Source organism: Lissotriton helveticus, chromosome 7, assembly GCF_964261635.1.
Source record: "Lissotriton helveticus chromosome 7, aLisHel1.1, whole genome shotgun sequence".
NCBI classification, from domain to species: Eukaryota; Metazoa; Chordata; class Amphibia; order Caudata; family Salamandridae; genus Lissotriton; species Lissotriton helveticus.
In genome coordinates, this window is record NC_136068.1 from 1,025,787,150 (window position 1) to 1,026,940,582 (window position 1,153,433).

At 46.2% G+C, this 1,153,433-nt stretch overlaps 2 protein-coding genes across 9 annotated transcripts; one reads left to right on the plus strand and one right to left on the minus strand.

Annotated features, from left to right (window-relative positions):
• Window positions 1–57,961: 57,961 nt before the first annotated feature.
• On the plus strand, window positions 57,962–720,733 carry CSNK1D (casein kinase 1 delta). 8 transcript variants are annotated; one of them, XR_013598728.1, is made up of 12 exons: window positions 57,975–58,528; window positions 135,795–135,905; window positions 136,839–136,987; window positions 142,158–142,386; window positions 143,018–143,188; window positions 212,383–212,531; window positions 253,042–253,213; window positions 284,726–284,865; window positions 666,736–666,807; window positions 676,116–676,194; window positions 688,918–689,006; window positions 689,789–689,861. XR_013598728.1 is itself a non-coding variant. In XM_078653753.1 (11 exons), the coding sequence occupies exons 1-10, from the start codon at window positions 58,453–58,455 to the stop codon at window positions 676,167–676,169; spliced, it is 1,323 nt and encodes a 440-aa protein (XP_078509879.1). In that variant the 5' UTR covers window positions 57,975–58,452; the 3' UTR covers window positions 676,170–676,194; window positions 717,419–720,733. The 8 variants fall into 8 exon arrangements, 6 of the variants coding, with proteins under 6 accessions (XP_078509880.1, XP_078509879.1, XP_078509881.1 ...); XR_013598729.1 differs by having other exon boundaries at window positions 284,726–284,772; XM_078653753.1 differs by lacking the exons at window positions 688,918–689,006; window positions 689,789–689,861 and adding an exon at window positions 717,419–720,733.
• An 81,352-nt stretch (window positions 720,734–802,085) lies between these two features.
• SLC16A3 (solute carrier family 16 member 3) lies at window positions 802,086–920,646 on the minus strand. The gene is made up of 5 exons (XM_078653760.1): window positions 920,021–920,646; window positions 859,064–859,307; window positions 847,192–847,335; window positions 844,796–845,569; window positions 802,086–808,552 (listed from the first exon to the last, which is right to left on the minus strand). The coding sequence occupies exons 2-5, from the start codon at window positions 859,284–859,286 to the stop codon at window positions 808,266–808,268; spliced, it is 1,428 nt and encodes a 475-aa protein (XP_078509886.1). The 5' UTR covers window positions 859,287–859,307; window positions 920,021–920,646; the 3' UTR covers window positions 802,086–808,265.
• Window positions 920,647–1,153,433: the final 232,787 nt, after the last annotated feature.

Consider the following 1,153,433-nt stretch of genomic DNA (forward strand, 5'->3'; position numbering starts at 1 on the left):
CATAAGGATGTGAGGGGTCAGGATGTTTCCGGATGGGTGCTTGAGTAAAGGCTTTCTTCATCTTGTGAAAGGCCTCTTCGGCCGCTGAAGTCCACAGAAACGTATCTCCCTTTTTCAGCAGTATTGTTGTGGCGGAGGATAAGTCAGAAACATTTTCAATGAAGCGCCTGTAAAAGTTTGTAAACCCAAGGAAATCTGTATTTCTTTCACATTTTTTGGGGATTGCCAATGTGTAATGGCCTCCACCTTTTGCAAATCCATACTAATACCATAGGGGGTTAACACAAACCCGAGAAACCCACTTGCTTGGTATGAAATTGACATTTGTCTAATTTACAGTACAGATGGTTGTCTCTCAGTCGCTCAGGGACACTCCACACATGTCTTTCATGTTCTTTTATGGGGGAGGAGTAAACAAGGATATTGTCATGTATGCAATGGCATAAAGATCTAACATGTCCTTGAGCACCTCATTGATAAAAAACTGAAAGGCAGCAGGGGACTGCATAAACCGAATGGCATTACTAGATATTCGTATAAGCCAAACTTGGTACAAAAGGCTGTCTTCCACTCGTCCCCCTCCTTAACTCTCACTAAATGGTAAGCTCCACGTAAATCCAATTTAGTAAAGATGGTAGCATTCTTTATTTGGGCTATGAGGGATGAAATCCATGGCAAAGTGTAGCTGTGATTTGTATATAAAACTTTATAAATAAATAAATGGTTATATTATTGAGAGCCCGGTAATCTATACAACACGTAAGGCCTCCCTCACATTTTGGTATAGAAAAAAGCAATGAGGAGGCGGGTGACTGAGAAGGCCATATGAATCCAGTTCATAGCATCTCATCCAGATACTCACGTAAATATTGGTTCTCTTTGTGCATAGATCCTGCTACATGGTATGCGGGCTCCAGCTATCAAATCGATTCTACAATCATAAAATCTATGAGGTGGAAGAGTTGTAGCTTTTTCTTTATCAAAGACTACCTTCAGGTCATGATAGCAAGAGGGCAATTCTGGGACCTCTGGGTTAGTAATCAGAGCTACGTCCCCCGAGAGGATCTGTTTATTGCAGTGTTGTATACAGGACTTTAAATTAAAGGTTATAGTCCTTCCAACTAATAAGAGGGTCATGTTGGCGTAGCCACGGATGTCTAAGTATGGCAGGGAACTTGCGAGACTGAATGAGGTCAAAAGAGAAGGTTTCTTGATGTTTTCCTTGAATCACAAGTGTCAGGTCAGTGGTAGCGTTGTGTTACAGGGCCTGACTTAATGTTATTGCCATTTATGGTTTTAACTTTCTCCCACGATGTCCTAGTAACTAGCGGTATGTTTTGGCTTTTAGCTCAGAAGAGGTCCATAGATTGCCAGTGGCCCCTGAATCTACCATTAGCTGTACTTCCAAAACCTATTGACCCCATTCCAACTCAGAAGGAAGGTAAAAGTGCTGAGGTGGAGGAGAGACAACGTCTCTTTGAACAAATTGTTGTGAGACTATCAATCCAGACTCACCTGAAGCCTTTGTCTCCTCAAACTTCGGGCTTATTGGTTTTCTGGATTTCCTCTTTTCTTTGGTTTCACTGGACATTCCCTAAGAAAATGTCCCTGTTTTCCATAGTACAAACATAGTTTCTTATCACGCCTTCTCTGTCTTTCTTCTTCACTAATAGGGCAGAGAATGCTCCCTATCTGCATGGGTTCTTATTAGTCTATGATTTTCTCCGGATCATGTTTCCTCTCTCTGTAAATGATAGGACGCGCCTCTGAGCACCCCTTCTCTCTTTTTTTTTCAGTCATTCAGTGATCTAATTTCACCACTAAATCTATAAGGGCATTGCAAGGCTCGGGAGGATCTACCACTTGTGCTAATAGATCTTTTAGTTCGTTCTTTAAGCCTCGGTAAAACAATGCACTATGTTTTTCTTCTGGCCATCTTGCTTCTGCTACCAATCTGTTAAAAGTGGATATGTACGTCATTAGGTCTTTTGTGCCCTGTTTCAGATTCAGTAGTTCTGTATCTACAGAATGCATGAAGGAGTGCCTGTCAAACAGTTTTCTTAACTATTCCTTAAAAGCTGTGTAATTCTGTAATAACGAATCATTCCTTTCTATGAGGGGAATGGACCAATTTGCAACTGTTCCCCATAAATAGGAAAGCGCAAATGCCACTGTGGCTTGTTCAGTGGGGAAACAAGATGCCTTACACATAAAATGGAGCTGACATTGATTAATGAAAGCAGCAAATTTGGTAGGACCACCCAAAAATCTTTGAGGGGGGCCAGAGGGATAGATGGAGGAGTAGATACTTGTATTACAGGGACACTCAGATTGGGAGACTGCGACTGAAGTGGGAAGGGGACGCCTGCCCCTCCCGGTATGTTCCCTAGACTTGACTCAGATCTCGTACCCCGTTGGAGTGTATCAACTCGAACCGATAAGGCCTGGGTTTAAGTCTGAAGACTACCAAGCATATGGGCCAAATCTGCTAACATCACCTGACTAACTTCCATGACGTTCGGGTGAAAAGTAAAGCTTGGGCTTCACGTTCTGTCAAGTTACTCACGTTTCCACAGGAACATCATACAAGGATGAGACGTCCCGACTTCCCTAGGTCACTGCTATACCCAATCTAGTCAAAGCAATGACAGTAAACCAGGGGAAGAAGGGAAAGTAGGGATGAAAAGAAAATATGTCCCACGTCGTCCCACACTCAAGGATAGGACCAGGCAACCAGGAAAAAAATCGCTACCTGGAAAAAGAAAGAAAGCGGATGTAAAAATGTTACAAGTGAAATGCTAACGATTATATAAACAATGCACCATCATTAAGTACATAGTGGTTCCCTTCTTCCGCTAAATGAATAGTAGAGTGGTTTTGCAGACTGCAATAGTCTTGGTCTAGAACAAAAGGAATGGAAGGATTAAAATAAGGTTCCCCTTCTGTTAGAGAATAGCTATCACAATAGAGAAGCCATCTGACACCCACCTAAGACTATGTGATGGGGTGGGGTCCCTCGACCGAAAGATAGAACAAAAGGAGGACTGGTGGTCCGCCATACCTTTATCCCCAACTCTTGTTCCCCTCCAGTAGGAAGAATGGATTCCGGAACATTAAGCTTTATTATACCATGGGTACGGTGAACAGGAGGACGGCGCCTTTAACTAGGGATTCAAGACGAGACTCCTCCCCATGATGACATCACCACGCACACAGCGTTAAGTTCCGAGACTTCCTGTATTCCCTTATGCACAGCCACCGGAGCAGAGACGGAGACGGAGAGAGAGGTGAGAGTTCCAGTGTTTCCCGTGACCGAAGGAGGAGCCGACGAAGGGCAGAGGACTGGTCCCGCTGAAGGGCGAGTAAGCCAGGAGGCCAACAACACCGTGAGCCACCGGGCCACACTCCCGGAGGAGTGTGGCTTCAACAGGTTCGGGACAAGTTCTCGGGGTGGTTGGGATGGAAGGAGCGCACACCTGACGTTAAAGGAACTCCAAACCCCACCAGCCTTTAAAGCCTTTAAAGCCTTTCTTTTGTTTTCTTTTTAAAGTATTCACCCGCACGAGCACCAGTTCGAACACCTTCTTTTGTACGAACAGAGTGCACTGTGTGTGTGTGGTGAATTCCCTCACTCCCGGTCCCTTACAAAAACAGGCATCAAGGACAAGTGTCCTGATTCTTCTTTCATTTCTTCCTTTGATATATGCCATCCCTCACGACCGGACGGGATCTTCCAGAACCGGGGCCCGCGCATCTGAAGCACCGACAAATCCCGAGCTCCACCTTCTACAGGGTGATCCAGATCCACAGCCACGACGGATCCTGCCACTTTTGCCAAGCAAAGACTGACTAGCAGACAAAAAAAGTCTTTGGGAAAATAAAACCCTTTATATCTCGACCTGACCTACGTCCCATCGTCTCAACCCCGCCACAGACTACTAATGATTTATAAGACAAGAATCTTGAATTGAGATCTTCTATGTGCCTTAATAACTGGCTAACACAAAGTATATACAAGCTCTCTATCCTGGAGCAGTCCTTAACTCAGCTAAGTAATATAGGTGGTCATGACATGGTATCCCTTTTACTCGCAGGAATACAAGGGGGCCAAAAGAGAACAGAAAAAACGGATCTCAAGGGACCTGGTTCCCAATGGTTAAGTATAGTTCAAATATTAACATGAACACTAAGTTGCTGACTTTGAGAAAATGCATGAGGGGCTCACCTGTGCACTGCCATGGGAGGACCTTTCCCTTAGAGCCTGTACTCCTTTCGACGCTCGGAACACAAAAGACCACGAAGGACTACAAGATCCATTTCCTTATCCTGTCTCTCCACAGCGAGACGTCGACGTGAACCTGGAAGTAGGCGGGTACAACCCCAGAAGTTCTTGCCGCAGCCCAATGAAAGGAGGGGAAAACGAACAGGAGGCGTCTCGGACCGGTGGCAAAAAAGCAGCAGGAACGGAGTCGGGAGAAGGAGAGCAGAAGAGAGAAGACGGAAACTGTGAGCGAACAACCAAAGAAAATCCAAGGAACGAGGACGCCCTGGGAGAAGGAGACACGGAACCGGACGAGCGGTGGTGTGAGGAGTGGCGGTGCCCGCCAGAGGATGCTGAAGAGCGGCCGCAACTCAGAAGAGTTGAGTCGGAGCCAGTGAGTGGTAGCGGCAACGGCAGCATCTTGGCCAGCCGATAAATGGGGCCACTACTTGGGTAATCTTCTATAGGGGGACTTGCAGGCAGCCTACCAGGCTGCTACGGTTCAAGGGGTGGTTCCCTATGTAGAAATAAAGCGATGCATTATGGAGAGGTTGGGCGTATATGATGAGACATACCGGCTAACACTACGGCAAATGAAGGAAGGACCCCAAGAGACACCCAGAGCTTTGTACTTTAGGATAAAAGGTATGGGTGATTGCTGGTTAAAACAGGCTACTACAGATAAGGACAGGATTATGGCCAAAATATATTTGGAACAATACTTGTCCTCTCTCCACCCACCTATTCAGAGGTGGGTGCGCCAACAGGCTAATTTAACCCTTGAAACCGCAGTGGAAATCGCCAGTGCCTATAACAGAGCCCAAGAGATTCAAAAGGGGTGAGAGGAACCGACTGGGAAAACAGGGGGCCCCGGAACACATCGTACTCCTCGTCCATCGCTAGCTAAGAAGCCTGAACCCCTAACTATTGTACCCAGAACCCCAATCATCCGACCCCCTTCTATGGGTCCCCAATGTTTCCAGTGTGGAGGGATGGGACATATCGCCCGGTTTTGTCCCCAGAAAGAAGAACCTATGGAAATAGGGATGGCCCGCAACTACTATTGCTCTCCTTCAGAGAAAAAACCACCCCCTTATTGTTGCACAGTATCAGTGAATGGGCATCCAGTGACCGCTCTGTCTGATACAGGGTGTCTGCACAGCGTAGTCCGACCTCAAGACCTGTGATCCCGTATTGGCCCAATCGATGAAACTGTAGCTATACGTTGTGTTCATGGTGATACGAAAGCATACCCCAGAGCAAAAGTACAAATACAATATCCCCATGACCCAGGAACCACCCTAACGGTTGGTCTGATAACCTGTTTGCCTGAACAAGCTATACTCTGAAATGATTACCCGAAGTTGTCTCAGTTATTACATGGCACCAGTCCCAAGGATGAAGAGTTGTGGTCCACAACACTGTTTTCCGAAGACATGGCTAAGGATTTGCCACCGGTGAAAGGAGAGCCGAAAAAGGGAGGAACACGTTGGTTTTACCCATCCTACAAGACGAGAATCCCTGGGAAACTGACAGAAGTTTCCATGCTTTGCAAAGAGAAGACCCAGTGTTGTAAGAAGCTTGGAACCGGGCTCTAGAGTACGAAGACCCACACCATGTAGGTCCTTACTTCTTTAAGAGAAATGGGTTGTTATATAGGAAAGGGAACCCCACTCAAAAAGCTCAACTATTGATTCCCGTCCCATTTAGGGAAAAAGTGTTGTACCTAGCCCACAGCCACTTATTGGGAGGACATTTCAGTGCAGACAAAACAGAGAAACAGATTATGGAACGGTTCTATTGGCCAAGGATATACCAACAGAAATACTGTAGGGAATGCCCGGTATGCCAAAGAAACAATAGATACCATCCTCCCAGAGCACCTCTTCAGCCGCTCCCCATTATAGGTGAGCCTTTCCGTCGTATAGGTATGGATATAATAAGTCCTTTATTGCCTTCCCGCAGTGGGTGTCGGTATGTCCTTGTTATGGTAGACTACGCCCCTTGTTTTCTGGAAGCCATACCCCTACGATGACCAGATGCCTCTAACATAGCCAAGGCCATGATAACTGTTTTTCTCAAGGGTGGGATTCCCAAAGGAGATCTTGACCGATCAGGGGACTCCATTTGTGTTGGATTGATGAAACAGGTCTGTGTGCAGTTAGGAGTCAAACAGATAAGGACAGCTGACTATCATCCTCAGACAGACGGGTTAGTAGAAAGGTACAATGCCACCATTAAAACCACCCTCAAGAAACTCTTAGCACTAGAGTCGAGGCAATGGGAAGATATGCTGCCCCTGGCATTATTTGCCATCAGGTGTAAAGAACAAAAAAGCACCGGATGTTCGCCTTTTCAATTGTTATATGGTCATAAACCACGTACCTTGTTAGAGATGGCCCAAGAAAGATGGGAAACGGAACCAAATGATTCCAAACCCCTGACGGAATATGTGTCCAATTTGCGTATCCACCTGGGCCAGATCAGGGCTATCGTTCGGAACAACTTAGAGGAAGCCCAGATAGCACAGAAAGGGCAATATGATAAAAGGACCAAGGAGAGGACTTTCCAAGTGGGGGATTCAGTGCTACTACTGATGGCTTCATTGGACCATAAGTTATTGGGGCAGTGGCAGGGTCCATACACTATCGTTGAACTGGTAACTCCTGTGACTTACCACATCAAAATAGATCCGGCTAGACATACCTTCCAAATATATCACATTAATTTGCTGAAGAATTGGGAGGGACCCTTGCCGACATCCGTAAGCATGGCGGAAGTGCTGACTCCCTTGTTCAACCAATGTATTGATCCCGATCTTCCTCCAATACTACGAAGCAGTCTGTCAAATGTACTGCAACCCCTTCAGGAAACCTTCTCTAACTCTCCTGGCAGGACCACATTCATTGAGCATGCTATGAAAACACCTCCTGGGAAACAGGTTCGGCTGAGACCCTACCGTTTCCCTGAGACTCGTCGTCAGACCATAAGAGAGGAAATTCAAAAGATGTTACAGATGGATATAATTGAACCCTCTGTGAGTGAATGGAACTCACCCATTGTTCTTGTGCCAAATCCAAACGGCTCGGTGCGATTTTGTATCAACTTCAGAGAAGTTAATAAAATCTCCGAATTTGACACCTATCCCCTTCCCAGGGTGGATGAAATGGTTGAGAGAATAGGCCGGGCTAAGTATATCAGTACCCTGGATTTATGTAAAGGATATTGGCAGGATAGAGAATAAACTGTGTTTTGTACCCTGGATGGGTTATATCAGTTTAAGGTGCTGCCATTTGGGTTACACGGCGCTCCTGCCATGTTTCAGAGAGCTATGAATGTGCTATTACAACCCCATGAGAAATATGCGGGCGCATATATTGATGATATAATCATTTATAGCGATACCTGGGAACAGCACCTGTTGCATCTCTCCCGAGTAGTACAGACCATAGGACAACACGGTCTCAAAATAAATCCAGCTAAAGACCACCTAGCAGCCCAGACTGTTCGATGTCTTGGGTATCTATTAGGGGAGGGGGTTATAAGACCACAAGTTTCTAAACTGTCTGCAATCTCCCAGATATCATTACCCCGATCCAAGAAGGAACTACGGGCTTTCCTACTGTTGCTCGGATATTACCACCAGTTTATCCCTAGGTTTTCACAAATGGCAGCCCCTTTGACTAATCTGCTCCAAAAAAATGTAAAAACAGAAGAGATATTAAAACATCCACCCTCTGATATAATACAGGCCTTTGAGTCCCTGAAAACATCTCTGACATCTGATACTGTTTTAGCTAGTCCGGACTATTCTCTCCCCTTTGTCCTTCAAACAGACGCCTCAGATCAGGGACTAGGGGCTGTCTTGTCACAAGAGACATCCCAAGGAGAAAACCCAATCCTATATATCAACCGTAAGCTTTTCCAGAGATAAAAGAATTATGCCACTATAGAAAAAGAAGCACTAGCCATTAAATGGGCCATAGACATCTTGTGTTATTATCTTGAAGGTCGGGACTTCACCTTATATACCGATCATGCTCCCCTAGAATGGCTAGCCAGGAACAAAGGCCAAAATGAGAGAGTCCTCAGATGGTTTTTATCCATGCAACCATACCGGTTCCAAACAAAACACCGAAAAGGGAGCAAACAAGGAAATGTGGACTACTTGTATAGGTTTTCCCAAGGACAGAATCCTAGTAGAAAGACAGCTAGGGAAAGGGAATGTGAGAAAATGCATGAGGGGCTCATCTGTGTACCGCCATGGGAGGACCTTTCCGTTACAGCCCGTACTCCTTTCGACACTCGGAACACGAAGGACCACGAAGGACTACAAGATCCATTTCCTTTTCCTGTCTCTCCACAGCGAGATGTCAACATGAACCCGGAAGTAGGCGGGTACAACCCCGGAAGTTCTTGCCGCAGCCCAATGAAAGGAGCGGAAAACGAACAGGAGGCGTCTCAGACCAGTGGCGAAGGAGCAGCAGCAACGGAGTCGGGAGAAGGAGAGTGGAAGAGAGAAGACGGAAACTGCGAGCGAACAACTGAAGAAAATCCAAGGAACGAGGACACCCTGGGAGAAGGAGACACGGAACCGGACGAGCGGTGTTGCGAGGAGTGGTGGTGCCTGCCGTAGGATGCTGAAGAGTGGCCGCAACTCAGGAGAATTGCGGCGGAGCTGGTGAGTGGTACGGTCTCGAGGTACCAGGGGGAAGGTACGAGGGAGGCGGGTGGCGAGCACGAGAAGGGATACGGGTAGTGAAGTGAGGAACCCACCGCAGAAGTACCCGTGTGTTGCATGCCCGCGTATTTGGTTTCCCTGAACAGATGGCAATTTATTTAAATAGCGAGACAGATAACAAGCCTAATTTCCTATTTCATTTCCTTATATGGCACTACGTTAGACTGAACTTATCACTAATAGGCTTCCTATAAACACTATCTAAAGAGTACACATCCCCAAAAACAGCACGTTGAGAGAAGACCTGGAGAACTAGTCTGTAAAGCACTTCAACGTGTGGTGATGGGTATATTGTACAAATTAACAGTGACTGACGGCTCTCTTTCTCCTCTCTTATGAGCCTCTGGGGAGACAACTTTGATACCGAGGAGGAGGAGCCGGGAACACCTACCTCTGAATCCCCATCAAGCTCAGCCAAGACCAAATCCGGAGCAGAGCAGGAAGAAAAACATCCTGAACAGACTACCACTTCTATTATTGATAATAAAAACGGTACTTTTAGAAAATACATTCAGCCTCCTCACCTGTCTATCAAACCCGCCCTCGCACACTGACAGATTATTTTCTTTGTTTCAGGATGGCCAAACCGTGAGAGACGGCGAGGAGTTAGAAAACTGCCGCGGGGCTCGACAAACGCCTGAGGGAGTCTTGGATCTGGCGTGGGACTCGTGAACACCTGGAGGAACACAGGAGAGATGCGACGCAAACAGGAAGCTCCGGACCCCCAACAGTGAACCGGACGAGCTTCAGGTAGGACCCGAAAGTGAGGACAGCATGGACCTAAGCACTAGAACGTGAAGCGTCCTAGTGCAAGATTGGAGGAGCTTTATTCTTCTCTGCCGGTACCTGCGATTACGCGCAGTGGGACCGGCATGCATGACATATAGAGAATGAAAGGACGAGACCCTTTTTTTAAGTCCCCTCAGGATCAAATAGAGCCATTTCCACTCACTACAGGTCCTACCTGCACATCATTCCAATCTCCCTTTTAAATGAGACCGTTCATTATCATACCCATGATGAAATAAACTCTGGGGCCCGCTAAACATTCATGCGCACTTTACGTGTTCTATGCCCAAGCACCCACGCTGCAATACAGCCTGGGTGGAGAACATGCCCAGGGTCCCATTCCCTGTCTGAGCACCGAATCATGGCGCTCAGACCAATCACAACGCTGCATTGCAGCGTTGTGATTGGCCCTGGGGAGCCTGGACGCTCACCAATCACAATGCTGTATTGCTGGTGTGTGATTGGCTTTGGGGAGCCTGGGCGCTTCCTGATTCCACAGAAGCCAGGAAGAGGACAAGGGGCGGAGGAAAGGCAGCAGCTGCCACATACAGAGGTAAGTGTTTCTTGTATGTATTTTTAATTCCCTCTCTCCCCCTCGCTCCTCTCCCCCCTCATGCCCGTTTGGTAGCAGACACTACTGCTGAAGCGTTATTCAGCTGCAAGACGCGCAGCCTGAGCTACTGCTACTCGGACCTGTGCAGAATGCATACTTCGAAATGATGAAGCACTCAGGTGTCCTGTCATCTTGCCGGGACTCGAGGTCATCTTAGTGGCCAGAAATGTTAAAGGTGGGGAAGGACTGGGCGCTGACTTTTGTTTTGTCTTTCTTGATAAATGACAGGGTACGCTGGCTACATTTTCTCATTCAGCTTACTGGAAGGGGCGTGAGTCCTGGTTAGGTCGAGACCTGCGTAGGATGCGCTTGCGCAGTCGCAGGGAGAGATCTTATGTTGACAGTGTGGGCGCTTGAACCCGCCCCTCTTCTCCATTGGCTGGCTTCCTAAACGGAGGCCAGCCATTGGAGGAGAGTGGCATCACTCCGTTCAAGCCCCGTCTTTTTGGGATTCGGGGGGGTGTTTTTAACTTTCTTTCTCTTTTCTTTCTCTCCTCTTCCCATTGGCTGGAATTTTACCTTCCAGCCAATGGGAAGAGGAGAGAATGAAAAACACGCCCCCAAATCCCAAAATGAGACGGCGTTTCTCCGAGGCATTTCCGCTCGCCTCGGAGAAACGTGGTGGCTCTTGTTCATGGTTGCTGCGGGAAGGCGAGGGTTCTTGCTGTTCTTCCAAGTTAGAGGTGGGGGCTCTTTTTGCAGTAGTTAACACTTAATCCGTTTCATTGGTTCTTTCTTGTGTTTGTGGCATGTGGCTTGTGTTTAGACATCTGTGGAAGCCCCTTACCGCGCCCGTGGTGCCACCTTACAGCGCTTGCAGGAACTGTCGGGCGAGTTCAGGGCTGGAGGGCGCCCCTCACTCTTTGTGTTTCCCGAGGCCGCAGCCTTTGCACTGCAGTCCAGACTAGTGCATCCGTAGAGACAGTACTGCAATAAAATGTGCGATTTTACATATGTTTCTCTGTGTGTTTTTGGGCAGCATTTTAAACACATTTCATATATTGGTGTTCGGTGTGTACATTCGCGCACTGCTGCTGGGGCTGCCTGGAACCTTCTACAGGGTGGTGGCAGGCCAGAATATTGTAATAAACTGCTCACTACTACCCGCTATTGCCTGCAGCACCCCGTCATAAGCAACACATGCATCAGTAGACGGACGACTACCACATGTACCACTCAGTTTATGAGCCACGTTTCGTCCCCACCACCCAGCTAAACAGCACTCAAGTCGTCTAATTCAGGAATGATGAAAGGCAGAGTTGTCCCTGCAGTATTCAAAACAAGTGACGTGCAACTCGCACAGTGACCACAGCAGCGGGCGTTTAGCACAACAAGCTGTCTTTAAGAACGTAGTCTGGCCTATTGGTAAAATGCGTCATGTATTTATGGGTGGAACCGTGTTTACATGTACGTATTATATACAAATATGTCTTGTGGCCTATTGGATCAGATGCTTCCTATATTTAAGGTGTGAACCCAACACACAAACAAATATGTATACGCCGAGCGCCATACACAGTCACGTATGCACACACACACATACAGATTAATTGTTTGGATTGTTTGGATTTATCCAGCTCCTGTGAAGCCAGATGTTGCTATTTCCTAGCACATTGAATAGCACTTCAAACAGTTAGTTGATGGAACTCGTACAGATTCCCAAAAGGAAAAAAGGCTGTGTGTGTGGACATGTGTGTGGGTGCATATATATATATATATATGTATATATATAAATATTGTATACATACATACATAGTACTAGAAGGCAGCGCAGCACCACATTTACATTTCAGACCCTCAGTGGAGCACGCGGCACACACCTTGAAGACATTGCACTGCTGAGCCAAAGTGTTGAAAGTTCCGAATGAGCAGTGGCATGCATGTGATATTACTCTGTCTGCTGCCTCCTACGTTTTCTATGGTTGTTCGAGGCAAGCTATAACTTTATTTTTATTGTATCCGGAGGGGGCTGGAGCGTTACAAAATGTTTCACACCCCAGATCCCAGCCTCAGAGTGATTGTTTAGAGTCGAGATGTGTATATTTATTCCTAGAGTAACCACAATACATCATTGATTGGGATCATCGATTCTCAGCGGTGTGGGATATATATCCGTATCGGCATACCATGTAATATTATGAAGGCTGTCATTATGTGGCTACAGCCGCATAGGCACGCACGGCTCCTTGGCTCTATCACTTTAGCTGCTGCACTTTGTTATTTGAAGAAGCTCTGTAGCGTTCCAACTATAAGGCGCCACGAGTTAAGCCTGGGGAGTGTGGCAGTGTGTGTTGTTGACTAGTTTAGATATTGCATTGTATATTGTAGCACTTGTATAGCGCTTCCTAAATTTATCTGAGGCACTGAAGCGCTTAAACACAAGGCATCATTGAGTTACACCGCTCGGCGGACCCGGGTGAGAAGGAAGGCACAGAGATTATATTTGATACTATTGTGTATTACGGCTACATCGTATAGCGCCTCATACCTCTTACGAGGCGCCGAAGAGGATCTTGGTGGATGTCTCGCTTAGGCTGTGCTGTGTTGGAAGAGTGACGTATGATCGTTGTGTTGTGGTATCGCGCATGAACACTTTGGTGATAGGGCGTCGAGGCGCTAGCTTGCTGGGCGAAGAGAAGTGAGAGATAGCTCCGCCGTGACGGCGCCTTTGCCTGCCCAGAAGAGTCTGGTGTAGGCAGTTGGGTGACCGCCAGTTTGTCACACAGCGCACAGAGGACCCCATTCCTTAATGCAGGGCTCTTTGCGTTCATGGGTCGTGAATATGTTTGTGGGGACAACAGCAGTTTGGCACAGGAAAGGGGGCGTGGGTACCGCACCAAAATGCGAGTTTATACCCAGATGATGCGAAATTCAAATTCTACACAAATATTATGGTGCACATGAATGGAGTAGCACGTGCTCTGTGTGTGTGGGTGCGTGTGGCTCTGTGTGTGGCTCTGTGTGTGTGGCTCTGTGTGTGGGTGCGTGTGGCTCTGTGTGTGGCTCTGTGTGTGGGTGCGTGTGGTTCTGTGTGTGGGTGCATGTGGCTGTGTCTCTGTGTGTGGGTGTGTGTGGCTCTGTGTCTGGGTGCGTGTGGCTCTGTGTGTGGGTGCGTGTGGCTCTGTGTGTGGGTGCGTTTGGCTCTGTGTGTGAGGGTGCGTGTGGCTTTGTGTGTGACTCTGTGTGTGTGGGTGGGTGCAAATGCAATAGGTCTCGCATTTGCGAGAGATTAAGCTATTGGCATTGGAAATGACAATGCCATTTATTTCTATGTTTTAAAAACTAAAATAATGTCAGGAGCAATGCCAAAAGCTCCAACTTTAACAAGGACGAGACCATTGCATTGTAAATGCTTGTTTTTAGTGGTGGTGCTAACTTAGCCCAATTCGAAAAATGTGAGGAGCGTTTGCTGTTATGCACTCTAGGGGCACGCGGAACTCTCTGCTACAACAAAGGTTTGTTATTGTGTGTGCATGTATATATAAACTACGTGTTATGTACTTGAGGTACTTTATGTTAAGAGGGGTTCTCTGAACAAACGCTTGCACTCTAACTTTGTTACTGCCGATTTTGTACATAACTTCAGGTGCTCTGAATTTTAACTTTGCACTGTGTTATTTATGTGATGCCGCTTTTAAGAAATAGGCTTTTTAAATTACCGTTGTTCCGATAATGTGGGGAATTTGAATCTTTCACGTGGGGGTTTTCTTCACTTCCTGCTCTGCCGGTCAGCCATTGAGAGTCGCCATTTTTAGGCAGTGCGCTCTCTAGTTTTTCTGGCTGCTGGCCCATAAATATGCACGCTGGCGCGTCCAGCGTCCCGGAAGTGGCCAGGGCCAGTTACTCTGCCCGTTGGTCTACTGGCAACCTGGAGAGGGTGTGCTATTCTAGGAAGGCATTATGGGCACTTCGCTTACCAGCATGTCACTCTTATTCTCAGTTTGACTTGCGGTGTACCCAGGACAGTATCTGTGCTGTATGTGGCTTCAGTTTACGTTTAGACTCTCTTCTATCCTCTCAATCCCCTGCTTCTTTGTTTAGGCCCTCCAGACCGCGGTCTATCTCAGCGGCTCTGATTAATGTGCGCTCCTTAAAAAAGCACCATTCTGATGTGTTCGAGCTCCTCTCTGACAGACCAGTTGACTTACTGTTTATAACAGAAACATGGTTGGATAACACATGTGACCCGTTTGTTGCTCTGGCCACCCCTGCGGGCTTTAAAATCGCCAGGGCAGATCACCTGGTGGGGAGGGGGGTGGAGTGGCGATCATGTATAGTGACAAATGGGACGTTATTAGGGGCGACATTCATGCTTGGGGTGACTGCGAAACTCTGGACTTCAGTATCAGGTTCTCCCCCTATTCTTCGCTGGGAGGTTCTCTGATCTATTGTCCCTCGGGCCCTGCTAGGTCCTTTCTGCAATCATGGGGCGATGCAGTGACCTCCAGGACTATCCGATTTCCACAATATTTGGTACTGGGGGATTTGAATATTCACCTTGACCAGGTTAATTTGAATGACTCACTTGCTTTTGGTGAGAACCTCCAGCTTGCCCAGCTGTCTCAATGGGCCACCTGCCCTACACATCAAGCAGGTCATATTCTCGACCCTATTTGTTCCAATTTCGCTATCTCGGCTGAAGAATCTCTGCCAGACCACTCTCTCACCTACTTTTCCTGGGAGCTAGTCTCGGCCTGCCCTTGGGCCCCTGCTACCGGAAACCAGTTTTTAAAAAAATGGAACCTTCCAAACTTGCCACAGTTCTGGTGGTTCCTAGACCCACAATTACCCCGGATATTGATGGGAGTCTTGCGGGCTTCTCTAATTGGTTATCCAATTCTATGAACATGCTTGCCACACCGACTTCGTCCAGGTTCTCCAGGGAATCACCTTCTAAACCCTGGTTTACCCCAGACCTGTTCATGCTTAGGCAGGAGTGTAAAAAACTTGAACGTGCCTGGCGCCTCAGTGAGTACTGTCCCCTAGCTTAGGCCACTCTCAGGGGCAGGCAAAAAATCGACTACACTGCAATAACACAGGCGAAGAAGCAGTACTTTACAGCCCGCATTGAGCAGGCACATAACAACTCCAAGGAGGTTTTCTCCGTAGTTCCGAGTGTTATGTCCCCTGCAGCACAAGCGTGCTCTCTTCCAGCCACAGAGGGGTGGTGCAACACTCTATCCAATTTCTTTATGGATAAAATCTGCACGATTCAGGCAGCCTTCACGTCCTGCCCGGGTCCTCCTTCTGTCCCTGTGCCTACTGTCATCCTGCCTGTTGTCCCCAGGCACGCTCTGCAAGCCTTTTCACCTATGGATCTGTCTAGCTCTCTTAAAATCCTGAAGGGCTTTGTAGTCCCGCGCTCTTCGCGAGCGGGACTCCCAAGATGGCGACCGCGACAAGACCGCCGGAAAAAGCAATAGGCGGTCTAGTCTTTTCTGGAAACAGCGCGCCAAGCCAGGAAGCCGAACAACAAGTAGCGGGGCCGGAGAGCAGTTCGGCGTTCTACAGTGTCCCGGAGACCCACGGACCCGGAGCAGCAGACAGAACCTCGGCGCAGAAGGAAGAATCCAAGAAGACGAAGGACCTGAAGACCGAACCGCCCAGTGGCAACGCGCACTAATCCAGCCGACCCCAAGGAGAGGAGGAGGAGGGCGGCAAGACTCCAACAGCCACGACCCCGAAGGGCCGTGGCTGGAGGCAAGTACCTTTATTTACTTACCTCACGTTGGGCTGGTGGAGGGCAGGATTTTAAATAGCCCCTTGGTCCACTGTATCTCACCTTTCTTTTTATGCCCTTCCACCCTCACTGCACAACACCCCTCCCCCTGACCTATACACGCTTTGAGGGTGTAGGTGGCGGTATATTTACTAGCCTGTGCCTTTGATTGCTGACCCTGTTGTACCTTTTTATTCTCCTGAGCGTACTGGCCACCTATAAATACCCCTGACAATGAGGAGGAGCCAACTGACAGCTACCACAACTTCCTGCCTGCCCAGAGGACCATCAAAGTGTCCCTCCCTGAGACACAGAGACTGAACCAGCACTTAAAGAACTCCTTTTCTCCTGTTTTCTGTTCCTTATCAACCACTTGTTTCTTCCATTCCTGGACCTTTCTTCCCCCCTCCCCCAGCCTATGGACCAACCCTAACCAACAAACTAAAAGAATAAATAAAAGAATCACCTATCCTACTAGTGTCTCTGCATACTATACACCTGGAGGGGAACCACAGGCTTGAAATCGGATATGCCAACGGACCCCTGTGCGGCGAGATTGCTTGCCGCAGTCACGGAGATTATCAACCCCTAAATTAATTCAATCATAAACGCCTCCCTTCGTGAGGCTCGGGTACCGGAGGCCTGGAATCAGGCAAAAATCCTTGCCCTGTTGAAGAAGCCCACTCTTGATCCCCTGACCCCAGGGAACTATCGCCCTATTTCCCTCCTGACCAGTTTAGCTAAAGTCTGTGAGACTTGACAGATACATAGAGACTCTGGAAAACAGACACATGTGATGTATTCCCTTTGATTGTGACTCTGCATATGGCTGAGCCTGCATAAAAACATGACACTAACTCAATGTTTATTTGCGTGGACCGTGCATAAAACAAGCTTGCTGAGGGCTCCCAAAGAAGATTGTCGCACTAGGTACCACCAATGAAAAAGGCGTCCCTGGTTACTCTGACTATTTGCCTAGTACTCCTTCCCCACCCTCTAACCTTTCACAATGCCTTGTGGCACCTTACATTTCCGTTTTTATCTGGCTCCTGATGACTCCGACAAAGACTCTGACGAAGCACGAAAATGTGCACATGACCGGGTATATTTAAGTATGATATTTTACCACAACCTATAATAGTTCACTTGTGCATGTTCTTGCTCCTCTTTCTTTCTTATATCTCATCTCCTTCCTCTCACTCCTTTCTTTATCTCAACTCCTTTCCTTATTTATTTATTTCCATTTTTCTCATGTTCCATTTTCATTTTGCTTTCCTTCTTTCTCACATTCTATTGTTTGCTTCTTCCTTATTTAATGTTGCATTTTTTCCTTCTTCATCACTTTGTATCTCTTTATTTCTTCCTGTTCCTTTTCTTTTTCATCCATCCTCTGTCTTTCTTTATCCTTCCTCCACTTTTCTTTTCTTTCTTTGTCTTTCTTTCTTTCTCTCGCACTATTTTTCTGTCTTCATCCCTGGTTGTCTGTCTTTCTTTCTACCCTGTCTCTTTTTCCAATGCCATGCCCTTCTCCCTTTTTTTCTCTCTCTCCCTATCATTCTCTTACTCCCATTTCTCTCTATTTTTTCTCCCTTTCTTTCTTACTCCCACCCCTCTTTTCATACCTCCCCGACTTTGTTTTTATCCTTTCTACTGCCCCCTTCTCTTCTCCATAACTCCCATCATCCCTCACTTTCTTGTTTCTTCCCAACCTCCTTCCCTTTCTCTCTTCGACCTTCTGTCCTATTCCTTGACTTCTTCTTTTCTTTGAGTGTTTAGCCTCTTAAAACAACGCTTTATAGCTCCTGAGACATATTTCTTTTAGAAATGTATGATGCCTTTGTTTAAGTTGCAAAACATATATTGGTAATGATCCTAGTTATGGGTGCAATTAATACTTCATTTTTCATCCACCTTTTACCTAGTCTCCCTGTAGTTGCACCAATTTCAAGCCTACATAGCGGGTATGTTTATTTTGTATCATAGTACTAGCCCATTTACCTAATCTCCCCTCTTTATAATACAACCAGTAACAACACAATATATTGCTTTTCTTAAAAAAACAAGTTGTATTACTTCAACAAACTTTCCTTAACTTATATTGCACAACTATTGACCAAACTTCAACTTACAACAAAAAACAAATTATTAATCACATAGCCGAAACCAAAAGCATTTACCTGTGCTTGTTTAACTAAATGCCGCTCTTACTTGCTGCTAAATGTTGGCAAATGAGCCACTCTAAAACAGTACAAAAGCAATATAAATTGTCTGGAAGAGTGAGATAATAGTGCACATCTTCCATTGATTCACAGAAATACCTTCGGCCTCTTGAAAGACTAGTTGTTTGGAGAAAATAATGGGTAAGGGGATGTGTAGGAAGTGTCCGGTATTTTTAGTGGGAAGATTGAGAAACTCAGTAGGTTTGTCCAGGGCATAAATCTCAAAACCAATAAGATTTAAAAATCCATAAAGCCAGGAGTGTACCTATCAGTGTAGGAGTGAAGTGGAATAGGCATTGGAGAAGCTGAAGTCTGCAGGTATATATGTATGCTGCAATACAGTACAATAATGCCTACTGAGCTAGGAAGGTTGGTACCTTTGGTTATAGTGAGATGATCAAATGGTAAGGTGAGAAATTCTGTTGACCTTTGTGAATTGAACAACAATATTAGTATGTTCTACTTCCTAACATCAGTGAGATGTTATCAACAATAAATGCTACTGCATGGTTTCTGTAGCCTATCATCAAATTCCATTACTTACTGTTGACTGCCTTGGAAATGCAATTTGGATGATTCCAATTTAGGTGCACTACTCTTGGGCTTGTGTCTGCTGTGGCAGTGTTTCAAAGATGAATGCTTGAACTGTTAATAAGGGCCTAGCAAGTGTGATACCTCCATTCTACCACTTCTAAAAAAAAATAACTTGGATGAAACAGACCCCACAACTATTGTCCTATAATAGCAAACCTTTAAACAAAATATATGAACCAAGTACTGGCCACATTCCTCAATAGCAATGATATTCTGGATCCATCACAGTATGGTTTCCGAAGTGAACATAGCACCGAGCTTGCATTGATCACTGCGTCAAAAGAAATCAGGCGCGCTGTAGATAAGGGAGGCATGGCAGCACTGATGTTACTGGATCTTTCGGCAGCGTTTGATATGGTTGATCATAACATCCTAATACATCGCCTCCAAGAAATAGGCATAGCTGGCGCCGCCTTATCTCTGTTCAAATCCTTCCTTTTGGATCGGTAACAATTCTGGAAGTGGACGGCCTTAGGTCACAGAGTTTCAAACGCCCATGTGGGGTCCCACAGGGCTCGTCCCTGAGCCCGACCCTTTTTAATCTATATGTGGTCCCTCTGGCTAGACTGATTAAATCTTATGGATTTGTCATGGTGTTGTATGCAGACGATACCCAGATTATACTTTCTATTTCAAATAATACCAGGAACACAGCTCACAACTTTCACGCCTGTATGTGACAAGTGAGTAGATGGATGTCAGAGAACTGCCTTAAGCTGAACTCTAATAAGACAGAGGTTCGTCTTTTTGGCAGAGATTCGTCCATCTGGTCCTCTGACTGGCGGCCCCCGGAATTAGGCCCCCACCCCCATTCCAGCCAGCAAGGCGAAAAACCTGGCAGTCATTTTTGACACCATCTTGTCCTTCTCCCATCATGTGAAAGCGATCACTTCATCTACCTGTTACACATTGAAGATTCTGAGCAAAATGCTTCCTTTGATACCTCTAGACCTTCAGAAAACAGTGGTTTCTGCACTAGTCTTGTCGAGGCTGGACTACTGCAATAGCCTTCTGATTGGCATAAACAAAGCTTTCCTTGTTAAACTACAAGTTATACAGAACTATGCCGCTCTTTGGTATCCCAAAATATTCTTTCACCAAGCTGGCTCTCAATGCTCTACACTGGCTTCCAGTGGAAAAACGGATTATTTTTAAGTCCCTCTGCATCTCCTTTAAAGCACTGCATAATCAGAGAGAGAGATTGGCCGCGTCCCATCAGCGTGACTTCCGAGGCCGGTCAGGTAGGCGTGGCGACGTAGGGAGTGAAGAGGCTGTCGGCAGTGGGTGCGCGGTGTGCAGGGGGCTGCTGCGCTGAGAGCCAGAGACGAGCGGGCTGTGAGCCAGGCGAGGCCACGGTGAGACGGACGGACGCCCGTGTAGCCGTGGCTGTGAACGACTGAGACCGGGAGATTCGCGGTAAGACAGCATTAAGCACACGCGAGGGGGGCATAGGGACCAACTGGGGTTGACTGAGAGGCAATTTGAGAGGCAATCTCTTGTACCACCACCGCCGTTCACTCTGGTGAGCGGGCGGCTTCCTCCCCTGTCCCCCCCGTCTCCCCCCCTGATGCGCTGATTGCTTGGCGTTTGCGCTGCAGCCCTACGCGTCCAGTGCTCCTGAGTTCTTGAGCTCCTTCCCGAGTTCTCCTTATCGGCCAAGCTCCTGTAGCCCTCGCGGCTCGCTGTGCTCCTGCTGCTCAAGTTGGGGTTCTTGGCAGGCGCCTTAGCCTCCTAGCACCTACGGCCCTTAGTCACCCCTCACTCGCTGCTCGTCGCTCGGCTGGTCACGGGAACTCACCAGCTCTGGGGCTGCTCCCCTTGCTCTCCATCCCAGACCCTGCCTGGGTCCTGACCAGCCCACCCAGATCCTACTGGCTCCATTTCACCCCTCAGGTCAGAGTTTGCGTAGCACGCAGCTCCAGTTGCTCTCGGACTTCGGTCCGACCTGGAGAGGTGAGGTGGTGAGGTGGTGCCAGCGGGAGGGGTTAGGGTTGGGGGGCCCAGTGCGGGAGGGACGGGCGAGTAGGGGGGTGCCATTTGCTATATAACAATATAGCCATACAACACGCAGCCTGCACATAGTCCCAGAAGCCATAATCTCAACAACTCGCTGCTGTAATAAAGCTGCAACAAAGCACCACCGGTGTTGGACTCGAGAGCAACCAGAGGAGCCCAAGCCCAAGCCCTCTGGAAAAATGAGATCTGGAAAATAAAGGAAGTACACAGCGCCCCAAAAAAGGAAAGCTAAACTACTTGACGCCCCTGAGGTCTCAGCCAACGCCAACGCCAACGCCAACCACAGTTCAACACTCCAGAAACCCTTAACCATACGGGATTTCTTTAGAAAAACGTCATCAAAGTCCGTGGAATCGCCACAACCACGAGCGCAATCTTCGGAGGCAACCACCATTACTACCCTGGCGCAATCTGGGTCGATTAACCTGGCCCTGGCGCAATATTGGGCACCTGAAACCACGAGGGCAATTGAGCCATCAGAGGTATACATTTTGGGTCTTTCGGCACCAACCATAACAGTAAAAATTCTCAATTTGTCCACCTCCAATCGGACACGTTTCTTGTGTCTCAAGCAGAGGACCACGGGTCTTGTCAAGCACCGCATACCCAGTTGGAGAACACTACATGCTCAACAGAGGTCCCTTCAATGCCGTCACAACCTATTGTTACTTGTGTAGCGACCCCGATCAAGCCTCCTGTGGCCTCTTTCCATCAAACAACGATGGCGAAAATTCACGGGCAAGCCAACCCCGAGCACTTCAATAGCAGTCAACAATCTTCAACCCCACAACCAGTAATCTCCTCAACAGCACCATCGGCTTTGAGTCCCCCGTATATGTTATTTTCGCCATCTGGACACACAAAGGACATATCGCAAAACCAGCCAATACCGCCTGCCCAGAATGATCAGCTTATGACGGACCTGTCCCTTTTTTTCAAGATGACTCAAAGTTCTCCCAGGTCCAGCCCTACTCCAAACGAAAAACTAAATATTGAAGAAAACACTGGGACCAGTGCTTGGCCACAACTTCTACAGACCCTTCAGCAAACAGTTAATGCACTTAATTATCATTCGATAAAACTGGAGGTGCAGGTTGACCTATTAAACACCCTGGCACTATTTACGTCTGGGATCGACAGCAAACTAGACAAACTCAATTCCTTAATTTTAAGGGCGCAAGCCTCCACGAAGCTTGCCCAATCAACTTGCTGTTGTTCCCCAATTATAGATTCTCTTTCTCTGCTCCCAGAATGCCTAATCACTGTCATAAGGGAAGTTAAGTTGCTGAGGGGAGGAAACGTTTTTACTAAACTGCCACCCCCCACACAGCAAGAACATCCAAAACCCACTGAGGTTCCAGTCAATCAGAACACAAACACAAACGAAGGTGAGGTGCCAAACACAGGAACAATCACTGGCTTAACGAAGCTGAACGGTCATTCCCAGAGCGCTCGACCACATCCAAATCTGATGGCTGAAAACGGTCCCCCATTGTCACCAACCGGACTTACAACCAGGCATGATCAACTTGAGCCTGTACGAATAAATAGCCCTGTCCCTCAGAACGAACCAACAGTGGCGGCCCTCCCAGGGCCTCTCTTGCCACGCAGTAAGAGAGAGCGCAAACGTCAGCGCAAAGCCAGAAATAAACTTAGGGCAAACTCTAACATGGTCCATCAGGAACTTTTTCCTATTTTCAAAAAAGCTGAAAATAAAAAAGCCCCCGTCAAAAACAGTGCTGCAGAGCAAAGGACAAACCTCAATGGAGTTATCCTGGAAAAACTCACCCAAGAACCAGTGAGGAGCCCACAGGACAAAAGCAAACAAACTATGGCCCCAGAAACAGCTGAGGGCAGTGCCCACACAGAAAATATTAGGGTGAGGTCAGAGACGGCAAGCGAATCTGGGCCTAAGACGACACCAGAAAAACCCAGGCCACCGATGGCTCTTATCTCTCCTGGAAAAGAAAACGCAATGTTAAGACTCAATTACTCTAAAACTATCTGTAACGCTCCTACAGATCCGACCAGTCACAGTCTATATTCAAAGAGGGCTCCGCAGCGACTGTCACAACAGTTATACGAAATCAAACCAGATAGGATAGTCGAAAATTCCAACATTAAGCCCACAAATGTACCGGAGGCAATTAACAATGACCCATCGTGTCATCAGATTTTACTGGCCCCCGAATATAAATCTAAAGGGCGGCACGACATTCTCAACAGATCCAATCTGTTAAAACTAGAAGAAGGAATTCCGGGACTAGCTGGACTGGCCTCGAACAATATAGAGTCCATCGAATTCCTCTCTCCTCGAGGAAACCAACCCTCTGAGGTCACTGTGGCGACTTTTTCATCGGCCAGCTGGGTAGGAGCTTTTCTTGAACAGAAGTCTACTCTGCGGAATTGGGGAATTAGAGTGTACCCTTATTCCACCCCCGGGTACCCTACTTCCCTGTTAACAAGATCGACTTCACCCAGTTATCTGGCAACAATCAAAACAACTGGACGCGTGAGACCCTACTCGGTCTTAAAAAATGCCTCAGGGTCTGATGTCAAATCAAAAGGCCCCGAAAAAGCCGGAGACAATCCAGAACTCAACCATAGCTGGGGGTGGCTGCCATCTATCCTCATTTCAAAACACTCAAATTGACCGCCTGTGGGTGAAACACTTGCAGAAAAACATAATCCCACCAGAAAACCTCTCCCAGCGGCGGACACACAGCTCAAAAGAGATAACAAGCAAGGGCGGTTGCCCTTTTCATTGTGTTCATGGAATATCAGTGGACTTTATCAAAAAACTTCAAACGACGAAACTATGGCTTTCCTGTGCAAAAATGCAGTAATCGCCCTACAGGAAACATGGGCGACAGAGGGCCGCCCCATAGAAGGATACATTGAATTTTGGAAACCAGCACTCAGGGACAGCCGATTTGGCCACCCCAAAGGTGGTCTGTCCACATACATCTCAAATAATCTAAAAGGTGCATTTAACCAAATTCATTTCAAAGAAGATTGGTTACTAGGGGTCAAAATCAACCCCTGGAGGAGGCAGCGTTTGCTCCTCCTCGTAAACGTGTATATCAATCCCAGCACCCGTACAAAAAAAGACCACCTGGTCCGACTCAGTGAAATCATGAATGACATCGCCACTGAATATCCCGATTCGGACCGTATCATCACGGGTGATTTCAACACAAATCTATTTCAGGGGAACGCAGCAGACATGGAAGGGCCCGACCTGACTAACATCATCGAGGCTATGACTCAATCTAAACTCCTGAGACATGCCCCAAATATATTAGACGAGCTCTCAGTGATGAGATTTTACAACGCAGGCTACCTGGTAGTGAACGGAAGGTCAACCAGCGATTCACCTCCAAACTGGACCTGGTCGAACGGAAGAAAAAAGTCTTACTTAGATTTTACTATCTGCAATTCAGATCTACTGTTTAATTTGAACAGTTTTTGCATCCACCCACGGACTGAAAGCGATCACAGGCCCCAGGTCATTACCTTCACTACAAACCCCGAATTCCATAAAATGGCTCCTAAAACCTATAAGGGAATTCACACTGAAAACCTAAAGCGCCTCAAATGGAATGAACCCAACAGTCAGAGTGTTTTAAAAGCAAGCAAGGACTTTACAACAGGCAGTCTTGATAAAGATGTCAACCCAATATGGAAATGGTCGCAGTTGTGCCTTCACCTGATCAGCTCATATCCAGCGACTGCTCAGAGATTAAACAGCTTACCACCAGCGGGGGCCGCAACTTCTACCGTTATAAAACTATTAAAGAGAGCGAGGAACAATGCATTGAGGTTGCTTTCAAAATTTCCGGGGAATAGTGCCTTTTTTGCTACATATCACCATGCCCAAAAAGCATTCAGGAGGGCAGTCTCCCAAGAGAAACAGGTTCAGGAAAACCAATACTGGGTAAAATTGGTGTGGGAAAGTAAGCAAAAAAACTCAAGGAAATTCTGGTCCCTTGTCAACCGCACCAACCTGAACCTAACAAACCCTGGCTCGGCAAATATCCAGGAAGCAGAATGGGTATCATACCTAACAGATCATTTTCAGGCACAAGATCACCATGACTGCACCAGATCATCCAGGGCACACGGGGTTGGCGCTGATGTATCATTGAATACTCCCCTCGACATAACCCGGGACCTCACCCCAGCATATGTATTAACCAAAGAACGAGTTGTCAAAGCAGTGACAAAAGGAAGACAAGATGGAGCTCCAGGCCCGAATGGCCTGCCACAGAGGTTATTTAAATCGGACATCCCTTTCTGGTCCACGGTGTTACTAAATCTCTTTAACTACACCTTGAGGACACTGACAATCCCAGACTCATGGCGGGGTGCAATAATTCACCCCATTTACAAAGCTGGATCACGAGCCATGCCGAACAACTACAGATTAATCGCCCTACTGGATATAGAGGCGAAACATTATGCAGGACTCATTCTGGAAGACCTCAGGCAATGGACAAAGGACCATGATCTGATTCCTCTGAATCAAACAGGGTTTGTTGCCAATTCAGGAACGACGACAAACTTATTAGCAGTCTCCACCATCATCGACAAAGCTTTATCAGCACGCAGGATGGCTTTTTGCTGCTTTGTCGATTTCAAAGCAGCGTTTGATAGAGTGCCTAGGGCGGCTCTCTGGAAAAAACTGACACAGTGGGGAATCCCAAATAAAATTCTGAACCCAATCATTCAACTCTATTCTGACACATGGGTTCGAGTGAAGTTAGGGTCCGGCTCGCATCTCTCGCGAAAAATCATGACCTCACGTGGTGTCAAGCAGGGATGTGTGCTGGCCCCCCTTCTCTTTAACCTATTTATAGCCGACCTGTCAAGCACTCTAGACAAGGTAAATAGTCATCCACCCAAAATAGGAGGTATGGCATTATGTAATATTTTATATGCCGATGACCTGGTCCTGTTTAGCCTTACTAGAGTAGGGTTACAGAGGCTCCTGGATGCACTATCGCAATATACGACTGGCAATCAACTAGAAATTAATATGGAAAAAACCCTGATAGTTCCATTCGGTAAGAAACGTTACAGTGGCGGTGGCTGGTCAATTAATAAAACAAGTCTTTCGATTGGCCAATCGTACAAATATTTAGGTGTCCACTTGGACTCAAGGGGCAGCTTCTCAAAGCAAAGTAATGTGATCGCAGCTAAAACCACGGCCCCAGTGGTATCCTTGGCCAAGCTATCGAAGAAACTTTCAGGTCCAACCTTTTTTCCTCTATTAGAAGTCCTTAGAGCAAAGATCGGGCCTACACTCTCATATGGCATAGAGATCTTAAAGGCAAAATGAATACTGTCCTAAATAAACACACAACTAAAATCTATAGAAAGGCACTTCATTTGCCGAGCACCGCTTCCCCTGCCCAGATTAGATTAGAGCTGGGATTAACCAACTATGAAGCCTCTAATGTTGGTACCTATCTCAAGCTCTGTCTGTCACGATGACGTGGTCCCTGTCATGGGCGGCCGCGAGGTTTCTGTTAACCTTTGTCACTTTCCACCCCGTTCGCAGGACCCCTTGGACGTTTCCTGGATGTCCTCGGCTCTGCCATTCCCGACCCCGTCACTGGACCTGCCTTCCTTGACGTCAGGGGGAAGTTCCCTGATGGTTAGCCAATCGGGAAGGAGATCGTCATTGGACCTCAACCAATCGTGGACTCTAGGGGCGTTTAAGGAAGCCCCGTTCACAAACACCGGCGCGCAATCTCCAGGGGAGCAGCCTAGCCGCGAGGAGGAGAACGCCAAGGAGGAAGAAGACGGAAGGGACCTCACGCCACTACAGGGGTTGCCGGAGCTGAGACTCGACAAGCCAGGAGGCCAACGGTCCCACGAGCCGCCCTGCCACACTTCCAAGGGAGAAGTGTGGCTGCACAAGGTACGGGGGCGTTTTCAAGGGCTATTCAGTTCTCGGGGTGGGACGGGGTAGGACGAGGGGGCTCACGGGCAGGATCACGTTCCCTATGTCACTTTAGGTAACGACTAGGTGTACGAAAGGTGGTGGAACCCTGGTGACCCCTCACTCCCTTACCCCCTCCCACGTCTTAACCCCAGACCATCCAGTAACCCGGCTGTCTTGTCTCTGTCTTTTCCGAGTCGCACCAGACCTCCGACCCGAGAAGAGCCCGAGGGGGAGCCGAGACGAGTATCGAGGGAGAGGAGCCCACGCCAGGAAGGAAACCGCACCTAGCGGGTTGTGTCGAACTTTGTGCATCTCTGCTCTATCGTTATTGAATGGGACTTACCTGTTAAATAAAAGACGGATAATCAAGTACCCCCAAGTCGTGGTGTCCGTCCTTCCCCAGTCAGACTCTGACAAGTGGCGAGCCAGCCAGGAGCTACGGGAACCACGCCATCCGATAAAGAATGGAAAACATACTGACCCAAATGGAGGCAGACCGGGCTGCATTTTCCCAAGCCATCCAAAGTCAGTCGGACAATATACTGAAACTCGCTGAAGGACAAACCCAACTAATGACTGTTCTGGGTCAAGGAAGGGCTACAGCCCCGCCCCCAGGCACGGTAGTACCGCTGCAGAAATTCACTCCCGGAGAGGACCCCCTTGCTTTCTTTCTCAATTTCGAGAGGGCTGCGAGAGCTAGTTCGTGGCCTGGGGATAGGTGGCCCTTTTACCTAGCACCGCTGTTGATTGGGGAAGCTCAGGCTGCTTACCAAACGGTAAATCGAGATGGCACCACAGCATACGCAGTGGTAAAACAATATATCCTCGACAGGCTAGGGGTAGATGAAGAAACTCATCGCCTGCGTTTCCGCCAAGAAAGAGGGACTCCCGGGGATCTACCTAAAACTCTGTTTTTTAAGTTGAAGGAAGCTGCTGATCTATGGCTAAAACCCCAGGAAGGTAACATCGATGCCATCATGAACAAAGTGTATCTCGAACAGTTTATCGAAGCCCTTCCGTACAGCACTCAAAGATGGCTCAAACAACATGCGGGGTTGACGCTAGAGCACGCCATAGAAATGGCCACTTGCTATGCCCGGGCTCAAGGCAAGCCGTTCATGAGGGAACCTGACAAACCAAACAAAGTTACAGTACCCCTTAAACCTGAAAAGAAATTCCAAAAACCCGTACCAGAACCACCACCAAAGATACGGTTCCAAAGACCTGAATTGCCCAATACCGGCCCTCAATGTTTCAAATGCGGGGAATGGGGTCATATAGCCCGGTACTGTCGGAAAAAAAAGGAAAAAGAAGACGAACCCATGGATGTGAGCTATGCACCCAGGTCCATATTATACGCCCAAGAAACAGGAACCACTTTCTATGTAAGGGTCTCTCTTAACGGTGTCTCTATAAGAGCGTTGTTGGATTCCGGCTGTAAACACTCCGTGATAAGAGAAGAGCTTGTGGATCCCTCTTCTCTCGTCCCGGGGAAACAGGTCCACATTAGATGTGTCCATGGGGACGTTAAGGGATACCCTGTAGCCAGAGTCACGCTATACACCCTGTGGAAAAGTAAATTTTGCCATGTTCTGTGTCCCTACGTGTCATCCATCATATGTTATGTGTGCATGATTAAATATGCATATGTATTCCCCATGTCCGATTAATGACGCAATTACAGTTGTATCCACCTCTAAATATGCCAGTTTCCAGTCCTCGTGAATACTACGAATATCAGGCCTATGTAAAGCTACGTTGCCACGTTTCTCAGTGTGCACGTTATTCCATTATAAAGTCCCCGTTTCTAGGCCTCAAAAGGGCCTGGACACCAGATTCAGCTCCTGTCTCCTGAAGCCTCGCTGAGGAGCGATACAGCCCCCACCTGTATCCTCGACCCTTCACTTACTTCCTGCCTCGCAGTGCCCGGTTCAGCTGGCTCTGCCTCTGAGTCTGCCAAAAGTATGTTATAGTTCCAGTTATCAGTTCAGTCCTCCTTCTCTGCATTCCTAAGTTACTGAACCGCATCAATAGTTTCCGTCATTGTCTAGCCTTCACGTCTCCACGTTAGAGAAATACTGCATTTAATGGTCATTTAATATTCTTCAACACGCACTACATGTAGAATAATGCATGGTCCAGTCTTAGAATCAAGTCAGCCTTTCCCCTCCTGACTTATAGTTTATATCAACATGTTCTCTAAACACCAGATACTAGATACTGCTTAGGTACATGTCGCCCTGACTCTCCAGACTTCAGTCTCTGCTCCTAGCACAGAGTTCATAGCCCCCAGCTTCTCCTAGTGATACGTCATTGCTAGTTTGCGCGCACCATCAGGTTAGAGGTCCCGGCTCCTTAGGTAGCCCCCTCCATGGTTTCCGCCCCATTCATGACATATTCTGTTACGTTTGCATCACATGTCTATGTATACGCCCCGTTACACCTCTTTTCCCCCTTATCTTTCGCAACTGTTACGCGTCACGCCTTCTGCTCCACCCACTGCTACGCCTACTGTAATGTAATGCTATGTGTTTGCGTTATGTATATATGCTCATGTATTGTTATTAAAAGTCAGCGCGCTCATCCCAGATCCAGCCCCAGCAGCTGCTGGGCCCTGCCATCCTATTCCCATGCAGGTTGTCCTGTTCCTGTCCTTATGCTGTATTAAACCTGCAAAACTCCTACTACCTCGAATCTTGACTCTTATTTATTGAGCTATCTGTTATGATATATGTCTAGTCAAAAAGAGAGGTATTATTTATTTATTTACCACATAATGGCGCCCGAACAGGGACTTGCCCTTTCCCCACGCGTCGGTGAAGCCACGCCGACCCCCTGACCCTCTGCAGTCGTGACGGAACTCTTCTGTGCACCGGCAGATATTTCTGCTTCAAGTATCCCTCAGGCCCACGGAGGAGACGGAGGAGGCGGTCCAGCATCCAAACGAGACGGTGGAGGAACGCGGCGAGTCCCGACCAGAGCCCAAGCCGAGAGTCCAAGGTCCGAGGTATCCGGAGGTCCACCCGTAACTGAAGTCCGAAGTTCGTCGTCCGTCGTCGTAGCAGTCCAGTCCGATCCGAGGCCTTCCGTTCTTGCTGCCCGGTGAGTACCATTACTGGGGTAGTATCTAGACAGGGTCAATCTAAATTGACTCTGGTCCGTGGGTTGGTGGTACACAGACTCACAAATGAAGTGTTCACCTAGGTGGATACGGGTCTTGATGCGTCCCTTTATGGGACCGGTATGTTCCGTACTGTTTCAGCAGTGCATCCAGTAACTCTAGTCTGTTCCGTTCTCGGGAAATTCTTGTGTTTCTGTTCTCAGTATTCCAGGTAATATTCTGTCCGAACTGTTATGTTATGATGTTGTTCAATGTATTTCCAATGTCGTGGTATGCCTGAATTGTTCTCCAAATTGTTATTGTTTCTCGTGTATTGTATTGTGTTCCGATTCAAGTTTACAATGTCTCTCTTTTCGAGATTACGTCAGCTAAAAACTAGAAAAGGTTTGTTAGAAGAAGCAGTTCCTGTCCCGCCGAGGGACAGTCCAGGTCATTTTATGTATCAGAAGCATGGCATAAGCGCCATATTGTATCTAGATTTATGGGTAGAGTATACCAAACAGTTAGAAGAAAAGTATAGATGGCCCGTATCGGGTACATGGGATGCCGAGTGCATCATGCGAGTAGAAGAAGCATTATGGAAAAAGAAAGCCAGACAGTCACAGAAAGATGCCATCGAGTTATGGCGTAAAGAAGCTCATAAAAGAACCGAAAAAGAAATCAGAAAGTCAGAATTAAGTAGAGAATCCTTAGAACGAGCACAAGAAAAAGAACTAATCGAGATTGGTGAACAAGTCAAAGCCGAACAGTCAGACAGACAGAGGCATGCCCTTAATAGGGGTATGTATCCTCTCCTTGCCGAGGGCTTGCCAAAAGCGACCCCAGAGGCATCCAGTAATTTCCCGCCACCATTAGTTCCGACCAAGCTACGTCACAAACAGACCGCAGCTGATATTTTTATTTCATCCTATTTGGACGACACAGTCCCAGAATATGCAAATCCTGTTCGCGCTCCGCCAGTCCCTGTAAATCAGGCACTTCCCGCTCCTCCAGACACCGGAGTACCTGTTACGGTACCCCCGGTCCAGCCCGCCATACAAGTCCAGCCTGCATTTCCATTTCCCACTCTGCCAGGACGAAGAGCCTCAGTAGACCTAGACTCCAGTTTAGGGGCCGCAGGGGGAGGTACTCCTCAAACCCCGCCGCCACACAAGCGTTTAACGACAGCCGAATTACATGCACAAGCGTCACAGCGTATGCCTAGACATCAGACTATAGCAGAAATAAGAAAATCCCTTGCCGAATGCGGCTATGATCCAGTCCCAGGCGAGGATAATATGGTTTTATATTCATTCCGCGTAAGAAAGGTGGCCGAGTATCTAGTCACCTTACCGAATATGAAAGAAGATCTAGACAGAATATATCGTTTCATCCGTACAGGGGATGATCCAGAAAGTATTAGCGAGGCCATGTCTCAAAGGAAAGCCGAGATCCAGCTCATGATATTAAAGTTTCTGATCAATTGTCTAATAAGAGAACAAGATTACCCGTCTAAAGATCCGGCCGAAATGAAAACCCTGACAAGGTGGAGTGATAATATAGCCGAGGGTAAGCACAAGACCGTCGGTGCTATGGAGAGTATGTACAAGAAAATCCGTAGAGAAATAATAAAGATACACGAACAACGTAAAGCAGCACAAGTAAGCGAGAAAGAAAGTAACTCTGATACTGAAGAGGTAGAGGACGAGAATCCCGCCAGAATAGCGTATGTAGGAAAATCTAGATTTCCAGATCGCCATTTACGCCTAGAACACAAGTCTATTTTCCATCATCCAGCACCAGAACAAGGTTCACTAGAACAAGTGTTTCAAGCTACCGATCACATTCTGAAATCACGAATCGGTTACAGTGAGTTAAGTACCATGCATGAACAAGAACTAGCCCGATCAGCAGTCCGATGGATTACTGATTCTACCACTTTTCCAGACGAAATAGTGGCACAAATGTTTCTGAAAATGCCCCCAGCCGAACAACGACTGGTGGGTATGTATATGATTCAGCACCTCATTACTTTGTATGAGGGTCAACACTCTGATCCAGGCCCGTTACATGATATCCTGAACGAGTTACTCCAGTATAGATGGAGAGGTCTAGGTACCGACTTAATTAGTGTCATTCTAGAACAGCGTCACAAATATAGAACGTTTTTGAATCCGCATTTTGTTCATGTCTCACCCCCAGAAAGTAAACCATTTTACATGGAGAGACAGAATCCGTTACGAGAAGTCCACCCAGTTAAAGGAACGGGTGGCGAAATGCAGCGAGTGTTTGTATACACTCCAATAACAAAGATGGAACTCCTCGAGATGAAGAAATTAATTCCCTGTCATGACAAAGATCCAGCAGGGTTCCATAGAGAATTAAAAGACATGCTCCGTATGGGAGAATACACATATCCAGATATAATTAAAATGTTAAAGGTTCTGCTGCCCGCAGGGGTGTATGAAAAGCTCAAGGAAAAAGAATGGGAGGTGGGAGAGAAAAAGATCGATTGGGCAGTTCTAGAAGCTGAAGATAAGGCACGAGTACCAGGTACCGGTCTTGGAGATAAATGTAAAGAATTACCAGAATTATTAATACAAGTTTTACCCAGATTATTGACAACGAGAAAAGAAGACTGGGATGCAATCTCAGCCTGTAAACAGAAGCAAGATGAGGATATTAGTGATTTTTATTCTAGATTTGAAAAATGTTTCAGCATCAACAGTGGCCTCAAGACAAGTAGTGAGTCATACCCTCACCTTTTTGTTACTAAATTAGTCGAGAATTCAAGCCCACAAATCAAAAATCGAGTTTTGAAAGTCGAAAGTACCTGGCAAGCTAATACCCCGTCCCAGATGTTGCAGATGCTCCAATACCACCAGAATAGAATCAGAGAAGAACAAGAACACGAGAGAAAACGTATGAAAGACACGAAAATGAAAGTACTAGTTGCACAATCTGTTCTTCAAGACAGTCAGAAGAGGGGTCCGAATCAAGCCAGTCATCCTGCAGCTCCCGTTAAAGGGAATTGCAATTATTGTAAACAGCCAGGTCATTTTATAAATGAGTGTGCAGTTCTGAAACACAACATAGCTACCGGTAAGACTAAAGAAAGACCACGTCCGCCTAGACAAGAACAAGTTTCACAGACTCCTCAGCCACAGAATGCACCACAGACAGTTACCGCACCGCAGCCTATTGCTGCAACACAGCATGTTACATCGCAGATGTACCAGTATGCACAGTCTGAGTATCCAGAGTACCAGCAGTATTCATGAAACAGCCTAGAGAGGGAGGTAGGCTTGCCTCTCATCGAGATACCTGTAGATCAAGAAGGTCCCTATGTTCACAGTCAAGTATTAGGGAAAGACAGAAAGTTTTTGATTGATACAGGGGCAAGTAGGACCACAATTAGTCACGCCGAAGTTCCAGGGGCTCCGCTCTCAGGCTCAAGAAATGTTTCCCTTGGATTTTCAGGAAAACCTATCGTAAATGAGATTTCAAAGCCAGTTACTCTAGAAGTAGGTCCATTGTCCCGCACTACTGATCTGTTACTTACTAAATCATGTCCAGAAAATCTATTAGGCATTAAAACACTGAAAGAGTTAGGTGCAGTTATATGCTGTTCCCCAGAGGGAATACGACTGTTCCTACGTGACTTTAAGGGTCACTATGTATTACGAGATTTTGATTCAAGACTGTCTAATGTTCCACAGCATCTATGGGCGCAAGGTCCAACTGATGTAGGTTACATGCAAATCACACCCTATCGTGTGACTCTCAAGCCAGGTGTAGTGTTACCACGAATCAGACAGTACAGATTGCCACCTGAGGCTGTAGCAGCCTTATCCAAAATTATTGACGAGCTTATTGCTCAAGGAGTGGTTGTAGAAACTGACTCCAATGTATGTAATTCTCCGATCATTCCAGTCATGAAACGTACTGATCCAAATGCACCCCCAGTATATCGATTAGTGATTGACCTACGAGAGCTTAATAAATGTATTATTCCTCAGTACCCAGTTGTCCCAGACATCTCTTCCCTATTAACGGCCATTGATTCCGAAGCCACGTTCTTTACTGTCATAGACCTCAAGAATGCATTTTTCAGTGTTCCTATTCATCCAGACAGCCAGTTCCTTTTCGGATTTTGTTTAAATGGAAGGAGCTATATGTTTACACGAGCTCCTCAAGGTTTCACAGAAAGTCCTAGTATTTACAGTCAAGCACTCAAGAGACAACTAGACAACATTCACATGCCAACTGACACTGCCCTGCTCCAGTATGTCGATGATCTACTGATCACAGCCCGTTCTGAACGTGCTTGCGAGCGAGCATCACTTACAGTCTTGTATTTCCTGGCCGAGATGGGGCACAAGGTGTCCCCTTCTAAGCTTCAATTCTGTGTCCAGCAAGTGATCTACTTAGGACACTTACTGTCCAAGAGGGGTAGGCAGTTGACACCAGACCGTATCCAGTTAATAGCGAGTCTTCCTCAGCCCAAGACCCAGAAGGAGGTACGTGCTTTTATCGGCCTCACTTCTTACTGCAGACAATGGATTCCCCAGTATGCATTTCTAGCAAAGCCACTGATACAGTTAACAACACAGGAGGCAGCCGTATCGACTGTACTCCCTTGGACATCTGAACATACACTTAGTTTCAATGAGTTAAAGAAAGCCCTATGCCAAGCTCCAGTTCTAGCAACACCGAACTACAGTAAGCCTTTTACACTTTTCGTTACTGAACGTGAAGGTACAGCATTATCTGTTCTCACACAAGATCAAGCAGGACAATACAAGCCCTGTGCTTATTTTTCGAGCACATTAGATCCTGTAGCCCAGGCCCTGCCTGCGTGCCTCAAGTCAGTTGCAGCCACAGCACTAGCTATCAGACAAAGTGATTCCATAGTCTTAGGACATTCCTTGACAGTACAAGTTCCACATTCTGTGGAAGTTCTTTTAAACCGAACACAAACTCAGCACTTGACAATTGCACGTTTAACAGGTTATGAATTGACACTGTTCCAGCCACACATAGAAATCAGACGCTGCAACATTTTAAATCCTGCTACATTGTTACCATCAGTTACTTCAAATCCAGCCACACATGATTGCGTGGAAGTAGTTAACATTACGACAAAGCCAAGACAAGATCTGACAGATACTCCGTTACCAGACCCCGACCTGACACTTTATGTGGATGGTTCATGCCTGAGAACAAGTACAGGAGAACTAGTCGCCGCGTATGCAGTGACTACTGACACCGAAGTTATTGAAACACACCGTATTGATACCCTGTCCGCTCAAGCAGCAGAGCTAGTTGCTCTGACACAAGCCTGCATACACGCCAAGAACTTGAAAGTTAATGTTTACACAGATTCACGTTACGCATTTGGAGTTGTACACGACTTCGGAGTGCTCTGGCAGGAGAGAGGTTTCATGACTTCTCATGGAACCAAGATTCAGCATGGTCTCCTTATTCAAGCTCTGTTAGATGCCATACACTTGCCGACATCTATTGCTATCATGAAGTGCAAAGCACATACGAAAGTTACTGACATTATTTCCCAAGGTAATGATCTAGCAGATCGCACAGCCAAGCTTACAGCACAGACTCCAGACATTCAAGTTAATCCGACACAGACACATACTCCAGATCCGATTACATGTATGACAGTTAAGGACCCTACACAAGATGTCATAGATATCCAGTTACATGCTACTCCCGAAGAAATCAAGAAATGGTCCGAACAAGGAGGGGTCCAGACAGATCAAGGATGGTTAACGAAGGGTAGAGCCACATGGTTTCTCCCCGACTCCATGGTTCAAGTCATTATTAATACCGCACATAGTCCAGCACATTTAGGAGAAAAAGCTATGTTAGACAGTATCCAGAACATTTGGTTCAACAAGCATTTACGAGCTGCAGCCAAGCAGAAAGTCCGTACCTGTATGATATGTTGTCAGTTTAATCCAGGTAAAAGTGTCCCGGTGGAACAAGGTGGATTCCAGCCTCCTGACCACCCTTTTGAAGTCCTCCAGATGGATTATATTCAGATGGAGCGATGTCGAGGTTTCAAGTATGTCCTTGTAGTTGTATGCGCTTTGTCCAGGTGGACAGAAGCATATCCAGTCCCAGATTACACAGCCGCGACCACTGCCAAGCAGTTGGTTCGTGAGTTCTTCCCTCGTTATGGACTCCCTAGAGTCGTATATTCTGACAACGGCCAGCCATTCTCATCTGAACTCATGAAGCACGTTTCCCTGTTGTTAGGGTACCAGTGGAAGTTTCATTGTGTACGCCATCCTGAAGCAGCCGGTCTCGTAGAGAGACATAACCAGACTCTGAAAATCCGTATTGCAAAAGTGTGTAAAGAAAAAGGTGTGGACTGGCTGGTAGCTCTGCCAGTCGCTTTATTTTATATGCGCATGGTCGCACATTCCAGATCAGGTCTGTCCCCGTATGAGGTCGTTTTCGGCCGCCCCCCTAACATGTGGGGTACTCCTAGACCCCGAAGTATTACCGATGTTTCAAGTAATATGCTGACAGATTACCTAGCTTCCTTGATGTCTGCCCTCAACTCATGTCGTTCACAGGTTGCCGCCGCATTTCCAGACAATACCGAGGTGGCACCGCATGAAATCGTTCCAGGATCCATGGTGATGGTCCGCAACTTTGACAGATCAAGTCCGCTGGAGCCTCGTTGGAAAGAGCCCCGACAGGTCCTCCTCACCACCCGTACAGCCGTGAAGTTGGAAGGACGCAAAGGCTGGGTACACCTTTCTCATGTCAAACTTTTTAATGGACTGAAACCCGTCTTAAAGAACATTTTCCAGGATTTGAAGGATTGCCAAAGCATTGTTCTCAAGGACTGTCCCGCAAAAGACATTGCTACAACCCCTCCCCTGTTAGAGAAAACTCCGCAACAGGAGTACAAGCTAAAACTCCGGTCTAGTAAAATAAGTCAGTCAGTTTGATTGTCTAAGTCCTCCCCTAGGTGAAACGGTTAGACTGTTTCTGACATGTATAAAATAGACCCCCATAGTGAGAGAGTTAGTCAAAACTCAATTCGATGTATCGTTTTTCTATGTTTCATATTGTTTCTCAGCATTATGATTTCCTGCACCAGTTATGCATTTTTCTTGTATTTCCTAGTCCTTCATGTAAATAAGTCTGCTAATGCTACAGTAGAGCACACGTTTAGTGATCTACCTCCTCATGAACTCTCTTACCGCCTCGCCATGCGAAATAACTCATTCATCCGCATTTTACATTACTCACACCAGACCAGCAATACCACAAATTGTTGGGTGTGTGGTCGACTCCCTCCTTTCCAGACACCGAAGGGAGTTCTGCCACTTTTTCCTTATCCGTTTTCACATAATGGTTCGTGTGGAGCATGGTTCACGTTAACGTCATCCTCAACAGATATGTCTTTTCTTAACAGTACATGTTTTCCAGACAAGCAAGGTCTCCCCCACAGAACCGGGTTAGATCTAGAAAATGAAGTGTATAATTTAGGAAATTATTCTTCGAATTTTATGGTCCTGAATGTTCAGTCTGATACTACTCCAGACTTACCTGCTATTTCAGTACTACCAGTCAAAGGCGAATTATGTGTCCGAAATTATGGTTCTGTACATGTAGGACACAGTGATTGTACTACTATTGTCAAGTATAGTGACAGTGGGAAATCTATTTTCAAAGCTTCACGTCATTCTTATTTTATTTGTGGTCAAACCGCATATGTTCGTCTGCCCCTCGGTTGGGAGGGAACCTGCTACATTGCCTTCCTACTGCCACCAGTTTTCCTAGCCCCACCTGATTATCATAGAAACACACATCTAGTACACATTAGACATAGAAGGGAGTCCCCAATTGTCGATTATACTGAAACTGCTCTAGAACAGTATACAGATTTCAACAGAGGTTTCTTCTTCTTTATAGGACCTATCCAGAATAGTAAGCTAATCCGTAGGTTAACAAGAACCCTCGAAGCTGTAGTAAATGAGACTGCCTCTGCTCTAGGTAACTTAACCGAAGAGCAATCTGCTATGAGATTTGTCGTTTTACAGAATCGTCTCGTCCTTGACGTCATACTGGCCGATAGGGGCGGGGCCTGTAGAGTCATCGGATCTAGTTGCTGCATTTTCATTCCAAATAACGCGCCGTCTGTTTATTCAGCTATAACCAGACTCCATAAAATTGCCCATCTGATACACCAAGATCCAGGCACCTGGACATGGTCCGGTTGGTTCTGGAATATAATTTCCGCATGGGGATGGAAAATATTGTCTTTTCTAGGTATTGCAGTAGCGATCATATTTAGCTGCTGTCTCTGTATACAATGTGGCCCTGCGATTTGCGGCATTTGTGCTACCTCTTGTATTCCTAGTCCCAAGCCCCGTTCTAAATCCCGTTCCAGGATAATTCGAGACGAGCAAATGATACTGTATGAAATGATAGACGGTATCATGAAAATTGATGTTTCCTGATGGAAACGTAGTGACAAGGAGGGAATGTGGAAAAGTAAATGTTGCCATGTTCTGTGTCCCTACGTGTCATCCATCATATGTTATGTGTGCATGATTAAATATGCATATGTATTCCCCATGTCCGATTAATGACGCAATTACAGTTGTATCCACCTCTAAATATGCCAGTTTCCAGTCCTCGTGAATACTACGAATATCAGGCCTATGTAAAGCTACGTTGCCACGTTTCTCAGTGTGCACGTTATTCCATTATAAAGTCCCCGTTTCTAGGCCTCAAAAGGGCCTGGACACCAGATTCAGCTCCTGTCTCCTGAAGCCTCGCTGAGGAGCGATACAGCCCCCACCTGTATCCTCGACCCTTCACTTACTTCCTGCCTCGCAGTGCCCGGTTCAGCTGGCTCTGCCTCTGAGTCTGCCAAAAGTATGTTATAGTTCCAGTTATCAGTTCAGTCCTCCTTCTCTGCATTCCTAAGTTACTGAACCGCATCAATAGTTTCCGTCATTGTCTAGCCTTCACGTCTCCACGTTAGAGAAATACTGCATTTAATGGTCATTTAATATTCTTCAACACGCACTACATGTAGAATAATGCATGGTCCAGTCTTAGAATCAAGTCAGCCTTTCCCCTCCTGACTTATAGTTTATATCAACATGTTCTCTAAACACCAGATACTAGATACTGCTTAGGTACATGTCGCCCTGACTCTCCAGACTTCAGTCTCTGCTCCTAGCACAGAGTTCATAGCCCCCAGCTTCTCCTAGTGATACGTCATTGCTAGTTTGCGCGCACCATCAGGTTAGAGGTCCCGGCTCCTTAGGTAGCCCCCTCCATGGTTTCCGCCCCATTCATGACATATTCTGTTACGTTTGCATCACATGTCTATGTATACGCCCCGTTACACCTCTTTTCCCCCTTATCTTTCGCGACTGTTACGCGTCACGCCTTCTGCTCCACCCACTGCTACGCCTACTGTAATGTAATGCTATGTGTTTGCGTTATGTATATATGCTCATGTATTGTTATTAAAAGTCAGCGCGCTCATCCCAGATCCAGCCCCAGCAGCTGCTGGGCCCTGCCATCCTATTCCCATGCAGGTTGTCCTGTTCCTGTCCTTATGCTGTATTAAACCTGCAAAACTCCTACTACCTCGAATCTTGACTCTTATTTATTGAGCTATCTGTTATGATATATGTCTAGTCAAAAAGAGAGGTATTATTTATTTATTTACCACAGGGTAAATACCTGCCACCCCTCAGGGAAAGGCATGGATGTCACTGTAGGGGTTATGTCGAAATTACCAGAACCCATTATCATAGGAACCGATAACCCCTCCTTTAATGCATTGTTGTTGGATACCCTCAAAAACCTACCCCTCCCCCATGACTCCATGTTGGCTTCAGAACCGTGGGCCAGGGATACACACTTTAGAACCGCTCAGTTAAATGACGCAAGTCTCACGAATGCATGGCAGGTCACACGAGACGGACAAGACCCATCCACCAAAAGTTACCCTACTTTTATAGAAAAAAATGGCCTCTTGTATAGACTCGCGAAAGCTGACGCAGAGCCCCAACTGTTGGTCCCGAACGACTTTCGTGACCAGATATTGTTTTTCGGGCATGCCCATCTTTTGGCAGGTCACTCAGGGGCAGAAAAAACAGGACAATCCATACTGCGACATTTTTTTTGGCTGGGAATTTACGCTCAAGTCCAGAAGTACTGTCAGGAGTGTAGAATATGTCAAAAACGGAATCCCTACACTCCTCCCCCGGTCCCTTTGATTCCTATGCCCATTATAGGAGTTCCCTTTGACCGCGTTGGGATGGACCTGATCGGCCCGTTGCCTAAGTCGTCCAGAGGTCATCAATACGCCCTTGTATTGGTTGACTATGCTACACGATATCCAGAGGCTTTTCCTCTTAAGGCCGCTACTTCGGCAGCCATAGCCCAGAGGCTAGTTGAGGTGTTCTCCCGTATGGGTTTTCCAAGGGAAATTGTTACCGACCAGGGTACCCCTTTTGTTTCCCGTTTGATGCAACAGGTATGTGTGCAGTTAAACATTAACCACATCAAAACATCTGTGTATCACCCCCAGACAGATGGTTTGGTAGAGCGCTACAACGGCTCCCTGAAGCTAACACTAAAGAAACTCCTGTCTGGAGACGGGAAGAACTGGGACCAGTTACTCCCCCTTGCCCTCTTTGTGCTACGTAGTCAAAAGCAGTCCAGCTTAGGGACATCTCCCTTTGAACTACTGTTCGGGAGACCTCCAAGGACATTGTTAGAAATAACAAGAGACAGTTGGGAGGCCGAGGGAGCACAGGAAGCAGAGGCCTTATTGGATTATACACGTCAGCTACAGTCCAGATTACACAAACTCAGAACACTTGCCCACGATCATTTGGCCATAGCCCAAGCCAAACAGAAAACCTTCTATGATCGTGGTAAGAAGTGGAGAGAACTGGATGTCGGGGATTGGGTTCTGATTTTATTACCTACCTCGACACATAAAATGAAAAAGGAATGGCAGGGCCCCTTTAAAATCATTAGGAAAATAGGGCGCACTACCTATCTGGTACAGCTGGGAAGAGGGAAATCTCAAATGTATCACATTAATCTTCTCAAAAAGTGGCTAGGTAAACCTCCCCAAACGATCAATGTGGTTTCACCAGTAACAGAGACAAACCATACTGTCGGGGATACTCCTATAAACCAGGTTCTATCTCCCAAACAACAAGAAGAAATTAGGTCTCTTCTTTTGTCACATTCGGAAGTGTTCTCTGACCAGCCTGGGCGCACACATTTGGCAGAACACTTCATCCCCACCCTACCTGACGTAGTGGTGAAACAGAAGCCTTATCGGATCCCAGAGGCAAGACGTCAGGCCTTTCAGACAGAGGTACAAAATATGTTAAAGGCCGGGATCATAGTACCTTCCCACAGCAACTGGTGCTCACCGGTGGTTTTGGTGCCAAAACCTGATGGCAGCATTCGGTTTTGCATCGACTTTAGGGCCGTTAACAGGGTGTCCAAACAGGATGCCTATCCCTTACCTAGAGTTGATGAACTCCTGGAACGCCTTGGTGAGGCCAGTTACATTACCACCATCGACCTCACTAAGGGATATTGGCAGATACCCCTTGCAATGAAGGACAGGGAAAAAACAGCCTTCTCGACCCCCTCTGGGCATTTCCACTTCACGGTACTACCCTTTGGGTTGCACGGGGCACCTGCAACGTTTCAGAGAGTCATGGATACCCTACTGGCACCTCACTTACCATATGCATCGGCTTATCTAGATGATATAGTCGTGTTCAGTAAGACCTGGGACGACCACCTGGTACATCTGGGACACATATTGTCAAGTCTGAAAGAAGCCAATTTGCACATCAATGCAAAAAAATCTCGAATGGCTTTTCAACAAGTCAGATATCTGGGTTATCTTCTAGGGGATGGTAAGATCAAACCTCAGATAGAGAAACTCGAGGCTATCAAGGCCTTGCCATATCCGTCCACAAAAAAAGAGCTCCGGGCTTTCTTGGGGTTGGTGGGGTATTACCGCCGGTTTATCCCTCAGTTTGCTAATCTAGCGGGTCCTCCCACTGACCTCCTTGGTAAAGCTGTTAAGTCCTCCTCTTTACCGACCCCTTCTGTCACGCACGCCTCGGCTTTCCGGGCTTTGAAAGACGCCCTGACCTCTTCCACTGTCCTCGTTTCCCCTGATTTCCTTAAGCCTTTCATTTTGCAGACGGATGCATCTGGGGTTGGCATTGGGGCTGTCCTTTCTCAGGTAGACGAACATGGTGATGAGAGGCCTGTGCTCTTTATCAGCCGAAAACTGTTTCCTAGGGAGCAGGCTTATTCGACGATTGAAAAGGAGTGCCTGGCTGTTCGGTGGGGGGTGGAAAAGCTGAGGTACTACCTCGAGGGGCGCCCCTTTGTGTTGTATACCGATCATGCCCCCTTGACCTGGCTTCAACGTAACCGGGGGAACAATGACCGAATCCTGCGATGGTTCCTGGCGTTGCAGCCTTTTCAAATTGACGTCAGGCATCGGAAGGGTTCTCTGCAGGGGAATGTTGACTTTCTCTCCCGCTTTCCTCTTTCCCCCGATCGGGTCAATCCTGGGGGTGGGATGTGTCACGATGACGTGGTCCCTGTCATGGGCGGCCGCTAGGTTTCTGTTAACCTTTGTCACTTTCCACCCCGTTCGCAGGACCCCTTGGACGTTTCCTGGATGTCCTCGGCTCTGCCATTCCCGACCCCGTCACTGGACCTGCCTTCCTTGACGTCAGGGGGAAGTTCCCTGATGGTCAGCCAATCGGGAAGGAGATCGTCATTGGACCTCAACCAATCGTGGACTCTAGGGGCGTTTAAGGAAGCCCCGTTCACAAACACCGGCGCGCAATCTCCAGGGGAGCAGCCTAGCCGCGAGGAGGAGAACGCCAAGGAGGAAGAAGGCGGAAGGGACCTCACGCCACTACAGGGGTTGCCGGAGCCGAGACTCGACAAGCCAGGAGGCCAACGGTCCCACGAGCCGCCCTGCCACACTTCCAAGGGAGAAGTGTGGCTGCACAAGGTACGGGGGCGTTTTCAAGGGCTATTCAGTTCTCGGGGTGGGACGGGGTAGGACGAGGGGGCTCACGGGCAGGATCACGTTCCCTATGTCACTTTAGGTAACGACTAGGTGTACGAAAGGTGGTGGAACCCTGGTGACCCCTCACTCCCTTACCCCCTCCCACGTCTTAACCCCAGACCATCCAGTAACCCGGCTGTCTTGTCTCTGTCTTTTCCGAGTCGCACCAGACCTCCGACCCGAGAAGAGCCCGAGGGGGAGCCGAGACGAGTATCGAGGGAGAGGAGCCCACGCCAGGAAGGAAACCGCACCTAGCGGGTTGTGTCGAACTTTGTGCATCTCTGCTCTATCGTTATTGAATGGGACTTACCTGTTAAATAAAAGACGGATAATCAAGTACCCCCAAGTCGTGGTGTCCGTCCTTCCCCAGTCAGACTCTGACACTGTCATAAATTAAGACAGGCCGAGCCAAGTACACTAGAATCTCTAGTCTGGAAAGAAATCAATGAGATTAATCCAGGGGGAACATTCGGCCGCCTTTTGAATGACTATATCCATCAAATGTCAGCTGCCGACCTTTGGGCTCTTAACCCTAGTCAGACTGTTTTTAAAAATACAATCAAAAAATGTGTAAGACTTAAATCTCTAGCTTCAGATAAAGCTCTTGTCATGAAACGTAGTCATTCCTGGGTAGTTGTTAACTCCTACAAACGTTTAACCCCTGCCGCCTACCTGTCCACGACATTTTCACTTTATCTAAAGCGCTGCCTGATTGCCCTAAGAATGGGAGATTGGCGCTTTCTGCAAAACCTACCCACCTGGCTTGGCGCTTTCTGCAAAACCTACCCACCTGGCGTCGCAAGAAGGAGGACACAACATGTAGAGGATGCGGGTCAGCAACAGAAACAATCTTGCATGTGCTCTGTATCTGTCCTTCATTTAATTCTCAACGCAGGTGTTTGCTTAAGCCAGAATGGAACAGGTTGGGAGTTCGGACTTGTAGGCATGCCATTATTGCTGCTTTGTCTCCAGATAACATTGTCCTAAATATAAATTTGGCCAAATTCATTCAGCAAGCATACCGCAATCGAGATAAAATGGACACTGCTAAGGCCTCACTGCTTACTGTCTAGATTGAACATGTATATTAATAGAATTTGTAACGACCGGGAGGGCCAATCTACAAATTGAAATGTTTTAACAAGCATGCTCACGGTCATTTTTTTATCTTTCTACTCTTTTACATTTTTTATTCACAAAACTGTATATAATGTGGTTTGGGTAATCTTTTAAAGATATGTTTTATATCTAAATAAAGGAATTATTACTACTACTTACTACACTGCATAATCAGGGCCCTGCACATCTGATTGACCGTTTCCGCTGGTATACCCTGACCAATGCGGTCCTCTTCACACATGTTGGTGGAGGTCCCAAAATCACGACTTTCAAACTGGGGTGGCAAAAGCTTTATAAATATCACAGCCAGACTGTGGAATCGTCTGCCTTACAAACTCAAATATTCGCCTGACCTGTTTTCTTTTAGGAAAGGTTTGAAGACTTGGGTATTTACTGCATACATTCGGTTATACTTAGACTTTAGCCTTTCTTCTATCTCATTGCTGGCAGGATGTTGGATGACAAGCGCCTAGACGTCCTAGGGTATTAGCTGCGCTATTAAAATACAAAAATAAATACATCAAGATGATATTATGTGGTGGGAAAGACTAAGGATCAGCATAACAGTCTAGTGGAGAAGTGTTAACCATTGTGGATACTATACTCACAAAAAAGTAACAGGACGTTTGAAAAATATATAGGCAAAAACTATTACCGTGTAGGTGTAGGAAAAAGGGCATTAGTCTTATTAAGACGAGAACCCTCACTCACCCAAAGGTGACATGATTCATCATTGGGTTCCCTCTTACACACTGGGAACTCAAGGTACACAGTGTGGGCTACAACTCTCCCTCAGGAGAGGAGCGTGAGGTGTCTTCAATCATCCAATGGAAGTCGGAGGGAGGGGCAGAGTGCAAATTAAATATAAAGTGATTTAAAACGAACTCATGGGAGACAAAATTAACTTTAATAGGTGTCACCGATGGTTAGAGCTAAAATGCTAAGTGAGAAATAGGGGTATAGATATTCCCTATTAAGTTAGGGGCATCATGTTTCTGCCTGTGTGGCCTACTGGTTCATGGCATTCTTCAGGACCCACTTGTAGTCACTCTGTTATTTTCGTGCAAAAAATAGTATTAAAAAATGTGAAATATACCATACTCTAATAATGTAATGGCATTAGTCAATGTGGTACCAGCTGCAGTCCGGTCCACAATCTGAAAGAAGTATAAATCTTCATTAGAAATGTTACATAGTATATGGACAAAATACATTTCCCACAATATTTGTGTACATACACACTGGTGTGAACCCCACCTCACAGCGACAAAAAATTCATATTGGCCTGCGATAGTGGTTAAACATCTCACCACTTAGGTTCTACTAATGTACCTCCACATTCCAGGGGTCCTTTACTGACAGATCTCAGGAGTCTGCAGGTGTAGACATGAAAATAAAGTAATAACATAGTGTAACGGGGTGGAAGGGGAGGGAGTGACGGAGTCAGAGACTTTGAATAGTGCTTTAAGAGATGGCTTTATTTTAGTATAAGATTTCCTTCTCCGACTTGTTATCCTCTCTCGGGCAAAGGCTGAAGGGTCCGTGGATGGTTTCTTGAGAGGATCCAGGGTGGGCCAGGGGTGGTAAGTCGGTTCTCCATCCGGTTCGGCAGCCGTAGGAGAAAGGAAAGAGAGAGGGAGGGGGGTTAGAGAATCGTATGGGCTCTGGGGATTCAGGGACCGAGAGTGAGGGAAACCAAGTGATTATGAGCTGTTTACAAATGGCAGTAGTGCTTCCAAAGTGCTCGTGAGGAGGGGAGGGTTCTGGAGACTTTACAAGGGCTATACAAGTATTATAGACGCAGGTTATTTAGTCGGCAGGTTGGACACGCCGTCCCACCCAACCCGCTACTTTGCCCCGTACCTGTTGGAGCCACGCTCCTCCCGCGGGAGCGTGGCGGGGCGACTCGTGAAGACGGTGGCCTCCTTGCTTCTCAGGGTCTCCTCTGGTCTTCGGAGTCGGCTCGGTCTCGTCCTCCTCGCTCTCCGGTCTCGTCCACTTCTTTCGATCACCTTCTCGCTCTCCGTACTCCTGGGAAACGTTGTCCGTCTCTTCCTGGGTTCCTCCCCCTTTTGACGGGGCCGGCATGGTGACGTTCCACAGGGGAGGGGTTTCTTCGGTGTGATGCTCCCAGTTAAAGGGACCGTACTTCTCCAGCTCCTTGTAACCCCAAAGGGGATCACCGTCCCTTTCGTGCCATTCCTCCTGGGAGTAGGGTGTCTGGTGCTGTAAAGAGGGGACAGAAGCAGGTGAAAGGGGGGCAACGGACCACCAGTCTTGTATATGATTCGGTCCCTCGGACAGGCGACAGTCACACACCTCCCCTCCTGGAGTCTCCCGATCGGGGAGAGGAAAGACCCTGGAGAGAAAGTCAGCGTTCCCGTTCTCAGAGCCTTTTTTATGGGATACCGTAAAGATGTAGGGCTGGAGGGACAGGAACCACCGGAGCACCCTGGGATTGGGGCTCCGGTTTTTGTACATCCACCGCAATGGGGCATGGTCAGTATGGAGGATGAATCGCCTGCCTTCGAGATTATACTGCAGCTTGTCAATGGCCCATTTAATTGCTAAGCATTCCCGTTCTACCGTGGAATATCTACACTCCCTAGGGTAGAGCTTTCTACTAGCATACAGTATTGGGTGTTCTAGCCCATCCTCCCCACTTGCGACAAAACAGCCCCAATTCCTACGTTAGAAGCGTCAGTGGCGAGTATGAAGGGTTTGGCGAAATCTGGGGATACCAAGAGAGGACCAGTAGTCATTGTTCGCTTTAGGTCCTCAAAAGCTCTCAATGCCTCTTGGGAGGGTTGGTTTATCTCTCTGGGTTTTATGTCTATTCGCAGGAGGTCTGTCAGGGGTGCGGCTGCTTCAGCAAATCTAGGAATGAATCTCCGATAGTAGCCAATCAGCCCTAGGAAAGTTCTTAGATCTCTCTTGTTTGATGGAAAAGTAGTCTTTTCTATGGCCTTCACTTTTCCACTTTGGGGTGCTATTGTACCGTCTCCCAGGACATATCCCAAGTAATTGCCACTGGTAAACGCTGCTTTTGATTTTCTCGCGTTCACATGCAGCCCTGCTAGTTTTAAGGCGGTCAGGATGATCTGTAGATGACAGAGGTGCTCCTCCCAGGTGCTGCTATATATCACGATGTTGTCCAAGTAGGCTGAACTAAAGGAAGGATACAGTTGTAAGATAGTGTTCATAAGGCGCTGGAAGGTGGCAGGTGCCCCGTGCAGACCGAATGGAAGGACCGTGAATTCATACATCCCTTCATCCGTGATAAAGGTGGTCTTCTTTCGGTCTTCCTCACGGAGGGGCACCTGCCAATACCCCTTGGTGAGATCCAGGGTGGTGATGTACACAGCGTCTCCTATTTTTTCGATCAGTTCATCAACCCTTGGTATTGGGTACGCATCGAAAGTGGATATATCATTCAGAGCCGATATGGTCGTTGTTTTATGATTTTTCCAGGTTGAGTCTCGATATGGTGTTCGACCAGGTTTGTCTTCCCCGGCAGATCCGAAAAAAGTCTGCAAAGGGGCCCAAGACGGCGCTTAAGTCGTCTCTCATGTGGTGAGACAGGTCGTCATTCACTACCAGATGTTCCAACGTAGATGTCTCTGTTTGGTCGGTAGGTACAGCCAGGTGTGTTCCCCGGGGAGCCGGACCTAGCCACTCCTTCAGAAGGTTGATGTGATAGCACTGTGTCTTGGAGGATGAAAGCTGTAATCTGTAGGTAGTATCCCCAATTGCCTCGATTATCTGATATGGCCCCTGCCATTCATTCCTGCTCTTACTGTTGATGGAAGGAAGGAGGATTAAGGCCCAGTTGCCGACCTTAAGACCCAGTTGCCGACCTTAAGACGTCGTAGTTTTTATTCCCTTATCGTATGACTTTTTTGTTGAACACGTTTTTGCTCCAGATTGGAATAGGCGAGCTGTCTTAGTTTACCGAGCTTGGATTTCAGTTGAAGGGTGTATTCTAAAAAGGATTTTTGTTCTTGTTCTTCTTCGGACTCCCATGCATCTTTCGTCATCTCCAACAGTGACCTAGGAAGACGACCGTACAGGATCTCAAAAGCCGAACATCCTAGACAGCTCTGTTTCTGTGCCCGCAGCACGTATAGGGCCAGTGATAGCAGCCGATCCCAGTCAGGTCCCTCTGAGGTCAACATCTTTTTCAGTGTGGTCTTGAGGGTCTGGTTATACCGTTCAACCAGCCCGTCCGTTTGGGGATGGTACACTGAAGTTTTTATATGACGGATATCCAGTGTTTTGCAGACCTCTTTCATAAGTCGAGACGTAAAAGGTGTGCCCTGGTCGGATAGGACATCTTTCGGGACTCCGACCCTCGCGAACAGTTCTACGAATTTATCCGCAATATTCGAAGTGTTGGGAGTCCTTAAAGGGAACGCTTCTATGAACCTCGTTGCATAGTCCACAATAACGAGGGCAAATAGGTGCCCTTTTGAGGATTTTGGAAGGGGACCTATCAAGTCCATGCACACCCGCTCAAAAGGGACCCCAATGATGGGCAAGGGTTGTAAGGGGGCTGCTTGGGGTCTGTGAGTATTCCGTCTCTGACAAATTACACACTTAGCACAATAGTCTTGTACATCTTTGTATATGCCAGGCCCAAAAAAATGACGAAGTATGCTTTCTGTGGTCTTTTCTTTCCCGGCATGACCAGCAGTAAGGTGTGCATGGGCGAAGAACAATACCTGTTCCCGGAAGGACAGGGGTACCAATAATTGGAGGATGCTTCCTTCCTTGGATTGCCTATATAGTAAGTCATTTTTGATGACAAACCTGGGATAAACCTGCTGTTGTGCATCTTGAGATGTGTGAGCGCTTTCCCAGGCCTTATACAGGGTTCGGTCGTCTACTGTCATGCCTGTGCCTGTGCTCACCGTCGATCCAATGCCCAGTTGACCGGCATCCCCAATTACCTTTCATAATCATGTCTTGTTTACGTACACTGCCGATTATGTTTCCCAACCTCATCCGTCGCTCTTCAACTCAGGGTTGGCAATGGTTGGCAAATTGTGGATGGTAGACTGTGAACGCATGCGCAAGGAGTAGCGCATGCGCAATAGCCTGTTTGTGTTATTTAATCCCGCCCAAGACGCACAGGAAACGCTTCGCGTTTAGCCAGCTTGTTGGATCTCGTTCCGGGTCACGGTGACAGGCGTCCGAGGAGTTAGTGTTTGGAGCCCGTGTTTCTTAGAATCCTGCGTTTCCTGCTTTTCCGTCATGTGAGTACAAGAAGCGGTTTTGCTTCTTGTGTGCTATCTTTTGTTCCCGTTTCTTGTTTTCTTATTCTTATAACAAAGTAAGCAAGTCTCTCCCCGCTTGCATGGTATGCTTACCGCCTTATTCCTTCTTTACCGTTGTGGGGTTTCCACAATATTTATGTGTACCTTGTGAATAGAACAAGGCATACTCACCTACTTCCCTCTGGTGTTACTTCTTTACGGTGTAAAGCTGGTTACAGAACATCCTAGGTGAGCACTTTGCAGAAGCTGCAATTTATGTCCCAGGAAGTCTTGTTATTACTTAAAGTGTTTTCCTGTCCACAGAAAATAGGCGTTCTGGGTTTTTACTCCGCCCTCAAGCACCGTTATTTCCTGTCATTCCAGTCACTTATTACCTGCATCTCCTCCGCATTCTGAAAGTACATAAATTATCACAGACCATTCATTGGGGAATAGTGTGGGGAGGGATTGTCTTCACTAACCTTTGTTTGTCTTACTGCAGTACCAGACTAGAGAAGATTGAACTGACTCTATCTTTGGTGAAGATTGAGGTGAGCTGTTTTCATCCCCCTCTATCCTTGTTTTGTTACCCTGTTTTCCCCCTGGTCACCTCTTGGGTGTTAGTGTTGTATCCTGACTCCCGAGGGTGATAGGGGTGAAGCAGGGAGCTTAGCATCGGGATTCCACGACACTCCTGAGACAATAAGGTGCGTGCATGACATCTACTTGAGCGAAACGGAAACTGCGGTCTATGACCCAGGGTTCTGGCGTTAGGAGTGCAAGGAGAGGCCTATCTACCCGGGGTACTGACTGTTTAAGGGAGTTCCTAAAAAGGGAGAGGAACTCAGGGTTGTCTACCGCTAGGATGACATCTTCCGGGAGAGAGTCTACCACCCTCACTTTAACGGTACAAGGACTCTTGTCTACAGGAGTTAGGGTTATCAATGCCAGGGGGTAAGGCTAGACATCCCCATGGATGCAGCGGATGTGTACCACTGTTTCTGGGACATGCTGGTTGGGGAGGACAAAGCGTTCTTGCACGACCGATTGTCTACACCCCAAATCTAGATGGGCTCTTACTGTATAGCCATTCATCCTCATACTCACATAAAACGAAGTACCCAATTCGGCAGAGTAGAGAACAGCTTTGGGAAGGTAACCCACTTCCATGGGTTCCTCGGTAGGCCGCTTTCTGGGACACAACCTCGCAATGTGGCCCCATTCGCCACACTCGAAGCACTGGGGCCCTTTTAAAAGGGGAGACACCATTCCATGCTGTCTAGGTCGTATTGGATCCACCATAGGCTTTGGTTTGTTTTCGGTTTTAGGAGGTGGGGCGTTTTTACTGGCCTTCTCGTTTTCCCAGCCCTGAGCCCTCGCATAATTGGCGGCCATTTCAATGGCTTGGTCTATGGTGAGTCCCGAATGCTGTCTGAGCCACCTCTGGAAGGCATATGGGAGGGCTTCCATAAACTGTTCCAGGTAGATTTGATTCATCACTTCTTCCTTGCTACTAGACTCGGGTTTCACCATTTGTCGGCGGCCATTTTTAGGCGAAAAAAGAGGGTTTGGGGTTTTCGCCTGGGACCCCTCTTTCCTTTCTAAACCACACGCGGTAGGCTTCCTGGTCAAGTCCGAGGTGGTTTAGTATCACCTCTTTGACTAACTGATAGGGAGTGTTGCCTAGGGGGTTAGCCACCTGATAGGCGAACTGTGCCTCACCAGTCAGTAACGGGGCCAGGAAGAAGGGCCATTTGTCTTCCGGCCACCCCAAAGCCCTGGCCGCCCGTTCAAAGTTTGTCATAAAGGCGTCGGGATCTTCGCCCGACACGTACTTTTGTAGAGCAAAGCCGGTTGGATTGGGCACATGAATCCTGCCTTCTCAGGGAGGAGATATTGTTGGAGGCGGCACATTCTTCTGTAGGCTTTCGATGTGGGCAGTAATGGTAGTTTTGAAAAGTTCTCGGTCTGCCTGGGCGGAGGACAGTTGCCGCTCCACTGCCCACTCAAGTTTTTCTTGACCTTTTATCATGTGCTGAATCAGGGCGTCCATCTCAATATCGCAGATGGGCTGTGGTGGTAATCCCACATCTGACACCACTTGTAACGGGGTGGAAGGGGAGGGAGTGACGGAGTCAGAGACTTTGAATAGTGCTTTAAGAGATGGCTTTATTTTAGTATAAGATTTCCTTCTCCGACTTGTTATCCTCTCTCGGGCAAAGGCTGCAGGGTCCGTGGCTGGTTTCTTGAGAGGATCCAGGGTGGGCCAGGGGTGGTAAGTCGGTCCTCCGTCTGGTTCGGCAGCCGTAGGAGAAAGGAACGAGAGAGGGAGGGGGGTTAGAGAATCGTATGGGCTCTGGGGATTCAGGGACCGGGAGTGAGGGAAACCAAGTGATTATGAGCTGTTTACAAACGGCAGTAGTGCTTCCAAAGTGCTTGTGAGGAGGGGAGGGCTCTGGAGACTTTACAAGGGCTATACAAGTATTATACACGCAGGTTATTTAGTCGGCAGGTTGGACACGCCGTCCCACCCAACCCGCTACTTTGCCCCGTACCTGTTGGAGCCACGCTCCTCCCGCGGGAGCGTGACGGGGCGACTCGTGAAGACGGTGGCCTCCTGTCTTCTCAGGGTCCCCTCTGGTCTTCGGAGTCGGCTCGGACTCGTCCTTGTCCTCCTCGCTCTCCGGTCTCGTCCACTTCTTTCGATCACCTTCTCGCTCTCCGTACTCCTGGGAAACGTTGTCTGTCTCTTCCTGGGTTCCTTCCCCTTTTGACTGGGCCGGCGTGGTGACGTTCCACAGGGGAGGGGTTTCTTCGGTGAGATGCTCCCAGTTAAAGGGACCGTACTTCTCCAGCTCCTTGTAACCCCAAAGGGGATCAGCGTCCCTTTCGTGCCATTCCTCCTGGGAGTAGGGTGCTTGGTGCTGTAAAGAGGGGACAGAAGCAGGTGTAAGGGGGGCAACGGACCACCAGTCTTGTATATGATTCGGTCCCTCGGACAGGCGACCCGCCCCGTCACACATAGAAACACAGAAGTTTTTCTGTATCTGGTTGATTGGAGAGATGCTGATAGCCCTGTTAGAGGAATTGGGCATTTACAAAGCCGGACTGAGGCATATAATGTACAGGATTAGCCTTAAAATAGAATAAGAATTGTCACCACAAATTGTATACTCGCATCACGCACGATGTTCTACAAATAACATACATAAATAACAGGAAACCACTTGGGCAGGAGAAATGATTTTAACCCTATATAAATATATCCTGAACATGCACTAAGCATAATAGAGGCAGGTGCATACACTCAGTAAGAGCTCTGAGACAATAATACGAGAGGATATTTTATTATATATTTGTTTCATTTGTTGGGATTGATACTAAGGAAAGTAATGATCCTAGATTAAGCTAGTAATTGTATGGCTCTGTAAAATAGTAGTGAGTGCACAACATGTTCAAAGCAATATAAGGAACATGCTACCATATGACAAGCTGAATACCAGTGTTAGAAATAGAGAGGGTCTGTGTTTCAAAATTTTCATTTTAATGTTATTACTTTATTTTCATGTCTACACCTTCAGACTCCTTAGGTCTGTCAGTAAAGGAGCCCTGGAAGGCGGAGGTACATTAGTACTACCTAATTGGTGATATGTTTAACCACTATAGCATGCCAATATGATTTTTTGTCGTGTGTCCTGTGAGGTGGGGTTCACACCGGTGTGTGTACACAAAAATTGTGGGAAATGTATTTGGTCCATGAACTATGTAACATTTCTAATGAAGGTTTATACTTCTTACAGATTGTGGACCGGACTGCAGCTGGTACCACATTGACTGATGCCATTACATTAGAGTATGGTAGTTTTCACTTTTTAGTACTATTTTTTGCACGATAATAGCAGAGTGCCTACAAGTGGGTCCTGAAGAATGCCATGAACCAGTAGGTCACACAGGCAGAAACATGTTGACCTTAACTTAATAGGGAATATCTATACCCCTATTTCTCACTTAGCTTTTTAGCTCTAACCATCGGGGACACCTATTAAAGTTAATTTTGTATCCCATGAGTTCATTTTGAATCACTTTATATTTAATTTGCACTCTGCCCCTCACGCCGACTTCCATTGGATGATTGAAAACACCTCACGCTCCTCTCCTGAGGGAGAGTTGTAGCCCACACTGTTTACCTTGCGGTCACAGTGTGTAAGAGGGAACCCAATGATGAATCATGTCACCTTTGGGTGAGTGAGGGTTCTCGTCTTAATAAAACTAATGCCCTTTTTGCTACACCTACACCTACACCGTAGTAGTTGTTGCCTATATATTTTTCAAATGTACCGTTACTTTTTTGTGAGTATAGTGTATAGTGGAGTGGTACCGAGGATGATAAGTACTCCCAACAACCCCTTTAGTGTGATAAAACCATTGTGGATAAACACCCATACTGGAATTTTCAAAGTATTTGGGTCAAGAGATTTGTGATAGATGTGGGCGAACCACTGAAGGCAAGAGCAGTCATGATTGGTGTCGGGGCAAAGTGGGGGGGGGGGTGGACAAAACAAAACAAAAAACGTACCTGAATGCCAACTGCATCACCTCATCGCCGCGCTTCTGGCCCCACTGCAGGTACCGACTCCCAGACTGCCCTGCGGCCAATCCTAACAACACTGCTCTCATGCGTGAGAGCAGCATCACGATTGGCCTGAGCTTTATTATCGTTTTATTTTTTCAAGTTCTGCAGCTTCTGTGGGGGCGGGGCTGGGTGGAGAGGCGCTCTTTTGCCATAGTGCATAGTGGAGGAGCCGCCGCTGTGCAGGAGCCAAGCATGACCCAGATGCAAGGCTCTGGCTCAGCTCGAGCTTCTCTGGAATCCTTAAGCACAAAACATGCCACACCTTCATGCAGCTGCAGCCCATGCAGATAAGAGCGGTGGGACAGTGGGGCCTGGTTGGGGGAATTTGACAGACTACCACAAGGGATAATCACATAAATAATTAATTTCTCCTCCTCGTTGTCTGTCGAAATACCCCCTCCCACCTGATCCCAACGCTCTTAACTGCACAGGCAGTGGCTGCCTTAATGTGGCTTGTGTCTGCCATCCACGCTCTAACGCCATGCAGCACAAATTAAAGACAAGCCAATAGCTTCTTTTCATGTAAAACTAGAGAGGGAAAGGGGAGTCCTGCTAAGTTCCACACATCAGGCATTAAACTAAAGCATTTGAGTGTGGTAATCTGCATTACCGCACTGAAATGCATTGTTACGCATATGCATAGTGTCTTTCTAGCAGGTTTCTGACTGTAAGGCGCTGCCACTGTATTAGAAGCTGTGCTCCATTTGGTGAAGCAGCATGACCCAGTTGCACTTCTGGCAGCATGCAGTCCACAGTGACCACAGCCTACTGCACACATACTGAAGCATTGCAAACTAATTCATCATTTGAGAGCCTGAGTTGGTACCCACTGTGCCGCGCCCTGGAGACCTTGCTGCATTCATCAGCTGAGTCTCGCTCTCAACCCGGCTGCGGCGCAGCCTCACACGATGTGGCACCCTGTAACAGCAAACCGGCCCCCAGACAGGCAGGGTCCAGGTAAGTGTAAATTCCAAGCAGAGCTGGTTGCTGATAAATAAAAGATATGAGCAGCTTTTATAGTATGAGGCTGTTAATCAGCTGCTCATGTGATTCTGACAACTCTTTTCTACAGGACACATCTGAGTTTATTGGGCCTGGGGCGGCAGCTCTCTGTTTCCTGTGCTGTGCACTCCAAGTCCAGACTAAGTGACACAGCATTATAACCCTCTCTGTTACTCTGGTCTTGGAGCGGGCAGCATCTCTCCTGCTTTATGCCACGTAGCCAGTGTGATCATGGATCTTGGTGTTGTGCATGAGGTGAGGTGAGCAGCTGTATTTATTTGTTTGTTAATCTATCTAGCTTAATCAGTCTCCACACGACCCACTAGCAGGCGTGGCGTGGCAGCCTGAAACTCGGACGGCCAGGTGAGTGAGGCAACAAAATAACAGGGAGAGCTGAGCCAGATCCGAGCCGGGGCTGGCTCTGGCTCTAAGAGCCTGTGCACAAGAAGAGTATTTCAAATATTTGCTACGTAAATCGTGCAGCAGTGTGCTATTCAGAAGCCATGGGACTGGCCGCACAGGACTGGTTTTCAATAAGTGCAAGTATGAATAACTGTGAAACTAATAAACAATTGCATATCATTGTAAAAAAAATGTGTAAATAATGAATATGAGGAAGAAACTAATAAAGGGAAGTGAAAGAAAAGCATAAAAGGACCTAAGAGAGAAGTGGAGTTATGAAAGGAAGAAAAAGATTAACACAAAAAGGAAGAAAGAATTAAGGATGAAAGATATACGGAAGGAGCATAAAAGAAATGAATAGCTTGAACACAGACGGAAAAAAAGTTTAATGTTGTTAAAGCAACGCAATGCTTTTGAAAGTTTCTAAGTGTAATGTGCGACTTTTAAGTATGGAACTAGAGGTCAACAAAATTCTATTCTGGACGCTCATGGCACCATCATGGGACAATATAATTCAGAGTCTAGTGAAGAGACCCTGGAGTTGTTGTGCACCATCGAAGAGTTTACAGTTCTTAATAAAGGCACCAGCTGCAGCAGATCACACACATAAATGGGTGAAAACGTTCGGCTCACCACACATAGATTCACAATGTAAGCTTCCCTCATGATTTAAGTGTGTGTGTGTGTGTGCATGTGCAATGTGTTATTTATTTGGTGGTGTACAGTTGTGTTTGTTAGGGCAATTATGTGTGTCAAGACAAGTGTTTGGTGGAGTGAGATGGTGAGTGTTTGTTGTAGTTGTCAATTGTGGTGTTGATAAATCTCTGACCTTCTTGGCTAATCCTCTCTTTAAACTCAGGAGCTAAACAAATGATGCTACAGCCTCCCCTTGGATGGGTGACACATTTCTCAGTGGTACATACTTTCCTTTCTTCCATAGGTTTATGCCAGCTGACATAGTACTTAAGAACTGGAGTGAGAAACATTAGAACTTACCATCAGTTCCAGTACACTATGTCAGCATTATATCTCCTCAGACACCCACAGCCAATGCTTAATTTGAGCCCATGGTTGCAAATGGGGCCCACTAACACTAATTTTTGGGGGCCAGTACTTATTTTTCTACATCATGACTTTGACCCAGAGCAAGAGAGGGAAAAACACACAAGGGGAAAGAAGGAGGATAATATTTTATAGGTTTCCCTCATCTTGATCGCTTGATTTTGCTTGCAAGAAAGTGTCACTCATAGTTGTTGAATGTCATTCATAATTACAGTGAAATTATGAAAATGTCACACATAAGCAATCTGAAACCTTGGCAGCTATGAAAGGGACATCAATCTAGTTGCTGAATTGCACAAGGTGAAACCAGAAAACGTCATCATTATACGCAAGCTTCCCCGCTTGAACAAATTGTGCAATCCTAGCCAATTTTTTTTCTCACTTTGCCTCCTTTTTTCCTTATCACATATCAGAGCACCTTGAAATACATGAGTTTAGGGTGCGTGCTATACAAAACCCTCTCTTTCGTTTAATGGACTGAAATGCTGCTGCAGGTATAACAATAATCTCTAGGCCATCCAGAGGGTGCGCATGACAACTAACTTGCTTCTTGGTTCACAAATGGCTTAATCGTCAGGGCAAGGAGAGCCATGAATGTTTCTGAGTTCATGTTTGAAAACAAGCACTTTTAATATATACCTCTCACAGCAGTGAAGTGATTCACTAAAGCGAAACGGTTCTGCAGGTAAAATAAATACCCTTTTATTTTAATTTACAAGAGGCCTTGTCATATTTTTATGTTTGTTGCATGATGCCTTTAAACATTAAGGTGTTCCTAAAAATACATGGTGCAGCACACCATCTGTGAATGTTTTCCTTACTGCATATAATGTGCAAAGAAATCCTTTTCGTTTTAACCCAACTCCCACAATATTTAGTGCTCTCTAAAGTCAAGTATGATGTTCCGCGGAGGGCGGCAAGTAACACTGGTCCCTACTGAGTATCAGTAGACTGAGGTGTCGTCTGGAAATATGAAGAGTACCATTTACACAGTTCCTCCTTTGCAAAATGTTGATCTGTTAACGCCTATCATTTTTACTGTGCTTTATTCCCTATCGTTTCTGCTGGACAGGTACACTTTAGCCTGTCGGAAATAAACACTGGGTTTAAAGATGAGTAATAAGGGCACAAACTATCATACTTATATCTTGCGTCATATCAATAAAACATCATATTGGCAATATGATATTGCTTTGCTCTAACGGAAACTCCAGATTTTTAACCAATATTCCGAATAAGCTCCGGATCTTAAGGCCTAAAGCCGGGGCCTTGCGTAAATGGCCTTCCCGGAGAGCCGTCTCGGGTCCCGGCCTTAACTGTTCCCGCCCACCTCTACTTGTTTTGGCCCCGCCTGGCCGCCGTTGTCAAGGGAAGTGACGTCACAGAGTATGGCTGACCGTAGTCCGGGTAGAAAGAACTGATCGGGCGCAGGGGCAGCCGGCATCCGACGGAATCCGGGGCTGTCTGAGGGCTCCTCAGTGCAAGCGGTGGCTGAGCAAGAGCCCCGGAGCCCGGGCAAGCCATACATCGGGCCATTGAGAGTCCACCGCCACCGGGGGCCGAGTGAGCTATGGGGACAGTGACGCCCGGGGTCTGACCGGGGGGAGCCGGAGGAGGCGAGACTTGAAACTCGGGAACAGGAGCCAGGCCATCCGGGAGAAGACAATTAGCTGTTGCTGGGTCCAAAAGGCGGAACCGGGGACTAAAACCCGCATATTCTGGAAGGTGTCAGAATAATTAAAGCTGTATTCGCGGTGACAAGGAGTCTCTGGACCAGGGAAGATCCAACAGGCCGGGGAGCCGCCCCAGGATCCCCGGGAGCCGAACAGAACGATAGTCATGGAGCTTCGGGTTGGGAACAGATACCGACTGGGTCGGAAGATCGGCAGCGGCTCTTTCGGGGACATTTATTTGGGTGAGGAAGTTAGGGCGAATGTGGAAATACAACAGTGGTGATATCGTATTGAGAGGGTACACATTGGAGGGGCGGGGGGAGTTGGGATTTATAGGCTTGTGGGTTCTGGGCGGTGGAAGAAGTGTGAGAAATACAGAGCTTAGGAGTGTCAATGACTAAAGCATAGAGCCCTTGTTTTGGGGGACTTTTAGTGGTTGGTGCCTGCCACGGGGAGCAGAACAGATTGTGCAAGCTGAGGGGGGGTGGGGGAGTACGTTTCTATGTAAGCTTAAGGGGAGTACATTACGTGTACTGAAGGGTGTGGTTGGCATTATAGATCCTGTTAGTTACTTTGAGGGTCACCAACCCTTGTATGTTGGGGTAGTGCAAATGTGAAGAGTACGGAGTTTGTATTCCAGGGAGCGTATTGTGGTGTGGTGAGCAGTGCATATTTTTGGGGAGTTGAGGGGGGCCAGTCACTGGTTTAGAGGTTACAATGGATCGTGTTCTTTTGGCGAGAGTCTGAGATTATGGTGAGGCAGAGGAGTCTTATAGGTTGGGGGCGGAAAGGTTGAGGCACCACTCTGAGTTTTAAGGGCCTTGAGCTAAGGAAACGTCAGGTTTTAGTTAAAAAGGTAAATGGTTTCAATGATTGTGTCCCATCTGCACCCATAGGGCACCGAACCTTACACAGAAGGCCGAGTACAGTCGCTGCACGTCTTCACTTATGTAAACATCCCCCTAGGGGGAGGGAGTGGTAGGGTACGAACGTAGGGACACAAGCCTTAGCTTGCGGAAAGAGTTGTGGGCTTTCCTTTCAACATTTAGCATTTCTCCAATTTAAAGTTGTAAATAGAACACCAGAATGGAGCGGCCATCTAGCACGGTGTAAACTACAGGCGGGGAAGGCAGTGACTTAAGGACTATTAGAACTTCCGAGAACGTCATAGAACTAATGTAATGTAATCAGCAGTGTCTCACAAGTCTGTTTTCGGAGAAGTGGAACTACGAGTAAACGTACATTTTCTTGAGATAAACTGTAGTCCCAGGGCTGGTCTAATCCAACACTTCATTATACTTAGAGCGTCTCAATGCCTCTGTTTGTACCACTTTATCTATCCCACAGATCTATACTTTGCCTAACAGATGTGCATATCCTGTGCTTGAGATTATAGTCACCTCGGGATCAACGGTGGTCTTTCAAGTCTTACCAGTGCTTCCCTTCCAATTGTCTCCTCAGAAGTCACCTCGTACTGTCAGGAAAATTATCTTTTTGTGTCCCTTGGTTATCACTGTAATGAACAGGGCCTTGGCAGTAGATGCAAGTATTACACTTGTCTCTTCAGTGCCACTTACACCTCATTCGTCTGCGCTGCCAAAATAAAATACGCTGCCTGCAAACTTTCGCAATCCTGTGAAAAGCGGTGCCATTGGTAGCTGGGGTAATGAGGGAACCACGTTAAATATTGTTTTACCTTTAGCTTATCGGATAACGCAATCTTTCGCTGCACTCAGCCTCCAAATAGTACACGTTCCAAAAAGTAACCCGTTTTGCAGTTTTATTCCAAGAAAATTCATTAATTGGGGTCAAAAGTTCAGAAAATTAAATCCCAACTGTACTAAGGTGACAGTTCAGTTTTTAAATACATGAAGTAACTGGTGGTAATGTACCAAGCACGTTGCCCAAATAAAGTATATGCCAATAATCCATCATAGTACGTGATCCTTGTCTTTAAGAAAGGGGAAACACACCAGTCAATCCATCAAAAATATCTCCGGACGTAGCGAAAAAGGAGTGAGAGTTCATTGCGGAACTTAGTGTTTCACAAAGTCCAAACGTTCAGAGTCCAGCAAAATGACACAGATCAGAGTTTCATTCTTCGATCCAGTTTGTTACGTGTAATATGCATCTCAGATTCTGGCTCCGAGACGAAGGATTTTAAGTGCTCAAAATACACAAATGGCTTCACGGCTTAAAACCAATTTGCCATATTTTGGGGGAACAACAACCCCCTGTCCCTCCCTTAGTCTTGCTGGAGCATCCGTTTTGCATACCATTTGTGGAGTTTGAACACTTAAAAATCTTTGTCTCAGAGCCTGAATTGAATGATGGATGTTATATGTAACAAACTCGATCGAGGTATGCAACCTTGAACTGTCTTTTTTTCTTGACTCCGAGCGTTTGGACTCTGAAACACGAAATTCTACAATTAACTCATTTAACTTGGCTTTAACTACCTCCTGAAATAATTTTTATCGCGTGACTGATGTTTTTTACTTTCCCAAAGAGGCTGATCACGCACTATTATGTATTAGTGGCACGAATGTTAGTTGAACAATATGCTTGCCACATATTACTCGTTACTTGTTGTATTTAAAAACTCAGAACTACCACTTTTAGACAGTACGGATTACATTTTCTGAATTATCTGTACAGCCCAATTAATTTTCTAGAATTAATGAAACTGAAAAACTGGAGACTTTTCTTGATGTGTATACTTGGGGGACAGAGTGCAATGGAAGCCTAAGCTATTTGAGAGGCTAATAAAGTAAAAGAATGTCACTTTTGTGCGGCCTCTTTTAGGCTTTCCACACTTCTTTGTTACTACTCTTGCCGTCGTTCATGTGAGAACATCTCCTGCTTCTTAATCCTTTCAGAATCTAGCAACAAATATACTGTGGGGCTCTCGTGCTCAGTTTAAACGAAAAGATGCTCAATGTATTGTCTATTCTTTTCTTATACTGGCAAAACATTTTAAGAGAGCCACGTTCGCCGCCTTACTGGTTTCTTAAAAAGTGAGAGGACGGTACCCTTTTCTCACACTAGGTTACATGCTTTCTCACAGGAGACCTGCTTTCTAAGCAATCTGGTAGTGCAAGGTGGGCTGATCTGGAGCCCTTTTGAATGATGTAGTTAAGTGAGGGATGAGCCCTAATTGTTACTTTTGTTACCGCCCCCCCCATCTTTTTTGTTAACCTTGTGTAGAACATGTACCATTAAATATTGTTAGTTACAATCTCATACTCCTAGTACAGTTTTGAAACATACCACCATCATTACATAAGATCATCCAAGGAGTCTAATCTTCAGTGTGTTAGAGGTACTGTGTTCACTCTTACATGTTTAAAAAAAATAAAAAAAATAAAGGATCCAAAAAGGGAGCGAATAAGAACCATTAAAATCTATTTCCAATGTAGGACACGAAAGGTCAATAAATTAGGAATAATCTCCCCCTCCTAATTGTGCAAGATAGCCCTAGTCTTTTTTAGGTCTCTCGTGCGTTGCAGCGCAACAAAGTGCTGCTCGCTCGGCGAGAGATTTTTGTGGATGAGGGGTTTTCAGAAAGGAACTCTAAGCCCCGCCCCTCATTTCCATTGGCTGGAGTCACTGTTTATGCTAAACGGTGGCCTGCCATTGAAAATGAGGGTCTTGGTAGACACCCTTTGACCCGGACTGGGTCGCCTGCTTTGCTGCTGTCGCAAAGCACTTTATTATTTTTATGGGGCCATGTGTTTCTAATTAGAAACACATGCCCCCATAAAGACCCATGCTCCGGTTGCAGCGCGGTCCTCTTTCACTTTCTTGACCGCGCTTGTTATCTTACTGCAATTGTAGTTGGCAAACGCACACACCAACAATGTTTTTGTCACTGACTCTTTCTTTACAAACAACGCTTAAGTTTAAATCTGGAGGAGGAGGGACGCCAAGATAGCACCAGAGTGAGGCAGACTCCCAGTGCTTTGCTCTCCCCTTGCTGTTCGGGGCAGAAGCCGACCTCTCCCGGGACACTCAACACTGGAAAATGTTCCTGCGCCACACACTACCCATCCCATTTCTGTGCCACCGGGGGCCCAGAGAGACATGGGTCACCGCTCTGGAGTAGCTGGCGGGTGCTATGTTTCCAACATGGCTGAAGCTGTAGGGCTTGGACTTTTAAGGCCTGGGAGTGCGCCCTGCTGACCATTGCTCCTTGTCCCTTCCTGGTCTGTTAATAACGCCCCCACACACTTGCAGCCTGGGCCCCAGTTACTACTCGCCTGATCGCCCGCAGCAGTGCTTACATGCTGTTGCAGCCGGGTGACTGCGTGGTGAGTGGCGGTGTGGTGCGGGACAAGGGCCTGTCCTTAGTGGACCTTCTGCAGCCCGATCGTTCGCTCGGGAGCCCCATCCTACTACCACATGCCTCTTCCTTTGATTAGGGCCTGGGGGCTGAATTGCCATGTACTGAGGGCCGTCCTGAACAGGGAAAGAGTGGGGAATAACAGTCCTGAAATAAGTTGGTAGACCTCTACGCACTGCGGCGCAGCAACACAGGAGCCCTCTGGGACGCAGCCCGCCCACCCCGCCCCCTTTAAGGCAAGTGATGCCTCCCGAGTGGGGGAGCAGGGCCATCCGGATTTACCCACCCTCCATTCGCAGCGTGGGTTATACCCCAGGGGCACTCCTCACTGCCGCTGGGCGGTAAACAACCTTTACCACGAAGTTTTTACCACGCGGTACCTTTACCACGCGGCCGTTACAACGCAAGTCGTTACCACGACTTGCGCTGGAGGGCGCTGTGGGATAAGGAATTTTATAAATTTATATTCCAACAGCTTCCCTACTGTTACGGGGACTGGTGTTGGAATATAAAATTATAAAAATCCTAAATCCGCGCCCTCCAACGCAAGTCGTGGTAACGACTTGCGTTGTAGCGGCCGCGTGGTAAAGGTATGCGTTGTTACAACCTGCATTGTAACAACGTACATCCCCGCTGGGTGCCTTGTAATCCTGCTTCCCTTTGGGCCTGCAGTAGTTTTCGAGCCACGTTGTTGCTTTCTCACCCTACTTGCTGCCCCAACTCCAAGAAGTGGGTGCATAGGTGCGGACCTGCCAGGATTAAGTGGGGACTGTGAGCAGCTCATCTGACATTCCAGCGCTGGTGCACAGGTATCTGCCGACGCAGCACGAGGCATGGACCCTCTTTCATTCCAGGTGTTGCTCTCGGCTCCCACTACTGGCACGCTCTCCTGCTGGACACGACCCTCTTGGTCCCTGAGTGCGTACATCACAGTCTAATATAGGGGTTGGGGCCCTGCATCACGTGTCTCTGCTGGTGCCAGGGCCTGCCAGCTGCACCACCATGACTACCCTATGCAACGTGAAAGATTTCTTAACAAAACACCAGTGAAAAAGTCCGAGCAGGTCCAGGCGTGATCTGAGGACTCTGCGATGAGCGGTACGCAGTGTAACGAAGCCTCCATCACAAGGGTATTTCTGGAGCAACTGTTCAGAATCTTTCAGGATGACTTCCCCGCCCTTAAACAGGTCATAGAGACAGAGCTGAAGGATATAGAGACAGGTGAAGGACCTCAGACGAAACCTAGGCGTCTGTGCACAGATGGGCAAAACAAGCAGGCGAAAGTTTTAATGCTGCGTAACTCACCCCGTTATCTTTGCGGGGTCGACAGAAAGGGTACTGCATACTTAATACTGTTTAGAGTGTTGTTATGTATAACCCCCCCCCCCTCTCGCAGAGGTGCGGTTCCCATATCTGTACCATCAGACAGGGTGCGCCCCTCATCTCTCCCCCCCCCCCCCCCCCCCCCCAGCCTGTGCCCCCGCCCCTCGGAGCCCTATTTGAACAGTCCGCTGTTGTCTCTGCACCAGACTCTGGGGTGAGCAGTGTTCCGCTTCCTAGCGCTGTGTAGCAGCTGGTGCTGAGGCACACCCAGAGGTCATTGGACTGAGCGTAAAGTATATTATTATTACTCACGTGATGGGCTTTGCAGCCACCGATTTGTACTGTGTGATCTATTGATTTATTTGTTTGACAATGTTCCCTAATGTACCCCTCTATGTAAAGCGCTCTGATATCTGCGAAGATCTTGTTCGCGCTATATAAAACTTTGAAAATAAATAAATAAATATTGCTGTCCGCTTGCTTTCGGAGACCGCCCCAGGCCTGTTGCACCGTATCCACCTTGCCGCGAGGGGGCTTAGGTGCTAAGAAAAGCGTTGTCTGAGGCCATGGAGAAGTGGTCAGCCTCTACAGCAGCAACATGCGGTTAGAAGAGGGGGTGGGGTGCAGTCAAAAGAAGAGGAAACTGGCTTGGGCACAGAGCGCATTAAATCTGAAGTGCCCATGCCACCGAGGGACAGGGGAAGCGTGAGAATATTATAAGCGAATCTGGGTTGACGGCCAGCCCAAAACAGAGCGATGATGTGTGACTGTAATTTGTGGAAAGAGAGCGAGGTAAGAGGGAGAGGGACATAAAAAAATATATATAGAAATTTCGGAAGAACTACCGTTTTTGCAATGGCAAATCGTCCCGCAAGCGGCAGGGGAAGTTTTTGCCACGCCGGTAATTTGGACTCCAGACAGTCAAGAGCACGGCAGAAATTCGATTGCCACAATTCGTGCACGTCCCGACTCAGCCAGATACCAAGGTACCTGATGGGCCCAGACAAATGGGAAATCGGGGGTAAAAGACTTAGTAGCATCAGTAAGGGGGGAAAATGAACGGACTTATTCCAGTTAACTTGGACCCCAGACGGGCTGCTGTACCGCAGGACCTTCCTCGTCAAAGTGGCCGAGGTTGTCCTGTGGATTGCGAATATAGAGTGACCTCATCTGTATACATGGATACAACCAGAGCACGGGCCAATCTTCTACCCATGTTTAAACAAAGATTCTTTCTCTGGCAGTCTTAAATTATAATGCAGAGTCCTGAGGAACTGTGTCATGTTGTATCTGTGATACTCACCACTGTGGCAGTCACCTTTCGGATCCTTCTTAAAATTCGATATACCATCATGGGATACGCAAACCATCCTTTCTAAGAGCTGTGGTTTCAAGTTTATTGTTTTTATTTGATGTGACCCAATACTGGCCATACAAACATTGAAAACCACTAAACGTTTCTGGTTTAATCACTCCATAAAATACATTAATGAAATTCTCTAGTTCATAACACAATTGGATGTCCCCACAGGTCACTACATATGATGTAGGATCATGTACCATACTTATCTGCAACTTTTTAAGGGTTGGCAATAGTTTTCATGGAGTAATTTACAGAATATCATCACCAGTTGGGATTTTGTTGTAGTTTTGGCATAATGTGTAGTTTTGGTAAGAATTCATGCTTTTCTTCTAGGCTTCCGTAAGTTCTAACAGGGGGAATTGTGAAATCCTTTGACTCATCATCACCCATGCCTTTGTAGCTCTAAACTGTATTTTGATGGGGCATTTTTGAAGAAATTCGGACTGTCGGGTGTTGACTATATGCATATATTTAGTCTCTAGCGAGCCTTTATGTCCCTTTGAAAGGTTAGAGGCTTTATTGCATTCATAATGGTTTTCCTCCCAAGTTTAAATTACTCAGTTTGGTTAGAGTTCTACGTTCGATCCTGAGAGGCTAACCCATAAGTCTTTTAATGAAGTATGTCCTATTAAAAAAAAATTGTATAACACGTTAGCGATGCACCCACTGTGTTTTTGACATTTATTTTTAAGTCTTCCCTAAGACAGCATATGCACTGTCCCTTCCACACCTTTGTTTTTTAATAGTGGGCTTAGAGACCGCCTTTCACACTCATTTACATTGCCACTCTCATTTGTCTACTTCTTATAGGTCAGCTGCCATATGCTTCATCCCTCTGTGTGTTTGACCTTCCCACTTGGAGAATAGGCGCATTACTTGTGCCCTTCAATTGCTCATTTTTTAGGTGCTACTTTTTTCTTTGTGCTAAGTGTGTGTTTTCCAGCTGTCTCTTGTAGTCTGCTCCCATGTTCCTCCCGCCGGCCCTTCGCTACCAATGTGCTTGCCCCCAGTACCTCTCTCCCACCCTCTGCCCGTATACTTGGCCCCGGCTCTTCTCTCCAAACCTTTGTTGTCTGTGTCCTTGAAACCAGCCCCTTCCTCTAACCCTCTTGCCCCGTTGCTTGCGCGTCTCTTTGACTGCATCATACAGCTTTTTTCTCCGCATCCGGTGTTGTCTGTGCCCGTCGCACACATGGTAGCACTCCTTCTGTGTGGCCTCCCACACAGGGGCCCTCCCTCCGTGTTGCCTCCCATTACCCTCACGCGAGCAATTAAAAAATATATATCCGTGTCGCAACCAGTGCTGGCTGCAGCGTGTGTGTATGTATGGGGGGAGGGGGTGTGTATGTATGTATGTATGTATGTGTGTATATATACTTTTTTTTAAAATAGAATTTATATAGTGAACTTGACCCGAATCGGGTTTCGGAGCGCTTTACATAGCACCAGTTGTGTTACATGAGGCCACTTTCATTTTTGTTAGGCACAAAATGTATGTATGTTTGTTCATTTTAAGACCGTTCACATAAAATGCCAGACAATTGAAGTGCACTGTAAAAACTTACAAAAGAGTAAAATGTTTAAAACACATCATAAAAGCAGCAACATGACCTCTTAACTACAGTTAAATATAAAATATTTGGGTGGGAAGATTCAGTTAATTCCAAACCAAGGCTCTTTTCTTAAATGTTTGTAGGAGCAGGTCTACTCGTAACAACTATATGTGGAAAGTTCATGTTTGGTTACTTTGCAACTTCTGCTTTACATCCAGATAAATATCGGTGGTCTGGGTATATAGCTCTTTTAACAGTTGTTCAAATGTGTGAGAGTCCAAAGTTGTTCACTGTTTGGAAGGGCTGAAGATTGACTGAAAACATGTTTTTTGACTTGACATCAGTGTTGTAGGTGCTTTACTCGAACTGCCACTGGGTTTCGTTCTCTGGGGCTCACTAGCAGGTTGAGGTGAAGAGATGTACCTGTAGATCATTCACATGCCATGTAACCCATCGTTGGTAGTGTATAACTGTAAAAGTGGGTTCACTTGAAAGGGAGTGCATTGAGGCATGGCACAGTTAATGTTGCAGGTTTTGGAAAGACACTTGATCCAATGTGATTGTTGTCAGTGGGATGTTGCAGGCAAGAGGAGAACCAACCAGGTCAAAGCTGTTCTTCAGTTTCTGTGTGTTGTGCTAGCTGAGTAGTGTTGAAGGTTACACTCGGATACTCACAGTAGCAAGTAGTTCCCCAAGTATAACCTCTAAGGTAGTACGGATGGATTTTCCGTAGCTATTTAAGATGGTGGTTTCAATACCTGCTCTTACAGACCCTCATTGAAAGTTCTTTTGTAGCCTCTAAAGGTGGTCTTCTCTGGCTTATTTCTCACCTGCATTGTATAATTTATGTGCTTTAGAACACCATCTGGGTTCCTGAAATGTTGCCCTGGGTAGTTTGGTAAGAGTCTACACAGCTCGTGTTCAGGTTTCAGTATGTCTATAGTGTGAAGTGTTGTCATGCTCCGAAGTTTGGGGGTGCTCTATCTGAAGCTGAACTCGGACAAGACTGAGGTCCTCATCCTGGGCTCCTCACCCTCCGCCTGGGACGACTCCTGGTGGCCTCCCGCCCTGGGCACCGCACCCAAACCGACAGACCATGCACGCAACCTGGGCTTCATCCTGGACTCCTCCCTCTCCATGACCAGGCAAGTCAACGCCGTCTCCTCGGCATGCTTCAACACCCTACGCATGCTACGGAAGATCTTCTGGTGGATCCCCACCGAGACCAGGAGGACCGTCACCCAGGCCCTCGTCACCAGCCGCCTGGACTACGGCAACGCCCTCTACGCCGGTACCACCGCCAAGCTCCAGAAGAGACTCCAGCGGATCCAGAACGCCTCAGCCAGACTCATCCTCGACATCCCACGAACCAGTCACATCTCCGGACATCTCAGAGACATGCACTGGCTCCCCGTCAGCAAAAGAATCACCTTCCGCCTCCTCACCCACGCACACAAAGCCCTACACGACCAAGGCCCGAGCTACCTCAACAGCCGAGTCAACTTCTACGCTCCCAGACGCCACCTTCGATCAGCCAACCACGCCCTCGCCGCCGTCCCCCGCATCCGAAGAGCAACTACAGGAGGAAGGTCCTTCTCCTACCTGGCCGCCAAGACCTGGAACTCCCTCCCGACCGACCTGCGCCTGACCCAAGACCACCTCTCCTTCAGGAGGAAGCTGAAGACCTGGCTGTTCGAGCAGTAGCGGCACCCCCCCCCCCAGCGCCTTGAGACCCTACGGGTAGGTAGCGCGCTTTACAAGTGTCATTGATTGATTGATTGATTCTTTGTGACTTAGTCATTCAAATGAAGCAGAATGCTGAGAGTTGCTTTGAGCCAAGCTTGCCCATGCATACCTTCCATTTTTGTTGAGCAGTTAGGTATTCACTTTTAGCTTCTTTGGCCAGCTTCTGGTTTGATTATTACTGTTTGTGGATTTGTAAGCATGACTGTTGCTTTCAAAAACAGGCATCCTGTCATTGCGATAAGACTTTGCAGTTAAGGTTCGGATAAAAAACAGGTTTTTACTGTTTTCATAAAGTGCTGATTCGAAGCATGGGGATGGTTCCTCTGGGGTAAAAAGTGTCATCTCAATTGGTCCAAGTTTCACTTTTTCCCTTCCAATGGCTGCCACGTTTTACTGTTTCGTTCTTGGACTAATGCAATAGTATAGCTGTTAGACTGGGAACTCGTTCACTTTGTGATAGATATCTGAAAGTTTGTACAGACAATCGTCTTTGTAATAGTAATCATATAAGAGCAAGACCCCTAGTGGATCTTGCCTATGATGATTTTCAGTCAAATTGAAATCCAAGATGGCTGTCAATCTAATTCTGCCACCGCACCTTCTGTCCTTGCCTGAGTTTTCCATTCACAGATCTAGAGGGGAGGGAAAGACTGAATATTGTACCTGGAACGTTCTTCCAAATGACCCTTTCCTGCCTAATATCTAATCTAGGAATCCGATTGCAATACCTTTTTTTTTTACCAAGGATAGTTTGTCTTTGGACTCGGAAGGCAGGCTGCTACTGAGTAATTGAAGTTTGTTCCTTGATATTGTATCTGTTATGGGCTTTGAACACGTTTGCAACATTTCATGAAGATAGGAGTTATTTTGCGATCTACCTGTTTAATTAACTGTTTTTCACCGACGTGATCATTGTAGCAGGCATCATTTTGTTGCTATTCAGATTGAGTACATCAATGCTCTTTCCCCAAAACAGATTACCAACTTCCTCTGTTTTGTACAGTAGAGCTTTGACATCTTTTGCGAAAGATTTCTGTACACTAGGTGTTTGTTCACGGTGGCAAAGGTTGTGGGTTTTATTGGCATTGACTGGTGTTTGTTCAAATTCATTTTACAACTGGAAATCTCTGGCTCAGATTTAATCCATTTTCTGAGAACTCCTGGATTTTCTATCAGACCTATAGCACCTCCGTTTCCCTTGATGATATCATTTTCCTGCTCATGATTTTGATCTAGAGCAGTTGATGAGAATGCACGGTTGCTTTTGACAACAAACTTTCTTTTAGCAATATATGTGGGGTCAGAATCTCTGTCACAGGCAAATACTAATGCAAATCCGACATCATCTTCGAAAGCTAACAGGGCAGCTTTTCTTCATTGTATGCCTTCAAACCTCTTATCTCTGAGAATTCTTTTAGTCTTGTCGAGTTAACCTTACCTGCTGTAAAGTCGAGCTGCTTTACTCTGCTTGTGTCAAGGTTTACTAAGTCACAGAGTTTGAAAATGGTTTTAACATCTCTCACTGGCGAATCAAGAGATATTCCTTCTACTAGGGTCTCACTAGGTGATTCGTTTTTAGGTTTCGCCCTGGCGTTGCAACTGCGTAGCAGTTGCTCCGCCCAGGGCGAAATCTCATGATCCTACATATGGGGCTTTGGTCCCGCCTCTGTCTCCCATTGGCTAGCTCCATAAATGGAGGCTAGCCATTGGGAGACAGAGGCTGTCGATCACGCTTTCCCGTGAAAACGCGATTCGGGGGCGTTTCTCTGTCTTTTTTAAGTCCCACCCCTTTGTCCTGGGCCGCGCTGTCATTGGCTGCCGGCCCGGGACCTCACTTGTTTTTAAATGTTTCCGATGCGTGGTTTCTTGTTTATTTAAGGAATGTGCTTGGGCGCCGCGATGCCTACCACAGTGCCCAGTTTTATTATTTTTATGTTAACGTAACCTCATACTCTCCCCGCACCTTTACATCTCCCCGGAAACCACATGACGGACTCTGCTCTTTTGCAAGCCCCCTCTCCGGACTGCGATATTGCCCTCCCTCGCAAAACATGCATCTGAAACCACATCCTCCTTCGTGTACACATGTGCCCCTCCTCCCGCTGCTTGTGCTAAACATGTCTTGGTAGACTCTTTCACAACATGGCTGCTAAACTCTGCAATGTACAGCCTGCTTCTCCAATCCATGAATCCCTCCCCAATCCATGAATCCCTCCCCTTTCACAGGCTCCAGTTTCCAAACACACTCGCCATTCATTGTTTTACTTTTTTATCTTTACCCCACATATAGCTGCATTTTCTTTTTGGAAGGCACACAGATCCAACACCAACACTCAGTAGAGTTGGTGGCTTGAGGTGAATGAAGCTATGCAAGTGCTGCACACGCACCTCTGTTGCTGTTCGCACACACTTCCATTGCTTGGTTAAAATGCTTCGGAAAGCGTGTGCGCTTTGGCAAGTGTTCACTGTGAGCATGTCTGGATCTCCGTTAAACATTTTAATGCTCTGTGCCTTCGGGCGACCTCGCTGCGCTACTGAAGCTGGTGAAACAGAGTCAGGATGAGGAGGCGCTGCCGCCAATGCTTGAGTGTCCAGGTTCGTCACTCTGTGGCCGCTCGCTGCCAAAGTCCATGCACCATTTCCAGTGTACTACCTCCCGCCCAGTGCCTTTTAAATTGAGCATGTGCCACAGTCTTCAGCCGGACGCTTGTGTATCATGCTTCAGAACACCTCCCAAAGGTACGTAGTGAGTGACTAGCAGTGTGACAGTGTCTGCAGAGCTATGCTTGCAGAACAAAAAACCCACACAGGAGGTGTACTTGCTCACACAGTCTACATACTTTAAACTTTCTTTGTGGGAAAGTAAACGATTGAAGACAGCAGTAATCAGCAGCGCGGCGCCCAAAGCTGGTACGTTTTCATTTAACAGTTAGCGCTCTAGTGTGTTATTGAAACGTAATGATTCTTAGTCCTTTGTCTATGTCTAGCGCTGTCAGGCAGGCTCTCCTCTTCCGTCTAGAGTTTGCGGCTAGCTGCCCTTTCTCTATGTCTACTGCTGCCGGTGGTTTGGTTTAGCTGTCTACTGCATCATTGTCGGTATCTCTTCCTTACTCCCGGTCAGCATTTCCCCTCCCCATCCCCTTTTCGGTGGCCATGATCCTCTCGATGTTTTGGGAGCTCCCAGCAGAGCGGCAGATTTTCCTGTCCGTTCTGCTCTTCTCGTGGACTGTCTATCTATGGGAGGCCTATCTCAGCCATCGCCAGGTGAGAGGGCTGAGTGATAACGTTGACACAATACAAGTAGTATTGGATTCAATGGAGGCATTATTATTATTATAATTACATTTATTGAGCGCGCAGCTACCCGGAGGTTTCCCGGCGCTAGAGCAAACGGAAGATGAGCCAGTGTAAAAACCAAGGGCATGGCAGTTACATGTTAAAAAGCCAGGTCTTGATGCCTTTACGGAATGTCATATAGCAGACTTCCGAGCGCAAAAATTGGGGTATAGAGTTCCATAAGGAAGGAGCCTGTAAGGCGAACGAGCGTCCACCCATTTTGGCTCGCTTGATCCGTGGAATTTGAAACTTGTTTTGAGTAGAAGATCTTAAGGTGCGAGAGGGAACATACTGCTGGACCAAGGAAGATAGATATTTAGGGGCTTTATCCATTTTAATACGGTGCATCATGCAAAGGGCTTTGAATTTGATACGGCTCTCAATTCGTAGCCAATGCAGTTTGCGCAGATGGGTAGAGGCCGAAGACCTAGCAGGTAAGTTACATATCAGGCGCACAGCCATGTTCTGGACCACCTGAAATTTCTTTAATACCTCCTTATAGGTGCCCAGAAGTAGTAGGTTCCCGTAGTCCATCCGTGAGATGACAAGGGCTTGGACCACGGTTCTCAGGGTATCCACTGGAAGCATCCATGTGATTTTTCTAAGCCACCTGATGATGGTGGTACAGGTGGCAGAGACCTTTACAACATGTTGCTTCAGTGACAACTGGTTGTCAAGCAGAACCCCTAGATTACGGGCTGAATCTGAAGGGGTAGGTAACGGGCCCATCTGTGGTGGCCAATGTTGTGGGCCCCACAAAGATGTATTGGGACCGAATAGGAGCAGCTCCGTTTTGTCCCCATTGAGTTTGAGTTTGTCTCTGCATCCAGTTGGAGATCTGTTCCATGCCAGACTGCAAGGAAGATGTAGGCGATTGATTTTTGGTAGAAAGTGAGTAGACGATTTGAGTGTCGTCAGCATAGGAATATATTGTGAGACCCGCTTGCTCTGCCAAGAAAGCAAGCGGTCTCACATAAAGATTGAAGAAGAGGGGACTAAGAATCGACCCTTGGGGAACACCGTGAGGGGAAGAATAGATAGAAGAAACAGAAGTAGAGGAAAAGACTTGAAAAGTGCGATTAGAGAGAAAACTAGCAATCCAGGCCAGAGCTGTGCCATCAATCCCCCACGGATTGCAAGGTAGACAATAGGATGGAGTGGGAGACAGTGTCAAATGCGGCACTCAAATCAAGTAAGATGAGTGCCACAGTCTCCCCATTGTCCACCTGTTTCCTGATGGTCTCAGACACACCAAGAAGCGTAGTCTCCGTGGAGAAGCCAGCCCTGAACCCAGACTGAGAGCAGTGAAGGAGGTGAGAAGATTCTACATAAGAGGTGATAAGAGAGTTCACATGTTTTTCAAGAATTTTAGAATAACAGGGAAGGAGAGAAATAGGACGAAAATTAGAAGGGTTATTAGAATCTGTATTGGCCTTCTTTAGCAATGGAACCACCATCGCGTGTTTCCATTCATTGGGGACTGTAGCCTCCTCCAGTGAGGCATTCAGCATGTCTAAAATGATCTGAAGCAGGTCTGGGTCCAAGGTGCCCATTATTTGAGGGGGCAGAGGGTCAAGAGGTGAGCCCGATTTTTATTTCATGTAAATATTTACGGAGGAGCGGGAGAGATATCGACTCCCAAGAATGAATTGGGGAGGTAGTATGAATACCATCATCAGCAACAGTGCAGCAGGGGGTAGGAAGTACGGGCTCAGGGATAGTAGGGACATTGGGAGTGGCGTCCAGGATAGCATAGATTTTGCCGATTTTATCCAAAAAGAATTCAGCCAGAACATTGCATTGGGAAGTATCCAAAGAAGGGTCTTTTGGAGCAGAGGACATGCCAGAAAGATCTTTTACTAATTTAAACAGAGCCTTAGGTCTATTTTGGGCCTTAAGTATGGTGCTGTTAGCATGATTAGCTCTGGCAATGTCACAGGCCGAGTGGTAAGCCTGGAGGGCAGCCTTATAGTTTGATTTCTTAAGTGTGCAATAGTCAGAACGCCATATGCGCTCCAATTTCTTGCAACAGGATTTTTCCTGACGCAAAGAGTCATTAAACCAAGGGGCTGGTGGATGATGGAGCTGTGACTTATTCCTCTGGGTGGAAAGACACGAATCTAAGGCTGTATTTAGCCAGGAATTGACCACAGATAACTCCTTGGTAGAGATAGTAGGAAACGTTGGTTTGGAGTTGTCGAGGCAAAGATTTAGTTTGTTTATATCCAAACGTTTCCAGTTCCTACTAGCTTTATGAGGGTGAGAGCTAGAGGAATTATTGTGAGCTGGTAACCTAATAGAAAAGTTGACAATAAAGTGGTCAGACCAAATGACAGGAGAAGAGGATTGGTGAGTGATGCAGTCAAGGTTTGAGATTATGGGATCCAATAAATTACCGGCTTTATGGGTGGGGCCGGAGTTGTGTAGGTGAAGGTCCAGGGCAGCTAAGTCCTGGAGTAAACGCATACTAATGGGACAGGATGTGAGATTAAAATGAATATTTAGGTCACCTACTACTAAAAGGTTAGTGGCTTGTAGAATAAGAGGGGCAATGAGCTCGGGAAAGGACGAAGCCCATGTATTGGCCGAACCCGGGGGGCGGTAAATCAGGGTTCCAGTCAAAGTATAATGCGGGGTGAGAGAAAGTTTAAAAAGGCCAGCCTCGCAATTTGGGAAATCTAAGTCCTCCCATTTACAAGAAAACTCTCTTTTAAAAATTATTGCTATACCTCCACCCTCCTTGAGCACACGATTTCTCCCCAGATAGGTGTAGTTATGGTGGAGGGGGAGGCAATGAACTGCTTGTGTCACACAGGTTGGTGTCAAATTTTCTCCCATGGTGGAGGGTAGGATCTGTCATAGTTTCCATTTAAAGTTTGCTTTGGGGGGCAAAGGTTTGTATCTATAGGTTAGGCAAATAGAAGCTGTTCTTGTTTCCTATTACAGACCGGGTCTGATGGGATATTTTTGTCTCTCGACGCACAAGGCTGCCAAGGTTCCAGTCTGCTTATGTGTGACATTTCTGTTTGTAAAGTGCTTATTTGTGACGTTTTCCTGTTTCACGTGTGACACCTGGAGTGACTGTATTGTAAATGTAGTCAATGACCCAAACAATAGTGAAATTCCATCTACTAATAGCACCCCACCTTCTTAGCAGCCCCTTAGCTGGGGACTTGTCTTAACAGAAGGATGAATTATACTGGAAACAAAAATGAACTTCAGTGCAGGCTCATCAGGAGTTCCCCAATCGGTGGTCGAAGTGGTGGTGATTTTAGGGGCACGACATGCCCCTACTTTTTAAATTTAAGAAAAACACTTCTACTTTCAACTTAAGTAAAAGGCAGGGAGTCTTCAGTGCTGTGAAACCGAGGGAGGGGCAGACATATAAAAAAGAAACTAGCCTTATTACCAGGATGACTGCTTGCCTGAAATAAATGTAAATGTGCACAACTGGTCAATCTGAAAATGTAACAGATGCTTAGAAGCCAGTATTGGCTTTAATTCATGGAATCTCTTGAAGCTTTGTGATTGTTGCTTGAACATGAGAAAAAAAACCGAGACAGGCGCTTGGCAAAACAGGAAGTGTTCCTTTAATTAAACAATGCAGCCAGGGGCACAGTCACTGGTATAGGGTTTGAGGACTGTCTCGCCTTCTAATCATTCTGGAGTAGGATTTATGCAACTCATTGAATGTCATAAACAGTTCTGTTGATCTTTTTTGATCCCGCTCTTGCCCCCTGTGTTGCTCCCGCTCTTGCCCCCTGTGTTGCCCCCTGTGTTGTGTTGCTCTCGCCCCTCTTGCCCCCTGTGTTGTGTTGCCCGCCGCTCTTGCCCCCTGTGTTGTGTTGCCCGCCGCTCTTGCCCCCTGTGTTGCTATTCATATTCCCACACCCTCCATGCTGCTTCTGCCCTCCCCGCCTTCGGTGTTCCTTCCGCGAACCCGGAATTCTATGTTGCTTTCCGTGCCATAGTTTTTGCTTCCCACTGCCTTTCCGTATTGCTGTCCCCCCATCTTTGTGTTGCTTCCCCTGGCCCAGTCTAGAAAAAAAAAAAAAACAATAATGCAATAGGTCTCGCCGTTCATTAAGTTAAAGCCATTTGCTTTGCTATACAATACCATTAGCAAAGCAAATGGCTTTAACTTAATCAAAGGCGAGACCTATTGCATTTTCAATGCAATGGTTTCGCCTTTGGAAAATTTAGAGCTATTGGCATTGTAAATGTCAAAATTTGTGTTTGTTTTGAGAATAGCAAAATAGATGGCATTGTCATTTACATTGCCATTAGCTCTAACTTTTCCAAAGGCGAAACCATTGCATTGAAAATGCTTGTTATTCTTTCATACACTGTGTGCTCTGTTTTGAGCCCAACTAAATATTTATGATGGTATTTAGCATCCTGTGTGTGCACATCATGCGTAGCCAATTTTTCAATGAGTGCTGTATCTTGAACTAACTCCGCACACTGACTAACGTTAGCATTTACATCACCTGTTTTCACTTTTTGCATTACAAGTGTATCTGATTCATGGCAAAAGAAACATGCTTTTCTTCCAGGAATTTTATTTGCAACTGGAATTGTAGAACGTGTTTTAACCGGACTACCATATAGATCTGCATTACTATTAATTTTTTAGGTCTCGTGACCTACAATGCGCGCAAGCGCATTGAGGGATCGAGAATTCAAGTGCTCGAAATCCTCATGGAGAAGTGTGGCTCACTGGTTAGAGGTGGCAGACCTGGAAGCAGAGGTCATCCCGGGACCAGGGTTCAATTCCCGGCTCGGCAGGGTCTTGAGTCCTAAAATGTCCATGGACTCGACAATTCTCGCTCCGGTGCCTACTCGATTCACGGGTTCACACTCTGCGACTCTGGGCAATATTTGCTTAATCTCCACAACGGCCCCTCGCGGCGGGATGCCTGGCTTTCACCTTGCGGATACCCTGCCGGGGTTATCTCACAGGGGAATACCAGGACGGGTTCCCTAAGCAAGCGCTTAGAAACCGCTCGGTGATTTGCGCTATATAAATTCCTGTACATTTACATTTACATTTCATGAAACCACCAGCTTTTTGCTGCGGTTTTCATGAAGTTCACGTGGCCACAGGCACGCGCTCTTGGGCCATAAACTTGCATTTCTCCTCCCCCTCCCCAGCCAGCTTCCCCCAGGCCGTAGCAGCACTCCTCCCACACCAGCACCTCCCCTCTCTCTCCCCGCAAAGACAGCCTTTACTTCTCCTCCCCTAACTTTGCCGTCAGAACTTAGTTTCTTGTTAATTTATGTTTTCGTTGCAGTGACTTTTTAATTTATGTTTTCGTTGCAGTGACTTTTACTTGCTCATGGAATGACACCCACGCTCCTCCCATTGCTGTTTCGGTGCACATTTCATTGCCGCTTTTCTGTGCCTCGTATTTCTGTTCCCGAGCTCCGCCAGCAGCTCTTCCCACTCCGCCCTCTGCTCTCCGCCCCCTGCCTCCCCAGCCGCCAGCACCTCCCCTCTCTTCAAATCTCGGCAGCTTCTCCTCACCTTTCACTGCCCAGCCAGGCAGCCCCCCACCTCTCTGCCTCTAGCTGAATCGAAAATTAAGAGCGGTGAACTTTTTGGATGTAAATCAGTTTACCTTCTACATTTTTCACTTGTTTCCATGTAGCAGCATCTGTTCCCCAGCCTGCCAAGAGCAGCTCTTCCCGCTCCGCCCCCTGCATTCTTCCAGTCCTCTCACCTACTCTCATTTCTCCTCCCCCTCCCCAGCCGCCAGCACCTCCCCTCTCTCTCCCCGCACACAGCCTTACTCGGCAGCTTCTCCTTCCTCCTCCCTTTTCACTGGCCAGTCCTCTAGCTGAATCGAAAATTAAGAGCAGTGAACTTTTTGGATGTAAATCGGTTTACCTTCTACATTTCTCACTTGTTTTCATGAAATGCGACACATCTCGTTTCTCCTCTCTCCCCACTCTCCCCACTCTCCCCCCTCTCCCCCCTCTCCCCCCTCTCCCCCCTCTCCCCCCTCTCCCCCCTCTCCCCCCTCTCCTCACTCTCCTCACTCTCCTCACTCTCCTCACTCTCCTCACTCTCCTCACTCTCCTCACTCTCCTCACTAACACACCAGCATTAGTCTACAACACCACAGCATCACTCAACACAACAATACCACCAATAAGCACAACAGCATCAATTTACTCAAACACAGCATCAATCATCACCACCACAGCACCAATCAGCACCACCACAGCAACTCTCAGCACCACCACAGCAACACATCATCACTCTGCACCACCACAGCACCACATCATCACTCTGCACCACCACAGCAGCATAACACCAACATCACACAGCAACACTCATCATCAACACGGCATCACTCGGCGCCACAACAACATCACTCGGCGCCACAACAACATCACTCGGCCCAACCACTGCATCAATCTGTCAAACAATTCAACAACAAATAGTTCAAATATTTATCTAGCAAAAATTAAAAATTTAATACAAATTGAAGAATCAAATTTAAATATATTTCAGTTGTGTTATTGGTAAAACTTTGTGATTTCTCAGAACAATAGTTTTAAAACGGGGAAATAAACAAAACATGTACCTTTAATAATGCTACACATGTTACATTACTTTTTTTACTAAAATAATCCCAAATCTAAATACACGATTAATACTTTTTATTTAGAAGGGAAAAAAACGTTAAAAAAAAATCCACACCAAAAACTCAAAACTTTCCTATTGCGAGACCTATTGCATTTCCAATGCTTGTCTTTTCTAACCCTGTTGCAGGTTTAATTTCACACTTATTAAAACACGATTTATGCCACACTGCATTTTTAATTCTTAATGTCTGCTCAATACCAGAACCATTATTAAGCTCTTCTAGTTTGATATTCATAGGTATGCATTCCAATTTAAAAAATTTCTTCAGGTTATGGTCTAAAACACTATTCCACACTCACAATGTTTTTGTGTAGCATTTGCTGAGCTAATAAGTTGCTCTGAAGTACTTTCCTGACAAAGAACACAGATGAACCGATTTGTTGCAAAGTCGTGTTGGACAGCTTGACCACTGGTTGTGGGGGGTTACAATGGTACAGTTTCGACATGCTATTCATTTTCGGGCATTACAGAAGACGTGTTGAAGCTGAAAAAGAAAGATACATATTAATATGTAATGCATATTTAAAAAATGTTGATACATGTCAAGTATGAATATGTCAATCAAATTAATACCAGATTTGAATTTCAAAAAGTTTTCTGTGATTTTAGCAGCTTTTTGGTTTTATATGTATGACGCATTTGATCTGTATCTCTTGATGACAGCGTCTTTATCTATGGTGTCTTAACGTGTTCTTCATTATTGCTCCAGTTACTTACTTTGGCGTTTCCTTAGCCTGAGTTGCCCTGTGTACCAGCTGGCCTGTGGTTGCGCTCCAGCTGTTGCGTGGAAGTGCAGACTTCTCTGAAGCTTTTCCTAGTTCGGTTGGCAGGTCCGGCAATGGTAGATCTATGGAGGTGCTGGATGGTTGACATGAGGGCATGGTATGTCCAGGTCATAGTTTCTGGCTTGTCAAGTGTATGTAGCTGATTGAGGAGCTAATCAGAACTAATAAGTATCTGATAGTGTAAGTATCTGATAGTGTAAGTATCTGATAGTGTAAGTATCTGATAGTGTAAGTATCTGATAGTGTAAGTATCTGATAGTGTAAGTGATAATATCAGGCAGGAGACATATTTTCTGTCCATAGTCATCCAACATCCCTGAACCTTCAGGCACATTTCTCCAATTCGTCCTCGGTAACTTGTTTCTGCATTTCGGCTATTCCTTCAGAGCTAAAGTATTGTGACCCCTTTGCCATATCAGGGTCAGAGTGGACTTGCATACGTGAGGGTGGTGAGAAAAGAGGCAGTCCTCTTGGCTGTTTACCTGCAAAATCACCCAAAAGTCTTTATCATAGACTAGCAAACCCAAAGCCAGTGCACTACAAAATCTGTCCTTTACAGTCCGGAAACTAGCAACATGCTCCTCATTCCAAGGTAGACGCTCCTGAATGTCTGTTCTCGTCAATCTCAACAAAGGTCTTGCAGTCAGTGAGAAATTTGGAATCTAGTGTTGACAATAGCCGTCCATGGTCAAAAAGGCACACACCTGCTGCTGGGTGGTGGGTGGTGGGATGAGGTATTGCAAGGATGGCCAGAACCCTATTAAGGTCCAGGCACTGCTGGCCTTGCGACAAGAAATGGCTCTGGGAGACCACCACAGTTTCATCAAACTGTATTTTGTCTGGGGAGGCCTTTTGGAGTAGCTCAGAAATTCAGCAGTCTGACCGTATCAGTTGCTCATCTGTCTTTAGCTTATCCGGCCAACAGTAAGTAGTTTATATACTGTGTCAAAAACACACCAGGGCTGCACTGGAATCCATCCAATTCATTTAAATGCCTGCTTATATATTGAGGCACTTTCAATGTAGCCATGAAGAATCCTTTTAAAACAGAAGTATCTGCCCCCCGCTTGAAGGTGAAAAGATGCATGCTGTCTTCATGAAGAGGGATTGAGAAGAATGTGTTCTGTAAATCTGTCGCAGTAAAATAGGACTTTTCAGGGGAAACTTAGATAGTATATTACCAATATTAGGCACAACAGGGAACTGAGACACCACTATCTTGTTAATCACTCTCGGGTCAATTACAAATCTCCAAGAATCTTTCTTTTTACCATCCCCCTTTTTCAAGACTTAGAGAATGGGGCTGTTACAAGGGCTCTCTGATATTTCTTTCACTATGTCCTCTTGTACTACATCCCAGACTATCTTCTGCAATACCATCAGACCCTTGTGATATTCTGTATTGGGGTAGCCATGGTAAGCATTCTTACTCTGACTGTAAGGTGTATGGGGTCTATATTCTTTTTGTATCATTGGTGTGTGTAGCCCATATTCTATAGGCTATCTCCTTCAGATGCTCAGGAGGAATGTGCAATATTCCTCATAACGGAGATCTAGCCATCATGGTCACATTGTCTGAATCTCATTCAGAATAAATCCCATCTTCTGTACACCCGATGGCTGCATTCGGTTTCATCCACAAATCTAGCCCTAAAAGATAAAAGGCACATGTGACTGAGATTACACATCCATGTTTGTCTGTTAAAGGACCAATTATATAGCGCAAGTACTGGGAGATTGAATTGATGTCTGGCACGTTGGTAACCCCCACAGGCGTATTTACTTTCTCAGAGAGTGGGACCTAGCGCAGGGTCAGTTTAGTTGGTGGGGAGTTGGTGGCCCCTGTGTTTAGTAGAAATTTAACCTGGGTGTTCTCTACTGTTAAACACAAAAGAAGGGTCCTAGTAATTTTATATACTCATACTGGATTACTTCCCTTACAAAATATCCATGAAACAACAAACCAACCCGGTGGTCTGTACAATGGGAAGGGGACCACAAACACCTATAACAAGAAGAGTACTACAAAAGGCCAATAAACAGAGGAAAAAGACCCTTGTGAGATCTGATTCCCATCACTCACCACAGGTATCGGTCTCATAATTTGGGTACCCTTCCTACCATCCACTGTATCTCTTGAGCATAGAGGATAATCTAGTGGATTGTATCTCGACCAGGTCATAGAGGAACACAAGAGTACCGTTTAGATGTAAAAGGACCAACACCAAACTGACGAGACACTTCTTAGAACGCAACAATCAAGCTGAAGATTTCTCTTGGACAGTCTTGGAGAAGCCATATATACCCACACATGTGACCGATGTAGCCAAATACCTCTTTATTAAATAACAAAAATGGGTATTCAGGCTTCAGTGTGTTAAACAAGGTCTGAATGATGCTATACCATGGACAGCTCTGTGAATGACTCCATGAAGTAAATGATCGCTAAGGAGAACGTCTTGAATACAAGATGGTGGGGACACAACACAACTGATTAGACCAAGAAGACCTGGAAGAAGTGGAGAAGTGTGGCTCACTGGTTAGAGGAGGCAGACCTGGAAGCAGAGGTCAGCCCGGGACCAGGGTTCAATTCCCGGCTCGGCGGGGTCTTGAGTCCTAAAATGTCCATGGACTTGACAATTCTCGCTCCGGTGCCTACTCGATTCACGGGTTCACACTCTGCGACTCTGGGCAATAGCTTGCTTAATCTCCACAACGGCCCCTCGCGGCGGGATGCCTGGCTTTCACCTTGCGGATACCCTGCTGGGGTTATCTCACAGGGGAATACCAGGACGGGTTCCCTAAGCAAGCGCTTAGAAACCGCTTGGTGATTTGCGCTATATAAATTCCTGTACATTTACATTTACATTTACCAATACACACGCAAGTGTACTTTCTGTTATGTAAGTGGCAGACATCCTCAAAACAACAGAACTAGGAATGTATGATGAGGTTTGCCTGGATGGATGCGCACCTCTGCGCGAACACTGCTGCGCAGTGTACGCTAGGCCGAGACCTAAAAATGATGTACAATATATAAATTGGGTGAACAGTTGTTCACAAAATAGATCTACTTCCACATAGGTAAGTTTGGCAATGTGCTCGGTGATGCTGAGGTTTTCTAGAAGGACTGTACAGACCCTCCAGCAGTTCGCGATTTAGCAATTCGCAAAATAATTGTGAAATCTGCTAAAGAGCGCAATGACCGCGATATTTACCCTTTTGGCTGCGAAAAAGGTCTCCGGCAGGTAGCAAAAAAGATAACATCTTATTGCTGGTGTTGATGATGGGTGCGTCATAGATAGTACATGGTCCTGGTTGTGGGTACATGAGTGTTCTTTTCAGGGAGAAGTTGGCTGTGATATATATATATCATGAATTTGAGGTTTTCATGTAGCTGGGGGGAGTGTTTGTGCATGTGGTGTAGCTAAAGGTGTTTTTGAATATGACCATCTTGTTGTACCTGTGTGGGATGGCTTTACCGATGTCCAGTTTTGGTTTTGCCACATTTCCGTGTGAAAGAGCAGATCCAGAGTCAGGTTGTGCTGTAGATCCCATATCTCACTTTCTTGTTTGGTAAGCGATTGGGTTTTGCGAATGTGCAATGTTGTGTGGGCTGGTGGAGTGCAGTTAGTACAGGAGTGGTGTAGGGTGTTCGAGTGCTTGAACTTGCAATAAGTGCATGCCAATGCTTCCTCTGTCTTGTGCAGCTTGGTGGCGGCTGGGGTTGAGGGCTCGGTGGAGCAGAGTTGCGCTGGGTAGGAGAGTATCAGGGTTTCTGGCGCTGGACATGGTCTAAGCACTGACGGGCCCAGGTGGGCTTGTCTTTGGCACGTCTTCGATGAGCCAGTAGAGTGCCAACTGCGCGTCATCGATTTGGCTTACATTAAGTAGGTACTGAGATGGGGGATGAGTGCAGGGGGTGGTGTGCAGATGGGATAATGGGAAATTAAGTAGTCTTGTTTGGCTTCTTCTTTTATAGACCATTTGGCAGGAAAACAGTGATGTCACATTTTCTGCAGATAAGTGATTGCTAAATGCAGTGTTCTCACTTCATGGGAAAGTGTTGGTATGACGTGTTATTTGGTACTATGGTATGACTTGCTATTGTATAATATGGTATGGGCTGTTATTGTATAGTATGGACTGTCATTGTGTGGCATGCTGTGGTATGCTATGATCAGACATCGTACAGCATAGTATGATATGGTGTGTATGTATATATGTATAGAGATATAGATATATATTATAGAATTTTTTTGTTTGGTACAGCCTGTAGTTTGGTATTGCTTGTTATTGTATAGTATGTTATGATATGAGATTGTAGGGTATAGCATGTTATTGTACATCATTGTGTAGAATAGTATGCCATAGTATAACCTTTTATTGTATGGTATGACCTGTCATTGTATGGTACGGCCTGGAATTTTTAGGTCAAGCCTAGAGCAGCGCATGCACTGCTTGCTCGACTTTTAGTAAGGGTTTTTTCAAAGTGCTACTAGGGGATTTTGCTGGCCTCAAGCTGGTGGTAACGCACGCAGCTGCCATCTGTCTTTAATCCGTCACGGGCAATTAAGTGCATCGCGATCACTTTCACTTTCGGTGCCCACGCGGCCAATGCTTTTCGCGTGCGCTTGTTTCGAATATCTGAAAAAAATACTCTCTGGTCCCCAAACGCATCCAGACTCCCTGGTATTCGTCAGAACTCAGAGTTGAAAAAATTCAATGCAAAAAGCTTGAGCGCCAATGGCGCCGCACTAAGGACCCCTCTGACAAAGGAAAATACAAGGTAGCCTTGGTTACCTATCATAGGAACCTAAAAACTGCTAGGAAAAAGCACATAACCATCCAACTGGAGCAAACGGATAATGCATCCAAAACCCTTTACCAAGTTCTGAACAGTCTCATTAACCCCAAAGCCTGCAGCCCTGAAGAAGAGCTATCTCAATCTTTGTGCGATGAAATTGCCAATCACTTTGCTCAAAAAATTGATGACATTTACAACAAAATCTCCTTCTCCAACGCAAACACAGCAGGCCACAATACAGTCACCAAACCTGCCCAAGCCTTGGCACTCTAAAAAAAAGTCCCATTCTCACTACCCTCGACACAGAATCCCTGTTAAACTCAGCCAAATCGGGCTCCCCTAAAGACTTGCTACCAGCCAAAAAACTTGCTGCCGAACCGGCCGCGCCGTTGTGCACAGTTCTAAATAGCTCAATCAACGAAGGTAAGGTCCCCGAAGAATGGAAAGCCGCCCAGATAATGCCCATCAGATAAAACAACAAACTGTCGCCCGATATAATGGCGAACTATCGTCCAATCTCACTTCTCCCCCTGTACAGCAAGTTGCTGGAAAAACATATCAATACACACTTATCCACTTTTATTGAATCCTCCAACTGTCTCGATCCCTCACAGTCAGCATTTCGCCCCAGATACAGTAACGAATCGGCCCTGGCCAATGTGATTGATGACATTCGCATGCAGGCGGATGCCGGTCGAGCAGAAATTCTCATACTGCTCGACCTGTCCGCCGTATTCGACACCATCTCACATCAGATTCTGTTAGAAAGACTAGAATCGATAGGAATCCAGGACACTGCTTTAGCCTGGATGAGGGACTTTCTAAAAGGAAGAACCCAAACAGTGCACCTCGGACCCTTCAGATAAAAAACCACCAGAGTGACTAAAGGAGTACCGCAGGGCTCTTGTCTTAGCCCTTCACTATTCAATATTTATGTGGCCCCACTAGCAGCTCTCCTCAGGAAGATTGGGTTTACTCCCATTTCCTACGCAGATGACACGCAGCTCCTCCTCACCTTTGATAGACACCCCCAACATCAAAATCATTTTTTCAGAAGGCATGAGAACCATAACATCAAGGATGAGCAGCAATTTCTTGCAGCTCAATGCAGGGAAAACTGAAAAAATGCTTTTCAAGGATGCAGTCTCCAGCTGGTCCCCCAGCTGGTGGCTGGAAGAAATGGGCCCGACACCATCTCCTAAGCCAGTTGTCAAAAACCTAGGAGTCCTAATAGATAGCAAACTCAATCTTGATCAGCACATAGCCACAAACAAACTAGCTTGCTTCCACGCACTCAGCCTGCTTCGCAGATTCTTTCATTTCCTTCCCACCTCCACCCGCAAAACCTTGGTCCATGCCCTAGTGCGCAGTCGTCTAGATTTCAGTAATGTCCTACTGATCTCTGCCAAATCTGCCCATAACAGCTTACAGGTGGTGCAGAACACAGCAGCGCGTCTGGTAACCAGTGCACCTCATTGCGCCCCGTCACTGGCCTTGCTTCACAAGCTGCACTGGTTACCCATCCGCAAAACAATCCAGTTCAAAATCTGCTGCCTAGTGTTCAAGGGCCTCAACCAGTTGGGTCCCATTTATCTCGCCAACAAACTGTCCAGACACTCATCATCGCGCACTCTCCGCTCCAATGGGAAAGGTCTTCTGGATACCCCTCGCATCATGCGAGCCAGATTCAGAGGTAAATCATTCTCCTATCTAGCACCTCAATTCTGGAACCAGCTTCCACTGGACATACGCCTTTGCACCAACTATCTAAGCTTTCGAAAAAAATTAAAAACCTCACTCTTCTAAACTCCCACTGCCTCAACTGTATGCGCGCTCAGCGCGGAGATACCCCATGTGGGGTGATTCGGGTGCTTTACAAATGACATAAATAACATATTTACAATCTCTTAGACTGCTTTTAATTGTGTTATGACATATTTTCACTTTCCCATCAGCACTTGGACAGTATAAGCATTGAGCTCTGCTAAGGGGGCAAACTGTGAGTCAGTGTTAACTGTTGAGGATTTTGCTTCATCTCTATTTGTAAATAGCTGATCTTCCACACTGGCAAGCTGCGGAGCTCAGAGAAGAGTGGGTAGATAGCGTAGTAAACCTTTACTTTACTGGTACGTCTTCCCTGCCGTGTTCTGTTGATAAGCCATTTGTTTCTGGGCTTGGCATACACTCCACTATCTGATGGTAATTTTCTTACAATATGTAACTGGCCACTTATACTTGCATTCTACTTCTTCCTTTGTGGTTTCCAGTATGTTGTGAACTCTATAAACTGTACTGCCCCTTTAGGTTACGTCTATTTGCTAATTCAATTCAGTGTTCAGGTCTGCAGTCCTCACCTTTTGGATGCTGTACCTTGTCTTTTTTCTATTCATTCCTAAACTTCACACACATGTTTATACCAGGATGAATATAACTGTTGGTTTTATATGACGGTCTTATCTCGTCAATGTTGTAAGGATTGTGTTTCCTTGAGGGTCGTTGCCATTCTCGTTTCATATTTGTTCCAAATTGGTCCTTCTTACTCTGATAATCAGCTTCTCCTTTCCACACCAATGAGCTTCTCTGTTGTGATTGGTGTCACCATTGCTTCCGTAGTAACCATTACAAAGTGTGTCAATTACTATGCATAAGTTAGGTTGTCAAAACCTCCAATCAGCATCTTAGCAGTAGCTGCAGTAGTCTGAAAATGCATTTATTCTACTTTTTTTAAATGTCCCATCTTCTTGTATTATATCCTTGCCAATCAAATAAGTATTGTCAGTGTAAGCTTTTCTGTTTAATGTATCTGTTATGTTATGTAATGGAATCTGTATGTGTATGGTGCATCACTATAGTAATCTCCTCGCAGCACATTATCTGTGTGCTCTTCCGTATGTTAGCAATCCTTGTTTCATTTCTATGCAGCTGCCTAATTGCCCTTTTCTTATTTGCTACCATCTGAATGGCATCTTCAAAAAAATACAATTACTGTGGTGAGGTTGTATAGGAACTCATCTAAATTGCAGCAAAATGGTCTCTAGTTTTTGTTTGTTCTTACTTCGGTTTGCCTGATGTGCCCTTTTGACTTCAGCTGTATTTTGTGTCTAGAAAATGTTTCCTTTTTACCCTATAGACAATCTGCTGGCAGAAGAAGCCTTTATCTGACCGCTTTTTAGTCTTTTTTTGCCCATAAAATCAGTGATAATGATGGACGGGGCATACAGCTTTCATAAGTTTTATGTGCATTTTATTGCATGCTCTAGCAGTACCCTATTTAAATCGACATGGACCGTAAACTAAACCAAACCTAGCTGTATTGTATTCCTGGTTTGTCTAGCAATTCATGTCTCTGAGGATGTGCAGCACTCCTCTTTGCATCTGACTTCAAGGCGCCCTTTCAGTGTATGCAGTGGGACAAATGTTGACCCTACTATGTTCTATATGGGAGCTGTTGGGGGAGGTGTTTGAGGTTCAAAGACCTATTTAAACAAGCATTGGCATAGCCAATAGGTCTCGCCTTTGGGACTTTATAAGTGTTTAGCCATGCAGCAGTTGATGTTGTTGCACCAAGGATATTGTGCTGGATAACTAAATACTTATAAGGTCCCAAAGGCCAGACCAATTGGCTATGCCAATCCTTGTTTTGTATGATATAGCTTGCCTTTGTATAGTATGGTTTGACCTTTTATTGTATAGTATGGTATAATAAATACGTTATAGACTGTGATTATATTGTATGGTATGGGACTTAACTTGGACAGTAAGATTGAGATGGGGGGGTGTAAGCGTCGGATTTCCCAACAATCACACTGGCATAGCTTGTTTAAATACATTATGAGAAGCCGGACACGAGGGGGGCTTAAGAGGCAATGTAAAGATGAGTGCGGATTGTTAGGAGCACTCAAAACAATAGTTTTCAAACTAAGTTTTAAGGCAGAGTGTGGGCATGTAAAAATTCAGGGTGAAATACGACAGGCACCTCACCCTGCAGCACTGAAAGCACCCGAACCCAACTATTTACTACAGATTATATTGTATGTGTGCGGTGTGTTATGGCTCATCATTGTATGGTCATGGTATGTAGTTGTATGGTATGGCCTGTCATTATATAGTATATGTGATTAAGTGACTGACTTAATAAAAAAGGAAAATTATATGTCGAAACGAGACCATGTTTTGAACATTAAATAAATGTAGCTACAGTGTCTCCCTGAAGGATAATAAAGCAACATTGTTATAAAGATTGCATTTGGAAAATTAAAGTGTATTTAAACATTAAATACGTCGGCTACTGCAGTATCTCCCTGGAGCTTTTAAACATTAAAGTCTAAAGCTATAATGTTAGCGTGGAGAAAAGGCACAGCAGATAAGAACCTGCAGTGGCACAAACTGTTTTCTGTCGCTACTTTGTTACCAAAGAGGAGAGGCACAGCAGAGAAATATGTGCAGTTGCATCGAATGTTTTTATACGGTATAGCTGTATGTTGAAACATAAATGTTTTTAAACATCTTAATAAGTCAGTGGCTACTGTCAATGTGCCTAAATCAGAGTACATTACTCAGTACTTGGCTCATGCTCTTTTGAAGAGACAAACGCCGAGAGAAATTGAAACCGCCAAACATTGAGCATTGAGAAGCAAGCAAATGAATGACGAAGCCAACCAATGGCGATCTATCGGCTGGCTCTAAGCCCCCTTTAAGTTTACAAAAGCTTTTGCGAGCTATAGTCTCGTGCGAGATCTGAAAATGCTTCATCCTGATGGTAGTATTTCTAGGTTCGCAAAATACTTTGACACGTGTCACATTTTCTTCTAAACAATGCATCTTGTAACTGATCATTGAAAAGGTGCATGTTTTTTCACCACAAATCATGGGGGTCGGTCTCTCTAGACACTAGTGCCAGAGTCATGGCAAGTGTTAAAAGATTTCATGTAAAAGTCATCCTGTTGAACTAATTTACTGTTTTTGGTTATCTGCCATGGATCCGGGCAACTAATTTACATTGTTCTATATTTCTTTAAAACCTCTCTTCACATCCAGCAGGAAGAATAGTCGAGTGCCACCTTGTCGCACGTTGCTGTTGATGCGATTGATCTAGCCATTACTAAGATGATGCAGATCAATCCTTTGGCAGTTCCACACGTCTGTTCTGTTTTTTAGGTTTCGCCCTGGCGTTGCAACTGCGTAGCAGTTGCTCCGCCCAGGGCGAAATCTCATGATCCTACATATGGGCTTCGGTCACGCCTCTGTCTCCCATTGGCTAGCTCCATAAATGGAGGCTAGCCATTGGGAGACAGAGGCTGTCAATCACGCTTTCCCCTGAAAACGCGATTCGGGGGCGTTTCTCGGTCTTTTTTTTAAAGTCCCGCCCCTTTGTCCTGGGCCGCGCTGTGATTGGCTGCCGGCCGGGACACCCCAGTGACGTCATTCCCCGGGCCGCGCTGTGATTGGCTGGCCGGCCCGGGACCTGACTTGTTTGTATTTGTATTTCCACTGTACACAGTTTTGAAATGCCATCATGCATTCAAATGAAAAGCTGAATTAACCCGGAAAGCCCTTTGGTCCTTCTTCGGACATACAGACCTCTCGCTGATTGAGGCACGCACATCCCAACCAGGCTGGGTTCTACAACTTGATGCACTGTGTGATCCGGTGCAGATTCTACGTGTTTTCAATTCACTCCCCTTTAATCTTGGAAATGCCGAGAAGCACTGGAGCCGAAGGGGAAAGACCCATTGAAACAATATGATACTGGCAGAAGCAAGTTCGTGTAACCTTGTGTGTCTTGGTACTCTCCTTCCTGTCTTTGTATTGCAATCCTCTCCGCCTCGGTCATTCACGAACAATGCTGTTCTGCAAAAAATGCGCTATATTGTGCTACCACTGAACGCATGGTTGTCTTCCTGCTTTGCGTTTTCTTATATTTTTTGCACAGCGCCCTGAAACCAAGTTAGACGGAGCGTGCGCTTTATAAACAAACAAAATAGCCAGACGTGTTTTTTTCGTCCTGAATGGCTTCAGGCCTGCTACATAAAGATATTCTGGCGCTGGAACTCTGTTGGCACATCACAACATAATATCACTTGAGAAAAAAAACGCTCTCCAGCGTCAGCCAAGCACTATACGGACCACTCAAACCAGTGCGCAAGAACACCTCTCTCTTTCCACAAGAGGCACACTGTCTGCATATTTTCATTAATTGTGTTTCGAATACGAAAATAGATTTCTGTTCCGCAATGTACAGCTGACAGCCTCTTGAGTGTTCTGGACACAAGTGAATACTTTCTATAAAATCACAGGTCGGAATCTGCTCTTTCTGCGGGTTGAATCGGGATTTAAATGGCCAGGATGCGCTTCCAGGCTCGCCAGCAGGGAGATAAGGGCGCGCGCCTCACCTGCCCGCATCCTGCATCCCCGGCCGAGCATCGCTTCTTGCTCTCTCTCTTCTTCATTCGATTTGCAATTGGACTTGTGCTTGTAAAGAATGCTGTGCGAAGCCTTGTCATCCATATCTAATAAACCAAAGAGAATGAAAGGTCTAAGGTGAGTGGTCTATACAAGTGACTGAGAGGGTAGGCTATAGCAAGTATATAGAGTCGCAGATGGCTGAGATATTCCCATCAAACCACCCATTTATTTGACGGAGTCTCATCATGTGGGAAAGTTGTTACAACATCCAATACTGCCGCCCAAACCATTCGATGATGGTGCGGAGTGGATGAAACAATAGACACTCTAGCCAATTGCTGCTCATGTGGTGGTGTTTGAAGTGAATGTGCAGTGCTTATGGTGAAAAAAAGTTAAAATTAGCGACTCAGGCAAAACAAAATTTATTAGACATGTCTGAGTGTTAATGTTAAAAACACGCCTGGTAGTTGAAACTTATAACTACACTATGGCGCTGTGCAGGTGGTCGACATGTTTCAGCCTCTTGGACGTTATATGTCAAGGCTTTCTTCAGGACCTAGATTGTAAGCTACTGCAGCGAATTTGTGTGAATATCAAAAACCAAAAAGTGAAAAAGTGAAAGAATTAATAATTTCAAGGAAAGCGTATATCTAACATGAACTTGGAGCCCCAATGTCCATGTGGAGGGTAAATATTCTATTTCAACTTCAATCCTGTGAAAAAATAATAAAACAACCATCTACGTACAAGCATATAGTCACATTCTCACAAGAAACTGTACAAACCATACACAAAAACAAGGTGAATTACACCTTGTTTACTCAGGAGTAATTGTTAACTCATTCACAAAACATATTTTCTGATTGTGAATACTCACCACGCATTTGCGAGGAGAAAACCTCACCTCGCCCGGCATCCGCTCGGGAATATGAGGCCCCGCTCTAAGGTGCACAAGAAAGCAGATATTTGTATTAAATTAAATGCCTCCTACTCATAATTATGTAGCATCCTATATATCAAACCAATTTGCAATGAACAAAGTTAAAAATGCACCATGACCAGAACTCCCCAGAACTGGGTATTCTAATGGACTGATTCTTAGCCTATACTGCGAGAACGCTAGTAGGGGCGCCAAAAATTATTAGCCTTACCTGTCCGTCGGTACCTCTCTCAGGCGTCCGAGAGGAAGTGGAGGTACCGAACGGAACAGGACGCACCTTTTAAGTAGTGTCACCAATTAGAATAATTGGTTCGTAGAGGTGGAACTGGCTCATCGAATCAGAGGCGCTAAACCCGGAATTGTTAGTCCGTCTGGTTTACCGCTATACAGATGGAACATGCGCTGTTGTGGTTAGTGTAACCACGGCACTATTCAGACGCGCATGCGTGTTTGTGAAAGAGAACGCGCATGCCAAGTCAGTCAGTCGGCGAGACACTAGTCACTCGCGCAACCGTCTGGCTCTTGTTGCGTCTTGAACTTGTAATCTTCTCTCGTTTATTTGTGTTACGATGATTACAAACCTGACGTTAGAACGCGATGTTTAGCAAGATTAATGGCAAAAGTACAAATGGTACTGAAAGTGGTTTAATTAGAAAAACCAAATCAATAAAATAAAAGCGAAGGAACCTTGTATCAAAAGACAGGGTTGATGTAATGTAACAACCTCTTGGCAATTTATGACAATCATGATCCTGTCAAGTCAACATAGGCTAAGCTTTTATAAACAAGTGATCCTTGTTGTAAGGAGTGGCAGTCATGACCCATAGTTCCCTCTCATGATAGAAACCAGGGAATATAACTCGAGGCTCACTAATTAAACTGAAATCCAGGGAATGGAGTCGTTCAACCCAAGGCTGTCGCTTCGAAGCTTAAAAATCCATTTTTGCTCTTTAATGAATAAAAACTTTGTTTTATCACTGATGTGAGATGGAATATGTGGGTGTTCCAAAATCACCCATCTAAGGTCTTCAGGTCGATGTTTTTTCTCCAAAAAATGATTAGTGAGGCAGGTGGATTGCTTGTGGCACCGAATGGTACTCTTGTGTTCGCTAATGCGAACCTTCATTTTTCTTGTAGTATGCCCAATGTACTGAAGTGAACAAGGACAGGTGATCAAGTATATCACCCCTTCTGTGTTGCAGTTCGTGTGATTGCGTAATAGGCAGGGTTTTCCAGTGCCTATGTCAACCTGGTCTGCTTTGTAAGTTTGGGGGCAAGCACTGCAAGAGCCACATGGGAAATTACCACGTACTGGCTGAGTGTTCCAAAGTGTATTTTGTACATCAGGTATTTTGAATCTGGGTCTAGTATGGACCAGACTGTCTTTGATACTACGGGCTCTTTTGAAAGAGAATAAAGGTAATGGTATATTCGTTTGAGCTGTATTAAGAATACACCAGTGTTTACGCACCATCTTCTGGATTTTATTAGACAAAACGCTAAAGGTGCTAACAAACGTCAGTCTTTCAAGATGTTCTTTTTCTGGTCTTCTCTCTAATAGTGCATCTCTATTATTATTAGAGGCACGTTTCCAAGCCTTTCGTACCAGACGTCGCGGGTATTGTCGATCTTCCAGTTGTCTTGACAGAATCCGAGCGTGCTTGTCAAACAGAGTACTTGATGAACAATTTCTCCTGACTCTTAAAAACTGACCTACAGGGAGATTATCCAACAGGGCTCGAGGATGATGACTGGTGTAGGCCAAGAGAGAGTTTCTGGACATTGGTTTTTTGTAGAGATCAGAAGCCAAACTTCCATCTTTGGGAAAGATCAATACATCCAAAAATGGTAGTTGTGATTTGCTGAATTCAATAGTGAATTTCAAATATTGATCCTGCTGGTTCAACCAGTCGTGAAAGGATTGTACCTCTGATGTGGTGCCTCGCCAAACCACGAAAATATCATCTATATACCGCTTCCACAGCAACACCTGATGGAAGTATGGGTTGCTGTGGGTGAGCACGTGATTCTTTTCGAATAGATGAACATAAAGGTTGGCGAGGCTGGGGGCAAAGACACTCCCCATAGATGTCCCAGAGGTTTGAAGAAAAATCTGGTCTTCAAATTTGAAATGATTCTCCATCATTGCCATCTTAGCGCACTCCATAATAAAACTCACAGGAGTGATGCTTTTTAGATCACGTGTGGCAAGGAGGGATCTAATGGCTTCCAAAGTTTCTACTTGTGGAATACAGGTGTAAAGGGACTCGACATCGAAACTGACCAACAAGTCAGTCTCAATGTCGAACCTCACCTCTGGCAAAAGTCTCAAAACATCAGCTGTGTCCTGCAAGTACGTGGGCATCTCCTTTACAATGGGTCGTAAGAAAAAGTCCACAAATGTGGACAAGGGCTCCAAAAGGGAACCAATACCAGAAATAATCGGGCGTCCTGGAGGAGGCCGTGTAGGTTTGTGGATTTTCGGCAGGCAGTAGAAGCCAGGCATCACTGGTTTGTTGGTAATCAAGAATTTCGCCTCATGGGGCGTAATCCATCCTTCCGAGCTCGCTTCCTCCACTAGAGTTTTGATTTCTGTGAGTAAACGAGGGGTAGGGTCATCATTACTTTCATAACCTGTCCAATGTTGAAAAAACTGCTTTGGCCCGCCTATCCACTGACCAGTCGATTATCATAAAGCCGGCGGATAAGGGTGGGGCCATTGTTATTCTAGACATGACAACCTATCGACAGGAGGGTCTCAGGCAACTAAACAACATTGATTCATACAAACGGTTATCCACTGACCCTACCCCTCGTTTACTCACAGAAATCAAAACTCTAGTGGAGGAAGCGAGCTCGGAAGGATGGATTACGCCCCATGAGGCGAATTTCTTGATTACCAACAAACCAGTGATGCCTGGCTTCTACTGCCTGCCGAAAATCCACAAACCTACACGGCCTCCTCCAGGACGCCAGATTTATTTCTGGTATTGGTTCCCTTTTGGAGCCCTTGTCCACATTTGTGGACTTTTTCTTACGACCCATTGTAAAGGAGATGCCCACGTACTTGCAGGACACGGCTGATGTTTTGAGACTTTTGCCAGAGGTGAGGTTCGACATTGAGACTGACTTGTTGGTCAGTTTCGATGTCGAGTCCCTTTACACCTGTATTCCACAAGTAGAAACTTTGGAAGCCATTAGATCCCTCCTTGCCACACGTGATCTAAAAAGCATCACTCCTGTGAGTTTTATTATGGAGTGCGCTAAGATGGCAATGATGGAGAATCATTTCAAATTTGAAGACCAGATTTTTCTTCAAACCTCTGGGACATCTATGGGGAGTGTCTTTGCCCCCAGCCTCGCCAACCTTTATGTTCATCTATTCGAAAAGAATCACGTGCTCACCCACAGCAACCCATACTTCCATCAGGTGTTGCTGTGGAAGCGGTATATAGATGATATTTTCGTGGTTTGGCGAGGCACCACATCAGAGGTACAATCCTTTCACGACTGGTTGAACCAGCAGGATCAATATTTGAAATTCACTATTGAATTCAGCAAATCACAACTACCATTTTTGGATGTATTGATCTTTCCCAAAGATGGAAGTTTGGCTTCTGATCTCTACAAAAAACCAATGTCCAGAAACTCTCTCTTGGCCTACACCAGTCATCATCCTCGAGCCCTGTTGGATAATCTCCCTGTAGGTCAGTTTTTAAGAGTCAGGAGAAATTGTTCATCAAGTACTCTGTTTGACAAGCACGCTCGGATTCTGTCAAGACAACTGGAAGATCGACAATACCCGCGACGTCTGGTACGAAAGGCTTGGAAACGTGCCTCTAATAATAATAGAGATGCACTATTAGAGAGAAGACCAGAAAAAGAACATCTTGAAAGACTGACGTTTGTTAGCACCTTTAGCGTTTTGTCTAATAAAATCCAGAAGATGGTGCGTAAACACTGGTGTATTCTTAATACAGCTCAAACGAATATACCATTACCTTTATTCTCTTTCAAAAGAGCCCGTAGTATCAAAGACAGTCTGGTCCATACTAGACCCAGATTCAAAATACCTGATGTACAAAATACACTTTGGAACACTCAGCCAGTACGTGGTAATTTCCCATGTGGCTCTTGCAGTGCTTGCCCCCAAACTTACAAAGCAGACCAGGTTGACATAGGCACTGGAAAACCCTGCCTATTACGCAATCACACGAACTGCAACACAGAAGGGGTGATATACTTGATCACCTGTCCTTGTTCACTTCAGTACATTGGGCATACTACAAGAAAAATGAAGGTTCGCATTAGCGAACACAAGAGTACCATTCGGTGCCACAAGCAATCCACCTGCCTCACTAATCATTTTTTGGAGAAAAAACATCGACCTGAAGACCTTAGATGGGTGATTTTGGAACACCCACATATTCCATCTCACATCAGTGATAAAACAAAGTTTTTATTCATTAAAGAGCAAAAATGGATTTTTAAGCTTCGAAGCGACAGCCTTGGGTTGAACGACTCCATTCCCTGGATTTCAGTTTAATTAGTGAGCCTCGAGTTATATTCCCTGGTTTCTATCATGAGAGGGAACTATGGGTCATGACTGCCACTCCTTACAACAAGGATCACTTGTTTATAAAAGCTTAGCCTATGTTGACTTGACAGGATCATGATTGTCATAAATTGCCAAGAGGTTGTTACATTACATCAACCCTGTCTTTTGATACAAGGTTCCTTAGCTTTTATTTTATTGATTTGGTTTTTCTAATTAAACCACTTTCAGTACCATTTGTACTTTTGCCATTAATCTTGCTAAAATCGCGTTCTAACGTCAGGTTTGTAATCATCGTAACACAAATAAACGAGAGAAGATTACAAGTTCAAGACGCAACAAGAGCCAGACGGTTGCGCGAGTGACTAGTGTCTCGCCGACCGACTGACTTGGCATGCGCGTTCTCTTTCACAAACACGCATGCGCGTCTGAATAGTGCCGTGGTTACACTAACCACAACAGCGCATGTTCCATCTGTATAGCGGTAAACCAGACGGACTAACAATTCCGGGTTTAGCGCCTCTGATTCGATGAGCCAGTTCCACCTCTACGAACCAATTATTCTAATTGGTGACACTACTTAAAGGGTACGTCCTGTTCCGTTCGGTACCTCCACTTCCTCTCGGACGCCTGAGAGAGGTACCGACTGACAGGTAAGGCTAATAATTTTTGGCGCCCCTACTAGCGTTCTCGCAGTATAGCCTAAGAATCAGTCCATTAGAATACCCAGTTCTGGTCATGGTGCATTTTTAACTTTGTTCATTGCAAATTGGTTTGATATATAGGATGCTACATAATTATGAGTAGGAGGCATTTAATTTAATACAAATATCTGCTTTCTTGTGCACCTTAGAGCGGGGCCTCATATTCCCGAGCGGATGCCGGGCGAGGTGAGGTTTTCTCCTCGCAAATGCGTGGTGAGTATTCACAACCAGAAAATATGTTTTGTGAATGAGTTAACAATTACTCCTGAGTAAACAAGGTGTAATTGACCTTGTTTTTGTGTATGGTTTGTACAGTTTCTTGTGAGAATGTGACTATATGCTTGTACGTAGATGGTTGTTTTATTATTATTTTTTCACAGGATTGAAGTTGAAATAGAATATTTACCCTCCACATGGACATTGGGGCTCCAAGTTCATGGTAGATATACGCTTTCCTTGAAATTATTAATTCTTTCACTTTTTCACTTTTTGGTTTTTGATATTCACACAAATTCGCTGCAGTAGCTTACAATCTAGGTCCTGAAGAAAGCCTTGACATATAACGTCCAAGAGGCTGAAACATGTCGACCACCTGCACAGCGCCATAGTGTAGTTATAAGTTTCAACTACCAGGCGTGTTTTTAACATTAACACTCAGACATGTCTAATAAATTTTGTTTTGCCTGAGTCGCTAATTTTAACTTTTTTTCACCATAAGCACTGCACATTCACTTCAAACACCACCTCATGAGCAGCAATTGGCTAGAGTGTCTATTGTTTCATCCACTCCGCACCATCATCGAATGGTTTGGGCGGCAGTATTGGATGTTGTAACAACTTTCCCACATGATGAGACTCCGCCAAATAAATGGGTGGTTTGATGGGAATATCTCAGCCATCTGCGACTCTATATACTTGCTATAGCCTACCCTCTCAGTCACTTGTATAGACCACTCACCTTAGACCTTTCATTCTCTTTGGTTTATTAGATATTGTCTCAGGAGATGAGATGACAGGTCTTTAAATATATCTCCACTGACCCTCTTTACAGTTTTTGTTTATAGGCCTTGTCATCCATCCCACTTCTGGCATCGGATGCAATCCGTGCTCCCTCAAAAAACATGCATTATACAACCGGCTCATGTTATTTTCGGCTACTCCGGGAAAATGTAGCAAGAACTGAAGTGATTCAATCATCAAAAGAAATAAACTCCATCTAGTGCCTCGACATACTCGGTGCTTTGTCTGCCCCTGCGGGTGTCTTTAAAAACACAGGCTGTAGTGCTGATGTATCTTGCATTGTTTGATGCTTTTCAGCTGACAAGTTTTACAATATTTTTTTTAGCCAAAAATTAAAATGTCTCTGTTCGAGGTCACTTGTCAGTTACCCGTTTAATGTGCCCCTATGCTGCATCAGAGGCGTTCTGAAGAAACAAACCAAGAGACAGAAGGGCAAGTGATTTATATACGTCAGAGGAACCCCGATATGGAAGTATCGGACAACATTACGAACAAAGAAGGTGTTTCAATTCCAACAGGGATCTTATTGAAAGCACTAACTCAAATACTGGGAAATGATGTTTTGGTTTAGTATACTAGAACAGTCAAAATAATAGGATACTATTTAAAGATTGTATTTAAGAAATTAGTGACACTAGCTCTAACTTTTCTAAAGGCGAAACCATTGCATTGTAAATGCTTGTTGTTACTTTGAAAGGGGTTGTTTGATTTGCTGGGTAGAAACAGTCTAGTCGTATGGGGCCAGTCATGTTGGGGCCTGATCTGTATAGCTCATGTTAAATTCCATATTTGCCTTCAGGGGCTTTCTGTGGGCCTCCTTCAGCTTGTGAATTATTTTGCTGTGGAGACATTGGCTTAAGACATTGCCAGTCACATCATAGATCAGCCGACAGGAGTATTTGTATTAGCATTTTTTTCTGTGGCTTATGGGGGCGTGTCCTTCACACTTTTGTTTTAATGCATCAGGAATTACTTTACTTTTTGAAATGAGTCGGCAAGTGCCACAGTAGAATGGGAGCAATCATTTCAAAGACGGATGCTACAGAAAATAAAGCGACCCCACCCCCTGCTCTACTTGACATACATGCATTACCGAATCAGTCATGTTGATACAACATTTACACTACCATACCTACATTAGACCTTTTGACTTTGAGAGTACTCAGTCAGAAACACTTTTGCATGTAATTATGTTTCACGAACCTAACCAAAAGGCAGTGGAGCGCTGTAGTAGGTCCAAGGCGAATGATAGAGAGGTAACTGGTTTTAGCTAGTTAATACATTGAGATGTAGTGTTTTCAAGATATGCTTCTTAAGCTCTTTCTTAAATTGGAACAGTATTGGGGGCACTTCTCGGATACAGGGATGTTGGGCCAGATCCTGGATGGGAAAGGGCTATTGCTTTTTCTTTTACCTTTGTTAGTCTAATAGTGTCCCTGCTGGGCAGGTGTTTGAAGACCCACTAGAAATGATGAGCTGGTTTGCAAGATAAGCCAGGATGCTTGTCATGATGTGGCTGTATAACCGAACAAAAAAATGTGTCTGCCGTGCACATATTAAAAGTTCAAAGAATACTGTGTTATGTTAACATGCCAATGCTTTTACCTCTAGTTGTCCATTGTAAGATCAAATGATCTTGTTGTTAAGTGTCTTCTGTAAGACTGCTTTACCTTTTTCTGGTGTACAAGAGGTGGTGGTTTGGGAGTATCAGTAAAGTGGTTGCGCCACCGTGAAAGCAGTTTGCTACATGGGGGTTCCTGAAAGACTGACATTGCCTCACTTTTAGCAGTGTGAGATTGATAGATATCTGGCAACTTACTGAATGCTTTTTTCAGCTTTTGAATGATTGCTTGTTCTATCAAAAACGGTTAGTGAAGCAATATAATTGGTTACTCTGTCCTAAATCTGATCGGATTTGCCTCTGAATGCACGACTCGTGGTCACAAAGGCAATTACTTTGAAAGTAGTGTTGAGCTCAGTACTCTGAATTTACTCAAAGGCAACGCACAACGCTCTGCATAACCAGAAAAATAAGTGGAGTCAATATCTTGGGTAGAATGTTTCCTTTAGTGAAGGAAATCTTCATGAAAAATTAAATTAAAACCTCATACAAAGATGGGGTGACGATCCTGGCAAACTCAGCAATGACATACTGTGAATAGTCCAACGTAATGATTTTTTTTCGATGCATGTCTTTTTACTATAATGTTTATTGCCATTTTTCATGATCTTACTTACATCCGCGTCGAATGTACAATCAACATGACCTATCAGTAGTGATCACGGTCGAAAGACTTAAGTAGCAGATACTTGACAATTAAACTTCACTTATTTTAAAAAATCTAGGTCATATGCCATTCCTGTGACTAACCTAGAACATCAAAGATATGTATCACTAAAAGATGATTTCCACTGGTCTTTTAAAAAATATATATAAATACAATTTCATGGAAGCCCCCTTGGTGAAACCGGAGCTTTCATAATCGTGCACCTACCCATGCTGTGTGCCCACTTGTCAATCATGATTGTCTCCCTCTTCAACCATGTCTCGCTTAGGTGCAAAGTTGATGAATGTCTGAATACCTCATTAAACCTTTCCATCTTCAAGAAGATAAAAATGTTCAATTATAGGGAGTTAGTTAACTTCCTTTCAACCACTTACTACTCTCAAACCCCCGCAAGGATTTGATCAAACGTTCCCACACCATGTGCTACAAACTTGCCTGGTGCCTGGTTCAACAAAGCTGGTGCACATAATGTATCCCAGGATTTGTAATTCATCGGGAATTACTTTACCTTTTGAAATGAGTTGGCAAGTGCCACAGTAGAATGGGAGCAATCATTTCAAAGATGGATACTACAGAAAATAAAGCAACCCCACCCCCAGCTCTACTTGACATACATGCATTACCGAATCAGCCATGTTGATAAAACATGTACACTACCATACCTACATTAGACCTTTTGACTTTGAGAGTACTCAGTCAGAAACACTTATGCATGTAATTATGTTGCACGAACCTAACCAAAAGGCAGTGGAGCGCTGTAGTAGGTCCAAGGCGAATGATAGAGAGGTAACTGGTTTTAGCTAGTTAATACATTGAGATGTAGTGTTTTTTCAAGATATGCTTCTTAAGCTCTTTCTTAAATTGGAACAGTATTGGGGGCACTTCTCAGATACAGGGATGTTGGGCCAGATCCTGGATGGGAAAAGGGCTATTGCTTTTTCTTTTACCTTTGTTAGTCTAATAGTGTGCCTGCTGGGCAGGTGTTTGAAGACCCACTAGAAATGGTGAGCTGGTTTGCAAGATAAGCCATGATGCTTGTCATGATGTGGCTGTATAACAGAACAAAAAAATGTCTCATTTGATCAAACGTTCCCACACCATGTGCTACAAACTTGCCTGGTTCAAGAAAGCTGGTGCACATAATGTATCCCAGGATTTGTAATTTTCCCCTCCCCCCCCCCCCAGGTTTTGGGTTTGGAATCTTGTATAGGCTCATTTTATCTCCTCACTACAAAGCTTTGTGGAGGCTGATCATGGATCTGCAACGTATATTTGACGTTTCCTCCCTCTTCTGGGAGACTAAACCACTTTAAAACAGAATAAACGAAATCATCTGGATATCTGCAAATTGCAGTTATCAAGAAACCTTTCTTGGGCTTTATAGATCTAAACAAACTCTGATTTTCTTGTGCAGCCTTTTCGACTACGAATTTCATGAGCTATCAAATATCAAACCTAGCTCTGGTGCCATTGGCTTGACACAAAATGATCTCCAGTACGTAGTTGTGCATTTCAGTGCTACTGATGTAGGTAGGTCATATGTGAACATGTCGTAGACTAAGCTTATTCTCTAAACTGATTGGCCTATTGCAATAGCAGTGGGAATAGTTAACGACATTGACAGAATTTCCTTTCTGGTGGCCACAACACCCATCCAAAATTACTCCACGCTTTTGCATTGAAAAAGAACACGAGCCTTTGTACAGTGTGCAGAACAGTACAGCAAGGTTGTGGCAAGCTATTTTATCAGTTTTGTGTAGTTTACATTTTGCGAATTTGTGTCCTTGTACTTGGAGTCCCGAGGGCTATCTTTAGAAAACAAAATAGGACACTTGTAACAGAGGAAGGCCCAATGATTTGAAGGCTGTATTCTGCATGGGAGCCCATTGTGTTGATGTATTTTGTTCCTATATCAGCCTTCAAATCGGTAATTGCTGGGTTTGTTAAATGCACTTGGTGGGGTTTGTAAGCGTTTAAGAATAGGTGACACTTGTCTGGCCAGTTTAAGCCTGCAGATTATATCTAGTAGACTTGTTGGGCTATAATTTCTAACATCGGGCTGTTGTATGTTTGCTAAATCTTGCTCAGGTGCTAGCTTCACCATTTTGGGAATCCGTTTACAGTTTGTTGTCACCATTAGTATTGAGTGCAACTACTTTGTTGACATTACGCAGCCTTGGCTTTGCATGGGACATGTAATGTGCTTAATCTAGACTTGCATAGCATATTTTGTAAGCAAGACTTTTTAGCCCTCCTCGGGTATCGATTGTTGACATTGTAATGCTGCAGTTTTAGCTTGTTTTGTTCTGGTATGAGATCTCAAGCATTACACTTTAGCAGCTTCTGGGAAGACTGTATCAACACAAGACCTTCATCTAAGGGCTTGCATGTAGGCAGCTTGGTATGGGACCTTGCATCTGTGGAGAAGGACATTTTTGAGGGTCGTATGTTAGTTGTCGTTATCCAACCCTTCATGGGAGCAGCTTCTATGCCATAAATCTGAGACCTTTATGCTAATAATGCATGACACTCACTATTACCTCGGGGAACCCACTTATTACAGTCTGAAGTGCTACCACAACATTTTGTTGTGATTTAAATCTTTATGGATTGCCATACATGCATTGGCATATCTGTAATGAAACAAAGCGCAGTAGCAATGAAACACTGTTCTTGGCACCAACAGAACATAGAAACTAGAAAAGAAGAAAAATGTTTAGTATATAGGAGGGCACAGAAATTTCTCTTGCTGGAGCAGCTTATTTGATACTGTGGATGGTTGATCAACTGCTCATTGACGAGAGTTGTCTAACCTTTTTGTAATACTACAAATTTGAAGTGCATGTGCGTGCGTGTTCCAGGTCCGTGGGAAAGTGAAGTTTTGAATCTTGTTAATTGTTTTTGTGCTGCATGCCATGTCCATTTGTTAGCTTCATGTTTGATATGTGGATACAGGCAAACATCCTCCTTGATGTGATAGACATGGGTTTGAATGACCACTATGGAGACCACTTCATGGGTAAAAATACAGCAACTGTGAAAGTTTCCAATATACTTTCTGGCATTTGTTGGCTGCCTCTTTTGAAGGAGGCTTAAGTGTCATGGGTGAACATCTGATTTTGCACCATGGTGAGCTGACTTATAAATCGATCCTGTTTCATGCTGTATGGGCTCCCTTGGACCTGTCCATGTCTTGAAGAGGAAGAATTAAATTTGTGTTGCCTTTTGGGTCTGTAACAAAGCAGACTAGACCGTGGATTGCTCCTTATTCGAGAAGACCTTTCCAATGGTTTTTGGGATCAAAGCCCAATCTGTGCCAGCGACCCCTTCCTATTTTTGTGAGCATGACGCTCACCTGAGCTGCCTTCAGGTAATTCATGTTAGCTCTGGACTTACTGTGCAGCTGCACCATACGAGCTTTCAGGAGTACTCCGAGGGACTGTGGCACCTTCCAGATGTTTCATCTGAGTACAGTTTCAGATTTTTCAAGGCTATGTGCTTTCACAGAGTGCTTATCCTTCAACCAGCTGTGATAGTCCAGCTGTTTGAGGTAGGCTCGTAGCCATGCAAAGCTGTTTTTTGACATTTTGGTTGTACACATGCCAATGTGATGGATGGAGCTTGTCCTCTATGGCCACACATGCTCTGCTTTTAAACAATTTGTGCTAAATTAGATAATTATGGTGTTTGTTCTTTTTTTGGTTGCCATTTGGGAAAGCTTATGCTTAATACAGCAGGGCTTCGTTGGTTATCGTGGCGAGCCAATAACCACAGCTATAAGCTTGTTCGGATTATAATGCCTTATTTATCATGAAAGTGTTGAATTAAAAACTGTAGACATTTAAGGGTGGAATGTTATTACACTATTAAAATCTGCAGATAGGAATGTCGCAGTTTACCATAGTAGGCAAGGGTTCTATTGTTGATTACTACCTCCGACGAAACGTTTGAATAGAAGATTTTTACTGTGACAATCCTTGTTGGGCCCTCTTCAGAAACCAAGTATCTTGGTCTGCCAACTGTAATTTTGTTTACATTTCTAATTTCGTGGTTATGTGCCTGATGGTTTCCTTGTTGGAAAGTTTATGCTCAATATAGTAGGCCTGAGTTGGTTATGGTGACAAGCAAATGACAAAGGGTATAGCCTGATTGGTTCACTGGTAAAGTCTGAAACCATAGGTCTGATCTCTTAATAATAAAAATGTTACGACAACCATTAGGTTTGGCCTATTTATTTTGAAATGTATTTGTTATAGCCAATAGCGTTTACAGGGATTTTGTTAAATGAAATCTCCTTGATTACCATGGTAGGCAGGGTTTTTTATTTTCGTCATCCCTGTGACATACCCTAGGGTTAGAAGGTTTTCATTGCATAGGCCCTTAGGATTGTTATATTATTTTGCCAGTAGTCATTTTGTACAGATTTGTGATTTTTATAGCAGTGTACAACATGGTTGCTAGCACATACAAACTTTAGTAGTTTTTGTGTGGTGGCAGCTAGTGGTATAAGCAGCTATAAGCCTTATTAGTTCATTGCTGAAAGGGAAGTCAGATTTCATAGGTTTGATCTGTTAATTTCAAGATGCTACGAGAAAGCCAGTAGGCTTGATTTATTGTGAAAAGCATGAATGAAAGGCAGTAGGCTTTTAACAGTGGATTGTTACTGCACTGTGGTGAAAGCCAAGTAGGTATTTTTAAAATTTATTCATTTATTTATTTCAAAAGTTTTATATAGCGCTACTGGACCCAGGAGTATCAGAGCGCTTTACAGACAGATAAACATCATGATGTAAATTAAACCAATTACAAAGTGAGTAACAACTCGCAATGGGAAAAACTGTCATTAGTTAGACCAAGGAGTTTATGGAAAGAAAGTAATTGGGTATGAGTGAGGGGGAAGGGGAACGGATGAAAGATAGGAGAGAGAGAGAGGGAGGAGAAGTGGAAAGTGAGAGAGAAGGGGTGGGTTGATGAGAATAGAAAAACAGGGGACTGCATCATTATAGAGATGTTAGGTACACCAATATTTGTTGAGAAGAAGTACTTTGAGTCTTTTTTTTAAGAGAGGGAAGGATGGGTTGCAGCGAAGGTCTTTGGGGAGAGAGTTCCAAATCGTAGGGGCATTACCAGAGAAGGCACGTGATTGTGTCTTTTTACATTTGAGTCTCGGGGGGGGGGGGGGGGGGAATGAGGACAAGGGCATTGGTGCTTCTCAAGGACCTGGAGCAACCAGCTTTTTGTAGTTTGCCCGAGAGGTAAGAGGGGGTGTTTTGGTGAAGGGCTTTGTGAGTAATACAAGCCATCTTGAAGGTAGATCTACCTTCGATTGGGAGCCAGTGGTTTTTGAAGATAGGAGAAATGTGATCAAATCGTTTACAATCAGAGATAAGTCTGACGGCCAGGTTGAGGACAGATTTAATTGGGGCAAGGTGGACTTTTGGGGTGCCTACAAGGGTGGCATTGCCGTAGTCAGTTCTGGAAAGTAGAAGAGACTGGACAACAATTTTGAAGTCATCAGCTGGAATGAAAGGTTTGATTTTTTTTTTAAGGTGGAGAAGGGAGAAGAGAGCGCCTTTTGCAGCATTTTTAGGTTTCGACCTGGCGAGGGGCGAAGCCCCTCCCAGATCGAAATCTTTTGTTTTCAGTAGTGAGGTTCGGACCGCCTCTGTTTCCAATTGGCTAGCTCCATAAATGGAGACTAGCCATTGGGAGACAGAGGCTGTCAATCGCGCTTTCTCTCGAAAACGCGATTCGGGGGCGTTTCTGGTGCTTTTTTAAGCCCCGCCCCTTTGTCCCGGGCCGCGCTGCGATTGGCTGCCGGCCCGGGACACCCCCGTGACGTCATTCCCGGGCCGCGCTGTGATTGGCTGCCGCCCGGGACACCCCCGTGACGTCAGCCAATCACAGCGCGGCCCGGGACCTGACTTCTTTTGTTGTGGCGCTTGTTATATATTGTTCATAATGTGCTTTTATTTTTGGAAAGATGATTTACATTGTACTGTGCTGAACGTACGAACTGAGCTATTTTCAGTTTATCGCAGCAGCAGTTTTGCTGCACAAACATGAAATAATTTCATTTAGTTTAACTTGGACTGAATTGTACTAATGCGCACAGAAGAGATGTGGTATTTCAGCAGCTGGATCGATAACATCGAAAGACGAACGAGAACTCCTATCTACCCCCTTCCCACTCCACCTTTCTCGTCAAGCCCAACACTCCAATCCTCTCCCTTCTCACATCTCATTGCACCACACTTCCTTCCCATTTCCTCCTCCCCCACCCCCTCTCTCCTCGTGTGTCCCCAGCCCTCCGCTTCCTGTGCACTCCGTGGCACACTGTCGCCTCCCTGGCACAGCTACCACCGGTCACCGAAGTGGAAATTGTTGCGAGCACTTCCCCTCTCGCTGTGGCCGGGCGCGAAGGGGTTAAAGCTGGGGGCAGTGAGGAAGTGCGGATGGCAGCGCTGTGATTGGCTGCCGAGGGGCAGGTAGTCCCGGGGCCCTGGACGCCCATAGACCGCCGCGGCTGCTCGTCAGGGCTCAGAGGTTGGAGGGGGCGTGCATGGAGGATCTGTAGGAGCGTCGAGGCGAGCCTCAGAGGAGCGGCGGCAGTGCCGAGGAGCGGTGCCGGGGGATGGTGAGTCCAAGGGGTCTGAGTGCTTCATGAGGCCCGGGGCTGCGTGTGTGGGTGCCAGCTCGGGGGATGAAGTGGGGAACCCCTTCAAGATTAATAAGGCGGACAGGGGCAGGTAGAGCAGCTCCTCAACCCCCTCCCCACTGTTCATGTAGCGCCGGCCGTGGCTGCTCGAGGGGATGGGGGCCTGCCGATGTGCTGTATCGTACAGGGGAGCTGTATCATGTAACTTAACGTTTGCTTTTGTCATTTGTTCACTTGTAATTTTTTCCTCAGGTATCAGTACTGTTCCTATTGTGAAGCGCTCTGACACCCTCGGGTAAAGTCCGCGCTATATAAGAACGCAATAAATAAATAAGTACATAAATAAAATGGGGCATGGGAGTCCGGGCTGTTGGTTCCTTCTGCTGTGGACTGGAGGGGTTGAGGCGCCCAGGTCCTCGATGTAAGGCGCTTGAGTGCAGGGGTGCTTTTCGCGAGGCGCTTGCTTGCTGAGTAGAGGCGCCAGACGTGCGGATGCCCTGGAGTACCTGTGTGTCATCTGTTGCTCAGTGCGGTGCTCTCTCTGGTGGCAGGGCAGGTCGTGCCGCTCTTTATCTCAGACGTCTGTTTGGAATCCCTTCTGGAGGATTGAACACAGCTGTCCCATCACAACCGATCCCGGGATGTGGGGGTCATAAAGCTCTCGTCCCAGGGGTCTCTTATGGGGATACAACTTACCTGGTGGAGGGAGATTTATATTCCTTCTGATTCATTAAGTTTGTGTCACGAGGTACAAACAGAACAGAAAACATGAAACCCCGCTCGTATCCCCAGACTCTGCCCCCAAACCATCAACATCCCGGCTCCAGGGGCGAAGTTTGGTCAGTAGGATGGGGGAGGGGCTGGTTATGAGACTCGGGGATTGAGGTGAACGTAAGGAGCAGTAGGAAGGTAGAGGAGTGCAGATGAGGAATACTTGAACTCAATATTTTGTAAAATAACTTGTTAATATCTTTAAAACAGATACGAAAGAGTGTGTTTTCGTCGGCGTGTGTATGTAAATATCCGAAGTGAAAGCCACAGGCTACTCACTATACCCGTTTGGAAGCACTTATACCGAACTATTCAATACAGAATTCGTTTATTAGGTGGGTGTACCCCCTTCCTCTACCCCCCCAGCTATGCCCCTGCTCAGCTCTCCCATCTTCTGCACACTCCCTTCACTCTCTCCTGGATGCATTTCTCCACCTCTCCTTCACCACCCCCTAAACACTCGCATGTAAGCACTGCATTTTATTTTACTTTCGCCTTGTCCATATTCTGACAACTGTGTACCTCCATCCAACACATTTGCACTTAATCACAATTGCAACAGAAATACGTGACCATTGCGCTCTGCAGAGAGGCCAAGGACTGGATGATCATGTAATGTGAAGATCTTTATGACTCACTGAGCAGCACTGGGACAGACTTGCGATGCCTTCAGCCTCCATTCCAGTACCGGGGCTCATATACACCTGGAGTCGACTCAGTTCAAAGTATGCCCTGTACTCTTAAGAGCATTATGCTATAGGATAAACACAGCATCCTGGAATTAACTCACTTAACTGTGCATACCCTAAGAGTGTTAAACATAGGAAATATAAACGGGCACTAAATCGAGGACGGTGATTACCTTCCCGTTTTTTTATATTCAATGTTCAGAAACAGGTCCGCGTTTTCTCCAGTAAAGTTAAGGACGTGAATATAGGGACCGGTTCAATGCCTATTTTTAACTACAACCGGGCCTGAGACCTGGAGGGACCCGGGCTACTTACTGTGCACAATGCATTGTTTACTCACAATACCAGATTGAAAATTACAAAACAAGAACGACACATGCTAAAGCACAGTCAGGCATTTTTTAAGTCACCTGGTCACCTATCCATTGCTGTATTCATATTTGAATCTGTTTAAATAGTGGTGAAATCTATTGCCCCCAAGTGATATACAGAAGGCCCTTTCCAACAAGAACAAAGTCATGGCCTTTATTTAAATAATTCAAGAAGTTGGAAGAATGATTTTTTTTTCTCACAGAAATGCTTTATTGCGCTATCTGTGCAAATTCATGTAACGCATCACACTGTTTCCAGTCTAGCATTTATTTCAGGAAGGCACCCAGAGTACAAAACAGATCAAACATTCCGCCCCCCTCCACCGCTCCTTTGTTTTGTAAGTTGATATCTTAGTGTCTCCATCCTACATGCCTTATTTATGGTACTTTCTCCTGATGGTAAATGTGCTTCTAGAGGCTGTGACGATGCACGGAATCCTTAAACTGCAGGCACGTTCTAAAATCTAACTGGAAAAAACAGAATAGAAACGCTTACCTTTTTTTTGCCTTGTAAGCTTGTTTCCTGCTTATCGTATCTTTTCCACAGATTCTTTCAGTCTGTGAATCACCATTTGTTGGTGAGTAGCTCTTTCAGTGAGATCTGGTCAATGAGTATATATACTTCCTTTCAGGAATCGTATGTCTTTTACACAGTGTTGGGGTCCCTTTTGTATCAATGTATGTTAAAATGACAAAATAGTAAGATAATACTGCTACGGAACGCGCTGCATAGTTTAGCCAACTTTGCCACATAATTTGGTCCTCCATTGCAGTATAACCAGGGTTATGGACAGGGCCACTAGAATTATGCGGGTTTAACTGCCTAATTATAGATTTACACACAATCCTCTATCTGCTGCATAATCTGCACATAAAAAAAAAGTTTTTAACTCAAACAGACAACGTTACTAACAAGCATTTACAATGCAACGGTTTCGCCTTTGGAAAAGTTAGAGCTATTGGCAATGTAAAGGACAATGCCATTTATTTATCTGTTTTCAAAACCAACACATAAATACAAATGTTGTCATTTACAATGCCAATAGCTCAAACTTTTCCAAAGGCGAAACCGTTGCATTGTAAATGCTTGTTAATGTGAGGGATGAGAGTAAGATTTTTGTCAATGCTGATGCCCAAGGATTTGACAGTTAGAGGAGGAGAGGGTGCAGTTTAGTGCTTTTATATCATTGATCTAGAGTTGAACAGGCAGGGAACTATTTTTGGGAGAGAAAAGGATGATTTCAGTTTTTTGGGGACTCAGTTTGAGATGATTAAGATGGAACCAGGCTTGGACTTTGTTCAAGGTATCATTGAGGAGAAGAATGTCATGGTGGGATTTGATCTTGTAATAAAGTTGAGTGTCGTCAGCATAGAGGTGGTAATTTATATTAACTTGTTTGAGAATAAGGGTGAGTGGTTCCATGAATAGATTAAAGTGGGCAGGGGAAAGGATAGAGCCTTGTGGGACCCCAAGTGAGACAGGTTGTGGTTTGGAAAGGCAGTGACTGAGTTTGATTTGTTGGGATCTATGTTGGAGATAAGAGGTGAACCATTGTTGAACAATGCCCTCCAGCCCAAAACTGTCTTTCAGAGTATTAAGAAGGGTAGAATGGTGGACAGTATCAAATGCAGCAGAGAGGTCAAGGAGGATAAAGAGGGAGGATTCGCCTTTGTCAAGAGAGCGATGGATATCATCTGTGATATTGAGCATGGCGGTTTCCGTGCTGCATCCTTTTCTGAAACCAGATTGGAAAACGTCGAGGAGATTGAATGAAGTGATATGTTTGTCTAACTGGGAGAGAACACATTTTTCAAGGGCTTTGGAGAGGAAGGGAAGATTAGAGATAGGGCGTAGATTGTTCAAGTCGTTGGGGTCAGCGGTGGGGTTTTTGAGGATGGGGGAGATTTGACCAAGTTGAAGGGATGCAGGGACACAGCCGGTGGTAAGAGAGGAATTGATTATCTTGGTCCAGATGGGTGCAATGATGTGTTTGAGTTCCTGAACCAACTGGGCAGGAAGAGGATCATTGGTGTGAGATGAAGGTTTAAGTTTTGAGATAATGTTGAGGACAGTGGATTCAGATACTGGAACAAATTTGTTCCAGGAGGGATTATTTTTGGTAAGGGTGTCAGTAAGGATAGGGTCAGGATGGGATGGAGTAGGGAGGGGTAGAGAGGGGTCGTGGCATGAAGGGGCAGAGGAGCGAGGTGAAGTAGGAATGTTAGGAAGGAGGTGTTGGCTAAGGGTAGATTGGTATGGGAGAGGAGGAGAAGAGAAGGATAGTTCGATCAAGTTGACTTTGTTCGAAAAGAAGCTGGCGATTTCTTCACATCTTTCAACAGTGTCAAGTATTTTAGGGGGGCCAGAGGAAGTTTTAACTATGCTAAAGAGTTCTCTGGGACGGTTTTTGGCCTGGTCAAGTTGTGAACGGAGGAAGGAGGCTTTTTCAGTGAAGATGTGCTTCTTGTATTTGGCTCTGGCATTTATGTGGAGAATCAGGTTATCAGGGGAGGGATGATTCCTCCATGTGCATTCAGATTGTCTGAGGGCCTGTCTTTCATTATTGAGGTTAGAGTTAAACCAGGATTTAGGAGGTATATATTTTTGATGTTTAAGTTTGATAGGGGCAATTTGGTCAAGCACTTGAAGGATAGTTATTGTAGTGTTTAGTAAAGTCAGTGGTGCTGTGAGAGGGGGGAGGAGTAAGCAGGTTTTGATAAAAGATTCCAACTCGCATGGGGGGATAAGGTGAAGATTGCGGGTATGTTTCAAGGGTAGAGAGCCGATAGGGGTGGGGATAGTAATGGAGCAGTTCAAAGCGAAGAGGATAAGGTGATGATCCGACCAGTCAACTGGAAGAATCATTGAGAGAGAGGCAAGATCCTTGCTAGTTATAATAGCATCCAGGGTGGTGCCTTTCGAGTGAGTCGGGGCTTGGCAGAGTTGTGTCAGGTCAGTAATGTCCATGATATCTTTAAGGAGGATGACAGACGGTTCGTCGTTATTATTCCAATGGATGTTATAGTCGCCGAGAAAGATTCTTGGGGTGAGTGAGCAAAGATTGAGTGTTGAGATCCGAAAGCTCTTCGGTAAAGGGGATGGGATTGCCGGGGGGGTGGTAGATAGTATGAAGACGAATGGTGGGGGAGTCAGGAGCGGTAAGATCAACGCAGAGGTATTCAAAGGTAGAAGGGTCCTGGGGATGAACAAGTGTGAGATTGAGTTCATTTTTAAAACTTAGGGCAAGGCCACCTCCAATTTGCTTTATTCTGTCTTTCCTAATGATGATATATCCAGGAGGAATGAGCAGGTCAAGGATAGGAGTAGAGTAGAGTGGAGGTTGAGCCAAGTTTCCGTAAGGAAAGCAATATCTATGTTTTCACTCAGAATGGTTTCCGCAATATCCGTTGCGTGGCAGGATGCGGATCGGCAGTTAATCAACATGCAGTGAAGTGGAGAGAGGTCAGGGTATTGAGTGGGGGGGATCAAGGAGTATGGAGGTTAGTTGTTGTGGGGGTCTAGGCGATGTCGGGTAAAAGGGGAGTCGAATCATTCCAAGGAGAACGGGGATAGTAGACTACGGAAAAGGGGTATTTGGGGACGAGGAGGGAAGGGGGAGACGGTGGGGTTCGTGGAAAAGTTAACCTGCATGGGAATTGGGTATGCAACATGAGAGCTAGAAGTGGCGGGTGCCGTGTGGAGTTGGGGTGAAATGGAAGGATCAATGGGTTTGGGGGAGGATCAGGCAGTTTGTAGGGAGGAGGGATCTGAGAAGAATAATCGACGATACCAGTGCCAGGGGGGCTGTTATTGGAGGAGGAGGGAGGCGGGGGGTGGTGTGTGGAGATGTGCGTGCATGGTCAGAGGAGTGGGCTTTAGTAAGGAGTAAAACGTCTGATCTTAGGGAGGAGAATTCTAGAACAAGGGACGAAAGAAGCTCAACATTAAGGAGTGATAGAGTAAGAAGTGAGGAATGGAGTGGGTCAGAAGTTATTGGGAGGAGAGAAAAATAGGGGTTGGGATTAGGGAGAGGGAGGCGGGGGGGGTAACCCGGGGTGGAAGGAGAAGGGGGTTATGACGGGTGGGAGGTTTCGTATTGGGGAGGGGAGGTCACAAGGAGATGGGAGTAGTTGGGGCAAGGGTTTTGGTGTTGGGAACTGACACCAGTGATTATATTCAGCACGTGGCAATGGATCAAATACACACCCACCTGAAAATTAGTGCGTTTCAGTGCCAGGACTGACAGGCCAGTTCTACATTTTTTTCCCCCTCATTTCTTAACTACTTACATTTTATTTTCATTATTTTAGAGCATACTTCAGCTCCTTCTTAACGGGCCTCTTTCTTGCCATTGATTTAATCTGATTTGCACCACATCTCACAAAGCGACAGCCTGTTGTCCAAGTCAGCACCATGGCATAATATTTATTGTCCATAATTTAACTGTTTTACTATTTCAAGGTGGCCTACACATGAGTTTAAGCTAGGTGGCCAAGCTGGAACTGCCGCTACATTTAATTTTATTTGTTTTGCAAGCATATGCCTGCCTTGTTTAGTAGGAAGCATGTTTTCCTTCTACTTTTATTCTTTTAATTTATCTTATGTTTATTTAGCTTGTGTGTGCTTATGGTTATATAAGTTGATGAATGCAAGAATGTGTCACTGGGTAGATGAATGGACGCATGAGTGCTAATGGGAGTAACAGTGCGCATGTGTGGTGACTTATTAAATAACTAACCCCATCACCGATTGAGCAGGCGTTTGCATTTAGAAATACACCTTTTGGCATTGCCAATGCTTTATTTTTGGTTGATGTCATCAGCTTTTCTCCGATATCGGAAGACACTCCTAGCATTCCCATTTATTGAGTTGATCCAGCTCTTTTAACCCAGACTTTGCAGTGAATCGCAATTGTGGCAACATGAAGATAGTCTAAGAATTGGTCTTTTTGCCAGCAGCTTTTTGTGGTGGGGGTCTACATATCTTTCCGCTCATGAAAATCTATGCAGTTCCTTTCCCTGAGGTCCTTTACCTCCATCATGTTGGGACATGTAATGTAGTCGTTGAGTTTATCTCTTGTGACTACTTATTTCTGATCCCATGTAATTAGCGAGTTTCTGCCTGGAGTGGTGATTTTCAATTTCCTGAAATGGTTTATCTTCACCCCCGAAGACCGATAAGGCTCATTAGAAAGCCCAGAGTTGGTCAGTGCCCGATTTCTCTGTATTCGCCTGCCCTCTGTTAGGCCCTGGGCAGCAGGGCCTAACTGTGACCATGCCCCCCTCCTGCTTAGCCAGGTTGTGGGAAAAGAATACTATGGTGAGTTGCGCCAGGTTGCAGGCACTTTTTGGATGCACCGCACTGGACTGTTCAACAGTGTCAGTGCAGTCCACCTAAGCAGTGCATGACCTGCCCATGGCAGAAGATTGCGAAAGTATGGTAAGCTAGGTTGTGACTACAACCTCCAGCTTTACACCGCTCCCCATCATCTGCCTGCCACCTGAAGATACTGTACTTACCCCCCCCCCCCTTTTTAGGTGTTGTTTGACAGCACAGAGTATTGTTACCAATTCTTTAAGATAGGAACAAAATGGACTTTGATGGATTAATCTCTCAATTAATGTTCTCAGATATTTGATCTGCCTACCAGGAATGCTTCAATTGCAATGCACAAATAACTGTTTTGCTTCTGAAAAGTAACCAGTCGTTTTTTATAAATTCTGTTTTATTGGTTTTTAATACAAACACAACACTCATCATCACATTAGATTACCAGCAGGGTCATTTTACTTGGTACAATTTCCCGGATTCCTTCCTTCCTACTAGGCTTGTTTACATATCAAAATTACTATGTTACTATTCTGTAGTTTTATAATTTGTTAATTACAGCCTCCGTTTACATTTGCTCCATTCTATCCTATGTTTCTTTGCCGTCCAAGATCTGAATTCCCTGGATTATTTGCCATCACCCTCCCTGTCCCAACCCTGACCCCTTCCACCGGTGTGTTCCAGTTAACGAGAACAAAAAGCTATCAAGTGTCATTGCGCTTCCTGGTCGTGACTATCACTTTCCCAATGTGTTTACCTGGTTCAGGTCTCCTCTTTCCACTCCATGACGCCCTAGTAGTATAGCAGCCCCTTATAAACTGCCAATTCAGGGAGTACCCAGTGGCACATCCAGCGACTCACTGTCCGACTCTGGTTCCGGTATTGTCAACAACGCGACCATCCCTTCCCAAGCCTTTGCGGATCCCAGTGCTTTCTCATTATTAGCTCTCCTAGCTTGCCGGAACCGAACCACACTCTCGCTAGCCGCCCAGATAGTGAACTCCTCCCTCCAACGCTCAATACTGGGTCCTTGCCTGGCTTTCCATTGTTTTGTTAATTCCCTCTTTAGCTAACAATAACCCCAAATCAAGGAACTTACTCGTGATTTTAGTCCGCGCTGTGTGTGGAAACCAGTTCAATAAACATGCTCCCATATCAGGTTCTATTTGCCTATCCGTCACTCCGCACAGTACTTCACCACCTCCTCCCAGTAAGTTCCCAACTGCGGGCAACTACACATCATATGGAGGAAGTTCGCTGCCCCCTACTGGCATCGGGCTGTATCCACATTGAAATATTTATTTATCCGCTCTGGGGTTAAGTACACCCTTTGTAATACGTAACTATGAATAAGCTGACATCTGGCATTACTTGTGCTTTTCCACGCTCTTTCCGCTATTTTGGCCCATGTCGTTTACGGAATGTCTTTGCCCAGATCCGCGTCCCAATACCCCTTCAACTGGTTAATCGGTTGCAGTCCCTCTTCCACCACCAGTCGCCTATATAAGCACGTTATGGCTTTGACTGTACCTGCTGACATCGCGACATATTGACACGTCGATGTCTGTGGCTCAGACAACCCTCCTCCCCAATGTCGGTGAGTTGCTGACACTAGGGCTGCATGCAGCAAGAAGTCGCCCCTGGGCGGGTCATACCTCTCTTGCAATGCTTGATACGGCACCAGAACTCCCTCTTCATAAAAGTCCCCAATCATTTCCAGCCCTCGCTCCTCCCACATGCCCTGCGCGGTCCAGTCCCCCCCCATGCGGGAGAGCCGTGCACATGCCCAGTCCTGTCCATGGTAGACATTGACCCAAAATAAGGCAAACAGTGAGGTTCCCATCTTATACCACCCAGTTGCCCCAGTTCCTCCATCCCCCGGCGGACCGGGAACAGGCAATTCTTCGCCCAGTTCACCCTTAACCCTGAAACCTCACCAAACCACAGCAGGAGATATGTTGCTCAATTTAAAGTCTCTCCTGGGTCTGCCAAGAACATGAGTAGGTCATAAGCGTAAAGCGAAATGTACTGCATTGCTCCACGCAACTCCAGGCCCGCATAATGCTTCCCTCACCTAGCTCGCTCGGCTAGTTGCTCAATCGCCAGTGCGAACAGCAGTGGAGATAGTGAACAACCATGTCGCGTCCCGCGCTCCACCACACAGGGCGTTGATACTACCATCCCTGTTCGCACCCTGGCCGTCGCTGACCTATACAGTATCTGGGTCCACCCCACGAATGCCTCTCCCAGGCCCATCTGTCGCATGACTTGCAAAAGAAATGGCCATTTCAGGCTATCAAATGCCTTCTCAATGTCGACCGATAGAACCATCCCGGCAAAGGGCAGCCCACCGTCCTCCCCCAGAATACGAAGCAGTCGCCGTATGTTACTAGAGGTGTTCCGTTTCGGAATAAAGCCCGCCTAGTCCCGGTGAACCAGCTGCAACATGTATGGGAGGAGCCGTGACGCAAGAATCCTACTCAAGATTTTGTAATCCGTCGTCGGCATTGAAAGCGGACGATATGCCGCTCTGTCGGATGGTTCCCTCCCCGGTTTCAAGAGGGGAACGATAATAGCCTCTCGAGTAGTCCCTGGTAACTGCCCCACCTTCCGTACCTCCTGATACATCACTTGTAAGCGTGGCGCTAAACCAGCCATATACTTGGAGTAGAATTCTATTGGCATACCATCCACCCCAGGCGTTTTACTGCGTGCCATATGCTTCATTGAACTCCTGATTTCTCCAACTGTGATCTCTCGACCAAGTGACTCTTCCTGCTCTTTCCCCAGGCACGGCATGTCCAAATCGATGAGGTACTCCCTTACGTCGTCTGCACCCTGAGCCAGTTTGCTGCAGTAAAGCTCGGTATAATATTCCAAAAATAAACTATTTATCCCTTGCTGTGTGTACACCATTGCTCCTGTCATTGCTATTAGTCCCCCGTTCCCCTGGGATTCGGATTAGCTAACCATGCCAACAAGGCTCTAGATTTATTCTCTTCGGCGTGCATCCTCGCCCTGTAGGACCTGTAATCAAAGGTGCGCAGTCTCTCCACCTGTACCACCACTGCCTCTCTAGCTTCCAAGACCTCAGTCTGCACTCCTGGATCCCCAGGGCGGGCTCTCTCAGCTCCTCATAGCCTGCACTCTGCCATCTCTAAATCGGTCAGCAGGGTTTTGCGGACCTTGGACATTTTGCTAATACTGAAGCCCCGAACCACCACCTTGAATGCATCCCATTCTAATGCCAACGAGGAAGCAGTTCCCCCGTTCTCATCAAAATACTGGGTCACCCCTACCTCGTCACAGAAGACTGGGTCCTCCAGTGCCTCTGTCCGGAGCCACCAGGTTGGGATCACAGCTCTCTCCCGGGTCCATTTCACCCGTACCAATAACTGATTATGATCCGAAATGTTCCTGGCCAAGTATTCGCGATCTACAACCTTGGAGTCAACTTCAGGGGTGCATAATATCGAGTCAAGCTGCACATGCAGGTCGTGAAGGCCAGAATAACAGTAGTCCCTCTCCTCCATATGAGGTGCTCGCCACGTATCAACTAGCCCCTAATTTTCCTGCGTTCCTTGCTTTCGAGAGTCTGTATACCGGTGCGTCAGAAAGGGGGACCTATCTTTCTCCATATCTGCAATTGAGTCCCCTCCCATTATTATTGAACTAGTCTGGTATGGCGCTAGGCTCTCTGATAGACGATCAAAGAGAAAGATCTGATCTACATTAGGTGCATATACACTACATAAAGTCACCTCCATCACATTGAAACGCCCCAATACCACTACAAACCGCCCCTCCGGGTCCACCAGTTGTTGAGTCGGCTGGAAAGGGACCCCTGCTCTGACCCATATTAAGGCACCCCTAGCAAACGGCGAGTAGGTTGTGTAAAATAATTGTCCCCTGCATCTGCAGGGGGATCAGCAATCTTTCTTGTGGCATTCAAGGAGTGGCCCTGAAATGGTTACAGGACTTTTTGTCCGATAGAACCCACACAGTCATCCTGGGTCCATTACAATCAGGAAAAATGCCTCTGGACAAGGGTGTACCTCAGGGCTCTTGCCTGAGCCCAACCCTTTTTAACATGTATATGGCTCCTCTGGCAAAAGTAGTAGAACATCTGGGCTTTGAAACGATTTCCTACGCTGAGGACACCCAGCTTTTGTTCACCATTGGTCCTAACCCTGAAGCAGACAAGTACGTTTCTCCACGGGCATATTGTCAATTTCCAACTGGATGACCGATAACTGTCTCCAGTTGAACCCTGGAAAAACGGGAGTCCTGCCACTGGGCAAAGCCTCGGCGGCTTGGTCAAACGAATGGTGGCCTTCCCAGTTGGGTCTAGCCCCCGTGCTCACACAGTGTCAAAAATCTTGGATTAAAACTGGATCAATCACGAACAATGAAGGATCATGTAGCAGGCACGACGAGTTCCTGTTACTATAGTTTATGATTACTTCGTAAAAGCCTTCCATTCATGCCGACTGATCACCGCAAAACCTTGGTTCAAACAATGGCGCTTAGACTATGGCAATGCCTTGCTGACGGAAGTGGGTGAGACCCAGCTAAAGAAATTACAGGTCATTTAGAATACAGCGGCCAGAATGATCTTGTACATGCCTGATGACTCCCCCTCTGAACCCTTGCTAAAAGAACTGCATTGGTTGCCAGTAAGGAAGAGAGCCTTTTTTTAAAATTTGGTGTCTTACGTACAACACTCTAAAGGGTCGCGGCCCTTACTATCTACGAAAGAAACCGATTAAATACCTTCCAGCCAGAAATCTGAGATCAGGCTCTCTAGGACTTCTTCAGATCCCGCGCATAAGCTTGAGCCGCACTGGGGGTAAAGCCTTTTCACATTTGGCTCCAAAGTATTGGAACAGTCTACCTAAGGCTCTGCGGGAAACTCCCACTTACTGTATTTTTAGCAAACACCTAAAGCCTTCCCGTTTTAAAAAGACCGCCTCCCGCCTCCCTGCTATTGGACTGTTCTCTAGGCAGCGCCGAGATGCCCCAGGGTGATTTGTGCGCTATAAAAGAACCGCTAACATAACATCTATGTTTCAGTGCTGGCCCCTCAGTACGGTTAATATGCGTTTCTTGGCGAAAGGCTATATGACCCCCCACGCCGCACCAGGTAAGCATGCACCTTATGACGCCGCTGCATTGTATGGAGTCCCCGTACATTCCAGGTAATACATTTCAAATCATTTAACAATCTCATTTGGCAACCTAGTACTCCCGGATCCACATTAGTCACCTTGAAACACACCAGTGGTTCTATCTACCCCAATCATCCCCCAACTCCCGGCTCAACAGCCCACCCCCAGAACAGGCGCTACAAAGCTAGTGCCCATCTAAACTTGTATTCAAACTGCTCCCTCAAGAAAAAAAAACCCAAGGAGCTATACCCATACAAAATTAGGGGGGTGCGCCCTAAGCGTCAGAGGGTCGACTTCCCAGCCTGCCACCATCATATGCACAACCCCCTGATGGCCAGCCAGCCCTACTCTGGGCCATCATAGAATTGGAATGGTTAGTAAATTGCTCAGCCATCCTTGCCTGCCTCACCCTGACAGCCATCCATTAATCAGCAATGTCCAGGGAAATATCCAGGTTCAGTGCCATCTCACTGTCCTCTCTGCTCTTTCTTGAGAAGCCTCGGCATTACCCATCCACGATCTCGTCCGCTGTCCCGACTGTCACATGGGGCAAGTGCCCACTTCCTGCTTCCGAATGCTCGTCGTCTGTGCCCTGAGATCCCTTTTCCGATCCGGTCTCCTCCGGTGTTGCGGCCCCGTCCTCTCGTGAGATAGCCGTCACCGCTTGTAGGGCTGCCGTGCGCTCTCTCTCTGTCTGGGTCACCGTGGGCTCCTTAGTTACAGGATGACTGTCGATAGCGTCGCGTTCTGCGCGGCTTTGGTTTCTCCGTTAAAGTGCTTGTGCCACCTCCTGCCTTCCCGGAGCCCGCTTTATACATCTCCAGCCATTCCCAAACTTCCTCAGGGCTACAGTGGAAAAACGTCTTACCTTCCACTGTTATCTTTAATGCGCGCCGAAAACATCAAGGAGTATTGTAGGCCCTCTTCCTGTAGTGCTCTTTTGACTGTCATCAACTATGCTCGGCGGCGCTGCACCTCTAGTGTGTAATCCGGGAATAGTGTCACCTTACTGTTGCCCACCGTATACGGACCTGCCTATCGGGCCCTGGACAGCAAGAGGTTCCTGTCCTTCTAATGAAGCAACCTGGCCACCACCAGTCCAGGTGGCCTCTGTCATCTGAGCCGCCATTGCCTTCTGGGCTGGTTCCAGAACTTCCAAGGTGGTCTCCGTCTGATTCACCCTGTCAGTTAATTTGGCGTGGTCGGCTCTAAGCAGCCCTAGGCCTTGTGTTACATGCGCTATGTCCAGTTGCAGGGCCTCTCTGGTGTCTGTGATGGCTTTAAGGATTTGATCCACCTGCCGCTGTAGCATCCCCTCGGATCCTTGCGACGGGCCCTCCTGCATGTCCAGGTGGCCTTCCGGCCAGCACCATCTTCCTGCTCAGGTGGCGTCCCTGCTTGCTTCCCTCTGGGCTTCCCCATATTCACTCAGCGTGTAATATCTTTCCGCCAGACTGGGTCTTCTCCAGTTTTCCACCTCTCCTGTGCTGAACTCTGACAGCGCACCCGCACCTCTGGCCTTCCTCTTGGTCCCCGCTTTCGCTCCTCTCCGCGTGGCCGCTGTTGCATGAAGACAGTCCCTCAGGGGGTCTTGCTCCGCTCTGGGGAACCGTCCTGCTGCCCCTGGATTCCCACGCCGATGCTGGCCACGCCCAGGCTTGCGCCCCAGGGAGAGCCACCCCAATCTGTCTGTCAGGCCCTCTCCTGCTGGGCCCTGGCCTTTCTCAGCCACACTGTTTGCTTGCTCCCCCACTTCAAGATCTCACCGCCCCAGTGGCATCTATGTTGCCAGTCACTTTATTGCTGAACTGCCTCGTCTTTTCCCTTCCCCGCTACTGCAGTTCCACGGGGTAATCAGTAAAGCCAATCCTCATATCAGTTCTGCAGGTCAGCTCTCTCCGCAGCGGCGTGTGATTGCCCCCCTCTCGGCCACACCACTCTCCGGCTCCCCTGCTCTTCACAGTGCACCGCACATCGAGCATCCTTTCCCCTCCGTGATCCGGGGCCAGTGTCTCGCACCAGCCTAGCAATCAGGACCATTTAGGCTACTCATGCCCTTGAGAGACTGCTGGCACTCATGTCCTATTCAGCTCTCCCGCTATTATCCTCTGTATGCTCACTGGTCTCAGTACCCTGCAGCCCCAGCCGCACAGTGCCGACCGCACCATAGGCACTTCAGCGGAGTGAGCGGTCCGCCCTTTTCCCAGCCAGCACCTCTTCGCAGCCGTCCCGCTGCCGGCTCCTGACCTCCGCCGCCCCCAGGAGCTCAGCGCCCGGGCGCGGTAGTCCCCGCTGGTCCGCAGTGTCAGCGGGGCTGTTCCAGAGCTCCCAGAGTCTTCCGCTCGTGCCGCTATAACCTCACCTGCTCAGACGCTCACAGCCGGGCTCCAATAACAGCAGGGGCTCCTTCACACAGGCCGCTGCGTTGCGTCTCATCGCGGGCCGCAATATCGCTACGGCTGCCATTTTAATGGATCTGCTGCCTCCAGGGCAGCGCCTCTCTCCTCTGGCGATCGCCGATCCCAGGGGTCAATGCCCCCCCAACTCTCCGCCCAGCCGCCGCGGTTCAGGGCCCAGCAGACAGCTGGCACTCGACTGCCCAGCGTACGGCCAGGACGCCCTGAGGTCTCCTCTCTGCGCCGCTGCCCAGTTCGTTGTTTTAGCAAGCCGCCATTTTAGTGGTCCGTCCTATGTCCGAACTACTTAAGGGATTCCCGGGCAGCGACGCACCACGGATCCCTCAAGTTTGCCGCGTGTGCATCCAGCCCACCCCCTGAAAAGGAAGCACAACTCAAAATGTCAGTTAATCCATCCATCCGTTGAACGCCACTTTCAACTAGCAGATATTAAAAACATCAAAGTTTAACATGTTCAACTTATTAAGCGATCATTAAACATAAAGTATGTTTTTTATATATCATGTCCTGACCCAATTAGACTGAATTTTTTGGATGTTCAGCCAGGTGGGCCAATTAATCATGTCCGAGACGAGTGGGCTAATCCTCGCCTTCGTGTCCTTAATAGAATTGAAACTTTCCGTTCTGAAAGCTAGTTAACATTTCATTCTATGTCATGACCCGAAGTCGAGGCTTAGGCTAGTTTAAAGCTTTTCCACCACTAGTTGTCAGATTTGAGACCGGTTTGAAGTAAAACCTTCAAAAAGTAGTCTGATGACCAGTCTGCTGCATTGAGGATGCTCTTCAGTCTAGCTCTTTAAAAAAAAAAAAACCTTTAGATGCCGTAGGTCCTCTCACTGAGTGAGCCTCCAATTGGGAGATATCAATACCTGCCTCTTGCATTACCCATGTGACCAATTCGGCAGTCGTAGGTGAAGAAACCGCCTTGGGAGGTTTAGTGAGCGCAATCAGCAGTTGTTCTCGATGAGGACATAGGTTCTCTGTTACAGCTTCGTGCGCCATTGTTTTAACACCTAATTTAGGCACATCTGGAAATCCTCCAATCCCTCTGGTGCCGCGAGTGCTTTGGAAGATACGGAGAGAACCCTGCCACATCCTTCTCATTGCTCACAGGTGGCCACGACAGGCATGGTTCTTGGAGTTGCTCCTTCTGTTCCAATGCGAGCCCATCCTTCTTCATCCTCGGATGGATCTTCTTTCCATGGACAGGGGTCTCATCTACCATCCGGACCGCTCTTCTCTGAGCTTATCAGCCTGGAACCTGAACACTGTGAATTTGCACATCTAACCATTCCTCAAGAATGTCGAGACATCCTTGCTCCGGCCAGAGCTCCTTCAACTATAAAGACTTACAAGTTGAAATGGAAACGTTTCTGCCATTGGTGTGCTGCTGCCGGTGTGCATCCCTTGCGTGCCACGCCCGCTCAGCTCCTCCCTTTCTTCTTTCAATGAGCTCAGTCAGGATTGTCTCATGCTACTTTAAGAGTTTTTCTGGCGGCAATTTCACGCTTCCGCCACGATGGCTCCACCTCCCTCTGTTCCTCTAGGATTATACGCCAATTTTTCAAGGGACTATTTCGTAAATTTACACCAATTCGGCGCCCTCCTCCTGCGTGGCGCCTCAACATTGTTTTAACACAATTGATGAATGCACCATTTGAACCAATACATAGAGCTGACCTCCAGTACATCACCTGGAAGGTTGCTCTTCTTGCATTGACGTCTTCGCGTCGAGTGAGTGACATTCATGCATTCACGATCAAACCACCATTTCTTCAGTTTCAGTCTGATTGTGTGCTGCTACGCACTAACCCTACTTTTCGTCCAAAAGTACCTTCAGATTTCCACATCAATGAGCCAGTTATTCTGAAGACTTTCTTTGCTAACCTGCAGTCTCCTGCGGAACAACGCTTGCATTCCTTAGACATTAAGCGGTGCTTGAAGTTCTACATCAGCAGAACGGCCCATTTCCGCAAATCTGACCAACTTTTCGTTGCCTATGGCCGTTTTTCACAAGGGACGTCCAGTCACCAAACCTACGATAGCCCGCTGGGTGTCTTCGGCTATTGCGTTCTGCCATCAAAAAGCAGGCAAACCTTTGCAATCTTCAGTGAGGGCCCATTCCACCGGATCCATGGCATCCTCTACTGCACTTTTTGCCGGTGTCCCACTGCATCAGATTTGCAGAGCAGCCACGTGGTCCAGCAGGCACAGGTTCACGAAACACTACTGTCTGGGTGCCATGAATGAGGGGTATACCGCAGTAGGACAAGCTGTGCTTCGTAATCTTTTTCAATAAGGTGAGCCTCTGTTCTACCCTCCTCCTATTAGTTTCCAAATGCTTATTGACTGTTTGATTGATATATATATATATATATATATATCATCAATCTATCTATCAATCAATGTGCTCCATACATATAATTTTCAGTCTTTTGTTATGCATTGTGACTATGGAAACTTTCCTTGGTACTGACTGCTATCTATTCTATATTCAAGCATGTGAATCTATGAAAGACACCCCAATACTGGAGAAGAACAATTGTTACTTACCTGTAAACAGGTGGTTCTCCAGTATTGGTGTCTTTCATAGATTCACATGCGACCCTCCCTCCTCCCCTCAGAGGCACTCTTCTCCTCACAGACTCTTTGGTCTCTCTTGTGCTCGAAAATCTGAGGTGCTGAGCTCTGAGGAGAAGGTTCTAGAGGGCTGCTGTCGCCTGATTGGCTGCAGTTTGGACCAACATAATGACAAGGATAGGCTGCATATGGTTTTTTCCTTCCCCATGCATTCCTATGTAGAATTTTGGGTAGGCAGGTTATGCCTATTTTCTAATACATATTTCAGGTTTTTTCTTCTGATTATATTTATATATATATATATATATATATATATATATATATATATATATATATATATATATATATATATATATATATATATATAATCATATTATTGCTATTTTATTTACCGTGGGACTCACACTCCAACGACGGGGAATATTCAAGCATGTGAATCTATGAAAGACACCAATACTGGAGAACCACCTGTTTACAGGTAAGTAACAATTGTTCTTCTCCCTCAATTTCATCGATGCTAAGCACGATGGAGTCCAATATGTCTTGTGCAGTGGCCAGAATGTTGGATGTGCGAACGTCGGGGATATCATGTTTTTCGGCGGTGAGGCCCAGAGGGTACGCATCCCCTGCTCGGTGAGTGTGGTGTCAAGTTGTGATTCCCAGTACTTGCTAGTTTTGTTGTTAAGCTTTGACTTGGGTCGTAAGAGTTTGTATAGTTGCATACCAGGTGGCCCACTTTGTTTAAGTTCTCCATGTATTGAATAAACAAGGGTTTGTGTCTTGTTATCTTTGATTTTGCTAGGGCTGTTTTGATTTTGAGGAAGTTACAAAGTTCTATGTCCGGTAGGTTATGTTTTGTTTTTAGAAAAATCAAAAAAATAGTGCTAGTCCTGCAGGACTAGTACCTTAAAAAATGTCCTCGACCTAACTGCAATCTACTTGACCTCCTTCTCTGAAAGCGGAGCAAATGTGATGAGATAACAGGATTTAAAGGCATCTTCATTGCTCATTAACTTTGTATGCAATAAAAATGCCTTTAAATCTTATCTTGTCACATTTGCTCCGTTTTCAAAGATGGAGGACAAAAGTTGGTTTGTTTTCCTACTCGCCAGAAAGGGCGAGTAGGACATAACAAACAGCTCGACCTTGTTAAATTTAGCTCGACTATGCGAGCAGTCGAGTGGAATTTTCGAGCCCTGTTTAGGGTGTGAAAAATGTAGGGTTTGCCCCAGTCTTCTAGATGGGCCGGGATCGAGATTCCTAGCCTTTTCCAGGAGTCTGTCTAGGGGTTTCCCTCTATATTTTATCTTGGCGTTACCCTGTTTGAGTTTTTAATACTGTGTTTGAGTTTCTGGTCTACCTTGAGTAGCGCGTTTTTTGTGTTTTTAAGTATGGGACTGTTCAATTGTGCTTGTTTGTTCGCGGTGAGAGGAGATATTGGGTCCGTATTGTTTAGTATGGCCTTCTTGTTGAGCCAGGTTGGCGTGTATATCTTGTTAGGGAGGATCCAGTACATCCCCTGTCTAGCTATAAAAGCTGTCTGGAATGTCCTGAAATACGCCATGTTTAGACCTCCTAGTCCCTTCTCTAGTTTTAGTTTTTGTAGGCTTATTCTAAGTTTCTTGTCCCGCCAAGGGAACTTGTTTATCATTTGTTCTATCTTGCGGTGAAACTCGTGTGAGGGGGAACATACCGGCCAGGTAGTTGACCACTGGAGTGACCATCAATTTTACTGTGTCTACTCTTCCCCACCACGTGATAAATTTGAGTGACCAGGTTTCTGCTTTTTGATCTTCGCTAGGCTTAGTTTCTCGTTGTGATCGCGAATGGATTTCAGGCTCTACCCGAATTGGATCCCCATGGATCTGACGGACCCGGGTTGCCAGGCTAATCCCGAGTCTCCTATTACCTCTCTGGGTGTGTGTGTGTGTATGTTGAGTGGCATGCATTCAGACTTGTCCCTGTTTAGCTTGTATCGGGAGTGGGCAGAGTATTGCGCTAAAGTGTCCATAAGGGCAGTGATCAAGGTTTCTGGGACTTCTGTTATCATGAGTATGTTGTCTGCGTACGCTACAATTTTGGCTGTGGTATCATTGATGGCAATTCTCATTATCCTCCTTTTGGTTATGACATTTTTAATCAGGGGCTCAAGTGCCAGGAGGAATAGGGCGGGGGATAGGGGGCCGCCTTGCCTTGTTCCCCGTTGGAGATTGAATTGATGTGAGATTGTACCATTAATAGCTATCTGCGCTTTGGATGATTTATACATTGCCATTACTTTCCTAATGTCACTTTCTCCCAGGTTGTATGTTCGCATAGACTGTTCTAGGAAGTACCAGGACACCCTGTCAAAGGCTTTCTCTGCATCTAGCATGATTGCTACCGATGGGTTGTTAGATATGGGAGATTGATCTAGGACAGGGGTCTCCAACCTTGTCTGTATCGAGAGCTACTTATGTTCAATAAAACACATTAACAGCTACTAATATTATTAGTGCAGTATAATTTCAATTTCTTTATATGTATATTAATTCAACCAAGCAAAATCTAATTTAATAAGCTGGGCTGCACACAGGTGAGCTACTCAGTTAGCTCAAGAGCTACAGTAGCACACAAGACTCCTATGCCACGTCCTAGATCGTGGCATAGGAGTCTTGTTATCATGGGACATGCATGATTTCAGGAAGCCTACTTGTGTGTGGTTAATCAGCTGAGGTAGAACGTTGTTTAGTCTTGTGGCTAGGATTTTGGCATAAATCTTGCTGTCTGTATTGATGGGTGAGATGGGTCTGTAGTTTTGGGGGCTCTGTGCGTCCTTGCCTTCCTCGTGTATGATGATTATATTTGCTTCCATCATGGATTGCGTTCTCGCCCCCTCTTTCTCGTTTTGGTTAAAGACTTTATCTATTGTTGGGAGTAGGTGGGTTTGGAAGGTTTTATAGAAGGATGCCGTGTATCTGTCTGGCCCTGGGGCTTTGTCCTTAAGGGATTTGACCACCATTTCTATCTCCTTGACTTTTATTTCTTGTCCTAGTGATCGTGCCTCCTCGCTTGAAATCTTGGGTAGGTTTAGTTTTTCTAGGTAAGCCTCTCATCCCTCCTGGTCTAGGGTCTCATCTCTTTTGTAAAGGCCTTGACAGAAGTCCTTGAACGTGCGCAGTATGTCTTTGTGGTGGGTGTGTTTGGTGTTGCTTGAGTCTGTGATGGAGGAGATGGTGTTGTCTCTGTGTCGGAGGTATGATGCTCGGATTTTCCCCGCCTTGTTTTCCTCGCATCGATTGATTTGCTTGTATTTTTGTATCCACAGACCTGATCTTTCACTCAGGATTTTGTTGTATTCATACTTTTTACTTCTGAGTTCATTGTTAGCGTTCTTGGTGTCGCTGATGTGTGTTGCTTCTAGGCGCTTAATGTCTCCTCCTTGTTGCTCTAGGTGGGCCTTTGCTTCCATGTCTCGCCTGGATTTGATATCTAGAAGTGTCCCCCTAATTGTCACTTAGAGCACGTCCCATAAGGTTCTGGGGTCGGTCTGGTGTATCGTTAAAATGTAGTCCTTGATGGCTTGCTCTATCTTATTTTTATCTTCTTTTCTTGTCGTGACTACATTGTAGAACCGTCATCTGCGGGTTGGGTTTTCGTTGTGGCGCCCTGCTAGCTGTAGACTGATGCATGAGTGGTCTGATATTGTTCTTGTCGCTATATCAGTGTGCTCTATTAAGTGTGTGTGTGAGCCTGTGATGATAATGTAGTATATTCTACTGTATGAGTAATGTGGTGTTGAGTAGAAAGTGTAATCTCTGGTGACGGAGTGTTAAAGTCTTCATGGGTCTTTCAGATTGAATTTATTGCAAATGTTCTTTAGGGGTTGTGTGAGGCTGGTGGCAGGGCGTGGGCCAGCGACTGTCTTGTCCAGGATGTAGTCTAATGCTAGGTTGAAGTCTCCTGCCAGAATTGTCATATCATTTGGGGAGTTTGCTTCCAGCCTCCGTGGAATCCCCTCCCAGTATGCTGTCGTCTGTGTTTGGGGCATATATGTTCGCTACCATTATCGCCTCATTCCCCCTCCTCAAGTGTGTTATTAGCCGTCTCCCTTCTTTGTCATGCTGTTGGTTTTCAAAGGTTACCAGTGGTTGGTCAATGGTTACCTCTGTGATAACTCCTCGCTTCTTCCCTATTGCTGGGAGCATGCTACTTCTCCTATCCATCTTGCCCGAAGTTTGGTTGAGTCTTCAGTGGAGAGTTTGGTTTCCTGTGGTAATAGAACATCTCTTTTGGTCTTCGCTAGGTAATCTAGTACTTTCCTTCTCTTGATGGGATGATTTAGGCCCTTTACTTTTAGGGAAACTATCTTCAGGTCTGCTGATAAGGGTGTGTTGTTCTGCTGAGTGGCTGTATTGTTAAACTGTGTCATGGTTTGCAGTGTGTGGGCCTTGCCTTCCTTCTCACCCCCCAACTTTTGTATTTCCCTTGTTTCAGATTTGGAGTTAGGCTAGTAGTACAGCTTCAAGGACTCTTTGGGACTAGTGGAGCGTGTCAGAGTAGTTGACCTATCTAACTCAATTGCACCGACGGACTACACAAATACATCAAATGGACGTGGACTAAACCATACAGACATACATTACTAACAAGACAGACTCCCCCCTCCCTTCCCTACCCCTCTGCACTAAACCCGCCTACTGTAGGCTTGCGACGGCAAGATCCTCCCGCCCCCCTCTGTGGGATATACTATTTCGCTATAGTAGTGTAGCTTTAACATTAGACTTTGCATATATACTTAAGTACTTAATTGTCTACTCAGTGGCTTATTCCCCTGTCCTCTTTGGCGTATCTAAAAAGGATATAAGGAAGTCTTTTAGTCTCTCTTGGTTCTGCTTCCCATCATTGTCCGCCGTGTTAAGTTGGATCTCCATTTGACTCCGCTGCACTGTTTTCCGTGCCCTTCTGTTAGTCTTTGGCCTGTCTGTCTCATGAGGTTGGTCTTGTTGCCCGAGGGTATGCGTTCTGTTCATGAAGTCTTACTGTGCTCGTTCTATTAGTTCTCTGGGTGGACCCCCCTGCGTTAGAATGCACAGGGTGCATCAAGTGGATTTGGTCTGTCTTACTGTGCTCGTTCTATTAGTTCTCTGGGTGGACCCCCCCTGTATTAGGGTGCAAGGGGCTGCATTAAGTAGATTTGGTCTGTCTGAGGTAGAGTAGGATCTGGCATAGCATAATACATTGATTCTGGTTGTTTCGATGGTGATGGAGCCTCTATTCCACTCATGGCTGCAGCGAAGCGCTCATTTTACTTGACTGTGAGTACATTGTTTCCATTTCCTGCTGTGTTGGGCCGCTTAAGTTTCTGGATAGATCTCCAGGATTTTCGAAGAAGTATGTTCTCCCTTTGTCTGTGATTTTGAAAAGAATGCCCTCCTTCCTTAGCTTATCTCGTTGTCAGGAAGCCTTTTCTTGTGTCCACAGTAGGTTTTGAGTAGTCCTGTGTGAGTACTATCTTGTCGCTGTTCCATTGCAGATTATGGCTTTTTCTTGGTTCTCCGAAGATTGCTTCCGTATGATGTGACCTTAGAGGCTTGCATATTATTGGTCTCGGGCCTGATCTGTTTGTTGTTTTGAAGGCCGGTACCCTGTAAGCCTTGTCCAGTTCAAAGGGGTTATCAAACTTGAGATTCGCGAGCTTCGGGATTAGATCCTGGATTAAAGTCAGGCATGAGACTACTTTGTCTTCATCTCCCTCTGGTACTCCTAGAATCCTTAAATTACCTTTCCTATTGCGGTCGTCTAACTCTGCTGTGTGCTTTAGGAGTTTTTCTGTAGTCCTTGTTAGTGCTATATCACTGACCCTTTACTCCACTAAGGTCAATCTGTTGTTTGCTGCGTGTATGACAGTTCTGACGGCGGCCAATTCAAGTTGAATTGAATCCGTGGTTTGCTTAGTCGATCTGGCCAGGTCGTGGACTTCTGCTAGCTTTTTGAGTATCATGTCCAGTGTGCTATTGATGTCTGGTTTGTGTTTGATTGACGATTCAGCGAGTATCTACGGTTTGGTTTTCTTTGGGTGCTGCACAATCTTTCCCTCATTGCACGCCATTGTTGCGAGCCCGCGATTCTGTTGGAGGAGCTCGAATCTTGTACTACTGTTTTGGGCTCTGAGTGGTTGTGATTGCTCTGAGTTTGAGGAATCGGGCTTGGTCTTGGGTGTTTGCTGCACAGGGCTTTCTTTTTGCTTCGGTAACTTCCGTTTGGGTACTGCTGTGGTCCCCGTTGCAGTTTTGGGTATCTTGTTAGTAGCTCTTACATCTGCCACCTTTCCTCCTTTTTTTTCCCTTTTTATTTAGATAACAAGTAGCGTTGGCCTGTCTGAGTTTCTCTCTCCGTTGACTGAGTTATGGGCCCGAATTTTTGCGGAGTGCGCCTCTGCTGCTGTGAGGGACCGGGTGTTATCCTCGCGTTCCGTATCTTCACTTTAACCTGGCCCATCTCTGCTCTTTACTTGTTCCCACTGCTCTTCAGCTCTCCTTAGTGTTCAGCTTATCGACCTCCGTTCGGGGTCGGTGTTTAATATGGGTTATTTTGCAGACTTATCCTTATAGTCCTCTAGGTTTCCTTCCTCTTCCTCTTGTGACCCAGCTTCTCAGGCTGCTTCTGCCCAGGCTCACTCACGTGAGCCCTGCCTCTGTTCTCGGTTTGGATGGGTTACTGTTTCGGTTCTTGCCGCTACGTTGGTTAAGATGGCCGTTTGCTCTCCCCGTTTCGTTCCCCTGTCCTCGTTCAGCCGGATGCTCGGTGCGTCAGCAGCACCCTCGCTGGGTCTGCAGGGTCTGCGAGTTAATCTTCGCGGTTCTGTGCTGCCTAGTTTGCCGCCTTCCGCCCCCGATCGGCAACTTTCCTTGCAGAGTGCGATGGTCCACACAGTTTTCCCCGTCTTGTTTTCGCCTGCTCGCACTCTATCGCTAGACCAGTCTGTGGCTATTGTCTCTGCAGCTAAGATGGTGGTGCCCTTGTGGTTTCGGTTGCTCCCTTCCCAGGGCAGTTGATTTGGGCGTGGTTGGTATCGGGGATATTGTGCCGGGGGGCGGGGTACACCGGGGGTCGCTGAGGTGGTGGCGCTTGCGGTGCTCAGCTCAGATCAGCCATCTTGGCTTTGCAGCTTTCTTTCATCCGGCTGTCCCTTTTCTTCGGGGTTTTTGGCGAACGCCGTCTCTGCGTTCCCCACGCCTTGATCAGTACCCGCCGGACGTCTTCCGACGCCCTTGGTTGGTTTTCTCTCCGTTCGTGTCTTCCTTAATTCACTGTTAGACTCGCTAGTATCTCAGGGATGCCGCGGAGACATTAAAGTACAAAGCAATCTCTTGTATAAAACGGTCTAGGTCTAGGGAATTGAAGGGTTGGACATATAACTTAGGATATCATCTGCATTAGCAGATGGCTTAATTTCATGAGAGTTAAGTTTAAAACCAGTTATACCAGGATTATATCGGATACGTTCAAAAAAGTGTTCTAAACAAAGGAGAAAAAGTAATGGAGAAAGGAGACCACCCTGTCTAGTGCCCCTGTGCACCTTGTAATGGGGAGAAAAATGACCATTTATAAACGCACAATCACGTGGTTCACTATATAACAATTTTATATACAAAATAAACTTATGACCAAACCTTTGAAGAGTAGAAAATATAAATTGCCAATTCATATGATCAAAAGCTTTTTGAGCCTCAAGCGTGAGGGCAGCTTGAGGAGAGGGGGTACTTCTTCCCAAGGGCAAGGATGCTGGAAAACATTGGGCGCTGTCTGATGCAAGTCTACCTTTAATAAACCAACCTGGTTAGGCTTAATAAAGAGTGGAATGACGTTCTCCAAACGAGATGCTAAGATTTTTGCAATAACCGTACAATCGTAATTGATTAGTAAGATGGGTTGACATTTTTTACAAAGGGTAGTGTCTTTATCTAGTTTGGGAATAATGACAATGAGGACTTCTAAAAAGGAACGACTTACTTTAGAGCTAGATAAAAATGAGTTAAAAAGCTTTAGGAATTTAGGGTCAAAAATGGAGGGAAAGGATGCGGGGATTTGAATGGAGAAACCATCTGGGCCAGGGGCTTTAGCCTTTTTTTAAAGATTAAAGAGCATCAGTAATCTCTTGGAGAGATGTATCCCTCTAGAGGGGTATGAAAATGTCCAATATGGAAGGAAGTTTTGGGTATTCCCTGAAATAAAATGTCAAGATCATTTTGTGAAGGAGTTGTGTCTTCTGTATATAATAGTTCCTAATAAGAATGGAAGGTATTCACAATTTCAGATTCTGAGGATAATAATTTGTTATTCTGTTCAGAGCGAATAGGGCCAATAGTTTTCCGTTCTGGTTTTTAAATAATTTTCTGACATTTTACCCACCTTATTTTGGCCTCCATGATATTTAGACTTAAATTAAAAAGGATATTACAAGCATCGACTTTAGCAATCTTATTCAGGGTAGACCTCGCTTTAATCAGCTCTTGTAAACTTGAGGAGGATTTGGAAGAAAAATAATTGTTCTAAAATCTTTATCTTTTGAAGAGCTGTTGGATATTCAGTATTTAATGCAGTGATTCTAGTGCCGACTTCCATTTCTGCTCAAAGACCTATGCCGGTCTCCTAATTTACTCTGGTCCTGACTTTGCCGGTACTAGAGGTCGATCCGGGGTTCCAACCTTGAATTGACTGTCTTGACCCAGACCAAGGTTGTGTGTTGAATCCACTCAAACATACCCGGTTCCGGGTACAATCTGATCCAGGAAAACCATCCCTCTACCATGTCTTCAGTTGCACCAGCTTTTTAATTCCAACTGACTAGAATTTGCCAACAGCTGGAAATCGCTGAGTTGATGAAATTGATTTACTTCCACATGATGACCGTTTCTGTATGGATTTGCCAGTGGTTTTGATACTTCCTCTGATAAAGCGTTTATTTCCCCCCCCCCTTGGGCCACCGATGTAAGAGTACTTCCTTTGCTGTAGTCATCAGATGTGCTGCTGAGGTTCTGGATTTACAACTTCCTACTGTTGAGTTTAAGGCAAGTATGCTTACTGAAGCTCTACACCGTAGGCAGTCTTTTGAGCCCTTTGTACTGCTCAGTGAAGACTTGAGTGACATCCTTCTCCTAAACCTTCCTATTGACCAACCGTGAACAGGCGGTTATTTTAAATATGTTTATATGGTCTTTTCATTTTATGATGAAGTGTGATCTTTATGGTTGATGCCATGTAATTATATGGTTATTCTGGCCGAAATAAAGTAGTAATTGAATTCCAATTCAGTCCTCATGACTCCGCCTCTAGGGAGTCAAAAAGGATATGAGCCATTTGGGAAACATTTGTTGTCTTCAGCCGGCCAAGCATTGAGGCCGGTCAGTTGCCAACTAGGCCATGATAGGATTGGGCATTACCAGCGAGATCTTGTTGGTGGTCCCGCAAGATTTCTGGCCCTCCTTGGCTTAACCCCTTGCATGCTGTGCCAATTTTCACGCTGTGCGGGCGATTTTTGTAGTGGGCATGATTGGAAGGCCCCCGGCCGTTGTCCGTACACGCCCCCATGACGTATGACAGCCGGGGGCAGTCCGCAACATGCAAGGGGTTAAACAATTCAGGATGGTCATGATATAGGCAAATATGTCATTTAGGCTTGCCTGGATAAAGCCAATTATTTTGGCTGAGTAGTCTGCACTAGTGTGATTGTACGTCGCCCTGCTTGGATGAGATCCATAGGTTTTCCTGGAAATGTGTAGGAATCCCTCATGGTAGTGCCTTATGATGGATCTCCTCTTTATGGCGATAAAGCGGATTCTGCCCTAGCGCTCTTCATGGAAAGTCAGGCCATGGGATCTCTTTGGGCCTTTCAACGACTGTTCCCTCCTATGTTTCGATCCTTTTGAGGCTATCTAGCGGTATGGCGTGTAGACCACGCTTGGTCTTCCCCGCCCCACTGGATTCACCTCAGCACTTTCGTCGTCCGGAAACGGGAAGACAACTTACAGGTTACCAGAGTCACTGATCTTTCCAGTACCTCTCTCCTGCGAAAAAGGCCTCCAAGCTGCTTTAATTTTCCCTTCGCTGCACACCACCACACCATTTTAGGATTAATCATTTTTTTTCCACAGTGGCACTCCATCAATATCCCACAGGTGTTTTCTCCAAATTGTCTAGCAGGGCTTTGCCTTTGTTTCTTTCCAACCTACCACTGCTTTCAGCGCCACATCCGAGGCATTCAAGCTCTATTGTCCAAAGGTGTAATTGAGAAGGTGCCGGCCTCTGAAATGTAGCAGGATCGACACATGATTTTTTGTACCGCAGGAGGGTAGAGGTCTTTCATTCTATTTTATATCTTCACCATTTGAATGACTCCTACGGAAAAACGCATTAAAATGCTCAGTGGCCTATCGGAACACCTTCAGAGGTTGAGCAACCGGATTTCCCCTACTTCGATGAAGCCAGGCTCGCCATTCAGTTGTAGACCACCTCCACACTTCCGTGAAACTGATAAGATTGCTTGGTTTGTCAATTGACAAGCCTAAGCCATGTTTGAATCATTCGAAACAGGATTTCCTTTGTAGAAGATGCTCCAGGCCTTCTATCCATCACAACGAGGACATGACATTCACGCTATAATCTGGAAGTTGCGCCCTGCTTGCACCCTTCCTATACGTGATGTGGCTACACCTATTGGTTCAGTTTGACTTTGCTTTTCAACGGTGCAGGTGATTGAGTTGCTTTATAAATTAAGACACACCAATTGAGGAACCTGCAGCAGGCGGTTCTGATTTTTTGAAAGGAATAGATCAAGAGTAACCATCTTAAAATGAACTTGTGTACAACCAGAATGATTGTAGGTGCCTTGATTACCTGTTGATCCAAAGTAAATCTGACTACCATGGCTGAATAAAGCTCTAGCCATATTAAAGAACCCAGGCCCCTGATGAATAACCATTCTTTTATGCTCCCCACCCACAAAGTAACAAGAGTTGGACAAACTGGCTCCATCAATTGGAGACCAATCAGAAAAAAATCTTTCTTTCCCTCCCAAGTATAAGCATTTGTTATGTTTATGTCAAGACAGAGCACGGCAAATGGTTTAATATAAACCTCACCAAATACGCCCAGCACAATTCAGAGACTGCTCTTCAGTCAAAGTAATGAGCTACTGAATTTATCAGTGTTAGGTCTCGGAGGATTCTACCCTAGCCTGTTAGAGAATATTGTTCTTATGCTTGTTAAGATCAGCTTTCATCTTAAATCATCAGGAATATTCAACAATAACTGCCAGTTTGAGACCTCTGATCTGCTTTGTAACAGTTGGTAGTATTTCAGGAGTATGAATTAAAAGAACCAACTGGACGGAATTCTCTGTTCAGACAGCTAGTGCATGAACTATGCGTCCAAGTTTCCTAAATATTGCAATTTCACTGATTTAATTATTCACCAATAGTGCGGTAAGCTTTGACAACCCTCGTCATTAAACGCATGATGGCTTCAGAGATTGAAGTGCTCTGTAGCTGTTATGTGCATACATATCTGCCTCAATATAAATTATTAATCTTAGTTTATAACTAGTTTCTGGGATCACTCCCTGAGCAGCTGACAGATTTTAAGATCCAACTGACTGTCAAAATGTTGATGGCTGCAATTGTAAAATTGTGTACATTTAAAAGAATCCATTTTTCTTTTCAGGGACTGACATTGCAGCAGGCGAGGAGGTGGCCATTAAACTTGAATGTGTGAAAACCAAACACCCACAGCTCCACATAGAAAGCAAGATCTACAAAATGATGCAAGGAGGAGGTAATGTGAAAAGTGTTTGGATTGATTGCAGTGCAATTTGAATAGTTTCATTTAATTGGAATAAAGTTTAAAAAAATGAATTCGGACTTTGAGAAGGGAGATCGTGTGTGTGTGTGTGTGTGTATATGTATATGTGTGTGTGTGTGTGTATGTGTATGTGTATGTGTGTATATGTGTGTGTGTATATATATATATATATATATATATATATATATATATATATATATATATATATATCGGACCTAAGTTTAATCCTCATATAAACAAATACTGTACATGATGAAGACATAAATGAAAATCATATGAAATAATTGGTTTAATAATTGGGTTAACCATCATGTTCAATAATAATGTTGGCGTCTACTATGGCGACATGAGAAACATATGGCTTATTCTCAAATGGAATGCAATGTGTGTAAATATGTAGATATATGTATGTCTATATGGAAACCCAGACTTTTTGTTACTATGTGTACTCCGAGGAATGCTGAGCAATAATGGCGCTTAAATGAAACCATGTAAAACGAGCGAGGTTGCTGGTCTAGATTTTTAATAGACATGGAAGAGGGTACTTTCACATTGCACTATAAGTTAAGGTCTAGATCCCTGGGACTCTATGGTCCAGTGGAAGGCTAGAGTAGCCGAAACGCGTAGGCTGTCTGTTTTTTGATGGACTGCACCCTGCACATGGTGTGTGAATAATAAAATAGTTTTGAAAAACTTATCTGCTGCTGTGCTGTAACTTCTGCCGACAAGTGGGTGACGAGGAGAATCCAGGAAAAAAAAAAAATATATATATATATATATATATATATATATATATATATATATACACACACACTTTCTCCTTAATGGTGTTTCTTTATAAACTAACCTACTCTTTGCACTTAGAATGATCTCTCATGTTTTGTGAACTGTATCTCTTTGTTTTAGTGGGCATCCCGACCATTAAGTGGTGTGGTGCTGAAGGAGACTATAATGTGATGGTCATGGAGCTTTTGGGCCCAAGTCTGGAAGATCTCTTCAACTTTTGCTCAAGGAAATTCAGCCTCAAAACTGTGCTTCTCCTCGCCGACCAAATGGTACGAGTTCTATGATGTGATTTTAGTTGCATGTTCCACACTTTCTTGATTCTGAATTTAAAGTTTAAAAAGGTATAAGATGAATAGACACGTGATGGGTAACAATAAAGTTAAAACCTGGGACTCCATTGGATAATATTAGAGATCACCAGTTATGAAAAATTACATCAAGAACGCAGAAATGGGTCTGAACCCTGTATGGCCTTGTCTCGAGAACTATTGGAGTCCTTATATGAAATGCAGTTTTGATGTGTTAGTTTACCTAGAAGATCATTAAGTTCCTGTCTCTCCTGCTTCTTTTCCAAGAGCTGTACCTGGCTGCCCTAGGTTTCAGGAATATTAGTTTGAAACAGAAGTATTATCTCGCATTGCCAATCGATACAGAGAAGGTTTAATAATAGCTTTGCTACTGGAAATACTATAGAATCCTTTTAAGTCTTGAATTTAAAATGACAGTGTTTCCCCTTGCTTCAGTAAGGCTGTACTAACCAGCTTAATTTTTCCCCTTCTCATTGTCAATTGTAATTTTTTTCAATTAAAATGTGTTTCCTTTAGTAGTTTAATTACACTTTTTTGGGTCAAGCCTGTCCCATTCCGCAGGAATGGATAGGATCGAATTCATGTCGGCAAAATCCTCTTCAAACTAAGGGGTTTCAGCCCGGCGTTTTCTTGCAGTTCACGTGAACATGCACGAGCATTCACGGCCAGGGCTTCTCCTCCCCTAGCAGCACTCCTCCCACACCAGCAACTCCCCCCTCCCACACCAGCACCTCCCCCTCTCTCTCCCCGCAAACACAGCCTTCCTTTCATTTCTCCTCCCCCTCCCCAGCCAGCTTCCCCCAGGCATGCTATTGCATATCGTTTGCTACCTCTTGTATTTTGTTGCTCTTGATACTTGCACAACTGTCACTATTGTCTCATGTAACGTAACGTTTGCTTTTGTAACATGCTCACTTGTAATTTTGGCTTCATGTATCTAAAAACGCCTCCCTCGCGCTCCTTTCTCCCTCTGCCTAGTCCTCCCACCCCCTCCCTCTCCAGCGCGCGCTCCACTCGCATCTGCCTGCTGCTCCCCCGCCCACCCCCCCCCACTCCCCCAACCAGCAATGCCGAGAAGCTTGTTATTCACGGTCAGCCTGCAATTTCGTTTTCAACGACCCATGTCCATCTCGTGTAGCACAGAAATTACTTAGGTTGAAGTGGGCATAAGATGCCAACCAGCACAACAGATGTACTGAGCCGCAGCCACGTACAAACACACACACAAACTGTCAGAGCAGCACATTCCAGACTCCTGTCTACAACGGCGATGAGAACAGGTTGGAGCAGCTTGAGCGTCGAAACCAGTTACCAAAGGTGCACTCTGCAAGGAGGCGGAGAAAGTAAGAGCAAGCATCTGCACAAAAGACAGTCTTTTACAAACGTGTGAAAAGCTGCACACCCTGCTTAGCGCAGATTACTGACCAATATATCTTTATGCACAAGACAAGAATAGACATCAAGTCTCCAACTGGGCGATGCCACCTACATAGACAAACCGACGAAATGCAGGAGCAGGGAAGAAGCTAAAAAGCTGACGTCATTTATATTTTTCTCCATTGTTAGGAGTCAATCACGCAACGGTCCCTTCTCTATAGTGCGAGCGGTAGTGCCTCTTAAGGGTTAAGATGGTCGCATGTCTTCAGTGGCACCAGTCTGGCTTCCATAGAAATCTGGAGGATTCAAGACCATCACATCAACTCCCACATAGTTTAAAACAGAAGACACAAGAAATCATTTGGCAAATCCGATCTAAATTTTAGTTGAACTAACTCCTTACAAAAGTAGGCATTACATTATGGTAAAAGCAGACCACACCATAACGATCTGTATTCGCATCAGACCCGCCACAGCAATGCCGAGAGCTTCACGCTTCAGAGGAATGCTCTGCCCCGCCCCCATGCCTCTTCTCTCACCCTTTCGCTATCTCTCCCGCCCTCCCACCGTCAGCCTCTTCCTCTGCAGTCTCAGCTGGACCTGCCCTCCTTCACCATTTGTATGCACAGCGCACTCTCTCCCCCCTCCCTCCTCCTCACAGCGCTACACGAAGGTTGGCACCCCGGCTTGTTGGAGAAGGGTGCTTTACACTGACATCTCCAAAATTAAGTTAAGCGCCCCTAGACTATACTTCCCATGCTGCGGATGTTTATATTGATTTGTTTGTACTTTGTAAAGTAAGCACGTGTATTTCTATATGTAAGAAAATCTCTTGAATACCAGGGACTTCTTCAATCTGCACCCGACCAATAGTTTCGTAAGTTAATATTAAAAAAAAATAGACTCCAGAGTGTTGTAAGAGAAAGGAATTGCAGGCACAGCTAAACATTTTAAAATATTTAGCAGCACTTTATCAAACGAAGTTGGCTGCCGTGAAACATTTTGTAGTTGAACGCATAGTAAATGTGCTTCAGGACAAAAAATTAAGGTGTTTTCATTATTAATTTTACATCTGAACGCCATCAAGGATTTATAGGGGTGGGGGCTGCAGCACCTCCCTCTCCCCTACTTCCAGTGCATCTGCTTTCAGACACACAACCCCTTCATGGGATCTAGACACACACACAATTTTTTTTTTTTTAAGTCTCTGACTCTTGGACAGCTGATAGCGACCTTTGATACAGCGCATTACAGACTCCCACTCATCTCCAGGCGCGCCAAACAGGTGTCTGTGTTACCCGACTCAATGGTTCTCGATTCTTTGACGTCAGAAAGATCTGACGCTAGTTTTAGTCTACAAGTCCCAGGCAAATGTCTCGGTAATCGCTTTAGTCCACTCAGCTATCCTAGAATATATTTCTCTCTCTCTCTCACGCTCTTGGTCACTCCCATATCATTCTCCTCTTGCACCCCCCCCCATTACTTAGTTTCACTTCCTTTCTAAGAATACTATAAAATCCCCTCTCCTCTATTTCCTGACTCTCCCCTCCCCTCAGTCTCTCCACTCTCCTCTCTCCCCTCCTCTCCTCTCTTCTCTACTTCCTTTCTAAGAATACTATAAAATCGCCTCTCCTCTATCTCCTGACTCTCCCCTCCCCTCAGTCTCTCCACTCCCCTCAGTCTCTCCACTCTCCTCTCTCCCGTCCTCTCTCCTCTCTTCTCCTCTCTCCTCTCTCCTCTCTCCTCTCCTCTCTTCTCCTCTCTCCTTTCTCCCCTCTCTCCTCTCTCACCACTCTCCCCTCTCACCACTCTCCCCTCCTCTCTCCTTTCTCCCCTCTCACCACTCTCCCGTCTCTCACCACTCTCCCCTCCCTCTCTCACCTCCCTCTCACTTCAATCTCCCCTCTCCTCGCTATCCTCACTCTCCCCACTCTCTCCTCTCACACCACTCCCTCCTCTCTCTCTCCACTCTTCCTCTATTTCTGTCTCACTCTCTCCTGCCCCTTCACTGTCTTGGCCTCTCCACTCTTCCTCTATTTCTGTCTCACTCTCTCCTGCCCCTTCACAGTCTTGGCCTCTCCACTCTTCCTCTATTTCTGTCTCACTCTCTCCGGCCCCTTCACTGTCTTGGCCTCTCCACTCTTCCTCTATTTCTGTATCACTGTCTCCTACCCCTTCACTGTCTTGGCCTCTCCACTCTTCCTCTGTTTCCGTTTCACTCTCTCCTGCCCCTTCACTGTCTTGGCCTCTCCACTCTTCCTCTGTTTCCGTTTCACTCTCTCCTGCCCCTTCACTGTCTTGGCCTCTCCACTCTTCCTCAGTATCCGTTTCACTCTCTCCTGCCCCTTCACTGTCTTGGCCTCTCCACTCTTCCTCAGTTTCCGTTTCACTCTCTCTTGCCCCTTCACTGTCTTAGCCTCTCCACTCTTCCTCTATTTGTGTCTCACTCTTCCTGCCCCTTCACTGTCTTGGGCTCTCCACTCTTCCTCAGTTTCCGTTTCACTCTCTCCTGCCCCTTCACTGTCCTGGCCTCTCCACTCTTCCTCTATTTCTGTCTCACTCTCTCCTTCCCACAAAGCACGGCCCAAGACAGTAAGGCAAAAGAGATGAATGGGAAAATGAAGACAAAGCGAAAATGGAGGATGGAATGATGTAGCTGATGGGAAAGTAAGTGTGGAAAGAAAGCAACACTGAAAACACGAAATTGAAGGAAAGCAAAAAATGAAAAAAATTAGTCACAGCAGAAACAAGCATTGGCATTGCCAATAGGTCTCGCTTGTGGGACCTTAGAAGTATTTAGTTTTGCAGCACAATATCCTTGTTGCATAATCGGATATTGTGCTGCAAAACTAAATACTTATATGGTCCCACAAGCGAGACCTATTGGCAATGCCAATGCTTGTTTTGTATTGCGAATGTCAGTCTTAGGAATTGACTTATTTCTTTTTTTTACAGATGAGTGCTTATTTCATTTTCAGGAAGCTGAATTCTACCATGCTTTTTCTAGCTGGATATCTGGAGGTCTGTCTGACTTACATTTGTGTCCATAATCATTCTGGGACTGGCAAAAGGACAGCTAAAATGTCTCCTGTAAGAAAGTATTCTACTTTGTCATTGCCCGCTGTGGTACATCGCAATCTAGAAGCTCCCTTATTGATCTAGGCAACTGTACTAGAGTGCACACTACAAGAGGAGTTTTGATGGAATTAAGTATTTCTTTGTTAGTCTTCTGCTTCAACGTGGTATTACTTTGAGAGAGCTGTTTTTTTGGTGCGTCCATGAACTTGGCTTTCAGTTTCTCTGCCGGCTTTAGTTCAAACTGTCAGTTATCCATTAACAGTCCTGTGTTTTTCTTCTTCTTCATGAAACATTCCTGGCTAGACATGTTTAGAGTGGCAAATCTAATCTATACTTCTGAGTGTGTGGATAAGTTGATCACAATTGTTGCCAGAGAGCAAAAATAAGGGTATGAATTGCAGTCTCTTTAAAATGTTTTAAATATTTTAAATTGCAGCTATGCGGTTTATTGTTTAAAGTCCCTATGTTGTTCCAGTTTTTCTCTTCGGGGAAAGAGATGGCCATTCATTTACTTTACAGAATCCGATATGACTAAGTGCATGTGGACATTAAAGTGTGTGTAAACTTGATACGCCCATAACACAAACTGTTCTCTTCATCCAGTTCAAAGTTAGAGCAATGTTGTTAAACTGATTTCCCTAATAATAATTTAATTCAATCTCTCATTTGCTTTTAGATTAGCCGAATTGAATACATTCACTCCAAGAATTTTATCCACCGGGATGTGAAGCCTGATAACTTCCTGATGGGCCTGGGGAAAAAAGGGAACCTGGTTTACATCATAGACTTTGGCTTGGCAAAGAAGTACCGAGATGCTCGAACACACCAGCATATTCCTTATCGTGAAAACAAAAACCTGACTGGAACTGCCCGCTATGCTTCCATCAACACTCACTTAGGCATTGGTGAGCCAAGAATATAGGAAAGATTGTACTCCTTGTACTGAGTTGTTGGTAGCCTCTGATGCAGATATTGTATGGATTGTGCCATGCGCATCTCAGAAATTGTAGTGCATATGGTTGAGGGCATGATCTTTTTCTTGCCCACTTGTAATTTGTTTTCATGTCAAAAAAATGAGTACCTCTGGCCTATTACTCAACGTATTAAATGTGTTTTGTTGTTCCTAGTATTTAGATTCTAGTTTTCTTTATTTCTTTTATAAACCGTTCAAGTATTTGGTATTTCACTCCTACTTTATCCTAATCGTCCAAAGCAACTGCCTGTATTTACACACTTCTAGTTCTCCTTTGTCACTTCACAGCTGCCAGGTGCAGATCCGTGATGTTTGCATAGTGTAAGATGCAATTCCCTTTTTGAAGATTCCAAATTGTGCATGTGCTACGTTCCAATCCAGTCTCCAAAATAAATCCTCCGTATAATGGCTGACAAAATGTGAGGGTGTTCTGGATAGAACCAGCTTTAATACTTGTTTAATTGTACATTATTTTCTGTAACAGTGCACATGAAGATTGTATCGCAAGTGTAAAGCTAATAAGTCTGTATACGTTCTTATATTTGTCAATTTTATTTTTCCAGAACAATCACGTCGAGATGATTTGGAGTCGTTGGGCTATGTGCTAATGTACTTTAATCTGGGCTCCCTCCCATGGCAGGGTTTAAAAGCTGCGACAAAGAGGCAGAAATATGAACGCATAAGCGAAAAGAAAATGTCTACGCCGATAGAGGTGCTGTGCAAAGGATACCCGTGTAAGTGAACCGCTGCATTTGTACTGTACATGGTTTTCTAGCTATTTGGACATACATATGACACACAAAGGGATACACCTTAGTTTTACTAGATTATATTTGTTTGCTGGGAAGGTGCGTGTCTGTGTCAAAAATGAAGTATTTTAAATGTACATGCTTGTATTGGAATAGGAGAACTGAATTGTTTTAAATCTAAAATGCAGCATTTTTCATGGCAGAACTCTATGCCCTTTGTGTGAAGTGAACACAGTTAATCTTGGCCTTTAACAAGCTAAATGTATCTTCCAACATCAAGTGATTTGTTACTTGTTGTTCCAAATGGGCTTTTATCTGATGTTTTGTGTTGACACTTGATCACCTGCTGCTGAGAATACATAGCTAACATCAATGCGTCTAGATAGGTTCATGTTTAGTTCTGTAAGTAGAGTGCTTGCACATAAACCTGCATGACCTTTAATATCATGCCTATTAAGAATATTGGAGCAGGCACGCACAGTGCCTGTGCACTCAGCTGTATCTGATGCCATCTTACGGCCTCTTAGCCTATCCTGTACTTTCTTGTGTACTTCACAATAAAATATTGGTCTGCTACATCGGAAGTGAATGAGGAAGAGCAAAAAGCCCAAGACAATGCTTGGGAAACTAAGGATGCACAGAACAAAAGTAATTGTATTGCCATTTGTTTAGCACCTAGTCATGTATTTGTGTGGAAAGCTGTGAGCCTACTAGGATTTTAGGTGCTTTTCAAAACAATTTAGAGGTTGTAATTGAAAGACTTAAGTCATCCTATATGGTTTCGGCTTTTCTGTATTGTACAGTAACCCTGACATGGCACTGAAAACTATGCATATAGCTAGCATACTCCATGGGATGCTTATGACATGAAATTCCATCATGCCTAAGGATCTACAGTTTGTCATGCAGATTACGATCCACCTATCATGTGATTTAATACTGTCATGCCAAACGTGAAGTGCATCTTCCGTTCTGGTATTGTGAATTGATCCATCTCCAAGACCATAAAGATGCTTGTGTTTTGGGAAGCTAGGCATTCGATTCAAATACAAAGGGTTAATATGTGGACATAGGTGATTTATCTCATGGAAATCGCTTGGCTGGCAGGCTTTTCTTTATAGAATGGGTGAAGGTTTTTCCCTCTGTCACAGACCGCCTGAAAGCGGTGTTGCTGACTTGGTTCCTTCTCTGTGCTAAACATATATGATGATTGTTCTTTCCCCAAAGTTGCATCTTTCATAGATTCACATGCTTGAATTTTTCCTGCCATCCCGTTGGGAATTTCTGAAATGTTAGTGTACATACAAATAACATTTAAACAGCCATAGACCAAATGTATTCCACTCACCTCATTATGTGACCGACTTAGCCAATTCTGTGGAAGAGCTAAGAGAACAAATGTCTCATAGAGGCTGAGCAGCTCCAACCTTCTTTTAAAACTGCAGTTAAGATGACTGCGAGGGAATCCTCCGAGCTCTGCTCCAGTCTTAGGATCTGTGCTTTTCTCTTCTCTTCAGCTCTGTTCCTTGGGTTCCCTAGCACTGCCATGTGCCAGCGATAACCTGTACGTTCGAGGCATATGGGCTGCAGATGGTACATTTATGAATAGATCGCCATCTGGTGTTGGGCTCGGATGATTGCACTTTGTTTTTCTTCTGGAGAAGTCTTTGTCGTCATAGGTGACTCCTCCTCTCGGTGTTAGTGCGCATGGGCATCGGCTCCATCCTTAGATTGTTTTTTTCCGCCATCGGGTTCGGATGAGGATCGAAGCGCTCCGGACCGACTTCAACAAAGAAGGTTATAACCGGCGCGTATTCCTTTCCAAATCGACGGTATCGTTATCGAACGCGACTTCACTCCATACCGACGCGATTCGAAGGACGACGACTACGAGAAACTCGACGTAGTCCAGCCCGGGGTCCATGGAAAGGACTCCATTCAAAAAATGTCCAACGTGTGGTGCTAAGTTCCCACACAAGGACCTACACGAAGTGTGCAACCTCTGCTTGTCCCCTGAACACGAATCCAGGGACTGTGAGGCCTGTGCAGCGTTCTCGTCAAAGTCGACGATTAGAAACCGTCGAGCCCGAAGACACGAGGTATCGAGAATGCAGTCACAAGCAATCCCGGAGCTGTTCGAGGACCAGCACCCAGAAGAGGAGGAAGAAGAGGCCGACGAGGCGGGGTCAGAAGCGGACGAGTCCGACGTCGAGGAAATCGACGTCCAACAAACCGTGAGTGACGACGTCCCTTTACCGAAAAACAGACCCCGCACGGTGTCGACCCCGCCCTCGAGCCCGGTCAGACAACCGAAAAAAGTTTCCAACGCCCCGCCTTCGAGCCCGGCAACGAAACCAGAAACCGAAACACTCGGTCCCCCATCATAGTGGTTCCGGTTCCGATAAACCAACCACATCGACACCGAAGCACCAGGTCAAGGAAAGCTCGAAGTCGAAGCAGTCCATGTCGACACCGAAGCACGCTTCGGCGCCGAAAACACCCTCGACACCGGGGACATCTTCGATACCGAAGAAGTCGGATCCGAACAAAACTTCGGCACCGAAAATACAAATGGACATTTCAAAGAAAAGACACCTTTCGGAACCGAAAACTGCGGTACCGACACAGGAACACGGAACGGATCCTAAACAAAAGACTTTGTTTATTGACCCAAAGACTGGCAAGGTAGTCACAGAACTACCTAAAAAGAGGAAACATGAACATTTGGACGACAAGGCTCATCCAAAGAAGAGAACAATGGGGACGAATACAACTCCTCCCCCTTCTCCCAAACCTCACACACCATCTTCGCCTATTCCTCACAATAGGCCAGATATTCCTCCCACACGTCCATCTACACCTACAACAGATGGAGAGAGTGACACAGGGGAGGGGGGACACCCTGGGGATGATGAGGACACAATCCCAGAGGAGGCAGACCCATGGGAGGAGTATAATGTGGGATCAGGTAATGATACCGACCTTGAGTCATATCCCTCAAAACCTTCACCTCCTGATGACAATACTGGGTTTGCACAACTCATTACTAGAGCAGCAACATTTCATAAGGTAGACCTACATACAGAACCTCTAGTACAGGACTTCTTATTAGAGACACTACCTACTGCACAAAAAACATCAGGAACACTACCAATGCTAAAAGGCCTTCTCAGTCATACATCAGAGATATTCAAAGACCCAGTGAGGGCTAGGGTATTGAACCCAAGAATTGATAAAAAATATAGGGCAGCTCCAAAAGACCCAATATACATTAAGGGACAAATTCCTCTAGACTCACTAGTGGTCACAAACGCTCGCAAGAGAGCAAACTCTTTATCTACAGGAGAAGCGCCACCTCCTGACAAAGAGTCTAAACTAATAGATGCCTCTGGCAAGAGAGTAGCATCTCAAGCGGCAAACAGTTGGCGCATAGCTAATACGCAAGCACTACTTGCAAGGTATGACAGAGCGCATTATGATGAGTTAGAAACACTCATCAAACATCTCCCTAAAGAACATCAAAAGAGAGCTGATCAACTTATACAAGAAGGGAAGTTAATTACTAACACTTCAATAAAGTGCGCCCTAGACGCGGCAGAAACTGCGGCAAGGTCGACAAATACAAGCATCATGCTAAGGAGACATGCATGGCTCAGAGTGTCAGGATTCAAACAAGAGGTACAAACCTCGTTACTTAATCAACCTTTTGATGGGAAAACACTTTTTGGCACAGGGACAGATGAGGCCCTAGAAAAAATGAAAAAGGATACAGAAACGGCTAAATCAATGGGAGCATTGCAGCAGCCGACACAAAGAGGTTCCTTTCGTAGATCCACCTATAGAGGAGGATCCAAAAGTACAGGTACAAACCAACAGCAAACCTCTTTTACACCTACATCACCCAGAGGTAATTCTAGAGGTGGATACAGGGGTAACAACAACAAGGTTAGAGGTCGCGGAAACAACAACAACCGCAACTCTCCAACCCCAAAACAGTGACTTCATAGAGCTTCCCCCAGACCATATAACACCGGTAGGGGGACGCCTATCACAGTTCCTACCTGTCTGGGAAAACATCACATCAGACAAGTGGGTAAGACAAATTATCCAACATGGTTATTGCCTAGAACTCACAGCTACCCCACCAAACATCCCCCCCAAACAGCGTCCAATGAAACAAGATCACCTGACACTGTTAAAACAGGAAGTAATATCACTGCTAGAAAAGCATGCCATAGAGAAGGTTCCACAGCACCAACAGGGAACAGGAGTATACTCCCTATACTTCCTAATCCCCAAAAAGGACGGGTCTCTAAGGCCAATACTGGACCTAAGACCTCTCAACGCATACATAAATTCGGAACATTTCCACATGGTCACGCTCCAACAAGTACTTCCTTTACTGAAGAAAGGGGACTTTCTTTCTACACTGGATCTAAAAGACGCTTACTTTCATATCCCTATTCACAAAGCCCACAGGAAATACCTCAGGTTTGTGGTAGAAGGACAACATTATCAGTTCAAAGTCCTCCCATTTGGTGTCACGACGGCACCAAGGGTGTTCACAAAATGCCTGGCAGTGGTAGCAGCTCACCTAAGAAGACAACAAATTCATGTCTTCCCATACTTGGACGACTGGCTAATAAAAGCCAGGTCGCAAGAGGAGTGTCTGCAACACACACAAAAGACAATTCAGCTACTACACCAGCTAGGGTTCACGGTGAACTACACAAAGTCACACCTACAACCAAACAAAGTTCAACAATATCTGGGGGCTACCATAGACACAGAAAAAGCCAAAGTGTACCCCAACCCAATCAGAGTCCAAGCAATGCTTACAATCATTCAGAGATTTCAGCCACAACACTCACTAACAGCAAGAGTGTTCATGCAGCTATTAGGCATGATGTCATCCTGCATACTGCTAATACCATATGCAAAACTACAAATGCGTCCGCTACAAGAATGCTTAGCGACACAGTGGAATCAGGCTCAAGGACAGATTACGGATCTGGTGTTGGTAGACGACCGCACACACCGCTCTCTGAAGTGGTGGAACAGAACAAACATTACCAAGGGGCGGTCGTTCCTAGAGCCAATTCCACAGGTGACAATAACAGCAGACGCATCGCTCACCGGATGGGGAGCACATATGGACAAATACACAGTACAAGGAAGGTGGAGTGTGCAGGAAAAAACACTGCACATAAACTATCTAGAACTACTGGCAGTGTTTCTAGCATTGAAAGCCTTTCAGATACATGTTATCCACAAAGCAGTCCTGATCAGAACAGACAACATGACAGCAATGTATTATATTCAAAAACAGGTGGGGACGCACTCTCTCCAATTATCCAGACTAGCACAGGAAATTTGGAGATGGGCCATTCCTCAAAACATCTATCTGTTAGCCGAACACCTACCAGGAGTTCAAAACCAGATAGCAGACATCTTAAGCAGACAGTCGGAACAAATACACGAATGGGAACTGCACCAACAAATACTGCAGCCATTCTTCCAAAGATGGGGACAACCAGAGATAGACCTATTTGCCACTCATCAGAACGCAAAATGCCAAAGCTTCGCGTCCAGGTACCCACATCACCTGTCGCAGGGCAATGCGTTATGGATAAATTGGTCCAACAAATTTGCATACGCTTTTCCCCCTCTCCCACTAATCCCATTAGTGGTCAGGAAACTGCAACAACATTCAATGACCATGATACTAGTAGCACCCACGTGGGCAAGACAGCCGTGGTTCACCACGCTCCTGCAACTCTCACAAGTGCCACATCAAAAGCTACGAATTCTACCCATGCACCTTACACAGAACCATGGAGAAATAATGCACCCAGATCCAACTCAATTGAACTTAGCGATCTGGCTCCTGAAATCCTAGAATTTGGGTACTTAGATCTCCCCCCAAATTGCATGGAAATAATTAAACAAGCGAGACGTCCAACCACCAGAGCATGCTATGCAGCTAAGTGGAAGAGGTTTGCTATACACTGTACTAATAACAATATCAACCCTCTAGACGTATCAACAAGGGAGATTATTTGCTACTTGTTACACTTACAGCAATGTAATCTAGCGTACACATCTATCAGAGTACATCTAGCAGCTATAGCAGCATACCTACAAAACAGGCAGCGCATATCACTGTTCAGAGTACCAGCGATAAAAGCATTCATGGAAGGTCTTAAAAGAGTCATTCCACCAAGATTACCACCTTCCCCAGTCTGGAACCTCAACGTAGTACTCACCAGACTAATGGGGCCACCCTTCGAACCTATGCATAGGTGCGAAATACAATTCCTTACATGGAAGGTGGCATTCCTTATAGCCATTACCTCACTCAGAAGAGTAAGCGAGTTACAGGCATTAACAATACAAGAACCATTCCTACAGATACACCAGAATAAAGTGGTTCTTAGAACAAACCCAAAGTTCTTGCCTAAAGTAATTTCAGCATTCCACATCAATCAGCCAGTGGAATTACCAGTCTTCTTTCCAAAGCTACAGACGGTGGCAGAAAGGGCTCTACATACACTAGATGTTAAAAGAGCCATTTCGTACTACATAGAAAGAACACAAGACTTCAGGAAAACTAAACAACTATTTGTAGCATTTTCCCCAACACATAAGGGCAATCCTATCTCTAAAGCAGGCATCGCAAGATGGATTGTAAGATGTATACAAATATGTTACATTAAAGCAAAGAGAACATTAACTGTTCCTCCTAGAGCTCATTCCACAAGAAAACTAGGAGCATCTATGGCATTCTTAGGGAACATTCCCCTAGATGACATATGTAGAGCAGCAACTTGGTCTACACCACATACATTCACAAAGCACTACTGTGTTGATGTACAGGCTGCACAACAAGCCAGAGTGGGCCAAGCTGTATTAAAAACTCTATTTCAGACAGTTGCGACAGACACTGGTGACCACCGCTAGGGAGGTAACTGCTGTACAATCTATTCATAAATGTACCATCTGCAGCCCATATGCCTCGAACGGAATATGCTACTTACCAGTATGCATCTGTTCTTGGCATAGAGGGCTGCAGAGTGGTACATGCCCTCCCTGCCTCCCCGGAAACCTGTGTCTGTCCCAACATTATCTTATTTAGATACATTTACATGGGCATATCTTTATGTACTACACTACACCATCTAACCCTACTATGGCAAAACAATCTAAGGATGGAGCCGATGCCCATGCGCACTAACACCGAGAGGAGGAGTCACCTATGACGACAAAGACTTCTCCAGAAGAAAAACAAAGTGCAATCATCCGAGCCCAACACCAGATGGCGATCTATTCATAAATGTACCACTCTGCAGCCCTCTATGCCAAGAACAGATGCATACTGGTAAGTAGCATATTCCTTATTGTCCATTTTTTCTGTGGCTTCTCAGTTGGGAGCCGAAATTTAAAACCTGCAAATCCAGTTGGACTTGCAAGATCTATCCTCTCTCATGATCCCTGAACACGGTTTCTGACTCTTCGATTCTGGCCATGTGGCAAGGAGATATGAAATGTCAAAAGTTTAGTCATAACATTCTGACAGAAGCAGAAACTTTGTACTTAGTGGGTGAGTTATTGCTAGTCACTAGAAACTGTAACTGCTAAACGTGGGCCTCCTGCAAAAGCCAAGAAATGCAAGTTGGAGTTGATCAGTACTTCCTACTTTAACACCCTCTTGACTGCTACACTGAAACCCTTTGAACCTGTTCCTAAGGCACAGACTTCTGGTGTGTATACTAAGTTTCCAGATAAGATCAACAAAGCCAAGACCGTAGATGCTTTGCGACTTTATCCTCAGCCATCCCTATTGTCTGTTGATGAATTTCTGGTTTACAACCACAGGCAAGGCTTTGTCTTCGAGGAAGCACGCCACGATTTATTTATTTGTGTCTTTTGTAAAGCGCTCAGCTACCCCAACGGGGTGTCCCGGCGCTGATTGATTGGGGATCTCAGGGAGGAACCAGAGATGGGCGGTTACCGACAGAAAAGGAAAGTTTTCAGAGCGCGACGGAATTCTGGTTCAGTCTTACTCATGCGTAAATTGAGAGGCAGCTTGTTCCATCGCTGGGCGGCGCCTAGTTCAAAGGTTCTTTCTCCAGAACGAGATTTTTTAAATCTTGGCATGACCAGCAGACCTTTAGAGTTGGAGCGAAGTGAGCGAAAATTGCAGTAAGGGCGGAGAATTGATCTGAGATGAGCAGATCCGTTACCCTGGGTAGAGCAGTAGGCTAGTGTCATAGCTTTAAACTCAATGCGTTTGCTTATGGGTAGCCAATGCAGTTCGCGGAGGTATGGAGATATATGCTGTCTGCGTGAAAGGCCACCTATCCAGCGAGCTGCAGCATTTTGAACCGTTTGGAGTTTGTGACAGAGGCCAGTGGGTAATCCTAAATAGAGTCCATTCGCGTAGTCCAAGTGGGAGATGATCAGCGCGTGGACTATTGTCTTTCGATTGTCACACGGTAGGTAATTGAGTTTTTTTAGGATTTTGATCTTGGAGAAACAAGCGGCTGAGACTGATTGGACTTGACAGTTCAGTGACAGCTGTTGGTCCCAGCGTACTCCAAGATTCCTAACTGAATCTTTAGGGGAGGGAGCTTGGCTCAGGTCTTCTGGCCACCAAATGTTAGGGTCGAGAGGGGAGGGCTGATTGAAGAAAAGCACTTCTGTTTACGTTGCGTTTAATCTCAAGAAGTTAAGATCCATCCAGTGAGCGATGTCTCTGATACAAGATTTGAGGGGATCAAAGGTGAAAGTGGAAGGGTTGTCGAAAGTAAAAAGCAGTTGAATATCATCGGCGTAAGAAGTGGTTTTAATGCCAGTGTTGGAAATCATGTCAGCAAGCGGGGAAAAATAAATATTGAAAAGTAGGGGGCTCAGAGAGGAGCCTTGGGGGTCACCCCATTTCAGTGGCTTGGGAGTGGAAGTGAAAGGGGGAGTGTGGACCAATTGTGTGTGGTTCGACAAAAAAGAGCTAATCCATGTAAGGATATTGCCCTGGATTCCCACGGCTTTCAGTCGATCCAGTAAAATTAGATGGGAGACGGTGTTGAATGCCGCTGACAAATCCAGCAGCACCAACACCGCCCGGGATCCTCAGTCCAGAGCCCATCGGACAGAGTCCGCCATCTCTATAAGGGCCGACTCAGTACTATATCCTTTGCGGAAGCCATGTTGGGAGTCATGGAAAAGGCCGTGAGTCTCGAAACTTGCAATTTGCTGATGGGCGAGCCGTTCGAGTATCTTGGCTGGGGACGGGAGGAGGGATATCGGTCTATAGTTAGCTGGATTTCCTGGGTTGGAGTTGGCCTTTTTTAAGATGGGAAAAAGGAAAGCCTGTTTCCATACTTCCGGATAGTAACCCATACTTGGAGATGCATTCCATACTAGGTTGAGATAAGGGTTAAGGAAAGGAGCCAAGGCATTATATTGTTTTACTGGCCAGGGATCCCCTGGGGATCCTGACCTGCATCTGAGTAGTTCCTGTAAGGAGGCCTCTTCAGATATCGCTGCAAAATCAGCGAGGATGGGACCAGGCAGAGTAATATCAGTTAAATTCACCGTTGGATTAGTATTCACGTTGGTAGGGAATGAGGCCTGGATCTGGGTGATCCTCAAAGTATTCAGACAGCTGAGAACAGAGTTCTTGGGAGGCGGGCTGTTGCCGAATCAAGGCCTGAGGATCGGTGAAAGATCTGACAATAGAGAAGATTTCTCCGGAGCATTACTAGCTTTGTTGATCTTCTCTGCTAGAAAACCTCTTTTATGCTTGATGATCTGTTTTCGATACTCTTTAAGGGCATTACGGTACACTAGTTTGCCTTCTGCAGTGTATCCAGCTCTCCAACGTCTTTCCAGATTTTTTACAAAGGGATTTTTGTTGACATAATTCGCCAGAGTACCAGGGGGCTGCAGGTGAGGCTCTGAAAGTCTTTATTGGCCTTAGAGAGGCTAATGTATCAATAGCCTTGACGATCCAGGTGTTCAGATTAGTGATACGAGAATCTAGATTGGCAGCGGGGAGCGGGCTACTGTCTTTGAGATACTACTCAATAGAGGCCTGGGAGATTTTACTCCAGTTTCTTCCTAGTACTCGTGGAGTAGAAATGGGTCTGTCTAGGCGGGTCAGAAGGATAGAAAATGGGATGAGAAAATGGTCCGACCAAATAACTGGAAGGGGAGCTTCGATTGTTATATCTGGGAGATTAGAGCAGATTAGGTCCAGTATGTGGCCCGCCCTATGGGTGGGATGAACAACTAGCTGCCGTAGATTACAGGCAGCCAGAGTGGATAGAAAATTAGAGCTGACCGGACACGAGGGGTCGTCGGTATGTAAATTACAGTCTCCTAGAACTGAAAAATTGGCGTAACGAGCACAGGACTGAGTAATATAGTCCAAGAGGGCTGGAAGGTGAGAGGGACTAGAGTTGGGGGGTCGATATAGTAAAAGACCTGTGAAGGATACAGCTGCCGAGCATTTAACACAAAATGGAAGCCCTTCAATACTGTCAATAGGGTCAAATGGGGTAGATGAGATGGACCATTTATTTTTGTAAATAATGGCCAACACGCCCCCCTTCTTACCGCCTTGTCGGGTGGCGCAAATAATGCCAAAACCTTCTGGAACAGCCAAGGAGATGGCGGGGTTGGTGTCTTCATGGAGCTATGTCTCGGTCAAAAACAGCAAGTCCCAGTCGTTGTCCGATAGTGTTTAACCAACGACCAGCAGTTAATCAGGGCGATTTTAATGGGAATAGACATTTTAGGTGCTCGGGAGAACATCCGAGAGGGAGATTTAATGGGGGCAACCAAAGTGTAGAACGAAGAGCCACAATGCAAACATAATGTGTTCCCTCTGTGCAGGTCTAAGGGATTAAGTCGATGCTGGACACAGCCCGTTAGACGTAAGGAGAGTAATGTACTGCGATTTATAGACAATCCTCACCGGGCTGAAATATCCGGCAGAGTGGCTTGCCCCGGCCGCGATCGGGTCGCGGACGGGCTTGCCTTAGGCGCGCTGTCGGTGCGCCCGCTGCGCGCGTCCGCTGTGCGGCCGGTAGGGAGGGGACATTTTATGCAATGGGGGCGTGGGAGGGAAAAACAACTAGAACTCCACCCACAGCCTCGCTCCAATATGGCGGCTCAAATTACGTTATGTTGCTTCCCACCTCAGCGCCTTAATCGGCTGGGGGGGGAAGAGTGACATCCAGTAACACAGAAGGTCAGAGTAATGGGCAAATATGCGGGCAAGTAAAATCAGGAATTACAAAGTAAAGCAAATATTTTTTTTAAAATGCGAGCGCCTATGTCCCCGGCTTCCGCCTCAGACCTGTAGCAATCAATTTCAGCAGCGGTGTCAGGACGCGCCTTTTATGCAATGGGGGGCATGGGAGGGAAAAAACAACTAGAACTCCACCCCCAGCCTCGCTCCAATATGGCGGCTCAGATTACGTTATGTTGCTTCTCACCTCAGCGCCTTAATCGGCTGGGGGGAAGAGTGTCATCCAGTAACACAGAGGGTTGATGACTTTACCTATTACAGTGTGCGCCTGTGGGAAACATGCCTCCTTGACAACAAAAGTTCCATTATAGTCTGCTCAGATTCTGACATGTTCTTACGCTATGCAGTGCTAACATCTTACTTTACGCAAGCTGATGTTGGTATCCTGATGTTCGTGGGGGGGGGGGAGAAACTTAATTCCGGGTGGAATGTCTTACGATTTGTAGAATCCCTATAGTTTAAACCCTATAGTCCACCCCAACCAAAGAAGGTCTAGTGAACAAAAGTGCAAACCATAAGAATACAGTAAGGTCAAATCAAAGGACCAAGAACTGCGCCCCCTCCCTGACCAGGAAAAAAGAGCAGATCACACCAAGCAGAAATCCCCTCAAATATACACATTACTTACTCGTACGAGATCCAAGAACCAGGCAGGTTTTCACTTACGTGTAGGTGGGTCAATCCTCGCCTCCGAGTCCCGAATAGAATTGAAACTTTCCATTACGATAGCTAGGAAAGTTTTCAGTCTATGGCACGACCCGAAGGCGAGGATTATGCTAGTTCAAAGCTTGTCCACCACCAGAGCCACAATGGAGGAGGCTAGTCTGAAATAAAACCTCTTAAAGGTCGAATCCGAAGACCAGTCTGCTGCATTCAAGATATCCTCCAGACTGACTTCCAGAACAACACCTTTAGAAGCCATTGCTCCTCGAGCAGAGTGTCCACCAAACCTTTTGGTGTCAATTCCCGCTTACTGCATGATCCATCGCACCCACCTTGCTGTGGTTGAAGAGGCGACTGCTCGGAAAGTTTTCTTAAGCAATATTAACAGTTGCTTCTCCCTGTGGGACCGAAGCGCCGCTGTCATACTCTCAATGCCTTGATACATCTTACCATGGACATATTTGGTACATCCGAAAAAGCCGGATAAGAAATTACTCTTATTACATTTGGTGCTTCTGGGCACGTGGAAGGTAACTCCTTCTGGTGTAAAAAGTCTCCCATTGATATCGAAGGCTCTGATATCCGACACTTTCCGGCAGGAGTTAAGGCACAGCAGAATGGCTAACTTAGCAGACAACTGCTTCTGGAAGAGGTTTCTGTTACTCAGCCATGAGGATAGGATATTTAAGACCTTATTCCTGTCCCAGAGGACAGTGTACCTGGGTTCAGGCAGTGAAAAGGGCCTAATGCCATGGATCAGCTTACGCTCCAAGGGATTCTCCCCTACTGGCGTGCCTGCTATAGTTGCATTGCCCTCTGAAATCATGGCTCTAAACCTATTCACAGATTTGTAGGCCGTATCTCTTGCCATCAAGGAGGCCAGAAAATTCAGGTGTGAACTCCCGTCCACGCTGGATCCAGACTCCAACCCACCCAATGGGATGAGGCAAAACTGTACCGCTTAACTGTGCCATCTGCCCAAGCCCGCGAGGAGTTCCGCTGCGCCTCCTGATAAGCCAGGGACTTCCTACACTCCATGAGCTGAAGGTTGCTGTTCGTGATGAGGGTGAGGATTCCCTGACTGGTTTGTGAGAAGGTTGGGTTAGACCGATTGGAGATGCCCAAGAAAGTTCCATCAGAACTGGAAACCACACTTGCAACTTCCACAGAGGGGTGATCAACACCAAATTCGCCTTCTGCCTGGGCACTTGGGCGAGCAAGTGCATGATTGCGGAGAACGATGGAAACGCATAACTGCTCCCGAGACCAATCCTGGAGAAATAAATCTGCTTTTGCCCCCGTGTCTGGCCTCCAGCTGACGTACCGGGGAAGCTGGTGGTGGAGACAGGAAGCAACCAAGTCTACCTTGGACAGGCCCCAACTTGACCACAGGGTCTGGAACATCATTGGAAGAAGTTGCCACATGATGAAATCCCTGATATGGCGATAGTGCAAATCCAGCAAACAAAGAAAACCAGCTCGAAGCTAAACTTTTAACAGCCCAGTTATCCAATCCAGACCATCAGAAAACTTGGTTGGCTGAGACTGGGAGATGTTCCACCATCACTGAGACATGGTGTTCAAGGCAATACTCCCAAAAGTAATTGCGGTACAAAAGGGGGTGGTGATGGATGGAGCATCTGAACCAATCAAACACTCACACCCAGTCAACAGATCTGGGTTTAATCCATCACCATTCTTTAGCCCATTCTGCCACCCCAGTTCAGACATGGCCATATGCAAATCCGTCTGACCCTGTGCCTCATGGCAACAGTCCAGCCCGAACTGCCAAGCCATGCCTTCCCTGGACCGGAAACAAGCTTCCTAGGACCGTGTCTGGCATTTCAGCCGTCTTCAGCCAGGCTTGCTTGAATCCAGTGGCAAAGTGAGCAAGGGACTCACGTCTGAACATACCCAGTAATGCCAGAAACCAGGTGTCTGGTCCAACATTTGACCACAAAGAAACCTGCTATTAATTTCAGGCAGTTGATGTGAAGAGAGTTTGTCGGTGAACCACACTTGGCCTGTAGTAAATTGACCACAGCGAGGCCCCATCCAGAACCACTGGCGTCGGACCCAATGTCCAGGTCTGAGTGGGAACCAAATATGGGGCGCCCATTCCACACCTCCATTTGGGAAATCCACCACCGGAGCTCCTCTTTGGCCTCCTCTGAAAGGGGAACAAATTGGGATTATGTGAGGCTCTGACAGAGGTGGGACTCCTTCAGTCGTTGAAAGGTGGAGTTTAGGCAGCGGCCAGCCAAGCGCCCCCTATTACGGTTGACCCTATGGAAAACACGTGCCTTAAAGATACGTTTGACTGTGGACTTGGCCTTGCCCAGCTAATTAAAGGCGGGGACGAACTGGCCGAGCTCCTTGACGAATGGTACCAAAGAGCCCCCCTTGTTCCACCAGTAGCTAACTCCCAGTAGCTAACTCCCAGAGGTTGGTATTAATCTTGATCAATAAAGACCTGCACGCCTCGGAGATTTCACAGTTCGCATTACATGAAAATATGATGGCCTGTTGGGCCCAACTGGAAAGTACATCCAGGGAATAAGGGCTTCCTAGGACTTTGCGTCGTCCTCCCTGTCAAAGATCCTCACTAGGGGGCCAGTGACATCTAGGAGTTTATCCTGGCATGACCGTAGAGAGCGGTCCATTCCCTTTTTAGGGTACTTCATGTACTTGGCCAGAAAGGTGGCCGTACGCACATCAATGTATTGTGTGAGGGCCACTTTACTGTCAAAAGACGTTTAGAAGTAGGTCTCCATGCTCTAACCTGCTCAGTCTCCTTCAGAACCAGTATGGAAATAATCAGAGGGAGGCAGAGTGAAACTAGCCGCAGTGTTATTAGGGGTAGGGAGGGGGGAAAATCAGGAACATTGAGAAGAGGGGGTGGGGTGGCAGAATTAGCACCTAGAAACGCCACATTTAGTTTGTCAAAACTGTCCAGTTTAACCCCTGCAACATTCTGAAACTTACGCAGATTCCCAGCATGGGATGTAGAAGCCTGCTCTGGAGGTTCTTGTGCCGAAGGCCCTTGAAGCTCTTCCCTCGGAGCGAGGGGTTGTGGGCGCCATCTCCATTATTCTCTTCTCCAGAGGGGCTATCACGTCTGATGCCACTTGAATGAAGGAGGCGTCCGTGTCGCAGAAGTCATTTGGGACCGGGAAGTATTCCACGCTCTCCTCCTCGTAATACTCTTGCAGGTAAGTAGATGGAGGTAACGCCTGCAGTTACAGGGAAGTACATGCAAGTAAAGGAGGTAAGTAGAGAAGTATCTCAGTTGCCACCCACCTGGTAAGAGGAATTAATGTACATTAGTGGGAGCCCCTAGAGAAGGAGCTGCAGGAGCCTTCAGATATCTATCCGGGTTGATAATGCTGGTAGAGCCTGTCCAATTTTATAGCCGAATGGAGGGAGTATTGCAGCGTGAATATTTCTGGATTCACTATGCTGTTCATTATTCCTCGGTCTAGTGGTTGGGTCCCGAATCGTAGTCTTTCCTTGCTTTCTTTTTTTTCGTAGCCCAGGTGGGCGTCTACGTCCCACCTTTTGGTGTATTTCCTGTGACGTTAGCACGCTTCCTGTGGAAGCTCCCACCTTTGGGCACCATCTTCAGATTCTTTTTTCCGCCGTTGGGTCTGGATCATCACCGAAAGGCTCCAGAGTTTTTGGAGGAAAGAAGAAAAAGGCGAAATTTTCACAGAAAAGATTGGAGAAGATACTGAGGAACAAGATCACCAAGCCAGGACGACTAAGAAGGAGGAGAACTTCGAGATCTTCGACGTCCAACGGAGAATGCGCACACAGGGGGCCCCCTGAACGCAGGAATGGACAAAACACAGTTTAAATTCGACCGTAACTGCCACCACAAATACGCGCAGAAGGACCAGCACCCGGTCTTCAACCTCTCCTTACCGGTCGACCACGAGAGCAAGGTTTGCATCGCCTGCTCCGCCTTCACCCCGAAGACACTCTGGGTTAGAGAGAGAGAGAGAGAGAGAGAGAGAGAGAGAGAGAGGTGAGCCAACTACATCATGCAAGGCAAAGGCCAACCTCCGTCGCTTCGGGACCTGGGCCTCTCCAGCGACTAAGAGGACAACATCGCCGAGGGACCAGATGACTACACGGTCGTAGAGACAGATAAGAAAACTTCTAAAGAGGTAGGAGAGTCGTCGACCCCAAGAGCCCCGACAGACCATCGAATGTCTGAATCAGACTCTCGAAAAACGGAGTCAAAGTCCTCGAAGGGAGCACTGGCGCCGAAAACCTCGACAGCCACAGCTGCATCCAAGGACAAACAGCCCAGCAGATCCTTCAAGAAGGTCTCCCAGGCGACGAAGACCGGTGAAAATCCAAGGTCTTCGAAGCTTGTCCCCGAAAAGGACCGCTAGACTTCGAAGGAGAAGCACCCAAAGGTCGCTTCGTTGATGACTAAGTTGAAGAGATCGGCCAAAACCCTCGATGGCGATCATGCCGCCAAGATGGAGAGGAAAAAGAGAAGACTCAAGGCCGAAATGGAGAACAGCCTGCAAAGGAAGAAAGAGTTTGAAAAAATGAAGATTCCCTCGAAGGCGCTGACGACGATAGTCTAAATAGAAGAGGAAGAGGAGTTAGACGCCGAAGAGCCGCCGAAAACTCCCGAGCCTCAGGAACACCTCGATGAAGAGGGCCTATACTACGAAGAAGGCGACGATGATCAGTGAACGACTTTCGGCTCTGTATCCTCGATGACACAAGACCTGGAATGGCAGGACATAGACTCCGAAAATTCGGAAGAGCCCGTGGAGATTTATCCACCGAGGCCTTCGCCACCAGATGACATTGGGGCCTATTACATGGTCATCAAGAACGCGGCAGCGGCCCATGGAGTCAAATTGGAAGAGGAAAAGCCTAAGGCATGTTTCCTTTTGGAGACCCTGCTCCCTACTCAGTCAGTTCCTCCCCATGCTTCCGAGTGTCATAGACCAAGGGAGGGAGGCGTTCAAGGACCCAGCAACCTGCAGGTTTGTGACACCGAGAACTGAGAAAAATACAAACACTCTTCTCAGGATCCTCCCTACATCCAGGGATCCGTCACAGCGGACTCCATTATTGCGGCAACTGCCAGAAAGAGGGCTAACGTCCCAACAACAACAAGGCCCACCACCAGACAAAGAAAGCAGGAGAATGGACCTGACTGGGCGAAAAATAGACAGAAATGCAGCTGTACACTGGCGCATGGCAAACTCAAATGCCCTACTGAACAGACACCAGTACCAGCATTGGGACAAATGGGGCAACTACTCAAGCACCTCCCAGAGGAATACCAGCAAAGGGCATCACATCTGGTGAAAGAGGGGAAAAATATAGCAAATGCTTGCCTGAAAACAGCCTTGGTTGGGGCTAGCTCATCCAGCAGACTTATGATGATAGGAATCACAGAAAGAAGGCAGGCCTGGCTTAGGATCTCAGGTTTCAAGCCAGAAGTGCAAAACAAAATTCTAAGCACTCCCTTCAATGGAGAGACACTGTTTGGGGCACCGGTGGATTAGAAACTCACCCAGCTCAAGAAAGAAAATGAAACAGCAAGGTCCAAGGGGGCCTTACAATTCAAAGGGATGAGAAGGGGTACCCTGACACGGAGACCAAACCGAAGGGGAGGAAACCAGCCGGGAACGTCTCACCAGACATTCCAGCAAGCGCACCAGGGCGACAACCAATCCTAGCAGGTGCAGCAAAAGCAAACCTGGCAGTACCAGCCTCGGGGCCAGTCCTTTCGAGGGAGGGCAAATGGACGAGGGCATGCAAAAAGAGAGGGCCAGCAGCCCACCTCTAAGTGACTCCGTCATGCATAACGTGCCCACTGACACGACCCCTCCGAGGGTGGAGCACAACAAGACCAACAAGGGGGAGTTACACGGACCAAACATCGACGAACATGTAACACCAGTGGGAGGCAGACTAAGACACTTCTTCCAGGCGTGGAAGAAGATAAACACAGACCAATGGATACTCAACATCATACAGTTCGTTTACTGCCTAGAGCTGGAAAAGAAACCGCCAAGCAGAAAACCAAAAAGGAAGGCGCATTCAGGAAAAGAACTAGCGCTGCTCCTAGAGGAATCACAAGAACTCCTCCGGAAGGAAGCCATCGAACCAGTTCCATTCAGAGAAAGGAACAAGGGAGTGTACTCAAACTATTTCCTAGTTCCAAAAGCGGACGAAACGCTACGACCCATCCTGAACCTAAGGTTCCTAAACAAATACATAAGGACACAAAGGTTCAAAATGACATCCCTACAAGAGGTCATTCTTCAGATAAGAGATGGAGACTTAATGTTCTCCATAGACCTCAAAGATGCCTACCTGCACATCCCCATGAACAGGCAGCTCAAACATCTACTAAGATTTACTATCAACAAAGAACACTACCAGTTCACAGCCCTAGCCTTCGGACTAAAATCCGCACCAAGGGTGTTCACAAAATCCCTCGCAGCCGTGGCGGCGTACCTGCGCAGAGAAGGGATTCACGTATACCCTTACCTCGACGACTGGCTAATAAAAGCAAGTTCACACAGGGCAAGCAAGGAACACACACACCGGGTCACAGAGACCATGACAGACCTAGGATGCTCCATACACTGGGGAAAATTCACAATGGATCCAGAGCAAGTGAAGATCTTCCTATGAGCACAGATCAACACCATTCAGAGCAAGGTGTTCCCCAGCGACAAGAGAACACTGGCCCTGCTGAAGGAGACATGCCGCTACCGGAAGGGGCGAGCTCTGACAGTGAGGACAGCGAGCAAAATCGCCGATTTAGATGGAAACTGAACGACCTGTTGGGCTGGGTGGAGGGAAAGGCGGGGGGAAGGGGGCAGTGCCGGGACACGGAAACGCAAGGCAGCGTTTAAGGCAGCAGGCCATTCCAGACGAGGGCAGATCTGAAAGATACACATTAGTGATAGATTCCTTACCTTAGAATATGCCCAGGCGTTAGACTGGATCTGGAAATTTTTGCGTAGCAGTACGGTTGCGCGTCGGTAGGCGTCATCTGCGGCTCCGCGTCCGTCGGAGTACTTAGACGCCGCCTCCGCGTGCTGACGTCAGTTCTTTTTACCGCGCCAGCAGCGCAGATCTGGAAAAAGTGGTACCTTGATCATTTTTTGACTAAACTTTTTGCGATCCTTTTTGATCATTTTTCGAGTCTTCAACTCCGAACGGTGCCGGTAGGGATTCCAGGTTTAAAGCCTTGAGGACTGCGACCGACTGATGACAAGACCTGCTCCGACTGCCGGGCCCTGACTTCGAAAGCTAGGCGGGAGCGGTCCCGCAAGCGACTCGAGCTCAGGCAGTCGGCCCCGCGCCGCGAAAGGTCCCGGTCTGGACAGAGGTAGAGGGACAGGTCGCGGGAGCGGAGTCGTCATAGCTCCGGGAGTCGACATCACTCCTCAGGTTCGAAGTCGTCAGGTAAGCACAAGAAGTCGAAGAGACGTCATCGCTCTTCCGACTACCCCCACGCGACGCGGCCAGGGGTTTGGGTGACACCGCCCACGCGGGCGTCGCGTCCGGCCCCACACCCTCCGGTCACAGGGCCGCACGCGACGTCGGAGGAGATCGAGCATTTCCTCATGGCCATGAGGTCCCTCACTCCTTTGGCGGGCCCCGCGGCGCCTTCGGGCCCAGCGGACCCGTCTGGGGGCCCTAGCGGGTCGGGGGCTTCGACGCCGGCGGGTGCTTCGGCCTCGGCGCCGCAGGGCCCCGCTGGATCTGCTTCTGGATCCGGGTCGTCGCCGGTTGACCTGATGACCTCACCAGCACCGGTCCCTCAAGTGTCACCTCCGGCGCAGTCTTCGGGCGGCGCCGTCCCCGATGCCTCCCTCGATCTGGTTCCGGTGCCGGAGCGGCGCCGCTCTCGACGCCGCTTGGAGAGTTTTACTTCAATGAACCGGCCCCATCAGTTGACAACCCTGAGTATCAGGAGATGGGTGATGAGAAGTGTTGGGAGGGGTCTGAGGACCCTCTGACACGGGAGTGTCAGTCCCAGGAGGACTGGACAGGTGGACTTTGGGATGCCAGTGGTCTGGACACCTCACCAGACACTGGTTTTGTCTCACCTCCTACCGTGGCTACGGAGGAGGGGGCAACCTGCAGTGTGGTGTTGACGCGGGCGGCCAAGGCCTTGGGGCCTTGGGCTCCCCGTCGCGGCCGTGAGGACTAACCTCCTCACTGAGGTCCTTAAACCGCAGTCAAGCTCGGCTAAGCCTCTGCTGCCGTTTAATGAGGCCTTAACCTGCGTTCTTTTGGGCACTTGGTCAAGGCCCGCTACAGGTTCGCCTGTAGATAGGAACGTGGCCAGACGCCACCGCCCGGCCCCTGGCGACCCTTGTTTCCTGTCCACCCACCCCACCCCTGAGAGCCTGGTTATCCAGGCTTTAAATTCCCAAACCGCATTCCTGTCGGCTCCACCTGAAAGGGAATCCAAGAGGTATGAGCAGTACGGCAAAAAGGGATTCTCCTCCTTAAGTCTAGGACTGCTGTCTTCCAACACCGCATGCCTCTTGGACCACTACACCCACTCTCTGTGGGATACGGTCGCGGACGTGCTGCTAGAATGCCCGTTGGAGGTACGGGCTAAACTCGGCCAGGCCCTTGTGGAGGGCCGAGATGCAGCGCGGTATTCTATCCGGTGTGGGCTGGATACCACCGACTCACTGAGAAGAGCGATGGCAACGACGGTGGCGATTTGTCGCCACGCCTGGTTGAGGTCCGCCAACTTCTCGGCCGATGTCCTGAATACACTCATGGACATGCCGTTTGATGGCCGTCACCTTTTTGGCGTCAAGGCAGACAATGCGCTTGAGCGCTTTAAGGACTCCAGGGCTACGGCCAGGTCCTTGGGCCTCTCGGCCCCGCGCCAGCAAAGGGGTGCCTTTCGCTCCTTTCGTGGCCAAGGAAGGAGCGCCCCCACACGTGCTGCCAGCCACGCACCGCAGACTAACATGCAACGCGGTGACGGCCGTGGAAACCGCCGTGGAGGCAGTCGGGCACAACGGTGAGGTCAGTCCACACCCTCCCCCGCAGCATCCGGCTCAAAACCCTCCTAGTCCGTGCTTTCAGGCCCATGTGACGCCAGTGGGGGGCAGGGTTCGCCATCACCTCCTCCACTGGCGCACTGTCACATCTGACAGGTGGGTGCTGCAAATCGTCCGAAGGGGCTACTCCCTCCCCTTCGAGGCGACCCCTCCAGCCATGCCACCGCGTATCGGGGGATCATTTGCGACTTCTGCAGGAGGAAGTTACGGCCCTCTTGGCCAAGGGGGCCATCGAGCTCGTTCCTGGGCCAGAAGTAGGGTGTGGTTGCTACTCCCACTACTTTCTGGTACCCAAGAAGGGCAAAGGGGGCCTACGCCCTATCTTGCACCTATGGAACGTCAACGGCTTCCTCCGGAAGGAGAAGTTCAAAATGCTGACACTGGCTCAGGTTTTAGCTGCCCTTAACCCAGGAGACTGGATGGTAGCGTTGGACTTAAAGGACGCTTATTTCCACATCCCCGTCCTGCCGGCCCACCGGCGCTACCTGCGGTTCACGGTTGGCCACGAGCACTTTCAGTTTACCGTGCTCCCCTTCGGCCTTACCAGCGCCCCACGGGTGTTCACAAAGGTGATGGCGGTGGTCGCAGCTCATCTGCGCAGGTTAGGGGTTTCAGTCTTCCCCTACCTCGACGACTGGTTGTTGAAGGCGGGCTCGCCCCAGACAGTCGTCAGCCACCTCCAGATGACGGCAGACCTCCTGCACCAGCTGGGGTTCTCCATCAATGTGCCGAAGTCACACCTGTGCCCCTCTCAGAAGCTCCTCTTCATCGGAGCGGTTCTCGACTCGGCGCAGTTTCGGGTTTATCCACCCGAACAGCGGGTTCGGGATATTCAGTCTCTGATTAGACTCTTTCGGCCTTTATCCCGGGTCTCGGTCAGGGTGACGCTGCGGCTTCTGGGGCTGATGGCCTCCTGCATCCTTGTAGTGCATCACGCCCGGTGGCGGGCTCTGCAGTGGGACCTGAAGTTTCAGTGGGCCCAGCATCAGGGCAACCTATCCGACCATGTCCTGATCTCGGAGGGCACTGCGGGACAGCTGCAGTGGTGGCTCACGGACCGTGATTGGGTCAGCGGCAGATCCCTCTCCCTTCCCCAACCGGAGCACATAGTTGTGACGGATGCGTCCCTCAAGGGCTGGGGAGGCCACATGGGAGAGGCGGAGATCAGAGGCCTCTGGTCTCCGGCGGAGTCCCTGCTCCATATCAACCTTTTGGAGCTGCGGGCGATTCGTCTAGCACTGAAGGCATTCCTCCCCTCTGTCCGAGGGGAGTGTAGTTAAGGTGTTCACGGACAACACCACCGCCATGTGGTACTGCATCAAGCGGGGTGGGGTCGTGGACCCTTTGCCAGGAGGCTCTGGCAGTAGCTGGAACATCAGGGCGTGACCCTGGTGGTTTAACACCTGGCAGGTTCTCTGAACGCCAGGGCGGACGAACTCAGCCGTCGGTGCATGATGGATCACGAATGGCGTCTGAACTCTGACATGGCGCAAGGCCGCTTTCAGCAGTGGGGAGAGCCTTGGTTAGATCTATTCGCCACAGAAGAGAACGCGCAATGTCATCAGTTCTGCACGTTGGAATTTCCAAGGCGGCACTCGCTCGGAGACGCTTTTCGTCGCGAGTGGAGTTGCGGTCTGTTGTACACCTTTCCGCCTATACCACTTCTGCCCAGAGTGCTGAAGAAGATCAAGCGCGACCGGGCCCAAGTCATCCTTGCGGCTCCGGACTGGGCACGAAGGTACTGGTATCCCGAGCTACTCAGTATGTCAGTCGATCCCCCGGTTCGTCTGCCTCTTCAGGACGACCTTCTGTCGCAGCAGCAGGGGACGGTCCTCCACCTGAACCTGTCCAGTCTCCACCTCCATGCTTGGAGATTGAGCGGCGACAGTTGAGGCCATTTGACTTGCCTCCTGAAGTCTGTAATGTCATTCTGGGAGCCAGGCGTTCCTCCACAAAATCGGTATACGCCTGCAGGTGGAATACGTTTGTGGCATGGTGCACAGCAAAGGCTGTGGATCCACTTTCTGCCTCTCTTTCTGAGGTTCTTCTCTTCCTTCTTTCTCTTGCCCAGCAGGGTTCTGCTCTGGGCACTATCAAGGGCTACCTTTCTGCCCTTTCAGCCTTTCTAAGGCTGCCTGATCAACCTTCTTTGTTCAAGTCCCCTATTGTAACTCGTTTTCTGAAGGGCATCACACACATGTTTCCTCCTGTACCTTTCGTGATGCCCCAGTGGGACTTGAACCTTGTACTTTGAGCCGCTCCAATACTGTCCTCTCCGTCTTCTTACTTTGAAGACTGCTTTCCTGGTTGCCATTACCTCTGCCAGGAGAGTGAGTGAGCTCCAGGCTCTTTCTTCCACACCTCCTTTCCTCTCTGTCCATCCGGACATGGTTGTGTTGCGGTCAAGACCCTCTTTCCTACCCAAGGTTGTCACGGACTTCCACATCGGGCAGTCCATTACCTTGCCCACCGTCTGGACCCAAAACGTGCGCGCTCTTACTATCTGGATCGCACACGCCAGTTCCGGGTGGATGACCAACTCGTTGTTGGTTACGTGGGCGCTAAGAAGGGAAAGGCGGTGCACAAGTGGACCATCTCTTGGTGGATCATCTTGTGTATCCAGGCATGTTACTCCTTGGCTAAGGAGCCCCCTGTTGGATTGAGGGCTCATTCCACTCGGGCCACGGCGACTACCACTGCCCTGGGTCGGGGAGTGCCCTTGCAGGACATTTGCCAGGCAGCTACGTGGGCCTCGCTGCACACGTTTGCAAGACACTATTGCCTGGACAGTCAAGTCCGGAGGGATGGCTTCTTTGGCCGTTCCGTCTCCAGGACTTTCTGGTGTGATTATTGGTTTGCAGACCCACCACCGGGGTTGGTATTGCTGGGGTATCTATTCTAAGGTAAGGAATCTATCACTAACTTGTCTCTTTCAGATGCTCACGTTACTACTTGTGTATCGATATATCTGTAAGAGACATTAGTTAGTGATAGATTCCTTACCGACCCACCCATCCTCCCCGTTCTGCGAACCGATATCAAGGGTTAAGGTCATCCCCTTCAGGGCCCTAGTTTCAATGGCACCAGTGTTGGTTTTTAACATGGCTCTGCGCTTCAGGCGCGGAAAAGCTTTGTATAAGAATTGACGTCAGCACGCGGAGGCGGCGTCTAAGTACTCCGTCATCACATCGCCGACGACTGACGCGGAGCCGCAGACGACTCCTACCGACACACAAGGGTACTGCTACGCAAAAATTTCCGGATCCAGTCTGACACCTGGGGATATTCTAAGGTAAGGAATCTATCACTAACTAATGTCTCTTACAGATATATCGTTACACAAGTAGTAACTTGTGCTTTATGGATAGACAGGGCAATGACACCGGTTGTGACTGGACAGAGTTAAGTTTGTCCAGAGTACAAGGGAAGTAGGGAGGTTTTGTCCAGTCCGGGCAGTGTGAAGACTATGCCTTGCTAGTCACCACCATCATGGCGCTGCCTCATTGAGCGATTGATGCCGCGTCAAGCCGCTATATGCAATGGTGTCGGTATATTTCAGTCCACACCGATATCTGCACGATTCCGTATCTATTTATAAATGGCTTGGGCGTGTCCGTGCATTCGCTGTAGGCGCCGGAGTGTGCCCGTGCCGGCTTGCACACTTGGGTCGAATTCAGTTTGTGGCGCATGCATACACCCGCCACGGAGCCCAGGTGTCTGTGTTATGGCTATAACATAAAATTGGCTTCTCCGTGTATGTCTGTTGGAACCTGGTGGGTGTATAAGGGTGACTGGTGATGACAGTGCTGGAATATGGTTCTTATGTGAAGCGCTCCGAAAGCTTCGGGTCAATTTTGCGCTATATAAATGTTAAGATGTTAAGATGTTAAGAAAAACACAGTAAGAAAAAGCAGCTACGCAAGCCATGCACACCTTGGAAGGACACCCAATGATGCGGAAATCCTCCTAAAACCAGCCAGTTACCATATGAAGAGCGTTCTCGCAGCGCCCAATCAGAGCCGGACTGGTGCGTGCAAGGCAGCGTGATGAAGCTTCTGATAAGAAACTTAATCACGACAGCCGTAATGCAGGCGAGCCAGTCCGGGTGGGCCGGCCCAAAAAGTGAAAAGGAGGTACCCTAGAAACCTTATTTCCAATGGCAGCCCACCGTTTAACATAAACGGTACGCAAGCCAATGGGAATAGGGGCCAGGCTTCAAGTCCTTTTCTCAAAGTCCTAATCTGCAATAAATCTTGCCGAACGAGCTGTGCATGTGCGCAGCAGCGCTAGGCGAGACCTAAAAAGGAACCACAAATCAGCGAGCAATCAGGAAATATACCACCTGAAAGGATGCTCGTGAAAGAAAGTGAATGTATGCCAGGACTCAACCTTAGACTATCTAATGGTTTCTGTACCATTTATAAATTCTATCTGTGACTATTAGTACAATATTGCCGAACAGAATATTATGATTTGTACATTCTGGCTAGGTGTTGGTATCTGGCTACTAAACTACTATTAAAGTGTTACTTTTGCTTCTAAGACTTTGGCAACCTGCCAGATTAACCGATTACTGAAATGATTGTATAGGGGCATCTGGTTGCCCCAGAATAATGTAACCTCCATAGGAAACCATTATCTCGATCGCCTCCCTTATTTACCAAGTTGATCTTCGTCAGTATTTGTACCATTGTGGATGCCAGCATAAGTGGCCCGCGAGCAGGTAGATTGTAAAAGATTGCCTGATTTTAGGGAACTTAGATTGGAATCTTGTGGTATTGTGATTAATGTCAGATTCAGTCAAAATCGCAACTTGGAGAACAGCCAAAACCTAAATGAAGCAAGGTGCTTGGTTATCAAAACTAGGCTCTGGGTATTCTGACCAGTCGGAGATGAAATCTTGTGCAGTAGCATTTTCAAACTTTGAAGGCGAAACGTGTCATGGCCACGTGGCACGTAGAAAACATACTTCTCCAGTATTAGGGGTGTCTTTCATAGATTCACATGCTTTAATATTCCCCGTTGTCGAAGTGTGAGTCCCACGGTACATAAAATAGTAGATATATATATATATATATATATATATTTGTGGTTCCTTTTTAGGTCTCGCCTAGCGCTGCTGCGCACATGCACAGCTCGTTCGGCAAGATTTACTGCAGATTAGGACTTTGAGAAAAGGACTTGAAGCCTGGCCCCTATTCCCATTGGCTTGCGTACCGTTTATGTTAAACGGTGGGCTGCCATTGGAAATAAGGTTTCTAGGGTGCCTCCTTTTCGCTTTTTGGGCTGGCCCACCCGGACTGGCTCGCCTGCATTACGGCTGTCGTGATTAAGTTTCTTATCAGAAGCTTCATCACGCTGCCTTGCACGCACCAGTCCGGCTCTGATTGGGCGCTGCGAGAACGCTCTTCATATGGTAACTGGCTGGTTTTAGGAGGATTTCCGCATCATTGGGTGTCCTTCCAAGGTGTGCATGGCTTGCGTAGCTGCTTTTTCTTACTGTGTTTTTCTTAACATCTTAACATTTATATAGCGCAAAATTGACCCGAAGCTTTCGGAGCGCTTCACATAAGAACCATATTCCAGCACTGTCATCACCAGTCACCCTTATACACCCACCAGGTTCCAACAGACATACACGGAGAAGCCAATTTTATGTTATAGCCATAACACAGACACCTGGGCTCCGTGGCGGGTGTATGCATGCGCCACAAACTGAATTCGACCCAAGTGTGCAAGCCGGCACGGGCACACTCCGGCGCCTACAGCGAATGCACGGACACGCCCAAGCCACCCGGGACACCAGGAGGAACAATCTGACTGAAGCACAATACCACTGGTCAATCAATTCAGCCCATCCTTTCCAGCTCATTACACGTAAACTCTACCTAGCGTCCAGTGCCACCCTTGCCTGCTGAGCTACAGTAGGAATCCACTTATATACACCATGGGATGGAAACTCAGTCAGAAAGCGTGCATGATCTTTTATAAAGTGATCCATTTATAAATAGATACGGAATCGTGCAGATATCGGTGTGGACTGAAATATACCGACACCATTGCATATAGCGGCTTGACGCGGCATCAATCGCTCAATGAGGCAGCGCCATGATGGTGGTGACTAGCAAGGCATAGTCTTCACACTGCCCGGACTGGACAAAACCTCCCTACTTCCCTTGTACTCTGGACAAACTTAACTCTGTCCAGTCACAACCGGTCATTGCCCTGTCTATCCATAAAGCACAAGTTACTACTTGTGTAACGATATATCTGTAAGAGACATTAGTTAGTGATAGATTCCTTACCTTAGAATATCCCCTGGTGTCAGACTGGATCCGGAAATTTTTGCGTAGCAGTACCCTTGTGTGTCGGTAGGAGTCGTCTGCGGCTCCGCGTCAGTCGTCGGCGCTGTGATGACGTCGGAGTACTTAGACGCCGCCTCCGCGTGCTGACGTCAGTTCTTATACAAAGCTTTTCCGCGCCAGAAACGCAGAGCCATGTTAAAAACCAACACTGGTGCCATTGAAACTAGGGCCCTGAAGGGGATGACCTTAACCCTTGATATCGGTTCGCAGAACGGGGAGGATGGGTGGGTCGGTAAGGAATCTATCACTAACTAATGTCTCTTACAGATATATCGATACACAAGTAGTAACGTGTGCATCTGAAAGAGACACGTTAGTGATAGATTCCTTAACTTAGAATAGATACCCCAGCAATACCAACCCCGGTGGTGGGTCTGCAAACCAATAATCACACCAGAAAGTCCTGGAGGACGGAACGGCCAAAGAAGCCATCCCTCCGGACTTGACTGTCCAGGCAATAGTGTCTTGCAAACGTGTGCAGCGAGGCCCACGTAGCTGCCTGGCAAATGCCCTGCAAGGGCACTCCCCGACCCAGGGCAGTGGTAGTCGCCGTGGCCTGAGTGGAATGAGCCCTCAATCCAACAGGGGGCTCCTTCTTAGCCAAGGAGTAACATGCCTGGATACACAAGATGATCCACCAAGAGATGGTCCACTTGTGCACCCCCTTTCCCTTCTTAGCGCCCACGTAACCAACAACGAGTTGGTCATCCACCCGGAACTGGCGTGTGCGATCCAGATAGTAAGAGCGCGCACGTTTTGGGTCCAGACGGTGGGCAAGGTAATGCACTGCCCGATGTGGAAGTCCGTGACAACCTTGGGTAGGAAAGAGGGTCTTGTCCGCAACACAACCATGTCCGGATGGACAGAGAGGAAAGGAGGTGTGGAAGAAAGAGCCTGGAGCTCACTCACTCTCCTGGCAGAGGTAATGGCAACCAGGAAAGCAGTCTTCAAAGTAAGAAGACGGAGAGGACAGTATTGGAGCGGCTCAAAGTACAAGGTTCAAGTCCCACTGGGGCATCACGAAAGGTACAGGAGGAAACATGTGTGTGATGCCCTTCAGAAAACGAGTTACAATAGGGGACTTGAACAAAGAAGGTTGATCAGGCAGCCTTAGAAAGGCTGAAAGGGCAGAAAGGTAGCCCTTGATAGTGCCCAGAGCAGAGCCCTGCTGGGCAAGAGAAAGAAGGAAGAGAAGAACCTCAGAAAGAGAGGCAGAAAGTGGATCCACAGCCTTTGCTGTGCACCATGCCACAAACGTATTCCACCTGCAGGCGTATACCGATTTTGTGGAGGAACGCCTGGCTCCCAGAATGACATTACAGACTTCAGGAGGCAAGTCAAATGGCCTCAACTGTCGCCGCTCAATCTCCAAGCATGGAGGTGGAGACTGGACAGGTTCAGGTGGAGGACCGTCCCCTGCTGCTGCGACAGAAGGTCGTCCTGAAGAGGCAGACGAACCGGGGGATCGACTGACATACTGAGTAGCTCGGGATACCAGTACCTTCGTGCCCAGTCCGGAGCCACAAGGATGACTTGGGCCCGGTCGCGCTTGATCTTCTTCAGCACTCTGGGCAGAAGTGGTATAGGCGGAAAGGTGTACAACAGACCGCAACTCCACTCGCGACGAAAAGCGTCTCCGAGCGAGTGCCGCCTTGGAAATTCCAACGTGCAGAACTGATGACATTGCGCGTTCTCTTCTGTGGCGAATAGATCTAACCAAGGCTCTCCCCACTGCTGAAAGCGGCCTTGCGCCACGTCAGAGTTCAGACGCCATTCGTGATCCATCATGCACCGACGGCTGAGTTCGTCCGCCCTGGCGTTCAGAGAACCTGCCAGGTGTTGAACCACCAGGGTCACGCCCTGATGTTCCAGCTACTGCCAGAGCCTCCTGGCAAAGGGTCCACGACCCCACCCCGCTTGTTGCAGTACCACATGGCGGTGGTGTTGTCCGTGAACACCTTAACTACACTCCCCTCGGACAGAGGGGAGGAATGCCTTCAGTGCTAGACGAATCGCCCGCAGCTCCAAAAGGTTGATATGGAGCAGGGACTCCGCCGGAGACCAGAGGCCTCTGATCTCCGCCTCTCCCATGTGGCCTCCCCAGCCCTTGAGGGACGCGTCCGTCACAACTACGTGCTCCGGTTGGGGAAGGGAGAGGGATCTGCCGCTGACCCAATCACGGTCCGTGAGCCACCACTGCAGCTGTCCCGCAGTGCCCTCCGAGATCAGGACATGGTCGGATAGGTTGCCCTGATGCTGTGCCCACTGAAACTTCAGGTCCCACTGCAGAGCCCGCATCCGCCACCGGGCGTGATGCACTACAAGGATGCAGGAGGCCATCAGCCCCAGAAGCCGCAGCGTCACCCTGACCGAGACCCGGGATAAAGGCCGAAAGAGTCGAATCAGAGACTGAATATCCCGAACCCGCTGTTCGGGTTGATAAACCCGAAACTGCGCCGAGTCGAGAACCGCTCCGATGAAGAGGAGCTTCTGAGAGGGGCACAGGTGTGACTTCGGCACATTGATGGAGAACCCCAGCTGGTGCAGGAGGTCTGCCGTCATCTGGAGGTGGCTGACGACTGTCTGGGGCGAGCCTGCCTTCAACAACCAGTCGTCGAGGTAGGGGAAGACTGAAACCCCTAACCTGCGCAGATGAGCTGCGACCACCGCCATCACCTTTGTGAACACCCGTGGGGCGCTGGTAAGGCTGAAGGGGAGCACGGTAAACTGAAAGTGCTCGTGGCCAACCGTGAACCGCAGGTAGCGCCGGTGGGCCGGCAGGACGGGGATGTGGAAATAAGCGTCCTTTAAGTCCAACGCTACCATCCAGTCTCCTGGGTTAAGGGCAGCTAAAACCTGAGCCAGTGTCAGCATTTTGAACTTCTCCTTCCGGAGGAAGCCGTTGACGTTCCATAGGTGCAAGATAGGGCGTAGGCCCCCTTTGCCCTTCTTGGGTACCAGAAAGTAGTGGGAGTAGCAACCACACCCTACTTCTGGCCCAGGAACGAGCTCGATGGCCCCCTTGGCCAAGAGGGCCGTAACTTCCTCCTGCAGAAGTCGCAAATGATCCCCCGATACGCGGTGGCATGGCTGGAGGGGTCGCCTCGAAGGGGAGGGAGTAGCCCCTTCGGACGATTTGCAGCACCCACCTGTCAGATGTGACAGTGCGCCAGTGGAGGAGGTGATGGCGAACCCTGCCCCCCACTGGCGTCACATGGGCCTGAAAGCACGGACTAGGAGGGTTTTGAGCCGGATGCTGCGGGGGAGGGTGTGGACTGACCTCACCGTTGTGCCCGACCGCCTCCACGGCGGTTTCCACGGCCGTCACCGCGTTGCATGTTAGTCTGCGGTGCGTGGCTGGCAGCACGTGTGGGGGCGCTCCTTCCTTGGCCACGAAAGGAGCGAAAGGCACCCCTTTGCTGGCGCGGGGCCGAGAGGCCCAAGGACCTGGCCGTAGCCCTGGAGTCCTTAAAGCGCTCAAGCGCATTGTCTGCCTTGACGCCAAAAAGGCGACGGCCATCAAACGGCATGTCCATGAGTGTATTCAGGACATCGGCCGAGAAGTTGGCGGACCTCAACCAGGCGTGGCGACAAATCGCCACCGTCGTTGCCATCGCTCTTCTCAGTGAGTCGGTGGTATCCAGCCCACACCGGATAGAATACCGTGCTGCATCTCGGCCCTCCACAAGGGCCTGGCTGAGTTTAGCCCGTATCTCCAACGGGCATTCTAGCAACACGTCCGCATCCCACAGAGAGTGGGTGTAGTGGTCCAAGAGGCATGCGGTGTTGGAAGACAGCAGTCCTAGACTTAAGGAGGAGAATCCCTTTTTGCCGTACTGCTCATACCTCTTGGATTCCCTTTCAGGTGGAGCCGACAGGAATGCGGTTTGGGAATTTAAAGCCTGGATAACCAGGCTCTCAGGGGTGGGGTGGGTGGACAGGAAACAAGGGTCGCCAGGGGCCGGGCGGTGGCGTCTGGCCACGTTCCTATCTACAGGCGAACCTGTAGCGGGCCTTGACCAAGTGCCCAAAAGAACGCCGGTTAAGGCCTCATTAAACGGCAGCAGAGGCTTAGCCGAGCTTGACTGCGGTTTAAGGACCTCAGTGAGGAGGTTAGTCCTCACGGCCGCGACGGGGAGCCCAAGGCCTTGGCGTCAACACCACACTGCAGGTTGCCCCCTCCTCCGTAGCCACGGTAGGAGGTGAGACAAAACCAGTGTCTGGTGAGGTGTCCAGACCACTGGCATCCCCAAGTCCACCTGTCCAGTCCTCCTGGGACTGACACTCCCGTGTCAGAGGGTCCTCAGATCCCTCCCAACACTTCTCATCACCCATCTCCTGATACTCAGGGTTGTCAACTGATGGGGCCGGTTCATTGAAGTAAAACTCTCCAAGCGGTGTCGAGAGCGGCGCCGCTCCGGCACCGGAACCAGATCGAGGGAGGCATCGGGGACGGCGCCGCCCGAAGACGGCGCCGGAGGGGACACCTGAGGGACCGGCGCTGGTGAGGTCATCAGGTCAACCGGCGACGACCTGGATCCAGAAGCAGATCCAGCGGGGCCCTGCGGTGCCGAGGCCGAAGCACCCGCCGGCGTCGAAGCCCCCGACCCGCTAGGGCCCCCAGACCGGTCCGCTGGGCCCGAAGGCGCCGCGGGGCCCGCCGGAGGAGTGAGGGACCTCATGGCCATGAGGAAATGCTCGATCTCCTCCGACGTCGCGTGCGGCCCTGGGACTGGAGGGTGTGGGGCCGGACGCGACACCCGCGTGGGCGGTGTCACCCAACCCCCTGGCCGCGTCGCGTGGGGGGTGGGGGTAGTCGGAAGAGTGATGACGTCTCTTCGACTTCTTGTGCTTACCTGACGACTTCGAACCTGAGGAGTGATGTCGACTCAGAGAGAGAGAGAGAGAGAATATACACATACATATATATATAACACTAGACCTGCAGGTCTAGTGAGTAGAATTATCTACTCGACCTAACAGCAATACACTCGACCCACAAACTGGTTTTATGTATACATAATATAGCATTACTAAGAAAACAAAGTAAATAACAGAGCAGGAGTTACATATACTTTGGCCAATCAAGTAGCCTATGAGTAGATATGTTGCAGCATTGTCAATGAAGTAGCATCATCTGTGGCTATTGAAGTCCATATGAGACTAGTGTGTCTCAACACCATGGCGTGAGCAAAACCCTGGTGCACAGTCAAAGAACACCAATGCCCTAGGCATGCCATGCCAAGGAGTCTGTAGGATAATATTTTACTGGACATGTTAGTTAATTATTTGGCTTCAGAAGGATAGTAGCATACTACTAGCAGCAGCAACCCTGAAGGCCTGAACACCACCCTCATGCGATTTTATTCACATTAGAGGTTATGAACCTCATCCAGCTATAGAATCTATCCTGGCATATGATTCATCACCCTAACATATAAGAGTGCCAGTTCTGGTGTTCTTGCATTTTCTAGCGAATAGTTGTGTTTTTATCTGACACAGGTACAGTGATTGGCAGTATGTTGCAGCACAGGATCTACAGGTTTCTTCTCCAACAATAGGAATTTTAATGACCACTTTTAAAATGGAGTTTGTTCTATAAGAATGGTGTAGTGTTTCTTGCGGCAAAAATATTTGCCCACTGTGCCTGGAGTATTTTATATAACGCATAAACATTTAATATAAACACATGTAAAAATTACTGCTGTGAAAAAATGTAGCTCGTAGTTAGTGGGCCCAGACGTTCAATTATTGAATTAACTCCCATTAAGAACTGTTTGAAAAAGCCATGTTTCTCGGCCAGAATATTTAGGAAAATCCTGTAAAATGCAATTTTAAGTAGCAATTTGTTTTCAGAAATGTTCTTGGAAGTCAACTCCCACTCCCACATCATCTTAGTGTGGGTCCGTTTGCCAATGGCTCTGTGAAGAGTGAGCTCACCCGGGACGGTATCCTGGGTTTTTTGATGAACAGTCCAGAGCTAGTCTTAAGGAACTGGCGAGAATTATAAAAGAGAATGTAAAATAAACAGAAGAGTGCAGCATGCTGATGCAAAGCAGGGAAAGGAGCGCCAATGATGACATCGTAATTACAGAAATGTTCAGCAGAAAGCCCTGTGTTTCTCCATCAGCATATGCCCTATTTGCCCTTTAACATTTATCGTCAAATCAAATTTGCATCTTCAAACAAATAAATGAAAATAGACAGCCTCAAAATTCGTGTGATAAATTACCATACACAGGCAGTGTTACTTGGTCATAACTACTGTAAGTATATGACATATGTAACTAATGTTTTTTTAAACAATAGCGATTTCTGGAATGTATTTTATGGCATTACATCATTAAGAAATGTATGCAAGCAGTACCTAGCATGGATGCTGTGACCTTGGTTCAAGCAAGGAAAAAGCATCCTCAAACAGGTGTTGAGGGTGGCGTAAAACACAGTATTGGGTGGTTCAATCGGCCCTCAGAGTTCTGGGTCCCCACCTGCTGCTCCAGTAGTAGCTACGCCCCACTGCAGACACAATTGTGCCTGCACTGCGGTGAAAATACCCATGACATGCCCTAGGAGATTTGCTGAAGTAAAGAGAGGCGACGCTGAAAACTGCCTCTTGAAAGTTAGTGGGTAAAATATATACCATACTCATTGGCAGTCCTGTCCACTTGTCTCTTGACACCCTCCCTCTCTGGCAGCACACCTCACCCTCCAACACACGCAGCCCAGGTACGTCAAGGGTGACGGGAGGACATTTTTGTTCCTTAATGTTATGTGAAGGTTTGCACATACCTGCAGCTGAACAGTGTCTGAGGACGACAGTAGCTGCGCACGTTGTTTTGGTGATGTGAGCCAGGAAATCCATCGGCGTGGGCTAGAAGTCAAGCATGCCACCAGCTTCCCTGAGATATTGAATGTTATTTACCAGGCTGCTGTACACCACGCTAGTATTCTCATTTCTACTGTGCCCAGCCAGTTCGCTGCCAACATAAATATTTTTCTGCGATGAAAACACCCAGACAGGGGCTGGCAAAGGCAGTTTATGAGTTTCTCAAACTGTATATCCCGCCGTGGCTTGTCAATCAGCCAATTAGAAGCCTGTAAACATGCCTATACTTTTATATCGATGAAGGAGAGCATAACTTAGCTGCCATCTGATAGGTTGATTGCATCTAAGCCTCAGTATTTCGAGCCGCGTTGCAATCAGCCAATGAACACCTTTGCTTTCACACAGTTTTAGACACATTCTCAATTATTTCCCCTTGCTGCCCCACAGAGCCTCGTACTGGCACTGCACTAAACTCGGATTAGAACAGCAGCAGAGCTCACTCGCCAGGCCGGTTAAGTAGGCCTGAAAACTGGCTCGTCCTGGAGGAAATCAACTCGAAAATGCGAGTGGGCGAGTACATTTTTCGAGCCCTGTATATATAGCATATATATATATATATATATATATAGCATATATCTAAAAAGGCCCATAGAAGCCTTAAAGGGAGAATTTACTTTAGTAACATATCCGAGTCATTATAATAGTCCACATTCCAGCCAATCAGGCAGCAGCACCCTCTAGAACCTTCTCCTCAGAAGCTCAGGCCCTCAGATTTTCTACCGCACGTCGTGTGAAGGGAGTCTCCCTGAGCTCTGCTCAGTTTTTCTATTTCTATTGCTTACTTCAACTTTTAAGATGTCTTCAACTAAAAAAATCTTTATTCAGGCCATGTTCTTCTTGTGGAAAGCTTCGCCTTTTTCATGAAGATCCTCGTGCATTTACTGCCTTTACCCGGATCATGAGGTAAGGAACTGCAAGTTTTGCAGGACTTTCTCTTCAAAGACTTTGAAAGATAGAGAGGCCCGTCTCCTTCTGTGGCTACAGAAGTTGGAGACTTCAGAAAATCCTGCTTCTGATATGGAGAGCGTGTCTTCTTTCCATTCTAAGGCTTCTCTTAAGCGTGGGTCCGAGACAGAGATGCCTTCTCTTTTCCTGAAGAGAAAGAAGCTTGTCGATGTCTCAAACTGTCTCCCCACGGAATCTGCCAGCCTCTACGCCTACGAGACCTGGTTCTCTGGCGTCGCAGTCCCAAGCTGTGCCCTCGTCATCAAACGGGCGCCGGCTCGTTGACGGGCTTGTCGACGCGTCCGGCGACTACTACGAGATCCGTCGACGCTGTACCAACCATGTCGAAGACATGTTCAATGCCAATGAAGACAACAACAATGTCTACCTCGTCGACGACGCTTCAAGAGGTGAGACCAATCTCCTCCATTGTTAAAATCTCGTCGACGACCGTCAAACCTGTCTCGTCGACGTCTCTGGCTATAAAGCATTCGTCGATGCGTTCCTAGTCGACGACGGTCCCATCTTCATCGATGACCACATCCTCGTCGACGGTGACCAGCCCGTCGACAGCGACGTCCTCGTCGACGGTGCCGTCTACGCCGACGATACCATCTTTGTCGACGACTGCCTCGTCGACTGCGGAACCAATGACGACTGCATTCTCTTCGTCGACGACGCAGTCTACGGCGCGAAAATCTACGTCGATGAAAGCTAAGGGGAAAACATTGTCACAGTCGACGGCTCCAAAACCTTCGTCAGCATGTCCCACTTTGACAATACCATCTAGGATCGTCGACGACACACCATTCACTTGCTACTGCAACTGCTTTCACAGTGGCAACAGCTTCAGTGGTCAAACTCCCGGTTCCACTACACTTGAGGCCTATTAACAGTGGTGCTAGTCTTCCAGCACAGTTATTTGAGTCCGCAGAGGAGAACTCCAATGATGGTTCTTATGTGGATGACGTTTTTTGTCCGGCGTCCAGTCCCTCTGAACGCAATATAAAGTTCCAAGAAGATGAGGATGAGGGGAGTGCTTTCTTTCCCGTCCATGACGATCAGTTTGATGCACCTCAGGAGGAACCAATGACTCAAATACCGTTCTCTTTGGTGTCCAACCTGCAACATATGCTGGACGATTACAATCGCAGATTCCCTCCATCTGTGCCCACTTCACCTGCTCCTCAGCCTTCAGCGCCAGTACCTGCTGTAACGCAGAGGTCACCGGTTCGTCCACAGCCGGATACAGATAATGATGAGGATGTGCACCAGGACACAGATCAGGATGACTATGACGTCCTCACGGATTGGGATAACTTTAGGGCCCAAACGCCGTCTACACCACCGACATCGCCCTTGGCTTCCCCGCCAGTGGACATCGGAAGTTTCCACAATCTAATGGTACGTGCTGCCAAGGGTTTCCATTTAACCCTGGAGGTGCAGCAACAAGATTGCTTCCTCTATGATTTCAAGCAGACCCATACCATACCAATTATTGATTTTATTTGGCAAGAGGGTCTTAAACTTATGGAGCGGCCAAATTCCAACCCAGCTGTACTACCACGTCTTGACAAATACAAGGCGCCTGCAGACTCGCCAGCATGCCTTGTTTCACATCCTAAGGCGGACTCGGTCATCACGCAGGCGGCCCAGAAGCGGTCGCGTAATCCTGCCACTCCGCTAACTTCTCCTCCGGACCAGGAAGGGCACCGATTAGACTCTATCAAAAATTCACCACCATGACTGCCACAACGGTCAGAGCGGCCAACTCCCTGACCATCCTCTGAAGATATGACCGTCAAATGTGGTCAAAAATTGCAGCTTTGGTTACCCAGCTTCCAGATTCCATCCGAGCGAGGCCCAGACTATTGTCCAAGAAGGAGAGAAGATCTCTTCGGAGATTGATTGTGCTGTTGACATTTCTTCAACAGGATTCAGGCAACTTGCTGGAGCTGCTGTTTTAAGACTCCAAGACTGGCTCAAATCTACAGCTTTTTGCCGTAAAGTAGAGGCGAGAGTTCTTGACTTGCCATACGATGGTGATTCCTGTTTTGGCAAGCATGTCGACGATGCCATGGAATCCATCAAAAAAGACACGGATACTGCTCGTGCCTTAGGAACCCTCCAGTACAGGAAGCGGCCTTTTCGGGGAGCACATGGCAGACGCAACTCTCTTTAAATTTTCGTGGCTCCTCCCAGTATCTTTCTTGTGGCGACAAGCAGAGATACAATTACCACTCTCACAATCGCCAATCCGATTCAAGACCTTATCGGAGGAAAACTGGTACCATCTCTAAAAAGCAGGATAAAGTGTTCTCCGACTCTGAAAATTGGAGGTCGAATCTCCCAAAACTTCTACAATTGGTCACATATCACTTCGGATCGTTGGGTCCTAGATGTCATCTTAAAGGGACACGTTCTCGAATTTACAAAATTTACCCCCACCCGCCAACCCTATGGCCCGCCCCCAGCTCATCTAAAAGAACTGTTGGCTCAAGTCAAGGTCATGATACAAAAAGGGGCTGTCTAAGTGGTTCCTCGAGTACAACAGGGCAAGGGCTTTTATTCCCCCTTCTTTTTAATCAAGAAAAAGTCGGGAGAGTGGCGCCCCATTCTGGACTTACGAGCCCTCAACAAGTTCATCAAATCACAAACATTTCGGATGTTAACCTTACTGGAAATTTTACAGTACCTCAATCCCGGGAAGTTCCTCTTCCCTATCGACCTCCAAGATGCATATTTTCATGTGCCAATACATCACAAACACAGAAAATATCTTCGCTTCACTGTCTGATCGAAGCACTTCCAGTTCAAGGTGTTGCCATTCGGCCTTCGCTCAGAACGGAGAGTTTTTACAAAGATCATGGCTCCGGTTGCAGCTTTCCTTCGCCTGCAGGGCATTCAATTTTACCCATATTTAGACGATTGTCTGATAAAGGCTCCGACATGTCAAGCAGCAAGGCAACACACTCAGACTTGCCTGTCACTTTTTCGCACCTTGGGCCTTTCTATCAATGAGGAAAAGTCTCATCTTCGCCCATCAAAACAGAGAACCTTTCTAGGAGGCTTGATCGATTCTCGTCTGGCACAGGTGTTTGTCTCACAGGAGCGACAAGTTTGCATACTCAAGATGGTCGCTTTTCTAAGATCAAAAAGGTCAGTTTCTGTCCGGATATTGAAATCCTTTCTGGGCATGGCCTCCTCTTGCATCAATCTGATTCCGCACTGCAGACTTCATATGAGAGTCATACAAGAGGAGTTGGACAAACAATGGAAACAAATCTCGGGGTCGTTCAACGACAAACTCTACCTGACCCCCCGCATTCAAACTGCATTGGAATGGTGGGCTCACCTTCCAAATATCGCCGCCGGACGGCCCTTCCAGGATACAGCTCCTACGCTTACCCTGCCGCCGGACGGCCCTTCCAGGATACAGCTCCTACGCTTACCCTCACAACGGACGCATCCTTGGATGTTGGTCAAGGGCATATGGACTGCAGTTCAACGCACATGGCATATAAATCGCCTAAAACTCTTGGCCATCTTCCTCGCCCTAAAATCTTTCCGGAGGCTGTTAAAAGGCCAATCGCTGCTGGTGTGGACAGACAACACCACCAGCATGCACTAACTCAACAAACAGGGAGGTACGAGGTCTCTTCTGCTTTCCAAGCAGGCGCAAGAAATCTGTGAATGGGCGATTCACCATCAGGTCCACCTGACAGCAGTTCACGTGCCGGGTGTCTCCAACGCCCTTGCCGACTCTCTCAGCAGACCACTTGCAGACAATCACGAGTGGGAACTCCACCAACCAACTCTGGAGTACATCTTTAGTCAGTGGGGCCAACCACAGATGGATCTGTTTGTGACTCCGACCAACCGCAAATGCCTACGCTTTGCAAGTCTGCATCCCCACAGAGAGTGGAGCGCGAATGCGTTTTCGATCAATTGGTCGAACAAATTCGTTACGCTTTTCCTCCGCTCCCTCTCGTTCCGCGCCTGTTGCACAGGATGAGGCTTCAACCCTGTCACATCATACTGATTGCGCCCAGGTGGCCACATGGCCCATGGTTCAAGGATCTCCTCCTATTTTCCCAGTGCGATCCGATTCTTCGCCCTCTGCCTCACCTGCTCACCATGAACCAGTTTGGGAATACTGACGGTGACTAGTGCCCGCAAATACTGAACCGAGAAAACTACGCAGGTAACCCCAGTACCTGACTTCCTATGGCAATTCCATTTCTATGCCAAGTGGTTGTAATTATTTACACAAACGGTGGCCAAATAATTCCCCGTATTACCGGAGTGCCCAGGAGGCGCCGGTAGGATACTTCTGCTCCACAGGATATCGGTCCAATCTTTCACACTACAAGCCAAATTCAATATATGACCGTCTGAACCAGAACTAGGTGAATCCTAGCCAGCTTGGAGGGAGTCACACCTAACCAGTTGTGTTGGTGGCAGATCCAGATAACAAGTGTGATCACGGCCAGGTCTCTCCCCTCCCCCTACGTCCTGAAGAAGACCCGCAGCCGAGGAAGCAAAACTTCCTAGAGCACCAGGGTCGAAACGTCGACACTTTTTAGTTTATGTGCCTGTACCCCTTTTTTGTCCCCCTTTCCTCCCCTGAATAATTTGGACAGGCCTATTTAATCAGCGGAAATAATACCGCTTGACTGTTGTTTTTTGTAAATATCTGAAACATATGCCTTAACTGTCTCTGTATTTCCTCCTTTCACTTGAGCACCCCCTTTTTTCACCTGGACTATAGCTCTCTTAGTCCTTGCGCCGTATATTAGTATAATTCTATTGACAATGTAAATAACTGTGTCATTTTGTTTTTGATAAATACAAATTTGGAAATGTGGGTTTGGTGTTCATTACCTATTCAATAACTTTTTCTCCCATGTAGCTTGATTCCTTAAATGCAGATTGAATCGCATTTCTAATCTATAAATTATCTTGTGGATTAAGTCAATTTAATTAATAGTGTAGGGCCATTGTTTTGCTTATATCATTGATACCCAGGTCCTTTGATTTTGTGGGTGTTACCCCATTGATTTAATGGCACCATGAACCAGGGACGGATTTGCCATCCAGATCCGGCATATCTCCAACTGCATACTTGGAACCTGAGCACAATGAGTTCGCACGTTTGAATATTGCTCCGGAGTGCAGGGAAGTGCTTGCTCATGCACGCGCTCCTTCCACCATTAAGATATATCAATTGAAATGGAAGCGGTTTTGTGTATGGTGTCACAAGGAAGCCCTTGATCCGATGCACGCCAAGCCAGAGCAAATCCTGCCTTTTTTCCTATCTCTAGCGAAGTCAGGACTTTCTCATTCCACACTTAAATTCTTTCTAGCAGCGATTTCTCACTTTCGTCATGATGGTTCCACATCACTGTATCTTCTTCAGGGGCCTCTTTCGAATGTATCCGCCCATATGTCGTCCGCCGCCTGCTTGGTGCCTGAATCTGGTTTTATCTCCGCTCCTCCTACCTCCTTTTGAGCCCATCCATTCAGCGGACTTAAAATTCCTCACGTAGAAGGTTGCTTTCATACTCGCGCTTGCATCCTCCAGGCGAGTAAGTGACATTCAAGCATTCACAATTCAACCTCCATTTCTTCAATTTTCCAAGGACACTGTTACTTTGCGTACAAATCCAAAATTTATCCCCAAGGTTCCTACGGATTTCCATCATAATGAGCCTGTCATTCTCAAGACTTTCTTCCCAAATCCTCAGTCTCCCGCTGAGCGTTCTCTACATTCCTTGGATTTAAACCGTTGCCTGAAATTCTACTTTCAGCGCACTGTGGCCTATGGCCGAATGTGCAAAGGACAACCAGTCACTAAACCATCCATTACTAGATGGTTTTCTTCTGCCATCAACAGGCTGGAAAGCCTCTTTCTGATAGATACATCTGGCGTGTGGATTCCTCACTTTGTGAATATCCCCCTTGCGACCGCAACATTCGGAATTTTTCTTCGTAGCACGCCGGCGTGGACGACTTCACAGGAGCACGGCATCGCGCGCGACTCCGTCTGACGTCACCGACTCCTTATTAGACCCACGTCGGCGTGATGACGTCAGTTCCCTTTTTTCCGCGTCGTCGACGCTAACGGTTTCTGGGATCTTCTGCGATACTTTGTATCTTCTACTGTTATAGTGTTAATATTTCATCTTTGATTATTCCTTCTTCGTCGAGGATGTCGTCGAGGAAGACAGGATTCAAGCAATGTGGGTCTTGCGCTCGTATGATGTCGATCACCGATCCTCATAACGATTGCTTATGGTGTCTTGGATCGGACCACGATGTTAAGAACTGTCGATCCTGCTTCAAGATGAATCCTAAGGCGTTACGAGAACGTGAAGCAAAACTTCTTCTTGCGAAGGTAAAGGGAAGAGAGACTGGGAGATCTTCGAGGTCGACGTCGAGACGCTCGAAGTCGCGTTCGAAGTCGAGATCGAGGTCGGCGTCGAGGTCCAGAGCGAGGTCGAGATCCAGAGAGAGGTCGAGGTCTGGATCCAAGTCGGCTTCGGGTCATGCTTCGAGCTCCTCGAAGAGGAAGCATAAGAGGAGAAAACACAGCTCAAGACATCATTCTGGGAAGGAGTCTTCGGATTCGAAGAAGTCTCGTAAGCATCATAAGGACTTCATATCTCCTTCTCCCTTACAGTCTCTCGGAGGTTCCCCGGCTCCGGAACAAGAACCGGATCCGGTGTCACACCATTCTTCGGAGCATGAAGAAGAGGAGGAGGTTCCTCTAGCTCCGACTCCGGTAGAAGCCCCTGTAGATCAAGAGGGTCGGAATGAACCGATGTCGGAGCAACCTCCTTCAGAACATCCAGTAGGTTCGTATCCTTCCTTCCCTGGTCCAGGGCAGGACCCCTCGCATTTCCTTAATGCGATGTTTGGAGTTTATCCGAGAGCAATGTACCCCACTGGTGCACCGGCTGGTCCCATGGGTCCATTGTCTTACTACTTGGGCATTCCTCAAAGTTATGCCCCAGCTCCGTTTATGCCGGCGTCTTTTACACCTTGGCTCGGTACGGCTCCACCGAGGTCATCGACTCCGCATACGGCTTTGCCGGATCCAGATCGACCTCGTAATTTGGATCGAGAGGTACCACACCGGTCCGTGAGTCTCGTCCTCCAGCTGCCCCGGCTCCTCGTTCGACGTCGTAACCGGATCCATCGACTTCGGTTCGTATGGAATGGTCGAGACGCAGGGCTCAGCGTCTCTTGGAGGAGAAGAGGTATAAAGATTCTGATGTAAAAGAAGGTGAACTTCTAGATCAAGGGGACTGTTTTGAAGACCTACATAGTGCTAGTGGTCTGGAACTCTCTCCTGAGTGGGGTTTACCATCAGTTTCTGATGCACCATCTAAGGACGTGGCACCCTACCATGTAGTTAATAGAAAGGCTGCAGATCTACTCAATCTGACCTTACCTACTGTTGAGTACAAACCTAACATCCTCACAGAGGTTTTACACTCTCCTTCTATTATAGAGCCTACACTTCCATTTACTGAGGCTTTAACTGAACCGATAATGGAGGTCTGGAAGAGACCGTTGACTGCTCCTGCTGTTTCAAGGTCTGTAGCAAGACGCTACAGAGTGGCACCTGGTGACCCCGAGTTTCTCTCTTCACATCCTTCACCAGAGAGTCTAGTGGTACAAGCCGCTTGTTCCAACAGGTCTGCAGGTTCTTTTCCTCAGGTGCCAGCAGATAAGGACTCTAAAAAGTTGGATCAGTCTGCAAAGAAGATTTTCTCCTCAGGTAGCATGGCTCTAAAATCTACTAATGCTACTTGCCTTTTGGGGAGATATGTTCATGCATTGATGGACTCTGTGAAGCAGGTATCATCTAAGCTTCCAGAGGATGATAGGAAGAACTTTAATGAAGTGGTCTCCGATACTCAAGCTGCAGCTCGCTTGGTAATTCAGAGTGGCATGGACACAGCAGACTCTGTTGCCAGAATTATGGGCTCTACTGTTGCCACCAGAATGGCAGCATGGCTGAAATCCTCCGATTTCTCTACAGATGTACAATCCACATTGTTGGACTTGCCTCTTGATGGGACAGGCCTTTTTGGGAAGAAGGCAGATGTGGCCTTGGAAAGATTCAAAGATAGTCGTGCTACTGCAAGATCTTTGGGTCTCCAGACAAGAGGTTCTACCACTAAGAAGTTTAGAGGGTTTGGTAGATCCTCCTTTCGTCCCTTCAGACAAGGCCAGCAACAACAGCAGCAGCAGCAAAACCCTCTGTACAAATCTTATAGAGGTAGGCAGAAGGGTCGTGGACGTGGTCGTCAAGTCTCCTCTTCCTCTACTTCCTCCAATAATACCCAACCCCCACCTACATCCGCAAAGCAGCCCTAGATCCACCATTCTGGATCATGTGGGTCCGGTAGGGGGTCGGCTTACCCATTTTCTACGGGATTGGGAATCGGTTGCATCAGATCTTTGGGTTCTCAATCTCGTAGAGAATGGGTATTCACTTCGTTTTCAGGAGTTCCCTCCCAATTACCCTCCTTGCCAAGGTTATTGTTCGTAGGACCATCTTCTTCTCCTGCAGGAAGAAGTCCTGGCACTGTTCAGAAAGGGTGCGATAGAGGTGGTTCCAGAGCAGGAAAGGGGTCAGGGGTGCTACTCTCAGTATTTCCTGATACCCAAGAAGGATGGCAGACTTCGGCCTATCCTGGACCTCAGGATTTTGAACCTCTATCTCAAACAGGAGAAGTTCAAAATGCTCACACTTGCACAGGTTCTTCAAGCGCTGATGGAAGAAGACTGGATGGTGTCGTTCGACTTGCAGGATGCGTATTTTCACATCCCCATTCTGAAGTCGCACAGGAAGTATCTCTGTTTTACGGTGGGATCGCAGCACTACCAGTTTGCGGTCCTTCCTTTTGGACTTACTACTGCGCCTCGAGTTTTTACCAAGGTGATGGCAGTGGTGGCTGCGCATCTCAGAAGATCGGGGATTCCTGTGTTCCCCTATCTAGACGACTGGCTGATCAAGGCGGAGTCGCCGGAGAATGTGCTTCATCATCTGCAAGAGACCACTCAGTTGTTGCACAGGTTGGGTTTTTCGATAAATGTACCCAAGTCTCACCTGGTGCCCTCCCAGCGCAACCTGTTCATACGTGCGGTACTGGACACTACTGTATGTCGTGCATTCCCTCCACCTCAAAGGATTCACGACATACAGGAAATGATTCCTTTATTATACAATGGAGCGGTTTTTCCAGTCCTGAAGGTCCTTCGTCTGCTCGGTCTGATGGCTTCTTGCATTCTGTTGGTCAACCATGCACGCTGGCACATGAGGGCACTCCAGTGGTGCCTCCGCAGGCAGGCATATCAGCACAACGGAGATCTCAGGGAGTCAGTGAGGATCTCCAGAGAAGCTGCAGCGGATCTGTCTTGGTGGAGCGTGGAAGGCAATCTGTCACAAGGAAAGTCTTTTCAACTTCCTCCATCAGTGGCCACAGTGATAACGGATGCATCCACTCTCGGGTGGGGTGCTCATCTGGGGGACCTGGAGGCCAAAGGGCTTTGGTCTCCAGAGGAAAGGTTGCTTCATATCAACCTTCTAGAATTGCGGGCGATACGTTTGGCGCTCAAGGCTTTCTTCCTTTCCCTTCGCGGTCAGTCGGTTCAGGTCCTGACGGACAACACGACCACGATGTGGTACATCAACAAACAGGGAGGAGTGGGGTCGCAGTGTCTCTGCAGAGAGGCTCTGCGTCTCTGGTCCTGGGTTCAGGACCATCAGATTTGTCTGATGGCAAATCATCTGGCCGGAGTTCTGAACGTTTGTGCAGACAGTCTGTCGGCAGTTTTCTGCCGACCACGAGTGGAGGCTTCACCCGGAGGTGGTTCTCGACATCTTTCAGATGTGGGGGACTCCTCGGGTGGACTTGTTCGCCACTCGCGAGAATGCTCACTGCCTGTCATTCTGCAGTCTCCAGTTTCCGATGCAAGGAGCTTTGGGGGACGCGTTCCAGTTGTGTTGGAAAGATCATCTCCTTTACGCGTTTCCTCCCATACCCTGGATTCCTCTGGTTCTGAGGAAGATTCGCCAGGACCGGGCCCAAGTCATATTGGTCGCCCCGGATTGGCCAAGAAGGGTGTGGTACACAGACCTTCTCCACCTCTCCTCTCACCCGCCGCTCCGTCTCCCTCACAGGTCAGACCTCTCTCAGATGGAGGGGCAGGTTCTACACCCCCACCTCCAGACATTACACCTTCATGCCTGGAGATTGAACGGGGCAACTTGAATTCCTTTTCTCTCCCTCACGATGTGGTGGATGTCATTCTTTCTGCCAGGCGTGACTCCACTAAGTCCATTTATTCGTATAGGTGGTCTAAATTTGTCTCTTGGTGTAGGGAGAGAGATGTTGACCCTTTGAAGTCTCATTTGTCTGACATTTTGCAGTTTGCTCTTTCTTTGGCGCAGCAAGGATTTGCTGTTGCCACGGTCAAGGGGTATCTTTCGGCTTTGTCGGCTTTTCTCTGTTTGCCGGATCAGCCTTCTCTTTTTAAGTCTCCAGTGGTTTTAAGATTTTTGAAGGGTCTCACTAATAGATTCCCTCCTACTCCTTTTGTTGTTCCTCATTGGGATTTGAATCTTGTGTTAACCTATTTGATGGGTTCTCCCTTCGAACCCTTACACAAGTGTCCCATGAGGCTTTTGTCTTTCAAGACGGTCTTCTTAGTAGCAATCACCTCGGCAAGGAGGGTGAGTGAGCTTTAGGCTCTTAGTTCCAAACCCCCATTCCTGACCATTCATGCTGAAAGACTGGTTCTTAGGACCAGGGCTGCTTTTCTGCCTAAGGTGGTAACTCCCTTCCATCTAGGACAATCCATTACCCTTCCTACCTTCTATCCTCCCCCTCACCCGTCTAAGGAGGAAGAGAGACTACACCGTCTGGACCCTAAGAGGGCGGTGTTTTTTTATTTGGACAGAACTAAAGACTTCCGGATGGATGACCAGCTGTTTATTGGTTTTGCTGGCTGCAAGAAGGGCAGAGCGGTGCACAAGCGCACACTTTGAAGGTGGATAATTCTGTGCATCAAGATTTGCTACTCACTGGCTGGTAAGGACCCTCCTAAGGGTATTAGAGCACATTCAACTAGAGCAAAGTCTGCAACATCTGCTTTGTCTAGAGGTGTTCCTGTTGAGGACATTTGCAGGGCTGCGACTTGGGCCTCCTTCCACACTTTCGCGAAGCATTACTGCTTGGATTCCGAGGTGAGGAGGGACGGCCACTTCGCGCGTTCTGTTCTCCAAGATTTCCTGGTATAGCAGAGTGGTCACCCTCCTCCGGGAGTGGGGACTGCTGTTGGACTCTATTCACAAGGTGAGGAATCCACACGGCAGATGTATCTATCAGAAGAACAAGTTACTTACCTTCGGTAACGCTTTTTCTGGTAGATACAATATCCGCGATGCCGTGCTCCTGTGACGTCGTTCACGCCGGCGTGCTACGAAGAAAAATTCCAAATGTTGCTGACGCAAGGGGGATATTCACAAGGTGAGGAATCCACAGGCAGATATTGTATCTACCAGAAAAAGCGTTACCGAAGGTAAGCAACTTGTTCTTCTGCTCCGGTGCGAGCACACTCGACAAGGGCTGTGGCATCATCTACCGCCCTCTTTGCTGGAGTGCCTCTGCGCCAGATCTGCAGAGCTGCAACGTGGTCGAGCAGACACACGTTTACGAGGCACTACTGTCTGGAGTCAGCGGACGCTGGAGACGCTGCTGTGGGCCAGGCAGTGCTACGAAATCTTTTCAACTAAGGTGAGCCTCTGTTGCTTCCCGCCTCCTGTCATTAAAGGTTTTGCCATAGGTCTAAATGTATGCTATGTTCATATGTGCACTGACTTTACTTACTTTGGTTTTCGCTGCATTTTATGACTCATGTATTGGTTTACTGCTTTCTATTTTTATTCAAGCATGTGAATCTATGAAAGACACCCCTAATACTGGAGAAGAACATTAGTTACCTATAAACTGTGGTTCTCCAGTATTGGTGTCTTTCATAGATTCACATGCGACCCACCCTTCCTCCCCTCAGAGGCTCCCTTCTCCTCATGCATTATGGCTCACTTTGGTGCTACGAAAATCTGAGGGCCTGAGCTTCTGAGAAGAAGGTTCTAAAGGGTGCTGCTGCCTGATTGGCTGGAATGTGGACTATTATAATGACTCTGATATGTTACTAAAGTGAATTCTCCCTTTAAGCCTTCTATGGGCCTTTTTAGTTCTATGGTACTTTTAACTTTATTTCTATATTTTATATGTATTACATTTTATATGTATATATATATATATCTACTATTTTATGTACCGTGGGACTCCCGCTTCGGGGAATATTCAAGCATGTGAATCTATGAAAGACACCAATACTGGAGAACCACAGTTTACAGGTAAGTAACTAATGTTCATATTGCACTTTACACACAATGCTCCATGTGCAACCAAAATAAACATAAGCCGAAAAAGCTTGATAGGACCACCTACAGTTATCTATTTCATATAGAACTGAAATGATCCTGATCCTCGCAAGAGTATTGCATGTACAACCTACAATCTTTTTGCTCTGTTCGGAGTTATTGTACACATGAATTTTACAGTACTAAATGCACCATTAGCAAAACTTTAAAAATACTAAATTCAAGCCGTTGGCTAAATGAGTGCTGAAGTGTGAGTTAAACGTGACCACTATTATATTCCTATCTGAAATGTGGAAATAGACAAAAGTTCCAGCACTGTGTTGACAGATTACCCATCAGATGGCACTAGAGGCTTGTTTGTGAATGACAAATGTACAGTACGCCAGTAAAAAAATTCAAATTTTCCATTGCAATTCAAATTCGTGTGATCTATAAATTTCCACAAAACCAGCTGTAAAAACAGGCTGCAACACCTGTAAAGTGATTACATGTGTGCTCAGTCATACATTGTTTTTACAAATTAACATTCATTTTTGCAGTGAACAATCATTCATTAATATGCTGCTTCCTCTATGTCTTTGTGTAGTTTAATTTTTCCATTTATGTTATGTTAGGTAAACTTGTATAGCGCGCAGCTGCCTCAGCAAAGGGGCGTCCCGGCGCTGGTAGCAGGGGCTAGACAGTAGGAAACAAATGAGTTTTGATGGCCTCACGGAAGGGTAACAGGCAATCTAAACAAAGAATCTGAACAGGATGAGAATTCCACAATTTAGCGGCAAGACTGCAAAAAGACCGCCCCCCTCCCCACTCTGAGGCGTTTCGCCTGGGGGACCGTAGCCAGATTGCTCAGCGTAGCTGGCGTGTGGGAACATAAGGGACCAACAAATTAGATAAAATTTCAGGGGACAAGAGTATCAGTATTTTGAAGGTCAGACAAAGTGCCTTGAATTCGATCCTCTTAGGAACAGGTAGCCAGTGAGGGCGCCTCAAAGCACCAGACGGATAGCAGGTTCTTGGGAGCCTGAGCAGGACTCGAGCGGCTGCATTCTGGACTCTCTGAAGGTGATTCACTTCCGCCTTGTTGGCGCCTAACATCAGTGAGTTAGCATAGTCCAGTCTAGACCAAATAGTCGCCTGAACTATCAACTGGCGTGTGGCTTGGTCAAAGAACCCCGATATGGGCCTCAAACCCTGTAGGAGTCCAAAGCAGGTACCAGCGATCTTTTTGGTATGCTCCTGGAACCCAGGAGTGGAGTCGAAGCAGATCCCTAGGTTCTCATCCAGGGGATATTCATCAATAGTCATAATCTATGAATAATCCCCGCCCATGTGCGGGATCCCGGAGCATATAGAAAATACATATATATACATATATATGCATATGTGAAAACCTATACATGCAGCCTAAAATATTTCCAAAATGGCAAAGATGCTGCAATTACATAGGTGTGCATAGTAGCACCTATACTCTCCCAACTCCCAAAGAGAGCAGTCAACATTTGTCATACAACAATGCTTTATTGCCATAGAAAAGCCTGTAATTGCAGGCATTTGCCCGTAGGCTGCAGCAGAGTATAAAGAAACAAAGAAGGTGCACACCTTGCCTTTAAGGCATTAGAATAGGGGTACCGTGCCTTTAAGACCTGTAGGCGATCCCCTGCTCCCAAGATGCACCACAGGTGGCAGTTTGGTCAGTTCTTTTTTCCGGCTCCTTCTGAGAGGATCCTGGAGCTTGAGCTCTTCAGTTTTTTCACTAAAACTGATTTTGAAGAGAATTTATCAGAAAATCCAACGTTTTCTGGTTTCTAAAGCCTTCTACTGCTGGTTTTGTGGTCTTCCATCAATTTTATCAAGTCAGAATGCAGCCTTATTCAGGTAGTGTCCTTCCTGTGATGAGAAAATGGCACTGGCAGATCCACACTCTGTGTGTATTGTCTACCACCTCACACAATCCTGACAAGTGCCATCATTGCCAGAAGTTCTCCAGGCGGACCCTGCGCGACAGGGAACGCATTAAACTGCATGCTCTGCTGGAAAAAGACCAGAGTCATCAGGTGGGTGGCCATCGAGGCCCCAGGACATCATCTTCCAGCAAGCAACGTCAAAAGCGGCGACGTTCCACCTCTCCTGACCCTAGGAAGAAAAAGGGAACAAGAGATTCACCGTCTACGTCTAAGTCGCCGTCGAAGAGGCCCAGACACTTCAGGAACACCATCTTGACGCCGAGAGTCGCCGCTGCATGCATGCATGCATGTATGTCTGCGTCGAGGCACCACACTTCAGGCTCGAAGGCTGTGGTTGCTGAGAGACTTAAGTCGACATTGAGGCTTGCATCGACGTCGAGACACACTCCGCCACCCTCGAGGGGGTCAGCGTCGAGAGTAACGACGGCTAACATCTCGCCGCCGGAGGGCGTGCCGTCTAGGTCCCATCACATGACGTCAAGAAGAACGTTGACACGATGGCAAGGAGGTTCGCCGTCCACACGACGTCGTGAAAGATCGTTGTCGACTCAACGTCATGGCAGATCACCGTCGAGACTACGCCGTAGCAGATCGACGTCTAGGTCTCCTCATCTCTGCAGGCAATCGACGTCCAGGACATCGACACCTCATTCGAACGCCGCTGGTGACCCAGATCTCATCTCCGTCGAAGCACTCGACGTCGAGAGAAGAGGTCATCGGGATTGCGGAGTCCCCACGACAGTCAGATCCCGGGTCCAGATCATGATTGGGAGACCGGTCATCGTCTTCAGGATTGCACATTGTGGGGATCTCTCCAGAAGCATCCCCCAAACCTGCGGAGGGGAGGGCCCGTAGTCTGTCACCTCGCCGTCCGCAAGGTGCTGTCAGGTAGCCGCAGTAGTCCGGACTCTGATTACTCCTGCTCGTACTCTCGTCCGGGCCCAATCCTCGGACAAGCACTCCGGCTGGACCCTCGAAGTCTCCCCCTAGGAGACCAAGGGTGCCTTCCAGGCCAAGATCGCCCTCTTCGCGTCGGTCTAGGTCCAGGGGTTGTCACAGCCGTCATCATGACAGGCCCCATAAGAGGAGGCGCACAAGATCACCTACATGGTCTTCCTCTACGAGATCTACGGTCCGGGACTACTCTCCGACCTTCTCCTCAACTCCTCCATCATGGGTGTCACCCATTGATGACATCTCGACCTTCACAGATGTTCTGGGTAGGGGTGCAAAGAAACTCAACATCACTTTGCATACCCCGGTGGTTCCCACATCTGTCAATGTTGACACTTTGCATCACCGAACAGCTCCTAGACCGCTGCTACCACTGGTGCCTGGATTCTTGGAACCGGCGATGTCCACCTTCCTCACTCCTGTGACGGTGGGTTCCGTGCCATTCAGAATCGCCAAAAAGTACAAGGCTCCAGCAGAGGATCCCTTGTTTCTCAGGGCTGACCCACCAGCGGACTCTGTCTCTGTGGCCGCAGCCATGAAGTTCCACTCCGCTTCCACCTCATCTGTGCCTCCTGACAAGGATAGCCAGCAGATGGACTCATATGGGAGGAAGATGTGCAACACTTCAGCGTCATCAATGAAGGTTGCGAGTGCCTCTCCCCTTCTCGGGAGATACGACAGATCTCTTTGGGACTCCCTTACACGTATTACCGAGAAGCTTCCCAAAGAAGACAGGCAGGATTTCACTGAAATTCAACAGGAAGGAGGGCTCGTAGCCAATCCGGTAATAAGTGCTGCAGCGGACGCTTCAGATCTCGCCGCTCATGGCTACTCCCATGGAGCCTCACAGGCCTCAAGCCTGATACCCAGAAGATAATTCTGAACCTCCCATTTAATGGATCATCTCTGTTTGGGGCTCACGCTGATGACGAGATGACCAAAATGAAGGCTGAGATGGACACTGTCAAGGCGGTTGGGCTGGAGAAGCGCAAGGATTTCAAGAAACGTTTCCGTCAGGGCGACAAATGTTAGTTTCATCAGAGGGTTCAAACCCCTCAATGGTCCTCCCAGAACCAAGTAAGATCCCAATTCCAACAAAGACTTCCTGGGAGAGGTAGAGGCAACAACAACAGACAGCAGTCTACCTCCAAGCAGCCTCCCAAGCCTTAAGTCGTTGCTTCCTCTGCAACTTTTCGCCACTTCGGTGTGAGGGAGTGTAACTTGTCACCTGGAAGAGTGGAAAGCCATAACAAGAGACAAATGGGTGCTGAATATTGTGCATCATGGTTACTTGCTGAGGTTCAAGTCTCCTCCTCCGCAAATTCCCCACAAGTCAAGCGCCTTCCTCGAATCCAAAGTCAACTTTTTGAAAGACAAAGTATCTACCCTTCTCGCAAAGAAGGCCATAGAGGAGGTTCCTCCCATACGAAGAAATCGAGGAATATACTCCCGCTACTTTCTAGTCCAAAAGCGGGGAGTAGCCAAAGAGTACAGACCTATCCTGGACCTGCGCCTGCTGAACAGGTTTATCAGAAAGGAGAAATTTTGTATGCTAGCCCTGCACCCGATCTTTCCGCACCTTCACCAGGGAGACTGGATGTGTGCCAACAACCTGCAGGACGCTTGCTTTCATATACCTGTCTCAGTAAAGCTTCGCAAATTCCTCCGATTTCAGATAGCCCGTCACCACTACCAGTATCTAGTGCTTCCGTTCGGCTTCAAATCCGCCCCACGGACATTCTCCAAGTGCATGGCGGTGGTGGCTGCCTTCCGCAGGCGGAAGATCTTAGTCTATCCCCACCTAGGCTCCTAAAAAGCTCCACACCCGTTCTGCTTCAGATCCATCTCTCCTACTGTCTCAACCTGATGCATTCTTTGGGGTTGCAAGTCAACTACAAGATGTCGGTCCTCAACCCCACCTAACGAATACATTATCTGGGCGTTTCCTTGGACTCCGCAGAGGCAAGCGTGTGTCCTTCGGAGGAGAGGTTGTCAATAATGCTTCTGAAGTGCTGCACCCTGCTCGACACCCAAAGTCCTATAGCCAGACAAGTGTCGTCACTACTGGGATCGATGGCCTCGTGATTCTACATTGTGCCCAATGCACGCCTTCACATGAGGCCTCTGCAGCAGGCACTCGAGGACCAGTGGTCTCAGAGGTCAGGCCACTGGGAAGATCGTGTCTCTTCAGCTATCATATCAACTTCTTGGAGCTACGGGCTGTCTATCTGGTGCTCAAGTCCCTGTACCCCTCTCTGCACTCCAGCCGCATTCAAGTTCAGACAGACAACACAACAACGATGTTCTATCTGAACAAACAAGGAGGCAACAGGTCACGAGTTCTGTCTCTGGAAGCTCAATCCATTTGGCAGTGGCTTCTGGCGAGAGGTCTCCATCGTTGCAGTTCACCTTCCAGGAATCCTGAATGCTCGGGCGGATGGCCTAAGCAGAGATTTCGTAGAAGCGCACAACTGGGTGCTCAACGAAAAGGTCGTGCAGGAGGTGTTTCGACAATGGAGCGTACCAGGCATAGATCTGTTTGCAGACGCAGCAAACGCGAAATGCCCCGTCTTCGCGTCCAGATTCTCCCAGCAGGGATCACAGGGGAATGCACTTTTGATCAGCTGTTCTCCGGCATTGCTGTACGCTTTTCATCCACTGCCTCTGATCCCTGCAGTGATACAGAAATTTTACAGGACCAACACCAGGATGATCTTGATAGCGCCGGAGTTGCCATGCCAGTGGTGGTACCCAGATCTCCTCTAGCTGTCAGAGGTTCCTCACCGGAGGCTGCCCTGCCGCCCAGACTTGCTGACCAAGGACAAGGGGAGGGGATGTTTCTCTCCAATCTCCCTTCCCTTCGATTGACGGCATGGCTCCTGAGGTCATACAGTATGGCCACCTAGACCTCTCGGCTGACTGTATGGACATCCTGAGAGAAGCGAAGAGGCCCCCCACCAGAAAGTCCTATGCTTTCAAGTGGAAGAGATTTTACATTTGGTGTATGGACAAAGCTCTTGATCAGATTCAAGGTTAGGAGCAGGTGATTCTCCCATACTTATTGCATTTGGCAAGGTCAGGCCTCAAGTACCCCTCCATCAGGGTTCACTTAGCGGCAATAACAGACTATAGGAAGCAATGTTCCCTGTAATTATTTTCCTCTGTGTGCGGCAGAGTAAGGTCTCTGTGCGCTTTAGCCAAGGCTATGTGCGCCAAGAACCTGACCGCGCTTGTAGACCAGGGCTTTGAGTGGGATGAAAATACTCGGGGATATTTCAAAGGGGGGTAACCAGTGCAATTAATTGTGTGGCTTCAAAGCAGTTAAGCTAAAAATGAGTGCATCATATAGTGTGCCACCCTACTGATATTTTGCTGCTTCTGTCATTGCCTCCCCTCACTCATCCCTTGGATGCGATTGCATCAGAGAAGCCAGCGCGTGAACAGCGTTCTGAATGGGCTCCGATCTCACCCCAGAGAGGCCAAAGAGTGAATGTGTGGCTCCATTTGCTCCAGTTATCGAGCTCCCGGTAAAATAAGTGGGGGGATGCCATCCACCCGTATGGTACCCCAACTCGAGCCCTGGCCAAGACAATTGGCTTTATCAATAGTTATTTTTTTAATCAAGTTGTATATAATAATGAAAATGCTTCCGCTCTTGTGGTTGGGGTTGTGGCTTAATGCTTGAGCTGTCGATTTTGGAGATGGGTTTTTAGTCTCAGGTCAGCCTAAAATCCTGTGATTCTGGGCAAATCAATTAATTTCCCCATGCATACAAAAAAATATATAATAATAAATCATGTAAAGAGCTGCAATACTTTTTCGGTTGAGTTCGCACTATATAAAAACTTGCTGCATTTCTTTTCTCCATGTTGTGTGGTGCAAACAAGACCCAAAACCCCTTCATAAATGTACTCCTAAGTATCTCAATACTTTTTCACTTGAGGGCTTACTAGCATAAAAAATTATGTGCGAGACCAGGAGCACAGCGCAAGTGATTTCTCCCTGCATGCATAATTTACCTAAACTTGAATAATATAACATTTTGAAAACTTTTGTGAATTTTGCACAATGTTGGATGAAAAAACTTCAGACATTTTGGCTGGTCTCAATAAAGTTTCACCCTGGACTACTTTTGTTACATTGTTACATTTTTGATAACTGCTGCATCGTCTTTCAAAATAATTACTAGAATTACTTACTGTAGCGTTACTGCTCCATGCATCTCCTCAAAACAGCTGCGGTACCGGGGCCCCTCAGCCCCTCTCTCCCCGATGATAACAGGAATACTTTACAAATGCCCTCAATCAGCCCACAGCCTCTCTCTGTTCAGAAAAGACACGCATTAAGTCCAAAAGCATGACGTGTGCTTTACACGTCATGCTTTTGGACTTTCTGCATTTCATTTCTAAATAGACCCCGGCTGGGTGCTGATTGCGGGCCGTTGTGAAAGTTTGCTGTTAATTGCAGCACTGTCATGTGCTGCAATTAACAGGAATATTTTCACAATGGACCACAATCGGCACCCAGCTGCGCTCTATTTAGAAAAGAAATGCAGCAAACCAGTAAATTGCCGTTTTTCGCCGCTCGCGTTGTGAAAGCGGGCGGCGGCCAGAACGTGTGCGCGCTTCACAAGAGGCACTGCGCGCTCAGTGTCTTAAAGGTGGGCGGGCGCCCAGCCGCGCGGGTTAGAGGGAACACTGATAGGAAGTCTCCTTCTCAGACCTCATTCTTCCTCATGCCTGTGGTCAAAGATTTCTTGGAGGGGCTTAAAGTGTTTCCACCAGTGAGGTCCCCCTCCTCCCTGGGAGCTTAACATCGTACTTACAAAGTTGATGGGTGCTACTTTCGAGCCTATTCATAAGGCATCTTTGCAGCACTTGACCTGGAAAGCTGCCTTTTTGGTAGCCATCACCTCCGCCCGCAGGGTGAGCGAGATCCAGGCCCTGTGGTGCAAGGAACCTTACACAGTGTTTCATGCCAATAGTGGTGCTGAGAACACCTCCAGGCTTCCTGCCCAAGGTGGTCTCGGATTTCCATATCAATCAGATCATCACTCTGCCTACTTTCTTCCCTCAACCAACCACTCACCCGGAGAGGTCTTTACACTCTCTAGATCTCTGGAGGGTTTTGAAATTTTACCTTGCTAAAACTCTTCCACTTAGGAAGTCTGACTGGCTCTTTGTTAATTATGTTACAACTAATACTGGTCTGTCAGCTTCAAAAAGGTCTATCTCGAGATGGATCGTCTCCTGTATAGCTGTCTTACCAATTAGCTAACACCGCTTTACAGGGCAAACCTCGTGCACATTCTACTAGAGGGAAAGCTTCTAAAACAGCTCTCCTTCGCAACATTCCAATATCTGAGATTTGTAAGGCGGCTACATGGCGTTCAGTACATACCTTTACCCGACATTACTGCCTAGATTCAGATACACAGGCCGATGCCAAAGTGGGACAGGCCTCTTTAAGGAATTTGTTTGCATAACTGCATTGTGTTGTTGATTCATGTTTTTGCTGTATACTTGATTGCTTGTCCCGAGACTTTGGGTATGGGGTTTGCTAATCTATTCATAGATTATGACTATTGAGGAGTATCCCCTGGATGAGAAGTATTAGTTACTTATCTGTAATCCTAGTTCTCATCAAGGGGTATATTCATCAAGGTCATAAGTGAACCACCTACCTCCCCGGACGAGCATTACTGCAAAGTTGTGGTATGTTACTTACGGATTTACTCAGGTGTTTATGCACCTCCAAAAAGAACTGACCTAACTGCCACCTGTGGTGCATCATGGGAGCAGGGGGTCGCCTACAGGTCTTAAAGGCACAGTACCCCTACTCTAATGCCTTAAAGGCAAGGTGTCAGCTTTCTTTGTTTCTTTATACTCTGCTGCAGCCTACCGGCAAATGCCTGCAATTACAGGTTTTTCTATGGTAAAGCATTGTTGTATGACAAATGTTTACTGCTCTCTTTCTTCCTTAGGGGTTGCGAGAGTATAGGTGCTACTATGCAAACCTATGTAATTTCAGCATCTTTGCCATTTTGGAAATATTTGAGGCTGCATGTATGTTTTTACATATGCATATGTGTATATATATGTATTTTCTATCTGATCCGGGATCCCGCATATGGGCGGGGATTATTCATAGATTATGACTGAGTATACCCCTGGATGAGAACTAGGATTACAGGTAAGTAACTAATCCTTCTTTACCACCGGCTTAGGGGTGGGGTCGCTGCCTAAGGACGCCGGCCACCACTGTGTACTTCAGAGCCCCTTGTCGTTCCCCATCAACAGCACTTCTGACTTGCTGGCATTAAGTTGAAGGCAGTTGGTGGTCATCCTGCGTACTTCCGCCTCTAGCCCGTTCTGGAACTGCGTGGCGCCCTGAGAATGGTCATCAGAGAGGCTCACCACCAGCTGCGTGTCATCTGCATAGGAAACCATGGTCAGGCCAAGGGTTGGGCGTAGAGGTTAAACAGAACAGGGCTCAATGCCGAGCCCTGGGGAACCCCCTCCCCTGCTTGATGGAATGGGCGAGAGAGAGGAAGGGGGGGGGGGGCAGAGACCTGGAAAGCTCTGTTGGACAGAAAGGAATGGAACCAATCCAGTGCCAGACCGACCACCCCCGCCTCATCTAGGCAAGGCAGGAGGATCTGATGGGAGACCATGTCAAACGTAGCACTGAGGTCGAGCAGTATCAGAACCGCAGTTTGTCCCTCATCCAGAATGTTCCACAAATGTTCCCTCACCGCTAAAAGCGCGGTCTAGGTACTGTTACCGGGACGGAAACCATTCTGGGAGCGGTCTAAGGTACCGCTGTTCAAAAAGCCCGAAAGGATGCTATTGGTGTGGGTCTCAGCAATTTTGGCGACCCAAGGCAAAAGAGATATCAGTCGAAAATTTTACGGCTTAGTAGGGTCCAGTGAGGGGTTTTTCAGCAAGGAGACCACCCTTGCTTGCTTCCATGACGAAGTCACCACCGCCGTGGTGGAAGAAGAATTGATCTGACATAAGGGCACGAGAAGTATCGGTAAGCAGTCTCTGAATTGGGCAGGCCTCATAGGATTCAGAGGGGTAACCTGATTTGACCTTCATGCTCAATGTAAGAAGAGCGTCCTGGGAGATGGGAGGTATTGCTGCCAAGGTAGCAGTAGGTGGAGATGCTGATGGAGCCTCGAGGTCCATGGGGCTAATGGGAAAAATTTATAGATGTCTTCCACCTTCTGAATGAAGAAGGTGGCTAGATCCTCACATTGCTGCTAGGACGTGATCGTCGAAGTGGGGGGGGGGGGGATCTTTCCTGTTTTTAAAGTCAGTGAGTATTTTAAAAATTCTTTTCACAGGGTTTTTGCTGGACTTAATCTCATTAGTGAGGTAGGCTGCTCGTGCCAGATGTATGGCCTTGTGGGATTGTTTAATTTAGTCTTGGTACAATTTTTTCGCCCCAAGGTCGTATTTCTTTCTCCAGACCCGTTCTAGCTTTTTGCATGTGCTACGCAAGGTGGCTATAAAGTCATTGTACCAGGGGTTGGAGCTCGAACAGCGACCTTTGGACCATTTAGCAGGGATGAGAATATCTAAGGTCTGTAATATCCAATCGCAGAGTGCTTAATACGATTGCTCTGGGTCAGTGTCTAGGATAGGGGGACGGGTTGCCAGGGAGGCAAGTAAGCCCTCTAGCTTGACTTTATGCTAGCAACGTCTGAAGGTGGCCTTAAGGTCAGCTCTGGGCACTGGCTCGGAAAGCGGGAGGCAGATGGAGACTAGGAGGTGATATGACCAGCAAACTGGGCTTGGTGAGTTGACCGTAAGAGAGGAAATGTTAGAAAAAACAGTGTCCAGTAAATCCCCGGCAGTGTGGGTAGGGCCCACCACCAGCTGTCTTAGTTGACAAGCAGCAAAGTCGGCAAGCAAGCTGCTGATTTCCAGGTCGCAGGAACAGTCGAAGTGTAGGTTTAGGTCCCCAATGAGACTACAATTTGCGGCTGTCAACGCCAGGGAACTTACGGCCTCAATAATGGCTAATTTAAATTCCGAGATCGGTCCTGGGGGCGGTAGACTAATAGACCGGTGATAGAAGAGTGTGCACTAAAGGAGATTACAAAGCGGGTGCATTCGCACCTGGCTACATCCTCCTTAACAAATGTACAGTGGAACTGGGACTTACAGATGACCGCAATGCCCCCGCCTCTAATCTCCCTGTTAAGAGTCAGGATACTGAATCCCGGGGGGAGTGCAAGGCCTGGTTCAGCCACTGTGGAATCAGTTAGCCAAGATTTGGTTATAAAAAACACGTCGGGAGATTCATCTTATATAAGGTCATGAATCTCCATGTAGTGTTTTACCAAGGAGCGAACATTAAGGTGTAAGATTTTCAAAGTGGGTCTGGGTTGGACAGGGGGCAGTAAGGGGCAGGAGTGTAAGCCACACTTGCAACAACAAAGATCTTTCTACTGCATCTCCCAGGCGCGAGCCGCATGGGCTTATCCGCTGGCCGATGGACAACAGAAGCTCCCTGGGATAGATTGACACCCCTGATTTGAAACCGCCAGCATGTCTGGCGATGTCCAGGGCAGACGGGCTTGCCTTTAGAGTGCCTTCGGTGCGCTGTTGCTGCACACGTCCACTCCGCTCCCGTGCCCTGGCGAGCCTAAATAGTGTGTACTGGAGCAGGGGGGTGTAAATACTAGACCACCTCCCCTGGCAAAATGGCGGCGTTTAGACGGCGACCTGAAGTGGATGAGAGAACCACACCGACTGGGTCTGAGCAGTACTCCCTCCACAACAATCAGCCCTAATGGCTGTGGTGGACCGGGGAGGTGCAGAGTCCACACAGCACGCCGTCACAACAGGTAGGCACAATGGTTAAGAACGATAGAGTAAAAAACAGTGTTGGTGCAGTGATTTCTAATACCATTAAAAAGTGCACATCAGAACACGTACATTTTTTAAAGTAATTTGTACATTAAGGAAGCCTTAAAGTAGTTTTAGCATATAAGCAGTGCACGAAGCATACAGGGCGGTCCGCTTCTACCGACCACTGCAGGCAATACATTTACAGTTTATTTGTGCAAAATGACTAACCTTTGGCTGTGGCTTTTGTGCAAACTATTGGTAAGGACATCAGGTTACTGGGGCTGAGACGGTGCTAAGTTTAAAAAAACGCATGTATGGATTGTGGAAGTGATAGAGGGGCGGCGAAAAGGAGCTGAGAGAAGTCGCCATAGGAAGAAACGAAGTGCACAAAGGAGGGGTGGGCAAAGCTGAAGCAAGTCCCAATTGGGAGGGGGTGGGGAGCCTGCGAACGAAAATATACTGAAGAGCACAGATGCATGTAATCCGGCCGGTCGCAGCTGCAGAGTGGGATGTTGGAAATGTCAGTGAAAGCCTTTGCTTTTCATGCCAACTTGAATACACAATAAATGTGACTAAAGTAGAACAAGATTTACAGACCTATTCATTTATTTGTAAAGCGCCCGAATCACCCCAACCGGGGTATCTCCGCGCTGTGACTGCCAGTGCCAACCAAAGGGAATGAATCAGAACAGCTTTCTGAAAACCAGGACATTTGTGCATTGACGCAAGTGGATAGGAAGTTGGTTCCAATAAAGTGGGGCATGGTGGGAGAAAGCTTTACCACCCATGCGGGCTAGTTTGAAGCGTGGGATAAGGAGAGCTTTAGAACCGGACCTAAGGGTCTAGATGGTATATATCTGACCAACTTATCTGTCAGATAACTGGGGCTCATGTTGTTCACTATACAACAGATCTTAAATGTAATTCTCTTTCGCATCAGAAGCCAGTGTAGTTTTTTTGAGCAAAGGGAGAGAGGCAGTCTGGAAGAGGCATTAGTCCCCAAGCGGGCCGCCGTGTTCTGGACTACTTGCAATTTGTTTAGGGTGGTTTCCTTTGCTGAAATCAGCAAAGCATTGCAGTAGTCCAGGCATCTTAGAATCAAGATTTTCCATGTGGAGAGTGGCAGAAGGGGAAAGACCCTTCGAAGGAGGCAAAGTGTATGATAGCAGGCCCTGGCAGTAATGGTAGAGTGCTCCTCCAGAGTTCTTTTATGATCTATCCACACTCCTAGGTTCTTCACCACCAGTCTAGGGGATTGGGCAGATCCTAGTTCCTCTGGCCACCAACTGGGGGACCATCTCACTGCAGCTACTCCGAACAGCATTATTTCAGATTTTTCTGCGTTAAGCTGCAGGAAGTTTTCCCTCATTGAAAGCGCAATGACTTTCATACTCTCCGAAAAGGTGGTCTGAATATTGGGGTTGGATTTATCAAAGGAGAGAAGAAGTTGGCTGTCATCGGCATAGGAGATTGGAATAACGCCTAATTTCCTCAGTAGCCCAGCCAAGGGGGTAACATAGATGTTAACTAACATAGGGCTCAAACAGGAGCCCTGAGGTACCCCCTTGGTGACTCTTGTGGTCTGTGAGCGAAAAGTGCCCAGATTGATGGTCTGGGCTTTATCAGTCAGGAAATTGGCCATCCATTTTAAGGCATTCCCTTGGATGACTATGTCCCTAAGTAGGATCTGGTGGGAGATGGTATTGAATGCTGCAGACAGGTCAAGCAAAAAGAACAATTGATGGACAGAATGCAGAACAATGTCATACATTCACCCCAGTACAGAGATCTGGGCCTAAATCCATAGTTTTTTTTGCTCACCATGCCATTCCAGTTTGGACCCAGCCATATGCAAATCAGTCATGACCCTGCGCCCAATGGGAACAGTCGAGCCCGAACTGCCAGGCCAGGTCCTCCCTGGACGAGAAACAAGCATCCTAGGACCGGTTTCAGGCTTTCAGCCTTCATTAGCCAAGATAGCTTGACTCCAGCGGCACCGAAAGCACCGGACCTACGTCTGGGCATACCCGTCCCACTCGGGGTGACAATGCAAAAAGAACAATTGATGGGACAGAATGCAGAACAATGTCATACATTCACCCCAGTGCCAAGAGTGTTGCCTGGTCATTGTCCACTAGCATTCGGATGTTATCAGTAACTGCCACCAATGCTGACTCAGTACTATATCTGGGTTGAAATCCCTATTGTGAATGATTTAGACGATTCGAGGATTCGACAAACTCAGACAAGTGGTTTTTTTGCTTCACCAGAAGTTTGCTATGTAGAGGGAGCATGGAGATAGGGCGATAGTTAGAAACATCTTCCAGGGGAGCTTTCGGGTTTTTCCTGATAGGGATGATCTGTGTTGCTTTCCACTCAAGAGGAAGACTGCCTTCTTTCAAGGAACTATTAAGAATGAAACAGATGGGAGCAGCAAGTGTCTTAGATAGCAGAGTGGTGGTCTTAGCAGGGATAAGGTCAAGTGGAGACCCTGATTTAACTACTTTTAGTAGATTCAACCTCCTTCGGTTTGAGAGCCAGGAAGTTCTCCAGTGTTAATGCATCAGGAGTGATCGGGGAGAATCTATTTTGGTGCCTGTCTGAGAGCTGTTAGCCGAAGTAATATTATTGTAGATTATTTCTATTCTCTGAGTGAGACGATTTGCAATGTTGTCGCACAGGATTTGGGAAGGGGCCTCTTTGGTGTTGCACGCCCTAGGGTTAGTGAACAACTTTAAAACCTAATATATTGTGTTCGTGGGGAGTTCTCTGATAGTTCAAGTTGCAGTGTGTTATGCGTTTTCCAAGCGCATTTCAGGTTTTTGTGGTATTGTGCCAGTGCCTACTTGAATCTTACTTCATCTTGCAAGTTTACAGAAAGGGAACACTCAGAAGGATACTGTAACTAAGGTCTGGGCAAGAGAATGTATTAGCTCAAGCTAGACAGCCTAAAAGGAAATAAAGCCAGCAAATGGAAAGCAAGAAAACGTGAGTTACAAAGCCAATGCCAAGCAACGAGCGCAATACATTCCTAAGTCAACTTTCTGAATGCCCCTAAGATGTCTTTAGCAACTAAAAACTGTAACTGACTCAGATCAGTGAATACTTTAGAATTCTGCATCACTTCTCATGTTAATTATGAAGCTCCCTTTGTTGGTATTTCACCTAGGGTCGTCATTACTAAATATTTTGCGGAATAAATATTCTTTGTTCTCCAGGATGTGTATTTTTTTTAATTGAAAATACATGAGTAACTAACAAAAAAGAAAGACCAAGCGCATACAAGAATATGAAATAAAACAAGTTGACTATCACATCTGACCAAAAGCCACAGCCGAAAATGAAATTAATACTTGGGAACACATCTATACAGGGGAAAATTAAAAAGGAAAGATAACCATTTTAATATAAAGAAAAAATGGAATGAACTTAATCAGGATAAAAGGCAGAAGGCGCATCATATTAATACCAAAGAGAGCAGAAAGGTTTACATCTCCATATCCAAATAAGACATAACTGCGCCCCAAATTTGCTGCCCCAATTTCCTTTTCCGCCTGCCTAACAGAGCATATAGGCTATACTCCATATTGAACATAGCAAGGAACCTTGCCCTCCAGGCATCAAATGAAGGAGCATCCTTTTGTAACCAACAAGAGGCTATACACAGCCTAACCACAGCTGTGGCTACAAAAATCAAATAAACAATACTGGGTACTGTATCCACAGCTGCGCCCATCTCTACCCCCAACAGAATCTGCATAGGTGATAAGTGTATAGCTACTCCCAAAATTGCAGTTAAAAACTTGTCCACCTGCTCGAATAACCTACTTACTTGCCCACATGTATAAAAAACATGTACCACATCAGCAGCTGGAGTCCCACATCGAAAGCATTTTCCCTCCTGATCCCAACCCCATTTAGCGATTTTTATCTGGTGTCAGATAGAAAATAGTCTTGTAATGTTGGGCAGATAAATTCGCCGACATAAATAGTCATCTAGCTAGCTCGATGGAAGTCTCCAGCTGTATACTGTGACAGCCCAATCTATTCTTCCATTTATGAGACTGTGCTTTCAGGTCATTAGACATTGTATCAAGCATGAGAGTATAGAGTGTGCCAATTCGTGCCGCCTTTGTTTGCTTCAATAAGGGGGTTAGGTTGAATATTCCAGCAGGCTTTCAACAAATAATCCCTGATTTGTAAGTATTTAAAGAAATCCGCCCGGGAGAGCTGATATTGCACCCTGAGCTGATCAAATGATTTTAGCCCACCTTCCGTAAATAAGTCACCAACCAGGGTGACTCCTTTAGCATGCCAGTTATATACAACCCGATCCCAGAATACACTAGGAAAGAAAATTGAAGCTGTTAGTGGGGTATACCAGGAAACTTTTTCTACCAAATATATCTTCTTAATGGCTTTCCACACTTTATATGCTGCTATAAAAATCTTAAATCTTGTGCGCTTATAATAGCTCCACTCCATATTCAGAAACAGACTTTTCTTTACTTCAGTACCTAGCAGCATATAGTATATGGAAGGAGATTCAGCTATATCTATTGGCCCCACCCCAGTGAGCAATATATTCAAATGCTGAAGCATACATGAATAGTAGTACAAGTAAAGTCAGGGACAGCCCACCCACCTACGGCCCTAGGTAGGACCATATACCGCATTGCTCTGCGCGCTTTTCCATGTGCCCATATAAATCTCATACACGGGGACTAATTGTGCAGGATTAGCTCGCGGTATTTCCAAAGGTACACATCTAAAAAAAATACAGTATTTTTGGTAGGATCATCATTTTTAAGACATTACATCTACCTACCAGCGATAAATGTAAACATTCGCATTGGTCCAATTGACTGCAGACCCTCGTCATCCGCTTCCCCCAGTTAGACTCGACCAGTTCAGATGCAGAGGCCCTTATCCGCACCCCCAGATAAGTTACCTCTTGTGAAACCCTTTGGTCCATGTATGTGCCAACATTGACACATAAAATTTGTGTTTTGGCTGTATTTAACTTATAGCCCGATACTGCCCCGTACTCTACTGAAAGTTGTTCTATCTCCTGCATTGCTACTGCTAATTTGGGTGATACCACGGCAACGTCATCCGCATATGCGAAGACGCGATATTGTTGCTGCTGTAGAGTTACAGATTGGATCAGAGGGCTATTTTCAATCATCTTTAAAAACGGATCAGTATATAATGAAAATAATAATGGGGAACAGGGACACCCCTGTCTAGTTCCCCGCCAGATAGCCACTGCTTTTGATTCGCGCCCCATAGTGCATATCCTGGCAACTGGTTGATGATATAACGTCTGCAAAGCTGTAATAAACTGCGGCCCAAACCCCCGACGTCTCATCACAGCCCATGGAAAAAAAAACATGAAACTCGATCAAAAGCCTTCTCGGCATCTAATAACATAAGGCTGAGTGCTTCGCCAGTACCATTAGCATAGTCAAATAAACCTATTACCCTATTAACATGATTCGTTGTTCCCCGATTAGGAATAAATCCATGCTGTCGCGTTGACACCAGTGGAGGAATCACTGCCGCCAGCCTGGCGGACGACATTTTTTAATACATTTTGCCAGCCGTGTTCAACAAGGATATAGGACGGTATGATGCTGGGAGATCGGCAGGTTTATCTTTTTTTTTTTTTTAACACCACAATGCTAGCCTCATCCCATGACTTAGGAGAGGTGCCTCTCTGAGCTCGTCTAAATGTGGCTAACATATCCTCCTGTAAAACGCCGAAGAAGCTTTTATAAATCTCCAACGGAAGTTTATCAGGCCCTGCCGCCTTTCCAGCTGCTAGCCCATTTATAGCCTGCTCCAACTCACAAATCGTAATAGGGGCCTCCAATCTCGCTGCTTTCTCCTCCCCCAAATCCTTCTTACAGTATCGCTGTAAAAGTCTTTCACCTTTTTGACTGTCGTACTGTTCTCCGGCATATGTTTCGTAAAAATCCTTAAATACATCTAATATGGCAGTCTCATTCTCAACACAGCGCCCACTGGAGTTCACAATAGTATTAATTCTTTGGGCGGCTTCCTTGGATCTAAGTTTTTGGGCCAGGCACCTGCCACTTGCCTCCCCATACTCATAATTCAACTGCCGCTTGGTGAAGTTTTTTTTTGGCAGCCTCTTGGCTCCAATGGAGATTTATTTTTGCCTTGCACCCGGCCACTTCTGTTGTAAGATCGCCAATATCTATGCCAGCATGTATACCCTGCACGAACATTTCTTCGGCCGATATAAGGCCCTGATATAATTCCTGTAGTTTCAGCCCCTGCTGTTTTTAAGTACACAGCTCAAAACTGAGGGCCTCCCCCCTAAAAGCAGCTTTAAACGCGTCCCACACATAACCAGTCTCAGTGCTCCCCTATTAATACAAAAAAACGCAATGATCCAATCCTTCATATATGCAAGGAATTTTTTATCCAAAAGCAAAGTCCGATCAAAAGAAAACCCCCTAGGTTTAGTTGCTACACCAATGCCGGATATAGTTAGAACAACCGGACCGTGATCAGATGTAACCCTTGGATAGACCTGAATACACGCACCATGCAACAGATGCTGCGGGACAAAAAAATAATCAAGCCTCCCCAGCTTTTGGTGAGGACCGGAAAAAAGTGTATCCAGGGTCAGTACCCCTAAGTGAGGCTCATGAGTCAACCAAACCAGGTGCGGAAATCAGTGCCTTAAACATTTTTGGTTTCCTACCAGTGTACCTATAACTGTTATTGCCCAATGAATTCGGCAGCAAATTTATGTTTAAATCGCCACATACGATTACAGGAGTTGGCCAAGCCGCCAACTCTACATTGAGAGATTCTAAAATTGCTGCCTCATCTAAATTTGAACCGTATATAGAACACAAAGTAAATGTGAACGTCCCTACAACACACTCTGCTATTACCCATCTCCCGAGTCCATCCGTCAATATCCTGCCGGTATTAACAATGTTTTTTTGCCAGAATTGCAACACCCCTAGATGTACAAGCTTGCTTTGTACAAGCATTATATACATTAATACATTATACCCCAGCTCTGTTAACAGTTTCCGCTTAGCCCATACTATATGCGTCTCCTGAAGACACATGACATTACAGCGAAGCATCTGAAGCTCACTTGCAAACCCGCAGCCTTTTATTAAGAAGATTCAGTCCCCTGACATTCAGTGTGCCCAATCCTTAACCGCCATCAATCGCTACAATACCGCCATGGCGAAAAAACCTGCGCCTAACATACCAAACTTTCATACAATAAACAAAAATGTACTCCTGTATTTTATTTTTTTCCCCTGCCCCCAACCCCCCCCACCCTCAACACCCCAGCCCCCCATCCCCTCCCCCCCCCCCCCCCCCCCCACACAACACCCAAACCGGGGTGTAAGGACCATATCCTCAGTGATGTGAGTACACTTCTTCCCCCCCCCCCCCGGCCCTCAACCAGACCACCACCCATCAACAGACACCACAAAATCTCTTCAAGTACGGCACGATCCTCTTCCGGTGTTACCTTTTGACAGAAACATAATGTATACAATCAAGTATGAGGTCAAAGCATTACATTTACAGTTATAGACCTTCCTGACTAATGACCAAATATTACCTTCATATTATGCTCATGTTTAAACTGGTACTATACCAGAAGAGGAAGAAGAAAGAGAAAAAAGAAATGAACAGCAAAAAAAAAACCTGAAAACTGAGTGTTTACAGAGTAAGAAAGCGGGTACAATATATTATTGACTGCCCAATGTCTTCAGAAAGTCTTGTGTAAGAATCTCTGATCTAAAATACCGTATTTGTTCTTTATAAATCACTTTTAACTTAGCAGGGTTAAGGAGAAATGCCTGACCACCTTTGGCTTGGAAAGATGAAATTAACTGCCTCAATTGCCACCTTTGTTGCACAGTGGATGGACAAAAATCGGGCGTACAAAGAATTCGCACCCCTAATGTGTAATGAATTTGGTGAGAGATAGTGTGGCCTGGCAATCGGTGGCAACCTCCAAGCCCCTGAAAAATGGAACAAAAGAGGCATCTGTCAGGTGTAAGGAAGCAAAGGAGGAGTGGGTGTTGGAGCAACGGACAATCTTCAGGTGTGCAGAGGTGGGGCACGAATGAAATGCAAAAACAGCAGGTGGGGAAACTATGGATGAGCGGAGTGTGAGGAGGAGAGAGCAAGAGTGTGTGGGATTTGAGGGTGGAGGGCGAATATTTTAAGTGGAAGAGGCACACGAGGGAGAGAGCTAGGAAACACACTGTGGAGGGGATAAGAAAAGGGTAGTGCCCTAGATTTGACCCGTGGAAAGATGTAAGACATACATCCAAACGGATGGTAAAATAAAAACTAATGGTAAGCAATGGCCAACTGTAATTTGTTGGTATGATTCCTCAAACCAGACACCAAAAGCGGTCTGTAGGTGAGACCCAAAACAAAAGTTTTCTATGGGTGCAAGTATGGCTTTTTTTCTTTTACATGTTAAAAGGTTATACTGACATTACATAAAAGCAGTCCCCTGTTGTATAACGGGAGTCCTAAAAATGTACAAATAGGAAGGCTAATCTGTTCCTAATTTGTGTAATAAATTCGCTCAGATTTTGGTTGGAAATAATTAGCCATTGTGGTTTTGGATATTGCTAAAGCCTTTGGTAGACTTTGAAGGGAGTATTTATATGCTTCCCTGAAGTCTGCGGGATTTGGAGAGTTTTACATTAAAATGATCAGCGGTTGTGTAGGAACCCATCCCCAGCTAATAACTAATCAAAAAATTGATTTGGTGGTCATGAGAATATTATAGGAATATGGTGGACTATGAGCGAAGACCATATTGAACTTTACACTTGACTATATGTTTATAGTCCGTTAAAAAAAAAGGAAATTGCTAAAGAAATCTGAATGAGACAGTGATTTGTACATTTTTTAATTTATTGGTGAGTAGGGCTGAAACTACCATGATGCCAATTTTCTTTTGGGAAGTCCATAATGCTGACATTGAAGCTTTTCTTATCAATGAGTCGATGGATTTGAGTTTCACCCAGACACCCTGTCTAGAAGCTAAAGTATTTCAAACAAATAACCAATACAGATCCGTAATTTTCATCCTTTTACAATTGATAAAATGAGCACAAACTTTATTGGGTAATCTGTATAAAAATGTTTTATGTATGTTACTTTGACGAAAGTGCTGTATAAACATGACATGCAGCACAGATTTGACAAATGTTTCAAATGAGAATGTTTAAATAAGTGGTATGTGTACATTGTACGTTGAGAATTTAATTCAATGTGTAAAGTGGGTGAAGGGGGCAATAGAGCCAGACTACACCTCTAATGTGCTATATAAAAAAATGGCAGTTTCTAGCAAATGCACATTTCTTTAACGAGAGTTGCAGAAAATCATGCTGTCTAAGACCATTAGCTACCTCTTTGTGGATGCTTCTTAATGTACAATCACACGATTAAATCATTAAGCCTAGTATTTTAATGTCTGACAAATTTTTCAAGTTTTTGAATGGATAAAATTCAGTTAAATATTCTTAATTTTGTTCAATATTCTTTTTGATTAAAGAATGCCAAATGAGTGCTATGCATTATTTTACTTGAGACCTTTTTTGTTAGCTAATTGGTAGTATTAAAATGTCTGGTTTTGTTTTGCAGCGGAGTTTGCCACATACCTGAATTTTTGTCGCTCGTTAAGATTTGATGATAAACCAGACTATTCGTACCTCAGACAGCTGTTCCGGAATCTGTTTCATCGACAAGGTTTCTCTTACGACTATGTGTTTGATTGGAACATGCTGAAGTTTGTAAGTACCTTAAATATTATGCTCACATAAGTAAATGGGCCCATGGTATGTGTAGTGAATTTAGCTAAATACTACTCATTGAAATATCATGCATTTGTAGGACATGCTTGAATGTAAAAGTTGCTTGAGTGAGTGGTCGTGATCAGATTTCAGCGACTTGTCTTTATATTATATATATCACTGCTCAAATTCCTCCGTTTTGCAAAACAAAGAATTCTCCGCACTCCCGGGGTATATTTCAAAGGTTGCTTTATTCAGACATGACAGACGCCCTCGCGTTTCGGCATTCAGCCTTTCTCGATGTCAGTGACCCTCAGACAACATCATGTTTTTAAACATTCCTCAAGGTAGAGGAAGGACTACTGGCTAGCTGACTATAACCAGCGCCATCTTTGAGTGGTAGATATTCACAATGATGGAATCACCTTACATGCACGATTTATATTTTAAAACATGCCTTCCCCCCTCTTAGCAGAAGTATTATCGAAAAGGTGATTGCACAAAAATTGTGACTACATCACACGTACATTTTTTGTTCTTAATATCGATTAACTTATTTTGCTATTTAACAAAAAATAAGGCCGTGTATCGGCAATTCTCCTTCCCTGCCTATATTCAAGTCTGTTTATCTCAAAAAACAAATCAACCATTTGCTATTTACAACTTCTATACATTTTATCCAATAATTAAGTTCATATTTTATGACTATACTTATCATAAACCTTCAAATCGAATGAATACGTTTCATAATATTATTACAGTTTGAGGGCCATCAAGGTTACTCATGATTTCATTACTTTTTTACATTTGTTTCATGAATTAATCCAAAAGTGAAAAACATATATATACAAAGGTGCAAATTTAGTTTTGAAAGTTTGACTTGTGATAGTTTCCATGTACATATATACATTCCTTCCCACAGATCTACAACACAGTCTAATTACCAAATCTTACAGTCACAGTTTACAGAATGCAGTTTATTCATGTACCAATGTGTACCATCATATCCTCGCCACTGTTCAGACCCCAGGGTGTTTTTGTGTGGAGGTCAATAATATATCTCGACTCTAACCTGCGCAATTTCTTGAGTCTGTCCCCCCCTCTGATGTTATCGGGGACTATATCTAGGCCATAACACAGTAGCTGGTTGCGGTCACTCTTATGCTTTTCTGCAAAATGTCTTGCAACGGGGTATGTTTGATCTACCTTATCAATTGCCCTCATATGCTCAAGTACCCTGATTTTAAGAGGATGTACCGTGCTGCCAATATATTGGAGTCCGCACGGACATACTAAACAGTACACAACGTACGGTGTACTACAAGTAATAAACTTGCTGATTTTTTTCACCCTACCGGTATCTTGAATGGTGTATGAGAGGGCCGGTTTGCTATTACTGCAAGCTTTGCATTTGTGACATGGGAAGAAACCTCTCATGTTCTTTAAGGTGTTAGTTTTGGGAGGTATTTTCTCTAGGTGGCTGCGTACCAGTTGGTCACGAATAGACCTTGATTTTCTAAATGTGACCAAGGGGAAATTCGGGACATCCTCACCAATGACATTATCGGCTTTTAAAATGTGCCAATTTTTTCCCAGCATATATTTCAGATGGTTAGCTTCCGCTGAGTATGGGGTGATTAGTCTGAATTTGCCCGTTTCGGATTTTTTGTCTCTCCTCTCACCTAGCAAGCTCTCCCTAGTCATAGCTTTCACTTTGCACAGTGTTTTATTCAATGAAATGGGATTGTACCCACGAATGGCAAATCTGGCCATACAATCAGTGGCTGCCTCCTCAAAATCACAATCGCGCGTGCAGTTCCTTCTTAATCGTAATAGGTTCCCATAGGGGATACTTTGCACTAGTTTGGGTGGGTGGCTGCTGGTTGCGTGAAGTATCGAATTTCCAGCAGTAGTTTTACGATACAAAGATGTTTCAATCCGACCCCCAATAATCTGTACTCTAAGGTCCAGATAGTCCACGGTACATGGGCTAACGGTTCCTGTAAAATGCAGATTTAGATTGTTGTTATTCAAGCTTGCGATGTAATTGTGGGCAGTTACTTCAGTCCCCTGCCAAATGATAAATAAATCATCGATATATCGATGCCATTTTATCACTCTACCACTTGACATGTCGTCCCTATAGGTTCTGGACACCTGCTCCTCCCACCAGCCAACGAATAAATTCGCATAGCTGGGAGCGAAGCAGGTGCCCATCGCCGTACCAGACACTTGTTTGTAGTATGTAGTTTCAAAAAGGAAAATGTTATTGTTCAAACAAAATTGCAAGAACTCTATTAACATGCAGTTATGTTGAGCATATCTTGTCGAAGCTCAGTAATTAACTGCAAAAGTAAAAAGATCAATGACAGCAGTAAAATAAACAATTCGCTCTCAGCATGTTTAGGTTGGCAAGATTTATTGGGAACCCAATTAGAAACAATCACAATGCAATATACGTGCACACGGAGACCTCAGCAAAGCTCACTGAGTGCCCAATTGGTATAACAGTGCAGAGACATTTTATAGGTATAAGCCCCCACAGGATGGGCATCATAGCATACGTAATCTGGATCAGGCTATGACCTTCTGGACCAATCAGTGAAGTGCACATGTGGTGTGATACCCTTATAAGGCTCGAAGTGTGCCTATACCCTAATGTTACTGCCCACGTGTCATCTACAAGAGCAGATTTATTGGGAACCCAATTAGAAACAATCACAATGCAATATACGTGCACACGGAGACCTCAGCAAATGTAGTTGAGCTTATATAGCGCACAGCTACCCGCAGTGGGTTTCCCGGCGCTTGCTTAGGGAACCCTTCCTGGTATTCCCCTGTGAGATAGCAGGGTATCCACAAGGTGAAAGTCAGGCATCCCGCCGCGAGGGGCCGTTGTGGAGATTAAGCAAGCTATTGCCCAGAGTCGCAGAGTGTGAACCCGTGAGTCGAGGAGGCACCGGGGCGAGAATTATCGAGTCCGTGGAATTTTTAGCCCAAGACCCCGCCGAGGCGGGGAATTGAACCCTGGTCCACGGCCGATCTCAGTTTCCGGGTCTGCTGCCTCTAACCCCTGAGCCACACTTCTCCACAAAGCTCACTGAGTGCCCAATTGGTATAACAGTGCAGAGACATTTTATAGGTATAAGCCCCCACAGGATGGGCATCATAGCATACGTAATCTGGATCAGGCTATGACCTGCTGGACCAATCAGTGAAGTGCACATGTGGTGTGATACCCTTTTAAGGCTCGAAGTGTGCCTATACCCTAATGTTACTGCCCACGTGTCATATACAAGAGCAGATTTGGGTTTTTCCCTAAAGGTGAAATCTGTGTCTCTGGTGTACGTGGACTTGGCACGTAGGCCTGCAGGTCATGTCGACATGATTTACTGAAAATGTGGCGTGTTGCAATAGCGAGCTGGAAGCTGGCAGGTTTGTTTTCGGAAGCCTTGCGTTGCTTGCACGTTGCAGCTGACTGATATACAGAATGGAGCGTGCGACCATTTTGTGGATTTCAGCTTGTCTTTCATTAGTAGTTCAAAGAAGACTATAGGCCTGAAATCATATATATTTGGTATCATGGAAATGTCCGCTTCGTCATCCCCAAATCTGATACCAAATCATATGTTTAATTAGAAGTCATCCATCCTCATCATCATAATCTCCTTTCCCTCATCCTCATCCTCATTCTTATGGGTGTGGTGTGGTGGACCACCTTTCCTGAATATGCAGTTAGCGCAGGAGCTGGAAATTGCTGCACAACAAGATGGGCATATTTTTATCAGGATGCACAGTGTCAAAAGGGCTGCTACCACTATTATAACTGCCTCAAATATCCAAGAGCCCCAGCTGGTGAACCAGTTCATAATATTTTCCCATAATTCTCCTGTGTGTATTCCATGGGCCTCATCCTTGATATCTTTTATCTTTTTTATTGCTTTATTTATATTCCCACTGTTGTCAGGGATGAATACACAGCATTGGCTCTGGGCAAGGGAAGATGCTGGGGAAGATGCCTCGTGAAGGAGGGAACAGACTCCTCCTTCTTTGGCTAGAATGATATCGAGCGCAATCCTGTTTTGAATTACGACAGCCCTCATAGAGGTAAGTTCCTCTGTTATATTTCCCAAGGCATCAGTGGTAGAGTCCGCTAAATCCTCAATCATCCTGGATAACTGATGTATCCTTTCTGAGGTATAGATATTGCCTACCACTGGGATCATTGACCCAATACCTGTTAACATGTGGTCTACCCATGCTGCTGTTCTCTTGGCCCTAACTAGTGTCAACTGTTCCTTTTCCGCTGGCACTAGTTTTGTGAAGTGGGTCATTTGAGGGATAATGGATGCAAGGTAACAACTACCATACCATCCTGGAGGTAGGTAGAAGTATGCCCATGGACCACAGACAAAGAAAAGGCCCCTGTAACCTACCAGACCTGGTGACGGCTCATCACGACTCCTAACTCGAGTTAGTCTGGTTGCGTGGTTACAGTTGCTCGTTCCCATGTAAATCTGGGGAACTGCCTTGGTGGGTAGTATGCCTTTTATCCTGTTTATCCTGTCCTCACAGTCAAATAATCCCTGCTTTCCTTTTGTGAGTTCATCAAAGGTGCACTCAAATGAAACACACTCCTTCCAGTTTTCTCTAGACAGCAGTTCTGAAAGAGTGCATGTTCTTGTTGCTCCCTTTGGCAAGGCTGGTATTCTTTCTGGTGTTACCATTTCATCCTTGAGAATGCAGGAGGGGGCTGACACTTCCCCTACCCTGAACCTTGGTATTCTCAGGTTGCCTGCCTCAATGTCATCCCAGCCCGTTCTGCCCCTCCATTCTTTATTTCGAGAGGTCTTGTCAAATTCTTTTAGCATCTCTAAGTCTCCCTTATTTGGCCGCATATTCATACAAGGGGTCCTCTTAGGTCTGACAGGGGGGCCTGTTGTTCTTCGGCTACCACTATAGCCATTACTACCGCTGGGATCAGTTGTCACTGTTTCGGATGAGGTAATTCCTATCGATACTGACGCAGACATGTTGTGTTGACTTTGTAACATGCCACGCAATAGGACACAGCCTACATATTTGGATACCGGCAGCACATGGTACTTCAAACTATGTGTGGCATCTGTGGGCAGGTGGGTGCAAACATAGCAATCTGATATATTTAAAATTGTCACATACAGTTTCAGCATTTCAATGTACTGATTTCCTTCATATGTATCCCACAATCTTTCTTGATCCCCTTTATTCACATCCACCCCCATATCAGTAATGTTCATTGTTATATTCTGTTCATAGTCTTTAGGGGATTTTGTTGGCTCTGGTCCATCGCTACCTTCCCCCACTCTTCCATTAAGATGTGGTATTTCAAGCTCAGCAGAATACGTTATTATAATGGCTGTTACTATAATTGCAGGCGTTGGTACTAATATTGCAAGAATTACTGCCCTCCAGGTACATGTGGGTCTGTCAGTGGACTGCATGATTCTGTACAAAACTTTCCCTTTCCTGTACTATACAGTCTTCTTGTGAATAGACCCTAAATGTAGTCTTCTTTCTCTTGGCGCTATGCTAGCTGGCCCTTAGAGTCAAGCATTTAACCACTGTTCTTCTCTTGTATTTAATGTCACGAATGAGTCTAGGACCAGTGACCTCTGTTGCAAAAACGGCACAATGGAGAATGTTCAAAATTTTGGAAAATGCTGGAACCCGTACTTTCTATTGCACAAATGGCACCATTCAGAATGTCAAAACGTAGATCTGTTAATTCTTGTTCAGGGACTTGCTCTGGGCCCGTGGGAAAGGCAATCTCATTAAAAACTAATTTTATCAGTTCACTGAGAAATATGGGTTGTGGGACAAATAGTGTTAGGGTTGCAGTTATGTCTCTTCCTGGACACAAAATAGTTAATTCTATCCTGGACCTTTGTCCGCAGGCTTGTATTGACACAGATCGAAGCCTGTTTGTTCTGAGCACCTGCATTCAGGCAGCCGTTCTTTAATGATTAATCCACTTCTTCAGCTTGCTGTCAGCTGGAGCGAAGGTCATATTCTCTACGAGGCCCTGCTGCTGCTGTCTGAGTCGGTGTGACCCGTTCTCTGTCCGTTACTTTCTTTGTGTGTGACGCGTGGATCCACGAAGCTATGCCATCACAGTTTACAGCTGTGGCCGTCGTGAGGATGACCTGCCTTGGTCCCTTCCATCTCGGCTGCAAGCAATTTCTTCGTGTGTGGGCCTTCACCCAGATCCAGTCACCAGCTTTTAGATCATGGGCTGGTGGCGTCGTGGCATCTGGAAGGGACGTCAGCACCTGGCAGTGAAGGTAACGTAAGACATGGGTTAGCTCTTTACAGTAACACAACAATAAGTCGTCCATTACTGACAGGGGGGCTGTTGACATGTGGCCTGGTATTTGCATGGGTCGGCCAAATACTATTTCATGGGGACTTAACTTTGTCACTCTGTCAGGTGTACATCTCATTGCCAGAAGCGCTAGAGGCAGCGCATCTACCCATGAGAGGTCAGTTGACGCACAGATCTTTGCAATTTTATTTTTCAGAACTCCATTCGACAGCCCCTGCCGCCGGCGGGTGATATGCGCAATGGAGCCTTTGTTTTATGGCTAATCCTTTGCACAGTCCCTTGATAACGTTGGAAATGAACGCAGGCCCATTATCGGAGGCGAGGAGGGAAGGTACCCCAAATCTAGGCAATAGCTCCTTAAGTAGACACTTGGCCATACTCTGTGCATCACAATGCTTGGTGGGGTAGGCCTCTATCCATTTGCTAAACATACAAACTATGACCAAGACGAATCTATATGACTGAGTGGGGGGCATGTCTATAAAATCTAGCTGAAGGCTTTCAAATGGTCCATGGGGGGGTGGGAAGTGGCCAGGCGCAGTTGGGGTACCCTTTCCAGTGTTGTACTGCGCACAGACCGAACACTGCTTGCACAGCCTTTCTGCTGTCTGGCGGAATTTTGTGTTGTACCAACACTGGGAGAATAACCTGACCATACCATCACGCCCCACGTGTGATGGTCCATGGAACAATCTACTCATTGAAGGGAGCATGATGGAAGGCAGGCACATCCTGCCATTAGGTCCTACCCATAGCCCCTCTTTTGTTAGTGTGCATCCCTGTTGCCTCCACTCCTCTTTCTCATTGTCTGCTGCATCCTTCTGAATACGTATTGGATCAAAATGCAGAGAACCCTTATCCTCTTGTGTGTCTGTCCTGTGGTCTACTAGTTGTACCATAGCTTGCTCGCAGCCTGTAAGCGCTATTCTCTTGGCTTCTTGGTCAATGAAAGCATTGCCTCTGGAGATGGGGTCTTTTGATGAAGTGTGGGCAGCACATTTTATTATAGCTACTTTGAAAGGTAATAGCAGCGCTTTGAGGAGGTCACAAATCAATTGTGCATGCTGTATCTGCTGGCCTGCTGATGTAAGGAACCCCCTCATTGACCATAACTGGCCGAAGTCGTGGACCACCCCAAAGGCGTATTGGCTGTCGGTGTATATATTTACTTTCTTTCCTTCAGCCCATGCGCATGCTCTGGTAAGTGCCACGACTTCAGCGGCCTGCGCACTTTTTGCTGCTGTCAGTCTTCCCCCTTCCAATAATCTAGTAGCTGTGCCCACCGCATAGGATGCTTGTAGTGTTCCTGTGTCATCCCTTAAGCATGATCAATCTACAAACAAATCTCCCTGTGCATCTGGGAGCGGTGTATCTTTCAGGTCTGGGCGTATTTTAGTATGCCTATCTATTGCCAGAGCACAATCATGAAAGGAATCATCTGAATCAAAATCCTCCAGCTCATGCTCTGTGGGAAGCAAGCATGCGGGGTTCAAAGTGGTACATCTCTTGATAATAATGTGTGGTGTCAAGAGTACTAACTCATACCTGGTGAGGCGTGCATTCGTTAGGTGTTGCGTCTTGGTAGATGTCAGAAGGGTATCCACGGCATGTGGAACGTGTAGTACTAAGGCGTGTCCTAATACTAAGTTGTCTGATTGTTCCACAGCAAGGGCCGCAGCTGCCACTGCTTTAAGACACGGTGGGAGCCCTGAAGCCACTGGGTCTAGCGTGGCAGAGTAATATGCCACGGGCGGTAGAAAGTTCCGTGTTTCTGAGCCAAGACCCCCAAAGAACATGAATTCTTTTCGTGGCAGAACATGTGAAATTCTTTGCTATAATCTGGTATTCCTAATGCTGGTGCATCCTTTAATCCTCTTTTTAGCTCATTGAAGGCTGTCTCACATTCTTGTGACCATGGTACAATATCAGGTATGTCTTTGTGTGTTAGGGCCTGCAGTGGTTTTGCAATGAGAGAGAAGTTTGGTATCCAGTGACGACCGTATCCTGCAACCCCCAGGAACGCCCTAACTTCCTTCTGAGTGCGGGGTCTGGGAAAATGTGTTATTGTCGATATTCTGTCTGGCAAAAGTTTTCTTGTTCCTTCTGTTAACTCATGGCCTAAGTACTTCACAGAGGTGAGGCAAAACTGTAACTTCTTTGGGGATACTTTGTATCCCTTTAGTGCTAAGTGGCATAGGACAGCGATGGTGTCCTTCACACAGGCCTCCTTTGAAGGCGAGGCCAATAGCAAATCGTCAATATACTGGATAAGTGTGGACCCCTCCTTCAGTACCAGGGAGTCTAAATCTGTTTTTAAGGCATGTGTGAAGATGGATGGTGACTCTGTATAGCCCTGCACCAGCCTTGACCAATAATACCTCTTTTGTCTGAAAGTAAAGGAGAAGAAGTGTTGGCTGTCAGGGTGCAAGGGGATGGTAAAGAAGGCGGAGCTAAGGTCCATGACGGTGAAGGTGTTTGCGGTCACTGGTACATTAGATAATATTGTTGCTGGGTTTGGAACCACTGGAAAAGATGGCAACACTATTTTGTTCAATTCTCTCAGGTCCTGAGTGAATCGATAGACAGGGGCCCCAGGGGGCCCCCCTTTCGGGCCCTTGGAGGCCTTATTATTTTTTTTTATGGGAAGAATAGGTGAATTACATTGGCTGTATTGAATCTCCCTTAAGATTCCTTGCTTCAGTAGGTCTTTTATTACTGGTGCGATGCCCTCCTCCCCCTCCTTTGAGTTCTTGTATTGTGGCACTCTTGGGAGAACTGCCCCTGGCTTCAATTTTATTTGCACCGGTGGGTAGTTCAATACCCGCCCTACGTCATTGGCGCTTGTTGCCCAGACCTCCGACGGCACACAATTGCGTAATTCTAGTGGTATTTGGAGGTCGGTGCTGGCAGGAGTGCATTTCATAAAGGCTTGTATCATTAAACCGTTTGCCTTGCTCTCTAAGAAGACCCCCGTTGGTGAGCAGTGTATGGTGCATTGTAATTTGCATAACAGATCTCTCCCCAGCAAATTCACGGGGCAGAACCTGCTAAGAATAAATTGGTGGTGCACTGTTATCGTGCCTACTACAAAATGTAGTAGCTCCGTAAGGTATACTGTAATCTGTTGGCCAGTCATGCCTACTGCGGTTATCGTAGTCCTAGAAAGTGGAGCCTCGGGCGTTGTTAGTGCCTTCAGCATTGATCTTTGAGCCCCTGTGTCAATTAGAAATGGAACAACCCTGCCCAATACCTCTCCCTCTACATATGGTCCGGATTGATCTACTGCTATTGCTGGTGCTATTATCACGCAGTTTCCCACTTTCAGGCATCCCATGAATGATGCTTGGGGTGGGGGTGGGGGCCAGTCATTCATAACTGGAGTCCATCCCTCCCCCCCTGCCCATTGTTGCTGGCACTCATTTTCGTGTGGCGTGTTGTCTCGGTACTCTGTGTGCCGAGTGTAGTTGGCGTGCTGGTGTCTGCCCTCTTGCCCGCTGTTCTGTTGGTACCTACTGTCCTCATTTCTTTTCTTTAATATTGGACAATCCGCTTTCCAATGATTAGGGTCTTTGCAATAGAAACATGCTGTTCCTTGGGGTGGCAGGGAGGTTGACCTGCGGGGTAAGGAAGGTGTCCTACTGGTCTGCTGTCTTCCTACGCCTCGCCCCCCTCCTCTGCCCTTTTCCCTACCTCTGTTATTGCTATAAAACCGTTCTTGTGCTACCATTAACCTCACTTTGTCTTTCTTTAATTTTTCTGTCTCCACCGCCTGTGCACTAGACTGGAAATCTGAGCAGTATTTAGCAGCTGAAAGCACTTTTTCTATAGGTTCCTGCTGCCAGCAGACAAAAGTTTGCAAGTGTGTTCTGATAGGTGGTGCAAGGCCTTGTACAAATGTAGTTACCGAAGCCGGCATTGCATCTCCCATGGGATTTTTCAATCCACTGTTCTGCCTATATACTTTCAGGAGACGGTCAAAGTATGCATTCACACTTTCATCTTTCTCCTGTTTAGTATTCGTGATTTTGCTCCAATCAACCCTATCTTCAGGTACCTTTTCCTTCAAATGTTCCACCACCTTTCTGTATAACTCATCTACTTCCGGTCCTGGCATCCCACCCTTTGCCCTTTTTGGCTCAACATCTGGCCAGCCCACCTTCCCTTTAAACTCTTCCCAAAGGTCCTTTGGGGTGATGATGTTGAAGAGGGTGTCAAGGTCTCTCCACAGTAACCCTCCTAAGGCTGACATTCTGCTAAGCTCTTCATACCATCTACCTGGTTCTTCTCTTAGCCAGGGAAACTCTCTACTGAAACTGCTGATGTCCTGCCTTGACCATGGCACATAAACATATGCTAAATCGTTTGGCGCACTGCCGGGTGGTGGCGGTATCTCCCGTAGAGGCATGATGAGTGATGGGACTTCTGTTGTGGAGGAGTCTGTCGTGTTAGCTGTGGTGATGGAGTGGGCAAGGGAGTGGGCCACGTCAAGTACTGCACATGTGTGTATTAGCTGTTTCCACTGTTGTTATTTGTCTATGGCATATTTAAGCGTTTCCTGCAGCTTGGACTCCTCCCATGTTATTAAGTCTGTGAATCCGAACTTCCCAACTTCCCAGTCATATTTTTCTGGTAGTTGGGCACGACTACCTGCAGTTGTCTGGGTGTCGGCTTGCTTAGCATATACTAAGTGGGCCTGGGGTGCTTTGTTCATTAACTCTGCTCGTGCTAAGGACAGTGTTTTCTCTAAGTACCTCCTATGCTGTGTTTGTATAAAGGAGTCCACAGTTAGTGAGCCCTCCACCAGCCGCTGTAGTAGCGCTTGGCAATTTAAAGAATCACTTTTTAACATCAGTTTTGGTGAATTTGGGTTTGATGCTGAAGCTCCTCCAACCGTTCCTCCCAAACTGCCTCTTTTGTTCTCTGGAGCGGGCTCTGTTTCTGTCAAACACTGCTCTAGTGTGGAAATATCGTGTTCTGTGTGATGGACATATGTAAATGCATCCCATATTAGCGAGTGCCACTGTTGTTTGCTGAATGAGTCATCTTGTGATTCATCCTCAAATAACTGCTGCCATGGTCTGTCTATTAGTTTAGGTATTTTAACCGCTTTTTTTACACATCTATTTAGAACACTGTGTTTCTTCTCGTTGTAATCTGAAGCGGCTCTGACTGCTATCTCTCTCATTAATCTCAGCGTAGCCAGGTCCTGGATAGACTCCAATTCTAGTTTTGCAACCTTATCTTTCAACGCTCTGTGTACAAAGGTTATTGCTGCGTCTCGTTCCCCGGGAGTTAGCTCAGTGTGTTCTGGCTCAGGTACCTGCAGCGGTGAATCACCACCCAGGCATCCCAAGAGAATATCTTCTAAGACTTGGTCTTCTTCTCCTGCCCCACCTTCCACCTTCTCTTCTTCTTTAATTTGTACACATGGGAATGCGCCTATTGTATCTAATTGCTCTTTTCTCCATCTGCCCTCCAATTTTGCCTGTAATATTTGTTTTTTAATTTCCATAAGTTCGCTGTGGACCTTAGATTTGACTGCGCTTGTTGACCGCATATCGCTTAACACAGAGTCCCAATTATGGTACGCCTCCCATTCTAAACTTCTAATCTTCTTTCCCTTTATATTTAACATCTGGCGCAGGTATGATAGTTTCGCCATGTCATATGTGCCATTACATGGGAATTGGAGATCCGGGTTTTTAGATGTGAGATCGTGCCACTTGTGTGTGTACGTAATTGAGCTTAAGCCTCTTTTTATGGCCACATTATATGCAGGTGAGTTCTTGGGTGGGGCTGGCTGAGCCGTATCTAAATTCTTTTTACTGTTTCTGTTACCCATTGTTGAGTTGTGGTGTGTTCTGTGTAGCAGCTAGTCCTAAACGCTGTACAGATAACTGTTCACGTATACCAGACAGGTGGGTTGCAGGGTGGACTTTAACTTAACACGGTAACATGTGATACAATAGGTTGACAGAAATGCTTCATATATGTTTCAGCCACACAGTATTTGCAATAGTGCAACAAAGCCATACATCAATCACCCCAACAGTTCATGTAGTGCCAATTCACCAAAGCTATTTCACAAGGAGGAAAGAAGCCAGATCCTGGTTGTATATTGGGCCTTGATGGCCTGTGAAATAAGTAAGATAGGAAAACAGACCCTGTCTGTGCCACAGGGTGCTGGCATTCAACAATAGAGCAATAGTGGTGAATTGCTTCGTGCAGTTCAGACAATCACATAAAACATCTAAGACAAATTCTGGGGATCCTACGCGGCAGCGCTGTAGAAAAAAAAAACCTTCTGTGCAGAGAATGTGTGGGAGTCTGCTGTACTTAGTCCCAAAAGGAGTAAGGGGAATACTAGAAACCCTTTTTAGTTTTGGAATTCTAGAGAGGTACCCTTCAATCGGTCTTTACAGCCAGTCCCCTATTGGAGGCCAGAGAGTATTATGGACGGGGTGCCTATTTGGCAAAGTTGGTTAATGGTGTGTGACGTAAAGGTCTTTTATCAGATCTCTGTCAGGTAGCGTTCTAATACCCAGAATAGACGACTAGGCTGGCCAAGGAAATCTAGAACCTGGTACCAAGTGAAAAACACCCCACGTACCTAACAGTGTTTGGCCACTAAATAAGCCAAACACATCACAAGGACACAATAAAAGAATGCAATGAACCCTAAAATTATTGAAAACAGAAATACTGGTGTACCAAGCGTCACACCCCCCTCTTCGTGCCGAGAAATATCCCGAGGCACGAACCTAGAACCACTCTGGTGCCTAGCAGGACGTCTCCAGGGGGAGGGTGGAGGCGGAATCCAGGCAGGGCGACGGGCGTTAGCCAAAGAACCAGGAGCGCCTGGAGCGCTCCTCAAAAATGCCCAAATATTAGGCCAGCGGCGCGCGGGCGATGGTGCAGGACCCAAGTCAGAGCTCATCAGAACAAATAAAATCACAATCAACAAATACACAGTAGAAACAAAATCTAGCAGCCAACCTGGCCACCCGTATCGCGATACCTAACAGGCACAAACCCTATGCACCATTCTGGGGAGCAAAACTGCCACGCCCTAAAACGGCGAGCTACCTGCTACCACCCACAGGGGAGCAAAAACTGCCACAGCTCACAATGAGGGGCCAACTGCTACGACCCAATACCGGAGGGTTAAAGTCCCCTCCCAAGTGTACTCACCGGGCTTCGTCCAGTCCGTTAGAGCATACCGACGTCCGCTGCACCCAATGGGAATGGTCTGGCGAGGGTATCCCGCATCCCAGCGGCCGGTGACTCTCTGCGGCGGGGGGGGGGTGGGGGAGTTGCAGACCTTCGCCCTCAATGGCTGGCCCAGGGCCCACGGACGTGAAACCACCAAAGAGTTACTGCCGGCCAGGAATCCTGCAGAAGCTTGCCGTCACCAGCCAGCTAGGGAACGCAGGGGACCAAGGCCAGACCCTACAGGAGAGAAAAAAAATGTATGTGAGAAAAGGCAGCGGACTTCAGGTAGCACCGACAGAGGCGAACACACACCCGTGACACAAAAACCCAGAAAGAACAACAGCACCGAGAGCCAGAGAGAGAGAGAGAGAGCTAGACGGGAGCTACTTCCTGGGTCGTGTGGTGGCAAAAACAAGCGTAAACCACCAGAGCCAAGACTAGCAGAACGGAGAAAGTTATCAGAGAAGGGACCACGAAAGACAGGGAATCTGAACAAGTCCTGTAAATATCCCCAGGACACAGGCACACCTCGCCAGACATGGGGAGTCAAGAAGAAAGAAAAAAAATGTCAGGAGAGGTAAGAACCCAACACAAGCGTGCCGAGAGCGAACAGGGCAGGACACCACCAAAGACAACGGAGAGGCCACAAACAGGTCATCCACCGGATCCGGCCCCCTCCAGCTACCAACCAGGTCGGGGAGAGATAAACAAACAGAACGTTATCACCTCAAAACCCCTTCCTCAGAAGGGTGCCAAAAGGGTCCGATCACCGGTGTCCGCTCCGTCGGCGTAGCCAGTCAGTTGTAATGGGCCCGCAGCATTCTCCACCAAATGTCGAAGCTCAGTAATTAACTGCAAAAGTAAAAAGATCAATGACAACAGTAAAATAAACAATTCGCTCTCAGCATGTTTAGGTTGGCAAGATTTATTGGGAACCCAATTAGAAACAATCACAATGCAATATACGTGCACACGGAGACCTCAGCAAAGCTCACTGAGTGCCCAATTGGTATAACAATGCAGAGACATTTTATAGGTATAAGCCCCCACAGGATGGGCATCATAGCATACGTAATCTGGATCAGGCTATGACCTGCTGGACCAATCAGTGAAGTGCACATGTGGTGTGATACCCTTTTAAGGCTCGAAGTGTGCCTATACCCTAATGTTACTGCCCACGTGTCATCTACAAGAGCAGATTTGGGTTTTTCCCTAAAGGTGAAATCTGTGTCTCTGGTGTACGTGGACTTGGCACGTAGGCCTGCAGGTCATGTCGACATGATTTACTGAAAATGTGGCGTGTTGCAATAGCGAGCTGGAAGCTGGCAGGTTTGTTTTCGGAAGCCTTGCGTTGCTTGCACGTTGCAGCTGACTGATATACAGAATGGAGCGTGCGACCATTTTGTGGATTTCAGCTTGTGTCTTTCATTAGTAGTTCAAAGAAGACTATAGGCCTGAAATCATATATATTTGGTATCATGGAAATGTCCGCTTCGTCAATCTCAGTTGTCTTTTTTGCAGATATACATTAACCGCCTCAATTCCCTTTGAATGTTCAATACAAGTGTACAGACTTGTTATGTCAAGGACGACAAATAGATAGTCAGGTTGCCATTGCACATTTTGGATTTTTGTCAAAAAGTCCTTGGTGTCTTTCACGTAGGAGGTTAGCTTTTTTACCAAGCTTGCCAGGTAAAAGTCAAGAAACTTAGAAACATGTCCCGTCAGCCCCTGGACTGAAGAAACAATAGGCCTTCCGGGGGGTGCAAGTTGTCTTTATGTAACTTGGGAATATGATAGGTCGGGCAGATTGGATTAGAGCTGCGCAGATATAAATGTTCTTCATCTCCAAGCATTCCTTTTTTATACCACTTGCTTATCAGTTCATCATACGCTTGGATACTTAGTTGGTATATTTTAAAGTGGTTTCTTCATAGCAGCTTGCATCCGATAACTGCCTTATTGCCTCTTGGTGATATTTCTCCCTTGTTTGCACTACAACGTTTCCCTCTTTGTCGGAGGGCTTTATGATGACAGTATGATCATTAGCCAGTTTTGTTAGACAATTTCTCTTCCTGGAAAAGATTTAACCCACATTTCTCCGTCTTTTGTTTTTTACGAAACTGTTGCAGATCTTTGATCATTGCATCAGAGAATGTGTCCAGGGCATCAAATGGCATTTGCGGGTTGAAGGTGGAGGATGGTTTATATGGACTTTCTTCCCTGTCCTGCTCATTCCCAACTTCAATCGCTCGTTGGACTATTTCTTGGCTGTTTGATACATTTGTCATCACTTCATCTCTAAGATCTTCGAGTGTTTCAATACCTGTAAGGTCATTAACAGTGAGACTATCTGTTGCTGTTAGTCTTGCTGTATGTATTTTGCTTGTTTTCAAATGAGTCCTAGTTTTGAAATACTTATGTAGTTTCAACTTTCTCATGAAACTAAACAGGTCAATCCTGGTCTGGGTGTACTCCAGGTGTGAATCAGGGCAGAAGGTGAGGCCCAAACTTAGTACTTTATTTTCCGCATCAGTTAGTGGTTTGTGTGTTAGATTTACCACTGTGAGGTTAGTTGGTCCCATTATCTCCTGTTGTTCCTTCTGGGGTTGGTCCAAGTCGTGCCTTTGGGCTGTCCTGCCACCACCTGATCTCCTTGTCCTTCTGCGCTTGCATTTGCTTCCGGGGGCTTGTTTTTTCCTCCCCTTAGCCATGACTGCCGGATGACTTGAAATTCGGACTGAAAAGGGGTTTGTTTGCTTAAGCCACTCGCCACCAATGTGGCTTGATCATCGCTTGATTCGTTACCCGTCAAATCAGACTCTGATGTTTCTACTGTCCTCGTTGGTGTTATTTTTGAACTTAGTTATTTTCTTGGGACATCGAATTTCCTAGCGTAGGTTAACACTCTGCCCTGAGTATAATCCCTTTCGTCTCGTTGAAATTTTTCTTGCTTTCGCATCTTGATTTTCTGCTCGTATTTCAATAATCTGGGTTTCATTTGATCCATTGCTTCAGTAATTTTCTTTTCATCTTCCTCCTTACGTAAGTCCTCCTCCATCTGTTTAATTTCTGCCAAGGTTTTGTCGCGGTCGCTCCATGCATATTTAACAAGAAGTCCCAAAGTACCTTTGCAATAGTGGGCAGTATGCTCCGCCCAGTCAGTCAATAATTGGGGGTCAGGGTTTTCATACGAAGGGACAGTATAGACACGCAGCCCTCTAGGGACTCGGTCCACCTCGATATAGCCCTGAAGACTGGTAGCCTCCCACCATTTTCTGACTTCGCGCTCATACAAGCGCTCCAATTTAATCATAGATTCATTAAATTTGCTTTTTGGTTGTTTGAGATCTGGTTTGTTAGATAGAGCTCCGCCTCCATTCGATTTTTTAAACATATCTTTGGCATCCTCATGCCTGGTTGATTCACAAAACATGTTCGTGTCTGAGGGCTGATGTCTGGGACGCACAGGTTCTTAATGTTCTTATAATAATGCGCAACTATATATATATATATATATATATATATATATATATATATATATATATATTACTATTATGTGTGTTTTTTTTATATTTCTTGAGGCACACATGCCTCGGTTTTCATGTTGTAGTACATAAACTGTTGTCAGTAATTAGAGACTGACCTCTGTGTTTGATTGCAACAGTCTGTGCTTGTGTTGTGCCCTATGTGGCATGAGTTGGATGTGATGTTGTGGCCCTCGCACATGGTGTGCTCATGTTGCAGTGAACCTGTTCTTTTATTGGAAGTATGTCACAAATAAGAAAGCCCACTACATTTTGTTGTATGCATCTGATTATTGAATGCAGGGTGGGTGTGCAACTTCTCTTTCGATTAGTTATCATAGCATACAGCATCGGCATAGATTGGTTATCTTTGAGAGACATATACTTATAATGGTTTATTGTGCAATAAGTTACTTTGTTTGAACAGTTATTGAAGTTAACTTGTAACTTGTAGAATTGTAGTCTAAAGTTTGAGCAAGGTCTTCAAGGCATTTTGAAAATCGTTGTGGTTTTGCATTCTACTAATGTGAAAGGGGCAGGCGGTGCCAAGGTTTGCTGTCTTGTACTGAGAGACAACCACTGCTGAACTGTGATTTACAGTTCAATTTTTACCCGAAGAGTTCCAGCCAGTCCTTTGTCTAAGTAGGGGAGTGCGTTATATTTGTTAATGGGGTTTTGGTTCAGTTCCTTAGGGTGCTTGGTACATTGTACAAAAATGCCTTTAAGGCGACCTGACTTGAAACCAGAGCAACATCATTAGAACATAGGAAATTTGATGCTCAAGAGTCATGGTAACACTGAGATTTGAACCCATGACTATTTGTTTAACTGGTATTTTCGTGCATGGTTTAGGCAGAGTGTACAGGGGCAGCTGTGTCTTAAACTCTGTGGGAAGCCAAGGTATAGATAAATCTGCTTCAAGATTCTGAGCATATTGATAGATTGTTTTACTACATTCTTTATCCAGGGCTTCAAAGTCCAGGGCTTCAAAGTTGGGTAACCTATCATCGAAAAAGTTTCTTAATATTTATTATTTTAGTGTTTTTTTTCTTCAGCTACAACATTGGGGGAGGGTACTCACCCTAAGGTATTCATGCTTGGGTGGAATGTCTTGTGCTGGTTGCCCATTTCCACATCTGAAAACCTATATTTTGTTCCTGTTATGTAGCCATGGAAGACAAACGGTCTCTTGTCTGTATAATTGAAGCTACTCTCAAGGATGTATTATCAGTATGTCAGATGGCTCAGATCGAAGTTGATAAGGAGACCGGAAACAATTCAGCCTTGAGCAACACTACTATTTAGTTGATGTGAATTGAAGTGTATGGATTCAGAAAGATTGTGGTCATGGTTTGCCAGAAATGAGACAGGCAGTGCTTAATTTCGGGGGAAAATCCTAATTGCCTGGCCCAAAGTTATTGCTAATGATGCCGCTGCATCTTCCACCAACTGCCTCTGCCATACTGCAAAATACCAGTACTAATGACAAAAAAGTGCCCGTGTTAAGAATGTATTGCCGGTGCTGAGCCCCGGTAAACACTGGCACAAATTTAGCACTGGAGACAGGCAAGTAATATTGAGTGATGAACCATATTGGATGTAGCAAATATCTACTGGAGTTAGTGCAGCTGCCCATTAGATAAGGCATGGATTCTGACTCTTCATGTCTGTGATTAGGGTTGATTCTGTTTCTCTTTAGGGTTACTACTGGCATCAGTATGAATGTTTGCCTGAAACCATTGCCATGGGGCTCTAATTTGTCAGGTTTTTTACTTCAAGATGGCAGCTTCTTCATAAGGGATTTAAAGTGCATTGAAGTATGTTTATTATGGTACCATTAATAAGTAAGAATCTGTTATTGTTTGCTGCTTCAGTGATATGTTTGAGCGTGTTTTTAATGTGATATTAGTTATGAAATTATTGTGGAGACGAGAGCGATTAGTCTCAAATCATTGAAGTTGCTGGAGTTTGCAAGGGTTGATAATTAGGCTGTACCTTTTGAGCTCAGTCTAGTGTGTTATTCTGTGGCATCCCTTGGAAAGGGAGAAGTAGAGATATCCCAAAAGCTTTGTGAAATGGTTATTAAATGTGAGCAAGCTGTCTGGATTTTGAATTCAAAAACAGTCGCACAAACCTCCTTGACAGGGCCTGTTTCAATGGAGAAGAAGAGTAGTTCCGTTTTTTTTGTGGTTTCCTCATGGTTCCTCTCTAAATACCTAGTTTTATAGCTTTGGATCATTCACAGAGCAGCATGATTTAATCATTCCCTATTCTTTCAAACAAAATATGCAGAAAGCAGTTTTATTTTTGCATGTTGTAAATCTGAATGGGAAAAAATGTGATTTTTTCGATTGGGTGCTAGGGAGATTGTATGTGAATAAATGAAAGATGTCCGTGCTGCAGTTTTGCAGCATGAATCTTTCTGGATTCACTATGCTGTGCATTATTCTGCGGTCTTGTGGTTGGGTCCGGATTCGTAGTCTTTTCCTTTTTTTTTTTTTTTTCTTTTTTTGTAGCCCAGGTGGGCGTCGGCGTCACACCTCCTTGGGTGCATTTCCGGTGACGTCGGCATGCTTCCTGCGGAAGCTCCCACTCTTGGGCGCCATCTTCAGATTCTTTTTTTCTGCGGTCGGGTCTGGATCGTTCCCGTTTGGGCTCCAGACATTTTTGGAGAAAGAAGAAGGAAAATACAGATATTGGAAAGAAAAATCATCTGAAGACTCCAGGAGACTTCATCGACCAAGAACCAGCAAAGGAGAAGGCGAATTCACCGATATCTTCGACGAACGTCGACGAACACGCGACCAGGGAGGCCCTGAGCGCTCGATGATGGACAACACGCCGTTCAAGTTCTGCCGTAACTGCCTCCACAAGTACGCGCGGAAGGACCAGCACCCGGTTTGCAACCTTTGCCTACCGGTAAATCACGGAAGCGAGGACTGCAATGACAGCTACATGGTCGTAGAGACCGATTACACCAAGCCTTCTGATAAGGTAGGAGACTCTCCGGCCCCCAAGAACCCGAGAGACTCTGAGTCTCTCAAAAACGAGGGCAAGGCCCCGAAAGCGCCGGCGCCAAAACACCTGGCGCCCGCGACTACTCACAGGCCCAGCGGACCCTCTGAGAAGGAGTCCTCGGCGCCGAGAGCTGTTGAACAGCAAAAGTCGTCGAAAATCGTCCCCGAAAAGGATCGATCGACGCCGAGGGAGAAGGACCCTAAAGCACCGACGCCGACCAGAGACCCGAAACCCGGTTCGGCGTCGAAGCCTCCGGCACCGAAAAGCACGGCGCCGAGCCAACCGCCGAAAAGAGCGGCCGAACCATCCGACGCGGAACACGCAGCCGAGATGGAGAAAAAGAGAAGGCGCCTCGAGGCCGAAATGGAAAACACCTTGCAGCGGAAGACAGAATTTGACGCAAAGATAAAAAACCTTCACGATTCCACACCGGACCAAGCCACCAGTGGTGGAGGTGGTCGAGGAGGAAGACGAGGTCGCCGAGGAACAAGACCCGGACGTCGAGGTGGTCGACGACCAGGAAGATGACGAGAGTCCTTACTATAGTTACAACTATGGGGAGGAAGAGGACAGCAGGACTGACGCCGAGTCGGCCCCCTCTGACTTACAGGAGGTGGATTACCTAGATGTCGACACCGACAGCCCAGAGGAGGCGGTCAACACATATCCCTCGAGACCCTCGCCGCCGGACGACATCGGGGCCTACAACTCGGTGATAAAGTCTACCGCAGCAGCTTTCAAACTCAAACTCAAGCTCGACGAAGAGAAGCAGAAAGCAGACTTCCTTCTAGAGACATTGCTCCCCACACAAACAAGGAGCCAGTACCTACCAATGCTCGACAGCGTCTTGGCTCAGGGGAAGGAAGCATTCAGGGAACCCGCAACATGCAAGGCTGGAACTCCCAGAACAGAGAAGAAATAAAAGCATTCCTCAAAGGACCCACCCTACATTCAGGGCACGGTCTCCGCAGACTCCATTATCACGCCCACAGCAAGAAAGAGGGCTAACGTGCCCACTACTTCTGGACCACCGCCGGATAAGGAGAGCAAGAGGATGGATCTGGTGGGCAGAAGGATCGAACGGAATGCCGCGACCCACTGGCGCATGGCTAATTCCAACGCCCCGATAAACAGGCACATGTACCAGATCATGGAGGAGCTGGGGCAGTTGGTGAAGGACCTGCCCCAGGATGCCAGGCAGAAGGCCGAAAAACTGGTTGAAAAAGGGAAGAACGCGGCAAATTCTTGCCTCAAGACTGCCCTGGATGGAGCAGACACCTCCAGCAGGCTCATGATAATGGGTGTCACTGAAAGAAGACACGCCTGGCTCAGGATTTCAGGTTTCAAACCAGAGGTGCAACACAGCATCCTGAACACACCGTTCAACGGCGATATGCTTTTCGGAACAGTTGATGAGAAGCTGAGTCAACTAAAAAAGGATAACTAAACAGCAAGGTCCATGGGATCATTGCAGTTCAGAGGCAACAAAAGGGGCACCCCGTCACGGAGGCCTGGCGGGAGAGGTGGAAACCAGCCAGGTACATCACACCAGGCTTTCCAACAAACGCACCAGGCAGACTCGCAGGGTCAGCAGAAGCAGTCCTGGCAGTACCAACAAAGAGGCCAGTCCTTTCGAGGGAGAGGAAATGGACGTGGACAGAATAGAAGAGGGGGGACAGCAGCCCGCCTCTAAGTGACTTAAAAAAACTTTGTGTGCCCGCCCACAGAAAAGATCCCAGGGGGCAGCACGTACAGAGGGGTCAAGACAAGCTTGACATCTACGACCACATAACACCAGTGGGAGGAAGATTAAGATTTTGCCTCCAAGAATGGAGAGAAATCACATCAGACAAATGGATCCTCAACATCATCCAATTCGGATACTGCATAGAGTTGGAGGGGAGGCCAACAAGCAGAAAACCAAAAAGAAAACCACTAGCAAGCAAACAGCTAGAGCGTCTTCAGGAAGAAGCAAAAGAACTCCTGCAGAAGCAGGCCATAGAACGGGTACCCTTCAAGGAAAGAAACAAAGGAATATACTCAACGTACTTCCTGGTACCAAAAGTAGACAAGACAATGAGACCCATTCTGGACCTAAGGTTCCTGAACAAATTCATAAGAACGCAAAAATTCAAAATGACCTCCCTGCAAGAGGTGCTCCCGCAACTGCAGATCGGGGACTTCATGGTCACGATAGACCTCAAGGACGCCTACCTGCACATCCCAATGAACAGAAAGCACAAACACATGCTCAGGTTCACCATTGGAGAAAGCCACTACCAGTTCATGACACTGGCCTTCGGACTAAAATCAGCACCAAGAGTTTTCACAAAGTGCCTCGCAGCAGTTGCAGCACACCTACGAAGGCAGGGAATACACGTATACCCCTACCTGGACGACTGGCTGGTGAAAGCAAACTCATACCAGAAATGCAAGCAGCACGCACATACAGTGACGAGCACGCTCATAAGCCTGGGGTTCTCCATCCATTGGAAGAAATAATCAATGGAGCAAGTGAATATCTTCCTGGGGGCACAGATCAACACCTTACAGGGCAAGGTGTTCCCCAGCGAGAAGAGGGCGCTGGTGAAGGAAACTCGCCTCTACCGGAAGGGACAAGCTCGGACAGTGAGGACTGCAAGCAAGATCATGGGGATGATGGCATCATGCATCCACCTGGTACCAAATGTACGACTCCACATGAGACCCATTCAAGAATGGCTACAGGAGCAATGGTCACAAGCTACAGGCATTTGGGAGGATCTAGTGGTTGTAACGCACGCAGTGCAGAAGGAGATGACATGGTGGACCATGGAGAACATAGCATGGGGAAAGCCTCTAACTCCCCCAACGCCAACACTGACCGTCACCACAGACGCATCCCTGAAGGGATGGGGCGCTCACATGGAGGAGCTCAAGGTGAGGGGACTGTGGACGCCAGCAGATGCGACAAAGCACATCAATTACCTAGAATTGAAGACCATCTTCCTTGCACTGAAAGCTTTCCAAACAAGACTGTACAAGCACAAGGTGTTGCTACAAACAGACAACACCACCGCGATGTTCTACATCAACAAGCAGGGTGGCACACAGTCAGCCCCGCTTTCAACGCTGGCGCAAGAGATATGGAGATGGGCCATCCCTCTCAAGATAGACCTGCTAGCCATACACCTACCAGGGAAGGACAACATACAGGCAGATTGGCTCAGCAGACAGACATCGGCATCCCACGAGTCGGAGCTCAATGCTCAAGAGACAAGGTGGCTGTTCGACAGATGGGGAACACCGTCAGTGGACCTGTTTGCCACACGCCGGAATGCAAAATGCCAAAACTTCGCATCCAGACAGCCCGAGGAGGGGTCCCTGGGGAATGCCCTATGGATAGATTGGTCAAGGACATTTGCTTACGCTTTTCCCCCAATACCACTGATGCACAGAGTGCTGAGCAAGTGCAGAGCGAGCAACATGACCCTGATACTGGTCGCGTCACAGTGGGCCAGACAGACATGGTACTCTCAGATCATGGAGATGACAGTGTGCACCCCACAGATTCGGCAAGAGGAAAGACCTACACTCCATGCAGAACGGAGAGGTGCTACACCCAGAGCCAGAGAGCCTGAACCTAGTAGCGTGGCTCCTGAGGCCATAGAGTTCGCACATTTGAGACTGCCAGAAAGCACCCTGAGGGTCTTTCGGGAGGCACGAAGGCCCAGCACTCGGAAGTGCTATGTTGCGAAATGGAAAAGATTCACAATGTGGTGCAGAAAAGAAGGACTTCACAATAAAATGAAGGACTCCCCAGTGCTAAAGTACCTGACGCACTTGCTGGAGAAGAACCTTAGTTCATCCTCGCTGAGAGTTCACTTGGCAGCGATAGTCGCTTACACAAGAGGAGAAACGTGCAGGAGTTTCTTCACATCACAGGTGGTGAAAAGATTCCTGGAAGGAGCGAAGAGGATCGCACCACCAAAGCGGGTGCCGCCACCTGCATGGAACTTGTACATAGTCCTAACGGAACTCATGAAAGAGCCCTTTGAACCACTTCACAAGGCCTCCCTAAAGATGCTAACTATGAAAACAGCTTTCCTGGTTGCAATAACGTCCTTACGCAGAGTAAGCGAGCTTCAGGCGCTGACGCTACAAGAACCCTACATACAAATACACAATGATAGGGTTGTGATGAGGACTGACCCACACTTCATGCCGAAGGTGGTGTCCAAATTCCACATGAACCAGTCTATACAGATACCGAGTTTTTTCCAAAATCCAACCACTAACGCAGAGCGAGCTCTGCACACCCTGGACGCCAGAAGGGCAGTCATGCACTACATTGAGAGGACGAAGGGACACAGGAAAACAAAACAGTTCTTTGTGTCATTCGCCAACAGGTTCATGGGCAAGGCAGTAACCAAAGAGACTATTGCACGATGGATCGCACAAACAATTCAACTCTGCCACAAACGTGCAGGACAAGAGCTAGCAGAGGGGACACGTGCCCACTCCACTAGGAAAAAGGGTGCTACAATAGCCTTCCTGGCTAACACACCCATACAAGACATATGCCTGGCGGCAACATGGGCTTCGGTGCGCACGTTCACGAAGCACTACTGTGTGGATATACAGATGAACAAGGAAGCACAAGTCGGACAAAAGGTGCTCCAGCACATATTCAATAACCAACGCTCCTCTTCCACCCAGCCGCCACAGAAATGAGAAACCGCTACAAAATCTATGCACAGCATAGTGAATCCAGAAAGATTGACACTGCAAAACGAATAGTTTTCTTACCTGTCAGTGTAGTTTTGCAGCTTGAAGATCTTTCTGGATTCACTAGCGAACCCACCCACCTCCGCCAGAAAGATGAGGCTGGAGAGAGAAGAGGTGGTTAATTAAAAAAAAAAAGAAAAAAAAAAGGATTTTTAAAAGTAGAAAGCGGTAAAATATCACCTAAATAGAACATTGCCGTTACTTCGGAAACGAAAGAAACACGGAAAAAAGAACCCGAAGATGGCGCCCAAGAGTGGGAGCTTCCGCAGGAAGCATGCCGACGTCACCGGAAATGCACCCAAGGAGGTGTGACGCCAACGCCCACCTGGGCTACAAAAAACAAAAAACAAAGAAAAGACTACGAATCCGGACCCAACCACAAGACCGCGGAATAATGCACAGCATAGTGAATCCAGAAAGATCTTCAAGCTGCAAAACTACACCGACAGGTAAGAAAACTATTCGTTACAGGTAACTTTTCTTTTCCCGCTTTGGTTCTTCAGCAAGAGGGTTGACTGAACTATGCCAGGGCAGTGGGTTGTAGGCATTGCCGACTCTCCGATTTGTTCTGCACCAAGACACGCAGCCTGCATAGGCAGTATGTGAGTGAAAGGGTACAGGACTTCTAATGTTGGCACAATAAGTGCTGCAGCCCTTAGAGGCCTTCCCTGGTCACGGTGTCCTGGGTACCTGTGGTACCATTTACTAGAGGCTAATCTGTGGCCATAGATGGCAATTAGGTTTTGTTTGCAATGCAGTTTTAGGTAAAGAACATAGGCCCTGGGTACCTGATTGGCAGGAGCCCAGGGCACACTCAGTCAAGGCACATCAACAGTCCAGCAAAAAGTGGGGGCTGCCATGCAGAAAGAGGGCACTTTCAAACACAAGGACATGGGGTACACTGACTGAAGAACCAGAGACAGACCAGATGCTACATTTAATTGAGGCAGGAAGACCATCGCCATGCAGTGACAGCATTCCATAGAGCAGTCAATCTGTAGCAGAAAGACCTGCCACTATTGAGGGCGAAATGGGAATGTGATCTTGGCATAGAACTTACAGATGCTGAATGAGGGATGGTGCCTCAGCACACAGCTAGGGTCTCTAGTTTAACTAGGCCCACTGTACATGTCTAACACCGAGGCAATTAAATTAAACCTTCCACCAGGTAAAATTCACATGCACTAGGTGTATCAAGCTTAATCGCTTTGTTTTTTTGTTTTTTTTGCCCCCTTGCCATGGCTTTGCCGAGCACTGTTTAGGTCTCGCTGCGAAAAGCGCGCGAAAGCGCGCTCTCGCTGAGAGACTATAGCTGTCGGTTCAGCCGACAACGACTGGAGACAGGAGATGGCCACACGCACATTAAGAAGCATGGTAGAGTCTGATTCCGACGCGCGCCTTGGGATTGGGTCGCCGCGTCAGAATCCGACTCTGCCATGCGCCTTGGGATTGGGTCGCGCTCGTGAGCTTCTACCGTAGACCGCTCACGTCGCGCGTCCCCACCCGCAGGAGAGCAGCGGCTTTCACCAAGTGAGCTGACCCGTTCCCAGCCCGAACGTGAACCCTTAGATAACGCGTCCACGTGACGGGAGGCAGCCCCACTCCGGCCCCACCGACATGCCGCCCCTCCCGGCACCCATGGTGTGTGCGGGTCCTGGCAGCGCCCTCTCCCAGGGGAACCAACCGCCTGGACTGGACTGGGCTGCCCGGGATTGTAGGAGGCAGAGCCCACGTCATATATTGTTAACAATGCTATACTTCTTTCAGGCAACAGTAAAAGGTTTTTTGAGCAACTCACAAGTATATTTGTTGCGCTAATGCTCCCTGGTTAAAAAATATTGTTCTTTTGGAGTTGATTATGTAGCAGGAGGCGGCGGGCGCAGGGTGCCCTCTGGTTTGGTTGCTTGCACTCTGCTCAGCGCTGGGAACTCTGCAGGCTGGAGGGGGTGAGGGTGTGTGAGGGGGGAGGGAGGGTTGTAATGATAAACGCTGACGTCAGCCACGCTCCCCCAGGCCCATCCTGCCGGCCCACTTCCTGCCTTCTTTTGACACACAGACTGGCTCTACCGATGCTTTGAGGATTGGAGCCTCGGAGAGCGCGGTGGGTGCAGATACTCTATGAACAGCTCCTGTAGTGCGAGCAGGGAACAACGGCAGAGCAGTGAATGTAGCGCGCGTGAGTACTCGCCGCCGGGTCTCTTAGAGTACTCCCTGATGAGTACTCTAGCACTCCTTCATTGCTGGTCCTCCCAAAATTGCTCAACCCGAGATGTGGAAATTTAGGTTCCAATCTCAGCGTCCACACATAAACAAAAGTGTGACTTGCAGCAAATCGCTCTCTTTCTCCACCTCTGACGTGTAGTAAAGGAAAAGGTAGCTGTATTGCCCCAATTAAGTGTTTACAACCCACGACTTCCTGCTTTATATAACCCGAACGGCCTTCACGCCCCTTAACAAAACGCACATACTGCAATAAAAAATATTTGAAAAGGTTCAGCTGCGCGTTTGGGGTTGGGCATGTGTTGCTACAAAACCAGCAGTATAAAAGGTACTTGTTTAGGCACTAAACATAGCTGTGTGGTGAGGGGCACTGATTTCCGCGTGTTTTAAGTGTACTGATTGTTTTAGGATCGAATCGTGGACTCCTCAGGATTGCTCGGTGTGGCTTACATTTGTCTAAGGGTCCACATTGATACTGAAAAGTACTGCTTGATTACTGCTAATTAGTACAAAAGGATACAAACTGCAAGCATAGGCCAAGACTGTTTTTCACAGGGCACAAGTCCTAAACAAGCATTTGCAATGCAATAGGTCGCGCATTTATGCAAGTTTGAGGTGTTCACATTACAAATAACAATGCTTTTTATTTTTGTTTTTGTTTTTAAAACTTAAATAAAAAGCATTGTCATTTACAATGCCAATAGCTTAAACTTGTTTGTTATTTTATTTTTTATTTTTTTTGCAGAGTTTTATATAGCGCGAACTAGACCCGAACCGAATCAGGTATCAGAGCGCTTTACATAGCACCAGTTACGTTACATGAGGACATACTTTCATTTTTTAGGCATGGAGAGATTAAGTGATTTGCCCAGAATCACAGGAGGTTTTTGGCGTCGTTACCGAGACTCGAACCCAGATCCCCAGGTCCGAGGTCGAGCGCCTTAGCCGTTAGGCCAACCCCTCTCCCCAATGTATTTTTTTTTTTGCAAGAAGAGTTAAATGAATCTCTTCATTTCTGATGCTGCGATCAGATATCTGGTTTCTGTTTTTCTTTCCCTTCCTCCTGGATTCCTCACTGTTTATCTTTAGGATTTCTCAGAATTCCAGGGTCATTGAGATTCCATTGCGGGTCAAGAGGACGCAGACCGGTTTCTTGTGTAAGCCCCGTTCTCAGCCTGAGTCTATTCATCCTCACCATTGGATATTTATTTGTGTTTAGCCATCGCTATGGGCAACCTGATCGCCGTGGATTTATTACCATTGCTGGGTGTGGGGAGGGAGTTCTGTCTAACGAGAGGCAAAACTTAGAGTTGGCCCTTGAGCCCCCTGCCTCAACAAAGGTAGTAGTATATTACTCTGTGCGAATGGTTTGTCATGGTGTTTTCTTGTGTACTGCTATTAAAAGGTATTTAAACCGAACAAGGATACAAGGGGTTACATTTGTGCATTGATATAAAATCACATTGAAAAGGCCTCTGGAATATTAGTTTTTGTGATGCACAGCCATTGTGGCATGTCGTCTGAGACAGTTTAGTGTTGTCTCTTGTCTTTTTTCGCTGTACTACAGCAATAATATTGATTTTGTCGGATACTTCTAAACGTAGATTCCTGTCTTTACCATATCCCTCTGGTAAAACACTGGATGTGGAGGTTTTTCGTAGCCGTACTCCCATGCGTTGTAGGCTGACGTCCACGAGCTCCACGTTGGCGCCGTAGCGCCGCGGAAGTGATGGAGAGGAGCTGCATTTAAGCACCACCCCTCGCACTAATGTCAGTTACTTTCTTTCCACACCTACCAATGGAGATATGGCGCAACGCTCTTGAATCTTAAGTTTTCCGAGCACCTGCAAATTTTTCAGTGCCCTCTGGTACAATGACATTACCAACAAGCATTTGCAATGCAACAGGTCACGCATTTACGCGAGTTTCAGCTATAGGCATTGTAAATGACAATGCCTTTTATTTGTTTTAAAAACAAAAATAAAAGGCACTGTCATTTGCAATGTCAATAGCTCAAACTTGTGTAAATGCGAGACCTATTGCATTGCAAATGCTTGTTTTCTACTGGGTGTCATCGACCAGATTAGTGAATGGACCTAGAAAATGAATTTGCTTAATTCTGAACATAACTCTTGAGGTTAATATCCAGATCACAAACCATCAAGTGTGTGGACTTGGCCCTGCTGTTTGCTAAAAGGGCAATATAAATTTACCTGAGATGCAAAGCTGGGAATGTAAGGATGTAGTTCACTGGGATGGTATATTGTTAACTTGACCCAAAGTTTGACAACAAACCACTGTAGCTCATGGGAATACAGACCTCACTGAGGGGCGTAATTTGTATGTAACAGATTAAAACATTTCTGTTTTAAATGTGGTGGTAGTTTATTCTTGGATAGACTTGCCATACTTTGCCACCCTTAATTTTACTTGTAACTCTGCTGTGGGCCACTGGACTAGCTGAATCATATTATCATGTTTGTCTCCTAGTTAAATTGATGATTTGCTCCTGCGGTCTTGGCACTCTTTTGTGCCAGGTGTAAATAGTGATATATGATAAATATTTCATGTAATTATTACTATTGGGGAATTACATTTTAACTCAATAAACATAAAAGGAACCTCCCTTTATTGTGTGCTGGGACTCAGCACCTTTATCATTCCTCTTTTTTATTGTTTTATTCCCTGATGGTAGTCTAGCAATGTTTCACTTATGAATAGCCATTCTAGTTGCATGGCTGTGATGAGGTCATGTGTAGGACTGTTCTCCTAAAAGTATTTGCATTCATGAGGGTGCATTTTTGCAGTAGAGCATTTAGAGAAGATACTTTTGGTGTAGTTGAAACGTGGTTGCTTGACAAGTGGGGTTGTTGGGTGGTAGGGAAAGGGATAGCGCTAGTGCCGATGCAACTACCCGGAGAGCTCAATACAGAAGCAGACAGGCAAACACCGCACACAAGTAGGAGTTCAAAGTAGTAGAAAGACTATATCCGCCGGTGGAGCGTGCCACAAGTTGACATGTTCGCACATCACAAAAACGCAAAATGTCGAAGCTTCATGTTCAGCTTTTACCACCAGAGATCCTGAGCGATTACCCTATTGACAAAAGGGTCATAGAGATTTGCCTACAATCGTGATACAAAAATGCACACAGCAGGAGTTGATGGACATTAATTCTCATAGCATCGCAGTGTCAGGCAAATATGGTTCTCAGATGTATGGAAGATGTCACAGGGACAAATCATAAAGCTTCCGGAACATCTTGACCTCTGAACAATACAAAGTTAGGGCAAGTGCACCACCCAGAACCAGCCATCCTGAATCCAGCAACGTCGCTCCTGTGCACTTAGTACCTAAACCTACCAGCAGTTTTCTGTGTAAATAGAGAAGCAAGGCAGACTACTATAAGATGTTAAACTAACAAGTGGAATAGGTTTATACACTGCTGCTATGAGAAAAGAGATACAAGAGGCTGCTTACAGGATCTCCTTGTGATTAGATACCTCACACACCCATTGGGCAAGCTTCTTTCCTGCACATTGCCAAAGGTCCACCTCACAGCCATTGTAGCACACAAGAGGAGTGATGGTAGGCGGGGGAGAGAAACATCTTTACACCAATGGTTAAAAGATTTTAGTGGTAGCCAAGATTTCTCCACCAAGAAGCATACCCATGCCTACATGGAATCTGTGTGGTACTAAAATAACTGATTAAATTACCAATTTACCGATTAACAATGCACAGCGCAAACTCCTTACTCTAAAATAAAAAAATAAATAAAAAACGGGAGCCAGTGAAGAGTTTTCAGGGCCGCTGAGGCCGACATCCTACGGAAAATTTTAAGACCAATCCGGCTGCTGCGTGTTGCACTACCTGTAGGCTCTTCAGGGTTGATTTATTAACCCCTGCCAGGAAGCTATTACAATAGTCCAGAAGTGAAAGTATTAGTGCCACTGCCACTGTTTTTCTCGCAGCAAGCAGAATCAAATATAATTTTTTCATGGTTTTAATTAAGCCGAAGGAAGCATGCACCCACCACCTTGAGGGCATGGGGTTTGAAAGAAAGAGAGGAGTTGAACCACACCCCCACGTTTTTAGCTACCTCCACAGTGGATGGATGGGCTGCTGCCTCTTCCGGCCACCAATCCTTGGGTTCAAAGGGGTGATCTTTCCCTATCAGCAAGGTTTTGGTCTTATCAGTGTTACCGGGTTTCTACTCCCAGTTCTTCCTGGTCCGGAAGACTATAGAAAAGTGGCGCCCTATTCTAGATCTGAGGGAGCTCAACACCTCTCTCCAAACAATCATTTTGCATGGTTTTTTTCATTCTTAGTCTTCTCAATTCAGGAGATTACATGGCCACAATGGATCTAGAGGACGCATACTTTCACGTACCCATTCATCTTGCACACAGGAGGTTCCTTTGCTTCATAGTAGCCACGAGCCACTTTCAGTTCAAGGTCCTACCTTTTTGGACTCCGGTCTGCTCCGCGGATCTTTACAAAGGTATTCGCTCCAGTGGCAGCTTTTCTGCGGAAACACCATCAGGTCTTTCCTTACCTGAGCGACTGGTTGCTGAAGGCTTCTACAAAACAGGCAGCAGAACAATCAGTCGTGGCATACACATGCCTTTTTGTCAATCTCGGGCTGACTCAACTTGGGAAAGTCGACCCTCTGTCGGTCCAGAACAGACAGATTTCTGGGTGCCATTCTGGACAAGTCCATAGACAAAGCTTTTCCCACCCGAGAGAGGCAGGAGAAGCTGATGGCTATGCCCCTTCTACTGTTAAAAAAGCAGTCCCTTTCAGTTAGACTCTACAAGTCTCTCCTAGGGTCCATTTCCCCCTGCATGCCTCTGATTCCTCATTGCAGGTTGCGGATGTGTCCTCTCCAGGAGGAGTTGGATTTACAGTGGTGCCAAGTCCACGGATCTTTCGAAGACAGCGTTTGTTACCGTGCCCATAAGAAACGCCTCATCGTGGTGGACCAACGAGAGAAACATTTCTCAGGGTCTCTCCTTCAGGATCACTCCTGCTCCGCAGATAATTACTGGAGACGCCTCGCTAGAGAGCTGGGGAGCAGTCTTGCGAGACCTTCATGTAAGCAGCCGTTGGCTGCCCCAACATAGTCTTCTACAGATCAATCTGCTGGAGCTGAGAGCGATTTGCTTAGCCTTAGAGGCTTTTCTTTCGCGAATACAGCAGTCTGCAGTTCTAATACGAACAGACAACACGACTGCTATGCATTATATAAACAAGGAAGGCGGCACCAGTTCTCGTCTGTTGTCCCAAGAGGCTCAGACAATTTGGGAATGGGATATCCAGCAGGGGATATCCCTCAAAGAGGAGCACCTTCCAGGCGTTCTCAACAAGACTGACACTCTGAGCAGACTAAAATTGGTCAGCCACGAATGGGAACTGGACTAGTCCCCACGAAGAGGTTTTTCGCCAACAGGGCAGGCCTTCCATAGACCTCTTTGCAACGCTAGAAAACAAGAAATGCCGATATTACGCAACCAGGCTTCACCATCGGGGATCATTGGGGAATGCGCTTTCGATGGCCTGGTCAGGCGCATTTGTTAACGCTTTTCCCTCCAGTCCTCTGATCCCCAGGCTTCTCAGGAAGCTCAAAGCTGAACCGTGCTGGATGAATTTGATAGCTCCTGCGTGGCCCGACCGTTTTGGTTCACAGAGCTGCATCTCCTCTCCTTGGACCTTCCACTTTCTTTGCAACCGATTCCTTCGCTACTGACCATGTCCCAGGGCCAAGTCTGGCATCCGGATACGCAATAACTGCAGTTGTAGGCATGGCTCCTGAGCAGCAAGAATTTCTTGGCTTGAACCTTTCCACAGAATGTAGAGGTGCTTTCTCAGGCACGAACCCCAAGTACTAATAACTTGCAAGCTGAAGTGGAAGCATTTCTGCATCTGGTGCCAGCAAAAGGGTGTCCATCATTTTTCTTCTGAACCGCGTGTAGTTCTTCCATATATTCTTTCATTAGCAAAATCTGGGCTGGCTCACTCTTCCATCAAGGTGCATCTTGCCACCATCTCTTGGTTCAGACACACATCCTCAGGCCAACGACTGTTATGCTTGTGCCTCCTTCCGCTACAAGAAGACGATTCGGGACCGACTAGCTTGAAGAACCATGGCTAGCTCGTCAGCTTCGGTCCCGGATGACGTCTTTGAAGAGGGCGTCAACGTGCCAGAACAGCAGCGGGCCGAAGAATGTGCCAGCTCCTCTGATGCCGAAGACTCGGACGTCGAGGACATCACTCCAGCTCAACGGGTCGTAAGTACACACGTAGGCCCGACCCTTCCTCGACACCCTCCAAAATGTCTTCGGTCACACCCTCACCTTCGGGCCCGGGTGCACACAGAGACTGCTTCCCATGCCCTGCTTTCGGGCCCGGCAAAGAAGCCTACTAAGCCTTAAGGTGGCTCGGGCTAGAGTCAGCCTATTCCCGGTGTCGATCCCATACCAACACCGAAAAAGAAGCAATCTTCATCATCTACGCCGACTGCTTCAGCACTCAAGCGCTCGGCGCCAAAGACTGGCACCAGCCCATCAACGTCAAAACTGCACTCTGAGCAGAGTAAAAAACTGCCTAAGGGTCCCGACTCCCATGCTTTGGAGCCGAAAAAACCTCAGGAACCGAAAAAACACGTTCTGGTTAAGGACATTGCAAAAGGTCACAGTTCTAAGCCAAAAGACCCTACACCAGCTACCGAGTCAGTGCCGAAAAAAAACTCTGGAACCGAGAACTTCAACACCGAAGGATATACCCTCCACAGAAGAGCTTTTTACACCAGATCCTACTCAAAAAACTATTGTAAAGGAGCCTAAGACTGGCCAACTGACTCTTAGCTCCAAGAAGAGACCACTAGAGGCGCCTGCACCTCCACCACCACCACCTCCTCCAAAGAGAGACATTGTAACCTCTCCATTAAGGGTCCCTTCTTCACCACCTCCCCATACTCTTCCTCCACCTCCTCATTCTCCTACACCATCCCCTAATCCAGATGATTATGTAGATCTAGACACTGATGACTGGTGGGGGTGCACATGACTCAGTAGGGACCAATAGTCCCCCTCAATCACCTAATCCATGGGATGATTATACCACCCCAGATGTGCCTTACGTCCCTCAAGATGATGGATATCCCTCCAGGCCTCCCCCTGCCCGTAATATCTCTACTGGAAAAAAGTGCAATAGAACCTGATCCTCTTCACCAACAAAACAAGGGAGTCAACTCCCTATACTTTCTTATCCCAAAGAAGGACGGCTCTCTAAGGCCTATTCTAGACCTCAGACCTTTAAACATATACATACATTCAGACCATTTTCACATGGTCACACTCCGACAAGACTCCAACAAGTCCTTCGTCTTCTGTTACAAAACAACGTCCTTGCTCCTCTAGACCTCAAGGACGCATACTTCCACATTCCTATTCTCAAAGCTCACAGGAAGTATCTCAGATTTGTAATAGACGGGCAGCACTATCAATTCAAAGTGCTCCCATTCGGAGTCACAACAGCACCAAGTGCCTTGCAGTAGTGGCAGCACATTTACAAAGACAGCACATCCATCTCCTACAACCAGTGTGTAGAACACACTCATGCCACTATCCAACTGTGTCACAACTTGAGGTTCACAATAAACCACACCAAGTCCCATCTGCAACCATCCAAAGGACAACCATGCCACAATAAACACCTCGACAGCGCTAGCTTATCCCACTCCAGTAAGGATAGCCAGCATGCAAGCTCTTCTCACAAAGTTTCAGCCACAACACTCCCTTCCAGCACGAGTGTTCATGCAGCTCATAGGGATGATGGCCTCTTGCATTTTCATAGTGCCCCATGCAAGACTTCAAATGCGTCCTCTCCAAGAGTGCTAAGCACGCCAATGGAATCAAGGTCAATTAACAGACCTAGTGTTGGTGGACGGTCGTACTCCTCGCTCTCTGCAGTGGTGGAACACCAAAAACCTTTCCAAAGGACGACACTTCCTAAAGCCAGTCTCAGATAGTCTTGACAGCGGACGCATCGCTCTCCGGCTAGGGAGCCCACCTATTGCAACACACCATGCAAGGCAGGTGGACACCACAACAAAAGTTACTACATATCATCTGGAGTTACTAGCCATATTGCTAGCATTGAATGCTTTCCAAAAGCAAGTATCAAACAAAGCTGTGTTAGTCCGCACAGACAACATGACAGCCATGTATTACCTACAGAAACAGGGTGGAATACACTCCCTGCAACTCCCTAGCTAGCGCAGAACATATGACGGTGGGCTAAACCTCCAAACATATTCCTCTTAGCCAAGCATGTTCCAGGAGTACAAAACGCCATAGCAGATCTGTTAAGTCGTCAGACACAACAAATCCACGAGTAGGAACTTCATTCGCAAGTACTTCAACCATTCTTTCAGATGTGGGGACAACCTCAGAAAGACCTCTTTGCCACCCACGAAAACGCCAAATGCCCAAGCTTCGCCACCAGATATCCACACCCACTGTCCAAAGGCAATGCAATATGGATGAACTGGTCAGGCAAATTTGCGTACGCTTTTCCGCCTCTACCACTCATGCCACTGGTAGTACACAAACTACAGCAGCAGTCTCTAACCCTCATCCTAGTTGCTCCACTGTGGGCCAGACAGCCGTGGTACACCACACTGCTACAACGGTCTGTAGTGCCGCACCAAAAGCTATACCTTTCTCCATGCCTTTTAACCCAGAACCGTGGAGAGATCAGACACCCGGACCCAGCTCAACTCAACCTTGCAATCAGGCTCCTGAAATCCTAGAATTCGGATATCTTAACCTTCCTCCTGACTGTATGAACGTCATAAAAGAAGCTAGATGTCCAACCACTAGAGCATGCTATGCAGCCAAGTGGAAACTCTCTGTAATGTATTGTCACAACAACAATATTAATCCTCTAGACGTGTTTATTCAACACATCATAGCATACTTATTACATCTTCAAAAATATAACTTAGCCTACACATCTATTAGACTGTATCTTGCTGCCATAGCAGCATATCTACAGAACAGACATCATCTATCTCTGTTCAGAGTGCCTGCTATTAAAGGTTTCATGAAAGGCCTCAAGCGAATAATTCCTCCCAGGGTACCACCTTCACCAGTGTGGAATTTAAACATCGTTCTCACACTGCTAATGGGACCTCTCTTCTTACCTTTACATAAATGTGAACTACAATTTTTAACATGGAAGGTTGCGTTCCTAGTAGCTATTACTTCACTACGGAGAGTTCGTGAACTACAAGCACTAACCATTCAAGAACCTTTCTTGCAAATGCATCACAAGGTCGTTCTCCGTACCAATACAAAATTCCTTCCCGAAGTCATTTCTCCCTTCCACCTCAATCCATCTGTGGAACTGCCCGTTTTCTTCTCGCAGCCACAAAAAGTAGCAGAAAGAGCTCTTCATACCCTAGATGTCAAAAGAGCATTGTTATACTACATTAAGAGAACACAACCCTTTCGTAAGACCAAACCACTTTTTGTGTCTTTCCACCAAACCAGGGCAACCCTATATAAAAATCTGGGTTATCTAGGTGGATTGTTAAATGCATACACATTTGCTATCACAAAGCTAAACGTACGTTATCTGTTCCTCCTAAAGCCCACTCTACAAGGAAAATGGAGGCTTCAATGGCATTTTTAGGGAACATTGCCTTAGATGACATCTGCAAAGCAGCTACATGGTCTACACTGCACACATTCACAAAACACTTATGTAGATGTTCAAACTAAGCAAGCTAATGTTGGCCAGGCTCTTCTTAAAACATTATTTCAAACTACTGCAACGGATACGGGGGGTTGCCGCTAAGATTAGGTACTGCTATACAATCTATGCACAGTGTGTAATCTGCAGCTCATATGCCTCTCACGAAAAATGCTACTTACCAGTATGCATCTGTTCTTGGCATGTAGAGCTTCAGAGTTACACAAGCCCACCCGCCTCCCCGGCTACCCTTATCTGTTCCAGTGTTATCTTAATTAGATACAGCTTACGTGGGCATCCTTCCTTTTCTTGCAAAGCTCCTTTTCCCTAATGGCGAAAAACAATCTGAGGATGGAGCCGATGCCCATGCGCAATGTGGTCTAAGGGAGGAGTCACCCATCTTGTGACTTCCAAAGAACTTTACAGGGCACACACAAACTGCAAACATCCGGGCTCAACACTAGGTGGCGATCTATGCACAGTGTGTAACTCTGCAGCTCTACATGCCAATAACAGATCCATACTGGTAAGTAGCATTTACCTTTTTATGGTTTCTTAGAACGTTGATTGTTCTGGATTTTATAATTATCATGGTTCCAAAAATGTGCTGATAACTGCTAGCTACTCTGGTACAAGCATGGGAATCTATGAAAGTTTGGATACTGGAGTAAGAAAACAAGTTACTTACCTGTAACTTTTGTTCTCCAGTATTGGAAACTTTCATAGATTCCTATGCGACCCACCTCCCCTGGGAAATCTGAGCCTCTAGCATCTTTAATAGTGTGGTTGCACAACGGCAACGAAAATCTGAGGTTCTGAGCTTCTCTCAGGAGGGTTCTAAGGGGTGAGCCTGATCTGATTAGTTCATTTCTTTTGGTCTCTTTTACATATTGTAGGTGGATAGGCTGCAAAACAAGAATGGGCCTAGGTTCTCTATTGGTAATGGTTTCAATTGCTATTTTATGTATACCGGGGACTCCCATTCTATGAAAGTTTCCAATACTGGAGAACCAAAGTTACAGGTAAGTAACTTGTTTTCTTGTGTAAAGTTGAATACGATTCCAGTAATCAATTTATATTTTCAGTCGTAGTTGTGATACCGTTTGTTCACACCATGTTCCAGTTACTTGTTTTCTCTACCCGTAGCTCAGGTTTGAGTGTGAATACAGTGAACCCCTATATCTTTGTACACAGTTGCTAAGAAGCAGCCCACAAGAAAGCTTGCAGGGTCATTTCTGCGTTGGCAAGCTGTGTGGCTGTCCTGGACATTTGTCAGGCTGCTACATGGGCGTCTCTTCACACGTTCCCGAAGCACTACAGTCTAGACAGCCAGATTGGACAAGAAGGGCACTTTGCCCGCTCAGTCCTGCACAACTTTCTGGCTTGAGCTAGCACACACACCTGGGTGGTACTGCTTTGGTATTAGTTCAAAGATGAAGAATCTGCAATTAAAAGAATCCGTTAGAAGAAAAAGTTACTTACCTTCAGTATCCCTCTTTTTGGGGGGATATTCTTCACCAACCCTACCACCTCCCCATTCTGTGATCTGTACTCTTTTCTAATTTAAAAGATCCCAAGTCTAGAGTTTTATTGACTGGTCATGACCAATCTGCTGTTGGGCTCTCTATATGAGGGCTCAAACAGCCTAGAAAAGAAACTGGGAGTGCTCATGTTTGAGGCTTATATGCATCTCCGCTTGTAACTTCCAATGCAGAAACGACATCTGCACGGAGCTGCGTGATGCTTACCTACAGGTGCGCAGGGTCTGTCTGCCTGGGTAATATTTAAAAAGTGAGGAATCTGGTTAGATAGAGCATTCACCTGAAAAAGCTTTAGAGAAGATAGGAGACTTGTACTTCATGAATCATTACTATGTGAATTTACAAGCCAAAAAGGAGACCCAAGTGGGACAAAGTATTAAAACTCTTGCTTCCAACAAACACTCAGGAGGACCCAACCTCCGGACCGAAGAAAATACCACTACATAATCAATGTACAGTATGTGAATCCTGAAGAGAATCGCGCTGCAAAATTAAAAATGTGCTTACTGGAAGGAGTTTTGTAGCTTGAAGAATTTTTTGTAGTCACATGCGACTCACCCACCTCCACTAGGCAAGGTGTATTTGCAAAGAAGTTTCTCAGAATAGAAGCAAAGAAGGAAACAAACATGTTAAAGTTGCAAAAGGGGAGATAAAATAATCTGAAGATGGTGACTGCGTCAAAGAATTTCCCTGGTGTGCATCTGACTTGGTGCAAGGTAGAACATAGCACCAAATGATGTTCAACTGAATGGCGCCAACTCATTAAAACAAAAGAGAAAAAGGCTACAATCCCAGACCCAACTACTACATGGCAAAATAATGCACAGTATGTGAATCCAGAAACTTCAAGCTACAGAACTCCTAACAGTAAGTAATCTTTTTGTTATGTTTCATCGGTCTAACCAACAAGACCACAGGTCCTCCAATGGAATTAAACCGTGTGTCTTAACCATATTTCTGCTTGAAAAGGTGGATTTTATCACTCATTTTAAAGATAGTTCGATTCCATTCTGTCCGGACAGCCTTGAAGAGAAGTGAGGAGTGAGAGGCGTTTGTCCAACTCTCATCTGAGGAACTCCTTGTCCTACTGCTAACAAGTCAAAATTCCCATTGATTCCCTTGGATGCTCGAAGGATTAAAGGGCAGAAATTAAAACCGGACTTAACCAAGAAAATTGGAGGGTTGTTTATTAGGCTGGCTTTTTGTGATTTGTCTGTTATACAGGTATCTCCGGTGTTCTTGGTATGTTTTCCTTCCTTGTTGTTCCATTTGTCATGTATTTAATAATGGTGCTGTTTATGATGAAGGAACGGTTTCATTATCTGTAACCAGTTCTCTGTAAAGCATATCTTCATTAAAAAAAAACTCCATTTCCCCCACCTTTCTGTCCTCCTCCATTTCCCCCCCAAACCCAGTACTCAAGCCTGGGGACAATACCTTTACCTGGGCTAAAGTTTTCTTAAAGAAAAGACTACCAAGGCGCTTTTGTTTGCTCCTATCAAAAGAAATAGCCATGACTAAGAGAAGGGGCTGGTCCAAAGACTGTTAGATTAACTGTATGATTGGCTATTCTTGGCTTCACTACAACCATTTCCATACCAAACCAGCTTTGTTTTAATGTGAGGCTATGAGAAACAAGAAATTATCTAGTTCTACATGCTTGTAGGGCTGCTGATAACTTTTGAGCTGTATGTTCGCCTACCCATTTTATTAAGCCTTATTTGTTTCCTCTTACATTTTCTTATCTTGAACTAAAATAGATTCCACGGTAATAACTTTATTGGGTCTCCCTCTTCTAGTTACTACAAGTTTCCGCTCTCTTGTATTACCAAATCCTATGCTCCATTATCTTTTGGAATGGTTATTTAACTTTGAAATGATACCATGCCTATCTAGTATTGGACATTTCTAATCTGCTTTTCTCTCAGAGGAACGAGTAACGTTAAACATTTTGTCTTTTAAGCGTATATAGACCTGCTTTTCGGATGTGATAATTAGACCCCTTCAAATAATGCGGAGGCCTTCCATAATAACTGTGTTCTTTAGCACTCTGCTTCTTCCACTGTGTAACATAATTAACTTTGTGCTCTTTTATCCTTAAGGGTGCCAGCAGAGCAGCTGAGGATGCTGAGCGTGAGCGAAGAGAGCGAGAGGAAAGATTAAGGCAAACTCGAAATCCTGGAGCTCGAGGCTTACCCTCCACTGCATCTGGCAGGCTGAGAGGTTCCCAAGATGTAGCTCCTCCAACTCCCCTCACTCCAACTTCACACACTGGTGAGTGAGCAGTGTTGTGAATTGAGCATCATTCTAACTAGGGAATTTAACCATATTCTGTAAATGAATCGGGGAGGTAGCAGGAGGGGATCCTCAGTGCTTGTTTTCAGAAATACTCAAAAATATGGTTCAGTAAAAACCTGTAGAGTATATTTCCCATTACAGATATTGATGTTAAAGCAATCATTTTTGTGCAAGCCCTTTGTAGCTAAATCTAATGAAGAAAGCAGAAGAGGTGACTGAACTGATTTGACTTATCTCCTCAAGGTTCTGCTGATCATTACTCTGCAATTCTCTACCCATTTTACTTTAAGACTCTAAAGTGTAAATTGGCCTCACCCCCACTCCAGAGGCCCTTGGGGAGTTTATGGACTTTCTCTCTGGGCTTTCTCTCCGTTGGCTGATTACTGGTGTCTGTGGACCTGACCTAATGTTCTAACCCCCCCCCCCCCCTTTTCCCAAGAGACACCTTCATCACTGATTCTCCTCTTCCCTAACAAACTCCACACCTGCGGGTGGACAACACACTGGGGGTAGCGGCTGCTGGTGCAAACATGCAGGATCTAGATACCAGAGATGCTGGTGGATAAAGAGGTCTCTGCACCAGCGACTCCAAAATTGACCTGATACCCAGTTGCATCGACTGTATCAAGGAAAGGGTAGACCAGTAGGAAGATCTCCTTGCCCACTTGGAGACCCACAACTCTGATGTGGTGGACACAGACCACTTCAGTGGAGCATCTCTTCTGCATGGATAACATTTTGGAAGTTATCAAACAGAAAAATGAAAACCTATAAACGCATTTCAGGCGCAATAATCTCTGCATCCTTGGAGTGCCAGAATCCACCACAATTGACTAGATGGAAGACTGGAACGCATGCTGCGGTCGCTGTTCTCCAGCGGCATTCGTGGAGAAAGCCCACCGTTCAGTCGGTCCATCTCCTCTAGAAGCACTTGCGCGACCAATCATAGCAAGATGTCTCAATTAGAGACTGTGATACAGTCTTGAGGCTTGCATGAGAAGGCCGCACTGTCGATATCAGGGGAACTGTCTTTCTACCCGACTTCATGCTCCCAGTGCAGATGGCACGGCACTAATATTTTTTCCTGCTAAACTCCTGCCCTAGAAAGCTGAAATACCCTACGCATTATTGTATCCGGTCAAACTAAGGATTCAGCACAAAGGTGAACCTCATCATATCACTGACCCTAAGGCAGCGCTTAATTTCTCATGTTGCCTAACCAGCTCTAAGGCAGGCCCACAGTCTGATATCTGAGCGACAGTGACTGAGATACTCCATTGCACCGGCACTCATCGACACTGCTCCCTTGTTGTTGCTTTCCTCCCGGCTACAGCTTTAAGATTCGCCAATACATTTTATGATGGCAATCCTCACTCTTCTGATTCCAAAGTGTTGTAGTTCCCCTGACTGATCTATAGCCCCATGGTCTGCCCCGAGCAGGCCCTGTCGCACATGATGCTGGCCTGCTTCAGAGCTAAAGAGACTGGCCCGTTGGGTTGGTACGCCGATACCAATGTCACTTCCGGCCCATTTCCTTTTGGCTTGCATATTTGGACCCAGTTGTTGTGGAGCAGATGTTTTGCAGCGTGAATCTTTCTGGATTCACTATGCTGTGCATTATTCCGCGGTCTTGTGGTTGGGTCCGGATTCGTAGTCTTTTCTTTGTTTTTTTTTTTTTTCTTAGCCCAGGTGGGCGTCGGCGTCACACCCCCTTGGGTGTATTTCCGGTGACGTCGGCATGCTTCCTGCGGAAGCTCCCACTCTTGGGCGCCATCTTCAGATTCTTTTTTTCCGCGGTCGGGTCTGGATCGTTCCCGTTTGGGCTCCAGACATTTTTGGAGAAAGAAGAAAGAAAATGCAGAAAAGACGAGGAGAAGTCATCTGAAGACTGCAGGGGACTTCATCGACGAAAATTCAGCAAGGAGAAGGCGTTTTTCATCGAGATCACCGACGGCCGTCGACGAACACGCGACCACAGAGGCCCTGGACGCTCGATGATGGACAACACGCCGTTCAAGTTCTGCCGTAACTGCCCCACAAGTACGCGCAGAAGGACCAGCACCCGGTATGCAACCTTTGCCTACCGGTGGACCACGAAAGCGGAGACTGCAACGCCTGTTCCGCCTTCGCCCCGAAGACCCTTCGTGTGAGAGAGAGGCAGAGGGTAGCACACGCCACCCTGCAGGGGAAGGCCCCGACTCCGTCCCTCTACGAGCTGGGGATGTCCTCCGAGGAAGAAGACAACGCTGCCGCAGAAGACGACAGCTACACGGTCGTAGAGACCGATTACACGAAGACTTCTGACAAGGTAGGAGACTCTTCGGCCCCCAAGAACCCGAGAGACTCTGAGTCTAGAAAAATCGAGGGCAAGACCCCGAAAGCGCCGACGCCAAAAAAGGCGGCGTCCGCGACTACTCCCAGGCCCAGCGGATCCTCCGAGAAGGAGTCCTCGGCGCCGAGAGCTGCTGATCAGCAGAAAACGTCGAAAATCATCCCCGAGAAGGATCGATCTACGCCGAGGGAGAAAGACCCTAAACTGACGACGACCAGAGACCCAAAATCCGGTTCGACGTCGAAAACTTCAACGCCGAAAGGCACGGCGACGAACCATCCGCCGAAAAGAACGGCCGTGTGATCCGACGCGGATCACGCGGCCGAGATGAAGAAGAAGAGAAGGCGCTTCGAGGCCGAAATGGAGAACATCATGCAGCGGAAGAAAGACTTCGATGCAAAGATGAAAGCCTTCACGATCCCTCAAGACCAAGCCACCGGTGGTGGAGGCGGTCGAGGAGGAGGAGGAGATCGCTGAAGTCGCCGAGGAACAAGACCAGGACGTCTAGGTGATCGACGACCAGGAGGAATACGAGAATCCCTACGATAGTTACAACTATGGGGAGGAAGAGGAAAGCAGGACGGACACAGAGTCGGCACCCTCTGACCTACAGGAGGTAGATTACATAGATGTCGACACCGACAGCCCGGAGGAGGTGGTCGACACTTACCCCTCGAGGCCCTCGCCGCCGGACGACATCCGGGCCTACAACTCGGTGATACAAGCTGCCGCAGCAGCTTTCAAGCTCAAGCTCGACGAAGAGAAGCAGAAAGCAGACTTCCTTCTGGAAACATTACTCCCAGCACAAACGAGGAGCCAGTTCCTTCCAATGCTCGAAAGCGTCTTGGCTCAGGGGAAGGAAGCATTCAGGGAGCCCGCAACATGCAAGGCAGTAACTCCCAGAACTGAGAAGAAATACAAGCATTCCACAAAGGACCCGGCCTACATTCAGGGCACGGTCTCCGCAGACTCCATTATCACGGCCACAGCAAGGAGGAGAGCTAGCGTACCCACTACCTCGGGCCTGCCACCGGATAAGGAGAGCAAAAGGATGGATCTGGTGGACAGAAGGATCGAACGGAATGGCGCGACCCACTGGCGCATGGCTAATTCCAACGCCCTGATAAACAGGCACATGTACCAAATCATGGAGGGACTGGGGCAGTTGGTAAAGGACCTGCCCTAGGATGCCAGGCAGAAGGCCGAAAAGCTGGTTGAAGAGGGGAAAAACGCGGCAAATTCTTGCCTTAAGACGGCCCTGGATGGGGCAGACACCGCCAGCAGGCTCATGATGATGGGCGTCACGGAGAGGAGGCATGCCTGGCTCAGGATCTCAGGTTTCAAACCGGAGGTGCAACACGGCAACACGCTTTTCGGAACAACAGTTGATGAAACGCTCAGTCAACTGAAAAAAGATAACAAAACAGCACGATCCATGGGAGCATTGCAGTTCAGAGGGAACAAGAGGGGCACCCCGTCACGGAGGCCCGGCGGGAGAGGCGGAAACCAGCCAGGTGCATCACACCAGGTTTTCCAGCAAACGCACCAGGCAGACTCGCAGACTCAGCATGGTCAGCAGAAGCAGTCCTGGCAGTACCAACAAAGAGGCCAGTACTTTCGAGGGAGAAATGGACGGGGACAAAATAGAAGAGGGGGGCAGCAGCCCACCTCTAAGTGACTTAAAAAATCTCAGTGTGCCCGCCCACAAAAAAGATCCCAGGGGGCAGCACGTACAGATACGTCAAGACAAACTAGACACCTACGACCACATGACACCAGTGGGAGGAAGATTAAGATTTTACCTCCGAGAATGGAGAGAAATCACATCAGACAAATGGATCCTCAACATTATCCAATTCGGATACTGCATAGAGTTGGAGGGGAGGCCAACAAGCAGAAAACCAAAAAGAAAAACACTAACAAGCAAGCAGCTGCAGTGTCTTCAGGAGGAGGCAAAGGAACTCCTGCGGAAGCAGGCCATAGAACGGGTACCCCTCAAGGAAAGAAACACAGGAATATACTCAACGTACTTCCTGGTACCAAAGGTAGACGAGACAATGAGACCCATTCTGGACTTACGGTTCCTGAACAAATTCATAAGAACGCAAAAATTCAAAATGACCTCCCTGCAAGAGGTGCTCCCACAATTGCAGACCGGGGACTTCATGGTCACAATAGACCTCAAAGACGCCTACCTGCACATCCCGATGAACAGAAAGCACAAACACATGCTCAGGTTCACCATTGGAGAAAGCCACTACCAGTTCATGACACTGGCCTTCGGACTAAAATCAGCACCAAGAGTTTTCACAAAGTGCCTCGCAGCAGTTGCAGCACACCTACGAAGGCAGGGAATACACGTATACCCCTACCTGGACGACTGGCTGGTGAAAGCAAACTCATACCAGAAATGCAAGCAGCACGCACATACAGTGACGAGCACGCTCATAAACCTGGGGTTCTCCATCCATTGGAAGAAATCATCAATGGAGCCGGAACAGGTCAAGATCTTCCTGGGAGCACAGATCAACACCTTACAGGGCAAGGTGTTCCCCAGCGAGAAGAGGGCGAGGGCGCTGGTGAAGGAAACTCTCCTCTACCGGAAGGGACAAGCTCGGACAGTGAGGACTGCGAGCAAGATCATGGGCATGATGGCATCATGCATCCACCTGGTACCAAATGTACGACTCCACATGAGACCCATTCAAGAATGGCTACAGGAGCAATGGTCACAAGCTACAGGCGGTTGGGTGGATCTAGTGGTTGTAACGCACGCAGTGCAGAAGGAGATGGCATGGTGGACCATGGAGAACATAGCAAGGGGAAAGCCTCTAACGCCCCCAACGCCAACAGTGACCATCACCACAGACGCATCCCTGAAGGGATGGGGCGCTCACATGGAGGAGCTCAAGGTGAGGGGACTGTGGACGACAGCAGATCAATTACCTAGAACTGAAGACAATCTTCCTTGCACTGAAAGCCTTTCAAACGAGACTGTACAAACACAAGGTATTGATACAAACAGACAACACCACTGCGATGTTCTACATCAACAAGCAGGGGGGCACACAGTCAGCACCGCTTTCAACGTTTGCGCAGGAGATATGGAGATGGGCCATCCCTCTCAAGATAGACGTGCTAGCCATACACCTACCAGGGAAGGACAACATACAAGCCGATTGGCTCAGCAGGCAGACATCGGCATCCCACGAGTGGGAGCTCAATGCTCAGGAGACAAGGTACCTGTTGGACAGGTGGGGGACACCATCGGTGGACCTGTTTGCCACACGCCAGAATGCAAAATGCCAAAACTTCGCATCCAGGCAGCCCGAGAAGGGGTCACTGGGGAATGCCCTATGGATAGATTGGTCAAGGACATTTGCTTACGCCTTTCCCCCCGATACCACTGATGCACCGAGTGCTGAGCAAGTGCAGAGCGAGCAACATGACCCTGATACTGGTCGCACCACAGTGGGCGAGGCAGACATGGTACTCGCAGATCATGGAGATGACACAGTGTGCACCCCACAGATTCAGCAGGAGGAAAGACCTACTCTCCATGCAGAACGGAGAGGTACTACACCCAGAGCCAGAGAGCATGAGCCTAGTAGCGTGGCTCCTGAGGACATACAGTTCGCACATTTGAGACTACCAGAAAGCACCATGAGGGTACTTCAGGAGGCACGAAGGCCCAGCACTCGAAAGTGCTACGTTGCGAAATGGAAAAGATTCACAATATGGTGCAGACAGGAAAGACTCCACAATAAAATGAAGAGGGACTCCACAGTGCTAAGGTACCTGACGCACTTGCTGGAGAAGAACGTTAGCTCATCCTCTTTAAGAGTTTACTTGGCAGCGATAATCGCCTACACAAGGGGAGAAACGTGCAGGAGCTTCTTCACATCACAGGTGGTGAAGAGATTCCTAGAAGGAGCAAAAAGGATCGCACCACCCAAGCGGGTGCCGCCACCTGCATGGAACTTGAACACAGTCCTAACGGAACTCAAGAAAGAGCCCTTTGAACCACTTCACAAGGCCTCCCTAAAGATGCTAACTATGAAAACAGCTTTCCTGGTTGCAATAACGTCCTTACGCAGAGTAAGCGAGCTTCAGGCGCTGACGCTACAAGAACCCCACATACAAATACACAATGATAGGGTTGTGATGAGGACTGACCCACACTTCATGCCGAAGGTGGTGTCCAAATTCCACATGAACCAGTCTATACAGATACCGAGTTTTTTCCAAAATCCAACCACTAACGCAGAGCGAGCTCTGCACACCCTGGACGCCAGAAGGGCAGTCATGCACTACATTGAGAGGACTAAGGGACACAGGAAAACAAAACAGTTCTTTGTGTCATTCGCCAACAGTTTCATGGGGAAAGCAGTAACCAAAAAGACCATTGCACGATGGATCGCACAGACAATTCAACTCTGCCACAAGCGTGCAGGACAAGAACTGGCAGAGGGGACACGTGCCCACTCCACCAGGAAGAAGGGCGCTACAATAGCCTTCCTGGCTAACACACCCATAGAGGACATATGCCTGGCGGCAACATAGGCTTCGGTGCACACGTTCACGAAGCACTACTGTGTAGACATACAAATGAACAAGGAAGCTCAAGTTGGACAGAAGGTGCTACAGCACATATTCAACACCCAACGCTCATCTTCCACCCAGCCGCCACAGAAATGAGAAACCGCTACAAAATCTATGCACAGCATAGTGAATCCAGAAAGATTCACGCTGCAAAACGAATAGTTTTCTTACCTGTCGGTGTAGTTTTGCAGCTTGAAGATCTTTCTGGATTCACTAGCGAACCCACCCACCTCCGCCAGAAAGATGAGGCTGGAGAGAGAAGAGGTGGTTAACTAAAGAAAGCACTTTAAAAGTACAAAGCGGTAAATACCAACTAAATAGAACATTGCCATTACTTCGGAAACGAAAGAAACACGGGAAAAAAAAGAACCCGAAGATGGCGCCCAAGAGTGGGAGCTTCCGCAGGAAGCATGCCGACGTCACCGGAAATACACCCAAGGGGGTGTGACGCCGACGCCCACCTGGGCTAAGAAAAAAAAAAAAAAAAAGAAAAGACTACGAATCCGGACCCAACCACAAGACCGCGGAATAATGCACAGCATAGTGAATCCAGAAAGGTCTTCAAGCTGCAAAACTACACCGACAGGTAAGAAAACTATTCGTTATTACTCAATACGAATCGGCCTCAAAAATATGCAGTGGTGCGCCCCACTGTTGCCCACACGGACTTCCATCGGAGGTCCTTCTGCTATTAGTTGGCAACTCAGTTTGGTTCCAACTGGCTCACCAATGCCTCTCGGGATGATTCCCAGTGCATTTCGTTCTTGTTTGCGGTTGCTTTTTGGGGTCTGGGAGGGGGATTAAGGTCCTTCAACCAGGTTCGTGGGTTGAGGTGGATAGATGCATTTGGTTTTTGCTCTCCCCTCTTTACTCTCATCCCTCCCATACTCTGGAAGACACTCCACTGTCACTGTCCCCACGGGCATGCACGCAGCACTCCGGACACCCTTATCCTCGTGGATACCCCCTGTTAGACATGAGGTGACATCTGTATGATCCCTCACTTGGAACACCTGCTGCCTAAATGAAACCCATGCATCCCTATATTCCAGCTATGCCCAGGAAACGGCCATACTAGTTTTCAAAGGATTACCCTGGCGCATGTGTCTGACAATAAGCAGCAAGGATGGCCGCTACGTGATTGTGGCTGGTGTGACTTACTTCTGCACCCTTTTTTAAAAAAATTTTTTATTTAAAGGAGGGGTTTGGCCCTAAGGGTTAGAGGGTAGGTAGGGCCTTAATATTGAAAAATAGAAAAATGACCTAAGCCTCAAATTGCTTCAATCACATTACTGATATGAAGTAAGATAAACAAAAATTAATACGTTCATCTTGGTGGTAAGTGGACAGTGCAGTCCCTACCGCTTTTTGCTCTGGCGCTCCTGCTTGTTACTCGCATGCCTTCCAGCGCGTGAGCGCTTTTTATACTTTTAAACCTACAAACCTTCTTTTCCCTCACCTGGCTGTGTAAGCTGCTTGGCGCAGCGAGATTTCTCCGACCTCCGCATTTTGCTCGCTAGAGCCTCCGTAGGCGGACAATCAGGTGCTGCTGCCTGGCAACGGAGTGCTGGACTCGCCCCTCCCTCCCGCCTCGGTCTGACACCGGTGACTAGCACCGTTTGAGCAGAGGGCGTGGAGGGTCCGAGCCAGACACTTCCGGCAGGAAACAGCAGCGCTCTAGTTGTTGGGACGCTGGGGGGGATTTAAGGCGGATGTGCTGTCGGCAGCGCAGCGGACGAGCGCAGCGGGCGCGACGAAGGCGCGCCGGAGTTGCGCCTGAGTTAAGCCCGTCTGCGCCCGTCCGCGGCTGACAGCGGTCCAGGGCCAGTCCCCATGCCCCTTTTTCATGCCGCACCACTTGGAGTCGAGAGGAACTTCTTCTCCTCCGTGGAGAGCTAGGTGGACTATGTCCACATAGCATCGAGGCTGGAAACTACGTGGGCTGCAGCCATTGTACTTATACCTTTGACATCGGTAAGGTTCAAATCGCAGTTAAGCATACTCTGATATGCGGCCTGTTGAATGTACGCTCCCTACGTAAACACTCTCTGGACATCCACGACCTCCTCAGTGGACAACAATGGGATCTGTTTTTCCTGACGGAAACCTGGCTTGACCAAGACTCCATGCCGGAGATCATTGAAGCCATTCCAGAGGGCTACTCTCTGCTGAGATTAGACAGATTACGGGGGAGAGGGGGTGGCATAGCCATAGTGGCTAGACAAGACTATCAATGTCAGCTTGAAAGCACCATGATTGATGACAGCGAGGCTGGTGCCTTTTCCATCGCTATCAACGGCTATTTCACCCTGAAAGGCCTTCTCATCTACCGCCCTCCGGGCTCCACTGTAGCCTTCATTGAGAAGCTGGTGGAAGCCGTCACAGAAGCCGCGCTACGCACGGATAAATTCCTGGTCTTAGGGGACCTGAATCTACATTTAGATACCCCCACGGATAGGGTGGCAAGTGACTTTTGCAATACGATGGCAGGCTTACAGTTCGAGCAGAAGGTGTCGCACCCCACTCACAAGCTGGGCCACCTTTTGGATCCAGTCTTTGCAAACTGGAATCAAGTGAACGCCCAAACCCCGATTTCCATCCCTTGGTCTGATCATTTCCTCGTCCCTTTTACCATCGAAATGCAGGGACCTCGCCCCAGTGACCCCCCCGCCGACAAACACCCGAGGCGGAGATGGGCAGCGTTCTCCCAAGCCAAATTCGATCGGGCATTAACTGAGAAGGGCCCTCCTGGGGGCGATGGGGTAGAGGAAATTAATACTAACTTTGACCAACGCATACTGGATGCCCTGAATTCAGTGGCACCATTGGGCGTGGCGAAATTGGGGGGCCGAGTGCAAAGATCGGCACCTTGGTACAACGCCGACCTGCGTAAGGCTAAAGCAGCATGTAAACGTGCGGAAAGGCAATGGAGGATTGCCTATTCAACTCGGGCCAAAACAGAATACATTGACTGCAGGCGCGTTTACCACACTCTGATCAGGAGGCCAAGTCACTGTACTATTGCAATAAGATAGAGGAAGCAGAGCAGTCCACCAAGGAGCTTTTCTCTATTTATAAGTCTATTGCAATAGGGAAACCAGCCGTGGTGCCTAAGAAATTATGCACTACGGAGGGCTGTAACCGGATTGCTGAGTCCTTTGCAAATAAGGTTACCAATATCTAGAACTCCTTCTCCCAGAGGACAGATAGTGGCCCTACTTACTCAGAACCCACTAGAATAAATGGAGAACGGTTATCCACGTTTGTTACCCCCCCACCGCGGAACTCCTCTGTGTTTGTGGATCAATAAAATCCGGTTCCCCTAGAGACCCGACCACTCCTAGTCGGTTAAAGGGTAGCTTGCCAGTACTCGAGCCTTATGTGCGTCATCTACTGGACACCTCCTTTGAGTCCCAGGTGGTCCCGACCGCCTGGAAGCAGGCAGTGGTACTTCCTCTGCAGAAGAAGACCAACGTCAGTTTTGAAAAACTAGACAACCTCCGTCCCATTTCCCTCCTGCCCTATATGGCTAAGGTGGCGGAAAAAATTGCCAATATCCAGCTTATGCAGCACGTGGAGACGGCTTCGCTACTCCACGACTCGCAATTTGGCTTCCGCCCCCGTCATTCGACGGAGTCTGCTCTTCTCGTGGTGGTGGAAGCACTAAGACAGGGTGTGGACGAGGGCCAAACTATGGCATTGATCCTTTTAGACCTAAGCGCAGCATTCGACACTGTAGCTCATTCCAACCTGCTACAGTGTCTGATCGGAGGAGGGGTGACAGGAGCTGCGCTTGGCTGGATCACGTCCTTCCTGTATGACAGGCGTTTTCAAGTCAGGCTAGGGGAATGCTACTCCAGGGAGATTGAGTTTGGCCAGGGCGTGCCTCAGGGCTCGTCACTGAGCCCAACCCTATTTAATATCTACGTCTCCCCCCCTGGCGGCCATCGTGGAAGGATATGGTCTCCGTCTGGTGTCATACGCCGATGACACGCAGCTGGTCATCTCCCTATCGCGCGCGCCCGGTCTTGCGGCGGACATCTTCAGGAACTGCATGCAAGATCTCGCGGCCTGGATGTCCGCAAACTGCTTAAAACTGAACGGCAGTAAGACTGAGGTGCTCGTGGTGGGGAGTGGGCCGTCTGCGTGGTCATCGGCGTGGTGGCCGCTCTGCCTGGGTGAAGTCTCAGTTCCCTGCCATGAAGCCAGGAACCTTGGGGTGTGGCTAGACCGGGACCTTACCTTCGGCCCACAGGTCGGTCGGGTGGCGGGGGTATGCTTCAGTGTTCTGAGAGCCCTTAGGAAGGTGCTAGACCTTCTTCCCATCTCTGCTCGAAAGACGCTGGTGCATGCCCTCGTCACCTCCCGACTTGATTATGGGAACCTGCTTTTCCTAGGGGCCACAGGTAAGGTCATGGGTCGTTTACAGGTCCTTCAAAATGCGGCAGCGCGACTGGTACTTAGGCTCCCTAGGAGGTCTTCCGCTAAACCAGCTCTGCGGGCCCTCCATTGGCTTCCAATTGAGAGGAGAGTGGAGTTTAAGGCCCTAGCCACCTGTCATCGCATCTTGAGCGGCAAAGCGCCCAGACCGCTCCAGAGCCTAATAACCCACTACGAGCCCACTCGCAGTTTACGGTCTTCTCAGACTGGGCTGTTAAAAGTCCCCAGAGTATTAAGAGCACGCATGGGGGGCAGGTCTTTCAGATATCTTGCTCCCAAACGTTGGAATGCTCTCCCGCTGGAACTGCGACTTGAACCTTCTAAAGTCTTATTCAGGAAAAAACTGAAGACGCATCTTTTTAGCAGATAGCCTTTTGCGGGAGGAGGGGGGACAGCTACTTCACCTATCACAGCGCGGGGACACGCCAGTGGCGTAACCAGGCGCTTAACAAATGCCCAAATAAAATTGGCAGTGAATTGTGCCTTTTATTTCATGTCTTTTTTGGGGGATTATGATTTTAATCACAAAAAGAGCGCATCATCTATTAAACAGAATGTCACAATAATACAAAAACAGTACAAAAGCAAATTGTCTTGTCGTACATATAACTACAAATACATATTCAATACATTTACACACCACAAATAATCTGTCACCAAACAGTTGATATATACATGATTAATCTCATATAGTTGTCATAAAGTGAAAAAAATTCAACAACTTAACAACCCTACACTTGGAGAAAAAATAATTCTAATACTCTAAGTATTCGTGGACTTGAATCAGTTCACTAGGTATTCAAGAACTTAATGCCATTGCCACTTAATGTCATTGCCGACGCGTTTCGAGTTCTGGTTTGTAGATTACCGGACTCTCATCAGGGCTGGATTCATCTTTTCCTTAAAAGACTGTTTATGACAAAAAACACAAAGTATTTTTAGAAGGCTTCCCCAATGCCTTAAGTTCGCATTGTGTTGTTTACATAATTCATGGCCACATACCTGTATAGTGCCAATGTAGGTTGTGAGCCTTAGAAATGTTTCACCGCAGCGGGTGCCACTCTGCAACAAAATATCGAATTCTTAATAATACTGTATCTAAAAGCCTTTTGAATTGCATCTTCTGTAGTAGGGGATCTCTGTGTATAGTCCTAATCTAGTGAATAGTCCCACCCATGTGCGAGGACCCCGGCAATCAAAAATAATCTCTTAAGTTGTCAGAAAATTGCAGAACTGCAAAGACACTTAAGAGAAAATTTAAAGACAAATAATGCAGCCTATATCCACAGGCTACACTGTCCAGTACTTCAACTAGAAATTCCACCAAAAAAACCACAAACAGCAAAGCCTGTCCAGATTTCCCTTGCTTTAACAGCAAAAACCCTCTGGAATGATAGAGAGGAAGGAATAGACAGACAAGCCCCATAGGCTGCCATTATGTGGCTTAAATAGGATACTGTGCCTTTAAGAGAACTTTCCAGAACTTCTCCCAGTATCCCAGAATGCACCGCGGGTCCCTCTTACGTTCAGTTCTTTTTTCCGGCTCCTGCTAACAGGACCCTGGTGCATTGAGCTCTCCCTTTTTCAAGGGTTTATTGGATTTTTGTGCACTTTTTGCTTTAAAAGTGTTTTCTATTGTGTACTTGGTGTTTCCCTTCATTGCTGTGTAAATGTTCAGGCTTTTTAGGGCTCTAAAATGCCTGCTCTCTTCGACAAGTGCCCAGCATGTGGAAGGAAGAAGGCCAAGTCTGATCCACACAACGTCTGCATACTCTGCCTCCCTGAAGATCATGTCCCTGAAGATTGTGACATCTGCCAGACCTTTACTACAAGGACCCTGAGGGACAGGCTGAAGATTAGGCTTCAAGGCCTGGAAGAGAGGCGACTGCAGGCTGCAGGTGGGTCTGGGCAGGCTGGGAAGGCTCCCTCTGCCCCTGCTGAGGCCTCTGGGGGGCTCCCCAGAGGCAGGAAGCCCAGCAAGAGATCCCGGTCTCCGTCGACGTCTATCGCATCGACGACGTAGAGAGGGATGACGACGATGTGTTCCCCTTCTCCCCGGGGTTCCGGGTCGAGACAGCGTGGACGGTCGACGTCGAAGCGACACCACCGGTCGCCGACGAGGGGATCCTCGACGTCGAGGACAGCGAGAAAACGGTCGACTCGAAGGAAAAATCTACGGTCGTCGCCGAGGACTGACCGTTTGTCGTCGAGGACTGACCGTTCGTCGTCAAGGTGGCGACGGTCGACGTCGAGGAAGAAGCACTCAACGTCGAGGGGTCGACGTTCGACGCCGGAAAAACGACGCTCGACGTCGAGCAGAAAGAGATCGGCGTCCCCGAGGAGTTCCACCTCCCATAAACGGCGCAGAAGGGATTCTGGCGCGAAAAGTCACGCCGGATCTGGCGAAGGACGCCGGAGGCGTCGCTCACGTTCTGGGGGGTCTGGTTCGCAGTCTCCTCCCCACAAGAAGTCACCGGGCTCGGTGTACTCGGTGGTCTACACACCACCTCGGCCTAACACTCCTCCTCCTCTACCTAAGGAGGCTCCTCCCTCCAATCCGCCACTACCTCCACTTCCTCCTGCGGGGCAACCTCCTCCACCGGTCCCACCTCATGGTTCCTCTCCTCATCCGGAGGTACCTCCTGTCCTTCCACCGAGATCGGTGTCACTGCCTCCGCCACCGCCTAAGGGGACTCCAAAACCTAAACCCCAGGATAGGCCACGGAAGACGCCCCCACGGAAACCGGTGGAGCGGCCACGTGCCGGGAGATCGCGCTCTCGTTCCAGGAGGAGGGAACGATCACGCAATAGGTCTTCCACACGGTCGAGACGACGCCACAGGAGGCACAGATCTCGTTCCCGGACAAGGTCCTCAGGGACCAGGGACTATTCTCCGACCTTGTCGGATTCGCCTGAAACAAGGGTGTCACCGATTGATGATCTGGTGTCGTTCCAGTACGTGCTTTTACGAGGTGCAGCGAAGTTGGGCATTGCTTTGACGGTGCCCACGCCCAAGACATCGGTGATCTTCGAGACGCTGCACCAGAAGCATTTGTCTCGGCCGTTACTGCCACTGGTACCGGGCCTGGAAGAACCGGCCATGGACCTTTTTCTCACCCCGGCGGTGACTAAGGCGCACCCTCGAGACTGCAGAAAAAATAGCGGGCCCCGGAATCGGATCCGGCCTTTCTAAGGGTGGAGCCCCCTCCAGATTCGGTGATTGTGACGGCAGCTCGTAAGCAGCATGCCACCACTCCATCCTCCATGGTTCCACCAGATAAGGAATCTAGGTGGTTGGATTCGTCTGGGAGAAAGGTTTGTGGGGCTTAGGCAACTTCCATGAAGGCCGCTAGTGCCACGGCCTTGTTGGGACGGTATGACCGAGCCCTCTGGGAATCCCTGCAACAGTTTGTGGAACATCTGCCGCGTGACAAGCGAGAAGACTTCCAGGAGGTGTTGAATGAGGGGATGTTGGTGGCAAATCAGGTCATCAGTGCTGCGGCCGACTCTTCCCTGCTGGCGGCGCATGGTTTCTGCCACGGGATTAACCAGCGAAGACATGCCTGGCTCCGCCTCACGTCCCTGAAACCGGACGCACAACAAAGGGTTGCCAATCTGCCATTCTCTGGCGAAACCCTATTCGGAAAACACGCCGATGATGAAATGGCCCGCATGAAGGCAGAGGCCAAAACCCTCACGGCGGTGGGTTTGGAGAAACCCAAGGAGACCAAGAAGTCGTACCGCCCGTTCCAACGGCGGTTCGGTGGCCAAGGCAGAGGGCGTGGCCAGTCTTCGGGACAACAGCAGCAGTTCAGAAGACCATTCCAGAAGCGCCAGAGAGGTAGAGGTGGCCACCAGTCGGCAACAGCGACTAAAGGCCAGGCCGGGTCTAGGCCCTGAGCGCTTACTTCCCCTGCAACTGTTACCCACTCCGGTGGGGGGAAGCATTCAATCTTTTCTGGCAGAGTGGAGAAAAATTACTCAGGACAAGTGGGTGCTGAATATTGTTTGCAATGGATACAGTCTTCGGTTCACCAGCCCTCCTCCATCAATCCCACCGGTCAGCTCGCGGTTTCAGCTGCACGAGCTCCAGGCGGAGGCAGATATCCTGCTAAGGAAGAGGGCGATAGAAGACGTACCTTGGTCTCAAAGAGGAAGAGATCTGTACTCCCGGTTCTTTCTGGTTCGAAAAAGGGACAAGAACGAGTTCAGGCCCATTCTGGATTTGCGACAGGCAAACAAGTGGATTCGCAGAGAAGTTTCGCATGCTGTCGTTGCATCAGATTTATCCTCAGCTGCAACGGGGAGACTGGCTGTGTGCCATAGACCTCCAGGATGCATACTTCCATGTGCCCATTGCATGCAAACACAGGAAGTTCCTGCGATTCCAAGTCAGCGCCAATCATTGTCAATACACAGTACTGCCATTCGGACTGAAGTCTGCGCCGAGAACGTTCTCCAAGTGCATGGCAGTGGTAGCGGCGCACCTGAGAAAGAACAAGGTGTTTGTCTACCCGTACCTGGACGATTGGTTGATCAAGGCCTCCTCCTTCTCGGAAGCGCAAGCTCACTTCCAGAAGACGTGCGTTCTACTGAACACGCTGGGATTGCACATCAACATGTCCAAGTCGGTCCCGACTCCGGTCCAGTGCATACAGTACTTGGGAGCCTCCATCGATACGCTGTCAGCAAGCGTGTCTCCTTCGGAGGAGCGACGATTATCACTGCTTCGGAAGGCTCAGGCTCTTATGACCAGTCCTTCTACGACAGTGAGGACGGTGTCTTCTCTACTGGGATCGATGGCCTCGTGTATCTTCCTGACGCCTCATGCACGACTGCACATGAGACCGTTGCAAGAGTGCTTGGAAGACCAGTGGGATCAGAGGAAAGGATCTTGGGACGACAGGATAAGACTGTCTCTGCAGGCTCTTCAGTCTCTGAAGTGGTGGTGTTCGGCGGAGAATCTCCTGAGAGGGGTTCCGTTCCACAAGGACATTCCCACTCAGACTATTGTGAGGGACGCGTCTCTCCACGGTTGGGGGGCGCACTCTGGAAACGTACAGATTTAGGGGACGTGGTCACAGACGGAGTCCACGTACCACATCAATTTCCTGGAACTCAGAGCTGTTCACTTGGCACTGAAGGCCTTTCTTCCGTCCTTCCAGACCAACTCCCTACTTGTACAGACGGACAATACGACCATGATGTATTACTTCAACAAGCAGGGGGGCTAGAGCACCCTGTCGCAGGAAGCACAGGCGATCTGGCACTGGCTTCTGGCTTCTGGCCAGAGGACTGACGATAACGGCTACCCATCTACCAGGTGTGCAGAATGTTCAGGCAGACGCACTGAGCAGACTATCTATCGCCCTTACTATCTATCTGTCGCCTTCGCTCGGTCTCTCGCTCGATCCGTCGCTCGATCCGTCGCCCTCGCTCGGTCCCTCGCTCGATCCGTCGCCCTCGCTCGGTCCCTCGCTCGATCCGTCGCCCTCGCTCGGTCCCTCGCTCGATCCGTCGCCCTCGCTCGGTCCGTCGCCCTCGCTCGGTCCGTCGCCCTCGCTCGGTCCGTCGCCCTCGCTCGGTCCCTCGCTCGATCCGTCGCCCTCGCTCGGTCCCTCGCTCGATCCGTCGCCCTCGCTCGGTCCCTCGCTCGATCCGTCGCCCTCGCTCGGTCCCTCGCTCGATCCGTCGCCCTCGCTCGGTCCCTCGCTCGATCCGTCGCCCTCGCTCGGTCCCTCGCTCGATCCGTCGCCCTCGCTCGGTCCCTCGCTCGATCCGTCGCCCTCGCTCGGTCCCTCGCTCGATCCGTCGCCCTCGCTCGGTCCCTCGCTCGATCCGTCGCCCTCGCTCGGTCCCTCGCTCGATCCGTCGCCCTCGCTCGGTCCCTCGCTCGATCCGTCGCCCTCGCTCGGTCCCTCGCTCGATCCGTCGCCCTCGCTCGGTCCCTCGCTCGATCCGTCGCCCTCGCTCGGTCCCTCGCTCGATCAGTCGCCCTCGCTCGGTCCCTCGCTCGATCAGTCGCCCTCGCTCGGTCCCTCGCTCGATCCGTCGCCCTCGCTCGGTCCCTCGCTCGATCCGTCGCCCTCGCTCGGTCCCTCGCTCGATCCGTCGCCCTCGCTCGGTCCCTCGCTCGATCTGTCGCCCTCGCTCGGTCCATCTGTCGCCCTCGCTCGGTCCATCTGTCGCCCTCGCTCGGTCCATCTGTCGCCCTCGCTCGGTCCACCCTCGCTCGGTCCATCTGTCGCCCTCGCTCGGTCCATCTGTCGCCCTCGCTCGGTCCATCTGTCGCCCTCGCTCGGTCCATCTGTCGCCCTCGCTCGGTCCATCTGTCGCCCTCGCTCGGTCCATCTGTCGCCCTCGCTCGGTCCATCTGTCGCCCTCGCTCGGTCCATCTGTCGCCCTCGCTCGGTCCATCTGTCGCCCTCACTCGATCGCACCACCACAGCATCAATCTGTGCAACCATTCAACAACAACTGGTTCAAATATGTTCTCTCAATGTTTCAAGCTTTATTACAAATGTCACAAAAATTGTTAATATTTCACTTCTGTTCTTGGATTTTCGTCACAATAAAATACACTGAACATAATCTTCACAAAAGTTATTTACAAAAGTGTAAGCTATTGCCATTATAAATTACAATAGCTTTTATTGAAGTATTAATTATAAAAAAAGGCCATTGTTATTTGTAATATCAATACATCTAAGTCACATAAATAAAACACATATTGCATTATGGCGGAAGCGCTGGCGTCCGAAGGAGCAGCACTGAGATCGGGGCTCGCATCCAGCTCTATTTTACTTTATGAAGTTACCACTTATGCGGTGAACTGCGTTACTTCAAGCAAGAGGGACTGAAGATTAAAACTTTGCTCTTGTTCAAAATTTACGGAGGGAGACTGGAGCGTGACTGGTATGCGGCTTGATCTCTGGAAGAGCTGTCGGCGGTCGCTTCGTTCAGCGTGGCTACAGCCGATTCTGCCTTCGCTTTCACTGAACGCACCTGACGCGCATCAGCCGGCTCTGCAGTCGGATCGCCGAGGGCAACGAGAGCACTCTGAGCAATCGGAACAGCAAATTCGTTGCTGGTTAGAACGGCAGGACTCGCTCCAGCTCGACCCCACGGCTTGGAACCCACGTCTTCCACACCAGTTACATCGAAGACGAAAGGGGGATTCCTCGGTTGCAATGGCTCCAAAAAATCCGACTACTGGTGCGGCATCTAAACCACAAAAAACGAAGACAAGGGCGGTTACCGCTGCAGTACAAGACTCAGGCCAGACAAAGGGGGTTTCGGCTGAAAATGTGAGTACTATGAAAACGGTGAACTCTGTGAACTCTGTGAATACACATATAGATGAGGTTGAAAATATTCCTCCAGCCCCCCCTGTATCTTCTGTTACAGCTCCTGCTATATCTAACGCTCCAGCTCCTGAAAGCACAATCATGTTGAACTCTGGGGGATGTAGGCTTGGTGCTATTCCTAAGATTCCGGGGATGTTTACTAAAAAAAACTCCTGTACTTGACAAAATACTTCCAGCAGGCTCAGAAGATGTAAATAATCAATGTAAAATGCAGGATAAACACCTACAGATGGCTACACGCTCTAACAATGGGCCAACTGCTGTGTTAATAGACTCAATTGCTGAAATAAACCCCGTCTCTGATAGCATACCTGGGGTGCCAGAACTCTGTCTCGCTGGTTCCAGTGGAGGATACAGAGTCTATTGACTCTGCTGGTAACTTCTATTCAATGACAGATCTGTCTCAAGCTGTAGACTCTGATGGTGCAGATGGAGACAGAGACTTGAACGATTCTGAAAAGTCTCTATCTGACCCTGGGCAAGACTATGTTAGCGATGCAGAGGATTCAGAGGCCGAAGAATCTCCAATTAGACCAGAGTGGGGAGACGAGAAAAATTCAAATATTACTATTCAAGGTGGTAACGGGTGCCCCTCTCCTTTTATATCAGCATTACCTGAAATGTCAAAAACAGTTTTAGAGGGGTCAGAGACACCTGTAATAACCTTAGATGTTCTATATCAGGTGATGCTCCATCATAGAGCAGAAACAAGAGCAGAAAATCTTCGTACACAAGTCGCAGTACGAAAACTACAAAACAATTTAAGAAAAGTTGTGAATGCTACTAATGAAACTATTGTCAGAGTAACAGAGACAGAAAGCAGGATCTCAGTAATTGAAGACTCTATGGCTCAGCAAAAGACTCAAATATTGGCAATGGAAGGATTAAAGGAAGAGATTAATTGGAAGCTCGTGGATTTGGAGAATAGGTCACGCCGGAACAATCTCCGAGTTTTAGGTGTACCAGAAGGAAATGAGGGGACAAATGTCCGACAATTCGTGACGGAATTATTTACAGAGGCCTTCCCAGAGCTAAGCCACTGGAGATGGGAAACTGAAATACAGAGGGCCCATAGATTCCCATTCCAAAAAAATGCTAGACAAGACTCAACTCTTAAACCACGAGCGATTCTGATTTCCATAAACAATTTCTTGGCTAGGGAGGCCCTCTATGATCTAGCTAGGCCTAATAGGAAGCGCAAGGGAAAAGGCTTGGAATTTTTTGTACGTCCAGATTGCCACGCCACTGTTAAGTTGCGTTGGCAGCTTCGCCAGTTTATACCTTTATTCCAAGCTAAGGGCGCTCAAGCTTTCTTTTTGAATCCTGCTAAGCTCAAAATAGTTCATAAAGAGCGCACTTATTTCTTAACCACTGAGAGGGCAACTAAAGAGTTACTAGTCTCGTTATGATTGACTACTCTCTAGGTGATTATTGTAGCGGTTTGATGGGGTCTAATCGTTCCATGGTTCCTATCTTTAGAGCAGGGATGTCTTAGTATTATTAGAAAAGTCTTTTTGTTTCTTTACCCTGCTCATTATTTACTAGTTATACCAGTATCATTACTTGATGAGGTACTATCATCTTCTTTAACTGTGTACTGGATTTAGACAAATAACAAGAAACGGTAGAAGAGAGCTATGTGATGTCAGCCACTCGGCGATTATCATGTCATCATCCTTAGGGACTGGAAAGTCCCTTTGCCCCGTTTGGGTCTGGGGGGTGGGGGGGGGATGGCTCGGGTCGAGCTTGGGGTGGGTTGGGTTGGGTTGGGAAGGGGGTGCAAACAAAATCAGAAAATGTACAATATGACTATTTTGATTCTCTTTTTTCTCTTTTGTCTTTTTAGTAAACAGTATAATCTGATGCATAGCAATCACTGTTTTGAGTTTAGAGATTTATATGACTTTAGGATGGAGCTCCTGTATACTGATAAATGTATTGAAAGACATGCATATTATACAGATAATAATTGATTAGAAGGAGAAATTACGAATATGCACCTGGAATATTTGTGGGTTAAATAATTAAAAAAAAGGGGGATTGCTGCACAAATTATCCAGACTATGAAGATCGATATCCTTTGTATCCAAGAATCACACATCACGTGGAATGATAGACAGATGTACAAAGATCGGGGGATGAATTTATTGGCATGCACACGTCAAGGGACAACTACAAAAGGAGTGGCAATTCTAATAAGGCGAGGCTTAGGAAATTCTATTCGGAGTAAGGCAGACCAATATGGCAGATGGGTAATTACTGAGATTAGAATTAATAACAAATTATGGACTATTTGTTCAGTATATGCTCCAAATGTAGATGATCCAGGTATCTTGAACTTTTTAAACCTAGAATTAGCCGATTGGTCACCCTCTTTAATACTATGCGGAGACTTAAATCTTCATATAGAACCTAATATGAATATACGTGATAATGTATTCTACCAAGGTGGCAAAAAAAATCGTATAAAGCACTCCGCTCTATGATAATGGATTATGGCCTATCCGAAGTAGCTTATGAAAAAGATCCCTTGGCACCAGGGTTTACATTTTTCTCCTTCCCTCATAGAAAATCGGTGCGCTTAGATTACTTTTTTTATTAAAACGGCACTACTTGATACTAGATTTGAGATATACCCACGTATAATTTCGGATCATAATCCAATCATGATCGAAGTTAAAACCGACATGACGTCTACAACCCAATTTAGAACCTGGACATTCGATCGTAAACTGTTAGTCGATTCTGATTATTTAGAGCTAATGGCGAAATGGATAAAATAATTTTTTGAAATTAATAGGGGAACGGCCTCCATTCAGAATGTCTGGGACGCATTTAAAGCAGGGATATGTGGAGAGTCATTATCTTATGTTATCAAGAAACAAAAAATCATTCGCAAAAAACAGATCTAGGTTATAAAAATGTTTTGGACTGGGAGAAGAAATTAGCAACAGCAATTGCTTTAACACAGGCAACAACTGATATTGAAACTAATCTAGCTATTTATAAAGCGGGGTTATATGAAACATTTGCGTCTAAATTAGCGGAACAGATGGCAACTTTTTGCTCCCAGATTTATGAAATGGGTGAAAACTCAGGAAATATTCTTGCCTAGAGAACTAGACAGAAAGAGGTTTTTAACACGATAAACTCAATACAGGATGGAACAGGACAGATACATAATAAACCTGAGTCAATTTTGGAAATTTTTCGCCAGTTCTATCTTAAACTATATCAATATAACAATGTATCCTATTCTTCAGACCGTTTTATGAATTTTGGTAGATCAAATCTTTTACCATTTCTCTCTAGTGCTCAAAAGCTATTTCTAGAATCAGAAATTACATGGGAGGAAAACGAAAATGCTTTACTTTCACTACCAATAGGGAAGGCTATGGGACCCGATGGCATCCCGTTGGAATTTTATAAGATATTTAGGAATATTATAAAACAAGATATGTTGACTACCTTTCGCGAGGCACAGAGAGGCGTACCACCATCCTCTTGGGGTCAATCTGTAATCATGACTTTTCTTGATAAGGATCCTTTAAACCCTGCATCATATAGACCAATATCATTAATAAATACCGATAGTAAGGTATACTCAAAAATACTAGCCTCTCGATTATCAAAAATCATATCTACAATTGTGTCCCGATGGCAGCATGGGTTTATTCCAAATAGAGACACAGCTGATCATATTCGGAGAATCATTGCCTTAATGGATTGGGCTGAAGGCACTAATGCACCAATTGGGATCACCCTATTGGATGCCGAAAAGGCATTCGATAGGGTGGCCTGGCCTTATATTTGGGATTTACTTTATATGAAGGGATTTGGTCCAGGTATAAAACAGCGTTGAAAGCACTTTATAAAATTGTAGAATTGGCAGCAATCTTTGGGTCCTTTTCAGGATACAAACTAAACTTATCCAAAACACAAATACTTTTTGTTGGCTAAAATCCCCCGTCCCGAATTAATGTAGTGCCTGAAGCAACCTATTTGGGAATCAATTAACTACCCCGATCTCTAATATTCGCAAACTTAATTATATTCCAATCTTGAAAAAAGCTAACTCCACTCTTGAACGAATCGATCACCTACATTTATCATTACACAGGAGGAATAATGTCTTAAAAATGTTAATCCTACCAAAATTCGTATACTTATTTAGAACAGTGCCACTCGAATTCCCGTTAGACTTTTTTAAACAACTAGAAAAAATGTCAGGGAGATTCTTATGGGGGATACAAGGGTAATCGGAGAGCTTACAAAAAAATGATTTTATCAAAGTCTAGAGGAGGATGGGCCATTCCACACTTTTTATTTTATTTTCTAGCAGCCGTATTACAATTTATATCCCCTTTAATTGTAGGTAATAAAGCCCTGACTTCACCAGCACATACTCTATCGATATACGAATTTGCATTAGGCATTGAAGCCCGAGGATATTTTTTTAAAATAATAGTACCAAGTTACTACAAAAAAACTAAATTTAAGATTATAACTGCTGCATATAAAACGTGGAAAATTATCAGGAGACTGGTTGGGATTCCAAAACTGTTGAGCTATACTCCCTTAAACTCACCACATTGTTTCCCCCTTATATTTAGAGATCCTGTGATGTATAGATGGAAGAATAATGGTATAAACTATCTGGGTGATTTATGGATAGACAATCGTATAATCACTTTCTCGGAACTTCAATCTAAATTCAAACTCACAAACCGTGATTATTTTAAATACTTACAACTTTACAGCTTTTTAAATTCATTATCATTTAATGACCGACAAGGCCTCCAAAAGATTGTATTGATGGACAGCCTTTACTCTAAAAGAAAAATAGGTTACTTCTATAATTTACTCATGACTTACCTCCCAGATGATTTATCTGTGATTCAACAGAAATGGTTTAACTTAGGAGTAAATGATGTCCTGCTTAAAGAATCAATTGAGTTAGCCAACTCCATCTTATTTTCTGGGCGATCACGAACTCAACATTATATGGTTATGTTCGATCTTTATTATACACCAGCTAAAGTTATGAAATGGGGGGGCTACTGTTGGTATATGTTGCAATTGCCGTACTCTGATAGGAGCAGATGCAAGACATAATTTTTTTCCTGCACTATGCTAACTGTTATACTATCAGAAATTCAGAAATGTATTCAGATTATATTAGGCAGAACAGTAATTCTCACCCCTGAGCTGATTTTATTTGGACTATCGTTGGACTCCTTAGAAAAAGAACAACGGTCTTTGATTTTTATTATGATGTCTGAATTTCGTGCATGTATCACCCAGGAATGGATTACCCCTGATCCACCTTCTTTTCATATGTGGAGGGCTCGGCTACTAGCCAAATTTAATTTCGAACTCGCTATCTATGCAACAAAAGGACGGAAAAGGAAACAATTGGGGAAGAAAATCTGGGAACCGATCCAACAATGGATCCAAGGGGAAACGAATCGATAAAGTATGTGATGTAATATTGCTAAAACATATATTTTCTTCTGCTTTCTTTTTTTATTTTCATTTTTTTTAAACTTCTCTATTGGAGAAATTTTTCTTTTTTTTTTTTTTTTCTCTGCTTCTAGGTCTTGAAGGCTATGCCATATAATGGAATAATCTGATTTGTTTGCAAAAAAATAAATGACGGGGGGAAAAAAATGCTATAGGTGTCACATTTACGAAAGTTAAAACTATTGGCATTGTAAATGACAAAGCTATTAATCTCGCTATTTTCATAACCCACACATAAATACATGTGTAGTTTACAATACCAGTAGCTCAAACTTTTCTAATGCGAGACCTATTGCATTGCAAATGCTTGTTTTGTGATTAAAATTATAATCCCAAAAAAAGACGTGAAAGAAAAGGCAAAATTCATTGCCAAGATGAACGTATTAATTTTTGTTGATCTTACTTCATATCAGTAATGTGATTGAAGCAATTTGATGCTTAGGTAATTTTTAGGGCTCGGCTGAACGCGCGGAAGCGCGTCTCCGCCGAAGCTCTTTTGTCGGCATGTGTGCTTCCCAGGAGACAATCCTGGCCGCGCGCATCGCCTTTGAGGCGATTTGAAACTGGCACGCGCCGACTGGCACGCGCCGCGCTCGGCCAGGCTGTCTCCTGGGAAGCGCAAACATACCCAGGCACACCTCCCCCTGCACGCATGCGGCCACACATACACGAGCGCACATACACGCACGCAGACAGACACTCTCCCCTCCCCCCGCCATCGCACACAGAGACACACACACAGGAGCGCACATACACGCACACATACAGAGACACATGTACACACATCCACACCGTGATGCCTTTGAAATGTGACGCGCATGGCCCTTGCGGTGCAGTTTACCCTATTTCCAGACGTGCACCCATCCATGCCCGGTCGCCCGGCGCCCTCTGCCGGTCCCTCCTCCGGGTCTTGCTCTGCTTCCCGCGGGTCTCCGGCTGCAGCGCACCCGGGTCTCCCCTTTGCGGGTCCCCGTCGTCCGTAGCTCTCCAGAGCGACCCCTGGCGCAGAGTGTGTGTCCGTGGCTTCTACCTCCGGCTTCGCTGGGCAGCCCCGCACTCCTCGTTGCTGCTTGATCTGGGAGTCCTTGGGGCCGCCCCGACCCCCTGTTGGTCCTGAGTTCTCTGCCTCGCTCCGGGCTCCTCTCTGCTGCTGCAGCCCTCTGCTCTCTGACCCTGACCTCTGCCTCCCTCGGCTCGCACACTCCCCGATCCCTCTCTCAGACCCCGGAGGTCTCCGCTCCTCCTCCTTCTCCCGGCCCGCACTTCCCTCCTCCACAACTCATCCCCCTCCCCTGATTTGGACTTCCTTTTCCAGGACACCCCTCCCCTGCACCTCCTCCTCCTTCTCTCGGTCTAACCACCCCACTGGCGTAGCTAGGGGGGGGGAGGGGGAGGGGGGCGGTCCGCCCCAGGCGGCACTATATTGAGGGCGGCGGCATCACTGCAGTGGTGGCCCGTGGTGGCGGTGTTTATTATTTAATTGGGACAGTAGTGTCAGTGTCCCAGTGTCCTGCAACGTCACAGACTCGACCCCCGTGGCCTTTTGCTTCCCTGCAGTGGCACACACTTGGCAAAGAGCTGCTGGCACGCAGTATTCATAACTGGACCTGACCCTCCACTGCCCTCACCCGAGACTGTGTGTTTGTTATGGGGTGAGTGAGAAAGAATCATGCAGCTGCAGCGTGGGCAATATTAATGAATGGTTCCCTCTGCAGTCGTGCAAGTGTACCTCATGCACAAAGAACATGTACAGTATGCACAGTATCAGTGCCCGCTTCCGTCAGCATTAGTGCAAAATAATGCCGAGACCATTGCATTGTAAATGCTTGTTCTATTTTACTTCTGCACCCTGTCATACTGGTATTGGTCTACGGGCCTAACACAGACAACCCGGAGGTTTTTGCCCAGGTCTGGCATTCGATGACCATCATGGGCCCTGGAGCCATTATCTGGGGTGGAGACATAAACGTTCTCCTTGGCTGCATTGCAGATTGCTCTATTGCCTCCAGATGGCCTCACCCCTAATGCTGCGGTGCAGCTCCTCCTGCTTATGCATGAGAACTGCCTGACTGATGTCTGGCGCATGAAATACTCGGACAGTGCTGAGGGCACCTGCACCACAACTGCTCAGGATACATGGTCCAGTAAAGGCTATTAGCTGCTCACCCAAGACACCCTTAACCAGGCCATGAGCGTGGGACATTTGCCTCACACCTCTGTCAGACCATTCCTCTGTCCTGATAGAGATTTTTCTTCTCCTGGCTGGACCCGTAAGCCTTCACATGGAGCTTAGCACCCAATGCTCTCCACGATCCGGTCTTCCGCAGTGAGTTACAAGCGACGATTATGTACTACTATGCCACTAACTAAAGCTCAGTTGCCTTCCTGGCAACGTGTGGGGAGACTTTCAAAGTCGTGATCCATGGAGTCTGCATCGCGAAGCGATTCTGCATACTCAAACTGCTGCCAGCGCAATCAACTGCCGTAACTATATTGAGACCCGATCAACCCCCCAACCTCTGTGACTTGTATCACCCGCTGTCAATGATTAGTGTTGACAATAACACTTTTGCTGAACTTTAGGCCAATAGGCTGTTTCCTTTGCTGCTGGATATCATTCTCCCAGAGGAGTCCCGATTTGTGGCGGGCCTTCACATGATGGTCTCCCTCATGCCGCCATCGTCCCTCTGCTGGCTGCTGTAGCTGCCCTCCTTGATGCCACTAATGCATTCGATTCCTGGAATGGCTATGTGTATTTTATCTCCTTCTGCGACTGAGTCAGCTCCCGGTTCCTGCACCTGATGTGCCTCCTCTTCACCCGACCCCCGAAACGCAAATCTTTGCCTCCATGTTTGGCCCCACAAAAGCTGCCATTGAGCCAGCCAGTAACTGTAGACTAATGTGGAAAATGGGTATGCCTCCTCATCCCCAAAAGAGCTCCATCCTGGTGACACTCTGGCCGCTGAATAGGTTCATCTTTTCCAAACACTATACCATAGTCTCCCTGCAGGATGTCACCCTGCTGCTCCGCAAAGGTGACTAGATATCCATGTTGGATCTGACAGATCCATACTGTCACATCTTGAAGGTCAAACTTGTTCTCCAGTGTAACTACCCTTCATGTACTCATTTAAAAAGGGGGAAGAAACTCCATATAATGTATGCAAAACATCTGAATCTAGAATATAATCATGCTGCATAAGAAACTATTGTTACAGGAAACAAATGCTTGAGGGAATGCTGACAATGCAAACATTTTCTCCCAGTCAAAAGATCTGGGTTAAATCCATTGTTTTTTTGCCCACTACACCACCCCAGTTTAGACCCAGCCAAATGTAAATCAGTCTTGACCCTGTGCGCCATGGGAACAATCCAGACCAAACTGCCAGGCCAGGTCCTCCCTGGACCGTAAACGAGCATCCTGGGACCGGTTTCATGGTATGTCGCCCTTCTATATGCTTATTTCCAGTCCAGGGAGGACCTGGTTTGCCATTTCTGGCTGAACTGTTCCCATTGGGGTACAGGGTCAAGACTGATTTGCATATGGCTGGGTCCAAACTGGAATGGCATGGTGAGCAAAAAAAAATGATTTAGGCACAGATCTCTGTACTTGGGTTAATGTATGACATTGTTATGCATTCTGTCCCTCAATCGTTTATTTTTCATAAGAAACTAGGCATCTGTGACGATAGTTTTGCAGTTTGGAACACTTCTAGATTCTCAACTGACCCCGGGTGGGTTAAAGGAAAAAAAAATGTTTAAACCATACTTGAGAAAAAGAAAATCAAGATGGAGGCGACATGCAAGGCCAGTTTGAGTTTACGCAGAGGATTACCGACCCCACCTATGGTCGTTTTTTAGGTCTCGCCTAGACGAAAGCAAAGCGAAGCTTTGCTGTCTAGGGCGAGACGACTTATGTTGTTACTTTCAGGGGAATGAGGACAGCAATGTTGGACGCGCTTTCTCTTTCCGAGATTGTACCTCGTGAGCGCGCACGTCGTCACTCACGCATGCGCACAAAGAAAGCCATACACACTGCATATACACACACGCACCCCCCCTTAATCAGACACACAGCGCACACAGACGCACGCACAAACACACTCAAACAGACACACGCGCATACACCCCACCCCCACTCACCCCTCCTCTCACTCGACACACTTACCTGTTCTGGCGGTGCTCGGCGGCGGATCTGCATTTCGGGCGGCGGTAGCGCTTTGCGGGGCTCTCTCACCACATGAGAGCCCCGCCTTCCCCATGCGCCCGGCCGCTCTTCACCCGGTCCCCCATCTCGGGACCGGGACTCAATGCGGAGCCTTCGTGGCTCCTCGGGCAGCTCTCTCTCTCTCGCCGCGATGGGGCGGGACTTCCGGTTGGGGCCGCGCTGGGATTGGCCGGCTTCCCAACCACTTCCGGGTCGTCGCGGGCAGCGCGGCGGCCCGGCACAGCCATGATGCGTATGTTCCCTTTCAACTTCAGACACCGTTTCTTGTCTGATTCCAATCAAGAGACCTGTAGAGTTTAGTTTTTCTGTTTGCTGCTGAGTTTGGTTGGGGCCGCGCTGGGATTGGCCGGCTTCCCAACCACTTCCGGGTCGTCGCGGGCAGCGCGGCGGCCCGGCACAGCCATGATGCGTATGTTCCCTTTCAACTTCAGACACCGTTTCTTGTCTGATTCCAATCAAGAGACCTGTAGAGTTTAGTTTTTCTGTTTGCTGCTGAGTTTTGCCAATTTCTTGGTTTACACTCGAACTATGCACAAATATATCCACTCCCCTCCCTCAATCAGTACCTCATTCAGTACCTCATTCAGTTGATTACAGTATTCAAATACTGCTTTGCCTCCAATAAATACTATTTAGCTGATCATACATCACATGTACCGGTTTTGAAATTTGTAGTTGTGAACGCGGTTTCATTTTCATAATATAATAATTCAAAAAAAGTCCAGTTTTATTTGTGTGGATGAAAGCGATTTAGCACATCCCATAATGTAAGAATTACCCTTTTAAACTTTACTGTCCCTTCCCAATGCTGTTATCCCAATTTGTTTCCTTCAACATTTGTGACCTAATTTAACCACTTCGCAGTCAGCACTGCTCCTGTTTTAAAGCATGTTTGCTGCAGTAATAGATCTACCTTTTAAGTTATCTAAACCTTCCCTACGTGAGTATTTTCATACTTATCTTCCACTATCCCACATGACTTCCATGATAACGGAGTACACCATACAAAAGGCTGAGTGTCCACAAGAGTGTGAATACCATCTCCGTCCGAATCCCAGACCCTAGCCCATTCTGAATTACACAAGCTCCAGACTATTCTGATCCTGTTAAAGATTTGCCTATAATTATTACAAGCTCAGTTCAGTACCTAGTTTTACCTCTACTTTGAGTCCCTACAAGAGTCTTCCAAACATCGTATTACCTGTAGCTACACATCTCCATAGTGAGGTTGCTAAATATCAAACAATCAATGTCTGCAGGGTGAAGAGTCAAAAGAATAAGATCCAACAGGTGGAGTGTTTTACAGAGAAGATAAAAAGAATCTTAATCACTTTTCTAAAGAATAACGATATATAAAAAAGAGATAAGAGATATAAAGAGATAAAGAAATAAAAGAGATAAAATATATAAAAGAGATAAAGATATATAAAGAGAGGAAAAGATATATAAAGAGATCAAGATATAAAAAGAGAGATAAAGAATAACACACAACTATATCAGCTCACACACTCTCTACCCCCACACACCCTCTCTCCCTCACACACACCCTCTCTTCCACACACCTCTCTAAGATAATATAAAAGATAAAAAAACAAACTCACCCCCCCTCACCCCCCCTCACCCACCCTCACCCCCTCACCCCCCCTCACCCCCCTCACCCCCCCTCACCCCCCCTCACCCCCCCTCACCCCCCTCTCTCCCCCCTCTCTCCCCTCTCTCCCCCCTTTCTCTCCCCCCTTTCTCTCCCCCCTTTCTCTCCCCCCTTTCTCTCCCCCCTTTCTCACCCCCCTTTCTCACCCCCCTTTCTCACCCCCCTTTCTCACCCCCCTTTCTCACCCCCCTTTCTCACCCCCCTTTCTCACCCCCCTCTCTCACCCCCCTCTCTCACCCCCCTCTCTCACCCCCCTCTCTCACACCCCTCTCTCGGCGCTCTGTGTGTGTGTGTGTGTGTGTGTGTGTGGCTCTGTGTGTGTTTGTGGGTGCAAATGCAATAGGTCTCGCATTTGCGAGAGATTAAGCTATTGGCATTGTAAATGACAATGCCATTTATTTATGTTTTAAAAACCAACACATAAGTAACAATTTTGTCATTTACAATGCCAATAGCTCTAACTTTTGCAAAGGCGAGACCGGTGCATTGTAAATGCTTGTTATATAAAGAAACACTTTAGGATTTTCCAGGCCCTGCCACTAGGTGGTGGACGAATGCAAAAAATGTGGCTCTGAGAGTTACTGGTATGCAGCTCGTTTTACAAAAAAACATTTTTTTTAATCTAAAGTCCACACGATCCATGTTGATGAACTAAAACTGCCCTCAGATTCCATTAATTGCCTGTGAGAAAAAGCCTTATATGATCACTCGGAGTATACTTTTGACCTCACTAGATGGAGAAAACGTGTTTCCAGATTACTTGAATTTTTTTTTACTCTATGGTGGATTTCTGGGTGTTCAAGCGTTGTTGAAACGTCTCTGCAGGCTGCTGCTAACTAATACAGAACCACCTTAAAACATGTCTCTGCTGGGGCCTTTATCAATGCAGCACTGCCACTATTACAATCTGTCCAGATCTCTGAATATTTGGGTCTGACTTGACAGATTATTTTGCCACAAAGCTACGGCTTTCTTCTGGATCTTTTCAGGGAAGCGAACTGCTCCTCTAAGTTTTCATGACCTACTGTGCCTGTGCTTTTTTCTCTGTCCCTAATCAAAGAACCTGTATTTCTGTTAATCAGTTTTAAGCATTGCTTGCTGATCTTTATTTTTTTCAATTAGTTGACCAAATGAACAGCGGACAGATGTGAAAACCATGGACATGTATATTTGGAAGGCTGTTCAGTATGTCTGCTGCTGAACACCTAAACTTAATAGGTGCTGGATTTTGGGACTCTTGTAATTTGTTTTTTATATTGCTTAACAATCAGCTAAGTTACAAGGTAGTATTGGAATTCCATCAGCACTCGAGAGGTGTAAAGTGTTGCTTCTCTCTCATTTTCAGCTAATACATCTCCTCGCCCAGTGACTGGAGCGGAACGTGAACGGAAAGTGAGTATGAGATTGCATCGTGGTGCCCCTGTCAATATCTCTTCGTCTGATTTAACTGGCCGACAAGATACCTCTCGCATGTCAACCTCACAGGTACCGGAAGGGAACTTGTGGGTGGGTACTAGGGGTGAAGGGGGAGTGAAGGGGGGTCTGTGTTTTAGTTTTATGTGAATAGTGATTTAATATATTATTGCAATTACTATTTCAGTGGTTCAAATGTCTTTAATTTGAAACAATTTCCTATTTCCAGTCCTTGTAAGTAATCATCACCACATGTGGTAACCCAAGTTGTGGCAAGGTTTTGGTTTTAATTGTTTAGAAATTATATGAAAACGCAAGGGACACTCAATTTTTTGTGTGTTAACGGTTTGCCCTTAAAATAGCTTTACTTTTTGCTAGCAACTTTTTTTAGGGGCTTTGTCCTTTCTCCCTGTGGCACCTATCTGTTCAGGGAGCTGGCTCTTCAGTGCCTTGCCTTAAGGAGGTTGGGGGGGGGGGAATACGCCTTGTAGGAAATACCCAGTTTAAGTGAACTTTGTGTGTGGGTTTTATAGTAAGTTAGATCTCGTTGACCACAAGCTCTCCTGTTAGAAGATGCTGTTTTGTCTGTGAACTGGATGGTGGTCCATTACAACTGAAGAATAACCCTTCTGTTGAGAACATTTTAATTGGTTTCATTTGAATGGCTTCAGTTTCCCCAGTCTTGGCTAGAGGTGTCCAATTAAGTGATGTATTTTACATTATTGGAGTTCTCATCATAGTGTTTTTTAGCTCCATATCTTACTTTTGCTACTTCACTTATGCTCATCTTGTGGCGCATTCTGGGTGTTTTTAGAGATGGCTGGAGATCATCATGAGACGCACGGCATTCCTCTTATGTCCGACTGTGATCAGGTCTTGTATGGAGCTATATACATCCCTCACAAAGCACCCAGTGTAAGCATGTGTGTATTTTGTGTAGCATCTTAGCCTTCACAGAGGGTACATCTACATTGAGAGATTGTGGAGCATTAGGTAATAGATTAATTTTGTTTTCTAGTATTTCATGTGATGCATCTGCCAGAACTCTAGAACATCATGTACTACATTATATGTAGGTTTTTAAGAGATAACAGATTGAGATTTGGTGGTCATTGTGGTGCAGTCTCTCAAAGCCTGCACTGATTCTGTGTTGTTGAAAGATCTGATAATTTGGACCTTACTTGTTTTAAGTCAATTGGAGCAATGTATGATTAATTTTGATGTGGGAGCTGCTTGGCATCTTAGATACTAGTACAGATAAAAGGCAACTGTTTAGTTTTTTGAAAATTGAAAACTTTTTGCAGCTGTACTCTGCATTTGTAGGGAAAAAGCCTTTACGATATTACAAGTGTTCTTAGGGGCATGGGTGGTTGGTATAAGCAGCTGCGGGCTAATTGCCGTGTTCCTGTTCTCACTAATCATTTTGGGAGTATGGAGAAAGAAACATTGCTTTGTGTAGCACCGAAGGACTATTGCGGAGGGGGGGCTTTAAGTCAGTATAGCTATCTCGCAACGCTGGAAAACATCAGAGATACCACTTTTTCCTCATTTGCAGCTACGAAAATGAACTGTCAGAATTGTTCAATGTAAAATAACTAATCCAGTAACAAAACATTATAGATTTAGGCAGACACTTCGGCCTGGTGTGTATTTTGAATGTGAAATCTTGGGTTTATTCTAGAAACTTATTTTAGTTTATCTGGACCCTGTCACTGGAATCGTAGAATTATTTATTCTCTTCCTTGTATGGTTTGATATCTGTAATATTTAAATTATACCTGTACTTGGTAAGGAAATAGTCATTCATGTTTTGTGGTGGTCTTTTTTGCTACTACCAAATAAAAATATTTTTTTTCACCAAGGGGAAAAATGGGGGGGGGGACATTTTCCTGAAAACAGTTTTTCGCAGTTTCTCCCAGTGAATATTTTTTCATGGAGTGCCTAATTTTCAACCCTGTCTCCGGCAAAGCCCTGCATCCGACATGCTGTTAGCAGGCAACACCAGCAGCTCACAGACTTTGGTCATGTAAAGCAGGACCTTGCCTGTGGCCACGCCTTTGACCTACCTACCACCGCCTGCCAACTCCAGGAGCTCCTGGCCTTTGGCGGGAGTAGCACAGTGGGCCTACACAACCCTGCATTCTACCCATCCATGTTGCACATGGCTGGGTGTTTGTCTTGGTGCTTAACCTGCAGCCAGGCACAGTGCCCAAACCCCTGCCTTCAGCCAACCCCGTCTGCCTTGTGTGTAGTGAGGCGTGGCTTCAGACCAGAACAACCTCTATGCCCACCGCCAGTCTTCTGCCATTAGCCTATCTTGTGTGATTTAGGGAACAGTTCCTTGGGCTTAGGCCCATTACACTACCCACATGTGAACAAGGGTTGGATCCCCTCAAGCTCCTCTGTCTCCATGCAGGCTGTCGTAATTGCGGTTTTAAGACACACACCCGCAAGGAGATACATTCACGGCTTAATAATTTCAGAACTGCTAGCTGGCGATTCGGGCTGATCAATGCCCGGTCATTACCTAGACATGCCATTGATTATAGAAACTTGCTGGAAGAGGATACCTTAGACGTCTTATTTATGACTGAAACCTGGCTCAAGGATGGCTCTGCTCCTGATATCATTCTTGCACTCCCTCTGGGATTTGACATACTTAGACCATATCGGGAAAAAAAACCTGGAGGTGGAATTGCTATTCTAAAAACTAATTTTGGCTGCATTTCCGCTCCCATTGCGCTGCCTGACTGAAAGTATGCAGTTTCACATTAGTCTCTTCCCCCCCTTGCACCTTTCCCGGTATCTTGGCCTACAGGCCACCTGGCCCTTGTGCCTCGTTCTTAGAGGCCCTACCTGATACCCTAGCATCCCTGTCCTTAGGAAAAAAGTCTATCACCCTGCTTGGCGATTTCAACCTTCGTAGAAAGGGATTGGAGAAAAGACGTTGACCCTGACAAAAAAATTAATTAAAAAGCTTCAATTAGACGTTACCAAACTAACTGGCTCAAGCTAAATTCTACGAAGAAAAAAATCTGCCAGGCCCTTAACTCTCCTAAAGAACTATTTAGAGTGGTAAAAACCCTGACCCCTCTGCAAGAAACCTACGGCCCGGCAAGCCTCGATAGCAAGGTGCAATCAAATAGCCTCTTTCTTTCAGAAAAAAGTGGCTGATATCTATGATCTTTCAAAATACTACTCAGCTGGTTCTAGTTGAGTCCCGCATGGTTAGTGTCCCAGCCTCCTCCCCTAGTCTTACACACTTCCCGGCCTCGAAGAGGAAGCCACTCTCAAGCTGCTCAAATCCATCAAATCAGGCTCTCCTCTGGATTCTGCAACCCCCACATGCTATTCTCAAGGTGACGGAGATGGTCCTCCCTTCCCTAATGAAAACCCTGAATAAATCACTTAAATCTGCGGTGGTTCGCTAGGCCTGGAAACACACTATATTCAAACCCATCTTTTAAAAAAAAAACCTGTCTGGACCCTGACACACTGAGCAATCTTCGTTCCATCTCCCTTCCTCTCCTGGGTAAACTTTTGGAAGAACATGTCAACCAATCTTTGGTCAAATTCCTGGAAGATAATGAACTTCTCATCCCATGCAGATGGGCTTCCGTTCCTCCATTGTATCGAAGCATCACTTCTGGCTGTCACAGAGGAACTTCAACTTTTACTTGACGGCAGAGGGTCGGTTTGCTATTGTATTACTTGAGCTTAGCACGGCATTTAACACCTTCAATCACGCCCTGCTAAAAAAACAGACTAAGGGAAATTGGTATCCTGGGCAGAGCCTAGGAGTGGCTATGCTCTTTTCTGGATGACCGGTCGATCAATGTCTTGGATCAGGACTGCCTCTCTGGTAGCCTGCCCCTTAAGTCCGAAGTGCCACAGGGCTCTTCCTTAAGCCCTACCCTATTTGATATTTGTCAGGCAGCTTGCCAACATAATACAGGAATTTGACATCCTAGGCATTTCCCAAGCAGAGTGCACCCAGTTGATCATTGCGCTGCCCCAGGATTACCATCAGGGAGACTCTTTATTGGGCCCCTGCCTGGAAAAACTGGCCAACTGGATGTCCGTTTTTTAAAATTGAACGGTGATCAGACTGAACTTATGATCCTGGGCAACAGGGCCATCCCAAGACCCCTAAATAATTGGTCTCCTTGTATGGGTGAGCCTCCAGTTCCCAAACTGGTCGTAAAAAATGTAGGTATGTGGCTCGACAGCACACTTTCAATGTGAGAACAGGCAAATAAATTGTCGGACATCTGCTTTGGACTCCTGAGGACGCTCAAAGATGTTGGAACTGATTCTGGAGCAACTCTGGAAAACCGTTGTGCAGTCTTTGATAGTCGCCCGTCTGGAAGATGGGGACTCCCTATATCCCAAGTATGTGATCAAGAGCTCCAGACGGTGCAGAATTCGGCGGCAGGGCTCCTGCTTAAACTCCATAGACAAGCGGCAGTTGGAGAATCCTTGAAACTACTCCGCTGGCTTCCTATAGCGTCAAGAATAAAATGTAAAGCCATCTGTAGCGCTCACAAAGCAATATATAACAAAGGCTCACTGAAACTTAGATCCCTGATCTCGTGGTATACCCCCTTGAGATCTTTAAGATCCTCCCACGCTCCTCTTCACCACCACAAGAATTAAAAAATCCAGATGGGGAGGGATCTTTCTCCCACTTGGTCCCAAAACTGTGGAATGCTCTTCCGTTGGACCTCGGAGGGCAGAAAAATGAACTAATATTCAGGAAAAAGCTGAAGACTTGGCTATTTCCATCTAGCCACTATTCGTAATTTCTCTTACTACAGTTCATTGTCCGCGCTGGAAGCCTCCGGGTAGCCAGGCACTAAATAAATCACATAAATAAATAAATAAAATGGTCTGAAACGGAGTCTTCGCCCCTGCTATCCGTCTGCCCATGCAGCACATAGCATTTGAACATACGCAGTGGGGCTTGAATGGAGAGCCTTTCTTTCAGTTAGAATCTTGTCCAGCCCACTGATGTCAACCAACCCCTACCAACCATGCGTAGTGGAGATTTGCCAAAGGCACTGGCCTGTGGCCAGGCCTCTTTCCTACCTGCTGTCGTCAGTCAACTGTGCTCTTTGAGTGGTTGGTTGTAAGGCCTCATCTATGACCCCGTTTTCCACTCACTGTGCACTTCCCACTTCCCACTGCTTACTGCCTTCCTCCACAGCCACAGGACTAATTTGAAACTGTGGGGGCAAGCAGGGTTTTGCAGCATGAATCGTTTCTGGATTCACATGTTGTGCATTATTCTGAAATCTTCTTGTTGGGTCCAGAATAGCTGTTCTTTTGTCTATATTCTTATTTTTATGTTTGTGAGCATTTGGGTTATGACCCTCCCTCTGTGACGTCAGATGTGTGCCCCAGAAACTCTTATATGTAGTAGCAGTCTTCAGATTCTGGCTTTCCGGCATTGCGTCTGAAAGCTAGGGAGACACCCACGGAGTCGAAGGGAAAGAGGCTGCATAGCAGAGATTTACAGTCGCAGAGATAAACTAGGAAAGCAATTGAAAAGTGGAACCGTGAAAAAACTGTCGGATAGTAGAAAGAACACCGAAAAATATTGGACAGAGGTGAGCAGCCAGATGCACAATGTAGGCTACGTGGGTCACAGAATGAGAAAGGAGTATTAAGCACACCCAATTTATATTTGGCCTACTATAAATACGCACAAAAGGACAACCATTAGGTATGTAATCTCTGGCTTATTAAAAACCACAACTCAAAGCATTGTGCAGCCTTCTTGGAGTTATTGCTATGGGCAATTCGAGCAAGACCGGCGCAGAGGTGGGCCTGCAACGCCCTGGTGTCATTATAAGGAAAAGAGGGGTTCTTATGGGACCAGGACCTGTTGAGTGAGGAGGAGGACCCAATTGAGAACACAGAGGCCCAGGGAGAAGTGCAGGAGCTTGAGGAGGTAGCCAGAGAAGAGTCATAAGAAGTGACTAAGCACGGTAACATCATAAGTGCACCCAGTGAGCGAGCCAAGGAGTTTTGAACTCTAAACATACAGATGGTGAAAATCTTGATGCCAGGCCAAAAGAGCCCCATGATATAAGGACCATGCTGAAAGCATGGGTTTTAAAAGCACATGCTGCAGAGATCCTTGCCCAACAGTTTATGGGCAGTAATAAAAATGTGAAGAAAACTCTGGTGATCTCTCTTCAGCAGGTACATTGGTGATGGAGCAAATGCCTTTCTGCTTCTGTTATTTTTGCGACAAGTTTCCATGCACCGATCTGCACACACTGATCTAATCCAGGTGTGTAACTTACCCTCTCCCCTGAACACAAGGTGGCTTCTTGCGAGGCCTGCCAGTCTTTTTGGTTGTTAAAGATGCTCTGTGACATTTGAGCTTGACGCCTAAAGATATCCCACCGTACTGTTGAGGATGCACAAGACCTCTTCGGACCAAAGGATCTTCAAGATGTTGTGCAAGCCCAGATGTCTGCTGCGGATGAAGGAGTTTTCTCCATCAAGCAAACGCGAGGCGATGATGGACGGAGTGCTGAAACTTTTCAGACACTGGATACCAGTCACAGATCTGGGTTGAATCCATCGTTCTTTAGCTGACTTCGCCACCTCAGTTCAGACCCAGCTATATGCTAATTAGTCTTGACCATGTGCCTCTTGGGAACAGTCCAGCCCTTACTGCCAAGCCAGGTCTTCCCTGAACCGGAAACAAGCATCCTGGGACCGCTTTCTGGGTAACACCCTTCATCAGCCAGGCTAGCTTGAATCCAGTGGTAAAGTGAGCAAGGGACCCACGTCTGGGCATATCCTGTCAACTTAGGGCGAACGTCAGTTCTTTCTTTAATAGCACCAGCCTTGCGCTGATCTGGAGAGAGCTTGCCCCTTAGTAATTTTTTGACTAAACTTTTCTCTACTTTTGTCAGCTTCTTTTTGAGTCTTCTGAATCCTAGGGCATGAGGGATGTCACATCGACAGACCAGATTCAAGCCATGCGAGTCCTGTAATGGCCTGATGTCGGTTAAGGACCCCACCTCGTGTGCCTCTTGCCTGGAGCGCGACCACTCCTGAAGTCCTGCTCTGACTGCCGGCCATGAACCCAAAGTCTTTGTGGGAGCGATCCTGAAAGTTCTTGGCAGCCCGGCAGTAGGCTACGCGTCGCTCAAAGTCCTGGTCGAGAGGAAGGCCTCGGGACCGGTGGTGGAGCCACCATCACCATTAGTCATCCAAGTCTTCGAGATCGGCGGGTAAGTCAAAGCACCAGAAGGCAAAAAAGTGTCGTCCTTCGCCCTGTCCGTCTGACAATGCGCCACAGGACCCAGAGCGTAGTCGCTCTCCAGCTCCTGGGACGGCTCCGTGCTTCCCTCCTTTTCCTGGAGTCGGACTGTCCCCTGCCCAGAGGGCCCCTGAGGATCCAGGCCTGGATCCGGATCGATGCTGGTTGACCTCATGGTACCTTCCCCGGCACAGATTCCAGTGACTATGCCCCAGCCTCACCCCTGACTTGAACACAGCGCCACACCGATGTAGATCGATGTTGGTACTGGCACCGAAAGGTACGTTTGTGCTTCTGTTCTTTCCTGGTGTTCCTGTCCAGCCTGACTGGCAACCAGAGTAGGGTGAGGAGGACTAGAAGGGGTCTGTGGACCCTGTGGCTGACCAGCTTGAAGAGCCAGACTGGCAAGAGGACCTGGGTGATGAATTCCCCCCTGCCCCCGGGAGCCAGCAGGCGGCCAGTCATCCACTGACCCTAACCCCCCCACCCGCAGCAGCCATCGAAGCCCTCGTAGTCTGACCTTTCAGTGCCACCAGTGGGCGGCAGGATTCTTCATCACCGTCCCCACTGGCAAAACATTACGTCAGACAGGTGGGTTTTGCAGGTAGTCCAAAGAGGCTACTCCCTCCCCTTCAAGACTAACCCACCTTCCATGCCACCATCCTTCCATTGCATGTCGGAAGATCACTTGGCCCTTCTCCGCCAGTAAGTTGCAGCTCTCTTGGCCAAGGAAGATATCGAAAGAGTCCAAGTGCCAGAAGTAGGTCGTGGTTGTTACTCCCACAACTTCCTGGTACCCAAGAAGGACAAAGGCCTGCATCTATCTTAGACCTCGAGGCCCTCAACCGCTTCCTCCAGAAGAAGTTCAAGATGCTCACATTGGCTCGGATCCTGTCTGCCCTTGACCTTGGAGTTTGGATGGTAGCTTGGACTTGCAGGGCGCATAGTTCCACATTCCCGTCCTGTCAGCTAACAGGCTTTCCCTACAGTTCACGGTGGGCCACGAGCATTTTCAGTTTACTGTGCTGCACTTTGGCCTTACCAGTGCCCCTTGGGTGTTCACGAAGGTGATGGAGGTGGTCGCAGCTAATCTGTGCCCATCAGGTGTTCCACTCTTCCCCCATCTCGACGACTGGCTGATGAAGGCAGGGTCGCCCCAGGCAGTCGTCTCCCACCTCCAGACTACGGGGGATCTCCTGCTTTCGCTGGAGTTTGCTATCAATGTGCCAAAGTCACACCTGACTCACTCTCAAAAACTCCTTTTATTCAGAGCAGTTCTATACAGCGCAGTTTTTGGCTAATCCTCAGCAGCGAGTCCGGGATATTCGGGCTATGATACCGATCTTTCACCCTCTATCCCGGATTTCGGAGACAGTGACTCTGAGGCTGCTGGGCCTCATGGCCTCCTGCATCCTGCTAGTGGATCATGCCAGGTGGCATATGCAGGCTCTGCAGTGGGACCTGAAGTTCCAGTAGGCGCAGCATTAGGGAAATCATTCTGACGTCATCCAGACCTCAGAGGGGACTGCATGTCAATGGCAGTGGTGGCTCACAAACCAAAATTTGGTCAGTGGCAGATCCCTCTCCCTTCCTCAACCGGAGTTCACAGTTGTGACGGATGCATCACTCCTGGGATGGGGCGGCCACCTGGGAGGAGCGGAGATCAGGGGTCTCTGGTCTCAGGCAGAGGCTGGTCTCCACATCAACCTTTAGGAGCTCCGGGTGATCCGCCTTGCACTGAAGGCAGAGGAAGAGTAGTGCAGGTGTTCAGACAACACCATCGCCATGTGGTACTGCAACAAACAGGGTTGGGGTGAGGTTGTGGACCCTATGTCAAGAGACTCTTAGCCTTTTTACAAGGCTGAAACATCTGACCATATCCCTTGTGATTCAACACCTGGCAGGTTCTTTAAACGCCAGGGTGGACGAGCTCAGTCGTCGGTGCATGATGGATTACGAATGGCATCTTCACTCTGAGATGATGCAAGGTCAATCAGCAGTGGGGAGAGCCTTAGTTACATCTGTTCGCCACCGAAGAGAACGCGCAATGTCAGGAGTTCTGGGTGTTGGGGTTTCAAAGGCGGCACTAGCTCTGTGACCCTTTTTGTCGCAAGTGGAATTGTAGCCAGTTCGCTGAAGATAAAGTGTGACCGGGCCCAAGTCATTCTTTTGGCTCCAGGCTGGGCACAAAGAGCCTGGTACCCTGAGCTCTAGCGCATGGCCATTGATCCTCCGATCAGACTGCTTTTTCAGGAGGATCTTCTGTCGCAGCAGCAGGGGGTCCTCCACCCAAACCTGTCCAGCCTCCACCTCCTTGTGTGGCGATCGAGTGGCGGCAGTTGACAGCTTTTGTCCTTCCTCCCGAAGTCTGTACTGTCAACTTCGCAGCCAGGCGTCCCCTCACTAAGACGGTATACACCGGTAGATGGAACAAATTTATGGTATGGTGCACAGTAAAGGTTGCGGATCCCCTTTCTGCCCCTCTTTCGGTTGTCCTCTTCATTCTATCTTTAACCCCGCAGCGCTCTACTCTGGGCACTCTCAAAAACTATCTTTCGGCCATATCTGCCTTTCTCCGCCTTCCTGATCACCCCACTCTATTCAAGTCTCCTATTGTAAATAGATTTCTAAAGGGCATTACTCATCGCTTTCCTTCTCCTATCGTAATGGCCCAATGGGACTTGAATCTTGTCCTTATTTGCCTTATGTGTGCTCCCTTCGAGCCACTACATAACTGTCCTCTTCGATTTCTTACTTTGAAGACTGCCTTCGTGCTTGCCATTCCTTCTGCTCGCAGGGTGAGTGAGCTCCAGGCTCTATCCTCACAGCCTCCTTTTCTAGCAGTCCATCCGGACATGGTGGTCCTTCGTACTAGGCCCTCTTTTCTGCCCAAAGTGGTTACCACTTTCCACATAGGTCAGACCATCACTTTGCCCACCTTCTTCACACCTCCACACCCTTCCAAAGATGGAGACTCCATCGTCTGGACCCAAAACGTGTGCTGTCCCTACCTTTACTGATCTAACGATTTCCAGGTGGACAATTAACTCTTTGTTGGTTATGTGGGTGCCAAGAAAGGTCGGCCGTACACAAATGCACCATCTCTCAATAAGTTGTCCTATGCATTAAAATCTGCTGTTCCTTGGTGAAAAAGGAACCTCCAGTGGGACTGTGCGCCCACTCTACCAGGGCGACGGCAGCCTCTACTGCTTTGGGACGTGGAGTTCCGCTTATTGGCATTTGGCAGGCTGCCACAAGGGCATCCTTGCACACGTTCACCAAGTATTGTTGCCTGGATAGCCAAGTCCGGAGAGACTGCTTTTTTGGCAGTACTGTTCTACAGGACTTTTCTGGTGTGAACTTAGTTTGCAGACCCACCTCCGGGGTTGGCATTGTTGGGGTATCTAAGGTAAGGAATCTATAACTAATGGTCTCTTTCAGATGAATAAGTTACTTAACTTCGGTTACAATGTATCTGTAAGAGACCTACATTAGTTGTAGATTCCTTACCACCCCACGCATCCTCCCCGTTCTGCGAACTGACTTCTAGTGTAAGGGACTCACTTTCAGGGCCCTAGGTTTGCGCACCAGTGGTCAGTGTCTTGCAAGACTCTGCGCTACAGGCGTTGAAATTCATGTCAGAACTGACGTCTGCGCGCCATGGCAGCGTGTAAGTAGACATCGCTACGTCAACGCGGGGTGGTCAGACGCAACCGACCGATGCGCAAGGGTACTGCTAAGAGAAAATTTCTCCAGATCCAGTGTGACGCATGGGGGTAATTCTGAAGTAAGGAATCTATAACTAATACATGTCTCTTTAGATAAATCGTTACCGAAGGTAAGTAACTTGTTCGTTTTGCAGCATGAAACATTTTCTTGATTCACATGCTGGGTATTGATTTTGTAGCAGATTCTCTGGTTCCTCTTGGAGATGGTATTAAAATGAGTTTGCGAACAGGTGCTTCAGCATTCTGTCTTACTTGCGGCTTTTTTTCATCTGAATGTCCATCTAGCAGTGCTCTGTGAAGGTGTGGACTGATGACCAGGTGTTGGTGATGCATGTGACCTTTTGGTTAATTTGCTAGGAATTCTAGGGTGACTATTCCCCTTGTGGAATGCAGTCTAGGCCTTCGTTCCAAATGTGTGCCAGGTTCTTGGTAGCAGCGCTGGAACGTTTGCAGTACCCATCTTGCGATGCACCTTCTGAGGTGGATCTCAGGGTGCTGTCTTTTCCTCAATGATTCCTTCCAGGGCTTCCCTACTAAGTAGTTACATTTGCCCACAGCTGAATTCTTTCTTATATTCAAGACGGAGACTAATTTAGCCTCATGAACTTGAGCTACATGCTTTAAAGTGCCAGAAATCACTGTAGGAGTATCTGTGTGCATGGCCAAAGGTATACTGTAGATCCCGTACCCAAATGCAAGCAATAATTTGGAAATATATGGCTTGCATCTTTGGTGAGGCACCTCTGCAGTTTTCTCTTCAAACGTTTTCTATGTATACAGTTTCATTATTGGACAAAGCAGCCTAGAAACACAAATGTTTGTTCTTTTTGTTTCAGAAAATGCCCTTTAGTATGGAATGATTTTAACTCACTGATGTGATAATTGTACTTTCCTTTCTATTTTTTTTTTATATTTCTTTTTATTAATTAAGAACACAGGAAAAAACAACAGGCGTCTTCACGGAACGAACTACAGATATACATACATTTGGCGAGAAATAGATGGGTAATTCCCAAGGCATAGGCTAAAGCGTAAAACAATATTGGAGTGCGGTCGTATAAAATGCAATAAGTTCAAATCCGGTCAATCAACATTATTCTAAAGTCCACCACCCATAGATACCAGGATTATCATGTTTGAGGCACTTTCGAATGACAGGGAAAGTTAGCAAGAAGAGCAGTGGACCAAGCAACGACCGCATCCATCTCGTAGCAATTAAGAGGCCATGCATTGTAAGAAAAACACTACGACCCCCAGGGCCCGACCGTCCACCGAGCAGGATAACCATTTAGGAAGGCACCCATTGTCAGGATTTTGAACAGGATTCAAAGACATAAAGCAAAAACAAAACAATACAATAAACCCCTCCCCCCCACCCTGCGACCCTGCATATGGCTATCGCCTAACCCCAACTAGCAGTGTGCCTGTCGACCCAACTATCTAACACTAAAGGTAATAAAATGGAGGAGGAAATTGTCATACAGGCTCCCGGACTTCCCTCTCCCCGTCATAAGGAAACAACCCCTACAGTACAGTCTAAAATATTTTAAGGAGACACAGGCAAAACGAATAGGGGAAGCTACAGGCACCGCCCAACCTCCCACAAGCAGTATGGTAGCAATTCCCGTGTCCATTGAAGTCATAATGTCAGGTCGGAACAGTCAATCTCATCCATGGCCCTGATCTTGCTTGCGAACTCCGTCTGGTAGAACCACCGCATTCTCAGGAGAACCAAGTTTTGAAAAGAGTTAAAAAAAAGTTCAGTCTGGAATAAATCAAAAATAGTAGGTCCCCGAGAACCCCAACCACACTCATATTCTCCCTCACCGACTCCAATTCACGATGATATGTTCGAGGCATATGAGCTGCAGATTGTACACTTAGCAATAGATCGCCACCTGGTGTTGGGCTAAGATGATTGCAGGTTGTTGTCTTCTTGGAAGAAATCTTTGTAGTCACGAGATAGGTGACTCCTCCCTTGGACAATACTGCGCATGGTCATCGACTCCATCCTCAGATTGTTTTTTTCCGCCACTGGGTTTGGATGAAAGTTTTCCGCTCCAGCTAGAGAACACTTTTTCTGCTTTTTCGAAGCGTGAAACTTTATCTAAACTTTTTCGACATCGAATAGACTTTTCGACATCACCAGCTACATCCCGGTGCGTCGACGCGGGCCGTTGGGCCTATCGGCGCCTTACGGCCTACGCCTCATGGACAGAACGCCATTCAAAAGATGCCCGGTATGTCGAGCAAAATTCCCTCATAGCGACCATCACGGGGTTTGCAACCTCGGTCTCTCGCCAGAACACGACGAGTCGACCTGCACAGCCTGTGCCTCCTTCCGATCGAAGAAGACCATTCGGTATCGGAGGGCCTGTCGACACGAGATGAGGAGATCAGCGCCAGCACCGGAGGCCATCTTTGAGGAGGAGATCGTCAAAGAAGACGTCTCCGAGGACGAGAACCCACTCGAAGATATCTCCGAGGACGAGGCTCCACTCGTCGCCGAGGAAGACTCGCCTGATCTCCAGATCATATCGGGAGCAGAGGACTCGGACGATTCGATTCCATCTCGACAACCCGTGAGTACCTCTGCCCCTGCACAACAGACACTAGCCAAACAAAAGGCAACGGTCAGCACTCTGCCCATGGGGCCCAGTCGAGACTGAAATTTACCCTCCGACGTCCCACCTTCGGTCTCGGCTCTGAGGAAAAAGACTACGCCTACCGGTGCCTCGGCGCCGAAAAAAACACATGTGCCAATTCCACCTCCTCCCTTGGCACCGAAACATCCTTCGACACCGAAGGACTCTTCGACACCAAAGCCAAAACGCCCTTCGGTGCCCAAATACCCTTCGGCACCCGAACCAAAAGACACATCGGTGCCGAAGCCAGGAACCGTACCGGACCAGAAAGCTTTGACTCCGAAACCCTCCGGTTCCAAAAATAAGGAAGGGAAGCTAGATTCCGGCGCTGCAGGCCCAACAAAACCTGTCTCCACGCCAAAATCTTCAATATTGGTACCAAAGACTCCAGACAAGCCTAAACCACCTTCGGCACTGGAAAAAATTGCCACAGGACTCAATCACTCCTAAGGCAAAGGACACTAAGCAACCCCTATCGGCACCGAAAAAATTGACGCCGAAGAAGATTATAGAAGAGGAAGATCTGTTTAGACCAGATCCTAGACAGAAAAAGTCCATATTAATCCTAAAACTGGACATGTGGAAGCAATTCCTTATAAAAAAAAAAAGACCAGCAGACACACCACTTCCACCTGTGGTTGCTGCCAAAAAGGATTGTGCAACTTCTCCAATGCACCCTTCCTCTCCTTCATCTTCTTCCTCTCCTATTACTCCATATATTGAACCTATAACTTCTCCTGCTCAATCTCCTGCATCATCACACCACACTGACGAGGAGTATGATTTAGGTGGGGGGGATGACGTACCAGAGCCACATACATTCCCTTTAGATGAGGATGTCAATCCAGAATATCCCAAAGATGACGATGCATATAATTTTCCACCAAACAATACACCAGACATTCCTGATCCTCAGTACTACCCAACAAAACCTTCCCCTCCAGAGGATAGTATTGGGTTTAATCATCTATTAAACAGAGCTGCCCTTTACCATGGAGTTTCAATGCACTCTGATGCCATTGAGGAGGATTTCTTATTAGACACTTTTGAGCAGTCACAAAGGTCTACTCAAATATTACCCATGATCAAAGGAGTCATTAAACATGCTCCAGACATTTTTAAAGATCCAGTACGGTGTAGGGGGCTAAATCCCAGAATAGAGAAAAAGTATAGACCAGCACCAGCTGATCCAGTCTACATTTAGGGACATCTGCCACTAGACTCTTTGGTAGTGTCAAATGCACGTAAAAGAGCTAATTCCCAATCTTCTGGTGACACCCCCCGCCTGACAAAGAATCTAAAATTATTGATGCGTCAGGGAAACGGATTGCTGCGCAAGCAACAGACATATGGCGCATAGCAAACACACAAGCCTTACTCTCATGCTACAACAGGGCTCACTACGACCAACTAGAAAAATTAATGGAACCCCTTCCAGATCAATACAAAGATCAGGCAGCAGAGCTCTTACAAGAAGGCAAATTAATATCTAATGCTTCAAATAAATGCGCACTAGATGTAGCTGACACAGCATCCAGAGCAGTTAATACTAGTGTTATTCTCAGACGTCATGCATGGTTACGCATTTCAGGTTTCAAACCAGAAGTACAAACTACCATCCTGAACCAGTCCTTCAATCAGAACCAGTTGTTCGGGCCGGAAGTAGACAACACACTAGAAAAGATGAAGAAAGACACGGACACTGCTAAGTCTATGGGTGCATTACAATCCACCCAGACTAGAAGTTCTTTTCGCCGCTCCTCTTATAGAGGAGGCTCCAAGCAGACCGGCACATATACCACATCATCTTTTAAGACACACACACAAACCTCCTCTAATAAAGGTTACTTTAGAGGAGGATACAGAGGCAACAACAATAAGGGAAGAGGTAGAGGTAATAACCACAACCGCTCCTCTTCCACTCCCAAACAGTGACTTCCCTCTGCCTCCCCTACAGCATTCCACTCCTGTGGGGGGCATACTATCACAGTTCCTACCTGTCTGGAATTCCATCACAACAGACAAGTGGGTAAGACAGATTATCCAACATGGCTACTGCCTAGAACTCACAGCAACCCCCCCAAACATACCACCCAGGCAGCGTCCAATGTCCGCCGAACACATAATTCTGCTTCAACAGGCAGTTCTAGCACTTCTAGAAAAAGATGCTATTCAAGTGGTCCCTTTACAGGAACAAGGAACAGGAGTCTACTGCCTGTACTTCCTAATCCCCAAGAAGGACGGGACATTAAGACTAATTTTCGACCTCCGGCCCCTCAACCACTACATGCAATCAGATCATTTTCACATGATCACTTTATAACAAGTACTCCCATTACTAGAACAGGGAGACTTTCTTACAACACTAGACCTAAAGGACGCCTATTTTCATGTTCCTATACATCCTGTGCACAGGAAGCATCTAAGATTTGTCATACAAGGACAACACTATCAGTTCAAAGTCCTTCCATTCGGGGTCACAACAGCACCACGAGTGTTTGCAAAGTGCTTAGCAGTAGTAGCAGCACATCTCCGAAGACAGCAGATACATGTCTTCCCTTACCTCGACGACTGGCTCATAAAAGCAAGATCGTTCAACCAGTGTGTACAACACACAAAACAAACGATTCAAACATTACACGACTTAGGGTTTACAATAAACTACACCAAGTCGCACCTAGAGCATTCGCACGTTCATCAAGATCTAGGAGCTACCATACACATCCGCAGCTCTAGCGTATCCCAGTCAAGCCAGGATTCAAAGCATTCAGAACTTAGTCTCCCTTTTTCAATGCCAACACACTCTTCAAGCCAGAGTGTTCATGAAACTAATAGGCATGATGGTGTCTTGCATCGTCTTAGTTCTTCACGCAAGACTGCAAATGCGCCCACTACAAGAATGTCTAGCCCAACAGTGGAATCAGGCTCAAGGTCAGCTCACAGACCTGGTGTTGGTGGACAGCCATACATATCGCTCTATGCAATGGTGGAACACCAAATATTTTGACAAAGGGACTGCTGTTCCTAGACCCTGTTCCACAAATAGTGATCACGACAGATGCATCCCTCTTGCATTATACTACACAAGGCCAATGGAACAACCAACAAACAGTTCCACATCAACCATTTAGAGTTGCTAGCAATTTTCCTAGCACTCAAAACTTTTCAAGTACAAAACAAAGCTGTTCTAATCCGGACGGACAATATGACAGCCATGTATTATGTACAAAAACACGGGGGGACACACTCTCTGCAACTGTCCCAGCTTGCACAGAACATTTGGAGATGGGCCATCCCTCAAAACATACACCTGACAGTAGAACACCTTCCAGGAATTCACAATCAGATAGCAGATCTGTTGAGTCGTCAGTCACAACAGATTCACGAATGGGAGCTGCACCCACAAGTTCTTCCACCATTCTTCCAAAAGTGGGGGCATCCACAGATAGGTCTGTTTGCCACCCACGAAAATGCGAAATGCCCAACCTTCGCCGCCAGGTTTCCACACCCACGATCGGAGGGAAATGCGATATGGATGAACTGGTCAGGCAGATTTGCGTACGCTTTTCCACCTCTCCCACTCATTCCACTAGTAGTACGCAAGCTCAGACAACAGTCTCTCAAACTAATACTAGTGGCCCCCACATGGGCACGTCAGCCGTGGTTCACCACGCTACTAGATCTCTCACTGGTTCCACATCAGAAATTACGGCTCACGCCATCCCTGTTAACACAGAACCATGGAGAAATAAGGCACCCAGACCCAAAACAACTGAATTTGGCGATCTGGCTCCTGAGGTCTTAGTTTGGCTACTTAAACTTACCACCAGACTGTATGAACATAATTAGCCAGAAGACCCACTACCAGAGCATGTTATGCTGCTAAGTGGAAAAGATTTGCAATATACTGTAACAATCACATTGATCCACTGGATGTTTCCATCCAAAATATTATTTGCTACCTTCTACACCTAAAAAAGTCCAATTTGGCTTATTCTTCCATACGCCTGCATCTAGCAGCAATTGCAGCCTATTTACAAAATAGACAGCATCTATCTCTCTTTAGAGTACCTGCAATAAAAGCATTTATGGAAGGATTAAAATAAATAATCCCACCTAGGTTACCATCTGCACCAGTATTGAACCTAAACGTGGTCCTTACAAGACTTATTGGTCCCCCTTTTGAGCCTTTACACAAGTGTGAACTGCATTTCCTAAAATGGAAAACTGCCTTCCTTGTTGCCATCACCTCTCTAAGAAGAGTTTGTGAAATACAAGCATTCACAATAGAAGAACCATTTTTTCAAATACACCCTAACAAAGTGGTTCTTAGACCCAATCCAAAATTCCTGCCAAAAGTTATTACTCCTTTTCACCTTAACCAATCAGTAGAGTTACCAGTGTTTTTTCAAAAACCGGACTCTGTTGCAGAAAGGGCTTTACGCACCTTAGATGTTAGAAGAGCTCTACTATACTACACAGACAGGACTAAATCCTTCAGAAAGACAAAACAACTATGTGTATCTTTCTCTCCCCCACACAAAGGCAATCCCATCTCTAAAGGAGGAATTGCTAGATGGATTGTTAAGTGTATTCAAATATGCTATCAAAAAGCTAAACGTACACGAACGGTTCCTCCTAGAGCGCACTCCACTCGCAAACTAGGAGCCTCTATGGCTTTCTTAGGAAACATACCATTAGAGGACATATGCAAGGCAGCAACATGGTCTATAATACACACCTTCACTAAACACTATTGTGTTGATGTGCAAGCCAAGCAGCAAGCTGCATTAGGCCAAGCTGTCCTTAAAACACTATTTCAGTATGCGGATACAAGCGACCACCGCTAGGGGACACTGCTGCACAATCGTTGCTAAGTGTACAATCTGCAGCTCGTATGCCTCGAACAAAATATGCTACTTACCAGTATGCATCTGTTCTTGGCATGTAGAGCTGCAGAGTTGTACACGCCCTCCCGCCTCCCCGGGACTTGTATCCGTTCCAGTACTCATCTTACTTAGATGCACACGCATGGACATCCTTTTCTCTTTACTTCTACTAACTCCATTTCCCATCATGGCGAAAAACAATCTGAGGATGGAGTCGATGACCATGCGCAGTATTGTCCAAGGGAGGAGTCGCCTATCTCGTGACTACAAAGACTTCTTCCAAGAAGACAACAACCTGCAATCATCCGAGCCCAACACCAGGTGGGGATCTATTGCTAAGTGTACAACTCTGCAGCTCTACATGCCAAGAACAGATGCATACTGGTAAGTAGCATATTCCTTCCTCCGCGGACTTAGTACGAATGTTCGGGGGAAAAAGACAAAGGTGCAAACCGCAGATCGCCTCTCACGGTCCCCGGGTATGGGGAAACAGGCGGTTCCACTTCAGACAACAGCAGCATCGGTTGTAGCAATCGATTCCAAGTTCGCAAGTGTGTGGTCGCGCACTGACCACGAGCGTCAATACGTCCTTCTGCTCGGTGCCTCCATCCTCTGTCTCAATGTACACCATGGAAAACGTAGCTCGTGCTGGGCCATGCAATGAATCTGAGTCCGGTCCCACTCGCCCCATTTCAGATGCGCCAGCGGTCATTTTGCAGACAATGGCGTCTACATGCTAGTGTAGTGTGCAGATGGCGGCCAGTACGGTCTTTAGCGACGGTTCATACTCCGTTTGGCCCGTCTCCGCACCTTCAGCTACAAACATGGTCTCTAACAAGTGAAAGCAGGAGCGGACAGTTGCGGAGGGCGACTTAACGATGAAATTGTAGCAACCGCGAGCGAGGACCCCAATTCACCGAACCCCAGGGGACGGCAAACCGAGACTCCGGGACTGGGACCCCCGCCCACAGCCTCCAACGTGTCCAGTCGCCACTTGTACGATGTTAATCAGACCAACCGACTGCCATCATTATCGGACAAGGATAACCTTCACTTCGGGGGACCAGACCCAAGTCGATTCTCACGGCCGATGTTGTTCAACTGAAACCCGGCAGGACCAGTACTGGAATGCCCCGGCTCCCAAGCTGGACTACGCCGGGTATTAGACCACGGTATAACTCCGTCAATCAGGCCGATAAAATTCTCGGGATTTCACCTTCAAGCTCTGCAACTATTCATCCACACGGAGGTCGGGATATGTGCCAGGATAATCCGACTAAAGACGGAGGTCGGCGGAGCCAGGAGCTCACGCGGCCATCTTGGTTGCAAGCGTAGCTCCTCCTCTTGTACTTTCCTTTCTTTACTGATTTTTAAATGTACAACATGTAAAAACTTGAATGGCTGTCTCATTTGTTAACAAAACTACAAATTCCATGTAACGGGAGTAATCGATCAGAGTCCATCCAAATACTCTCCTGCCTCCCAGGTGACATCTTGGTCTTCATCTTAATCTGAACAGCAAATGAGTAGCAAATAGAGCTTGTGAAGTTAATATAAGGGTAAGGAGTAAAATAACAATTCAAGATCAGATATACACTTATTTGCAATAGAAATAACCAAACTCTTTATGGGTAGGTAATCCCCCGACCTTGTATCTTTGCCAGAATGTAATCTTTCGTATGTGAACGCTAGGACATGTTCTGTTCGAGGCATATGAGCTGCAGATTGTACACTATGCATAGATCGCCACCTAGTGTTGGGCCCAGATGTTTGCAGTTTGTTGTTGTCCTGAAAAGTCCTTAGGAAGTCATGAGATAGGTGACTCCTCCTTAGGACCACATTGCGCATGGGCATCGACTCCATCCCCAGATTGTTTTTTCCGCCATCTGGCTCGGATGCATCTCCTGCACTCCGGTTTGGAACCAAGTTTCCTTCGGTGCGCAATCCTCACCCAGTTCGACGGTATTGTCTCGATCGCGATCTACACTGCGATTCTCAACTAACTTCGATGTCTTAGATTCCGGTCATCGACGAAGGCCTTCGGGCCTACCTAGGCTTCACTTTCTGGCTCATGGAAACAACGCCATTCAAGAAGTGTCCTCAATGTGGGTCGAAGTTTCCTAACACCGACCTACATGAGGTGTGCAACCTGTGCCTTTCACCGGAGCACAAGGCCAAAGAATGTTCGGCGTGTGCCTCATTCCGCTCCAAGAAGACTATCCGGGACCGGCGAGCTCGAAGAACTATGGCTCACTCGTCGGCTCAGATTCCCTACGACATCTTAGTGGAGGGCGTCAACGTGCCAGAACACCAGCATGCCGAAGAGTGTATCGGATCATCAGATGCCGAAGACTCCGACGTCAAGGAGGTCACGCCAGCTCAACGGGTCGTAAGACCGTCGACCCCCACCCCTTCCTCGACACCATCTAGAAAGGCCTTCGGGCTCGGGTGCACATCCAGAGACTGCTTCTAATGCCCCGCCTTCGGGCCCGGCAAAGAAGACCATAAAGCCTTCAGGCGGCTTGGACTCGAGCCAGCCTACTTCTGGTGCCGACCCAGTACCGACACCGAAGAAAAAGCCATCTTTCTCTTCCACCTCGACCGTTGCTTCGACACCCAAGCATGCGGTGCCGAAGACTGGCAGCGGTTCGTTGACACAGAAACCGCACTCAGAGCCGAGTAAAAAATCAACCAAAGCTCCAGACTCGCGCATCGGAGCTGAAAAAACCCTCGGAACCGAAAAAACAGGTTCCCATAAAAGACACTTAGAAAGGGCACACTCCTAAGCCAACTGCCGACTCTATGCCTAAAAAAACCTACAGAGCCAAAAAATTTAGACGCCAAAGGATTTATCAGGCTCACAAGAGCTTTTTACACTGGATCCACCTTTGTAAAAGATCCCAAAACTGGACAATTGACTCTCCGCTCCAAGAAGAGACCACTTGAGGCGCCAGCACCTCCTCCCCCTGCAAAGAGAGACATTGCAACCTCTCCATTAAGGGTCCCTTCTCCTCCACCTCCCCATGCTGTTCCTACTCATACACCTCCTCCACCACAGCATTCACCTACACCATCTCCTAACCCAGACGATGATGTACGCACACTCTGATTATGAAGGTGGGGGTGCACATTACCCACCACACACTAATAGTCCCCCTCAGCCACCTAATCCATGGGATGATTACAACACCCCTGATGTGCCCTATGTCCCACAGGATGATGTCTATCCTTCCAGACCTTCCCCACCAGAGGACACCATAGGTTTTAACCTGCTAGTCCAGAGAGCCGCACAATATCATGGGGTGGACTTACACACTGATGCAGTGGAGGAAGACTTCCTATTAGACACTTTTGGCACAACACAAAGGTCTACGGCCATTTTGCCAATGCTTAAGGGCGTCATCAAGCATGCAACAGAGGTCTTTAAAGACCCCGTTAGAGCTAGGGTCCTCAATCCCCGCATTGAGAAAAAAATATAAAGCTGCCCTTGCAGACCCAGCTTATATTAAAGGCCCGGCCCAATTAGATTCTTTGGTGGTATTCAATGCACGTAAACGTGCTAATTCTCAAACAGGTGAGCCTCACCACCAGACAAAGAATCTAAACTCCTTGACGCTTCTGCCAAGAGAACTGCGGCACAAGCAGCTAACATCTGGCACATTGCCAACACTCAAGCCTTGCTAGCAAGATATGACATGGCACATTACGACGAACTAGAATCCCTAATGCAGCACCTACCAGACAAATACAAAATCAGGGCTAATTAACTTATACAGGAAGGTAAAAATATCACTAACATTTCCATACGTTGTTCCCTAGATGCTGCAGATATTGCCTCAAGGGCAATCAATACCAGCACCTTACTACGCAGACATGCCTGGCTAAGCATTTCAGGTTTTAAACCTGAGGTGCAAAACTCTATACTTAATCAGCCATTTGATGAAACACATTTATTTGGCCCAAATGTTGACGTGTCTTTGGAAAAAACGAAGAAAGGCACCGACACTGCAAAATCGATGGGAGCCTTGCAGCAGCAAGCTCCCAAATGTTCTTTTCGTTGCTCATCGTACAGAGGCAACACAAGAGGCTACTCCTCAAAGTCCCTCCTCTTCCTACAAGACCCCTAGCCAATCCACATTCACCAAGGGCTACCAGAGAGGGGGTTACAGGGGTAACCACAACAAAGGCAGAGGCAAAAACATCTCCCGCTCTGCATCCACCCCTACCCAATGACTTTCCTCCCTCCCCCCTCTCCTCCCCCCCCCCCCCACAAACATTCCACCCCTTTGGGGGAAAGAGTCCAACAGTTCCTGCATGGATCAACATCACATCAGACAAGTGGGTGCAACAAATTATTCACTCCGGTTACTGTCTAGAATTAACATCTACCCCCCCAAACATACCACCCAAACAGCGTCCAATGTCACAAGAACATCTGTCACTGTTGAAGCAAGAAGTGGTATCCCTGCTAGAAAAAAAGTGCAATAGAACTAGTTCCTCTGCACCAGCAAAACAAGGGGGTTTACTCTCTATATTTCCTAATCCCAAAGAAGGACGGCTCTCGAAGGCCTATTCTAGACCTCAGACCGCTAAACATATATATACAGTCAGACCATTTTCACATGGTCATACTCCAGCAAGTCCTTCCTCTCGTCACAAAACCACTTCCTGGCTACTATAAACCTCAAGGACGCATACTTCCACATTCCCATTCACAAAGCTCACAGGAAGTATCTCAGGTTTGTAATAGATGGGCAGCACTACCAGTTCAAAGTACTCCCATTCGGAGTCACAACAGCACCAAGGGTCTTCACCAAGTGCTTGGCAGTGGTGGCAGCGCATCTAAGAAGACGGCACATCCATGTCTTCCCGTACCTCGACGACTGGCTCATAAAAGCCAGCTCACACAATTAATGTGTAAAACACATTCATACCACCATCCACCTGCTCCACGACTTTCGGTTCACAATAAACTACACCAAGTCTCATCTACAGCCATCCAAAGTACAACAGTACCTAGGTGCCACAATAAACACCTCAACAGTGCTGGCTTATCCCACCCCAGCAAGGATAGCCAGCATGCAAACTCTCCTAGCAAAGTTTCAGCTACAACACTCCCTCTCAGCACAAGTGTTCATGCAACTAATAGGGATGATGGCCTCTTGCATCTTCATAGTGCCCCATGCAAGACTTCAAATGCTTCCGCTACAAGAGTGCTTATCACGTCATGGAACCAGGCTCAAGGTCAATTAACAGACCTAGTGTTGGTAGACGGTCGAACTCATCGCTCTCTGCAGTGGTGGAACACCAAGAACCTTTCCAAGGGACGACCGTTCCTAAAGCCAGTTCCCCAAATAATTTTGACTGCGGACGCATCGCTCTCCGGCTGGGGAGCCCACCTACTGCAACACACCATGCAAGGCATGTGGACACCGCAACAAGCGTGAATCTTTCTGGATTCACTATGCTGTGCATTATTCCACGGTCTAGTGGTTGGGTCCGGAATCGTAGTAGTTTTTTTTTTTTTTTCGTAGCCCAGGTGGGCGTCGACGTCCCACCTTTTGGTGTCCTTCCTGTGACGTCGGCATGCTTCCTGCAGAAGCTCCCACCCTTGGGCGCCATCTTCAGATTCTTCTTTCCGCTGTTGGGTCTGGATCGTTCCCGAGAGGGCTCCAGAGATTAGGAGAGAAGAGAAGCAAAACTCGAGATTTTTGGAGAAAACATTTGAGAAGACGAAGGAAGACTACACCATCGAAAGGACGACGAAGAAAGAAAACATTTCAATAAAATTCGACGTCCAGAGGAGAATGCGTCAGGGGGCCCCCTGAACGCAAGACATGGACAACACACCATTCAAATTCTGCCGCAACTGCCACCACAAGTACGCGCAGAAGGACCAACACCCAGTCTGCAACCTCTGCCTGCCGGTCGACCACGAAAGCAAGGACTGCAACGCCTGCTCCGCATTCACGCTGAAGACCCTTCGAGTGAGAGAGAGGCAAAGAATAGCAAACTACACCATGCAAGGCAAGGGCCAACCGCTGTCCCTTAGAGACCTGGGGCTCTCAACCGATTAGGAGGATTACGCCGCTGAAGAAGACATCGGCTACACAGTCGTAGAGACCGATAATAAGAAGACTACAGAAGAGGTAGGAGACTCGACGCCCCAAAAAGGCCCGAAAGACTCTCGACAGTCTACCCAAGACTCTCGAAAAAACTAGGGCAAGACCCCGAAAGCGCTGACGCCGAAAACTTCGGCGTCCGCAGCAACATCCAGGCCCAGCGGATCCTCACAGGACACCCTGGCGCCGAAGGGTGGCGACCAGCAAAAGTCGTCGAAAAGCGTCCAAGAAAAGGAGCGCTCGACTCCGAAAACAACTTCGAAGTTGACGACGAAAGACACCGAAACCCGTCTTGACGCCGAAACCCATCTCGACGCCATCTTGTACGGCAAAGAGCGGCACAACCACTCGACGCCGAGCAGGTGGCGGAGATGGTAAGAAAGAAGAGGAGACTCGAGGCAGAGATGGAGAACATCCTGCAGCGAAAGAAAGATTTTGACGAAAAAATTAAATCTTACACAATCCCGTCGAAGCCCAAGTCACCGGTAGTACAGTTGGTCGAGGAAGAATTCGAGGTCGAAGCAGCATCGGAGAACCTGGAAGATCTGGCATATCAGGAAGATGATAACCAATATTACGAAGAGGAGGCAGATGACGACCAGAGGGCGTACCAAGAATCAATATACTCGGATACACAAGAAGCAGAATAGCAGGACATTGAAACTGAGAGTCCAGAAGAGGGAGTGGACACCTATCCAGCGAGGCCCTCGCCGCCTGACGACATCGGACTTTACAATGAATGCATCAAAAACGCAGCAACAGCGTTCAGTCAAGCTCGAGGAGGAAGTGCCGAAAGGGGATTTCCTAGTGGAAACACTACTCCCAATGCACACTAGGAGCCAATACCTGCCAATGCTTGAAAGCATCAAGGGACAAGGAAGAGAGGCATTCAAAGAGCCTGCTACTTGTAAACCTGTCACGCCAAGGACGGAGAAAAAGTACAAGCACTCCTCCAAGGACCCACCCTACATACAGGGAACGGTCACTGCTGACTCCCTCATCGCTGCAACAGCAAGAAAAAGGGCCAATGTCCCAACTACTTCAGGTCCACCCCCAGACAAAGAGAGCAGAAGGATGGACCTAACAGGAAGGAAAATCGAAAGGAATGCCGCTATGCACTGGCGCATGGCTAATTCCAACGCACTGCTCAACACACCATTACCAAATCATGGACGAACTGGGGCAGTTGATCAAAAACCTCCCTCAGGAATACCAACAAAGGGCTTCGCACCTGGTAGAGGAGGGGAAGAACTTGGCAAACTCTTGCCTAAAAACAGCACTGGACGGTGCAGACACAGCCAGCAGACTTATGATGCTGGGCATCACAGAAAGGAGACAAGCCTGGCTCAGAATATCAGGTTTTAAACCAGAGGTGCAACACAACATCCTGAACACTCCGTTCAACGGTGAGACACTGTTCAGAGCACCGGTGGACGACAAGCTCTCACAGCTCAAAAAGGATAACGACACCGCAAGATCCATGGGGCCTTGCAATTCAGGGGAACAAAGAGAGGGAACCCGTCACGGAGACCACACGGGAGAGGGGGGAACCAGCCGGGAACGTCGCATCAGTCCTTCCAACATTCCCACCAAGGCGACACCCATACGCAACAAGGCCAGCAATAACAGCACTGGCAATATCAACATAGGGCCAGTCCTTTCGTGGGAGGGCGAGTGGGCGTGGAAACAGGAGGGGTGTACAACAAACCACCTCCAAGTGACTCGGCCACACTGATAGTGCACACCCGTCCAAAACCTCCAAGGGTGGAGCACAAAAAGAAAAAAACAGGAGTGTCCCGTAACGAAAAACCGCGAGCACGTAACACCTGTGGGAGGAAGATTAAACCTTTTCCTCCAGGAGTGAAAGAAAATCACAGCAGACAAATGGATCATCAACACAATACAGTACGGGTACTGCATAGAGTTGGAAAAGACACCACCATGCAGAAAACCAAAGAAAAGAGCACTAGCAAACAAGGAACTAGAGCATCTTCAGAGGGAGGCAGAGGAACTCCTACAAAAGGAGGCTATCTAGCCTGTACCTCCCATGGAAAGGAACAAGGGGGTGTACTGTACGTACTTCCTAGTACCAGAAGTAGACGAAACAATGAGACCCATCCTGGACCTAAGGTTCCTCAACAAATTCATAAAGACACAAAATTTCAAAATGACATCCCTGCAAGAAGTACTTCCACAGATTCAAAACGGGGACTTCATGGTCACCATAGACCTCAAAGATGCCTACCTGCACATCCCAATGAACAGGCGGCACAAACATCTGCTAAGATTTGTCATCGACTCAAATCACTATCAATTCACAGCGCTGGCCTTCGGACTAAAATCAGCACCGAGGGTATTCACAAAATGTCTGGCAGCCGTCGCAGCCCACTTACGGAGGAAAGGGATACACTTATACCCTTACCTAGATGACTGGCTAATAAAGGCAAAGTTATACAACATGTGCAAACGGCACGCTCAAATAGTGACAGACACACTGATGGCCCTGGGTTTCTCCATCCACTGGAAAAAATCCTCGACAAACCCAGAACAAGTCAAGATATTTCTGGGGGCAAAAATAAACACCGTGCAGGGGAAGGTGTTCCCCAGTGAGAAGAGGACGATGGCGCTGTTGAAGGAGACGCGCCTCTACAAGAAGGGGCAAGCTCTGGCAGTGAGGACGGTGAGCAAAATGATGGGCATGATGGCCTCATGCATCCACATAGTACCAAATGTAAGAATACACATGAGACCACTCCAGGAGTGGCTGCAGGACCAATGGTCACAAGCTACAGGGTGTTGGGAGGACCTAGTGGTTGTAACGCACGCAGTGCACGAGGAGATATCATGGTGGAACACAGGAAACCGAACAAAGGGGAAGCTTCTAACACCACCAACAGTGACCATCACCACAGACGCATCCCAGAAGGGATGGGGAGCTCACATGGAAAAACTCCGAGTGAGGGGCCTGTGGACACAAGTGGATGCGGTCAAACACATCAATTACCTGGAACTAAAGACCGTTTTCCTAGCTATGAAAGCTTTCCAGACTGAGTTGTACAACCAAACAGTGTTGATCCAGACGGACAACACAACAGCGATGTTCTACATAAACAAACAGGGAGGAACACAATCAGCCCCGCTGTCAGAACTAGCGCAGGAAATATGGAACTGGGCAATACCACTGAAAATAGATATACTGGCGATACATCTGCCAGGAAAGGACAACGTGGAAGCGGACTGGCTCAGCAGACAGACATCGGCCTCACACGAATGGGAGCTAAATGCACAAGAAACAAAGACTGTTCGACAGGTGGGGAACCCCATCAATAGACCTGTTTGCAACACACCAGAATGCAAAATGCCAACACTTCGCATCGAGGCAACTAGGGGAAGGGTCCCTGGGGAATGCCCTATGGATAAGCTGGTCAAAGACATTTGCCTACGCTTTTCCACCGATTCCCCTGATACACAAGGTACTCAGCAAGTGCAGGACAAGCAACATGACCCTGATACTGGTCGCACCCCAGTGGGCCAGGCAGACATGGTATTCGCAGATTATGGAAATGACACAGAGTGCACCACACAAATTTGGGAGAAGGAAAGACCTACTCTCCATGCAAAACGGAGAGGTGCTGCATCCAGAACCAGAAAGCCTCAGCCTAGCAGCCTGGCTCCTGAGGACATAGAATTTGCACACCTAAAGCTACCTGAGAGCACCCTGAGGGTACTTCGAGAGGCAAGAAGACCAAGTATGCGTAAGTGCTACGTGGCAAAATGGAAGAGGTTCACACTATGGTGCAGAAAGGAAGGACTGCACAACAAAACGACAAGAGACCCAACAGTGCTTAAGTACCTCACACACCTGCTCGAGACTAACCTGAGCTCATCATCGCTAAGGGTACACCTGGCAGCCATTGTCGCTTACACTAGAGGGGAGACAGGCAAAAGCTTCTTTACTTCTATGATTGTAAAGAGATTCTTTGAAGGTGCAAAGAGGATTACACCGCCTAAAAGGTTACCAGCACCTGCATGGAACCTCAATATAGTACTGACAGAACTCATGAAGGCACCCTTTGAACCAATGCATAAAGCCTCACTACAGATGCGAACGTTAAAAACAGCATTCCTAGTGGCAATCCCCTCGCTGCGCAGAGTAAGCGAGCTACAGGAGTTAACGCTACAGGAACCCTACATACAAATTCACAACGATAGGGTGGTGATGAGAACGGACCCACACTTTATGCCAAAAGTGGTGTCCAAGTTCCACATCAACCAGACAATTCAAATACCAAGTTTCTTCCAGAAACCAACAACAAAAGCTAAGGGCACTGCACACTCTGAACGCGAGACGTGCAGTCATGCATTACATTGAGAAAACTAAAGATCACAGGAAAACAAAACAGTTTTTTGTCATTTGCTGAAAGTTTCATGGGCAAAGCTGTTACTAAAGGAACAATTGCACGATGGATTGCGCAAGCAATCCAATTCTGCCACAAACAAAGAACTAACAGAGGGGCCACGAGCCCATTCAACCAGGAAAAAGGGAGCTACAATAGCCTTCTTGGCAAACACTCCCATTCAGGACATATGCCTGGCGGCAACATGGGCTTCTGTGCACACATTTACAAAACACTACTGTGTGGACATACAAATGAACAAGGAAGCACAGGTGGGACAGAAGGTGCTTCAGCACATATTCAAAAACTCAAGCTCATCTTCCACCCAGCCTCCACAATGACCACAAACCGCGACAAAGTCTATGCACAGCATAGTGAATCCAGAAAGATTCAAGCTGCAAAACGAATAGTTTTTTACCTGTCGGTGTAGTTTTGCAGCTTGAAGATCTTTCTGGATTCACTAGCGAACCCACCCACCTCCGCCAGAAAGATGAGGCTGGAGAAAGAGGGGTAAACAAAAAAAGACTTTAATGGAACTTCAAGGAAAGGAGCGGTAAAAGAAAAGATCGAAACATTGCAATACAATTCGGAAAGAGAACACAAACTGGAAAAAAAGAATCCGAAGATGGCGCCCAAGGGTGGGAGCTTCCGCAGGAAGCATGCCGACGTCACAGGAAGGACACCAAAAGGTGGGACGTCGACGCCCACCTGGGCTACGAAAAAAAAAAAAAAAAAAAAACTACGATTCCGGACCCAACCACTAGACTGCGGAATAATACACAGCATAGTGAATCCAGAAAGATCTTCAAGCTGCAAAACTACACCGACAGGTAAGAAACTATTCGTTACTCCACATCAATCACTTGGAGTTAATAGCAGTATTCCTAGCACTAAAAGCTTTCCAGAAGCAAGTAGCAAACAAAGCTGTGTTAGTCCGCACGGACAACATAACAGCAATGTATTACATACAGAAGCAAGGAGGCACGCACTCCCTGCAACTACCTCAACTAGCACAAGAAATATTGAGGTGGGCCATACCTCCGAGCATATTCCTTCTAGCCCAACATGTCCCAGGAGTACAAAATACTATAGCGGATCTGTTAAGTCGTCAAACACAACAGGCCCACAAGTGGGAACTTCATACGCAAGTTCTTCAGCTATTCTTTCAGAGGTGAGGACAACCTCAGATAGACCTCTTTGCCACCCACGAAAACGCAAAATGCACAAGCTTCGCCACCAGATATCCAAACCCACTGTCCAAAGTCAATGCGATATGGATGAATTGGTCAAACAGATTTTCGTACGCTTTTCCACCTCTACCACTCGTGCCACTAGTAGTACGCAAACTACAGCAACATTCTCTGACCCTCATCCTAGTTGCTCCAACGTGGGCCAGACAACCGTGGTCCACCACACTGCTACAACTGTCTGGTACCACACCAAAAACTGCACTTGTCTCCTCACCTCTTAACACAGAACCGTGGAGAGATCAGACACCCGGACCCAGCTCAGCTCAACCTTGCGATCTGGCTCCTGAAGTCCTAGAATTTGGATATCTGAACCTTCCTCCAGACTGCATGAATGTCATTAAAGAAGCTACACGTCCTACCACTATTATTATTATTATTATTATTATTAAAGGCTTTTATATCGCGCTCTATTACTAAAAAAATAGTATCCTGGCGCGTTGAAGGCGGAGCAGACTAGTGGGGCGTAACTAACTAGGAATACAGAAGGTAGAAAGGTTTAAACTATAATATTAAAAAGATGGGTTTTAAGACCCTTCTTAAAAGAACCAAGGGTCGGGGCGGTTTTTAAATGAAGAGGTAAAGTATTCCAGGATTTCGCTGCTCTCACTGAGATTGATTGCCCGCCAAGTCTACAATATTTAAATTTGGGGACAGTCATTTGGCACAAATTGGCCGAGCGCAGAGGGCGATTGGGAATGTACAGGCCGAACCTTTTTCTCAGGTAGACAGGACCAGTGTGGTGGATGGCTCGATACGCCAGCACTAGGATTTTAAACAGAATCCTGTGGGCAACAGGGAGCCAGTGCAAAGCACGAAGAAGAGGTCGAGCACTGGAACGCTTTGGGACATTAAACAGAAGTCTGGCAGCGGCGTTCTGAATAACCTGAAGGCGGTGAATCAAGAAAGCCGGTAGGCCAGAAAACAGTCCATTAGCATAGTCTAATCGGGAAAGTACTAATGCCCGAATGACAGTCTCTTTAGCTTCTTTCGGTAATAGAGGGAAAAACCTGCGCAAAGTTTTTAAAGTAAAAAAACAGACTCCAGTGACTTTATTTATATGGTCCTCAAACTTAAGGTTCTTACCGAACCAAACCCCCAAATTTTTCACTGGGCCCGAAGCAACTTTTGGAGGGGGTAGGTCGGTAGGCCAAAGACAATCACTAAAATCCTCAGGAAAAGAGCCATATAGTAGGATCTCAGATTTGCTTTCATTACATTTTAATTGGGCATTAGCTAACCATTGGAAGACAGAAGATAGGCATAATTGGGCCGCCGACGTATCTAAATTATCTTTGGGCCAAGTAAACAAAAGTTGCGTATCGTCGGCGTACGCCATAATTTTTGCCCCTAACTGTTCAGCCAGGTAGATCAGAGGGGTAAGATAAATATTGAAAAGCAATGGGCTTAACATGGACCCCTGAGGAACACCAGTAGAAAGCAATTTAGGAGTAGAAGCAAAAGGAGGCAACCAAACTTGTTGCGTGCGGTTTTTTAAAAATGAGGTCAGCCAGTCAAATGCGGAGCCAGTAATACCTATATCGGCTAGTCTGGAGAGTAGAAGGGAGTGAGGCACCGTATCGAAGGCGGCAGAGAGGTCCAATAAAATCAGAGCCGCTCTGCCACCCCCGTCAAGGCACTCCCGAATAGCCTCCGATATTTCGACTAGAGCCGTCTCAGTACTGTAGGCGGCCCTGAAGCCCGACTGAGCTGGGTGTAGGGCCTCCGTGGATTCCACGAATTTCTCCAATTGACCAAAAACAATCTTTTCGCATACTTTTGCAAGCGCTGGCAGCAAAGATATTGGTCGGAAATTGGACGGGGTGGCCGGATCAAGTCCATTTTTTTTTAATAGTGGGAGTAGTTTTGCTTGTTTCCAACAGTCAGGGACGGTAGCTGAGTGGAGCGAGAGGTTAACAATCTGGGTTACCTCATTTCCCACCGATTCCGCTACACCCGCAAGTACTCTGGCCGGGCATGGGTCAGAGGGAGATCCGGATTTTAAGGCAGCAACAATGGCAGTAATATCCGAATCTAGTTGAGGGGTAAAGTCGGCCAGTTGGGCGATGCGACTGGGCATTAAAGGAAGCGGAGTTGTTAAGAGAGAAGAAGGGCCATTACAAACGTTTTGCAGGTCCACCTGAATTTTGGCAATTTTTTCAACGAAGAACTCAGATAGTTCTTCGCACCATTCTTCTGAAGCGGACAGCAAAGGTTTTGATGCACAGGGGGAAACAAAGCTATTGACAATTGCAAATATTTCCTTGCTATTGTTGTTAGCTTTGCTGATGCGCCCTGCATAGTAGCTACTTTTGGCAGATCTGATGGCTGCATAATACTTTTTTTGTGCAGTCCGCAGATTCTTTTTTGCCTCAGGCAGGTAATCTAGTCTCCATAACCTTTCCAGCTTTTTGCAGCCTGATTTGAGGTCTCGGAGAGCAGGACAAAACCAAGGTTTAGAGGGGGTAGAACGAAGTCTACAGACCCGACTGCTCTTGATTGTTGCGGCAGTCGCACCCTCCACCCAAAGGTTAAATGCGCTGGCTGCAGCATCAATGTCAGGAGGAAGCAGTGGGCGAGAGGCCTTAAGACCAGCTGAAAGAATATTTAAATTAATCTTCTGTGTGTGGGCAATTTGGGGCTGGATCGCAGTAGAGAGCAATAGAGGCCAAGAGAATCTGATGAGCTTATGGTCAGACCAAGGTACTGGCTCAGGACAAACCATGTTGATGTCAAAGTTTGTGCATACCAGATCCAAAATATGGCCGCCTAGGTGGGTTGGAGCGTCCACCCATTGTTTTAGTTGGGCCATGGAGAGAGCTTCTGCAAGGCGAGCCACCTCTGGTAGCTCCGGGCTATCAACATGGATATTAAAATCCCCCAGAAGGAGGTACCGGGAATGACGCAAGATCCTAGGAACTATAACTTCTTCCAGGACCTGTACGAAATTGCCGGTATAGCCAGGAGGACGGTAAACCAGCGTGCCACCAATGGATGAGTGGGCATTGAATATCAGAGAAAAGTGTAGCATCTCCGCCTCAGCCAGTTGGTCTTGGGGGTCAAAAGAGAAAATCCACTGTTCTCTGAAAACAACCGCGGTTCCGCCACCTCTACCCAGAAGGCGGTCAGACCTAAAAATTTTAAATCCACGTGGAATAGCAAGTTCAACAGAAGGGGCACATGTGTCATTGAGCCAGGTTTCCGTAATAAATAATAAATCCAACTGATTGTCACTCAGCAGCTCAAAAATATCTGCTGCATGTTTGACCAATGACCTAGCATTGATTAAACCGGCTTTCACCAGTGAGGTATCAGTGGGACGAAGAAGCGGGAGGGTAAGGCTGGGCCGAAAACGGAAATTGCACATCTGGCAGACCCGGGACGCACTGGTAGTCACGTCCCATGCAGCATCACACATACAGGAGTCGCCTTTCAGCGCCATTAGATGCCCGCGTGCATACCGTATTATGTTGTTAGGTGGCCGTCGAGATGTATTGGCAGAATGGCTGGCCCTAGGCCCGTCCGAGGCACGGACGGGCACAGACGGGCCCTCCTTTGGCGCTCCTTCGGCGCGCAGTCGGCGCGCCCGCAGCGCGTGACCGCTGCGCGTCTTAGAGTGCATTTTTATTTGTACCCACAGCCCCTCCCTCCGCTGGACCGCTAACTCGGGTCCAGCCGGGTCCGAGCCTGACTCAAGATGGCGCCCGTCTAGCCCTCCACATCAATCGGCACCTGGGAGCCGCGGTGGACCGGGGCACAGGGGACCAAGTCTTAAGCACAGTAAGGTAACAGTATTAAAAAAGATTTTTAAAAGGCACAAAAGTTAATTACAAACAATTCTTAAAATCGAAGTGCAAGTAATCTAAAAGACTCGGTAATTCAGTGGGGACCGAAGGAGAGCAGAGGAGAACCCTCGCAATCTGCTCGCCTTCACTAAGCGCTATTTCGAGGTGCTGCCACCGCCTCCAGCAAACGCCCAGCCCCACCTACTCCAAATCTATTTGTACCCACAGCCCCTCCCTCCGCTGGACCGCTAACTCGGGTCCAGCCGGGTCCGAGCCTGACTCAAGATGGCGCCCGTCTAGCCCTCCACATCAATCGGCACCTGGGAGCCGCGGTGGACCGGGGCACAGGGGACCAAGTCTTAAGCACAGTAAGGTAACAGTATTAAAAAAGATTTTTAAAAGGCACAAAAGTTAATTACAAACAATTCTTAAAATCGAAGTGCAAGTAATCTAAAAGACTCGGTAATTCAGTGGGGACCGAAGGAGAGCAGAGGAGAACCCTCGCAATCTGCTCGCCTTCACTAAGCGCTATTTCGAGGTGCTGCCACCGCCTCCAGCAAACGCCCAGCCCCACCTACTCCAAATCTATTTGTACCCACAGCCCCTCCCTCCGCTGGACCGCTAACTCGGGTCCAGCCGGGTCCGAGCCTGACTCAAGATGGCGCCCGTCTAGCCCTCCACATCAATCGGCACCTGGGAGCCGCGGTGGACCGGGGCACAGGGGACCAAGTCTTAAGCACAGTAAGGTAACAGTATTAAAAAAGATTTTTAAAAGGCACAAAAGTTAATTACAAACAATTCTTAAAATCGAAGTGCAAGTAATCTAAAAGACTCGGTAATTCAGTGGGGACCGAAGGAGAGCAGAGGAGAACCCTCGCAATCTGCTCGCCTTCACTAAGCGCTATTTCGAGGTGCTGCCACCGCCTCCAGCAAACGCCGTTTGCATGTTATGCAGCCAAGTGGAAACTATTTGTAATTTATTGTCATAACGACATTAATCCTTTAGATGTGGCTATTCAACACATCATAGGTTACTTATTGTATCTTCAAAGATGTAACTTAGCCTATACGTCTATTAGACTACATCTTGCTGCAATAGCAGCATATCTGCAAAACAGACATCTATCTCTGTTCAGAGTGCCTGCCATTAAAGCCTTTATGGAAGGCCTTAAAAGAATAATTCCTCCCAGAGTACCACCTTCACCTGTATGGAATTTAAACGTAGTTCTCACACGGCTAATGGGGCCTCCCTTCGAACCCCTGCACAAATGTGAATTACAATTTTTAACCTCGAAGGTTGCGTTCCTAGTAGCTATTACCTCCCTGCGCAGAGTTAGTGAACTACAAGCACTAACCATTCAAGAACCCTTTTTGCAAATGCATCAAAATAAGGTTGTTCTGCCTACCAATCCAAAATTCCTGCCTAAAGTCATTTCTCCATTCCATCTCAATCAATCTGTGGAACATCCTGTTTTCTTCTCGCAACCACAGTCAGTAGCAGAAAGAGCTCTTCACACTTTAGATGTCAAAAGAGCGTTGCTATACTACATACAAAGAACACAACCCTTTTGTAAGACAAAACAACTTTTTGTGTCTTTCTCACCACCACACAAGGGCAATCCCATTTCAAAATTTGGAATAGCTAGATGGATTGTCAAATGCATATAGATTTGCTACTACAAATCTAAATGTACGCTATCTGTTCCTCCTAAAGCCCACTCTACCAGAAAGATAGGGGCTTCAATGGCATTTTTAGGGAACATTCCCCTAGACGAGATCTGCAGAGCAGCCACATGGGCTACACCGCACACATTCACAAAACACTATTGTGTAGATGTGCAAACAACATCAACTGTTCTGCATTCTGTCCATCAACTGTGTTTGCATTTGTCAACCCGAGTGGGATGGGTATGCTCAGACGTGAGTCCCATGCTCTCCACACCACTGGAGTCAAGCTATCCTGGCTGATGACGGCTGATAGCCAGAAACCGGTCCTAGGATGTTTGATTCCGGTCCAGGAAAGACATGGCTTGGCAGTTCGGGTTGGACTGTTCCCATGAGGCACAGGGTCAAGGCTGATTTGCATATGGCCATGTCTTAACTGGGGTGGTGTGGAGTGCAAAAAAACGATGGATTTAGGCCCAGATCTCTGTACTGGGGTGAATGTATGACATTGTTCTGCATTCTGTCCATCAACTGTTTTTGCAGATTTGCAAACAAAACAACAAGCTAATGTGGGCCAGGCTGTTCTCAAATCATTATTCCAAACTACTACAACAGATGGGGGTGGTCGCCGCTAAGAGTGGGTACTGCTATATAATCTATGCATAGTGTACAATCTGCAGCTCATATGCCTCGAACTGAAAATGCTACTTACCAGTATGCATCTGTTCATGGCATGTAGAGCTGCAGAGTTGTACATGCCCACCCGCCTCCCCGGCTACCCTTGTCTGTTCCAGTATTATCTTAATTAGATACAAATTACACGGGCATCCTTCCTGTACTGGCAAAGCTCCATCATTTCCCTAATGGCGAAATAAAATCTGGGGATGGAGCCGATGCCCATGCGCAATGTGGTTCTAAGGAGGAGTCCCCGATCTCGTGACTTCCAAAGAACTTTTCAGGACAACAACAAACTGCAAACATCCTGGCCCAACACTAGGTGGCGATCTATGCATAGTGTACAACTCTGCAGGTATACATGCCCAGTCCTGTCAAGTGTCACGCAACTAGTGTGACGCTCACGCATTTCAGTGCGGTGTTCCGCATCACCGCACTGAAATGCATTGTCACGCATTTGTCACCTGCCAGGTGCGCCACCAGCGCCGCCTGTGCCCCGGCTCTCTGCTGCTCCCGAGAGACGTGCTGAGTTGCTGGGCTGAGTTACTAAACAGTTAAACCATCTGCTCTCAGCTCTGGAGTGGCTGAGAGCGCTACAATGTATTAAATTTCACTCTGCCGTGCCCAGCTGCCTCCTTGTAGCCTGGCAACAATGCGGCAATATTCTGGCGCCGGCGCGGCTCGTGACTCATACTCGCACCACTGTTCCATGAATTAGGGGGTGGGGACTGCCGTCTCAGCAGTCGACACTGCTGTCAGTCACTGTGGCACACCATGGGGGCCGGAATTAATAATCCGGATGTGCCGTGACATTTGGAGGAAAAGGAAGTAGGCAGAAGCGGCAGGAGACTCAATCTGAGTCAGTCCACGTCGAGACTCGAGTCTCTTTCTCATGGTCCCAGCCCCGGCATGATCGGTCGCATAGCGGTGGGCGGGCGGCGCATAATACTAGTGCAGCCGGCTCAGCAATTGCTCTTCTCGCTCACAGGGTGCTAAAAAGTAAGTCGTGCCTCTCGTGTGAGAATCAATGACTTTATTTAATACCAGTAAGTTGCTGCTTGTGCTATAAATGAATTATAAATTAATTTGCTCCCGTTAATTAAGTAAATTATGCAGAGATGCCCCAGCAGCTCTGTGAGCTAGTGGCTTCTGGCGGCACCGTGTGCGCGTGACTTGTGTGATCTGGTGCAGTTGCGGCCGGGCCTCTGTGACAGGCTGCTGCCTGCGCAGTGCAGCCGTGAGCTGTAAACGAGTGGATCAGCCTGTCTTAGCCTCGTCTGAGTGTTTGCGAGAAGACTTAGTGGAGTGCTGCAGAGTGCACCATCATGCCGTGTTCTCTTGCAACTGTGCGGCTGCTGGCTCCAGCTCAGTGCTGTTCATCTCATGCCGTGGCCGCTGGACGGCCACGGACGGAGAAAATACAGCAGACTGAACTCCTCCAGTGTGAGTTTAAGTTACTACATCCAATCGGAAACGTGCTGCGCATCAGGCAAAGCCATGACGGACTTCCTTGTACAGTCATGTCAGACAGTTAAGGTGAAGAGGTCATCGGGGGCACGTTATATTTACCCAATAGTGTTTATATAATCTTCCCAAAGCAGTGTTCTTATTACGACTTGCTCCGACACAATTAAATTGGCCGATCAGATCGCATTACCACAAGCAACACACAAGCTTGTTTTTTCTACTTACCCCCCCTTACGGTGATTATCATAGTTGGCAACTTTTGGAAACAAAGAATTACCAGTTTCTTAATTTACAAGTGCTTTTAAGAAGTAGTGTTTGTATTACTATAACATGCTGGGTTGTGGGTAAGTTGGCAATACCGCATTATTCACAGCAAGGAAAATAGCGTAAAGTTACTGGATGTTCGAGGCATGTGGGCTGCTAAATTCATCTTTTGAATTAGATCGCCGCCTAGTGTTGGGTCCGGATGATCGCGCATTGTTGTCCTGGAAGAGTCTTCGAAGTATCCTGAGATAGGTGGCTCCTCCCCTGGACTACAGTGCGCATGGGCATCGGCTCCATCCCCAGATTGTTTTTTTCCGCCATTGGGTTCGGATGCGGTCTCGACGTCTCTCTGTCGGAACCGAGAAAAACTAGCTTTTTTACGGCCAAAAGGCCTTATATTCTTTGCGTCGGTATTGTTTGCGCACGGTCTCGAGTTCTTCCGTCTCTTTGAGTCGGAATCAGCGGAGTCGTTTCACTCTTCGAACATCGAGGCCTTCTCATCGCAACACGACCGCAACTTTTCAGTATGGAGCGGAGCCCGTTTAAAAACTGTCCACTCTGTGGGTCCAAATACCCACATATCGACGTACACCCGGTCTGTAACAAATGCCTTTCACCAGACCATAACGAGGACAACTGCATGGCCTGCGCCAGATTCAGGTCAAAGAAGACACTCAAGCTTCGGCGCGCGGTGCGCCTTGAGGCCAGACAAGCGGCCCCAGATCCAGAAAACATCTTCGGCGACCAAGAAGAGGAGGAACAGAGCCATCATCTTCAAATATCCCCGCCCGAGACGGAGGTCGAGGCGGATCCAGAAGACGACAATGGAGTCGTGGGTCAAGCCCTTGAATACGTCGACGAGGTAGGGGACGTCGAAGAGGTTTATGGGGCCGCGGAAGATAGCTCAGGGGATGAGCTATGCCCCGAAGGTTACGAAGATCAGGATCGGGTCACGGGATCGCCTGTCTGCCTTACCCAAGACCCCGTACCGCAAGCCACGGCCCCGCCTTCAGGCCCGGCCACGGACATACTTGCTACGCAGCCCGTACCGAAACTGAAACCATCGGTATCGACTACACCTAAAATGGCCGACCCGAAATCGAAACCGAAACTTACGGGTTCGAGCGACTCTAAGATGGCGGCCGTTACTCCAAAAACACCTAAACCGGCTGCCTCATCGACTCCGTCGGCCACCGGTCCACAGAAGTCGAAGAAACCTGTCGATTCCACAGTGTCGAAATCGTCGCCAGAGGAGGTTTCCTCTAAGAAGGGAGTTCGGCACGGGTCAAGCGCTGCGACGCCGTCAAAGCCCGCCAAGGCCGGCGACAAGGCTCCAGTTCCGACTGGGACTTCGTTAGTCGGACACGTGGTGGAGACGGACCCGGCTAAATCGCACGGATCGAAAGCTGGAACGTCCACGCATCGGTCCAAGGACTCCGGGTCGGCGGCTGCGGCATCATCGTCCAAGACTCAGAAGGGCCACCAGGACGTCGGATCCGAGGGCAAGGTCAAGACCTCGTCGGCGCCAAAAGCCGCTGTGAGTGAAGCGTCCCTCATCGCCTCTTCACTACAGAGAATCAGGGAGAAAGCCTCTGCTACGTCGGCTCCGATGCTGTCGCCGCAGAAGCCGATGGACATTCCGGCAAAGCCTGCTGGTAAACTTCTCTTCCTTCTGCCGCCGAAGGAAGCGCCGAAGGCCTTCTCAACCAAATAGACGCCAAAGAAGTCGGATTCTTCAACGTCTGGAGCACTTTCAGGTCAACTACTCGACTCAGAAGAGGAATCTGAGCGTTTTATCGACGCTGACACGGGCAAGTTGACCCTCTACAAGAGGAGAATCACTTCACAGCCAGTGGACTCCTATGTTATCCCCCTAAAGAAGAAAAGGCTTGCTCAGGACGCTTCAGCCCTGATGGAACCTATCCAGCCTCCACCTAGAAAGAGCCCAACACCTTCCCCAGAACACTCTGAGGGTGAGGGATATGGTGAAGATGACCAATACACTTTCCCCATCAATGAACCCGATGCACAGCAAGATTCATATGATGACATAGGTGACCAAGGCACACAAGATGTGGGGCAGGACCCACAGCCTTTCAGTGTACGTGCATCCCCAACAGAAGACTCTGCAGGTTTCCATGCACTTATTGAAAGGGCAGCAGCTAATCATGATGTGGACATGCATGCTGACCCAGTAGAAGAGGACTTTCTATTTGACACTTTTTCAGTCTCTGAGAGGACTGTAAAGACACTGCCTATGCTCAAGGGGGTCATTAAACATGCTGCAGACATCTTTAAAGAACCTACCAGGGCAAGAGTGGTCAATCCACGTATCGAAAAGAAGTACAGACCAGCACCTGCAGACCCTGCATACATTCGGGGACAGTTGCCGCTTGACTCCCTTGTGGTCGCAAATGCCCACAAAAGGGCGAACTCCCAAACAACGGGTGAAGCTCCTCCCCCGGATAAGGAGTCAAAAGTCCTAGAGGCAGGGGGCAAAAGGGTAGCTGCACAGGCGGCCAATTTTTGGCGTATTGCGAATACACAGGCACTCTTGGCACGTTATGATAGGGCGCATTACGACACCCTAGAGCAAGTTTTACAACACCTGCCTCCGCAGTTTCAAGAGGGCACCAAACTGCTTATTGAAGAGGGAAAACTGATCTCCAACGCAGCCATAAAGTGTGCACTTGATGCCGCAGACACAGCAGCTAGGGCTATTAACACTAGCGTCATGCTGAGACGACAGGCGTGGCTCCGCATATCGGGGTTTAAACCAGACATTCAAACAACCATACTTAATCAGCCCGTTAATCCTGATAAACTGTTTGGTCCAGATGTTGACACCACCCTAGAAAAGATTAAGAAAGACAACGAAACTGCTAAGTCTATGGGGGCCCTACAATCACAGCAATTCCGTGGCAACAATTTTCGTCGCTCAGGTGCACATGGAGTCACCAGAGGACAGATGGGTCAACAGTCACAATTCTCTAGAGGTGGAGCACAATCCTCGTACCCCAAGCAGAACAAAGGGGGTTACCGAGGAAACAGCACCAGAGGACGTGGCAGAGGAAACAACAACTCCCGCTCCTCTGCCCCAAGCAAACAGTGACTCTCTGTCGGGGGGAGACTACAGCAGTTCCTGCCCGTCTGGAGAAACATCACCACAGACAGGTGGGTGCGACAACTTGTCCAGTACGGTTGAGTTAAAGTCCACTCCACCCAACATTCCACCAAGGCAACGGCCTATGTCCGCAGAGCATTTGCACTTATTGCAGCAGGAAGTAGTGGTAATGCTGCAAAAAGGCGCAATCGAGCTCGTGCCGGTGGAGGAGGAGGGCACAGAGGTATATTCCCTGTACTTCCTTATTCCAAAAAAGGACGGATCTCTCAGACCCATTCTGGATCTGCGTCCCCTCAACCTGTATATACTTTCAGAACATTTCCATATGCTTACACTGCAACAGATTCTTCCCTTGTTAAACCAGGGGGACTTCTTAGCAACCCTAGACCTCAAGGATGCTTATTTCCACATTCCACTACACCCGTCCCACAGAAAATACCTCAGATTCACTATCCAAGGCAAACATTATCAGTTCAAGGTCCTACCCTTCGGAGTGACCACAGCCCCGAGAGTATTTACCAAGTGTCTGGCGACAGTAGCGGCGCACCTCAGGAGGCGGAACATCCATGTCTACCCCTACCTGGACGACTGGCTCGTTCAAGCCAAGTCGGAACAACAGTGCGCCGCGGACATGTCAACTACCATTCACCTCCTTCACAATCTGGGCTTCTCGTTGAACTACCCAAAGTCGCATCTTCAGCCGGCGCATGTCCGGCAGTTCCTAGGTGCGACAATCAATACCCTGACGGCCATGGCCCAGCCAACCCAAGTCAGGATAGACAGCATGCAGTCGCTAATTCAAAAGTTCAGACCGCAACACTCGCTTCCAGCGAGAGTGTTCATGCAGTTGATTGGCATGATGGCCTCCTGCATCTTCATAGTCCCTCACGCACTTCTACATATGCGTCCGCTCCAGGAGTACTTAGCAAATCAGTGGACACAGGCTCAGGGACAATTGACAGACCTAGTGTTGGTTACCAGTCGGGCATACGACTCTCTGCATTGGTGGACTCCACACAACCTTTGCAAGGGCCGACTGTTCCAGGAGCCAGTGCCACAGATTATCCTGACAACGGACGCATCTCTCCAGGGATGGGGAGCTCATCTGCTCACTTACACGATGCAGGGACTATGGACGACGCAGCAACAGAAGATGCACATCAACTATCTGGAACTGATGGCAATCTTCATGGCGCTCAAGTCCTTCCTTGTACACCTGTGCAACAAGGTAGTGTTAGTCCGGACGGACAACATGACCGCGATGTACTACATTCAAAAGCAGGGGGGCACCCACTCGCCACAGCTGTCTCATCTGGCTCAGGGCATGTGGAAGTGGGCCATTCAGAGGAACATTTTCCTCATGGCAGAACACCTCCCGGGCAAGGACAATCAGATGGCGGATCTGCTCAGCAGATACAGCCATCAAATGCACGAGTGGGAGTTACACCCATCTGTACTCCACCCGTACTTCCAGCAGTGGGGTCATCCGGAGATAGACCTGTTTGCCACAAGCGAAAACGCAAAATGCCAACACTTTGCCGCCAGGTTCCCTCACCCACAGTCGCAGGGGAATGCGATATGGATGAACTGGTCAGGCAGATTTGCGTACGCTTTTCCGCCAGCCCCTCTGATACCGCTGGTGGCAAGAAAGCTAAGGCAGCACTCCATGACTCTCATCCTGGTTGCTCCAACGTGGGCGCGCCAAGCATGGTACACCACGTTCCTCGAACTCTCAGTGGTGCCGCATCAAAGGCTGCGCCTCACGCCCAGACTTTTGACGCAGAACCATGGAGACATTCAGCATCCAGATCCGCAACAGCTCAACCTGGCGATCTGGCTCCTGAAGTCCTAGAGTTTGGATACCTTCACCTACCTCCAGAATGCATGGACATCATCAAGGAGGCGAGAAAGCCAACTACCAGAGCATGCTATGCTGCAAAATGGAAGCGTTTTGTCATTTACTGTACGGCCAATGACATCAACCCGCTAGATGCATCTATCCCTAACATCATTTGCTATCTGTTACATCTTTACAAGTGCAATCTAGCGTACACTTCTATTCGGATACATCTATCCGCCATAGCAGCTTATCTTCAGAACAGGCAACATCTCTCTGTCTTCAGAGTGCCTGCCATTAAGGCCTTCCTGGAGGGTCTGAAGCGAGTCATTCCCCCAAGAACACCGCCAGCTCCGGTGTGGAACCTCAATGTGGTCCTCACCAGGCTGATGGGACCACCTTTTGTGCCACTACACTCGTGTGAACTCCAGTTCCTAACGTGGAAAGTAGCTTTCCTTATTGCTATTACGTCACTGAGACGCGTCAGTGAGCTGCAAGCGCTCACAATCCAAGAGCCATTCATACAGATTCATCCAAATAGGGTGGTACTACGTACTAACCCCAAATTCCTTCCGAAGGTGGTGTCACAGTTTCATCTCAACCAAACTATTGACTTGCCGGCATTCTTCCAAAACCCACAAACGGTGGCGGAAAGAATGCTTCACACTTTAGATGTCAGGAGGGCGTTGATGTACTACATTGACAGGACACAACCCTTTAGGAAGACAAAATAGCTTTTTGTTGCCTTCTCGCCACAGCACAAGGGCAACCCTATTTCCAAAGCAGGAATAGCCAGGTGGATTGTTAAGTGCATCCAAATATGTTATCAAAAGGCAAAACGTACCTTGACAATACCCCCAAGGGCGCATTCCACCCGCATATTGGGGGCATCTATGGCTTTCCTAGGGAACATTCCTTTAGAAGACATCTGCAGAGCAGCCACGTGGGTTACTCCACATACCTTTACAAAACACTACTGTGTTGATGTACATTCCAAGCAGCAAGCGGCTGTAGGACAGGCTGTTCTCAAAACACTTTTTCAGGTTTCTGCAGCTGGCACGGGCAACCGCCGATAATGGAGGGACTGCTATATATTCTATGCAAAAGATATGAATTTAGCAGCCCACATGCCTCGAACTGAATATGCTACTTACCAGTATGCATCTGTTCTTGGCATGTAGGGCTGCTAACATTCATATCGCCCACCCTCCTCCCCGGTGCCTGTCGCAGCTGCAGACATACTCTTGTATTCACTCATTAGCATGGACATCCTTTACACTTTACACTCCATCTCTGCCACAATGGCTAAAAACAATCTGGGGATGGAGCCGATGCCCATGCGCACTGTAGTCCAGGGGAGGAGCCACCTATCTCAGGATACTTCGAAGACTCTTCCAGGACAACAATGTGCGATCATCCGGACCCAACACTAGGCGGCGATCTAATGCAAAAGATATGAATGTTAGCAGCCCTACATGCCAAGAACAGATGCATACTGGTAAGTAGCATATTCAACGCTTCACACAGCTATTTTTCTCTGAAAACATATTTTACGCTTGCCATCTATCCCCAAATAAGATACATCTAGCACGTGTGAACGAATTGCCAGAGTGAAGGGCAGACAGCAGACACTCCTAAACGTCTTGGGGTTGTATCAGAAGGGGTAGTGTATCCATGGGGGGAAGATATTCCACAGGAGGGGGAAAAATCGTACAGTTTAAAAGTGGGGCTACCTTATCCCAGTGTGGAAACATAGTGCAGAAACATACTGTGAAGGGACTAGGAACATGTTAGAAGGTCACATGACAGTGCCAGCAGTACGCATGTGACTAGCAGTTTTCCAGTTGCACTCCTGGCAATGTTTGAAAATTGCAAATTATTTGTCGTAGTGCTTCTAGTAATACAGATGTACTCCATTTTTGTGAATCAGGGCCACTTTCTTTTAAGTAGCATAACAGCATACTAATATTCAATACGTGTATTGAGCTACCAAGTAGTATTGTTCTGTGCTTTCGTTGAGAGAGCTAATTTTAGTATTCCTGGCAGTCTGGGCTGGCAGGGAGATTAGTGTTCACATGTGGTATTACCACTTTTTGCACGAGGGTCTCACCATTTTAAGTTACAACACTATTCAGGGACATACCCCACACCTACAACTGTGCAGTGGATGGAAAGGTGTATTGTACTCGTGTGACTGTCAGTGACACCACAGAGCGGCACAAGTCTGATGATAAGATCATCATCTGAAAAATTAATTTCACACTATAGCATCTGCAGCAGGCAGGGCTGCTCGGTCTCATCATCCTGAGTGAGTCTGGTTTATCTGCAGTCTGATCTAATACACAGTAAATCTGCAGGCCACAGGGCTGCTCTGTCTGTCTCCTTAAAATTGGGCACCAATAGTAAGGTTTGTCTTCACAGTCACTACGGGTCAGTGCATGACAGTTTTACCAGGCAGGGCTCTCTCTGCACTGGGGCCGGGTGGGAGGGGTTAGCGAGGGGGTACTGTCATTCCTCAGAGGCCCCCTGTCTGCTCTCATGATTACAGAGTTGTTACTTCAGTCACAGTGCGGCGCACACCACGCATTGCAGATGATATGAGATCTGATAATTGAGACACACAGTAAAATCGGAAGGCGCAGGGCTGCTCTGTCTCGTCATCCTTGAGGTTTACATCTAGATCTGAGATTTCATTTCAAATTCAGTCACAGACTAATAATGTCAGCCCTGGCCACAGGGTTGCTCTGTCTTGTCATCCTTCTTGGGTACCAGGAGGGAGCACTAGGGTAAGTGCCCTTCCATTTCTGATGCTCTGCAGCAGTTTAAAGAAGTTCTTGGAGTTTCCCGTTGCTCAAATGGCTGTCATTTCTGATATTTAGAAGTTTCCCTCGTCTTCACTGCATGATTTTTGCTGGCGAGAAAGTGTCACTCATAGTCGTTGAAATGTCACTCATAATTTCACTGAAATTATAAAAATGTCACACATAGCAATCTGAAACCTTGGCAGCTATGCATGCCAAGAACAGATGCATACTGGTAAGTAGCATTTTCCTTCTTTTGTGAGAAATTAGTTTGAAATCTTTTGAACATGATCGATACAAACCAGTCGTTTGTCCTCATAATATCCTCCAGTCTACCTCCCATAATTAGTTTTTCTTTGCTCTTGCTCCTCGAACTGGAGAACACTAAATGTGGTCTGTCTACACAAGCCTTTTTCGTAAGCCATGTAGCCTTCACGCCAAAGTTTAAAAAAGCAAACTGGCAAAAGATCTTCTAAAAGAGATGCTTTGTTGTCTAGCCCCTCTACTTAAATTAATTCATAGCCTTAGAAGCTTTCAAGAATCTGGCCACACCCACCGATGATCCCCTGAAAACCCTAGCATAATATAGTTTGTCTAGCAATAATGAAGGTAACACTCTGTGTTGCAAATGTTCTATCTTCAAGGTCCAAAGCTGGGACATTGAAAACGTGTGTGCTTAAGATGAGGTATAAATACTTAGTTAACTTCACATACAGTTTCTTTCTGTATAAAACCTCCTTAGCTTGCCAATTTTGTGTGGAAAAAATTCGAGCTCCATATTGATATACTGTAGTATAGAATAATGTGGTTCAGGAGAGACCAACAGCCCTTTTTGTATAAACTATTTTCAAACATGGGGATGTTCTCCAACCAGTGGCTTCACTACTGTTCAATTTCCGGCTGTAATGGCAGACCTGTAAAATAACTATTCTAATATGCCGGACACTGCTAGTTTGAAAAGTAAATTAAGCATCAAGATTAAATCAGTTCAGTGTATTGTAACTCAATTGATGGATCACAGAAACTAGTCTTTCATCTCCAGTTTGATCTCTATATCTGTGCTTACGAGCTGCCCAGTATTCCGAGCCAGATTGTCATTAGAGGTGTCATGGCTTCTTGATTGTAATCGGAGTTGGAAGTGTCCTCCTCCTCTTTATTGATTAGGGATGATTAATCGAAGTTTGTTCAATAGGTCTGCATTCATCTTTATGTAGGTTGAGAGTTGTGAGCCTTGCCTAGAAAAGCAGTCTTGGTTTTTTCCAAAGGCATTTGTGTGAAGACTGGTTGGACTTAACGTTTGCCATTCCCATGGATGAGACTGATTTACCTTTTACAAATCCACAATAACCCTGTTTTTTTCCCTTCCCTATCATTAGCTGGTACTATGTTGGGCAAAGCTACATATTTTAACTTTAAAACATTTTGCCCAAATTTCTCAACGCTGCAGTGTTATTTCCAGACTCCTAGACAGTAATTTTTGTGGCCTCTGACAAGCCCTCACCAAGAATTTGAGTAGTGGGCGCTTCCTCAACACATTACTCATGTCTAAACCTGCCTGACATTGATGTCTCCTCTGTACCACCTTTTGTATGATCCAGAATATAAACAGATTTTTTAAAAACAATTTCATGTGTTTGTGACATGTCAATATTCCCCCTTTGGATAGTAGTTCTTATTGACTCGGTAGAACTTCTTAGGTACATACCTAGTGAACATCATTTTATATATATAATTTCGTTATCCTAGTCCCCAGTTGGGGGAGAGTGAGGGGGCCCAGGCTCAGACATGCTTCTATTAGAAGAGTGTTGGCTGATCGCTCTTAAGAAGACTTCAGTAATTTCATTTTTGCAACCCCATAACCACACTTGAAGCAATACATCAGCCTGGATGTAAACCATGCTCTTTCAAATTGTACAGTGATGTGGATGAGGGAAATACACAGGGGTGCACCTTGCACACACTATAGCAGTCCGATGTCTCCAATCCCTATGCAATTTGAAGTGAACGTGAAATGGCGTTGCAATACAGAAATGAGACTAAGGGCGAACGGCAAGGGCAGCTGAGACTGGAAGAGAAAAGAGTCTTTTTAGCACAAAAGAATTTAGTTTCTCCCGAACAAGTGCTTGAGCTGGAATTGAAACTCAATACTTGAAATTGTCAACCAATCATGGTCACAGCTGGGTAACTGGCTGACTGAGAAATCGCAGCTATAAGAACAAAGACGAAAATGCAGTGAAATAATTATTTGAGTCAACGATCTACTCCTGCATTATGATTCTAATAACCGAAACTGCTGTCTATTGAAATGTATTTTATTAACTGTACAATTAATTAAAATCATTAGTTACTTCAGAGCATTGATTAAGAACATACTTAAAAATGATTTCATCAATGTAATTTCGCACAACTAAAGTACCCAACCTCAAGCATCAAAGTTTTCTCAAAAACCCCATGTATTAAAATTATTTGTACAAGTTTTGATTTGATTGACATAGTTTCAATTACACTTATTAATTTTCTTTTACAATTAAAATAATATTATGAATTAGTACTCAAGTCCAAGACATCTTATGTTGCCAACAGACAGTAGACCATTAATGATCATGCATGGTTCCAGCTGGGTATGCTCAGCAGTAAATTCAGTCAATGAGCTGACATACCGGCGGACTGGGTTACGGCAGACATTTGTTCTTCGATGGGTTGACCCTCACTTAGAGATTTAAGCTTCAGAGCCTGTTCGTGTTTATAAAAAAAAGTAACCTGTTTGCAGTTCATCCGAGGGTCTGACGGATCAAGTCCTGTAAAAATCGCAGACCTACAAGATCTTATTCCTCTCATCTGGAAGGCTTCCTTTAACAACGTGACTCGTGCTAGATGGAGTTTTGGACATATACATATCAGTTGTATAAGACCTTCCTTGTGGTTACCACAAAGACGCAACTCTTTTGAGATAATATTTTTATTCCACCTTGGGGCGTGTGAAAGAAGGATAAGATCCAAGGCGTAACGCCATTAGCTTTTTTTTCTCAACTGGACCTAAAATGTCAGACCTAAGTAGGCCGCTGGTTTGAAAACTGTGTAGTTTATTACTGACCATGAGTGAGATATTTTACTTAAGGTATTTTTGTCCAATAATAAAGAATGGAGTTTAGCAGCTTTAAGTGCTGACTTAAATGTTGGAAAGGACAGATTTTTATTCCACAAATCCAGTGTACACATGGCTCCAAGTGCATAGTAATGCCTGAATGCAGAGATGTACAGAGGAGCATACAAAGAGGTTGTAATGGCACCAGAGGGATTAATTGGATGGATTGATTATACTTGCTGAATGGGATTATCTGAAAGAGACTATTGGTTTTAGATTCCTTTCCTTATAATTACCCACAGGTGTCAGACTGATTCCTGAGATTTTTTTTCCTCCGCAGTACCCCTGCTTGTCTGTAGGTGGAGTCTGTCAACTCTGCGTCAGTCGTCCGCATCAGGGTTGCCGGGATGACATTGCTAGGCCTACTTGGATGCCGCCCCTGTGCGCTATCAGTTTTATTTTTCCACGCCAGCCTAGCGCAGATCTGGAGAGAGCTGGAACTTTTGTCGACTTTTTTTCGAGTCTTCGACTCCTGCTACGCGAGGGATGTCCTATCGTCTGACAGGCTTCAAGCCCTGCAAGGTCTATCACAAACTGATGTTTGTGGCGAGCCCGCATCTTGTGTGCCTCTGGTGCCTGGAACACGACTACAACTCGAAGTCGTATCCGACTGTCAGGCCATGAGTCTGAAGTCTTTGTGGGAGCGGTCCCGAAATCTTTTGGAGGCCTGGCAGTCTGCTCCACGTTCCTCTGACTTGCTTGAGGGGGAGGTCTCGATACCAGCCACGGAGCCACTACACCTCGTCCAAGTCTTCGCTCTCCTGCGGTAAGTGGAAGCACAAGAAGGCAAAAAAGTAGTCTCTTTTCGCCTTCTCCCCGTCTGGTGGCGTGACCCGGAGCGTCGTCACTCTAAGACTCAGTCTCCAGTGCCTGACTTGGGGACGACTCCACGCCTCCCCAGTTTCCGGGAGCCCAAGCGTCCCCTACCCAGTTTCGTACGTTCTATGAAGCCCTCCACCGAATCTTTGGGCAGCCAGACTGCGCTGGTGCACCTTTGGGCCCTGTGGAGCCGGTCAGGGACCCTGGGCCTTCGATGCCGGCGGGCCCCTGTGGATCCAGGTCTGGATCCGGATCGATGCCGGTCGACCTTACTCTGTCGATCCCGGCAATGCCTTTCCTGGTATCGGCTGTGCAACCGGCCAACTCCGTCCTCATCCCCCTAGATGGGGCCGGACTGATATCTAATCTGATGCCAGAGAGTACTTTTGTATCCAGGTGTGCCCTATCACCCTGAAGGTGGTGATGAGGACTGGAAGGGGTCGCTAGACCCTTTGGCATACCAGCTGGAAGAACAGGATAGAGAGTAAATGGGTGATGCCAGTGGCCTGGGCACTTCTCTAGACCGTGGCATGCTTTCTCCCCCTACTGTGGTTATGCAGGAGGGAGCGTCCTATGCTGTGGGGGTGCATAGGGCAGCCGAGGCCTTGGGTCTGGAGCTCTCTACAGTGGCTGTCCGGACTAAGCTCCTGACTTAGGTGCTTCAACCTGCTGCAACTTCCTCCAAACCCCTCTTGCCCTTCATTGAAGCCCCCATGGACATCCTTCTGGGCACTTGGTCCAAGCCCAGCACAGGAGATCCTGTGAATCGGACAATTGCCCACGGCCTCGCCCCAGGTGATCCCATATTCCTCACCAAACACCTTTCACCTGAGCTTGGTGGTCCAAGCTTCTTCTTCCAAGGGCACATTCCATTCTGCTCCTCCAGACAGGAAATCCAAAAAGCTGGATCATCTTGGTAAGCGAATGTTCTCTTCCTCCAGCTTGGCGCTGCGATCTGTGAATACCTTGTGCCTCTTGTGCCGATACTACCGTACAATTTGGGATACGGTTGCGCAAGTGCTGCCTCAGTGCCTGGAGGAGGCCTGGGCTGTTCTTTCCCAAGCTGTGACAGATGGGAGAGATGCAGCAAAATTCACGATTTGCTGTGGATTGGATACCACCGACTCACCGGGCAGAACGATTGCCACATGAGTAGTCCTTCTGCACTACGCCTGGTTGAGGACGTTTAGTTTTTCAGGGGATGTTCAAGCAACTTTGCTGGACATGCCCTTCGATGGCTGGCTGTCGCCATTTTGGTAACAAGGCAGACTCTGTGCTGGAGCGCTTCAAGAGCTTTTCGAGCTATGGACAGATCCTTAGACCTTGTGGCATCCTCCCATCCCATACAGTCTGTCTTTCGCCCCTTTTATATCTACGGAAGAGCCACCCTACCACATCTGGCCCACGCAAGCTGCCCAGCCTCTGCATGGCTGTGGACGTGGGACCGAGTGACGCAGGTCTGGGAGCCAGCGGGGTGTCAGTCTACCCTTTCCCACCCTTCCACAGTCTCCAAACCCTCCTAGTCTGACCTTTCAGGCCCATCAGTGGCCAGTGGATGGCTGGATTCGCCATCACCTTCCCCACTAGCAATCCATCGCGTCCGACCGGTGGGTTTGGCAGATAGTCCGAAGGGGCTACTCTCTCCCCTTCAAGACTACTCCTCCTCATGCACCATGTCTCGACCGCATGTTGGAGGATCATTTCACGCTTTTCAGCCAGGAAGTTTCAGCTCTCTTGGCCAAGGGAGCTATCACAAGGGTTCATGCGCCAAAAGTAGGTTGTGGTAGCTATCCCCTCTACTTTCTGGTGCCCAAGTGGACAAGGGCCTGCGTCCTATTATAGACCTCAGAGCCTTCAACCGCTTTCTCCGGAAGGAGAAGTTAAAATGCTCACGTTGGCTCAGGTCCTGTCTGTTCTCAACCCTGGAGACTGGATGGTAGTGTTGGACTTGCTGGACCCCTATTTCCATATCCCTGTCCTGCCAGCACACAGATGCTACCTGAGGTTGACGGTAGGCCACAAGCATTTGCTCCCCTTTGGCCTTACCAGCGCCCCTTCGGTGTCCAACAAGGTGATGGCGGTGGTTGCCGTGGTTCCAGCTCACCTGCACAGATCAGGGGTTCCAGTCTTCCCCTATCTCGACGATTGACTGGTGAGTGGCATCGCCCCAGGCTGTCTCCCATTTCCAGACTACGGCTGACTTCCTGCATTTGCTGAGGTTTACTATCAACGTGCTGAAGTCACAACTGATTCCCCTCTGTCACTCCATTTCATCAGGGCTGTTCTGGACACAGTGCTGTTTCGCGCCCATCCTCCCGAACAGCGAGTCCAGGATAATCAGGCTATGATACCGATGTTTCACCTCTATTCAGGATTTCAGTGAGAATGACCCTGAGGCTGCTTGGCCTCATGACCTCCTGCATCCTGCTGGTGGATCATGTCAGATGGCATATGCGGGCTCTGCAGTGGGGCCTGAAATTCATCTGGGGAATCTTTCCGACTACGTCCAGATTTCGAAGGGAACTTCGTAAAGACTGCAGTGGTGGTTAACGAGCCAGGATTGGGTCAGAGGCAGATCCCGCCCCCTCTCCCAACCAGATCTCACGGTGGTGACCGATGCATCACTTCTGGGATGGGGCAGCAACCTGGGAGAGGCGGAGACCAGTTTAGTCTGGTCTCCAGCGGAGTCCGGGCTCCATATCAACCTGTTGGAGCTTTGGGATATTCGACTGGCACTGAAGTCCTTCCTTCACTCCCTCAAGGGTTTTCACGTACAACACCACTGCCATGTGGTCCTGCAACAAACAGGGCAGGTTGGGGTTGTAGACCCTATTTCAAGAGGCTCTTCACCTTTGGACATGGCTGGAACATGAAGGCATAACCCTGGCGGTTTAACACCTGACAGGTTCCCTGAACACCATGGTGGACAAACTCAGCCGTTCGTGCCTGGTGGATCACGAATGCCGTCTTCACTCTGAAGTGGTCCAAGGACTCTTTCAGCAGTGGGGAGAGCCTTGGTTAGATCTGTACGCCACAGAAGAGAACGCGCAATGTCCGCAGTTCTGCTTGTTGGAATTTCCGAGACTGCCCTCGCTAGGCGATGCTTTCTGTCGCAAGTGGAACTGTGGTCTTTTGTACGCCTTTCTGCCTGTACCACTTCTGCCCCGAGTCCTGGAGCTCAAGCGCGATCGGCCCCAAGTCCTTCTTGTGGCACCGGACTGGGCACAAAGAGTGGTACCCCGAGTTACTGAGCATGGCTATCGATCCTCTGGGAGGATATTATGTTGCAGCATCAAGGGACTGTTCTGCACCCGAACCTGTCCAACCTTCACCTACTTGCATAGAGATTGAGCGGCGACAGTTGACAGCTTTTGACCTTTCACCCAAAGTTTGTCATGTCATCTAGGCAGCCAGGCGTCCCTCCACTTGTTTTGACTTACCTTATGTGCGCTTCCTTTGAGTCTCTTTACAACTGTCCTATTAGGCTTATCACTCTGAAGACTGCTTTTCTTGTTGCCATCACCTCTGCTCGCAGAATGAGTGAGCTTCAGGCTTTCTTCTAAGCCCCATTTCTTCTCGGTGCATCCTGACAGTGGTTCTTCGAGCGGGACCCTCGTTCCTACCTAAAGTTGTCACTCCTTTTCACATCAGACAGACCATCACTGTGCCCACCTTTTTCCCGCCTCCTTCCAAGGAGGAGGAGAGACTCCACCGCCTGGACCCAAAACATGCGCCGTCCTTCTACCTTGACCGCGCAAAGGATTTCCGGGTGGACGATCAACTCTTTGTTGGCTATGTAGAAGACCAGAAATGTCAGGCTGTTGCAAAAAATCTCTGGGTCGCCCTTTGTATAAAGATTAGTTACACTTTAGCTAAAAAGGAACCTCCAGTGGGGCTGCGAGCTCATTCTACTAGAGCTACGGCAGCAACTACTGCTTTGTCACATGGAGTCCCACTCATTGACATCTGGCAGGCGGCTTCTATGCACATGTTCACCAGACATTACTGCCTGGATAGTCAATCAAATCAAAAATAGCTTTATTTCGATTGTGGAATAGCAATCATAAAAGCATACAGTTAAAATGATCACAATAAATTTCATTATAAAATCACAAAAGAACACAGTTTAAAAACGTATTTAGCAATATCTTATTAACTAATTCAAGATAAAAATAGAACCATTACTACTGTGCAAAAGTGCATTTAATGGTGCATACATTTTCTCCTGTAGACCACTTTTTTCAAGAAGGCTGCGGTTATTAGAACACCTTTTTCATTATCTAAAAATTGTAATAACAATAGGGCTGGGCGACATTGTCGTAGGCCCAACTGTTTAAAAAAAAAAAAGGCACCAACAACAGTCGTCTAACAGTAGCATAAAATTTACAAAATAGAATAACATGCATCGTGGATTGGGGAGACATATTATCACAGGGACAAGGCTGGAGGTCTCGCGACCAATCATTAGTAGCGGGAAAACTGACTAGTCTATGAAAGATCCCCAGCCTGAAACTAGTTAATAAAAATCTATCATAATTGCCGGGTACAAAAATTAAGTAAGGTTGAATATTAAAAGTGTTTAATAGCATTTGATTATACAGGACAGTGGGCTTTACGATCTCAGTCGTCATTCTTAGAGTATCCAACAGTATCGAGCCCTCTCTCTTAAAGTCCTTTCTTGTTACTGCCGTGATAGTAGGAGGATTTAAGAAATACTCTGGAGTACCAAGATCCTTACAGAATTTATACACATAACTCAGCCAGGGGATCCTCATTTCAAAATATCTGAGAGGATATCTCTATTCAGTCTGGTTTCCTTTTTTGACCATAGCCTGTGCCATAATAGCACAGGCTCAAGTCTGATTAAATCAGATATAAATGGAAGGCCTAATTCTGCATGGCAGATGTAACCAGAGGTATTACTTGGGAGAGCTAAAATATATTTTAAATTTTTTTTCGACTGACTGGATAGGTGTAGAATCACCAAACCCCCATATCCCACTCCCATATAGGGCAGCGGATACACATTTTACCTTGTATATTTTAATTAGTTCAACGGGAGGTCTTTTACCCAGTTTTTGGCAAAAATAGTGAGTGCAGATGTGGTGCATAAAAGCGCCAATTTCTTTGCTGCTACAGCTTGTACCCAGGAGTCGTTCTGTGCAAACAATATGCCCAAGTAAGAACATTTTTAGTGGCCTCTAGCTTCTGTCCTGCAATAAAAAATTCTCTCTTAACCTTAAAACCCCTGCCACAGCGCATAATACAAGTTTAGTGGAGTTAACCCTTAATCCAAGATCTTTCATGAAAAGGGTAAAACTATCCACAACTCGCTGTAGGCCCACTTGAGTACGTGACATCTACACGGCATAGTCTGCATATAAAAGAGCTGGAATTGGGCGGCCAGATACATAAGGGGAATCTAAATTATCTCTGCACAGGGCATCCTCCAACCCATTTATATACAGGTTAAAAAGAAATGGAGCCAGGACACATCCCTGCCTGACTCCACTCCTAATCGGGATTGCAGCCGTGCGTTCACCCTTCAAACCATATCGAAACCGAGGCGTCATTATAAAAACGCTTAAGAAAATAAATAATATTTTCATCAACCCCTAAATTTCCCAGCAATCTCCATAATTTAGAGTGGACCACGCAGTCAAAAGTGGCCGAGAGGTCCACAAAAGCTATAAACATGTTTCCTTTCTTGGCCCTTGTGTATTTCCACACCAACAGTAAAAGGTTTAAGCCTTGTTCTACTGTCCCTAGACCAGCTCGGAATCCCTACTGCAAATCAGATAAAATGGAATTTTCGTCAGCCCAGTCCAAAAGGCGTCCCAACAAAATCCGACCAGCTAACTTCGTAAAAGAGTCCAACAAAGAAATGGGTCTATAGCATCCCGGGTCATGCCTGTCCCCTTTTTTGAAAATAAGGACAATAATGGACTCTACCCAGGTAGATAAAAAAAACAGAGTTGCAGCTTGCATTAAGCACATGCACCAGAAGGGGCCCCCACAGAGGTACATTCGCCTTGAATATATCTATGGGGACACCATCCTGGCCAGGGGCCTTACCACCCAGGCTGGCATATAAGGCCCCCTCAACTTCCTCCAAAGTAAACACAAGATCTCTTGAATTAAGGGGATAATTAGTAGGACAAGCAACAACTAAAGATTCGTCCCCTTCATATACCTTGGCAAAATGCTCGATCCATTCTGTTTCTGGTATAGCTATCTCAATTTTAGGACCGTTTTCCTCAGATAAAAAAGGAGATCTAATAACCTTCCAGAAGCCTGCACAATTGTTAATTACTGAAGCTAAGTGCAGTGCCTCCCAAGCCTCTTGCTTTATCGTGTTCTTCCTATCTCTGACCGCTAATTTATAAGCATTCCTAGCTCTCCTCACCTCGGGAATACTTCTTGGTTTTTTATGTAGTTCTTTCTTTAAAAGTGCATAAGCTTGAGTGCATCTGGAATCAAACCACCCACTCTGAGCTCTATTACGTTTATGTTGCCTAATAAGGGAATCCCTTATTGTATTTGTTCTTGTTAAAAAAGAGGCTAAAAGGGTAACAGGGGCGGTATCTTCACTCAGGCAAATCGCAAACTCTGTCCTACATTTACTGGTTATTAATTACAGCATTTCCGATTGATCTACCATGGCCCATCGTAAGGAATAACCGTTGGTACTACCAATTCATAAGTTCTCTAGAACTCGATCTCTTTTGCTTGTCCCTGTGGTTTTCTTAATTGGCAGTGTAACAACTAGGCAGAGAGGAAAATGATCACTAAGGGAGTTATCAGAGACGTAAAAAGAACGGAGTCTATGAGCATTGTTACTAGTAACAAAAACGTAATCAACCGTAGAGCAACAACCCCTACCATTGAATGTGGGGGGAAGGGGGGCTGGCTGTGCACATAATTCATTAACAAAACCAAGGTCAAAACTGTTAATAAATTCATTTAACTGTTCCCCTAAAGGAGTATGACTAAAGTGTGAGGGGCATGTACCCTCTTCCCACAATGCTCCACATAGATAGTCTTCTGCGTTTCCACATAGCGTACAGTTAAAATCCCCTGCCAAAAGTATCATCATGTCTTTCCTTTTACTTTTAGCTAGGCGTGTCAATGTTTGAGACATATTCTTAATAACATTACATACTGCACCTTAAGGGATATTATTATAAAAATTGACCAGGGCAATAGAAAAAACTGTCTAAATCCATCAAAAGAAGTTGGATAATAAGTATTCTTAACGGGCTCTGTGATTTGTTTTAAGTTCAAATTGTTAGAAAGGTATACACACAGCCCCCCCCTTAGCTCTCCCACTCAAGCCCTCAACTGCCGGGGTATGATAAGTCATATACCCATTTAAATGGACCGCTTCCTTGGTCCAAGTCTCTTGGAAACAAAGCACCTCTTGATGAATGAAATCCCACCTGGATAGTAGAGTGCGGAGGGATGGCTACTTTGCCCGTTCTGTCCTCCAGGACTTTATGGTGTCAACATTGTTCGCAGTCCCTCCTCCAGGGTTCGCATTGTTGGGGTATTTATTCTAAGGTAAGGAATCTATAACTAATTATCTTTAAGATGAACAAGTTAGTCACCTTCAGTAATGATAATGTCTTTCCTGTAGGCAATTAGGGCACAACAACCAAGTGCACTGGTGAGCAATTCAAAGTCTTATTTTGCAAATCACGAAGTCCTATATGAATGACGCTTCACTCTCCCAGGTCCCGCCGCCATAGACCCAGTCCTCAAAAATGAATTCTACAAATGGAAAGAAGAGTTAATGTATCAGCTATGGTATCCAGCTGAGTTGAGCTCATGAAGAGTTGAAGAACTGTAAGGATAAACTCTTAGGAGATGCATTGGAGCCCTGATGACGCCCAAGTGAGGACGATATGCGTAGGCTGACGATTGGATATTGTTATATTTGGCTGACGATTGGATACAGTTACAGTTGGAGCTTTTCCTTTGAATTAATAAATGGAAAACACATATGAAACAAGTTTGCCTATGGATTTGAGTCTCGAAAAAAAAGAATTGATTGGATACCATAGAGGATACATTGACGCTCCTCTTCATTTGTAGAATTCACCTTCAGTAATGATGTATCTGTAAGAGACATACATTAGTTATAGATTCCTTACCGCTCCACCCATTCTCCCCTCTCGGCGAACTGAATTCTAGGGATAGGGACTTCTGGCATGGAAAGTAGTGTCAGAACTGACGTCCGCGCCAAGGGGTGGTGTCTAAGTAGACACCGCGACGTCATTCCGACGACGACTGTCACGGAGTCAACCGACGCGCGGGGGTACAGCTGAGAAAAAAATTCTCTGGATCCAGTCTGACGCCTAGGGGTAATTCTAAAGTAAGGAATCTATAACAAATGTCACTTAGATACATTGTTACCAAAGGTAAGTAACTTGTTCTTAAGTCTTCATGATAACCCCACTGGATATTGGAGTGCGGCATGTTTTTAAAGACTATTGTTAAGCTTTAGTGAAGAAAGGAAAGTGTAATCCTCTCATACAGCCCAGTCTTATAATTCCATTGACTTATGACTGAAGAACTACTGGGTGTCTCCTATGGTTCGAACACTGACACGGTCATGAGAACTTACTCTTTTTAAAAAAAAATTTTTTTAACAATGCCGATAAACTGAAGTGTGTGGTAAATTCTTTCTTAAAAAGGAAAATTTGGCTTCATCTGGATGCCTTTAGGTCCGCTGAACCTGGACTAGAAATCGAATAATGTTTTTAGTAGCTGTAGGTACATGTGAACTATCATGCAGTGCTTTAGTATTTTGTACGAGAGTTTGAATTCATGTTATGCACACTCGGCAAGGGCTTCTCTTTAGTCCTAGAACCTAAATTGCAGTATTATGTACTGTTCAGTTCATAGGTGTTGCTTCTGGAGCACATGAAATACTTAGCTAAGTCAAAGTGATTGTATGTTGTGATTAATAAGCACTTCGGTAACAGGCAAAAAGTACATTTAGACGTTATTTAATGTAGTATTGTCTTGTCAGTTCTTCAGAGTACAGTAGTCTACTGTAGGATTAATCTGCTCTGAATGCATATTACTTGTGTTGATTTGATAGATTTTGTGCTGCCTTACCATTAGCAAATTTAAACACAGCTAGTCTCCAAATGGAAAACCTATTTATTACATTAAAGCCAGTTATGGTTTTATTTCAAGCTGAGTATTTTGTATAGCTGTTATCAGCATGGATGTGATCATTTATTGACTGGCAACAGGATATATTAATATATTGCTCAAAATGCAAGTGCTACATCCTGCCAGCTTCTTACCATTTGTTCAGAAAACTTTTGCCGCCAAGGGGCTAGAATGGAAACCGCTTTGATTATACTAAAGTAGGCTCTGAAATCATAGCATGTTCCTCTCGTTATTATGCCATACCCATACATGTCCCTCACCATATGTCCTCAACCCATTCATGGCCGTCTTGGCATATAGTCAGTAGCCCCAAACATATAATTCCGCAGCATGCCCTGGCTCTGCACAGATGTGCTCCCACTTCACCTTTTATATTAAACTTTCATTCTACTAACACCACTTAGGTTTACAAATCTATACTCGCACTACAAAACTTTAAAAATAGGGTCCTAGGGAAATCTTTAGAGACCAAACAGTATTCAATCCCCAATCTATCACTAAACAACAAAACAAACTACCGGTCTAACCAACAAAAGAAAATAACAGAAACTCTCAGATGTCTAGGCCAAAGAAAGAAAACAACATACATTGAAAAAGAATACCATCAGCCCACACAAGTGGCTACTCTTCGTCATCTGGGATTTATCGGTGTCGCCATATTCATGCAACCCACCAAGTTGAGTATCAAAACTCAGCTAGTTTTGTACCCCAAAGATCAGTACAGCCACTTGCAAGTCTTGATATGAGGTGCTGAGGGTTTGCAGTGCAAAAAGTGAAAATTATACAGTGAATATAATAAAATTGGCTACTCGGATAACAAGCATTATCCCAGTGCCAAACTTAAAAACAGTACGCTGGCAGTTTTAAAGAATAACTGTCAATTGCGATGGAAAAAGAGGTCTACATGTTTGAGCCGCTAAGCTTTCATCCGGACCAAAATAACGCTACTGAAAAAGTATTTTGTGCAAAGAAACCAAACGGAATGAATTGGTACAATACAGCCTACCAGTATCCTGTAGCTTCACTCAGGTAGGCTAGTCATACAGGAACCTTTAAATTAATTCCTACAAAAATGAAAAAGGGTGTGTTACAAACAGGATTAAATCTCATCCCATCTTTCTTGACCAAGACTATGTAGGAATGAATTTAAAGGTTCCGGTATGACAAGCTTACCTGAGGGAAGCTACAGTATACTGGTAGGCTGTATTGTACCAATTCATTCTGTTTGGTTTCTCTGCACAAAATACTTTTGCAGTAGCGTTATTTTGGTCCTGACGAAAGCCTAGCGGCTGAAACATGTAGACCTCTTTTTCCATCGCAATTGACAGTTATTCTTTAAAACTGCCAGCGTACTGTTTTTCAGTTTGGCATTGGGATAATGCCAATTTTAGCATCTTCATTGTATAATTTTCACTTTTTGCACTGCAAACCCTCAGCACCTCATATCAAGACTTGCAAGTGTCTGTACCGATCTTTGGGGTACAAAACTAGCTGAGTTTCGATACTCATTTTGGTGGGTTGCATGAATATGGCGACCCCCATGAATCCCAGATGACGAAGAGTAGCCACTTGTGTGGGCTGATGGGGGTAGTTTCTTGTTTTGTTGTTTTCAAATCTATACTTCCATGTTCGACTGAATGCCCTGGGGTCTCATGTGCACATGGGACGCCCTACAGGTCCCTGGCCTCAGCCATATGCCACCTCCACTCTCCTTGGCTACCTATTTGCTTTTCTTGGACATGCTACTTGGCGCAGTCCCACCTATAACAGTTCATGTTTTCCCACAACTCTCCGGCAGACCCCACTGATGCTAGATGCATGTTACTAATCTCACCAATCACCCACACCCCATAACAGATAACCCTAGCATCAGTATTTCCAACTGGCATGTTCTTGCAACACCAGTACATGTACCCATGCTCCAAGGGCCCACTTCCGTAATACTTGTCTCTATTGGTCTTCTATTAGCCTTTGACTTGCCACAGATTTACAGGTAAACACATCTTGCTCACTCTTCGACCCAGTCAAACATGTTCCAATGATTCACTGACTATTTTATTCATGACACTGTAGTATTCTTCATCCACAGACTACCTCTTTAGCCACTGGGCCTGTGCATTTTCTTAAGACTCACACAAGATTCAGCTTGCTCTGTCCATTCATACACATACACCCCCTGACTTGGCTCCTATCACTTGTACACCTAATCTACTCAGCTTCCAATTTGTTTTGTTTAATTTGGATGCTCTTATTAATTTATTTGCTGATACTAGAGAAATGTTAAGTATCTTAAACAAATATGAAGTTCTTAATGGTTGCATTTTCTGTGAAATCCTGATATTGTGGGCAATTACATGGTTACAAATGGCTATCTCCCGTCCCCTTCCCTCCCTCCCCACCTCAGAATAGCGCTCCCTCCGAGCACGATGGCAAGTAGCCGCTCGTCGCATTTCAAGGCCTCCTTGGGTGAGTATGATGTCCATCCTGTCTTCAGACACCATGCGTTTTAGTGGCTTGGTGAGCTTACCTCAACGCATATAGTTCATGGCTTGGGCTGTCAGAATCAACTGAATTCCCATTGCTTTCCAGTTCCTGCCCATTCACTCTTAAAAATGGTGCTTTGAGGATTAGTTGTTTTACATACGCGCGTAATTGGAATGAACTGTCATTTATACAGTAGCACTGCCGTCAAATCACTGTGCCTTGCCCTTTGATAGCCTCAGGAATCCAGTCAGAAGTGGGTGTTAAAGGGTTGATAATCAGTATGTTGGTTATCAAGGTTATCTTCGTGGATACTTCCTTATGTCTTGTCAAAGCCTTAAATAACTGCTTAAATGCTAGCCTTAAGTTCACAATACCTTAAACAATTTTGAAGATGCTGAAAATTGAATTGTTGGCTTAAATCTGTTCAGAGAACAGTGTTTGTGTGAAAACATAAGTAGGCGATATCTGTCTTCTGTCTCTGGGTCGCCATCACCTTGGTTCTTTTTTTTTTTTTACGTTATGGAACTAATATTGCAGTACTTTGAGTAATTTACATGCAAGGTTTACTAACCTGTTTCCCTTCGTTGCCAGAGTTGTTGATATATGTAAGGCTTCTAGAGGTGTCAGTAATGCCTCTAGAATATTCGTAACAAATCTGCATCCACTACCTCGGCCAGTAGTCTATTTTCTGAGTGATACCTTGCCTTTCTGCTGATTAGGACTGATACAGAACTACTTGGCTCAATCCATGCGCTGCCTCCGATCAGTTCCATGGTATTTGTCACAGATCCATGCCAACTGCCTGTGGTACCTCACACCCATCATGCGCCAACCATCTATTCCAATGCAGATTTCTACTGCTTGAGAACTGTCTTAAGTACCTCAGTCATAAAAGCTCTTGTTATCACTTGTGCGGTTTTAGATCGGAGTTCCAATGTATACGAGAGGCTGTGTTGGGCTTTTAAAGACTGGAACGGCGAAACACTATTCCACGGTCCATTGTACTGCAAGATACACTGCCATAAACTTCATACAACATCAAGCTAAGTTGAGCAATTCCAGTTCCTTATGATGATCACCACAACTGGAGGTTTTGCGTCTGCTGCTGTTGAGCTAGATGCAGGCAGTTCTAGATGTTCTTCTGCTATTGGCATTTGGCCTCAAGTCCCGCAGTTTCTAGCTTTGCTAGGGCCTTGTATCGTTACTACCCACCTTCATTCCTAAAAGTATTTTGATGCCTTCAGTAATTGAGCCTAGACAAGATTTAAGGCATTGCACTTCTATGGCATGCCATACTGTCTGTCTTCTCCAGTTTAAGCTTTGGCTGACTTGTAGCAAATATTCTTTGTCAGACGTTTATACTCCGTTTTCCTTTTAAACTGTAAAAACATTTTGGGGGCTCATTCAAAATCTTGGGAACTTGAAAATGTTAAGATACCTCTGCATGTTTACGTAAAAACATCCACCTAGCTAAACAAAGTGTTTTTCATATATTTGTCTGAAACAGCATGGGCAAATCGTCCCCCTCCGTGAATGGACAAAGTGGAACCGCCCTGGCAAAGTGGACCACACTATTTAGCTTTTTAGCTCTGCCACTTTTGTTTAAACAGTGAAATGGACTTGTGATGCATCACGCTGTTCTTGAGGGTTCAAATGTTTGACTTTTGTCATAGGATTAGAACATTTGAGCAACAATACTTTTGCCATATTTATTTCATGTACTGCTGTTTTTGTCTGTTATATCTACTTTTTTCGTATTCTTTTTTCAGTTCCCTAATGTTTTTGGTGGATTTTTTTAATCCTTGGACGGCATGTAGATCTGCACTTAAAACCTTGGTTCATCCGTTTGGTGTGACATTGAATTTTATTAGGCTTGTTAATGTTCTTATGGGCACTACTCTAAAATGGTAATACTAGTAAACCTTTGTGTAAAGCCCACCATTCATTTACCACCCGTGTCAGGGTCCCTATTAATAAATCCAACTGAACTGTTTTTGCCGACTTCTGTGCTTCCATGTCCACCATGTGAGACTGTCCTGGAATGTAATATGGAATTGTAGACACTTGGCCACAAGCCTGTGGGGCCCAATATATGAAATGATTGTAGTTCATGTTCATAATCTCTGGAGTTAATCTTTTCTCTGAATATGGGTGAGACGTGGTAACCGCTAAGGTTCTGGTAAAGATCCACACATTTGCAGTGTTTTAGTTAATTGGTGCATCTTTCAAAACTTTTAAGACTAGGGTGAGTTGTTTCTTGATCCAGGAGCTGGTGGTTTTACCCAGAAATGAAATGCAGCCTTTGGGGACAATCCATTTGAACTGCCTTTAACAAGAATGGGATTGCCCTGAAAGACATGGTTAGGCAGAAACTATGCTCCTGTAGTCAATCTAAAAAGGAAAGGAGCATAGTGACGCACATTACACAAATATTTGTTTGGCTGTGGATCTACATAGCTTTGTAGGTGTACTAAGAGCACACATGAAGTAAATTAGCCGAACTCTGAAATGGATCTGTAACTTGCAGTGGAAGTAGAACTTTATAGGAAGGGACTGCACTACCCTGATTGCCCTATCCTAAATCTAGCAAGTCCCAAATATAGTGAAATGTTGCAGTCAGCCAGTACTGGTCCATCTGTGACTAAATGTCACTTGGAGTCAGATATTTAGCATCTTTTTTCCATGAACACCATTTCAGACCCTCAGTTTACTTCTTATGGTCTATTTCGTTCTGAACCAATCACAAGGAAACAATTTGTGCTAAAATGTAAAGATTGTTTTGAGCTAGAGGTAGGGATGAAAAATGAAGAACTCGAGTTGTGTCCAATTTGGCAACTATGTGAAATGATTTCCACAGACACCCATTGCTACTCCAGGAATGCGCCGCATCCAGCACTCTTGCGTTTGGCTTTCAGTATCCTACTACTTGCTCCTCTGGGTATTTTTTTCTTTTTGTGATTGTCATGTAATCTGCATTAACCTTGTGGAGCAGTGCGTATTGGAGTACATTCTCTGCCCTTGTGAGACTGACACATGTCTGGCTTTGAGGCTAACAAAGAGTGTTTTTAGAAAATCTAATCCTAACCTCTGTGATTGCTTTTTTGGTATTATGAAAGCGGACAAGTCCGTGCAATCTGTTTTGAGTTTTGCTAATATGAAGAATGTTGATCTAATTTGCAATAAAAGTTTAATTGGAGTTGCGATTATCCATTTGTATTGATTCCATAAACTCACTGCTTCTGCTATTATTTTCAAGCAATTATCACAATATTGCATGTTTTAATGCAGCACTTACAGCTTATCTTTTCCTGTAATTTATTTTGCCATGTGTAATGCTTTTTGCTCTGCATTATGTCCAGTTGCTATCTGTGTAGATGGGTTGGAGGCTTAAAGTGAATTTGACATTTTTGGATATGTTGTAAAACTTATGATTTTTTTTTTCGTCGTGAGCCTTTGGCAAGTACAGGAAGTCAGGGTGCCCTATACTATCCTTCATCGCAATCCTCCTCTTTGCTGCCCGTGGGTACCGGAAATGTGATTGTCCACTGAAATGCCACCAGTTTTAAGCACTTATGATTTTGGCTAATAAGGGAGCCACGGGACAAAGGAGGTTTACCCGGAATTGCACAATTTTAACCAGTGTGACATCGGGTTTTAGAGCTCTTATCTTCTGGTTCCAGAAAAAGAACGTTTGGCATAAGACCCTTCTCTTGCCTAAACAGTTGTTGTTTTGCTAGGCGTAATAAAATTTTACCAATATATTGAATTGTGCATCTTTTTCGTGAACGTGCAATTTCCATTTCTATTCTTTTTCTTGTTCCCAAATTGTCTGTTTACAAGACATTTCTGTCCAAAGATCATGATTACTGGTCATTCCAAGTTGAATGCTTCTCATGAAATGCTAAAAAGTGTTTTTCCTACTGGTAAATTCTTAGCTACATATCTGATCTTGATCAGCCATTTTAATAGCTTTTCCATTTGGTACATGAAAGATTTGTGGAGTACGTTGAGCATGACCTTAGTAGCCATTTCTTCAGCGTGCTTCTGCGTGTGACCATATTTTGCAGATTCATAGCTTTACTCCTGCAGAATCCCCTGTACCCGCAACACACAACCATCACATTCAAACTTTGTGATCCGAACTGAAATGCATGCAAGATGAAAGGAAGTATTTATTGTTTGGGCAGAGTGTGAACCCTCCTTTGAGGATCCCTCTGCTGAGAATCCTACTAGGATTTTTACTGATTCTAACATGTTCTTTGACTCGCAGATCCCCGGCCGAGTAGCGCCTAGTGGACTTCAGTCTGCTGTTCACCGATGAGAGCAGCTCTGCCGCGGAGGGCAGATCGTGCATGGCTGATCTAGTATCTTACCAATGGCTTTACTAGCAAAAACAGGACTGAACAATTCACCTGGAGCTCGCCATGCCTTTTACAAAGATGCTCAAGGGACAATGGACAAACTCGCAGCTGCCATCGCGGGAAGCTTTGAACACAAACTTTGATGCCCTAAAATGAAACTCTGTAGCAAGAGGGCTGCTAAGAGGCATCTTAATGGTTTTCCGCTGAATACAGAATAGCCATTTTAGTTTTCCTCCACGGGCGGTAGACAGTAGCCCTTTTTATTGTTCTACTGTAACTATAAATCTTTTACGTTGTTTAAGAGTTTTATATCATTTTGCTAAACTATTGGGCTTGTGTCAGTCTTTTACTATTCACTGTAAAAATTTAGAATTTGAAAAACCTGAAGTAAAGCTAAAATGACTTGAAATTTCTGCTAAATTCATTACACAGGAGGGTTGGAGCTTGTTTGTGAACTGAAGCAATCAGATTTTATTTAAACTGTACTTTTTGTATGATCTTATTTTTTCAAATGTTTTTTTATTTTAAAATGTCTACGTATTCATTTGCATTTGTTTCATAGCTTTGCAATCCAGTACCATGGATTGCTAAATTCTGTGTCTAAATCTGCGGTCCTGAAAGAGACATTGTTCCTAGTACAGTAAATAGTGGGCGGATGGTTATTTAAATCCGCGACATGTCTGCTATCTCAAGAAGCATGTGAAGAATATAGATCAGTGATTTCACATATGACCTTATCTTTTTAGTTCTAATTAAATATTTTCTACAGGGTGAGTTGCACAGAACCACATTATCTCCATTACAGCCAAAGTCTGCATTTCACATTGTGGTAGGGTTGCAGGCACTGCTGTTTATTCATTGGATGCTGGCGTTGAATCCTGCTGGTACTTGTTACTAATTCAGGTCAACCTTTAAAGCAGGACTAAGGACCAATGCTTGTAAACAAAATCCCTCGTGTGGAAAGGTGGAATTGGAGCAGACAGTGTGCGGGCCCATCGGGATGCCTCGCTTTACATCCAAGATCTGCATCAGGGGAATTCAGTTCTTTTCTTTGTTTTTTATTCTCTGTTTAGTTAATGGGTGTTGGAAAGTAGCATTGCCGAATTCTTGATTGAGTTGGCGATAAGTGAAAGTGGCCCACGGAGTAGTACCAATTCACATAATAGTGGAATCCAGATTAAAAATTGTAGTTCTAAAACATTCATATGAAGAGAGAAACTAAACATTTTGTCTTACTGATACATCCTCAAATGTACCCCTCCTCTTCTCTTCTTCGCCCCATAGAACCCTCTTTCAGTATTGAAGGGAGTGCACTGTAACCATTACTTTGTTACTGGACCGAAGACTTTTCTTCCAAAGTTAAAATATGGCAGATTAAACTGGTTTCCTAAAATGTTCTTACAGTTAGTATAATCAAGTGTTTTACGAATGTGTATTGTTTTCTGTTGCTGTTCAAGTGTTTGTTTCTTGTCCTTTAACTGACTCCGCACATTCAAAGGCACAAATTATTCCTGTCTGCCATTTTCAGTCAGTCTGACTATTTCAGAGCAACGCCTGGGTCCTTGGGAGTGCTCAGAAGTCTGGGAACCTGTATGCTGTCTGAAGTGCATCCAAAAAAATGGAACGTTTGGTCAGTTGGGAATTGTGCATAGATCTTTTCATACAGAGATGTTATCACTTTAGGCATGTGCACTAGCGTCAGGCGTGCTTTCTATGTAAATATCTGTGAAGTATGATGTTATACTCGCAAGAGATAAAAGGCAATCTTTACCTTCCTCCATGTAGTCTGATCCTTAGCTGTGTACTGTTTGAGTGGGCTCAAATGCAAGTGTAGAACTGTTTTTGGTTGTGGACAGATTTTGCCCTTTTCACAATAGTTAAAACTCCCTCATTGCCACTTCAAGAAATGTATCTAGAATGTCTGTATAAACCTGTGTACTGTATTGGTAACCGATATCTCGAACTCATTTGTATTGCCACTGTATTTGTGTACCTTAACAATTGTGTAAATAAATTCCTAATGACTTCTACCAGTTTTAGTTTTAAGTACTTAAATTGCTTTAAATTCTGGGGTACATTGTAATGTAATCATTTGTCATGTAGTTTCAAAGCAGTGTTCAAATCGATTCAGTGCTTTCTTGTTTTAGTGATTGAATGGTTGAATGGTTGGTATATTAATATATGAAGTATGTTTTTGTAGCATACTGTCACAGAATTGACTGAGCAGAACCACATCCACATGTAAGCGTTACTGCTGCACGCTGTCATTGGGTCCTTTCCATGCTCAGCTTCTGAAATGAATATGAAGTTATTTTCTCAAAATTGTCGGGTCTTCTGCTGATTTCAATATTTTAATGAACAATGTCCCCACTCAAAATGAAAAGTTTTAAAGTTGTGCTGTAACTGCTGGAAGCAGATCTTGGTTACTGATCTGCACACGGTGTCTTTGGTGCTTTGGCTCCAGACACAACTGTCATGTGATAAGTGTGCCCTCATGCACCTGAAGCCCTTTCAACATGAACACTCAAAGCTGAATGCAAGTTGCAGTGTTAGTGTAGGTCCCTTACCTCTTTCAGATTCTTGGCCTGAGCTCTGTCCTTGGGATGTTCCCTTAATCTTTCCACTTTCCTCTTTAAGCCTAAGGTAAGTCCAAGTCCACCTGCAAGCATACAAAGCAAGATTTGACCCCATCCCGTCACTCTGACTCCAGTTAGAAGGCACCAAGGTGTAAAGATTAGACTCCCTCTGTCTGTTGCCGGTCACTGAGCAGATTTATTAGCTGATCCTGACGTGCTCAAAGTTTCCCTGCCTGTCATGAACATATAAGCAGAAGAGGCCTTCAAGGAGGCCATGTTACAAATATTCAGTACGTTTCTGGCTGCTTCTAATACACCTTAGGGCTGCAAGCACCTACAGAGGCCTCCAATTGGGTGATTGCCGTCAGGTCTCTGCCCAGTTTGGGGCCCCTTACTGAGCCTGTACTGACTTCCAACCAGGCCCCAAGATCCACACAGATTGTTGCCACCTGGACACCACCGAAGGAATGATCATGTGCTGATGCCCATATCAGACTTTGAGTTGACATCAGCCCGAGCTCAGCTAATTTTGTTAATGTGTGCTAAGAAATTACAAAAGCGCAACGTATCTAACCCCCTCTGGCTGTACTGTGTCACAGCTATCGACAGAAGCTCTGTTATTCTGACTCTGAACCTCTGCCAGAGCAAAGTGCACTCCTGATGATGGTAAAGTCGATGACTTGCAAACCCCTCCGCTCCCCCTCCCAAGTTACACTGATGATGCCTTATACCATGATTTATAAATCGCCAGTGGGCTTGACAATTCCCCTGAGACCAAACTGGACTATCCACAAAGGCAACCAACAGAGGAGATTGCTTAATTTGCAGTGGTGATTTGGAATACCACCTTAATTGAAACTAAAATAAATGTTTTAAGAGGCGTCCTATGGCCCAGGCTTGTAACATCTGAGCCCTTACTTTTATTTAATGATCCATTTAATGATCTCCTCACAGATACTGTAACAGCTCCTTAACTAAAGCCATGCTCGTGCCTACCTGTGAACAGGCACATAGCCAGGTGTCCTAGACTGGTAATCCAAGTTTTCTCAGTAGGCGCACCATACTCTAGAGAGCCTTATTGTGCAGTCATTGACCAGCAAAGTGGATGCCAATTAATTTCCCACCACCCCTCTGGATATGTAACTTTAAAGGATTGATACCTTTCAGCAAACATGTTTTGCAACTTGAATCTTTTCTAGACTCACATGCTGTGCATTAGTTCGAGGCATGTGGGCTGCTGAATTCATATCTACTGCATAGATCGCCGCCTAGTGTTGGGTCCGGATGATTGCACATTGTTGTCCTGGAAGAGTCTTCGAAGTATCACGAGATGGGTGGCTCCTCCCCTGGACTACAGTGCGCATGGGCATCGACTCCATCCCCAGATTGTTTTTTTCCGCCATTGGGTTTGGATGCATATTTGTTCCCTTAAGTTCGGAATATATATAAAACTTTCTTTTTGGCCAAAAGGCCTTTAGTATATCGTAGGTATTGTCTTACGATCGGTGCCTGAGTCTGTTTCAACTCAGTTCCCGAGTCAAACATCCTGAGGAGTCGCGTGACTTCTCGGCGCTGAAGGCCCAGTCACCGCCAGAGGCTTATCGACGACACCTGATGGAACGGAGCCCGTTCAAGAGGTGCCCCGTATGTAACTCGAAATATCCTCATATCGACGTCCACCCGGTGTGCAACAAGTGCCTGTTGACGGATCACGATGAAGCAAGCTGTATGGCTTGTTCTCGTTTCCGATCCAAGAAGACTATTCGACTTTGGCGCGCAGCGCGCCAGGAGGCCCAGCAGTCGGCACCTGACCCGGTTAACATTTTTGATACCGAAGAGGATGAGGGAGTCGAGCAGGAAGTTTGAGAGTCTGATCCTGCATCGGAGAACAACTTCAACTACGACGCAGATGTCGAGATGGTCGATATTACTAACGTCGTCGACTAGGTAGGAGACGACGATGTGGTCTTTGGGGCCGGAGAAGATAGCTCAGGCGAGGAGCTAGGCCCAACCGTCGATACGGGGGCCGAAAGACTTACTAAGGCTCAGGTCGAGGGATCGCCACATGGCCTTACCCAAGATCTTATAATGGGTTCCACAGCCTCGCCTCAAGGCCCGGCTTCGGACACTTCTAAGGAGCCACAAGTTGGGAAATCGAAACCGAAAGAGAAAGCATCGGTGTCTACGCAATCGAAAGCACTGGAGGCAGCATTGAAACCAAAAGTGCGTATTGCGTTGATCGGCTCGAAGTCCTTGGAACTATCGGCGCCGAAAAAGCTTCAAGGTGTCATCGACCCGGTGAGGTCGCTAACGGGTGTCGACCCAAAGACTGTAACAAACAAAAAACAGGTCAAGGACGTCGACCCGAAAAAATCGGCGCCGAGGAGCGTCGACACAGATAAAGGACTCGGACCGCAGAAGGTTCTCGATCCTACACGTCGGACGGACAAGGCCAAAAGCGCTACAACCCTCGAGTCCACGCCTGGCGTTGGATCGAAGGAACCTGTCAAGTCAACGCAGCCGTCCGCCTCCTTCTCGAAGCTGGTGTCTGAGTCGTTGAAGCGAATTAAAGAGAAAACTTCCACTGTCGGTCCGAAGGATACTTCCCCATCGACGCCGGCTGCTAAATCTCACAGTTCACGCTGCCGCCGAAAGTGGTGCCTAAGGCCTTCGCCCCTAAGACGACCGTCGAAGGGTCTAAGCAGCCGTCAGCGGGACAAAAGACTGGGCCCGGGTTAGTGGTCGCAAAGCATCGACAACCCCCGCTTCAAGAGCAGCCGGAACAGTTCATTGACGCCGACACTGGTAGACTTTCAATTTACAAGCGAAAGATCACCCTGGAACAGCCTATGGAGTCCTATAAAATCCCATTAAAAAAGGATTCCACTACTTCACCCGTTCTTGTCGAACCAATATCTCCACGTGGCCAAGACACTGCTCCTATCTCGCCCACTTATTCAGATGGGGAGACAGGGGGAGGTGACGATGAGAAGTACAACTACCCTATAGACACTGATCCTGAAGATCATAATGAACCCTGGGCAGACGCTGCTGACCCAGGAGATCCACACACTGCCCCAGACAGTCAGGTGTATGCTGTAAAAACCTCGCCTACTGAAGACTCGGCGGCATTTAATGCGCTTATTGAACGGGCAGCCAAAAATCATGATGTCCAGCTCCATGCTGACCCGATTGAAGTGGATTTTCTGTATGACACCTTTTCCACCTCTGAAAAAAACAGTCAAGACTCTTCCAATGCTAAAGGGTGTCTTAAAACATGCTGGTGACATCTTCAAGGAGGCCACGAGGGCCAGGGTGTTAAACCCCAGAATTGATAAGAAGTACAAACCGGCGCCTGGGGACCCTACATACATCAAGGGCCAGTTGCCGTTGGACTCTCTAGTTGTTTCCAATGCCCGGAAGAGGGCAAATTTACAAACAACGGTTGATGCTCCTCCCCCTGACAAAGAATCGAAAGTGCTAGAAGCATCAGGGAAAAGGGTAGCAGCTCAAGCGGCCAATATCTGGCGCATTTCAAACACTCAGGCGCTCTTAGCCAGATATGACAGGGCCCATTACGACACACTTGAGACCATGTTACAACACTTGCCAGATGAATATAAGGAAGCAGCAGAGATGCTCATACAGGAAGGGAAGCTTATTTCCAATGCTTCTATCAAGTGTGCATTGGACGCAGCGGACACCGCTGCCAGAGCCATTAATACAAGTGTGATGTTACGGCGACATGCCTGGCTGAGAATCTCCCGGTTCAAGCCAGAGATACAAACCACCATACTAAATCAGCCTGTAAACCCTGATCACTTATTTGGACCTGAGGTGGACACCACCTTAGAAAAAATCAAAAAAGACACTGAAACTGCGAAATCTATGGGAGCTCTCCAGTCGCAGCAGTTCAGGGGTGGTTCTTTTCGTCGCTCACACAATAGAGGAGTTTCCAGAGGCCAGCTGTCCCAGCAAACACAGTGCAATAAAGGTGGCGGCAAAGCACATACACCAAACAAAGTAGAAGTGGATATCGTGGGAACAGCGCCAAGGGCAGAGGTCGTGGAAACAGCTCCCGATCCTCCGCCGCTACCAAACAGTGACGCTTTGTCACTGCCCCCCGACCATACAACACCGGTCGGGGGGAGACTCCAACAGTTCCTGCCGGTCTGGAAGTCCATCACCACAGACAGGTGGGTCACAAAGCTTATCCAGTACGGTTATTGTCTAGAGTTAATATCCACTCCACCCAACATACCCCCAAGACACCGTCCTATGTCCACCGAGCATTTGCACTTATTGCAGCAGGAGGTACTCGTCATGCTGCAAAAAGGGGCAATCGAGCTCGTGCCTATGGAGGAAAGGGGCACAGGAGTGTACTCACTGTACTTCTTGATACCAAAAAAGGACGGGTCCCTCAGACCCATACTGGACCTAAGACCCCTAAACCAGTACATTCTATCGGAACACTTTCACATGCTAACATTGCAGCAGGTTCTGCCGTTGCTCAGTCAGGGAGATTTCCTCGCAACATTAGATCTGAAGGATGCATACTTTCATATTCTGCTACACCCGTCACACAAAAAATACCTCGGGTTCACCATTCAGGATCAACATTACCAATTCAAAGTCCTCCCTTTCGGAGTGACAACAGCACCCAGGGTGTTTACAAAATGCCTGGCGACAGTGGCTGCACACCTACGGAGACCAAACATTCACGTATACCCTTATCTGGACGACTGGCTTATCCAAGCAAAGTCGGCCCAGCAGTGTGCCGCACACATGTCCCACACCATTCACCTTCTTTACGATCTGGGATTCTCACTGAATTACCCAAAGTCCCACCTTCAGCCCGCCCACATTCGGCAGTATCTGGGCGCGACAATAGACACTCTGGCAGCCACAGCACAGCCAAATTCGGTGAGGATCAACAGCATTCAATTGCTACTACAAAAATTCAGACCGCAACACTCGCTTCCGGCAAGAGTGTTCATGCAGTTGATAGGCGTGATGGCCTCCTGCATCTTCATAGTCCCACACGCGAGACTACATATGCGTCCGCTTCAGGAGTGCTTAGCACGTCAGTGGAATCAGGCTCACGGACAGTTAAAAGACCTAGTGTTGGTGACCAGTCGTGCATACAACTCTCTGCATTGGTGGAATCCACAAAACCTTTGAAGGGCCGACCGGTCCAGGAGCCTGTGCCACAGATTATTCTGACAACGGACGCATCTCTCCAGGGATGGGGAGCTCATGTACTCCACTACACAGTGCAGGGACTATGGACGACGCAGCAAAAAAAGATGCACATCAACCTCCTAGAACTGATGGTTATCTTAATGGCGATGAAAGCATTCGAAGTACATCTGTGCAACAAGGTCGTGTTGATCCGGACGGACAACATGACGGCCATGTACTACATTCAGAAGCAGGGAGGAACACACTCTCCACAGTTGTCTCATCTGGCTCAGAGCATGTGGAAGTGGGCCATTCAAAGGAACATCTTCCTCATGGCGGAACACCTCCCGGGCAAGGACAATCAGATGGCGGACCTGCTCAGCAGGTACAGCCACCAGATGCACGAGTGGGAGATACATCCATCAGTACTCCACCCGTACTTTCCGCAGTGGGGTCATCCAGAGATAGACCTCTTCGCCACAAAGGAAAACGCCAAATGCCAAAGTTTTTCCGCCAAATTTCCACACCCACATTCGCAGGGCAATGCGATATGGATGAACTGGTCAGGCATATTTGCATACGCTTTTCCCCCAGCACCTCTAATACCGCTGGTGGCACGCAAGCTGAAGCAACACTCGATGACACTCATCCTGGTTGCTCCAACGTGGGCACGCCAACTATGGTACACCACGTTTCTAGAACTGTCCGTGGTACCGCATCAAAGGCTGCACCTCACACCCAGGCTTTTGACGCAGAGCCATGGCGACATTCAGCATCCAGATCCGCAACAGCTCAACCTGTCGATCTGGCTCCTGAGGTCTTAGAATTTGGCTACCTCAACTTGCCTCCCGAATGTATAAATATCCTAAAAGAGGCAAGGAAGCCCACCACCAGAGCATGCTATGCAGCAAAATGGAAGCGGTTTGTCATTTATTGCGCAGACCACATCAACCCGCTAGACGCATCTACTCACGACATCATTTGTTATGTTACATCTATACAAATGCAATCTAGCCTATGCTTCCATTCGTATACACTTGTCCGCAATAGCAGCTTATCTACAAAACAGGCAGCATCTCTCACTCTTCAGGGTGCCTGCCGTTAAGGCTTTTCTGGAGGGACTCAAACGAGTTATTCCTCCCCGGACCCCACCAGCTCCTGAATGGAACCTTAATGTGGTCCTCACCAGGCTGATGGGTCCACCTTTTGAGCCTCTGCACTCATGCGAGATTCAGTTCCTAACGTGGAAGGTGGCTTTTCTAATAGCGATAACATTGCTGCAACGCGTTAGTGAACTCCAGGCACTAACTATCCAAGAGCCATTCATACAGATTCACCCCAACAGGGTGGTGCTTCGCACCAACCCTAAGTTTCTGCCTAAAGTGGTTTCACAGTTCCATATCAATCAAACTATAGAACTGACTGTGTTCTTCCAAAATCCTGAGTCAGTGGCGGAGAGAATGCTCCACATACTAGACGTCAAGAGAGCTCTAATGTACTACATAGATAGGACCAAAGATTTTCGGAAAACGAAACAACTGTTTGTTGCCTTTTCGCCACAGCACAAGAGCAACCCCATTTCCAAAGCAGGTATAGCCAGGTGGATCGTTAAGTGCATTCAGATTTGCTATCAAAAAGCCAAGCGCACATTAACGGTTCCTCCAAGGGCCCACTCCACGCGAAAGTTGGGGGCCTCCATGGCTTTCCTTGGAAATATTCCTTTAGAAGACATATGTAGAGCAGCCACATGGTCTACCACACACACATTTACTAAACACTACTGTGTAGATGTGCACTCCAAACAGCAGGCAGCTGTAGGGCAGGCTGTTCTAAAAACACTTTTTCAAACTGCTGCAGCTGGCACAGGCGGGCGCCGATAATGGAGGGACTGCTATGTATTCTATGCAATAGATATGAATTCAGCAGCCCACATGCCTCGAACCAAATATGCTACTTACCAGTATGCATCTGTTCTTGGCATGTAGGGCTACTGACATTCATATCGCCCACCCTCCTCCCCGGCGCCTGTAGCGGCTGCATCGCTTGCATTTACTCTTAGCATGGTCATCACTCACAGCGTTACACTCCATCTTTGCCACAATGGCTAAAAACAATCTGGGGATGGAGTCGATGCCCATGCGCACTGTAGTCCAGGGGAGGAGCCACCTATCTCGTGATACTTCGAAGACTCTTCCAGGACAACAATGTGCAATCATCCGGACCCAATACTAGGCGGCGATCTATGCAATAGATATGAATGTCAGCAGCCCTACATGCCAAGAACAGATGCATACTGGTAAGTAGCATATTTGTTCCAGCATGTATTGGTTAGAATAGCCTCTTGTTCTTTCTCTTTAAAAAAAAAAGAAAATGTTATGTAGGTTTTTTTTTTGCATCTAGTATTTTTATTACGCTTTGATGTCAGAGGTATGCCTCTGAAGTCCCTATGCATGATCGCTATATTTGAATTCTTTTATTGCTCCCTGTTTGGTCTAGAAGTGCTGGTAAAAGTTCCAAATTGAGATGCAGATAAGATGTTTTTTTCAAGGAAAACCACCAAAAAAAGACTAAAAGTGAAGAACCTTCAACAGATGCCATGGGAAAACACTCCATACCAAGTTTTCCGGTGGGCTCTGAAGGACAGCGTACAAAGGATGTAAAGGGGTTATGGCGCGCACCCCTTTGAGATTCTGCCGCAAGTGCCCTCACGGGTTCTTCCAGAAGGACAACCATGCCATCTGCAACCTGTTTGCCAAAGGACCATCAATCTGAGTTTTAACACGACTGAAATTGAGGGAGAAACACATTTTGACTCTCCACAAGATGGTACAAATGCATAAACACAACTCTCCACTTCCTGGAAAAACCCGGAGAGAGCAAAACTAGTGCAGGGAGAATCCTCGAATATCAAAAAAAATAGTTAGCGCAACTAAGATAATCCCGAAAAGACCAACCCATGATGGACACAGGCAGCAGGTTACACCACCATGCTCCAGCGCAGAGCCGAGATAATCTGATTTGAAATACGACTGCTCCATTACTGAAGGTTTCAGCACTTACTGGAAAGCAAAAGTAAAAAGCCTTACAGATCCAAGGTTCAGGATGGTGCGGACAGCAAACCCTCCGAACCGGCCTTTACTCCAAAAGAAGGGGATCGAGAGCTTCAGAGAGCGAATGAGCTCAGGCAAACCTAATGACGACGAAGACGCCCTTCAATGATAGATGTTGAAGGAAACATCTCAGTCAAGAGAAAGAAGAAAAGGCTCAAAGCCGAAATGGAGGTTTTGCTTCAGCCAAAGAGGGAGTTTGACGGTTCCCTAAATGGATTAAAAATCACTACCCTATATCCTCGAAAGACCATCCATAAAAAGAACCTGTGGTAGAACAACCACAATTGGAACCTCCAGCCACCCCAAACTCCCGAAAATTAAAAAGAGGAGCTCAACACATAAGTGGATCAATCGGATGACTGTCAGTATGAGCATTAGTTTTTAGCCACCCGAAAACTCAATGGAAGAAGGCTGTTGGTATGTAAAAACAGACTTCCCTTATGTGGGAGTAGACCATATACCTCAAGACCATCTCCACCAGATGACATTGCCACATTCAATGCTATTGTCAAGAGGGCGGCAGGATGGTTATGAAGTCAAACAAGAAGAGGATCTGATGGACTCCTGCTTCTTACTGGAAATACTCATGCCCTCGGAAAGGAAAAACCAGTCTCTTCCAGTGCTAGTCCGCATCCTTGATACGGGGTGGAAAGCTATCGGAGCCAGACCCGCTAACATAGTGACTCCCATAGTCTAAAAAAGTTGAATTATTTATTTATTTTAGAAGTTTTTTATAGCGCTGTCAAGACCCAAAGGTATCAGAGCGCTTTACAGTTGGAGCATAGTATAAAATAAACAAACATGACAGGTGAGCGATGTACAGTTAAAGAATTACATAGTATAGAGCGACATAATTGACATGTAGAGCTTCTTTGATTTCAAGGTTCTTATGGATCATATAGCTCTATGCTTGCTGTCTGTCCCGTATTGTCCACACCCAAGGGAACGGGTAAGGAATAAGGATTTGAGTTGACTTTTAAATTCCAAAAAGCAGGGTATGGTTTTGATGTGCGGAGGGATGGAATTCCAAATTTTTGGGGCGTTTCCAGTGAAAGAGCAGTCCGCTGTTCTTTTCTTTCTAGTTTTAGGTGGGATGAGTAAGAGGGAGTTAGAGCTTCTCAGATTTCTGACTTGACCTGCCTTTTTGAGTTTTTTTGCCAGGTATTCGGGTTAACCTCTATGTAGGGCTTTGTGGGTTAGGCAGGCCGTTCTGAAGTTACTTCGCATTTCTACTGGAAGCCATTTGAGTTCTTTAAGTGCGGGGGAGATGTGATACGATTTTTTGATGTCGGTGATCATTCTGGCTGCCGCATGTAATGTTGTTTTGATCGGTGCCAGATGCGCTTTAGGAATTCCTGTTAGGACTGGGTTCCCATAGTCCAGTCTTGACAGTACCAGAGTGTGTGGCCAGTTTGAGATCCTTTGTTGGAATATAGGGTTTGATTTTGTTCAGAAGTCTCAGGTTAAGGAATACACTTTTGGCCGAGTTCTTAATGTGTTTCATCATGTTCAGTTTGGGGTCTAGGGTGATGCCTAGAGATTTGAAAGAGTCTGCTAGAGTAAGATTCCCTTTGAGCGCATCGATAGCCTTTAACCATTCAGCGATTTGTGGGTTTTCCTCCTTGTTCGAGATGAGGAGCGTCTCGGTCTTGTCTGGATTTAGCTTCAAGTGATTGATTGTCAGCCATTCTTGCACATCTTTCAAGACGTCGTTTAATCTTTGGATGTCATTGAGAGAGGTAGTTTCAGGTAGATCTGCGTATCATCCGCGTAGAGGTGTAAGCGGATGTTGGCTTTTCTGAGTAATTTGGATAGCGGTTCCATGTAAATGTTAGAGTTGTGGAGAGAGCACCGAACCTTGGGGGAACGCCCTTGTTGATTTGATGTGTTTCAGAGGTGAAGTTCTTGATTTTTGATTTTTTTTTTGTGCGATTGTGTATAAAGGAGGAAAACCACTTGAGAACTACCTCGCCGAGACCAGCTCTTTCTTGAAGAGCCCTGATGAGGAGTTTATGGTCCACTGTATCGAATGCTGCCGACAGGTCAAGGAGAATGAGAAGGCAGCATTTGTCAAGTTCAGGAATTTGTATAGCGCACTACTCACCCAGAGGGTCTCAAGGCGCTTGGGGGAGGGGTGCATTATTTATCGAAAAGCCAAGTTTTAGGTTCCTTTCTGAAAGAAATGTGGTTCTGTGTGAGGCGGAGGTGAGAGGGGAGAGAATTCCAGGTCTTGGCCGCCAGGTAGGTGAAGGATCTTCCTCCCATGGTGGATCTGTGGATGCGCGGAACTGCGGTGAGGGCTTGATCGGAGGATCTTAGTTGGCGGGTGGGTGTGTAGAAGGACAGTCGTGTGTTGAGGCATTCTGGTCCTAGTTTGTAGAGGGCCTTGTGTGCGTGGGTGAGGAGACGGAACGTTATTCTCTTGTTAACGGGAAGCCAGTGGAGGTCTTTCAGGTGACCGGTAATGTGAGCTTGGCGAGGGATGTCCAATATGAGTCTGGCTGATGCGTTTTGGATGCGTTGGAGTTTTTTCTGTAATTTGGCTGTGGTTCCGGCGTAGAGGGTGTTTCCATAGTCCAGTCGGCTGGTGATCAGTGCGTGGGTGACAGTCTTTCTTGTTTCGGTGGGGATCCAACGGAAGATTTCTTTTGAGCATACGAAGTACGTTGAAGCAAGAGGATGAGACGGGGTTAACTTGTCTGGTCATCGAGAGGGAGGAGTCTAGGATGAAGCCTAGGTTACGTGCGTGGTCTGTGGGTATGGGTGCTGTGCCCAGGGCCGATGGCCACCATGAGTCGTCCCACGCAGAGGGGGATGATCCTAGGATGAGGACTTCCGTTTTGTCTGAGTTAAGTTTTAGTCGGCTGTTTTTCATCCATTCGGCAACTTCTTGCATGCCTTCGTGAAGATTGGTTTTGGCGGTGTTAGGGTCTTTGGTGAGGGAAAGGATCAGCTGGGTGTCGTCAGCGTAAGAGATGATGTTAAGGTTGTGTTGTCGCGCGATGGATGCGAGGGGACTCATGTAGACGTTGAAGAGGGTGGGACTGAGATGATCCTTGTGGTACTCCGTAGATGACTTCGGTGGCCTCGGATTTGAATGGGGGGAGTCGGACTCTCTGGGTTCTCCCGGCGAGGAACGAGATGATCCAGTCCAAGGCTTTTCCTTGTATGCCGATGTTGCTGAGGCGTTGTATGAGGGTGCTGTGACAGACTGTGTCGAAGGCGGCGGATAGATCCAGTAGGATGAGGGCGACTGTTTCTCCGTTGTCCAGTAGCGTTCGGATGTCGTCTGTTGCTGCAATGAGGGCGGTTTCGGTGCTGTGTTTGGCTCGAAAGCCGGACTGTGAGGTGTCGAGGGAGTTGTTGGATTCAAGGAAGGCGGCGAGCTGGCTATTGGCGGCTTTTTCAATGACTTTGGCAGGGAATGGGCAGAGGGAGATGGGGCGGTAGTTCTTAAGTTCGGAGGGGTCTGCTGTGGGTTTCTTCAGGAGGGCGCTGAGTTCGGCGTGTTTCCAGCTTTCTGGGAAGGTAGCGGAGTTGAAGGAGCAGTTGATGACATCACGGAGATGGGGTGCGATGATGCAGTCTGCTTTGTTGAAAATGTGGTGGGGACAGGGGTCGGTTGGCGAGCCTGAATGGATGGAGTTCATTAGGCGGGTGGTGTCTTCAGTGGTGATTGGGTTCCAGGCGTTGTCAGAGTCTAGTGATCCATGGATATCGTCCATGATCTTCAGAATCGCAGTTTCTGTGCTGCAACCTTTTCTAAAACGAGACTGGTGGGGGTCCAATAGGTTGATGTTATCCAGGTGCTGTGTTAGTTGGTGAAGTACGCAACGTTCGAGTGTTTTTGAGAGTAGGGGGAGGTTTGATACAGGTCTGAAATTGTTCAGATCAGTTGCATCTAGACCGGGTTGTTTCAGCAGGGGGGTGACTTGCCCCATTTTAAGACAGTCGGGAACCACTCCATTTTTTAGGGAGCTGTTAATGATTTTGCCCCAAAGCAGTGCAAAAGCGTGTTTCATTTTTTTGATTAGCAGGGGAGGAATGGGATCTGAGATATGCGCTGATGGTTTGGAGGTCGAGATCAAGGAGATTATCTCCGTTTCTTGAATGGGGTGAAAGCTCAACCAGGGGGTGGGCAAAGAGCCAGGAGAGAGATCATGAGGTACAGCCGTGATATTCTTTATGGGGTGTGAACTGTTGATGGCTAATAGTTCGATTTTTGTGTTCTTGTTGTTAAAGAAGTGGGCGAAGTTGTCGCAGAGTTTTTTGGACACCTGTACGGATGAGGCCACTGGCTTGGAGTTTTTTTTTTTTTCTGATGCTATAGAGCTCCTTTGGTCTATTTTTGGCACTGTCCAGTGCCTCTCGAAAGAACCCTGGTGGCAAGGCAGATCATGCGCTGGAACGCTTTAAGTACTCCAGGGCTACGGTCAAGTCCTTGGGCCTGTCGGCCCACGCCAGCAATCTTCTGCCCAGCGCTCCTTTCGTGGCCACGGAAGGGGTGCTCCCACACGTCCTGCAGACTAACATTCAGCGCGGTGGCGGACGTGGTTACTGTCGCGGCGGTAACAGGGGACAACGGCGTGGCCAGTCCCCATCCACCCCCGCAGCACCCGCCTCAAAGTCTTCCTAGTCCGAGCTTTCAGGCCCATTTGACGCCAGTGGGGGGCAGGGTTCGCAATCACCACCTCCACTGGTGTTCATTGGTTCTTAGACCCACCACCGTGTTATTGCTGGGGTATCTATTCTAAGGTAAGGAATCTAATACTAACCTGTTTCTTTCAGATGCACAATTTACTTACCTTTGGTAACGATATATCTGTAAGAAACAGTAGTTCGTATTAGATTCCTTACCGCCCCAATCATCCTCCCCGTTCTGCAAACCGATATCTAGGGTTAAGGTCATCCCCTTTTAGGACCCTTGTTTTTATGCCACCAGTGTTGGTTTTTATCATGGCTCTGCGTTTCTGGCGCGGAAAAGCTGTGTATGAGAACTGACGTCAGCGCGCGATCGCGGCGTCGAAGTACTCTGACGTCATCCCGACGCGGAGCCGCAGACGACGCCTACCGACGCGCAGGGGTACTGCTACGCAAAATTTTCCGGATCCAGTCTGACGCCTGGGGATATTCTAAGGTAAGGAATCTAATACTAACTACTGTTTCTTACAGATATATAGTTACTGAAGGTAAGTAACTTGTGCTACAAGGCCCAAAACACTACAAGGCATGGTCGTTGACAATGGGAAGAAATGTATAATTTGATGCAACACCTACCAGATACGTGCAAAAAATATTGTTTGAGGAAAGACTATTGGAAACACCTGTGTAAAATCCACTCATTGAAGCATACACTGCCAGTAGACAACTGTGCACATGCACCAACCTTGAAAGAGTCATGCATGGTTGCAGGAGTCTGGTTTCAAGCTGGAGGTACAGGCAGAAGCGCTTCACTGGAGACATCGTGTTCAAGAACAAAGTTGACGATGCACTGCAGAGCATGGAAAAAAGACAATGAGACCACAAGATCAGTGGCAGCATTTCAGTTCAGGGGATTATTCCGGAAAACGTCAACCCAGGGAAAAGGTCATCCACTAACGGAGGGGCTCAACTAGCAGTCAGGCACTCATCGTCCCTGCTGCAGACCTTATCACAATGTGCACTACTATAATGATATGCTAACGTGCCAAGCTTCTTTTTTGGGAAACGGCCAGAAGCTAAGGATCCACATCTAGATAGGCAGGCCCCTCTAACACTTGACTTCACACTGGGGACCTCCCCTCCCCTGCCCCCAATCTAAAATCAGAAGATTCCTCCAATAATGGAGTACCATCACCTCAGATGAATTCTAAACATTATCTGACAGGAGTACTTTATCTAATTATTAAAACTAGCATTAGTAAATGCAGTTGGTCTCGCCAGTGTGAGTACTATTTGCTTTGCCAATGTCTCTTAGCCATATTGTAAAGCAGCGTGAAAGGAGAAGCAACATGGACAATGGCGTGTAGAAGTGGAAGCGGCACAGACATTGAAACAGCACAACAGGAATTTAAATAAATAAAAAAAAAAACCTTGACCGGAAGATGAAGAAAAACCACAGCATGAGCAGCAGAAGAATGCTAATCAAGATGAAGCAATCTGAACTTGGTCCATGCTGCATATGAAAGAGGAAATGAAGCAGACCTGTCATGACCAATTAAAATTGTAATTCAACAAGTGAGTGACAATGAAGCCAACCAATGGTAAGCACTAGGTGGGCATCAAGCCCCTTGTTGAAAACCATTTCTCTTGCAAACGAGAGTGGATGTACTGTCACAGGTGAGACCTAGTAACCATCAAACATCAACTCAAAAACAGTCAATGTCAAAAAGCAAAGTCTCCTCAAAAGGTAGATCTATTCTGCAAACTGGTTATAGAAATAGTTCCTGCAAGGGGAAAAAGGCCAAGGATTTACTCAGTATACCAAAACCAGACACCACTGTGAGATCTTTTAGTCCTCAAGGTTTTAAACAGATGTCAAGACCAAAAGATTCAAACTGGCAACTCTGCAAGAAATTAGGGAAGATTATATTGCATTCATTGATCTCAAGGATGCCTGTCTGAATGGGCCAGTGAGAAGACATAAATGATTCCGGAAGTTCATAGTGCACAAAGGCACATTACCAATACAGAGTCCTGCTCATTGAATAAAATCTTTCCCAATGGTGTTTGCAAAGTTCCTATCCTCTGCGGCGGCTCATCTAAGGAGAACAGGAAAATATACCCCTATGTGGATGACGGATTCTTAAAAGAATTGTTCAAAAGATGGCAGGAGAGCATAAATAAAGCTATGCAAACCCTATACCATCTGAGTTTCTCAATAAACTTCGAAAAATCCTCACTCCACAAAGGCAGAAGATATTCTTGGAAGCAGGGCTACATGAGAAAATTGATTGGCATAATGGCTACCTGCATACCACTGTTCCCAAATACTATACCATACCTGAGACCACAACATGGCTACAGACTATCATCACAGGTGGATTCCATCTTTAGATCCATTCAGCTATAAAAGGGTCCACTAAGAGCTATAGTGGTGGAACATATCTAATATTGCTCAGAACCACACACACTCAGCTTAGCAGCATGACTCCCGAAGACCTAGTTTGAGCACCTACTCATATTAAAGACCCATGGAAGTGTGAAGAGAAGTTAGATCATCCCCAAAGTAGTGTTATACTAAAAAATTGAACACATTCAGACACTAGCTCGCCACAGTAAATGTAAATGTAGTTGAGCTTATATAGCGCACAGCTACCCGCAGTGGGTTTCCCGGTGCTTGCTTAGGGAACCCTTCCTGGTATTCCCCTGTGAGATAGCAGGGTATCCACAAGGTGAAAGTCAGGCATCCCGCCGCGAGGGGCCGTTGTGGAGATTAAGCAAGCTATTGCCCAGAGTCGCAGAGTGTGATCCCGTGAGTCGAGGAGGCACCGGGGCGAGAATTATCGAGTCCGTAGAATTTTTAGCCCAAGACCCCGCCGAGGCGGGGAATTGAACCCTGGTCCAGGACCGATCTCAGCTTCCGGGTCTGCTGCCTCTAACCCCTGAGCCACACTTCTCCACATTCTAACCCCTGAGCCACAAAGCAACTGGGCACATGGCACAACTATACTAAAATATCCTACTTGTTAACTGTATGAGAGGTTTTGCAGTGTGAATCTTTTCTGGATTCATATGCTGTGCATTATTCCGCCATCTAGTGCTTGGGTCTGGAATTGTTGTATTTTTTTGGGGGCGTTGACATCTCACGATTTGGTGTCCTATGACGATGACGTGCTTCCTCCGGAAGCTCCCACCCTTGGTCTCCATCTTAAGATTTATTTTTTTCCACCGTTGGGTCTGGATCGAGACTGAAGGAGCTCCAGAGATTTAGAGAAGAATTGATGAAAATAGGGGAAAACCTTTACAGAACAGCAATACAAGGCTTTTCGATGCACCGGACTTCAATCCTAGGAGCCGGAGTGCGCCGAAAAGGTGAAAATTAAAGAACTTCGACAACCCGGAGAATGCGCATGCAGGGGGGTCCCAGTGTGCGGTAATGGATAAGACACCGTTCAAGTTCTGCAAGAAATGTAATCACAAGTATGCACAAAAAGATCAGCATCTGGTCTGCAACATTTGCCTGCCGCTGTATCACCGAAGTGAAGATTGCAACGCGTGCTCGGCCATCACCCCTAAGAACTTTGTGGGTAAGAGAGAGAGACGGGCCAACTACAACATGCAGCGCCAGGGGCCACCACTGTCGCTGCGAGACATCGGACTTTCAAGCGAAGATGAGGACGTTACCGAAGGCCCTGAAGTAGAAGTGGACACAGAGGTCCCTGTCGTCTAGGTCTAGGTCGAAAATACTTCAAAGGAGGTTAGAGAAGTGTCAACTTCGAAAAAACAAGATGAGACATGAAAAAATGTCTCCATGTCCTTAAAGTCTCCAGAGATGAACAATCCGTCTGATCCTTCGACAAGGACTCTGTGACGGCAAAGACCCTTGAAAAATTAAAGACGTCGAAAGACGGACATGAAAAAGATGCTTCGTAGAAGCGGGAGAGGTCAAAACAGCCTTCAATGACCAAATTGGCAGCATTAAGGACAAAAAGGTCTGAGGGTCTCGACGCCAAAACTCTTGCGTCGAGATAGAAAAGAAGAAAGACTAGAAGCGGAAATGGCAAATATTTTGCAATGCAAAAAAGAATTTGACAGCTTGAAGCAATTCAAGATAATGCCGAAAACGTCGACAGAAGCGTAAAAGGTGGTCGAAGATTTACAGCCGCCAACAACTTGACGAACAAGAAGATTAATATTTTGAGGACGAAGGAAAAGATGAGGCGCTGATGTATATGGGTTCGGCGACCTCTAAGGCTCAAGACGTACAATGGCATGATCTCTATGCCAATTCACCAGGAGAGGCGGTCGACAGGTATCCTTCGAGGCCTTCGCCACTAGATGACATTGGTATGTACAACCAAGTCATTAAAAAGGCAGACGACACATACAGGGTACAACTGTAAGAAGAAAAACCACAATCATGTTTTCTACTAGAGACTTTGCTGCCTACTCAATCAAGGAACCAATTTCTTCCCATGCTACTAAGTGTATTTGATCAAGGGAAAGACGCATTTAAAGAGCCTGCCACTTGCAAAGCAGTCACTCGAAGAGATGAAAAGAAATACAAATCGTCCTCAAGGGACCCTATGTACATCAAAGGGCCGGTGCCAGCTGACTTAGTCATAACATCCACAGCTAGGAAAAGGGCAACTGTACCAGCCAACGTTGGACCACCATCAGACAAAGAGAGCAAGAGTATAGAAAGGTAAAGAGGAGTGCAGCAATTCAATAGTGTATAACAAACTCAAATGCTTTGATAAACAGGCATGCATATCAGCATTGGGAAGTGGTAGAACTACTAAAGCACCTGCCAGAACACTTCCAAAAAAGGGCAAGCCACTTATTTGAAGAAGGAAAGAACATGGCAACACACATGTTTAAAATTAGCCCTAGATGCTGCAGACACATCTAGCAGGTAGATGATGATCGACATCCATGGCTGAGCATCTCCGGTTTCAAACCGGAGGTACAAAATAATATACTAACTCACCGTTCAATGGGGTACAACTGTTTGGTAGTGTTGTAGATAAAAAAGTGAATCAGCTGAAATAAGACCATGAAACAGCAAGGTCTATGGGTGCACTACAATTCAGAGGCATGCATAGAGGCACACCCTCAAGGAGACCAGCAGGCAGAGGTAACCATCAACCTACAGCTTCACATCAAACTTATCAGCAGACTTACCAATGAGTAAGCCAGGTACAACAACAAGGGCACCAGCAGAATTGGCAATTCAGACAGGGAAGACCATGCTTTTGAGGGCATCCTCGGGGAAGAGGGCTACCACAACGAGGAGGACTGCAGACCACAACAAAGTGATTGCATTTCACAAGTGAGCCAAGGCATCATGGAGTGAGCTCACACAGACATCTTCACACTTTAAACAAACGTTCCTCCAGCATACTACACCAGTAGGAGGCAGGCTAAAATATTTCCTCCAGAAATGGAGAGGTCACTTCAGACAAATGCATATTAAATATAATACAGTACGGTTACTGCATAGAGCTAACCAAGCATCCCCCAAACAAAAAAACGATCAAAAAGGGATTATCCCAATTACTCCAGGAGATGCAAGAACTTGAAGCCAAAGATGCCATAGAACTGGTACCACAAAAGGAAAAGAACTACAGCATTTACTAAACGTACTTCCTAATTCCAAAGGTAGATGGAACATTGCGTCCGATACTAGACCTATGGTTTCTCAACAAATTCATAAAGACACTAAGATTCAAAATGACAACTTTGCAGAAGGAGACTACATGGCAATACTTGCACATCCCAATGAATAGAAGATATACAAATCTATCAAGTTTTATGGTCAACAAAACACACTACCCGTTCAAAGTGCTAGCATTTGGACTAAAATCAGAAAAAAGAGTCTTCACAAAGTGCCTAGCGGCTGTGGCCACTCCTTTAAGAAGACCAGGAATTAATGTATACCTGTAACTAGACAACTGGTTAATAAGAGCAAGCTCATACAGTCTCTTCAAACAGCATATATATTAAGTGATAGACACTAGTTCAACTCAGGTTTTCAATGCACTGGGACAAGTCATCACCAGAGCCAGAACAATAGAAGGTGTTCTTAGGAAAAGAAATCAACACCATATTAGGGAAGGTCTTCCCAAGCGGGAAGAGAATATTGGCACTGCCGCAGAAGACACATCTATACCACAAGGAGCAAGCTCTGACAGTGAGGAAACTACTAGGAATGATGGCTTCATGCATTCATTTAATCCCTAACATTCGCTTACACATGACTGTTCCAGGAATGGCTTCAGGAGCAATGGTCACAAGCAACGGGGAGTTGGGAGGATCTAGTGGTTGTCACACAGACAGTTCATCAGGAGATTGCATTTTGGAACAAAACAAACCTAGCACAAAAAAGATTTTTCACACAACCAACTCCAACAGTGACCATAACATCTGATTCCCAAATGAGATGGGGAGCGCACATGAACAAACAAAGTGAGAGGATTGTGGCCACAGGAGGATGCAGTAAAACACATCAATTTCCTGGAGCTAAAAACAGATTTCCTCGCCTTAAAAGCCTTTCAGAAGGAGCTTTACGGAAAGAAAGTGTTAATACAAATAGACAACACAACCACCATGTTTTGCATAAACAAGGAGGGACAAAGTCTTTAGTACTCAACACTAGCTCAACGACTGTGGAAATGGGCAATCCCGAAAAGCATAGACTTAATTGCAATACACTTGCCAGGGAAAGACAACGTGGAAGCAGACCGACTGAGCAGACCAACATCATCAGAACTCCACAATATATATGCAAAAAATGGGGAACTCCGCAAATTGACCTATTTGCATCTCAGCACAATGCAAAATGCCAACACTTCGCATCCAGGCAACCTTTCAATCAGTCTCTAGGGAATGTGCTATGGATAAACTGGTCAGGGATATTTGCTTACTCCTGAGCTGGGCCTGGTGACTTAGTGGACGAATGCGTCCATTGCAGAGATCTGCGTTTGACCTCATGGTCACAGGTTCAAATCCCAGCGGATCCACTCAGTCTTTCATCCATCTGAGGTCGATATGAGTACCATTGAGTTGGGTAACAATGAACATCTGTTATTCAGCGCCAAGAGACCTCTGGGTGAACGTGCGCTCTACAAATACACATGTTATGTCGTCGCCCCCCCCAATACCACTTCTCCACAAAGTGATCCAAAATGCAAAATCAGCCACATGACTATGATTCTCATTGCACCATAGTGGGTCAGACAGACTTGGTTCTCGCATTATAGAAATAGCTCAGGGAACAGTGCACAAACTTCCAAAATGGTAAAACCTGTTAACAATGCAAAACGGAAGGGTTCTCCACCCCGAATCTTAGAGCTTAAGCCTAGTGGCATGGCTCCTGAGGACTTGGAATTTGCACGCCTCAAACTGCCAGAAAGCACAATGGCAGTACTAGGAGACGCAAGAAAACCAAAAACAAGAAAATGTTGCAAGAGATACTCCAACGGTGCCTTAAAGAACCTCTTTCAAAGAAGAACACAAGGGAAAAAACAGTTCTGTAGTACCTGACACATTTACTACAAAGTAAACTAAGCTACACATCGTTAAAAGTGCACTTAGCAGCAATTGTAACATGTACAAGAGGTGAAACAGGAAAATGTTTCTTCACTTCTAAAAGTAGAAGTTCCTAGAAGGAGCAAAAAGAAGAGCACCTCCAAAAAGGGTGCCCGCATTCACATGGAACTTGAATATAGTACTGGCACAGCTGATGAAAGCACCATTCAAACCACTACACAAGGAGACGCCACAAATGCTCATGCTAAAAACTGCGTTTTTAGTGGCAATTACATCTCTACGTTGAGTTAGTGAATTGCATGCGCCAACACTACAGGAACCCTACTTCCAAATTCATTATGACAGGATTGTTTTGAGAACTGATCCACACTTTATGCTAAAGGTAGTATCATAATTCCACATAAACCAACCTATACAGATTCCAAGTTTCTTTCAAATTCCAAGAACAAGCAGAGAAAGCATTGCACATTTGACGCTAGAAGAGTAGGCATGTAATACATTGAAAAAACTAAAGAATACAGAAAAACAAAGCAATTCTTTGTATCTTTTGCTAACAGCTTCCTAGGGCGACCAATTACCAAAAACACCATTACAAGATGGAATGCCTAAGCCATACAATTATGCCACAAACAAGCAGGGCAGACTTTACAAAGAGCAGCACGGGCTCGGTCAACAAGGAAGAAAAAAGTAACAGTCATTCATAGCAAATACTCCAATTCAAGACATTTGCTTTGCCACAACATGATCTTCAGTGCACACGTTCACAAAACATTTCTGTATGGACTTTCAAATGAAGAAAGAAGCACAAGTAGGGCAAAAGATCTTACAATGTATATTCACAAACCAACGCTCATCTTCCATCCAAGACTAGCAAACCGCTACAAAATCTATGCACAGCTTTTGAATCCGAAAAAGATTTGTGCTGCAAAACGTAGTTTCTTACCTGTCGGTGTAGTTTTGCAGCTTGAAGAATTTTCGGGGTTCACGAGCTAACCCACCCTCCTCCACCAGAAGCATGAGAAGAAAAAGAAAAAAAAGAATCTGAAGATGGCGACCAAAGGTGGGAGCTTCCGGAAGAAACACGTTGACGTCACAGGAAGACACCAAATGGTGGGATGTCGATGCCCACAAACAAAAAATAGAGATACAAAAATTCCGGACCCAACCACTAGATAGCGGACTAATGCACAGCATGCGAATCCAGAAAATTCTACAAGCTGCAAAACTACACCGACAAGTAAACTATATGTTCTCATACACCACTCAAAGTAGTCATTGAGGCTTACTTAGAGGGTGTCACAGGTAGAAGTGTCATTCAAACACCAGTTGGTAAAAGATTTCTGAAAGGTGAAAAAAGATTGGCACCGCCAAGGTCAGCACCCACAACAATGTAGAACCTTAATATAGTAGCCACCCAACTTGTGCAACCGCCCATTGAGTTGAGGCAGTCCTTGGGACTAAAATCCCTAACCCTAAAGACTTCTTTCTTGGTAGCCATCACGTTCTTGAGACGAGTTAGTGAGCTACAATCACTCACTGTGCAAGAACCTTGCCTAAAGTTCAGAAGGACAGAGTGATGCAAACAAATCCAGAGTTCCAAAGGTTGTGTCATCCTTCCACATTAATTAAAACAATTGGGGACCAGATTTATTCCACAGCTGAAATCCCTAATTGAGCGGTCTCTGCACACGCTAGATGTCAGAAGACCTGCCATGTAATACATTCAGGAAAGAAATCAGGAAACCAAGGCCGTCTGTAAAGGAAATTAGTTTGTTTCCTTCACATGGACTTTAAAAGGGTCATGGTAAGCAATGGGACCAGAGCAAGATGGTTAGTGCACACAATACAGTGATGCCATACGACAGCAGTACTTGCCTTGGAAGATAAATCTAAAATCACTGGCACACTCCAGAAGAAAGAAGGTAGCAACAAACTTCATCTCCAATGTTTCCATCCATGACATGCAAGTAGGCGGCCTCATGGACTTTCACATAAACCTTTATCATACACTATTGTGAGGGCAATCAAGTAAACAAAGTAGCACGGGTAGGATAAAATGTTCTAAAAGCATGTTCACTAATCCAAACTTATTGTAACCCAACCTCTCGAACAGAATACAGCTACAAACAATACACAGCATGTGAATCCAGAAAAAAAATCACACTCCATAACATAATAGCTATATGTAAGAGTAGTTTTGCAATTATAAGAATTTCTTGATTCACACGCAACCCTCCCTCAATGAGAGGTTAGCAAGAGGGGGAGAGAAACTTTAGCCAAAGAAGGAAGCCACATCAAATCCAAAAGAATCTACCCCTCATAGCGGCTTCAAGGGCGTATGTCTAACGTCCTCAAGGTGGACATGCAGCCAAATGGTCAATGCTGATAACTGATGTAAAAAGAGAAAAATCTAAAAAGAGTCTATTCAGGACCCAACCACTAGATAGTGAAATAATGCTAAGCAAGTGAATCCAGAAAATTCATCAAGACCCCCCCCCCCCCTCCAAAAAAAAAAAGAGGACGTGGCATCACCGCCAGTGCTGTCGACTTTGGAATTGGGGTACCAAGTTTGTCTCTCGGGTGGCACAACATCCAGTGATTCTGGGCCAATCACTTCATCTCTGCATGTCTATAAACAATGCATGTGACCTTGTATAATTTAGCTGCTGCTCATGTAAAGCACTGCAATGCTTTTGTGTCGAGTTCATACTATTGAAAACTGCAGAGAAATGCATAAAGAGGTAAAAACAAAGCCATAGACTAAGGAAAGACAATACACATTTCCTGGCTGATTTGTAGGAAGTGTAACAAGTACCTGGATAAATCGTAGCTTCCCCGCTTAAATTGCATCATCGTAGGCAATTATTTTATTTCACCTAAACTCATTTTGCATATGAAAGCACTTTCAAATGTGAGTTTAGAATATTAGTTATACAAACACCTACTTTGCTTGATTTAATAGACTATAATGTAGCTGTATAATCTGGGCAGTGAACAGGATTTGCATGACATTATCTTGCCTGATAGGTACAACTTCTGAGCGCTGACATCAGCACCTTTCTTTCTGCGCCTCCAGATATGGATCTGGAGCTACTTGTTGTCTCCAAGACTCTTACCTCTTCAAAAGCTTTCAAATTCTAATGAGAAATATCACCACCCTAAATAACCGGTTTTAAGCCCTGTAAGAACTGTTGCAAACAAATGTCTGAGTGATGCTCATCAGATTTGCGAGATGAAACCGGTCAAAGTTGAAAGTTCGGTCCAGTTCGAAGATCCAGAGGTCAGCTTTGTCTCTTTCAAACTTGTCGGATAAGTCAAAGAAATAGCACAAGAAATAGAAGTGTGACTTGACTTTCCCGCGAATTGGACTCTTCTGAGAGGACACAGTGGTAGCAACATACATCTCAGTATCTCCCCCAAAGTGAATCTGCTTCGGAACCTGTCTAGCAACTTGCCCCCGGCATAACCAGAAGTTGAGAGGTCTGCCACGCCGAAACGTATCGAAGAGTTCCCCAAGGCCTGACTCTGTGGATCCCTGCCATCTCTCTTATCTGCTGTCAGGTTGTATAGGTCCAGGAGCTCTCCATAAGGAACCCCGATGGTGGGTTCGCCTTTGGCACCAGTTGGACACTTCAAGATCATGCCAGGGTCTCCTGCGGCTTCAGTCCTGATTCTGGCACCACGATTCACACTGCATCCTGCACTTTGTGCCAATACAGACTCCATTGACGCTGGAAGACAAGGTACCTTTTGTCCTCTCTGATTCAGATGGTACTGGTTTGACCTTCACCAAGTGTCGGCATCTTCAGTTCTCTGGATCAGTGCGAGGCTTGAATAGTCCACCTCCTGCCACCACCAATTCTGCTTACTGTATTGGCACTAGAGTGTTGTGGCCAGCAGAGGAAAAGGGCTGTTGGTAAAGGAAATGCTGTGTGGGAGATCTGGAAAAAATACAAATTAAAACCCTAAATCTAGTGTGAACTTTCTGTAAGGTAGATGACTGTCTTTCTTTAGATCCTCTTTCCAGTTAGGATTTGAGTCCAGCTGTGAGCAGAAAACACAATGGTATAAATTAAATCTGTTCTCCCTCCAAAATATATATATATATATATATATATATATATATATATATATATGTCACATTCTGAACAGTTTGTACATTGAGAACTCCACGACATATCACAACTCTTGTCCTTTGTGAAACCGCTGCTTAGTCCAATTAGTTCTTGTTCTTTGGAACTGGTACTGTTGACCTATAATCAAGAATCTTTCATATTTTATGTCAAGTCTTATATCAAGTACCAGCAGCTTGCACTCACGTGAATAATTGTGCCCTTGAATTGCCTGGACAAGAAGCAGTGAGCTGTCAACAAGAGACTTTTTAGTTCTTGATCACCCAATGAACAAAAGCATGAAACTGTAAAGCTGTTACAAGCTTAGTCTTTCACCGTGCAGCAGTAACTCTCTCTGCCTTTGTTTTATTATTTAAAGGATTAGCTAAGAACTTTTACTATAATCAATAATGAATCAAGAAAAAACGAAGTGCAGCCATGCTCTTTACCTTGGAACCAGGCTGGACCCTCTGTACGGCCTCTGCAACTGCTGTTTTTTTCCAACAAGTTGCAAAGAGCAGAAGCTCTTTAAAGAAGGAGTTGCATCCCCAGAAATCCCTGAATATCGCATACCATTGTTAGATAGCACTGTATCTATACTAATGCCCTACCCACGATAGCTGCAGCATTACTAGAGCATTAGGGATTCTCTGATTTGTAGCCTCTAGGAACATACGAAGCTTAGTGCAAGCATAGGATGTGGGTACAGTAACCTGCACTCAACACTACCACCAAAGCTCCAAGAGATGAGGGCCGCAGCAACGGTCCAGTGAAAAGCTCAGATGTGCATCACAGGGTAATCGCAGGCCATAGTTGGTAAACAAAGATATGCATTACAAGTTGAGCATAGGGCACCTTATTTCTCAGTTTTGACCAAGGATGCAGACACCAGCACCAGAGTCCAAATGGTGTTGCGCAAGTCTGCAGGGTCACAGCACTGGAAGCCGCAGAGTGCCAGGACCTTGAAACAGAGTCCATGTTCGGCCACTTTAGAGGTCCCGCTCTGCCACTGTAGAGGCCCCACTTCTTCTAGTCGATCTGCTGCCTCCAATCCTCGCAATGGAGAACACACACTGCATTCCATCATCGGCCCGGATTTGAACAATGACTATTATACGGGTGATGAGATTGGACCCCCATGCCATGAAGCCCATTTTACCTCTCTTAGTAGAAATGCTTCATAATATATATGGTCAACGTTCCAAAACAGTGGGTCAAGGGTTGAGAGGATGTTGAATCTCTGACTAATAAGGTTGATTGAATTAGGTTCTAAAGGGAGTTCTCTTATCCATCCTGACTTTTTTTGACCAACAGATTTCCAGAACTTCTAATATTTTAGACTGTATTAAATTGGAACTCTAAGACCAAATTGTAGTCGAGGTGTTATTGAACTTGGATGTCAGATCTTTTCCTCCTAATGTTTCCACCATTTTAATATTGTCAAATCTGTCTCCCCTGACTTGCCACCGTTCTTTAGAACGTCCCCTGCTATGAATCATTCAGATATCATAAGATCTTTTCTCCCTCATGCTCAACTTAGTAGTCCACTAAGAAAAGTTAATTGACTACATTTTCCAGGGAATACTAGCAGCTCAAACCTGTATTCTTCAGTCCATATCACTAAATCCACCTTTCCTTCACTTGACTTACCATTTACTACTCAACTTTCCACAGTTTTTTTAATTGAAAAAAACTTTTAATGATTTTTGCCTGAGTAAAATACATACATAGTCAAATTAAACCATAAAGTCAAATCATACCATAATGATAAACCTAATCAGAGGCTACATAAAATCATATATCTTATTGTATACAGAAATCAAAGGCTTCTACAAAAAGTGAAGGGGTAAGAGCAGTTAAGAAGAGAGTTGAATATACAGATTCATTTCTTAGTAATGCCCTGACATAGTTAACTTACTGGCCTGGTACATTATCAACAGCAGTAGAGACAACAGTGGGTCCATGAAGAATACCTGGTGATAGGTAGTACAAGGCTATTGATGTGTAAATCAGAGAGGCACATTGGTTCTGAGGTCAGTACCATTAAAATCATTAGGCTGATGTATAGTCAAGCAGTACAAGTCAAGGCCAGAAACTGGTGTACAAAAAATCTGTATATTCTGGGAAACCTTGGGCCAGGTTTTAGCCAAGGCTTAAGGGGTTGTGATCCTCAGTGCTATTTGTTGAGAGAGAGAGGTGAGCTGTAACCATGGTGGTGGGTGGGTTGTGGGTGATCGTTGGTAGAATTTAGAAACGAGAGGACTATACAGGAGTTTCTAAGGTGTTTTTTTGGTGGCAAGATAGTTGTCATTGATATTCAAGATGGAGTTAGATGGGGTCTTCCATGGTCAGTGTTGGAGGGAGATATTGTCTGCGCCTCTAATGTGTGAGACGCAGTTGTTTCAGCAGTTAAAGGAAGAGTGTGTTTTCCAGTTGGTAATGAATTTTGGTGGCCGATGTTAGTAGAACGTCTAATAAAGCGCTGTCTGACGGGTTGTCAAGGAAGCCTTTTATGAGGATTGCAAGTTTTCTTTGGGTGGCGTTTGAATAGTTCTGATAAGAATGAAAAGACCTTATTCCAGTACAGGGATAGCGAGATACAATGAAGGATCAGGTGAGCAAAATCCATAACTTCTTTACAATTCCTGCAAGTGGGATCATCTAAAGCTTTCAGTGAGTGTAAACAAGATGGGGTCCAGAATGTTTTGTGTATGAGACAGAATTTAGTTTGTGAGAGTACAGGGGAGATTTTCTGAGAAGAGATTGATTTCCAGATTTGAGACCAGTCTGAGTCTGTTATGGGTTTAGAAGAGTAATTTTCCCAAAAAGAAGTTATATCTTTGATTAGTTGTGACGTCTTTGGGCGTAAAGGTTTGTATAGATAAAATACCTGATAGCCAGATTTGTTCGGTTTAAATGTAAGGTTTGTTAGGGCTCGTATGTTACTATGGCTTTTAGATATCGAAATGGAAGTTTTGATTTTAAGGAAGTTTTAGTTCTCCAGTATTGGGGTGTCTTTCATAGATTTACATGCCTGAATCATTCCCCGTCGTCTGAGTGGGAGTCCCACGGTACATAAAAAAGCAATAATATGCCATTATAACATAGAAAAACCTGGTAATAACCAACCAGGAAGTAAAGTAGCCCAAGCTAAAGGAGAAACGTCCACACATGACTATCCTAGTCATTTTGTATAGCCCAAACTGCAGCCAATCAGGCGACAGCACCCACCAGAAAGTTCTCCCCAGAGGCTCAGGCTCTCAGATTTTCTACCGCACGTCGTGTGTAGGGAGTCTCCCTGAGCTCTGCTCAGTACTTCTCTTTTTCCTTCAAGATTCTAGGAAGTGCCTGAATAGATTTTGCGACCCTACCTGCAGCGGACTGCTTTCTTCGCCGTTGTTGTGTTCGTGTGTGTCCCCCTCTCGCCGCCGCACCAACCACCTTGCGGCCACTGAGAGGAGGGGAGCGTCTGACTCCGGAGGATAGCGGGGGCTGAAAACTCCATTTCCCATCAGCCCCTGCGGTGAGAAGAACGCGAGGAGAGCGCGCCAGGCGGCGCTTTAAAGAGGCGTCAGACCGGCAGAGCGGGTGAAGTGCCTGAATAGATTTTGCGACCCTACCTGCAGCGGACTGCTTTCTTCGCCGTTGTTGTGTTCGTGTGTGTCCCCCTCCCGCCGCCGCACCAACCACCTTGCGGCCACTGAGAGGAGGGGAGCGTCTGACTCCGGAGGATAGCGGGGGCTGAAAACTCCATTTCCCATCAGCCCCTGCGGTGAGAAGAACGCGAGGAGAGTGCGCCAGGCGGCGCTTAAAGAGGCGTCAGACCGGCAGAGCGGGTGAAGTGCCTGAATAGATTTTGCGACCCTACCTGCAGCGGACTGCTTTCTTCGCCGTTGTTGTGTTCGTGTGTGTCCCCCTCCCGCCGCCGCACCAACCACCTTGCGGCCACTGAGAGGAGGGGAGCGTCTGACTCCGGAGGATAGCGGGGGCTGAAAACTCCATTTCCCATCAGCCCCTGCGGTGAGAAGAACGCGAGGAGAGCGCGCCAGGCGGCGCTTTAAAGAGGCGTCAGACCCGCGACGCGGGAGCGCCCGGGGCTAAGCCCGGGCAAAGGGCGGGCCCTCTGTGGCCGAGGTAGGCTGGGCTGGGCCCGGTTATCTTTCAGTAACATTGTTTTGTATTTAGCTAACACTTATACGCCTGACAGTTGGAGGAAGAATGATCTACTGATTCGTACTGGTTGCTTCCTCATACTCTATTATCGGTCAGTCATTTCTGTTTATCCAGGACTATATTTATTATTTTAACAATATTATAGCATTTTCATTTTTGTTTTTTGTATATTTTTTATTTTTTTTTAGTTATCACTCTTCTGGATGTAAATTCCTTCTATAAATACTGTTGAATCACCTTACAGAAGATGTCAAAAAAATTACGTTCTGGAAGGGAAGTGGGAGGCACCCCTGGTGCTAAAATGGATATAATCCGTACAAGAAATAAATCTGTAAATAATCCCCCGTTGAAGGGTCAATGCCAACTTTTTGAGCTTTGGGACATGTCTTCTACTAAGAAAGCTAATATTGCTGCTAAAAAATCACCTGGTGCCAAGGGTCAGGAGCATCATACTCAAGCTATCACAGACCCTCTGCCTCTCCCTGTGCAGTCTATATTTTCGCAACCTGCGGCAGCGGTGTCCCCTTCCCGTGTCTTCTCTAAAGGGAAGGAAGACAGTAATCCTGACCCGTTGGTAGTCGAAAGGGAATGCCTGAATCAACCATCTTTGCCTCAAGCTGTGTTGACTGATAGGTTGGGGGGTGATCAGTCATTTGTATCTATTGATCTTGAACTCTGTGGCCGATATGTTAATACAGTTAAATTAGAGACTCATGACCCTATTAAGCCTTCGGGGGGTGCTACCCCATCTGGGCTATTGTTGTATAGTAGTACCCCTTCATTAAACGGACAGGATATGTCCGATCTGTTAGATGTTTCTGGGAGTCCGGGTCTCATTCTATCTGGGATATGCCGTCCTGTGGAAGCGTGTGAAAAGCCAATCTCCGAATCCATGATTGCTTTGGAACAACTATTAGCTTCCATTTTAGCTCTTCTAGGGAAATTTGTAGGCAACTCGGACTGTATCTTGGATTCAGTTACCCAAATATTAAAGGCATTGCTACAAAAGTCGCCCGGCACAAGGAGTGTTCCCCCCCCCCATGATGGAACCCAGCTTGCCTAAGGGGAAAACAAATGAGCAATTAATGGATTCCACCATGAAGGCTGCAACGACAGTACTGAAAACACATATTACAACTATCCCCTTAACCACAGTGCCTAACTGTATTAAGAATTCAATCCTAGAGATCGAGGAGGATAACAAATCCACTCCCGGCCCAAAAGTGGTTCAAGAACTATTCCCTATCTTCATGTCTGAAAATAAAAAAGAACCTATGGACTATAAACATGAGGAAAAGGTAAAAAATGGTAAACATAGAAACAACAAAGGGAATAAAAGGAAAACAATTCGAAAATACAGGAAGAAAAGGCAGCGCCGGATAATTTTTCAAAATTCTCTGGCTGCTCTGGAGAATGAAGAAATCGACTTGGATCCTAATTCTACATCTTTAAAGGCGGAAATTGAACTGAATTCGTCTATCTCCACATCTTTAAAGGTCGAAAATGATCTATGTCCGCTAACGTCCTTGGAAGTTGTCACAAATGGGGGGTCCTCTTCCAGGACTTTCACCACCGACTATGGCTGGAGCTTCTATTCAATATCCAATTGGGGCCCTTAACCCCCTGGCCTCCCCGTTCCACGCAGCCTTAGAGATTGGTGACCGCCCCTTCTTGGATCGTCGCTTAACATCTCTAAAAACTCCTGTGGACACTCTTGTGCTAGAATTCTTACCTCTATTTGATGTTGACCTACCCTTAAATAGAGCCTGGCTTCTTAAGTGTTTTAGCGAGATTGAAAGTCTTCGCCATATCCAAACTAGGGACATTGAGTTAGTGTCCCTGATGGGTGAAGTTAGGGTCTCAAGTATAAGGGTGAAATTTTATTCTCCAATTATTGTAAATTTGATACTGCAGCAAGCGGAGAATTTCCAACGTACAGGTATTGATATTCTCCCGATGTATAATCTTGGTAACACAAACCCTTCTCCTGGGGAGGTATGTAGTAGGGATGAGCAAAATGGGATTTCCTTTCCCCTTAGAGACCTGAAGATTTGGGTCTCTAAGGGAAAACGCTCGGTCTCGCAAGTGAGGCCTCTCCCGCTAATTCAGAATTCGTCCCCAGAGGATAACAATCGGTGGAATTGGCTCCACAGCGCCTTAGTTACTAAAACTAAGGATAATCCCAGATTGTTTCATCATCTTTAACACCTCATTAAAAATTGTTTCTTGGAACGCGGCAGGGATTCACAGTAGCCCGGAGAAATTTGAGCTCCTATTTTCATTAGGAGCGAATGTGATTTGTTTACAGGAAACTTGGTGTATTAGTATGTTGGATGTTTCTAAGGATTTTTATGCCCTGGAAGTGCCTGCTGCCTCTTCCAAGAAAGGTCATGCTAGGGGGGGAATCGCTTGTTTATTATCTAACAAATTGCAATGGAGATTCTCCCATTATATTGATCCTAGTAAACTTTTCCATGCGATAACCATTGAAAACGTGTTTAACAATGGTATCAAATCTCCTATCGTAATTTTAAATGTGTATATTCCTCCAGAAGAGCGTTTTAATGTGATATTGAAGCAGTTATTTGGTTATATTGATCAAATCAAAAATGTCCCATCGCCTCCGGAAATTATGCTTGTGGGAGATTTGAACTGCAAAATCTCCAACGCTAGCTTGAAACTCTTTAGGAATAAATCTAAAGAAGAGGCGCATTTTGTTCCTCAGTCACTCTTCCCTGACAAGTTAGTGACAAACAAAAGAGGGAAGATTTTGTTAAAAGAATTAGCGGCGGTCGATGGTCTTATATTAAATGGGAGATTCCCTTCCGACGTGCCTGCAAAATTCACTCACAAATCTCCTTTTGGGTCTTCCATCTTGGACTATGCAATCGCTGACTATGGTCTGTTTCCTTTTATTCAGGATCTCAAGATCATATCTACTTCTATGAGTGACCACAGCATATTGTTTATAACTATTTCTTTAAATCCCATGTCCACTGCACCCTGGTCTCTTAATGGCAGTGATGTTGCCTTCCATATTTCTTCGGGAAGGTGTGTCTGGAATCCTTCCGCCATTAATGGGATACAGGATTTTTTATCTGATACTTTATCGGTATTAAATAAGTGGCATGGGAATGAAATAGTATACTTTGAAGAATTTATGCGAAATATTATCTTATATGCTAAAAAAACTCCTCGACCAAGTAAAAGGGTAGTGGTCCCTAGTACATTGCGGATCCTGAATAAAGAAATAAATAAACTAGTCCGTGAACAATATGTAGATAGAGTCATGGAACGTGAAAATGAAATTTCCAGGCTAAAAAGAAAGAGATGCAGACTCAAGCTAAAAATAAAAAAGGCAAGGGAGGACGATGTTTGGATAAATTTGAGGGAATCTGTAGTTCAGGGTAGGATCAGAGAATTTTGGGCAATAATCGGTAAGGGGTGCGGCTCTAGACTAAGTCCCTCCCCTATCCCTATAGCAGAAGAGGTATGGATTCCTTATATTCGGGATCTGTATGCAGGGAACGGGATTTCAGGTGATGATATTGTCTTTGATGCCACTCTAGAAGGACTCATTCATTACCCCACAGAAGTAGAAATTGAGATGGCTATAAAAAACATGCGTGTCTCTGGGGCAATGGGCCCTGATGAACTCCCCATGACGGTCCTGAAACAGGATCCTTCAAGGTGGAGTAAAATTCTGTTCCCCCTGTATAGAGCCTGTTTTCTGTCTAAAATGGTACCCGCCTCTTGGAGGGGAAGTATCTTGGTCCCTATTTTTAAGAAGGGAACTAGGGATAGCCCCAGCAATTATCGTTTGATTGCTCTCCTCGACTCTATCGGAAACGTCTTTGCGAAATGTCTTCTACATTCCCTTTCCGCTTGGGTAGAGGAGTATAATATCCTGCCGCTTGAACAAACGGGCTTCCGTAGGGATCACGGTACGTTAGATAACCTCACCTCTCTGCATGTAGTGACAGATAAATATGTTCAGGTGAGAGGAGGGGTAGTGTATGCCGCTTTTATTGATTTCTCCACAGCGTTCGACAAAGTTGACCGCAGAACGCTGTGGAGTAAATTGGCAGCGCTTGGTCTCCCATCCTATCTGTTGGAGCTGGTGCGGGCCCTGCATACAGAGACCTGGTGTAGGGTCCTGATGGGGGGCGAGAGGGGAATCTCTTCTTTAATCCCATCTATGAATGGCCTTAAACAAGGCTGTCTACTGGCTCCCCTTTTGTTCTCCTTGTACACGGCAGACTTACCTGCCCTTGTGTCCGCCAGCGAGGGCATCGCCCCGGTGGTGGGGGGGACCCCTATATCCTGTTTGATGTATGCCGATGATGTCCTTATTCTTGATCTGACCCCTAAAGGACTTGCAAATCGGTTACATGCTCTTCATGCTTTTGCTGTAGCCCATTGCATGAAGATTAATATTTCCAAAAGTAAGGTGATGTGTATAGCTGGTAAAAAGAAGTGCCGATCCGTAGATTATGGTTGGCTTATTGGGGGCCAAAAACTGGAGGTTGTGAAGTCCTATACCTTCCTGGGAAAAATCATCATGGCTAATTTAAGTGAGAGGCTCCATATTGAGCATTGTACACGCAAAGCTCTAGCCCATGGTAAAGGTTTAAAGTCCCTATACCTGGCAACGGGGAAGCGACACTTCCTGAGTCTATTGGAAGTGTATAGATCGAAAATCCCCGCAACAATACTGTATGGCATCGAATTTATAGAAGTGAAAAACTGGGACTTTTGCCATAAGATCGAGGGGAAACTTCTTAGAGCTCTTTCTTCTCTTAACAATGCATGCTCTTTGGCCGCTTGCAGGCTTGATTTTGGTATCAGGAGTAGCTGGGTACAGGGATTATGTGCCCTTGTAAGATGGGTGGCCTGCCTTGCTAGAGCAAAAGTAGGGACAATAAGAGCTCTTCTCCGAAGTGAACTATTGGGTAATTTCAACGAGTTTTCCCAACTTGTTTGTAATTTTAGAAAAGCTGTAGCCCTTCTAAAATTAGATGAAAACGTTTTGTTCTCGTACTCTCCCCTACAGTTAAAACTCGTTTTAAAAGCGGCCTCGTGGGATTTAAGTTTTCAGTCTGATAAAAAGTTTATCTCTGGTAAAAGGAATGTTGATTTTCTCCTTGATTCATATGTGATGAAGCAACCTCAAACCTACGCTACATGGAACCTACCGCATGGTATTCGTAGATTCTGGTTTCTTTTACGTTATGACTTAATACCTTTAAATCTACTGTTATCCAAATGGTATGGTTCCTCTGCCCTGTGCAATTTATGTAAATTGAATATTCAGGACTGCACGCATGTCCTACTGATTTGCCCTGTGCTCCGCAAATTGCGCGCCAGATGGTTAAAAGTTATTTGTCTCCGCCTTGGCATCGTCACTTTAAATGGCTTTTTTCATGCACTTTACTGTCCTCCTAATGAAATGTTCTGCTTCCATATTTTTAACTTTTTTAAAGGTTTTTTAGCTATTTATTAATATGTCCTTGGTGATGTTTTGACTTTCCGATCTTCTGTAGTAGTGTTTTGTATGTTAGTTTTGCATTTAATCTTTATTTTTGTAAGTGGTACATTTTTTCTTATGCAATGTATTTGTCTTGATTTTGTTATCATTCTGTATACTTTGTGGCCCTCTTTTGAGAGCCAAAACATAATAAATAAATAATAATAATAATAATTCAAGATTCTGGATTTTAGGATATCTTCCTCTAGGAAATCTTTATTCAGGCCTTGTGACTCTTGTGGTAAGCTCCGGCTTTTCAAAGAAGATCCCCACAAGAAGTGCATTTACTGCCTGTACCCGGACCATCAGGTGAAGGACTACAAGATATGTAGGACCTTCCCTCAGAAGACCCTCAGGGACAGGGAGGGCAGCTTGCTTTTGTGGCTACAAAAGCTCAAGGATCAAGATAATCCTGTTTCTGAGGTAGGCAGTATTGCCTCAGGGTCTACTACAGCTTCTAGGAAGAGAGCTGCTGAAGAGGTGTTATCTTCTCCTGGGGCCAAGATTGTGAAGAAGCAACAATCTTCTAAGGGGTCTGAGAGGCCTTCTACTTCTAAGGCTACTCCCCCTGCTAAGAGCAAACTTTTGCCATCCACACCCCCGAGAAGAGCGACCAAAAATGTACCTTAAAAATCAACTTCTGAGAAGACTTTGCCTCAGAAGAAGACCCTGTCGTCAACGGCGCCATCGACTAAGGAGTCGTCAACGAAGATTCCCGTTGACACAACGTCTACGGTAACTTTCTCATCGCCTAAATCAGAGATGATAATGTTGACAGTGTCTCCTCCGTCGGCGATGGTCTTTGTCTCTGTCAAGCCTATCTCGTCGACGAGAGAGTCTTCAACTGCCATCGCCAGTGTCCCCTCGACGGCCAAGTTTAAAAAGATCCCGTCGACGGCAGCTTCATCGTCGACGCCCCCGTTGACGGTTGCTCCATCGACGTCAACGACCATCCCATCGTCGACTAGCTCGTCGACGACACCTACACCGCCGACGAAGCCTCATCGTCGATGAAGGCTCATAGTCGACGAGGGCTCCATCGTCGACGAGGGCTCCATCGTCGACGAAGGCTCCTTAGTCGACGAAAGCTTCATCGTCGACGAAGGCTCCATCGTCAACGAAGGCTCCATCGACGAAGCCTTCCTAGATGACGAAGACAACTTAATTGTCGACTACCTTATCGTCAGGATCCAAGCCTCCGTCAACGAGCCCGTCGATGATGCTTCCGTCGACGCCGCAACTGTCTACATGTACCACCTTGCAGGTTTGGTCACCTTCTACGGCTTTTATATCAACACCAAAGCCTCGTCAGAGACTGGGTTCTGGACTAGAACCTTTATCTCCATTACACCTGTCACCTCAAACAGTGCCCTTACAGGTACCTGACAAGTTGTTGTACTCTGGGCATAGTGAGGAAGATTCTGACTTGGGTGAAAGGTTTGGAACAGCAACAAGTCCTTCGCAATTGCTCAAGTACCAAGAAGAAGACGACCAAGATGGCCAACCTTCGCCTGAGCATGTGACATCACCCATTACTAGTGTTCCCCCAGCTCAGATGCCGGTAGCATTGCTAACGAATCTACTGCACATGCTGAATGACTATTACAGGCGTTTTCCACCTTCTGAGTCAGTGGACTCTGTGCCTCCTACGCCTGTGGTGCAAACATCCATATCTGATCTCAGGTCTCCAAGGCCTCTTTCGGCTGTAGCTTCCCATCATCCTGAAGACCACCAATCTTCTGACGAATAAGAGAGAAGAAGGTGAAGTTGATGACAGATCCTTGTTGTCGGAGTGGGACGATTATCAGGTCCAAACACCTTCACCTACGGTTACCGCAGATTCACCTCCTGTGGATGTCGGAGGATTCCATCTTCTTATGGAAAGAGCTACACAACGTTTCCATATTCAGATGGAGACAACACAACAGGAATGCTTCCTCTATGATTTCAAGGAAGCAGACTAAGTCAATACCAATTATTCATTTCATCTGGAAAGAGGGACTTAAGGTGATGTCTACTCCTGCATCTATTCCTCCAGTACTGCCGAGAATAGATAAAAAATATAAGGCTCCTGAAAAGTCCCCAGCTTGCCTTATAGGGTACCCGAAGTTAAATTCGGTGATCGTACAAGCTGCACAGAAGTGATCCAGAAATCCTTCCTCCCCAATCGCAGCCCCACCGGATAGAGACGGCAGGTGTCTGGATGCTATTGGGAAGCGTGTGTCTACAATGGCAGCAACTACAGTCTGGGCTGCCAACTCTTTAGCCATTCTGGGCAGATACGACCGGCAAATGTGGTCTGACATCTCGCCATATATCAACATGCTTCCAGAACCTTCCAAAGCAGAAGCTCTGAAAATACTGCAGGAGGGTGAGAGAATCTCGGCTGCTGTCCTGCGCAGGCAAGGCTGGCTAAAAGCAACTTCGTTCCGCCAGGAGGTGCAAGCTAAGGTATTGGACATGCCTTTGGATGGGGAATTTTTTGTTTGGCCCGCAGGTAGAGGAAGCCTTGCATATAATCAAAAAAGTCACGGAAACAGCCAAGTCCCTTGGCACCTTACAATTTCGGAAGCCGCCCTTTCGGGGTGCGAAAGGACGTGGATCGTCCACTACTCGAGGAGGTTATAATCAGCAATCTTCCTACAGGCAAGGGAATCAATGTTACCAATCCCAACGTTTCCAGTCTTACGGCCAGCGCAACACACATTATTCCCAAAACAAAAGAAAGCCTGCCTACCGCGGAAAGGATTCAAATAAAAGACAATGAGTTTCATCACCTGCCACTGCTACTGCCGCATTCCCACATAAAAATTGGAGGAAGAATCTCAAAATTCTACTCAAAATGGTCCTCAATAACGTTGGACAGGTGGGTCTTGGACATTGTGGCCAACGGCCATGCCCTCGAATTCGAAACGTTTCCCCCAAATATTCCCCCAAAGGGCCCACCTCCAGCTCATCTCAAAGAGTTGTTTTCCCAGATCAATCTGATGTTTTGATGTTAAAAAAAGGAGCGATCGAAAAAGTCCCTCAGGTTCAGAGAGGAACAGGATTCTATTCCAGATTCTTTCTAATAAAGAAGAAATCTGGGGAATGGCGTCCAATTCTAGATCTTCGTGCCCTCAACAAGTACTTAAAAAAGCTAACGTTTCGGATGCTATCACTCCAAGAAATACTGCATCTTCTTTCGGCGGGAGAGTACATGGCCACCTTGGACCTTCCAGATGCGTATTTCCACGTTCCCATTTTACCCCGTCACAGGAAGTTCCTGCGTTTGAGTGGCTGGCAGGGATTTTCAATTCAAGGTCCTCCCCTTTGGGCTGCGTTCAGCGCCCAGAGTGTTTACGAAGGTCCTGGCTCCAGTAGCAGCACACCTCCGGCTGGAGGGAATACAAATATTTCCCTACTTGGATGATTACCTTATCAAGGCAAGTTCTTACGCAAACAGACAACCATGTCCAACGGTGTCTGTCTCTTTCAGTCTCTGGGTCTCCATCAATCGCACCAAATCACAGCTAGAACTGTCACAAAGACAAGCTTTCTTGGGAGCAACCTTGGACACACAACTCGTCCGAGCTTTCGTATCGGACGAGAGACAAAAGAGGATACAAGACATGGTGCGGATTTTACTATCAAGAAGGTCAGTTTCAGTCCGACAGTTCGTCTTTTCTGGGGATGATTTCTTCTTGCATTCCTTTGATACCAAATTGCCGCCTCAGGATGAGGCCTCTTCAGGAAGAACTCAACCTGCAATGGCTGCAGGTCTCCGGCTCATTCGAAGAGCTCATCCGAATCACCCCTCGCATCCGAAGAGCTCTTTGGTGGATTCAGGAGAGAAATTTACAACAGGGTTGCGTGCTACTTCAAGACGCACCAAACTTCACAATCACCACAGACTCATCCCTCGAGGGTTGGGGAGCACATCTTCAAAGGCTGACTGTCAGCGGGAAATGGAGCCCTCAACAGAAGGTCTGGCACATCAATCTATTGGAACTAAGACCATCTTCCTATCCCTCAAGTCCTTTCGCGCAATCATTCTAGGGGCCACGGTATTGGTTTGCACAGACCATACTACAAGCATGCATTATTTGAACAAACAGGGAGGAACCTGGTCGGTTCGTCTGTCTCAAAAAGGCCAGGAAATATGGGAATGGGCAATACGACACAGAATCAATCTTTTGGCTGTCTATGTACCGGGAACTGCAAACGTTCTGGCAGACACCCCCAGCAGGTCAACGGTGTCCACCCACTAATGGTAACTTCATCAACCAACGGTGGATCGGATTTTTCAACAGTGGGGTCATCTAGATCTAGACCTCTTTGCGACCAAGAAGAACAGAAAATGCCTGTTCTTTGCAAGCTGGCATCCCCACAAAGTCTCTCAGGGGAATGCGTTTTCGATCAACTGGTCTCAAATATATGCTTACATCTTTCCTCCGATACTGTTGGTTCCCAGAGTTCTCCGGAAGATGAAGAAAGAACCGTGTCGCCTGATTCTCATCGCCCCCAGGTGGCCTCGCCAATACTGGTTCACCGAGCTCCTTCTCCTATCTGAGTGCGAACCAATTCAGTTTCGACCAATAACGAATCTCCTCTCCATTCAGGATGGTCAGATTTACCATCCAGATCCGGATTCTCTGAAATTAGCGCTTGGCGTCTGAGTACCTTGAATTCGCTCAATCTGAATATCTCTACAGATTGTAAGGAGGTACTAGCCAAAGCAAGAGCACCTGCTACGATAAAGACATACAGACTTAAATGGAAAAGATTCTGTATCTGGTGTCACTCAGCTGGGATTCATCCTTTTCAAGCAAGGCCGGATCAGATATTGCCTTTTTTCTTACACCTGGCAAGATCAGGTTTATCTCACGCAACACTAAACGGTTTCCATTTCAAGGTATCGTCAGGATGGATTCACTTCTCTTTACTCTTCAAGAATAATACAGCAGTTCTTTAAATGACTTTTCAGAATGTTTCCTCCGGTACGTCATCCACCTCCATCATGGCATTTCAATATAGTGTTAGCGCAGCTCATGCCGCCACCCTTTTGAACTAATTCAGAGTGGATTTAAAATTTCTAATATGGAAAGTCTCTTTTGTTAGCTTTGACTTCATCTAGAAGAGTCAGTGATGTCCAGGCTTTCACTGTCCATCCACCTTTCTTACAGATCACGTCTAATTCATTAGTGCTCCGCACAAACCCAAAATGTATGCCTAAGGTGCTGTCGGACTTTCACCTGAACGACCCAGGCATCTTAAGAAAACTTTTTCCTAACCCGAAATCCCCTGTGGAAAGGGCATTGCATACACTTGACATCAAGAGGCGTTTAAAGTTCTATTTGCAAAGGACCTCTGCAATACGCAAATCCGATCAATTGTTTGTCGCTTATGAAAAAATTCGACATGGACATGCAGTGTCTAAACAAACAATAGCTAGATGGATCTCTGCAGCTTTTGACTTTTGCCATACACAAGCAGGAAGACCTTTACAGGCAACTCCAAGGGCTCACTCTACAAGAGCCGTGTCTTCCTCGACTGCTTTTTTCGCTGGGGATCCTATTCAGCAGATCTGCAGAGCAGCAACCTAGTCCAGCAGGCATACTTTCACCAAGCACTATTGTTTGGATGCAGCCAGCGAGACTGATGTTTCAGTGGGTCAAGCAGTTCTGTGGAATCTTTTCAGATAAGGTGAGCCTCTGTTTCCCTCCTCTTACTGCTTTTCAGACGCCTATTCACTTTTATTATTATGTACATTCTCAAGTAACTGCAAAGTTCATGCGAAATGAGACATTTTATTATAGGATTGTGTTTTTCATATGTACAAACGTATGCTACAAATAGCGTCTTCCAAGCATGGATATATACTTCTATCTACTCTGATTCAGGCATGTGAATCTAGGAAAGACACCCCAATACTGGAGAAGAAAAATAGTTACCTGTAATCTGTGGTTCTCCAGTATTGGTGTCTTTCATAGATTCACATGCAACCCGCCCACCTCCCCTCAGAGGCTCATAGGCTAGATTGATTTACCATCACTCCTGTGCGAGGAAAATCTGAGAGCCTGAGCCTCTGGGGTGAACTTTCTGGAGGGTGCTGTCGCCTGATTGGCTGCAGTTTGGGCTATACAAAATGACTAGGATAGTCATGAGTGAGAGTTTTTTCTCCTGTAGCTTGGGCTACTTTACTTCCTGGTTGGTTATTACCAGTTTTTTTCTATTCATTATGGCATATTATTGCTTTTTTATGTACCGTGTGACTCCCACTCCGACGACGGGGAATGATTCAGGCATGTGAATCTATGAAAGACACCAATACTGGAGAACCACAGATTACAGGTAAGTAACTATTGTTCAACTCAATCTTGTCTAGGTGGTATGCTTTTTGTAGGTCAGAGAAGGTCATGGGATGAGATGTGGAGCCAAGGTCATGTGGGAAGATGCCTTTGTCTATTCAAGGTGGTACAAAAGGGGGTGGTGATGGACGGAGCATCTGAACCAATCAAACACTCACACCCAGTCAAAAGATCTGGGTTTGATCCATCACCGTTCTTTAGCCCACTCTGCCACCCCAGTTCAGACATGGCTATATGCAAATCAGTCTCATGGGAACAGTCCAGCCCGAACTGCCAAGCCATGCCTTCCCTGGACCGGAAACAAGCTTCCGAGGACCGGTTTCTGGCATTACAGCCATCTTCAGCCCGGCTTGCTTGAATCCAGTGGCAAAGTGAGCAAGGGACTCACGTCTGAGCATACCCTGCCACACTTATGGTGGCCAAAGCGGTACAAAAGGGGGTGGTGATGGACGGAGCATCTGAACCAGGGGTCTCTAACGAGTAGCTCGGGAGCTACTGGTAGCTCGCCAGTACCTTCAAAGTAGCTCTCCGAGATGAAGTCAAGCCCAGTATCAAATTCGGAGAGAAGTCTCCTATTAAAGAAGGCAGCACTGCTGATCTCAAGATCCTAAGAGTGACAGCCAGCCATATCTATGGCAGTAACTTATACTAAACACTCAAACACACAAAGTATCAGCCTATAGGGCCTGCCACTTGACAGTCTGTATCTAATCTCAATCTAACTAAGCCACAAGGAGATTGACCATCTTGTATCCCTGCTTTATCAGTCACAACATCTGTGTGTGACCAGTGGACCATAAAATAAGTATGATAGAAGTAACCTGAGCAGTAATGAGTGCTGACCCACCAAAGTGTGGGACTGCAGGAGTCAGAGTGAAAATGTGTCAGTTGGATGTATAACCAGCTCAAGACCTGAGGAGAACAGGGCATTATTCAGACCAGAGGCTTTTATTACTCATCAGCATTTATGTGCATCCCTAATAAACACTATTGCTTCTTGAAAGCTACACCTGGTGTTAAGGACCACCAAATGTCTATGCTAGCCCCCATCATAAGGGTGTTATCTCTGACATAATTGTGCCCATTCCTGGCATAATAGTGCCAATGGCATAATAATGGTCATCCTTGACTATTTGGGGTATTTTTGGTCTGGTTGTGGTACACTGGCAGCCATCATTTACATACTGGGAGAATGACTGGCCTACATTTACGTATTCCTGGCATAATAATGGTCATGACTGATATATGGTCTCTGCCTTGACCCTTATGGTTTCAAGCCTTGGCCCAACTGTGACCCTGGTATAGTGGTGGGCATTATTGACATAATACAGACATCTGTGTTTCTGGTCCAGGGAGGACCTGGCTTGGAGTTCGGTCTGGACTGTTCCCATGAGGCACAGGGTCAAGATTGATTTGCATATGGCTGGGTCTAAACTGGGCTGGCATGGTGAGCAAGAGAACAATGGATTTGCCCGAGATCTCTTGACTGGGGGTGAATGTATGACTCATTCAGCATTCCGTCCATCATTTGTTTGCGTAGCACTTTTCACCCTAAGTGGGATGGGTATGCCCAGACGTGGGTCCCTTGCTCACTGTGCCACTGGATTCAAGCTAGCCTGGCTCATGAAGGGCGACATACCCTGAAACCGGTCCCAGGATGCTTGTTTCTGGTCCAGGGAGGACCTGCCTTGGCAGTTCGGTCTGGACTGTTCCCATGAGGCACAGGGTCAAGACTGATTTGCATATGGCTGGTTCTAAATTGGGCTTGGATCGTGAGCAAAAGAACAATGGATTTAACCCACATCTCTTGACTGGGGGTGAATGTATGATTCATTCAGCATTCCGTCCATCATTTGTTTGTGTGAGCATCTGTGGCACAAGACTGTAATACCTGGGTATTCAATGTAGTCTGTCCATATGAGGCATTTGTACATGGGAGTACTTGATGAAAAGCCCGAACTGCCAAGCCATGCCTTCCCTGGACCGGAAACAAGCTTCCGAGGACCGGTTTCTGGCATTACATGCTGGGCTGGACTGTTCCCATGAGGCACAGGGTCAGACTGATTTGCATATGGCCATGTCTGAACTGGGGTGGCAGAGTGGGCTAAAGAACGGTGATGGATTAAAACCAGATCTGTTGACTGGGTGTGAGTGTTTGATTGGTTCGGATGCTCCGTCCATCACCACCCCCTTTTGTACCGCTTTGTCTATTCAAGCTTGGTAGAACATAGTTTTGCCTTTCTATTTATTGTGTGGGTCGTTCCAGAGTGAAGCATCATTGGAGAGACTTATTTCTGCTGGCAGATTTAGCTATTTTTTGGAGGGAGCTTTTTGTGTTCCGAAATATGTATTTGGAACAGTCAAGGTGTCTTGTGTTGTAAGTTACTAAGATTAAAGGGTTTCAGTTGTTTAGAATGGGCTTTTGTATTTCTAACCATATTGGTGTGTAGTCACTTGGTGGGTGGCTCCTATATGAACCCAGCTTTGCAAGAAGATTGATAGTCACTGACGTTGGCTATGTTAAAACCCCCTAATGAATTAGTCTGTTTTTTCAAAGCTGTTCTAGCTTTTTTGTTTTGCCATATGAATTTGGAGATCTGCTTGTCTAGTTTTTGATGGAAATCCTCTAAGAGTAGAAGTCTGAGCATACTTATGAGATCATTGATTGTAGTGGTGATCATCGTTTTTATAGTTTCTATTCTTCCCTAAAAAGTGATACATTTAGACCATTTGTCTAAAAGCTTTTTTCTTTTCAAAGGTAATATTTTAATTCTGTTTAATGGTATCTATTAGATCCGACCCGAACTCGATGCCCAGATATTTGATATATCCGGTCTGCCAGGATAAACCAGATGTACCTAAGCTTCTTTTGTGCAATGAAGATTTAAAGGTTTCACCTCAGATTTATCCCTGTTTAGTTTATAACCTGAGTGTTCGAAATAAAGATCTATGGTGGACATGAGCTTGTATGGAGGGTCATGGGTCTTCTGTGACTATCAAGATGTTGTCCGCATTTGCAGCCAGTTTAATACAATTGTCTTTAAAGCTGATTCCAGGGTTTTGTTTTTATGTCTAGCAATAGAAGTTCCAGTAGGCTAAGTGGTTATGACAGAGAACCTGTAATCGAGATATGTGCTGTGGGTTATTATAAAGAGACAGGACAATTTTTATGAAATCATCACCAAGATCAAAGGATTCCATGCAATGTTTTTAAAAAGCCCAAAATACTCTGTCAAAGTCTTTTTCTACGACTAGCGTTATGACCGAGGGTACTGGGGATTTTTTTGCGTTATCTAGGATGTGGCATTAGAGACGTGTTATCAGTTGACATTCGGTTTTTGATAAAGCCTACTTGGGGTTTGCTGATTAGCCTGGGGGGGGTGGGGGGAGATAAGATCTTCACATATATTTTGCAATCTAATTTTATCAAAGAGATTGGCCTGTAGTGTTTTGGTAGTGTTGGGTCTTTGTAACCACAAACGAACTCCATATAGCAAGGAGTAGGGGACTAGAGGCGCGGGGTTCTAGGAGCTAGCAGCTTCAACTACTAACTATTTCCCACAAAAGAGCTGCTCCTAGTTTAGTGACCCTGTTAGGATTACATCTGTGTTGTGAGCAAAGGCATCTCACAAAATGTGACGGACTGGTCTCACACACCACCTGGTGTCATGCTTCATCATTGACCAGTCCTCGCCTCTAAAACCTTCGTTTGATAGAGGCCTGGCATACACCTGTCGACAGGGATGCACTTCTAAACTAATTGGGAGCCCGTGAGGATGTGAGTGAAAGTAAAAATCATAATTATTTTAAATAATTTTAATGTGACTAATAACTATGATATTAGAAACAGTGAACGGTGTATGGGGAAATTTATTGTCCCCTAACCGTCGCGTAAATGTTCAACCTGTTTCTGCCTTGTTGGCCCAGGTGGGTCCAGGCCATCCATCAGGACCTAAGTATAAAGACGGGGGCTCCGTTCTTACCAACAGGTGGCAAGAAACTACCACTGCGCGGGTGTGGCCTATGCCACTCTCCAATTCTGAAACCGCTCGCAAAGGTCTGAAGAACCGGGTTATTTAAAAACCAGGGGAAACGCCCTAGTCTCCGGGTCCACCTGTCTTGGAGTACAGAGACACGGGTGATTCTTGGTGACGTCAAAGATCAATTTTATTAGCTGCAGCCTGTAACAGAGATCCTAGAAGTACAACACGGTGTATGTTCTCAGGAGACTGCTCGCTCACAAAAACCAGTCATTCCTTTTTATACCAAATATTATGCTTCAGGCAAATATCCCTAATTTACAGTTGACCACTCACATGTTTTCACAGAAAGAAAAAGGCAGGATCATGATGACAAGCCCATTTTTCAGTTTGTCCAGCCCATAATCAATTATTGGTCAAACCCAACATTCTTGATCAGACAGGTCGATCGAACCCACCATAAAACCGGGTACATCCCCATCGTAAACGGATCATAAAGAAAAGAGTAGAGACAGGTGTGAGCAAGATAAGACATAGTTATGCGCAATAAAAGGTTTGATGGTGTTTTGTGTCTCGATCCGTAATCTCGATCAGCTACCGGGGAAGGGACTGGTTAAACCAGTTTGGCTTCAGACAAGAGGGTCGCTCGTTCAGGTCATTCAGAAGACAGCTAAAGTGTACGTGTGTTTGGAGACTCGTTCGGCCACTGTCACCGGCCTATGTGAGGGCAACCACAAAATGGCTGCCGTACGCAAGATGGAACCCGAGGGTTCAGAACGGACTCCCTGATTTCATGGTGATCTCGTCACTCGAATAGGACGAAAATACTCGCACATCTAGCACTCGCCATATTCGGTCTGCTGATACCAAAATCGTCATGATACGACGACTTTTATAACAAGGTTCAGAATTTCAGTACCTCAGACCCTCCTTTTGCCCTTACATAGGCAATAACCTAAACCCATGTCAGTCTGAGTCCAGGTCTATACTCATCAGATCATCAAGATGTTGCTGTAGCATCATCCTATTACTTAGCACGTCTCTTGAGACCACATATAGCGGGAGTACACTGTACACAAAGACAGAGCAGAAAAAGGATGGCTAAGATCACCCCAATTACCATCAGTCTTCCATCCCCACGTGGATAACAGTTCCCAGAACCATCCCATCAACGACCAATCTCCTTTATCCACGTGTATAGATTCTGAGATTTTATGCAGTTTGGAAATGGCCTGGTACACTGTCGGAGCATTGCCTGGAATGAAAACACAGCAACTTGATTGGATCACTTTACATACCCCACCACGATCTGCAAGTATGACATCTAACGCAACTCTGTTCAGGAGAGTCATGAGACGATCCGACGAGTTTAGCAGTCAAGTTACTAAGGGCACCGGCAGTTTCAACTACGGTGGACTCAACCACTCTCGTCAGTCGTCTATGTTCCTGCTGTTCACCATAGGTCCCCAAAACGGCAGAAAACCCTTCAAGAAATCTCCCAATTCTTGTCCTGCAGTATCTTCCTTACTGAAGACACCTCTGACTACTCTTGTCTTGTGGTAAACTGCGGCGGCTGTGTAGGTGGGAGGCAACAGGAACGAGACAAAACATGTGCCCGAGAAATCAGGGGGCAGCCATGTGTATGCTCTATCATAACAGATGAAATAGGTACCCTTAGCTGCTAGGAATGATGGGGAAGTCTGGGACGAAAAAACATACGTCTCAGTGCAGATACTACTCCCTAACTGAGCTCTCGGATTCTTGCCATTACCTTGCAGACAAAGATGACCCTGATGGGGTACAATCCAAATCGGAGAGGATCTTTTCGTTTGCTGGTTCTTACTCAGACTAGCTCCATATCCGGTCACGTTCCATCCAATGTACGCTAGTGTCTCATCTCTCGGGATAGTCTCATAGGAACTAGCTCCTTTAATCATATCGACTATTCCCTTAACTAGAGCACTGTTCTTTGGATTATCCTTCACAGAACGTAGGGGGTGGACTTCGCGAGCGTAGATGAACATCGTTCGGTACGCCCATACAGAACCATTGTAGCTAAATGGCAGGACTAGATAAGGAATACCTTTATCAGTAGTATGAGGCATAAGACCACACACCCAACAGTTAGTCGTGTTCACTACTAATTGGTGTTGGTGCAGAAGCTGAACGAAAGAGTTATTAACAAACTCCAATCTTCTAACGGTCTCATGTTCAGGCAGAGGATGAAAAGAATGCGAAGAAACAGTAGAAGAAGGTATGGGTTGTGTAGTGGATGCAAACGTCACTTGAAAAGAGAATATAACGTATCCCATTAAAAACATCATTAAGCTAAGCAACATGAAAACGCACAATATTAAAAAAACATTTTCTACTCATTATTTCACATATTTTGGCTCTGAAGTTTGTTTCTTCAACAGGTCTCTGCTCGCGGAGGTAGGGTGTACCGTGCTAAGGAATGCGTCTGTCAGTCCAGGGAACGCCCTAGGACCAACCAGAACCGCCGACCTTGTGTCTTCGGCTTGCACTCCAAAGACTTGGCGCCGTGACCCTACAGCTGAACCCGGATGGCGGTTCGAAAAACAAAAATCGGCCAAAACAGTTTCTCAGATGGGACAGCTGATCTTTCAAAAATAGTAAAGAAAAGGATTTTTATTTTATTAGTCCCATGACTCTTGGTCGCAAATTATAACGGTTTTTGCCGGGCGTTGTGTGGTCGCAGAAAAAGAGTTCAGGTTCGGTGGTGTCCAGCCGCACTGGTGGTGGCACGGCTTCTTGCAAAAGATCGTCACTTTCACGCTCTGAACTTGTCCCAATTAAAAGTGCATCGCTAAAAGGCTGAAAACGAGGCACAGTTTCAGTCTCAGAATCAGGAATGCCCTCCTGGACCCACCGGTCGTACAATAGAGGCAGTGGAACCCTCTTACAATGTACGCCGTGGATCCAGTTTTTCTTCCCTTGCACTCGTACTGCAGTTCTCGTAGATAAAAGCACCAAGTATGGACCGGTCCAGCGGGGCTGATCGTTCTTTGTCCGTTGAAAGTTCTTGATCAGCACCCACGATCCGGGATCGATTGTGTGCCCTGGATCTGCAGAAGCCTGAGGCAGTGTATTATGAACCTGTTGGTGTAAGACACGCAATTTAGCCTACAAATCATGCAGATAGTCAAGCAATACAGGGTGTTCAATCTCGCTAAATTTCGTCGGCCTCGGTACTCCCCATATGTTTGCCGGGTGACCAAAAATTATTTCATAAGGACTAAGTCCCACTCGTGAATGCACAGTCATCCTAGTCGACAAGAGTGCTAATGGCAAAGCATCAGGCCATCTAAGACCAGAGCTCGCTTGTATCTTGGCCAGCTTCAATTTGAGGGTGCCATTATAGCACTCCACTAGACCAGCTGATTGGGGGTGATTTGCAGCGTGGAATTTTTGGCGGATTCCTAACCCTTCACACACTCTCTTCATCACTTGACCCACAAATTCACTCCCATTATCACTCCAGACCATTCTCTGCAAACCATTCCTAGGGAAAAACTCCTTGACAAGTGCTTTAGCTGTGGACAAGGCAGTATTATCTTTTAGGGGGTATGCTTCTACCCATCTTGAGAAGGCACAAACAACCACAAGTACGTATTTTAGGTTGTTGCATCTCTCCATGTGGATGAAATCTAGCTGCAAAACCTCGAACGGATACGTCGGAGGCGCAAAATGACCAGCTGGAGTTGGAGTTCCCTTACCAGGATTGTATTTCAGGCAAACCATACAATTCTTGACCACATTCTCTGCACACTTAGGAATTCCAGTATTTTGCCATACTGGAGCCAACAACTTACAGATCCCTTTCACACTGATATGAGCCATTCCATGCGCCATTGTAACCACTGCAAGCACGTACGCATCGGGTAACAACCATCGCTGATGCTCTGACAACTCAACCCAGCAACCATTCGTATCCAATTTACCCGTACTCTCTCTCCATACGCTCAACTCTTTCTCTGTAGCTTCAGCTTGGATAGACTTCACACTTTCTATCGTATCCTCATACATTCCAACATCACCAATCCATCTTGCAGGGCCCGCAACATACATTCGACTCATCACATCCCTCGCTGTTTCTTTCGCAACTTCGTCAGCAAACGCATTACCGCGACCAACGTCGTCAGTAACCTTCTTATGTGCACTGCATTTCACAATCGCAACTTGCAACGGCAAGGTAAGTGATTCAAGAAGCTCATTCACCAACTGACCATTCTGAATCTTCGTTCCATGAGACGTGAGGAACCCACGTTCCTTCCACAAGCGTCCAAAGCTGAGCCACACCAAACGCATACTGGCTGTCGGTATATATGGTCACTCTCTTTCCTTTCGATAACACACACGCTCTCGTAAGTGCAATCAACTCGGCTGCTTGAGCTGAATTATGTGGGATACGTGCAGCTTCAACAATCGTCTGTAAAGTCGCGACAGCATATGCCGCAGTCGCATCACCATTTGGAAGCTTGAAGCATGAACCATCCACCCATAAGGTACCATCACACTTCTCAAGAGGAGTGTCCCTAAGATCCACTCTCCCCTTTGTTTCCTCCTCTGTCCTGAGAAAGCAATCATGCTGTTCAGAAACATCTGTCTCTGCTACAATTGGCAACAACGTAGCTGGATTCAACGTATTGCATCTCTTTATGTGCACATGACTCGCTAAGAGTGTCAACTCATAACCTAACAATCGAGCACTAGTTAAGTGCTGTGTCTTAGTCTTATTTAACAAGGTATCCACTGCATGTGAAACCATTACAATCAACATATTATTCATCACTAACCCAGCAGACTGTCGAATAGAAACAGCTGCTGCCGCTGTGGCTCTCAAACAACTCGGCAACGCTCTAGCTACCGGATCCAAGGTCGACGAGAAATACGCGCATGGACGTTGCTTGTCCCCAAAAGACTGTGTCAACACTGACAACGCGCATCCCTCTCTCTCGTGGACATAAAGCGTAAAAGACTTACTGTAGTCGGGGGTACCCAACACAGGAGCCGAACACAATGCATCGCGTAATTCAGAAAAACTTTTCTGACAGTCGTCAGACCACGGGAGGGGATTCGGTGTATCTTTACAAGTCAATGCCACCAGAGGTTTGGCCAGCAAAGAAAAATTCGGTATCCATTGTCTGCAATATGACGTAATACCCAAGAAAGCACACACTTCTCTTTGTGTAGTAGGCACACTCATTTTCGCAATTGCTTGAATTCGTTCTGGAGTCAGTCTTCTTCCCTCCTTCGATAAGAGATGACCTAAGTAGGTCACTTCTTGTCGACAATACTGCAACTTCGAAAGAGACACTTTGTGATGGAAATCAGACAAATAACGCAACAACAACAAGGTAGCTTCCTTACAAATCTCCGTATCGGCAGCGACTAATAAATCGTCAACGTACTGGAGAAGAGCAGCACCATTAGGTAAAGCAATCGTATCAAGCTGTGTTTTTAAAGCCTGACTATAGATAGGACTCTCGCAATAGCCTTGAGGAGCTCTCTTAAACCGGAAGCTTCGGCCTCCTAAAGAGAAGCCAAAGATATCCCTACTCTCCTCGGCAATCGGGATGCTGAAGAAAGCATTCTTCAAATCAATCACCGAAAACCAAGTGGCTGAAGCTGGAATCATGGTCAGTAAGGCAGTAATGTCTGGAACAACAGGAAATTGCGGAACTACAATCTTATTCACCTCGCGAAGATCGGTCACGAACCTATATACAGGTGGTTGTGATGAATCAGTCCTTTTTAGAACAGGCAAAACCGGACTTTTGCACACATTACCTCTCGTTTCTTCAATTACATCTTTCTCAATCAGGTCATGAATGATCGCTAGCAACGCTCTTTCACCTTCACTAGAGATCTTGTATTGGGGAATACGTGGCATTTTAACATTTGCTTTCAACATCACAACATATGGCGGTATCTCCAACAGACCCACATCATTAGGACCAGTAGCCCAAAGAATATCAGGAAGAGAAGACAATTCTGTCGGAAGTTTATCCTTTGACAAATACATCGGAGAGACCACTTTCTTACCTAATGTAAGTTGTACTCCTGAAGGAGAGCAATACAATGTTGCGTACAATCTTTTCAACAGATCCAGTCCCAACAAGTTCTCACCACAACCTGTCGTCAGAATAAGGGGTGCTTCGAATTCACAAGGTCCAACAGAAAGAGATATAGGACTAGAAATCGGGTTCCTAACCGGGGCGCCAGAAAATCCTACTGAAACATTCATCTCGCCAGACAAAGGTGCGCCAGGGAGTTTAGAGTGCATAATAGAACTCTTTGTAGCACCAGTATCCAACAGAAAAGGCTCTGACACACCTGATGTAATCACCTCAACATAAGGTCCACTCTGATCTACTGGAACTGAAACGACTCCCTCTCTTTGTCTATGGCTGTCCTAGCAATCATTACCTTCCATAGTCCCACCTTCGACATAGTAGTCGTCAGCATAGTAGTGAGTCGTCCTACCAGATGTGTGATTCTGCTGATCAAAACTATTCATTGAATTTTGTGGAGGAAAGGGACGTGCGTTCTGGGGGAACCCTCCACGTCCTCTACCTCTAGGAGCTTGTGGAACATTCCGACCTCTTACGCTAGTAACACCATTCATACGCTGCGACAAAACAGGGCAACTACTCTTAAAATGGCCCTCTTCTTTGCAATATGCACACTGATTAGGGCCTACAGGAAAACGCGGCTGAGAAGGCTCGAACCTTTGCGAGTTTCTCTGAAACTGCGGATGCTGCTGATAATCACGCTGGTTACTACGGGGCGGATACGCTTGCTGTAAAAGAACCTTCGTCTTTAGCTCTTTAGTCTTTTTGTCTGCCCTATCCTTCTCATCCTTATCCCTATTTTCATAGTATTGTGCAGTAGCCAATATCTGTGCCGATGAGGAAACAGCCCACGAACTCTCGGAATCCTTCAACTTGGTACATAACTCGGGAAGCAAATTATGCACGAACTTATCAACAAACAACCGTTGACCACCTTCAGTACTCATGTCTTGACCACTGTGGTCAATAAATGTTTCTTCAAACCTAGTGAAGAAATCGGACACAGTTTCATCTTTCTTTTGTTTACATGCAGACAATTTGTCCCAGTTTACTCGCATAGCAGGCATTAAAGTTTTCATGTAAGTAATGATCCTACCAGGAAGTTCTGCAACTACAGGCTCCGGTTTAGCACCACCAACTTGTCGCGCATCCGCAGCACTAATATTGACCCAGGTATCACCTAACTCCTGCGCATGGTCCGTGTGCCGAATCAAACCCCATAAAGGTTGTGGAACCACATTTCCAAACATGTCTATATCAGCTAGATTCATGACACATGAGTCTGCAGTCTGTGATAATTCTTTATAGTACCCTGCGGGATTTTTACGGGGGTCAGGCAAAAGTCTGCTTAAGAGCCAAAACTTCAGCTCGCTTCCATGGAACATGGACCCAAACACGTTGAAAATGTGCTGGCACAGCTGGGGGGTTATTATTTGCAGCAGCAGGTACTTCTTCCTTCCATAACGGAGGAACCTCTCTCATTGGATATTGTCGCACTTTTCTCCTAACAGAAGGATCAGGCTCAAACAAGGACTGAGAAGGAAACTCGTTCCTAAACGAGAGTAGCGTCGCTACCGCTCCTTCAACGTCTGGACCCACAATCGTGCCTTTTGCAAACTCGAACCGTACACGGCACAACTCAGGCGGAGTTTGTCCTCGATCACCATCTTCCAATTCTTCATAAAGAAAATCACACATTCTGTCAAAAACGTACCTCTGCTTCGGTGCTTCCCATTGGCGGAAGACATCCATAACAGACTGTAGGGTCAGTAACCCATTTATGCGCCAAATGATCCAATACTCCCTTCTCTCTAGAATCAGGCAGTTGGCTACGCAACTGTTTACGCTCTGAATTGGGGGTCGTGCTCAATGACCCAAAGAAAGGAGAAAAGAGACTAGTAACAGTATCCGTCATTCTCTGTCGGACAGAAGGAGAAGTTGACAGAACAGGAGATAGAGCGGACCGAGTAAGAGCCAATGTAGGAGCAGTAGCAGAAGGGGCAGCGAGAACAGGCGAAAAAGTCGTAGGAATTAGAGACGGAGCAGGTAGCAAAGTCGGCGGCCCTTGAGAAGGCTGCACCAGAGGAGTAGGAGCCAACTGAAGAGGAGCTGGCGGCTGTGCAATAGCAAGAGGCAAAGCAGCCAGAGGTTGCTGCGCAACTTAAGGTTGCGGAGGTGCTGTAGCACTCTGCCATAAGGGGGTGGCGTGCTCAACAAATGTGACATTAAAGGATCTTTCTCAAGCTCCTTCGCTGCATCTTGCTGAAGAAGCGGCAAAACTGGATAGCATTTATCGATCGCTTGTTCTTCTTCGTTATCTTTATACTGCATTGCAGCTTGCATTATCGAGATACCCCTTTCTCTTTTATTTTTCTTTGCTAATTTAATTTCTTTCTGTTTGGCTTCCTTTCGCCATAGGCGGAAAGAGTCAAACATCGCCGGCTGGGCTTTCTTCTTAAAAAGTCTAACCTCTAGATTGTCTAAAATTTCCGTGTCAAAACTACCATATTGGGGCCATTGTAGGACACCGTCCTTTTTCGTGTAACGAATCCATACTTCGTTATATGTGATGGGGCCCACGCCATGTTTCACATAGACAGTGAACAAAACAGTTTGCCAGTACTGTGCAATGATTCAATACATTACCAAATGAGCTAACAATCGCTCATTCTAAAAGACCACTCTTTCAGTCCAATATCAAATAGAAAAATAGATTTTAATTTTTATTTTTCAGTACATAGAACAGGATATTTTTCTTTTGTATTTGTTTTTCCAACATTCAAGATAAACCAATATCTATATAAATTATGATTTTTATGTCAAGGAGGGGTGGGGGTACTCGGGTATGGGGAATTGGCTGCGGGAGTTGTGTGCTTCAAAAAGAAAACAAACTTAGAAACATTAGACGTTGTGTTTGACAACATGAAATGACAAACACTGTAGAAACATAGAATGATGGTGGGGGTGGGGTAGTGGCAATTTCTGAGTGAAAGAACAAATTAATTAGTTCTATATGATAGGCTCTGCACTAGTCCTAGTTGTGATCGCAGATACAACCTACTACATTAAATGAAAGAGATCACCAATACAGTAACATTAACCAATTAGACCATCAATAATTCGTTAATTTCTACTCGTGTTTAACTGAATACAGATTGGTCTAAACACTCAAAAAATAAACCACGGTCAAATGACACCACGGTCGACGCGTTTCGAATCCCTTACAAATCAAAGGATTCTCCTCAGGACCATACACATTAAATCTGAAAGACATAAATACAATAACAGTCTGTCAGTCATCGCCATGAGGAACTCTCAACTTTCACTCGGTTCTGCACACACTCACAGGTCTTACCTGTCTCTTTCTGTAGGCTTAAATTTCTGTCAGCTGAAATTCAAGTTGATAAAAACCTGGGTCACAAAATAGTTCAACTCGAATCTTCAATTTAACTAAAAAGACCTTTCTGGTGTCTATACTTACTTAGATGATTGTTGTGGCAAGCCCGAACACTGCCTTAGAAATCCGATAAATTCACGTCCATTTTTGTCAAAATCTTGCCTCGTCTCGTAATTATTCCTGAAAATAGATTTTGGTGAAATTACCCTCTAAATGTGAATACTGACTCCATTGTGTAAAAATTGTCATTCGTATATTAGTGTCCAAACGCAATTTTGTCCCAGTCACTATGTCATGTTATGTGGATGTTAAAGCTGCCTGTCAAGGGTCGTTCATTTGAGACGCTCGTCCACCATTTGTAAATCCGGGGTCCTAACTCTAGAGTTGGTTTGGCGACTTGCGCCATAGTAAAACATTAACCGAGTTTGTCTGTTTACACGCTTGTTAAGAATCTCACTACAAAATTGGTTTGGTGGTCATTTTACCTTCAACGAGTGTGATTCCCTCCTCTGGTCTGCGTCGTCTCCAACAAGTGAGTACGCTGGTGCTAGTTCCGGATCCTCCGGTGTGTGTAAGAACACACATCCGGGTCTGAGTGCTGGGATTCCTGGGATTTGTAGTGTATGCTTGAAAAATCTTAAGTTCACTGTAGTAATTCAAGAAATGGACACTATTAATAAACTAATGGTTATGGGACTTAAAACCCAAACATTCAGTCGCTAAAAATGAATTCGAGGAGACACTTCGTCCTTGTTGTATGAATTCGAGTCCCTTGGGATTGCGGTTACTACTGACAAGGCCTGATTAGGATTTATAGATGTGAATTTTTTGCCACAACTTCACTCTGATGAATAGAGGAATATATAAACAAGTGAGTTAGGGGTCGCATTAGATGGTGTCCTTTCGAGTTGACGTCGTGATACGTCGTCATGGGAATGTGATTAAGGGTCTTTTTAGGAACTATAGTTAAAACAGATGGATAGAAGGCAAAAATCAATTCATAGGTTGTATAGTTCAGACATCTCATTTAAGCCTCGGATGGTAGTGTTAAATTTCAAAATCAGCATTGCTGTTTCACATAGAGCTCATAGGTTGGAGTTCCAATTGGAGGAACCGGACACGAGTCCTCCAATCGGGAATCCCTATTTCGACCACAACAAAATATTCTTCCAAGTCTGCTAAGACCAGGCATCTTCGCTCACTAGTCTAGCTTCAAACTTCAAGGGAATATCGAATACGATAGTCTCGTGAATACACAAGTCCCTCGGCTTTGGTACTTGCAAGTCCCAAATCAAAGATCACGAGTTCCAAATCAAAGATCCCAAGGGATACCCAAAAACTAAACTAAGGACTGGGAGACGCTCCACTCATACTTAACTGAGGTATCGATGTCGGCACCAGGAGACCCGTCTATCGTCTCGCTTTACAAATCATCGAAGGCTCCAAGACAGGGCGACAGTCGGAAAGCGGGGAACCTCGCAGCAAAGACTTTCGGACCACGACGACATACAGGGGTCGATGAAGTGGCTGGCCTTCCTCCAGAATTTTCACGCGAAGCTCCTCACAAACCTCAGGCTTGGACCGGTACCGCTGAAGTCGCCCCGCGTTGGGCGCCAAATGAAGAACCGGGTTATTTAAGACCCAGCGGCACCATGGGAAACGCCCTAGTCTCCGGGTCCACCTGTCTTAGAGTACAGAGACACGGGTGATTCTTGGTGCCGTCAAAGATCAATTTTATTAGATGCAGCCTGTAACAGAGATCCTAGAAGTACAACACAGGGTATGTTCTCAGGAGACTGCTCGCTCACAAAAACCAGTCATTCCTTTTTATACCAAATATTATGCTTCAGGCAAATATCCCTAATTTGCAGTTGACCACTCACATGTTTTCACAGAAAGAAAAAGGCAGGATCATGATGACAAGCCCATTTTTCAGTTTGTCCAGCCCATAATCAATTATTGGTCAAATCCAATATTCTTGATCAGACAGGTCGATCGAACCCACCATAACACCGGGCACATCCCCATCGTAAACCGATCATAAAGAAAAGAGTAGAGACAGGTGTGAGCAAGATAAGACATAGTTATGCGCAATAAAAGGTTTGATGGTGTTTTGTGTCTCGATCCGTAATCTTGATTAGCTACCGGGGAAGGGACTGGTTAAACAAGTTTGGCTTCAGGCAAGAGGGTCGCTCGTTCAGGTCATTCAGAAGACAGCCAAAGTGTACCTGTGTTTGGAGACTCGTTCGGCCACTGTCACCGGCCTATGTGAGGGCAACCACAAAATGGCTGCCGTACGCAAGATGGAACCCGAGGGTTCAGAACGGACTCCCTGATTTCATGGTGATCTCGTCACTCGAATAGGACGAAAATACTCACACATCTAGCACTCGCCATATTCGGTCTGCTGATACCAAAATCGTCATGATACGACGACTTTTATAACAAGGTTCAGAATTTCAGTACCTCAGGTCAAGCCTAAATGGAAAATAAAATCATATTTGAATACAGGTGAAAACAGCACAATTGGGTCACTCCCGTCTTTGGGAATCGCGATTGTTAGTTTTAGCCATCGTGCCAGTGACTGTACTTGAATTGCCGAAGTGGTAGAGTAGTGATGGCATGGTTGGTTGTAGTTGATCGGAGAAGGATTCATAAAATTTAGCAGTTAAACCATCTGGTCAGGGGGGATTTGTAATTTCTTTGATTTTTAATGGCCTTTGATACTTCGGTGGAGGATATTGTTTACCTAGAGCCAGTTTGTCCATTTCTGAAAGTTGTGGGACTTTGATTTTTCCTTAATAACCTTTACATACATTTCAGTCCAAAGTTTGGTCATAACGATATAAGGCTTCATAAAAGTTCTTGAAGGTATCTAGGATCTTCACAGGGTTAGCATGGGTTAAATTCTTGGAATCCTTAATTGTGATTCTCTTTTGGTATTGTTTGTTAGAGGTCGGAGGCTAACATTTTTCTAGCTTTTTTAGCTTTGCATAATTTTAGTCCTTCAAATTTATTAATCAACACACCTGCTTTTTCACCCAGGATCTTGTTATATTCATATTTCTTCTGTGAAAGTTGGGGAAGTGTTATTTAATAGACAGTTGGAATGTAATAATTCCATGTGTTTTACTACTTGTTCTAACGCTAATAGTTTTGCATTATTTGCTACGTTGATTTTAGTTTTGATTTCCATAACACCCCTAAGGTTGCTTTGAGGGTGTTGCATAGGGTGTATAAGTTAGTATTTGGAAGGTTTTCATTAAGATAGTTTGTGATTGTTTCCTCTTTTTTTTCCTTCTGTTTACAGGGTTTGACAGTACATCATTGTTGAAACACCAAAGTCTAGTGGTTGGCTTTGATTGGCTACCTGCTAAGAGATTATTGATGCAGGAGTGATCAGAGACAAATTTCGGGGATATGTTTGTTTGGTCAGTCAGATGGGTGTAAGCCCCAGAGATTAGAATGTAGTCTATTCTCCTATATTAGTTGTGCGGGGCAGTGTAGAAAGTGTAATCCCTGGTATCAGGGTGTTGTAGGTGCCAAGTATCTTTAAGGTTATATTTTGTTCATATATTTTGTAGTAATCCATGAGATTTCGACAGGTGGTATTTGCAGGTGGATTGACGATCTAGGATAGTGTCAAGGGGGAGGTTGACGTCTCCGCCAATTATAATAAGATAGTCTTGGGACAGGTTACAGATATTCTTTGATACAATTTCCCAAAAGGAAGTGTCGTCCATATTTGGGCTGTATATATGTAGGACGTGAAATTAGTTTTCACCCCTATGTATGTTTGTGATGACTCTACCTTCCTTGTCATGGATGACTGACTCGATAGTGATATTGGAATTTTTTTAGATCAAGGTTAGTACTCCATTTTTCTTATAATTTGCTGGGGAGCATGTCACATGTGAGATCCAATAATTTTAAAGGAGCACAGCGTCTTTGTCACTTAATTAGGATTCTTAAAGGAGAATAATGTCTCCTTTAGTTTTTGCCAAGTAGTCCATGATTTTACGTCGTTTGAGTGGTTTAGTCCTTTCACATTTAGGGAGATTGTTGAGATTATTAGAAATGTTATGTTCAGTCATCTTGAGTGTACAAGTGGTGGATAGTGTATGGTAATTGTCTTAAATAGTTTTCTCTGTCTAGCTTAGAGGCATACACAATGGAGGATAAATATATAAATTTCGGCGTTTTCTCGCATATAGTTGTTATACCAAATTGGCTCTGCCTAATCGGTGGTGTGGTGTTAGTTTGCGATAGTACGAAGACAGGAACAGGAAACGGAGTAGAACCTATTAAGTACTAACAGGAAAAGTTGCGAGCCTAGGCGAGAGGAATCGTCAATCCAGTGACTGATGACAAAACAAATCCAAGGATAGGAGCAAGAGCAAAAAACAGTTAACCCTTTGGGTGCTCATGATGGAACGGTTCTGTTATGAGCACCAGTTCTCCTGTGCTCATGATGGAACCATTCCGTCATGAGTACTGGTAAGGAAAATCCCTCTGCTGTCTGCAGCAGAGCGATTTCCCTTGTTTAGGTCAAGCCTTAGCGCACATGTGCTGCTCTAAGGATACGGCCTCTTGCAGCTGAACTCCACTTTTCAGAAGCTCGTGCTTGTGTGGATTTTTCAGCATTATTTTCATTGGCCTTTGCGTGCGTCTAAAAAAAAAAAAGACAGCACGCAATTGAGTAAAGGCGGGCGCATGTCACACCTTTCCCAGCCAATGCAACCGCCCACGGCCTAAGGCTTGCGGTTACACGCACGGGCCACATCTGTTTTCAATTATGTAGCCAAAACGTGGGTGCGATAATTGAAAACTGATGGGCTGCTCGCTCTACCAAGTGCGCTCGCACCAAGTCAAGTCAAGAAATTTATACAGCGCGCTACATACCCAGAGGGTCTCAAGGCGCTTGAGGAGGGGTGGGGAATTACTTCTCGAATATCCAGGTTTTAAGTTGCTTTCTGAATGCTAGGTGGTTTTGAGTGAGGCGAAGGTGCAAGGGAAGTGAGTTCCAGGTTTTGGCCGCTAGGTAGGAGAATGATCTTCCTCCCATGGTGGTTTTGTTGACGCGGGGAACAGCAGCGAGGGCTTGGTTGGAAGAGCGCAGCTGGCGGGAGGGGGTGTAGAAGGAAAGACGTGTATTGAGGTAATCGGGTCCAAGTTCGTAGAGAGCTTTGTGTGTGTGGGTGAGGAGGCGGAAAGTTATCCTCTTATTGACGGGGAGCCAGTGGAGGTTTTTCAGGTGAGCAGAAATGTGTTCTTTGCGCGGGATGTCTAGTATGAGTCTGGCTGATGCGTTCTGGATGTGTTGGAGTTTTTTCTGAAGTTTTGCGGTGGTACCGGCGTAAAGGGTGTTTCCGTAGTCCAGGCGGCTTGTGACCAGTGCGTGGGTGACCGTTTTTCTAGTTTCGGTGGGGATCCAGCGAAATGTTTTTTTGAGCATGCGAAGAATGTTGAAGCAAGATGAAGAGACGGCGTTGACTTGTCTGGTCATCGAGAGTGAGGAGTCCAGGATGACGCCTAGGTTCCGTGCGTGATCCGTCGGGATGGGTGCTTTTCCAAGGGCTTCTGGCCACCAAGAGTCGTCCCAGGCGGAGGGGGAGGTGCCTAGGATAAGGACTTCTGTTTTGTCTAAATTCAGTTTCAGACGGCTATGCTTCATCCATTCGGCTACCTCTTTCATTCCTTCATGAAGGTTGGTTTTGGCGGTGTTTGGGTCTTTGGTGAGTGAGAGGATCAGTTGAGTGTCATCGGCATAGGAGATGTTGAGGTTGTGTTGGCGTGCGATGGTTGCGAGGGGGCTCATGTATACGTTGAAGAGGGTGGGGCTGAGTGAAGATCCTTGTGCCACGCCGCAGATGACTTCAGTGGCCTCTGACTTGAATGGTGGGAGGCGTACTCTCTGAGTTCTTCCGGCAAGGAATGAGGTGATCCATTCCAGTGCTATTCCTTGGATTCCGATTTTTCTGAGTCGTTGTAACAGGGTGTTATGACAGACGGTGTTGAAGGCTGCGGAGAGGTCGAGGAGGATGAGGGCGACTGTGTCTCCATTGTCCAGTAGAGTTCGGATGTCGTCTGTTGCTGCGATGAGTGCGGTCTCAGTACTGTGTTTGGCTCGGAAGCCGGACTGTGAGGAGTCGAGGGATTTGTTGGCTTCGAGGAAGGCGGCGAGTTGGTTGTTGACAGCTTTCTTGATGACTTTGGCCGGGAATGGAAGGAGCGAGATGGGGCGGTAGTTTTTGAGTTCGGAGGGGTCAGCTGTGGGTTTTTTCAGAAGGGCGCTGAGTTCGGCGTGTTTCCAGCTTTCTGGGAAGGTGCCGGAGTTGAGGGAGCAGTTGATGACGTCTCGGAGGTGTGGTGCTATGATGGAGTCTGCTTTGTTGAAGATGTGGTGAGGGCATGGGTCTGTGGGGGATCCTGAGTGGATGGAGTTCATCAGGCGGATGGTGTCTTCCACTCGCGGGCTTTCCTCATCCGTTGCTGCCATCGCCAACCCGACCCCTTTGCTTGTTTCTCCAGCATCCCTTCCTTGGCTCTTTCTCCCCTGCTCCGGATTCTTCAGCTAGAAGTGAAATGTTATTACCATCTCTGACAATTTGACTACGTTTGAAGGAATAAAAAGAAAATAAATTTTTACTGGATACAAAACAGTGCACGCTGTTTGCACGTGGCTGCGTGTTGATTTCAGGAGGTGGTGCTGGTGCACATAAATAAAACTACATGACCGGGCACATGTCGAAGCGCTCAGAGCACGTCCTGTTCACGTTCTGAACTCGTATTCGTGGGCTCTCAAGGTTATTTCGACCTCCATTAGATAACAACATTTTCACCTGAGGAAAACAAGTAAATCCCAAAGAAAAATATACTCGAGGCTACTCCTATAAAAAATTACAAGGTGACGCAACTGACAAGCATTAAAAGAGTTATTATATTTAACAGGAAAGGGAGGCAGTGGTTCCTTATTCAGAAAATGCAACCGGGCGCCAGAAACACAAGAAGGGTTGTGAAGATGCCACCTTTAATGTGCTCCCAAAATGATTGAAAATGCATGTATAAGTTACAATGCATTTGAAACAAAGTCCTGTGCACACGTTTTGGGTGTGGTGAGGTTCTGGTGTCAGAACCAAATGTTTACAACAGTGTCCATTGATAAATAACGGAGGTCAACATCAAGTTTCCATGTGGAAAATGTTTATATTTCAACTTGATCAGTACAAGAAGACAAACCAGCCGACACGGTTTGTCTTCTTGTACTGATCAAGTTGAAGTATAAACATTTTCCACATTGAAACTTGATGTTGACCTCCGTTATTTATCAATGGACACTGTTGTAAACATTTGGTTCCGACACCAGAACCTCACCACACCCAATACGTGTGCACAGGACGTTGTTTCATTTGTGTCTTGATCCACACACTTGCAGGGGTTGTTTCTCTTCTGGGTTTGTTCCCCCTGACCTTTTAGCACCGTGGACTTAGGACACATGATATTGAACCTTGAAAACGTACACGCTTAAGCGCCATCACTTCCTGTAACCAATGCAAACCCATCACAGTTACTCATAAGTTACAATGCATTGTACAAAATGTTTTATAGGAAGATTCTAACAGAGCCTCATATTTGCAGTAGAATCACGCAAGGATATTGAATGCCAGACTCCCTTCTCCTCATCTTCCTCAGTAGACGTCTGTTACTGGGGTACCTAAATCACTGCCCAATCTGCAACTAGGCGTGAGTACCACGTTTGGGGAATTCCCTTAGTCTTTGGCCATTTTCAATGAACTAACCCACTCATGTTAAATCTCATAGCAGTGAATAGTTTTCTGGTAATTGACTAACTTTTTTCATGCACGCCAACTCCACATTTTAACCCCAAAGTGTTTTTAAAAATCAATTCTTACTCTCTACCGCCACATTAAAAAAAACAGAGCAGTGTCCCCCAAACCTCAAATGTCTTTCTCTCTGTGTCTCCTAACATGTTGCCCCCCATAACATTGCATCTCGCGCCTGTGGACCGTGAGATCTCCGCCACTGGAATATGTGTTTGCTTTGACCTTGTGAACACGACCCTCCCCCAAGCTCATGTGTTTAGGGGCTGAATCAGAAGTTAGCACAAGTCCATGTTTTGCACAGGGTTGCTTGCGAGCGTTGCTCAGTGACGCTTTGCCTGCCCTGCGGTCTCGTTGGCTTCTAGCTATAGCATCCCTGCAGACCATGTAAAACAACCATGGAGCTGCTCCTGCCGGGCCCGCCTTCTCCCTGTAAACAACCACCATCTCAGAGCACAAGTCCGAAAAAAAGAAGTGGGGGGATGCTCCAAGTTAGGTGGTGTCACAGGAAGTGACATCACGACAGGAAGTGGCATCACGAAAGGTCTTATTACAGGGAGTGCTGTTCCGGCTTGGACTCGGCTACGCTGTTTCGGCTGCAATCTCTGACATAATTCCATGCATTAGTTGCTGGATTGTGCAAATACAATTTACCTGTCATCTTACGAGTACCTTGGGTCCTGACTCCTCTGGCTACTGATACCTCTTGTTATCGTATTATCTGTTACCATTCACACAATGATGTGCTGGTTTTCATCTTGAAAGTACTACAACGCGTGTGCCCCCAGAACATCGGTCATTTTAATTGGAATTGCACCATGGCGTACAGTAATGACGCCATTCCTCTATATCATTGATTGACCACCCACTGCAATCAGTTGAGAAACTAGTGGCTGGTTTAATTGTCCAATCCCTACGCCTTGTATGAGTGGCAGTTCCTTTTCCGCCTTTTGAAAATGAGCATCTTTGGTCTGTGTCCCTGTCTTCTGACCTGATGAAGACCCCACTGCAAGGGATCAATTCAAGCCTGCTTCTTTAAAGGGGTCTAAACGTCGACTATTTTCCTTTGTGTCCAGCTTCATTCCAATATTTATGTTATTCATTAAACCCATGAAGCCTGTTGTTGTTTTTTAGGTTATATTTGAACCCATGGTCATCTATATCTAAGTTGGAGTATTTGGTTATCTAATATAATATTGTGTGGCCACTTGGCCCCCTTTTTTCTATGTCACTTACCCTTCCCTATACTCACTGCACATTCCCCTTCCCAGGGCCCGGTAACCAAGAAGTTTTTATCTTTGCATTATCAAATGTTATCCAATTTTGTGGTTTTGCTTCATTGGAATTAAAACAATGCTAGCTGATTGATTCCTCTGTTTATTTATTTGAACCACCTGTTGCAGTTTGTAAATAAGATTGTGTGTGTGTACTGGGACCCCTCTCACTTAGTCACTTGGGGGCCATGTTAACCCACTGTGGAATGTAATGTCATTCTGTGTTTTTGGAGCGATTCTGTGTTTCTCACCCCTACTGAAGTTGGCGCTGTACTGCACTGAGTCACACAACTTACAATAGTGGGCATTAAACCCTGTTTCTAAGCATTTCCGCCTATTTTATGTTCCTCCATTTACTGACCTCCGGCATTTGAGGGTATGCACATAATGTTCACAACTGCGCATTTGTCAACAGTGAACGTTCAGCTCACTGAGCTGAGTAATGGAAAATGTAGGACATTATAGGACACCCTTGATGAATGTGCTAACACGCAAACAGCCGCCAGTCCCAAACTGTATTTTTACAAGTCAATAATTGGAACAAAAAGATTCTTCACCTGGAGCAGGTTTTCATATTAAGAAGGTTTACTCAGTTTAGAAAAGAAGGGAGTGCGCTCTTTGCCGAAAGATAGGACCTGCCTCAGCCCAGTTCACACTACTTTTATCTTTGAGTAGGTGTTTCTTAATTACAACTTGGGTGTAACTTAAACCTGAATTTCCAGCAGTCAGTGGCACTTCTGTAAAAAGCTCTGTGAATCGACCCACTCTGGGCGCAGCGCTCGATTCCCCTCTGTGCCTCCTTTACTCGTACAGAAAGTGGTTTCTGGCACTTAACCAGGTAGGCGCCCGGCAAGGTTACAAGGCGATGGGGCAGGTTCAAAGGGCAAAGCAGAATTTTGATAGGTAGTGCATTCGCGCGCTACACAAGATTGACAGCCAGCCCAGTCCTTGGAGATCGCCGGGGCGGCCTTGCGGGCAAGTAACGCCATCATTGAAAGTCCAGCTTTAGGGCACGGGGGACGGCGCCCACCCGGTAAAATAAGTGGAGGGACGCCGTCCACCCGCGTGGTACCCAGACTCGTGCCCTGCACCATCCGGGAGGTGTGGGCAGGGCGGGTAGCGCCGCAGCGCTCTGCTCAGAGAGCGAGCAATAAACTAAAAGTGACTGAAACTGCTACACACGGCGCATTTTTGGAATACATGCATGCGCTCACGACTAACACATTTGTTCCTTATCAGGTTATCTCATGCATTAGGCTGCCCATGGCTCATCCTTGTTGATAGTCCTCATACACGGCTGAACTAGTTTCCGCTGACACCTCTTTTGTGTCTATGTGAGATTGCAGGCTGTAAACACTACAGATACAGGCCACAGATAAACCCCATGCACGTGTACACACGGGAGGCTCCACCCTACAAGGAGCTACCACAGAAAAAAATTATTCTAATTTCTTGCAGCGCTATCCCTCCCACAGACCAGTGTTTGACATGGGAGACACACGGGCCACCCCGTGCTTCAGGTGCCCTCTGCCTGTCCGGCTGTATGCCACAGCACCCTGCTCCCTGTCTCTACTCTCTGCCCCCCCTTCCCCTCTCCCACCCTGTGTTTCCAGTACCTTCTGCCTGCTTAGCTCTATGCCGCTAGTAAGCAGAAAGAAGTGATTGGACGTATCAATAACTTTAATTAATTTTGAATAAACCTTCTTTTTGATAAATAAGCATGGTTGGTGTTTTTTTTATTTCACCTATTTAATCTCACTGTTAGTTTTTGACGTAGAAAAAAACATTGAAATCATGTCAAGAGGAACGGACACATATATTAAACAAAAACGTCAAAAATTACATACAAAATATTTCACATTTGATTATTACATAACAATAAGACAATTTTGACAACAACTAAAATAAATGACCAGTCCACAGGTTGGAACAGTGCAGAATTGTTTACAATTTTACTACTGCCACCTGCTACAAACAACTAGACGATAGACAAAAAAACACAACAGGCATACTGCCTTGTTTGTCCACTGTATCAATCAGTGCAATACTAATTATTTTGTCTAGTTGTGTACGGTTGACGCTTTTCTGAACCCTATTCTCATTGGAGGGTTCTCATCAGGAACAGGACTCGGTCAGGTTCTTTCATATGTTGGGTAATTACGAAGGCTGTTGGTGTTCTGGTTCGAGGTATGTCCGGGTGTTCGGTGTATATCTGTGATCTTTCAGAGATGGTGCCAAGTCATTAATGCCCACGTTCCAGCAGAGTACGGCGTGGTTCGGGGACTGATCAAGTTAGCAGGCGCCCTGGAGATTTCCTCTGTCGTATGTATTTTTCTACAGACGAGGTGGTGGAAACATCTTAGTAGTAGGTTAGTCACTGCTCCTGGGCAGTTGCTCTTTCCTCCGGGTCTCTCCTCTGGATGTCCAATGAAAAGCGGATAGCTCTATGCCACAGCACCCTGCCTCTACACTCTGCGCCCCCGCTCACTTTTTAGTTATGTTTTATATTATTGTATGTGAAAGTTTAACACATTTATTAGAACTTTCACATGCAATAATATAAAACATGACTTAAAAGATCCCAAAGGCGAGGCCTATTGGCTATGCCAATGCTTGATTTTTTTGCCTTGGGAGGTGGAGAAGAGCTTCCCCAACCTCCCGAGTCCTGTTAGGAGTTTTCATTGTAATGACCCCGCGCATGGCGCGCTGTCGTCATTACAATGAAAACAAAACTGAAACTTAGTTACAGTTTCGGTGCATGTGGGGATATCTCAGCCCGAGCACCGAAACACATGGAAGAGGTATTGTTGGAAAGGGGAGAATCTCCCCTTTCCAATGGTACCCTTACCTAGTGGATCCCTGCTTGCGCATCACCCCAGGATGGCGAGCCCTAAGCAGGGATCCACCCACTAGCACCAGGGAGGAGGGAGCGGCCCCTTGGGCAAGGGCCTTTGCTCCCCCCATAGATTTTTGCCAGACATTCTTTCTGCCCCCCCTGGAGAGCAGAAGGGGGCAGTAGCCCCCAATCTGCCCTCCCCCCGGGGGAGCAGAAAGCACCCTAGACACAAAGGGGCTTTTATAGGTGAGGGGTGGGGGATCCAATGTCCCCACCCTACCACCGTAAAGAAGGCAAAAGACTTCCTCCCTCCCCAGGAGACAGATGGGGGCAATATGCCCAGATCTCCCCTCTGGGGCGGGGCAGAAAGCCCACTAGGCACCAGGGATTTTTAGGTTTTTTTTATACGTAGGGGTTGCCCAGAATGGACATGCCAATGCCCCCACCCCCAAACAAATAGCCACAGTCTTTCTTCCCCCCTTGGGGCCATATCGGGGCAATATCTCCACCCTCAGGGCGGCAGAAGGCCCACTAGCCACAGACTTGTTTTTAGCAATGTGCTTACCTGTGGATTTTGGGCACTAGCCCAGCTGGCACAAAGGGAAACCTAGCATACCTGTAGGAAAATTTTATTTTTTTGGACAAAGTTTGAGGTTTGCAAGGGATTCTGGGTATCAGAACCTAGTGAGAGCCAGACAAGGCACCCCATCCTATATTCCCCTTGGTGTCTAGTTTTTGAAAATGTATAGGTTTGCTAGGTTTCCTTAGGTGCCGGCAGAGCTAGGGTTCACAATCTACAGCTATGCTCATTGAAAAAAAAGTCAGTATTCACTATGAAAATGTGATGTGTCCATGTTGCGTTTTGGGCCGTTTCCTGTCGCGGTCACCAGGCCTACCCACACAAGTGAGGTACCATTTTTATTGGGAGACTTAGGGTAACACGCAATTGTAGAACAACTGTTATTACCTATTGACTTTGATACATTTCTGCCTTTCAAATGAAAGACAATGTGTAAAAAAGAAGTCACTTTGAGAAATGTCCTATAATTCTCGTGCTAGCATGGGTACTCACAATTTTGGAAATGTGCAATTAGCTACTGTTTCTAAACTCTATTTTGTTCCAATTTCAGAAATACATAGGTGTCTTTCATCCTGAATTTTCACTATATATATTTTCCCAAATTAATTGCTATATACCTGGTACATAATAAAAAACCATTGCAAGACGCTGCTCAGTTATTGGCTCTGGTTTCGTCGGGTTCTTGGTAAACCAAGTTCTATATATCCCCACAACCAGAAAGGTCCAGCTGATGTATCTGTATATTGCTACAAAACATCTGTCATAATTAGAAGAAGTTACCGGTGAAACGTTGGCACAAGTGGCTGTGTTTTTTCAACTCATTTAAAATTTTTACTATTCACAACTGTTGGTTGGCATTTGCGAGAGTTTGAGCTATCGGTATTGTAAATCACAATGCCTCTTATTTATGTGTTTTGAAAATCTACAAGAGTTGCCTAAACACAAACTTTGTGCTTCTAGTCCTTGCTTACGAGAAACAAGGCTGGTAGTAAAAGAGGCGCAGTTACTGCTAGCCTTGCCAGTCGTAAGCAAGGACTGCAAGTACAAAGTGTGTGTTTACGCAGCGCTTGCAGGTTTTCTAAACACATAAATAAAAGGCATTGTAATTTACAATGTCAATAGCTCAAACTCTTGCAAATGGAAGATCTATAGCATTGCAAATACTTGTTGAGTTATGAGACAGAGGGCGGCAGCTGCCATTGGAAGGCAGGGACCATGATGCCACGCATCTAACACTAAAACTTGGGAGTCTAATTTAGGCCCAGTAGGGTCAGATCCATGACACATAATCAGGCTCAGCAGATAAAATAAGGTGAATAAAAAGAACTCAAATACAGAGTAGGTGGTTAGCCTAAATATCTGGCCATCATGAAATTACTCAGAACTTTCCTTCAGTTTTTACCTGTACTACAGACGAGTAACTGGATTAAAGTAGATAATGTTTTAAACTATCTGCCTCTCCCTTCAACCAATAAATCTGTTCTGGAATTGCAGAGTCACTCTTTCTAGGGTTCTGGCACTATCTTGCTAACATGATGATCGTCTGAGTAGTTATGGACTAGTTTTATTGGTTATATAACTAAAATATAAGCAAAAGTGGAGTGTTTACAACATTCACACCAAATGGATTTTTAGGAGTTCGTAATGTAATGCATTTCCGTGTTCATATAGAATCCAAAGTCTCTTCTCTAAGAACATATGTTTTAAGATAGCGAGAGAAGCAGATACGTGCTCTATCCCACACAATGTGCGACACGGAAGAGCTCTGAATCGAAGTATTGACTTTGAGCATGAATTTACTAGAATACATGCGCTAGTGTACTAGTAGCATAACCAGCGAGTGAAACAGAGGAATGGGAACTAAGGCTTCTGGACCCCGGTGCCACTGCACCAGCTGCATCAATTGAAGCTACGCCCCTGAAGTGCACGTGCTGCTCCATAGCTGGACAGCAACATTATCTAACACTGCATCAAGATGCAATAACAAATTGCTCATAAGCGACCGTGATGAACAGCATATACCTTCGCAGGCGTCTGCCATAGCAAGTATGATGCAACTGCACGCGGATGTTAAACATTCATCAATTGTGTTTGCCATTATGATCAGATGTTTCTCACTCGGCGCATCTGTCATTTCGGCAATGGCTTCAAAACCACAAGTACAGTTATTCCTTAGCAGTGCAGATTATGCTGTGATGGATGAAAGTTTCTGCAGGCAGATATGCAGCAGAAAAGGTATCATAGAAAAATTACAATGTACGTCAGACAGAGCAGTATGGACATAACCACTTCTACTCTGAGGTTCACAGCCTGGAAAAGCACTCTCCCTGCCATGCCCCACCAACCCATTCCAGACCACTGACAACATACTGTACAGAGTCTCCCACCCTGTCAATAACAGTTTCGGGGAACCCACTGGAAATATGCCAGCACAAGCCCAGAAAACCATTACCCTAAAGTCAAATCTACAATTGGAAGCAATCTGCGCAGAGGGCTTTGAGAGGTACACCTATTGGCAGTGTCAGAAATCCGGCTTATATTTACAGAAAACTAATGAATAGGAAAACTTAGTGTTGGAAAGGCGGTGCTCGCATCGAAGGTGCGATTGCAAGCTACCGTTATAACGAAGATGTTTACGGAGGCAGCGTTTCCTTTTACTGTAAGTTAAGGTACACTACACTACAGTACACCTTCCTGCCCTTTAATTTACATGATATATCATGATGGCTCTTTGGTGTCGGCCACACCTCGCATATCTTTACTACAAACTTGCCAACTCTATCATGTTGATTTAAGGATTCTCAAACAGTGCAATGCACTAGTGTCCACTCACTAACATATCTCGATGACAACCACTGAAATGTCCACACTTTCATGTTCTGACAAAGGGCTTCCAGAAGCTGCTGCTGTTGCGTGCACACAACTATTTATTATAGCTTCGGCATTCTAATTCGGTAAGAAAGAGGTGAAACAAAGTAAACCTATTTTTAAGTAAGTTTCCAGGAAAAAAAAGTGTAAAACAATTATGCTGCTGGTATGCTGGATTCACTTTTGGTCCTAGTGGCTCAACATTCGCTAGCAAGCATTGTGCTAAGTGTCTCACCAAAGGCTTACATGTCAAAGGTTTAAATCCAGCAGGGCCGACTGACCCTTTAATCCCTTCAAGGAGAATACATTAAGAGCACCATTGTGAATAATAAAAATGACAGATCTCAATAGTGTCTAGAGATAATGCCCTTTTAGTAATTATAACTTGTTATTGTTAAGGCTATGCCAATACAACTTTATAAATGACGTGAAGCGGTGTTCTATTTATTTATTATCCCCTTATGCAAGTTTTACCAGTGTGAGCCAGATGCTGGTAAGTACAAAGCTACGTCTTCTGCACTGGGAAAGACATTCTCCCCACCTCTCTGAAATGTGGTTCGGAGTAAAGGATGCCAGCTCAATGAGGCTAGATGGTGTACATTCCATGCTCAGCTTTCTCACTGGACCATAGTGTGAAATCCTGAGCAAATCACATAATATGCTTAGCAGCCTCCTACATTATTACATTATAACTGTTGATCGGTACTAAGGGATAGAGAACACGTGCTCGGGAGGAAAATCATAGAGGTACACAGCCTGCAACAGCGCCACCAGGTGATTGCCTTCAGGATGTTCGTGCCCCACCAGGTTCTATGTTCAGCATCTCCAGTCTCCTAACAGCCCCTGCCTCCTACACACCCCGGATGCCTTTTGCAAAATATTGCTGCTGGGAATCCTGGTCTGACCTGCTGGCACTTTATAACTTTCTTGGTGGTCGGATGCGGATGAACTAATGACGGGTTAGGTCGACTGGTTGTGTGGAGGAAAGGATCCGGAGGGGGTATAAAAAACTAAAATGCTGCAGCTGACCGTGAAATGGATCCAAAAAAGAAAAAAAAGCTCGCAAGTGGTGCGCTCGCGGCACTGCGAGCATATGTCTTCAATTATCGCGCCCGTGTCTGGGTGGATAATTGAAGACATATGGGCTTTGGTGCGCGTAACAGACACCAATAGGCCATAGGCGGAGCCAACCGACCGCCTATGGCCTATTGCGTGTTCTGTTAAAAAACAGCACGCACGCAAAGCCCAATAAAAATGGACCTAGGAAATGCACACCCACCAACTGTGTGGAATTTCAAGGTCCATTTTTAAACCCCTACAAAAGGGCTCTTTGCTTCGCAAGCCCTAAAAACAGATGCTTTCATTTACAGCACTTTGTTCCCATTTTCCCCCCCAAAACTAAATGTAGCTGTATTTTGGCAAATTTCTAGATCCCGTCCAGGGAAATTAACTAACCCTGGGTACCTTTAGAATCCCCGTGATGTTGGAAGTAACGGACGCAAATTTGGCGTGGGTACCTTATGTGGTCAAAAAGTTACAGGGTCCTAAGCACAAACTACCCCAAATAGCCAAAAAAAGGCTTAGCACAGGGGGGTGGGGAGGAAAGGCCTAGCAGCGAAGGGGTTAAAAAACAAACCAATACAGAAATTAAAATAAATGCAAAAACAGTAAAACCCCCACCCCCCTTTCCCACCCACTCTAACCCATTAAAACACCCAGGGAATTAGAAAACAGGAGATGCTACGACAAAAGCGCCCATTCTCCAGCACAGAGTGAAATATGGCTGGATAATAGTATTGTATTATAACATGTTGATCATAATACATTGATTGCTATGAGTTTGCAAATAATATTGAGTAGGAAGTAATGAGTAGTTATAATGAACAGATCATATTGGTTAGGGATAATGTGGTTGTAGGTCAAAACAGGATGACTAGAAACTTTACCTTTTAGTAGACAAAACAGATTAGATGTGCATATACCTCATTGTTACTTATCTGCTATCTCACTAGTACTGTTTCAGTCCACGCCAATAGTCTCTTTAGCTACTATTGTACAACCCTTTATTAGACCTGCTTTTCTTACCCCTAATTATTTTAACTGTAATTCTAGTATTCGCATCCTCTCATGGAATGTCGCACGCTTATGATAAAAACTGTTTGATCCTGCTTGGTACATTTTTATGGATACCTATTGTATTTGAATTATTCAGGAATTGGGGGGCCACGACTCCAGTCCATAAAGCAGGCTATGTTTCTTATTACATAGGTTTGGAATTAATTGTGATAGGTGAGGCACACTGTCTGGTGTAACTTCTTTTGGTGGAGATTTCTATCAGATTTGTGTTCTGCTTGGGTGCAAGTAAGTATTCCCTCTGACCCGAGGGTATAGGGCTAGACAAGAATGAAAATGTACTGGGTAGATGACACCCAGTGTCCTCGCGTTGCACTCCTTGAGGGTCGAAGACCCTAGTTGAAATTAAATTAATTCAAGGTAGTTCTTTTAAAATTCGACGTGAATTTTTCCTTTATTTTCTCGTAATGTTGAGTCACAATATTGTTAGTCACATGTGAATTTCGTTGCTTAGCATTAAAACAAAGTTCATTTTGTAAATCTAATACATGGCATTTTAATCATCCCAATACATTTCGGGTGAATACCCTTCTTCAGGGTAATGTTTCTCTGTAAAAGATGTAACACAGATTCAAGGGCTTGAAGCCTCCAAAACAATGTTAAAGTAACGTGACTTAAGTGTTGTGCACCACATTGGTATAATACCCTATTTGTGTGTAGTAGTTCATCTATTCTATCATGTTATGTTCCATATCAGTACGCTCGAGTGCTCTCCTTTCAACTCATACAGACCTGGTTCTCGACCGATTCTAGTTCACGTTTGAGCACCTCTGACTTAACCAGCTTTTCACTCACGGTCTCCATGTTTTACCGTACCACCTAACCTTGCACACAAATCAGCTATTATACCAATGCGGTACACAACACTTAAGTCACGTTACTTTAATATTGTGTTGGAGGCTTCAAGCCCTGTTACATCTTTTACAGAGAAAGAATTTGAAAAGAACTACCTTGAATTTATTTTATTTTAACCAGGATCTTTGACCCTCAAGGAGTGCAACGAGGGGACACTGGATATCATCTACCCATTGCATTTTCTTATTGCACAGATGCCATACCTTCTTCCATTGACAGGCCTTCAGGTGGGTTGATTGTGTAAAAAGTCCCTGCATTGCTCTGTTAAAAAAAAAAAATATTCTATCTCCCTATATATTGGGTATTAATACAAGGTCTCCTAAAGGGTTCTAGGTCATAATTTTTAGTGTGTATTATTGCTCAGTTCCAACACTTAACATTCTTGATGATTATCTCTCTTCCCTCAAGAATCATCCCTTTATAATTGTTGCTGGAGATTTTAATACCACTTACGAACCCTTGAATGCATGTCCAACTTAACTCATTGGGAGGATGAGATTGTAGGAGTTCCCGCCTTGCAGACCAAACCTATCAAAACTTGACACACAGCTGCTTTTCAATTAGTATTGCTATCATTGTCCTACGGCCCACAGGCTTGCAATGGAAGGTCCAAATCTGACGGGGGTAGAGTGTTCACATTTGAAAGGGAGTAACTAGAACAGCAGAATTGATTATCGTATTTTGGACATTAGGATTTGGGGTAAAACGTTGTGACTTTGGTCATCTCTAGGTGGGATAGAGATCACAATGTTCTTGAATTATCACAACCTACCAATATTTTTCCAGGATTGCCCCACTTTAAACCTGCATCTCCCAAATAGAACCTACCATTACTAATAATAGAAGAGGTGTAAAATGGCCAAGCATCTTAGAAAATCCTATTCTGTTGGCCAATATTTGATATCTTCTTGGCTACTTTGGCCCCTCGTGATCATCCATCCACCCAGAACCTACCACTGATTGATCTACACCAGAAATTCTTCTCTTCCCTAAAAGATCTCTTCTCCAGTCCCAAAGCTCACATTCCTAAAGCTCAAATTCCTAACCAATGTCACAAAACCACTCCATGTTTCTGCTAAGTATTTCTAGGCTGAATCCAAACTTACCTTGGGTATTAAATCCCACAATCTAACAGCTATTAGAGAAGCTAGATCTTCTTCGAAGCATATTTAGACTAATAAAAAAGGAGCTGGGATGAAGCTAATTGGCAGGAACTCTTAAAAGCACTACCTTTACATAGCAGTCATTTCATCGCATGTCACAACGCAGCCATTACATTACATGCCACTACAACGCATGTCATTACAATTCATGTCACTACAATGCAGGCATTACATCGCAAGTCATTACAACGCATACCATTACAACGCATAGTACCCTTACACTATCCGACACCTACCCTACGGTTGCACTCACTGGAGTTAGAATAGTAATTTTTACCTCTACCCTATCCAACACTTATCTTACTGTTGCACTCACTGGAGTTAGAATAGTCATTTTAACCCCTACACTATCCAACACTTTAAATGCAATGCAATGGTATGTATTGTAATGGTATGCGTTGTAAAAGTATCAATCAATCCACTTGTAGAGCTCGCTACTCACCCGTGAGGGTCTCAAGGCGCTTTGGGGGAGTGCCGCTAATGCTCGAAGAGCCAGGTCTTTAGGTGTTTCCTGAATGTGAGGTGGTCCTGGGTCAGTCGTAGGTGGGCGGGGAAAGAGTTCCCAGTCTTGGCCGCCAGGTATGAGAATTACCTTTTTAAGGCGGTGGTTCTGCGGATCCGTGGGACGGTGGCGAGGGCGAGGCTGGCGGAGCGTAGTTTGCGTTTTGGAGTGTAGAACATGAGGCGGTTGTTGAGGTATTCGGGACCTATGTCGTGGAGCATTTTGTGTGCGTGGGCGAGGAGCCTTAACGTTATCCTTTTGTTGACGGGGAGCCAGATGGGCAGATATGTGGCTGTGGCGGGGGATGTCGATGATGAGTTGTGCGGATGCGTTCAGTATGCGTTGGAGTCTTTTCTGAAGTTTGACTGTGGTTCCTGCGTATAGGGCGTTCCCGTAGTCTAGTCGGCTGGTGACGAGGGCCTGAGTGACCGTCTTTCTAGTTCCGGTAGGGATCCACCGGAAGATCTTACGGAGCATTCACAGGGCGTTGAAGCATGAAGATGAAACAGCGTTGATTTGCTTGGTCATCGAGAGAGAGGAGTCCAGGATGAATCCCAGGTTGTGTGCGTGGTCAGTGGGTGTTGGTGCGGTGCCCAGTTCTGTGGGCCACCAGGAGTCGTCCCAGGTGGATGGGGATGGTCCGAGGATGAGGACCTCCGACTTGTCTGACTTCAGTTTCAGACGGCTGAGTTTCATCCATTCAGCGACGTTTTTCATTCCTTCCTGGAGGTTGAGCTTGGCGGCGACTGGGTCTTTGGTGAGGGAGAGTATTAGCTGGGTGTCGGCGTATGAGATGATGTTGAGGTTGTGTTTGCGTGCAATGGTGGCGAGGGGGCTCATAAAGGTATAAGGCGATGTAATGGAATATTTTGTAAATGTCGTTTCTGAAAAAATGATGTAATGGCATACTATGTAAAACAATGCATTGTAAAGGATGTTGCGATGTAAAAACTGCGTTGTAAAGGCATGCATTGTAAATGTATGCGTTGTAACCTCATACATTCATTTTACGGAGTTATAGTGTGATAATCCCCTTGATGTATTTCATCCGATAGTTTATAATATAAAATAATACCCACGCTGTATTTCATCCGATAGTTTAATATAAGGCTCCCTGCAAAGAAATCCCTGAGACTGATCGTATATTTTTCTCTTTGCTTGACACAAGCCAGGCCATAGTCTGTGCATCCTGGGAAGGCCCCAGACCCTGCCATGATTCTAGGGTGTATATATACACAAATCTTAGATCAAGATTAACCTTATCTAATGAGATATTAAATGGAGTGGATTTACTTGCTTCCTGGGCTGGGACACATACACCAATCTATACAAATTGTGATGGAGCGACTCCAGGAATTATAGACTGCTGAGTCTAAAAATATTAAGAAATCTTCTGTAAGCATTTATTGGAAAAGCTCCAGGATTGGGTGGATGATCTCAATACTTTCCTCATTTGAAGCAGGATTTTGTTGGAAGGTCAGCACTATTGACCAAAGATTCAGAATCTCACTTATTACTTATATATATACATTATCTTGTTAAAAGAACATCTGTTTGTGGCTTTTGTAGATATAAGGGCAGCTTTCGATTTGTCCCCTAGGAACATTGTATGGGAAGCCGCCGTTAGAGATCAATGGGTGTTCCCTGCCAATCTTAAACACCATCATTAGGCTTCATCAGTCCAGCTATGTTCAAGTAAGATGGGATAGGTCTGATAAATCACTAACCCAATATCAATTCGCTGGGGAGTTTGCCAAGAATGTGTTCTGGCTTCCACCTTATTTTCCTAGTATAGAAATGGTGTTATTGACTGGCTTAATTGTTGTACCAGCGACCACCAAAATTGAGGGGTTAAAAAGTTTCCAGCACTTCTATGCGCAGGCATCACCTTGTTGTTAGCTAGGACACCCCTTGGCCTTCAAAATTTTTTAAATGAGTTCACAGACTTCTGTCATGTTAGAGGGCTAGAAATGAACATACAAAACACCAAGTATGTGGTCCTTTACCCTAATAAAAACAGAAAGGGCACAATATTACCACCAGCTCTACACGGCGACATCCCCCTCCCTGTCTCTTTCAGACATGCTGCAGGCTGGTGACGGCCAGCTCCCACAGCTGGACTTGGTGGTGCAGGCGGATCTGGACCTCCCCATCACCCGTGATGAGATTGGGGGGGGGGGCGATTGCCCTCGTCTGGAAAAACGCCGGGTCCGGACGGTCTCCCCAAGAGTACTGGGCCCTGTTCCGCGAGACGTTGATTTTACACCTTGCCCAGCTTTTCCACGAAGCAGTAGAGAAGGGTTCCTTCCCGCCGGACACTGACATGGCCACCATTGTGGTCCTGCCTAAATCCCAGCCACCCTCGCCTCGGTGCATGGATTATCGTCCCATCTCGCTTATTAACACAGAGCTAAAATTGTACGCCACGATACTCGCCCAGCGCCTCAAACCCCATTTGCACACGCTGGTCCATCCAGACCAATGCGGGTTCATGCCTTCCCGTGGTGCCCGTCATTGTTTGCGGAGGCTCCACTCTGCCCTGGCTTATCGCAATTTGCTCACCCCTTACCTCGCACTCCTTCTGGTAGATTTTGAGAAAGCCTTTGATTCGGTGGATTGGGAGTTTCTGGGCGACGTCCTGGCGGAGATGGGCTTCGGACCCCACTTTTGTGGTCTCGTCTGCGTACTGTATGCTCGCCCTCAGGCTCCTGTTCTGGTAAACGGGGTTCTAGCCGAACCCTTCCGGATCTGCAGGCAAGGTTGACCCCTCTCTCCCCTGCTCTTTGCGCTGGCGAGCCCCTAGCAGCCCTGATACGCTCCAGCAGGCATGTGCGGGGCTGGGAATGGCCCAATACGGAAGCGGACAAAATCGCCCTCTACGCGACCGACGTCTTGATTTACCTGGCGAACCCCACAAGTTCGGGCCCCCACTGCCTCCGGATCCTCCGGTCGTTTGAGCAAGCCTCCGGCATCCGGCTCAATCCCGGTAAGTCAGTCTTGGTCCCCCTCCACGTCTCCAGGGAGTGCTTTGAGTGACAGTCCCCCATACCACTCCGCCGCCAGTCGTTTAAGTATTTAGGGATCTGGGTGTCTTTACTCCCCAAGCTCACCTGGGCTCTCAATGCCACTCCCCATGTGAAGCGGGTCAGATCTGATTTGTCAAAATGGCAGCCACTGCCTCTGAATCCCATGGGATGAGTCGTGTTTTTTAAAATGATGATTCTTCCCAGGTTCCTTTATATGCTTCAAAACACTCCCCTTAATTTCTCGCGAGCATGGTTCTGGGAGCTTGACGGCATGGCCTCCAGATTCCTTTTCAGGGGAGAGGGGTGGGGCAGGTCCCGATTGACCCAGGGCATCTGTCAGATACCGTCCTTTGATGGGGGTCTAGGGATGACCCACTTTTACTTGTATTACCTGGCAACGCGCTTTCTTGTGCTGCATGACTGGTTTAACGGGGGTTGGTCTTATCCGGCTTATAGGCTGGAACTTAGTGAGTTGGGCTTGTCCAATCCCCAATCAATGATGTACGGGGCACCAGTCCTGTCTCGTCTGCCCGACATGACTCACTCAGCATTTCTGGCATGGTGGGTTGCGCTCCGCCACACCAGATGGACTAGCCTTCTGACCCAATGCACACCCTTGTGGCAAGGGAACTGGCTCAGGGAAGTCAGCGGGCTGCAGGGCTTTCGGTCATGGGACCTGATGGGTTTCTCGCAGCTGGGTGACATCTGGGTGGGTGATCATATGCGCTCCTTTCGGGACCTCCAGGGAAGATACTCCTTGCATCATTCACAGTTCTACTGATATTTGCAGCTGCGTCAAGCGCTTCAGGTGCACCTCACAACTGGCACTAGTCTCCCAGACCACAGCCCGTCTGAGGCACAAATCATTGTTGGGGGGATCTGGGTAGGGGGGCATCTCCCACATCTATCAAACACTCATTAACAATACCCCCACCTCATTTGAGCGGCTGAGGACCCAATTGGAGGAATGAGTGGGCCCCCTGGAAGAAGACTGGCGCGACGCCCTTATGGCACCCAGGAGAGTCACGGCCTCAGCCAGGCTGCGCATGATACAGCTCTACTTCTTGCATGCTGCCTATTTGACACAGGTACAAAAGGGGGTGGTGATGTACGGAGCATCAGAACCAATCAAACACTCACACCCAGTCAAAAGATCTGGGTTTGATCCATCACCGTTCTTTAGCCCACTCTGCCACCCCAGTTCAGACATGGCTGTTTGCAAATCAGTCTGACCCTGTGCCTCATGGGAACAGTCCAGCCCGAACTGCCAAGCCATGCCTTCCCTGGACCGGAAACAAGCTTCCGAGGACTGGTTTCTGGCATTCGAGCCGCCTTCAGCCCGGCTTGCTTGAATCCAGTGGCAAAGTGAGCAAGGGACTCACGTCTGAGCATACCCTGCCACACTTATGGCGGCCAAAGCGGTACAAAAAGGGGTGGTGATGGACGGAGCATCAGAACCAATCAAACACTCACACCCAGTCAAAAGATCTGGGTTTGATCCATCACCGTTCTTTCGCCCACTATATGACACCGGCTCGTTTGCACCGCACGGAGTTCCAGTCGTTCCCCACTTGCGTGATATGCGGTCACGAGCCGGACAATTTTTTTCTATGTGGTGTCGTTATGTCTGCGCTTGGGGAACTTCTGGGGAGACATAGAGGAGGAGCTCACTGAGGCGTTGGGGTGGGAGATTCCTCACGACCCGAAGCATGCGATCCTGGCATCACAGATGGGTTGGGCGGGTCCAGACATGAAAAGTTGTTTTATACGACGGCGATGGCAGTGGTGAAGAGGGATATTGCCTCGATTTGGAAGAGTCCTGACCCTCCCACTGCAGGGAAGTGGCGGGCGGGGTCGACTGGTGTATGAATGCAGCACGTGGTTTCCCCAAGAAGTATCGTAGGGTTTGGGGGAAGTGGTTGGGGGGCTTTCTTTAGTTTAGTAGGGGATTTTCCAAATGCGGTCCTTTTGATTTGTATGCACTTGTCCCTTGGCTTGTCCATCTCATTGTATGCATTCCTTTGCCGTCCTGGAACCTTGATGATTGGCTGTTTTTTCTTTGTAAAAAAGGGCAAACCTCGTTTGCCCAACTCCCTCCTTGAATCTGTACAGACCTTTGATTGCTTAGGTTTAAGAGTGTCCAATTCCCTATCATGGTCCTCCCAGATACTGAAAAGCAGTCTTATTACACCATAGAGCTGCCTCTATTTTGAAAATGCACATATTCATGCACTCTAAAGTAGTTTCCCCAGCTTTATACGTTTATTAAGCTAAGGCTTAGTCTTTTGCAGAATGATTGGGCAGTTCCAACCTAGCAACACAGACTAACTTTCTCAAATCTTTACTTAATCTCCCTGAACTTACCTCTGATTCTTGATACTGGTCTCAAAAGCATTGACCACTTAGCTGCTCTGAAACCTCTCCTCTAATGGGTGAGAATTTGGACCCATCAAAAATTGGCCCCTTATAGAGCTGAATTTCTCAAGGTTTTGGACTTTGATACCAATTTAAAAATAAAGTGGTTCTGCCATTTATTTTATTTATTGATTATTTTCTATAGCGCGACCCAGACCCAGAGTTTGGGTGTCGGATCGCTTTACATTTCAACCACCTTCGATATCAGCAGATATCCAATTCTTTCAATTCCAAGAACATGCGGTATTCCACTAACATGCGGTATTCCACTAACATTGGCATATATTTATCCATACACAAAACAAATATAATGAGGAATAATAGAAATCATTAGATTACATTCAAGATTGTTGTCGTACTTAAATTTAAGATAAGTCCACTCCTGAGTTCTTTTATATCCAAGCTGGTTATAGTATTGTTAAGTTAATCACATATGTATCTGTCCATAGATGGCATCATTGTTGGTAGACGATGAGATTAACTGTATCCACTCTAGTTGAAGCTAGCCATTCGAGCTCAATCAATGACAGTAGCTTGATTCGAGAGATGATCAGTTTCTTTGTTCTGTGACTAGCAGGGAAGTAATTCTGCTCACAATAGCTTACTTGAACATCTGAGTTAGGATCACAACGTTGACGGGACATTTTCATAAAGACTTAGTTGTCCCTGTTAATTATGGGAGAAATGTACCCATCAGAAAGGACTTTGTCTCCTTTTTGAATCATGGAGCATAGGTGATTCTTCTGATCTTCGGTGGGAGCAAATTCCAAATCATTGGTGCAGCTCCCATGAATGCTTTATCGTACGTTTTTTTCTTACGGAAGAAGGCTGGTTTCAGCAGAAAATCCTTGGATCCCCTCGAGGGTCTAGTTTTGTGGTGTATTGCCTTGTGTGTAATACATGCAATTTTTAGCTCTATTCTTGCGTTGTATGGTAGCCAGTTGAACGCTTTCAGATGTGGAGTGATGTGGTAGTATTTGTTTTTAAAGGGTTGGGTTATCAAATTGGGTTTGCAGACAATATGATATAATCCATTAGGAAAGCCACGAAAAGCACTTTAATCCACACCTATTGGGGCTATGTTATGGAACAGTGGCATAGCTAGACTGTCACCAGAAATTACTGATCTGTTTCTGAGCTATAAGCCCACTCCTAAATTCGAGGTGTTTTTAGATGTCCTTTTCCCGCCCACTGCAAACACCCTTTACATTAAATGTAGATTTTAGCTTTGAATGCATTCACATTTAATTGGGGCGCAATCAATGGTGGGTACCCCCTTTTGCAAAAGCTGTCTCAACATAAAAAAGAATGAGCACTTTTTATTTTTCCACCCCTGCTATACTAAATCAAGACTCCAATTAATTTGTCCTCTGTGCTTGAGTCTTGGAATAAGGAACTACCCAATCGCCATCAAGGGTTTTAAATCTGATACTAGCCAAGCCACTTGGATTTGTTTTGAGTATTGGCACTCTGCTTGGATCTTTAGGAAAAGAGCAATACTATAATTGTCAGATGTTTTTAGGAGTAGCCAAATTCTTCGATAATGTGCTCTCTATCTGTTTTATATTCTTTTAGTAGCCTTATTCTTCCACTTTTTTCTTGCTGCTTATGTGGTGTCTCAAGATTTATGTATAGTATTGTTCTTGGTGTCATTTCATTATCATGTTTTACCATTCTATGCGCAGATTCTATCTTTTTCTTTTTGAAACATGTGAATTTGATGTTGAATTGGTCATAAATGGCAAAGGCATACACCCAGAAATGATTTATACTTTTATGTGAAAGGCTATTTTAATATTAACTACTATCAATGTGATAGTCCCTGAGGAGGCTTAAAATATACCTGTGATTAAAGAAGACCCATTTTGAGGGTTTTTTTACACCCGGAAAGGATTTGCCCTTGTTCTTGTGTGAACTTTCCCCTGTACTACAACTTTAAATTTGCACATTTGCTCTTTACAACTTTTTTCTATTCTTGTAAAAAAATATTTACCGTTTTTATTTGTACTTTTATGATTCAATCGACCCGAAATAAAGATTTGATTGCCGTGCCCTGTTCACAGCTGTTGTATTGATACTTCCCGTAAGAGCAAGCTTCTCTCACCCCCTGGTTCTGCCATTGAGGAGAGTGCTTCTTAAACCATGGTGAAGCATAGGCCAGCCAAAGTCCTTGAGCTCTAGTTCCCCACCTTGGATGTCAAGACCAATATCCTGACAGAATTCCTCCAGCCAGAACAAACCTCCACTGAGTCCCTTTTGTCTTTCAGCAAGGAACTTATGGATATCTTGGTGGGGGTGTGGGATAAATGTTTCTGCTCCCTACATCCCCAAGCCCTGCCACCCAACCTTATCAACCAGCAGATCACTCAACGCTACCGCCCTGCCCAGGGCAACCCTGTGTTTTTATCTCCACACCTCTCCCCTGAAGACTTGGTGGGGCAGATGTCTACAAGCAAGGCAAACCCAAACACAGTTTTACTGCTGCTCTTCACCCATTTTGACTCCCTATTGTGGAGGTTGGGGGGGGGGGGGGGGTGAAGATGTTTGGAAAGTGAGACGTCCTGTCCACCAGCTTGGTTGATCAGGTCCTCGCAGGTGTTCCTGAAGATCTTACCTGTCCTCGCCCAAGCTATAGAGCTTTGATGCAGCCAAATTCACCATTCATTGTGGGTTGGACATCACTGATTGCAACGAGCTGACCTTTGGTTGTTGTGTCGCCATTCACTGCCACTCTTGGCTGTGGTCAGCAAGTTTTGCAAGCAGTGCCCAAGTGTCCCTCATAGACATGCCTTTGGACAGGACTCACCTGTTTGAGTACTAGGCAGATTCCACTCTTGAGCTGTTCGAGTAAGGCCATGGCACTCTCCCTAGGTTTAATCTCCCCTCCCCCCAACACCTCGCCTGCCAAACCAGCCTTATGGCTTCTTTTGTGGCTTCAGATACCGCATACTGTCAACCATTACAAACTAAAGTTGCCTAGCAGTTTCGTGGTCGAAGCTGTGGTGCCCACGACTCCGCAGTCAAGGACAATGAGCCGATTAGTCCTCTGACTCCAAACGCCCCCACCCCTTTCCTGCCAAACCTCTATAACAAGCCCTTAGTGGAGCACAGCCACCCAGTGGGTGGCAGGAACCAGCTATTATTGCCGATTTGTCTGGACATTACATCGAACAGGTGGGTCCTGCTGATTATTCGGAAGGGAAAACCCATACCGTTCCTTTTCACACTTTTGCACCTTCCATCGACCACCCTCCCTCCTTCCAATAAGTGATGGAGGAACATCTGTTTGGCGGTACAAAGTGCAAGCCCTTTTGGGAAAATGAGCCTTTGAGACTGCACAAACCAGAAGTCATTATTCCTGCCCAGAAAGAACAGACGCCATTGTCCCATTTTAGAACTGTGCTCTCTCTACACCTTCCTCTGGAAGGAGAAATTGAAGATGCTCACACTGGTCCAGGTTGTGGCTGCCCTCGACCCTGGAGACTGGATGGTGGCATTAGACCTGTAGAACACCTACATCCATATATTCGTCCTGGAGGCCTATTGGTGCAACTTGCGGTGGTGGGACAGGAGCATTTTTAGTTCACTGTTCTCCCATTTGGTCTCACAGGTGCCCATTTGAAAGTCTGGTGTTCCAGTCTTCCCCCCTATCTTGGCAGCTGGCTGTTGAAAGTGGACTCACCCCAGGCGAACCTCCTGTGATTTCTGTTCCAGCCCCACTCACCTGAATCACAGGCACTACAGGAGCGAAGATAGTCCAATTCACCTATTTTCCCAATGCCTTGACCCATCGTGCCAAGTAGCAGAAAAACACGAGTGGGCAACGCACCGGGGGGAGGAAAACCGGAAAGAAAAAATAACAAAGAGGGATGTGGAAGGTCAAACAGCTACCCTCAGGATTGCAAGCACATCACAACACGCCAAGAGGAACATACTGCAGAAAAGAACATACCAGATGAGTACAGGATACCCCAAGGAAAAACAGTGTAAAGCTACACTGGAAAACATAAGAACACCCCTGCTCATTCTGCTCACCCCATGATCAATAGATGCCTCTTATGGGTAGGCAGGAACCTACACGCAGTCCAGGAAGGAGTGAGGGAGTCCCATACTGCTGTTCACTAGTTACACGTAATGTCCTAAAGAACAAGGTACTCCGGTATATGCGGGAAAAAACACCTAGCGTAAAAAAACGCTCTGCGTAGACAGGTAAGGGGGGAGGAAAAAGGGATTGCCCAAGGGAACACAAAAGAGTCCATAGACTGCTAAACAGTCTCCAGTGCACTGGGACAAATGGCCACAATCCAACTTGAGGAGTAACAGACTCCTCAGTGACCTAATGCTTGACTGGCGTCCTCAGGGGAAACAGCAGGATGGAGATCGATGCGCGTCTGCTCCAGCCGGAACAGACGGAATTCTTGAAACAAAGAGGCAAAGCGATCTCCACAAGGCAGAAAACACAGTCCCAACGCCGAGACACTAACAGCTAGAGTGCTTACGGGTGCCAAAATCGGAAATGAACCCAAGCGAGGAGGACTGAGTAGGCGGCCCTTACATACGCCTCAGCAAACTACCCGCAGCTGCGCAGAGAAGCACACAGGAAGGTAACCCAGGAATAAAGCTACCGCCCGCAACCCCACCCACGGGAACAGGAGCAAGAAAACAGGAAAGAAAGCCACCACCAATCGCAAAACACACGCAAAAGCTGGTAATGACAGAAAACGGCGGTCAGACTGCAATAATTTCTAAGTTTCACTATATCAACTTGCTAAAGTCACACCTGGCTCCTTCTCAGATGATCCCCTTTACCTGGACAATTCTGGGCATGATTCATCTTCGTGCCTTTCTCCTAGCAGAGTGTCCAGGGCATTCAAGCTATAATCTCAAACTTTCAGCCTCTGTCCTGCATTTCAAGTCCACTCTGAGGCTGCTCAGATTGATAGTCTCCTGCGTCCTCCTAGCCAATCATGCCAGGTGGCATATCCAGGCTAAGCAGTGGGATTTTAAGCCTCACTGGGCCCAACATCAAAGGGACCTCTCAACCATGTTCAGGTTTCGGAGGGGACTGCAAAAGATCTGCAGTGGTGATTGCTGGACTGTGACTGGGTCATTTTGTTGCTTTTGTCCCTAACCCGATAAGGTTCCTTGCACAATACCTCTTGGTTCTTTCAGCCTTTTTGTGGTCCTGGATCAGCCATCATTGTTTAAGTCTCCGGTTGTTCTGTGCTCTTTGAAAAGTTTACAACATTTGTTTCCTCACTCCTCCTTTGTAATGCCACAGTAGGACCGTAACTTGGGCCTCACAACTGATGTGTACTCCCTTTGAGATGCTTCACTGCTGTCCCTTGCATCTTCTCACCCTCAAGACAGTGTTCATTGTCGCCCTAACATCTGTTTGTGTGAGTTTCAAGCTCTGTGTTAACCGCTGTTTTGATCTGCTTTATCCCGCTAAGGAGGAGCAGACACTCCAATGGTTGGGTCCCAAAAGGGCTTTAAACTTTTCTATATAATATTATACCATGAAAGACAGAGTAGTTGATAAGCTTTTATGGGATTCTCCGAGTCAAAAAATGGCAAGACTGTGCAGAAGAGGACCATCTTTTGCTTGATTGTGCTTCCATTAACAACTAACTGGGCCAAGGCTGCTAACACTCTGTTGAAATGTGGAATCACTGTCCTAGACATTGCTAGGTGGCTACGTTGGTGTCTGTCCATACCTTCACAAAGCACTGTTGGGGCTGTCAATTTCACATTGATGGGCACTTTGCCCTCGGCCCTGCCAGACTGTCTGGGTTAAGTCCATTCACATACCTACCTCTAAATAGGTACTGCTTTGGGATCTATTCAAAAGGTAATGAATCTGCGACCAAAGGTTTCTATCAGAAGAACAAGTCATTTACCCTTGGTAAGGCTATTTCTAGCTGCAGATTACTCACCCACCCTCCCATTCTTCCCGTTCTGTGATTGGGCTCTATCCTTTAATAAGATCCTAAGCTTAGGGAACTGCACACTGGTAAACCAATTTGCTATTGAGGCTCTGCATCTTGGGACGAAAACAGTCACGTGAGGGAGTGACACGTATATAGATGCCGCACATCCTTTTTTTAAACTGCCGCAACAAGGAGCAGCACAGCGCCATCTACTGGTGTGCAGAGGTACTGCTGAAAAGTTTCCAGCCTGATACCTGGGAAATATTTAAAAGGTGAGAAAGCTGTGACTTGAAGTCTCTACCAGAAAGTACGTTACTGAAAGTGAGTAACTTGTTTGTCTGGCGTATAGACAAACGGTGATGCAATTAATGGCTCAGTCCTTTCAGGGCCTCAATGTGGATCCGGTAGACCACGTGGGGGCCAACAGGGTCACCAGTCTTACAACTCCTCCTTCCATTCAATAAAGCCCATCCAACCGCTTTAGTTTGCCCTTAACCGAGTAGGAGGCGGGATATGGCACTTCCTCCTGGGTTTAGTGATCCATCACATCAGTCAGGTGGGTCTTGAAAATTGTTCAGAGATTATACCCTACCCTTTCTTCCCTGGCCCATGTCCCTCCTGCACTAGAATGGATTTCACAAGAGCTTCTGTCCATCCTGGTACAGGAGGTGTCTCTTGCTTTCAAAGAGTGCCATAGAGATGGGAACTGGACTCTAAGAAAGGTGGCGAAACTTGCTCTTGTGATTTACACATCCCTAAAAAAGGATGGGTTCCTCACATTTATCTTGGACCTTCATCCCTTCAATGCCTCCCTATGGAAGGACAGATTAAAAATGCTCAAACTGGCCCTGATTCTTTCTGCTCTGGACCGGGGCTTCAGGACCGTGTCCTTGAACTTTCAGTACAACTATTTTTAGGTCTCTGGTCTCCCTTAGAGGGTTGGCTCCACATAAATCTTGTGCAGTTATGGACCTGAAGGCCTTCCTGGGAGGCTGGTGCAGATTCTCACAGACAACCTCACAGAATTGCAACAAGTAAGGGGGCGTGGGGTATTGGATGCTGTGCCAGGTGGCCTTGCACCTCTGTAGATGACAGGAGTTTCAGAGCATCTTTCTGGTAGCCAAACACGTCATGGGGTCCCTAAACGCCAGAGCGGACAAACTGAGCAGACCTCATTAGGCGGATAAAGAGTGACACATACCAAGGTTGTGCATGGTGTCTTCCACTAGTGGTGGGAGTCTTGATTAGATCTTTTCGCCACAGACAAACATGGTGCCAGCAATTTTACGTATTTGGAGTTTCTGATAGAATACGTGTTATAAGACGCATTCTAGTTGGAATGGAACAAGATACTGCTCTATCACTTCCCGCCACTTCTTCTCCTGGCTGGAGTTTTGAAGATCAAGAATGAACGAACCTCCCATATGGCCAAGACGTGTGGTAGCCTCCACCCAAATCTACTCAACTTAACCTTTCTTGTATGGAGATTGAGCAACGGCAATTGACTGTGTTCCAATTGACGACTTAGTTGGTGGATGTCATCCTTGCTGCTAGCTGCCCTTACACGAATTCCGTAGAAGGTGTGCGCAGGGACAGTTTTGTAACTTGGTACAGTGCCTGGAATACAATGTGAGCATTTGGCCTGGCATATGATGTCCACTATTCTAGTGGGCACCTTGTACCAGTCTAAACGACCCTTATTGATGGTAGCTTTAGACAACCTTTATAGAAAGCTATCCTAGTGGCAGCTGTGGAGAGCAGCCTTCAGGCTAAGTCTTGAAGGAATGTGAAGCAGCTTGTTTTACCAGTCTATAATCTCATGAATGATCAAATGAAAGAGCACCACACCGGGTATATATATATATATATAAAATATATGTATTTATTCTAAACACAACCCCTCTAGTCTCTTCATGAGGCTAGAGGCAAAAGTACAATACAAGAACTTAAATAGCACACAGTAAATTAGCACAGTATACGTTTTGCCCTAGGGGCCTCACAAACCATATACTAAGAAAGTGGTATAAGAACCACATGAGGGATAGAAGTTAGGCCTAGGGCCTGTAGAACTGCTGGGGCAACCAGGAACCACCCAAGGTAGGGACACAGGAGACCCATGGGGGACGCGTGCAGTGTCTAAACACAGCCGCGAATCACCATTGACTTCTATGGCGAAAGTTAGTTACAAAGTTAAAGTTTATGGACACTTAGGAGTTGACTACGGTAAAACCCTTTCAGTACTGGACACTTCGAGAGTCAAGACCCACGGGAGCACTGAAGTACTTGTGTTACCTCACCCAGGGAAGCCGGGTGCATAGGTGTCTTTTCGTGTCGGGTTTCGTCGACGATTCCAATGGAGAGCTGCAAAGAAGTGCTGCAGGCGTCCAGGAGAAGAGTGTCCGGATGGATCCAAGGGTGGATCGGAGATCTAAAGAACCTGAAAGCAGAGGGGACTGAGTCTGGGTCACTAGCCAGTGACCAGGATGGCGACAAGAAGATGCCAGCCGATGTCGGGTGCTTTCAAGTGATGCAGTCAAGCTTGACTCTTCAGCCACGAGGTCCAGGAGGCGTTAACGACAACCAAGAGCTGGATTCGAGCTGTCCCATGTCGGATGTTGAGTGCTGCAGCGTCGGTATCCGGATTGGACCCAACAAGCCTTGGCAACAGCAACCCACGCAAGATTACAAGATTGGCTTCGGTGCAGACCAGCAAGGTCTGAGGGACTCACCCTTTGGAGGGGAGTCAGGGCACGTCTGGAGCAACCAGGGAAACCCTAGAAACAAAGTAGATTCCTTTTGTGGGGACCGACTAGCCAACAGACTAGGGATCGCGAAGGGCCTTGAGCTGAAATGCTGAAAGCGGGCCCACGGAACACTTGTGGAGTGTAGGCTCACAATCTTCGATGCAAAAGGTGCTCAGGGCTTGGACTTCAAGTAGCCCAATGCACAACTTTGGGAAAGCTCGGCAAGTCGATGCACAAGCAAATGTGCAGGATGTCCAGGAGTTCCGGTCCTACATCTCTCGTGATAGCTACAGGTCTCAGCTTCACTGGGGACTCGTGTCAGCCTCGGAGATGTCTGGAAGTCCGTGTCCTGTGTCGCAGATTCTTCGGGCTTTGCATCATCAGCTAGCCTGATCTGCCAGTAGCCAGCTGTTAGCTCAAATGTGCTCAGAAATTTGGCAGATGCCAACATATCTATGAGCTCATCTGCTCTAGGAATTGGATGGGCATCAGTTCTGGTGACTGCATTGAGACCTCTGTAGTCTACACAAAACCTCATCTCTCTCTTACCACCCTGGGTGTGCGGTTTGGGTACTAGGACTACCGGACAAGCCCAAGGGCTATCTGAAGTTTCAATCACTCCCAGATCAAACATTTTCTGGACTTCTGTCCTGATACAGTCCCTGACATGATCAGGTTGCCTGTAAATCTTATTATTAACAGGCAGACTGTCCCCAGTGTCCACTTCATGAGTGCACCAGGTAGTCTGACTTGGAGTCAGTGAAAACATATGTCTGTACTGTTGTAGAACTTGTCTGCAATCAGTTTGCTGCTGATCAGTGAGGCTGCCTGCCAAGGCTACTCCCATCAACTGATCCATCATCAGGGTTCTGAGAGAGCAGGTATGGGAGAGGGTCACTTACTTCCTCCTGTCCTTAATCAGTAGCCATGAGCAAGCCCATGTCTGCCCTGTCAACATATGGGATTAATCTGTTGACATAAAGCACCCTATGGGGATTCCTGGGAGTTCCAAGATCTACCAAATAGGTGATCTCTCCCTTCTGTTCAACAATAGTGTGAGGTCCACTCCACTTGTTTTGGAGAGCTGCTGGGGCTCCAACATCCACACTTTCTGTCCTGGCTGGTAAACAGTCAGTACAGCCTTTTGGTCATGCCAGGCTTTCTGTATTTCCTGGCTAGCCTGAAGGTTTTTAGTTGCCTTTTTCATGTACTCAGCCATCCTGGAGCGGAGACCAAATACATAGTCCACAGTATCCTGCTTAGGGGGTTTGAGAGGTAACTCCCATCCCTCCTTCACCAGACAAAGCGGTCCTCTGACAGGTTGTCCAAACAGAAGTTCAAATGGGCAGTAGCCAACCCCCTTCTGAGGAACCTCCCTGTATGCAAACAAAAGGCAGGGTAGCAGGATATCCCATCTTCGCCTGAGCTTTCCTGGGAGACCCTTAATCATACCCTTTAAGGTTGTGTTGAATCTTTCAGCTAAACCATTGCATTGTGGATGATAGGGTGTGGTGAACTTGAAGTTCGCTCCACACTCCGTCCACATTGCAGTCAAGTAGCTAGACCTAAAGTTTGCACCTCTGTCAGATACTACCTCCTTAGGAAAACCTCACTCTTGAGAAAACTCACAAGAGGGATCTTGCCACCACCGGTGCTGTAGTGGTCCTAGTGGCATGATCCACTACCACTAGGATACACCTGTGCCCAGATGCAGTTTGGGGATCCATTGGTCCAACAATGTCAATCCCTACTCTGTCAAAGGGAACCCCCACCACTGGTAGTGGTATTAGGGGCCTTTGTAGTGCCACCTGCCTTACCACTGGCTTGACAGGTTACACAGGAGTGACAAAACTCCTTGGTGTCTTCAGACATGTAGGGCCAGTGAAAGTGAGGGACAATTCTGTCTCAAGTCTTGTTCTAGCCTAGGTGTCCTGCTAGGGGAATATCATGGGCTAGTGTCAATAGGAAGCCCCTGAATGCCAAAGGTATGACCAACCTCCTGGCTGCACTAGGCTTGGGGACTCTACTCTCTTAAAACAGGAGTCCATCATCCCAGTAAATCTTATGGGTGCCACTAGCCTTCCCAGCAGCCTCACCAGCAGCTTGCTTTCCGAGGGGTTCAAGAGAAGGGCAGCTCCACTGCGCCTGACTTAGATCTGCCCCGGAAGGGCCCCCTGTCCCTAAGAACTCGACCTGATCAGGCTCAAGCTCCTCTGGGACAGTTCCTTCTTCAGGCTCACAATCCGCTTCCTCAGAAGGCTGATTCTCACTCTGAGTCAGGGGGGAAGGCACTGCCTTAACCCTACTGCTCCTTTTCGTGGTAGGCAACTGATCCATTATTCCAGAACCCAGTGCAAAAAAAATGCCAAGCAAGCATTCTACAGGGAGGTCTTCACTGATCACAACCTTCTTAAGGCCAGTTACCCCTCCCCAGGAGAAATCAACAACTGCCATGGCATGGGTAGTCCTGACATTGCTGATCACTTGGGAAGTCTTACCAAGTATGACTTGCCCAGGGTTCACAAAGACTGGTGTCACCATTGTGACAGTTGTCCCTGTAGGCCTCAGCCTTTTTCTCAATAATCAAAGGTGTTTGTCTGTACTTGCCCAGATTACTGGGACTCACATAGGAGTTCATATCCATGTGTCCATCGCAGACTAAAACAGCTTGAGTTGGCACTCTGACTAGGCCAGAGTCCATCTCAGATCCCAGGGTTAACCCTGCTACACCATTCTGCTGGGAACCACCACTTGGAGCTGAACTGGGGTGAACGGTTGCCTTAGGGGCAATGGTGGCTGGAGCTGTCTCCTTTTGGTGCAATCACTCGTCCAGTGACTATTATTCTTACAAACTTTGCACCATGGCTTCTTTGGGCCTTCTTTCTTTTTGTATCGGGGACCCCCACCATTAGAAGCTTTTTGGGGACCTTGTGAAGACTTCTGGTCTTTACCTTTCTCCTCACCCTTTTGATCTTGCTTCTTTTGGTCACCACCTTCGTTATGTACCTTCTGCTTCACCCTGGTTCTGACCCATTTGTCTGCCTTCTTTCCCAATTCTTGGGGAGAGGTCAGATCAGAGTCTACCAGGTGCTGGTGCAAAAGCTGGTTTTGACAGTTATTAAGAATTTGTTCTCTCATGATCAGATTATACAATCCTATATAGTTACACACTTTACTGCCCAGTAACCAGGCCTTTAGAGCCTTAGTAGCACAGTCTACAAAGTCAACCCAGTCCTAAGCATGTGCCTTCTGGGTGTCTCTGAACTGTATCCTGTACTGTTCAGTGGTTAAGCCAAAACCCATCTATCAGAGCACTCTTCAGGACCTTGTAATCATCAGCATCCTCTTCTTTTACAGTGAGGTGCTTGTATCTACCTTTGTCTGCAAAGGAGAGCCACAAGAGTGCTGCCCACTGCTCCTGGTGTACCTTCTGTACTTTGCAGGCCCTCTCCAGTGCAGTAATCCATTTGTGGATGTCATCCCCATTCTGATAGGGAGGGACAATCTTGTTTACGTTTCTATGGCTATAAGACCTATCTCTACCACTAGGGAAGTTGCTGCCACCATGGGGCTCTAGCCCTATTTTCTTGACCTTCAAGCTCTAAGGCCTCCTTCTCTAAGACTACTTCTTGTCTTCTTATTCTAAGCTGGGCTTCTTTCATCCTAGCATTATGCTCCCTCTTCTCAAGTGAGGTACCCCTCCTATGAGCAGAGGCAGAAGACCCTACAGATGTACCAGAGTGATTAGACTCCTGGGAAGGAGACCTTTCTCTTCTAGGCACGCCACCACCTCTACCTGGTGGGACAAAGAGAGGGCCAGATATGGATTCCCCAGGTTTAGGTCAGTATCACCTACCTTGTCTTCATAATCTTCAGAGTCCTGGTGGGGCAACCCACCAGGGTTCTCTTCTTCTGTTGTATGCACCCATTGCCTACCCTGTCAGGATCTAATGCTTTCTTAAAGTCATCTAGCAATAACACCTCTATAAGGCTTTGGGTATTAGGATTCTGTCCTTGCTTCAATTTTCTCATTTTATATAGAAAACAACGGTTCCAGTGGAATAATACATATACTTTCTTTAGTAAATGCAAAGCATAATAGCAATATCAGCTGAGGGTTATAAGGGATGTTAGAGAGAGAGAGAGAGAGAGAGAGAAACTCATGACACCAAGGTTTAAATAGCAAATAGATTTGTATTGTTTTCATCAGAAAAAAAGTTATAGCATATAAATTGTACACAATAATTTTCTAACAGTGCAAAGTGTCCCAAGTGTATTTACAGAACCAAAGAACAACAGTTGAGTGACATTGGGTGAAAATATTTACAGGGTTTTAAAAAAAGTATATGCTCTTCAAGGAAAGCGACCGTTCTATAATAAGGACCACAGAATATTACAGTCACTATATACAATCATAAGCGCTGTTTGAGTGGTTCGCTTCCATAAATCGTCAACGGCGTTTCGACCCGACTAAGAATAAGGGGTCTCTGCAGGACCAAGGGATAGGGGACATCTGAGTTTCACAAAGCTCATTCACATAAGGAGTGTCAACCGTGTGTGTAAAAAACAGAGAGTAAATAATTATTCACAGTGAACCCAGCCGGGTTCACTGGTGGAACAGCTAGGCTGTGGTCCTGATTAGCAGGGCCACAGCCAGACTAAAGTCGATAAACCAGTGAAACACAGCAAAAAGTGGGGGTAACCATAGGAAGCAGATCCTAATCTCCTAAAGATGTCAACTTTGCTGCTAGCTGCCCTTACACGAATTCCATAGAAGGTGTGTGCAGGGACAGTTTTGTAACTTGGTACAGTGCCTGGAATACAGAACCCTTACAGTTTAAGGTGTCTGGTGTCCTTAGCTCAGCATGGTCTTGTAGTGGGCACTGTCAAAGTTTATTTGTTGGCCCTTTATGGCCTTTCTGCATTTTCTGGACCAACAGTCAGATCACTTGTGTTGAGATGTAATCAAGTTTGAGACACATTGCATTCTAAGCCACAGTGCTCACAGTGAGAGAGTAATTTGGTCTTGACATTTCTTATGTGCAGGCCCTTCAAATTGATAAATAGTTGCTTGTTGAGTCTCCTAACCTTGAAGACTGCTTTTCTCAATATGATTACGTCAGCTTATGTGAAGCAACTGCAGATAATCTAAATGCACCCTCCCTACACCTCCTTTTGTTCTTTGTAAATTGGTTCTGAGGATTCAGGCGGCCTTTTTGCCTTAATTAATGACTCCCTTCCATGTGGGCGATCAAACAATTTAGCAGTTTTATTTGCTCCCCGCCACCCATCGAAAGAGAAGAGGTTCCATCTGTTGAACCGCAAAAGGGATTAAAGTTTTTACATAAATTGTCCAAAGATCGAGAAGGTTGATATATTTCTTGTGGGGTTCTCTGGAGAAAAGAAAGGGAAGACTGTGCAGAAGTGGACCATGTCAAGGTGGATAGTTATGTGCTTTAAGAGCTGCTTAGTACTGGTCGTCAAGAAGCAGCCCCTGAATGTTATGAGAGCCCAGTCCACCATGCTAAAGCCTGCTATTACTGTATTGGCACGAGAACTGACGGTCCTGTATATTTGCTTAGCTGCAAAGTGGAAGTCTGGGCACACACTCACAAGGCACCAAATCCAGTGAGAAGGGCATTTTAGTCTGAGTCTACTACACAGACCCTCCATCCTTAGGGAGTGTACTGGTTTATCTATTCTGAGGTGAGGAACCTGCTCTTAGAAGTATTTCTCAGATGAACAAGTTACTTACCATTGGTAATACTGTTTCTGGTAGATACTCTTAACTGCACATTCCTCACTGAATTCCTATCTCCCAATCCTGTATAGTGGTCTTTTGAACATCTAAAGTTGTTTTCGCTCTGTAGAAATTGAGAAGACAAACTGCTATCAATGTGCAAGGGTGGAGCTTATATGCGGCTCCACTTGGTCAGTTACTATACGATTTTGTGAGCAGGAGCACAGTTAACACAGATAAGAAAAATCACTGGATCCAGTCTGGTGCCTGGGTGATGTTCTAAGATCTGCTATCAAAATATCCACTAGAAGAAGCGTTACTGAAGATAAGGAACTTGTTCGATTCTGCCCTTATCACACTGGAACTGGGAAACCTGTGGTAACCCTCCTGCGCTGGCAAGCTGTCTCCAGTTTGACACCTGTACCTCGGTGAATGTGATATCACAAAGTCATACATAATGCCTCATTACCACTTACTTTGCCATTGTTCAAGAGCTAGCGTATTCTGACAGGGCCACACTCAAACCCGCTCCCTCACAGCCTCTCTGCGACTCCCTTAACTCTTTCTTTCTCGATAAAATCAGTGCGATTAAAGCCAATATCCCCTTCCCCTCTCCCTCCTTCATTAGCCCTCAATGTCCTCCAGTCGCCGCGCGTCTGGATTCTATTCCTCCTCTCACACCAGACTCCTTCCTCTTTCTCCTCCCCTTGGTTAAGTCTGGCTCTCCTCTGGATCCCTGCCCGGCACATATTCTGAAACCGATTTACTCTGCCTGCGTCTCACCTCCCCTCACTTTTCTTAACAGTTCACTTTCCCAGGGCATTGTCACTCCATCACTCAAATCGGCGGTTATCCTACCCATCTTAAAAAAGCCCGGCGCCGACCCGTCGGTGTCAGCTAACTACCGCCCCATTTCACTCCTGCCGTTCCTGGCCAAGGTACTGGAACGCCATGTAGCAGGAATTCTGAGCACGTTTGTGGATAAAAACAGCGTCTTGGCCCCCAGGCAGGCTGGCTTCCGCCCCGGACACTCCACTGAGACCGTGGTTATATCGGTCCTGGACAACCTCAGGGAGGGCATGGACACTAGTCATCCCCAGGCCTTGGTCCTTCTCGATCTCTCCGCCGCTTTTGACACGGTGGACCATGCCATCTTACTTTCCCGTGTCAGAGCGGCGGGAATCGAGGGTTCGGCCTTAGTCTGGCTGTCCTCCTTCCTGAGTGGCCGTTCCCAAACAGTCCGCCTGGGTGACTATTCGGCGGACTTCCGGCCAGTACAGTGCGGGGTTCCCCAAGGTTCCTCTCTCTCCCCTTTGTTATTCAATCTGTACATTGCCCCTCTTATTTTTGCTCTTCAACACCTGGAGGTCTCCGTTTACCACTATGCGGATGACCTCCAGCTCATTTTTTCTCTATCCTCCTCCCCCGCATCAATATCCAATTTTCACTCTGTTATGACCTTCATTCAGGACTGGATGAATCACAACCACCTGAAACTCAACCCCGACAAAACGGAGTTGGTGTTGACGGGTGGTTGCTCCAGTCCTTGGTCCTCTCTTATTTGGCCCCCTTCCTTCGGTCCCTCTCCTACTCCCTCCTCCTCTGTAAAAACTCTTGGTTTCAAACTCAATGACCAACTCTCCCTGCACTCCCAAGTCAGTGCGGTTGTGTCTTCAGCTTTTCTCTCCCTCCGCACAATCGCAAAGTCTCCAGGTTCTTCTCCCCTTCAGCCCTCAAACTTATACTCCTGGCGATGGTTTCATCCCGCTTGGACTATGGCAATGCCCTTTATTGTGGCATGCCGGCGTACCTCGTGAGGCGTCTCCAGCTGGTCCAAAACCAGGCGGCCCGCCTGGTTTTTAACTTATCTAAATCGCATCACGTCACGCCCCTCCTCAAATCCCTACACTGGCTCCCCATTCAGCAACGTGCCCTGTTCAAGCTTGGCTGCATCATTTTCAATGCCCGGTCTGGCTCTGCCCCTGCCTTCATCACTTCTGCGATTCACTTTTACGCTCAGTCTAGGGAATTGCGCTCATCCACCCAACAATTCCTCGTAGTCCCCCGCTTCAAACGGAAAAAATGGGGAGGTTCCAAATTTTCTACTCTTGCCCCCACCTTCTGGAACTCTCTCCCGACCCACTTGAGATCCTGCCCTCAGTATCCCCTCTTCCGTAATGCACTCAAAACGTTTCTTTTTGCCCAAGCCTTTCCGTCCTAAAACGCCCCCCTGGTTCTTAGTCTTTTCTGTCTTTGGGATCTGTAGTACTGCTTAGCGCCATGAAACCGCATTGGTGTACTTGCGCTCTAGAAATATTTTTAAACTCAAACTCAAACTTTGACTCCGATCTAGAGTAGCTCTTCGTTTCAAATTGTTCCAAAAACACTCTTTTGCCGTGCTTTTAGGGATGTTTTTGTTAATGCAGCTCATTTTGCTTTTGAGATTAATTTTCAGGCTTATAAATTGCCTGCCTTTGGGGTTCAGATCTTGCACGCCCTAATCATGTCTGCCCCTGGCATGAACAGAAATTGAAGGAAAGAAGCTATGGCGGGGAGAAGAACTTCTCTCATCTGAAGGCTGTGACGAGCAACTGAGTTGGGTCCTCATCTGGTCCTGTTCCTAGGAGAGACAGGAACCTGTGTTCTCGAGGTAGACTTTTTGCTCCAAGTTTAGAACATATCGAATAGTGTATTGGTCTTTCTCTACAGGTTGCTGACCCTGTTCTCCAACTCAGCATCTTCTGAACCATGTCATACCTTGGTTGACATCAGTGCCTGGCTCTGTTCTCGCGCTACTTATGGCACCCACTTTTCCAGCTCTTAGCACTGAAACTGCTCAAGTTGCAGCTCTAATCCAGGCTTTGCTGACTATTGCATCTTCCTCTGGTGGTTGCCAACCTTTTGACTGTGCGTCTGAAAAGCAGCCCCTAATCCAATGTTAGTTAACCCCCACTGCTATGTTTGACTCCCTTCCGACATCTACAGTCTCTATTTTTACACCAAAGGCCTTGCCACTAGTTTCGGTTTCCATGCGGATACACATGTCGCCAATGTTCATAGATTTACTGTCATAGTTGCAGAGATTACAGCATACATTTTGACTGAGATCAACCTCCATGTTGCTTATTGTTCTAGTTCCATGTTATTTGGAGGATGGCACTGATGCAGGACCCATTATGTCAGACCAAGTGAGAAAAGAACACTTTACTGGATTGGTTCATGATGGGATTGGGGCAGATAGCTTCTTGGATACAGTCTTGATACTGTAAACACTATAGACAGATTTATGGATTCTGTGGTCCTGCAAAGGATTGCCTGATTACACTGCTTGGATCTTCATGGAGATGCTCAGGGAAACGTGCTGCATATACCTCTTTTGGGGACTACCACCTCTTTGGCAGAAGGCTTTCTCGGTCTTAAATTGCTTTATACAGAGACGTGCCAATGCCAAACCTTGCAGTTTGGAGTCTACTAAGAGTATCTGCCATGGGCTTCACTGGAGGTTGAGAAATGTTACAGAAATGGTACCTTACAGGCATCGCCAACTTTCCTGGAGCTGATAGTCTGCTCTATCTACCTATGGAGCGTGTGGTGCCTTCAAAAGCTACTGAGACCAAAAGCAGGAGTTTTTCTCTTCAACTTACACAGTGTCTTCTAGCAGTCTGTTTTAAGGCTTCCTCTTGCCGAATAAAATGTCTAAGGAGATTTCATTTTCTGGCAGTATGTATATGGGCCAGTGAGGCATTTGGCCTGTGGTTGAGAATATCTTCCCTCTTTCGGTGTTTATTTGTTGAACTCCATTCCTTCAAGTCCGTCTGCCCATACTTAAAAGTTACCAGGCAAGGAACTGAATGTATGATTAGTTACTTAGGAGTTGAGCTCTTTAACATTGGGTAGAGTACACATAGTGCTGGACAGATCTTGCTCTGTCATTGGGGGTGTTTAATCGTGCTGTTAAATATATTTATCTGCCCTCCTGCTGAAAGATCACTGTTGTGTTTAGTTCAAAGTTTGATTTATGCTTCTGCCACGCGGCGCAGCTTTTACTCTGACCCTTTTTCTGGCTCATAATTTGCACATAGCCATAGCTTTGTTTGCCTTGGTGCTCTTTCTGGGACTGCGTTGTTGCAGGCTTCATCTTGCTGGTATATCCCTCAGCCTGCTGTCTAGAATGGGTTGATGATAGGACCGCGTTCATTTGCTTTGTGGCTGCTCTTTTTTGTTGTTAGTTCTTCCTGATTTCTGGGTTTGGTCTGTGATCCAGCTTACTGTCTTAGGCCTGGAGTAGAGAGAAATATAAATTAATTTGAGCGGTGGACATGCAAGTCTGTTAGTTGGATTGAAAAGGAGAATGGAGGGATAGAAGAGGGAAGGGTCAGTGTTTATTTGAAGATCATAGTAGTAGGAGGAGGTTTGGTGTAAGTATAGGAGAGATGGAGGGGGGGAGAGTCTCTAGTACTGGATTAGGGAGAAAACTGAGCTCTTGTATTAGTCTGAGGAGGGATACAGTATGGAAAGGTTTAGAAAGCGTTTGGGAGATCTGAATAGTAAAATGAGGTTTGTGGTGATGCAAGGAGGGATGTAGGAGGGAAGAGTTTAGAAAGGGTTATTTTGGCATCATAGTAGTGGAATGAGGTTTGATATGAGTCAGAGTGGAGGTAGATTATATATTGAGAGTGATATAGAATGAGATACAGGGTAGTGCATTACAGAGGCTCATTTCTTTGTACTAGTATTAGTAAAGTTATAAATATATAGATACATAATATATGCATAAGGGAGGAATATATCAAGATTTAAGTTGTTTTTGATAAACTCAGGCTTTGAAGTGTTGCTGTTCTTTATGCTAACTTATTTATTTTTTCTTTTCTTTCAAGGATTCAATAGTGAAGCAATTGTAGATAAATAGTTATAACATTTACATATTGTGATAGATAAATGGAGATCCATAAGCATCTAATCAAATAACTGTCATGAAGACTATGCAGTGACCTATTTACATTTTCAGCATAGAATAAGAGAACACTAAGTAATATGTACATGTGTTAAACAGGCCTAAAGAGTATATATTTATGAACATAATTATACCCATTTATGCAAAGGAAAACACATATACATATATTCAAATTAAATGCTTATATACACAGGAATACGCTGTACATTTGTTTGAGTATGGTGGGTATGTATGGATTAGCCAACTCTTAAGTAGCCTTCTGAAGATAAGATAGCTATCCCTTGATATTATGTTTGGGGTAATGAGTTCCATAGTTTGCCTGCTTGAATCGAGAAGGATGTGCCAACTGTCGCGGCCGGCATTAATCGCGGGTCGCGCTGGGAGGGTAAATTTAACATTTTCTAAAAACGTACCTGTCCGCTGGCCGGGTCCCACGTTTTCTTGGCTCTTGCTTTCTTGCCTCCGGCAGGAATAAGGATCTGACGGCCTCCCCTCCCTCCCATAAGCCAATCACAAAAACGCAATGGCAGCGTTGTCATTGGTGGGGACGCCGCCCAGCCAGGGGCTTACGGGAAGGCTATTTTCTCCATGTAGGTTGCATTGCAGCCTACATGAAGAAAGGGCAGAGTGCGCATGACTGGTTTGGGTGACCCAAGAGGGCTAACCAAACAGTAATTGCGCCCTCAGGAGTGGGCACACCACTCCTCCCCTGCTCACAGGGCAGCCCCGACCGCAATCAAACCCTTCTGTTTTCTCGCAGTGCGAGAAGCAGAAATATAAAATGGTAATAATTAAAATGTTATGTTTCTGCTTTTCGCACTGCGAGAAAGCTGTGGGGCAGCGATCCTCCGCCCTAGTGGAGGAACCGCCCTTGTGTATGCCACCTATGTTTTGTTTCTTGTATGGTATGGTATGATTTTGATGCGAGGGTGCCGTTCTGAGGCAGAGGTTCCATTGTTGAATGACTTTTTGTGATTTTACTTTCTGAAGAATAGCAGTCCTATTATGTATTGCTTTGTGGGTGATACAAAGCAGCTTGAAAGTGGATCTTCTGGCAACCGGGAACCAATGTAGGGCCATCAAGGCAGGGGTGATGTGGGCTTGTGGCTTTACACGTAAGAGTAGCCTTGCAGCAGAGTTCTGAATCCGTTGTAGTCTTTTCATAGTTGATAAGGCTGATCCGTGGTTGAGGCCATTGGCACAAGCAAGTTTAGACAGTACAAGAGAGATAAATGGGAGTCCAATGTGTTTGCTTTGGTTGTGTAATGATTTGACTGTCAGTGGATTCTTGAGTAATGGGATGAGTTCAGTCTAGGCATTTTGGTTTACGAAATTAGGTGAGAATTTGATAAAATTCTTTATTTGCTCATTTAGCATTTTGAATTCTTGCTGAATAGTACCTTTTTTGATTGCGGACTTGTATAATTTTCTACGTTTCTGTAGGTAAAGTTTGTCTTGATTGATGTTTGTCTTGAGCTAAGTGTGTTGTAGCTTTCTTATTTTGTTAGTTATTTCTTCAAGGTGCCTAGTTTTGTCATGTGCTATTAGGATATTAACAGCTTCCTGTAACCAATCATATATTTTTTTAACTGAGTTTAAAACCTCTGTAAAACATTTAAATGGATCCCTCCCCCCAACTGCAGAAGGACCGTCACCCACGCACTCATAACCAGCAGACTGGACTTCGGAAACACCCTTTACGCCGGAATAAACAGAACTCTTCTACACAAACTCCAAACCATCAAGCACACCGCAGCCAGTCTTGTTCTCTGGACACCACGTCACGAACACATGACCCAACACCTATGAGCCCTCCACTGGCTCCCCATCGAGAATAGGGTCACCTTCAAACTCCTCACCAACGCCTGCAAATCCCTCAACAACATCAGACCCAAATACCTCAACGAGAGATTATCCTTCCACGTACCCAAGAGGAACCTCTGCTCCGCCGACCTTGCAATGGCAGAGGTTCCCTGCATCTGCCGAAACAGAACTGGCAGAAGAGCTTACTCCTACATTGTAGCCAAGACCTGGAACGAGCTCCCTGTGAACATCAGATGCTCCCCGACCCTGCACACGTTTGGGAAGGACCTCGACCTAGATTTTTTTACTCATCTGGAGCCGCTCCCCAGATGTAATGCTTGTTTTTAGAGAGGGATCGGACATTTATTAATAGGCAGTTTAGATATTGTGTTTTAGGTGATGATGTTACTTTTTGTTGAAGAGTGAGCAGTGTTTGTTGAACTTGTAGCAGGTGTCAGTGGTGGTATCAGCTGTATGAGGATAGCAATAGTGTATCTTTTCTATACCTTAATTCTCATCCAACAGGCTAAGAAGGCTTCTTGATGGGTCTGTGTGAGTAGGTAGTGGAGATGGTGGTTGAGAGTGAGTTGGTGAGCTGTGTTTTTGAGGAGTCCCCGTGTGCAATAGACCTGGAGATGCGAAGTTATGAAGAGTGGCATGTTTATTTAGTTGGTGTCTGTTTAGGGTGGAAGGTGTATGAGTTAGGAGTGGTGGTGGAGCGTTTGGGTCATGTTGTAAGGCTCCTAATTGTCTAATGGATGAGAGGTGGTTGAATGAGTTGTGTTGATGTATTTGTGTTGGGTGTGGTGGTAGAGAGAACGCTTGGCAGTAAAGACAGTTTAGGATCTGTATTTGTGTAGTCAGGAGGTGGGAGTGGGTGCATGGTACTATTTTGCTTTGGAACACATGAAATACTGTGCGTGTGAACTTGTTTTGTGTATGTGTTATGTTTTGTGGAGTAGTGAGAGGAGATGATGTAGTGATTTTTTTAAGGATTTGTATGTAAAGTATTGTGGGTGAGTGGAAATTAAATGGTAAAGGGGTGGTGATTTTTGGGGGGAAATAGTGCATGTGGTGTAAGATAGAGGAAGGACATTAGTTATCAGTGTTTCTATTGGATTTGATAACTGGAATAATGTGTGCTGGAGTGAAGTGTAATGGTTGTGAGTTCTTTTTATAAAAAGAGGAGAATGGTGTTGGTGGATGAAATGGAGGGCGGAGTATAGGTTTGGTGGTGACAGACAAGGGTCTGTTATAAGAGTAAGTAGAGGGTAGAGCTGGTGCGTTGTATGAAGGAGTGTGTCTTGATGGAATATAGTTCTGTAAAGTGTGGCTTGGTGTTGTGTTGGCAATGTGTGGATTTGTTAGTGGTATAGGACATAGTGGTGCTTTGTGTGAATGATGTTGCCTTTGTGTTGTATTTGGGAGTAGAAGGATTTATAGGTGTTTTTTGGGTTTTGTAGTGGTTGTTGAGATACTGAAATGTAGTTGGAGATTGTTTGTAGTAATGCAGTGGAGAGCCTTTGCTGCGAGTGTCTTAATATGTTTCTGGATGGGTTAAGGTGGGTGCTGCTGAATGTGGGGAAAAAAAGACCGCATTTCTGGCCCTAGGCGCGAACAGGCCAAACAGGCACCTGCCCTTGTCCTCTCCGCCCTTAGCCTTGACTACCGAGCTGAGACGCCCAGAGCCCCAAGCTTAAGTAGCCCTAGTGATCAGGTGACACCTTTGGCCAATGTTGAAAAGTGGTGAGCGTAATCCAATTTGACCGTGTTGAAACCAATTCAGTACTTTTTGGGCGTGCAAACTTCTCCGCGATCTGCCCCATTGCGCTGCAATATCAACAAAACACGAGGGGAACCTGTCTGATTCCACCAAGTTGCACAAGCTCATGACTGAATGAATTAAATGAATTAAATTCAAATAGTTTAATCCTTTATTTATCCATGTTTTTTCTTCTTTTTACTTTTAATCCTTTTTCCATATTTGTTCAATTTGTTTCATTCATTCCAAGGTTTTACGATGGTATTCACAGAAACACAGGAGCACCAAGGAGTTCCACATGTCACATTTTTATTAAAAAGTACCCAATGCATTTCGGGATTGAAAATCCCTTCGTCAGGGGCATCTACAATAAAAAAAGATAAACAATAATAATAATTTTACTGTCTGCGTTATCATTATAATTCCAATGCTACAAGCAGCCAAATTACTTCCATTTTTCTCAACACTAGTTGCTAAAATCAACGTTGGAAGCAAAATTACAAGTCAGAGCACTACATAAAGATAACACTCTCCAGTCCGTTTTTTTAAAAACACTTTTCTAACTGAAACCTCTATACTAATTAAGTAGAATTTTAACTGTTGACAAAAGTTATATGTACTCAATAGCCCTTTGTGGGGTCAACTAACACTATTTTTCTATCATATGTTAACATACATTTGCTTGCCCTTTAAGTTGTTTGACTAATAATTTTGCTTACCGTGAGATATGAAAAAGTGCGTTCCTTGTTATGAAGCCAACACTTGCAAGATATCCATTTTGTTTTAAATGGTCTGCCGAATTCCAACATAATACATTCATATTACTTTGTGTGCCGAGGCACGCCTAAATCTTTCAATGAAAAACTGCATCCATTATTCAAGGCCCGTTCGCAATTTAACTCCCCTCCGATCTTCCCCCAGGTGATTAATCACGTGTGTCTATACTAAACACAAGGAACAACCCAAAACTCCGGAATGATTACGTGACGCTCTCATTATTGTTCCCCCTTGGCTGGCTCAAATAAACCACGCATCCCAGAATGCGTTGTGACCTATCTCATGAACTGGTACTAATGCCTACCTGAACTAGTCATATAGTAAACTAATATGCACAGTGTTTCAAAGACTGAATGAAATAAACAACATAGCACAATACCCAGCATCTTATTATGGGTTATCCTCATGGTTTCTTCAAACTCTAGTTTTCAAAATAGTAGTCAATATAACATGTTCAAAGAATTGTCAATTCAATAATCACACTGATAGCTTGTTTTTTTTTTAATGACAGGAAACTCCGACTCCTGTGAATAGTCATAATTTGCGTGTGATTTGTCCCGTTTTTTTTCTTTATTAGGTCTCGGCAGCGAGACCTATTGTTGTTAAAATGGCTCCCAAGGGAGACAGACAGGTGCACGAGCCGCTTAGGGTATGTGGACGAGCTTTGCGCGCGTGCGCACACACACAGCGTTACTGAAGGCCAAAGGCACGCACATACACACAGCATACACACACAGACGCGCACACACCTCCGCAGGCCCCCCCGCGTGCGCACACACACACACACACACGCCGCCGCCTCCCCCCCACAATAAAGCCCCACTTACTGCATCAGCGGCCTCAGCCGCCACTCCTGACGTCTGCTGCCACCGCGGGGGCTTCTCGCATAAGAATGCAGAACTGGATGAGATCCCTCGACTCTGGGAGCACCCTGCAGATCCGAAGGGTCCGGCATCCATGAGGTCGCTGTAACTGCGGCCTGCATCGGGCCTCTGGTCGGTCCACACCGCGGGGGCTCCTCGTCCTATCAGGCAGGGGCTGCGCACTGCTGTGCATGTGTGCACGCCCCTGGCAACGTGCGCACCCCTGGCGACCCTCACGCCCGACCCCAGGTCTGCCCAGTAGAACGGTGCTCACTTCATCCCTCTGTGAGGCAGAAGGTTGAGCTGGTATTTTAGGGTTTGAAGCGTGTCCTGCAAGTTACACAGGGCCTGTGCTGTTACGCCCAGTGCCTTATGCACGCTAGTGGATCACTTCTTCTCTTTCTGGAGTAACCTTCACATAACCACGAACTATGGCAAGTCACAAATCATGGCCTGTGGGTCTGACAAAAAAGCCCTGAGTAAAGTTATCATCAAAGGCCAGTAAATGGTTACTGTCAGAGAATTCAGTTACCTGAGAATTAACTCCTTAGGCACTTGGAACCCCAGGTGACTTCCTGCCACTTTAAACTTCGTAGATTGACTGGAGCAATTTTTTATATTTCTAGCCCCACACTGAAAGGTAATCTTTCATCCCTGTTAAAAGTATATAATGCTGAGTGCATCCCGACGGCAATATATGGGGCAGGGGTTTGGGGGTTTCAAAATGTTTGGTCACTCCAGTCCGAGGAAATCACATTTGCCGAAGGTTGTTATAGCACCCTCCTATTGCCTTGAGTTATATTATCTACATGGAGCTAAGCCAGCAATTCATTGAGGATAGGGCATACCTGTCTCTCTTATTGCTTTAGATTAGGGTTTGGGCTAATCCTCATGCTAAGCTCTGCAGAGACATCATCCCGGACTGCATTAGATTGGATCAGGGCATGCAATACTGTGGTTGAGCTACATAACAAGGTTGCTAAAGGCATTGCTGTCTTCTCTTTTCCCACAAATATAAAAAAGGATGATAAATTGCGGGTTAAGTAATTATTTTGGCAGTCTTGTGGAGATAGTAGGCTTGCAGTTGAAACCGAGAAAAGCACAGTACTATTTTATTATAGATCACTTCCCTCTTCCGAGCCAGCGCTCTATCTTTAACTTAAATTAACGCACTGGGAGAGATCATTGTTATTTTGTTTTAGATCCTGTACTGTTTAGCGGCTTTTGTGTTTCATTACATTGTATGCCACAACGGGGAGTTCTGCTTCACCTATTGAATTGGGTGTACAATGGCACACAGGTACACGATAAGATGCTCTTGATTTGTTTTAGGCTCTGTAAAGAACGTCCGCCAGGATTTGTACAGGATCAACAAATCTTTGTAGTTTCAATGCCCCCTCCCTTCTCAGCTGGGACAAGCCCCTGCCCTCGGAGCACACTGTGTTCACTTTGTTGTGCGGCGTCCAAAGGGGCACTGAACCGCTGGTAACTGGCAGTGCTGGAGTGTATTAAACACACAGACCCTTGGTTACAGGACATAAGGATTATTATAGTGTGAGTGCAGAGTGAGCACAGTTCAGAGTGCGCAGAGTGCAGAGTGAGTATGCAGAGTGAGTGTGCAGAGTAGTGAGTGCACAGTGGGTGTGCAGAGTGCAGAGTAGTGAGTGCAGAGTAGGGAGTGCAGAGTGCAGAGTAGTGAGTGTGCAGACTAGTGAGTGCAGAGTGTGAATGCAGAGTGTGAGTGCAGTGTGCAAAGTGAGTGTGCAGAGTAGTGAGTGCAGAGTGAGTGTGCAGAGTAGTGAGTGGTGAGTGCAGAGTGGTGAGTGCAGAGTGGTGAGTGCGCAGAGTAGTGAGTGCAGAGTAGTGAGTAGTGAGTAGTGATTGCAGAGTAGTGAGTAGTGAGTGCAGAGTAGTGAGTAGTGAGTGCAGAGTAGTGAGTAGTGAGTGCAGAGTAGTGAGTGCAGAGTAGTGAGTAGTGAGTGCAGAGTAGTGAGTAGTGAGTGCAGAGTAGTGAGTAGTGAGCGCAGAGTAGTGAGCGCAGAGTAGTGAGCGCAGAGTAGTGAGCGCAGAGTAGTGAGCGCAGAGTAGTGAGCGCAGAGTAGTGAGCGCAGAGTAGTGAGCGCAGAGTAGTGAGCGCAGAGTAGTGAGCGCAGAGTAGTGAGCGCAGAGTAGTGAGCGCAGAGTAGTGAGCGCAGAGTAGTGAGCGCAGAGTAGTGAGCGCAGAGTAGTGAGCGCAGAGTAGTGAGCGCAGAGTAGTGAGCGCAGAGTAGTGAGCGCAGAGCAGTGTGCGCAGAGCAGTGTGCGCAGAGCAGTGTGCGCAGAGCAGTGTGCGCAGAGCAGTGTGCGCAGAGCAGTGGGTGCAGAGCAGTGGGTGCAGAGCAGTGGGTGCAGAGCAGTGGGTGCAGAGCAGTGGGTGCAGAGCAGTGGGTGCAGAGCAGTGGGTGCAGAGTTGTGGGTGCAGAGTAGTGGGTGCAGAGTTGTGGGTGCAGAGTTGTGGGTGCAGAGTAGTGAGTAGTGAGTGCAGAGTAGTGAGTGCAGAGTAGTGAGTGCAGAGTGGTGAGTGCAGAGTGGTGAGTGCAGAGTGCAGAGTAGTGAGTGCAGAGTAGTGAGTGCAGAGTAGTGAGTGCAGAGTAGTGAGTAGTGAGCGCAGAGTAGTGAGTAGTGAGCGCAGAGTAGTGAGTGCAGAGTAGTGAGTAGTGAGTGCAGAGTAGTGAGTAGTGAGCGCAGAGTAGTGAGCGCAGAGTAGTGAGCAGTGAGTAGTGAGTGCAGAGTAGTGAGTAGTGAGCGCAGAGTAGTGAGCGCAGAGTAGTGAGTAGTGAGCGCAGAGTAGTGAGCGCAGAGTAGTGAGTGCAGAGTAGTGAGTAGTGAGTGCAGAGTAGTGAGTAGTGAGTGCAGAGTAGTGAGTGCAGAGTAGTGAGTGCAGAGTAGTGAGTGCAGAGTGGTGAGTGCAGAGTGCAGAGTAGTGAGTGCAGAGTAGTGAGTGCAGAGTGGTGAGTGCAGAGTGGTGAGTGCAGAGTGCAGAGTAGTGAGTGCAGAGTAGTGAGTGCAGAGTAGTGAGTGCAGAGTAGTGAGTAGTGAGCGCAGAGTAGTGAGTAGTGAGCGCAGAGTAGTGAGTAGTGAGTGCAGAGTAGTGAGTGCAGAGTAGTGAGTAGTGAGTGCAGAGTAGTGAGTAGTGAGCGCAGAGTAGTGAGCGCAGAGTAGTGAGCAGTGAGTAGTGAGTGCAGAGTAGTGAGTAGTGAGCGCAGAGTAGTGAGCGCAGAGTAGTGAGTAGTGAGCGCAGAGTAGTGAGCGCAGAGTAGTGAGTGCAGAGTAGTGAGTAGTGAGTGCAGAGTAGTGAGTAGTGAGTGCAGAGTAGTGAGTGCAGAGTAGTGAGTGCAGAGTAGTGAGTGCAGAGTAGTGAGTGCAGAGTAGTGAGTGCAGAGTAGTGAGTGCAGAGTAGTGAGTCGTGAGTAGTGAGTCGTGAGTAGTGAGTCGTGAGTAGTGAGTCGTGAGTAGTGAGTCGTGAGTAGTGAGTGCAGAGTGGTGAGTGCAGAGTAGTGAGTAGTGAGTGCAGAGTACACTGCCTATCAGAGGTGGTAGTATGTCAAACCTCTTGAATAGAGCTGAATGCAAAACGAGTAGAACAATACTATTACCGTTTAACACAATTACCCTTACCCTCAAACAATTCTAACCCTCCCCCCCTTTATGTACCTCCGTGCCTCCATCCAGCTATGACTTGCACACATACTGACCCTTTAGTTAATGTCCTAGTCTGCCTCCCCTTGTTAATGCAATTTGATCTTATACTCACTAACCTTACGTCTTAGAATTATCAGTTAATATATGTATATTTCCTTCCTATTTAGGAAGGGTTAATTGTTTTCTCTCCGCTTCATCCTGTGTCCTTTGTATTCCTGTGATATACTTAAACCACGCTGATTCAGTCCCTTTTACAACGATCATGTAAATTAACTTACTGGTTTCATACCGTTTGTCCCTTGGGTCAAAACCCCTGTGTAACTGAGCCGTATATCATGTTCTTTCATCAACTGTTTGTGCCACAACTGCATTATTGTGCCTCTGTTCATGTCCGATTTGTTTTTTTCTATTTGAGCTCTTCTTGCTTTACCTCGTTACCCCGGCAACACCGTGACACGTCCCCAGCCCCGCCTCTTCCGTCTCTAGCCACGCCCCCCTCCTCGCTCGCCGCCCTACCAACGTTCAATTACCACGCCTGACCCCTTCCGGGCCCACGGAGCCCTGCATTCATCGCGAGCTGCCCGTACTTTGAGAGTCCTCATCGCCCCTGGCCGCCCTGCTTTACTCAGGTACGATACCCATGCAGCCTCGTATGTCATTGGCGATAGCTACGGATTACTCCGGGCTCTCTCTCGCGCCACCCGGCAATCTGTGGTTCATCAACCCTGACTGGTGTTTCTCGCTTCCACAGGCGCGGTTCTGCTGGTCCTGCCCATAGCGACGCATATTCATTATCAGGCAATCAATCTCCATACCGGAGCATTCCTACCGAACACGCCGTGTACCGGTCATAATGTCCTCTCTCTCCCCCTAAACGCCGCAGCCTGAGCTACCGCCTGGTCTTCAGCCTTTCACGTGACTGTGATCGCGTGCACAAGTATGTCTTGCCCCCTCCAATTTTCACTCACTAGGCTTTGTTCTCCTTGAGCACAGCAATCGCTCCTTTTTACCCCCTCACACCCTGGCTAATCGCCCACATACGTGCCTTTCACGACCCCATTTCATGCAATGGTCACTCTTCTGCACTCCGCCGCCGATCCGCTGTAACTAACTATTTGTTATTCCACCCCTACACGCGCTAGTATTCACCAATTATCACACGCTGACCTAGACCACACACCTTCTATAGGCACTGCATAACTTTCCTCTCTCCCTCCCCCTCCCCCACTTGCCTTACCCACTCCCCTGACACCCTCCCCGTGCCAACTTCACACCCGCCCCACTGTGCGCTATGGGTGATCTCCCTGTCTCCTCTCACCTGACCAGCCGCCCCCTACCCTGCCCTTCTCTTTTGTCCCTACCTGACTCGCCCTTTTTCCCCACACCACTGTCCAACTTCGACAACCCTGTCCTGATGACGATCTCGACTCACGGGGATCGAAACGCCGTCGACATCACAGCGCAATTCTATGGCGCATTTTACGTTTTGTGCTCCTGTAAAATTGTTTGTTCCATGATTTAAGTGATTGTAACTTGATCCTGCGGAGCCATCATTGTATTATTTCTTTGTCACCCTGCGCCGTTCACGCTGTTCACCTTCAGCACTTGCATCCTCACCTTCACTAATTGTATATATCACCACTCACCAAGTGCCTCCGGGTTGTCACATGATTATCTCTGTACAGTGCTGCCTAACTGTATTTCCATGTGAAAACACCCTCCTTTGAATTGGTGAATAACAAGCTTTTAAACCTTCCGAGCCTCCTTGTTTCTTGTTCATGTAATGCTGTTTGCATACATCATTTAACTGCCTTAAACTGACACCTGTTGGGAATTGTTACTGTTTATACTACACACCCATCCCGACGTGGTTTATGGGTTTACTCCTGTTGGTCTTACACATTGCAGCTGTGCAGCATAGTACTATTCATAGATGAGGACACAAAGACCGCCTGCATTCAGTGGGTGGTGGGAGTATAGAAAGTGCCACCTACCTTCTGCCCGAACCCCATATCAACTAGATAATGAAGGTCCTGAAAAAATCGCTTAGGGAGCAGAAGCAGTAGTGCGGCAAAGAAATACAGGCGCTGAGGTAGGATAAGCATCTTGGAAATCGCCACTCGGCTCAGGGGTGATAGTGGCAAAGGTACCCAAAATGGGAGGAACTTGCAGATCAAGCCCAAGGCCCTGCACACATAACCCTCCAAGAGGTCACTGTCTGAGTGATATATCTGGACACCCAGGTATTTAAAGGTGGGATGGCACCATTTAAGCTGGAACCTCTGCAAGGCCCCTTGAGGGGGTCCGGGGTGATGATGGGGTTCATGGACCGAGGAGAGGGAAAATAGGCATGTCTTAGCCCAATTCACCCTTAAGCCTGACACGGTTCTGAATTCCTCCAGGGCTGGAAGTGAGGACAAGGCATGGCACAAATAATTGAAGCATCATCCGCATAGAGTGAGACAATGTGATATTCATCGTCCACCAATAGCCCCCACTACCGCACACATTGACGTAGGCTACAGACCAGGGGCTCCCTGGCCTGCGCAAAAATCATCAGACACAGGGTACAGCCCTGCTGGGTGCCCCTTCAAATGTCAAAGCTGTCAGAGATAAGGTTACTCATCCTGACTCTCGCTGTCGGATTCTTGTACAAGGCGCGGATCCAACAGAGGAAGAACGGCATGACACCTATGGTATCCAGTGTTGCCAGTAGGAAATCCCACTCTAGGGTATCGAACACCTTCTCTATATCAAGCAACTCGCCACCTGCCCTTGAAACTAGCTCAGAAAGCTCCTATCAGGCAGAGCAATCGGTAGATGTTAAGGAAGGTATATGAGCACCCTCATTGGCAAGGAGGGTGCTGACAGCGAGCTACAGCCTGTTGGCCAGGACCTTCCCAGTATTTTGTAATCTGAGTTTAAAAGGGAAAGCGGGCAGTAGGAGCAGACATTAAGAGGGTCACGGCACGGTTTGGGCAAGACCACAATCAGTGCCTCGTAAAGTGAATCCGGGTATTTATCCTTTTCCTTGCCTCATTAAACTTCTCCAGTAACGTCTGAGAAAGGTGTGTGCTGAAGGTGGCATAGTAGTCAATTGGTAGGCTGTCTGTCTTAAGACCATTTGTGCGATCGCGGCATGTACCTGTCTAGTTGAAGGGGCTTATCCATTTCTGTGCTTTGGAGCGGAGTAAGTCTGGGCAATTGGAGTTCCAGTAGAAATGCTCGAATTAAAGCAGCTGGGGGCTATCCACAGCCACATAAAGGGAGCGATTGTACTCTGAAAAAGCATCATTAATGGCCGCCTGCACTGTTACCATGTGCCATTCACCAGTATGACAGGAGGACGAGTCTGATTGACCCTAACTAGCCCCATCAGTAGCCGGCACGTGCAATCTCATTCCACATGAAGAAGGGCAAGGCGACAGATGAAATCATGTCCCCCCCCCCCCAGTGCGTCTCCAGTTCCCTGTGAAACCTGCACAGCTGCAGGACTCGCTCCAGCTCAGTCGACCGCCCGGACATCTCCATTTCTAGGAGTCTCAGTTTGCGCTCTAGGTCTAGTATTTTCCTATTCAGGGTTCTATGGACCCACCTATGTAGTGGCTGTTAGAAAGGCGACCCCGGGGGAGGCAGAAGATGTCTGACTGACCACCCCTAGGTCCACCTCTCCGTCAAGAAGTAGCCGAGCGTTACTGAGAGACCTCCTGGGTGAGGGCCCTCTCCTAGGATCGCACAGCAGAGTAACCACACACTACAAATGGACACCACACCAGAGGTCGAGTTCGTAAGCTTTATCAGGAAATAAAGGCCGCTGGTTCCCAGCGATATGTACAAGTAGACCGATGGGTCTGTAAAGTCTCGAACAAGGGGGGTCAGGGAAGCGGGACAGTCTCGGTTGGGGTGTATGAAGGGATACCCTGCGCACAGCTCTCAATCCTCGAGCCGGGGGTTCCGAGAGGTCGAGCCGCGGCAACGCCAGCAGGCTCTCAAGATGGTTCAGCAAAGGGGGGGGCCGCGGCAGCGCCAGCAGGCTCTCAAGACGGTTCGGCAGAGGTGGGCCACGGCAGCGCCAGCAGGCTCCCAAGATGGTTCGGCAAAGGTGGGCCGCGGCAGCGCCAGCAGGCTCTCAAGTTCTCTTCAGGTTCCAGGAAATGAGTTCTTCTGGGGTCGGCCGTGACAGCGTCAGCAGGGCTTTCCAGTCCAGGATACAACTCCCGTCCTACTCCGGGGCTGGCCCAGATATAGGACTGGAGTCCTTTGATGTCAGGACCCTCGCACCTGGGGGTCAGAGGGGCCGGGAAGATGGTGTCCAGACACCCAGCAGGGGGGTGGGGCCAGCACCCAGGGATGCCAGGGGCGATCGATACCAGGCGTCCGGGGACGGTTGGAGGGCCATCGAAACTCCCCTCCTCTGGGATCTGTCGAGTGGCCACTCGACCACCTGGGTAGATCTTGGCGCCTCGGTGTCTGGGCTTGCCTGGGCCGGGGCCGGAGCCACGTGGCCGTGACGTGGTGGGCCCAAGATGGAGTCGGGCGCGGCCTCGTGCTTAGGTCGTGAGGGGCCCACGATGGGGCCAGGCCGGCAGGGGGGGGTCCGGATGGTGACCGGACCAGCAATGTTGGGGCGTGCAGTATCGGGCAAAAGGGCTGCCCGATGCTGGGTGGAGGGCCGATGTCGTCCTGGGCCCGCCATGCGGGAGGGGTAGGACCACGCCATGAGGCCGGGTCCAACACGCGTCCCCCCCAGCTGAAGGCAGGGGAGAGTCACCCATCTTCTTGGGGATTCTCCTCGCCGAGGCGGAAGAATCTGGAGAGGCCGTCAGCATTGGCGTGGTCGTTGCCAGGGCGATGCTCCACAGTGAAGTCCATCCCTTGCAGGGAGATGGACCATCGCAACAGTTTCGGGTTTTCTCCCCGCATCTGCATCAACCACCGCAGGGGCCGGTGGTCGGTCTGGACCCGGAAGTGGGTGCCGAAGAGGTAGGGCCGGAGCTTCTTTAGGGCCCACACGACGGCGAAGGCCTCTCTCTCGATGGTGCTCCAGCGCTGTTCTCTGGCTAGCAGCCGCCGGCTGATGAAGGCAACGGGAAGGTCGATTCCCTCAGAGTTCACTTGGGAGAGGACCGCCCCAATGCCGTGCTCCGAGGCATCGGTTTGGACCACAAACTCTCGGCTGTAGTCGGGGGCCTGGAACACAGGGGCGGTGCACATGGCAGTCTTTAGAGTCTCGAAGGCGGCTTGGCACTCTGGGGTCCAGCACACCTTCTGGGGTAGCTTCTTGGAGGTCAGTTCTGTGAGGGGCCCCACAATGCTTCCATAGTCTTTGATGAAGCGCCGATAGTATCCTGTGAGCCCCAGGAAGACTCGGACGGCTGTTTGGGTGATTGGGGGCTCCCAGGCCCGGATGGCGTCAATCTTTGGCTGGAGGGGAGCCACCCGGCCGCTTCCCACCTGGTGTCCCAGATACGTCACGGACCCTTGGCCGATCTGGCACTTGCTGGCCTTTATTGCTAGTCCGGCCCGTCGGAGGGCCGACAGGACCTCCCGGAGGTGGTTCAGGTGCGCATCCCAGTGGAGGCTGTACACCGCAATGTCGTCTAGGTAGGCGGCGCTGAACTCTTCTAGCCCGGCCAGCACTCTATTCACGAGTCTCTGGAAGGTGGCCGGGGCGTTTCTCATGCCGAAGGGCATCACCTTGAAATGGTAGTGGCCATCAGGGGTCGAGAAGGCTGATCGCTCTTGCGCTCCAGGGGTGAGGCCGATCTGCCAATACCCGGCCGTGAGATCGAAGGTGCTGAGATACTTCGCAGCCCCCAGGCGATCGATCAGTTCATCCGCCCGGGGGATGGGATGGGCGTCGGTCCTGGTGACGGCATTCAGCCCCCGGTAGTCAACACAGAACCGGAGCTCCGGGGGCGTGCCGGGGGCGGCGGCTTTAGGGACCAGGACAACTGGGCTGGCCCACGGACTGTCGGAGGGTTCGACTACCCCCAGCGCTAGCATCTTGGCCACCTCGGACTGGATGCAGGCCCGAACTCGGTCGGGCACTCGGAAAGCTCGGTGTCTTACAGGCGGGCTGTCTCCGGTGTCTACATCGTGGACACACCACCGGGTGACTCCGGGGGTGAGGGAAAACAGATCTGAAAACTGCCCCAGCAGCTGCCGGCAGTCATGGTGCTGCTCCGGGGTCAGGGTGGAGGAGAGCATGACCCCTTCGATGGAGCCGTCCTTCTCAGTGGTGCTCATGAGATCTGGCAACGGTTCGGAGTCGTCTTCAGCTCCTTCATCGGTCGCTAACAGCAGACTTAGTTCAGTGCGGGCAATGTGCGGCTTGAGCCGGTTAGCGTGTAGAACCCGGAGGGGGTTCCTGGGGGACTCCATGTCCACCAGATAGGTGACGGGGCTCTTGCGCTCCACCACTCTGAAGGGCCCCGTCCACTTGTCTTGGAGGGCACAAGGTTCAACCGGGGACATGACCCAGACCTGCTGGCCCGGTTCGAATTCGATGGACGAGGCGTTCTGGTCATACCAGCGTTTCATCTCCTCCTGACTGGCTTCAAGGTTGGCTTCGGCAAGTTCCCGGAACTTCCGAGTCTGGTTGCGGAGGGTCAGGAGGTACTGGTAGACATCTGGTGGAGCCCCTCGGACAGCCGTCTCCCAGCCTTCTTTGACCTGGCTGAGGGGGCCTCGGACCGGGTGCCCATACAATAGTTCGAAGGGGCGGAACCCCAGGGACTTCTGGGGTACTTCGCGGTATGCAAACAGGAGGCAAGGCAGCAGAACATCCCGTTTGCGTCGTAGTGGCTCCTCGAGGCCCTTGATCATTCCCTTCAGTGTTCGGTTAAACCGCTCCACAAGTCCATTTCCTTGGGGGTGATACGGGGTGGTGAACTTATATGTGACCCCGCACTGTTGCCACAGGGATCGCATATACTTGGAAATAAAGTTTGTGCCCGATCACTCACGACTTCTCGGGGGAAGCCGACTCTGGAGAAGATCCCCATTAGGGCTCGGCCTACTACTGGGGCCGTGATGGTTCGGAGGGGGATGGCTTCCGGATAGCGGGTGGCATGGTCCACCAGCACGAGGATGAAGCGGTGCCCTTGAAGGGTGCGTGGGTCCAGGGGCCCCACGATGTCTATCCCCACTCGCTCGAAGGGGGTGGTGACCACGGGAAACGGCTGGAGCGGGGCTTTGACTTTCCCCCCGCTCTTCCCGCTGGCTTGACAGGCCGGGCAGGATCTGGAGTGATTGTGCACATCGTTGCGCATTTTCGGCCAGTAGAAATGAGTCACCAGGCGGCTGTAAGTTTTGTCCTGCCCCAGGTGCCCGGCGAGGGGCACATCATGTGCTAAGTTCAAGAGGAAGTCTCTAAATCGGAGGGGAACGACCAGCACCCGGCTGGCCCCTAGTTCGGCAATCTTTTGTTCACTGTAGAGAAGGTCGTTGTCCCAATAGATCCAGTGGGACCCCGCGGGGTCTCCAGCGGCTTGAGTGGCAGCTTGCCGTCGAATTCCCTCGAGGGAGGGACAGGTGCTCTGTTCTTGTCGGAATTGTTCGCGGGTGGGGCCACCTTCTTGGCGCCACTGAGCTAGTTCTGGCAGGTGGCCGAGCTCGGTGATTTCCTCATGGCTGGGCCCCTGGGGGCCGGGTTCAGGGTCGTTGTCCTCGGGGACGGCGGGTGGTGGAGGTGTGGTCCACTCCGGCTCCTCGATCAGGGCTTCCTCCGTTGGGGGGGAGGCCCGGGCGGACATGGAGCGGGTGGTCGCACAAACCCACTCAGGAAGGCCTAGCATCCCCAGATGCTCTCTCCGCTCTACGCCGGCCCAGAGGGAACTTTCCAGGTCGTTCCCGAGGAGGCAGTCCACGGGGGCATCGTCTCGGACAGTCACTTTCAGCATGCCCGACACCCCTCCCCACTCGAAGGGGATGCGGGCCATCTGGCACAAACTTTCAGAGTTGTCCGCCGACCGCACTGGGCACAAGACGTTGGGGAGAATTTGTTCGGGGGTCACCAAGTGGCAGCGGACCGCCGTCACGCTGGCTCCAGTATCCCGGAGGGCTTCGGCCCGGCGTCCATTGATGGTGACCCATTGGCGGTATTTCTGGGTGTTACCTGGGATCGGGTCTCGGGGGATCATGTCTCGATCACCCAGGCATGCTAAGATCATGGCTGCGGGCTCCCACTCGGCCTGCTCGGTGTCGTCGCCCTCTTCTTCGCCTCCCTCCGCACTCAGGGCGGCGGCCGCGATCTGGCGGCTCGGGGGACCGGTGGTGCCGGGTCGCTGGTTCATCGGGCAGAGAGGGTCGTTCGCATAATGGCCCTGTCGCTGGCATCTGTGGCACGTAACGTTCGGGCGGGGCCCGGGCCTGGCTGGGGGGCCTCCCCTCCAACCCAGGGATGGCGACGGGGAGGTAGGGGATGACCCCGCGGGGGTGTCTAGGCCCCTGCTCTGGCCTCCTCCGCCGCCTCGGGGTCGGTGGTTCCCCGGGGATCCCCGGCCGTAGTCTCCCATCGGACTCCGGGGAACTCGGTTGCTCACCCATCTATCCGCCTCGACAGCGAGTTTTCGTGGCTCTGTCAATTTGCTGTCGAGGAGGTGCTGCCGGAGTTCGACGAAGCAATTATTGGAAAGATGCTCCCATAGGATGAGGTCGACCAACTGCTGGTAGGTGGTGACCTGGCAGCCTCTGATCCACCCTTCGAAGGCTCTGCTGTAGAAGTTCACGTACTCCACCCAAGTGGTACCGGGGATTTTTCTACAGTCTCGAAATCGCTGCCGGTACATTTCGGGGGTGAGTCCGTAGCGAGTAAGGAGGGCGGTCTTCATGTGTTCGTACGAGGTCATCTCGGCGTCGGGGAGCTCTAGCAGGGCGTCTCTCCCCTCGTTGATGAACTTCCCCCATAAGCCGGCGCCCCAGTCTTTGAGGGGTACTCGATGGGCGGTCATGGCGACCTCGTAGGCTTTGAACCACTGTTGGATGTCGTTGTTCTTATAGTATTCTTTGACGACCTCCTTGGGTATGTGCACCTTTGTGTCCACCGGCGGGGGTGAGGCATTACCCCCGGCGGTGCCGGTTTCTGTTGTCTTGGCCTTGATTTCCAGTTCTTTGAGGCCGCGCTCATGCTCGAGCACGAGTTTCTTTTCTTCAAGGTCTCGTTGTCTTCGCCTTTCCTCTAGGTCTCCTTCCAGCCGTAGTTGATCGAGGGCTAATTTCCTTTCTGCCAGCTGTATCTCTCCTTCTTGTCGGAGTCTGGCGAGCTCCAACTCGTGGAGCCGGTTCCTCTCTCGTTCTCGGGCTTCTCCGTGGGGGAGGCCCGTGTCTAGGTTTGCGGGTCTTTCCCCCGCTGGGTTCGCGTCGGTCTCCGGGCATCCATTCGGGCCCGGGTTATCTTCATTCTGGGGCGGCGCGTTATTGGCGTCCGCCCAGGCTTGCAGGGCTGATTTAAAGTCCTCTTTGGTGTTGAGGCCCGTGGTAGCGATGCCTAGGTCCTTGCAGAATTGTTTTAATTCCTTGTGGCTGTACTCTTCCATCTTTTCTTTCTGGAATTCCGCTGTCGGTCTGGTTTCCTGAGTAGTCATGGTCGCGGTGTGTTTTTCTCGGTAGTGAGCGAATTACTCTCTTGTACGATCTGCGTCGGCTCGGATCCCGTCGCCTGCCACCAATGTTAGAAAGGCGACCCCGGTGGAGGCAGAAGATGTCTGACTGACCACCCCTAGGTCCACCTCTCCGTCAAGAAGTAGCCAAGGGTTACTGAGAGGCCTCCTGGGTGAGGGCCCTCTCCTAGGATCGCACAGCAGAGTAACCACACACTACAAATGGACACCACACCAGAGGTCGAGTTCGTAAGCTTTATCAGGAAATAAAGGCCGCTGGTTCCCAGCGATATGTACAAGTAGACCGAGGGGTCTGTAAAGTCTCGAACAAGGGGGGTCAGGGAAGCGGGACAGTCTCGGTTGGGGTGTATGAAGGGATACCCTGCGCACAGCTCTCAATCCTCGAGCTTGGGGTTCCGAGAGGTCGAGCCGCGGCAACGCCAGCAGGCTCTCAAGATGGTTCAGCAAAGGGGGGGGGCCGCGGCAGCGCCAGCAGGCTCTCAAGACGGTTCGGCAGAGGTTGGCCGCGGCAGCGCCAGCAGGCTCTCAAGATGGTTCGGCAAAGGTGGGCCGCGGCAGCGCCAGCAGGCTCGCAAGATGGTTCGGCAGAGGTGGGCCGCGGCAGCGCCAGCAGGCTCTCTAGTTCTCTTCAGGTTCCAGGAAATGAGTTCTTCTGGGGTCGGCCGTGACAGCGTCAGCAGGGCTTTCCAGTCCAGGATACAACTCCCGTCCTACTCCGGGGCTGGCCCAGATATAGGACTGGAGTCCTTCGATGTCCGGACCCTCGCGCCTGGGGGTCAGAGGGGCCGGGAAGATGGTGTCCAGACACCCAGCAGGGGGGTGGGGCCAGCACCCAGGGATGCCGGGGGCGATCGATACCAGGCGTCCGGGGACGGTTGGAGGGCCATCGAAACTCCCCTCCTCCGGGATCTGTCGAGTGGCCACTCGACCACCTGGGTAGATCTTGGCGCCTCGGTGTCTGGGCTTCGCTGGGCCTGGGCCGGGGCCGGAGCCACGTCGCCGTGACGTGGTGGGCCCAAGATGGAGTCTGGCGCGGCCTCGTGCTTAGGTCGTGAGGGGCCCACGATGGGGCCAGGCCGGCAGGGGGGGGGGTCCGGATGGTGACCGGACCAGCAATGTTGGGGCGTGCAGTATCGGGCAAAAGGGCTGCCCGATGCTGGGTGGAGGGCCGATGTCGTCCTGGGCCCGCCATGCGGGAGGGGTAGGACCGCGCCATGAGGCCGGGTCCAACAGTGGCGATAGAATGGCATAACATTACCACATTGTGGGTATCCCATTGCAGTGCTCTGATGGGGGTGATATCCTTGTTGAGCTCAAAGTACTGAACTATATACGTGGGTATGGTCTTCCCAAGGAGGGGCGGGTGGGGGGGTCCAAAAGTTCTTCAGTATGCAACAGCCAGGTCAGTATGTTAGGTCGTGTCTACCCCTGCGTAGTGTCAACAGCAGCAGGCAATGGTCAGAGAGGGGGCACGCCATATTTACCTGCATGTCCAGCGATTCACTGCAAAGAAAAAGATCAAGCTTGTTGTGGAGGTCCTGAACTGGGGAATAAAATGAGAACTCATTGGCACCCAGATTGCACAACTGCCACATATCATACACACACCTACGAGCCATCCAATCACGGAAGCATTGAGACTTCCAAATACAGAGAGGAGGAGTAGGAAGATCCCATGTCACATCCCGTACACAATTAAAGTTGGCGCTCCACACACTGGGAGTGTGTGAATTTCGAAGGAGCGCCAGAGTCAGTAGGTCTAAAATAGCAGAGTGATAAGTGTTGAGGTATAAATACTCTCAGTATCTCTTTATGTAAGTGGCCATGCCCTGCATGTTCCACGTTAGCTTGTTGTTGTGTGGGGTGGAGACACACATTGGTATGCCCCTAAAGTGGAGTTATAAAGAGCGAGAAATTGCAGCCCTCAAGCCAACTCCCCCATTACCAATGTGTGGGTACTCTTGCACACCCACCCTACATGTGAGCGACTGGTGCAGGATCGAGTCATACCACAGCAACATGAATGTGTGGCTTCAACTGTGCAACAAAGAAAAATAAAACTCAAAACAACATATAGACACCCCCCTCACTCTGTCCTGGGCTTCACCGAGCACCCAGCCACAACCAGTCAACAAATGACCAATAACATAAGAGAAATAGAAAAGAAAAAACATGTCCTGTTTGAGAAGCAGTAGGGACATGGCGAGAAAAGAACAAGGCTCACAAGCCCATTCCACTAGTCCGATTTTCGGACCCACGCCCAGGGAACCCCCAGACATTTGCAGTAGCCATCAGTGAGCAGGCCATACTAGGAGACCTTGAGCAAGAAACAGCCTCTGCACTTTAAAGCAGATCATCCACTAGTCACGGTGTCAACACAGGGCCCAGGGTGGCCGCCCGACAGAGGACATAGAGCCTCCGGTGTTTGAGGCGTGTTCTGACCACAGAGCTGCAAAAGAGTCCTGTCCATGGTGCAACATCTCCTCCACTGCCAGTGCATCCTCCCTAGCCACTTGCTCACTGTAGGTGCAGCTCCCAGTCCTCCTGTACCTTCGGCGGCACGGCATCTACCAATCATCAACGCTCTGGTCTGTTTGGGGACTCACCATCCACTTAGCATGGAGCCATGTCCAGGCATGCTCAGGGGTCGAGAGAAATGAGAGGACTCACCATCCATTACCTTGAGCTTCACAGGATTAATTGGAGCATAGTTCAGGCCCAGCTGTCGGAAGCGTTGTTTGACCACAGTATAGAAAGTGCGCAGGTCCTGCACCTCCATTGTGAAGCGGGGGTATGCAGTGATATTAGTCCCCTCAAAGCGCCATAGGACCTTTGTCCGAAACAGCTGCGAGATCAGTTTCCTCTCCCTATAATTGAGGAGTATTATGATTACAGGTCTCGGGCGGGCACCCGGCAGAGGCGGCCTACCTGGTAGTCGAAGTGCCCATTCCACAGAGAAGAATTTAGACACCTTGTCCTCAAATACAGTAAACATCAATCAGTGTTCAAGAAAGAGTTCCATGCTCGGCCTGTCAGAGCGCTCAGGGAAGCCCAAGAAATGGACATTGTTGTGCCTTGAGCAACCCTCTACATCCTCCGCCAGGCAGTGGAGGGAGGTCACCTCGGTATTTATGTTGTTCAACTGGGCCTGAAGTTCCTGAAGCTGGGGTTCTCTCATGCAGCACGCCCCAGCAGTAGCTCTGCGATCAAGGGCTTCATGGCCGCAGGGTCAGAACAGGCCGCACCGGGTGGAGGCCAGAGGATGCGAAGCGTTAAACGTAGCCACAGTCCCTCACCACTCTCACTGCTGGCCCCACTCAATAACCAGCAGCACCAGGCCTTTGTAGAGCATACCCTGCGCCAGTTCTCGGTGTCATGCCGACTCCTAGCACAGAGCAAGCATCCCGGAGCCTCATGGCCGATGGCTCCTCCCGGCCCCAGCTTGGTCAACAGCCAGCACTGTCCGTGATCGGCCAGAGCTCGCTAGAACACGTCCGTAGCAGCTGTCATCATGGCCATGCCCGGATTCCTGCATCTCTGTTAATCCTTCCTATAGTTCGTAGTAATCAATTTAATACAAATGTATTGCCTGTGATTGTCAATAGTGTAGAGTTACACTACAGAGGAAAGAGACAAATACAGCCAAAAACCAAATAATATTTGTTGGATCTTGGATTGCTCCATAAGTAGCAGTACTGGAAGCTTCACTGTGCTATACCTCAAGCTGCAATTTACATAATTAATGGTACATTGGGCTGGAAAACACAGATGAGGCTCTTTAGAGATAAATGTCAAGTACTTCACAATATAGCAATAAAGTAGTTATCTTCATGTTGCAGGGAACAGTGTACCTTAACTGTAATTTATTTTTTTGGGTAGCATAAAGTAATAGAAGTGCCACTTCCCTGGCTTAGGAGTAGGTGTAAAAAACAGGCACAGCCCTGCCCTGCGCCTGTTTCTAACTTCTAAGACTGAGAGGAACAGGCATCCATGAGATTCTATGAAAGCACCGGAGGCTTTACTTTCCCCTCTGTCTTTTACTGCTCGGCAGATTAGGTAAGTACTTGTACTCTTTGTTATGATTCTTTGAGAGTTTATGGTATGTATTTTACATGGTGCTTGAATCTATCTGGTTATGCCATTTATTCCACTGCACAGGTAACCCAGAGGGCTGACAGCCAAGTCTAGCGCACTGGAGCATGGATTCCGTAGACATGTACCCAAACCCGAGATAATGGCTTCCTGCCTGCACAAATGATTGTGGACTGCTCACGCTCACCATAAGCGGAAAGGAGGCTCCACCTGCTCTCTCTTTACAACAGGAAGTGAACGCACTCATCTCTGCTCTGACAGTTTTCAGCATGTGTTATAATGCGCTAAGGCGGAGGAGCTTTGCCCTACTGCGCAGAAAGGAAAAATAAAATAAGAATAACATATATTTAATGTCATTTTATTTTTCCGATTGCCTGCAGGGAGGAGTGGCTAGCACTCCCAAAGTGTGCATGAACTGTTTGGGCCGGCCCTCTTGGGCCAACCAAACAGTTCTTTTGCGCACTTTGCATGTTCCCCACCAGGCTGCATTATGCAGCCTGGTGAGGAACATGCACAGGCTCCCCGTTCTAGTCTGAGCGCCGATCCACAGCGCTCAGACCAATCACAACGCTGCATTCTAATTGGCTATGGGGAGCCTGTGAGCCGGGTGCTCCCTGTCGCTGCCTGGACTGCATAAAGGAAGAGGACGCAGGGGAGGCGGCGGCCATTCGCAGGTATGATTTTTTTTGTTAATTAAATCCCCCTCCTTTCAACCCACCTCCCCGTCCCACTTCCACCCTCTGGTAGCAGCCGTTACTGTGTGTTACACTCACAGATGTTGTAAAATTGATTGAGGCATATTTGCAAGGAAATCTCAGCCAACATTACTCTTCGCCCGGGCACCATATGTATTAGTTAATTGCTTACAACTGGAGCCACAGGGATACAGTCTAAGTAGAATTACAACCAAAGGTGTGATAAACACTCTTACTTGAAGGACATGATACAGATTTACCTCCGGTGTCCACATGTTCTGAATCTGGTTACCAGAAAGTACAGGACCTCTAAAGAGGAAGAGTTAGCAATTTTTATGATTGGTGATAATCTGGAGACTATCATTAATGCAGGTGAGGGTTGATCAAGTGTTTAAGCCCTAAAGGCTTTCCAGATGCAGCTTAAGAACCTATCTGCTTATACTTCTCAAAAGCTTGTTAATACCGCAAACAGCCTCTGCACCACAACCATGACTATCAGAGGAGAATTCCTGGCAAACAAACCTGGTAAATTAGTACTTGAGAACCTTTTTAAAAAGTTAAAGGAGGTTTTCCTCTCACAAACCGCTGAGATTCGTATCAAAGCACATGGTCTCCTTTTCTCCGTGGAAGTAATCCCACAATTGAGGGAGCTAATCACACACACATGCGAAGATGGCTAAACATCTTGCTGTTCTCTGACAGAGAAAAGAAGAACACCTGACACAGATGATGGGGACAAGCCATCCACTGCGGATGTAAATGTGGTAAAATGAGGGCTGGAGGGAATTTTTTCCCAGATGACCTAGACTAGAGCACCCACGTTCATATGACTGGACCCTCAGTTAATACACCTGTGTATGCCCAGACTAGGGTGAGATGCCACATCGACAAAAAAGGTCTGTAACTGCCTGCGTGTGGAGTTCACCATCCATTTATTGATGGTAAAGTTGAGATGGCACTTGAAATTGACCCCAGTATGGCCATGTTCCTTAATATGTTTTTCTGAGATCTGGAGAAATCCCTGAAACATGCCTATAAATGGTGTCAAGACAAACCTCTTGACTGATCAAGACCACTTACAAAAGTATGGATATGGCTATTATGGGCAAAGAAAATTAGTCTAGTGTTAACCCTGACAATGTAGCTGGATGGGCCCGGCAGACGATTTATCTATTAGGGAGCACAGATTGTACTGTCTTGATGCAGTGCTGTTTGCTTATCAGACTTGACCCCAAACAAGGAGACTTATCCTTCTCCGAAGCAGGACAGGTTGTGGAGGACTATCTATTTGGTACCCCATCAGTTACAGAACTGAGCAAGTTGGTGACACATTCGCCACTTTGAACTAAGCACAACTGTTCCTGAAGACGTTTCTCTATTATGGCCTGACCGGTTGTTGAAGAGGGCTGTTTGTAGGCTTCACCTTGTGCTAAGATCTCTAGAATCTGTTCCGGTCCAGTAAAGACATGGCTTGGCAATTCGGGCTGGACTGCTCCCATGAGGGGCAGGGTTAGACTGATTTGCATACGGCCATGTCGGAACTGGGGTGGCAGAGTGAGCTAAAGAATAATGATGGATTAAACCCAGATCAGTTGACTGGGGGTGAGTGCTTACAATGTTCAACACTCCGTCCATTATCCCCTTTGGTTTTGCTAAGCTCTCTAGAGAGGCAACAGAAAGTGTGGCATTCAGGACCAGGGCTTTGCTACCCTTTAAATCACACATCACAAAGGCTGTAGTCACTTATCACCTCACAGGAGAGGTAACAGAAACTCCCAACCAGGAGCTGCAGGTTAGCCTTATTCCGCAGTTTTGGTCAAGTTTGGAAGCAGAATGAGAGAATTCTGCTAGAGTTGGTTCCAACTGATGTTGTATGCGTGGGTCTTACAAATCATCGAAGGTTTAAACTTGGAGTTTTACAAAATGCCAGTGCAATCTCATTCTGTGTCCTCTAGTTTTTCCTGCACAAAACAGAACTACATTTAGAAGCTCAGTTTTAAACTCTTATCCAAGAAGTATGAATAACTTGAGCCTTCAACTGGTCCAGTGGGTTTATCAGTCGTGTGTTCTTAGTACAGAAAAAGGCATGAAATTCTGCCTAGTGATGAAACTGAAAGAACTCATCATAATATTCTTTTTGTACCAAAATGTTCAAGATGGAAGACATTCTCATTATGAAAAAGGTTCTGAAACAGGGGGACTGGATTGCTTGCCTGAACCTAAAAAATTATTACTTGGCCATTCCGATTTTTCCATTATTCTGCAGATTTGAGCAGCTCCAATGGAGTGGTCAGATTTACCTTTACTCTGGGTTATCAACTCCTTGGTTTTGCACCAAGGTCATGAAACTGGTCGTTGAGTCCCTACTAACACAGGGGATATGTCTCATCATTTACTTCGATGAAATTATAGTTTTGTGACAGGATCCAAGGAGTCTCATGTGTCATCTAGCTTTCACAGTTCATTTGCTATATGATCTAGGGTTTATTGTAAATGGACCCAAATCAGAAATGTCACCCTCTTAACAGCTGGAATATCAAGGTGTTCAGATCAATGCCATGCATGGATTCTTTTTCTCCCTAACAAGAAGATAAAATGGATAAAGAACTGAGAACAGTACTCAACGGGACAAGTTTTAGCTCAAGCAACTTACAAGACCTATGAGCCTGTTGTGGTCTTCGATCCTGGCGACATTTTCAAACCCGCGGTGTTATGGGGCCATTCAGAAACTACAGTTTCTCCACTTCAGGTGGGGCTTGTCATATCTGGGCATGGAGAAGGACAAGAAAGAAATGAGGTGGCATTTATTGCTCACACAAGCTTGGAACTGGCAAACAATTATTGGGGCATCTGTGTATATCATGCTAGACCAATGCCAAAAGGTAAGGTCGGAGAGCCATGAACATGGATCTGACCATAGGATGACCTTAAAGTGGAAATACACATTTCACATAAATTATATGGAGCTGTTAGCTGGATCCTTCGCAATCAAAGCCATGCCAAGAACAGAACAAGCTGTTGTATGCCCCCGAAGATAGACAGTCATTCTGTAGTGCTTTCTATCAACAAGCTAAGGGAGACAAAATTTCAAACCTCAGAAGAACTAGTGAAGTATTTTTGGCACTATTACCTTGAGCACAGAATCTCAGTTTAGAGAAGATGACAATATTATCGTGGCCTGGGGCTTTAGGTTCCTGAATAACTCCGGTGAGTGGAAAATTGAGACTTCAGTTTTTCCACCTCTTTTGAAACTCCTTGCTTGACAGACTTTCTTGCATCGCTTGTGACTTGTTAGTTTCTCATTTCTTCGGTTGGCTACCATATGCAGAAGTTCATGTCATGGGTGCATTCCTTCAGGATTGCCCCAAAGGTCTCGAATATGCATTTTGTCCATTTGTTATGATCTCAAGGGTGACAACGCAGGTCAAACTTCAAAGAGCAACCTTAGTACTGATCACTCTCTGGTGGAAATCCCAAATGTGGTTTCCAGTGTTACAGGAAATATTGACACCATCTACTAGTGTCAAGTCAATTACGTTTAATGGTATGGAAAATTTCTGGAGATTATAGGAGCTTGCTAGCCTTTTGCAGTAATATTATCAATTCATTTTGCAAATCTGGGCCATCTTTACCAAGAGAATATATGTTTGCTTTGGTTAAATGCACCAGTTTTTACCATGAACCGAATTTCCATTCCTTGAAGACAGATATAGCCTAAAGTCGTAATGTTTTGTCATAATGGTGAATTCATGTCATTAAGCAATTTCAGCATGGCATGTAACCATTTCAAATCTTAGTAGGTAAAAACCCTTTGATAAGGAAACTTTTGAAAGGTATGTGTATGGCCCTGCGTCCAGAAGAGAGATGATCTGCCTCATGGAGTCTTAAAAAAGTTCTAAGATATCTAGAAATTTGGCCAGTTAATACTGAGTATTTCCACCCATAAATAAGTGTCTGCAAAGCTTGCCATGCTATTATGTCTGCTGCCTTGCTACAGATATATATTTAAAAAGCCACAGTTGTGGCTCTACTTGACCACACAGGTTTGTCCCTAAATTCAAAAGTGGGTGCACACTCCTAGAAGTCCTACTGCCCAGAGACCCTCAACAAAACAATATTATTTAATCAAATGAAAGGATGGCTCCTGAAATACCCAATAATTTCATCTATTTGGTACGAATATAGTCCATCCATGATTATCCTTTGGTAATGGTCAGGTGTATTTCCACCTAGTTCATCAATGGAAAAGGAACATATAAGTCAATCAGCTTTTTTCAAGCACCCTATTTCGGATTCTTCCTTTAGTTATCTAAAACATACAATTTTATTCCATCTTGCTTTACTAAGGTTAACATATACAACGGTGGCCTAGCCAATGCGTTTCGTCCCCACCATGGGACTTCATGAGGGCAATCATCAACGCTTGGCAGTGATCAGTTCTCAATGTGTTTCTCTATAGTTCATTTCTGTGTGTGGTAGATATGCTCATTGTATCACATGCAGAGCCTGCACGTGCCATACTCTCATTTTCCTAGCGCGTGACCCAGGAATGGCAAATCGTTTTCTATTGATGGGCTGTGTAATTGCATTTATCTAGTGCTTACTGTCCCTGATGAGGCATCGAAGTGCTTTTTCGGCGAGTAGTACGCTACTCCGGAACCCATAAAGTATTAGTGGTGAATTATTATAGTGAAATTTGAAAGTAGTTTGAACGGTGGATATGTTAGTCTGTTATTTGGATTGAGGAGGATAGTGGAGGGATAGAAGAGGGAAAAGGTTTGCATTTATATAGTACTTGCTACCCCTGATGAGGTGTTGAAGCGCTTATCCGCGAGTAGCACGCTACCCTGAAACCCAAACAGGAATACACTTAACCAGACCTGACGAAAGGATCTTCACTGATGGACTGTATTAATTTTAAATATATGAAATTATTGGTTATTTGGGGTGTAATCCATTAATTTGAGTAACTACTATTGTGTTTGATGTAAAGGCTTTATATTTAGACAGGAGGTTTTTTCCAGAGTCCTCCTCTCCTGAAGCTTTTTTCCAGAGTCCTCCTGACCAGGCTGAAGAGTTGGATGGATGACAACAACATTCTGTCCTCTCTGCAGGCTGGATTCAGGGCGGGGGTGTCAACGATAGACCAGCTTTTTAGACTCCAGCTGATCTACTGGAAGACTGTCACTCTGGGGGGGCGGCAGTTTGTATTTGATATTCGTGGACTTGCGGTCGGCTTTTGACCTGGTCCAGAGGGACAAGTTTTGGGTCATCTTAACTGAGATGGGGGCACCGGCTTACCTATGTGAACTTTTCCAGCGGCTGCACACGGGCACGTACGCAAGGGTGAGGTATGGGAAGGGGGGGGCACTGACTTCCCCTTTCCCAGTGGAAAGGGGAGTCAGACAAGGATGCGTACTAGCGCCCACGCTCTTTTCCCTATTCCTCAATGGCCTTATTGCCCTCTTACTGGGAGCGAACAATCTGGACTCCCCTTCACTAGCTGGTAGGAAAATCCCGGCACTAATGTTCGCTGACGATACCCTCCTATTGTCAAAAACACTGGGGGGTATACAGCGAGCATTAGAAGCTTTATCTAGCTTTTGTAAAATGAGGAACCTGGAAATTAATTTCGCCAAAACGAAATATATGGCGTTTAACTCGACTCACTCGAACTGCCCCACCCGCATCTGGATGGAACTGCCCTAGACCGAGTGTCAACCTTCGAGTATCAGGGGGTTACCGTTAATGATAAAATGGACTGGGGTTCACAGTTCGCCAAAGCCAATATGAAACTTGCCCAGTCATCGGGGGTATCCTAAAAGTTCACAGTAAATCTTCCCTCAAATTTATGGGACCGGCTGTAGAAATTTACAAGGCGCAGGCAAGAGGTGGCGCACTTTATGGTGCAGAACTTTGGGGGCATGCAAGTGTGGCCCCCCTTTTCCTCACTGAGAACAGCTTTATAAGACGCCTCCTGCGCCTTCCCCGGAGCACGCCCCTTGTTCCATTGAGGTTGGACTTAGGTTTGGTGCCAATCCATGAGGTCGTTTCAAACTGCCCTCTCTTATACTGGAGACGACTTTGGGCTACCCCTGAACTCGAGAGCTATAGGGAAGACTTGCGGGATCTGCTAGCCAGAGGGGGTGTGGGCAAGATCCCGTGGTTGAAGTACATCCAATGCCTCGCACACAAATTGGGTAGGGGGGACCTGTCATTCTTCCCAGAGGAGGCTTGTGCCTCGCTCCCTAGGAAGGTATTGGGCATAGCATTGAAAGAGTACGGGAGGGCTCTCCTATTAACAAATTCGACCCTGGGTAGGCTCACTAATGCCTTCCTAGAGATTAAGGCCCACCCTTCTTTTGAGAGATTCTTAGACCAAATCCAACCACCTTTGGCTAAGAAACTCTATCTCCAGTTTAGGCATGGCACACTTCCCTTGAGGGAAACCACCGACAAGTGGTCAAAAACACCACTCCACACAAGTACTTGCCCAGGATGTGAGGCTAGCAGAGAGACAGATCTTCACGTTCTGCTCTTCTGCCCCTCCTATTCTAGGGCAAGAACTAAGTGGTTAATTCAGTGTTGCCGGCTTAGAGGCATAAGAGACTACAGAGAGGCTTTTAGACTTTTTAAATCAGATACGTCTTTCATGTTTGTTCTTGTGACCTCTAAATTTCTTTTGTCAATGTGGTACACAAGGTGCGCGATTTTAAAGGGTTCCAAATAGTTACAACATGGGTGGCCCTCTTTCTTTCTACTTATCTTGCGTGGTGGGCCAGCTTCCAAATTGTGTACAATAGAGAGATACCAACGCTCGTTTTAACTTAAGTACTCTGCGTTCTAATGTCTTTTTATGAATTTTTTATATCTATTCTGTAATTTATTTGTACATAGTATTGTTGTATATGATGTGATTTCTATGTCTTTTATATGGTTTTTAACCGATAATAAAAGCTTTTTGACTGACTTTGTAAAGGCTTTATATTTAGACAGGAGGGAGTTAAGTTTGTTGTGGCCAGGAGGACTAAATTAGTTGCTAGATCCATCTCCAATTCAGCCATAACCGACAAACATTGACTTTGTATTGCCCAGTGTTTGAATGTATATGGTGAAATAATACAGGAATGTAAACCTAATGAAGTGACTCAGCTTCAGATTTGGCCTACTAGGTGAAATGGGTTATGTATCAGGCTGAAATAAAGTGAACTGTTTTTCAGCACATTTGGTTGAAGGCACTAGGGCAAGCAAAATCAGTCTGGCAGACCTGGAAGGGTTGGGAGCACACTGCTTCACCTCCCAGCACAGTTCACCCCTTAGCATTATGGTAAATGCAGTTCTTAATACATGCGTACTTGAGATTTTACTGGAGTGTTCCACCAAAGTTGGTGCAGGTTAGTGCTGTACATCTCTAGACACATGTTTCTGGATTTCATCTGTCATCAGGAGAGATAAAAACGAATTTGATATGGGGTTGCTGAGCAGGCTGCCACAATCCTTACAGGTCTCAGTACCTCTCACAGGCGCATCTCCACAAGCTCGTCAGCTCAATTGCTTAACCCCTTGGCAGCGGCGGTAATTCCGCGCGGCCCCCCTAGCGCCGCGTGGCGCCGCCATGCTCGTGACGGAACCCTCCGTCACGAGCCACGGGCGCGCTGTGCTTGTGACGGAGTGGTTCTGTCACAGCCCGCTCAATAGATCGCGCCGTGCAGGCGCGGAATTCCATCAGCGTGGGCGGGGCGGCCGCTCCGTCACCAGCACAGCGCGTTCGTGATGGTGTGGTTCCGTCACAAGCACGGAAAGGGTTAAGGGAGCCTATTCAAAACAGGAAGGGGTGGGAGCACGCTGCTTCACCTCCCAGCACAGTTCGCCCCTTAGCATTATGGTAAATACAGTTCGTAATACATGATTACTTGAGATTTTACTGGAGTGTTCCAATCAATCAATCAATCAATCATGCCATTTGTATAGCGCACTACTCACCCGGGAGGGTCTCAAGGCGCTTGGGGGGGAGGGGTATGCTACTGCTCGAACAGCCAGGTCTTGAGTTGTTTCCTGAAGGCGAGATGGTCCTGGGTCAGCCGAAGGTGGATGGGGAGGGAGTTCCAAGTCTTGGCAGCCAGGTAAGAGAAGGATCTTCCTCCGGCGGTGGCTCTTCGGATGCGTGGTACGGCTGCGAGGGCGAGGCTGGTGGACCGTAGCTGGCGGGTGGGCGTGTAGAAGGTCAGGCGGTCGTTGAGGTACTTGGGGCCCAGGTCGTGGAGAGACTTGTGTGCGTGGGTGAGGAGCCGGAACGTGATCCTCTTGTCGACGGGGAGCCAGTGCAGGTTCCTCAGGTGGCTGGAGATGTGGCTGCGTCGGGGGACATCCAGGATGAGTCGGGCGGAGGCGTTCTGGATGCGCTGGAGTCTTTTCTGTAGCTTGGCTGTGGTTCCGGCGTTGAGGGCGTTTCCGTAGTCCAGTCGGCTGGTGACGTGTGCCTGGGTGACAGTCTTCCTGGTCTCGGTCGGGATCCAGCGGAAGATCTTGCGAAGCATACGCAGGGTGTTGAAGCACGATGAGGAGACGGCGTTGACTTGTCTGGTCATCGAGAGGGAGGGGTCCAGGATGAAGCCCAGGTTGCGTGCGTGGTCGGTTGGCTTGGGTGTGGTGCCCAGGGCTGGGGGCCACCAGGAGTCGTCCCAGGCGGAGGGCGAAGATCCCAGGATGAGGACTTCCGTCTTGTCCGAGTTCAGTTTCAGGCGGCTGTCCTTCATCCACTCGGCGACGTCTTTCATCCCTTCGTGTAGGCAGGTTCTGGCGGTGTCGGGGTCTCTGGTGAGGGAGAGGATCAGCTGGGTGTCGTCGGCGTAAGAGATGATGTTGAGGTTGTGCTGGCGTGCGATGGCTGCGAGAGGTTTCATGTAGATGTTGAAGAGGGTGGGGCTGAGTGAAGATCCTTGCGGGACGCCGCAGATGACTTCGGTGGCCTCGGAGCGAAACGGGGGGAGGCGGACTCTTTGTGTTCTTCCGGCGAGGAACGAGATGATCCACTCCAGTGCCTTCTCTTGGATACCGATGTTGCTTAGGCGCTGGACTAGGGTGCGGTGGCAGACCGTGTCGAACGCAGCGGAGAGGTCAAGGAGGATGAGGGCCACTGTTTCCCCCTTGTCGAGCAGGGTCCGGATGTCGTCGGTGGCTGCAATGAGGGCGGTCTCGGTGCTGTGGTTGGCTCTGAAGCCGGACTGCGAGGGGTCGAGGGATCCGTTCGTCTCGAGGAAGGCGGTCAGCTGTCTGTTGACGATCTTCTCGATGACTTTAGCAGGAAAAGGGAGGAGCGAGATGGGGCGGAAGTTTTTGAGATCGGTGGGGTCTGCTGTAGGTTTCTTCAGGAGGGCGCTGATCTCGGCGTGCTTCCAGCTCTCCGGGAAGGTGGCGGTGTTGAAGGAGGCAATGATGATGTTCCGGAGTTGGGGTGCGATGGTGGAGTCGTCCTTGTTGAAGACGTGGTGTGGGCAGGGGTCGGTCGGTGATCCGGAGTGGTTGGTGTTCATCGTGCGGGCTGTGTCTTCGGTGGTCACCGTGGTCCAGGTGCGAAGGGTGGCGGTGGGGGGCGTTGGTTTGACGGTTGGGTGCGTGGGTGGGGCGCCGAAGCTGTTGTGGATGGCGGCGATCTTGCGGTGGAAGAACGAGGCGAGGGAGTCGCAGAGGTCTTGTGACGGAGTGATGTCGTTGGTGCTGGGGTTGGAGAACTCCTTGACGATAGTGAAGAGCTCTTTGCTGTCGTGGGCGTTGTTGTCCAGTCGTTCCTTCAGGGATTTCTTCTTGGTGGTGCGGATGAGCTGGTGGTGCTTGCGGGTAGCGTGTTTGAGGGCGGTCATGTTGACGGTGGTCCGGTCGAGGAGCCAGGCTTTCTCGAGGGTGCGGCAGGTCTTCTTGGAGTCCTTGAGGTCGTCGGTGAACCAGGATGCCTTCTTGCTTCTGGGTCTGCTGGGAGGGTTCTTTAGTGGCGCGAGGTCGTCGGCGCAGGCGGTCAGCCACTGTGTGAAGTTGCGGGCTGCTTCGTTGGGGTCCGTTGTGTTGGCGGGTGGGCTCCGGCTGAGGGAGGTGGTGAGCTGGTCTGCAGTGATCTTGCTCCAATTCCTGTGAGGTACCTGTTGCGGGTGGTGGTGAGTCGTGGATCTTTTGAAGCTGAAGTGGATGCAGCTGTGGTCGGTCCAGTGGAGTCCGGTGGCGTGGCTGAAGGTGATGTACTTTCTGGAAGAGAAGACGGGATCAAGTGTGTGGCCGGCGTAGTGGGTGGGGGTGTTGACCAGTTGCTTGAGTCCGAGGTTGGCGAGGTTTTCCAGCAGGGCGGTGGTGTTGCGGTCCTTGTTGTTCTCCAGGTTGAAGTTGAGGTCCCCGAGGAGGATGTAGTCGGTGGAGGGGAGGGCGTGCGGGCTGATGAAGTCTGTGATGTCTTCGCTGAATTGTGTGCGTGGTCCCGGGGGTCTGTAGACGAGGGTGCCTCTGAGGGTCGTCTTAGGGTCGGTGTGAATCTGGAAGTGGAGATATTCGGCTGCGGCGAAGGAGTCGTTGGCGTCGGTCGTGATGCGGATGGTGTTCCTGTGGACGATGGCGATGCCACCTCTGGTCTGGTTGATGCGGTCCCTCCTGATGATCTTGTACCCGTCCGGGATGGCGATGGCGATGTCGGGTGCAGAGGAGGCGTTCATCCAGGTTTCCGTGAGGAAGGCGACGTCTGGTGATGTAGCGTCGAGGAGGTTCCAGAGTTCCACGGCGTGTCTGTGGACGGAGCGGGTGTTGATCAGGATGCACTTGAGGTGGTTGCTGCTGGTGTTTGTCTTGGCGGGTGCGGGGCAGGTTCGGAGGCAGGTGAACTTGCAGGTGCAGCAGGTGAAGGGTCCGTGGGTGCGTCTCGGGGTGGCTCGGCAGCAGGCGTGGGTCCGGCCGGCATTGAGTGCGTTGAGAGTGGCGGCGTCGTAGGTCAGTCGGGTCGTCTTGCCTTGGCGGGGAGGGCCAGGGGTCCTGGCGCTGGGCGCGGGCCAGGCGCAGACGGGCTTACCTTTGGCGCACCTTCGACGCTCAATCGGTGCTCCTGCTGCGCGCGTCCGCTGCGCGGTCGCTCTGGGGGCGTCATAAGTAAGGAGCCGGGAGGGAGGAGCAGCTGGGTGGCGGCAGCTGGGCGGCGAATGGAATCACAGGGGGGCGGGGCCGCAGGGAGGCAGCGGCGGGAAATTCCAAAAAGCAGCGGGCAGCGGGAAATTCCCAGGAGCAGCAGGAAATTCCCAGGAGCAGCGGGAAATTCCCAGGAGCAGCGGGCAGCGAGCGAAGGAATCTGCAGGCAGGATGCGGCAAAGGCAGGCAGGAGGGGCAGCAGTGAGTGGGGCGACCAAGCCCTTTGGAGGGCTGAGCGGTCACACTCTGTGGTCCCCTACGGTCCCCTTAAGTTAGGAGCCGGGAGGGAGGAGCAGCTGGGTGGCTGGAGCGGGGCGGCGAATGGAATCACAGGGGGGCGAGGCCGCAGGGAGGCAGCGGCGGGAAATTCCAAGAAACAGCGGGCAGCTGGGAATTCTCAGGAGCAGCGGGAAATTCCCAGGAGCAGCGGGAAATTCCCAGGAGCAGCGGGCAGCGAGCGAAGGAATCTGCAGGCAGGAGGCGGCAAAGGCAGGTAGGAGTGGCAGCAGTGAGTGGGGCGACCAAGCCCTGTGGAGTTGGTGCAAGTTAGTGCTGTACATCTCTAGACACGTGCTTCTGGATTTTATCCGTCATCAGTAGAGATAAAAACACATTTTATATGGGGTTGCTGAGCAGGCTGCCACAATACCTACAAGTCTCAGTACCTTTCACAGGCGCACAGGTGCATCTCCACAAGCTCGTCAGCTCAATGGCTCAAGGAAGCCTTTTCAAAACAAGAAGGGGTGGGAGCACACTGCTTCACCTCCCAGCACAGTTCGCCCCTTAGCATTATGGTAAATGCAGATCCTAACACAGCACTGGCTGCACCAACAAGGGTGAAAACCTAAAGCCTGACACCAAAGAAAGTGTTATCATGCACTGCATTTATTATGATGCATCGGGGCAAACTGAGTGCTGGAGTGTGAGGCAGTGTGCACCCACCCACCTCCTATTTGAATCAGTTCTGGCAGACGTTCAGCTGGAAGACAGCAAGGCGACTGACTGGTCTAAATAATCAATATTAAAAAAAAACATATATTTCGAATTTGTTCCTTCAATGACATTACAGGTAGTGTCTAAGCTTCAAACTGGCATAATCCTTGCCTCCAGTCCTGTCCTATAATCATGGCCACTGGAGCTGTGCGTCTGTGATTTGCCACAAAATCCATCATCTGACGCATAATCTGCAGATGTTAACAAAAAATGTTTTTCAGCTCGAACTGTTCAAATGTTACTAAAAAAAATGCAGCAAAACACTTTGTTGGGCTTTACAGACTTAGCCCTACTTTTAGCAAAAAGATGAATTACTCGGAGATGGAAATCCAAAAACGCCTCCTGGTCCACAAGGATGGAAGGAGGATGTAGAGAAGTGGAGGTTAGCAGAAAGCAGCGCTCTCAGACGTGAAGAACGTAGGGGGCTCCGGAAATGACCTATAGCCATGCAGTGGGATCTAATACTAGCTTCTTTTAGAGCTTTAGACGAAGCTGATCAGCAGACTGCACAATCCCAGATCTGACATGGCAACACAGTACGTTACGCTTAGATAACGCACTAGGCATAGTTATAACCAGTTGTAGAAATTCATATCCCACTCTTCGACCACCATTGCTAGCAAAGGAACCAACGGTATGAGCCGCCCAAATGCACTCCTCGGTCTCCTACTGGCATATTCAATGAGCCACAAGCTACATACTTGAGACACTAGTCAAAACAGACAAGGCTGTCCACTACGGAGGAACATATATGACTATACCCGTCACTGCGGAGGGTGAAGGGGGTAAGTTAGTTACGGAATTGTCAGAAACTATTATAACATATTCACTCTGAAGTTAATCGTAGGAGCAATGGCTGTATGATACCAGGTGTAGAGCGCCACCCGGACTCTCCCCTACTTTGTTGCACCTTACATGCATCCACAGACCCCTCGGGGCGGGCTCGACCCGAGGGGATAAATAAACAGCTCGTGGTCTTCTAGCCAACATACAACCACGAGTGTGAAGTACCTTATTTCAGAGCACTGCTGCGGCCCTCCTCCACTGACCCTTCTGCGCTACATTGGCGATGAAGCCGGTTGCGATCCAGGCGTGGCCGCCTCCAGGTCACCGTTCGGCAGAGCCCACCAGCAACGCTCTGCTGCCGCCAACGACATCGTCTGCCCAAATCACCTCGCACCGCTGGGGACGGCCTGGGCTTACATCAATGCACTGCCGCGGAGGAAAGGGAGTGTGTTCAGCCGGCGGAGTGCGAGGCGGCTGACGCCCTGATGGTGATTGCGACGCCCAAGATCAAAAGCCCCCAGCTGTGGCGCCTTGCAGTATTGCGGCCCCTCTGCCGCGGTCAAGCATTAGCTTGAGTCGGCCCGGGACGTCTCCCTCGAGGTTTCTGCCCCTCCAGCGAGCCCCCCCCTCTCAAGGCCCTGGATCCTCTGCATAGGCCTGAACACATGGCTGGCCTCAGAACCCCTCAAGGCACGGCTGCCCTGCGTGCTGCTTGAAAAGAAAATAAGGGAAACAAAGGAATTTAGACATGGCGATAAGGATGAGGGGGAGGAAGTAAAGCAAAAGTGGACACACACACAGAAGTGCAGCAGAGGCAGCGGGCTTCACCTTCCTCCTTCAGAGCCCCACCAGCAGCACACAAAAGGAGCATCAGTGCCCAGAGCACCACCAGGAGTCAGAGCCATTGTGCCCACACAGACGAGCCCACAAGTCAACATCAGCTAACCACACGTAGCCACACACCAGCGCGCACGCTCCTCACAGCCCCCCCCTGCACCAGTACTGTGCCATCACTCCTGAAAACAGACGCCATGAGCGTCTAGGCCGCAAACGACACAGCAGCTCAGCAGGCCAGAGGAAATGATCCAACCAGGGGTGCTAACACACCACCCCCAGGACACAGCCATACGGCTGTCGCCCCACTGCAACCGTTCAGTGAGACGGTGGACCCCGCCACAGCGGCCCCAAGATGGAAGGCATGGGTTGGTCGCCTCAATCATTATTTTAAGGGCACCAAGGAGACCGAAGGAACGGTGAAGAGATCGCTTCTCATCTACTATGGGGGATCGGAGATCTACGACCTCTTTGAGACACTCCCCAACACGGGTGTGGACGACGACTACGAGGCCGCGGTCGCCGCCCTCAATAAATAGGCAGTTCGACCCTCAACTCAACCACCACTTTGCAAAATTCAAGTTTAAACATGCGTCGTAGTCAGACACGGAGTCAGTCGACATGTTCTACGCACGGCTGCGCCAGCTGGCCAGTATGTGCCCCTTCTGGGATCAGAGAGAAGAGATAAGGGACCAGATAATCCTGGGATGTCGCTCCAAACTCCTGCGGAAGCTGATCCTTCGTCAACCTGGAATCTCGCTGGACGAGATCCTTGTGTTGGCTCGGTCACACGAACTGTCAGACATTTGGGCAGCGGAATTGGAGACTGCCCTACAGACACCCGTCGTTGCACCGCATGCGCCCAGGCACATGTCCATCAAGGAGGAGAAGGTCAAAGCGATCCCACGGCACCCCAACAAGACGCACCAAGAATGCAGCCAGGAGGGCAATGTGGCTGCTGTGGTGAGGAACACCTAGCGACGTCCGCCTGTGGGGCGAAAGGGAAAGCGTGCTCCTGTTGCGGCAAGATCAATCACTTTGCTAAAGTGTGCCGCAGCAGTCGATCAAGGCAAGCCCCGTCGAGGCTGTGCGGCATTTCACAACGCCTTCGCCCGGTCTCCATCGATGACTCGCCACCGACAAGCGAGGCCAAACAGCAGGAACACTGCCTGGCACTCGAGGACGATGATGACTATGAAGTGTTTGTAGTGTCTTACGTTAGCAGGACCGGAAATCGCCGAAGGCTGCCACCCATGTGCTCCATTTCAGTTGAAGATACGGCAGTCCATGCCCTCATCGATACAGGTGCCTCTGTCAATGTGATGGATTCGGAGCAATATGACCGTCTATCGCCACAGCCCCTGTTCGCACCATCGAAGGATTGGATCTACACGTACGGAGGGACGGATCCGCTTCCCATCCGAGGAGTCATTCACGCCAGAGTTGTCAGTGGATAGCACACTACGGAGACCAGGTTCCACATCACAGAAGGGAGGAAAGGCACGCTGCTCAGCTGCCACACAGCCGAAGACCTAGGGCTAGTCTTCTTCGCCCACCAAATCCATGACTCCCATGCCGAAGCGATTCTGAAGGAGTTCCCAGCGCTGTTCACGGGACTGGGTAAACTAAAAGGGAAAAGGTTTAAACTCCACATTGTCCCCACAGTGAGACCGGTCGCCCTAAGGCATAGAAGAGTGCCATTCAATCTCCGCCCGCAGGTAGAGGAGGAGCTGAAAAAGCTTGAGGACCTTGACGTGATCGAGAAAGTCTCCAGCCCCACCCTGTGGGTGTCCCCATTGGTCGTCACTCCTAAACCCAAGCAGCCCGAAGCCATCTGGCTCTGTGTGGATATGTGGTTACCCAATGTGGCGGTCAAGAGGGAGCGCCACATTATGCCCACCATGGACGACATCGTAGCCGACCTGAACGGGCCAAGTGGGTCGCGAAACAAGATCTAAATGCGGGATACCATCAGCCAGAACTTGAATCCATCGATGACTTGCCACCGACAAGCGAGGCCAAACAGCAGGAACACTGCCTGGCACTTGAGGACAATGATGACTATGAAGTGTTTGTAGTGTCTTACGTTAGCAGGACCGGAAATCGCCGAAGGCTGCCACCCATGTGCTCCATTTCAGTTGAAGATACGGCAGTCCACGCCCTCATCGATACAGGTGCCTCTGTCAATGTGATGGATTCGGAGCAATATGACCGTCTATCGCCACAGCCCCTGTTCGCACCATCGAAGGATTGGATCTACACGTACGGAGGGACGGATCCGCTTCCCATCCGAGGAGTCATTCACGCCAGAGTTGTCAGCGGATAGCACACTACGGAGACCAGGTTCCACATCACAGAAGGGAGGAAAGGCACGCTGCTCAGCTGCCACACAGCCGAAGACCTAGGGCTAGTCTTCTTCGCCCACCAAATCCATGACTCCCATGCCGAAGCGATTCTGAAGGAGTTCCCAGCGCTGTTCACGGGACTGGGTAAACTAAAAGGAAAAAGGTTTAAACTCCACATTGTCCCCACAGTGAGACCGGTCGCCCTAAGGCATAGAAGAGTGCCATTCAATCTCCTCCCGCAGGTAGAGGAGGAGCTGAAAAAGCTTGAGGACCTTGACGTGATCGAGAAAGTCTCCGGCCCCACCCTGTGGGTGTCCCCGTTGGTCGTCACTCCTAAACCCTAGCAGCCCGAAGCCATCTGGCTCTGTGTGGATATGTGGTTACCCAATGTGGCGGTCAAGAGGGAGTGCCACATTATGCCCACCATGGACGACATCGTAGCCGACCTGAACAGGCCAAGTGGGTCGCGAAACAAGATCTAAATGCGGGATACCATCAGCTGGATCTTGAACCGGAGAGTAGATACATCACTACCTTCACAACGCATGTTGGCCTCCGGAGGTATAAGAGGCTCAGCTTTGGGGTGTTATCGGCCACCGAAGTCTTCCGAAACGCCATCAGGGAAGCACTGTCAGGGCTGCAGGGCGTGATTAACCTCAGTGATGACATCCGAGGGGAAAAATAAATGGCTAAAGACCGCTCGTGGTCTTCCAGCCAACATACAACCACGAGTGTGACGTACCTTATTTCAGAGCGGTGCTGTGGCCCTCCACCACGTGGCCCGCCGTGCTACACCAGGGACACGCTGGACTCAATTGTGGAATGCGGATCAATGTTGTTTGTAGAGCATGATGTATTACCAGATTGACTACTGGGTGATAGAAGTATTATGTTTGCAGTCATACCCGGGAGGTGCTCTCAGGACATTTAGGCCATGTAAGAAATGCCGATAAAAATATGTGTTTTAAAAAAAACACATTGTTGGGCAGTGAGCGGCCCTTTGCAAAGGTTGATTAGTTCCATTTTTGTTGCTTATTGCTATATTTGGGTGTTACACTGGTACTAATAAGGTGCAACCAATGCCCAGACAATGTTAGCAAGTTTGAAAATGACAAACTAATGAAGTTATACTATTGCATAATTTACGCAATCCTGCCACATAATTTGGTTCTCCCCTGCCACATAGTTCCACTGGCCCTGCATATCATACAAAAATTCCTAGCTTTCAGATCTGGAAGTTTTAATTCTACTGAGGACATGGGGGAAAGAACATTACTACCAACTGTTATTATCAGTCCTTTGTTGTTTGCATGCATGCTGGTTCTTCATACATGAATTTCAAGTCATTAATGTGTTACATCTCAGTTGCAGATTATTGAATTTATCCCTGCCCTTTGTAAATAGGGAATGGAGCAGCGAGCCTAAGCAATTTCTATGTTATGAACCCCATAACAGTACACAAAAATACAGACAGAAATGCACATTAAACACATAAAAACAATATAAAATATTGATATAATTCACAATCAAAAATATATATATAAACGCGAAATATTCATTGTTTTGGAAGATTGAAGCTTTTCAAAATTAAGTTTTATTCCTTAAAAGGGATATCCTTGACTCTAACATATTACTTTGTCTTTTTTGCTCCTACTGCTTGCTCTCTTTTTGTTGGTACATACCGTTGTTGGTACATACCGGAGCTTCAATTGAATCTGACAATTGTCTATGCTGGATTCTGCCGGCTATACCTGCACTGCTTTCACAACTCAGCCTAACAATGCCAACTTAATTTATATTTTGCTTTTTTATGTGTATACACTTTATCAATCTAGTAATATTATATACATTTCTAAATAATTGAGACCTCAGGTTAATATTTGCCGAAATAGAGCACTATGTAAGTGATAGATACAACGTTTTTTTCCAGGAAACAACGTGAAACAGGAATTTTCGGCAACCGGCTGAGAATTTGGACCTTGCCTCTAAAGAAAGAGGGGAAGATGGCCATTAAATAGTCTTTTATGGATATGGAAAGGATGGAGTGCTTATGGACTCATTATTGTTTATTCACCATTGTATGGCGCTTATTTCTAAAGAAGGTAAAACATAATTCTCGCCTCCGTACCCTTGACAAATTAAAACTTTCAGGTATGAAAGCTGGGATTTTTTTTATTTGACAGCGCCTCCTCCTCCCTGATTGTTACTCCATATCCTACACCTTAGAAAATCTTTTTTTTAAAAACATAGATGAACCCTAGTGTCCAACAATTTCATAATATTCCACGACTCCAGAAAGACACCCACCTGGGAGGAAATTTGAAAATGCACCACAAAAGTATCCAGCAGGATATTTTAAATAAAATGAAGTTTTCCTGGATCCTGAAGATTATGCACCTAGAATGTTCCATGTTCGAATCACCCTCTGATTCATACAAGGGTCCTTATTACATTGTAGATAAGAAAAAAAACATGCCAAAGTGAATTCAGAACGAGACAGGGTGAGATAATCTGTGTCTCTTTGTCTTTATTTAATATGATCTAAACCTCCTGTGACGTTAGTGGTGGAGATTTCACATTCTATTACAAGACCAGAGGCTCGATTATGCCATCTGTAAAGCCCATCTACAATACAGTGTGAAACATGGGCAACTGGCTTAAAATAACATGTTCTGAAAGTTGATTCATGAACTCAATCTGCCATTTTCAAATTGTCTTCCTGGTGTTCAGATGAGATGTAAACTTTTTTTTAAAAATGTTACACTTTATTTTGCATTTCAAAGATAAAAGGCATAAAAGTACATTTGACAAAATTCATTTAGTACATATGATATTTTTAAAATTATTGCAACACAATCCAAAGCAGCAGTTAAATCAGTTAAAATTATTTATTTTTTAAATTAAAACAAGAGCCATAGTTTAAAATGGGTCATATAAAACGTGATGTATCACAGTTCCATTTAATAGCATAGCGGCAAAACCATTTCCAATTAATATCACAAACATTTTTGATATTTTATGTTCTATGTTCAGCACATATTCTAACCATGGACAGCCCTTTTAAAGTAATCATCGCACTCATCCCCTTATTCGGTTGTTACATTATTTGTGACACCTCACGTTCTTAATGCTGCCAACAAATAAGAGGCAATTGTATAACATACAAATGGGGTTTCTAGGTGTTGAATAACCAATAATGCCTGATTAAAATTACACAAGGAAAATTTTCGCACCAATGGTGCAATAAACTTCTTCCGTTCTGTGACATAAAAAAAACGAAAGAATATGTGCAGAGTAGTTTGTTTTGACTTTCCGTCACAGGGCCAGAGGGAGAAATGGGGTGGTGTGGCCTAAGGCCTGCTTTGCACGCATGTTATGTTAGCATGGCTTATTAGATGTTTAAAAGCAATTTTGCCTTTTGCGCACAACACTGCTTATAGTTGTTTTTTTAAGTTAGGCTTCGTGAAGGTCTACACATGGGAAATGGTTTGTTTTCGACATCTCTAGACTTACATCGTGCCCCTAGTCTGCACAGTGATCCTGCCACATAATTTGGTTCTCCCCTGCCACATAGTTCCACTGGCCCTGCATATCATACAAAAATTCCTAGCTTTCAGATCTGGAAGTTTTAATTCTACTGAGAACATGGGGGAAAGAACATTACTACCAACTGTTATTATCAGTCCTTTGTTGTTTGCATGCATGCTGGTTCTTCATACATGAATTTCAAGTCATTAATGTGTTACATCTCAGTTGTAGATTATTGAATTTATCCCTGCCCTTTGTAAATAGGGAATGGGGCAGCGAGCCTAAGCAATTTCTACGTTATGAATCCCATAACAGTACACAAAAATACAGACAGAAGTGCACATTAAACAAATAAAAACAATATAAAATATTGATATAATTCACAATCAAAAAAATATATATAAACGCGAAATATTCATTGTTTTGGAAGATTGAAGCTTTTCAAAATTAAGTTTTATTCCTCAAAAGGGATATCCTTGACTCTAACATATTACTTTGTCTTTTTTGCTCCTACTGCTTGCTCTCTTTTTGTTGGTACATACCGTTGTTGGTACATACCGGTGCTTCAATTGAATCTGACAATTGTCTATGCTGGATTCTGCCGGCTATACCTGCACTGCTTTCACAACTCAGCCTAACAATGCCAACTTAATTTATATTTTGCTTTTTTATGTGTATACACTTTATCAATCTAGTAATATTATATACATTTCTAAATAATTGAGACCTCAGGTTAATATTTGCCGAAATAGAGCACTATGTAAGTGATAGATACGTTTTTTTCCAGGAAACAACGTGAAACAGGAATTTTCGGCAACCGGCTGAGAATTTGGACCTTGCCTCTAAAGAAAGAGGGGATGATGGCCATTAAATAGTCTTTTATGGATATGGAAAGGATGGAGTGCTTATGGACTCATTATTGTTTATTGACCATCGTATGGCGCTTATTTCTAAAGAAAGTAAAACATAATTCTCGCCTCCGTACCCTTGACAAATTAAAACTTTCAGGTATGAAAGCTGGGATTTTTTTTATTTGACAGCGCCTCCTCCTCCCTGATTGTTACTCCATATCCTACACCTTAGAAAATCTTTTTTTTTTAAAACATAGATGAACCCTAGTGTCCAACAATTTCATAATATTCCACGACTCCAGAAAGACACCCACCTGGGAGGAAATTTGAAAATGCACCACAAAAGTATCCAGCAGGATATTTTAAATAAAATGAAGTTTTCCTGGATCCTGAAGATTATGCACCTAGAATGTTCCATGTTCGAATCACCCTCTGATTCATACAAGGGTCCTTATTACATTGTAGATAAGAAAAAAAACATGCCAAAGTGAATTCAGAAAGAGGCAGGGTGAGATAATCTGTGTCTCTTTGTCTTTATTTAATATGATCTAAACCTCCTGTGACGTTAGTGGTGGAGATTTCACATTCTATTACAAGACCAGAGGCTCGATTATGCCATCTGTAAAGCCCATCTACAATACAGTGTGAAACATGGGCAACTGGCTTAAAATAACATGTTCTGAAAGTTGATTCATGAACTCAATCTGCCATTTTCAAATTGTCTTCCTGGTGTTCAGATGAGATGTAAACTTTTTTTTAAAAATGTTGCACTTTATTTTGCATTTCAAAGATAAAAGGCATAAAAGTACATTTGACAAAATTCATTTAGTACATATGATATTTTTAAAATTATTGCAACACAATCCAAAGCAGCAGTTAACTCAGTTAAAATTATTTATTTTTTAAATTAAAACAAGAGCCATAGTTTAAAATGGGTCATATAAAACGTGATGTATCACAGTTCTATTTAATAGCATAGCGGCAAAACCATTTCCAATTAAAATCACAAAAATGTTTGATATTTTATGTTCTATGTTCAGCCCATATTCTAACCATGGACAGCCCTTTTAAAGTAATCATCGCACTCATCCCCTTATTCGGTTGTTACATTATTTGTGACACCTCACGTTCTTAATGCTGCCAACAAATAAGAGGCAATTGTATAACATACAAATGGGGTTTCTAGGTGTTGAATAACCAATAATGCCTGATTAAAATTACACAAGGAAAATTTTCGCACCAATGGTGCAATAAACTTCTTCCGTTCTGTGACATTAAAAAAACGAAAGAATATATGCAGAGTAGTTTGTTTCGACTTTCCGTCACAGGGCCAGAGGGAGAGATGGGGTGGTGTGGCCTAAGGCCTGCTTTGCACGCATGTTATGTTAGCATGGCTTATTAGATGTTTAAAAGCAATTTTGCTTTTTGCGCACAACACTGCATATAGTTGTTTTTTTAAGTTAGGCTTCGTGTCGGTCTACACATGGGAAATGGTTTGTTTTCGACATCTCTAGACTTACATCGTGCCCCTAGTCTGCACAGTGAGTGCTGATGCTGTCAAGGTTATCATAACATGGTAGCTGTTGTTCGACATGATCGAGTAACGCTTTTTAGACACAACAATTTGGTAGCTGTGAGCCAACTGAGATTCTGGCGCCCTTATTATTGCACAGTTGCCATGATTTCACACACTTGGAAGACTTTCTGTTTCCCGGGATGCAGAGAGCTTTTGCTGATCCTGATGTGATTTACTCTTGCTGAGCTGAGAGGTAATGGGGTCCCCCAAACAAGCCTAAGAGACCTTCTTTAGTTTATAAACATAGTTCCTATATAGGTAGGGTGTTAAAACTAGGTGCTATACGATCTGTTTTCACCATCATTTTAATATGATTTCTCCTTTTGTATTTTATGGAATTGTAAAAATGCTGACTATATTATTTCTAATCATATGTCTGCTTATGTTGGCTAAGCTACTGCACCTGAGATCACATCGTTAAAATAAATATTTTACCTTACACGTGTCTCTTATTTACTCCTGTTGTGGACTGGTATGGGAATATAACGATAGAGTGTTCTCACTTCCCACCATTCCTGAGTTTGTACTAAGTCGCATGTTCTACGTTGTCTATTTATTGGTTACTTTGCTATAGGATGAAGAGCTAATGTGACACTGATGCTAGCTGGTTGGGGTTTTTCTAGGTACTGAGGTAAGTTTCTGGTACACCACAGTTCTGTGTATGAGCAGGATCCTTGCAACAATAGCTTAATGAATATACATTTAGAGGATAACCGAGCATAAGCAGTATATAGTTCAGGCAAAATCTCGTCAGAATAAAACAATGTTGGGTATTCTCTACAAAAGAGAGGTATGATGAAGAGCCATATTGTGCTTCCGGTAAGGCATGGTATGTCAGTACTGTACTTTTCCCTTTATGGCTCTCCCATCTGTCCCTTTTATATTTTTCCATGAAAATGTCTTTCAACTTAATTTTAGGAAAGATTTTGCACAATATTGGAGTAACATATAAATCCACCAGACCCAGCGAGATGAAGGATTCTCTAACATATGATATCCATGGAATTTTAAGAGCATAATCTAAATTCATCAAATTTTATAAAATCAGTTTAACGGGACCGTTTTATGTTTCCACATTGATAACCATAATAAAAGCGGAGCCATTTTAATAGTATCACAAATGAAAGGGAAATCTAATTCTTTGTGTGATATAAAAGTTGAGCATGCTTCAGGGACAGACAGTAATCGTTTCACAAATTTGTCTTCCTTCTTATGTAATTCGCCCACATCTGCTGTCCCCCAGATTGCTGCCCCATATGTACCTATCGATTTAGCTTTCGCAAGATACACTTTAGCCATTTCTTGATTGGGTTTGGCTCCCAATTATTTTGAAAATCTAAAAATTCCTGCTATGCTCCTGCTTAGATGATTTGTTCTATTTTGAATCATCTCTTTCCATCTTAATTTAGAGTAAAAAAGGACACCAAGATAGCTAAAATAATTTACCTGTTCAATCTTATTCCCATCTAAATAAAAACTGGGCAGCTTCTTTGGGGTTCCACCTACGGTAATTATAAAAGATTTATTTTTATTAATCTTCAGGTCTAAATCGGCCATAAAGGGTGTATATTGTTCTATGAGTATTTGAATGGCCAATGGGGAGCATCGTCCACATATAATAAGGTAAGACGGGTAGTTTCCTGTGTTGTTGGGACATCTTTGATCTTTCCCATCAGGGCCTTGTTCAGATTATTCGTATAAAGAGCAAATAAAAAAGGCACCAATACACAGCCCTGTCTAACTCCTTTATCTTTCCTGACAGATCTGGTACACTCCCCTTTAATCCCATATTGAACTGTAGCTGTTGCATCTGTATAAAGTCGTCCTATTAAATCAATTATCAATTTCTCTACTCCCATAGCCTCCATGATGAACCACAGTTTGCTGTGTGCAACACAATCAAAAGTGGCAGACAGGTCCATAAATGCCATGTAAAGTTGGCCTGTCTTTGCAATTGTGTATTTTGCCACTATTTGGCTCAAGTTTAGACACTGGTCGGGGGTTCCCCTCCTCTTCATGAAACCATACTGAACTTCAGCCAAATGTTTAGTTTTGTCTACCCAGTTCTCAAGCCTATGCCCTGCTGTCTATCAGTGATATAGGGCAATAATTGGCCGGATTGGAGGTTTCGCCTGTTTTATAAAAGGGGAATATTAGTGAATGTTTCCAGGAAGGTAGCTGCCCTTTTTTGGTTATTGAATTAAAATCAGTTGTCAGTAGGGGGACCATAATTTTCTAGTTGCAAGAAAAAATCCACTGCATCCTGTCTGGCCCTGCAGCTTTCATAGATGGGGGACTGAGAAAGAGCAAGTTCAATTTCTTCTAAATTAAAGGACATAAAAAGTATCTCCTTAAAAGGGCAGACTGGCTCAATTTGAGAGAGATATTTATCCTTTCGGAATATAACTTTGAAATGGGTTACCCAGTTATCTTCACTTTTGTGCATATCAAGGGTTGGTCCCTCCTTTTCCAGCCATAAGGGGGAACTAATCACAGACCAAAAGGCTTTTCTCTAATTTTGGAGTGAAGCTTGCTTTAAATTATCCCATGCCTCCGCCTTCAATTGCTTCTGCCTATTTGCTCTAACCATTTTATAATTTACCCTTAAGGTTCAGATTAGATATTTTTCTCTTGGTTGAGTTTGTAGAGCTTAGCGTAGATTTGCTGAAGCTTCAGAGCAGGTTTTAACAAACCAATGATATTCGCCAACCATATGGGTAGGCCTTGGGCGGGTTAATTGTAGTTTTAATTCTACTAGGATCTTTTTAAATGGTTCAACAACCTCTATGCCATTTGTCATGGGATCTAAGCAAAGCAGGACATCATTGTAATTGGTATTATTGTTCTTAGTAATTAGAGAGACCTCATCCACTTTATCCCATCTTAATGTACACCCATTTTTTCTTGCAAGAATGGGTTTGTGTGCAGATTTCAATTTTTACTATCATCCCTCCAAACCATATTCCATGCAAGCATCCCATGGTCACTAAATTCTGTCATTTTAACTTTGACTTTCATGATACTGTTTTTAAACTTATCACAGGTAATCACATAATCGATCGTAGACCAGTGATCTGATCTTTGAAAGGTAGGAGCAAATCTTAGCGTAGGAACCGTGTGGATGGTATCTAAGATTTGCTCATTCCTAGGTTCTAGTCATCAAGATGGAATTTGGGTATTTGGTCACCATTTTGGTCCACTATCCCGGAGAGCCTTGGTTCATCTCTTGGACACTTTCTTATATTAAAATCGCCCACCCAGCTAATTTGTAAAAGAATCGGGTGACGAAGAATTAGATTTTCAATAACCCTATTTAGGGCCATGACTGATGCCAGATTCTCAAAATTATTGTTGTAATAATTTATTAACTATAAATCCCAGTTGTTATACCCTTTTATTATTAATATATGGAAGTAAGGAAAATTATTCCTGAATATCAAAACTTTAAAAGTGGTTGTATCTGCTAACATAGTAAGACTCCCCCCCTCTTCGCTCTCCCTCCTATCGATGGAAGGGCGGAGGTATTGAAGTTTTGAGAGCCATTTAAATAGATCGGTTCCACTTCCCAAATTTCCTGGACACATATAGTCTGAAAATTTATTATTTTACTTAGCCACTCCTTATTATCCTTTTTATTTTTATATATTAATATTCCATGATAAAAAAGAGTAATTTAACTCAGATCTCTAGTACAGCTAACTCAGTCCTCTAATGCCCCAGTAGAACCCACTGCCTCTGAGGCCTTGGTAATTACATTTCCGATTGTTCCAATATCATCGCGTTCTGTATTTTTTACATTTAGGCCCTGTTAAGCTAGTTAGAATAGCTGGGGAATAGGGGTTCCCAAGTCAATCACAGGAGTCCAGATTTTCTAGTGGGAGAAATCTATTTGTGTGGGGATTGTCGAGTTTTCTCTTAAAATATAACAATTTCTATTAATCTTGGGACCAATATCTGTCCTGTAAGGCTGTTGTTTCAAGTTGTAAGCTGGTCTATAAAAATAACCAAAAGGCACAGGATATATCTGAGACCCTGGTGGTAGCCCTACTGGAATTTGTGCTAATATTTCTCCCACAACCTTAGCGTTATCAAAATTAAGAACAATACAATCCCCAAATAAAATTCTCAGGTGATTGGCCAACCCATGGTGTTCTCGTGGCCATAATCAGATGGTCTTGAATACAAGGCCTCAAACTGGCATACTTTGAAATCCAATGCATTGCTTTATTCATAATTTGAGCTGTGGATTCTTCCTGTGCCAGAGTTAGGACTGGTGCATTAACCAATACTAGGACAAGAGGGCAGGCAGCCAAGGCCGGACTGAGAACCAAAACTGGCCCTGGCAAAGTACTCAGCCCCCTCCCCCCCGGGGGGCTTGGAGGTGCAACCGCGCTCTTTTCCAGGGCCCGTTTTCGGCCTTTTTTTTTTTTTTACAGGGACGTTTTTTGCAGCAAAGCTGCAAAAACGGCCCTGTAACAAAAACGGCCCCCAGGGGCCCAAAACCGGCTCCCACCCTTGCGGCGCACCGGGGGATCGCCCGGTGCTCGCAACGGCCAGTCCGGGCCTGCAGGCAGCTGGTGGAAGATGTAACGCCGGACTATTACCTCCCCTCATACGCTCAAAATTAGGGCAATTTGTCCCTGATGGGAGTGTTTCTTTATTTCTGGGGTGGTCTAGCATCTGTCCCTTCTGCTGACTTTTTGGGTAATGCAGTAACTAGCCTCCAATGTGGCATGTGTCCCTAAACAGTTATTACTTCCATTTGGGACCGCAGCCGCGACATATGTGCCCTGTACTCTAGGCAATGTCTCAAGAATAGACTGACTCTTGGTAGTATTTGGCCCATGTTTCTTCTGATTGATTATACTAGATTCAGATACAGTAGCTAGTGCATTTAGACATGAGTTCTGTTGTGAGAGGGTTTGTTTTGCATTTACATCTACATTTCTCAGAACAAGTAAGCCAGTTTCCATTATATTGTGGATTTTTAACTCAATAGAGTCTAGCCATTGCCTTATAGGTTGCAAAATTTAAATAAGCTTGACCAGTAAAATATCTAAATTTGTCGGAGCCTGTGTAGTTTCCTGTATTTCTAAGATGAGGTCTGGGTCTCTTCAATTTCTTGAGTAAGGGTTCTTTAAGAGGGCCTCTTTTCTTTTTACTAAGAATATCTACTTTGGGGGTGTTAAAACGCTGCCTGAGGGAATACGATAGGGAACTAAATCACCATGGGATACACTATCACCTCCCCTGACTCCTTTGCTGACTAGATTCCCTTGAGATTAACTAACAATAGTGTCACTAGTTTTGTTTACATTACCTAAAGTTCCTTCACCGCCGAGTGAAAGCCTCTGCTCGGTTAGTGGAAATGGCGAGGGGGCACTGGCCGTGAAGGATGGTGGGTGCTATGGTCCTGCTCCTGCCAACTGTAACAACAAAGTGGGGTCCCGCGCTGCGGGAGCCCTGACCGGTTTTTAAAGCCCCGCCGGGTGCAGAAATGGCTAGGCAGCACTGGCTGCAAAGAAAGGTGGATGTAGTGGTCCTGCTCCTGTCCCAACTAGCTGCTGATGATCTGTGTGGAACAAAAGGGGGTGGTGATGGACGGAGCATCTGAATCAATCAAACACTCGCACCCAGTCAAAAGATCTGGGTTTAATCCATCACCGTTCTTTAGCCCACTCTGCCACCCCAGTTCAGACATGGCTGTATGCAAATCAGTCTGACCCTGTGCCTCATGGGAACAGTCCAGCCCGAACTGCCAAGCCATGTCTTCCCTGGACCGGAAACAAGCTTCCGAGGACTGGTTTCTGGCATTCCAGCCGTCTTCAGCCCGGCTTGCTTGAATTCAGTGGCAAAGTGAGCAAGGGACTCACGTCTGAGCATACCCTGCCACATTTATGGCGGCCAAAAGCGGTACAAAAGGGGGTGGTGATGGACGGAGCATCTGAATCAATCAAACACTCACACCCAGTCAAAAGATCTGGGTTTAATCCATCACCGTTCTTTAGCCCACTCTGCCACCCCAGTTCAGACATGGCTATATGCAAATCAGTCTGACCCTGTGCCTCATGGGAACAGTCCAGCCCGAACTGCCAAGCCATATCTTCCCTGGACCGGAAACAAGCTTCCTAGGACCGGTTTCTGGCATTCCAGCCGTCTTCAGCCCGGCTTGCTTAAACCCAGTGGCAAAGTGAGCAAGGGACTCACGTCTGAGCATACCCTGCCACACTTATGGCGGCAAAAGCGGTACAAAAGGGGGTGGTGATGGACGGAGCATCTGAATCAATCAAACACTCACTCATCGCCCTAAGTGTGGCAGGGTATGCTCAGACGTGAGTCCCGTGCTCACTTGGCCACTGGATTCAAGATAGCCTGGCTGATGAGGATTATGAATCCGAAACCGGTCCCAGGATGCTTGTTTCCGGTCCATGGAAGACATGGCTTGGCAGTTCGGGCTGGACTGTTCCCATGAGGCACAGGGTCAGACTGATTTGCATATGGCCATGTCTGAAATGGGGTGGCTGAGTGGGCTAAAGAATGGTGATGGATTAAACCCAGATCAGTTGACTGGGGATGAGTGTTTGATTTACTCAAACGCTCCGTCCATCATCCCCTTTTGTATCGCTTTGTTCGCCCTAAGTGTGGCAGGGTATGCTCAGACGTGAGTCCCTTGCTCACTTGGCCACTGGATTCAAGATAGCCTGGCTGATGAGGATTATGAATCCGAAACCGGTCTCAGGATGCTAGTTTCCGGTCCATGGAAGACATGGCTTGGCAGTTCGGGCTGGACTGTTCCCATGAGGCACAGGGTCAGACTGATTTGCATATGGCCATGTCTGAAATGGGGTGGCTGAGTGGGCTAAAGAATGGTGATGGATTAAACCCAGATCAGTTGACTGGGGGTGAGTGTTTGATTTACTCAAACGCTCCGTCCATCACCCCTTTTTGTATCGCTTTGTTCGCCCTAAGTGTGGCAGGGTATGCTCAGACGTGAGTCCCTTGCTGTCTTGGCCACTGGATTCAAGATAGCCTGGCTGATGAGGATTATGAATCCGAAACCGGTCCCAGGATGCTTGTTTCCGGTCCATGGAAGACATGGCTTGGCAGTTCGGGCTGGACTGTTCCCATGAGGCACAGGGTCAGACTGATTTGCATATGGCCATGTCTGAAATGGGGTGGCTGAGTGGGCTAAAGAATGGTGATGGATTAAACCCAGATCAGTTGACTGGGGGTGAGTGTTTGATTTACTCAAACGCTCCGTCCATCATCCCCTTTTGTATCGCTTTGTTCGCCCTAAGTGTGGCAGGGTATGCTCAGACGTGAGTCCCTTGCTCACTTGGCCACTGGATTCAAGATAGCCTGGCTGATGAGGATTATGAATCCGAAACCCGTCCCAGGATGCTTGTTTCCGGTCCATGGAAGACATGGCTTGGCAGTTCGAGCTGGACTGTTCCCATGAGGCACAGGGTCAGACTGATTTGCATATAGCCATGTCTGAAATGGGGTGCCTGAGTGGGCTAAAGAATGGTGATGGATTAAACCCAGATCAGTTGACTGGGGGTGAGTGTTTGATTTACTCAAACGCTCCGTCCATCATCCCCTTTTGTATCGCTTTGTTTGCCCTAAGTGTGGCAGGGTATGCTCAGACGTGAGTCCCTTGCTCACTTGGCCACTGGATTCAAGATAGCCTGGCTGATGAGGATTATGAATCCGAAACCGGTCCCAGGATGCTTGTTTCCGGTCCATGGAAGACATGGCTTGGCAGTTCGGGCTGGACTGTTCCCATGAGGCACAGGGTCAGACTGATTTGCATATGGCCATGTCTGAAATGGGGTGGCTGAGTGGGCTAAAGAATGGTGATGGATTAAACCCAGATCAGTTGACTGGGGGTGAGTGTTTGATTTACTCAAACGCTCCGTCCATCATCCCCTTTTGTATTGCTTTGTTCGCCCTAAGTGTGGCAGGGTATGCTCAGACGTGAGTCCCTTGCTCACTTGACCACTCACGTCTGAGCATACCCTGCCACACATAGGGCAAACAAAGCGATACAAAAGGGGATGATGGACGGAGCGTTTGAGCAAATCAAACACTCGCCCCCAGTCAACTGATCTGGGTTTAATCCATCAACATTCTTTAGCTCACTCAGCCACCCCAGTTGAGACATGGCCATATGCAAATCAGTCTGACCCTGTGCCTTATGGCAACAGTCCAGCCCGAACTGCCAAGCCATGTCTTCCCTCGACCGGAAACAAGCATCCTGGGACCAGTTTCGGATTCATAATCCTCATCAGCCAGGCTATCTTGAATCCAGTGGCCAAGTGAGCAAGGGACTCATGTCTGAGCATACCCTTGCCACACTTAGGGCGAACAAAGCGATACAAAAGGGGATTGAATGGCCCCCCGCACTGCGGGGGATACGTGGACCTGTGTTACGCCCCTGCCTATACTGGAATAAGCTACAAAGATAGAGGTATCATACTTTACCTTCCCCATATTTTATTTTACCCATCTGGCCAAGGCAGACAGGGAGAAAGGGCTTTTTTTCTAAAAGCAATAACTGTGAAACTAAAGGAGGTCGGAAAACCGTGGTTTTGGTTACCATAACATCCCAAACATTGTATAACGCATAACTTTTCACAGTTAGGAAAAAAAGGATAAAAAACGTAGTCTTAGTTCTTTTAGTGATAAAAAAAAAGTTACTCCTGTGGTGAAAAAGATTTGTTAGACACATCAATCAATCAATAGGAAGGACATTTATTCAGCGCTCCACCTTCAACGGAGGTGTCCCGGCACTGGCAGCGAATTCGACAATAAGAGAAAGTAGCAGGGAGGAGCTACGGGAGGCCGAAGAGCCAGATTTTCAATGCTTTCCTAAATTCTTGGTCTGTCCCTAATGTACGAAGGTGGTCAGGCATATATTTCCAGAGTGATGCAGTTCTTACTGAGAAAGCTCGACTGCCAATCCTGGCTTGAGAGAAAGAAGGAATCTTGAGAAGTTCCTGGGGATTAGATCTCAAAGCCCCAGTCTGGCAATATTTCTGGAGTCTTTGCTTCAGGTAATCCGGGCCCCTGTCTCTGGTGGCTCTATAGGCAGTGGGGACAGCACCTTGAACTCAATCCTCCTTTGGACAGGCAGCCTATGGATGCTCTCTAGGTAGGGGGAAATGTGGTGGTGGAACGGTACATTTCTAATTAGTCTGACTGCTGCGTTTTGAATAATTTGCAGTCTTCGAATCAGGTAAGCTGGAAGACCCAGATAAAGGCTAATGGCATAGTCTAGCTGCGACGTGACCAGAGCATGGACCACAGTCTTCCTACTGTCCATGGGCAGGAAATGAAGAAATCTCTGCAGGGCTTTTAGTTTCCAGAAGCAAGATGAAGAGACTTGGCAAATCTGGGCCCTGCAGGAGAGATTTGTGTCAAATTTAAACCCGAGGTTCCTAGCTGAATCTACAGGGATTGGTGGGGGTTTTAGCTCCGACAGCCACCAAAGATGGGATAGCAGAGGAGAGGATTGTTTGAAAAAAATACCTCTGTTTTATCTGTATTTAATTTCAAGCAACTATCCGTCATCCAAGTCGAGATGTTGATCAGATAATGCTTAAAGTTGTCAAAGGCTGCCTTGGAGTGTTCTCTAAAAGAGAACACCAGCTGAGTCTCATCAGCATAAGAAACAACTTTCATTCCCCATTGCTCGACTAGCGAAGCAAGGGGGGTAAGATAGACATTAATTAGAGTAGAGCTCAGAGCCGAACCCTGGGAACCCCACACACGAGGGGTTTAGGTGCGGAGACATGGGGGCGGAGAAATACTCGCTGAGACCGGCCCTCTAAAAACTAGCGGAACCAGGCCAGCGTAGTTCCCATTACTCCCAGATGCTCAAGTCTCTCCAACAGAATCCGATGAGACACCGTGGCGAATGCGGCAGATAAATCCAGCCGCACAAGCATTGCGGAGCGGCCATGGTCTAAGGCGTCACGTACAGTTTCCGACACTTCCTAAAGAGCTGTCTCTGTACTATAACCCGATCTCAAACCAGATTGGGAGTCGTGGAGGCAGTTGTTAGACTCCAGGAAGTTGGATAATTGCTTTTGGCCTTTCTTCCCAAGAATTTTGGCTGGTGCAGGTAAAAGGGAAATAGTCCTAAAGTTCTTGAGCTCTGCTGGATCAGCGTCCGCTTTCTTCAAAATCTGCAGGACATAGGCCATTTACCAGGTGGTTGGGTAAGTGCTCGTTATCAGAGAGGAGTTCCTAATAGGGTACGGTTGCAGATTGAGCTGAGAGGGCAGCAATTTAAAAAACTTAGCCAGGCATGGATCGCTGGGCGAGCCCGATTTACATTTGCTCAATTCTAACAGGGATGCTTCTGGGCCAAACGGGTGAAACTCAGAACAGATGCCAGGCGGGTCTAAAATTGGTTTTAGTGTAGTTGATGACCTAGCTGACGAGAAAGAGGAATAGATAGATTGTACTTTCTCCTGAAAAAAGACAGATACATCCTCACAAAGGGTAGCTGAAGGAGCAATGGTACTGTCCCGAGCCTTTGGATTGGTAAAGCCTTGAACAATCTTAAAGACCTCTTTAACTGAATTATCAGAGGACTTAATTTGTTTGGCAACGTAGTCCCTGATGGTGTTACGTTTTAGCCCATGAGTTTTTTTTAGAGCTGTGCTGAGCTCTTGGCCTCTGGATTGTAGGTTTTACGCCAAGCACGCCCCAGCTTCTTACATAAGCTTTTCTCCAAGCAAAGTTCCATAGGGAACCAGGGGCTCTAGGTTTTTATCCTGGCCAATTTCATTGTTTTAAGCGGGGCTCCTCTATCCAGGGCAGGAGTGACCCAACAGTTGAAAGTAGGTACATCCCTGCTAGGGTCTCGCGTCAGCTCAAGTGGGGCAGTTTGTAGCACGAGACCCAGAGTCTCAGGGGAGACCTTCCTCCAGTTTCTTCTTTCCTCGTACGTACGTCTGGCTCTGTTCATGAGAATGCCAGTCAAACTGAAAGGAACTAACCGGTGGTCCGACCAAGTTAGAGGTATTGGGACCTCTATGTTCAGGGTGGGATCATTAGTGAAAATGAGATCCAATGTATGGCCAGATTCAAACCCTTGAGTGTGTCTGCCAACTGAGAGGCCAAGGAGCATGTGCCATTGCCCATGTGGACATTAAAATCTCTGAGGACTATGAAATTGGCATGCCTCAACGACAAGTCTGCAATAGTGTCACATAACTCGAGCAGATGACAACTCGGTTAACAGTGAAGATCCGAAAACGCTCAGGCATCGCCAGCAGTATGCCAGGGTTGGTGCTTTCTTTGAACCAAGTTTCGGTTAAGAACGTAAGGTCCCAGGTATTAGACTCTATCGCGAGCCAAACATCATCCGCATGTTTGGGGAACGATTTGCAATTTATCAAACAGGCCTTAATGTTGGAGCAGATGGCCCTAAGGTGTGCTGTAGGTGTCTTTACAGTGATAGCATCAACGCTTTTCCTCCCATCTTTCTTCCCCAAAGAAAAGGTGCATGCGTTGCAATGCAACACCTTACCGTGCCACTTCTGAACAGTCGTGCAGAGATCAAAGTTGGCTGGCCCTAGGCAAACCGCTTTGTTGAAACCTAATAACTGCTCCCTGAGCCAGGCAGTTCTGGCTAAGGGTGCAAAAAGTGCAGCATGGCTGGCGCTGGCCACAGTCCAGTTTCAGACGGGCGCAGATGGGCTTACCTGTGGCTGCGCGCGTCCGCTGCACGTCTCCCATTAAGTAGGGAATCTTGAGGTCGGGCGGTAACAACTAGACCGCCGACCCAAGATGATGCCTGACAGTGTCCCACTCTGGAGACTGAAAATGGTTACTTTGACGGAGGCACAATGCTGCAGGAGATCGCAGAGCCGGGGGCCGGAGAGAACCCACCACCCAGCAATGATCCAGGTATGAGGGGGCAGGAGGAGAGGACAGGGAATGGCCGACTGCACCCTGCAACACGCAGCAGTGCAGAACAAATAGAAATAGTCTAAAGTAATTAAACAACAGCAAACAATAAAAACAATTTCAACACTGGTCATGCAATAATGGCCTACTGCACCCTGCAACACGCAGCAGTGCAGAAGAGATTAATATAGTGTAAAAACATTTTAGCAGCAAACAGTAAGCAGTTTAAACACTCGTAGTGTGATATTAGCCCAGCGATCTCTACTGGAGTCCGCTCAGCTAGTGCTTTTTCTTCAGAAAAAAGTTTCTAGAAAATTGAATGCTTGAAGCAGAGGGGCTGAAACTGGATCCATTTGCCCTTCCAGAGACAAGACAAACCAGACTGACCATGCATATTGATAACTCGTTCTAGTGGTAGGAGTGCAGGAGTTTCTAATAACTGACACAGTTTCTAGCAAAAAGCCGGGGACATTCCTAGATCCTTTAAAAACTTCCATGGTATGTGGGGTAGATGGTCCTGTAAAATTACTTTGTGTGGCCTTCCCACTCGATCAGAGAGAATGTGGAGAAAAGACAGAGGAAGTCTGGGAAAAGTCTATAGAGAGTGTGCCATTTTGAGGGTCTGGTCTACAACTGTAAAATCAAGGGAGTTTCGAGCTCAAACAAGATGCAAAAATATATACATGAAAGGGTCCCCATTAGCAGTTGAAATGAAGAAACATCACTCCTGTTTTGCAGCTATTTAGAACCCAAATGCACAATTTAGTTTGCGAAACCCCTCAAAGGTATCCAGTCAAATCATTGCTTCTGTCTAGGTACAAATTCCAGAAGTCTCTGGCCAATTCCGCCTGTCCTTTTGAGTGGGCACCTCCTACTAGGTTTATTTAGCGTACCACTGACATCTTGTCCATTTGTAAACAAGCACAACAATCTGCTATGCCATGGGCTAAACTTTTTTACAGCAAAGGAGCCTACAAAAAGCTCTAGTAGTTTATTCTCTAGAGCATTTCCCTCCCATTATAACCTGTCCCTATCACACTACCCGATCTGACTTTCTAGCATCTGACTGTAACGTGATATCTGGAACTGGGTCAAAAATAGATCTGACATTCTAGGCCTCCATTTACGAAAGCCACTAGCTAACCTCCTCTCTTGTGTCGCCTAATAGGAAATTAAAGCTAGGTACAGGAGGCCCTTTTTCAAATGTAGAGTCTTTTTTTTTTTTTTAAGTTTGATTTATTGAAGAAAATAAAGAGGGAGGAGAGGAGGGAGGAAATGGGGAGTAAGAGTTACAGTAAGCAGATATATATAATAAGCAATACAACAACAATTCTCATGTAAAGTAAGCATAACAAGCATGAGGAATTTATGAACAATAGTATGTGGATATAAATGAAAGGTAAAAACAATATATCGAAAATTAATAGGTACAGCAATCAGGTAATAAGAAAATCATGGGGGTTTACGTACTTCAACCGTGGTGAGATCAGGAGAAGGATATGCAGGAGCAGTGGAAGAAAGGTATGTTACCAAGGGAAGCCAAATCAGGTCCCGTTTAATAGCCAGGGATATAGGGCAAACATAGTTGGTATCCAGACGGTGATGAAAACAGACCGCATTCCACCAAGATTGGTAGGAAATATTTGCAGCTTGTTTCCAGTTGGATGTGATGGTATGGAAAGCTACAGCTATAAAGAGGTCAAGTAAAAGATAATGACTGGGAGAGAGAGGAAGTTCCGGTGAGAGGGAACCTAGAAAAACTAGTGTAGGGGAAAAGGGAACCTGGAAGTGAAAAATGTTTTGTATTTGCTTCCAAACTAATTGCCAGAACTGGGCAGTAGGAGGACAGTCAAAAAGCATATGTTTGAGATCTGCAGGTGAATGAGGACAAGACCAACAAGTAGAGGGAGTGTCTGATGAAAAACGGGAGAGAGCCAATGGAGAGAATAAAGTTCTGTTATAAATGAAATATAGAGTTTGGGTGGTATTAGCAGCTCTAGAGGTTTTATGAAGTTTAGTCCATATCCTGTCCCAAAGAGGTACAGGCCAAGTCTGAGAAAAATCGGATTCCCAGGCAGTCTCAATACGAGACTTCAGTCTATCATTAATAAAGCGGAAAGAGTTATACAGAGCAGACGCAGAAGGAGAAGCTTCCAACAAGAGGGAAGTGGGTCTACATTCTAAAGGAACATCGCCGGAGGGTGAAAGGGAATCAAGATAAGAGATCAAGACTGGAAGAAGGGCAGCGTGCTGTGCTCGGGTAGAAGTGGGCAATGAAAAAAGGGATTGAAGTTCCTGAAAGGAGAGAGGAGTACCCTGAGAAAGCAATTGAGAAATCCAACAAATGTAGAGTCTTAAGGCACTGAAGAGCCCTATGGTGAAGGGCAGCTACCAAACGGCTTAAATTAACAGTAGTAAACCTACAATCCCGGTTAATATTCACACAGAGAATTTGTTCTTTCGGAGAACTGTTCGGATTTCTTTTTTTATAGTATTGACTTTTTGTCTTGGAAGAAAAATTGAGCCCTAAACTGACTGAATCTATTACAATCCCAGGATAATTGAATCTCCTGAGTTGAAATCAACAGAGATGCTTTCTGGTTTATCACAAAGCCCCAATTCGGCAAAACTGCTACTATCCAAACAACCTGATTCTGCAACTGATCCCTGTTCTGAAACATAATCAACATATAGTCCAGATACACTACCACTTGAATCCCGAAGGTCTGAACAAAACAGCCACTGGCTTCAGGAGATTTCTAAAGTACCAAGGGGTAGATGATAGACTGAAGGGAGGTGCAGTGAACTGTGATCTTTCCGGATGTTACAGCAAAACTGAAGAAAGCAGCTGTGATTGCTGCAGACTGGGATTGATAGATACGCTTTTTTCAAATCTAATTTTGCCATCCAGTCTTACACCTAAAGGGAATCCCTCATAGAATGAATCCCCTCCATTTTTTTTTTTAATATGTTTTATTGGTTTCACAAAAACATGAATATAACATCATTGGTTTACTCAAGCCATAACAAAGCATGTTATCTCCACAAGGTTACACATCAATCACGTTACATCTTTGTATTTAGGATGGTATCGGTGTCATATCTTGTGGAAAAGGGGTAAATTGGCACGAGGTTGGTCACTGTAGTCTAGTGGTATATCAAATGCCATGGCCTCAACTCCCAATTTCGGTGTCATCCATTAGCTATTGGGAGGGTCCATCCCGTGATATGCGACACTACCCCGGTGTCCCGGCCTTGTGTGACTGCGCAGCGTTAGCTGCGGACTCCGGCGGCGGGACTAATGGTCTGTCCCCTTGACTCGGGACTGACATGAGGTCTGTTGCTTATTTATCTTGTGGCCAAAATCCGAGTACCCAGTGTGTCTATGATTGTGCCTGAGGCACTAGTGTGCATCCCTTCCACTCAGGTCCTCCAATGTACACATATTTCATTGTAGTTGTGTTCGAGCGTGAAAGTGTTACCGTAGATATGTGTGCTTATCTTCGACTACCTGAACAGTATACCTGTCAGCGCAGCCGTCTCAGCTCTTAGAACCTAAAACTTGCTAAGTGGTCAATGAAACAAGGAAGAAAGAAAAGGGGAAATTAAAAGAGGAAAAGGAAAAGAGAAAGAGTGGGGGAGAGTCAACTTGGAAGTGTGTGTTGTGTGGTATGGTGTGAGCGCACTATCTTAGTAGGAGCTGGGTGCGGTTATTGCGTGCGATCAATTCCTGCTTGCCTGTCAATGGGCAGTCAACTTGGTGGCTGGCGGGTGGGCCGCGGCAGGGTGGGGGGTACATTCGCACAGTTTTATCTTGTGTATGGCCGCTCGTGTCATAGTGTTCGCTTAAGCGGGCTGCTGGCCTTCCAAGGCCGGCGTGCCGTGTCCGCTCAGGCGTTAGGGCTCCTTCATCCGGGCATCAGGACCTCAGTACTGCACGCCACGCTGTGTCCGTGTCAGGGGGGGGGAGTGATCGGGGGAATTCCCTGAATCTGGCATTCTCGATGGAAGGAGCTGAGTGTCCCATCCCAAATGTTCGCTATGGGAAATGCCCTAAGCCCCGCTGTCTCTTCTCTGTGGAGAGTAGTGCTCTCTGCCTTAGCCCAGTTGTCGAATGAGGTGCGCCAATGCTCAGCGAGCGGTGACTCTGTGTGTTTCCAACGTCTAGTGAGGAGTCTTTTGGCCGTGATGAGGCCTAGGTCCCAGAAGCGGGAGGGGACTTTGTTATGTTTTGTTCTCTTATATAAGCCTAATATACACGCCTCCCACGTATGTGGCACTTTCATGGCAGTGCTGTTCTCCAATAGTGACAGGACCGCCTGCCAGTATGCCTGTATCCTTGGGCAAAGCCATAGCATGTGAAGGAGATCTGCTCCTGTCAGGGTGCACCTCGGGCACTTCGCGGCGGCGTCTGGGAAGTACTGATTTATCTTATCAGGCGAAAGGTACGCCTTGTGCAATATGTAAAACTGTATAAGCTTAAAGCGAGCGTTATGGGGAATGTATTTGGGGCCTTCTAATATCATTGTCCACTCTTTATCCGTCCACTCCCTCCCCCTGTCCAACGCCCACTTATCACGCAGCGGCTGCAGAGTGAGCTGTGTGTGCGACAGCAGAGCCTGTGCCAACCAATGGATCACGTGTGAGCCATTCCCCATAACGTATAGGTATTGCACAAGTTGATGTGTGGGTGGCTCCTCCGCAATGCTTCCCCATGCCTGTGTGAATGCCCGTACTATGGATGCATGTTGTAGGAACTGCCCGGCGGGTAGTCCTGTGTCTTCTGCGAGTGTCGCGAAAGGGATCAAGGCGCCATCCGTGTACAGATCCGCCATGGTGTATGAATCCCCTCCATCGTGAAGTATCTGTTAATTTTGAAACAATTCAAAGACCTTAAGTATATCACTGGGTAAAAACCATTGTCTCCCTTTCTCACCAAAAACAGATTGCTTAGAAAAACCTGTGGTGAATCTTGGGCATTCTCTACAGCCCCCTTTTCTCAGTAAATTTGTGACCTCTTCTGAAATTAAAGCCATCGCTGCTTTGGAAAATTCCATTGGAAGAGGTGGAGCCAGTTGGATTATCTGAGAGTATAGTTATGCTTGGTAACCCTGTACTGTCTCCAAAATACAGGGATCTGAAGTTATTCTTTACCATTGAGCGAGGAAGAGGGCGAGTGCGCCTTCCAGATTTCTTGGGTAAAACGATGTTAGATTTTCCAACTTGCCATTGATCTGACGGAACCATCCTTGTGCTCGCTGAGCTTCTCCTCACCAATCACTCCCCCTATCGGGATAGAAACGGTGCAAATCCTTTATTTGTTGCCACTTGAGGGTCTGTAGCCTTCTCTGGGAGCACAAATGCTGGCCTGGAGGTAGAGCTCAACTTTACTTGAAAGCCAGTAAAACAAGCTGTACCTCTGCCGTCCCTAGCAAAAACCCAATTTGGTGAAAAAAGTTTCCTAAGTTTTATTGGACTTTCTCCAGAAATGTGGAAGTCTGTACATAGCCAGTGATCTCTTTAACAATTTGTTTCTCCAAAAAGATGCCCATTAGCTGCTGCTTTCACTTCTTTGTCTGCCAGTTTCAGGTCAATGCACATTAATAAAGGTTTACTGTGTCCTGCAGAGAGAGCAGAATTCACATTTCTTAAGATGCAAATTGTACTCTGGATCCAACCCCTCAAGACAGTAAGGTCCAAAGGCCTGCTGAATGCCTCTCCATGGTTTGAGTCAATGGGCCCATCAAATCTAAATGTTTCTCCTGAATACCCTCAATGCCGTTCTTTGGGTCCTCACATGTTTTAGACAAGAAAGCCACCATTGTGGGATCACCATCAGGTGTTGAAGACCGATTATTAGAAAGAATGGGTCTAAGGCACCCTCATTTAGGTTTGTTTCGGTTTGTCTTTTTCAGTGGCTATTGTATCCATCTTGTCATGAAATCAGAAATATTTGCAGCCAGATTCATGAAACAAGAATCGGCTCGCAAAGGGCCAGATTCTGCGAATCTGGTCCTTTGCAAGCGCTTTTTTAGGTCTCGCCTAGACGTAAGCAAAGCGAAGCTTTGCTGTCTGGCGAGACAACTTATGTAGTTACTTTTCGGGGAATGTGGACAGCAGAGTTCCACGCGCTTTCCCTTGCCGAGATTGAACCTCGGGAGCGCGCACGTCGCCGTGCCTCATAAAGCCTCACTCACGCATGCGCACATACACAGCCATACACACACACACGCACCCCCCCCTTAAACAGACACACGCACGCACACACACACACTCAGACACACACCTCTCCTCTCCCTCAACACACTCACCTGTTCTGGCGGTGCTCGGCGGCGGTTCTGGCTCTCGGGCGGCGGTAGCGCTTTGCGGGGCTCTCTCACCACATGAGAGCCCTGCCTTCCCCATGCGCTCGGCCGCTCTTCACCCGGTCCCCCATCTCGGGACCGGGACTCGATCAGGAGCCCTCGGGGCTCCTCGGACAGTGGCTTCCCTCTCGCGCCGCGATGGGGGCGGGACTTTCGGTTGGGGCCGCGCTGCGATTGGCCGGCTGCCCAACCACTTCCGGGTCGTCGCAGGCAGCGCGGCGGCCCGGCGGGGACTCTACAAACTCCTGGGCTGCGGCGGTGAGTTGAAGGCACACGAGGGGTGGGCCCCTCTCTGATTTAAGTATACCGTGAGGAAGGCACTCGCACACACACACTCACACAAACAAACACACCCAGCGACACATATCAAGGCTCTAATAACGGGTATCTAAATATCTCCGCCATTATGATGTGAAGGCGACATTTCTCAAAAGAAGCGTGCTCGGTTTTTTCTTCTCTTATTTGGGCACTGCGCCTAATTAAAATGAGGCCACACGCTGCACAAACAGTGTTTCTGAACTGTGCCTCACTAAATACTGAACAGCATAATCACTGCTTAGCATCCACAAATTAATGACTAGCGATTTTTAAACAGCTGACAAATGTGAAAAAATGTAGACTTCTGAATACAAAATAGGTTGACATTTTGTTACGAACAAATGTTGGTATTGCGGCCGCAGTTTGTCAGAGGGATATCTTGCGATTACAGAACTGTTCGGCACGCAGTTTTTATGAGCTATTGCAAATGTTTAAAACAGTGTACAGCTATGTAAACGTTGCTTGATCTATGTGTGGCTAGATTAGCGTAATATTTACATGCGAGCTGCAATGAAGGATGATATGTGGGGATGAGCTGAAGTTACGTATTTGTCAATGGTTTATTTATTCCAGAGTCTCAGAAAGTCAAATGCACTTTCATGAAATAATGTCTCCTCTTTTGTTGTTTCAAAGCGCCTAGGCCTCAAATGTGGACTGAAAAGCTGTAGTTAAATACCAATACAGTACAATACAATGTTTGGTGTGTCTGAATGAGATTTAACCCCTTATGTTATCGCATTAAGGTACGACTAAGTGCATTAACGTGTCAAAAGTAATTGTGCGAGCTTTCTATTTGTTTAGTTTTGGACATGCTCAAGATTTGTTACTCAGGCTTACCTAACATAAGAATAAAAGGAGCCACTTGTGAGTCTGTTGTGGCCAGCGAACTCTCCTCAGCTGTTGTTCCAAGCTGTTGACTAAACCTATCGTGGCTTCAATTAAAAGTGCATTTCAAGGGCTTATTCAGGCTCTCTATATCCAATGAGCAAATATGTGCACAAAGTGCCACGCATAAACAAGGCCTATGCCCCCCACACGGTTCAAAATACCCCATTTTCTGACTCAGTTTCTGCACACCTACACTGCCCTCTACCTAAAGAAAAAAACATCCAGGCAGCTTACCGTGTGACCCCAACGCCCAGCCCAAAAGACGCAGTGAACAACATGGGTGAAAGGAGCCCCGGCTTATCTTGGCCCACACCAATGCTTGACAGAGGCTTGTGGTCGCAAAGTGTGTGTGAGTTTTTTAAATGCTGTACTCAGTGATTTGTAGTCCTTAACAATTGCACTGCTGAATGTGGACTCTCCTATTGGCTATCGTGATTGGAACTGAACGTTTTCTGTCCAACCCATACAGCCCAGTTTTCAGTTCCTTGTACTTTGCCTGTTATAACGCTCGTAAAAGTGCTCTCGGGTCATTTGTTGTGCTACCAATCTCACTGCTGCATGCTGTTGTCTCTCCCGCTTGTGCCTATTAATGTGCATCTTCCATCCAGTCCATGCAGATGCCATGCCGGTCTATTGTCCATAGCCTTTTGTTTGGTCTTAGCTTCTTTAAAGTAATGCACTCGGGTCACGGGTGGTGTACTATGCTTACTAGTCTTATCTGCATGTTGTAGTCTTCCACGTAGGTATAGAGTGCTACGGGTGCTATCCCCTCTCCTTCTCAAAATACCAATTAGAAGCTCTTCCAGCACTGGATCCCGTGATTCACTTAAATACCTTTTCGTATGCCTAGATGCGCTACCTGATCGCCTAATCATGGCCGTTTTAGTCTCACGCATTGCAGCGGACATTCTAAATGGTCGCTACAAATTTGAGCACGGCGATCGCTTCTGAGCCCCTCTCTTTGACATGCTCACCCATTAGGCCACAAGCATGCCAGTTTGATTAGCGAAGGCACGTCGCCATGTTCACTGCGGCAACTGGATAATCGGTGCAGAATGAATCCATGAACAACTCACACCACTAGCATGCTCACAAAAGTTGCGAGCATTCAGTTGTTAATTGTTCATTTTACTGCTCAACACTGTGGTTTGATGCATGTTTTGACCACAAGCTCCAACAAATCGGCATAAGCACTGATCCCTTACCAATATTGACCGACCTATAGTTAAAAATAGCCACTTGTGGTAACTTGGCATAATGGGTTTTATCGACAGGTGGCATTTCCCCTCTCCGTAAAGGGTTGAACTTACACCTGTAGTGCTGCTCACTATTATGGTCAGCAGCGCTGATACTGCCCACTCCTTAATACGGGCACTGATGTTTGGAAAATAGGGGATGTACACTCAGATGAACATGCCCATTGCTCTTGGGTACCAGGCTGGACTACCTTCTCAGGCATGACCCCTGCTACTAGTTCTCTCCATAGGGTGTTGTGTGGTTCTGCAGTGTGGCATACTTGTGTGGCTGGAGAAGGCTCCAATACCTTCGGGTCATGTTCGGCCTATATAAAACTACAGAAAACATTGGTTGAATTGGTATGTAGATCAGTTAGTTATGGGAAATCATGGGCTCTTGTGCTCCTTGAAAGGGATGCACGGTGGGCGTTAGTGCACTCCTGTAGTGGCTGCTCCGGTTTCACTCCGTTCCCCCCTCCCCTTTGGCTGCAGACGGTCACACCTCATGTATTCCTCAGCAGCAGCGTTTCGGTGATAGAAGCTAACGCATCACTTGCTGTGCCCACACTGTTCTTTGCCCTGTAATGAGTGCTAAACACGATCTCTTCGGGCACTCGGCGAACTATACTGCAGTTTAAATTGAGTAACATTTATTTGCATTCCAGGCATAGATTGTCATTTAAGAGATGGTAACACCGGTTTACAGGTTCTCATTATTAACTTACGAATCACTAATTCTTGACTTGTGTGTGTGGGTCTCTCTGTGTGTGCGTTTCGGACTCTGTGTGTGTGTCTCTGTGTGTGTGTGTGTGGGGGGGGGGGGGCTCTCTGTGGGTGCAAATGCAATAGGTCTCGCGTTTGAGCGAGATTAAGGTATTGACATTATAAATGACAAAGCCATTTATTTATCTGTTTTCAAAACCAACACATAAATAAACATTTTGTCATTTACAATGCCAATAGCTCTAACTTTGGCAAAGGCGAGACCGTTGCATTGTAAATGCTTGTTTACATTTGGGATTCATCATCCCAAATGCAAAAATCGCTAATTTTAAAATCGCTAAATTGCGAGGAATTTCATTTAAGGAATCTCTATTTGAGATTCCTTAAATGCAATTCATGAACCAATTTTGATTTGCGAATTGGCAATTTTTGGACGCTATTTACCGCGAAGTCTGACTTCGTGGTAAATAGCGAAAACTTAGAAAAATGCACTTTAGTGCATTTTTCTAAGTTGTATGTTACACACACACATGTCCCTTGGACATGTGTGTGCGCAACATCAGTCTACATTTACATTTCAGGGGTGCTACAGGGTGTCCTTTGGACACCCCTGGCACCCTTGAAATCGCATCCTTATTTGCGATTAGCAAATTGCTAATAAATAAGGAAGCTGTAGAAATCGCAATTTTATTTGCGATTTCTACATGACTCCCGTTTTGCGAGTCTTTAATAGCGATTCCTTAATAACCGCTATTAAGTACTCGCAAAACGGGACATTGATGAATCTGGCTGTAGGATACTTAACCCATTCACCTGACCTTAGATGGATAATTACACTGGGGACAAAATAGTGTTGACCCATTAAATACACGATCTCCCCTTCAATTCCACTCATAGTAGCCAAATTGTCTAGCCCGTCCACACAGTTGTCATTGTCAATGGACAAATCCCTCAATCCATCTGTCTGATAATCTGACAAAGCAGCAGCAGAAGCTAGTCTGTGCAAAAAAGAATTGCCCAGTAAAGTTACAACTGGGGTTGCCACCTTTTCCAAAGAAAAATACCAGCTATTTGTTTCATTTTGACGATTCTGCAAATGCCCGGGCATGATACATAAATAGAACTTTAAAGAAAATAGTCTGTATTCACTTTTTTCTTTTTAAACAGTTCTCTATTGAGGTTTTACAGTTTGATCCGCCCCCCCCACCCCCAACATACAGGCAACTTTAAATAATATATAAATACACTCGATGTGGTACACAAAAAATATACGGTTTCTTAGAAGGAGAAAAAAAAAACAATAACATTTCTGTTGGAGTGATTGAAGACATTACTAATCTGGACTTTCTATCCAATGTATAAGAGGGTACGATATTTCTAATCCTTTCTTTTTCTTGTTCATACCCTTCCTACTATAAATAGCTATTTACAGGCTATATGTTGCTAGAAATCGTGCCCGCCATTGCAGAAATGTTGGTGGATGTGGGTCTAGTCAGGCCGATGCCAGACATATTCTAAGTACTGCCATTGAGATAAACAGAAGTCCCTTCATTTTATCAGGTCGGATATCACTGTCTACCCCCAATATTATTTCAGCTATTGAGATCTCTATTCTTGTCTCAAAGATTCCTGAAAGAAAAGAAGATATTTCTCGTCTGATGGTGCTTAGTGTCTGACATGTGGCGAACATATGTATTAGATCTGCTTCAGGCATCGCACATCTAGGGCATAATGTCCCTTTACATGTGCTCCATTTGGATATTCTATAGGGGGTATAATACAATTGAAAGAAAGTTTTATAAAATTGGGCTTGCAATTTAGTGGACATTAATAGCGAATTGGAAAGTTCAAATGCTTTCTGTGTTGAGGTCTCTGAGATTCCCAATTTGTTCTGCCAATTATGGGTATGTTTATCTAGGTCGTCGGGAAAACCAGTAACTACGTTTTTATATATTTCTCCAATTTTAGCTCTGTCGCTTTGAGCCACTGTTTCGATTACTAGAATTTTCTGGAATGCCACACTGCCACCCCCCTTTTTCATGATAAAATCCCTAATTTGTAGATATTTAAAAAAGTCTCGATGTTCTAGACCAAATTTATTTTTTAAAGATTCAAATGAGCGAAAGCCAGTTGAGTCATAAAGTGAGCCAATTTCAGATATGCCCGATCTGACCCATCGCGTCATACAGGTATCCATGAAAATCTCTGGGAGATTTTTATTTCTATGGAGGGTAGTGTAATAGGAGAACCTAACGATCCCCAAAAGTTTCCGAACATGATTCCAAGCGATATAGATACCTTTAAGGGTTTTAAAGCGGACTTTTTTAAAATGACAATCATAAGTTAGTCGCCTCAAATGTTCGCCCGCTTCTTTACCGAGGATAAGTTCCTGTGGTGTTGGGACCGACCTCTCTGGATTAGGGTCCTGCTTTGAGGTTAAAAGCAATCTGCTATATTTCGGAATTGTAGTCCACCAATAAGTTTTAAAGTTAGGTAGAGAAAGACCTCCTCTTTCTTTTGGTAGGGTGATGAATCTGTGAGCTCTGCGTGTTCTACCGTACCCCCAAATAAAACGAGAAAAAATACCGTCTATTTCTTTAAAGATCAGTGGGTCAAAGTTTAAACAGATTGTTCGAAAAAATGTAGGAAAAAATAACATTTTAATTAGATTGCATCTTCCGATAATTGTTAGATGTAGATTATGCAATCTACTTAAGCTTTTTTCTGTTTGTTTCAGAAGTGGATTCAGGTTAAGTTTCACTAGATTGTTTAAGTTTGAGGTGATATTAACACCGAGATACAGTGCGTTATCAACCACCCTTTCATCAATATAGTTACTTTTGCTATTAAATATAATCTGGGTTTTGTTTTGATTCAGTTTATACCCGGAAATCTCTCCGAAAATGTTTGCTTCTTCCTCCATTATATTAACTGCTTCGTTTGGATTAGCTGTGACAATTGCGATGTCGTCCGCGTATGCCAGGGTCTTGGTTTCACCATTGATAGTCTTCATTGGTGTTATAGATGGATTGGTTTCTAACCTAAAGATGAATGGGTCTATAAATATAGCGAATAGCAGAGGGGAGCAAGGGCAACCCTGCCTTGTCCCTCTGGTCACTTTGATAGTATCTGATATTTCCCCCTTGATCATGACCACTGCTTCTGGATTGACATACATCACGCGAACAGCATTGATGAATTGGTCCCCGATCCCACTTTTTGACTTAGCAGTCCATAAATATTGCCAGGAGACCCTATCGAATGCTTTTTCTGCGTCTAGCAGTATTAGTGCCATAGGGTCTCCTGTTACTTCTGCTATGTCAAAGAGTGTGATCACCCTCTGATATGATCTGTGGTTGATCTGCCTGGGACGAATCCATGTTGCCTGATTGATATAATTTTGTGAATTATTGGGGCGAGTCTGCTAGCTAGCAGTTTGGAATATATTTTAGAATCGTTATTTATTAATGTAATTGGACAATATGCTCCTAATTCTGTTGGGTCCTTGTTTTTTTCCGGGAATACAATGATTTTTGCCCGGCCCCAGGATTCCGGTTGCTGTCCACCCTGGAAAACATGATTCATCAAGTTGGTTAAAATTTATTTCAGTTGCTTGCTGAATCTAGTGTAAAATTCCACAGGAATTCCATCTAGGCCGGTTGCCTTAACGGAGGGAAGGCTGTTTATTGAAAGGAGAATTTCTACCCATTGCGGGGCTTCAGCGAGACTATCTTTATCAGTTTGAAGTAGCTGGGTCCCTGTAGCTAGATCTAAATATTCGTCAATTTTAGACTGACTATTACATGTCTCGGTATATAGGTCCACATAGTACCTCTGGAAAGCATCCCTGATCTCTTTAGGGTCTTGTGTAAGACCGTTGATAGGGTCTCTAATTTCTTTAATTGTGTTTTCGATGTTCTGCTTTCTTGTACGGACTGCAAGTTGATGTCCTACCTGCTCACTTAATTCATAAATGTTCTCCTTATTCATTGTGGCTTTACAGATTGCTTTTGTGGTAAGTGTTTCAGATATAAAGTTTCTTGCTATAGCGACATCTCTTACAGCCCCTTCTATATTATTTCCGCCCTGGACTGCCCTGACCAGATCTTCTTCCTTTCTTGCCAGATTATCTTGTAGGTTTTTTACATTTTGTTTTGCTTCTTTATTACTTTTTATTGAAAATCTAAGAGTTTCACCCCTAATTCGTGCTTTAAGTGTGTCCCAGACCACTTCCAACGGGGCACTACCCACATTGTACTCTAAAAATTCCGGAATCCAGTTTTCCATAAGCTTGCAGTATTTTTCGTTGATTAATAAGGCCCTTTCGAATGTCCAAATACTGCGGTCTGATTGTATATTCCCGGTATCGATACTTATAATTAGAGGATTGTGATCGGGTAAAACCCATGGTAATCGGTCTATAGAGCAATTGGAAATGATAGTATGAGATGCAAATATATAATCCAATCTTGCAAATTTAAGGTGAAGGTGAGAAAAAAAGGTGTTGGTTGGGATTGGTTGGGAGTTTCATCTCCCAACAATCAGATATCCCATGAGTATAGCAAAGCTCTTCGAGGGCTCTAAAGGTTTTTGGTTTCCTGCTCTGATAAATAAAGTTGTGCCCAGACGACCAATTTGATGGAAGGTTTAGGTTAAAGTCGCCACAAACAATCATTGGTACAGGCCAGTGTGCTAATTCATTAGATAAGAATACCCAGAGATCGGGATCGTCTGTGACGCACCCATACACTGAGCAAATCGTGAGTTTTTTCCCCATACCATATTGGCACTCTGTGATGGTCCATCTACCCAATTTATCAGCAGCTGATCTCGTAAATCGAAGCCTCCCACCCCGTGCCAGGATAGCCACCCCACGTGTTTTATTTGCCTGGGTAGTGGCAATAACTAGTCTATATCCCAGGGTTTTCAGCAAATGTCTTTGGGACCCCTCAACATGAGTTTCTTGGAGACAAACAATTTCTGCCCCGATTGATTTAAGACCTATCGCTATTCTTTGTCTTTTTTTAAGGTTGTTAAGCCTACAGATATTGATGGTCAATATTTTTACTTTAGCCATTCGTACTTCTAGATTTTACTTTGTATAGCTTTGAACCCTCGCTTATTCCTTGTTTGTAGTCCGGGATTTTTATCTTGATTATATGCCAAGTCATAGATTCTGACCTGATTCTTTGCCTGTATGACCACCCCCTCCCCCCTTTCCCTAAAACCCCTCCACTAGGCCCCACCCCTTGGCCCCACCCACCCCCCCTCCACCATCCAGTGAGGCTACCTGATTCCGGAGGATCCAGGTTGTGGGCATCTGGGTGATCAGTAAGCCTCTACCTTCTCCATGCCCCAACCCCTGTTTTAGCTGGGAGTGAAGGAATAATAATTATTCTCTGCCTTACATTTCCAAATATGTCCTGCTTGTATACATATTATTATTAGTACTGCAGTTGTTTATCAGTCTTTAATGCCCTCCTCCCTTCCCATCTCGCCCTGCTAATCGTGCCGCTGGTGGTTTGGGTAAATTACTGTTTGACTGTAGTGTATTTGCATTGCTTTTTTTTTTAAGTTAGAGTTTGTCTTTGTCTTTGCTTGATTCTGTGATCTCCTCTAAATATACTTGTGCCTGGATTTCGCTAGTGAAACTTCTAGTGACGCCATTAAAGATAATCTTTAATCTGGCAGGGTTCTGTAGATATACTGGAGCTCCCATCTGTTCAAAGGGGGTAAAAAGTTGCCGCATCCTCCATCTCCCTTCCACCGTCGCATGAGCAAGGTCAGGTCTGCTAAAGAACATAAAGCCTTTATGGGTGGGTCGTGCCAGATCGAAGATAGCTTCCCGTAAGAGAAAATTGCCAAAATAGACCAGTATTGCTCTTGGGTATTGTGCTGGTGAGTGCGACCGTTTAGTGAGGGTTAGCGGAAAACGATGAGCGCGCTGGACCTCTTTGTCCCAATCCCAGGTAGTTAGTTCGGGGAATCATTCTTTAAGAAGAGATGTCATATAGCCCCTTGGGTCGTTCCCCTCTACTCCCTCAGGGATTCCAAGAAGGCATAGATTATTGCACCAGGCTCTGTTTTCCTGGTCTTCAACCTTCAGCATCAGGCCTTTCACAATTCCCTCTTCTTCTTTTCCCTGTGTTTGCAGGGCGGAAACATCTGTCTCAAGGTTCTCGGTGCGTAACTCTACCGAAGCCATTCTATCCGAAATTTCAAGACAAGTTTGGCCCACTTTGTTAATTGCTCCTTGGAGTTTCTTGTTATCATGTTTAACGTCTTCTTGGAATTTTATGATCGAGTTAAATACATCACCCAGGGAGGGTTCTGCTTGACTTCCACCGATGCCAGATTGATTATGGTCGGTCTTTTTTGGATCACTTAACAGACAAGGATTCGGATCAGACAGTGCAGTGGCTTGTGGAGATGAATCCCTCATTCTGTGATCAATCCGATCAGTATTGCTCCCTTGATCGGTGGTGTCCTCATAAATTAGTTTGTTTTGTCTTCTTTTCTTTTTTCCTGTTTTTTTCTTGCGGTGTTATCCTTAAAGGACTCATTTGTTTTTTTTAAGTTAGGGTCTGAAAAATCTGAGGATTCACCACTTGTCCGCTCAAGTCTCAGTCTCTGTGCCTCGCTAGAAGTAAACACCCCAGTCTCATAGATTTCAGACTCTGACTCTGACTCTGATCCTGACGCTTCGGGTTGTGCTTGTGCTCCTTGTGCTTGTGCTTGTATTGGTGCTTGTGCTTGTAGTTGGGTTTGAGATCTCTGGCTTAAAGATAGGGCGTTTAGGAGGGCAGTTTGAGCAATATCCTCCCCTCCGCCTCCTTTAGAAGCATCGCTGTCTGATAAAGGATCTATACTGCCTGGGTCTTGATCCGGGTCTCGTTCCTTGTCTGGGGCATCAAACTCTGCGCCAGTCGAGCTTAGAAGTTGAGAAGTGGTTAAAACAGCTTGTCCAGTTGTCTGCTGGGGTTCTTCTGTTGATGCTGCTGGTGCAGAACTGACCAATCCGGTCACCTGTTTCCCACTTTTGGCCGCAGAATGCACACCCCGAGTATCTGGTATTTTTGTCTTGTTGCTTGATTTTCTATCAGGCCCATCTTCCCCTTCTAGATCAAATATTTCTTTGACTACTGGGCTGAAGATGTTTGAAATCCGTGGTTGAGCGTCATTTGACTGTCCGCTGGTTTTGGCTGCCGACTTTAGATTTTTTATAGTCTGCAGTCGCCTTGCTTTTTTAACTAATAGTTCCATTTTTGCAGATGACTGCAAACTGTCAGAACCCACTTCTATGGGGTCGATTCCGATTCGGGGAAAAAAACCGTCCGTACGATTTGTATCCGGAGCCCTCTCCGTACGAATCGTACCCGTCTGTCTGAGTCGCGAAGTACGATCCGTATTCCGTGAATCCGTCCGAATCGTCGCGATTGCGATCCGTATGTATTGCAAGGCTAAAACCTTGAACCGTACGACTCGTACACATACCGTAAAACTCGTACACATGCAGTATGACCCGACGAGTACGATCCGGACCGCGGTATGAGGACGCGATTCGTATGGTCCACGTCAGGTAAGGGCGAGTCGTACGGAAAAGCACACAAACACATACACACCGTACGGTCCGTACCCCCCATAATGGCAGGGTACGCACCGTACCCCTGCGATCATGGGGTGTATGAGCCGTACCCCCATGTACGATCGGTGTATGAGCCATACCCCCATTGTACGATCGGTGTACGAGCCGTACCCCCATTGTACGATCGGTGTATGAGCCGTACCCCCATTGTACGATCGGTGTACGAGCCATACCCCCATTGTACGATCAGTGTACGAGCCGTACCCCCATTGTACGATCGGTGTACGAGCCGTACCCCCATTGTACGATCGGGGTACGAGCCGTACTCCCATTGTACGATCGGTGTACGAGCCGTACCCCATGTACGATCGGTGTACGAGCTGTACCCCCATTGTACGATCGGTGTACGAGCCGTACCCCATGTACGATCGGTGTACGAGCCGTACCCCATGTACGATCGGTGTACGAGCCGTACACCCATCGTACAATGGGGGTATGGCTAGTACACCGATCGTACAATGGGGGTACGGCTCGTACACCCCATGATCGCAGAGGTACGGTGCCCGGGGGGGCCGTTCCGTACCTGTTTCGGCGCGAACTCTGCTTCTACGGCTGTTTTCAGCTCCCGTAGAAAAAGGGTCGTACGGTGCGTACCCGACACGTATCGTACTTGCTGGGTCGTAAAAACCAGCCGCGAACCGTACAGATGTCGCGTACAGCGAGTTCCGAGGGAGAATCGTACGGAGATTAGAGTTGTACGGTGTCTTGTACGACAAGTACGGAGTACGGCTCCTGGTACGAATCGTACTTCGTCGTACGTACGGGACGTTTACAGGTACGATTCATACGGGGAAAAAAACGCTCCGTACGACGATTCGGAGCGCTTTTTACCGGATCGGAATCGACCCCCTGGTCTCTGTCTCTATCCTTATCTTTATTTTTGTCTTTAACTTTGTGCTCTCTCTTTTTCCTTTTCCTTCTCTTTCTCTTTCTCTCTGTCTTTGTCTTTGTTGTGTTTATTTTTGGACCCCCTTGTTTCAGGCTGCCTCATTGCATTTACAGGGCCTTGTATATTTTGGGAGCCTTGATTATCCTGTGGTTTTCCTGCCCCATGTGAATCCAATAATACTGTCTCACTCGGCTCACTTGGCTCACACCCAGCCCCCCTCTCTCCAGCCATGCTTACTTGTACGGATTGATCTTTAGCCGGCGCTGACCTCTGTCTCTGCCGTAATCTTTCTTGGTTGACAGCGTGCTCGCATAGGCGCCCAGAACAAACAGCTTTCACCTCTACTCCGGGTGCCGGCCGGCGTTTCTTTGTCCACAACCAAGACCGAGGCCACAGCCCTCTGCAGATCAATCGGGTCACAATCCTGAAGAGCGCTATGCTTGAGCAACCGGAGCAGCCGGTAGCATAGCAGGTAACAGCTCTGGCAAAGTGAGCGGAATCGATCCGCATTGGAGGCTGGCTGGCGTCTCCCTGACAACGGAGTAACGCGGGCCAGCGGAGGTAGGCTGGAAGAACAGTGGAGCATCGAGCGGACTCGTCTGTTGATCTCCCTCGAGGAGGCGAACGGGGCTACCCGGTCCGTGGTCTTTTTTGCTGATCTCCTCAATCTCCAGACTGGCGTGGGCTTGCCGCGACCCGCTGCCCACCCGCTGCACACGGAGGAAAGGGGGAGATGAAATTTCACCGAGCAGCGGCGGTTTTTCCTTGTTTTGCCTCCTGCGGCTTTTCAGGGCAGTGTTAAAGTATCATGCAGCAACATGTGCAGCAACATGACACCCCCCGCAAACGACCAAACATGAAGCGTAGCGGGGATGAATGAATTGTATGCAGGATATATCCGTTGCACAGCGTGATGCACAGGTACGGGTACAGGTAGAACTCCTTAATCGGCAACCTGCACTCTGCGGCTGCGGCGAGATTGCTTAGCCTGTCTTGTCTGTCTGTCTCAGAATATCACAAATGTCACAGATATCGCACTGTTATCGCGCAATCAATCGCCATGTAGAAGATCTTTTGGCAAAGCAGAGCAGACTACTTCAGATGTCACCAGCGTAGGTTTTTATCGCAAATCCATAGCCCAGCGAAGGTCCGGGGACACAGGGGTCAGAGCTTCACGGAGCTTCAGCTTTCTGCTCCCGGTAACACCAACGCCATCTTGCCTCTCACTGTATTCACTTTTATCATGGCCTTTCTGTCTTTGTGTACTTTAATTATCAATCAAGTATCATTAAGGCTGCTGTGGAACTTATTTTTGCTTATATCTACTGTGCTAATATTTAATGTTCAAAGTATGTACTGATAAGACGGATGTTCTGGCTTTAATCGATTATCCTGATTTTTAAACTGGCCAGGACATTAAAATATAGGTCATCCTGATAAACAACTGGCAAATGGCAACCATACTAACAACACTTACATCTAACACTAACATCGTTTTAGGTACTCTATCTATAAAGGACCATAAGTTCACCCCCAAGGCACCAAGTCATTATTATTCTGAGACGCCTTAGGAATATGCTTTTGCTTAAGCAAACAATGTCCATTTTCATAAGATGTATTTTGACCATCCCAAGGGCATCGTAGCAGGTGGGAAATGGAGCAGTGAAAGGGAGCTGAAATGGAACGAGTTCATAGTGGCACTCCCTGCAGATTGAACTACATCATAGTTGTTTATTTTGATGTCTTTCTTCACAGACTTCTGCTTCTTGTCCTGGAAGACTTCTTCTTCATCTGAAGAGGAGTCAGACTTCTCTGACTCATGCACTCAGGAAGCTTAAGCTTACATAAGCCACTTTTATCTGTGCTCTCCCTAGGTTGATTGGATAGATATTAATCATAACGTATTAAGAAAAATCCTTTTAGAAGGTAAATAACTCTACATAACATTTTCACAAACTGAAAACTAAAATCTTTGCTCTTATAATTAAATTTATATTGTTCTTTTTTTAATACCAACTAAAAAAGTATGCCTAGAACTGTTTTCCAATGGATAAACGCAAAAACTATCCCTAACTGAAGAAAACAGACTGATCTGAAAAATAGGCCTAATGAGTCATAAAATGAAGAAATTCCCAAGCACATCAAAGTTGTAAAGGTATTTAGAACAAGCGCCTCATCATAAACTGCTGCCTGGGTGAATACGCTCACAGTGAACAGGATTTCAGGGTAAAAATAAACAGCTGATCACACGATCTGATGGGAACCTTGAAAACTGCAAAAGTCAAAATCTGAAAAAAGTGTCTATCAAAAGAAATAAAATATCAAAATATAATATACATCTGCTAATTAGCAATTACATTAAAGTATAACCACCACATACCTAAAACAAGCATTGGCATAGCCAATAGGTCGCACCTTCGCCTTGGCTTTGCCAGTATGTTTTAGCTATGGTGTTTCAACAATTTTGAAGGTATGATATCAGTGCACAGAGAAAGAAAGGGAGAAGTGCTCATGCTTATTTTGTCCATCCCCGAGTTTCATGGCTTGCTAAGGCTGCACCTGCCTCCTGTTCTTTCTGTTGCTCATCCCCACCCCCGAAAACATCCCACGTGCAGAGGCCGAGCACCAATAGCATCTCTGTTTAAACACTATGGCCTGTATGGTCCACGTTAAAGCTATATGATTGCCAAGACCATCCTCCAACATTAGAAGAGAGTGCTGAATCCCTAGGGGAGGCATCAACATTATGTAGGCGCAGTACATGGTGTAGCAACATGAAATTGTCATCTTATAGACGTTGATTGTCACCTTATAGACGGGGATTGAAAGCTTACAAGAAACAGAACTCTAGACAGAAAATGAGAGGATCGTACCAGAGCTGCATCGCACATGCACTATTTAAGTAATATTTACTGACAGGCATATTACAATAAACCGTGCCCTTGCCACTGCTAGGTTGTAGGGCAACCAAACACTGTAGAAATTGTGCAATGGGGGCACAGAGCACTGGGGAAGGGAACAACGTGGAGGTAAGTCTTATACTGTCCTCTCCCTGGTACGAGGAGTCCCCTCCGGGGTTTCAAGAACAGGCCGCCAGGAGATTAAAGAAAGTATACAAATAAAATATGCATCTACGCGTCCCTTATTAATCAAGACATTAAACTGATAAGCGCGAGCTCCTGGAGACAATGGCACTTGGTAACAGAGGGGGCTGGGGGAAAGACTGTGAAGTCACGTATGGGGAGAAACGGCTGGAGGGGCTGTGCACTGGAAAAAACAGAGCAGAACATAGGTGAGTAGGCACTGAACTGCAAGTGTGAACAGTGGGAGCCATGATGAATGTGGGGTAAATCCTCGCTAAAGAGTGATTGCTTGCCTAACATGACAAACTTTCAAGCCTAGCCTATCCATTTTCTAGACGTTGAGGCACTGCGATTGATTCAGTAAGATTGAGAAAGAGTGTGTTATTTATTCATTTATTTTGTAAAAGACTTGCAGAAGGCGGACTAGAGGCATTTGAACATAATCATAAGCATTAAAGAAGGACATATGTATTTGCTACTCACAAGAGGTAAATGTGGCCATCATCTTGAAAATGTAACAAGCGGGTGCGTGCCAAAAAAAAAAGAAAGGCGCGTGGCCTCCCGAAGCGACTGCTATGCTTACAAATTTAAGAACATTGGGTGTGAAGCAGCCGCCGTGCTGATCAAGGGAAATGCACAAACGCTTGTGGGAACTGCTCTTTTGGAAAGAAATCTTTTTTCCTCTGGAGTAATTGGGGCCTGCTCCATGGGAGGTTACAAATAACAAAAGAGAGGGACAAATATGAACAAATAACCACTTGAAAGCAATGATTTTTAAAGGACACAGTAATAAACAAATGAAAAGCAATGGGCCGGTTGTAGGCACACAAAGTATATACAACATGTCTTGAAGAGACAACACAAGAGCTGTCTAGGCTCAACTTAAAAATAACTGAGAGCGCTTATCTGCTACTAAAGCAGCAAAGAAGAGAGAGCACTCTCTGTCAGGGGTATTTATCATTTAGCAAACACAAGGAGATGATGGACGCTCAACCCCAGACACAGATCTGGGTTTAATCCATCATCATTCTTTAGCTCACTTCGCCACCTCAGTTCAGACCCAGCTTTATGCAAATCAGTCTTGACCCTGTGCCTCTTGGGAACAGTCAAGCCCGAACTGCCAAGCCAGGTCTTCCCTGAACCAGAAACAAGCATCCTGGGACTGGTTTCTGGGTAACACCCTTCATCAGCCAAGCTGCTTGAATCAAGTGGCAAAGTGAGCAAGGGACCCTCGGCTGGGCACACCCTGCCAACTTAGGGTGAACAAAGCCAACACAAGGAGTTGATGGACTGGAGTGCTCAATCTTTTCAGACACTCACCCCCCAGTCACAGACCTGGGTTTAATCCATCATCATTCTTTAGTTCGCTGCCCCACCTCAGGTCAGACCCAGCTATATGCAAATCAGTCTTGATCCTGTGTTCATGGGAACAGTCCAGCCCCAACTGCCAAGCCAGGTCTTCCCTGAACCGGAAACAAGCATCCTGGTACCGGTTTCTGGATAACACCCTTCGTCAGCCAGGCTAGCTTGAATCCAGTGGCAAAGTGAGCAAGGGACCCATGTCTGGGCATACCCTGCCAACTTAGGGCGAACAAAGCAAACACAAAGAGATGATGGACGGAGTGCTGACATTTTTCAGACACTCACCCCCATTCACAGATCTGGGTTTAATCCATCATCATTATTTAGCTCACTTCGCCATTTCAGTTCAGACCCAGCTATATACAAATCAGTCTTGACCCTGTGCCTCATAGGAACAGTCCAGCCCAAACCATGCCACTGGAGTCAAGCTATCCTGGCTGATGAGGGGTGAAACCCCAAAACCAGTCCTAGGATGCCTGTTTCCAGTCCAGGGAGGACCTGGCCTGGCAGTTCGGGCAGGACTGTTCCCATTGGGCGCAGGGTCAAGACTGATTTGCATATGGCTTGGTTAAAACTGGAATCGCATGGTGAGCAAAAAAACGATGGATTTAGGCCAAGATCTCTGTACTGGGGTGAATGTGTGACATTGTTCTGCATTCTGCCCATCAATTGTTCTTTTTGTATGTATAATTTATACTGGAGCTGTGATCAGGCACACTACGCCCATTGGGCTAGAAATGATTTAGCCCCCCCCCCCTTTTTGTGTGTCTTAGCCCGAGTTGGTGCACCTTCGAAGACATACACAGTTCTTCAGCTGGTGTGTGCTGGGCTGCGCTGTAAATGGGACCCCAATGACAGCCCCATAGAAAGTATTTTGCAGTTCATCCACAGGTTGAAGTGCTCAAAAAAATGTGGGAACTTGTTGAAGTAATCAATGGAAAATGCATTCTTTTATGTAATGAAAGTTCAGTTGATTAGTGTGATCATTGTGATCATTAGTCTGTTTGTGTAATCAGTCGCAGAACTGAATTCTGGTTGGTGCACTGGTAAATAGTGACATGATTTGTACTACGAGACACCATCTTGCACCTGAAAATACTATATATATATATATATGTCATAATTTCAAAATGGTATTATGGTATAAGATAGGTTGGCACAAAATATGCGAAGTGATTTTGGCCCACACTTACTAACACTGCGCCGGACTTGCATCTGAAAAGTGATGCAAAACTAGCGCAAAGTGTTGTGGTGGAATGTATGTTTTTACACAGATAATGATTTACGTTGTAAAGTTGCCTAAAGTAACACAAAGGAGCATTGTGGACTATTTTATGTCAAGGGGACATACTGTAGGCCGGCGTTTCCCAAACTGTGATCCGCGGACCCCCAGGGGTCCGTGACACATTCCTAGGGGGTCCGCAGGACTCGAGTGCCTTCCGTCATAACTGTCATCGAAAAACAAAACACCCACGCGCCACAAGAGCTGTGAATAACAGCGCAGATGCAGCAAGACCACAATAAAATCTGAGCAATCACCCTTCGACTTTAGGTGCAAGCTGATGGGTGACTGGCATTAATTTATTATTTGATTCTGCCTGCCTGCCTTTGAGTCGCGCTCACACAGCAGTGCGTGTCCCCTTGTGTTTATACCAGTCCCATAGCGTTTTGCGGCGCAATGCCCCCTCTCCACTTTCTGCCCATATGCAGAGTACAGATGTGCCTCTTGTTTCAAGGCTAAGCAGCATTCGGCACCTCGGGCCGGCATGAGGGCACTTCACCCTGGAAATCAAAGAGAAACACGAGTGTTTTACGGCTACACAAGGGGAATTCGCTGCAGCCTTTATATATGTCTGATTCTAAATATGTGATGAGCGATCAGCTTGTTATATGCTAGTGGCAGTGAGGTTCATTTCTGCCGTCAGGGTTGGTTTCATGGAAAGGGTAGCTGCACTCGAGAAGTATAGTCCAAATTATTGAATTTTGACACGGTTTCATGGCACATTACATAATCTATGCATGTAAGCTTCATTCTGAAAACCATATTTACCGAAAGTGATTGCAGAGTGATTGTCATCCCTTCATAAACTTTCCCCCACAGGATACACAACCCTGCCTTGATGACATACGCATGAGTGTAAAGCGAACGCACACATTAGAAAAGTGTTTCATTTTTATGTTATCAGCCTCATCAAAGTGAAAGTGAACAACGATATAAAAATCCAAGATGCCTTTTCTAGAAGTGCATCTTAATAAACACTCTTAAGAGGGTCTTGTTCATCTACCGCCTGCTCCGCCCGCCCTATCACTGAATAAATGGAACCCATGACTTCAAGGGGCTGCGCACATATTTTTATTGTGCTCGCTATGGGTGACTCAGTCACTGAGGTAGATTTACCATTCCTGAATAATTGTCATTCATAGCTCATGAAATAAAAACATGAATGCTGCTCTTTGAATAGGCAGAAAACAAAAGCCTGCTACTAATGCCAAGTGCTTTGTCAGCCATGAATGAATTAAGTACCTCATGTTAGGACTGGAGAACTGTCACCCAGTTTACTAATCTGTATTGCTTGTATTTTGCTAATTTACAGGTACACAAATGCACTTAAAATAACTTAATACACTACACAAAATCAATGTCTCATCTCAAGAAGATGAAAGTGCGTCATTGCTGATATCTCACCTACAGCAAGAAATGAGCAAGAAAATGGTGCATCATGAATTATGTTTTTTTTGGCGTCTATGGCTGCTGTGGGGAAAAGGTACATGTTCACAGTGTCAGTTACCATTAATTGGCAGGCGGGTAAAAATAGATGCAGCCAGGATCAGCATTATTGTATTGTATTGAAGTTAAGGATTTACTTACTTCCCCCACCACATATTTATGTGAAAAAGCTTTCTAAGATCTTATGTATCTAAAAAATAAATAGAGAAATCATTTGGAAAACGTAGAATCAGACCTGAGGATTCAATTTTCCGACATAAAACCAAACATTGAAAAGTTAGTTGCCGAGATGCAGCACCATCCGTCCCATTAAAATGTTTTGATTTTTGCATATTTTTTCAGTAGAAAATAATAAATGCTTTAGTAATTTGAGTATTTGCTTGGTGTTTACTGTTTTGTGTACTTTTCGCGAATTACTGTTTTGATTTTTTTAATTTATATCGTACAAATTGCATGGGGGTCCCTGGCTTCCAATAGGGATTCAGTGGGGGTCCTCAGGAGTCAAAAGTTTGGGAACCACTGCTGTAGGCAGTATATGGGGATTCCCATGCACCCACCCATGTGTTTTGTTGCAAATTTCTATCTCCTTACATTTGTAGACCAGGATGTGCACCAAAACATGTGCCTCCTTGAGACAGGTGTAACAGTGAAGAAACTTTTAAAAGTTGCCTCCTTGAGACAGGTGTAACAGTGAAGAAACTTTTAAAAGTTGCCTCAGTTACACCTTTGCTTGTGCGCAGCACTGTATAGCATACTTGCAAAGAGTTAAAAGTATTAAAGCAGAGTTTTTGTACTAGATAGTACCATTTCCAGTACAAAATCTAATATGCATACACCCACGCACTATGGTGCAAGGGTGTGTGTGTGGCGCAAGGCAGCCGGCAGCCTTAAGTGCACCATTGAAGGGAGATACAGTAACAGTGCCAAATCTCAGTAGCTACCACTGGTCTATCTCTTTTACACAGTACTGCAACTATGATTGGGGCATTGCATGAAAAGTTAATACATCTGTCCATTAGTGTGTAACATAAAACAAATGTGTTAAAATATATTCTCAGTAATATGCAATCAGACCAAACATAATGCAAAAGTTTTCTTGGAAGTTTGTTTTAGAAGGGTACGCTCCAGACCTCAGCTGAAACACTCTTGCATTACCTGTCAAAAAAATATCTCTTCGTCACCAAGAAGCTGCCAATGACTGTATCGAGTAAAGCCTTACACTGTCTCTCAAGCAGCCTCTAGATCTGCTGATTAACCAATTGCACACATGTATATTTCTTTCAAGTTCAATAGTCTTTATTTCGTTGCATTGCAACGTAAAAGATATGCAAAATACATGATTAATAAAATTCATTACGTCATACCAAAAACAGTAATCAATGCTATGTAATATCATTTTAAGACAATCTATCATGGTTTAGAATTTATCACAGTAATAAATAATTTAAAACACGTTATACAATTGTTAAAACAGCATTAAATCAAATCAAGTTTTATAACATCCAAGGCATAGATTTTTTTTTAAATTAAACCTTTAGACTAAAACATAATCCGTGGTGTGTACGGTCCAAGTGGGGTACAAATTAAAAAGGAAGAGACATTTTTACTCTAATAAAGTTTACAGCCAGAAGAAATCTACTAATTCCAAACACAATTGCTTGGCTGGTGTCAGTTTTTAAGATTCTACCAGCATCCTTGTAGGAACTAGAGCCAATGTTATAACATAAAGGCTTTATCCATTTCTTCCTAGGTCTACCATAACTAGGACAAAAGAACAATATATGTAAATCGTCTTCCCTTATATTAGTAGAACATAAAGTGCAGTAATCACTGTTTGTCTTCCCCCAGTTTTTCTCTGTTACTTTGGTTCTCAATGTCCCATATCTGAATTTTAGGTATAAGGTTTTAGCCAACGGCGGCTGAATTTCATCAAGAAATATTTCAAAATGTTCCACATTTTTGACCATTAGGAATGTTTCGGTTAGAGGGCCGTGTGTCCTAACGTACACAGAATCATGGCTCACATGAGACCAGAAGGATAACTTAACAATTTTCTTAGAGGCCGTAGTTAAGGTCTCTGGCTCAGTCCAAAAGTGTGTTAGTCCTATTTTTACGAACCACACTCTTACATGCTTGAACCAATAGATTCGGTTACCACTATCTAGGTCCAGGACTTCTTTCAACCCGCTTTTATAGTCAATCAATTCGGGTGTTGTCCATAATCTAACCCATAATAATAGTGGTCTCAACATTGCATGATGGTCAGTATGTTTGATATTAAGATCTAGAAATAATGGAACCAATGGGGTGTTGGTGGGAACTTTTAATAGTCCCCTAATAAAATTATTTTCCAATGTTTCAAAGTTCTTCTTACAAACTGGACCCCAAAGTTCCGCCCCGTACAAAACAGCAGATGGGACCTTGTACCTAAAAATCTCAATTGCTGGGGTTACTGCCTTGTTTACACACTTATTGTGTCTCTTTAGTATTGGGAGACAATTTTGCTTAAACACTATTTTGGATTTTTCTAGCTGAGGTCTCCATCCCATAGTTAAGTCTAATAGTACCCCTAAGTATGTAAAACTCTGCTCATAGTCAAGTTTATGACCATTTAACATTAGGTTCTTTTTAAAACTTTTATGAGGGTTTAGTTTTTTTTTGTATTAATCTCTAGCCCTTTTACGGTGCAGTATTGCTGGAACCTGTCTAATAAAATTGGGAGTCCCCTTGGGGTCTGTGATATAAGGATCGTGTCGTCTACAAAGAGTAGGGACGGTACACGTTCCCCTCCCAATCGAGGCGAATCATTATCACAGTCCTCCATGTAGCCCGCAATATCATTAACAAAAAGGGAAAAGAGTGTCGGGGCAAGTACGCATCCCTGACGTACTCCCCTTTTGATTGGGATTGGATCTGTAAGTTCCCCGTTAGGGCCCCATCTAACCTTCTCATAATTTTCCTGGTGGAGACCCATCACTAATTTTAAAAGTTCCCCGGAAAGTCCCTGCTCTACCAGGGATTTCCAGAGCAAGTCACGGGGGGATTTCCAGAGCAAGTCACGGGGAATTAGGTCAAATGCTGCTCGTAAATCTACAAAGGTCACATACAAGTGGCCCTTGCGGATGATGACATATTTCCAGTACAAACAGCATAACCTTAGAACCTGATCTATAGTCCCTGTTTTTGCCCTAAACCCTGCCTGATATTTAGATAAAATTAATTTCTCATCTAGCCACGTATTTATGCGATTTAAAATATGCCTGCCATATATTTTTTGAGTTATGTCTAAAAGACTAATGGGACGATAGTTGGCTGGATCCCCTCTATCTCCCTTTTTAAAAATGGTGATAATTTCTGCGCCATCCCAAGATTCTGGCATTTGATCTCCAGCCGCAATAGCATTGAATAAGTGATTCAAATATGGTGCCCAGATATCGATATTATGTAGATAAAGATCACCTGGGATTTTGTCAAGTCCAGGTGCCTTCCCTTGTTTGATTGAAGCAATTGCTAACTCAGTTTCATATAAATCAAAGACTACCGGTAAATACAAATTCGCTGGCTGAGGAGAAGAAATTTCTTCCGACTGGGCAACCTCACTCGTCTTAGCTGCATACAGATTGGTAAAATGTTTTACCCACGTTGCCTCGTCTAAAAATACCTCTCTTGAGCCTTTCTCTCGTTTATTCCCCTTGGCCACTAACTCCCAGAAGTACCTTTGGTCATTAGTTTTTGCCGCTTGTAGCATATAGGACCAAATTCCATCATCCCAAGAGGATTTTGATTTTACCAGTATTTTGTTATATAATTTCCTTTTGTCTCTAATTTCTACAGGAGTTTTTCTTTTGATTGCCTCAATCAAAGCAGCTTTGGCAACTCGGCATTCTTTGTTATACCATGGTTTCCCAACTGGTTTGGCATTTGTAATACCGGTCCCTTTTTTAAATTTTATTGTTAAGAGGTCTAATAATTTGCTGAAAAAAAGTTTGTGTAGGGTAATAAATTCCCCGTATTCACTCCCATGAGGACAATAGGATTCAAATGTATTTGCCAAGGTGCAATATATATTGGATAAGAGATCCTCCCTTTCCAATATGTATGCCCATTTAACCGCCCTTCTATTGTTACTGACGATAATATTATCTAATGATGGTAACTGTGCATTTGTATCACCACCCACTATGTTTCCCTGCCCATTTAATAATTTTTTCAGAAAGCTGGTTTCTAGTGGGTAGTGGTCGCTCTCAGTTCTCTCGATAACTTTTAAATCAATGGTATATTGCCACAAGTCAAACGTAACAATAACATAATCTAGGTTACTTTTATAATTACGTCTGTTAAAAGTAGGTGCTTTCATGCTATCAGAAGGCATACGCCCATTGCAGGCCCTCAGACCATGACTTGTGAGCAACCTAGTGATCTGAAGAGCTAATGTGGTCCCAGTAACAGTTCCTTTATCAATCAGAAGGGGTATCCCATTAGCCACATCCTCGTCTTCGTACAGGTTAGCCATGCCCGAAATCGGTTCAAAGTTACAGTTCATGTCCCCACACAAGATTACGCTTGCGTCAGGCTCTAGGGTACTCATGAAACTTTCCAATTTTTCAATACATGGTGATACCTTGTAGGTGGGATGAGGACTATTATACACATTTATGAGATTAATCACTCTTTTGTCCTCTGTAGTTATTTCCAGGCCTAGTATTTCAAGGGAATCAGTATTTAAGATCTTAATATCAATAGAAATAGAAACGCTGATCCATATTATTAGGCCTCCAGCAGCTCGACCTCTTGATGAGGGGATAGCCTCTATTTGGTATGTTTTGTATCCCACTCTATGGACCTGGTCCGTGGCCCATGTCTCCTGGAGCATGCAAATATCAAAAGTGTTCATGTAGCTATTCCAGTCTGGGTCACACATTTTTGCACGCACCCCCGCCACATTCCAAGTAACCAATTTAATCGAAGAATGGCCTTCCTTAATCCCACTGTTGCCGACTGGTGTAAGTGTAGGCAAACTACAATTAATCCCACTACTAGTTATAGCAACAGAATTTTCTGGACTCAAGGATATACCGCCTTCCTCCTCCTTAGCTCCATCAGTGTTGTTGTTATTAGCACCACCACTTAAAACCTCCCTGTTCCTTAAACTTCAATCACATTCGTCCAGACCACCGAAAACGTCGAATCTATTCGAAGTTTCCAGTGGTGTGAAGGGGATGATGTATGGTATTCTTTTGTGTTCAGTTGTATTTGATCTTGGGGGTATGATATTCCACCCCGGTAGTACAGGGGCTATTACTGGTTGATACATATTAACAAGATTTCTAGCAGGCTCCAAGTGGAAGAGGGAATGGTTATTCAAAAGAGCATTATTGGTTGTCTGTTTATGTGGGAATACTATGGATCTAGGATAAAAATAAGTTAATGGGCGAGGTATGATACAACTATCCTCATTGCTATATGGCCAGGATAGTATGTATTGGACCGCATTTTTATCTCTAAAATTCACCACAACCACATCTCCCCCTATGTCCTTCGGTCTTCCTCCTAGCCAGGGCAACCGTCGGACATGAATTATTTCACCATTAATGTTACTGGGCTTTGGTCTATGTGAAATTAGCCAGTGCATTATTTTGTTTTTGAGTTGAAAAAAACCCTCCCGCTTGTTCCCGGGCAGTTCTGGTACCCCTGTGAGGACCACCACATAAGGCACAGCTTCTGGTGGAAGTTCTGTAGGTGGTCTCCTTCCTTGAACCCCTCTTGTGTATCTAGCTTCTTCCCCAACCATTCCAGGTAGCCCATTCAATGAGTTACCCACTTCCCTTGCTTGCTGGTTGTTGGCAGGGATATCAGGAGTATAATTAGAAGCTACAAGTAATGTTGATTTAGCCATTTGGGTCCGTTGTGGGTTAGGTAATATACTTGTGGGCTGGTTTTTGGTAGTGGCAACTAATGTGACTATTTTCGGGTTATGACTGGGAGTAGTAATGGAAGATGTTGCCACTGCTACATCCGGTGTTGTAGTATGGGCCAAGGTAGGGGCTCTGTTCGAGACCAGCGCTGTTAATGGACCCTTGTTACCTAAAGCCCTAGCGGAATTATCATGTATAACCAAGTCCGCTTCTATTTTCTCTAATCTTATCTTCACTCTTTTTAATCTTTCGATTATGGCTAGCGTATAACTCCTTACAATTTGTTCTATACTATCTAGTAAATTACTAGTAGGAGTTAATATGGATCCTTCAACATCAATGGCATGTTCCGAATCATTACTTGTAGCCAAATGAGGTGTCGTTAATAAAGGAGCGGAGGGGTCTAACACTGCCTCTGCATCTCTCTTCGCAGCCAGGGTTTCTACTAGTTCAATGGTGGTGGAGTTAGATTTTTCCCCAAATTCTGTGCGACTTAGTTTGGGCTTGGATGGGTCTAGTCTTTTGCGTCTCTTTTTGGTCGGCGGTGACCCATGAGTTTTGTAAGGCACTGGTCTAGGTATTTTTCCTCTAACTATCTTCCCAGGCCTAGGTATTGGTGAAATTATTACTTTTGTTATAAAGGGGGTACTATTTGGGTCGGGGGTAATAGAAATTGGGACAGTGTGTATTGATTCAATAGACGGAGCTAGACATTCCCTTAACAAGATAGGCACACTATCCTCAATTAATGTGGCTTCCATAGTATCAGTACAAAAGTCATTGGCTGGTGTAGCAACAGGCGTTGGTTCAGATAGTGCTCTATTCTTAATCCGTTCTGTGGAACGGCGACGATCATCCCGGCGTTCTGCTAAAGATAATACTCTGGTACCTTCTGAGACAGTTTTGGTGAAATAGTTATCGAGCGTACCATTCAGTATACCCCCTGTTTTGTCCAATAACATAGCAGAAGGTGGAAGATTCACGAAAACTGACATATTCAACAGTAGGCCCAGGAATGTGGGGGATTTATACTCTTACTTGAATGATGACTCTACCAGGGGGACTGGCCCAGTCCTGTCTCTTCAGGCCTCTGAGGGCCACAGAGGGCCCGCCCTTTGCCCGGGCTTAGCCCGGCGTCCCGCTTGCGTCCCGCAAGACGAACCCTCGCCGGATTATATAGGTGTAGGGCGGTTGTGGGCGGGGCACGCAGGGGGGCGCTGACCGGATGTTGCTTGGTCGAGCAGGGACTCCTGGGATAGTGAGTCCCTGCAGCGCTACTCCCCTGCAGCCTCTCTGCCACACAGTTGGTCAGCACTCACGGAAGCGCGGCAAACGGGCAGCAAACAGCGTTGGTGGGTCCTCCCACGAAGCGGCTCCCGCGAAGCGGCTCCAGCGAAGCGGGAGCGGCGAGAAGTTACAGGTAGGGCAGGGGGCAAAGCAGCAAAGTGTTCCCACGGCGTCCAGTTGTTCCACAAGGGGTCACGGAGTTCGAGTGCACCAGGCTCCTTTTTGTTCGTTTGCCGGTTGTGGGCGGGGCACGCAGGGGGGCGCTGACCGGATGTTGCTTGGTCGAGCAGGGACTCTTGGGATAGTGAGTCCCTGCCGCGCTACTCCCCTGCAGCCTCTCTGCCACACAGTTGGTCAGCACTCACGGAAGTGCGGCAAACGGGCAGCAAACAGCATTGGTGGGTCCTCCCACGAAGCGGCTCCCGCGAAGCGGCTCCCGCGAAGCGGGAGCGGTGAGAAGTTACAGGTAGGGCAGGGGGCAAAGCAGCAAAGTGTTCCCACGGCGTCCAGTTGTTCCACAAGGGGTCTTTCAGTTAGCAGGCACCTTGGAAAGAAGGCTTTTTACTTCTGTGTCTGTTCTTCCTTGGGTTCACAGAGCAGGAGAACCCGAGAGGCACTTCAAAGTCTGCATTATCTGTTCTGGAACAGTTACATTTTACAGTTACATTTTTTGACAATAAGTCGGAGAGCTGTAGTTGCAAATGAAAAAAGATTAAGAACATCGTTCCCAATACATCCCATCCACTTCAACCACAGAAGTCATCCAAAAGCCATTGAGAGGTGGAAGAGGATTTGTTATTTCAAGCTTCTCATACCTCATGGTGGTGTGCTGATTCTGCCTAATCAGCGCACTTGCAGGGTACCCATAAACGTCATGGGCCCCAACTTATAACTGTGTGCATCAGAATTCCAATGAGGAATTGAATTCCGCTCTATTAAAATAGCTCCAGTGTCACAGTCGGATGCTGAGTGCTTGAACAACAAAAATACATTTAGCAGCTGAAATATCCAGCAGGCAAAATCCAGCAGGCCGTATACCTGTGGGAACGGCAGCATTTGTAGCCCGGACCCCCTTCAATAGCCCCAGCCAAACCTCAAACAAGGCACGGGGAGCATTACGTGCTCCCCATTGCCAGCCAGCTTGCTCCCCTCTTTCTTTCACCCTCCTCACCCCTTTCCCCTACGCCCACCTTACACCCGCCCCTTGAACACTGTCAGGCAGACACTATTTGTAAAGCACCCCGTCGGCAAACCTCTTTGGATCAAGAAAATATACTCTCAAAGCTGGAGTTAGATTTTTTATTACAAAACACAGGTGGCCTGATGCGCAGACTACTTTCTCCCTGCGTGTGGGGGCCATTCTGGATGTTTCCGGTCTGTATTCACCATGCCTCGGAGAGGGAAATTGAGTGATGGTACCCCTGCCCTCAATAGGGTGGGACAACCATCATTGTGAGTTGGCAGCCCCTTGGCAGATGGACGGCTAGGTCAGATGTTTACTCCAGGAGAGATGGCATTTCTGCCAACTCTAAATAGAGTGGGGTAACAGCACATATTTATCTGAGGATGGTGGAAGAAAGAAATCGCAGCAATCCCTCCACCTTTGTATGTAAAATGTTTTACAAGTTTGCAGTTAACAAAACACGAACTTTCATGTACACACACACATACGCCAGACTTTGAAAGCACCATGGAATGTCAATAACTCAGGCCCTACAAACTGGCTCTTACTGCTATTAAGACATATTTTAATTAAAATTCTGTTTCTCATGCCTCCAACTTCTCAGGGGCTCTGTTGCACACAGTCTCCATTCTTTGTTCCAAGTTGTCTGTGACAAATGGCCTCTTTTTTCCTATGAGACGTGTGAGACCAAGGCTGTCCATGATTGTATTGCCCAGCTTCCAGTTTCTTCCTGTCTCATGCAGTATAATTGCACTCCTTCGCCATTTTGGTCATTCCTATAGCTAGCAGATTTCCCCAATGATTAAAAAATCAAGCGTTTACTCTTTGCTAACCTTTCTAAAATCAGACATCCCAGATCATGTATGTCCAGTCAGGACTGTAAAACTGTTACACCTCCTTTTACCTTTATCCTTAAAATCTGTTTTCATCTGTCACTATTGCTAGTGAATTGGAAGTACGGGGTCGTCAAACCCCTTTTTATGGCCGAAACTGTCTATAGGCTCTATCTTTTGCCGTCAGTCATTGAGAAGTTTTGCTCACCAGCTTTCTAAACATCTTGAAAAGCACTAGATACCAGATGAGTTTAAAAGCAGTTTATGTACTGAGATTGCATATTTGGCTGAATTGATTTATGTTAGACAAGATTACACTGATGGCATTTCCACCTGCTGCATCCTGCTGTTGCAGTTGTGTCGTTCTGTTACCTCCATACTAGGATCTTGAAGAGAAACCTTCTTTTTATTCTGTGCCACATGAAATCTTATGTTGTTAGTGCTGCCATTATTGCTAGCTTGAAATATGCCAGCGCTACAATGGCCTTCCCGAGTCAGCTATTTACAAGCTTCAAGGCATTCAGAATATGACAGCATGGCTACCCAGGCCAGGCTAATTGCTACATTTAGTATAGACATTTAGGAACAACCATTATAGAGGAAATGGCCCTTCTTCTCTAAGGAAAACAGGAGAAATGTGTAGCAAATCTTGCAGTTTATTAGGCACATGGCCTCTCAATGACTTAATAAAAACATTGATATACTAGTGGTTTTGAAACTTTGGGCCTGATTTAGATCTTGGTGAATGGGTTACTCTGTCACAACGGATATCAAGTCTGCCGAAATATAAATCCCATAGGATATAATAGGTTTTATATTTCGGTGGATGGAATATCTGTCACCGTGGTGACGAAGTAGCCAGTCCGCCCAGATCTAAATCCGGCCTTTTATGTTTGGGGCTTTAGAACCGAATTGAAAGCATGGTTTTTGTATTGTACCCTATGCTATTAGGAGGCTTAATTCTGTTTTTTGTTTTTTTAATTTCAATAAGTTTTTTTATTGTTTTTACATACACATAAAACATACATTCATCATGGACATCTCGTTACAGGGTTTCAGCCAAGGTTCGCTGAATTGTGTGGCGCTACTTTACAGATTTTTCATGCTAGGTTGTCCCCCTTATCCAATTGTCCCCTTATATGGTAGGGGGGAGGTGTGAAAAAGGAAAGAAGGGAGCAAAAAGAAGGGAAGAAGAAAAATACAAGGAGTTTGCTATTCTTGCAATTGGCACGGCCCCCTAGAGTGGGGATATGCTGTACTCAGGCTGGTAGCTTTGTGTTGGTATTGTTTATGGTGGGTCATGTGTGTCCAGGTATTTGTCTAGGGCCTCCCACATGCCCCTGCATGGTTGCTTCCATGGCGATTGTTGGAGGGCGATTGTGTCAGCCTCCCTCTGGTATGTCACCCAGTTGAGTGTGTTGGAGTGACTTCTTTGCAGGACATTGCTCATCAGCCACACATTCTATGTGTTCTGGATCTTGAAGGAATAATTGAATTGTTTGTATACTAGAACACCTTTCATTGCTCAGTTATTTCAAGCAACTACCCTTTTGCCAAGCCTGTATGCATCATGGCTTCCTGCATAAATGTAGCTGAATTGCTCAAGGCAAGGTGCTATTTTATTTTGATTTACGCTAGGGCAGATTCATGGCAGAGTAATTAGAAGGTGGTAACATTGACAAATGAATGGCACCCACTCATGAAAGATGCATTCGGAATCAAGCCTGTGACTTGCAAGACAGATAACCTGAAATCAGGTGCATTAACTGACAAGCTCAATACTCTGAGACTTGTTCATGTGTGCAGCTTCAAGCTGGAAGAGGATGTGGCACTATGGCCAGAGCTGCTCACTTTGGAACTGGGATAACAGATTTAAATCTTGGTTTAACATCCTATGATTCTGGGCAAATCGCTTAATCTGCCTAAAAAAATGCCTAAAAAAGTAATAAATGTGTCCTTGTGTAATGTAACTGGTCCTCATGTAAAACGCTTGAATACCTTTGGGTTGCGTTTGTGCTATAAAAAAACTGCAACAACTAAAAAAGTGTTACTGATGAGCAGACTGAAAACTTTCCTTTGACCAACAGTCAGACACAAGTGTTTTTCAGAAGATAGAATTAAAAATATTTCATGGGTTCAGTGTCATTTCTCGTAAGGAATTTTTTTTCGAGCTTTCACAAAGATTTCTTTTGTCTTGAAAACACTTTGCAAAAGCTGACTCTAACGTTTTTTGTATTCAAATGTGTAAAAGTTGTGTCAAATCGCTCATTTACCTTTTTTAAAGATCTCTGTCAGTAGCCTAATAAACATTGTCAAATCCACTAAAACGTGTTTGTTGTAATCATATCGGGTTTGGCTAATATGCTTAAAGTGCATCATTTATTGCTATTTTCTTGTAGTGTCTCTAAGAAGACCTGTGCCTATTGTTTGAAGTGCTAGCCCCGTCTCCATTGGTTAACAACTTGTTATTCTCCTCCCTCCCCCACCTCCACCAAGTTCAGGTCTAGTCACACCCCTTGCTGTGATGTAATTAGAACATTTATGATGTAATATGCTGCGCAAGGCATGCAATGTTAACCTTTATATTCATTGTACTTTTCAAGCTACCATGTTGTTTCTCTTTAATATGTTTCATATATTTTATGATTTAAGTTTGTTGCTAGAGAATTCAGTAAAGACGTTTTGTCATAATTGAGACTTCGGTCTGGTAATAGATTTGATTCTGTTATCGGTAAAGGCAAACTACACATAAGAAAGGTATAGAAACGTTTGGGGGGATTAAGGTGATGGGGCATATGAAAGCGCATTCAGCAGACTGTCATGGAAACGAGAAGGTGACAAAACTGAGCTGTAGTGGGCAGGAAAATGGAACAAAGTGAAGATAAGCAAGCGGGGACTGGAAAAGTGGCGGCTCATACAGGTAATACTATGGGGAGGCCAGGCGAGGCAAACGCAAAGTAAGTGCTTTTATTTATTTATTACTTTAGTCTCCTCTTTCCCGTCGTATGTCACACTCCACTACCCCCCACCCAGCCCTGCCCCGCCTCACCGCCACCCAAGAGTTACCTGTGCGAGCCGCCACTGGACAGGAAAGAATGCAGAGATCAAAGTGGGCGGGATCTGAGGGGTACGACCTGGCTATACTTTTAAGAATTGACAAAAACAGTTCCCCTACTTTAGCTTAAAAAGGCAGCCCTCGTGTGATGCTTAATTACGACATAGGAGATGCCTCAGCTGAAGTGGAAGGTGATAGAGAGTCTCTTGTGTTGTGAAGCCGAAGGAGAGATGGACAGCTGAACAAGAAACTGGGCTTTCTTGCCAAGGTGTCTCTTGCCTGAAAGAAATGTAATGTGCCCATTTGGTTAATCTGAAAATGTAAGGGCTGCTTGGAAGCCTGTAGCAGCTTTAATTGGTGGAGTCAATTGAAGAGGTATTTTATGGTGCCCTGATGAGCTGTGGAGTGTGTCCTTAAATGGACAGTTATAAAAATGTTTGTGCTAGGTACAGTATGCTTATTACTTAGATTGTTGTGCAGTTTGTAGCAGCCTATCTTATACTGTGGGTAATGCAAGTGTAGAATAATGATGCATATATTCACAGGGCTTTCTTTTACAGGCTGGGACCTTGTAACACTGAAAACACACAAACACACAAGTCACTGTTCTCCACTGCAGCAACCAGAATTCAGTTATGTTGCTCTCTGGTTACACACAAAGATATCAGCAGTGACCGCATTAACCAATAAAGGTTTCACAACGTAAAATAGTACATCTCTAACTGATTAGTTCAACTTAACTTTTTATTTTTGAGTTAAGGTGTGTGTTATTATATATGCAGAAACTTGAAGGTGAAAGACCAACAAAATAGTTGCAGAATATTTTATTCTTTTTAGCCATGCCTTTGACCCCACACCCACTGACCCGCCCTAAATGGACTCCGGGTCACAGTTCCCATACTCTTTTTTTAATGCACTTCGACTGTTGTCCACAAGAGGGGACACAAGTACGAGAGAAATGATGCTCTGGAGCGCAACAAGGGACAGAGTGCACTGATGCAGAGCAGAACTCGCGGGCTACGGCTAGTGACCATAAAGTGAACAGGCATGAAACATAAGGGGTGTGGGCTGGTGACGAAGCAGTGCTGGAAGGAAGGTGAGGAGGAGGAAGATGACATGAGTTAATTAGATATCAGTGGATGATAGGCGATGAAAGAACAGAGTAGGTACACGAGGACCGGAAGTGATTGCATACTAAAATGGAAGTTACACATATACTGGAAGCGCGCCACAAGTGAAAGCTCCTTAATCGGAGGGGGCCCACTTGTGAAGAGGGCATAGAGGTGATTCAGTGTTAACCCAGCCGCGAGTCCAGGTCCAACGGATGGGGAGAGCAAAATAGCAGGTTTCCACCCCACACTCTCCCTACCTGCACCGCCTCCCCACCAAGTGAATTTCAAGGTTTAAATCAAGGGTGCAAACTTTCAGCCAATGCCTTGCAGGGCAGGGGGCTATCTCTCTCCCAGTTACCACGAGGGAGGCCCCCCAGACAGTTCGGATGACTGCCAGGAGATACCGACGGACAGAGCGGTGCTCCCCTTAGACCTGAGCTGCAGCCAGGTGGGGTGAGGCGCAATAACCACAACTAATGGTGTGTGGTTGAACGGACAACCTGACATTTGCAGGTGATATCTTTTAATTCTCACATTGAAAAGCAGTAGTCAAATAACATCGGGTCCTGAAGAATGCATTGAAAAAAATTTCGCCGATATGCTGAAACATGTTGACCACTACTAACCACAGATATTATGTTAAATCTGTGCCTTTCACTTTGTTTTTAGACTTGGGAAACTGGGAGATAATAATAAATCACTGATATCTACTCAGTTTATTCAATTTTAGTTTCCACTTTTCATATACTTTTACACTGCTTTTTCAGTAGTCACACTCATTTTTCGACAACTTACTGCACCTCTAGCACATTTACATTTGGCCACAGTGACACTACTGAGACCACTTTTCCTGCCTCGTGAGCAAAGGGGCACCCAAATGATGCTAAACAGGGCGGTACAGTGTGGCCTCTGATGGGAATTTCTCCCCCTGCTCTAGGGCTTCTCTTTCACCTAGCTTTATCACTTTGTTTGTGCCCACTATACTATCACTTGTAGGGTGTTGGTGTCGGACTAACAGTGGAGTGACAGATATATATATATGTATTTTTTGACTTTCAGGTACTCTTGGTGTTATAATTTTTAAATTGACCCATTGCGTGGGACTGCCTGGCCGCCAGACCTCCACCATACCTCAATGCCTTCTTGTTTCTTGATTGCCTTCCTTAGCTTTTGCTCTTTCTTTTCCTTTTTAGGTTTCGCCTGTCGAAAGCTGTGCACCGCGCAGCTTTTCGGCGCAGGCGAAATCTAATGTTTACAGTATGTGTGTGTTGTCCCACCCTCTCTTTCCATTGGCTAGCTCCATAAATGGAGGCTAGCCATTGGAAGAGAGATCTGCTCGTCATTCTGCGAGCAGATTCGTGGGCGTTCCTGCGATTTTTACTCATCCCACTCCCTTGTGCTCGTCATGCGGCGGTGGGCGGTTGTTTCTTATTTTTTTTTCAAGCTTTGTTTTCGCCATTTTTAAAGTGTCGTTTTCAGGGGTGGGTTGCGCGATGTCCCGCTCTCCGGTTCCGCCCCCCCCTCCCGCTGTCCGTGAGCCCGTTCCTGCCCCCCTCCCGCTGTCCGTTTGCCTCATCACGTTGCGGTGTGAGGCCTGCACCCCGTTCGGTTTGTAATCTACAGGCTCTCATACAGGCTCTCCCTACAGGCCTCAGACAGGCAGTGTATCTGTGCCTCGGCAGGGATCGCCCGCACCCTGTTCGGTTTGCAATCTACAGGCTCACCCTAGAGGCCTCAGACAGGCAGTGTGTATCTGTTCCTCAGACAGGCAGTGTATCTGTGCCTCGGCAGGGCTCGCCTGCACCCAGTTCGGTTTGCAATCTACAGGCTCTCCCTACAGGCCTCAGACAGGCAGTGTATCTGTGTCTCGGCAGGGCTCGCCCGCACCCCGTTCGGTTTGTAATCTATAGGCTCTCATACAAGCTCACCGCACACAAGCAGTGTATCTGTGCCTCGGCAGGGCTCGCCCGCACCCCGTTCGGTTTGTAATCTACAGGCTCACCCTACAGGCCTCAGACAGGCAGTGTGTATCTGTTCCTCAGACAGGCAGTGTATCTGTGCCTCGGCAGGGCTCGCCGCACCCCGTTCAGTTTGTAATCAACAGGCTCTCCTTACAGGCCTCAGACAGGCAGTGTATCTGTGCCTCGGCAGAGCTGGCCTGCACCCCATTCGGTTTGTAATCTACAGGCTCTCATACAAGCTCACCGCACACAAGCAGTGTATCTGTGCCTCGGCAGGGCTCGCCCGCACCCCGTTCAGTTTGTAATCAACAGGCTCTCCTTACAGGCCTCAGACAGGCAGTGTATCTGTGCCTCGGCAGGGCTCGCCCGCACCCCGTTCAGTTTGTAATCTACAGGTTCGGCGCAGACGAACAGTGTATCTGTTACTCATCTGTGGCCAGCATTCCTCGTGCATTAGTAAGAGCCACAGCATGTGCATTATTGATGCGAAAGGCTGCAGCGGGGCGCGCTGGGACGGGTCACGGATCACAGGGCTCAATGCCGTCCGCCGCCCTGGGATTCAAACATCTGCCTGCGCCCCCACAAGAAGCCTGCTTTCACTTAGCTGCAGCTGCCTGGCATCCGCTGCATGCAGCTGTCCGGCCACACCCCTCCCCTGGCAGGCACGTCAGGCATGTGGGCCCCCAAGCCACTGAGAACTGCAGCCTCCCTTCAATGGGGGCCCCCACCTGCCTGATCCAAAGAGTGGGGACGCCCTCTGTCTGCAGACCTGGACGATAACACCCAGGAGCGCCTCCAAAAAATAAACCACAATCACAGACAGGGGCGATCTGGTCTCCTCCCAAGCACATACTTACTCACACCGCAACGGGATGAGACACAACCATCACCCAGCGGCCAGCTCAGAGAAGTGCAGGTCGGGCACCTTCAGCGGACAGGAGCTCATGGGTGAGGGACACAACCATCACCCAGGGCAGAGAAGAGCAGGTCGGGCACCTTCAGCAGACAGGAGCACACGGGTCTCGTTGCTGTCGTCTCTGTTTTCCGTCTTCGTCTTTGCCTCCGCGTTCTGGTGTTCTGTTGTCTCCTTTTATTGTTGTGTTCCCTTTGCACTTTGCACCCACAGTAATGTCATGTATTCATACTGGCAGTCGGGCGATGAATGCGCCTCACAAAGGGACGGCTGGAAAACCAATAGAGCTAGGTAGGTGCACAAAGAGACCTATTAAAACTTGACTGTGACACCTACTCAAACGGAAGACACAAGGACTTAAACAATGGATGACGGCTATTTATGCTAAGTGGCATTACCCGGTGAAGGCATTGCATTTGCTACATTTGCCAGACTAGAGCTTTTGAACTCTTTTGTGTTTTTATAGAGGCGAGGAAGACAGACTGGTATATTCAGCTGGGACTCGTTTTGCCTTATTGGAAACCCTCTCCTGAAACGCTGGAAACTGCAGCGAAAACATACCAAATAATGTTCACGTTAGAACATTTTATGTTATACATTGCACATTTTTACATTTCTTACGAACGGCATCCGAAATGTGTATATTAATGAGCAAAAACGGCTCCTGGAGCGAGAGAGTGTGACTTGTTTAACAGAAGAAACATTTTAGCATGCTTTCCTCCATTTGTGTAACCCCCGACATATGTATGCTAGTACGCTAGAGAGAGAGCGCGCAGTCTTTATTTTATTTATTATGTTGCACGTTTTTCACATTTTGCTTTTCTTGATGTCCACGCTTTTATTCCATTCATTGAGAGTCGCCAGCAGAGGAGTATGCCGTAGAGGAATGTGCGTGTCGGGAACATTTGTTATGAGCAATGACAAAAGCTCTAACTTTTACAAAAGCGAAACCGTTGCATTGTAAATGCTTGTTTTATTTTGGGCAGGTTTCCGCTCACCTAGTTGCTCCATATCCTTGTCACTTACGGGCGCTGTTTATATTTAGGCCATCTCCAGCCCATTGGCCAATTTAAAAATTGTCCCACCGCCCTCCCTTTTCTGGCCATTTATCGAGAGGTTTCCTCCATGGCATTCTACTGGTACCTGGGCACTCAGCCGACTCCCTAAAGGCACCACCTTGAAACAATTACTGCACTGTTTGACACTACTGAATTGTAAAGCCCTCAGTTAAATTATGTAACATTACGCTCACAGGCAGTCATAAATCAAGCAAAGTCAACCAATTGTATTGTATTGTATTGTATTGTAAGGGGAACTTGTAAAGCGCGCTGACACCGTGGGTTTCCTGGCGCTGGCAGAATACTGAGGGACTGGAAGGGTTTAGCGGGATTGGGGGAAGAGCCAAGTTTTTAGGGATTTACGGAAAAGGGTGAGGGAGTTAGAGGTTTTGAGAGAAAGGGGGAAGGAATTCCAGAGTTTGGGGGCCAGGAATGCGAATCTCCGGCCTCCGGATCTGCAAAGTTTGACAGGGGGAATAAGTAAGAGGTGAAGATGAGAGGATCTCAGGTTCCGTGAGGGACTGTAGGTCCTAATGAGGGATTTCAGAAAGACGGGACAAGAACCGGATAAAGATTTAAAGGTGAGGCAGCCGATCTTAAAGGCTGCCCTCAAGATGACGGGGAGCCAGTGCAGTTTTAAAAGAAGGGGTTTGGCGGATTGCCATTTCGGAATCCCAAAGGCCAATCTCGCCGCTTGATTTTGAACAGATTGTAGTCTGGAAAGAGATGTTTTAGGCAGACCGTGATAGATAGCTTTCGAAAAATCTAAGCGGGAGAGGACGAGGGCCATGATTACTTGCAGGAGAGCTTCAGGAGTGAGGAGATAAGCCACCTTCCTGATCCTGCGCAGCTGGAACATGCAGGAGGAGACAACTGTCCCCACCTGGGGCCCAAGGGAGAGACCGGCGTCAATAGTGACCCCTAGGCTTTTTACCGAGGCCACAGGGGTGGGGGGGGGGCCAAGTTCTACCGGCCAGAAATGCGGACCCCAGTAGGTAGAGCTCTTACCGGGGAGAAGAAGCTCCGTCTTTCCGGGGTTCAGTTTGAGCTGGTTTTGGCACATCCACAATAGGATGGGGGACATAACTGCCTGAAAATTGGGAATAGCAGAGGGGGAATCAAGAGGGAAGATGAGTTGCAGGTCGCCTTAAGGACATGTATCATGCAATCACTTAGTTAACACCCATAAATCAACTCAGTGTCATAATACATCCAGACATTATAATTGTAAGTGTAAATCATCCATTGACAACCTTGGCTTGACTAGTGATCTCATGCAGTCTTTAGGGGCTGTAGTTTTAGCCTTCAACGCAGAGTGTAACCCTTTCTCGTGTTAGGCTTAGCTCGCTACCTAGATTGTCCTCTGAGACCAGCCATCTGGTGTGCCTGGACTGTGAGTGTCTCGTATGATGTACCCCCGATAGCTGGTCTGCCCTGCCATAAAGCCATTCCAAGGCAAGTTGATTAAGTCGGCCCCCCTTCAGACTGGGTGTGGCTTTACTCTAATCTTGAGGGGAGTGTCACACCCCCTGTGGGGCTTTCGGCCCATAGCAGCTCCCCTCTGTCTCCTGCTTCCTGTTTTTTTATTTTTTTGTTCATGAGCAGCCCGCCAATTTTATTGCTCCCCAGAGGTTCACCCAAAAATAGCTCCATATTTGCCTTGGATAGATGCACCCCATTATCGTCATACAACACCGGGGGCCTCAGGTTGATCAGTCCATGCTTTATGCTTTCCCATCCATTAGTCCAGCAAAACTTGTATGCTGTCACATAGAGCTTTCTTCTTGATTTTTCACTTGGATAAGGTTCCCCTTCAGTGGTGCTGGGGGACAATTTCCGACAACATCAGTGTTGCCCTGTCAAAGAGTTTCGCTGTGTCATTGAGCCCCACCCTTACCTGCGTCAGTAGCTCATTTCTGCTCAGCCATGTTAAGTCATTGCCCACCAGGTGGATAATCAGTAAGTCTGAAGGAGGCTTCCCCTCCTTTCGTCTCCTCAGCATGGATCTCAAACACTCCCGTGTCATGTCAGGCAAGTCTATCCAGTTTATGTTGGCGCCACGGGACCATCTGCCTTTCCTCCTTATGCTTGTGTCCACCATGACCGGAGTCTTCGTACATACTAGTGCCCAATCACCCAGACTGACCGCCATCTAAACTAGCACTGGTGGGCCAAGTAGCAGAGGCATTCACCAACCATCCATCGTAACTAGGGCCACGGGGCTCGCCACTAAGATCCGACTTACAGTTAAAGAGAGGATATGGCACAGGGAGTTTATATATATATCTTCTTGCTGAAGATACATATGGAGGGGTTGGATCTAGCTGCTATGGATAAGAAGGAAACCGGCAGGAAAGAGAGGAGAAGGATGAGAAAGGAGAAACATTTTGATAACTGTATTGACGCTTATAGGATAATATCTTTTGTCATTGTCGAGAAATTTCCTCACTACACCCCAGATATGTGGCTGTACGAAGCCAAAATCCACGAGATGCGCAGGCAACTCATGGGTGATGCCTTTCTTGAATATGACTGAGGTTCATGATAAAAATGCAGACATACCCCAAACTAACGTGGGATGAGGAGGACGTAGCAGGCTACATGCATACTATGATGCTAGCAGGGAAGGGAAGAATGGTCTGGAGGAGGAAAGCAGTCCTTTTGATGCTCAGTGTTAAAAGGGAAGCAGGATAAAAGCAGAAGCTTCTCCAGGGCCAGACCATACATAGGTTGAAAGAAGACAGAACAGAGAAAGGGGAACATAGCAATGCTGAAAATATGAGGAGAATGAATGCAACTGTGGCCCAGCATGCAAATTCAGGCATGAATGTGCAAACTGTGGAGGGGAGGGGAGGGGGGTTGGGGAGGGACACCCGGCTGCTGAGTGCAGAAGGAGAAAAGCCCATGGCACCAAAAAGGAAGTACGCAAGAAGAGACATCAAGGTCCCCATTAGACAAGGGGACCCTGGAGAATGGGCAAAATTCCAGTTAGCTAAGTCCCCTATAAATAGATACAAGTTGAGGGAGCTACTTAATGAATACCAGAAAACGGAGAATGCACAACTGTTGATGGATGCGTTGGAACTTAATTGTAAGATCCCTTTCGGGGTGAAACCAGCGCTCAAGTAGTAATGAACCTAAAGTCAGCCAGCAACCATCCAGCAGTAGTACCTCATAAGATCATGAAAGAGATAAGACTGGGCAAGTGGAAGGCCCCCTCCAGGACCCTTTGTCGTGAGCCTTAGCTATATCCCCCCTAGGTGTGCTACCTAAGAAAGAGCCAGGCCCATCCACCATTTGTGCTTTCCAGCAGGACAGTCAGTAAATGATGGGATAGACCCGGAACAATGCACGGTGGGCTGCTCAACCATAGATGTAGCCATAGGCTTGATGAAAGTGGCTGACAAAGGGGCAAGGATGGTAAAGGTTGACAAAGAATCAGTGTTTAGGCTCCACCCCGTGCACCTGGACATCTACCACCTGCTGGCCTTTCAGTTTGAAGGTCAGACATACTTTTATAAAGATATGCCCATGGGTTGTTCTATATCTTGGTCCTATTTTAAGTATTTTAGCACATTCTTGGAGTGGGAGTTACACATGCAACACCCTGGTGGGTATAAACTACAGTACCTGGCTGACTTCTTTGTGAGAAGGCTAGGATCATGTGAGTGCAACAGCACAGTGGCACCCTTCAAACATGTTGCCAGTGATTTGGGTGTCCTGTTGGCAGCAGACAAAATGGTTGGCCCTGCCACGAAGCTAGCATTACTGGGCATCGAACTGGGCTCAGTCACACTTCCAGAATACCAGAGGACAAGCTAGGGGCATTTAAGAGGGACATAGGGGCCATGATAAAGAATGAAAAAGCAACTTTGTAGGAAATTCAAGAGATAGTTGTGAAGCTGAACTTTGCGGCAAATGTGATACTGGTGTGATGAGTATACACCATGAGTCTCAGCCAGCTCACCACAGTCCTATAAAAGAAGCACCGCCATGTCCAGTTGGGGGCTCGGGTGAAGCAGGACTTGACTATGTAGATATATTTTCTCAAAAGCTTTAACAGTACGCTTATTTGGAGGGAAGGCTGGGTGTCTACTAAACTATTAGCGCTGTTCACATTTGCTGCTGGCAGTAGGGGGTTTGGAGCGATCCTAGGGAGATCATTGTGTTCCAAGGAATGGACATAGGCTGGGCTAACCAAAACATAACTTTCTTAGAACTGTTTTCCATAATGGTGGCCCTAGTACTTTGTCAGGACCGGCTGTGGGTATGAAGATAACGTTATGGTCAAAGGATAATACATGCAGTCAACAGTGGAGCAGCGAGGTGCCTCCAGGTGTTACAGTTGTTGCAAGCCGTGGTCAAACTACATCTACAGCACAACCTAGAGATCAGGGCAAGGCACTTGCAAGAGGTACACACCTCTCATGCAGATGCTCTCTCTGGCTTACAGATGGACAGGTTCTGGGCGCTAGCCCCAGAAGCTGACCGGTTGATGACACCTTTCCCAGAAGAGCTGTGGAAGCTGGCCGGCCAGACCTATCATACTTGATTGAACGTGCATTGGCACCGGAGTCCAAGAAGTGTTAAAAGAAGGTACGATTAAATGGTACAGCAAGTGACAGGGCTACAATCCTTCAAAGACATCGGTTCAGCCAGCAGGGCAGTTGAGAAATTTGTGAAATGGGCTTTTGAGGCCAAGAGGAAGAAGTCATGGGCACAACCCCATCTATCCACAGTAGCGCACTTCACAAAGTTGGTAAAGAGTAGGGACCCCACAGAGACACACTACATAAGGGAGGCAATGAAAGGGTGGAAGCACTGGGACACAGGGCTCCCTATAGATTTTCCACGACTGAGTAAGCTGCTACTAACAGTCGAAACAGTCATGAACAGCCACTTTGAGATAGCATTATTCCAGTCTGTATATGCATTGGTGTTCTTTGGGGCATTCAAGGTGAGAACATTTGTGGCCCTATCCAAGACACAGGCAGGCAATTCATGCATAAACATAGGGGACATTAGGCTGGGAGACACACCAATTTTGCTGAGGCGATCCACAGCGGACCATGCTGGGAAAGTGCAATGGGTGAACCTGCCATGCGTTATGGAGTCGAACTGCTTCACGGGGTGCCTAACAAGGAGTTATTTGGCCTGGCACCTGGCAGTGTAAGCCCCCCTGTTTGTGCATGCGGATGGACCTCTCCTGAGCAAACACCTTCGCAAATAACTACTTGTTCGACGCACACTCCTTCAGGAAAGGTGTGGTAACTTCAGCTGCACAACATGGTTTGAGTAAGAGGTAGATCGTGGTGATAATGAGATGGCGGTTGGGGGCTTTTAGGGCCTACGTAATACAAACCTCTGTGAACCACCATGGACTAGCAGTCAGACGAGACAAGACCAGATGCTGTACCACCACCTCACCACCCCCAGGCCGCAAGTGGCCTGACACAGAACTTTTTCGTTGCCTCAGCAGGTGATGGCTGGCAGTTAGTCAGGATGATTGAGCACTTGTATGTGTGAAGACTCCAGTCCTGGTTAACACAAGCATGGGGAGGAAAGGCTGGATGACTCTGTGGCAACAACATAAGCTAGATAGGCTTGTCTGGCATAAGATGGGAGCATTTGCTATCTATGCTGAGGAGAAGAAAGGAGGGTAAGCCTCTTCCAGACATACTGATTATCCAACTGGGGAACAATGACTTAACGCGGCTAGGCAGAAAAGAGCTGCTGACGCAGATGTGGGCGGGGCTCAATGATACAGTGAAACTGTTTGGCGGGGCACCTTGATGGGGTCGAAATGTATCTCCTGGCACCACTGTAGGGGAACCTTATCCAAGGGGGTTGTCACAAAATCAAGAAACTCAATGTGGCAGCATGCAAGATTTGAAAGGCTAATGTATGGGAAATCATAAGTCATGGGCTGATCAATCTGAGGTGCTCTTAGTTGTATAATCATGATGGGGTGCACCAGGTGGGTATGAAGCTATTTTGGGCGAGCCTCTAGGAATCCATGAAATTGGTGTGCTGCTCGTAGACAAAAAAAAAGACAGAAGCGGGAGACCACAAGGGAGTCGCCCGGCGATGTAAGTCCCAGAGGTGGCATGGTGATCTCCCCAAGATTAGTGTAACGCCACACCTGGTCACAAAGGGTGGCAGACTTAATGGCCTTGCCTTGGGATGCCTTATGGCAGGGCAAGCCAGATATCAAGGGCCCATCGTACTCCGCAGTCGCAGCACAGAGCTGATTTATGGATGTTAAGTGATTTGCATGATACACAACCTTGCTGTAATTGATTTATGTGATACGTGTCCAAAGGCATCCTCATTGATTGACTTGCTATATGACCACCTGCATGCCGTCAATGTTAAATATACTGCAACCTTTACATCCAACGGTGTTGAACAGTGCAGTAAGTGTTTCAAGGTTGTGCCATGTGGGGAGTGGGCTGAGTGCCTGGGTTTAAAGAAAGACATGGTAGCAGGAATGGAGCAGTGGGGAAGCAAGTAAAACCAGAGGTTTTCCCCAAAAAGTATTTGAAATTCAGGCACTCATAGGCTTCCTGTAAAGTACCCGACTTCTAAAAACAAAGTACAGTGTATTGTAGTCATTGACTGCAGGGTCATGCATGTCTAAATAACTGCAAATTTGTTTTTAACAAAGATCTATTAATAATGATACTACGAGTTTGTAATCTCATCACGAAAGAGCAATGAGACCGGGCGTGTCACACTTGGGGCCATTCTAACAACCTTGCTTCACTTGTGGGAAATTCCTGAGGGCTATATCATGTGCTGTTGTAGTATTTTTCTGGTATGAATACAGAAAAGTGGGAGAGTCTTCACCACATGTTTGCCCCAGATCATGGGGGTCCAATGAGAGAGGAAATTAAAGCTATGCCACGCTCTCAAAGAGGCATATCTAATCTAAATATACAAATGTCCCACATAGCCTCAATATTCACCAAACATACATCCTTCTCAAGTTAACAATAAAGCTGACACCAGCTGGTGACTAACCCACCATTTCAGACAGTAGCATGTCACTGTAGTTGTAAATTCAGTCATTCAGTATTCACACCTGTTGCAGTGGAAGCGTGGTAAACATTTTGTATTTTCACTTACTCTCATTTACTACTCTAACCGTACTGGGCCCTTTATTATTTGGCAGTCTGCAGCGCTTCCATTCAACACAGAGGCAATGATCCTCTGATCAATCTTTCTCCACCGATAGGAGGGGTGGAATTTAGGGTAACCAAATACCAAGTTGGCTGTTCAATGAAGACCATTAATTGACAGCCAACTTACAAATTGGAGATCAAATTTAGTTACAACACTCCCAAAACCATGCTGTAGAAATAAAGTATAGCAACAGTAAAACCGAACCTCCTAAAGAAGTTATGGCGAGTTAGGATTATACAGACCAAAAGCTCTGCAGCAGCAATGCAGAACAAAAGCACCTGATGTTCTGTCAGAGCTCAATGATTCTCCCTACAACACATAATCTCATAATTAGGGCTCCGGGTGTTATGGTATTAATTTTTTTGTAATCACGTCTGATTTATCCATATTAAAAGTTTGCTAATTTTATCTGTATTTTCCCATATTTAATTTGGGTCTTGTCAAGAAACTAAGCTTAAACGAGTATATTTCCACATGTAGCTATCCAATAAATGTACACTCTTACTTGAATTCCTGACAGGTTTCAATGGTTTAAACACCGATCGATGATAAATAAATGCACTTGCATGAAAACATGCACATTTTATTATCAACCTTATGCATATCTACTGCTTTTTAAGCCTCATAACTAAAATGTCTTTCTATTTTAAACTCCACACCTGTCATCCACTCAGCTATTGGGCTAGCAGTCATGACTGACAGCATTTATAATTACTCAAAAAACAATCTAATGTATGTTATTATCCAAATTTACAGGAAACAAAATGTTTTTCTGTCTGTGTTTATCTGTAAAAATCTGTAAAAACGGAAAAGAGGAAGGCTTTGTCTTAATTAAACAGCACAGTTAGAATGGAAAAACCATAGGACTCAATAATATTATTTTGGTTATTGTATTAAAGATTCAAAGTTCATTGCCACAAGTAATTTCTTGAGATGTTCAGTTAAGAATATCACAGTTTGTATAACAATGCTAAACATTTAAGTAGGCTTTCTCGGATGGTTGTAATCAGAATCAATTACAGAACTGCAGAGACCTACCACCATTAAGGCAGAAGGATAGTTTGTAGTCCAACAGCTCAAGTCCTACAAAGATGGGAAAAGAGTTAAAAATGAAAGTCCATTAATGGGGAAGTCCATTAGCGTTAACAAAAAATAAAAGGAATGGAAATGATTCAGCAAAGAAGGTTTCAGTCTATCAGCTACAGATTGTAGTATCAGCAAGGCAGTCCAAAAGCAAAAGAAAGTGCTCAGAAGTCTATCAGCATAGCATCCTCTCGCACGGGGAAGAGAAAAAGTATGGTGTGCCCCCTCCTTTGAGGTTTCTTCTTTTATGCGGTTTTCAATATTGTCCCAGTGAGGTGGTATCACACCACCATCGAAAGGCAGTTGGATGTTCTGAATCACGTAATGTCACCTGAGATACTTTAAACATTGAGATGCTTTCCTATGGTATTCATGAGAAACGAGAAGTTGGAAGGTCCACATTGCCCTGGCATTGGTGGAGGAGACATATAAAGTTGCTATCCAAAGTAACAGCTGCAATCCTGTTACCACAGGAACATTTCACTGTGAAAGTTGAAAAACACATTCAGGAAACTTAGGGTGTACACATGTACAGGACAAGTAAAGCAACGTTTCACTAGTAGAACATTAACCATTGTATTAAGTCAGGGGAAAGGTCAGCTTTATGAAGAAAAAAGGCATTTCATAAAAGACCATCAGTTATCATCAACCATTTAAAATGAATATAAATTCTAACCTAAAATCACATATAGTGAAATGAAATCAATCCACAAAAAGATAATGTAGAATGTTCACCATTAATTATTACACAAAAAATAGCTAACGTTAGAAATACCCTACTATCACATATTTTCCCAATATTAATACAAGTGCATATTTTTTTAAATTCACATCACAAAAAATGTTTTTCATTTTTCATAAACTTTAGAAGCTCTAGTATTATTAAACAAAGTTTCAAGCTTGTACTTCATTTCTACATGTTTTTGCACTGACTTTTCTAACTGGTACATTCTCAACAGAACGCATTAAAACACTAGGCCACTTCACTAAACATCAAAATGTTATCAATATACATTAATAAGCAACATGTGCATTAGAAATTCATTAGTACAACTCCTTTATATGTAGTATTGTCTCATATGCATGTTTTCTTCATCTCACGTTTTAAAGCACACGTTTACTGTGATTGTACTACACTTGTCTCATCTTCATGTGTCACTGTGTCTAACATGTGCATTGTGCACTTTCAACCTTATGTGTCCTTAATTCGTGAATGTTTCTTCTCTCATGATTTTTATATTCGTTTTACAGCACACCCAATATCCGTGACCTTCAATGGAGAAAGTAGAATACGAGCACACTGTGTTCCTTGATTATCCATCCTGGAGCATAGTACAGTTTCCAGACTAAGGTGGTATCATACGTGTTGATGGGCTCCCCCCCCCCCCCCCCCCCCACCCCCCTCCCCTTTCATACTCCTGTGTCTGTATTACACTAAAGGTACATTTTCATAGCTTGCACAGGGAGTGCCTTTTAAAAGGTGCATCCTGCGCAATGAAAATGCGCTGTATTACCATGAATACACAGCCCCCAGGGCATCCGCAAACTCGCCTGACCTTTGGAGGGGGATTCAGCCCTGCCAGGTATCACGCTTCAGACGTTACGCTAACGCATTTCAGTATGGTGGTCTGCATCACCGCACTGAAATGCGTTGTGACGCATTATGGCGCCTCTCAGCTGTGAAGCCGGAGCACTTATAATCCACCAATATCGAAATCTGCAATGGTAGCGCGATTTGCGCTTCCTCGGCAGGCTTGGGGGCTTCATTGATAAATCGGGTAGCGTCTCCCGATAATCCTGGGACCTGCCATCGTCCCCCGAAATCCTCCACGCCACCAGCAGGAGCTGACCGGACAGCACCAGGGGGTGAGGCTCACGAAGAGGATCCAAAAGCAGGTTCCACATGTGTGGAAGAAGGAGCGGCTTCGAGCAGCTCATCTCCAGAAGCACTGGAAACCACGCCTGAGCCCTCCAGAGAGGGATGATCAGAACAAGTTCCGAAGAGAACTGACGTGCCAGAACCCGGGGAATCATGGAATCATTAGGAACGGGGGAAATGCATAGCACAGGAGAGGAGGCCAAGGCTGGAGAAATGCGTCCGTGGCCAGGGCCTCCGGATCCGGGCGCCAGCTGTAGAATCGGGGAAGCTGGGCGTTGAGACGGGAGGCAAACAGGTCGAGATGACAAGTCCCCCAAACGCGGGATAACCTCCGAAAGACCTGGGGATGAAGCCTCTAATCGCTGAAGTCGCGAAGATGACGAGAATTCCAGTCCGCAATTTGATTGCATGAGCCCGGCAGGTATTCTGCAATAACTGTGATCCTGCGTTGCAGACACAGGTGCCAAAAGTCCTTTGCAATCTCCGACAGAAGCTTGGACTTGGTACCCCCCAGTTTGTTCACACGAACTGCAGAGATATTGTCCATCCTGAGAAGAATGCAACAATTCGTCTGTTGAGGAGACAGACACCGGATTGCGAAGGAACCCGCAAGAAGTTCCAGGCAATTGATATGCGAGGACAGTCCCTCCGGTGACCAACGACCCCCCATCGCCACCGACCCACAGCGGGCCCCCTAACCCCAAAGGCTGGCATCGGACTCGATCACAACATCGGGAGTCTTCCCGAACAACGCCCGGATGTTCCACGACTCCATGTGATCCAGCCACCATAACATTTCCGAGCGAGCATCCTCCGAAAGGGGAACAAGATCGAAATACCGCAGGCCCTTCTGAAGGTGTCTGATCTTTAGACGCTGAAGCGCTCGATAATGCAGTGGACCCGGGAAGATCGCTTGGATCGAAGATGACAGAAGGCCTACAATCCGAGCCACCGAGCGCAAGGAAACAGTCTGTTTGGCAAGAAGCAGACGCAAGTCCCTCTTGATGGACCTGATCTTCTGACTGGGCAGGAGGAGTTGGCAGGAGACAGAATCTATCCGAAAGCCCAGGAAATCCATCGATTGAGATGGAGTAAAGTCAGATTTCAGAGGGTTCACCAGGAAACCCAAAGACTGTAAAAGATCTATGGACCATAGTAAATGAGTACGAAGAAGAAGAGGACACTGCGCCAAGAGGAGGACATCGTCTAGATAGACAGTCAGTCAATCTCCGCGCGACCTCAAAGACTCCATCACAGTACGAAGAAGCTTTGTGAAACACCACGGAGCTGAAGAAAGGCCGAAAGGAAGGACCTTGTACTCGTACCAACTCCCGAGCCATTGAAACTGAAGATACCGTCGATGAGGGGCATAAATTGGCACCGAGAGATAGGCATCTTTCAGGTCCAAACGAACCATCCAGTCGCCCTCCTAAAGCAGATCTCGTAGAAGGTGGATGCCCTCCATCTTGAAATGGCGGTAAACCACTCCGCCGCTGAAGTCCCTTAAATTGAGGACCAAACGAGACCCTCCCCCTTTTTTCTCGACGAGAAAAACGTTGCTGACGAAGCCACGGGGATGAGGACTCGTGGGCTCGATGGCTCCTTTGGTCAGAAGGGAAGCGATCTCCGCGGAGATAACCCCTTGATCGTGTTGGGAAAAAACAAGAGGCTGAGGCCGAAGATGCTGGTGAGGGCGAGTGTAGAACTCTATCCGGTACCCTTGCACCGTCTCCAGCACCCAGGCATCGTTTGAGATCAAACGCCAATTGTGGAGAAAAAACTGCACTCTTCCCCCCAACATCACATTGGGAGCGAGAATAAGGCTCACCTGAGGCGGAATCTTGTCGTCCTCCTTGGTTACCGTTGTAACCACCCTTGCCGAACTGTCCTCTGCCCTTTTTGGAGGGATAGAAACTGGACTTGTTTGTGGAGAAATTCTGATTTCCTCTCTGGGACTTGTTGCCTCTCTGTGAGGCCTGATCCGAACCACGGCCGGACGAACGTCCCCTGCCAAAAAGTGGGCGAAAAGCTCTACGTAAGTTGGCTTGGGCTTTATCCAACCCACTGAAGGTGGACACAAACCTGGTCAATTCTTTAAGAAAAGGAGCCCCAAAGAGCAAACCCTGCGCCTGGGATCCCGACTCCGAAGAAGCCAAATCAGTCAGCCTGGGGTCTAGCTTCATCATAATGGAGCGACGACGCTCCGAAGATAAAGCGCAGTTTGCATTCCCCAGGATGCAAACTGCCCGTTGGGACCACCCCACCAGTTCGTCGGGGTCAATCAGAGTCCCAGACTCTTTAGCTCGGTAACCGATGTCAAGAATTTTAGTGAGAGGTCCCAACATATCCAAGAGTTTATCTTGACAAGAACGCCAAGAGCGATCCAAACCGTTAGTGGGATCCTTTGAATATTTCTTCATATAGGTGATCATGGTAGGATCCACCTCAGGAGTGACTGCAAGCTTGTCTGCGAGGTCCGGGCGAGGACACTCAGAGCGCAAACGCGCCCGCAAATCTTTTTCCAAGGGGGCGCGAATATGGGCCAGGACGTAGTCAGCTACTTCAGGCGAGGGCAACCACGAGGAAGAGTTCGGATGTATAATATCCGACGGGTCAAAAGTAAGAACCTGTGGCGTGGAAGGAGCATCCACATAATGTCCTTTCTTGCCTTCTTCGAAGGAGGCGGCTGAGCAGGCTCCGAGGAAGTAGTGGATGAAGATCCGCCGTCTGACTCAGAAGAAGGAGTAGTACGAGCCGGAGGAGGACGTTTCTTAGCTGCAGGAGTAGAAGATAAGTTCTTCGCCAACTTGGCAAAATCGGAGTGATGGGGGTTTTTGGGCGACTTCTTACTGCGCCCAGAGGAAGGAGGCAACCAACCTTGCTGCGCAGCATACTCAGATAAATGCCGCTTCAAAGGCGCAATCGCCATGAATAACGCTTGACCCATGAAGTCATCCATGGTTGCAGAGGACTCCTCACCATAATAATCATACATCTCCTCATCATAAAAATCAGCCATGGCGACGAAGTCAGCCCAGAAGTGCCCACAGGTAAGTATAACAATTAACAGGCCAAGGCCGAATTTGGGGGAGTGGTACCCCTAATGCAAGCCGAGAACGCAGGCACAAAGCCTGACAAGTATGAAAAATTAAATGTGGAGGGAGGGCTTGCACCTGAAATAATAAAGTTTTGCCACTCTAGGCAGAGCCTATGCAAAAATGTTACAACCCTTGTAATTTGCTCAATAAAAGGGCGTAGAGAAGCTCAAGCGACAGGTAAGGGCACGTTGAGGTCGAAGAAACCAGTTCTCTTCTCCTGAGGCGAGCGCAAATGGAAGTGCGCTGACAGGAGAAAGTAAACAAACGAAGCCGCGCATGCGCGAGCCACAACCTGCCGATAGGGGAGACGCGCGAGCCACACGCGCGTCTCTCCAGCTCCAAAACCTCCCACTCCACAAGACCAGAGACGCCGACACAGCGTGTCCCCCAAAGGAGGTGAAGCACACGCTCCCACTCGCAGCGGCAAGAAAGCCGAAAAGGAAAGAAAACTCACGCGGGAGAGCCGAACAGCTGAGCAGGCGCGGAAATGAACAAAGCGCCGAGAGCCACGCCGAACAAGCGGCAAAGTCTAAATAGCAAGCGCACACAGCTTACAACAAGACAAGAACAACAGCGCAAGACAAATGCAAGTAATAAGAACAAAAGCACTTAACTGGCTGCGAAGCAGCAAAGAAAGAGGAAGTTGTGACCTCTGTGACCTTATTTATACTGTTATGCCTCATGGGTATTGTAGTCTTTTCTTTCTTTACTGTGTACTGATTGGCTGCTGTGTTCAGTGAAGAAATAGAGAAAGCATAATCGGAGCCTCCATCCTGCCCTAGAATTCACTCGCCATTGTGAGCCTGCTGCTCACCTGTGAGAAAACTGTAATGCTGAGTAAATACAAATATTAAATTTTTTAGATAACTAATTAATGTAGAAGCTGAATGATCGGAGCTGAAACTGAGCGTTTACGATAATTGAAATATACACGGTGAGGTCAGGGTTTTTCAGATCAGCAATGCCCCACCCGGCCTATCTCCGTCAGAGTCTACTCTGGGCATGGGTGATACATCGCGCGGCACCTTGCCTGCAATTTTTCTGCGACGTGTGCTGGCCATTAAAGGGGTGCCCCTTTGATGGCTTGGCCAGCAACGTCACGCACTTCGCAGATTGCCCCTAGGTAAACAGAAAGGCAGGCGGCAGCTTTGTTTATCTTTTCAGCGCTCGCCATCAGCAGACGTGGTGCTTAACCGCATGCGTGCGGCGGCTATGTTTGCGCTACGCGGCTTTTTTACATGACGTGCGAGTGGCACAACTCATGACGAGCTCAGCTCGTCATGAGCGCTGAAGGGGTTAATGTGCTGTCTGTGGTGGGGGAACTTGTAAAGTGTCGCGTGGCCTAGCGCGGGGCTGGAACCCGCAAGGGCAGACACTCAGGCCACACAGGTTACTGATGGGAAGTGACGTCCCAGAGAGGCCGCCCTTCATTTATTAGATCCCCGCAGGCCACGCCTGGCCTGCGGATGTGAGGATGCGTGGATAAGAAAAGACTAGACCACCCACCTGTCGCGCTTTAGCCCGCCCAAATCAGACACAGGACACAGAGCTCAGCTAGGGTAACCTTCTTTATTCCCTGCCAGGAAGCTACTGGCTTACAACCTACTTGCTCCTCCTTTTCCTGTCTTCCTCCTTCCGCTTCCTCCCTGCCTGACCTGTCCCTGTCTGTGGTCAGGCATGACGACACGACATCTCCCCCTTTTGTACAAAGAAGTGATGCTACATTTCTTCGACGAGTCGCCGTGGTTTCCTCACCTGGCGTCTGGGGCGAACCTCTCGGTCTGGCGTTCGACTGCGTCGATCAGGACCACTGGTCGTTCTTGGAGATTGATGGTAGTGGACATCGTTGCTGTCACTTTGACTGGCGGGGTCACTTGAGGTTTGACCTGAGGACGATTCTTGCCTGTTCACAGGATTGTGTCTTTTGAAGTGGGATATGTTTCTCGTTATTTGCTTATGATCAGCTTTGGCTGTGATCATGGTTCCTTTCCTCTTGTGGACCTGTAGGGGAAGATTCAGATATCGGCTGTCCGCTTTCGTTCGCCGGTCTCCTCTTACTATGACCCAGTCTCCTTCACGGATGTCGACCTCTTTGGCGTGTCGACGACAGTCTGCATATGTCTTCATCTTCTGTTTCTTCTGTCTGTCAATGTCGACCAATGTTTCGTGGTCAACGGTGGTAGTCCATGGTTGAGGTGTCGTGCTTATCATGGGTACTCTTGTCCTGGGTGTTCTCCCCAGCATGATTGTGGCCGGGCACTGATTCGTGGTGTTGTGGGGTGTGGTTCGGTATGCCCTCAGTACCTCGTTTAAGGTTTGCTGGACATCTCGGCGTGTCACCTCTGCTTGTTGGATAGCTCTCTTTAGTGTTCCCATGAATCGCTCCACCATGCCATTGGCTTGTGGCCACAGTGGGGTGATTTTGTGATGTTTAAAGTCAAGGTGTTTCGCGAACTCTGCGAACTCATGGCCGTTGAACGGGGGTCCGTTGTCGGACTTGACTCTTGAAGGAACACCCCACGCTGCGAAGATGTCATCCAATACCGGAATGACGGCTGTTGCTCTGGTAGATGATATAAGGTGTGCGAAGGGGAATCTCGAATACTCGTCCATGACAACCATGATGTACTGTCCAGATTGTAGTGGTCCAAAGAAATCAACCGCGACTTGTTTCCACACCCCATCTGGCAATTCGGACATTTGAAGTGGTGCTGGGGGTTCTTCGCGACTCACTAGTTGACACGTCATGCAGTCCTTTAGGGTTGTCTCTACCATGAGGTCAAGAGACGGGAACCAGACTCGTTCTCTCAGGGTCTTCTTTGTGGCGTTCATGCCTCTGTGGCCTTCGTGGGCTAGGTTGACAATGCCTTGGCGTAGCTTGTGTGGGATCACAATCCTCCCCCCTCTCAAGAGAAGGCCGTTGTCACTGATGGACAGTTCCTCATGAACGCGTTGAAACGCCGTGAGGTCGTGCAGGAGTGGATCCGAACCAGGAGTGGTGTTCATGGCATGCCGCCAGGAGTTGTTGCGCACGTGCGTCATGACAGTTTGAATCAGTGGGTCTGAGGCAGATGCGTTCTGGATAGTTTCCAGGGGAACTGCAGGAGGGCACGCAGCATCAATGACGAAGTGAATGTAGTCGTCTGCTAGCGATTCGGCCTTCGTGACACTCGGCAAAGGGTGACGAGACATATAGTCTGCTGGGTTCTCAGCCTTGCCTGGTTTGTGGATAATCATGTACACGTAGTCTTGGAGCCTTAGACCCCACCGTTCGATGCAAGGTGGCATCTTGGCGTTGGGATTGCCAAATATGGTGAGTAGGGCCTGATGGTCGGTGACGATGGTGAAGTGTTTTCCGTACACGAATAAGTGAAAGTGTTCACATGCCCATACTACGGCTAGGCTTTCCTTCTCCGGCTGGGAGTACGCTTTTTCCGTATCCGTGAGGCTGCGACTAGCGTATGCAATGATGTGTCGCTGGTCAGAATGTTCACGATATTGGGCTAGAATGGCACCCAGGCCCACCGGACTGGCGTCGACGGTGATCTCTGTCCTCTTATTCGTGTCAAAGTATGCTAGGTTGATGGCAGAGCCAACAGCTTGTTTGATTTCCGTGAAGGCTTTGGCACATGCTCGTGACCACTCAAAAGGTTGTCCTTGACGTGTTAGTTCTCGGAGCGGGTAACTGATGGTGGCGTAGTCCCGAATGTACCGCGCGCAGTAGCTCGCCATTCCCAGGAAGGAGCGGAGATCACTCACGTCTCTTGGTGTCGGAGTGTCAGCAAGCGCGGCTACCTTGTCGGGGTCTGGCGTCATTCCTTCACTTGAGAAAGTGTGTCCATAGAATTTGAAGGTGTTTTTGTGGAACTCGCACTTATCGGCATTCAGCGTCAGATTTGCCTTCAGTAGTGCATGGCACACTCTGTCCAAAGCAGTGTCGTGCTCAACCTGATCCTTGCCGAAGACCAGCAGGTCGTCGCTGTAGTTGAACGAGTTCGGGATTCCTTGGATGATCTTGCGGATTGTTTCCTGGAAGATTTCGGCGGCTGATGAAATGCCAAAATTTAAACGCTTGTAGCGGAACAGGCCTTGATGCGTGGTGAATGTTGTAATATATCGTGATTGTTCATGGAGTTTCATATCACTAATGTGTGGCCCTGGGTGGCGTTCACGCTCAATGGCGGTGTTAGGCGCTCTCATGTCCACGCATAGCCTGACTTTGTTATCTTGCCCCTTCTTCGGGACTACCACGACCGGGGATACCCATGGGGTGGGTCCGGACGTGCGTTCTATGATGTCCGTTTGCAAAAGGTCTTGTAGCTCATCATCAACAGCTTGTTGTAGGTGAAACGGTACTTTCCTGTGGTGCTGGGCAACAGGTGTAATGTTTTCGTTGATATGAAGCTTCACTTTGAAGTGATTCAGCTTGCCCAAGCCTTTGAAGAGTTTTGGAAACTTTGCCACGATGTCGGGGGCATCTTCAGTCATGTACAACAGCTCTACCAATTTCAGTCGTTCCGCTGTTGGCAGACTGAGCAGGCAGTCGGCAAAGTCGGGTCCTTCCACGACATGTACATACGCTGGAATTTTCCTATTTTTGAAAGTCAGTGTGGTATGAAATCGACCGAGGCATGGCAGTGGTTTCCGGCACATCCACGTGAAGATGTGAACTGCCGCTGGCTCCAGTTTGGGCCGGGTCTTCATCTTTTGGTACTCTAACGCACAGATATAGTTCAACGAGGCACCCGAGTCTAGGACGAACTTTGCTGGGTGGTCCCCTATCATAATGTCTAGTTTTGGATATCGTTTTAGTCGGTCTGGGTCAGCCACCATGCAAATGTATTCATCACTGTCCTGTAACATTGTTGCTGAGTCAAACACCCTACAGACGTACTCATCACTGTCTTGTGACACTGTGGTGAGTGACGACGAGCTGTTGGACGAGGAACGGTGAGCCTGGCGTGATCTCGTGGAGTAATGACGAGGGCGAGGCATGCTCGTGGATCGGCTTCGCCGTTGTCGAGAGCGTGTCGAGTGGATACTGGAGCCTGATGAGTCGGATGAGTGGCTCTCTCTTCTCGTCACGGCTCGTGCATGATGCCGGGTGTCAGATCGTGGAGTGGGAGACCTTCGGGTAGATTGTCTGGCTTGGCATGCAATCTCAAAGTGATTGTCCTTCCCGCACCGGTGACATCTCTGGCCGATGGCTGGACACTGTCCCGAGTGAGGATAGTCTTGACCACATCGGTAGCAGGCAGGTGCAGGCTTGGTGTGCTTTGCGCGTCGTGATTCACGTCTGGGTGACATTTTCCGGGAGCTGTGGTGGTGCTTGCTTGTCCTATGCGTGCTCATCCCTGGGCGTATGCTTTTGCGTGTCTGCACCCGAAGAGCATGTTCTTTGTGTTCTTTGTGGTCGGGCTTGTGTGTTTCTATTCTCTTGGCGTGGTCTTCTGCTTGGTCGTTGATCCTTGTGAGCTCTTCAATTTGTTCTAGGGTGTATGGTTTCTTTAGGAGGCGTCTGCGTAGCGATTCTGAGCGGCAGCCGTCGATGATGCGGAGCCGCAATGCGTCTTCCGTTTTGAAATTTTCGAAATCGCAGTGACGCGTCATTCTCTTGATGCGTGTAATGAAGTCACCCATGCACTCTCCTTTCTCTTGAGAAGCTAGGTTGAACACGTAGCGTTCATAATCTACGTTGCGTTTATGCAGAAATCGCCGATCAAGGGCAGCTTTCACTTCGTCATAAGTGGCGGTGGCAGCGTCGGGCATTTCTTTGATTATTTGTGCTATTTCCTGGCCTGCTAGATTTCGCAGTGCAACCAGCTTGCGTTTTGAGTCTTGTACCAGGGACCCTTCCATATAATCTTCGAAGTCCTCGCTCCAGGTCTTCCAGGCAGGCCCCATGGTGTTGCCAGGCGTCAGCACCAGCGGCTGTGGTTGTCGCATGAAGGGTGCTCCTACGGACGCTGCTTGAGGCATTATCGTTGTGTTGGGTTGCATGGGTGCGCCTCCATTTGTAGAAGTGCTTTGAGCGTCGGTATCAGACATGCTGTCTTTGTATTCTTTGGTAGTAATTTGTAATCGTTCACTTGCTTGTCTTTCTTTTGCTTGCTGTTGGCAGTCTTTTACTTGTATCTGTCTCTCTCTTGCTTATGGGTGAGGTTAATGGTACTGTTCCCGCTTTTTCTGCTTGTTTGCGGTCATTGCCTGACGTTAAGATGGCCGCCGTAGGTGAAGCGTGGGTTTCGTAGGGGCTGGCCCTGACTTAAAGATGGCCGCCGTGTTCTATGGCCCTGACAGTCTCTGCCATGCGTTCAGGCCACGCTTTACTCGTCCGGCGGTCGCATACACTGCGGGACTCACCCTCGTGGTTCTCGGGCTTCGGAGGGGTTGGGGCACTCGCGCTCACCTCGATGCCGCTCTGCAGGCTCTTCGCGTCTTCCGTCACGCGATCCTGCGGCAACGCCGCTCGGCAGGGCTCTTCGCGTCTTCTGCGACCAGGCGCTGTCACGCGAGCACTTTTCTTGTGTGCTCTTCTTCACTCCGCTCCTTCGAGCGGCAGCACGGCGTCTGTGAGCCAGGGTAGTGATGCGGGCGTCGGTCCGTTTCGCGCTCTTTCTTGTGGAGCGGCGCTTCTGGAGCTGCTGGCTTGTCGTTGGGGCCGTTTCTCAGCTGGGCTGCGCAACGTTGTGTGTGGGGTACTCATCCCATCCTCGTCGCCATTGTCGCGCTTTAGCCCGCCCAAATCAGACACAGGACACAGAGCTCAGCTAGGGTAACCTTCTTTATTCCCTGCCAGGAAGCTACTGGCTTTGTGGTATATAAATAAATAATACCGGATCTAGGTTTGACTGGACATAGCAATAACAGATAGCTCAATAAATAAGAGTCAAGATTCGAGGTAGTAGGAGTTTGCAGGTTTAATACAGCATAAAGGACAGGAACAGGACAACCTGCACGGGAACAGGATGGCAGCGCTGCCTGGGACAGGATTGGACTGGCGTAACATTTAATAACAGTACACAAGTATATATACTAAAACAATTGCATTACAGTGAATACAGTAGGCGGAGCAGTGGGTGTGGTCAATAGCAGTCGCGAAAGATAAGGGTGAAAGTGGGTGTAACAAGAGGCGTATACATAGACATGTGATGTAAACGTAACAGAATATGTCATAAATGGGGCGGAAACATGGAGGGGGCTACCTAAGGAGCCGGGACCTCTGACCTAATGGTGCGCGCAAACTGACAATGACGTGTTACTAGGAGAAGCTGGGGGCTATGAACTCTGTGCTAGGAGTAGAGACGGAAGTCTGGAGAGTCAGGGCGACATGTACCTAAACCCTATCTAGTATCTAATGTTTAGAGGACATGTTGATATAAACTAAGAGTCAGGAGGGGAGAGGCTAACAGACTCTAAGACTGGAGCATGCATTATTCTACATGTAGTGCGTGTTGAGGAATATTAAATGACCATTAATACAGTATTTCTCCTACATGGAGACATAAAGGCTAGACAATGACGGAAACTATTGATGCGATTCAGTAGCTTAGGAATGCAGAGAAGGAGGGCTGGACTGATAACTAGAATCATAACATACTCTTGGCAGACTTGTAGGCAGAGCCAGGCCGAGCCGGGCACTGCGAGGCAGGAAGTAAGTGAAGGGTCGAGGATACAGGTGGGGGCTGTATCGCTCCTCAGCGAGGGCTCAGGAGACAGGAGCTGAATCTGGTGTCCGGGCCCTTTTGAGGCCTAGAAACGGGGACTTTTCAATGAAATAACGTGCACACTGAGAAACGTGGCAACGTAACTTTACATAGGCCTGATATTCGTAGTATTCACGAGAACTGGGAACTGGCATACTAGGGATGGACACAACTGTAATTGCGTCTTTAATCAAACATGGGGGATACATATGCATATTAATCATGCACACATAACATAAGATGGGGGACACGTAGGGACACAGAACATGGCAAAATTTACTTTTCCACATTCCCTCCTTGTCACTACGTTTCCATCAGGAAACATCAATATTCATGATACCATCTATCATTTCATACAGTATCATTTGCTCGTCTCGAATTTTCTTGGAACGGGATTTAGAACGGGACTTGGGACTAGGAATACAAGAGGTAGCACAAATGCCACAAATCGCAGGGCCACATTGTAAACAGAGGCAGCAACTGAATATGATCGCTACTGCAATACCCAGAAATGACAATACTTTCCATCCCCAGGCGGAAATTATATTCCAGAACCAACCGGACCATGTCCAGGTGCCTGGATCTTGGTGTAACATATGGGCAATATTATGGAGTCTGGTAATAGCTGAATAAACAGACGGTGCGTTATTAGGAATGAAAATGCAGCAACTAGATCCGATGACTCTACATGCCCCGCCCCTATCGGCCAGTATGACGTCAAGGACGAGACGATTCTGGAGCACGACAATTCTCATAAAGGATTGCTCTTCGGTTAAGTTACCTAGAGCAGAAGTAGTCTCAATCACTACTGCTTCAAGGGTTCTCGTTAATCTACGTATCAGTTTACTATTCACGACAGTACCTAAATAGGGGAAGACACCTTTATTGATATCTATGTATTGTTCTAGAGCAGTTTCAGTATAATCGACAATCGGGAGGTCTCTTTTGTGTCTAGTATGTACTAGGTGGGAATTCCTATGATAGTCAGGTGGGGCTAGGAAAACTGGTGGCAGTAGGAAGGCAATGTAACAGGTTCCCTCCCAATCGAGGGGCAGACGAACATATGCGGTCTGACCACAAACAAAATAAGAATGACGTGAAGCTTTGAAAATAGATTTCCTACTGTCACTATACTTGACAATAGTAGTACAATCACTATGTCCTACATGTACGGAACCATTCTTTCGGACACATAATTCACCTTTGACTGGTAATACTGACATAGAGGGTAAGTCTGAAGTAGTATCAGACTGAACATTCAGGACCATGAAATTCGAAGAATAATTACCCAAATTATAAACTTCATTTTCTAGATCTAGCCCTGTTCTGTGGGGAAGACCTTGCTTGTCTGGGAAACATGTACTGTTAAGAAAAGACATATCTGTTGAGGATGACGTTAACGTGGACCATGCTCCACACGAACCATTATGTGAAAATGGATAAGGAAAGAGTGGCAGAACTCCCTTCGGTGTCTGGAAAGGGGGGAGTCGACCACACACCCAACAATTAGTGGCATTGCTGGTCTGGTGTGAATAATGTAACATGCGGATAAAGGAATTATTACGCATAGCAAGACGATAAGATAGTTCATGAGGAGGCAGATCACTAAACGTGTGCTCTACTGTAGTATTAGAAGACTTATTTACATGAGAAACTGGAAAATATAAATAAAATGCATAACTTATGCAGGTAATCATAAGGCTGAGATATAGCAGAAAACATAAAATAATAGTGCAACTTTTAGAGTTCTCACTAACTCTCTCTCTGTGGGGGTCTATTATATACATGTCAGAAACCGGTCTAACCGTTTCACCTAGGGGAGGACTTAGACAATCAAACTGGCTGACTTATTTTACTAGACCTTAATTTTAGCTTATACTCCTGCTGCGGAGTTTTCTCTAACAGGGAGGAATCTGTATCATTGTCTTTTGCGGGACAGTCCTTAAGAATAGTACTTTGGCAATCCTTAAAATCCTCGGAAATGTTCTTTGAAACAGTCTTTAGTCCATAAAATTTTTTCACATGAGACAGGTGGACCCAGCCCTTCCTGCCTTCCAGCTTGACGGCAGTACGGGTGGCCAGGAGGACCTGCTTGGGCTCCTTCCAGCGGGGCTCCAGCGGACTTGAACGATCAAAGTTCCTCACAAGGACCAAACATCCAGGAACGATTTCATGCGGTGCCACCTCGGTATTGTCTGGAAATGCGGCGGAAACCTGTGAACGACAAGAGTGTAGGGCAGACATCAAGGAAGCTAGGTAATCTGTCAGCATATTACTTGAAACATCGGTAATACTTCGGGGTCTAGGTGTACCCCACATATTAGGGGGGCGGCCGAATACGACCTCGTACGGGGACAGACCTGATCTGGAATGTGCGACCATGCGCATATAAAACAAAGCGACTGGCAGAGCTACTAACCAGTCCACACCTTTCTCTTTACATATTTTGGCGATGCGGATTTTCAGGGTCTGATTATGTCTCTCTACGAGACCGGCTGCTTCAGGATGGCGTACACAATGGAACTTCCACTGGTACCCTAACAAAAGGGAAATATGTTTCATGAGCTCAGATGAGAATGGCTGGCCGTTGTCAGAATATACGACCCTAGGAAGTCCGTAGCGGGGGAAGAATTCACGAACCAACTGCTTGGCAGTGGTCGTGGCTGTGTAATCTGGAACTGGATATGCTTCTGTCCATCTGGACAAAGCGCATACAACTACAAGGACATACTTGAAACCTCGACATCGCTCCATCTGAATATAATCCATTTGGAGGACTTCAAAAGGGTGGTCAGGGGGCTGGAATCCACCTTGTTCCACCGGGACACTTTTACCTGGATTAAACTGGCAACATATCATACAGGTACGGACTTTCTGCTTGGCTGCAGCTCGTAAATGCTTGTTGAACCAAATGTTCTGGATACTATCTAACATAGCTTTTTCTCCTAAATGTGCTGGACTATGTGCGGTATTGATAATGACTTGAACCATAGAGTCGGGGAGAAACCATGTGGCTTTTCCCTTCGTTACCCATCCCTGATCTGTCTGGACCCCTCCTTGTTCGGACCATTTCTTGATTTCATCGGGAGTAGCATGTAACTGGATATCTATGACATCCTGAGTGGGGTCCTTAACTGTCATACAGGTAGTCAGATCTGGAGTATGTGTCTGTGTCGGATTAACTGAAATATCTGGAGTCTGTGCTGTAAGCTTGGCTGTGCGATCTGCTAGATCATTACCTTGAGAAATAGTGTCAGTAACTTTCGTGTGTGCCTTGCATTTCATGATAGCAATAGATGTCGGTAAATGTATGGCATCTAACAGAGCTTGAATAAGGAGACCATGCTGAATCTTGGTTCCATGAGAAGTCATGAAACCTCTCTCCTGCCAGAGCACTCCAAAGTCGTGTACAACTCCAAATGCGTAACGTGAATCTGTGTAAACATTAACTTTCAGGTTCTTAGCATATATGCAGGCTTGGGTCAGAGCAACTAGCTCTGCTGCTTGAGCGGACAGGGTGTCAATACGGTGTGTTTCTATAACTTCAGTGTCAGTAGTCACTGCATACGCGGCTACTAGTTCTCCTGTACTTGTTCTCATACATGAACCATCCACATAAAGTGTCAGGTCGGGATCTGGTAATGGAATATCTGTCAGATCTTGTCTTGGCTTAGTCATAGTGTTAACTACTTCCACACAGTCGTGTGTGGCAGGATTCGAAATAACTGACGGTAACAGTGTAGCAGGATTTAGAACGTTGCAGCGTCTGATTTCTATGTGTGGCTGGAACAGTGTCAATTCATAACCTGTTAAACGTGCAATTGTCAAGTGCTGAGTCTGTGTTCGGTTTAAAAGAACTTCCACGGAGTGTGGAACTTGTACTGTCAAGGAATGTCCTAATACTATGGAATCACTTTGTCTGATAGCTAGTGCTGTGGCTGCAACTGACTTGAGGCACGCAGGCAGAGCCTGGGCTACAGGATCTAGTGTGCTCGAAAAATAAGCACAGGGCTTGTATTGTCCTGCTTGATCTTGTGTGAGAACAGATAATGCTGTACCTTCACGTTCAGTGACGAAAAGTGTAAAAGGCTTACTGTAGTTCGGTGTGGCTAGAACAGGAGCTTGGCATAAGGCTTTCTTTAACTCATTAAAACTAAGTGTATGTTCAGATGTCCAAGGGAGGACAGTCGATACGGCTGCCTCCTGTGTCGTTAACTGTATCAGTGGTTTGGCTAGGAATGCATACTGAGGAATCCATTGTCTGCAATAAGAAGTAAGGCCGATAAAAGCACGTACCTCCTTCTGGGTCTTGGGCTGAGGAAGACTCGCTATTAACTGGATGCGGTCAGGTGTCAACTGCCTACCCCTCTTGGACAGTAAGTGGCCTAAATAGATCACTTGCTGGACACAGAATTGAAGCTTCGAAGGGGACACCTTGTGCCCCATCTCTGCTAAGAAATACAGGACTGTAAGGGATGCTCGCTCGCAAGCACGTTCAGAACGGGCTGTGATCAGTAGATCATCGACATACTGGAGCAGGGCAGTGTCAGTTGGCATGTGAATATTGTCTAGTTGTCTCTTAAGTGCTTGACTGTAAATACTAGGACTTTCTGTGAAACCTTGAGGAGCTCGTGTAAATTGGTAGCTCCTTCCATTTAAACAAAATCCGAAAAGAAACTGGCTGTCTGGATGAATGGGGACACTGAAAAACGCGTTCTTGAGGTCTATGACTGTAAAAAATGAGGCTTCGGAATCAATGGCTGTCAGTAGGGAAGAGATATCTGGGACAACTGGGTACTGGGGAATAACACATTTATTGAGTTCTCGAAGGTCAATCACTAATCGATATACTGGGGGTGCATTTGGATCAGTACGTTTCATGACTGGAATGATCGGAGAATTACATACATTGGAGTCAGTTTCTACAACTACTCCTTGAGCGATGAGCTCGTCAACAATTTTGGATAAGGCTGTTACAGCCTCAGGTGGCAATCTGTACTGTCTGATTCGTGGTAACACTACACCTGGTTTGAGAGTCACACGATGGGGTGTGATTTGCATGAAGCCAACATCAGTTGGACCTTGCGCCCCTAGATGCTGCGGAACATTGGACAATCTCGGATCAAAATCTCGTAATACATAGTGACCCTTGAAGTCACGTAAAAACAGTCGTATTCCCTCTGGGGAGCAGCAAATAACTGCACCTAATTCTTTCAGTGTCTTAATACCTAACAAATTTTCTGGACATGACTTTGTAAGTAACAGATCAGTAGTGCGGGACAATGGACCTACTTCTAGAGTAACTGGCTTAGATATCTCGTTTACAATAGGCTTTCCTGAAAATCCAAGGGAAACATTTCTAGAGCCTGAGAGCGGAGCCCCTGGAACTTCGTCGTGACTAATGGTGGTCCTACTTGCCCCTGTATCAATCAGAAACTTTCTGTCTTTCCCTAGTACTTGACTATGAACATAGGGACCTTCTTGATCTACAGGAATCTCGATGAGAGGCAAGCCTACCTCCCTCTCTAGGCTGTTTCATGAATATGGCTGATACTCTGGATACTCGGACTGAGCATACTGGTACATCTGCTGTGTAACATGCTGTGTTGCAGCAATAGGCTGCGGTGCTGGAACTGTCTGTTGTGCGTTCTGTGGCTGAGAAGTCTGTGAAACTTGTTCTTGTCTAGGCGGACGTGGTCTTTCTTTAGTCTTACCGGTAGCTATGTTGTGTTTCAGAACTGCACACTCGTTTATATAGTGACCTGGCTGTTTACAATAATTGCAGGTCCCTTTAACGGGAACGGCAGGATGACTGGCTTGATTCGTACCCCTCTTCTGACTGTCTTGAGGAACAGATTGTGCAACTAATACTTTCATTTTCGTGTCTTTCATACGTTTCCTTTCGTGATCTTGCTCTTCTCTGATTCTATTCTGGTGATACTGAAGCATCTGTAACATTTGGGACGGGGTATTAGCTTGCCAGGTACTTTCGACTTTCAAAACTCGATTCTTAACTTGTGGACTTGAATTCTCGACTAATTTAGTAACAAAAAGATGAGGGTATGACTCGCTACTTGTCTTCAAGCCACTGTTTATAATAAAACATTTTTCAAATCTAGAATAAAAATCACTAGTGTCTTCGTCTTGTTTCTGTTTACAGGCTGAGATTGCATCCCAGTCTTCCTTTTTAGTGGCTAATAATCTTGGCAAAACTTGTATTAACAGTTCTGGTAATTCTTTACATTTCTCTCCAAGACCGGTACCTGGTACTCGTATCTTATCTTCAGCTTCTAGAACTGCCCAATCGATCTTTTTCTCTCCCACCTCCCATTCCTTTTCCTTGAGTTTTTCATATACCCCTGCGGGCAACAGGACCTTTAGCATTTTAATAATATCTGGATACGTGTATTCTCCCATACGGAGCATGTCTTTTAATTCTCGGTGGAACCCTGCTGGATCTTTGTCATGGCAGGGAATGAATTTCTTCATTTCTAAGAGTTCCATCTTTGTAATCGGGGTGTAAACAAATACTCTTTGCATTTCACCATCCGCTGTCCTAACTGGGTGTACTTCTCGTAACGGATTCTGTCTGTCTATGTAAAAGGGTTTACTTTCTGGGGGTGAGACATGGACAAAATGCGGGTTCAGGAACATACTATATTTATGGCGCTGTTCTAGAATGACACTAATTAAATCGGTACCTAGACCTTTCCATCTATACTGGAGTAACTCGTTCAGGACATTGTGTAACGGACCTGGATCAGAATGTTGACCCTCATACAGAGTAATGAGGTGCTGGATCATATACATACCCACCAGTCGTTGCTCGGCTGGGGGCAGTTTCAGAAACATTTGTGCCACTATTTCGTCTGGAAAAGTGGTAGAATCAGTAATCCATCGGACTGCTGATCGGGCTAGTTCTTGTTCATGCATAGTACTTAACTCACTGTAACCGATTCGTGATTTCAGAATATGATTGGTAGCTTGAAATACTTGTTCTAGAGAACCTTGCTCTGGTGCTGGATGAGGAACAGTTTTCTTGTAGTCTAGACGTGAATGTCGGTCGGAAAGTCTAGTTCTACCTACATACGCTATTCTGGCGGGATTCTCGTCCTCTACCTCTTCTGTAGAAGAGTCATTTTCTTTCTCGTTTACTAGTGCTTCTTTGCGTTTCTCGTGTAACCTTATTATTTCTTTACGAATTTTCTTGTACATACTCTCTATACTACTGATGGTTCTGTGCTTACCCTCGGCTATATTATCACTCCACCTTGTCAGGATTCTCATTTCGGCCGGATCTTTAGTCGGAGAATCTTGTTCTCTTATTAAACAATTAATCAGAAACTTTAATAACATGAGCTGGATCTCAGCTTTCCTTTGAGACATGGCTTCGCCAATACTTTCTGGATCATCCCCTGTACGGATGAAACGATAAATTCTGTCTAGATCTTCTTTTATATTCGGTAGGGTGTCCAAATACCCGGTCACCCGTCTTACACGGATGGAATATATAACTGTACTATCATCACCTGCAACTGGATCATAGCGGCATTCAGTAAGGGCTCGTCGGATTTCTGCAACGGACTTATATTTGGGCGTACGCTGTAACGCACGTTCATGTAACTCGACTAACGTTACACGTTGGTGTGGCGGCGGGGTACCAGGAGGACCTCCCCCTGCGCCCCTAAACTAGAATCGTCGACTGATACTCTTCGTGCTGGCGCGGCGGGAAATTGTAATGTAGGCTGGACCGGGGGTACCGTGGCAGGTACTCCGGTGTCTGGAGGAGCAGGAATTGCATTATTTACAGGAGCTGGCGGAACAGGATTTGCATATTCTGGGACTGTGTCGTCCAAGTAGGACGAAATGAAAATATCAGCTGCGGTCGGTTTGTGACGTAGCTTGATCGGAACTAAGGGTGGCGGAAAATTACTGGATGCCTCCGGGGTTGCTTTTGGCAAGCCCTCGGCAAGAAGAGGATACATACCCTTAATAAGGGCATGCCTCTGTCTGTCTGACTGTTCGGTTTTAACTCGTTCACCTATCTCGATTAATTCCCTTTCTTGCGCTCTTTCTAAGGATTCTCTACTTAATTCTGACTTTCTGATTTCTTTTTCGGTTCTTTTATGAGATTCTTTGCGCCATAACTCGATGGCATCTTTCTGTGACTGTCTGGCTTTCTTTTTCCATAATGCTTCTTCTACTCGCATGATGCACTCGGCATCCCACGTACCTGATACGGGCCATCTATACTTTTCTTCTAACTGTTTGGTATACTCTACCCATAAATCTAGATATAATATGGCACTTATGCCATGCTTCTGATACATAAAATGACCTGGACTGTCCCTAGGCGGGACAGGAACTGCTGCTTCTAACAGACCTTTTCTGGTTTTTAACTGACGTAGTTTAGAAAATAAGGGCATGACTGAACTGTAATCTAGACACAATACAATACACAATGAACACGATAATTACACCACTTTCATACCACGACATTAAAATACATGAAGAACAATTAAAATAACAGTTCGAACAGAATACTACCTGGAATACGGAAAACAGAATACATGAATTTCTCGAGAACAGAACTGACTAGAACAGAAACTAGATGCACTGCTAAAACAGTACGAAACTTACCGGTCTCATAAAGAGACACGTCAGGACCCGCATCCACCGAAGTGGACACTTCGTTTTGGGTCTGTGTACCACCAAAACCCACGGACCAGAGTCAGTTAGATTGACCCTGTCTAGATACTACCCCAGCAACGGTACTCACCGGGCAGCAAGAACGGAAGGCCTCGGACTGGACTGGACTGCTTCGACGCCGGACGGACGAACTTCGGACTTCAGTTACGGGTGGGCCTCCGGATACCTCGGACCTTGGACTCTCGGCTTGGGCTCTGGTCGGGACTCGCCGCGTTCCTCCACCGCCTCGTCTGGATGCTGGACCGCCACCTCCGTCTTCTCCGTGGGCCTGAGGGATACTTGAAGCAGAAATATCTGCACGTGCACGGTATAGTTCCGTCACGGCTGCAGAGGGTCAGGGGGCCGGCGTGGCTTCACCGGCGCGTGGGGAAAGGGCAAGTCCCTGTTCGGGCGCCATTATGTGGTATATAAATAAATAATACCGGATCTAGGTTTGACTGGACATAGCAATAACAGATAGCTCAATAAATAAGAGTCAAGATTCGAGGTAGTAGGAGTTTGCAGGTTTAACCACTTGGCTGCTAAGGGGTGTGCATGTAGGTCCATTGACTTTCCATTGAAATCAATGGGCCCTACATGACGAGTTACCCTTGTCATTAGCACTGAAGGGGTTAATACAGCATAAAGGACAGGAACAGGACAACCTGCACGGGAACAGGATGGCAGCGCTGCCTGGGACAGGATTGGACTGGCGTAACATTTAATAACAGTACACAAGTATATATACTAAAACAATTGCATTACAGTGAATACAGTAGGCGGAGCAGTGGGTGTGGTCAATAGCAGTCGCGAAAGATAAGGGTGAAAGTGGGTGTAACAAGAGGCGTATACATAGACATGTGATGTAAACGTAACAGAATATGTCATAAATGGGGCGGAAACATGGAGGGGGCTACCTAAGGAGCCGGGACCTCTGACCTAATGGTGCGCGCAAACTGACAATGACGTGTTACTAGGAGAAGCTGGGGGCTATGAACTCTGTGCTAGGAGTAGAGACGGAAGTCTGGAGAGTCAGGGCGACATGTACCTAAACCCTATCTAGTATCTAATGTTTAGAGGACATGTTGATATAAACTAAGAGTCAGGAGGGGAGAGGCTAACAGACTCTAAGACTGGAGCATGCATTATTCTACATGTAGTGCGTGTTGAGGAATATTAAATGACCATTAATACAGTATTTCTCCTACATGGAGACGTAAAGGCTAGACAATGACGGAAACTATTGATGCGATTCAGTAGCTTAGGAATGCAGAGAAGGAGGGCTGGACTGATAACTAGAATCATAACATACTCTTGGCAGACTTGTAGGCAGAGCCAGGCCGAGCCGGGCACTGCGAGGCAGGAAGTAAGTGAAGGGTCGAGGATACAGGTGGGGGCTGTATCGCTCCTCAGCGAGGGCTCAGGAGACAGGAGCTGAATCTGGTGTCCGGGCCCTTTTGAGGCCTAGAAACGGGGACTTTTCAATGAAATAACGTGCACACTGAGAAACGTGGCAACGTAACTTTACATAGGCCTGATATTCGTAGTATTCACGAGAACTGGGAACTGGCATACTAGGGATGGACACAACTGTAATTGCGTCTTTAATCAAACATGGGGGATACATATGCATATTAATCATGCACACATAACATAAGATGGGGGACACGTAGGGACACAGAACATGGCAAAATTTACTTTTCCACAGCTTACAACCTACTTGCTCCTCCTTTTCCTGTCTTCCTCCTTCCGCTTCCTCCCTGCCTGACCTGTCCCTGTCTGTGGTCAGGCATGACGACACGACACCACCATTATACTGTCCAAGCCCTTACATTAGTTTGGGGAGGGTCTTGGTGCAGGGTATTGGTTTGCACCCTGCTGGGCCAATGCCCTCCTAAGCCCCCACGCAAAGCTGGCCACCGATGTCAAATACGTCACCTTCGCTGCCCCAATTACCGTGGATTTGGGAGCGAATGCACAGTGTTTGTCCTTGTCATGATCCCGGACCTTTTTCGGTCGGCAGACGGCTCAAGTCTTTAAGTGCGACCGTGATAAGCCCAGAATGTCAACAACTCCAGTCGGAGCTCCTGCCATCCCCTATCCCAGAAAGAAGAAGCTTGGTTGCACTGTACCTGGAAGACAGCCCAGGCCAGTGTGAGATTGCGGCTAGACACCAGCAACAATTTGGTAGGGAACGGTGATAAATGTACAGGGCAATGGCTGGTGACAGCTAAGTAAGTACTTCAGAGATCGGAAAACTGAGGTGATTAATTTGGGTAATTCGAATCAAATTGCAACACTAAAATAACAAACAAGTGTAACATTTCTTTACAACAAAATGAATTTCTTACTTGAATCAAAGGGTATATGGCTATATGCAGGCCGACACTGAGATAAAACAGCTGTAATTTGGTATAGATTACCAGCTGCATTTTAATAAATATTACAGGAAGGTATGGTACGGTAGAAAAGGGCACAGGGCAACTTCAAAAATCACATAGTACCCCAGGTCAGGTGTGAGCTGTGTATTTAATCCAGGACACTGCATTACTAAAATGAGATTTTCGTTTTGTACCATACATTTTCTTAATCCACTGCTTCTTATCAAGTGTCCCTGAAGGTGTCACTAACGAGATTTGGATATCATTCGTAGGTGACTTGAAAACATAGAAATGTTATTCGCGCATACTGAAAACTTGGCAGCTATGTTTGGGCCGCGCCGGTGAAGGTCGGTTGTCGACTCTGGTCAGTGGTGACGGAGATAGTGTCACTCATAATTACACTGAAATTGTGAAAACGTCACACATAACAATCTGAAACCTATGGATTAGAGAACCCTTTGGAGGTGGGTGCAAAGCGGGCCCACAGGGCGTGCAAAGTGGGACCCCGGGGGACTTTCATAATACAGCCTCTGGTGTTTATACATGCACACGGTCTCTCTCATAATTTGCATTCTATTAGAATAACAAGATTTTGACAGAAATATCAAATATTACAAAATATATTATTTATGTATCACAATTCTGATAATGTCGCTTCTAAATCCTTGTTCAGAGTAATCCAGTTCATATGTGCCCCATCCACAAGCTTAGAGCCCCACCTAATGGCCAAATACTTAAAGACAACTCCCTTCATAAAAGAATTCTTGTGTCACTTATTTGTGAACTAATCCCTTTCCATCCACTTTCAATACCTGGACACTCCCTCTGTCCAGCTCAGCGCCCAGCACATGACGATCTCTCTTGACTCAGAACCAGGGTCTCCCTACACTGTGTCACTGGTGCCTCTGATCTGTGGCTTCTTTGCACTTGATAATTCCCCCTTGCCTTTGAGCTCGGGATACCCTGCACTATGTCTCTGCTGTACTTCTGAACTGGGGATTCTTTGCTCATGTCGATATCTCCTACATCTGATCCGGGGACTTCCTGGATTATATCTCTTTAGTTCCTGATCTGGGAGTTTCCTTGCCTTGTCAAACCCCTCACACGACAAAAAAATACTGCCTACGATAACATGATCGCCTACTACGCCCACATGGAAGCGTTAATGTATCTATGTCAGTAGTTAGCATTGTACGCCCATATTGCCATCTTGCACGTATATCGTGTCTTTATGTCTATACTGTTAGCCTACTCTGTTATTTTATGCTTATATGGTGATGTTGTGCCCATCTTTAAGTCAATACTGTTATTTTATGCAAATACTGTTATTTTAAACTGATGCTGCAATCTTATGCTACCTATCTTACCCCCCATGTGTTAGTAAGGACCCTGCTTTCAGTGTTTACTAATCCATGCTGACTTTGACATCCTACCTACGCTGTGGTATATATGCCCTCCAATACAAAGGACTCTCCTTCCGAATTGGTCTATAAGCGCTTTCACAACCCCAGCTCACAGATACCGTGACCACCAAGAAACCGGAAAGACCAATAGGCCCAACTGAGCTTTTCTGCATTCAAGGCCCCCGTTTTCTCACAGGTATCCCACCAGATCTTCTTGGCGGCAACCCTTCATCATGCCACTGCTGGAACAGGCAGCCATCTTGGCTGTTGCTGCCTTACACCTATGCACACCTTTGAATGCTTCTCTTAAAACCTAACTTTGGCTATCTTCAGTAACAACTTCCGTGTACTATATCAAGTTCGGGAGCCCTCTGCTGGGTCAATGTCCAGCTGAAGCACATCCATGGAAAGATACAGCCCCATCTCATACTGCAATACATTTCTACTGAATTTCTCCAAACATGCAGCTAAAAACTTCAAACACAAAATCCTCAAAGAGCACCCAGAGATACTAATAACAGAAAACTTCTACAGGCGAACACAAGGAGGCCATAAAACAAACTTCATCTTCTACACTAAGAAACCCGCTAAATGGAGATAAAACTTCCTACAACATCTTCATGTTACTAATACCACCAGCGTCCCTTAAGGATCTGACCGCTCATCCCTCCACAGGGCTTGGTCGCCCCACTCACTGATGCCGCTCCTGCCTGCCTTTGCCGCCTCCTGCCTGCAGATTCCTTCGCTCGCTGCCCGCTGCTCCTGGGAATTTCCCGCTGCTCCTGGGAATTTCACGCTGCCCGCTGCTTCTTGGAATTTCCCGCCGCTGCCTCCCTGCGGCCCCGCCCCCCTGTGATTCCATTCGCCGCCCCGCTCCCGCCACCCAGCTGCTCCTCCCTCCCGGCTCCTTACTTATGACGCCCTCAGAGCGACCGCGCAGCGGACGCGCGCAGCGGGAGCACCGATTGAGCGCCGAAGGTGCGCCAAAGGTAAGCCCGTCTGCCCCGTCCGCGCCCAGCGCCAGGACCCCTGGCCCTCCCCGCCGAGGCAAGACTACCCGACTGACCTACGACGCCGCCACTCTCAATGCACTCAATGCCGGCCGGACCCACGCCTGCTGCCGAGCCACCCCGAGACGCACCCACGGTGTTAGACGGGGACCCAGAGGGTCGGCCGAATACTGGGGGAGAGGCCTCCGATGAGGGCCGTCTCCGGCGATCGTACAGACAAGTCACTTCCCTCCCCCAGAGATAGACACCACACAAGGATGAGATCAACACTCTTTATATAGGGTTCTTGCGGCAAGGTTATCAGCGGTACAGGAGATTCAGGACTCGAGGGTCCTCTCAATTCTAGTCTCTGTAGGGAGAGGGGTAGCGGGACAGTCTTGGTACCGGGTCGGTACAGAGGGTGGTAAGAGAGAAGCTCACAATCTTCGAGCTTAGGAGTCTGCACGGTTGGGCCGCGGCAGCGCCAGCCGGCTAAGATGAAGGTCGACAACGAAGGGGCCGCGGCAGCGCCAGCAGGCCAAGGTGATGGTTCAAGTACAGAGGGCCGCGGCAGCGCCAGCAGGCTAAGGCGATGGTTCAATGGGCAGAGGGCCGCGGCAGCGCCAGCAGGCCAAGGTGGTAGTCCACGTTGCAGAGGGCCGCGGCAGCGCCAGCAGGCCAAGGTGGTAGTTCACGTTGCAGAGGGCCGCGGCAGCGCCAGCAGGCCAAGATGATGGTTTCACGAGGGTGGGCCGCGGCCACGCCAGCAGGCCAAGACGAAGTGTTCACAGGGCAGGGCTGCGGCAGCGCCAGCAGTCCGTCAAGGATGAGTTCTTCTCGGTGTCTCTCGACTCCAGGATACAACTGCCCTCCTGGTCTGGGGCTTCCCCAGTTATAGGTCTGGATCCCTTTGATGCTCGGACCCTCGCGCCTTGAGGTCGGGAGGTCCGGAATGAGGGGGTCCCGACACCCAGCAGGGGGTTGGAGCCAGCGCCCAGGGAGGCCGGGGGTGATCGACACCCGGCGGAGGAGAGCCGTTGACGCCTTCTTCTTTCATTAACCTGCCAAGTGGTCTCTTTACCTCCTGTGTGGAGGTTGGTGCCGCGATGTCGGGGCCGGGCCAGGCCCAGGGTTGGGGTCGAGGCCATGCGGCCTCGTGCTGTAGTGTCCAAAGATGGCGGCTGGGCCGGGGCCATGGTGCTGACGGGGACCAGGGCCAGCCGGTACGGGAGGGTTCAGGAGCTGGCGTCCCGTTGTGGACGGGTTGTGGGTTGCCTCGGGGGGATGCTGGGGTGGCTCTTGCTGGGGATTCAGGGAGAGCCGGGGTCCGGGCCCCGTTGTGCGGAGGGGGGACGGCCCAGCCACGTGGCCTGTCCAACATGCGTCCCCCCCAGCTGAAGGCAGGGAGAGTCAGCCATCCTCTTGGGGGCTCTCCTCGCCGAGGCGGAAAAAGCGTGACAGGCCGTCTGCGTTGGCGTGGTCCTGGCCTGGACGATGCTCCACAGTGAAGTCCATCCCCTGTAGGGAGATGGACCAGCGCAACAGTTTCGGGTTCTCCCCCGCATCTGCATCAGCCATTGCAGGGGTCGGTGGTCTGTCTGCACCCGAAAGGGGGTGCCGAAGAGGTAGGGCCGGAGCTTCTTGAGGGCCCATACTACGGCGAAGGCCTCCCTCTCGATGGTGCTCCTGCGCTGTTCCCGGGCCAGTAGGCGTCGGCTGATGAATGCCACTGGCTGATCGACTCCCTCGGTGTTGAGTTGGGAGAGGACGGCCCCCACGCCATGATCGGAGGCGTCCGTCTGCACGATGAATTCCCGGCCGTAGTCGGGAGCCTGGAGCACGGGGGCAGTGCACATGGCGGCCTTCAGCTTCTCAAAGGCCGATTGGCAGTCCGGAGTCCAGTTGATCGTTTTGGGGCTCTTCTTGGATGTGAGCTCCGTGAGGGGCCCCACGATGCTGCCATAGTCCTTCACAAACCGCCGGTAGTACCCGGTGAGCCCCAGGAAGGCCCGGACCTCGGTTTGGGTCGTAGGGGGTTGCCAGGCCTGGATGGCAGCGATCTTGAGCTGGAGGGGGGCCACCAGACCGCTTCCCACCTGGTGTCCTAGGTAGGTCACGGACCCTTGGCCCACCTGACATTTGCTGGCCTTGAGGGTGAGCCCGGCCTGCTGGAGGGCGTGTAGAACTTTCCGCAGGTGGCGGAGGTGGTCGGTCCAGTGGTGACTGTACACAGCGATGTCGTCCAGGTAGGCGGCGCTGAATCCTTCGAGGCCCGCCAGTACCTGGTTCACGAGTCGTTGAAATGTTGCCGGAGCGTTTTTCATGCCGAATGGCATCACCCTGAAGTGGTAGTGACCATCCGGGGTAGAGAAGGCGGATCGTTCTTGGGCCCTGGGGGTGAGGCCGATTTGCCAGTAGCCCGCTGTTAAATCGAAGATGCTCAGGTAGCGGGCGGCCCCCATACGGTCAATTAGCTCATCTGCCCGGGGGAGAGGGTGAGCATCGGTCCTGGTAACGGCATTCAGTCCCCAGTAGTCCACACAGAACCGGAGCTCAGGGGCAACGCCCGGGACGGCAGCCTTGGGGACCAGGACGACGGGGCTGGCCCAGGGGCTGTCCGAGGGTTCGATCACTCCCAGTGTTAGCATCTTGGACACCTCAGTCTGGATGCAGGCGCGCACCCGATCTGGTACGCGGTACGCCCTGTGGCGAATAGGGGGGCTGTCCCCGGTGTCCACATCGTGAAGGCACCAGGGGGTGACCCCAGGGGTGAGAGAGAACAAGGATGCGAATCGTGTCAGGAGAGCTTGACAGTCTTGACGTTGCTCCGGGGCCAAGGCCTCGGAGAGTCTGACCCCTTCCACGGAGCCATCCTGCTCGAGGGTCCCCAGCAGGTCCGGAAGGGGCTCGGAGTCTTCTTCCGTCCCATTATCGGTAGCCATCAGGAAACTGAGTTCTGAACGTACAAAATGGGGCTTGGGTCTGTTGGCGTGGAGGACCCGTAGGGGGTTCCGGGAAGTTTCCATGTCGATTAAGTAGGTGATGGGCCCCTTGCGTTCGATCACCTTGAAGGGCCCGGACCATTTGTCCTGCAGAGCACAGGGTTCAACCGGGGACATCACCCAGACCTGCTGTCCCGGCTCGAACTCGAGGGAGGAGGCGTGCTGGTCATACCATTTCTTCATGTCTTCCTGACTGGCTTCAAGGTTGACTTTGGCGATCTCCCTGAATCGCCGGGTCTGGTTGCGAAGGGCCAAGAGGTATTTGTACACATCCGGGGGAGTTTTCTGGGGGGGCCCCTCCCAACCTTCTTTGACTAGGCTGAGGGGACCCCGGACGGGGTGCCCGTACAGGAGTTCAAATGGGCTGAAGCCTAGGGATTTTTGAGGGACCTCTCGGTAGGCGAACAGGAGGCACGGGAGTAGCACGTCCCACTGGCGACGGAGGGGCTCTTCTAGGCCCATGATCATTCCTTTGAGAGTGCGGTTAAACCGCTCGACCAATCCATTTCCTTGTGGGTGATAGGGGGTCGTGAATTTGTAGGTGACCCCGCACTGTTGCCAGAGAGACTTCATGTATTTCGAGATGAAGTTCGTGCCCCTGTCGCTGACGACCTCCCGGGGAAAGCCCACCCGGGAGAAGATCCCCATCAGGGCTCGGCCTACCACAGGCGCCGTCACGGTTCGAAGAGGGATAGCCTCGGGATAGCGGGTGGCGTGGTCCACCAGGACCAGGATGAACCGGTGTCCTTGGGCGGTTCGGGGTCCAGGGGCCCCACAATGTCTATTCCCACCCGTTCGAACGGGTTGGTGACGACGGGAAAAGGCTGCAAGGGTGCTTTGGTTTTTCGGCCACTTTTTCCGCTGGCCTGGCAGGTGGGGCAGGCCCTGCAGTGGTTGGTGACATCTTTTCGCATTCGGGGCCAGTAAAAGTGGGTCACCAGGCGGTCGTACGTTTTGTCCTGTCCCAGGTGTCCGGCAAGGGGTATATCGTGGGCTAAGTTCAAGAGGAAATCTCTGAAGCGGAGGGGCACCACCAGCACCCGACTGGCCCCCAGTTCTGCAATCCTTTGCTCACTGTAGAGCAGGTCATTGTCCCAGTAGATCCAGTGGGCCCCCGAGGTGTCCCCTGCGCTCTGGGCAAGGGCTTGCTGCCGGAGTCCCTCGAGGGAGGGACAGGTTCTTTGTTCTTGTTGGAATTGTTCCTGGGTGGGGCCCCCCTCTTGACGCCACTGGGCCAGGTCGGGGAGGTCCGGGAGCTGACCGGGTCCTTCTTCGGTTTGGGCCGGGAGACTTGCTTCTGGGGTGGCCTCCTCCGGGACAATCGCGGGAGGAGGCTCCGGCCACTCGGGTTCTTCTGGACTGGGGACGGCACGGGCGGTCATGGACCGGGTCGTAGCACAGACCCATTCGGGGAGGCCCAGCATCCCCAGGTGCTCTCTCCGTTCGACTGCTGCCCAGGGAGAACTTTCGAGATCGTTCCCCAGGAGGCAATCCACGGGGGCATCATCGCGGACAGTTACTTTCAGCATCCCTGATACCCCTCCCCATTCGAAGGGGACGTAGGCCATTTGACATAGACTTTCTGAGTTGTCGGCCGACCGGACAGGGCAAAGAATGTTCGGCAAGATCTGGTCCGGGGCCACCAGATGACAGCGGACCGCGGTCACACTGGCCCCGGTGTCGCGGAGGGCTTCCGCCCGGCGGCCATTAATGTTGACCCACTGGCTGTACTTCTGCGTGTTGGCGGGAAGGGGGGCCCGAGGGATCAGGTCTCGTTCCCCTAAGCAAACCAGGGACATGGCGGCCGGTTCCCACTCAGGCTGGTCGTTTTCGTACTCTTCTTGGTCTTCTGGGTGCTGCTCTTCCCCCAGGGCTGCAGCAGCGACCTGGCGGGGTAAAGGGTTCGGGTTCTTTGGGCAATTGGGATCATTTGCGTAGTGGCCGGGTCGCTGGCATAGGTGGCAAGTGATGTTGGCTCGGAAGCCGGGTCGCATCGGGGGGTTTCCCCTGCCGGCCGGGGGCGGGGTGTTGCTGGCGGGAGTCACCGGGCCGGTGTCCCTACCCCGGCCCTGGCCTCCTCCTCCACGGGGGCGATGGGGCCCTTGGGCAGTTCTGTGCGCTTCGCTGGGTCCGTTTTGGCCAACTCGGGTGCTTTCCCATCGGTCAGCTTCGGCGGCGAGTTGCCGAGGTTCCGTTAGTTTACTGTCCAGGAGGTGCTGCCTGAGTTCGATGAAGCAGTTGTTAGAAAGGTGCTCCCACACAACAAGGTCAAAGAGCTGTTCGTAGGTGGTCACGTTGCTGCCCTTGATCCACCCCTCGAAGGCCCGGCTAAAGAAGTTCACGTATTCCACCCAAGTTGTACCCGGGATCCGTTTGCAGTCGCGGAACCGCTGGCGGTACATCTCGGGTGTGAGTCCGTATCGAGTGAGGAGGGCGGCCTTCATGTGGTCGTAGGATGTCATCAGATGGTCCGGGAGTTGCAGCAGGGCGTCTCGCCCTTCGTTGACAAACCTCCCCCATAACCCGGCTCCCCAGTCGCTTCGGGGAATCCGGTGGGAGGTCATGGCTACTTCGTACGCTTTGAACCATTGCTGGATGTCATCGTTCTTGTAGTACTCTCTGACGACATCTTTGGGTATGTGGACCTTGGGGTCTGTAGGGGCAGGAGTGTTTGTGCGCTCGGGGACCCCGAGTTCCTTGTTCTGCTTCCGAATCTCAAGTTCTTTGAGGTTGCGCTCATGTTCGTAGGTTAGCTTCTTCTCTTCTAGCTCTCTCTGCCTTTGTTTCTCTTCTCGCTCCTCTCGGAGCCGTAAGTGTTCCAACGTTATTTTTTGTTCCGCCAATTTGAGCTCTCCATCTAAGCGAAGTCGTGCCAGTTCTAATTCATGGAGCCTGCTTTTTCCCCGTTCCCGGACCTCTTCTGGGGAGAGACCCGATCTTCTTTCTTCCGTCGGCGTGGGGCTTGTTTCGGGTGTCTCGTGGCTTTGTGTTTGGGGTACGGTCGTACCCATCTCCGCCCAAGATTTCAGGGCTCGTTTGAAGTCCTCTTTCGTGCTCAGTCCTGTGGTTGAAATGCCTAATTCCATGCAAAATTGTTTCAGTTCTCTGTGGTTGTATTCTTCCAGCTTTTCCATCAGGAATTTTTCTGTTGCTCCGCTCTCTTTTGTTGTCATGGTGGTTGTGTGTCGTGGGGCGAGTGACCCTCTGTACGGTTATGCGTAGGTTCGGATCGCGCCGCTGCCACCAATGTTAGACGGGGACCCAGAGGGTTGGCCGAATACTGGGGGAGAGGCCTCCGATGAGGGCCGTCTCCGGCGATCGTACAGACAAGTCACTTCCCTCCCCCAGAGATAGACACCACACAAGGATGAGATCAACACTCTTTATATAGGGTTCTTGCGGCAAGGTTATCAGCGGTACAGGAGATTCAGGACTCGAGGGTCCTCTCAATTCTAGTCTCTGTAGGGAAAGGGGTAGCGGGACAGTCTTGGTACCGGGTCGGTACAGAGGGTGGTAAGAGAGAAGCTCACAATCCTCGAGCTTAGGAGTCTGCAAGGTTGGGCCGCGGCAGCGCCAGCCGGCTAAGATAAAGGTCGACAACGAAGGGGCCGCGGCAGCGCCAGCAGGCCAAGGTGATGGTTCAAGTACAGAGGGCCGCGGCAGCGCCAGCAGGCTAAGGCGATGGTTCAATGGGCAGAGGGCCGCGGTAGCGCCAGCAGGCCAAGGTGGTAGTCCACGTTGCAGAGGGCCGCGGCAGCGCCAGCAGGCCAAGGTGGTAGTTCACGTTGCAGAGGGCCGCGGCAGCGCCAGCAGGCCAAGATGATGGTTTCACGAGGGTGGGCCGCGGCAGCGCCAGCAGGCCAAGATGAAGTGTTCACAGGGCAGGGCTGCGGCAGCACCAGCAGTCCGTCAAGGATGAGTTCTTCTCGGTGTCTCTCGACTCCAGGATACAACTGCCCTCCTGGTCTGGGGCTTCCCCAGTTATAGGTCTGGATCCCTTTGATGCCCGGCCCCTCGCGCCTTGAGGTCGGGAGGTCCGGAATGAGGGGGTCCCGACACCCAGCAGGGGGTTGGAGCCAGCGCCCAGGGAGGCCGGGGGTGATCGACACCCGGCGGAGGAGAGCCGTTGACGCCTTCTTCTTTCATTGACCTGCCAAGTGGTCTCTTTACCTCCTGTGTGGAGGTTGGTGCCGCGATGTCGGGGCCGGGCGAGGCCCAGGGTTGGGGTCGAGTCGAGGCCATGCGGCCTCGTGCTGTAGTGTCCAAAGATGGCGGCTGGGCCGGGGCCATGGTGCTGACGGGGACCAGGGCCAGCCGGTACGGGAGGGTTCAGGAGCTGGCGTCCCGTTGTGGACGGGTTGTGGGTTGCCTCGGGGGGATGCTGGGGTGGCTCTTGCTGGGGATTCAGGGAGAGCCGGGGTCCGGGCCCCGTTGTGCGGAGGGGGGACGGCCCAGCCACGTGGCCTGTCCAACATGCGTCCCCCCCAGCTGAAGGCAGGGAGAGTCAGCCATCCTCTTGGGGGCTCTCCTCGCCGAGGCGGAAAAAGCGTGACAGGCCGTCTGCGTTGGCGTGGTCCTGGCCTGGACGATGCTCCACAGTGAAGTCCATCCCCTGTAGGGAGATGGACCAGCGCAACAGTTTCGGGTTCTCCCCCGCATCTGCATCAGCCATTGCAGGGGTCGGTGGTCTGTCTGCACCCGAAAGGGGGTGCCGAAGAGGTAGGGCCGGAGCTTCTTGAGGGCCCATACTACGGCGAAGGCCTCCCTCTCGATGGTGCTCCTGCGCTGTTCCCGGGCCAGTGTCAATATTCACCGCTTTTGCCCACTACAATAAGACTACTGACCGATTTGTCTTTGTTGGTTTTTGTGATATGTCTTTATATATCTTTCAAAAGCTTCCTGTGTAATTGTATATATCTTTATCAAATGAATTATTAATCTTTATAAGTATAATTTTCTACCCAAAGAGCCTACATAGGACACCAAAAATAATCAGACAACTACTGTGATAAAATAAAAATAAAAGATTCATAAAAAATATATATCTCTTTGTGATCTTATAAATATAACACTGTGTCAATGTCGTAGCTATACACACGAGGGTGTGCATGAGAGGTTTGTGGCGTTCTTTTATGAAATGTTTGCTATAATTTCTTTTCAAAACTGCTGACGGGGACCAGGGCCAGCCGGTACGGGAGGGTTCAGGAGCTGGCGTCCCGTTGTGGACGGGTTGTGGGTTGCCTCGGGGGGATGCCGGGGTGGCTCTTGCTGGGGATTCAGGGAGAGCCGGGATCCGGGCCCCGTTGTGCGGAGGGGGGACGGCCCAGCCACGCGGCCTGTCCAACACACGGACCCTTCACCTGCTGCACCTGCAAGTTCACCTGCCTCCGAACCTGCCCCGCACCCGCCAAGACAAACACCAGCAGCAACCACCTCAAGTGCATCCTGATCAACACCCGCTCCGTCCACAGACACGCCGTGGAACTCTGGAACCTCCTCGACGCTACATCACCGGACGTCGCCTTCCTCGCGGAAACCTGGATGAACGCCTCCTCTGCACCCGACATCGCCATCGCCATCCCGGACGGGTACAAGATCATCAGGAGGCACCGCATCAACCAGACCAGAGGTGGCATCGCCATCGGCCACAGGAACACCATCCGCATCACGACCGACGCCAACGACTCCTTCGCCGCAGCCGAACATCTCCACTTCCAGATTCACACCGACTCTAGGACGACCCTCAGAGGCACCCTCGTCTACAGACCCCCGGGACCACGCACACAATTCAGCGAAGACATCACAGACTTCATCAGCCCGCATGCCCTCCCCTCCACCGACTACATCCTCCTCGGGGACCTCAACTTCCACCTGGAGAACAACAAGGACCGCAACACCACCGCCCTGCTGGAAAACCTCGCCAACCTCGGACTCAAGCAACTGGTCAACACCCCCACCCACTACGCCGGCCACACGCTTGATCCCGTCTTCTCTTCCAGCAAGTACATCACCTTCAGCCACGCCACCGGACTCCACTGGACCGACCACAGCTGCGTCCACTTCAGCTTCAAAAGATCCACGACCCACCACCACCCGCAACAGGTACCTCACAGGAATTGGAGCAAGATCACCTCAGACCAGCTCACCTCCTCCCTCAGCCAGAGCCCACCCGCCAACACAACTGACCCCAATGAAGCAGCCCGCAACTTCACACAGTGGCTGACCGCCTGCGCCGACGACCTCGCGCCACTAAAGAACCCTCCCAGCAGACCCAGAAGCAAGAAGGCATCCTGGTTCACCGACGACCTCAAGGACTCCAAGAAGACCTGCCGCACCCTCGAGAAAGCCTGGCTCCTCGACCGGACCACCGACAACATGACCGCCCTCAAACACGCTACCCGCAAGCACCACCAGCTCATCCGCACCACCAAGAAGAAATCCCTGAAGGAACGACTGGACAACAATGCCCACGACAGCAAAGAGCTCTTCACTATCGTCAAGGAGTTCTCCAACCCCAGCACCGGCACCAACGACACCACTCCATCACAAGACCTCTGCGACTCCCTCGCCTCGTTCTTCCACCGCAAGATCGCCGACATCCACAACAGCTTCGGCGCCCCACGCACCCAACCATCGAACCAACGCCCCCCACTGCCACCCTTCGCACCTGGACCATGGTGACCACCGAAGACACAGCCCGCATGATGAACACCATCCACTCCGGATCACCGACCGACCCCTGCCCACACCACGTCTTCAACAAGGCCGACTCCACCATCGCACCCCAACTCCGGAACATCATCAACGCCTCCTTCAACACCGCCACCTTCCCGGAGAGCTGGAAGCACGCCGAGATCAGCGCCCTCCTGAAGAAACCTACAGTGGACCCCACCGATCTCAAAAACTTCCGCCCCATCTCGCTCCTCCCTTTTCCTGCTAAAGTCATCGAGAAGATCGTCAACAGACAGCTGACCGCCTTCCTCGAGACGAACGGATCCCTCGACCCCTCGCAGTCCGGCTTCAGAGCCAACCACAGCACCGAGACCGCCCTCATCGCAGCCACCGACGACATCCGGACCCTGCTCGACAAGGGGGAAACAGTGGCCCTCATCCTCCTGGACCTCTCCGCTGCGTTCGACACGGTCTGCCACCGCACCCTAGTCCAGCGCCTCAGCAACATCGGTATCCAAGAGCAGGCACTGGAGTGGATCATCTCGTTCCTCGCCGGAAGAACACAAAGAGTCCGCCTCCCCCCGTTTTGCTCCGAGGCCACCGAAGTCATCTGCGGCGTCCCGCAAGGATCTTCACTCAGCCCCACCCTCTTCAACATCTACATGAAACCTCTCGCAGCCATCGCACGCCAGCACAACCTCAACATCATCTCTTACGCCGACGACACCCAGCTGATCCTCTCCCTCCCCAGAGACCCCGACACCGCCAGAACCTGCCTACACGAAGGGATGAAAGACGTCGCCGAGTGGATGAAGGACAGCCGCCTGAAACTGAACTCGGACAAGACGGAAGTCCTCATCCTGGGATCTTCGCCCTCCGCCTGGGACGACTCCTGGTGGCCCCCAGCCCTGGGCACCGCACCCAAGCCAACCGACCACGCACGCAACCTGGGCTTCATCCTGGACCCCTCCCTCTCGATGACCAGACAAGTCAACGCCGTCTCCTCATCGTGCTTCAACACCCTGCGTATGCTTCGCAAGATCTTCCGCTGGATCCCGACCGAGACCAGGAAGACTGTCACCCAGGCACTCGTCACCAGCCGACTGGACTACGGAAACGCCCTCTACGCCGGAACCACAGCCAAGCTACAGAAAAGACTCCAGCGCATCCAGAACGCCTCCGCCCGACTCATCCTGGATGTGCCCCGACGCAGCCACATCTCCAGCCACCTGAGGAACTTGCACTGGCTCCCCGTCGACAAGAGGATCACGTTCCGGCTCCTCACCCACGCACACAAGTCTCTCCACGACCTGGGCCCCAAGTACCTCAACGACCGCCTGACCTTCTACACACCCACCCGCCAGCTACGGTCCACCAGCCTCGCCCTCGCAGCCGTACCATGCATCCGAAGAGCCACCGCCGGAGGAAGATCCTTCTCTTACCTGGCTGCCAAGACTTGGAACTCCCTCCCCATCCACCTTCGGCTGACCCAGGACCATCTCGCCTTCAGGAAACAACTCAAGACCTGGCTGTTCGAGCAGTAGCATACCCCTCCCCCCAAGCGCCTTGAGACCCTCCCGGGTGAGTAGTGCGCTATACAAATGGCATGATTGATTGATTGATTGACTCTCTATATCCCCATCCCAGCTTTAGCAGAGAACTGTCCATAAATATTTACAGAAATGGGAACATCCTAATACAAGGCTGTGAACAATACCCATCCATTTTTGATCGCCACTTCCCTGTTCTCTGTGCTTCCATGCCATCCTCTCCCACCACCACCCCCCACCCTCTCCCAGAGAACCCACCCCTGCACCACCACCTCTACTAGCTGAACCTTCTACTCCCAGTCCCTCGCGCATTGTCCCCACCTCCACCTTCCCACAGCCACGTCCATTTCCAGGCACCCTGAAACTTCTGTTTTACCTCCAGAATTACTTTCCCCCTCTCCAGGGCACACCTCCACTGCCCAGCTTGAGTTATCTATCGCACCTGAACCCTCTCAGTCCTCCAACCACAGCAGGCTGGGTACCACCTTTTCCTTCACCCCTGACTCCAATGAGCTCCATCATGCTCCGATCCCCACCACAGACCCAACTACCTCCCAGATAATCCCTATAATAGCCCATCTAGAGCTCAAAATCAACACTATTCTGGATAAAATGTTGTCTCTATGTAATGACGCAAAGATTAGCCGCATCCTGCAACAACGTCACACATCCATAGTGAGCTCCAATCCCACCAGAATTATACACTCTGACCCCAATCCTTCACCCCTAGAAAAACTATCCCTTCCACTCATCACCACCTCAAACCTAGACACACCACGACTGGAATGTCGCAGCGCGAAGCCAAACTGATGAGCAACACATTCACCTCTGCCAACGCAAGATTCCGGTCATCCTGGGCATGAGTAGGACCCTGAACACCACTCGCCCTCCAAGGTGGCCTGCCCAACTAACTTCCATCCAACCTAGTCAGCCTTGACCGAGATCATCACCTATGCTTTGCTGCATGCTACCAAACTGTTGATTAGCAGTCACGCATGCCACTGACATAGCTGAAACTATCCTACAACACAAAATGAACATCTGCTTTCTAACTGAAACCTGGTTGTCGTGTAGTTCCTAGGACCCACCAAGACCTGCAAGTTTTGCATGATCTGAACTGAGGGCTTGATGTGCAGACAGACTCTGGACACCCCCGCAGGATGAGTCAGCCGTTAGACCTGCTAGCTCTACAGTGCCACTACCACCCCCTATATACAATGTGGTAAGTAGTTTCTGGCAACCACTGAACATGACAACTCTGATTCCTCAGGTATTGTGGAAAAAATATGGCATCTTTCGCTCAGTCAGTCATGCTTGGTTTTCTCAGAATACATAGAATGATGATTGGAATGGCTTCAATAATTATTTATTAGTCAAGCGTCAGTCTAGTATGAAACATGTTAGCTGCACCAATCAAAAGACAGGAGCCAACAAATGAAATCGCTAGTACCAATATCGTAAAAAGTAGATACATTTCTACCATAGTGTTAATAAGATGAATAAAAGCATATTACATAAAACAATAGCAGCGGCATACTCCTAAGATGTGTATCCTATCTAACCCTGACTAGCCTATAGGTGTAGGTGAAGCATGTATGTGTAAGTGAACCTAACGAAGCCAAGAATTCCCTGGGAAAGTGATAACCCTTCACCTGGTGGTTATGAATAAAGGACCCCATCTCTGCGTCGAGGATGGCACCCCACAAGGGATGTCAGATGTCTGCTTGTCGAAGGATCAGCTGAAGAGACTCCTCTCAGCTTGGAAGGAAAATCTCCTCTGTCTAGTAAGGGGGAGTGAGAGTCTTTTATACTAAAGTGGTCACTCCGGGGTTTTTCTAGAATCAATATGTTTTGAAAACATTTGCTAATCCTCAGCTAATCCTTTTCAAAACAAACATTATAACGCACAGCTGGCTGTTGGCCATGAATGAAAAAATGGTGACCCTTGTACAGAATAAATCTACCGTGCCTGGGGACATGTTTGTGTATGTCAGGTACAGGAATTAAAGATATGGTACCAAGAGCCTGATGTCAGAGAGACAGAAGCTAGCTACTGGGTAAAAGGTCACCTGTGTAAGACCGTTATGTTGTGTGGATTGGACACAGTGTATTTAATCGGCATGTACATGATGGGACTAACCTAAAGGACATGACACTGGCTGAATAACCACTCATCCCCTTTCATCGATCTCCTCAACCCACTGGGCTTCTCAATCATGCGTTGTGACCACAAGGATAACATTGGCGGTGGATTGGTTATCATTCACAAAAAAGTTATGTGCTTAACTCCCTCCCACAATAACAAAATGCCCTACCTTTGAATATTTAGGAGGTCCGCTCTCCTCTAAAGGCTCAAAACCCCATCAAATGTAATTTCATCTGTCACCCTCTAGGCGAAAAACAACAATTTCTTAAAGACTTAGCAGACCTAATAATGCAAAACTCCCTAAAAGACAACACAGACATTATATTGGGAGACCTAAATCTGCACCTGAATAAGGCTGAAGATCCTCTAGTACAAGTCCTCTCCATCCTCCTGGGAGCAAACAATCTCACTCAACACCGCAATAAACAAACTCACAATAAGGGCTCTACCCTTGACGCAATCCTCTCTAAACATAACACCTTATCCCGCCACTCTCTCCTGCCCACTGACTGGACTGACATCCTAATTCTTTTCGATCCCAGTGCCATCCAACCAAAGGCTCACCCCCAAAATCTCATTCCCAAGCACTGGACGAGGAACATACATTGAATCCTCCAGGCAGAGTTAGAAGGATTAGTCAGTTCCCAAATTCCACCTCCACCCAACCTCACCTCTGCTGTTGACCTCATCACCCACTACAATATAAAAATTGCAGAACTCCTTGACACAATTCTTCCTCTGACACTCAAGAAAACAAGACATATCACTTCTAAATCCTGGCTTAATAAAGACCTTAACAAAGAGAGGCGGCAACTTCGATTGGCTGAAAGAAACTGGAGAAAACAGCCCTTGTTAACCAATCTCTCGATCCTCTGAGTGGAATGCCTACGATACAAAAAAGACATCTTCAGTGAAAAATCCTCCTTTGTTCTGATCTCAACTTGACCAGTCTAGGAACAGGCCTAAAGACCATTTGTCATCAAACATCAAATCTCCTCTTTCCTTCAACACACAATTATTGACTGCACTAAGCGCTGCAAAGAATTCCCAACTTTCTTCTTTGAAAAAATATCTAACATGGAACCATCTCTTATGTCACCCACCTCCCCACCCTACACAGGGTACCCCCGAGCAACGAGGATCCTCCTAAGGCCCTACACTACAACTAATGATTGTCTCCATAATCTCCCCCTCTCAGCAACCCAGAGCAACAACCTCAACCCCTTGCATTTGAAAAATGATGCAACTTGGATTGAATTCGACTATATCCCTGAAGAAGTCCTCAAATTACTCGCCAGCATGGGGCATACTCCTACGATGTGTATCCTATCTAACCGTGCCTAGCCTATAGGTGTAGGTGAAGCATGTATGTCTAAGTGAACCTAATGAAGCCAAGAATTCCTTGGTAAAGTGATAACCCCTCACCTGATGGTTCTGAATAAAGGACCCCATCTCTGCGTCGAGGATGGCACTCCACAAGGGATGTCAGATGTCTGCTTGTCGAAGGATCAGCTGGAAGAGACTCCTCTCAGCTTGGAAGGAAAATCTCCTCTGTCTAGTAAGGGGGAGTGAGAGTCTTTTATACTAAAGTGGTCACTCCGGGGTTTTTCTAGAATCAATATGTTTTGAAAACATTTGCTAATCCTCTGCTAATCCTTTTCAAAACAAATATTATAACGCCCAGCTGGCTGTTGGCCATGAATGAAAAAAGTGGTGACCCTTGTACAGAATAAATCTACTGTGCCTGGGGACATGTTTGTGTATGTCAGGTACAGGAATTAAGATATGGTACCAAGAGCCTGATGTTGGAGAGACAGAAGTAAGCTACTGGGTAAAAGGTCACCTGTGTAAGACCGTTATGTTGTGTGGATTGGACACAATGTATTTAATCAGTATGTACATGATAGGACTACCCTAAAGGACATGACACTGGCTGAATAACCACTCATCCCCTTTCATCAAACAGCAAATCTCCTCTTTCCTTCAACACACAATTATTGACTGCACTAAGCGCTGAAAAGAATTCCCAACTTTCTTCTTTGAAAAAATATCTAACATCGAACCATCTCTTATGTCACCCACCTCCCCACCCTACACAGGGTACCCCCGAGCAACGAGGATCCTCCTAAGGCCCTACACTACCACTAATGATTGTCTCCATAATCTCCCCCCCTCAGCAAACCAGAGCAACAAGCTCAACCCCTTGCATTTGAAAAATGATGCAACTTGGACTGAATTCGACTATATCCCGAAGAAGTCCTCAAATTACTCGCCAGCATGAAGCCGACATTGCACGTCTCCGACCCCCTCCCTGCTGCTCTTGTAAAAATTCTCAATCACATCATCTCTCCCATACGGACTTAAATCATTAACTCCTCCTTATCAAGAGGCCCCTTGCCGGCCTCCCTCAAACTCAGACAAATCACCCCTTCATCAAAAAACACCGACGCTGACCAGAACAAATTTAACAATTACAGACCTATAACTAACCTCCCTCTCCTTGTCAAAGCTATTAAAAAATGTGTGCTTGCACAACTCAACAACCACATTGAAAAATTCTACCTGCATTTGGTCGATCACAGGAGCAACTCCTGCAATCACTTCTGACTCATTTTGTACTGAGGTGTGTTTGGATATAAAGCACCCTCTTTTACTGTTACCTGAATCGGATCTACATTTGTCATTAGGCCAATTTATTTTCCTATAAAATCCCACACATCCGATCTTACTGCACTTTTCAATTCATCCTGCAAATTCTCTTCTGTGAGAAGAGAAAGCAACTCATCCACTTCTGTCCCTTGCTTTGCTAGCATCATTTTAAATTCGACATCCTCATCAGGTGTCTTGAGACACAATAGCATCTGGTGTACAATAGATGGTGCAGTTCATCCTGCATAACAAATCCCTACCTAAGAGATTCACCGGGCTTGAGTCACATACCACAAACCGATGCATGTCTCTGAAGTTTCCAATATGAACTTCTATTGGATTTGTGACTAGCAGTCTGATATGCTTATTCGAGACTCCTACAACTAGGTTAGTTTCTCCCGAGAGGGGTAGGTTCGGAATTTCTGCTGCTCTCACAGTAAAACGGGAAGCAGCAGTATCCACTAGGAATGTAATATATTACCTTCCACTTTTCCATCAACAAATGGACCTTACTGATCTACCGCCAAAGGTGCGCCAAGTACGCACTCTTCCACCCCCCTCAGGCACCGTCATTGAGATGAGTCTGAATCATTCCCATTGCATTGCACCCAATACTGCGGAACCACACCTTGATTCTTAAAAATCAGGTCACCTCCGTGATATCCAGTGTTTGCACTGTACCTCTGCACTTGAGAATTCACATTATTTGGAATGGGAGCTTGTGGCACCTGTAACTGTGGGGTAACTACCTGCTGCTGCTGATTTATACCCACCTCATTCTGCATCTGTGGAATTGAATTTTGATTTGCCCCGTTACTCTTTTTAGCAGATCTACACTCGTTCTTCCAATGTCCATGCTTTCCACAAACATGACAAGGAAATATCTTTACAGCTTCTTCTCTGTTCATTTTACCTCTACCTCCACTGGATATCTGACCACTCTGATTCTGTCCATTTACCTGGTAACCTCCTTGATTATTACTGTTTTCTTGCTGCTCTGCTACCTTCACTTGCGCCCACATAATTTTCTCTTTCAACTTTTTATGCTTGGTATCAATTTCGTCACTACAATACTTTGCATAATTAGGATTTCGTCTACTGTTTTGTCCTGCCTGCAGATGAAATGCTGCTGTATCATATTACTAATCTCTGGTCTCAATCCAAACACAAATCGGTACACAAAATGTCCCACATCTTTTTCTCAAATATTCTCAAACCCACTGTACTGCTTGAAAAACTGCAACAACCTTTCGTAATAGGCGTGCCCTGATTCCTTTGGTTCTTGGGTCATCCTGTCAATTTTAACCCAATCTGTTTCTTTCGGAGTAATCTTCCCTTTCAAATAAGTGATTACCTGATTATACTTTTTCATTACCTCCTCTGATGGTGCACCTGTTTTAGGGTCTCTAGGATATTCATCTTTTGGCCAATCAACAGTGATCTTACACTCTGACTATAAATCAGCTAGAAGACAATCTCAAACAATCCATCTAAATCTTTTAACAAAACCTTCAAAACCATCACAAAACCTTTCTACCTGTTTGTACCACTCAACAGGTTTTTCTCTTAACCTTGGAAAATCATTTGTGAAAGACAATATCCTGTCGGGTCCAAGTGACATGAACATATCCACCACCTGGAACTTCTGTCATCAGACACGCCCTTTCAACTTGCTCTGTTTCTTTCATGGGAAACATAGACACACCTTTACCAGATGCTTCTTCCTTCTTTCTCGTCCATCTATTTTTCCAATGATCTACATCTCCCCATTTCTTTAAAATATTCATTATTTCTTTTATTTGCAATCTTTTTCCCCTGACACATTCAAACTCTCTAGATCCTTGTCAGTAAAGGCCAATCTGTATGATTTCTGCAATACTTTGACTTCTCTATGTCTACCCCATACTCACTAGCAGCTTCTGATATTTTATCATGAAGATATTTCGCACTCCAAGTAATACTTTTACACAAAAGCTACAACTCTTCATCTCGGTAAGTCCCTAATCTGTCTGGATTTATGGTACCAATTATCATTTCGTCCAAATCCACTTTCAACTGACTCACATTTATACTCTGTGGTTGAGGTTTTGGCTTTGTCATTTCTTTTATCCAATTATTTATTTCTTCCGGTGAAGGACCTGCTGAACCCAGCTACTGGAGTGACATTCAGCCCTATTTCACTTGGATCTATTTGTATGCTTTCCCTAGGGGTCTCAGTTATCAACTCACAAACCAGAAGATCTAACAAAGTATTTTTCACATTTGCCTGTCCATCCTTATTCGCACCACTCCTTATACTACTTCCTGGAAAAGCTAATGTATGTACTTTTGATACAGTCTGTCTTTCTCCATACAATGGAACTACAGGACCGATTGTTACCGGTACCGTTAGTGCTTCTGCATTCAAACTCAACTGATTCAATTTCTAGATCTGCTCTAACTTTGCTTTATTCAACAGATTCAACTAATTTTCCCGCACTACTTTCGCTATATCTGAGACTTGCGGAGTCAATGGGGTTCCCATTTGTGGTGCACTTGGAGTCACCACCCCTAAATTCTCTTCACACGGCAGAGATCTTTTGTTCATCTTTTGCTCATCGTCTTCAGAATCGTTCATATCACCCTCTACACTCTGAGTCTCTATATTTTTCTTTTTCTCTTTACATTTGCCTCCAGTCTGCTCATCAACAGTTAAAACTGAGTATAACTCTTCCATTAACACAGCTCTCCTCCATCTTTCCAGCTTTTCCTCCCTGCTCTCAAATGGGTATCTAAACATTATACTCTTGTAACCCCTGTTACCAATTCTGTACCTTTCTCTCTCAAATGCCTCAACTTCCCATTCTTCCAATCCTTCGTACTGCGTCAATCTAGGATGCAGTTCTAACGCATTCCTTCGATTTCTCAAATTCTGCAATATTCTTACATTAAATGTACCGTGTTACGGAAAAGCTATAACACCATCATCCTTTGTATACTCCATCCAATTCTCTAACCACATACACTTATGATATCCTCTCTCCAACATCATATAGGAAGCAGGCGTTTTCGGAGATGGAATCGGAATTACCTCTCTAGTCACAATTGGTTTGTCCTTTTTAAAGAAATTCTTTATTTTCTGCATCAACTTCATTTTCTGACTCTTTCTGCTAATGGGTCTCAGAATAAATAAACAAACAACCTTTCAGTAATTCTGCTTATTCTATTGGTCAACTCTTGTCCTATACTAGTGCGACTGACACCAACCAACCAATCACGGCTCTTTACGTGTCTGTTATCTCGACCAATACCAGCGCGGCTCACACCAACCAACCAATCACGGCTCAGTTCACGCCAACTGTCTGGCCAATGCCTTTTTCTGACGTCAGTATTACTCCTTCTACTGACCCTCCCTTCACAAAATATTACGGCAATATTTTTCTGGGTTTTCCTAAATCAAAATTCGGTTAGTAACAACACAAAGCAATGCTACTTGTCTGCTCCACTAAAAGAGATAGTCTTCACTTTTCAAAGATATCTTCTTACACTGCAAGCAATAATAACAACCAGCGTTATCTCACTTCTCTATCAAGCTCCGGAAGGACCTGTTACTCCTCTTGGGATAAGGCCAACATTTCACAAGAGGACTTTTTGGTGTGAAAAGAGGTCTTGTTACTCTCCTGGGGATAAGGTTAGAGTTTCGAAAGTGGACCCTTCACTATTCAGGCACTCTACTTATATACGAATTTCCCTTATATAACACCTACAGCCCTCCATAGATTTTAGGTATTATTACAAGAGACTTTATTTATTTTTTTATAAATATTTTTATTAGAACAGGAAAAATTGGTAAAGTAAATAGTTTACATGTCAGTTTACATATCAAATAGCAAGACCAATAAGTTAATCAAGCATGGTCAACAGTTATAAAAACATTCCATATTGCAATTTCCAATGGCAACCTACAAGGAATCAGACTTCCACCGCCTCGAACTAGAATATCCTAACTACATTTTTTAAATTAATAAGTTACATTAAATAGGATTAATAAATAAAGTGCCAAGTGCAAGTCATTTTGTTTCCTGTCTGACAAATATAGGAATACGATAACTTCTACAAAGTGCTGCATGCATATATAACTTATTTTTAACTAGTTCATGATCCTCCGTTTTCATCTATGAACCCATAAGGAAAAAAGGTCGCCACATACCCCTAAATCTTACCACAGCTCCTATACGTTTGGCATAGGCCTCTTCAAGTCTACAAGTCCTAGTCATTTTATTAAACCACTGTTCAATGCTAGGTTGTAGACTGGTTCTCCAGTATTGCAGAACAAGTGATCTGGCAACTGCAATAGCAATTAAAATAAAATATTGCGGATTTTTTTGTAAAACATTTCACTTCTCCTGAAGAACCAAATAGCACCAGCATGGCTGACGGACTAATTTGCATGGATAGAATCAAAGAAATCTCCGCAAAAACCCTCTTCCAGAAATATTGTAAATCATTACATTCTAAAAATATATGTACCCAGCCCCCTTCACCCTCTCTGTTACAGCGAAAGCATTTATTCGGGTAAGGTTAGAAACATTTTAGACAATTTCAGGGGTGTCAAATATAGTAACCATCTGAATAAAAAATTCATTCTTTTAAAATTGGCGCCTCTGCAAGCTTTATTTGCTAGATCACTAAGCTGATTCCACTCTCTGGCATTGAACTTGCATCCTGTCTCTGAATTAATTATTCGGAGCTCTTTTGACCGGATCTCTTCCGAATTGGCTTTTTGATGAAGTAGCTGATACCAACAGCCAACCCCTACCATTTTATGTACTATCTGCTTGACAATTGGCTTTACTGTCTCATCTAGCCTTGCATAGTTAATTTTAAGGAAGTTGGATGTTTGTACAAAGCTCAGGGCCAGCGCAGTATTCGGTGTAGTGGCCTGGAGACAAACCGTTTACCAGTTAATTAAGGGATGAAGGTTATAGAAATCCCAGAGCTGAAGATAAGCCAGTTCTTGCCAGTCCTGAAAAAGCCCTCTGGAGAGTTTAAGACCTCCTACTGCCCCATCCTGTATAGGGGTGTAACCGTGAAATAAAGGGACATCTCGTGATTTAAAAATAACTGCATTCTATCAGCCAGTGTGAAGATTACCTTATATTGTGTTTTTTTTGGAAGTTTCGCCAAACGTAGGAACATGGGGAGTCCAATGGCGCTTTCATTCAACATATGCATAATTTTTTTTATCAAAAACAGAATTTTCCTTATCCAATTGGGAAAATAGATTAAGTAAAGAAGCCTGATAATATGTTAAAAAATGTGGGAGTGCCAGTCCTCCTGAAGTTACATCAAGTTGCAATATAGAGAACTTAACCCTTGGTTGTTTATTATTCCAAACAAACTTCCTTATTAATCGATCCAACTCCTTAAAATAAAAATTCGGGATTTTCAAGGGCAGATTAATAAATAGGAACAAAAACAGTGGAAGGACCGTCATTTTAACCATTGAGACTCTCCCAACTAAGGAAAGTTGAAGCAGAGACCAGTTATCGAATAACTTTTTTACTTTCGTGATCAATCTAGTATAATTCAAAGAAAATAATTGCCCAAAATCATTGGTGACATGTATCCCCAGATATCTAATTGGGTGCGGAGGTTTTAGATGGATGGCAGGTGGGAGATCCAAAGGAGTCATATTAAATGCTAACATTTCGGTTTTAGCATGGTTAACTTTGTATCCTCTGATTTGCGTAAAGTTTGGAATTTCATCCAACACATTCTGTAGGTTATGTGCCCCTGCCTTCAGATATAAAATGATATTGTCTGCATAAAGCTTAATTTTTGCCATACCATCAATGGGAGGGACGATACTTATGCTCTTCCGGATCTTCTCAGCTAGGGGTTCGATAAACAATGAAAATAGGAGAGGAGACAACGGGCACCCCTGGCGGGTGCCTCATTTTATAGTATCCTTACCATTTACTAAACCATTAATCATGATTGTAGCTTCTGCACCTCTATACATTTTTGTTAACATCTGTATAAGTTGTTGTGGAAAGCCAAACTTCCGTAAAATAAAAATAACGCACTCCAGTCTACCAAATCAAAAGTTTTTTCAGCATCCATCATCATAATCACCGCATCAGTCTGATTAATAGAAAAGTAATCGATGGCTTGCATAAAAAATATGTATCCAATGCCATTAAACGTCCAGGAATAAAACCATTTTGATCATTATGAACCACCTGTTGTGCACAGGGAGCTATCCATTTTGCCCAGATTTTCATGAGAAATTTATAATCTGTATTTAACAGACTGATAGGACGATAAAAGCTTGGATCGGAAGGATCCTTATCCTTTTTAAGAAAAACTATTACTACCGATTCCTTAAAACGTTTGGCAGTATCTATACCATCCCTGATTTCATTAAACAATCTTACCAAAAAGGGAAGCAGTTCATCCTGAAATATCTTATGCATTTCTACAGGGATCCCGTCTGCTCCACTAGCTTTAGCATTAGCCATACTCTTTAATACTACTTGTGCTTCAGAGATTCCTATTTGAGAGCTCAATGCCTTTGAGAGCTGCTGCGATAACAAAGGTAGCTCCAATGACTGAAAATATCTCTCAAGAGCTGCCTCATCCACCCCCTGCGTTTCTCCATAGATATGATTAAAATGTGAGCTAAACACCTCACCGATACCCTGCTTATCATCTACTAGGAGGCCTGTTGCTGGATTTTTTATTTGAGAGATTAATTGTGCAGCTTTTTGTGATTTCGTGGACCAGGCCAGGAATCTGCCAATCTGCTGACTCTCCTCGTAAAGTTTTTGTTGGTAAGCCCTACTTCCTGCAATTTCCTCTGTTAAGAAAAAAATCTTTCAGATTCTCCATTGCCCTAGCTAGCTCTTGCTGCTGTGCCTTTATTATGGGCGCTGGGGAATCTGCAAGAGTTATCTTTCATCTAGCCTCCTCCACCGTAATTTGAAGTGTGGCAATCTTATGTCTCGGTAGGTTATTAATTCTTGCCTATAAGAAATAACCTAGGCTTTAAATGTGGCTTTAAAGGCCTCCCATACCGTAAATAAAGGGGCCACATTTACATTGTGTAGAAAAAAACTCCTTGATAAACCGCCTGGTTTCTGTTAACCAGATAGTATCTTGTAGAAGGGATTTATTAAATTGACATCTGGGTCTATTTTCCACGCTCTTATTTAATAATAGTGTAAAAGAAAGTAGCGAGTGGTCTATAAACGAGTTGGTGACAATTTCTGCTGGACCCTTAGCAACTAATTTATCCACTAAAAAATAATCCAAACCTGAGGCCGATCTAAATCTACCAGAGTAGCAGATATATTGGGAGAGAGTAGGATAAGCTAATCTCCAGGGATCTGCTAGTGAGAAATCTTTTGCTAGGCTAATAATTAATTTTGCGGTTTTAGGTTTTAGTTGACGCTTCATTTTATTTTATGAATCCAGGGCTAGATTCTGAATAAAATTAAAATCACCGCCCAGAACTAAAACACCTTCCATACTTATTACGCAGTATCGTCCTCGATAGGGCCATAATATTTTACCAAATTCAGCATTGTTTCCTGCAGCTTGACTTTAAGCCCCAACCATCTGCCTTTCCCATCTCGCTGGACATCCTTAGCCTGCCAGTCAAGTGTTTTTGTAAGTAGAATCCCTACCCCTCCAAAGGCTAAATGGGCGGAAGAAAAAAATGCCTGTGAATACCTTTTGGGAAGTACTATCTTAGGGTTATCAGATCTAAAATTGGTTTCCTGTAAGAACAAAATCTCAGGGGAAAGAGAAGTAACCCAATTTAAAAAAGCAACACTTTTCCACGGGTTAAGTAATCCATTAACATTGCAGGAAACAATTTTCACATTCTGCATTTAAACATATTCATCTGTGAATCTGAATATTCCAAAGTAACATGTCCTGCACTGAGTAAAAGTAAATCTGTAAATCAATTACATTTTTCCTGTTAATTTTTCCCTGCATCTATGCACCCCCCACAAAAAAAGAAAAACCCAACAACCCTGAACCAACCCCCCTCCCCCAGAAATGTGGTCAACCCTTCCAGTCCTGCATCCCACATCTCTCCCTCCCTTAACCAATGGGGTGCCCTGTAACTGCACCCTAGGTGATCTGCCCCCCACCCATACAACAAAGGAGACCTAAATACCCTGGTGGACGTGACTCAAAAGATAGAGCAAATTGACAAAGTTAAACACAAACAACACAAATTCATCTTGACGTAGTAATCTCACTCAGAAGCTCCTGAGCTTCTTCTACCCGCAAAAGCATTGGATCTTTCCGTTAGCCAGCACCCTTAGTTTAGATTGTTGTGCAATGGATGCCTGTGCTCCTTGGGCCTTAAATAAATAGAAAAGTTTAACGAATTCTTTACGCCTACGTGCTGCTCCTGTAGACATGTCTAGAAAAATTCGACAATTAATGCCCTCGCTGATAATAAACTGTCTCTGCTGAATAGCTTTAGTCAGGACGTTCTGTTTAATTCTATAGTCAGTGAAGTTAATTAGGATTGTGCGGGGATATTTAGAGCCAGGGATAGGGTAGGCTGGGACCCGATGAGCCCTGGTTAATGTCAAATCCCCAGTAAAATCCGGTAGCACTTTTTGTTTAAGGAGGGCTTGAACTCAGAGGAGGGTATTGGTCCCCTTGCTCCCCTCCGGCACTCCCACGATTCTAAGGTTAGAATGGCGTGATTGATTTTCCAAGTCCTCCAGCTTATTCTCCAATGCAATCTTCTCCGCCATCACAGTATTTATTTTCTGAATTGTAGAACTCATCTGATCCTCTAATGAGCTATCCTCGTTTCTGCCTCATCAAGTCTGATGGGAATGCCAGAGATAGTTTCCTATATTTATTTCAGCCATAAGATGAGATGCAGCAGTCTCGAGCACCTGGGACTTTTTCATATCTCTGATCTCCTCCAAAATTAGATTAAGCAAAGCCTTAATTTCCAACTGTTGCTTATTACCCCCGGTGGACGAAAGTTGCAATTCTTCTTGTGGATTTTGAATCCCTGCATTAACAGCTTGACCCAACGATTCCGGGCCCATCTCCATTATTGCACAAGAAATTTCCGGTATTTGCTGCAGACTCTCCTGAAGCTGCTCCGAGATGGTATCTGTGATGGAGACCTGCTGGGGATTGAGTGCTGAACAAATGAAATGAGGCCGATGGACTTTCCTGGAGGGTCAGCAATGTTTCCCCCTCAGGATAGGAGGATATTAAAGGTACCAGAGACATTAATGGGACCTGGAAAGGTTGAGAAATATTTAACCTCTCAGAAGGAGTTCCTGCTGTGCTGACTCTTCCCCTGAGGTTTCTGGCAAGGCTGTACTTAGATGTGCTAAGTCGTGGGTGGCTAACGACTGGATGCTCTTCTTAGCAAATAAGGGAAAATCTTTGGAAATTTTAAACTGTGCCTTAATGGTTCCAGGCGTGGGCTCACTCACCTAACTGGACTTGGCTTTTTCCCCTTCATTAGGACCATTGCCCCTTCCCCCTTGCTGCGACTGTAGCTCATGCGGTGGCTCAAACTAATCTTCTGTAGAGCTCTCAGAGCTTGAATTCAGTCCTGAGCATTTAATCTGACCTGCCTCTTTGGTCAAAGTCTGTGCACCTTTTGCTTGTACCAGGCGTTTTTTGGCTTTCAACCCGGTCGCCCCACCCACTTTTGCAACGGCATTGGCTTGTTTCAGATGTCTGCACATCTTATATATTTTGTATTTATTTATTCCTTCTCAGGAGCCTCAAGCCAGCAAGTAATGGTGTCAGGGCTAAACAAAAGCCACTCTCTCACCTATCTGAGAGCTTACGAGCAGACCTAATAAGCTTAATTCGCAGTAATTTAAATGTAAAAAAAAAAAAACTGCCAAGCTGTGGAACCTTTTGTGCTCAAAGTACCTCAGCCAGGAATATAAATCGGGCTGTGGACACTTTTTTTTTAATGCTCTTACCGAGCACAGACACAGCTCCTGCCAGTGCCAGCATCCTCCAGCCTCCAGCAGTTTAGCAGCTCACATACCTCCTTAACACTCGAGGATTAAGTCTCAGTGTCCTCTTGCTGTCCTTTCATCATAGTTCCGAGATCAAATTAGGCTTCGTTTTGGCTCCAGGGCTTCTAACACAAATGCTCGATTCACATTAGCTCTGCCACTCTGGGACCGAGAAAAAGTCCTGGCAGTGTCTCGGCGTTCTCCGTCTCTCAGAGCAAACCACTACTACAGCCTTCACTGCTGTCTCCTTTGCAGTGGGCAGGGCAAGAATCATCTGCGCTATGGAGCATCGGGAGTCTCCATAGAGTGTCCGATGTTTATTACAACAGACAAAGTACTTCTGCAGTGTGATTTCGTTACCACACTCTTCTTCTGCCTACTTCAGGCTGAATTCCATTCCGGGGATTCCTCAGGTATCTCCGTACCTGTAATTCTAGACAACATAGAAAAGGACACAAAGCTGTCATGTTAAAAACATTTAATCAATAATCATTACCACACTAATAAATAATTAAACCGTCCTCTGCTACCAAGAAACTGATCCAATCGTGACACCAATAATTGATCAACAATCAATACTCAATAACATCATACGTCAATGGCCCACCATACACATTCACCTAGAATCCGTGATGCGCTGGGGTCAATTTATATATACGTTTCAATTCTTTCCTTTCATAGGTTCAAGTGAGACATCTTTGACATAATTAACCTGTACATAAACTTTCCTTCCACTTGGTCAATGGACCAATTAGTTTAATAGTTGATGGCAATGATAATACAAACTAACCAACTATCTTAGTCAGCTAAATAATCACAGACTCTCTGTAAAGTTAATAATTATGTTTATCTCAAATATATGGTTAATGCTCAACTGCATATGGTCACAAATATAAACAATGAATCTCACAAAGGGAGAAAAAACCATAAGCAACTACAAATGAATACAAACTCATCAAAATAAGCAATGATGTTATGCAATGAAGGAGTGGATGATTAAGAGTCAAAAGTTTCAGCAAAATCATATGCAAAACAAAAATACACCTAACGGAGGGGATAGATGAAGAGGCAATAGTTTCATCTAAAATAATACATATGCCATATCTATGACGGAGTGGATAGGTAAAGAGACAAATGTTTTAGAGACAAAAATACATTTGTAAGTACATTTTCAAGAACGAGTCAAACTAAATACAAACCGTCTGTAGAAAACCACCCCCTCGGCCTAGGTGATGGTGGGGGTTCCTTGAAATGTAACCAGGGAACAACGATTTTTAAAAAAAAACAGGAACAGGACAGGTCGGTAGGAACAGTTAGGCCTCTCTGCAAACCAACAGACAGTGACCCATCTCCCCTCTTTCTCTCCTGCCAGCCTAAGCAAAAACCACACCACTAAAGACACCCCAATTATACCCTAAAACCTACATGTCCGCCCCACATTTGTTGCAAACTTTCATGTAACTCACAAGTGGATTGGTGGCCTTGGGAGGTGGCGTTGTCACACCACTGTGACTTCACCTATGATTCAGTTAATTTATTGCTCTACATCCATTCCTAGGGTTTGATTCTTAGCTCGTTCTCACGATTTCTACACATGTTATATTTAAACAGTCTTTATTCATAAAATTTAGCATCATCCACAGAATGAGTCTCCGGTCCCACGACTGGAAATATCCCTTGGCAGTCAGTCGTCACATTGGCCTTCAACTCGTACATCTATTCTGCGGTGCACAGCGTGTCTGTCTTGCCTCTGACAGATTGGATTCACTCCTCAGTTCACCCTTCCCGCTTTAGCCAACTTAAGAAAGATGGCACTTCAGCCAGCTCACTATAGTAAATGAAATATGAACATTTATTATTCATATGATAAGGAAATCTTCACTGTTTACCACCCGACATTGTATTATTCCCCATTAGTGTTTCCTAGCATAAGCTTTGAGCAAAAGCTGCATTTTTTATTATTTCAAAGCAGAATACAACATGCAAACTATTGATGTACATGTGGCTTAGTCATGCAATATTTCTCGTTTCTTTCAAAGCATGAATGTTATTACAATTTTAACTCTTTCATATATTATTTTGGGTTATTTGATGCATGCGCAAAAGCAATTTTCCCTGTGTTTATGTTGGGTGTACGTTAGCCTTCTGTTACTACTTACTGTTAGTACTTATTATGGGGGTGTTAATTCGAGCAGGTTTGTTTTTGCGAACCCCTGCTCCATCACGTATATCAACTAAATTCAAATTTCAAGGAGGACTTGCACTGTAAAATGAACTGACTTTACTTGAAAGTTGTATACTTTTCTTCCAGTTCTCATTTCTGAAGTGTTTTCCCTCGTGCAATTATATTTGATATCATAAATATAGAATCAAATCAAATGAAATCCAGCTTTATTCGATTTCTTTTTAGATAATCATAAAAGAAAAGCATACAGTGTAACACATCATTATAATCACAGGGCAACGTATATTAGTTAAAAAACATAAAGAAAAAGATCTGTACAGATAAATTAATACTAACTTGTATTCGAATTACGCGTTCGCATTGAAATAGTTTTTCTGCACTTTAGTACACTTTTTAAAAACTGAGATAAGTTCCTTATGCAATATTCATTTTCTAAAAATTGTAGGGTTATAAGTGCAGGGCGCATTGCCTAAAACCAAGTAACTTTAAAATCAGTAGGACCTGTCTCTTTCTTTGCACAAGTAAAATTTACAGAATAAAACAACATGTAATGTTGACTGTTCAGACACATCGTATCAAAGGCATTTATTCATAACTCTCGACCAATCATTCATTATTGGGAAACTTATCAATCTATGTAAGATTCCTAATCTAAATCTGGTCAGCAAAAATCTATCATAGCTATCATGAACAGTTTTAAACTAAGACTGGATACTATATGATGCTAAAATAATCTGATTTGCCTTTACTGTTGGCTTCATAATTTCTGTAGATAGTCTGAGCTCTGCCAGTAATGACAAGCACATTTCCTTAAGAGCTTTTCTTGATACAGCAATCATTGTACTAGGCACATTATAGAATTAAGGGTGACAGAGGTTGTTCATAAAGTTTTTAACATACTTTAACCACGGTATGGTAGTTAACCGTTCTAGTTTAAAACTATCGATTAAAATGTCCCGATTAAAAATAGTTTTTGATGACATCCAGATCTTATGCCATAGTCAAATGGGCTCTATTTTTATAAGGTCTGAAATGTAAGTGACACCTAATTCAGAGTGGCATGCATAAAAAGATATACTACTAGGGCCTGCCAGTAAGAATCTTAAAAACGCATTCTCAGCTAATTGTAATGGATGCGTATTAGCATAACCCTAGACACCTGAGCCATACATAGCTGTTGAAACACATTTGGCCCGATAGATACAAAGTAACTCTACTGGCGGACGTCTGCCCAGTTTCCTTGTAAATTTAACCAAGGCGGTGGTGGGTTTCATAAACATTAGTTTCCTTGATTGTACTGCCTGGGCCCGAGTTCCGTTTTGCTCAAACAAAATACCTAGGTAGGAAAATGTATTTGTAAATTCAATCTTTTTTCCATCTATATAAATGTCTCTGCATTTAGAGCTACCGGCACCACATTTCATAATAAAAGTCTTTGATGTATTTACTCTAAGACCAAGTTCATGCATGAATGAAGAAAAACAAGTCACTACTTTTTGTAGTACCACCTGAGTGCGTGACATCAAAACGGCTCCATCCTCATACAGTAGGGCGGGTATAGGTCGTCTATCAATATGAGGGAGGTCCCAACACTGGTTCATTAGTGCTTTGCCTAGACCATTAATATATAGGGTAAATAAAAATGGGGCCAGCACCCAACCTTGCCTTACTGCTCTCTGAATCTTAAGCAAAGCCGTGCATTCTCCCCCGACGCCGTACCGCACCCTTGCCTTTGCATCGCTGTATAGTTATCTTAGGAAGTATATCATTGGAGGTTCCACATCTAGGTCCTCCAAGATCCTCCATAATGTATCGTGAATTATGCTATTGAAAGCAGCTGTGAGTTCTACGTATGCTAAAAACAGCCTACCCTGCTTTGCTTTTGCATATTTCCCTATAATGATATTCAAATTTAGACTCTGCTCAACAGTTCCTAAACCCTCACGGAAACCAAATTGCAGGTCTGAAATTATCTTATTATCTTCGGCCCAATCCTGCAATCTTACAAGTAGTTTTCGCCCTACTACTTTGACCAAAGAATCCAATAATGATATAGGACGGTGGTAACCCGGGTCATGGCAATCACCTTTTTAAAAAATTGGGACCAGGGTTGATTCTAACCAGTTTTCAATAAAATGTGAGGAGCAGCTTGCTGTTATTACCTGTGTTAAAAGTTGGCCCCATAGCACCAAATTTGTTTTATATAGATCTACGGGGACCCCATCAGGCCCAGGCACTTTCCCACCTATACTTGCCATTATGGCACATTTAATCTCTTCCAGTGTAAACTGGAGGTCAGTGGGAATAGTATGTAACAACAATGTCTTCTCATCTGATGATAGAGTTCCCACAGATTTTTCAGACATGGGGCATTTGTATATATTGGAATAATGTTCCACCCACTGTTTTTCTGTTATTGCCATCTCTATTAAAGGGGAATCCTGGGTGGTTAAAAAGGGGACCTTCACTGTTTTCCAGAATGCTGAGCTGTCTCTGATATGGAAGCTTCATGTAGCGCTGCCCATGCTTCTTTTCTCAATGTTACTTTACGCTCTTTAAGTGCACATGTATATGCCCCCTACCCGTTCTAATGCCGTTGGCATTTAAGTCCAAGACGACACAAAGATCATGCACTACAAGTCCTGCCCCCGCCTGAAAAACCTTTACCGCGCCTATGGACAATAACAATGAAATATAAATATTCAAAGACAAATACGTTGTACTCTTATTTATAGCTTATTTATTCAAGAAGCCTTGATTATATTACGGTAAGCGTGAGCTTTGCTATGGTAATTTCAGTTAGTTGATAGTTCCCATGCCCAGTCAGGCTTTAGTTTATTTTATGTTTTTAAATATAACACCACTGTGTGCTTTTGCCTGATGAGTTTGGTTGATCATCAGTTGGCCATCATAAAAGTGCAAAATCATCACAGCAGTTGAAGAAAAATATGCGCAGGAAAAGCAAACAAGCTCTCACCGTCACAAGTCTATTGGCTGTGATTCACACTGTTATATCACAACCTAATTTAGGTTATTAGGCCATCATCTTCTCATAGTGCCCCCTTCAAAACATGCTTTCTGCCACGACTCTTTACCCAGCTGCTGTTGCAGGAATGACCTTTGTTTTTGATTTCTGGAATACAGGGTGTCAAACATATTTAACGGTGTAATGTAAAAAACGCATTCACCTACCGTTCAACAACCAAAGAGCACAAGGGCAACAATAATAGCACACCACAACTCACATACTCTATAATGAATGTGTTATTTAGCATGACCATTATATTGCCATCACTCGATGGACCCAACCACTACAAGGCAGGGTAAGTCTGGTTGAGTAGGTATATAGTTTAAAGTAGTAAATGTGTACTTACTGTGCACTCCTCATAGGTTGTAGTGGATGCAACTTTGCTCTTTGTCAATATTACAGACCTTGATACATTCACAACGTCATACTTGTGAAGAGGTAGACACGTGTAGCCTTATATATGGCCCTTTCTAAGATGGTGGCTTTTCCACAGGTTGTTTGTTGCCTGAAGTCACCAAACTAAATGCAGCTAATCTTTCCTGTGATGTCATTTCCTTTTAAGATCATATATCAGGAACCAATGATATGAGATGGTTACATTGCAACACATTCATTCCTTTATATTGTATGTTCAGTTCATCACCCATTTGCTCACAATTTTATCCCTGATTTGTGCTGTAGATTTCAAACAGCTGGATTGCAATTGGATTCTGTGGTTCTGGAAAATCCTTACTGAGTTCTGTGTTTTACCCATATTCAGGGAAGGTTGCTGTTTCCAGGCAGGTCGCTCCCCACGCCGCGCAGCTCCACCTGACTGCGCCCGTACTCCTGTGACCAGCCGCTGCTTCTGAGGGTGTTCGAGGCCCGCCTCAACCCGCAGGCTACCACCTGCGCCTCATCCCTGGTGGCCAGTGGTAGGCCTTAGGTTTGCTCTGTGCCCGCTCGCTTTTTTCCTGTGTCCGCTGTTCTTGTATTGCTTTTTTGCTTTGGGACTGTATTTGCCTTGTGCCACTTGCACCCTGCCTTTGCCTGTGCTTGTTTCCTCCCTCTGTGCCTGTTCCATCGCTGATCCCGCTCCCCGCCGCTGCGTCCCCTGCGGCCCCGCCCCCATTGCTCTGTGCCCGCTCGCTTCTTTCCTGTGACCGCTATTTTGGTATTGCTTTTTTGCTTTGTGACTGTATTTGCCTGTGCCACTTGTTCCTTTTGTCTGTGCCCGTTTCCTCCCCTGTGCCGGTTTCCTCGCCGACCCCGCTCCCCGCCGCTGCGGCCCCGCAGCCCCGCCCCCATTGGTCCACTCCCCCCACCCAGCTGCTCCTCCCTCCCACCTCCCCTTCTTATGGCGGCCGCTGCACGGCGGTGAGAGCGACCCTTGACCCTGTTTCCAGGCAGGTTGCTCCCCGCGCCGCGCAGCTCCACCTGACTGCGCGCATGCTCCTGTGACCAGCCGCTGCTTCTGAGGGTGTTCGAGGCCCGCCTTCACCCGCAGGCTACTACCTGCGCCTCATCCCTGGTGGCCAGTGGTAGGCCTTAGGTTTGCTCTGTGCCCGCTCGCTTTTTTCCTATGTCCGCTGTTCTTGTTTGCTTCGTGACTGTATTTGCCTTGTGCCACTTGCTCCCTGCCTTTGCCTGTGCTTGTTTCCTCCCTCTGTGCCCGTTCCCTCGTCGATCATGCTCCCCGCCGCTGCGGCCCACCACCCCCATTGCTCTGTGCCTGCTCGCCTCTTTCCTGTGACCGCTGTTTTGGTATTTCTTTTTTGCTTTGTGACTGTATTTGCCTTGTGCCACTTGTTCCCTTTGCCTGTGCTTGTTTCCTCCCCTGTGCCCGTTCCCTCGCCGACCCCGCCTCCCGCCGCTGCGTCCCCTGCGGCCCCGCCCCATTCCTCTGTGCCCACTCGCTTCTTTCCTGTGACCGCTGTTTTGGTTTTGCTTTTTTGCTTTGTGACTGTATTTGCCTGTGCCACTTGTTCCCTTTGCCTGTGCTTGTTTCCTCCCCGGTGCCCGTTTCCTCGCCGACCCTGCTCCCCACCGCTGCGTTCCCTGCGTCCCCGCCCCCATTGGTCCACTCCCCCCACCCAGCTGCTCCTCCCTCCCACCTCCCCTTCTTATGGCGGCGCTGGCATGCCGAAGGCGCGCCAAAGGTAAGCCCATCTGCGCCTGTCCGCGCCTGGACCTTGCCCAGTGCCAGAACCCCTGGACCCTGAAGACACCCCTGCACCCAACTGCACTACGACGCCAGCACCCTCCAAGCACTCAACCCCGGACGAGATCACGCCTGCTACCGGGCCACACCGAAGCGCACCCATGGGCCCTTCTCCTGCCGGAACTGCAGCCTCACAAGCATCCAGCCCGCCAAACCGTCAAGCAAAGATCCCAACCACCTCCAATGCATCCTCCTCAACACCCGCCCCGCTCGCAAACACGCCATCGAACTCTGGGACCTCCTCGACTCAACCGCCCCCGACGTCGCCTTCCTGACGGAGACCTGGTTGAACACCACCTCAGCACCAGACATCGCCATCGCCATCCCAGAAGGCTACAAGATCTCACGCAGAGACTGCACCAAAGGAGTGGGAGGGGGAATCGCCATCGTCCACAAGAATACCATCAGAGTCTCGACCAACTCTGACGACACCCTCAACACCGCCGAGCACCTGCACTTCCAGATACACACCGACCCCAACACCACCCTCAGAGGAACCCTCGTCTACAGACCACCCGGACCCCGACCACAATTCAGCGACTCCATCGCCGACCTCATCAGCTCCCACGCCCTCGCCTCTACGGACTACATCCTCCTCGGGGACCTGAACTTCCACCTCGAGGACAACAACAATGCCAACACCACCACCCTAATCGACAACCTGAAGAACCGGGCCTTATGGGCCTGGCAGCGCAGGGCACGCCTTAATCTCCGAGTTCACCTGCCTTGTCGGACAGAGACACTCGACACTCTGTTGGTCGTGGAAAATCAGGTTTATTAGCTGCAGCTAAGCACAGTTGTCCCAGAAGTACAGAGTAGGTTCTCAGGAGACTGCCACTTCAATTCCGTGTGCACAATCTTTTATAACACACATATTTACGACATGGACTCCCAATACATACTAGCCAATAGGAGAAGTTGGAAAACAAGCTATCGAATATCCCAAATACGCCCTTCTTTCAGACCCTGTGTGTTACCCCTCTCCACAAGTTAATCAATGCTAGTGCCATAATCTAATTCGCAGGAGGCAGGACGTATTTGTCTGCCTCAAAGGATAGTTGTGTAACAAGAGAATACAAGGAGAGAATAGCGAAGGCCAGTCGGATAAGATAAAGTAAAGAAAGAATAGGAGAGCCAAGTAGACATTCGAGACAGGGATCAATCAGCCCAGACATGGATTAGTACACTCGGCCAGACCCTGACATCGGTTTCGTAAACAAGGGCAGGGGGTTACTTTTTAAAAGAAAAGACACGCAGCAGCTGGAAAAGGCAAAAACACTCCGTTCGCTGTGTCGCCTGAGTGAAGGCAACACAAAATGGCGGCAGGACACAAAATGGCGGCTAAATACGGGACGAAGTCAAAAATCGCAGAACCTCAGACCGTCCTTTTGCCATTACTCAGGCAAAACACAAAAGACTCAAGTTAATCTGAATCGATGTCAATGGCCATGAGGTCATCGAGCTGTTGCTGCACCATCATCTTAATGTGCTCCGTTCTCTGTGACAAAGGTCTTGGGACGTACATGGTGGTACAAAGACCACAGATGGCGGGTCCGCATTGTACACACAGACAACAAGAGAAAATGATGGCCAAAACCATTCTAAGGAAGGTTAACACTTTCCATCCCCATGTGGACAGTAGTCCCCAAAACTATCCCATCACCGACCAATCTCCTGCATCTTGATGAATTGACTCGGAAATTACGTGCAATTTAGAGATGGCTTGGTATACTGTAGGGGAATTATCAGGAATATAAATGCAGCAATCAGACCCGATCAATTTACAGACTCCTCCGCGGTCTGCTAAAATAATGTCTAGAACCATCCGGTTCTGCAGAGTCATAAGGCGGTCTGCCTGAAGTTCAGCTGTTAAATTACTCAAGGCTCCAGAAGTCACATTTATGGTAGCCTCAACAACACGAACTAGTTGTCTAATATTTCTGCTATTGACCATTGGGCCCCTGAAAGGAAGGAGTCCTTTGAAAAAGTCCCCTCCCTCTTGTCCTGCGGTGTCTTTAGTATCAATAACGCCTCTGCCATATCTATTTCTATGATAACCTGAGGGAGCAGTGTATGTTGGAGGGAGAAGAAAAGCCACATAACATGTTCCTGAAAATTTGGTGTGGAGCCACGTGTAGGCTCTGTCATGGCAGACAAAATATGTGTCTTGAGATGGTACTAATGGTGAAGAAATCTGTGATGAATAGATGTATGCACGGGAACAGACACTCTTTTCCTGTTGGTTTTTAATATTTCTACCATTTATCTGCAAACACAAATTTCCTCGATGAGGTACGGTCCAGATTGGTGGTGATATTCCTTGCTTAGCCTTATCTGTGAGGCTAGTAACATAACGGGTCACATTCCAACCATCATATGCTCGTTTCTCATCAACGGGAATCTTACCACTTTCGGAGACTCTAGCCATAGCCACTATTCCCTTTATCACAGAACTATGACTAAAATCTGCTCCACCAATATATGGACCAGCAAGAGGATGTCGAAGTTGATTCTGGTAGGCATTGGAAAACATAGCCAGATAGGGCCAGGCAGAACCTTCATAATAGAATGGAAGGACTAGGTATGACATCCTTTTCTCTGTGTTATGGGGCATGAGTCCACAAACCCAACAGTCTAGTATTGACTGCTAGTTGATGCTGATGCAACAGCTGAATAAATGAATTGTTAAAATATTCTGTTCTCCTAATTTGTTCGTGTTCTGGCAGTGTATGAAACTGATGCGGAAAGACAGTAGTGGAAGAAGACAAAGTAACAGAAGTAGGAACAGGTGCTTGCTGCATAGTATGAACAACCCAACCCACACAAGCCAATATAATACATGTACATATTAAAATGCACAAAATTATGCCACATGGGCTAAACAACAATTTCTTAAATTTACTGTTAATTTTTTGATTTTTATCATTCTTTCCAAATTCAATATCAATTCTCTAAAGCGTTGCTCACGGTAATCTTCCTAGATAACTTAGTTGTGGTTATTTTCCGTCCTATGACACTGCAAGTCCTGCAGACCTATGTCACTACTCAGGTCACAGCCTAAGACTCCTACCGTGACCCTGCAACTTGATGGATAGTAAAAAAAAAAGAATGTCTCTTAAAAATACAACCAAAAAAAAGTTCAAGTGTTTTTTGTCAATCTCGGTCTCAGATTGTACCGAGCCTTATCAGGTACTGTTTGTTCTCAAACCAAAGTCTCTGGATTTGTCGTGTTCAACCGCAGATGTGATGGTACAGCTTCTTGCAACACGACGTCGTCTTCTTTCTCAGATTTTGTCCAATCCAGGCGTGCACTACTGAAAGGTACAAATCGAGGGACCCTTTCGCCTTCACTATCACCTATACCCTCGCGAACCCACTGATCAAAAGGCAAAGGCAAAGGTGCCCTTTTGCAGTGCACGCCGTGGATCCAATTCTTCTTCCCGACGACTTTCACTGCTGTACGTGTCACCAAAATGACCTGTCGAGGCAGCCCCCAGCGAGGTTCCAGATTCTTCTTCCGCTGAAAAGTCTTCAGACAGACCCAGTCTCCGGGTTGGATGGAGTGCCCTGGGTCTGTGGAAGCCTCTGGTAAAGCGTTTTGTACCTGCTGATGAAGAACACGCAATTTAGTGGTGAGGTCATGCAAGTAATCAATTAACATAGGATACGGAATATCAGAGTACTTTTTAGGTCGTGAGACTCCCCAGACGTTAGCTGGGCGTCCAAAAACAACCTCGTATGGGCTGAGTCCCAAACGAGAATGTACAGTTGTTCTCGTAGATAGAAGTGCCAAAGGTAAAGCATCGGGCCAAGCAAGACCCGTGCTGGCCTGAATCTTTGCCAGTTTGAGCTTGAGAGTGCCATTATAGCATTCTACCAAACCCGCTGACTGAGGGTGGTTTGCCGCATGGAATTTCTGCCTAATACCAAGGCCTGCACACACCTTCTGCATAATTTGGCCTACAAATTCACTTCCGTTGTCACTCCAGACAACTCGCGGCAAACCAAACCTCGGAAAGAATTCCTTCAAAAGGACTTTGGCAGTGGACAAGGCAGTATTATCCTTTAGGGGGTAGGCCTCTATCCATCTGGAAAAGGCACACACCACCACCAGAACATACTTTAAATTATTGCAACGTTCCATATGAATGTAATCAATTTGCAATACCTCGAAAGGATACGTAGGGGGAGCAAAATGACCTGCCGGAGTTGGGGTTCCCTTTCCTGGATTATGCATCAAGCAAACGATACAATGTTTCACCACATTCTCCGCACATTTAGAGATTCCTTCACTCTGCCATACTGGGGCTAGAAGTTTGCATATCCCTTTCGCACTGATGTGAGCTGGACCATGCGCCATAGTAACCACAGGCAATACATAAGCGTCTGGTAACAGCCAACGTTGATGTTCTGACAATTCCGTCCAACACCCTGTCGCGTCCAACATTCCCGTACTTTCTCTCCACTTACTCAATTCCTTCTCTGTAGCCTCTCCTTGAATCATTCTCACACTTTCTATTGTGTCCTCACACATTCCTGCTTCTCCGACCCATCTTGCAGGGCCTGCAACATACATGCGACTTGTAGCATCTCTCGCTGTTTCTTTCGCTACCTCGTCTGCAAAAGCATTCCCGCGACCCACATCATCAGTGATCCTTTCATGTGCACTACACTTCACAATTGCTATCTGGGTAGGCAAGGTAAGTGATTCTAAAAGATCATTCACTAACTGACCATGCTGTATTTTAGTCCTGTGTGAAGTAAAGAATCCTCTTTCTTTCCAAAGGCGGACAAAACTGTGGGCCACCCCGAATGCATATTGGCTGTCGGTGAACACATTCACTCTTTTTCCTTCAGCCAATACACAAGCTCTGGTCAAAGCTATCAATTCAGCTGCTTGGGCTGAATTCTGCCTAATACATGCTGTCTCAACAACTGTATGCAAAGTAGTAACAGCATAGGCTGCAGTCGTATCACCATTGGGGAGCTTAAAACAAGACCCATCCACCCATAAGATCCCATCCGGGTCCACGAGTGGTGTATCTTTTAAATCTATTTTGCCTTTCGTTTCCTCCTCTGTACGGAGAAAACAATCATGCTGTACTTGGGTATCTTTCTCTTCTGTAATGGGTAACAGTGTTGCTGGATTCAAAGTATTACATCGCTTGATGTGTATATGACTAGCCAAAAGTGTCAGCTCATACCCAGACAAACGAGCACTCGTGAGATGTTGTATTTTCGTTCTGTTCAAAAAGAGTATCCACTGCATGTGGTACCATAACCACAAGGGTGTTATCAAGTACCAATCCAGCGGATTGACGAATGGAGATCGCTGCTGCTGCTGTAGCTCTAAGACAACTAGGTAATGCCTTGGCTACTGGATCCAATGTAGCCGAAAAATAGGCACATGGCTGCTGTTTGTCTCCAAATTGTTGTGTTAAAACTGACAACGCACAACCTTCTCTTTCATGAACATAGAGTGTGAAAGGCTTACTGTAATCCGGAGTACCTAACACAGGAGCAGAACACACGGCAGTACGTAAGTCAGAGAAGCTCTTCTGACATTCATCAGTCCAGGGAAGAGGTTGGGGCGTGTCTTTCAATGTAAGTGCCAGCAGAGGTTTAGCCAACAAAGAGAAATTTGGAATCCACTGCCTACAATAGGAGGTAATGCCCAAAAAGGCACGCACCTCCCTTTGTGTAGATGGTACAGACATTTGTGCAATTGCTTTAATACGTTCTGGGGTTCCCTCCTTCGACAAGAGATGACCTAAATAGGTAACCTCTTGGCGACAATATTGCAGTTTAGAGGGGGACACTTTGTGATGCATGTCAGACAAATAACGCAACAACGCAACAGTCACATTCTTACAAACAGCCTCCGAATCAGCAGCAATCAATAAATCGTCCACATACTGAATAAGAGTGGCACCTGAGGGCAAAGTGAAAGCATCAAGCTGAGATTTCAAAGCCTGACTATAAATGGAGGGACTCTCGCAATAGCCTTGGGGTGCACGCTTAAATCGAAAACTTCGGCCTCCGAGAGAGAAGCCAAAAATATCTCTACTTTCCTCAGCAATAGGAATGCTGAAGAAAGCATTCTTTAGATCAATGACCGAAAACCAGGCAGCTGAAGCAGGTATCATTGTGAGCAAAGCAGTGATATCTGGGACAACAGGGAACTGGGGGATAACAATCTTGTTAACCACCTGAAGATCGATCACAAATCGATATACAGGACGCTGAGAAGCATCAGTACATTTAAGAACAGGGAGAACAGGACTATTGCAAACATTTCCTCTTGTTTCTTCCACCACACCCTTCTGAACCAAATCATGGATGATAGCCAACAGAGCTCTTTCACCATCACTGGAGATTTTATACTGATGAATGAAAGGTAACTTAACATTAGGCTTGACAGTAACCACGTACGGTGGAATTAGGAGCAACCAACATCATTCGGACCTGTGGCCCAAAGTGTAGCAGGAAGGGAATGCAATTCAGGTGGGAATTGGTCCTTGGACAAATACATAGGAGATACCAAGTTCTTACCTAAAGTAAGATGTACACCAGAGGGAGAACAGTACAATGTTGCATGAAGCCGCTTCAATAAGTCCAAACCCAGCAAATTCTCACTGCAACCAGTCGTTAAAATGAGTGGGGCCTCTAAATCATAAAGACCAATGGAAAGAGGCAAAGGGCAAGAAACCGGGTTATGAACTGTGGTGCCAGAGAAACGTTTGTTAAGCCAGACAAAGGTGCCCTAGGGAGTTTAGAGTGAATAATAGAACTTCTCATTGCACTAGTATCCAAAAGAAATGGCTCTGAAACACCCAATGCAACAACTTCAACATAAGGCCCATTCTGATCCACTGGAACTGATACAACTCCCTTACTATGTCCATGGCTGTCCTAGCTAGTATGAAAATCCTGATTCTCACCTTCAGCACAATAGTCGTCATTGTAATATTGTGCAGACTGAGCATTCTGTTGATCAAAATAATTTGTGGAAAACTGAGGGGGAGAGGGACGCTGTGTCTGTGACAACGCACCTCGCCCTCTACCCCTGGGTGCTGACTGAAAACTACCACGGCCTCGTGGCCCTGGCAGTCCACCATTACGCTGCAATAAAACCGGACAGCTATTCTTAAAATGACCTTCCTCTTTACAATAGGCACATTGATTAGGACCGAGTAAAGGTCGCGGGACAAAAGGTTCAAGTTTCTGTAATAACCTCTGAAACTGGGGAGGCTGTTGAAATTGGCACTGAGCAGAACGAGGGGAATAAGCCTGTTGTAAAAGAACCTTCGTTTTTAATTCTTTAGTCTTTTTCTCGAGTTTATCCTTTTCCTCTTTATCCCTATTCTCATAATACTGAGCAGTGGCTAATATCTGGGCAGACAAAGAAACAGCCCACGAACTCTGAGTCTTTCAATTTATGCAACAGTTCTGGAAGTAAATTAAATACGAATTTGTCCACAAATAACCGCTGTCCACCCTCAGTACTCATGTCTTGACCACTATGGTCGATGAACGTTTCTTCGAAACGGGTAAAGAAATCAGAGACATTCTCATCTTTCTTCTGTTTACACGCAGCTAATTTATCCCAGTTAACACGTAAGGCAGGCATCATCGTTTTCATTAAAGTAATCATCCTACCGGGTAATTCCGCAATCAAAGCATCGGGTTTAGCACCACCTACTTGTGCTGCATCTGTGGCAGTTATAGCAGCCACGCACCACCTAAAGCTTGATCATGGTCCTCCTTACGAATCCGAGCCCATAATGCTTGTGGGACTACATTTCCCATCAACATATCAATGTCGGCCAAATTCATGACGCACGCATCAACAGTCTGGGACAGCTCTTTATAATACCGAGCAGGATTTTTACGAGGATCCGGTAAAGTCTGTTTAAGCGCCAGAACTTCAGATCGTTTCCAGGGGACATGTACCCATATACGCTGGAAATGACCAGGGACACCTGCAACAGCGCCTGCCTGTGGAACCGCATCTCTCCATATTGGAGGAACTTCTCTCATAGGATAATGTTTCACTTCTTGTCTTACTGCAGGATCATGTTCAAAAAAAGCCTGAGAAGACAATAAAGACCTAAAGGTGACAAGAGTCCGTACGGCGTTCTCAACCTCAGAACCCACAATAAGTCCCTTATCAAACGTAGCCTGTACATCTAACAGACCCTGGGGAGCGAGACCCAATTCCATGTCCTCCCAACCTTTAACAAGAGTGTCACACATGACATTAAAAGCATATCTCTGTCTGGGCTCATCCCACTGGGAAAAGGTGCTCATGATATCGGGCACACTATACTGTGGACCACTCGTGATCCATTTGCGGGCAAGATTGTCTAACACAGTTCGCTCGTCAGTACCTGGAAGTTGACTATGGGATTGTCTTCGAGAAAGAGCAGGAGTCAAGTTAAAAGATCCAAAGAGGGGGGAGAAAAGGCCAGAGACAGTATCGACCAATCGTCTTCGAGCTGTAGGGGAATCTGACAGTAAAACGGGAGACAAAGCATTAGGCAGAGCAGGAGGAGGGCTGATAGTTATAAGAGGAACCAAAGATAAACGAGACTGAGGGATAGGAAACTGAGGTATAAGAGTCCCAGGAACCGGAGTCGGTGGCAAAGGAGGCGGGGGTGGCAATACTGGAAGAGGTCATTGTGGAAGAGCCGGGACCTGTGGCAAACCAACAGGTGGCTGAACAAGTGGCAACAATGGGGGTGTATTAGCACCTTGTACATAAGGCGGAGGCAATCTCAACAAATGGGACATTAAGGGATCTTCGTCAAGATCCTTACTCTGTGGGGAAGTAGGCAACACAGGGTACCATTTATCTATTGCCATACAATGCTGTCTGTCAGAGACTTCAATCGCCTGATCAATCTCATTATTTTTAAACTGCTGGGCAGCTTGTATAATCGTCATATCTTTCTTTTTCATATCTCTTTTTGCCTGCTTAATTTCTCTCTGTTTGGCTTCCTTACGCCAGAGGCGGAAAGAGTCAAACATTGCCGGCCGGGCTTTTCTTTTGAACAAAATTGCTTCTAGATTATCTAGTATGTCAGACTCAAAACTGCCATTTCGTGGCCATTGCAAAACACCATCTTTTTTTGTGTATCGGATCCATGCGTCGTTAAAGACAATAGGACCAACACCATGTTTAGAATAGAGCTCATAAGTGGGAGTTCCGACCGGAGGAATTGGACAAGAATCCTCCAACCGGGAATCCCTATTACAACCGAAACAACAGAACTTCCTAAACTTACTAAAACCAGGCATTTTTAAATTCACTGGTCTATTTACAAACTTCAAGGGGTTTTTGGAGCAAATTACACAGCACAAACGTACTTACCCCTTGGCTTCGGCTATTGCAATAGTCGAATAGCAAATCAAAAGAAAAACAAAGTAGTGGGCGCTACCCACGAATACTTAACTAGATGTTTTCTCACGCCAACAGAGGTCCGTCTAACGTCTCGCAATACCAATCGTCACCAAAGGGGCCAAGGCAGGGCGGAAGTCAGGGCAGCAGTCGTCAGCAGCCGTCGAGAAGGAGTAGCCGCGCTGCAAAAGACCTTCGGTCCACTTCGACATGCAGGGGTCGCTTGACGTGGTTCGCGAATCCTCCAGAATTTTCCTGCGGGGCTCCTCACGACCCTCGGGCTGAACCGCTACCACTGATCCCGCCACACGTTGGGACGCCATTTGAAGAACCGGGCCTTATGGGCCTGGCGGCAAAGGGCACGCCTTAATCTCTGAGTTCACCTGCCTTGTCGGACAGAGACACGAGACACTCTGTTGGTCGTGGAAATTCAGGTTTATTAGCTGCAGCTAAGCACAGTTGTCCCAGAAGTACAGAGTAGGTTCTCAGGAGACTGCCACTTCAATTCCGTGGCGCACAATCTTTTATAACACACATATTTACGACATGGACTCCCAATACATACAAAGCTAGCCAATAGGAGAAGTTAGAAAACAAGCTATCGAATATCCCAAATACGCCCTTCTTTCAGACCCTGTGTGTTACCCCTCCCCACAAGTTAATCAATGCTAGTGCCATAATCTAATTCGCAGGTGGCAGGACGTATTTGTGTGCCTCAAAGGATAGTTGTGTAACAAGAGAATACAAGGAGAGAATAGCGAAGGCCAGTCGGATAAGATAAAGTGAAGAAAGAATAGGTGAGCCAAATAGTCAGTCCAGACAGGGATCAATCAGCCCAGACATGGATTAGTAAACTCGGCCAGACCCTGACATCGGTTTCGTAAACAAGGGCAGGGGGTTACTTTTTAACAGAAAAGACACGCAGCAGCTGGAAAAGGCAAAAACACTCCGTTCGCCGTGTCACCTGAGTGAAGGCAACACAAAATGGCGGCAGGACACAAAATGGCGGCCAAATACGGGACAAAGTCAAAAATCGCAGAACCTCAAATCTCCCCAACCTCGGACTCAGACAGCTCGTAACAACACCCACCCACGCCGCTGCACACACGCTTGACCCCATCTTCTCCGCAAGTCCCCACGTCTCCTTCAACCACACTACTGAACCCCACTGGACGGACCACAGATGCGTCCACTTCACCTTCAGGAAACCCACCACGCACCACCGCACCCAACAGATGCCACGCCGATGCTGGGGCAAGGTCACCGAAGACCAACTGACCACCACCCTTGCCCTGAAACCACCCCCTAACCCCACCGACCCCGACACCACTGCCCTTAACCTCAAACAGTGGATCAACGACTGCACCAACACCCTTGCTCCACTCAGGACCCCCGCCGCCAACCACCCCAGCAAGAAAGCTACATGGTTCACCGAAGACCTCCAAGCCTCCAAGCACACCTGTCGAAAACTGGAAAAGAACTGGCTCCGCGAACAAACACAAAACAGCTACACGGCCCACAAGAACGCCACCCGCAGGCACCACCAACTCATCAGGACCGCCAAGAGGACTGCATTCAAGGACCGCCTAGACTACAACGCACACAACAGCAAAGAGCTCTTCAACATCGTGAAAGAACTCTCCAACCCCAGCTCCAACACTAACGACATTCCCCCATCTCAAGACCTGTGTGACTCGCTGGCCAACTTCTTCCACCGCAAGATCGCTGACATCCACAACAGCTTCAACGCCACGATCCCCACATCCACCGCCGAGCCCACCACCCCTGCTACCACCATGCGCACCAGCCGCCTGATTGCCTGGTCCAACGTCTGCTACGAAGACACCATCAAGACCATGAACTCTATCCACTCCGGATCCCCGTCTCACCCATGCCCACACCACATTTTCAACAAAGCCAGCACAGCCATCGCCCCCCATCTCCAGAAAACGATCAACATCTCCTTCGAGACAGCAACCTTCCCGGAAACCTGGAAGCATGCCGAGATCAACGCCTTACTGAAGAAACCCAAGGCGGACCCCAAGGACCTCAAGAATTTCCGGCCCATCTCCCTGCTCCCGTTCCCGGCGAAAGTCATAAAGAAAATTGTCAACAGATAACTGACCCGATACCTCGAAGACAACAACATCCTGGACCGATTCCAGTCCGGGTTCCGCAGCAACCACAGCACCGAAACCGCCCTCATCGCCGCCACCGACGACATCAGGACCCTAATGGACAAAGGAGAAACAGCCGCCCTCATCCTTCTGGACCTTTCAGCCGCCTTCGACACGGTCTGCCACCGCACCCTAACAGCGCGCCTCCACGACGCCGGAATCCAAGAGGAGGTCCTGGCCTGGACCACATCCTTCCTCTCCGGCAGAACCCAGAGCGTCCGCCTCCCACCCTTCCGCTCCAAGACCACCGAGATCATATGCGGCGTACCGCAAGGATCCTCTCTCAGCCCAACGCTGTTTAATATCTACATGGCTCCACTCGCCCACGTCGCCCGCCAGTACAGCCTCAACATCATCTCCTATGCCGACGACACCCAGCTGATCATCTCCCTCACCGAAGACCCTCTCACCGCCAAAGCCAACTTCCACAGGGGAATGAAGGCCGTCGCCGAATGGATGAAGGACAGCAGGCTGAAGCTGAATTCTGACAAGACGGAGGTCCTCATCCTCGGCTCCACCCCCTCAGCCTGGGACAACTCCTGGTGGCCTACCTCGCTGGGACCACCCCCAGCACCCACCAACCATGCACGCAAGCTGGGGGTCATCCTCGACTCCACCCTCTCCATGACCAAGCAGTTCAACGCCATCTCTGCATCCTGCTTCAATACCCTCCGAATGCTCCGCAGGATCTTCAAGTGGATCCCCTCCGAAATGCGAAAAACCGTCACTCGGGCCCTCGACACCAGCAGGCTGGACTACGGAAACGCCCTCTACGCAGGAACAACAACCAAGCTCCTGAGACGGCTGCAACGCATCCAGAACGCCTCGGCACGACTGGTCCTCGACATCCCCCGACGCAGCCACATCACCCCCCACCTGAGAGACCTACACTGGCTCCCCATCAACAAGAGGATAACTTTCAAACTCCACACAAAGCCCTTCACAACGCCGGACCAGCATACCTCAACGGACGACTCAGCTTCTACACCCCCACCCGCAGCCTCCGCTCAGCCAGCCTCGCCCTCGCCACGGTCCCAGGCATCCGGAAAACAAGTGCCGGTGGCAGATTCTTCTCCCACCTCGCCGCCAAGACCTGGACCACCCTCCCCACCAACCTTCGCCAGACCCAAGACCTGCTGACCTTCAGAAGAATTCTCAAGACCTGGCTCTTTGATCAGTAGCGGCTTGCCCCCCCCTTCCCCCCCTCCCAAGCGCCTTGAGACCCTCATGGGTATGTAGTGCGCTTTACAAATTTCTTGATTGATTGATTAATTGCTTATCCACACCTGTATTATTCATCATTTTCAATCAAAATGTATAAAAATTGTAGAGGAGTTTTTTTGTGTCTTCGTGGCTTTTCCTCCTTTTGGGACTATCTTAAGGAGGCACTTAAACCTATCATTTGTATTTAGGTGCGGGTTGGCACTGTGGCTACTGGGAGGAGTTGCCCTTTCCTGAGGCAGTCACCTTATCTATCTACTTTACTGAAGATTTTCGGTGGCTAGAGAAACCTCAGTTGCCAAGACAACATTTTTCTCGAAATTCATACCTTCAGAATCTATATTGCATTGCATCAATCATTCTATGGAGCTGACTCCCTCCTCTGGAACCTCCTCCCTGTGGAAACAAGACCAAATCTATCACAAAGTCAGTTCAATGTTTTCTAAACCTTCATTTTCTAACACTGTATCTGTCCCATTAACTCAGATGCAAAGTGACAGTTGGGGCTTACATGCTCCTACCCTCTTTTATACCCTACTCTGAATCCTACATACTTACCTTCCCTCCCCTTGACTTCCGAGCTTGTCTTCCTCCCCTCTCCTCATTCACGTCACCGCCTTCCTGCACCCATAATAATTTGCAGTGTATATATTTCTGCTGTAGTATATTGTAAGATTGTCGTCTTTGCTATTATTACTATGTAAAGCACATTTATACCTCTTGGTGCAGGTGCCCATGCACTATATAAAATGTTTAAATAAAACTTGAAAGACTTTCACATTATCCACTTCTTGGCAGTTACATTTTGAGAGGTTCTAGCTTGACCCTGAAATCATAAGGGATGTGGATGGCATAGTTACAAAATCTCTAATTCCAGAATGGGTAGAAAGTAAATATAGGGTGGCATTAATCAGTAGTTGATTAGCAAATACTTACTTTGAAACAGTAGGTAGGTGAAGTAGTAGCCACATGCAGTAATACAATTTCACTTGTGCGTCAAGGTCTGTATTCATCTCGATCATAAAAACTACATGTGTAATATGAATGTGGAGACTTGCAATATCCCACCTGTTAGAAATGGGGTTTCTGGTTGTCTAGTGTATGCACCTAATCCAGGCAGAACCCACTACTGTAGTCAAGATAAGTCAGTTAAACACCAAATATAACATGTGCTCACACTCTGGTAGCTTGGCGCAGGGCAGGCAGGCTTACCATCAGAGGCAATGTGTAAAGCATTTGCGCAAAACGCTCACACAGTAACACAATGAACACACCACAAAAAGAGACTCCACACAGAGTTATATAAAAATAGGCTTACTACATTGTATATATCACAAGGCAACCAAAACAATAAAAATCATACATGTACTTTTCAAGTAACACGTTTGTAAAGTGTCACGGGTAGTGCATAAACACAACAACCAACATGTTAACAATGTTAAAGGTACATGCTTGTTAAATATTACATCAAATGCTTGAAAACCATAACTACTGTGACAAAACTGCACTGGTTTCTCTGTAAATCGCTATCGTACGATCAGAGAAGGTAAATGAGTTGTTAACGTGAGTATGCAGTGTAAATTAATCCAGATATCTTTAGACACGGGTAGCTCTTGTCATTGTGAACAAAACAAGATCCAAAGGACAGGAATCCAATTAATATTTGTTGAGATGTATGTGTTAAAGACAGGTTGCAGACCAGTAAACGTTGGAAGCGCCTGTGCAGCCCGCCCTACCTGGATCAGGAGGCTGCAAACTTTACCCATGGCAGGCCGCCCGTGAGCACAGGTATGCGGCGGAGATCCTGTAGGTCTCAGGAGTCACAATGCTGTCCAGGGCTGGACTGGGTGTAGCGAGCACTGGGCATTTTCCCGGTGAGCTGGAAGGGTGGGGGCCGTTTTGTTACTGGGGGCGGGTTTTGCAGCAGTGCTGCAATATCGCCCCTCTGTAACAAAAGCAGGAGCGGTGCTTCTCATTAGCACTCCCCCGCTCCCCGGGCCGGTCGAGAACAGATTGCCAGGGCTGGTTGGTGCTCCCAGTGCAGCTGTGAGGCTGTCCGTTGATGCCCCTGATTGGTTTTAATGGAGCCGCCCATGAAGGAGCGCTGGACAGCTTTGGGATTTAATAAAGCACACACTGGGCCCCCACAGAACCCCGACGTAGTGGAAATCACTTGGAGAGTCCTCTCCCCACAGCAGATCCTTAGGTATCCCAGAAATGTTGGGAGACTTCCAAGTGGGGCCTGCATGTTAAACTCTGGGGTACTCTTGTGGGCGGGGCAAGTCTAGGTGATGATGAGCCGGGCTCAGTGTCTTGTAAAAACTACATAGATATTGATGTGGGCAGTGATAGCTGCTCTCTTTGCTTCCTTGAGGCTAAGTTGGTAGTTTCTGAGGGCCTCTCTCCTTGCCACTGGAGTCAAGCTATCCTGGCTGATGAGGGATGAAAGCCCAAAACCGGACCTAGGATGCCTGTTTCCAGTCCAGGGAAACCCTGGCCTGGCAGTTCGGGCTGGACTGATTTGCATATGGCTGGGTCTAAACTGGAATAGCATGGCGAGCAAAAAAAAACAATGGATTTAGGCCCAGATCTCTGTACTGGGGTGAATGTATGACATTGCTCTGCATTCTGTCCATCAATTGTTCTTTTTGCATTTGTCACCCCGAGTGGGACGGGCATGCCCAGACTTGGGTCCCGTGCTCTCCATGCCACTGGAGTCAACTTATTCTGGCTGATGAGGGCTGAAAGCCTGAAACCGGTCCTAGGATGCTTGTTTCCAGTCCAGAGAAGACCTGGTCTGGCAGTTCGGGCTGGACTTTTCCCATTGGGCTCAGGGTCAAGACTGATTTGCATACGGCTGGGTCCAAACTGGAATGGCATGGTGAGCAAATAAATGATGGATTTAGGCCCGCATCTCTGTACTGGGGTGAATGTATGACATAGTTCTGCATTCTGTCCATCAATTGTTCTTTTTGCATCTGTCACCCGAGTGGGACGGGTATGCCCAGAGGTGGGTCTCATGTTCTCCATGCCACTGGAGTCAAGTTATCCTGGCCGATGAGGGCTGAAAGCCTGAAACCGGTCCTAGGATGCTTGTTTCCAGTCCAGAGAAGACCTGGTCTGGCAGTTCGGGCTGGACGTTTCCCATTGGGCTCAGGGTCAAGACTGATTTGCATACGGCTGGGTCCAAACTGGAATGGCATGGTGAGCAAACAAAATGATGGATTTAGGCCCGGATCTCTGTACTGGGGTGAATGTATGACATAGTTTTGCATTCTGTCCATCAATTGTTCTTTTTGCATCTGTCACCCCGAGTGGGACAGGTATGCCCAGAGGTGGGTCTCATGTTCTCCATGCCACTGGAGTCAAGTTATCCTGGCCGATGAGGGCTGAAAGCCTGAAACCGGTCCTAGAATGCTTGTTTCCAGTCCAGTGAAGACCTGGCCTAGCAGTTCGTGCTGGACTGTTCCCACTGGGTGCAGGGTCAAGACTGATTTGCATATGGCTGGGTCCAAACTGGAATGGCATGGCGAGAAAAAAACAATGGATTAAGGCTCAGATCTGTACTGGGGTGAATATATGACATTGTTCTGCATTCTGTCCATCAATTGTTCTTTTTGCAGAGGGCTGCTTTTTGGGCGGCTGTGTATGAGTGGTTCTTAGGGACGCACCAATGCTTTTCTATTCTGTAGCAGTTGCGCTTGGTGATTCTGAGCTCTGGGAGACCGCAACTGGTATATTTATTTTTTTCACAATATAATTTTATTGGTTTTTTTTAATTAAACTTTATTCGTGAATGTATATTTCTCACAGTTGCGTACAGTATTTACAGCAGGCATGCAATACATCACGTTTTTCAATTTTCTCCCAGTCTACATATAAAGGGCAGAGCTCCATCTTCTAAATCTTTCCATCCAAGTTTGCATACAATAGTAACTGTCTTTGTTATCGTCAGGGCCTGTCCAATTACCCACCCGCACGCTCCCCAACTATCCCTCCCCACCCAACCAACTCTGGTGCTCAATTTCTCCTGTCTGGTCGATCTTCGCTTCCCAGCGCTATTCACTCTCTACCAGGATTATGCAATGGGAACTCCTCCAACCAACCCCAGCTCATCTCAGTGCTTAACACATTCTACCATAGTTCCTCAGGGCCTCAGTGCGCTCAGGTGTCCTGGGACAAGGGCTGGTCAATACCGTCCAATGTTAATAGCATAACCTCCCAGTCCATTGCCATCGGAATTTTTCGCCTCCCCCCTTCTTCCTCTTTTCTAAGGGCAACACTTTCTGCTCTACCCCATTTCACTACGTCCATTCGCCATGCCTCCACCCTAGGCGCTCTCGGGGACTTCCACTGCATTGTAATTTTCCTGATCGCTAGGAGGAGGGCTAAGTCTACAAATCTCAGCTTGGGTTTTAACGTCTTGGGGCGAGGCCGGGCTCCTGCTAGGCAATACAGTGCACTTTCCTTCACCTGTATCTGAGATACCTCTCGTAGTGTCTGACACACCTCACTCCAGTACCCCCTCAACCGTGGGCACGACCAAAGCATATGGAGGAAGTCCGCCTCGTCCGTCCCACAGCGCGGGCACTGATGGGAGGCATTGGGGAACATCTTGTGGATCCTCACCGATGTGAGGTATGCCCTATGGAGGATCATGGCCTGAATGTATTTAAATTTCAGGTTTCTGGAGACCCTTCTTGAATGCTCCAGGACCACCCGCCAAGTTGTATCTGTAAATTCCTCCTCTGTATCCCGTGACCAGAGCTCTCGTAGTGTGTCGAGGGAGGGTGCGGCATGAGCCCTATTTCCGGTGTACAGCCATCGTACCAAGTGACCGCCGGCCCTCATGTAGTGTACCAGGTGCACTAGTTCGTGCTGCTGTGGGTGGATGCGTTGTGGCGCTCAAGTCGTCCTGATGTAATGAGAGACCATGGCATGTAATAAGTAATGTCTGTCCGAGGTCCCGGTTGCCTGCACGAAGGTGCGGTGGTCTAACAATAAGTCGTCTCCGAAGAAACTGCCCACCCCCTCGATCCCGTTCGCCGTCCAATCCCTGAGGGCGTGTTTAGTAAGTCTTCCCTGTGGTGTCGGGATACCGAGCAATGGTATATTATCTGCGTATGGCAGGGCTGTGGACGTGTAAGCCAAAGCCTTCTTTAAGCATAGAAGGGCGGTTCGGAGCAGTGGGTGACACTCGCACGGAATTCTACTTTTGGGTAGCAGTAAAGCGTGTAACTCACCGCGGCCCAGCCGGCCCTCCGTCCATCCGATCTCGTGGAGATTTCTCCCCGCCAGCCAGTAAGACAACCATTGAAGTTGGCTTGCGTAAAAATAGCCTTGGAGATCAGGGGCACCCAGTCCCCCCTGAGAGGTGCTGAGTTGTAATTTCCGCAAGCTAATCCGCCGCCTGCCCGACCCCCATATAAGGGTAATCAGTAAGGATTTAAGGGACTCGAAGGTGCGGTGCGGGACGCTTATAGGCAGGTTCACGAAATAGTAAAGCAGGCGTGGTAACATTACCATCTTTGCTATTGCGATGTGGCCCATAACTGACAAGGGGAGTGAGGTCCAAAAGCCGATACTACCCCGGAGACCAGTAATGGCTCTAGAAATATTGCCATCTAGCTGGTCCTCCGACTTCCGATACACGTGGATTCCCAGATATTCAAAGCTGGATTGGGCTACCGCGATCGTGTAGGTGCCAAATGGCAGAGAGGGCGGACGAGGCCCCTCGTGGAAGTAAAATCCCACAGATTTGTCCGGGTTGATAGCCAGTTCCGATGCTTTTTCAAAGCGGCGGACGGTGTCATATAATAGTGTTTGGTCAGCTTCCAGGTCCCGGAGGTACAATAGCATATCATCCGCGTATACGGATAGAAGATGGGACGTCCCCGCCACTGGTACTCCCATCTCCTCTGCGTGTTGGCGAAGAGCAATGGCTAGTGGTTCCAATGCCAACACGAACAACAGTGGGGTCAAGGGGCATCTTTGCCTGGTGCCCCGGTAAACTGGGTATTCAGCCGACACATAGCGTCCCGTGCTTGCCCTAGCCGTGTGATCGGTGTACAGCAGCCTGATCCACCGTATCAGCGGGGCCGGAAACCCGAATCGACGCAGGGCCTCGGACATAAAGGGCCAAGAGAGCGAGTCAAACGCTTGTTTGAGGTCTAACGCGTCACAGCCCGCCTGCGCCAGCGCGGTCGGTGTCGCTGTCATGACAGCGTGCAGGCGTCTCGGGTTGAGGGAGGTACTGCGCCCCGGGAGGAATCCACACTTGTCGCAGTGTATAAGTGTAGTCAGATGGGGCTGGACACGTAGGGCAATAGCTTTGCTCAGGATTTTATATTCCGTGGCCAACATGGATGAAGGCCTATAATTCGTAATCTCCAGAGCGTCCCTATCCGGCTTAGGGATAGATATCACTACGGCCTGCATGGTTGAGTGCGGCAGATGGCCCCTCTCGAAGGCCTCCCTATAAATTCGTTCCAGGATCGGCACTAATATGTCGGCATAAGTTGAATAGAATTCCACCGGGACTCCATCCATGCCCGGAGTCTTGTTTTTGTTTAGTTGTTTGATCGCGGTGCGTATTTCGTGTTGGGTGATGGGGCCTTCTATTGTTTTTTGTACCTCTGCTGTCAGTTGAGGGAAGGGGAGGTCCCGCATGAAATCAGTTATGTGTGTAGAGTCTTCCGGTCCAGATCGGGCATACAGAGCCTGTAAGTGGTCGTGGAATGCCCGGTTTATGCCATATTGCGTGTCCACTAGGTCGCCCTCTTGGTTACGGATTTGGGTAATGACTGGGGTGTCCGGCTTGTCACGTATTATGCGGGCTAGCAGCGCCCCAGAACGGTCCGCCTCCATGTGTTGTCGTTGTAAATAGGCCTTGTAATCAATAGTGCGCAGTGTTTCTAACGTCTCAGCATGTAAAATGTGTTGTGCCTGTAGAGCCTGTTTCCTCCCCGGGTCCTCCACTGCCCCCCGTTCAGGTTCCGCTAGTCGATCCTCCACCACACACAATTTCTGTTGGATCTCCTGTCTAGCGCCCACCAGTTTCCCAATCGCCACTCCCCGCACAACCACCTTCATCGCATCCCAGACTACCAAGTTGGAAGAGGCTGTATCCCAGTTAACCTCCCAGTACTGTGACAGGGCCTCTGAAAGAGTTGCCTTGAACGGACCGTCTTCCAAGTGCTGGGGGTTGAGTCGCCATGTAGGGACTGGAGTCGGGACTCTGCCCCAGGAGATAGTACATTTGAGGGGCCTTTGGTCTGAGAAGGTCTTTGCTAGGTATTCTGGGGCGCACATCAGTGGGACCAGCGCTTGGGAGCATAGGAGGCGGTCGATACGTGTGTGCAAATCGTGTACGGGGGAGTAGAAGGAGTATTCTTTATGTGTGGGGTGTACCTCCCGCCATACATCTCTGAGTCTCCAGCCTTCCACCCATGCCCTGAATGTGTCAGTAAGCTTAGTTGCGCTGGCCGCCTGTAGGGGTGGGTGTGATCTGTCCAGGGCCAGATCCAACACAGCATTCCAGTCCCCCCCGAGCACCCAGGGAATATGCGCCCACGGGGAGAGTGCCCTCCCGACCCTCTGTAAGAATAGTTCCTGATCGTAATTCGGGGCGTAAATGCATCCCAGGACAATCAACTTGCCATCTAGGGCACCTTTCACCAGGATATATCTGCCCTGCTCATCCACTTTCTTTTCTATTGCAGTAAATGGTGTTCCGTGTCGCACCCAGATAGTGGCCCCCCTAGAGAATGCTGAGTAGGATGTAGAATATTTAGTCCCTCTCCATTTCTTCCGTAGCTTCTGAGCTTCGGAGACCGTGAGGTGTGTTTCTTGTTAGAAGGCGATTTGTGTCTGCTGTCTAAGGAGTTAGGAGTGGACCCGGTGTCTTTTCTGCACTGCCCCCAGCCCTCGCACATTGCAGGTGGTAACCTTATACATTCCAGTTCGTTCAGCCATGGTCAGTGTGTGGTAGAACCATTCCCGGGGGTGGTCGTGGGTCGAGAACACCGGGGAGCTGAACCCAGGAGAGTGCACCTATAAAGATTAATAACATTTCTAAAACAAACTTGGCGCAGCCATAAAACATAGCCGAGCCCAACTTTAACAATAGTAACATAGAGAACCAAGTGTGTGTGCATTTGCCATGGGGGGGTTGGTCCAGCACACATGCAGTCATTTCGTTATCAGTTCCGGCCTCCACCGGCTCAACGATGGCCCGGCCGGGCACTCAATGCTTAAAGGAAAGTACAGTGTGATTAAAGACAGAGTTTGTATGATTGGCAGTAAGCGACCTCGAGCCGCACCCCGGGGCCCTCAGTACAATGTCAAATCCAGAGGACGTGGTGTGCATTGGGGAGTGAGTCCTTGTCCACTCATCGTTCATCTCACCCACCTCCCGCCTCCACCAATACCCATTCGGGGTCCGGCACCCGGGGCCTAGGTATAACAGAAAAGGATACCTTGCATTAACTGCTGCAGAGGAGTCGATTCGGGATGTCACCCGACAGGTCAGCTGTCTATGAGTTCGTCTGCGTCTCTAGGTGTAATTATAGGAAAGAGCAGCACGCTGTTGTCAGAGTCTGAGTGACCCGTGGTGTCATCAGAGTCTGTGGTTATTATCGCCGGGTCCTCCCTGAAGGTGCCAGCGAGCGAGATGGCCTCACGTTGTCCGTCCCTCTGATGGTTCCGCGATGGGCCGCGCTCAGCATTTCCCTTTCTGGATCCAGATGGGGAGCGATGGCTACCTCCCGAGTTCCTCTCCAACGTCCTCGCCTCCGCCTCCTGGGACGCCTCCTGACGGCCGTCCAGGCCCATCACCACTAGCCATTCTTCGACGTCCGCAGGGCTCTCGAAGAAGTGTGATTTCTTCACGTGTATAACTTTCAGGCGGGCGGGGAAGAGCAAAGCGTATTTCAGGTGCGCGCTTCTCAGTTTCTTCTTCACCTCCATGTAGGAGGCCCTCTTTTTTTGCACCATGTTTGTGTAATCCGGATCTGATTTTCAAAATGGATGGTGGATCTTTCTCGAGCTTTCCTCAGGAGGGCATCCCTATCACGGTAATTAAGGATGCTGACGATGAGAGGGCGAGGCGGGCGCCCCGGCCGAGGCTGTCCCGTCGGGATCCTGTATGCCCGTTCCACACAGAAATATGGAGAGAGTCCATCTGTCGCTACGTGTTCTCTGAACCACTGCTCCATGAACTCTTCAGCCCGCGGTTCCTCACATTTTTCCGGCAATCCGATTACCCTTATATTATTCCTCCGGTTGCGTCCTTCCGCGTCCTCAACCCGTTCCATCAGTGCGGCTACCTGACCCTGGATGTCCTGGATAGATTTGCTGTGATCAGCCACCATGGGCGTAAGGTCCGTCAGTGCAAGCCCGTGGTCCTTGACCTTGTCCGCCAGCTTGCCATGGTCCGCTTTTAAGGGGGATAAGTTATTAGTGAGGGTCCCCAATTGGTGCTCCAGCGCTTGTCGGGAATCACGGATCTCCTGGAGTGTAAGGTCCAGCTTGTCTGTTTGTTGGGTACTCGACTCTGTCTGGCCGGCCATGCCAGGTCCACCTCCGCTCGCTCCAGCTCCAGTCTGCGGGCCGGATCCCGTCGGCTCCCCCGGGCCCTCCGCATTCCTCTGTCCTTTTCAAACCATGGCGTACAAGACTAAATTGTTCTTTGCTGAGCACTCCAATTCTTCAGTGTATATGTAGTATGCAGTAGCAATCCGAGTCCCAAGTAATTATACAGGTAATCCAAAGTCAAGCCAATTGTATCCAAGTAGTGCCCCTATTGACAAAAAGAAACTTCATCCAAGACACCAAGGATCGTCGTTGGTCGCTGTGTAGGTCCAATTTAGCATACACTTCTCCCAGTCAGTATAGTGTAGGTACAGCAGCCTCGTTGCGCCAGGCCTGAAATGTTTATCGGTCCCGTGGTTGTGCCGGCCTCCCGAGCTCCGCAGCCCACAGAGTGTGTCCCTGTCTCCCGGTGTGTCGGCTCCGGCGATCCCGCTCCGAGCCCTCAGGTGGAGGATGGGCCGACAAGCAGGAAGGCCCGGCGCCAAGCAGAGACGACCCCCGGGGGGTCCGGGCCCTTATCGGGGCCACACTGGGAAGGAGCTCATGCCGCAGTGGTTTTTCCCCCCAGCGTAGGGTCTGCACAGGGCAAGGATATCAAGCGGGGGCAGCCCCCGGCCACAGCCGCCGCCTCGAGCCCGGGCCCACCGTCCGCAGCCCGCCCTTTAGCGCCTCTCCGATGGCGGGCCCCCCGCGGGGCCGGTCCGCCAGCTTCAGGGTCACCGAGGGGGGTAACAGGGCCGCGGGAGAGTCACAGGGCACCCAGTGCCTCGGGGGGCTCACCTCGATCTCCGGCCCCCTCTCCAGTCGGTCGTCTCAAAATGGCGGCTCTACTCTGCCCAGCGTTTCACGGCCGGAGCACGGGTCTCGGCGTGTCTCTCCTGGTCCCTCTCGTCGTGACTCGCCTACTCCCTCTCTATCCAGTGGCATCCGCAGAGGGTCCGGCGGCCGTCTCCGCCGTCCACGAGGCGCCGGCTCCGCCTCCGTAAGCCCGGCGCCTTCTCCGATCGGGTCCCAGAACGCTCAGGGCCGCTGCCGGATCACCACCTCACTCCACCTCCTGGTCTCACAGGCCCGCGCCGCGGGTCTCGGCGCGGCTCAGGAGTCACCCTTTCCGGCGTCCTCTCTCGCCGCCACACAGGTTCCCGGACTCCGAACAGAGTCCCGCTGCAGTTGCGGGTGGTTCAGCAGGGCAATGTCCCCTGTAGGTCCGTAGAGTCTGGATAAAGCCCGGCCGGGCACGGAGCTCTAATGGAAGCCGCCCGCCATCGTGGCTGTTCGGCCACGCCCCCCTATAATTTTATTGTTGACAGCCGATACAGTCCTGGTATAACCAGGAACACCAGTAGTGTACAGTAATTGACGATAATGCTGATATAAAAATTTTCAATATTAAAATAACACTTTTTGGAGAGTAGGAGTATCTGAATAAAGCATTTAACCCCTTCGATGCTGATGACGAGTTCAGCTCGTCATCAGCTACGGCGCTCGTGTGCTGATGACGAGTTGAGCTCGTCATGTAACGCGGTAATTTGAAAATTGCCGCACACAGCGGGAGAAGCCGCCGCATCGAAGCGGTTAAGAACAACAGTAGTGCCATATTAAATATAAAAAGAAAATAAAAAGATCTGAACTACATAGTTCCGAGCCATCCAGTTTGAAAGCAGATATGCTCAAAATCCCGGCTACCGCACAAACCAGTCATCATGGCAGCCCCTCAAAGCGGAAATGGGAGGAATAGGTTCCAGATAAAGCCCCCTATATTCTGCCCACCTCTTCCATATTTGAGGATGTTTCTGGGACACCCCCCTCACCTTGAAAATGGGTATTTCCAGACCCATTGAGAAATCTAGGCCCTTCTTCCAAGCTGTAACAGATGGTGGGGACACATCTTTTCATGCCCTGGTAATATCATGCTTTGCTAACATGAGACCAAGAAACAACAAATGGCGCTTGTACCTGTTGCCAACTATTCCCTCCGTGATATGGAGCATAGCTAAACGTGGCGAGAGTAGAATATCCCATCCCAGGACCTCTGAGAGGCATGTGGTCACCCCCTCCACGACCTCAGCACTGCCATACAGTATTTAAGAAGGTGCCCTCAGCAGCCCCACAACGCAAGCAGTGGGGGGAGGCGATCAGTCCGGCGCGCCAAAGCCTAAATCAAGTGAAGTAGATCCAATGGAGGTATTTAAATTGAATAAGTCTCAGGCATGCCACAATAGCTGCACTGCGCGGGGACTCCATCGCCTCCACCCAGTCATCTTCATCCATGGGGCCCAGGTCCAGCTGCCACGCGTCCTGAGTTTTATTCAGTGTAATGGGGCATTTAGTCACAATTGTGCAATAGATCTTAGCTATCTTATGGTCCCCAGTTCCCACCATAAAGACTTTAGCTTCAACAGGGTTGAAGTCAGGTATATCTTCTTGATGTGCTAAGTAGGGGGAGAAGGCATGTCGCAATTGGAGGTACCTATAGAATTGCGAACGGGGCATGGCATATTCTGTCTGGAGTTCCTGAAAGGACTTTAAATGCTGACCATATAAAACTGCCTCCACCGTGTCGATCCTGATGATCTCTCAGCCCCGGAACCTGTACAGCAGTGACAGCTGTGGCAGCAGGCCGTTATGCCATAAAGGGGTTTCCTTTGTCAATTCACCCCACCATCCCATGCTGCGCAACACCCGCTTCCAGGTCAGAAAGACCATCCTGGTCACAGGCGGAAGTCCTCTAAGTGTCGGGCCGAAATATAGAATCATATGCAGTGGCATGGTATCCATCAGCCAACGTTCGACTGCATATGCTGGATCTTGTCTACCACCAGTCATTGAGGATAAGAAGATGCAAAGCAGCATGGTATGCCTATATATCCGGAGTGGCCCTGCAATATGTAGACTAAAAGCAAGTCCTTAAGGCCATTCGCGCTGTACCCTCCCCCCGCCCCCAAGGAACTGAGCAAGTATTCCATTCAGTTGTCGGAACCATGAGGGCCATATCGTGTATGGGTGATTCTGAAGCTGATATTGTAGATGGGACAAAGAGACCATTTTAAATATGGCAGATCTGCTAAACAGAGACTGTGTTAGGTGTGACAACGAGCGTACCTGATCCCCTGTCTGTGTCCATAGTGGGTCCAGATTCCTGTTCCATGAGGTGGACTGAGAAGCTGAGAGAAACACCCCCAGATATTTGAATCAGTTTGGGACCACCGTCGCCTCACACAACCATCCACCCAGCTGGTCACCCACATGCAAGGGCCACCGAAAGGATTTACCCATATTTATGTATAGGCCAATGCTTTTGCCAAATGATTGCATAATTGAGCAAGTGTGGGCCAGTTCTATTGGGCTGCGTGAAAAAGAATAGCATGTTGTCTGCATAGAGCGCTATGCGGTCCGAGGCCTCTCGTGACCACTCAAAGCCATATACCTGAGCATCCATCCTCACCCAAGCCACCAGCAGCTCCATGGCCAGCGTAAAGAGTTAAGGGCACAGTGGGCAACCCTGTCGAGTTCCCTGACCAATAGTAAAGCTTCCCAAAATGGAATCGGCCAGCCGTACTGAAGCAGTGATGTCAGTATATAGAAGATGTATTTAAGTAAGGAGGCAAGGGCCGATGTGGCTGAGCAATGCGAAGAGATAAGTCCAACTAAGCGAATTGAAAGCCTTGTTGATATTTGAAAGGGGAATTGCTGCCAGTTCATCAAGTCGGTCAACAGCCGCAATGGCATTATGCACATGGCGAATATTATGCTGTGTGGCACGACTGGGCATAAAGCCGTCCTGGTCCGGGTGGATCAATTCCATAATATGCGGCGTTAAACAATTAGCAATTGCCTTTTTCAGGAGTTTGGCTTCGACATTGAGGAGAGAAATTGGGCGGTAAGAGGAGTGGAGTTCAGGCGGCCGGCCTGGCTTTAATAAAACAACTATATCTGCATGCCTCCAGTCTGGTGGGAAGTAGCCTCAGTCCACAGTGGCATTAAGGACCACCAGATATGGCGCCATCAGTTGAGATTGGTAGTTGTTGTGGAACTCATACTACAGTGGAGCGTCAAGGGCCTCGAGTACAGAGTCAGATAGAGTCCGCAGGGGTAGGTCCGCAAGAAACCTATGGATAGTATTCGCGAGTAGGGTCTCCGGGGGTATAAAGGTCTGTGAAGTATTTGGCAAAGCTTGCCGCGATTTGTGATGGGTCTGTGAGTATCTTCCTGTCTGGGCCGCGTATACCTGGGACGGTCTGTGGGTGTAGTGTCTGTTGACAGAGGCGATGGAGTAAGGCGCTGGACTTGTCGCCCCATTGGTAGATGCAGCTATGGGTAGCAAGCCAATAGAGTCTAGCTTCAACTAGCAATTCACTGGCATGTGTCTGCTGCATGCTAAGCAACTGTCGGCGTGCCGCGCCCCGTCCTCTTCTCTGCGCCTCTGTCTGTAATAGCTTCTCACGGCGTTGTCGACACTGCACAGTGCAAAAAGCAATATCTACCCCCCTGAGTGTAGGCTTCATAGCTTCCCACAGGATTGTGGGGATTGGACCAAGCCCATGTTATAGGAAAAGTAGTCGGTGATAGCCGGTAGCCTATACTGCTCATACTGCAGCAGCCATGTCGAGAGCCTCCAGCGAAACGAGGAGCGCCATAGGGTCAAGGCACAGTTGTAGCGATACAGGCGAATGGTCAGATAGGCCCCGGGGCAGAATTTCAGCAGACAATAATCTGTGAGTGTGGGGTGCAGATATGAATATGTAGTCTAAGCCGGAGAAGGACTCATATACTACAGAAAAGTATGTGTATTTGTGTTCTGTAGGATGTAGCATCCTCCATGAGTCAACCCATCCCATCCCCTGAGTCAAGGACAATAGTTTCGACTCTCACGCAGCTGTCAATCACCCCGTGCTGCACCGTCTATCTCCCACTGGACATAATACATCATTCCAGTCTCCTCCCGCTATCGTCAGGCCAGGTGAGATCTTAGTCCAGAGCGTTGTCAAGCGCTCTACGAGGTTCCAGGCTTGGGGGGAGGGACGTACACACTGCCGAGAATGAGGGGCTCACTAAATAGATCTCAGAAATTACAATGAATCTGCCCTGTGGGTCAGACCACATCTTGTTGTAAAAATATGGAACGCTGCAGTGGATGAGGATCGCTACGCTGCAAGAACCCCTAGTGAACTCAGAGTAAAAGGTTTGGGCAAATCCGAATCGTGCCAAGCATGGTGTCTTAGTAACCAGTAGATGGGTCTCTTGTAGAAGCAGGACTTCGGCCTTATAGCGTTTAGCCTGTCGGAGTACGGCTCCCCGTTTGATCTTGTCAAGAAGACCGTTGACATTCCAGGTAAGGATCCAAAGTTCACACCTTCTGGAGCCCATTATGGTGGATGACATGTTTGGTAGTGGGATACATGGACGTATGCAGATACCTGAGTGACCTGGGCAACCCGGGAGCTATGTATATAATGACTGGTTGTGCACTAGAAACAAACAAGAACTTCCAATTAACCCCCAGCCCTCTCCCCCTCCCCAACACCTCATAAACATTGAAGTACGTATCGCAGCATGAAATGCCTCCCACCCCAAACGGGAGGTAGAATCAGCGTTCAGCCAATGGATCCCCAGTGGAAGTCCCCTGCACATGAAAGTGTCTAACAGCAAGGGAACATATGTACAATAGAAGCCCAAGTGTTCCTGTCATCTGAATTGTTAGATGTCTATGTAGATCTCTGCCGAGTAGCGATTAGGATGCGGCGGGCTCCGGCTGGTCATCCGCCAAGCGTCTACGGGATTTGCTGCAGGTTTTGAATGTTTTCTTAGAGCGCGATCGGCAGTGCTGCTTATCTGTGACCCTGGGGAATCTGCGTCCGGGCACCCCTGATGAGGAGTCTGAATCAAATCTGGGTGGAGTATGGGGCTTAGGTTTCACAACTTCATCCGTCCAGTGAAATACTTCCTCTGGCGTCTCAAAAAAGTGTGTTGTGATTGGTAGGACACGCTAAGACGGGCCGAAACAGCAGGGAGTACTAGATCTTAAGGCCACGGAGATGGGCCTTGGCCTCAACAAAGGACTTTCGGCGCTGCTTTACCAGCTTAGTATAGTCTGGGAAAATCATAATGTGTTGGGAGGCGTACATGAGGATTACTTTCAGCCTGGCTTGCTGTAGGATCACGTCTCTGTCTTTATAATTAAGAAGCCTCGCTATTATTGGCCAGGGGCGAGCACCAGGAGGTGGCTTCTGCTACAGGGCCCAATGTGCACACTCAATTATAAAGCATGGGGAAACTGCGTTGGGTGGGAGCCACCCTTGTAACCCTCAGGGAATCCCATGAAACGGAGATTGTTCCTACAGGTGTGCCCCTCTGCATCTTCTACGCATGTTGCTAAGCCCTTTGTAAGTGTCTCCAAGGTAGATACTTTTTTCAGGAGGGTGTTCACTGTGTCCCCCACCATTGAGATCCGGGATTCTGACTCAGCAATGCACTGCCGGAGCAACATGATGATGCAGCACGGAATTATCCGGCATGGCCATCGCCTGGTCTCCCTGAATCAACATTGGGCTGCCGCGCCAGTGTATTTATCCATCGTGCTGTGCTTAGAGGATGTAGAGGCGGTATATCCTTAGCCATTCTTTATCAATGTAGAGGAGACGGTCTTTTGGGTGTTGATGCAGATACACTCCAGCACCCCACGATCACTGCAGGTCAATACCTCTGGCTTGGTCAGTTCAGCAGGGCGGCAGGGGAGGGCAGCCAGGGGAGGGTACCGCATCCACAAGCCGCACCGAACCTAGTTGGACCATTTTTTGAGCTGGACACCCCCCACACCCCCTAGTGAGTGCCAACACACAGCACCAGGCAGTACTGTCCCAGCAAGCGCATTGTGCAAAACAGTCACAGGTTATCTCTGGGTATCTTTGAGACGGTGCAGCCAGCCAGGGGTCTAAACTTCATCCCCCATGAGGGATCTTCAATGCCAGGCAAAGCACTCAGCCATAGTCTTGCAGCCACCCTCACCCCGCTGTGGTATTGCAGAGAAGAAGCCAGGAGGGTAGAAAAAGGCAGCCTACTTCTGCCCTCGATCAGAGGCCAGCCAGGTATCACCGCGATCCTCGTGGGGCCTGCCAGGTCCCACCAGTCGAGACCACAGCCAGCACCAAATGTTAAATAGGTGCTTCTCTTGAACCCTGCAGAGATCATGAAAGGCACAAGGCTGGGGCGCCGTGGCCCGAAACGGCTGCCGGGGCTCCATGGGGCCGCACTGTAAAGGGCCTCCGGATCCACAGGGCCCCTCACTGCTATGCAGCAGCCAGGAGGAAGCACCTCTGCCACCCGCTGCAATGTAGGCCCCAGGGCACCCAACTCCACTAGCGTCGTGGGCCTAAACCCCAGCTGAAACCGCCACCAAGGCACCGCGGGAGGCCATGGCCCTGCAGCACCACACAGCAGCAAATCACCTCGCCCGGCGGGGCGCAGAGTGCCGCTCCAACTGCTGCACTATCCCCAGGGCTGCCCGTGTCTCAGCTGCCCAGAGCGCCGGCCGGGGGAGGCCTGAACCGCTGCCCACCTCACAGCAGCGCCCAGGATGGCTGAAGGGGCCCATGCCTACACCTACACCACGGCCTGACCCGGCAAGGTATGAATGGAGGCTACTGGTCCCGTGGCCCCAGACACCACCACAGACATCCTCACCTCTCGGGGCACAAGCGCCCCCGCAGTCTTCCGTTGGGCGAGTGTCCAGATCTGCCAGCAGCGAGTCTCTCCCAGCGACATGTCCTCTCTGCTACACCGTAGCCGCACAGAACACAGCCACACTACGGCCGCCGACTGTATGTCTCACACCTGCAGGAGCCATCGAATGTCAGCAGTGGAGTATCCCAGGGTCCCGCCGAGTCTTTTGTGCATGAAGGACGGGCAGATTGAACAAGATTATTGAAGGATTTTGAACGGGTTATGGGAGCCTCGCTAAGCCGCATCCGCCATGTTGGACCGCCAAGACACGCCCCAACTGGTATATTTTGAGGTTTTGTTGGCTTTTTCTGGTTTCAACGGGGCAACTCAGTCGGTGTGCATTTGCTGATCCAGGTGAAGAGGTTCTGAATGGCCTGGTCCAAGGTCGTTTCGGGTTGTGTGGTGCTGAGGGCCTGTGTCCACTGGGTCTTGGTAACTGTTGGAAATGGGATCACCGGCTGGCCAGGGCTTTCGCCAAAGTCAGTCAGAGACCACCACTCCCAAGTCAGGGCAAGGGAGTTACACGCCAAGATAACCCCTGCTCACCCTCTAGGTAACGTGGCGCGAGCAGCAAGGCTAAACTTGGAGGCGATGTAAGTTAAGTATTTGCGCACGCACCCCAGCAACAACACCCAGGACCCACCACAAAGGAAACTCCACACAAGGTTATATAAAAAATAGCCTTTGTATTACACCAGAAACACATTAGATAAAACACACACTTTACAATGTGCCAGAGGCACGGGCAGAATTTACAGGGGATATTTACAAGACAGGGCCACCTGGACCACTGTCAGGAATCAGAAGTAACACTTTCAGAAATAGCACTTAGAATGTAAAATTACTTTAGCACAAAATCACACAACCAGTAATTACTGGTAACCAGGATCTCACAAGCACCACCTGCACTAGGAGAAAAACAACCACCTAAGTATTACAATACCTGTAGGGGTGTAAGAACATGACACATGATGCAATGCATAACATTCATTCAGAGGTGTAAGGGAGGAAAACACATGATGCATCAACAATACATTCAGAGGTGTAAAAACAAGGGACATGACGCATAAAAATACATTCAGAGGTGCAGGAAAAGTACAATTGCGCCAAACTCACGTAAGTCACCACCTGTGACTGTCCCTAGGCCAACTGGCCTCTCTGGGGCTAGGACGCCCTGTGTCCAGTGTCCAGGGTCCTAAACGTGGCAGCTGCCCACAAAGTGCTGGGCAGCTGGGTGAAGATGGGGCAACACGATGGAGCCTTGTGGGCTCAAGCACACTGGTGGGGCAAAAGGAAATGCCCCCTGGAGCCTCCTCTGGGCTCTAAACACACATGGCCCCCAAAGAGCCTCTCTAGGCTCTAAAACAAAAGGGGGCACCTTGAGCCTTCTCTGGGCTCGTAAACCAAATGGGTCGGGGGGTCCCTCTCAGGGGACCCGGCGGAACAGGGAGGCACTAGAGCCCTCGTGGCTCTATGCACAAAGGTGCCGCCTGAAGGTTGGAGCCTCGACCGGCTCAACAGAAATGCAGCCCAACAGTGGAGTCCTTCTCTGGGGCTCGACAAGGAAATGCCCCCGGGGCCCCACTCACCGGCTTCCTCCGGACGGGCGGGGCTCTCCTCCTCACACGGGAGCCTCGCTCCCTGCAGCACTTCTCCCCTCTCTCTCCTGGGCTCTCCCTCGCTTTGGGAGCCCGGGGGGGGGGGACAAGGGAAGACGCCGGCTTCTCTCTCCTCGCTTACCAGATCCCGGGGTCGGCTCCCGGCAGCTTCTGGCTTCCTCCTTCCTGTCCTGAAGCCCCGCCTACAACCAGGCGAGCCGCGGGCACTTCCGGGTCGCGCTGCTGAGGGCAGCCAGTAGTAGCGCGGCCCTGGAGACGTGGAGGCGGCACTTCCGGGTCGCACAAGGCAGCGGCCCGGCAACGATCCCAATGCCCCTGGGCTGCGGCGGTGATCTTCGAGGGGCAATGCCGGGTGGGCACCGGCTCTTCAAACACAGCGCAAGGTCCCTGGCAGGATGGGCACCTGCCAGGGGACTTTAAAAATCGTCAATAAGCGGGGTGAGCTCCCGCGCCGCAAAATGGGCAAAAAGGGGGATCCCCACGCCGGGGAATCCCTCGAGGGCGGCACTTAAGCAGCCAAATGCCGGGTGGGCACCGGCAGTGAAGATACAGCGCTCCCAAGCGCTGTAAGCCAAATAAAAGCGCTTTCAGGCGCTAGGGGAGGAAATGAAGCACTTCCAAGCGCTAAGAGGCAATTCCAGCGCTCCCAGCGCTAGAGGACAGCCCAAAGTCCAGCAAAAGTCCTCCAGGTAGGCAGGGGGCAAGGCTGGGCCAGGGGCCAGCTCACTGGCCCTCCAGGCAGGGAGGCAGTCCAAGTGGCGGTTCCTCCTGGCCCCAGCAGCAGCAGCCCCCTCAAGTAGGATCCGGAAAGAACAACCTCTGTGGGGACACAGCCCCAGTTTTATACAGTACATTCCTTTGTCTGAAGGTGCAGGGTGGGGGCGGAACCAGTCGCAGCTGGTTCTTGAGTACTCTGTTTACCTCAACCACCCTCTCTATTCACTGGCAGGGCTAGGGTCATTAGACACACCACAGGGGGGCGGAGCCAGCATTGTGTGGGGAAAACCCAGCCCATCCAGGACACAGGTACACTCCTCCCAAACATCACTCATGCTAATCTCCCACTCACCACTGGGCAGACCCATCCAGACTTCCTGGAGCCTGGCATGCCAGCCAGCTCCAGCCAATCACACTCCAGCACCCTCACTGCACACGTACAGCCATGTCTAGGAATGACACTTCCCCACTAGACACATACAAGTCGCACATACCGTTGCGCAGCATTCACTCCCACGAGTTCACACATACCAGACTCAAGCCTGTACACCCCACGCATCAGGAACTACCAGGGACACATACATTCCCCATGCATTCCTATGGGTGGGCAGGCCTAGCTCAGCACATGCACTCAGAGTGCGCACGCCCTTTCCACTGGTACACAGTGAAAGTGCGCAGAATCCCAAAAATCACCATTGCCAGGTCACCATTTAAAAGCAAAAAGTCTAGGGGTGAACCTGCCCTAAGGGCCAAAGTCCAACAGTAACCTTGCCCCAGCTGCAGTCAGAGGGACATTAGTGCTTGGCAGTGGTGTGTTGGGGGACGGAGATGATGAAGTGAACTATAGCATGGTCGGTCCAGGTGAGTTTTATGATGTGGGTGAATTGGACTCTGTCGCTGGAGGTAAAGTTGGAGTCGAGTGTGTTTTTGACTCTGTGCTTGGGTTCGGTGACCAGTTGGGTTTGGTTAATGTTATTCAGGTCTCTAGGAGGGTGGTGGAGTTGAATCGTTGGGGTGATCGACGTGTAAATTGAAGTCACTTAGTATGATGTAGTGATGGGACTAGATGGCTACGGGGCCAATGAGGTTGGAGATGCCATCACAGAAAGCAGTTCAGGGTCCTGGGGATCTGTAGGTTGAGGGTGCCTCTTATCGCGGTCTTAGTGTCAGTCTGTAGGTGGAAGTTGCGGTGCTCCATGAGAGGCGTCGAGTTGTCTTTGGTGATGGTGCATAGGATGGTTTCCCTGAGGATGATACTGCTGCCACTTCTGTGTTTGTTGGTGTGTTGTCGTAGTATCATCGTATAGCCGTCTGGAGTGGTGGTGGTGATGTCTGGGTTCGGAGAGGGGTTGAGCCACATTTCGGTTATGAAGGCAACGTCCAGGGACATGGTGGTGTTGGTATCCCAGATTTGCATGGGGTGCTTGCAGAAGATGCAGGCATTGAGAAGGATAAATTGGTGCAGTTCCAGGTTGTTGTAGTCTTCGGAGCAGGAGTGGTGCAGGGTCCAGTGCGGGAAGGTGGTCCTATGTGGCAGGCGAAGCGGCAGGTGAAGGGTCCTTTGGCTGATCGCGTGATGGATGAGAAGCAGATTTTGTTGAAGTGCCCGGGGTCCAGGCAAGGAGCTCCTTGAAGGTGTAGCAGTAGATAGTAGGAGAACCTACGGTCCTGGTGCGGTCCAGGCGCGGACGGGCACAGACGGGATTGCCTTTGGCATGGAGGTGGCAGGGACGCGCAACCGCCTCCATTTGTAGTCCTGGGAGGTGGGAGGGGCTAGAGAGGAGGTGGGTGGACTGGGATCGTGAAAAAGCAGCAGCAGGAAAACACCTGGAGTGGGATGGTGAGTATAAAAAAGTCACCCAGGCGTCCAAGTCACAACCAATACACCAAACCCTACTAAATTAAGTTAAACCCTCAATCCAAGTAAGCTCAAAGTAAATAAAAACAAGCATTTGCAATGCAATAGGTCTCGCATTAGGAAAGTTTGAACTATTGGTATTGTAAATGACAAATTTTTTATGTATGTGTTGGTTTTGAAAATAGCGAAATTAATAGCTTTGTCATTTACACTGCCAATAGTTTTAACGTTCGCAGACGTGACACCTATAGCATTTGTAATGCAATATGTGTTGTATTTACATGACTTAGATGTATTAATATTACAAATAACAATGGCTTTTATTTTTTTTTAATAATTAATACTTAAATAAAAGTCATTGTAATTTATAATGGCAATAGCTTAAACTTTTGTAAATAACTTTTGGGAAGATTATGTTCAGTGTTTTTATTGTGATGAAAATCCAAGAACAGAAGTTAAATATTAACATCTTTTTGTGACATTTGTAATAAAGCTTGAAACATTGAGAGAACATATTAGAACCAGTTGTTGTTGAATGGTTGCACAGAGTGATGCTGTGGCATTCAGTGGTGCTGAGTGATGCTGTGGCCTTCAGTGGTGCTGAGTGATGATGTGGCCTTCAGTGGTGCTGAGTGATGCTGTGGCTTTCAGTGCTGCTGAGTGATGCTGTGTCATTCAGTGGTGCTGAGTGATGCTGTGGCGTTCAGTGGTGCTGTGGCGTTGAGTGGTGCTGAGTGATGCTGTGGCATTGAGTGATGCTGTCGCATTGAGTGATGCTGTGGCATTGAGTGATGCTGTGAATGGAGTGGTGCTGTGATGTTGAGTGGTTCTGTGGCGTTGAGTGGTGCTGTGGCGTTGAGTGGTGCTGAGTGATGCTGTGGCATTGAGTGATGCTGTGGCGTTGAGTGGTGCTGTGGTGTTGAGTAACGCTGTGGCGTTGAGTGATTCTGTGGCGTTGAGTGATTCTGTGGCGTTGAGGGATGCTGTGGCGTTGAGTGGTGCTGTGGCGTTGAGTGTTGTTGTGGCATTGAGTGGTGCTGTGGCATTGAGGGGTGCTGTGGCATTCAGTGGTGCTGAGTGATTCTGTGGCGTTGAGTGGTGCTGTGGTGTTGAGTGGTGCTGTGGTGTTGAGTGATGCTGTGGCGTTGAGTGATGCTGTGGCGTTGAGTGATGCTGTGGCGTTGAGTAATGCTGTGCCGTCGAGTGATGCTGTCACGTTGAGAGATGCTGTGCGCTGAGTGGTGCTGTGGCGTTGAGTGATGTTGTGGCATTGAGTGGTGCTGTGGCGTTGAGGGGTGCTGTGCCATTCAGTGGCGCTGAGTAATTCTGTGGCGATGAGTGATGCTGTGGCATTGAGTGATGTTGTGGCATTGAGTGGTGCTGTGGCGTTGAGTGGTGCTGTGGTGTTGAGTGGTTCTGTGGCATTGAGTGGTTCTGTGGCGTAGAGTGGTGCTGTGGAGTTGAGTGATGCTGTGGCGTTGTGATGCTGTTGCATTGAGTGATGCTGTGGCGTTGAGTGGTGCTGTGGCATTCAGTGGTGCTGAGTGATTCTGTGGCGCTGAGTGATGCTGTTGCGTGGTAATCTATAAGAGTAAGAGTTGTCCGACAAATGGACTAAAATATAGGGGAAATGGAATGCATATCGGGGAGAGTTATGTGCACCTATGGCTGATACTGACAGTTTACTAATTTGTGAATGGTTGGGGAGGGGGATGGGTGAGGGGGGCTTCAGGGATCAGATGGAAATTTGCCAATGTATGCTTGTGTTTTAACATTGCACAGCAAGCTGCTGTCTCAACGTTTTTCTTTGTTTTCTGTGCAATAAAAAGATCTTTTAACAAATAAAACGGAGTACATTAGTATTTAAATCAATAAATAAATGTTGCCCAACAAAACGAGTAAAAGACTGCAGTCTGTTTCCATCCACATTACCTGCAGCATTGCATGCCTATTCACAAGAAGTTGCTATATACGCCATGCAATCTTCACTGAAGTGCAAGTAAAAACATAGGTTTTTATTTAGGTCAGTTACCAGCTATAAGTACTAGCTTCTGCCAAGGGGTCTTATTTTGTGTGAGACTCAATAATCCAGCCTCAACTTTACAGTCAACAAAACGCAGAATGTTGGCATTTGAAGTTCTATTTTCCCGTTATAAACTGTGGACCTACATATCCTAGCATGCAAAATGCCACTGTAAAACAAGCCAAGAACAGATGCATACTGGTAAGTAGCATATTCATTCAAGAGGCTCTTCACCTTTGGACATGGCTGGAACATCAGGGCATAACCCTGGCGGTTTAACACCTGACAGGTTCCCTGAACACCATGGTGGACAAACTCAGCCGTTCATGCCTGGTGGATCACGAATGCCGTCTTCACTCTGAAGTGGTCTAAGGACTCTTTCAGCAGTGGGGAGCGCCTTGGTTAGATCTGTACGCCACAGAAGAGAACGCGCAATGTCAGCAGTTCTGCGTGTTGGAATTTCCAAGACTGCCCTCGCTCTGCGATGCTTTCTGTCGTAAGTGGAACTGTGGTCTTCTGTACGCCTTCCTGCCTGTACCACTTCTGCCCCGAGTCCTGGAGCTCAAGCGCGATCATCCCCCAAGTCCTTCTTGTGGCACCGGACTGGGCACAAAGAGTGGTACCACGAGTTACTGAGCATGGCTATCGATCCTCTGGGAGGATAATGTTGCAGCAGCAAGGGACTGTACTCCACCCGAATCTGTCCAACCTTCACCTACTTGCATAGAGATTGAGCGGTGACAGTTGACCGCTTTTGACCTTTCACCCGAAGTTTGTCATGTCATCTTGGCAGCCAGGCGTCCCTCCACTTGTTTTGACTTACCTTATGTGCGCTTCCTTTGAGCCTCTTTACAACTGTCCTCTTGGGCTTATCACTCTGAAGACTGCTTTTCTTGTTGCCATCACCTCTGCTCGCAGAATGAGTGAGCTTCAGGCTTTCTTCTGAGGCCCCTTTCTTCTAGGTGCATCCTGACAGTGGTTCTTCGAGTGAGACCCTCGTTCCTACCTAAAGTTGTCACTCCTTTTCACATCAGACAGACCATCACTGTGCCCACCTTTTTTTCCGCCTCCTTCCAAGGAGGAGGAGAGACCCCACCGCCTGGACCCAAAACGTGCGCCATCCTTCTACCTTGACCACGCAAAGGAATTCCGGGTGGACGATCAACTCTTTGTTGGCTATGTAGGTGACAGGGGGTTGGCCTAACGGCTAAGGCGCTCGACCTCGGACCTGGGGAACTTGGTTCGAGTCTCGGTAACGACGCCAAAAACCCCCTGTGATTCTGGGCAAATCACTTAATCTCCCCGTGCCTAAAAAAAAAATAAAAAAATACAAAATTAAAGTGTGTCCTCATGTAACGTAACTGGTGCTATGTAAAGCGCTCTGATAACTGATTCGATTCGGTTCAAGTTCGCGCTATATAAAACTCCCTTAAAAAAAAAAAAAAAAAAAGCCGGCAGAGGAAAGGCAGCGCTTGGAGGGGGGCTGGGCAACCATGCCAGCATCCCGATTCATGAGCAGATGGTCCTGTTTATGACCTGCAGAGCGCGTGAAGTGGATGGTGGCAAATGGACTCAAAGCGGCCGGTCGCTTTGATGTTCTTGGCTTGCTTTGTGGGATGGCGGGGGACAGGAGGAATGCAGTCACTAACCTAAATGCATTTTTAGGTCTGGCTGGAGAGTGCACCTGTCACCTGAACTTTAACCCTACGCCAATATTATTCCATAGTTCTTTGGCCACGCACAAATACCTATCCATTCTCACACTATTTCCTTGTAATGCTTCACATTACCATAAACCTTCCTTGAAAGCCAGAGCCATTGACAATGTTAATGCCTGTGTTTTCTTTTCACTGCAAGCAGGCAGTCCAGTATCTAACAGATTTCAAAAGACATCATCCCGTTTGAAAAAAAACTTTCCAAAACAAACCTGTGTTGTTTGAGTGAATAAACTCATCTTAAGGCCCAAGCAAAAATCCAACCAACTCGGCGTCGCTATCATGGTTTATTTTTTACATCAGAGCCACTTCATGGCATGGTCAAGAATGCAGTGCAGATTATGAGATGGGGAACAGCGTTCTGAGTTTGCACACGCTCAATCGTGAGCGGGCTGCTGTTTCTGGGCCCATACTACTTTTAAGATAACCCCAAATAGGGTTGTCATTTCTTGACCGATCTGCACGGAACCTGAAAAGAAGATTCTAGGGGCTTTGGACTTCTAAAGAATATGGCAATTTTTTTGTGTAGATATTTGACTTGATGCCAAATATATTATCACATCTAAAAAGTAATGTTCCTTGGAGCTCTCAACAGTCACTGCAGCTGACATTGTAGCGTGTCTTGTATTTCTTAACATTCATCTGGATGGGGCGGCTCCGAGGAGAGGGAATGCCTGGAGAGAGCCTGCTACGGCGTCTCAGCAGGGTTAACGCAGGCCTGAAGTGACAGAGAGTGGTGTGTGGGCGGGCGCGAGACAGACGAGAGAAACACACACACCCAATGTGTGGAAACGAGCCTGCTGGTGTGGGTGATGAAAATGACAATAATGGAAACTGTGAGGAGAAAGAAAAGCTGTCTGTGGGATAGGAAAGGAGAGAAGGAGTTATAATGTCTGTTCTGGTAAGGGAGGAAAAGGATGGGGTGAAAGTAAGACATGGGGTTTGTGAGAGTGAGACAGGGGAGGACACGTGTGCACTGGAGAAAGGTGATGTGTCTGCAACAGCACAGGAACGAAAGACACGGAGGGAAAGGCAGAGCTGATGTCTATGTGAAAATACACAATAGGTGGAGATTGGAGTGAAAAAAGAAGCTGGTGTCTGTGATGTCAAACTAGAGAGCAGATGTGGCGCAATGGCAAGAGCTGCCGACCTTAGGACTGGGAGTCGGGTCTCAACAGTCACTGCAGCTGACATTGTAGCGTGTCTTGTATTTCTTAACATTCATCTGGATGGGGCGGCTCCGAGGAGAGGGAATGCCTGGAGAGAGCCTGCTACGGCGTCTCAGCAGGGTTAACGCAGGCCTGAAGTGACAGAGAGTGGTGTGTGGGCGTGTGCAAGACACAGACATAAGAAACACACACCTAATGTGTAGGAACGATCCTGCTGGTGTGGGTGATGAAAATGACAATAATGGAAACTGTGAGGAGAAAGAAAAGCTGTCTGTGGGATAGGAAAGGAGAGAAGGAGTTATAATGTCTGTTCTGGTAAGGGAGGAAAAGGATGGGGTGAAAGTAAGACATGGGGTTTGTGAGAGTGAGACAGGGGAGGACACGTGTGCACTGGAGAAAGGTGATGTGTCTGCAACAGCACAGGAACGAAAGACACGGAGGGAAAGGCAGAGCTGATGTCTATGGGAAAATACACAATAGGTGGAGATTGGAGTGAAACCCAATGATTTTGTATGTACATGGTTCCGAGCACACAACAACCATTGTGTGAAGCTATTCTTGTTCTGTTCATTTTACAGCGAAAAAACAAGTCGGATGGGGGCGGGCGCTTAGATAAGGGGCTTGACTGCAAAGAATGGGGCCTGATGCGATGATGCGAGGCACAGACTGGGGGGAGTGGGAGGCGGGGGCGGGGGTGCGAGCGAGTGGGAGGGAAGGAGCATGGTGGTGTGCGAGGCGGATGGGGTGGGGGGGCAGGGGAGCGAGCGAGTGGGAGGGAACGAACATATGGGGTGTGAGTGAGGCCAAGCGCGCGCTGCCGAAGCGTCGCGCTTCAAGAGCATGGTGGTGTGCGAGTCTTACTTTCAAGTCGGATGGGGGTGGGGGGGGGGGCGTGGGAGCAGGGGAGCGAGCGAGTGGGAGGGAACGAGCATATGGGGTGTGAGTGAGGCCAAGTGCGCGCTGGCGAAGCGTCACGCTTCAATACATCACATGCATTGGAAGGAATCCATGCTTGTTTAAGAGTTTGTTTCACTACTATATCCTCGAGCTATTAATCCCTGCGGGATATAATAGCTCGACCTAATAAAAATGAGGTTCAGAAAGAGATAGTAAGGCCAGGGGACGTCAAAGGCCGCCAAGCAGACAGCGTTCGCCTGGGACCAAACCAATGTGCTAGGGGCAATGTGCAGACCCATGAGGCAGAGCAGCAGGAGTGGCTGGAGAGTGGCGCACTGAACCAGGCGGTCTACGGCTGCTCACTGAGGCCGCGCAGTGGCCTCTATTTGTAGCCCTGGGAGGTGCTAGCAGGGAGGCAAGAGGGCAGGAATCGGGACAGCGGCGGGACTGCGGCTACGAGCAAGTCACCCAGGCGACCAAATACCAACCAGCAAACCAAACCTTACTAAATTAAGTTAAACCTTCAACCCAAGTAAGCTCAAAACAAAATAAAAATAAAGATTTGTTGAGGCCAAGGGATGTCAAAGGACATCAAGCAGGCAGCGGTCACCTGAGACTGAACTGATGTCCTTAGGCTGGGGGTGAGATGCAGACTTATGAGGCTGGCCATCAGGAGTGGCTGGAGAGCAGCGCACTGGACCAAAGGTAAATAACACGAATTGCAGCTGCAGCTAGTCGCCGTCAAATTACCTGTAGCTTCTAGAAGCTAGCCCTCTAGCTGCTCATTCCACCTCATCTTACCAAACCATAATGTACTCCACAGATCTACATCACGAGTAAGCTCTAAATCTAACAGATAGTGAGTCCCACACTGGCTGTATTCCATTCGCACCAATCCTCTTCTCCACCCAGAGCAGCTTCCTGAGTCAAGATCAGGACACTGAGTCTGTGGAACCATAGCCATTAACTGTGACTGGATAAGCTAGCTTGAGCCAGTGATAGGAAGTCAAGATGTCAAGATCAGGACACCGAGTCTGTGGAACCATAGCCATTAACTGTGACTGGATAAGCTAGCTTGAGCCAGTGATAGGAAGTCAAGATGTCAAGATCAGGACACCGTGTCTGTGGAACCATAGCCATTAACTGTGACTGGATAAGCTAGCTTGAGCCAGTGATAGGAAGTCAAGATGTCAGGCATTATGCTCAACATCTCCCACACTCCGCCCTGCAGGCTGTTGGCAATGGTAGATGGGACACTGGATCTGGTATAGAAGGCAGGTTCTGGATTTTATACATGAGAAAGCACCTGCAGTTGTGTTTGGTTTACAGGAAGCATATTACATGTGAAGTGCAAGCACAAGCATGGTGGCATCCTTACAGCTACACCACAGCAAGCCTGTGTTGATTTCTCGCCAGCTCATATCTGCAGTGCAAGCACCCCGCTTGTGGCTGTTCCAAGCTTGTGTTTGGACTGCTGCGGCATCTTCGCACTCGGCCATCTTTTCTCCTTTTGTTTCGGCAGCCACACAAGAAATTCTGAGCGATTTCCTCTCAGCAATGCTGGTGTCTCTGTAACGCCGCATGCAGGGAGAGTCGCTAGGATTTATAATGGTGAACTCCCGGTTCGCTATAGGTTTTAAGAGTGGAGTTCTATTCTGATGAAGCCATACATATATATTTGGAATATTTGTGTGTATTATTTTGTGACCACTATTTTCTTTCCCAATCCAAGATGGCAAAACTATTTTTTTGTTGTCACATCCTGTTTGGCACTATAAAAAAGGATTCTATTTTGAGTCCAGTTACGTTTCATTTACGTTTACTTGATTGTTCCCTCACTAGATTTGTGGATTCTCCCCCTTCTCCAGTTCCTGCTTTGTTTTTTCCTTGCTCCTCGCCTTGCTGTTTAGACTGACAGTTGGAAGGTTTTCAGGTTCCAGTTTTTTCCTTCCTGCTGGAAATTATTTCTGGAGCAATTATAGACTCCTGGTTTTCATTCTGGTGTCTGGATTTGTTTACTGGAGATAGTAGGCCCTTCGTAAGCACTAAGAAGATCCTGCACCCATTGCCAAGACAGACAGGGAAGATATGAATAGGGCAGAGAACATGTGAAGTGAGGATTTGATGTGTGGTATTACTTGCTTTACATGTTAGAGGAATGCTTGTGATGCCATAAAGCATACTTACCTGCCTAGCTGTATAGGAGAGATGGGATAGCTGACCAGTCCAGTTCACGACATTACCGCACCCTGGATGTTGGTGTTGTGGTGAAAAGCTCTGTTACAATTGGGCAAGCAGGATCCAGAGTCACTGTCGAGGAGCTTGTTACGTTTAGCATCTGTGACAAAATATTTGTCTTGAGACCCGCTGAAATATATTTTCATGCCAGATTCTTTTGAAAAGTGTGTTAGTGTGAGAGTGATAATTGGCCATGTTGTTCTGAATAGAGGAGGCGTATTTAGGATGCAGGCACAGTTGCAGTAACATGCCTGGTTTTAAATTGACATTTTACCTAACCTGATACCACAGTCTCCAAACTCGGCAGACCAAGCAACATTTGGGGGACGGGTGCACGATGCTAAAGTTGCACTGCTCTGTGGGAGTGGATCAGAGACGTGATCCAAGGCACAGCAGCTTACACTTGCCTCCTGGCGTGCATCTCAAACACATGGCTCTTCTCATCCTGCCACCTTTTCTTCATGTCCTCAGTCGTGCACCTATCGACCACCCATGGCATTCACCATACTGCTGAGATCCTGCTGCGCTGAGGTTTTGAGGATGGCCACACCTGGCTGCTTGATCAGATACGCCTCATGGAAATATATTTCTTAATGTTTATTTATTAAGACTATTTTAACTTCCGATGACAACTATCACATGAACTAAATGGAAAAGCAATCGCTGTTTGCCACTTATGCGAGCCAGTACTACATAATTAGCTGAGTACAACACTTACCATATCTTGGATCGTTAAATACTTTTCAAAACTGAACATTGCACCTAACAAATCCTAAAAAAACAAGAGCGATACATTTTTAGCCCCACACTAACCAACCCAAACTGGGAGTGGGACAGTTCCCTCCGAGGCAACAGTCCCAAACATATATTAGAGTAACATATTGGTGTTTCACACACAGTGGGCCCACAGGGTGAACCAACAATCAAACAATACTTTGTATGGAATTACTATGCAGAAATAACCTTTGGTATATTAAAACTGGTATAATACCTAGAGACAGCATTCTCTTTCAGCAGCCGAGAAGGCATAATTTAGAGGGTGAGGATTTAGATGCATGAGCACCAAATGACATAACCTTCTCAGGATACTGAAGAAGGCCGTCACCTAATGTACTACTTTTAGTTTTGCCAGGTATAACAATGCATACCGCAGGCCTCTCTCCCTAATGGACTGTTTAACAACTAAAAAAGCTTCTCCTGGCCTTCTGTACCTACAATAAGGATACATGGGCAGCTTGGAATCCTCAAGTTGTATTTCACCTTTCTCCCTCGCTGCACTCAGAGCGGGTTCCTTGCCCTTTAATTCATTGCCCATGCCCAATGGGCTGCAGAGGGTTTATTTTTATTTTTTCGAGTTATATAGAGCACGAACTTGATCCGTTTGGGTATCAGAGCGCTTTACAGGAATCAGCAGTAGTATAAAAAATACTTTTTGGGGGAAGGGGGGGGGCGCTGGATACATAGGGGATCAAAAGGACAAGAAGTACATTTTACATTTACATTTTACGAGAAACGAAGGTCCCAGGGTCCATAGTGGGATGCCTGGAGGTGCCGGGTGGATAGTGTCTAGGTACTCCAGGAGGATGCATTAGAGGGAAGTAGAGCAAGGTCTCTGAGTGATTAGAAGGCAAAATTTAGGCGAGGAATTTGTCCATTAGGAAGGTTTTGGCATCCTTTTTGAAGCGAGCCAGAAAAGGGCTTCTTCTAATGCAGGAGTGAGTTCCATATTCTTGGTGCGGCTCCAGAGAAGGCCCGATTGTAAAAAAAATGTTTTCCAAAAACATGCAGGTTGGAGCAATAGGTCTCTGGTGGACCGGAAGTTTCTGGTTCCTTCGGATATCACGAGTTTCTGGGCAAGATATGCAGGGGAGTTTGAGTATAATGCCTTGTTTGTGATACATGCCAATTTCAGTTGGATTCTGGCCTGTAGAGGAAGCCAGTTCAGAGCTTTCAGATGTGGTGAAATGTGGTCAAATTTCCTTGAGCCTGTTAGTTGTCTGGCGGCCATGTTGAGGCAGGCTTTTAAAGGTGCCAGGGAGATCTTGGGTAAACCCAAGAGGGTAGAACAGCTAGGAAATGACATAGGCTCAGGTGCATGGATTTCACATTCAACAATGACAACAGTTGAAAAGGAAGGATTGTCGAGTAGAAATTTCAGGACATTTTCTGCAAAACTTTCCGTTGGTGTGGATTCTGGAACTTCATTGATATAGACCATTTCTCTGTGACCATTCCTCAATATCATCTTTTCCTGTGCTTCTTCTGTTCGCTACCCATGTATGCAACTCTCCTCAGCGTTCAGTTGGCCCCACCTTTCAAATCTGTTTTTCAGCCTCAGCCATTTGGCAACAGAGCTCTTCACTTTTGTCCTAAGAGCCTTACATTTTTTGCCTAATGAAACCCATTTTTGGGAAACTCTTTGATACCTGATTTAAGATTGTTTGGCATGAATAGCGCATACAAGTCAACTCCTCATTTAAAATTGCCACTGGGAAATACTGAGGAGTCACCTGTACCTTACATTCACTCCTGACCATTTGGTTGCGTTTCACTGCTCTTGGCAAATGTAGCCATCTTAGATTGGCACCTATCTTGTGTGCCCCTTCCTCCATATGTAGCTCGGTCCAGAATTTCAACCTAGCAGCAGTGGCAAAGGAATCCATAATCCCGGAGGAGTCTGAAGGTATGCATATAGTCAGTCTAGCGTAGTGGGGCAATCAGCATCAATATATATACTTGGCCTAACAAAACAGCAATCTTTATCAAGAATGAAAATGCCACTACAAATGCATCAGCACCTCTCTGACAAAACACTTGAAGCTCCCAGTAGTAACATGATGCCAAACTGCCCCTTTTATAACAAAATAAATAAAAGGCAGTGCTGCCTATGAATTCCCCCAGATTGCAAATAAGGGGTTATGGGTGAAATGACTGAGTTAATGCCAGCCACTATTAGATGCTCTGGGCCATTAATACGTATGCGGAATGAAAAGACTTTGTCAACAATACAAGAAATGGCTAGCATGTTGCCTGCACTGATTTCGCGCTGCTCAGTGTATGCCTCATACTGGTCTCAAAATGGCAGCAGCCTTCTGAAGCCCTGATGAAAGTTTGAGCCACCAGACCCGTTCCACTCTACCCCAGGGAGCAGACGAGCACTGGGGCCTCAAAGCAGTGTCCCCAATGATCAGCCGATGCCTGCTCTGGCCACTGATTATTAGAGATGTTGGGATCAACCTCCCGTCACGGCCACAGATAGAGCTTACCCAAAGAGGGAGAGGGGCTGAGATGTCAAGACCCATACTCAACGCCTGGCATCAGCCTCAGATCTGGCCCACGCATCATGTGGCCCCAATGGGTGTAGCAGGATTGCTCGGGGCCATCCATCCAGCAAATATGGGTCATGATTTGCCAGAGGTTTGAATCGGGCAGAGCCAAATAAGCCATCCACATTTGAAAGCCATCCAAATTTGAGAGGTTAGTTGGTTGGGTTCCATTTTATTGAATGGTATATTCACTCTTGTTATTTGGCTGCTTTGTGGCGTACAATGCTATCTAACAGGCACACTGTCGTACTCACCAAATCCTTTGGGTACTCTGGATTGTTTGGAGGACAGTGGCCTTGGATTTGCTCCTATCTCGTGTTGGGGCCCTGTGATTGCCCAGCTGTGCTCCGGGTACACCTCCCTGTGTGTAGTAACCTGTCCTTGCGGGTTTATGAGTAAAATGGAGGAGGAGCCAAAGACAGTAAAAAGGAAAAGAAGAATATGCCCAGGACTTTGAGGAGAATAATTCTAGAATGAACATGGTGTAGATTGTGAATGAAAGCATGGGCTCTCTTGTGGGGGAGGACTGATCCTCAAACGGTAATGTCTGACGAGCAAGATCTAAACTAACGAGTAAGTAATGGGGACATTACTTAAGATTGAGTGTAAGTCTTAAGAAAAATATGATGTAATACCACCAGAACAGCTTACAAGATCACGGTCCTGCTTATGTCGCGAGCAGGCTGTAGTGCCAGTTACTGTATCATATCAGCGAGGCAGGCCGTGTATACAGACCTGTTGGCACGAAAGGTTCTGAAAAATCACTTTTGGAGAAATTCAGTTCCTCTGTGACATTTTAACATTATTCTCTCTCAACTAATAAGAGTATGTGGGGGTGCAGAAGAAGAGGTGAGATAGTATTCAGGCACATGTATGGTTTATAAAGATACCAATATTCAGGCACATGTATGGTTTATAAAGATACCCAACAGTAATCGTTTAGACATGCTATCTCTTTGTTAATAAAGAAAACACATTACTGATCTTTACTTTTTTTGTGTACATTTTCTATGCTTTGTGAAACAGAATAAAGTTTGTATGATGTGTTCTTTCAGTCTGCCCTCAACCCAAATTATAGTCGTTCTCTCTTTTCCTGGTAGGAGTCGAGTAGCGGTGTAGATAAGTTTGGGTCTTCATCTCAAGTAAGCCAGCATCCCACCTACAGGTATAAGGTAAGTGCCCACTAGGACACAACACCACCCCTCCTACTGACTACAATTCCCCGCTGCTTGTGTTTTACAAATGAATAATCCTGCAGCCTATTGCCTCCTTAACAGACAAGTTATTTCTGGGATTGTGATTGGGACTCAGGTAAGTCAGACATTCTAATCACTTCTATGGAGCAAGGCGGAAAGGGGCCTGACTGTGCAAATGTGATTTCTGTCACCTACCTTGTGTATATAAATAGGTTGTCACTAGGTGGCGAGTGCATGGATTCACTCTTTGTCACCACAGGTTTAGCTGCACTCTTCTGGAAGCCTGAGAAAGACGTTGCCAGCAACACACACACAGTGTCAAGTCAATGGAAGAATTTATAATGAGTATGTAGGAAGAATAGAAGGATTGTCCGACAGCTACCCTAACATCAGTGATCCTAAAGTCTTCTTGATATGTCCCAACCACCTAGCTCTGCTCTCCATAGGTTCTTAACTCCAGCACAGATCCGAGGTAGACTACTGCATTGGATTTTCTATGCAATCTTGTCCAATAAAGCACTAGTCTTACAACTGTCGAGTCCATGACCGGGGTAATGCCTGGCACCAGACAGAGTGGCACTAGTGGTGCTCCTGGGCCAAGCTTCAACAGAGACTTCAGGAAGTTGTTTTCAATAACTTGCATCTCACTAAAGTTGCCATAAACCCAGAGTTCTGCTCCATACAGTGCACAGCCACTGCTTGTCGTTTGTAAAGGTGCAGTATTATAGTTATTGTTGGCAGCCTTCTTTTTTCGTATGAAAATAATCACTAGTAAAGTGATACTTACTCTGGTTATCTGATCTTTCCATTTAAGCAAATTCTCGAAGGTACACCCAGATAATCATAGCAAGTAACACTCTATTTCTTCATTGTTAACCTTCAGTTTCCTCTTCAAAGGAGGCGAGGGCTTCATTGGCATAACCTATTTTTCCTTGATACTGATGGTCAAATCCTTCAGTATGCAGGAACCTTTGCATCTCTCTAGCAGTTTGTGCATGGCATTCTCTGCCTTCGATAACAGTACCACATCCAACAAACAGAAGGATCTGAACACCTTTGCCTGCGATTATTTGGTCATTTAGAGTAGCTTCCAACAAGTGCTCAACCGCAAAAAAAAAAAGAAGTGGGGCTAAAACCCAGACCTATTTTGCGCCTTTTTTGAGTGGGAATAATTCACTACATACACCTGGTGGTCCTTATCACACTCTGGCCATGTTACTGTTATGTAAACTCACTATAGCCTGGAGGGCTGCATTATCAATTCCCAATGTCTGAAGGGACAGCCAGTTTCTCGCGGGCGACAAAGTCAAAGGCTGACATCCCAGGTCAATGATTGTAAGGTACAGAGAAAGCTTCCTAACTGTTGGCCTCTTGCGATTACTTAAGAAGGTCTTTCAATGGAACCCCTTCACATGCCAGGAAAACTTTGGAACGGACACTGATAATGAGTCGCCTGGACCATGGCAATGCCCTTCTGGTGGGAATCAACGAAAGCCTCCTAGCCAGGTTTCAGATGGTGCAGAACTCTGCTGCTCGCCTGGTCCTGAATCTTTCCCACCGCTGTCTATCAGAGCCCTCTCTCCACTCCCTTCACTGGCTCCCGATCAAAAAGTGTGCCCATTTTAGGTCTCGCCTAGTGAACGCAGCGCATGCGCTGCTTAGCCTTGGCGAGACTATTGTTGTCGGTTTGGTGCGGGAAGGGGACAAAACATGTGCGCGCATGGACAGGCTATGTGCATACATGGCGTCTCCTCTTTACCTCACAAGCTCCCACTGCACGCTTGAGTTAGCTTTTAGTTTAACTGGTCGCTGCAACATAACAAGGCAGACACGCGCTTGTTTCTGGCTGGTAGGAATCTTCATGGAGAGTTGGAGATTGTACAGCTGTGTCAGTATAAATGCGTCGGGTCTACCTTATCCACACATCAGCGTCAAACATGCCTTTTATTTACTGAACATGGAATATGCTTGTTTTATTCCCTCTACATCGAAAAAACCTTGCGCGCTTCCTGCACATATGTTTCTAGGCATTTACTTGGATTCTTAGGTCTCCGAGGATCCTTTTGCCACCTCAGCGTAATTACATGCTCGCTGCGGACTTTGGCGCACCCTGTCTGATTTTTCAGGCATTTACCAGGTGCCTCTCATTATGGGATTTTTGGCAGCTCTTTGTCTTCAGTGAACTTTTAAGAGCCCGACCTCAGATGTGACTTTGGTGCCTTTTTTTCCCTCCCTTTACCACATATGTCTTCATGGTAATAAACGCACAATCGGGTACAAAACAAGCTTTTATGTCATTTGATAGTAATATTTCACATTTTTCTTAACAGGGCAGATTTGTTTTCATGTTGTGCTGGTGTATTAGAACAATTCAGAAAAGGGGGTGGTGATGAACAGAGTGTCTGAATTAAGCAGACCACTCTTACCCAGCCCAAAGATCAGGGCTTGATCCATCACCGTTATTTAGCTCACTGCCCCATCTCAGCTCAGAACCTGGCTATATGCAAATTAGTCTGTCCCTGGCCCAGTGCATCATGGGAACAGGGCAGACCAAACTACCAAGCCAATTCTTCACCAGAAAGGAGACAAGCTTCCGGGGACCGGTTTCTGCCATTTCAGGCGTCGTCGGCCCAGCTTGCTTGAATCCTGATGGAGCAGTGAGCAAGGGACTCATGTCTGAGTATACCCTGCCACACCTATAGTGGCCAAAAACGATTCAGAAAAGGGGGTGGTGATGAACAGAGTGTCTGAATTAAGCAGACCACTCTTACCCAGTCCAAAGATCAGGGCTTGATCCATCACCGTTATTTAGCTCACTGCCCCATCCCAGCTCAGAACCTGGCTATATGCAAATTAGTCTGTCCCTGGCCCAGTGCATCATGGGAACAGGGCAGACCAAACTACCAAGCCAATTCTTCACCAGAAAGGAGACAAGCTTCCGGGGGACCGGTTTCTGCCATTTCAGGCGTCGTCGGCCCGGCTTGCTTGAATCCTGATGGAGCAGTGAGCAAGGGACTCATGTCTGAGTATACCCTGCCACACCTATAGTGGCCAAAAACGATTCAGAAAAGGGGGTGGTGATGAACAGAGTGTCTGAATTAAGCAGACCACTCTTACCCAGTCCAAAGATCAGGGCTTGATCCATCACCGTTATTTAGCTCACTGCCTCATCCCAGCTCAGAACCTGGCTATATGCAAATTAGTCTGTCCCTGGCCCAGTGCATCATGGGAACAGGGCAGACCAAACTACCAAGCCAATTCTTCACCAGAAAGGAGACAAGCTTCCGGGGACCGGTTTCTGCCATTTCAGGCGTCGTCGGCCCAGCTTGCTTGAATCCTGATGGAGCAGTGAGCAAGGGACTCATGTCTGAGTATACCCTGCCACACCTATAGTGGCCAAAAACTATTCAGAAAAGGGGGTGGTGATGAACAGAGTGTCTGAATTAAGCAGACCACTCTTACCCAGCCCAAAGATCAGGGCTTGATCCATCACCGTTATTTAGCTCACTGCCCCATCCCAGCTCAGAACCTGGCTATATGCAAATTAGTCTGTCCCTGGCCCAGTGCATCATGGGAACAGGGCAGACCAAACTACCAAGCCAATTCTTCACCAGAAAGGAGACAAGCTTCCGGGGACCGGTTTCTGCCATTTCAGGCGTCGTCGGCCCAGCTTGCTTGAATCCTGATGGAGCAGTGAGCAAGGGACTCATGTCTGAGTATACCCTGCCACACCTATAGTGGCCAAAAACGATTCAGAAAAGGGGGTGGTGATGAACAGAGTGTCTGAATTAAGCAGACCACTCTTACCCAGTCCAAAGATCAGGGCTTGATCCATCACCGTTATTTAGCTCACTGCCCCATCCCAGCTCAGAACCTGGCTATATGCAAATTAGTCTGTCCCTGGCCCAGTGCATCATGGGAACAGGGCAGACCAAACTACCAAGCCAATTCTTCACCAGAAAGGAGACAAGCTTCCGGGGACCGGTTTCTGCCATTTCAGGCGTCGTCGGCCCGGCTTGCTTGAATCCTGATGGAGCAGTGAGCAAGGGACTCATGTCTGAGTATACCCTGCCACACCTATAGTGGCCAAAAACGATTCAGAAAAGGGGGTGGTGATGAACAGAGTGTCTGAATTAAGCAGACCACTCTTACCCAGTCCAAAGATCAGGGCTTGATCCATCACCGTTATTTAGCTCACTGCCTCATCCCAGCTCAGAACCTGGCTATATGCAAATTAGTCTGTCCCTGGCCCAGTGCATCATGGGAACAGGGCAGACCAAACTACCAAGCCAATTCTTCACCAGAAAGGAGACAAGCTTCCGGGGACCGGTTTCTGCCATTTCAGGCGTCGTCGGCCCAGCTTGCTTGAATCCTGATGGAGCAGTGAGCAAGGGACTCATGTCTGAGTATACCCTGCCACACCTATAGTGGCCAAAAACTATTCAGAAAAGGGGGTGGTGATGAACAGAGTGTCTGAATTAAGCAGACCACTCTTACCCAGCCCAAAGATCAGGGCTTGATCCATCACCGTTATTTAGCTCACTGCCCCATCCCAGCTCAGAACCTGGCTATATGCAAATTAGTCTGTCCCTGGCCCAGTGCATCATGGGAACAGGGCAGACCAAACTACCAAGCCAATTCTTCACCAGAAAGGAGACAAGCTTCCGGGGACCGGTTTCTGCCATTTCAGGCGTCGTCGGCCCGGCTTGCTTGAATCCTGATGGAGCAGTGAGCAAGGGACTCATGTCTGAGTATACCCTGCCACACCTATAGTGGCCAAAAACGATTCAGAAAAGGGGGTGGTGATGAACAGAGTGTCTGAATTAAGCAGACCACTCTTACCCAGTCCAAAGATCAGGGCTTGATCCATCACCGTTATTTAGCTCACTGCCTCATCCCAGCTCAGAACCTGGCTATATGCAAATTAGTCTGTCCCTGGCCCAGTGCATCATGGGAACAGGGCAGACCAAACTACCAAGCCAATTCTTCACCAGAAAGGAGACAAGCTTCCGGGGACCGGTTTCTGCCATTTCAGGCGTCGTCGGCCCGGCTTGCTTGAATCCTGATGGAGCAGTGAGCAAGGGACTCATGTCTGAGTATACCCTGCCACACCTATAGTGGCCAAAAACGATTCAGAAAAGGGGGTGGTGATGAACAGAGTGTCTGAATTAAGCAGACCACTCTTACCCAGTCCAAAGACGATGGCTGAATTGCCAGAAACCGGTCCCTGGTAGCTTGTTTCCTTCCCAGTGTAAGAATTGGCTTGGTAGTTTGGTTTGCCCTGTTCCCATCATGCACTGGGACATGAACAGACTAATTTGCATATAGCCAGGTTCTGAGCTGGGATGGTGCAGTGAGCTAAAAAACGGTGTTGGATCTAGCCCTGATCTCTTGACTGGGTGAGAGTATTCTGCTTAATTCAGAAACTCTGTCCATCACCACCCCTTGTTGTTAAATATTTTGTCCACCCTAAGCGTGGAAGGGTATACTCCGATGTGAGTCCCTTGCTCATTGCACCATCAGGATTCAAGCAAGCCGGGCCGACGACGGCTGAAATGCCAGAAACCGGTCCCCGGTAGCTTGTTTCCTTCCCAGTGTAAGAATTGGCTTGGTAGTTTGGTTTGCCCTGTTCCCATCATGCACTGGGACAGGAAAAGACTAATTTGCATATAGCCAGGTTCTGAGCTGGGATGGTGCAGTGAGCTAAAAAACGGTGTTGGATCTAGCCCTGATCTCTTGACTGGGTGAGAGTATTCTGCTTAATTCAGAAACTCTGTCCATCTCCACCCCTTGTTGTTAAATATTTTGTCCACCCTAAGCGTGGAAGGGTATACTCAGATGTGAGTCCCTTGCTCATTGCACCATCAGGATTCAAGCAAGTCGGGCCGACGACGGCTGAAATGCCAGAAACTGGTCCCCGGTAGCTTGTTTCCTTCCCAGTGTAAGAATTGGCTTGGTAGTTTGGTTTGCCCTGTTCCCATCATGCACTGGGACAGGAACAGACTAATTTGCATATAGCCAGGTTCTGAGCTGGGATGGTGCAGTGAGCTAAAAAACGGTGTTGGATCTAGCCCTGATCTCTTGACTGGGTGAGAGTATTCTGCTTAATTCAGAAACTCTGTCCATCACCACCCCTTGTTGTTAAATATGGTGTATTAGAACAAACCTCGGCTTAATACATTCACTGCACTTGTTTTAGCTGTTTGTGTCTCCTGCTAGCTCGTGGGGAAGGGGGTGATACGCGTGTGTGTGTGTGTTGTACAAGCCAAGTTCTAGAGCATTCCAGCACTGTACAATAAGAGTGATGCGTGAGACACACTGAGGTGCAAGTGCAACTCCCGTACAGATTGCAAGAATGTGCTTCAAGTATTGTCCTGGAGGGGGCTTGGGGGACCTAGAAACAGATGAGGCTTCCCTTGAACAGAATTGACTGCAAATCTTTCAAGCACAGGGCATATGTCGCTTAGTTCTGGGAAGTTATGGAGTTTCAGTCTGTGTATGTGTAGCAGAAAGCCTGTCTTTCATTCTCCTTTGTAGGTCAAACCTAGGCAGCGCATGCGCTGTCTGCAAGACCTGTAGTATTAAGTAAAATTAGGTATCTCCCGCCTGCTGCTCACCATTTGTTAAGTGCAGTGTTAGTCTTCTTTGCTTCCCCGCAAGTGGTTGAGACAGCGAACGTCATTTCCGATTTTTTCTTAGTGCAGCACCGACCAACTACAGTTACGTTACGCTTGTACTACGTAATTGTAATTTGGGGAACTCTTTTTTTGCTTCATGCTTGTGTCAGTGCTCACTGCTCCATGCATGACTGTGTCGTCGCCTCCACCGCCACCCACCCTCGGTGTCATCTCCCCCACCACCACCCGCCCCTCGCTCCTTGTTTTTCATGGGATTATACTTTTACTGGACATGACCGATAAATCGACGAAATGCACCTGCATCTGTCATCGGTTTTTTAACTCCGAGAGCACAGGTTTGAATCCTGGTGTGTCCTTTCACCGTTCAGTAAAATGGGTACCATTGAATTGGATAATCAATCAATCAATCAATAAATCATATCATTTGTAAAGCGCACTACTCACCCGTGAGGGTCTCAAGGCACTGGGTTGGGGAATGCTGCTACTGCTAGAAAAGCCAGGTCTTGAGTTTTCTGAAGGGATAACAACGAGCAGCTGATATATTGTGCCAAGAGGCTCCTTTGGGGTGAACATGTTTTTTTTCTTCTTTTTTACAACTGCACATGCTCAGTTAAATGCACTTTCTTTTAGATGCAGTCAGCCCCGTTGAGAATGTATCATATGCCGTCTCTCGTGGGTGCTTGAACCGCCAAGCTACTGCGCTTCTAGAAACGTATTGTACCCGGTCAGCTGGACTTCCCAGCAGGCACCAGTGAGTGTGCACAGCAGCAGCACCGTCCTCCCTGACGGCCATCACTGCCACTTCAGACTGTGGCACCTCAGACAAGCAGCCCAGCTGCTGCTTTGCCCTCCATCACACCCAGGGCTGCCCCTTCAGTTTTTGGCACACCAGATGAGCAGCACCACTGTTACAGTGCCTTAGGCTAAAACAACTCCAGGCTGCGTGAGACCCCAGCCCGGCTGCACGGAAGCCAATGCAGAAGTAGGGCCCCGTGGATACCGAAGCAAGCATGGGAAACAGAACCCAGCTTGATAGAAAAACAGAGCCACCAACAGGAAGTGGAGGGCCCTTTGCTGACCTGTGCCCTGGTGCCACTACACCTGCGCACCCCTGACAGCAGCAGCACTACCCCTCTCGCTTCGAGCATGCCACTTCCTGCCATTGTGAGCCAGTTGGGCTGCGGTGCTGGCAGCTCCGGCCCAGTCAAGCAGCGCCTTCACAGCGCTGCACAGAAAGAGGAGCGTGAAGAGCCGAGCACAGAAGCCTAGGTGCTGCCTTTTGAGTTGCTTGCAGCTCGAGAGGATTTGGGACGGGTTGGTGGGGTGCGGGCGACAACACACCACCCCAGGCTCCAAAACTGCCCTTCTTCAAATGACTGTGGCTAACATTGATTACACCAATAATGCCTTTCTCTCCTTACACGTTTTAATTTTATTTTTTTTCCAGAAAAGATTTCTTCTCTCAGATTAAACCGTTCAGGCAGGAATTAAGGTTGAACAAGCCTTTGCAATGCAATAGGTCTTGCATTTGCAATTTGGCATTGTAAATGACAATGCATTTTATTTATCTGTTTAAAAACAACACATAAATAAACTGCATTGTCTTTTTCAATGCCAATAGCTAAAACTCTTGTAAATGCGAGACCTATTGCATTGCAAATGCTTGTTAAACTTCTCTGTCTGGTTTGAAGACCCTGCCCGGAAACGGTCCACTCTACCTTAGACACAAGTTGCTACCCCTATCTATTCAAGCATGCTCTGTCTTTACCACTTTTTTAAAACTTCTGAAAACATGGTTATTCACTCAGTAAGCTCTCCATTTACAGCGTGTCTCCCCCACTGCAAAAGTGTATAGACCCCCCCCCCCCCCCGGGATGATCCGTGCGCCTAACAAATGGAACAAATAAATAAATAAATACATTTGAATTAACTTGTGGCAGATAATTCCTGCGCTATTATCTCTCTTTTTTTACTTGACTAAACCAACACAGAATAAGATTGTGTGACAAAATGAAATTGTTTCTAAAATAAGTTCCATATGAGCACTTGTTGTAAGCTGTAGCCATGGAACGTACAGCTGGCTTGTGAAACAGTACATTCTGAGCCATAACCTCATCTTCTAACGATTTGACGAAGACGGTTTAGACCTGGAGTAAGTCTCCATCTCACATGAATTTAGATCAAAGTAGGAAAACTGTCTTACTTCGGAATGCAATGGTCTCCCTAGTGTTCTGTTTTAAGGTGATCACTGTAGATAGCTTGGTTTCTCATATTTGATTACCACATTGTTCAATAATAACCCTGATTTATCAGTCTTGTGGGTCTGTTGCCTGCTTTGTCAACAGTGGGAGCTATTAACATTATTAGAATTGATGCTTATGGCCCCACCAGGAGTCCCCATCACAGTCTTCGGTCAAAATCACTGGTGTAAAAATTACATTTCAAGGCAAGTAATTTCTCAAATTTATGATAAAAAAAAGCATGGCTAAGAAAAATAGAAAGCCTCTAATCTTTATTTAGTGACGCTGTGATTATTTATGACGCTTATTGGCCAAGTGTAGACATTCTGCATGTTCACTATGGTGCCATATCCTTCTGCAATGAATTATTTGTCCCAAAGTATTTCTGCTTTGTTTTTATTTCCAGCAAATGCCATTTGAAACGAATCTTGTTGAGATGGTGGAAGAATTAATCCTTTAGGAACTGGATTTTTCAATCGATGGAGGTAAGTGGTATAGAAAAAAAGAGATGTTGCTACTACAAACCTAATTTTTCTCATCGTTTAGTAAATGTAACTTAAATTGAAAACGCTATGAATTTGTTTAGACGGTCATAGAGGCTCTGAACGATCCATGTTACATTTTGCCAAGCACAGGCTGGGGAAGTAATGATTTGTGTTGGAAAATTTTTTTCCAAAGATGCTCCAATGCTAACAATTGACAAGTTTAGCTTCAGTAAAATAAAGGAATTAACATAGCAGAAACCAACCTCCCCTCATCCCCACCGCCTCCCTCCCCCATGGCGCCATGCTATAGTCCATAGCTAGAGTTCTTTCCAGGAAGCAGCCCCAAACAGAATGTGGGTGTAAAATGTACATGGCTGATCTCCCTAAAGTTTCCTTCCCCCCTTCAGCCCTTGGTGCGTCGGACTCTCGCGGGTCTCAACGTAATGGGACATTTCAGGTCCTGGAATTCCCCATTAGATGAGAATTCAGGGAGTGCATTGTCTCAGATGGTGAATGTCAGTCTCTTCATTGTCAGAAGGTTCCAGAGCTGGCAGGCCCACAACGCCATATCAGGGGCGTGCTTTTCTTTCCAGTGTACTGCAGTTTCCTGTTTTGCGGCAAGGAGCAAGGGAAAATATCAACATTCAATTTGTTTCCCTCAGGCACTTCCAGTATTTTTGGATGCCGCTCTAGGATGGTCACAGCTGGATACATTGGTATAGGCAGGCTCACCACTTTTTGTATATGGCTAAGGACTTCCTTCCAGAACATGATCAAAACTAGACATACCTGTAAATGTGTAACATGGTACCCTCACTGTGACAACCCCTCCAACAATTACAATCTGTATAGGAGTAGATCGCTTCAGTGTGTATGTGATCATGTACGAATCATACATGATTGAAGAACACGTCTCTCTCCCCTGGACAAAGTGACTCATTTTCCCGATATCTCTCCATAGCCTAGTCCATTCAGATTCCTTAATCACTGTATCTGATATGTCCTCCCACAGCTGCATATAGGACCATTTGTGCGCGGGTGGCCTATATGTCAAAGTGTTATAGATGGGCGAAATGAGACCCTTGGTTGACTGGCAGGTGGGGAAGAGTTTTTGTACAAAGTAAGCTCTGCAGTGGCCACATCTCGTGACACGGCTGCGTGGCCCAGAGCCTAAGCTGGAAATAACTGAGTCTGTCCGTTTCCTTCAAAGTATGGCCTGGTTGCACTGGTTGAACGTTTTGATTGTCCCTTTATAAAAACAGGTCCTGTAATATGTTACAATCTCCTGCCTTCCATGATTTAAAAGGTGGCTTGTCAAACCAGGTGTAAAATCAGGATTACTAAAGAGCAGAGTGAAAGGAGACGGAATGATGTCAGCTGTGTAATTCATGTGTGAGTCCCACATTCCATCAGCGGGCGTATGATATCAGAGACATATGTTACTCTGGGCTCAGCATGTCTGGGGAGCCACAGAATGTCCATCAAGACCCTCCCAGAAGGCTCCTTTCCATGAGGGGCCAATGCTTCCCAGTCTCTCAGACAGACCACTCAAGAACGATGCTCAACTGGGCTGCTGCACTGAAAGCCTTTAGGTTTCGAACTCTCAATACTCCAGCCTCCCTGGTACTTGTAAGATCTTTCTGTTTATTCTGGGTTTACTCTGCTGCCATGTTAAATTTGCGCAAGCTGACTGTGGTTGCGAAAGCTCTTGGGGAGGAAGGGCTATCAGCAATGTCTGAAAGAGGCATAATAGGCTTGGGGGGTTAGTTAGCTTTACATACTCCCAAGAAAGAGAGGACTCCAGCGCATCACGTCAGTGTTTACTTCCTAATCAGAGATGGTAATTGACACGACCATGGGTGGGCACAATTTCCTTGCCCAAGGCAGGAGTCACTCTGCACTTCCATTTGCCAAAGATAAATGAAGCTTAAATAAATTTCAAGGCACAGGACCAAGTGGGAACGTCCGGCATAGCCACCTTCAGGCGCAGGAGAAAGGAAGATATTTTGGCCACTGTGCCGCTTGTGCTGCTGTGACTGAGCTGTCAAAAAATGGTGGCCCTCTATAGCACGTGGGTGGTCAGAAAACCATTTAACTGTCTTTGAGTTGTCGTCACAGAATGGAATAATTCAATATAATGAATGTCAGCACTGATCAGTTTATTTTATTTTAATTACGCCCACATATTTGGTGCGTTTTTCGTAATTTTGCATCCCGAACTTTTTGCAGATTTAAAGAGATGAAGCGATTTCCTCCTTCGGGTAAGAGACTTCTGTTCAGGAAGAAATCGTAGCACGAGATGTGTGTCACGTGGACTATTTGTAAGCGCGAGCGACAGTCCTCTGAACGAGGCCATTCAACAAACATATCGTAACTACCCTACAGTAAATCATGCGAGCCTTGCACACCCATAGATTTAAAGCGACAACAGTTTTACAGTGTTGCACCTGTTTGATGTGTCTTTATTATATTCTGGAAGAAACGACACACTCTTGAAATGGACAGCCTTGTGGGAATCTGTGACTGTTATATAACAAGAGAGAGTTAAAATTATATAATTAATTCTTGCAGCAGTTACATTTCCCACAGTTTTGCACGGGACGCTGTTGTGAAACTAAGCCCTGTAAAATATGTCACAGGGATTCTAGTTAAGACTGTGCCTGGCCTTATCTTCTAATGCTAGGCATTATTTTCGTGTGTGAAGTTATCATTTGTGACTAAGAAACAGACCCTATTGTGCAGCAGGAGACATTGTCAAGGATCTTTCATGGAGTCATCTGTTTGACTCATCATGTCAGCAGCTGTTGGTGTTTTGCCCGGATTAGTATTAATGAGAATATTTTCCTCTAACATCTCTTGGGCGGGAGGGGGGTGCTTGCTCACTTAACTATGAGTGTTTACCCCAGTGTCAAATATAATGTAATGTATTCAACTGTTCCTGGTAATGGCTTGTACTGATCGCAACCATTGCACCAATTAATGGTTTCTGTCCAAGTTCATCGATTTCTTTGGCCTCTTGATGGTCATGGACAGCGAGGCAACATTACCAGAAGTTGGTTCCTTTTCAATTCCTGAGAAATATCTCAGATATAACTGGGGACAGAGATGGACCTGTTCTTGGTAAATGCAATGTCTTCATTCCAATTTGGGAGGCCAAGGTGCCAAAAAGGATCCCTAAATAACTTGATTTAATAGGTTCAGACATTACTGAGTTCAATGGGAATGAGAATAAGCCAGTCCCTTTCTTAAACCTTTATGGTACCACTGCCTCCTGAGAAGGGGCTAATTTTAATTGGAAAGCCCTATTCGATAAAGAAACACGATCTTTAAATTTGGCAAAAAAGGAAAGGAGCATGTCATAGGGAGTGTTCAATTTCTCATTTGTTTGCTCAGAGCCACCACGGACTACATCTAGAGCTTTATAAGAGTGGTCAATGAACAATGTAATATTTTGATTATTTGAATGCAGATACGAGGCAGGATTTGTAGGAACTCAATCTGACTCCACCACTGCCATGATAAGGTTCAGACAGCAGCAGCTAGTGCCTTATTAAAAGTGAGAATTAATTCATGTGCTTAATCATAGTTGTTCAGCATAAGAGAATAATTCTAATTTCCATTCTTTTCAAGGAGCAATTGCTAGTCGGTAACAGCAGCTCTGAACTACGACCAGTGACATAATGAGGTTTGGTTGCATCCATTGAAGGAGCTGCAACTATTGTGGTCAGTCCAACATTAAAGTCCAAGATGCTACCAGCTTGGTGGAGGTCGCCTCTAATAATTATGGGTTTACCAGACACAAGATCTGTGCTGGCTAACAAGAACCATTTAAAATCACTTGCCATTTTTATGATCTTCATATCCTGGGGCCATTTTTCATTCAAACGAATGTAATAGACGTCTGCTTTTTCAATCGTGAAATACCGTTTTTGGTTCGCAAGCAAGAGGACAGAGTGCATACCCTTTTACCTGGTTCATCACTGGAAGTGTAAATGCTTCCGTGTGAGTTCCAGTCCCATTTAATCATTTGTTCGTGGCTTTGGTTAGCGTGATTGCCAGTTTTGCTTTAAGAGAGTCAGTAATTTAAAGTTCAGTATTTGAAATATGAAAAAATGGCACAAATTAGTTACTTATGCTGCCTCCCTGACAGCCTGATACTCCACTAGAGCCTGGGATTTTTGAGAAGGGGGAGCGGCTCTGTGGGCAAAGGTCATTGCTTCCTCCCACCCAAGTGCAAAGTAGTCTTTCAGCTCCCCCTTGTGAGCAGTTTGGAGGGTTTGCCTTAATCAGGGGATGGAAAATCCACCAGACACCACGGTTATAAATAAGAGGAGGGTGGGCGGCTGATCCTGCCATCGGGCCATAGTCCCACCCCAGAAGAATCAAACAGCCTTTCTGACACCTGTTTGTCCCCAATCTCCCCCTCAGGGGGTAAAAAGTCAACTAAGTACAAGGGATTTCCTTTTTTTGGGGGGTGGAGGCATGTACCTTGGGCTTTCCACCTCCATTTGAGGCAAATCTCGTAATCTGTGCCCCTAGGGGAGGCAGAAAGACCAAGGGGTGGGGTGGGGGTGCTTCCCCTATGGGCTCAGATTAGGAGATTTGCCTCAAATGAGGGTGTGGGGGTGGAAGCCCAGAATACACTAGGGAATATAAATAAATGGGGTTAGGGTGGCTCACACTGGCATAGGTACAAGTACCGTGGATCCAGTTTCGGATCCACAAAGCTGCACAGCCAGATACTGGATTAAATCCAATGAATCAAATTTATTTCATTCTTCTTTTCTTTTGAATCTTTCTACTTACATTTTCACCATACTTTTTCCTTTAGTTCGATTAATTTTATTCAATATGTTATTTCCGCATTCTAAAAAGCACTCAGAAGCATGGGGTTCATTCCATGTCACGATTTATTGCCAATGGTCCAATGCATTTTGGGAGGAAACCTCCCTTCGTCAGGAACATCTACAAGTGTAAACAAATACATAGCTTTAAGCACTGTATGCCAATGTAATTTACTGTCATCATATTACAATCGGAGAATTGCTTAAAAATACATCCATAAGAGCATCTAATTCATTAACATTTGTTGTACTTTCGTGTTAGACGCATTAAACAACGTGCTGGGTTCACCATTTATGAAATACCTATTCCGGTACACCTTAAGAAATTCCACTAAATACCTTAAGAGAAATCCCAATTTTAACTCAATTGTAATTTATTACAATATGCGGACACGTATTTCAAACCTAAGCTTAAAGTAACATGTAGACAAATCGTATTATTTAAAAGGGCATCCCCGTGCAACCATCTCCGCGTGAAACAGTAACCATTTCTTTTCGTTTTCCTAGCGTGCCATCGCACGCATCTCCCTTAATCTAACGAGCTGGTTCAAAGACTCTCTCGCCCTATATTTATATATGTTTCTGCCCTCCTTTATGATCAACAGGTGATGTTCTGTGAAAACATTAATCTCTTTAACCCTCACAATTGGGAAATCCTCACTCTACCAGAAGGCAATGCTCTTTGTACTTGTCCCCCCAGATTGTTTTTCATAATACCGTGTCTTTTAACAACCTTTAGCCTTAGCTAAAAACATGCGATTACAACTCATTAACTCGCACAAAATCTCCTCCTCATGTCTGGCATAACTACTTCTGAATAAAACTTCAATCACAACTGTAATGCCTACAACATTTAAATAGATGGATGATTTTTCAACGTGGCACACAATTCTTCCCATACTTCCAGTGTCCCTTCTGTTAACTGAATGTCTTCTAACATTGCTGCTGTTTCTTTTTTTTTTTTTTTTTATAAACCTTTTTATTGGATTTCACATTTCAGAGATGGCATACAACAAGCATTGGCAGCTGTTATACGTTACATGTAGTGAGTTCTGGTATCATAAGTAGCGGCAGTGGAGGATCTCATCCAGGAAGGGACTCCGGAAATGATGGAGGGGGAGCCTCCTTACCGCTTCCGCCAGAGATGTCGGGAGGCGTTGAAGATACTGTCGGTGGGATGAGGACCGCAGTTCTCTGGTCCATACAACAGTCTCTAGTCCCATGTCCCTCGTAACAGGTGTCAAGAAATGGTAATCCAGGTTCTTAACTGGAACTATGGGCCTCAAAGCCAGGGAAATACATGGTAGGGGGGGCGTGGGGTCGTACAGAAAGAGGAGCCAGAGTGGTGATGGTCCCCGTCAACCCACTTATTGCAGACTTAGTGTTTCCCGCTAAGCAATGTCACATACCCAAACAGGTGGCCTAATGGGGGGTTGATGGGGGAGCGCGTACAGTCTGGTGTGGAAAACATGGGAACACGGCGTCGCTCTCGGGTCCTGTGCTAGGTCCGTACCTGCCGTGTGTGTATGCTTGCTGAAAAGTGTGAAGGAGTGTCACCCATTCTAAGGAAATAGGGCGCCGATGGATGCCGCGGGCCTCCTCTAGGCGGATAAGGTCTTCCTCGGCTGCGGCCCATTTCTTCACCGCCCCCCACCAAGCCGCCAGAGGAGGACCCTCCGTCTCGCGCCAGTGCATAGCGATGCGGCGCTTTACTAACAATATGGCCAGGAGTGCAAATTTGGTCTCTACCTTCTTGCGCTTGTTACGCTTAAAAATGCCTAGGGCGCAGGCCTCCCATGTGTGGAGATCCGTGAGGCCGGTAACTGTTCGCAGAGTAGCGTGGACCGTCGCCCAGAGGGTTTGTAGTCCAGGGCATGTCCAAAACATGTGAATGGATGGGGCATCTGGTGTGTTATAGCGGAGGCATTCAAAATGGGAGGTCGGGTAAAAGCGTTTGAGCCGTGCCGGTGTGAGGTAGGCGCGGTGCAATATGTTGAATTGAACATTTTTGAATCTTTGGTTGCGGGACACCTTTTTGTGATGTGCTAGGGCCTTCAGCCATTCCCCGTCATGAAGGTTGCGTCCTATATCCTCTTCCCAGCGGAGCCGCAAATTCGATAGCGATGCCTGGGTGAGTTCTGTGATAGATTTGTAAATCCACGTGATATGGTGTCTGCCCGCTCCCATGTGGAGTAGTGTGTGCAACACCGGGTGAGTCCCAGGTTCCCCACCCCTGAGATCCCAGGTGCGTCTACAGTCCGCCACCAGTTGCCGATGTAGCAGGAATTGGCCGGCCGGCAGCCCTCTGTCCTCGGCTAGTTCCGCGAACGAGGTCAGTTGACCATCGGTGAATAAGGCCTCCATTTCAGTGAGCTGGAGGTCAGTCAAGACCTGAAGTTCACTCGCGGTGTAGAACTCGTGCCCCTGTGGGAGGCCCGCCAGAGGCAGCAATGGAGAATAAACCGGCGTCCCCTTGGACATGCAGTGAATACGCATGATACAGGATCTAGCTACTTGAACCAGCAGCGGATTAGTCGGGTTGGGCCTTGTGCCCGGGAGTAGTAGTCGTGTCAGCTCCGGGACCGTCAGCTGCCCGCCCCGGGTCTCCGTTTCTCTCTCTGCGCGGTCCAGCGAGACAGCCACTGCAGCTGCGCTGCCAAAAAATAGGCTTCAAATGACAGGGCGCCCAGCCCACCCTTGTCGCGGGGCAGCTGTAGGGTCGACAGGCCCACTCTGCTGCGGCCCCGCCCCCAGACCAGGGAGATTAGTAATGAATTCAACTCTTGAAAGAAGGGCCGTGGCGGAATTACTGGGATATTAGCAAAGTAGTAAAGGAGCCTGGGCACCATGATCATTTTTGACAGGGCTACCCTCCCGATGGGAACCAGGGGCAGTCTCCTCCAGAAGCCGATTTGGCCTTTAAGGCCCCGAAGGGCTCGGTAATGATTTCCCTCCAGGAGGTCCCAGGGCTCATGGTAGAGTCTGATTACCAAATAGCGGGGGGGTCCCCCGTCCACGCTAGAGAGGCTTCCCCCAGACGAATTTCTCTGGGTTGGGAGTTCGGGTGCACAGGGTAGATAGAGGATTTCTCCCAGTTCACTCGTAATCCCGCAGCCCTCTCGAAGTCTGAGAGCGTGGTCCAGATAGTTGGAAGGTCCGCAGCAAAGTCTCTGATATAAATGAGAAGGTCCTCCGCATAGAGGGAGACGCAGTGTAAGCGGTCCCCCAATGGGTTTCCCCAATGTTGGCCCACTTCCCGCAGCCGGGCCGCCAACGGCTCCATAGCGATGGCAAAAATGACGGGGGACAGGGGGCATCCCTGGCGTGTCCCACGCATAATCGGTATGGGAGAGCAGACCGAGCGGCCTATCTGTACTCTAGTGGAGATATCAGTATATAATAGCCGTGTATATGCAATGAAGTGTGGTCCCACTCCCACCCTCTGTAGTACCCCGAAAAGATATTGCCATGCCAGGGTGTCAAGCGCCTTCTCGAGGTCCAGAACGAGGCAGGCTGCTCGTGGGAACCTACCCCGGACCCCATGCTGGACTTGGAACAGTCGACGTACATTCTGGAAAGTATTTCTCCCAGGGACGAATCCACTTTGATCCGGATGGATCAGCCGAGGAAGAATTTCCGCAATTCTATCTGCTAGTATTCTCCCTAGGATTTTGCAGTCCGTGGTCAGCAGGGTGATTGGCCGGTAGGAAGTGCAGAGCAACGGGTCCCGATCTGGTTTGGGGAACGTCACTAGTAGGGATTCTCGCATCGATTGGGGAAGTAGGCCCATCTCTAATGCCTCTCGGAAGACCATGTCAAGGTGGGGGGCTAGCTGCTGAACGTGGCGTAGAGCTCCACTGGGAAACCGTCATGACCCGGTGCTTTGTTTTTAGCCAGACAGCGAATGGCGAGTTTGATCTCCACCACTGTAACCGGGACATCGAGCGATATGCGTTCCTCGACCGTGAGTTAGACTATAGTGTCCGTGCGCAGTATTTTTTGGATGTGGACCTCCCTATCTGGGGTTGGTTCCCGGTATAGCAGAGTATAGTAGTCATAGAAGGCTGACACAATATCCCCCAGTGCGTAGACAATCTCCCCCGTGGCGCTACGGATGCCCGTGACCGGTTGCGATTGTGTGTCCTGGCGTAGGAGCCACGCTAGCAGAGCGCCGGCACGGTCCCCCTCATTGTGGGCTCTAGTAGTGTACGTGAGAAAATTTTAGTGCCGCAGATCGGCATAGCCCTCGTCATATTTGGTTTTGGCCTCCGCTAGTTGCGTGGGGGGGACCTCCCGCTGATCAGCCGCTTTAGACATCTGCGCTACTAGTTGTTCCGCAGTGTGCACCGCCCTCTCTAAGGTCTGTTTCACACCTGTAATTTGTTGGAGGCAAGCCCCCCTCAAGACTACATTAAAAGCATCCCATTCTAGGGACCTAGTCGCTACGGTACCCCTGTTTTCTGCAAAGTAATGTTGAATGGTGTCGGTTTGCTCAGTTTTGAACACCGGGTCCAGAAGGCAGTCTTTGGGGAGGTTACATGTAGGAATCGGCGGTATGGGTGGGCGCCATGCGAGGGATACTGTGTGCACGTCATGGTCCGAAACCACCCGGCCCAAGTATGAGTGTCTAATGCGCAGCAGGAGAGATCGTGCACATAAAAAGCGGTCCAATCGGATACGTAAGTTGTGAGGTATGGAATGGAAAGAATATATTTTGGTGGCTGGGTGGACATGTCGCCATGCGTCCGTGAGGGAACAGTGGGCCACCCAGGCTCGGAATTCGGCTGTGTGCGCGAAGGCCGGGGAGTGTTTGGGGGGGGGGGGGGAACCTGTCTAAGGCTAGGTCTAAGGAGCAGTTGTAATCCCCTCCCAGTACCCATGGGGTCTGTGTGTATCTTGCTAATGTGTTGGTCAGGGTTCCCCAGAATGTTGTTTGATCTACATTCGGGGCGTAGATGCTGCCTATTAGGATGGGCTGTCCTTCTAATAATCTCTCCTGCAGGACATAGCGGCCCTCGGGGTCTACCCGCCTGCCAAGCTCACGGAATGGTACTCCAGGCCGAATCCAGATTAGTGCGCCTCTTGTGAAGGCGGAGTACGTGGTACCGCAGAACATGCCGCGCCATTTCTTCTGGAGTCTGCCCAGTTCCCCTCCCGTGAGTTGCGTCTCTTGAAGGGATATGATCTGCACCTGTTGCCGCTTAATGTACGCATATATCGCATAGCGTTTTCTGGCTGTGTGCATCCCCGCACATTTAGGGTTAAAAACTTTACGTCTGTATGTGCCATAACAGGTGCAATGTTGTGACAAAATAGCTCACGGTGGCAGTTGGAACGGGGTCTCCCATCCCCGTCTGTTGGTTGTGTCGCGCAAAGCTACACAAGGTTGTGGGTGTACGCCCCAGCCCTACAAATAGGAGGTAACGAGATGTCATGGGTGTCGGGGTAGGTGAACTAAGAACTGGGATCGGGAAACTATCCCAATACAGGGGAACTATCGCCAAGAGTGATACGACCAAACCAGCCCTCCGTGGGGAAGAGAGCGTTAACGAACAATTAGCAACCATGGGGAGGTGGTGTGTGCATGCGAGGATGGTCCTCGGACGGGCTATGTAGGATTAATGTGCGTCATGTGGTCCCTGGGAGGTGTAGAGCGATGCTGTGGATATATCCTGGGTGAGCTACTGTTATGCAGGAGGGGTCCCCGGCCTACCTGTAAAGAGTGGGCCCCCCCTGTGTGTATGTACTGCCAGTGATCCGAAGCACTGCGGTTCTGGGATACACCCTCTTGTGAGTCTGCGTGTACCTTAACTGATGAGATCTGCAGTCTGGGGCGTCACCCGTGGAAGGGTGACCGAGTCACCTTTAGACGATGCGCCGTCGCTGTCTTTCTCCCCCGCAGAGGACAATAGTCGTGGAGTCCCATCCATGTCGTCCGACCGTGGCGAGGCCTGCTGCGACGAGACTGTTCGGAGGACTTCCCTGCGTTCTTGCATTATTTGTTCCAAGTCTGGAGAGTCGAATGTGAGGCTGCGCGCTCTGGGTGGTCTGTCAGTGCGCCTTCTGACTTGGCTGCGCTTCTTGGGTCGTGGTGCCCTGCATCTCTGTCCAGGTCCAGGTCTTGGTAGTCGTGGGCAGTGCAGATCTGCCCAGTCCCTTGCCTCTTCCGCACATGTGAAAAAAATTGTAGAGTCTTTGTAAATGATTCGAAGCCTGGCGGGGAATAGAGTATTGGATGTCATTTACCCTGAGGCGTCGCTTTACCTCCAGGAAGAGCGACCTCTGCTGCTGTACCGCCCGGGGATAGTCGGGGAAGACCATCACTTGTTTCTCTTCGACCCGAAGGGGACCAGATCGTCTCGCGGCCCTGAGCACTGCATCCCGGTCCTTAAAATGCAGGAATTTAGCCAACATCGGGCGAGGTGGTGCTCCGGGCGGGGCCCGACGTGCCGGAACCTGGTGGGCGCGCTCTATGGAAAAGAACGCTGACCGGTCAGCTTCTGGGGTGAAGGATTTCACCCATGCTTCCATGTGGCCCACCGAGTCTTGTCCCTCCACACCTTCCGGCAGGCCCAGAACCCGGATATTACAGCACCTAGAACGCCCCTCCAGGTCAACCATGCGCTCCTCTATTGTGGACAGGCGGGTCAGGACATCACGATCGTCTGTTGGTGGTCTTTCACCATCGGTTGTAGGTCGCTATGATCTTCCTCCCGTCGGCGACTTTGTCCGCCAATTTCCGGTGGTCATCTTTGACGAGGCTGAGGTCTGTCGCTAGAGCGCTCAGCCTTTCCTCCGTAGAGACTCGGGATTGTTCGATGGCGGCGAGGACACGGTCCAGCTTGTCCGATATAGACTGGTCCGGGGGGGACGCGGTCGACGTGGTGCCCATCGTGTGGTGCGGCATATTTTCTGGTGCAGTCTCTGGGACCATAGTAGTCTGTGTATGTCTAGGTTTCCCCATCGTGCTGTTGAGATATGTTGGAGCCGTGTTCTGGTGAGGCCGGACGGTTACTGTACAGGGTGTCCTTCTCCGCTGACCTGCGTTCTGGATAGTCACTGCCCACTGTCTGAGCCGTCGGGGGAGGTGCCCGCTCCAATGCACCAACTGCTAGATCCTGGGGTGGCTACCTCTCCTCGCCCGCGCTCTGCGTTGAACACCAAGTAGGTCACACTGTGGGGGACAGCCGACTTGGGGGTCAGATCACTCCTTCATCCCTGCGTAGTGGCTCCACTGGTGGATGGGTTACATAACTTTAAGCACTTTATGCCAATGTAATTTACCCTCATCATATTACAATCGGAGAATTGCTTAAAAACACATCCATGTGAGCATCTAATTCATTAACATTTGTTGTACTTTCGTGTTAGACGCATTAAAACAACACAAAAGTATAACAAATAGCATACAGTTCTTAAAGTTATGTATTTGTTTACACTTGTAGATGTCCCTGACGAAGGGAGGTTTCCTCCCGAAATGCATTGGACCATTGGCAATAAATCGTGACATGGAATGAACCCCATGCTTCTGAGTGCTTTTTAGAATGCGGAAATAACATATTGAATACAATTAATCGAACTAAAGGAAACAGTATGGTGAAAATGTAAGGAGAACATTTTTAAAGAAAAGAAGAATGAAATAAATTTGATTCATTGGATGTAATCCAGTATCTGGCTGTGCAGCTTTGTGGATCCGAAACTGGGTCCACCGTACTTGTAGATATTGTTGCAGCGCAATGAGACGAGCTCAGAGAAAGTTTTGCACGCCAAAAACGTCAAAAGTGTTTGAAAAAATGAAATAATGAAAAATGGAATACATTGGTGTGCATCTCATACTCAGTGAACTCATAGCATGAACTTTTTGTCTCTCCTGAGATAGCACCCACAGTGTGAAACATTGAAGAAACAAAGTCTAAAGAAACAGCAGCAATGTTAGAAGACATTCAGTTAACGGAAGGGCCACTGGAGGTATGGGAAGAATTGCGTGCCACGTTGAAAAATCATCAGTCTATTTAAATGTTGTAGGCATTACAGTTGTGATTGAAGTTTTATTCAGAAGTAGTTATGCCAGACATGAGGAGGAGATTTTGTGCGAGTTAATGAGTTGTATTCGCATGTTTTTAGCTAAGGCTAAAGGTTGTTTAAAAGACACGGTATTATGAAAAACAATATGGGGGGGACAAGTACAAAGAGCATTGCATTCTGGTAGAGTGAGGATTTCCCAATTGTGAGGGTTAAAGAGATTAATGTTTTCACAGAACATCACCTGTTGATCATAAAGGAGGGCAGAAACATATATAAATATAGGGCGAGAGAGTCTTTGAACCAGCTCGTTAGATTAAGGGAGATGCGTGCGATGGCACGCTAGGAAAACGAAAAGAAATGGTTACTGTTTCACGCGGAGATGGTTGCACGGGGATGCCCTTTTAAATAATACGATTTGTCTACATGTTACTTTAAGCTTAGGTTTGAAATACGTGTCCGCATATTGTAATAAATTACAATTGAGTTAAAATTGGGATTTCTCTTAAGGTATTTAGTGGAATTTCTTAAGGTGTACCGGAATAGGTATTTCATAAATGGTGAACCCAGCACGTTGTTTAATGCGTCTAACACGAAAGTCCAACAAATGTTAATGAATTAGATGCTCACATGGATGTGTTTTTAAGCAATTCTCCGATTGTAATATGATGACGGTAAATTACATTGGCATACAGCGCTTAAAGTTATGTATTTGTTTACACTTGTAGATGTCCCTGACGAAGGGAGGTTTCCCCCCGAAATGCATTGGACCATTGGCAATAAATCGTGACATGGAATGAACCCCATGCTTCTGAGTGCTTTTTAGAATGCGGAAATAACATATTGAATAAAATGAATTGAACTAAAGGAAAAAGTATGGTGAAAATGTAAGGAGAAAAATTTTAAAGAAAAGAAGAATGAAATAAATTTGATTCCTTGGATTTAATCCAGTATCTGGCTGTGCAGCTTTGTGGATCCCAAAGTGGGTCCACCGTACTTGTAGATATTGTTGCAGCGCAATGAGATGAGCACGGAGAAAGTTTTGCTCGCCAAAAACGTCTAAAGTGCTTGAAAAAAATGAAATAATGAAAAATGGAATACATTGGTGTGCATCTCATACTCGGTGAACTCATCACACTGGCATAGCGCCATGCCCACACCATAAAGGCGCCAATACAGTATTTATAAACCCATAAGGCAATTTGGGATGTTTACCTCCAATCTAAACCGGGGGACAGGTGTAGGCAGCCCACCAGAGACCAGAGTTCTATGGGTAGGAAGAGACTCTCACCCTGAAATCACGCCATTACCCTCACCAAAAGGGCAACAGAGTTGTTCTTCCCGTCTCTGGTGCCATATGGCGGTTTGCCCAAATTTACCTCAGGGGGCAGAAAACCCACTATACACCAGGGATTTTGAAATGGAGTAAAAAAAATGAAACACTATGGCAGCTTACGGAGCTTTCTCTCTCACAAATATGAGGATTTTAGCCAAAGTTTGAAGTTTGCAAAGCCTTATGGGTAAGAAAACTTCAGGGGATCCATGTATATTACACTGGCCGGGACACCCCTAGTTGTCTAGCTTTCAGAAATGTCTGGGTTTGGGAGGTTTACCTGAGTGGCAGCTGAGCCTAGGCCCGAAATCACAGGTAACCTCATTCCAAAAAAGAGCAATTTTGAGAGGAAAAAATTGATCTGCCTTATAGCGATTTTTTTCCGGATGCTTTTCTTTATTTTGTTTATTGCAACAATTAGTATTTTGATGAATCTACACCAATGACCTCTTGCTGTATTCAGACTTTTGCCTACTGTTCTGACATGTACAACTTTGTAGAAACACTCATGGTTTTCACACTTGTTTCTATCACAAACTGCAAGTAGATTGAAACCACTGAAGTTATTTAAAATTGACTACATGTTAGAAAGTTTAAAAGCTGTGGTAAAAGAAATGCTTTTGATACAACTCTACTTATTACTGAAAGCTGGGGAGATGGTGATCCAAGCACAGCAAACCTTTTGTTTGATGCCATTTTTAGAAACAAGACCCACATGCTGTTCTGCAGAGCACTTTTTCAAAACAACATTTTGCTTTATTTTGCCTATTTTCTCAGTTCCCTTCAGAGGAATCTACAAACCTTGGGTACTTTTAGAATTCTCAGGATGTTTGAAAAAAAGCAGGTAAATGTGGTGTGGATACCTTTTGTGGAACAAAAGTTATGAAGGTTTACACACAAGCTACCTCACCGATCCCAAAAAAGTGTGGTTAGGAAATACGGGAAGTGACTTCCTAAAAAGGCAAGAGCAAGGTGGCACAGGTAAATTGTGCTCTAGGTAAAAAACTCAGTAAAGTGCATTGCTAATGTCCCTAGGTGTTATGCTAGTACTCAAGACTGCCGAGCAGTATTTGCGCTGCTCCAGCGTTAGCTCAAAGCAATGTAGTGGGGCAGCATTAAAAGAGAGCACTCATAAAGTGCAGTGTTAAAGTCCCCAGTAGGGGTGGTTCTAGGATTTTAAAGGGGCACAGAGCAGAAAGGGATTGTCTGAAGCCCCTCTAGTTTGCATAGAATGTGACATCACAGAAAGTGGCATCACAAGCATTGCGATCAATGGACTGTGTTAGCCCGCTGACATAATTTGAAGCAACTTTGTAAGAAACAACTTTCCTGATGTGGATTTCAGTTAAACAATATATCAATAATAACCCTCATAAAATAAGTATATATGTGTTAAAACTCTGTTAAGTGCAATACTTTACATTAGTCCCTCTGCGTGGCCTAGACCTCTCCAAAATGCATATCTTTAGTCAAATGTTTACAAATTGTTTCCAGATTCTTGCATTGATATTTATGTATGAATGTGGTATTTATTTAGTGCAAAGCTAGCTGTAAGGCAGTGGAGAGCCGAACAGGTTCAAGGCCAAAGACAGTCAACATAAGATAAGAGGGGTAGCTGGTTTGTGGACTGTTACTGCATCATACTGCAGCGTTCTTTAAAATGTGATTATTCAGTTGTTCCTAAATTTGAGCTAGGTTGGGGCATTCCAGATGGACATGCAGATACAGTTCCAGATGTTGGTGCATAAATGGGAAAGTATTTTGTCTTGTTTTATTACTTTGTTTTGCACTTTTTTTATCTCCTATCTGAAAGGAATCCTTGCTGTGGGTAAGGGCTCCAGAAAGTTTTCAAAGACAGTCTTTTGGATACCTTCTAACCTGGATTCTAGATAAGACACAGTACAGAACTAGTGATCCTATTGGTTTTGGATGATATTTGGTGCCTGGTTGACAATGGGTGGTGTTGAGGCACTGGTACCTTTAGACCTGTCAACAACATTCAATATCATATATCATTCCATTCTGAAATAACCCTAGAAAAATCGGTGCTGTGCTGCTGAGTCATCAAGCACATTACATAATTTCTAGTTGACCATTAGTGATTACTATATTAACACCTTTACATTCAACACCTAAACACTTGAATTGTGGTTTTCAGCAGGGCAATCATGTCCGCTAGTTAACTCACTCTTCTTCAACACCTATGAGGGCAACACTCAAGTCATATTAAACCTGACTCATCTGAGTGCAAATTTGAACTTTTCTCGAGATGGAAAGACTTTGACCAATTGCCCTACTTTAACACAAATGTGGATGTTTTTTAACTTGTTGAAAATATATTCTACCGAAACTGCAGTGCTACTAATGAACAAAGCATCTCCTTCCTGGTTTAAGATCTCCTGGCCTGAATGTATACAACTTCCTTCATCCCAGAGACACAGAGACTTCAGAAGTTGTTTGTTGGAGAGCAGGGGGACTATGAGTTGCAAAGCACATTTTTGGGCTTTCCTTTTAAATCCCACTATTCTCAATCAGGCCATATTAAAATATTACCCAGCTGGATATTGAGATCATTTAATGCGATTACTATTCATACTGCATTTGAGCTCTATTCCATTTCCACCTCTTGGAGTAAGACTTGACTGCTTGCTATTGCACATTTAGAGAGATAGTATAGAAAATGAACACGTCTGGTATCCAAATGGAATTAAATAGTCTTATGATTTGAAACACCAGTGGTAAATATCAGCATCTACCATGCATACTGCCCAGTAACAGCCCACAGCCCTGGGACCTTGTACAGTGTGTCTATTTCATCCATGGTTCTAGGATACTTAAAAATATAATCTCAGCTCAGCCCCGTGTGGTTCTAGTGAACTAGTCAAATCAAGAGGCACATTTTTAATCCCAAACTCCTATTTGTGTGATATTGGGCAAGCACTTTTTTAAACACATTCCTATGCTGCCTTATGGCAAGATTTAGAGCATTTTGATTGAATGTAAAAGCTTCAATAAACATGTGGTGGACTGGATATTACCAGTGGGAGCATAAGTGCCCAGTCACATGGTAGATTCACCAAAATGCAATGCAGTGCTAACTGTATTGCCTTTGCAGCAAGCAACTCATTTAACAAACTGTTTGACCCGTGGCAAGTAAAACTCTCTGTGCAGCCTTCTACTGATATTACAATTTATCAACACTTTGAAAATGGGATTCATGAAAGAAACAGGCACAAATGGCATGCTCCCTGGACAGCTCCTCAGTATGATTTTATTTCACAAATGCAATGATGTTTATAGGCTGGTGGTTGGATTTGCATCTCATTAGCCAAATGTGTTTTTGAAGTTGTTTTGTGCAGGATCTCGCCTGTGCTACAGCTCCTCCTTCCCAGTAACCTACAAACATCTCTCTGTTACAGCTCATTAAGGATTGAGAGCTACTTGTCGGTTTGAAAGGGTTAAAAGTGGCAGGCCCCACAATGTGGGACAATGGGTGTCCTGCAGTACCTTTTTTCAGACAGTGGGACAGGCACAATAATAGTGCTGAAGAAGACTTCAGAATCCATGTGAATTAAGGGGAGTATCTTGGAAACGGGGGTCCATATAAGAAGAAAAATACCTGCTTTGTCCATTAAGTTGTAAATGATGCTTTCATAGGATGCAATCTTATACATCAATGCAAGCCATTCCTCATGAAACGGCCATTGTGAAGAAAGCTAATGACATAAAATACAGATTTTGGCAACTGTAGGCTCAATGACAAGCAAGTGAGAAGCATGATGGGTCAGCTTAGGAATGTCTGATAAGTCATGATGGAGAATTAGCGGTTGGGAAAGTGGTGTGGGTAAATCCGTAGATTCCCGGAGTGTAGACCCAACTGCCATCCTAAAGGGATGTATGGTGAGACAGTCCATTAAGATATGAACAATATCATATGGTGCAAGTTCACATCGCCAGTAGGCAGAGTGAGGGTGCAGCCCTGTGGCCGTAAGCCATGCCGGGGTCCAGTGCCAGCCCTGAAGGATCTTGAAAAGATGAGCTTCATCTATGCCTCACAGACTCCTCATTCTAGGGCCTTCAAAAGTTCTGCCAATTCTTCCTCATCATATTCCACCTGTAGGCGAGCCTGCCTGGTCATCCTGATGCTTGCCAATTGTGGTTGGGAGTAAAGATGGCAAATCAGGAGGATGCAGGATCCAGACATCACACTTTTAAACTGACTCCAAGTATCTAGGTAAGAGATCACTATGGCCAGGGGATAGTCCTGGGTATCCGACAATGCAAATTTGTCCTGTAGCATCTCAAAGAACTTGAGTTCACCGCCAGAGATCAGGTGCATGAGATTCAGATTCCCAGCTCTATTCCAAGGACCCCAATCAAGCATGTCCCCCCATGTGGATGCTAGTATCATTCCAGATGAGAGCTTTGTAATGAAGATGCACGTCCACTGATAAGAGCCTGTGAGCCCACATCCAGACAGCATACATGGCTTTCAGCATGGGATTAGGTGTGTTGGCGGTGGCGAGACCAGGTAGATAGAGGGCCTGTAATCCTAAAGGGGCCTCGTGGAGTCTGCATTCAATCACAACCCATGATGGAGGATCTTGTATCCTTGTACGGCATTTGTCCTAAATGTAGGGCTAAGCAGTAATGTTCCACAGAAGGCTGGCCCAATCCCTCTGCTGATCCGTGGGTGATAAGCTTCCTAATTGCCTGGCAAGGTCTCACTGAGCCCCAGATGAAGGCCTTAATGGTCGAAAGGGGTATTACTTGGGGAAGCATGCCTAATACATACGTGATTCGGGGAAGGGTAACCATTTTTATCAACTGGGTCTGACCCCAGGGAGAGAGACTGAGGTGAGACCACTTTGCGAAGTCCAATCCCATTTGCTCCATTAATGGGTCCAGGTTATCTGCCACCATGTGCTCCAAGCCCCTGTTTAGTAGAATGCCTTGATACCTATGCCGGCACATGTGATGATCTGCGACTGGAGTAAGGCTTCATTCTTTCCTCAGTTCACCCTGTAGTCTGATATTGCCACAAAAGCATCAATGGCCTCCAACACCACGGAAATGGAGGTGGATAAGGCCAATAAAGTTGGAAAAATTTAATCTGAATATATATACAACCTTGAAGGACTTTCAGATGTAGGAATGCCTGTAATCTGAGCCTCTAACCACTCCATTGCAAGAAGAAATAGTAAGGGGGAGAGTGGGCAGCCTTGCAGTGTTCCCTCTGTGGACCCGGAATGGATCAGAAAGAAAGGCCCCACAGTTGGCCTGCACCAAGCGGGACTTGTAGAGCCCTCTCACTTTGGAGATGAAGTTTCCACAAAGGCCAAATTTCCAGAGTGTGGCGAATAGATATTCCCGTTCTATCCTGTAGAAGGCTTTCTTAGTGTCCAACAACAATGCCAAGGCCTAATCCGGAAGGTTCGCTGCTAACCAGTCTGCTTGAGCTAACATACGAAGATGATTGCGTGATGATCAGCCTGGGACAAACCCCATTTGTGAATGGTGGATAAGAGAGGGGAGGACTCGCTTAAGACGGGCTTCTAGACTGTATGCCAGTATCTTGACAACGCCATTAAGAAAGGATATGGGATGATAACTGCCACAAAGGAGAGGATCTTTTCCTGGTTTGGAGAGGACCGAAATCAGCGCCCTGTTGGACAGTAAACCCAAGGAGACAGACCAGTCAGCCTAAGCCTTCTTCACCTGGGGCTTTGTGATAGGGTAGGTCTGAGATGGCTTGCTCTATCTCCTTCTTGGCGATCTAACCCTGAATCAGCTGTCTGCCAACTTCTGAGAGGCACGGTAAGTGAAGACCATACAAAAAGGTGTTTATCTGCTCTGTTCCCTGGACAGTTTCTGGGGAGTAGAGGTCCCTATAGTAGGAGGCAAATGTATCTGCAATTTTCTGTAGCTTGGTGACCAACGTCCCCAAATTAGTGATGATTGCAGGAATGGCCATTACCACCTCCCTCAGCTTGAGCTGCTCTGCCAGTAGTCGTCCTGCCTTCTCTCCCTCATAGTGCCTATATTTCAACCTCTGTAGCATATACTCGACTTTGAAGGTATAGAAGGTATTGAGGTCAATGGGCGCTGTCTCAAGACTGTGCCTGTTAATGGCGGCAGGGCCAGCTGTGTAAGCCCACGTGAAGTGGACTATATTCACCTCTAAAGCCTTCTGACCCTCCTCCCTTGTTGAACAGGGCTGCATCCCTCATCACCTGCCCCCTCATGGTTGCCTTCGCTGCCGCACACAATGTAAGGGAAGAGTTAATCGAACCATCATTATTCTCCCGATAAGGTTGCACATGTGCTTTGAGATGGGTCTTGCCCCCCAGATGGTTTTATCAGAGTAAATTGAGATGCCAGGGATTGTGTATTAGCTGTGACAGACCCAGATCAACTTCCAGGGCAATGGTGGAGTGGTCTGAAAATGCGCTCTCCAAAATTGAGGTCTCATAAAGAACGGGAAGTAAAGGATGGGCCATCAGGAAAAAATCTAACCGTTATTGCGTGCCATGAACTGGGTTGAGATGTGTGTTCCCGGTCTGATGGATGCAGTAGACGTCATATGTCATGAAGACCATAATCAGCCACAAGATAGCCTAGAAGTGCTATATCCACAGTACTGGATACGTTAATTGGACCAGTGCGATCTAAGAGGGCATCTTTGGCCCAGTTTCAATTCCCGCCTATAAGGATGTTGGCAGTATGTATATCTGTCAATACTCAAGTGAATTGAAGAAGGAAGGCATGCTTCAAACCCATGAGCATGGACACTGAACCTACGCATATTATCTTTCTGTTAATCCTAAATTTGACAAACACATAATGATCCTCCGGATCAACCCAGGTTTTAGGCAGTACATGGGGCAATGTTTTCTGAATCAGGATGAATAGGCCACATTTCCGGGGTGTTGGTAAGCCACTTGCCACTCGCAAAGGACAGCAACTGTGTACCTCTTTTCCCACCCAATCCTGTCGAACTTTCACTGCTCCTGTTTCAGTGAGATGTGTCTCTTGGAGTGGATGTGAAAACCGTTATATTTTCATAATACAGCCAAAGCATGTTTTAACCATGGCAAGGGTAATCACTGAATAAAGGGAAATCCTGTTTTTACCCTAAGTAATTTTTAACTGTAACATTGCACTTGTCCAGAGTGCAATGTATCTCGAGCTCCCAGTGTTAACTTTCTTTTGGTTAGGTGGTAGTATATACCTACCCTGGTGAAAAGAGGCACCTATGATGAAGCATGCTTCTATATGACGGGTGAGTTATCCCCTGTAATATCTAAAAGATATTCCTGTAGGAAGTTTTGTTGGGCGTAAAACAGAGGACTGGCTTATGTAGGAACTTCACACTGATATTTGTGGGACAGACATAAATTCACTGGGATATTTGTGATAGCTTGAGTTACTGAGCTGATGAGCTTGTGTTGATGCACCTCTGCCCATTGAGTGGTACAGAGACCTGGAAAGACTTTGGCAGCATTTCGAGCCCGCCCAGAATGACTTGTTGCTCTCTACTGATGAAGGAATGAATTCAGAAACACGTGTCTAGCGTTACAAAGCACATGCTGCAACAACAAGGGTGAAACATTAAAGACTACTACTGAAGTGTAATCATGCACGGCATTTACCATGATGCATTGGGGCAAATTGAGGGCTGAGATGTGAGACAGTGTACTCCCACCCTCCTTCTGGGTTGTGAAGTGTTCTAGTAAGGTGAGTTTGAAATTATGTTATGGGTATTCCTTTAGTGTTCTGTATCCTCGTCTTTAAGGGTCAAATGGTATTGCATAAGCACCTCAAATTGCAAGAATAAGTAATCATGTAGATCTCACATATTATATTACAGGTTACTCGATGATTAATTTTATAGGTTTGATTTGCCTGTAGATAATCTTTGTTTTATTGTGCTCATTGAATTTGCAAATTGAGCAATTGTGGCATTTAAACACCCATTGGACAGGGACCATTCTTTATTGATGGTTTTTTGCCTGTTGTCTTTAAATTTGAAGATGCATATTTGGCCTTGAGTGTAGCTTCTTTTCTAAAAGATATTTGAGGTATCATAGTTATGTTATTTGAGAGGGTAGGGTTGTTGGTTAGGCGATGCTAGTGTTTGCTCACACTGTCCCTCATGGAATTTCATGGTGAAACAAATAATTTGACTATAATGGTTGACCTTCTGGTCAGTAGAGATTGTCTGTTCTATTGTCTGTTATTCATATCGGCTTTCGTTATGCAATCTTTAGTATAACATCCTTCCATTAACTGGTATTTTGCTTCCAGTCATTAAGATTAAAAGGCCTCTTCCTTACTGCAGTTCATCGAATAAATAGTAGTTCTCCTTTGGGAAAGGTATTCATTAGTTATTCATGCTGTCTCCATGGAGTATGGTAATGGTGTCTGTCTCCTTTCTGTGTAGCATGCTGTAGAGTTTGGATTTAAATCCCTGAATACAAATATTTGACCAGCTGTGTGTCAACCAGATGCTGACGTCATTGGTGTTTATTCTGTGAATAATTTTTTTTAGTTTATGAATGTGTCCATGCTGAATTAGTAAACGTTTGTTGGTATATCTTTCCCAATGGCTAATGTGGTGTACATATTCAGTAAAGTCTTCCCGCCAGAGCTAGTGTCTTTCAAGGAGACTCATGAGACAGGCGTAAATTGGGGCTTTATAAACACATTTAGGCCCAGTCACACGCAGTTGCTGCACCTAATATGCTTCTAGGTGAGTTGTCAATAAGGTGAAGTATCTTTTTCCACCAGCCTAGAGATTGAGTTTCTCATGTTCATAGTGCCTGGATGTAACAAGATGAATGTGTCTCCCTGCACTGTTCTTATTAATTCAAAAACAATTGCTTCATCCCTTGCTGACGGAGATATCTCACAGGAGTTAATGCACAATAGAAAGAGAGGCAAAGGGTATGAACAGTCAAATGACAGAAGGAACGTTCGTGAAGCTTCAGTGATGTACAAAATTCTTCTTTAATAATTTCAGTCCATTACACGTGCAGCAAAACAGGGCTTCATCAGGGCTGCAAATACAACATTCTCACATCAAGGTACTGTTCATACAACGTAATATAAATTACAATTACTGATGTGAGTAAACGTGTTTTAAAACAGCCAAAGTGACAAGCAACATTAATTCATATGCAAGCGAAGTTAACAAAGATCCCTTAGCACTTGTGTAAAAACAACCAGGCATCAAGAATTTAAAGCCTTATGTAGACTACCCAGAAGAACTCAAGAAAAATATCAAACAGAAAAGTAAACGCACAAAAGGAAAAACAAGAGAAGAGCAATGTGTTTAACCCATTGACCGCGGCGCGAATTCCACTGCGGTGCGGAGGACGGCCCCAGGCCGTCCTCTGCACACGCCTACCGTGACGTCGGACGGCCGGGGGCTGTCTGACGCACCGAAAGGGTTAAATAAAGTAAAAAAGAGGACTCACCCAAAAGGTTGTGGAAGCACTTGAGCAGGGTTCTCTAGTGCATTTAACCAGTAACATCACAAACAGCACCAACTATACAATCATCCCTGGTTAACCGTTGAGGTTATAGGGACCCCAACCAAAAAAGTAGTGACTGTCATGCAGTGCTCAGATGAGTGAGTTATAAGCTGAATAATGTCGGTCTGTCTCCCTTACCACTATTAATATCACCCGACTATTCCTAGGATTGTATAAGGTATTATCCAGAATAGAGGACACACATCTGAGACTGTAGTCTTCCTACAAAAAGGACAAAGAATATTCAAAAAGGATGTCCCTTAAACATCATATAATGTTCTTTTTACATATCTGGTCCCCCCAAGAGGTCCTGAAGTAACTTTAATCAATCGGTCATGCACTTCCTCCATAAGGATCAGATTCATATAGTAGTAGGGGTAACATATCCCAAAGTGTGGGCCATCAGAAAAATCCAGTGGATACTTAATTAGGTGTCATGAAACCCCTTGAGTCTGAGAGACGTTCTTGGTACACTGATGTAAAAGACAACTGTATTCCACCAAGCACACATTTGCTAAACGAGTTTTGGAAATTGGTATTCTTTAAAACTAAAAGAACAAAGTACACAAGTACCACAATTTGCTACTCCATCTCATAAAGCAGAGAAACAGCAAAATATCCAACTCCATAATGGTGTATGCAAACTATGAAAACAAGTGAATCCTATAACAACACAAAATGTGAGCACACAAGAGGCCCTTAAACACAGTTGGTGGGCAAGTAACCCATTCCATTTAACAAGTTAGAAGGCCCGTGTAGTATCCTCATGTTATGTTATTATGTTCCCTTTCACCTTGTCCCTAGCTGCTCAGCCAGTGTGAGGGTTCTGTGTGGAATGTTGGTGTGATTGACATGAGTGGAATGCTTGGGTGCCTGGTGTGAGTGTTGTCAGTTGAAAGGTGGACTGAAAAGTTAGCAGGCTGCTTCTGGTGGGGCTGTCACCATACATTTTATGGACTTAATAAATAATCTTAAAAGACTCTACCTGGCTGCGTCTACTATGTCACTTCTATGCATGGGACTAGATTACTACATTTTGGTGACAATCTGTAGCCTATCTCACGCACAAATGGTGGATTCATGGCAATTTAAGATGAAGATTATGCAATCTGATCTTACCTCACTCTCTAAAGGTGGTTTAATGGTAGCTAAGGATGAGGATACAGCATGAACACATGTTGGAAAGGACCTACTACAGTTACAAGGGGAGACAGCGAAAGAGAAATCTGCAGCAGTACGTGGTCAGAAAGGACGCACAGATGGAACAAGCTTTGAAACTAAGGAACTCAGCAAAGAAACAAAGGAAACTGGTAACTGGAGCAGCACGCCTTGCAGCCCCACCAGAGTCCACCTCACAGGACAGCCCCAGCCCAGGCGTGCTACACTCCACTACTTCATGTTTAATAGATCTTAAGGTTACAACTATCTTGTGCTACTTCAAGCTCAAGAATAATGCTGACGGCTCTACAATCTGCTCTATGGGAGTTCATGTTTTATTCCTGTGTACTATGACATTGTCATGGACTTTGGAAATTTCATCTGACAGCGTCTCTATGTCAACGTTGGATCTGATGAAAGCCTATTTGTGCCTGCATCACGTTGTTGGGTGAATGTTTCTTCAATCATTACACATGTCTATCGGTATCTGCCCATTTACGTAGGCAATAATGAGATTTTTTGTGAGTATACATATGTTTATTAAATCATTTTGGGGCCCATTGACTTTCGGCAGTTCAACCGCAGTCTTGCGGTTTAAAAAAGAGGCACGTGGCTTTATCTATTCACGCGTTCTTACCTTTTGCACCTCTCGAGATCTTCATATGTGATAGGCCCGCTATTGTTATCTTCGCGGGAAGAATCCTCTCTGCGCTGCATGGTGGGGGGCCCTCACACGCCGTGATCCACCCTGTGCTGGCGTGCTGCCATCTTTGGATTGGTGGCTCCAGTCAGTTTACACTAGAGGTTATGGACTGCAGTATGCTCTTCCAGTATTCTCTGCCAACTATGGTATGTTTGTGAAATAAAGCTAAGCGAATGCAACGCTTTTTGTGTGAACACAACCCTTGTCCGGACCGGAATTGACTTCTTGGGCTGTGTTTCTAGTTTTGGTGGTCCTGAACACTCTGAGGACACTGAACTTTTCCCGCAGCTCATGTGGTGAGTTACATTTCCTGTACAGATTCAGGAGCACTTTTATCTTCAGTGGGCTTCGTTTCTGCTGCAATGTACTATCTTGTTGCAAGTCTCCTTGAGCTGATTCATCCCTACGTAATACTGTTTGGACTAGGAACGCCTGTCAATCATTTTTCCCGGTGACAGGCACATGACACACTGGAGACTAACTCACGCTCCACAGGTGGGTTTATAGAAGCTAAAGATGCAGATTACAGGAGGTCTTCATGTTGGAAAGAAACACCAGCAGTTACAAGCAAAGACAGAAAAAGGAAAAAATATCTGAAGTTTTGGGTCACAAGTGACCACACAATCTGCTTCAGTAGACTTCATGGTGCCACCTCTTAACGGATTGAGCCCGGACCCGACTCTAACATCCTATTTACAATCTAAAATAAGTCGAAGATAAAGATACAGGCACATCATAATTGCGTCAAGTTTGTTGGCAGTAATAAGTGTACACTCAAGTGTCAAACCCTGAGACTCACCCGTGTGTGGCTCTCCGCTCCTCACACCATTAACCGAACTGGAACGTCGTCAATAGACTTCCGTTCCAGTCAGTTTCAAGGTCTGTTTCAAAAGAAAGACTGGCCTTTGCTCTGCTGACACGTCACAATTAGGCGTGGCCTACCACTTGGTAGTTCCGTCTAGTCTACCATGCTACCATCATGCTCAGAGAGTCTCCAAATCACGAGTTTGAACAAACTCTTTTGTTCACTCATGTATGTAATATCACAATGGACATGAAATGAAACGAGTTCACTAATAAATTATGTGATCGCATGAAACACTTGATAGTTCCATCTTATCTACTGTGCTGCCGTCATGAAAGAAATTCACCGAACCACGAGGTTGAACAAACTTTATCGTTCACTTGTGCGTGTAATATCGCAATGGACAAAATTTGAAACTGGTTCATTAGTACATTGTGTGATAGCATAAAACAATTTTTGTACAGCTGTATATTCAGTCGTTTCATAACCTAACAGTCACATTAATCTAGTACAAAAGGAATTCCTAATTAAATCCTAAGTCTGAGTAATTCTAGACACAGAGGAGGGCAAATATAACCTCTTTGGAGTAAAATGTATATGAAGCTAAAGTACAGCTTCATTTACATAGCAAACAGCCAAAGAGAGTGCCAAGATACCAAGTTGTCCCGATCATAATATTCAAAAGAGGAAGACATAGAGTTGACCACCCACCATAGAAGAAAAGAAAGTAACACTAGCACATATAGGGAGTACCTTTCACAACAAATTAACAGCAAAATGTTATATGTTTTATTTCCATATTCAGATATCACAAAACTAAACAAGTTAAGGATACATCCAGACACCAAGGACAAATATGTTAGTAGATGCTGTAAAGTAGGAGTGGCTGCTAAAGTAGGCAGGACAGTTTCATATACCAAATAACAGATATGGATAGCTCACTTTTTGCAGAGTTTTTGGTACACTCTACTTTTACAGCAATTGTTTACAAAAGAAGGAATACAATTGCAAAATTATATTTTGGAATCAAATTGGTTAGAGACTGCAACCATATAACACGGAACACACAGCAATGGTCATAGATTACGACCATTTACATTGATTAAGTCACAATATAGTGACAGGATCTAAGTTCCAAGGTCAATGTTAAAGTATCCAAACGCAATTGTTGACCTGTAAGATGTTAAAAACACTTGTGTTTTTACAAACATCGCATACCTTTTAATCAACCAAAAAAAACAGAGAGTCATAATAAGTTATAGGAAGAAATGCATTTCATTATCAGTATTCAGGCCTTGGGCTACAGCCCTCAGTTTACAGACCCATTGAGCCTCCAGTTGCCGTAGGTGTGATTCCCTATTGCCGCCTCTTAAGTCTTGGGTTACAGTATCAATACCATGGAATTTATTCCTTAGACAGGCTTGACGATGCTCATGACTATGAAGCTTTAACTGTCTGGTAGTACTGATCCTAGAACAGTTACGAATAATAACATAAATCACATAGGTAGACTGGCAATTAAGAAATTGTTGAACATGGTATGTGTGTCTGGTATTGTAAGAGAATTCCTGTGGTCTGTTTAGACCTAAGTGACAAATGTTGTATTCCCCACAGGTAAAATAAAAACATTTGGATGTTTCAACCAGGTTCCCATATGAGGTAGCCTTGTGGGAGTATAACTGGGACAAAGTAAATCCCTAAAGGTTTTAGACCTTTTATAAGTGATTGAGGGTTTATCTTTCAATAAAGATCCTACTCCTGGGACACCCTTCAAAATCTTCCATTGTTTGGGAAGGATCTTAAACAAATCTTGATTCAGTCTAGAGTGTGTTGTGATGAAAGCCAAGCAATCGTTGGTCTCTTTTTTGGTCCTTACTCCTGAAGTGTCTGTTCTTGTAACCTTCTGTACTCATCTAACTGCCTGAAGAAGGGTTTGATGTTTGTATCCTCTTCTTTCTAGTCTGTCCAAAGACCCCTGTGCATTAGGTGCTTCAAACTGATGGTTCTCACTACAGTTCCTACGGATTCCAATAAGCTTCCCATAGGGAATAGCATGTTTAGTGCTTGTAGGGTGTGCACTCTCTTAGTGCAGGATGCTATTCACAGCTGTGTCTTTCCTGAAAAGGGTACTATGCAGCTTATTGCCAGATGTATACAGTTCAACATCCAAAATTTGGATTCTTGCTTTAGACGTATTTAGAGTGAATTTCACATTATATGGGTTGTTGTTTAGGTATTCGAAATAACACTTCATGAGCCTTGGCGAAGCGGTCGCTCCCCTCGCTGCTCCCTGCACATCAGCTGGTATCGTTAAGATCACGCTCTGCACGCATTGCTCGCACTGGTAGAAGCTGCTAGGCATTGTAGCGCCTATTACCTGACTTGCTTCGCACTGCAGATTGATTTAAGATTGTAGCGCCGTACCCCATCTCGTCCTGTAGCGCTTTTTGGCTCGCTGCCATTTTGTCTGTTTGCTTGTTGTTGTTTTGCCTCGGCTATCCGCCCCGCACCCGCCTCCCAGCTGCTCCTCCCTCCCACAGAGAGTAAAGCCCTACACATCCGGAAATAGTGCTGTGACCGTCCTGAGCCTCGGCGAAGCGGTCGCTCCCCTCGCTGCTCCCTGCACATCAGCTGGTATCGTTAAGATCACGCTCTGCACGCATTGCTCGCACTGGTAGAAGCTGCTAGGCATTGTAGCGCCTATTACCTGACTTGCTTCGCACTGCAGATTGATTTAAGATTGTAGCGCCGTACCCCATCTCGTCCTGTAGCGCTTTTTGGCTCGCTGCCATTTTGTCTGTTTGCTTGTTGTTGTTTTGCCTCGGCTATCCGCCCCGCACCCGCCTCCCAGCTGCTCCTCCCTCCCACAGAGATTAAAGCCCTACACATCCGGAAATAGCGCTGTGACCGTCCTGAGCCTCGGCGAAGCGGTCGCTCCCCTCGTTGCTCCCTGCACATCAGCTGGTATCGTTAAGATCACGCTCTGCACGCATTGCTCGCACTGGTAGAAGCTGCTAGGCATTGTAGCGCCTATTACCTGACTTGCTTCGCACTGCAGATTGATTTAAGATTGTAGCGCCGTACCCCATCTCGTCCTGTAGCGCTTTTTGGCTCGCTGCCATTTTGTCTGTTTGCTTGTTGTTGTTTTGCCTTGGCTATCTGCCCCGCACCCGCCTCCCAGCTGCTCCTCCCTCGCCCCTCCCCCCTCCACTATCTATATATGACAGATGCTTTTACGCGCAGCGTTCACGCCCCATGCGCGCCGAAGGTGCGCCAAAGGTAAGCCCATCTACGCCCGTCCGCGCCCGGACCGCGCCCAGCGCCAGACCCCCTGGTCCCCGCCACTTCCAACCCACTAGAACGACTTATGATGCGGCTACTCTCCTCGCCCTCAACCCCGGACGCACACCACTATGCTGCAAAGCTACCCCAGGACGTACCCACGGCCCATTCGCCTGCCTCTCCTGCAAGTTCAACTGCTTCAAGACCCTCACCAAACCCACTTCCTCCACACACATCTCCGAACCCAACCGCCTGAAATGCATCCTACTGAACACCCGCTCTGTCCACAGACATGCAACAGAACTCTGGGACCTAATCGACACTGCGTCACCTGACATAGCCTTCCTTACTGAAACATGGATGAACGCATCTTCTGCTCCCGACATCGCCATAGCCATGCCGGACACTTACAAGATTATTCGAAAAGACCGCACCAATCAAACTGGAGGAGGCATCGCCATCGTCCACAGAAACACCATCAAAATTACAACCAGCTCCGACGACAATCTTGCAACCGCCGAACACCTCCACTTCCAGATCCACACCGACCCCAGGACCACCCTTAGAGGCACCCTCATTTACAGGCCTCCAGGCACCCGAACGCAATTCAGCGACGACATCACAGACTTCGTCAGCCCGCACGCCCTCGCCTCCGAGAACTACATTCTTCTAGGAGACCTCAACTACCACCTTGAAAACATACTCGACAGCAACACCACCACCCTTCTGGACAACCTGGCCAATCTCGGACTCAAACAACTTGTTGACACCCCCACCCACACAGCCGGACACACGCTCGACCCGATCTTCACCTCCAGCAAGCACATCTCCTACGATCGCACCACAGCTCTCCACTGGACGGATCACAGCTGTGTTCACTTCAGCTACATAACCACCCTGACCCACAACCGTCCACAACCCATTCCCCGGAGAAACTGGAACAAAATCACCACCGACCAACTCCTCACATCACTCAACCATAACCCCCCCACCCTCTCAATGGACCCAGACCAAGCGGCCACCAACCTCAGGCAATGGATTACCCACAGTGCGGACGAATTAGCACCCCTGAAAAAGCAACAGTTGAAATCAGCCAGCAAAAAGGCTCCCTGGTTCAATGATGAACTTAAAAAATCCAAGAAGCTATGCCGCACCATGGAGAAGAATTGGAGAAAAAACCCAACCCCAGACAACATGGCCTCCCTAAAGACAGCCACCCGCAAACACCACCAACTGATCCGATCCGCCAAGAAATCAGCTTTCAAGGACCGTCTCGACAACAATTCTCATAACAGCAAGGAACTCTTCAATATCGTCAAAGAATTCACTAACCCCACCACAGCATCCAACGACATCACTCCCTCCCAAGACCTCTGCGACACGCTATCCTCCTTCTTTTACAACAAAATTGCCGACATCCACAACAGCTTCAAGAATACTCCCAGTGATCAACCCGCCCCCCCCCCTTCAAATCCCACTCCTCCAACTAACAACCTCAGTGCCTGGAACCCAATCACCACCGAAGACACCATTCGCCTCATGAACTCAATCTACTCTGGCTCGCCTTCTGACCCCTGTCCCCAACACATCTTCAACAAAGCTGACTCCATCATCGCACCCCAACTCCGCGATGTCATCAACTGCTCTCTCAACTCTGCCACCTTCCCAGAAATCTGGAAACACGCCGAACTCAACGCCCTTCTGAAAAAACCCACAGCAGACCCCTCAGAACTGAAAAACTATCGACCCATATCCCTCCTCCCTTTCCCGGCCAAAGTCATTGAGAAAGCTGTCAACAGCCAGCTCGCCGCCTTCCTTGAATCCAACAACTCCCTTGACCCATCTCAATCCGGATTTCGAGCCAAACACAGCACCGAAACCGCCCTCATTGCAGCGACCGATAACATCCGAGCACTCCTGGACAACGGAGAAACAGTGGCCCTCATCCTACTCGACCTATCCGCCGCTTTCGACACAGTCTGCCACAGCACCCTTATACAACGCCTCAGCAACATAGGCATACAAGGAAAAGCCTTGGACTGGATTATCTCGTTCCTAGCTGGGAGAACTCAGAGAGTCCGACTTCCCCCATACTACTCTAGGGCCACCGAAGTCATCTGCGGCGTACCTCAAGGATCCTCACTCAGTCCCACCCTCTTCAACGTCTACATGAGTCCTCTCGCCTCTATCGCGCGTCAACACAACCTCAACATCATCTCTTACGCCGACGACACCCAGCTAATCCTTTCCCTCACCAAAGACCCCAACACCGCCAAAACCAATCTTCACGAAGGCATGAAAGAAGTAGCCGAATGGATGAAACAGAGCCGCCTAAAACTCAACTCAGACAAAACGGAGGTGCTCATCCTAGGATCCTCCCCCTCAGCTTGGGACGACTCTTGGTGGCCTTCCGCTCTGGGCACAGCACCCACACCCACAGACCATGCACATAACCTTGGCTTCATTCTAGACTCCTCTCTCTCAATGTCCAGACAAGTCAACGCCGTCTCGTCCTCATGCTTCAACGTCCTCCGCATTCTCAAAAAGATCTTCCACTGGATCCCCCTCGAGACAAGAAAGACTGTCACCCATGCACTGGTCACGAGTCGTCTGGATTATGGCAACACACTGTACGCCGGAATTACAACAAAATTACAGAAAAAACTCCAGCGCATCCAAAACGCGCCAGCAAGACTCATATTAGACATCCCGCGCCAAGATCACATCACCGGACACCTAAAAGACCTCCACTGGCTTCCCTTCAACAAAAGAATTACTTTCCGCCTTCTCACCCACGCACACAAGGCCCTTCATAATCTAGGACCCGAATGCCTCAACACTCGACTGTCCTTCTACAAACCCACCCGCCATCTAAGATCATCCAATCAAGCCCTCGCCGCAGTCCCGCGCATCCGAAAATCCACCATGGGTGGCAGATCCTTCTCCTTCCTGGCTGCCAAGACCTGGAACTCACTCCCCACCCACCTCCGCCTTACTCAGAACCACATCTCCTTCAGAAAAGAACTGAAAACCTGGCTATTCGACAAATAATGAACCCCTCCCTCTAGCGCCTTGAGACCCTCTGGGTGAGTAGCGCGCTATATAAATGCCCGAACTTGAACTTGAACTTCAGTGCCTGTCCAGATCAGGATAATACAGTCAATATAATGACCCTAGTAATGGATATCCATAGTCCAGGCTGCTGCCCCGGGGGCCCATGAGTAAGTGTGTTCCATCCATCCCATAAATAAATTTGCATAGGATGGGGCACATTTGGACCACATGGCTGCCCCTTGGAGTTGTTCTCAGGTTCAAATTGCCTGGATGTAACAAGACAAATGTGTCTACCTGCACTGTTCTGATTAATTCAAAGGCAATAGCTTCATCCCTTGTTGGCGGAGACACTTCATAGGATTGCCCAGTGCGTACATGGATTGTGTATTGCCGTATCCTGGGCGTCTCATCATCCGTGTGAGCCCTCTTAACTGTGGCCCTGCCTGTTGCTAAAGTGGATTTTTAAAAAGAATGATTTAACTATTCATGCCTCTGTTGGATGGAGGATAGGGAGGGCCTCCTCTGCTATCCTTATTTCTAAGGGAAACTTTACCTGTACATGAGTAGTGCACTAAAAATACAAAAAACATTAGACACTAGGGTGTACTCGCTGTAATGGAATATCCATACATTTGTTGAGGAGAGCAAAGAAAGTATCCTATGAGGAAACATACTCCTGGTCAAAAGAGAAGGATGAGGAGGCAAGTTATTCAGGCTCAAAAGACCATGGAAAAGAATTCCTGCAACGATAATGCAGCCAAGCTATTGTGATGGTGCAGGGTGGAGGTTGTGACCTGACAGGTGCTTAATCCAGCTTTACTCTGTTGTCTGCTAGTCTCCTGAGTTTCAGAGTTTTCATGATAAATTCTCTAGGCTCCAGTATCAGTGTTGATACTGTTTTTTTTTATCTTAAAGAGATTTAACCCCTCACTTTTCATAGACTGTAGGGATTGCTGCCCATTCTGATTCCAGCACCTTTAGAATCATGTCAATATGATCTTCTGCTCTAAAGATATAGCCGGCCAAAGATTTGGTGCTACCCAAACCTAAACTATGGACCCCATCAGTTCAGGGTGCACCTTTGGCATGAAATAATCTAGAATGGATCGTGATATTAAGGAACCAGGATAAGACTTTTAAGATCACCACCACCCTTGTGGCTACCCATAAGGGAACAGTTCTACTAGGATCCCCTAGGATATATAGAACATTAATTTTCAAACAGGCATTACCAAGCCACTAGTATCTGTTTCACTTCTGGTGCCCATTACCAGAAAAAGGAACACAGCTCTCCGTGGCACAGACCAGATATTAAACAGAATTTACCAAGGGAAGTCCATTATTAACCTCGAAGCTTAATCCCCATATATTTTTGACTGAGATATAAGTTTGTGTAGGTTTTGTCCCAATTTTAGAGTTTTGTCAAAACTTGATTAGCACCATTGGCCAACCCCTACTTAATCCAGGATTCGTATGATGCAGCCAAACACAAGAGATACATTGTAGTCATTCACTGACAGGGGCATAGCACCAAAATCCACAGTATTCCTTGTAGGCAAAGCCATGTCTTCAGGGATCCATCATGACATGGAAAAAAACAGTCACTGCACAGAGAAAGACTAGAGCCAAACGCAAAATAGATGATGTGGTGGCTACTGTGTGTATGTGCTATATTTATGTTTGCACTCATATTTTGGCCACCAAAGACACTAGGAGGTTTGTCTGGTTTATTCTTTATTATTTTTACTGCTTCGCCTTTTTCCTAGTGTAAATAAATTTGTGTTTAATTTTGCATTAATACTTCCGACTAGACCTTGATGCTATAGTGTGTGATTGCTTTTTTGTGCCACATTTGTTTATTGGTTTAGTGTAACGACGTGGGAGGGAGGGTCACTATACAGTAAGGTCACCAATAAAGTAAATGGCAAATCACATCAACAGAATCAAAACTGAAATTGTCAGTCCAGAGTCAAACAGCGCAGCCTGGCCAAGAAAAGAGATAACAGAAGGATAAAGTAACAGCACCAGAGGATTCATATTCTACGTAGGTATCTGGGCCGGGTGCAAGAGGAAACAAAGATCTAGGGGGTTTGGAGAGGGAAAGGGGAAAAGGGAGGAACATAGAGGATGAAGAGGGGAGGGGCATGGGTTGCAGGCCTCATGATGGTGATATTGGATAAACAGGGAAGTAAATATATGAATAGCTGTGGAGATAGGGGGACTATATCTATGCTATGAGGAAAATTGGAGGGGGAGTAGGTAAGTTTCTGATAGCTTCAGTGTTGTACACAGATTTTGGGCTATCTACAGCACATAACACCTAGGGATCTCACAGTGTCTACCCTCTTGGGAAGTTCCACTGGGGTGAGTGTCGGTGCACAGACATAATATCTGATGCCCGGAAGTGTTTAAAAGGAGGTAGGGTGTAGGATCCTCCTGTTTGGCGAGCGCTCACTGCGTTATGCTCGTGTGCTGACTACTTTTAAAAACTCCAGTTTTTTATTTGATGTAAATTTATTTTAGTAGCGTTTTCACCTGGCTTTTAATTCCCCCTGTGCGCATACTTGCAATTTAAATTGTGTCCCTCACTGCTACTCTGGCGGCCCGGTCCCTCGCGCTTTCGAATTTCGGAGCGCCATTTTGGGTAGGTGCAGGAAACGCTAGACACTTCCGCGCTCTAGCAGTCAGGAGGACTGGCTAGAGCTCCTCTTAAATTGAGGGCGATGACGCGCAGCGTGTGCGCGCAGCGTGTTCGCCGCAGCCACGCCGGAGTCACGCCAGAGTCCAGCCCGTCTGCGCCCGTCCGCGCTGAGGCCGGGCTGGACGGCTGGACTTCTGGCCAAAATAAGGTAGGCGCCCCTGTCCTGAAATATTCTTTACAGGATGTATTGCGGCTTAAACCCTCTCCTGCCCCATGCTCTCACCGGTACAGACCTGAGGAATTTTCTACACGTCCCGGCTGTGCTTGCTTTCAGAGAGATGCGGATGAGCCTAAGCTCTCTCTCCCTCCTGCTCCTCCGGAGCCTTGCCCGTTTTCAACACCAAAAAGTCCTAGCGAAACTTGTCTTCTCCTCAATGCTCGCTCGCTTATTAAAAATAATATCGTTTTTAAGGAGCTTGTTTTAGATAAAACACCATCCTGGGTTTTTATCACGGAGACTTGGGCCAAAGATTCTTCAGGCCCTGATCTGGTCGAAGCGGTCCCTGAGGGTTATTGCCTAACCCGATATGACAGATTAGGCCGTGTTGGTGGTGGCCTGGCTATTTTGTATCAGGACAAATTCCACTGCCATACTATACCCCTTTCTGACCCCAAGGATGTATTTCAGGTCTTATACTTTTCCCTATCTGATTCTGTTAACCCTGCATTTAACGGAATCTTGGTTTATCGCCCCCCTGGCCCAAGAGCAGGATTTGGGCTGAAACTGATGCAGGTTCTGGAACCCTACTTTGGCCGACAAAATCTTACCATTCTAGGCGATTTTAATTTCCACCTAGAGCTATTGGAGGCGCACGACACTATCTCCTTGGTGGAAATAATGTCAGCCTGTGGACTCACCCAACTGGTGAATGGTCCCACCCACCGAGCGGGGCATACGCTCGATGGCATCTTTTCTAACGATCTAAGGCTGACAGTTACCAACCCTTTCCATCTTTCTTGGTCGGACCATCTGGCCGTCCCTTTCAATATGACCTATCTGACACGGGACTCTGTCAGAAGGGTCTCGAGCAATATGGAAGTGAGAAGGAACCTTAAAAAGATTAGGGAAGACTCTTTCCATCCATGGACATCTAGTCTGTCCATCCCTCGGGAGGTGGACACCTCCACAGCGGTTTCTATATACGAAAACATCATTTCGGAGGCTCTAGAGGAGTTGGCTCCAGCTAGGTCTTGTTATTCTGCTAGGAAAAGACCTTCAGCTCCCTGGTTCTCTGAACAACTACGGCTTCGTAGACAGGAAGTAAGGAGGCAGGAACGCCTATGGCACTCTAGCTGGGCCCCTAAGGATAGAGAAGCTCATAGGGTCCTGCTTAAAAACTACAAATTGGAAGTAATTAAGACCAAGCAGGAATATTTCACGGCACTCACTTCCTCACTTTCATCTCCTAGAGAACTTTTTAGGATTGTTGATTCCCTTACTTCCCTCCAGACCCCGGATCCTGTGGTTGCCTCTCAGGACCTGTGCAACAAGATAGCTGCCTTCTTTCAGTCAAAGATCGCCGACATCTATACTGCTCTGGAGGCCCAAAAATCCTTGACCGCCGTACCCTTGCTGTCTGCTCTTTCTGAGCCTGGTGATGCTGAACCATCTCAACATCAGGATCTGGTATCCTTTCCTCCTCTCTCCTGTCAGGATCTTGAAATCCTGCTTGATAAAACCAAATCTGGCTCTCCGCTGGATGTTTGCCCGCTAAAGATCCTCAAGCAGTGCAGAGAATCTCTCCTTCCCCCTCTGGTTGACATCATGAACAGGGCGATGAAGGAAGGCATTTTTCCCCAGCAGTGGAAAAATGCTGTAGTAAAGCCTTTGCTTAAAAAGCCTTCTCCGGATCCTGGGGTGTTAAAAAACTTTCGCCCCATTTCACTGCGCCCGGCTCCCGCAAAGATGCTAGAAGCCCATCTGAACAAACATCTGGCTGCATTCGTAGAGAGCTCGGGCTGTTTGGATCTTTCCCAGCATGGTTTCAGGAGGGAGCATAGCACCGAGTCTGCCCTCACCATAGTGCTGGATAATATCCGCACCAGGGTTGATGAGGGTCAGACCTCCCTCCTGATCCTTCTAGATCTCACAGCGGCCTTCGATACCCTATCTCCCGCGGTGTTAACATCTCGCCTGAGGGAGATTGGGGTCCGCGGGTCTGCTCTGGGACTCCTCTCCTCTTTTCTCGACCACAGAGAACAAAGGGTTATGCTGGGATTGTTTCTATCTCCATCCTTGTCTGTGCAATGTGGGGTCCCTCAAGGGTCAGCGCTTAGTCCTACCCTTTTCAATATCTATGTGACCCCCCTTGCCAGACTTATTAGATCTTTTGGGATGGAGGTAGTCTCCTACGCGGACGACACCCAGATCTTAGTCTCTCTCTCCCAGTCAGTTACGTCAACTGCCGCCAATTTTAGATCTTGTATGGAGGCAGTTGGCCAGTGGATGATTCACAACTCACTAAAACTGAATGGAGAGAAGACGGAGGTGATGGTTTTTGGAGGAAAGGAAACGATCTGGTCGGCTGAATGGTGGCCGAACTTGCTGGGCTTATGTCCTGTGCCCACCCCGTCAGCAAAAAATCTGGGAGTCATGATCGACCCCACCCTTAGTATGTGCCAACAGGTCAACAGGACTGTATCGACCTGCTGGGGGATCATCCACATTCTAAGGAAAATCAGGCACTATTTGTCACTCCAGGCAAGAAAGCAACTTGCTGTCGCACTTCTGGGCTCGCGACTGGATTATTGCAATGCGCTGTATGCAGGACTGAATAAGAGTCAGCTACAGCGCTTGCAGGTGGTCCAGAACGCGGCAGCGAGATTTGTTCTTGACCTACCTAAACGTGCCTCTGCCACCGAAGCCCGAAAGCAGCTTCACTGGCTCCCCGTTGAGGACCGTATCCTTTTTAAATCCATGTGTATGGTGTACAAAGCCCTAGCTAGATCCAGCCCTACAGGCATAGGATCTATTTTATCTCAGCACAACCCCGGCAGGAATCTTCGCTCTAGTCACAAACTTCTTCTCTCTGTACCTCGTGTTAGAAAAGCAAGATGGGGAGGTAAGGCCTTCTCTAACTTGGCACCTAAATGGTGGAATGCCCTCCCTTTGGAAGTAAGGTCCCGCCCCACTCTACAAGCCTTTAGATCTGCTCTAAAGACCCACCTTTTTACACGTGCATACCCTTAGTGGTGCTCTGCAAACTTTTTGATTGGTTTTATAGGCGCCTTGACACCTTCGGGTTTAGTTTGCGCGATACAAGTTGCTTAATAAATAAATAATATCGTCTCCAAAATATCGTTTGGACATAATATCGACTCCAAAATATCGTTTGGAGAAAATATCGACAGGACAGAATATAGACAGCCAAAATATCGTTTTTAAGGTAAGTGAAGTAATATCGTTTTTAAGGTAAGTGAAGTAATATTCAGGGTCAGTTTTGGGTTTTTGGGTATAGGGGTATTTTTAGGGTTCAGGGTCAGTTTTGGGTTTTTGGTTAAAGGGGTATTTTTAGGGTTCAGGGTCAGTTTTCAGTTTTTGGGCAAAGGGGTATTTTTAGGGTTCAGGGTCAGTTTTCAGTTTTTGGGCAAAGGGGTATTTTTAGGGTTCAGGGTCAGTTTTCAGTTTTTGGGTAAAGGGGTATTTTTAGGGTTCAGGGTCAGTTTTCATTTTTTGGGTAAAGGGGTATTTTTAGGGTTCAGGGTCAGTTTTCAGTTTTTGGGTATTATTTTATTATATTTTATTACTATATATATATATGTTTAATAAATATGAAATAAAAAAATATTTATTTAACTTTCATTAATTATTTAATTATTATAAGTTAATTTAAGTAATTTTAAGTATATTTTAGTCATTAATTATTAATATTAATTTAATTTAACACTGTTTTTAGTAAATACGATATTTTTTACAACTATATTTTTGTAAACGATATTTTTAACTCGATATTTTTGTACTTACCTGTTTGTAGATAGAAACTCGATATTTTGACTGTCGATATTTTCTCAACGATATTTTTGATGGTCGATATTCTGTCCGTCGATATTCTTTCAGTGATCCGTGAGTGTCATGTTGTTGGCCCGTTGGCAAGTGCGAAGAAGGGTCCCCAAATACAGTTGATGGTTTTGAGCTTATCATTAAGCTTTTATGTGAGCTGTTCATGACATGCCACTCTATAAAGCTATAGTAGCTATTTGCCACAGGTCAGGAGAGAGGGTTGGCGCCAGTGGCAGAGGATGCACACTTTGGCCATGATAAGGTGTTCACTAACCGGCGGTGTGTGGGGGTTATTAGAGCTGGGAAATCAGTGAAGTCACGAAGAAAAGCTAACCAGTGTGAGGGAGAGATCTGGAGTGAACTGTAGTGATGTAGGTGTGTCCATTCCTGTGCCCAGTACCCGGTTAGGGCTGTGCAGGGTCAGAAGACATGGTGCAGAGTACAGGTGGCCTCGTTACAACTCTAGTAAAGGTCGTGGGACAGAAGCTTGGCCCATTTTAGCTTTCTGTGTGATCAGTACCAGTCGTTCAATATCATGAAGTAGAGGAATTTCATCCTGGACTCCCTCCCTGAGGTCCCTGTCATGGTCTTACAGCAGTTCTGCACAGTCCTCTGGGAAATGATCCTTACTAAGAAGTATCTGCCATCTACGCCATACTGTGTTGTGTGTGGGGCCGAGTGGATTACTTTGATAAGTGTGCCATAAAACCAGAGACCACTCCTCAGAACCCACCCAGGATTTGAATGTAATGAAGAATGGGGAAGAGGGCATAACCAAGGGAGAGGGCCCCAGTGATGCCACAGGCAATGAGCCAGTAGGTGGAACGGCCAATGATCTGAGTTCTGAAGCCCAAATTCGTGTTGAAGTGTCAGGAGTGTTTTGAGATGAGCCTTACTGTATACTTGATCTACCCATTCCAACCCCTGACATCCCAGGCACTCCAATAGATCAGAGTACACCCTACTCACAGAGCTGCATTATGCCAAAGGGGTGCATTATGATGAAGGAAGGTAGGCCCTTGAGTTTATAAGCTGCTCATGATTATGGTTTCATACTAAGCCTCTACCAAAATGTACTTTCACTTTTGAGAGGGACTTGATACTGTTGCTCTATCTGTCTCGAAAGAGTCAAGCTAAGGACTTCTTAGCTAACCATTTGCAGACACTAGTGCGCTAAACCTGGGACTCAAGTGAAAAATGATGTTTCCCTCCATGAATGTCTTATGTACACCCTAAATGCTCCTGTACCTGGAGAACATTCCTGACTGTTGGAAACAGGAGCGAGCCAGACATGGAAGTAGGTTAAAGATACATTAATGTACACTCTGTAAGACCTAGCCCAGAACTCTCTGCTATTGCCAGGTGGTATACCCATCTGCAATCAGTCAGCGTTATTACATCGATACACTTATTTTTTGGAGGGAATCAGAGAGGATGCACCCCCACATCAGGGACGCAGCTCTTGATGTGAACCCAAGTTGTACAAGCCATACACCACTCCAAGCTGAACAACTTTGAGAAGCAGTATCTCCATTAGGTGGGAAGCGGCCCATAAACTGCATGTAGGATTGAGACTTGGTCTAACAGTGGTAGAGGCACCCTGCTACAGTTTTATCCTTCATTAGCATGAACTGAATGATGACTGTAATGAAAATGGCTGCTGCTCATCCCTCACCAGCGGTGTGTAGTATCGTGCGTGTCTTAAGAGGCTTCTTTAAATGTAAATTGAGCTTGAATATTCCTAAATCCCTGATCCTTGAGAATCTTATTTTTTCCTTTTCTTTAGACTCCTGTCTACTCCTGAACAGTTCTTGATGGTGAAAGGTGAGGCTTCTCCAGAGGTTTCTGATAGCAGAATAGTGGTTCCGCCAGCTACCTGTGACAGGATATGGAAACCCCACCTCTTCAGTCTTGTAGTGACAACAATAAATACTCTAGTGCGGTATTCCTTCTCACAAAGAATTGATCGAATTCCCTCCTCAGCATGACCTTGCGTGTCCTAGATTCAGGCGACATTTTGGATTATATGGCATATTGTAGAGGAATCCGAGAGATTGATTGCAGGGAATAAACGTTTTTCAATAAATAGTGGACCTATAACACTGCACCTTATTCTCAAACAAACCAAACTGAGTGCACAAATGCCATTACAGAGACATGGATTAACAATGTGTCCAGAATCCTTAGTGATCTCTTTCATGGAAGCCATATTCAGCGCTCTGATGTATTTGGAACACATGGAAGCCTATTCAGTATTTACAGCTTCTGGTGCAAGAAAGGCTACACACTCAACTACCCTTTTCTGCCCTCTACTGCCGTGTTGAGAGTCACCGCCATCTTGAATGGTTCCTCGCCTTCAGTACCTCAGCAACAACATTCCATACAATGTTTAGATCCAGAACTTCCTTAGTGTTCACAAATGGTTCTTTTACAGCCACTTTGTAATGTATCCGCATTTTCTACACATTATGCGTTTTATTCTTTGTTATGCTGTGATCTTGTCCCCATAGCGCCTTGTTTCCTTTTTCTGGAAGGTCACTGACAGTACTCATCTGTCCAGGCCCTGTCACCGATGGATCCAGCAGGGTGGCACGCGGGCCCCGTTTCAAGCTGCTTGCTTAACATCTTATGGCGAGGATCTTGTATTTACTTTTTGGTTATGAGAAGCTTATGAAAAACGAGCTGAAACCGGAGCCACCATCACACTTGACCTCATGGAGGAGCACTGTCCTACACTGGGCCCAACGCACTGTGCCCTGCTGCAGAAATCCTACAATTACTAGAACAACCAGCTAGACCTACAGGTTTGGAGGAAGGGTCCATAGAGTGGTGTGAGCTTTTTGGATTACTACTGAAGGCAAATGACCCTGTGATTTGGATTATTGTCCAGAGTGTGCGCATCCGTTTAGGCCATGCTTCCACTTAACATCAGCCAAGGCTAAACCAGAATGCATGCTTAAGCATTCAGCACACTAACAGTTTGTCTGCGCTTACTGGCTGCACTACAATAACGAGTAAGGTGGTGTAATGTGTTAGATGTGTTACTTGTCTCTGTGATGAATCTTGACTAATTTCTACCATTTTTGGTACTCTACTGCAAATGACTTTTACACGAAAGCTGTGTTTGGTTTACCCTCGACTGATTTGTGTTTTCAGCTAGTTGATGACATAATGTATTAGAAAACAACAATTTCATTCATTCATGTAACATAAATATTGTAGTGCCACCGTTGCTCTTACCACCAAGTCCAGGAGAACCAGCCCTGAAATGGAAGCAATGGTAGTATCTAACTTTTCTCATAATGAGTGCACCTTTTGATCACTGAACACCCTCCTGAGCTCCTGCGTAATATAGGAAAGGAATAAGGGTACAACAGGGACAAGAAACTTAAACACCGCCACTGAGGTATCCTAGTCGTTCCCCTGTGAGCAAGTAGAAATAAAGTCATACGATCTGCATCAGAAAAGGTTTACCTCTGGAGAAAGAGTACCTTAGGACTAGTTTTGTCCCTTTGCTCTTCAGAGAATGAGAAGTAAGGAAAGGAGGCAACTAGGAAGAAAGAAACAATGAACGTAATGAATAAAGGACGAGTAAAAAAGAATAAGAAAAAAGAGCAAGGTAAAAACAAAGAAAGCAAGGTAAAGAAAAGAGAAAGGAAGATGAGAGAATGGAGAAGAAGAATGAGAAAGAAAGATGGGAAGAAAAACATATGAAGGAACAAGAGAGAAAAGAAGGAAGGAAGCAGAGGAAAGAAAGGAGACAAAGAAAGAAAAAGTGGAAAGAAAAAATAGAAATAAAGAAGTGAAAACTGAAAGAAATGAGATGAAGGAAAGAAGAGAAAAGCAGGTAACAAAAGAAATCGCCAAATAAAACGAGGCAGGAGAGAAAGCAAGAAAGAAGAGAGGGGAAAACGAAATGGAGAAAGAAGAATAGACAAAGAAACATGAGGGAAAACATAGAAACAAAAGAACTGGCAAAAGAGAAAAATGAAAAGAATAAAAGAGAAGAAAGACAGAAGACAAATGGAAGGAATCAGAACTGAAAAACAGAAATAGAATCATAGCTAGAGCGAAAGGCAAAAATACAGAGAGAAAACTCTAGAACGAATTAGAGAATGAAAGCAGCAGGGAGAAAGAAAAAAGAGGCGAGAAAGTGCAAAGAGGAAAATAAGAAAAGAGAGAAAGAAAGAAACAAAGAAAATTATTTTTTCAGAAGAAGGTAGCATGAATCATCCTGTACTGTCAGCTCCCCGGGATTCACAGAAACAGATGCATAGTTTCAGAGCGCTGATTTAGCTGGTGGGCAGCTGCATAGTCTTAAACCAGATGACAGGGAATTATCATGTGCGAGCTACTGAGAAGCAACCTGCAGGGTACAGGTAGCTCACAATCGACCCCTTCAAGATATCTGGGGCAAGATGTACGACTGTATTTTCACAGTCACAAATTGAAAATCAGGCCGTTTACGACCGCTAAAATGGGTTTTAGCATGTACCAACCCTATTTTGTGAGTCGGTAACCTATTACAGACTCGCAAATTTTTATTTTTTTTATTTTTAACGACTTGTAGAGCGCCTGGTGACCCGAAGGCATCCCCGCGCTGTAATGATTTTGATATCCAGATGAGATGGAGGAGAAAAGGAAGAAAAAAGGGGGGGGACGTTATTTCGGAAATAGAAGAGTTTTCAATTTTTTTCTAAAAATAAGATAGCTGGGTTCCAGTCTGAGGGAACGGGGGAGTGAGTTCCATCTGGTGGAAGCTTTCACAGAGAAGCGTCGGCCACCAGTGCGTGTCTTTTTAAATTTGGGGATGATGGCTAGATGTTCATTCTCGGACCGCAGGGATCTGGGAGCTATATAAGGCGTTACCAGGTCGCTGAGAATCGGGGGGCCAGCTCCATTAATCAGTTTGTAAGCCGTGCACATGGCTTTGAATTCCACTCTTTGACGCACCGGGAGCCAGTGCAGGGCTTTGAGGGCAGGTTTAGCTGACACTCTGGAGGGAAGGTTCATGAGTAGTCGGGCTGCAGCGTTCTGTGTTCGTTGTATTTTAGCCAAGGTGACCTCAGGGGCACCCAGGTAAACCATGTTACTGTAGTCCAGCCGTGACAATATTAGCCCTTGGACTAGGAGTTTTCTGGAGGTGGGCGGGAGTAGGGGAAGAATCTTGCGGGTGGTGCGCATAAGCCCAAAACAGGTTCCTGCAGTTTTGGCCGCTTGTGTTTTCATTGATAGCTCGGGTTCTAGCCAGACTCCTAGGGTCTTAATTTCTTTTTTCGGGGTGGGAATTTCCCCGAACACGTCTGGCCAGGCTGATGGGGGGATGGTCACCCATTGCTTTCCCATGAGCATCACTTCGGTCTTCGACCCGTTTAATTTGAGTGAAGATTCACACATCCAGCTATAGATTTTCGTAAGGCAATTTGCCAAATTGTCTGGGTGATCGTCTAGTTGGGATAGGGAGACGACCAGCTGTGTGTCATCCGCGTAACTCACAATTTTGATGCCGAAGGGTGTCACCACGTCTTCAAGGGGGGCCATATAAGCATTAAAAAGCGTAGGGCTTAGAGATGATCCCTGGGGGACTCCGCTCGTGAGGGGGAGGGTGGACGAGTGGTGATTGCTGTCCCATACCTGGAACGTGCGCCCGTCAAGGAAGGACTCTATCCACCTGAGCGCCATCCCGGTGAGCCCTGCTGCCGCCAGCCGTTGGATGAGGACACGATGGTTGACTGTGTCGAAGGCTGCACTAAGATCCAGGAGGATCAGTGCCACTGACCCTCCTGAATCCAAAATGCGCCTTGCCTCCTCGATAACGGTCAGAAGGGCGGTGTCCGTGCCATGACCCGGGCGAAACCCAGTTTGGGATTGCCGTAAGATGTTATTTGCCTCGAGAAACTGAGACAATTGTCCGTTGACCAATTTCTCAGCTACCTTGCTGATGCCAGGGAGGAGTGAGATTGGCCGGTAGTTTGCCATGTCTGCTGGGTCTAGCTGGGGTTTTTTAAGGAGTGCTTTCACGACTGCGCTCTTCCAGCTATCGGGGACAGATCCTTGGGCAAGCGAGCTGTTAATAAGCTCTGTGATCGTGGGAATTATGACAGGGGCTACGGTTTTGAGGAATCTAATTGGTGCTGGATCCAGAGGTGATCCGCTTTTCATTTTGGCCAAGGTTGCATCTACCTCGTTGCAGGTTACTGCCCTAAATGTAGCTAGTTGGGGGCGCATGCTGCTTCCTGGTTGGCTGGAGGGTGATTCATTGTCCGTGTGACTAGAGGGACAGGGGGGGGGAAGGGATGTTAAGATTCGGGCAATTTTGTCATTAAAATAGGTGGCTAATTCGTTGCTTCGGTCAACAGGGGGGGCGTTGGAGGAAGGAGTGGTTGGTACTTTCAGTAGCTCTTTTACGATTAGGAAGGATTCCCTAGCTAAGTTGGTAGATTCTCTTATCCGAGTGTCGTAGTGGGAGGCTTTAGAGTGCTTAATGGAGGTTTTGTAAAATCTAACAGAGTTCTGGTAGGCTTCCTTGCTGGCGTGCTGCCAGTCTTTCCTCCATAGCCGTTCGGCTGTCTTGCATTTTTTACGTAGTAATCGAAGTTCCGGGGTATACCACGGGGCGGAACCTGGTTTCCCGTTTTTATTAGTGTTTGTGAGTCAGTATTAGGAAGAGGCATGCCAAGGGTGTCCCTTCCTAATAGCGAGCCGCTGGCCTTGAATTAATATTTTACGACCGGAGTGGGGTCGCAAAATATTCATATTTTAGCGACTTCATGAAGGAGGTGGTAACCCTTTCGCAAACGGGAAGGGGTCCCCAAGGGACCCCTTCCACTTTGTGAATGTGGGTGCCAACATTTTTTAAGAGCAGGCAGTGGACCCACGGACCACTGCCTACTCTTAAAAAACACTAAAAGGTAGCTTTTCATTTTTAATTTTGAAATGCATCTCGTTTTCCTTTAAGGAAAGTGGGCAACATTACAAAAAAAGAATCACTTTATTTAAAAAGCAATCACAGACATGGTGGTCTGCTGACCCCAGCAAGCCACTACCTGTGTGAGTACAGGCTATTCCCACTGGGTTGCAAATTGCAACCTGCCTCATGAATATTAATGAGGCAGATCCCTTGTGACCCATTTGGGAGTCGCAGTGTTAAACACACATTAGTACATCACATTTTACGATTTCCTAATAGCAAATCGCAAACCTGCGATTTCGTACATCTGGCCCTTGGTATATAACATTTTGCAAATCCCTATTTATTGGAAAAAGGTGATATTGAACATAAGACAGCTTTGCTGTTTCATTCCTGGCAGCTCTAGGTCTCAGAAAACATTTAGCCACCTTTCTGAAATTTAGATAGAAGCAGTGTTCTCCTCCATGCTTGGATGAATACGGAATGGTGAAACGACTGGAGACATGTTTTACCAGAATAACTTAGTGTTCTGGTGGAAAGGCATAGGTTTTTCACTCATCATTAGCAAATGCAGGAAGCAACCAATGATTATGGAGCATGCTTAGGTATCTTAGGGCCTGATGTATCAATATTAGAAATACGATTACCTAATTGCTATTTTCTAGGAATCGCCATTAGGAAATTGCTATTCCTAATGTATCAATCTCATAGAGTTTCATTTAGCGATTCCTAGTGGGTCACTAATCAACTAAATATTAATGAGGTAGGTTGAAGTTTGCACCCCATAGGAGTCAACACCATCACAGGGATGGTGGCCTGCTGAGGTCAACAGACCATCATGTCTGTGATTGCTTTTAAATAAAGCAGAATTCTTTTCTTAAATGCAACATGTTTTCCCTAAAGCAAAATGTGTTTAAAAAGAAACGTTTATAAAAAAAAAAAAAAAATTGTTTAAGAAGATGCATTTACAATGGAAATGGGGCCCCGAACAGACCCCTCCCCAATTGCAAATGCATTGCCACTCCGCTTCGGTAGACAGAAACTTATTAAGGTTTTGCTACCTGAATTCGGTCTTAAAACATAGATACAAACCATTCCGATTTAGAATTTGGAAAGTACCCACCTTTCAAATACCAAATTGGTATTTGGTCGGAAACCAAAATTGCGATTCGATAACATGGTACCGCATTGCAGTTTGTGTTTGATACATGCCAAAATGATTTTGTGCGGTCGCAAACGGGATGATTCTGTGGATTGGCCCATTTGCGCCTGGAAAAAAAACGTTATACATTTGACTCTCATTAGCTACATGTGACTTTTTAGGGTTAACCCCTGAATACATTAGAGACAAGCTGATTTTTAATTGTTACAGCAGAAAGATTCCAGAAAGGGTTAGTGTAAAAACCTGAATTAAATAAAGTAATAACACATGATAAATAAGCAGAATATTTGATGTCAAAGAGGCTAATATGGGTGATGCTGGTGTGTATATATATATATATATATATATATATATATATATATTTTTTTTTTTTTTTTACAGAGTTTTATATAGCACGAACATGACCCGAAGGAATCGGGTATCAGAGCGCTTTACATAGCACCAATTGTGTTAAAAAAATAAAACAAATAAGCCCTGTAATTTGAGTAAACAGACTGGTCACTATCAAAAAATGTGCTAAGGTTTGGATGTAAGAATATAATCAATTTCATTCAAGATCCCAAGAGAGAACTTTAAGGTGAGATGAGTAAGTAGATGTTTATTCAAAAGGGAAGGTATCCGTCGCACAGTTGGGTCAGATTGTAATTAATAAAATGGAAGTTCAGCTCATGGTGGACTCAGGTTTTCCATACACGATAATATCTGAGAATGATTAATATGAAAAATTATAGAGCATTAGTTTGCATCCTGGGGCAATGAAACATTTACCATATTGTGAAAGTATTAAATATATTCTGGGGTATTCTGTGAGTGATATTTGTTCCAGAAAACTGTACATGTTGCAATGTATGTGACACAAACAGGTCAGAATCTTTTAGGTTTTCACCACCAAGGAACACTGGAAATAGTTCTTGAACCACACACTACTGATCCAATGTTTGGGTAGGCGATAAGACCATTTTGAATGTTATTTGGCAGACTTGCAAGGAGTTGTTTGCTGATAATCTTGAGTGTGACAAAGGCTTTGAGCATTACATTGTTATGTAAAAAATACTATACCTTTATGCCGCAAATAAAGGTGGTGCCATGTGAGACCGGATTTATCAAATCTTGTGCAGCTGTTGCGTTATGTTTGTGTGATTTAGACAGTCAGTGCATCTAAATGGGTTTCCCTAGTGGTTATCACTTAAAAATACAAACAATTATTTTTTGTGCAGATTTGTAGTCATTGAACAAAAATATTGAGGTGGATTGTCAACCATTACCCAAAATCCAGTCGATATGCTCACAATTGGGGTCAGTGAAGTATTTTGCTACAATTGATTTAAAAGCAGCTTACCATATGATAGCTTTACCACCAGACACATGCTTATCAAAGTACATTTGTGACCCTGGGTTTGGCTTTGACATATTTAGGAGCGCCGTTTGGATTAACATCTGCTGCTTCTGCATTTGAAAAAACTGTGCATCAGATGTTCTTGGAGATAACATGTCTGTGATAAACATCTGTTATTTCAGCGCCAAGAGACCCAATACTTGTCTGAACATGCACTTTACAACTACACATGTTATAGTTGATATCTCCACTTTTCAAGACAATAATGAAAGAACATAGGCACTTTTTGTGTGATGTTTTGCGCATGGTAAAAAACCTTGGTATTACAGCAAAGAAAGAAACAGGTGATTTTTTTCCCTTTGGGAACTGAGGAGATTATTTACAAACCCATTGTGCCTCCGCTGCATCACTTTTTCTGACGCGCCAGCGACGCAGTGTGCCTGCCCATATTTACAAGCCCCTGTAAAGTCTCCCGGCCTGAGAATTCATAGCCTTGTACATATGGGCCCCTTTTACACATTACTCTTAGTTCCATGGGTGTTGCTGTGGATGTTCCCATGCAACACCCATTGAACCTGACACATTCCCATATTTACAAATTGTCGTAAACTTGGGGATATGTTAGAATCCTACACTTCCCCAGGGGAGCTGTAAGAGTGGCGCAACGAGGTGCAATACTTTTATTTCTTCTCAGACCTCATTTACAAGCCCCTTTGCGCCGCTGATGTGTCACTTTTTTTGACGCAGTGGCGGCGCAATCAGTGTGCAACACTGCACCATATCTATAAACTGACGCATTGGGTCCAATGCATCAGTTTGTAGAGCCCTGCGTCACATTATACCTGGACAAGGTAGAATGTATGCAGGGTAGGCATTCCCATGCAGAAAAGCCATGTAGAACTGCTGCAGGGAAATGTAAAACATTTCTCTGCATCAGTCTACGACATCACTGTGTCAAAATCTTTACGCCTCCTCAGACCAGGTTTAAGGAATGAATCAGGGCTTTTACAATGGGCCATTCCTATGTATACTGGCGAAATGCTGGAGTTGCGTCAGTTTTACGACCAACTTCAGCAATTCGTCACTTTTGCGCCTACAGATGTTTCAGAATTTCTGACGCATCTGTTAATCCTTGTGCCATGGAGCCCTGTATTATAAATACAGCGCATCCATGGTGTCGCAAGGACATTTGTGGAAGGCTCAAGGAAACTGATGCATTGATGCCGATGCATCAGTTTCTTGTAAATGAGGCCCCTTGTTCTTTGCTCTTTGTGTGTGTTCTGCATTTTGCAGCACACATAGGAGTCTTAATAATTGTTTTTGTGCAGAAAGATGCCCCTTCCTGCACAACAACAATCATCCCTGCAATGCAGGCACCCCTGCACCATGGCGTACGGGTGTCTGCGTTGACGCATGGTGCTGTTTGTGCGCCGGCGCAAGAGAGGACAGGAATGCGCTGTATCTTGTAGATATGGTGCATTCCTGCCCTTTTATTTTGACACAGGGCATCTCAGCAGGAAGGCTTTATGCGCTGTCATGCGTCAAAATATAGTAAATGAGGCCTTGAATATTTAGGATGCAATTTAACATCTGAAATGATCAAACCTGAGATAAATGTATTGTGCTATTTCTGAGGCTCCACTGCAAAAGGACAAAGATCACTACTGCTCTTTTTAGGTCTCGTGGCGTTAACCGCGCAAAAGCGCGGTCTCGCCAGAGACCTATTGTCACTGACTCCGCTTTCCAGGAGATAGGACCTGGTCACGCGCATCTCCCAAAAGGCGATCGGAGCGGGCCGCGCGCGCGAAAACGCGCACGCTGTGGCCATCTCCTGTCTCCTGGGAAGCTCCAACACACACGCAGCCACACCTCCTCCTGCACGCATGTGCAAACACAGAGACACACACACGAGCGCACATACACGCACGCACACATACAGACACCCCCCCGCCGCCGCACACATACACACACGAGCGCACATACACGCACGCACACATACAGACACCCCCCGCCGCCGCACACATACACACACGAGCGCACACACACACACGAGCGCACCGAGCCCCCCCCTGCCGTCGCACACATACACATACTCGCACACACAAACAAGCGCACCGAGACCCGCCATCCCCCCCACCCCCCCCCGTAAGGCCCACTTACCTTACCGTCACTCCGGACATCTACAGCCTCCGCGGGGCTCTCCCTCGGGCATGGGAGCCCCTGCGTCACCGCTGCTCCTCTGGCCAGGCACTCCATGGGCGCGGGCTTCACAAGACGGAAGTCCCGCCCCACGATAGGTTTCGTTATTCTCAGTGCGCACGCACGTCTTGTATTTCTAGGCAGGGGAGAGTGGCAGGCCTCAGAGTGCATGTGAGCTTGTCTGTACACTTTTTACTATTTTGACTAAACCACACAATAGAGGGTTATTAGTTGAGCCGAACTGCACATCTTTCATCATTCTTGTAAATGTTATGTTTATTTATTTAGTTTTAAAAAATGTCGATGCTGAAATCAGCACATGCCAACATGTTAGTGTGCCTACTTGTTGCCGCGATCACAGGGCAGTGTGCGGCGGACCCTTTAGGCCTCAGCATGTTCTCCTATGATGTGATGTCTCCAGATGCCCAAGTTCCAACTGCCCCAGCAGTTACGTGCCCGAACCGCTGCAACTGCTGTCTCGTCTGCGCCGTAAAGAGGACCCGCTGTGTGGGGACAGTCTTCAGTGCAAGCACCCAGCAGGGAAGCGCACGGCCAAGGGCGTGTGCCACTGCCAGTGCAAGCTGACTTCCAAGGTGTGTGGCAGCGATGGAAGGGCCTATGACAATGTGTAGCAAATGAAGGTGGAGACCCACCCTCTAGACGCAGAAGGGAGCCTGTGAATCGGGTAAGGTGTGCAAGCATCACCAGCTTATTTCACCACTGGGCCTTAACTGAAATCTGCTGTTACTATTTTTGCCAAATGCAAATACTTATAACTGGTTTTAAATGAGCTTTCACTTTTTTTGTTTGTGAGCTTCACGTGCCCAGGCTTGTTTTGCCCCATGCAGGGCAGCCGCCAACCCTTAGGGTCCATCACGTCTTGGCGAGCACTCTATTATTGTTTATTTGCTTCCCAGGCTCAATGTGAGAGGGAGCTCGACTTTTTCTGCAGCCTCTCTGTGCTGTCTCGTCAGCCCACAAGGCCCTGCAATGATAAACCTGTTGGAATTAGAAGCGGCGCAGCTGGTGTCTTGTCTTTGTAACTAGCGATAATTCAAGTCTTGCAGATTGTGAAAAAGCTGGTGTCACCGTTATGGTACCGAGCAGCCGTGGGGAATGAAGGTAAACGCAACGCTAGCCTTCAGCTGAGCAAGAAGTGCCATTCGATGCAGTTCGGTGAGGCATTATCACTGATAGTAAATAAACGTTACCCAGTGCCTCGAGGTTCCAAGCAGCGCATATAGGCAATTCATTTTCCGTGTCCGCTTTGACTTTTGTTAGAATGTGTGTTACATCTGCATGGAGGTGGTGCCAGTGACTGGCAGTCTTTAGAAGACTAATGACCGACCAGTGAATAATGGTCCTTTTATATAACTCCACTGCCAGTGTTCAGCACTGCGTGGTGCCCGGGGCTTAATTTCTGCGGTGGTTAATTGGATGGGCACTAACACTTTGCTTTGGAGCCCGGGTCTTTTTTTTTCATGATCGGACTTTGACCCCCAGCCAGAGTGAGAAAGGTAAGACAGGATGAGTAAAAAACATAAAGGAAAACCATGAAGAAGGAAGAAAACAGGGATGAAAACCATGGCACAAGAGAGAGTTGAATGGCAAGTGAAGGTGGGCACAATGTGGCATCAAGATCAGACAGCCTTGGTGTTCGGCGGTCCCTGCTTATGGGCTCATGAGAAAAGCCCCGCATTCCTGCGCCACTTCTTTATTTATGGATTGATCGATTACTAATTAGGATGAACCTGCCACTGTTAGTCTTTTGCCATAACTTCACTGTCAGTGTGCAGCACTGCAAGGACCGGCACTATTTAACGCTGCCTGAGCTCCGTGTTCTCCTGCCAGCCATGATGGACATACACACTGGCGCAACAACAGCGAAAACAGAATCCTTCTTAACTTTTGAAAAATGCAGTTCTTAAAGTCTTGGGACTGATGAGTCTTGCTAGTGTCATAAAGTGACTCCCTGGCTATTCCTTATTGTTGTGCTTAAATTCCAATGGGCCACTCAGCCTTTTATCCTTCTGAGGTTGATAACATGAGAACCAATGTGTTAGGAAAAGCGAAACATCTGTTATATGCAAACAGTGCAAAGAGACCCCTCGGGTGAGTGTGCGTCCTACACATATGCCTGTTAGGTTATGTGATATAAAGAGGTGTGTGACTTGAGGAAAAGACTGGGCAGTATACACCGATATCAACCATTTTCATGACGCGCCACCAAATACTGCAAAACCAGCCCGAAGAACTGACTGACAAATTATATATGCCTTAAAAACCTTAGTTTACGCTCCTGATGCCAACCCCCAAGGAAACATTTTATTTTTTTGCCAGCAAGATGATGTACATTACAACCCTTAGCTGGGTGAGGGGTGTGAAGGTGGAAACACATAATAATCATAAGGAGAGGCTGTTACAGCCTCCTGCTGCCAGGAGGACACGAATCTCAAATGTTTACCTTTTTTATTTATCCTTATGCACACGCAGCTAATAGTCTTCCAAATCCTGATGGAGGCTGTGAGAGCAGGTGTTTGGGGACTGACCTGAAGTAAACAAGCCGGAGAGAGGGTAGGGTAGAGTGCCAAGGGAGGAGGGTAGGGTAGAGTGCCAAGGGAGGCAGACAGAAAGTTCTCCTGCCCAGCAGAAGCCTATGCTACCTTCCTTGCAGCATCCCGGCCTTAGTGACACTGTTAATTATTGTAAAATTCTACTTGAAACGACCATATTGCTTTGCACGCCCCACCAGCCACTCTAATATCTGTATTGAACACCTTCGTGTGGTGGGATTAGTGATGAAATAGCTTTCTTGCCAAATTTCAGCAATAAGAAATTACTGAACAAGCATTGATAAAGCCAATAGGACTTGCCTGACCGACTAGGGTTGTCAATTTGTTTTAATTTGGATTGCTGCTGCACGCTTTTTAATTAACTACTCTTTATGAAGTTGTGACGTAATAAATTATCCCAGCAGTATGCGCTATTGCTTAGAATATTATCAAGTCAGGACAATTTTAGAGCAGATGTTTCTAAACTGCTTTGAAAAAACCTCTAAAGTTGTGTACTTTACGTAAGTTTTTGGAGACTCGATTGGCTGGAAGAAGGGTTGTGCAGTTTGTGAGTAACACAGATATAATGTTCAGTAACCATTGCACACTAGCCACCCACCCTTTTTCTCTCCAGTGAGGCATTTTAATTTCTCTCCTCCAACTTGTGTATCTGATGCTTACAGTGGTTTAATCATTTTGCTATTCCATGGCCATTTCCCTTTTGTGGCATGATTTCAGAACCTGTTTAGACTTATACATTTGTCAGCATGATTTGTATGAAGGGGGCCTAGGGATGGCTAACTTCTATCTGTACTATTTAGCATCCACGATTAGTTCAGTGGGGGGTGGGTGGAACCCATCCTCCTGGTGGGAACGAGGTGCATCATCAGAGCTGTTAATAATAACTGAGTCAGCCCCGTGCGTGAGGTGCATCATCAGAGCTGTGTGAATAATAACTGCGTAAGCCCCGTGCGTGAGGTGCATCATCAGAGCTGTGTGAACAATAACAGCTGTGAGCCCGTGCGTGAGGTGCATCATCAGAGCTGTGTGAATAATAACAGCTGTGAGCCCGTGCGGGAGGTGCATCATCAGAGCTGTGTGAATAATAACTGCGTCAGCCCGTGCCTGAGGTGCATCATCAGAGCTGTATGATAATAACAGCTGTCAGCCTGTGCCTGAGGTGCATCATCAGAGCTGTGTGAATAATAACAGCGTCAGCCCCGTGCGTGAGGTGCATCATCACAGATGTGTGAATAATAACTCCGTCAGCCCCGTACGTGAGTTGCATCATCAAAGCTGTGTCAATAATAACAGCTGTGAGCCCGTGCCTGAGGTGCATCATCAGAGCTGTGTGAATAATAACAGCTGTGAGCCCCGTGCTGAGGTGCATCATCAGAGCTGTGTGAATAATAACAGCTGTGAGCCCGTGCATGAGCATCATCAGAGCTGTGTGAATAATAACAGCTGTGAACCCGTGCCTGAGGTGCATTATCAGAGCTGTGTAAATAAAAACTGCGTCATCCCCGTGCGTGAGGTGCATCATCAGAGCTGTGTGAATAACAATTGTGAGCCCGTGCGTGAGGTGCATCATCAGAGCAGTGTGAATAATAACAGCTGTGAGCCCGTGCCTGAGGTGCATCATCAGAGCTGTGTGAATAACTGTGTCAGCCCCGTGCGTGAGGTGCATCATCAGAGCTGTGTGAATAATAACAGCTGTGAGCCCGTGCCTGAGGTGCATCATCAGAGCTGTGTAAATAATAACAGCTGTGAGCCCATGCCTGAGGTGCATCATCAGAGCTGTGTGAATAATAACTGCGTCAGCCCCGTGCGTGAGGTGCATCATCCACATTGCTCAGGTCATCCAAATTCCTGCACTCTCTACCACACTGCTTTCAAGAACAGCATACTCTTGCACACACTCTCACTGCTCACCAATTCAAAGTTTTCTAAAATATTTATGCAACCCATTGTCCTACACAATGCCAATAACTCAAACTTTAATGCTGCGAGACCTATTGCATTGTAAATGCTTGTTTTCCAATTATGTCAGTGCTTTCAGGATTTGTTTATGGTTTGCTGTACTTAGAGTACCACTGAAAAAGTAAGTACATGTACCACATTTAGGGGCTTATGTACAAGCCCCTGGTCCCGCAAATGCGTCATTTTTTCCCATATAAAAAAAGTCGCACTGGTGGCGCAAGGGGCTTGTAAATAAGCACCATAGTTTTAATGAAGAGCGTGCATTTGGTTTAGGAAAGGGGTTGTTGTACGCAGGCACTTTAACCTTAGACACTTAGTCAACAGTCCGTTTTGCCAGGAGATGCAAGTTCAGTTGGTCTGAGAGCTGTTCAGGCACAATTTGCGAAAGGTAAGGAAAATACTGCAATGTTTGCATCACACAGTTTGAAGGGTTAAAAAGGCTATTATTCCACAATTTAAGATAGATAATTTCAAGCTATTTGGTGTGTTCCAAAATTTAGAGTGTGCTCTGATACAATCACCAATCTGGTCTAGAATGTGGTCGTTCGAGTACCAGGGTAGGTGTGCAGACCACTGCGCTTCCTAGTTTGGATGTTAGGAACTATTTTCATTTGCTGCATTACTCTCTACACTAAAGCATCCCTTTTCTATCGCCGAGGTCTAGGACTCCCGAACTAGAGTGTGCCCACTGCCCAGGACGATTGCGGAGCTAGTGTGGAAGATGGTGGTTTGGAAAGTAGTTAGGAAAAATGTAAAAGGGATTTAGAGGAGATCAGAGACAATTATAATGATGAGTGTATGCTGTAAGAGACACAATCATTATGGAAAGGGGTGTGGTGAAAGTGAAACATCTGGTTGAGGTAAGAAGGGATGTTCATAGTTTTCCAGAGTCAGGAAACTCTTAAGAATTGTGTTCATTTATTCAACAGCTGTGGGTGGATCCAGACATGCCATGCTCTTTTTTGGCAGAACGGGTAAGGTCAATGAGAACACTAGTGGCGGCTGGCCATAGTATCAGGGTGTGAGGTCAGACCTTCCTCCACTTCCTAACCACCACTCAGGGTACTCATTAGCAGAGGTGAGGGCCTGAACTCAGGTCATCAGCTTATTAACTCTCTTGCACATGAATGCAGAAGCAGGGTGTCTGACCCGCACCCCACCTTCTATAGGCAATTTGCATGTCCATAAAAAGCTGCAGGTTCACCTGTTAGAGAGGCCCTTCCTTAGCCCGTGCGAGGAGCCCTTACTTAGACTAAGGCAACTGCTCATCCCTCCCTCAGGCAGGGATTTGGCTGGACAATCAGAAGCTGTCAATCATGATAACTGTTGCCTATCCTTTCTTCTGCACAGTTAACCTTGTGCAGGAAGACCACAGACCACCAGGCCAGGAGGAGGGTATGGAATCGCCGCTATATGTATATATTTGTCTGACGTGCGTGTGTGTGTGTTTTGCCGACTGGAGTGTAACAGGTCACAGGTTGGCGGTATTAGTGGGTCTCATCTTTTGCTAATGGGTCCCTGTAACACAGTGGGCTGCCAGTGGCGTATTTGTGGGCATTCTTTGCGATATGCAGAGTTTCTCTGAATAGTGGCTTCTTCTGGGCATTCTTGGTACAATTCTGACTTTCTCACATAACACCAGCAGCCCTTCCATGCCGTATTGTGGCAATGCATACGTAATGTTGGCTATCTCGGGCATGAAGGAGGTGCAATGCTATATTTATGATGGACATTTCAGGTACGTAAAAGGACATGAAGTGGAGAATCTAGCTAGGTAGGACAGTAGTATTTGTGGGTGCCTGTTAAAAGATTTGTATCATTTTTGATTTCACCTTCTATGTAAATAGAGTCTGGCTAGGGAGAAAAAGCTGGAAATCTGCTTGGAAGGTGCAGGAGGAATATAATGAGGAGAAGAAAGATGCTAAAAACACTGTGACAAATTACAGACCATGTCTATTGAAGGTCTACCGAGCAACACAACGAGCTGTACGTGGCAGTGCTGGCTCAATGTGACAATCATCATTCACCCACAGTAAGTGTATCAATTTATAGTGTACATTGGTTTTGAATAATAAGGCTACAAAATTATCATTTCAAAAAAGTGGTTTGTGACAATTATTATAAATACACACACATTTGGATATAGAAGAGTGTGTTTGGGCTATTGGTGCATCAGTCACCTTTGAGCAGAGGGTAAAATAAGAGGGGTGTTGCTACTTTTTGTAAAAGACTAAAAACTTTCTTTTTGACCTACATCTAAATTATGCACACTGAAACGCTCCTACTTTTAGTGTCTAGTCATTCCAACTTTTCCCACCCAGTCACTCTGTGAGTTTTTCTTGTGATTTATTTTATTTATTTATTTCAACAGTTTTATATTGCGCTGGCTAGAACCGTAGGTATCAGAGCGCTTTACATAAGGTCAGCAAAGTTAGAACAATAATAACAATTTCACGTTACATCAAATAAATGAGACAATAACAGGGGAGAAGGAGAGACAAGTAGAGAGGGAAGGGAGAGAGGGGTTGTGAGAAGGGAGAGGACGGGGGAAGACGGGATAAGAGACGAGGGAAAGTCAGCCCAAAGACCGAATGGGTATGTGGCGGCCAGGGAGATAGTCCAAAGCCAGTTTCCCCTATAGCTCTCAAAGGAAGCTCCAACGGGCATCAGTCAGAAGGGTGGATAGAAAGGAGACAGGGCAAAGGCAAAGCGTCAGAAATACAAAGAGGGGGGTGGGCGAGACAGGGAGAAGGGGAGAAACTGTGCCCAAGGTCCAGCTGGGCAGGTGACGGTCAGTGGGTGAACCAAGGCACACACTGCACTTTCACTTTCACAGGAGGGGAGTGTATTGTAATTGCATTTATATAGCGCTTACTACCCCTGACGAGGCGTCGAAGCGCTTTTTCGGCAGGTAGTACGCTACTCCGGGACCCATAGAGGATTAGTGTTGAATTAGTATAGTGAAACATGCAAGTACATTGTAAGTGGTGGATAGGTTAGTCAGTTATTTGGATTTGGAATGATAGCAGAAGGATAGAGGAGGACAAAGGTTTGTATTTATTTATCGCTCGCTTGTTGACGCATGCTATTCAGGAAGCCTATAAAGGATTAGTGGTGAATTAATATGGTGAAATATGAGGTAATTTCAGTGGTGGATATTAGTCTGTTACTTGGAGTGAGAAGGATAGCTGATGGATAAAAGGGGAAGAAAGATTTGCATTCATATAGCACCCGTTACCCCTGATGGGTGTTGAAGCGCTTTTCTGGCGAGTACCCATAAAGGATTAGTGTTGAAAATTAGTATAGTATAAATATGAAGTAATTTGAGTAGTAGATATGTTATTCAGTTATTTGGGCAGTATATTAGTATAGTTGAATATGGAATATGGAATTTGAGAAGTGAACATGTTAGTCTGTTAATTTTGATTGAAAAGGATAGTGGAGGGATAAAAGAGGGAAGGATTTTTTTTATGGTCTTAGCAGTAGGAAGAGGCTTTTGGATGAGTAAAAAGGAGTTTTGGAGGGAAGGAGTCAGAGGGGAGAGTTTACAAAGGTTTGTTTTAGGGGATCGGTGTAGTAAAAAGAGGTGTCAGATGATGCAAGGAGGGTTAGAGCAGGAGAGAGTCTAGAAAGGGTTATTTTGGCGATCATAGTAGTGGTATGAGGTTTGGGATAAATGAGAGAGTGGATGTAGAGGATATATTGATAGATGTATAGGATGAGAGATAGGGTAGTGCATTAGAAGGAGTAGTAGAAAGAAGTTTTAGATGAGTCAGAAGGTTGGGCTAGAAGATATATAGAGCGAAGTATAGGCTGAGAAATAGGCTAGTGCATTGGAAATGCTAAATTGAAGAAAGTGGTAAATATATAGATCCATAAGTACATTGAAAGTATATAGATACATAAAGAAAGTAGGTATATTTAGATTAAATATATTGATAGAAGCACAGGATGAGAAATAAGGTAGTGCATTGGATATGCTTTTTCAGGAGAAAAGTAACAGACACACAGATCCAAGTACATGGAAGGTACATAGATGTGGATGGTGTGGGTTGGGTATTGTTAAATGAGACAAAGGGCAGCATTTCTGGCCCTAGTCCCGACCAGTCTTGAACAGGCTCAAACAGGCAACTACCCTTGTCCTCTCCGCCCTTAACAGGCTCAAACAGGCAACTACCCTTGTCCTCTCCGCCCTTAACAGGCTCAAACAGGCAACTACCCTTGTCCTCTCTGCCCTTAGCCTCGATGCCCGGGCTGAGACGCCCTAAGCCTGGCCTTTTTTGTAGCCCTAGTAATCAGGTGACCCCTTCAGCCAATGGGAACCCTAGCCCTAACACTATCCAACCACAACACTAGCCCTAACATCTAGAACCAATAGGAGACCAGGACCTCGTAGCCAATCTTAGCCCTAGTCCAAGCACCCAATCAGTTCAAAAACCCTGATCTCTACGTCCAATAAAGGCCTTAGCCCTACCACTAGTCCCAACCCAAGTCCAAGCAGCCAATGGTACAGGTAGCCCTAGTCCCTACTTCCAATAGAAAGCCTAACCCTACTCTTAGTCCCACAACTGGTCCAACAGCCAATCACACCAGAAGCCCTAAATAGCTACTTCCAATTAAAGGTCTAACCCTAGCCCTAGTCCCACCCTACTCCCAACAACCAATAACATAGGTACCCCTAGTCCCTACTTCCAATAGAAATCCTAACCCTAGCCCTAGCCCCAACCCTACAATGATTGAATCACAGACCGAGAAACCAATCAGAACCCTCAAATACCCAACCAATGAGGACATTAATCCTAACCCAATAGAAACACCAGATACAACCACCAATCAGTGTACACATGTGCCAACCACTAGCAGACCATATAAGGTCCCAGCGACCTCAGACAAGGTTTGCTGGCCAGGGAGTTGGAAGCTGCTTCTCTTGTTCAGAATCTCCTAGGAGACGGACAGGCTCAATCCACAACTTTGGACTTCTGCAGGTAAAGGCTTCACTAACTCGAAATCTAACAATACTGTTTGAAGAAAGCTTTACTCCCCCTGCTGGCCGAAAAACGAAGTGCACAGGCCCCAGTAAATACAGGGGGGCTGGCCTCACTGGCTTGTGAACACAAAATGGTGGCTGGGGGACTCACAAGACACCCCCTCTCCCGCCCCCAAAACTCAGCAGGGGAGGCCAGAGCAGCTGTGCCATCCGTTCTCAAACACCATCCTGCATAAAGAAGAGCGGTCGGCAACAACTGTTTATGCTGTGGCAGTAGGAGGTCCGCATTAAGACCGCCCGTTTGTAACTCCCGTTGCAGAGTGAAAACCAACATGGCTGTTACCACCGACTTTGGGGACGAGTGCACAGATGTCAGGTTCCTTTTCTCCATGGGGAAACGGCGCCCATTGAGACGGAACACTACACGGGGCTCATATATTATGAATTTTGTCCAGTGCTTTCGTCTAGTACGTGAAAGTGAGTTTAGTCAATTTTATACTAAAAATTTTGTCAACCACGTATTTGAACCAATGCTCCTAGTTTAATTTTAATAACAAAGCCACTAGAAAATTATCCTAAAACAGATTATTCTGAAAGCTTTGAAGCTTGTTGACTCCATCTTTGGTGCCCACCGGCTCTCCCCATCTCTGAGTTCCTTGCTCTTTTCCTTCTAAATATCTAGGGTTGCCACTTTTCTCTATGCATCCCTTTGTAGCATTACCGTTTTCCGGGGTAATAACATCATATGTAAGGAAAATGGAGGAGGCTGTTTCCAAGAAAGAATGGCTGGATGTGTATGTTGAGGATGCATGTTTGAGGAAAATTAGTGTACACATCACCAAAGGGTGGCCACCGAAGAAGGACAGTTGAGAGTCAAACTTCTTTTTTTGGAGCTAACGGTAAACTATTTATTCCGTTTATGCTTAGAAAAAAATCCGATTGTGCACCAATTAGCAAATTGGCTGTTGCTGCACCAATAGAAGAATCCATAATAGGTCTTGATGGCCTGGCATTGACCTGCACTCAGAGTTCTGTGAGAAACTATATGCTTCCTGAGTGGACTGATAAAGGGCTCTATGCTGTTTGACACCTTTGACACCAGTTGGTTTTGCAGATATGCCCTTGGATAGCGAATTCCTAGTACAGATGGAAGATGATTATTCTTAATATAATAGTTCTATGCTTTTTATAACATATGTAATTTGTAACCTTGTAACTCACAGCTCCTCATGTAAAGCGCTCTGATACCTCCGGGTCTATCCAGCGCTATATAAAACTCGTCAAATAAAATAAAATAAAATAAAATAGTTCTTAAAATAATTTTTTCTCGAAGTGGCCTAATTTGTGGCAGGTATTTCTCTGGGAGGGTGCACCGTTGTTTTGGTTAGGGATAATGTGGTACAGTTCCTGTTTGAGAAAATAAGAAAACTCTTATATAGTTTTGGGAGTGGAACTCAAGATGACGTTGTTGCATCAACCCAGGAGGGAAGTGCAGCATAAAAGCAATGAAATAGCAGTACTAACACATCACTTTTTTTGATTTCTTGCCATGTGCTCATTTATTTATTTTATTTGACGAGTTTTATATACCGCTGGCTAGACCCGGAGGTATCAGAGCACTTTAGATGAGGATCTGTGGGTTACAAGGTTACAAATTACATATGTTACAAAAATCATGGTAAAGCATAAGAAAACAAGCATTACAAATGCAATAGGTCTCGTCTTTAATTAAATTAAAGCCATTTGCTTTGCTATACAATACCATTAGCAAACCTAGGGCCAGATGTAGGAAGGCAAATACCGGTCGGTAACGGCCGATTTCGGCCGTTACCGACCGGTATTTGCAGGTGGAGATGTAGGGGCCTGAAAATGTGACAAATCGGTATATTTACCGATTCTGTAAATTTACTGATTCGGTAAAATACCGAATCGGTATATTTACCGAATCAGTAAATCTACATGTAGGTGGCACTGTAATCAGTGCCACAGGCCCTTACCGATTAGTTATTTACCACCAAATATTATTTGGTGGTAAAAAACGAATTCCTGTGTACATGCACATCTGTTCATGTACACCTGTGCCATGTGACACACATACATGCCCTTAGGGCATGTATGTGTGTCATGTGGCCATGTGGCACACATACATGCCCTAAGAGCATGTATGTGTGTTACATGGCACACAACCCAGAATCAGGGGTGCAACAGGGTATCAAAGTGACACCCTGTCCCCCTTGCAAATTCGGTATTTTTACCGAATCGGTATTTACCGATTCGGTAATTGACATTGATTCCTATGGGCCTCAAGGCCCATAGGAATCAATGACAATTACCGAATTGGTAAATACCGATTCGGTAATTACCGAATCCTACAAATTCGGTAAAAAATACCGAATTTTTAACTACATCTCATTTACCGAATCTAGAATACCGAATCGGTAAAATTCGGTATTCTAGAGTCGGTAAATGAGAATTACCTACATCTAGCACGAAATGGCTTTAACTTAATTAAAGGCGAGACCTATTGCATTTTCAATGTTTGTTATTGAAACTCGAGAGGTGGACGAATGGAAAACCCTTTGATCTAAATTTGCGTTGTGTGTTTTAATAGATATTTACGAATATATATGGCAGTCACTCTGTATATGTGCTTTTCTGGCGGTGCTGTGGACAAAGATTAGGTGGGTTTCAGAATGCAGCAACAAATAATGTATATAAAAAACAGTCGCGTCCGTAACATGTTTGCAGAAGAGGCATGGCGCTGCAAGAAAGCCCCCGAGTAAACAGCACGGGCTTGTGATATTGTTGTCAAGAGATGTTGTGCTTGTGGGCTGATGTCTGGTGTTCTGCCAGGGCTGCTGATCTACACTCAAACGCCCTTAGATAAATAATTACACTTTAAGCTGCGTCGAGTGCTGATACACTTGACCTTGTAAATAGTAGTGTTTGCAGTGGGAATAAACTCGGCCATTCAAAAATCTTTAAAGCATTATCACAAAAGAGGGGAAGAAGGGAGAGCAAGAGAGAGCTTGGGTCCTCGAGGGATTTCGGTTGAAACCGTGCCAAGCTTGCTTGGCACTTAGAAAAACGTTTATTTATCTTCCATTTCTGGTGTTTATTTAAAGTTTTTACTCTCCCTTTTTCAAAAGGTTGATTGGAAAGTTAGTCAAAAGAAGGCTGGAAAAAAGTTTAAGTGTCATGCCAAATAAGCTTTATCGGCAGTCTTTGACAGTGTGCCAAATAAAAGGCTGCATAAGCCTACCCCTAGTGCTTTGAGCGTAACCACCCCTGTTTAAATGAAGCCCTTATTTTATTCTGAAGATCACACCTTTTCCATTGCCCCGTCAGCCTTTTCTCTTTGAGCCCCCCCTTTTAACTCGCTCATCACAAACAGAAGGCCCGCTCTTGCACCTTGAAAACAAGACTCTTCAAAACCAAGCCATCTGCATGACTATGGTGTGCGCCTACTTAAGTGTTTATTAAGTCACCTCAATGATTGAGTAAACGCTTTGTGTAAACAAAGCCTGGGGGCCTTGTCTTTCAGAGAAAAGGCCCAAAGGCAGAACGGTGAATAGATTTCTTGCAGAGAGAATGAGTTTGCATTTTATGAGAACATATGAAGTAGGGGATGTTCTTTTGAAGTTGTTGGACATAAACTTTCACCTTTTTTATTTTTATTTTTTATCGCACTGATAGAAAATGCACCGTGCTAAAGTAAATGTATGCATATGCTATTGCAAACCCATGTTTCCCGAGGCAACAGAGCAACGTGGCCTGGGACGGCTAGTGACCACGTGCACACAGTTGTGCGATAGACTCTTCTGAAGCAAACAAAAATCTATCGGCTTTCGAAACTGTTTGCATTTTACAACAGCAGCAATATGTTGTGTTGATTCATTAAAGAGTTCTAAGACCTCTGTACTCTACGTCGTTTTGCACAGATGCAAAATGGGAGCACATGGATTTTGCATCATTGTTGCTGCTTGCATAATAGCAAATGGAGAATTTTTTTCCACCAAACTAACTTTTAAACAAGCATTTACAATGCAATGGTGTCGGCATTATTAAAGGTAGAGCTATTGGCATTGCTCATGACATTTTTTTTTGTTTAAATCATAAATAAATGGCATTGTCATTTACATTGCCAATAGCTTAATCGTTAAATAAATGGCATTGTCATTTACAATGCCAATAGCTTAATCACTCGCAAATGCATGACCTGCTGAAAGAAGAGTCATCTCTAACTAGAGTTATCATTAATGACTGTCTCACTGTTGATTACCATTTAAAGATTCCTTGGATTAAATATATCATCAACAGCTTTCAGGAGTTTTATGGCCTTAATATAATTACTGATCGATATGGGGCTGCAGACTTTTCTAAGCCTGAAATGAAGAATATCTTTTTGAACTGTAAATCAGAGAGGCGGACCTGTAATGAAGGCAAGTTATCTACCTGTGTGTTTTACAGCAGTATGAATGAAATAGCGGGCTATCAACCATACTTGACCCAAGCGACCAGAGTTTCCCATCAGTTTTTTTTAACAAGGTTAAGGATGGGGATTGTGCATAACCTGGTTGCTTTCCCTTCCCTGAATAAGCACCCTGTTGGCCCCTGCCCGTGTGACAATATCTCTGCACAAAGCACTATGCAATTTCTTCTGCTGTGTCAATTGTATGGGAATTTTCGTAAAACCTTTTTAAAACCTATTTCCGTCAAGTTTGGTGTTAGGACAGTTCATGACTCTATGAAATTGCTTTTTAACTTGCACCATCCTGATGTTTGTTTTTTTACTGCTACTTTCCTGCTTAAAGCAATTAGTGTCAGGAAAAGCATGAGTTTTTAAATATTTATTCTGTCCCCGCCTGTATATTATGTTTTCCTTTTGACATTGATTGTCTAATCACTTATGTAATTGTACTGTAACTGTGATCTGTTTTAATCATTATGTGTGCTTTTATGGACATATTTTCTTGTTCCGAATAAAGCCTTATGAAATGAAATGCATGACCTATTGCATTTACACCCACACAGAGCCACACACACAAAGCCACCCACACATACATACAGAGCCACCTACACAGAGCCACACACATACAAACACACAGAGCCACACACACAGACACAGACACACACACGCACAGACACACACACTTCTTGTGGAGAAGCGTGGCTCAGTGGTTAGAGGCGGCAGACCCGGAAGCTGAGATCGACCGTGGACCAGGGTTCGATTCCCCGCCTCGGCGGGTCTCGGGCTCAAAATTCCACGGACTCGACAATTCTCGCTCTGGTGCCTACTCAACTCACGGGGTCACACTCTGCGACTCTGGGCAATAGCTTGCTTAATCTCCACTACGGCCCCTTGCGGCGGGATGCCTGGCTTTCACCTTGTGAACACCCTGCCGGGGTTTCTCACAGGGGAATACCAGGACGGGTTCCCTAAGCAAGCGCCGGGACGCTTACGGGCAGCCGTGCGCTTTACAAATCCAGCACATTTACATTTACATTTACACACACAGAGACACACACACACAGACACAGAGACCCACACACAGAGCCCCCCACACACACAGAGCCCCCCACACACACAGAGCCCCACACACACACAGCCCCACACACAGAGACCCCCACACAGCCCCACACACACACAGCCCCACACACACAGAGCCCCCCACACACACAGAGCCCCCCCACACACAGAGAGCCCCCCACACACACAGTGCCCCACCCACACACACAGAGCCCCCCCCACACACACAGAGCCCCCCCCCACACACACAGAGCCCCCACACACACAGAGCCCCCCCCACACACACAGAGCCCCCACACACATAGCCCCCCCCACACACAGAGCCCCCCCCACACACAGAGCCCCCCCCACACACAGAGCCCCACACACACAGAGAGCACTCCACACACACACAGAGCCACACACACAGAGCCACACACATACACAGAGCCACACACACAGAGCCCCACACACACAGAGACCCCCCACACACACACAGAGCCCCACACACACAGAGCCCCACACACACACAGAGCCCCACACACACAGAGCCCCACACTCAGAGCCCCCCCCACACACAGAGCCCCCCACTCATACACAGAGCCCCCCCACACACAGAGCCCCCCACACACACACACAGAGCCCCCCACACACACACCCAGAGCCCCCCCGACACACACACAGAGCCCCCCACACACAGAGCCCCCCCACACACACACACAGAGTCCCACACACACACAGAGCCCCCCACACACACAGAGTCCCCCACACACACATACCCCCCCCCACACACACACAGAGCCCCCACACACAGAGCCCCCCACACACACAGTAGTACAGAAAAGAGGGTCCCGGTGAAACGTGGTATAATTTAGTTACTTTGATTCACAATATAAAGCCATCGGAGCACATTGCTATTTGATCACAATGGGCTAAACCAAATTCACATTAGAAACACAGTTATAACATTTTTCCATAGTGCCCCAAGGAGAATGAGAGGGTGGAGTGAAATAGTGATTAGAAAAAGTGGTGCAAGAATAAACAGTTAAAGTGACAAAGAAATTGGCAAATTAGGCATACAAAATGGGTTGGCTTCAGATCCCTGAGCCAAGCTTGGGACAACTAATTTCCCAGAATATTATTAGTCAATAAACATGTGTAAGACGCTGATACTTGATATCCTAATTAGTGGTGGCGTCCACTGATATGAAAGAAAAAGTAGCCGTCGACGTTTCGACCCCCAAGCTACAACCGTAGGCGTAGTTAACACCTTACACCGGGGTCTTCATCAGGACAGAACCGTGAAACCCAGGGGCACACTAGGTATTCATGGTAAGTGGAATGTATTTTATCCACAGAATTGGACTGGGGGATCCAACAGCTCCGTTTAACAAGTCAATGCTTCAATCGTCGATGAATTTCTTAATCTCGGTATTTCTTGAGTTCTAAACATTCATGATTCTAACGCACATATGCACCACCTCAGGACCCTGTCACGGATGAGAATTTCTCAGTGGAAAATGCAGAATCGTCACTAATTCTCGCACAAATCCGAACAAACCAGTCCTATCTTCGACGAATAAATCCACCTAGACGTCCACACAGAGCCCCCCACACACACTGAGCCCCCCCACACACAGAGCCCCCCACACAGAGCCCCCCCACACACAGAGCCCCCCCACACATGCACACAGAGCCCCCCCCACACACAGAGCCCCCCAACACATACACACAGACCCCCCACACTACAAGATCCATGACAATCGCTACCACCACTCAGAGCCTGCTGGTATGACCCACATCTCCAGGATTCCCAATCTGCATACAGCTCCTTGGTGCAACAGTAATCCCTGCTCCGCCACACTGCAACGCGCCTTCAGGCCTCGACAAGAGGTAGGAACGCGCTGTAGAAATGCCGGAGCCAGTGCCCTCCCGCATGCCACAGCTTCAAGGCCAGAATCCCCGGCTTCGCCTGAGCCCCCGCCCCGTGCGCTCTTTCCCACGCACACATCTCCCGCTCTCCCGCCCATCTTTTACCCCAGCGTCAGCCGCGAACCTAAATACGGACCTCACAGCCGCTTCCTGGTTCGATCCTTGGCGAGGGGCTGCAGCCAGTGGCTGTCATATTCCAGAGGCCCGTCTCTCACAGCAATGGTGGGACTGTCTCACTACAAAGAAGGACAATCACCGTGCAGGGGTCCGGGCTGTCACATTGCAGCAGTGGTTCTGTCACGCAGCCGGGAGGGGATGTCACACTCCAAGGATGCGGATGCCCTGTCACGCTACAAGGATGCTGAGTGTCACGCTACAAGGATGCAAAGTGTCACACTACTGCAGGGGCTTTCACTCAAGAGTGAGAGTCTGTCGCTTCTCCGTTTCGAGGAATAAGCGGGTCCATTATTTAATTATTAGGGTCTCTCTGTAGCCCTTTCTTGAATTTGGAGATGGGGGGCTTTAATTTAGAAGAAATGTTGTGGCTGTATCTCTTCCTGGGGAGGCCGACATAATTTCCCTTTATATGCTAAATTGGGAGTTAAACATGCAGTGCAGTTTCCAGTTTCGACATCCTTTGCGTCTAATTTAGCGCCACGCCCAGATACAGACAATCAGAGTGTTTGCACCCTGTATAGCGCCAGCTGAGCGCCGGGTTTACTACCAAGGAGTCCTAGACCTAAAAAACTGAGGAGAAAAGAGAGAAAGGAGAGAAGGGGGGGGGGGACAGGAGAAAGAGAAATAAAGAACAAAGATAAAAGAAGACCGAGAAAGTGAAGGGGGTGAGAGACAGCGGGATGCAATAGAGAGTGTGAAGGAGAAACAGAAAGGATGGAGCAAGAATCAGTGTTGGGAGGAGACAAGAGGAAGTAAGAAAAGGGAGAACACACGACGAAGGAAGGGCATGGAAGAGGAAGAGAGAGAGAGACACAGGAAAGCACAGATCGTGCAGAGGGAGAGACAGGGAGAGGCGAAGCGTGTCAGAGTATGAGACACCGGGGGGAGGGGGGCAGCAGGTGAGAGGGCAAAGGGAGAGAAACAAAATCAGAAACAGAGAGTTAGTGAGGGTCGGGAAGGGGCAGACAGGGAAGCTGGGGAGACCCCCCCGCCCCACCATGAGTACTCACTGTAGGGGTTGGTGCTGCCTTGGCCCGGCTCCGGGGAGTAGCGCTTCCACCGGGACCCCCCGCAGGACATGACCACGGTGCGGATGAACCCCCGCCCACACAGCTTCACCCCGCTCTCACTCGAGCACGTCAGAAGCTGAGGCGACGCCGAAAAACAACAGGGCGAAGGCAGATGGGAGTAGAAGGGCAAAGCGGGCCATGGTGAACGGCTCAGCAGGCTAGGGGGGCGCGGGTCCTGTCACTGCAGCTCCGCCGCTTCCTCAGCTCTGGACTCTGCAGAAGAGGGAAAGCAGCGGCCCGAGATCACCGGAAGTATCAACACTCACACCCGGATCCAGAGTGTGGCAAGGGCGGATTGGCTGCCAGCTAGCCACGTCACGTTAACCTTAAAGAGAGAAAGGAGAGAAGGGGGGGAACAGGAGAAAGAGAAATAAAGAACAAAGAGAAAAGAAGAAAGAGAAAGTAAAGGGGGTGAGAGACAGCGGGATGCAACAGAGAGTGTGAAGGAGAAACAAAGGATGGAGCAAGAATAAGTGTTGGGAGGAGACAAGAGGAAGTAAGAAGAGGGAGAACACACGACGAAGGAAGGGCATGGAAGAGAGAGAGAGAGACACAGGAAAGCACAGATCGTGTAGAGGGAGAGACATGGAGAGGCAAAGCGTGTCAGAGTATGAGACACCGGGGGGCAGCAGGTGAGAGAGCAAAGGGAGAGAAACAAAAGCAGAAACAGAGAGTTAGTGAGGGTCGTAAAGGGGCAGACAGGGTAGCTGGGGAGACCCCCCCACCATGAGTACTCACTGTAGGGGTTGGTGCTGCCTTGGCCCGGCTCCGGGGAGGAGCGCTTCCACCGGGACCCCCCACAGGACATGACCACGGGGCGGATGAACTCCCGCTCGCACAGCTTCACCCCGCTCTCACTCGAGCACGTCAGAAGCTGAGGCAACACCGAAAAACAACAGGGCGAAGGCAGATGGGAGTAGAAGGGCGAAGCGGCCCATGGTGAACGACTCAGCAGGCTAGGGGGGCACCGGTCCTGTCACTGCAGCTCCGCCGCTTCCTCAGCTCTGGACTCTGCAGAAGAGGGAAAGCAGTGGTCCGAGATCACCGGAAGTATCAACACTCACACCCGGACCCAAAGTGTGGCAAGAGCGGATTGGCTGCCCACTAGCCGCGTCACGTTAACCTTAACCAATAGAAATACTCAACGATTTCAAGGCTGGCTAGAGTGGATCTGGTGGCACGGAAGGAGTGAAGAACATCCCTTTCAGCCAATACGTGAAAAGCAGAGCATGCGTTGCACAAAACCATTCGACGACGGAGCTGGCCCATTCTAATCGATTGGATGAAGGCATAGCACGGGACATCGATGTGTTGCAGAAATTAAAAAACAAAAAATATCCCAAAAAAAACACCAGTATGTGAAATAAAGTGTGCACATGACGTTGCTATTTATTTTATTTATTAGATGCGTTTTTATAGAGATAAACTGCGTGTGCATTCACAAAAAGCAGGAGAGGTGCCTCCACACGTCCACGTTTCTCTGAGGCGAGGCAGAAATGCCTCTGAGAAAGCATCGTCTTTTTCAGATTCGAGAGCGTGGTTTTCGTTCTCTCCTCTTCCCATTGGCTGGAAGGTAAAATTCCAGCCAATGGGAAGAGGAGAGAAAGAAAACAAGAAAGAAGCTTAAAAAAACGCCCCCGAATCCGAAAAAGACGGGGCTTGAACCGAGTGACGCCCCTCTCCTCCAATGATATATAACACAATGAGCAACCCAATATACCCTTGAGGGTTTGGGCAAAGGAATGAAAGGGTAAAGATACCTTCAAGGGATTTTGATTGTTGAATATAAATAATTTAGTGATTTAATCTGAGACCCACATAGATGATAGTCAGAAAATAAATTCAAATCAGTTTTTCGTTAGTGAATCAATTTTGATTTAGCCACACTAAGTGATCCAAATGTAGAAAACAGAAGAAATACAGGTGTATGTCAAATATATATTTTATATGTATTCTTAGTCATATATAGGGTACTGAAAGTATATCAACAGAAATACATTTCGGTTATACCAGATGTGCTAAAACAAATTCAAGACGAATATGAAATTACTAAAAGACTTCAAGCAGGTCTCAGCTATATTATTAGCCAACATAAAGGGAGAAGCAGCAAACGTGGCGATCCGCCAGAGGTTAAAGGAGACAGATATAGCAGACCAACCAGCTGAAAGTGCCAGAATCATAGAAAAATCCTATGAGGAACTAGGTAGAGATAGTTTAGGTGGAATACCAGTAAAACCACAACTGATTGAAAGTCCTGAAAAAATATTTTTTAATAATAATTCAACATCACAGAAAAAGAGCTGGGATGGAAACAAACAATCCAATCCTAAAGAAAAGAAATTCCAGTCCAGAGGCAGGTCTCCAAGGCGAAGAGAAAAATCTCCGAACCAAAGACACAGGTCACCCCAGAGTGACCCCTCTGGGAAAAGATATAACCTTAGAAATAGGGATAATATAAAAAAGCCTGATAGATATCAAGACATTGATACACGTCCCTCTCAATCTTTTCAGACTTCCTCGCAGAAATCGGAAAGAAGAGGACGATCAGAACACAGAGAAGAGCACGCCAAGTCCAAAGACAAGGAACCTGCTCAGCTAAAAAAGAAATTACAATTTCCAAAAAAGAAGGTAGCCAGTATCAAGGTAGTTAACAATGCCGAGAATACTGAGGACACAACTGAAAAACGGAGAATGGGCTCAGACAATGCTAGACAGCGCAGCAGAAGTGAGCATAGCTCGCAAAGTCCTTATGAATCATCTGGAGACAGTGGACACGAATGAATATCTTCAAGTGGAAACTGCAGACACCAGAGTTAGCAAACCTCACAAAATATACGAAATAACATTACGTATAGAGGGAGATAAGACTAGAAAAATAAGGGGACTATTTTGGGATAATCTCTCCAAGGGCTATGACATCCTTCTAGCTGAAAAAGACTGGCCACCAGAATTTGTCAGGGAGTGCCCTCATGGCGAAGAAGTAATTATGCCTGCCTTCTCAAATCACATCCCAATTCATAAAAAATACACACTTGCTAGAAAGTGGGCAGTAGCTCTAGCTCCTGCTTTATATAAAAATCACGTAGGATGGGATGAGGACTCTCCTCCTCACAAAATCCAGTTAAAATCACAACCTACTGCACAAAGGCAGTACCCAATTAAGCAAGAAGCTAAAAAACAGGTAAAAGAAATTCTAGATCAGCTAGAATACCAGGGGGTGATTGAAACTTGCACCTCACAAATGAACAACCCTTTGTTTCCGGTCTCCAAACCAGACAATTCATACCGTCTAGTTTTGGATTACCGACACCTTAACTCATGTTGCAAAACTTTTGCAGTGCAAAACTCACATAGTGCTGCACTAATGAATAACATAGTGCGCAAAAAATACAAAACAACCTTAGACATCTCTAATGGATTCTTTTGTCAAAACATAGCACCAGAGAGCAGATATTTGTCTGCGTTCTCAATAAATGGCACTCAAAAACAATTCTGTCGGTTAGCCCAGGGGTACAAGAACAGCCCGGGAGTATTCTCAGCGAGAGTAACAGAATTACTACAAATATATGACGACGAAGCATTATCGTATGTCGACGACATATACTTAACAGATGATGACTTGGAGACTCACTTGAAGAGAGTGAACACCATAATACTTGGGTTCGCAGCAGAGGGTTACAAATTCAACTTTAAAAAATCCAGAATTGCCCATCTGACAGTCCTGTTCTTAGGATATGAATTATCAAGTGAAGGCAAAAGCCTGGCTGACAATTTTCTAGAAAAATGTGCCGTACTCCAAGCACCTAGAACACTAAAAAACCTACAGTCAATTCTAGGCTTCCTAAATTTCGGAAGAACATATATTGCAAATTACGCAGAAAGGGTCAAACCCCTTTATGATCTAATAAAACCAGATTTTAAAAGATCTAATTGGACTCAAATACACACAGAAATATTGAGATCCTTACAAACGGACATGCTAATTAAAACAAAATTAGAAACACGTGATAACACACGCAATCTTGTGATCCGAGTCATCCCAGGGAGATGCGGATTCACATACCTGACCTCTAATGAGGGAGAAAAGGTACCAATTGCATTCAAATCACACTTGTACACAGAAGCTGAACAGAAATTCAGCATTAAAGAAAAAATTGTTCATGCAGTTCAAACCGCAATAGCTAGAGAAAAAGATCAAGCGGACGGTAGACACATCACAGTCAGAACAGCTGAATCAGCCTTTGAGGCATTAACAACACCGTGTAATTTACCAACAACAACATTGAATCCGGAATGGATACAATGGGTGAATTCAATCACAACGGACAAAGTATACTACTACTTTGATCCAGAACTAGAGGAATTAATAAATCTAGAATATGAAAGAACATTCCCTCTGCCAATCGATATTCTGCCTTTACGACATTACGCCTGTGTAATTTATACAGACGGACATGCTCAACCCCCCGTTTGGGGAGAACAAGCATACAACCCCACATGTGGGATTACAAAAGAAGTGTGGCGCGGAGGTAAACTAAGACCTCTATTAACAAAAACACACTCAGTAGAAACTAATTCAGAACAACAAACTGAAATATTAGCATTGAAAATGGCGCTAGATAATGCGGATCGCGAATTCCCGACACTTATAGTGTCAGATTCATATTACTGCGTCAAATCATATAACAACAATTTGCAGACATGGATTCAAAACGGTTACAAAGATGACACCGATGCAACAATAAAGCAGAAACTGCTCTGGGAACAAATAGCTATTTTACAAAAAGAACTACCAAAGACTCACGTGACACACTCACTGAGTCATCAGCGTGATGGCGTTCACGTTGCAGGGAATTCATTGGCTGACACAGCCACAGCGGTAGCAACTAAATCGGCTCCCGTAGTTCGAAAAAAGCGTACATTAAAATACATTGACGGTGAAACAGTGCTGGCGGTGAAAACGTCATTAAAAGGCGACTGCTCAGCGCTACCGATTAACTATCCACTCAATTATACATACATAATCGATGCAAACTCCGTCCCTTTTGCTCGAATCCCTGGAGTGGGGGATAGAGTGATTCCAAACATGGACAGGAGAAACTTGTTAATCGCAGACGCACATATGGGTGAGGGTCTCGGACACCTCAAACTAAAAGATTCTCTGGAAGAATTACAATCACGGTACTGGTGGCCAGGCATGAGCCTGCATCACACCATGTTTGTAAAAAACTGCCCAAACTGCAACAGAGATCGCAGTGGGGAGAGAAACAGCTTAATACCTCGTCGTTTTACTCCAGAAAAAATCAAGAGTAAAAAGCAAGGCTTGCGATTAACATATACAGGCTAGTTTCCACTTATAATGTAGACCACCAGCACTCGGCTGACGTCTGGACTGTTATACAAAGATTTGCGAGTCTAAATGGCATATACGCTAAGAGCATGCTACGTTTGACCATTGTTTTCACTCTAGCCCTCCAGCCTGAGGGGACACATGGCCAAATGAGCATAGCACAGCGGGAATCTTCTCACTTCCTTCCTGAGGGATACGGGATGGTGTAAAGAAAAAACCAAGGCATAAAGCAATCTATAACGGAAAGGATATTAGGTTCGGGAGCTGGGTGGGTCAAACATCTAATAAGTGTCCAACGTAGTCTAAATAACTTGCCAAGAAATTCTCTGAAGGGATTCAGTCCGTACGAATTATTATTTGGAACTAGGATGTTGATCTCTGACCTTGATAGTCAGACTTCAGGGGTGAAAGAAAAAAGCTTTGATATCAAAGACCGTTTGGCTATTTTGCAGGACTTAAACAAAACAAGAAAAGACCTGAGCAACATAAAGTTGAAACAACAGCCAACAACCACTGAAGAACCACCACCTGTCCCAGCAAGACCTGTCTGGATTCCAAAAATCGGGGATCTGGTCAGAGAAAAGATCGCGGTAAAGAAGGAATTTGGGCCTTCTTACAGAAAAGCAGTTCCTGTCTTGTCTGTCAACGGGACAAGATCAGTTGTACTACCGCCGCTTGCTGGTAAAAAGGAGAACCGAGTTGTATCCATCGACCTGGTAAAACCACAATCATGTGGCCAATAACAAATAGTAGGCCAAGTGGAGTCCCAATAAGTAGCAGAACACCTAGGTTTGCTACCAGTACAGAGGTCCTAACTAAGAGGCTCATTACATTCGAAACGCCTACAGAAGAACAACAAGGACTATGCAACAATGCAATGGAACTTAGACCTCTGAAAACCCAAATAAAAACATTTAGCAGAGACACACCAATCTATAATGAAGTACCAAGTGCAAATGCAAGAAACAGTGATCCTGAACCAATTGGAACAATTGACAGAACTGCATCCGGCTACTTCATAAACTTCGATGATTCCTCTGAAGGCTTCAGTGAATCAAAGACGCAGCCATCATCAAAAACCTTTAAAGATAAAGCTAAAGAACTTTTGAAACAACTGAAAGAAACATATCTGGTTTCTCCATGGCTTGAATTTTGGGTGGGTTTTGGTGCATTTATCCTCATACTTTGGCTCATCATGGTACTAACTTTGGGACGCTTCATTGAGGGAAAATATGCTAAAATGGACACAGCAAGTCAGAAAATCAACTTGATCCTCAAACCACACACATCTTCACACGTCGAGAAAAGAGAACTTTCTTCAGCCAACTTCACAGCCAATCCTATACCGGGTGGGGTAGCATGGGATAACACTGACTATGAAATTTATGGTCCGGTCGAAATCCTGAAATATCCACACCAAATTAAGATCTCATTGAGTGACTTTGTCAAACCAAGCTCATTTGCTGATGATTGGGATTTCGAAAGCATTAATAATATGATGTCTGACTTAGTAATGTCTGCTAAATATACCAAACATGATTATTTGCAGGGTTCTACAAATTATGATAGTATGTACTGTTATAACCACTATGGTAACCATTTTCTACATAGATCTGCACAACCTAGAAATGTTTTAAATTATAATCAATGGGAACATTGTGCAACCCCTCCAAAAGGAAGCTCAAGAACCGTTTACGACAAATATTCATATTTTTCAGGTTTTAACATAAGTAATGCTGAAACATTTTATTTCAAATTGTCAAATAAGACAGGGATGACGACCATGATAACCAACACGAAATTGATATATTCAGACTCATTCTTTGAACAAATGAATACCTTTGGTTTTGATTATTGGGACAAAAATGTTGAATTGAAAAGTGTTTGGGGTACAAAAGAATGGCAAGTACAGGGTATAGAATCTTTGTTTAGAGCCTGCATGATCCCAGAACAAATTATATTTTTAAATGACACTGTTCAACAAACCACCTGTCTTGGCCTAGCCAAAATCAAAGACTTAAATAAACCGTCTATTCCAAAACCAACAATGAACAGCAATAGTTCTACAGAAGAAGAGATAGACGTAAATTATGTATTAAACCAAAACAGAACACATCCAGATTGGAAACAGTGGTTGATCTGGCCCACAGATACTAATAACTGTCAAGACAGATTCCTGAACAAAACACAGGGGTTCAAAATGACCAGGCCAGACCCTAGATATCCTCAAAGACATCACCCAGGGATAATAACCACCTACAGTGTGGGCAAATTATGCCTTCAATGGCTACAAACTTCCACACTGGCAGAAATTAAGCAACACCTAACTTTACTTACTGATGGTGCTGACTTGCGTGATTTCACTATGGGACCACGCAAACAGCGTCAAAAGCGTTTCATAGCAGCCTCTGTATATGCAGCATACAATGAGGCCTGGAAGGTTACTCAAATTGAAACAGCAGAGAGAATACGGGAAATTGACCGTATTAATTTGGAAAAATCACTTTCTGTAGTGGACAATGGGTTAATGACTCTGTCCTCCAGAATTTTTTCTTTGGACAGCATTGTGTCTTCAGCAATCGACATATTATCGCAAGACTTACTGTTATTACAACACGGTCAGTCCCAATTGCGTTCTATTGTACAGCTTGGCTGGACGTTGCAAAATCTGCGTTCAGGCTATGTGCCTTGGCGTTTAATCAACACAACGTCACTATTCTATATCTTTAACCTTACTGATAGACAAATCAGTATGGCCCAAAAGGGAGCTGATTATACAATCCTGAGCATTGAGAAACTTGAGAGATTACCAGTGACAATGTCAGAACGACCTGTCAGTGAATGGATAATACATGGGATAATAAATATTCCAATTTCAACCTTCAGGATTCAATACTGCCAAAAATATATACAGGCTGGCATGTACGAGAAATTGGGAAAGGGGTACATTAAAACAACATGGGACCTGCCCTATTCACATGCATGTGTCAGTAATAAAGGACAGAAAGTGTTTCTTAGTGGCAATAATTGTGCAATGTCACTAAGCGGTACACTTCTGTGTAACGGAATTAGTTTGCATGGAGCCTGTGAAGGGAACTCAAATAACCTTTCATGTCACCAGCAAGGCGCACCTGCAACAGAGATAGAACCATTCTTTCAAAGACTCTATAATGGGAGTTACATTCTAATTGTAGATCGCAGATGTTGTAGTCTTATGCCCGGGACTCCTTATCTCATAACTACGACTGCGAAGGTCAAGTGCTGTGGACACTCATTGTTCCCCAGCTCCTTCCCAGACAGGGAGGCAAGGGCATGGCCCAACTTGAAAATTACTTCTATTCGAATAGATACTTTAAGCAGAATGAAAACAGTGCTTCTTCAGACGCCGACCAGGCTCACGTCATCAAAAGAAACATATGATCTACAAGTCGCAAGGACGACTGCAGAGGTACATTCATTATTATCAACTAATTCCCCCATACATTTCGCAGAAATCCTGAATGAAATCTTAAATATTTCTGATACCAGTGGGGTCTCACAAGTATTTAAGACAGTATTTTCGATGGCATTAACACCATTCAAAGCCATACTGGGAATTTTTCCAGACTTCGTCCATTCGATTTTTGGCGGACTTCCCCTCATTTTAGGACTGATTGCAGGAATCCTATTCCTAGTCCTTATCTTTCGTTATGGCAAACCATGTCACAGACAAAACACCTGCGACAAGGGAAGAAACAATCCTAGCCATTGGATACCGGGACCGGATATCAAGAATCCTGGGACTATCCCGGCTTAGAGACCTGAACATGACTTGGTTTCTATCCTTTCGACCTATGTGGCAACGATGTGTTTTACCTGTATTAAGGTGCCTGCTATGCGGAGAAGAATGCGTGTTAGACACCTGTCTGACGCTACAATCGGATGCGCCACTGGATGCAGAAACATTGTTGAGTCCGATCAAGGCTCATGCTTTGTGCTGCCCTCAAAGGCTACCAATCCTGATGACGGCATTCGTGGAAGCTTCACCACTACGATTAAGGGGTAGTGAAGTACAAGATGAAAGCAGCATCGATCAGGTACGACCTTCTGTCAGCAATCCAAATCAGAATGTCAATGGAGACAATCATGCGCATGAATGCATGGTTACACCTATTTCCGAGTTAGTGGAACTCTCCCAGGAAGCTGTTGACAACTTTTTCGAAAGCCTAAATGATATGATGTTCTCACCAGAACAGAAATAGGGACTTTTGAACAAACTCGTACACGGCGTTCCCTGAATTTGGCCTTCAACTTTAATAATATAGTCACATGAACAATTTTCCCTCCAGTTCACGGACAGCAATTTTCTCAGCAGCCCCAAATTATTTTTTACAATTTTTCGGGACACTTATCTTCTGCTTAAAGTAAGAAACTATTCCTAGAGAACTAAGATTTCTATTTTTAGACAGCTTATAGACATTAGCTGCCCGCTGGTATGTTCATTGTATTATATTCTGTGATGAAGTGGTCTCGAACTTTTTTTTCTGTATTGAGAGCCATTTCATGTGTAAATCTCATATACAAATAGCAATAATGTATACAAATGCGTTATTACTTTAGCATTATTCTACAGCTTGAGTGCATACTATACATATGACTCCATTTCTTCCGTATATTTGAAAATTTCAAGATGCGTTTATGTATTTTGGGGTGGTAAGGTATACACAATACTCTATAAATATATTGTACTATGTTTTACTATGCATAGATTAGTAAATATGACCATAGTTAGCGTGGAGTGGGTGTGATGTATTCCTATAGGTTCTGAATCGATCCCCCTGTTCCTGACCCTATTCTGGTTAACAAACCAACAAGTTAACTAGCAGTCAGCCCATGAGGCAGCAAACCCCCATGATGCAGATACCGTTATCTGACGAAGCCACACTACGGCACAGGAACTTGTTATCTGATTAGGTCATAACGCTTGCGATCTAATTAGACAAGCGATATTCCTCCAGCCCCTGATAAGGCATACGGAGTTCTCATAACAAATCAAACCTATGACAACCTGGGAAAAACCCTGCGGCCATTGTTTTGATTTCACCAAGAACTTCAGCAAAAGAATGTGCTAACGACCTGGTCGTATGACATCCTTATTGACGTATCTATGTCCATCCTTACGTCAATCTCGGCACCTTAAAGGTATAAATATTACTGATATTGCCCTATGCAAACACACGCGGTGGTGACGAGACGGAGCAGCCATACTTGCCGAAGCCCAGAGCAGAGCAGACCCCGCTGGCGCAGCCCCGCCTTCCTGACGCGCTGAGAACGAGACGCGCTGCTTTCTCCTGCCGAGAAATCCAGCACCGGCGTTTCCGGGTAGCCCTCGCAGGCAGCCTGGAATATCGAGAGCAGAGAAGAGAGATACCATCCCTCATTCATCCTAACTTCCAGGTACAGAACTGAATAACCCCTCACAGAGAATTCTTTAGTCAGTCACTTGGCAAAAACAAACTTAACTTAAACTGTAACTTTCTATTCCCGCCCACGTATTAGGCTTAGGTCAGGTACACGGGGTAGGCGTATCTAGAAACACCAGTTGAGTACGTTTAGTCAAATGTATATGTGTATGTAATATATTTTATTCATTTTAAACCTTCATATGGCTTAGAAACCATATCAATGTTTTTACAGTATTATTTTATACTTCTGCTTTTAATGTATGCACTTTACTTAACGATAAGTATTGCAATAATATCAATCCATTTCTCTTGTACGAGAAAAGAGACTGATCAATAAATAACATCTTTTATTGAACACGCCCGTCTCTTCCTTTTCTCTACAATCTGATGAGACTAAGAATGCACGTACTGACTGAGTAAAATAAATTGCCTTTTGTTCACACGACTCTCGAGATACACTCTTGATTAGGGGAGAGCAAAGTTGTCATGTTCTATGGTTGTCAGAAACTAAATCCCTTCTTGTCTAATCAGGGAAGTTAATTCCTTCCTGAACATTCGAGAAAGTTTCTAGTGAACTCTGAGCTAGCTGGCAAACCCAAAACTTTAAGTCTAATATCGACAGTAGTAGACCTAGTTAACGTCTGGTCTAGGCCTATACTATTGAAGGTATTATTCCAATGCGCAGAGCCTATTGGGATAATAGGAACTACACTACAGTCCATTAATGAGAAACGTTGCGGGGAGCACCGCTGTGAGCGTACCGTTCCAGGCGTCAGGATCCCAGGTGGGGCCCAGAGGCCCCCAGTCCAGCCTGACCGGGGCGTCTCAAATGGCCCAGCGGGCCCTCCTAGAGCAGGGTCCCACACTGAGGGCCAGCGCCATCTCCCCACGTCATTCGACTCCCCCAGGGAGCCCAGGTAGGCACCGGTCCACCAGGGTGCGGCGCCGCATCTCCTCGGAACAGCTCCGGTCAGACGGCCCACCAGCAGAATCACACTCCTCACCTCCGTTCAAGAGCCGAGCTCTTCTCAGCAGGGCAATCCCTGAAGTTGATCCTAAAGCGGGCGCCAAGTCCCTCACTTCCTTGCTCATGGCAACTTACAAGAACAGGTTTCCAATTTCATGAGGTTTTGTCAAAAGAGCAGTTTTAAACACCTTTCAAGAGTGTGTGGTGGCCATGCAGTCCCCAGCGCTGGATTCAATTTAATTCCTGTGTCTGCTCAATCTGGATATATCGGAGACAGTGAAACTTCCTATTAATGTGAGACAGAAGCTTCTGCTAGGGTTTGAGGTGCGACCGTAGCCTATGGTTCTTATGTGATGCTAAATATGACGAGGTACTGCAAAAAAGAAGTAGGACATATTCTACTCTATACCCAGTATGTCATCCAACTAGGTTCTCTCTCCTGCCTCTAGACTCTGCAGCCATGTGGTTGTTCACTCATGCCAACACCCAGTATGGTTTTCAATCCTAAAGCATTTTAACCCCTTCGGTGCTCATGATGGAGCGGTTCTGTCATGAGCGCCGGTTGGGCTGTGATTATGGTGCAACCGCTCCGTCACGGCCCCGCCCGCTCAATAGAACCTTCAGCACAGTGCGAAAATTCGCGCCGCGCTGAAGGGATTAAGATGAAAACCTTTCTGAGCTTTCACAACTTTATGTGTGATTTTCTCCAACAATTGTTGTGGAGGACACGTTTATCTCTTACCCCAGGTTTACATGAATACACCATTGGTATCTAGAAAACTCTTACTCCTGCTACTAAGCTAAATACTTGTTTGCACCCCCTTGCGAAAACATCCCCATATAGTCTTTAAATGTCCAGAATAATATGAATGACACATGCTGCCAAAGGATCTGAGCTTTGTCTAGTCCTAAAATATATAGATGGACTATGATTAGTACTTGTCTACATCCTCAGACCCAATGAAGACATAGATACTTGCTGAAATGCAACGCTACCACTCTTTGACTTCCTCTTACGCATGGTGAATCTGCACTTTATTGGGTTGTATTGTATTGTATCATATCTGTAGCGCCTAATACCTGTGATGATGTTCTAAAGAGCTTCAACTCTGTTTGCTGTGCATGGTTGGTAGAGATTGGAATTATAGACTGGCCTATGTTGGAAGCATTTGGATATCATTTGTGAGGTTCTGGGGGATTCTACCAATGTGTCATAACAAATGTGTTGGCATGCTTTAGAATTAAGTGTTGCCCTTAATGGAATGGGTATGCCCAGACATGGGTCTCATGCACACTGTATCACTGGAGCTAAGCTATTCCTGGCTGATGAGCCATAACTAGGGTGGAACCAGTTCTAGATTGCTTGTGTTCCAGTTCAGGGAGGACCTGGCTTGGCTGTTTGGGGTGGAATGTTCCCATTGGAGCGGGATGGAGGCTGATTTGCATATGGCTGTGCCCAAACTGAGATGGCATGGTGTGCAAAATATCAATGGACTGAGATGCGGCCATGAATAATTACCAGTGGCTGAGATTATTTCAAACATTAGATCCATCACTTTTTTTTGTCCACATTTGTGTGTCGCCCTAAGTGGGATGGGTATGCCCAGATGTGGGTCCCGTGCACACTGTGCCACTTGAGCCGAGCACCTGGCTGATGAGCCCTAGCTGGAGTGAAACCAGTTCTATGTTGCTTGTGTTCCGGTTCAGGGAATACCTGGCTTTGCTGTTTGGGCTAAAATATTTCCATTGGAGCACGGTCATGTCTGATTTGGTTATGGCTGGGTCTAAACTGATATGGCATGGCACGCAAAAAAAGTATGGACTGGGATGCAGCCCGAGTAATTACCAGTGGCTGAGATTAATTCAAGCATTCCAGTCATCACCTTTTGTCTACTGTAGAGTGAAGTGAAGCAGAGAATTGTATGAGCAAAAGAGGAGCGTAGCATTGTTTGGAATCAACAATTTTTATCTTGCAGATATGAGAAAATCCTCATATATTTCTCAAATATATGTGCTATGCCTAAAAGGTGGACCCCAGGCATTTGCTGTTGCATGTGTGTATACTTAGTAGCCTGTCTGTTGTTCATGACTCCCGGACCTATGGTTTATAATGTGTCCTATGTGGGGTGTATTTGGTGTTTTGTGTGAGGTTCATAGGGGTGCTTCAGAAGTTATGTGACAAAAAAAGTGGCTACAGATAAGCACAAAGTGATTCAAAGAGACATAGGAGTGAAACATTTTCATTTATGTACCATCTTCAGGTGATTTGGGTGAGAAGTTATCTATGTGTATGTTTGTTCGGTTGGTAAGGGGCAGGTTTGTGTCTTGTTCAAATTGAGATGCACCAAATCAGAATGAGCTTCACCTAGGACCAGTGGAGGGGCAACCCACTGGAAGGTCTAGTGACACCGGGAGTGACGGATGTACATACTACGGGACATCACAGCATCCCAAAACAGGCAAGGCTCTGATTACAAGGATGCTGATAAATTCTTCTATGTGTTATATGAGATAACTCAGATAACCATGGGAAATCTGAGTTTAGCGGTCACTACCACACCCATTGCAGTTCTCTTCAGATACATTTCAGCAGGTCAAGCCTGCTGTTATTTAATGGAGGAATGCCCGATTAAGACCAGTACTTGCCGATTTCGGTTTTGGCAAATACAGAATTCTTTATGTTATTCCCCATGTAGAGAATATCAACTCGGGATAGTAAATGCCTCATCCCAGTGTTGATATTTACCTGGTGTGGTAAATACCTCAGCCCCATCCAGGGTACTTGTAATGCAGGCCCGAGTGTAGAACCAGTTTATTGGGGGATTTAGACTGGCGGTGGGGAAGCAACCAACTGGACGAACCAGCTTCTATACCCCCATGAGTGATATGAGTGTCTAAGGGGTCACCTAGTTGCAACGAAAGATGTATTTTTGCCAGTGGCAGATGAGGTGCAGCTCTAGAAGTAGCAGCATCCCCGAAAACACCCAATTTGTCTATAGGGTAGACCCTATACTATAGACACCCAGGTGAGGTGTTGGCACAACCCACTTGAAAATGCAGCTTCAGCCATCGCAGGTCCGCATCAACTCTGTGGGGGTCACACAGAGATCCATTGAAGAGATCGGCAAAGGCGGTATGACCTTTGAGCTTGGACCAAAAAAAAGATGGCAACCTGTTGAACTGAGGCCTGAGCAATAGGAGGAGGACCTCCAACTCAGCCACCACCAACTACCCTGGAGGAAATTATTGAGCCCACCCTGGAGCCAGAAACGGTGTCTGGACTCAGCAACATTGATACCTCAGAGGCTCCTTCTACTTCAAAAGGTAAGAGTTATAAATACACTTACAGTGTCACAATAAAATGTCTGCAGGAACATCTGAGGTAACGTGACCATGTTAGGCTGAGAAATGTTTAGCTATGATAGAATATAAGAAAAACACCATTAGAAGTGTTAGGCCTTTCCTGGTAGTGCATTATGGGATATGTAATACTCCATTATGAACACCTAGAGCACAAACTAAACCTATCATTCTGTAATTGATACAAACACAAGTGAAAATAATATTTATTTACAAATATTTACTCACTGCATCTCTATACAGATGTTCCATAGTCAACAGAACATGAGTCCGAAGGACAGGGCCAGGAAAACATATAGATGTCCAGTCAAGCAGGCAATGAGTCTATATTGCAACATACATCACCCCAGAGGCTAAGTAGCAGTCCTGAACATGGCAGTCAGACACTACTCATTGAGGAAGTTGATGATGCAGGGAGTACAAATGTCCCAAAAAACCTGCAGTGAGGCACAGACAACTGCATAGGTGTACACGTATCTGACATCGCAGTGCCGTCAGCCAGCCTCGTTTAAGGCCAGAATCCACACCAGCTGTGGGAAATACTACACTGGTGTTTGTTGGTCTCGAAGCCTCCATGTTGAAGGTGCAGCACCTAGAGCACAAACAAATGCACAACTTTATGAAAAAGTTAATTGGAATAGAAAGAAGCATCATAATTGGCTTCCAACATGTAGCAACAACCACTGAGGCTTCCCAAAAGTCTCTGGAGGCAAACGTAGACTCAATGACAGAGGCTATGAACAATCTATGTGGCCAAATGCAAGAGGACAATGCAACGCACAGACATACTCAACACCATCTATTCTCCAATATTGATATGTTGAGTCGCTCAATAAATCGTATTGCACATGCTACATCAACCCTCTCCCGCCTTACTGTAGGGCTGCAGGACGAAATGGGCTTTTATAGTGGGAGTGTTGCCTTGTGCAAGTTACCACTACAGTAGACGTCTTACAGATCACTCAAACAGCACAGAGCAGAGCAGCTGGGCATGCTGAAAGCGAGGACCTATCCAATGTAAGCAGTGTCTGTGAATGAGGCAATGAATGTGCGACGCAGTAAATCAAGAGGTGTTGTTGTTACATACGGCTCCATAAGACCTGAGCGACAAAGTTGAGTTCACAGTCTAGGCAAACAGTAATACATTGTTATATCATTTTTTGCTATTTCAGTAACGTGTCATGATGTACTTTCATTTGAACATTCTGAGGAGTGAAAAGTATTTTATAAATTCCTTTACAACCTGAAAACTGCACTTCTTGTGTTTAGCTTTGAGTAAAATGTATCACACAGCATCATTCACATACCAATGGCTGTACGTCTGGCTCTTCCTTTTGCTGCCAATGTACCATCCTGTGTTGCCTGTGGGCTTTGTGGTTCTTCTGCGGGATCTGATTTCTACATAATCTCTGGCAATCCTCTCCAAATTGGAACATTGTGGAGAGTTACACAAGTAGCAATTATCTTGCAACTTGTCTGTGGGAAATACTGTAGGGCCCCCCCAGTTTCGCATAGACTGCGAAATTTACATTTCAGTAGACCAAATGTCCTTTCTATTTCAGACCGTGTTCATATGTGTGCTACATTGGAGCATACCTCCCTTTGGCTTGCTGGATGTAGGATGCGGTGATAATATATATCCATGACCTCAGGGCATATGCACTGTCACCTACAAAACATTTGGGAAGTGTGATTACGATATATACACTGGCTCCCTTACAAAGCAAGAATCCAACAAAAAATTGCATGCATGACACACAAAGCTCTACATTTCATTACCCCCAACCTATCTCGCTAGCAAGCTTGAGCTATCTGGAGGCGCTAGACCCAGCAATGTAATGTAATGTAATGTAATGTAACGCATACTTGTATAGCGCAGACTGTCACCCAGAGGGTATCCTGGCGCTTTGACCCTGTATATACCTACGCGAAGCGCCATTACACTGCCCTAGGGAAAAGATGGCATTTAAGTCCTTTTTTAAAGGAGGACAGATCATGTAGAGCACCCAGCAAGAGACTTTTTTTGCAGAAGTACCCAGCTGAACAGTGGCAACTGGACATTGGACTGGACCCTGCTGTTGGCCTCCACCTGACATCCTGTGAGTCTTGAAGTGCCTCCCTGGTGTTTTGAGGGGGGGCGGGGGGGTTAGAGCTGTGCTCCTGAAGTTATTTGGCACTTAAAGAGCTAAGTTAGGAAATACAGTCTTTGACTAGGGAAAACCTGGCTCCATTGTGGTCAGTCTCAAATTGTGTCACTTTGTTTATTACATTTGTATCTATTTTAAGTTGGTTCAGGATTTTTATTGTATTGCATTTTGACTGTATAACTGTTTTGGTACTGAATAAATACTTTACATTGTGCCCTAACATAAGCTGTCTGCTCTGTACCAATGCTGCCAGTGGTGTTAGCTCAGATTAATTTAGTGACTTTGTGGGTTTACCCTGAGAAGGGTTGTGATTGTTCGGTGAGGTGAGTACTCACCCACCCCAAATATTAATCTAATTTCTTACAACTATGATGTGTTTATGAACAAGCAAGCACAAACAAGCGTTCCAATCACAAGAGGTCTGAGGTTGTATGACCAAGTATCCCTCCATCACCTTTTCCAAAAAAGGAAGGTTATAGAAATGGTGACAGCAGCGGCGGCTCCTCCGCTATGGCGGAGGAGCAGCGCCCCCTTTCCGGGAGCACAGAATATAAAAGTAAAACAATAATAAACTGTGGTTTATTATCGTTTAATTTTGTCTACTAGAGTCTTGGGGGTGGAGCCAGGGGAATAACAGGCACCTACGGGGAGTGGTATGCACTGTTATCAGTGCACATGACAGTTTGGTCGGCCATCTCAGGCCTGCCAAATCATCATGCGCGCTTTGAAAGTTCTCCATGCAGGCTGCATTATTGGGTGGAGAACATGCCCAGGCTCCCAGTCCCAGGCTGAGCTACGAACCACGACGCTCAGACCAATCACTGCCGAATTGTGAGTGGCTCACTGGAGCCTAGGTGCTTCCTGCTTCCGACTGGAGCAGAGCAACGACGAGAAGAGACTCAGCGGCAAGGAGGTACGTTTAATTTTATTTCTTTACTACCCTCCCTGGCCCCCAGCACCGATCCGTGCGAGCCGCCACTGGTGATAGGTGACAGAAACATCTAAATATCTTTAACAATGGTTACATACTGTCTTCTTGAAACAGAGTTACCTACCTCTCCTCAAACAATCGATTAATATTAGGTAGATTAAGAGAAAGTCATATAGTTTGATTTAAAAATTATAACCAGGTAGCCAGCTGTCAGTGAGGCATAGAACTGAAGTTTGTGGAATTTTGAAGAGACCGAAAACATCAAGGACATGTTTGGACAATAAATGGATGTCAATGAGGTGACACATTCACTCAGTGCTCGGAGGGGACCTCCTGAAAGATATGTTTTTTCATACATCCAACCTATAAATGCTGCTGTTACTGGCGTCCTTAAAGAGCAGTTGGTGGGAAAGAGGAGTTTCCCTTGGTGCTCTCTATAGTTAGTACTCCCTATTTTTGTGGTTAGTGTGGCTTGGTGTTGTCTGTGAGGATTATTATGAGTCCCTCTGAAGTTAAGATAGGGCCGACAACAAAAGTTGCAAGCTCATTGGAATCATGAGTGCAGCAGAAACCCGGAGCCTCTCTGGGTGAAACTCTTGGGTAAAATGGGGAATTATCAGGGGAATCGGAATGGTAATGACTAATTTCCCAGTATTTTGTCAATTATAATGGGACCCTGAGGATACCTCTTGTAGTCTGTTTCAGTTGCAATAAATTTGGCCTGATGTTATTATTCACTTGCCGTGATAATGACGATGTTAATTCTGTTTTTGCAGTGAGGTTGACTTTGTGCTGTCTGTAGCGAGCTTGGTCTCCTTGCCTTAATCTTGGGTCTCACTGATTACAGGAAGTTTGGTTCTATGTAGTCTCTAATTGCAGTGATTTCGACTGGGTGCTGTTGCTCTGCTGTGTTATCACATGGCAGTATCTTAACTTTTATTATTAAGTGTCAGACCACTTTTGGCGGGAAATATCCTTAACATCGTGGTCAGTACACTGCGATGCTGTTACATCGCGGTTGTTACAACGACCACAATGTAACCACGCTATGCCATTACAACGCAAGTCTTTACATCGACTTGTGCTAGATGGCGTGCTAACATTACAAATAGTGTAGTTTACTATCCCAACACCTTCCCTACTGTTAAGTGGACTGGAGTTGGAATAGTAAATTACACTTTTCTAATGTTAGCACGCCATCTAGCGCAAGTCGATGTAAAGACTTCCATTGTAATGGCATATCGTGGTAACATCGCAGTCGTTGTAACATCGCAGTCGTTGTAACGACCGCGATGTAACGGCATGCGTTGTACAAACTCGCGTTGTTACATCATACATCCCTTTTGGCAAGCCACAGGACAGACAAGGGCTTCTGGGCCCAAGCCATGATAATTAAGGGGACTCACATCCGGTGTCCTTTGACCCGACGCCACCTCCGAGTTTGAGCCCCCTCGCACTCGCTCGTACGCCACATGTAAGCGGACTGCTGGCGCGAGCACTACCAGGCAATTGCAACTTCCTGAGGCGATTTTCCTCCTGATGGCATTACTGCGAGGCAGTAATGCCTGACCTCTACATGCAGGTGAAGGGGACCGCCATGGGGTGTCCTTATGCCCCGGAGATGGCGGTCCTCTACATGGCCCTGTACGAGGAACGATTCATTTATCGAAACAACCCATTTAGTGAACACATCGTAAGATGGTATCGCTATATTGATGATGTCTGGTGCCAGTGGAAAGGTACGAAGGTACAATTGACTGAATTCCATCAATGGTTAAACAACAGGCATCCAGACATAAAGTTCAGCATGATGTGCAGTGATTCACGACTAACATTTCTTGATGTTGAGGTCTTCTGTCAAAATAATGAATTGATAACTACCTTACACCGAAAACAAACAGACAAAAACACCATCCTCCATTATCGGAGTTTTCACCCACAAAGCCTTAAAGAAAATCAACCCTACAGTCAGCTGTTGCGGATCAGACGCAACTGTACAAGAAAAGAGGACTTTTTGATACATGCTGAAATGTTGTGCGAACAATTGAAGGAAAGAGGGTACCCAAAGAAAATGCTAAAACACGCCACCAAACGTGCGTGGTTTACTCCCAGAGAAGAACTACTAAGTAAGAAAGATAAGAAACCACTGGAACAACTAGTGTGCGTGTCAACGTATGGACCACTCACAAACAAGTTCAAATCAGTGGTGTTAAAAAATTGGCACCTGTTATCCAACCTTGAAATTCCGTTTGCCAAACCTATGTTCGCCTTGAAAAAGAACAAGAACATAGGCCAACAACTAATTAGAGCAGACTTGGGTACCACAAAAGCCAAAAGTGACTTACGCACCTTATGGAATTTAGATCCGGTAAAGGGTCACCACAAATGTGGTACATGTATAGCGTGCGATAGCACCATTGAAGGCACCATCTTCGAGCACAACACCATTAAGTGGACCCATAATGAGTTCACAAATTGTAAAAGCAAGAACGTGGTGTATGTAATAGTTTGTCCTTGTGACAAAGTTTACATTGGAAAAACCAATCAGCAAGTTAATCAAAGACTGACCCAACATCGCTCAAGAATCAAGCAAAAAGTGCTGACCGCACCCATGGTTCAGCATTTTATTGACTGTGAGCATACCGAAAAAGATCTGAAATGGGCTGTCCTGTCAGGGATAAAGGCACCCCCACGCGGGGGGAATGTGGAGACATTATTGTTGAAAAGAGAAACATACCTGATTGCAAAGTACGACTGCGTGGGTACAGGGTTGAACGAGTATGGAGAATGCTAAAATTGGTTAAAATGGTCCCCCGAACCAAGACCACTGTGGTAAATGCCCCCAATGAGTAGTTAAGGCAAGTTTAAATGAATTGGACTACAAGTCCCACAACCACTAGCACTTGTGTCCCAATACAAAAACTAGGTCATGTGACCAACAACATCCACGTTGAGGGTCGGACTTCAAACTAGATGTTAAGAGCGACACACAAGAACCACAGGTAAATGTGAGATTGATTAGAAAAGAATGAGAGCGGCAGCAGAAATTCAAAAGCTCCAAATAAATACACTACCTTTGTATATTCCCCAGCGCCCGCAGGGAAGCTAAAGCTGAATAAACAAAGGAGACAGTGATCGTCACGATAACAAGATGAAGTCAGGCTAACCCACGAAAGCGCGAAGTAAGTAATAACAAACTTCGTATAATGTTTAGGTAAATACGTGTAGAACGCTTGCCTGAAACCGCCCTGTTTAAATTGTTACAGTAGCCTGCTGCTGTGGAAGACACGAATCGTAGTACGGAGGCAGCATCCCTGACAAAAGTGAAGACGCCCCGTTAAGCAAAACAAAGCTAGCAGTAAGTTGAGCCATAGATCTCCTAAAAGAATGGAGGTACTAAACACTGTGAGCCCTCTCATTAAAACAACGCTGTTGTAACATTGCAGCATTCGACGAGCCCCTCAACAACTGACAAGCTAAAAGGTTACACGGCAGGAAAACCGTAAGTTATCCCGATTACTTGAGGTAATTAAACAGAATCAACAACACAGTGTTCCCAGTACTAAAGAGATACATTCCCCTTTTTTATTTCACAGTGCAAAACCTAAAACGCTATTTCAAGAGTCTCAGACTAATACAACAGACTCGACCATCCGGTAGAAGAAGGTAACTGAGACAAGTTATATGATTATGTTACTGGTGACGATAAATGTGAAGGTCCCACATTAAAACATGTCCCTCCCTTACCTTAACACAGGTACCCAGCTATTAAGCCCTGAAGAAAAGTCCAGTAATTGCATGACGGACTTGGAAACGCGTCGGCTTTGGCTTTGAGACATTCATACAAAAAACAAATGCTTCTTTCACAAAAGGCTTTGTTAAACATGTTTATGAGTTTAATGTCACAAAATAAGTGCATCAAGCTTTTAGCCTTTGTGGTACCAGGTTTATACTAAACTCAAATAGTTCCTTTCAAAACCTGGTGAAATCATTTAGCAGGGTACAATTCTGAAGCTAATAATCATTGTTTGTGTTAAATGTGTTGTATATATTGAAAAAAGTATTTATTTATAATTTTCCAATGTGTTTAATGTTATAGTTTTGCAAATACATGCTCTGTGCACGACAAAGCAACCTCAGACTTTTGGCTCAAACTTGCAGAAAAAATGTACTGTAATTTGTAACCAATTGAAAATTCAAAACATCCAAGGATTAAGTACCTTAGGGTGTGACTCTGCGTTAAATAAAACATAGGCAGATCAAAACAGTGACCGGATCTTTCCTTTGTTTAGCATTAAATGTTGTCCTACCCGGCCAACTTATAGGACACAACCCCAATATTTGACACAGTATTAGAGCGGCGAATCCGCCGCGTGGGTTAGGACCTCAATTAAGTGCAATAACCAACCAGTACGAGACTTCCGTACCCAGATAGGCTGGGCTCCAGCCTATCAAAATATGTCTGAGGAAGAAACTTTGTCTTACACAGAAGCATACACAAAAAATGTAATTGCAGGACCTTCACCTTTTGCGTCACTTAAACTCAGCACAAATGCTCAACAACAGAACGAAAGTGACAAATTGATGCGTCTAAGCAAAAAACATGTCCGAACAGAATTACATGGTCATTTTTTGTTTCAGCATTTAAAATCTGGTACCATTCCGTGGGGATTGCAAGTTAAAAACGTTCCAGTGGTCTTTACTGAGGACCCGGTCTATAAGAAAGGGTTCAGTTACATAGCCACTAAATGCAGCCGGGACCTTATGGTCCATACAGTAGAAACAGCACAAAGAATCTGCTCACAAGAACAAGAAGAAATAGACGCCTTAACAAAGGCCATTAACGATAACCACAGTACTCTTGAGGCCAAAGACCTATTGGAAAAAATTGAGAAAGATCTCCAAATGTTCAAAGACAACACAATAAACTATAGAATAAATAAATTTGAAAAAGACGTCAAAGCTTTCAACATTGAGACAGTATACCCATATCTAAGGGAAGATTATTACACCCAGCAGGAATCCCGCCGTGCTCTCTCCCAATACCAAGGTAGATCTAAAAATCGTTTTGTTACCTTCTCAGAGAGTTCATCCTCTGACACATCCGGAGACTCGGACCCCAGAGAAGGCACCTCTAAACGTGCAAATTCTTTTTTAGAGAAAGGCGAAGGCAGGGGCCGCGTGAGATTCAAACCCCAACCACAAGTATGGGACATGCGAACCCGCCACACGAACTATTACAAATTGTAAAAGATTCCTCTATCATTAATCTTTCTACTAAAAAACTTACTGTCCATGAACAATCGGTTCTTGAACTTGGAATCAAATTTGTCCCTAGCACCAAAACTGACATAGTCAATTTAAAAATAGAGGCCCAAGAACTGTTCAGAAAAATTAGATTAAAGGCATTTTTCCATAATAAGGAAAATAATAAGATACCTGAGCCCTCTAATCTATCAAATAAATCAACTTTTACTCCGACAATACAAATGGTGCCCAAACAGATTTTGGCATTTGAACAGGCCGTTCTCTCTTCACTCACGCAGTTGGGCAGACAGAAAAACTTCTCCAAAAGGAATATCACTAAAGAACAACAGATTGCACTTCAACAATTAGGTAAAGATACATCAATAGTGGTAAAGCCAGCCGACAAAGGGGGTGCCTTGGTGGTTTGGCAGAAAGAGAAATATGTAGAGGAAGCCAACAGCCAAATCGGCAATACTGAATGGTATAGGAAATTGACAGAAGATCCCACCAGCAAGATACAGAATGAAATACAAATTAAATTAAAGGAAGGATTGGATGCAGGCATACTAGGCCCCAAGGAATTCGACTACTTGAACAAAAAAGAACCCAAGAGTTCCAGTAATCTATTTCCTACCTAAGGTTCATAAGGACCTACGGAACCCGCCCGGAAGACCTATAGTCTCCGGTTGTGAGTCTATTTTAGAACCTCTGGCCAAATATGTGGATATATTCCTAAAACCCTTCATGAGCGAAGTCAAGTCATATATAAAAGACACGGCTGACTTCATCAACAAAATTGAAAATTTACCATTCAATGACAAGAACGAGTAGATGGTGGCATTTGACGTTAATTCGTTATACACCCAAATCCCGCAAGATGAGGGATTGGAGGCCATTGAGTTTTTCCTAGACACAAGGCCTAAACCCCAAAGAGTTCCAACTAACTTCATAATCGAGTTGGCCACCCTAGCACTCAAACGGAATTTTTTCAGATTCATGGATACCTTCTACATGCAGGTGAAGGGGACCGCCATGGGGTGTCCTTATGCCCCGGAGATGGCGGTCCTCTACATGGCCCTGTACGAGGAACGATTCATTTATCGAAACAACCCATTTAGTGAACACATCGTAAGATGGTATCGCTATATTGATGATGTCTGGTGCCAGTGGAAAGGTACGAAGGTACAATTGACTGAATTCCATCAATGGTTAAACAACAAGCATCCAGACATAAAGTTCAGCATGATGTGCAGTGATTCACGACTAACATTTCTTGATGTTGAGGTCTTCTGTCAAAATAATGAATTGATAACTACCTTACACCGAAAACAAACAGACAAAAACACCATCCTCCATTATCGGAGTTTTCACCCACAAAGCCTTAAAGAAAACCTACCCTACAGTCAGCTGTTGCGGATCAGACGCAACTGTACAAGAAAAGAGGACTTTTTGATACATGCTGAAATGTTGTGCGAACAATTGAAGGAAAGAGGGTACCCAAAGAAAATGCTAAAACACGCCACCAAACGTGCGTGGTTTACTCCCAGAGAAGAACTACTAAGTAAGAAAGATAAGAAACCACTGGAACAACTAGTGTGCGTGTCAACGTATGGACCACTCACAAACAAGTTCAAATCAGTGGTGTTAAAAAATTGGCACCTGTTATCCAACCTTTAAATTCCGTTTGCCAAACCTATGTTCGCCTTGAAAAAGAACAAGAACATAGGCCAACAACTAATTAGAGCAGACTTGGGTACCACAAAAGCCAAAAGTGACTTACGCACCTTATGGAATTTAGATCCGGTAAAGGGTCACCACAAATGTGGTACATGTATAGCGTGCGATAGCACCATTGAAGGCACCATCTTCGAGCACAACACCATTAAGTGGACCCATAATGAGTTCACAAATTGTAAAAGCAAGAACGTGGTGTATGTAATAGTTTGTCCTTGTGACAAACTTTACATTGGAAAAACCAATCAGCAAGTTAATCAAAGACTGACCCAACATCGCTCAAGAATCAAGCAAAAAGTGCTGACCGCACCCATGGTTCAGCATTTTTTGACTGTGAGCATACCGAGATCTGAAATAGGCTGTCCTGTCAGGGATCAAGGCACCCCCACGCGGGGGGAATGTGGAGACATTATTGTTGAAAAGAGAAACATACCTGATTGCAAAGTACGACTGCGTGGGTACAGGGTTGAACGAGTATGGAGAATGCTAAAATTGGTTCAAATGGTCCCCCGAACCAAGACCACTGTGGTAAATGCCCCCAATGAGTAGTTAAGGCAAGTTTAAATGAATTGGACTACAAGTCCCACAACCACTAGCACTTGTGTCCCAATACAAAAACTAGGTCATGTGACCAACAACATCCACGTTGAGGGTCGGACTTCAAACTAGATGTTGAGAGCGACACACAAGAACCACAGGTAAATGTGAGATTGATTAGAAAAGAATGAGAGCGGCAGCAGAAATTCAAAAGCTCCAAATAAATACACTACCTTTGGATATTCCCCAGCGCCCGCAGGGAAGCTAAAGCTGAATAAACAAAGGAGACAGTGATCGTCACGATAACAAGATGAAGTCAGGCTAACCCACGAAAGCGCGAAGTAAGTAATAACAAACTTCGTATAATGTTTAGGTAAATACGTGTAGAACGCTTGCCTGAAACCGCCCTGTTTAAATTGTTACAGTAGCCTGCTGCTGTGGAAGACACGAATCGTAGTACGGAGGCAGCGTCCCTGACAAAAGTGAAGACGCCCCGTTAAGCAAAACAAAGCTAGCAGTAAGTAGAGCCATAGATCTCCTAAAAGAATGGAGGTACTAAACACTGTGAGCCCTCTCATTAAAACAACGCTGTTGTAACATTGCAGCATTCGACGAGCCCCTCAACAACTGACAAGCTAAAAGGTTACACGGCAGGAAAACCGTAAGTTATCCCGATTACTTGAGGTAATTAAACAGAATCAACAACACAGTGTTCCCAGTACTAAAGAGATACATTCCCCTTTTTTATTTCACAGTGCAAAACCTAAAACGCTATTTCAAGAGTCTCAGACCAATACAACAGACTCGACCATCCGGTAGAAGAAGGTAACTGAGACAAGTTATATGATTATGTTACTGGTGACGATAAATGTGAAGGTCCCACATTAAAGCATGTCCCTCCCTTACCTTAACACAGGTACCCAGCTATTAAGCCCTGAAGAAAAGTCCAGTAATTGCATGACGGACTTGGAAACGCGTCGGCTTTGGCTTTGAGACATTCATACAAAAAACGAATGCTTCTTTCACAAAAGGCTTTGTTAAACATGTTTATGAGTTTAATGTCACAAAATAAGTGCATCAAGCTTTTAGCCTTTGTGGTACCAGGTTTATACTAAACTCAAATAGTTCCTTTCAAAACCTGGTGAAATCATTTAGCAGGGTACAATTCTGAAGCTAATAATCATTGTTTGTGTTAAATGTGTTGTATATATTGAAAAAAGTATTTATTTATAATTTTCCAATGTGTTCAATGTTATAGTTTTGCAAATACATGCTCTGTGCACGACAAAGCAACCTCAGACTTTTGGCTCAAAGTTGCAGAAAAAATTTACTGTAATTTATAACCAATTGAAAATTCAAAACATCCAAGGATTAAGTACCTTAGGGTGTGACTCTGCGTTAAATAAAACATAGGCAAATCAAAACAGTGACGGGTCTTTCCTTTGTTTAGCATTAAATGTTGTCCTACCCGGCCAACTTATAGGACACAACCCCAATATTTGACACTGACCCTAAGATGTCGGCAGGCGCCAGTGCACGGCGCCAATGACTCCTGCGGTTCATGCGGTGAGCTGCTGAGACCCCACGGCGCTGCGAGGGCCCCAACAACATATGGAGCCATTCTCCCTGGCAGCGGTCTCCATGCATTGCTGGCTCCTTGCTACTGCCTGTTGGTCTCTCGCCCATAGAAATGCTCCTGTCTGGGCCCTGAGGAGGGGTTCTGTTCACTTGTGACTGGCGTGGGAAGAACCTACCCGGCACCTTGAAGAAGCGGAGGTAAGGGGGAACAGCGAGAGCAGTGGAGTACAGCACTGGGGGGCTCGGGAGGATGACCCCCCTGTAGATTACTATGAGGCTAAAGGCCTAGTTCTTCCATGGGGGTGAGACTCCAAAATGGCGCCCACAGGGAGAGAGCCTGAAAGACTTAGGGCCACGGGTCTTGAGATACAGGCGCTGTGACCGATTAAGAGGCTAGTGGAGACACCCTGACCTCCCACACTCACCAGCAAGAGCACAGACTGCAGTGAAATGATACACAGAGCCACACTCCATGCCTGACTTTTAGAAGGCTGCTGTGCTTCACAATGCAATGTGCTACTGACTTGGCCTCTACATACCAGATAGTCACCATTACGTGCCTCATCTATGCAAAGAAGCCGCATACCGAAGGGGGAGTACACAGCCCAACGAAGAGAACTCACTGAGCTGCATATATGCCACCATAAAAGGTATTTTGGTGTTCTTGTAAGCTGTTTCTATGATGGCGCCTCAGCATTGGGTGCAGCAAAACAGGCCTCTATGTGGATCGGTCTAAGCTCCCACCGTCCATCTCACAATCCTACCCAGCAGTCAGAAACACCGGATGCTTTTGAGGGAACTATGATGAGGCCCCCTGGGCGGACCCCAAAACTGTTTTTAGCTACTACGGAGCCCGAGCAACCTCGGCCGATGCCCGGTGGAGCTGTCCTATACAGCTATAGAGGATACTGGCCCCTTGGCCGTCACCTACCCAGCCGGTCATCTGTCATTCTTTTTCCTTGTCTCCCCGTTTGTGTCTCCTTCCCTCCCCCTCCGCCTCCCTCTGTGACTCTTTGATTCATACTGATATTACTATGTAACCCGTAACTCGCTGATTCAACTGATGTAGATACCAAAACTGTTTTTACCTACCACGGAGCCTGAGCAACCTTGGCCGATGCCCGGTGTAGCTGTTCTATGCAGCTATAGAGGAGTCTGGCCCCTTGGCTGTCACCTACCCAGCCGGTCATCTGACATTGTTTTTCCTCGTCTCCACATTTGTGTCTCCTTCTCTTCCCCTTCGATGCAACCATGACGACGCCCCTTGGGTGGATACCAAAACTGTTTGTACCCTCCGCGGAGACCGACCAACCTTGGGCGATGCCCGGTGGTGCTGTCCTATGCAGCTATAGAGGAGTCTGGCCCCTTGGCCGTCACCTACCCAGCCGGTCGTCTGACATTGTCTTTCCTTGTCTCCCCGTTTGTGTCTCCTTCCCTCCCCCTCCTCCTTCCCTGTGATTCTTTGATTCAAATTGATGTAACTATGTAACCTGTAGCTTGCTGATTCAACTGATATAACTATGTATCCTGTAACTCGCTGATCCTAATGTAAAGCGCTCCGATACCTCCGGGTCTAGCCAGCGCTATATAAAACTTTGCAAATAAAATAAAATAAATATACTAATCAAGAGAACTAAAGAGTGTGTGTGAAAGAGTATTGGCGGTTCAGCACACCTCCCCCCAATATTATGAAATAATCACGATCAGGTGTGCTGTTCCGATAAGTGGTTAATACTTCATTGGTGTTGGTTTAGAGATAGAGTAACGGGTCAGACAGAGGAAGTATCCAATATAGGATATGCAAGCCCGTGCCCACCAAAGTGGCATGCATCATTATTCGACCGTGCTCTTCGCTGGGCACGTGCAGCAATGCCCAACGGGACCCACAGAGGTTGTTCTTTGCTGTAGGTATTTTACTTACTCAAAACGGACAATGGAAAAGTAGTCGAGTAATGCCCTGAATCTAGCTTGGGAGGGGGATATTGATGTGAGTGGAATATTGGGAGTGAGAGAAATTAAAATTGGCTATAGGTTATCAATAGATTAATATGTATTAATGATGAAAACTCATGCCAAGATTGAAAGAAATTAGAGAACCTACAAGGATAGCAATGAATCCCAGGTTTATGAAAAGATCAGCCTGTTCTTGCCTAAGTCTGCTCACAACTAATCAATATAATAGGAAAAATGTATCCCTTAAGGCGAAAGTGTGAATCTCAATTTAACTGCAAACAGATCGGACATGTGAGTAGGAGCTCTTTGTAATCTGACTATGTGCTATTCCAATTGACATGGAAAGCATTGCCAATAGGCATGAGCAACACACCATTTGTCAAACTGGATCATTTGCGTATTCGGGGTTACCATTCCTGGAGAATATAGACTGAATCCTCCAACTACACCCCACCCCTTGGGGCTTTGTGATTTTGTGAGTACCCCCAGTATATGTTTTAAGAGACTGTCAATCATGTTACAGTCTATGGACCTTGGCAGTACCCTGTCGCACAGAGTCTTCCAATATTTATAGGGGCTTGAGTTAGCTCCTCTAGATTTCAAGACCTATGATTTGTGGATCCAATCCTGAATGTACTGTTTATCATTTGCTGTATGAGTACTACCTAATGGGTGTTTCTCATTCCTCTTCCTGACGATGACCCTGTACAAATAACCTCCAGGGGGTCGAAACGTTGACACAATAATAGTGTACTATACTGTTTATGTAGTTCAGAAGCCTGCAACTCTGTTTAAGAGTCTAGAAAAAAGTGGGCATCCTTCAGTCACTATGTATAAATTCCTTCTTAAGGGACCATTGTTTCCTATTTTATTGTACTACCCAGGTACCAGGGTTACGGGGTTGCCCCTTTTTGTACGCATATACACTAGTCAATGGCAGCTCACCAGGACCATGTGGAGGTGCCCTAATCTACCTACGAAGTAGGAGGTGCTGCACATGTGTGTATAGATTATGATTCCTATATTACGTAAATATTGTTTGATGTAAAACTAGGTAAATAAAAAAGGGGGAGTCTCACATTGGAGATTTTTAGTCTGTCAGACCTGTGGAAAACCTACAGAACATGAAGAGGTTTGTATGTAACAATGTATTTATAGACACATACTCATAGCTCGCAGATTTGTGGAATTATAGTGCCCCAGTCATGCAACTAACGTATGTACTGCATACTGTGATGGTCATTATAATCTTACCCATTAGAAATGATGAATGGGCCGCCTAGAATGCCATGGCTACAACACGGCAAAACGCCACGTTATTTCAGGGTGGCTGAATGAAGTACAAGAAAGGTTGCTACTTACTTTTGGTCATCAGAAAGCATGGTGTAAAACACTCCTACTCGCCTTCATGCTGAGAATGAGCAATGCAGCTCGGGTGCCTGTATTTAGCAGTGCAGGTGGCGTAGGAAATGTGATGAGTGAAGGCTATTCCCATGTAGCATGAGGAGGCTTCACTTTACATGACCGCTCTGTCAATAGTATTGAGCATGACTGTCAAAGCACTCAGTTGATGTTTTTAGATGCCATATTGAGTGATTAGAAAGGGCCTACATCAACTAAAAACAAGCATTTGCAATGCAATAGGTCTCGCATTTACGCGAGTTTGAGCTATTGACATTGCAAATAACAATGCCTTTTATTTTTGTTTTCGTTTTAAAAACATAAATAAAAGGCATTGTCATTTTCAGTACCAATAGCTTAAACTTGCGTCACTGCGAGACCTGTTGCATTGCAAATGCTTGTTCCTGTGTTGTTACCAACCGAAATTGTGATAATATCTTTCAGGTTTACGGACCCCCCTGCTATTCGATGTTGCTGTGCATGAAGCCTGGCGATCTCTTCTAAGGGATTAAATCGGAGCAACTACTGGTGCCTCATGCAAAAATATATCAATCCAATTTTTTCTAAAATGATCAACATTCACCAGGACTAACATTGTAATAATGCCAGAGCTAAAAGTAACTTTGGAATGTGGGAACCCATTTCGGTGGTCCAATAAAACGTGCTCAATATCTCTATTTGTTATCAATCTCAGGTCCTCAATTTCAGATAGTAACTGCAAAAGGAAACTTCTATTAAGTGGTGCCAGTTTTCTATCAAACAGGGAAATAAAGACCAGGGTATAGATACTTGTCCTGACTTACGCCCTACTAATGCCTTATCACTATACTTTTGTTCTGCCCCCAGTTCCACTATCTTTGTAGAGGGGGAAGGAAAGAGGAAAAACCCACCCCTCACTTCGTGCAACCTTCCTTGCTTAGGGACTATCTGTCCATGGAGAGTAATATCCATAAGGAAAGGGTTTGAGGGAGAACCATCCACTATCCGCCCTATCTCTAACGAGGTAATATTTATTTTTACCCCTAAGTTCTCCTTGACTTCCAGGTCTGGCCGTGGCTTTTGGTTCTCCTACTCAGATCCCAAGCCTGCTATCCTCAATCCTTATAACGCCTCCTCTTATCCTAACCCCTCCAATATAGGCACTTCTATCATAATTGAGGAGGAAGGGTGAGGACTTTTATCCTGACAGTCCAATTCCTGACCACCATAAGGCCCAGCAGCCTTAAACTCTTTTACTTTTTGGGGCAGAACAGCATTATCGGGTACCTCCTAGACCTTAGAAAACGTAAATTCTTTTGGTTTATGTTTTGTAATACGCTATACTTTTTCTTCTTTCTCCTCTGTGCTTTTACCCCGTTACACTCAGATTGTGAAGCACCCTCCCGAGGGAGATCAAAAACAGTTTTAACCCGTTTGCTGCTGCTGTCGGCCAACGCCCGTCTCAAGGACTACCTCGGTAGTGCTGCGCAAGTCCGTTGGCCGACGCGGTCCCGCTCTCTTAATAGAACGTTCCGCACTGGCGCGGAACGTTCGAAGCAGCAAACGGGTTAATGAAGGGGGGAGCAGTTGTTAAGGCTGGTTCACCAGATGTACTGTAGTTCCCTTTTTAAAAAATTTGATAAATAGATGAGGAATTCTTCAATGCTAAACCCCTTATATTTTCACTTGCGACAGCGAGTGGGTGTTTATCCACAGACAACTGATTTGGGGGGGGAGGTCAACAAATGTAGAGAGATCTCCCAAGTCACCACAAGTTTCCGCTTGGACTCCCATTTCCCTTTCCACTATGTTTGTCTAGTATTCGAATCAATACCCATTCCCGCCTTTCCGAGACAGGTACTGGCAGAGGTGAGGTACTGCACACCTGCCAAAATCCGGGACAATACATTCAACACATTAATGAGAGAATCTTCTCTAAAGAACTTAATATATCAGAGTTGTCCCTCCCTCCCCTATTCTCATTTACACCCTCATTCCCATTTACACCCTTGGTTATTAGTTACCGTATGTCATGTGCCCCTTTATTTAGGGTTGCCTCAGAATTCAATTGCTCCAATGAGTGAGAAAGTGTAGGAGAGTAGGGTCTGCTATCCTATGGTCACCCCAAATTTTTGCTTTTTGCTTCACTGGTTTTCGACTACTGAGGCTGTGGGCCTGCTGATCAGACCCCCAGCCTGCTGTTCTCTCACTAAATTAATGATACATGTGCTATAGGCACATACCACAATTGGAAATGGACTCCTTGTCAGCCCCTGTATAATGCACTATAGGTGCCCAGGGCATAGGGGCCACCAAGGCCTACCAGGGGCTGCAGCATATCTTTTGCCACCCCTGGCTGGTTCTTAAATTGACACAACTGGCTGATCACTCAGCTGGGGTAAGGTGGTGTAATCACCCCTTACTTAGATATAGTATACCTATATCTAAACCTATATCTGGACACATATAAACCTGTGAGCCACTCCTATGGAAGGCCTCATCAATCCTGGAGGCAGAGTGCGTGGTTTAATGTGAGATGGGGCTCTAGCATGAGCTGAGCCTGTCTGCAGCTGTCGGGAACAACTCCCTAAGCTGTTTCAGGATAATGCCATACCATATACTCTTAAGTGCCTTATAATCCTCGCGGTTATATAGCAACTCTGGTTTGGCTTTATCAAAACATGTCGTGTAAGGTGTCATACGATTTGGAATACTATCCCCTCGCCAGTTCTGGCGACGGGGATAGCATTCCACCCCTCTAGAGGGGTAAGACATGTTCCTTTACTTTAATGCGGTTAATTTCTAAAAGGGCCTTAGATCCACAAAATGGATGCCTCTGCCACAGACAAGAGTCTGGACCCCTGCAGCTGACCGAAACTCAGCCAAATGGGGCCTGGACAAAGGGTTTCCTGCCACAGGAGGGTGTCACCACCCTCCAGACAGGAGATAGTGGATTGTAGCAGGGAGGTCTGAAAGAAACCAGACACTGCCTGGGGCGCACAAGGCTGCCCCTTGCATAATCCGGCCAAACCGGTTCTGGGGCACTCCAGCCCTCGTGCCAGGGCGGCCTGGATCAAAGGAAAGGGGTGTATCCACCCCCTTCCTGGGTCCCACCCATAGGGGGGGACCTAGCAGGTAATCACGCCCCCCAGATTCGAATAAGAGTGGGAGCAGTGCCAATGCACTTCAGATTATCCTGAAGAAACATAAGAAACGAAATTCTGGACCCTTCGACATCCTACTCGACGTAGAAGCCCGAAGAAACTCCCTTGTGGTCAAGGAGTGACCACCCTGTGCAAACAGGCACCATCCAGCTATCGACGTCTACTTTGTTGCAGTTCCCGCCGGAACTCGAGCGACAGAGATCGACGAGATCAAGCCTGCCTGCTTTCCAACAGCCCGATCCACAGTCCCTGCAGAGCTGAGACCCGTGGAGGCGACCGGAAGCGTGGGGCACGCCATCTTGAATTGACCACGAGACGCTGACTGTGCAGCCCACGAGTGACCCTCGAAGCTGTACACCGGGGTTTGAGAAGCCCCAACCCTGAGCCACTCTTGCACCGAAGCTCACCCCTCTACACTCATCGAGTGCTGCGTGGGGCCCTTCTGCTACTTTTGGCTCAACGCGTTGGCCCGGTCACTTGCCAGCCGGCTAGTGGCCCCTGTGCTGACGAAAACTTTAAATCGACTTGTGAATCTGGTTGCTCCAGATTTGCACCAGCTCTCCTGAAAAGGAGCCCCCACTCTGACCCTCCTGGTTCGAGTGAGAAGCAATCTCCCGGTTCCGCGTGGATTGCTTTTGCCAAGTGTTGTTTGCTCCAATCTTGAAGCCGACAGCGCCGACGTCGAGAGCCTGCGTGGGACAGATCGTGACCTGCTCCTGGACGTCGTAGATGCCCCAGAGCCCACGTGACAGCGGAGAGAAGCACCTCGACAGCGACCTGATTGCGCCCGACATTGCCTGGTTCCGTCCTGGTTCCACCCTGGTCACTGCTGAGTGACCCAGACTCTGTCCCCTCTGCTTTCAGGTACTTTTCGACTCGAGTCCACCCTTGGACTCCACCGGACACTTCTCTTTCACCCCGCCTGCAGCCCTTTCAGCTTCAAGCACCAAGAGCCTGCGTGACGAAACCCGACTCAACTTCGACCCTGTGCACCCGCTTCCTGTGGGTGAGGTAACTTTGCTCCGCCGGTGTTCCCACACTGGTACACATCTCTAGGGTCTGTGTCTTAAGTTTTGTTCCTCTAGGTTCAGCGGAAGTGTCCTTAAACTTTAACTTTGCAACTTTTACGCACCATTGGTTAACATTGGTGCATGCGTGCGCTTTCCGCACTGCTCCCGAATCCCGTGGGCCTCTCCCGACTTCAGCACTGCTTGTCCTGACTGCTCCCAGCGATTCCCTAGGCCCTAGGCCTAACCACTGTTCGATTGGTATCTCTTATACCACTTGTTTAGTATATGGTTTGAGTGGCCACCCGCCCTCATCCATAATTGTGCAACTTGTATGTTTAAACTGTGCTTTTGATTTAACGCTTGTGCCCCTTTATTCATAAAGAATACTGGGGATTGTTTTTAGTAATAAACACATATATTTTTATAATATATACTTGTGTGGTGTCCTTTCATTTGATATTACAGGATTGTATGTGGTAAAACAGCTCGCTTAACACGACCTCTTAAGTTAAGCCTTTAGGCTGCTTAGTCCATGCTACCCCTAGGATAGCTTGTCTAACAAGGTTGACTTACAACCTGACCCCATAAGGGATTGTTTGGTCTGATAATAGGTGGTTCCAGAATTGGAAACATCACCTATCAGGCCAACTTCTCACAGAAAGAAAAGCTGTACAAAGTTGGCATTTGTGGGCAACTAGCAGGGCAATCTGCTGACAGTCTCAAAGTTAATTCTTGAGCAGTCAGTGATTTTAAGTTGGCCATTATAACTTCGTTTTTCCCCATGCGCATAGCGATATCCAGTAGTGTAATGTCCTCTAAATCCCCAGGGTCAAAGCTGCAATCAACCCCACAGTGTTAGTTCTGGGGCGTTTGAGACTCCTCTCTGAGCGAAGACAATTCTGATTTGACCCTGCAACATTTCAGGTACCAGTTATAACCACCGGGCTCATTGACTTCCGCGAAACCCCAGATTCAGGCAACAGCTTTTTACCAGCTTCGTTTCTTTCAAGAATAACCTTAGCATCTTCCATGTCCGTTTCCATAACTTCAACCAATATGTTTGGCAGGGGTTGTTCAATAGGCTGGATAAGTTGAGTTAAAACAGAGGGTTCCACTAAGTTCTGCGCAGTAAACTAACACTGGTGCGGAACACAAAATTGTGAGATGACCATATACGTACCAAACTCATCTGCATTAACCACACCAGGGGATACCCCCTTTCATTAGTCTGTAATGATTTGCTCCTCAAACCCTTGGTGAACATAGCTAATACCGTAGGATGACATTTTAGGCGGCTCTTGTGCAATGAAGTAAATGCAACGAGGACGGTGACTTTTCGGCCCATCCTTCATGTATTCATTGATTACCCTCTGAAGTCATGTTTGACTTGGATTTTCCCTGCCTCATGACCCGTGTGTAACTACGTGACTCACGGAAGTCCGCCCCTATCACGTCCCCTGTCCTGAGGAAGACCCTCCTGTAAGGTCCTACTACTCCTTATCATTTTGTGGGGTCGAAACGTCAACAACCGGTCAGCCTGTCAGCTTCTACCCCGAGCGGATTGATTTTTACTGCAATTTTAGAAGCATGGCTTATCACAATTTATGAACTTTTATTGTATATTTGTCTGGCTCTGTGCTGAAGCCAGGATTGAGAATTGTTTTGATTAAGGTCACAAGACCTTCACTGTACCACTTCCCTAACCCTGCACTACTTCTTTTCACTGACACCCTCCTTCCCTTATCCTGTGGGGCACTGCTACTTTTTATGATGACAACGTGCATTTTTGTGTACAATACACTGTGTGATGGCGCATTGTGATTAAATAACAATGTTCCTTACAGTTGTTCGTATTAGTTTTCTATTCCTATACTAAATTGTATCTATTGTGTATAAACAGTGTTCTGGGACCCCTTCCCTTTGTACTGACAAGCACCCATGTCCCAGCGACACTCATTGGGTTTACTTTTTTCTGTAACGGATATTTCAAATGGGACAGATGGTCTTAGGGCTTCTTTCGCTAGATGCTTTAAGTAATTTAGCAGTATTAGAGCAATCAGATTTGTTTCCAACCAGTCCAGAGGTAGGCTCTAATCCTGGCCCTGTGTATTTAATTACCCGACCACATCGCACGTATCTAGAGGGCATTTTACGTCTATACAGACTGTTCTTAATCTCACTCCAGTCCAGGAAAAGTATAGATTCGGCTCAAGCTTCCTATGTATAAGAACAATGTGAACAAGAAGCGGGATAACACCAGCTCAGTTGACAAAGGACTTGGGCGACTTAGAGGTGAACTCACACCACACAACCACCTCTACCATCTCTGAAAATGCATACATCGCAGAGGCATACAGATAATCTCTTTAAATGCATCCACTGATTAGCCCATGGAAGATGCATGAAATCTAGATGCCTGATGTTATGTGCCCTTGAGGAATAGAAGAACATGGGACTGTGCGGAGCTCCGGGGCCCCCGTGGTAGGCACGGACGGGGCCATCTGACACACTCCACATGCCGCACCCAGTACTTAGGGGCCCCTTCCGCGGGGGTCACTGGATACACTCCCTGCAGCAAACTACGGTTGCAACACTCCTGCGAATATGAGGGTCAAAAGGTCAGGGTTAAGTTCGAGGTCATGGCCACTTAGCCCGGTTGTGTCAAAGGAGATCTCAGGCTCCGTCTCCACCTCTCTACCCACTGCCTTCAACCACAATGGAACTGGGAGCTCCGAGACACAAGGGCCTGTGGCGACACAGTTGCATAGAAACCTTTATGCAGGTTATGTGCAGCTTCTGTGTCTCTTTTGCACCTCTTTTGCCTGGTTGGCCGGTTTATCAGGCCAAAGCCGTGGTAGAAGAGTCGCTATGCCTAAGCAGCAGGAGCAGTGAAAAGGTCATGGGCTATGGTCGAGGCTGTGGCTGCGGCTGTAACTGCGACTGTGGCTGTAGGGATCTGTAGATTTAACTGGGTCCAGACTAGGTCCATACGAAGTCTGAGGCACCGAGGCAGTGGACTGAGCGGAAGCACACCAGGTCACCCACAAGCCGCCCCAGACCTAGCTGGGCATCCTCCGCGGGAGCCAGGGCTCGCACTCTGCGTGTGGGGTCTACCACAGCCACACTCGGCCCCCACTCCTGCTAAATCTTACTAGAGCTGGCACTCACTGAAACTCCCCTCGGCCAGACCAGGCTGAAACTACACAAAACGAAGCACCGATGGAGTCACAACTTCGGTTAATCCGGTACCCAATACTCCGGTGCAGCTTCGCACCCCAGCGCCCCCTTACGTGTACATGTCTATTAAATGTCGTGCATCAAGTCTGAAGTGGCAGATCACAGAAGGAAAACATGGGCACAGTAGTACAATGGGAAATCAGCCTCGGATACAGTCCACCTTACAATTGCATGACAATATGAATGCTGTCATTTTCAACCAACTATGTGACCAGCTGGGATCTAGAGCTCTCACTCAGAAATGTGTCTACACGGATCTCCCCAGGGTTGGATTGGGATTAAAAATCGGCCCAGGCACGCATAAAAAATCGGCCCACATTTGCATAATGCCTCAAATCACTGCTTTCAGCGTAATTTTACATAAAAAAGGGGGGCGGTAAAAAAAATGCACGCATCAGTTTACACTAGTGAAACACACCTTAAAACAAGTGAGGCCACTTCTGCTCAGGCCCCCTGCCCCGCTCAGTCTGCACACATTAATGGGAGGCTCAGCGAAAGAAAAGGGGCGACACCTCTACCTGCTGCTGCTATACGGGAGAGACTGAGTGCCCATCTCCCGCCAGAAAGGCCACTCAGACACCCACTGGGCCGCTGGCGGGATAGGCGAACAACAGAGACGCCGCCCAAATCGGCCCCCAGGCTGCTCAAAAGCAGCCCTCAGCTGGAACTCGGCCCCCGGCCCCTCGGGCATTGCCCGAATGCCCCTGTTACCAATCCGACGCTGGATCTCCCGCATTTAGATTGTGAAGGAATATGGGAAGAAAGACTATTGCATCGTCACTAGTGGAGGTGTTCTCATTATGCAAACAGAGTACTGCCTATTTATGCAATATCGGGTAAATGAATTAAATAAAACATGCATTTTATAATTGTGAATTAAAAACAAAAAGTGTGATGCTGGTGTGCCATTTTGTATGTGGGGGGCATGGACGAGCTGATGGGGGTGGGAAGTAACAGGGGGGGTGAGCTGCACACAAGGTAGAGCAACACAGGGGATGGGGGCAAAGCAAATAAGACATAGAGACAAGGAGCTCTAGGGGGAGGGAGAAAAACATACAGGCAAGAGACATCAAGAGCAACATCAGTGCATGAGGAGGATCAGTTAATGGTGAACCTGAGGGAGACAACTGCAAAACACACACACTCTTAAGGAGTACATAAGCAGAAAAGAGAACAAGCGCGGTCCCACATTGATAATTAAATAGTCGCATAGCGCTTTACCATTCAAGCTGCTAAGTGCTGAAAGTGACAATATTAGTAGCCAATCGCATCGCTTTCATCTGGCTCAGACAAATGAAATGTGGAGTCTCTTAAGGTTCCTCGCACATCTCGGACGCAAGTGCACAGCTCGCTATGCTACCTCCCGTCATCCAAACTGGCGAGCAAGGCAATGATTAAAACAGGGCCTGGCAGACACCGGAAAGGGACACACATGGTCGTGACTTACCGCTTCCATTTCCTGACAGGCACGTCTGCCTCTGCTTTAATAAATAGGCATTTTACTTTCGATCTAGCCCCAAACTCCTACACTGCACAGACCACTTCAGCGGTCCACTAAACTCTATAGGAAACAAGCGACAGAGGATTGCGCCGGAGCATCAGGATCTCTTGTCTTTATAGGGCCATGTGTTTAAACACACGGCCCCCCATAAAGATAAGAAATTGCTTACGACAGAAGAAAAGCAGGCGAGCCAGTCCAAGTGGGCTGGCACAAAAAAAGCCAATGAGGCAGTTTCCAATGGCTGGCCACTGTTTAGCATAAACGGGGACACTGGCCAATGGAAATGAGGGGGTAGGGCTTACAGCCCTTTACTGAAAGTCCTCTCCTACAAAATCTCTTGCGGAGGCGGAGCAGGGCTCTGCCCTGCAACGCACGGGGGAAAGTTAAAAACTGCATATGTTTTATAGAGACTCCACAATATATAGTATATAAATTCTAAAGATTTTATTGGAAGCCAAATTTGATAAATACTTGTATTATATTAGAAAGATAGGATAGCAAACAAGGTTGATTGTAATAGGTTTGGGGGGGTAATAAAATGCCAAAAAAGATATATATGATCCGCCTATTCAAAATACTGCCCTGAATATTCAGAATATAAATAGCAGATGCCTTGTAGGCTAAAAAAGGGGGAATCCAGGTGCTTTTCCAAATTGGTTCCATTATGTAATTATACATGGTTTACACACTCGGGGCTGATCATCAATTTGGCCTCAATCTACTGGCTTCCCGGAGTACGTTTTGTAAGGAAACATTATACCGTGAGAGATTGAGGGCTTGTCATTTTTCATGGAGTTGTTGGGAACCTGTTACTTGGAGAGTCTCATCCATGTTATCTCATCATTAAACTCATTAATATTAGTGCGTAATCTGAAAATCCAGCATTGTTCTTTGTTCAGAAGTTTCTTTTGAGTATTGGGTTCCTCATGTAATTTTTTGAGGATGATCCACGTCATATCATTAAACGTATGATTTTTCATAATGTAGTAATTCGGAAGTTTAGTTGCAATATATATCGGCACCTGATTGTACATAAATGTTAATCCTGGTCTTGTAGTCATGCCTATATAGGCAGGTTGCATGGGCCTCGAATCAGATAAATCAGTTTCAGTATCAAAGATCTTTATTTCGGCCACTAGGGCCATAAAAGCACAGGTAAAATAAATACAATACATTACATACAAATTGCTGGTGATATCCTTTCGTCTATGTAGGACCAGATAGTACTTTGGAGAGAAATATACGTTTCCTTTCTGAGATTTTGGGTTGGCGAGGTCAACTCTTCTTGTTGCTAACCTAGAAAGGATTGTACAATTTACACAAAGCGTATGCACTTTACATTAGCCGCAAAGTAAAAATCAATAAAACGCATATGCATGACCAATGGGGTGATTTTAAGAAAAAGATCAATTTCATTCAGATAAGGTCACTTAAAAAGGAGCAAAAGGAATGCCTTTAGGTAGCAAGGTAACAAATTGTGATCTATAAAAAAACAATTTCATTAAAAAAGACAGTGACAATGTCAAGATAAAAATGTGGGCATAAAAATTTTAGAAAGATCCATTAACTCTAGGAGCCCGCTGCCTTATCTTGCAATTCCTGAGAGCGAGAAGATGCACATGCAGAGCTTCATCTATAATAGGATTGTAGATTGCAATTAGGGTCATGCATGCTAGAAAGGACTCAAGTGGGACAGGGGCTAGCGCATTTACAAGGAAAAAAGGCCTAGACTGTTTACAGCAATCGTTATGAAAAGAAAAGAAAGAAAACAAAAGAAGAGACAATTTAAGAAGTACAACAATTCATAAAACACTAATTGTTTAAAATAGTGCTAAACATAGAGAACAACAATTTATTTCATTTATTTTAGGAGGGAAAGTACAGGACCCGATTGCCATGATGCTAAGTGGTGAACTGGGGTTTGCCTATGGCTCTTCTTTAGGTACACCACATAGAATATAACAAGTATTTACAATGCAATAGGTCTCGCAGCATTAAAGTTTGAGTTATTGGCATTGTGTATGACAATGCGTTGCATAACATTTTTAGCAAACTTTGAATTGGTGAGCAGTGAGAGTGTGTGCATGAGTATGCTGTTGCTCACAGCTGTTATTATTCACACAGCTCTGATGATGCACCTCATGCACGGGGCTGAAGCAGTTATTATGCACACAGCTCTGATGATGCACCTCAGACACGGGCTCACAGCTGTTATTATTCACACAGCTCTGATGATGCACCTAAGCGCGGGGCTGACGCAGTTATTATTCACACAGCTCTGATGATGCCCCTGAGCACTGGGCTGACGCAGTTATTATTTACACAGCTCTGATGATGCACCTCAGCACGGGGCTGCCGGCAGTTATTATTCACACAGCTCTGATGATGCACCTCAGGCACTGGGCTCACAGCTGTTATTATTCACACAGCTCTTATGTTGCACCTCAGGCACGGGGCTGACACAGTTATTATTTACACAGCTCTGATGATGCACCTCAGCACGGGGCTCACAACTGTTATTATTCACACAGCTCTGATGATGCACCTCACGCACGGGCTCACAGAAAGTAGGGTGAACTGTTTTCCTTATATTAAAAAAGTATGAAGAAGTCGTGCCTCTGAGATCCCAACAGGAGCACCATATCACCCTGGTGAATGTGATTAGGGTCCCACAGAGTCCCCCATCTCTTACAAACTAGTCTTCGCTGGAGATGAACCCGCACACCCTGCGGCGATGCATCTGTTTTAAGTCCCTTCCTGCTAGCCTTTATTATTTCAGACCAACCTTGCAAAGAACCACTACATGAGTTTTCCATTCATGCACTTGAAATCAAAAGGTCCGCTTCTGCGGTAGAATAGCCAACTGGCCAGATAGGGGCTATATTTCGCCAGTCCCACCTACATTGGCCAGGCTGGTACATGGAAGTATCGGGTACGCTATTACAACTGACCGCGGTGGGGTGAGGAGGAATGAAATTAATGTATTGCATTCGAGCTCCTTCTCCTTTTATTGTCCTTGCAAGGTACGTTAAGCTATATTGTCTCTTGTGACCGTGAAACGTTGTTTTCTATGGGTTGTTGTTATTCTATGCTATAGTAAAACACGTTTTGCTTTGTAACCTGGTTTTTCTTTACACAAGGAAGTGAGCGCAGTGGGCGGTGCTGGCCCAGCCATAGTGGCAAGCGCCTAGATCCTGGTGCTGTGTGAGTGGCCGCTAAATGGGGCGCGGGTCACACTGCTACAGGTGGGGGCAGTTGCGTGGGGCTGCAGTGTGCACAGAGGGCCGGGGGCGTGGTGCAGGAAGGCGCGGTTACCTGGGTGTGGAAGGTCGTGCCACCTTCCCTCCAGCATCCCCTCTGCTCGCGGCCGCCCCGGGCCTCTTCCCGTGCTTGTGGCGGTGTTGTTGAGCTCCCTCCCGCTTGCCCTGGCCGGGGAGAGAGGCCTCGGTGGGAGAGGAGCTGATGCGGCCGGGCGGCGGAAGGGACTTGGTGAAGAAGTTGAAGAGGGTGCTCTGACGGGACATGGCGGCGGCTGCGCTCGGGCTCCGCTGTGGCTGCACATGGGATCTGACCGGGGAGCGGCACTGGCGGTATGTGTGCGACGGCGGGGGGGAGCGGGCTCGGTGCACTCGTGTGTGTGTGTGTGTGTGTGTGTGTGTGCGCGCGTGTGTATGTGTGCGACGGTATGTGTGCGTGCGTGCATGGGCGCTCGTGTGTGTGTCTCTGTGTGTGCGCATGCATGTGTGTTAGAGCTTCCCAGGAGACAGGAGAGGGCCACAGCGAGCGCGTGGCCCACTCCGATCGCCATGCGCGTGGCCAGGTCCTGTCTCCTGGAAAGCTGCGTCGCTGACTATAGGTCTCTGGCGAGACCGCGCTTTCGCGCGGTTAACACCACAAGACCTAAAAAGCGCGAGATGGAGAACACAATGGGCATATCAATATCATACTTAAGTAACCTAAACACCTCGTAACAGTGTCTGGGCCCCAGGTTCCTGCACAACTTTAGCAGCCAACGAGACCTTGACCTGCTATAAACATGGCAGAAGAATAGCACATGAATTTCAGTTTCCTTTGCATTCTTGCACGCTGGACAAACCAGACGGGGGGTGCCCGCCCACTTGTTGGTATATGATCGGAGCAGGAGCACCCCATGTCTGAATTGGAGGAACAGCTTCTTTGTAAGGAGTTTCTGAATATCGTCTAACACAGATTCTAGCCTGGATTGGGCTTTTACTTCCAGAAACCTAAGGGTTAGACGGCCAGACGTAGACCCCTCCATTGCTGGGCCAGTTTATATTTTCTACAGGTCTCAGAGTACCGTTCTTGCGGTTACGGGGCAGGTTTCTTCTGCAGACCCAGGAGTTGCCTTGCAAAGTTCTGCCGCAGGGCCTACCGCATTATGGGTGCAGCTCTTATAGGCCTTAGAGATACTTACCGCTGACTGCGCCAGCTTCAGACTTGCTTTCCTTATTTGTGCCCCCCAATCCATTTTCTCAGTAAGCGTGATCCCTGAGTACTCAAAAATAGATACCCTCTCTAGAGCCCTTCCTTCTAGACAGGGGTTTGGGTGAGTGCTGTTATTCACATTAAAGACCATATACTTTGTTTTTTGAAGGTTGATCCTCAAGCCCCTGTTTCTACAGAAGGCACTAAAAGTATCAAGTGCACTTTGTATGCCCATAGGGGATTTCGAGAGCAGGAGGGTATTGTATGCGAACATCATGTCAGGTATTTTGCGGTTCACTAGCCTGGGGGCATTAATATCCTTTCCAGCTGCCAATGACTCGATTAGGCCATTAATAAAAAAAGAGAAAAGGGTCGGAACCAAGATGCTGCCTTTCGCGTATACCTTTCTCTAATGGGAAAGGAGCTGAGAGTTCTCCATTTTTGCCATACCTAATTTGTGCAAAATTACCTTGGCGTAGGCGTTTTATCTGATGGCAAAGTTACTCAGGGGCTCCCGTGTTCAATAATATTGCCCAAAGTTTATACCTCTGGACAAGATCAAACGCAGATTTAAGATCCACAAATATAAGATAGAGGCTGCCACCCTGTATGGTCACAGTTTTCCAGACTAGGATAATCAGATAAATACTAATGTTGGTATTACAATGTGTATGTCCCTATAGTTCCCATTTGTAGGGTAGGCCTATGCCAATTTCTTTTGTGATTTCAGTGAGAGGACAAATATTGCAATCCCAACAAGGATAGTGGCCCTTAATCTTGGGAAGATCCTTTGTCAGGGTACATTGTGTGGTCACGGGTGTCTGAGATCTCATATTACTAACTGATCTCTCACATTTTTGGATCTCTTAAAAGCAAACAAAGGTTTCGGTAAACCAAGTTTACAGGTATTCAGAATATGCCATTGTTTGTGGCTGATCCTATTTATATTGTTGGATCTTTGGGTGAAAGTGGTTACACAAGTGATGAGATCATTCGTTGGTTTGGAAAAAGTCTCTAACAGTGTTTCCCTGTAATTATTTCGTGCTCGTTTTCTTGTATTGTGGATCATTTTCTCAGGGTATCCCTTATTTTTGAGTTTAGTAGATTGTTTGGCAGCTTGATTTTTATAGTCTTGTAAGGAACTGCATGTCCTGCACAATCGTAGGAATTGACCATATTGTAAGTTCTGTTTCAAAGCCCTTGGATGATGATTATTCAATCTCAAGAGACTATTGCGATCAATTGTTTTTGTATATGTTGTAGTTGTTAGTCTTCCATTGTCAATCTTAATAGTGAGATCTAAAATCTTCCGGATGGAGTATGTCTTGGTGAATTTCAAAAAAGGTTCAAGAAAATTAATCCAAGCAAAAAAGATCCTGCTCTATAAATATCTCCTTTCCAAATTATCAGAATATCATAGATGAATTAATTTATTTAATGCATTTTTATATAGCGCGGACTTTACCCGAAGGTGTCAGAGTGCTGTACAATAGAACCAGTTATGTTAGATGAGACAAATGTTACAAAATAGAACGTTACAAAAATAAACAGGAGACTAGAAGAGGTAGGCAATAGAGTTATTTCTTGTTTGAATTAATTAATGGCCCTGAAGGTAATTGTATCCTCATAATGATGCACCTAGAGGCTTGTGCACCATATAAAGGATGCTTCCTCTGTCTGACCACCTTACTATATCTTTAAACCAATACCAATGAAATATTAACTACTTATTGAACGAGTCTGTCCTACCTTGTCTCTCAAAAAGTGGCCAAGTACATTTGCGCACTTGACTCTCAAGGTAGTGAGGGCAAGAGGTCAGAGGCTTCTCAAGGAGATGGTGTGACTACAAGAGGTTAGATCTCAACAGCCAACTAACAGACAAAATATCAGATTGTCAGGGACGTGGTCAGCAGCCCATAGAGTAGAGCATTCTTTCTCCCAGCCAGCTGCCATCCCCGCTCACCTGAGGTTGCACAGACTTGACATCCCACTTCCACTCCTGGCAACAGAAAGTGACAGTGGGAGCAAGGCAGTTAAGAACAGGTGGAGCTCACTGGAGTGGCGGGTGGCAGGTGCCCACAGGAGGACTGTGCAGAGGGCATCCTGTACCTGGAATTCCCTCTTGTTCTCAAGCCTTGCCTATCTCACTACTTTTCTTCATCTACATCCTCTTTATACCTTGCTGTATTTTACTCTTTGGCTACCTTATATTTCTGTCTTCGCCTACCTCTCCTACCACATCTCTAACTCTACTTTCCTTCTTCTCTTCCTCTCCCTTGCTATAGGGATCCATTTATTTCTATTTTTCTCCTATCTCCCACCTCTTCATTGTTTCTTTCTCAGCAGTTTCAACGTCACTGTCAAGCCAGTCAAATGTTCACAAAGATAAAAGAGAGGAAGGACAAGGCAATGAAAGAGATTTAAGAGTACAATTATGAGACTTCATACAACATGGAGCACAGGTATAACTTTTACTGTTGCACAGTAAAAGCCAGTTGTGAAGGGGAATTTATTTGTGAATAAGAATTTTATTAAACTAAAACTACAATTTTAAGTGCTACGCATACATGTTTATTTTAATGGTGTTTAGTAGTCTACTAGACACCCACCAAAAGACTATCACTGTGTGTTTTCTAAAACGAGCACTGACACTGAAAGACAAAAGACAATTCTATATCCAAGAGCAAAATCAAATGGCTTCGCCAAATCTTGCTGAAGGTTTCTTTTGGTACTATTTATCTTACTGAGGTAAACATCTTTTTTGTGCCCATATTTCGGAAAGAGTAAGGAAAATTCAAAGTTGTTTGATATCAGAAGGGGCCAAATTAACAGTTGTACTGAACGAGGGCCCCCAAATACTTATTTATGTATTTGAATGGTTTTATATAGCGCTGGATAAACCCGAGCGCTTTACATGAGCAGAAGCAATCAAGAAAAGCAATTGTTAAGGGTAAACAAAACAAGCAAGTACATCTCTCATAAGTTAAGAGGTGTAAAATTCTGGGTGGTTCGCAGGTTATATACATCTAAATAATAACATGGGGGTAACAACTCAGGGCAGATAAGAGAGTATAGACGGGGAAGAAGAAATTGTAGAGGTAGGGGGTAAGGATATGAGACGGGGGTGGGGAGCAAAAGAGGGTAAGGTTAGGGTAAACAGGATGATATGTAAAAAGGGAGAGCAAAGGGAGAGCCAGGAAAAACAGAAAGATAACCAATGCAGGGGAGACAGAAAGCAAGGTCAAAGGAGTGATTATAGACCCTAATATTTGTTGAGGAGGTGATGTTTTAGGTCTTTTTTTAAAGCTGAGTGAGGAGGGGTTGCAGCGCAAGTCCCTCGGGAGGGCATTCCAGATGTTCGAAGCAGTTCCGGAGAAGGAGCGAGATTGGGGGGGGGTTCTTTTTTAGAAGCGGGGGATGAGGAGGAGCACAGTGGTGCTTCTCATCACTCTGGAGCGGCCGCTTTAGTGAGTTTGTTTGTTAGGTACAGCAGGTATTGTAGGTGAAGAGCTTTGTGCATAATGCAGGCAGTCTTATAAAATAATCTTCCTTCGATGGGCAGCCATTTTAGGGATTTAAGGGCCAGGGAGATGTGGTCAAATCGTTTGCAGTCCGTGATGAGCCTGGCAGCCAAGTTGAGCACAGCTCTAAGGAGGCTGTGTGTACTTTAGGGGTTCCGGTGAGGATAGCGTTGCCGTAGTCAAGTTTGGAGAGGACTAGTGATTGGACAACCCATTTGAAGTCATCCAGAGGAATGAAGGAATACCTCATGTCTGGTGCCCCAAAATATTTTTATGATTGGACTGCTCCAACCAAGTCAACTATCCAAGTTCACCTCACAACCCTCAGTCTTCGTTTAGAGGGAACAGCCTTTGCCATTCAATTGCCTTTACCAGGTATGCCTATACCACAGATGCCTTTACAATGCCTGCATTTGCCACAAAGGATTAGTATAGGTAAGTATGGGGCCATTAACATTTATAATAGTAAGTTGGTATTTTAATATTAATAAAAAAACTTTTTTGTTGAAATTTTATAAAACGTAACAAATTATAGGAGCAGTGGTTAGGGTTTTGGGGAACAGGGTGGGGGAGTTCATTAATACTTATTTATTCATTAATATTTTTATCATTAATTTTTTGGATATGTCTAATAAAAATCACTGAACTAATTTCTTGAATTAAGATCTTAGAGTAGTAAGTAGTGTCTTTAAAAAAAGTAGAGTGAAGTAGGGGAATTGTTTTCAATTCTTTGATAGTAAATAATTTTGCAAAATAAATACAGGTGCATTATTTAAAAAGTTAATTGGAATAAAATAATTTTTTATAAAAATATAGCAAGATTACAATATAAAATGAATAATCAATAAAAAACGTGTTAAATATTTTCTTTCATACATATATAAATATCAATTTTCAAATAAACAATTTACAAAAAATATATTTTAAAGTTGTTTTGCAATTCATTAAATATGTAAAAAACATAACAGACTCAAATACTTTTTTAATATAATATATTATACATTTTTAATCAACATTTATTTAACTTTGTTTAAGCATTATTATTTATTATTTACCATTTACAGTGGTTTCCATAGACTTTCATTGCAATGATTGTCCTTTTTTACTTGTTAGGACCACCATTTTGTTTGATGTTCTCTGTTGTGGGTCTGTTTCTTTAGTCAATAGTTTTCCACTGCCAAGATAATATCAGATGGACATGGGAGCTGCAGTCAGGCAACACAAAACTTTTTTAAATAATGTTAAATGTTGGCTGAATAATTTACTAAAAGGAGGGAATAAGGGAGGTAGTAATGTGTTAGAGAGTGTTGTGATGTTTGTATTTTGTTTACTAAGGCTTAAATCTGGGAACTGTTTTATTTTTTACCAACTGATTTTTGGGGAAATTGTTTATTTAATATTTTGTTGAGCTTTTTTGTGAGGTGCGTGTTTTTTGGATAAATTATGTTTTTTAAATTAAACTTGTGTTTCTAGTGATTTGAAATACTGTTGTTAGGAGGTGTGGTGTAATATAATTGACAATTCCTCCTTCTTTCTAACCCTTTCGCCGTGGGTTGCATTTCATTTATTTTTTTAATTTGAAAAACGATATATATTTTTAGGGATTGTGATGTAAAGCATTTTAATGGTTTAGTCAAAGATCTTGGTGAGTGGATACATAAGTTTTCACCAAGAATTGTTGCCAATTAATTTATTGATATATTTCAAAACAGGAGAGTAATCTTTTATTTATGCTGTTTTTAAAATAAAGTAACATGGTCAGAAATGTAAAATGTAGGCAATGTTTTCCAGTTAGTCTGCACCTCTCCCATTGAACTTGCTGGATTTTGGGTAATAGTCGTTCGCTCATTTCTTTATCTTTTTAACTTATTCTAGGCAGCAGACTGCCTGCTAAAGATAGAGCCTTTCTAATTTCCTGAAAACTTTGTTCTTTTTTTCAAAAAATTCCAGGACATGATTTAATTTAATATGACTTTTTCCAGTTGCACTATTGAATTGAGTTATGGCAACCCTCAATGGCATTGTTAGTCTTTGCACCTCCCTCTAAACAGGTTAAGTAACAGTTCTATCACTCGATTGGGAAACTTAGTTTTCTTTTGTGACAAAATATGTTTAGCTGGCCTATTCAGTTTTTTTTAAAATAATTGAAGAGTGGAGCCAGTTTTGCCGTATGTTGTGAAAAATAGCCAGATTTAATAATTGAGGTTCTGGAGGTACAAAGCATAAAGTTGTTAGTTTTCTTAATTCAAATTATAATTTGCTATTACACATATATTGTTCTGCTCAAGATGTTTTGTGAATATTTCCCATAATGCCTGGGAAGAATGAAAAAATATCCTTGAATATGGATAGCAGGATATTTTTTTTAATAGAATTTAACATTGTTGATTCAAAGTCAATTATTATTTTCCTAGGAATTTCGTTCACAGTTTTTAATTTTATTTACCTGACAACATTTCAGTGTAAGCCTAAGAATGTTTGCCAGGTAGCAAAGCATACACCAATGGTACAGTTACATTATTTACGTACATGTATATTGCACAAATCTGTGAAAATGAATAGAGTGTTGATTTAAACATCCCACCCATCATGCAGATTTCACTATTTTCAAAAGTACCTGCGTTATGTGGAGTATAAAATATTACTATTTATTTCTGAAGGCCTTTTTTATCTTAAAGGAGAAATGATTCGTGGTTAAATGATTCAGCTATTTCACAGAAAATTTTAGATTGAGGTAGTTGGACATTGCTCGCCTGTTTTTTTCCTTAGAAGTATACTTCTGAGATTAGGTATTGTGTGATTATTGCTAGCAACATACAAGGGAATGTTTTGTGCTACTCCTGTAATACTGAACCACAGGGTTCACACATGGTTGCACATAGTGATTTGATATGCTGCACATTTTCTCTTACTTCCAATTCTGTTGCAGAGGCAAAGTGGTTAGGTTTGGTTGTTTTTTATCAGCTTTGAGAAGTAGTCCACACACCACAAATGACCCCTGGGCTCATCATGTTTCTCATTGCCGGAAATATATTCCCCTTGTTTAAGCAACTTGTTACCATGTTTTGATTGGATACAATTTGCATGGTTCATGTTTTTTATCTTCTCTATTTGAAACAAAAGAAAAAAAACTATTTGATTAAAGATTATGTTTATTTTGTTTTCATTGGATTCCACAAAATCTAGATTTGCATCTGTTCAGAAGTTTCTAAAATAAATTGTTAAATCGGTGGAGAAAGTCAATTATTATTTGTTTATTTGTTAGTGCTGTTATCATTTACTTCAATGTTTGCTAATTTTGTAAAAATTATTATATGTGTCTTTCTACATAATACTTTCTCTAGTCAAGAGGTTATTTAAGCTTTGGCACAAATTATTTTTCCAAAGTTTAAAAAAACAAAACAAATAAAATATTGTTTTTATATTTCTTTTTTAATATTATAGCTTTGTCTTGGGTTCTTGTTGCCTGAAAAGTGTTAAAACAAATCATTAGTGCTGTTTGAAAATGTAAAGTTATATATTTGATATTTATCTTTATTCATAGCAAAGCATTCAATTAGTTATTGTTTTAGAAACATTACTAAGCTCATAATTTACCTGGTGGAAATTTTCATTATTTGTCAGGCAGGTATTTTTATGAAGCTAATGCACACATTGTCAAGAATGTTAAATATCTATATTGTTAGATAAACTAATGTTATATCATGTGATATATTTTTATAGATGTGCTTCATTTTTGTCATTTTTCCGACAAATTTGTAGTTAAACTGTTTGAAAAGAAAAATATGTGAATATGATTTTAAATTAAATATTAACTTATCAGGTACCTTTCTATAAAAAGACAATAGAGATTGTGTCCTGTACTTTTGGTAGGCTGTACCTGAGAACATATTTAATTAGATTGTATACGATCTCTGTGAAATTTTAAAATGAAATATAATTTTTTGGGTAATAATTCAGGGCCTAATTACGAAGGGAATGAGACCGGTCGACAAGGAGCTGGCGGTCGTACCCTCCATATAATGTTTGGAACGCTGTGTAGGAGGTTGGAAACTGCCTTTTTCTACTGCAGCTCATACTGCGGCCCAGGAAAAGGGCCGCAGAACAAGCCACAGTGGAAAAAGGCTGTATTTACACATGCATGCTCCATGTGGCAGGTACCACAGCCAGGCACCATGGGTGCCTGGCACATGGGGGCTCATTACAATGGTGTAACGATCACCACCACAGAGCGGGCCGTGGTGACCGTTATGCCATCGTAACGGGAATTACCCACGCCATATTATCATGGCGGGGTATTGGGGTGAATGCAAAGCCCCCATTGTAGGGCTAAGAATTGGACCTCTGTCCTGATGGGATCTTTGATCCTGTAGGAGGCGGTGGTCCTACCCCCGACCTATGCACTGCGACCAACTGTTTTTTTAACCCAGCATGTCGGACCTATTCCAAGGATGTTGGGCTGACCACCACAGACGGCCTTTCGGTGGTGGTCCGCCCGACATCGTGATGACCCCCTCAGTTTTTTAAACAGTTTATGTCACAGGTGGTGTTTCATTAATTTACTTACCTTCACATGTAGGTGCCAGTATACCTTTGTATGCTTTGTGGTAAGGAGTCTTGTGGCCAGCTGTGAGGCAATTATACCACTTATCACAAATGGTCGGCCTCGCAGTTTATACTGCATTATTGAATTAAATATATTATAAAATAAAAAAATGATTTGTTGATCTTTCCACTTATATTTTGCGAATAAAAGTGTATTTTTAGTGATAGCTATTTTTTAACATTATTTGACCTTCTTTATTTGGTATAACTGGCCGCCATCTTCGATGTGGACAATTTGTTTTACAGCAAAATAGTTTTATATATTTGCTTGTTTCTAAATTAATGTACAAGTGTGCCATATAGTGGTCTCTAGCAGTACTCTTAGACTCTGTTTAGTCTCTTTGTGAGTTATAATCGGTGACATATATAAAAATGATGTTTAGAGGGGCGCCTAAGAACCCACAGATAAAACTGGTGGGGTAAATGGTGAAGAGCGAGAGTGTGTGTCTACTTCTTAAGTTTTTCTGTATATAATATAGTGAAAAGTAAATATTGTAAAAGCACAATTCCTTAACTCCACCAGTTTTAAACATGTGATGTTTTTGTTTAAGTTAGTATTGCAGTGGCATGCAAGGATCATATTTAATAACAGCCGAGGTAGTGGGGCACAAAGGGAGCATTTGGAGCACAGAAATGCTTAAAGCTCCTGCTTCCCCTGAGACCACAGTGATTTTAATTCTGTTCTCATATTCCCTGACCTTTCTTTTCCTTCACTATAGGCATGCTTACACTACTAAGAATGCTGGTTAAAGCCTGCGCCTATTTGGATGCCAATCGCTGGGCTTTTATCCATATGCCTTATATGTTTTGATATTATTTACCTGCAAAACTTGATACAGTGCTCCAAGCGATCCCTCAAGGTGGACACAATACTGCAGGTGAAGGATCCAGGGCTCAGAACAATACTTCAGATGAGACCTCTAGAGTTGGACATTTGACTACTGATGAGGCCTCCAGAGTTGAATAGATTACAGCAAATAAACCCGAACCAGGGATTTGTGGTCATATACTCCTGTCTGCGCATCAGAAGAAGCCTCTTGCTCCCCCATGTTTTTGTAACATTTCTTCCTACTTCAACAGGATCCATTAACAGTACCACAACAATCCCTCTACAGTGTGGTGATAATTAAGATCTCGCCTCCATCCTGTTCTGTTCCTCAGAATTATAGTTTATAATGCACAATTTACACTTAGAACTATTTTATTTCACATATTTTTTATATGGCTTTAGATCGTAGCTTTAGTGTGCTTCAGGGCGTCAGATTGAGGGCGGGTTGGGGATTCAGAAGTTGGTTGATTACTGGGCCATGCTGTCTGTTGGTTCCTCTGCCCAATATATGAAGAGATGTGTTTTTAGGTACGGAAGAATCACATGAATTCTGCTACTCGTCTGAGATACATGGGAAGGAATTTCTAAATGGAAGAGCAGGTTGTGTGGGTGTGTGTGCACCCGTGTGTCTATGACTGTTTGTTGTAAAATGAGTAGGTGGTGGAGTGCAAACCTTAGGGCATGGCTAGCTGGTAGTGTGAGATTTTCTCATTATGAGAGTTGTGGTCATGTAGCGCACAGGGGACAGAGCAAACATCCTCTTTGGTCTCTAGTAGACTGGGAGCAAACAGGACACTTTCAAAGCAGGGATGATGTAGGTGTGTATTTTAGCAGAGACATGGTCAGACCATGTGAGTCTGGGCCCTTACTATTTGCATAGTGTCTGAGCAATGCAGACAGAGTTTCAAGAGTCCAGCTAGGACCTCAACAGCCATTTGTAGTCTACTCAGTAGTTGGAGTACCCAAGTACCATCGGGTGGTGTGGAACAAACCTCTGGCTATTGTGTTGATTTAGGAAATGCTCGAGATCATTTCAGGGTAGCACATCTTGCTAGTGTTGGAGGTGGCCTCAACATCAATAGCTAATTGCAAGGTAAACTACATGTAATTCCTGCGCAACTACAAGGACCTCGGACTAGGGTATATTTACACAGATTGTTCTGGTGTTTCAAAGCCTAGATTATGCAATATAGTTATGCCCTTTTAGTCAAGCCTTCAGTTCTCTGTTGGACATTCAGACAGAAAGTGGGTACTATTGTAGTTGGACACATCTACCTAAAGGGCCAGCAGACTCATACCATCTTCAAAGGGATCAGGGAACAGTTGATTCCTGTAGGATTTGGCATACAATCTGCTAGCATACTTCTAAAGTCTCTGTTCATGTGTGCAGGACAATCATGCACACATTCAAAGACATCAGAGAGAAGGCTGATCCCTGGGAACTTAGCCTGCAGTATTAGAGAAGGAGAACATCTTAACTTAGTGGGTACAGCCACACAAAAATAAAGTGAGCAGTGCCAGGGCCATAGACTTAATACTGCCCACCTTTAGTCGGTTTAACAGGATTTTCTGGTCAAAGATGATGAATGCAGCAGTAAGGTTAAGTACATTAAGTCCCAGGAGGTTTCCCTGATCCATGTTACTGAGATGTTCCTACCATATAATAAGCAAGAACTGTTAAGGTCCCCCAGGGAGGGCAAACACTGGAGTGGAAGCCACTGAAAATGTGATTTGTTTCTAGGTGCAAGGAGAGTTGGTGAGTGGCTATGGTTTCAAGAGCAGAGAACTTTGGGACTAGAGATGTCTGTTTGTAATGCTATCAGTTTGAGGGAGGACCGGGTTTTGGATATCTCCGGCTATTCAATAGGATTAAAATCTGTGAGAACCTTGGCAATGGGGATGTCGCTCATGATGACATCATTGTTAGGGAAGACAATATTTTAGAGATCCCTGAATCATGAATAGGAATACAGTCTGTGAGAGGAATGTTTTTTCTCCTGGCGCTGTCGAAATGTCCTGCTTAGTTTGCCCAGATGCAGTTGATTCTTCTCTCTGTGCACAGACATTTAGTCAGCACAAAGGGGTGGGTGTTGTCTGTAAACCCTAAGAGTTTGTTTGCTGTGTCTGCAGCTTTGGAGACAGAAAGTATAATTTCTTGGTTGGAAAAGGGCAATTGTGTATCCAGGAGACTCTATGGGTGTTAGACCGTTGAGTTGTCTTTCTTGCTGAGGAACCTAAGCTACCACCTTCTAGACCTCTCTTACATTTTTCTGAATCATGTTACTCGGCACGATTCCTTTGGGCCATTCATTGTTTTTAGATAAAGGATTGTCGTGCTGTTCCTAGCGAAAGGGAAGGATTGGTACAGTCAGTGATGTGAATGGATTATGGGAGGGTGGTCAGAAGTTCACCCTGGGAATCCATTATGTTGGATTTAATGCCCTCACACACCCTTTCAGGTGTCATGCTTCATCATCTGGGCTTGCTCCTCGTTGGGTCGGCGGTGCAATACCCAACGGGCAACACCTCAAAGAGGGGCTCTTTGGCGGAGATCTTTTTCCAACTGCCGTATAGATGAAGTGCGGGTATGGGGCCAGATACAGGTGGTAGACGTGGGTTTTTTGTGAGTTTAAAATAAAGCTAGTGGTGCCTAGGGTACTTTATTCAGAGGGCCACTGCTTTGGTTAAAAACGATTACCCTGGAAGGGAGTAATGGAAATTAATGTTTCCAACTCCAACTCCAACTTCCAACACCTACCCATCGCCGCTGGAACCGGTTCCAGCGGCGATGGGTAGGTGTTAGACACGCAGCTCAGGACAATACCAACCTCATGGTGGAAGATCTCCCTGAAGCTTTACCCGCTGGACACTGTCGTTGTTCGATTGTTTTTAACGCTAGGTATTCACAATCGCAACGCAAGAAGGGTAATATAATAGTATAATGCTTCCAGAATACACACATTGTGGTAGCCATAGGAGCATATATACACCACACCTCATAGAAATCAGCGTAGACAGTTTCCCTCACACTTAGATACTTGCTAACATAGTCAATTGTGGTCCTGAAGAATCGCTAGATATATTCCATATAGCGTGAAACATGTTGACCTGACTACAACAACCTTTGGATCCGAGTTGGAAACATTAATTTCCATTACTCCCTTCCAGGGTAATCGTTTTTAGCCAAAGCAGTGGCCCTCTGAATAAAGTACCCTAGGCACCACTAGCTTTATTTTAAACTCACAAAAAACCCACGTCTACCACCTGTATCTGGCCCCATACCCGCACTTCATCTATACGGCAGTTGGAAAAAGATCTCCGCCAAAGAACCCCTATTTGAGGTGTTGCCCGTTGGGTATTGCACCGCCGACCCAACGAAGAGCAAGCCAAGATGATGAAGCATGACACCTGAAAGGGTGTGTGAGGGCATTAAATCCAACATAATGGATTCCCAGGGTGAACTTCTGACCACCCTCCCATAATCCATTCACATCACTGACTGTACCAATCCTTCCCTTTCGCTAGGAACAGCACGACAATCCTTTATCTAAATGCACGTTCAGGGCACGTCGTGTCTGGACCTTCTGTCCTCTATAGAACAGTAATTGCCCTTTACTCCTTGATTTTGATACCATTCATTGTTTTGCAATATCAGTTTCCATTATAATCTCCCTTAAAAAACCACGCCCATCCAAACAAACATTTACAATTCCACTCTTTATTGCAATTACCAAAATTCCAGTTTTGACAACACAATATATATTTATTCACTGTGCACCAAGTCACTAAAAACCGTGTGGTGCCTACAATTCACAATAAAGTGCATTTATGGGGAAACTAGACCACCAGTGGACACAGACAAACATGCATAAGAAGAGCAGACAGGCTCTGAAGTACACACACACACGCTGGAGCACACAGCTCTGTGAATCGGAAGGCATGGACCATCCAAGGAAGTTGGAGTAGTGACTGTAACAGCTGAACATGTGTTAGAGGAGTCTCTAAGGCTCCCTCAGACATATTTTATACTACTGGGCTGGGTAAGGGGGAGTTGTGAAAATATTGCTTTTCTGTCAGAAACAAAAAAGGATGTTGGTTCTCAGTAAGTATTTGTCTTAACTGATTTGGAATACTTACTCTATGATAAGGTCAAAGACTATATTTAGACATATAGTTAATGGTGGACTTTTTTAACTTCCTGTAAACATGGGCAATTTAAATATATGCATGTTTTTATTCATCCAGTGATTTTACTACAAATGAATTAGCCCATGGCAAACTCAGATTTGGGACCCAGCGCACTCGCCAAATGGCTAACAAGTAATTGCCTGACAGCGGGGGGACAGATCTATCAATTGTATGCAGGGTTACTAAAGAAAAATGAGTCACCTCAATAAAAGGTTTGAACTAAAATGAACCAGAGCACCTCTACAACCAGAGAGCACAAGATGTTTTTGGTGCTAGCTACGGAATCAACATTGCTAGGTGTCACTGAAAACATCCGTCTACAGGTCGATAAAGGAGAAACCATGGCACTTATTCTTCTTGATTTAAATGCCGCGTTCGACACTGTCTCCCATACCATCCTTCTAAACACCCTTCAATCTTGTGGCATCGCCGGCCTTGCACTCAAGTGGCTATCCAGCTTTCTATTGAACAGGACCTTCCAAGTTTTTCCCCCTACTTCTAACTCCAAAGTTCACGTTTCTCAGTATGGAGTCCCTCAAGGCTCCATACTGAGCCCCCTGCTCTTCAACATATATGTCAGCCCTTTGGCCAGAATAGCTGAGCAAGCTGGGCTCACGGTATATTCCTACGCCGATGACACCCAGATCATTTTCTCACTTTCTGCCAAAACAAATTACAATACCTCTATGCTGCGATCTGGGCTAACAAACATTGCTGACTGGATGCACGCCAATAAATTAAAACTTAACGGTGGAAAAACCGAACTCCTCCTTTTCGGTAACAATAAAACCCTCTGGGGCCCTCAACACTGGCCGTCACAGATGGGATCTCCCCCGCTTCCTGTGCAATCTGCCCGAAACCTTGGCATCATTGTCGATGACCAATTGACAATGAGACAACAAGCGGTCAAAGTAGCCTCCACCTGCTTTGTCATCTTAAAATGGTTGAGAAAAATCCTGTGGATGCTTCCGTTGCCTACCCAAAAAACTGTAATCCATGCCCTTATTACATCAAGACTGGATTATGGAAATGTTCTGTATCTGGGCGCAAGTAAGGAAGTGCTGCACAGGTTACAGGTTGTAACAGAACGCCGCTGCTAGATTGCTCTGTAAACTCCCCAACAGAACTGCCACCTCAGCTTCACTTCATGACCTCCACTGGCTTCGGATTGACAATCGTGCCAAATTCAAAGCATTGTGTTACATGCATAAGATCAACTCCGGTGAAGCACCTCAGTATTTAAAGGCCTTAGTACACCAATATTGCCCCCCGACTTCTTCGATCCTCTAACCAGCACAAATTCCAAACTCCTAGGATCATACGAGTCAGAATGGGTGGACGCTCCTTCTCCCATCTGGCTCCCTCACTCTGGAACTCTCTCCCCTATCATTTACGCACTGAACAAAATTATCCCAAATTTCGTAAAGACGTAAAAACATGGCTCTTTAATCAATAGTCCCCTCTTCTACTGCCTAGCTTTTCCTTTCTTCTTTTTGCGTTTCCTAGCGCCGGGAAACCTTCGGGTAGCTGTTGCGCTGTACAAATGTAATAAATAAATAAATAAATAAATAAATAGTGGAATGCAGCGACAAACCATAAGCTCACAGGTGTCCATCTCCAAAGCAACATTTTCTTTTCCCAGTTGTGCTCCTCCTAGTTTGTTGTCTCTGCCTTTCTGCCACTCCTGTCCATTTATTATTGCTTTACTGCTTTGCCTTTGGCCGCTCCTGTAATCAGAGCTCTTTGGTTTATTTTCTTAATTTCCTAGCTTTCTCCTTAAACTGTATAGACTGCTCTGTGGTGACCAGTGGGTCGGCAGTCTTATCAATGAATAATTGCATCATAGACTGCCTGGCTGAATTTATTAAAAAACATTTGGAAAGAAGGGAAGAAAAGTTCTCATGCAACATTTTGATCTTTTAAAACTAAAACTCTTGCGGATCATGCTCTTTCCCTTGGTGGGTTCACTTCAGAGTGGGTGCCAAATAATGTGTTTCGAACACATTATCTGTGGGACTGTTCAAGCCTTCCCTCTTTACAGCGTCTGGATTGCCTGTGCTTTTGCCGGACTACCGTACAGTGGAAAACCCAGATCCTCCCACTTCATAGCTTGGCTTTCTCATCGGTGATGAGCAATGTGAAGCCTTTTTCGACAATGAGAGGTTTATACTTTTTCCCTATAGTGATTCATGAGCTTTTTCCCTTCCACATCTCACCTCGCCCTACGTTTTTCAAGTACTTTTCTGTTCCGTGGCTTCCTGTATTTAAAAAAATATATATATAGTAAAAAGTCTTACTATAAAAGGAGAACATTGGATTTTGGGCCTGTGTTTGAATGAGCTGAACTTTTGGTATTATTAAAGGTACCGCTTTACACTTTTCAGGATTTTGCTTGTCTTGGGAGTTCTTGCGCCAAAAAAAGCAAAGTCCTAAAGCATTGTACTAACTGAGTTTAGGACTAAAGATAATGCTGACTGTATACAGAAGCATCAGTAGCCAGTTTATAACTAAGATACAGTAATCTGTACTAGTATCTAAAGATCTGTAACTGCACCCACTGAAGCAAATACCCAGTCTACTGTAACAGTCGAGGCCAGATGTTACACATATATACTGTCTATTGTATCGGCTAGGTTTAGATTACTCACTTAGGGCCCCAGTACCAGTTTGGTGGTGCAGGAACGGGAGCGCCTCGCTCCAGCACCGCCAAACCCATGGTTAAACCACTTGCCAGATAGGAGTTTTCTGCTGTCTGGCGGGCAGTTGTTCAGCATTCCCACAGTGATGGCTATGAAATAGGCACCGCAATGGGAATGTCAAAATTAGTACCTGCAAAGCATGGACTGCTGGAGTACATGCCGTGCAAGTACTGGGGTGCATGCATACACAATTGGGGCACAACATGTGCCCCCCTGCATGCACCCCATGGCTCTGAGGTAACAGGGGGGCCTGTAGAGGCCCCCTTTGTTTCCTATCCACCACGGTTTTCATGGCGGGGCCACAGGCATGAAAACCGTGCCTGAGAAGATACTTGTAATATACTTGATGGGACCGCGGCAGTCTTGCCAAGCATATTGCAGCCACAAGACCGCTGCCCCACCGCCAGAGATCTCTAATCCCTGGTGGTTGCAGTGGTTCAAGGGCAGCCTCACTCCCCTGGTGGTAATAAGGCAGTAGGAAGACAACCACCGCCATGCCCCCGCGAGTTTGGTGGTCTGTGGCCCAACAGACTCATAATGAGGCTCTTAGACACATTATACTCAACCAGTTGATTTGACCTTATAAGGTAAGCCATGGTATACTGTTCCAATTGCTATTAGGCTATTTGTTAAAGTGCAGTAATAGCTGGTAACTTTTGACAGTAAGACACAGTGTACCCTATCCAGTGAGGCCACGTAAGGAGCTGAGACACAAACTGTACCAGCTATTGCCAGCTGCTGCACTATATTCTCTCTAAAACTGTCTCAATATGTGCCTATTCAGAACATGAAGTGAGATAAAACCTCACTCAAACTCAAACCTTCACCTGCAGTATATATATTGTGATATGTTCATCTACAGGGGTCCCGGCACTTCAACTCTGTCCCTGCTGCAATGTCCTGAACCTCTCTTTTCACATCATTCTCGACTGCTCTAAATGAACTCCACATGTTATAGAAATTGCCTGAATTATTTACATGCTAGCTACCTCCACACCAATTATCTCACAGTAAATATGTCTATATGGTTAATTTATTGACATTTCAGTTCAACATCCATCACCTGTAGAATTATTTCTCTTTATGCACCCACTCAAAACTGATCATGCCCTGTGTATGACATGTATACATATATACTATTCCCTACTGAGACAATGCTACAGCATAGGGCCGTATTATGACTTTGGCGGTGTGGCAGCAGGCCGCCACGCCAGCACCCTGCTGCCACACTGCCAAAGCGATAATGCGACCGCCCGCTTGATTCCGACAGGAATCCGAGTTGTGCGGTCCTGCGGCAACTGGCCCACAACAGTGCACTTCTAAGGCTCATACTCATATGTGAACCTTAGCAAGGCACTGCAATGGGAACACCATTGCACGTTCCTGCATAGCATGGGCTGTCAAGTCCATACTCTGTAGGAACTGGGCGTGCATGCAGACAGGGGGGCACACCAAGTGTCCTTCTGCATGCATCCCCTGGCACAGAGACACCAAGCAGCCCTGTAGGGCCCACTTTATTTCCTCAGAGCCACACTTTTCATGGCAGGCTTAGTGCTATGAAAATGGTGGCAGTGAGGAAACTCCTAATATGCTCGGTTATGCCGCAGCGGCACCCGCAGCAAATCAGGGGCCCCAGACCGCTACAAGACCGCAAGGGATCGCGGATCTCTGGCGGTAGCACCAGTCCCATGGTGTTCCCACCACCCAACTTGTTATAGGGAGGTCGGACCTCCACCATGGGTTTGGCGTTCCATCAGTCCACCAAACTCGAAATAAGGCCCTAAGACACATTGCAGAGTACCTGGTACTGTGCCCTGCTCATCTGGGTTAATTTGTTCTTTACCTACCCAGTCCATGAAAAGTACCTCAGTTAGGGGGCGAGTATGTGATAATGAGATTATTAAATTAGCGTTCTTTAAACAAAAGGGCTTAGAATTAAACATAAACAGTGTGGAATAATTACCAGGCACTGAAGGGAATGTATTTCATGTTTACTGCTTTAAGAAGGAGCAAATTTGAGAGACCGTTCTTTTTTTCGAAGTCTCTTTAGAACTTTGTCATAGTATTTCAATAGAGGGTCACAAATCACTGCTCACAAAAAAGCTAACTTAAATCAGTTTAAGTACAAAATCAAGTACATCTGCGATGGCAGAGGTGTTTGATTTTTTTTCTACTCTGAGAAGCTTAATATTACATCACCGGAGTGTGCAGGGTCTGAGTCAGGTAGGAGGGTCTCAAGAGATAACATTGGTTTATTGTTTATAAAATTACTTAAAATCTGAACCAGCAGGTTGGATGCAGATTCCTTCTTTGGCATTATTCTATAGTAATTCTCAGGTTTTAGAATAATATTTTTTGTATGCAAACTTCACCCTGAAGGAAGACCCTGGAGTTAATAAGTTTGCAGTATAATAGTCTGTTCCTGACTTTAGACATCTTTAGCTGTCCACTGTTCTCCATGAAGGTACCACAAGTAGCAAGTGCCATGTGGGTATGTCTAGAAGCATCACTCATTCCAGAAACCATGACATGGACCGAAGATACACAGAGAACACTTACAACACTGCTTTTTCATAAACCAAATAAATACAGATTTGAGGGTGCACATTACACATTTCAGGATAGATTAGGGCTGAGCCACTTCACACATTCAGAACAAGAGGTTCTCCACAAAGCAAGTATGTTCTTAGCTGTGGCATGGCGTAAATACTAAGGAGCACCAGCTCACTCTAGCCATGTCCATTGACCTTTCATAAAGATAACAGAAAGGCAGAGGACCTTCAGGGACACTTCACATCAACACTCACACGTTTAATTCGAGTTGCTAAAAATATACCCTAACCACCATCTCTCTGCTCATTCGGTCAGCTTACCCACCTTTTTACTTTCCGAACAGCTCAGAGCTGGTGGACCAATGACTCGGCCCTGAACTACTCCGAATAATAAAATAAATAGTTGACATTATTTGTACGTCTCCCCACATGTAATCTTTCACACACATGTTTCTGGGTTAGTTACAACTTCGCCATTCTTCTGCGGGTCTTCTTTCAAAAAATGTTCCACTTCAGGAGAGGCCGCCTTGGAATCTACTGGTGAGTTCGCCTCACTTTTTTTCAGCTCCTCGATCTCTGCTGCTACTTCGATTGCCTTGGGCTCCTCTGGCTTTTTACGAATACAGAAGAAGTTCCCCAGAGCCAACACCAGAGCTGAGGTGACCACTTCAGTTCCAGCAATGATGAACACATAAAAATATTTGCCGGTGGCATCCCGAACTTTACCTGTAATCAACACAAACCAGTGTTAATGTTCGTCTGACAATAGTTCCTCCAAGGACAAATAGATGTAAAGTAACTGACCAGCAAAATACATTTTTTATGATTCGAATTTCGATTATGCCCCACTTCAATATAGCTCCTGTTGTTTGTGGGTATAATGCCTAATAAGAGGAGGTATAAGCTGTTGGATGTGGAGGTAAGAACTTCATGCATGACTGGAGTTGTAATTGGCCTTCCTTTCGGTTACAATACCAGGCACCACGTTGAAAACTACATTCCACATAACTAAGTAGCCGTCAATCTCATTAATATGACAGTATTATTACATTTTGGGCCTTTCATCATTGAGCTTCACACTTTCTTCTACCAGAACCTTGGATACTGGTGGGTTCGGGCAAAATGGCATCATGGATGGAGCACCTTATGCCTCTGAGTGTATGTGCACAACACCAACAATTGCTATTTAGTGTAAAAATACCGTCACATTGTGATAGAACAGAGCCCTGCTTCCTAACAGATGTGCACTTGTGTTGCTGTCCTCCATCTGTTCACCTGCGTCTAGTGCACACAGCACTGTGGCTGCACCAGTCATTCACATTGCAGCTGTTCACCTGGAAGGTTATAATTTTCAGACTGAATTCCGCTTTGAGTTTCTTGACAAATCTAAGTGAGCCTCAGCTTTACTGCTTTAGGTTACAGATGATTGAACTGGAAACGTCATAGCGTTCACACAGGCCAGCTGTACAACCGTTTTTTTTTCAGTCGCAAACGGGAGATCGGCCCGTTTGCAAGCGCAAAAAAAGGTCCTGGCATGCACAAATGCTATTTTGTGAGTCACTGATTCGCGAAATAGCGTTTGCGACTCTCACTATTAGGAAGGGGCGTCCCTTCCTAATAGCGAGTCTCAGTGTACTATTGTTTTGTGACCCCATTTGCGACCGCAAAACACTTGCAGTTTACCACTTACTTCAAGTAGGTGGTAAACCACTCGCAAACAGAAGCCTTTCCCCTTTGTAAGTGTGTACAAAAATATTTTTAAGAGCAGGCAGCGGTCCCAGGCCTGTCCTTAAAAAATTTAACTGAAAGTTTCATTTTTCTTTTTTAAATGCAGTCCGTCTTCCTTTAAGGAAAATGGGCTACATTTAAAAAAAAAAATAACTGCTTTTTGGGTTTCGCCTGCCGAAAGGCTGCGCTCTGCGCAGCTTTTCAGCGCAGGTGAAATCCTTTGTTGACTATAAGGAGTTCGGGAACGTCCCACGGCTCTCATTGGCTAGCTCCATAAATGGAGGCTAGCCATTGGGTGCCGGATCTGTCCGTCAAGGCCGGACCAGATTCGGGGGCGTTCCCGAGATTTTTTCCCTGGGCGGAGTTACGTTTTTTCCCGTTCCCTCCCCTTTCCCGCCGTCCGTGTCCTCTCCCGCCCCTTTCCCGCCGTCCGTGTCCTCTCCCGCCCCCCTCCCGCCGTCCGTGTTCTCTCCCGCCCCCCTCCCGCCGTCCGTGTCCTCTCCCGCCCCCCTCCCGCCGTCCGTGTCCTCTCCCGCCCCCCTCCCGTTCGTGCAACGCGAGTCAGCTGTGCCCATCAGCGAAAACAGGCAAGAGAGAGACTCTGAAGGGTACACGCCCTCACTGCTCTCCCCTCCGCTCAGGAGAAGGCGCCGCTTAATCTCTCCATCACCGGCAGACCCCTCAGTGAGGAAAATTTTACGGCGCAGATGCAGTGTTACTACCACCGCTCCCCGGCTCAGTTTCACCAGTTGCACGGAGCTGTCGGTGCGCAGAGGGTTAAATCTGCCTCCCACCCCCGGGCCGCGGGGAGGCTGCGCCGTGTAATGCGTGCACGCCCCCTCACCCGCCTTCTCCCCCTCTTGCTCTATTGCAGGAATTGAATGGCCGGTCCCTGAGCTTCTCCACGCTTTCCAGGGCCTGGGTGGCGCGGGCCTGGGGGCTGCTGGCAGAGGCTTGAGGCACAGAAGCGCCCCGGTGGCCGAAGGGGCGGGCGCGTGAACAGGAGACGTGAGCGGCCCGCTGCAAGGGGTCGACTGAGTCAGAGCCACCCGCCGACACCCGAGGGAAGAATGAAGACAACAACAGGTAATGCGCTGGCTCTGAGGAGGGGTGGCGGAACTGGGGTGATGTGGCGGCATCCCTGCACGCTGTTCACTGGATTGTGCACTGTTCCCACGACCGGACTCGCCTCTGTGTGATAGAACGCCACCTAGGCCTGTCGAAGCCTCGGGCTCGAGTCGGAGCGCAGCCGGAGCACTCGGAATGGGGCGGGCAGGTACAGAGGAACTCGGGCGGGGAAGGAGGAGACGTAAGTTTTGCAGGCCGTGTTTTTCCGGGGACGGAGGGAGGAAGGTTGCCCCCGGATTTTCCTAATGGTAGTGGTGTTCCTGATACATTTTCGCAGCTGTGAAACTGTTAAAGTCTGGTCATTGACTTTATTTGTGAGAGTGCGCTTAAAACAGAAGTCTGTGCTGGTTTGGGGGGCTGGGGGTGTAGGGTTACAGCTTCACATGACCATCTTAGATAAAAGAAAAAACAACGGACCCCAGAGCCGCACCGAGACCAGTCGCAGAGCAGGGACCGGCCGAGGGTTGGGAGTCCGAGACCTCTAAAGGCCGGCAGAGTGAGGAGCAGACTTCGAGCATCGCCGGTGTCCAGCACCTGAGCAGCGCGGCATCTACTCGGCAGCAGGATGGCCTCTGCCCTGTACACGTGCACCAAGTGTCACCAGCGCTACCCCTTCGAGGAGCTATCCCAAGGCCAACAGCTCTGTAAGGTACGTGTTTACGCGACTGGAGAGTCAGGCCCGTGGGATCATGTTATGTTCAGGACCCAGATCGTTAACACAAATCTGTTTTTACGTCCTTTCATGTGGCCAAACCCTGTGCTCGCTCTGGGTTGATCCCCCTCCCTGGTTGCCGCTGAGTCACCGGGCTCGCTGCTGGTGTTGTGAGGTGCATGTTCATTCAGACGCAAGACACGCCTAATCCCAACAGTCTGAAGTTCTTGCCTGGCAGGGCGGTCCTAGAAGGAAGAACTATGGATTTCCCCTCTCCTGCGTCTGCCTTTTGCTCACCCTTAGCCAGGTATTTAGAAAGATGTCAGTAACGTATGCATTTCTCTGCTGTGACATATCAGACACAAACACTAATTAAACACTTCAGGATAAGAGATCTAGAAACAAAATTTCACAGCGAATATGCACCACCCAGCCTATCTATTTTGCATAAACTTGACACTACTTGGTGTTGAACTTCATACTATACAGATAAACAGGGCTTGACAGTGGACAGGAAGTGCTACGTGCATTCCACCTTCACATGTCCTGTCTATTATTCACACACATCTAGACACACATATATACATTTTCCCTTGTTGTGTGCACAGTCTCCATCTGGAAAATGAGCAGTTCAGACCTGCTGCTCCAAACCTGCCAGCGCTAAAGGGTGGAAAACGAGAGTATATAAGTGTAGAGGCATTGTCACACACGTTCTCAGTGGGCAGGTCTGTCCACTTTTCTGGGTTTACTTGGCATCATTTGGTGAATAGGCTAGTCCGGCTGCACACCCTGTATGAGCTCTAGGGTAGACTGCTCTCTTGATATGCAAATATAATTGCCAACTTGCAAGTACTTTACCAGGATTGCTGGAATTTACATGACCCTGCCAATTATCACGAGCTAGTATTTTTCCTTTAGAAATATACACTTAAAATACCAATACAAAGAAGAAAGCCCTTCAAACGTATTTTAGGGGTGTCTAAACTATTTTTGTATGACATACAAAGTAAAAGTAAACTGAGTTGCAGTGTTAAAATGAATGCAAAGGATTGTATGCATGTTCATTTTCAAGTAATGCCCTGTGGCCCTTCCAGCATCTCAAAATACCAACACATGGCCAGTGTTTTTCCCTAGGAACGGTGGTAACCCTAACTACAATCCGAATAAAGGGAATCCGAGTACCAGCTGTTGATTTGATTTATGTTGTGCAGGGAAGAGCAAAACAAACACAAGCACAGCCACGAAAACAAATGCAAAGTGAGTGCACATTCAAAGGTATGCTGGTGCTTAGGAACCCGTTATTTTTACACAGAGCAGGCCAATGTCGGGTTCAGCTCTCAAATGGCTGTATGACTGGGGCAGAGTCAGTCGTGTGGAAGTTCACATTTGAAAGGCCAATAGTGCGAGGGAAGAGTCTGCCAAAGGTCATTCTTCCCTCAGAAAAGGCTGCTGTGCCGCGACAGAGTTAACTCCTACATCAATGAACTACTGGATGTAATGGACTCTTTCCCAACACTATGGCTCTCCACATATTGCTTGGGCCCGTGGGTTACTAAAATGAGCTTGCGATATGTAACCAGAATGTTTATGTGAAATTTGGTGGCCAAATATTGTTCAACATGTGCTTAGATTAGTAAAGGTGTTATGGGTATGACATTCACAGGGATTGTCACTGGAAACGGACCCATTTTCGAGCATCTTTTAAAGTAGAATGGTCCTGTTTTAAATTGGAGACTTGTGGGGGTATTATGTACCCACTATCTGTACCAACCCCCTTCTCGTATTTGACAAATTCAATATGGCAGCTAATAATCAACAATGACAACCACCCAAACCTTTTACCCTGTTTCTGAGAGTAGCCGATATGGTGGCCTTACATAATTCATAAAGGTAGTGGGAAATGTTGCTCAAATGGATGTTTGGAAGTTCTTGAAGCCATCTGCGCACATGAAGATGAAAAGGGCTGTTAGTCATAGTTTATCTTTATTTTGAAGGCTAATCCTTCTTTTGTTTGTATTGCCATTTTCGTACAGCATGGTATTGACACAAATTATTTGCAGTACAGTGTGAAATGATTGTTCTCCTGCTTTATATCTAATACATTTTAGAGGGTGAATGGGTATTTTATGTGCCATAAGTGTAATGATTGATCTCCCAGACTGTGCAGATCTGGTAGCGAAGCATGTTCTGTGCAAATTACTTGTATGAATTTGTTAGTGTGTGCATTCATGAAAGGGTTTGCGATAGAATCTGTGTGTGTGTGTGTGGCTCTGTGTGTGGCTCTGTGTGTGGCTCTGTGTGTGGCTCTGTGTGTGGCTCTGTGTGTGGCTCTGTGTGTGGCTCTGCGTGTGGCTCTGCGTGTGGCTCTCTCTGTGTGTGGGTCTGTGTGTGTGGGTCTGTGTGTTTGTGTGTGGCTCTGTGTGTGTGTGTGGGGGGGGGCTCTGTTGGGGTGTGTGGGTCTGTGTGTGTCTGTATGTGTGTTTTTGTGTGGCATTTGCCAGAGATTAAACTATTGGCATTGTAAATGACAATGCCATTTATTTATCGGTTTTGAAGACCAACACATAAATACAAATTTTGTCATTTACAGTGCCAATAGCTCAAACTTTTCAAAAGGCGAAACCATTGCATTGTAAATGCTTGTTTTACCAAGCATTTGCGATGCAATAGGACTCGCATTTAAGCAAGACCTATTGCATTGCAAGCGGGAGTGCAGGCGGGGGGCAAGAAGGCACGGACTGCGGGAGGGGGGAGCAAGCATAGGAAGAAAATAGTGCTGTGCAGTAAAGGGGCCAGTAGCCTTGGAAGGATACAAATGATGACATGGCTGTCTGAAGGAGTGACTAACAAGCCAATAAACCAATTGGAAGGAAGCATTTAGGAACGACAAAGACACAAGCCAATGAAAAAGATGGTTGGGAGAGTGGGCGTGGCTTCTCCCCCGTACTCTACTACCAGAGATCAACCCCAGAGCAGAGCTGGCTCAGTGCTCGACCTAAAAAGCAGTCACAGACATGTTGGTCTGCTGACCCCAGAAGACCACCATCCCTCGGAGTGCTAGCCATGCCCAATGGGGTCCCAAATTGCGCTTGCCTCATGAATATTAATGAGGCACTTTTGAGAGTCGCAAATTGCGAGTCGCAATTTGACGCGATTTGCGACTCGCAAAAGTGAATGGTCGTACATCTGGCCTATAGTCCCATGTTTTTATATGTGGCCTTTGCAACAGCTTTAGCAGTTTCTCCAGACTATTGCTTTTCCCAAAATGTCATTCATAGTGTACATGGAGGAACTTTTGGGTAGTGCGCTTAATCTAATGGTCTGTTAAATTGTCAAATTTTGCTTCTGCTCACACAGGGGCAATGGGTCAGCCCATTTCACCCTCTAGCTCCGTTCACTTTGAGTGACTGCTTTAAGCCTGTGCACATTGTTCACACCTGCCTAAATATAGTTCCTTTCTCTTGACCTGTAATGCTAGTACAAAGTGGATGAGGTATTGTTTGCTGTAATTCTTGTATATTCTATTATCAAATACAAGCAACTTCTAAAGGAAAATGCTACTTACCAGTATGCATCTGTTCTTGGCATGTAGAGCTGCAGAGTTGTACACTTAGCATTAGATCGCCACCTGGTGTTGGGCTCGGATGATTGCATGTTGTTGTCGTCTTGGAAGAAGTCTTTGTAGTCACGAGATAGGTGACTCTTCCCTTGGACGATAGCAATCATGGGCATCGGCTCCATCCTTAGATTGTTTTTCGCCATGATGGGAAATGATGGAGGTAGTAGAAAGAAGAAAGTAAGTCCATGTGTGTATATCTAATTAAGATAAAACTGGAACAGACACGGGTCCAGGGGAGGCTGGAGGGCGTGAACAACTCTGCAGCTCTACATGCCAAGAACAGATGCATACTGGTAAGTAGCATTTTCCGTTCGAGGCATATGAGCTGCAGATTGTACACTTAGCATCGATTGTGCAGCAGTGTCTCCCCTAGCAGTGGGCAGCTGTGCCTGCTGCAGTAGTTTGAAAGAGTTTTTTTTTTTTTGTTTTTTTTTAAAGTTTTTATTGAAATTAACAACAAACAACAAAACATAAAGTACAAGGCAAAAGTACAGTGATGGTGATTCTGAGTCCATGTGGGAGCAGCTCCGAACATTACAAAACGTACAGTATAGTGAAAAGCAATGACGGGGAGAAAGAGAGTTTTAAGGAAAGCTTGGCCTACTGCAGCTTGCTGCTTGGCTTGCACATCAACACAATAGTGTTTAGTGAAGGTGTGTGTTGTAGACCATGTTGCTGCCTTGCAGATGTCTTCTTGGGGAATGTTTCCTACGAAAGCCATGGAGGCTCCTAGTTTGCGTGTGGAGTGCGCTCTAGGAGGAACTTTTAATGTGCGTTTTGCTTTGAGATAGCATATTTGTATATATTTAACAATCCACCTTGCAATTGCTGATTTTGAAATGGGATTGCCTTTACGTGGTGGAGAGAAGGCTACAAATAGTTGCTTTGTTTTGCGAAAGGACTTGGTCCTATCTATGTAATAGAGAAGAGCTCTTTAGACATCTAGTGTGTGTAAAGCTCTTTCTACTACCAAGTCTGGGTTTTGAAAAAACACTGGTAACTCAACAGATTGGTTTAGATGAAAAGGAGTAATTACTTTAGGAAGGAATTTAGGATTAGTTCTTAGAACCACTTTGTTACGGTGTAATTGTAAGAAAGGTTCTTGTATAGTGAAAGCTTGAATTTCACTAACTCTTCTAAGAGAGGTAATAGCAACGTGGAAAGCTGTTTTCCATGTGAGACATTGTAGTTCACATTTGTTTAAAGGTTCAAAAGGGGGTCCCATGAGCCTGGTAAGAACAATGTTTAGGTTCCACCCTGGAGAGGGTGGTAACCTAGGAGGAATAATTCTTTTTAATCCTTCCATAAAAGCTTTTATTGCTGGTACTCTAAACAACGACATATGTTGTCTGTTTTGTAGATATGTGGCAATGGCTGCAAAATGTAAACTTATAGATGAATAAGCTAGATTACATCTTTTTGAATGGAGAAGGTAACAGATAATGTTTTGGATGGAAGCATCCAAAGGATCAATTTGATTATTATTGCAGTAAATGGCAAATCGTTTCCATTTAGCAGCATAGCAAGCTCTAGTAGTAGGTCTTCTGGCTTCTTTAATGATATTCATACAGTCTGGTGGCAGGTTAAGGTAACCAAACTCTAAGATTTCAGGAGCCAGATTGCCAGATTCAGTTGACTTGTATCTGAATGCCTGATGTCTCCATGGTTCTGTGTTAGCATTGATGGTGTCAGAAACAGTTTTTGGTGTGGAACTAGAGAGAGTTCTAGCAGTGTGGTGAACCACGGTTGGCGTGCCCATGTAGGAGCTACCAGGATCAGTTTGAGAGATTGTTGTCTGAGTTTGCGTACCACTAGTGGTATTAGTGGGGTTGGCGGAAAAGCGTAGGCAAATCTGCCTGACCAGTTCATCCATATCGCATTGCCCTTGGAAAACGGGTGTGGAACCCTGGCGGCGAAGGTTGGGCATTTTGCTTTTTCGTGTGTGGCAAACAGGTCTATGTCTGGATGACCCCACTTGTGAAAGAATGGTTGAAGAACTTGCAGATGTAGTTCCCATTTGTGAATCTGTTGTGTCTGTCGACTTAACAGATCGGCTACCTGATTGTGAACTCCTGGAAGGTGTTCTGCAAGCAGATATATCTTTTGTGGAATGGCCCATCTCCAAATGTTTTGTGCGAGCTGGGACAGTTGCAGGAATTGTGTGCATCCTTGTTTCTGCATGTAGTACATGGCTGTCATGTTGTCCGTCCGGATTAAGGCAGCTTTGTTCTGTATGTGTACTTGGAAGGACTTTAGTGCCATGAAAATCACCAGCAACTCTAGGTGATTGATGTGAAGCACCTTTTGTTGAGCGGTCCATCTTCCCTGAGTTGTATGGTGGAGCAGATGTGCTCCCCATCCTGTCAGGGATGCGTCTGTTGTCAGTACTTTTTGTGAAACATGCTCGAGGAACAGCCGCCCTCTGGACACGTTTTTGGTGTTCCACCACTGATGAGAGCGATGTGTGCGGCTGTCCACCAACACCAGGTCTGTCAGTTGTACTTGTACCTGATTCCACTGATGTTCTAGACATTCCTGCAATGGGCGCATTTACAGTCTTGCATATGGTACAATAAAAATGCAAGATGCCATCATGCCTATTAGTTGCATGAACACTCTGGCTGGGAGAGAGTGCTGGTTTTGAAACCTTGTAACCAAGGCTTGAATGCTCTGTATCCTGGCGGGACTGGGATAAAATAGAGCTGTATTGGTGTTTATGGTAGCCCCTAGGTATTGTTGTACATGAGAGGGCTGTAGATGTGACTTGGTGTGGTTTATTGTAAACCCGAAGTTGTGCAGTGTCTGAACTGTGTGAGATGTCTGTTGAACACACTGGTTGAATGACTTGGCCTTTATGAGCCAATCGTCTAAAAATGGGAAGACATGGATATGTTGTCTTCTGAGATGTGCTGCTACTACTGCTAGGCACTTTGTGAACACTCTTGGTGCAGGTATGACCCCGAATGGAAGACTTTGAATTGATAGTGTTGTCCTTCTAACACAAACCTAAGATACTTCCTGTGAGAAGGATGTATGGGAATGTGAAAGTAGGCGTCTTTGAGGTCTAGTGTAGTGAGGAAATCGCCTTGTTGCAATAATGGGTGCACTTTTTGTAAAGTGACCATGTGAAAATGATCTGAGTGTATATACAGATTGAGAGGCCTTAAATCTAGAATTGGTCTTAGTGTCCGATCCTTTTTGGGTATTAGGAAGTAGAGTGAGTAGACCCCTGTTCCTTGATGTTGCAATGGAACTAGCTCTTTTGCATCTTTTTGTAGCAATGACAGAGCCTCTTGTTGGAGCAGCACTAGATGTTCTGTGGACATTGGACGCTGTCTGGGTGGTATATTTGGAGGGGTAGCTGTAAACTGTAGGCAGTAACCATACTGGATAATCTGTCTTACCCACTTGTCTGTTGTGATTGAATTCCAGACAGGTAGTAACTGTGTTAATCTCCCCCCTACAGGAGTGGTAGGCTGTTGGGGGAGCTGAAGGAAGTCACTATTTAGTGGTGGAAGAGGATCGATTGTTGTTGTTACCTCAACCTCTTCCCTTATTGTTATTACCTCTGTAGCTCCCTCTAAAGTATCCTTTATTAGGGGATGATTGTGTATTTGTTTTAAAGGAAGCCAAATTGTCTGCTCTAGCTTGTTTGGAGCCTCCTCTGTAAAAGCAGCGACGAAAGGAGCCTCTTGCTTGGGTGGACTGCAGAGCTCCCTTAGACTTGGCTGTGTCAGTGTCTTTTTTCATTTTTTCAAGGGCTGTGTCTACTTCTGAACCAAAAAAGTGTTGTTGGTTAAATGATTGATTTAAGATAGTAGTCTGTACCTCTTGCTTAAATCCTGAAATGTGTAGACACGCGTGACATCTAAGGAGGGCACTGATGTTTATTGCCCTGGATGCACTGTCTGCTACATCTAGTGCACATTTAATGGGAATTTAGATATAAGCTTACCCTCTTGTATGAGGTCATCTGCTTGTGCCTTATATTGATCAGGTAGATGTTGTAAGAGCTTTTCTAGCTGATCATAGTGAGCTCTGTCGTATCTTGTGAGGAGGGCCTGTGCGTTAGCAATGTGCCATGCATTACTAGCTTGGGCAGATATTCCTTTCCCTGAAGCATCTATGATCTTTGATTCTTTACCAGGAGGTGGTGCTTCGCCTGATGTTTGTGAAATTGCTCTTTTCCTAGCGTTGGAAACTACTAGGGAGTCTAGGGGTAGCTGTCCTTTAATGTAAGCAGGATCTCCAGGAGTTGCTCTGTACTTTTTCTCTATCCTTGGGTTTATTATTCTAGCCCGTACAGGATCTTTAAACACTCCTGGGGCATGTATAATGACTCCTTTAATCATTGGCAGTATTTGCACAGATTTTTGGGATTGTTCAAAAATGTCTAGTAAGAAGTCCTTTTCTGCCTGGGGTTCGCACCGAAGATTTTGGGGTGGAAGCAGGTTTCACTGGTTTCAGTGCCGTAATGTCTGTAGGAGTCAGCGGTTTCTGGGTCTTTTTCGGAACCGGGACTTCTTTTGGTTTCGGTGCCGAGGGAGCTGGTCGTATCGGCACATGCGGTTTGCTCAGTATGGAGCTACCGGAAGGCTTTAATATTTTCTTTGGAGCGGGGCTTGATGGCGGGGCTTTTGAAGCAATGTCTCGTTCTCGACTGGGCCCCGAAGGCGGAGTTTTGACCTTAGCCTTTGGTTTAGGTGTTGGGGCTGGGGCAGTCGTACTCACGTGTTGACCTGATGGTATGGAGTCATCGGAGTCGTCTGCCTCAGATACGATCTGGAGAACATCAGAATCTTTCTCGGGGACACATGGACCTTCGTCGAAGATATCCACCGGTTCCGGAGCTGATCTCTGCATGTCGCATCGACGGGCCCTCCGATCTCGAGTGGTCTTCTTGGATCGAAAGGACGCACAAGCTCTGCAGCTCGACTCGTCGTGTTCAGGTGATAAACACAGGTTACACACTTCGTGATGGTCGCTGTGTGGAAATTTTGCTCCACACCGGGGCATTTTTTGAATGGTGTCCTTTCCATGAGGTGTAGGCCTCACCACGTGGGTAGGCCCAACGGCCCGCGTCGACGACCAGAATCGAACTGATGAGGTCGAGTCCATGTATATTGAAGTTAAAGATTGTTTTTAGAAAGTTTTGTGCGTCGAAGTATTTGAAAAGTAGATTTTCGAACCGGAGCGGAAAAGTTGCATCCTAACCCAGTGGTGGAAAAAAACAATCTAAGGATGGAGCCGATGCCCATGCGCACTATCGTCCAAGGGAGGAGTCACCTATCTCGTGACTACAAAGACTTCTTCCAAGACGACAACAACATGCAATCATCCAAGCCCAACACCAGGTGGCGATCTAATGCTAAGTGTACAATCTGCAGCTCATATGCCCCGAACACATGTTTTAAGTCAGCATTGATAATACAGCAAGACAATTTTGTACACCTTTTATTTAATGAATCATTCACATCATAGGGGCATAAGATATTTTATGTAATACCCATTTCCTAAACGTGGTCCATTCTTCAATGTAGTTCGCAGAAGGGATGCAAAAGTATTGTCACATTAAGTGTACATGATGGCATTACGGCACCGGTAATAAGGATGCACCATTATTCTACGGTGTGAGGCGGATACCTGGTGTGCCTGATTTTTGTCATCACCAGATACACAAAATGATCGGAGGGCAGGGTTTCTCCTACATCCAAGATTGGATCCGAGGAGGTTGATGAAAAGAAACATGGTCTCTCCTACTTCATAAAATGATGTATGTGGTGTCTGTAACCTCATGTGCGTCAATCGAAACTTTTAATTCATTAGCACTGAGACACATCACACAGGGCTAATTAATAGGTCGTCAGTAACGGCAATTCCTCGGTGGTGTGCGCTGGCATCAGCAGGCCTGATTCTATGATGTGGTTGTTGAGACACATCCTAGCATTCAATAACCCACTGTCCAGCATGTCTTCAGTAGGCTTTGGCTTCTGCCATGAAAGATTCATTGCGGTAGTAGTTTTACAAAAAAAAGACACCTTCCAGGGTTAGAACACAAGACAAGGAGGCACAGGGTGTGGTCAGGATACCGAACATGGCCGCCACTCCTATTTAACTGACCACCATTCCATATCCATCCGACATTTCAAACAGACTGGGAGGCCCCCCAAAGCATCTGAAGCCTCGGCGCTGGGGGGTTAGGTGTTGTGGAGAGGGCCCAGAGACTCTGTTTCCGTACTGCTGAGGGCTCAACAGTGCAAGGCGAGGGAGATGCTTCGCAGCCTACTCGGGAGCGGTGAGGGCCTCCTCTTCTGGTGGCTGTGAGGTTCTGGCAGCCAACACTGGTCAAGGAGGGCCGAAGGGATGCCAGTGGGAGCCTGAGTGTTGGGCCCTGTCGAGTTGTGTCCCAGAGACCTCCGTCCCTCGTTACTAAAGTGGAAAGGCATGTTGCTGACATTGGGACCCTCTTATTCTCTTTTCTTTTCTCTCTGTGGGTGGCTCCCAGGGATGCTAGGGGAATGGTACAAGGGAACAAGGTTGGGGTCTGGTCGCACGGTTGGCTGCAGTTCCTAGTTTATTCCACAACAGTTACTTCATGTTTACGAGGTATCTGTAGGGGGCTGAAAGGGTTGGCTTACTTTTTTGTTTTTTGGTGCCTTCACACCTTCACCTGACATGGTTAAATACAGATAGGTCTGACTTTGAGCCTGGATCACCTCTTTCACTTGACTACTGATATGATATTCTCAAACAAACGAACAGGTTGACAACAATGCTCCCAGCGCTGATCATCTCTTGACTTGGCGTGTTAATGAGTCTCTGGATACTGTCCAGAGAAGCGCAGTACTGCAGCGAGCCAAGCATTACTCTGTGCCTGTTCCTACCCTGTATGAGATACACGCATATGTTCCATGCAGGCTTCAGAAGAAGGTTTAGGGGGACAGCCATTCTGATACAATGATGCTGTTCTCTGGCAGTGGACAGGATATTGTATGCCAATGTTGGCTGATACACTGCTATATCCAGAATTCTTCATGGGCATCCCATCGCACTGGCAAGCATCTACGCCCCTCCACCACTTACGCATGAGTCCTTGCAAACCTTGGGGCCTCTGGTGACACAATTACAGACTGGGCACTGGATCCTTGGGGGAGACTTTATTGGGGTGGCGGACTGGGGAATTGACTAGACCTCCAGAGCAGGGAGTGCCAGCCAGCAGCCATCTCCTCTCATCCGTTCTATTAAGGCCATGGGTTTGGTAGGGACGTGGCGCATCATGCACCCAGGGGAGCGGGGCTACACCTTTTACTCCGGAGTCCGTAGGTTCTTCTCTCGGCTGGACTATTTCCTTATACCTGTCTCGAATTCTCATAGGGTACAGGACACTCACATAAATGCCTAAGCTCTCTCAGGACACTCACCCTTGGAACTAAGGCTGTACATTGTTCCACAACATTCACGGTTGCGGGACGTCAGGGGCGACATCATTGGCTAGGCTTCGGGAAGGCGTAAGAAGATCAGGCAGGAAATGAGTGACTTGGAGATCTGTTTCCTAGAGCTAGAGTCAGCTCACCCTATGTCCGGCTCCGCCACCTTCCTAAGAGATTCCTTACATCAATAAGAGGTACTTCATCAATTGATAATGGATGAGGCAAGAACATCCTGGTCATTACACAGAGTCGCATCATTCAGTGGGGCGACAAGACCAGTAAGACCCTGCACTGGATCAGCACTAATACTGCACATCACAAACCTATTGCATATAACTGATGGGAAGGTGGTCAGGCACGTGGGGGACACAACCATTGCCCAGTGCTTTGCCACCTACTGCACAACGCTGTATGGTCAACCACATGGGGGGACCTTGAGGCCTTCTGGACCTTTGTGAAGGACTTGCCCGCTTGCCCTCTGGTGGACCTGGAATGGACTCTTTGGAGAAGTACGTTACCTGCAAAAAGCTGGGAAAGGCTCTGTCTCAGTTCCACCCTAGCAAAACCCCAGGCCCCACCTGCCCCCCGGTTGAATTCTTCAAAGCCTTTAGAGGACTGCTTATCGATCTCCTTAGGAACATGTTCAAAGGGGCCCAAGAGACTTCGCACACTCTCCTCGTACCCTTGACTAGCCAAAATAGTTGTTATACACAAACAGTCATCCACCAGATGACTGTTAATTCTACTGCCCTATCTTCCTACTAAACATGAAGATTAGGATCTGGGCTAAGGGCTAAGGGTCTGGCTAATAGATTACACTCTGTGATTGCTACCTTGGTCCATTCTGATCAATCTGGCTTTATGTCTAAGAGGGCCATGTATATAACACACTGACATTATCACATAGACTTCCAGGAGAACACGCACTTTTGCTGGTGGAATTCCATAAGGCATTTGATTCAGCCCAATGGGACTAACTATTTTGCATATAGCAGAAACTTAACTTTGGACCCAAATGTATTTCCTGGACACGATTGCTGTACACTGATCTTAAGGTGAGGGTAGGAGGTTCACTGTCCAGTTCATACTCACTGCACAGAGGAACAAGGCAGAGCTGTCCCCTATTGCCCGTGTTGTTTGCCCTTGTAATTTATCCCCTGGTGGGATAACTGAGGTCAAATGCTCTGGTGAGGGGTCTGGAGTGGGCCCCGGGGTTCTCAGACAAGATCTCTTTATACACGGATTATGTCCTGATTTTTCTAGATGATCCCCCTATCTTGGGCCCAGCATCCTTTAAATCTTGGGGGGTTTGTTGGGCCTCTTCTATAGTCAGTATTAAAAAATCCAAATCCGCAGTTTATCCCCTGGCATTTTCCCTTGTCGGTGAAAGGACGTTGCCAGAGCCTTGAAAGATAGATATCCTCCAATCATGAAATGGTGGAACTAGGGGCTGGACCGTTGTATGAGTCTAGAGATTCCTATGTTCGAGGCATGTGGGCTGCTAAATTCATATATATAGCATAGATCGCCGCCTAGTGTTGGGTCCGGATGATTGCACGTTGTTGTCCTGGAAGAGTCTTCGAAGTATCACGAGATAGGTGGCTCCTCCCCTGGACTACAGTGCGCATGGGCATCGACTCCATCCCCAGATTGTTTTTTTCCGCCATTGGGTTCGGATGTGGTTTCGACATCTCCTGTTCGGAATCGATATAAAAAACTTTTTCAAGGCCACAAGGCCTTCTTTTACTCCGTCGGTATTGTTCGCGTTCGGTCTCGTGTATACTCCAACTCGTCGAGTCGGATATCTGAGGAGTCGGGTGACTCTTCGGTCATCGAGGCCCTGTCGTCGCAGCAAGACTTTCGACGGCATGGAACGGAGTCCGTTCAAGAACTGTCCCGTGTGTGGTTCGAAGTACCCACACATCGACGTGCACCCTGTGTGCAACAAGTGCCTGTCGCCGGACCACGACGAGGCCAACTGTATGGCCTGTTCGAGATTTAGATCGAAGAAGACGATCAAGCTTCGGCGCGTGGCGCGCCTCGAGGCCCAGCGTTCGGCCCCGGCGCCGGACGACATCTTCGAAAACCCTGATGCAGACGAGCTAGAGCGTCACCTGCAAATTTCACCCACATCGGCGGAGGTCGAGCACGACTACGGAGCAGACGTCGAAGGCCAAGACCTAGAAGAAAACGTCGATGAGGTAGGGGACGACAAAGAAGCATATGGGGCCATGGAAGATAGCTCGGAGGAAGAGCTATGCCCCGTTTGTACTCTTACAATGGCTCAGGTCACGGGATCGCCACACGGCCTTACCCACGACCTTCCACCTCGATCCACGGCCCCGCCTTCCGGCCCGGCTAGGGACACCTCTGCGGAGCCGCCATTAACGAAATCGAAACCGAAACTACCAAAATCGGTGTCAACGAAAACAAAGATGGACGACGTGCCATCGAAACCGAAGACGTCTGCTCCGCCATGGACGCCGTCGTCTTCGGAGGCCTCCAAGTCTAAAAAGGCTGTCGACCAGGCGAAGGTGCCGAGGTTGGTCAAGGACCCCAGCTCGAAGAAGGTCGTCGAGCCGGTATCCAGCAAGGTGGTCGAATCGAAGTCAAAGAAGCCTATCGAGCCTACAGCGGGCAAGGCTACCGATCCAAAATCCAAGAGGGCCGTCGAGACAAAGTCGGCAAAGGGCACCGAGCCGAAGTCTGGAGTCCCGACGCAAAAGGCAAAGGCTATCGACCCGAAGCTGTCGGCGTCGACGCCTGCAACCGTGGAGGCTGATCGTGGCGCTTCGGTCGGCGACACGCCTGCGCCCCAAGCGGCGAAACAGAAGTCATCGATGCTCGGATCTTCCCCTGGAGGTGGATCGAGGTCATCGGTCGGGTCGACGAAACCATCAGCTTCCTTTACGAAGCAGGTCTCGGACTCCCTCAAGCGGATACGTAACAAGGAGTCGGCGTCGGAGCCAAAGACACCTTCAGCACCTAAGCCGTTGGTCCCACCGAAGAAGACTTCGATGCCGATCCTCTACACTCTGCCGCCTAAGGTGGCGCCGAAGGCCTTTTCACCACGGGTGGTGACCAAGGACTCTGCAGTGTCGACGCAAACTCACCCGAGTGGGGGTTTAAGTCATCGACAACCTGCGCTTGAGGAGCAGTCGGCGCATATCATCGACGCCGACACTGGAAAACTCACGCTCTACAAGAGGAAAATCACATCCCAGCCCCTGGAATCGTTTGTAATTCCTTTAAAGCGGAAGAGACCAGCACCAGAGTCACCAGTACTGGTTGAGCACCTTCTTCCACACCCTAGGAGGAGTGCAACACCTTCACCCACTTGCTCTGATGGGGAAGGGGGTGAGCAAGATGAGGAGTATAGTTTTCCTGCAAACACAGACCCTGATGAGCAACAGGACTCATGGATGGACACTGGTGATCAAGGAGACCAGCAGGTTGTCCAGGACCCTCAGGTTTATAGCGCGAAAACGTCTCCCACTGAAGACACTGAGATTTCATGCCTTGATTGAAAGGGCAGCTATGAACCATAAGGTGGAAATGCATGCTGACCCTGTGGAAGTTGACTTTCTGTTTGACACTTTCTCTGCTGCAGAAAAAACTGTGAAAACTCTTCCGATGCTAAAAGGGGTCCTGAAGCATGCCACGGACATTTTCAAGGAACCCACTAGAGCAAGGGTTGTCAACCCCAGAATAGAGAAGAAATACAGAGCCGCACATGGAGACCCAACTTACATACGGGGCCAGTTGCCTTTAGACTCTTTAGTGGTCTCTAATGCCCGCAAGAGGGCGAATTCTCAAACAACGGGTGAAGCTCCTCCCCCGGACAAAGAGTCAAAAGTGCTGGAGGCATCTGGGAAGAGGGTGGCAACTCAGGCAGCCAACATATGGCGCATCTCCAACACGCAAGCTCTGTTGGCTAGATACGATAGGGCACATTATGACACCCTAGAACAACTGTTGCAACACCTTCCAGATCAGTTTAAGGAGGGAGCGGAGATGCTTATACAAGAGGGCAAGCTCATCTCCAACGCTGCAATAAAATGTGCGCTCGACGTTGCGGACACGGCAGCGAGAGCAATCAACACTAGCGTGATGTTGAGGCGTCAAGCATGGCTCCGCATCTCAGGGTTCAAGCCAGAGATCCAGACTACTATACTGAACCAGCCCGTTAATCCAGACAGGTTATTTGGCCCAGAGGTTGACACCACCCTCGAAAAAATCAAGAAAGATACTGAGACGGCCAAATCCATGGGCGCTCTCCAGTCTCAGCAATTCAGAGGGAACACTTTTCGTCGCTCAGGCAATCGAGGTGTTACCAGAGGACACTTGGCACAGCAGACGCCATTCAATAAAGGTGGGGCTCAATCCTCGTAACCCAAACAGGGTAGAGGAAGTTACCGTGGAAACAGCGCCAAGGGCAGAAGCAGAGGCAACAACAACTCCCGTTCCTCTGCCTCCACAAACAGTGACTCCCTGTCACTGCCCCCCGACCATCCAACACCTGTTGGGGGGAGACTCCAGCAGTTCCTGCCAGTCTGGAAGTCCATCACCACAGACAGGTGGGTAAGGAAACTTATCCAGTACGGCTATTGTTTGGAGTTAACGTCCACTCCACCCAACATACCCCCAAGACAACGTCCTATGTCAGCAGAGCACTTGCACTTATTGCAGCAGGAGGTTCTCGTCATGCTGCAAAAAGGCGCAATAGAGCTTGTGCCAGTGGAGGAAGAAGGCACAGGGGTGTATTCCCTGTACTTCTTAATCCCGAAGAAGGACGGCTCACTCAGACCCATTCTGGACCTCAGGCCTCTGAACCAGTACATTCTTTCAGAACACTTCCACATGTTAACACTGCAGCAGGTTCTTCCATTGCTAAACCAGGGAGACTTCCTCGCAACCTTGGACCTCAAGGATGCTTACTTTCACATACCACTCCATACATCACACAGGAAATACCTCAGGTTCACCATCCAAAACCGGCATTACCAGTTCAAAGTCCTACCCTTCGGAGTGACCACTGCCCCCAGAGTGTTCACGAAATGTCTGGCGACAGTAGCGGCGCACCTCAGGAGACAGAATATACATGTCTACCCTTACTTAGACGACTGGCTCGTGCAGGCCAAGTCGGCACAACAGTGCGCCGCAGACATGTCCCACACCATTCACCTCCTTCACAGTCTGGGGTTTTCACTAAACTATCCAAAGTCGCACCTTCAGCCAGCCCATGTGCGGCAGTATTTGGGCGCAACTATAAATACTCTGGCTGCTACAGCTCAGCCGACCCCTGCAAGGATCAACAACATCCAGTCGCTGATCCAGAGTTTCAGACCGCAACACTCACTCCCAGCGAGAGTGTTCATGCAGTTGATAGGCATGATGGCCTCCTGCATCTTCATAGTCCCACACGCACGGTTGCATATGCGTCCGCTCCAGGAGTGCTTGGCGCGCCAGTGGACTCAGGCTCTAGGACAGTTGAAAGACCTAGTGTTGGTGACCGGTCGGGCATACAACTCTCTGCATTGGTGGAATCCACACAACCTTTGCAAGGGCCGACCGTTCCAAGAGCCTGTGCCACAGATTATCCTGACCACGGACGCATCTCTCCAGGGATGGGGAGCTCATGTGCTCCACTACACGGTGCAGGGGCTATGGACGACGCAGCAAAAGAAGATGCACATCAACTACCTAGAAATGATGGCAATCTTCATGGCACTCAAGTCCTTCAAAGTACATCTGTGCAACAAGGTCGTGTTGGTCCGGACGGACAACATGATGGCCATGTATTACATCCAAAAGCAGGGAGGTACACACTCTCCACAGTTGTCTCATCTGGCTCAGAGCATGTGGAAGTGGGCCATTCAGAGGAACATCTTCCTCATGGCGGAACACCTCCCAGGCAAGGACAATCAGATGGTGGATCTGCTCAGCAGGTACAGCCACCAGATGCACGAGTGGGAGCTACATCCATCAGTACTCCGCCCGTACTTTCAGCAGTGGGGTCATCCAGAGATAGACCTGTTTGCCACAAGGGAAAACGCAAAATGCCAAAGCTTTGCCGTCAGGTTCCCTCACCCACAGTCGCAGGGCAATGCGATATGGATGAACTGGTCAGGCAAATTTGCGTACGCTTTTCCCCCAGCACCTCTCATTCCGCTGGTGGCAAGAAAGCTAAAGCAACACTCGATGACGCTCATCCTGGTTGCTCCAACGTGGGCACGCCAACCATGGTACACCACGTTTCTAGAACTCTCCGTGGTACCGCATCAAAGACTGCGACTCACACCCAGGCTCTTGACGCAGAACCATGGCGACATTCAGCATCCAGATCCGCAACAGCTCAATCTGGCGATCTGGCTCCTGAGGTCTTAGAGTTTGGCTACCTTAATTTGCCTCCTGAGTGCATGGACATCATCCGGGAGGCAAGAAAGCCCACTACCAGAGCTTGCTATGCGGCAAAATGGAAGCGGTTTGTCATTTACTGTACAGAACACAATATCAACCCGCTAGATGCATCCATTCCTAACATCTGCTATTTGTTACATCTTTACAAATGCAATCTGGCATATGCTTCCATTCGGATACACTTATCCGCCATAGCGGCTTATCTTCAAAACAGGCAGCATCTCTCTGTTTTCAGGGTGCCTGCCATAAAAGCCTTCCTGGAAGGGCTGAAACGGGTCATTCCTCCCAGGACCCCACCAGCTCCTGTGTGGAATCTCAATGTGGTCCTCACCAGGTTGATGGGTCCACCTTTTGAGCCTCTACATTCATGTGAGATTCAGTTCTTAACATGGAAAGTGGCTTTTCTCATTGCCATCACGTCTCTAAGACGTGTTAGTGAACTACAGGCGCTCACAATACAAGAGCCATTTATACAAATTCATTCAAACAGGGTGGTGCTCCGCACTAACCCCAAGTTTCTTCCTAAGGTGGTGTCGCAGTTTCATGTCAATCAAACCATCGAACTGCCCGCGTTCTTTCCAAACCCTGAAACTGTGGCGGAAAGAATGCTCCACACGCTTGATGTCAAAAGGGCATTAATGTACTATATTGACAGAACACAACATTTTAGAAAGACACAGCAACTCTTTGTTGCCTTCTCAGCCCAGCACAAAGGCAACCCCATTTCCAAAGCAGGAATAGCCAGGTGGATCGTTAAGTGTATTCAGATTTGCTATCAGAAAGCTAAGCGCACTTTAACGATCCCACCCAGGGCACACTCCAGCCGCAAGTTGGGGGCCTCCATGGCATTCCTGGGTAACATTCCTTTGGAAGACATTTGTAGAGCAGCCACATGGTCTACACCACATACGTTTACCAAACATTAATGTGTAGATGTGCATTCCAAACAGCAGGCAGCTGTAGGACCAGTGGCGGTGCGTCCATGGGGGGCGTTGGGGCGTTGCCCCACTAGCCATGGACGACCGCACTGCCAAAATGAGCGTAATTACTATTTTTTTAAATAAAACTGAGCCGAGCGCGCAGGCACCCGAGCACTGCACGCTACCGGCCCGGGACAAGCCCGGCTGAATCGGGCATCCATTAAGGAAGTGGGCCGTGGGGGGCGGGGCCGAGGCAGAGAGTGACAGGCAGAGGCAGGCAGCACACAGTTACAGTACAGACAGCTGCCCGCTGACAGCGCATGTAAAATCCCGGAGTCTTTAATATTTTGCCTGGCCCGCGCATGCGTAGACTGTAGCCCTTCCCTCTCCCTCCCCCCCCTCTTGCACTCAGAGACATAGGCAGGACCCGGGCCCCCGTCTGATTTAGGGCAGATAGTATCCTGCACTTAGCCAATCCTGGCGCAGTGGCGCTGTTAATGCTGCGCCAGGATTGGCTGCTGCAGCAGGATGGTGCCCGTGGGTGTTGGCTGATATCTATACTGAGGGCCGCACACTATGGCCAATCACATATGGCTATATTGCCATGTCGTTTGTGATTGGCCATTTGCCTACGCTGTGGGGACGTCACCGCGCGTGCACACCAGTGCTGGAGACTCCTCGTCGTGACCAGCAGTGAAGTCGTCGTTGCGTTGGCGTTTCAGAGTGCAGCACACTAGCACTAGCAGCAGAAGTAGTGTGCGTGCAGTCTGAGTCAGTGCCAGCCGTCCAGCCCATCGTCCACCCACGTAAGTTAAACAGAAAGTGGTTAGAGTTGTGTGTGTAAGAGCAGGCACAAGTTAACACAGCGCACCACTGTTCCAAAATCACGCAGCACCCATCGGCTGTGCGTCTGGTAACGCTGGGAAATGGTCTCAAAGCTGGGGCGGCCACATTCACTAGAAACAAGGCAATTAGTGTAAAACGCCCGATTTCGTGGCAAAAATCCTACCTAAAGAGAAGCGCTGATTCCTTGCAGAACTTTACCGTCTGATCCCCTGCATTTCCCCTCTCCCTGTCCCCGTGTGGGTGGGCAGCACAGCCTCGCCATCAGCATGCCAGCAGCTGTGAGAATGACCAATTCATTCCCAAAGAGGGTAAAGGCAAAGAAACAGGCGCCAATCAGTTAATTGCCTCACAGCAATAACCCCCAGCAAAAGTGGCATTTAAGTGGATCATGATATTTGTTTTGATGAAAAACACCAGTGTGCGGGCGGTGGAGGCAGCTGAGGGAACAGGGCCCCGCTTTTCCAACACGTTCTGCTGCCTGGAACCCCCTCTCCTGGTTTTCCTTGAGGCACCCCAGCCTAAATATTTAATTTGACTCCAATTATTAATCAGCAATCTTCCACTCGTGCGAGCAAAAAACACGCCCGCCCTCTTTCCCCGGTCCCTCTCCCGGCCCGTCTCCTGCGTGCAGCTAGCTATGTGTTATTGAATTAATTAAGCGCATTCTCGCTAATCTAATGCTCATGATTGGGAACCAATTCTAGCCTGCAACAAGAGAGCATTCTCTCTGCTGCCGAGGCAGCCATCTCAAAGATCTGACTCTTTAATAGTGTATGCAAATCCTGTTTGATTACTGCAATGCACGGGATTTGCTTCTGCCGCTATATGGTAAATAGTAATGAGGTAACCCAGGGCCAGAGCTGCTTCCTAGAAAAAGTACAATTAAATGTGCCTTTTATCTTACCAATTAATATTCCTGTCTAAATACATTAATCACAAAAATGCCTGCCCCTAAATGCGCTTTAAAGACAGGGAGAAGTTATAGGCCAAACTAACTTGTTGTACAGATACAATGAACATTTAACCCGTATTTACCCTTGTCACGTGGATGGGGTATAGTATAGGTAGTCTAAAAAAAAATGAAGGAACAGTTTTTTTTAAAGTTATATATAGCGCGAACTCGATCCGACCGAAGGTGTTGGACTCGGAACGCTTTACACGAGGACCAATTCCAATTGTATTATGCAAGGACACCTTTTTTGAGGCACAAGAATTGTAAAAGATTTGCCCAGAATCACAAGATGTTGAGCTAAAGTGCCGAGACTCGAACAGGGTTCCTCATTTCTTAAAGTCGGGGGCTCTGGCCTTCCCCCCCATCCTCTCCTTTACTTTCAGAGGTCAAGTCAGCTAGCAACGTACAAGCATTGGTATTTATTTCATTTTCCGTGGACTAAACGTGAGAAACAAAAAGAGAGGTTTCTCTCCCCGTCCTCATGGTTGGTCAGCTGATGTTGAACACATCTGCTATATCAAGAACTAACAAAGCAACCAAGAGGTTTGACTTTTGTGTACTGCTTGCATACAGAGGCAAAAACAGTACTGGGGCACATCCACACAAAAATGGAATGTTATCCACTGTAACACATGAGTATACATATATCCAGGGCTTTACGTGGGCCAGGTCACTGTTCTCAGCCCCTGACCCGACTAGTAGCTTCCTGACCTTTGCTCTGCATTCTAAACTCTGCTCAGCGCTCCATCTCGTACTTGTGTCGCCCATTTATAACGCGCTCCTTTTCAATTGTCCAAACCCTCTGTCTGGTTCTCATTGGTAAAGCTCTGCCATGCACATGAACTGGCTTCTCTTCCGAGCTGCAGGCCAGCAGCAGCACCTGAAGGAAAGGATGAAAGGCGGAGTCGACCCACTTGGATTCGAACCGTCCGTCGCCATGAGGTCGAGCTCAGCCTCAGATTCCTAAAGTGTATAATCATTAATTAATACACTCTGCGCCATGGCGGCTGGTACATCCAACAAAGTTAATTTTGTTTGCAAAGCGCACACTGTTACTAGTTAAATTGCTTCTAGGAGGTGCTTTCGAGAGCAGCACCAGTACGCGTGAGAGAGGTTTGCACTCAGCGCTTGTGATTGTATGCTGCATTCATTGGTTGGTGCTGTCTTCCCTGCTGTGGTTACAGTTGTGGTCACTGCGTTGGTCTCTACTCTGATGGCACCTTTGATCACTACTGGAGTCCTGTTATATCATTAGCTCTGTAGTACTTGCAGCTGTTGTTACTGCTGTTGCATCAGTTGTTGCTACAGTGGTGGTGGCAATTGTCACATCGGTTGTGACTCAATCGGAGGCAACTGTTGATGCTATTGTACTCCACTGGTGTGGTTACTACTGTGGTCGCTGCTGTTGTCCCTGCAGTTCAGACAGCTGTTGTTGCTTGTATGGTTCTTGTCATGATGGAACCTGTGATTGCTTCATTGGTAACTGCTATGACAGCACATGTGTTACTGCTGTGGTGACAGCTGTTATTGCCGCTCTGGTCCCTTCTGTGGTGATAGATGTGGCTACTACTGTAGTCCCTGCTGTGAATGCTCACTCAAGTCACTGGGAGTACCGGGGGCAGAATGTGTGTCAGGAAAACTGCATAGTTCAGTCGCATAAAGGGACTGTTTTTCATTGCCCATACGAATTAAAAACTCAATTCAAAATGTACAAGTGCTCAAAAAAGCCCAGAAATCCCCTGTTTATATTTTCCCAGGCATTCTCATGTTTGCTGTTAAATGAGATCTTGCCAAAGCGAAATCTGTCTCTAGCAGACCTGATAAGATATAGCCAGGGGCCACGAAGGTAGAATGCAATTTCATTTTAAAGGGCCAGTAAAGCATTTTATCCCGCTCAGTACACTGTTTCTTTCTCTAGCTGTCAGTACCAAACAGAGTCGAGCTTCATCCCCATTCAGGGAAACATTCTGTTTACAAAGAATGGAAACAGCTGGTAGCCGAAGTGGAATATTTCCGTGTAGCGTATGTAAACACTATTTCCGTGTAGCGTATGTAAACACAATTCCCTTTTTCAAGTGCTACTGAATAGGTTTTCATATTATGGCAGGCCGGCATTAGCTCAACTCTAGCTTTTCATGATGTGTGGGTAGTGAGACAGACCGACCCTCTGTTATAATCCATGTCAATGTTGTTTGTAAGGCGCACGCAACATAATTGAACTGCTTCTACGTGCTTTTCTGAAAAGAAACAGTATTAAGTGTGAGGGTGGATTGCATAGAGGGGGCTTGTGGGATTTTAAGGCAGGCAGGCAAGCATTGCTGGCCGAGTTAGGTGGATCGACTCTAGCTTTTCATGGTGTGTGACGAAGGGACTTCACTGCCCACAGGGCCACTGCTGTAGGGTTACTTGGCGATCTGCTTTGGGTCCAACACTTAGGGTTGAGCCTCTGGACATCAACAGCAAAAAGGGGTCTGGTTGTCAGAGGACAGTAGTCGCTGACTGCCCAGTCGCCCCTAAAAGGACAGGCGCTACCGAGGTCTATTTGGTGCTGCTGACACTGCTGAGTGCTGGGCTCATGGTAAGGGGGGCCGAACTATAGAGGTGAAGAACTGAATAGAATTGACTCAGTTGGAGCCCATGACCCCTCGTTGCCATGGGACACCCTAAAACACTCCCCGCATTGCTCTGCCATAATTTGTGGCCCCAGGTCATGTTTATCCTAGAGAGAGATCAGAGTTTTGTCTAATGGAGGTTTTGACTCATGGAAAGGTAGCAGAGAAGGTTAATATGCCTGCTGCAAGGAACATGTACCTGATCCAGATCACAAAATGCTGTAAATAGGTCAGTGAGTCACTGCATTTGTCTGTTATGAAGCTCTGTTGTTATACTGAATAAGCAACTACCTAGTATGTTATATGACAGCTCTTTAATAATGTAATACCTGCACTTTCACAATTGCTTTATTAACCTTCCTGCTTTCTCAAATTTGCTTGAAAATGCACCATTTTCCCACTATTTTTTCAAAATTTTCTTGGGGGGAAATCCCCCCGAACCCTCCTTGGGGGGTCCAGGCTCGCTCGCTACGCTCGCTCGCTACGGTGCAGTATGATTATCACTTTACGTCGCACCACTTTAAAATCTCACCAGCCGCCACTGTGTAGGACAGGCTGTTCTTAAAACACTTTTTCAGACTTCTGCAGCTGGCACGGGCGGCCGCCGTTAATGGAGGGACTGCTATGTATTCTATGCTATAGATATGAATTTAGCAGCCCACATGCCTCGAACTGAATATGCTACTTACCAGTATGCATCTGTTCTTGGCATGTAGGGCTGCTAACATTCATATCGCCCGCCCTCCTCCCCGGCACCCGTAGCGGCTGTAGACTTTTCTTGCATTCAATCATTAGCATGGACATCGCTTACACTATTACACTCCATCTTTGCCACAATGGCTAAAAACAATCTGGGGATGGAGTCGATGCCCATGCGCACTGTAGTCCAGGGGAGGAGCCACCTATCTCGTGATACTTCGAAGACTCTTCCAGGACAACAACGTGCAATCATCCAGACCCAACACTAGGCGGCGATCTATGCTATAGATATGAATGTTAGCAGCCCTACATGCCAAGAACAGATGCATACTGGTAAGTAGCATATTCATTACAAAGCCTGGGGCTGCCTTCTTAAAACACTACAAAATATGGGCGGCTTGGAGTCAATACAGGGCATCATCCTGCAAAGACCCGAGAATCCCGGCCTTTCCCTAGAGGATGAACTTTGGTCCTACAAAGGCAGAGCTGAAATGGGGTCTTCAGGGATTAGGAGGCATGCATGGCGGGAAAAGTATTGTTTATCTATTTGTCTATATGCTTTTTTCCACTAACTCGCAATGTCATACTGTGGGCTCAACTAGTCGCTCTTCTGTCATTATATACGATCATTTATGCCATGCCTGGTTCATTAACTGTGCAAAACATAATAAAATGTTGTTATAATTTTTTCTTTAAAGACAAGGAGGCACGTCTCCAGCTAAGGAAATCCAAACTGGACATCAAAGCACCCAGAACATGGTTCAGTCTTGAACTGACGAACTTTAAGAAAGTGAGTTGAAACCATGTCCTTTAAGTGGCCAAAATGAATGTCACATTTGCCCCCCCACCCCCACCTCTCCATACATCCAGAGAATTTAAGCAGTTGCAAACTAAGACTAACCACCAAAGAGGCATAGAAAGACACTACTAATTCTGATATGGACTCCTGAGTACCATTTACACGAGGCCTGCTTATGACCGCTGGACTACTTCAATGTAGTCTGCATTGGCACACCCCAAAGTAGACATACAAAGCATCCAAGGGATTCGTAACAAGGTACCAAAGTTTACCTGAATATGCACAATATGGCCTACATTACTCCTGCCTTGACAGAACAAATCTAATTTCCTGTTTAACAAAGACTCAAGTTGAAACTTTGTGCACCACATACAATGATTTCAATGGAAAAGGCTCTAATTACCTGCAAAACTGACCATGCATTGGGCTAGAACCGTGGTTTGGCAATGCTCAGCTCTTCATCCAAGTCAAAGTTATAAGTAAAAAAAAAAACAGAGGTAAAACTACAGGGATGCCAGCCACATTGGACCCTCATGTAAGAAGCTCGACAAAACCCCACCACCTTCAAAAGGTCATTAAAATAGTCCTTTTGGTGAAGTCCTTTGACTACTTTTCCTTTGAACCTCCAAGATAATCCTCACCATAAACCTGTGTTACTTAACACACCAACTTATTCATCAATAACGGGGATGCTACTGTGTCTGACATTTGAGCTCTGCGAAGTGCCTGGAGGGTGATATGCTAGGACCTTATGAAATTTTACAAATTTTTAAAAAATCACTTACCACACACTAGCAATACCATACCAAAAACATCAAATTAATACCTGTATGATCAAGGATCACACTCAGAACTGCCATATACCCATCATAACAACTTCAGCCAGCCATCTGGGTGTCAGGATATCCCAAGAGAATAAAACAATTACTAGGTGTGCGAGAAGTACACATTTAATACGTGGTTATTTGATCAGATTACAATGAAGCTGGGCAGAAGCTGGAGTATAACAAAAGCTAACACTAATACCACCACCATAAGTATGACCACCAAGCACAGCCAATACCACAAACAATACTAACGCCAATACTACAACCTGTATCACCACCACAAGTACCTCCACCAGTACCACTACCAATACCACTACCAGTACAATCTATCATTGTCACTACGACTAGTACCACCAATACACCACAAACACCACCCCAAGTACTTCCATCACTAATACTATCAATACCACACCATAGATACCACCATTAATACCATGACCAATACTGCCACCACTAATACTACCATTGCCACTAATACTGCATCAATACCAATGTGGATACCAGCCCCACAAATTATACTAATATCATAGCCACCACCAAAACCACTACCAATACCATTTCCACCAATGCCACTAACAGACTACCAACACCACTACCACCAGTACCACTACAAACTATTGGAAAAACCAAAAGGTCTGCCTGCATTGTGCAATTGCATGGAAAGCAAATTTACACAGGCCTGTGTTGGCAAGCATTAACATGTTAAATTCAAGTCCATTGACGTTGACAATGCTTGTTAAATTAGGCTACTTCTTTTGTAGAAACGTCTACAGGAGAGCTCTGTGTTAGTTTGGCAAAGACAGGAGGCAGGACACTGTGGCGTGTGCACAGGAGATATTCAGTTCTGATTGGCTGATGGTAGCAATTTAATTGTGTAATGTTTTTAGGCTTAATGCAGTCAGTGTAAGAGTTGAAAAGTAAGAGGCCTGTTCTTTAAATACATCAGCATGATAATCAGCCTATAATGAGGCAGAGTTAGTGTACTTTGAGGAAGGTAATATGATACTATGAAGAAACAAAGAGGGTGTCTGTTGCTGGGTTGGTGGTGTCAGACACTGAGTAGCAGCCATCAGCTGCTGAGTTCAGTGGCATTAGTCTCTTTATGACAGCGACCATTCCCTGGCTTTTGAGTGTTAATCTCTTTACTGGGCAGCCACGGATGGTGAGCATGGGCGTGAGGGGCAGAGCCCCCAAATCAACCATGAAAAGGAGGAGGAACACACAAGCAGCTCTGGCTGTTCTATATAAACCAAGCTTTTGTAGGAGGAGGAGGAGAAGCTGTGCATGTGCTGGGCAAGGCACTCACCCTCCCTTGAGTGGCTAACCTCAAGGTAATGATGTATCAAACCTAAAAGGTAATGATGAACCACAAAGTGAAATGAGAGTTCCACACTTTCTTTGCTCTTTATAATGATCGCTTCCTCAGTTCACTACTGCACATCTCTTTGAAGCCTGCCACATAACTCAGGGGCCAAAATGTAAATCAGACCAGGGCTCTAAATGGGTCTTTATGCACTCTTCAAAGCCTTGACTAACAAAGTCTAAGCATCTGGAGGTCCCCGAAAACTGGAACTGTCCATTCTTATTTGGGGGCAATAGTATCAACCTGGTAGGTGGCTTGCTGTGGACCTGACATTATGTTGCCCATAGGTAAGGCTACTGGAATTATGTGATTCTAACGCCACAGCATTTCTTTTCGTGTAATTATGGATTTGCTGCATATTCCATCATCTTCTGCATAATCTGCAGATTTTAACAAAATAAAATTGTGTCTCGCTTAAACGGATTAAAAGTTATTAAGAACATGGCAACATGTCTCTGCGCAGCAGAGGGCCCATCGCAAAGCTTGACTAGCCAGCTATCAGTAGCTTGTTGCTGTATTTGAGTGTTAATTGGCACTAATAAGGTGAAATATTTTCCTAGATGCTGCCACCATGAGTAACAAGCATTGACATAGCCTTTGGGAGTTTATAAGTGTTTAGCCAGGCAGCATATTATCCAGAGTTTGAAGAGCTATACAATTACTATACACTGGGTCAAGCAGTGTGATTCAGGAATACATGCTTGCCTCAGAAAACATGTATGGACACATTCCAATGCTTTTTAACGCACAGACAGAAAAACAAGTGTCTCAATGCAAGTCAACAGCACTGTAACATTCTGTGTGTGACTGCATCACTAGAATATTGAACAGTGAATGAAAAAAAGCAGTGTAGCACTTTCCAATAGCAGAGATGCCTTTTCCCTCCTCAGCGGGCCTTTATTCACCAGGTGCCCTTCTCTAGAGTTTTCCAATTCAATCACTGCTCCCACCATCATTTACCAGCAAGACCTCAGCCCCACCCTCTGTTCCAGCCCCCTAGACATAGGAGCACTGGACATAGCAACAACAACAAAATGATCCCATTTATCAGGTAGGGGGGAAATAATGAATAAACAGGGGCAGCGTTGGCATCACCTAATCTCCGAACACCTAAAACGCTAAATAATTAACCTGACCTTGTCTAATGTAACTGCCGCTTTTGTAAAGTTCTTTAACATCTTTGGGTCAGTAAAGTTTGTGTGCTATAAAAATGCCCCCAAAAATGTATCTGACATTGTGTAATGTAACTAGCGCTCATGTAAATGTAAAGCACTCGAACACCTTTGGGTCGCTCAAGTTCACATTATATAATAAAAAATGCCTCACAGACTCTGGGGAGGTGCTGTGAATTTGCTTTGAAATTAGAGCTCTGAGAGGAGGACGACGACAGGAAGAGGCAGCGGGGCGTGCAAGCAGCAACATGGGAGGAGGTGGGTTAATTAATGATGCTCTCATTTGTCAGGTAGAGGGGAAATAATCTCCGCGCACCTAAAAACAAAAAAAAAGTAACCTGACCTTTTGTAATTTAACTGGTGCTTTTAAAAAGTGCTTGAATACCTTCAGCAAGGACTATAAGTACAAAGTGCATTTTTACACACCGCGTGCAGGTTTTCAAAACACATAAATAAAAGGAGTTGTCATTTAGGATGCCAATAGCTCAAATTCTTGCAAATGCAACACCTAATGCATTGAAAAGCAATGGCAAGAAAGGGGATGGACTTGAAGCCCACAGACTGATTACAGCAGGTCTCGAAGAGACCGCGCGAGTGCTGCCTAGACTCGACCTAAAAATGACTACAAAAATTAAGTAATACTGTCACAAAATGTGCCACATTATGCAGCATAATTAATATTTTCTTGCAGCATAATTTTGTCAAACCTGCAGCATAAATTGGTTCTCCTCTGCATAATTCCAGTGGACCTGCCGATAGACAAACTACAAAAATGGAGTAGTTGATGAAAACGTGTTATGGAGGTAGGTGTGGCAGCATATCAGGTTCTAGATCAACATGTCCCTGTATGAAAACGTCCCAGATGCCAGAAAAGCCTTGATTAAAGGGGTTTGTCCGCACATCGCAGTTAAGAGCGTCTCCTCCCTTTGAGTGGAGGAGCGTCGCCCAAACAAGCCCCAGAGCTGAAAACAACGGTAATAAAGTTTATTTATTTCTGTTTTATTTTTCAGCAACCTGTCCTAAACTAAGTGTCAGAACAGGGTGGAGCCAGCCCTGCCGAAGGTAGTTATGTCCTTTAAAATGAGCATGTCTCTTTGGCCAGCTGTCTTGGGACATGTGCATTTTTAAATTCTCTAACCTAGCTGTCTTAGACAGCTGGGTTAGAGAAAGCACAGGCCTCCAGTGCTCTTAGGAGCGGCTGTATCGCTGGTATGCCGACGACATAACCGCTGCGTCCTCGGCTGTGGCACTGGTGTGCCGAGGACAAAACTGTTAGGTCCTCAGCTGTGGTGCTGGTGTGCCGAGGATGTAACTGTTACGTCCTCTGCACACAAGCCAGACATCCCTCGGTTGTAATCAGCAGAGGGATTTCCCTGTTTAGGTTTTCAGTTTCAGGAGCTGGGGAAGATCTTCCCCAACCTCCTGAGGCATTTCTTGTTTTCTTCAATGTAATGATGATTGCAATCATGGCTTGCGGACGTCATTACATTGAAAATGAAACTGAAATTAAATAAGCCAATTGGCTCATTTCAGTTTCACTGCTTCGGTGCTCTCTGGGCTATCTCTGGTCTGAATGGGCATTGTAATGCCCCCACCCCACCCACAAATGCGCACAGTCTTTCTGCCCCCCCCCCCCCCGGGAGGCAGATGGGGCAAAAGCCCCCATTCCACTAGGAACCAGGGATTATATCGTTATGTAAATGTAGGGGAGGTGGCTGCCCAGAAGGAGCATGCCAATGCCCCTACACCCAAAAAAGTAGCCACATTCTTTCTGCCAACCCCCACCCCCCATCCCCATAGGGCATATGGTCTTCCCCCAGGCGGCTAGAAAGCCCGCTGGGAACCAGGGATTTTGTTATGTAAATTTAAGAGCAGGGGCTGCCCTCAATGGGCATTGTAATGCCCCCACCCCACCCACAACTAGCCACAGTCTTTCTGCCCCCCCCCCAGGGGGAATTTGGCAGCCGTTTTTAACTCTCCTGTCCTCGGAGTTCATAGAAATTACCTGTCCGAGGTACCTCCGGCTGTTGAGACTGACGGAGCCAGTCCCGAAGGTGGGGAACGGCGATCCCTTCTCGATCGTAATGGGTAGGTCAGTGCATTTGGGAGCCCCAGGACGACGTAGGAGGGGAAGCGTGGGAGTTCGGTATGTGGACCATGGGGGTAGGGAGGGAGGTATGGGTCGTGGGAGGGAGGGGGTTTGGATTTGTTGGGGTGGGGACGTTGGGGTGGGGGGGTGTTGGGCTTGGGTTGGGGTGAGTTGACATGGGAGAGGGTGGGCATGGGGGAAGTTCCAGAGGGTCCTGGCATCCTACAAACTTGACTTATGGAGACCAGCCATATTCTACGTCAGCGTGGGTCAGGATGGACTGGCAGGCGGGCCCGGAGCTGCCTTGGAGGACATTGCACTGCTTGATATGCGCCTGGCCCGTTCTGGGTTGTTGGCGGCTTGCTGGGTATAATCACGAGTTGCTATATACTGTGCACCCTGACCCCCTTGTTGCGATTGTAGCCAGGTATGGACTGACATCTCTGACAAGAGCTCTTGATTGCTGATGTCTGTATTGTGTTCAACTTTCTTAATAAAAATATTTAATACTAAAAATGTTCTAAAAAATTGATATATCTTAAAACAAACCATTTCATTCGGGGGGGACAAAACCAGAGAACGCCACTGGGAACCAGGGATTACATTTTTATATAAATGTAGAGGTTGCGGCTGACCAAAAGAGGCATGCCATTGCTCTCACCCCTAAAACAAAATAGCCAAAGTCTTTCTGCGCCCCAGGGGGCAGATGGGTATAATAGCCCCTAATCTGCCCTTTCCTGGGGAGCAGAAAGCTCACTAGGAACCTGGGATTTCTTTAAATGTAAATGTTGGGGTGGGGGCTGCCCTCAAGGGGCATTGTAATGATCTCAACACACCCACAAGTAGGCACAGTCATTCTGCCCCTCCTGGTGAGGCAGAAAGCCCACTAGGAACCAAGGATTACATATTTATGTAAATGTAGGGGTGGGGCCTGCCTAGAATGGCCGTGCCAATGCCCCCACCCCTCAACAAAATAGCCAAAATCTTTCTGCTCCCTTGGGGCAAATGGGGGCAATAGACCCCAATCTGCCCCACCCAGGGGGCAGAAAACTCACTAGAAACCAGGGATTTTTATATTGTTAATTATGGGGTAGGGGCTACACCCACCCACACATAGGCACAGTCTCAATAGCCCCCAATCTGCACCCGGGGGTGTAGAAGGCCACTAGGAACCAGGGATTACATTTTTAGTATGATTTAATGTGATTTTTTTAGAAATGTTTGAGGTTTGCAGGGGATTCTGTGTAGGAAAACGTAGGGGGATTCATGCAAACCACACCTCCCTGGACTCCCCCGGGTGTCTAGTTTTCAGAAATGTCTGGCTTTGGTAGGTTTCCTTAGTTGGTCGCTGAGCCCGGGACCAAAAAGGCAGGTGACTCCCTTGCAAAACTAGATATTTTTGTGATAGATAATTTGATGTCCTCACAATACGTTTTAGGCCATTTCCTGTTGCAGGCACTAGGCCTGCTCACACAAGTGAGATACCATTTTTATTGGGAGACCTGAGGGAATGCTGGGTGGGTGGATGTTTGGGGTTCCCTGCAGATTCCCATAACTTTCCATCACAGAAATGTGAGGTTAACTATGTGTTTTTTTTTACAAAGTTGGAGGTTTACTAGTGATTCTGGGTAACAGAACAAGTTACCCTTCCTGGATTCCTCTGGGAGTCTAGTTTTAAAAAATGCACAGGTTTGCTAGGTTTCCCTAGGTGCCGGCTGAGCCAGAACCCAAAATCCACAGCAAGGCACATTGCAAAAAAATGGTCAGTTTTCAGTAGAAAAATGTGACGTGGTCACATTGTGTTTTGGGCCATTTCCTCTCACATGCACTAGGCCTACGTACACAAGTGAGGTACCATTTTTATTGGGTGACTTAAGGGAACACAGAACAAGTGTTATTACATTTGTCTTTCTATGCATTTCTGCATTACAAATGTAATACAATGGTAAAAAAGAAGTCATTGTGAAAAATACCCTCTAATTCGCATGCATTTAATATGGGTACTCACAAATTCAGAGATGCACAAATACCTACTGCTTCTAAACTCCATATCTTGTTCCCATTTCAAAAATACTTAGGTTTCCTAGATACCTGTTTTTCACTCTTTATATTTTACCAAATTAATTTCTGTATACCCAGTACACAATGAAAATCCATAGCAAGGTGAAACTCGGTTATTGGCTCTGGGTATCTCGGGTTCTTTGTGAACGTACAAGCCCTATATATCCCTGCAGTCAGCAGGGTCCCGCGGATGTAACGGTATATTGCTTTAAAAAATCTACCGTAGAAGAAGTTACAGTTGAAAATGTAGGCACAAATGGCTGTTTTTTTCAACTCAATTTCAATATTTTTTTATTTTTTATTTCAACAGTTACTTTCTATAGGAAAACCTTGAAGGATCTACACAATTGACCCCTTGCTAAATTCAGAAATGTGTCTACTTTTAAGAAATGTATTGCTTTCTAGTATTCATTATTGGTTTCACACGCATTTCTACCACTAACTGGAAGGAGGTTGAAAGCAAAAAAAAAATTGGAAAAATAAGCTATGTCCCAGTAAAATGCCAAAACTGTGTAGAAATGTTACATTTTCTGACAAAAGTCTGCCTGTTTCTGAAAGATTGGATTATGGGTATTTTAGTAACAGAAACCCTTCGTTGATACAATTTGTAGGCAAAACAACAGGCGCTTTCTTCTGCAGCACTTGTTTCCCCCCCCACCCCCCACCAGAAACAAATGTCACTGTATTTTGGCTAATTTTTCAGTCCCCTCAAGGAGAATCCACAAACCATGGATACCTTACAATCCTTTGGATTTTAGAAAAAAAAGGACACAAATTTGGCGTGGATACCTTATGTGGACAAAAAGTTATGGGGGCCTAAGCGCGAACAGCCCCAAATAGCCCCAAAAAAAAGGCGTGGCACAGGGTAACAGGCCTGGCATCAAAGGGGTTAAGTGTACCTCATCCTATTTGGGTTGTGTTGATAAGGGAGCTCACACAGTCTTACAGGGAAAACAGAACAGATGTACTTAACATTCGGTGTTACGAGACAAAGGCTGTCTACACACGCAGAGAAGAAAAACACCGCCATCTATCGGCTTAACCACACAAGTGCGCTTATTAAGGCTCACTTGGAAGGAAGGACTCGCGATAAAACTATCATAAATGCTTTTCTTTTTTGCCCTACTAATGTGAAGTAATAGCTCTTCATTGGTGGTCTAAACACAACTGACACCTCATAGTTAGAAGAAGACGAGGTCCACAGATCTAGCAAACATCAGGAAACAATCAATCTAGCTAACAGTAGTTTTTGCAAGATCACATTTTGACAGATGCGACTGTTGTCTATGGAAATGCCAATAAAGATGTTTCTTTTTAAAAAAACAGGTGAAAAAGTCTAATTTTGCAAAGCATTGGCTCAATGTTATCATCTGAACCACCCAACCACATGAACCCTAAATGTACATTTTAGTGTATCTGGTCTGTAATGTTACACTTACAAAAAATAGGTTGGGTGAATAGAACCCCCCAGGTTGGATGAATGACCCTGATCTTATAAGAGGTGCATTAAGAAGTGACATGGTGACATTCTAACTCGTATCTCATGAATGTTACATCGTATTTATATTTTAATAAAATTTGGGGGAAAACAGATGAAGGTAATTGCAGTATAACTAACTAAGTTAGTCAGAAACAAACAAGTGAGCCTTTACCTGCCGAAGGAGGACCGACCAAAACTGCACAGGCTTCTGCCAGGAGCACCAGGCCGATGGCACTGGAGAACCTCTTTGTTCCAACAATGGTCATCAGGACCTCGAACTGCAGGGCCCCCACCATCCCATAGGAGATGCCGAAGAAGATGCAGAAGGCCACCAGGCCGCCGTACGTGGTGGCCATGGAGCTGATGAGGTCTGTGCAGCCGTTGAAAAGCATCGCGAAGCTGAAGAGGTAGACGCAGCGGGGCCGCACCCAATCCAGGCCGGCGAGCATACCGCAAGCCGGCCGGGCAAAGATGTCAACAAAGCCAAGAATGGAGAGCAGGAAGGCCGCCTTGGTGTCGGGAGTGCCCATGTCCTTGGCGTAGCTCACGACAAACACTGGAGGCACGAAGAGGCCGAGGACCATGATGGAGGCCGCGATGGTGTAGATGACAAAGCCCCTGTCCTTGAAGACGCTGAAGTCGAGAAGTTTCCTGGGAGGCTTCTTTTCCACCACCTTGTCATCCTTCTTATCTTCCAGGGACTTCGGGGGCAGCAGCGGCCTCATCAGCGCTCCGCAGGCGCAGCAGTTGAGCAGCAGCCCCCCGAGGATGAGAAAGCCCCCCCGCCAGCCGTAGTGGTACTCGAGCAGCTGTCCCAGAGGTGACAGGGTGCAGAGGAATACGGGGCTGCCGGCCGCCGCGAGCCCGTTGGCCAAGGGGCGACGCTTGTCGAAGTATCGGTTCAACATGATCAGAGAGGGCTGGAAGTTGAGGGCCAGGCCCAAACCTGCAATGAAATGTAAACACATGGAAATCAGAGGTAACCGGCCCTTCATTTATGCGAACTTTCAGCCTAAGGAAGGCGTTCTGGGACCTCTCGGTCTGTCTGCGTTTCCAAACCCACAAACGAATAATACTGATGCATTCCAGTAGGACAGCCCTCTCCAAAACACTCCCTATTCTGGTGCCTGAAAACATTCCGCTCTCTGCTCCTGTCTAGGTGGCAGTCCTCTTCCTAGCCTCTACAGTACACACTGCCAATGATGGCGTTTCTTAAGAGACCTTTCTGGCGCCACTCAACTTGTACAGTCTTTGACCACAGCAGCTGTGACTTTACAGCTCGCAAGATAGCCCAAGGGGTTGCGTTTACACTGCGGAGATCTCTTTAAAGCCTGCAGATAACATTCTTATCCAGACTGAGGCAAATCAGACCTTCATCCTCCTGATGTACATAACATGAATTCAGGAATGTTATGCATTATCAACATATTTCATTTAATAGTTAAGGAATTGTGCATACTTTATACATAGCTGTTTAAAACCATGCTGATTCATGTTTGAAGGTAAGATTCAATGACTGCATACTTTAATATTTTAGCAAATATAATGATTTCTAATGAATCAGTAAATGAGTGTTTGATTTTAAAACAGTGTCTGGGAGAAGCTATAAAAATGGTCAATGTAATCAGTATTGGTGATATAGCTGGAAATAGTAATTCCAAAGCTTTCCATGGAAGACTTTTTGGTGGTACAGGGCAGATAGATTAAAGAGCTGAGGAACAACAATTTAAATTTAGAGTGTCAGTGAATGGCTGGTATATGTTAGTTGCAGAATTCAATCTATTGTGCACTGAGTGAGTAAGATTCCTAGGGACGAATACCAGCTGGGCCTGAAGCTCGGACTCCATTACCTTAGTAAGGGCTTAAAAACAGTGCCGTGAGGGGGGTACACAATACAAGCAGAGTAGTACCGAAGTAAGGGTAGTAAGGGAGTGAACAACATGATGCTTAGGTTCGAGCCCAGTGGCGTGGGTTAAAATTATGCGCAAGGTCTAATACCACAGGAAAGTGTTAGGAAAAATGGGTCCAGTACCTGAGTAAGAGGTTGAACAACAGTGCTTAATTTGTAAAAGAAAGAGTGCCGACGCCCCAAGCTCTGCTCAGGAGCCTGCAGCAATTAAGCCTTGGCACGCCAAATACTAAGGCTGGTATTTTTACGTCCACCTCATGCTTTTTAATTAGTTACCAGACACTCCTTGCCCTCTGATTTCACTCTTGTAAGTTCAAGCTTTCTTTCTTATTGACGATTTCTTCGTCTTTCTTATCCTTTCTAATTTGAGGATTTTTAATTTTTTGCTCTCAGTAAATATCTGATGCGGAAAAATAAGTGCGGAAAAATTAGTGCTGGTCTCCAAATATAAGTGAATTGGTACCCACCAGCAACCACCAGTTCAAATTAAGCACTCACCAGAGTAGGGGTCTAGTACGATGCAAGAGGGCAAGTACTACAGCAAGGATTTGGGCATCGTGCTCTCGGGGTCCCTTTGACCTCTACATGTCTACGATTCTAACATGCCTTGGACAGGGAGCTGTCTGCAGACAGGCACTGGTATTGGCTGCCATACTTACCCGTAATCACACCCACAGTGAGGTAGATCTGAATGATGCTGGTACTGAAGGATGCCAGGATCATCCCTGACGAGGCAAAGATGCCTCCAACCATCATGACCGGTCGACATCCAAATCGATTCACACACACACTGCACAAGGGTCCTAAAGTTGAGGAACAGAAGATCAGCTTCAGATGAGGATGTGACCGGTGGGGAGCACTTCCACACTCGCATTTCTGTTAAACAGACTCAAAAGCATGCAGTTGTATAATTGTGAAATTAAATTTTTCCTACAATATCATGGAAATCGCATTTACAAAGTGTTATAGTCAGTCAAATTCTATGCACCTGCCATGTGGTTCAGTGTAGGTCTGTAAACACAGATTTAGCCTCATATTGCATATCATTGTCGCTGCTTATTTATCAGTAATGACTAAAGAGTGTTGGCCAAGGAAATTATCCGTAGTATATGGGCCACCTCATCTGTCCTAGGTATGTGTTCCAGGTGTGAACAAATGTAAAAAATGTTAGGTAAGCCCTCACTCACACTCCATCCTAGGTGTCATGCTTCCTCATAGGTCTCCCTCATTTGGCAAGAATGATTATAATGACAAATGGACTCCCTATCATATAGGGAGCACTTTTAGTGAGGGTGCTGATGGTACGGGAATCCCAAAAGTTGGGCTAAAAACCTCCAGGAGCTTTTAAAGTCACTACTTTAATTGTCGAGAACCCCAGCGATAGCTAATATTAGAGTTGTAATGCCCAATAACGTAATTCCTCCTGCATCAGTAGGTCAACCTGTTTCTGGAGTTATTGGCCCTGAACGGGGTCCCTGGCTTTTATCAGGACCTTGTTCTCTTGGTAATTTGGCAACAATTCACATTCATACTGCAAGCACCCATTCATACTTTAAAGATTCCATGCCAAAATATCCTTGAATACTTGGACATTTGTAGAAGGTGCGGTCCTACAAAGTCAAACAGAAATATGAACACCTACACAAAACAAGAACTTAAATAAAAACACATTAATTAGCATAAAGAGTAGAATCATCCAATGCATGAGTATTAGCATAAAGAATAGAATTACTCAATGCATGTGTTAGTGTATCACTGCAAAGGCACACGTGGGGAATGCTTTCTCACCATTGAACTAAGTCAAGAAGATCATCTCCAATCACTGGAGAATATTAAATAGTACAGACAACGGATTAGAACAACCCTTGTTCTCATTTAAGCACAACTGCAATATTAGGCACCTGTTGGTACATTCAAAACAGAAGAAAGATCCCCTGTATAGCACGAGCATACTTAGGGAATTTTCATCAGCGGTCAATCACCACCTGTGCAGGAGATGTTCATCATGTCCTCTTATCAGCACGAACAAAGAAGTAAATATCGGCACTGGGAAACCGTGACTGCTAAGGACATTCACCAATTGTAATAGGGAGAATGTAATTTACATATTAAAATGCCCCTGTGTTAGAAATGGGATATTTGGTAGGCTCGGGTGTGGGCCAAAGCCAGGCAAAAACCACCGCTCTAGTCAAGATAACGAAGTTACACGTCTAAAATAACCCCTGCTCACCTCCTTGGTAGCTTGGCACAGAGCCTCAGGCTTATCTTAGAGGCAGTGTGTAAAGCATTTGCACATAACCAACACAGTGTACGTACCACAAAAGGACACCACACTGGTTTAGAAAACTATCCAATATTTTTATATAATTAAAACAAGACCAAAAACGATGAAAATCCACAATACTATACTTAAAAGTTTGCAGTTCAAAAATACGTCGATTAAAATAGTTCCTTGTGTGGATAGCTCCGTCCTGACTTCCACAGTGTTGTGAGCACACAAATCCAAAAACAGTTCTGGCTGACCGCGGTGTCGCAGGCCAACTACGGTGTCGGGAAGACCCACAAACAGTACCTTTCAGAGATGCAGGGTGATGGGGCCCTTGAAGTCACTTGCATTGCAGGTTGAGCTCCTTTTGTATGGGATCTGGAGCGCTAGCTCCAACAGGCGTCGGGTGCTGCGGTGTGAAACGCAACGGTGCGGCGTGCAGTGTGAGCAGCGGCTCGGTGGCGGCGTCAGATGGCGTCATCGGTGAAACCAGAGTCGCGGTGCGGGATGGAGGCGGGGCTCATCACGGTGCTAGCAGATCACGGTGCAAGCAGCAGAATTGTCGTTGCTGAAGCACTGTCGTCGGCTGAGGAACTAGAGTCGATGACACCGGCGGCGGTGGGCCAAGGCTGCGGTGTGGGATGAGGGCGGTGCGCCATGTAAATTTACGAGCGGTGCCCCCGAACCACAGTGCAAGCTGCGGCGTCTATTTTGGCGGGAAGTGGCGGCATCAGGAAGGCCACGTCGTTGTCGTGTAGCGAGGCAGTGCAGAGTGTGGCCGAGAGGTCGTGGTGCGAGCAGTGGCTCGGTGCTGGCGTCAGCAGGTGTCGTCAGTGAGACCAGGGTCGCGGTGTGGTGGCAGTGCCCAAGCTTCCGCGTGAAGAAAGGCGGTGCTGAGTGCGGTGCACACAGGTCGTGGTGCGAGCAGCGGCCCGGTAATGGCATCAGCAGGCGTCGTTGGTGAGACCAGGGTCGCGTTGCGGCTGTGCCCTCTGCGGTGCCTTCAGGACACGGGTTTGGCAGGGTCGTCGTAGACGTCGCCGAGGGGCGTTCTTCAGGTTGCAGCACAAAACACACAGTCCCCCGTGCTGTGGGTCGAAGAACCTGAAGTCTTTACTGTTCCTGAGACTTCGTGAACAGGGGGCAAGCTCTACCTCAAGCCCTTGGAGAATCTCACCAATTCGGTTGCAGAAAATCCAGTCCAGGCCTTTTACTGCCCAAGACAGAAGCAGCCACTGCAGGTCAGCCCAGCAAAGCACGCAGCAAAACGATCGTTCCATTTAGCAGCTTCTCTGGCTCTTCTTCTGTGTAGTCTTCTTGATCCAGATGAGTTATGAAGTTCAGGGGTCTGGGACCCAGTATTTATACACAAAAATCCTTTGATCTTCCAGGCAGAGGGTGTCGGTGTCCGGCCAGAACCAGTTGGGCCTTCTCTGGCGTGAATTCCTGGCAGGAGGTGGAGACGGCTTTGTCAGTGGCAGACCATGCCCTTTGAGGTGCAAGGAAATCTCTTCACTCTTCCCCATCGTAACCCAGGTCTATTTAGCCCTTTCCGGACCTACCTAGACTATCGGAGCCACCCTGCTTCCTAGCCATCTGTCGTCCAAAAACCAGACAGGCAATCCACATTCCAGCAGAGGCACACGGGATGACCGAGCAAAATAATACCCCCTTTCTAAAAGTGGCCTCTATGAACTCAGAATGAAAAGGGCACCCTCGCTAAAGGCTGCATATTTAGACACCGAGTACAGGCATACCAAACTTCCTTCCATTATACCTTTTTCAGGCTACGTACGTGTGTGGCACAATCTGTGCTGCAGACCCACAAGTAGCGGTTGACTCACAAGCACCGGCACCCACAGTGCCCTTTACTGGGGACTGACAAGTAAGTCACACATCCAATCATAACACAATTTACCACAGGAGCACCAGCGCTTTACCACTGATCAGCAGTGCGAAAAGCTTGCAGAAACGTTATACCAGCAAAAACAGAGTCAAAACCGGAAAGGCAGAAAGCAAATACTCAGAGGAAACACGCCAAAAGATGCCAAGTCTAACACCCTGCAACTTAAACTACTTAAGGATGGTGACCCAAAAAATCTGTAGTCACATAAATGAGTTTAGAAGTACAAAAATGTATATATGTATATATATATGTTGTTTCTGCAGGCAATGCCTCAGCATTTTAATGATCTCAAATGGATGATTTTGTTGAAGGCAGGTCACACCCAACAGAATACTCAACAAAGATTGTTAAATAAACAACAGAGATAGGTATACCACCTTAAGACACACATTACAGGTCCTAATGATGACATCCCATGGCTACAGGTGGGATGCAAGTGTTATTTCCATCTACGGCACTTATATGTTCTTCCCAAAACGGTGCATACATGTATCAAACCTTTCTTATGACCTTACGCTCACTCTCTGCCAATGCACAACAACACTTTTTAGTAAAGAACAAACATGACACAAAGCCATGACTTAACTGATGCACTTTACCCTTCTCGGTATCCCCATTGAATTGCCAAAAGGGTTAGCTCCCTTTTACCAGGAACAAGCAGACAGAACACTAAGGGCCCGATTATGATGGCGGGCGGACAATAACGGGAAACAGGACCGACTGCCAGAGGTGCGGCGGTCCCGCAAGGGCCAATTCGGATGCGCCCGCCACATTGGCGGACGCATCCTCAACTTTAACATTGCGGCGGGCGGTGCTGTAAGCAGCACCCACCGCAATGTTAAAGTCCATGTTGTGCATTGATATGCACACCGTGACAGGCACTGCGCGAGCCACCTTGTGCATGGCATGGTACCCCCAGCAGCCACCCACCCCCCTCCGCCCTCCGGGGGCCGCAATGGGCCCCCAAATTGATTTCCCGCATGCCTTTCCATGGCAGAGTCTCCGCCATGGAAAGGCATCCCCACCCCAGGCATCATAATATGGATGGCGGTGCCTGCAAGGCACCGCCACCATATTGTGGCCTTTTTCCATCCGGCCGGCAATCGTAACAATTGCCGACTGGTGGAAAAGCGGCAGACGGTCTTTCCGTCCGCCGTGGTACCCCTTGCCATACTAATATGGCGGGGGTAAAACAGGAACAGATGGCGGGCGGATTGTCACCGCCAGTCCGGTGATGGCGATCCGCCCGCCATACTAATAGGCCCCTAACTTACTGAATAACTGAGTAATGTTTTTACAATTTTTTTGCACTTCTTTGACAATTTTTACAGAACATCACCCACTCAGCACGCTAACTATGGTTACTCTTTAGTTGATGCACTTTGGCCTATTGATGCAAGAGGAAATACGCTTATACATTGCAATTCCGACTTTTACCATCTCCAGGGTTCCCTACAAATAAAGTAGTGCCTTGAAAAACTCCTGGAGGTTTTTAGTCCAACCTTTAAGATTCCCATACCATCACTGTTCTAACTAAAGGTACTCCCTATACCATGAGAGCCCATTTGTCATTCCTGATGAATGAGGGAGCCCTATGATGACGCATGACACCTAGGTTAGTGTGTGAGGGGTTACTTAACATTTGTTTTTTAACTATCCACATCTTGAACATAGATTAGGTGATCCATATACTACTGATAATTTCCTTGGGCAAAACTCTTTAGTCAGTCTGGATTACTTTTGTTCGAATAAAAGGTGATTAGGAGGGTGCAATCCACGAAGAGCCATTTCATCTCATTCCTCTACACCCCCTAAACTTTGGTGTTTGTTGGTGCTCATTTTTCACCATTTAACCTGGCAGAGTCTGACGGGAATCTAGTTTTTATGTCGTTGTCACCGCTTCGTTTTCATACGTCTGCTCCAGGCTTTTTCATTCTGGCATAATGTTTGCATTAATCACGCTATCCTCTGCACTTCTTACTCGCATTATTAAAAAAATGTCTCTCTGTTACCCATCATCTTTTTGTAGGCTGACCAATGTACCTCCCTTTTTTTTTTAAGTTTCAAAAACCTTTATTGTATTTGAAAGCATGGTACATCAATGCAATGAGTTCAGGCATTTGTATATCGTATGGTTTAGCAAAATATTGGCATCTTCCCATGCAAAACATTGGCATGTAATAGTAAGGACTTGAAAAACCATACAATCTATGACCCCAACTCGCACCCCCCCAACATTCCCTCTAGTAAAACAATGAAAAAAGGGTGTCCAAAGTAAATAGCATATTCAAATATTGAAAACCAAGCCTGGAGGGGGAAGGACCCCAGCGACCGTAGAGGCCAGTTCAGCAATACAGTCAGATGGGCACATTCATCCAGCGACCAATGTACCCCTTGTCCCCCGAGTCATTTTCCACTGAACACCCTAAAATATGCAGCTGAAGGGTCCTGGGCTTCAACTCATCTGGACACTCATAGATTGATAATTTACACTTACCTGGAAATTGATGGGACTCGGATTTAGGCTCATCCAAAAATTATAGATCCTTGACTTAAACTTGCTCGGAAACTGATGAAACCTTAAATTCATTCCGAAAATGAGGAGTCTTGGACTTGCACCATGATAAACCGATCAAGCTTGTATTTACACCCACTCACAAACTAGACTTTTCTTCAGTTTAATATTGATGGAACATGGACTTTCACTCCTCTGCTTAACTAATAGATTATAGATGTTAATCTACAGAAAAACTAATGGGCTTTTGAGGTACAGCTACCCACAGTCTAATGGATCCTGGACTTACATTCACCCCTAAATTTATGGGCGCTGGGCCGACTCTCACTCAAAAACTGGATGGGTCCTCCACACACCCATATGCTGATAAGAACTAGATTTTTAAAGTCATTCCTAAACGGTTAACTGTGGACCCACTCCTACTCTGAAACCTGATAGGTTCAGGGCTTGGACTCCAGAGGGAAAAATGAGGAGACCTATACTTACTCAGAAACTGATTAGTGTTGGCCTTGCAACACCCGAAACCGATACTCTCTGGATTTTCCAAACTGTTGGTCCCTCGACTACCAGTCACCTAAAATCTATGGGCCCAGAATTTACATTCACTCTTAAAAAGATGCATAATGGACCTCCACTTCGTTTTAATATGGTGGATCTGGATGTCAGTCCACCCATAAAACGGATGTGCCCCGGAGGTATACTCATCGCGAAACTGATGGATCATGGACTTGCACTTACCTAGAAACTATTGCGTCCATCTCTTACATTCTGCTGTATACTGATATGTCTGTAAATTACACTCCCCCTTAAATAATTTAGACTCACTCCTACTGTGGGGTTCCAGTATTTACACTTAGCCAGAAACAGATAAATCTTTGACCCCAAGTCGCTCAGAAACTGATGGATGGGGGCCTTACACTCACACAGATACTGGTGAATCCTGGGCTTACACTCGCCTGGACACCGATGTGTCCTGGACTTAACATGTGCACTTATGCTTGCACAGAAACGAAAGGGTCTAGAGCTCGCTCTTACCATGAAACAGATTGGTCATAGGGGCCTAATTGCATCTCAATCCCTCTCTGATATTGAATATTAACCTCCTCCCAGACCCCATATTACCTCCTGGAACCTGTGTCACTGCTGCTTCTTGCATTCAATGTTTCTGCTGATTTGCAGGGCCTGTGAATTCTTTCCCTCACAAATCCCGTCTGGTTCTTCACAGATCCCTTATACCCGCTCACTCACCGATCCTGTACCTGCTCCAATGCACATCTTGTCTCTCTATCGCCTCTTACAACCAGTGCTGTAGAGTGGAATACAAAAGTGCAAGTACTTCGTAAGTTTGTGATTGGAGATAGGGGTTAAAGGGTAGTGCCAGGTGCTATGGGGTAGGGCGGTGACTATTGAAAGAACGGTCTACAAGACAGAACCCTTAATTATATTGGCACATTTTCTAGGTGTGCGTTCTCTGGACGACGCCTCAGATGGAGCTGCAGTGACCCATATGCAAGCAAGAAAAATATGGCCAGAATCTGTCGTTGGCTTGTAAAAAGCAACTATGATTGGAGTGCAGAGGGCCCCTCCCACCCCAAGGCCTTGGTATCACTGCATCTTTTGCACTATTGTTAGCTGTGTGCCCGTGGGGAGATGGATTAAGGGGCAGGGTTGCAACTGTACAATGGAGGGCCTCAGTGACTTGTATTGCCACTCAGCCTACTATACTGCCACATGCTCCCCTTGGCCTCTTATACTGCCAAACATCAGACATTAGTATTACGTCCAAGCCTCATATTCCTTTTCTTTGGGAATGGATGAAACACTCGCCCTTAACATGGTCTGACCTTTGCATTGAGAAATTATTACAGATGTCTACTCTTTTATCTGCTGATCGTTCCCCCTCTGTAGGGCAGAGGTTCCTCTCCTTGCCAAGGTGCCCTAGCCAGAATTTGGTTGCAAAACATTAATACATACCACTGCAAATCAATATTTGGAGGGGACGCTTTAAACATACCCCTTCCCATGCCTCTTGTACATTTTGCGACCTCTAAAAAAGCTTTGTTCATATGACCCAGAGCTCTTTCATGGTGTTAATGTGGCATGTTGTTTTATTGGAGGCGGTGGTGGCAGTTGAAATAAGAATCTTCTTAGAAATTATTTAGAAGGCAAGCATTTGCTGTAATACCTGTCAGCATCCACATCACTGAACAGTGCTTGGCATCCTGCCAGATAGGCAGCTTTTGGCCTACTTTACTCAGTCCTTCGATAGTGTTGTAATGATATCAAGATTCAGGACTCCCATGTTCCACAAACCGCTTGACAGCCGAGGAGAGAGAAAGAATTTCAAAGGAAACGCCAGCGCTTACTATCTTGCTTGCACTTTGTTGCAAAATGTCAAAAGCACTGCACTCTTTTGAAAGCTGGAAAAGTATATTTCATGTAGTAATTTTCAAAAATGCAAATATTAAGTTTAACTAGAAAAAAACCCTTGTTAATGTTATGATTGCAGACCGCAGACAGTGGAATCACCCTATAGCTCCATGCATGCCGAGCACAATTTAATTGGTTCTGAGCAGTTACTCAGCACATCACTGACTTATGGTCTGTGTCTGCTTCATCTGAACCAACACTCTTGAAAGCAATGATTTGTAAAGGGAAATGTTTGCACTGGGTAGAGTGTTCGGCATACATCTGGTAATCAGGACATTTTAAGCACATCATCTATTCGTATTAGAGAGAACAAGGTCCCCAATTGCAGTGCTGCTCACGTATAAATTAACCAAAGGGGACAAGGAAGGGATGGGCATGCAGAACAACTGTATTGCTTCCTATGGAGGAAAGGAGACAGGACTTTGGATTTGGACTAAAGCCTTCTATCATCTTGTAGAAGTGATTTCTCTAAAGAAAGGTGTATTATTAAATAGGCAATGGAATTTCTTTACTTACTCCATCTTAAATTCAATTTATATTGCAGAGGGTCTAAAAATTAAGTGGCTATGAATCCTGCATCTATTTGTTCACTACTCTACCTACCTGCCCTACCTTCTGTACACCCACCCTCCTTTTGTCCGTCTACATAGGCATGCTTGTGTGCTGCCTGACTGTGTGTGTGCTTGCAGTGGAACCTGCATATTTGTTGTTTTGTGTGCCTGGGTGACTGCATGCCTGTGTACATGGATGTCTGTTTTAGTGTGCTGGTCTGTGTGAACATTGATGTCTAAAGGTAGTTATGTTACTGTCCTTGTTCTTTCTGATGGTGACTTTTAGAAGTGCATAATGTTTGAACTGCAAAAGCAATGGCCAAGGGGCATGAAAGCAAGAGGTGGTGCACATAGCTCAAGAGTCACCAGGGCCACTGCTTAATATTTTGCAAAGTTGAGGGTAACATGTTAAGTTCTCCTGGGCGCCCTAAAGTGTACTCTGTATCTAGAAAACTGTCCTCTCCTCCTCTCTGTTTCTTCTTCCTGGACATGCCTAGAGGCAGTGACAGGGGAGTGAGCATTGCCTAGCGATGCACACTAGTAGGAGTGCTCCTGGCCTGACAGTGTGACTGTATGCAGGCGATCCCTAGTCCTTCCTCTCACTAGAGATTCAGGGGTTAGACAGGAAGCACTGATGTGACACAGGCTCAACCCTTTTGCCAGGGGTTAGGTTAAAGCAACAAGGGAAACTGTGGCTTCGGAGAGGAATAACGTGTATCATCTTGTTTGTGCTGCAACACGTTTGGTGCTGCCGTGATTTAAGTGGGTGCTGGAGACACTGGTCACCTGCTTTACCAGCGGTCAGATGTGTGGCAAGGCAACTACTGTGAATCTACTCTATGGAATAATCTCCCCAAAGAACTTCAACTAGCATCTAATAAACCCCTAAACCTCTGCTCTTCGGTGACGGGCTGCTTCTATCATTAGACCTCTCCCCTTTGCTAGCACCAGAAGACCTTCAGGTGACAGTGCACTTGATCAAATCGTAAACTAAACTAAATTCAACTCCGTGAAAAGTGTACAGGTACATTGCTAAATATATTTGTTGATTTATTCTTTGTAAAATATACTTCTGCAACATCTTGTGTTTTTTTCATTGAATGCCTTCATGAAGATGTGAGCACATCCCTGTCCATGAACGCCTTGCAATTAGTACTGTTAACATGGAGGCTGTCAAGTGATCCGTAGACGTGTGTGTGCTCAAGTCTTCATATTGGAGCTGCACTGGAGTGCAAGTGTCGATATGTGCCCAGCATGGCAGGGACCCTGTGGATTTGAGGGTACCTGTTGGTTCACATGATTGAGTTGCGACCCAGCAGAGTGGTGGTTTTCTTTACCTGAGGTAAGGGAATTACTGTTGCTTCCAACCATTTACATTATTTCACGCTATGCGGATGGTCACAGAGGAGTATGGTTGAGGGGCAAACAGCTTTCATCAATAGCTCTGTCCTTCCTCCCACATCTTGTGTGTGGAGTGCGATGTGTGTGGCATGGGACATGAGTAATGTGTGACTGGAAGACTATGGCCAGCTCATCCAGTGCTCTGCAGTTCTAGGGGAAAAGTAGCAGACAGAGGAATGTTTTTTGTTGGTGGCCTGTGGGCACGTGGGGAAAGGTCAGTCAGAGGCCATGCCCAGCAGGACTAGAGGAGATCTGACCAAAGATATACCCTTTGCCTAGTGCCCAATCATCACAGCTGAAGACTATGCACTGTACTCTGTGGAGCAGGAAAACCACGTACCGGATTTGGCCAGGAGCCTGGAGAAATGGCTAATGGATGCGCGCAAAGGAAACACTCTGCACCTGGAGTTTGCTCACCATAACTCCAAGTTTTGTGTGCAGTGGTACTTCAAAGAACAACCCTTCCAAATAGTTAATTCTAAAATATAAATAATTCAAAAAAAGTTTCAACAAATCTATTGAAGTAAGGACAGTGTTAAACGGAGGAAGTGTTTAAATTTTGGGGTGAACAGTATAGAGGATAAGGGTATGGGGAAGAGCAAGGGTTAAATGTATATGGTAAGGCCCTGGAGTATAGGATTAAGTGCTTGGGATATAGTGTTATGGGTATACGGCAGGGATTGTCGTTAAGGGTTTGGGTAAATAATATATGGTTAAAGGTTTGTGTTTTTCACACTCTGCCTCCCATTGCAAGTTACTAACCAAGTGGATCTACCAGTTCAGCCCTAGACGACTGATTGTAAAGTCTTAATTTCTAATTTTTGCATAGTATTTGTTTAATTCACCTAGATAGCACAGAGGGTTCGACGATCCTGAAGAATGCCTATTCACCTCAGATGAGGGTGCCCGTTTGGCAGAAACATGTTGACCTCTCTATGTGGGTCGAACTAATCCCCACTGCACTTTATTTCTACCATTGAGGATCTAAAAAAAATGTCTCTCTCCACCAATAGGTAGTTTTAACCTATACCCATTCCCCTTTGCCACTTTAGCCCTTCATCCACCACACACATATGCTCATCGTAGCACCTATCCTGCTACTAACCTTGAAAATCCCTCATGAGCTCCCTATATAATAGTAGTAGCTCGCAACGGCATCCCCAATACCAGGGCCAGCAGTGAAACATGCCATACAAGGGTGGGCGAGGCCTTTTTGTTTTGAAAACAACAATATTTAATGTATTTGTCCCCGCTTCAACATAGTGTCCACACTGATTTCTTAGATTCTAGAGAGGATTTATTTCTGTGGGTATGCAATGGTAATGTGTAACATTTAGCGAGCTTAAGATGTATTTACTATTGAGCCTGTGTTCTCAACAAGTTTGCAAGGCTAGTTTCTGTATTCTAAGAACGGATTTACAGAATTTGGTCCTCATGTTAATCCATTCTTTGCTAGACAGACCTGTTCCATAAAGCATTGCCAACAGGATGGAGGAGATCCAGGCTGTGTCGCTGTATCCAACACCGAACTCCCGAATGAGCTCTTTGAAGAAGACACTGACGGCTTTTGGGAAGGCATAGGAAAATCCAGTAATGACAAATCCTCCAAAGAGGACAGCCCACCCCCAACCTCCGTCAGGGGCTTTCACGGCCGGAGCACCATCATCCACCACTGCCCCTCCCATGGTACCACCAGGCTTGGCTCACTGAAAGAGAGACAAAGAAAGAGAAAAAGGCAGAGGGAAGGAAGAGAGAGAGGGGAAATATTACAAGTCAGTTGATAATAGACGAATATGGCCAAAAACAATCTGTTTGTGCTCCCCCCCCCTTCACCTTGGTGTTTGGCTATTTCAATTTATAGTATTAGTATGCAATATTATGACATTATCAATATTGATGGCAAGGGAAGCAACAACTAGAGGAGTTTAGGGGAATTAATTTAAAGGGAGTGGAATGGAAATCGAGGAGACAGGGTGATGGGGTAAAATTAGAGTAGAGGGAAGACAATTAGATACAAAGAGGAAAGAAGCACTGCTAAAGCTAAACATTTTAGATTTGTATAGTCACACATTTTTGGGAATGCACTATTGATACCTTAGCTAGACTCAAGGACATTTGATAAGTAGGGCTGTTAGGCCTTCAACACGCTAAGATAGTGAAAGTCCCGTAATAATGAAATGCTGGGCAAACACAATCTTTCTGGTAAACATATTGGTTGGGCTTTATTGACATTTGGTCCCTCATATTGGGCGGCCTTTAAATTCTGAGGGGCCCGGTAACAGCAGACATCGGCCTCATTGGAATTGTGAGAACCATGGCAAAAGTACTGCACATCTCTTTATGTTTTCCTGGGGATTTTGGTTGCTGAAATAGCTGATATAACTGTGTGAAAGTTTAGGGAAAATTAAAAATTATCATGGGACTCGGACCCGGAATTATCAATTCCATCAGTAACTCCTTATTTCTTAGTGGACCCTCAGGGTCGAATGTGTCATGGGTTAGTTTTCCCTGCTCCCAAAGGTACCAGTATCTCCGGTATCTTAACTGGATTTAGAAAAATCCAATTCATTTACCGGACCACACATAAAGAGGACCTCATTAAGGAAAAGTGAGGTCATTTTTGTAAGTAAATATTAGATTGGATGTTAAATAGCAGCACCTGGGACCATGAATTGAAGTGCATTTCAGAACTGCTTTTCTCCCTACTAAGAGAGTGTCTCCTGCTCAAGTATTTGGACTAAAGCATTAAGAGGCGACATCATCACTGTGATGCCCACTTCCCCCTCATCATGGTGACTTAGGCACACAGGGAAGATGGGGAGCTGTTGGCGGGAGGGAGTGAGACTAGAAAGTGGAGGAGAGAGAGAGCAGGGGAGATGAGTAAAGGGGAGTGAGTGGTGGGAGAAAGAATGGGGTAAGAAGGACATGAATGGAGAGAGGTGCAAGAAAGAGAGCAGATAGGGAGACGGGTCTGGGAGCAGAGGAAATGGAGACAGGTTCAGAGTGAGAAAAGATGGGCAAAAAAGAAGTAGAATAGACAACAGTATACTCAATGTAGACATTTCTTGTATTATTTAAATAACATAAAAATGTAATTTCTCTGAGAAAGTTAAAACAAAGGACAGTCTTTACATGTCATTCACAGTTTGTAATAAAATTAGCAGTAGATTCATAACAATTTGTGTAATAAAGGAACAAGGTACACAGTTCATACATAATGTTATCTGTTGTCTTAGTATAGAGGGAGCCACAAAAACAAGAAACTGATATATGAATTATTACAATACCATTTCACCCACATGGTCATGCACCATCATAACAATTCTTTATTTTAAATAAGCTAGGAGTTCTCCTTCAATCTTATCTTACAGCATTCAACAAAGGTAATTTCCCTCCTCCTCATAGTGCAATGTTAAAAATAAACAAGCATTGGCATAGCCAATATGGCTCACATTTGGGACCTTCTAAGTGTTTGGTTTTCCAGCACTATATCCTTGGTACAACAACATCAACTGTTGCATGGCTAAACACTTATAAGGTCCCAAAGGTGAGACCTATTGGCTATGCCAATGCTGGTTTTACTTGCAGTTTATAACTTAAAGTTATGATATAGAACAGTGAGGTCTGGTGCCCCTAGGAACTCTCCAGTATGTGGTGGATACCACGATTCAGCAGCCCTGTCTCCTACATTCTACTCAAGATCAAATTATGCAGTGCAGTGACCACTGCTGCATTGGATTATAAAAAGATAGAAACATCTTCTGGTTCTATAAAAATGGCAGAATATCACCATTGTAACAACTGCTACCCTCTATTATCCACACAGATCTTGTGGACATGATGTACAAGGGTATCATTTAAAGGTAGCCAGGTGTTGCAAACGCAATTCATGTTTCTCGCCTCTCTTCATTAACCCAATGAATGCCTAAAATCAAGTTACCTTCGGAGTTGCTAAACTCTTGTGAGAGGGACACAGGTAATTTTGTAACCCAAAGGCCTCCTTACAAAACAAGAAAGAAAGTGATGCAGGGCATTCTGTGAACTAATAAACAATGGGCCGTGCCTCATTTAGGGGTGATATGCACCAGTCAAACCCTAAGCCTACTTGTGTGCCATTCATCCTGCACGCACGTAGGCTTGCAAGAGCAGTTAAGTGTGTGCTCTTTTCAGATGCCTCCTGCCTTTGCCGTTATATTTAGCCCTTTGATCCATCTCCCATTGGCTGCCAAGCAACCTGGGCAGTGGACAGAGTCTTATAAATGCTTCCCAAGTAGCTTTTATGCCACAACAGGAAGTAGAGGTAAGCAGCCACCTCCGGCATCTGGGGATATAGAGGATGGAGCTACAAAGAAATGGGATATAAGAGAAAGGGCCTGGCATCACTGGAGGCAACCATACACTGATAGCACATCTGTCAGTCAGAGGCGCATCCCTTGTATGCTGGGTAGACACCCAAAACCTAAAGGCAGCATGCAACACATAGGTGGGCAGCATGCTCCTCCCTGTGCCAGAAGCTAGAGCTTCTGTCGCCCCCCTGTGCAAGAGAGGAGGTTGCACAAAAAAGAGAGAATTAGGGGTGTTTAGTTAAAGCTGCCTCAGCTCCTTGCACAGCAGGCAGAACAGTTCCAGGGCTGAGGCTGGGGCAGGTCGGCCACAACCCGTGGGCAGGCCGGCCCACCTGCTGTCTCCTTAAAACAGGCTACTTTGGAGTGAGGACGTGTGAAAGGAGAGACAGGGAGGATGGGGGAAGATGGCGTGCGTCAGTAGACGAAATGAGCACACGAAGCATCAGCAGCGGGCTGCGCATGTGTTTCATAGGGGGAAGGTGGGACGGGGAGAGGCCAATGCAGCGAGTAAACAGGAGCAGAGTGAGCCTGCTGGAGTAAATAACGCTGCAACAGCCTGTTGGGAAGAGGAGCCTGTAAGACCTCCAGCAGCTGCAGTCCTCACACCATGGAGATACTGAATGTTGGCTCCTCTCCTATTGTATTTCCAAATAAAAAATCATTTAATAAACAGAAAAAATACCAAGCCCCAGAAAAGGAAAAGAAGGAGGGACAAGGTAGATGGTGAACACAGAACACGGGAAGGGGTGGGAGCAAATGCAGCATGGACAATGGGTAGCGCGTGCCCTTGGAGATAGGAGCAGATCTTAGATATGCAAGAAACGGTGCGGGACCATTGAAGGCAAAACAAGTGCTCTGCACTTTTCAAGCCTCGTGCTTCCGCTGGCATCCACCTTGCGGGAGCGAGCAGCGGCGCGCAGGCCATCTATTTTCAATTAGCAGGCGTGCTGCTGCTCACTACCGCAAGGTGGATGCCAGCCCAGCACAAGCACGAGTGCTTGAAAAGTGAAGACAAATTCCTAAAGGTCATCTCCTAGCAGAGCGCATGCGCGTGGCCTAGGCGAGACCTAAAAAGGGAGCGAATAATGTTTGAGAGTAAGATCATTATATCACGTTCTTTATAACTTTACTTGCTTATACTTTTTAGCCAATACGTCTATCCCTAGACAAATTAGAGGGGTACCCTTAGCTTGAAGACTTTGATGAATGGCAGCACTTTCAGCCTCTGAAATTCAATTTAACTGTTAGTAAACCAGAGATAATCTTTCTAACCCTTTTTTACCTGCCATTTATTACCACGGTACCAGATACTTATTCCTCAGTAACAACTTCAAATGTACTGATGATAAGCCTTCAAAATCAAAATACCATGTAAATAGTCTTTTGTTTTTAGGCAGATCTTAAGTATATGTTTGTCTTGGACTGTCTAACAAGTAGCTTATTAGTCTTTGAATATCAAGTTATGTCTCTAGCTCACCACTTTGGTGCAACTTTAGTTCACCACATATCTGCATATAAGTAGATCTCAGTTTGGTGATCTTTGATTCTAGGGAGGAAAGAGGCTACCAAAGATAGATACTCAGGCAAATTACTCAAATACAGTTTAAAATTAAGAGCTGTGTAAACTCACCCTGGCCATAATCTCTCTAAATGTCAACTTTATGACTCATGGATCTGTCACTTGTATTTTGATCTTCCACAAGTTTCAGGTCCATAACTTCATTATTAAATTGATCACTGCCTTATCAAGTTGCCAAATAAAGAATTTAATCTATAATATCAGTTGAAAAGGAATTTTGAGATCTGCAGTGCCGAAAAGGATACTGTGTTCGTCACTTTTTATACCATCCCTTGTGAACCTGGATAGAATCATAAATTCATCAATAATGTAATACTGCTTGTGATTCCTGCTTGTTCCTCTCTGAGTAGGTTGGTTGCTTCTACCCTGTAGATTTTGCCTAAATAACCTTCCAAACATTTTATCAGGGATCTCGGTTTTCTATGTCCCCTACTTATGTAAAGGAAAAATTATACTACACTTCCAGGAGGCTGGGTAGCTCCCGACAAAGAGATCAGATTAGAGAGGAGCATTAAACAGGCTGTCCAACACCCGATAGTCTGTTTTGATGAACAATCTGACTCATTTACTGTTGGAGAATTTGGTTAACCAGTCACTTTTTCATCGCACAAGGATACAAGGGATTGGCTGGAGTTCAGTTTCTTGAGGTTGTATCATAAGTTGTAGATAAAGTGCAAACTGGCTCGAATACTTCTCCAATTTGCACTCTGATATTACTAAATCTACTACCCACTCTTTTTTTCATTTTTTATTGTAATTCTTGGCATTTATCCCCACTGTGAATGTTTAATTTCCTTATTTAGGCAACTAAAACCCTATAGTGTTTTTGGAAATAATTTAAATAAGCCATATTTTCTAGTGCAGTCGTCCTCCAGTTAGTTTCTTTGGTTTCTTCATATTAGATATAAACTGTGCACACTCTCTATAAACTCATGGATAGAATGATGGCATTCTGATGTAGATCAGTGGGTACATTTTTCTTTGCCAATTAGATATACACATCAGGTTCACAAAAACGGATAAGCAATCTTCTATACTCTTAATTGGGTGAATAACTTTAGTAAATGCATCCAAAGAATCAATTGGAAGAATGATTTGAAAATATTGCCTTAATTCCAATGTCCATTCTTACTCTAAATTAATATCAACCATCCAATTTTATGATTAGGAGGAGTCATGTGTAAATTATTCAGATCATTGTCAGAGTGCTTGCTAACCCGCAGTTCTTTGCAGATATATGTATGTATATATAATGCAGTGCCATTCTCTGTGATGTAATCTAAAACAGTACAGCAGTTATTCCTTGAAAGTTTGCATTTGCTTAAATATTATCTGCAGCATGACCATTCAATGTCAGAACCTGGCCTTTTACACGGTATGCCGATCTTTGGTATCTTGTTCATGGGTTACATGCTGAGCTTGCCCAGATTTAATCAGTGTGTACAAACTGTCAACAGTTAAGTATTTACTACAATGAAAATAATTTTGCCTCTCCCCACATCTTCACGCAAGCCCTTTTTTAACTTGCCAGCATGCATTCAATATCACTAACTTCGATCTAAAAGATAGGGCCTGCTTTAATTAGACATACATTTCTATTGTACATAATGTTCCCGGGTCTAAAAACCTTAAGCCAGAAATCATCGAGCGACTATTTGTAGGATGGCAACGAGTAATTGAGCTCTTATCAACAAGAATTGGCAAAGTGAAGTGGTGTAGAGTGGAGTGACATATAGTGGACAGGTGTAGAGTGGAGTTGAGTGACGTAGAGTGGAGTGGAGTGGGATAGAGTGAAGTGATGTAGAGTGGCTTGACGTATAGTAGAGTGGTATGGGGTAGCATAGAGCAGAGTGTGGTGGCACAGAATGGACTGGCGTAGAGTACAGTGGCATGAAGTACAGTGGCATAGAGTGGAGCAGAGTGGCATAGAGTAAAGTGACATAGTGTGGGTTGGAATGCAGTAGAGTGGCATGGAGTAGAGTGGCGTGGAGTGGCATGGAGCAGAGTGGCATAAAATAGAGTGTAGTGGCATAGAGTAGAGTGCTGTGGAGTGGCATAGAGTAAAGTGGCATAAAGTGGAGTAGCATAGAGTAGACAGACGTACAGTAGAATGGAACGGCGTAGAGTAGAGTGGCATAGTGCTTAGAAAGGAATGGAGTGACATAGAGTGAGGTGATGTTGAGTAGAGTAGCATAGAGAAGAGTGGAGTAGAGTAGCGTACAGCAGAGTGAAGTGGGGTAAAATAGACTGGCAAAGAGCAGAACGGCATGGGGGGAAGATGAGTAGATTGGCATGGAGTAGAGTGGAGTGGTGTACTTCTCATCCAATAAGGTTATCCCCAGGCAAATTATAGAGTGGCCACCTTAGCTTAAAGACCTTGATGAATAGCTACACGTTCATGGTCTGAAAATCAAATTAAATCTTAATAAACTAGAGATAATCTTTCTAACCGTTTTTATGTGACATTTATTACCATGGTACCAGATCCCTCAGTAACAACTTTAAATGTTCTGATGATAAACCTTATAAATACCATTCAAATGGTCTTTTTTCAAAGCAGATCCTTACTATATGTTTGTATTGGAAAGTCTAACAAGTAGCTTATTAGTATACGAATATCAACCTTAGTTATATGTCTCTTTTGTACTAATTTGGATCAACTTTGGTTCACCACGTCATCTGCATATAATAGGATCTCAGTGTGGTGATCTTTGATTGAAGGGAAGTTAAGAGGCTACCAAAGATAAATACTCAGGCAAATTCCTCAAATACAGTCTAAAATGAGGAGTCGTGTAAATTCATCTCTCCATAATACTTTTGAAATGTCAACTTTGTGACTCAAGGATCCTTCACTTTTACTTTGCTCCTCCACAATTTTAAGGGTTGTAACTTCATTATTTAATTTAGTTCTGTCTTATCAAGTCACCAAATCTACAATTTCATCTATAATATGCCTCTTACTATACTGGCATACGATGATGTCCTGAAATGCCTGGGCACCATCAATCCCAGCTAACATTTTGTCAGTAAGTCTCTAAAACACATTTGCTGATGAGGCCAAGCCGAACAGTAATCTCAGAAATGTATATGTTTCAAATGGTGTCTTAAAGGTGGTAAGATCATGTGACTCTGGTGGTAAAGGGATCTGATGATATGCTGACCTCAAATCTTGACCCTCTGAGCCGGTCACTCCACGCACCGCGCTCACTCCTCCGTGTGTGAGCCCAGGCTGCCCCCGAGTGCCGCCGCTGCCCGCAGCTGTGCCCCTGGTTCCTGCCGAGGGCCGCCGCTGCCTGCAGCTGTGCTCCTGGCCCCCGACCGCTGCTGCTTGCGCTGCCTTGTATTGTAATTTTTCCTGTTTCTCGTTCCGCTTTGTGTGCTGATCCTGCTTTATATTTCTTTTGTTTTTTCTGTGATTGTACCCCCTCCCTGTGGTATTTAGTATTTCTTAGTTCATTACCTTTGTCCCCTGTTGCCCCTTCTTGCGCTCAGCCCCTGCCGCGTTTTCCCGCCACCTCCCCGCTCCCCGCCGCTGCCCCCCTGCGGCCCCGCCCCCTTCCCTCAGCCGCCCTTCCCATTCGCCGCCCCGCTCCCGCCTCCCAGCTGCTCCTCCCTCCCACTGGACCATATAGGACAGAGGGGGCGCGGTGGTGAGTAGTGACCTCTGACCCTCTGGGCCGGTCACCCCACGCACCGCGCTCACTCCTTCGTGTGTGAGCCCAGGCTGCCCCCGAGTGCCGCCGCTGCCCGCAGCTATGCCCCTGGTTCCCGCCGAGGGCCGCCGCTGCCTGCAGCTGTGCTCCTGGCCCCCGACCGCTGCTGCTTGCGCTGCCTTGTATTGTAATTTTTCCTGTTTCTCGTTCCGCTTTGTGTGCTGATCCTGCTTTGTATTTCTTTTGTTTTTTCTGTGATTGTACCCCCTCCCTGTGGTATTTAGTATTTCTTAGTTCATTACCTTTGTCCCCTGTTGCCCCTTCTTGCGCTCAGCCCCTGCCGCGTTTTCCCGCCACCTCCCCGCTCCCGCCCCCCTGCGGCTCCGCCCCCTTCCCTCGGCCGCTCTTCCCATTCGCCGCCCCGCTCCCGCCCCCGCCTCCCAGCTGCTCCTCCCTCGCTCCGCCCCCCCCACTCTCCACATATGGCAGAGTGGCAAACGCGCAGCGGGCGCGCCAAAGGTAAGCCCGTCTGCATCCGTCCGCGCCTGGCCCGCGCCCAGCGCCAGAACCCCTGGCCCCCGCAGATACCAGCCCACCCGCCGGACCTACGACGCCACCGAACTCAACGCACTCAACACTGGCCGGATCCCGGGATGCTACCGTGCCACCCCGAGACGCACCCACGGACCCTTCAGCTGCCACTTCTGCAAGTTCACCTGCATCCGGACTTGCACTGCACCAGCACCCACAAAGCCGACCACCAGCAACAACCATCTGAAGTGCATCCTGCTCAACACCCGCTCCGTCCACAGGCACGCCGTGGAGCTCTGGAACCTGCTCGACACTACATCACCAGACGTCGCCTTCCTCACGGAAACCTGGATGAACGCCTCCTCAGCACCGGACATCGCCATCGCCATCCCGGACGGATACAAGATCACCCGGAGGGACCGCGGCAATCAGACCGGAGGAGGCATCGCCATCATCCACAGGAACACCATCCGCATCACGACCAACACCGACGACACCCTCACAACCGCCGAACACCTGCACTTCCAGATCCACACCGACCCCAAGACCACCCTCAGAGGCACCCTCATCTACAGACCCCCGGGACCTCGCACACAATTCAGCGAAGACATCACCGACTTCATCAGCCCGCACGCCCTCCCCTCGGGGACCTCAACTTCCACCTGGAAAAAGGGGTGGTTGGGGAGCTATTGAAATACAGACCCGGTTTTCTCCTAATCCAAATCGCAGCAGCACCAGTCTCAAGAACTCCAAACTGACTCTACAGGGCGCTTTCTCACCGTCCAAAGCTAAAACGGCCGTCAGGATTTCCCTGTTATTTCCTTCTTGGGAAGGTATAAAAAAAAAAATAAAAAAAAAAAAAAAACCAACGACCGCAACACCACCACCCTGCTGGACAACCTCGCCAGCCTCGGACTCAAGCAGCTGGTGACTACCCCCACCCACCAAGCCGGACACACACTCGACCCCGTCTTCTCATCCAGCAAGGACATCGCCTTCAGCCACGCCACCGGACTCTACTGGACGGACCACATCTGCGTCCACTTCAGCTTCAGAAAGAACACGATCCACCACCACCAGCTACAGGTTGCACGCAGAAGCTGGAACAAGATCACAGCCGACCAGCTCGCCGCATCCCTGAGCCAGGACCCCCCCGCCAGCTCAGCGAACTCTAGCCAGGCCGCCAACAACCTCACGAAATGGATCAGCAACTGCGCAGACGACCTCGCCCCTCTGAGGACCCCGCCTAACAGACCCGGCAGTAAGAAAGCTCCAGGGTTCACCGACGAACTCAAAAGCTCCAAGAAGAACTGCCGAGCGCTCGGGAGAGCCTGGCGCAGAGACCCGACTCCAGACAACATGACCACCCTCAAGCTCGCCACTCGAAAACACCACCAACTGATCCACACCACCAAGAAAAACGCATTCAAGGAACGACTGGACAACAACGCACACAACAGCAAGGAACTCTTCAACATCGTCAAAGAGCTCGCCAACCCCAGCGCCGGAAACAACGACATCACCCCATCACAAGACCTCTGCAACTCCCTCGCCTCCTACTTCCACAAGAAGATCGCAGACATACACAACAGCTTCATCACACAGCCAGCGCACCCCACGACCGCACCTGCACCCCCCACCACCACCCTCCGCGCCTGGAACCTGATCGACACCGAAGAAACCCAACGCATGATGAACTCCATCCACTCCGGATCTCCAACCGACCCCTGCCCTCACCACGTCTTCAACAAGGCCGACGCTGTCATCGCACCCCACCTACGGAACATCATCAACACCTCCTTCGACACCGCTACCTCCCCAGAGAGCTGGAAACACGCCAAACTCAGCGCTCTACTGAAGAAACCATCAGCGGACCCCACCGAACTCAAAAACTACCGCCCCATCTCACTCCTCCCGTTTCCGGCCAAAGTCATCGAGAAGACCGTCAACAAGCAGCTGGCCGCCTTCCTCGAGACGAACGGATCCCTCGACCTCTCGCAGTCCGGCTTCCGGGCCAACCACAGCACCGAGACCGCCCTCATCGCAGCCACCGATGACATCCGAGCCCTGCTCGACACAGGGGAAACTACGGCCCTCATCCTCCTGGACCTCTCCGCGGCATTCGACACCGTCTGCCACCGCACCCTAGTGCAGCGACTAAGCAACGTCGGAATCCAAGAGAAGGCACTAGAATGGATCATCTCCTTCCTCGCCGGAAGGACACAGAGAGTCCGCCTCCCTCCGTTCAGATCCGAGGCCCCCGAAGTCATCTGCGGCGTACCACAAGGATCATCACTCAGCCCCACCCTCTTCAACGTCTAAATGAGCCCCCTTGCCGCCATCGCACGCCAACACAACCTCAACATCATCACTTACGCCGACGACACCCAGCTGATCCTCTCCCTCACCAACGACCCCGCCACCGCCAGAGCCAACCTACACGAAGGGATGACAGACGTAGCCGAGTGGATGATGAACAGCCGCCTGAAACTGAACTCAGACAAGACGGAAGTCCTCATCCTGGGCCCCTCACCCTCCGCCTGGGACGACTCCTGGTGGCCCCCCGCCCTGGGCAGCGCACCCAAACCAACAGACCACGCACGTAACCTGGGCTTCATTCTGGACTCCTCCCTCTCCATGAACAGACAAGTCAACGCCGTCTCCTCGTCGTGCTTCAACATCCTGCGCATGCTACGTAAGATCTTCCGGTGGATCCCCACCGAGACCAGGAAGACGGTCACCCAGGCCCTCGTCACCAGCCGACTGGACTACGGCAACTCCCTCTACGCCGGAACCACTGCCAAACTCCAGAAGAGACTCCAGCGGATCCAGAACGCCTCAGCAAGACTCATCCTCGACATCCCCTGACACAGCCACATCTCCGGTCACCTGAGAGACCTGCACTGGCTCCTGGTCAACAAGAGAATCACCTTCCGTCTCCTCACCCACGCACACAAAGCCTTACACAACCAAGGCCCAAGATACCTCAACAGCCGCCTCAACTTCTATACTCCCACACGCCAGCTTCGTTCGACCAGCCACGCCCTCGCCACCATCCCCCGCATCCGAAGAGCCACCACAGGAGGAAGGTCCTTCTCCTATCCGGCCGCCAAGACTTGGAACTCCCTCCCGACCCACCTCCGCCTGACCCAAGACCACCTCGCCTTCAGGAAGCAGCTCAAGACCTGGCTGTTCGAGCAGTAGCGGACCCCCCCCCCCCCAAGCGCCTTGAGACCCTCCGGGTGAGTAGTGCGCTTTATAAATGCATTGATTGATTGATTGATTGATTGATTGGCGACTGAAACCTTTTGCATCTCCATTGTTGGCTAGTAGATCCTGAATTTGTGGTAGTGGGTGGCAGTCCACCACCACTATATTTTTGTTAAGGGTGTGTAAATCAGAGCACAAACGAATATTTCCAGTCATTTTTTGGACTAACACAATGGGACTGACCCACTCCGAAAAATCTGTTGACATTATTACACCGTTTTCCATTGTCCAACAATTTCTCTAGATCCTCTCTCAAACTAAGTGGGACTGATCTAACTTTAAACAAAAATGGCTTTTTGTTTGAGCTTAATTAAATGCTCAACCATGGTAATATTTCCACTTTTCGTAGCAAACACTACTGGGTAACTTCCTGAAAGATTGTTCAGATCATCATCATGTGCTTCATTTATAAGAGCAACATATTAGGGAAGCATCCTAATTAAAGTAATTTGATAAACTACACTCAGCAACAAATCTTGCAAATTGGGGCCAACAACGTTTAAATAACGCACATCATAACCAAAAACCTGGGAATTGACTACACTCTGGAAACCTCACATAAACCCATTGCAGGATGCAAGTAAAGTGCTGGAAAGCGACACACTCATAGCGTTGATAGAGAAAGAAAAAAGGAACAGGGTCCTCTCTTAGAAGAAGCTAGAATATGACCTCAAGATCGCAGAAGGAAAACATAAATAACCATGGATTAAGATACACTTGGGAGAAATGAAAAAGATAAGAGGGCAAATGAATATGCTTCTAGTAAATATATCCGAAAAAGCTCTCATGGCATTACCCCAGAGCACATATTAATTTGTTAACAAAGCGCACACCTAACAAGCAAGATTGATGATGATGTACAAATAGGATAGAAAAAGAATTATGAATCTCTAGAATCAGGACAGTTGACAAGAGAAAATGAACACTCTTTAGACTTCTGCACCACACCATGCTCACAGGGGCCTGAATCACACATGCAACAAAAAACACAGATATGCAGAGAGAATGTTTGATGGCCCCACGAAGAGCAAGCGAAGGCCATAGGATAGATTGGCTCTGGGGATGGTGAGCTTCTCAGGAGAATTTTTAAAGATCTTTATAGGCCAAATCACCCACTTAACATAAGACTGAGCATGATACAGCGGTAACAGTTATTTCAAAACATTGGAAATGCATGGCCCTCTGTTCATGCTGCAGAACCATTTCCCTGTTAAATATTGACTATAAACAATAGATTAAAGTTCCAGCAACCCGGCTAGCAGCCGTCCTCCCAGAAATGATTCAAAGGGACCATCCAGGAGTCATTTGGGGCTATCGGAAATGTGATAATATGCAAATGGCTCACCTTCCCAAGAAGGAAATAACAGGGAAATCCTGACGGCCGTTTTAGCTTTGGACGGTGAGAAAGCGCCCTGTAGAGTCAGTTTGGAGTTCTTGAGACTGGTGCTGCTGCGATTTGGATTAGGAGAAAACCGGGTCTGTATTTCAATAGCTCCCCAACCACCCCAATAAGGCCGCTAGCCAGAATCCTGACTATTGATATCTTCCCGAGAAACTGAAGATCTCAAGAGGCAGCTTGTCTCTGCCATATTAGAGGGGATGGATTATGGACCTGTTAAAGTGATTGAATAAATTGTCCTGATTGCCTGGCACATGAATGTTATGCTGTGGCTTGCAAAATCGTGCAAAACGAATAAAATGATTATAAAAGAAAAAGAGGCCGCAGACAAGAGTATCTAAAGTCACAGATGCTATTTGCCGAGGCCATTCAGCCTCTAGTAGTCTCAGTAGCAACATGAGGAAATAAGTGGGTTAAATATTTTAGTATGTGACCAATAAAATCTCTCTATTTGATTATGACACGCTCTTGAGTCTGATGGATCAATAAATGTTGTTCTGCCTCTGTTAGGTCTGGTGGAGAGTTACTGTACAGCAACTGAGTACAAGTTAAAAGACTGAATTGCTGCTCATCCAGACAGAAGTAGACACAGAGGTTGGCTTGAGAGCGGCTCAATCATTCAAGATAAAAACACATTCTTTGAAATATCTAGGGGTACACCGTAAAACAACTAGCACAGCGCTATCTAAGGCCACATTAACCCCCTAGGATACAAGATCACGAGAGACTGCTAAAGGTGAAACACACAATATATATCCTGGTTGGGGAACACAATATATATGTAAATGTAAATGTAAATGTAGGTGTACTTATATAGCGCAAACCTGTCACCCAGAGGGCATCCTGGCGCTTGCTTAGGGAACCCGTCCTGGTATTCCCCTGTGAGAAACCCCGGCAGGGTGTCCACAAGGTGAAAGCCAGGCATCCCGCCGCGAGGGGCCGTAGTGGAGATTAAGCAAGCTATTGCCCAGAGTTGCAGAGTGTGACCCCGTGATTCGAGTAGGCACCGGAGCGAGAATTGTCGAGTCCGTGGAATTTTTGAGCCCGAGACCCGCCGAGGCAGGGAATCGAACCCTGGTCCACGGTCGATCTCAGCTTCCGGGTCTGCCGCCTCTAACCACTGAGCCACGCTTCTCCACACTATATCCTGGTTGGGGAGAATTAACGTGATCAAAATGGCATTGAAGGGGTGTCGCCGTGGCAGCATGAACAGAGACTTTCCTGCCGAGCTCTCGGCCAAAGACTCGGCCTCGAGGAAATATTACGTGACCTCTGACCCCCCACTTGGTCAGAAAGAGCCCCCGACACCATGTTAGGTATGTTATGTTAGGGATTTGTATAGCGCATGGCTGCCCAAGGGCTTCCCAGCGCTTAAGATTACTGTTTACATGCTCTATCCATAAGACGTCTACAAGGGGAACAGCAAAGTTTTGAGATGTTTCCTGAAAACGGTTTTGTTGGGTAGAGTTCTTATTTTATATGGGAGGGCATTCCACAACTTTGGTACCAGGTGGACAAATGATCTGCCCCCCAACCTGGCTCTTTTGGTACACGTAGTCCTGAGAAGCTGTTGCTGGGCTGATCTTAGATGCCTGGTCGGGATGTACCTGGACATCATTTGTCTCAGTTTTATTGGGCCTTTTTTGTTAACAGCTCTATATGCCAGGCATAGGGACTTAAACTTTATTCTTGTTTCAATAGGGAGCCAGTGTAGCTGTTTCAGTGCTTCTTTAGTCAAAGCGCGTTTAGGGATTTTTAGAAGGAGTCTTGCTGTCGCATTTTGTACTACCTGTAGTCTCTTTGTCACATATTTAGGCGCGCCTAAATAAAGTGAGTTACCATAGTCCAAGCGTGAGATTATAAGAGACTGGATGACCGTTTTTTCAGATGTTCCGGAATCACCTCAATAATCTTCCTTAGAGTTTTAAGCAGAGAAAAACATATTCTTGACAGTTTCCTGGATTGGCAATCCATTGTGAGTGAGTTCTCCATCCAGACCCCCAAGTTTTTTATAACTGATTTGGGTATAGGTGTGTTTCCCATACAAGGGGGCCACTGTGTCAGGGGTGCCTGGATAATGGATTTTCCTAATAGCATAATATCTGTTTTTTCGCCATTTAATTTCAGATGGCTATTGGGCATCCAAAATACCACTTTCTCCAGACAGTGACTCAGCTGCTGATTAGAATTATCTGTTAAGGAGACTATCAGCTGAGTGTCATCAGCATATGACACCACTGAGACACCATCTTCCTGTGCTATATTAGCCAGCTGTCGTACATAAATATTAAATAGGGTAGGACTAAGGGAACATCCCTGTGGGACGCCACATGTAATTGGGAGGTGGTCTAAAAAACAGTCCCCTTCCATCACTTGGAGGGACCTGTCTTTCAAAAAAGAAGCTAACCAGTTCATGGCAAAGCCCTGGACTCCTATTTCCCTTAGTCTGCCCATTAAAGTGGTATAATCTACGGTGTCAAATGCAGCACTGAGGTCTAACAAAAGGATAGCAGCAGAACCACCCTTTAGCTCATCTGTGACCACCAATAGTGCTGATTCTGTACTATGGGAGGCATGAAAACCCATCTGTATTGGATGCAGTATTTCATTAGTTTCCAGAAAGTTAGTTAAGATATTGTTTACATGCGTTTCTAAAAGTTTGCTAATAAATGGCGAAAGTGAGATAGGGCGTAGATTGCTAAAGACAGTAGGGTCCTAATTGGCTTTTTTTTTGTAAAGGCCTAACAATGGCGTGCTTCCAAGCTTTTGGGACCGAAGCTGTTTCTAATGATAGGTTGGGCAATTCCATTATTGAGGGTAAAATGGTCTCCAGTGCTTTAGCTAAAATCTGGGGGGGCTGGGTCGATAGGTGAACCAGATTTAGTATGTTTTATAAGATTCCGAACGTCTTTTTCCTCAAGTCTGGGGAAATTAGCTAATTTTGGGAGGGATAGAGGTCCTTCCACCTCTGTGACTGTATCAGAGTTCAAGTCCCTATCCTTTGGGAATTGGTCATGTATTTCTATAACTTTTTATGGAAAAAGGTAGCTATGTCATTACACCTTTCGACTGAGACCGGGTGGGTTTTTGTATTTTCATGAGGGTTAGTTAGAGTTATAACCACTCTGAATAGTTCTCTTCAGGAATTAGCTGATTGCGAGATTTTTTCTTCATAGAATTTAGCTTGCGCACTCTTCATATCAATATGATAGGTGGTAATTAGCAGCTTGTATCTAGATTTTAAAGCTGGATCATAGTTCTTCCTCCATAGTCTCTCCAGTTTCTTATATTGTTTTTTTAATTCCAAGACCTGTTCATTATACCATGGTGCTCTTCTAAGGAATGTTTTATTGTAATGAGTTCTCATGGGGGCACATATATCAGCTGACTGGGTAATCCAGTCTTCCCATTGCTGATATTTTTCTTTTATGTTACCAGCAAAATTTGGAATGCTGTCCATTAGGACCGTCTGCCAGGTTTCTGGGGCCATTCTAGCCAACTACGCCTTACAGCCATTTGGGCTTGAGATTTCTCCTGCTGTGCGGTTTTAGGTAGGCCAAATCTAATCAGAAAGTGATCTGACAAAGGGACTGGGATCGTTTTTAGTACAGTGATTTCGGGGTCATTAGAAAAAATAAGGTCAAGTATATGCCCTTTCTCGTGTTTGAGTGAGGTCACACGCTGCGTTAATTGCAGAGCTTCTAAATCACCTTGCAGCCGTTTGATGTGAGGGGTATCTTGTTCATCAAAGTGAAAATTAAAATCACCCAAAATAGTCATATGGGATTTCTCCATCGCCAGACTAGTTAAGGAGTCAGGTAGTGCCTCCATGAACCTGCAGCTTGTGCCTGGTGCTATTGGTGCTGGGGATAGTGCTATGTGAAACTGTAGACTTTTACATTCTGGGAGATGAAGCTGAGTTATAGTACATTTGAATTAATCTTTTAGGATAACGGGATGACATCCAAGAAAGCTTTTAAATCAGGCCTGGAGCAACTACACGCCCTGTGAGCAGATAGGAACCGAGCGAGGAATGGCCAAGAATGGCAACCTTGACAGAGAAGGGATGTGACCGATCATAGGATCAGCGAAAAGGAGAGAAGCAGTAGCGGTGCTAACGGGGCCTGAACCCCTTGTTTGAAAGTGCCCCAAGGATACCTGCAGGGAAGTGAAAGCACACCGTGGCTGTCAAGAGGGGAACATTTGGGGAGAGGGATGGATACATTTGAGTGAAAGCATGCAGGTGATACACAGAAGGAAAATAGAGAGGTGGGACCCATCTCTGGCAAAGGCAAAACATTGAATAAGATAGGAGTGAAGGTCGTATCACTTAATGCCAAGGGGCTTAATGACCTGGTAAAAAAAGGATCCATTTGGAAATATTTAAACACCTCCCAAATAGACATTATCTGCCTTCAAGAAACAAATTTAGGAAGAATTGAGCAACAGAGGATGAAACACAGAACACCTTCATGCATCTTACTCCTTTACCGGGTCTAAGCGTAATGGGGTGGCCATATTTTTTAAACAGAACATCCCATTTACACCTGAAGGCAAACAAATGGGTAAGGGGGTAGCTATGTAACCCTTACAGTGGTGCTATAAGCGAGAGACCTCATCATTGTCACAATATATTCACCAAACTCACCATAGGACACCTTCTTGAAAGAAATTATGGGCATTATGACCAGGGTTACCAAGGGAGACATTATTATAACAGGGGATTTCAATGCAGTCTGGGACTCCCCAAGAGAGACTGAACGAAGAAAGGAATAAGGCAGACAGAGGCTTTCACTAAACACTATAAAAAAGAGTTAAGGGACTCAGACTGAGAGATATTTGAAAGGAATCGGACTTGTACATACTCCTCACATGTTCCTCACTTATATTTCGCATTGACTATATATTGGTGAGCAATGAACTTGTGTCGGCGACAACAGCAACTGGTATACAGAAAATATTGGTCTTGGACCATCAACCATCCACCAAAATATATACATATGGGTCCAGAAAATAAACACAGAATATGAAGATATCCGTTTTTCCAGAAGGAAGTGAGGCAACACTTTGAAGATAATGACAAGGTAAAAGTGACAAGCAGGGGAGCCTGGGATGACTTTATGGTTGTGATAAAAGGTAAATGCATTGCTTTCTAGGCTTAACTAAGGAAAATAAGTCTATTAGAAACTCAACGGAGAAGGCCAGCGGAGGACAGAAAATGAATATCATCCCTCTACAAATAGTTGCCGAAAATTAATGTCCATTAATGGGCAAATGAGATTAATGAAATCAAAATAGCTCTACTGCAGATGAACCAAAGAGTAACAATTGCAAGAGGTAAGATAGAAACACCGTAGGCTAGACTTCTCCAATGTCAAACAGAGAAAGGATACAGCAGGGCAACTCTCTTTATCTTGGCTCACCGAAATATACTATAAAGAGACTTAAGGTTGTGCAGAATGTGGCAGCAAGGCTCCTGCTAAAAATCTCTAGCTACATCTCTGTAAGAGAATCCCCCAATCAGCTCCACTGACTGCCGATTGCGGCTAGAGCCAATTTCAAATCCTTATGCATTACACACAGGGCCATAAATAATAAAGGCCCAGAAAAAATCTGGTATCCGCCCACGCCCCCACCAGGCTATTAAGGTCCTCCCATCTACACCTTCTTTGCACAACCAGAATCAAAAGATCAAGATGGGGAGGAAGATCTGCTCCAGCTTGACCAGAGAGCATTGCAAAATGAACTTGCCTTTAGGAAAAAAATCACAACCTGGCTGTTTCCCCTCAGTCACTAATTGGCTCCGCTCTCACTACAGCACTCATCGGCCTGGAGAAGCCCTCAGGCAGCCATGCGCTCCACAAACGATAAATCAAATCAAATCAGGGAAATCATCTCAGCTCAAAAGGCATTCTGATTAAACATACAGGTGATTTGGAAGATTGTTGCAAGTTCTTCATTGTATACGAAAGACACATGTTCCTTCGAAAGACAGCAAAGCTACATCATAGAAGCTAAGCTTCCCAAACCACAGACACCCAAAGGGAGGAGCTAGAACCCACGACAGTGCAAGAAGAGGAGAAAATAGTGAAAAACACACACAAGAGTATCCAGTTAAGTGTGTGGCTGAGCTGATCCGTTATCCTGGAATATGAATCAGCAGGAATACTGAAGAACTTTAAAGGGTAAATTAATTGCTTGGCTGGAAGAACGTGTGTCGTCTTGTCCAGACTGCCACTATTTATGGGGAGAATGCAGTTGCCAAAATAGTAGTTCTCCCCAAGTTCATTTACCTCTTTATTACTTTATTACTATCCCCATTCCTCTCACAGCACATTTTATCAAACAGCTCTGGTCCGATCTTTCAATCTTGGCCTGGGACGGTAAGCGGCTAAAAGTTGCATGAGAAACACTGACCCTTTCCTTTGACCAGGGTGGTCTATGTGCACCTAACATGGACCTATGCTCCCACTGCATCCAAGCACAGTTGCCCATTTGTGGTTGCAACCCTCTTTGTTCCAGCCACACACTGCTGCTAAGTCTGGCAGTGTGGCTCCCTGCCTTCTGGTACCTGTCTGCCCAATGACCTCAAGCAGAGATTGATCTTCATGGTGCATGCGTGGGATAGGCTATGACTGCGCATCTGACTGGATTGCCTCTGGGCACCGAGCATACTGCTGGCCAGAAACCCTATGCTCCCCGCAATGACTGACGAAGGTGCATGCAGTTGAATACATCAACTGCAGCGCCACCTCTACCCAGAGGGACCATTCCTCCTACCACACCGTATCTTGGATGACCCACCATCCCATACACCCTTAGACATACTTCTGTACCATCAGCTCTACATTGCTTTCAGTATCTTACACAGCACCTTCCCGAAGGCTCCACCTTCATTCTATGCTTTAGATTTTTTTTTATTTTTGTCCTCGTATCACCTCAAGTAAGCAACCACACTCTTGATCTCAACTGCCCCTGGTGCTTGTATCGCGGGGTCTGTTCTCTATCAATGTCTGCACCAAGATACCAACTAGCGCCATACATTAAGAGCTGACCCCATGCTTTAGATGCACTGATTACAAACCTGTCCTTCATAAACTCATCACCTGTCTATATACTACATTGCAGGAAAAGGCCCTGGAGTATGTCTCGGGAACTCCCCCAAGAAAAATTTGGAGAAAGAAAGACCAAAACGGTGTATTTTCCAACACGTTTTTTATTACATATTTAATTGCATTACCTTTCAAAGCACTGTAAATGGTAAATGATGACCTTAAAGAGCACCAGGATACCCAGTAATACATACCCGAGAAGTGGGTAAGTGGAGAAGTGTGGCTCAGTGGTTAGAGGCGGCAGACCCGGAAGCTGAGATCGGCCGTGGACCAGGGTTCGATTCCCCACCTCGGCGGGTCTCGGGCTCTAAAATTCCACGGACTCGATAATTCTCGCTCCGGTGCCTACTCGACTCACGGGGTCACACTCTGCGACTCTGGGCAATAGCTTGCTTAATCTCCACTACGGCCCCTCGCGGCGGGATGCCTGGCTTTCACTTTGTGGATACCCTGCCGGGATATCTCACAGGGGAATACCAGGACGGGTTCCCTAAGCAAGCGCTTAGATACCGTGTCGGTGATTTGCGCTATATAAATACATGCACATGCACCCGTACACATTCCTACAAAGAACACCAAAAATAGAAACGAGAGTACTGAAACAGAGAACACAAGGTATAAGTCAGACCAGCCCCTGGACGGTGCATAGCGAAAAGCACAGCAAGTGAGCCGGACCACTTCTAGGGGGTTCTCGCCCCAATAAACATTTTGAGAAAGAAAGGCCTAAACGGTGCTTTTTAAACCATATTTTTCATGACATATTTAATTGTATTAACTTTCAAAGCACGATGGACAGAGAGACTTTGGTCCCTAGATGCTTACAGGAGGTGGGCTGGTCTTCCCTCCTATGCAGCGGAGGCACTGCTATTACACACGCCGCAAGGCCCTTTGGTCTCTGCCAGGACGGGCTTGGGGCATTTGCATACTACTGCTTACCTGATGCTTTGCACTGGCCTATCCTTACGCACTGGCAATGCAGCAGTCCTCCCTGCTCCACCCTTCAAAGGTGACACGCCTAGTCACATGACAGTTGTAGTAGGCAGTAAGATTGCTTTCTAGTTGTCTATGGACCAGCAGCCTCTACCAGCGCGAGGAGCAGAGGCAAGCCATGCCTACATGATGGCACGCGAGGAAAGGATGGAGGGAGGGGATTTAAGGAGGTGAAAGCGAGGGCAAGGGAGCACAGGGCAGGGTAGGCCAACCACCACCAAATTGGTAGTGCTTTCGCCCTACTAGAATGAATGACGGCCCTGTGTGAGAAGAGGTGGTCTTAATATATATACATTTTTAATGCAGTGCAGGCATCAGCACGTATGAAGCGTGCACGCGCTGCTGCAGGGTGCTAGCAACAGCTGTAAAGGTGAAGGGGAAACTGGCAGCATGGGCCTGGTGCAGACTGTGACAGTGGCCTTTCGATTTTGTCACTGGAAAACGATTTTTATAAAAAAAAAAAATAGGCCCCCCGTAACAAAACCAGCCCCTGTGACAAAACAGGCCCCCACGCTACCAGCCTACCGGGGGACTGCCTGGTGCACGGTATCACCAGTCCGGCCTGCAAGCAAGTTAGCAGTTATCACAGACATACCTAAACCAGGCAAAGACAGGAACTTATGTTCTTCGTATAGCCCCATCGCTCTTAATATAAATGCCAAATTGTTCACAAGAATGTTGTCTATGAGGTTACAGAAAATACAACCGTAAGTAATAGACCACGACCTGTGCACTTCCTATGCGACTTCCCAATTGACGATAACAGAATGGCTGTTGCATTGTGGTCAAAGGGGCAAACCAATAAAATCTGATCACCCATGGACCATTATACGGTTATAAATCACATAGTCCACATTATGTCTTTCTCAGCACCTCTGCAGCTAAAACACTAGCGGTGTGCGATAAAGAAGTCAGACAGACGAAGCTGACGATATCGCCCTTCTCTTGCACATCGATATATTTTGATGCACGCTTTACTCCAGCTCTCAGTCACAATGAGACGAGATTTAGAAAATGCGTATGTAAGACCCTGAGGAAGGGAAAGTAACGCGCCAAAAAACACTGGGTATGGGTTGCCCCAGGTCCCAGAGTTAATGGTATTAGGCCTAAGACCATCAGGATAAAAAGCTGAGGGAAGCAGGAATATTACGATGTGTTGAGGTGGCGAAATGACCACAGCTACTTAGAAAAACAGACAACACCAATTCCACACCGGTACTTGAGGCTTTGGTAAGTTACTGGCGGTAGAGCGCCTAAGAAGCAATCTAGTACAAATACATAAAGACTTAGGGCCATATGTATCAAAGGGTTTTACCCATTCTGTGTCTATGGGGAAATCCAAATGGGGACCTCCCAGACACCAGTGCATCTAGTTTGTCAGGCCCCAGGTGTAAAGTAATGGGACTAGTTGACAACTAATAGATGATGTCTGAGTGGTCAGAAATTAAAACCAACACATAATGTTGGGCATGATGTATACCTAGTTTCTGTTATACATTTGTAATAAGCAATAGCAACGTGTATCCACTTGACCGGGAGGGGGACTACATTAAACACAGCGAACGGGCTTGAGAGAAGTTTTACCATGTTTATCTACATACGGCCCTGAAAATGTCTAATTAAGATTGTGCTAAAAAAAGGAAATGTCATAAAAAAATGCCAGTAAGATTCAAAATTGTATGTTTTCAGCCTTTACCAATTAGATTCAACGAGGCCCTTTCAATAAAATACAAAATTACTAATCTTTGTAAGGTGAGGGAAACCAGAGCGGGTTTCCAAAGGAAATCTTAAGAATACCTACCCCTGCACTAGGACTAAGATTCACAGATGTCTAAACTTAATACAGGACATCACAACTTCGATTAATAATAGGAGACAGTGTCAGTGTGGTACCAGCAGACACCGGGTGCACATGCACAGGCAGTGGCAGGTCGGGTCCTTGGTAATGTTTTATGCTTACAGAAACCATTGTGGTCCTAAAGAGTACACCACTACAGCCAGCCCATGGTTTCACTCTTGGAAACCTGTGACTCCAAAGCGCAGGCACAACAGCTTACAACCTTTCCCGCCCCTGCCCCATCCACAGCCACTCACAACGATGGTGATACTAACCCTTGCTAATGTAGGCGATACCTGTAAAGCTTGCCTTGGAGACTGCCGGATGTTGGCAGACATATATGTGAAGGGCAAGATCAGGACCTTGAGGAATGCCAGAATGTGTTTAGGGTCAGGGAGATACAGTAATTCAGAGAGCAGCCTCAACTGCGCCTTGCCCCTCTACCGAAACAGCGGCCACTAGGGAATTAAGAGTGAGTTCAAGAAGCTGGTAAGGCCAATAGATTGGTTACCCCTTTACCAAAACAGCGGCCACTAGGGAATTAACAGAGTTCAAGAAGCTAGTAGGGACAATGGATGGGCAACCCTGTACCAAAACAGAGGCCACTAGGGAATTGAGAGAGTTCAAGAAGCTGAGATGGACAATGGATGAGTACCCCTCTACCAAAACAGCGGCCACTATGGAATTAACAGAGTTCAAGAAGCTGGTAAGGACAATGGATGGGTCACCCTTTTACCAAAACAGCGGTCACTAGGGAATTAACAGAGTTCAAGAAGCTGGTAAGGACAATGGATGGGTTACCCCTTTACAAAAAAACAGCGGTCACTAGGGAATTAACAAAGCCCAAGAAGCTGGTAATGACAATGAATGGGTTACCCCTCTACCAAAACAGCGGTCACTAGGGAATTAACAGAGTTCAAGAAGCTGGTAAGGACAATGGATGGGTCACCCTTTTACCAAAACAGCGGTCACTAGGGAATTAACAGAGTTCAAGAAGCTGGTAAGGACAATGGATGGGTTACCCCTTTACAAAAAAACAGCGGTCACTAGGGAATTAACTGAGTTTAGGACAATGGATGGGTACCCCTTTACCAAAACAGCGACCACTAGGGAATTAACAAAGTTCAAGAAGCTGGTAATGACAATGAATGGGTTACCCCTCTACCAAAACAGCGGTCACTAGGGAATTAACAGAGTTCAAGAAGCTGGTAAGGACAATGGATGGGTCACCCTTTTACCAAAACAGCGGTCACTAGGGAATTAACAGAGTTCAAGAAGCTGGTAAGGACAATGGATGGGTTACCCCTTTACAAAAAAACAGCGGTCACTAGGGAATTAACTGAGTTTAGGACAATGGATGGGTACCCCTTTACCAAAACAGCGACCACTAGGGAATTAATAGAGTTCAAGAAATGGTAAGGACAATAGATGGGTTACCCCTTCACCAAAACAGCGGCCACTAGAGAATTAACAGTTCAAGAAGCTGGTAAGGACAATGGATGGGTACCCCTTTACCAAAACAGCACCCACTAAGGAATTAACAGAGTTCAAGAAGCTGGTAAGGACAATAGATGGGTTACCCCTTTACAAAAAAACAGCGGTCACTAGGGAATTAACTGAGTTTAAGAAGCTGGTAAGGACAATGGATGGGTTACCCCTTTACCAAAACAGCGGCCACTAGGGAATTAACAGAGTTCAAGAAGCTGGTAAGGACAATGGATGGGTACCCCTCTACCAAAACAGCGGCCACTAGGGAATTAATAGAGTTCAAGAAATGGTAAGGACAATAGATGGGTTACCCCTTTACCAAAACAGCGCCCACTAGGGAATTAACAGAGTTCAAGAAGCTGGTAAGGACAATGGATGGGTACCCCTCTACCAAAACAGCGGCCACTAGGGAATTAATAGAGTTCAAGAAATGGTAAGGACAATAGATGGGTTACCCCTTTACCAAAACAGCGCCCACTAGGGAATTAACAGAGTTGAAGAAGCTGGTAAGGACAATAGATGGGTTACCCCTTTACAAAAACAGCGGCCACTAGGGAATTAACAGAGTTCAAGAAGCTGGTAAGGACAATGGATGGGTGACCCCTGTACCAAAACAGCGGCCACTAGGGAATTAAGAGTCAAGAAGCTGGTAAGGACAATGGATGGGTGACCCCTGTACCAAAACAGCGGCCACTAGAGATTTAACAAAGTTGAAGAAGCTGCTAAGGACAATGGATGGGCCCTAAGGGGCAGTTCCCAGAATACACAACATTTTGTTGGAAGCGTCCTCGCCTCAGAGATGGGGTTATATGGAGAAACGAGAGAAACTTCTGGTAGCGCTATCCTGGAACAAGTGCGGTGAGTTCTCTGGAGAAATATAGTGACATTCAATAAGACAATGCTTCATAGGGATTCTTCACTCAAGATAATGTTACACTGATATTTGAGCCCCAAAACGCTGGAAAAGCTTTATGAAGGAACGTCTGAACACTGCTGAAGGGGAAGCGGGTCTCCTTGATACACTGTGGCACTGACTGATATTTGCAGAAGTGGAGAGGACGCTGAGATTCCCGATCTTGACAGGTCCAAAACTAATTATATTGGGGGAGGGAGGGGAGGTGCGGGGTAATGGGCTCTCCGATGAGTAGGGAGTGGTCGCTGATCTTTCAAAAATAGTTTTAGCACGCATGTGGAAGCAGAAAACAGCCTTCAGCAGTGAACCTATGGTATATCCTGCTAGACACTGACTTCTAGACCGAGGTGAGGCGCTACGAGTTCTGGCGCCTGCCGGGATGGCAGCTGACCACAGACTCTCCATTCTTCGACAGACTTTGAATAGAACAAACACTCAAAGGCAGCTTTCGCAGCCTCTCGTAGTAATATTTCTTTACTGAATGTTGTCAGAAATTTCTGGACATGTTTAACCTTGGGCGTCTCTGCGCTGTGCTCATTATTTATTCGCAGAGGTCGTGGCTGCCATTAAACAGGACTGCTGAGGTAATTGTATCACCTCCTCCATAGAAGAGCGCAGAGCTTTGTTTATTCAAACCTACTTGTGTAAAACATGCTGTGATTCATAAGGCACATTCAGCCAGATGCATCAACCTAAAAACTGGTCGCAAACGGGCAGATTCTCAGAATCTGCCCCTTTGCGACCGGTATTTTTGCTTTTAGGATGCATCATCCCAAATGCAAAAATTGCAATTAAGGAATCTCTAAATTGAGATTCGTTAAATTACGATTGCATTTAAGGAATCCCAAATTGAGATTCCTTAAATGCAATGCATCAAACTAAAAAAAATAGCGATTTTGCAAATAGGAGTAGCAAATTACCATGAAGTTGAACTTCATGGTAATTTGCAAAAACATTGAAAAATGCACTAAAGTGCATTTTTCAAAGTTCCATTTTACACACACACATGCCATGTTTGAATACTAAATGCTAGCTGAATCTCAGATTTACAGTCCTGCTGGATTATTACAAGTGTGATATATGCATTTGGATGAGCAATTGTACTATTGTAAAGTCTGCAGACTCACTCTACTCTAAATATATCAAAGTCATTATAGAAATACCATGTATGCATTTTACCTATTTTCCACCTTGTGTTTAGTATGTGCGCTTCATACAGTTTTAATTTTAGTCGATTGCCTACACTTTCCAAAAAGTATATTTCAAGTGCACTTTTGTCAAACACATAGAACTTCACTTGCAACCCTATTTAGTAGTTTTCTTCCTGTATACCCTGCTTTATTAAGCCTTCATACATTTGCTACTTTCAGATCTATAAGGTAATATGCTCTTATGTGTGCAGCGTAAGATATGTGCACATTAGTATTTCTTATGGTCTAGGCAAGGCAATACAGTTACCTTACCTAGGGTACTTGATCTCAAGGCAGGGCTCTTTCTCACGGTAGTAAAATTTATTGTACAAGAAAACCACCTGTAGTGCCAAGTCCTGGATGTCTTACTGATATGGGTTTTGCAGTACAGTATACTTCTGATGTAGTTTTAAATAAGTTAAGGCAGTGTATATTCCTCAACCTTGTATGGACAGATTAAAGGATATCACTGCTGTACAAAGTGGAAAAACATGTAACAACAATCTGTCTGAAAGTCTATCTGCACTTACAGATACTGTCAGAATATCAGGTGCAACAAGGCAATTAGTTAAAAAATGTAACCTTCTTCACCTATCAAGTCATCTTCCAGCCTAGCACTAGATAACGTTCTCTATAAAGGCATAAGTCATTGACATTTCATGAGTGACAGAGGTATGAGTTGCAAGAGATAGATGATAGGTCGGTGGCTATGCTGAAACCTAATGTGGATATGAAACAAGCGATTCATGAAGCGCAAGATATATGCAGAAGAATCACTAAATTAGAAACTGAGATTTTTCCTGAGATATATAGGATTCTGGAGTAGCATGCTACTTGCCGAAAAAACACTTGAATGTCTTGTCAAAAGTGCTATATAAACACATTTACAATTACAATATTTCATTGAAGAACGGGAATAAAGAACAAGAGAACAGAAATAAACGTAATCATTTGAAGCTTTATGGTCTCCTTGAGGACATTGAGGGGTGACAGTCTTGGCTTCTTGCACTCCATTATTCCATCTCTGGTAGCCCTAAAAATATCATCTCTGATGTTCTCCAACCAGTTCATCAACTTAAAAGAGCTCATTAACTTCGAAAGAAACCTCTGTCACATGGCAAAGATAGAAAACATAGAGGAATAATTATAATTGTACTTCCTAAGTACACCAAGGTCATACGTGTTCTTCAAGCTGCAAAAATGTGCTGAGCTGCCTGGAAATAAACTCTTTATAACTCAAAATGTATCAGGCGCTAATGTGGGCTGCAGGTAAAGGTTCTTATCTATGGGGCCTATTTTAAAGCAACTAAACAAAAGGCTTAGAATTGTTCACCTCTGTTTCTTTAAGATCACTCATAATGGGAAAGTGCAAGATGGAAAATCAGGACATATAGCTGGAATGTAACACACTACCATGCTTGATGCCTTAGTATGTAGGTATATGTTAATAGTTGTGGGCTGGCTCTCTCCAAGACTTCAACACTTCTGATTTAGTTGTTTATGTGTTTTTTTCAGTTCTGGATTATTGCCTTGAACTGCTTTTCTATCTATCTTATCTTCTTAACATGCATTCCTTCATATTATTTCTTGTTTTTATTTCTTGCACCCTCGTGCTGGATCCCTTATTACTGTAATTTACTGTCCCTTTGTTTATTATATATGCACAGTCATTTTACATTGTGACTACATTTTTCAATGTTATATATGTTTGTTAAAAATTTTCAATTATGCCTGTATACATCCTAAGATGATATTTTATAAAAATATAATCAACAAAGATATTTTGCAGCCTTTTTAGAACTTGGGAACTCAGTCCCCCTGTATTGAATAAAACATAACAAATATAGGGACTGGGCGGGGATACCCTTACCACCCTAGGCCTTGTGGAGGGGTCCCAGAATGACTTCTGGAGCTAAACATCATAAATGTTTCAGTACTGTGGTATTACCTTGTTACTGCAGTTAAATGTAAAAAAAAAAAAAAAACAAAGGGTGGCTCCTCGTCCTTTTCTATTAAATTCACCCATGGTAGGCCAGTGGGTTGGTCCATCATTATTTTAAGGGTATTATTTAATTAATTAATTTTCTTATTTGGGGGAGAGGTGCACACGGCTATCCTCCCTGAGCAATTTAATGGCCCTAGGGACCCTATCCCCAAGGCCTGAGTCATAGCTTTTCTATTTTTTTGGGAAGGGTGGTGTAGGGCCCCTTTCCCAAGCCATATAATGGCCCTAGTGGCCCCTCTCCCCAAGCCCTGATGCTTTATATATTTGGGGAGGGGTTCCCTTCTTGGGCCATTTAATGGCCCTGGGGGACCCCAACGCTTAGGACTGATGCTTTATGTATTTGGAGCGGTGGTATTGACTCCTCTTGGAGCCATAAAATTCCCCGGGGACCTCATCTGCCAGAGACCGATGGCAGGCAATGTCCTGCGGGCCCCATCCCTGGGACACTGTGTTATTCTCTGACTGTAATAGCGCAGGCAGGGAACACAGACCTAACTCCCTGCCCGCACTCTTGTTGGCAGAGAACATAGGTTTACTACCACCAGGCAGGTACAGAAACAAAAGCTGTTACCGTCGTGCATGAACAAATCATCTGAATGTTGTGAGTGCCATGGTGCGACCGGGGAACTAACAAAAAACACAAACTCACAAAAAAAAAAGAACCAGAACACCCAGAGTACAAAAAAGTGTATTTAGCTAAAATTATTTTGGCTGTTAATTCTGCATTCTTGTATTTCTAAAAAGGAAACCACTGGAAACATCAGATTGTACTTATGAAAAGGCACTGGATGAGTTACTCATCCTGAACTGGAACAAGCTGAGATATTTTTTATTACATGGGTTGTGAATAATACCAGGATGTGCATCTATCTGCTTGTAAGCCTTAGTTTGTCCCTGCTCTGAAGAAATATACATCTAAATGACAAGGTGACAGGTGGGCTGTGGCATGACGGGTTGCTTGGGAGAACTCAGCTTAAGATCTCTCCATTCTCTCCGTTTAAAGTCAGATGTGAATAGCTTATCTCGTCACTTTCTTAACAGTTGCATTCTGGAGCTTGTCAACATCAAACATAGAACAGTCTACCACATGATGGCGCTGTTCATCTAATTTAGAGATGAGCAGACCAACGTTTTTTAGGAAAACAATATACATTAAAATGGCTTATACCTGCCTCCCCAACCATTCTTTTAGCTTTGGGGACCTTGAATAATCTGAACTGCCACATTTATATGTGAGAGATGGTTAGTAGTTGTTCTGGCAGCGATGACAAGGGCGATGGGTGGTGCAAGCAGCAGTGGCCCCCTGGTCAGAGCCCTGGCACTTAATATTTTACAAATTAAGCACTGCGTTGCTGCAGTTTGTTTTTATATTGTTTACAATAATTTGTCACTCAGCTTGTCCATGTCTGTCAAGTATCAGGTGTGACGCTCACGCATTTCAGTGTGGTGTTCCGCATCACCGCACTGAAATGCATTGTCACGCATAATGCCACTCTCTGAAACTCTGGCTATGCAGGGTGCCAGCAAGCGCCACGGGCGCCTGCACCTGTGCGCCGGCTCTCAGTACTGCTGCTCCGAGACGTGCTGCCACTGCCAGCAGCTGCTGGGCTCAGTAATTCAATAGTTAATGCTCTCACTTCGAAGGGCTAAGGGTGACTGTTTCAATTGTTCTGCCCAGGCGGGCAGCAGCTTCTCGTGCCTGTCGCCACATGGCTTTTACAATATTTAGACCAGGGGCGGGGCCTGCGCTCAGTGGTTGTACTTGCTGTGCACACCATAGGGGCCTGGGATACCGTAGTGCACACGTCCTGAGGAAGAGGAAGACGTTAAGGTGGGTCAGAAGCGGCGAGAGATTTTCACCCACCGCGATCGGGCTGCGATAAGTGACTGGGCTCGCTGTAGTTGCATGGCCCGGCCTCCCAGCTGGTGAGGGGCTGAGGTGGCGAGCCTCCCCAGGCTGTCGGAGGGCTCCAGGTGCGTGGGTGGGCGGCTTACCTTGCTGCTTGAGCACAGTCGAGGCCAACAGCGGCGACTAACTTATTGACTGGTATTGGGTGCTTGAGGCCGCAGCGTCTGGGTTTACTTGATCTGCGAGATCTGAGATTTTATTTCAAATTCAGACAGTCTCACAGTAATAATCTCAGCACTGGCTGCAGGGCTGCTGTCTTGTCATCCTTCTTGGGTACCATTACTAATCACTTGAGGGTATTCTCGTCAGACTACAGGGTGCCGGTGCATGTTTTGCCACTAGGGCTCTATCTGTGGCATCCTGTAAATATTTTTGTATTTAACTGTGCATGTGTCAGCATAACACAGAACTCATCAGTACACAGAACTTTAATAAAGTACTGCTACTGAAAAACCTGTTTAACCCCTTGCATGCTGATGACGGCCTCCATCCGTCATGCACTATGGCGCTTGTCTGCTGATGACGGCTGGGGGCCGTCATAAACCCGCCCACTCGTGATTCTGCCGCACAGGCGCACAATCGTGGCAGCGTGCAAGGGGTTAATATCATGGTTATACATTTGTTTACAGTACAGTCCGGTTACAGGAGGGAGCACTAGGGTTAGTGTGCTTCCATTCCTGGCGCTCTGCAGCAGTTTCAAGAAGTTCTTGGAGTTTCTTGTTGCTCAAATGGCTGTAATTTCTGATATTTACAAGTTTCCCTTGTCTTCATTGCATGATTTTTGCTCGCGAGAAAGGGTCACTCATAGTCGTTGTAATGTCACTCATAGTTTCACTGAATTCATAAAAATGTCACACATGGCAATCTGAAACCTTGGCAGCTATGCTGGTCTGTCACACAAGAGGCAAGCAAACGTCACGCTTAAGTACCCAAATCCTGGCAACTGTTTCAAAGCTAAAGACAAATACAGACTGGGGAATAAGGGCACCGAAATCGTCAGAGGGGAAACAAACTACACAGAAAAAGAATGAAAATCTGGTCACAGATGGATTTTGATTGATTGATTGATGCTTTATTTCGATATGCACATATCATAAAAGCAATACAAAAGATAAAAACAGCATGTCGAAAAAAAGTATGACTGTACATTTAGTATAAGAATAAAACACATTTGGTCAGCATAAATTAATTAAAAAAAGAATTAAATTGATATGGACAGTCTTCTAAGTCTAATCAACCAAGCCCATTTTAAAAACTTAGCAACAGCACAAACAATAGGAGAGGCTGTGTTAGTTAAAAGAATCCGGAGTGCAACGGAGTGCTGACGGGTACCAAGTTCTCTGCAGATAGGACCAAGCCAACGTGATCTGGGGCGACCATAGTCCGGGCATTCAAAAAGAAAGTGTGGCACCGTCTCTGGCTTATCACGACAAAGAGCACAGAAGCGTGATGTGGGCTGGAATTTATTCCACCTGGAGCAAAAGTCGGCCAAGGGTAGGGTTCCTAACCGAAATTTAATGTACAAGGACCTATCCATGGCAACTGATATTATGTCCATGTACGGCTCGTAGTTGACAACGTCTTTTACCAGCAGAAAAGCTGCGGTGGTTTTGCAGTGCTGCTGGCTTCTCGTGCGCTTCACACAAACCCACTCCCAAAAAAGTTTTTTTAAGGTCTCCTTCGGAGGAGCGGAGTGGCTATGCCAACAGGAGTCCAGGCCTAAGTCCCCTAGAAGATGTTTAATGTCCTTCAGCCATTTAATGCTATGCCAACCGTCGGAGTGCATCACCTCAGCTAGACCATTGGCATAAGATTTTAGCTCCGGGACCCTCCACAAACGTGCCCAAAGCAAGAGGGGTCGAAGCCGAGCCTGGTCCCTTATGGCTTTGCAGCCGGTGTCCATGAGCACTGGGATGGTCGGGCTACTCGATGGAATGGCAAGGAGATCTTTAATGAATTTATTTTCGGCCTTGCTCAGAGAGTCAACTTTGCCCAAGCCCCACAGTTCAGCTCCATAAAGTGACGCAGGGACCGCACGTGCTTTGTATATATCTAGTAGAGGGGCAACACAATGTTTTGATGAGTTGTTGAACTCCTTGAGAAGGGCCCCCCCACCCTTTTGTGGGCCATTGTCATTTTCTTGATGTGGGCAGTCCAGCTCATCGCGTCGTTAAGTCGGATTCCCAGGTAATCAAATTCTGCCACTCTTTCTAGGGGTATGGAGTTCAGAATGGGAGGGCGGCCAAGTTTGCGAGGTGGATGCATAACTAGGTACTTAGTCTTATCCACGTTGATAACAAGGCCCTTAGTGGTACAGAAGTCCTGAAAGCGGTTCAAAAGTGTCTGGAGACCTTGGGGGGTTTTAGAGATGAGGAGGGTGTCATCGGCGAACAGCAAAGTTGGAATTTTTACTCCTCCCAGAGTGGGAGCGTCTGCTGGTTCGCCGAGTAGATGATCTACCACCCCGTTAATGTAGAGGGAGAATAGGGTAGGGGCCAGAACACAGCCCTGCCTTACTCCCCTCTCGACCCTGATCTTATCGGTCTTTTCCCCGTTCAGCCCCATCTGACCTGGGCATAGGTGTTGGTGTGCAGGTTGATAAGTAGGTTGAGTATGTACGGGGGCATCCCTAAACCGTGAAGCACCCTCCAAAGTTCCTCCCTAGGTACCAGGTCAAAGGCAGTCTTCAGGTCAATGAAGGCCAAATAAAGACTGCCTTTGCCCAGTACCACCACCTTCCAGTATAGTAACAAGAGCCTAAAGACCTGTTCGATAGTTCCTGTACCTGAACGGAACCCAGCTTGCATATCGGACAGGATGTGATTATCGTCCACCCATTGGGAGATCCTCCCCAAAATGGCTTTCCCCGCCAGTTTCTGGCTCGAGTCTATTAGGCTTATAGGCCTATAATTCCCGGGTAGATCCCGACTGCCCTTTTTATATATGGGGACCACCTCCGCACCTCTCCAGGAGTCTGGCACGGGGCCTCCCACAATAATAGCGTTGAGGAGTGCAGAGATTAGTACCCCCCATTCTTCCGGATAAGCGCGGAGGATATCGCCTGGTAGGCCATCCGGACCAGCTGCTTTCAATGGAACCAAGGTTTTAATCTGCTTTGTAACATCCAAAACAGAAAAAAGTTCCAGGTCATGAACTAGGATAAAGGGCGGGAGGTTAAAAGAGTCGTTTAGTGGGCCTTCAGCGACAGAATAAAGTTTTTGGAAGTGGGAGAACCATGTCTGGGCATTGATGGTACAGGTCCTCAGAGTGTCATCAGGACGGTTCCTTTTACCCACCATGTCCCAAAAACCTTTGGCGTCTTTCCCACGACTGGCAGCCAGGAGGTCCTGCCAGAAATTATCCTCCCACTCCATCCTAGCATTTTTTTGGCAGAGTGCATAGTATCTCCTGGCCTCCCTAGTCCTGGATGGTAATTTGGACTTGACTGCTTCAATGAGAAGTGACTTCGCCTCCCTACACTTCTGATTGTACCAGCCCTGTCCAGATCGTGAGCTTGGTTTCCTTCTACTCGAATTAGCTGGAACTACAAAGAGGTCACTAATAGCCTGAGTTATAATACAAAACCTAGGAGCCACCTCCATCAACCCTTCCTCTTGGGGGTCAAGATTGACTAGGGCTGAGGCAAGGAGCTGCCTAATGGCAGAAGTTTTCTCCTCTGAAAGTGCCAACTTCGCCCACTTTAGCCGCCGTCCACAGTTTGTAACTACTGACAGGTCCGGGGCGGGGTTACGAGAAAATCTGCTCGCAGGGCTAGTAAGCCACCTGTAGGACAAGGTGAGGGAGAGGAGATTGTGATCACTCTCAACCGATGGTACAATCACCATGTCCTCCACCATGCTCCACAGGTGTATGTCAAGGAGAAAATAATCAATCCGTGACATATGCCCTGGCCTGTTGTAGGTATAGGCCCCTACTTTGTCGGACCTAGTCCTGCCATTGGCAGCCCTTAGACCAAACTCCATAGCTAATGAGTTGATCTGAAGGGCCACTTCTGTCCACTTTTTGATAGGACTAAGGTCGAGGGGCGGAATCCCCCACCTACTGTCATATTCCTCTTGGTCTGTTAGGATTTCAAGGTCCAGGGGCTCAAAGGTGCAATTCAAGTCGCCCGCCAGCAAGGTACAAGACCTATGAGGAGACAAGCGGAGCTGGGCTTCCAGACAGGCTATTACTGGGGATTCTCTACCCCCCTTTGTGCCTCGGGCGTAGATGTTAAAAATGTTTAAGATGACTCGGCCCTGGGAATTTCTCAGCAATATATTAAGGAGATCCGGGCAATTGGTGTCCCGCTCCACCACCCTGCAATTGAGTTCTGAGGCCACCCAGATTAATAGGCCACCCGAAGGGCGGCCCCTACCAGTTGCACTATGTACTGCCGGCAAGAAGTGGGTGGAATAACCTGCCTTATGCAGGGGCACCCGACTCCAGGTTTCCTGGAACAGGCATATGGAGTATTGCTCCACTAGCGCGTTCCAGTCCGGCAGCGCTAGCTTCCTCTCGAGGCCTGCCACATTCCAGCTGAAAACCCTAATCGGGGGGTCCGTCACAGCCGTAATGCAACAGTCCTCGACAGGGAGCGTTATGTCCACGACACCCACACCAGGGAGGCTAGCCAGAAGGTCAAGAGATGCCCCGGTCTCCCCTTGCTCTTTTGCAAGCTCGGCAGTAGCCTGAGTTTGCGATGTAATCGAGGAGCTATAGGTTTTAAGGCAAGGTGTGGGCTCAACAGCAGGACTCGAAGCCACAAGGACCTCCCCGGGAACATCACAGAGTCAGCAACCCCAGGGTCCCCAGTTCGGTATCACTGGAGCTGGGAATAGCCGCTGTGAGAAAACTCCCGGGGAAGAGTGGCCGTGGACGGTATTCTCCACAGGAAATTGGCCCCCAGGACTGCTAATGTAGGTGGGTTGTCCAAGATGGAAGGTGGAAATGGTCGTAATGGACCGTGGGTAGAAGAATGTTAAGTCGACTACGTCGATACCCGTTCCAGCCATGGATCGTCCTTGGGAGCATATTAGATGGGCGACCCTGGCGTCTTGGAAATTTACCACCACGCAGTCCCCTTCAAGAGATTTTTTCCCGTTTCCAATCCATCCCACCCTGCGTACGCCAAGAATTATGCCATCCACTCCCGGCGGCAGGGGCCTGTTGGCTTTCAGCCAGTGGATGACCTTATTCTTAAGTGCCTGGTGGTTTTCCTGCTGAGTACTCCTAATAGGGGGAACTTTGGTGAGAACGACAACAAACGGGTGGCACTCAGGGGGGAGGTTAACTGGGGGACACTTTCGTGTGGTTTTCTGAGGAAAAGCTGAAGGAGAAGGGTTTATGGGCGGGACAGGGGTGGGTATAGCCTTAGGAGTTGATGCTGTGCCACCAGTTATGGCGTGTGAAGCGGCCCCAGGTTGCGAAGTTGGACCCGTCCCTCCCTTCTGATGTTTCCTTTGGCCTTGATTAGGCACAGAGGTTGTTACTACTGGGGGAGGGATAGCATGCACTTGGGCAGCATGAGTGGAGACATTTGACCTTGTCTGCCTAGGGCCATCCTGGGGGACAGCCAAGGTAGTATTCCCAGAAACTGGACGCTTGGGCGGCTGCGTCAACTGTTCTCCTGAAGGGTGTCTCACTAAAACCTCTTTCCCAGTGTTCCTATCTATCCTGTCTGTCCTATCCTCGCTGAGCTTTGGCTGAAGTTTGAACAGGGTTTTCAGGGAAAAGAAGTTATCCCTGGTGACCTGTTCAAAACGATCAAGCCTATCCCCCAACCTCTTGACTTGGTCAGTAAGTGGTACCAAAAGAAACCTGACCAGCTTCTCGATCGACTCCAGAGAGGGACCCTCATTGGCTAGATCAGGCGCTGTTGGGACCACCAGGGAAGGTAGCACTGTGTCAGCTACAATTGGAGAGGTAATAGAAATCCCTGTAAGTACAGATCCACCAGCACCCGGGGGTGTGGGGCCCCTCTGGGGCGGATGCCTGGCATGCTTAGTAAGCGTGGATGGACAGCCCTTTCGAATGTTTGTCGCCCTTTTCCCTTTCCTTTTCATAAGCCCCTGGGTAGATCGAATCTTAGGCGGAGGTTGTGGGTCGAGTGTAGGAGCATCAGAGCAGTATTGGGACTGAGTGCCAGGAGAACAGGCTATGGGAGGGACGGGGCGGGACTCTACAAGCACAGCACATGGGCTGGCGAAATGATTACCAGTCGGCGAGCTTTCTGCCCCATCTATACCAACCTCTAGTGGTGCAATGTAAGAATCCCCAGGTAAGTCCCCAGGCAAGAGTGCAGGGGAAATGGAGTTTGGTGAGGACATCACTATTGCTGGAGATGGACTTTTGGAAGGGGGGAAGTCAAAAGAAAGGCGCCGTTCTGATATGGCGAGCTCGTTGTCAATGACAGCCGCCACCCTAGTGAGGAATTTGTCCATAGAGCCGAACATAGTGCCCCCAAGGGCACTTTCACCGCCACCCCTCAAGGCCTTACCGGAACGAGTTGACATGCTGGATTCTGGGCCCACAGCGGAGCACCACAGACTAGGGCCTGTTGCAATAAATGTTCGAGGGGTGGCCCAGCCCTGCCTCCTCCTGCCCCGGACGGCCACAGACGGCCCGCCCTTTGCCCGGGCTTCGCTCGGCGTCCCGCTCGCGTCCCGCTGAACGTCAGGCTGTTAGCTAAGTAGTGGGCGTTGCAGGCGAGGGCGTGTCTGAAGGTGGGCGCGTCCGCTCCCAGGCCTGGGGAAGCAGGGACTCCTGGTCTTCTGAGTCCCTGCTTAGCGCCTGCGAGTTTGTCCTTCCTGGCGCCTCACAGACACAGCACGCAGCCTTCACCACTCCTTTCAGCAAGCCGCGAAGCGGCACCCGCGGAGCGGGTGCGGCGAGGAGCAGCGGCAGGGAGCACAGCCCAACAGCAGTTCAGTAGGGAAAGCGCAGGTCCAGCAACCACCCTCAACAGCTTACAGGTGGGTCCCAACGAGTAGAACACTCACACGCCTTTTACACCTGGTCAGGCGGGGCGTGTCTGAAGGTGGGCGCGTCCGCTCCCAGGCCTGGGGAAGCAGGGACTCCTGGTCTTCTGAGTCCCTGCTTAGCGCCGGCGAGTTTGTCCTTCCTGGCGCCTCACAGACACAGCACGCAGCCTTCACCACTCCTTTCAGCAAGCCGCGAAGCGGCACCCGCGGAGCGGGTGCGGCGAGGAGCAGCGGCAGGGAGCACAGCCCAACAGCAGTTCAGTAGGGAAAGCGCAGGTCCAGCAACCACCCTCAACAGCTTACAGGTGGGTCCCAACGAGTAGAACACTCACACGCCTTTTACACCTGGTCAGGCGGGGCGTGTCTGAAGGTGGGCGCGTCCGCTCCCAGGCCTGGGGAAGCAGGGACTCCTGGTCTTCTGAGTCCCTGCTTAGCGCCGGCGAGTTTGTCCTTCCTGGCGCCTCACAGACACAGCACGCAGCCTTCACCACTCCTTTCAGCAAGCCGCGAAGCGGCACCCGCGGAGCGGGTGCGGCGAGGAGCAGCGGCAGGGAGCACAGCCCAACAGCAGTTCAGTAGGGAAAGCGCAGGTCCAGCAACCACCCTCAACAGCTTACAGGTGGGTCCCAGATGGATTTTAACAAGGGGCACTTGGAAAAAAACAGGTGGACAAAGATCAGAAGGTCAGTATTTCATTATGAGCCTTCTCCTTGTCAATATAGGGTCACTGCAACATGCTGAGATGAAAACGGTCCCATTTGTGAAATTTCCACTCTGGCGCATGCTATACACGTTAATCCCCACAGGTTGTGTATTTCAACTAAAAAGCTGCTACTAACTTCCTTAGAATTTGTGGCTGACACAAGCACTAACTAGCTCTGAAGATCACATGAGGCAACTTATAACATTAAGCAGAAATATCATTTTATTTTAACACACCGAGCCACGGCTGTTGCGGCAATAACAACAAACATGTTTTATTGCAGCCGAAGGCCGAACAGCATAAATGTGACCAACAACTAACTGCTGGTCGTGTCCCAACAGTGCGCCAAAAAACTCTCGGATTATCCCGAGGCGTCCTGCACAGTAGAAGGGTTCAAACCATTCACCCACTTCACACCAAAATAATTCCTGGCTATGCTAACAGGCTTGGCTTTAAGTGTGCTAACACATGTATATTCATGCATTCACAAATGTGGTCTCCATATGTTGAGTGTACAAATACTGTTTAGTACATTAAAGCCAGCCCTATTGGCTTTGGTAGTAATGGGAAAACATTAGTAAAAAGGTTTGCTTTCTGTACAGAATTAAGCATTTTCTAAAACAGTAGCTCTTATCCTAGAATCCATGAAGCATATTAGAGGGTCTGAGACTTTAAAAATTAAATAATATTGGCAGTTTAATAAAGTCTGTAAAGATCTACATACATACATATATATGTGTGTGTGTATGTATGAATTTGGAGACTAGATGATGGTCTCAATTGAAGCACTTGTCTATACTGACAAAAAGAGAGCATGCATTAGAGCCAAAAAAGACAAGTGATGTACGTGTATTTATCACATTGCTTCATCTCTTCATCTACAGTGCCAAAAGCTCCAACGTCCAATTATAATTAAAAATTCGATTTAGCAGATATTTTGTTTGCAAATTAAAAAGAATAATAATAAGCTGTGTATTTGTTTGAAGTATATTTGTTTCTGCATTTTTTAAATATATTTTTGAGAGATTTAAATCGTTGAAGTTGCTCATGCCAGAGTTCCTGGCTTCCAGTAGTGATTCAAAGTGGGTCCAGAGAAGTCAAACGGTTAAGAATAGCTGACTCAGAAGCAGAATGATACACTAAAAAGCCAGTAACATGAGTGAGATAGAACTACACCTCTGAATGAAGCCAAAGACATTCCTGGTGTATTTTAAAGAGTTGGTAACAGTAGCTTTTGCAGACAGCTGCGTTGTCAAGCCAGACCTACAAAGAGCTGGGGGTTAGGCACAGTGGTTGAAGTCGGCGGGATCGGCAGGGCACGGCGTGCCCCTACTTCTTTAATTTAATACAGTTCGTTCCCCAAATTTATTATTTTAGATATGCGTCCCAGGACAGCCGAAATAGCCTGGCCGTTCGTGGCTGTTCAAGGACGGGCGGGCACAGAAGGAAAAGGGCTGTTGTTTCATTCTTGCCCTCCTGTCAAATGACACCCAAGAACCATCTATCAAACGCTTTTATGTAATACGCATATGCCAAATGAAACAGCGAAATGTCCTAAATGTTATATGTATATCTGTAACCTGTTAAAGGAAAACAATAAAAATATATAAAAAGAAAAAAAAACTGACTTTTCTTTACTCTGCGTTCCTTCATTCGTTCCCCTGCAAAATGGATCCAAAAAAGAGGAAACACTTTTGCTGCAAATATCTTTTTTTGACATTTTTCTATGCTGCCTCAGGAGGAGAGAAAAAAAGGTTTAAAATTTGAACCATAAATACATAACTAAATGAAGCAAGAGAGAGTGATCGCAAGTTGGCCCGATTGATTTTATTCTCCCCCAAACACATTAGCGGCACTTTACAACGTTTGCCAATGAAGCGCTACTTTTCGTTTCTCATATTTCTTTGAACAGCATTTTTCCCCAAGTGGGTAACTGCGCCATTCATGGAGGTACTGCAATAACTGCTTGGTGAGTGGATTGGAAAACGTTTAATGTGATCCTTATCAGTTGTTTCCCCTATTTTAGTTCATAAAATGTGTACAGCAGCTCTGCGTTCAGGGATGTGGCCTTTTTAAACCATACTGCCTACATTTTGTAAGGATATAAGCATTGGACACTGAAACGGGTCCCTTCCGAGTCCTGTAGTCATGTGCTTAACTTTTCAGGCAAAAATGAGTGTAAAAGTGTTAGGTTGTATTCCCTATGAGTGTTTGCTTTTTCCAGAATGTTGTTACTTTTCTCAGCCAACGTATTACTCTTGTCTAGTGTATAATTTGAATTGAATCCCATCTAGGTGTTTATAGAGGGGCACAATTTGGTTGTAGTTGAAGGCAGTGCGATTTTCTCTAAGTGGGGCAGTATCGTGTCCAGTGGGGGGAGAGGATGTGGCACTTCTTTGGCTAGAGATGCCGAATTTGGAACTGGGGACTTTATGACCGATCCACCAAACTACTCTCCTGAGAGAGTACATTCCCATTCCCCTGCTAGAACTTAGAAGGCCCCGCTAGACCGTAAAAGCCCTCGTGTCCTAGCATCAGCAGGTGGACCCTAGGGGTGGCAAGTGTGGGTTAATCTTCAATGCAATCCATACTGATTCACCTCCAGTCTTGTCGGCAGGCATACGAAGAAGCACACCCTAGAGCGACAGGTTCCAGGGCCCTTGATGCCGGTCCACCTCACCCATTGGTACCTCCAATGGCCTTGTTTCAGCAGTAGTAGCTGCAACTCACCAGGGCTCGGCAATGCAGGATTTGCGCGCACACCAAAATAAGTTCACAAACTTAACAGTCTCTTTGCTTCATGCACAAGCACTTTTAACATGTGCTGCCTGCTTTGAAGTCGCTAAAATTATGCAGCAATTGAGGACAAAATTATGCTGCAGTGTTAACTAAATTATGCAGCAAGAAAAAGGCTGCAGCGTAATGCGGTATATTTCCTGATACTTTATTGTTATTTTGACAGTTTTACACATACTAACAGTCTCTGCAAATATTTTGACTCGTTAGTACCAGTTCAACATTTAAATGTAGTAGTGATAAAGGTAACCACTCAACCTTTGCAGAGGGCCCTTCACTTCACAGCAACACAAGTCACATTTTTAGTTACTTTTGATCCGTCTGAGCTACAAACAATTTATTAGTTAAAAGCGTCAGATAAAGCAGCAAATGATGTATTATGTAGCAAAGACGGCAGAGCCATAATTATGTGGAAACATTTGCTCCTATTTTGCCATTCATGTTTGAACTGCTTTTGTGTAAAAGGGGAGGAAAAGCGCTGATGACAGAAACTGCACAGCTGAGAGACAAATGGCTTGTGATAGCACTTTGAAGCGTATTTGGGACATTCTGTGATTTGATATGCATCCCAATTTGTGAATGTATTTTAATGTCAATTTGAATTAAATAACGTAATGAGCTGTAACTGGTCAGTGAAATGCAAAACAAATACAAAAAAATTGGTATGTTTTGCTCCTTCTGGCCACACCTCCGACTCCGCCCACTGCCCCAATCCCCGGGTTATTTCCACCCTCTGATTCTCCGCCCACAGTTCCCCTACTTTTTTTCCCCCACTTCGACCACTGGTTAGGCGCCGGTAAAAATTCCCAGCAAGCTGTGCACTCAGACTAGAATGGAACTCCCTCATGCCTGAGCTATGGGGACTCAGTCACCATGTCTGTTATGGCGCGTGTTTACTTGGCTTTCAGTCATACAGAGCCGGTCCTTACACAACTGTTCTGTTTACAGTTACCTTAACGGCTTTATCTTTGTATTCTGTACACAACGCATATTGACATTTCACTCCGTCCTACATCATGCTTCATATTGACAGCTGGCCACACCTGATTTTCCTCAGCGTGGAAGAGCTCATTTGTGTTGGCTCTCCTCCAAGCTCAGCATGTGATACCTAGACCCTGGATTTTACCAGCGATTGCATGGCATGGGCTATATTGAGGCTGAGCGCTGTTTGCAGGGCTTGGCTTAGCCAAGCAGAGCTGATTTTGTGCCCATACGAGTGGGTTGCCTCTGGTTTTCCAGGCTTTAGTGGTTTGATTACTTCCTTAATGAAGACTCTGACATTCATTCCCTCCCAAGTAGCCAGAACCTTGGAGGGGGGCATTATAAGCCCAAAGTTGCCAAATGGGCTGCTATCTCCATCCCAGTTACCACCCATCCCAAACGGTCATACTGGAATGGGGAATAACACACTGATCCCGGATTTACTGTACCCATTCCAACAAGGTATTCCCTAATTAAAGGACTTTGTTCACACACACTTACCACCTGCTTTCAGTAGATGGTAAATGTGCACAGAGATGCATTTGGCTTTACCAGTGCTTTCCTACACCCAGTAAATCCTGTGATTGTGTGGGGTGGTTATTCCCGGAAAAACATGCGGAATCACCCCACATGACTTGGAATGGGGGTTTCTGCGGTGTGATCCCTTTGAAAGATAGCTTCATGCCTCTTTTGGAGCAGTGTGACTCAGTATGAGGTGGGCTTGCTTTCCGTGGAGCTGGGTGTGACATCTTGCTCAATCGTACTTACTCTTAGTTTTATAATGGTTTTCCACAGGCCCAGGGCCTGTTGTTGGCTCATTAACCATGCACTCCCTCTTGACACTTCCTGTAGCCCTCCTCTGTGCACCAGAGCTGTGCACCGGCCTTACGGTATTCTACTATTGTTCCGCTATGAATTATAACAAAGTTGCTTCACCCAGAAGTGACCTCGCAGTTTCAGGTGACATCCTCGGCCGTCATAAAAAAATATAAAAATAAATATAAAATCTCCCCAATCTCTTCAGGAATAAGCACTGGTGCTGAAGTATTGATTATATATACTGTGTCAAAGCATTATAAGGGGGGTCTGTAACACAGTGCGCCCCCGCATCATACATGCCAAACTTGCGATTAAATATGTTCCGGTTTTTTCAAGTTTCAAAAGGACTTATTAGCACTGCATCAATGGAAATGACATCACATCCTGCAGGAGAAAGCAGCCCCGTCTAAGTCCCGGGTGAGTTTGAAGCTCAGAACAGCTGGTAGCAGATACAGTTCTGGCACCAGTATTTTTGATCTATTCTAGAGCTATCATAAATCATCAGATAGGGGAAATGAAGAGGGGTGTTTTAAGGGTAAGATTTCAGGTGCAATCGTAGTCTCGTGACTCGTGCTGCCTTCCTTCACAGGTGCAGTAGCATGCTCATAGCTCCTCGGTATGGTATTTTGTTTACAGTCACACGTCGAAGCACTAATGCAGCGGTGTAGTTTGTGCCAAGCTCGAGAACAAATGGCAGAGGCAAAGATATCAAAAAAAGCTGTGTCTACAATGACCCGGATGGGTAACACAAAGCTAGTATTTATGCCATAAGGCCTGCTTCACAGTCTGTTGGTCACTGCCAGGTCAGGGTGATGCATTCAGTACCCATTGCTACAAACATCCTGTGCTCTGCAAAAGCTTGAAGCCAGACTCACATCTCAAGTCTTTAGGCGAAATCTTTTTATCGAATTCCAAATATACATTATACACAGCTACAGTTTTGCCTATGCACACAATAACAAGATTCGTTCACAGTAGTGTACAGTATGACACACAGTTTAGAGAAAAGGCCAAAGTCAACAGAATAACACGCCAAATCTTTAACGCAGAGGTGCTTTATGAAGGTTTGATAGTTCCACCACGCCAAATCTTTAACGCAGAGGTGCTTTATGAAGGTTTGATAGTTCCACAACCAGCTGGTAGTGGAACTATCAAACCTTCATAAAGCACCTCTGCGTTAAAGATTTGGCGTGGTGGAACTATCAAACCTTCATAAAGCACCTCTGCGTTAAAGATTTGGCGTGTTATTCTGTTGACTTTGGCCTTTTCTCTAAACTGTGTGTCATACTGTACACTACTGTGAACGAATCTTGTTATTGTGTGCATAGGCAAACCTTTCTCTGCATGCACGATACATTATACACAGCCTGTAACCACTAGCTGGAGGGACAGATGAACAGATAAACTAAAAGTTGTTTCAAACATCAACTTCCAATAACTCTGACGCCCTTATCCGTCAACAGGTTGGTGTGTTTATACATTTTGGGTCTGATAAAGACATTAGGGGAGGGGATACTCCATTGCAAAGGCGATGAAGAACCCTCCACGCCATGGTGAATTTCTGCCCACCTCATTTAGAGTCGGTCAGAACTTCAGTAAGTAGATGGTGGAGACTACTCTCTCTCTGCCGCCTACATACACCTCAGACGGCCCTGCGCAGAAAAGGCTGTCGGAGGTTTGGCCATATGTCTGCCTGTACTATTTAGAATGGGCGAACACATAACCAGTTTTTTCTTTCAGATACCACCATACAAAACTTGGTGGTTTGTGAAAGCAAAACCTTTTAAAATAACCCCCACACCATGGAGAGAAAAAAAACGCCTATGATAAGGGGGGCACTGTTTTAATTATTTTCAAAAATAAAATCCTGCTTTTGGATTTTCTTTTTCAAAATTAACAAATGTTGAAAGTTGGACGTAGGGCTCCATCCTGTTGATGGACCTGTCCGTCAAACTTTCAATGCATTTACAGGAACCACTGTGACAGCAGTTCCTGTGTATGAAATGTCCACTGGGCAGGCCGACATTTCTAAATTTGCCAGGTGGAGTACCCTTGCTTTGGCGGGAGTTAAGTGCTCCACCATGGAGATGGAACATGCTCTGTCCGCCAAAGTCTAAATAAGGCCCTTACAGGCACATGCATCAATATTGCTTTTTGCGATTCCTTAATTGCGAAAAATAAGGAATCGCAATTAAGGAATCGCAAAATGCAATGCATCAAGAAATCGCTATTGCGATTTCTTAATATTCCTTAATTGCGACTCGCAAATTGCGAGTCGAAATTAAGGAATACCTCCCCATTCATTCCTATGGGCCTAGAGGCCCATAGGAATGAATGGGAAGACATTCTCAATTTGCGATTAGCAATTAGAGAATCGCAAATTGAGAATGCGATTTCAAGGGTGCAGGGGTGTCCAAAGGACACCCTGTTGCACCCCTGAAATCAATCTGTGCACATATGTTGTGCACACTCATGCCCTAAGGGCATGTGTGTGCACAACATGAAACTTTGAAAAATGCACAAAAGTGCATTATTCAAAGTTTTCGCAAATTACCATGAGGTTCAACCTCATGGCAATTTGCTCCCCCTAATTGCGAAATCGCAATTTTTTTAAGTTTCATGCATTGCATTTAAGGAATCCCAAAATGCGATTCCTTAAATGCAATCGCAATTTGAGAATTCTCAAATATTTGCGAATTCTCAAATTGCGAAGGCCTTCACCCTTCATGCATTCCAAAAGCAGATTTTGCGATCGCAAACGGGCGATTTTTGCGATTCGCACCGTTTGCGATTGCAAAATCCTTTGATGCATGTGCCCGTTAGTCCTTTGTGTATGTACACATACAAAAGACTGCAGATAAGGTCACTCAGTCCATCTAGACCCTCTTTCTCTTCTCAGGACTTGCATTACTTCTGGTCAGATGACTCGCAGAACTCTTAAATATTTGAACCATGTCAGTTTTCTATATTCTGAAGACCGCTGTTTCAGAAATAGTGCCCAGTCGATTTCAATATTTTCTCTTCTCTGTTCCATTACCACAGGCAATCGGCTTAGTGGGCTGTATGGCTCGCAATGCGGTGTGGACTATTAAGGAATACCAAGGCTCTGGAAATGCTACTTTTTCAGGCGTCCATGGGAGCTCTGCAGAAGCGCAACTACTCAATTTCCCTGCTAGCCACACCCACAGACTTCAACTTTTGACTATCATTTTTGCCTGAGGTAGCAGTGAGGGACTGTGTAGTTACTGCTCACATCAGTGAGTTAACACAAAATAATGCCCCCCCCCTGCAGAATGTGACGAGGGGCCCTTGAGTTTCCCCTCCCTCATAGATATTCATTGACTGTTGCCTAGATGGGGGCCCGCTGTAGGACTGGGGGCCCCTGAAGGGGTGGGGTTCCCCCTCTGCACCGCAGGGGCTTCACAGGCTTGTGTTACGTCCCTGGATCACACCTGACAATTTCCGGTGGTACCTTCCTATGGTCATACATGGATTCTCGAATTTCTGACCTATATGGGTAGGAGGTATAAAGTTACATATTGATTAAAAAACGAAAGCGAGATCAGTCTGTCCATGAAGTCAACCAAGAGAGAGTGAGTATTTGGATAGCTAAAATGTGTTGAGGGCGGAGCAATAAAGTCTCCCTGAGAATCCCAGATACTCTTCTTAACTATTGTGTGATCCTGGGAAACTAAGTTTATGCCTTCGATACCTTGTCTGCCAAAAGTGAGTACACTTGGGACTAGTGTCAACTTTAACTGCATGTTACAAGTACTGGCAAAGCTAATAGGTCTGGGTTTAATATACTAGTGCATTAAACGTTAGCACATTGGAGTGAAGCACGTAGGATAGGAGCCAGAAGAAGGCGGCAGATAGTTCTATGGTTGTCAAGTAGTCCATCCTGCAGTTCAGTGCAGGCACTGGAGTGGAGGCGGAAGGATACTTTCAACCAGTCAATACCATAAGGTGAGAGATGTATACCCCACTGGGCGGAGCCCAGAAGTGATTGTCAAAGTCTTAAGCCAATGGCTAAAAGGTTCTCATCGAGGAACACCTACGGTTGAAAGGGGCAGTCCCAAATCCCACTCTATGTACTGTGTATGCAATAGGTCTGTAGGACCGTTACACAGTCAACCCAGATCCAAAAAAAGAGAAGTGTTTAAATGAAAGTTTTTGCAATCCTTGCTGAATTACATTATGTGATACAGAAAAATAGGAATAGTATTTTTAAATATTCAATGATCGATCTCAAGATTCGTTATGTGCGGTGTGGACAACTGAGGGTGTTCTCTGAGGGACTGGAGGTCCGATGGAATCATCATGAAGTGTATTGAGGTAAGGGACCCTCATCCCAAACCCTCTCAGTTCCACTGAGCTATGGACACCCTTAGGCTGTGATGGGGATATAGAGCGAGTTAGGCCTACAAAAATTCAATGTCAGTATCCGCAGATCCAGCTGTACAGAGGTCAGTTCACCCTAGAAGTGACTGCATGTCTGCAGCATGTACACACTAGATGTGGATGCATTTCTGTATTATGTGCACCCCAGAAGTGGCTTCTTATCTGCACTGTGTGTATCCCAATATTTCTGTGCGTACCTACACACTGTGCATCTCATAGGAGTCCACATGTTTACATTATGTACACCTAAGATGTTACTACGTGCCTGCTTACTGTACACCTCAGAAGTTGCTACATACATGAAGTATGTACAACTCAGTGATTGATGCATGAATGTACTATGTACAGCCCAAGGTTGCTTCATGTGTACTCTTTTCTTGTCTTCTTTTCTTAAACCCATGAAGCAGTTGCATTTATAAATTATATACACACACATTGCAGCATGTGCATGGGATCCTGGGAGACAACTATTTTCAGATCACATTTCGAAAGAAGGTCTTAAAATTAGGAAAAAGATTCAAAATTGGTAAGTGGTAGGAATCACTGAAAAGCAGAAGCCTTTCACCTAAATCGGTAGGTTTGGAAAGTATGCGGAGTGTGTCATCATTTCCACAAGACTCGTTGACTGTTTCAGGCTCATTTTACCTCTTGACGCATTAACAAATAGCCCCCCCCCCCCGTGTACAGGCTGGATCCACTAGGGTCTATGCGTAATTCTGTGTGACCCAAACCCTTGCATGTGTCAAACAGCAAGAGCATTCTTTTTTATCACAAGGGTATAAGTATTGAAATGATGGGGTAAAAGGCCATGACGAAGGCACTGGATCCGTGAGACCCCACACCAAAACATGTTGATCCCATGATAGGGTGATAAACATGCCTGTTTAGGTGGCTCAGTGAACTACTGCGGGGATCTGGATTAGATTTTATAGTCACAAGTTCAAATCCAACCAGCACCACTAAGCTTCTCAGAGATAGGTAAAATGAGAACCATTGAGTTTAATAACAATAAACGTCTGTTTTTCATTGCCCCGAAATGCCCAAAGCAGTGTGTGTGTGCTTTATCAATACAGGTGCTGGGGCATAATGCGCACTAAATCCTGAGATAGATGAGGTGATAATGACTCAATTACTTACCAGTAATCTTCATTACCACGATTCATTGTCCGTCTCATCCCAGCCTACATAAATTGCACCTCCAACCAGATTAGATTTGGTCATCCAGGAGGGCAGGCGGGCGGGGGGAGGAGGTTTTGTAGACCAAATAGAAATGGAAGAAATACGCAATTAATTGGGACCCTTGATCTAGCATGGTGAACACCTCTATTGGAGGTGAAACCACCTCAGAATTCAGGACTGGGACAAGGATGACATAGATAAGGGGTTAATGACTCCGAGTACTAGAAGTCTGTGCACTCATTTATATTCTTGGAGGACAAAGACTGGACCATGAGTAGAAAATCTCTAACCAGCTCTTGAAAAGGGGACGCAAATATTTTGATAGTTATTTGTGGTATGTCTACAAAACATTTTCATAATCAGTTTTGGCAGGGGTTGTTTTTTAAATGAAATCATTGCCTTTTTTGAAAATAGTCTGTTTTGGCCACTTTTGCATCTAAGAGGGAAATGCTGTAATTCTTCATTCTGCGACATGCCATTAACCACTTAAACTGTCTCTGGAAACTGGACATAAAGAAAGCTACAGCTTCCTGATACCATTTCTAGAGTACAACAAGAGTACATGAAACTCCATCACAGATCATCATCTTTTGCCAACTTATGTATCCAATCAGGAAGTTAGAAGAACAGAAGAGACGACATAGCACTCTGCAGCTGGAGCCCCAACTGACATACCAAGTGTACCTTAAGCAAGAGGCAACTCTTCGTAAATACGCAATGACCACGCCCAAGGAGAGGCAATGAACCCTTGAGCGTGAGAGTTGGTCACAAAACTCAATACTTGAGTAGTACAGTGGAAGTTATTACTAGCATGTTAGGAACATGGTCAGCAAACCAATACGATTACTTTTTTTTACTACGCAACACTGCTTCTGTTCTAGAGTCACCAGGACCCACCCCAATAAACCATAATCTGATACTTTCCAGCTCTCTGTATGCTAACAGGCTAACCCCACCCACTCTTCTCCGTATTTTATGAGAATTCTTCTGAATAATGAAAGCACAGCTTGTCGGTTTAGGTTATCTTCATCTGTGAAAGTGGTCACATTAGTTGTAGGAGGTGAGGTATGTACAACTCGAGCATGGATGCTGCATTCAGATGAGGCCTCTAGGCCTGTCTTCCTTGCTCATTCATGACATCACACAAGACCCGGGTGATGCACACTTGTGCTTTTAGCAGCCTTCAGTCCCATGCTCATAAAAGCAAATGGCACAAATCACCAAAATCCTAGTAGCTCAGCATCAACTACTATTGGCACCATTTTTTTCTGTCTTGTATTGTCGTCTGTTTCCGCTTTGAAAGATTAGGTGTATTTGAGTAAAGCTGCGATTTCATCATTGCTCCAGCCTGCTTTTAATATCATTTATGGAAGGAAGGGTTTAACTCCTTCCTATTGATCTCAGGCTACTGTAAACAGAGTGGAGTTGTGGGAATGGACACGTGTTTCCATTGTGAAGTGAGCGTGATATCAGGGCAGACGTGTGAGCAGCGGAAAGGTTGGGGATGGTAATCCCTCGGCTTCATATCTGTGCTGTTGTTCTCAGAGTGGTGTGCTCGTATCTTCCTGCTTGTGTGCCCATCGAGGTTTTTCATTTATTCATGCATTTGTTTGTACTTCTCTGTTTTATGAATGCCTGTCTTGTTCAGCATTTAATAGCACACACATACCATATAACATAGTGCTTTGATAGTGCACCAATAGTTCAAGTGTATTAATGAGTGTGTGTGATCATTTGTGCATCATACACAAAAAACATGAGATTTTACTGATTCATAATAACGTTGAAAGGGCATTTAAGATTGATGCAAAAGCTTCTTGGGAGAGACTAAATTCTGACTTCTCAAAGCAAAGTAGCAGAATCAAAAACAACATGCGATGAACAAGAGTTAAGCATAGCTGCCAAGGTTTCAGATTGTTATGTGTGACATTTCATAATTTCAGTGTAATTATGAGTGACATTTCAGCGACTATGAGTCACACATTCCTGCGAGACAACTCAGGCAACGAAAAAGAAGGGAAACATATAAATATATCAGAAATGACACCCATTTGGCAACAAGGATCTCTAAGAAGATCTTAAAACTGCTCCAAAGCACCAGAAATGGACAGGTACCAACCAGAGTGTCCCCCCTCCCCCCTCACTGCCGGCAATATCAGGAGAGCAGCAGGACTCGGGCCTCTCCAAGACATCAAACGAGTGACCCAGCCCAACAGGGGACTGATGTCAGAGGCCCCAACAACACGTCAGTTACACACACATCTCGCCCGTCGGTCCACATATGTCACCTTAGAGTAACTAACCACCGGCAGCCACCGACTGCAGGCTGCAGCTTCCTGATCACGCCCTACATTTGGCATTTATATTGACACACACAGGCTGGTACTTACCTGGCCCGCGGCCGCAGATGAGAGTCCGGAGACTGTGGCGGTGGCGCTCTAATAATTGCAAGCAGCGACTATGATATTTGTCCAGGCAGTCAGTGAGCCCCGGGCGGTGGTGTCCAGTGACAGACTGTCCAGGTGGCCGCTGTAACCTGGGTCACTGACTCCTCTCCGTCTCCCTCGGATGTGACAATAATTGAATTTGGTGGGGGTAATAACAGCTGACAGGACGCGGTGGCCCATGATTGAATTTGCGGTGCCGCCCACAAACCAATAGCCAGTCCCCTTCCCACAACAAACTGAACTCCCTGCTCCGACAGCAGGATGTGATGTCCACGTGGTGCTGGCATTTAGCACAAAACCTGACTGGGCCTACCTGTTTTGGTAGTTGTACCTCGAGGACCTCAGGCTGACAGCGAGAGCTGTGCCGCAGGGAATCACAATAATACATGGTACATTGTAGCAGTGAGTGTGAGCCTGCCAGCAGCCTTAGATCAGCTGCAAACCATACTAAACTGTTTTAGGCAGCGCTTCAGTGACAGCTGAGACACTATGAATCTGCGTGACAATGCACTTCAGGGCAGTAATGCGGAGTAACACGCTGAAATACGTTAGTCTAACACCTGATGCGTGGAACTTGGCAGGAATGGTTATGTGTGTGTCAAAGGACATCTAGGAAACTCATACAGGCACTTCGGTGCTGAATAGCTTCAAGTAGTAACTAGAAAGAGAGGGTTTCCTACCGAGAGTGCTTTTATTAACGGTTCTATTCAATTAATTCCTTCTAACATGTCACCATTCTTTTTGACATATTCTTTTATTGTATTTTCAATTCTTACCATTGTGTTTACTTTTGTGACAACATTTATTCATATCATCTGCACTAGAATAGGGTATTAATTATTAATAAAACTTACAGCATAGCTATCTTGTGGTTGTTCTTTAATGAGGCAAAAGGGCTCAAGAATTCACTAATAAATAGTCTCATACACAACTGATTGTTATCCAATATTTATCAGCCCCAGGTAGGTCATGGGAGGTACAAGGGTTACAGCTCCCCTGATTCCCTGGCTCGAGTTAATAAGTTGAGCCAGGCCTGTGCTTGGCAGAGGGTTTGGGTGTCTAAAAACTGGGCAGTATTTGCCTGGGAACCTGTGAAAACAAATCAGCAGCTGTGAGGGAACCTCTTCAAATGTGTGTCATATCAGTATCCCCCACAGCAGCTGGCTATCTATCCTATGGATGATCATGATCAGACATCCTCCTTGACATCAGGCCTTCCTTGGTGTCCTAGTTGTCAGGAGCCAGAGAGAGAATCTGACAGGTTGTCTCTCTAACCACAGCGTATCGTAGTGGTGTTGTTGCTCAGGGTCCTCACCACCCAAGCAGGTAACAGCTTTACAAGGGTGTGTATGTATTCTGTTGGGTAGTGGTACTTGCAGGTTGTCTTTGATTCCTGACTTTGAAAGCAGCATATTTGTGGTTGGTAGGCCTGGTCCTTTCCTGACATTTCAAAAAGGAGTTCTATTGCCTGGCTTGGTTTATTCAAACTACTGATGTGAATTCGTACTTGCTGTAGAAGGTACTGACTTTTTGTTTCTACTGCCATCCTGAAATAATCAAGGAAAATGTCAGTGTGAGAAACACTGCGAATTAAGCCCTGCACTCCCGGAAATAGAGTTGATGCGATTTGTGCAGAAGCATTTTAGAAACAGGTGGTATACCTTCAACTACACCAACTATTGCAGAGTTACTGACCGCCTGCCAGCTACCAAAGAAACCTCTCATTTTGTTTATTGAGAATTAGTTTCGGGGGGTTGTAAACACTGCATGATGCGTTTGCAATCAGTAGAGAGCGCCAATGTGGCGATAAACAGGTAGAAATTCTGGTCGAGCAACAGAGTTCTCCTGTTTGTGGCAGCAGCACAGGAGGGTTGCTCTTGGTCCGGTCAGCTGCGGTGCACAGGCTATGTGTAAAGGCCACCATCTGTACAAACTTGGAGTGCTTAGAAGCTGCCATTATGAAGCACTTTATACAAACGTGTATTTTCATACTTTCAAGGACCAAAAGCAGTGTCGGACTTCACCTATTGGTGAATATGCTATGGTCCTACTAACAAGTGTGATGCAGAATGAGGGGAGGGTTCTCTTGCAGTTACGGTCAGTAGGGCGAGGATCTTGTGATCTGCCCCCCCAAGCCCCTCTGGAGTTGATACAGGTTTGGGTTTTTTGTAGGGCAGGGCTGTATTGCAGTGGGGCGTGTGGGTCTTCTGACCCTTCACCTCACCAGAGTTTCCTGTGGAGGTCTTGCCCACCCCTTTTGGTGTCTCCCTAAGCCCAATAGTGTACATGCTACTTGCTGCCTTTAATGTGTTGTGTTGGGTGATTGTGCTGGTGGCAGATGGGTGCTGCATATTGCTGGTGTCACTTCAGTCGTTGTTGTTTGGCTCACCCTTCCCTGTCAACATAAAGCAAGGGGGCCAATCTAGTACATTCCTTTTCGTCCGGTCCCCTCCTCTAAATACATAAATACAATTCAACACTGCTGCGTGTCCCCCTGAAATCAATACAGCTATGCAGCTGTCATGTGCCCCTCCCCCTTAACATCAATATGGACGCAATTCGATCACTGTCCATGCTCTAGTAATTGCAAACTATCAGTTAAAAGACAAATATATAAGTGCTTTTTAGGTTCACAGTTTACGCTTACTGTGTGGCAATTATTTGCAGTGTTACTGCACCCACAAATGTTCGATCAGCCAGATTCATCAAGCCAAAATCTGCTCGCAAAGGGCCAGATTCTGAGAAGCTGGCCCTTTGCGAGCGCTATTTTTGCATTTGGGATTCATCATCCCAAATGCAAAAATCGCAATTCTAGAAATCGCTAAATTGCGAATAATTGCATTTAAGGAATCTCAATTTGAGATTCCTTATATGCAATTCATGAACCATTTTAAAATTGCGAATTCGCAATCTGGGGCCGCTATTTACCGCGAAGTCTAACTACGTGGTAAATAGCAAAAACTTAGAAAAATGCTATGAAGTGCATTTTTCTAAGTTGTATGTTAAACACACACATGTCCTTTGGACATGTGTGTGTGCAACACCAGTGTACATTACCATTTCAGGGGTGCTGGCACCCTTGAAATCGCTTCCTTATTTGCGATTCGCTAATTGCTAATCGCAAATAAGGAATGACTCCCCATTCATTCCTATGGGCCTTTAGGCCCATAGGAATGAATGGGAAAGCCATTCCTTATTTGTGATTAGCAATTAGCGAATCGCAAATAAGAAAGCAGTAGAAATTGCAAAAAATATTGCGATTTCTACATGCATCCCGTTTTACGAGTCTTTAATAGCGATTCCTTAAAGTTCGCTATTAAAGACTCGCAAAACAGGTATTTGATGAATCTGGGGGTATATCTTTATATCTGTATTTTTAGGTCTGAGTTAGGACAGCTCAGCTCTTAAATAGACCTTTGCTAACAATATTAGTTGTTCGTGACAAATTCTGCTTTGCTGGCGGAGTTTGCAGAGTTTTGCCCAATCTGCTTTACGCTTGTAACGTGGCGTTCCGGTAAAATTCCGTCAACCGCCACGTGGCATCACTGTGGTATATAGACCGTTGAAACAAGCTGTAGGATGGCACTATGGGACTGTGCAAACATGGATTGTGGACACTGACCTGTGGGTGCCACTGTGGTACTGTACAGCTATGGACTGAGGACAATGAGGTGTGTGCATCACTGAGGTACAGTGCATATATAGACCCTGGACATACTGCTTGTTGGGGGTCACTGTAGTCCTGCTTATATATGGACTGGATGCTGACCTCGGTTTGTCACCGCGACAGAGTGGACTGCGGACGCTGACCTTTGAGTGCAGATATGGGCCTCGATCCTTACTCCCCAGAGGGCAGATATCTTCAACAGAAAGGTGGGCTGTCTGCTGCGTGTTGGACATGGAATCATTCACAGGCGGGGACAAGTGCCCTTCCCATGACATTTAAACCACACACTCTGAAAAGGACCTTTAAAGAAATTATTTCACACCAGTGCTCCAAAAATAAACATGTTCGGTCAGATTGCGGACTATTTCGGTGCCTTGCATTAAAGTCGGCACCTCTCAGAGCCCTCTGCCTGTTAGGATCACAGTTCTCAGGTTTGCAAGTGGCATCAAATCTGCTAGAAGTAACCCATGGAATGTTAACAAACATCTTTCATAAATGTATTCAAACTATTAATACATTACTACCTAATGAAGAAATGCACATTATTTTTGTGATGGCCAAAATAAGAAGAACAGGCATTTTGTTTAAGTAGAAATGTACTACTTTGGCACTTACAAAAGAAATTTAATTAGTACATCTGTGCTATATGTGGCAACAAAATCGCCCTCCTCATAGTTGCTGACTGACACCATAGCATAAACAAAACACTGCTGTGTTTGGAAAAAGACACACAAGTAGAAGTAAAGGAGGTCTTTGTTGAGAGCAAGCTAATAGGGTAACTGTTTCTGTAGTCGTGTATCTCAGGGTGGAAAAATGGCAAAAGTGAGGGGATCTTCCTTATTAGGAAGTAATACCCTCACACACCCATAAAGGTGTCAAGCTTCATCATTGGGCTTGGCTCCTCATGCAGTCGGCGCTGCAATGCACCACGTGCCCCAAGAGAGGGCTGTTTGGCAGAGATCTTTTAATTAAATAGCCGTGATAATGAATGTAGGTGTGTGGGATAGGTGAAGTGGTAAATTAAAAATACATAATGTATTGATTGTTTACTTCTAATTATGAACATGTTTCACGCCTCAGCGGTCCAGGAGGGATCAATGGCGTTTCATCAGGACCAATAAGTGATAATGAGTATCCCTACCCTTGGTCAGGGTTGGGTTGACGCATTTTGGTATCAAATGATTACCAAGATTTGCTTATGTAGGGTAGTAAATCAAATGTGTACCTACTAGAGAATAAACCTACTGAGGTTTTTCTACGTTCCAACCTGAAAGAGAAAAGTGTATGGTATTTTTAATACTATATGTACCCTGGGTTGCCCTCAGGGAGTACATAATGACATTGAAATATCATGTGTAAATCAAAAAGTGTTAGGAGCGCAATAATAGTGTCAGAAGTAACCCTGGGCAAAGCACTATGCTACGCTCGCATAGTTTGTGAAGTTTGCGCTACTTCGCACTACGCGAACTGCACGTAGCACAGTGCAAACACGCGTAACGGTCATTTTTTGCTTGCTCGCAGTCCTCAAAGTCAAGTTGCCGACCGCAAGCAAGCAAAATGACATCCCGGCGAAACGTTTTCCTCGTTCGCGATCAGCAACATCAAGTTGCCGATTGCGAGCATGGAAAATAAACCTCCCGGCGAGAACCTCAACGCGGGGAGGTCAGGTTTCTCATTGCAAGTGGTCGCGTATGCTCGCGACCGCTCGCGATGAAAAACTACCAGTCGCGTTGAAAAAGCTGCCGCTCGAGTAAAAATCTACTCGAGCGTCAGAAAACTACAGCTCACACTGTGCAAGATGGCGTTTTCAATGATTGCACAGTGCCGGATGCTTGTCCGCACTGTGCAATCATTGAAAACGCCATCTTGCATAGTGCGAACAGGGTACTACGCAGTTCGCGTAGTGCTATGTGTAGCTCGCGTAGTGCGAAGTGCACTTCGCATAGCTTTGCGTATCGCTACTTCACAAACTACTCCCAGCCCTAGTCAGAAGGCCTCTCCAGGGCACTAATAAAAATACTAAATGATCATAAACCTCTGAAATCCCAGCATGCGATGTATATATGAAAATATATACTGTACACTGTAACTCTAACTACATATAAAATATACATTGCTAGGTTTTTACCTCACCTATGACTGTACAGGTTGGATAAGGCTGTGCCCTTGCAATGATGCATTGACATCAATGCATATTGCCTAAGCTAATTTTCCTACCTATTTTCTGGGTCGGGTCCCTATTATCATAGTTCAAGGGGATAGCAAACTTGGCTAACCAGCAATTGTCGGTTCACACTACACAAAAGTAATGAATAAATTGTGCATTTATTGTTCTTGGGTTAGGGTAAGTTTTTTTATTCCTGGTGATTTCCATGGTTCATTTTGCATGAGTAAAGGCATGCTGTGGGATAGGCTCAGCATCTCGCCTCCATGAGCTGGGCCCCACCAATATTTGGCGAACCTGGCTCCCATGGCTCTTTCTGCACCATTAAGACTGAATTTGCACCGTGAACACTGATAATACCTCTGTCCCAAGAGTCTGTGCTGTTAGTCTGTCGTATGTCATTCCCTGATTTTTCTTTTCCCTTGATTGCTGATCTGCTGCCAATGACTTGTCTTGTTTTGCCTATAAATGCCAATAAAGTTGATTATCAAAAAAAAAAGACTAAATTTGATCACCTTCTGCTGCTCTGCTTTTCTCTGTTATCTCTTGATTGCAGTTCTTCCTTCTCCCTGTACACTCAGGAGCCTATTTATGAGGTTGTTTGCTTTGCTCTTGCACCATTCAACGTGATTAATAGTGACGCAAACCTTAACACAGATATTTGAGGCCACCCAAAGCCACTATGCGTGGCTCTGAGTGGCTCTAAAAATCTGGAGTAACGCAGCCCAGAGCTACTCGCTGCATTGCGTTACTCTGCCCTGGGTAGGCAATCCATGGGTGTTGTGTCGGTGTACCCACACACCTCCCATGGTTTTTGACGCAAGAACTTGTAAACCTAGAAATGCGCCAAAAGATATGCCTTCTCAGGTGAGGCGTAACAAGAAGAAATATCTTTATTTCTTCACGTTACTTCCTCTTTCTATGTGTGCTGAATTCTGCAGCACATATAGAAAGGTGAACATGCCTCTCAGGACTCTTTTTTGTGCAGGAAGGTGCTCCTTCCTGCACAAAAACAATCCTGCCTGCAACGCAGGCAACCTTGCACCATGATGCAAAGGTGCCTGCATTGGTGCTAGGCTGCCAAAAGGGTGCAAGCGCAGGGGAAAAGGCAGGAATGCGCCATATTGCCTTAAATACAGCGCATTCCTGCCCTTTCTTTGTAACGCAGTGCAGTACAGCGCAGCAAGTTGACTTGATGTGCTGCGTGACATTCTCGTAAATAGGTCCCCAAGTCCATTCAGCCTGCCCTAACATCTATTAGCCACTGTCTATGCGACTTCTCCTTCTCTTCATATGGTGTGTGTCAGCTGCAGATCACACATGCCATTCTCATGTGTCTTGCGGAATGCAGCGTCATTGGGGCAGGTCGCGCCTCGCATCAGTTCCTGTGTGTTGCCTTGCGAGGCATGACATAGATCACTCGGTCTTAAGGGTATCCTGCCATGCTGTAAGTGTACACTTTGTAGGGAGGCGTCCATGGCCATGGTTGAACTACTAGTATCAGCTATATGTCCACGAGGCGTCCAGATGGGTCTGCACCCTCTTGCGCCCCACCCACCTACTGGTATCTGGTATTCAGGACTGGACAGAACTCAGCAATACCTCACACTGTAATCTTGCCCTTTATGACTCCAGCAACCTTACAGACTATTTCACACAGCTTTGGTCCCTGGAAATAAAAAGACAGCTGAAGCTATAGATTTGGCCTAATCCTCTAAGGGGCTATTGGCGTGGTGATTAAAGACAGGCCCGGAGAAACATTACCGGCAATGTGGGGCAGAATCAGAATCCTTACTTCACACTGTGGGTGTCTGCCGCAACCACCTGGTGGCACAATTTTTTCGGCTGAAGCCCATATTCAGACTTTTAAATATACACACCTGTTTTGTGGCCCTGAAATGCTGCCTGCCAGCTCTCTCCTGCCTTTTAAACTTCCTCTTCAGGGCCCGGGCCTGATGTCACTATTCCAGGAGACAGACACGACGGCTCTACAGTGAGGTTGTCAGTGGGAGTGGTGTGAAGGCCCTACGACGAGTGAATCCTGGGCACTGCGCGCTAGGGCACGGTCTCCGGGCGCCCATTGATTGAAGGGGCCTTCGTTCATCCGGACGTACTTGCCCTGGCTTGCGTTTCTTCCCTTGACCATGTGCGTAGTAACCAGTTTGAGCCTGAAGGGGGCCCCTCTACGTACCGTGCAGGGAGGCCCCCTCACTTTTAGTTACGCCAGTGTAAAGACCTTCCTGAGCCTTTCATATCCGAAGGCTGAGGTGTGCAGCTTAATACTTCAAACCCACCGCCCTTATCAGCGCCAGTAGCCAGGACTGGCACCAGGCGCGCAACACCCATTGGGCCCACGGGGCTTCAAGAACCCCCCCCCCCCCCCCCCCCCCCCGTCACTTTAGGCGTAGGCGAACTTAGAACAATGATCCTTTTCATAAATGCTGCTCTGGACGTGAAGGCCGTGCAGTAATGAAGCAGGCATGTGATGTTTGTGGCATATGATGAAGGAAGACCGCCCTCTGCTGGAATAGGCCACGCCCAGACACTTCAATGCATGGGGAACTCACTGGACTGACACCCACGACCAGAGTGACTCACAAGATAGATATCTGGCCTGCTTTAATGACTATACGGCCTGGTCACCTCACCAAACTGATTGACAACACTGTATGATGTAAGCTATTATTGAAGTTTGTTCATTTTCAGTGTAGCAACTTTGGCTGGCCCTTTCATCCATATTGAGAAAGAGATGACCGAGTTATGGTGTATCTAGTTTCCAAGTTGACACCGCCTACGGTGATTATGGCTGCTCCGCCAGGTAACCCCAGAAAGTCCAAAGGCTTCGAAGGCCCAGCTTTCTGTCTCAGTCTCCAGCATCCGGGCTAGTAGAGAACGCAGGCCATCGCGCCTTTCATACTGTTAGGGCCCCTACAACTGCAAGCATCTGTGGAAAAGCCTAACCCCCTTCGTCTGAATTCTATGCGGCCCCTCAGGTGCACTTCCTCCAGCAACATGATGGGGCTCCCTATAGAGTGTGAAGAGGGGCCCCATAGACTCCCATATCTCAAAGATGTACATTGGCCTTGGGCTAAATGGGACCCCGAGAAGGGTTTAGGGGGTCATGAACGGTTGCCTCCACCCCCCAGCACCGCAGGAGTTTGCGTTACGCCCCTGCCTCTACTCCTTACCTGATCTCCTTACCTGACCCAAGCATGGCTTGTATGTATTCCTCGAAGTCCTCACCTCAGGCCCTCACTTAACCTGCAATAAGATCCTTTCCTTCCTGGTCTCTCCGGACCTCTTTTCCCTCCTGATTCTCGCTAGCTCTCCTCCCAGACCTTTCCTTCTAATCCTTCACCTTTAGACGGACCTTGTCACCCCCTCCCCCCCGTCTCTCGCTTGTCTTCTCAAGCCGCAGGCCCCTCCACACTCGAATCCACCCCGCACACGTCACGTCTCCCTCCAGTTCCTCAACCATGTCCCCCCAACCTCTCGGGTGCTGGCCTTTTACCACTCACGCCCTCCAATCGCCCCCTCTTCCTAGTAGTTCAGTCCCATAGTTACCCCACAACACAGGATGGGGTTTAGTGACCAAGCAAACCAGTGTGGATCTTCGATTCCCCAGTTGACCATACTGTGTGATCGTGTGCATACTTTGTTCCCTTATCTGCTAACATTTGAAGCTTATACAATCAGGATGGACAGTAGGAACCAATAGTACGTGCTCTAAAACCTTTACAAAAGCTGGGTCATTCTGTCTGTGGCCATGTGTACGCTCGCTCCACAATGACTGCGCCTCTGCCCTCCCCGGTCAGACTGACCTTCCTTCACCTTCACCACCGCTCGTCACACACTATTTATCACGCCACATCGTTCCTCTGATGCAAGTTCCTCCACCCTGTATTGACCACCCACCCGCTATCTCTGCGGCCCCCACTGCGCCTTAACCCGTGCCCGGCTGCCTTGATCCCGGGTTAGGGACACCAGTTCTGCACCCTCCCACACCCTCATACCCCATCCCCTCACCCTCATACCCCATCCCCTCATCTGCACGTACCTCTCCGGAGGCTCGGCAGGCGACGCTCGGTCAGGCAGATGTTCGGTCCGGCAGACCCTTCAGTTGCGCTCGAGGGATGCGCAGCATTGGGGCCTGCTCGTGTTGAGAGTTCGCGGGGGTTCGGCTCGGTAGATGATCTGCTCCAGTTGTTGCCCTTTCTGTCTGCGGCCGCTTTGCAGACCTGCGCTTCTCTACGACGTGTGCTTCATTCAGGTCGTGCGCATCTCGGATGCAGCTGTCAGGGTCCCCGGGTGAGACAGGTCCGAGGGACGGATACTCCCGGACCCCTGCGGTCTGGTCTCCCCGCTGGTCACTGACGTCGCTCCCCCCCTATGAGTCTGGTCCCCGCTCTGCAGGTGTCAGATCCCTGGGTCCGTCGGTGCAGGTGTCCCCGGTCCTGCAGGTGTTGTGCTCCCTGGATCCGCCGGTGTCGCTGCCTGCGGGTCTTACTGTGCCTGCTCCTCCATCCCCAGGTCACGGTCTCTCCCCCTCGAGCGCCCGGCGCCTGCTCCCCGATCCTGCAGGTCTGACCCCAGGCTCCGCGGATGCGCTCCTCAGTCACACCCTCCAGCCTCCCAGACTCCTCCCCGGAGCTCCTGAGCCGCACGTCCGCCGCCGCCGCGTCACCAGGGCCGCCGCCGCAGCTCGAGATGTCCTAGTGCTGGGGCGAGAGGGGAGCGCCTCTACAGGCGGATGCACCTGCCACTCACAGCACATCTCCTCCCCGCCACCTGCTGCTCCTCAAACGCTGCACCCACCACACCCTCTCCCCACACCAAGGTCACAAGGAGAACAAAAAAAAAGCCTAAAGATTGCGCTGTCACCGGGTTGGCAATCATCCAACTCAGTGGTACCCATTTTATCGTGTTCATGAAGACGAAATGCGCGCATCAGCGCTGCGCAACGGACGTGTGACCTACAAATGTCTGGGTGTGCGACCAGCCCACAGACAAATCAATGCTAAAGCCACTCCGGGCCGATACCCGAGGTCATCACAAAGGAAAAAGAACTAAAACAAAACTGTAGGAGCACCCCGAGTTCCAAAGCACTCGAGTATGGTTCTGTTCCAGCATCCCAGAACATTCCCTCCCAAAGGTGTCACGCGCAACAAGGGACCCTTCCCGCCCCTGCACCTGGTCGCCTACACGGTGCATAACCGTAGCCCCAAGCACCCCCTCCTACCTCAGAACTCACACAAGGTATCATTATGAGAGAGGAACTGGCCCCGAGTCTGAGCCCGAGAACTGCACCTATACACATATTCACCAAACTAACTCTTGATGTTAACATGTTAGGCTTAGTTGCTCTGACTGATGCACGGTGCTTTCTCAAGCATGCCAATTACATGAGCATACATTTTTCTTCAGCGTGACAGTTGGGATAGGAATGTCTCGGATCTAGGGAGCGTGATCCCCTGCCCTTGTTTGATTGAGGGCAAAGTCACTGAATTGTTGAAAATTTGCTTCCGTGAACACAACAATCACAAGTGTTCACTGAACCCCTCCCTCGGTCGAGACCAGAGCGTGGCTCTATCGAGGGGAGCTCAAAGTGCACCCACATAGGGAGAGTGCTATCTGTCCTCTCACTGAGCTGAGAGAAGTAGTGAAAGGGCCAGCACTTAGGACCTTTACAAGTCGCCATCAGGGGATCGATGCCTACTACTAGCCTCTACTGTTAAAAGGTCTGCTCTTCTCACTTAACCAGGTCCTTCAGTCCAGCCATGTGGTGACGTGGATGGAGAGTGAGGCCTCATTTGCATATGTGATACAGGCCTAGCGAGGAGACTGTGTGTGGGCTTGACTGTCTGGACACAGGGATCTTCTTTGGGATTCCCTTGGGTGGATGGCAACGCAAGATGGGAAAATGGAGTGAGGCGACCTAGGCTCTTGCTTAGCCTGAGTGCAGGCCTTGAAAAATTCACGACCCTTCCACCACAGATAGCCCTGTGGCTGGACAGCGGTGTATGGTAGGTGCGGTGGCTTATACTCTTATTTGTAATTAGAGAGTAGGCCCTGATCGCTTCTGATCTTACTCCAATAGTATAACTGCAGTCAAGTTTCAGTAGCTGGTAGGCAGGAAGGTCACATCCTTCCCTTTTGAGTTTAGGATCCTGTCAGGGCAGGCCCAGCTCTGCCCCCACTTCCTGCTGCATTTTTGTAACAAAGACTGTAGGTAGTAGACCAGTCTCAGTCTAATAAACAAAAACCCCAACAATGACAAACCAGCTCTAGAAAAGGCAACTTGTGACACACATTGTCGCCGATTATTAATCTGCTATATAGTCCTCACCTACCGGATTCTCTCCCTCCAGTAACACAAGCCTCCTTGACTTGCTGGCTGCGGCCACTGCGGTGGACCAAATGGCATGGTGTGCTGACAGCAGAAACACCTCTATGGCATGGGAACTGGATCTAAAATACGTCACGATTAGAGGGGTTCCGCCAATTGAATGCCATTTGCATCTCAAAACTGGGATGCGTCTCGGAGGGCAACACCATACGTACATTTAAAAAACTAGCAGCCCCATATGACACGCACAAAACACAATTTTACCGATACTTGCAGCTGTATCACGCCTTAAAAGCCCACATAGTGCTATCGCAAACCCTACCCGCTCATCACCCCATGGAGGTACATGCATCACTATGGAAGATGTAACAAGAAGGGGATTACCCAACTGTGCCCTATGCTGGGCAATACTCCAGATCCCATGTTAACTCTTAAAAATCACAGAGAACAAGATGTAGTTGTCCTGGAAGAGTATGACTGGGTGGAAGCCAAGATGGCCCCCAGAGTGGTAGTGCTCTCCATGATACTGAGGTTGATACAACTTAAATACCGGCATAGGGTACATTGTAGCCACCTGACTTTGAGCAAAATAAAAAGCATGTATAGCTCCCTGCTGCCAGAGATGCAGGGAACTTTTTTCATATGTCATGGGACCGCCGAAATCGACACCGTGTCACAGGTTGTGAGCAAACGAACTGAACCGGAACCCAAGATGATACTGGTGGGACTGATACATTAGTGTGGAGGTGAAAGACACCCCAGAATGATAGTGGTCATGAGCTTCCTCAGCAAAGAGTTACTTGTGGAGACACTGAAAATCTATAATGAGTCCAACACTGGTGACTCGACCAGTGTAATGGACTTCTGTTCCAAGGCCAAGCAATTTGTATATAAGTTGAGGGATGCCCTGCAAAGCAAACTAAAATATGGGGGAATTGGCTCAATTATTTAGACTCTGCCATTGAGTAACTGATTCATATTCAGGAAAATGTATGCATAATTGATTCCGGCTTGGTGGGGGCAGAGGGTTCTGTAACAGGGATTCTGCGCAAACACAGAACTGTGCACCGAAACTTAGGACCTCAGTGAATTAGGGTGTGCCAAAACTCACCTTAGTACCCCAAATCCCCTACCAGACTAGCAATCAGTGTCACATTAGCTCTTCGTCCTATAGCAAAGAAACCAATGATTAGACAACCTAGAACTTGCGACTTAGAACCATCTCAGGAATGGTGGTAAGTGAGAACACTCTTTTGTTATACGTTCATACCAGTCCACAACGGGAGTAAAATAGAGACACGGTAAGGTTAAAATGTTTAATTTAACAACGTGATCTCAAGCGCAGTATTTTAATCAACATCAGCATACATATGGATAATAATAATACGGACAGCATGGTTACAATTCCATAAAATACAAAAGGAGGAATCATGTTACAATGATAGTGCAAACAGGTGACAAAAGCGCCTTATTAAAGCACCCTCCCTATCTAGGAACTATGTATTATAAAACTATAGAAGGTCTCTTGAGCTTTCTTAGGGGGACCCCATTTACCTGTCTGCTCAGTAAGTGTAAATGACATCAGGACCAGTTAGTCTCTCTGCATGCCTGGAATCTTCCAAGTGTGTTCAATTCTGGCAAGTGTGCTATGATTAAGGAGCCAGAATCCTACTCGGCTTGCAGCTGCCAAATTGTTGTGTCTAGAATGTGTTACACGGACATGCCGATAAACAGGCTCGCACATTATGATAACCTTGTTGGCTCAGCACTCACTGTACAGACTGGGGACACGATGTATGTCTAGAGATGTCGCAAAACAAACCTTTTCTCATGTATAGACCTTCGTGAAAGCTAACTCAGCAAAAACAGCCAAGCAGTGTTGTGTGCAAAAAGCAGCAAAAAGGAAAAATGGCGTTTAAACTTTGAATAAGCCATGCTAACTTAACATGCACGCAGAAAGAAGTCCATAAACCATACTACAGTTGTATGTGACATTTCCTATGCTACCCTTGTATTGGAAATGGCTGAAGCCCAAAGTACATCTTTTAAAGCAATAAAATGTGTTGTAGAAAAAAAGTCATTAAAGTATGTCCTTAGTTTGTATTCTTGAGTATGTTTAGTTATGGTGAAAGGAGGTTTCATACCTACTAACAGCAAGTACTCCTATGAGTCTCATAGTACTGATCATTGTCCATAACATACCTTCCTTATGTAATGCGCAGGGGGCTTGTGGGTGACAGTCCACCAGGTTCTCTGTCTCAGGTTGGTAGGTTGACAAAATCTGTGCTCCCGGAGAGTCTAGAGGCCACAAAGCTCAAGCTTTATTGGGAATATTCCAGAAATGTAACAATTTGTACCCAATGTGGGACCAATCTTTGAGTAATCTTAAATTGTACCAATGATTGTACCAATCATTACTAATAGCGGAGACATTCCCAGTAATATTGGTTTCCTCCCTAAGTTCAAAAGGTGCTTCCTTTCTGCTATTGGTTTGTTAGGTGCTTGAGTAATCACAGTTATTCCCCATTTTGATGTAAATGTTACATTTGATTCTGAATCTTTTATACAATGGACCAACCTGTTCTGATAAGCGTAAACTTTAGAGCACTAATACAATATTGCATGGCTGGGGGGTTCTGTAACACAGGGAAGGAGTGAGGTTAGGTAACTTTTGTTGTAAATGAACATGCTTCACCCCCCTTTGAAATATTTTAATATAGGGTGAATTATCCAGTAGACCCAAACAATGAGTACTTGCGTACATACAAAGCTTCTTAAATCCCGGGTTATAACCTGGTAGAATATCAGGAACCTAAATTCCGGAATCTAACCACTTTTCCATCCATCTGATTTCAATACACATATACAAGATTGCTTCAGGTGTACCCAAATAGCCTTGTGCTCTTTTCAGTCAGAATCATTGATATTTTACAAGAAGATCCAGAGGTGTAATGATACATTGATGACATCTAAATTACGGATGATAATTTGACTGACCATCTCTTTTTGTGTGTTTAAAAAGCTTTATTTGAAAAAAAGAAAAAAAACAGAATACCAGCAATACGGAGTAAGTAGATTAAAATAGAAACATAACACAAAAATAGCTAGTATAAAAACAAGAGAGAAAGCTGTTTACATTTTATAAGGGACAGGGGAGGGAAGGGGAAGGGAGGGGAGAAAGAAGGGAAGAGGGAAGGGGAAACTCTTACAGATTGAGAGAATAAGATATTACGTATTTACAAAGGAGTGTGAATGATAGTCCTAATATAATAATAAATACCATAAGCCAACCAAGGTAAAGAAAGGTACAGAGAAGATAAACATTCAAGAAGGTTTAACATTTTCAGAATTCAAACGAGAGTTATATGTTAACGCTAGTTTGTCTAAATACGTAGTGAGAGGCAACCAAAAAGATCTCTATTAACCAATGGTTTGCAAGAGGAGACAAAAGCAATATCAAGCCGATGAAAATGGCAAAAACAATTCCACCAGTGTTGGATAGAGAGTTAAGCAATTTCCAGTTGAGAGAAATGTGTTGAAAGGCTAAAGCAAGCATAAGGTCAGAGACCAAGTTTGTGGGGGGAAAGATCTAAACAATCAGACAGACTCCCAGAAAAAAGAAGAGGAATGGTATAAGGAATGGAAATATTAAACAAGTGAGAAATATAGGACCAGATTTCCCCCCAAAAGTTAGAAACCGAAGAGCAAAGGAAGAGAATGTGTAGAAGATCAGCATTGGGACAACCACAGGTTCAACAGTTGGTATCAATGGAATGGGAAAAACTAGCTTTAGAAGTAGGGGTAAGATAAAGTCTATGGTAGAGTCAAGTCAAGTCAAAGGTAAGTTTATTATGACCATAGTCATTTAAACAAGTGCAAGAGGTGATATCAAAAGGTAAAATTATTCACATCAAAACATTTAAAACATTATAGTATTAAGATTAATCCAATATAAGTTAAAACTCTTACACACACATCTTCATTTACTAACAACCATAAAATTTCATATAAGGTAAAATTCTGCATTTATGATTAAAACCTATTCAATTCCCTTCTGCTAATATAATTTCATTAAATTAAAATACTTTTAGCTCCTACATATTATTCCCGGTTTCTTAGATCACTCAGTACTACTTTTATGTATTTCCCAAGAGCAATTACAATATCAATGTTAGGGATTTCAGTTAATAAGTTGGCTGCCTGCGCTCTAGAGCTTATAGCATATTTTAGGAACACTGGTCGTAGCCACCGTTTCCGCTGTTCCAATAGTGACAGGCAATCGAGAAGTATGTGAACCCAGTCTCCTTTGCATCCCAAATTACACTTGCAACACCCATTTTGGTCTAACATTTTCGTTTTCAGATCTTTATTTATTAACAATGGGTTTATTCCAACCCGCAGCCTTAAGATCTCCTGCCTGAAGCCACGGTTGGGTAGGCGGTCTAGATAAGGGAACCAATTTTCATTTATCCAAGCGCCCATCATATGTGTTATTGATTTCTTTTTCGCTAGATATTCCATATCAATCATTTCAGATATTTCCTTCCCCTTTAATTTCAACTCACTCCTAGAACAGAGGAGTTGATGTGTTTCCTGGTTCACCTCTACCTTTAATCTTTTACAGATTAGGGTTACTCTTTCCCTACAAATTTTTGCCCATTTTAGGTTACTCGATTGGATTTCCTTCCTGCACCATTGTGCTACTTTTTGTCCTTCTGGGTCTTCCAGTCGTTTCCAGAGTCTGAGTATTGCCATTTGAGTTAGTATCTCCCAGGACTTTGTGCCTATTTCTCTTCTTATAGCTTGCACCATAGCGGATTGTGGGAGAGAAAGGAGTCCTTTGAGGCATTTTCCCTCCATCAAGTCCCAGGCTCCCTTACCGCTCAAATAAAGGATTTCTGCCCCGTACAGAACTTGGGGGGGTATCATTGCCTCAAAGGCTCTTAGCATTGGTCGATGTGACATCTCTCCATAATCCCTATTAAATATTTTTAGGCCGCATATCGATGTATGTGCTTTGGCTTTCTGTGATTCCAAATGCGTATCCCATTTTAGTCTCTTGTCAAACCATATCCCTAGGTAGCGATACTCATTAACCATCTCCAGTTTAAGCTCACCTAGGGACCAGTTATATCTGCTTATTTTTTTCCCGAAGCAAAGAACTTTAGTTTTATCTAGGTTGACAGTTAGAAATTTACTAACACAGTAAGCGTTGAAGGCATTAAGCTTTCTTTGAAGGCCTCTCTCTGTCTGGTCTACTATAACCAGATCATCGGCATATAGAAGGCAGGACACCTTATTACCGTCCATTCTAGGGCTTGCACTACCCTCAACCTCTAGGTGGGCCGGAAGGTCTGATAGGAATAGAGAACAACAGAGGGGCTAACACGCATCCTTGTCTTAAACCATTGTCTATGGGTATTTTTTGCGTCAATGAGCCCATAGTATCCTTGATGACTTGTGCCCAGTTCTCATTGTGTAATTCCTTTATTATTGATAAAAGGTCACTGGGAATATTTACCTTCAACAATGTTAGGCATGCACGATCAACTGAATCAAATGCTGCTCGGAAGTCAACGAGACAACAGCATAGCTTGCCATTTTGTTCCGTTGACTTCTTTGCCATGGCCCACAGTGCAAAACCGTGGTCTATTGTGGAGTGTCCTTCCCTAAATCCTCCCTGTTCTATAGGGACAATTTGGCGCTCCTTTACCCATATATTAAGTTGATGCAGTACAATTTTAGAAAAAACTTTCTCTCCTATGTCTAGGAGGTTAATCAGGCGGTAATTTTGTGGTGCCTCCATACTTCCTTTCTTATGAATGGGCCTAATTATTGCACCCTTCCAGTTTAATGGCATTTTGCCTTCTGTTAGTATTATGCTAAACATCTGTGCAAAGAATCTTGCCCACCACTTTACGTCTGACTTTAATATTATTGCTGGGAGATTGTCTGGACCTGCTGCACGGGTTAATTTCAGATCTCTTATTGTATCTTCGACTTGCTTTACGTTAAATTTAGCTTTTAAGTCTGCTGATATTTCTTGCCATTTTTGAGTCGTTACCTGGGCTATAGGGGCTCTTGCCCCATACAATTCCCTTATATACTTCTCCCATGCGGCATCACTGACTACACATTTTAGTTCCCCGTCAGAAGAGCTAAAGGCTGCCTTTACCAATTTCCAAAATTGTCTGAGGTTTTTTTCCTCAATCGCTTCCAACAGATTTGACCAGCATTTCTCTTTAAATGACCTTTTTGCATCGTTAACCATTTTTTTATAATCTCTTTTTAGTCGGGTTATGTGGTCCTGTCTCTCCTGGGTAAAGTTCTTTTTTTGTTTTCTTTGTGCTGCCCGAATCTCCCTTTTTTTGGATTGGCACTCCACTGAAAACCATTTTACTCTACTGGGTGGTTTCCCACTAAGGTTTTTGACCCTTTTCAGTTCTATTCTTAAACATTGGACTACTTCCTCTAGTTTTTCTATGAACCAGTTCAAGGATTTATTCTCTAGATTTTCCGGCTCAATTTTAATTTGCATAGCTGACAGTTTTGCCTGATATTCCTCCGTGAGTCGTGTCGTCACACGTTTGGGGTACTCAACCTCTTGGGGGATCACTTTATCTCTAGATAAGCTTCTTCCCCCATGTATTGTTAGGTGTAAAAGGTTATGGTCGCTGATCTCTTTTTGTTCCAACTTAAATTCCCGTACTTGGGGGAAGTTCCAGGCTTGTAAAAACATGTAATCGATTGGGCAGCTCTGAGAGCCTATTTTAAAGGTTTTCCCTGCTGGGCAGTCAAGCTTCATTCTTCCATTCAAGCATTGGAAGCCCCTGCTTCCTAGGAAGTGAACAAGCTCTGATTCCTGTTTCGATATCTCCCCTACTGGGAAAATTGCTGGGTTTATTCCAAACACCTCTAACATTTCTCTGTTCCAAATATCCGCCTTTTTTGGGTTTAGTTTATGGTTGAAATCACCCATTATTATCACAGTATCCAATGCATATTTTTCTGCTACAAAGTCTACATCTTCTTTAAAAAACTTCATCTCATTCTCGTACTCTACACCATTTTCCCACTGCATGTATACATTCATTACGGTCAACATTTTATACTTCTTTTCCACAATCAGTAATTCTATTCTGCTAGTCAGAACCCATTTACATTTCATTTTTATCGGTGTTACTTCTCTGAGCACTTTTGTTGAAACCAATGTCATTAATCCCCCCGACGGGCGGCCAAAGTTGTTTTTCTTAGCCGGGCGGTTTACTTGTAGGTACCCTTCGTTAATCGGGGTTTCGTCGCATGTCCAGGTCTCTTGAAGGCAGGCAATGTCCACTTTATTTACTATGTCCTTTATAGTTTCTCTCTTTTTCTCATTGCCTAGCCCATTCACATTCCATGTTAGGAGACCTAGACTTTGCGACACCCCCACATCCTATTCTACCTCACTCGTGCCACCCTCTTCTCCCTCAGCCTCCGTATGACATTCGTTTAGATCAGACCTTGGGCTACTACATTGTGACCAATTACCCCATAGGTCTTCGTTTCCTGTATTATCTATTTCTATGTTCAGACGGCTTTGGTTTCCTTCCTCATCTCTATAAAATTTCACCTGTCTTCTCCCCAAACCTGCATGATGCTTTAAGAAGGTATTATCCATGGGGACTTTTACTTCCCTCTCCGGGATTATCCTTATTCCCAGGTGGTTTATCTCACTGGTGGCTTTTAAAATTGCCATTTTTACCAGGTCTGAGTGAAGTGACACTTTTGTTATTTCTTTACCATTTCTGTTTTCAACGAAACCAACTTGCCGGAGATCGCTTGTACTGATCCCACATAGGCTGCTACATTCTGCAAAGGCTTTCAAAATCTGTGCTCTGTTCAGAGGATTCCTTTTCCTATTCGTACTTCCCCTTTTCCCCGACTGCATGTGATCTAAATACACCCATTTATTGATGTTTCTCTCTTGTGCTCTTTTGGGAGTTTCATATTAATGCTGTCTAGCCTGTGATCTCCCTGTCCGCAACCCAGTGTTTCCCGATCTTAGAATTACCTGGTCTTGTGGGCTTTCGACCCTGAGGCCCCTATTTAGTTGTTCTGAGGCTATTCTTACTTTCTGTTTCATAATACAGGATGTTGTTGGTTTCTCTTTTGTGACCTTTGTGCTCCAGGTTTTTCTTGGGTTTGTCGGGGTCGTTCTTAGGTTATGCTCCCCTTGCATTGTGCTGATTGGTACGTATACCGGGGCTGATGCGTTTAGGACTAACTGTGCCTCCCTCCCAGCTTTCCTCCCTTTTCTCTTTACTTTTGGGGTTTGCTCTTGCTTCTTTCTAACCCTGCTCTTAAGGGGGGCCACTGTATACACCCTGCGCCTTTTTATCAGCATTGGGCATCTGGAGATATATACATTTTCTGATGCTTCCACAGAGTCCTTTATTAGATTTTGAGTTATTGGTTGTGCAGATCCTGCTGGGTTTCCAACGGATGACTCCACCAGTTCAATCTCTACGCTTCCATCAACCGGTTGTTCGGTGACTATTGGGCTTAGCATCCTTGGCATTTGATTCTTTATCCCCGCTAGTTCCTCTTCGATCTTTTTTAGGAACAATTTCTGAGCTTTCAGCACTCCATTATTTGAGAGTGTTACTTCAAGGATTCCTGTAGTGTCTTTTGTAACATCAATATAAGGTCCACCAATGAGGAAGTGGGTGTTACGGAACACTCCGGATCCTGTATGTGGTCTCTGTCTGGATTTATTTGATGACCTTTTCTTGTGGGTTCTTGATGTGGAAGAGAAATTTGGGTGCTTTGATGTTGTGGGGATTGATCTGGCTCACCGCCCCAGATTGCTCTCTGTATTTCATTTCCCCTTTGCTCCTCATTTCCTAGTGACTGTAATGAGAATAATTTTGGGGATGATGAGAGGCGGGGTGCTGGAATATGAATATTTTGGCTCTGGAGCGTCAGGTTTATTAGTACGGAGTCCTCCCTTACTGCTTCTATATCGATAGGAGCTTCTTCCGGGAATCTTCCCGTTTCTTTCCTTTTCTGGTTCTCCACTACTGCTCCTGTCTCTCCTTCTCCCTCCGCGCCGTGTTCTTCCATATCTTCCTCGGGGTCCAGACTGATTACTGGCTCAATAGATTTGTAGTGTTTCCCTACAAAATCCTTTATAGCTTTGGAGGTTAGCGTATTGTCTTTCTGTTTGGAGTTTTTAGTTGCTCTTTTCACTTTTCTTTTCTTGCGTCGCCCCTTATTATTCTCCGTAATTGAGGCCTGACTTTCTTAGCTCTTCTCCAATGATATCGAGCCCTCCAATACTTTACTCTTCTCTGGGCTATCTTCTTTACGCTGAATTTGCCCTTTTTTTGGTCCCATTTCTTGATTTGGTTGCCTAAAATGTAGTACTTCTATTGATCGTTTGATGTGATCTTATCTCAGTTTTGAAAGTTAATAGATAGCTGTAACTTAACTTTACACTTACCTCTGTTGTGCCTTGTGCCCACCAGCTTGCCTGCCTGCTGCCCTTGTTGTCCTCTCTTACGATGTCTTCTGGCTATACTTAGCCTTGTTCTCCTTATACTGGATCCTCCCTCGTTTTGGCTTCAGGTATTATATAGTATTATATAGGGTTTCACGCCGTGGGGTAAAACAGTTTTCACTGAGCTCCCCCCCCCTTACAACAGTGCCTCTGTTGATTTCTTCGGTCTTCCTATTCTCCGTGGGAGTTCTATGTTTACTGCATAGCCGGGGGGGTGACTGGGACCCGGTTACCGACTACTGCTGCGTCCAGAGGTGTCCAGAGGTGCTCTCCCAAGCTGTGACACTGCGCTGCCCCACACACCGCTCTATTCGTCCTGGGGGCAGGATGCAGTTTTTCACCCCCTCTGGTGGTTTCAAGTTTGCTTCTCGGCACACCGCCGATCCCCAGTCCTGCTCCACCCCACTCCCTGCACTGCGCGCTCAGCACGAGCCGCGTGGCTGGGGGGCGTTTAGGGGCGGAAAGGAGTTTTGGGCTCACCGGTGTTGGCTTGGCGGCACTATCGGTGTCCTCACTCGGCGCGCTCTCCAGGCGAGCCGGCGGTCTCCTCCTGCAGTCCACGAACAGCCTGGTCCGCGATCCGCGATCCGCGGTCGACTAGCTGGGTCTGGCAAGGCAAGGCTAGGCAAAGCTAGACGACAACAGAGATTGGTAGAGGAAAAACAGAGATTGGGGGAGAGAGGCAGATCAAGAGATTTTGAGAGAACAAGACCAAAGTTTGTCGCAGAAGATGATGGTCCATTCACATCCCAGGTCAGATTCCTATGAAAGTTCAAATTTAGTTTTAGTACGGTCTGTATTAGGAGCAGAGAAGTATTTATAGATAAAAAAAAAAGCTGTGGGTAGAGAGAGAAGAATCTTGAGAAGGGAATTTTGAATAGAGGGAAGAGGGGAAGTGGGGAAGAGGGAAGAGAATATTAAGTGTCAAGAATAACCACCATTAGAATAGTGAATTTCTGTTGGAAGGATCGGGGACAATGAAATGAGGTTTGAAATTGGGGAAAGGAGCATGGAGACAAGCCATCAAAAAGGTTTTTAACCTAATTTATACCCTTTAATCTCCAAGATTTCCAAAATATTGTTCTATTATTGATAGTAATAAGGGCATTATGCCAAATTGGAGAATCTAAAAAGGATTCTCTAGAAATAGATTTTGGTTGCATCAAAGGTTTCACTAAGGAACAAGTGTGTTTAAGCTAGGAAGAGAGGTATGAGGGGTTTTGGCAGAAAAGGCTAGAACTTCCTTTAAAGACAAGGGTAATAATAAGGCTTGTTCAATGGAAAACCAAAGGGGAGTAAAAAGGGAAGGTTCGGAAAGAAGCCACTTCGAGGCCAGACGAAGGCAGAATGATTAATGATATAGATGAAAATCAGGAAAGTTCACACCCCTGTTAGATTTTGCCTTACGAATAAAAGATAAGGAAATCCTGGCTTTTTTGTTCTTCCAAAGAAATTTAGAGAGGCAAGAATCAATTCGCTTGAAATAACAAACAGGAATATGGACGGGAAGCTTGGAAAGAACATAAATCAAAATAGGGTTAATCATCATCTTAATTGAGTCTAACCGGCCCCACCACGAAAGAAAGAGAGGATTCCAAGAGGAAAGAAGTTTGTCAATCCGAGATAGGACCGCAGTCATATTTAATTTAACAGAAGAGATGATGGAGTTGGGGAACCACATACCTAAATAATTGATTTTAGAGCCATTCCATGCAAGACCAGCGGAAGAAAAGGAGTGTGGAAGACAGAATTTAGTGAGAGGGAGAATTTCAGTTTTATCTGAATTGATTTTATAACCAGATACAAGGGAGAAGGAAGTGAATTCATAGAGATTTCGGGATCAGAAATAAAAAGTAGAATGTCATCCGCATAAGCAGAAAGTTTTGTTCACCATGAGAAAAACCACATATAGACTCATGAATGCGAATTGAGGATAAGAAGGGTTCAAGGGCTAAGATTAAGAGGAGAGGAGAAAGAGGGCAGACTTGGCGGACTCTGCGCTGAAGAGGAAAATAGGATGAGACAGATCCAGTGACTAGAACCGAGGCTCTGGGGGCAGAGTATAATAAAGAAATAAGTGAAATCAATTTGGGACCAAAACCATGCCACTTCAAAGCTGCGAATAAAAAGGACCAATCAACTCTATCAAATGCTTTTTCAGCATCAACAGAAATGGCCGCTAAGGATGTAGAAAGGGAAGGAATTTTGTTTAAAACATTAAGAAAGAGACGATAATTATCTGAAGTCAATCTACCCTTGACAAAGCCACACTGCTCCTTACCGACCAAATGAGATATAAGGGTGTCTGAGCGTAAAGCAAGCGTTTTGGCAAATAGCTTATAGTCGACATTGACCAGGGAAATCGGGCGGTAGTTTTTACGAAACATAGGATCTCGGCCTTCTTTATGTATGAGGCAAATAGTGACTTCCTGAAAAGTACCCTCTGTTTTACCGGATAGAAAGAATGAATGGAAGATATTTAAGAGTTTAGGAAGTAATAAGTTAGGAAAATGCAAATAAAATTCAACGGAAAAGCCATCCAGGCCGGGAGTTTTCCTTTTCTTTAAAGCACTTAGAGCAGTGGATAATTCATTAAGGGATAGGTGTGTGTCACGATCAGAAAGATTAAGGTGAGAATTAGATGGCGTTGGGGGTTTATTGAGATAAGATTGGATAAGGAAACTGGAAGGAGGAGATTCTGGGGTGCAAAGGTCTTTGTAAAAAAGTTTAAATTCATTGAGAATGTCCTGATCTTTGTGAATGAGAGAGCCATCTGAAGAATAAATAGAGTCAAACAAAATAACTTTTTTACGGGTTTTGAGGTAGTTCCCTAAAAGTTTACCTACTTTATTCCGACCTCCGTAGTAGCGAGCACTACTATGGAGAAGTATGGAACGCGCATTGTCAGTCGTAGTTTTATTAAATGCTAATTTGGTAAGTATCAGAGCTGGTAAGACCGAGGCCGCCGACGAAGTATAGAACTTGTGTTCTAAGGCCTTAACATGTGCCAGGGTAGCTTTATGTTGTTGAAGGAAGTATTTCTTTTTTTTATTAGAAAAAATCTATAATGAAACCTCTCGCGGTAGTTTTGAAGGCGTCCCATAATATATGAGGGGAGGAAGTGGGGTCGCTGTTTAGGTAAAAAAATTCATTAGCAAAAGTGCTGAAAGAGGAAGAAAAAAGAGGGCCAATAAGAAGAGAATTATTAAAGCGCCAATGGGAGGACCGGGGATGTGGAGGGAGCAAGTCAAGTTCAGTTACAATTGGAGCATGGTCAGAGATGACGATAGGTTCAATAGAGAAGGATAATACATTTTGAGATAGAGACTGAGAGAGAAAAATATAATCTAAACAATGCCCCCCCTTGCCATGGAAGTTTCCTCCAATGACGAGGAAGCATTAACCACTTTTAAGTTCCTCTTACTGCTCGGAATTGAAAAATGTCTATAAGCCTACCCAGCTAACTTAGGTGGGCGGACATACAACCAAACCTCAGATGGCCCTTACTCGGTCGGGTCGTCAGCACGGTGTGACCACAGTGTAGACATAGTAGTCTGTGCCATCGGCATGCCTAGTTTTAAATCTGTCCGGCAGACCATTCAGTAGGTGGGGAGGGAACTACATTGCTGTGCAACAGAGTCCTCTTTCCATCAACATATAAATCATTCCCTACGTACAAACAGATGTGGAACAATACAAACCTAGTAATCAGGCTTTTCCCTAGCACTCAAGGTTACACATATGTAGTTTACAATGAGGGACAGATGACCACCTTTGCACATAAATCATATTTATAAGTAACCATAGAGGAATGATTTACTCCAATTGTGAAAATCTTCATGGCAGTTCAGACAGCCATATTGAAGAAGGGACTGCCACTTTGCTAACTTTTTTACTGCATTGGCCTGCTGCTCGCTGATTCCTGTGCTGTACAAGGGACTGTCACTTTGTTACCTGCTTTGCTGTGTTGACCTGCTGTCTGCCGCTTCTTGCATGGGAGTGAGAAGGACTAGACCTGCTCTCTACATACTTGAACCCAAGTTCTCAGAGGGTTTGCTGGCTTGCAGCCTGTTTTGAAGTCTCAGGGCCATCAATGACTTTCTTCAACTCAGATTCAGTTGCAGCACTCTGCCAACTGAGAATCCTGCCCTGCCAAGAGGTAACAGTCCAGTTCTGGGTCTTGAAAATGGGTTCTGCAACTCTTTTTCTACAAGAATCGACACAGTGACAACATTGCGTCACACAGAAATGACACAGTGCTCTTCGACACCGTTTCAATTCGAGGACATCTCTGCGCAGCTCAACGACTATACTGAGCCGGACTTCAAGATTTGAGGCCAATGCAGTGTTGATTCGAGGACATCCCTGCACTGCTTGATGACGATGCAGGACCCGACTGCGAGGCTTAATGACGACGCAGCACCCGTATCATAAGCGGTTCAACATTGACACGTGATCCGACTGGGGGGCTCAATGACGATGCAATGCCTTCATCAAAAGGAGTTTTATGATGACGCGGGACCCAACTGTGATGCTTGGCACCGACATATCTACCTAACTGAAGGAAACAGAACCAACTCATCGAGTCTTCGCCACCAACGCTTGCTCCATCCAGGGTACTTTTGAAGCAGGCCCTGCATGAGTCCTGTAGCCAGCCTGCCCTTCATTTCGGTCGGCCCGAACTTTGGATTTAACCAGGTCCAGCATGACCTCAAGTCACCACTAAGTGCTATTGGCTTTTAAGGACTATATTGCAGTTTATTACTCAAAAAATCATATCTCAAGTTCTACTTATTGATTTTGTTTTTGTGTTGGTCTTGATTTACTCAGATAAATATTTTCTATTTGTCTAAATGTATTGCTTGTGGTGTTTTCACTGTGTTACTATAATTTAAGTGTTGCACTAATACTTTACACATTGCCTCCTAAGTTAAGCCAGACCACTCTGTGCCAAACTACCAGAGAGTAAGCACAGGTTAATTTAGTTTGTGAATCTGACTTACCCTTACTTAGATTGTGGTCCCTTCTTAGACAGGATGCAAACCTCTGCCAACTAGAGACCCAATTTCTAACACTACTGATGTAAAGTGTGAGTTGAGTTAACATTTCAGACTCAATAATTTTTACAGTATACCAACAGCATTCCACAAACTCCAAATATCTTTACCCATACATTAGTACAAAGTGTGTTCTAAATGTATGGCTCTGACCAGCCAATGGTTTGCACTAAACAAAAATATACGGAAGCTTGCGCTGCAGTGCAGGTATTTTGTGAAGACTGTGCCTTTAAGGCACTATGTATGCACATTAAAGTTGTAGGTAGTTCTACTTCACAAATAGCAGAAATTCTTGCCATTTTCCTTGCTATTCCAAAGGCTGATCTGTCAGTTTCCATACATATTGTCTCAGACTCAGCATTCTGTGTATGGCGTTACAATGTGGATCTGCCACATTGGCAGCTAAACAGATTTAAAAGGTAAACTAATAAAAAGTAAACAACTCTGGGGAAAGGGAGCTTCTGTACCGAACAAGCTTTCTTTGGTCAACGTGCATCAGACAATAGCACATAAAAGTGAAGGAGTTCATGCTAAATTGAACTGTGCAGCAGACTTAGCTGCAAAGACAGCAGTGCAAACCTTCATGGGTGCTGCTGTAACTCAATCTCAAACTAAGATCGATACAGAGATTATGGTGGCAAAGGGAGCAACATTAAAAGGCATAAAGCCTCCCGATGGTTTTCCTTCTAAATATGCATATAGCCTCACCAAAGGCAATGTTCCTGTGCTTTCTATACCTGGGATAGGGGATAGGCATATACATAATGAGAGAGCTACATTAGAATTAATCAGGGCAGCTCATAAAGGGATAGCTTTAAGTCATGCAGTTATCAGTGCTATTGTATCACTGCTACAGCAATGGTACCAGTGGCCATATCTACCAAAGAATGCAAAGAAGTGAATACAGCAATGCATTGCTTGTCAACAAACAAAGCATTCAACTGTTGTAAGCACAGTACTTACTACTCTCTTATATATGGCAAACTGTTTGGTGTAGTTTTCCTCAACAACAGTGACACACTTATGCGTGTCAAATATACGTTGGTTGCAATCGATTCTTGCTCTAAATTCCTTAGATTTTGCCACTGCTAGAAAAGTCATAAAATACTTGCAGTGCATATTTTCCCAGAGCTATAATCACTTTTTTTGTAGGAAAGCTGTGCCAAAGATGGCTGCCCCAATATAGTTTGAGTGCTGTAAAGGAACACATTTCAAATCTCAGTGAAGATATGGACTTAAGTGTTTTCCTCCTGGGGCTGTACCCAATAAAGTCTAAAAGATTTATGTCTACATTAATGTATGGTGTCATAAAAAAGCAGATATATTCTGAAAGAGGTGCTGCCAAAGAAAATATGGAAATTGATAAACATATAATTTAAATCACTTTCAAAGTTATTGACAAGGTCTTTCAGACCTCTTCTGAACACATCACAATCCCCACCATTCCATCCTCCACTTTCAATCTTGAATACTTTCTAACCGGGGCAAGCTCAAATGCATGCATTAACCCAGTTACATATAGTATTACAAACACTTCAGATGCACAGATTGCAATGGCAGACCATGAATGAGTCAGCCCCCTTTCCCCCCTTTTAATCCGACATCAAGTCAGATCATGATCTAAAAAGGAAGAAACATTGTATGGTCTTCTCTCAATTGAACAGATAAAGAGTGCTCCTTTTTCTGTTACTGTAAATCCACATCATATGTGGATCCGCTTGAAGTAATCTCTTTGCCATTCACTCCTTTTCATCTTTGTGATGGTTATACATATGTATTTCTTCTGTGGTATAAAAGCAAATGAATTTCCCACAACTCATCTGGAAATTCCCTTTTGAGTATAATTGTGACAAAAGTCTGTCCTGTTTTCATTAGCTCATCTGCATGGACAATTTCAAAAGGACATTCGCTCATTTGCTATTCTATCTCCATCCACAGTACTCAAACTCATGTTCCCTCTATTTTTTTTCTATATGTGCGGCAATAAAGGTTCTCTGCCCACTGCAGCTAAGGCTTCGTCGCTGAAGACAAGTAACAAATTAATATGCAATCACGTGGTGTGCAAGCTACTGAAATCAGTGGCTCAGTAAGGTTGCCACGGACCCTAATGCAAACCATAAACAAATGCCCACTCAACTCTGGGTTGGTTTTAAAAGACACCCATTGCAGGAGTGCAGTGGGCTCCTCACACCCCTGTCCAGGAGTGCTACTGCATCTTGTGCCCTAATTATTCTCCTTACAATTCCTCTCTATTTGATATCTCCATTCTGCTCTTATCTCCTCCTCCTTGCACCTTTTCTCCCTCAATCTCTCTCGCTTGTCCTTATCTCCTTCCTTCCCCTTTTAGTTTTTCTTGTTCCTCCATGCCTTCATACTTTTTTTCTCTATTTCTGCTCTGCTCCACTTCTCCCTCATCGTGTCTTCTTTCTTCAATCTACACACTCCTCTTCTCTCTACCACAGACTCTCTCTAATCTCCTTGTTCTCTCTCAATCCAGCCCTACTCTATAAAATCTATATCTTGAATATGCTTCTTTCTCATCCACCTCATTCCTCTTCTTGTCTGCAACCTCCTTGTTTGTCACCTCTTGGTCTACCTATCCCCTTTTGGGGTTTTTATCGCCTTTTCTTCCATATTTCGTTCCTTTCCTTTTCCTCACAAGATAATGAGGCAGGTAGCCTTGGCCAGATGAGGTGCCCCAACATGGCCCCACTAAGAAGCCCACATCCACAACTCACCACTTCTGATGAGTATAGAGTAGAAATAGTGATGTGGTTGTTCGGTTCTCATATTTATATAGTGTGTAATACTCTGGACAAAGCTATGATGTATTTTGATTTGCATTGTGATTCTGGGCACCCCTTAGGACTGCATGGTTGATAAAGATGTTGGATGTAGTGTGGCCTATGTGGGAGGTGTTGAGTGAGGCACATTAATTTCAAAGACATGATTCAAATATGCTTCTGCAAACATAGTTGCAGATACATATGAGGTGTCTCAGAGAGAGAGAGTTAAAATTGACCTACTATTTTGATGAAAACACTAATGTGCTGTTAAGTTTTTTAGTCACCCTTGAAATTTTCTGATTTAGTGCTCTGTAAGAGTCTTAACTAAATATTAGCTGATTGAGCAAGTTTAGACCTTCTTGACAATCCTCAACATGACTACAGAAATTTGGCATGCTCAATTCCATGTGCAAACTATTTTTCTCTCTTGTTTCAGGGGCTCCTCCTCTTTAGCTTCTGCATTGCCTTCTGATTGTACACTGTACAGCAGCATTTGCTCTGCATTGGTCATTTAGTAATCTTGCAATAAGAACACAAAGCGTCCTAATAATATTGACAAGTACCTGTCTAGAGATTCTGGTCCAGATTTACTAACACTTTGCACTGAGCTTGCATCACAAAAGTGACACAAACTCAGTGCATTGTGTTGTAGTGGGATTTAGTTACCAATACAAATCATGGTTTGTCTGGGAAAGTTGACCACAGTAATGCAAATTAGCAGTATGCCCTACCTTGCACATGTTTCCATCAAGGAAGCGTACCATGGGTAATACATGGGCTTTCCAATGCAACCACCCTTGCGTTTTGAGGAAAATCCCTATCTACTAACATTTAAAGACAGAAATTTGAGCCCAAAAATGTCATCTCCTTGCGAAAGGCATAACAGTGCAGCAACTTTTAAAAGTGTCCCTATTTTTAAAACTTTGTGTGTGTGTTACATTGTACTGCCAACATACAGTGGGACAAGTCTTTTTTTTTGTCAAATCTATTTTATTAGCATTTTCAAAAGAATACGTTACATATCACAGTAGAGACCATATCAATGCAGGCACGATGGCATAGGCATATTAGTCATACAAGCACGAGCACAACAAAATGTTATGCTATGTGTTCAATGTTCAATGCGTGCAGCAAGTAAGACATGGAATATTCGCCCAAAGTTGGTTGAGCCATGACGCTTTGTCCAAATGCATACACTGGGACTGTGCACAACAGGGCCGGACTGGCTACCGGGCAGTTGTGTGTCCTGCCGAGCAGGGGGATGATTTCGTTGATGGGGACCTGTGTGTGCAAAACGAAATTCGTTTTGCTTTTTTTTTATTTAAAGCGCACGCACGTCCCCATCAACGAAATAAGCCCACACCACAGAGAAATTAGCCCCCAGCTCGGCAGCACACACAACTGACCGGTAACCAGTCCGGCCCTGGTGCACAATAACCAGCACGCTGAATCCTTGCCCAACCACGTGATTCAGGGAAAACCTTCCGGCTTGGGCTTACAAACAGATGATGCATTTCATGAAACTAATAAGAGAAAACTTTAACTGTAGCGGCAAAACCACATTCATTCTCCAACCCTCCTTCTACCCCCCTCAGCCCCCCCCCCCCGTACAGTGGTACAAGTCTTAAAGGAGATTTTTTGTACGAGAAGGATCCCCGTCCAGTACAAAACCGATGCTTGACAGAACCCTCGCACCCTTGTACTATGGTCAGGGACACAAGAAGCATGCAAGGCCTTGGCCTTTTCTGTAAAACTATGGGTTTGCTACATATGCACATGTTCAATCAACTGCTGTGTAATCTGCAGATTCTAACCACGAAAAATTGTTTCTAGTTTGAATGGATCAAAGTTACTAAAACAATGACTACCTGTATTGCTGCAGAGTATAAGACCCTTCGTAAAGGTAAAGTGTTCAACTTTCTATTGCTAATTGTTGTATTTGGGTGTTAAATTGGTACTAATGAGGTACAGAATTCGCCGAGGCAGTTTTAGCATGTGTGAAAAGGGCAAAATAATAAAGTAATACTATCACAAAATATGCAGCATTATGCCACATAATTTGCCTTTTCTTGCAGCATAATTCAACTCTGGCACATAATTTGGTCCTCTCCAGCCTCATAATTCCGGTGGCCCTGAATATGGTGCAAGGTACAGGTGGGCGAGCCAACAAATTAACAGGGACTGATGAGTCAAGGGTCAGCACTAGCTCTTAACAGCCCATGCAGCAGCCAAGCCTTGAAAATATGTGGCATGTCAATCATGCAGCATGCAAGAATATGGTAAAGTGTTTTCAAAATTAAAAAAATTAAAACGTGCAATCGTCTGCGCTGCGAGGCCCCAGGGCAGTTATGCGCTATACAAATGCAATTTTTCATTTCATTTCTTAATTTAGTCAGGACCACTGGAATTATTCAATTCTGCAGACATGGCTTTTTCTCATAATTATGAATTTGCCCTACTTCCCACATAATCATCTGCTGCATAATCTGCTGATTTTGACAAAAAATTATTTGTTTCTAGCTCAAATCAATCAATCAATCAATCAATCAATCAGGTCATTTGTAGAGCGCACTACTCACCCGTAGGGTCTCAAGGCGCTGGGAGGGGGGGGGGGTGCCGCTACTGCTCGAACAGCCAGGTCTTGAGCTTCTTCCTGAAGGAGAGGTGGTCTTGGGTCAGGCGCAGATTGGTGGGAAGTGAGTTCCAGGTCTTGGCGGCCAGGTAGGAGAAGGATCTTCCTCCTGTTGTCGCTCTTCGGATGCGGGGGACGGCGGCGAGGGCGTGGTTGGTTGATCTGAGGAGGCGCTTGGGAGTGTAGAAGTTGATCAAAAGGGATCAAACGTTGCTAAAATTGTGGCTATATGTGTGTGCATGCAAGGGAAGGCCCTTTGCAAATGTTAACTGTCCTTCTTGCAGTTGCTTATTTCTCCATTAGGTCGTTAAACTGGTAGTAATGCACACCGGAACGCCTTAAAAATAAATTTCAAAAAATCAAAAGTTATGGCCGTAAACCACCGCAAGAAGTCAAATCCTCACTGGCACCTGGACGGCAAATGTCTGGATCAAGTAACAACCCTCAAATACTTGGGAGTGCTTTTAGACAAAAATAATTCTTTTAAACCACAGCTAGAATCCTTAAAAAGGAAGGGAGTAATGACTTGCTTGGCTTTAAAACCCCTGAAGAAACTGCTTCCGGACTTAACACTTGACCCCTTTTTAAAAGTCCTGCGAGCGAAACTTCAACCAACAGTCACCTATGGGAGCGAATCCACGACAGGGAGAGACGCTGCTATCCTCGATTGCACAATTGCAACCTCCTACCGTGCGATTTTCCAACTCCCCAAATTTGTTTCACCTGCCCAAATAAGACTGGAATTCGGTCTTCAAAAACAGGAAGTAGAAAGGCAGGGCGCCTTTTTAAAGAGCTGGCACAAAATCAGAGCTGCCGATACAGTGTCCCTGAACTACGTGCTTAACAATTATGTAGCTCTTAATCCCCAGCCCCTACCTCAAGGTCGGATCCAAGCTTGTGATCAAAGAAAAATTCCTAAGGCTTCGGTTGGGAGTCGGACCGATCAGTCCGCTTTTGCCACCGTGGGAAGGTAGAGGGAGCGATCAGATCTGCCGTCTGTGTGCGAAAGACACTGAGTCTCTGATCCATATCATATGCATATACAAGAAACTAGAGGACATTCGGAAGGCACTGTTAAAACCAATATTTAACCAGTATGGAGTGAGGTCCTGCAGGCAGGCAGTGATGCTGTGCTTTAACCCTACCATAGTGCAGCTAAACTGCCGCTTTACAAAATTCTTCGATCTAACAGCACTGAGATTGAAAAAACCTGCTGTCAACAGTTAAGACCTATTACAGAGATTTAAAGATGTAGAACTGGTCCACACCACTGGTCAACCAAGAAAGTTTGCATAATTGACCTTACACAGGCCTTCATGTCTGTGCCAGCAGTGCTAATACAGTTGTAAGGTCTTTTAAACACAATACCAAAGCATTTTTAACCTTGTATTCTATCTTAAATTGTTTTAATGCAATATTTTCTTTTAAATGTACTCTTAATGTTCTGAATGCAACGGTTTTAATTAATCATGCATAATAAATTTACTTACTTACTGGTAGTAATGAGGTGAAAACTTTGAACAGAGTTTTATCCTGTGTAAAAATGACAAAACAATGAAGTAATACTTTTTAAAAAGTACCGCATTATGCTACATAACTTTCCTTTTCTTGTTGCATAATTTAGTCAACCTTGCAGCATATTTTGGTTTACCCTTTGCAGCATAATTCCAGTGGCCCTGATTTTAGTACATCAGGTTATGTGATAAGGATTTATTAAAAGTGAGTTTTTAAACTGAACTGAGAAACTTCCTGAAAGTGTAATTGTTTCCACTGACAGTTATATGTAGCAAACATGACCCAAAAGTTTACCAGAGCATGGAGACTGGAACCTGTTTTCTCAGTTCCACAGTCAGCAGCTCTGGCATTAATTCCATATCCTCGCTCTCTCATTGCCTTGTGAAACACAATCACACATGTTTATTTCACACTGCCTGCTGCCGGCCTCTGAACTGTTAAATCAAAGAAACAACCCCTCTTGTCATTGATGGAATTTCTGGTCCTGCTAGTGCGCCACCTGCTAAAAACAGAGTGCATCTGTGAGGGACTGTAAGCGCTGGAAGTAGCGACTACAGGTAACACTGCCCATACCCTTTAAAGCCCGGACTTCTGTTTAAACTCTTTGCAGGCACCTTTATCCTTCATTCCTTCTTATCACTGCTTATGGGCATTACCCATGTTTTCAAAACCAAGGTTCTGGCTTGTTGTATGACTTTATGACTATTTTTTAATGTATTCTTTCCTTTTTTAGTTCTTTCCTTACAAAAATATGTGTGGTTGAGTATCAAATACATTTCTTATAGTTGTTGTGCAACTGTACTCTGTCTTTTCACAAATTCCAAGTTCTTCAAGTGGGGCCTGTATTTTGGTGTATGACACGCTGGGAACTAGTTTTGGTGGATATTCCATTGGAACAAACAGAAATACCTGTTGTTGATTTTTGTGAAACAATTCGACAGATCGGAGTTCATTAGGCATTCTGCTGTGCAATGCAGTTACCCATACTCAAGGCTGCTATGTAGGACACCAGATCTACACAATCATCTGTGGTAACACTGATAGACACACACACACACACACACACTCTCTCTCCCGCTTCTGCTCTCTCTCTCTCTCTCTCTCTCTCTCTCTCTCTCTCTCTCTCTCTCTCTCTCTATATATATATATATATATATATATATATATATATATATACAGTGAGCAAGGACGCTTTTTCCGAAACGCGTCTGTTCGGCATCTTTTCACCCTGCACCTTATGATTAAATAAAAGCAACAGATATCGAAAGACTGGCTTTGGGCGTACTTTTTGTGTCCACGCGCTGGATTCTGCGCTTGGAATGTTAGGCGCGGCTACCGGCTGGATTGTTATATATATATATATATATATATACCTCCTCCCATTACGAAGGCCACATTTCCATTGAATTTTTGTTTTGCTTGCTAATAACTCTCTCTCTCTATATATATATATATATATATATATATATATATATATATATATATATATATATATATATATATATATATATATATATATATATATATATATATATTTATATACCTCCTCCCATTATGAAGGCCACATTTCCATAGAATTTTTGTTTTGCTTGCTAATAACTTTGCTGTAGTTTGACAAATCTCCATGAAACTTTACACAAAAAAGTTGTATTCACTCAGCTCCTTCCTGGAAAGCCATAGGGATCTGTTGCGCTACTTCTGTTTAGATCATGTGCCAAGTAACTCTCGTGGAGGGGACAGATTACTCAGACTCCACAGACTAGAGTCCCGCTATATCATCGACATGCAGACAAAAATACCTCATGGACTCAATAGCGGTGAGGAACTAGCTGTGCACTTGTGACTTTATGTAGATATGTGTAAATATGTGTAAATACTGGATATACTGTGAGATAACTATTAAGCCATGCATGACTCCATTTCTGAAATATTTCTATGTCTACAATAGACTGGCACTCATCATTATCATTTCTTTGTGAACTAATGCTCCTTGATTTCCAGTTTATCATCTTCCACATTAGGAAGTTGTGTCTCCATTTACAATTTTTGAGTTTTGAGTATGAAAATATTTTTGTGGTCTGTACAGTTTATACCAAAATGTATAGATTTAGTTCATTGGTATTGAGTTCAGGTGGTTGAGGTCAACATTGAACATTCAGGCAATGTGCCCATTCAGGGCAGAATCATGGTACATTTTGGTTATTTAAATTGTCCAGACAATTTAATTATGAAATATTGCATAGCATGAGCCCATACAGGGCATTATTATTATTTCTTATTAATTCTTGCATTAAAATGTATATATGTATATATGTACATAGATGCACATGCATAAGATGGTATACAGCTGCACACACTTGCACACTAACCGTAATGATTTGCACGTTCTAAGATGGCCGAAATGTCTCTCAAACCCATCTGGGTAGTCCTTTGTCCGTTTTGGCTGTACCTCACTGCGAACATCCAATGAACTGTTGTTATTATTTTTATTTAAATATCGCTGTCTCGAGCTGCGGTGTGAAATTTGAAATTGACAAAGGCAGTCGCCAAAACGCATCCTTTGTGTTACAAACAACCCCAATAACCTCTGGGTGAAAAGTTTCTCGTGTGTGCTGTACTTGTTGTACCTGGGAGCTGGAAGAATATATATGAATATATATATATATATATATATATATATATATATATATATATATATATATATATATATATTGCTTTCACTCCGTTCGACGCTGCTGCATCCCAGTCACACTGCTCGAACTGTAAAAACGGATACGTCAGACCCAAATTCGGTGCAAAATCAGTGATTTATTCCGTGAAGCAGAATAGCATCCAGCAAGCCCGCATGACGCGTTTCGCCTCTAGCCAGAGGCTTGATCACATGATACATATATCATACATATATATATTCCTCACCAAATGCCACTGCGCTTGAGATGGCACACTCGGTGTTCTTTTCCGTCCGGATTTGTTTGCCTTTCACTGCCCGCTTTTCTTCAATTCCTCATTACTCCATTCCCGACGCGTTTCAAGGCAGCAACGCCTCTTATTCATGGGCTATCACAGAGGCACAGACACTCTCACCTGTTCGTCACTCTTTTTATTGAAATTAGTTCAGACCGCCCTCAGTGGGCGTGGCTTCTGATGTCAATTGCATATTGGGAAATGCAGTCCGTTCAGGTAACAAGGTCCCGAGACCTAGCTCCAGTTTAGGAAACTGAACTAGTTGATCAGTGTAACCTTACGAGAAAGAAAAATTTCTTTCCAGTGTCCCCTCACTCACCGGGGTTGCCCCACGGTGACTTGCTTCATCATTGGGGCGATCCCAGTTCTCTAAAAAAAGGGGTGTGCTACGACTCACGAACTACGCAGGAGCACTTAAAAGTGAAAGACTATGTGTGGTGCAAACAAATGGTGGAGTGGGTGTAAGTGAGTTAAAAATACCGTGCTTAGTGGGCCTCAACAGATTTATTATGCTCTTAGGCAGGTATGTTAAAAGTGAGGTGAATATCACTGTAAACCAACCTGTAATGAGGATTGGTTCAGTGAAAGTGAAAGGTCAACATGTTTCATGCTACCCCTAGCATTTCTTCAGGACCATGCCGGGACCAGCCCTGCATTTGCCACTCCTATGGCCCTAGTTAGGGAGTGATAGATTAAGAAAATACACTTAATAACAAAGACATGCGTTCGCATTGGAAATACATACGTTTGTACTGATTTCTGATGCTGTAAAGAAAAAGCACATCATTAGTAGCATTCATCCCCTCCCGGTAGGAAGGGTCACATAGTATACCTTCATGCCGCACACATCCGGTGCTATGGTGGAAGGTTGCATCATATTGGTGCGTGCAGGCTGTCATGCCAAGTGTTGGACATTTTAACTGTGCTGAGTGATTGTGAATTCACACATAAAAACAAGACAGGACTTAATGTGACCAAAACGATAGACACGGAAAACATATAACAGATACATAGATAAAATAAGTCTCTCGATATTTACTTTGTATTGTGCTTAATAGCACTTCATGGTCTCTCAGGAGGTTCGATTTCACCTATTGGACACACTGCTGTTGGTCCATAAGGGAAAAAGAAGGGGAGATCGATGATTATCAGTTCGCAAGCTGGCAATCGATATTTGCACAGACACCAAATCCGATCTCTCATGGTTCCGTGAAGAAAGGTTACTTACTTCCCAGATGGTGAAAGCGCTCAATTATACCTAATAACAGCCTGCCCGGGACCGCATCTTACTCATCTGCTGCTCCGGTAATATTAAATGGAAACGGACTTCCGGGTTCCTCCCCAAACCGCTAGACCGAAAGGTCGCGGCGGCCATATTGGGAGTATGCTATTCTGTGGTGCAATAAAGGGTATTGATAAATCGTAGCGGTTTTGCTTGGGCGAGTTACGCGTGCAAAAGGGAAAACTATCGGATACGATAGTTGTTCAAGGAAGGTGAAAAGAGAGTTTCTGCCACACATTTATATCGTGATGCGGGACTTAGTTGAATGTGTAATTAGTACTGGTGGCTCTCACTTGATTATAGTAAATGATGGTTACTAGTCAGACAGTTGTTCTTAAAAACAATTATTTTGGGGAAATTATTTTACGGTTACTGAAGAGAGCCCACAGGTAACTGGTCGTCTTCAATGTGCAGACTCTAACAGGGCAAGTAAATGCAGAAAAAGTATGGTATAACAGGACTTAATAACATTATTGTTAGTATAGTTACAATAAGGGCTGCGGCAGTCATACTGACCTTTGATGTCCCTCTTTGGATAGTGGTATTTAAGTCATAAAGCACTGTAGTTAATATGCATTGATATGCGTGCCAGGTTCAACGTAGGGTCATAGATAAAAAAGGGGGGGGGTTGTACAACGATAAAAAGGTACCACAAGATAGAAAATACAGAGGATAATTCTAGTTCCTGAAAGCGCCCCACGGAATGTCGTTATTGAGTCCTTGGGTGTCCGTATGAAGTTTGAACACCCATCGTTGTTCACGCTCATGGAGTATTCTTTCTTGGTTTTCTTTAGTTTTTACAACTTCCAGCACCACCCACGTCATATCATTGGGTGTATGGTTCTTTTCAATGAAATGGTTCGTCATGCGTGTTGTTGCTCGTTTACACCGGATGTTGCTCCTGTGTTCAACTATTCGGGTGCTGATCTTACGTGTGGTCATTCCAATGTAGTGTAAGTTGCAACTACAAGTGATCAAGTACACAACTCCACTGGTATTGCAATTGGACATCTGCTTCAGCTGCCATGTGACATTGTTATTAAAGATGACCGTCTTTGTGGTTGATGTCAAATGACACACACTACAGTTGTTACAAGGGTAGTGGCCCGTTGGTAAAGGTTGAAGTCTGGTAGTGGTGTTAGTTGGTTTTGGACGAGTGTGGACCAAATGATCTCTCAGATTCATCCCTCGGCGATGGCTAAACATCGGCATAGGTATGTTGAGGTCTCCACTGTTGACAATCGGCCAATGTTTTTTTACTATTTTAGTCACTTGACCCGACACTTTGTTGAAAGTTGTGATGCAAATAGGTCGTATGTTCTCAGTGGTATTTTTTACTTTTGGTTCTAACAGTGCATCCCTGTGATTATTTCCTGCCCTCTTTTTGGCGTTCTTTATTAGTTTGTTTGGGTAGTTCCTTTCTTTCAATTTCAAGCTCAGGTCTTCTGCTTGCATGAGGTAGTCCTGTTTGTTTGTGCAGTTCCTCCTTAACCTTAGGTAAAGGGGAGGTTTTGTTTAAGGTGTCTAGGATGAAAACTGTCGTAGGTCAGAAAACAGTTTCTTGCTGTGGGCTTAAAATGTGTTGTTGTCCTTAAAGTTCCTCCATCTGCCAGAATGTTCAGGTCCAAAATATATCAGGTGGGATCTGCTCATGGTATTGGTAAATTTAAGGAAACTATCCTGTTGGTTTAACCAATTGAAAAAACAGAGAGCCTCATTCTCATTTCCTTCCCATATTACTAGAACGTCATCGATGTAACGTTTCCATAATGTAATATGGTGCCTGTAGGGATTGTCATTACTCAAAATCTTTGTTTGTTCAAGATGATGCACATATAATCCTGCTATGCTCGGCGCGAAAGTGCTGCCCATGCTGGTCCCATGTTGTTGGCGGTACAGTGTCTCCTCAAACCGAAAGAAGTTTTCGGTGAGGGCCAGACGGCAACATTCCAGCACCACATGCCTTGGTGTTTTATAATTCAATTGGGAATCAAAGAGGACTTCTTCCAATATTTCAAGAGTTTCTTTATGGGGGAGACTAGTATAAAGACTCTCCACATCCAGACTGATGAGAATGCTAGAGGTGGGGTTAAAACTTTGTTCTTTGAGTAGACAGAGGACATCCTTTGTGTCTTGCAGATAGGTATCTGTTTTCTGCAATAGAGGTCTTAAAAACGCATCTGCGTATTTGGAAAGAGGTTCAAGGACAGAACCTATGCCAGAGACTATAGGTCTTCCCGGTGGTTTGTCCAAGCATTTGTGAATCTTGGGGATTGTATAGAAGTAGGGAATGACTGGTTTATTATTTACTAGGAATTCAGTTTCTTTTTTGCTCATCCAGTCATTAGCCAATGATTCTTCGATGAGGTATGCAATAGATATTCTCAACCGTTCTGTGGGATCCTCTTTTATGATGATGTAATTCCTGGTGTCTGCAAGAAGTCGTAAGCATTCCTGTCTATAGTCAGATATATTTTGTAGAACAATAGCCCCTCCCTTGTCTGCAGGTTTTATAGTTAAGGTGCTGTCTTTAGATAGTTCCTGTATTGCTTGCAGTTCCATATTGCTTGTGTTCTGGAACACTTTCACTGTGCGTGGGTCAAGTTCTTTCACCTCCTTCATGATGGCCTTTTCAAATGCCAGAATTTCAACGGGTAAATTTCCGGGTGGTGGGACAAAAGTTGATTTTTTTCTTTAGTCCGGTGTCTGATTCAATTTGGTCATTGTGCTTCTTATCTTTGAAAAAGACTTGGAGTTTCAATTTTCTAAGAAATTCTTTAAGCTCACAACACAGTTTGAATTTGTCAGTGTGAGAGGTAGGTACAAAGCCTAAGCCTTTGTTTAGGACTTGTATCGGAATAGATGTCAGTTCGATACTTGATAGATTAACTACTAGGTCTGAGGGCCGCTCGTCGATGGCTCCGGAGGGCCTTTGCTGCGTGTGTGACATCCTTCCGTTACCAGGGGTTGTACCCCACTTTTAACATACCTGCCTAGGAGCATAATAAATCTGTTGAGGCCCACTAAGCACAATATTTTTAACTCACTTACACCCACTCCACCATTTGTTTGCACCACACATAGTCTTTCACTTTTAAGTGCTCCTGCGTAGTTCCTGAGTCGTAGCACGCCCCTTTTCGTAGAGAACTGGGATGGCCCCAATGACACAGATGAAGCATGTCACCGTGGGGCAACCCCGGTGAGTGAGGGGACACTAGAAAGAAATTTTTCTTTCTCGTAAGGTTACACTGATAAACTAGTTCAGTTTCCTAAACTGGAGCTAGGTCTCGGGACCCAGTAATTTGGATTCCAACTTATGCACTAAGACTTTGGAGGGCGACCTAGTCTCTCATTCCTCCTTCTCCCCCTGTCTTATATCTGTCCGTTAAGGTAAGACACTCTTCCTTAAGTAGGCTCCATGCCCCTGTCACAATTTCTTTTATTTAGTATCCTTTAGTAGGGCAGAATTTCAAAGAGCAGGCTTTCTTTAGGACGACCATTCTCCGGACGGCACGATGTTCTTAGTTAAAGAAAGCCTGCTCTTTGAAATTCCGCCCTACTAAAGGATACTAAATAAAAGAAATTGTGACAGGTGCATGGAGCCTACTTAAGGAAGAGTGTCTTACCTGAACGGACTGCATTTCCCAAAATGCAATTGACATCAGAAGCCACGCCCACTGAGGGCGGTCTGAACTCATTTCAATAAAAAGAGTGACGAACAGGTGAGAGTGTCTGTGCCTCTATGATAGCCCATGAATAAGAGGCGTTGCTGCCTTAAAATGCGTCGGGAATGGAGAAAAAAAAGAAAAGCGGGCAGTGAAAGGCAAACAAATCCGGACAGAAAAGAACACCGAGTGTGCCATTTCAAGCGCAGTGGCATTTGGTGAGGAATGTATATATATATATATATATATATATATATATATATATATACCTCCTTGCATTACGAAGACCACATTTCCATAGAATGTTTGTTTTGCTTGCTAATAAATTTGTTGTCGTTTGACAAATCTTCATCAAACTTTACACAAAAAAGTGGTATTCATCACAGCTCCTTCCTGGAAAGTTTGAGGATGATCTGTCACGGACTCAGAAAAAAAGGGGAGTACCATAACACGTTTTTCCTATTAACTTTTTCAGAGCAAAATTAGATACACCCTCAGCCAAATTCACTTAACAGAATTCCACCAAATTTGGTGGAAAGTAAGATCTTAGTTCGAAAAGTGTGCTTTTTTATATTTTGTGTAAATCCGTTTAATAATTTTGGAGAAATTAGGGCTAAAAAACTTTGCATATTTCACACCACAGAGGATTCGCCGACCTGAAAGAACACGAGGTGAGATAAGAAATCTACTGAGTCCCCTGTTCCGTATATAAATGTAAAAAAAGATTTAAAGCGGCAAGGTAGGGATGCCCAGCCCACTTAGGCGTGGTCGGGGGTCCGTGAGGGACCTCTCTAGTGTCATAATTGGGAATTTTTCTATTATTCAGCACTGCAGATCTGTGGCTTCCAATGAAAACAAAATGGCGGCCTTCTGCCTTTTATTAGAATACCTACCTCCCCCAGCCCCAGAGTAGGCCAGGGCCTGACGGCCAGGGCCTGACTGACCCCATCGTCGGGGTGCGGTCAGAGGGTATCGCAGGTATACAGAGGGTGCCTAGCGTCAAGGGCGCTGTGCCAATTACGCTTCCACCCCCCTCCCGTGACCCATGGTGTACCACTGTTACACCATCAAAGTGCAGAAACCTAATATAGAAAGCCTCCTAAACCAGGAGTTATTAGGAAGACAAATTTCTCTTCCTTTTTTTGCACTTTTTTCACTTTCCTTTTCACTTTCACGTCCCTAGGTAAGGGTGGGCCTTAGCGTGTCCATACCGCCAGGGTTTAGTACACTTCTAGAGTCCTGACGAATGCCTGGTAACTTTACACCATTTCAAAGGCAGAAACATGTTGACTGACGATTAACTAACTTTGGAAATAACCACACAATTATTTGTGGACTACTTTCCTACACATAATTTTAAATATATGTCCTAAGTGATCGAACAATAAATCATTTTTTGGATACACTAAAGACATTGTTAACCCTTTCACCACCTTATAATTTAATTCTCGCTGCACGCCTGAACTCACAAGTCCTGCTCCGTAGTAGATCTGGCGTCGAAGCACACTAAAGTGGCACTCGGCCTCTTTAGTGGGGCCCAATGATGAAGCATGTCATCACCAGGTGGTGAGTGAGGGCTTTCTTAACTGACCTGAGTGAGGCCGGTTCTTTTTCTTACGCTCCTTCGTGTGGTCTTGTTAAACCATATGACACTCTTTTCTTGTTTAAGAGACTGAGTTCACATAGTCACTGACTTCCAGAAGGCCCGCCTACTATCCTGAATGTCTGTCAGCCTAATCTCCAGGATCCTGTTCTTCACTTATTCCAAGCCTGACCTTTTCTAAACTTTAATGAGGGTTTAAAAGACGTTGGTTGAAACCTATTGTTGGAGGTTGTCAGTACTCTGGTGGAGTTGTTAATAGCTTTCCATGATAAAATGTGTATGTCTCTTAGGTGCGATATGCAACCAATCATAGATGGATTAGTATAGGCTACTGTGGGGCTGTGACTGGGATGCTATTGGTACTTTACCTTGTTAAGCCTTGCCTCAAAGACCTATTGTAAACAATACAATACATAGAGTGGGCTTTGTCTTAACTAGAGCATAATGTCTTCCCCGTCCTTATTATTGGTTGGGTTGTAGCCTTCCAAATCTGACAGGAGAGAACTACTTTTTCTTTTTTCATTTAGCACTCTAGGGGAACTCATGGCTTTTCTCCCTCTTCTCGCCAGTCCACCAACACCACTGTTGTGCTGCTCAGCCCCCACATTCTTGCTGCCCCCTGCTTCATAGTTCTGTGTTTTATATATTTGTTATTTGTTTGTACAATAATCGTGTGTGGGCCCAGCAAGTGAACTCTCACGCCTCTTCTTCCAGCAAGTGCATTTGGTTTTTATTTATTTTTTATTATTTCTGAGTCAGTCCAGCAGCTGCTCCCTGCTGTCGGACCGCTCACCTGTTTTACTTTGTATGGCATTGTGCATATACATTTTTTTAAATTTAATTAATCGTTCTGAAATCCCAGAACAGTATATTAAACAGTAAAAAAAAATCTAAATGGCTACCAGTGCACTCTGATGCATGAGTATGTATGCGCGTGCATTAGCAATTATCTTGGAATACTTTTTCTGTATGAGAAAAAACATTCCAACGTTGATGATCATGCATGCACATGGGTCGTTGTGCACCGGTGGGCATCTTGAATTGTTTTTTTCTTATAAATACAAATGTTCCAAGAAGCCCACCCTTTGTTTACAGTGACATTGTGGTGCTCCAAGGCCCGTTGTACTTTTTGTTTTGTTTTTTCCAATACAATCAATCATTAGCAAAGGCAAGAGTTTGGCAATCTCCTTTTAAAGGCAAGACCTGTTGGCTTTGCCCATATTCGTTAATATGTACATTTCCAATCTAGTTGCAATACTGAGCAAGGAAAAAATGGGCCTCCCAAAATTTTCATGGGAACTTATTGCATACCTGTGTTTATGTACACAATCTGATCATTTTGGATCAACGGAATTTTAAAAAGTTACTTGTGTATTGCAGGTGTTGAGACATAAGAGTGCCCCTGCATGGCTCAGGAGAGCATACAACCCTACCCTGTGCTTCCACTAGCAAATATCTGATGATTTTTCAATTTTTGGCCATTCTCACACTTTTGCCTATTTGGTGAAGGCCCATTGTGAGGTGAAATGGGACTCAAAGCAGTGCTCGTGGCCTTTGTTGTGCCACACAATGTGCACACTCCTTTACTGCGCTTGCTACTAGCAGCTCACCAGCCTGTGGAAGACTGAGAGTGGTGGCAGCAACAGATGTATGGTGGTAGAACAGGACTTTTTACCTGTCATGTGCCAGGGAGAGTTACCTATGGCCCTTCCTTGGTTTTATATGTGTCTGTCAGTTCCAGCAATTGGGCCCTTCACTTCATCCATTTCAGACATTCATGACACATGTATGATTATTCTATGTATGTTTATTGCGGTGTGCATGGAGTATATTTGCTGTGTATATATCTAGCAGCCAGGAAATGGAATGCATTTTTCTCTGAACATGAACCAGACTCTAGGTTGTTGAGCAGCGGTTCTTAATATCTGGGGTCTGCGACTGTTCGAAAAATAAATAGTATTAGCAGATTAATAGTTTTTATGCATGAAAAAGCAAACTGTATAACTAAAGATTTTAAAATATTCTGTAAATGTGAAGGAATAAGAGACTAACGGCTAAAAATCAAGTTGGTATCCAATACTGGATTTGTTGGAGCAGAAGAGGTACAGCAAGCAGAACCTAGTATGGACGACCGAAGCCTTCAATTGATGCACTGGCCTGCACCAACCAAAAAACAAACAAATAATAGGTGCAAAAAAAGACAAAGTTATGTGCTTGATTCTAGTATATTGCTTTGTGTTTCAGTAATAAAACCACATTTTGAAATGATCAAATCTTCCATTAAAATTACAAATGTTGATTTTTGTATACTTTATGTTATGCATTAAATAACACATTATATACTTTGTGTATTTATTTGATATATACTAGTTTCTGTATTTCTGTGTATTGTTCTGAGGTGCAAATTGTAAAATTTGCTCGTGTACTGGTCTTCGACTTCCAGCATTGATTGACTAGGCGACCACAGAAGTCAAAAGGTTAAGTACCAGTGATGTAGAGGGTAGGAAGTAGAGAGTCTCTGTGCAGTGTAGGCAAAAGCTATACCCCTCCGTCCTGCTCTATTCTTTCCCTGAAGTGCTACCCGCAGCAGGTTTAGAGCTGGTTAAGTGTGAGGGCTCTCCATCTTTTGTACTTTTGTTTTGGGTCTCCCTGTCTGGAAGGTCACAGCCCCATCCCCCTTTACCGCAGACTCTAAAGGACTCTGTCTGTGGCTTGACCAGCCTCGAGTCTTACCAGTCCCAGAGCTGCACTGTGGAATACACTATCTCTGCCTGCAAAGTAAGGATAAGTGTATGGCAGAAGCCCCCGTCACTCATCCAAAATCTGGAGCGCCGCAGCGGTGGAGTGAGAGGCTTCTCTGCGCTATGGAGTTTAGGATGCTAGCTGTCAATTTCTCTTCGACAGGTTTCAGACCAGGGGCCTGGAAGTTATGCAACCTGCCAGGAGACAAGCTGCCTTGACCATGCCATTGAGGGAAGGCGCTGACTGACTGCTGCGTGTGAGGGCTCTGGAGGTATCCTGGCTCAAAGGGGAATGCAGAGAAAAGGACAAGTGCGAGGAGTTCGGACAGGAAGAAGTGAAAACAACCAGCTGCAGCCATTGCACAGGAAGGCTGTGCCCTGGTGTGACACGACCTTTGACCCTGATGCCCCTCTGGCGTGCCAGTTAGCAGAAGGACTTTGTTCACTCTCCCTAGTCTCAGTCATGTGGGAGAGGCAGACAGGGACCCCAGAGAGCTGTCACAAGACCATTACTGAGGGTATATGTACCATTACTCACTGCTTTTTATCATGAGGGCAGCGTGTGGTTCCTGGCATCAGTTGCAGCTAAAGGATCTTTTATCGATGGAGACCGCCTACGCCGGTGTCACTGCTCCCTATTCAGTCATTATGCCTTTGATATCACTACTGCATTGTTCACTTCCGGCGTTTGTGTTCAGTTTTGCAGTGCGGGTCACAGCTTCAGCCCTGCAACCCTCTCTGCCCCAGGATTCCTGAAAGAGGCCTCGCACAGGGATAATACGCTGAAAGAATACTTTGGTGGCCAGAATATTTTGTCTTGGTGTGCAGGCGGGATTTGTCTAGAAAACGTCGCATCATATCCTGATTTAGACATTGTAATTAAACATACTTGGAATTGGAACCCCTTGGGAGTTACTTGCTATCTGGAAAGCGAAGGATTGGATTGGTTCCGTAGTCTGATTGGCCGTTATAAACCAGGGACTTTAATTGAACCGAATTATGCCAACACAATACTGTGTCGGGATTGCCATCGTGGCAGAGCTGTGTGTCTAGTGCTGAGGGAGTGGTAAACCTGTTGCAGGCTTGGGTGTCTAGTGCTGCTGTGCTGGAATGATGGCGACTGGCGAGCCTGTGACTGCAGTGTAGGGGGAGTCATTGAGGTAACGGGCGCGGCAGAGCTGAGAAGCCACAGTGATGGCGGCCCCTCAGCCTCAGGCCTTCGTGTGCTTGAGGGGCGTGGATGGGTGACATCATTGCAAAGCTTAGTGGTGACTTGACATCATGGCAGTGCTATGTGTATAGTGCTGTGCATGTCTGTGTGTCTTTGATATGATCGTGGTGCTGCGTCCAGTGCTGTGCATGTCTTTGACATAAAGGCGGGGCTGTTTGACATGATTGTGGTGCTGTGTCTAGTGCTGTGCATGTCTGTGTGTCTTAGACATGAAAGTGGGGCTGTGTCTAGTGCTGTGCATGTCTTTGACATGATGGCGTTGCTGGGTCAAGTGCTGTGCATGTCCGTGTGTCTTTGACATGATTGTGGTGCTGTGCATGTCTTTGACACGAAGGTGGGGCTGTTGGTAGTGCTGTGCACAGCTTTGTGTCTTTGTTATGATTGCAGTGCTGTGCCTAGTGCTGTGCATGTCTGTGTGTCTTTGACATGATCGTGGGGCTGTGTATAGTGCTGTGCATGTCTGTGTGTCTTTGACATGATCGTGGTGCTGTGTCTAGTGCTGTGCATGTCTTTGATATAAAGGTGGAGCTGTGTCTAGTGATGTGCGTGTCTTTGTGTCTTTGACATGATTGCAGTGCTGTGTCTAGTGCTGTGCATGTCTTTGGGACATTGACATGATTGTGGTGCTGTGTCTAGTGCTGTGCATGTCTTTGACATGAAGGTAGGCTGTGTCTAGTGCTGTGCACAGCTTTGTGTCTTTGTCATGATTGCAGTGCTGTGCCTAGTGCGGTGCATGTCTTTATGTCTTTGATATGATTGCGGTGATGTGTCTAGTGCTGTGCATGTCTGTGTGTCTTTGACATGATCGTGGTGCTGTGTCTAATGCTGTGTATGTCTTTGACATAAAGGCGGAGCTGTGTCTAGTGCTGTGCGTGTCTTTGTATCTTTGACATGATTGCAGTGCTTTGTCTAGTGCTGTGTATGTCTTTGGGACATTGACATGATCACGGTGATGTGTCTAGTGCTGTGCATGTCTTGGACATGATTGCGGAGCTTTGTCTTGTGCTGTGCACAGCTTTGTGTCTTTGACATTGTAGAGTGGCGTGTCTAGTGCGTTGCATGTCTTTGACATCATGGCGGCCGGGGCTGTGTGCCTAGTGCAGTGGGAGTGATTGACAGCACTGCAGGGTTGTGCCGCAGAGTGACTGGTCTGCATTGGGCTGCTTCTCCACACCTTGCGGCTTTAGGGATGTTGTCACTTTATAATATGTACAGACCCCTAGTTTGAAACCTATGTCTGCCTCCACAGAGACCTTTTTGAAATCTGAGCCTTCTTCCCTGGCCCATGAGGGTGGATATAAAGTAATCTTCTGTTGTGCATAAGATTTCATGACCTGACGGCTCTGATGTTTACGTCCGGTTCCGTCACTGCTCTCCCTCTCCCCCCCCCCCTCCCTTTCCCCGCCTCACCACAGCAGCCCCCTCTTGGAAATAGACTAATGTGCGCAGGGGCTCCCCGGGGCCCTGGTGCCCGGCCTCTGACCTTGAGGAGTGTGCACCGACCTCTGATGTCAGGTATCGTTAAACCGTCCCGACAGCGGCGTCGGTCCCTCCTGACCGCCGAAGCATCTGGTTTCGGGTTCGGGCCTTTCTTAGACGCAAAAAGCAGGGCCGGCACAGGTCAGGATTCTGAACGTCTCAGGGTGTATTTTCGTCACTCTAAAGGTTGGCTTTAACACTTTTCACTTGCCTGTCAGCATGGCATGTTGCGAATGTCCCCAGGCCATGGAAATGTATTTTTCAAAGCTCACAATACCTTAACCAAGCATTGGCAAAGCAAATAAGTCTCACCTTTTGAGAGCTATTGGCTTTGCCAATGTCTTCTAGCCTTGTTGTACAGCAGAGCGGCTGCTGTTCAGCATCACTAAAAGTTAGTGGCATGATATAGAGTAGAGTGCCTTAGAGGAGAGTGGAGTAGAGAGCCGTGGAGGGACATATAGTGAAGTGCAGTGGCGTCGAGTACAGTGACATAGATTAGAGTAGTGTGGAGTGGCATACAGTAGAGGAGCATAGAGTAGAGTGGCATAGACCGGAGTGGCGTAAAGTTGCATAGACGGAAACAGCATAGAGTGCCGTTGCTTAGAGTAGAGTGGCATAGAGTAAACTCACATAGAGTGATGTAGCCTGAAATGCAGTGGCTCATAGTAGAGGGGCATAGAGAAGAATGGCATAGAACATCGAGTGGCATAGAGCAGAGAGGCGTGGCGAAGAGTGGCATAGAGTGGAGAAGAGTGGAGTCGGATAGAGTAGTGTGCTGTACAGTAGAGTGGTATAGAGTGGAGTGGTGTAGAATGCTGAAGAGTGGAGTGGCATAGAGTAGAGTGGTGTAAAGTGGAGCAGTGTAGAGTGACGTAGGGTGGCATTGTGTGGAGTGGAGTAGAATAGAGTTGAGTGGCGGGGAGCAGAGAGGCACAGAGTGGAGTAGAGTAGAGTGTACTGGCATAGAGCAGTGTTGAATGCCATAGAGTAGAGTGGCATAGAGTGGGGTGGAGTGAAGGAGAGAGGCATAGAGTGGAGTAGAGTAGCGTGGACTGGCATAGAGCAGTATAGAGTGCCATAGAGTAGAGTGGCATAGAGTGGGGTGGAGTGGAGTAGAGAGGCTTGGAATAGAGTTACATAGAGTTGAGTGGCATTAAGTGTGGCATAGAGTAGAGTGGTGTGGCATAGAGTGGAGAGGCATAGAGTGAAGTGGCATAGAGTAGAGTGGTGTAAAGTGGAGCAGTGTAGAGTGACGTAGGGGGGCATTGTGTGGAGTAGAGTAGAATAGAGTTGAGTGGCGTGGAGCAGAGAGGCATAGAGTGGAGTAGAGTGGACTGGCATAGAGCAGTGTTGAGTGGCATTGACTGGGGTGGAGTGGAGTAGAGAGGCATGGAGTAGAGTTACATAGAGTTGAGTGGCGTTGAATGTGTCGTAGAGTAGAGTGGTGTGGCATACAATAGAGTGGCATCAAGTAGGGAGATGTAGAGTGACAGAGTGGTGTAGAGTGGCATTCTGTGGAGTAAAGTGGTGTTGAGTGGGCAGGATAGAGTGGCGTAGAGTTGAGTGGTGTAGAGTAGGTGACATACAGTGGCACAGAGTTGGATCGAGTTGAGTAGAGTGGTGATGAGTGGAGTGGCATGGAGAAGAGTGGAGTAGAGTGAAGTGGAATAGCATTGAGTGGAGTGTAGTAGAGTGAATTGGCATTCAGTAGAGCAGCGTAGAGTGGGGTGGAATGAAGTAGAGTGGCATGGAGTAGAGTGGCATAAAGTAGAGTGATGTGGAGTAGAGTGGAATAAGTAGAGTGGCTTTAGGTGGAGTGGTGTAGTGTAGAGTGGAGTGGCATGGAGTAGAGGGTCATCAAGTGGAGTGGCATAGGTAGGGTGGAGTGGCGTACAGTAGATTGCCGCAGAATAGATTGGGGTGGCGACAAGTGGAATGATGTAGAGTAGAGTAGGATAGAGTAGAATGGCATAGAGTGAGGTGGCATGGATAGAATGACATGCAGCAGAGTGAATACCATAGTGTAGAGTGGAGTGGCCTAGAGTAGACTGGCATAAAGTAGAGTGGAGTGGCGTAGAGTGGTGTACAGCAGAATGGCATAGAGTGGAATAGAGTGATGTAGAGTAGTGCGGCATTGAGTGGGATAGAGTGGAGTAGAGTGGTGTGGACTAGAGTGGAGTCAGTCGAGTATAGTGGCATGGAGTAGATTTGAGTGTTGTAGAGTAGAGTGGCATAGAGTGGCGTGGAGTGGCATATGATAAAGTGGAGTGGAGTGGCACAGAGTAGTGAGGCATATAGTGGAGAGGAGCGCATAGAGTGGTGTAGAGTAGAGTGGCATGTAGTAGAGTGGCGTAGAGTGAAGTGGTGTTGAGTGCTGTAGAGTTGCATTGCGTGGAGTGGCGTGAAGTGGAGTGGCATAGAGTAGACTTTAGAGACATAGACCAGAGTGTGTTGGCATAGAGTACAGTGGCATACAGCACAGTGACGTTGAGGGCAATGGCATGGAGCGGGGTGTCGCAGAGTGGAGTGGCATAGAGTAGAGTGGAGTCGATTGGTTTTAATTGTAGATTCCACTGGGCTTATAATGGTTGGTGTAAGCCTTGTTCTCAAATATTCCAATGCTTGCATTTCTATTTCTCCATTTTTAATCAAGAACATTCTAATTTTAGTGGGTAAAATGTTCTAATAGCCTTATTGCCCTTCTTCCTCGTGGTATACCAGTTGTTAAAGTCCCTCACCCTCATTTAGGCCCTCGCAGCAGGGCCTTTAACAAATGCTATAGCTCTCAGCAGCATGCTGTAAGGCTACAGTGGTGCAGAGTAGAGTGGAGTTGCACAGAGTGGAGTGGCATAGAGTAGAATGGCGTAGAGTAGAGTGGAGTGGCGTAGAGTAACATAGAGGGGAGTGGAATAGAGAGGAGAAGCGTAGAGTAGAGTGGCAAAAAGTATTAAAGTTGTGGCTGTAAATTACTGAAGCATCAATAGATAAGCAGATAGGGTGAAAGCAACAGACGAGGAAGAACGCATGCACTAGGTCCATGCTCCGGGGTGGAGCTAGCACAAGAAAAGAAGAGAAGACTATGGGAGCTAAGCAATTGAAAGATTGCTAATGAGAGTGACAACTAAAAGAACTAATGGTATGCTGTCAGCAGGTTGTAAGCCCACTGAATTGTAAACAAAACATCTTGTAGCACAGCACAAGCACTGTGTAGGTGAGACCTAAAAACTCTCCTAGCTAGATTAAAACAAGTGTGTAATGAAAGACCCTGCTTTCTGGGCTCAAGAAGCAGTAGTTCTGAAGTGGCTTTTCCTGGGTACACCCTCAGAGAGTCCATGTGAATAAAAAATACCCACTGAGATTATCTGGTCTCTACCCCCCTGTCCAACCCTTACAGGTGCTCTAATAATGACTGGACTCTGCATTTGGCCTGATTGGGTATTCTCTGTCCCAGGGGAAACTGTACCCGGAGGCACTAAGTAAAGAAGGTTGCCACCCCCATTTCCACTTCCTGCTGCGCTGGGACTCTGCAATTGGCCTGATTCAGGACTCCCTGTCTCAGGGGAAATTGCCAGTGACGACAAGTAGAGAAGGCAGCCACACACCCATTTCCATGTTACATAGCCTGGCTCTGTTCCAGCTGAACTGGGATTCTGCATTTGGTGAGAAAAAATGAGAGAAGACCCCACAGGTTCCAGGGAACAGGGTACTAGTATCACTGTAAGTCAAGAAGGGCAATCCCTGGACACTTTAGTTAAAAAAAAGCAAACTATTACCGCCAATACTTTGACATTCACTCTCTCACACAACCAAAGGTGTCAGCTAAATCACCGGTCACAAACTAAATCATAATGTTTACACTCTATTTTATTAAAAACAATATAGGTTAAAAATCCAGATTGACTGAATACATCAATTTAAACACATCTCATGAGGACATTTATAAAAACAGACCTATATTAAAAAAAGGAGAACCATAATACATTTTCATATAAAAATACAGTGAGAAAACAAAGTATATCTAACTCACAACATCACATTACATTTGTCAAATCCACATGAATAATTCCACAGTGTATCACAATTTAGACAACACAAACAACATAACCCCTTTGCAATCAATAGAGCTCTCAATATTGCTACAGATTAATTGATTCAAAAAACCTTATATCAATGTATGGGGTACTTCTTGTACAATATAATAAAAATATCTCAGAAGTCCCCTAGGTAAATTTGAATTCTATGCAGAAAATGCGTCGACGCGTTTCGGTGTTGTAGCCCGATGATATGGTCACACCTTCCTCAAGACAATTTTTTATTAATTGGGGTCTTCAAAAGCAAAGCTCTGTATCCTCTCTCTGGAGAATATTGTCTAGGTTCCTCGCATTCACCCGATCTTACACCAATTAATACGTTGATAATCAAAATAACCTCTCTATTTCCAGCCAAACCGAACTGAATATTCTGATCCTAAATTGGTTGCCTTTAGGTCGCTATGAATTTCCTGTTCCTGTTGGTACACTTTGTTGTTGTTTCATATGGGTTCCTTGCAATCTTGGATAATCCTCGTACCCCGTGGAAAACTATCTTTCCGGATCGCCACTTGCGTCCTGGTACAGAATTATTGGATCCGGTAATTTCTCCGTTATACCGGCTCCTGGCGTCCACGGGTGCGTATCGTCTTGCTTCCTCGCCTGATTCAGGGCTATCGTTTCCATGGGGAATTGCACCCGGGGACGCCAAGAAGAGAAGGTGGCCATGCACCCCAATTTCCACACTGCATTGTGCGGATCACTTCCCTCTTCGCTGGGACTCTGTATTTGGCGTGATTTGGGACTCGCTCTCCCAGGGGGAATCGCACCTGGAGGCACCAAGGAGTGAAGGCAGCTGCACCTCCATTTCCGCGCTAGATAGCGTGGCTCACTTCTCCAATGCGCAGGCCACTCCTGGGAAAAGCCTGGACCATGAGCAGACCCGTCCTGTACCTGTCGGAGCTTGGAAGAGGCTGGGCTGGGCCACTCCTCTTGGCTCCATCATCAAGGTACTGGTGGTTGTTCGCCTGGGACAATATGTAAAGTTGATTTCTTTCTTATTGCCTGGTAGTGTTTCTCACCCCCCACCCCCCTCTTGGTCACACACCAAAATTTGTTTGCAATGGTAAAGAAGAAAACCACAGGGTTCAAATGGCGCCCACACCATCTGTAAAAAGAAGCACCTCAATTGACCCTATGCTTGAAAGGGCCATGGGGTAAGAAGCATGGAAATTGCGCTTATGAAAGGAGGTTCTCTCTAAATAAGAATATAATACCCACGGCTCTTTATAGTGAGGGGAATTTGGGAGATCCCCTGGTTATGGTTTCAGGAAATAGTATGCCTGGCAATGGTGTAAATGTATGTAAGGTAACCTTCGATTCCATTGGCACTTCTGGCACCACTGTTCTCTCCCTTGATCAATAACTTGGCTCTCCTACTCAAACTGAGGGTGTGGACGTTGTCTTGTCAGGTTATTCATGCTTTACTGCATCCACACCCATGAAAGGAATTTGGAGACCATAGCTGAGGTCTACCATAGTGCTGAATGGATTATGGGCTCCTTATGTAGTAAAATCAAAGAGCTTCTCCGCGATGAACTTTCGCCTTTTATGGAGCGACTCAAAACCACGGAACTGCAAATTACATCTTTGACCAAAACAATTAGTGGTGTGAAGCCGGTCAGCCACAGGTCAAATTCTTGTTAGTCTATTTCTGCACCTTCACTTTTTCCTCACAGCACTGGGTCTCTGCCCATGACAAAAGCCCCTGAAGGGACTTCCTCCATTTGATCTTCTACAAGCAGGCTAGTCTCGAGCTCAGGGACAATGCTGCATCTGGGGTATGTCCTCACTCATTAGGCGGATGAGAATGAGTTTGGGGAGGACAATGTTTCCGTAAATCTGTGCTCAGAAAAGGGCTTACACACAGAGATACAGTGTGGCAAAAATCCCACTAAAATGAATCTCCCGCCAGCGGCATGTCCCTATGTGGCTATTTTGATTACCTTTTATAGTTCAAAGTCTTTTGTTTGGCCATCTGAGTGAGAAAGGGATGAGTGGAAATGTATCTCTGGTTCAATTGGCTTTTTTTCTATAGACCACCTATTGTGTCTCAACCAGGGCACAAGTCCAAAAAAAAGAAGTGGGGGGACGCTGACGTCACGACAGGCAGTGACGTCACGAAAGGTGGCTTGCACTCAGTTGCAATTTATAGTTGTCGAGCTCCGGGTAAAATAAGTGGGGGGACGCCGTCCACCCACGTGGTAACCCGACTTGAGCCCTGGTCTCAACTGTTACGAGGGTAACATCCTATTCCCGCACAGCTGAACACAAACGAAAAACCTCAGGTGGGCCTACAGTGTTCTGCCAATGCCCTTCCTTAGTTGAGCCACAATTTGCACTTCGGACTCAATTAGCAATACAACTCTCGAATCGATAAGATGTTCTTTCCAAAGTGGACTGATGTACTGATAGAGGGGCTCGAGTGGATGACGGTAATTTAACTCTTTCCCCCACTCAGTTTGGGACTGGAGTTAGCCCGGATGTCAGGTATGAGACGAGGGACCGCTTGAACAGTGATGTGTGTGAATCTTTTACTCTCTTGAGCTGGAATGTTGCCGATTTATTAGTCGAGGGTATCAATCCCGCCTGGTTGGAGTCAGTTATAAAATATGACATTGCGACATTACAAGAGACATCGGACACTATGGGGCCGATTCCGATTCGGGAAAGAAAACCGTCCGATGATTCGTATTCGTAGCCGTTTCCGTACGCATCGTACAAATCCGTACGAATCGCGTAGTACGATCCGTTGTTCTAAAATACGTCCAAATCCTTGCGAACCGAACGAAATTCAAGCGAGAATCCGTACAATACGGACTCGGAAAATAAACCTTACAATTCGTAATCATGCCGTACGACCCAACAAGTACGATCCAGACCTGGGACCGAGAACGCGATTTGTACGGGAAAACGTCTTTGTGTATGAACTGCGATTTGTACGGAAAACATTGCGTATGAGCGAGCCACACAATCAAATATGATACAACCCCCCCTGAACGAAGCGCACACGAACCCCGTATAAACGTCGTGTATGAGCGAGCCCCAAAAGCAAATACGATTCAAACACCCCCTGAACGAAGCGCATGCGAACCCCGGAAAAACGTCGCATATGAGCAAGCCACAAAAGCAAATACGAATCGAACCCCCTGAACGAAGCGCACGCGAAACCCGTATAAACGTCGCATATGAGCGAGCCACAAAAGCAAATACGATTCGAACACCCCCTGAACCCCGGAAAAACGTCGCATATGAGTGAGCCACAAAAGCAAATATGATTCGAACCCCCCCCTGAACGGAGCGCAGGCAAACCCCGGAAAAACGTCGCATATGAGCGAGCCACAAAAGCAAATACGATTCGAACTCCCCCTGAACGGAGCGCACGCGAACCCTGGAAAAACGTCGCGTATGAGAGAGCCACAAAAGCAAATACGAATCGAACCCCCCCTGAACGAAGCGCACGCGAACCCATTAAAACAGCACAAGGAGGGTGCAAACGACTCGCACAACACCACAAAACATATCTCCTGTGTACAAACCATTGGGGATGAAAAAACAGAGTGCCTAACTCAGATCCACCCCTTATAACACACCAACCAAAAATTCAAACTAAGCCCCACCCACAAATGAACCAATAAAAAGCTCCCACATACACAAACCATGATCCTATGCAACACACCCATTTAGCCACAGAGACAGACAACATACAAACAACTGCACACATCCACCTTCACACATACCCCCAATTACATACATACCCACACCCCCATTCACATTCATACCCACAGACCCACATCCATACACACCCTCGCCCCCCAATCACTTTCACCCCACACCATGTCCGCACAGAAGTATCCAAAGTTCACAAAGGAGGAGATGGAGATCTTTGTAGATGAAGTCATCAGAGTCGAGCCACAGCTGTTTGGTGCATTGGTCAGACAGACCAGCATAGCGGAGAAAACACGCATGTGGGAGAGGATCGTCAATAAGGTGAATGCTGTTGCACCCATCAGACGCACCAGGAGGGATTGCCAGGCCAGGTGGTACGATCTGCGGAGGATGGTGAAGAGGAAGATGGATGACGACTACCTACAGAGCCAAGGCACTGGAGGTGTGGTCCCTGCAGACCAGTACAGTACCATCCCTGGGAGGAGAATGTCATGGCCCTGCTACCACCGGTGGGAGTACATGGCATTGAAGGAGTCGTAGAGCCTGGTGAGTGTACAAACAACTCATGTAACATGGGGGTAATGGCATCTACACTCCAAGTACAAAAAATGCCCGCAACAAGCGCCGAACGCCAGCTGCCCATAACTACAGGCAAAAACAACGCAAATGCCACTAACATGTGTATGTCCCATTGACAAACCAAGGTAATGCCATGTCCCATGCTACAGGAAGCACAGACCCAAGGATAGACGTCCAGTATTCTGGGAGGGTGGGTGTCACTAAATGCAGTGTGGGACCCCAAATCAGACCCAATTCCCTGTGCATCTGCAGGAGGGGGAAGAGGATCTCTTGGACCCCCCTGGATCGCCAGTGTTTCTGGTGTCAGCCCAATCAGGGCCGGCCCTAGTCCATCATGCTTTACAAATAGTCCCATTGTCCCAGCTGGCAGCACCCTACATTGGGTGGGAAGGGTGCAAGGGGCTTGCCCAGAATTGTGCAAGACAGAGGGGAGGAGGGTGCAAGGCAGAGGGCCTGAAGGGAGCAAGGCGGAGGGTGAGAAGGGTGCAAGGCTGAGGGTGAGAAGGGTGTAAGGCGGAGGGGAGGAGGGTGCAAGGGGTAGGGTGAGAAGTGTGCAAGGCGGAGGATGAGAAGGTTGCAAGGCAGAGGGTGAGAAGGGTGCAAGGCGGAGTGGAGGAGGGTGTAAGGGGTAGGGTGAGAAGTGTGCAAGATGGAGGGTGAGAAGGGTGCAAGGCGGAGGGTGAGAAGGGTGCAAGGCGGAGGGGAGGTGGGTGCAAGGGGTAGGGTGAGAAGGGTGCAAGGCGGAGGGTGAGAAGGGTGCAAGGGGGAGGGCGAGAAGGGTGCAAGGCAGAGGGTGAGAAGGGTGCAAGGGGGATGGTGAGAAGGGTACAAGGTGGAGGGGAGGAGGGTGCAAGGGGGAGGGTGAGAAGGGTGCAAGGCGGAGGGCGAGAAGGGTGCAAGGCGGAGGGGACGAGGGTGCAAGGGGTAGGGTGAGAAGTATGCAAGGCGCAGGGTGAGAAGGGTGCAAGGTGGAGGGTAAGAAGGGTGCAAGGCGGAGGGGAGGAGGGTGCAAGGGGTAGGATGAGAAGTGTGCAAGGCAGAGGGTGAGAAGGGTGCAAGGCGGAGGGTAAGAAGGGTGCAAGGCGGAGGGTGCAAGGGGTAGGGTGAGAAGGGTACAAGGCGGAGGGTGAGAAGGGCGCAAGGGGGAGGATGAGAAGGGTGCACGGTGGAGGGTGAGAACGGTGCAAGGGGGAGGGTGAGAAGGGTGCAAGGTAGAGGGTGAGAAGGGTGCAAGGGGGAGGGTGAGAAGGGTGCAAGGCGGAGGGTGAGAAGGGTACAAGGCAGAGGGGAGGAGGGTGCAAAGGGTAGGGTGAGAAGTGTGCAAGGCAGAGGGTGAGAAGGGTACAAGCCAGAGGGTGAGTAGGGGGCAAGGTGGAGGGGAGGAGGGTGCAAGGGGTAGGGTGAGAAGAGTGCAAGGCCGAGGGGAAGAGGGTGCAAGGGGTAGGGTGAGAAGGGTGCAAGGCAGAGGGTGAAAAGGGTGCAAGGGGGAGGGTGAGAAGGGTGCAAGGCTGAGGGTGAGAAGGGTGCAAGGTGGAGGGGAGGAGGGTACAAGGGGCAGGGTGAGAAGTGTGCAGGCAGAGGGTGAGATGGGTGCAAGGCAGAGGGTGAGAAGGGTGCAAGGCAGAGGGGAGGAGGGTGCAAGGGGTAGGGTGAGAAGTGTGCAAGGCAAAGGGTGAGAAGGGTGCAAGGCAGAGGGTGAGAAGGGTGCAAGGAGGAGGGTGAGAAGGGTGCAAGGCGGAGGGTGAGAAGGGTGCAAGGCGGAGGGGAGGAGGGTGCAAGGGGTAGGGTGAGAAGGGTGCAAGGCAGAGGGGAGGAGGGTGCAAGGGGTAGGGTGAGAAGGGTGCAATGCAGAGGGTGAGAAGGGTGCAAGGAGGAGGGTGAGAAGGGTGCAAGGCGGAGGGTGAGAAGGGTGCAAGGCGGAGGGGAGGAGGGTGCAAGGGGTAGGGTGAGAAGGGTGCAAGGCAGAGGGGAGGAGGGTGCAAGGGGTAGGGTGAGAAGTGTGCAAGGCGGAGGATGAGAAGGGTGCCAGGCGGAGGGTGAGAAGGGTACAAGGGGGAGGGGAGGAAGGTGCAAGGGGTAGGGTGAGAAGGGTGCAAGGGAGGCTGAGAAGGTACAAGGGGGAGGGTGAAAAGGGTGTAAGGGGGAGGGTGAGAAGGGTGCAAGGCTGAGGATGAGAAGGGTGCAAGGCGGAGGGTGATGAAGCTAAAAATCTGCCCACCCCTATAAACATCTCTGTGGATGCCCATGTCCAATTGTACTCATCCCATATGGCGCAGGTACACAACCATGCACCATGCTCAATGCACATGGAGTGTGAATGTACTGACAAGTTAGCTGACACTGGGCCCTGGTGTAAGCAGCACAAGGCCCTCCTGTGACCAGTGCAAACACAAACACCAGGACAACAAGGTCAGATATCTTGGGCAGGAACTCACAGCCACTGTCATGGCAGCATGCTCCATGGGGGAACAGCCACACCACGAGAGAGGCCGAGTGCCAACTCAGACTCCAACTACCACCACAGGCTGTCACACACACCCCTTACACAAACATACCCACCTGGGACAGGCAATGGAGGTCCCCACTGTCACAATGGTCATGTAACACAACTGAACCAATTCAGATCTGATGAAGCATCCAAGCAACAAATGCATGGTGCACATTCACAAGCCACTTGCGCTTCTTACACGCCGCCGATGCGTCACCTCTGTGACACAGCTGTGGCAGAAAAGAGGCGCCATGGTGCTGGTAATTTACAAGGTGACGCATCTGGGAGATGTGTCACATTCTAAAGCCCTGTGCTACAAGTAGGTGTACTGGCGCGGGGGCGTAATGGCGCAGGCACGCCTCTCAAAAGTGGCTATGTGAAATCTGAAAGATTTCACTCTGTCACTTATAAGCACATGCTGCGTCAAAACCCTGTGCATGGCTTATGCAGGCGTAAGGAATGAAGAAACATTGCTCAGATAGGGCCCCACAGACCATTGCTGGAGCTGTCTTGCGCTGGTAACGCTACTCCAGCAATGCGCCTACTTATACAGCACAGATGTGTGACGCTGCTGACCCATTTTTTCCACCATGGTGCTCCACAATGTGAATGCTTTGCATCTGTGCTGGCATAGGTGTGGTGCACAATGACTGGTGATATGCAGGGCTGTGCCAGTTATAGTAAATATGCCCCCCCCATGTCAATGACTCAGGAGCACATATCAATCGGACCCCACAACATACCCATCCACAAGTGAACAATGAGGACAATCCAAAGCATGGACAACTACCAGGTGGAACCGTGCCAACTACAATGTGTATGAGAAATGGATGTTGCATTACATGGCATTAACATTGTCTGCCTGTCACACCCACAGGGCAACGTGCGGAATCGAACCCCAATGATGTGGAAGATGATTGACAGTCCCAGGCTCCGGAGGACCCTCATCCCACCGACAGCGACGCCTCTCACCACTCCATGGATGACCCTGACCGACCTGGCACCTCTGGTGCCCCAAACCGTGCAGCATCTGGATCAGGCACACCTGAGCCAACCACCACCACCATTCCTGCCACATCCCAGCAGACAGCTTAGAGCCCTGTCCACACTCAAGAACTGAGCCAGTCTGACAATGAGGGACAAGGTTCGAAGGGCACCCAGGAGGGGGCAGACAACACCACCACTGCCATCACTCAGGGGTCCCGTCGAGCCGATGTGCCCACAACGGCAGGCAAGGCTCGTGTGGGCAGGGGTGGTGGGAGTGGCAGCAGGCGGAGGTGAGAACCTGACCAGACAGCTGCATGTCCCGGTATGTCTGAGCTCCACAACATCATGGAGGCATACCGGCGGGACACCAGGGAGTTAAGCCAGGTAGTGGGGGCCCTCACAGATATCAAAAACCTGCAGGCCGAGCAACACGCCAGTCAACAACAACACCAAAGACGGATGGAGGCAAGACTGGCTGAGCTCCTGGCGGTGCAAAGGGACATTAGCCATTCACTCCGTCGGATTGCTGACAACATGCAGCACCCTCTCTGTATCACCAGGCAAGACACTTCAAGGCAAAGACTGCCACCAGGCACAGGGAGGGAGGAGGAGGAGGAATAGTCCGACGGAGCGTCCCATGTATCGTCAAGGCCTGCACATGAGGGTCCCCCAAGGAAGGTGGGTCATCCATGGAAGACACACTGAGTGGCAGTGGGCCATGCGCATCTCCCAGGACACCCGGTCTGGCACCTGGAGTCTGTGTGCAACAGTATCACCTCTTTGACTGTCCTACTCTCCCACATGGACTTGACGGTTGCAGCCTGACCAATGATGGCAAGCACTGTGGTCTGGACTCTGGTGACTCAAAGTGCAAGGCATCACATCTCCCTTTGTGAACTTTGGATTCCCCCCCTTTTTGTACAGCACCCATCACTAACTCACGTTTCCCCCACAAGAACGATAAATAAACAAAACCAACACTACTGAAATTGATGTTACAGTCATTTACCATCATTCTACAACATATGTGTGGGGATATGTCAAAGTATGCCACAGTGTGGAACAAACTCAACTCATCCATACACTGGGATCTGAGTCCGGTCGAGGACACACATAGGTCACAATGTATCATCAAATACATACATGGAGCGCTATACTCACCTGTGATGGTTTCAATCTACTGAGGGGGGGGGCTGCCATACTACTCAGACAGACAATTTTGGAAGAGTGTAATGAAGGTGTAGAGGTCATGGGTCATGTGGAGGTGCCCTGGGAGGGAGTACTAGGTCTGTATGTTGATGTGGGAGAACTATCTTTCGCATGCAGTTGTACTGTGGATGTGAAGAATGGTGCACAGGGCAAGGTTGGCTGGACAGAGTTGGTGCAATCAGGAGTTGGATGGGAGACGTCCATGTTCGTGTTCGGGCTGGGGTTGTGGAGTGCCTCCTGAGTGTGGCTGAGGAGTATGAAGGTGATCCTGCTGTTGAGAGTGAGTCTATTGTAGGTATCTCAAGTGGACGGTCATGTGGCTGTGGCAGGGGATGTTGAAGATTAGGTGTGCTGATGCACCCTGTATGTGCACAAGTCCTCCTGGAGTCTGGCTGTTGTTCCCGCGTAGAGGGCGTTGCTGTAGTAGAGCCGGCTAGTGTCGTGTACCTGGGTGACTGTCTGTCTTGACTAGGAGTGGATCTATCAGATGAACATTTGCTGCATGCGGAGGGACTTGCAGCATGAGGTAGAGATGGTGTTCATTTGCATGGCTATTGTGAGCGAGGAGTGTACGATGAGCACCTGCTTGCATGTGTGGCCAATGTGTGCTTGTGCGCTGCCGAGGCTGCTGTGACACAAGGAGTTGTCCCAGCCGTAAGGGGACATTCCTCAGATGATGAGTCCAGTCTTGTCCAAGTCCAACCTCATGTGGCTGATGTTCCTCCATATGTCAATGAACCTCATGCCTTCTTGAATGTTGGATCTGGGAGTGTCTGGGTCTTTGGTGAGGGTGAGGAGCAGCTGGGTGTCAATGGTAGAGGACATGAGGATGAGATCGTGTGCGCATGTGATCTTGGCGAGGGGGGTCATGGAGACAATGTAGATAGTCACACTGCGAGATGAGGCCTGGGCCCGATGACCCCAGTGTACTACGTGCCGAAGGGGGGAGGTGGACTCCCTGGGCCTTGCTGGTGAGGTACTTGGGGCTTTCATCCTGGCCCTTCCTCTGGATCCCAGTGTTGGAGATGTGTGATCTGACACCGTGGTATCACATGGTGTAGAATTCTGGATGAGAGGTCAATGGGGTGAGGGTGGTGTGCTCACCATTGTTGAGCACGGTCCAAGATGTTGTTGGTGGCAATGAGGGCTGTTGCAGTGGGGTGATTACTGTGGAAGATGGTCTGGTGCTGTTTGCCTGGAGATGTTTGCTTGGAGTGAGATGGTCAGTTGCTTGTTGACTGTCTTCTTGATGTCATTTGCCGGGTAGGGAAGCAGGGTGACGTTCCAGGAGATCCTGCGGTACAGCCGTACATCGTCAAAGAAGGGCCTGGGTTCCTGTATACCTACAGCTCCCATGGAAAGTGGCACACTCAAAGGAGACATTCATGACGTCCCGGAGGTGGGCCTGAAGGATGGTGTATGCTGTGATTGAGATGTTGTGTAGGAAGGGTCCAGAATGGAGAGCCGGAGTGGATAGTGTACATGAGCCGGGTGGTGTCTTTGCTGCTGATGGGAGTCCAGGACCTGAGGGGGGGTATGTCCTGTTGAAAATAGCGCTGACTGCCTCTGTGTCGCGAGGCTGTCGTGTATGTCCACAATCTTGCAGTGGTAGTAAGTTGCAAGGGATCCCCTTGGCCTTGCAAGGGTGGGATGTCTCTTGGATGGAGAGCTGGGGTCAGATAGTTCTCTCACAATGCAGATGAGGTCATTCATGTTGTGTGTGTTGGTGCCTCGGCCATACCTGAAGGTTGTCCTCCTGTCCGTGCTGATGATATGGTGATGTCTGTGTGTTGTGGATTTCAGGGCTGAAAGGTAACTGATGGTTGTTTGTTTTACAAGGTTTGCACATGAGTCTGGCTAGACGTGTATGAGTCCAGTAGATCTGCCTTGTCCTGGTTGGCTTAACTGTTGTTGTGCTTCACAGGAAATTCCGCTAAGGTGGGAAGAGTGTTGGGTCAGTCGCTGGTCCAGTGTGTGCGGTTGCAGGGTGTGGCTGTGTCATTGGTTGGAGTGTCCTGTGTGAGGGTGACACACAGCTTGTTTTAGTTGACTTTGGTCAATCGTTCTTGGTGGATCTGTAACGGAGTGTGGTGCAGTGTATTGTCTTTTGGGTAACTTGATGCAAATGTTGATGTATCAATCCAGGATGGTGCTGTGGTTGTCCTCGAGCCAGGAGCTGCTGTATCCCTGACCCATGTAGCCTGTGTAGGTGAGGGCCTGCATGCTGATGTAGTTGTCCAATGTCTGAGTACCAATCTGTAAAGCCATTTCCTATCTCTGTGGTCTCAGTATATTTAACAAATTTTCATATGAAGCCTCTCTGCTCTAATTGAGGATGTGTAAATCCGGTTACCCTACTGACCCCTTACCCACCAAGCTATACAACATCCTTGCTAAGAGTCCCAATCACCATTTAAGCTCCAGCTGGAACCTTTCCCTCAAATTGGGCTCTAATCCGGATGTGTGGAGACACGTGTTCCTCCTGCCCATCTTAAGGAAAGCCAACGCAGATCCTGTATCTCCTTGCAATCATAGACCTAACTCTCACGTACCAGCTCCAGCCAAGCTTTAAGTAAACAATTCCTTGCAGCAACTGATGGCCTTTGTTGAAGATAATAGCCTCCTTCATGACTCTCAATCCAGTTACAACCCCGGATATAGTACGGAGCCGGCACTCATTGAAATGCCAGACTCTATACACTGGGCGGTTGACGAAGTTCCAAGGCGGTGTTGGTGCTGTTAGACTTGACCCCCTTTTGTACCGCGTTAGACTTGTCTACTGCATTTGAAACCGTCGCCCATCCCATTCTTCTGAACATCCTTAAGACCGTAGGCGTGGGTGGCTTCAGAGTGAACTGTATATCGTCCTTACTATCTGACTGCACACAGCATCTCCAGTCCTATCCATCCATCTCCCCAGTCAAATCACTGAAGTGGGGCGTGCTGCTGGTCTCTGCTCTGAGCCCTCTGTCTTGTAATATTTACTTAACCCCGCTGGCTGCATCGATTGCCATGTCTGAAGTCAAAATCATTTCATATGCTGATGAGCCTCAGCTGCTATTCACCTTGAATGCTGTGTGTGCCGTTAATTTTGACACACTAGAAAATAGTCTCTAGATTATTGTGGCCTGGATGTACCACAATTTCTGAGAACTTAATACAGTTAACACAGAGTTCCTATTTATTTAACCAACCTTCTCCCCTCTCTTCTAATCTGTAGTGGCCAGAGTAACTGGCCATTGCTCCGGCACACAAGGACTTGGTCAGGAATCTGGGAGTAAGATGGGACAATCAGCTATCCCTTGCGACACAGGTACAAGAGGCGGGTGCCACTTGTTTTCACAAGATTAAACTCATCAAGAGAATTATACACTATCTGCACATTGTAACCCGGAAAATGGGGCTTCATGCACTGATTACCTCCCATTTACACTACGCGAAAGTCTCATACGTACGTCTCACATTAGGCTTGCTCGCCGTATACTGCAGACGGCCAAAAATGCTGCTGCCTGCCTGGTATGTGGAGTCTCACTTTGACAACATATCTCCCCGTGTCTTAGACTCCTCCATTGGCTGCCATGGCTACACAAATAGAATTCAAGGCGCTTACACTCGCCTTCTGGGCAGGACAAGGCCATGGTCCGGTCTACCTTAGGTGGAGACTGGGTCCCTATTGTCAATCAGGCTCTCTACATTCCAATGACAAGCACTTGCTCATTAGTCCTTGCTTAGCTAAACTTAGATGAGGAGGTGAAACTTCTCAGGTAGTAACCACCCAATGTTGGACTAAGCTACCTCTTCCGCTGCGTCTGATTCTGTATGAATGTGATTCTCGCTAAGCCCTTAAAACCTGGGGGCCTCATTTATGAGGCGGTGCGTCACATTTACGCCGCCGGTGCGTCACTTTTTGTGACGCACCAGCGCCGTAAAAAATGTGCCTTGTTGCACCATATTTACAAAGTGACGCATCTAGGTAGATGCGTCACTTTGTAAACCCCTGCGCTACATTATACCTATGCCAGGTATAATGTATTCAGGGGGGGCGTTCTGATGCAAGACAGGGTCATAGAAGTGACGCAGTGAAATCTATAAGATTTCACTGTGCCTCTTCTAGGACACAAATGCGTCAATTTCTTACGCCTGACTCACAGCAGGCGTAAGACTCACGCAGGTACTTTCACATGGGGCTTGCCCCATGTGAAAGGACACATTGCTGGAGTTGCGTCACTTTTGTGTCACACTCCAGCAATGTGTCACTTTTGCACCATACAGATACGTCAGAAATACTGACGTATCTGTAACTCCTTGCGCCATGATGCGTCATACTGTAAATATGACGCATCATTGGTCTCGCAAGGAGGGCGCAGTGAAAAGTGACGCATAGCTGCTTTCACGCAGCGATGCGTCACTTCTCATAAATGAGCCTGCTAGATTAGTTGCTCTTCTGTATGCTGCCTCATTTTCGGCACACTACAGCGCTGGGACAACCCCGTTGGCTTACATGTGCGCTCAATACATGACTATTATAATAATTGTACATGGCTTAGCAGAATTGTGGGTGTAGGCCTGGAGATCTGTAGATGATAGTTAGACTGAGGGTGGTCTGGGGGTTGGTGTGAAACCTGAAATGCAGATGTTTGACAATGCTGAGTGTGTCCTTGGTGTTGTATGTGACTTTGAGGGGGTACTCTGATAAAATTGCTAGTCATCGCCCTGGAGTGTTGGTGTGGTCCCTGTGGGTGATCCCGTATCCATCTGTGATGGCAATGTTGATGTAGTGTGCTGAGGATGCGTTCAACCAGGTCACTGTAATGAAGGCGATGTGTGGGGCTGTTGTGTTGGCTGAGGTGACAGAGTACAATGGCGTGCTGGTGGATGTAGAGGGTGTGCAGTAGGAGGCACATGACCTGGTTATACGGACATGGTCTGTCATGCGCGCAGCGCGTTGTTGGCAGTAGGAGTTGCACACACAGCCAGCAAAGCTGTAATGGTTGCGCTTAAGGGTTGCCTGATAGCAGGTGGATGAATGTCTTGTGTTCCCTGTTTGGATAACGGCTGGAGCATGAGTCTGTTGTGTTACCTGCGTCATGGAAGGACCACAGGGTCTTGCACTGTGCACGTTGCAGGCGCAGACAGTCCTGCCTTTGGTTAAATAATAACTCCAATGGCCTACAGTTAAATAATAACTCCAATGGCCTACAGTTTACCTTATCAACCGGTACACAAGAGATACCATTCTTGGATCTGAGAATTTTCCACAGTGAAGGAAGACTCATTACAAGCCTTTATAGAAAGCCCACTGAGCGTAACACTCTGCTCGGTTACCAGAGCAATCACCCAAGGGCCTTACGCGATTCCTTGCCTTTTTCTCAGTTCCTTCGTTTAAGAAGAAACTGTTTTCAAAAGGAAGATTACTTCAGGGAAGCAAACACTCTATCTGCCAAACTTTTAATAAGAGGTTACCCCAAAAAACTAATTCGACGATCACTCAAGCGGGCGTGGTACTGCCCACGTGAATCTTTGCTGGAGCCAAATGAGAAAGAGACCCAAAATCGCATTGTATGCGTCACCACATTTTCACCTATCTCAAACCTTTTAAAAAAAAGTGTAAATAAACACTGGCATACACTCAATGCTGGCGCTCTTAATTTAGAGCGTCCTCTATTTGCTTTTAAGAAATCTAAAAACATCAGAGAACATCTAGTGAGGGCAGCACTGCCAGTCGCTCAAAGTGCAAATACATTGGAAGATGTGTGGGGGCTCCCACGACTAACAGGCCATGCAAAATGTGGTTCTTGCAGTGCATGTGAAAACACCATTGAAGGGAAAGATTTTTTGTTTCAACAGGTGGTCTTCCATAGACAACACTTCACAAATTGCAACAGTACAAATGTAATTTATGCGATCTTTTGCCCTTGTGATCTTATATACGTAGGGCAAACAACACAAAAGGCCCGCCTTCGCATTGGACAACATAAGAGTCGAATCCGGTGCGAGACACCTAATGCACCTTTGGTGGACCACTTCGCTGAAATGAATCATAGCGAAACAGAATTCAAATGGACAATTATTGATGCAGTCAAAAGCCCCCCGAGAGGAGGCGATATGAGTATTCTACTCAACAAAGAAGAATTGAAATGGATTTTGAGGACCAAAAGTATCCATACTGGCCTGAATCGTACTGAGGACTGGACCTCTTTATTGTGAAAACTTTATTGTGAAAACTGTGAATTTAAAATATTCTTAGAGGGCACCTTCTGTTGTACATCACGGGTTCCCCCTGTTTTCTGATATTACAGGAATTGTTACTTACTTGTGGGCCCTTGTCTGCAATACAAGTAATAACTACATATTAACCTAAAAACGTTTTTATCTATATAAGAACTATTTGGCAGGATTGCAAAATGGTATCTTTGTAATGCAAGTTTTATATGTTGAAGTCATTCCCTTAAAGTGGTAACTGCTCTTGTATTTAATTGTTGCTATAGTCCCTTTGACTTTTTAACTAAACAATAGGGCTGTCAAAAACACCAGAATTGCCAATTTTAGAAACTTGCATGTTGAAACTCCACTTTCCCATTCATCACAGCACGCCTTTCATTAAAATGAGGGCCTTGGCATTTAGTATTTTTCGCATTTAGAAATAATAGCTTGACACTAACATATTGTGATTGGCACATAGACTTCATTATACAACCAAACAGTGTTTTTCTGACCTATTTTTCTGACTAATTGTATGATCCTAGGTGCAGCAGTTTATTTTATTTATTGGTTAGGTATAACCTAACCCCCTTCAAAATGGCCGCCGTATTCGTACTAGAATTAATACCATATTGACGTTCACATGACTTTGATCATGTGACATCCCGTCCGGGCTTCCTATCAAGTGGGTTGTTCCGCATAGACTCCTTCGTGCATTGACTCAGACGCCGACCTATTCCTGCATTGTTCGGTGATTTATCGGCACATCAGACTCCTGATTTTCGGAGCTCTCGAGCTTATCTGCTGGTAAGAACCTTTTTGATAGATGCCTCCTCCTCCCGCTGTCAACTATACAGTGTGCTCAAACTTTCTGTGAAGTGCTCTTTCTCAGAAGTCCTTCCACTGTTTTATTTGAACAGGCTTGTCCCGCAACCATACCACCGAGGACTGACTCGGTCGCCACCCCCGCATTGATCATTGATGTGGTGCACGATAGCACACACATAAAATACGGACCCCCGCCTTTCGGAACTGCTTTGCAAATTCAACGGTAAGATGTTGTCCACCTTATGTGGACTGCACTGTGTGGTGGCACTGGTTACGAAAACCCTGTTTGAAGTACATTTATTTAGTAGTCCTTGTCTAATTTCTAGGGCTCATGTAAACAGCGCAAAACAATCACGGCTGGTAAGTTGATTACCGCTATTTTTAATTATTGCCACTCATAAGTAAAGGCCAGCACCCATTTTGACCCATTAGTATTTTATTTTCTCACTTTCAATGTAGGTACTACCGGCTTTTCATCCACCCTGTTTACCATTACGTAGTTTTCGGATCGAAATAGCGGTAAGCAGGTTTGCCTACGTTCCACTCCCTGCGCTGCAATTGATATATATCCACCTTAACATCTTGTGTCCAATCCTTGTTGCTACATAATTCAAAATGAGTTCACTTCACATTGAGGTTAAGCGCCTCTTTATAAATTGTTTGACTATCTTGATAATACATAAAAAAACAGAAAAATATTTCTTGATCAATTTGTATTTCAGGTGTTAGACCGATCATAATGACATATACTACCCTGATAGACTGCATGTATTCTCTATGCACCATTAATTCTGGTCGTTGGACCACCTGTTGCATGAGCCCTTGCCAAAGTGCACCTTAAAGTATTAACTATGTCTTTGGACATTACTGCCTTGGAATGTAATTAATTAACACATGGGTTGTGATTTGTGTTATTACTATTTTTTACATGTTTCATATTAATATGTAAAAACATTTCTTTCCCCCCTTTTTTTCATTTTTTTCATTGTCTTTTCTAAATTGTTATGTTATATGTAATTTCCATGTCATGTATTATGTTTGGCAATTCTTATATATATTAGTAAAGGCATTTATGTATATGTCCTGATGATGATCCCATATCCAAAGGGGATCGAAACGTCGTCGACAATTTGCACTTGATGATTTGTAAATTTGTGTATGACGAAATCACAAAAAGTGTATTTAATTGTCTGTTTTATTTCTGAATAATTTACAGACTTTTGCTTTTGCCTTACATTTAAATGTTTCCCCTGTTTGTATTCAAGTGGTAGTTGGACACAGGTTTTGTCCCACTTGGAATTTGTTGAACAACTTCACTACATTTGAATATATTAATTATTAAATATGTCCGGCTGGACATCTAATATAGATTCCAATTTTGGTCTATAATTATTTCTGTTTGGTTATTTGATCTAAAGTTTGGGACCATTGTCTCTTGTAACTTTGGCACGGATGTGGCGCAACAGTGGCACTGACAAGCTGATGCCTGCATTGACAATGGGTGGAGGGAGGGAGGAGCATCTGGGAGGTGTGTGTTGCAGAATCAGGGCACTCAGTGGGGTGGTGCCGCAGGGGAGGCAGCAGCAGGAATGAGTGAACACATGATGGTGGGAGGGGTGAGACACCATGCAAAAACTAGCACAGAAAGAGAAGGAGGATTGAAAGGCACAATGTAACCGGTGTATGGAAAGGAAGGAGTGTCTGGTTACTCATGGGTCACAGAACTAAAATGGAAGAACAATCACCATAAATGACGGGCACCAAAAGGCCAAGCTACGCACAGGTCACACAGCGTCAGCAGGTGTGGGCTGCCGTTGTGTGTATCAAGCTGCAACAATACATACACAACCATGTACTTCATGCACAATGTGGATCATTAGCTATGATGAACACCATGCATGTTGCCACAGGACACATACTCCAATATGCACAATCTTTGTCAATTATGCCATAGATGACGCATGCAAACTGGCAAGAGATCTGCGGTGACAGTAATGATGCACATTGTACTGTGTGGGACACATTTGCTATACAAATGGATTAAGCTTGTGTGGAGGCCATGCTGCTTTAGCCAATGTCCATGTCCAGTCCCATTGCTCTGAAGAAAATAACAGTCATGCAAGGAGTTTACCTGTAATGCTGGTGAGACAATGTGCACTCGACTGCCTTAGACTGTTGGTTCCTTGAATCCTCATAAAGGTGCAATGATCATAGTGGTCCACCTCCCGATAGCCCCTTGGTCGGAGTATAAATTACTGACTCAAAATGGTGATCAGGCGAGGGAAGGAAAGGAAGGGAACAGCAGGGAGGGAGATCTGAAACAAAGGTAAACAAGCATAAGCATTCAAAACATCTTGCCACTGATTCACAGAATACCTCAGGACCTATACTGTAACCGTTACACCTGTAAAGGAAAACAACAGCCACTGTATCATACTTGGCATCACAGTAATGCAAATTATACTAGATCTGATGTTTGAACACGGACACATAAAAGGTAGCAGAGTTTTTCTGCAAAAATGAAGGGTGTATAACGCTGTGCAGGCTGCTTCAATGCAATTAGAGCCATTATGGAAACGAAGGTACTCACAGTGTATGAATAATGCTCCAATGTTAAAAAATACTAATGCGCTGCAGTGGTACTCACACAGAGGCAACAACCCGTAGTTACCCCTGGCAATCAGTGAGGGTCAAGAAGGGACATTATACATCACCCGCAAGAGCCTTAAGAAGCTCATCCGACGAGGGAGGGAATTATGTAAACACAAGGAAGCCCCACAACTGGGCTTTGAAATGCCTAACATAACAAGCTGCTGGTCCGGAAATCATCAGAGAGTATTGAGGAGCAAATCCACAAAACCAACCCTACCGTGACCAGGATATCCAGCACGCCACAAGAGAATCCTGGGATTGGCGTCACCCGATTGGTGCAATGGAAGCGTTTACATTAGCTACACCACAAAGTTTTGACGTCCTCAGCGCAACGTTCCTGGCATCATGGGAAAAGAAAGTTAACATTAACTGACCGAGAAGGCTTGCAAAGCAGTGCTCTCCACCGGCCCTGAGGAAGCAACGTGACAGTGACATGACATACTGGCACATTGGGCAATGCATCCATACGAATAGACTCACAGGATACCTGACAGAACATGTGGGACATACGCTGGCTCACACCTTCACAGCATGGTTGATTACAAATCAAACTGTACTGGCACACAAGATTAAGTGAATGAGCCAAACACATCCTGCTGCACACAGTGAGGCTGCAATTCACCATGGAGCCTGTGGTTGTGATGTCCAACACAATGTCAACACGTGCAATCCGCAATGTGTCAGGGTCAAGGTTGACACACATTGATGCCTTCACCAGAGTCAATACTCCACAACAGATGACTGTCAAGAAGGATAACTGTCCTGTCATGGGAGTGGTGCAACATGTAATTTGATCTATGGTGATTAGACATGTATGGATAGTTCTTTAACATGCACAGAAACAGTTCCCACACTTTCCCAAACCATAACAAACCAAAAAAGCCTGTTTAGATCTCTTACCTGAACTGACATTTACACATGTCCGTGCATGGAACGCTGATTCGGCCCACGTTGCAATCATCATGAGGAATAGCAGGAGGGCTGAGATGACACACACAGACAACAGGCACAGCAACCTGGGAATAAGAGACACACAAGGGCTCACCGTTACAAATCTGTGCTAAAGACATGGGCAGGTACAAAACACGAACAATGTAGTACACGTGTAAATTAAAAGCTAAGTCATTGAGCATTTCAGTGTGGCATGACATCAGCACTTGCGTGACACATCAGAGCACACATCAAAGAGACTTTGCATAGAGTCAGCTGGACACACACATTGCAACACATGCCACTCAATGCTACAAGCTTGCACACTCATTCGCAGTAACTCACCATTATGAGAAGAAGTTGCGTATGAACTGAATCCGGATATCCTCCTCCTCCTCCTTATCACTTGCATCGTGACCAAGCCCTTGATCCTCAACGGGTGGATGTTCCTGCTCCTCAGGATCCAGGATGAGTGGCACTGACTTCTCAACTGCCATGTTGTACACAATGAAGATATTACAGACCTTGGCCGGGGCATATGGGAGGTATCCGCCGGTCTTATCGAGACACTGGAATCGGCTCTTCTGGAGTCCAAACGTCCGGTCTATCACTCGCCTGGTCTACCCGTGTGCATTATTGTACCGCTGATCTGCAGCTGTTCTTGGGTTCCGGATAGGTGTCATTAGCCATGGTATGTTGGGATATCCCGAGTCACCTGCAAATATACATCATGTAAATAAGTGGTTCATGAGATGCAGACAGAGCAAAAGATACTAAAACACACAGGACGCACAGAGTATACCCACCAACAAGACATGCCCGATCGTTGCGCAGCTGCAGCATCATTCTTGGCACCCGCCTACGCCTCATGATGAATACATCATGGCACGATCCTGGAAAACGTGCACAAACATGGGAAATCAGCATGTTAGCAAGACACACCACCAGGGCATTTATTGAGTGATAATGTTTCCTGTTGCGGTAAGCCTGTTCCTGAGCCTGTGGTGGCACCAAAGCCACATGTGTCCCATCAATGGACCCAATGGTGGCATCCCACCCAGGGCATAGATTTCACCCTTGACATCTCTCAACTCTTCAGGAGTAGGAAATTTGATGAATTCATCAATATGCTCCAACATGGCTGCTAACACATCACGCAAGACAGGGCTGAACATCGTTTGGGACATTCCACCTACATCATCTCTGGTTAATTGGAATGTACCTGTCGCAAAAAAATGGAGGGCTGCCATCACCTTTAACTTGGGGGTCAGCGCAGTAGGATACCTGTGTTGCGGTTGGAGATGTGGTGCCAGCTTGCTCGTCAAGTCCTGAATCAACTGTCGAGTGAATCTGTAACGTCGGATGCAGTCACGTTCCCTCATGGTAGCCAAGTCTGGAAATGGCCTTGGTAGAGGCGGTTTCCTGCAGGACATATTAGGGAAGAATGGAGAATAACTGTTGAAAAACATCAATGGCAAGGTACATAGCACATGCAAAACTGCTACTAGAAATCATGTCACTATGGAGTCTGGCGTGTGCAATACATCCAGGACACATATGGCAGCTTGCTGGCACTCCTACGAAAACCCAGATACACCTGTTGATTGCCTCAATAAACATGACATGCCCTGAAACAAGCTGCTGGTCTGGTCTGAGTGAACAACCCAAGATATCACTTGAGTGACTCAGGTCACCAAACCTGCAGTGGAAGGTTGTCAACGCATCCAGACAGCTGACTGCAAGGCACATGCACTGGTCACATGGAATAGCAAAAGTACATATCAAACACATAGCGATAAAGGTGTGCATGTGACAAAAAAACGACTCAGCCCTTGTCAGGATGCAGACATGTGTGCCTTGGGAAAATTGATGTCTGATGCCATCAGACCCAAAAGCCGTGGAAATGCACATGTGGCATGGTGAGCATACATGTGAAACCATTCCCCATCTCGACACACCCATGTTAGATGCACCAACAGCAGATGCAGTTTACATAACACAAACAACAAGCTCAAGGTTTGACATGACACACACCGGACATAGTCACATAGGGTCATGCTGAGCGTGAAATGTCAAGTGACAAAGTGACCCGGTCCCTGGCATCATGAGACAGGTGCCCATAGTGATGACTGTGCATGGCTACATCTGCATAATGGTACACATGTGACAAGTGTAAAGGTTATGTGTACCACATAGTGCCCCATCACACATGACATGTGTCAACAGGTCAGCACACATCAATTGGGCAACTAGATCAGATGCCCTGTGCTATATCACTGCCTGCCACACCTAGGGCCTGCACATGTAAGTATGAAATGAAAAGAACTTGATACACATCCTTGTTTGAACCGTACCCCTACATCCCTGCCATGTGTGCGCCTCGTATCACTATTATAATGGTGCCATGCGTGAGCGTGTGAAACGCACCGTACCCATGCATTCACAAATGCGTGTGAAACGCACCATACCCCTGCATGCACAAATGCATGTGAAACGCACCGTGTGAAACGCACCGTACCCCTGCATTCACAAATGCGTGTGAAACGCACCGTACCCCAGCATTACGTGTGTGTGTGCGCATCGTCTCACCATTGTAATCGTGCCATACGCGAACGAACCGAACCCCGACATTACGTGCGTGTGTGCGCATCGTCTCACTATTGTAATCGTGCCATACGCGAACGAACCGTACCCCGACATTAAGTGCGTGTGTGCACATCGTCTCACTATTGTCATCGTGCCATACACGAGCGAACCGTAACCCGACATTACGTGCGTTTGTGCGCATCGTCTCACTATTAAAATGGTGAAACGCACTGTACACGTGTGTAGATCTCAAAAAATACTTAGGGGACACCTAGGGGACGAGTAGTAGACCCTGAATGCAGGCTGGTTGTCATGGATACTGAGATTTGAGTGTGTGCTACAGGTGTCCTGCAAAAGTCAGGAAACGTGGGCAATTGATCCTCAGTGTAGAACAGGATATGTGGCATATTGCGAAGCAGCGTCCAAGGGGCCCATGGGTAGACCATCAGGAGGACTCTGTATATGGGTAGGCACCCATTTGGGCTTCAAAATAAGGCGGGTAGACACGCATTCCCCCGATATTATGTGCATTCTCCTGATATACAGTAATCTCCCTAGACTAGCTGTTGTTAACGTCTACTCGAGGCCAGTACAATATGGGGCCACCTCCCCAACTATAGATTCTCTGGCAGACTTCCTCGGCACACTTGAGGGTGGCATCCACCTCATTATTGGGGGGGGATTTCAATTGTCATTATGAGCCACTTAAAGGGATGAGGATTTTGGTCAATTTCCCCTCCTAATAGTTTTCCTACTAGGGGGTGGACACCTCTCGTTTTACAGTTAACAACCCTAACACTGACCTACTCATTAAGAGCATGTAATGGGAGGTGTAATGGAGACAGTCTGGGTAATCCCACATTCAGGTCAGGAGATGTATCATCAATAATTGACTACCTAATGCTTAGTGTGGAACTTTGGCACCATGTGACTGACTTTAGAGTCAATGCACGCCCTGAAAGTGACCACAACTCACTGATTATGAATGAAGATTTCCAGTTGATGGGAGTGGCCATCAGTCAAGAGACTGTGCAATGTAATAATCTAGAAGTGGCCATGGAAGTAGGCATATAAGGTGGGCAAAAATCAACCAGTCTCCGGACATTCTGTCTAAGCTTTATACAAGTGTTGTTTCTCTATTGGAAAAGGTTAGTGGCCTAACTGAGAATAGATTAAACACGGCCCCTTTAACCAATTTCGGGGAAATACACATGGAAATGGTACAGATTTTAGCAGAGTTTTTCTTTTCTAATGTCAGCTCGCAAAAGCAGAAATCCGGGTCTAATAAAGAATCCTGGTATAGTAGGGATTGCAGGGCAGCCAAAAAGGCATTGCTCTGTGCACTCAAGGGGAGTGACAGGGTTCGCATTAGGGATGCCAGGGCTGATTTTAGAAGAATAATTTAAAAAGCTAAATTGGACTGGGAGGATGATAGATGACAGGCCATTAAGACCGCCTTAGAAGTTAGGGACGCCAGATCATTTTGGAACCTGGTTCACACCGGGAAATCCGAGGGAAGGACAGATATTGATCCTAACATTGATGAACAATCATGGTTTCTATATTTAAAATTTTTTTATTCTGGATCGTCCCTTCCCCCTCCTGATAGTAATTCATCCCATTTTTATTTTAACTCAGAACTAATACAGGAAACACCCCCATTTACAAGTGGCGAGGTTCTATTAGCTCTAGCAAAATTACTACCTAACAAGGCGCCCGGGCTGGATAGGATCCCAGGGGATTTGTTTAAAAATGAACAGACAGTAAGGGCACCGTATCATTTACTGTTGTTTAATGAGATACTTCATGGCCTTCCATTACCCTCAACATGGGCGGGGGCAGAGATTGTCCCCATTTTTAAAAAAGGGTCGCCGATTGAGCCTGCGAATTACAGACCAATCAGTCTCATCGATGTCACACAGAAAATTTACGGAAGGATACTATTGGGCAGATTACAGGAATGGATTCAGGACCGAGACATATTAACTCCATTCAAGCAGGATTCAGATAGAAAATTTCGACTACAGACCAATTATTCAGGCTCCAATTTACTGGAAGCATGTAGTTTTAGAAGGGGGGAGCTTGTATCTTACATTTGCAGACCTGAAGTCGGTATTCAACATGGTGGACTGTGACCAGTTGTGGAAGATCTTACTGGACATTGGGGTTCCGCCATATCTTTGCTTTCAACTTAAACGCCTTCATGAAAACAACTATGCTAGGGTAAGATACGGGAAGAACGGTTCTTTAACAGCGCCCTTCCCAGTGGGAAAGGGTGTCAGACAAGGCTGTGTATTGGCCCCGACCCTCTTTTCTTTATTTTTAAATGGTCTGATAAATGACCTGCTTCTCGCAAAAGATCTAGATGCCCCGAGTATCTCGTCATCTAAATTTCCTGCTCTAATGTTTGCAGACAACACCCTGCTCCTCTCTAAGTCATCAATGGGGATGCAGAAGGTGTTGAATGAGTTTGCCCAGTTCTGCAAGAAGCAAAAATTGGTGGTTAATATTAATAAAACAAAATATATGGTCTTCATTGCCACCACCACTAACTGCCCATATCCTCTGATGGATGATACACCGTTAGAAAAAGTTAAAACATTCGACTATCTGGGTCTGTGATTAAATGACAATATGGGATGGAGCACCCAAATTGCCAAGGCAAATTTGAAATTAATACAAGCTGTAGGAGGTTTAATGAAAGTCCACAACTTCTGTACGACAAAGATTATAAGCCCGCTATTTGAGATTTATAAAGTCCAAGCTAGGGCGGCTGCCACTTACGGGGCAGAACTCTGGGGCCACTGCTCGCCTAAATGCCTCCAACTTACGGGAAATAAGCTTATAAGAAACATTCTAGCTTTACCAACAAGCACCCCCCTGGTCCCACTACGAATGGACTTGGGAATTCTCCCAATAGAAGATCTTATCTCGGCTAGGCCGCTGCTATATTGGTGGCGGCTGTGGAGCACACCGGAATTAAGGCATTATAGGGATGAACTGAAAGCGGTACTTTCAATGTTGGGGGCTGCAGGTCGCATACCCTGGTTGTTGTTTATTAAGGACTCCTTCCGTGCCCTGGGCATGGAGGACCTATGGACCACGCCCGAGGAAGCATGTCCAGCTATCTCCAAAAGTCAATTAGCTAAGACTGTGAGAGCTTATAAACTCACAAGAGTAATACAGGGAGTAGCTACGACAAGCTTAACACAGGTGTTTTTGGATTTTAAGTCAGTTTATCAATTTGAATTGATTTTAGACCAGATTCAGCCACCGTTAGCAAGGAGGCTATACTTGCAATTCAGATACGGAACCCTCCCGCTGCAGTAACTGATAAGTGGGCTGGGCATACAAAGTCTCTATGCCCAGGCTGCATGGTGGAGGAGGAAACTCTGACCCATGTAATGTTCTTTTGCCCTGCGTATAAATCATCTAGGGCAAAGTGGATCATCCAATTGTGTAAGAACATGGGCATTAGAAACTATTGAGATCTTCTAAGGATTCTGAAATCTGATACTGCATTAGTACATGCTGTGGTGTGCTCAAAATATCTCTTTGCAATGTGGCTTAAACGTATGTTTTTGGTAGAGGAAGCTATATAGTTACTAGTGATTTCCTTCCTCTGGATACATATTTTATGTATTACGTTGGGATGTTTTGCTCTCTTTTAAAAATTATTGTTCGCTGATTTTTAGACTCCCTTTTTAACTTTTTATCCTAAATTATGTTTTTATATAGCCTTAACTACATGGTAGATTCACTGCACTCCTACTGCGACTCTTTGCACAATGTATGAATTTATAATGAAGTGAAACTGCAATTGACAATGCTAACACTGATTATGTTTTAATGTATTGTAAAAATTACTTTTGTGCTTTTTTGTCTGAAATAGCCGCAATAAAGCTTAATGAATGAATGAAAAGTCAGTTTGGCAAAAATACACAATGTTGCAAAATTATTGTGGAGCTGAAGCTCAAATTTTAAACCATACAAATGTGTGTCAGGGCTTTATGTTTAAAGGGATTGGATTAAACGTAGGATGCAAAGTAATCTTGCCTATCACACTGTACTCCTGAGACTGAAAGCCCCAAAGCAGCACTGATTTAAGGCTGCATATGGCTGTGAAAGAGCACTTGCCTGCACAACATTGGAGTGGACCACACTGCTGCTGTCTCTGCATTCCCTGGCCTCTTATGTCATGTACGATGGAGAGGGCACCAGCATTCATTGAGGAGGAAAACCAGGCCCTGCTGGATGCCCTCCTACCACAGTACAGCTAGCTGTATGGGAGACCAGGGGAGCAGGTGAGTGCTGACTGCACTAGCTTTGACTGTGCACCTGTTGTGTGAGTGTCAAAATAGGCATGGTGTATTGGTGGGACAGACATGCAATGTGGTTTTGAGAGAGTCCCAGGGGGTGTACATGGTGGTGTCTCTCATGCAGAGCATGATGTAGTTCATGTGTATTCACTCCTCACTTGCATTGTGTTTACAGTGACATTCGCTGCATAGTGCATGACACATTCAGCCGTGCAAGACCTTGGTGGCTTTATTCCCATATGTCCTGAGGTGTAACAGTGTTTCCCCCGGAGTGACAGCTGACTGTACCCACAGATGTTTATGACTTGTGGGGACCTGTGGTGATATTGTCCAAATGATATGCTTAACCTCAAGGACATTGCAGTGTGGGAATGTTCCTTATCATCTGGGTGAGTGTGTATGTGAAGTGTTGCACCACAGATGCATGGCGTTTGCAGCAGCTATAGCCATCTGATGTGACAAGTAAGCAGTGGTGTGTGCCTGACTTGCAAAGTTAGAACGACACCTGTGACACCTCTTTGTCAAGTGGCACATGTGCAAAGAGAGGTTTGTATCCACTGTTGTCAGTGACAGGCGAGTGATCTGTGCCAGGGTGTGTCTGTCTGGTCTGCTGAGGGTTGTTAAGTGGAGTAGGATATGTGACTGCTTGCCACGTGCTGTCCCACACCCTGCAGTTGCATGTGTTCTCCAGTGTGTGTCATGATCAGTGTGTGTGTTGCATCTGTTACGCCATCTGTTACCTTTCAATGCCATATAGTGCATTGGGGTTTGTCCACAGGCCTAATTCACATGGACAATGATGCAAGTCCTGTCAGCATCCTATGCCCTGTTCACATTATCAATGGTGTGCAAGTGTGTGTCTCTGGGACATGGAGCAGGTGTAGTGATGTTGTTTAACTTTGTCTTCCTGACAGGTATCTGCCTACGAGAAGGGGGAGATATGGCTGGAGATCGTCAGGGCTGTCAGGACTGCGGGGGGGGGGCATTGCCGGCAGCTGCACAACATTCAGAAAAGGTGGCAGGACATCCGGTGCTGGACCCGGCGTATCACCCGGGTCCAGCTGAAGATGGAGCCACCACGCCGGCATGGTGGAAGCCGTCACCTTCACCCCCCACATGCTCCGGGTCCTGGCAGTGGCCTTCCAGACCTTGATAGGCAGTTGCAGGAGAGACAGCAGCAAGGAGGGGGTAGGTACATGGCTGTTTGTTGTGTTGTGTGTCACCTGCTTCTTGAGGTGCTCAGAAGCCTGGAAACACCCCCACAGTTGGGGTATCTGGTCAGACAGGTTATATGTGCAGTGTATTTTCAATTCCCCATATTCATCTGGTGCTCTTTTTCATCCCTTCCCCTCCTTCACATGTGTCCCCTGGTCTGTGTGTATTCAAATTTGCACATGTTCATCTAGGGTGCAAGTTATTTAGACTGCACATTGATTAGTGCATCATGTGGGAGGGTGGTCTGTGACATGTGTTGGGACCTTGCCTGTGCCATGCCCTGTGCACTGTGTTAGGGCTTCACATTTGTTTGCACTCATGATGAGTCTCAAAATAGGAGTGTGAGGTTTCAACTGCACACCCTTGCAGCATGCATGACCCATGCTGTGTTCTCAGACATGATGTACATCATTTGGGAGATATGCATAGTGCCATGACGGTTCTTAATGTAACAGTCAGCTCATTTCAGAACCACGGATCAGTGTGCCCACTAAAGTCCCCTGAGACTCCCTGGCCTCAGAATCATGTGTGTCATCCAACACTGTGCCCATTCTATGTGGGTTCAGCATGGGTCTGCCTCAGTGGCATTGGTCCCTGGCATAGTTTGTATTTATCCTGTGTCTGCTACCTGTTCCCACTGAACAAGGATACAAAATTTGGCTTGTGCATACTCACACAGGGCAGTACCTGTGTGCCTATTCACAACACTCTGTTGTTGGTTGTTTGTGACTAATATGTATTGGCAGCCCCACAAGGGGAGCTTGGGTTACTTTTTGAATTGTTGCTGCACAGTTTTTGTTACCCCGATTCTGAGTTCTCACTTCTTGAGCTGTATCAATCACATTGACTGAGGCATGGGGGTGCCTGATTTGACCTTGGCAGTTGTGACCTGTGGGTGAGAATTGGCTGGTCGATGTTTCACCATGCACTTCCCCAGTGATGGTGGACAGTACTTTCATTTGGGGCTTGACAGCCTATGTCATTTGTTTCCAGACATGATTGTGCCTCATTCATTTGGCCACATGTATGTAGTTCTGGTGCAACGCTGTTTTGTCTTATTGTGCACACTACTGTGTTGACATTTTGCCTGGGGATAAGGGTGTGACCACGATGCAGCAATGATTTTGTACTTCACAATTGCAGGCCCATTAGCTTGAGCATTGTCCTGATTTGGGACATGTGGGCCACTTCACATGACAGCCAGTGGGTCTTATGTGCTAGCAACTGTATGATCAGGTAATAGATGCCCCTGTGAGGACTGACATATTTCAAGTTGTCTCACATTGATGATTGTACCTTGGCGCTCCCAATACTTGTTAAAAGTTGTTTATGTTTTGAATGTGTTCATATGACGAATTGTGTAGGTAACACTTATGTGCCTGCATGAGAGTTGTCTCACAAGGTAGTGCACACAAAACAACATTTGCAATTTTTTAGAAGAAGCAGGCAGCTTTTGAAGGAGGCCAGTGGTTAGTGATTCATGTTGTGCCTTGATCTCCATATACATGTCCCCACAGTGGTCTTGAGTTCTTGAGACTCCTTTGTTCAGCGCCAGGATGCTTCTTCCGAAGCGACAGTCGCGCTTTATAAATACCGATTCCAATTCCAATTCCAATTCCTTTGTTGTCAATTGTACAAACTAATGTGTGTCAAGCCATCAAGACCTCCGTTGGACCATGTATATGGCAAATCTGCTACGCCATTTGTTTCTAACAGTATTTCATCTTAAAGTGTGCCAGCTGTTTCAATGAATGTGTATTGTGTGAATTTCATTGTAAGACATCTTTCATGCAGGCACATACGTGTTCTCTTCACAAGATGGAGAATTAACACATTAAATACATGTTGAATGTGTGAAGTATGGTGAGTCCCAAGATGCCAACAATTCGTGACATTATTTTTCACCCAAATGTACTTACAGGGCTCTGAGTGTGGTGTCACCTTGGGGATCAGGTCGGGTAGTTTGCTCTGAGGGGCAACACTACTGTTTATTTCTTTGTGAACTTGAGGTGGCATCACTTCATTGTATAGATATGCTCTCCTGTAAACAAACAGAAGCTTCTCAGTGTAATTCTCATTCAAGTTGTGGCCTGGTGTGTTCTTTGGATCCTTGTGTCCAAGTAGCATTGTGTCTATACCAACTGGGCAGTACTAGTCTCAAATATGTGCAGAGCTATCTGGCTGTTACTCATGATGCATGCCATGATTTGCAGTGTGACCCACTGATTTTGTGCTCACGTGTCAGATGTGTACAGGTGACTGATGCATTTTTGTTTCTTCTCTTTGCCCACAGCATCATCAACAGACACAGGAGGAGACATGAGCACGGACCAAGAGGAGGGACCCCGCCCCAGTGTCACCACAGCTGAAGAGTCAGAGGGAGCCAGCGGCACGGAGGGTGAGGGGAGGCAGGCGGGCGGACCTTTGGAAGGCGACACTTCCTACCATGCAGATGGATCCGCTTCTGACTCCCAGGAGGAGGGGGAATACCCGGCGACACCATCTAACATCACTGTGTCTGTCCCTGCCTCCTCCAGACCCATCTCCACCCTCCCAGTTGCTAGGGTCCCTTCTGTCCGTGCTGCCCCCATGTCTCCTTCGGCCCCGGCACCGCTGCCCCTGCCTCCCCTGCTGCCCTCAGTGCCGAGTCTGTGGACCCACTCCGGCAGATTCAGGTTGGTCAGACATCAATGCTGACTGTCCTCCATGGCCACACTCGAATACTGACACAGTTGTTGTCATTCATGGAGGGCATGTCAGCTACGATGTCTGACCAATGTCGGATTCTATCGTCGATGGACTCCTCACTGACGGTAGCAGTTTCCCTCCTGCAGTGGTCCGTTCCCCCCTCCTTCAGACCCATCCACACCCCCCTCTCCCATACCTGTCTAGAGCACACGCAAAACAACAAGATCACGCACACCAACGGACACAACCAGCACACCACCACAGAAGTGTAAGCGCAGATCTCCTGGCACGCAATCTCAGAGGGATGTAGGCACACCCACAGGGACTGGGGTCAGACAGCAGGCACGCAGCCACAGACAAAGTCCGCAAGACTCACAGCCCTCTAACTCGTCTCCCATAGTGTCCCCGGGTGCAGGTGGTGGTCTGGCTGAACTGGCAGCAGTGTACAGCGCTGAGTTTCTTTCCACCTTTGGCGCTGTGTTATGTGGGAATCTACGACCCTAGTGTAATTTTCCCGATTCATGCCCATATATAGGTATACATCACCCAGTCCTTATATAGGCATAGGAATCACTGCCTTATTTAGTCTTAGCCTGTGCAGCCCAAATACGGCATGGCGACTTCCACTAAACTCCGAGAATCCACAACGATTTCTTGGAAAAACCAGCCTTCAGCAGTCAGGGACTTCCCCTTGCTTGAATACTAATTTATCCAAGAACTCCTGGAGTTTTCAAGGAACTGAGGCACTAGTGACGATATTATGTCCAATCTTATGTCAAACTCGGCACCTTCAAAGTATAAATATGCCTACATTTGACCAGTCAAACACACGGTGGTTTAGGAGCAGACAGACTAACTACTTGCCCGACGCCCTGCTGCTGCAAGTGCCGAAGGAAGCCGACCCTCCAACTGACGCACTGAGAAGACGCTGTCTTTTCTCTTGCCGAGAAATCCAGCTCCGGTGTTTCCAGGCTACCCTTGCGGGTTGCTGGGACATCGAGTCCTGAGAGAGAGATACAAGACCTCTATGATTCTATTACCAAGGTACGGACCTGATTAGACCCTTAGAGAATTCTTGGTACAGACTCTTGGCAGAAAATTACTAGACTTAAGCTACACCACACTTACTCCTCCCTCGTACTAGACTTAGGTTAGGTACACCGGGGTAGGCGTATTTTAGAAGCACCAGTTGAGTACTTTTAGCCACTATTTTATCACTGTATGTATTCTATGCATTTTATGTATTCTATGTTTATGGCTTAGAAACCATATCATGCTTTTACAGTACTATTTTATAATACTATTCGTATTATATGCATTGTACTTTTTAACTAGCATTTCAATTGTAGCAGTACATTTCTGATGCTTAAGAAATAAAACTGTTCAATAAATACTTTTATTGAAAACGCCCGTCTCTCTATTTCTAAGCAACTCTGGTGAAACGAAGCATGCACATCTGACTGAGTGAAATAGCCGTCCATTGTTTCCGCGACTCTAGAGATACGTTTAATTCTGGGGAAACAAAGTTGTCATGTTATATAGTTGTCAGAGACTAATCCCTTCTTGTTTATTCGAGAATGTTTCTAGTGATCTCTGAGCTTTGGCAGAGACCTAGTCGACTTAAGTCCTACGTCTAAGCTGCAGGATATATTATTCCAATGCGCAGAGCCTATTGGGAATATAGGAACTACACTACAGCTGCACAAGCCACTGAGGAGGATACCTCCCCCCCTGCGCCCACAACACCTACCCTTCCCACTACTGTCCCTGCGGTGCCTGGCCCTGACCCAGATGATGCCCCCCATGGGTCAACAACCCTTTAGGTCATTCATGTTCAGGCAAGTTTGGGGTCGACGACCTCCCCAACGTCCCCCTACCAGACTTTAATGTGGACTGGCCATTGGCCTTGTTTGAGCCGGGACTCATTCTTTCATTCATTTTCATTTGGAGCTGAATAAAGCATTTTATTTTTCATTCTAAACTATTGCATTTCAGGTACTTGCTTTAGGTGCTGAGGGCCTAGGAGTTGGTGTCATGGTAATGTTTTGGGGTTCTGAAAGATGTCTATTTTATGATGGTAATGAGCGGACCATGGTATCTATGTGCCATCACAATGTCTCTGCAATTAATAATTGGTTGTGTGTGTTCAGTTTGGCTAGAGACATTGTCCCAAGGAGTGTTCCTTCCTCTGTGACACCTGAGATCTTCACTAAAGACAGTTGCACAATTGTTGTGCTGACATGTGTGCAGATTTCCTATTTTGTTGACGGTTCCCTTCAGCAATGGCCATGCTTGCTCACAGATGACTACTGCTCATTAGTCTGTGCCATCCATGCTACTCACTGTACTTGTGTTTTGAGTATGTACAAATGCCTTCATGGACACATTCACCCTTTTTCCCACTATGCAGGTGTGTAATCACAGCCTACCCCTATGTTGGGAATTGTTATGCAGGGTATTTGTGCACATAACTCACAATTTTGTGCATTGTATCTAAGGGGTTTCAACCCTATTCCTTCCATGAATGGGTGGATCTCAATCAGCTGAAACTCAACCGGGGCAAGACTAAACTGGTGCTGCCTGGGAACAGTGTAGCTTATGGGGACCACACTTTTGGCCAAGCAAATTAGGACCCCCTCCCACCCCTTCCCTCTCAGTGAAAAGTCTTGGGGTGGTCATCGACTCTGATCTCTCACTTAGAAGACATGTGGGGGCCGTGATATCTACCAGCCTCTTCCAATTATGCAAAATCAGGAAGATTGCTCATCTGCTATCTCACGCAGCCCTTATCCAGGTAGTGATTGCTTTGGTGCTCTCACGTCTTGACTTTTCTAACTCCCTGTATATTGGGCTACCTCAGGCCCTGCGTAACCATTTGCAAATGGTTCAGAACCAGGCAGCTAGATTAATTCACAAACAGCCGAGATGGCAATCGGCCAGGCCCTCGTTGCAAAAACTCCACTGGCTGCCTATAGCGAAACGAGCGTCCTTCAAGACAGGCTACATTGTCTTCAAAGCACTGCATTGTAACAGTCCAAAGTTTCTCAGTAGTTTTATCACAAAGCACATCTCTACTCGTGATCTCCGTTCAGCCCACCTTCACTTACTCATCACCTGACCTTCAAGCTGAAAAGGCAGGGAGGCCGCAGGTTTTCATTCCTTACATCCAGGCTCTGGAACTCCCTCCCCCTCACAATTAAGACTTGCGACAACTTATTGGGCTTTAGAAAAGCCCTAAAAACTTGGCTATTTGTGCAATCCTGCTAACTCGGTCTACCGCAACAACATCATACATGATCAGTGCCATGAAACTTCTGGTGACTTTGTGCTTTACAAGCTTCTATTAACATAACATAACATAACATGAGAGAGTACATGTTGGTGGTCTGACCACCACCTGGACATTCATATCAGCCCAGGGATGTACATGACAGTGTGTGTTCCCTTTCACTCTCTTTGTTTGGTGGGCTGTTACATGACTATACACTATTGTGTCATGATGGTAGGGCGTGTAGGTTGCCAGCAACCTCCATGGGTGGGTATGCATGTGGGATCTGACATCACACCCACATGTGCTGTGTCATTCAGTGTGTGACAGAAATCCATCCTCCGTGGAGTGGGACACTGCTGTAAGTGATGTGTTGCTATGGCACTATCAGGAAACTCACAAGTTAGGGATGTAAACATACCCCCATGTAGTTGTGGTATGATGATGATAAGGCCCCCCCTATATCTGAGCACTGCTGGGAGTCCTGTGCACCCACCCCTCTTATGTCTGGGCACTGCTGGGAGTCCTCTGCACCCACCCCCATATTGTTGGGTACTGCTGGGAGTCCTGTGCACCCACCCCTCTTATGTCTGGGCACTGCTGAGAGTCCTCTGCACCTACACCTCAAATGTCTGGGCACGGCTGGGAGTCATATCCACCCACCCCTCATATGTCTGGGCACTGCTGGGAGTCATATCCACCCACCCCAATACTGTTGTGCACTGCTGGGAGTCCTGTGCACCCACCCCTCTTTTGTCTGGGCACTGCTGGGAGTCATATCCACCCACCCCCATACTGTTGGGCACTACTGGGAGTCCTGTGCACCCACCCCTCTTATGTCTGGGCACTGCTGGGAGTCCTGTGCACCCATCCCTCTTATGTCAGGGCACTTCTGGGAGTCCTCTGCATCCACCCCTCTTATGTCTGGGCACTGCTGGAAGTCCTCTGCACCCACCCGCATACTGTTGGGCACTGATGGGAGTCCTGTGCACCCACCCCTCTTATGTCTGGGCACTGGTGGGAGTCATTTCCACCCACCCCCATACTGTTGGACACTGCTGAGAGTCCTCTGCACCCACCCAAATACTGTTGGGCACTGCTGGGAGTCCTCTTCACCCACCCCCATACTGTTGGGCACTGCTGGGAGTCCTCTGCACTCACCCCCATACTGATGGGCACTACTGGGAGTCATGTGTACCCACCCCTCTTATGTCTGGGCACTGATGGGAGTCGTGTGCACCCACCCCTCTTATGTCTGGGCACTGCTGGGAGTCCTGTGCACCCACTCCTCTTATGTCTGGGCACTGCTGGGAGTCATATCCACCCACCCCCATACTGTTGGGCACTGCTGGGAGTCATATCCACCCACCCCTCATATGTGACGCACCGTACCGCAACATTCATGGCGTGTGTGCGGCTCTTATCACTATTGCAATGGTGCCATAGCGATCGCGTGAAACGCATTGTACCTCAACATTCATGGCGTGTGTGCGGCTCGTATCACTATTGCAATGGTGCCATTCCGAGTGCGTGAAACGCACGTACCCCAACATTCATGGCGTGTGTGCGGCTCGTATCACTATTGCAATGGTGGTATACGTGAGCGTGTATGATGCACCGTACATGTACACTCCCGTTGTTGCGGTACGTTGTTCTCACCGTCTGCGCCGTCGTCGGTTTCTATGCACCAGGTCGTAGGCGTACAGGACTGGGATGACACGGATGATGGGGTTCATGGCGTGTATGTCGCGTATCGGGGTGCGGTTCGAGGCGGACTCTGCTTTTACGGCTGTTTTCGGGTTCCGTAGAAAAAGGGTCGTACGGCGTGTCGCAGAGACGAATCGTACTTGCTTGGCCGGAAACTGCTGCTTGTTTACGTACGGACGTAGCGTACTGCGTGACCCGGATACAAATCGTATGTATTTTTGTGTCGTACGGTGTTTGTTACGATTCCTACGGGGATCTGCTTTGGGTTTGGATCGTACTTGATCGTACATACGGGGAACTTGAAGGTGTACGATTCGTATGGGAAATACGCTCCGTACAGCTATTCGGAGCGCATTTTCCTGAATCGGAATCGACCCCTATGTGTTTTTCCTGCCCCGGTTTTGCATGCTGTTCTTGCACCTGCTGTTACACCCACATACCTTTATTTAAAGATTAGGGAACCCTATAAGGTAGCCAAGGACCTAGGGTATCAGTTAATTAAAGCGAACAATGGTCCTTGCTTGAGGAAAATAATCAGTACAAGTAATAGATATAGAACAGAGTGGATTCTATATGTTCTATCTAGCCGGATAGTGCAATTTAATTAGAATAAATAGAATTTCTGTCACGGGACAGTTGTAATATCCAGTGGGATACAGTCCTGTATCCAAAGTAAAGCAATATACAAAAGTGTGATGAGGTGACAAGGTGATGGTTTACACAAAAATCATAAAAAACAAACCACATATAAATACAGTCAGGCGGAACAGAAAAGTTGCTTGTTCTTAATTATACATAATAGGACAATCATGATAAGTAGCGACAGCCGTGACACATATAAATAGAATTGTTTGTGTGAACGGTGTTTTTTAAGGTCGACGATGTTTCGATCCCATACAAGGGGTAACTGGGATCATCATCAGGACAGTGGCACAGTCAGCCCGAAATAACAATTTATACATAACTTTGAAGTCATGAGGCAGGTACACGGGGATGTATGACATCACAACACATGCTTTTACTCCGCATGCCATTACAACACAGTTGTAACGACTTGCGTTGGGGGGTGCTGGATAGTGGAATAGTTTAATTTTCTATTCCAACTCCAGTCCCCGTGGATAGTAGGGAAGGTGTTGGATAGATAATTAAACTATTCCCTATCCTACAGCGCCCTCCAGCGCAAGTCGTTGTAACGACTTGCGTTGTAATAGCTGCGTCGTAATGGTAGTGCGGAGTAAAAGTTGCGTTGTAAAGGATGTTCCCCGGGACACGGTGATCCGAGCAGGAAAAAGAAAAGAAAAGCCTGCGTTCGCTATCAATAAAGTTGTCCCTGAATGAGACACTTGGAATTCTAGAAGCGGTGGTCCTAGCGAGGATGCCGGATTGCCTTAAGCATGAAGGGTTGCGGGCGATGCCGGGTGGCAGGGGTCCGTGATTCACGGATAAAGAGCGCAGTGGCTCAAAGTGATCACTTCTGGAAATGGAGCTTCTGGAAAATGTGGCGGCATCCAGAAACAGCAAGATTTTTTGGGACACTATGTATAGGCTTAAATAAAGGGAATCTCCTGCGTTATCCCAGGTATCGCTTGGATTGTGCACTTTAGTGCAATTTATCATTTGGTGGAAGATTGGTGCCTGAGGGAGGAACTTAGAGGAAAATTATTCCATTCCATTCATCGGCCTTGTCCATTACTCTGCAGAAAGTTGTGGCAGCAATTAGGCAAAGTCTGAGTGGCAAAGGGCCAAGGCTAGATGTGTCTCATGGATCTAATTAAGTGCAACATGGATCTTTGGGGGCCCTTGATAACAAACGTGTTTAATAATCTCCTAAACACCAAGATCCCTACCTCATGTTCTCTCTCCATTATAGTCCCATTTTTTAAAAAGAGTGATCATATGTCACTGAGGTGCTATCACCCGATCTCCCTTATTTATTTTTATTTATTTATTTATTTTACAGTTTTATAGAGCGCGAACCAGACCTGTGAGGGTATCAGAGCGCTTTACAGGATTAAGGGTGGTATACAAAGCGTTAGAAAGGCAGGGACCAATTGGGTAAAATAGGTGGATACATTATACAAGAAAAAAGCACGCAGTCTAAGGTCCCAGCTACATATGGGATAAAAATGAAAACAGGTAGATACATTATAAAAGAAGGCACACAGTCTCAACTCTTTGGTGGGATGCCCAGGAGTGCAGGAGTAGGTACCATCCGTAGAAGCCATGGATAATGCCGAGGTGGAGGGTGAAACCTGTCACTGAGGTGATTGTAATGTAATCGTTAGGAGAGGTATTTGCCCACTAAGAAGGTTTTGGTCTCCTGTTTAAAGTGTGCCAATGAAAGAAGTCTTCTGATGGCGGGTGGGAGAGAGTTCCAAATTCTTGGAGCGGCCCTAGAGAAGGCCTGATTGTAGGTTTTTTTTCTTCCGGAAGCATGCTGGTTGAAGCAAAAGGTCTTTGGTAGATCGGGAGTTTCTGGCTCCTCTGCTTATCGCACGGTTTTGGGCGAGAAATGCAGGGAAATTGGAGTAAAAAGCTTTGTGAGTAATGCAGGCCAGTTTAAATTTGATTCTGGCCTCTAAGGGAAGCCAGTTCAGAGCTTTGAGGTGGGGAGAGATGTGGTTGAATTTCTTTGAGCCAGTTAGGAGTCTGGCGGCGGCATTGAGGCAGGCTTTCAATTGGGCCAGAGAGTTCTTGGGTAGCCCTGCGAGAGTAGAGCATCCATATTCTAGTCTGGAAATGACTAGAGCCTAGATTGGCGTTTTAAGGTCGGGAGCATTGGGGAAGGGTTTTAGGTTTCTTAGGTAACTCAGATGGAATCTGGCCGATTTGGAAATCGAGTTTATATGGCCACGCATGTCCAGCCTGCCGTCAAGGGTCATTCCAAGTGATTTCGCAGAGTCAACAATGGTAGGAGGGCAGTTTAGTGCTGTGATGGGCTTGATCCAATCCTGGATGTCTGGATTGGTTTTTGGTGGGGAGATTAGAAGAAATTCAGTTTTATTTGTGTTAAGTTTAAGCTGGTTGGCAGTGAGCCAATGGACTGTCAGCTTCAAGGCCTCATTCAGGGAGAATATGTCCTCAGGGGAAGAGATTTTGATGTAGATCTGTGTATCGGCAGCGTACATATGGTAGGAGATATTGGCAGCACGTAGCACCTCAGTGAGAGGTTTAAGGTAAAGATTGAAGAGGGTAGGGAGAGGGTTGATCCTTGGGGGACTCCAACCGTAACCAGAAAGGGAGCGGATAGATTACCATTGATGAAGACTCTCTGTGAGCGATTTTGGAGGAAGGATCTAAACCATTCAAGGATGGTGCCGTCCAAACCCGTCCTGAGTTCGAGGCTTTCAAGGAGAATATCGTGGTTAACCGTATCAAAGGCAGAAGATATGTATAAGAGGATTTGGAGACAGGTTTTGCCTTGGTCGAGGGCTTGAAGGGAGTCATCCACGAATTGGAGGAGGGTGGTTTCCGGCCTGTGTCCAGGTCTGAGCCCAGTTTGGAAGTCATCTAGAAGGTGGAAGTTGGTAATGTGTAGGCTCAGCTGCAGTTGCAAAAAAATTTCCAGAACTTTGGCTAGGAGTGGGATGTTGGATATAGGTCTATAGTTGTCAGCGGAAGCATGGTCCAGCGCAGGTTTTTTTAGGATGGGTACATCTTGGCCAGCCTTGAGAGAATCAGGAATTGAGCCCTGTAGGAGGGAGCCGTTGATTATTGAGGTCCATGAAGGCCTGAGAGGCGACAGCAAGGCAGGTAGAAGAGAGAGGATCATTGAAGTGATTGGGTTTAAAGAGGCAAGAATTCTTGAGATAGAGTGTTCGTCATAGATTTTAAAGTTGAAACAGTGCGCTTGGTTTTTGGGTGAGGTTTGGGCAGACAGTGCGGAGAGAAGAGGTAGAGCCGGCAGATTTTGATTTTGGTGGTGAGTTGCGGATTTAAGTTCATTTCCTAGGGCAGAGATTTTGTTGCAGAAGAAGGATGAAAATTCCTCGCTTGATATTAGGGGTTTAGGTGTTTCTTTGGAGGTTTTTGCTAGTATGTTGGATTGGTGTTTGACCAAGTCAAACAGCTTGGGAGGTCCATTTTTGGTGTTCTCAAGTTCAGTTCTGAAGAATTCTTTTTTAGAGTTGAGGATTTTCTTATTGTAGGCATTTCTGGCCTGGAGGAGAGAGGGGGGGAGGTTGGTATAACAGCGCGCTGCCAGTTTCCCGTGATTAAGGTTCTTGGTGTCTCTAACCCATCGTTTGGGAATCACAGGTTGTGGTGTCTATGTCTTGTGGGTGCTAAGCAGTAGGAAGGTGATGACCTGGTGTTCAGACCAATCACAAGGGTCAATAGAGATAAGTTTGACCGCTGATTCCTTAGCAATGATCCAGTCTAGGGCGGCGCCTTTTGAATGAGTGGGGAGAGAGCATGCTTGGGTAAGGGCTTGATTGGCCAAAAAGTCTCTCATGGCGTTGACCTGAGGGTCCTTAGGATCGTTCCAATGCAAGTTGAAGTCGCCAAGAAAAATGTCATTAGAGTTAGGAGAAACCTTGGCTGTGATGATTTCCATGAGGAGGTCCGTTAAGGTGTCATTCTTGCCTGGGGGGTGGTAAACAATGTGAAGTCTGCACAGTTGGGAGGTGTTGTTGGAAATGGAGAGTGCAAGGTATTCGCAGGAGTCTCTAGGGTCCACCGGAAGTTCCGTAACAAGGAGGTTAGAGCGGTAGATTCAAGCAATGCCTCCCCCTTTTTAGGGCTCGGCCTACGCCCCCCCAGCGTCAGCAGGAGGCGGAGCTCCGAGCTCCTTTTGTTAAGGGCTTTTGAATCTTGCCGGAAAAATTCCTCAGTGCGCGAGCTTTTTCAGTCCTTTTTTTTGCCATCTGCATAGTGATTCGTCTTCGCTGTGCTGTCTTTCTAGTAGCCTTCACGCAATAGGCCATGTGGAAATCATTTAGGGCACTTCCGCCATATTCTGTGTGGTTACGCGCGCAGGGGAGTGTTATAAATTTCAATTAGGAGCTGTCAGGGTGCTGCCGTAATAGAATCCAGATGGTCGGGGCGCGTTCACCAGTCTGCAGTGAGTGGCGCGCGTTCGTGATTGTTCTGTGTCTCGCGTTTCCTCTTTTCATGCAGATCTGGTTTTCTTTACTGACTACAGCTGTGTTTATATAGACGGTGGCTTCAGTTGTGCAGCAGGTGCAGTGGCACCAGTTTGGTGTAGCTATCATTAGTGGAGCAGGGGCAGTGGCACCAGTGTGGTGTAGCTATTATGAGTGCAGCAGGTGCAGTGGTACCAGTGTGTGGTAGCTACCATTGTGCAGCAGGTTCAGTGGCACCAGTGTGGTGTAGCTATCATTAGTGCAGCAGGTGCAGTGGTACCAGTGTGTGGTAGCTACCATAGGTGGAGCAGTTGCAGTGGTAGTGTTGCTTAGCTCAGATGCAGTGGCACCAGTGTGTGGTAGATGGCATTGTGTAGCAGGTGCAGTGTTATCAGTGTTACTTAGCTATGATTGTGCAGCAGGTGCAGTGGCACCAGTGTGTGGCGTAGTTACCATTCGTGGAGCAGGTGAGGTGTTATCAGTGTTACTTAGCTATTATTGTGCAGCAGGTGAAGTACCACCAGTGTTGCGTAGCTACCATTGTGCAGTAGGTGCAGTGGCACCAGTGTGGCATAGCACCATAGGTGGAGCAGTTGCAGTGGTAGTGTTGCTTAGCTATGATTGTGCAGCAGGTGCAGTGGCACCAGTGTGTGGTAGATGGTGTTGTGTAGCAGGTGTAGTGTTATCAGGGTTACTTAGCTATGATTGTGCAGCAGGTGCAGTGGCACCAGTGTGGCGTAGCTATCATTGGTGCAGCATGTGCAGTGGTACCGGTGAGTGGTAGCTACCATTGGTGGAGCAGGTGCAGTGGTAGTGTTGCTTAGCTATGATTGTGCAGCAGGTGCACTGGCACCAGTGTGTGGCGTAGTTATCATTCGTGGAGCAGGTGAGGTGTTATCAGTGTTACTTAGCTATTATTGCGCAGCAGGTGTAGTACCACCAGTGTTGCGTAGCTACCATTGTGCAGTAGGTGCAGTGGCACCAGTGTGGCATAGCACCATAGGTGGAGCAGTTGAAGTGGTAGTGTTGCTTAGCTATGATTGTGCAGCAGGTGCAGTGGCACCAGTGTGTGGTAGATGGCGTTGTGTAGCAGGTGTAGTGTTATCAGTGTTACTTAGCTATGATTGTGCAGCTGGTGCAGTGGCACCAGTGTGGCGTAGCTATCATTGGTGCTGCATGTGCAGTCGTACCGGTGAGTGGTAGCTACCATTGGTGGAGCAGGTGCAGTGGTAGTGTTGCTTAGCTATCATTGGTGCTGCATGTGCAGTGGTACCGGTGAGTGGTAGCTACCATTGGTGGAGCAGGTGTAGTGGTAGTGTTGCTTAGCTATGATTGTGCAGCAGGTGCAGTGGCACCAGTGTGTGGCGTAGTTACCATTCGTGGAGCAGGTGAGGTGTTATCAGTGTTACTTAGCTATTATTGTGCAGCAGGTGTAGTACCACCAGTGTGGCCTAGCTACCATTGTGCAGTAGGTGCAGTGGCACCAGTGTGGCATAGCACCGTAGGTGGAGCAGTTGCAGTGGTAGTGTTGCTTAGCTATGATTGTGCAGCAGGTGCAGTGGCACCAGTGTGTGGTAGATGGCATTGTGTAGCAGGTCTAGTGTTATCAGTGTTACTTAGCTATGATTGTGCAGCAGGTGCAGTGGCACCAGTGTGGCGTAGCTATCATTGGTGCAGCATGTGCAGTGGTACCGGTGAGTGGTAGCTACCATTGGTGGAGCAGGTGCAGTGGTAGTGTTGCTTAGCTATGATTGTGCAGCAGGTGCAGTGGCACCAGTGTGTGGCGTAGTTATCATTCGTGGAGCAGGTGAGGTGTTATCGGTCTTACTTAGCTATGATTGCGCAGCAGGTGTAGTACCACCAGTGTGGCGTAGCTACCATTGTGCAGTAGGTGCAGTGGCACCAGTGTGGCATAGCACCATAGGTGGAGCAGTTGCAGTGGTGGTGTTGCTTAGCTATGATTGTGCAGCAGGTGCAGTGGCACCAGTGTGTGGTAGATGGCGTTGTGTAGCAGGTGTAGTGTTATCAGTGTTACTTAGCTATGATTGTGCAGCTGGTGCAGTGGCACCAGTGTGGCGTAGCTATCATTGGTGCTGCATGTGCAGTGGTACCGGTGAGTGGTAGCTACCATTGGTGGAGCAGGAGCAGTGGTAGTGTTGCTTAGCTATGATTGTGCAGCAGGTGCAGTGGCACCAGTGTAGCGTAGCTATCATTGGTGCAGCATGTGCAGTGGTACCGGTGAGTGGTAGCTACCATTGGTGGAGCAGGTACAGTGGTAGTGTTGCTTAGCTAGGATTGTGCAGCAGGTGCAGTGGCACCAGTGTGTGGTAGATGGCGTTGTGTAGCAGGTGCAGTGTTATCAGTGTTACTTAGCTATGATTGTGCAGCAGGTGCAGTGGCACCAGTGTGGCGTAGCTATCATTGGTGCAGCATGTGCAGTGGTACCGGTGTGGTGTAAGTATATTTGGTGGAGCAGGTGCAGTGTTACCAGTGTGCCGTAGGCGTAGCTACCATTGGTGGAGCAGGTGCTGTGGTACCAGTTTAGTGCAGCAGGTGCAGTGGTACCAGTGTGTGGTAGCTACCATAGGTGGAGCAGTTGCAGTGGTAGTGTTGCTTAGCTATTATTGTGCAGCAGGTGCAGTGGCACCAGTGTGTGGTAGATGGCGTTGTGTAGCAGGTGTAGTGTTATCAGTGTTACTTAGCTATGATTGTGCAGCAGGTGCAGTGGCACCAGTGTGGCGTAGCTATCATTGGTGCAGCATGTGCAGTGGTACCGGTGAGTGGTAGCTACCATTGGTGGAGCAGGTGCAGTGGTAGTGTTGCTTAGCTATGATTGTGCAGCAGGTGCAGTGGCACCAGTGTGTGGCGTAGTTACCATTCGTGGAGCAGGTGAGGTGTTATCAGTGTTACTTAGCTATTATTGCGCAGCAGGTGTAGTACCACCAGTGTGGCATAGCTACAATTGTGCAGCAGGCGCTGTGGCACCCGTGTGGTGTAAGTATATTTGGTGGAGCAGTTGCAGTGGTAGTGTTGCTTAGCTATGATTGTGCAGCAGGTGCAGTGGCACCAGTGTGTGGTAGATGGCGTTGTGTAGCAGGTGCAGTGTTATCAGTGTTACTTAGGTATGATTGTGCAGCAGGTGCAGTGGCACCAGTGTGGCATAGCTATCATTGGTGCAGCATGTGTAGTGGTACCGGTGTGGTGTAAGTATATTTGGTGGAGCAGGTGCAGTGGTACCAGTGTGGCATAGGCGTAGCTACCATTGGAGGAGCAGGTGCAGTGGCACCAGTGCGCCACATTGGTGTAACACACTCACTACCACACACTCACCCCCACAGACTCACCACCACACACTCACCACTACACACACAACCACACACACAACAACACACCACCAGCCGTCATTGCACGCTTTCACCAGGTCCAAACACCACCAGCCATCAATGCACGCTTTCACAAACCACAAACACCACCAGGCGTACAACACCAGCCGTCAGTGCATTCTTTTACAAGGGGCACTCACCAGCAACCATCATGCACGCTTTCACCAAACACACACACCATCAGCCATCTGTGCACGCTTTTACCAACCACACACCCACCAGCCGTCAGTGCACCCTTCCACCAGGCACCCACACCTCCAGGCGGCAGTGCAGTCTTTTACCAAGCACACACACCACCAGTCATCAGTGCACAATTTCTACAGGCATTCACAAACACACCACCAGCCATCAGTGCATGCATCAATTGTTATCGCATCCACAATTAACTATTGTAGCAATGTCAGTATGGTACACTTTACTTTTAAACATATTCATGTAAAGCACAGCATGCCACCATTGCTACAATTCCAATCTAACTCACATAATTCCACTACACACCACATGCACACACTCCATAACACATGGCGAAAACACATTGCCATTTACAATGCCATTAGCTCAAACTCAAATAAATCCGAGCCCGATTGCATTTCCAATGCTTGTTTCTTTGAGTGCCTGTCCAGCCTTACGATGTTGTAATTGGGCGGGACTAAGAGGTCTAGGTAGGGCGATGAGGATTCCTTGAGCCAAGATTCAGTCAAGATCGCTAAGTTCGATTTATGGCTCAGGATGAGGTTAGCGACATCAGATGCATTATTGATAGCTCAATTAAGGATGTTGGGTGAGTAATATTCACTTGGCTGAAGGAATGGGCTAACTTTAATGATATTCTGAGCCCCTTCCAGTTTGCCTTTCAACACGGGCTAGGTTAGGTGGACTAGTGCTTAAACCTGAACTTGATTATCAGTAAATATATGATAGCTAAGCGCTGTCCATGGTACATGGCCTTTATGGATCCATCATCAGCCTTTGACTGTGTTAACAGGGCCAAGGTATGGTTGTTGCTGTTGAACCTGAGTGTGGAGGTCCCACTGGTTAATATTTTTTCTACCTACTTCATGAGAACCTGGAAGTGAAGGTTTTGTATGGCCACTAAGGAGAATTGTCAGACTCTTTTTGTCTATCCCGTGGGGTGCATTGAGGTTGTATTTCGGCTCCCTTGCTTTTTTAGGTCTCTCCTAGGCAGCGCATGCGCTGTCTTCGAGACATGTGGTATCTAGTCTATGCCCTTTAAAAAACGCCCAGTGCTTTCCATTGGTTCTTTTATCTGATTTTACACATTCCTTTGTTTTTGTTGGTCAATAGCATCCATTTGTCTTGACTTTGGGCTGTTTTGTTCCGCCCTGGAGACTGCCCTTGCTACATGAATCCTTTCACTACGGGCCATATGTTTTATGTCAGTGTACTACTTTGTGATTCGCTCTGTCCTTGCTGCTGCTCCCAGTGAACTTAATCTTCTCTGCCATTCCCACAACAACACCTCCAGCCCCTCACAGCTTGTTTGTATTCTGAATAGCAGTTCTTCGCTCCCTCTTATGGGCTGCAGCTGCCGCCTCCTCCTCCTCCCTACTGCCACCCGCCCTCCCTTCGCCAACGATGTGACGAGGAAGCTGGAAATGTGTTTTAATCAAATACAGGCTTGTAGTTGGTGTTACAATACGTCACATTTTCTGGGTGATTGTTTCTGTTTTTTGTGCTTTATAAGCACCCTTGAACTTTGAGCTAAGGGAGCTGTCATATCTAACCCATAAGTATTATGAAGACTTCGGTTTCATTTAAGAGTCCCATTTATTTCCTTTGACATGGACCTCAGAATCCAGCCTCCAACTTCCAAGATGGATGCTCAAAGTTACTTTCCCGGTAACTTGCATAAAATTCAGATGGCTTCTGTAGGTTGTGCATTCTGTTGTGAGGTAAAGGGCTTAACTTGCCCTAAAATTGTTTCTGTTGGGATTTTCAGTGAGGCACTAAAATAATAAAGGGCGATTGTGAAAAATTTGCTTTAGACTTTTTTGTAAGAAGTTTAAAGAACTGCCATAAATACTGCAGTTATTACTTTCCCTTTGGGACGGGGTAAAAGCACCCATGACTCTGAAAAAACTCAGTCTCAGGATGTGGTGTTATGGCCAGAGTTTCTGACACCAGGTTCAAGTCTACAACACCAGGCTCTAGTCTCGGCGTTATCTCATCTCATAACCTGGCCATCACTTAATCTACCAGTGCATAAAAGTAAAAAAAGAAAAAAGATTGTGACCTACTGTTATGTAACTTGTGTTTATGTAAAGCTCTCCAAATACCTTTAGGTGCCAAAAAGACAAAAAAATGCCCTGTGCGGTAGGGGGCTTTAAACACCACTTCTCTCTTGTGGTAAATAAATAAATATTACCCTATTTTTGAATGTATAAATGAATAACAGATAGCTCAATAAATAAGAGTCAAGATTCGAGGTAGTAGGAGTTTCGCAGGTTTATTACAGCATAAAGGACAGGAACAGGACAACCTGCATAGGAATAGGATGGCAGGGCCCAGCAGCTGCCAGGGCTGGATCTGGGATGAGCGCGCTAGCATTTAATAACAATACACAAGCATATATAGTAAAACAGTTGCATTATAGTACATATGATAGGCGGAGCAGTGGGTGGAGCAAAGGGTGTGACGCGTAGCAGTCGCGACAGATAAGGGTGAAAGTGGGTGTAACAGGGCGTATACATAGACATGTGATGCAAACGTAACAGAATATGTCATGAATGGGGCGGAAACCATGGAGGGGGCTACCTAAGGAGCCAGGACCTCTAACCTGGTGGTGCGCGCAAACTGGCAATGACGTATCACTAGGAGAAGCTGGGGGCTATGAACTCTGTGCTAGGAGCAGAGACTGAAGTCTGGAGAGTCAGGGCGACATGTACCTAAGCAGTATCTAGTATCTGATGTTTAGAGAACATGTTGATATAAACTAGAAGTCAGGAGGGGAAAGGCTAACTTGATTCTAAGACTGGAGCATGCATTATTCTACATGTAGTGCGTGATGAAGAATATTAAATGACCATTAAATGCAGTATTTCTCTAACGTGGAGACGTGAAGGCTAGACAATGACGGAAACTATTGATGCAGTTCAGTAGCTTAGGAATGCAGAGAAGGAGGACTGAACTGATAACTGGAATCATAACATATTCTTGGCAGACTCAGAGGCAGAGCCAGGCTGAACCGGGCACTGCGAGGCAGGAAGTAAGTGAAGGGTCGAGGATACAGGTGGGGGCTGTATCGCTCCTCAGCGAGGTTTCAGGAGACAGGAGCTGAATCTGGTGTCCAGGCCCTTTTGAGGCCTAGAAACGGGGACTTTACAATGAAATAACGTGCACACTGAGAGACGTGGCAACGTAGCTTTACATAGGCCTGATATTCGTAGTATTCACGAGGACTGGAAACTGACATACTAGAGGTGGACACAACTATAATTGCGTCTTGAATCGAACATAGGGAATACATATGCATATTTAATCATGCACACATAACATATGATGGATGACACGTAGGGACACAGAACATGGCAGAATTTACTTTTCCACATTCCCTCCTTGTCACTACGTTTCCATCAGGAAACATCAATATTCATGATACCATCTATCATTTCATACAGTATCATTTGCTCGTCTCGAATTATCCTGGAACGGGATTTAGAACGGGGCTTGGGATTAGGAATACAAGAGGTAGCACAAATGCCGCAAATCGCAGGGCCACATTGTATACAGAGACAGCAGCTGAATATGATCGCTACTGCAATACCTAGAAAGGACAAGACTTTCCATCCCCAGGCGGAAATTATATTCCAGAACCAACCGGACCATGTCCAGGTGCCTGGATCTTGGTGTAACAGATGGGCAATTTTATGGAGTCTGGTTATAGCTGAATAAACAGACGGCGCGTTATTTGGAATGAAAATGCAGCAACTAGATCCGATGACTCTACAGGCCCCGCCCCTATCGGCCAGTATGACGTCAAGGACGAGACGATTCTGTAAAACGACAAATCTCATAGCAGATTGCTCTTCGGTTAAGTTACCTAGAGCAGAGGCAGTCTCATTTACTACAGCTTCGAGGGTTCTTGTTAACCTACGGATCAGTTTACTATTCTGGATAGGTCCTATAAAGAAGAAGAAACCTCTATTGAAATCTGTATATTGTTCTAGAGCAGTTTCAGTATAATCGACAATTGGGGACTCCCTTCTATGTCTAATGTGTACTAGATGTGTGTTTCTGTGATAATCAGATGGGGCTAGGAAAACAGGTGGCAGTAGGAAGGCAATGTAACAGGTTCCCTCCCAATCGAGGGGCAGACGAACATATGCAGTTTGACCACAAATAAAATAAGAATGACGTGAAGCTTTGAAAATAGATTTCCCACTGTCACTATACTTGACAATAGTAGTACAATCACTATGTCCTACATGTACAGAACCATAATTTCGGACACATAATTCGCCTTTGACTGGTAATACTGAAATAGCAGGTAAGTCTGGAGTAGTATCAGACTGAACATTCAGGACCATGAAATTCGAAGAATAGTTACCTAAATTATACACTTCATTTTCTAGATCTAAACCTGTTCTGTGGGGGAGACCTTGCTTGTCTGGGAAACATGTACTGTTAAGAAAAAACATATCTGTTGAGGATGACGTTAACGTGGACCATGCTCCACACGAACCATTATGTGAAAATGGATAAGGAAAAAGTGGCAGAACTCCCTTCGGTGTCTGGAAAGGGGGGAGTCGACCACACACCCAACAATTAGTGGCATTGCTGGTCTGGTGTGAGTAATGTAACATGCGGATAAAGGAATTATTTCGCATAGCGAGGCGGTAAGAGAGTTCATGGGGAGGTAGGTCACTAAACGTGTGCTCTACTGTAGCATTAGCAGACTTATTTACATGAGGAACTGGAAGATACAGGTAAAATGCATAACTGGTGCAGGAAATCATAATGCTGAGAAATAATATGAAACTTAGAAAAACGATACATCGGATTGAGTTTTGACTGACTCTCTCACTATGGGGGTCTATTTTATACATGTCAGAAACAGTCTAACCGTTTCACCTAGGGGAGGACTTAGACAATCAAACTGACTGACTTATTTTACTAGACCGGAGTTTTAACTTATACTCCTGTTGCGGAGTTTTCTCTAACAGGGGGGGTGTAGTAACATTGTCTTTTGCGGGACAGTCCTTAAAAATGGTGCTTTGGCAATCCTTCAAATCCTGGGAAATGTTCTTTAAGACGGGTTTCAGTCCATAAAACTTTTTTATATGAGAAAGGTGCACCCAGCCTTTGCGACCTTCCAACTTCACGGCTGTACGGGTGGTGAGGAGGACCTGTCGGGGCTCCTTCCAGCGAGGCTCCAGCGGACTTGATCTGTCAAAATTCCTCACCAACACCATGGATCCTGGAACGATTTCATGCGGTGCCACCTCGGTATTGTCTGGAAATGCGGCGGCAACCTGTGAACGACATGAGTTGAGGGCAGACATCAAGGAAGCTAGGTAATCTGTCAGCATATTACTTGAAACATCGGTAATACTTCGGGGTCTAGGAGTACCCCACATATTTGGGGGGCGGCCGAATACGACCTCATACGGGGACAGACCTGATCTAGAATGTGCGACCATGCGCATATAAAATAAAGCAACTGGTAGAGCTACCAGCCAGTCCACACCTTTTTCTTTGCATACTTTGGCGATACGGATTTTCAGAGTCTGGTTATGTCTCTCTACGAGACCGGCTGCTTCAGGATGGCGTACACAATGAAACTTCCACTGGTACCCCAACAAAAGGGAAACATGCTTCATCAACTCAGATGAGAATGGCTGGCCGTTGTCAGAATATACGACTCTAGGGAGTCCATAACGGGGGAAGAACTCACGAACCAACTGCTTGGCAGTGGTCGCGGCTGTGTAATCTGGGACTGGATATGCTTCTGTCCACCTGGACAAAGCGCATACAACTACAAGGACATACTTGAAACCTCGACATCGCTCCATCTGAATATAATCCATCTGGAGGACTTCAAAAGGGTGGTCAGGGGGCTGGAATCCACCTTGTTCCACCGGGACACTTTTACCTGGATTAAACTGACAACATATCATACAGGTACGGACTTTCTGCTTGGCTGCAGCTCGTAAATGTTTGTTGAACCAAATATTCTGGATACTGTCTAACATAGCTTTTTCTCCTAAATGTGCTGGACTATGTGCGGTATTAATAATGACTTGAACCATAGAGTCGGGGAGAAACCATGTGGCTCTACCCTTCGTTAACCATCCTTGATCTGTCTGGACCCCTCCTTGTTCGGACCATTTCTTGATTTCTTCGAGAGCAGCATGTAACTGTATGTCTATGACATCTTGAGTAGGGTCCTTAACTGTCATACATGTAGTCGGATCTGGAGTGTGTGTTATGTTAACTGGAATGTCTAGAGTCTGTGCTGTAAGCTTGGCTGTGCGATCTGCTAGATCATTACCTTGGGAAATAATGTCAGTAACTTTAGTATGTGCTTTGCATTTCATGATAGCGATAGATGTCGGTAAGTGTATGGCATCTAACAGAGCTTGAATAAGGAGACCATGCTGAATCTTGGTTCCATGAGAAGTCATGAAACCTCTCTCCTGCCAGAGCACTCCGAAGTCGTGTACGACTCCAAATGCGTAACGTGAATCCGTGTAGACATTAACTTTCAAGTTCTTGGCGTGTATGCAGGCTTGTGTCAGAGCAACTAGCTCTGCTGCTTGAGCGGACAGGGTGTCAATACGGTGTGTCTCAATAACTTCAGTGTCAGTAGTCACTGCATACGCGGTGACTAGTTCTCCTGTACTAGTTCTCATGCATGAACCATCCACATAAAGTGTCAGGTCGGGATCTGGTAACGGAGTATCTGTCAGATCTTGTCTTGGCTTTGTCGTAATGTTAACTACTTCCACGCAATCATGTGTGGCAGAATTCGAAGTAACTGATGGTAACAGTGTAGCAGGATTAAGGATGTTGCAGCGTCTGATTTCTATGTGTGGCTGGAATAATGTCAATTCATAACCTGTTAAACGTGCAATTGTCAAGTGCTGAGTTTGTGTTCGGTTCAAAAGAACTTCCACGGAATGTGGAACTTGTACTGTCAAGGTATGTCCTAAGACTATGGAATCACTTTGCCTGATAGCTAGTGCTGTGGCTGCAACTGACTTGAGGCACGCAGGCAGAGCCTGGGCTACAGGATCTAATGTGCTCGAAAAATAAGCACATGGCTTGTATTGTCCTGCTTGATCTTGTGTGAGAACAGATAATGCTGTACCTTCGCGTTCAGTAACGAAAAGTGTAAAAGGCTTACTGTAGTTCGGTGTCGCTAGAACTGGAGCTTGGCATAGGGCTTTCTTTAACTCATTGAAACTAAGTGTATGTTCAGATGTCCAAGGGAGAACAGTCGATACGGCTGCCTCCTGTGTCGTTAACTGTATCAGTGGTTTGGCTAGAAATGCATACTGAGGAATCCATTGTCTACAATAAGAAGTAAGGCCGATAAAAGCACGTACCTCCTTCTGGGTCTTGGGCTGAGGAAGACTCGCTATTAACTGGATACGGTCTGGTGTCAACTGCCTACCCCTCTTGGACAGTAAGTGTCCTAAGTATACCACTTGCTGGACACAGAATTGAAGCTTAGAAGGGGACACCTTGTGCCCCATCTCGGCTAGGAAATACAAGACTGTAAGGGATGCTTGCTCGCAAGCACGTTCAGAACGGGCTGTGATCAGTAGATCATCGACATACTGGAGCAGGGCAGTGTCAGTTGGCATGTGAATGTTGTCTAGTTGTCTCTTAAGTGCTTGACTGTAAATACTAGGACTTTCTGTGAAACCTTGAGGAGCTCGTGTGAATTTATAGCTCCTTCCATTTAAACAAAATCCGAAAAGGAACTGGCTGTCTGGATGAATGGGAACACTAAAAAACGCGTTCTTGAGGTCGATTACAGTAAAGAACGTGGCTTCGGAATCAATGGCTGTTAATAGGGAAGAGATGTCTGGGACAACTGGGTACTGAGGAATAATACACTTATTAAGCTCTCGTAGGTCAATCACTAATCGATATACTGGGGGTGCATTTGGATCAGTACGTTTCATGACTGGAATGATCGGAGAATTACATACATTGGAGTCAGTTTCTACAACCACTCCTTGAGCAATAAGCTCGTCAATAATTTTGGATAAGGCTGCTACAGCCTCAGGTGGCAATCTGTACTGTCTGATTCGTGGTAACACTACACCTGGTTTGAGAGTCACACGATAGGGTGTGATTTGCATGTAACCTACATCAGTTGGACCTTGCGCCCATAAGTGCTGTGGAACATTAGACAGTCTTGAATCAAAATCTCGTAATACATAGTGACCCTTAAAGTCACGTAGGAACAATCGTATTCCCTCTGGGGAACAGCATATAACTGCACCTAACTCTTTCAGTGTCTTAATGCCTAATAGATTTTCTGGACATGACTTAGTAAGTAACAGATCAGTAGTGCGGGACAATGGACCTACTTCTAGAGAAACTGGCTTTGAGATCTCATTTACGATAGGCTTTCCTGAAAATCCAAGGGAAACATTTCTTGAGCCTGAGAGCGGAGCCCCTGGAACTTCGGCGTGACTAATTGTGGTCCTACTTGCCCCTGTATCAATCAAAAACTTTCTGTCTTTCCCTAATACTTGACTATGAACATAGGGACCTTCTTGATCTACAGGTATCTCGATGAGAGGCAAGCCTACCTCCCTCTCTAGGCTGTTTCATGAATACTGTTGGTACTCTGGATACTCAGACTGTGCATACTGGTACATCTGCTGTGTGACATGCTGTGTTGCAGCGATAGGCTGCGGTGCTGTAACTGTCTGTGGTGCATTCTGTAACTGAGGAGTCTGTGAAACTTGTTCTTGTCTAGGCGGACGTGGTCTTTCTTTAGTCTTACCAGTAGCTATGTTATGTTTCAGAACTGCACACTCGTTTATAAAATGACCTGGCTGTTTACAATAATTGCAGTTCCCTTTAACGGGAGCTGCAGGATGACTGGCTTGATTCGGACCCCTCTTCTGACTGTCTTGAGGAACAGATTGTGCAACTAGTACTTTCATTTTCGTGTCTTTCATACGTTTTCTTTCATGTTCTTGCTCTTCTCTGATTCTATTCTGGTGGTATTGGAGCATCTGCAACATCTGGGACGGGGTATTAGCTTGCCAGGTACTTTCGACTTTCAGAACTCGATTTTTAATTGGTGAACTTGAATTCTCGACTAATTTAGTAACAAAAAGGTGAGGGTATGACTCACTACTTGTCTTGAGGCCACTGTTGATGCTAAAACATTTCTCGAATCTAGAATAAAAATCACTAATATCTTCGTCTTGTTTCTGTTTACAGGCTGAGATTGCATCCCAGTCTTCCTTTTTAGTTGTTAATAATCTGGGTAAAACTTGAATCAATAATTCAGGTAATTCTTTACATTTATCTCCGAGACCGGTACCTGGTACTCGTATCTTATCTTCAGCTTCTAGGACTGCCCAATCGATCTTTTTCTCTCCCACCTCCCAGTCTTTTTCCTTGAGCTTTTCATACACCCCTGCGGGCAACAGAACCTTTAACATTTTAATTATATCTGGATACGTGTATTCTCCCATACGGAGCATGTCTTTTAATTCTCTATGGAACCCTGCTGGATCTTTATCATGACAGGGAATTAATTTCTTCATCTCCAGAAGTTCCATCTTTGTGATCGGAGTGTATACAAACACTCGCTGCATTTCGCCACCCGTTCCTCTAACTGGGTGGACTTCTCGTAACGGATTCTGTCTGTCTATGTAAAATGGTTTACTTTCTGGGGGTGAGACATGAACAAAATGCGGGTTCAGAAACGTTCTATATTTGTGGCGCTGTTCTAGAATGACACTAATTAAATCGGTACCTAGACCTCTCCATCTATACTGGAGTAACTCGTTCAGGATATCATGTAACGGACCTGGATCAGAATGTTGACCCTCATACAGAGTAATGAGGTGCTGAATCATATACATACCCACCAGTCGTTGCTCGGCTGGGGGCATTTTCAGAAACATTTGTGCCACTATTTCGTCTGGAAAAGTGGTAGAATCAGTAATCCATCGGACTGCTGATCTGGCTAGTTCTTGTTCATGCATAGTGCTTAACTCACTGTAACCGATTCGTGATTTCAGAATGTGATCGGTAGCTTGAAATACTTGTTCTAGAGAACCTTGGTCTGGTACTGGATGATGGAACGTAGACTTGGGTTCTAGACGTAAATGGCGATCTGGAAATCTAGGTTGTCCTACATACGCTATTCTGGCGGAATTCTCGTCGTCTAACTCTTCAGTATCAGAGTTACTTTCTTTCTCGTTTACTTGTGCTGCTTTACGTTGTTCGTGTAACTTTATTATTTCTTTACGGATTTTCTTGTACATACTCTCCATAGCACCGATAGTCTTGTGCTTACCCTCGGCTATACTATTACTCCACTTCATCAGGGCTTTCATTTCGGCCTGATTTTTGGACGGGTAATCTTGTTCTCTTATTAGACAATTAATCAGAAACTTTAATATCATGAGCTGGGTCTCAGCTTTCCTTTGGGACATGACATCACTAATACTTTCTGGATCTTCCCCTGTACGGATGAAACGATATATTCTGTCTAGATCTTCCTTCATATCTGGTAGGGTGACTAGATACTCGGCCACATTTCTTACGCGTAATGAATATAAAACCATATCATCTTCGCCTGGGACTGGGTCATAGCAGCATTCGGCAAGGGATTTTCTTATTTCTGCAACAGACAGTCTGGGCGTACGTTGTGACGCTTGCATATGTAATTCGGCTGCCGTTAAACGCTTATGTGGCGGCGGGGTTCGAGGAGGACCTCCTCCTGCGGCCCCTAGACTAGAATCATCAACTGATGCTTTTCGTCCTGGCAGGGTGGGAAATTGGAATGCGGACTGGACTTGTATGGCGGGCTGGACCGGGGGGACCGTAGCAGGTGCTGCAAAGGGTGCCCCGGTGTCTGGAGGAACGGGAAGTGCCTGATTTACAGGGACTGGTGGAGCGGGAACAGGATTTGCATATTCTGGGACTGTGTCGTCCAAATAGGACGAGATGAAAATATCAGCTGCGGTTGGTTTGTGACGTAACTTGATCGGAACTAGTGGTGGCGGAAAATTACTGGATGCCTCCGGGGTCGCTTTTGGCAAGCCCTCAGCAAGAAGAGGATACATACCCTTAATGAGGGCATTCCTCTGTCTGTCTGACTGTTCGGCTTTGACTTGTTCACCTATCTCGATTAGTTCTTTTTCTTGTGCTCGTTCCGAGGATTCTCTACTTAATTCTGATTTTCTGATTTCTTTTTCGGTTCTTTTATGAGCTTCTTTACGCCATAGCTCGATGGCATCTTTCTGTGATTGTCTGGCTTTCTTTTTCCATAATGCCTCTTCTACTCGCATGATGCACTCGGCATCCCATGTACCCGATACGGGCCATCTATACTTTTCTTCTAACTGTTTTGTATACTCTACCCATAAATCTAGATATAGTATGGCACTTATGCCATGCTTCTGATACATAAAATGACCTGGACTGTCCCTAGGCGGGACTGGAACTGCTTCCTCTAACAAACCCTTTCTAGTTTTTAACTGACGTAATTTTGAAAACAAGGGCATGACTGGACTGTAATCTAGACACAATACAATACACAATGAACACGATACTTATTCCCCATTCATACCACGACATTAAAATACATGAAAAACATTTAGAAATAACAGTTCGAACAGAATACTACCTGGAATACGGAACACAGAATATATGACTTTATATGAATTTTCTCGAGAACAGAACTGACTGGAACAGAAACTAGATGCACTGCTGAAACAGTACGAAACTTACCGGTCTCATAAAGAGACACGTCAGGACCCGCATCCACCGAAGTGGACACTTCGTTTGTGTGTCTGGGTACCACCAACCCACGGACCAGAGTCAATTAGATTGACCCTGTCTAGATACTACCCCAGTAATGGTACTCACCGGGCAGCAAGAACGGAAGGCCTCGGACTGGACTGGACTGCTTCGACGACGGACAACGAACTTCGGACTTAAGTTACGGGTGGACCTCCGGATACCTCGGACCTTGGACTCTTGGCTTGGGCTCTGGTCGGGACTCGCCGCATTCCTCCACCGCCTTGTCTGGATGCTGGACCGCCTCCTCCGTCTCCTCCGTGGGCCTGAGGGATACTTGAAGCAGAAATATCTGCACGTGCACGGTATGGTTCCGTCACGGCTGCAGAGGGTCAGGGGGCCGGCGTGGCTTCACCGGCGCGTGGGGAAAGGGCAAGTCCCTGTTCGGGCGCCATTATGTGGTAAATAAATAAATAATACCCTATTTTTGAATGTATAAATGAATAACAGATAGCTCAATAAATAAGAGTCAAGATTCGAGGTAGTAGGAGTTTCGCAGGTTTATTACAGCATAAAGGACAGGAACAGGACAACCTGCATAGGAATAGGATGGCAGGGCCCAGCAGCTGCCGGGGCTGGATCTGGGATGAGCGCGCTAGCATTTAATAACAATACACAAGCATATATAGTAAAACAGTTGCATTACAGTACATATGATAGGCGGAGCAGTGGGTGGAGCAAAGGGTGTGACGCGTAGCAGTCGCGAAAGATAAGGGTGAAAGTGGGTGTAACAGGGCGTATACATAGACATGTGATGCAAACGTAACAGAATATGTCATGAATGGGGCGGAAACCATGGAGGGGGCTACCTAAGGAGCCAGGACCTCTAACCTGGTGGTGCGCGCAAACTGGCAATGACGTATCACTAGGAGAAGCTGGGGGCTATGAACTCTGTGCTAGGAGCAGAGACTGAAGTCTGGAGAGTCAGGGCGACATGTACCTAAGCAGTATCTAGTATCTGATGTTTAGAGAACATGTTGATATAAACTAGAAGTCAGGAGGGGAAAGGCTAACTTGATTCTAAGACTGGAGCATGCATTATTCTACATGTAGTGCGTGATGAAGAATATTAAATGACCATTAAATGCAGTATTTCTCTAACGTGGAGACGTGAAGGCTAGACAATGACGGAAACTATTGATGCAGTTCAGTAGCTTAGGAATGCAGAGAAGGAGGACTGAACTGATAACTGGAATCATAACATATTCTTGGCAGACTCAGAGGCAGAGCCAGGCTGAACCGGGCACTGCGAGGCAGGAAGTAAGTGAAGGGTCGAGGATACAGGTGGGGGCTGTATCGCTCCTCAGCGAGGTTTCAGGAGACAGGAGCTGAATCTGGTGTCCAGGCCCTTTTGAGGCCTAGAAACGGGGACTTTACAATGAAATAACGTGCACACTGAGAGACGTGGCAACGTAGCTTTACATAGGCCTGATATTCGTAGTATTCACGAGGACTGGAAACTGACATACTAGAGGTGGACACAACTATAATTGCGTCTTGAATCGAACATAGGGAATACATATGCATATTTAATCATGCACACATAACATATGATGGATGACACGTAGGGACACAGAACATGGCAGAATTTACTTTTCCACACTCTCATCAGTCTCCACGGTGTAGGCTGAACCAGGATGGCAAATATTGTTGCATGTATAGCACTGCTGTCTTCTAACACCGTCTGCAGTTAATCAAGACTTCACTATGGAAAGGATTTTCCTCATCGTGTGTTCCCTTTCAAACAGTAACTCTGAGTTGCTAAGCAGAACCAAAGAGGATATACTGCCCCGTCGTTTAGGTTCTGAGTGGAAAGTGCGCCCTTTACTTTTATTTCCTCCTCATTAGTGTTCCTTTTTTATTTTTATAGTAAGTTTGTACTATATGCCCTCTGGCTGCGAGATGCTAGAGAATGGTCCCTAGCTGAAGAGACGCACATGCAGCGCACTCGCCGGGATGGGAAACTACAGGATGACCTACTTGCCTGGAGGTTGATGAGTATGGAGGGGCTAACGGAGGATGATTCGGATGCCACTAGCGCTGAATTGTTCACCCCTGATGAGTCAGAGTCCGGGAGTGACGGGGAGGGAGTCGGGTTGAAGGACCCCGGTCCGGTGTAGTGCCCCACCGGATGCACACTAATATTCCTCGTTATATATAACTGTGATTTGCTGTGATCCCTAATGGTCTTTTCCTAGATATAATGACTGCACCTTCTTGGGCCTCACATGGATAGCCTGATTCTTTACGTAAGTTATTAATGATGCCACGCACAGGGGGTTTGTTTTTGTTCTATGTTGAAACAGTGTTTTATTATAAACAATAGAAAAAGTGCCTTTCCAGAGGGATAGAAGTGGGATTACATGAAGGACATGGGGAGGGGAGTATTTTGTAAAAACCAGCGAATACCATGATATATACGTATCTTCCCTGCAAGGCTAAGTTCCCTTGACACATGCTCCAATTCTACGCCGCCCAGCCTCCTGGATGTGGGCCTGTATGGCTGTGTATTGTCCTGCAAACTGCATATAGATGATCTTGCCTTTGATTGAACTGAAAAGCCATGAGAATCTGTACCTTCTATGATTTCGCAATAAAAATATTTTTCAAAAAAAACAAAAGTTTGTACTATATGTATTACACTGGTTTTCACCCAAAAAACTAACTTATTGCATACAATATTATTATTTTATTTTTTATTTTTATTTTGTTTAGCTGCTTCCCATACCTCCGTAGATATAGTGGAGGTGTGTATGTTCTCTAAACTGTAGCCTTTACAACATATATGTCGAGTGATCTCCCCTTGCATGAATCCATTCATTAATAACAATGAGGTGGGACGCTCTGTAGTATGTCGTAATGTCTGGGAGGGCCAAACCCCATTATATGGATTTCTCTGTAGAGTTTGAAGTACCACACTTGGATAAGCCCTGTCCCATAGGAGCAAGCGCAATTCGCTATCTATGTGTTTGAACATTGTGTCCGGAATTTTGCAATAAGTGTTTTTCAGCACATGGAGCAGCTGGGGAAGTATAAACATTTTGCACAGAGCGGCCCTTTCCATAATGGTTAAGGGAAGACTTCTCCATTGCTTAACGTCTTCTTGAATGTTTAGAAGAACCCTCCTGGTGTTACGCGTTAGGCTCGCTGCTACATCAGTAGAGATATAGAGGCCAAGATATATAAACCCCTCTGTCAACCAGCGCAAACAACCAGGGTACGTCTGGGGCTCCACCCCCCCAATTGGGTATAGGGTAGACTTACACCAATTAATTTTATATCTCGCATGACTCCCGTAGGTCTAAAAAATCTGTAGGATTTGAGGAAGTGTCTCTCTCTGGTCCGTTACATATAGTAAAATGTCGTCCCCATATGGAGATATGCGTTCTTCATCTAGCAATCTGGCTTCATCTACAAACCCGCCCAGCCCCAGGAAGGCTCTAATGACACAGGCTAGGGGCTCCAGGATAAGAGCAAAAAGTAGGGGGGTAAGGAGGCATCCCTGTCTAGTGCCTCTTTGAATTAGCCAGGTTTCTGATAAATCTCCGTTAACCCGAACCGTAGCCTCGGGTTCAGTATACAATAGCGCCACCCAGGCCCTGAAACCCGGACCAAATCCAAACTTTTCCAGAGCGTGCCTCATAAAAGGCCAGTGGATAGTGCCAAACGCCTTTTCAGAGTCAAGGGACAAGAGCAAGTGTGCCACCTCCCGTTTTCGAACAGCATCCATCCAATTGGCCACTCTTCGTAAGTCATAACGTGTGGCTTGTTTTGGCATAAAACCTGATTGATCATTGTAAATCATAGAGGTAATGATGTTTAAGAAACGTTTCACAAGTATAGTAGCCAGGATTTTGGTTTCTATGTTTAACAACAAAATGGGACGATACGACCCACATTCGTCCGGAGGTTTACCCGCATTGGGTATCACTACCACTGTAGCCATTCTGAGGTCCGCAAGGAGTATCCAATTATCTTTGGAATTTTTAAACATCTTAAGTAGATGCGGGGCCAGAAAGGCACTATGTTGTTTAAAGAATTCTCGCAAGAGGCCATTAGGGCCAGGGGTTTTCCCCATTTTCAGTCGACCAAAAGCTTCCGTTACCCCGTCAAGCGTAATATATCCATCAAGCCCCTCCCTCTCCTCTGGGGCAAGGGAGTTCAATACCTTCAAGGTCGTGGGTTATTTGTGCCTCGCTAACTTGCATCTGAGCTGCATAAAGAGCTGTGTAGTATCGGGAAAAGGCCGCGGCAATGTCTTGGGGCATGGTGTAGATCTTGCCTAATTCCCTAATAGACATAACCCATCTGGATTCTTGTTCCTGCCTGCCCAACCATGGCAACAGTTTACCCGCTCTATCTCCGGTCTCCTATAGTCGATGTTGAACTGTGAGCTGGTGCGCTCGTATCTCCTTGGTAAACAGCACTTGATACTCCCTTCTAGTAATGTCAATCTGGCGAAGAAGATGTGCATTCAGTGTGGGTGCCCCCCTATTTTCGAGATCTACCAGCCTGTGTTCTAACGTCAGAAGCTCTTGAAGTTCCTGCCGCTTTTGGTGGGCAATGATATTTTGGGCTCTGTTACGTATTACCGCTTTAAAAGCTTCCCAAAGAGTGACGGCCGACTGCACTGAGCCATCATTTTCTCGGAAGTAGAGTTCCGTGTCCACTCTAAGTTCTTTGGCAACCTGTTCATCCCTTAGGGCCCATGCATTCAGTCTCCATGAAGTACCATGTCCTCCCCTTCTCCTCCCCACCTTCAAATAGATCGGTGAGTGGTCCGAGATACCTCTGGCCAAATATTCCACCTCTCCTACATGTTCAACCTCTCCAGCTGGGGCAAAGAGGTAGTCCAGTCTTGAAAACATCCTATGGGCTCTGGAAAAATACGAATATGCACGCGTGGACGGATGGTGGTGCTTCCAGAGGTCAGTTAACCCAAGGGTCGCCTGGAATCTCGCCAGTGCAGTAGCCTCATGTGGCCCTGTATGTGTTAGTGTACGGTCCAGGGATCAACATTGTTAAAGCCTCCCCCAACAAAATGTGTGGCAGGGCCAGCCTGTAAGAGGAGGTCTGCTAATTTATCTAGCGTACGTTGCAGGGAACGTGTGGGAGCATAGTCACTAATTATTAACCACGGCATGTGATTCCAGATACCCTGGACCGCTACATAAGTACCCTCTGGGTATTCCCATCATCGAGGGACCCGGAAGGGGGGTGACTTTCTAACAAAGATTGCCACGCCTCTCGAGCCTAGAGTGAAACCTGCATGTGCCAGGGTGGTGTATTGCCCCTTCCCAAAAACGAACAATGTGGACCCATAAGATGCGTTTGCTGTAATAATATGATGTCTGGTTTAAGTCTTTTAAGGTAGTTAGATACCAGCCTGCGTTTAATTTTATTCCCTAGCCCATTGACGTTCCACGTCATTACCATGTATTCTCCTCTGGCCATGGTGTAAACAGGTGTGGTATATCATCCGCCCACTGTGGTCCCTGAACAACATCCCAACAGTACCATTTATGTTCAATACGCGTAGGCATGTACAAAAGCTTGAACTTCCCCATCCACTCTAGCCCCTGAACACCGCCCAGACTGTGCCATTTCTTCTTTGTATCGGTATTCATGCACGTGAACCAAACCGAACTACCCTCCCCTCTCCCCAAAAAGCATGTCACAAAACAATTAACAGTGTCCATTGTATCCCCCTCCCCACACTCTGCAGGTACCCCCACCACCCCCAATTTCGTCAACGTGACAACACTGGGGCGGGAAACCACCCAGAGGTCTGTAACCTCCCCCCCCCATTCACTCAACTAGAATGCCGTACAGTAATAACAACCCACTGTATACTTTCCTTTTAGCGTGGTAAAGGTCCCAAATGTTCACCAAGCCTCGGGAGACCTACATCTTCTCTATGCGGGCGTCCGGCCCCAAATCATCATTCCTCTTCGCCATTGCTGTGTGACTGCAGCGGTTGAGGGTCATCACCCGGAAGGTTCAGGCCTGAAGCTCCCATCTGCTGAATGCACTCCAGAAAAGTGTGTTCACTGTCGGCGCCCACGGATTCCTGTCTCTCTGACTGGTAGGAGTCTCCTTTGTGATTTGATCTCCGTGACATACGAGATGCACATTCCAGAGCCGTGTCATCATCTGTGTCCGATACAGTAGGTTTCTGCTCCCTAAGCCCCATCGACCTCGCCGGGTAACTCCAATGGAGGTCCATCGTTTCAACACACGTCTCCGCCGCCGTTCTTTAGGTCGCTCCCAACTGGAGCTCGGTAGCATGTCAACTGGCAAGACCGCAGTGAGTGGCGACCCCCGCCTCAATCGAGGTCGTTCTTCAACCCAGGACCATGCCTCCTCTGGTATCTGGAAAAAGTGCATAGTATTCTGAAAGATAACTTTAAGTTTGGCAGGGAACAACAGCAAATACTGGATCCTGAGCGCACAGAGTTTCACTTTTACGGGATCAAAGGTGCAGGGCAATTTTTGTACATCCCTTGAGTAATCAGAGAACACCTGCACTCTAGTGTTTTCATATTTGATCTCTGTCCTGAAAATTCAAGAACCGGGCTATCAATGGTCTGGGAGGAGCTCCCGGCTGCGGTCGGACCCCATAGCTCTTTCTATGATGAAGCATGACGAGAATTGTGTCTCCGGAAGAGTTTCTTTAAGAAATGTCAGTAGGAAGTGTCCCGGATCAGAACGTTCCGCATTTTCCAGAAAACCTATAAAACGCAGGTTGTCCCTGCGGGCTCTGTTTTTGGCATCATCGACTCTCCAGGCCACCTCTTTTACTGTCGCCATAAATCCTATTACTTCTTTACTTGTGGTTCGTGAAGAGTCCTCCAGTTCTGACACACGCTATTCCACCTCAGTAACTCTTTAGGAAACCTTTCGCAGATCCTGGTGCGGAAAGGAAACCTCCGTCCGCACCTCCGGTATCTTACCTTCCAGGCTTTCTCGTGACGCATGAATTGCCTGTAGTATCGCATCTGTGTCTGGGCGGGGAGTCAAGTCTCCCTCTGCCCCTTCAGGCGTTGGCATTACTTTAGTGAAGCGGTCCAATTTCCCCTGTTTGGAAGTCTTAGGCTCCTTATCCTTCGCTATCCTAACTAAGCGGTTGGCAGGCTGCCGCATTGTAGTTCTCTTAACGTTATCGTCTACTACTATGCCTGGTGGCGTGGCCCCACACTTCTCCCCCCTGCCGCTATTAAGACCTTAGGGCCACCGCGTCTGCCGCCTAGGCCGTAAAAAGTCTTAGCGGTGTATTAACATCACTCTCGGCAGGCTTGCCAGTAGAGAAATAGTCCGCCAGACTCCTCTCCGATGGCGGCGCTGCCTCTATGGCGCAAATTGGCCAGCAGATGGAGCCCCCACAACTAAGGCCATAAGAATCCTACTCATGTTTCAGCTCCTCAGATTCCCCACAGGATCAATCTTGGATCTGCCCCTTGCACCAGCTTTATTTCCACAGGGCACGGGTGGGTCTCATCCACTTCCCTCGTCGTTCGCACGTGCGCGGCATCCACCAGCCCGACACAGGAGAGCGTTGCACACCCCAAAGTAGTAGATACCAAATTGACTTGCATTACTTGCCCACCAGTCGGGATTCAGCAGCCCTCACACACCTTGTCAGGGAGAGCACCAATATGGCTGTGTGCATTGGCAGGAAAACGATAACGTGCGCGCTTCCAGGAGTTGTTTCACCAAAAGGACAGTCACCACCTGACCGCATCTCCGGCCAAGCCATTCAGCATAAGTGTCGATAGCAGCTGTGCATGGGGAGTCCAGGCTCGCAGGGTCTCACTCACGTCACCCGGCTTGATCCAACACGATGGGGCCATGCTCCCACAAATCTGGAAGACACAAGGGGCCGAGCACTCCCCTGCCGCACCACCTATTAGTCTGCAGCCGTGGGGTGCAGGCTCCAATGACCGCCGCTCAAACCGCAAGAGTCTTTCTGTCGCCTGTGCTGGGGAGAGCCCCTGTCACTCTCAGCTCCCTCTCCTTCAGATTAGGCGCCGCCTTGCCCATATTAGGATCCAAGAGGGCAGCCACTTTCCACTGGTGTCGCTGCCTCAGTGGTGAATCAAGGCGCGTCGCAGTACCAATCGAAGTCGCCTCGGCCCTCCTTCAGTAAGGCTCAACACTGCTCCCCGAGGAGAGCACCGCAGCGCTGGCTTCCAGCCTCGGCTTTTTTGCTGCAGCCATCTTGGGAGACTGCGCGCCGACCGTTGTGCCGTAAGGGTCTCAAATCCAGACGAAAATCACCGTAAAACACCCCACGAGGCTCTTCACTCCTTACACATGCCTTCCGATTTATGGTGAGGTGTTAGTATGGCAAGGAGGAACAGGATACCTACAGGATTTAGGTCAGGGCTGGCGGAGCTCGCGCAAAACGCAGCTACCAGGCCATGTAGTTGGCCACCCCCCATACATTATTATTTTTAAACACACCCACAAACAAGCATCGAGAGCTTAGCTCCTACTGATTTGATTCTTTTCATTTCCAAAAAAGCAAAGCTGTCCACACAGTTCCACTCCACGCATTTCAACTACACTTATTTCCAATCTACACCACATAATTCAACACCAAACCACATAATTCAACTCAACAACACAATTACACAACACACCACATACATCCAATCCAAACCACACAATTCCACATCATGCCACCAAATTCAACAATATCTTTATCACAAGGACAACTTCTCCTATGCCCTTGTAGGACCGAGGTCAGTACTGTTTATATGCAAAAAGTGTCCACCGTGAGATTCTTTTTAGAAAAACCGGCAACCCTCTTCTGTTAGTTTGGGTAAGCCTCCAATCAATATATTATTCATAAACACCAAGTGGTGCCTACACACTTTGGTAAACTTTCATATACACTTATAGACAGAAAATTATCAAAAATTGATATTGACAATGGTTTCTGAGATTATTTTTATATATTATTTTCAAAAAAAGTCCTTATGCAGATAATAATCTAATAAATAACATAAGTGCAGGAGATGCAGCGCTCAAGTATGTGAGGCAAATATAAAAAATATATACACATAAGAAGCCAAATATACAGGTTCACTGGTTCTATGTATTTACAGAAAAAGACACGTGTGCATCCATCCCATCACATGTGAAACAAAACAATCAAGTGAAACAATTATTGACGTTTCAACCCCTATAAAATCTTGGGATCTCCTCAGGACAATGGTCGTCTGACCTATTACCATAAATTGGAAGCAACCATCCACTAAGCAGTCTAAGGACTCAAAAAATGTCTGGCTTAAAGATACCAGGGTATATATTATTTGTAAGTGGTAATTCCAATATCACCACCAATTCCGATGGGTATATCCCAATCTGCATGTGTGGGGTTCAGCACCATAGGTGCCGGATGCGTGGACTAAGGCTGGACGTCTCTTATGAATGAAATGAAAAAACAGGACGCAATGTGTCCAAACTATGGGGCCTATTAGTATGGTGGGCGGTGGCACCACCGCGTAGCATGCGGTGGCGGAAAATGCCTTTTACAGCACGCCAGCAGCGGTCCTCATGTCCGCCATATTACTATGGCCAAACATAGCCCATTTCCCACCAGCCACGGTGTGACGCAAACCGCCATCAATGTGCGCCAGCAACCGCAGTGGTGTGAGCCAATGGAGACTCACCACCGTGCGGAATGACAACTGCTCCGCTCCACAAATCAGGATGCCCCGCAGCGGAGAAACCGCTCAACCAGAGACGGCGGAAGCTCGACAGCGGAGCGGGAAACCAGAGTCCCGGTCCCTTCCACCCGGTCACAACCGCAATGAACACAGCCCAACACGTCTTTCCGGTGCTGTACCTGACACATCACCAGCAACTCATGGACCGTCGCGGACGCTGTCGCAGGTACGCAATAACACCAAAGTGAGGTGCACCCAAATGGAAGGCCAAGGAGATAACCACCAAGCATGTGTACATCACAATCAAGCCAAGGAACATAGAACAACACCCTCAGCCCATCAAAGCACACATAGCTGGCACAGTGAGTGAAGTCAAACCACAGTCATCTCAGTGCAACAACCCAAGGAGACAGCACGGCAACCCATGTATAGGCACAGGGATGAAAGGAAGGCCCTGAAGTCAAACTGTGAACAGCCACATATGTGTATACAACTACTTCACATGAGTATGCCAGCAGCACAACACACAGGGCCCATGGACACACTCCATGGCTGTCAAACACAAGCAGGAATCTACACACATACCCCCGTCACACCTGCAGCACAGAACACCAGTGTCAAACACACAGAAGGAGTGTCAATAATGTCCAGTCAATACACAGACAAACAATCACACTCCCCGGGGTAGCCACAAACATCACACACACACACAGGGATGCCAGAACCAATGTCTGCACAAAAACAACAGACAAACACATAACTCAACAAAAACACACACAGAACCACAACAACAGACTTGCCCTGTGCAGCAAAACTGTGGAAATGCAATGGGAGCACAGACACAACAGGAGTGCACAACCTCATCAGTCAGGAACAATGCACAGCCAACATACCACAACACAGACAAGATGTGCACCATCACAGAAAAACACAGCCACATGAAAGAATCAACAGACGCACAGGCAAACAAACACATAGCAAACTCAGTAGGACATCAGGGGATGCACACCAGGCAATGACAAGGTAACATACACCCACAGCACTGCATGCACAACAAGCAGTGTGTGCACACCATGCATACCAATCCCACACAGATATGAGTGAGACAACATGAACCCACACAACACTAATCAGAAGAGCACAAGGAAAACATCACACTCAGGAAGTGAAGCAGTACTGCAGCAAACACACATACACCCAACACAACACCCACAGATGCACAAGTCTGGGACAGAAAGGTGGAAACAACTTGACCAGAGGACTGGGCGGCACAAACAGTTGAAGTGCATATGAGCAACCATGACTGCTAAACAGCACAAGAACATAACATATAACCAATTGGAGAAATGTCCTGCGTGGCACATTGCTCCTGGGCAAAGAACTGCACTACAAAGCACAGTCTCACAAATGAAGTTATGATGATGAGGCACACACACATGCAAACCAAGGGGACAACTGACATCAAAGTGAAATGTTGTGCACGTCAGTAGTGGGCATGGCAGGAGTGTACCATACACAAATAGACTGAGTGCAGACTAACAATGGGTAGGCATCTGAAGCACAGATAGGGGTGGTATGACACCACACACAACATGCCATACTGAAGGCAATAAAGCACCATGTGACAGCAAAGCATGAGAAAACACAACCACAATGGCAGTGTGGATCAGCAGGTCTGCACAGTCTCCACAAACAGTATCAAGACACATGGATGATAAACAAAACACAACACTGACTTGCCAGTCCCATACTCTGTATACTCACAATTGACAAAAAAAACAAGTAGGAGTCAGCCAGAACTGCAAGGACACACCAACACACTGTACAGTGCACAACATACAACTCACACATGTGCATACAACCATATCCACAGGGCTGAACAATCCAAACAACAGGCACTCAACTCCTGAGTGAAACGTGTGCAGTTGACAATGCAGGGGCACACACACATCAACACTCCCAACAAAGTCACCCCTTCACATTGCACACTTCTTGCCCACCCAAGTGCACACATAGAAAGTAACACATGTGACTAGGACCACTGGCCATCACAAGATGACCATACACCTACGCTGCTGGGCACACATAAAGTAAGAACACGCATACATGATGACCCTGGCCAGGCTGCCTGAAATCCGGTACAAGATAGCCAACATGAACAAATTATGAAAATGATAACGGCATTCCATATAAAAATGACATCATTGCCCCCACAAGTATCAGAGTCAGGAATAACTGAAGTCCCTGTCACCCCTGTAAAAAATAGAATAAGTGAGACAAGACATTGGCAATGTTGAAGTAGCATACAGAGCATGTGGCACAGTAAACCATATACACACAGAAAAAAACGTTATTCAGTAAGGACACTGACACAACAGACAACAGGAGTACGGTTTTATTCACATATTGCACAGATAGGCACCAGGAGTAGAGAAGACAAGGCACATAATGCAGAGTATGTCCATGAGAAGCTGCACAGGCAAAGGGAAAACAGCACGGACAGTGGCCAGTCCAACGTGCAGAGTATGTCCATGAGAAGCTGCACAGGCAAGGGGAAAACAGCAAGGCCAGTGGCCAGTCCAAGGGGCAGAGTTTGTACATGAGCAGCTGCACAGGGAATAGTTAAACACAGCAAAGAGCAACAAGGCCAGTGGCCAAAATTAAGTGCAGAGTATGTCCATGAGACGCTGCACAGGCAAGGGGAAAACAGAAAGGCCAGTGGCCAGTCCAAGGTGCAGAGTATGTCCATGAGAAGCTGTACAGGCAAGGGGAAAACAGCACGGCCAGTGGCCAGTCCAACGTGCAGAGTGTGTCCATGAGAAGCTGCACAGGCAAGGGGAAAACAGCAAGGCCAGTGGCCAGTCCAAGGGGCAGAGTTTGTACATGAGCAGCTGCACAGGGAATAGTTAAACACAGCAAAAAGCAACAAGGCCAGTGGCCAAAATGAAGTGCAGAGTATGTCCATGAGACGCTGCCCAGGCAAGGGGAAAACAGAAAGGCCAGTGGCCAGTCCAAGGTGCAGAGTATGTACATGAGAAGCTGTACAGGCAAGGGGAAAACAGCACGGCCAGTGGCCAGTCCAACGTGCAGAGTGTGTCCATGAGACGCTGCCCAGGCAAGGGGAAAACAGAAAGGCCAGTGGCCAGTCCAAGGTGCAGAGCATGTACATGAGAAGCTGCACAGGGTATAGTTGAACCCAGCAAAGAGCAACAAGGCCAGTGGCCAAAACGAAGTGCAGAGCATGTCCATGACAAGCTGCACAGACAAGGGGAAAACAGCAAGGCCAGTGGACAGTCCAAGGTGCAGAGTATGTACATGAGAAGCTGCACAGGCAAGGGGAAAACAGCAAGGCCAGTTGCCAGTACAAGGTGCAGAGTATGTACATGAGCAGCTGCACAGGCAAGAGGCACACAGCAGTGAACGACAATGCCAGTGGACAGGGCAAAGTACAGAGTAGGTCCATGAGAAGCTGCACAGGCAAGGGGCACACAACAGTGAACGACAAGGCCAGTGGACAGGACAAAGTGCAGAGTTAGTACATAAGAAGTTGCACAGGCAAGGGGCACACAGCAGTGAACGACAAGGCCAGTGGGCTGGACAAAGTGCAGAGTGAGTACATGAGAAGATGCACAGGCAAGGGGCACACAGCAGTGAACGACAAGCCCGGTGGGCAGGACAAAGTGCGGAGTGAGTACATGAGAAGCTGCACAGGTAAGGGGAAAACAGCAAGGCCAGTGGCCAGTCCAAGGTACAGAGTATGTACATGAGAAGCTGCACAGGCAAGGGGAAAACAGCAAGGCCAGTGACCAGTCCAAGGTGCAGAGTATGTACATGTGAATCTGCACAGGAAAAAGTTAAACACAGCAAAGAGCAACAAGGCCAGTGGCAAAGTGCAGAGCATGTCCATGAGAAGCTGCACAGGCAAGGGGAAAACAGCAAGGCCAGTGGCTAGTCCAAGGTGCAGAGTATGTATAATGAGAAGCTGCACAGGCAAGGGGCACACAACAGTGAACGACAAGGCCAGTGGGCAGGACAAAGTGCAGAGTGAGTACATGAGAATCTGTACAGGCAAGGGCACACTGCAGTGAACGACAAGGCTAGTGGGCAGGACAAAGTGCAGAGTGAGTACATGAGAAGCTGCACAGGCAAGGGGCACACAGCAGTGAACAACAAGGCCAGTGGGCAGGACAAAGTGCAGAGTAGTCCATGAGAAGCTGCACAGGCAAGGGGCACACAGCAGTGAATGACAAGAAGGCCAGTGGGCAGGACAAAGTGCTGAGTGAGTCCATGAGAAGCTGCACAGGCAAGGGGCACACAGCAGTGAAGGACAAGGGCAGTGGGCACAACAAGGTGCGAAATGAGTCCACGAGAAGCTGCACAGGGAATATGTGCGACTGTACCCTTCCATGGTCAGCAATACAGTCTTGTGGGGGGGGGGGGTCACAATGGGCAATAGAGGCCCCACTGTGTGAGAGGCAGGTGTGTGAGGGTGACTACCACTCAGACTTGGCTGTCAGTCAGACTGGTAGCTGGCTGTGTGTCATGGACAGATGTAACACTTGACCGGGGAGAGAGAGGCCAGCTGAGGTAAAGCTATCAGTGGCTTGGGAAGCCGGAGGGCTGCTTGGACCAGGTGGTGCAGTGGCACATGGAGGCGGATTCATGCTGACGTGAGACACAGTGTGGCTGGGAGATTGTGGAGGGGTGCCATCCCACTTCTTGGGGATTCTAAATGGCATCCCTGAATTGGGATCAATTAGAAGTGGTGTGGACACAACAGGCACACTCACCACCAAAGCTGAATCAGGTGGAGATGCTGGCACTCCCTCTGTGGACGTGCCAGATCCAGTGGTACGCTTCGCCTGGCCTCAACTTTGCCCCTCCATCCCCTGTTAACCAGGTTTTACCCCTATAGTGCCCTCCTTCTCCTGCTTCACTGGGCTTGGAATGGGAGTCGAGGTGGTGGGTGAATCTGTCTTGGAGCCCTTCTTATGTGTACCCTTGGCATGCACCACCTTCTCAGTGGGCACAGAAACTGTCTGCTTGTCTTTGCGAGACGCTTTAGGGACAGGAGAGTCCTTGGCTGGGGATGCCTCTGAGGCATGTGAGCCTAAAGTCTGCTTCTTTGACCCTGGTGTCGCCTGACAGGCTTTTGTCTTTGCGCTCTGGGATGGCTTTAGTCTTCTGTGGGGATGGTGTCTGCACCCTGGACCACTTGGGCTGCTGCTGCTGCTGTGTGCTTCATGTGCTGTATCGTGACCTTGAGGTCTGTGGTCACTATCATCAGATGTGGCCACTGCCAGGGGGGTGGACAAAGGGACTGGAGCTGGACTCTGAGTTTGTGCCAGTTGAAGAGCTGCCATCACTGCGGAGGACAAAGACTGGACAGTCCGGTGCAGCCAACCCATGTCTGAATGTATGCCCTCCATGAAAGCAACCACCTGGCCAATTTTTTGTTGTGGTCTATCAATGCATTGAGGAGAGCTGTCTGGCCCACACCCAGCTGGTGCAAAAGGTCCACAGACTCAGAACTGATGGCAACAGGGGGTACAGGGGCAGGGCAGCGGTTTTTGGAGTGAAGGACACTCTTCCCCTCTTACCGGTGCGAACACAGGCAGTACCAGAGGAAGTGACTGGGAGGGTGGGCACTGTTCCCTGTGTGGTAGAAGATGAGGCAGTGTCCCCGTTCCCTGTGCCCGCCAACATGGATGTGTCACCGCTGGCATCAGATGATGTTGAGCTTTGCGTCTCTGGTTGTGATTCCTCCAGCAGACTGCTGTCCCCCTCCGAAGCGCTGGTTACTTCTGTGTCACTGTGCTCCTGTGCAGCTGTTGTGTTTCATTCCCCACCACTGGTGTCCGTCCCCTGTCCCTCCATGACCACGGGAGATGCTGCATGAGAGAGAGAAGTAGGGTCAGTTCAGTGGCAGCAACAGATCCAACATATGCAAGCCAAGCATCACTGAAGATGACTAAATCTACATTTTGCACACCACCCTGTGCAATAGAATTGTGCAAATACACTTCTTCTGGCTCAAACAGTGTGTGTAAACAAGAAAAACAGGCATAATGAGCCAGGTGATGACCACACAGCACTACTTCCTGCTGGTGGCTCCATTCAACCAGACACACAAATAGCTCTGAGCACACCTAGGGCCATGATGGGGTCACACAACATGTTGCCACTGACAGCTCTGGATGGAGCAGGAGGGGAAACACAGACACAGGCTACAACATGACATTCCACAATGGCCATGAGCCCATGCCACCCACCATGTTGTACTTTGGGGCACAACTACTGTTGCACATTGATGTCAGATGCCTAAGCCTCCCAAATCTGAGGTCAGGTAATGCACGCATTGATGAAAGCACATTCAGATTGGGCACCCTGCCGTTCCCTTCCATGGGATTTCCCAGACTACCCCAATGCAGACGATACCTGAAGACCACGACTCAGAATGCTATGGAAATGCACAATACTCAAATTACCTTAGTAAGCACAGGTAGGGGAAATGCATGGCAGCCGCACCCAACACAGCGGCCACTTACAAGCCACTGCATCACACTACCAACATCACATAGGCCAGTGCTGGCACAGGCTGTGTACACATGCAGCCACTCACAGCCAAAGTCACCCTTCCCAGAATACTCACCCCTAGCTTACTGCTGATGCTCCTTCAAATGTGCATCCAGCTGTGTCACAGCCAAGATGCGGCCCATTAGTGGTGTCATGCTGTGCCGTGCCAACCGCCCAGTGCGAGGGAGCAGCCCCAAGATCATCTCCGCCATGTTCTTTGCCAGCCGGCTGATGTTGTCCCACCTCTTGTGGTAGTGGGTGCGTCGTCGGTTTGAGACACCCAGAGCCCGCACCTTGGACACAATGACCCTCCACACAGCCTTATGCTGGTGTACCTTGAGCTGCAGGCATGGGAGACAAGAGGGGGAAAACATCAGTGACACAGTGTTATGTACCTACATCTCTCAGTACAGTAGCATGATTCTAACTCATCCCAAATCCAAAGATATGTCTAACATAGACAAGATTACATCTCACATGGAACATCTGCATGGGAAAAGCAGATGTAAATGCATGCAGGTGTGAGGGGTACACAGTCCCTGCATATCTCACACATATGCAGGATGAAAGCCATGTGTAGTCTGCCCACATCTCCAGTCCATTTTTAGGTTGAGCAAGACATACATCACATATCACCATGTGTTTGGGGTAGACTCACTGTGTCCAACACTGCGCAGCCCTCAATGTCCTTGCCATGTGAATAGCTCACTGTGTCATGAATGTCACATTGAGGGACATGATCTCACAAATCCAAAATCCTTCTCACAAGGCCAGTTGTGTGCAATCTACACGGCTGAGATGGCTCATAGCTGGAATGCAATGAGAAAAGACTCATGTAAAACTCTGTAAGTTAAGTAATGTGTCCTTGTCATTTTGGGTGATGACTGTGCAGGCCAGGTGGGCTCAAACTGAGATGGACAACAGGGGCACACACTGCCATTCAGCCAAGCAATCACTGTCCTGACTCCTGCATTAACAACTTGCTGCATCACTGTATGGCTGACAAGACAAAACATGTCACTCAAATATTGATGTGCAGGCAGGGAAACATGTGAAATAGGGTACACCCATCTTCCCCCTGGAGACGGCATGTTAGGCAGTGCAAGACACAACTCTCAGGCACATACTGCATCAGTCCAACTACATGTGTGCCCCCCTGCACTCCCCCCGTTGAAGACTTACCACAACATTTGGGGCACCATATAGCATTGGGTACTGTGTGAGCACCTCAACCACCAGGACCTCCAGCTCCTCGCTTGTGAAGGGACTGCCATGGATCTTCTCAGTCCTTGCCATCACTGTGGACACGAGACAGCAGCAACGGCAGTGGGTGGTGAGGGGGCTCAGGCAGCAGTCCCTGGAGGCAGCAGCAGATGAGGGGTCTCTGGCAGCAGTCCCTGGAGGCAGCAGCAGATGAGGGTTCACAGGAAGCAGTCCCTGGAGGCAGCAGCAGATGAGGGGTCTCTGGCAGCAGTCCCGGGAAGCAGCAGCAGATAAGGGTCTCTGGCAGCAAACCCTGGAGGCAGCAGCAGATGAGGGGTCTCAGACAGCAGGCTCTGGGAGCAGTGGAAATGTGAGGCTCCCTCCCACACATATATAGCCTCCTGGGGTCATTTCAGTGGTGCTAAGCTGCTGCAATTGGTGTTCCAGGTCTGCCTTTTTTCAAATGAATCCAATGACTGGCTCTGCGGGGGTGGAGCACGCCTACAACAATTTTCAAAATTGCATCATGCTACCACGATTAAGGTTCCCATTGGCTGTAAGGGCATGGTCCATGGCGGTGACACACCGCTACTGCCAGACGATGGCTACCGGGATTTGGGTGCCATACATTCACATGAGTCACCGCGATTTGGGTGGCGGAGCATGCCAACCACCATTTGGTCATGTCTCTATGGCTATCACTACCGCACTTGTGTTTTGGGGATTGTTGGTGACACACCGCTGGTGCCAGGCAGTAGCTACCGCAATTTGGGTGCCATACATTCACATAAGTCACCACGATTTGGGTGGTGGAGCATGCCAACCACCATTTGGCAATACACAGATATCTATCACGACCGCAAATGTGTCTTGGGCATTGGCGGTGACCCACCGCTGGGGCCAGGCGGTAGCTACCGTGATTTGGGTGCCATACAGTGACATGGGTGGCGGCTTACTTTGGCAGCACCAATGGACACATCATGCTGTGTCAATGGCCATCTGGCAATCGTCAACAGTGCACAGTGGCCACATGGTTAATGGCACATCATTGTGCACACAATGGCAATGTTCCATTTACCCCACTGGTGACTACACACGCCTATGTTTGTGTATGTGGTTTTGTAGATTGGCATGTACTCCGTCACATGTCACTTGTGAAATTGATGGGCCTGTACACAGGACAGTGTTGGTATGGACTCTACATTGTGTACACATGTCAATGTGTTAAAGTGCAGTGAAAACCACAGCAATGTTTGTCTCAATGAATGATGTTCTGGTTTGCCTCTCCTCTTATGTTTGATCATGCACACACTCGTCATTTATGCTCAGCCTGTGGTCATTGTGTTGTTGATGTGTGCCAGGTTCAAATGATGCCTGAAGGTGTGTCAGGTACAACAGCTAGGTATGAGGCTGTGGGGTTGCAATGTTACACATATGCTGGATGATATACTCCCAGGCGTGCCCATGGTAAATGTGGCCATATCCCTATGTGCATTCACATAGACCGAGGTGGTTTTAGAGGTACGTGCTGTGTGTAAGTTGACAAGTGTGTGATTAGTGTAGCTGAAGGTGTCCCTACATGTAAGCTGGTCTCTAACTCAATTTTGATGACAGTCATTGTTGGCGTTGTGTCAGCCAAAACGTAAGATGCTGTGCCCATCTCATGATGTATTGCATTGACATGTGTCCACTTTTATCTCGACTAGGAGACCAAATCTGCATCGTCCCTACACAGTGCTGGCAGACATGGAGGATGAGGCAAACATCCGAAAATTCTGTCTGGATAGAGCCACCTAACAGATCCTTTGTGCTATGTTGGAGCCCCTCCTGCAGCCTCGCAGAACATATCCAACAGCTTTCACCCCAATGTCTAAGGTGATGGCGGCCCTGCATTTTTTTGGCACTGGATCATTCCAGCACATGGTGTCCAGCGCAGGTGGGATGTCACAACCTTTGTTCAGCTTGGTGCTGCATGATGTTCTGTCCGCTATGATGATCTACAAGGACAGATATATCCATTTCCCCAGGGGGCCTGAATTGGTAGCTGTGAAGGGAGATTTTTATCCCCTCGGACACATTCCCCATGTTGTTGGTACCATTGATTGCACCCATGTTGGGCTTGTACCACCACAGGCATGTAAGCATATCTACAGGAATCGTAAACATTATCAATACATAAATGTGCAAGTGGTGTGCCAGGCAGATATGATTATCTTGCAAGTGTGTGCCAAATTTCCTGGCTCGGCCCATGACTCATACATCCTGTGCAACAGCATTGTACCCCAGCTGATGGCTAATCTGCTTCTCGAGCGGGCATGGGTTGTGGGTGAATATGCCTAGTCATATAGCGTCCTGTGTGTGTGACCTGCTGTCCCCTGCCACAGCGACATTGCAATGTTTATCAGTGTTAGTCACACCTAGGTGACTCTGCATATCCCAACCGTCCTTGGTTGCTGAGCCCACTGCGGAATCCCAGGACACCAGCTGACGTCCGCAACAATGATGCCCATGGGAGGACATGTTGTGTGGTGGAGCGTACTTTTGGTCTGCTGAAGTCACGTTTCTACTGCCTGGGCAAGACCGGAGGTGCACGGATGTACTCGCCCAGGAAGGTGTGCCAGATTGTAGTGGCATGCTGCATGCTCCACAACGTAGCCATTCGCAAGGAGATTCCCCTGATCCAGAATGATGATGAGCAGCCAATGGCCCCCGCCTGCAAACCTATTGGTGTCCAGTGATGAGGACAGTGGAGAGGAGGAAGGTGTTGACCTGCGTCAACAGCTCATCACCCACTACTTCACCTGAAGGTGGGTGACAATGTACAACGTACCCATTTTCTGATGATGTTGCTGTTGTTGTGAAGGTGTATGTGAGATTTGTGACAGCAGCCGGTTGTAGACTCAGTGGTGGCTGACAATGTTTCTGAGACAGTTCATTTAGAAAAATCTAAAAGATGTGTATGTTGGCACTTGTTGCCCATTGTGATATGTGCATGAAGGATTATCTTGATGTTAAGTGTTGTGTGATGTCTGTGATGCCAAACTCAGACTAGTGAAAGTTGTTCTTTTGTCTTGTCTTAGGTGCCTTCAACCTCTCCTTGCCTACATATATTCACGACTCCTGGTACATTGTAATCATGGTGAAGACTACATCCTGGAATAAAGACGGAGCAGGTACAACTACTTGTGTGTAATGAGTTTTTTATTTACAATGGTGACATGTGACGGGGTGAACATTTACATTGAGGTGATTAGTGAAGCAGTGAGTTGACAGTTATGGTAAATGAGATAATTGAGTAGCCACCACATATATGTGTTGACCCAGTCCAACAGATAGATGCTATTCACAAGGTAGTGTGGGGAAGGACAGTCCAAAAAGTCAATGCAGTGGTGAAGAGGGTTGCCATCATGGCTGGCTCCGTGACTGGCGTTTTGGCAGGTGCTTTGCCAACAGACACTCCCAAGTTTTTCTTAGTACGGCCCCTTCTTCGCTTTGCAGGGGGGCTCTGTTGTAGGGCCAGTGGGGTCTTAGGACTCACTCCTCTCTGTGGCCACAGGGGAGGATGGTGAACTGTCATCCTGCGGATCACCAGAGGGAGGTGGAGGTGTTGGTTGTGGCGCATGCCTGTCCCTCTTACCTGCCACTAGCTGGCCCAAGAGGTCCACAATTTGGCCCATACGGGTGTCCATGGATCTCATCAGCAGGAGGAGCTTACAAAAATATTGTTCTGACTGGCCTGTTTGTCCCTGGGCCCCTTCATATGCCCCAAGGACTCTGTTTATGTGGTCCAGGGATTCGGTCCCAGGCTCTGGTTGTCTGTGGGTGACCCTGCCCCTCCCACCTGCCCTGCTGCCATGGACCTGTTGCCTCACCACTGTAGGCACCCGCATCCTCTCCAGGCCCTCCTCAGTCGGTGGGGTGGGGTGGTCATCCTGTGGGACAGGGAGAGTGTTGCAGGCAGCACTGGTGGTGGTGGTGGTGGTGGAGGACACATCGGCCGTAACAGCAGGGGTCTGCAGAGACGTTGGTATTGCCGCAGATGGTGGTGGGGGGGGACGTTGGGGTCCTGGGACCTGTTGCACCCTGGCACACCAGATGCGCCGGCTTCGAGCTCCTCGTCCAAAGAATCCCGGGAGTCAACATCCGGGAGACTGGCTCTCTAGGTTGCTGGTGTTGTCCTCTTCAATCAGATCTTGGTCACCTGTGGGTCAGGTGGGAAATGGTCATTGTAGTGCACCCCGCAACCTTTGTGTTAGCTGTGTATCATTCACTGTTTGTACACTACACAGTTGAATAATCAGCACATTGTTTTCTATGTGCACTATTGTGCCTCCTGACATAATGCTGTGGTACATGCATTACTTGTCCATGGTGTGAGGTGTCAATACATACTATGCGCCACGTGCATAATTTGTGATTACAGGGACATGTTCCTCTGACAAAGAAGGGGGACTAGAGGGCTTGATGACGGGGTTGAGCATACGTGCCCAAACAATACTTAACATGAAAGGTATGCTGTTTCCCAAGGCGGACAACGTGGTAGGGGGATTTAAGGAGGGAAGTCCTCCTTGTGGGAACTAGAGTCCTCACACACCCAGCAAGCTAGGTGTCATGCTTCAAAATATGGACTAGTTGCACCTCGTCGGGTCGGGCTGCAATACCTGACGGGCACCCTTAAAGGGGTTCTTTAGCGGAGATCTTTTGTTCCTGCCGTATGGTGCGTTGGTGTGAGGGCCCTAAAGAACAGTGTAGAAGTGGTGCGGGTAAGTGACGTTAAAAAAGGTTGGGTAGTCTAAATAAACTCTTTATTAGGCTGGGAATCCACCTTCTTAAAAGCAAGTGGCCGCTCTCTGGCTCTATGGTCCAGTGGAGCTCAGCTCATCTCATATAGTGTGATCATCATGCTTCATTCGTAGTGGTCAATACTGATCCATTACATTTCATCAGGACCTAGGGCCAGATGTAGGTAATTTTAATTTACCACCTCTTAAATACCGATTCATACCGAATCGGTATTTAAGAGGTGGTAAAATAGAGGGGGGAAGATGTAGGTATTTCAGATTCGGTAAATACCGAATCGTTAAGATTCGGTATTTACCGATTCTGTAAATACCGATTCGGTATTGCCCATTGATTCCTATGGGCCTTGCAGCCCATAGGAATCAATGGGCAATACCGATTCTGTAATTACAGAATCGGTAGATACCGATTTTAGCAAGGGTTCAGGGGGTGTCACTTTGACACCCTCTGGCACCCCAAAAATAGGCATGTGCGCCATGTGGCACACAGACATGCCCTAAGGGCATGTCTGTTTGTCACATGGCACAGGTGTGCATGCACACATGTGCATGCACACCTGGATTCGGTATTTTACCACCCAATTGGATTGGGTGGTAAAATACCGATTCTTAAAGCCCTGTGGCACTCTGACATGTGCCTGCTACATCTGCATTTACAGAATCGGTATTTTACTGAGTCTGTATTTACCGATTCGGTAATTTTACCGAATCGGTAAATACAGATTCAATTACCGGTCGGTAACGGCCGAATTCGGCCGTTACCGAATGGTAATTGGCCACCTACATCTGGCCCCTAGTGTTTTAATAATATCTACACGTGGTGGTGGTGGGCACAAAGTCCAGCAGACCATAGTAGTAACCTAACTAAGGGATAAAACTAACTCCATTCGGTATTTTTGGGCTCCAGACACCAAAGCCGGATCCGGATTTTTGCGGCTCTATGGGCAGGAGGTATACCGGCGCACGTCCATCGTGGACAGGACACCACGACTTTGCGTGGTGGCCCTGCTTACAATATACGTTGAAAAATAATAACACCAGTGTATCCAGGCTAATCTTACAGTTTTTTGGTGACCCGTAATAGTCAAAATGGTCACATTTGTAGTTGTGTGATGATTAGGCGGTAGCATCAGTCTGGCCATGTGGCATCTCAGTCTAGGAAAGTATATGGTGAAAGCTGCAGTAGCCCCTTAATAAATATCTTGGGCCCTGGCTCCTTATTTTTATTTTATTTTCTATTTACAAATTAAGCCCCGGAAAGAAAATAAGTGATAGGCTGTAGCCCCACTCATCTCAATGTGAATTCTTATCAGCATCGCTGTGACAGTTTACACAGAGCAGCAGCTGCACAGAGGCTCAGATTGGGCAAGTACGCCAGTAATTTATTCATTTCTGCGCACAGTCTGACGTGACCCATAGAGTTAGTGTTGGTGCGTGGTGGTCTCGTGCCAAAATTAAAGACGTGCTAAGTGCGCGCTTAGTCCAGAGATATTAGAGCACACCCCTTCGAGGCAGATTCATTTTCAGAGGCATGGTAGCAGCTGAGTGAAACTAATCCTTCTGGCCAAAATTCGGAACTGCTTCTGTTAGTGTGGCCAGGCCCTTCAGGTTGGGTCACCCAGGCTTTTGAATCTTAGACCTGCATGGCCTGGGCTGATCTATAAAGACAGAACTGTAATGAGATTGACCAAAATCAGGCCTTAAAATGCTGTATGAATTGTACATAAACGTAGGAATCCCAGCAAAGAGTGAGTATACTGCCGAAATCGGCAGGTTGGCAATAGAGGAGGGCGAGCTAACAAATTAGCAGGGAGTGCCAAGGGTCTTCTCTGAATCTAAGACCCGCGCACCATCTGAGCCCCAAAGATATTTAGCATATAAATCATGCAACAGATATATTAGAATTTGGTAAAGTTTCTTGTAAACTTGAAAATTGAGAAACATTCCTGGACCCTACCTGATGAAATGCTATTAGTGAAGTATGGGGCAAGGCAGTTGTCATGTTTAAACTATATGTGGCCTAGGGCCAGATGTAGGAGCCATTTACCGACCGGTAACGGCCGATTTCGGCCGTTACCGACCAGTAAATAGGTTTTCGGTATGTAGGGGCACATTTTTACAGAATCGGTAAATTTACCGATTCGGTAAATTTACCGATTCTGTAAAATACCGAATCGGTATTTTTTACCGATTCGGTAAATCTCAGATGTAGGTGGGACTCTTCAGAGTCCCAAAGGCCCTACAAATTCGGTATTTTACCACCCAATCCAATTGGGTGTTAAAATACCGAATTCAGGTGTGCATGCACATGTGTGCATGCACACCTATGCCATGTGACAGACAGACATGCCCTTAGGGCATGTCTGTGTGCCACTAGCGCACATGTCAATTTTTGGGGTGCCAGAGGGTGTCAAAGTGACACCCCCTACACCCTTGCTAAAATCGGTATTTACCGATTCTGTAATTACAGAATCGGTATTTCCCATTGATTCCTATGGGCTTCAGAGCCCATAGGAATCAATAGGAAATACCGATTCTGTAGTTACAGAATCGGTAAATACCGAATCTTAACGATTCGGGATTTACTGAATCTGTAATACCTACATCTCCCCCCTTCATATTTACCGACTCTTAAATACCGAATCGGTAAAATTCGGTATTTAAGAGTCGGTAAATATGAATTACCTACATCTGGCCCCTAGATCCTTATTTATACCCAGAGAAATATTATAGTTAAATCAGACACAACAGAGATTTTTGTACAGTGCAAATCCTGAACTCACTTATTTGAAGGTGCTCTGCTATGTGATGGAAATGAGGATCACACAATTTGGTCAAGTAGGGAAGCTGGGATGGATCCCAGATTTTCCAGTTTCACGGTGTGCAATTCATCCACTAAGTGGGTATTTCTTTCTGACATCAAAGGTTAATGCCTTGGCTTTAATTCTTGGAAGATGAAATTAGAGCTTGAGTGATAGGCAGAATGCACATTTTATTTTTGGAAGTTTCACATACCAAGAACTTCATCAACAGACATACAAGTGCTTCAAAACAGACACGGACTATCTTACACTTGTTTTATTATAACACCGAGAGATTTGCCAGGATTCACAGGATGCAGAGCTGAGGACGGAATTCGACCCTGGTTCCTCATGTTACATGGTCAGCATTTGTAGCTATTAAGTCACAGAGACCTACTGTGAAAGCTTGGCTCGTTTTGGGCTGGAGATTCTAAGACGACCTCTCAAACTAGGGCAGAGCCAAGCATCTGGTTCAAGCTTTCAGTGGCTTCCCCCACCGTTAGTGGGCAAGTATGCTGCCATACAGGCTGGTTTCTTCAGACCCATCATGTAAATAATTCTACGGATGGCATGTAAAATAGTAAACATGTAGTGCAAGGAGAAATACACACTTGTTTTGCAGCTCATATTGTGCTACAACAGCTCTGCTTCAACTTGCAGGATGTTGCTCTTTAGGTCTCGCCTAGGACAGTGAGCATGTGCAATTGCTTGCAAGAGATGAGAGCCAACCCCTTGCTTACCATTTGTCGTCTTCAATGTCATTCCTAATTGCTGCTTCCTTTTTGGCCAGTGCATGCCATTTCAATTCGTCTTTTTTCATGTGGAGCATGGACTAAATACTAATTTCTTCTTCTTGATTACTGTTCTTGCCCTGCTTGTGCTGTGATTGAGGTACTATTTTTTTCTTCCCATGTCATCCTTATTCGTGTTGCTTCTACCCTTCCCACCTCTCTTAGTCCGTGATGCTTCTTCTCCCCCCACCTCCCTTGTCCATGTTGCATCTTCCCATCCCAACTCTACCCTTGTCCTTGCCACACCCCACCCTCCCGTTGCCAGGGTTGCTTCTTCACATGCACGCCCCCCCCAGCCTCCGATTGTCTGTGTTGCTTCTCCCCTCCACACTTCCCACCCTCCAATTGTTGTGTTTTCGTTGCAAACTGTGTATGTCACTCTTTTGTGTTTTGTTTGCTTCATGTACTACATGTGTGTCTGTCACGTCCCTTCCAAGGACAGGTGTTTATAAGATGTGTAAAGGTTGCCCACGGTAGCAGGGCTGAGCGCTATCATCCTCCTGGCCATTTGGCATGTAGTGTGCCTGTTCCATAACAGCAGATGGAGGCCATGGGCAAGTGAGTAATGAGTCAGCCAAGATATAGGGAACACCAAGCCACACTGTGTGATCCTGGACAACTCTGTCTGCTTCATTTGCCAAAGTTGTAGTTTACAAACAGGTATCGCTCAAGTAAGGAGGGCTAAAAAATCGTTTATCAGAGGGGGATGCTTCTGTACATGGAAAGAAACTTCAAAACAAGTAGTACATGTTATCAGGTCTGAGAGCAAAGTAGGCTGAGCCACTGCTGCTAAGATTACTTCAAGAATTGCATGTCCTATGATAGAATCCCTGCAGGTGCTACTTAGCCTTTTATCCTTTTAGAGCTGGTAAAATGAGTTGACAAATCATAGCCTGTACTATACGCAAGGCAGTCAATTTGTGGTGTGCACTGTCCCAAAGCTCGCTGTTTATCCTCATTCAGTCTAGCTTGCATGTCCCCCTTCCAACTTCAAAATATTCTTAAAATGGAAAAAACAACACTGAGACAACAACTGTATCGCCATCTAAGTAACTGGAAAACAGGAGGTATGGTGCGTTCTAATGCCTACTTCCTTTTTTCTGATGTGTAATCATCAGCAAATCGCATTCTCTTTTTTGCTTCAGCTCCCTTATCCATAAGAGAAATTGTAATTGCCATTGTATTTATATAGCACTTACTACCCTTGACAAGGCATTGAAGCGCTTTTCGGTGAGCAGTACGCTCCTCCAGAACCCAAAATGAATTAGTGGTGGATTAGTATAGGGAAATATAATTTGTTAATTTGCGCAGTGGATTTATGAGTCTGTTAGTTGGATTGAATAGTATCAAGGAGGGATAGAGAAGGGAAGAATATAGTGTTATTTGAGAGATCATTGTAGGAAAATTAGGTTTGGGATGAGTCAAAGGAGGGATAGAGGAAGGAAGAGTCTAGAAAGGGTTATTAGGGAGATCACAGTAGTAAAATACGTTTTGGGATGAGTCAAAGGAGGGACAAAGGAGAGAGGAGTCTAGCAAGTGTTATTTGGGAGCTCATAGTAGTAACATGAGGTTTGGGATGCGTCAAAGGAGGGCTAGAGGAGGGAAGAGTCTAGAAAGGCTTACTAGCGGGATCATAGCTGTCTAATGAAGTTTGAGATGGATAAGTCAGAGAGTGGAGGTAGAGGATATATAAAGAGGTATGTGATGAGGCAGAGTAGTGAATTGGAGAGAGTTGAAGGTTTTATTTTTAAAGTAGGAGTAAAGTAATAAATATAACTACATAAATATACTACAATACACATCACTACATAGAAAGGTATATGGAAAATAAAAAAGAGAATATATAGTTGTATTATATAAAGTCGCATGTGTATATATATATATATTACCTACTGGCGGTCGCCAGTAGGTATATATAGTTAGGATTTTTTTGAATAGGGATTTCTGAAAATTCTATGTTGAATAACTTTGGCGTTGATGGACGGAATTGGCTGAAACTTTCAGGAAAATGGCACATTTTGTTTCTGAGCGTCCCCTGAAAGTATGGGTGGGTTTCGTCAAGCGGGGGCCGAGAAAAAAGGGGGGTCCCAAAACGTGTTTTTAACATTGAGTTTTCCATAGGGCGGTTGGACTCACTTTTAGCTCGAACGGCTGAATGGATTTCCACAAAACTTGGCAAAATTGTAGGGACTGGTAGCCCGATGTGCCTTTGCTATGTCTCAAGATATATGCTCCAGTGGTTTTTACGAAAAGTAACTTTGAAAAATATATATTGGGCTACATTGGGCTATATATATGTTAGAGCCCGAATGTAGCCCAATGTAGCCCAATGTAGCCCAAAGATGGCCACCAGAGACAAAAAAAAACAAATGTAGCCCAAATATCAGCCAGATGTAGCCCAACTATAGCCCAGTGACAGAATGTCCCAGAGTGTTCTAAAGAACAACTAGAGTGCTAACAGTCTTACTTATGACAAAAGTATGGCACACCTGAAGTCATCTTGATTGGAATTAAGTGTTAACACTTAAAACATTTAATTTGCAAAGGAACAAAATGAGGGGTTTCATTTTGCCATAGAAAAGTTATATATATATATATATATATATATATATATATATATATATATATATATATATATATATATATATATATATATATATATTACCTACTGGCAGTCGCCAGTAGGTGTATATAGTTAGGATTTTTTTGAATAGGGATTTCTGAAAATTCTATGTTGAATAACTTTGGCGTTGATGGACAGAATTGGCGGAGCTTTTCAGGAAAATGGCACATTTTGTTTCTGAGCGTCCCCTGAAAGTTTGGGGGGGTTTCGTCAAGCGGGGGCCAAGAAAAAAGGGGGGTCCCAAAACGTGTTTTAAACATTGAGTTTCCCATAGGGCGGTTGTACTTACTTTTAGCTGAATGGATTTCTATGAAACTTGGCAAAATTGTAGAGACTGTTTGCCCGATGTGCCTTTGCTAGGTCTCAAGATATGTGCTCCAGTGGATTTTGAGAAAATAACGTTAAAAAAAATATATATATCTGTGACAGCGTCCCGGTTTGCGCCCCGGTTCGCGTACCAGACGCGTAACGGAACTTCGCGAGGAGAAGCGGATTGGCTCTCCGGTGACTCTCAACATTCTAAACAGTCCGGAGCGGCCGCCATCTTGTCTCTCGGTAGGATCGAGAGACAAGAGGTGGAAATAAACAAAGGGGGAAATGAATGAAAGGGGCAAGGTAGACCCCTCCTGACCCCCTAGACATTAATGTGGGGGCTATTAAAGGGCCCCGCGGGGCGAAAAAAAAAAATACATTTTTTTTTTTTTTTTCGCGGTGGAAGCGCTACCCGGTACGCGAACTGGGTAGCTCACCGGTAGCGTAACGGGAGTCCGCCATCTTGTGTTTCGGACATATTTAGTCACAAGATGGAGGATAAACAATGTTGGGAATGGGTATAAGGGGGCACAGGAGACATATCCTGACCCCCTAGGTTTTCTGAGGGTGGCTGAGGAGGCCCATATATGTAAAAAAAAACCCTTTTTTTTTTCTAATTTTCGCACGGTTAGCGCCCGGTCCGCGTACCGGGTAGCGTTCCGGAAAGCGTAACAAGGGGAAAACCAAGGGAAATAGTAAAAAAATATTTTAGAGTGCTTTGAGGTAGGGTAGCTCTGAATAGAGCTGTTGTGTTGTGTGGGTGATGTAAGTACCAATATGTAGGTACCAATGAAGAGTCTAAAATTCAATGTACACCGTCTCCTCTGTAGATATTTTGTATGTTCTAATATGGGTTATTTAAATGTAAATGTGTGGAAAAGCACTTCATGCTTTAAAGCAATTGTATTTTTGAACTGATTGTTCTTTCCTCTTAGTCCTCCTCTTTGTTTTTTTTCCCCACACTCTTCTTCAGCATGATAGTTGATAAATTCGTTCCCTCAAAAAATTTATATACATAAAAAATTATATTAAATACATATAAAATATATTTTTCCTTTAAAAGGAGAATACATTTTACAGCTTTTGATATTTGCTATTAAAAAAACATTGAAATTCACTGAAAAAACCATAGGTTATAGACCATATATAGTTAGGAATTAGCATTTACAAAACCTTGAAAATTCACTGAAAAAACCATAGGTTATAGACCATATATAGTTAGGAATTAGCATTTACAAAACCTTATTTTACTCACACAAACCATTGAAATTCGCATATATAGTTAGTTGCACTAACTATATATCGCGCACCCGCAATCCACTGCTGATCATGTCACATATTCCATCATTCATGACATGGTCAGTGACATCACTGATGACATCACTGATGACATCTCAAATGACATCACTGATGACATCACTGATGACAACATCCAGTGACTTTATGTTTCTGTAAAGTTAAAATATGTCTTATATATTGAAGAATGAGTGGATGTATAAGTGTCTGGATGAAGGATTTAGTAGGTGCATGACTGACTGTAAGAGTGAGTGATTAAATGTGTCTCACTGAGTGCATGGGTTAGTGACTAAACTGTCTTATTTGTGCATCATTATGTCTGTTGTTCTGTAAATTGCTGCATGTGTTGATCAGTAGCTATATGAGTAACTATATGGGTTATTGATTGGTTGCCCAAGTATTTGTATGGGAGACTGAGTGTGTGTGTGGGTGGCTGGGAGGTGTATGACTCTGTGCATAGATGTGTGAGCAGTTGATTCACTAGATGTATGGGTTCAAAGGTGCATGTGGAAACAGCTGTATGGGCGGTTGACTGTGTGCATGAGTGTATTGGTGAGTGAATGGATATCTCAGTGCTACATGTCAAAGTAAGTACATATGTAAAACACAGTACATGTGAGAGTTGACATATATAAATAACTGTGCATAAGAGCCAGTGAATGTGTGAGTGGCTGTATGGATCATTGTGAACTTGTATCAGGGATTGTATAAGAGAGTAAATATGTGTTAGTATATGTTTGAATAAGTAAGGTGTGTATAACTGTATAGTTGAGGAAATGGAGGTGTGATTGATTCTTTGCATGACTGACCAGGTGTGTGAGTAATTCCATGGATGAGTGACAGTCTGTGAGTGTCTGTTTACACTGAGTGTATCTAAGGTTATATTAGAGTCTGAAGAGGTTTATCGTATTATCACATGAATGATGTCATCAGTGATGTGATCAGTAATGTCAAATAAGATGTCATCAGTGATGTCATCAGTGATGTCATTTGAGATGTCATCAGTGATGTCATTTGAGATGTCATCAGTGATGTCATCAGTGATGTCATTTGAGATGTCATCAGTGATGTCATCAGTGATGTCACTGACCATGTCATGAATGATGTAATATGTGACATGATCAGCAGTGGATTGCGGGTGCGCGATATATAGTTAGTGCAACTAACTATATATGCGAATTTCAATGGTTTTGTGTGATTAAAATAAGGTTTTGTAAATGCTAATTCCTAACTATATATGGTCTATAACCTATGGTTTTTTCAGTGAATATATATATATATATATATATATATATATATATATATATATATATATATATATATATATATATAGGTAAATAGCTAGAAACGCTGACTTTCCAGTGATGCTATACATAAAGCTAATTTATTTACGTATTTTTATTAATACATTTTTGGGGGGAAATTGTATGTTTTTATTTGTTTGTTTCTTTTTTATAGTTGTTTTTTTTATTTTATATTTCCCCCTACATTTCAATAGTGAAGCACTTATAGATACAATTGTTATGATCATATTTACACATTGTGATAGATAAAGATAAAACAGAGAGCCATGAGCATATAATTGGATAACTTATATAGCTTATTGCAAACATGTAATACAGGCTAAAATATCAAGCTTTGTATTGAACGGGGACCTGAGAATACTAATAAGCATTGGCAAGCCAATTGGTCTTGCATATGCAAGAGTTATTGGCTTTGTCAATGTTCTTTAGCCAACTACTGTGCATGGCTGAAAGCAGTGCTTTAAATATGCAGGTCCTGTTGATACTGAGAACCTCCACTTTAAAATGAAACAAAAAGTAACTACATTTCTTAACACTTCTATTATACATTTAATGGGAGAGCACTTCTTAGGAGCAAACAGGCTCCTGAGGATACTAGGACTTTTCTATTTACATTTAGATCACTGGCTGAAAGTAAAGAAAAAAAGGCTTTGACTAAGTCAGCATTTGCCATGTAATAGCGCATTTTTCTCTTACATTTCAGCTGTGCTACTGTACAACATGACTAAACAAAAGATTGACAAAGTCAATAGCTCTTGCAAGATCTGTTGTCTTTGCCAACGCTTGTTGATTTTCAGGTTCATTTATCCAAGACCTTAAGCCTGGTTAGAGGCAAACTCATGGCCCAAGACATATACAAGGGGGTCCCAGTACATAAAAGGTATCAAACAAACATATGAAAAAATGAAAACAATAATAATCTGAAGTCTTATCACACTTCTTTTTAATCACAGTGTGAGAAGGAAGCAAAAAATTGCAAAAATTTCAAAACAACAGAGGCATTTTATCACCATCATAGTAAAGTGTGCCCCAGGTGGTGAGAGGAAAGGAAGGTAGTGCAAAGTGAGGATAAGTAATTGTAAATCTTTGTACAATCTAAAGTGCGATAAAAGTTCAGTAGTTTGTAAACCAGTACATAATTCGCCCTGGCTTCAAAACGTGAGCCAGTTATACAAGAAGACAAACAATAGTTCATAACATTCTTATGTGTCAACGTGCTCACAGTGCTTCTACATGTATTAGATTCATTGTTAGCGCAAGCCGTTGGTTGGATGGAAACAAAGGCGACGTTTCGACCCTAAATGGATGGTAGGCGACAGTTTCAGCCTTAAAACGGTGTCTTCATCAGGACGTGGGGGGGCGAAGGGGCAAACGGGTCTAAAGAAAAATGAACAATAATGAATGGACTACTCAAAAAAGTGACTTAATCACACAGCAATTGAGAAAACTCGAAGGTATTTACCATTTTTTTGTTGAATATATTTTATTGGTTTTACAATGTACAATCATAACACTTTCCAATGCCTCAAGCAATAAGCAGTGCAGACCATCCCTTCAAACAATCACATTTATCAGAAACAACGGTAGCGTATCTTGGAACTTTTTAGACACTTATCGCATTGTAGAGGGCGGGTATAATGATAAATGGAAAGGAAAAGAGCATTCCCAAATAGCGTGCTGTAGTCGAGGGTGCATCTCTTCTGCACGGCTCGACGTGTTTGATACGGTAAGGTGCTGTGTAATAGGAGTGACATGTTCTCGGTGCTTTGGCTTGCATTTATGTAAATAACACGTGTTGTAATAGGCAGTTGAAAGTGAATTGCTGTGCCTATGAGCCACGAGGGCGGCATGTGGCTCCTGGTGTTTCCCATTTTTCCCATCTCTGTTTTATTGTCCTCCTCTCTTCCTCCCCCGCAATATGGCCACACCTTGCGGGTTTGTCAGACTCACCATCTTTTCTAGATCGTTAGGAAGTGGTACACCATACGTGGTGGTCCCGTATGCGTGCGTTGTGTGCTGAGTGAAGTCAAGGGTTAGGGCGATATATTCAACATACTATGTCTCAACCTTTCAAACAAACATGTCTTTCGGTTAAGCCAAGGGGAGAAAAGTTGGCTGAAGTATAAGCAGAGGGATACTGGTGTGCGCAGCGAGGCCGTATCCACCCGTGGGTGTGTGTCCCAGGCGTTATTTGTATATTGGTGCTAAGGGGGGGAGGGGGGTGTGCCTGCGGGGTTCTATTGCGGTCACAACTTTTAAGTGTCGGGTCGTGGATACGGTATATTATGTGTTGGCGAGAGGGAATCCCGTCGCAGGCACTTATCATTCCTCTACGCGTCTATTGCCCAGTTCCTAGCCAAGGGGGCAGAGGGGATCTATTTGACTCCCTGATCTAGGCATGCCTGATGAAAAGACTTCAGTGTGTCGTCCCAGATTTGCGCTATGGGGAATTTCCTGAGCCCTGCTATCTCTTCCCTGTGGAGGGTAGTGCTTTCTGCCCTTGCCCAGTTATGTTATGTTATAAAGAATTTTATAACGCGCTCTGTTACTAGCAAGTATCCTGGCGTGAGGGAAAAAAAATGTGGCATGAGCAGCAAGGAGGGGAAGGCAATTTACATGTTCACATTAAACAGATAGGTTTTAAGCCCTGTCTTGAAGCTGGAGATGGTCTGGGCTGCCCTAAGGTGGGGGGGAAGAGCGTTCCAGGCTCTAGCGGTCCTGACCGAAATAGACTGGCCCCCCCAGCCTGGTTTGCTTAAATCCGGGCACAACCATTTTACACTGATTAGCAGAACGAAGGCAGCGATTGGGGACGTACAAAGAGAACCGTTTCCACAGATATACAGGCCCAAGCTGATGGATAGCTCGGAAAGAAAGAACCAGTCCTTTAAACATGATCCGTTGTGCCACCGGAAGCCAGTGGAGGCTGCGCAGGTGAGGGCGGACGCTCAACCTCCTAGGCAGATTGAACAGAAGTCTCGCAGCCGCGTTTTGAATCACCTGAAGCCGTTGGATCAAGTAAGAAGGTAGACCGCTGAACAGGGCATTCGCATAATCAAGCCTGGAGAGAATAAGAGCGCGGGACACAGTCTCTTTGGCCTCTCGCGGGAGGAGGGGGAAAAACCTGCCAAGGCTTTAAGAGTGCCGAAACACACGCCCGTAAGCCTTTTAATGTGGTCCTCAAACTTCAGGTCGCTCCCAAACCAGACCCCCAGATTCTAAGCTGGGCCACCCATAGATTTGGGGCAAGGCATGTCTGGTGGCCATAGAAGGTCTCTAAAGTTATCAGGAAAGGGTCCATAAAAAAGGACCTCGGACTTGTCTTCGTTGCACTTAAGCTGAGTAAGTGCTAACCAACGAAAGACAGATGAAAGACAATGCTGTACCGCCGAAGTATCCAAGTTGTCCCCTGGCCAGGTGAACAAGAGTTGGGTGTCATCGGCGTAGGACATTATTTTAGCCTCCAACTGTTCAGCCAAATGAATCAAAGGAATCAAATAAACATTATAAAGCAAGGGGCTAAGCGTAGACCCCTGTGGGACTCCCGTAGTGAGTTTCCTGGGCAGAGAGGCATGAGGAGGCATCCAGACCTGTTGCATCCTATTGTTCAGAAAAGACGTCAGCCAGTCAAGAGCCCATCCGGAAATGCCAATAGCAGCCAGTCTGGTGAGGAGAAGCCTATGGGGCACCGTATCGAAGGTGGTAGAGAGGTCTAGTAAAATCAGAACCGCTCTGCCACCTCCGTCCAGGCACTCCCGAATTCCCTCAGACACCTCCACCAGCGCTGTTTCAGTGCTATAGGCAGCCCGGAAACCTGATTGAGCAGGGTGCAGTACAAGAGATGACTCAATAAAGTGATCTAATTGGCGAAATGCAATCTTTTCGCAAACTTTAGCCCATGCCGGCAGCAAAGATATAGGCCGGTAGCTTGATGGAACGGCAGGATCCAGCCCGGTCTTTTTTAGTAGCGGCAGGAGTTTAGCCTGCTTCCAGCAAGGGGGGACAGTCGCCAAGGAAAAAGAGAGGTTGACAATCTGGGTGACCTCACTACACACTGTTTCCGCCAACCCCCCAAGCACCCTGGCAGGACACGGGTCAGTGGGGGACCCCGACTTCAGGGCCTTGAGTACTGCAAGGATGTCTGATTCAGTGGAGGGGAAAAGGCAACAAACTTATTAACAGGCTCAGACACGGGTAAAGTAGGTAATGCAGGTAAGGTCTTATGGCTATCACAGACAACACGTAGATCCTCTTGAATCTTAACAATTTTATCTATGAAAAAAGAGGAGAGCTCTTCGCACCATTGGGCAGATGAAGGCAGCAGAGGTTGCGCAGCACATGGTGAAAGAAAACTCTGCACAATGGAAAAAATGTCTTTGCTGTTGTTGTTTGCTTTTTCAAATCTCCCTGCGTAATAGCTACTCTTAGCTGTGCTAATCGCAGCATAGTAGTCCTTCTGGGCAGCTCGCAGAGCAATCTTCGCCTCCGGCAAATACTCTTGCCTCCACACCTGTTCAAGTTTTTTGCACCCTAATTTCAATTCTCTTAAGGTGTGGGAAAACCAAGGTTTGGAGAGAGAAGACCGCATCCTACGGATGCAGCCCTGATTAACAGGCGGGGCAAACAAGGCGCGCCAGTGCTTGACATGTGGGGATTCGCGGCGTTTCCAGCGTTTGGTGAGGAGTCTCTTGGCTGTAATTAGTCCTAGGTCCCAAAATCTGGATAGAGCTTTGTTGTGTTTCGTCCGTTTATATAGGCCTAGCAAACACGTCTCCCATGTGTGTTGCAGCTGTGTGTCTGTCCCTTTTGCCAAGAGCGACGTCACTGCGTGCCAGTATGGCTGTATCCTCGGACAGTTCCAGAGCATGTGGAGGAGATCTGCATCAACTAGCGAGCATCTCGGGCACGCAGCAGTGTCTGTTGCGAAGTATTGGTTAATCTTATTCGGCGATAGGTATGCCCTATGCAATATGTAGAATTGTATGAGCTTAAGGCGGGAATTACGTGGGACGTGGGTGGGTCCCTCCGTTATCATTGCCCACTCCTTATCTGTCGATTCCTTTCCCCTCTCTGTCGCCCACTTGTCCCGCAATGGCTGGAGGGAGATCTGTGTGTGGAACAATAAAGCCTCTGCGAGCCAGTGAATCACATGCAATCCGTTCCAAATGACATGCAAGTATTGCACCAGCTGGTGCGTTGGCAGCTCCACAGTGATGTCGCCCTAGGCTCGCGTGTACGTGCGTACTATGGAGGCGTGCTGTAAGAATTGCCCAGCCGGGAGGCCCGTGCCCTCAGCTAATGACTGGAAGGGGGTCAGGGTTCCATCTGTGTACAGATCTGCCATGGTGACCACCCCAGCCCGTGTCCATTGGTGTAATGCGACTTCAGTCACAACCCCATCGGCTTGAGGAGTGCCTAATAGAGGGAGTGCCGGGGCATAGGGTTTTGTTGTGCGTGTGACTCATAGGCTACGTATGTAGCACTTGCGGGCCACAGCTAGATGTAGCTGCGGCGGGCAGACGACTTTGGTCAAAGGGTGAAATAGCGTATGGATCTGCACATGGGTCAGCATTGTCGTATCCGTGGATGTGTCGCCCAGGTTCCTGCCGCCCAGCCAGCCGGCCACCCATTGCAGCTGTGCCACATGGTAGTAAAGCTCTTGATTGGGAACTGCGAGGCCTCCCGCATCTGTGGGTGCATAAAGCTTTGCCAGCGCTACCCGGGGTCGTCCCGCGTGCCAAATGAAACCCCTGATCAGGGTTTCCAGTTCTCGGAAGATTCGGGCCGAGACATATACTGGGATGTTGTAGTAGTAATACAACAGCCTCGGCAGTATTATCATCTTTGTTAGTGTCACTCGGCTGGGTACATTAAGCGGAAGGGTCTTCCAAAAGGATATTTGCGCCTGCACAGAGGAGATGGCTCTTATTAGGTTGCCCTCCAGTACGTCAGCTATGGACCTGTATATGTGAACAACGAGGCATCGGAACGTAGTGGGGTACCAGGCGAGCCGCGCATCGTTGATGCTGACCTCATTTTCCTGTACGTCTGGGCTAAACGAGTATGCTCCGGATTTGGTCCAATTAACCCTGAGCCCTGACATCGCCTCGAAGACGCGGAATATGTCAGACAGCGCTGGTGGCAAGCGGGTCAGATCCTTGATGTACAGGAGCAAGTCATCTGCATATAATGAGACTGTATGTATGCCATATGCCAGTGGAATTCCCCACTCCGCACCCCAAGTTCTCAGTATTTCCGCAAGAAGTTCCATTGCTAGCGAGAAAAGCAACGGGGACAGCGGGCATCCTTGTCTGGTGCCTCGTCGAACTCTAATGGTGTCCGACAGTAGTCTGCCCGTACTTCAGGTTTCTGGTATAGCAAGCTCACCATATCTATATATTCGTCTCCGATGTTAAACTTTCGTAATACCGCCAGCAGGTAAGGCCATTCTACAGAGTCGAATGCTTTTTCTAGATCTAATACCAAGCACCCCGACTGTGGCCATTGCCGCGTGGCGTACTTCTACACTCTAAACAGCCGCCTTATATTATGCGAGGTACTCCTCGTGGGTACGTAGCCATTTTGATCTCCATGTACTAGGGTGGTCACCAACGGGGCCAGTCGTTGGGCCAATGTGGAGGCCAGTATCTTATAGTCAGTATTTAAGAGGGCTAATGGCCGATACGAGCCTAGCCGCGTGCTATCCCTATCTGTCTTCAGGAGAGAAACGAGGTTAGCCTCATTGAGGGTGGGGGGGGGAGAGAGGAGTCTTCGAAAGCTGCCGTGTATACTCGGAGTAGTTCGTGGACCAGTACGTCTGAGTACGCTTTGTAGAACTCAGCGGGTAGCCCATCCGGACCTGGGGACTTGCCGTTGGAAAGGGTGAGGATGGCTGTGCGCAGCTCGTCTGGTGTAAGCGGGCCCCTAGGTCGTCGCGCTGAGGATCGTCCAGATCCACCAGGGTAATGGCGCTGAGATAGTCAGTGATGTCTGTAAGTGTGACTTGCAGTCGGGAGCCGTACAATGCACGGTAGCGTGTGGTAAAGGCCTCATGTATCTTGGCTTGCGTGTATACCACTTCATCCTGTTCAGTTTGAATTGTTGTCACTGGCGCCATGCGGTCCCCCCGTCTGATCAGCCAAGCCAACAGTTTGCCAGGCTTACCCGAAGGTATTTACCATGGGGAGGACATCAAGGAATTTGGGCCGGGAGGCTCCAAATCCGGTGTAGCGCTGGAAAATTGTTGTATGACAAATAGAATCATCAAGCACATGAATCACTGAGGTGATGTCATCATAACAATGACGATTTAATTATATTTGTAGATAAAATCTTTCAAATCGATGAACACGAGCCGCTCTCAAAATCGGCATCCACTTGCAAATCGGCTGCGACGCGGCTTGTCCGTATTCGTGTTCACCTTCACAATGCGCTGAACCACATTGTGAAGGTGAACACGAATACGGACAGGTTTTTCTAGGCACTTTTTTGAGTAGTCCATTCATTAGTGTTCATTTTCCTTTAGACCTGTTTGCCCCTTCGCCCCCCCCACGTCCTGATGAAGGCCCCGTTTTAAGGCTGAAACTGTCGCCTACCATCCATTTGGGGTCGAAACGTCGACTTTGTTTCTCTCCAACCAACGGCTTGCGCTAACAATGAATTTAATACATGTAGAAGCACTGTGAGCACGTTGACACAAAGGAATGTACTGAACTATTGTTTGTCTTCTTGTATAACTGGCTCACGTTTTGAAGCCAGGGCGAATTATGTACTGGTTTACAAACTACTGATCTTTTATCGCACTTTAGATTGTACAAAGATTTTCAATTACTTATCCTCACTTTGCACTACCTTCCTTTCCTCACTCCACCTGAGGCACACTTTACTATGATGGTGATAAAATGCCTCTATTGTTTTTTGCTTCCTTCTCACACTATGATTAAAAACAAGTGTGATAAGACTTCAGATTATTATTGTTTTCATTTTTTCATATGTTTGTTTGATACCTTTTATGTACTGGGATCTCCTTGTATATGTATCGGTCAAATACTCAGGTCCCAGCGACTTTAGTGGGTTAACCCTTTCTTCTGTACCATGGCCCAAGACACAAGACAGGCTGTAGTCTGCCTTGGCCCTTCTTGTCTCTGGTAGAACCGTTCTGACGTTAAACAAATAGCCTTTTCCCCCCACTGCCATTCTGTAGGTACTTGCCGGTTGGGCCAGAGATCGGCCAGGTTTACATACTGTAAAGTGAAGACAGAGTTGCACTGGCCTATAGGGCAATATGGCAGTGTCCAACAGGCTGGTCTGACAGATCAATGTGTGGGCCGTTTTATGGTCTTGTGGGCCGTTTTATGGTCTTGTGGCCCTGTTTTTACTGTTGATATCTCTGGTACTAAAACAAAGATTGCCTGTAGCAAGCTCAAATCCATACAGTCTTCAATACTTTGCAAAGTACCAATACAGCATATCTTTAAAAGATCAAAACTGTCCCAATTTATAAACATTGGCAACTTTGTTTAGCTTTTTAATTCACTAATCTGTGACACTTATTTTGGTGTCCAGCAGATTTTCTGTCCCAGTACGACACTTATTATTACAGGTAAGGACGCACTGAAGCTGCTGCTCTGCCAGCTTAAGTGGGGGTTGCCTGGGACAGATTACATTATTTTACTGCCATTCTTAACTTTCATCTATGGCTTGCAGGTCATAGCAAAGCAGAAGGAGTGGTACAACTGTGGCATGGGGAAGGGATGGAGGAGTTAAAAAAAGGGACGAGGATGCGGCCTAACAGCTAGGGAGGTCAACCTCAAATCTGGGGTACAGTGTTCGAGTCTCGGCAACGACTCTCAACATCTTGTGAATCTGGACAAATCATTCAATCTCCAAGTGCCTAACAAAAATGAATGTGTCCTTGTGTAACGCAACTGGTGCTCATGTAAAGCGCTCTGATACCGGATACCTACGGGCCAAGTTTGCGCTATATAAAACACTGGGGAAAAAAACCTAAAAATAGTGACAGGCTGGAAGAGAAATGTTTGAAATATAAAAGAAAAAATAAGTTGGAGGCAAATATAATGAAAATGCAAATAAGGACAGAAAGAAGAAAAGTTAAAAGGAAGTAAATGGAACGTACGCACAAAAGAAGAATGGAAAGGACAGAAGGACAGAAAGGGAAAAAGAATGGGAGGGAGAAAGAATGAAACTTGGAAAAAGGGATAGCATGAAGAAACGAAGAAATAAAAATGGGATGAGAGAATGAAGGGAAAGCCGAAAATAGAATTAAATGTTGGAAAGAAGGAATGAGAGACAGGTGGAAGGTCAGTGGAAGGAAAGGAAGTGAAGAATTACCAAATAGAAGGAAGGCAAGAAGAAAGAGGGATGAGAGAAGGAGCAAAGGAAGTGCAGGAGATGATAAAAAGGAAGGAAGGAAGGAACGAGAATGTGAGAATGGGACTCAGGAAAGGAAAAATGGAAATCCGGAAGAAAAATTAAACATATATATTTAAAGAAGGACAGAGAGCTCAAAAGACACATGTAGAGCTCTGGTTTTTGCATTACTGATGGACTCTCGGGCCAGCAATGTGTTTAAAGCCTGTGTATGTTTTTCCACCTGCACGTCACGGGTGCCCAGCCCAAGGAAAAAAAAAATGTGAGTACAGATTGCCGTAGATGTGCACGTGCCATGTGGCCCTCTCCGTGGTGAAATGGCATTGCAGCATTGAAGAAATAATGGTCATTCTCCCCAATGTGCTGCTCTGAGACAGCGCTAAACAACCTGGAACATGGTGAGTGGGGATGAATAATCAGCGAATGTGGTTAGCCGTCTTCACATAACTGCTAAACGTCTATGGGAAGAATTATGACAGTACAAAAGCCATGTGTGAATGCAAGATTTTTTCACATACTAATAGTTTCATCACCATGCCCGACTTAATTGTGCAGCTGTAGACATCTTTGAGACTGATAGCTGATTACAATTTCCAGCAGCCTGGCTTTCGATAGTGTTGCCGGTGCAATGGCAACAGGGCTGAAGGTTGCTTAAGAAACGACTGCACTTTATGATTGTCTTTAACTACCCAACTGAGGGACCAGGGGTCCCATGTCACTGGCTTGCATTAGTCTCAAGGGACCCCTTTACACGCCTCTGCTGATATAACATGTGAATCATTATAATAGAAAACAAATCCATTATACTGTTAAGAATAAAAATAGATTTTTAACATGAATCTATACCTCCAGGAATTAATCACCCTTTGACATTAAGGGCTTGATTACGAGTTTGGCGGTGGGCCACGGGGTCCGCCCTGCCGCTGTACCATCAAATCTGTGGTCCAGCCTAGGAGATTCCTCCTGTATGGCCGCTTTTTTTGGCATTCCCACGGCGGTGCCTCTAAAAATGGGCCACCCAATGGGAACGTCAAAAACAGTTCCTGCATGACATGGACTGTAAAGTCCATGCCGTGCAGGAACTGGTATGTATGCACACAGGAGAACACATGTTTTGCCCCCATGTGCATCCCATGCATGATACACCAGGGGGGCCTGTAGGGTCACCTTTATTTCCTCTCCGCCATGGTTCTCATGGAGGAGGAACAGCCATGAAAACAGTGGTGGAGAGGACACTTGTAATATGCACCACTGCAAAGGGGCAATGGCGGTCTGACCGCACTAATTATAATAGGGCGCCACCGCCGCACACCCGCGAGTCTGGCAATCCGAGGACTGGCAGATTCATAAGCGAGCCTTAAGGCATAATGACAAATAGTAAATTGTTAATTAGAAGAACTACACTTTTGCTTTTAGAGTCTCACAGAAGAAACGCACGGTAAAGCACTTGTTATGGGAATTTGACATTAAACGTCATATATCCCTCAGAATTCTTAAATAATCACAGAGGAACTTGGGGCTATTTTCTTTAATAGAATATAGCTGACCTCTTTTCAGTTCAAAAGTAAGTTTATTGAGGAAAATATAAGTCACAATACAAAAGACAATACAACAATACATAGTCCCACGAACCAAATGTAAAACTTAGAAGCAAGATAGTTGGATATATAAATTAATTCGGTATACTTAAAGGAAAAAGAATTGTTATAGATATGCAGAATAATCAATATAAATAAAAGAAGACTATAAATCATATAAAAAATTATAATGCGAAATTCAAAATGATGTTATTTATGTAGTAGCAATGAAAGGAAAGTCATGGAGGTTTGTAAATTTCTTGTTGTGCTGGAGTCAGGGTGGAGGAACATCTAGCAGTAGCATCGATGAACAATGTAATAGGCAACCATAAACTCAAGCATTTCGTTGCTATGTGAATAGGATACAGAAGAGTTGTATAACATACAGCATACCACCAAACTTGGTAAGATAGTTTGGTAAAATCTTTCCAATTTTTTGTTATCTGCTGAAAGGCAACTGCCAACAATATGTCTAGTATTTGTGTCAGAATTGCAGTTTGTCCAAATCGGAGATAAGCTTCCCAAAAACACATGAGAGGCAGAGAAAGAACATTTGGAATAAAAAATTACGTTCAGTTGAGACCACACTTTTCCTTAAAAATAACAAACAAGAGGGCTAGTAAAAAATAGATGGTGTAGATTTGTATGTGGGGAGAAGCATGTCCAGCAAGCATCGTAGAGATCGGCGTGACTTTTTTTTAAAGAGACCGGGGTTAACAAACGTCTAGTATTTATAAAAAGAGTGTCTGTGTAGTATTTGCTGCTCTTGAAGATTTCCTGATTTTAGACCATGTTTTATTCCATGTGTCCGTAGACCAATTAACTTCCAGATCTTGTTCCCAAGAAAGTTCCACTTTATTTTTCTCTCGTATAATACACGGGGTCTGTACGTAACTATAAATAACAGATGCTTTAGGGTTGGTATGTAAAAGAGAATGTAATCTGTCAACTGAGGAAGGTGTAGGATTATTGGGATGATTTGGAAGTATGTATTAGATATGAGCGGTTAGGATAGCTTGTTTCAAAAGAAGAAACTTAGATTGAAATAACATGGGTAGGTCAAAAAGTTTACTAGCCTGCGAGAAAGGCATAATCTGGTCCTGTGCATATAATTGATTAATCCAAATGAAACCTCTTTGCCTCCAGGATCTCCAGTAAAAGGCTTGCCACGTATAATATAATTGAATTATGCCATATTGTGGACCTGCAGAAAGTAGTCCAATTTATAGGGTCTAATGGGGAATTGGGTTTCAGAATTTTAGAAGTGTACTTAATTATGGGAGTCAATAGTGATTGTGGTTGGCGGGAAAAAGATATTCTTGAAATGAGAAGGGAGAGAGAAAAGAGAGTTCAAGTTTAGCCCAAAGAGGACAGTCCTGAGAGGGATCAGAGAGCCATCTTGATGCTTGACAAAGCAAATTTTTTTTTTGAAATATAGGAAAGTCAGGAAAGTTAATACCACCTTCTGACTTAGGACAAATCAATTTTGATAGAGACATGCGTAACTTTTTGTTGCTCCAGAAAAAAGAGGACAATAAAGACTTTATTTTCTTGAAACATTTTAAGGGACTGGGTAATGGGATATTGGAGATTGTGTAGAGAATTATAGGGGAAAGCATCATCTTAATGGTGTTTAAACAACCCCACCAAGATAAGTATAGAGGATGCCCTCTAGTGGTTAAAGAGGATATTCTCTGTGTACAGTTTTCCATGAAGCGTGAAAATGTACTTGAGATAGATGGAGTAAAATGTAAACCTAAATACTTAATGTACTGAGGGCTCCATGTGAAATTTGAGATTGCGAAATCGTCTTTAAAAGTATATTTTGTTAGAGGTAATGTTTTGCATTTATCTTTATTTCATTTATATCTAGAGACAGCTGTAAAGGAGTCTACTTCATGTAGGAATGCAGGGAGAGAAGACTGGGGTTGTGAAATAAATAATAATATATCGTCAGCATTTGCCGCCAATTTAATTTGAGTATTATTCAAATCAAATCCTCCGGTTTTTTTTTTTTTTACGGATCCGTGATAAAAAGGGTTCTAAAGCTAAATTTAAAAGAAATGGGGATAATGGACAGCCCTGACGGACACCTCTACTCAAACTAAAATAAGAAGATATACCACAGTTTGCACAGATGTTGGATCTATTCTACTACGTGATCACGCTCCTATTACCATTCGGTTAGATATTTTACAGAAACCCCACACGCCTCGTAAATGGCGTTTTAATAACGCTCTTCTTTTAGATCCAGTATTCACCTCTTCTTTTGTCTCATTTTTTAATGAATACTGTTTGTTGAATCAGAGTGATACTTTACCTTTTCATGTGGTGTGGGATGCGTTTAAAGCAACAGCTAGAGATTTAACTATTGGGTATGTCACCAAAACCCTCCTAGCCAGGTTAAAGAAACTGGAGCATTCTTACTATTCTTCGAAGTCAAAAGATTGTTTAACAATACTTATAAATGTCAAATTTCTGTTTAATAAGGAATCGATAAATAACGCTTCAACATAGTTATTAAAGTCTAGTATGACATTTTACAGGGGTCAGAATAAAGCTGGCAAAGTATTAGCTAATTATTTGAAAGTTAAGCATAACAAACTTAATATAGAATCTATTATGGATGAGCAACAAATATTGAAATTTAAAGATGATGATATTTTAAATAAATTTCTTCAATTTTATAAGACACTTTACACATCACAAATTCCTCCGATAGATTATCACATATCCCCATTTTTATCTGGTATCCAGCTGTCATCTATGCCCAACAAGATTTTACTATTTTACAAAATGACTTCTCACAAAAGGAACTTTCTATTGCACTACAGTCACTCAAAAAAGATAAATCCCTAGGCCCAGATGGTTTAACTGTTGAGTTTTTCTGCACACTTTACATATTTATTACTTCCAAAATTACACAATCTATTACATTCTGTTTTAAGCTCAGGGGAATCCGAAGGCTCTTTTTCAGATGCCTTATCTGTCTTATACCAAAAGAAGGGAAAGATTTAAGGTACTGTAAAAACTTTCGACCCATATCTTTAGTTAATGTCGATTATAAAAATGTTATAAAGACTCTGGCCATGTGTTTGGAAGCCCACGTACCTGATTTGTTGGGAATGGAACAATCTGGATTTGTTAAAGGTCGCCTTATTACAGACAATACTTGTTAATTTTTTGACATTTTGGCTAAGTCCTCCCGTGTTCCACACTCTTTAGCAGCAGTAGGGTTGGACCCAGAAAAAGCGTTTGATAGAGTGGAATTACCATACCTTTTTCAGACTCTTAAGTGGTTCGGATTTGGACCTAAATTCATCTCTTTAATATCAATTTATATTCGAATCCAAGAGCGGCTGTATAGCAGACATCTTTTGACAGGATGGTGTTAGGGCTATATATGTGATCAGTAATGTCAAATGAGATGTCATCAGTGATGTCATCAGTGATGTCATTTGAGATGTCATCAGTGATGTCATCAGTGATGTCATTTGAGATGTCATCAGTGATGTCATCAGTGATGTCACTGACCATGTCATGAATGATGTAATATGTGACATGATCAGCAGTGGATTGCGGGTGCGCGATATATAGTTAGTGCAACTAACTATATATGTGAATTTCAATGGTTTTGTGTGAGTAAAATAAGGTTTTGTAAATGCTAATTCCTAACTATATATGGTCTATAACCTATGGTTTTTTCAGTGAATTTTCAAGGTTTTGTAAATGCTAATTCCTAACTATATATGGTCTATAACCTATGGTTTTTTCAGTGAATTTCAATGGTTTTTTAATAGCAAATATCAAAAGCTGTAAAATGTATTCTCGTTTTAAAGGAAAAATATATTTTATATGTATTTAATATATTTTTTTTATGTATATAAATTTTTTGAGGGAACGAATTTATCAACTATCATGCTGAAGAAGAGTGTGGGGAAAAAAAAACAAAGAGGAGGACTAAGAGGAAAGAACAATCAGTTCAAAAATACAATTGCTTTAAAGCATGAAGTGCTTTTCCACACATTTACATTTAAATAACCCATATTAGAACATACAATATATCTACAGAGGAGACGGTGTACATTGAATTTTAGACTCTTCATTGGTACCTACATGTTGGTACTTACATCACCCACACAACACAACAGCTCTATTCAGAGCTACCCTACCTCAAAGCACTCTAAAATATTATTTTACTATTTCCCTTGGTTTTCCCCTTGTTACGCTTTCCGGAACGCTACCCGGTTTTTACATATATGGACCTCCTCAGCCACCCTCAGAAAACCTAGGGGGTCAGGATATGTCTCCCGTGCCCCCTTAAACCCATTCCCAACATTGTTTAACCTCCATCTTGTGACTAAATATGTCCGAAACACAAGATGGCGGACTCCCGTTACGCTACCGGTGAGCTACCCAGTTCGCGTACCGGGTAGCGCTTCCACTGCGAAAAATCGAAAAAAAATGTATTTTATTTTTTTGCCCCGCGGGGCCCTTTAATAGCCCCCACATTAATCCTAGGGGGTCAGGAGGGGTCTACCTTGCCCCTTTCATTCATTTCCCCCTTCGTTTATTTCCACCTCTTGTCTCTCGATCCTACCGAGAGACAAGATGACGGCTGCTCCGGACTGTTTAGAATGTTGAGAGTCACCCGAGAGCCAATCCGCTTCTCCTCGCGAAGTTCCGTTACGCGTCTGGTACGCGAACCGGGGCGCTAACCGGGACGCTGTCACAGATATATATATTTTTTTGAACGTTAATTTCTCAAAATCTACTGGAGCACATATCTTGAGACCTAGCAAAGGCACATCGGGCAAACAGTCTCTACAATTTTGCCAAGTTTTGTGGAAATCCATTCAGCCGTTCGAGCTAAAAGTGAGTCCAACCGCCCTATGGAAAACTCAATGTTAAAAACACGTTTTGGGACCCCCCTTTTTTCTCGGCCCCCGCTTGACGAAACCCACCCAAACTTTTGGGGGACGCTCAGAAACAAAATGTGCCATTTTCCTGAAAATTTCAGCCAATTCCGTCCATCAACGCCAAAGTTATTCAACATAGAATTTTCAGAAATCCCTATTCAAAAAAATCCTAACTATATATACCTACTGGCGACCGCCAGTAGGTAATATATAACATTTCTATGGCAAAATGAAACCCCTCATTTTGTTCCTTTGCAAAATAAATGTTTTAAGTGTTAACACTTTATTCCAATCAAGATGACTTCAGGTGTGTCATACTTTTGTCATAAGTAAGACTGTTAGCGCTCTAGTTGTTCTTTAGAACACTCTGGGACATTCTGTCACTGGGCTATAGTTGGGCTACATCTGGCTGATATTTGGGCTACATTTGTTTGTTTTTGTCTCTGGTGGCCATCTTTGGGCTACATTGGGCTACATTGGGCTACATTTGGGCTCTAACATATATATAGCCCAATGTAGCCCAATATATATTTTTCAAAGTTAATTTTCGTAAAAACCACTGGAGCATATATCTTGAGACATAGCAAAGGCACATCGGGCTACCAGTCCCTACAATTTTGCCAAGTTTTGTGGAAATCCATTCAGCCGTTCGAGCTAAAAGTGAGTCCAACCGCCCTATGGAAAACTCAATGTTAAAAACACGTTTTGGAACCCCCCTTTTTTCTCGGCCCCCGCGTGACGAAACCCCTCCAAACTTTCAGGGGACGCTCAGAAACAAAATGTGCCATTTTCCTGAAAATTTCAGCCAATTCCGTCCATCAACGCCAAAGTTATTCAACATAGAATTTTCAGAAATCCCTATTCAAAAAAATCCTAACTATATATACCTACTGGCGACCGCCAGTAGGTAATATATATATATATATTCACTGAAAAAAACCATAGGTTTTACAGACGTTATAGTTACATTGCTTGCAGAGAAACAAACTTCGCATTGCATTAAGCCCTGCCCGACGCGTTTCGTGCGAAGCACTTAATCATGGGCTGCGGGCTTCTAAAAGAGTTCCAGTCACAGCTGTTGTTTGAGCACCACTCCAATACTCAGACCCCCGCCCCGATGGGCGTATCCACTTGCATGGCACACTGGTCTTTGTAGTGCTATAGTCTTCCTAAGTGGGTCGCGAGTGACTGGACCCAAGTTTTCAAATTATTTTTCACAGTGGGTAGCGTTGTAAAATCTCTCCCGCTAGCGATGCTTTTCACAATTCACCATTGGGCTTCACCTGCTCCCAAAGCCGTCACGTCGCATGGCGCCACAGCGGGACTGTACAACGGTACAGCCGGACCTCCCTCGCGGCTCAGGCTGGATTTGTTAAAGGTTGCCTTATTACAGACAATACTTGTTAATTTTTTGACATTTTGGCTAAGTCCTCCCGTGTTCCACACTCTTTAGCAGCAGTAGGGTTGGACCCAGAAAAAGGGTTTGATAGAGTCGAATTACCATACCTTTTTCAGACTCTTAAGTGGTTCGGATTTGGACCTAAAATCATCTCTTTAATATCAATTTATATTCGAATCCAAGAGCGGCTGTATAGCTGACATCTTTTGACAGGATGGTGTTAGGGCTATATATATATATATATATATATATATGTATATATATATATATATATATATATATGGGAAAGAAAAGGTTGCCCCACTGTTGGTTCGCACTCACTGGGGGTTGAAGCCATGGCAGGGAGGCAGCACTCTAATCATTTCCCCACATTTAGCCTGCCGACGCGTTTCGGGAAACTCCCTTCCTCTGGGCAGATACAGGCACTGAAAGACACAACGTAGACTGCCAGATTATTCCCTCTTTTATTTCGATGCTCTACAGGTGAGTTCATAGCATTCTGGGACTGGTAGTATCATCAAACCCAAGTGGGCGGTGCCTTGTACAATGTCCGTAAAATTTTGAAACATTTGTGGGACCAGCAATGTTCAAATGGCGTCTCCACCTGTTCAAAAGGCTCCCCCAATCACGCTTCTTGCAATACCAGTGTCCTTGCAGCGTCCCGCTCAGGTATCGCGGAGGTGCGAGCCGTGACCTGGACCTGGCCACAATTATTGGAAAGAAAAGGTTGCCCCACTGTTGGTTCGCACTCACTGGGGGTTGAAGCCATGGCAGGGAGGCAGCACTCTAATCATTTCCCCACATTTAGCCTGCCGACGCGTTTCGGGAAACTCCCTTCCTCTGGGCAGATACAGGCACTGAAAGACACAACGTAGACTGCCAGATTATTCCCTCTTTTATTTCGATGCTCTACAGGTGAGTTCATAGCATTCTGGGACTGGTAGTACCATTAAACCCAAGTGGGCGGTGCCTTGTACAATGTCCGTAAAATTTTGAAACATTTGTGGGACCAGCAATGTTCAAATGGCGTATCAACCTGTTCAAAAGGCTCCCCCAATCACGCTTCTTGCAATACCAGTGTCCTTGCAGCGTCCCGCTCAGGTATTGCGGAGGTGCGAGCCGTGACCTGGACCTGGCCACAATTATTGGAAAGAAAAGGTTGCCCCACTGTTGGTTCGCACTCACTGGGGGACTGGGACTGGCAAGCATATATATATTCACTGAAAAAAACATAGGTTTTACAGACGTTATAGTTAGGAATTAGCATTCACAGAAAAAACCTTAAGTTTCCGGGACGTTATAGTTAGTTGGACATTTAACTCACATAAAACCAGAGAAATTCGCCAGTTATAGTCAATTGAGCTAACTATAACTCGCACGCCCGCAATGCACTGCTGATGATGTCACATATTACGCCTCCACATACTGTACCAGCGGCCATTACCGCTTTTGAACAGGCGGTGTTTAAAGATCTAGAGTCCTGCCAGAACCCCAGAACGTTTGGCAATTTCACCACTGCTGAATACCAGGCACTTCAACAACTGCAGAACCATACTGCAATAACCATAAAACCTGCAGATAAAGGCGGAGGGATTGTCATTCAAAATACCACAGACTATGAAAAAACCTGTGAGGAGTTATTACGAGACAATAGGAACTATACCCCTCTGACTAAAGATCCAACTGTTGATTTAACCAAAAAGATCACTACTCTAGTAAGACAAGAGGAAGAAAGAGGACATCTGTCCAAAAATGAAGCTGATTTTTTGGACAGCAGCAGCGATGTAATACCATAGTTTTACACACTGCCTAAGATGCACAAAAACAGGTTGCCACCTCCTGGCCATCCCATAGTGTCAGGGATAGGCTCCCTCTTGGAGCCTCTATCGCGATTCTGCGATCAATTTCTAAAACCACTGGTGCAGTCAACCCCGACCTATCTAAGAGATACCAAGAGCCTATTACGGCTCCTCTCAGACATCACCTTCGCGGAAAACTCAGTCACTTTAGTGACGCTGGATGTTGAAAGTCTCTATACTAGCATCCCCCAGGACGACACAATCAAAGTCCTGAGAGAGTCACTGAACTCAATTGAGTGGAAATATCAGACACCCAAATCATTCATCATCGAGTGTGCGACTATAGCACTCAAAGAGAATTTCTTCTCCTTCAAGAACAAGTTGTTCCTCCAATGCTCAGGTACATCTATGGGCAGCACTTTTGCCCCTAGTGTGGCTGGACTCTATGGGCCCGATTCACAGAATGAACTTAAGACTCAATCCTAAACTTACTACTATTTTGGTATTCACAGAATGCGCTTACTACTTTTGGCATTCACAGAATGAACTTACTACTTTTGGTATTCACAGAAGTTAGGATTTTGTCTTAAGTCTGTCTTAAGTCTGTCTTAAGTCTGTCTTAAGTTTGTCTTAAGACAAACTTAAGACAAAATCCTAACTTCTGTGAATACCAAAAGTAGTAAGTTCATTCTGTGAATGCCAAAAGTAGTAAGTGCATTCTGTGAATACCAAAAGTAGTAAATGCAATCTGTGAATATCAAATTAGTAGTAAGTTTAGGATTGAGTCTTAAGTTCATTCTGTGAATCGGGCCCTTAGTGGCTGATTTTGAAGCAAAATACATCTTGCCGCCATCCGCAGACTTTTCGCCTTCCATGCTTTTATGGAAGCGCTACATTGACGATATTTTGCTCCTATGGACAGGCAGTGACAGTGACCTCGAGTCATTCTTGGTATGGATCAACACTCTTGACCATAACCTTAGGTTTACTCACACCACCAGCAAAACTGACATAGTCTTCCTCGATGTAGTGATCTCTGTCTCTAGCACATGTCTAACCACGAAAACTCATCAAAAACCAACAGCCAAGAACAACTTACTAGAGTTCAGCAGTTTCCATCCCCGCCCTCTGAAGGAAAATCTCCCGTATGGGCAATATCTTAGACTGAGAAGAAATTGCAGTACTCTGACGGATTTCAAAGAACAGTCCTCTGGTTTAACTGAGAAATTGAGAGACAGAGGTTACCCAACGGCAACCCTAAACAAGGGTTTCAAGAGAGCAAGAAACCAGCCGAGAGAGGCCTTACTGGAAGAAAAAACCAGTAACCAAGCAACAATACCACTCACTTGTGTAACTACCTTCAATAGCCTGTCTAACCTTATGAAGAAGACAATAAACAAACATTGGAGTATCATAAAATCCTCCAAAGAGGATTGGGAAAAGCCTCTTTTCTCTTTCAAGAAGGGTCGAAGTCTGAAGGATGCCTTAGTTCACACCCGTCCAAAAGAAAAGACACCCCCCAAAATCCCTACAGTGACGGCGGCATGGGGTTTACCTCAAATCACAGGGCACTACCCCTGCTCGGATTGCAGCGTGTGCCACCTAAAGGAGGCTTCAAAAACACTCTCGTTGGAGCGAGGAAAAATCTGGACCCAGGTCGCACACACAAACTGCAACTCGACTAATGTGGTGTATTTAATCACATGTCCCTGTGCCCTACGCTATGTTGGTATGACTACACGCAAAGTGAAACAGCGTATCTGTGAGCACCGTAGTAATATCAGGTGCAAAAAAGCAACGATGAAACTGAGTCGTCACTTTCTGGACTGCAATCACACCACCAATGACATGAAATGGACAATTATAGAAGCAATCACTGGCACCACTAACATTTCGAGCAGGCTGTTTGAAAAAGAACAGCGCTGGGTATACCGTTTGGGTACCAACACTGTGGGGTTGAATGATGACATCCCGTGGAATACCATCCTGGGATAACAAGGTGGTCTATGACACATGTCTCAGAAGCTGTCACCACCATCTACCCTTGATTCTTTGGTGGGCTCCTGTATAATTGTTTTTGTATATCAAAAACAGTGGTTTCCTTCACCACAGTCTCACTCTAGAGGTTTTCCTCCTCTGATATTGTCTATCCATTACTAACAATTCTGTGACACCACAACCTATGTACAACTTTGAATCCACAGTTTCTAAATTATCTTGACCCATGTCACAATGCCTGCATACTGGTTTGCAGTATATACTGAGCAGCTTATGGATCGAGTAAAGTTTTTTGATTACAAACATTGAGGCAGCAGGACTGCCATGGTAACATGCACGGTCCGATTGGCTATGGAATCCAAGCCTCGATCGGACACGCGCCACGCCCACCTAACCCGGGCCGGCGCGTTTCAAGCCTCACTTTGGTGCGGGACACGCCCACCCGGAAGAGCGAGGAACAACGAGCAAACGCTTTTTAAACTCAGAAACCGGCCCTGCTCCCCATCGTCGGGGTCCGGTCCTGAGGTTATGCTAGGTGCAAAAGCGGGCTGAGAGCGTTGAGGGCGTGAGTTGCTGAACCACCATGATCTGTCTTCAGTGACGTGATCGAGCTAAGTCAAACCCGATCCAATGTATTTCAAGCCTTTACTTTCTATTTTCAGGATGTGCCAGGTACGCTCCAACCCCCCTCCCGAGACCCATGGTGCAGTTAGCGCCATAATCTAAAGTGAGATATCTATTGAATCCTTGAATTATTCGGTGGGGTCACAGACCTTTGGTCCATTGATCCCTCCTGTGGAGTGTTTTTATCGTGTTTTTAACCCTTTCTAGTCACTCTGTGTGTTTTAAGCACTTATTTTCACTTCACTTACCCAGAGTTAGTGGTATCATCCCTATAGGGCTATATGGATGGTGTTAACTTTAGTGTTTATTTGGGAACACTACCTATGCCACAACTATGGAGCACCCTGGGCAAACGCAATGACCTATACCAACAACTAATTGTGTGTATGTCTTCTTTGTTTGTCTGTGTTATTCATTTTACAGGTGCAGAAACACTCCTAATCCAGGAGTATTTTTGGAATGAGCAACCTGCTCTTCCCCCTTTTTATGCACTTTATCCCATTTTTTATTTTTTCACTTTCACGCCCCCAGGTTAGGGTGGACGATTAGAGAGTCCATACCGCCGGGGTATAAACTAGTCCTGATGAATGCCTAGGTAAATTTAAACCACTGTAAAGGCAGAAACATGTTGACTGACTAACTTTAATTCTGAATTAACCAATCCATTACCTTTGGCAAAAAAAATTCAGACACATAACCCCTTTTAACCGTGTCCTAGGGATCTATCATTAAAATATTTTTTGCAGATACCCTTTACGCACTTTTACTTTTATACCTCACTGCACGCCCTTTTCACACAATCAGCTCCGCAGTCTTCTGGCGTCGTAGCACACCAAAGAGGCACTCGGCCTCTTTTGGTGGGGCCCAATGATGAAGCATGACACTGACTAGGTCGGCGTGTGAGGGCTTTCTTATCCACCCAAAGTGGGTGTGTGATTCCCCAGTTGCATCGCTCCGTCTCTGTGGCTTTTTGAAACCTATTTAACCTCTCTTTTTTTGTTTATACATATTACATCACTCATGACATGGTCAGTGACATCACTGATGACATCTCAGATGGCCTCAGAGTGCGGTCAGCAACGACCCACACCTACATAAGTTGACTTGGGCTGCCCAGTGTGTCATAAGCGAAGCAACAAAAAAGTGTGTGCAGAGCATGCAATGATACATATGCATGGTGCAGACAGTATGCACTAGAGCAATGTGTTTTCCTACAGGACTACCTCATCTACAATAGCGACTCAATCTCAATTGTGTACACTGCTGTCTGCAGTGTAGGCCAGAGTGAGCGATCAGCAAGGGCCCACAGCCATGTGGCATTGACTTGAGCTCTACAGTTTGCAATAAACAAAGCAACAAAAGTGTGCAGAACCTGCAATGATGCGTATGAGTGGTGCACACAGAGCGCACTGGAGCAATGTCTTTTCGTACAGGACATCATCATCTACAATACCGACTCAATGTCAAATGTGAACACTGAAGTCTACAGTATAGGCCAGAGAGAGCGTTCAGCAAGGGCCCACAGCCACGTGACATTGACTTGAGCTCTACAGTTTGCAATACGCAAAGCAAAAAAAACGTGTGCAGAGCCTGCAATGATGCGTATGAGTGGTGCAGACAGTACTCACTGCAGCAATGTCTTTTCCTACAGGACTACCTCAGCTACAATAGCAACTCAATCTCAATTATGAACACTGCTATCTGCAGTGTAGGTCAGAGAGAGCAGTCAGCAAGGCCCCACAGCCACATGGCATTTACTTGAGCTCTACTGTTTCCAATACGCGAAGCAAATAAAACGTGTGCAGAGCCTGCAATGATGCATATGAGTGGTACAGACAGTACGCACTGGAGCAATGTCTTATCCTACAGGACTACCTCATCTACAATAACGACTCAATCTCAATTGTGAACACTCCTGTCTGCAGTGTAGGCCACAGAGAGCAGTCAGCAAGGGCCCACAGCCACATGGCACTGACTTGAGCTCTACAGTTTTCAATACGGGAAGCAAAAAAATGTGCAAAGCCTGCAATTATGTGTATGAGTGGTGCAGACAGAGCACACTGGAGCAATGTTTTTTTCCTACAGGACTGCATCCTCTACAATACCGACTCAATTGCAAATGTGAATATTGAATTCTGCGGTACAGGCCAGAGAGAGCGTTCAGCAAGTACTCACTGCCACGTGGCATTGACTTGAGCTCTACAGTTTGCAATACATGAAGCAAGCAAAACGTGTGCGGAGCCTGCAATGGTGCGTATACGTGGTGCAGACAGAGCAAACTGCAGCAATCTCTTCTCTTACAGGACTGCATCATCTACAATAGCGACTCAATCTGAATAGTGAACACTACTGTCTGCATTGTTAATTGAAGGCAGTACTCACACACACAACCATCAATACCTTTTCTCACTCCCTCTTTACAAAATACAACAACATAAATTACATAAAACTCTACAATAAATAAATCAAAACAATTCGAATTGGGATTTCATCTATCCACAGTCTACTCTATTCACTGTTCCTTTCGACTAAACAAGATAAATTTGGTCATTGTACTAAACCTATAACTCATCTAAAAGAACTTCTTCAACCAAGTATACTATAGCCTTATAGCTCGCCATAGCAGGCTATACCGGCTATTAAAAGCCCTCTCCAGCATTAAAGGCCCAAGCTGAAGGAGAGGGCCTTTAACAAGGGAGAGGGACTTTAATAGCCACTATAGCCCAACTACAAAGGGCTATAATGCTATTATAACATTCTGCCACTAGAGGATAGAGTGTTGTAACAAATAAAGCATAGCCTTAAGAGACGCAAGGGGATTGGAATCCCTTTCAGGCTCCCTGAAGCATTTGTTCACAGCCAGAGCTTTGCAATGTTACAGCTCCAGGCTTATACAAGACATTATAAGAACGGAGCTACTCCATTGTTTTCAATGGAGCTCTCAACATTCCAATGTTCTACTAAAACAATATTCTGTATGTTTCAATAGGCGTTCTAATTACTTAACTACGGGGTTCTGTAATTAAACAATCACCACTCAATCTAAATTGTGAACCATGCGAACTGCAGTCTAGAACAGATGCAGTGGTCATTAACACCTCACAGCCACATACCGTTCGATTCAAAAGCACGGAGTTGGTTGCACCTGATCACACAGGGTACACAGAAATCATCACAAACTTTAACTTATGACATCCTCAATCATACAATCAAGACCGCACTTCACTGTTCGCACCTGCTGTGCCACAGAATACTCCACCGACTACTGTCAACCAAGCCCAATAATCATGTCCAGCAGTTAGCTATGGAAGCACCGTTCTACTGTTGGGACCTAGAGTTGGTTGCAGCTGGTCGAACGGACTACCTTCATCTCCACTCTCAGATGCAGTTCTAACATCATCCATTATGGGATCAAGACATCGTTCCACTGTTGGGACCTACAGCTCGTTGCACCTGGTTGAAGGGAGTACCTCCATCTCCACTCTAGGATACAGTTCTAACATCGCCCATTGTGGGCTCAAGACACCGTTCCACTGTTGGGACCTAGAGTCGGTTGCAGCTGGTCGAAGAAAGTACCTCCATCTCCACTCTCAGATACAGTTCTAACATCGTCCATTGTGGGATCAAGACACCGTTCCGCTGTTGGGACCTAGAGTTGGTTGCAGCTGGTCGAAGGGAGTACCACCATTTCCACTCTCAGATACAGTTCTAACATCGACCATTGTGGGATCAAGACACCGTTCCACTGTTGGGACCTAGAGTTGCTTGCACCTCATCGGAGAGAGTACTCAGAAATCATCACAAACTTTAACTTCTGACATCCTCAATCATAGATTTAAGACCCCGTTTCACTGTTTGGACCTGCTGTACTGCGGTGTATTCCAGCGATAGCAGTCAACTAAGCCCAATAATCATATGCAGCAGTTAACTTCGGAATCACAGAGTCTGATGCACCTCAACGGAGGGAGCTCTGTGAAAAGCAAGCACCAAGTAATATCAGACATCGTCCATTGTGGGATCAAGACACCGTTCCACTGTTGGGAGATAGAGTTGGTTGCACTTGTCAAAGGGAGTACAGTTCTAAAATCACCCACTATGGTATCAAAAACACCGTTCCACTGTTGGTACCTGTCGGACTACTGTGTTAGTAGTAAACAGAGCACTCCACAGTGCTGGGCCTCAGGCTGGACACTGTGTGCCTGTGTCGCGGTAGCCAGCCTCCCGAGCTCTCAGATCTCAGCCCAGGACCTTCCACCTTCTCAGCCCTGGACTGTTCCCATGAGGCACAGGGTCAGACTGATTTGCATACAGCCATGTCTGAACTGGGGTGGCAGAGTGGGCTAAAGAACGGTGATGGATTAAACCCAGATCTTTTGACTGGGTGTGAGTGTTTGATTGGTTCAGATGCTCCGTCCATCACCACCCCCTTTTGTACCGCTTTTGGCCACCATAAGTGTGGCAGGGTATGCTCAGACGTGAGTCCCTTGCTCACTTTGCCACTGGATTCAAGCAAGCCGGGCTGAAGACGGCTGTAATGCCAGAAACCAGTCCTCGGAAGCTTGTTTCCGGTCCAGGGAAGGCATGGCTTAGCAGTTCGGGCTGGACTGTTCCCATGAGGCACAGGGTCAGACTGATTTGCATATAGGCATGTCTGAACTGGGGTGGTAGAGTGGGCTAAAGAACGGTGATGGATTAAACCCAGATCTTTTGACTGGGTGTGAGTGTTTGATTGGTTCAGATGCTCAGTCCCTCACCACCCCCTTTTGTACCGCAGGACCTTCCACTGGCACGTAGTGGGCCCTCTTTCACAAACGGCGGTGCCGAAAGGTGAACTGTGGAGCATATATGCGTCACAGCGGCCATTACGCTTTCTAGATACCAGCACGCTGAGAGCATCATTCACTCAGCCACCTTCGCTCACGGCATCAGCCTCGTGGCGGTGTAAGCTGCGCAGACCTGGCAGACATGTTCGCCAATCTGGAAGAGAACCACACCCAGAGAAACGTACCTCTTCTTAAAATCCCTACACTAGCCTTGCGTACGCCGAGCCAGCCCACTACCCTAAACATTTAGTGGGGGAGGAGGCATGTACGCACTACCATTCCATAATCTTCCATACTGACTGTACTATCATGGCTGCGCCCACTATCCACTTCACTCAATAGACCATCAGTGTATGTTGACATGTACACGCCTGTGCTCTGCATACTCAACTGTGTCCGGCACTTCCCATTCACATTATATACTTTTATAATCGATAATTACTTACCACCTTCGCACGTACTTTGCTTTCATCTCCCCCCGCATTCTGCATTGTGAGGCAGAGGTGCCATGCCATGTTTAGTTTGTGTACATGGCTAGCCAGGTTTCCTACAGTATATAGTGTCATTGAGTCTGCTAGGTGCACATGTTGTTTTTCATGTTGTATGTGATTATATAAGGTAGCGCCTTTATTCACGAGCAGTGGTTTCTCCCATTTACATATCGTTGTCTTAAAGAGCATACAGAAGTTTTTCTCACAGGTGAAAAATGCGACCACAATGACAGTCATTCATTACTATCCAAGAATGTCCAACTACACAGCGCTTCTAAGCTTACAGCCCCCAACCTTGCATCCTTTCTTAAAAGCACACCAACTCCCACAATCCGACTAACATTCACACAGCTTTCTAACGGCAGTTATCTGCTTCTCAATAACATGCACTCCTATGGAATGTGAGCTGGCACACCGCATGTCCTTATTGTTTCAAACAGAGTGACTTCCTGTGGCAATGTCTATTCTAATTTTTTGTATTTTGTGAATGTCTATTCCCACCCACACAAACTAACTCCCAAACTTCAACTTGGCCTTCAGTTCTTAGTTTGAAAACAGATTTCAAGAAACAAACCAAACTAAAATCACTTTTGTTCAGAACAGTAGTCTCCCTCGCTTCAGCAAAAGAAATTTATCGACTGAAGATACCACAAACTTCAAGTAAAATACACTCCCTTTTAAATACGAACCGTCCATTACACTTTGTGAATTGTTACTCAATTTACAACACATGTCACACTCAAGGTCTGGCACACTTTTTTAACACGCTCTCCTACAACCTTCTAAGATGCTTTCAAACTGTTCTTCCTTTAATAGCAGACTACATTCCTTCGATCATCTCTGGAATAACAGGAACAGTGCCCACAATTCTCGCTCTCTTTGCAGCCATCCTACTACTAATTCTACTTCTAGAAATGGCTACCCTCTCTGTGGTAACAACTATGTCTGACAGAATACGCCTCTACGCCAAGCTACATGAATACTGTAAAAAAACGGAAAAATATTTTGGGTACCTGCCTCTATCTATTATTGAAGCTAGCTACAACATAACATTTATTTACATTTATGCAATATGCATACAACCATCGTTTAATTGCAAAACTTGCCCATTTGACTGGCGAATGGATGTATGCCTTGCCAACATCCCAACAATCACTCCCGATATCCAGCAGGTAATGCATTATCTTGAAAACCATGAACGGTATTGTTCTGGCAGTGGAGCAATGTCGAACGCAATGCAAAAGGAATCGCAGCGGAATGGGATTTCTGCACAGCCTTGAAAGATCTCCTGCAACGTTTGACCTTTCACAACATCGCAGATTGCCTGCCAATTCAAATTGCCGCTCTAACATTCAAGGAACATTATTGTCCCTTCGAAGATATGAATTGGATCGCTTCGCTTTACTCAGACTATGGCAACAATAGCCTCTTGGAACATTACGCATCTCAAGCAGCTGAAGAACTTCTGGACTGCAATCTCCAAGACTTGCAAGAAACTCACGTTATTCTTGAATTGATTTTTTTCCATCTTTTTTTACTTTTTCCTTTAAATTTGTTATAATACACTTCAATCCTACTATTTTCATATAACAACTTTCTAAGTATACTGAGACATTTGAACTCTATCTTCATTATTGCCCCTTACGTCTCCACTTTAACCAGGGATCGGTGATGTATGGCCTATGCAAATACGCTATTTACTTCCTATATTAGCCTAAACCCAACACCCATTTTGAAACCACATCTATACTTTGTGCACACGCCTCTCTGCCTCCCTGTTATTCACAAAGCCCTTTTACACAAATTTACTCAAAGTAAACTTCTGCTCAGAAACTCACAATAAAAATGAAAAAAGACAACTTTGATTAGCAAGTGGTTGGCACAGTGTAGTAATCGTAAACTTCCTTTATTTTCATTATGCAACTTATTCATCCATGTCTAATAGCTATTGTGTAGGTCACATAGAACTCTAACATATAATGAGCAATTCACTGATGCAGGAGCTTCGATTTGACTACAGCAGAAGCAGTTGGAGTTTGTCTCAGCTCGATGCGTTAGCTCTCTAAACAAGATTGTATTTTTGAAACAGCTGAAGACAATAATGTATAGTTTCACTGGAAAGGTACCCAATGTGCTTCTCAGAAGCGCCATATTTGTATTCATCCTCAAAGTTCCAATGTGGGTAGAACTAGTACCAATTCTGACATGCATTGCATTGAATCTACTGTACAACAGATTGCTGACTATTCTACTGTTGATAATTTTGTGTTGCAAAAAAGCACTGCCATGGTACCTAAAAAGTTTGTTGCTTACATTTTACAATTTCTTTTTTATTTCTTTTTTTCTTAAAGGATACATGTGGTAATCGTAACCTACCTTTATTTTCCTTATAGAATGTAGAGTCATTCAAGTGTAATAGCTATTGTTTATGTCACTTGCAACTGTAACATGTAATATACAATTCACTGATGCAGGAGCTTACGTTTGAATACAACAGAAGTGCTTCAACTTTGCATCAGCTGGATGCCTTAGCTCTTGCGCCAGTGGGTCCAATTATGACACTTAAATAAATACACTTTCTATATAATTTCCAAACTCCATGGTTTTATTACACACACTCACTTTCTTAGACACACCTCATTTCACCATTTTTCTTCTGTGGCATTGCAACATTCTACATTATATTCTTCACGATTATTTCTTTATTCTACCTTCCTAAAACAATTCATTCAAGTCTACAGACCGGTAGGGGTGACTAGTTCGCTTCCCACTCCCTGTATAGTATAAACGCACACTAAGTCTACTTACACAGGTATGCTACAGCGGCCAGTATCCTACAGCACCTGCAGCACATCACTATACAACTATAAACTCACGACTTACACTCACAGTTTCATCCCCGACTCTTCAAACCGGTACCATTGAGTACTTTGCTTCCCACTCCCGCTATACTCTAAACGCATACTAACATCACCAGCACACACATATGCGACAACAGCCAATATGCTGCACCGCCCAGAGCACATCAGTTTACAGCACTCAGCTCACAGTTTAGGCGCACGGTATCAACCCCGAGTTTAACAGTACCTCACCTCTGCACCATCTCACTCTAGACAAAACAGCAGATTCACTCCGGTAACGGTAAATACTTCGGTTCTGCCAGTATGTTGCAGACCACTCAGCTCACAATTTAGGCATACGCTTTCATCCCCAGGTGTACCGGTACCTCACCTTACCACCATCTCACAGTAGGCAAAACAGCACTTTCACACCAGTAGGAGTAACTACTTCACTTCGGCCAGTATGCTACAGCGCCGACAGCACATCAGTTTACAGCACTCAGCTCACAGTTTAAGCACACGCTTTCATCCCCAACTTTACCGATACCTCACCTCAACATCATCTCACTTTAGGCAAAACAGCACTTTCACATCAGTAAGAGTAAATACTTCACTTCTGCCAGGATGCTACAGAGCACTCAGCTCACAGTTTAGGCACACGCTTTCATCGCTGAGTTCACCGGCCCCTCACCTCTGCACCATCTCACAGTGGGCAAAACAGCACTTTCACACCGGTAGTGGTGAATACTTTGCCTCACACTCCCTCTACAGCACACCCTTACCACCCTACAGACCTCAGAGCGCTCCTACCCTCCTCTTTCCCTCTTATTTCTGCCCTTTTTCCCCTTACTCACTTCAACGAAATCATAAAATGGCGGCCAACACTTCCTAGTTGCAACCGCTCGCACCGCTCGCAGACAATCAGCAGCAAGCTTGTGCGCCTAACGCCTCAGCCAATCAGAATTCCCATTTATCGATATCTGTAAATTTCGATATTTCTCAAAAACTACCAGACTGATTTACACTAAATAAACAAAAGTGTGCTTTCTAGACCAAGACCCTTCTCCCTGCCAAATTAGGGGTAATTCCGGTCACCTGTTCGACCTGTAGCCTTGTTTAAAGTCCCCAATGGAAATGAACATGGAATAAACACGTTTTGGGCCCCCCCTTTTTTCTCGGACCCCCTTGATGAATCACCCCCAAACTTTCAACACAGGAGCTGATATCTATATATATATATATTTTTCCAAAACCAGGTGCTCCTCCTGGGAGCTCCGCCCGTAGTTCAGTGTCGCGATGGCAGCTGGCAGAGCCAGACCGGCTTTTACTCCACAACCAATTTCAATAACACATGCTCTCAGAGTCCCGTTAAGGTAGATTTATTACAGGTTCAAGGTAACGCGTTTCGAAAAGCGGACTTCCTTTATCACACATGGAACCAAGTGCAAGCATTGTGAATATATTGTCTTGGTCATGTACATAGAGAGAGGACAACACACTGTGTAATTGCAAGGAAAATGTGCGGCCATCTTGGAGTGCCCAAAGTCAAAGCGTAATGTTCAAAGTAAAAAACAAAATGTCATTGAATGCATGTATACACAGTTGAATGTCAGATTACCGTATAACTGTATAATTAACTTCATAATACATGGCAAGGGCAAAACATGGTACATTACATCAACCCTGACTTACTCTTAGAGTGGCGGCACCTGCTCTACGAAGCCATACAAGGGAGTGTATTTCCTAATGGCGACTCAGGTGGCCTTCTTAAGTTACAAGAGGTACCAGCATCACATCATGTGCTTCCTTATGCCCATTTTCCGAGGTATAAGTACAGAATAAGACCCGGTGAGCAATGTAAGGCCGAAAGTCACCAGAGGTAGTGCAGTTCGAGCGGTAATGGCGCTGTATACCATGTTGCTTATAATTTAAAGCGGGGTGACTAGAGACAAATTTAAAAACCAAGGTGGTGAGGAATCTGGGTACCCCCGGCAAGCCGGGCATGTAACAGATCATGGGTAGTCTGCAATACTTGCGCCCAGTGGTGGATGCCTGCTCTTGGAAGAGGAGGACTTACCATGTTTGACCATGTGAAATTCCATACTTGCGCCAAGTTGCTCAGTCACATTTCTCCCTCTCTCCTGTCCCGAAACAAATAACTGTACCAGTGAATATAAGTGAAGTAACTAAAATATAAAGAAAGAAAAAGTCTTATCTATACGACGGTGGTGCTCTCTTCTAAGAGGTGAAGAAAAGGGTAGGTGACCCGTGAAGTGCCCGCAAGTTTTCGATGGGCCTTCCTTTCCTCCTGTGAAAAGAAATAAGAGAAAAGAATGGTTAGATTAAAAATTTTACTGTAACTGGCTCCTCTTACAATGCAACTAAGTAAAAACTGTACTTAATATGAAATGCGGTTACATGTATACATCAAGCATCATGGTAAAAACCTAAACAGGAGAAGAAGAATGAATAAGAATGAAAAGTATGTATACTCTGATCGTCTGTTATTCTTCAATCAGATGTGCGGCTAATTCCTCATCCAACTTATGTCCATTAGGGTAACGTGCCTCGAGTTCTAGGAACCATTTGGATACCTTTTTCCTGAGTCTCAGCTCCCTGTTCCCCCAGTAGAAAGCTGCAGGTGCACGTCAGGATATTGCAGCATATAAGGGCCATTCTCCACAGTGATCCAGCATATCCTGTGGCAAGACATTTTAAGCGAGCTCATGCAAATGATATAAATTGCCTTTCTTGTTATGTCATCAACGCCATCCCAAAATCTAGAAGAGGGGGCAATAGAGAACGGCAACTCAGGCAATTAGAAACAAAAATCATTCTTGAGTTCGATAGCAAATGGCGTAACAGTTTAAATAATACAGAAGACATGCATAACTTTTTATGAACATGATGTCGGTTCTCTTTTTGCATAGGTACCTTCTGTATATTTATGAATTGTGATGCATCCTGTAAATTATGATGAATTGTTATCCACTTTTTCCCTCATGATCTGATTTTAGTAGAACAATATATATATTTTTTATTGCAAACTAATGCTTTTTATATGTCTTTTAATAGTACTCTGTCCAGCTGGGGACATTTTACTGTTATTAATATAATAGCTTTTAGAGGTTTGCACTATCAATATACTTTATCGGATCAAATTTGTAAATATTTTTATGTCTTTTTCTAAGCACTTTAAACTTGTAATTTTTGCACACCTTACACCAATTTGCACAAAAATCATGAATCTTTTATACATAATTTTGCACATATACAGTTTAAATACATGGTCACATAAGGGATTTATCCTATGATATATTGTTTTGTTATGACTACTATTTTTATGCATTCAGTGGATTTATCTAGTTATTTAAATTATTATCTGAAATGCGTCAGCGGATTTTTGCACATATTTATTAATTATTTATGTGCATATACCATGTGACACTTACATGGTTTAATAATGAATGCTCATGGTTTTGTTTATAATTACAATACAGTGTAAAATGTAGTCTGTTTACTCTGACTATGGCCATGTGAGCTGTGATGGTGGTCGAGGGGGTGTGTTCACTTTAGCAATAAAATGAAGATGGCGTATATCCAGATTACACGTGAACAAGGACTTGCAGCTCGAAACGCGTTGTGTTGGGTTTTAAATAAACTAAAGAACTTGTCTAATGTCCTGAGGGGTCTGTGCCTCCTTCCTCGCCGCCGCTGTGATGGGAGCAGATGATTGCTGATATATATATATATCTATACATTATATATATATATATATATATATATATATATATATATATATATATATATCTTTGTGTGTATGTATATATATCTTACCTACTGGCGGTCGCCAGTAGGTAGTTATAGTTAGGACCTAGTTTCCATAGGAAATCCACAACATTCTATTTGGAATAACTTTGGCATCGGTGGACGAATCTTTGCGAATTTCTCCAAGAAAATGGCCTGCTCGGTTCCGCTCCTTCCCTGAAAGTTTGGGGGTGATTCATCAAGTGGGGGCCGAGCAAAAAGGAGGGTCCCAAAACGTGTTATCCCCATGCAATTTTCCATAGGGACCTTTAGCCGGAACGGCTGAACGGAGTTACACCAAATTTGGCAGAGAGGTAGAGTTTGGTTCGCAGATTGTGCTTTTTGTTAAATGGTGTAAATCCGTTCAGTAGTTCCTTCGAAAATTACAAGTAAAATCATAGCTATATCTAGAGACTGAGTACAGCACGCGTACGGAAATCCGTACAATTACGAGCACGAGCTGCATGCTGATTGGCTGTTAACTGTGCGTGAACACTCCAAACCAGGAAGTGTTGGCAGCCATCTTGTTCGTCGCTAAAAGCGACTCACAAGAAAACAGTAAAACAAAGTTGAGTAATAAGGAAAGGGGGCAGGGTAGAAACATCCTGACCCTCTAGGCTTGCTCAGGGGGTCGTACATGGATCTTTAGGCTCAATTTCAAATAAAAAATCGGGGTATGGTATACGTACGCGGTGGAAAAGGGAAATAAAAAATAGAAGTCTGTTTTATTCATTAGGTCGCGGGGCGGGAAATTTCGGGCGCAATTTTTTTCATAGTGGGGGGCTTGTAAGGTGCCCCGAGCACCGGGGAACGCCATCTCTCTCTGGTTTTATTTTGAAGTATGCGGGGGGGGTTACGATCCTCTTCCCCTCAGTCTCGGGGACCGTCACCCCGACGAGGCTTTTTTTTTTTTTATATTTTTTTTTAAAAGTGTGTTTTCAGCTCTCCCTCTCTCTCTCCCCGTACACGTTGCGGGGACCACCACCTTCCTGGGGCAGTAATATGTAAAATTACCTTCCAGCCCCGGGTACCTGCACTCCCCGGGGTTTTTTAATGTTGGGAGGGGGTCGCGGTGCCCCCCTCCTGGAACCCTTGGTGGCCCTGGGGTCCAACATCTCCCAGGTTCGGTTCTTGCAGTGTCTCGGGGTGTGTACTTCCGGGACACTGCTGTTTGGTATGGTAGGGCGGTACCGTCGCTGCTTCCACTTTACCACAGGAAACCGCTTTCCTATTTGAAAAAGAGAGCAAGTTAATCTGTTCTCTCTTTCAAGAAAGCAGATTGTTTTTCGAAAGAGAGAGCAGCATATAAGGTAATGTCTCTGATAAAGCAATACGGGCTCACGAAGGACGCGCGGAGCCGTGTGCGATCGTGGGGCCAAGGGGCTAAAAAAAATTTTTTTAACGTTATTTTTAAGAACTAACTTTACTGGTCAAAAAAAGAGCTATATTTCTATGATAGTATGTAAAACTTTCCTTTTTTTTTGTGCACCAGTTGTACTCTCTCGTTTCCAAGCCCACGTTTTTTTTTTCTTCAAGTTCGCCAAGCAAACCTCTCCTCATTTCAGGTATTAAATTTGCTGCTTTCTTTTCCCGGGCCGTGTGTGTCATCCGCTGCTATACTTTTGTAATATATTAATAAACATATTATATCTATATTAATTTGAAATGTAGTGTCCAGGTGCCAAACGTTGATTTCATACTCCGTCCAGTGCCATTTTAGTAGTTTTCCTCCGCTATTTTTATTACACCTGTTACTTTCATTTTACCCTCCGCATATTTTCTCTGTGATCGATGAGATTTCCTGCCACAGACTCCACGGTGTTTGTCCTTGGCCTCCGATCTTATCAGACTTGGTCACACGTATACCTAGAAACTAATTGGAAAGACGTACTCTCTACGCATGCGCAGCCTTGCTTCCAAGCGCACATTCTTTTTCTTTTTTTTCAAGTTCACCAAGCAAACCTCTCCTCATTTCTGGTATTAAATTTGCCACTTTCTTTTCTCGGGTCGTGTGTGTCATCCGCTGCTATACTTTTGTAATATATTAATAAACATATTGTATTTATATTTATTTGAAATGTGGTGTCGAGGCGTGAAACGTTGATTACATACTCCGTCCACCGCCATTTTAGTAGTTTTCCTCCGATATTTTTATTATACCGGTTACTTTAATTTTACCTTTCGCATATTTTCTCTGTGATCGATGAGATTTCCTGCTACAGACACAACGGTGTTTGTCCTTGGCCTCCGATCTTATCAGACTTGGTTACACGTATACCTAGAAACTAATTTGAAGGACGTAAGCCACAGCCATTACAACGCGTGTTCGTCAACACAAAGACATTATTAAGATTATGCGTTTATAATGCGTGGTAAATGCATACTAGTTGTAAAAGCATGTGTGGTAATGCCATATGCGTGCTAATAGCTTTGTGGTGACGATCAGGCGTTGTAATGGCTGTTTTCCCCCGGGACACTGCAGAAACTGGGTCTGGGCGTGGTGGACTCCAGGGCACCAGGCGGAGGGCCACGCAGCCCCTCTCATACAATATAGAAGTGTTTGTGGGGTTATTGTTTCCATGCTTTGAGGGCTCGTCATTGAGGCGCACACACTTAATTTTGTAGGGGGGGTAGGCATTGCATGGGGAAATGTCGCAAGAGGTTTGTAAATGTGGTACACATTGTTTCGTATTAGTTTGATTTCTTTACCATGTTGTAGAGTATCCAGAGAAAATATAACTCAGTACTTTTCAATCCTAGTCTTGAACATCTTACTATAGTACTTTAACATTTTAAATATTATTTTTATTGTGGATCGTCACCCCCCCCCACAAGTAAAAAGTAGTATGTACTTTTTTTTATTACGTTTTATTAAAAGAATAACTGTAAATGAAACTTAATGATAAGTATATAATAAAGAACTAGAAAAATAACTTAAAAAAACAATAGTATAAACAAATTGAGAAGTTGACTCCAAAAGACGTACGATTGGTAATCTGCAAAACAAAAAAGAAAATTAGAGTTTAGAATTATGTAGATGTGACTAAATGAGCTGAAGCATTTCAAATCAAGGTAACACTACAATTTTACGTGTGCAGTGTGCCTGGTACATTTCACTTCTGTTATGGTGCCGCGTTCAAATGGTGTTTATATGGAAGTGCCTACTGCGTCATTGACACAAAAGTTGCACAACGGGATTGGCGACTTATTTCTAATGCATTGTAATGAAGGCATTGTAGACCTAGGCCTCTGTGCTTATCGTTGTATAAACACTGCGGCCAGTGGAATTCAAAACTTGAAGACTTCTTGGCTTTTACATGTGAAAGCAGACAGCATTTTCTATAACTTTAAAAGAGAAAGAGAAATGATGTCACAGAGAGTGAGAGAGAGAAAGAGAGAGAAAACAACATTAAAACTATCTCGCAGAGTCTGGAGTTGAGATTTTTTCTTGAAAAGTTAGACGTAGATTTACAAGCTCCTTGCGTCACTTTTCCCATGTTAAAAGTGACAGAAAAGTGGCGTAATAAGCTTGTAGATCTGTTTGTCAGACTGTTGTAACCTATCTGTTGTCACTGCTCGGAGGTAATTATACATTTTACACAGTGAAGCTGCTGCACACTACCCACTGTCTCCTTTCACAAATGAAGGTAATACTACAGTTTTACGTGTGCAGTGTGCCTACTACATTTCAGTTCTGTTATAGTGCTGCGTTCAAGTGGTGTTTATATGGAAGTGCCTACTGCGTCACTGACACAAAAGTTGCACAACGGGATTGTAAATATGGCAACTTATTTCTAATGCATTGTAATGAAGGCATTGTATATCTAGGCCTCTGTGCTTACCGGTGTATAAACAGAGCGGCCTCTGTAGTTCACAACTTGAGTCCAACTGTTGTTCTAGACGTCAAAGCAGATAGCAGTGTCTATACGTTTAAAAGAGAAATGATGTCACAGAGTGAGGGAGGGAAAGAAAGAGAGAGAAAACAACATTAAAACTGTCTTGCAGAGTCTGGAGTTGAGATTTTTTCTTGAAAAGTCAGACGTAGATTTACAAGTTGCTTGTGTCACTTTTCCCATGTTAAAAGTGACACAAAAGTGGCGGAATAAGCTTGTAGATCTGTTTGTCAGACTGTTGTAACCTATGTGTTCTCACTGCTTGGAGCTAATTTAACCTTTTAGACAGTGAAGCTGGTGCACGCTACCCACTGACTCCTTTCACAGATAATTTGTTGTTGTTTCGGAAACAAAATTGTTTGTCACCTAGGGCCATTGGCGTGATTGAAACATGATGCTCTTCATGTGGAAGAACCCTTCACTGTAATCAAGAGAGTTAATTATTTCAATTCAGTTAGGTTGTATACAGCAGAGTGGAGATAGCAGCGTCCAAATCTTTAATAAAGAAAGAGAAATGATGTGAGAGAGTAAGAAAGAGAAAGGGAAAAAAGGATATTAAAACGTGGGAGAGACACACACGACAGGGGAGGGGTACGTGTAGCCAGAGGCGCAACCAGTCAAAAATCACGGGGGTGGGAACACTAGAAAAAATTTGGGGTGGGGGCTTTAGTTCAAGCAAAAAGAAGAGTGGAGCTGCAGGGGCTGTAAGCGGGGGTGGGGGAGTTTATCAAAGCCTCATTAATAAGCAAAATGTCTTTAAAAGACCTGTCACGTACTCGGGTACGAGTTTGTGTGGGCCCAGGAAGCTATGTCATCCTTGCTGAAGCTCAGTTAGCAAAAATGTTTTTTGCGCCTGCTGCCTACTACATATTCTCTCCTTTGACAGATAACTTGTAGTTGTTTCAGAAACAAGCTTGTTTGCTCACCTTGTGCTATTGCCGTTGTCCGTGTTACATAATCCATCCTGAAGCTGTACATCTAAAAGATATTAAAAGAAAGATGTTATGATTGGTAATTCTTGCTATATTAATTGGGAGTTAGATAATATCGCGCTTTTATAGAAGTTTGATTGTTGGATTTCTACGAACTGTTTGTATTGTGAATATATTTCGGACATTTCAGCGATTATAAAAACGTTACTGCTATTGGGGAAAAAAATTAAACATATAAATTAATACATTATGTAGCAGTGCGTTCGTCTAAAATACTAAGTCGCATTTTTGTATATAGTCAGCTACAACCCTTTGACTCCTTGCGATGCATACTCAAGTCTCACTGCTCACCTTTTCGTGGAAAGACACCTTCTTCATGAGGAGGTAGTTCCGATCTCCAACAAAAAAGTCTCATATATGGTGCTGAGTCTTGATATCTCTATGGCTAACGATATATTTGTGCTCCCATCATCATCATCGCAGGTTCTTCACCCTCTCAGTGCTTCGGGCACCACTAACTCAGTGACCAAAGAGGCCACGCATGTGGTAGTGGGCCCCTTGTTCGGTGCTTTGGGAACAACTCTAAAATGGCGTAGAACACGTGCGCCCCGTCTTTTTTATACATAGGGTCACGTGTGTAGTGACGGATGTGCTGGATAGGTGTGGTGTGGGTGTATACCAGCCATAAGAGAGTGTGTGTCAATCTGACAACTAGACCTGCAACTAAGAAATCACTACAATGGAAATCTGGGCCTTGTACTGTTGTTGTGTTTTTCTGGTAGCATAAGCACAGTAGGCTGTACTAACATATTCAGTCTCGATTAATTTACCACCTCCCCCAGGGGCTTTTAAATGTTGGGAGAGGGGTCAATAATTGTGTTGACTTTTCTTCTTTAGTGTGCAGTGCTATATTGTTTTATAACATGTATAAGTCTTCAAACTATCTTTACTCTTAAGATGTACGTGTGATATTTCCATAATTGATTTTAAAAGTAATATACGCTTTTTTACAGTTTAAAAAAACTATTTTTATTATTATCCCAGATGATGTTTTCTCTTAATATGTACATTAAATACATAAATATATGTTTTTGAATAATTAGAATCTTATGTGGAGTATGTGTACGGGGGGCCGTATATGACGACACGCGGGATATTCTTTTTTTTTATTAAAAAGACGCAGGGTACGCGTTTGGGTGAAAAAGAAAAAAAATTGTGAAGCCCGCTTTATTGTTAATTAGCCTCCGGGGGGGTCAAATCTCTGGGGCTATTTGTTTTTCATAATGGGGGCCCTAGAGTGTCTCTCCTGCGCGGGTATCGCTACCCCCCGGATGTTTAACTATATGTATGCGGGGGGACACATGGCCCCCCGGAGTTCCGGGGACTGCTTTCTCCTCCACTCGATTCCCTCCCCCTCCCCCACCTCCGGGGCCTCTTTTTATTAAAGAAAACTGTGAAAATGTGTTGCAAATGTGGTATTTTGGTTTCGTTTCTGTCTTGTAGAGGATCCAAGGGAAATATAACGTTTTTTTGTAGAGCCACTACCTTTCTGCCTGTTACCATAGTAACAGTTCATGGATCACTTGCGTGAGTAGAGAGGTTAGAAGTTCACCACAATATGTTGGTAATTGAAATACTTTCTGTGCTGGAGATTTATAATTATTTTTTTCATAGGAACCGTTAGTCGTAGAAGAAGTTTGTGGAAAAGTTTTATTAAGGATTCCTTCCTGTTCGGGGAGTATTAGGGTAACGTGCTCCAAGCGGGACTTTACGAAGTTTAATGTTCATTGGCTGTAAAGTATTAAAAGTAGAAGGTTTGGCAGTCATTCCTTGCACGTCTTTGGAGAACATGGACATTTCATTAGCTAAAGTGTTCCGAACACAGGTTTGCTCCTTATCGGGTGGGAACGGTTCACTGTTGTCAGTGATATCGTGATGCATTTTCCAAAGAAGTATGGGGAAAGAAAGTAGTAGAGGGTAAGTTAGGAAAACTATTAACTGTGTACAGTGCCCATAAGGGGGTGGAGAGGAATTATGAGGTAAACAATTTTTTATTTATGTTTCAAGGGCCATTTATATAATTGCTGTGTGATGTAAAAATCATGGCGGATAAATGACAGTGTTTTGCGCTGTTTTCTTTTATCAAGTTTGTAGGTGACATACTTCTTAGTACTACTATTTACTTATAATGTGGTGTTTACTTTCATGATGGGGAGGTGTGGTTGCGCGGCAAAAAATTCAGTCTAGGTTTAAAACAGTTTTTATTAAGCAAATACAAATAAACTTGCTTCAGAAACTGTTGCAGTATATATGAAAGGGGTGACAATTAAAAATGGAATTTCATATAATATCAGTTAAGCATGGCTAAGTGAGGGAGGATTTGTAAGAGCGCAACTTGCCCATAGGCATCAAGGCGCATAAGATGGTACAGCTGTATGAGATAAGAAGAGGTGCAGCAGCTACAAGTAGGCTTCAGAGAAGAGCCAGGTCTTTAATGCTTTGCGGAAGAGCGAATGGGATGTTTGATGCTTGAGCTCAGCTGGAAGCATGTTCCACAGTCTCGGGGCGAGGGAGAAGAAGGCCCTCCCTCCCCATCTGGCCATAGCGACTCGGGGAACGGAGAGAAAATTCTTACTGGCCGAGTGGAGGACCCTACCAGGGGCATAGAGGGACACAAGGGACCTAATCTCTTCGGCTCCAAACCCATACAAAGCACAGTGAGTGAGGCACAGGACTTTAAAATTAATCCTGGCCTGCATTGAAGCCAGTGCAGATCTCTCCTGATTGAGGATCCAGAGGAGCACCTAGGGGCATCAACCACAAACATGGCTGCCGCATTCTGCACTATTTGAAGGCGTTGGACCAGCCTTTTGTTTATGCCTAAATATAGTGCTTTGCAATAGTCCAACCTTGAGGAAATAAAAGCCACCGTGACCTGTTTTCGGGCTTCAAACGAAAGGTAATGTGCAATCTTTCTCATGATTCTTAAGGCACCACAGCAGGTTGAGACCGTCCTGCTGATTTGCTTGTCAAAAGGGAGCGTGGTGTCCAGAATAACCCCCAGGTTGCGGGCAGATTGGGAGGGCAAGGGGCAGGCTCCAAGAGCAGAGGGCCACCAGTCCATAGACCAGATCTCCTGTTTGGCTCCGAAGACAAGAACTTTGGTTATGTCCCCGTTTAATTTCGGGAAGTTCTTGATCATCCAGCCTGCAACTGCTTTCATGCACTTTCTGAAATTAAGGGCCGTGATATTCACTGATTGGGAAAGGGAGACCATAATCTGGGTGTCATCGGCATATGATAGTACTTCCAGTCCGAACGATCTTACAAGTCTGGAGAGTGGGGCCACATAGATGTTAAAAAGTGTGGGGCTCAGGGATGAGCCCTGAGGAACCCCACACTGCACAGGCTTGATAGGGGAGAGGAAGTCACCCAGCTTGACCCTCTGTTTTCGCTGATCAAGAAAAGATGTCAAGAGGCTTAGCGCTGGTCCATTCACTCCCATCTCACTGAGGCGGGCAGCCAGAATGGAGGGGGAGAGGGTGTCAAATGCGGCTGTAAGGTCGAGCAGGACCAGAAGAGTGGTCTGGCCACTGTCGACCTTAGCACGGATGTTATTGACAACCACTGTAAGGGTGGATTCAGTGCTATGTGCCCTCCGGAAGCCATGCTGAGAGGGGTCCAGCAGGCTAGATTTATCCAGGAAGGCACTCAGATGATGATTAAGATGGGCCTTGAGCATCTTAGCGGGGGCAGGAAGCAGGGACATGGGGCGAAAATTCTTCAAAATCCCAGGATCTAGGGTGGCCTTCTTTAGGAGGGGCTTGACTATCGCCATTTTCCACGATGTGGGAAAAGCACCTTCGGAGATTGTCAAGTTCATCACCCCCAGGACAGGAGGCAACACTACCTCCCTTCACTCTTTGAGAATTCTCAGAGGGCAAGGGTCTAAAGGGGATCCGGATTTAAGCTTGTCCAAAAGCTGATTCAGTAGTTCTAGTGTCAGGGGGGGAAATTTAGAGAGGGTACTGCAGAATTCAAGGGCCTGTCTTTCCTGTGGAGCTGACACAGGGAGGGGTGAGCTCTCTGAGTCTAGGTTGAGGGCTTCAAGGGCTGTGTAAATGTCCAATATCATAGTGTGAAAAAAATGGAAATCTGATCACACAGTTCTTGGGTAGGCACTGTGGAATCTGGTGACTGAAGGAGAGACAGGGAATCTACAATTTTAAACAGTTCCCTCGGTGAACTAAGAGAAGCAGTCAGCTTTCCAAAGTACGCTTTCATTTCCGTCAGCACTGTGGTTTTGTACCCTTTGAGCAGGCATTTGTGTTTTTCTTTCTCCCTTGGGTCAAGGTGCAACCTCCAGAGTCTCTCTTGTTTCCTGCAGCCCTGCCTTAGTAGTCTGAGGGAATCAGAGTACCAGGGAGCCGAAGGACGTTTCCTGGCGGAATAGTGATGCTTAAGCGGGGCAAGGATATCCACTGCGCTTGCAATGGTATTAGAGAGGTCGGTATCCCTCATGGAGAGGTCCCTAAGGCTAGACATCCAGGGTGCCAGTGTCTCATTGTTCAAATCCCTGAAATTCCTTTTCAGTACCCACTTGCTGGAATCTAGTATGGGCGCAGCAAGGTGAGGAGATGTAAATTCGAAAGGAACGGTCATATGGTCTGACAAGGACAAAGGGAGGGGGGGCCTATTTCTAGCCTGGAATCGTTGGTGAAGTCCCCGTCCAGGGTGTGTCCAGCTGAATGAGTGGGGTTTCTAACTCCTTGTACCAATCCACAGGAGGCCAGGGAATCTGGCAGGAGAGCGGTATCACAGGAATTCGAATTTTCTAGATGGAAATTGAAATCTCCGAGAATGGTCATGTTGGGTCTATCAACATAGGGTTCCAAAACTTTCAGTAGTTCATTGCTGAAAGTAGACCTAAGACCAGGGGGCCTGTAGACCAAAATGCTGGTGAAAGACACAGTATGGGAAGGGCTAAGCACAAAGTACATCGCCTGGAAACAGTCCAGAGGGGAGGGGAGGGGCTCGGTCCGGCATCTTATAGAGGTTTTATACAGTATGCCCAACCCTCCCCCCCTGCGACCCACTCTGTCCATTCTTGACAGGGCATATCCCTCGGGGATAGCATTTAACAGCTCAGGCCCGGAAAAGTCCGAGGCCCAAGTTTCAGTGATGAAAACCCATGAGGGATTTCTATCAGAGATAAAATCTCTGAACGCAATGTTGTTCTTGACTAACGAGCGTGCATTGATGAGAAACCCAGTTTTCTTACCCGGTAGTAAAGGATCTTGCTTCTTGGGCAAGGACAGTTTATGTGAGAGGTCAGAGGTGGCAGAATTCTCATTACAGCGGCACTTAAAAGCTTCGAGTAAGTTCTCGGGTGAGGACGTATGATGACAAGGCTGCCAGGGGGGTTTAAGAGCTTGTAGTGCGCATAAGGAATAGAGAGGACTTACTGAGACATGAAAATGTGTATCATCAGCCTCCCCGGCCCTGGCGCTTCCTCAGCGCTGACGGGCGCAGACGGGCTGGACGCTGGCGCGACTCCGGCGCTGGTACGGCGCGTTCGCTGTTCGCGTCCGCTGCGCGGAGGCATGCCCGTCTCTTTAAGTACTGGCGACTAGACCGCTAAGGGTGATGCCTCCCACCAAAGATGGCCGCTGCCGAGTTCGACCGCCCGGGTCCGTGGGTCTCAGCACCTGACTCGGCTGAGCTCCACCCGAAAGCGGGGAACAGAAGTTAAAACTGCCGAGCTTTCAACAAAGTGCAAGGTGAGTTTTAGAGTGAAGTTTAAAAGCGCCGAATTAAAAACAGTGGCACCGTTGAGAAGTCACACACACAAAGTAGCAAGGCACACAGCACACCTCCCGGCTTTCCGCCTCATGAGGGAAACAAACAGCAAGATCTCGCGCCTGCCCTAAGTTTGCTCCTTAAGTACTGGCGACTAGACCGCTAAGGGTGATGCCGCCCACCAAAGATGGCCGCTGCCGAGTTTGACCGCCCGGGTCCGTGGGTCTCAGCACCTGACTCAGCTGAGCTCCACCCAAAAGAGGGGAACAGAAGGTAAAACTGCCGAGCTTTCAACAAAGTGCAAGGTGAGTTTTAGAGTGAAGTTTAAAAGCGCCTAATTAAAAACAGTGGCACCGCTGAGAAGTCACACACACAAAGTAGCAAGGCACAGAGCACACCTCCCGGCTTTCCGCCTCAGGAGGGAAACAAACAGCAAGATCTCCTACTATTTATAATAGATTAACTATATAGTTAATTTTTGTGCTGCAGTTTGTAAAAGTGTAGCCCCACATTCTTTTTGATGTAAGAGGGCATCAGCTACTTTTAGATAAAGTAGAATAGAAGTGCTACAACAAACACTTCCCACACTACATTATCTCAGATGAAAAGAACAAGTAAAACAGTAAAATCTCAATTGTTTCATATTACATAGAAATGCATGCATTATTATTTTTAAATTTGTATTCTGTACAATTCAGAAACATGCTGTCGTAGTGTTTACAAGTTGCAAACTGTTCCGCTAATAAATCACACACTCACCAAAGAATATATAGAATGTTACTTTTATGATATATAGTACACGTCCTATATATTCTTTAGGGAGAAGGTGAATAGGAATCACAAATAAGAATAGAAATTAGAAAATAACATTCAAAAATGTAGGGTTTATTAAATATTTAAAGTAAGAAAGTATGCATGCAAGCTATATTTTAATATAAATAAAAATATCTGATCAAGTTTTTATAAATATTTGATAATTATATTACAGACGGCGCTGAAAAATCTCCCATTCCTCTTCTGTAGCAATAGGAAAATCTATTATAATATAACGATTGATACCATTGTTACAGTAAAAAGAAAAGGAAAATAAAGTTATGTATTTAACAGAACATCCATAATGAAATAGTTTCGAGCGGTAATTATTTACTGAACTTCTTTTCTCCGGGAGGTGAAAAAATTCGCCCTTAGTGGCGACGGGTCATAAACTCCTCTGAGATCATGATGGTGAGAATAATAATATGTATATATTCTCACAGCATATGATCACAAGGGGAAAATAGACTGAAAGCCTCAAGTCGGTAACGTTGCTTACTTATCGTTACTCTTTGTGACGACGGATCGTGAACTCCACTAAGATCACCAAGACTGTTAATGTTATAATATACATATTAACAGTATGTGATCTCTAGGGGAAAACACAATTATAAGTGGTGACATTGATTGTAAATGTTTAGGGTTTGCGTCGACGGGTCACTAACACCTCTCGAGCGAAGTACAGTATCAATATTATAATATAAAAAGTCACTATATATAAGGTAAAAGAAGCCAGAAAAGGAGTAATATTTGTTATAATATATCTGTTTCTAAAAACAAGCTGCTGACATTACAGAGAAAAAGGGAAAAACATGCAATAACAATTTTTTCTACATATAAATGTTTAAATATTGACAAATACTCACAATTTATAACTAAGTACTATGCCTATGCCATCTTGAAACAACTTACAACTCCGGAATATGTTTGTTGACGCAAAAAGAGAATCCGATGCTAGAGAATGGAACCTGCAATAGAGATTGGCGATTTAGAAATAACTCGGGAAAACGAAACTAATTGCACATTAGGTGTGGTTTATATAGTTTTTTGTTGTTTAGTAGTCTATGGAAGGAAGATGTGGCTCCGCCTATGTAGATGGCACGTTTTGCAGTTTACACGTGCTCACGTTTTAACTGTTTTTCGTCTGCACGTGTTCTGAAAAGTTTCAAACTGTGAAGCTGTAAAGGTTTCGATTTTGATAGTAACACGTATAAGGTATTATTATCTACATACGTTGGAGAGTTTAAAAACTGTTACTCAGTAAACTGTGTTCTTTGCATCTTCATGATTAAAAGCATCTAAATAGAAGACGTATAAAAAATATCGTTATCATTAGAAGAAAAAAAAAGGTTTAATATTTGTTATTTTTATGGTTCTTAATTTAAAAAATGCTAGCATTGGTAGATCGTAATCCTACCGTCGGAAAGGTGTGCTGGCGCTTGGGGCTTTGGGAAGGTTATTAAATAATAAATTCCCTTTTCTATGCACCTGTAGACTTGGCTTTTAAACTTTCAATTGCCTAATCTGTATATTTGCACTTCCTCCAAATATTTTGGTACTGCTATTTTAGTATTGCAGTGAGCCATTCAGCGGTATGTGTTTATGTATACATTGTTCTAAAAGTGAAGCTGCTGTACATTTTGCCAGACACTCTCCTTGCAGAATTGTAATAATTCAGCCAGTACTCAAGTAGTCATGGTGTAAAGTGGGCCTTAGGGCATGGACTGTTTCAAAGTCATATACACTATGCATGCACTCTTCTATGCACGGGCAAACTTGTCTTTTATAGCTTTTATTATTCAGTCTATGTTCTTACACTTCTAGCAAACTCTTTGTGATTGTTGATTCAGTATTGTAGTGAAGTATTCAGCAGAATGCCCTTATGTATGCACTGTGCTAAAAATGAAGCTCTTCCAAATTCAGACAGACACTCTCGTTGCAGAACTGTAATTATCCAGTCAGTACTCAAGTAATCATGGTGCAAAGTAGGTCTTATGCCATGTACTGCTTTAAACCTGTATAGAGTATGCTTACACTCTTCTATGTAGGTGTACATTTGTTTTTTATACATTCAATTGTCCAGTCTGAATCATTAGACTTTCACGATCACTCTCACTCTACTGTTTCAATATTGTAGTGAGCCATTCAGCAGTATTTCCTTATATATGTACTGTGGTAAAACTGAAGCTCTTATAAATTCAGTCATGCACTCTGTTTGCAGAACTGTAATCATGCAGTCAGTACCCAAGTAATTATGGAGCAAAGTAGGCCTTAGTATATGGACTGCTTTAAACTCCTATTTACTATGCATGTACTATTCTATGCACCTGCAAATTTTCCTTTTATATTTTGAATTAGTAGTGACTCATTGAGTAGTAATCCATTCTCTTCATTGAAACAGTAATCAGGAGATGTACAATAAGTGGTACGTTCCCAGAGATATGGCAGTTATTGTGCACTGTGATATCAGCACAATGGATGCACCTTATTTACAATGTAGTGTATGAAGGAGCAAAAACGGCACAGAAATGTGATGTATTTGGTTGTGAAGGTGGTGCATTGCTTGACTTGCGTTCCAAGTGCAATGCACCTCCAGCAATGCTCTTGGGGTTCTATGCTCACAAAGCTGTGTCATTCCTTACACCTGTTTCAAGCAGGAGCCGGGTTCTGATGTAGCATAGCACTAAAAGTGACTGAATGAAATATTATAGATTTCACTCAGTCACTTTTAGGAGGTGTTCCTATGCTAGAACACTTGCACTCCCCCCCCCCTCTCTGCGCATGAAAGTATCTTTCTGACGCAGGGCTTTAGAATATGAAGCACCTTCCATATGCATAACATTTTAAATATCAGGTACTATGGTACATCTTTTGCAACACTGCAGCATCACGAAAGTGACAGAAAAGATGTGTAAAAGAGGTACAAGGGGGTTGTAAATTCGCTCCTAACACATACAAATTCACCCAGGCAGTTTCACCAGCATTGCAAATTGAAGTATAGACTTCTAACATATTTATATGGATGTGTTACATTGAAGTGCTTCGGAGGTACTACAGTATAGTATAGGTAAACACCTTATACATTTATGCTGTAGCACTCTCTTATACTTTTTGCACTTTCACATTCACCATACACTACTAGTTCATTCGTTCATTTATGCACTACACATTTATTCTGACAGTTTTACACACTAATATGTAAATATAGTTTTTTTTAAGCCAGTGGAGGTAGTTCTGAAAAGAAGTGTTTTTTTCCTTTTTAGTTTTCTTTTTTTTGTATTTTTTCAGGAAGTTTTCTTTTTTTTTTTTTTTTAAACCAAAAAAATGAAACCGAAAACAAAAAAACTGTGGAACAGGAAGAAAAAAGAAAAATCTTGTTTTGGGCAACGGTGCTCTTCTTTGCTCTTCACAATGAGGTGAATAGACTGCTCACCGTAACAAAGGAGTTCTCTGCAAAATTTACAATGAATTGTAAGATTTGCAAACTGAGGAACAATAATAGGATGCGGAATGTTCGGAGGAGGTGGTGGTGAATTTGAGGTTGTCATCCTTCCATAATTATTTGGATGCAAATTTTTGACATGGTGAGCCATTGAGGCTGTCCCGAAAGAGTACTTTTTAGTGGGGTCAGCCCTGGAAAGTGTAACCTCACAGATCTTGCATGTTACTTTCGGTACATTCACATTTTTCTGTCCCTCCGGAAATGAAGAAAACTTCCAAATGAAAGCTTCTTTTCTCTTTTTCTGAGGTGGCTTAGTAACAAAATGTTTCTTAGAGGAATGTACTGATGAAGTCTCTAAAAGAGCAGCCATTGTAGGGTTTGGTTGTAAAAGACTACAGCTCCACAGAATAGATGTTTTTCCTGGAAAAGTCGAAGTAGGATAATCAAAATGAGAGGGGTCTTTTAACAGTTGGAATAGGAAGTATTATGAACTAATCAAAACTCTCCTTTTATGGTCAGATGACTTTGCGTATACTTACAGTGCTCTTACAGTGCTCTTAAGATGCGAGTATGTACGACGTACCTTTGCGATTTGCGTAATTGCTTTTAAAAGTAATAATTGCTTATTGAAAGTAAAAAAAAAGTATTTTCATGTTTGTCCTAGATACTGTCTTCCCTTAATATGTACATTAAATACATAAATATATGTTTTTGAACAATTAGAAACTTTTTCACCGTATGCTTACGGGGCGCCGTATACGACGTCACGCAGAAGCGTTGATGCGACGCGCAAGGTCAAAGTGTATCTGTAACGAGTGCGTGGCTATGCGCAGAGGACCATTTGCCGTACAAAGTGTGGTGTGATCACTGTACGCGGTGAACAACCTTTACAACGCAACTTTTACCACGCAGTGCCTTTACAACGCAGCTTTTACAACGCAAACCATTACAACGCATTGCGCTGGGGGGCGCTCTAGGATAGGGAATAGATTTAATTTACTATCCAACACCTTCCCTACTATCCACGGGGACTGGAGTTGGAATAGTAAATTAAATAATTCACTATCCAACACCCAAAAGCACTATGCGTTGTAATGGTATGCGATGTAAAAACCGCTTTGTAAAGGCATGCGATGTAAAAGCATGCGTTGTAAAAGCATGCGTTGTAATGTCATACATCCACTGTACGCGTACGGTGCGATTATCCCAAGAAAATATGAAAAAGGAATTATATAGATTCTAATTGTAAAAAATGGAGCAAAAAAATGTGGGATTTAGTTTTGTGATTATTTTACATTAAGAATATGAAATATAATTTAAAAATAAAATTAATATAAATATTGTTCATAAAAATTTAAGAAATTAGTATAAAAAGAAAGAAATGTAATAATTTATACATTAAAAAATTATCATTTACTAAACCTTTGAAATTCACTGAAAAAACCATAGGTTTCAGCCACGTTATAGTTAGGAATTAGCATTTAAAAAACCTTGCAAATTCACTGAAAAAACCATAGGTTTCACCCATGTTATAGTTAGCTGGAAATTTCACTCATACAAAACCACTGAAATTCCCCCGTTATAGTTAGTTCAGCTAACTGTAACTCACGCGCCCGCAATGCTCGGTTGATGACTTCACATATTACATCACTCGTGACATGGTCACTGATGACATCTCAAATGACATCACTGATGACATCGTCCTTGTGAAAGAATGGCAGACCTCCTCTCACCCTAATATAACCTTTGATAGACACATTCAAAAATAGAAACTAAAATTTTAAAAAAAAATGGAGATACCAATACCAGTTACAACAACTTATTCAGTAATTCCAACATCTACATACACATCCACTTGTGGAAAAGTAAATTTTGCCATGTTGTATGTGCCTACGTGTTCCCCATCTTATGCTATATGTGCATGATCGATATGCATGTATTCCCCTCTGATCGATTAAAGACGCAATTACAAGTTGTGTCCATCTCTAGTATGCCAGTTTCCAGTCCTTGTGAAAGCAGCGAATATTAAGCCTATGTAAACCTACGTTGCCACATTTTACAGTGTGCACGTTAATTCATTGAATTGTCCCCGTTTCTAGGCCTCAAAAGGGCCCAGACTCAGATTCAGCTCCTGTCTCCTGAACCCTCTCCGAGGAGCGATACAGCCCCCACCTGCATCCCTGACCCCTAGCTTACTTTCATGCCTCGCAGTGCCCGGCCCGGCCTGGCTCTGCCTGCCAGTCTGCCAAGAGTATGTTATGCTTCTAGTTATCAGTCCAGCCCTCCTTCTCTGCATTCCTAAGCTACTGCATCGCATCAATAGTTTCCGTCATGGTCTAGCCTTTATGTCTCCATGTAAGAGAAATACTGTATTAATATTCATAGAATATTCCTCGTACACGCAATACATGTAGAATTATGCACGCACCAGTCTTAGTGTCTAGTAGCCTTTGCCCTGATAACTTTTGGATTCTATCAATATGTACTCCAAACACCAGATACCAGATATGTCTTAGGTACATGTCGCTCTGACACTCCAGACTTTAGTCTCCTCATCTAGCGCAGAAGTCATAGCCCCCAGTTCTCCCTGGTAACACGTCATTGCCCGTTTGCGCGCACCACTAGGTTAGAGGTCCCAGCTGCTCAGGTAGCCCCCTCCATGTTTCCGCCCCGTTTATGACATATCCTGTTACGTTTACATCACATGTCTATGTATACGCCCTGTACACGCCTTCTTGTTACATCATTTTGCCCTTATCTTTCGCGACTGCTACGAGCTACGAGTCACGCCTACTGCTACGCCTACTGTATTGAATGTAATGTATTTGTTTAAGTATATATACTGTGCACCCATATTAAAAGTTGTCCAGATCCCTTGTCCTTATTCCCAGATCCTGTCCCCGGCAGCTGCCTTCATTCTATTCCCGTACAGGCTGTCATGTTCCTGTCCTTTATGCCTGATTAAAGCCTGTAGACTCAAGATACCTCGAATCCTGACTCTTATTTATTGAGCTATCTGTTTCATTCACTGTATTAAAAAATAGAACCGGTAATTAATTATTTATTTACCACATAATGGCGCCCGAATAGGGACTTGCCCTTTCCCCACGCGCCGGCGAAGCCACGCAGGCCCCCTGATCCTCTGCAGCCGTGACGGAACCATACCGTGCACGTGCAGATATTTCTGCTTCAAGTATCCCTCAGGCCCACGGAGGAGACGGAGGTTGCGGTCCAGCATCCAGACGAGGCGGTGAGGAACGCGGCGAGTCCCGACCAGAGCCCAAGCCGAGAGTCCAAGGTCCGGGGTATCCGGAGGCCCACCTGTAACTGAAGTCCGAAGTTCGTAGTCCGTCGTCGTAGCAGTCCAGTCCAGTCCGAGGCCTTCCGTTCTTGCTGCCCGGTGAGTACCGTTGCTGGGGTAGTATCTAGACAGGGTCAATTAATTTGTCTCTGGTCCATGGGTTTGGGTACACAGATCCAACACGAAGTGTCCACCTAGGTGGATGCGGGTCCTGACGTGTCTCTTTATGGGACCGGTAAGTTTCGTACTGTTTAGCAGTGCATCTAGTAATTCTAGTAAGTTCCGTTCTCGAGAAATTCATGTGTTCTGTTCTCAGTATATCAGGTAATATTCTGTCCGAACTGTTATTTTAAATGTTGTTTAATGTGTTTTCAATGTCGTGGTATGAATGATTTGTTTTTCCAGTCATTATTGTGTTTATCGTGTATTGTATTGTGTCCAGATTCCAGCCTAGACAATGCCTCTATTCTCCAAGTTACGTCAGTTAAAAACCAGAAAAGGGTTATTAGAGGAAGCAGTTCCTGTCCCGCCTAGGGACAGTCCAGGTCATTTTATGTATCATAAGCATGGCTTAAGTGCCATATTATATCTAGACTTATGGGTGGAGTACACCAAGGAATTAGAGGAGAAATATAGATGGCCCGTATCAGGTACATGGGATGCCGAGTGCATCATGCGAATAGAAGAAGCATTATGGAAAAAGAAATCCAGACAGTCCCAGAAAGATGCCATCGAGTTATGGCGCAAAGAATCTCATAGAAGAACCGAAAAAGAAATCAGAAAAATAGAATTAAGTAGAGAATCCTCGGAAAGAGCCCAAGAAAGGGAATTAATCGAAGTAGGTGAACGAGTTAAAGCCGAACAGTCAGACAGACAGAGAAATGCCCTTATTAAGGGTATGTATCCTCTTCTGGCCGAGGGCTTGCCGAGAGCAACCCCAGAAGCACCATGTAATTTTCCGCCGCCATCAGTTCCGATTAAGTTACGTCACAAACCGACCGCAGCTGATATTTTTCTCTCGTCCTATTTGGACGACACAGTCCCAGCATATGCAAATCCTGTTCCGCCAGCTCCCGTAAATAATGTAATTCCTGTTCCTCCAGCCAACGGGGCACCCGTTGCAGCATCTGTTACGGCACCCCCGGTCCAGCCTACAGTACATGTACCCGCTACATCAGTCACTCTACCAGCACGTACAGTACACACCGACGATTCTAGTTTAGGAGCAACGGGGGGAAGTCCTCCTGGAACCCCGCCTCAACACAGACGTATGACGATACTTGAGCTACATGAACGAGCGTTACAGCGTTCGCCAAAAATTCAGACATTTACAGATATCAAGCGAGCACTTACTGAATGCCGTTATGATCCAGTTTCAGGCGATGGTAATATGGTCATATATTCATTGCGTGTAAGACGGGTGACCGAATATTTGGACACCCTGCCCAATATGAAAGGTTATCTAGACAGAATATATCGTTTTATCCGTACAGGAGTAGATCCAGAAAGTGTTCGCGACGCCATGATTCAAAGAAAAGTCGAGATTCAGCTCATGCTTTTAAAGTTTCTAATAAATTGTTTAATAAGAGAACAAGATTATCCGGATAAAGATCCGGAAGAAATGAAAGTTCTGACCAGGTGGAGTGACCATATAGCCGAGGGAAGACACAAGACACAGAATTGTATAGAGAGTATGTACAAGAAAATCCGTAAGGAAATAATAAAGTTACACGAGAAACGAGAAGCAGCACAAGTAACCGAGAAAGAAGACGACTCTCCTACTGAAGAGGTAGACGACGAGAATCCCTCCAGAATAGCGTATGTAGGTAGAACTAGACTTCCCGACCGACATTCACGCCTAGAATACAAGAAAGTTTTCCCTCCTCCAGCACCAGAACAAGGTTCTCTTGAGCAAGTATTCCAAGCTACCGATCACATTCTGAAATCACGAATAGGTTATAGTGAGCTTAGTACCATGCATGAACAAGAATTAGTCCGATCAGCAGTCCGGTGGACTACTGATTCTACCACTTTTCCAGACGAAATAGTGGCACAAATGTTTCTGAAACTGCCCCCAGCCGAGCAGCGACTGGTGGGTATGTATATGATCCAGCACCTCATTACACTGTATGAGGGACAGCATTCTGATCCAAGGCCGTTACGGGATGTTCTGAACGAGTTACTCCAGTATAGATGGAGAGGTCTAGGTACCGATTTAATTAGTATCATTCTAGAACAGCGCCACAAATATCGAACGTTTTTGAATCCACATTTTGTTCATGTTTCACCTCCAGAAAGTAAATCATTTTGCATAGATAGACAGCATCCATTACGAGAAGTACACCCAGTTAGGACAGCGGGTGGTGAACTAGAACGAGTATTTGTCTACACCCCTATCACAAAGATGGAACTCTTAGAGATAAAAAAGTTAATTCCCTGTCACGACAAAGATCCAGCAGGGTTCCATCGAGAATTAAAAGACATGCTCCGTATGGGAGAATACACTTATCCTGATATCATTAAAATGTTAAAGGTCCTGTTGCCCGCAGGGGTATATGAAAAACTCAAGGAAAAAGAATGGGAGGTGGGAGAGAAAAAGATAGATTGGACAGCTTTAGAAGCTGAAGATAAATCACGAGTACCAGGTACCGGTCTTGGGGGTAAAGTTAAAGAATTGCCCGAGTTATTGATACAGGTTTTGCCAAGGTTACTAGCCACGAAAAAGGAAGATTGGGATGCAATCTCAGCCTGTAAACAGAAACAAGATGAAGATACTAGTGATTTTTATTCTAGGTTTGAAAAATGTTTTATTATTAACAGTGGTCTGAAAACAAGTAGTGAATCGTACCCTCATCTTTTTGTTACCAAACTAGTCGAGAATTCAAGTCCACAAGTTAAAAATCGAGTATTGAAAGTCGAAAGTAGTTGGCAAGCTAATACTCCGTCACAGATGCTTCAAATGCTCCAGTATCACCAGAACAGAATCAGGGAAGAGCAAGAACACGAAAGGAGACGTATGAAAGACACGAAAATGAAAGTATTAGTTGCACAATCTGTTCCACAAGACAGTCAGAAGAGGGGTCCGAATCAAGCCAGTCATCCTGCAGCTCCCGTCAAAGGGACCTGCAATTACTGTAAACAGCCAGGTCATTTTATAAACGAGTGTGCAGTTCTGAAACACAACATAGCTACTGGTAAGACTAAAGAGAGACCACGTCCGCCTAGACATGAACAAGTTTCACAGACTTCTCAGCCACCACAGAATGCACAACAGACAGTTCCAGCACCGCAGCCTATTGCTGCAACACAGCATGTTACACAGCAAATATACCAGTATGCTCAGACAGAGTATCCAGATTATCAGCCTTATCCATGAAACAGCCTAGAGAGGGAGGTAGGCTTGCCTCTCATCGAGATACCTGTAGATCAAGAGGGTCCCTATGTACACAGTCAAGTATTAGGGAAAGACAGAAAGTTTTTGATTGATACAGGGGCAAGCAGGACTACTATCAGTCATGACGAGGTTCCAGGGGCTCCGCTCTCAGGCTCTAAAAATGTTTCCCTTGGATTTTCAGGAAAGCCGATTGTTAATGAAATTTCGAAACCAGTTACTCTAGAAGTTGGTCCATTGTCCCGAACTACTGATTTGTTACTCACGAAATCATGTCCAGAAAATTTGTTAGGCATTAGGACACTAAAAGAATTAGGAGCGGTAATTTGCTGCTCCCCAGAAGGGGTCCGATTGTTCCTGAGAGACTTTAAAGGTCACTATGTATTACGTGATTTTGATCCAAGATTATTGAATGTACCACAGCATTTATGGGCGCAAGGTCCAACTGATGTAGGTTGTATGCATATCACACCCCATCGTGTGACTCTCAAACAAGGTGTAGTTTTGCCACGAATCAGACAGTACAGATTGCCACCTGAGGCTGTAGCAGCCTTATCCAAAATTATTGACGAGCTTATTGCTCAAGGAGTGGTTGTAGAAACTGACTCCAATGTATGTAATTCTCCTATCATTCCAGTCTTGAAACGTACTGATCCAAATGCACCCCCAGTATATCGATTAGTGATTGACCTTCGAGAGCTTAATAAATGTATCATTCCTCAGTATCCAGTAGTCCCAGATATTTCTTCCCTATTGACAGCCATTGATTCTGAAGCTACATTTTTCACAGTTATCGATCTCAAGAACGCATTTTTCAGTGTTCCCATTCATCCAGACAGCCAGTACCTTTTCGGTTTCTGTTTAAATGGAAGAAGCTATAAATTCACACGAGCTCCTCAAGGTTTTACAGAAAGTCCTAGTATTTACAGTCAAGCACTTAAGAGACAACTAGACAATATCCGCATGCCAACTGACACTGCCCTGCTCCAGTATGTCGATGATCTACTGATCACAGCCCGTTCTGAATGTGACTGCGAGCGTGCGTCACTTACAGTTCTGTATTTCCTGGCCGAGCAGGGGCACAAGGTGTCCCCTTCCAAATTACAATTCTGTGTCCAGCAAGTGGTATACTTAGGACACTTACTGTCCAAGTGGGGTAGGCAGTTGACACCTGACCGTATCCAGTTAATAGCGAGTCTTCCACAGCCCAAGACACAGAAGGAGGTACGAGCTTTTATTGGCCTCACTTCTTACTGCAGACAATGGATTCCACAGTATGCATTTCTAGCCAAGCCACTGATACAGTTAACGACACAGGAGGCAGCCGTATCGACTGTCCTCCCTTGGACCCAGGAACATACACTTGTTTTCAATGAATTAAAGAAAGCCTTATGTCAAGCACCTGTTCTAGCAACACCCAACTACAGTAAGCCTTTTACACTTTTTGTTACAGAACGTGATGGTACTGCATTATCTGTTCTCACACAAGATCAAGCAGGACAATACAAGCCCTGTGCTTATTTTTCGAGCACATTAGATCCAGTGGCCCAGGCTCTGCCTGCGTGCCTCAAGTCAGTTGCAGCCACAGCTCTAGCTATCAGACAAAGTGATTCCATAGTGTTAGGACATTCCCTGACAGTACAAGTTCCACACTCCGTGGAAGTTCTTTTAAACCGAACACAGACTCAGCACTTGACAATTGCACGTTTAACAGGTTATGAACTGACACTGTTCCAGCCACACATAGAAATCAGACGCTGCAATATTCTAAATCCTGCTACACTGTTACCGTCAGTTACTTCAAATCCTGCCACACATGACTGTGTGGAAGTTGTTAACACTATGACAAAACCAAGACAAGACCTGACAGACATTGCATTACCTAATCCCGACCTGACACTTTATGTGGATGGTTCATGTATGAGAACAAGTACAGGAGAACTAGTAGCCGCGTATGCAGTGACTACTGACACTGACGTTATAGAAACACATCGTATTGACACCTTGTCTGCTCAAGCAGCAGAGCTGGTAGCTCTGACCCAAGCCTGCATACGTGCCAAGAACCTGAAAGTAAACATATACACAGATTCACGTTATGCATTCGGAGTCGTACACGACTTTGGAGTGCTCTGGCAGGAGAGAGGTTTCATGACTTCTCATGGAACCAAGATTCAGCATGGTCTCCTCATTCAAGCTCTGTTAGATGCAATACATTTACCGACAGCTATCGCTATCATGAAGTGCAAGGCACATACGAAAGTTACTGACATCATTTCCCAAGGTAACGATCTAGCAGATCGAACAGCCAAGCTTACAGCTCAGACTCCAGACGTTCCAGTTAACACGACACAGACACTCACTCAAGATCAGACTACTTGTATGACAATTAAGGACCCTACACAAGATGTCATAGACATACAGTTACATGCTACTCCCGAAGAAATCAAGAAATGGTCAGAACAAGGAGGGGTCCAGACAGATCAAGGATGGTTGACGAAGGGAAAGGCCACATGGTTTCTCCCCGACTCTATGGTTCAAGTTATTATTAATACCGCACATAGTCCAGCACATCTAGGAGAAAAAGCTATGTTAGACAGTATTCAGAACCTTTGGTTCAACAAACATTTACGAGCTGCAGCCAAGCAGAAAGTCCGTACCTGTATGATATGTTGTCAGTTCAATCCAGGTAAAGGTGTCCCGGTGGAACAAGGTGGATTCCAACCTCCTGACCACCCTTTTGAAGTCCTCCAGATGGATTATATTCAGATGGAGCGATGTCGAGGTTTCAAGTATGTCCTCGTAGTTGTATGCGCCTTGTCCAGGTGGACAGAAGCATATCCAGTTCCAGATTACACAGCCGCGACCACTGCCAGGCAGTTGGTTCGTGAATTCTTTCCCCGCTATGGACTCCCTAGGGTTGTGTATTCAGATAACGGCCAGCCATTCTCGTCTGAGCTTATGAAACATGTTTCCCTTCTGTTAGGGTACCAGTGGAAGTTCCATTGTGTACGCCATCCTGAAGCAGCCGGTCTCGTAGAGAGACATAATCAGACTCTGAAAATACGCATTGCAAAAGTATGTAAAGAGAAAGGTGTAGACTGGCTAGTAGCTCTGCCAGTTGCTTTATTCTATATGAGGATGGTTGCACATTCCAGATCAGGTCTGTCCCCGTATGAGGTCGTATTCGGCCGCCCCCCAAACATGTGGGGTACACCTAGACCCCGCAGTATTACAGATGTTTCCAGTAATATGCTGACAGATTACCTAGCTTCCTTGATGTCTGCCCTACACTCTTGTCGTTCACAGGTTGCCGCCGCATTTCCAGACCACACCGAGGTGAAACCGCATGAAGTCGTTCCCGGTGACCTCGTATTCGTCCGAAATTTTGATGGTTCAAGTCCGCTGGAGCCCCGCTGGAAGGAGCCTCGCATGATCTTACTAACAACAAGGACCGCCGTAAAGCTCGAAGGCAGGAAGGGGTGGGTCCACCTGAGCCACATAAAGAAGTTCCATGGAATACGTAAAAAGACTTTTGCTAAGGACTGCCTTATTCCGAAAGACTGCCTAAAAACAGACTCTGAACTTGACTCTGAACTCAAAGTTCCCCTGTTAGAGAAAACTCCGCAACAGGAGTATAAACAGAAGCTCCGGTCTAGTAAAATAAGTCAGCCAGTTTAATTGTCTAAGTCCCTCTCAGGTGAAACGGTTAGACAGGTTTCTGACATGTATGAGATAGACCCCCACAGTGAGAGAGTTAGTCAAAACTCTAAAATATGTATTATTGTTCTAAGTTTTCTATTATTTTTAAGTCTTATGGTTACCTGCACAAGTTATGCTTTACATTTATGTTTTCCAGTTTCACATGTACATATGTTTTCTAATGATACAGTAGAGCACACATTTAGTGATCTGCCTCCTCACGAGCTATCCTATCGTCTTGCTATGCGAAATAATACATTCATCCGAATGTTGCACTATTCACACCAGACCAGCAATGCCACTAATTGTTGGGTATGTGGTCGACTCCCCCCTTTCCAGACACCGAAGGGAGTTCTGCCACTCTTTCCCTATCCGTTTTCACATAATGGTTCGTGTGGAGCATGGTCCACTTTAACGTCATCCTCAACTGATATGTCCCTTCTGAATAGAACATGTTTTCCAGACAAGCAAGGTCTTTCCCATAGAACAGGGTTAGATCTAGAATATGAAGTATATGATTTAGGTAATTATTCTTCGAATTTCATGGTCCTGAATGTTCAGTCCGATACTACTCCAGATTTGCCTGCTATTTCAGTACTACCAGTCAAAGGCGAATTATGTGTCAGAAAGAATGGTTCCGCACATGTAGGACATAGTGATTGTACTACTATTGTCGAGTATAGTGACAGTGGGAAATCTATTCTCAAAGCCTCACGTCATTCTTATTTTGTTTGTGGTCAGACCGCATATGTTCGTCTGCCCCTCGATTGGGATGGAACATGTTATATTGCCTTCCTACTGCCACCAGTTTTTCTAGACCCATCCGATTATCACAGAAACACACATCTAGTACACATTAGACATAGAAGGGAGATCGAGTCCCCGATTGTCGATCAAACTGAAACTACTCTAGAACAGTATCAAGACTTTAATAAAGGTTTCTTCTTTTTTATAGGACCTATCCAGAATAGTAAGTTAATACGTAGGTTAACCAGAACCCTTGAAGCTGTAGTAAATGAGACTACTTCTGCTCTAGGTAACTTAACTGAAGAGCAATCTGCTATGCGTTTTGTCGTGCTCCAAAATCGTCTCGTTCTTGACATCATACTGGCCGATAGAGGAGGAGCATGTAGAGTCATCGGATCTAGTTGCTGCATTTTCATTCCTAATAACGCGCCGTCTGTTTATTCAGCTATAACCAGACTTCATAAAATTGCCCATCAGTTGCACCAGAATCCAGGCACCTGGACATGGTCCGGTTGGCTCTGGAGTATTGTATCTGCCTGGGGATGGAAAGTACTGTCATTCCTGGGTATTGCAGTAATGATCATATTCAGTTGCTGCCTCTGTATACAATGTGGCCCTGCGATTTGCGGCATGTGTGCTACCTCTTGTATTCCTAGTCCTAAATCTCGTTCCAAGACAAATCGAGACGAGCAAATGATGCTATATGAAATGATAGATGGTATCATGAATATTGATGTTTCCTGATGGAAACGTAGGGCACAAGGAGGGAATGTGGAAAAGTAAATTTTGCCATGTTGTATGTGCCTACGTGTTCCCCATCTTATGCTATATGTGCATGATCGATATGCATGTATTCCCCTCTGATCGATTAAAGACGCAATTACAAGTTGTGTCCATCTCTAGTATGCCAGTTTCCAGTCCTTGTGAAAGCAGCGAATATTAAGCCTATGTAAACCTACGTTGCCACATTTTACAGTGTGCACGTTAATTCATTGAATTGTCCCCGTTTCTAGGCCTCAAAAGGGCCCAGACTCAGATTCAGCTCCTGTCTCCTGAACCCTCTCCGAGGAGCGATACAGCCCCCACCTGCATCCCTGACCCCTAGCTTACTTTCATGCCTCGCAGTGCCCGGCCCGGCCTGGCTCTGCCTGCCAGTCTGCCAAGAGTATGTTATGCTTCTAGTTATCAGTCCAGCCCTCCTTCTCTGCATTCCTAAGCTACTGCATCGCATCAATAGTTTCCGTCATGGTCTAGCCTTTATGTCTCCATGTAAGAGAAATACTGTATTAATATTCATAGAATATTCCTCGTACACGCAATACATGTAGAATTATGCACGCACCAGTCTTAGTGTCTAGTAGCCTTTGCCCTGATAACTTTTGGATTCTATCAATATGTACTCCAAACACCAGATACCAGATATGTCTTAGGTACATGTCGCTCTGACACTCCAGACTTTAGTCTCCTCTTCTAGCGCAGAAGTCATAGCCCCCAGTTCTCCCTGGTAACACGTCATTGCCCGTTTGCGCGTACCACTAGGTTAGAGGTCCCAGCTGCTCAGGTAGCCCCCTCCATGTTTCCGCCCCGTTTATGACATATCCTGTTACGTTTACATCACATGTCTATGTATACGCCCTGTACACGCCTTCTTGTTACATCATTTTGCCCTTATCTTTCGCGACTGCTACGAGCTACGAGTCACGCCTACTGCTACGCCTACTGTATTGAATGTAATGTATTTGTTTAAGTATATATACTGTGCACCCATATTAAAAGTTGTCCAGATCCCTTGTCCTTATTCCCAGATCCTGTCCCCGGCAGCTGCCTTCATTCTATTCCCGTAGAGGCTGTCATGTTCCTGTACTTTATGCCTGATTAAAGCCTGTAGACTCAAGATACCTCGAATCCTGACTCTTATTTATTGAGCTATCTGTTTCATTCACTGTATTAAAAAATAGAACCGGTAATTAATTATTTATTTACCACACACTCATTCACCAACAGTTCTATATAGTCACTCATACATGTACTCACTCATCATATGTACTCATACACCTATACATCCTGTTACACACCGATACTCATCCATAGAGTTACTTACACACATACTCACACATGCTAATAAACTATCAAACATCCATTTAGTTGCATATACAGCTATACACACACCACTACACTTACTTCTACAGAAACGTACACATACTTACTCTCTTAAACAATCACTTATGGAAAAACATACTTATTTATACAGGAACTCTTCCAATCTCTCACTCTCATATATGCTCACTTATAAACATTAATACTCACATATAGTAGTTTAAAATATATGTACTTTCTTATAAAGATAGTATTGAGACAGTCATTCACTCACTAACACACCCATAAACACACTCATCCACCAATACAGTCCTGCACACATGCTGTCTTCAAAACACATACAAACAGTGAGTTACTCATTCATGCATCTATGCGCTAAGTAATATTCCCCACCGAACCATACAAACATTCATACTGATAGTTTAAAAAACAACTAATAACCCATATAGACACTCATGTAGCTACTCACCATCCCATGCAGCCACCTATACACAAAGTGAGACACTGATACAGATATCTAAATATTTAAATATTACTCTGTAATACTTGAAATTAACTAAGATACACTTAATCAGTCCGTTATACAATCAATTTTACAAAAACAATCATCCATTTAAACATTTATATACCCATTTATTCTTCCATCGACCTTGAGATGTACATATATAAAACATATTTAATTTTCCGAAAAACACACATTCACTGGATGATGTCATCAGTGATGTCATGAGTGATGTCACTGACCATGTCATTAGTGATGTAATATGTGACGTCATCAACAGTGCATTGCGGACGCGCGAGCTATAGTTAGCTGAACTAACTATGACAGGGGAATTTCAATGGTTTTTGTATGAGTGAATTTTCCAGCTAACTATAACGTGTGAAACCTATGGTTTTTTCAGTGAATATATATATATTCACTGGAAAAACCAAAGGTTTCAGGCATGTTATAGTTAGGAATTAGCATTTAAAAAACCGTAGGAATTCACGGAAAAAAATAAAGGTTACAGGGACGGTATAGTTAGGCTGACATTTCACTTGTACAAAACCTGAGAAATTCAGCCGTTATAGTTAACTAAGCTAACTATAACTCGTGCCCCCGCAATGCACTGCTTATGACCTCACATATTACATCACCCATGACATTGTCAGTGACATCACTGATGACATCTCAAATGACATCAGTGATGACATCATCCACAGCATCTGTGATGCAGCCACTCGCACCCCTATAAAATCTTTTAGACACCCATTGCCGCTCCCACACAACCATTCACAAGCCCATTCACAGAGCCATACCAGTACTTACACACCCACTCACTGATTCATGGATCTACCCACACATCCACTCGCTCGCCCATACTGCCACTCACTCACTAATACGGCCTTTGGCATCCACTCATACAGCCATACAGGCGCTCACACACTAAGTGAGTCACTCATAGAACTACTCGCACACCTAGACACTCCTCCATACCATCAATCATACAGCCACTTCCTCATCCAAACAGTTACACACCCAGCCACTTACTTACTCATACAAATAGTAACACATACTCACTCAGCTATACAGTTACTGACAGAAGCATGCACTCATCCAAGTAGCCACTCTCACATTCACTCACTCATATACCCCATCACTCACATATACTACCTTTCACATACTCAGTTACTCACCCATACTGAAACATGCACTCAATCACTGACACAGTCACACAGACACTCACTCACCCATACATCTTCTCACTCATGCAACAGTCCCCCATACAGCCATTGACTCACCCGCTCACTGATCCATACAGGCAGCCACACACCCTTCACCCACAAACACAGACACCCAGACCACCATAGACGTTGGTAGACAACCATTCAATCACACATATAGCCTTCACTTACCCACTAACACACTCATACACCCACTTAGACATCAACTGACTGACAGATGCACACATTCACACAACCAGTCACTCACCCGTACATTCACCGAGAAACCTAATCACTCACTTCATACAGTCAGTCATGCACCCACTGAGTCATCCATACAGTCACGCATACATCCACCAGGGCCGGCCTTAGGCATGTGAAAGCTGTGCACCTGCACAGGGCCTCCAGACCCCAGGGGCCGCCATGCCAATATAATATATATCCTTAATATAATAATCCTCTGAGGATGGATACATATTTGCGTGGCGGCCCCAGTGGCAGGGATTTGGAGGCCTCCAGATCTGTTCCACTTCCAAACAACCTGACCCCCTTCCTGAGCCCTGGGGGGCTCCGCCCCGCCCGGACCCCCTCTTCCGGGGCCCCCTACCTACGCTCCCTGCCCAGGGCCGCCATGAGCCTAGAGCTGCCCCTGCATCCACTGATTGAATAATACACCTTGCTATATATATTTAACAATAAAAAAACATACCAATGGAGAAAGGGTCTGAGGGAATTTTAAAGACCTAGCCTAGGTTAGCACCCCCTTAAACAATATATAAACAACAAAGAAACCTACAGGTCTAGAAAAGAGGGATTACCTGAAACTGTCATCAATCGTATTTAATACATTAATGACTAACAACTATTTTCCATGAGTAGGACAATAATAACAAATACAATGTCTGCAGTGATTTGTGAGTAGAACCCAGAAGGTATTCGTAGGATTCCCATCAAAATCTTGTGATGATCAATGTTATCATTTGGTCATCCAACCAAGGTAATAAAGTCTCTTGATCATTGAGACCATATTCTTACCTTGTACCATAGTCGGGTCACTGCCCACAAACACTTTTTGACCAAGTGATATCAAAACTGATGGGTTGAAGTGCAGTGCAAAGAAATCATAAAGGTGGTGAATGTTAAAAAAGGATAGAGGACAAGAAAAATAAGTTTATTAGGGATCTGGCCTCTTCCTAATTAAAAACGAGAACAGTGCAAGAAAGCAGTGTTAAACAAATGACTGCATAGGGGCCAACATGTTTCAGCCTAAACGGGGAAGACCCAAGGCTTTCTTCAGGGCCTCTGTTCTAAACTTTGCTACTGCAAAGTGATTATGTCACACAAATTTTTTTTTGAGGTGACAGAGGGAATAATAAAGTGAAGAATCAAAAAGGATACGGTAATTCAGTAGCATATCCTCCGTGTCAGTAGATGATAAAATGCATCTGGAACAACAAAACATAAAGCAAACATAGTATTCAAAATGAGACATGTCCCACTTGAGCTCCTCCTAGTGAGATAGATAAACATAGATAACACTCACCCAGCACGACCGGGGATTTTTCCTCACCTCACCTGGACACATACTCAGGAATAATGAGAAAACGCTCTAGAAAAGTAAGGATATGGGTGCATGATGCAGATAGGTGAAAAAACTTTATTCCACTCTACTCTACACTGATATGAACACTCCTGTCGTTATCCTAACTTAATGTTCAATAACTATTCAAGTAACCTCAAATTACTATGGGCTCACACCTCTCAAGAGGTCGCTCAAACAGTGGCCTATAACTTAATAAGCCTGGTCACGGAAGACTAACCGGTAAAAAAGACAAGCTATATCAGATTGACAACTTCACAAAGTGTAAAACACTTGATTAAAGTCTTAAGCACACATCGATAATGACAACACTCCTCTTGTGACATCTGGGCATACCTATCCGTCATTGCCTCTGGCTGGTCCCGAGATCAGGGGGAGGCAACGAACGGAATGGTTGCAGCAAATAAAATAGAGTACGATGTCTACAAAGCGGCCAATCAATGGCTCAATCTCCAGCTCAAAGTTCAAGACGGAAAACGTCTTTTCACACCCTCGCAGCTTAATGCTCCTTTTAATGCCCTGGCCAAAGAATGCCTTATACAATGATCGAATGTGGAATATTATGCCCGAAAATGACTTACCCCATTGAGCAACGGCTCACTGTTTACTCAGAGCCGGAAGTACGGGTTTAGGCGCGTAATCCCGCGAGACTCGTCCAACTACAGGATGATGTCATCCTGCTCAAAGGAGTAGTTCGTAAACGAGGTGCATGCGCGCACTAGTAGTACAAGCCTCCGATACAACCAAAAGTTAACGTGCCTCGTTGGAGTTCTCAGAAGTAACATCGCGACGTCATTGATGAGAGGAGCGACTCAGTAGTCGTTTCTAATTAATGCAGATTCTAGTCATGCACAGTCAAACACACCCAGATATGGTCTAATAGTGTGTCGCAGAACTGTCAGATGGCTTCATGAATCAATGGTTATGATATATTTATCCAGAAGAACTGTACCCAGATATTGAATAGCGACATTAACCAATAACAGAATGGTAAATTTTTATCTAGGTAGTAATGTTCGCACAGGCTTCACATGACAACCGAGCATTATATGTGTGGCCTTTATGCAAAAATAAACGCCAGTATCAACAGTATGTGAACAGACTCTATCGGTGTACAACAGAGAACATCTCATATTTGCAAGAACGACAGTGTCATAATGTCATTTACAAATCTAAGTGTCATATACAGTTCTAAGTGATGTGCCCACATACAGTTATGTTGTGTGTTCAGAGAGTGGTCCAGGGTATTTCGTCATTCAGACCCTGGCAATCCGAGCGCAGCTTGTATATCCACCTCTGTTCTTTCATAAAGGATACAGGATATGGACACTTACAGGAATGAGTGTCTACGCCAACTGGGTGACAGGTCAGCTTACTTACCTCTTTCAATAGACCCCACCAGGAGACTGATGAGCGAAATTCAATCAGTAGTGGAGGAAGCTTTGTTAGAAGGCTGGATCACACCCTTGGAAGCGCAATTTTTGCAGGCCCAGCATCCAGTTGTACCTTATTTCTATACCTTGCCGAAGGTACACAAAGCTAAAAGACCACCTCCCAGGAGGCCCATAATATCTGGGCAGGGCTCCGTTCTTGAGCCTCTTTCTGAGTTTGTTGACCACTTTCTCAGACCTAAAGTGCAGACCATGCCCACTTACCTCAAGGATACTAAAGATGTCCTACGAGTAATTCCGGAGATTGAGTTCAACCAGGAGACAGACCATCTGGTGTCACTGGATGTTGAATCCTTGTATACTTCCATCCCCCAGGATGAGACCTTAGATACCATCTGTTCCATCCTGGGGGAAACGGACCTGAACACTATCACTCCTGTTCCTTTCATTATGTCTCTGGCCAAAATCGCCATGAAAGAGAATTATTTCAGGTTTGAGGACATGCTGTACCTTAAAATCTCGGGTACGAGTATGGGCAGCATTTTTGCGCCAAGTCTGGCGAACCTCTATGTTCATGTTTTTGAACAAGAGCAAGTACTAACAGCCAGTAACCCCTTATTTTCGTCAATAATTTGGTGGAAACGCTATATTGACGATATCCTGGTGGTGTGGCGGGGTGAGGTGGATTCGATTACTCGCTTCCACGAGTGGTTGAATACCCGCAATAGATTTTTACGTTTCACAGTGGAGATGAACAAAGAGAGAATTGCTTTCTTAGATCTCTCCATATATGCCACCCCCACGGGACTTCAGAGTGAATTATTTCGGAAGCCCCTGGCCAGGAATTCACTCTTGCTATACGACAGCCAACATCCCAAGTCGCTTATCGACAATCTGCCGTATGGGCAGTTCCTTCGTGTTCGAAGGAACTGCTCTACTACTGAAACCTTTTTGAAACATGAAGCTAACCTTACAGGTCAACTCCAAGCAAGACACTATCTGAGACAACTAATCAAACGCTCCCTAAAACGAGCCAGTAATAACAACCGCGAGGCGCTTATAGAGCCCTCGATAGAGAAGCCACCTCTCACACGTTTGACTTTCGTTAGTACTTTTAATGCCAAATCTAACCAGATTCAGAAAATTGTAAGACGCCATTGGCGGGTACTGAACTGTACTAACGATAAGATCGAACAACCTTTGTTCGCTTTTAAACGTTCTAAGAATCTTCGGGACTGTCTGGTACACACCCGTCCCAAGGAGGTATTAACGGAGACCAGTGGCACTCTCTGGGATCTTCCAGCAATACACGGACACCATCCTTGTGGTGGGTGCTCTGTTTGTGCCCAGACCTGTAGAACAACCCAAATTGAAATAGGGACTAATCGCCCCTGGGTACTAAAACGGTTTTCCAATTGTAATAGCTCACATGTCATCTACCAGTTGGTCTGTCCCTGCAATGAGAGATATATTGGGATGACTACACGCAAGGTGCGTACGCGCATGTTGGAGCATAAGAGCTCGTTTAGATGCAAGAAGAGCGTGTCTAAACTCACCAAACATTTTTTGGAGCATGGTCATAAAGAAACTGATTTCAGTTGGACTGTCTTGGAAAAACCGTTGATCCCCTCTCACATTTAGGATGTTTCTAAATTCCTATTTATGAAAGAACAGAGGTGGATATACAAGCTGCGCTCGGATTGCCAGGGTCTGAATGACGAAATACCCTGGACCACTCTCTGAACACACAACATAACTGTATGTGGGCACATCACTTAGAACTGTATATGACACTTAGATTTGTAAATGACATTATGACACTGTCGTTCTTGCAAATATGAGATGTTCTCTGTTGTACACCGATAGAGTCTGTTCACATACTGTTGATACTGGCGCTTATTTTTGCATAAAAACCACACATATAATGCTCGGTTGTCATGTGAAGCCTGTGCGAACATTACTACCTAGATAACAATTTACCATTCTGTTACTGGTTAATGTCGCTATTCAATATCTGGTAACAGTTCTTCTGGATAAATATATCATAACCATTGATTCATGAAGCCATCTGACAGTTCTGCGACATACTATTAGACCATATCTGGGTGTGTTTGACTGTGCATGACTAGAATCTGCATTAATTAGAAACGACTACTGAGTCACTCCTCTCATCAATGACGTTGCGATGTTACTTCTGAGAACTCCAACGAGGCACGTTAACTTTTGGTTGTATCGGAGGCTTGTACTACTAGTGCGCGCATGCGCCTCGTTTACGAACTACTCCTTTGAGCAGGATGACATCATCCTGTAGTTGGACGAGTCTCGCGGGATTACGTGCCTAAACCCGTACTTCCGGCTCTGAGTAAACAGTGAGCCGTTGCTCAATAGGGTAAGTCGTTTTCGGGCATAATATTCCACATTCGATCATTGTATAAGGCATTCTTTGGCCAGGGCATTAAAAGGAGCATTAAGCTGCGAGGGTGTGAAAAGACGTTTTCCGTCTTGAACTTTGAACTGGAGATTGTGCCATTGATTGGCCGCTTTGTAGACATCGTACTCTATTTTATTTGCTGCAACCATTCCGTTCGTTGCCTCCCCCTGATCTCGGGACCAGCCAGAGGCAACGACGGATAGGTATGCCCAGATGTCACAAGAGGAGTGTTGTTATTATCGATGTGTGCTTTTGACTTTAATCAAGTGTTTTACACTTTGTGAAGTTGTCAATCTGATATAGCTTGTCTTTTTTACCGGTTAGTCTTCCGTGACCAGGCTTATTAAGTTATAGGCCACTGTTTGAGAGACCTCGTGAGAGGTGTGAGCCCATAGTAATTTGAGGTTACTTGAATAGTTATTGAACATTAAGTTAGGATAACGACAGGAGTGTTCATATCAGTGTAGAGTAGAGTGGAATAAAGTTTTTTCACCTATCTGCATCATGCACCCATATCCTTACTTTTCTAGAGCGTTGTCTCATTATTCCTGAGTATGTGTCCAGGTGAGGTGAGGAAAAATCCCCGGTCGTGCTGGGTGAGTGTTATCTATGTCTATCTATCTCACTAGGAGGAGCTCAAGTGGGACATGTCTCATTTTGAATACTATGTTTGCTTTATGTTTTGTTGTCCCAGATGCATTTAATCATCTACTGACACAGAGGATATGCTACTGAATTACCGTATCCTTTTTGATTCTTCACTTTATTATTCCCTCTGTCACCTCAAAAAAAAATTTGTGTGACATAATCACTTTGCAGTAGCAAAGTTTAGAACAGAGGCCCTGAAGAAAGCCTTGGGTCTTTCCCGTTTAGGCTGAAACATGTTGGCCCCTATGCAGTCATTTGTTTAACACTGCTTTCTTGCACTGTTCTCGTTTTTAATTAGGAAGAGGCCAGATCCCTAATAAACTTATTTTTCTTGTCCTATATCCTTTTTTAACATTCACCACCTTTATGATTTCTTTGCACTGCACTTCAACCCATCAGTTTTGATATCACTTGGTCAAAAAGTGTTTGTGGGCAGTGACCCGACTATGGTACAAGGTAAGAATATGGTCTCAATGATCAAGATACTTTATTACCTTGGTTGGATGACCAAATGATAGCATTGATCATCACAAGATTTTGATGGGAATCCTACGAATACCTTCTGGGTTCTACTCACAAATCACTGCAGACATTGTATTTGTTATTATTGTCCTACTCATGGAAACTAGTTGTTAGTCATTAATGTATTAAATACGATTGATGACAGTTTGAGGTAATCCCTCTTTTCTAGACCCCTAGGTTTCTTTGTTGTTTATATATATTTAACACTCATAAACTTTTTAAAAATACTCACAGTCACTGGATGATGTCATCACTGAACCACAAACAATACACACCAATGATTTTGTTGTGAATTATTAGAATAGAAAATGTTTTCAATCTTGTAAAAATGAAAGTGAAGTAATGTGGAAGTGGTAATAGTATTCGGGGTGTCTCAGTCACCCCCGGTTTTCTCCTCTTCATGTGTTGCATGGAAAAAATACAGAAAACTCACACCTGTGAAACACAGATACTCGAAGGGAATGCAGGATGAAGTAAAGCATGTGAAAAGTAAACAGGGACTACATTTCTGACATGAATTACCATAAGCGTTTTTACCAATCATTGCTGAGAAATTAATTTGTGTCTTTGCCTCTAAAGTTAAGAACATGAATATAGTGCCCAATTGGAAACCGTTTCAAAGTGAGTTTACAACTACTCAGAACCAACAGGACCAACTCCACTTAAATCCTGATTGGGTGGCATTTATTAGAAATGATAGTTTCTAAACATGAACTTAGAAACATTCATGCCCTCCGACCACTGGCCTGATGGTGATGCTATTATTGAACTGAGAGTATGGGTAGTCCGAATAAACTCTTTGGAACCTGTGCTAGTTACTGACCTAGGCTATGTACAACTATATCACACAGTGGGGGATAAAGCTGTGCAAATACATGTTGTCCTTAATAGTGCTGTTGTCATTATTTGGTACCACAGCCACTGAATGCACACACTATTATTATAGCTTTTGACCAAGGTTGTGGTAAAGTCCATCCATTTTTTTGTAATCATAAACGGACAAAACCTGTGAGTAATTATTATAGATTTGTAAATGCTTTATTCTAAAGTGCAAATAATTAATTATTAAAAAACCTCAGCAAACTTTCCACCTTCCAGAAATGTTTTGAACCGGTGTGATCCACCAAATGAGCATTACACCGTCGTTGTAAACATAAACATAATTATAGTGCCCCCTTTAACATGTGGGATTAGTACAAAAAAAGAGGCTCTGTATTGCTTCTCCGAGCCTTTGTTCTTGGAAACTTAAGAGTCTTTTAATTCACATTAAACATTGTTTGACTCCTCCATCCATAATTGCAGTCGATGCATTTCGGCAATCAATCCATTAAGTCCTCATCACGCTAAATACCTTCTCAAAAACATACATACATAATTGTCCCATGTTTATGGCATGATATAAATGCATTCAGTAATGCCTAATTCATATTGCCTGGTGCATTGTCATCTCTTGTTATAAGACGTACGAGAAATATATTTTCTCATTCTTTTGAATACTTTTGTGCGTATGAAATTTTTCATGCTCGCTTTCTTGATTTGGTTGGCTTTTGGACCAAATGTGCTGACTCAAGTAAAGAGCATGTTTTTCAGCCTGGTTCTGTGTTGCAGCACAGTTTTCCTAGACGTAAACCAAACTCTCTGCATTGGGACTTTTGACTACTTTTTTGGGGCATTCTCTGTTCATAACTTTGTTGTGTAAAATTGCAGTATTCCAAAAGTAGCCGTCCTTCATATTTGGCAATAAAGACAATTTTGTTTTGTTTCAATGTTCTTAGATGGGATAAGAATTGGAGAGGTGCAATAAGGTATTTCTGTCTGTAGGTTTAGTATAGAGGTTAGCAATAACTTATCCATTGGCATTTCTAATCCATAAACCTACAAAACTAAATTGTGATGTGTCAAAGTTTGCTCTAGCTTTAGAACCCAGTCTCCCTAAAGAGCAATGCCAAATAGCAAACACAAAGTCTATATGCCTGTACCAAAATTTGATGGATTCCGTAAAGAGATTGACAGCATTATATATTCATCGGTCTTCAAAATAAGACATAACAAGATTGGCTATCTCTAGGGCAAAGGTACACCCCATAGCTTCACCTTTACTTAAGAGAAACAACTCTCATCTAAACATTAAAAAAACATATTTGTGCTAATTCCATGAGGAATTCCTCGGGGATCTCATTCACCTTTTCTCTTTTAATTGAGAACATACTCTATGACTTCTATAGCCACTTTTTGTGGAATATTAGCTTATAGGGCTTAAGTGTCAAAACTAGCCAGCAATTCAAAGTAGCTGCTCTCAAAGTACATCAAATCCCCGATGTATGCTGAAATGTCAATTACAAAATGTTTAAGGAAAAAATCCACATATTGTGATAGTGGTTCCAATCGGGTTCCACACCCTGAAGTGATGGGCCTCCCTAGTGGAGTAGTGGTATTTTTATGAACTTTTGAAAGTATGTATTTGACAGGCATCCAGTGGTCCTTTTTTATTAAAGAAATCAAACTCTTTCTTACTAATACAAACAGACTGTAATGCCTCTTTAGTGATAGAGATGATTTGATGACTGATCTCTGAAGATTGATTTGATTTATCTGACAGTAAGGCACAGTATCCTCTAAGTGCTTCTCAATTTCTATGTCATAAGTATTCTATACCCATAACAACAATTCCACCCCTTTATCAATCAGCGGGTTTAACTATATATAATTATTACTGGAAATTAGACTTAGCACCAACCTGCTCAAATTCAGAAAATCCCTCAAAACCTGGTTATTCACACAGGCCTACGAATAATTTTTCTCCGACTGGCAACCCCTAGCTACTCTAAGCACCATGAAACCAATCTGGTGTACGAGCGCTCTACAAAACACTGATAAGATAAGATGATAAGATTACTAGAAAGGTAGTGCAAGGCTTGTGAATCTGCCTTGGTCTGATTCAGCCTACTATATGTTCTTTCCCTCTGAATGGTATAGCCTATTAGTGCATACCTCAAGTGGCTGAATAGAGTGCTGTGTTGTCTGACTATGTGCCCCTGCCCTGCACAGTGAATTTTAAGTCGAACTTGCATAGGAATTGTAGAACACTTTCTTAGTATTTACAGGATATCTGAAGGTGCTCGGAACAAATGAGAGACCCTTGTTCGCGACCAATTCCTATGGTTCCGACAAGTGACAGTGAGATCAATTGTAAATTGGAATCTTTGTTGGTGTTGCCATCTGTACATGCTTCTACCCTTTGTTCTGATTTCTCCGGATTAGGGTACTGAACTGAGAGGCAAGTCAGTTGGCATGCAGTGGTGCTGGAAAGATTTTCAGAGTAGGGGTGCTTCCGTCAATGTTATATCGCTGAAGTCATAGGGGTTGTGAAAAATTCACACATCACACAAGTATTGCAAATCAGCCACGTCCATTTAGCAGGAGATTGGATAGGTTGTGATGTGTAGCAGGTGCATTTTGGAGCACACCATAGTAAATATATTATAGTATGCTCTGGTAGTGCACTTCTATTAAGAGACAATGCATTTTTCATTGAAATGGTCAGTAGATTTGCACATGTATGCAGTTTTAATTCAGCCTGGGCAGAGTCCGCAGAGTTCTTTCTGCATAACGGAACCCTGCAAAGTGGCCCAAAAACTCTGTCATGCTACGCAGAGTCCCACAAGTGGCAGAGTGCGCTTGGTCAGGCCTGTTTGCGTTGATTTTCAGCGCTGGGTGTTTGTCGTGTGCTGGAAAATGAACAAGAATGGCACCATGCGCAGTGCAAGAGGGTGCTACTTCTTTTCTGCTGCTCGAGTAGATTTTCTACTCGAGCGGCAACTTTCTCAACGTGAACCTAAAGTTACTCAACGCGAGCGGTCACGACCGCCCGCGTCTGCCCACATTGAGAAATTCAACCGCCTGAGTTGAGAAATCTTGCCGGGATGTGGATTTTTCTCGCTAGTGCTCGCCATCGTGATGTTAGAGACTCGGAGCGCAAGCGGGGAAAAACCTTGCTGGGAGGTGGATTTTCCTCACTCACGCTCGCTAAAGTGGCTTTGCACGAGCAAGGATAAAAACTCAACTCTGTGGAGCAGATTTTTTCAGAAGTTGCGTGCTCCGCTGAGCGGAGAAAACTCTGAAAACTCTGCAAGTGAAGCAGAGTTCACCGCCAGGCTTAGTCTTTACGATAAAACTCCACAGTGCAAAACAATGCTTTGTGGATTTTAGCAAATGTTTATTCTTTACACAAATCCAAGGTAAGGGGCTCATTATGATGGCGGGCTGACATCAGTTCGCCCACCACCATAAAGGTGATGGGACTGACCGCCAGATTTGCGGTGGTCCCACCTGCCCAATTAGGATGCCCCCGCAATACTGGCGGGCGCATCCTGCACTTTTACCATTGCGGACGGTGCTGCTGGCTGCAGCACTGTCCGCAATGGTAAAAGGGCATGCATTGCATTTCCCAGCAACACGTGGCAGGCACCAAGCGGTGCCTGCCACTTGGTGCAGGGAACTGCAGGGGGTACAATGGGTACCCCCCAAGTGCACCCTGTCCCACCCCCAGGGGGTCCGCAAGGGCCCCTGTAGCCAATCCCCACCAGCCTTTAAAGGCCAGTTACCGCACCCATCCTAATATGGATGGCGGAGCCTGGTAGGCAAATCCACCATATTAGTGGCCAAGTCCGCCTGGCCGGCAACGATTGCCGACCAGCGAAAAAGCGGCAGACGGACTTTCCGTCTGCCGCGGTACCCACACCATGATTATATGGTGGGGGTCAATCAAGTTGGGATGGCAGGCAGATCACCACCGCCGAGCCGGCTGTGGCGATCTGCCCGCCATTATAATCAGCCCCATTTTTTTCTTTTTAAAAAAAACAAACATATTTTTATTAGTTTTCACTCACTCATACGTCTTGCAGATATTTTACATCATTACTCATGCATATCACTGCTGCTAACAATAGTATCTGGCTGATTCACCTGTTCATTGTTATTCACCAAGATGTCCAATTTTCTTTCAATCGTATAATCCCCAATAATGATGGCGACCTCAAGGAGCCAGTACTATATACAGGCCGTTACATTCCCCCTCTTGTGTCATCATGCTATCATTCCCTGCGTCTGCTTCTTTTGGATACTACTCTCTACCCATGTCCCTCCCCATCCCCTATCTCCTCCACTGGTGTGTCCCCCATCAATACAATCAATCCACTTGATAATAATGTGTAGCAGTCCTGTGTGGCGTGACTCTTCTCTACTTATGGTCTAGCTATCCTGGTCCAATGCAGTCCCACTTTCGCAGTTGCGCTCCCTAGAGATAGCAGGAGCCCCTCTATGGTCCCTCCATTCAGGCCATGTCCTCCGGTGTTTCTACTGAGTTTCCGTCTGATCCCAATTTTGGTAATAACAGTAGTACAACCATTGCCTCCCAAGCTGTTGCGGCTTCAAGTGCTTTATCATGGTTAGCCCTCCTGGCCTGTTGAAACCATACTGTGCTCTCGCTGGCCGCCCATTTAGCGAACTCTGCCTTCCATTGCTCAACCCTGGGCCCCTGCTTGGATTTCCAATGCATCGTCAGCTCCCGTTTGGCTGAGAGCAACCCCAGATCTAAGAACTTGCTTGTGATTTTTGTCCTGGCCGTGTGGAGGAACCAATGCAATATGCATACTCCCATGTCCGGCTCTATCTGCCTGTCCGTCACCTCGCACAGGACGTCCACCACATCCTCCCAGTATGTCCCCAGCTGCGGGCAACTCCACATCATATGAATAAATTCTGCCACCTCTGAATTACACAGGGACATCTGGCTGTCTCTATGTTAAAATATTTATTTATCCGTGCTGGGTTTAAATATGCCCTATGTAAGACATAGAAGTGGATAAGCTGAAACCTAGCATTACGCGTGCTTTTCCACACCCTCTCCACTATCCTAGTCCAGGACGTGTCAGGGATGTCTTTTCCCAGGTCAGTCTCCCACTTTCTGTGTAGCTGACTCAACGGTTGCATCCCCTCAGTCACCAATCGTCAATATAGACACATAATGGCCTTATAGGTTCCCACCGCCATCACTACGTATTGGCATGCTAAAGATGTCTGCGGCTCCGACAACCCTCCCCCTAAGGGTATTGGATTGCAGTCACGAGGCAAGAATGTAACAAGAAGTCGCCCCTGGGAAGACCATATCTGTCTTGCAATGTTTGATAGGGTAGGAGAACGCTCCCCTCATATAGGTCCCCCACTACTTGTAATCCCTGTTCTTCCCATAGTGCCAGTGCTGACCAATCTCCCCCATGTGGTAAGGCTGTGCACATTCCCAAAAGAATCTCCGCGCATAAGGCCTAATAACCCCGCCTCATCGCTGGCTTCGAATCCAGCATAGTCGCATTGTCCTCTCCTCGTGAGTCAAGGAGCTGAGCCGAAGCCCCTGGTGGAGTATAACAAATGATAGCACGTGACACGGTATCCACCGACCTGCTGGGCCATCCGGGCCCCTAAACTCTCTCGCCACCGCTTGTGTGAGCCATTGTAGTTGGGCTGCCAGGTAATAAAGTTCAAAGTCTGGGACCGCCCATCCTCCCTCAGCCCGGGGCCTCATCATCGTGGTCAGGGCCACCCTCCTTCTACCATTCCCCCATATAAACCCCCCCCCATCAATGATCGGAGCGTTTTGAAAAACGAGCCCGTTATCCAAATCAGCAGTGTCCTGAAATAATACTGTAGCCAAGGTAATGCCACCATCATCAACAGGGCCCGCTACAGATAACGGCAATGTGCTCCAGAACGCCATGTTTCCCTTAATCGCTCGTAGTGCTCTACCCACATTGCCCTCCAGCAGGTCCCCCTGTGTATAATATATTTTAGTGCCCAAATAAGGCAAGCACTGGTGCTCCAATCGTATCTCTTCTTCTCGAATAGGGCTCACCGCCGTCTGATTCACCGGAAACAGGCAAGACTTTGCCCAATTCACCCTGAGCCCCGATATCATTCCAAACATGCGCAACAACGCGATCACCCCCGTCAAATCACTGCCCGTGTGGGCCAAGAACGTAAGGAAATCATCAGCATACAGCGAGATGTACTGTGTGTCTCTGCATAGTAGTAGACACTATAATGCCTCCCCGACCTGGCAAGGGCGGCCAGCGGCTCAATCGCAAGAGCAAACAGCAACAGAGACAGTGAGCACCCCTGTCTCGTTCCCCGCCCGACCGAACAAGCTAATGAAACAGTCGCCCCCGTTCGTACTCTGGCCGTCGCTGAGCTGTAAAGAATCCGGGTCCACCCCACGAAAGTCTCGCCCAGGCCCATCCCTCGCATGACTTGAAACAGGAATGGCCAGTCCAAACTATCAAATGCCTTCTCGATATCAACCGAAAGCACCGCCGCAGAGGGCAACAAACTGTGATCTCTTCTAATATTCGAAGCAGCCGCCGCACATTGCCGGATGTACTGCACGTGGGAATGAAGCCCGCCTGGTCCTGGTGGACCAGCTGCATCATGTACAGGAGGAGTCGTATGGCAAGGATTCTGCTCAGAATTTTGTAGTCGGTGGTCAACATGGAGAGTGAGCCATACGCCGCCATATCAGCTGGCTCTCTCCCTGGTTTCAACAATGGGAAAATAGTGGCCTCCCTTATGGTCATCGGTAGCTTTCCTATCTTCCAGGCCTCCTGGTACACGGCCATCAACCTTGGGGCTAGGCAATAAACATACGCAGAATAAAATTCTATTGGCAGGCCATCCACCCCAGGAGTTTTATTACGAGCCATGTGCTTAATCGCACTTCGAATTTCTCCCAGCGCAATTTCCTGCCCTAACAAATCCACTTGCTCCACCTCCAGGCAATGCATGGCCAATCCAGAGAGAAATCCCCCTATGGCACCCTCATCCAACTGCAATTTGCTGCAGTAGAGTTCAGTTTAGTAGTCCAGAAACAGACCATTTATCCCCTGCTGTGTATGTACCAATTCTCCCGTCGGGTCCCTTAATCCCAGTATTGGTGTTCCTTGGGGAGTCGGGTTAGCTAACCATGCCAGCAGTGTGCCCGCTTTATCTCCTTCTGCGTGTATCCTCGCCCGGTATGCCCTATAATCAAACGACCTTAGTCTCTCCACCTGATCTGCCATTGCCTCTCTGGCCTCCAGAACCTCCCTCTGCGCCCCTGGTCTTCGGGATGGGCCCTTTCAGCCGCACGCAACCGGTGTTCAGCTGTTGCAACATCAGTTAAAAGCATTTTCCACACTCCCACCATCTTTGTGATACAGAGTCCCCGTACCACTACCTTAAACGTATCCCACTACACTGCCCTCGATGATGCCGTGCCCTCATTTTCAGCAAAATACTGACGCACACCCTCCCCGAGGTCCTCGCGGAAGGGTAGGTCTTCCAGTGCCTCCGGACGCAACCGCCAGGTCGGTATCATTGTCCTCTCTCGGGTCCACCTTACCTGCACCAATAGCGGATTGTGGTCCGACACTGTCCTAGTGAGATATTCACTATTAATCACCTTGGCATGTATATCGGGAGTACAGAGCACCGCATCTAGTCGCACATGTAACTCGTGGAGACCAGAGTAAAAAGAGTAGCCTCTCGCCTCCAAATGATATTCACGCCATGTGTCGACTAGCCCCCAGTTATTCTGCCAGGCGCATCTAGCCTTAGAGATCCTATGTGTTGGAGCGTCAGGGAGCGGCGGGTGGTATCTATCCCTCTCTGCATCAGTGATCGAGTTAAAATCTCCCCCCAGCAATATCGGGCCAGTCATTCGCTCTAGCTGCACAACTGATGGGGAAAGCATGGAGCACCTGACCACTGAGAAACTACTTGCAGGCATGTATTCTGAATGTTTGTGATTGTACTTTTGTTTCCACAGGTTTTTATTTTTACCTTTCTTCTAACTTTGGACGCAAGGTCATCTGACTGTAAGTAGCAGTTAGGTCACAGAGGCCGAGGGTTGGATACACCTTAGCTTGTGTATACCGCCCAGGCTTCTTTTCACTTGGTCCTGAAGAAAACCTGGGAATTTCCTCTACAGGTTGAAACATGTAGACCTTTTTGCACCCACATAGATACTGTCGGTCAATTTAACCAACTCTAGTATCATATTACTGTTTTTAACATTTGTCCAGTAGCTTCTGAATAAAGTTTTTCCAGCGAAGTTATACGTTATACTTTTTTACATCACACTCACAAAAATCTACCCGCTCCACTGTAATCAGGTGTCGCAGCACACCCGGATGGCACTCGGCTGTCCGGGTGGGACCCCGATGATGAAGCATGTCACCAACCAGGTTGGTGAGTGAGGGGTCTTCTAACAAAAGAACAGTCTTCTTTTGAACATCCTCTTTCTCCACACTCCATTAGGACCTCTCAGGTCCAATGGTGATACTCCTTCCTTTGTTTATACATATTTAGGTCTAGGGGACCAGGAGTACTTCCCTCCACATAGTGGAAAATCCCTTACTCTCTCCTTTTGTTATTACAGTCATGTAGGGCACCAACTTCCCTCGCAAGAGACCAAAAAAAGAAACCTGATCGACATTAGGGGCGTAAATACTGCCGAATGTCACATCCACACCATGTAATCAACCTGTTACCACCATAAACCTCCCCTCTGGATCCACCAATTGCTGCATCGGTTGGAACGGAACCCCCGCCCTAATCCATATCAGCGCTCCCCTGGCAAAATCTGCATAAGTTGTATAAAACAGCTGTCCCCTCCATCTACGCTGCAATGCCCATCCCTCAGCCCGGTTGATGTGCGTTTCCTGGAGAAAGGCTATGTAAGTTCCCCGTTGTGTCAAATAAGCATGCACCTTATGTCGTTGCAACATTGTGTGAAGCCCCGCACATTCCAGGTAACACATTTCAAATCAAGTAATGACCCCATGTCTCGACCATCTGCTCCTGCACCTCTGCCACCCACATTGGAACACACCCGGTGGAACTAACTACCCCAACTAATTCCCAAAACTGTCCCCAACTCCCCCTCCCCAGAACAGGTCCTACAACACTAGTACCCATCCAAACTTCTAAACTACCTGCTCCCCTGGTAAAAACCTGGGAGCCACACCCACACAAACTAAGGGTAGCGGGTCCGGAGCCTCAGAGGTTCCTCTTCCTAATCCGCCAACAGCTCGCTCCGTACCCCCCAATAAAGCTAGACTGCCCCAAGTGGGGCGACAATATGATGGGACCATGGCTATGCATAGTCATCTGGCTGCATTAGTCCCTCCAGTCACCAGCTTTCAACCTCTAGTCAGTAGAGGGGGGAGCTCCCCTGGGCTAAAGCCAGTTCCTTTCTCCAGCTCGCAACCTTGCCAAGCAGTCTGTAGCGCAATGCATCCAGAGTCTCATCCGTTGTTCAAGCCGTCACCTGTGGCAGATGCTGACTTCCCGTTTCCGATTCATCTGCGTCTGATTGCAGCGATCCTTTCTCCGACCCTGACCCCAACAATGATTCTGTTTTGCTTTCCTGCGAGATAGCCGTGACAGCCTGCAATGCATCCGAGTATTCCTTCTCCGTCTGCGTCTCTGTGGGTTTCCGAGCCGCAGGGTGGTGCACGCGCCACAACTGGTGTGGGCACGGCCCCTCACTGGCACTCCCAGGGCACGCACCGCCTCCCAGCGCCCACTCTGTACGACTCCAACCAAGGCGTCTCCCGGGTTGTCATGAAAGTACGTCTTGCCAACCAGAACTATCCGAAGGTGTGCCGAAAACATCAGGGAATACCGGAAGCCTTCATCTCGGAGCGCCTTCTTGACCTCCAAGAACGTTTCTCGACGGCGCTGCACCTCGAAAGTATAGTCCGGGAATAGGTCACTTTGCCATTGCCCACTTGGTAAGGGCCCGTTGTCCGAGCATTATGCAGCAGGGTGTCCCTGTCTTTATAGTGAAGCAGCCTAGCCACCACCGGTCTGGGCGGCCTCCCGGGCGCCAGCGGTCAAGCCGGAACCCTGTGTGCTCTCTCCAGGTTGTAGAATGATGAGAGGCCTTCGGGTGCCACTTCTGTTCGTAGCCAGGCTTCCAGGTAATCCACCATGTTGGCCCCTTCTATTCCCTCCAGCAGCCCCACTACTCGGATATTGTTCCTTCGGTTTCTTCCTTCTGCATCCTCGGCCCAACTCTCCAGGTTGCACAAGGTAGTCTGGACATCTGTCAGCTGAGCCTCCATTGACCTCTGCGCAGGCTCTAGGGTCTCCAGGGTAACTTCAGTTTGCTTCACCCTATCAACTAGTTTGGTATGATTGGCCCAGAGTAAACCCAATCCCTGCGCCACATGCACAATGTCCAGCTGCAGTGCTTCCTTAGTGTCAGTAATGGCCTATAGTATGCGATCCACCTGTTGTTAGAGCATCCCCTCTGAGTTCTGCACAATCTTTTCTTGCGTGTTTGGTGCGCCCACTACTTATTCCTGTTCAGGGGGCACGCCCGCCTGTTTCCCTCTAAGTTTCCCCATTCACGATAGCAGCATCTGCTCCGACACCCAGTCGGTTCTTCCTCCAATGTCCGGCGATTACGGCTCCTCACCTATGAAGGGTTCGTGCCACTATCAATGGAGCCTGCCTCCGACTCGGCATCTACGCCCACCCTATCAGTGTCGGCTCCCCCAGCTCAGCCCGTGGGCTCCTCCAACCTCAGTCCACTCTGCACCACGGTGTCTCCCACTGCTGTTGCTCTCCACTGCTGGGCAATCATAAGACAGAGTGCCTCTGGGGAACCAAGCATCTCCTGTGCTCAGTGCCGATGGTCTCAGGAGTTGGGGAAACTCCTCAGGAGTCCCACACAGCTGACACGATTTTCTTCCCCCCGGGCAGCCCCGCACTGTGTGCGCCCACGCCCTGTGTTTATCTCTTACACGTGTCTGTGCGCCGTACCCTACCAGGTTCAAGGTCCCAATCCTAAGGCCTCTCCTGCTTCCCCTCACGAGCAGCCCCAGACACCGTGCTCACCTCACCGCAACACAAGAATGTCCCCTGTGAAGTAGGGGCCTTGCTGTAGGACTCCAAGTTGGTTTTGTCTGTTGCCCCAGCTGTTGTGCGGCGTACGAAGGTCTTTCAGCTGACTCTCCATATGTTTCACAGCATCTCCATGGCAGCAGAGGCAGTGAGCGTGCACCCCTCATCACTTCATTCGCCCACGCACAGCGCACATCAATCAGTGTTAGTAATTGGAGCCCCCCCGATGTATTCCCCAAGAATATCTCCTCCTCTCACCAAGCTGTGCTTTGCTGTATCACATTGCAAAAAACACAGTTGATGGACAGAATGTAGAGCAATGTCATACATTCACCCCAGTACAAGGATCTGGGCCTAAATCCATCATTTTTTTGCACTCCACACCACCCTGGGTTAGACACTGGCTATATGCAAAACAGTCCAGTCCGAACTACCAAGCCATGTATTTCCCAGACCGGAATCAAGCATCCAAGGACCGGTTTCTGGCTATCAGCCTTCATTCAGCCTGGATAGCTTGACTCCAGTGGTGTGGAGAGCCTGGGACCGGTCCTTGGATGCTTGATTCCGGTCTGGGAAAGACATGGCTTGATAGTTCGGACTGGACTGTTCCCATGAGGCACAGGGTCAGAGCTGATTTGCATATAGCCAGTGTCTAACCCAGGGTGGTGTGGAGTGCAAAAAAACGATGGATTTAGGCCCAGATCCTTGTACTGGGGTGAATGTATGACATTGTTCTACATTCTGTCCATCAACTGTGTTTTTTGCAATTTTCTTCCCGAGTGGGCTGGGTATGCTCAGACATGAGTCCCCGGCTCTCCACATCACTGGAGTCAAGCTATCCAGGCTGATGAAGGCTGATAGCCAGAAACCGGTCCTTGGATGCTTGATTCCGGTCTGGGAAAGACATGGCTTGGTAGTTCGGACTGGACTGTTCCCATGAGGCACAGGGTCAGAGCTGATTTGCATATAGCCAGTGTCTAACCCAGGGTGGTGTGGAGTGCAAAAAAACGATGGATTTAGGCCCAGATCCTTGTACTGGGGTGAATGTATGACATTGTTCTACATTCTGTCCATCAACTGTGTTTTTTGCTGTATCACATGGCTCATCAAGCTATAGTGCTACCTCTGAGAAGTAACAGTCCAAAATGGCAGCCCGCACCCCACTCGGCTAGTCATCCACCGCTCTTCCCTCTGGGTACCACATGCCACCATCCAGAGTCCCATCCGGCCTCCCTATGCCCCAGTTCCTCTCACAGCACCGCCCCCACCTCTGTTCTTCATTAGGGCTTTCTGCCAAGACCGCCTCCTCTTTTGCTGACTGCCGGTCTCTGTTCACGCACCTAGCACGCATTTAGCGATGTTGACGCCACCCTCGAGGTCCGCTTCACGTCGCGTTCTGATCCAGGGTCCGTGGGCATGCCTACTGGCGTTTGCGGTCGTGCTCATTGCGGCCCGCCATGCCGCTCGTCATCTGCCAAGCTCCCTGCTGTGTCAAGTGCACTAGTCGGCGTTCAGCTCCTCCAGTCAGGCAGGCAGCCTACACCCCTTCGCTGCGATATGTGCTAGGGAGCCTCGCTCAAGCCCCCGCAGCACTCATCCTCGCACTACCGCAGCATCCACCAGCGGCCTCGCTCTCCCCGACCGTCGCAGGCTGCGGCAGTGGCCTGCTCCTACCGTGCGCGCCTGCCGCCTCAGGCGCTGGTCTTCCAGGCTCCCTTCGTCATTGGTGTGGCAGCGGGGCTCCGCAGATCGGGTCCCGCCAGGTGCGAGGACTGCCACCTTGTTGGGCAAGACCGCCGTCCAGCGCCTCTCAGCACCTCCTTTGGGCTCAGTCTTACATCGGTGCAGCCATTTTGAGGAGCCAACACCGATCAAGCCATTTCGCCTATTCTCCGCCGGCAGGCACCGTTCCTCCCCGCAGTTGCAGTAGAAACCGCTAGCACCCTACTATCTCCACTTAAGGTGCCTGGGAGCCAATTTCAGAGTCCCAAATCAGGATAATTGCAGGGGTCGGCTTGGAGCTCCGAGCTCACACGTCCTCCCTCATCTGCTCCGTGGCCACGCCCCATAATCACCCCCATAGTGTCAATTTTTTTGAGCCTATTAAAATCTTTGCTTCCATCACACTTCATAATTACCCAGAAGAAGTCAAGAAATACTTTATTCGGTTCGAATTTTCAAAACCATAAAAGTACAAGACACACATAATACCCAAATATGTGCTTCAATTGTGCCTTCCCAACTGCTGATATACTTTGAAACATCTGTTCAGTTCATTTAGAGATATTTATATTTTGCTGTGTTAACCTCCTACATTCTTTACTTGCACACTTCCTGTACTCCCACAAGATTATCACACAGTCAGAGAAAGGAAAACGAACATCAGTCTCTATGTTAAAAGAATAAGAAGAATTTTTCAGAAAGCATAGCCTGACATTTGACCTTTGTCTTTGAACCAAATGTGACAAGATAAAAACATAATTTACAGGCATCTTTATTGCTCATTCACTTTTTGAACTACAACATGGTTATTTAGGGACTGCTGCATCTCCCCTGCACGCCTAATTCCAGGACTTATGTCCTCATGTTCCACCTAGATGTGGCATAGAATTATATTATGGATGAAGCAACTATATAGGCTACTAAAGTATACAACAGTGGTATTTGTAGAGCCCACACCCGGAACTGATATATTTAAAGGTGTTCTACAATGCGATGATGACTAAAAAGGAGGCACGTTGAAATAAAGCAATTGCCTATGATCACAGATTTTGGTCAAGCAGGAACTCCAGAATTGATTGCAGGTTCCCTGGTGTCACGTTGTGCAATTCAACCGCTGGATGGGTATTTCTTTTTCTCTCTCTCTCTCACTCTCTCATTTTACATACAAAGTTCATGGTTTCAGTTTAATTCTTTGAGAAGCTAAATAAGTCATTATGTATTGTTAAATAATTAAATCCATTACATTTTAAATCAGGTTAACGCAAGAAGCCGCTGGTGGAAAAAATTACAAAGGGAAGAGAAGGGAAGGCAGGGTTTCTACTTTAAAGCTGATATCAGCTGCTACCCATAATTTAACAAACAGACTAATTCTAACGAAGACTCAACTCCTCAGTAAAGTCAAATACTCACAAAGGTGTGAAATGTCCAACAGTTTTACATGGGTTCACATCATCACAAGTGTAGTGCAGAGCTCAGATGCAGACTCCCACGGAGCTCCCAACTTGCGGGTTATTTGCATTCTTGTGGTGTGGGCAGTGGTTCAGATGCGTTGATCATCAAAACCCTACAGTGTGCTGTAAAAGAACTAGAGAGGGACAATTGTTCCATTTCTGAACAAATTGAAAAATCATTAGCACAAAGTCCTTCTGAGCACTTTCACAGCACTCCCATCTGTCTTCACAATCTTTCCATTTGTAAAAGGACCAGGAAGCAGTGGTGGCAATACCTGCTCTGCTACAGGGATGATATAGGTTTACATAATGAGCATGGGCATCAAAAATAAAACACATAGGGGTCAGTTTGTGTTGGGAAGGTAAAGTCCTCTCCATGGTAAGAGACGTGTAACCCTGCTACGAGTTCCCAAATGTACTGTTCTCTGGCTCCCTAATGCTGAATTTTTTGTCATAGGCGAACACAGATCATGTATGTGTGCCATGACATAGGCCTGTCTCACGGATTGCAGTCTTGTTGGACCAGAAGGGGCACCCAAAGAGCTGCCCTCAGTGGTGGAAGGCTACTGTCTTCATAAGGAGTAAAGCAGCACAAGCACAGTTGTGGCAGCATACCGTGTAGTGATCAGTGGTAGTCAACGGGACCTTTTTACCTTGTTTCACTGGAGTGAGGTCTACCGTCTCACTCCCCTTTTTATTAAGGTTCTGCTGCTGGGTCCTCAACTCACCCCAGGCCTACATCAGGTGAATGTGGAATGGCGTCATGATGGAAACGTGCTGAGGGCATGTGTGCTCGCAAGGGGTGACATGTACAGTGCACGTATGGTAAATGTGTGTTTGCTGGCAATGTGTGTTTTTAAAATAATCTGGTACAATGTAGAAAGGATGCGGTCCTGAACAGTGTGCACAGACAATGAGTTTTCTGCATGTAGTTATGCTTGTGGTGGCAAATACATGATGATGACAGTGGTGTACAGTAAGTGTGCTAAGGATGTACACTATGTGCAAGTATGCCTGCAATGGTACATTACATGGAGGAATTTGGGTTCCATTTTAGGATGCCATGGCTTGCCTGGTGGAAACATGAGTAGAGGACTCCACCAAGACAGATTTGTGTATTGCTATTTTCCTGCAAGCTGGAAGGGACATACTCGGCAGATTGCAGAGCCAGGCTCTCTCTGTGCATTTCAAAGGGCACTTTGATTCATTGAGTTATCAGGTAGAAAGAGATGGGGCTGATAACGGGATTATAAAGAGTAGGGCTAGGAGCCCAGGATTAACCTTTTGATGCACTTATCACTGTGGGTGATCTACAGGCGTGAACTCTGGTCACTCCAATGAATCTTGTTGTGGGTTAAACAGCTTCGGAGTCCTGCCTGCTATGACAGACCTCCTTCAGAGGGAAGAAGAAAGGTCCACTTCAAAGAAACAGAACCCCCAACAAAAAACTTCAAAGACTCAAACACTAAATACATTTTGTGTCTGGAAAAGGAATATAAGTAGGGGAATTTAAGACACCAAACGTCATCTGCCAAGCAGCCAGATGGGATGTGTGAGGAGGGGAAGCTCTGCAAGACTTCTGCCTGTGACGGGAGTGGGAACCCACGCCTGCTAGTCTCTCTGATGGATGAGGGGATAGCACCCAGCGAAATCAGAACAACCTGCCCTTGAACCTGGCGCACCAGCGGCCTGTCTGCTCGTCAAGACCAGTGTGCCCTGTGAGGAAAAGGAGAGCATTGAAAGGAGCAGGATCTAGAGGGGAGCACTATCTTGAGATTTACAGGACTGGAATCACACCACAAACTGGTGGTTCTCTTCAAAGGACCATATTTTAACAGGCACTTCTCTTGATACAGGATTTATCATTTTTTATTTGCAACTCCTCGAATTTAGATTCTTTTTCCCAAAAGGGATAGGTTTGGAACCTCTTCTGTTCTAACATTGGAACGGGTAGCACCAGTGTCGACCAAGAAAGATACTGGGTGGCCATTCACCTCGCCTTCCACGAATGGACCTCTCTGGTCTACCTCTAAAACTGCACCAAGCATGCAATCTTCCTCCCCCTAAGGCACAATCATTGTGACTGATCTGAACCATAATGGGAAATTGCTGGAATGAGTTTTAGTTCTGAAAGGTATTTTGATTAAAATCCGAAACCTCGTTAGAATTTAATCTGGTACCACTTATAACTTGCTGTGGAATTGGGGCTTGAGGAACTTGCATCACTGGAACGTATTGTACATTAGGGCTTGGCGTTCTCTGTTAACCTGTGTCTGTACAAACCTTGAATTTTAACTTGATTCTCATTCATTACTCTGTTGAGATTAAGACGACATTCCCTCTTCCAGTGCCCTAACTTGTTACAATAATGACATGGATTCGATTTCTTAAATGTGGCAACATCAGTTCCAGTACTCTGGTCAGTCAGGACACCATGTCTTCTACTCTGTTGTAGATAACCATTTCCACCTTTCATCATAGTAACTCCATGTGGATATTCACCTTGCATAGCACCAATATTGCCTATATACGGTTGACTCTACTTCCTCTCTGTGCGCTTTCATCTGCGCCAGCAGAAACATCTCCTTAAACTGCTTCAATTTCATTTTCAATTCAGTACTACAATATTTTGAGTACCTTAAGATCTCATCGATTGTCTTATTTTGCCAACTAATTAAATGCCTTGAATCATCATGATAACCTCAGGTCTTAACCCCTTCGTTGCTAGGCCTCCCCCGTCCTAAGTCTTTTTTTGGCTATTTGGGGTAGTGGGGTACCAAGGGTTTGTGGATTCCTCTGAAGGGGTCCCAGAAATTAGCCAAAATACAGCAACATTTTTTTTTGGGTGGGGGGAAATGGGGAAAAGAGTGCTGCAAATGAAAGTGTCTGGGTTTTTCCCTGCAAATGGTATCACAAAAGATTTGTGGGGCTGAAATCACAATTTTCCCAGCTTTTAGGGAATGACAGACTTTTGTCAGAAAACCAACATTTATTACACAGTTTTGGCATTTTTCTAGGACATAGCCTATTTTTGCTATTTCTTGTGCTTTCAACCTGATTCCAGTTAATGGTAGAAATGAGTATGAAAGGAATAAAGGTTCCTGGAAAGCTATACATTTTTTAAAAGTAAACAAAATGCTGAATTCAGCAAGGGGTTTTGTGTAAATCCATCAAGGTTTCTTTATAGAAACTAACAGTTAAATATAGGAAAAATTAAAAATTAGTTGAAAAAAACAGCCTTTTGTGTCAACGTTTTCACCTGTGACTTCTTCTAATTATGACAACTCTTTGAAAGCAATATACCGTTATATCCACTGGACCTTACTAGTTGTGGGGATATATAGGACTTGAGTGTCTCCAAGAACCCGGCGAACCCAAAGTCAAAAACTGAGCAGCGTCTTGCAATGTTTTTTTATTATGTAGCGGGTATGTAGCAATTATGCTGGGAAATGTATACATGGAAAATTCGGTATGAAAGACTCCTATGTATTTCTAAAATGGGAACAAAATATAGAGTTTAGAAACAGTATATATTTGCACAGTTCCGAAATTGGGATTACTCATACTAGTATGAGAATTATCGGTCATTTTTCAAAATGACTTCATTTTTGCAAATTGTCTTTCATTTGGAAGGCAGAAATGCATCGAAAGTCAATAGATAATTACAGTTGCTTTGCAAATCTGAATTACCCAAAGTCTCCCAATAAAAATGGCACCTCACTTGTGTGGGTAGGCAGCGTGCCCACGACAGGAAACGGATCAAAACCCAAGGTGAACACACCACATTTTTCACAATGAAAAATTACCCTTTTTTTGCAAAGTTCCTAGCTTTAGTTTTGAAACCCTAGCTCTGCCGGCACCTAGGGAAACCTAGCAAAGCTATACATTTTTTAAAACTAGACAAGCAGGGAAATCCAGGATGTGGTGACTTAACTGGCTCTCACCAGGTTCTGTTACCCAGAAACGCTTGCAAACCTAAAACATTTTGAAAAAAACACATTTTCCTCACATTTCTGTGGCGGACAGTTCTACAATTTGCGTGGATTCCCAAATTTCCACCCAACCCGCATCCCCCAAAGTCTTCCGAGAAAAATGGTACCTTACTTGTGTGGGTAGGCCTAGTGCCCGCGACAGGAAGCTGCACAAAACGCAACATGGACACACCCCAATTTCACAGTGAAAAATGACCCTTTTTTGGCAAAGTGCCTAGCTGTAGTTTTTTAACCCTAGCTCTGCCAGCACCTAGGGAAACCTAGCATACCTAAAACAATTTGAAAACTAGACACCCAGGGGAATCCAGGATGTGGTGACTTGACTGGCTCCCACCAGGTTCTGTTACCCAGAATCTCTTGCAAACCTAAAGAATTATAAAACAAAAACACATTTTCCTCACAACTCTGTTGTGGAAAGTTCTGGAATCTGCGTGGATCCACAAATTTCCACCCACCCGTGTTCCCCAAAGTCTTCAGAGAAAAATGATACCTCACTTGTGTTGGCATGCCTAGCGCCCACGACAGGAAACGGCACAAAACGCAACGTGGAACACACCTCAATTTCACTATGAAAAATGACCCTTTTTTGGCAAAGTGCCTAGCTGTTGTTTTTGAACCCTAGCTCTGCCTGCACCTAGAGAAACCTAGCAAAACTATACATTTTTTAAAACTAGACACGCAGAGGAATTCAGGATGGGGTGACTTAACTGGCTCTCATCAGGTCCTGTTACCCAGAATCCCTTGCAAACCTAACATTTTGTCCCAAAAACACATTTTCCTCATATTTCTGTGGTGGAAAATTCTAGAATTTGCGTGGCTCCACAAATTTCCACCCAACCCGCGTTTCCCAAAATCTTCCGTGAAAAATGGCACCTCACTTGTGTGGGTAGGCCTAGTGCCCGTGACAGGAAACGGCACAAAACGCAACATGGACATACCCCAATTTCACAGTGAAAAATGACCCTTTTTTGGCAAAGTGCCTAGCTGTAGGTTTCGAACCCTAGCTCTGCCGTCACCTAGGGAAACCTAGCAAACCTATACATTTTTCACAATTAGACACCCAGGGGAATCCAGGATGGGGTGCCTTGACTGGTTACCACCAGGTTCTGTTACCCAGAATCCCTTGCGAACCTAAAAAGTTGTCCAAAGAAACACATTTTCCTCAAATTTCTGTGGTGTAAAGTTCTGGAATCTGCATGAATCCACACATTTTCACCTACACCGCGTTCCCCAAAGTCTTCCAAGAAAAATGGTACCTCACTTGTCTGGGTACGCCTAGTGCCTGTGTCAGGAAACGGCGCAAAACGCAACGTGGACACACCCCAATTTCACAGTGAGAAATGACACTTTTTTGGCAAAGTGCCTAGCTGTAGTTTTTTAACCCTAGCTCTGCCTGGCCCCTAGGAAGACCTAGCAAACCTATATATTTTTGAAAACTAGACACCCAGGGGAATACAGGATGGGTTGACTTGACTGGTTCCCACCAGGTTCTGTTACCCAGAATTCCTTGCAAATCTAAAACATTGTTAAAAAAAACACATTTTCCTCACATTTATGTGGTGGAAAGTTCTGGAATCTGTGTGGATCCACAAATTTCCACCCACTCTGCTTTCCCCAAAGTCTTATGAGAAGAATGGTACCTCACTTGTATGGGTAGGCCTAGTGCCCGTGACAGAAAATGGCGCAAAACGCAACGTAGACACCCCCCAATTTCACAGTGAAAAATGACACTTTTTTGGCAAAGTGCCTAGTTGTAGTTTTTGAACCCTAGCTCTGCCGGCACCTAAGGAAACCTAGCAAACCTATACATTTTTGAAAACAATACACCCAGGGGAATCAAGGATGGGGTAACTTGACTCCAGGTTCTGTTACCCAGAATCCCTTGCAAACCTAAAAAACTGTAAAAAATACCACATTTTCCTCACATGTCTGTGGTGGAATGTTCTGGAATCTGCGTGGATCCACACATTTCTACCCGGCCGACGTTCCCCAAAGTCTTCTGAGAAGAATGGTACCTCACTTGTGTGGGTAGGCCTAGGGCCCGCAACAGGAAATGGTGCAAAATGCAACGTGGACACACCCCAATTTGACAGTAAAAAATTACCCTTTTTTTGGCAAAGTGCCTAGCTGTAGTTTTCGAACCCTAGCTCTGCCGGCACCTAGGCAAACCTAGCAAACCTATACATTTTTTCAAAGTAGACACCCAGAGGAATCGAGGATGGGGTGACATGACTGGTTCCCACCAGGTTCTGTTACCCAGAATCCCTTGCAAACCTACAACATTGTCCAAAAAAACACATTTTCCTCACATTTCTGTGGTGGAAAGTTGTGGAATCTGCATGGATCCACATATTTCCAGACACCCTGCGTTCCCCAAAGTCGTCCAAGAAAAATGGTACCTCACTTGTGTTGATAGGCCTAGTGCCCACAACAGGAAGCGGTGCAAAATACAACATGGACACACCCCAATTTCACAGTAAAAAATTACCCTTTTTTGGCAAAGTGCCTAGCTGTAGTTTTTGAACCCTAGCTCATCCAGGATGTGGTGACGTGACTGGCTCCCACCAGGTTCTGTTACCCAGAATCCCTTGCAAACCTAAAGAATTGTACAAAAAAAACACATTTTCCTCACAATTCTGTTGTGGAAAGTTCTGGAATCTGCGTGGATCCACAAATTTCCACCCACCCGTGTTCCCTAAAGTCTTCAGAGAAAAATGATACCTCACTTGTGTGGGTAGGCCTAGCGCCCACAACAGGAAATGGCACAAAACGCAACGTGGAACACACCTCAATTTCCCTGTGAAAAATGACAATTTTTTGGCAAAGTGCCTAGCTGCCGTTTTTGAACCTTAGCTCTGCCTGCACCTAGGGAAACCTAGCAAACCTATATATTTTTAAAAAACTAGACACGCAGGGAAATTCAGGATGGGGTGACTTAACTGGCTTTCACCAGGTCCTGTTACCCAGAATCCCTTGGAAACCTAAAATCTTTACCAAAAAACACATTTTTCTCATATTTCTGTGGTGGAAAGTTCTAGAATTTGCGTGGATCCACAAATTTCCACCCAACCCGCATTTCCCAAAGTCTTCCGAGAAAAATGGTACCTCACTTATGTGGGTAGGCCTAGTGCCCGCGACAGGAAACGGCACAAAACACAACATAGACACACCCCAATTTCACAGTGAAAAATGACCCTTTTTTGGCAAAGTGCCTAGCTGTAGTTTTTGAACCCTAGCTCTGCCGGCACCTAAGGAAACCTAGCAAACCTATACATTTTTGAAAACAATACACCCAGGGGAATCAAGGATGGGGTAACTTGACTCCAGGTTCTGTTACCCAGAATCCCTTGCAAACCTAAAAAACTGTAAAAAATACCACATTTTCCTCACATTTCTGTGGTGGAATGTTCTGGAATCTGCGTGGATCCACACATTTCTACCCGGCCCACGTTCCCCAAAGTCTTCTGAGAAGAATGGTACCTCACTTGTGTGGGTAGGCCTAGAGCCCACAACAGGAAATGGTGCAAAATGCAACGTGGACACACCACAATTTGACAGTAAAAAATTACCCTTTTTTTGGCAAAGTGCCTAGCTGTAGTTTTCGAACCCTAGCTCTGCCGGCACCTAGGGAAACCTAGCAAACCTATACATTTTTTCACCCAGAGGAATCGAGGATGGGGTGACTTGACTGGTTCCCACCAGGTTCTGGTACCCAGAATCCCTTGCAAACCTACAACATTGTCCAAAAAAACACATTTTCCTCACATTTCTGTGGTGGAAAGTTGTGGAATCTGCATGGATCCACATATTTCCAGACACCCTGCGTTCCCCAAAGTCTTCCAAGAAAAATGGTACCTCACTTGTGTTGATAGGCCTAGTGCCCACAACAGGAAACGGCACAAAACGAAACGTGGAACACACCTCAATTTCCCTGTGAAAAATGACAATTTTTTGGCAAAGTGCCTAGCTGCCGTTTTTGAACCTTAGCTCTGCCTGCACCTAGGGAAACCTAGCAAACCTATATATTTTTTAAAACTAGACACGCAGGGAAATTCAGGATGGGGTGGCTTAACTGGCTCTCACCAGGTCCTGTTACCCAGAATCCCTTGGAAACCTAAAATCTTTACCAAAAAACAAATTGTTCTCATATTTCTGTGGTGGAAAGTTCTAGAATTTGCGTGCATCCACAAATTTCCACCCAACCCGCATTTCCCAAAGTCTTCCGAGAAAAATGGTACCTCACTTATGTGGGTAGGCCTAGTGCCCGCGACAGGAAACGGCACAAAACACAACATGGACACACCCCAATTTCACAGTGAAAAATGACCCTTTTTTGGCAAAGTGCCTAGCTGTAGGTTTCGAACCCTAGCTCTGCCGTCACCTAGGGAAACCTAGCAAACCTATACATTTTTTAAAATTAGACACCCAGGGAAATCCAGGATGGGGTGACCTGACTGGTTACCACCAGGTTCTGTTACCCAGAATCCCTTGTAAACCTAAACAATTGTCCAAAGAAACACATTTTCCTCAAATTTCTGTGGTGGAAAGTTCTGGAATCTGCATGAATCCACAAATTTTCACCTACCCCGTGTTCCCCAAAGTCTTCCAAGAAAAATGGTTCCTCTCTTATGTGGGTAGGTCTAGTGCCCGTGACAGGAAACGGCACAAAACGCAACGTGGACACACCCCAATTTCACAGTCAGAAATGACACTTTTTTGGCAACGTGCCTAGCTGTAGTTTTTGAACCCTAGCTCTGCCGTACCCTAGGATAACCTAGCAAACCTATATATTTCTGAAAACTAGACACCCAGGGGAATACAGGATGGGTTGACTTGACTGGTTCCCACCAGGTTCTGTTACCCAGAATCCCTTGCAAATCTAAAACATTTTTTTAAAACTAATTTTCCTCACATTTATGTGGTGGAAAGTTCTGGAATCTGCGTGGATCCACAAATTTCTACCCACTCTGCATTTCCCAAAGTCTTATGGGAAGAATGGTACCTCACTTGTATGGGTAGGCATAGTGCCCATGACAAGAAATGGCGCAAAACGCAATGCGGACACACCCCAATTTCACAGTGAAAAATGACACTTTTTTTGTCAAAGTGCCTAGTTGGAGTTTGTGAACCCTAGCTCTGCCTGCACCTATGGAAACCTAGCAAACCTATACATTTTTGAAAACTAGACACCCAGGGAAATCAAGGATGGGGTAACTTGACTGCCTCTCACCAGGTTCTGTTACTCAGAATCCCTTGAAACCTAAAACACTGTAAAAAAAAGACCACATTTTCCTCACATTTCTGTGTTGGAAAGTTATGGAATCTGCGTGGATCCACAAATTTCTACCCATCCCACGTTCCCCAAGTCTTCTGAGAAGAATGGTACCTCACTTGTGTGGGTAGGCCTAGTGCCCGCAACAGGGAATGGTGCAAAAGGCAACGTGGACTCACCACAATTTCACAGTGAAAAATGACCCTTTTTGGCAAAGTGCATAGCTGTAGTTTTTGAACCATAGCTCTGCCGGCACCTAAGGAAACCTAGCAAACCTGACACATTTTCCTAACATTTCTGTGGTGGAAAGTTCTGGAATCTGCGTGGATCCACGAATTTTCAGCCACCCCACATTCCCAGAGTCTTCCAAGAAAAATGGTACCTCACTTGTGTGGGTCAGCCTAGTGTCCGCGATAGGAACCGGCGCAAAACGCAACGTGGACACACCTCAATTTCTCAGTGAAAAATTACCCTTTTTTGGCAAAGTGCCTAGCTGTAGTTTTTGAACCATAGCTCTACTGGCACCTAAGTAAACCTAGCAAACCTATACATTTTTAAAAGCTAGATACCCAGGGGAATCTAAGATGGGGTGACTTGACTGCCTCTCATCAGGTTCTGTTACCCAGAATCCCATGCAAACCTAAACAATTGTCACAAAAACACATGTTCCTCACATTTCTGTGGTGGAAAGTTCTAGAATCTGCGTGAATCCACAAATTTCAACCCAACCCGCGTTCCTCAAAGTGTTCCAAGAAAAATGGTACCTCACTTGTGTGGGTTTGCCTAGTGCCCGCCAAAGGAAATGGCGCAAAACGCAACGTAGACACACCTCAGTTTCGCAGTGAAAAATGAGCCTTTTTTGGCAAAGTGCCTAGCTGTATTTTTTTAACCATAGCTCTGCCGGCACCTAGGGAAACCTAGCAAACCTATACATTTTTTTAAACTAGACAGACACCCAGGGAAATCCGGGATGGGGTCACTTGACTGCCTCTCACCAGGTTCTGTTACCCAGAATCCTCTGCAAACCTAATTTTTTGATTTTTTTTACCAAATTTTCCTCACATTCTGTGGTGGAAAGTTCTGGAATCTTCGTGGATCCACAAATTTACACCCAACCCGCGTTCCGCCAGGTCTTCCGATAACAATGGTACATCACTTCTGTGAGTGGGTCAAGGACCCGCGACATGCAAGGGCCCAAAACCTATTGAGGCGACATCAAAATTACTTATCATGAACCAACCTGGTTTTGCAAGGGTGGTCCCATGACTTTTTGGCCCGAGGCTTGGCAGCCATCTAGGGAAACCTACTAAACCCACACATTTCTGGAAACTAGACACCCGGGGAAGTCCAGCGAGGTATGGATTGTGTGGGTCTCCCAACATACTCCTACCCAGAATTCCGTGCAAACCTCAAATTTTGCAGAAAAAAATCACTTTTTTCTCAAATGTCTGTGTGGGAAAGTTCTGGAATCTGCGTGGATCCACAAACTACCTCCCACCCAGCGTTCCCCCAGGTTTCCCAATAAAAATGGTACCGCGCTTGCGTGGGTGGGTCAAGGACTAGCGACAGGCAAGGGCCAAAAACCTATTGAGGCGACATCAAAATGAACATTCTCCTACCCAGAATCTCCTGAAACCTCAAATTTAGCTGAAAAAAACACTTTTTCCATAAATGTATGCGTGGGATCACCGTTCCCTTTGTTCTCACGAGTAAAATGAAACCTCACTTGTGTGGGTGGGCCAAAGGCCTGTGGCTAGAAAGAGCCCAAAACATAGGGATTTAGAGTATAGCACCGAGAATTCTAAGCGCTACATTTAAAAAAAAGGTTTTTAGCCAACTCTGATTTAGACACCCCTACAAGTGAGGTATCATTTTACTCGGGACATTAAAAGGAACGCTGTGAGGTTGGACATTTATGCCAGCACGGTGATTCCACACAAAAATATGTCGAAAATGTGTTTTTTCCAGCTAAATTTGAGGTTTGCATGGCATTCTGGGTAGGAAAACATTGGGGGATCCCAAGCCATACCTCATTGCACTCCCCCGGGTGTCTAGTTGTCACAAATGTTTGGGTTTGGTACTTTCCCAAGATGGCCGCCGAGCCCGGGGCCAAAATCTCAGGTGCCCTCCCCCCAAAACCAGGTAGTTTTGCTATAGGTCATTTTGAAGTCTCTACAGTACGATTTGGGCCATTTCCTGTTGCAGCCACTATGCCTACCCACATAAGTGAGGTACCATTTTAATTGGGAGACCCGGGGGACCGCTGGCTGGGAGGAAATTTGTGGATCCACGCAGATTGCAGAACTTTCCTACACAGAAATTTGAGAAAAAAGTGATTTTTCTGTGAAATTTGAGGTTTGCAGGGGATAGGAGAATGATGGGGGACCCTTGCAAGCCAAACCTCGCTAGACTCCCCTGGGTGTCTAGTTTCTAGAAATGTGTGGGTTAGCTAGGTTTCCCTAGATGGCTGCCGAGCCCAGGACCAAAAACTCAAGGGACCCCCCTTGCAAAACCAGGTTGGTTTGTGATAGGTAATTTTGATGTTGCCTCAGTAGGATTTGGGCCCTTGCCTGTCGCGGGTCCTTGACCCACCCACGCAAGTGAGGTACCATTTTTATCAGGAGACGTGGGGGAACGCTGGGTGGGAGGAAATTTGTGGATCCACGCAGATTCCAGAACTTTCCCACATAGAAATTTGAGAATGAAGTGATTTTTTCAGGGAAATTTTAGGTTAGCAGAGGATTCTGGGCAGGAGAATTTTGAGGACCCACACAAGCCATACCTCGCTGAACTCCCCCGGGTGTCTAGTTTCCAGAAATGTGTGGGTTTGGTAGGTTTCCCTAGATGGCCGCCGAGCCCCGGGCCAAAAACTCATGGGACCCCCTTGCAAAACCAGGTTGCTTTGGGATGGGCAATTTTGATGTCGCATCAATAGGTTTTGGGGCCTTCCCTGCCTTGAGTACTTGGCCCACCCATACAAGTGAGGTACCCTTTCTATTGGGATACTTGTAGAAATGCTGTAGGGTTAGAACTTTGTTGTTACTTTCTGCAGTGTGAAACGTTGAGCACAATAATGCAAGGAAAATGTCACAGTCACATTTTGAAGTTTGCAGGACATTGTGGGTAAGATAACTTGTTGGTGTTCACAAGAGAGACATCACCATGTACTCCCATGGGTGTTTAGTTTACGACAAAAACTACAGTTGTTAGGTTATTCTTAGATGAAATGTACAGCTTGTCAGAGAGACAAAACAAACAAAGATTACTGCACAGCCATCTATTCCTCAAGCACACACACATACTGGTTGGATTTGGCACGAGGGCGAGTGATGGTTCAGTATATTTATTTATTTATTTTATAACATTTGTAAGGCGCACAGCTACCCACAAAGGGTTTCCCGGCGCCGAAAAAAAAAAAGCGAATCACGAGCTCAGCTAAATAGAGAGAAGGTCCGAGGGTACTTATATGTCAAACAACCAGGTCTTTACATTTTTTCTAAAGTTCCTGTAGTTTTCCTCTTTGCGAATTTGAATGGGCAATGTATTCCACAGGATTGGACCCAGATATGAAAACGATCTCCCGCCCATTCTGGCCCGTTTGTACCTGGGAACCGCAAACTTCGCTGATGTAGCTGAGCGAAGATTGCGAGTGGGACAGTGGAGTTTGGCAAGATCTTGGAGATACTTGGGGGCGGTCCCAGCTTTAACTTTAAACATATAACTCAGGGTTTTGAAACGAATCCTGTTTTCGACCCTGAGCCAGTGTAGGTCCCTAAGATGTTTTGTGATCCTGGCGTGTCTGGGTATTCTACAAAGCAGTCTGGCCGCGGCGTTTTGTACCAGTTGTAAGCGTCTAACTACTGCTTTGTTTGCCCCCAGGTACAAGATGTTACCGTAGTCAAGCCGAGAGGTTACTAAGGCATTGACTACGGTCTTCTGGGTGGTAAGTGGCAACATCCAAACAATTTTACGGAGCCATCTGAGAATAGTAAAACATATGCCCGCTACTTTGTTGGCTTGCTGTGACATGGAAAGATTGTCATCAATGATGACCCCAAGATTTCTAACTTGGGTGGCAGGAGGCGGTAGCTTGCCAAGTGCTGTCGGCCAGTGGGGATCACTCCAAAGGTCCTTATCATTCCCTAAAAGGAGGACCTCTGTTTTGTCCCCATTCAATTTGAGTTGATTGGCCGACATCCAGTGGAATATCTCATGGAGGCCTATTTTGAGTACGGAAGGAGCAGACGTTTCAGATTTAGAAAGAGAGAACAAAATCTGAGAATCGTCGGCATATGTCATTAAAATAAGACCCAGGTTCTCAGCAAGATTAGCTAGGGGACGAAGATACAAGTTAAACAACAGGGGGCTCAGGATAGATCCCTGTGGCACACCGTGGGGAGAGTGGAAGACATCTGAGCAGGCCTCAGCAGAGGTGATCTGGAAGGTGCGTAGGGATAAGTATGATTTAATCCATTCTAACGCCCTGCCCTCGACACCACACTCCTCCAGCCTGACAAGCAGTCTGGAATTAGAGATGGTGTCGAAGGCCGCACTGAGATCTAACAGGACCAGTGCCACCGTTTGTCCATCATCTCTGAGTTCTCTGATCTTTTCCGTGGTCCCAAGCAGGGCTGTCTCGGTGGAGTATCCACTCCTAAAACCAGACTGGGAAGGGTGAAGTAAATCATTTTTCTCCACATATGAGGAAAGTGCCTCATGGATATGCCTTTCCAACATTTTGGAAAAAGCAGGGAGTAACGATATTGGCCGATAATTGGCCAGTATCGTAGGATCGGCAGTCGGCTTTTTTAACAAAGGGCTGACTATGGCATGTTTCCATAGAGCGGGAACTGAGGCGTATTCCATGGAGGCATTAAGTGTGTCTGTGATGGGCATCAGGGTAGAATCCTCCAATTGGCTCATGATGCTGATGGGAATAGGGTCGCGAGGGGAACCTGATTTGATGGATTTTAGAAGTTTCCTCAGTTGATCTGGTGTAATAGGAGGCCAGGCATCAAGATGGCAATTACCTTTAGGGGTTAAGGGAGTGTCATTTTGGTTATGGGCGTTAGAGCTGTTTATGTTTATATTGGAGACGATCTTCTCAATTTTTTCAGTGAAAAAGGCCGCCAAATCCTGACATTGCTGGGTGTTAAGTGGAGCCGCCTCTGCTCTACAATTTTCTCCAGCCAATTCCTTCACTGTATTGAAAAGCGTTTGGACTTTGTTTACAGCTGTGTTTATAGTAGTGGTCACATAGCTTGCCTTGGCTTTCATACAAGCCGAGTGATAGCTATTTCTGGCCTTTCGATAGATCTCTTTTTGCTGCAGTTCGTATTTCTTGCGCCACTGCCTCTCTAGGTTCTTACAAGAAGATTTTTCTTTCTTGAGTGCCTCTGTAAACCAAGGGGCCGGGGGACGATGAACTTTCCCTTTACAGCGGGATAGTGGCAGGCTGGCGTTCACTGCGTCGTTGAGCCATGTTTGTATAGCATCAGATATATTTTCCATATCACCCTCAAGGCTTGGGTGATCTTTATTCAATGCACTATTGAGGTTTTCTAGATTTAAGTTTTTCCAATTTCTCCTAAAAGAGTCCGAGGGTGTAATGGATGGGCGTTTTATGGGTTTAAGAGAAATAGAGAAGAGTATGAGAAAATGATCTGACCAGCAGATGGGAGTGGTGTTCATCCATGACAATTGTTTCATGTTTGAGATGATAGGATCGAGAAGGTGTCCCGCTTTGTGGGTAGGGCCCTTGTTACGTAATGTCATATCTAAAGCCATAAGGTCATCTATGAGATTTTTACAACTCTTGTTGTTGTCGTCGTCCAGATGGAGATTCAGGTCCCCGAGTACTGTAAAGTTTTGAGCTTTCAAATGGTGAGGTAAGATAAAATTTGCTAAGTTTTCTGACCAAGTAGGGTTATTGAGTGGAGGTCGGTAAATAAGTAGGCCAGAGAAGGTGAAATTGGGATTGAGGGTAATTTTAAATGATGCCGCTTCACAATTAGGAATGTCTGCAGGTTCAAAATGGCATGTAAAGTCTCTTTTGTAGATAATGGCGATGCCACCACCTATTTGTCCAACACGATCCCTCCTTACAATAGCATAGTTTGGGGGAAGTGCCATGGCCACATCCGGGCCAGCACTATCATGGAGCCAGGTTTCTGTGAGAAAGATTGCACTAGGCTTCTCTTCCAACAGAAGATGGAAAATATCTAATTTGTGTTGGGGTAGTGAACGGCAGTTTACCAGGTAAAAGGTAAAATTACTAGAGCATTCTTGGTACCGAGATCTTTTATGGGAGGGGCCATGAAAGGTATCCGGGTACGGCTGAAAATTTGACAAAGTAATAGCGCACTCAGGACACGTTTGTGTGTCAGCACAAGATGGCATAAGTGTTATACATTTGTCATGTTTAGCGGGGCGAAGTGATCTGAGAAACTCCCCTGATAGCGTCATACCTGCGTGATGAGTGCAGCAGAGTATCGTGCCCTATGTCCCGACCTGGCCCGGACGGGCACAGACGGGCTGACTCTGGCTAGACTCCGGCGAGTACGAGGCGCGACCGCTAAAACGCGTCCGCTAACGCGGAGATCAGCTGTTTCCTTTTATGGCGGAGACTAGCGCTCTCTCACCGCGCTGTCCCGCACTAAGATGGCCGCCACAGTATTCCCTGATGCTCGGTGCCTTGCCCTAGCTCGGCAGGTATCGAGCGAGTGAGAAAACACTGAAGAGAGTGGGTTCGCTTCAAAATAGCTGTGCGCTAGTAAGTGGATTTCTAAAAACGATGTGGTTTTAAAACAGAGGTGCCAAAACACAAACAATTCAATTCAATTTTAAAAGGCAAAGTTCAAATAAGTACAGCTAGAACTGAACTCTAAGGCTGTGCAGCAGCGTAACAAGCTGCTCGTGTCGCTTGCTGAAATTCGCAAGACACTGTTTGGGGCTCCTTTTATGGCGGAGACTAGCGCTCTCTCACCGCGCTGTCCCACACTAAGATGGCCGCCACAGTATTCCCTGATGCTCGGTGCCTTGCCCTAGCTCGGCAGGTATCGAGCGAGTGAGAAAACACTGAAGAGAGTGGGTTCGCTTCAAAATAGCTGTGCGCTAGTAAGTGGATTTCTAAAAACGATGTGGTTTTAAAACAGAGGTGCCAAAACACAAACAATTCAATTCAATTTTAAAAGGCAAAGTTCAAATAAGTACAGCTAGAACTGATCTCTAAGGCTGTGCAGCAGCGTAACAAGCTGCTCGTGTCGCTTGCTGAAATTCCCAAGACACTGTTTGGGGCTCCTTTTATGGCGGAGACTAGCGCTCTCTCACCGCGCTGTCCCGCACTAAGATGGCCGCCACAGTATTCCCTGATGCTCGGTGCCTTGCCCTAGCTCGGCAGGTATCGAGCGAGTGAGAAAACACTGAAGAGAGTGGGTTCGCTTCAAAATAGCTGTGCGCTAGTAAGTGGATTTCTAAAAACGATGTGGTTTTAAAACAGAGGTGCCAAAACACAAACAATTCAATTCAATTTTAAAAGGCAAAGTTCAAATAAGTACAGCTAGAACTGATCTCTAAGGCTGTGCAGCAGCGTAACAAGCTGCTCGTGTCGCTTGCTGAAATTCGCAAGACACTGTTTGGGGCTCCTTTTATGGCGGAGACTAGCGCTCTCTCACCGCGCTGTCCCGCACTAAGATGGCCGCCACAGTATTCCCTGATGCTCGGTGCCTTGCCCTAGCTCGGCAGGTATCGAGCGAGTGAGAAAACACTGAAGAGAGTGGGTTTGCTTCAAAATAGCTGTGCGCTAGTAAGTGGATTTCTAAAAACGATGTGGTTTTAAAACAGAGGTGCCAAAACACAAACAATTCAATTCAATTTTAAAAGGCAAAGTTCAAATAAGTACAGCTAGAACTGATCTCTAAGGCTGTGCAGCAGCGTAACAAGCTGCTCGTGTCGCTTGCTGAAATTAAAACTTTTTTAACTAGAGATTTCACAAAAATGAAACGCACTGTCAATAATTGAAAGGACAAAAAACTGAACCATGTGACTCACAGCTCATAAGCTGTAAAGCCCCGTCAAGGCACCAACCGCTTTACAGGCCCTTCACACACCTTTCATACATGATACACACAAGACCATTCACACCACCAGGCACAAAACCAACACATTACAACATTCACAAAAAAGGACAAGGTACACCCGCTTGACAAAAACAGAAAAGACACAAATTTATGCACAACTCCCTATTCCTCAAGCACACATACATACTGTTTGGATTTGGCATGAGGGTGAGTGATGGTAAGTATATACAGTTGTATTAATCAGAGATTTCACAAAAATGAAATGCACTGTTAATTCAAAGGACGAGAAACGGAACCATTGACTCACAGCTCGTGAGCTGTAAAGCCACGACAAGGCACCAACCTCTTTACAGGCCATTCATACACCTTTCATACTTGTAACACATACAAAACCATTCACAACGCAAGCAGCGGGCCCAGCACATTACAACACTCACACCAGCAGACAGCGCCATTCATGGGCCCATCACTTTCACCCGCCCACATTCCTGACACAGCAACCACACCAGCTCACGGATTGCGTTGAGTGGCGTTTGGCTAGCAGTTGGTGTAGTGACCAGCAGATAGTCACTACTCACTCACCGCCAGCCAAGCGCCAGTCCACGTACACCGCCAGCAGAGCGTCAGTCCATGCACACATCCAGCCAAGCGCCACTACAAACACACCGCCAGCCAAGCGCCAGTACAAACACACTGCCAGCCAAGCACCAATCAAAACACACCGTCAGCCAAGCACCAGTCCACCCACATTGCCAGCCAAGCACCAGTCCACGCACACCACCAGCCAAGCACCAGTCCACGCACACCGC

Excerpts from the sequence above, each read along its gene's own strand:
- SLC16A3 (XM_078653760.1), bottom strand. The coding sequence starts at position 859,286 with ATGGGAGGGGCAGTGGTGGATGATGGTGCTCCGGCCGTGAAAGCCCCT. Across the intron at positions 845,570-847,191 it reads CACTGTGGGTGTGATTACGG|GTTTGGGCCTGGCCCTCAAC; the intron begins GTAAGTATGGCA and ends ATTTCATTGCAG. Across the intron at positions 808,553-844,795 it reads GGTCGGTCCTCCTTCGGCAG|GTAAAGTTCGGGATGCCACC; the intron begins GTAAAGGCTCAC and ends TGTTGATTACAG.
- CSNK1D (XM_078653753.1), top strand. The coding sequence starts at position 58,453 with ATGGAGCTTCGGGTTGGGAACAGATACCGACTGGGTCGGAAGATCGGC. Across the intron at positions 143,189-212,382 it reads GCTGTGCAAAGGATACCCGT|CGGAGTTTGCCACATACCTG; the intron begins GTAAGTGAACCG and ends TTTGTTTTGCAG. Across the intron at positions 253,214-284,725 it reads CACTCCAACTTCACACACTG|CTAATACATCTCCTCGCCCA; the intron begins GTGAGTGAGCAG and ends TCTCATTTTCAG.